Source organism: Pteronotus mesoamericanus, unplaced genomic scaffold (genome assembly GCF_021234165.1).
Source record: "Pteronotus mesoamericanus isolate MK-2021 breed Mesoamerican mustached bat unplaced genomic scaffold, CSHL_Meso_final contig_73, whole genome shotgun sequence".
In the NCBI taxonomy this organism is placed as follows: domain Eukaryota; kingdom Metazoa; phylum Chordata; class Mammalia; order Chiroptera; family Mormoopidae; genus Pteronotus; species Pteronotus mesoamericanus.
In genome coordinates, this window is record NW_026555245.1 from 23,733,895 (window position 1) to 24,887,327 (window position 1,153,433).

The following is a 1,153,433-nucleotide window of genomic DNA, read 5'->3' on the forward strand; positions in this document are numbered from 1 at the left end:
AATGAATGAGATGTCACTACTATTTCATTTAGTGACACTGGTTTAGCAAAAGAGTATCAACTAAACTGATTATTAGTGGTAACATTTTATATCAGTTAATTGCATGCTTCACATCTGTGTTGCCACCTCTTGTTCCCATTTCTTTCCACTCCTCTCCTTCCTCCAGCACCTGTGTTTACTGTCCCTCTTTTCTCTTACCTTTTCCCTATCTCCCTAGAGACTATGTTCCATGGCAAACACACCCTCCATACCCCCAGTCGTCTTCCTGAGTACTCCTTTGCCCGCACTCTCCTGGGAGGATGCCACCGCGCCCTGAAGCTCTCTGCCCCATATCCTGTCTGCCCCAGGCAACTCTGATATGCAGTAAAGATATTCATGTTGATTGGTATCCTGGGATCTTTATCCATCACAAGACATGTCATATCATGTTCAGTGACCAAGGCAAGAGACTTAAGAAGATTCTAGTTCTTGAAATTCTAGCTTTGCATCCTGCTCTCCGGATGAGTTATATATCAAAAATTGGGGTGGGGAGGAAGGAATCCATTCTAGTTAAGCAAAAATGATTCCAACAATAATATATCAGTCTGGGGAATTCAGAAAGAAAAATAGAAGCAACTTGAGGATTCCAAGTGTGAAGAATTTTAATAAAGGAAATTAGATTTATCAGTCATTGTATAGCACAGAGGAATATAATTCAGGGAGTACCAGAGAGTACCTTATTCCTGAAACAGAAGATTCTCAACTGCTCACCTAGAAACCATTGCAGATATTAATAATCTTTGGGAAGCATGCTGTGTAGTCTACCAGAAATGGGTGGCTAACAACGATTAGCTGGAAATCTGCTCTGATTCCACAAATCTTGCTGCAGTATACAGGTCTCTTTCCCACACATTCCAACTCTTATGTAAGTGCTTCTCATTGACTGACTGGAACCTAGAAGATTAAGAGGAAAAGGATTCTAGGAAATGTAGTCTGCAGCTCCTCTAGTGCAATGCGGTGATGAATTAGAAGGAGTTGGCAGTGATGCCAAGTTGTCAAGGGACTGGTCAGCACATTTCCCATTGGGCCTGAGGAAAACAGAGCACATCCACAAACTAAAAGAGACATCAACTTAGCCATACTTTACCCAGACCAGAAGTTAAAGTTTCATTCCTTCCTTTAGCCAGATTATAGAAGCAGAAATGGATTTGAGACCCTAGAGAATAAAGTCCACTCAAGAAAACATCACATTATCAGAATTAAGCAATTAATGTAGGCAATGTAAGGCTTGGCAAAAAAGCAATTTAAAAATAAAATCCTAAAATACTCATATTCTCTTTCTTGGAATTTGGTGCAGCATGTGCTATGCCTCAATCTCTCTACTATTTCTGAATTGCACAAAAACGTTAATTAAATGAATGCAGCAATCAATCCTGGCAGGTTTTTCCCTTGGAAAAGAGTAGAACTTAATTTATTTCTACTTAATTACCTCATTTCAGCCTTGCCATGTTTATTAATAATGAATATCTGTTCCTTTTTAAATGGCATTGATCACCAATTTCCATTGCTGCTCAGGAGATTTGACATGACAAATGTCTAGGACTGGAAGTTCAGAGTTATTGTTTAATTTAATATACTTACATCATAATCAATATTTTAAGCAATCCATAGGACAAATGTATCAAACAGACTAGCAGTACAGTACAAGAGCAGTTTTTTTTTAAATCTTCACTCAAGAATTTTTTTAAAGATTATATTTAATTTATGTTTTTTAGAGAGAAGGGAAGGGAGAGAGAAAGAGAGGGAGAGAAACCTCTCCCTCTTGTGCATTCCCCCAGTGGGGACATGACCTGCAACCCAGGCATGTGCCCTAACAGGGACTCGAACCAGTGACCCTTTGGTTCACAGGCTGGCACTCAATCCACTGAGCCACACAAGCCAGGGCAGGATATATTTATTGATTTGAGAGAGAGGAATAGAGGGGGGGGGAGAAACATTGAAGTGAGAGAAACCTCAATCAGTTGCCTCCCGCGTCTTCCCCAACAGCGGATCAAACCCTTAAGCTAGGTATATGCCCTGACTGGTGAAGGAAACCACAACCTTTTGGAGGATGGGGTGATGCTCCAACCAAGTGAGCCACCAGATTAGGGCCATTTATTATTTTTTTTTTTTACCTTTTCCAGCACGTTTTGCTGAATGCTGAAGTCCAACTTGACTTTCATAAACTTATATACAATTGCATTTACATTCATTGTGTGATTTTTTCCTCCTGTTCTTTCTCTGGGTCCTGTTTCCATGCAATGAATGTCACCAAGACTAATCGACCCATTTTTGGTTTAGGAGAAATCACCCCAATTGACGTTGCTAGCCATCTTTTTAACAATGTTAAATGGTTAGAAACAGGTGAGGTGAAAGACATTTACTGCTTGCTGTGAGCGAGTGGTGTAAACGGTATTGATCTGCCATGAAGGGTTTACAGTAGCAAACCATTCAGCACATTATTTAAAGTGCAAATACCTACTTGACTTATTTTTACCTATATCCAAACATTTGTAACACAATTTTGTTCTTTTCCTTGGTGTTTTCCCCTCTCCTCTGTATTTATTGCCATAAGCAGTACCAAAATTTGGTCTGTGACATCATCTGGGTTTTGTTTTTTAAAGGCTAAAGCTATAGAAAGAAAAAGGAAAAGGAAAAAAATGGCTAGTGGACAGCCTCTAAATTTATAATTAAGTCATAAGAAATAAAGAAGACTCAGCTCCTTAAAGAGAATGCCAAGAAGCAAGGCCTAGCAAGACCTCCTGTTCAGATTATTACCTCCCTCCACCCCACTATATAGTAAAAGTCTCCTTCTCTACTGTGGTTTATATGGAAATCCTCAGAAAAATAGCACACAGGTGCTGTTAATTCTCTGCTTGAGAAAACCTTTACTTGGTGAAGAGAGAAAACTGCCGTATGGATCTCTCAGGATATGAGAGCATGAATATGGGCTAATAGGACAGGAAAGGGGGCCAAGTTGGTAGATCTGGGAAGGTATGACATAAAAGATTTTCCTTCTACTCTGTCAAATCAGTAGGAAGTGAAGTAGAATTCAAAAGCCACATTCGCATTTAGATGAAGATAAACAACTACAGGTACTAATATTTTAAGAGAAAATTCTCATAATAACATCTAATGAATTTGGGAAACTAAGACTACTTTTCTAGTTAAACAATTTCTGAAGTAATATAAAAGGTACTTAATTTTGTTGTAAAACATGACCACAAAGCTAACTATCTTTTTTCAAAAAAAACCTTTAGTAGAGTTAACTGTTGTCAATCATTTTACATATAACCTTTTAGTTCTGTTTTAAATTTCATATAAATGGTACCATTTTATGTTTCCTTGTAGTTAGATTTTTCTTTTTATTTAGGATGTCATGGAGATTTTTTTATGATAGTATATATTTCATTCTTCTAAGGATTTACTGTGTGTCATAGGGTATGCCTAACAATTCAAGTTTCCTTTTTGATTAATGTATACTCTACTTTCAACATATTTTCACCCTTAAAAATAATTATTCAGTTAATATTTTGGGACATAGATGTCTGTGTTTACATGAGAGTGTTTATTATTTTTAGTATATTTTATTGGTTATACTATTACAGTTATCTCATTTTTTTCTCCCCTCTATCTCCCTCCTTACTGCATTCCCCCCTTCTTAGGTCACGTCCATGGGTCACACATATAAGTTGGCTTCTCCATTTCCTATACTATTCGTAACCTCCCCCTGTCTATTTTGTACCTACCAATTATGGTTTTTAATCCCTGCACCTTTTCCTTCCTTCTCCCCCTCCCCTGCCACTGATAACCCTCCATGTGATCTCCATTTATGTGATTCTGTTCCTGTTCTAGTTGTTTTCTTAGTTTGTTTTCATTTTTGTTTGTTTTTTTTTAGGTTTAGCTGTTGATAGTTGTGAGTTTGTTGTCATTTTACTGTTCATAGTTTCGATCTTTTTCTTAGACAAGTTCCTTTAACATTTCATGTAATAAGGGCTTGGTGATGATGAACTCCTTTAACTTGACCTTATCCGAGAAGCACTTTATCTGCCCTTCCATTCTAAATGACAGCTTTGCTGCATAGAGTAGTCTTGGATATAGGTCCTTGCCTTTCATGACTTTGAATGCGTCTTTCCAACCGCTTCTTGTCTGTAAGGTTTCTTTTGAGAAATCAGCTGACAGTCTTATGGGAACTCCTTTGTAGGTAACTCTCTCCTATTCTCTGGCTGTTTTAAGATTCTCTCTTTATCTTTAATCTTGGGGAATGCAATGATGACGTGTCTTGGTGTGTTCTTCTTTGGGTCCAGCTTCTTTGGGACTCTCTGAGATTCCTGGTCTTCTATGTCTATTTCCTTTGCAAGATTAAGGAAATTTTCTTTCATTATTTTTTCAAATAAGTTTTCCATTTATTGTTTTTCCTTTTCTCTTACTGGCATCCCTATGATTCAGATGTTGGAACATTTAGTGTTGTCCCAGATGTTCCTAAGCCTCCCCTCATTTTTTTTCAATTCTTATTTCTTCATTCTGTTCTGGTTGAATGTTTATTTCCTCCTTTGCTCTAAATTGTTGATTTGAGTCCTGGTTTCCTTCTCTTCACTATTGGTTTCCTATATATTTTTCTTTATGTCACTTTGTATAGCCTTCACTTCTTCCTTTATTTTGCAGCTGTACTCAGTCATTTCTGTGAGCATCCTGATTACCAGTGTTTTGAACTCTGCATCTGGTATGTTGGCTATCTCCTCATTGCTTACTTCTTTTTCTGGAGTTTTGACCTGCTCTTTCATGTGTGCCATATTTTTTGGTCTCAGTGCACCTGTTATGTTGTAAGGGTTGGAGCCTTAACTATTTGCCAGGGTGGGGCAACCCACTTCACCCAGTTGTGGCGCTGTGTGTGGGGAAGGGGTCAGAGAGGTAGCAGTTCTGGTTACTTGGCTCTTGCCCAGCTTTCATGAGACTGGCAGTTTCTGCCACAGCCACAATACCCACAGGTATTTTACAGCCAGAGGTTCTGAGGCTTTATTTCTCTGCATTAAAACCCTGGGTTATATGGTCCCTCTCACTACCCAGTTGTTCCTCCTGGTTTATCTGCACATGAATGTGGGACCACCAGGTCCCTCACCCGCCACATTGCTGCACATCCTCTCTACCCTGGCTGCCCATCCCCACCCCCTCCTACTAGTCTGGATGAATGTTTCTTCTTTATTCCTTCGTTGTCAGACATCTATACTTTTTTATTTTCCAGCAATTCTGGTTGTCTTTTTTGTTTTTAAATTGGTTGTTTCCTTCCTTTAGATGTGTGAAGAGGTGAATCGTACCTACCTCTGCCTCCAACTTGGCCAGAACTCTTAAGAGTATTTCTGTGTGAGAGGTTCTTAAAAATGGAACACCTGGGTAAAAGTTTCATGCATTTTAAATTATGGAAGATGGCACCAAATTCATCCAAATGAGTTTTAAAATTCTATGCTACCACAAAAGTCATCAGTGTTGTTCCCACCGTTCTCACCAACACAGGATGGAATCGATTTTTTATAAATTTTGCCCATCTGAATGACAAAACATTTGATCATTGGTTTAATTCATATTTTCTAATGAGAGAAATTAAACTTTTAATTATTCTTTTGAGATTTTTAAATATGCTTTTAAAATATGCTTAGTAAAACTTAATTTTTTAATATTCCTATCAATCGCTTATATATCTTTTACCAAATATTTCCTGGTCATATACTTAGCACATTTTTATATTTCATTGGATATGATTCTTCTAAACTAAAAGACTGTATTTTCCAAAATAACATTCTGCTTATTCCATCATTTCTTGACTGATTTGAAATGCTACTTTTATCACGTACTGTTTTTGACTTCTCATTTGTTTGTCAATCTGTTGTCTATTTTCTAGTTAACTACTGTAAGTATTTAAGAATCCTATTGAATTTTTAAATGTTGATTTTGTATGTAGACTCTTAAATGAATTGTCATTATTTTTCAGATAATCCTCTAGTATTGTCTAAGTAGAAAATCACAGACTAGTTTTTTCTTTGCTATATTTATACTTCTTTATTATTTTATTGCATTAATGAAGGCTTCTAGGACTTTATTCAATAGTAGAGATAATAGTGGTATCTTGGCCTTTATTCTGCCTTCTATTAAAATGCTTCTAACATTAGCTACTGAGTAAGACTTTTGTTAGTTGCTGATAGATAGCACTTAATCTGGTCTTTTTATTCCCAGAAAGATGTTTGTTTTTTTACTATCTGAAATGCATGTTAATTATTATATGATGCTTTTCAGCATTTACTGAGTTAACAACATAGGTTTTCTTCTTTAAAAAGTTAATTTGTGATTTTTATGAAAAAGAAATCACACTTTCTAATCCTGACACATCCTAGAAATTTTATGAAGACTCATAACTTGGTAATACTTATTCTTTTATTAAAATTTTATATTCAATTTGCTAATATTTATTTAGAAGTTTTGAATGCCTGTTGATAATTGAAAGTGACTTAGAGTTTGTGTGTGTGTCTGTGTGTTCACAAATGCTTATTTATTTTTTGGTATGAAGGCTATGCTAACATCATAGAACTATTCATAAAATTTTCCTTAATTTCACATATCTTGAAATGGTGTTTCACAAATTGGCTGATTATCATCACTTTGTGCACTTGCTCACAACACAAATTTTCTGGCATTTTCTTTGAAGATTGCAACTGAGTAGATCTAATGCAAAACTGAGGAATATGCATTTTAATAAAATCTCTGAAGATTCTTAGTTGGGAAATTTGGGAAGTATAAATTTTGGAAATATTTGAACAATATGCATTATATATTTTTAACTTTTTCAACTTTTATTTATAATTTCTGCCTGATAGGTTAAAATTGATATTTATTCCTGCCCGCAAACTATGGGGAAAAAATGAAGGCAGCAGCTTATAACAACAAAGAAGAAGGAATAGAAGACATAGGAACACAATTTTGTAGCTATAAATCAAAATGATGTATGAGTGGTAATTAACTTATCAGTTCTAGGAAAACTAAATTCAAAGGCAACAATAGGGTAAGCAGAAAAGCAAATTATATCACAAAAATTCCCAAAGTCTAGGAATAGGCAACACTTTAGTTGTGGAAGTGGGAGAGAGTAATGGGATTATCATAAACCTCCTGTCTCACATTCCTGTCTCTAACAAAAGATCCTGAGAATGATGGTTGCAGTGAGAGTTTGAGAAAACAGCCTTGCAAAGGCCTAATTATAGGCAGTCCACCTTAAAGCAGGTCAGAAAGCTCTTGATGACACAGCATTAGGAATATGAAATTAATAGAAAATATGTTTTAATGTATGAAAAGAAGGTTTACACAAAGAGAGTTTGGAATTCCTTATTATTATTATTTTTCTTTTTGGATGTGACACCAAAAACAAAAGCAACAATAGCAAAGCAGACAAGTGAGACTACATCAAATTACAAAACTCTGCACAGCAAAGGAAATGGTTAACAAAATGAAAAGGCAACCTCTGGGAGAAAAAAATAACCCAATTAAAAAGTGGGCAAAAAAACCTGAATAGACATTTTTCTGAAGAAGACATACAAGTGACCAATGGGTACTTGAAAAGGTGCTCAACATCACTCATCGTTAGGGAAATGCAAATCTAAACTACAATGAGATATCAACACATACTTGTTAGAATGGCTATTATCAAAAAAGCTGAGCAGGATGTGGAGAAACAGGAACTCTTGGATATTGTTGTTGGGAATGTAAACTTACAGCCATGGAAATCAGTATGGAGGTTCCTCAAGAAATTAAAGATAAAATTATCACATGATCTATCAATTCCACTTCTGGAAATATGTCCAAAAAAATCAGAATCATTACCTAAAAGTGATGTATGTACTCCCATGTTCATTGCAATATTTTTCACAATAGCCAAGGTATGAACAAATCTAAAATACTGTGGATGGATGACCAAATCAATAAAATGTGAAATATGTATATAGATATATATGTGTGTATATATGTCTATATAATATCTATATATTTATATGTAGATATCACCTATATCTATATCTACATAACAGAATATCATTCAGTCCTTAAGAAGAAAGAAACTCTGCCACTTGCCACAACATGGATTAACCTGGAGGGTATTATCGTATGTGAAATAAGCCAGACAGAGAAAGGCAAACTCTGCATGGGTGTTACTTAAGTGTGGAATCTTAAAAAGAAAAGGTTAAATTTATAAAAAAATGATTACCAGGAGCTATGGGGTGTGGGAAATTGGGAGAGGTTGCTAAAAGGGAACAGACTTTCAGTTATGAGATGAGTCAGTTCTGAAGACCTGTTGGAGGAGGCCACCGAGAAGGCATGAATGCTGGTTCACTCTCAAGCTGGACCCAGAAACCCAGAGGCTCCTCACCCTATCCCCTGTCTTTGGAATGTACACTCTGCCCACCATTCTCACACTCAAACCTGTCTCAAGGACAAGAGTAGGTGCCGTTGAGACCATCTAGACTGAAAATGTGACTAAACCCAAGTAAGGCCTCTATAATAAACGGTTAAGATTCTGGCAGGCAGGTGCAGAGATCTCCTTATCTTGTGGCTACCTAAGACAAGCATCATATGCAAGTCCACTTTCTTATTAAACATGCCACCTAGCAATTTGGAGGGGCCTGCCTCCTTTTTGTTTTATGTTCGGCCTAATATTTACTTAAATGCTCAAATATGCATATTTCCCCATCTTATTATGAAGTGGAACAAATCTAAAGGATTTTAAAAAGAAAAATGAGGCGTAAGTGGAGACTTTTGCCCATCTCTGCAACCTGGTTCCAGAATTTTAATATGGAATGCCTATGTCAGTGTTTGAGTGCATTAATTTTAGGATGAGAGAGCCTAGAAATGAAGACTCCCTAATTGGAAAGCTTCATGGATATTTATTAGTCCAAAGAAGTATGGCTGATTCCAGTGACAGCGACCTCACTACCAGCTAGTTTTGCTGGAGGAGCTGTGCTGTTTTCCGTACCTTTCCAAAGGACCATGGCTGTGTGTGATTCCAATGTAAACTGACACTAAAAGAGACGGATTGGCATAACTGACTGTTTCAGTTATGAAGATTAAATAGCCTTTTATTGCAGATGTTTGCCAAGGAAAATGCTCCCCAGTGGAAGACTCTAAGCAGTTAAGATAGATTTGATGAGGGTTTTAATTGCTGTTATGCAACTGGTAATGGAAAGTTTTTATTAAATGTCATGAAAGAGACAATCGATAGTTTAGAAGAGAAAAGCTTCTCTCTAATATGGACCTCAGGCTTTTCCAACAGTAGTTTATCAGCAGGGGCAGTTCCATCAGCAACCACAAATATTTATCAAGTACCCAGTATGCATATGACAATATCATAAATATGTTGGCGACTGTTGGGGATTAGAAACAATGAGCCCATGCTGTGGAGGATCTAATATTTTGAAGCAAGCAAATAGACACCATGGAAACCAAAATAAATATAGTTGTATCCATCTGTACATACATGTATGTGCATTCTACTAAAAAGTAGTTCAATATATAATGTCAAGAACTAGAATAAGAAATAAATAGCATTTTCTTTACAAAAATGATCTATTATAAAGATTTTGTTCATTTATTTATTTTCATACTAGCACAATGGGAAAAGCGTTTGGCTGAAATGCAGAACACCTGGGTTCTAGTCTCTCACTAACTGCCTCTATGCAGGGCACTTCCGTAACTTCTCTGGGTCTGAATGTTCTCCTATAAAGTGGGGCTTTGGATGAGGTTCAGAGGACATTTGCTAGCACTAAGATTCCATGAAGGAGTAGTAAGCAATCCTAGCATACAAATATAGTGATTCATGTTGTAAACTTATTTTATATAATTTTAGGACTCCACTCATTGTATAAAGTATGTGCATACTAACATGAGAATCATATTTTTCAGAAAATGCATGTATTTTAAAACTAAAATAGAAACTTGATCAGCAGATCGTAGTTGGTATTTCCCAGATCCCCAGACTGCGCACGATAATCGACAGCAATTTTACCCAGTTCGGCACGCCGTCCAGCTTGCGTCCTCCTCCTGGTGTCACACTCCCCCAGCTGCTCAGTGAGCTATGCTGATAAGTGAAAAGTGCGCTGCTTTTTAAAAAGAGCTGATCCTTCCTAAAACAGGTGGCAGTAGAGTATGAATCATTTGTGCCATGCTGTAGTTTTGTGATCTATCGACTGAATCAGCAGCTTGACTCCTCAAAACAAGGGGCTCAGATTGAAGAAGGTGGTTGGATTTAGAGTGGGAAAGCCCACCTTCAGCCCACCTCAACCGTCCCTCAGCTCTGCGACCTTGGGAAAGTCATCTGCCTCTGTGAGCCTGTTTGCCCAGTTTAAAGGACATAAGCATGAACAGTATTGAAAGTGAGATAATCTACAGATTTTTAGACTGCAAGTAATCGTACACATGAGACAGACATTTCAGTATTTTTTTTCTTATTCAAAGGATTTTGTTTAGCTTTTATGTGCTAGGCAATTTCTAAGAACCTATCACTTAATCCATAAGGATTGCACAGAATTTTGCATCCAGGTTAAAGATTGATTTGATATACAATAATTTATGAGGATTTGGTGAAAGTGAAAGCAATGGTTAGTGGATCACTTCTGTTGAAGAGGAAACCACAGTAGCTTCGTACCACTTTGAGGATCTGCCATGTATTGCAGCTCTGGAAATGAAGGAGAACCCTGTGTGCAGAAGCCTATTTACAGCTTAGTTGCCAAGAATACCATAAAGTGTCACTGCATTTTTAACCCATTTTTTTTCTAACCCTTAAAATCTAGGATGTATCTAAAGGCTAGCAGTTATGCTTGTACAGATTAGAGGGCTGTGTTAGAGCCATTTTCAATGAAAAAGACATCAAAACTGACAGGAAATGCACAAAGTGAGTGAGAGGAAGCCTGCTATGAGCTTCTGCATCAATTATTTAGCAAATATAGTTTATTTCACTTTCAAAGTATAATCAACATGGCAACTCTTTTCTGAAAGATGAAATATAAATGAAGGGAAAGTTACAGAACTGCCCACCATGTTCCAGACACTTTACCAGAAAAAACAAAATATACAGTATTTCACTTAGTTCCCCTCATCAATGTAAAGAGGTGGTTATGACTAATTTTTCGTTTTACAGATGAATGAGCTAAGGCTTAAGAATATTAGGTCATGCAACCAGCAAAAATGGGATTTAAACCTAAATCTCCATTATAATCCCATAACCAAGATCATTCCTGGTGGTGCTTTGAGGTTCCTAATTTTTATCCATCCATGGACTCACTATCATTTTGATTCTACTTTACAGGTAGGCAAAGAAGTGCCTGTGTTTCCCTTTCAAGGAACTCTGGAATGTTCTCATCTTGAGTACATTGCATCCTATTAATATCACATTTAGAATTTCATTGGAATTTGGCTTAAAGCTGGTTCCTTCTGTTAATAAATTCCCTAGGAAAGGCCAACAATCTGTGAGCAGACTCAGAATGCATGGCAGATTAGATCATTGTTCTGCTATTCTTCATGCCCTCCCTGGGTGAGAATCACACATCCATACCTCTTGTCATCTGATCTTGCCATTCATTCTGCTCTTTTCTCTCCTATGCCCTTGGTGCGAAGTTGGCCATAGAACTTTCTTTGTCCAATGATATGTGGAAGACATAACAAGTGTATCAGTTCTAGGCCAAGACCATTGCAGGCAAGCAGTAGTCCCACTTGTGCTATCGTGCCCCTGCCTTTCACCATGAGGAGAACATGCCTCCATGGCTGCTGGTCCAAAGAGGATGAGGGAAATGTGGAGCAGACCTGAATCCAACCTGCAGTCCAAAGCAGAGCTGCTCTTAGCCTAATGTAGAGAAGTTGATTCACAGACTCACTATAAATGGTTTCTAATGGAAGCCACCGAGTTTGGGGGTATAATGTAGAATTAACATGGCAATAGTTAGTGTGTATGAATGAATGGGGCTTTGTTTAAAGGAATATTTTTATAGGTAAGAGAGTAAAGAGATCAGGGAGTTGACTATCTTTTGGTAAAGGAAGTGGTGAAGAAGACAGAGAATATGATTAATTAGGAAAAAGCAGAAGAAAGCCCAAGAAATGATAATGTACACATCAGATCTTAAAAGATTGGGGGGGGGGCGGTAAGAGAGCAGGTACCCATTATGTGACTTGGTCCTTGTATGGCTTTCTTAAGAACTTTAGTGACCAAATACAAACCTCCTCTGGTATGAAAATATTGAGACTGACAGAGCCATTAAATTATCCAGGCAAACATGCTCTTACAAACTCTGGAACTGGTAATTCACACTCCAAGTTCAGGGGCAAAAGAATTTAATAGACTAGAGAACCCCTACATTGGATCTCTGGCTCTGTAGCTAAATTTATGGCGCTGATGGGTAAGGCAGCATGTCTGAAAATTATCTATGATGAGTTTTGTATTTAAAGAAAAGATGCCAACATCAGAAAAAGTAGGGATTTTTTTTTCCCTTCTGAAATGACTTAATTTCTGCAGTGCTCTAATAAGTATGCTCCGCTTGATGGGCTGATGGCTGGCGGCATTATGCGTGTTTGTTTCTCCACTGCCCTTCAGAGCCACAATAGCACTTCAGTTAATGGCCGCAGCATAATTGCCATTACACAGATGTTATTTGGTCAGATGCCACTCATCTCTCTGGCTCTGAAACATCTGATCTCTGCAGCATCACACGTTGTCATTCAGGTGGGAAGAAGTCAGACTTCTGAAGCTCATCTCTTTTTCCAAAGCAGACTTCTAAAAATGACGATAAGTACTGACTTCCCTGGGAAGAAACAACAACAGAAACTCTATGGAAAAAAACTTAGTATTTCATTTACAGAGAATTGGCTAAATTATTATTTTATATCCACATAAAGAACTACCAGGCCACCATAAAATAGTATAAGATTCTAGAGGTTAGTGCAAAATAGAGAGTGAATTTCATTAGATCTGTTTAGTATATCCATATAGCTCGATTTTAATTATACTACTGTGTGTGTGCCTATATGGGTAGAACAGAATATAACTTAATATGTATTCAAAGTCTATGGCATTAAAGATGCCAAGATTTTATTAGTGGCTATATCTGAGTAAGGATTATATGAGATTTAAACTTCTGTCTTATACTTTTTTATATCTTTTTAATGTAATGAGTACTACTTTCTATAATCAGAAGAATAAATATATTTTAATTTTTAAGAAGAAATGAATGTCTTTAACTTTTTATAAAATTTTGTATGGATTTTTTCTTATTCAGAATAATGTAAACCTACCATTTTTCTTCATATATAACCAAAGTAGAGGTAAATTTTCATAAACTGTCTAGGGTGATTTGTCGAACTTTGAGAAGGCCACCAGACACCTGCTACTTATACAGTATATACACTGTAAAATATGCTTTGTCAGGTAAAATTAAAATGCCTTTCCCTGGAAAGGTGAAAACACAGGCAATCATTTATATTCAACATCTAAAGCAAAGCACTGTTCCTTGTACTAGAGAAGAGAGGATCCAGTGGAGTGGTAACCACCACATTCTGCATTGGCTTTCTAACGTTCTTCCTATGCATTCTCACTTGCGGTCCTTGTAGTTTGAAGTGCACCAGGTGAAAGTATGATCGCTTTTCAGATGAATGACCCAAGTCTCAGATCGTGGAAATGGTTTGTGCACAACTGCATAGCATCATCACTCTCCAGATTTGCAGCCGTATCCTGGGTCCCTCAGTTCAATGTCCTTGACATTCCAAGCTTCATCAAACAATGGAAGTCAATTTTATTTTATTTCATTTTTCTATCTAGCTGTAGTTACCTTTTAAACTTTCTTTTTTTATTGTTCAATTGTGGTTGTGCCACTTTTTCCCCTGTTGCTCTCCCTTGCCCCACCTGCCCCCCTGCTCCCACAGTCAATCCTCACCCCGTTGTCCATGCCCATGGGTCCTTTATAAATGTTCCTTGACTTGCCCCTTCCCCATCTTTCCCCTGCAACCCCCTGCTCCCTCCCCTCTGGTCACTGTCTGTTTTTTCTTTACTTCCATGTCTCTGGTTCTATTTTGCTTGTTTCTTTGTTTTATTGATTAGTTTCCACTTACAAGTGAGATCATATGGTATTTGTCTTTCACCACCTGGCTTATTTCACTTAGCATAATACTCTCCGGTTCCATCCATGCTGTTGCAAAGGGTAAGAGTTCCTTCTTTCTTTCTGCTTCATAGATTTACATTGTGTAAATGTACCACAGTTTTTTGATCCACTCATTTACTGATGGGCACTTAGGCTGTTTCCAGCACTTGACTTGTAAATTGTGCTGCTCTGAACATTGGGGTGCACAGGTTCTTTTGAATTGGTGTTTCAGGATTCTTAGGATATAATCTCAGCAGTGGAACCACTGGATCAAAAGATAGTTCCATCTTTAGCTTTTTGAGGAAATTCCATACTGTTTTCTACAGTGGCTACACCAATGTGTGCATTCCTACCAACAGTGCACTAGGGTTCTCCTTTCTTCACAACCTAACCAGCACTTACTTTTTTGTTGATTTGTTAATGCTGGCCATTCTGACCGGTGTGAGGTAGTATCTCATTGTGGTTTTAATTTTCATCTCTCTGATGGCTAGTGATGTTAAGCATTCTTTTATATGTTTATGGGTGAACTTAACTTTCTACTGAAGGGATATTACTGTCTAAACAACTGGGACCAGTCCTCTGGAACTGGATTAGCTCTTTAGCTGGATTAAACTGGAAACATTGAACTGGTCATTAATATCCTATGAATAAACTTACAAGATTATTCAGCAGGCCCAGAGCAGATAGGGGAAGAATGCAGGAAGCCAGAAAACTAGGGTGGCAGATCTGAGCGGTAATCTCCTAGGAGCCAGTGAGTGGCAGCAGGCATGCCTGAGAACCTGAAGTGACCATGTGTGTTGATTCCCCAGCATCCAGCCCAGGGGTTAGTGTAAACTTGTCCAAGAAATCTGTTTCCTGATCCCAGGAATTTGGTCAGAAGGTAACAAGCAACACAATTCTGGTGAGTAAAACACAGGGTTGGGCGGGGGGGCGGAATCTAGAAGCTTCCTATTAAGTGTTTCCTTCACCTGTAAAGCAGGCACAAAGAAGAGAGTATTCATTTATTCTTCCTCTCAATGGTTCTGTGAAGGAAAGAAAACCTAGATTGCTTCATCCATTTTATGACCAAGAGGAGCCAGCCTGCAGTCATGAAAGGAATTTGGTGATGGCATGGATAAGCCACAGAGTCAGTAAGCCTTGAACTCTGAGTTGTTGACATCCTGTTATGTGAGATAATTTATTTCCTCATAGCTGAAGTCCATTACATTTATATGGTTTTCTGATATTTGCTGCTGAAAACCTTTAAATTGATATAGGTTCGCAGAAGAGGACTGTGGAATCATGGGAGGGGAAAGCAGGAAGGCCCTGATAGTTAAAACTCTTCAGATTTTCTCAGAAATTGTCTTGCTTGGCAATTGCAACATAGAATATTGTAGCTCAGAACTTCTCAAACATTAATGTAGATCCTCCTGGGAAGCTTTTTAAAATTCAGATTCTGGTCCAGTGACTAGCTCCCAAGGGATGCTGGTGCTGCTGGTGCTGCTGGTCTAGAGCACACTCAGAGTAATAGCAAGACTGTGGAGAGCAAGGAATTGGATATTGAAACCATACACTTCAATTTAAGCTCTAAAAGCCTTCTCAGCGTATGAAGGTAATACTCTATAAATTAAAAATCACTATATAAGAGCTATCATTGATGAGGAGGATGAAATGAGCCACTGCATGTCCATATAGGTGGTATGTACTGTGAGGTGGTTATGAGCGTGGAGTCTGGAATTACTGTATTTTGCCATGTATAATGTACACTGTTTGCCCACATTTTTGAGGAAAAAATAAGGTGCTCATTATACATGGGTATAATGATTACATATCACAGGTATGATAATGGATATAATAATCCCATGTATAAATGCACACAAAAACGTGGGTGCATACTGTACACGGGAGTGTATTATACACAGCAAAATATGGTAGCTAAGTAGGTCCAAATCCTAGCTGTACCTCCTACTAGTTGCAGGGCTTCAAACAAATTATTTAACATCTTTCTACCTTATTTTTCTCATCTGTCATTAGGATGTGTTATCAGTACCAACCTTACAAGGTACTTAGAAGTGCCTAGCAAATAGTCAATGTTTTACCAGTAGCAGCAGCAGCAGTAGCAGCAATATCTTGCACAGCCATAAAGTTTTCTTTTTCTTTTTTTAAAATATTTTATTGATTTATTTTTAGAGAGAAGGGAAGGAAGGGAGAAAGAGAGAGAAACATTGATATGTGAGAGACACATTGATTATTTGCCTCTCATAGGCCCCCAACTGGGGACCGGGCCCACAACCCAGGCATGTACCCTAACTGGGAATTGAACCATCTACCTTTGGGTTCACAGGCCAGCACTCAGTTCACTGAGGCACACCATCCAGGGCTAAAGTTTTCTTTTGATTATCTTCCTTCAGTTGTGCCCAGGTTCCTCTCTGCAATGAAATTTTTCTTTGAGTTTTCTCTACTGCTTCTCCTAAAATGAACTCTGGTTTCACCCTAATAATCCCACTTCTATGCACTAATCCCTGATAGCCAGCATAGAAAAAGCCAGAAGTAAAAGCATCTTATTGTTGGCTTTAAGGCCACATATAAAATCTAGAAGAGTATAAACACAGTTAAAACGTTAATTTAGAGTTACATTGGCATATTCCAATCCAATCTGGATCTACAGAGGGAGGATATTCAGAGCCACTCAGCACTGTGCATGGCAATTCTGTGGACAGCAGGAAAAACGCTTCCCCTTGGACCTTTCCTATCATCTCTTCTCCTTCTTTCTGTTCCCTTTGCTAAGGTCACTCCTTTTCTTGGGCTTATCCTGCTGAAAGCTGTAGAGAGCAAGGAAGTGAATTTATTTTTATCTGGTTCTGTTTTAAGATGGAGTTTGGCTGGATTGAGCTTCTAACCAACAGCCTTTCTCCTTCCCACCTGTTCTCTGACTTTATTTTCGACTACTGCAATGTCCATGTTGATGAGAAAATTAGAGCTCTGATTTCTAAATTCATCAGCTCATTGACTTTCAGTTTCTGTGGAGATTTACATTTCCACTCTTCAACTACTACACAAAGTTAAGAAAAATCATTGCTTAAAGGTGCTCTACCTTCACAATTGACATCCCAGAACTCCATGCTTCCAAACCCAACTTCTTCTCTGTCACTTTGCTCAACCTCACATCTCCTGAGGTTTTTCCCAACCCTGCCCCTCACCCCATGTATCAGCTTTCTTCTGGCTTTAGAGGTCCCTGCTTTCCTGTTCCTCAATAATGTTCCTTTTGTTGGTACCTAGCTCTGGATCACAACCATAATTCTGTTTTTCTACTGCTAAGCTTCCTGGAGAAACTTAAATAACAACCAAACAAACCACGGACTGGAATCAGTATCAAATGGACTCTTGTTAAGTCCCTATTACATTCCTGACAGCAGCTGTTTCTAACATTTTCCCACATTTTTCAGGTCTCTGATCTCACTTTTTCTTTTTAGAGCAATGTCTCTCAAATGTTGATGTACAAACACATCTCCTGGGAACCTTGTTAAAATAAAATTTCAACAAATTGATGCTTAAATTGCTGGCTCAGAAACAATTCTTTTTTAGTAGGAAGGTCTTACATTTCATCCTTTTATGTTTTTTCTGGAACTTTGGTCAAAAAAATTGTTTTCCTTTTGTCTTATATCTTGAATCTCTTCTCCACTGTCTCCTTCCTCTAGACCCATAAGAATACTAAAGCCAGCAAATATAACCTTTTACCAACTGTACTCTTTCTTAAAGTAATATTCCCTAAAATGTGTTTTATGAAAAAAAAATCTTTTAAGGTATATAATTTCATGCAAAAACTGGGTCCTGTGTCATATATATTTGGAAATGCTTGGTTAAACATAGTTCAAAGTTCTCTTTATGAAGATATTTTCTAGATATATTTGCCTAAGCACCAACTCTGGAGTTAGCTAAGTAAATACTATTCCAGAACTATTATCCCAATTGTAGTTTTTTGCTCACTATTCAGATGAAATTGCTCTTCAAATAAAGTTTGCTATTGAAAACATTCCATTTTACTAACCAATTTTTAAGTTGTATATTCCTGTATATAACAAGTACATATGGGGAAAATTAAAAAGATAAAATTACCCATAATTCCATTACCCAAATATAATTATAGTTAACAATGTTTTACATATCTTTCCAACATTTTGACCAAACAAGTATGTTTATACATACACACACACCATATATATATATTGTGTGTGTGTGTGTGTGTGTGTATGAAGTCTCTCCAGAAAAAGTCCAGCCATTGTTAATATAATTAGGGCAGTTTGCGTGACATTGACATAACCTGGCCGCCAAGGAGGGTGGACTGGAACACACATGTGTGAACAATGACAACCACTGTACTAGTCAGTGCGAGGAGTAGACACTGTTGAGTGAGCATATGTACTGTGTGGCTGTCACATCCAAAATGACTGTGCAAGTAAAGCAATGAATCTGCATCAAATTTTTGCATTAAGCTTGAACATTCTTCCACAGAAATAATTCAGATGATTCAGAAGGCTGCAGCTTTGGGCAACTGGTGATTGGCAGCTTCATTGCGACAACATGCCTGCTCATGCATCACATCTCATACAGAGTTTTTTTGTGAAACATCAAATCATCCAGGTTACTCAACCCTACTACAACTCAGATTTGGTGCCCTGCAACTTCTGACTTTTCCCAAAACTAAAATCACCTTGGAAAGGGAAGAGATTTTAGATCATCAGTGAGATTCAGATAAATACAACAGGGTAGCTAATGGTGGAGAATTGCGTGAGGTCCCAAGGTGCCTACTTTGGAGGCATCATTATATCTTCTTCAATAAATGTCTCTATTTTTCATATTACATGGCTGGGTACCTTCTGGGCAGACCTCATATATTTGTGTGTACTCGTGCACAGTATATATACATATGTAACTATATTGTGTGCTGAATTTATATACAATGTAACAAAGCAAATGACTTTTCTCTTAACAGCTGTTATCACATTGTGTAAAGGAGAAAATAATTCACAGTTTTGAAAAGTACTGTAGTAAGTCCTTTGAGTAGAATGAGAGTTCCTGAGGAGGACAAAAGCCGCTGTCCGTAGCAGAGGAGGAAGTATTTACACTTTCCATGAGATTTGGAGAAAGGTGGCTGTAACAGTGAGAGGGGAGAGAGTTGTGGATAGGGCAAAACTGTGTAGGGTGTGGTATTTTTCTCCCCTGGGTTTTAAACCTTTAAGAATGCTTTGTGCAGCTTCTTTTCTGTAAGAACGGTTGGGGGGTGGGGTGGGTAAGTTTCTTATCTCTATAGATTCGCTCATTACAGCACCTAATTAGCACATGAGAGCCCAGAGAGAGGGAAGGATATAAAGACAAAATTACCCAAGTAATACATATGTATCCTGGGAAAGATTTGAATAGTCATAGACATTAGAGCTGAAGGTCAAAAGCCAAGACTACTTATATACTTAAAAACAAAGAAGCAGCCAGCCACCTCTGACATCAGGAAGATAAAGTATATATTTATGTATTATATACTGCTTATTGAATATTCTTACAAAAAATGACATTAAATACTTGCAATCTGTTTTGTATTCTGAAAAAAGGTTTTTAATTTTATTGGATGGAACAGACATTGACTTTTCAGCAACTCAGTCTTAATATGTGAGTGCAATTTTATATAAGGAGCTTTAATAAAACTATTAAAAATATGACCATATCATATCAGTTTTAATAAGTTGGAATCTGGGCTTGATACACTAACATGTTAGTGTTAGGTCTTGTAGTGAACCTTAGCATTAAAGTCCATCTTATTCCATCTCTCCAGCCTCATCTCTCTCTGTCCATCCCTCCCTCTCCAACTTCCCCTAATCTAAAGAGATCTCAACCACATGCACCAAAAGCTCTAGGTGCATCCAAGTCCTTGGCGACCCCAAAATAACAAAGGCTTCCAATGTCTTGTAATGTTCTAGCTGTCTGGCATGCCTGTCTCCTCGATATCCAATTCACCCACTGTCTGCTTAAGGAAGCCTCTCTTCAATCCCTCCAGGCAGAATGAATGGTTCAATTTTCTCAGCTTTCCCAGCATTTTATTTATATCTCTATTATAGCAGTTATGTTGCCTTTTAATTATTTGTTTACATTCATTCTTCTGGCCTAGAGGTGGGAGGAGGATGATTCAATATTATAAAATATGAACACATTCTGAATCTGTTTATGATTACTAACAACCATAATGCCAGAGCTAATGTGATGATTATAATACACTGATACATGCAACAGTAGTACTCTGCCCCAACTATTACACCTGCACAAAATGTGCATATACCTTTTCTCACTCTTCATTGCTTTCTTCTTAGTTAACATTTGGATAATGCTCTACAGTCTGTTATGCCATGCATTTTCCTCTCCTATGACCTAGAGCACACTAAATCTCAAATATCAACATGCACATCGACTGCCTGGGCATTTTGATAAAATTAAGATTCTGATGCTGTTGATCTGGTGTGAGTCCTGAGATTCTGCATTTTTAATAGGCACCCAGAGATACCAGCACAACTGACCTGTAGGCTCTGGAAAACATGTTTCTATTGCTGTGAATTGAATGACTGTGAAGTCCTGGCAGAAAATTTATACATGAAGAATTTATACTTCAGATGATGTTTGGGTTCTAAAATCAGCCAATACTACATATAACTAAAATTATCTTTGAAAATATCATAGAAAGTTGCAATGATTGAGAAGGGCACACTTTTCTTAATAAGTTTAATATAACACTAGGTTAATCCTTCATGTTTGACAACTGACGAGGGGTCAGTGAAATGAACATATTACCTGATTCCACGAAGACTATGTACCCAGGCCTTATAGTCCAAGCTTTTTATGTTTCCTGGCTAATATTTAAAACTATCAAAACTATTCTTTACCAACACAGAGTGGACATTTTATTTACTGTCTTATCTGCAATAATGGGATAATTCTTTGGTTGAGCACCATGCAAAATAGTTTACCTGTATAGATCATGTTGTACAAAAATAAATAAATGACAAATAGGTAAATGAATATTTTTAAGCACTAGAATTACAATGCTCACTCTCTGAGAGGCATGTGAGAACTAATGCTGCTGTGGAAAAGTTCCTTCCAAGTTCCCATCTCAAGTCCATTATTGGATAAAAGTTCAATGAATAGAATGGCAAGCAGAACTCAACACTAGATTAATTGTTGTAGTCCTCTCTCTATTGTTTTTACTGAAAGGGCATAGTTAAGCATGTATAAATTATATGCATGCAGGTCCAGTGTCCCCGTAATATCAATGCCAAGCACATGTGAGCTTTTTATGTATTCCTGCTATCTATAGATTGAGACCAAAAGTTCAGAATTTCTCAAATAGACAGCCTGTAAGTCAGGGCTTGCAAAGCAGTGGAGTGGAATATGGAAAGCCTGTCATAGAATATTGAATAACATAGTAAATGTATTTATGCTGAAATCCATAAACCTGTCATTTTCAGTTCCCAATGATAAGCCAATATAAGAAAGTCTACATGATTTTTTCATAATTCTTTATTCCTCTTATGGACTATTGATAAAATAACTGGATAGCTTTCAATTTTGTATTATCACTTGGTTCCTGTTTTCCTTTTAGGGTGTAGTTGATCATGAATATTAGACAAATATGAAATATTAATTTTACTTTTACAAATAACAGTGAAACCGATATAACTTTATGTCATTCTGTTAGAGACCAATGAACTTTTCAAGCATGTGATTAAAGACTTGGCAATAATCAATCTCCTATAATCTATTTTCACACTTATTTCTTGCTTTCCAACTACCTTTATCAGATGACCCAAATCAACAGAATTTTTGAAAAAGAAGATACTTCTTTAAATGCATGATTTGTTGTTATTTCCCAATCTCAGAGTCGAACTGGACTAACACGCTCCTCTTAATGTCTCTGAGCGAGCTCATCTAGCCTCCTGCCTAAGAGCTTAACCGAGAGACGATTGAAAATATTAAGATATGAAAACACACTGGAACTGTAATAAACAACTCAGCAACACGCCTTCTATGGTGGACAGGTTCTTGGTAGGCAGCCCTAATTGTTGCAATCACTTTTAGGTGTTCTAATGCACTCTGTTGAATTATGCACCGCACTGCTTCTGAATGACACAGCCATTTCTACTCCATTAATATGGAAGATTTCAGCCAAATGCTCTTAAACGATAGCTTCTCTTTATTTGTAATTTCAGACTCTATTGATTTCCTTCTGTTCCCTTCATTATGATTTCAATTGATTACCTTGGCAACTGCAATAACAATGATTGCACTTGACACTGTCTGAGACTCTTGAGATGGTATTTGAATAGGAATGGTATAATTTGGGAGAAAGTGCCTGCAAGAACCTGTCATTAACAGTACACTTACACTTTACTTTTATTGACTTTACTTTTATTTGAGTAGGCTCTTGTCACAGAGTTGGATGTTAATAGGGTTACAGTAGTAGTTCAGATTTCTGCAGTTCTTCAGAAGGGTAAAGAGTCTTACTATTAAAGAGAAGGGGATGGGGTTGCATAGACATACACACATAGACATGTGGATATACAATGTGTGTGTGTAGTGGTGCCTTTCTGTCAGTACTGCCAGCTCTGTGACTTGTCATTCACGTTAAGATACCAGCTGGGGTGGGCAGGCAGTTTGTGGTGGCTGAACTTGTAGGAGCATCATAACTCAGATTAAAAATTCCAGCCAAGATTTAATAAATAGTTCTGTATGATCTCTTTATTAGGATTAAAGAAAGAAACAAACAAATGAAATTGCTTTATGTCATTGTCACACCACAAATTGAAAATTCAAAGGCTGAACTGTGGATTGCAAAGTGTGAATTTTATGCAAGCTCTTATTTCTCCACTTTAGCTTAACTGGTCATTCCTGAAAGACTGTTTTCTGTATTAGATTCCTAGAGAATATCAGCTATGCAACACAAAGGAAGCTATGGTCACACTTTCCTGTTTCTTTTTTCCAGTGTTGTTTGAATTAAGTAGCCACCCATTTATCCTGCTGATAATAGCCCAAGTCTTCTGGAACAGCAGAAGCTATTTGCCAGGTTGCAGGGCTACATGAGAATTTAGGAATACCGAGTTTCAACAGTTTTCTGCTGACAGGGCATGCTCTATTCATTCTTTGGAAAATATGTAATACTGTGATTCCCACAGAAAATGTTTGCCTTATTTATATGAGATTTGCCTGAAAGCTTTAGTGTACTGAGAAGAATCATGAATTCTAGTCTCATCTCTCTATGGACTATGTGACCTTCTGCAAGTCAATTACATCTCTAGACCTCAGTTTACTCATTTGTAAAACAAGAAGGTTGGATTCGATGATGTCCAAGGATCTCTCTAACTATGTTTTTATAATATTTGACAAAGTAACTTGGTGAACCAATGTATTATATGTAGATATAATTCAATTTAAAGAGGGTAGAAAGTGTCTGATATAAAATATGCATGGTGTTTGCAGAACCTACAAATTTTAAAAACAAACACATAAATAGCAAAGACGTTTCTTGAGTTTAAGCTATTTTCTTTTCCTCCTCAAAATTATCCATTTCCCCCATCTGTGTAGCTCCATTGCTTTTGTTGAGCTCAAAGCTAATTAGATTTGATCAACTATTTCCTGTTTGGAAGATGCAAGATTTTAGTTCCATCCTGAGTATAATCAGTTTCTAAGTTTTTATTTCTTAAATTTGCCCCCAATGGGGTGTGAGTGTATATGCATGAGGATTGGGCATTACCGACTCCTTATCAGAGAGAATGTTAAAACAAGACTTTCAGGGTCACACAGTGAATGAGCTCAGACTTCGGGGACACAAATCTTGAGGATGGCCAGATTAGATTTTATGTGTTGATTGTATATTATGTCTTTTGTCATAGAATGTGAGACAAATAATGGGCAGTCTTTAAAGGAAAAGACAAAGGAAAAGGGGAGAAGACTGATTAAGTCAGGTTCAGCTTCAAGTTCTCCTTTCTGATAAGTCTGTCTTTTCACAGGACTGTGGATTCTAAATTTTGGTTTTGATATGGCCATCCCTCATCACTGCCAGAAGTTAAATCTGAATATTCTAGATGAAAAGACTTCATGTTTACCATATTTAAGGATGCCAATTATTGTCTAGCCTCAATATTCAGACTTGCTTATTGGTTAGTGCTGATACTGACCGCAGTCCTAAAATGGATCTGGGACAGACAGTGGATGGATGACAGATGAACTCCTCAACAACACTGAAGAATCAAGGGAAGGGATAATTTTAGTCACAGAAGCTTCACCTTTATCTTTAACAAGCACAATCCCCAACACAACCTCTGCACATGGGGACCTTGGATGGTTAAGAGAGCATTGGTGCCCTGGCCAGCATGGTTCTGCTGGTTGGAGCATTGTTCCCTAACCAAAAGGCTGCAGGTTCAATTCCTTATTAAAGTACGTACCTAGGTTGTGGGCGTGAGCCATGGTCCAGTTGTGTACAATTCCCAGACCAGGCAGGTACAGGAGTCAACCTATCGATGTTTCTCTCTCCCTTCTCTCCCTTCTCTCCCTTCTTTTTCTCTAAAAGCAATGAAAAAATGTCCTCAGGTGAGGATAAAAAAAAAGAGAGAGAGAGTGAGGGTTGGTAACAACCACTTTATAAAGAAATGCTGTTAAAAGATTAGGAGGATAGAAAAGAGATTTAGGACCCATATTTTTGACTTCCACAGATTTTGATAATTGCTTCCTTTCTAAACCAAAATGCCAATTTAAAATGGCAAAGACTCATAGAACAGAAGTAACTAGACTATACCAGCATTACCTTGGATAATGTTATTAGGTTTACAAAGGGGTTTCATATAAATATCCCATTTGATTCTCACAAGAACACCAAGAAGCAGATATTATCATTTTCTTTTGTTAATGGAGAAACAGACTCACAGAGTTTGGTGGCATTTATAAAGGTAGTAAGAGGCACAAGTTAGGAATTAAAAGCAAATATTACGTCAGTTGGAATATTCTTTCTATTATAACACAGCTTCCTGCTAGAAAACAAAGCTCTATATTTAGCAGAACTGTATCTGGGAAATCATGTCAGAGTAGCCTGGGATGCAAAGGAGTTGAGGTGACTTTTGCCTTGCTTAAGCATTGATTTTGGATCTCAGAAGTTGTAATCGCCAAAAGCAAGGGCTTTTCTTGGCACTACTTCCAGGGACTTACAATAAAGCCTGGGATCTTTCCCCTGCTGTCAGTACTTGCATCCTGGCATAGCATACCACCCAATGGCTAACAGATCTGGGAGCGTGGCCTAGACGTTTGGAATGTGCGTATTTGCCTTGTGTTGGTGCCCCTTTGTAATGGTTGCCTGCTTTCTCATTCCACTGCCAAGAAATGTGTCCTTTCATGAGGACATTTGAAGGGGATGCTTTTTTGTTTAGTGATTTTCTGCACCAGCAGTTTCCTCATTTAGAGATTGAAATGGATATACCTCACCTTGGGAAGTGATGTTCTAGAATCTGTTCCTTTTCTGGAAGCAGGCAGGTGGCAGGGAGACTGCAGGCATGTGGTAAAAGGGGACATATCTTTGCAAAGGAGAAAAGGGTCTGTGTGAAGAGTGGCAAGTCCACGGGAAGATTCTGGCCATTTCTTCCCAAAACTAAAATAATATAACCACATTTGCCTGCCAGGACTGGAGCACAGAAATCCTATAGAATGTGTAATCAGCAGTGTGTTTTCTTCTAAGGGTTTTTTAAATGATTGGCAATAGAGATCCTTGATGTTATGAATGTGTCACTTGAATGGAAGTTTAGTAGAACAACTTAACTGAGGCACCATTATGGATACATTAGTGAAGAGTTTAACAACCCAGGGACTGAACCAAATGGGAAACAATCATATAAACTTGAAGTTCACGCAAACGCAGGGATGACTGCATTGGGTGACAGTCATTAGGCACAATGGTATACATAAAACAATACACTCCTTTCTATATTGTACATTAAGGGATTGCATGTTTGGGGGTCAAAATGGTGGCTTAAGCACAAGAGTGTTCTGAGTCAAATGCCAGCTGTTACTCGTGACTTTCGTGGCCTTGGAAGAGTCATTTGATCTTTCCAAGCCCCAGTTTCTTACTGTTTATTGGGCATTGTTCTAAGCACTTTAAACATTAATTAATTACTTCTCACAGTAGTATATACTTCATTCTTATCTCCAATATACTGATAAATAGTAGCATTCTTAGGTCAGGGCAAGAGGGATCTCTTTCCTAGGCCCTGTACTTAATGAGTCCTGCTCAGGCCCTTCTCCAGCTGTGCCTTTCCCAATGGACAAAGCGTCTGTGGGCCAATGGGGCCAATGGGGCCAATGGGGCACGCCCAGGTAGATGATCAAGAGAAGGCCAAAGGGTAGCTTCACAGGCAGCTCAGGTTCATGGGGCAGATTGTTTTAAACATTGTACCTTATAGTGGTGTCCAAACTTTTGGTGTCTCTGAGCCACAATGGAAGAAGTAGAGTTGTCTTGGGCCACACAGTAAATATTCAAACACCTATCACAACTGATGAGCAAAGAAAGAAAAGTTTTAAGTAAATTTACAATTTTGTGTTGGGCTGTATTCATAGCCATCCTGGGCCACATCTGGCCCACAGGCCGCAGGTTGGACACCCCTGCAAGAGCACAATGGAAGAAAAGCATGCTTGCTACCTGCCAGCTGTCCTGGTGCCACCATGCTCTGATAGGGTACCTTGAGAATTTTAAATATGAACTTTTTCTTCCTAGGATAATAAAAAAATACAGCTTCATTTATGGCCTTTACATAGACATTTGTTACATGGGCCTCCATTTTAACCATTTCCTTAGGCTGCACAGATATTAGGGGTAGGTCTATAGATTAGGAAATCAAGACACATAGAAGTTAAATTATTTGTCCAATATCATAGAGCATAAAAGTGATAGAGCTCTGATTTAAACATAGGTACTTTGGTTCCACAGTCTAAGTCCTCACACTATGCTATCGTCACGATTGAATTTAAGGAATCTGTAGATAAGCTATGACCAGACTTCTCATTACCCTTTATGTCTCATCACCCTCAAGCAATGGTCCTGCAAGAAGATCCAAGATTTATGTGCTGCTAAAGGTGGCGCAGCATGGTAGCTGCCAGTATCATACTGCTTTCAAGGAGATCCACCCTTCCCTGGTGCTGACTCAGGGGTCAGATGGGAGCAGGAGACCAGCAGAGCCTTAGGCTGAATCAACCAGAGAGGAGCCATTTTCGGCCATCCGAGAAATTAGGATATTGGGTAGAATTTGGTTGGGGGGAATTAAGGGTTTAATTACAAAGAGAAGAAAAGAGATATAAAGCACTGGTATGGTAGAGTGAACTTGGGTTTTGAAGTTAAACCTATATTAGAATCTTAGCTTTACTATTTACTTGCTGAATGGCATTTGGCAAGTTACTTAAGCCCACCAGGCCTTTTTTCTCTTGATTGTGAAAATAGAGAAGTCTCTATTTTCTATTTTCTATTTACATGAGACAGAAATCTCATGTAAATAAGAGAAATCCATGTAAAATTATTAGCACTGTAGATGACACAGAGATGACACCCCCATAAATGGAGATATGAACAATAACATAAATACTAGCAGTAGTAAAAAAGAATTAATAATAATAATGATAATACTTAATGCTCATAAGTTTACTACATATAACCAGATACTCTGCTAAGCATTTTATGTATTTAGCTCTTCAATCCTCCTAACAAACCAATGAGAGACTTCCATTTATTCTCCTTTCAGAAATGTAGAAACTGAGGCATCAAGAGGCTAAATAAATTTCCCAAAGTCACTGGGTGGATAAAGAGACAATATTCTAAGGTGGGAGTCAGCAAATTTTCATTGTAAAGGATGAGATATTATTTAAAGCTTTGTGGGCCAGACGGTCTCTGTCATAACTACTCAGCTCTGCCCTTGTATTGTGAAAGCAACCATGAACAATACATAAACAAATGAATATGGCTGTTTTCCAATAAAATTTTATTTACAAACATTAGAACTGAAAGTGTATGTATTTTTAACATCATAAAATACTATTATTCTTTTGACATTTTTCCCAATCATTAGCTTATAGGCCATAAAAAACTAGACAATGTCCTGGGTTTAGCCTACAAGTCATATTCACTGCTCTCTTTTCTAAAGAAACAAGTCCAGGGCAAGGGAACTTGCTCTTGTCTAAGTTAGTTTAGCGTATTGTTGGTCTATCTCCAGAATCTGCTATGATAAGTAAGGGCAGGAGAAGCAGCAATAGGATGGAAAGAAAAGAAAAGCCTCAATATTTTAAGGTTGGTTCCAAGACAGTTGAATTCTCATTGTACAGATGGAGATGCTATTTGACTTGGAAAGATCCTTAAATAAGCACATTAGTTATGCAAAATAAAGGTGTAGATTGGATGGGAGACAAACTAACTCCCTTGAGTAAGAGTTCTCTCCTTGGGCAGATGTGAGATTTATTCTGACCCACAGAAGGCCTACTGGGTGCAAATGTGGACCTTTGTGGGCAGCAGGAAGGAATCATATCATTGGGAGAAAAATAAGCCATTTCTCAGAGAGCAGTTCTAGGAAAGAGTACCTGGTCCTGAGAACAGGGACATCAGAAGAAAACTACCATTTTGAAGGAATATGTAAATGAACCAAAGAAATAAATATCTGAGAGTGCATTGTTAACTATTTCTAGTTCTAAGAGGTAGTGAGCTTTCTTAACCAAAGTAAGCAATACAACTTAGCTTAACCTGGAATTGCAGAGGCCAATGAGGAGAAAGAAGGGACAATAGATAGTCTTCAGGCCCGAGTAAGCAGGTGATCAGTAATAAAGCAATGACAAGTAGAAAAGTCTGTTCATTCCTTGCTTGTATTTATTGATGCTGTATGAAACATAAATATTCTGCTCACCATCAAGGAGACATTCAGGAAGTCCTTGCTTTAGGCACTGAGTGTTATGATGGGTTTATGTAATAGGAAAAGCTTTTGTTCACAAAGAGCTCAAAATCTCAAGAATTTTTCCAAATACCAAGGTAGCACTTCTCTTTAGCTAGTATAGATTGGAGCAAATATCTCAAACCCCATTAGTAAATCCCATGCTTATCTATTATTAAGACTTAGACTAGTAGAGAAGCTCAATTAGTTCGAAGGACAGAATCAAGCCTGTTCTGCCCAGTTAAGAGTGTCCAAAGCTGCTGGTGCCAACCAGTCACTTCTCCCCACCTGCTTCCTCCTTCTCCCACCACCTGCTGCTGCTGACCAATGACTTCAACCATTATTCTGCATATGAAAGCAATCACATTTTTATTTGAGGTAGAAGAAAATAAGGAAAACAACAACCAAAAAAAAGGGAGAGGTGTATAGAAAATGAAATAAGTAGAGATAAAGAAAGTATTCTGTCACTCCACCCACTGAGTTTTCTTCAGATCTGGTGTTCAGGGCCAGGATCTGGACGTATTTAGGTGTGCATCTAAAGCGCACCTAGCTGGGATCATTTTTAATACGTTTTCCTTTCCAAATTTATTAGGAAAAGCCCCATTCCTTCAATGCAGGCAGAACACCTTGCATTTCACATACTGCCTTACAACTCTTTTGTAGGGGAAAGTTGGTGCTTCATTGAAAAACTGTATTATCTAGACTGTAACTTTTCAGGCTATGTGATTATGATTCTAGGGAAAGTATGTTAGAATTCTATAAAAGTTGAAGTTAGCTGATAGCAATGAAAAACTTCTCTTGCCTCGAAATAAGAAAATTCTATCCAGTGAAGGTTAAACTGTCTGCTGACTTCTCCACTGAGAGAAAGCTAGATTTGTCCCATGTGAACATGGCTTTCACTTTGTCTGAGCTATAAATGCATGTGTTCTTTGCATTGCTTGTGACATTTGAACTGGTTGTAACATCTGAACAGTTTCCTCATTGGGGAGTTAAATAAAACCTCTAACACATTCATTTTGTATCTAGGTATGAGTCGTGATTTTAATCTTTTTTGAAAATTATCCTTCAACTTTTCTTCTTGTTTGCAGATTAGGAGTTCACTTCTGGCAAGCACCTCTGTCACCAAAGTCACCTGCCAAGGTATAGATAGATGATGTGTTTGTCTTTCTCATTTCTATAGCCTAAGTTCAGCCTAATACTTATATCAAATTTCATGTTAATTCATATCAGAACTCTGGGGGTTAGAAAATAAGAGTGCCTTTCTGGATTGGGGGAGATATTTTTTAATAGCCCCAAGTAATAATGTTCTGCATAACAGCATAAATGCATCAGTTACAACATTCTGACACCTTTCCTTCTCTATTACCTTCAGCTAATCAGCTTTGCAGAATCAGAATCACAATTCTTTATTTTTCCCTGACGGCTTAAAATAAATGCTCTTTTATGTTGTTCTGCCTGTCCCTCTTAAAAATTAGCAGATAAATATCACACCTGTTTTGGGCTTTTGCAGACCAAAATAATTGACCAAGAGACAAAGTTTTAAAAAGTGAAAACTGTACACTTCTATGAAAACATTAATGCGAAATGTTCTTTCCGCTTGACTGGCTAGAATGGAGTCTGATGTAGGAAAAGCATAACTCTATTACTTGATGATGGTTGCTAGGTATAATGCATTCTCTCTCAAAATAGGTTTAAGAAGCTAATAGAATTAGTTGACTATAATTAGGGTTGATGGGACTGGCAGATGCGTTGGCACAATAAACGGTCTCACTGAGGCAGGCTCTGCAGGCTGTTTCCCTAGTCTTGCATTGTGTGTCCACCTAGGTCTCAGGGCGGGCGTCATAGTCCAGAGTATGGCAGCCCTTCTAAAAGCCATTTGCTGTATGCAGTTTCCTGGGAGATTCTGTGAGTTATACCATTCCATTTTATTAGGGGATGGAGTCCCTCTCCCTGGTTATTTTTAATCAATTAGTAAGCATTATGTAAGCAACAGCGTGTTAAAAGGGCTGACAGGGATAAAGGAGTATATGCATGATAGCCCCTGGCCTGATAGAGTCAGTTGAACTGAGAAAACTAACCAACCTATAGCAATGAGAAAACAATCGATTAATCACCTCCGAGATTTGTTTTAAGTACCGTAGCCATGCATACGAGAATGATAAGTGAAGAACTGCCTCGGAGAGAAAGTAAAGTTTGAGCTAGACATTGCATGCTTTGTAAGTGGGATATTCCAGGTGAAATATAGGACGCGCAAAGGCAGGAGGGTGCGAAAAGCATGGCACACAGAGAAGTTAGGGGCGAGTGGGATGGCGCGACGAGCGCAGTGTCTGGAGTAGCCGGAAGGAAGAGTACATTGGGCAAGGAAGGAATGGGGACCTCAGACCACCCGGAGAGGTGGGCGGAGGAGTCTGGATTTGGTGCAAGCCCCGTCAAGGTTATTTGGGGATTGAAAGTGAGGAATAACATAATGAAAGTGGAGACTTAACACACTATGGCTTGACAGATGAAGTTCATAAAGGTAGAAAAGAAGGTGAGCAGTGACTGGAGCCTCGATTGGGGGTGGCATCATTGGAGTAAAATGAATAGAGAATCTAATTACTTATTTTAAGAAATAATATCTATTTTTAACAGTAACACTTTAACTCAATAGAATAAATATTTATTGAATATACTTATGTACGAAGCACTCAAAAAAGCATTGCAGAAAACCTTAAAAGAAACAAGGCTGTGTTTCATTAGTTTAAAATCTAAAATGGTATATAGCAGTGAGTACAGTATTGAGCATAATAGATCCATACATGCTTCTTGGAAAAAGTACTAAAAGGTATTCAGAGGGGATAGGAATATTATTTATTTTATCTAGGTAATTAGGCAAGGTTTCATAAAGGCTCACTAGACTATAGAAAATGAAGATCAGGAAAATCTAGAAACATTATAGACATGGTAACTCAAGAGATGGAGGCAGGATTGGAATGTAGGGTATAAGACTGGTTCAGGGAGGAGGATGGGGGATGGGTGTGAGAGGTAAGAATTACAGAAACTCTAATCCTAGCAGAAAATTTAGACTTTATTGGGAAGGCAATGGAGAGTCATAAAAACAGAGAAATTTATTGATCAAACTTATGCATAATAATAATAACCTCTCCTAATGCAAGGTTGGGACTTGGAGGAGAGATCAGTGATGAGGAGGACAGTTTGAAGTAAAGTTAACTGGAAACTATAAAAATAGTCACAGGAAAATAAATAATTTGAGAATTCTTGCAAAGGTAGAACCTTAAAAGCTTGAATAGTAATTGGTCATAACATTGAATTGCAAGAATGAGGCATTTAACTAAGATTTTTTGTTTGTGTAAGTAAGTGAGTAGTAACATTTGAAACAAAATGAGGAACATGGAACTAAAGCAGGTTTCAGAAGTATGATATAAATCTTATCGTGGACATATTGAGTTTGAGCTGCTCATAGGACATCATTGTGGAATATCCAAAAGGAACGTAAAATATTTGCTTAGAACCTAGAGAAAAAGTCAAGCCGATAGCTGTAAACGAGTTTTGTTCACAGAGGGGTGTGAATATTGAATCTCTGGCATTTAATGAGATTATTTCAGAATCAGAACATACAAAATGTGGGCTAAGGATTAGACTTTAGCGTAGGGAATAAAAACATTTATGGGCAAAAAAGAGGGGAAACTATTGAAGGAGTGGTATTAAAGCCAGGTGTTGAGAGGCTTTGTGGATGAAGAGTCAGTCACACATACTGCTGAGTTAGGATTATGACTGAGAAATCTTACTGGATTTAGCGTTCAGGAAGCCCGTGGTAACTTTAATGGAGTGTCACTTTAAGTAAACCTGTGAAGGTGAAAGTCAAATTGTACCAAGTGACAAAAAAAGGGGGTGGAAAGCAAGAAAGCCGTCTCTGAGGGTACTATTATTCTTTTAAAATGTTTATCATTGAAAAGGATAAAAGAAACATGCTAACTTGCAGGTGCAATGGAATTGGAATAAAGAACTCAAGAGCAATTTTATATGAATAGGGGAAGAAATCAATGAAAAAAAAAAAAGAAACCTAAGATAAAAGGAAAACATTGGGATAATTGATGAAGGATACATGGGTAAAAATATTGTCAAAGCAAGCTTGATGGAGAAGGCTCAGGGAGAAAAACACTTATTTTCTCCTTCAGACATTGTTAGAATAAAGTCACTTATTTTTACAAGGTTATTGGACCCTCAGACAAACCTATATAAATTGAGTATAGGGAACCAATAGTTAGGGGCTAGCTGCATATTATCTGTGACCCACAGTTTGTGCACAATTAATTCAATTTTAAATTTTCTGAACTGATTCATTGCCTCAGGCTTGGCACCTCTTCCTCAAATAACAGTCTATTGGACAGTCTATTGGACTCTATGGCTAGCTTTCAATTTTATTTTAATACCTTGGAACCAGCTATGAGATCACCTTGAACTCCATAGTTTTCATGCCAGCTAATTCCTCCAGAAAGATCTCCATGAACCCCCCCGGGCCCAGTTTGTCTTGGAGGAAATAGCAGAACCAGAGTCAGTGCTGAAATGAACTGTTTAAGAACTGAAAATTTCAAGCATAGGCTGATGATCCTGGCACAAAAATCCCTCCAAATTTGAAATATTGGAGTTCTTTGGGGAAAGAGAGCTGACTAAAAGCGAAAGAGTTTGTCTTCTGATCTATTGAAATTGATGTTGTCATGGAACATCCATGCACAGATGTTCTTTAGGTAATTGAAAATACAGCATTGGTGCCAAGATAAGGAGCCTACAATTTCTTCTCTATTTTATAAATTGATCCTATAGTCCACTCCTAAAATGAATACACAAATATATACACATACATACCTATACAGCTTGGGGTGAATTTCCTCCCTTTTTCTCTTCCTCCCTTCCCACCATCCCTCCCTCTCTCTATATATATGATATTGAGGAAGATGTGGTGAATAAAACCAAAGATAACATATACCTACTACATACTTATAGGTGTATATTAATGTACATAAAGTTTGTACATTAATATATAATACATATATGCATATATATGTAAGTATGTAAATAGGTATATATTACCTTCAATTCTATCCACATCTTTCTCAATATCTTATTTTTAGGTTATGTGTCCCTTTCATATGTGGCCATATGAGTTTAAGCTTCCAAAGGGCAAGCATCATGTGTCTGCATAATTCTAAGAAAAGATTATTAAGTGCTCATTTAATTATTTGTGATGATGGTGATGACTTGCTTCCAAAACAATTTTATGTCGGCTCAGTCTTGCTGTATTTGGTTTCAGTAAACAAGTTCTCAAATAGGTCACAGTTTCCTGCTAAAGAGCTGTGGCTGAGGGTATACATCCTGTATCTAGTCTGCAGCAGGCAGGTTGAGCAGAGCCTCTTAAAAGGTTGCAGGAGGCTTTTACCTTGTAAGAACCAACTTTTTATCTCTAGGGGATGTCATTTTAAAATAACCAAAGCTATAAAACATCCTTGGGCTTTATCACCTGCGTTTCCACTTATTGCTGTAAGTGTAAGTCATTAGGAAGATTCACTCCACCAGAGGACCGTGGAGAATCGACTGAAATGGAGCAAAATCATAGGGTGAACTGAAGGTTTTCTATTTGTATGAGTGTTGAATTAGTACATCTAAGAGCTCTGTGGAAATGAGCAGATTTGATACACTCTTTTAAGGGGGGGCATCAGGAAATCCTTCTGATATGGGAACTGCCGATTTGGCCCCTTGTTCCTCTTTTAAGGAGTTAGACTGATGGCAGCCAAATGTAATAATAAGGAGAAAATATGACATCTGGTTATGCTTGATTCACCAGTGCAACTAAAATTCTTCCTGTAGTACTGACTGGTCTGAGCCACTAGGTCTCGAAACAAACCTTGTACTCCCCTCTAGGTAAATATTCCCTGCAGACCGAGTGCTTCCTGCGGCAGTGGTTGAGGGCTTGGCTTCTGCCATTAACTGCTTTTCTATGGCCTGTGTTCACCACCACTCCAGCCCCCAGGAGCTACGTGACCTTGGGAAGGATTTTTGGTTCCTGAATCTTTATTTCTCCTGTAAAATCATGTGTGAGATTTCCTCTGTTTTCCCCTCTACATCTACCTAATACCTTTCTCCAGTCTTTAACCAGCACCAGGAGGCAAACCGCCATAGATAAAATGGAAATTTAATGTATTGTCCAAAATGGGACACATCGAAATAAAAGGGGGGGGGAGTTATTTATGTCAGGAAAAAAAGTAAACTAATATGGTTCCAGGCAAACCCAGAAATATGGCCATCCATTAATTGGTCTGTGTGAGTGAGCCCATCAGCCCACTAACTTTGCCTTTTAACTGCCTTGCAGGAATATAGAAGAATAGAAAATGATGCAGGTTTTGGCTTCCTAATTTTCTCTATGTGGTGTTGCCAAGGGCTGGCTGTAGCCATTAACCAAAGGTCACAAGAGCTATCAGGGGGGTTTCTCCAGGCAGCTTTCTCCAGGTTCCAGAACCTGTTTCCTTCCCTCACCCCCTGAAACCGAGGGGTGGTAACTGAGTCTACTGTGAATAGCTTCAGGGCACCACACTGTCACTAGTGGTTTCCCTACACCAGGCCAACAACTTTGTAAATAGTTTCTTTATTAAACTTTCCTACGATGATCCCTGATGGTGCTATTTGTTTATCACAAGGCCCTGACTGATACAAATCCATGTTGTAATTGTGTCTACCTCCTAGAGTTTCTGATTGAGGTCATCCACAAAACACGCACAATAACACATAATCATGAAAAAGTAACAATTGCAAATTATAAGTTTGCAAAGCATTTTTTTTTCACAATTCATATCATTTGGCCCTCTGAATGTCTATGAGAGGAGGGTAACATTATATTCACTCTTAATAATTAAAAAAATTGAAGCTGATTATGTTAAATGACGTGTGGGTCCAAATAACAGATTGGAGATTTGAACCCAGGTCTCTTGAGTCCCAATCTGTGTTCTTCTTACTACACTACATTGTGATAATGTTTTAATCAAGGAAAGTCTCATTGAATAGTTCTTTAACCTCAGATGTAATTGTGAGATACCATCATTAAGTATCGAGCATATGGATTTGCCATTCATTTTTACCATCCAGGAAAATCATAATTAACTTGGGACTGAAGGGAGGCAAGATGGCAGCAAAGGGGAAGGGAAACTACTGCAGTGGTAAACTTCAAATGGACCCTGCCCTCACGAGCCTTCTCACAAATTTAAAGTCACTGTTATGTTTATACTGTGACTCTGAGTGATCAACTTGCACATTGCAAAAATATGTGTCGAAGACTTCTGGAATCCCTCCCAGAATGCCTCCCAATCCGTCCATTAGCCAGAGTCACTAAACCTCTGCCCAGCTTCCCTTCCCCTGTTCTTGCTCTTCTGTGACAGACAGCATGATCTTTAAAACTGCTTAAGAAGCCTCATCATTGCCCCTACTGGTGGTGCAGTGATCGAAGTCCATGCCAGCTCCACTCTGTCCAACTGTTCCAGTGTGTTCAACCTTGCAGAACAGAGAGAAGGGGCTCCTTCTTTTTCTGAACCACACCTGGATGCCTGGGCCTGGAAGCAATAATCTTTGTGCCACTAATTCACAAGCTTGCAAAAATCCTTCCATCAATTTCTGGTTCCCATCCCTGGAGCCACAAGGACACAGACTGTCTAAGAGACTGGGTAAGAAGTGGACTCCATTCTTTGCCTTCTTTTCCTTGTGTTCATTCAGTCTCTCTTACTCCCAATAGCTCTCACTCCTTTACAAAGTACAATACAGAAATCTCCATGCATAACAACCGATGGATTCAGACCCTCGGTAGGTGGACCACACTAGCAACCCCTCCACCCCAGCTCACAGACTCCAAATGCCCTGCTACAGTGGATGTTATTTCAGGTTAACTGCTTCAGAGTAGGCAACAAATATCAACTCCTGAAACAGAACATTTTCCCAAGCAGGTCTCCAGGTTCCAGAACTTGTTTCCTTCCCTCACCCCCTGAAACCTAGGGGTGGTAACTGAGGTTTCCTAGGGGTGATATTGTTAGCAGAAAAATATACCATTTACTACAGTAAAGGGTCTTGTTTCTCTGAAGATCAGCTTGACCATCTGTCCCCAAAACCAGTGGCATTTATAGACTGAAGGAACAAAGTAGGAATTAGAAGCTCTGTATTTCCACCACGCTTCTGCTGTTTATTGACTTGGTGTTTAGCTTTGGGCAAGTTACTTAACCTTGCTATGTCTCAGGCGCCTCATCTAAAAACAAAAAAGAATTAGAAATACTTTCCTCATAGAGGAGTTATGTGGGTTAACTAATTAATGATTAAAAAGTTCCATATAAATGCTAAGTATTCTTACTGTTCTTGCAGCGGGAGACTACTGATGTGTGCTCAGTGGTACTGTGTGTCCTTTTGTTACTCAGCCCTCTGTGAGTGCCCCTACCCATTGCCAACATCACCTGGGCCACAGCCTGGTTCTCGGACCACCAGAAATGTGCATTGCTGCTACACGTGGCCTCAGGCACAATGTTGTGAAACTCAAGCCTCATGCCAGCCTTTCCCAATAAATCTGCTGCCAGAAAACAGTACCAGCTACTCATCTGACAGGGCTCATGACTAGAAAACAGCTGATCAGAAACACCACCTGTATCCATTCCTAGACACCCCCTTCTCTGAGGTAATACCATGGAAATAGGCTGGTTTGCTATCTGTTCCCAAATGTGTAAATGGTATATATACAATGTACACACACAAACACACACACGCCAGAAAACATATACACAGACTTCCTATACTTGGCAATACGTGTATGTCCAAGCTGGCACCTTATAACTCACAGAAATAGTTATATGTGCTAATTAGAATAGTTAACCCAAAAGATTAGAAACTTGTAATCTAAGATTTAGATTGGGGATTTAGCAGATTTATGTTTCACTTGGACTACTGTTAAAGTTTGCTTGCTTTCCTTGGGTACATTACCACATGTCAGGTGACCAGCCTTCTCACTTTCACATCTTCGCTCAATCTATGCACTTTGCTTCAAACTCTCCTCACTGCTGTTTCCTCCTTCTTTCCATCTTATTCTTTTTTTTTTTTTTTTTTTTTTTGGAGATATAACTCAAGTATCTCATCTAGAATTCTATCCCTGACTCTCTCAGACTTCAGTATTTCTCACCTCAATGTGGCTTCAGCACTGGAGTACCATCCATTTGGTTCTTAATATTTTCCACCTATATTGTTGTTTGCCTTTTGAAAACATATCCCAAATGTTGACAAGGGTCTCTTGTCAGATTTAGAGCTAAATAGCATCAATTTTAAACTCCATTTAAAACCTAATGGAAATTCCAAGGCATCCTTAGGATATCCTCAAAGTCCTTTAGGGGTTACATTTCAAATGGTCACCTCTGACTATGGGTTTTCACCACTTTTGAAACATTTCAGGTTATAGATCATTTTATTTCTCCAGAGCACTGTCTTTGTTCTGTTTTCAGTACAACTAAATATAAAATTCAGCCCCTCCTCAGTTTCCGCAGAGCCTCCGTTGCTCAATGACAGCATTTACAACAGTTACAGTAGATGTAACTGGTGAATTGAGGATAATGAAGGACGGGCCCACTTAACAGCAGCACAGATAGCTACCAATTAAATGTGGGAGATCCCTGTTTCTTAGTCATCTGACCATTAGGGGCTTTTTATTGACTAGCTCTTGCCCCCAGCCTTACACCCTCTATATGGAACTTCTTCCTTCCCTGTCACTCTTTTCCTTCATTCCTTTTTACAACAGAACACATTCTCTCATTTGCTCATGCATCATTTTTGTTGTTTGGTTTCTGGATATTTTTGCCACCAGGGTCTTATCTTCTATCAAAAAAATTCAAGACATTTTTCCCCAAAAGGTAGCTCCTTCTCAAGGAAAATTTTATGCCAGCTGTCAAGATGCTATGATTCCACACTGCTATTGTACGTGCCCTCCCGGTCTAATTACATCATTGCTCTTCTAGGCCAGACCTTCACATCCTTTTATTTATATTCCTAGTGCTCAGCACACCCTAGGGTCTTTTAGGACTGAGTAATGATAGCGCTACCCCCTTCATGTGGAGCTCTGTGCCTGGTATGGTGGGGAATACAAGAGGCAAATCTGATGTGGATTCTGCCTTCAAGAAGCTTACAGTCTAATAAAAGAAGTAAGAACGTAGGTGTGATGCTGCTGTCACTGATAATTATATTAGTTGCCACTAACAAGAGAATCAATGAAATGAGAAAGAAACTGCCATTGAGTTGGGAAGAATTGAAGCTTGCCTTGGATAAATAACCCATTACAGGCATGTTTGCATGTTGATAATAAGGAGTAAATTATAGTTGGAAACAGATGTATCAAACTATCTTCACAATATAGGATTTCTCATCCTGAAAATATGTTGGCCAAATATTAATTAAAGTATTGATTTTCATCTATAAAGCATATCATTTGCCATCATTTTTAAAATTTTATATTTTATATCAATAGTTTAAAAATTACTTTAAATAACATACAATTAAAAAAATTAAGATTATAGACTTCTCCTAAGTATCACTTTGCTTAAGTAATAAAACATTAACAATATACTTGAAGCCCTCGGTGTCTCTTGCTTGTCATATTCTTTTTCCTCCCCATCAGAGATAACTAATCTGTGACACATTTCTATTTGTGTTTTCCTAGATCACACTATAATAAAAACTTGTACCACAGGCCTTTCTGGAGGCAGACTTGTGGTTACAAATTCCCAGAGCCTTTATTTAACCCCCATTACTCAGACCAGGATGGATTCCTAGTTTTCCTTCTTTGCCAGTGAGCAGATTTTTTACTAGTCCCTTCTTTTATTGAGGGTGGGACCCTTCATGGCTCTGGCTTTACAATGGTTTGTCCATTCCAACTTCCCACCATGTGTGAGTTGGAAGCCTGCCTCATCTGCTGGGCCTAATGGAGGCTTAAAACATAAACCCCATAGTTATTCATGCTCTCCATCCTCAGCTCCTTTTCTCCTCCACAGGGAAGAAAAAGCTTCATCTTTCATTTACATTTCTGATTTCAGCTCCCTCTTCATTTTGGGCCTCTGTGAATTTCCTGTCCTTTCTTATGAGCTTCACTCTAAATTTATTTTTATTCAGGATTTTTAAATCTTCCATACTGTCAAAAATGTAACTATTCCTGTAGATTTTTTTTTTCAGTTCAATAATCCACTTTATAACTCCTGAGAGGAACCCATTTGCTTGCCACCTATACCTTGGTCATTCACTAGGTTGCTACCGCTAGCCTTCTATATATTTCTCAGTTGCATCGGGCACATTCCTATCTTGTTATTCTCTCTATCCAGAACACTATTTCCCAGAAACTGACTTCTTGTGACATTTTAGCTCTCAGTTTAAAAGTTTTCTCAACACAGATGTCCTTGTTGACCACTCTATTTAAACCATTCTATCAGTGAGGTATCCCTATCATCTTATTTTGTTGTCTTTACAATACATTTTCTTGTTTAAAATTATCTTTTCCTTTTTTTTCTTTTTAGTTATTGAATGTCATTTCCACCTTCCATAATGTAAGATCCTGGAGAAGTCACCTTGACTATCTGATTCACTCTGGTATCATAGCGCATAGACATTCGTATTTCATCTGCAATCCCACACTTGAACTAACTACAGTAGTTAGCATCTTTGACTACATGTTAGAATTCCCTGAGGGGGTTCAAAAATCCTCATGCCCAGAATGAACTTCAGACCAAATAAATCAGAATCAGAATTGGGTGGGGCTTGAGCATCAGTATTTTTATAGTTCCTCGGGTGATGTCAAAGTGCAGCTGAAGTGAATAGTTAGTTGCTACTCCACCATATTCCCACCAAATGATTAACTACTCTGAGCTAGAATGTTCTTGCACTTTAAGCTCCTGGAGGAAAATCATTGTGACTACTTTTCTGCATCATTATATTTCCAACATTTAGCACAGAGCCTGAGAAGTGGTGGACACTAAGAAATTAATGATTGAATGAGTGAAAATCTTAAATGGGCTCCCAAAGCACTACATGGAACTTGAAGGGTACTGATCGCTAAAAAGAGTTTTCTTTTCATAAAAAGGGGTATGTTTTCTTTACTTTTGATACCTGTATAAGGGTAATTTCCCTGAGCACACTCCTGGAATCCCACTGCCTCATTTACCATACTCTTTGCCTGAGGAGGCAGATGGCTTCTCTGATTGGTGCATCTGGGATGACTAGAGGGGCATGAATGGCTCAGCACTGACTTTCCCCTCTTAGGAATGAGAGCTGAGAACACACAGAAACACATATCTCTCTCTCCTCTGGGAGCCTGGCTCTTGCAGGGAGATGTCCCTGTCCAGTGCTGCCTGGGGCAGGAAATCTGCCTTATTCTGATGCTGGCTTTCACACTAAGGAAGTCCTTCCAGTTGAACTTCATCTTTAGTAAGGATAATATTTTGATCTATATCTGACACTTTTTTTCTTGTTCTCCTCTAAAACCTCAGAACTCTGGTGGAAAAGGAGGATGCTGTCTCTTAGGGATGCCCTTAGACTTCCAAATAGTCAGTCTTCATTGAACATGCAACTGGAAGCAAATGATGTATACTGAAACCAATTTTACTGTAGGCTAACTGATAAAAATGACTGTTAAGTTCCTATGGCACTTCATCAATGTCATAACAAAAACATTTAACGAAATGACGTTGAGGATCTGCTATACTTACAATTAAACTGATTCTGCCATGTAAGACATTATAATCTCTAGTGTTCATGATACATTTTGAACATAAAAGAAAGACCTCTTCTTCCTGATAACCTCTCAAATATTTAACAATGGCTGCAATCTCCCCCCACCCCCGATTTTTTTTCCTTTTTAAAGGTACATTTTTTCAGATTCTTCAATAACATGTTTTGGAATGCCTCTCACAATCCAATCTCCTAAGGCATTTTCCTTTATATCTCTTCCTCTTAAATGGTGCTGCCCAGCAATGAATCGCACTGAAATGAGAAAGAGGCATTTATTTATTCTTGAGTAAATCTGCCTTTTTAAAATAAACTAGATTGAAAAAGTTAAAAAGCTAAGTATGTACATATCCATTTTTGTGTCACTATGTTTATACATTCATTTATTTTTCTAAATAAAATGGAAAGGATCAAGCTATTATCCCATATAGAGCTGATGATTCAAAAGTGGTTTGTCCATTTTATATTGAAGGCATTTATGAATCATTCAATTGAACTTAAAAGAACAAAAACATGAGAAATTTTATCAGACCAACATTTACTAGAAACAGTTTTATATGAAGCCATACAAAAATATCTTTGCAGGCTCTCAATATTTTTTAAAGTAGATACATGGTAGATGATAGATAAATAGATAATAGACAGACTTAGATATAATACTTCCATACATACATATACTCCTATAAAAATTAAATTTACTAGATTAGACGCTTGAGCAGATTCAACTATATATGATTAGTGAATAGAAGCAGAAGAATAAAGTAACTCTAACTCAATACTTGAGAAGAACACACAAAAAATAATAATAAAATACTAAATCATGGGCAATTGATTCTACCTTGCAGCAAAAGATCACTTAAGCAGGGTGAATCTATTTACTTCTTGAGCCCTTATCAACTGTGAGCCCACAGTTTTGACAGCCATGCCTGATTAGAATGAGGAAGATTAGCAGAGACAAACATAAGGAGCTGATGTTATCCTACTATTTCATCAGTCATGGGGAGGGGTTCAAGCAGGAAATATAGTGACATTGTCATTAAATGCTGATACTAATTAATTCTTCCTATTCATAAATGTCCCTCTCAATACCTAAAGAGGTATTGAGCTGAGATTTGGCAAACAAAATCATCTAGCTGAAAGATACAGCAATTTCCCCACATTGGAATTCAACATAGCCCAGCAGAGTGACAAACTGTAGGCCCGAGAGAAGTATTGCTGAGTCCAGCCATGAAATTTCACACAGGAAAGGAATTCACATCTGTGCTTAAATGACAATAAACCCGAAAGACAGAGGATGGACTCAGGAGCCTCTGCAAATGTTATAGCTGTTAGAGTTCATGAGGACTCAAAGGCATTCCTTTTGATAAGTGTGGACACCAGGCTAGTAATCTGTTCAGCAGAAAAACAAGCTAACAAGCAGTTTATGGTACCTGAATTGTGCCATATAAACATAAAATGAAGGGGCTGAGAACGTGGTGGTGGCTCACTTTGAAAACCTGCTTCCATAAACATCTTTGAGTGCTGCATGGCAGGACCCAGGCAAGGCATTTGACGTCTCTTACTTTATTTGTGACTCACAACTGTGAGCAAGTCTGAAAATATCTGCTAGTAAAATGCTTCTTCCTAATGATTTAGTCAGGAGAGAGAACACACATGTCATAGTAAACATTAACAACTGCAAGCATGTCTTTTCTACCACTTAATCTGAAATGCCTGAGGTTAATATCAATGAAAGGAAGTTATCTATACAATAACATATTAAGTAGTTATTAATTAAAATAAAAAGCAAATACTCCTGTTTCATGACCATAATACAGTGTCAGAATATATCACCATGATGTTTAAAATATGGTCTTATTTTTACAAACATGTGTTTTGTTTAAATGTACTTTTTCTTAACCTAAAAATAATCTGGCAGGATGTACATAAAAATGTTCACTGTGATTATATCTGAGTGATAGGTGTCTGGATAATTTTAATGTTCTTTCTTATGTTTTTCTAAAATGTTTGTTTTTTTCAAGATTTAAGACATATTTATATTTTTATAACCCCAAAAAATGAGTGGAGGAGAATCATGAAAAGATTAAAGTGAGAAGAAGAGGTTGAACTGGTATTTAAATCCAGGAATGTTGCTTTGAAGCCCCTGTAGATTCTACTATAATAGAGATGCCTCCAATAAAATCACAAACACAATAAGGAGGAAAAAACAAGTGTGACAATAATAACATGCTGAAAAAAGAAGGGAAACAAATAAGGAAAGAAATCTGTTAGTGGAAACCAAAAATTAATCCTTTGGACATTTGCATCTCTCTCTTTTGTTGTTGTTCCTACCCCTCAAAAAATGTCCAGGCTAATCATTATAACATGTTCATTCGACAGCTATTATTTAGGTATTGTCTCAGTTATTACAAACTATGCCACTGTGGTGTAATACAATAGGATAGTTATGTAAACACAGGTATATGTGTGTGTGTATGTGTTTATCTTCCTAAAAGTTATTCTTATATAGACTAAAATTGGAAATCAACAGAGCAGAATATACATATATAAGTTTTGAAGACAGTCACAGCTTGAAAAGTGATTAAAAGGTATTATATATCTCTAGCATGGCTTTTAAAAATGGAATTAAATGTATTGATATTCATATAATTGTATTAAAATGGTAACAGACCACTCCCATTTTCCTCCCCACAAATGTTTATGGAGATAAAAACATATGTTCTATTGTGTCTTTAAGGCTCTTTTGTTTCCAATCATCCTCGGATGCTCCTACAGTGTGCTTACTGAGCTGTTTTAAGTTCGACCCCACCCCCAGAAATGCTCAGTGGAGCTCTACTTCCCTGTCTGAAAAAAGTATGCTTGGAATCAACAATTTCAAAAGGTTTTCAGTTGAAGAGAAGCCAACTAATATTTCCTGATGGAGACAAAAAGTTCTTAAATTTATTATAACAAAGAAATGTACTTCCCTTTTAGTACAGGGTATTATAGATTATAATAGAACTCCATGCAGAAAGTAGCTTGTGGAGTATCAATAACTATTCAGTAATTAAAAACACAGAAAGCTATTTTTAATTTAACCTGCATATAGTAAACCTGGAGTCTAAAAAGTATTTTAAAGTCCTTACCTATTATCTTTTTTTTACCAGGTAAAAAATAACATTCAGACAATTTAACATTTCCAGGCCAGGGTGTCCAAAATGGGATATATGCGATATTTAGAAAGAATACATTAGAAAACATAGTGTTTTTTATGTCTTCATTACTCAATTCTCATTTCACAATATTTTATAAAGTTCATGATGTATTTATTTACATGTATTAAATATATAGTATATATTTTTAAAACATAAAATATATTTGGGTAGTGTGTTCAAGAGTGTTCAAGTTTGTAAACCATTGCTCTTAAAAATAAAATGTGCAGAGAAGAGGAAAATAAACAGTTTAGCCACCCCAGTCTAATAGTCTTTAAGTAGGTACAAAACTTACTTGGGAAATAAACAAGTCACTTGGAAGAAAAGTTACATCAATTCAGGACAGATATCTTCCCAAAATAACTGAATGCAGGAAATGGCAAGTTGCAATACTAATAAAAATTTTAAAATTCAGGCAGGGGAATCATTAAGCTAACTGATTGGCCTATTTTTCTATTTTGAGCAGTTCAAAACCTCTTACCTAATAGAAATGGAATTGTGAGGAAAAGGTTACAGAATTGTTAGAAAGTAAGTTATAATATATTTGGTCAATTATTTTGCCTTGCTACATTGACTGAGAAGTCAGTATAGACATTACCACAAAGTTTCAAACTCCAGACAGGACCTTGTAGACATTAATACCACCTCACAAATTGTGGCTCTGTGTCCCTCCCTCCCACCTGCCTCTAAAAGGGTAACTGCTTTTCCAAAAGGCAAAGTTCACATTGTTGAGAAAAATAGAGGCAGCAGAGAAGGAGCAGCATCCTGCAAGAACAACCAGAAAGAGCCTTGTCAGCTGGTCATATTAAGGGCCCTGTTAAGAAAACAGGAGGATCAGGGACAGCGTGAAAAAGGCCTTAGGCATCAGGGCAGGTAAGGATGGGCTTTTACCCTCCCGTCACAGCATTCGGAAAGTAGCAAAATGAAAGGAAGCGGGAAGTTTGCTTGCAAAGTATAACGTCGTCCAGAAGGAGAATGATGAGGCAGGCCAGCTTGGTCTAGGACCTAGCAAGATAGAATGGCCAATCAATGTATTAGTAATATGGGTGAAAAATATGAATCTCAGAAGCCCAAGCAAGCAGCTTTGGGAAACTCTCCAATATGACAGGAATGGCCCAAACCCACTGGCCTCAGTGAAGCTGAAAAGTCAAATTCTATACTCACATGCTGACAAGTATTTTGTCTTTAAGTCAATGTCTCAGGTTTTAACAGCTGAAACCAAGTCATTTTAAAACTGTAATAAAAGCTGGAGCTATAAAGACTGTGGAAACTTACTTAACAGCATGAGCTAAAGATAACCAGGAATTTGCCACAGGGAACTATTTAATGCTTTCAATGGAGCTGCAGCATATAGAGCCTAAGGTAATTGATGTACAGAAAGAACAAGCTAATAAATACTAGTTCTAGAATTTCTATGATTTAAGGTGGATGGGAGTGTTAAGTTGATGGATAAGTCCCACAATTCTTTTTTTCTTTTTAATAAGGTCTACTAAGCCAAGTTGGCAATCATATTTCAAATTCATTCATAAGGTCCCTATAGATGAGTAAAAAGCGAGTGTCATATGTCTGGATACTCACCAAAATTAGAACGAAGTTTGTGTATGCATGCTCAGCATTAAGAAACGTGTTAAACTATGACTTCTGGTGAATCCATTTAGCATGTTTTTTCTATGCCTGGAAATGTAGACTATTTCTAACCTGCAGCTTTATAGTAACCTTTAGTAAATTCTGCCTAAGAGAAACAGAACAACAGGAAGGAAGAGCCTAGGGAATAGGGAGATAAAAATGAGTGTTACTAATCTTTCTGGGCCTCTTGTTTTTCCTCATTTTGCATTCTGGTTTTCTGGTTTAGTTTTTATTTTAAGTGAGGGAGTTAATTAAGACATTCAAATATGCTTTAACACTGCAAGTGAGGGCATAAACTCACTAAACCAAACACAACCTGAATCAGATCAGCAATGCATTGATTCACTATTTCTGCGTAAGAAACCACCCCAAAACTCTGTGGCTTAAAATAATAATACTTTATTATTTCTGGTGATTCTGATTCTAGAAGTCAGCAAGGCTGTGATGTTGATTTGGGCCAGTCTCAATGGATCTCCACTGGGCTGTCTTGTATTTACAGTCAGATGGAGACCAGGGACTTCAGGATGCTCCCAGAAAGGGTGACTTACCTCAACTAAAAAATATTGTTCATTTTCTAGCATGCTGTTTCAGGCTGAATACCATGGTGGTGGCAAGGTTCAGAGAGAAAACTAGAGTGGAAGGCTCAGTGTCGCTTGAAGCCTGGACTGGGAACTGTCCCACCATGACCTCATCTACATTCTATGAATCAAAGCAAGTCAAGGTTCAAACTCAACCTGGGCTTGAACCATAGCCCAGATTCAATAAGTGAGGGGAAAAGAGTGTATTTGGAAGCAGCAGCACCGTTTGTTTGTTGTTTTTTTTTTTTTACAAGATATATAACTACAGGGAGGGGTAAAAAAATGGGATAATTTTTTGCAATCAAGCTGCAAAAAACAAAAACAAAAACAGTGAAGACATGCAAATCTAGTCTGTGTAGCAGCTGTATTAACGTTTTATGACAAGGAGGATGAGAAAATGATATTTTTGTCTTGAACATATCTAGGCACATTGAGGAGCTAATCATAACGGCAGATATCCTGGATCTAGATTGCTTGAATATGAATCCTGTCTCTAAAATTTAGTATCTGTATAATATTGGGAAAATATCTTCCAATGCCAAAATATTCTCATCCATAGAATGTAAATGATAGTAGTATCTTCATCAAAGTGTTGATGGGAATATTAAATGATACATACAGCATGACACACAGTGATTTAATAAATGCATAATACTTTAGTATTATTGACATTGGTAAGAAAATACAAACAAAGATTCAAATTGCAAGAATGGAGCAGCCCAGTAGATTTCTAGCTGGAATTGCAAGTGATCAGGCTAAGCATCAATCATTTCTGAAGGAAAATGATTGTGCCAAGCACATACGAGCTATGTAGCTGAGGTTTTATGTATCTCTAAGTTATCCCACTGAAATCTTACTACAGCCTTTTAACAAGTACATCAGCAAAGTATATAAATGCTCTGTACTTCACTTTTTGAAAAAAATGGGCTTCTGAACTAACTTGAATGCATTTTTTGAAAACTCTTTATCAAACCAATCTATAATGACAGCAGCATTGTCCAGAGAGGACCAGAGGGAAACATTCTGAATCAGGTCTTTCATGGAATTAGAAAGGAATGTTACCATACCTTCTTCCCCCAAACCTCACTTCCAATTTTTTTACCCAGTACCCAGCAAAGTCATTAAGGAATCAGATCAAAAGTTATGTGATCTCATGTTCATGTATCATAAAAAGAACATATTCTACCCATGTGTAGAAAAAGAAGGCAAAGCCAGCCTCCCAACCACAGATCACAGCCAGGGAGTGTGTATCAAGCACGTATCACTTGAAAAGAAGGATGTCAGTGCTTCTGTGAGATGAGAATAAAGGAGGAATCTGGGAAAAGAAGGATGCCAAGTCACCAGAGAAACCAGCTATGCTTCCAAGCAGCCAAAACATAAGCATATGCCTGTATGCCCAGGGCTTAGGAAAAAAATCAGTGTTGAAAGAAAATCAGGATTCAGATATAAAGGAAATCATCTTCTTTGTATATCCTGCATACAGTTTTGATTTTTTCTTTATCTCAAAAGTATTTGCGCGAACTGTTTCAATTCATTCTCCTTGCGCAGACACACCAGCATGCTGACATTATAGTGGAAGACGTGGAACTTGGCATATGCCCTGTGGGCTCCTTCAGGAGAGTGGACCACTCTCAAAAACTTTACTTTTGAGCTTCAGAGAAGAAGAAGCTAATATATTTTGAGCACTTGCTATACAGCAAGAAACTGATAAATGTTTTCACAATGGTCTGCCACTTAATTCTCACCACAACCCTACAAGGTATTAACCCCATTTTATAGATGAAATGACAAGCTCACGAGGTCAGGTGACTTGACCTATACCACAAAGCAAGCATTCACCTGGAGCCAAACCGGACTGAGTACCTGCCAATTAATAGTGAATGATAAACATCGAGTCAGCAGGTCACCTCTCTCACCCCATGATTTTTTTTGCCTTTTGTAATACTTCCTGAAAGCAGGTATATTTCCCCTTCACTGCATCCATCTCCATTTACACTGCCCAAATGCCTCAGACAGAAAGTTCTAGCAAAGTTCTCAAATTGCTTACCAAAACACAGACATGCACACACATGCACACACACACAGAATGAAAATCATAAACTGGATGAAAAAGGTAGGTGAAACTGAAAGCCTACGCATGACAGAGATTTGACTATGAGTGAAACTTCACTTGTATCTTCTGTACTCGTCAGCCTGTGTTTTTTAGAGACTTATGTTCAATTGCTGGTTTACTGCCCTGTACTGGAGAGTGCCCATGAAAAGGAAGCATGATAGACAAAAATGAGCCCCGTTAATCCTTCAATCTCAGGAATAAACAGTGAACCAATTACAAGAAATTGCCAATATGTTAACTTGACTATCTTGTGGACTCAAGTGGAGATTATCCCATAGATTTTAAATTTCCTCTAAGGCATAGATATCTCATACTTGAGTTTGATCTTTTTATGCCCTTTAAGGAAATTCAAGTAGTTTAATTCTGATTGCCGAGTCTGTACCTCTGGAAGTGGAGCCTCTATAGAGAGACTGAGAATTTTCCAAGACTTTCAGTTTTTAGGTAAGCAGTAGATTATGAAATGGGCAGATGTAGGCTACACATGGATACAAATGCAACTTTTCATTCACTGTTAAGATCAGGTGGGTTATTTCTCCAAGAAGTTCTGGAAAGCTTCCAAGTCTCATGCGTAGAATCTAGGCACTAGGCATGATGCTAAATGTTCAATATAGGTTATCTCATTTAAATCAATTTTGCGTTTTATGTTCATGCTCACAGGGAGTTGCCCATGAGGTTGATTTGGAAAAGCATATATGCTTGTATTTGCCCATTTGGCCTCAAAAACTGAGCTGAGAACAAAGCAGAGTGGTACTTGTGGTGGCTGGGAGCTCTGTAACACTAATGTCTTGATTTGTTAGTACAGACACTTGTGAGAACAGATAGCCTGTGGCTTTGTCTTTTGATGTCTCTGTTTATACATGGGAAAAGACAGGAAGTCATAGGATGAAGAAGGAGAGGTTATTGATGAAGACAGTGTTCAGGAATGATCTGGGTTGAGACTGAAGTCAAATAACATACTTATGATTCAAGTTTTTGACTTCCTTTTTCACTGAACAGGGAGTAAGGGATACTCAGATTTGTTTATCTAAAAACTCATTGGAATTACTGAAGTAAAGGTTGGAAATCAGAGTATATGTTTTTAAAGAAAGACATATTAAGAGAACTTGCTTATGGTGGGAACCTCAGTTTCCTATGAGACAAAAGCCAGGCCTAGGCCAGTGTAGGTCTCCAACTGCTTGATTTTCTAGTCACTTGGTCAGCTTTCTCTCCCAGAAAATCAGGTATTGGTGGTAAAGTTGGTTTGATTACAACCATTTTGGAGAGGAAATTCAGATTCACTTCCAACTTGTACCCAGGAACACATTGCTACTGAACTCATTTCACCAAGCCAACAAAGCTGTACCTCCAATACCACTGACTCTTGCAGACCTCTTCAGTGATGGAAAAAGCCTCACACACTAAATATTAGGTTTTACCTAATCAGTGGACATTTGACTGACATTAGCAAAGACCTCTCCCAGTTGAATGATTCTCTAGATAATCAGGGAAGAACTACCTGTATTTATTTAATGGCTGGCCTCTTCAGCTGATATTATTTCAAGAGGATTTCATTTTGATACTGCATAAACTGTAAGCAGTGACTGTCTGAAATATTTATTTTCAATGCCATTCAGTATTACTGAGGGATATCAAATTGACAGTCTCGGAGATCAAATAGGAGATATCTCAACAGAGTAAAGTTGCAAATATCCCTTTAGTTTATGGTCTTCAAAGCTGCCCAGTGACCCTGGTTTACTCTGGAGAGAAGAATGCACAAGCAAGTTAGTCAGGCTATTGGTTGAAAAATGTCATTATTTTGGAAGAGGGAGTCCTTAGGGCCATGGGATTGTCAAGGAATTCTTAGTTTCAGAATTTCCATCCTTTGCTTTACAAAAGGGGCCTATTAAAGATAATTTGTTGCCCCAAACATCTTTATATTTCCTTTCCATTTCTCTAAGTCCTGGCAGTCCTTTAAGACATAGAATCTCTTTCACATCCTCTGTAAAGATTTGCCTGAGCACTCCAACACATGGCAATTATATTTTCTTCCAAACTTCTCGACTCTAAGAGGAAAAATATAATAGTGATTAAATCACGGCATAGGCCTGAGTTCCAGCTGTGATTCACACTGGCCATGTGGTGTTGGGAAGGTTACCTCTCACCTCTCATTCCTGATTTCTTCACCTATAATTCCAGTCTAGTAATACTTTACCACATCAAATCATTATGAGGATTAAATTAAATGTGTCGTGGGGAAAGACATGACCCATAAACTCTCAAATAATTTATCATATTCTAACAATGTTACTTACTGTATATTTTATATATTCTCTATCTTATTAAGATTTTAAGCTCCACCAGACTCATGTGTCTTATTTACTTGTATTTATATCCTCTGCTACCTATTTTAGTGTTTTGCAAACCTTACCTGCCCAAGTAGTGTAGACTGGTGGTTTGATATTTTAATCGATATAAATCGCTTCGGCAGAAAGAATGAAGCTGTATATCCTATATATATGAGGTCTGTACAGAAGGTATCCAGCTATGTAATATGAAAAATAGAGACCATTACTGAAAAAGAAACAAGCTACAAGAAACATTGTACATAGGACAATGATGCCTCAGTCCCCTTCAAAGTAGGCACCTTGGGACCTCGCACAGTTCTCCCAATTGCCATCAGCTGCCTCATATTATTTTCCTCATTCTCATCGATGGTCTGAAATCTCTTCCCTTTGAAGGTGATTTTTAGTTTTGGGAAAAGCCAGAAGTCTCAGGGCACCAAATCTGAGCTGTAGCGGGGCTGAGTCACCTGAGTGATTTGATGTTTTGCCAAAAAACTCCGCACAAGCTGTGATGCATGAGTGGGCATGCTGTCATGATGAAGCTGCCAATCACTGGCTGCACATACCTGTGACCTTCTGAATCATCTGAATACAGTCCACAGAGGAATGTTCAAGCTTAATGTGAAATTTGAGGCAGATACATTGCTCTACTCACTCAGTCATTTTGAATGTGACAGCCATACAGTATACATATTCACTCCACAGCAACTACAGCCTTCACTGACTAGTACACTGAAGTTGTCATTCTTCACACATGCACATTGTAGTCCACTCTCCCTGGCTGCCAGGTTACACAGATGTCGCACAAACTGTTCTTGTTATATGGATGATGGTTGGACTTTTTCTGGACAGACCTCATAGATACAACCTGCAAACATACACACTCTCATTTTTGTTGGTATATGTGGCCATGATATGGTACATACAGTGGAGAGAAAATAACTTCAGCAGCCTGAGTGACTTGCCTCAGCTGTGACAGAGGGGGAAGTGGAAAAAGGCAAATGGCATAGATTAAAGGGTCTAGTATACCTTGAGGAGCAGTTATACATGCAGATTTTTCTCGTCTGTTCATGTCAATGAAAGCTGGGCAAATATTTGCTCTCAGAATGCTCAGAGTATAAACCTGGGAATCTCCTGGGATTGGAGGGGGAAGGGAGACCAGCAGGTTTCCTCAGATCTGAGTGATTAGTGCCAGAGCCTAGAGGAGAGATGCTTCTGTTAATGTGCAGTTATAAGAGTATTTGGCAAGGGCTGGTGATATATTATCATGGTGCTTACAAGACCAACAAGTTTCAAGGATAAGACATTTGACCCTAAGACCAGTGGCTAAGTTAGGATCGCGTTGTTGGACCTGAGAATGTGACTAGCAAAATCATTGCCATGTATTTGTTTGGCAAAGCATCCTAGATTGAACAAAGGCTGATTACTTAACTGATCCTGAGATATGGGCAGCCCTACACTTGGGCAACAAGATTCACTCAGTCTTATATGAACTCTTCATGATTTTTCTATTCTACCTTGTACATGCACATCAAGATAATGTTATACTTCTTCCTGCTGCCTTCCAGAGTGATTCCCTCTCCTGTGGACTGGCTATATCACCCTCATTCATTCTACAAACAATGCCTTGTACACCTACTAGAAACCAAGTATGATATTGGGTAATAGAGTTGCTTAGATAAAGCACACTGTCTCTGCCCTCAGAAAACAGGTAGGTATACCAGACAAGACCGACAAGAAGAGAGTCACTTACAAGCAGCATGAAAAAATGCAGTGGTATAGCTTTGCATAATGCACTGCAGACAGAGGAGCACCTAATCCACATAGCCACAGGGAATAGAAGTCAGAAAAACCTTCTCAGACAAGTCTCTCTGCACTGAGTTTTGTAGGAGAGGAAGTATTGGCCGAAAGAAGGCAGAAAGAAAGAGCATTCTGCATAGGGGGTACTATACAACCAAGGCAGGGAAGTGTGAGAGCATGCCCCAGTTTGAAATTCATTGGTTCTAACTGTAACTCAGAAAATAAGAGAAGAGCTGAGCAGGACACAGGGCTGGACCATGAATGCATGTGTGCCAGGCTCTGGGGAATGGGCTTGATGCCGTTCTCAAAAGTACTAAGGAGTAAAAATGGACAAAGTTTGATTAGATGTGCCACTAAAAGGCTGGAAAGAAGCTGGAAGGAAATAATAGAGGAGAAGAGAATCCAGGAGAAAAAAAAATTATTTGATCATGATAACATTGTGATACTTGGAGAAAATTCAGATGAAGACAAATAGTGGATAGTTAGGCATTGTTTCAAGGAACTCAGGAGCTAAAGATGCAAGTTGGGGAGGCATCAGCAATTAAAGCCTCAGAAATGGATTATATCACTCAGAGTGTGTAGGATGAAAAGATTAGAGACCACAATTCTGGAGTGTGCATTTGAAGAAGAGTACTTGATAGATACTTCAAAAGAATGTCCAGAGAGGCAGGCAGAGAGTCATAGGAAATGTTTATGGAAGCCAAGGAGCAGAGAGTTTTCTGAGGTGAGGAAGTAATCAGCAGTAACAACTGTCACTTGGATCACTTGGCTGAACATTGACTTTCAGGTTGACATTTTAATCCTCATCACAATTCTCTAATAAAATACTGACTTCCTAATTTGATTGTTGTCCCACCCTGATTAGAATTTCAGATATTATATGACTCAAAAAAAGATGCAGAATTGCCAGAGCACAAGCAGATATTAACTGAACTGAAGCTTCTTAATATGAGAGAAGCCTGGCACCACCAATACAGTTACAGGGGCAGGGTATTAGGGACTTGGCCCGATGGGAAATGGTCCCCAGTTTGGTGTTTATCCTGAGTTAGCTGAGCACTTCTTACAGCTGATGGGGAGAAATATTCATAGCATTTTTTCAGTCCCCCAGACTGTACATTCCTCATCTCATCACTTTACTGCCCAACAGCTGCGCATTCTGTGCCCAATTCAGAGAGATTTATTTTCAGTGACCATGAAATGACATACTAACCATGTCTCAAGAGCACTGGTTCTTTCAGAAAGACTTCCACCTTAGTCTGGCAAACATGAGACAACTGTTAGAGGGTGTTCTAAAGAAATGTCAAATATCAGATATTAAAGTCTAAAGAAATCAAATAATTTCTGTAATTAAAATTCATTAGTTTCATAAAAAAAAATGACACATTTCTATAGTTGCCCGTAGAGACCTATGATAGTATTTTGGGAAGACTAGTTATCTATTGCTATCTAACAAAGCACCTTAAATTTACATTGAAACAACAATAAATTACTATTTTTCATGACTGAGTGAGTTGATTTGGTATGTTCTGTGCACATTTCACCTGAACTCAGGCACATGCCTGTACCCAGCTGCTGGGCTGGCAGACAGGAAAAGTTGTGGATGGCCTCACACACACATCTGGCACTTGATGCTGGTTGTACGCTGGGCACCTCGACTCTTGTCCACATGATCCCCAGTTCGCCTGCAGGGTGGACCAGCTCCCTCACATGGCTGTCTCAGGGCAGCAGTGCAAGAATGTGAAAGAGAGTGGAAGCTACAAGGCGTGTCAAGGCTGTGCCTAGAAAGCCACATAGAGTCACTTCCACTGCATTTTATGTTCCAAGCAAGTCACAAGCCCATTCCAGATCCCAGGGAGGAGAAATAGACTCCATCTTTTGACGGGATAAACTGCAAAATGTTTTCCTTCATTAATTTGTGCGTGTATGTGTGTGTATTATCTATACATAGTTATCTTGCTGAAGATGTAGTATGGCATAGAAACTAAAAGCAAGTTCTCAGATATCAGAGCACGGGGTTCAAATCCCAGTTCTTTCCAGATCTACCGGCTCTGCTACTACTTATCTCAGTGGGTATCTTACTTGTGAAGTGCTTAAAAGAGTACCTGGTACATAAAAAATAGTAATTGTTAACCTCCTTTATTAGTATTTTAAATGCCTTATTTTTCTGTTCCACATTATACAGGAGAGGGAAAAAGGAGGTTTACAATTATTCCTTTGGAAAATAATGCAATAATTAATAAATGATAATACAAGAATAAACTCTGTGCATACTCAACTGTTAACTTACTTTTGCTCTACACTGCAAGGTAACCATTTTCTTATGTTATTATAGATTCTTCACATATATAATTTAAATTTCCATCTAGCTGGGGTTTTTTGTGGCTATGCCATAATTTTCTTAATCATCTCCCCTACAGTATATTCAGTCTAATTCCTATTATTAACTATTATATATGGAACATGATAATAATTTTTAGGTATACAACTATTTGTATTTTGGGGGAATATAGAGGCTTATGTGTACTTGCCTATATTTTTATGGTTATTTCCATGAGATGGATTCTCAGGATTGGAATTTCTGGTAGTAGAATGTTTGAGGCTTCTAATACATATCGCCAGCTTTCCTCTCAGATGAGCACAACTGTTTACATCTCATCGAAAAGGTCTGAGAGGGTCTGCCTCTATACCCTCGATTGTACTGCTTCCAATATGGTGTTACCTCCAGATGGAGCACATGAGAAATCTGGACTATTCTGTTTTCTCCTCCCAGTGAAAACAGATTCAAGCTCAGCGGAAAAGCAGCCTTACATGCCATTCAAAGATGTTAGGGAAAATATCTGGGGGATGGAAGCAGACGTGTCTAGGGAAAATAGAAAAACATGATATTCACATTAAAAAAATTAGTTGCCATCTGTCTTTTCAATAAACTAAAAGATACACACTTACAGTAGTAGGTAAAATACTATTTTTATTTAGTTGGCTAGTTTGATTTTTGTTATAATGATGTCTCAATAAAGGGAAACAGATAGAAATGCCAAGCATCAGAATTTCCACAGGAGCCAAAATGCTCAGTTAAGACCCTTTGAGAAGCAAAGGAGGCTAATAAGCGGATTTGACATTTACAGAGGGTTCTCGCTCCCTTCGTTAGGTGGGTCACTCCAACACAGTGACAATAAGTCCTTATCTTCCAATCATATTTTAATGGAACAAATTTGCTATACTCGTGAACATGAATAGACTCTTGGCAGTGCAGGTTATTTTAATGGACACATCACTTTAAGCTAAACCTTCTCCATCTGTTCAGCTCTCTAATTAGCAATGCACAAAGTGTATAATTCACAATTACATCATAAAAATAAAATCTACATTATATGAACTTTATGTCAGAACGTTTCAATCTATGCTATTTGTCATCTGTTGTGTTATTAATATTTCTTCCCTTCCAATGAATCAGAGACAAACACACCACTTTCTCAGTTAGAAAGATATAAAAATAATTACTTGCTTGCAAGAGAAAAAGGAATTCTCTAGCTTACCATTTTCTTTTATAATCATGACTCTGTTTAGTATTGCTTACTTTCTGCTATAATCAGCCAGTCCCATGGGGTTCAATCCATCTCTGAGTTGGGACTTCACAACTTTCATCAGAGAGTAGAAACTAAAATAAAGTCACAAAACCCCAAGTTTTTCACATACTACAATGACGAAGTTATTTCTTAGTTCACTTTAGAAATGTAAATGATATAATTAAGAATAGAGAAAATAAATTATATATTATATTACATATAACATATATGTATGTATGTTTTCTCATCCCAGAGTGAATTGGATTGGTCTGGAAATCTGTTAGGGAAAAAAAAATAGGGGGACACTGAAGGGAAGTGAGAAGAAAGGGAAAATGGTAGATAGGCCAGTCCATCCACTTGCCTCCCCCCATCCCCTCTTCCACCTTAGGGTCTGGAGACTGGGGGATGTATAAAATTCCATGAAGACCATGTCCCTGGCAGCTCTGCATTTCTCTGGGATCCCACAGGCTTAGCTGTTCTCTTTGCCTAACTTTGGCCAGGATGCAATCCTTCAGTTTTTATACTTGCTGACTTCTGTTTGCTTTTGCATATCTAGTTCATTCAAGGACAGGGTACTTTGAGTTCCCTTGTGCAGTGTCACCAAAGTGACGCACTCACCTGGAGGCCTAACGAAGGCCTTGTCTCTGGTGACAATCACGTAAACCTTGGACAAAGAGTTGGAGAGTGCTGAGTGCTTCTTCAGAGAGCGTAACAGAGAACTCACAGTTCAAGGAAACAAGAGGCTTTCCTTGTGCTGTACAGTAGAGCGATACCACTCAAGCAAAGAAGGCTAGAGAATGTGACTTAGATGTTGACTTCTATCCCAGTGTAAATACTGTGAATTTTTTTTTTATTAATTCCCCTGAACGAATCACTCAAGAGATACTGTCATCTTGTAGAAGTAGGGTATTTTGTTAATCAGACATGCAACAAGTCAGTTCATCCTTCATCTGTTTTCCTCTAATAATATATACGCATATACATATATATGTAAAATCTCCTATGTCATTTATCAACTAATATTATAATTATTTCTTTACATATTTGTCCTCCCAATTAGACTGGGAGGACCCTTAGCTTAGTGTTACTGGATGAATGTGCCTATTGCATCAGTACTATTGCTAACTTACTTCTTAGCCAGTGCTTAGGAAAGAATAAGAACTGAGTCAATTGTAAACATCTCCTCATCTTTCACAGTGTTATACTTAACAAGTTAAGTGAATTCTATTTCCAATAATGATTATATTAGTTTCAGTTCTGCTGATTCCTGTAATGTTTGTTCTGAATACTCAAAGTGCTTTATTCTATCTTTCAGAAAGAGTTTTGGGAAAAAAACAAAACAAAAGACCTGTGAACCTTTCTGTGCATTTTACACTTAACATAGTGAAATGTAAACTATTGTATGATAAAAGCTATGATAAAACACCAAGTTTTCCAAGTCTTTTCTTGGGTCCAGACTGATTCCCAAACAACTAAAATGGGTGACCTCAGACTTTCTTCTCCCATGCTATGAAAAAATCTTTCAGAATCTTCTTTCTGAAATATCAGTTGTAGATACACAATGTGGTATCAGTAATACTTGAGGATAACACTGAAAGAAGTTACATTTTAAGAAATTTCTGTTTGTACATTAAATATAGATTATAAAATATCCTCTTATCTTCTATGGTAAATAAAATGTTGACTCCTTTCATTATTACTAGGCATTTTTGTTTTTAAATTTATTGTTGTTCAGTTACGGTTGTCCCACCTTTTCCCCGTTGGCATTATTTTAATTTATAGATTATAGCAGAGATGACAAACTGAGTTCAAGTTACAAAAAAAGAAAAAAAGACTCAAAATTACTTAATAAAATACTATCCAAAACATGATGCCTCCCTATGGAAGGATTGATGTAAACTTTGTAGCAAAAACTATTTTTAAAATCAGTGGATTTGATTCCTTGCTTGGAAAGTGGCTAGATATCCACTCTATGGAAATTTAGCTCAGACAACTCCAGCTGGCATTGCAGTTTCAGCAACACGGCCACTTTCTGATTTCTGCTATCTCTCACCATGTCCCCAAACATATATTCTATTAAAACAGAGCTACTTGCTGTTCTTTAAGCACGTGCTACTTAGATTTCCTTCTCTTTACTCATAATCTTCCCTTTGAACATCTCCTTAGGCTTTTCCTCCCTGCTTGCAGCCCTAATCTCCAACCTTTAAAATCTACCCATCTTCCAAGCCCTGTTTAAATATCACCTGTCCTTGAAGACTTCCTCCCTATGGACATAATCTATCATTTCACTGATCCTGTGTGGCTTTTATAATGAAAATAATTCTTTTATTTTTCTCTACTAGTTAATAAGTCCCTTGACTATAGAGACAATACCACAATCATTGGAAGTCTTCTGCAGCTCCCAACATGGCACCTGGAGGTACTAGGTGCTAGAGAAATCCCTCCTGAATAGACAGAGCTCTGTGAAGAGGGGCCCACATATTGGAATTCCTTTGTAGTCTCAGCATCTTAATATAGTGTCAGCCCAAAGCTGGCGCTGAGGAAACATTGGTTGAATACATTGAATCATAGAAAATGAATGCAGATATTCTACTTGCCCTTCTTATAAACCCCAGAAGTAAAGAGCTGAGGATCTATTTTTAAAAATTGTGTGGTCCCTTTAAGAAGAATCCTTGCTATCCCAGAAGGTTAGCAGTGTCACTCAGCACAGAACACAGAGCGCTCATATCAATATTAATAGGCTCAGTGAAGTGCCACTGGCTTTGGTGCAGTTGTGACACTCTGCAACCTGACTAATAAAATAAAAACTAATTCTAAAAATAATCTACCTCCCGGAGACCTTATAATGGATTTTACTAATGAAGGGAGAAAAACTAGCATGGATCTTTTCTTTTTTATCAGTGAATCAAATGTTGTAACCGACCTAAGTCTAAAATGGCATATTCTAAAGTGCCAGCACCGCTTTTTGGAGAACATTTTGCTCACTCTTCATCCATGTCTATAATTTGCAACAATTTAGCAGCCAATTAAGGGATAAAAGGGTGAGGGTGAGGAAAATGAGGAAACTTGAAGGAATTAGGTTTTGTTTTCATTTAGTCTATTTTAGCTTCACTTGGTAGAAGTTATCATTCAATAAGCAGATTAGTATGTGAAAGATTATACAATAGCACATGTATAACAAAATATGGGATTGTTAACAGACATAAAGATCACATATTTTTATTCACAAATCTCTTTACTGTTAGGGTGAAATCAGCGTAACCTGCTGCTGAATGCACGGACAGTGAGAGAAAGGAAGATGCTCTTCCTCAAGTTCATTGACTAGCAGCCAGGCCAGAAAGCATTTCAGAGGCTTTGTGTTGCTTTTACTTCCTAGATTGTTTGAAGGCTGCTTTTGGGAATTTTCCTGATCTGGAGGTGTGTGGGTGTGGGTGTGTGTGTGTGTGTGTGTGTGTGTGTGTGTGTAAAAGAGAAAGACTGGTAGAGACAGAGGTGACAGTCAAACAGAGCTATGGGGGGAGGGAGAAGGAGAGACTGCCATTGGAGCTTCCAAATTCACATCGATCTGTTAAGCAATCCCAGATCAGCTTCCAGATAAATAAATAGGCCTGACAGATGATGGGAAACACCTTTAATCCTTCATATTTTAATCATTTATTTTCCTGAGGGTATGGTGTTGAACCACAACCTTGAAAATATTTTCTTCCTGTTCTATTTCCTGAATTGAAATGATTCTTCAGATTTTTCATGTTATGATTCTTTCATCTCATGAAGTTACTAAGAAGTCTCATATTATGGTCTAAAAATAGACCTTTTTATACATTCATAGAATATTATCTCTGGAAAGCACTTTGAACATAATAGCCCTCCCCTCACTGCCCTTCCCTTTCTGCTGAGGAGACTAAATGCAGAGGGGTGAACTTCTCAAGGCTGCAACAAGTTCGGGAAACTCCAGAAATAAGAATCTAAATCCTCATTTGGCTCCTTGTTTTCCGTTGTGTTGCACTGATTTTTTTTTTCCCCTGCAACACTCTGGCTCTAAATCCATTTATTTTACTATGCAAGAATGTGTTAGTGAGTATAATCAAGGAGGAAAACTGAAATTTTAAGTGAAAAATATGAATGTGCCTTATCTTTCTAGAAGACTTCTAAGAACTTCATGCATTCATTCAGTAAAAATTTATTGAGTACCTACTTGCTAAATAGCAGGAATAGAAGAGAGGATAAAACAGACTCCATTTTTACCACGTAAAGTTTATAAACACTCACGTTTATTTTGTTACATGTTCCTCTATGCAATACGTATAACCTGACTCATATACTAAGTGAGGGAAAGACTAAGGACCATGTGTGCAGGCTGAAAGGTTTATAAGTATCTCTGCCATCCACATCTGACTCTTAAGTGTGCATGACTTCCGGGTCAGTCTCCTAGGTAAGGAAAACCACCAGTTCTCTCCCCCAGCAAGGGGCAGCCAATTAGAATCAAGAAGGCTGGTGCACACCATACATGTTCTTCCACCTCTGACACACCTTCTCATTATGTCCTTTGTCCTTTCCACCAGAATTATATGTTTTCCCACCTCCATTGCAGTTTTGTGCTGACTTGACATCAATGCAAACAGACTGCTTGCAGCCCCAGGTTGAAGAGTTCACTAATGGAGGCACAAACACCTGTAGAAACTTTGTTTTTCAGATCCGTAAAAAGACTGCCTTCAAATCCATGATTAATTTCCTCTGCAAGGAAATGTGTTAGTCGCAGTGACTGCCCCTGCTGCTAAATTAACTTCTGACCCTTTCTATGTCCTTCCCAATGACTCTTTTAAAGTTTTGGATTTCTTCAATGAAATCAATAACTTGAGAATGAAATCACATCACCATGGGCCACCTTTGAAGATTCTATGGAGGGCAGTGCACAGCGTGGGTCAGACAGCCCCTCATAACTTTGTTATTTGAAACTTCAGTGCTGCTGGCCTTGGCAGCATTTGGCCTGAGCTCTTTATTGAATATGCTTCTCTTTTGATCTGCTTCTAATTTACCTTGTTCTTTGTGCTGCCTCCTGTTCTACTGGGATCGATGGGTGTTTATTGTGCCACTCGTTGTATCACTAATTGCTTGACTGTGAGCCTCTTGAATGTGGTAGCTTTGTTTCTTCTCTACAAAATGCCTTTTACTTTCTCCATTTCATATATTAATGCCTCCACAGCCCTCAGTACTAAGTGGCAGAGCCTAAAAACAATTGGGTACTTGGGGAAGTTGAGCTACAGTCAAGGCAAATATAGATAACGAGGTTCCCCATTGAAGTGGTTTCTGAAAGAGGCATCTCATGTAGTCCTTACGCTTTAGCTGGGTTCTCCTGCAGACTTCTGGATTGGACTCACTTTGATGTCCCTCGGCAAGTCATACAGAGAATCTTGGCCTCTCCTTTTTGCCCTCTCCTCATCAATGGGCTTTAATCACCTCTGACCCAGGCTATTTCCAAAACTCTCATTAGCCTCCCAAAACTTCTACTTGTTTTGCGGCCCTCGTGCTGTTCTCATGTACCCAACACTCATCTTCATTAATAATGAGTGTTGGTCCATTTATGAATTAATCCCATCAGACAGAGGAACATGTGCAGGTAAAATCTGATGGCTTCCACAGTTCCCTGTTGAAATATTCATGACGTGAAGGCTTCACCTTTATAAATCACGATTACTCTATTGATTTTTTCCCACATTTTCCAAACAAGCTCATAAATTTTTTAAAATGTGGATCAGAGAAAATAACATGAATGAATAGATGGATGTACTTTTCAATTACATGCATTTCTGATTTTACTACTGCCTTCAGCTTATATTAGAAGAATGAGATACCATATAGAAAGGAGATTTGCCAAACCTAATGGATGTGGAGGCTGATTGCTAAATAAAAAATTATTGATTATGATGGCTTAATTTAAATTGAAAGATTAATTTAAATTAAATTTTTTTGTTACAAGGTTATTGATAATGAAGAGAATTACTTATGAATTTGCATGCATTCTTAATTATTGACATGCATATTTATTTGGCTTTCTTCTTTTTAATACTTGTTGGAGATGATACATGTGAAACCTATCATCTTACTGCATAAAAAAAAAACACTCCCAAACTTAGTGACTGAAAACCACAACAATTTATTATTGATTCTGTGAGTTGAATAAGTATAGCTAGGTGGCTCTTTTGTTTCATGTAAGGTTAATTACGGTCATTTACTAAGATTCACACAACTATACAGTCCATGTGGCCTCTCCATGTGCCCAGCTACATACGGCAGGGTGATCTCTTAAATGGTAACCTGAACTTTTTCCTGGCAGTTGGTTTCTAAGAAGAGGAAGCAGGAGCTGTCAATCTTCTTAAGATCTGACCTCAGAAGTCACAAATATTACTTTTACCACACTCCCTTGGTCACAACAAGTCAGACTGTCCATCAAAACTCAAGAGGAAGAAGAAAAATATGCTCTAGCTCTTGATGGGTAGACTGTATGAGGAAGAAAAAAATGTTGTTGGCCTTCTTTGGAGACTAACATAGAAATTACACTATACTTACAGGTAAATGTCTCACAAATTATTTACAGTTGCTGAGCAAGCCATAAAAATGTTTTTGCTGAAAACAATTTTCCAAAGATAAAGGACCTCTTGGCATATAATTGAAATAAAAGTGAGGTATGTGGTGGCAAAATCACACTGTTATCTGTGTGTATTCCTTTTTTTTATCCTCACTCTAGGACTTGCTTATTGATCTTTTAGAGAGGGAAGAATGGAGGGAGAGAGAGAGGAAGAGAAACATCGATGTGAGAGAGAAGCATTGATCAGATGCTTCTTGTATGTGCCCCAAATCGGGACCAAACCTGCAACCTAGGCATGTGCCCTGACTGGGAATCTAACTCTTGACCTTGGACTGATGCTCCAACCAACTGAGCCGCAGTGGCCAGGGTTCCTATTGTATTATCTACTAACAGTTAACTCAAATGCTAGACTCAAATGTACAAGATACAGATAATAAGTGGAATTAAACTTTGTTCTATATATAAAAGAGGTAAAATAGTCTGTGCAAGAGGTATGTGTCTATGTATATTTGTGTGAGTACTCTCCAGAAAGTCTCAAGTAAGGCTATATTGCATCAAATGTGATTATGTGACTAATTGGAAGCCAGAACCTTGCTTTTGTATCATGATTAGAAGGGATACTATTTAATTATGTAGGAAAAATTCATAAACATTTCAATTCACAAACAGCTTTTGAATACATTTACAAAGCAAGTCACTTTTTAATCCATGGGTTTAAACTATAAGAAAAGTTGGTCTTTAGTAACCTCAGTTTCTTCTTTTTGTATCGTTACCACCTTAGAAGTTTATCTCTCCTACTTTCTATATTAGCCCAACGCTTTCATTTGCTTCTCTTCCCTATTCTCACCTCCACCAACAGATTATCTCATAAACTTGTTCTACCTAAAATGTAAATGACTGAAAGGTTGAATATGTTATTTCTCCAGAATAATTTGCATTTCGGGCAAACCTACCAAGGCTTAAGGTAGGAATGAATTTCTTTTTAGTTTGGGCACCAAGTTGCAGAAATAAAGTTGTACATTGGAGTTTCTGACTTATAGAATATGAATTAAAGGTAGCTCTAGGTCACTTTGTTACCCCTTACCCCCACCGTCTTTGTTGAGTTCTAAGAAAATGCAAAATAATGGCAATGACAAAGCAAAATATAATTAAAAAAGCAATCTGTTGGAAAAAGAAATGATAATGCTTTTTAAAATGAAGCACTGTACCATGCAGAGAATTTGGGTACTATCCATTGTTTTAGAAGATCCATACAATGGTTCCCCACCATTAGCCTTGATATTGGAAGAAAGTAATTTCCATTTTTTTCTTGACCTCCAAACTAACGAAACTCTTTGCAGTACCAAATAATGCTACTTAGAGGAGTTTTTGCAATGTAACAATGTAATGCTTTGAAATAAATTAGAAGAAAGAAGTTGCATGTATTATTGCAAGCATTTCTTATTTTTGTTTGTAAATGACATTTTTTGATATTTTGGATAAGAAAAAAGTCGAAAAAAGTCATCATGAATAAATCATCAGTAAGAGACGATTGAATTATGTGCTGTCATCTCTTTCTTTCCAGCCTTGATGAGCACAGTGTGTGGCTGCCATTAAGAGAAAATGTGTCATGGAACCAGCTATTCTAAGCACTAGTGAATGGCAAAGTAGAAGATTGGATGGTGGTATGCCCAAGGTAGCCATACTGGTGCTGGGGTGCAAATGGGGAAGCCAAGACAGAAACTGAGGTTCTGGAAAACATGTAAGAATGTGAGGAAACACTGGAGGGACCACCGATATGACAAAAGAGGCAGCAGTGGTAAGAATTTGCTGCAGTTTCCATAAATTCATGATTTTCTCTTTCCTGAAAGTAAATCCAAGTAGACACTATAGCAGACAATTCACATAGGCTACTTCACTTAACTCTCATGACTACTCAATGAGGTCAACACTATTATGATACATATAAATGAGTTCAAAATAAACATGAAGAAGCAAAGTGATTTACCCCATGTATTCAAACAACAAATTGCAGAGGTAGAATTAAATCAAACAAATCAAACTCCAGAGTCAAATACCATGTCTTAGTATTTTTATATACAGTAAACATCATCCTTTTAAGTGTATAGTTTTTAGTGAATTTTGGCACATGCACACAATCACATAACTACCATACTCAAGATATAGAACAGCTTCATCACCTCAAATTCCTTCATGTCCTTTACTGACAACCCCTTCCTTACCCAGCTCCTGGAAACCGCTGATCTGTCTCCTTCTTTTACAGTTTTCACTTTTCCAGAATTATATGTGAACGGAATCATAAAGCATGCAGTCTTTTGAGTCTGGCTTCTTTCATTTAGCACAATGCACTGAGATTCATTCATGTTGTTGTCAGAATTAGCAGTTCATCCCTGTTTATTGACAAACACTATCCCATTCCATGGATGTGCCGTCATATGTTTATCCATTCATCCATACTGAAGGACATTTGAGTTTCCAGTTTTTCAGATCCTAGTATCTTAATCATGATAAAATACTGTCTTTTCTCAACCAGAGATCTTTTCTAACTATCATAGTCAGTGTCCCCAATAATATCTTTGTTAATGTACTCTCTTCTGGGTTTTCTGAGGACTTCAGTGTAGAGCTAGAAAGAAACACCAAATCTGCTCTGTCTCAATCACAGTTCCATCTGTAACAAGTTCTCTCTCATGCAGAAATGCCATTAAATTTTTATTATAACAGTCATGCAGTACCTGTCACATAGCAAGTGCTTAAAACTGTGTGGGATGAATGAAGAAACAAATGGATACCAAATAAATTATCCAAATCAATTTTCCAGCACAGGAGGTAAAGAAGAGGGTAATAAAATCAAGATTGGTAATTCAGCCTTGGTGTGGAAATATATAGAGTTTAATAAATGATGTATAATGTACCAAGAAACATTAATATAGGATACTAGAAGTCCATGGTTTATTTCCCTACACTGTGCCAATATCATTTGAAAAGTGAAAAAAATGTAATGATTGTTGATCTAATTTTATAACATCAAATAACTACCTTGACTGTATCTGCTCCCAGTTTTAAACATTCTTCTTATGTAATTAACTGGTGGTTTAATTGAACTGACCAAACCAGCTATTGCTTTGACATTGATGTTTTTACAAAAATTTGTTTTCTTATGATAACATAGCTTCAGAACATTTCAACGCAAGTTGAATTTCCAAAATTCTATTCCTTTTAACAAAGTAATTTACTTACTGAATTTAATCTATTGCAATTAAAAAAAACACTTTTGACAAAATTAAACTTTGTGACACAGTTTTCTTTGCTCTTTTTCCTCTAAAAAAGGATATAAATCAACAGAGTCAATGCAGTGAGAAAACACAGAGATTGGAGTAAGAAAACTTGATTCTATTTCATGTTTTGTCATTACCTCTGAGCTCTATTTATTTATCTATTAGATGAAGATAACATGTATGCATTCTGCCTGTGAATACTGTGATGGCCAAAGGGGATTTTGTATATGAATACCCCTCATATTCTGTGTAATAAGTAAGTCTGTCACCAATGTCCAGGGCCACCCGGGTACTACTAAGATTTTTCTTGTGCAAGTCTTTCCTGATCATCAAGTCCACCTACATACTCTATTATCCAGGGCTTGTTACGGGTGTTTTGGGCTTTTTAAAATGAGCATAGCGTACTCAAAGGGCAGTTTACATGGAACTTAGTAAAGTCTTGTGGCATTGATGAGCTTCTTTCTTGTGACCTGAGAAAGACCTTCACCTCAGTGTCAATATAAACTGCTGCTCAGGACCTGGTCAGGTGCAAGTGGCCCAGTTAGTTGGAGCATCCTTCCATACACCAAAAGGTTGTGAGTTCAATTTCCCGCTCAGGACACATACCTAAGTCGTGGGTTTGATCCCTTTGTGGGACACGTGTGAGAGGTAACCGATTGATGTATCTCTCACCACCACCACCACCACCGTCCCCCCCGCCCCCCGCAAATCCCCGTCAATAAACATATCTTTCAGTGAGGATTCATAAAAAGGAATAAAAAGTAATTTTTTAAAAGTTGTTTGAATAAATAACTGCTACTCAGGTGATGAGTTGGACTCCCTGAAACAGTAATGAGTTCTGCAGTCATCAGGAGCATTTGTCTGCAGCTCAGCTCCCAACCAGTTGTCTGCATAGGCCACACTGGGAGCTGGGCAATGTTGACCTCAACTCCTTTCCAAATGCCTCACTCTACCCTTGTCAGGCCAGATCTCCTCAGAGGTCACACGCCCTCTTCAACCTCCAGCACAGTTTGCCCTACTTTAGTCTCTCAAGCCATGGGTGAGTGGCCTGTGTGTCTTTCTATAATTAGATCCTCATTTTTATTTTTAAAAATAGGTTTTGAAACAATCTGGGTATCTCTAACTGATTAGGAGAAAAGTCCTATACAATGTGCTAGGAAAGGGAAAGCACAAAGATGGAGATTTCAGGACAATGTCAGCTAGAAGTGTAAAGGTCTATACTAATAAAAACTATCCTTATTGAATATGTCCTCTCCAACTTTGACAGTTAGGTTTCTGACAACTCTGATGATAGGGGAATTACAGATGAAAAATATGAGAACTTGAGAGAAAAATAAGGTAAGGGAATTAAAGTAGTGAGTGAATTGATGGAAGTCTTTGAAAATATTTTTACTTCAACTGAAATAATACATATTAAATAAAGAATAATCCAGTGATATTTTACACATCTAAAACTTATAGAAATTGGACTACAACTAATTTCCTACCACCCTTTCTGTCCACTGGTAACTTTACATTTTCTTGCTACAAAGGTTGTTATTGCATGCTTATAAATTTGTTTTGCTTGGTAGCAGGACATATATATAGTGTGGGATTTGGTAGATATTGACTCATTCAACTCTGTTCTAATCCCTTTGTATTATGCCTTTTTACATGACTGCTTACAGCTTAGATTCTGAAAGTACTTGGGTCCCACCAAGCAGGTGTACCCAGGAGACACATGGCAGGCAAAAGTGAGATGGGACACTTTTGCTAGTGGGCAGAGGCATGGAAGCATTTTGCTTTTCAGCCAAAGCAGAAAAAAAGGTTCTAAGTATCCAGTTCATAATTCTGTGGGTGTTGTTGTTTGGTGGGATCCATTGTATTGGCTTGGCTTGTGGCGATGATTTGGTTCTGGAGCCAGTAGTTTTGGCAGGAGCTTCTTAATCCTCCAATGGTGGCAGAAGTGTAAGCAAGAGCCCACAGTTAAGGTAATAGCTTCCTGGTTCCTCACTTCTTGATCATTCCTTATCTTCCCTGTTGGGGCAGCAGCATCAGCTCCATCAGTGGGCGATTGGCTATTTCTGCACTGTCACTTTCAGATCTTCTCTTGGAACCTCTACTTAGAGTCTACTCCTCAGATTACTCCTCAGGCTCTTCGACATTTCTTAAAGCAAGTAATAGAGTGGAATAACTCCTTTCCATATTTGAACCGTAATCTGTACATAAACTAAAATGTTTTTTTTGTAATTTTTCTCCAATTTTGATACCTTTTCTCATTTATGATTTTAAACTATTGACTCTTTTCTCTGGGCTCCTATAACCCATCCCAAGGGCACAGAGTCACTTGTGTACCTGAGAGAGAAGTAGATTGTTGTAATCTTTATTTAATGATTTCACTTTTATCTCTCAAATGCTGTGCTCACAGATAGGGTTGCTCATAATATCTGCTCTGTTCATCATAATGTCAAACTTTGCAAAATTGGACTAATTGTCCACCTGCACCTTCCCCAAAAGGTTCAGTCCCCACTATATGAGTACAAGCAGGCACTTGGAATGAATTCTAAAAGTAAAATCATTCTCAACGCTTTCATATCTTTAAAGTGTACATTGCAGAAATCTCATCTACTTCATCCTCTTTTCTTCTCCCCAAATCAAGTGGTTTGAGATTAGAGAACATATAAAGCTAAATTATTATAAACCTGGAAAAGCTACACTGAGGTAAATATGTATATAGTAGAATGTGGAATGAGTAGCAATCTTGTATGGAGAAGAATTATTATCTTTGTAGTTTGATTTTTGGTCCAAGAGATCAAAATATATTTATTTTCATCTTTTGGAGTAAATATCACAAAAGCATTTGTGAAAATAATCTTTTTTTAATTTAAATTTATCCCAACCAAGTCCATGTCTTCTTTTTCGAGTTTTTTTTTAATTTTATTTTAATTTATTTTTTTAAATACATTTGTCTCTGCCTCCCCCCCACCACTTTCCCTTGCCCCCTTCCTCCCTCCCTCCCTCAGCTCTTCCCCTTTGGTTTTGTCTATGAGTCCTTGCTATATGTTCCTTGACCAAGTCCATGTCTTTATTTAATTCCTAAAAAAAATAAAACTAATGCATTTGTTTTATTATATTTCATTTAATTCATTTCCAAATTTATTTGTGCATAATTTGAAGATGTATTTTTCTCTCTTCTCTTTTATCAATGTCTTTGGATATTACTGATAACATTAAAAGGTCATAATATGTATTTATGCTTTTACAACGTTATTTTGCTTACTTTGGTTCATTTTAGAAAGGTGTCTTATGAACAAAAAAGAGGGGAAGAGAGAAGAGGGATGAGGGAAGAGGAGGAGGAGGAAAAGAACTTTCATTTTTCCCAAGAGAATAAAACAATACTTACAGGCATGGGAATCACAGATTGTTGGCTAACAGCTAATGAAAACATTCCACCTATGGTCATTGCCCTTGAGAATGCACTCCATGTCTGGTGTTTAATAGTCTGGCATTTTAAGTGGTACATTGAAGCTTATAAAATATATTTGGTAGTTTGCTTTGGATTAACTTTGACTGCTTTTTTCTATACCTGGATTTGGACAAAAAGTGAAGGGGAAAGGAGTTGGCTGGAAAAAGAGTGGGAGGCAAAGCTGAAACAAATACAGGTAAAGCAAAGAATTTCCTCAGAGAACCTTTGGTCTGGCCTTGACCCCTTAGTTCCTATGCACTGAGCCTGTCTCCAAGTATGTGAATAGGTTGATTGTACTAGTTAGGGAGTCGTCTTCACTGCTAAGGGGCTCATCTGTGAGTCTCACTGACTGCGCGTCAAATGAGGCCAAGATTGGGCCTTGGATGACTGAGGTAAAACAGAATCTTACCCATACCACATGTGTCCTTATCTCTTAGAAATGGGGGAACTTAAGGGGGTGAGATTTGCAAAGCATTTTGAACTCTCTAAAAAATTTCAACTCTCTCTAATGATAAAAATGTTGTTGTTATAAATTCTGGACTAGACACAGATATGAAAGTTTCAGCCTCAGCCATATTTGGGATTTCAGTGTATTTTAGATCCACGAGATAAAGAAAATACTTGCCTTTCTATGAAGGGAAATGCTGATGAGTAATTTTTTTAGACATAAGCTTAAACCCAGGGAAAAGCAGGGGCAGACACTGAATCAAGACAAGCAGAAAATATAACCAAAAATAGGATACCAGACAAAATAGGGAAAGAAAGCCCTTGAAGGTTTTATAAATTGACTTAAGAAACGGTACACAGGCTCTCAGTGGAGGAGAGGGGAAATGCACCCCTATTAAAGAACACAGAAGAAGTGACTTTAAAAAATTATTGCATACCCCTGAAGGGAACAGATTTATTTATTATGATAAATTTGTAAGTTATGTGTAATTTCAAAGACACTTCAGCTTGATAGTTTTTGAACAATCTAATTAAGTTATTTTAAATGTGTATAAAAAGGGAAAAAGTAATCTTCGAAAAGGTGAAGCGGAAGGGAGACTTGCCCTTTCAATGACTAAAAAAAAATTACTAAGTCTTAGTAGTAAAAATTGTTCATGCATTGGTGCAAGGACAAGCAAATAGATTTCTGGAACAGAATAGAAAACCCAATAATAAAAGTACATATATAGAGAAATACAATACCTGATTGAGTTGTACCACAAACCTAAGGGAAAAGAGAGATTATTCAGAAAACTGGCAATCTCTCCCAAAAGATGATAGATATAGATACAGATAGATGATTGACATATATTTACAAACTAAGCACAAGACTCCAGGATTCCAAGATTAAGGATTTAGGATTATGACCTAAATGTGAAAAACAATATTATAAAGATCATAGAAGATAAAGTAGGAAGATTTTTAAAACGAAAAAAAAAAGATTCATTTTATCAAACTAAAATTAAAGATATCTAATCAATGAAGAACAGCAGGGACAAAATAAATTTGAAAGTAATAGAGTTGAAGAAGTTATCTATAATATCAAAAGTTTATAAGGAACTTACATATAATACATACAAACAAATAAGTAAACGCTCCTTAAAAATCAACAAGAAAAAGACAAGAACTAAATGGAAAAATGTACAAAAGACATACGCAGGACATTCACAAGAAAGAAAACCCAAAAGGCTAGCAAGCCTGTGAAGAGGTGCTCTAATTCATCAGTAATTAGGTTTACTAAATTTACTATTCTGAACATTGTCAAGCATTGCTGGAAGCTTCTCTGTTCTCAGAGAAGCATATTCATGGACTGGCAGTGGGATGCAACCTGATGAAGTCCTTCTGGAACTCTAGCCAAAATGAATCAGCAGCCAGGTAGTATTCTTTATGAACCAGCCACCCATTTCCTGCGCATGTACCAGAGAGGAAAAGCAGGCAGATGTGCATAAGGACATTTAAGTGTGGCAGTGTGTGTGTGTATGTGTGTGTGTGCGTGTGTGTTTAGATGGTGGGGAGTTGGGGGCAACCAAGATGTATATAGCTGAGGACTGGTTAAAAAAAATGGGGAATTTCCCTATGGAATGTGATGGAGTACTTCGAAGCAACCAGGTAACTGTACACACTGCAACATACTGAGATCTTTAAAAACAGTGCTGAGTGAATCAAGGAAGTAACAATGAGATTTAGAGTCTAACTCCATTTGTATCCATTAAAAATACACATAACTCTCATATTTTATAAAAAAGCATTTAAACGAAAGAATACATATCAAACATGCTAGAATAGCATGATGTTAGTTGTCTATTTGTTGATGACATGGGAAATGGAAACAGGGGTTGAGGATGCAAGCGGGGTAGGAAGGAGGGAGGGAAGGAAGGAAGAAAGGACGGAAGGAAGGAAGGAGGGAGAGGAGAGAGGGAAGGGAGGGAGGGAGAAGGAAGAGAAAGGGAAAACAAGCGAGGCCTTGCAAAGATCCATGATGACCTAATGTCATGATTTCTTCATTTGTAAGGAAGTTAAACAAAACAAAATACATATACATACAAACAAAACCAAACAAACAAAAGCCCTCAAGAAATGCAAAGATCTTGGGTATTCATTTTTGCTCCTTCTGACAGGCACTGAAACTTGGCCATTTCCCCTAAATATCTCCCATACTCCAGAAGCTCCAGTGACTCAACCTGCCTCCAGAGGAGACAACAGGGAGGAAGGCAACTTACTCTTCCCAGACACTTTGGTAACCCTGTCTTAACAAGGACCTTTCTACTCCAGGACATTTTGTATGTCTTTGCTCCCCTCCCTCAGTTAGGAAAAGGATCAGTCAGATGGAGCAGGGAGGTACAACAAACTATTGGATTGGCCAAAAAGTCTCTATGTTTTTTTCCCATAAAATAATACACAATTTACATTTTCACCAATAACTTTATTGATTTGTATATTTTGAGTATGTTGGTTATCTCCCACATGGTGTATTGTTAATTGTCCTCAATTAATGTCTGTTTGATTGCTATCAACTTCAACTGATCTACCCAACTGTGGAGCATCGTCCAGTGAGAAATCTCCAGTACAAAACATTGCAAAACACTTTTAGCACCTTCAATCAGTCACAGCATCTTCTCCATACATCGCATGAATCTTTTTTTGTGTTTCAGTTGCACTTTTACCTTCTTTGAAATAATAAAACATCTATGCCAGAAATGTTGCTTATTTTCTTCTATCTTAAAAATTAAAATGGCTACACAAAAATTCACCAACTCTGAAATTATTTTTTTCATGCAGCTGATATGACAGCGGTCATAGTACAATATAACAAAATTATTTCAAATGATATTAAAGACAACTAAGCCCTACTAAAACCATCTTATGGAAAAAAACCAAATGAACTTTTTTACCAATCCAATAAATGTTTTGGTTTATTTAACTATGTATATTTTTCCACTTGCCAAGCGGTTATGGAGACAGCCCAGGATGATCCCGGTGGGAGCATGGTTGTAAGGACTGAAAGCACTTCGGTGCCTCATACTCTTATCATAACAAACACTTCACATTGTCCTCTTATGTTGGTTATGATGAAAAACAGCATACCCTTGTAGAAACAAAGGGAAAGTTTGCCTTGGAGGGTCATCCAAAATGTTGTTTGGAAAGTAAACCTAACAAGCACATTGGCTAAGTTTATTTATAGCTCTGCAGCTATCAACAAAGATAATTAAATTAGCTAGGTCAAAAGTCCATTTGAACTGAAGAACCATATTATAAAATTAAAGTTCATAAAAGGTGGCCCTCACCAGCCCTTCTCACAGGAAGTTGATGGAGAGGCTCTTTGGGTTTGTTAAAATTCAGAAAGGATTAATAGCTCTCACGCAGGAGAATATTACTCAGAGTGCATGGGGTTTAAAATAATTCGCCCATGTAAATGAGCACTGGTTTGATTGTTTCATTTTAGATATTGTGGGGTTTTTTTTTAAAGAATCAATAGAGAGAAATTTGGGAGGGGTAGATAACTGTTCTCAGAGAAGCATATTCTGACTGCCTCAAGATGGTATGAAATTTGCTCCACCAAAGCCAGAACAGTCAATAAGTCAAGATGTGGCTTCAGCTGCGCCTCAGAATAAACACTGGGTTTTTTTCATTAACCGATCAAATACAGAGTTCAAATGGAACTGCAGTGTTCTTTTGTGTGGGTGAAAATAATGGATCACAACAAATATCTCAGGGTTTTGGAGGCTACCCTAGGCATAGAGGTTAGCAAGACATCTTCTTTGTCAACCTCAGATCACCCTGCAAGACGCACAATAGAGCCTGCATTTCATTAGGCCTCGTTTCTGACTCAAGAAAACAAAAACAAGCAAACAAAAACTATGTCCCTGGAGTCCAATAGTTCTCAATGTAACTTGTCAAGTGCATGCTATAGGTGTTCTGCTTCTTCGAGTTTGGTGGTCTGGCACTCTTCCTACAGATTCCTTCTTCCTTTCCCTTCCTCCCCTTCCCTTCCCTTCCTTTCCTTTCCCTTCCCTTCCCTTCCCTTCCCTTCCCTTCCCTTCCCTTCCCTTCCATTCCCTCCCCTCCCCTCCCCTTCCCTCCTCTCCTTTTCCCTTCCCTCCCCTCCTCTCCCCTCCTTCCTTCCTTCCTTTCTCCCTCCTTCCCTCCCTCCCTTCCTTTCTTCTTCCTTTCCTCCTTCCTTCCTTCTTTCCTCCCTTTCTGCCTCCCTCCTCATGTTTTTCCCTCTCCCTTTTCTTCTCTCTCCCTTATTTTCTTTCTCTCAATTAATACAATTGACTTTTTATGGACATTTTCTTTTAGTAGCAGTTTAAATTCCCAATTAATTAAACATTTATATCTAACCCAGGCCTCTTTCCTTGACAATAAGTGAGTATTTCCACTTGCTTCATGGAATCTCTACTTAGCTATCTCATACTCAACAATTCCAATATTGGTCATATTCTCAGTCTGTTCAAACACGTTCTCTTTTATATTCTCTATTATTTATTTTCTATCCACACACTATCCCAGTCTGAAACCATGGGAAATTCACCTGTACCTCTTCCATTTTCTCAAAACCTTTATCAAGCAGATCAGCTCCATGCCCAAAATAGGCAGCCTGGATTCATGCCTAACTTCCAGCATTCTGTGTCCTCTGACAAGTTAAATATAATCTCTATCCTCATTTTCCTCATCTGTAAAATAGCCATCAAATTGATACCTACTTCATAATATTTTAGGGATAAAGTAAGATACCCTACATAAGGTACATCACACAATGCCTGGCACATAGTCATGATCTATAGAGATGAGCTAATTCTATTTTCCTCCAAGTCATCTTTTAAATTCATTTCACCCACTCTACGATTGCCTTACCATAAAGTAGCTTGCTATCTGGCCTCTGCCGACCAGAAAATCCCTGTCTCATCCATTCACTGCCTTGCTGCTAGTGCAATGCTAATTCTCTAAAACATTAAATGTGTTACCATTATCATTAAACTGAAGTATAAACTTGTTATAAAGGTGAATAAGGCTCTCCACACTGGCACCATCTATTACCTGGCCTCATCTCCCACTTCTTTCCCAATTAGCTACAAACATAGAGACCCTCAGGTCGTCGTAATGACAGTCCTGTGCTTCCCTGTCATTCTTCTTTGCTTTCTGTAATGCTTTTCCTCTTTCTCCATACAACATTCAGCACAGTCCAGCTCTCTCCATTATCACCGACTTCTTCAACTCTACAGGTACGGTGAGCCCCATCCTTCTCCGTGTTCCTAAAGCCCTTTGCATTTGCCACTATCGCACTGACTACATTGCACTGTGCGGATTTGTTTTCAGAGTGGTTAGTTGTAAAGGCAGGTTTGCACAAGAGAGGGAAGAAGGCGTTCGTTCTCTAACGTAATGATCCCCTTTTCCAGACATTCTGTCTAATCTGTTTCCCGAGTGGCTCATTCTGCCTCTGAGGATCTTCTCTGTCTGTTTTTCTCAATAGTCATAATGTTTTCTCCATGATCTGACCAGAAATTTCAATGGAGATGCTGGGTACACTGAGGCTCCTTCAGTCACTCGTCCCATGAGCTCCACTTTCCAATATATCACCACTCATGTTAGAACCTGGCAGATTCTGACCTCATTTATTGCACTCGAAGATAAAACTGTCCACTGACGGTAAAGGGAACTTGGAAGAGTAAATATTCAGAGTTAAGGAAAACATAAATAGAAATTCTTCCATTATTCACAGAGGATGAAACAGTTAAATATTACTCTGTAATAAGAATAGGGTCTATTGTATGGTGCTTTAAGTTTCCCAGAGCATTTCTGTACACATTCAGTCTTCTCAGCAATTCTCAGTGGTATACAAGGAAAATACTATTATCTCTACTGATGAAGAAATTGAGGCTTAGAGGTTAAATGATTTTGCAAGGTTATAGGGCTAGTGAATAGAAATCCAAGATGCCATGTCATCTGATTCATAATGTACTATTCTTTTCATATATTTTATACTGCCATTTATATATTTCTTCTGCTGGATGTTTTGCCATTTATATATTTCTTCTGCTGGATGTTTTGCCACCATTAGAGCTTTTACAAGGGTTGTATATATTAGTAAAGATTTTGGTAAAGATTTCAGGGAGCTTCTAAAAATTTTTATGGAATTTTACATTGGATTTTTATTTTAAAATAATAAAAATACATGCTCATTATAAGACATTTGAAAAATGAAAGTCCTTAAAAGAAAAAAAGTATAATTTTCCCATGTAGTGATACAATTAATATTTTAGTGAGTTCCTTCCCATTTTTGTCTTCATTCTTGATTTATTTGTTTCTTTTAGATTGCTATAGTCATAATTATGGTGAATATTTTATTCTATTTTCACATCTTTATCATAAACATTCTCATACTTTGAGAAAGATGAGTTTACCAGCATTATTAATATGCAAAAAGATTTTATTTGATGGCTCTATCAGAATTTAGTTAAATTATCCATTATTTTTTATCATTTTCTATAATTTTTGTTATCCTTTGGGTACTATATTTTTCTCTTAACCCTGGATACCACAACCCCAGATGAAGATCAAACATTAAGTATACTTTACTTATAACCTATGTGTCAGGGTAACAAAAGTCAAACATGACATTAGTGTAACTAGTTGGTCCTTTATAAAAATCAGAGCATTTTAATAGGAACATCACACCATTCCAGACCAGCTAAGTCAAACTGGCATTAAACCTCCTGTTTGACTCACATTCAGAGACCAGTGGGACATATCAATAAGCCATACTCTTACCACTGGTGTTTGGAGAACCTGGAAGACATTGCTCAATGTCAGTGTAGATTATCCAGACCCATCTTTCAAATTAGCATGCATTCCATAAACCCATGGATTCTTCATTTTGGCTTTCTGAATATTAATTAAGAGTTAAATTTATTTAATTGTCTACCTTTTCTGTCCTGATCTTCCACAAATGGAGATATGGTTCCAATGTCTTTATCAGCATTATGAAAGAGAATAGACAAAGAATGTCCAACTGGAAGGGACCTCAGGGGATATTCAGTTCAAAGACTTAAAAAGTATATAGCTGTTAGACTGTCTGTGTTTGAATCCTGGGCTTTTCAATTATTAGCTGTTTGAACTGAGACATTCTTTAATCTCTCTGTGCTTCAGTAGTCTAATTCATAAAATGCTAATAATAATATTACCTGCTTTACAAGTCTGTTGTGAGAATTAAATGTGGTAATCTACATCAAGCACCTAGAAGTGCACCTGACCAATACTGAAGTCCTGAATAAATATTAGCTATTATTCCCTTCACTCCTTTTTATGAAATCAGAGCCAATAAGTCAGTCTAACTATTTTTACATTAAACCAAGCTTGAAATGAATATACTGACCATTTGTTTTATAGACATCCTCAGCTTGGATTGGGAGAAAATGATTGTACGATAATTTGGCAAAGTTTTGCTTTGTATTTTTTAACTCGCTATCTTCAAATTGAGCTCTTCCAAGAATTTGTAAACCCATGTGTATTACAGAGGAAACTGAACCAATAAATTTCTGATTCACTTACCCTTAACTCATCAAACCATCATTAGAGTTATTTGATGTCTAGGGAAGCCTTACATACCTCCATGTGCAGAGGTGTGCATGTCTTCTCCTTCTAAACCAATAAATCTTTTCCAGCCAGCCATAAATATCAGTGAAATGCCAAAAAGAGGAAGCAGCTCTAAACTCAAAATGGTTGAAAAGCAAGTGAGCTTGTTCTGGCAATTCATTCTCTCAGTCTGACTTAACAACCCTTAATTTTAATAAATCAGTACTTTTATTCCAGAAGGTGTGCACTTTCTTCCAACTAATATTTATTGAGTATCTGCTATGCACCAGGGTGTACTCTATCAAAAAAGGAAAACATTAAGAACTTTAGGTTCCAAGATGGTTGTCTGTGTACATCCTCTGAGTCTGGGACGCGTCTGACTGGCAAATGAGGACTTTCAATGAGGACATTTGAGATAGCGGGGTTCTTCAGTGATCCAGCTTTGATTCCCTGATATTTGGCGATGGCTCCTCCAGCTTATTTCTCTACAGCGTTGGCCTTGTCAATCACTCATCTACTACTACTATTAGATTTCTACTGACACCTCCATCCATTTTGATCTACTTTATACTGCCTGTTCTTATATCAGTTCAAATTGGGCACTGCTCAGGGCTCTGACTCTCCAAGTCTAACATGCACCACTGCTGGCAGAATAGATACTCCTAGATTCAGTACTCATAATTCTGGAATAGAGAACTAGAAAGGAATCACAGCAAGCATGGTAGGCAGAGGTGCACCAGCAATAACAAAAGAGAAAGGAAGTGGAAGGACCATATGGTTTCTCAACAGAGCACGAGCACAGGAGACCCTCAGAACATTCCTAGAGCTGTTAGTGCTTCGCTCCAGTCTGAAGTGGCTACAATTCTAAGAATACAGTCAAAATAAGAGGTTTATGATTTTTTCTAAGGCTGTGATGGACTAATTTACCTCAGAGTATGCGGCCTGAGAAATAACAGTGTTGTTGTTCATAGATGTGCACCTAGGAATCCTTTATATTCATTCAAAGCCTTATTTAGCTTTTCTAAGCCTTAGCTTCTTCAACTGTGAAATTAGGATCTAGCTCATAAGACTTTTATAAGAATTAAATGATTTTTTTGCATGTGATTCATTTAGAACTTACTAAATATTCAATTAATGTTATCTACTAATGTTATATTTTATTTGCCTCAGAGTAATAGAAGGCCTAAATGGATTCCAAACAACAAAGGAGGCTCTGGAGGAGGAAAAAGCTGTTTATTTTATACGTCTAGGCATCAGTTGCTCAAATGTTTACTTACTAAGCTGTGGAGATAGTAAGACTCAGCCATAGTTAACTTCTAAGCAGGGAAAAAACATAAACAAACATATAAATAAATAAATGGAATAAATTAAAATGCTGAACCAAACCAGGCAGTCTGATTAGCAGCAGCATTCAGGCTGAGGTCAGTCTTTCAACTTGCAGGCTGCCTGGGAATGCATCTCTGCCAGCAGTGAATTAAAACATCAAGACAGAGGCAAAACTCAACAAGCAGTGCCTGGTGGAACTGTGCTGAAAACCTGACATAAATAATAACATCTCCTTTTAAAGACTTTGAAATAATCAGCACAATGTGTCAAGAAAGATAGAAATTCACTCTCTGCCAACTCTGGAAGCAAATATAACATCACTGTGGCAAGGAGGACTCCTGTTTAAAGGGTCGGGGGAAGGGGACTTCATCTGGGGTTCTGGTTTCTTGCGCAACTTCTCTTTTAGAGATGGTATGAGTTCATAAGAAACACTTTGATAATATGTGGGAGGTGACAGGCCACACAATAATCAATGAATTAAGGTTTTAAAATAACCAGAGCTATGCTATAAGGTTGCTGCAGAAATCCCAAAACAAGCTGCAATTTGGGAGCAAGACATACTAACAGAAACACAGGCATTTGAAACTTTGTATGGTGAGGATTTTTAGGTTCTTCTGCAGTCACTTTTTTTTTCCAAATGTGCATATGAACATATCATATCAACCCATATATTTATATTTACCCATAAATGATATAAATATTTACAAATAGTACATGTAAATAAAGTTTCTTATTTATCAAAGTAATAAATCTTAATTACAGAAAGTACATAAATGTGGGACAAAAATCAAAGTGGAGAGTGTTTGGATGCAAAATCTCTTGGTCAGTGTTAAATGTCAGATGACATAAAATGCTCTAGCTAGTTTAAGCAGAAGGGCATTTAATATAAGGAATTAAGTGCTCACAGAAACCTTACAGAACCAGGAGAATGAAGTTCAAGACTGAGTTTCTAGGAACAACTTCCAGAGAAGTCCATCTACCTGGATGACAGAAGAACAAATACCTTTGTCATCATTAATCATGTAGGGAATGATTCCGAAACTACAGAATTTGAAATTTCCTACCACATCTCCTATCTCTGGGACTTTTCCACCTGTGCTATGATAAACCTGCCACAAATGCCTCTACTGTCCTGCATTTTAACCTCACACTAGACCCTGGGCCATTTGCTTCTTCAAAAAACACTACATCTGCATGACTTTGCTGCTACAGAAGGAATAGAAGCTGCAAAAGATTGGCCTCACAGAAGTCACTTTCTGAACTTTGCAATCTTATACTTGTGCATCTATTGGTGGGTCTTAACCCACATCCAGAAATTTAGCTGCAAGAGAGTATTGGAAACACTTTAGACCTGCCACTAAAGGAGGCACATTAGACAGATGTGTTGGTTCCAACCTTGAAAGTTTCCTGGATGGTGAGGAGAGACAGAAGAAAGAGCAGGCCACTCTAGGTTGGTAGGTGCCAATTTTAACAATCAAAGGAACTTTCATATGAGGTTTGTCTTGGGCCACTACAAGATAAATAGATCTGCACACCTGTCCATCAAAACCTTAAAAGTTTTTATAGAGGCCTAAATAGGGTTCAGTTACACATATACTCTCAATGTGGCCTCAGCAGCTCCCATTGTGGCAACAGTAAGCAGAATGTACATTCCAAGGACAGGGGTGGGGGTGAGGAGTATCCATTTGCCCAGGTCTTTATCTAGAAGGTTCATACTTCAGACACTTACACAAGGTCTGTCCAGTGGTATTCAGCCATCGTAATATGAAAAATAGAGACATTTATTAAAGAAGATACAAAAATACAAGAAATATTGTACATAGAACAATGACATTTCGGTCCTCTTCAAAGGAGGCACCTTGGGACCTCACACAGTTCTCCCAATCTCCGTCAGCTGCTCAATCATATTTCCTGAATCTCAATAGTCTAAAATCTCTTCCCTTTCAGAGGTGATTTTAGTTTTGGGAAAAGCCGGAAGTTGCACGGTGCCAAATCTGGCCTGTATGGGGGCTGAGTCACCTGGGTGATTTAATGTTTCATCAACAAACTTTGCACAAGATGTGATGCATGAGCGGGCATGTTGTCGTGGTGAAGCTGTTAATCACCAGTTGCCCAGAGATGTGGCCTTCTGAATCATCTGAGTAGTTTCCATGGAAAAATGTTCAAGTTTAACTCAAAATGTGATGCAGATTTGTTGCTCTACTTGCTCAGTCCTTGAATGTGACGGCCACACAGTACACATACTCATTCAACAGTGTTTACCACCCCCACTGACTATTACAGAGAAGTTATCATTGTTCACACAGGCACATTCCACTCTCCTTAGCTGCCAGATTACATCAATGTTGTGCAAACAATTCTTGTCATATTAACAATGGTAAGCCTTTTCCTGGACAAACCTCATATACCTCTTGCATAAATTTTGCCACATCTATAGGCTATTATTTACTTAATATTTTTCCTCAGAGTAATTTTAAATAGGCTTGGTGTTTTCACTTGCCTCATTCTCAGCAATATATCTATGAAATCATAGATTTGATGAGCCAGCTCTATTGTTTCCTAATATAAATTACAATAAGTGCAGCACTTTTAAATTAAAATGTACACATTATCTAAAATCGTCTTTTTTGTCATCAAAGTTATGAGTACCACAATTTGGAAAATATAGCTCTTGACAAGTAGAAACACTGAAACTTTATAAAAACAGATGTGGCAAAATCAGCTATGTATTTTAGAAGGATACTGACAATAAATAGGATGAATATGATTAAGTTTAAAGGCATGAGTCTAGGTAAAACTGAAATATTGTTTGAATCAGGGTAATATCCATAGGAATGAAAAGGAAAGTACAGAGTAAAAGAGATTTCAGAGCTGGAATGCAAAGGATTTGGTGACTGGCAAATTTAAAAATTCAGAGTGGTTAAGGTTTTTATATTGACTGTAGAATTGCAGCTTAGCTGACGGCTAACTAGTGGACAGTGTTACATAAAGCTGAAAAACAAAACATTTGATTTTAGAATATGTGCCTGAGAAATCCAATTGGACATGTTGAGTTTTAAAGTGCATTTGGGATATAACTAGAAATAAAAGTTTTGGTAGCTATCAATGTGTATCTAGAATTCAGGAAAACAGTCTGAGATAGAGTTAGGTTTGTGGAGTCATTGACCTATATGCAGCTAGTTAGTTAGAATCATAGAAGGAGACTTAAGCCTTCAAGGAGAGGTGAGCGTTGTGGAATTTACAAGCATGGTAGAGGAAAGAGAACCAGCAAGACAGACTGAAAGAGAACTAAAGAGTGGTTCACGGAAGGCATTGAAGAAGGAGGTTTCAGTAAGAGGAAATTGCTGACAAAGTCACACGTCAACAAAGTGAGACTAAAAATAGACCATATGGATTTGGCCATTAGGAAATTGATGTTCTCTAATTGAGCAGTTTGCATAGAGTTGCTTGAACAGAAATTATATTTTACTGAGCTGAGTAGCAATTGTGATGTAAACAAATGGAGATGGTAACTTTAGAGTAGTGGTTGTCAAACAAGGATGATTTTGCCCTCTAGGGGATATTTGGTAATGTTGGAAGACATTGCTAGCTGTCAAGCAAGGGAACTGCTACTGACATGCAGCAAGGGGAGGCTGGAGAAGCTGACCATCATGCAATGCACAGGACAGCCCCCACAGAGGAGGAGGAGGAGAAGGGGAAGAGGAAGAGAAAGGAGAAGGAGAAGAAGGAAGAGGGGGAGGGGAAGGGGAAGGAGAGAAAGAAAGAAAGGAAGGAAGGAAGGAAGGAAGGAAGGAAGGAAGGAAGGAAGGAAGGAAGGAAGGAAGGAAGGAAGGAAGGAAGGAAGGAAGGAAGGAAGGAAGGAAGGAAGGAAGGAAGGAAGGAAGGAAGAAAACATAGTCCAAAATGTCTGTAGTGTTGAGGTTGAGAAATCCTGCTATAGACAGTGGCTTCCAGGTCTGTAAAGATAAGAGAAAGAGGGTGGTGGTGGCTTGTTATGGAGAAAGAATGAAATATTTTCTTACAGAGGAGGAGATTTAAGCATGAGAAAAGGGAAGAAGAAGGTGAGGAAAAGAGAAAGAGAAAATAAATAAAGGATAGTTGGACACGTACTGTTTGGTGGAAATGGGAGAGAGAATATATTCCAAAGCACAATTAGGGGATAAAACTTGAACACAGAAGGTATTGTTACTATTCTCTCTCCCCTTCTGAGGTGGGAAAGAAGACAAAAAACAGGCACAAACAGGGATATGGATAAGAAGTAAGAGCAGTTTAAGGCTGGGAAGTAGGAAGCTAAGTTTTCATGGGGGAAAGGAAAGAATGTCAAGAATGAAAAGTAGAACAGACTTTTAGGAGGACAGTAGAATTTGGAGCAGTAAAAGGTTATAATTACAAAAGAGAGAGATATAAGCAATCCTTTTCTGAAGTGTACAATTTTAGTTATGACAATTATATACATGTGAAAAAAAATAAAACTAGACCAACTTCTTACACCATAAAACAAGAATAAACTCAAAAGGGACCAAGGACTTAAACATTAGATTCAAAACCATAAAAATCCTGGGAAAAAAAAAAAACATGTAGTAAAATCTCAGATTTCTCATAGCAATATTTTTTCTGTTAGTAATTCTTAAGCAGCACTAAAGAAGAAGTTAGGTTTTGAGACTGCAAATTTGTAAAGGAAAGAAATTACGCGCTAATATGATTTTCTCAGGCAATACTCAGCATCTCAAGATCAGTGGTCACAGATAACAGACATTTGGGGGTTGCCAGGATACAGGATTTCCCAGAAAGGTATGGGGGATGGGACCCAAAAACCCAAAATTTATTTATAAAAAATTGCATAGTTATTCTTACACGTGTGAACTTCAGTCACCTTCCAAGTACTCTCCCTTTGATGCAATACACCTATCAAGATGTTTTTTCTACTGCTCAGTTTTTGAGCTCATCAATTTTGATGCCTTTTAGTGCTGCTGCCGTATTTGTTTTACATCTTCCACACTGGCAAAACGTTTGTTTGAGGACTTTTTTCATCCAGGGAAACAAAAGGAAAAAAAATGCACTCAGGGTGAGATGAGGTGAGTAGGAAGGATGGGGTGTGGGTCATGCTCTTTCTGGTCAAAAACTGAATACTCAGTGTGGTGTGGGCAGGTGCACTCATAAATCACCCGCAATGAAATGGGCAAACATGTTGAAAGAGTCTTCAAAAAAATTCACTTAAGCCGAACACAGCCTCTCACAACAATGCCAGCTGATACACTGACACAGATGGGTTCCTAAAACATTCACCTAGCAGGGGAAGCCTGTACTACAAGGGACCCAGTCTCCAAAAGTAACTCTGGGTTTTTTTGGGTCCCTCCTCATACATTGCCCAGATAATATTCAGGTTAGTAAGTGCTTAAATAGGTTTTTTGGAATGATTGTCCCTGCCACAAGTCATGTCTTAAGTTGAATACTCCCAAATATCTAGACTCTTAAAAGAATGTTGATTAAATTAAAATAATCCTTGTGGTCAGAAATAATCTCTTGTTAATCCTCTTAAAGCAATAGTTGTGAGTCCTTTTTTTTTCCTGTTTTTATTTGCTTAGATGCTAAATAAATCAGGGATAATTAAATGATGAAGCTGATCATCTAAACTGAACTTAGAGTTAGGATGTCTTCTATTAAATACTTATCTATGGTTCTGCATTTACTTTATTATATTTTATTTTTGCACGGAAATTGCATCAGTTTCCTAAGATTCTCTCCTTATTTCTATTCTCTGCAATGTGTCTTTTTTCTATCTGTCTGATTTGCTCATTTTTTTTCACTGTGCTTCATTTGCTCATTGTTTGTATTTTCTAGGCTCTTGTTGGTTCCAGGTTTTACACTGCAAGACCTATTAATGCTGTAGCTGATTTTGTGGTGAGTGCTGCATTCTTAGAGCATTTACAAAAACAGCAGACAAATTCTCAGTTGTAATTAGGTCAAATAATTCTAGAAAATTTCTTTTGTTCACTGATTCTATGGACTCATCATGGCCTTTTAGTGCTATTTTTTTTTCCTGGCACACACATAATAACTTCTATTACCATCCTCAAATAACAACACTTTTCTTCTTCTGTCTTTGTCTGGAGCTGCCCATTAACTCACTGACACCAGAGTTTCTAAAATGTTGTTTTTGTCTGTAATTTCTTTACCCTAGAAGCATCAGATGAGTTGCAAGCACCTGGTTTTCTGCTCAGCTCAGCTATTTTCTAATCCAGATCCCTTATCTTTTCAGTTAAGCATATTGGAAGTTCAGATGCATTCTAGACTATGTAGAGAGGAGCCAATTTGAAGGTAAAAATTCATAAACTGGGAGATCATTTTTTAAAGTGCTAATTTATGTTGATATATTTGCTCAGTGACCGGCTCCTCTTCAGTTTCTTCAAACTACAACTAAGTACCAGATGGTTTTATTTGAATATTTACTCAAACATTCAAATTACTTCAAAATTACTTCATTATTGAAGACCAAAATTCAGTAAACAGACCCTTGGACTTTTCTTAAATCAGCAACCACCTATTTCTACAAATTCAGTTATAGAACAGTTATAAAATGATTCCAGTTCTAAAGTTTAATCAAATAAATCTCTCAGTCCATCTAACCAATGTAATCAATTATATTTGGCTACCATGCAGATAGACTTCCTCTGATCCAGGTTACAAAACTGTTCAACAGCTATTGTGCACAAAATAAAATTCCTATTTCTCAATGCACTTATTGAGGATTTCATTTATTTCTTGAAGACATAGAAAGTTTGATATTCAACTCCTCTTAAAATATTTTTTGGGATTTACCAGTCACAGTGGGTCTTTGATTTTATTTATTTATTTATTTGTTTGTTTATTTATTGGCCCATCTAACATATCTTCACTCATACCCATGGTAACAGTATCAATGACTTTGCTTGGATATCTACCATGCTGTGCCTATACAGCCCATAAGATTTTCAAGCAACTCAACTCCAGAATTTGGTATCCTAATAGATTTAGGCCAATTGTCATGTTCCTACCACTAGCTACAAGGTGTGAATAGAATGTGAACTAACCCCCATCAGACCAATGAGATGCAAAGATATATTTGCTTGGGTCTTCAGGTAAAAAAAGTTTCTGTGCTTACTAGGATCTTGTAAGAAAGAAATATTTATATGTTTGTTTGTCTTTGTACTTAATAAAAATATATAGTGTTTTGGAGCAGACACTCTGGAGACATATTTCCTGGGTTTAAATCATGGCTATTCAATTTACATAAACTTCAACAAGTTTTTTTAATCTCTCTATCCCTTAGTGTTCTCAATATAAAATGGGGATATTAAGTATTTCTACCCACAGAATTATTCTTGAGAATTATAAGCTAATACATCTTAATCACTGAAAACAGTGCCTGGAACATGGTAAGCACTATTAAAGAAAATAATTAGTTCTAGGAAGCTACTTGCAGCCATCTGAGGAGCAACAGCTCTTAGGAAGGAGAATAAATAATGAAAGGCAGATAGAAAGTTGGAACCTCAGTGATAGCATTCACTCCTCTGAAGACTTCCCCTGGGCTTTGCAGTTATAGGAGTCATCAATTATGGCTTCATTGATTAAACCTATTTGAGGTGAGCTTTCTGTTACTTAAAATGTAAATATCTCTGACAAACCAGTGAATGTCACCAGCCTTAATTTTTTTTAAAAAACACTAATAAACATCTATTGCTTTGAAATAAAAGATAAATAAGGCACAGGCACTGTCTAACATTCAACACATGTTTATTGAGTTCCTATTGTATATAAGGCAATGTACAATGATTCAGGGCAGCTTTTGGAAACCTAAATAATTATGATGTGAGATAGCATGGTATTAACTCTTCAAGACAGACATAGATAAATTTCTCTGGAAATTTAGAGAAGTCAGTTGTAGATTGGGCTAATCAGTAAGACTTCGTGAGGCAATACCAATTATAGGATTCATAAAATAATTGAATCCTATTTAGATTTTGTTCATTTATTCGAGAAGTATTCATTGAGTACTACGTTATGCTAGGCCTTTTGCCAGAAGGTAGAGATAAAAAAGGAAACAAAATTAGACATCATTCTTGCTCTCATGGAGCATCAATTGGGAAGAGGGGTCATTAGTCAAAAATCACACGATAATACTACAAATACAACTGTCATAAATTCTATAAAGAAAGTCCACAGAATTCCAAAAGCATGAGATAAAGGAAATGTGAAATCTGGAAGCAGATTATTTGCAGTTTATTTAGGTGAGGGAACATCATGTTAAAGGGATAGACTTGCTCAAGATCTCTCAGCTCCTTGGTCTCAGAGCCAGAACTGTAATCTAGTAGCCTTGAATTCTTCCCTGGTGCCTTCTCCATTACACCAAACATCTTTCTCTTAGAGAACATTATGAATTTTTATTTGAAATGATTCTAGGCCAATCATGGTCCCTAGTAAAGATTTTATTCTCAGAAAAAACAGCATCTGTATCTCATGACCAATTAATATCAATACCATTAAGAAAATTATTCCAGTAATAGTTTTCTTGAAGTAAAGTGGTAATACTATCCCACTAGAATAAGGTATTTTGTAGCAGCATAAGAAAGGTTAAGCTCTTGGGCGTGAAATGGGAAGAATATCTGTAATACATCTTCAGTATTAAATTAATGTCATTTCCAGTTGTGCTGGTCAGATTCCTTGTCTTTCCTTGACAGGATGACAAAGAATGAAACCCAACCCAAATTATGTCTACTGGAGGTCACATGTGGCTCCGCTGGACTCTTCAGTTGAAACATTGACATGTAGCAATTTTGTAGAAACAAATGATCATTATAGAGACCATGATCATCAACACAAATAGGATGCAATTAGCATGTGTCACCACTGGTTTCTGGTTAGAAACGTCTTCATAGATAACAAATATTAAAGGCCAGTGAATTGAGACAAACTCATTTAATTAATTCCTTGTCATTTCTTAGGAAGAAAATAAATTATCTTAATTTTGTTTTTCCTCTTCTTTCAAAGATGTCACTTCATCCCATGGAAAGGGTTAGGGTCCCTTGTATTCTGTTTGGCTCCTCACTTTTGTAAAGAAAGCTCTAAAATCTGTCCCTACAGTTTATCACCTTCTTTCCAAAATAGATTTTGGGGGTTTTTTTATTGCATTTTTCATGCTCAAGCTATCTCAAAGCGATTTATAGTAATGAGTTTCAAATCTGGATAGACAGTGGCTCAGTAGGCAATCATGTCAGCCATTACATACTCAAGGCTAACTCACCCCTAGTCCTGAAATTAAAGTCTGTCTCTTCTCAAGAGGCAAATTCTCCTGGGATTCTCTCTTTCTCTCTCTCTTTCAACTCCCTCCATCCCCACAAAACCACTTGCTCAGCACAGAACACCTTCACTGGCAGTTAAAAGGATGTGATGTGTATTACTTTCACAGGGATATTTCATGATTTAAGAAATGAATTTGGGAACTGCTTAGAGCATCTTGAAAACAAAGTCACCAGGTGAATGCAGCTTACACTGGGCCTGCATGTCAGTGCTATTAGCAGGGCAGAGCTTGCCTCCAAAAGGCCGACAAACCAGTCACTTCTCTTGAACACTATGCCTGGGTTAGTGACCACTCCTAAGTGCTCCCAAAGAACTCTCCAAGCCCCTGTCATAGGTTTTATCATGTGGATTGTGCTTTCTTTTTTATACCTCTCAGTAGACTGCAAACTCTGTAAGAGCAACAACCTTGCCTAACTTGTTCATTGTTGAACTCACAGTGCTTACTTATATTGCCTGACCTATAGTAGCTGCTAGCCTGTATTAGTGAGAAGTAAGAATAAAGAAAAGATGGAAAGAAGAAGTCAGAAAAAGTAAAAGAGAGGGAGGGAAAAAATCTAAAGAGAGGTAGGAAATAGAAAACAGTTTTATGCACATACTGGAATAAGATATGATTGGTATAATTTTCTATAGTCCATCCAGAATATTCAGGTTTTAAAAGACAACACATTGTATTTGGTTTACCTTCTTCCTAATGCAGGAGTCTCTCTTTAAAAAAAAAAAAAGTATTTATTAATTTAGAGAGAGGAGAAAGGAGAGAGAAAGAGAGAAAGAACGAAACATCAGTCAGTTTCCTCTTGCATTCCCTCAACTGGGGACATGGCCCACAGCCCAGACATGTGCCTTGACTGAGAATCAAACCAGTGACCTTTTGGTTTGCAGGCCTGCACTCAATCCACTAAGCTACACCACTTCTATTACAACTCTGATCAAAGGTCATTCAGCCTTTGCTCAAACTCCACAACTTGCCCAAGGTAGCCCTTGATATTTTTGAGAAGCCTTAATTATTAGAACATTTTTCTCCCAAACTGCACAATCTATCTTCTGCAACTTTTATGTATTTGTCCAAGTTTATACATCTGGAATTCAACAGAGTAATTTAGCTCCTTTTTATACATGAGAGCCCTCAGGTAATTGAAAGGTCTCCCTTTGGAGAATCCTAGATTTATCCTGGTCATTGTCTTTTGGACATCCTCTGGTTACTCCTGAGTAATGGCACCTATCTTTTATAAAGAATACGACATATGCCTTCACCCTAAGCCCATATGGCACTATTCTCTGCACTGATGAGAATCCCCTATTTTTATTTATGCAACATTTCTTCTTTGGTTCCTTCTGTGCTTCTGGCTTTCTAAAACTCCAGATCTTTTTAAAATTAATTTTTACAAAGTCCATGAATTCTGTGATCTCTATTTTCAATAGAGGTTATTTTTATTTGTTTTTTGTTTCTACTTAGTGTTTTAAAACTGTCTGCCCATCATGGGCAAAGCATTAATTTCCGCAGAGCTCTGACCTATATTATTTAGAGTAACACTAGCTCTGATGAAGATAAAATATGACAAAACAAAATTTCAATGTCTCAAATAAACAGAAGTTTCTTCATCACTCACATAATAGTCTGATAACAGTTCTAAATCATAATGATCCAGGGACCCAGAACGCATTGATCTTCTGATACTATTCATGGTAGTAATGTGGCTTCCAACATCTTAATGCTCATGTTCATCAGACTTTTTAGAAGAGTAAAGAAACCATGGAGAAAGAACATTCACTTCTTAACTCTTTAGTCCTGAAAGTTATTACTCCTGCTAACATCCCATTAGATAAAATTAGTCATGTGACCATGCTGGATTCTCAGAGATCAGCTGTTATCTGAAAGGGAATGCACAAGGTTTGGTGTATTACTATGGACACAAGCTTTACAATGATGTAACAAAATACACAGTGATCTAGTAATTTTTGTGTATTTTAAACACACTCTTTAACAACCAATTCAACCACTTTAAATATTTACAAATCTTCATCAGTAGAGTATATGAGTGATCTATCCAGCACCCAGCAATTATTTCATTACCTCAAAAGAAACCATCTCTTACAATTATTGACCTATTACCATTAATTAGCCAGTTCTCACCAATGCACAAGTTAAAGTGTTACTTCAAAATAATTTGTTATTAATTATGAAACTCATGAAAATGACTCCTGAAAATGTAATCACCCTGGAGACATTTGATTTTGCCAAGTCAAATGGCAAACAAACTTTAAAAACAAAGGCTTTAAAAAACAAACAAACAGAGATATTCTAACATTGCCCTGGGATACACAACATACACTAAACTTTCTTCCAATATCAAAATCAAAGTATTTGGTAAAATAATATAACAAGCTATGGATACACTAACTATATTATGATCAAATAAGTAATATTCCATATTGTTCTAAAGATATCAAGGATAACCACTTGGTCAAATGTTTTGCTGAAGAGAAGCAACTGCATGTATAACTTTATTGCGACCTGCTTGACTCCTAATCATAATTTAAACAAGCAAGCAAACAAAGAATGTGTGTCATGCTTTTGTCACTTAATGAGAAAGCTTTTACCTATGTTGTCTCCTAGTTAGAACCAAATTTCTGCCAAAGTGCTCAGAAATTATTTATTGCATTTCAAAAATGATTCTAGAAAGCAAGAAGCTACACCAGTCCAAGAGATACTGGAATCCATCAGCCACAAAGTTGAAGACCTTTGGGGATCTTGTGAAGCTGTCTTTAAAAAGCTCAGTAAATTGGAACAGCCATGGATTTCAAATTTCCAATTTCTCAGAGTTATTAAAGCATAGCAAGAGGAAAAAAGAAAATTATAGGGAAGGGAGGAAAAACAATTTCATACTAGGTATCCCAGGGGCAAGGATATGGTAGCGTGTCATCATAATTCCTCACGTTTTTGTCTACCTACCAGCATCCTCAGAGGTTTTATCCCTTAAGGAGAAAATAGCTTTGTTCACATTCCATAGTGCCATTAGAAGAAATGCTACTTATTTGCAGAGCCGTATTATAAAGAATTATATCCATAGTCCTTTTCTTCTGGGCATCTACCAATATAACTAATGTGATAGAAATTGAATGGACAGTATTTCTATGGTTGCAGCAAAACAGAAAAACGTAGGGTCCATGATACTTTTCAAGGTGCTTCTGAGGCAATTTGTAGAGATGGCTTCCATTGCTTGGGTTCATTTTAAGATGCTATAAATACAGAGCCAATATTAGGAGAATGGAAAACTCAGGGAAAGTTGTCCTCTTTCAGTTTCTTTGCTGAGGTTTGGATTCTTGATTGATTTCACCCAGTTTTCCTGTCATGCGTACTGCTCTGGAAAGCCACAGAGGCAGACATCTTGATTTGGGTCCCCTGACACTCCGTGCATCTCAGCGGGACACACCATTTAATTATTAACTTTAGTGAACCTCAGCTGTCTAAGCTGCAAAATAGAGATGATGATATCAATCTACTTCACAGGACTTGTACAAAACTTAAATAAGCTATTCGAAGATACTTAACATGTTACCCTTAGAAGTATTTCCAGGGAAATTGTTTTTTCCCGTGGGAGCTCCAGGTAAGCAGAGAGCCTTCCCTGAGAAAGCAAAGGCTGGTATAGAGTTGCAATTATGCTAATCACTATGGTTCCATACCTAATTTCTTTAGAAATGACACATGTTTTATTTTTGTTGTTACTACTAAGGTCCTCCAGAAACAGAAGCAAATTAGATCAATGCCCAGAGTTGGGAGGCTTGTGGTGTGGAGAAACAAACAGGACACACGGCTGGTGTCCAGCAGCTGTCATTTCTGAATGGATGCATCGTTATCAGTGCTGGGAAAAATCACACGACATCTACTGACACTGATTAAAGCTGATTCTCCCCCTGAAATGTTCTCTCACATCTATTGCACAGTAATGAGTCATGCCCAATGTCAGCCTTTCACTTTCTGACAGTCTAAGTACACATCCTTGGATAGGCTCCAGGCAGGCTGACATCTGAAATATAATGAACAATGCCATTCTAAATTGCCAGTGAATGTAAAAGTAAATGTGTGAGGAGCCATATGGAACTTGCTATTGTACTGGATGCTACAGTACATTGTTGAGCATTACTTAGCGGTAGGAAATGTGTACTGTAGAAGATGGATGACATAATTCTCAGTGTGATGGCAGCTTGAGTAGAAAAGGCAACTTTTGAAATAACAATCGTATAAAAATGTCCACATGCACTTCCAGACCATAGAGGTACCCTGTCAATTTCTTTCCTCTAGACCCTATGCAGGATGAGAAGAGGATCTCTAGGTCATTGCTCCTTTGAGTTAAGCCACCTGACATCTGAACAGTTCTTCCTCTGGACTAGCCACTGGGTGAAACACTCACAGAGCAGTCCCTCCCTTCAAGAATTCTATCCTGCTAAGAAGTAAGCTTAAATGCATTATTACAATGGGATGGATACAAAAAAATATTTTATCTGAGCAATGACCATGATGCATTAGAAGTGGAGAGGAGAGAATATTCAAGTTTCCTGAGTGGTATGGGAAGAAAAAGAGGAAATGGTTTACAGAGAAAACAATAGTCAAGGGCTTTGAGCGTGAACTAGTTCACTAGAGAGACTAAGGGAAGGGGGATTTCATGGCAAAGAGGCTGGTGGGGTGAAGAATAGCCTTGGTGTATAACAGCCAGTAGTTTGGATGACTGTGGCTTGGGAGAGCATGTGGGAAGGAGTGAGAACTGAGGCTGGACAAGTGCCAGGTCATGAACAACAACATTCTGAGAGCTAAAGTTAATATATAGTAAATTTAACAGAATTTTGAAGTGTTCCAAAAATTATTAAGCCCACAGAAATGTACCTTGGCTAAAGTCACATTGCCCAATGAGAATTTTCACCTTTCTAAGTGGTTGCATTGGTCACCAGACACCTATTTCTCAGGGACCCAAAGACATACCCTTGGCAGGAATATTCCTACTTTTCCTCTGACACAGACGCCCATGAAATGGCCCTGGCTGGTGTGGCTCAGTGGGCTGAGTGCCCGCCTGCAAACTGAAAGGTCGCCGTTTCAATTCCCAATCAGGGTACATTGCCTGAATTGCAGGCCAGGTCCTCAGTTGGAGGCATGCAAGAGGCAACCGATAGATGTATCCCTCGCACACGCACATTGATGTTTCTCTCCGTCTCCTTCCCTTCCCCTCTCTATAAAAATAAATAAATAAAACCCTAAAAAAAAAAGAAACCCATGAAATGAATGATTTAGTGGAATATCATCAGAGAAGTGTAGGAAAATGTTCACAGATCAGGAGTTCAGTTATATACATTAGGATACACTTTAAAATGTAATATTTGTTGCAATTAAAATAAATGAGGTAGTTCTTATACAAGGATTTAGAAAGATAATCAAAACATGTTGCTAAATCAAAAAGTAGATTAAAGAATAATATGTACAAGATATTGTGGGATATGCACCAGAATATTAGGATTCTAAGGAATATGCGTAAGATGGAGATTTCATTTTTTATTTTATATGTTTTTATTTTGCTTATTTATTTTACAATGAGCTTACATTGTTTGACAGTTTTCAAACTCCCACAAAACCAGGACAGAAAGAAGAAGCAGGAAAGATAAAGGTGAGATGTTCACAAAAGCCTTCTGTTTGGAATTCTTTTGATGACATCACCTCAACCAATCATTAAACAAACTACTTGGCTGAATTTTTTTTTTTTTTTACTTGATTTAAGGCTTGGCTACATTAGTCCAACTGCCTCGTGGTTTTAGATCCAGAAATATAAAACCCCTGTTTCCTTTGTCCCCACAGATTTATTTTCTTTAGCCTCCCTAGGTTTCTCTTAGTCATTTTTCTGTAATAGAACTTTACTAATAGAAGACTGCTGGGTTTTCAAATTTACGTTTCAAAAAATGGTAAGGGAATTAAGGAGATAATGGAGGATAGATCCTGTTGTGTTGAATTAAAGTGTTAAGGGCTAGGGTGGCACCTCATAAGTGAAAGAGATTTTGTGATTTGAAAATAGGTCTGTCTAGGCAGAAACACATAGGCACACAATTTTTTAAATACGAAAATTGGTTGTAAAAGGAGTCATAGTACATATCAGCCTAAGATACCTCACTGGTTGAAATAACTTATGAAGGAGAAGGGTGCCCATGGAAATACAATAAACAGGCTAGAAAGGATGTGTCCAATCCTACTCCCCACCCAAGTCAGTCCCTCTGTTACTCCTTGGTCTCTTTGGGACGCTATACAAAATGATACCTCGAATTGCATTAGAATAGACCATTTATGCACAGATCTTAATAGTTGGTTGTGGATTTTCTAGGATAAGCGTCTCTGCCTCACAGGAAGTTCTCAGGCATCTTCAGGCTACACTGTTAGGGGCCCACATTAGATGACCCTAAATCTTCACTTCTCTGATTCTCGCGTTTCAAGTGTCTCCTTTTAACAGTTGCAGCCAATTTGGCTTTGAAATGGTTTGGTTCACTGCAGAGATTAAAGGATAATTTTGTTTACTTTTAATTCAAAAAAACCCTGGAGACTAGTTAGTTTTCTCAGGGCTAGGGCCTTGCTCCAAGAAAGAAATAAGAGATTGTTTCTGGACTCTGAAAACTATAAAGCCAAGATCTGATGCCCTCCCACCTTTTCATTTCTCTTCCTTATACCCGCCCATGAGCAACCAAGGCTCAAAAGCATTGTCAATGACTAAAACTGATCAATTAGAGTGAGGGCATTTCTTGAGGGGAAGGGTTCTGAATTTACATGAAGGAAAAGGAGGCTGGAAAGCCTTCAGGGCCCTGGAAACAGTAACTCTGGACTGCAGAGAACACATTTTCAACAGTGACATTGTGGGGCATTGTGAGACCAGACTAATATTAGAGATTAATAAGATGCCATGTATTTTGACTTTTGAAAGCATTGATCTCAAGCATGGTGGTGGGAGGAGGGATGATGCTTCAAAAAGGATTTAGGATCTCATGTCAGATCACACAGAAAACACATAGAGTTGCAATTCCCTTGAAAATCTCTTTGGAGAAGGCCACCTTTGAAACCCTCTCTCATTTAAATAAATGCAAGAAAGTTCCCCTTGTTCCGATAATGGGCATATGTCATCTCCAGTGCTAGAACAAATTCAAGTGTCTTCTCTTGAGAATCAGATGAAGATGTTGGCTTTGGTTTTTGTTTGGTATTCATGTTAGTCTTCACATAGGACGATGCTCTCACTCTGAGAACAGGCAGGAAATGAAACCCATCAAGGGAAGCGGAGGACTCTTCCGGATTACAGCTCATTGAGGATAATGACTAGCAGAATGGCAGTCCCTGAAATTTATGATTTTAAAAACATATTATTATAAATATATTAAAATATATACAAAAAGAAAAAAGTATAAGAATTCTTCAATACTCAGCTAAAATAATTATCAATATCCTACCCACACTATTTAAATTGTTATTCTCACATTTTTCTTTGGATAATATGTCTAGGCAAATTTTAAAAATTAAAATGTGAATGGTGCAAATTCATCAGCCTGCATTTTAATCCTTGAAAAAACATTAACTGTGCTGTGATCACATTGGAATCTCAAGCCTGTGGACCAGGTCATACCAATTTTAGTAGTATCTATTGACCTTCCACATTTATATGATTTCCTAAAGTTGGGCATAGGGAGGAACCCAAGCAGAATTCCCCTGGATGCTAAGAACATAAAAGCAGCATACACAGAGGGATCTCCCAAGAGAATCATCCTTAAATAAAAGGGAAAATCATAGTAGCAGGTTGCTTTCTTTCTTCTCACTTGACAATACTTACTCCATTCTGCCCACTACAAAGAGTGCAAAGAAGAGGGTTTTATTGTTTTCTTCTCTCTCTTTATAAGCCTAATTCATAATGTCGATTTTGAGCTAGGTTAGAGATGCTTATGTCCTTGTCTCAGCGTTCAGCTGGACACTTATCTATGAATCAGGTGAGTTCTTTCCCTTTTTAAATTATCCTAAGCTCTCTCATCAATCCAAAGCTGCTGAAAAAAATAAGATTCAAGGAGCTGCTAATATATTTTATAAAAAATATTTTGCAAAACATTTGCAGCACAAGGACTTGAATTTGAGAAGTTTTGTGTTCTATTGGGAATAGTCAGTAAGCTTTCCTCCTGCTTTGTCAGAATGTGTTTCTGCCCTTTAGGAACTGGATTCCGTTCATACTGTACTTTTATAATCCAAACCTCAGATTTTTCTAAAAATTTTTATAATATTGAGGTTCTGTTTGAATGGTTTAAACCTTATCCCCCAGGAAGACTGATTGCTTTAACTGAGTAGAAAAAAATAATAATTATAAAGAGGGAACTGCACCAACCACTCTCAGACACTGCTTATAGGAAACATAACCACTTCACCATTGCTCAAGCTGTAACTTGGTACAAATGTCCGTAGAGACCAATATTGCTGGACTGATAATTCATGGAGGATGGATATATTCTAGCTCAGTCAACCATGTGTTCTTTCTATACAATAAAGAAAATGTTCCCTATAACCAGATGCCCAGCGCCTTAAATATTTGCTGAAATGGGGAAGAAACAGCCAGGCACAGGGCCTCTAGTGCAGTTGGGTCAGAACCGGAAATCTTCTACAGATAATGTAGGCAGCCAGCAAACACAGCAAGGTTTGAAGGGATCCATGCCCATCCTAATCAGGAAAAATAAATAAAGACATAGTACATGAAACCCAATAGGTGTAACTTTATTTATAAATATTAAATATACCCTATTGTACAAATAAATCATGTATGATTAAACATATTTTTAAAAATAACAAATAAAAATATAAATTAAAATATTTACATTTTACTCCCCATGGAACATGTTGAGCAACCCCTGGGTGAATGTACTTTGGTGAAAAGAATCCTTTTCTGCTGAAATACAACACACTCCCTCTGGCTTTCTAGACAGTTCATCATTAACCATATTATTGGGTTAAGAAGGTCCTGAAATCTATGGCTCAACATAAATATAACTTTTCAGATAGATAAAATTTTGCCACTCCAGGGGTGGGCAAACATAGGTTAACAAGCATGAGTGTGCAAAATACAGAGTTTATTCTTTTATTTTTATTTATTATTATGTTACTTATTATAAACAACTGTAATTTGTTTTGCCGACTCAAAGTAGTCCTCTGAACAAAGCAGAACTATCTCAGATGTATGGATTTAAAATGGCCACAGCCAAACAGGACAAGTTTGGAGACTTGCTTATTATATCAGGGGACTGTGGTGACTTCTTGGCTCTCAGACAAGAGGATATAAGTGAAAAAGCATGAAAAGCCTTCATGTGAAAGAGCATCAAGCATCTGTGCCTCGTGTGGTTCAATACTTCCTCCCCAATGCAGCTCCCATTATTTCCCTGCATGCTGTGGGCAGCTCTTCAAAAAATAGCCAGTATCGCTCCAAGAGTTCCTGACTGCCCACATCAAAGCCCTTTGGCTTCACCTTCCTAAAGCCACAATACTCCTAAAGTCGCTATGGTCTGCCTACTAGGGCTTGAGTGGAAACTAACTCACCTAGAAGGATTAGAGGATCTCATAGCTTCCATTCTTTAAAGAGATGGTTGCATTTTTAGTTCCTTTCTTTCAAAAAGACTCAAATGTTTGCATATGAAATATTATAATAGATGGTATAATTTTAGCTTGCTTTTTTTTTCCCATCAGGTTAAAAATATCTTTCAAATAATTTTCCTCTCATTGGATTTTCTTTGTCTCAGATTACTTCAAAACCAAATTTAGAGCCTTTATGAGTTGATAGTGTCTCTTTCCTATTAATCACGTTCTCTGATAGATATTAAATTTGACTTGATTTATTGAGAGATTGATACTGATGACCTTAAAATGAATAATAATCATAACGATATTTAATGCTGAAGCTTAGAGATCATGTTAGGTGCATATTAATAGACTGATGGATTTGATGATGCATTTTGAGCTGAAACAGTAGAGATTTTCTTTTTGTTTTTCTGGATTCTTGCCAAAAAAGAAAACCCTCTATACAAGTGCTTGTGACAGACCACTAAAACATGTCACCAAAACATTTTGACTGATGTCCCCTGTAGGGTGGAAGAGGGCTTGGAATAGTTTGGGAGGGCACTAAGGACATTTCTGGGAAAATAAAGCCACTTCATTTTATTGCTTTAATAATCCCTTTTCGATAACATTAAACATTAGTTGGGCACTTAAAATGTGCTGGGCACTCTGTTAGGAACTGGATACAGAGATGAATAAAGTGTGAAGCTTCAAAAGCCTCACATTTTGGCATGAGAGAGATATGCAAATATTAGATAAATTCTGAACATGGCCTTACAAATCCTGCTGAAGTTACTTGGAAAGTGTTCTGAGAGTCCAGAAAAGCATAACCCAACCTAGCATGGCAGGGGAAGAGGTTTTCTGGGGAGAGGTGACAGGTGGGGAGAGTAGGCCTCTTGCTTCTTAGAGAATGAGACAAAGGTAAGAGAGGTAAGAGTACAAAGGACACAGAACCTGAAACACCGTCATGTGTCTCTAAAACATGAATTCCTTTCCTCTTGGCTCTTATGGGCCAGCTGTGGAGAAACATAAAAACAAAAAACAAGAGCTTAACTAGACATGTGAGGAGTTCTAAGTTTCACAATCAGCTTTTCAGAATAAACACTATGTGTGGTGTACCGCAGCCATCAAGAGATAGAGCCAAAACCAGGTCTAATAACTTGGAGTGACTATTACTGAAGAAGTCAAGGGAAGAGACAGTTCCACCAGCTTTCTCAAAGCTCACTTTTTACTCCCTGCCAAGGCAGCGTAAGCGCTCTCACCTCAGCCACGCGTGCGGCCATCTTGCCAGGGTGGGCATTCTTCTTTTCCATAACCCATTCTACTGCCTTTGTATTTAATACAGAGGTGTTTCTAATTTATTCCTAGGAACAAACCTCTCATTATTTAATTAAAGTTCTCAGGGAACTATGTACAATAGACCACATTTCATACTCATTTTCAAATTTTGCTTTCTGAGCAAGGACATTCAGAGTCGATCGTGGGTCAAGACTTCAAAAAAAAAAAAAAACAACAAAAAAAAAAAACCCTGGTCTTCATTCTAAAACCTAAAATTTCAAGTGACTTGGAATCATGCACCTCAGTTTTTTTTTTTTTTTTAATTAATTTATTTACTTTTTAAATACATTTGCACCTCAGTTTTGATTGTTAAATTTGAATACTTCCTTTTACTCTAATAGTTCTGAGATACTTATTGTAGTGTAATTAAAATAAATAAAAATCCCCTCATTTTGCAGAATTTTTTGACACTTAGTGAGAAAACTAGACACACTTCATTGGATTGAAAACCTGGGAATTCTGACCCAACACTGCATGATGTGTCTCAGATTTGACCTTCCTCATTTGGGAAGGAACTCTGTCATCAAGATTTGTCTATCAGTGGGAAAGGCTTGGCATTATTTTCAGAGGCATTTAGCCTGTGTTCAGAATGTTGTATTGAACTTTTTAGAGCATCTCTATGAGACCACCAAAAGGATCCCATTGTAACTCCCACCTAGAAGCTAGAGATATTAATGACTAAAGTATTTGCCAAAAATAAATCAACCTAATGCAAGGAAAGAAAATTATATAAACAGTTTAGACTTGCAACACCCTGTATTTATCTGCTTAATTTTTTTCTTTTTTTTTTTAATTTTATTGTTCAAATACATTTGTCTCCATCTTCCTGCCACCACTTTCCTCTTTCTCTCTCCCCCATCTCCCTCCCTCAATCCTTTCCCACTTTGGCTTTGCCCACGGGTCCCTTATACATGTTACAGAGGGTTACCCAATATGTCTTGAGATTGTTGAGGTAGCAGCTTTCCAAGCTCTCACTCTTTATAAAAATAGATGAATTTTTAGCAATTAGTTTCATTTAAAATGAGCTCGTCTGATGTTTCAGTGTCATCCATCAGTGTAAACTTTTTGTTCATCGAACTCTCATTGTTAGTAGGAACTGTGAGAAATCACCAGAAGATAGTCTCCTTGGGGTTTCCATTTGGTCAGGTTTTCATCATTTCCTGAAATGACTAAGCCTCATTAGTGGCTTCTACATCTTTCTAAAGAAACTGCTCTGGTTCTTCACCTGGAGTTTATCAGGCTTGATAATGACTGATATAAAGGAAACTGATAGGCCTTAGCATTAGAGTCATCATTAGAGACAGGATTATATCGTTAAAAATTATTACAGCCAGAATGAAGATCAGGGTAACAGAAGAATAAAAGAGGTAACAGGCTGGTTAGAAGGAAACATTTTTTTAAAGGTGAAATGAAGCCTTAAGGTTTCAACTTATGTTCTCCAAAGACTGAGTCCCATTGATTCTTTATTTTGAGGTCAAGGATATCACATCCAGACCTGCTCTGAGAATGAAGCTGTAGAATTCAATTCAATTCATTAAGTATGTATTCATTTGTGTATTTATTTTTAAAATGTTTTCTTTTAAAAATAATAAGTACTAGAACTTGCTCAACCTAATAAAGGACAATTATGAAAAACCCACAGCTAACATCATATTTGATGGTGAAAAACAGAATGCTTCCTCCTAAGATCAAGAATAAGATGTTTTTCACTCCTTGTTAAATATTGTACTGCAAGTTCCAGTCAGAGAAATAAGGCATGCAATAGACATAAAAGGCATCCAGATTAGAAATGAAGAAATCCAGATTATCTATTCAAGATAAGATAACATGATCTTGTACCTAAAACATTGTAAGGAGTCTACTAAAAAACTATTAGAGCTAATAAACAAGTCCAGCAAGGTTGCAAAATACAGGGGTCTGGCACAAATAATGCCCCTTTTTATATTAAAAAACCCTTTACTACAAAATCATAAGCATGTAATTCTGTAACATAACAATATCACACTCAAGTACACCATATGAAATTTTAGGTGAAATGTTCAAATTAAAACTATAAATTATTACACCCATCTTATTACTCTATCAACCACACTTAAGCAGGCCTTACTTCTGCTGGACCCTATACAAGTGCAATATACAAAATTCCTTTATATAGCTATACTCTAGCAATAAAAACTCTGAAAGTAAAATTAAGAGAACAATTTCATTACAATAGCATAAAAAATAAAATACTTAGATATAAATTAACATAAAAAGCATAAGACCTGAACTCTGAAACCTACAAAACACTTTTGAATAAAATGAAAGAAGATGAAATAAATGGAAAGATATCTTGTGTTCATGGATTAGTGTATTTAATATTGTTAAAATAGCAATACTCTTCAATTTCATCTACAGTTTCAGTGCATTCTCTGTCAAAATTTCAGCTGGACTTTTTGTAGAGATAAACAAGCTGATGCTAAATTGATATCAAAATGCAAGGGACCAAGAATAGCCTAGCAAGCTTGAAAAAAGAAAAAAAGCACAGTAAAAAGACTCACACTTCTCAATTTTAAAACTTACTACAAAGCGATGGTAATTAAGACATAGTGACATCAGCATAAGGATAGACGTATAGATCAATGTTAGAGAATTGAAAGTCCAAATGCAAAACTATTTGTGGTCAATTGATTTCAATAATACTGCCAAGATTATTCAATGACAAAAACAAAAAACAATCTTTCCAATAAATGGTGCTGGAATAGCTGGATATCCACATGCAAATGAATGCAACTGGGCCCCTCCACATACAAAAATTAACTCCAAATGGATCATAGACCTATGTAAGATCCAAAACTATAAAACTCTTAAAGAAAAACATAGAATAAATCTTCATGAACTTGGGTTAGGCAAAGATTTCTTAAACACAACATCAAAGCACAAGAGAAAAAAAATAGATGAATTCGACTCTACCCAAATTAAAAACTTTTGAGCAAGATGGTGATATAGAAATTTCTAGCACTCAGTCTGCTCACAAAAACATCAATTTGATCAACTGTCCATGAACAAAATAGCTTCATAAAAGCTCAGGATTCCAGGTGAGGGATTACAGCAGCTGAGAAGAGGATAGAAACAAGAAAAGACAATGAAGAGGGTAAGAAAACCAGTTCCACTTTATGCTCTTCACCCCTTCCCCAAGCCCAGGCACCCCAGCAAGGAGACAGACACCTTCTCCATGACGGAAGGGGAGTGAAGTGAGCACCTCACTTCATCATAGACACTAGCATCAGACCGGCACCTACACCGGGCCAGCTCCTACAGCTCCAGAAGGCTCCTGTGAATCCAGGCTCCCAGTCCTCCCCAGTGCCAGACCAGCACCCTCTGGACTAGAGTCTATACTGGCTCCCATGGACCCAGGCTCCTGGTCCACCCCAATGCTAGGCCAACTCCTGTGGTCCTCGTCTCCATGCCGGCTCCCACACATCCAGCCTCCTGGCCTGCCTCAGCACCAGCTGGCCCTCACAGTCCCCGCCTCCATGCTGGCCCCATAGTGTCAGCCTACAGGCTGAACATTTTGGTCTCAGACTCAGTGCTTATCTTCCCCAAGCTGGCACCACCCATTCTCTAAGGCCAAAAATGAAACAAAGGGGCTATTATTATTTATTGTCCTTTATTTTTTATATTTTCTCCACTTCATTTTATGCCTTTAATCAGGCTTTCCCTTAGCTTGAAGCTCCTTTCCCAGCCCTTGACTCTACAAAGCCATGTCTCATCTATACCTCAAAGTTCATCCTTAGTGTTCCTTCTCTCAGGAAGCCTCCAAGGAGGGGGGTGGGGCAGGGGCTTTCTCCTCACTGACCAAATCCAGTACTTTATCACTATCTTTTTTATGGCATTTGCCACCTTGTTTTATAGTTATTTGTCTGCTTGTTATGTCTTATTTCTTACATCTTGGTTCCCAGTAATTGATATAATACCTAAGGGGCTTTATTTCAGCTGAGACTGTTCTGTCACTTCTAATGTTCTCCTATTGATTGTTTATTCCATGAAGGATGTCTTTGTCATTTCATGTATAATATTTATTCATACTTTCTGTCAGTTGTTCCACTGTACCTCTTATTAATTATGCAGCAGCATTCAAATGTGCCTCATGGCCTATCAAAAGCAGCAGTGGGATGGAGCCGGTTGAATTTTCTTTTGGAAGGCTATTTTTGTCACAAAGAATCTTGTTTCTGGACTATCAAAGAGGAATGTAGGACAAATGAGAAAAGGAATCTCCTTGTCCCATTGGTGAGGAATCCAGAGGTGGTTCTCATTGGCTGCCTTCTGAACTGAGGAACAAGTTTGGAAGTATTTGCACTACACGGAAGCAGGAGAGCTTCCAGCTTCTAGCAGTGCTTCCTCCCAAATGAAATGAATTCACAGAAAAACAGACTGTCTGGTGATGGCATTTGCATTTCAGATTAACTAGTGGGTCTAAACAAACTTCTTCAGCTGGTCAGCTATTGCTGATTGTTTAGGACATCAATACATTGCCAAGGAAGACTCATTGCAATTAAACTCCCCTTCCACCCACCCACTCATTGCATTTAGATTCATGGCCAGGATCTTGATTTATAGTGCAGCTTTGGAACTGGGAATAATCTGGCTCCACATAAAATGTCTAGGTAACTTAAGAAAAATCTTTATTTCTCTCCATTTACAGGAATATAAAGTTTTCATCCAGCCCTATAAAACTCAAATCCTTGTACTTCTGTGCCAATCCATAGGTCAGAAGACTTCAGTTCCAAAGATTGGAAAGGTACTCAGTTTCCCTGACACTGCAATCGGCTGTTCATATAACCATTAGGTTTACACCCCAGATGTACTGCATGTTCAAAATCACTTGTGCACTGTAAATATAATCAACAGATGCCACTGGGGCATGAAAGAGTCCCCACAAAATCCAGCATGCTGTAGGCTAAAAAACTTTATTTCGCATTGTCATTCCCTCCCAGTGGTGAGTAAACTCCCAGTTAGAAAAGCAAGATTGGCATGAGAATTTGGTCTTAATTCATTTTCTCGTGGGATGCTTAAATCCATTAGATGCATTTAATCATGGCGATCATTTCTGACATGTCTCAGAGTATAATCAAATAAACTGGCGTTGCAATGTTAGTAGGTACTGGACAAGGACATGCTGTACCTTGTTCAAGGGGTGAGTTGTCTGTGGGGGATGTGGGAAAGGTGGGTGTCAGTGCCAGTTCTCCACATCTCACAATTTTACTAGTGCCTCAGCCTTGATCATGGGAAACTGGTACTTTGTTTTTGTTTTTTTGCTTATAAAATTATTCTGGGAAAAGAAACATTTACAAGAGAGCGATAACCAAGGGTTTCATTTTACCTTCATGGATCTGACATCATCTAGAGATTACTCTAGCCCTAAATTCAAGTTTCATTATGCTGCCATGGGAAAAAATGAAGGTCCAGATATCAAGTTAGTTTAGTAAAAACATAGAGTACAAGTAAGTTTCTTGCTCAGGGGTTTCCAAGAAAGACTGACCATCAAAATGCCCCAGGGAGGTTTTATAAAACATTCAGTGTTCTCAGTTCCACCCCAGCCTTAGGGAACAGAATCTCCAGGGTGGAGGTGATGACTCTTCATTGTGAAAATCATCCTCAAAAGTTGATAGGTAGCTAGGTCTGACGGCCAAAAAAGCAAATCTTTCTTCTTTAGCTACCGGTCCAATGATGTCAAGGAATTACCTCAATGTTGTTATAGTTCTTTAAATTTTGACTTGTTTATTTATTTTATGTGCCTGTGTAAGAAGTAGCATGTGGTGAGTAATAAATTTCCTAGTAAATTAATTTCTTCCCCTACTCCTTAATAATCCATGCAACTACTGTCATTTTCTGACACTCCAAACATACAGTTTTCATGTGCTTACTTGGCATATTTAACCATAATTAAAATACCGAAATTCTTTGATTCCCCCATGGTGAGTTGCTCAATGTTGGATTATTTTTTGTTCCTAGACCATAGCCTATAATTGAGGGACTTACCGTCTTAGTAAAGAAAACAGAACAAGTAAGAAAAAAAATATGTAGCAGTCAGTGCCGTAACAGTAATAATAAAGCTGCGTAAGAAGATAAAAAGTGATAGGAGAGGTGGCAAGGTTCAGGAAAGTCCTTTTTTTTTAAGTTATATTTTTCAATTACAGTTTATTTATATTCAGTTTTGTTTTGTATTAGTTTCCAATGTACAGTATAGTGGTTAGAAAATTTTATACTTCACAAAGCATTCCCCTAACATTTCCAGTACTCACTTGGTACCATATACAGTTGTTACAATATTATTGACTGTATTCCCTATGCTATAATTTACATCCCTGTGACTATTTTGTAACTACCAATTTGTACTTCTTAATTTCTTCCTTTTTTCACTCATCCTTCCAAATGCCTTCCCCTCTGGTAACCATCAGTCTGTTCTCTGTATCTATAAGTCTGTTTCAATTTTGTTTGTTCATTTATTCTGTTCATTAGATTCCACATATAAGTAAAATCATACGGTATTTGTCATTCACTGGTTGACTTATTTCTCTTAACATAATACCTTCTAGGTTCATCCATATTGTCACAAATGATACAATTCCATTCATTTTTATGGCCAAGTAATATTCCATTGTATGTATGTACCACTGACTTTTCATCCACTTGACTACTGATGGGCATTGGGGTTGTTTCCATAGCTTGGCTGTTATAAATAATGCTTCAGTGAACATAGGAATGCATACATCCTTTCAAATTAGTGTTTTGGGTTTCTTTAGATACATACCCAGAAGTGGAATTGCCGAATCATAAGGCAAGTCCATTTTTAATTTTTTTGAGGACCACCCATACTGTTTTCTATAGTGGCTGCACCAATCTGCGTTCCCATCAGCAGTGCGTTACTCTTTCCCCACATCCTCACCAACACTTGTTTGTTGATTGATTGATGATAGCCATTCTGACAAGCAGGAGATGATATCTCACTGTGGCTTTAATTTGCATTTCTCTGATGATTAGTGACATGGACCATCTTTTCATGTGTCTATTGGCCATCTGTATGTCCTTTTTCAAGAATTGTCTATTAAGGTCCGTTGAGGGAAGGCCTTTCAGAGAGGACATTTCAAATAACAATAAAGTGCTGAAAATAGTCTCTGCTATAGTTTTAGAACCTGAATAACTATTAGTTCAATGAATAACAAAAAACACGAGTCCTCATGAAAGTCTAGGGTACAAACCTGTATGGCAATATAGCCTTGGTATATCCAAGGTGAGGTGAGGAGATTGGTGTGGCTGAAGTGGCACCAACAGAGTGAGTTAGGTGGGCCAAGAGATACAGGCTACGAGAGGTAGTATGGGCCTTATAGGTCATGATACAGAGTCTGAACTTGATGCTATGTAATGATGGGAAATTATTGGAGAGTTTCAATCAGACAGGTGATATGATCTATGTTTTTATAAAGATCTCTCAAGCTGCTGTGAGGTAAATGGATTGTGGGGTCCTAAAGTGAAAGCAGAGAGACCAGACAAGAGGCCATGCAGTGCTCCAGGAGTGGATAGAGGTGAGACCTGGGGAGAAGGCCTCAGATTCTGGATATAGTTTGAAGGTGGGCTGGACCAACAGGCTTGGCTAACAGACCGGCTTTCAGAGGGAAGGAAAAGAGAAGAGTCAATGAGTAATACCTATGCACTTGGCTTCAAAAGCTGGGTAGATGGTACAAACTACTGAGATCAGGAAAACTAAGAAGGTGTCGGGTAGGGAATCAGAGGCTCTGTCCTGAACTCTTATAAGACTAAGATGTCTATCTGACTTCAAGTAAGAATGTTAAGCATGCATTTGGAGTCATAGGTGTGATGAAGCTCAGGGCTCTGGAGGCAGAGAGATTTGGGCATCATCCGCATAGTACACACTTGGATCGGCCTTGCTGCCTCCTCCTTTGCCACTGTTCCTTCTTTTCCTTTCATCTACAGTTACTCGGACCTTCCCTCTCCTACTACCTTCCCTTCTGTTCTTTGACCTCCTCTTTTTTCATATATGCATGCATTTAGGAGTCACTGGCCTCCAATTTTTTCTCTCTACATTTTTTTCACCATAGAATTTGTTATTTCCAACTTAAAAATATGTGTTTCCACCAAAAGATATAGACTCTACTGTGTAACTCATTATGTCACTGCCCCCTTTAAACCTTAGCATGTTCAGTTGTGAAACATGGGGTGGTTGGCCTTTATCAGTGGAATGCCCAGCCCCATATCTTGCTTCAAACATGTTAGATTTGATATTGTTCACTCCATCATTGTGGTTATAGATGATGATGTCTAAATAATATGCTTTGGACAAAAGTGTCCATGAGCAGAGAGGAAAGTGTAATCCACTGGCTTAAAATGATAAATGATCTTTATGTTATTTTCTGTCACATGATTCAATTTTCCATGTAACTTATGTTGGCCAAGAAAAGGAAAGCAGAAGGGATTGTGGTTTAAGGCTTAAAATTAAGGTCAAAATTATGTGCTATTCTGACATCTGATAAAATCCATAGGACTTTAAATGGTCTAATTGAAAGCTCTTCTCTCTACTCTGCTTCCTCAGGTAAGGTCCACTAGCCAAACAACCCTTCCAGTCAAAGGGACCAGGGGGCGTTCTTTGTAGAGGGTTTCAGTTCTTTGCCAGGAATTACTCAACTAGACAATTATGAAATTACTTAATTTATTATTATGGAATTCCAACTATAGAATTATTTAAATAAGCCAATCATATTCTCCTACAGGAATGAGGGAAAACCTTCTCCTCTTGACAACTATAAACCTGCCTCCCACAAACCCTGCTTGTCTTTGTTTCTGAGTGCAGCCCCCATGTGACTCTGCATCAGGCACAGTGTCCTCCTCTCCTGGGCTGCGGGTATAGGTGACTAATGAACTGCCCTTGATTTCATCTGTGGAGGCCACTCCTTCCGCCTGGGCCTGATTGAAGAGCTGGAGCCAACCCTGACAGACGGTTACAGAAGTGAGACCCAAACTTTCCTTGGTATTAAACCTGAGGATTTTTAGTTGTTTGTTACCTCAGAATAATTTAGAATAATTCAGCATAACTTAGTTGAGTAGAAACAGATTCATACTGGGGAACAGAAAGCGATGTCAAATAGGGAGTTTATAAGTACTGCGATACCATAGAGATTAAGAGGGGAATTACTTTGCTTTTGTACCTAATACAGCTATTTTATACTTTATTTAATTAATTTTAATCTTTATCACAACCCAACAGGACCAATAATTCTGTCTCATTTTAGACGAGGTTAAGAAACTTGCTTAGCATCAACTGTAGTGTAAGATTTCGCAGCCTCAGCACTATTGACATTGTCAGCTGGATAGTTCTTTGTCACAGGGGGCTAAGGGAGAACTGCTCTCTTGTGCATTGTAGGTTGGCCTCCTCCCAGAAACACCTCTCCAGTCATGGTAATCACAAATGCCTCTATACATTGTCAAATGTTTCCTAAGAGACCAAATTGACCCTGGTGAGAACCTCTGGAGTAGAGTCACAGACCTGAGTTCAAGAGCCAGAGTAGCTAGCCCAAATGTCTACGCCCTTTCTCATAGGCCCTATAGACAGACACTGAGGGTATGTAAAGGGGATACGCTTGGCCCCTTCACAACCTAGCCTAAGACCTACCTGGCCAGTTCAGTGGGTCAGGAAAGGAAATAGATCTGACTTTTCTCAGCAACTTACTAGAACTGTCATCTGGCACTAAGCAGCACAGGTCACAGTGTGCAAAAGCTCCATATCCTGTTACCAAAGAGGGCAGCCATTCATCCTCACAGAGGATGTTCCTAATAAATTATAGGTCTGAGGGCATGATGAGCCTGAAGAAGGGTCATGATGAGTCTTTCTTTACTGCTAGTAAGAAAAATAAAACCATGGTTAACCACATGGACCATAAGGGGAATAAATCAGGGAAACTTAAATACATACTAGGAGGAATTTCTGAGGCCAGGAAATGCAGCACAGGCTGGTTCTCCTGCCAACCTGTTAAAAGACCCGTGCTTGACTCATGGTGAACTGTGTCCTGTGGCTGGCGGCCAGCAGACTTCTGGTGAGGTGGTGTGTGTGAGAGGAACAAATGTGCATGGGGCAGACTCCTGCCTCCTTGTTAAGGCACTGAAATAATGTTTCAGCTAGTTGGGGCTTGAAGAGGCAGGCTGAGACTCCTAACAATTCATTCCCTGAAAAATGGAATGGTCATGTCTTCCTTGGACTTTGAGGAGAAGCCACAGGAAGGCACCAGTCTTTGGAATCTGAGGATGGTGTCCTGTTCTGTTCAGAAAAGAATTCCCTTTTCTGCAGCTAGCTAGTTGGTGCCGATGTATCTCCTATACCATAAACATGGCTTTTTCAGCTTTTGCTGAAACTCTGCTCTCCTTGGAGCAAATGCTTATATGAAAGGAAAACTCCTTAGTCCATGAGGACTGAGAGGAAAGAGGCTCCCATGTATTCAACTGGACCCCTGCTTTTTCCTCACTCCAAGTGTCCTCACTCCCATTCCACATTCCTCCTTCAACCAAGAAATATCTCAAGGACACATCACACGAACACAGACAGCAAGAGACTGCCAGCATAGTGCAACCAGTTAAACTTACCCTGGGTACAGTTATTAACCTACAGATAAAGAAAATGGACTGGAACTGCCTGTTTCCATTTTTTAAACTCCTTCCTTCAAGTTTCTGAATTGAATGATTTCTTCATTTAAGGCTCCAACTATTACTCATTACACTTAGTTGAAAAGTTGGTGAAGGGAATGTTGCATGGACTATGACTTCCTTAGCTATTTAATTTGAATAATAAATCAAATTCATTATGGTATATATGTGTTGGGGAATGGGGAATCTTAAAAATTTAAGTCTAATATACAGGAATGGACAAAGGTAGGTTTGCAGTTATGAGTAAATGAAACACAGTGTTTGTTCTTGTATTATTATTTATTAATTATTGCATTATTTTTTAATACAAACAAGTATAAACCTACTTTTGCCCACCTTGTATTACCATGCATCACGATTTTGCTTTTCCAAAAGAAAATGGCTAACATTCTCCTGGGTAAAGGCTGACAGATAAACAGAGACATGATAGGGTGGCATATATAACATACCCACTGCAGTGTAATAGCTGACAGCAAAATTCTTAGGTTGCTCAGCAATGTGTTTTCGATAGTTTGCATTTTGGTTAACTGTTATTGCTTAGATGTGTGCATATAAATGTACAGCATTTCAGCTGTCTCAAGTTCTCTGCTTTGAGGATATGTTTAATCCTCTTTAAGGATAAGTAATTTTTATTATTTTAGAGTCAGTCTTCTGTAGTGTAATAGCTTCCATTCATGTGTGCAGCATTTGCTACGGGTGAGCAGCGTGGGCTCCAGGCCGTTCTTGGGTAGAAGGGGTTTCCAAAAAGGTTCTTATTGCTTAAGCAGCCTCCTCCCTGGAATAGAAGAAAAGAAACATTTTCAGGCCTTGGAAATTTATTTTTGTTTAGTGCAATTGCACCAAACATATGGGTCTTTAAAGGATGCCTGAGGATCTAATGTGCTTGTCTGAGTGTTGAATATGTATGTGGTACATTTCTATGAGCCCTAGTTTTTAGAAGGTTCATAGAGTTTCTTTTTCTAATAGTTGAAAAATTGCTTGAGGGCTTCCTCTACTTTTTTGTTTGTTTGCTTGCTTTGGTTTGGTTTGGTTTTTTTGTTCTTAGTTTTAGAGTGACTTCCTCCTCTCCCATTGAATGCAAGTCATCTCTTTGAATTTCCTGCCACAGCTGTTTCAATAAAAGAAATTAACAGCACGAAGGTGCTTGGATATATTTTCTTGGATTGGATTCAGTGAGGTTAAATGGTAGCACGTAAATTTATTGATCAATTTCATCACATTTCCCATGTCTACATGGCAAAAGTCACTCAATAAAGACAAATCAGTCCATTGTTTCTTTAGGAGGAGGTGTTTTTTTATGTTTTGGCAATCTTAATGGCAATCTCATATTTGCTATGCAAGCAACAAATCAATCATATAGGAATCAATTATTAATATGACTTGCAAAAAAGAGTTTTGCATGTATAAGTTTTGGCCTGATTTTTTAATACATTTTAATTTATTTTATTAGAACAGTGTTTGGCACAAAATAGGTTCTCAATAAATATTTGTTGAATAAGTGAGACAGTTGATAAAATGATGAAGTTTCCTGAGCCATGAGAAAAAAATTGAATTTTCTGAAACACTGTTAGATAACCTTGCAAATGCAGAAATTTATGGGTTTGAGGAAGGATAAACAATTCAGAGGCCTAACTTCTAATGACAAACCACCTTCCTCTTTCTACTTTCATCTTCCTAATTTTAATTTGATCATCATAATCATCTCAGGAAGTCATCTTAGGATCAAAGACATGTAGAAATTCACTGTATATTAGTCATTATGTTTTCATTTAAATTAAATGAAATTCTACCACTATTCTTTCATTTGACTATGTTCATTTTACTTACTTATATTAGTATATGGAAAAAAAAGAAACTATATAATTGCTTCCAGAGGTATGCTGTGACCACATTTCCCTTACCCTCTTTTTCCTTTAAGATTGTAAGTTATTCAATGGTAGAGTTTCATACAAGCAGGTTAAGGAATCAAATACTTATGAAATTAGTGTATGATTTAGTGTAGAAATGTTGTAGGTTTAGGGATATGCTGATTGTCAAAATGTCTTAACAAATAAAAACTCCCTACCAAAAAATTTCAAGGATTAGAATTTCTACTCCCTGGAAATTTCATAAAATACCATCAAGCCAAGCATTTGTTCTAGTGAATAAAAACAGACTAAATTACAAAGTGGATTTTTTTCCTTTCTAACTCTAAATTCGGTCAACCACAATAGTCAACTTTATGGCATATTGTACACTTGAATGATTTTTTTGACCTTATATTAATTACAATGGTTTTTCTAACAAGTATAAATTGTCTTCACAATACAAATACATGTGCAAATATTATTGTGCATGTTTTTCAGAAGCAGGACTTGGAACAAAAGTTCACAATAGCATGCTGTGTATTGAGAACACTTAGTAAGAGTTAACTAAAGGATAAATGTACCTACAGGAACCCATTAGATAGGGTGTTTTTTTTTTTCTTTAAGAGTTAGAAAGTACCTTTTAATTTTAGTTATTTATTGAGCACTGCGGTGAAGGAAAGCATAGGGTATTGTGAGGCCAGGAGGACTCTCTTCTGTAAAGTGATACTGACCTAGCTCTCTCAAAGGATAAAAATGTATTAGCCAGGTCAAGAAGGAAGGTGGCACTGCAGTAAAAAGGTCCAAACCTACAGGAGCACTACAAGTGAACCAGTACGGTCAAAGCTGAGTATATAATGTGTAGAGCACAATAGGGCCCCTAGTTCAAAAAACAGAGGGTACTTTTTTAAAATGGCACAGTCTCTATCTTGCAGGTACATAGATTCAATCAACAAATATTTATCAAGCATCTGCTTCGTGCCATTGACTCTTCTATGCATTGCAGATGTAGCAGAGAATATAACAAAATCCCTACTGTCATGAAACAGATTGTACAGAGCCTTGTAGGTCTTCATAGGGACTTGTACCTTGAATGAGATGGAAAAACATTGGAGGATTCGAGAGAGGAATAATCAGACTTAATTTATGTTTCAAAAGAATGCTCTGCTGTGTGGAAAATATAGAGAGAGAAGGGTGCAAAAAGAGAGACAGGTGAGGAGGCCATAGCACTAATCCAGCCAGAGATGATAGTAGGTTAGACTAAAATGTTAGCAATAGACATGGGCATTGGGCTGAATTCTGGATAAACAAAATTCTGAAGGTACAGCCAGCCACCTAACTGGCTTTGCTGATAAATTGGATGTATGGTATAAGAGGATAAGAAGAACCAAGGATGACCCAAAGAATTTGGACCAGAGGAAAAGGAAAATGGAGTTGCCATTTGCCAAGGCACTGTGCATTCAGTGGAAAACAAAAATAGGCATGCACTCTGCCCGTACACTGAGCATAGGGCTAGTCCGGAATCTGTCGTTAAACAAGGAATCATACAAGTAAATGTAAAGCTACCACTGTGAGAGGTTATATGAATGAAAGGTACATAATACGAATGGGGCCTTGACCTAGATCAGGAGATTAGGAAAAGCCTCCCTGAAGAACTGAAGGTTGAGATGAGATCTTAAGAACAACTAAAACCTATCATGTTCTAAATGAAAACATGTTTGTGTGATAAACCACCAACCCTTAATTAAAGCCAGTGTCCAGGATGTGGTGGAAATTCAGGAATTTGGGATAATAGGAGTTCCAAGCAAAGAAAATGGAAACAAATGGGAAAAGGAATGGTATGAAAGAAGAACTCATAGAAAGGAAATATGAGGAAGAAGGGACTTCAGAATGAAATTGCAGATTTTCGTTCACTTCCAGTTCACTGGTGAGAAATGTTTATCTTTAATATATTGCAGCAGAAAAAGCTAATTAGACAATCTACCACCAACTGAATGCTGAGTGTGTGTGTGAGTGAAATTATAATATCACCAAATCTTACATTTACACACCATTTATTGGCAGTTTGTCTTAAATTTTCTTCCCTGTCATCTTTTATTACACAAGATAGCATTTATATTTTATTTGACATCCTGCAAATGTGAGACAGCTCTTCACAAGAATTTGTGTTGTTTTTGTTTTTTTTTTAATGCCGGAGTCAGCTTGTTTAGTGATTATTATTTTATTGCAACCATATTTCGCTGTCATTTAATGTCTTGACAAAATTGAATTCTGACAAAAAAAAAAAAATGAAGGAGGAGGGGACTTGAAGAGGAACACCTTTTCTATCTACAAATGTAAATATCTAGCCATGAGGAGGGTAAAAGATCTTGAAGAACTCCAGGGTGCTTCAGAAATTCTGTCAACTGGTTCTTTTTGGGGTTACAGTCAACATAACAAAGAGAGAGAATCAAAAACAGTACTGTATGGTGTGAAAGCATTTCTGTTATTCTCATGATTTCTTGCCAACTGCCAGCAAGTACTGATTCCACATAACACTAGTGTGTAAGGAAGGCATAACCGCTTCTGCAGTCACTGACTATCCCCATGAATGTTGACCATCAAGGCTCCACTAACTTCCTGAAGCCATAGCTTCTCTATGTAAGCACTGGATTGAGTATTAACTGAAGCAGAAAGGGAATCCGTGATGGCATTGGAAGCTTCTGCTTCCTGGGCCTCTTTGCCTGCATGTGTATTCCTGGCCCGTCGTCCTCTAGTCTACTCTGTAACACTGGGAGACGGATCACTATGGGAACAGGAGTCTTAGACTCCCCTGGCCTAGCCCCTTGTATGGTGCACTCACCCCACCAGTGTCCCTGCCAGCCTGCTTCTTCCCACCCTGAAATTAAATTTAAATAACAAGAAGTACTAAAATGTATAAAAGCAGTATCAGTAGTGCAAGTTTTCGGCTTATGCCATTGTTCCACACTTTTTCTGTTTTACTTTTTTGGTAAGAAAACTTGCCAAAATAGAAAACTTTGAAATTAGTTATAGGCCATCTATTGGCCAATATAAGGGCACCAAAGATTAAACATGCTGAAGGTTTCCATAGCTGAGCACCAGCAAAAGCCCAGAGTCAGCTGGTTAGCCTAAGGCTCTTAAAAGGAATACCCGAGGGATTAATTTAGTACAAGTTAAGGTTTAATTTGAAGTTTTTCTTCTCTTATTTGACTTTCAAAATACGCAAAGAAAAACAATATTGCTGTGATGACCACTTATTGTTCCATCATTCCTGAGTTTGATATTTTCACAGCACAAAACTATAATGTCTAAACAAAGTTTAAAGTACCTTTATACGTCACCACTGATCCTGAAATCAAAGTTCTGATACAACTACAAAATGTCTTAGCCTAAGTTGTTTTTAACCAGTACAGATATTTGTTGTTGTTATTTTTAAAAGACACAACTGAAGAGAATTTAGAAGACCTATTGCCTTCAATAATAATTGGAGCACTTTTTCAGGCTTGTGTAACATTGCTAAAAACTATTTTACGCATGGCAAGCTTTTTTATTCAATTTTTTCCATCATTTATCTACTTACTCCATTAGTAATGCTGGTGAAGTCTTATTCTTAAAGCCTTATGTATGTTAAACACTCTCAAAATTGCACATAGATGGCTTCAGAACAGAAACAGTGCAGTCGATAGGATCTTGGTTATACAACAGACAGAGAAGACTTTCAGAAAGCCACACAGAAGTGAGGTGGTGCTTTCTCCAAAAGAGTTAGGTACTTGAGGTAGATTTGAGTTCAATCAGATACTACAGCTTCAGTTCTTCAATATTCCAAAGGCATTTGGGGATATACTAGTCAAATTTTGTTTGGTAAGGGACTCATGAACTCATAACCCCAATTATTAGTGACAACAAGCTTGGATAATCAGTCCAATACTCACTTTCAATACACAACTTCAACAATGAAACCAAGGATCTAGGAGCTAATACCAGCAGGAAGAGATCCTGTGTGGGTTTGTTCCACAGAGGAAAGCCTCACAATTCTAGTAACAAAGTATAAGCTGATACTGATAAAAGTGGAAAACATGCTCTGAAAGGCTCCTTTAATTGACCAAGTCATTTGTTTCTATAAATAGAAATACTACATGTGGCAAGCATGAGGAAGATCATCCAAGTTCAAAAGAGGAAAGATTCTAAAAGTTAGATTCGGAATGCCTGTGCTTTTATGGCATTTGTTAACTGGCTGTTTGTATTTCCCCTTTGAGTCATTAAATTACTATGACTTCCTTTAATTATCCCTCATAGTGAACACAAAAAAGAATATCTGAATTTACTTACCAGGAGAGTACAGGTGTATCTTAGATCACAGTATTTATACTGCTATATGAATTAGAAAGTTGAGCCTGTACTTTTATTTTACCCTTGAGCACAAACCACACAGGAAGATCATACGATGTCATCAAGAGGCTGATAGAATATCAGAATCTAATATGTTAGCACTAAAAGGTATCTAAGATATTACTTAACTCACCTCCATCTTGAAGAGGAACAGATGAATACTGCCTTGACCACCCCCAATAAATGATGGACTTTCTGTCACCTGCATAGTACTTTCCTTATATATCGCTCACTTAGCACATTAACAACCTGCTGGATGTTCTTTATCTGCATTTTTCATTTCCCCAGCTACAAAATAAATCCTTCCAGGGCCAGAACTATATCTTACCCAACTTGAGCCAATGTTGTATTTTTCAATAGGTTCAACTCTCATTTCACAGCTTATATGTGTTACCCTAGTTACATATTTGAATTTAATTTCTGCTCAGGTAAAAAGCCAGCTCACTGAGTGGTTGTGTTTAAATAAGATCGTGTAAAAGGGAAAACACTTTACAAAACAATATACAGATGATAGTTGTTAATATTACTATTAATATTAATAGTTCATTAATTGAAGGGCTGGAAGGAGATAAACAATCTCAAAGGAGGTGTTTGTGACACAGGGAGCAAAGCTTTGTGCCAAGATTGACAATATGACGTGGTATGGCTGCACTAAATGCCGCACCCACTACCCTTTGATCTGACCACTATTTCAACTGTAAATGGCGATGAGGCTTTCTGTTGGCAGTAAAACCTACTCCTGCTGCTATAGCTGGAAGGTAAAGAAGTCAGGTTCCATTGTGCTCATTACTGGCATGAAAGAGCGCACTCTGTGATTCCTCCTCAATCTTCTTGCCAAAATGACACCAGAATTCAAGGTGAGCAACCAAATAATTAAAGGCATTTCATAATTTCCAGAGATTCTTTTGGCATGGCTGATTCTCTACTGGTAGATTTATTCTGTTTCTATTGGCTAATCTATTTTACCAGTTACATTTATTGTATGTCTACTGGCTGAAGTAGCTGAGGATATTCTCAATTGTCCTGTTTTTCTTCGAAGTCTTCCTAGTCTGATCTTGCCTCCCCACAGAGCCTCTCAGAGACTGCGGAAGGCCAGGTCACTTCTACTTTTTTAATATATGGTGACATAATACAATACTAATATGTAATAATAAAAAGTGAAGAAAGGCAAAACAGGATTATAAAAATTTTAATATATTTTAATTTTTAATATATTTAATATATTTTATTTTAAAAGTTTTAAAAATGTTTATTGATTTTAGAAAGAGAGGAAGGGAGAGAGAGAGAAAGAGAAATATTGATGTAAGAGAGAAGCACTAATTGGTTGCCTCCCATACATACCCCAACTGGGGAGCAAACCTGCAACCTCGGTATGTGCCCTGCATGGTAATCAAACCCCCAACCTTTTGGTGTACGGGATGACACTCCAGACCTCTGAGCCACACCAGCCAAGGCTGTAGTATATTTTTTAAATTTATATTTAATAAATTAATGTTTTTGCCACAATATAATATTATGATATATAATTATTAGATGATTATAGAATTTATTTTTTTAACCCTTGCTAGTAATTTGTATAAGAAAGTTTATGTTATATTAGCTATCCGTGAAATGGGAGATCAAGTTGGCTGGGAGTTTATCACCTTCCTTAAAAAGACTATAAGAATGCAGATTGGTGCAGCCATTATGGAAAAGAGTATAGCGGCTCCTCAAAAAATACAAATGAAATTACCTTATGACCTAGCAATTCCACTTCTGGGTATATATCCAAAAAACTCAAACACTAACTTGAAAGAATATATGCATTCTTATGTTGACTGCAGCATTACTTACCATAGCCAAGATGTGGAAGCCTAAGTGCCCATCAATAGGTGACAAGTGGTTTAAAAAAAAAGTTGTGGTACATATATACAATGGACTATTACTTGGGCCTAAAAACAAATGAATTCTTACCATTTGAGACAACATGGATGGACCTAGAGGGTATTATGCTAAATGAAATAAATCAGAAAGGGAAAGATAAATACCATATAATTTCATTTACATGTGGAATCTAATGAACAAAATTAACGAACCAACAAAGTAACACACTCATAGATGCAGAGATCAAACTAATGGTTGCCAGAGGGGAGGGAGATTGGAGGGCTAGGAGAAAAAGGCAAAAGGATTAAGAAGTACAAATTGATAATCACAGAATGGTACAATAACAGGAATACAAAGCATAGCATAGTCAATATAGTCAATAATATTGTAATAACTATGTATGGTGCCAGGCGGGTACTTGAAATGTCAGAGGGAACACTTCATGAACTATACGACTGTCTAACCATTACGCTGTATACCTGAAACTAAAACAAGATGATATTTAATGTGAACTGTAATTAAAAATAAAAATAAATAAAGGATACAAGAAAGGGACATCTTCCTTCTGCCTTTAAATGTTGGCTTCAACATACAGTTATCTGGAAATGCTCATGGAATTCAGCCTAAGGAAAGAGCTTTAAGTCCCTGAGGATGCCGGAGAGGAAAGACAAAAGACACTTGTCCTTCCTGCGGTAACTGAACTGCTAAATTATCCAACTCCAAAACATACTTTCTGTTGTTATTTAGCCCCACAATCTTTCTGTGCTCTTCTCTTTATCGCTAGGGGGCAAGATCCCTCAGCATTTCGCACACTCCCTGACCAGCTGGTTTCTGGTAGTTTCTGTCAATGGCAGGGCACTTGCACAAGACTGGATGGAGGGAAGGAAGAAGACATAAATCATTCTCCCTATTCCTGTCTCTCACATTAAGAGCAGTGGGAGACTGCAGGCAACTGTTGTCTCCTATACCAGCACCCGCAGGCGTCTGCAGGTGGCTGGGGGCTGTGGCGATATCCTGGCTTCTGGCTCAGCAGCCGGGGTGCTCCGGCACCTTATCTGCGAGAATACTCAGGAGGTCGTGCCTTTGCTTGTCTAATCCTTCCAATACTTTGGTGACCAATTCCTTGTATCCAAATCATTCTCTTTGAAAAATCTACAGGAATTTATATTTTCCTGTCTGGCCACTGCCTGATACACCATACAGAGAACTACTTCACCTTCAGACTTCTTGTTTTAAGAAATAGTGAACTGTCCTTATTACTAGAACTACTTAACCTAATACATCTTAAGTGGTGTTCAGTTTGGGACACGTAGTGGTGTGGAGAAATGGAAATGATAGAGCCACTAGTCTATGCCAAGCTTTGTGGAAAATATTTGATATATATTATTATATGATTTTAATGGAATTATTTTATTTGCCATGTGTACCTTCCTCTGTTATTTTATAATCTCCTTGAGGACCTAGACTCTGCATTTATCCACATTTTTCATTTACCATTCCTTGAATAGTGACTTGCCCAGAGCAGGTTCAATATATTTTTGAATATTCTGAAACCAAACCAAAGCCATGATGCACACTTTTTGTTCTCATCTGTTTTGAAGGACATGATGTTTCTTTTCACATTTTCCAGGTTCTCCAGTAGTCAAAACAAATGATCAGCTACAACCCTATCTAAGTCTCTGTAAAATGAACGTCTGTGAAGTCTTTTATCTATAGGTTATTTTGACATGAGCAATGTCCATTTTTTAGGCAAAAACTGAAACTCTACTTTTCAAATTCTGAATTGCTGAACCAGGCTTAACACAATTGATGGCTCTTTAAACAACCAGCTTTTGCTTTAATGGGTCCTCATTAAGCGCTCTGTGTGCTTTCCAAGTGTTCCAAATGAATGAACTAAAGCTGACCAGCGTATTGGCCAGTTTCCCTTTGGACAGTTTCTCTTTCCCCACCCTCCCGACACTTGCCAAATCCCACCAGGCAGCCTGCTGTGGCAGAAACCTGGTTACCAGGGAGCTGTGGCTGATGGGGTTTAAACAGTTATAAGTCAGCAGAGAGAAATGTGAATGCTTCAAAAAATCAGCCATCTGGGCTTGGAATGAGAACGCAGAGAAGATTCAGAAGGGAAATCAAGGAAGGAGAGGAGAAAGGCACTCCAAGACTCTGGGGAGGAGGGCACAGGCTCAGGGAGTAGGAGTTCAAATGAGATGCTGCTCCTCTCCAACTCCCAGATGAAGGGGAGGCAGGCTCTGCTGAGCACGAAGGCTGGGGGTGGGGCAAGAGCTGGCAGAGCCAGCCTTTGGGCTAAGCTGCTTAAGGAGGATGTTAGGGAGGATTGGATGCTGGGAGGCAGCCTGTGCAGAGAAGCTTGAGTTCCAAATTGGCTTCCTCTGCTACCTGAGAACTGGAGAAAAGCAAATAAAAGTGTAAATGCAATGTTTATATTTTTAGACTTAATTGACAAGGATGTTGTTATAGAACATGTAGGAAAGACAGACATTAGAAAAAAACAGTAGTTGCAAAACCTAATGCTCTGTCATCCCACCTCCCGAGCATGATCTCGGCCAACATTAAGGTGTGTGTCCTTCCATTGCTTTTTCTCTGCCAGGGTTTGCATTACACAGTAGTGATGGTGCTAATTGTAAAACTTTGCAAGCCTATTGTTTTCACATAATGTTATTTTGTAATGTTTTCCCTATTTTTAATATTGTGATTTGTGTTACTATGACTCTGCATAACATTACATCAAATATTTGCAGTTCTTAACACATCCACTTACCTATGGTTGTATATTTATGCCATTTCAGGGTTTTACTATTATAAATAATATTACCATAAACATTTAAATGTAAAGTTTATTTGGCATTTCAGATTATATCCTTAGGATCGAGTAATGCAAGGAGACTGAGTGAATAGGGAAATATATTTTTAAGTCTATTGACACATTCAATGAATATTTAATTGCGAAAACCTTCTACTTGCTTTCATAGATGAAATACTTCCTTCATTCATTATTTCAAATATACATCACTCTTCTTCCCCCTGCTTCTTACTAGCCTGGTATAGAATATCATAAAAGTTCAAGGTGTCTTTCCTCCCAGAAAAGTAAAATAAGGATATAGATTATAGTCTCTGTCACTTTAGAATGCACCTAAAACTGCTTTTGTAGTAAATTAAATTTCTGCACCCAGCCCCAACAGTCAAAATATTCAACAGGACTGTAGTTCATTATTGGAGACTGAATAGTTGATGTTGAATGTGCCACAACCAAAAAAAAGAAGTACATAAGAGGTCTGCAATAAGACCAATGCTACACCTGTACAGAGCTGCTACCAGGTGAACAGTAGGGCTTTGCGGGTGTCCATATCTTATCATTCCATGGATAACAGAGAAGCAGAATTAACAAATGTTATGAACTGAATGTTCTCATGCCCTTCCTACCCCCAATTCATATGTAAAGGCTCAAACTCGCAATGTGATGGTATCTGTAGGTGGTAGGTTAATAGGTTCAGAGGAGTTTCTGAGGATGAAATTAGTGACCTCATAGGAAGAGGAAGAAACCAGAGCTCTGGCTCTTTCTCTGCCATGTGAGGACACAGCAAGAATGGGGCCAGCCACCTGTACACCAAGAAGAGGGCTCTCACAAAACACTAAGTCTGTTGACATCTCAATCTTGGACTCCCAGCCTCCAAAACTGTGATAAATAAATATTTGTTGTTAATATCATCCACCCTACGGTATTTGCTACAGCAGTTGGAACTAAGACAACAGATCACACTGATCCTGTTATAACCTCCAAACTTTCTTAACTGCCCAAAGATTTTATGTGCTTTCAACTACAACACTAATTCCACCAGTCAAATCACAATTGGAAATATTTTCAAAAGAAATACAGACTTTTTGTTCCTTTTATTAACTCTCAATTACTTCATATCACTTCCCTGTAGCAAGTAGTTAAAGCATATACTTCAAAGTCAATAGCATGTAATGATTTTGCTTATATATTATGAGAGAGTGATTAAACTTAGAAATACCCTCTTTTCTTTCTTCCATTTCTGTATTTTTTCATTCTCGGGGTCTTGCTACTGCTGCGAGTATTACACAGCTTAGGAGTTTTCATAGCAGCCAGCCTTAATCACTCATTTAACCGAGAGAGAGATTGTGGTGTGGCTAATGGAAGGAACTTAATCAATTTTATATTAGAAATAAAAAATCCAACTCTAATTCTACTGCCCAGTCCTTCATTTACACCTCGCTTCACTGCTTGTCTATCAAGAAATATATTACTTATATCAACTATGTTACTTTGCTCCTCATCCTATTCTCCTGCCTACTGAATGCCCATGAAAAAGAAAATCATAATATATTTTTAATGAGAAAGTCACTAATTCCCCCCAAAAAGCTATTCTAAATAACTTATGTTCCCTACAAAGCTAGACTTGAAATAAACAGTTCTAATTTATTACCACTGATAGGATATATAGATAGAAAATCGTAACTTTAAGTCAGTCATTCTTAAAGTGAATGTAGCTCTAAACTGTTGAACTCAAGACTTATTGAAACCAGCATTAGACATATATAAGAAAACAAAATTTACTTCATGTAAAACAAGTGTTTTAATCAATAACTACACTAATGATGAGATATGTCAACCACCATAAAAATGTGCAATAAGCTGATTCTTTCTTTAACAATAAAACAATTTTAATTATCCCATTACATTTCTATGAAAAATTTCAAGTGAGGAGGAGAATATTCTTGTGAAGTCTCTTATTAACCCAGTTTTAACAAGGGGTGCAAAATGGAAGATAATCAGCCTTTGTGGATAGCATTATGATGATGGTAATCGAAACCATGCAATCACATAGATACTTTGCTCTCTATAACTACCTCTGAATGATCAGTGATTTTCAATGAAAAAAAAAAAAAGAAAAAGAAAAGTGGCTATTTCAAATTGCAACAGTAGGGAAGTATGGTGATGTTAACATTTAACCCAGATACATTCTCTTTTGTTGATATTTATATGGAATAAGATTTCAATGGGAAGGAGGAGAACAGGATCTTTTTTAATATTTCAGATTAGTTGAGCATTTAGTTTAGGATTGTAAAAATGCATGTTATTTCCATGGTGTTGCCAAATTACTTTTTAAAACCATTGCCTTAAGAATCAGATGGCCCTCAAACACTGACTTAGCTTTTTCATATTCCTCCGTATGGCTGAAAATATGTTGATTGGCAGACATAGGTTGAAAAGGGCATAAGACTTTTAGTCCCTTTCACCATAGAAAGGAATAGTCTGGCCTCATTTCACTATTTCAGGAGAACAACATGTTGATGCTATTTAAATTCATTTATAACACAATTTACACTATTCCTACCTCCTTTATCAGGCCTTCTTCAACTAAGAGACAGGTAGATGGACGTTAGGAGTCGAAGAGGAGGGACATTTGTCATGAAGGGAGGAAAGAGTAGTTTTATGGAGAAAATTTTGATACCTGTCAACAAATCCTCAAAGTGATAAAAAACTAGATTAGTCATACAGACCCTGGACCTTGCTAAGGGTTTTTTAAAATGATTTTTTAATTGTATTTTTTCCATTACCAGTGAGTCCTCATGTACTGCCCTATCCTCCCCAATTGCCACACTGTTGTCCATGTCTGTGAGTCCTTTTTCCCTTTTGTGCTATCCCTCCACCCCCTACCCTCCCACACCTTAGCTGTCATCCTGCTTTCCAACTATGAGTCTGTCTCTAATTTGCCTGTTAGTTCAATTTGTTCATTAAATTCCACATATGAGTGAAGTCATATGGTATTTCTTTCTCTGACTGGCTTATTTCACTTAGCATATTGTTCTTCATTCTGTCACAAAGGGTAGAACTTTCTTCTTTTTTAAGGCTGAGTGGTAATCCATTGTGTAAATGTTGTTTTATCCACTCATCTACTGATGGACACTTGGCCTGCTGCCATATCTTGGTGACTGTGAATAATGCTGCAATGAACATAAAGGTGCTTATATTCTTTTGAATTAGTGTTTTGGCTTCATTTAGATATATTCCCAGAAGTGGGGTCACTGGATCAAAAAGCACATCCATTTTTAATTTTTTAAGCTACCTCCATACTGTTTTCCACAGTGGCTGCTCCAACCTGTATTCCCACCAACAGCGCCAAAGAGTTTCCCTTTCTCCACATCCTCATCAATACTTGTTGTTTGTTGAATTATTGATGATAGCCCTTCTGACAGGTATGAGATGTTATCTCATGGAGGTTTTAATTTGCATTTCTCTGATTATTAGTGACATTGAGCATTATTTCATGTGTTTATTGTCTATCTGTTTGTCCTCTTTGGAGAAGTGTCTATTCAGGTCCTTTGCCCATTTTTAAAATTGATTTTGGGGGTTTTGTTTTGTTTTAGGCATTGAATTGTGTAAGTTCTTTATAAATTTTGGATATGAACCCCTTATCAGATATATTGGCAAATACGTTCTTTCATTTTGTGGGCTGTATTTTTGTTTTGTTAATGTTTTCTTTTGCTATGAAAAACTTTTTACATTGATATAGTCGCATCTCTTTATTTTTTCTTTTGTTTCCCTTGCCTGGGAAGATGTATCTGATAAAATACTGCTTGCACTATGTCTGAGATTTTGATGCCTATTTTTTCTTTTGGGATATCTGTGGTTTTGGTTCTAATATTTAAGTCTTTAATCCATTTTGAATTTATTCTTGTGTGTGCTATAAGAAGGTAGTCTAATTTCATTATTTTGCATGTATCTGTCCAATTTTCCCAACACCATTTATTGAATAAATTATCTTTGGCCCATTGTAATGTGCTTGCTTCCTCTGTCAAATATTAATTGATTATAAAGGTTTGGGTTTATTTCTGAACTCTCTATTCTGTTCCATTGATCTATGTGTCTGTCTTTCTGTCAGTAGTACCATATTGTTTTGATTACTATGGACTTAGATTATAATTTGATATTAGGTAGCATAATTCCTGCAACTTTGTTCTGTCTCAGGATCACTTATGCTATGTGGAACCTTCTGTAATTCCATATAAATTAATGAAATGTGTGTTCTATTTCTGTGAAATAAGTCATTGGGATCTTGATAAGAATTGTGTTGAATCTATAAATTGCTTTGGGTAGTATGGACATTTTAATTATGTGAATTTTTCCTATCCATGAACACGGTATGTGCTTCTACTTATTTGTATTTTTAATTTTGTTCTTCAATATCTGATAAGTTTCTAAATACAGGTCTTTTACATCCTTGATTAGATTTATTCCTAGGAATTTTATTCTTTTTGAAACAATTGTAAATGGGATTGTTTGCTTAATTTCCCTTTCTGTTAGTTCCTTATTGGCGTATAAAAATGCAACTAATTTCTGGATATTAATTTGTATCCTGCTACTTTGCTGAATTCATTTATCAGTCTTTGCAGTTTCTTTCCGAAATCTTTGGGATCCTCTATGTACAATATCACATCATCTGCAAATAAAGACAATTTTACTTCTTCCTTTCCAATTTAGGTATATTTTACTTTTTTCTTCTTGTCTGATTTCTGTGACTAGGATTTCCAGTACTATGTTGAATAAGAGTAGTAAAAGCAGATATCCCTGTCCTGTTTCCCATCTTAAGAACACTTGTAGTTTTTGCCCATTGAGTATGATGCTGGCAGTGGGTTTGTCATATATGGCCTTTATTATGTTTAGGTATGTACCCCTCTTTCCCCACTTTGCTGAGAGTTTTTATCAAAAATCGCTACTGGATTTTATCAAAAGCTTTTTCTGCATCTATTGATATAATCATGTGTTTTTTATCCTTCATTTTGTTTATGTGGTGAATTGCATTTATTGATTTTTGAATGTTGTACCAACCTTGCATTCCTGGAATAAATTCCACTTGATCATGGTGTATGACCTTTGTGATGCATTGCTGTTTAATTTACTAATATTTTATTGAGCATTTTAGCATCTATGTTCATCCAGGATATTGGCCTATAATTTCCTTTTTTATAGTGTCTTTATCTAGTTTTGGAATTAGGATAATGCTGGCCTTGTAAAATGAGCTTGGGAGCCGACTGTCCTCTTGAATTTTTTAAAATAGTTTGAGAAGGAGAGGTGTTATTTCTTGAAATATTTGGTAAAATTCACCTGTGAAGCCATCTGGTCCTGGGCTTTTGTTTACTGAGAGTGTTTTTTATTACTGCTTCAATTTCACTAGGTGTAATCTATAGTCTGTCTATTCAGATTTTCTGATCATTCCTGTTTTAGTTTGGGAAGACTGTATGTTTCCAGGAATTTGTGCATTTTGTCCAGGTAGTCCAGTTTGTTGGCACATAGTTGTTCAAAATATTTTTTACAAATCCTTTGTATTTCTTTGGTGTCAGTCATTATTTCTCCTCTTTCAATTCTGATTCTATTTATTTGGATCTTTTCTCTTTTTTTCTTGATGAGTCTTGTTAAAGGTGTGTCAGCCTTGTTTAATTTTTCAAAGAACCAGCTCTTGGACTCATTGATTTCTTTTTTTTTTTTTTTGCTTTTATTTTTTTTTTAATTTATAAATCATGTTTATTCTATTACAGTTGTCTCAGTTTTCCTCCCTTTATCTCCCTCCACCCATCCCACCCCCAATTCCCACTCTGTTGTCCATGTCCATAGGTCATTCATATATGTTCTTTGTCTAGTTCCTTCCCTTGCTTTCCACCATTGTCCTCTTTTCTCCTCCCCTCTGGTCACTTTCAGTCTGCTCCATGTTTCTGTGCCTGTGGTTTATCTTGCTCATTAGTTTATTTTGTTGAATAGAGTCCAGTTATAGGTGAGATCATATGGTAATTGTCTTCTATCAACTGGCTTATTTCACTTAGCTTAATATTCTCCAGTTCCATCCATGTTGTTGCCAAAGGTAGGAGTTCCATCTCTCTCTCTTTCTTTCCTTCTTAAATGCAGATTGATTTTATTTATTTTTTTAAATGTCAGTTAATTATAAAATATTTTTAAAAATTTAAAACCATTATAAAATCTCAGCAATTAAACCAACATGACAGCAGCACAGAAATAATCAGGTAGATCAATGAAATATAATGAACATTCTAGAGACAAATGTATATATCTGATTAATATATGTATGATTAAGTTGATATTTCAAATAATGGGTAAAATAAGGCTTATTCAACAAATAAGGTCCATGGACCACTATTACTTGAAATAAAACAAATATAGAGCCCTATTTCACACATTATACAAGAACTATTCAGGTGAGTTAAAAATCAATATGTAGAATCTGAGGAGTTTTAGAAGAAAATAGATCTAATATTTTTCATGACCTGAAGTAAAATGTTCAACCCCAGAAGCTATAAAGTAAATATTGACAATATGACTATATTAAACATTTAACTATATAGTAATATACATATTAAAGAAGTTAAAGGACAAGGAATAGAATAGAAAAGTATTTGCAACACATCTAAAACATGGTTAATAGGGGGTTTTTTTAGGGAAAAAAGTTTTACAAACCCTTAATCAATAAATGGATAAAGACTACCAAAAAGTCATTTAAAGCTTTTTTAAAAAAATAATAGAAATAGGTAAGAAATATACTAAAACAGGTTTAGTTTCAACAAATAGTAAAGGAACAATTAAAATAACATCATTATCACAATCAGATTAATGAGTATTAAAAATATTGGTAATATCAAGTATTGGCAACTCTGAAAGGAACTGGGTATTCATAGAAACTTTTTCTTCATCTTAAAGCAGTCCCTTTAGCATATTTTGCAATGCTGGTTTGGTGGAGGTGTATTCTTTCACCCTTCTTTTGTGTGGGAAACTCCTTATTTTACCTTCCACTTTAAGTGAGAGCCTTGCTGGGTAGAGGAGTCTTGGTTGCAGGCCTTTCCTTTTCATGACTTGGAATATTCCTTGCCATTCCCTTCTGGCTTGCAGTGTTTCTGTTGAGAAATCAGATGCTAGTCGTATTGGGGCTCCCTTACATGTTACTACCTCTTTCTCCCTTACTTGCTTTAGGATTCTCTGTTTGTCTTTGATATTTGCCATTGTAATGATGATGTGCCTTAGAGGGGGCCTCATTGGGTTCCTCTTGAATGGGACCCTCTGTGCTTCCTGGACTTGTGTGACTTTTTCTCTCCTCCAATTATGGAAGTTTTCCATCATTACTTTTTCAAACAGATTCTCTATCCCTTCCTCATCCTCCTCTCCTTCTGGTATCCCTATTATATGGGCATTATTATGTTTCAGGTTGTCCTGTATTTCTCTAAATGCCTCTTCATTCTTTCTGAGTCTTTTTTCATGTTCTTGCTCTTTCTGGGAGCTTTTTTTCTACCTTATCCTCCAGCTCACTGATTAGGTCCTCAGCTTTGTCTAGCCTGCTTTGGATTCCTTCTACTGTGTTCTTCAATTCAGAAATTGTATTCTTCATTTCCTCTTATCTCTTATTGATAGTTTCTATGTCCTTTTTCATGGTGATATAGTTTGCAGTAAGTTCCTCATAATTTCCCTGTAGTTTTTGGCAATTCTCTCTGAGCTCACTGAGCTCATTGAGCTTCCTTAGAACCATTGTTTGGAACTCAATATATGATAGTTTATTCACCTCTATTTCATTTAGTTCTTTTTGTGGGGATTCCTCCTTTCCCTTCAAGTGGGGCATATTTCTTTGTCTTCCCATTATTTGTGAGACTCTTCTCTTTTGCTTCTGATTCTTTAGTTGATCTGTCTTGGTTTCCTAACTTTGTGGTGTGACCTATGGTTAGAGACCGTTGTTTTTACATTCTGGGTCTGCCTCTGATGATGTCAGATATCACCTGTCTGACCTTAGGCAGTCTGTTTGAGACTTTGAGTAATCTACTGTTTGTGGCTGTCTCCTTCAGCTGTCAACCTATTCAGTCAGCACGGCACCTTAGACAGCTCAGGGTGGGGCAGAGTCCCTCCTTGGGGCGGGGTTATTGGGTCCTCTCACACTGCTGCATATGGCGAAGGAGTCCACACTGAGATCCTGCCAGCCCTATCTCTGTTCTCTCCCCAAAGCCTCTGTTCCCAGTCTCTCCTCAAGTGTCGCCAGCCCTCTCTGTGCCCCCTTTAGCCAGGGATCTACTGTCTGTGGCTGCCCCTCTGCACTTAGCAGGTGGCTTAGACAGCACAGGGTGAGGTGGAATTTCACCTGGGAGTGGGGCTATTGGGTCCTTTGACGCTGGTGCCACTCAGGGAGTGTGGTCTCTGCCTGAGCAAGATGGCTGAGTCATCTTGCCACATAGGAGAAGAGTCAGCACCAAGATTGAGATCCCACCGCCTACTCTCTCAGTTCTCTCCCCAAAGCCTCCTTTCCCAGTCTCTCCTCAGGCATCTCTAGCCCACTCTGCCCCTGCCTTTGCCGGAGACCGCGGTAAGTGACTGCAAATGAAAATTTATGCATAGGCCCTTTAAACAGTTCTTTGCGTCTTCAGCCACCTGTCTCTGATAGAGAGCAACCCTGCTGCTTTTCACAGCTGGCTTTTTTTGTGTGTACTTTTCGGGCTCTGGTGTTGTGGGCTAGATATCCCCACTTTTGGTTTAGACCCCGCTCTTCTAAGGGGACTCCAACTGACCATTTCAATATCCTGGTTCTGCTGCCCTTGAGTGCCCCACCTGCCTTCTCAGGTCTGTACTGCACTCCTTACCAGTTAGATTGTGCTAAAGCTGATTCTTCTGTCTTCAAGGTTACAAGGCTCCTCTCTCGCTCTTATTCAGTTGTTTGTTCCAGGTGAGTTCTCCCCAATTTAGTTGTAATTCCAGGTTGGTCATGGGAGGAGGTCAGTGTGACTTCCATTCCTCTGCCATCTTGATTCTCCTCATTGATCTTTTGTATCTTTTCATTAGATTCTATTTCACTTATTTCTACTCTGATCTTTATTATATCTTTCCTTCTATTCACTTTTGTCTTTATTGTTCTCTTTCAATTTCCTTTAAGTGTAAAGTTGAATAGTCTATTTGAGATTGTTCTTGTGTTTTTTTTGTTTTGTTTTGTTTTATTTTTTGAGATAGACCTTAATGCTATGAATTTCCCTGTTAGGATTGTTTTTCCTGTGTCCCACAGATTTTGGATTGTAGTGTTCTCATTTCCATTTGTTTCAAGGTATCTTGATTTCTTCTTTGATCTTGCTCACCCATCCATTATATAATAACATGTTATTCGGCTTCCATGTCTTTGTATGTTTTTCAGTGTTCTTCTTGTGACTGAGTTCTAGTTTCATAGCATTGAGGTTAGAAAAGATGCTTAATATGACTTCAATCTTCTTAGATTTATTGAGGCTTGTTTTGTGTCCTAACATGATCTATCCTAAAGAATGGTCCATGTGCACTTGAAAAGTATGTATATTCTGCTGCTTTGGGAAATGCTCTGGAGATATCAATTAAATCCATTTGATCTAGTGTGTCATTTAAGGCTGCTGTCTTCTTGTTGATTTTCTGCCTTGAAGATCTATCTATTGAAGTCAATGAAGTGTTAACATCCCTAACTATGACTGTATTTCTGTCAGTCTCTCCCTTTATGTCCATCAAGACTTGCTTTACATATTTAGATGCTCCTATGCTGGGTGCATAAATGCTTACTAGGTTTATAGTCTCTTGTTGAACTGTTTCCTTTATCATTATGCAGTGTCCTTTGTCTTTTACTATACTCTTGGTTTTAAAGTCTACTTTGTTGTATATGAGTATTTTTACCCCAGAAATTTTTCCTTTATATTTGCATGAAATATCTTTTTCCATCCCTTTATTTTTAGTCTTGTGTATCTTTTGATCATAGGACCCACTTTGGGTCTCTTGGAGGCAGCATGTACATGGGACTTGTTTTCTTATCCTTTTAGCCACCCTGTGTCTTTTGGTTAGAACATTTAAGCCATTCACAATTAAGGTGATTATTGATAGATACATATTTATTGCCATTTTATTTTTATTTTTCTCTGTTTTTCTTCTCTTCTTTCTTCTTCTCTTCCTTCCCCTACTCCTCCTTCTCCTTCTTCTCCTTCTTCTTTCTTCTCCTTCTCCTTCTCCTTCTCTTCTCCTTCTCCTTCTCCTTCTCCTTCTTCTTATCCTTCTTCTTCTTCTTCTTCTCTCCAAGCCCTTTAACATTTGTTGCAGTACTGATTTGGTGTTAACAAACTCCTTTAGCTTTTTCTTATCTGGGAAGTTCCTTATTTCCCCTTCCATTTTAAATGATAGTGTTGCTGGGTAAAATAGCCTTGGTTATAGATCCTTGTTTTTCATCACTTTGAATACTTCACACCACTCCTTTCCAGCCTAAAATGTTTCTGTTGAGAAATCAGGTGACTGTTTTATTGGTACTCTCTTGTAGGTAACTATCTGCTTTTCTCTTGTGGCTTTTAGGATTCTCTCCTTGTCTTTAAGCCATTTTAATTATAATGTGTCTGCATCAAGGCCTCTTTGTGTCTGCCTTGTTTGAGACTCTGAGCTTCCTGGACCTGTGCGTCTTTTTCCCTTCACCAGATTAGGGAAGTTTTTGGTCACTATTTCTTCAAATAGGTTCTCAATCTCTTACTCACTTTCTTCTTCTTCTGGTATTCCCATGATGCAGATGTTGTTATGCTTCATGTTGTCCCAAAAGTGTCTTAAGCTCTCCTCATTTTTTTAAAATTCTTTTTTCTTTTTGCTGCTCTGCTTTGGTGTTGTTTTTTTTTTCCTGTCCTGTTTTCCAAATCACTGATTTTATCCTCTGCTTCATCTAACCTACTCTTTATTCCTTTTAAGGTATTTAAATATTATTTCAGATATTGCATTCTTTATTTCTGACTGGCCTTTTCTTTATGGTTTCTATGTCTTTTTTCATGCTGTTGAGTATCCTTATAATCATTATTCTAAATTATCTAAATAATTCCTTGCCTCCATTTTATCTAGTTTTTCTTCTGCAGAATTCTCTTGTGCTTTCATTTGGGTTCTGTTTCTTTGTTTTTTTCATCTTGGCTGCCTCCTTGTGTTTGTCTTTATGTATTAGGTAGATCTGCAAGACTGGTGCACACCTAAGTCAAACCCTGCCTATGACTACCCTTGGTCAAGTTGTTTGGAGCTACCAGTGATCCACAGCTTGAGCTCCCTCTGCTGGGCCTGAGTGTATGCAGATAGGATCAGGCTGCACACCAAGGTCAGCTTTTACCAGCACCAGGCCCAGGGGAAGGTCAGCTATAGTCTCAGAGCTTCCAGAGATCTGCCTCTGCCTGCAGGTTTTCTGTACTCCTCTTCCAGTTGTACTCCTCAACAGCAAAGCTTAAGCAGCCCGGGGTGGGGTATAATAACTCCTTCATGCAGGGCTATTGCTTCCCCTCAGGCTGATGCCACTTGGAGGGAAGCGCTCTGCCCGAGAAAGATGGCTCCTGCAGTATGGAGAATGACTCAGCATAGAGATCCAGGAGGCTTTCCTTCAGTTCTCTTTCCAGAGCCACCAGCCCCAGACTATCTTTACACGTGTCCAGTCCACTCTGCCCTCCCTTTGCCAGACCCCAGGGGAAGTGGCTACAAATAGAATTTTGTACAGTGGGCCTTTAAGAGGCTCTCTGCATTTCCAGTAGTCTCTCACTGGCACGCAGAAACCCAACTACTTTTCACAGCCATATATTATTTGGGTTCCGTTTCCAGCTCTGGTGTTATACGCTGGAGAGCCCAGCTTGGGGTTTATACCTGACACTTCTCAGGAGGAACCCCTGGCCACTGAAATAACCCTCGAGGACTTCAGTTGCTGCCTGTGGGAGCCTAGGTAGCCCTCTTGCATCTCCTCCACACTCCCTACCCGTCTCATTGTAGTGGTGTGGCTTCTTCCATCTGTCTGTGGTTATAAGGCTTCCTTCTAGCTAGTGTTCAGTTGGATATTCAGGATGATTTTTCTATAACTTAGCTGTAATTTCAGTTGGTCCTGTAGGAGGTTAGTGTAGTTTCCATTTACTCTTCTGCCATCTTGGGTCTCCACTAAAGGTCTTTTGAAAGTCAGATTCCTTTTAGTTCTCTTAGTCCTACATCCAAGTCCTTTAAAAGTTATGTCTTCCTCTTGGACTATCCCAAAGCCCCTTGCCATATGACTATAGGCAAGATTGGCCTTTCTAAAGTATATTGACTTTCTAAAGATTAAAGAAATCTTTAGTCTTTGTTACTGGAAAATAACTAAATGACTCCAGCCTATATAAAATCTATTCCTAAAATCCCTGCTGCCAGTATCAAATTTTTAAATCACCCACAACTCATGGAAATAGGGAAAACCATATTTGAATAAAGACTATCTGGACTCACTTTAGAGAGTTTCAAATGGAATGTGTAGGAGGAAGCGGTAAAAACTTGGAAAGTTTTAATGATCTCAATGGAAAGAATAGCAATGAGAGATGCTCTGGCAATACATAAAGGAAAATATTTGGAAATAAAATCAGGAAAAATTCTTAATACATTATATATCTGATGTATATCTATACACCAGTGGGTGAGGCTGAGTAATAAACATAGGGACCTAGAAATTGTAAGCCAGAAGGATCTCCTCAAGAATTCTCATTCCAAAAAAGGAGATGCCCAGATTCAAGGAGGCAGCAAAATAAAAAATGATGTAAGAATGTAGAGGTTCAAATCAATAGCAGGGGAATAGAGAGGGTTACTACTCCTTATAGGTCTATAAACAGGTGTGTAGATATGGAACAAGAAAGCTGGGATCAGAAAAATAAGAATGAAAACAAGTCCAGACAGAAATTTTAAAGAATCAAGCAGATCCCAAAGACATCAAGAAGTTCTAAGACTTCAAAAACATGCTTTATTTTGCTTAACCTAGTGTTTCATAAACCTATTTAAAACAAGATTTGAATTCATTTCTTATGTAAAGTCAGTTAATATTCTAAAAAGCTAGTAGTTTGTGGAATACACTTTGGGGAATTAGCCTTTTTTACTTATGGACTAGCGAAGAGCTTAAGGGTTAAAGAGGCTAGTTCTGGAATCAGAAGGCCTGAATTTGAGCCTGCTTTAAAGCTTAAATTGGATGTGATCTTGGACTTTCAATTTAGGTATTCTGTACCTTAGTTTTCTTATTTATTAAATGAGACTCATAATTAGCATATTTTTCATAATGTTCTTACAAACTTTAAATGGCACAAAGCGTATAAAACTTAACACAGTGCTGAGACCTGGTAAACTCTTGATGAATATTAGTTATTGCTATCATCATCATCACTGTCAGTGAACTGGCCCAGCTTAAAAACAAAAAAAAAAAAAAAACAAAACAAAACAGCAGAAGAATGGTATATAGGTCAGAATAGTCCAGAATTTTGCTATGGCAACAACCTCGTAACCCCAGTGGTTTAAATGTACCACTAGAAGTCATCTGTTCAACCTCATCTCTCAGGGGCACAGGTGGATAGAGGCTCCATTTGTTTATACCTTTCCATGATTGTTGACCCAGGAAAACAAGACATGGAGAATCACAAATGGCAATTAAAGCTCCTAACCAAAAGTGACATAAGTTCTTCAGTTCACATTCCATTGGACAAACCAAGTCACATTTTTACACTTCACCTCAGTCCTTGCCAGGCAAACTACCCTTCCTTGTCCTTTTAGCACCTATTGACAACTTAGTACCTAAATTGCTCTTTACTTGGCTGCCCATCATATTGACATCACATAGGACTTTTGTCTAATTTTTTAAAAATGAGAAGTGCTGATGAATAACATCCCTTCTAACTCTAAAATTCTAAGACCATGTGACCTCTAAAAGCTTTTCCAGCCTGAAAGCAGTATGATTATTATCTTGCCATTGTGTCCTTGTGGCCACAATGTACCTCCTTGCTAATCTGCCGAGTGGCCAGTGAGCCAATTCCCATTCTTTAATGATGGTGCATAGGGAAGAAGGAATATTGAAAAGACAATGCTGGGGTATAAGGCAAAAGTTTTAAAAGCAAAAGAATACAATATTTTCATATTAGAACAAAAAACTGAGTCAGAACAACATAAAAATGCAAAAAAACAAAACAAAACAACCCACAATTTCTTGACCCTATCAAACAGATAAATGCATTTATTTCAGAGCTGCCCACAGTATCCAGCCGTCTGTCTACATGAGCGACCCCCTGGGGTGCTCGCTAAAAATGCAGGTTTCTATCTCAGCATCAGATCTGCTGAATTGATTTCTATGCTGCATTAAGCAAGTGTCTGGAACTGTTTGCTGCTCAATAAATAGTATACTTTAATTATTATCAGGTAAAATTATTATAAATATTGTTCCTTTTAAAAAAGAAAGGAATACAAAGTTAAACCCACAGTAGGACTTTTCCCAGTCTCCAAAGGCAATACCAAGGCAGCTATTGCAGAAACTCGGGTATGAATGCTCTGACAAGCGTGGTATAAAACAAAAACAACTTGACAGCTGAAAGCTTTTTGAAAAGAAAGGGCTTATTTGGTGATATGCTAGCCAGAAAAAGACCGAGTCCTGGGGTATGAAGTCTAAACCACCATCAGCAGAGCAGGGTAGAAAAGACAAAATTGTCTGCTATCCTGGAGTTGTTGGGTGCTTTTATACCTTATGGTTTGGGGAAGAAAGATGAAGGTTGTTTTGAAAGAATTTGTGTTGGCTACAGTTAAGCGGGGATGAAAAAGGTGAAGCAGGGACAGTTCTATGATAGGTGTACAACATGTAAGGGAGAAACATTTACCACTTTTGAATGGTTACAGGCAATAGTCCTGGAAGTTCAAGTATATGTGGGATGCAGTGGTGTCTAGAGGTTGGCTAATAGACTCTTGGAGGTCGATTCAAAGCTCCAACATACATTCAGGATCATGAGTTTTGCTAGCTGGTACACAGCTATTAACTGGTTAATTATTTCTGTCTCTTTCTCTGGCCACTGTAATTAAATTTAGAACACCTTAGTTGTTTTTTTTCCTCTTGGTAGTGGTGATGAGGGGAAAGAAGTGAGAGGAAAGGCTTTCATAATATGAGTGAATAAGAGGAAGAACAAAGTAATCAGTCAGGCATCGCCAAGTTCTTAAACCTGGATGAGTGACAAGCAAAAGATGATTAAATTTTCAAGAAGAATGATACAGGCAACAAATGTTACAAGAGGTCAAAAAGTTAGCAGAGCCATGTGGCCAATCCAGAGCATTTGGGCCAGCCTCAGGAAAGGGACATATGGGACCAACGTCTCATAGAAAAAATTGACGGTGATGGTGACAGACACGATGATTGTGGGGAGAGGAAGGGTGAGCTAAAGGTAACCTTGAGATTTCAAGGCAGCGTGACAAGGATGGATGGTGTTTGATTTACAGAAGAAAAACAATAGTAGGCATTGGACAAACTTTAATTTTCTAGTCGTGGAAATGTTACTTCAAATCATCTTTAAACTCCGATGTCTCTTACTTACAGTGTTATAAAGTAGAGTTTACACTGTAGTTCATTATTTAAAGCTAGAGGTTTAACATTGCACACGGGTGATTATTTGAAGTCAGGACAACCCAGCTAGTTCAAAGTGCTTCTACATACTCCATAACACTTCCCTTTCATCCTCCTTGGCCTCTTTGGCTTAATAGCTACTCCCACTCCATGATTCATTTGGGTTTTGCAACAAATCCCTTCTGACAAGCCCACAAATCCTCCCAGATTTAGTGCAAAGAGCTGAACCAGCCTCCCCCATTCTTGTTTTGACTTTGGGTTGTTCTTTCAGGTGTGCAGGAAGGAGACATTCTGAGCAACAGGATTAAAAATCATGGAGAAAGACGCCTGGAAGGGTAAGCTGATCCTGCCAGGGGCTCAGAGAGCTGTTCACACCCACGCGAATGACAACTGCAGGTCTCTGGGTTCCTGGAGGGAGGCGCACAGCAGAAAGCACACAGCTTGATTTGCAGATGCCAATTTGAGCTTGCAACCTGGTATGTGTTTTGATTTGAGGACTCAGCAAATTGGATGAGAAAGTCATACACGGATGATGAATATGGAACACGAAATAGCGTTTTTGTAATAAGCTGTCACCTACCTTTTGAGACAGAGAGAAGTTTTTTAAGAGGTGAAGTGTGGCTAAAGTTGGAAGTTAGAAATCTGCAAAAGTTTGCATGCAGTGCTGTGAGGATGTTACCATTTGGAGAAAATAATCCTAAGGGCAGTAGGATTCTACATCTGTCTCCTTCTGACTTTGATTCTTTTCTTAAAGAAACTGCTACCAAAATGAAAACCTCACCTCTAGACAGGTTTGGGGGTCATGTCAAGCAGCCAGGTGTATCCTCAAGGAAAAAAGGAACAGACAGCTGGAGCAATCCACTTCAGAAATTCCCAGCCGCATAAATGAGGAGATCAGCCTCACATCTCCTGCAAAGAGGCAAGCCTCTCCCATCAGGCACGTTGTCCATAAGGGTTAGAAAAATGTATTTTATAAAATCCAAAGAGCCTTGAGAATTATAATAAAAAAGAACACCAGTTCAAAAATGTCCATACTGCAAGACCTGCCATAGGAGCATGTTACAGAAACTCCCAACCCCTGTAGAATTTGATACCACTGGTGTGGGGTGGTCCTGAGAACCTGCATTTTTAATAAGCACCCAGGCGATTCTGAAAGAGCTAGTTCAAGAATTGCACTTAGAGAAACACTAGGACAAGATGTAGAGGGAGGGAAAGAATTAACCCACCTAAACCATTTCCTGGGGCTGATGTAATGAAATACCACAACCTGGGTGGCTTAAAACAACAGAAATTTATTTTCTCACAGTTCAGAAGGTCAGAAGTTCAAAATTAAGGTGGCAGCAGGGTTGGTTCCTTCTGCAGTCTCTGAGGGAGAATCTATTCCATGCCTCTCTTCCAATTTCTGGCGCTTAGCTGGCAATCCTTGGTGTTCTTTGGCTTGTAGATGCATCACTCCAATCTCTGCCTCTGTGTTCACATCACCTTCTTTTCTCTGGGTCTGTGTGTCCTTTTCTGTCATTTGTAAAGACATTCACTTTGGATTTAGGATTCATCCTAACCCAGTAGGATCTCATCTCACTTCCTACTTTGAATGTATCTGCAAAGAACCTATTTCCCAAATAAGAGTGTATAATGAGGTTCTGGGTGGAAATGAATTGAGGGAAAACACTATCCAACTCAATACAAACAGTAACCAAAAATAGAACTGGTCCCTGCCTTCATGGGACTTGTAGTCCAGTTGGGGAGATAGATATTAAGCAAGAAATCCCTCAAAGAAACCTAAAAGTTCAACTGTGAAAGCAGAGGTGCATGAGTCATGTCTAACCCATCAACCAAGAGGTATTTTATGTGCTCTTATTATTCATTTTCTAAGTATTATTTTGGTTACTAAGGATGCAAAATACAAGAAGTAAAAGGTATGACCACCTGCCCTCAGGGGGCTGACAGTCCTTTTGGGGTGATGCGATGCAATAACTACGCATTAATCAAGTATAAAATATTAGCATATGGTATACAATGAAACACTAAGTTATGCTGGCAATAGAAGTGCAGTAAGTGTTCAAAGAAGGGCCAGGTACTGAAAGATGGGCACATAGTTTTTATTTGAGCAGGAAGGAGAGGGCTCAGGTAGAGAGGTTTTTGTGGGCCCCAACAGCCCCATGAGCAAGTCACAAAGACAATAAATATATTCATCCCTGTGCAGGGATGACAATAAATATATTCATTCCTTTGGACCTACCAGAGTAGTTGCTCTAAAATCCTGCCCTTTACTGCCACCAACTTCACAGTTTTTTGAATCAGTAATTTCAAAGAAGGCAGCTATGCTGTTAGTAATACCGTACTATCTCACTGAGTCAATTAGGGTGTTGATATACTTGATCTAATTTGAGATTAGTCCTTCCTGGACTCTGGGAAGGACTGAAATAGTGCCTTGCACATAGTAGGTGCTTAATGATAAATGTTTGCTGAATTACTTAGGTAAAACAAGTCTACTCAAGCAAAATTTCTTTCACTTTTTCTCTCTTTCGCAGCAATAAAAATAAGAAAACACGATTGACTTAAAAGAATAGGGAAAATCCTATAGTGGATATTCCCATCGTTTTTACGTATGCTTATATTTGACATATTTTTACCTCCTGATTTACACCTAGCCATCATTTTCTGAGGACCTTATGTGTCCCAGACACTTTGTCAATGCTTATATTAACATCTATTAACACTCCAGCCCCTGCAAATAAATGTTATACCTATTTTACAGAGATGTCATTCTGGAATTCTAAGCCAAATCTTTCTGATCTAAAAATCCATGGTAGCCCTGGTTGGTGTGGCTCAGTGTACTGAGTGCCTGCCTGTGAACCAAAGGGTCACAGGTTCATTTCCAAAATAGGGCACATGCCTGGGTTGCCGGCCAGGTCCCCAGTTGGGGGCACACAAGAGGCAACCACACAATGTTTCTCTCCCTCTTTTTCTTCCTCCTTTCCCCTAAAAATAAATAAATACAATCTTTTTTAAAAATCCATGCTAAATTCACTACACCTCTGTATCTGAGGAGGGAGGCAACTTTCAACACTTTCCATGGTTGTATCTATACCTAATTTGAGCATAGTAGTTGTGCCCAAAGATATCAGGTAAACATACCTGTTGCTTCAACCTGCTGTAAGAACTTTGTTGTTTTCTCTAACTTCCTTTTTTAATTGGACAGATTCCTTTTATGGTTCTTACCTTTAACTCCTGGTCTCCTTTCTCTTCTCCGTTAGGCCTGTCTTCTAGCATTTTTGACTATATAGTCCCCTCATTTAGAAGCCTTGTGCAGGCCAGGTTTGTCAGTCCTAGGACACCCCTGGCTCAATCCTCTCCTGATCTTCAAGTGGAAATTTGTAACCCCCGGGCGCCAGATCCCTTGGTGATGGATAGCGGATGGGTCTGAGTCCCGGGAACTAGGGAATTTGTCAGAGAATTGTTTATTGAGAGGATTTAGGGGCACAAGATCAGACCACAAGGGTTGAAAGCAGTAAATAACCAAAAGCAACAAAAGCCTCATTTTGATCATGGCTTTTAGAAATAAGGGAGTCTTGGTTACCCATGAATAGCTTTTCGGTGAGCCAGACTGACTAACATTTTGCCTGAATGTCCCACAGTAAGTCTTGCCTATCAAGAAATCTCTGTCTCTGAAACTAAACTGACAATAATCCGGCCTGTTATTGTTGTGCTAATGTAGCCTCTGTTACTACTGAGGTGACTTTATAGAATGCAAAGATGTGTGGGAGCAGCATTCTATAAACCAATTAATAATATTTTCTGGAGTGGAGAAATCATCAATCTATTTGGCACCTAACCAACCTTAAGTGCATCCTGGACTAAGGAAAGATGAATAGTGGGAGGTCAGCCCTTTGAGGGAAAAATGAGGCATGTGAGCATCAGTAGTTACCCACTCACCATGTAAAAAAATTAACTTCAAGAAAATTATATGGTTAGGGCTGTCTTCTTAACTATCCAAGAAAAAGGAATTCCTGGTGAGCTGAATCCAGAATTCTTTTCTTCTCAGCAGTAAGAATATCCCTATATGAAAGGTGGATGCAGGGCCACTTCCAGACTTCGTGGATCCCACCTACCCACCCTGTGAAACATACTAAACTTTTATTTATTTTTATTTTTTGATTTTAGGGAATGGGGAAGGGAGAGAGAAATAGAGGGAGAGGGACATCAGTTGGTTGTCTCCTATGCATGCCAGCCCAGGGACCGAACCCGCAACACAGGCATGTGCTCTGACTAGAAATCAGACCAGCCACCTTGCAGTTAACAGGATGATGCCCAGCCAAGGCACACTAGCTGGGACTATTTAAATGCACCCACATTCTCATTAAATATAGACTTTTGGAGTAAAGATTTTCAAAAAGGAATTTATTAATTTGCTTTCAAAAATATGCGGTTCCTGCTCACTCATTTAAATTATCGTTGATCATAATTTCTCATAAATCATCATACATTCTCTGGGATGCTTGCAAATTGCTTTCAACCATATCAAAACATAATAATGAGTGAAATTGTCATAACGTTTCATTTTGTAGACAAGGGAAATAAACATCTAAACTGTTTGATTTGGGATGGCATTTTTTATTTAGAGCTAGCTTTTTTGACCTCCCCTCAGGATTTAACCTGATTTTAGTAAAACTGTGAGAAGGTCCGAGCCCCAGGCATTGTGCCGATTATATGCAGTCGACAGAAAAGCCCTAGAAGGGCCCTGGTCTCTCTTGGCTTGATGACTGTAGCCACTGTGATTTTCTACTATATGATCTTGCTCCTTTTTAATGTTTTCCAAACAACCTCCTGGTTATAACTTGACCACTAAATAACTTCCCTACACAAAGACAATGGGCCGAGCAATCAAGTCCAATATTGCAAACAATAAATGTGTGCATAGAAATTATTACCATCCATAAAATTTATGGAATGGTTACTATATGTCAGGCATTATTTATTTATTCACTTTATTTTTCTTTCTCTAACTTCTCTGTCTTTGTGCTTTATGGAAACAATTGTGTAAGGGAAAAGGAGAAGATAGAGCAGAGGAGATAAAGATCGGAGAAATAGCAGTAGAGCCGAGCGGCTCTGCGTGGGGTTTCTACAGAGAGCGGTTGCAGGGTCTCTCTGCTCCCAGAGCCTCCTTTACTTAATGTCAGTACAGCCTTAGGCATGTTATTTAACACATCTGAACTTCGGTTTCATTAGCTATAAAATGTAACTGAAAATAGTACCTGTCTCAAAGAATTCTTGTGAAAATTAAAGGTGCCAGTATATTAAGAAGAAGGCCTAAATAATGAATACTCAATACATATTAACTACTATTATGAAACCCGCTTGAAAATCTAACCTGAGTTTGGGTCTCCTTGAGCCTTAGTACTGAACATTCCTGGGACCAGTATAGGTTCAGAATATATCAAAGAGTTTGTCTGGGATGTTATGATGCAAAACAATCTGTGAAGAGGAAGCATTTGACAAGTCTAAAACCTGGGCAGATCCTTTGAACTTTCCAATATGTAATCCAGTACTTCACATGGTTTCTGTGGCTTTGAAGTTAAAACATTTTAAGGCATTTTTTTCCTTCTGAAAATATGAAGCATTAAACAAAGGAGGGAAAAATACCCTCCCTGACTTAGACATTGTAGAGGTCAGAGAATCTTTAAAGTTTCTAAATTTGGGGTCAGCTGCTCCTCCATCTCCCAAAACGGAACAGGTTTGCAGTCCAGAATTCGCAACATTCCTTTCATGCCCTTCATTAAAGTATTTTTGCATGATATCTCCTTCAGCTTCATTTCTCTTCTTTCTCTTTTGGCCAATATCTTATCTGGCAGCATTATCAGTTAAATATTCATTGGTCAAATTAGAATTCAGCCAAATGCCGTCCTATTTAAAATGGCTGGGTGAATATAGTGATCATTTGTCAATGTCCCCTTCTGAATTGTTAGTGAGACAGACTTGCACACATTATTTGAGACAGAAAATGAATAGTTTCAGTTGCTATGGTTACAGCTAGGGTATGGGGTAGTTGTTTACAAGTTATCCTTGTTTTTAGACTCTACGCATGTGCACATAATGTACAACCACATATGCATGCACACACGTGCTTATGGGCTTAAGTCCTAGCTATTCTGGGAAAGTACCTTTTTTAAATATTCTGTCCTAATGTCTCCATCAATCCTCTTATCATTGTTAGATTATTTATCATAATTTTCTCTTCAGCAGTGATGATTTCACATTTATCACAAAAGAGGTAGCACAGATAAGTTATCATGCTACCTCTTTTGCTCTGGTCCTCAAATGCTCTGATCATTAACATGTTTTTGCTGATGTTGAAAATTCATTTTTCAATATCATAGTTTACTTCCTTAGCCTATTTGTGTGTATGTGTGTGCGTGCAGTCTTTATTTCAAATGCCATCAGGTTATTCCTCAAGACAAGAGCAAAAATCACCCCCTGCAGAAACTTAGGAACTGTGTACAGAACTTTACAAAACAGAGGACTCTTTAGCTGAAGTCTGACTGCTGACCAGAGAATGGAGTTCCAAGTAGACTCAGCGAAGAAAAAGAAACCAGGCAGGGAAGGGAAGGTACCCACCTGAATCAAACTTCAGCTGCCATCAGGGCATGTCTTGCAATGGTCACAGATTGGAGGCTCTGTATTTGGAAGGTTCAAGTACAGCATGGGTTCCATGTGTCCAGAAAAGTCCCAAGTTTAGGATCCAGTTCCTTCAAATTCACCCCTATTGGTGGCAAAGCAGCAGGTGCCCCAAAGCCAATCTCCTACACTGTCTGCAATTTCTGAAGGTTCATTTGCGAAGGCGCCAGCTTTCACACCGACCCCACTGGAAACCATAACAGCCCCTTCATACTCCGCAAGGCTCCCACTTCCTTGGTCTTAAAGAGTATCTGTTTAAACAACAAAATAACCCCACAACCAGAAGTAACCTGAGGAGGTTAGTTTATCGTTTATCATCTCTCTAGGTTCCTTAAACCCTGTACTAGGCAGAGTTCTTAATTGCAAGCAACAGAAACCCTCTTTGGCAGACTAAGGAGGGACTTTGTCAAAAAATGAGAAGCTGCCTCAGACTCATAGGAGGCTAGAAAATCTGGTTCAGTCCTATACTTCCAGAAACTATACCCCGAATCATTTCACAGACTAAGTCTGATTTAAACAAAAACAAAAACAAAACAAAAAAAAACACCCACCTACCTCCATCAAGCTCTAGATGCTCCAGTTTTTATCTCTGCCAGGAACTCAACTTTTCTTGCAACTGCCTTTGTCTGTCTCTCCAGTGACAAAGTTCTGCATCAGACGTGCAGCCTCTGAATCAAGGTAGTCACAGCTGATGCCACACTTACCGTGAAATAGGTTGTGCCCATTACGCTGATCACTTCTCATTTTAAGTCTCATGAGTACATGTCTGACTGGAGGAGCTGAATCATTTTACTGTACTCTAGCTGGGAGTGGAGGCTGGGATATGAGTTAAGCCCAGTTTTTACTAAGAGGAGGCAGAGCTAAAAAAGAAAAAAATAGTCCTCAAGAGTTTAGAATGTCAAAAGATTTTCAAAAGCAGGAAAACTTAATAAATGACCACTATAAATATAATCTGATGTCTATATAATGGTCTTTTCTTAGAATAGCCTTTAAGTTAAAATAATTAAATCAACCCATTCATTCAAACAAGGGGAAAACTTTCCATGCTTTTTTTTATCTAAGGCTAATTCTTCCCCTTGCCTTCTATGTCCATCTTCTCTCACCTCCTCAAGAGCATCGCTCCTAAAGCACATTAGGAACATTACTCTTTCTACCATATTATATTCAATAAAATATAAACATGCTGTTATTTCTCTCATCTTAAAAACAATCAACTACCTTTCTATCTTGTTTCCACTTCCCTTCAATTATGGCCGTCAGCCACTTGCCCCATTCTGATTCATCTTGTAGTAAACTTCCAGATAGAGTCATCCATATTTATGGGTGCCCTTTCGTCTCGATCATTCTCTCTTTCACTCACTGCAGTCATGCTCGGGCCTCCATCGCCCTACAGAAATTGTTCATGTCAAGTTCATGTAGGCTTTCTCATAGCTAAATCCAGTTGAGGGCCAATTTCCATTCCTTTTTATACTTGGACAACCATGAGCATTCAACAGATCACTATCTCCTCCTTGAACAACATGTTAATTTGGCTTCTAGTTCATCACACTTTTCTGTTTTCTCCTACCTCATTGGTCACTTTTTCTCAGTCTCCTTTTTCAATACCCTAATGTCTCACTATTGGAGTCTTTAGGCTTCTTCTCTTCCCTGTGGACACAGTGTCTTATCCAGGCCTATAGAATGTATTTACAGGGGTGTGCAAAAGTATGTTTAAGTTGTAAGTACATGGAAGAGTTTATTCTTGCATGATTATTTATTAATTATTGTATTATTTATTTGTATTACAACTATAAACCATCTATTTACAGAAAGTTCCAAAATTTGTGGCTCCAGAGTTTTCTCCTTGAAATGGTTGACTCATAAATACAACAATCTCTTGACATCCCTCTCAGAAGTTTAACAGTTATTCAAATGTATATGACCAGAAAAGAGCTCTTTGATTCCTGCTTTCTATACTTCCTCTTTCTACATCTTAGAAAATTCAACCAACTGCTTAGGTCAAAAACTTAGGAGTCATTTTTTATTCCTCTCTTTTTTTGCAACATACACCCAATCCATTAACAACATCTGTTGATTTTACCAGCAATATTTATGCATGGATATCAATAGATATCTAGGATTCAACCCTTTCTCATCAATCCACTGCCACCTTCAATTCATAGACACCATCACTGTTCACATTTGTTAGTGCAATAGCCTTTTAACTGACCTTAACTTTTCCCATACTTGTATTCCTATATGTAGTCTGTTCTCCACACAGCAGTAAGAGAGGTCCTTTAGAAATATAATAACTGTATCATTACTCAAAATTCTCATCATTCTTTGAATATCTACAAAAGTCTTTACCCTCAGGGTTAAGTCCTAGATGACATAGCTTTTGGTCTTCTCAGACCATACCTTCTAATATTCCTCCTCCCACACCCACTTTCCTCTAGCCACATTACCTTAGTGGGAAAGTGGAGGAGGGGTACATATAAAAACTAACAACAATCAAGATAAAATGAAAGAAGTTTAAATATTAGGCACAAATCTAATATTTGGTGAAAATCGAGGTGAGGTTGGTCAAGAAAGGGACGATGGAGAAATTGACATTTGAGTTGCGCTAAGAAGGAGAAGAATACTGAAGAGCAGAGAAGATGGAAGGCATAGTTGAAATGGTAGACAACTTAGAAGAAACGGTGCATCTACTGTGTCCTAGAGCAGTGATTTTCAATCAGTGTACCACAAGAATTTTTAAAACATGCAATATTATTTAGTCAGGGGCATTGACCTTTTTTCCTTCAGATTGTCAAGTAAAAAAAAAAATGACAGCGGCTAACAGAACAATAGCCATCTGATGTGAATGAATCAAAATTATACCTATTTTTTGTCAGATCTGCAAAATATATATTTTTTGGTGTGCTGTAATTAGTTTTATGTGTAATGTAAGATGAAAAAGGTTGAAAATCACTGTCCTAGAGACTAGGTAGTATAAAAAAATGAATATAAATAAGAAAGCCTGTGTATAACAGGGGTATATGTCCTTGGAGTTCTGGAAATCATGAGCATTCTTCATGCAGATAGACTGCTGGCTACTATAGTTAAGGGGAGGCAAGCGATATGATATCTGGTGAGCGTACTAGCTAATGTCTATGCATAGCTATTCTTTCTACATTTTTCTCCCACAGTCCCCCATACCATATCCCATACTTGATTAATCAAATTAATGTTTAAATGGTTGTATTAATGAATGCAGACCTAATGAGTGACAAGTACAATATAGGCACTGGGATACCAATAATCTTAGGATAAAATTTTAATAAATAGGACTGCTTTTACTATTCTCAGTGGACTTGTTTATTCAAGGTAATAAATTTAAGATAACCGCAGAATTACAGAGTACAGGGATTGGGGCTTATTTTAGGTAAAGCAAAGACCTCCTAGCACTGCCCACCATCTGCAAGCACATGCTCACCAGCGCTACCCTTCGAATGTCTAAATTATGATTCTTTAGTGTCTTTCTTAGCCTTGATTACTTCTGTCTCCCTGATTTATAGCTATTACTAGTGGTTTCCTTATGGAGATCCATGAAAATATTCAGCCCAAAAGTGCATTTTGGCAAAGAGAATATTTGAAACATTGGAAATTAATCATATGGTTATGGATTGTTGGGTCTCAATTATAAAGCCAAAGCATTACAGCACATGTCACACCCCAAACATACACACACACACATATGCACACAGAAAGATAAAGAGAGAAAGAAAGAGAGGCATTTTTGTATGTTTTCTAAAATTTCAAAAGTGTACAGTACTAGTTTTTTAAGTGATCAGTAGATATTTGCTTGTTTATTATGAGAGTGAAACCATACCTAAGTGAATCAGGAAAAATATTATGAAATACATCATATATAGAAGTTAATATTCTTTTTTATTTGGTGCTTGTTTTGTGCCAGACACTAGGCTGAACACTTTATATGGGCAAGCCTAATTAATCTTTCAACAGCTCAGATTATAAAAATGATGCTCCTCATAAAAACGAGGTACTATGCTGTACCTCAAGTAATCTAACTAGAGAGTAGCTGATGAGGCAGCTGAGCTTAGACTGTGATGGAGTTAGAGTGACTCTGGCGCCCTTCTCGGCCCTCAGGTATTCACTGGAGTCAGGCCTTCACCAGACAAGGGCAAAGAGATGAGAAGGCAGTTTGTCACCCACCATGATCAGAAGTTGCTTATCTCTGCGTTTGGGGGCTGAGTGCAGAAGAACCTGAGAGAAGATGTGGGAAGAACTATAAGAAGTGCTTCCGTGACCTGGGCCGGGGGGAGGAAGCCTCCCCAGACCAGTCCCACCTCCCGACTCTTCTTTAGTGGCAGCCTGGGTGAGGGGAGCAGGGCGTGTGTGCAGAGGCTGGGGCACAGCCGAACAAATGATACTTTCCTTCTTATGAATCTGGAAGATGATCTTTTCAGGGGTCAAAGGAATACCTCATGAATCATTTAATGGAAAAACTCCTTGCCATTGACAGCCCTCATGCAAAAAAATGTTAATTTTTTTTTCGAAATTTCAGATTCTTTTTCTGATGGGGAAGGATGGGGGCTCAAATAGTCCTCACTCTATTCTGCTACATTCTTATAAAAATGTCTCTTATCTAATGTTCCATGGAGAAGAAACTCCAGTGTTTATTTGCCTGACTGGGAAATATCAAACTGATATGAGATTGACTATTTAACTCTCCTGGATTTCAAAGAAGCTCTTTCATGAAAAGATATGGGAAATAAGGAAAACTATGTTAAGTCATATCAGCAAATATTTTTTCCTTAAATTATAGAGGTAGAATTAGAATAATTCATTTCTAAATAAAAATTCTGGTTTTCTTCCCTCTCTATTCCTGTTGTGTCTTTGTAGCTTCATTTGTTTCTGGATTAGGAAATTGTGGCAAATGGCAGATGGGCGAGAATCTGCCATTTTTCCACTGTGCCCACAGTGGAGAGTAATGACAGCTGTGCTCTTTGTCCCCAGTGGAAGCTCCTTTGATAAATGTCAATGAAGTGATCTTTTCCTTCCCAGGGAGGAGGTGATATTGTAAACCTGCCACTGTGATCATTAATACTTAACAGGACCTTCTCTTTCTTTACCAAGAACAACCCTGGGGACCATTCACAAGGCTTTGTAATGAAAGGAAGAAATTAACCTTTTGTAGAGAAGCTAGCAGTCCATTAGAGAATTCATTATGCAGGGTCTAGGCAGAGAAAGAGTCTGTATAATCTCTTTGGCAAACAAGCTGGTTAATTCAGTATTTGAGGTGATAACATACCTTCTTACATTTGTAGTTGAATTGAACCTACTCCTCTCCCAAATGACACCTGGATAGGAATATCAGAGAGTATCCAAACTGGTCCATATTGGCCAGTCTCAGTGTACAAGCCAAGTTCAAAAGCACTGAGTGCTTAGGTGACGCGTTAGGTGCCCTGAGGAACACACAGAGGAGTGAGTGACGCCTGGCAAGAGTGTCCTCTTTCTCCCGTGACAGCCTTCATGATAAATAATAATGCTGTGAATAAGCTGTTCCTTCCCAGACACTGACGTATATGGACCCCGCATCCCCATGGAAATAGCCAATAATGTGAAAGGAAGTACACACTTCCTTCAAACTCTTTATAAACTTAGAGAAGGTAAAATCCTGTCTCTGATATGGTGAACTTTTTTTTTTTTTCCGATTAGCTAATTCAACCCTGATCCCAGTCAGTCCCAGGGAGTAAGAAGGGAAGAGGGAAAGCTAGCACATACCAAATATCTCTCTTGTACTGGGACTTCACACAGATATCTTATTTGATAAATGATGTAATCCATTGAGGTACATATTGTCATACCCATTTTATGAACAAAGGAACTAAGAGGGCTCAGGGAAGTTAAATGGCTTGTTAAAGTTCTTGCCTCAGAAAATTGGAGGCGCTGAGAGTCAGAGATATACAGAGTCCTGTCTTGCCATTGTTCTTTAACTCAATTTTCAAAAGAATCTAACTAGGCATGAAGAAGCAACTCAAAGCTATTTAATGTAAAGAGATGTTTATATTTCTTTAGAAAAGATTTCACAAGAAGTTGGCTGATCTCAGCCAGGTTAGAAATTTGACTTCTTGTTCTTAGAAATTAATCCTACTCTACCAAGCAAATTTAAAAATCTCCTAGTAGGCTCTTCTCTTTTAAAAGAAACACAGATATTATACAGTGATATGTGTGAGAGATGACAGTGTTAGACTTCCCCTAGTTGCTTTTTTATTTTATTTTTTATTTTTTATTCTTTTTCTTGTTCCAAAATTTTTTTAATTTATTTTTTCAAATACATTTGTCTCTGCCTCCCCCCACCACCACTTTCCCTTGCCCCCTCCCACCTTCCCTCCCCCAGCTCTTTCCCTTTGGCTTTTTTAAAATTTACATCTTTATTGAAGCAGCACATGTGCCAGGTTTCCATGTCAAGTAAAGTTACAAGTCTCGTAACAAAATGCAGCAGCCCTTGTCCCAGTTCTCTCACTTCTGCTCCCCAGGGAGCCACTTCTAAGTATTACAGCACCTCTGCTGTTCACCTGCACATTGCTGTGCAGTGTGGTTTACTGCTCTATTTTTTATTGTTTTATTTTAGACATTATCTGTTGAGGATGATGCAAATAAAGATTTACGTTTCTGACAGCTCATATACACACATGCACAGACACATTTTTAGCCCTCCTAAATTTATATTGATTTATTTAGGAGAAATTACTGAGATATATTATGTACTCAGTACTGTTCCAGGCAATGCGGAGATACAACAATGGCTGAAATAGACCAAGTCCTTGTCCTTGTAGTACTTAAGTTCTAATGAGAAAGACAGACAAAAAGATACAAATATAGATATACAAGATACTCTACTCAGTAGGTAACAGATATGGGAAGAAAAAAGCAGGAGAGGGGACAGGGATTAAGGATGAGGAGGGATTATTTTAAAAAGATTCTTTTTTTTTAAAAAATCAAATGTGAGTGTTTATATTATTTTTGCTATGTAGATTTATTTTACACAGAGCCATATGCATTATGATTACATTTTGTTTCCTGTACAATTTCTGTTTTCCCTGGAATTAATCACTCCTTTGGGAAGGGAATTGGATGGGGAATTGGTTTGCCTCTATTTCTATCACTAAATCATTGACAGTCTCTTCCAGGGTGTAAAAATGATTCCCACGAGGGCCAAACAAGGCAAAAAACCTATCAGTTCCACATCCTGTCCACCCCCTCTACCTCCTGCTGGCTCCCTGGCTGGCATCAGGCAGCTGTCTTTCACCATCATCTTGAGAAATCCCTTCATCTCTCTCTCTCTCCCCCTTCCCTCTCTCTCCTCTCCTTCTCCCCCTCCTCCTCCTCCTCCTTCTCTCTCTCCCCCTTCCCTCTTCCTGTCAGGTCCCCTCACAGTTAATCCCATGCCTTCCAATTTCTTAGTTTAGATCTCCTGTTAATGGGGCACATCTCTAGTCATTTCTTGGAGAAAGGGGCATGGGAGGTACATTTAAAAAGAAAAAAAAAAACGCTTTGCTTGAAAATATCTTTACTCCATCCTTACACTTAAGTGTAATTTCTGTGGGTAGAGTATCTTAAATTGAAAAATATTCTCCTTTGGAATTTCAAAGACATTGCTCTGTTATCTTCCAGTATCCAATGTTGCACTTAAGAAAATACCCTCTTGAATTTCTAATCCTTTCTATGAAAACTGTGATGTTTTCTTCTTCGCACAGATATTTAGGCTGATTTCTCTATCACTGGTTCTGAAATCTTGGAACAGGGTGCCTTGACATAGTTATGTCTTCATCTGAACCTCAGAATCTGAAGTTCATGTCTTTTCATTCTGTATCATTTCCCTTGTCTCATTTTATGATCAATTCTCTCTTCCTTTGCCTGCTTCTCTTCCTAGAATATCTATGAGTCAGCCATTGGACCACCTGAATTGATTTCCTAAATTCCTTCTTGTCTTCCTTTTTTTCTTCTTGCTTTGTTCTCCTTTTGGAAAATGTCATCAATGTCATATTTTAGCTCTTGTGTTGAACTTTTTCCCATATTTTTAAAAACTATTCAGTTTTATAACAAAGTTGAAAGACTTTTACAGTAAACATCTTGTATTTGAATTTTTTAATTTCTGCTATTAATTTTTAATTTTCAGGATCTTTTTATAGTTCTCTGGTTATTTCTACTTATAGAATTTTGATATTATTTCATATGTGTCAGTTTCTCTTATCTGTATAAGGAATTTTTTAAAAATTTTATTCTACTTTTTACCTTTGTTTCCTCAAGTCCACTTCTATTTTTCTCTTTGCTGTCATCTTTCTCTTCAGTGTTAGGTACTTCCTTTAACTGTTTGGCGATCTGTGGCCATTTGTTCATATTAAGAGAAAAGAATGGCCATACAGATTTAGCATTTTCCCTTTCTTCTGTTGGAAACCATCCAACCATAACAAAAAGAATAGAACATTTGAAAACCCAACTTTTGGAAAAATTAGAAGTCAGACTCCAAAATATTTTCAAAAGAAGGCAAAAATAGCTGATTTTGCACTGAAGCCCCTCAAGGATAAGAAAGAAGAACTTTTTTTAAAAGATTTTATTTATTTATTTTTAGAGAGAGAGGAGAGGGAGAAGGAGAGAAACATCAATGTGCAAGAGAAACATTAATTGGTTGCCTCTTGCATGCCCCCAACTGGGGACCTGGCCCCTACCCAGGCATGTGCCCTGACTAGGAATGACACCCACAACCTTTTGGTTTGTGGTATAGTACCCAACCTGCTAAGCCACACCAGTCAGGGCAAGAACAAACAATCTGCAAGGAACTTTCAGTATGAAAAAAAATCCCAACCAAAATAGGTCTCAGAAACTGTCTCCAAAATATTACTTTCTGTTGGTGGGCAGAATGTATTGAGGGCCAAAACTGTATTTCTTTATATCCAGAGGGTACAGAGTTTTGGAAGAATGAGGTGAGCTCCCACTCCTTCACCTGTTTTTATCATTTTAAAGAGAAGCAGAGAAGTCAGGGCTATCTGACACATCGGAGATAAATCATATTTGAAAGAATCAGACTATCTTTGTGATAATTGAGAAGTTGAGAGCTTTTTGTTGTAAAAAATCTGCTAGCCTGGAGAAGCTATCTTGGTTCTTCCACTCTCTGGCAAGCTACTGGTCTGGGAAAGCCAATGAAATAATATAAACATAACTATAAATATAAATACATGAATATAAACATAAACATAAGTCTCCAGTCCATTCATATATATTATACATATGCTATACATAAGCTATCATCTAGCTATCTAAACATACACACACACAAGAAGCGATACACAAAACAAAGTGAGGAAAAGGAAAGGGATATTTATTAATGGATAAGGTACTTTTCCTAAAAAATGTTGCTGTGGAGAAGCTAAGACTTTCTAAACAACCTGGACCGATTTGAGACAATGATCCTTGTAATGTTTCATGGAATCAAACTTTCTTTCAGGTGAGCTGTCCCAGGGGACTTAACTAAGAGGCAGAAAGTGGGGAAAAGAAGCTATTTGGTCACATTTGCAGCTGTGATCTCCAATCAGCTTATCATTATTAAAAACTGATACTTCAACCTTCATCTGTCATTTTCTTATGTCTTATTTATCATTTAATTTGGACTCAGGGGGAGTTGCTATTTATGGGGTTTTTCAAACACCAAAGTACAAAATTAAATAAGAAATAAAATGAGGTATACTCTAGAATGCCCTAGTGAGGTATAATAATAGCTTTGTTCCTAATTATATGAATGAGGTGGAACCTGGTTACGTGGCATCAACCTCTGGTCTGCATCCTGTTCAACAGAATGAGATGCTGAAAACTCATATGACCCTCCAGCTCCCCCTGGATAGGCAATTTAAATGGGGGTAGAGCAGGAGACTGGTAACTATATCAGCCATCAATGCCTTTAGACAGACTGCCTATAAAACAAAGGTGGGGTGTTAAGGAGATATGGTCACTATATACCATTCTTTCTCTCTTTGTCTACTGAACCCAAATTGTGTTAATACACATACACATATAAAAGATATATATATATACACACATATATATGTATATATATGTGTGTATATATATATATATACACACATATATATATCTTTTATTCCATTGCTTCATGTGTGCAGGTTTAGGAAGATGGGGACAAGAATTATTTACTACTAGAGAACCCAATAGTCAGTCCACGCACAGTATTGTAGGAGCAACAATAGATTTTGTTGCTCCTACAACAAAAAAAGATTTTTGTTTTTTTGTTGTAGGAGCAACACAGGAGCAAGAAAAAGATTTTTGGAAGGAATTTGGTATTTAAAGGGAAAAAAATATCAACTTTATCTTTGTGGAAAAGTTAAGACATTTGTTTTACTTATTTTTTAATGATTTTCATTGTATTTTTTTCCACTACCATTTAGTTCCCTTATACCTTCCTCCCCCTGCAATTGCCACACTGTTGTTCATGTCCATGACCTTTTTCCTTGTTGCTCAATCCCTCCACCCTCTACCTTCCCCCAACCCTGGCTTCTCTCTGTCTATGAGTCTGTCTCTATTTTGCATGTTTGTTCATTTTGTTCATTACGTTCCACTTATGGGTGAAATCATAAGATATTTGTCTTTCCCTGACTGGCTTATTTCACTTAGCATAAGTCCATCCGTGTCCATTCATGCTGTCTCAAAGGGTAGAACTTTCTTCTTTTTTATGGCTGAGTACTATTCTATTGTGTAAATGTGTCTTAGTTGCTTTATCCACTCACCTACTGACGGACACTTGGGCTGCTTCTATATCTCAGTGATTGTAAATAATGCTGCAATGAACATAGGGGTGCTTATGTTCTTTTGAATTAGTGTTTTGGGTTTCTTCGGATATATTCTCAGAAATGGGATTCCCTGAGCCAAAATGCAGACCCATTTTTAATATTTTGAGGTATCCATACTATTTTCCACAGTGGCTGCTGCACCAATCTGCATTCCCACCAACAGTAAAAAATGGTTCCCCTTTCTTGGCACCCTCACCAGCACTTGTTTTTTTTTCATTTATTGATGATAGCCATTCTGACTATCATCAATAGTCAGGTGTGAAATGATATCTCATTGTGGTTTTAATTTGTATTTCTCTGATGATTAGTGATGCTGAGCATCTTTTCATATGTTTATTGGCCATCTGTGTCCCCTTTACAGAAGTGTCTATTCAGGTCTTGTGCCCATTTTTTAACTGGGTTGTTTGGTTTTTCTGGTGTTGAGTTTTTTCAGTTCTTTATAAATTTTGGATATTAACCCCTTACCAGATATATTGGTGGCTATGTTCTTTCATTCTGTGGGTTTTCTTTTTTTCTTTTTTTCTTTTTTTTTGATGTTTTCCTCTGATCTAACATAGTACTGGAAGTCCTAGCCACAGCAATCAGACAAGAAGAAGAAATAAAAGGCATCCAAATTGGAAAGGAAGAAGTAAAACTGTCTTTTCATGCAGATGAATTGCTGCCATACATAAAGAATCCCAAAGATTCCATCAAGAAACTACTAGGACTTATAAATGAATTTAGAGAAATAGCAGGATACAAAATTAATATCTGGAAATTAGTTGAATTTATATATACCAATAATGAACTAACAGAAGGAGAAATTAAGAAAACAATCCCATTTACAATTGCTTCAAAAAGAATAAAATGCCTAGAAATAAATCTAACCAAGGATGTAAAAGACCTGTACTCAGAAAATTATAAGATACAAATGAAAGAAATTGAAGGAGGTACAAATAAATGGAAGCACATACCATGTTCATGGATAGGAAGAATTTACATAATTAAAATGTCCATACTACCCAAAGCGATCTATAGATTCAACACAATTTCTATCAAGATACCAATGGTGTATTTCACAGAACTAGAACAAATATCCCAAAAATTTATGTGGAACCACAAAAGGCCCCACATAGCAATAGCAGTCTTGAGAAAGAAGGACAAAATTGGAGGAATCGCACTACCTAATATCAAACTAAAGTATAAGGCCATAGTAATAAAAAAAGTATGGTAATGGCAATGGTAATGGGATACATAGATCAATGGAACAGAATAGAGAGCCCAGAAACAAACCTACACCTGTATAGTCAATTAGTATTTGACAGCGAAAGCAAGCAAACAAAGTATAATGGAGTTGGGAAAACTGGGCAGATATGTACAGAAAAATAAAACTAGACTACCTTCTTACATAACACATAAGAATAAATTCAAAATAGATTAAAGACTTAAATATTAGACCTGAAATCATAAAAACTGTAGAAGAAAACAGGCAGCAAAATCTTGGACATAGCTTGTAGCAATATTTTATCAGACACATCTCTCCAGGCAAGGGAAAGGAAAGAAAAAATAAATAAATGGGACTACATCAAACTAAAAAGACATTCATTTTATTTTTAATTACTTATGGATGGAGTGTCATACTCTTTGGTTTATGGCTGTGAAAGATCTTAATAAAATTTTGTTTATCCCCTATCCTTATTCCTCTAACCAAATCAGTAACCTGTTTTAACATCTTGACAGTTCTGTTTCTTATAATAAATGAAGTAAATCGCACTATGATTTATATATTCCAGATCTATGTGCGTGACTTAGTGTGACCTAGTATTTCTAAGTCAAGAATCCATTTCCGAGTGGGAGCTGGAACATCAGGACCTAGGCCATTGGTATGGACAAAGTAAAAATCCTGAAGTTTCCACCCAATCAGGACCTCTGTTTTGTACAACTCTAAAAAGAACCATTTCATGGTAGGCTGTGTAAAGGGGGCTCTGAAGACCAAACTCATAACTGATAACCCCTGAAGTTACCAGGTATGGAGTTCACAGTTGTAATCCTTTTGTTTTATGTATGTAGAGATGATATTTTAAGTTCTGAAAGATTTTTATTTTATTGACAGGAAAACTGTTTACAACAAGCTATGCAACCCTGATTAAATGACTTCTCTGGGCTGCAGTGAGCTCCTCTGTAGAATGAGGGAATTTGTAGGGTGGATGTCAATGATCTTCAGGGTTAGTTTTAAACTTCATAGTCTTTACACATTTTACAGGTGGTTGCTCATGATTCTATTATTTGTCACATTATTAAGTCATCAAAATGTCAGAGGTGGAGAGAAGCCTCTTCTTAATCCCTGACCAGAAGCTTTGCCCCTGCCCCCCTTCACAACTTCCACCACTGGTGTGATCCCGTAACAGAACCATTCTGGGTTCTATTCCTCTGGGTTCTATTGCCTGCCACTGAATAAAACTGTGATTCCCAGCATCCCTCTGGCTATATCATGAGTTACAGTCATGCCCATCTCTCTGGCTCCCAGAGCCTGCCACAGCTACTTAACGTATCTATGAAGCCAGCTAGCTGTTATTGGTAAGCAAAGTAACTCTCCACCGCTGTCCTCTGCTTCCTCTTCCCCCAGCCATGTTACTGGGGATTTTCTTTGTTTTGAGGGACCCTGATATTTGCTGCTACAGTCCTATCACAAAGAACAGGCTCAGAGGTTGCCAGACCCTGGGCTAAGGTATGATGGATGGGCCAAGGATGCGCTGCGAGAACTAAAACCTGAGTACTAGCACCAAGGACATTATTGGGAAGGAAAGGGCTGACTGGCTAATTCTTCAATGGGAGGCATGAAAGAGGGATTCAGAAGGACAGGGAGCAGTGTCAACAGAGCCAATTCATGGGGAGAATGGGAACTAGGAGGGAATAGAGGCAGGACCAAGAAATCGCAGTGGGTCCTCATGGCGTCATGCTGCCAAGCCCTGCAGTAGGTTAGTAGCTGGTTCGCTGAAAGGAGCACAGATGAAGAGGCTGCATTGCATGGCTCTGTTTCCTTAGGACACGCGAGAGGAAGCGGGTAGACAGAAAGCATCCCAGCGGCTGACAACAGGCAGATCACCAAGCAGGGCCAGGTGGAAGAACTGGCCCGCAGTCCCCGAATGTCAGCTGGATGTTCTGTTCTTTCACTACCCCACTGCTCGTTGTGAGGAATGCTTGGCTGTCCTGTTGTGGATGGAAAAGGAGCCACCTACTAAACCAGGTAGCTCAGGGGAGGTCTGTGTGTCAGTCTTACAAACTCGGAGCCCAAAGTAACCACATAGGATGGTCTGAAATTAAAATTTTCTAACTGAAAGCAGTTCATGGTGGGTAGTCTTGTCCTAGGTTGGCATTTTTCCTTAACAAAGGTTAGCGTTCACCTTAACTGAGCCTTTCTATTGTCTTTTTGCATCTAAGGTAACATACCAGATAACATACCTTTGGAATATCAAAGTAATTACCCTCTCCCCTCCCCACCCTTCAAAGTACACCTGAGCAGAGACCGTAAATCCTCTCATTATTATTACTATCATCATGGTCATTGTTAACTATCCTATACCCACCTATGTAAAAGAAGTGTGTGTTTGTTGCTTTTACTTTTTACCCAATACCAGAGATTTCTCCACTTTGCTTTCTCCTGCCTCCCTCATCTGTCACCAGTGGATTCCATATAACTCCCCTTAAGACCTCCCCCTTTGATTCTGATGTAGAAAATGAGTGATAAAACTGCCATTTTCTAGAGCATTTTCTCAATCCCTTGAGAGTTTGCTTCCCAGCAATTGTCATCAGTTTGGCTCAAAAAAAAAAAAAAAAAAATCATACAAATTCTTACAGGTTTAGAAGTTTCTTACGTTGACACTACCTAGTACAGCCGGAATCATCAGCCAGGTATGTCTGACTCTAGGGCCCACGCTCGAAGTGTCTTCTATAATAGGAAATGGGAACCCCATACAAGTCAAACCGTCCAAATATCTTTTCAGGAAACAAACTGGGTGGGCAGTGGTATGTTCTGAGTCACAGCCAGGTCCTCATGCTTCAAGGCCAGTTCCACTGCCCCCGAGTCAGGTCTCCTGCCAGAAACCATCTCCACCTGGGAGTTTCCCTCCTGGGTCTGCCGTTGCCACCCTTCCACAGGGCCTGGGAGGGAGGAGCTGTCACGGGAGCGAGCGTGGAAGTGCTGGGCTTAAGGGGACTTGGCCACCATTTGTTTTTTTAATGCCCAGCTATAAGCAACAGAGTTTATTGTTGCAGATGAATTTTTCCCCTTATTGCAAATGGCTTTGATTTAATAATAACATTTTCCAAGCCATTGGCCCATAATGAGGATTATTGCCTGTGGGTATTTAACAGGAAAAAAGAAACGGGCCCACTTCACCGTGCAAATGGCTGCCACAAGCCCTGCAGCAGGAGGGCTGGAGTGATAATTTTACTACAGCATTGTCTGGGGTGGTATAACAAAGCAGGCAGTTAAAGTCTGACACTTTTGTCTCGCCAGGACTCAATCAACTCTCCGTGGATAAGTTTGCTGGGAACTGACTCTCAAGGGCCAAAGTCCACTTTAGTCTGGGCCTCTACCCAGGGCCGGCAACGAGTGGGTGAGTTTGCAAACTGAATCAGGAGCGGTTGAGCAGAGGCAAGGGCAGGCGCTGCCGGGGGCTGGGGTGGGGAGTGGGGTGGAGACAGTGTCAAATTTTGGAGATGGAGGAAAATGTAGAACTTTTTATTTTTTAAATGCCCGATTGGGGACTCGGAGTTTTTCTCCTGTGATCACATCTAATCTCTCTATCAGTGCTCTGTTGTAGATGCTATTATTATGCATATTTTTTAAGGAAACTGATGCCAGATGCCTCCAAGATGCAGAGGAACTTCTCTCAGGACACAAAGAAGAGGCAGAGCATGAATTCCCAAAAACCCAGGTGGATCCTGGTTTTCTGCTTGTGGGCAGGGCAGGTGCAGGGAGCTCACCTGAAGCTTCTGCTTGGCTATATTGACACCTTCCCTTTCTGAAGCCTAAAGTCCTCTTTGCCTTCCTATTTCAAATCCCAGAGGCCAGCTCTTCAGGTATCAGTCATTGACTCCCTAGTGAGAATTATCAGTGGTTTTCTGTCCCCTGGCAGTACTGACCAGCTAGGCATTCTCTAATTTTGTGTGGGGGAAAAAATCATTCCTCCCTGCACAGAATGGCACAGCAGGGAGGTGTTTGGGAATTTAAGACACGTTTTCTGGAGTTTCTATGTGTGAGCTGCGAGTGCCGTAAACCTGTTCCAGGTGATAAGACTTTCCAGGGGATTGCCGAGGAAGCGGTTAGGGAATGAGAAAGAGGCAGGTGACATCTCCAGGAGGTCCTAGGGGCACTTCCTGTTTCCCATCCAGCCAGCACTGTGGGGGCTCCGCTCCTGCCCCTGTACTTCACCCCTGCTTCATTTGTCTGACCTTCCTCACCAACACGGAGGTGGCACTTAGCTGAGCATTTTCCATATATCAACTCACCCAGTCATCCTTGAAGCCCTGTGAGGTAGCTCTCATGAGTGTACTGATTTTGCAGATGAGGGCATTATACATCAATCCAGCAACTCACCTGATCCTCGTCTAAATCCTATGAGGTAGCCTGTATTTTGCAGGCGAGGACATCAAGGTAGACAGGGGCTAAGGGACCTGCCGTAAGTCATACAGCTGGTCAGTAGCTGAGCTGGGATTTTGAACAGGCAGCTGGACTCCTGTGTGGAACCCTCCCGTGGATGGCAACAGCGCCCCTCCAGACGGTGAGTATCACAGGCAGAGGCCTGCCATTTTGCAATGCTTTTGAATTCTCAATGTTCCTTCATGTTCTGCTCAAACCGCATCACGCACCCCCTACCATGTCCCGCTTTTTCCGTCATTTTTACATAGAATCTTTGTCCCAAAACATTTCTGTCACTGGGTCTCAGCAGTCTGCAGGTTCGAACCTACTGTCAGTTTCTGAAGTGGTTTTGAAATACCATTTTCTATTTAGAAAAAGAAATTCAAAAGGCTCCAGATGTCACTTTTAAAAAGACTACAAACATCTTTTTAGCTTGGTCACAGTAACTGATAGTAGAGTTTGTGTACCCTGTAGTTGGCAATATGTTGGAACTTTCTTTTCCTTTTTTTTTTTCATTTTCCCCTTGTGTTGATTGAATTTTATGAACAATTTTAGATAGTACCCTTTTTATTTACAGTGGTAATACCACCCTTCCAAGTACAAAATTTTGCATAGTTTGTGTGGTGACCTAACACCCTCCTAGGGCCTGTGTGACTTGGAGTCCTCACGGGCGTGCCGCCCAGGAGGTGCAGGCCGAGGTTTAGGCAGGATACTTGTCTGAGCGGCCAGGAATGTGAGGAGCCAGAGGGAAAAGATCAAATGTACTCTGGGAGTGCTGAGACCCCTACCTCAGGAGGCAAAGCCAGCAGCAGATTCAGGAGAAGAAAGGAAGGTGGTGAAGGAAGGTGTCTGGAACTCAGAGACAAAGGGAAAGAAACTGCTAGGCACTTGACTAGATCAATATGCAGCAAGCACGAGCAGGAGGATCCGGAACACAGTCACATCACATGGAATATGAAACTCGTGTGTGTGTGTGTGTTAGTCATGAGGTATATGTAGGTATGCAGCTGTGCATACACACGCACTTGTGCCATTGGGGAGGCACGGGTTTAGGGTGAACACTAACCATCTTAAGTCCAGCTTCAGACCAACAAAATGTGGCATCGTCAACCTTTTCTGAACTGTGTAAGCAATTGGGCAGACAATGGCCTATGCTGCTCACAGCAGAGCCAGAAAGAGGTTGGCCAGAGGTGCCACCTCCCCAGGCTGGCTGAGGAATTTTATAGCCAGCGCATCCCCTCCCACCCCCCACCCCAGGTCCTTACCTTCAGTGCCTAGGGATGAACGGGGACCTGAAAATTATAATTGCTGCCAAGTCTATACTATGCAAGCTTGATCAGAAGAGAAAGACTGACTTCCTTTCACCATTGAGGAAGACTGAATACAACCTTCCAGGAGGCATCAGGGGTCTAGGGCTCACAGGAAAATGACAGGACACAGAGCCCTGCTGCACAAACAGCCAGACTGGGAAGGAGCTTAGCACACAATTACTCAAATGTTCCAAAGGCCAGAGGGGTCTGGAGAAACAAGGGCTGCATGTCAAAAGCTTACTCCTGACCTTCAAATCCCTTCCCCAAATCTTATTATCTTCTATCTCTGGAACTCTCCTGTATCTATCACATTCTTGTTTTCCATTGAATTGTTTGTCTTGCTGGCTAATGATTGCAATTTGCCCCATTTTCTCTTATTTTGCCATGATTGCCTCTCTTTCATGTCCCCTTAATCTTCTTCGTGTAACCTCATGTCAGCCGGGGCCCTTTTGTTTCTAGACTTGCTTGACTCAGTCTCAAGACGTGAGGATTGCAAACCACTCCCAAATGTCTAGGGAGTCCTTCTGGCTGTGCCCTGTGGCCTCTCGAAGAGCATTCATGACAAAGTATCAAGGGAGACTCTCTTCTTGCCAGCCCCTAAATTAATTAGTTGGCTCTGTTCTTAAAAGTGCAAACAAATGTTTTAGATCTCTGAGACAGACTCAATCAAAGTGTTTTTTTCCAACAAAGTTCCTTTTATTTTTGACTCAGGAGAATATCAAGTAAAAAGATACTTCCCATCATGAATTGTCAGGCCTCTGCTAGTGAGATTTCTTTTTGTTTCAAATATTCAAACCACAGAGGCTTATCTCTTGTATTAGGAGAACTGGACAAAAAGATTTCAGCGACACTGCCATGAGCAAGGTAAGATCAAAGCGTCTGTGGAACAAGGTGAGCAACTCAGTTTTCAAGTGAGATGACTGACAGCAGTGGCATCCAATCACAATTCTTTGCAATCCTGGCTTCCTACAAAATGGTAAACATGAGTGACATTTTAACAACAGAGAAAAGGTTTTAAACATAAACTTGTAGAATATTTCATGGTTTTCTTCTTTTCTTTTGTTGTAAGGTACACAAATTATCACACTGTTCCATGCTTCAAAAACACTAGCAATGATTCATCAAGGCCATCCTTTTTCTTTTTTTTTTTTTTTTTCAGATTAAGGAGGGTTTTCTTACAGCTAAGAGTCAAAGTTCCTGGCCTTTGGGGCAAGATTTGTCCAGGCCCTTGGCTTCTGTTTTTGGCTCTCATATAAGTACATGTTACCTTTAAATCTTTCATTTTCAGCCTGCGTAGAGAAATTTTGAAGGTTCATCCAAAGAATTTTTTTCACATGACAGAGAACAGCATCTTCCACTCCCTTACACCTTCCTTTCCTTTGCTCCTCTTCTTTTTCCTCTTTGCTTTCTATATGGATTGCTACCTAGAAATATTCATTTTCTCTCTCTTATGCAAAGTATTTAAGCTTTCCACGTTCCTGTGCCAAACTCAGTACCCAGTCCCTCAAGATCTGCGGGAGAAGCTGTGCTTACACTCACCCACCCTCTGCGGATGCAGGCAGGGTCAGAATAGAAACATTATCTATTGTAGTCACGCTGCTCCTGGACCTTTCTACTTCTTGCTCGTGCCCTCCAGCTTTGCAAGTGAATCCCTGAGTTGATCTTCAGGATTAGAACCTGCTGTGGGCTCTGCTAGGGGCATTTGGTGGCTGCAGGAGGAGTTTCCCTGGCTCAGGCTCAGGGCTTCAGTGTAACCACATGGATACCACCTACCAAGGCATAGCAACTGTGTCATTTTCATTATGGTGTTACTGCATCCTGGGTAGACCAAGGGGCCTTTCAACTGTTTCTGGAGCTGCAACTTTTCCTAATTGAGAAAAATAAGTTTCTCAGTGCTTATCTGAATGCAAGAAGGTGCTAATGGATCAGCAACTGCCCCACATGCATTCAATAAAGCCAGCTCCAAGAAGCTGTGTGCAACTGAGATAAGAATATGAAAGAAGTCTAGAAGCTGGAAGTGGGTCTTTGTGTAGGTCGCGTGGGGAGAAATGGAGATAGGCTTTGAACGGTAGGTGTCTTTCAAAAATTTCCACTGCCTTCTATTCTGGGCTTTTCCTTCTCTATTTTACAGGCTTTCTGCAGAAGTGAAAATTACAACTTAATTATGCAGACAGTGGAGAGTAGCTGCCTGCTTTGAACATGAATCATTCATTTATTACAAATCAACATTTACTGAACAGTTTTACGGACAAGGACCCTGTTACTTGCATAAGGATGAATAAGCTCATCCCTAACCTGTAGGAGCCTACAGTCTAGCAGATAGACAGAAAGTCAACCAACTGTAAGATGTTGGAAGTAGGTGGGAAAATAGATGCTATAGTAGCACAGAACAGGGTATAATTCTCACCAAGAAAATCAAGGAAACTTAACAGAAGTGATTGTTAAACTGAACTTTAATGAATAAGTATATTTCAGAATGCATACAGGAGTGAGGAGGATATTCAAGAAAGAACTATCCAAATATGAAAGGGAGCAGCGTTTTTAGAAAGGCTGAGATGTTGGATACAGAGAAACAGGGTGTGCACAAGGATAAGAGATAAGTTCGAAAAGGTATTTTGGAATTTGATGAAGGTCTAGGGAGTTTAGGCTCTTTCCTTTGAGTAATGGGAGAGTCACCTGAGGTGTTTATGCTGGTCATGATAAGAACTGTGCACAAGAAATCACACTGGCAGCAGTGTGCACTGGAGAGGGTTGTACCAGAGGCAGAGAGAGCAGAGGCTATTTTATTCAAGAGCAGGCTGACAGCTGGGGGTGTGAAGAAGGACTCATGGACACAGACAACAGCGTGGCAATATCCAGCTTGTGGGGGGACATGAGGAGTGGAGGAGGGTGGGTAGAGGTGGAAGAGGATGTAAGGGGGAATAAATGGTAATGAAAAAGAATACAATAAAAAAAAACTAAAAATAATTTAAAGAGAACTCAAGAGTTAAGAAGGATCTGAGCTGAAATTGTGGTTGTGGATACGAAAAGAAAGGGAACAATTGAAAGCACATTGTAATAAACTGACTGGGCTCAAGGATGTGGCAGAGTATAGAAGGTAGAGGAAGATTCTTGCACTCTCTAGAAAAGTGCTTGGTACTGGTAGAATGTAGTCTGGCTTTCCCTATACTGATGGCCCTGTGATAACAGCTAAGGCATTTGAATATGTCCCTAATATCTGAGCTCAATAATTATCTTAGAGCTCCTTATAGTTCTGGGATGCATGTATAACTCAGTGCATCTTACCCACATTGTTCATCCAATGTTCCATAGTCTTTACCAGGGACAAGAAGCACCATTAGAGGAGCAAGCTGCTACTCATTCCTTTCTAACACTGAGAGCATTCCCACTGCCAGCTAACGCATTGCACATGTGTAATCATTCACATGGTACAAAAATAATTTCACACAACTCACATAGAAGGTGGAGGAGGAGGAGTGCATGATAGGAAAAGGGGAGATGGGAGGGCAGGCAGAAAGATAAAAGGCTCCCTTTCTTAATGGATAGTTATGGTAGGCAAGAGGAAATATCTAATTTGGACCATCAGCCAAGCCTAAAATAACCTCCTGCCCAGCACCTGGCCTCCTTGGCTCTTTTCAACTGTTATTGGGAGTTTTGAAAGCACAATTTGGCTGGGATGTTCTTTGGAAAGCTCTGCCTGGGGTCATGTCCCAGCCATCATCCTGGGCTGAAGTGGAATGTGGAAAATACCAGAAGGGATTTGTGTTACAGTTTTTATTTATTTATTTTTAAGAATAAGTAAAAGCAAAAGATAGTATCTTCATGGACTCTGCCCAGATAGCACATAATCAGCAAGAGAAAGATTATCCTTAGAAAAGCTTGGACAACCCTTGTATTTTGAGTTTAATTTAGAGGGCTCTGAGGGACACTAAGATATGCCAGGACGCAGGTCATACCGCATCTCGGAGTTCTGAATGAAAAACCATAGATGGGGTGAGATTATCTGAAGTAGGGTTCTGCTGAGAAAGATATTATACTGTAGAGTTGGTTTACATGAAAGTTCTCTTCATTGAGTAAAATATTCTTATTCCCTGCTGTCCACATCATCTTTAGGCCTCATATCTCTAGGTGACTATCATTCTCAAATTTACTGTGCCTGAGAATCGTCTGGATTAAATATTCTGACTCAGTTGGTCTGGAGTGAGATCCAGAAATCTACCTTTTTAACAAGCATCTTTGGTGGATCAGTACCCTCTTTGGAGCTCTTTGCCCTTCATTTAACAGCTGATGGTGGCCCTGCTGCAAGTTCCTCTTCTCGTGCCTCCTGCCTTTCCCTTAGACTAAGGATAGGGAGCCTGGGTAGGGCGCAATCTTTCCCAAAGCTAGAAATCACACCTCAAAATATAGGTAAGTGTTCAGCTCCTTGAATCCCATATCCACTTGCAGCAGGGAATGGGAAAGGGAGGGAAGAGGGCCAACAACGTTTCAACTGGGGTGATGATTATTCCTCTTGGGGTAATAGGCTCCCCTTGGAGAAAGAAAAGACAAATTACTAATAGTTCATATGGCAGAAAATTGCAAATTCCAGGCAAAATAAATATGTTCTTCCATTTCTAGAGTTTGCAATGGACTATAATGTAGGAGGGTTCAGTATTAATGAGCAGCTATCAAATAGAGCAGCAATGTTAAATTACATAATCAATTTAATGTTCTGGGTCAGCTAACAAAGAAATCCGTTCTCTCACTGCCACAAATTTAGAGCTTTCAATATCCCATTCACAAGCCTTTTTTTTTTTTTCTAACTTCTGGGAAAGATGTGGTATATCAAATTCTTCCACAAACATCTGTAACAGCTGTATAAGGGATCCCAGACTAGCTGACCTTTCTCCTTTAGCAGTCTGAGGGTGGAAATGAGAACATAATCACCCACGATGAGCTGGCTGAGCAAAGTTGGGCCAAGCCATCAAGTGCAGCTGCTGACTTTCCACACAATTGATGTCTCTTGCCTCCAGCACACTTTAGGAGGGAAGCGTGCGGGATATTTGGCCACATGTTCTGTGTGGGTGTGTGTATGAATGTGTGTGCAAGTGTACATGTTCACATATACGTGTATCCAGAGTGTGAGGGGCAAGGCAGATAAAGACAGATGAGTTAGTCATTACTTAGCTCTAAAGCTTACATTTCTGTTGGAGATTTCTGGCTCTTTTGTGTTAGGTCCAGGGGTATCCAACCTTTTGGTGTCTTTGGGCCACACTAGAAGAAGAAGACTTGTCTTGGGCCACACCTTAAATACATTGTGACACGTAATCACAAAAAAATCGCATAATATTTTTATGTAAGTTTACGATGTTATATCGGGCCACATTCACAGCCATCCTGAGCCACATGCAGCCCACAGGCTGCAGGCTGGACACCCCTGTGTCTAGACAGTGTTAAAATGCCATGCTCCTTCTTAAGTTGCAATAGTACATTCGCTTTCTCTTATGTGCCAAGTGATTGGTAAGTGTTAATCTGAGGCTCTGTGTTGAGAAGGATTCTGAGAATGAATCGGGCTTAGCCAGAAAGATTGATTAATGGTGCATTCCATCACTCAAGAGGAAGCTGTAACGTTGTGCTTTAGAACCTTAGGAAAGGCTGTTCCTATATGCTTAAAGCAAATGCCGTGATTTAAGGGCTGGAACTGGACAAGCTGAAGCCTTTGGGCTGGAGCACACACTGGTTTCCATGTTTGAAATAGCCAGATATTACTCAGCACATTCACTCATCAATTATTAATTGAGTGCCTCCCACCCACCAGGCACTGTGCTATGCCCTGGGATGACAGTGCAGATCAGACAGTTGAGACTGAGAGCAGAACTGAAAGTAAACTGACAACCAGAGAGGTCACATCAGGCTCCTTCTCAGTTTAGAGCAGTGAAAGCCAACCAAAGTAAGCATATAGAGGGAAAATAATCAAGACGTTATGAAATGCATATTTGGCAAATGAAAGTTTGAATGTATATTCATTAATACTCATGAATATGAATGAAAGCGCTTGCATTGGAATCCACAGTGGGCATGGCTGTGACATCCTGAGACGTCCTGCCCGGTTCAAGCTTAGGTTCATTAATGTGGTGGACTTAAACGACCTTGACCATTGCCATTCATCATTCTGGGAGGCATAAGGGCAGAAAAATCCATTTGATGCTTTGACCACATTTTCAATTCTGAAAGTTTTCCAAGTGAAACAAGCTGTGGTAGGATCAACAAGGAGAACGCTATAATGATACTGCATTTAGCAGTTTGGGGGCGGGGGGCTGGTGGAAATCAAGCATTTTCATGAATGTGAAAGTTTTTGGAAAAGAATTTCTTCCCACAATATGCTTTTTGTTCAGAACCTAATCCTAAGCCATCTTGTTGGTGGGGAGGGTCCAAGAAGTGGCCCTGTTGTCTTTTCAGATGATCCAGTGCTGCAGACAATATTGATTGATTACTCGTGTAGGTTTCCTATTTTCCAAGTCAGGGAAAACACAAAACCAAAGCTGCTTCCCTCTACTCTTCACCATAAGTTGGTATCTACTCAGGGAAAAGTTCTAATTAAATATTGGCTGAATCTCATAGATTGCATTATTGAATTCTGCTGCTGGAACACTTATTTAGCTTCTTCTTAAACCATGTTCTGATTTTTTTTCTTTTAGCTTTCCCCAGCTTTGCATTATCTATGCTTCAGTTCTTCTCTACTGATGCATATGCAAAGAAGACTGTTTTATTTTGGAGGCTTACGTGCCTGACAGCGGTCCTCCAGTCACAGTTAATTGCTACAAGAATAGCTGCTCCATATTGACTGTTGCCTATACATCGGGTACTGTGCTAGGCAGGGTAATATAAAAGTTTATAACATTGTCTGGGTCAGAAAATTTTGCATAATTTAATTTACAAGGTCCTGGGGGAGGAAAATAGCCAATAAAATGTTTAAGCAATTTTCTATTATATTTTAAGGATAACTCCATTCCCACATGGTTGACTGTCAGCTGATATTATTGAAGAATTGTGACTTTTAACCAAACATTTTTGTCTCTTTATTTCTAGCCTTATGGAGATTGTATAGCTATTCTCTTTTTATATATATGCTGCTACTATGCAAGAATATTTAAATTGTCCTTATAGGAATCTTTCTTCCTTTGTGTGCAAGAGTGAAATAAAAGGTGCTTATAATGAACTGTCTGAATTAGCCATGGGTGCATTATACACATTCTCTCTAATCTTCTAATAGAACACAATTGTCCTATTGGTTGTTCTTTTGTCCCATTTTACTGATGAAGAAGTGAGGTTTGGAAAGATTGCTCAGGAAAACATAGCTAACACACAGCCAAACTTAGCTGGACTCAAAATTTCATCCACCTGATTCTAAGATACTTTCCCAAATGCAGCCTTATTGCTCTTGGTGGGTTGACAGGTTTTTATTCCCATTTCCTTGTGTGTCTGGTGCTTTACAAATGTGCAAAGGCCTGCCTCAGGCTCTGTGGTTAACGTGGGCCTAGGGAGCGCACGCTGCTTCACATGAGTCATCGATGTGTAGCAGGGGACTCATACAGAGTGACTTGATCTTTGTGATGCCACTGACAGGTGCTCATCCTAAAACATGGGGTTGGAGCCTTTTTCTCTCTTTGTATGAGAAATACTTATAGCTGTAGTCTATTGAGTCAGGTACTCTATTTAGATCATGTCCTTGAACCCTATTAGAGAAGATAATAATATCTGCTATATTGCAAAGTAGATGTTCTTTCCATTTATATGGAGGAGGAAATTGAATTTCAGAGAATTAGATTAATGTGCCCATGCGCACAAAGCTGCTGAATAGCACAGCTATACACTCTTCTTCAGTGTACGCATAAAGAAAAGAAATTCTAGTGTTTTCTCCATTTTTCCCACTTAACAGCACATTTGCTGTCCTGCCTTCCAAAGCCACCACTATGAGGCCATCTCTTCAACAGGTAAAAGCCTTCCTTGAGCATTAAGTCATGTTTAAATTTTAGAAGAGAGTAGGCAACTCTACTCTGCTCCACCCCCTCCCATTTTATCTGTTTCCTGTCTCTTGGGCACAACCATCTCTGAAACGTTCTCTCTTGTCCCAGGTGAAAGGAGAGACATTTTTAGTTGCCATGCCATCAGATGGCTGCTGGGCTCTATGTGATATTAATTTTGGTGCATGTCAGGTTGTCACTCATGGCTTCTTGTGAACTTGGTTCAGGTGGTAGAGATGGGGAGGTGGTTTCCTCATGAGGAAGGGAGACCTCAGCTCAAGGCTGAAAGATTGACAGGCAACCTGATGGGAAAGCTGTGGCTGCTCTGACGGTTCAGCTGAGAGCCCTGGTAGACCCTGGGCTAGTGCCTTTCCAGGGCTGGTGCACACTCAGCACTTTTGCCTGGGTTTGAATGACAGCCTTGGGCAAGATTACGAACCTCAGTTTCCTTGCTGATAAAATGAGGCTTATAATAACACTTCTTTTAGAGGGCTATTGGCAAGAATAAATGAGATTAAGCCTACAAAGCATTTAGCTCAGTGCATGGCACAAAGTAAATGCTTAATTAACAGAGTAACCCAGTGACCTGAAATTTGTCCAGGACTATCTTGGTTTATGGCTATCATGACATTCGTTTTCATTGTCACAGAATTGTGGTTTAGACACTATGCTATATAGGCATCCAACTTTCAAATGATAGCTATTATTACTGTAAAGTATCATCCATTTCAAATGGAAGTGACCTAGAAGTTGGTGGGAGGAGCTGGATGCTGGCCAGTTCAGGGGAAGTTTGCAGAATAATTGTTTGGAGTTGGGGTGGTCAGTGATTCTTCTGGGTTCTGGTGTTTACTCTCTTCTTGGATTCTCACACATATGGGCTGGGCCAAAGTAGGTTTACCGTTCTTTGTATGGGAAAAATACAATAATTAATAAATATTAATACAAGAATAAACTCTGTATTTTGCATACTCACAACTATAAACCTACTTTTACACCCCTGAATCTGAAAGACTCCAGCTTGTGGAAGGAAGAAGCAGTTGCAAAGGCCTCAGCAAATGAGGGAAAGAGTAGCACCTGCCCTCCGGCCTCCTGGCCAACAAAAAACAGGGTCTGATGAAAGGCACAGGGGGAGGGGCAGGGGTGGGGATGAGGTGGGGGCGGGGGCGGGGAAGAGGTCCTCAGCCTCCTCACTAACTTCCTGTCCACGCAGTTATTCTTAAGAAATCTCATATCCATAGTACATAATAGTACATTTTAATTTTAGTTTTCATTTTCTGTTATCTAACCAGTTAACCCATTTACTTTTTGCCTTTTAACTTGCACTAAACTTAACCACTCTGCCTAAGTCTGTTTTGATCTGTCTCCTTAGGAGAAAAACTGTCACTTTCTCTGAAGAGTAACCACCTTTAAGAATTAGACCACCGTGATCTTCAAATATTTGAATAAACTTTAATTAAGGCCCTCCCAAAGGGATGTCTTTGCTCCTGAGGGCTCAGCTATCCTGTCAAATAATTTAACCACCGTGTCAATTCTAGGAGCTAACTCCAGGTTGAAACTGCCCCACTCCCGCCCTTATAACCCCACCCCCTCATCACAGCCGCTGCCCTTGCTCACCCTCCTCTCCCCGGCCCTCCCCTGCCCTCCCCTCCCTGTCTCTCCCCTCCTCTTTCCTTTCCCCTTGCTGCCCTTCCTAGCCTGGAACTTGAAGCATATCCTCGCCCTTCCTCCGCAATAGCCCAAGTACAGACAGCACAGGCGACTTAGCTGAAAAGGGTGGCAAGCCTTGTCCCAGGAACTGATTAAGTGGCTCCATCTGATTCCTAAGATGCAGGTAAACTAGGCCACAAAAGGCAGAGGGCTCAAACTCAAGAGAAATTTTTTTTTTTTTTTGCCTGAGCAGTGATTAAGATTTTAGATGCTGTTATAAGAACACCTGGTTTCAAAGTCTCATTCTACCATGACCTACACCTATACAACTTTGGGCAAGGTATTTAAATTTTCTGTGCTTTAGATTTTTCAACTATGAGGTGGTGAAAATAGTCATATTTACTGATATTTAAAGGGTTATTAGTAATAATATATATAAAGTATTTGGCATAGCACCTACCATAGGATGTTCAGAACATTGTAATTATTATTTTCACTGTCATTGTCATGATTTTTATGTTGGAGTTAGTGTCTCTTGGAGTAGACTTATAGGATAGATACGTTAGACTTAATGTGATAGATATATACAGAGAGACATACTTGAGAATATAGGTACCACATTATGTAATTTTTAAGCATTTAGCCATCAGTGTGCTGAGTAGAGTAAGTATATATGTTCCAAATCCTGTTTAGCCTCAGATTTTGAGGGAGTCATTAAATTTTGCTGCCTTTCTCTCCCATCATCATTAATATATTTGCTTAAGTCTTAGAATGACTTGTGATATAGATATTATCTGCAGTCTCTTTTTGAAAAACATGGGAATGGGAGGCTTAAGGAGGCTAAGTAACTTGTCCAAGGTCTCAGAGCCAACACATAGCAGGATCTGAACTGATGTGTCTCTCCCTAGAGAGGGTGGTGTTGACAACAAGGCTGTAACGTATACTGATACGGATCTATGAGTGGCTTCAAACGTATACTAATACAAAAAATATAACTTCATATATTTTTACTCGGATTTTTCTTTTTTTCCAGTTTTCTTTAAATTTAGAATACTTTCATGGTGAGTGTCAGGGAGATAAACATTGCTGGGTTCGTGTTTGACGTGGGAAGTGTAAAGGAGCAAGGTGCAATGACTTGCTCAGGTCGTAGAGGATGGACCTCTTGCTACAATCACAGACCACAGAGACTGACTGTTATTTGCAGCTCAGTACATGTTTATGGAATATGTGAATTAATTAAAATCCTTTTACATCTATTTAATCTTTTGGTCTTTATAGCAGATTTTACCATATCAATTTGAGAAATGAGAGAATTGAGTCTTAACAAAGGGCAGGGTCTTGCTCAAAGACCCCACATTAACTGATAAAAGAAACAAGGCTAGAATCCAATTCCACTTGATTTTAACACTGAACGGATACTGTCTTCTTAACTTCCTAATCCTGGAAGTGCAAACCAGAACACAGACAAAACCAGGGAGGAAGTGCTTCTTAGAACTGCTATTGTAGACAGTGTGCTCTCCCCTTTGGAATCTGTCACCCTCCCCCTTTATGTTATTTTCTTTTTTTCTGGATGACTGTTCACACCCCACAGCAGGCAAGCCGATGCTCCCCGATAATGTCAGCAGAGGTCTGGTGCCTCCATTATGTTTAGTTAGGCAAGTTTCTTGTTCTGTGACAATCTGCAGAGAGCACACATTATAAATCAGAAGACTATGGAAAGTTCAGAAATGAAAGAACTCTCTTACAGACCTGAGGAGCCGAGAGCTCATTTTTGACTCCCTGCAGGAAACAAAACAAAACTAAACAAAACTGTGGCCTTAAAAAACACATTTCCTTCTCTCTGAGGAACTTGTCTGTACCATTTGCTTGCCACTTAATATATTCTCTGTTGTACTGGCTGAGTTCCAGGAGGATGGAGTCCAGTTCCCATTCATCCTTCAGGCTGAGGAAAACCCTGAGATGGGAAGGAACAAGCAGACGTAGAGAAGTGGGGGTGTGAGGAAGCTAACTAGGCTGGGCAGTCAGCATAGGATAATGGTGAAGCATATGAATTTCAGGGTCACCCTACCTGAGTTCAGATCCGGATTTTACCACTGACCAGCACTTAGAAGCTTTAGTGTTGAAAATAATGGGTTTAGTTGGAAACATCTTGCGTATGAATAGCTATTAGAATCCTAGGTCTTGAGGTGCTATGGTGTTTGGAAAGACATGACGAAGAGATGGGGACCTAGCATAACACTAACAAGAACTAGTATTCATGATGTACTCATTGTGTACCAAACACTTGCCCAGTGCCTCCTAAGTGTTAAATCATAGTTCTTGATTCTTTCCATTTGTTAGATTCTTAGGACTCCTCCCAAAAGCCTCAGGTTCCTAAACTCGGGGTTCCTCTTTACTGTTTACCATCATATTTATTTTGAAATAATCTTGTCCTAACTACCTAAACTGAACCTACTAGGCTTAAGGTCAAGCAGCGAAAAGAGAGTTTATATCTGGTGGGAAACAAAAACAGCTTAGAAAGGAAAATTTTTTCACCTAAAGAAAATGAAAGAAAATTATCATCCCAATACGCTCAGGCCTTACCAGTTTATGGTGAAAGATGTTATCACATAAATATTACACCCAAATGTTCCTAACCTGAAGCCTGAATATAGTGATACCTTTTCAAATGCCCACGGAGGCTCTAGACCTGCCACAGAAACTCCTATTTGACACTCGGTGATAGGTTGCAGCCACTACTGTGTTTGTCTTTGCCAAGTTCAGGAGCCATTCCTGCAGATTTTGGCCCATCACTTCGGTCACTGGCCCTAATCTTACACAGTGCAGGTGCAGCCGGGGGTCGTCCAAGAAGGGAAAGGCAAGGTTGCAACCTATGAGTTGTGCTCTGTCAAGTAGAGCTGTTGGATCATAAAGTGTTTGAGTTTACTGAGTTACTGAGATGACACACACGTGGGCTATTTCTTGCCCCCAAACATAAACACATCCAAGTGAAGTTACTGGGTCAAGTTCAGCTTCTATAATACCTGGAGCAACTATCAACCTTAGGTGCCTGCTGGGTCACTGAGTTGGCACCAGTAAACCACACCTTTCTCTTGAAGAAGGCTCTGCCTGTGCTTTTAGGAGACCCTGGCAAAAATTGCCTTCTACTACCTTCTTCCTATCCTTGACCAGCACTCTACACAAACATTCAGAAATTTGGATTGCAGTTATAAAGCCCATGTATGAGTTCCTTTCTCATTCCTGGAGGTTCTTTAGCCCCAGCCACTGTAGGTGGAGGGAAGAGGGTGGTGCACAGTTCCACTTGCCAGCTGTGATCCACCTGAGACACCCTGCTTCTACCACTGCTTAGATCTCTGCCTCCATTGATGTGCCATTTCTTCCTGAGGCCTATCTCATAGCAGGGAAGACAGAACCAGAAAATAAATATACAGAATCCAAACAACATAGCAAGTCAATGTGCGAATAAAAACAGAAGGCATTGTCAGTCAGGATTTATTGCCAGCCTACACAGCTCTGGCACAGTGTCAGTCTGTCTCTCCGTTTAATCGAGATTCTCTCTAGCCGTATCGCTCCACCACTTCCTTGACCACAAACAACGTTCTTGTGGACCATGGTTCGTGCTAACTTGATAGAGGGGAGGGAAAAGTAATGGCATCATAATTTCTTGCCCTGAGCCCCTACCTAGTGCTAGTGCTGAGACGATTCTCTAGAGAACAGCTTGGTCCTACAATGTACCCAAAGTATCGGAAGGCATTTCACTCTACAGAAGGCATCTGCTCGATGTCTATTTTCAAAAATACATGTGGGATCTGACAGGGACACAGTCGGCGGCACCACCATGGGATGGTCAATTGATGCTGTATCGTACAGCTGGAATTACATGGGGCACAGCTTGCACAGGCTTCCCTAGTTATTTCAACCAGACAATGTTATGGGTTGAATTGTTCCTTCAAAATTTGTATGTTGAAGTATTTAAGAATGCAACTGCATTTGAAGATAAGGTTTTTAGAGATGACTGAGTTAAAATGAGGCTATTAGAGTGGCTCCTAAGTCAGTAGGACTGGTGTCCTTATAAGGAGAGAAAGAGACACCGAAGACAGAGGGACATGTTAGGACAAAGCAGTGAGAAGGTGGCCATCTATAAGCCAAGGAGAAAAGTCTGGAATTGATCATTACATAATAGCTTTCAGATGAATCCAACCCAGCCGGCACCTCACTCATGGACGTCCAGCCTCCAGAACTGTGAGAAAAAGAAATTTTTGTTGTTTAAGTCACCCATTCTGTGGTGTTTTGTTATGGCAGCCCTGGAAAAGTAATACTATTTCAAGGTACCTCTAATAAGCAAACTAAACATACACTGATTTTATAATTGTAGTGCCTCCCCACTTCCAAATTCCTTAGATCTCAGGTACTACCAGATTGCTCCCCAACCCTGGACATGCCTGCTATAATTCCTGTAAGAGACTTTCACAGTCTTTTTCATTTCCTCTAGAAATAGCTACTGTAGGGTCAATACATAGCTCTCCCACCATCCCTGAACAAGGATTGGCCGGCGGGGGGGGCCCCTGGGATTACACATACATAGGCTATTTCTAAACACATTCGGGGGTCCTGAACAGAAGGAACGTGTATTGTGTCAGGAATGGATTGTAACTCTCATAATTCTTTCCTTATCTCCTCTTGGAGCAGCTTCTTGTCCTGTGACTGCTTCTTGACCTTTTCTGTCTGCACGTGCACAGTGATGTAATGTAGCTCCAGGCCACACATACCTTTGTGCAACCTCGGACTGGAGGAGGTGTGGTCTCTCTCATACCCACACACTTCCAACAGTGCACTCCCTTGTAATGGAGGTAATAAATGGCATGTCCCCATTGGCTAGTCCTCTGGGTGTTTTTTGTCTGTTTGTTTGTTTGTTTTTAATATCACAAACATATAAGCAGCTCCCTGGTTTGCGACTCCTGTGCTACAGCTACCCTCATCATGCATCATTACTAGAAGCCCTATTACATGACTCAGTATAAAAAAAAAAACTCCCTCAGGCCTCCAGTTTGGGGCAGTCTGCCTTTCCTGTGGGCTCTATCTTATATTCAAAGCAGGGAATCTTTATTAGGAATTCAAGGTCAAGACAGTTCTTCTGCCCTAATGCCTAATGGTATGTGCTCAGGTTCCTGAACCAGACAAATTCTGCCCTAACATTTACTTGTATGATCTTAGGGACACCGTTTAACCTTTGAAAACTTAGGTATCATTTTATCTGCAAAAGGGCATGATAGTAGGTACTCTGTTGGGCTCTTATAAAATAATTCCTATGGAATGGTTGGCTTAGTGTGTGGCACATGGTAATCACTCTGCAAATGATCAGGAGGAATGTTCATCATCATTGCTATCATTGTGGGAAGATGCTACTCTCTTCTGAAATTTTCTAAGTTTCATTTGTTGAATGCCTCAGCATTCCTGCAGTACATAAAGCAAATTCTCTCATCTGGGATATTTTCTCACCATCTTTATTTTATTATTAGTCTCCATACGGGTAAAATTGCCTGCCTCCACAGCACTCTAAATCTACAGCTCTTGTAGAGCTACTTTCCATTTTCTTCAGAAAACATTAAGAGGATGAAAGGAAATTTTGGAAGTGATGGATATGTTTATGTCACTGTGATAGACAGTGATGATACTTTCATGGATATATATTTATCTTAAACTCATCAAGATGTATACATTAAATATGTACAGCTTTTTATATGTCAATCATATCTCAGTAAATTTGTTAAAAAAGAGTAATAAAGCCTAGGGGCATAGGGTAAGGAAGAATAGGTGCGGAACAAGCTTCTCCCCCCCACAACCAATAGCCTTGAAAACATGTTTTTTACTTTGATAAAGGATCAGAATCTCCAACAATAACCTTGGGTCTCATATACAATGCATTGGGGACACTACATTTATTAAGAACACCTCAGAAAGAGACTGTGTGCAATATTACAGTTTAAATATAGCATATAAGGTTCTTTATTATCAATTCTATGGCTGGCATGTATGGATTTTTCTCTGCGGAGGTGCATGCTCTTCAATCACAAAAACTCTTTTTTTATAAAAAGGAAATTAAAACATTTTAAAAGCATGAACTATGTGCTATGCTATGTGCTATTTATTTCTCATGCCAAGCTTTTAAGGTAATGATCTTATTTCCACTTTATAGATGAGAAAATTGAGACTTGGAGAAGCTAAAAAACTTAACCAAGATCACACAATGGTGTATTTAATTTTAGTTAATTTATTCTGGAATTTTTATGAGCACCATGGAATTTATCCTAACACAATTAAATAGTGATTATGTAGGTAGGGGGAAGGCAGGAACTTTGTTATACAAAGAGAGCTTTCTCATTTAAAAAAATAGAAAACACATATAAACAAAATTGAAAAAATAAAAATCACCTCTAATCCTACCACCTAATCCTTGTCACTTCTAGAATTTTTCTCAATTAAATAACAATTGTGATTTTTATAGAAAACCCTCAGTAATTCACACTAATGCAAAGAAAGAAAAGGGTGGAGAATCTAAAAATCATTAATGTCTGCATTGCATACTTTTGGGAGTAAAAATTAACCCTTTTGATCATGTTTTGCATGAGCTAATTACTAAAATTACTTTTTCTTTCCCAACTGATCCCATTTCGGGTCAGGGTCCCAGAAACATTTTGGTAACAGGGGATTAAACATGTACTGTGGCTAATCCAAGAAATGGAGACTCTACATGTGGCTAATTGAGATCTGATTGCCGAAAAAAGCTCACACACTGTCCAAGTATGGGGCTCTCCAGCATTCTCGCTGCTTTACCCTCAGAGCAATCTTGAAAGTAGATATGGCTCAGTTTGTCAGGCATTCGTTAGGACACTGGTTTGCTAAAATATCCAGGAAACAGTCCCTGATTTTAAGGTACATATAATCTAGTGAAGGAAAAAGGTATGCATCCCACTAAATTAATAATAGTTGTGATAATTATAGCTCACACTTCTTGAATACTTACTTGCCCTAGACACAGCCCTGTTCTATGCTCCTTAAATGTATTAACTCATTTACCTTTCATAGAAAGCATAGTGAAATAAGGGGAACATTCAATCCTTGAGAAGAAGGGACAGTTTCTCCTCAGTTGAGAGCTCCAGAAGGCTTCGAGGACTGTTGTCACAGGTGGAAGCTCAAAGGCTAAAGGGACCACCTTTCCAAACCTGATCTCATAAAACAGGTGCTGTGGGCTGAAGTCCTCTGGCAGCATTTATTTTTTTCTCCCTCTTCATGTTGGTGACTGCCTGGCTCACAGTGTGTCCCCTCTAGAAATAGTGTCCCAATACCACTTTCAGTTGGAATAGGTCCCCTATTCCATGCCTTTGTGACCACATATGACATTGCCTCTCCAGGCATGGCTGATTAGAACAAGTTTTGCCACTAAACACAGCTGGGCCATTTTGATCCTTCCATAAAATTAAGGGGAAACTGTCAGTCTCTCTGGTGGAGGGAACTGAAGGTTATGGAGTTTTAGAATTGTTCGTAGCTAAGGTGACAGTGCAAATAGGCCACGCACATCTCTCACTTAGAGAAGAGTAATTGCCCCACAGCCTGAGCTCCTGGCTCTGTATTCACTGCCCAGCTCAGTGTGAGGTCATACTTCCCACAGCCTAGTGAGTGGGCAGGGTGGGAATAGGAAGGCAGACCCATTTCTGCGAGACAGGCAACTTAGGCTCCAGGACTCCTCAGCAGCGTAGAGCTTGCCTAGGACTGCGTGCAGCATATCCTACACCCTTTCCTAGCCCCCTTCCTTCATGGCTCCAGACCTGCATCTCACCTGGCTCCCTCCCCTTATTTCCTTCTGGCTCCACTCTCCACCCCTCCAATAAATGTCTTGCACATCTGATTCCATCTCAGCATCTGCTTCTCTGAGGAAGCAAATTAATGTTGGGGTGTTTTGGGGTTTTTTTTTGCTTCCTGTGGTCTTTCATCCTTAAAAAGATCTAGGCCAAGTTTCATCACATGTTTCAAAAGGTTAAACCCCAATGAGCAGGCACTTATCGATTGTCACATTTGCTGTTGCCAGTGACTATAGAAAGTCACATGGCCAACCCCAGAGCCAATGTGGGAGGGAGTTACACAGGGAGTAGATACCCATAGGTATGACTTATTGGCCATTCCTAGTGTAATTATTTACCACAGCTATGAACAAGGAACAATTACCTGCATTTCCCATAAGCTGCTATTTACAGAAAGGTGGTTTCAGATACTCAGATTGCTATCTGAGAAAAAAGTAAAAATAAATAAACCCAAAGAGATACTTGATAAAAAACAGATTGTTCCAGAGACTATTGTAACTAGAAGAAATTTTCAGAAAAGAAACATTGTTTGTATTTAACTGGCTCATTGAAATCACCTCTCAGACAGTAAGATTGGTAATTCTAAGTTTTCTCTAACCTTTGAGCACAAAATGGACCGAGGAGGACCAACTGAAGTTTTTGGAAATGCTGAGTTAAATGGTGCTTTTTGAACGTTAACTACACTCTGTGGGGAACTCTACATTCAGGAAGTCCCTTGTAAAACTATCCCACATATAGCAGTTTTGGTATTAGAAGTGGAGGTGGAAGGAAGGGAGGGCCCTGTGCTATTGTTTGATAAGAAATTAAGTACATAAAACTATGTCCCTCTTTCAAGACCTTTTCTATGAATGACAGTCCTGATTCCTCACTGCTTCTTCAGGTTCTTTTTAAAGATTTTGTTTATTTATTTTTAGAGGGGAAGTGAGCGAGAAAAAGAGGGAGAGAAACATCAATATGTGAGAGAAACATCGGTCAATTGCTTTTCATATGTGCCCGCAACCGGGAACCTGGCCCACAACTCAGGCATGTGCCCTGAGCTGGAATCGATCCATGACCTTTCAGTTTGTGGGATGACGCCCAACACGGTGAACCACACCAGCCAGGGCTTCTTCATCTTCTTAAACTAGTTTAGCATGTTGCTTAGGGAACTGAAAGGGCACTGTTATTTGGGTTAATTGCTACCTCTTCTCTAAGAATATTGCGCTTCCAAGGGTGGGGAAATTGCATGGAGATAAATGAACTTAGAGGGAGTTTTGATTCTTTCACCCACTCTCTGGAACTCCATTTAAAAATGCAAAGATGTGGATCTCCAGTTGAATTATGTACTTACTACAAACATTGTGGTCACCACATGGAGTGTATTGTACATTTGGAAGTACTCATCCTCATGTTTTTTAAATTATTATTATTATTTTTTTGCCCCAAGTGAGGGCAGGGAGGGAGGCAAGGATGGGTGGGGGTGGGGGGGAAAGAAGTTAAGATTGATTTTATGTTGAATGAGAGCAGAATGACAATCCCTTCATTCTGAGATTTTTTGAAGAAAATTAAGAAATTATATTAATGTATTGAATCTCAATGACTCACACTACTCTGTATTCAGCTTAGGAGCTTATGGACAAGGTGCCTGGTCCATACTCGGGACTATCAGAACAAAGGGAACAGGTTGGACAAGAGTGACCTGCCCTCCCAGTTACACTGCTCTACAGGTACTTGGGCCTCCAAGTTTGTTGAAGCTCGCATTATTGCAAACGCTCTGTGATGATACCTTAAGGAAGCAACATAAAACCCCGCTTGACATAAGCCTTGATTCTGGCCTTACTTCATCTCAGGAAACTATTTTTAATATTTACTTGAGTTACATAACTTCATATATCTGAGAAAATTACACTTAATTTCTAAGCCACATCAACACCAAGTCAGATAGCAAATGAAGCTCTCCCCTTCACCTGTACCCACCACTTGTGGTTTCAGGTTTTTGTGGGGGTTTTTTAATTGAAAGGAAAAAGTCACCTTTCTTTTGACAAACTAAGGTAATAAGATAAAGGTGTCATGGGGGTGAACATATCAGGGACAACTCACAAACTCAGGCTCACCTCCTGGGCAGCTACCAAGGTTGCCCAGCCACAGAAATCCCAAGGCACTTGCACAGAAAGTTAATGAGGCTGTGGATCAGGTGAAGCTGTGAATCCCAGCAGATGACAAGCTACAAATTGGGTGAGCTGCCTCTGGCCTCTGGGTGGAGAGGGCCGGGCTCCTGTGAGAAGGTGCCAGCGCATACTAATGTCTGATTATAATAATGCAGTGATGAAGTTCAGCCTAGAAAACCAGACAGGGCAGCCCCTGGCCAACCGCCTCTTTCCTCACCCTGCATTTTCTCAGACCTTGTATCTGGGAGCCTTCACAATCTATCCCTATTTTCTGTGATATTTTTGCCTTTTTGTTGCCTATATGGTAATGGGACGCCCACTAATTATGGCATGTAAAGTCCTTCTCAGTCTGTTCTGGATCCTCTTTTCCACATTCCACTTGCTCATCCTTCTCTCCAGCTAAGTGAGCAAATGGACTTCCTTTCATGCCTTTATTCCTTCAGTTTCCTCTGACCAGAATGCTTTCATGCCATTTATCCACCTGAAACCATTATATTCCTCTGCAAGGAATAATTGATTTCAACTTTATGAATTCTCTTTGTTTCATCCTCCGCTATGGATGGAACTAATACCTCCTTCACTTTGCCACTACAGCATTTTGCATGTACAGGTACACCTCCGAGATATTGAGCAGCTGATTCCAGACCACTGCAATAAAGCAAGTCATAATCTGTTTGCTGGTGGAGGGTCTGGCCTTCAATTTGTAAAAAATGCAACACCTTTGATGCTCAATAAAGCAAAGCACAATAAAATGAGGTATACCTATACCTTCCTACTGTAGAGATTTAGGCTTATAATCTAAGGAATTTTAAGCAATGCTTCTTTACCTACATCAGAAGTTCTTTGAGGGTTGGGTCCAAATTTCTTTTATGTGTACATTGCCATTTTCAGAGTCTCTCCTCACCCCCAAACCTGATGTGGGTGGTCGCTTAAAGATGTGAAGCAAGTAGCTAGGAACTGAAAGTTACATCCCGCATTATCACCAAGGGAAAAAAAGACAAAATCCAGGATATCAAGCTGTGATGGTTAAGTTCTGTGTGTCAACTTGACAAGGCTATGGTACCCAGTTGTTTGGTCAAACACTAGTCAAAATATTGTGAAGGGGCTTTATAACTGTAAGTAACATATATAATCAATTGACTTGATAGATAATCATCTGCAATCAATTGACTTCAAGTAAAGGTGATTGCCCTTGAGTGTGTCTTTGGGGCTTGACCAATCAGTTGAAAGCCTGAAGAGCAGAAATTGACTTTCTGGAGAAGAGCTAACTCTGCCTCATGACAGTAATGGAGAAATATGTCTGCTCTTCCAGCTTGCTGCTCTGCCCTACAATTTTCATTTCAAGATTGCAACATTTACTCCAGGCTGATTTTCCAACCTCCTGGCCTGCCCTACCGATTTTGCCCTACAGCAGCAAATTTTGCCCAAGTTTCCAGCCTCCTGGTCAGATTTTTAGACTTGTCAGTCCCCACAGTCATGAGTCCAGCTCCTTGCAACAAGTCTTACTCATATTTATCTTCTCTTGGTTCTTTGTCTTTTAAGAAGTCTACTGATATATAACCTAACTAGTTAGAAGAAAAGTAGAAGGTGAGGGACAGAATCTAAGTGGGAATAAGACACTAGAAAGCTGATGAACAGGAATAGCAGAGGAAGTGGTTTCAGAACCCTATCTAACTGCCAGGGGTGAAATTGGAGCAACTTTTTATGTGTCCAAGGTTGGTGTGAGTCAGCCAGGTTTATATCATTATTGGATCAACTTAGTGATTCTTGAGAAATAGTAGAAAATAACTGTTGCTTAATGAACAAATGAACGCATTTATGAAAAACTGAATCAATCTTTTCCTTTTCTTCCCTTTACAAACTTATAGCCAATAATGCAGAAATCAGATACATTGGAATAATTTTGGCTCCCAGGCAAAGTAATCACAATCAGGCAATGTGTTCTTTACTTCTTCCACAGCCACATTTGAACTGTGGAATGAGAAAAGACACCGAGGGAAGGAGGCCATTTTACTTTCAGAAGTCTATGTTAAGTAGGGTAGATTTCTTAGCCCAAGGATGATGTGGGCAAGCAAACGATGGTTGGCCATGGGTGCCAGCTGCTTCATCTTCCTATTGAAAACCACCATAGAAGCTATCAAAGGCCTGAGGCACTCCTTTGCTACACATATCATCCTTCTGGTAACATCTGCTCACTGAGTTAGCAATCGCTTACCTCCACAGAGGAGATATTGCTGCCAGTCTTCAAGGCAAGAAGCGGGCATGCTAGGTCAGTCCCTGACAACAGTCCAGAAGTTTGGTTTTAGCCTCTGGACATCACTTAATCTCAGTCAAAGGGCTTTGCTTTTTTTTCCCCAGGCATATGCAGACTGCACACCCCAGAGGGAGTGGCTGACTATATTGTGGCTTTTAGAATATTTGGGTGTAGTCATAGACAGCAAGCCTTCACCGACTACTACAGGCCCATTATCAGGGTAATAGAGGTGAGATCTCTCTTCTGCTCATGGCTATATTCTGTTGTTGGCCATGGCTCCCATAGTATCCTTTGTTCTTTTATTCAACAAACATTTTTTGAGAACCTACTGTGTTCAAGGTGTTACTAAGGGTATGGAGCTACAGGGATGACTTTTCTGTAAGATCGCTCCTGCAGCTAGCAGAAACACAAGTTATTACATTACAAACACAAGGTGATAAGATAAAAAGACATAGATTAATCCATTGCTATTTAGGTGGACAAAAAGCCAAATAACTTCTAGCTACAGCAGTTTTTCCAAAACCTGTTTAAGCATGGGAGGCTTCTGCAGAGGAATACTATGCATGAATAAAGTTCATGCTGTAGTCAAGCTTTTGGATTTATTCTTTCCCTTGGGAGTTTGGTATTTATCAATACTTTCATAGTTATAGGTGTTAGACCCCTAGATTTCCATAAGAGGTTAATTGGAGTTCTAGGAAAATATGGATTCTTGGGCCAAATAAATGTGGAATTAAGAAAAACTGCATATTTACTCTGTTTCCGCCATTCAGTCTTCAAACGATTTTAGGCATCTCAGCATTTTAAGATGTAAAGGGGTAACCTGTTAACATGTTAGATGTTCTATGATATCCAACAGAAAGGAATTCTGATTAGAAAATAGTTAAACAGGAGACTCAGGATAACCTCAGGGTGACATCTCATGAGTGTTAAGGAGACAAAAGGATTGTTGTTGAGAACAAGGGCTCTTTTCGTGGGCAGAGGCTCTTCTTGCCTACCGACACTCTCCTATTCCCTTGTCATTTCTGTGGGTGAAGGACCTTAAGGGAGGGGCCCCTTTCCTCCACCCCAGGTCTCCCGGAGGTGATTCCCAGGTTTTAGGAGAGAATGCCTGCGAATTTTCAGTCCAGATTTAACACTGCCAGTTGAAGCCCCAGCAGCAGCATCTCAGGATTGCACAATAAGAGTTCCACCTGAGCTAAGGAATGGCGTGTTTTAAGTGGAGCTTTGTGGTTTTGCCAAATTAAATGGGGGAATGAATGAGATTGCCAATAGTGTTCTTGAGCATGAAACAACAACAAAGATTGCAGTGAATCTGACATTAAAAGTTGTCTGGTAGAGAAAGTAAGAGAGAGGAGGGATCTTATATGCTGAATTATTGTAATGCAGGTATTGAGTTTTCTTTCTTACTGGGAAATAAAAAGGGAGGAAGGAAGGAAAACAGAGAAAGAGTGAAAGCCAAGGAGGTGATTACAAATTTGACTTCCTCATTTGCCTCTCCGTTTCCGGCTGAGTCCTGAGTTTGAGATCTCTCTCTTCTCCCCACCTTTCCTTCTGCATACTTTCACTCTGATCCCTATGTGCATACACACCCCTCCCTTATAATCTGGCTTTAGCCTAAAATTCTAGGAAATCCCCTGTCTTAAAAAAGTATATAATCATATCACCCTTTTGCTATCTAACTAACCTCTTGGCCTTAAACAGGAGACTTGGCCCTGGCTTCACAAAGTCAGCTTTCCAGGAGAGACTGCATCTGGCCAATTCCAGTTTCCATTTAACAGTGGAAATAAGTCAATCACTTTTAGGTCTTTTAAAAGGTGATTCAGTAATAATTTAGTTATTTCCGCTTTATGATTTAGTTCTATCAGTCTTCCCCAACTTCTTTCTTCCCCAGAATCCCCTCTAACCTCCATCCAGATTCATAAATGTCTTTGGCAAAAGCCCAGTGATGATGCTGGGAGGGGTGGCTTTACCTCATGGTTTTATCTCTTATTAGTCATTGACAGCGTCCTGGTCCAGCATGTGTTTTGTCTCCAGGGATGCCCACTGTTTGCTTCAGATCACTGACTGGACAGCTTGCAGACATTCATTCAGGACTGACTCAATTCTCTGATGTAGGAACTCTAGTAAATTCAGCCATGTCCTCTTTCAGTCTCCGCCGTGGGGAGCCTACTCGTGCATCCTGATATGCAGTTTCTTCCTGGGCCCAGCCATGGAACTCCCCGGGCCCGCAGGCTCTCTTTCAACAATGTTCTGTGCTCCTAGGTACAGTGCGCCCCTCTCTGTCTTCCATTAACAGGAGAGATATTCAAGATCTTAGGCCCCCGTGATGTTAAGATTTGCCTGTCACCATCTTTATTGATCTCTGTCATTACTAGGGAAGTGGTGTGGGAAATATTTGCCTACTTCAGCTCTTAAAAAAAAAAAAGTAAACCAAAAAAAAAAAAAAAAACAACCATTTCATAGAGGAAGCAATACACTAATCCTCCTACTCTAGAAGCACCCTATCTTCTGGCATATTCTCTACTATTTTCCTCAGTCTTTTCGATTTACACAGAATAGGGGTGTTGGTCAAGACATAGTCCTGTAGGAACTTCTTTCTTTCTTTTTATACTTTATGCATGTCTACATCTGCAGCTTACAGGATTCATTAGCTCACCTGGAGGAAAAAAAAAATTCCTGTTGTCACTGAGCCAGTCACTTCTGATTCACACCATGTTGATAGCTTTTGAACTTAGAAGCTTAGAAGGTGGATTCTCAGGGCAGGGATGGAGGTGAGGCTGTCTCTACTGCAAATGCGTCCCTTTGTTTATATGCAGAGTGGGCAGAGGTCTGGAGCTATGGCAAGTCAGACTAAATCAGCATGGCATCGCATACTTTGAAACATTAATTTGCCCCATGTGTACAACTATATGACTCAGAGATGCTAATTTCTCTAGCCTTCAGGGAACGCTCTCCTTTTAATTACACAAGTAATGAAGAACCCCTTCATGTGGCTGCAGTTTTTATCTTGTTTCTATCTCTATATATTTGTAAGTATTTTCCAGGGAATTCTTCCATTTTTCACCAATACTTTTTTAACCTCCAACGACCTCTTACTTCAGACTGCTACCATTGTCTTGACGTTTCCTTCTGCCATCTTCCCCAAATGCTGACACAGAGTGTAAACTGTCCCATCTCTAATTTCCCTAGAATATATTTAAGACCAGTTAATAATATTTAATAACACACAATGACAATGCAGAAAAGGACGTTTTTACTGGATACTACATATCACTGCACATATAATCCCCAAGCCAGCTCCTCCACAGTTACCCTAATGGCCATGTGCCTCCAGTCTTTACCATAAACTACATTGCAGGGGCCAGTCTACCCTATAAGCTGAACCAGAAATGTCTTCTGTGTAATGACTCAAATGTGTAGACATTTATTTCACACTCACAAAAAGTTCAAAATGGATTTTTACAATTGAACTCTTCTTTAAGCAGTAATTCAGGGCCCCCACTCTTCTACCTTGAGACTCTGCCGTCTTGATCATATATGGCTCCCAAGGATAATGTACTCATCTGCGTGGAGCCAGAGGAAATGAATGGAATGCAGAGGCCCAGGTTTAGGAGTTCTTCATGCATCAGTCCTGGGGTGTTACTTGCTTTCATCTTTCATTGGCTAGACCACAGTCACATGGCCACCCCTACCTGCAAGGGAATCTGGGAGACTTAGTCTAAGCACATGCCCCGGAACAAAAGGAAGTAGGCTAGGTAAGAAAGTAACCTATTTCAAAGGGAAAAAAATAGCTGATGTTGAAGCTACTTGGCAGTTGCTATCAGTCAACACAATACTTTACAAAGATAACTCTCCTCACAAAGAAGAAAACCTTTTATAGGATTTCAGTCATCATGCATTTGGAATAGGAGTTTGACTTTACATTTAATAGCCTGAAAGCCCAACAGAGTACCAGTTCAAAAACCATCTGCTTTCAAAGGTGAATTTTCCTCTTTTCTCTAGAATAATAGACATATATACATTTTCAGAAATGTTGGTATCCAGTTACAGATAATTCTACTATAATTATATGCATGGGTAAGTTTAACTTTTCACTGTTTACAATTAGAGGGCAAAGACTTCTATTTCCTTCTGTGGCTGAAAGAAGCTTTTCATTGCCTTTGTAAATAAGTCTTTTAGAACTACATGTGTAGTTATTTTTGAAACTGGAATGCAAGAAAAAAATGGGACAAGGGTCATAATGCTCTCTGACTAGGAAGTAACTTCAAGGCATTTATATGCACATAGAATATACAGTTAAGCACAATCATTTATAATGAGAAATCATCGCAAAACTGATGTGCACATTACAACTTAGATGACTAAATTCAATTTGCTACAACAAACATTCTAACAAATACAATTTCTTCTAACAGCATAGAGAGTAAATACAATATCCAATAACAAATATATACATAAAGCATTTTTGTAGTAATTGTAGCCTCAAGGTTAAGGATTATATTCTCTAGGAAATAACAATAAAACATGTACTTAAAAAACAGAATGTCACAGAAGAGGCTCTGGTCATTTTTGGCAAACAAATTGCCTATTAATCTCATATTGTCAAGATATAAGTAATGTTTATATGTTACTTTATCAGGATATTTACACACTGGTTTACATTCTCAAAGCTACTTGTGATATCTATCTTCTTATCTCCTATTTTCACTAACTACAATTTGACTGTGGTTAACAGTTTCAATGCAAATTGTTTGTTTTTAATTGCTGAATATAAAATTGAGGACTTATAATTTCCTATCTTAATATTTCTTTATAGAAAATATCTCTCAGGTATAGTCACTCCAGTTACTGAACAACATACTAGAGACTTATCGAAAGGCCAATTAGGCTATTATTTATTTGGTCTGCCCTTACACTTACTCTATAACTGTATTAACCCTACTCTGTGTGTGTGTACATGTATGTGTGAATGCATACTTGTGTGTGTGAATGAATGTGTATGACTAATCAACTAATCGATTCTTCATTGCAAACAGCAAAATTGACTTTGGGTAGCTTAAGCAGTGGAGGATTTGTGGGGCGATGTTATCTGGCTCACAAACAGATGGAAAGCCTGGAGACCCAAACTTACAAATAGGAATGAATTAAGGGAGGCAGGTTGCCAGGACTACAGACAAAATCATACCATAACAAGGGTTTGTTAGGGCACCACAGCCACTACTGGCGTTTCTGCTCCTTTCAGCACTGGACACTAACCGTCACCTCCTACTTGACTTAGTTTGGACTATCAACCTACACTGAAACCTTCTGGTTTCAGACAGACAATGTCTTGTATTTATTGACTCCTGTGGGCTGGAAGGCAAGTCCCTACTTCTGTATAAGATTTCGCATGACAGTGGATTCTCCAAACCTAGGAAGTGCTTCATATGAGAGCTAACTAAAGCAAAGGCAGCACGCATCCACTATAATGAATTGTAATGAGGAATTTGACTCCATGTTTTGGTTACTGACCCCTTGACAGCTTTTAAGCCTCACTCTCCCTCTGTCCCTTGTGCCTGACATCTGGACAAGCAGGTAAAATCCTGTGCTTCTTCCTCTGGTGCTAGCAGTCAATTCAAACCAGAAGGCTCCTGCCATATGGTAACTCTCACCTGGCCCCCCTGCCCCTCACCACAGTAAAAACCCAGGCCAGTCTTCTTCCCTCACTCTCAGATCACTTCAGACCTGCTGGAGAGGAGTGCCTCTCCTCCCGGAGACCTCAGCTGAGTAACTAATAAACCTTTCATTCGCTCTTGCTATGTGTGTGGTATCATCTGCCATGACATCGGAACCAAACCTGGTGAGCGTCCTTCTGCCTGTATAGGTGACCATAATATGCTTTCAAAAAAATGGTAAATAAAAAAAAGACCCCCAAAATCCTGATGAATTTTTCACAGGATTCCTTTATGGAGTAAGCATCTTTAGTGGATTCAAAACAGGGTTTACAATTCAAACAGATTTCTCATAACTTACGCTGGTTCCTAATAGAAGCAGAGACGAGTCCAATATATTTTTTTATAAGAAGAAAGTATTCCAAACTCTTGAGTATGAGAGCAGTTGAGTTGCCTGACTGTCCCTGATGGTTATATGAGGGAGCTTTAAACCTGTTTTGGGCTATGGACAAAACAAGTACATATTCCCGAGTGAATAGGAATGAGCTCTTTCATATGGACTGTGATTTAACTTGTATTCTGTGGGAAGTTGGTTTATTAGAAGATGTGCAGATGGAAGGGGCTTTAAGGGAACATCTAGGCTACCCATTCTGACCTCAGTCTCCCCTTTAGCGTCCATGACCCTGTGGCTGATCACCTTCTGCTAGAATACCTTAGTGAAGTTAGTCCTTCTTTGGACAAATCTGATTTGTAGAGAAATCCTTCCTTCTATTGTTCTACCCTGAGTTCCTAGCTTTACTCATCATGGCCATCTAGGACAATCTGATATATATCTTCCTTGTATTCAGAAGCCCAGCTTTGATCTACTCAGTGTTTTGTTTGCTCACCTACACCCTCTCTTTTACCCAGAAATACCAACTGAAGACTGTAGAGACATGTCTATATCCACTCTCCCCACTAGCTAAAAGTATCACAAGAAAATCTAGACCAACTGACTAATTTCATTTTCACAATGATGAACTGTCCAGGTGTGCTCTCTACCTTTAATATTTGCGATGAGGGAAGGCCTGGTCTATACTGTTCAGTAACTGATGCTGTCATTTATGGTCTCGCTTCAACAGGCATGTTAAGTATATTCTGCACTGCTTTTGTTGGGAAGGAGAGCCCGTTTACTTGCTCCTGCTATAATATAAAGCCCCTTTCCAGGGACTATGCTCACAGAATCAGGCTGAATGTGCTTTGGGTTCTAAAGCACCCTATGTATAGCCCCATTGCCAAATAATCTTTATTACAGTGCTGTATTCGTAGGGTATCATTCTGCATCTGTGGAAACAGACCCTGGCGTATGCAAGGGGCCTTCCTGGCTGAGACAGGAGAGAGCTATCTTGGGGGCTGTCTGGTCCCTGGCTCTCTTCCAAGGGCAGGTTGAAGAACATGCAGGTAGGTTAGTCAAATTTCCTTTCACTACAATAAAAAGCGGAGCTGACATTGAATTGAATCATGGAGACCAGGTAGACTGTGGGTCCATCCAGAGGAGTTTTCACAGGTCAAAGGCTTCTGGTTTTATTACAGACCCTATCTTAACAGAAGAACCTGCTATCTGGTACAGGTGCTCTGCTGAATAATTTTTTTTTTTTAGAATAAGCCATAATTTGTTATTTTCTTAAATTTATTTGATTTCTCTATGGAGACATTCTGGAAGCTTACAGAAAATTCACCTTACAGCAACCATTTATTCTATGTGCTTCCCAGTGATCTAGTTAGAGAGAGGGAGCGCTTAATGAGAAAAGGCCTAAGAAACATTATTTGGATCTGAGGCCCATTCCCAAAACCCAGGAGCAAAAAAGACAATTTGTAAAGTACCATCTGGATGCAGACTGGAAGGAAGCCTGGGGCTATCCTGGCCTGTTGGAGATGCAGGGGGAGCATGGGAGGAGAGATGAAGAACCCCAAGAAATGAAGGTGGAATGGGATGCTGCAGAGAGACGAGATGTCCTGAATCTGGGCTTCAGGCCCCCATGACTCTTCTGGCTATAAAGACTGACGCCACACTCCTGCCTTCCAAATGTCCTTACTCACTTCTTCCTCTAGAATTGCCTTTTCCTAGATTTTATCTATTACAATTCTGTCCATTCTTCCAGGCTCATGGTAATGCTAGGTTAGAGGGTTTTGTGTACAATATAGACATTTTCAATTAAAAAAGATTTAAATCCCTGAGTTTGTAGCTTGGTATGACAAGATAAACCTTTCTGACCTGCTCTTACATATCCCTTGTACCATATTATATTCTATTTGTACCTCTTTTAAAGTTCTTGTCACATCTGGCCCTGATTAATTATCTTATTCCCCATATTATATATTTTATGTAAGTGCTGTATTTAACTCACTTTTGATTCCTCAAGTCAAACAAAAATGCCTGGTAAATGGAACCCATTTAATTGATATCTATTGTCAGAATCTCTGCAATTTTTGAATCACATCTTCAAGGTGCTCTTTAGAGCAAAATGTGTGTGTGTGTGTGTGTGTGTGTGTGTGTGTGTGTGTGTGTGTACATGTATATATGAGGTGTGTCCAGAAGAAAATCCAGCCATTGTTAATATAATAAGAATGGCTTGCATGAAACTGATGTAACCTGGCAGCCAAGAAGGGTGGACTGGAATGTGCACACATCAACAATGACAACTTTATTGTACTAGTCAGTGGGGACAGTAGATGCCTTTGAGCCAGCATGTCTACTGTGTGGCAGTACTGTGTGGCAGTTGCATTCAAAATGAGTGGGTAGAGCAATGAATTTGCATCAGATTCTGCATTAAGGTTGAATATTCCTCTATGGAAACTGTTCAGATGATTCAGAACAGAAGGCTGCAGTTATGGGCATTGGCAGCTTCATCATGACAACATGCTCGCTCATCCATCACATCTTGTGCAGTTTTTGGGCAAAACGCCAACTCACCCAGGTGACCTGCCCCTCTATAGCTCAGATTTGATGCTCTGAGAATTCTGGCTTTTCCCAAAACTAAAATCACTTTTGAAAAGGAGGAAAGAGATTTCAGACCACAGATGAGATTCAGGAAAAGACAATGGGGCAGCTGAGGTGATTGGGAGACTGCGTGAGGTCCCAAGGTGCTTCCGTGGAATGGGACTGAGGCATCGCTGTTCTACCTATAGTGTTTATTCTACCTTGTATTTTCTTCAATAAATATCTCTATTTTTCATAGTACATGGCTGGATACCTTCTGGAGAGACTATATATATAAAATTATGTATTATAATTATATAATACATATAATTATAATTATATAATACATATATTATAATTATATAATTATATGTTACATATAATTATATAAATTATATAAAAACAAAAGTTATTATATATTATACTTTTGTCTTTTTAAAAATTATTTTTAATTATAGTTCACATACAGCATATTAGTTTCAAGTGTACATTGTTTAACATTTATATACATTACAAAGTGATTACGACAGTAAGTTTAGGAACGATCTGTCACTGTACATAGTTATTGTGACATTATTGACTATGTTTTCTATGCTGTGCATTACATCTCTGTAACTTATTTTAAATTGGAAGCTTGTACTTCTTAATTCCCTTCCCCTGTTCTGCCCAATCTCCCACACTCCCTTCCTCTGACAACCATCAGTTCTTACTCTTTATTTATGAGCTTGTGATTCACTTTATTTTTTTTATTCCACATATAAGTGAAATCATATGGCACTTGTCTTTCTCTGTATGACATATTTAACTTAATATTCCATAGGTGCATCATGTTTTTGAAAATTGCAAGATTTTATTCTTCTTTATGGCTGAATAACATTCCATTGTATTTATGTACCACCTTTCTTTATCTATTTCTCTACCCATGGACACTTTTGTTGCTTCCATATCTTGGCTGTTGTAAATAATGCTGCAAGGAACACAGAGGTGCATATGTTTTTTCAAATTGTTTTTGTTTTCTTCAAATAAATACCTAGGTCATATGGTAGTTCTACTTTTAATTTTTCTAAGAATCTCCACACTATTTTCTATAATGCCTACACTAATTTACATTCCCACCAAGAGTGTACATTTTCCTTTTATCCGCATTCTCCCTAACACTTATTTTTTTTATCTCTTTGATAACATCTGTTCTGAATGGTGTGAGGTGATTTCTCATTGTGCTTTTTAAATTTGCATTTCCATGATGACTAATGATGCTGAATATCTTTCATGTGTCTGTTGGCCATTTGTATGTCTTCTTTGGAAAAATGTCTAGTCAGGTCCTCTGATCATTTTTAAATTGGATTGTTTATTTGTGGTTAAGTTGTATGAGTTCCTTAAATATTTTGGATATCTTTTTAACCTACATGTAGTTCAAACCCAAGACTTCAATAATTTCAGTAGTCTAATCCAGAGTAAAAGTTGCTATGTTCCATCTACCTCTTTTATTTCTAGTTCCTAGTAGGAAAAAAAAAGTATTGATAATAAAAAACTAGAGAGAAGGATAATTAGGTTGCACCAAAATTTAACAACAAATATTTCTATACCACATTTTAGGAACACTGAATAGCTCAACAGGTTATGAGTGAGTGGTCCTTATCCACATAAGCATTCTATGGAATTACATGTTGTTCCCAGTATACCTTGTAGTTTAACAGTGGGCTGGGTCCTGGACATTGACAAGGAAATAATCAACTGAAAATTGACCACAGTTGTTTTTTTAAAAATGTTTTCCACAATTTATATTCTAACCCTATAATTATGCCTTTTCAAGATTCCCAAAAGGATAAGAAGCCTGTAGTCTCTCTAGTAATTTATCCCAATGATAGTTACCATCAGCTGGACATCATTCCACATCTTAACTTTAATATCTGTTAAGTTAAATATCATGCACAGTTCTGTTTTTTCCTCCACTCTCAGTAGTGAGGCATAACAGATGTTTACCATTCCAAGTAAGGCAATCTTTCATATTTCGAAGACCAATTTATTTTACACATGTGCATATATGAGCATAGATAATAGTCATTAATAAAACTTTATTGATATATAACATAGCAAAATGTGCACAGCTTAGTGATTTATCAAAAAACAAACACTTGTGGGAACCACATCCAGGTCGAGAAAGAAAATATTGCCACACCCAAGAAGTCTGCCTTGTGCTCTCCTAATCACTACCTATCTTTCTCTTCCCAAGAGGAAACCACTTGGGAATCATGTGGTGCATATTACTTGCATATGACAGTCATGTCTTCTTTATCCATTTGTTCATTTTCATTGGTGGATGACTAGGTTGTTTCCATGTTGTAAATAATGTAAATAAATTGTATTGTGATATTTTAAATAATGAATAGAATACAGGGGTACATATATCTTTACACATTAGTGTTTTTATTTTTGGCAGGGGGCTGGTAAATAACCAGAAGAGGGATTGCTGGATCATGTGGTAGTTCTCTCTTAAGTTTTAAAGAAATTTCCTTAATGTTTTCCACAATGGCTGTACCAATTTACATTTCCACCAGCAGTGCATGAGTGTTTCCTTTTTTCCAAACATTACCAACATTTTTTATCTTTTATCTTTTTTATGACAGCCATTCTCAGTGTGTGGTGATATCTCATTGTGGTTTTTATGTGCATTTTCCTAATAATTAATAATGTTGAGCACTTCTTCATGTGTCCATTGGGCATCTGTATGTCTTTCTTGGAAATATGTCTATTTAGGTACTTGGCCCATTTTTAAAGTCAGATTGTTTGCTTTTTTGTTAGTTGTATAAGTTCTTGATATATTTTGGATATTAATCCCTTATTGGAAATATAATTTGCAAATGTCCCATTTGGTTGGTTGCCTTTTGGTTTTGTTGATGATTTCTTTTGCTATGCAGAAGGTTTTTAGGTTGATGTATTCCCATTTATTGTTTTTGCTTTTGTTTTCCTTGCCTTTTGAGTCAAGATCATAAAAACATCTCTGTGAGCAATGTCCGTTAGCTTAGTTCCTCTTTTCTACTATGTGTATTTATTGTTTTAGGTCTTATATTCAAGTCTTTAATCCATTTTTAGTTAATTTTTGTGTATGGTGTAAGATAATAGTCTAGTTACATTCTTTTGCATATGGCTGTAGTTTTTCTAGTAATTTAATTCTATTTTTAGATACACACAATTTTATACCATCCTTTGAAAACTTATAATCATTTTTATGTCATTTTCCCCCAAAACTACTTAATTGTTTAATGGCTAAATGATAATGTATTACACATGGCATTATGGCATGTATATAAAATTTAATGTACAAAATTTCACATATATATCCTTAATCATTTCTTATTAGACACTTAGGGTGTTTCCACCCCTATCTTACTATTATAAATGATAAAACAGACAAATTCAGATTTTATACATCTTATTACACTCTCTTAATATTTGCAAAAATCTTTTAAAAATCATATTTTCAAATGTATAATTTAGCAAATTGTTCTATTTTAATTTATTAAAATTCTCTTATGGAGTTTAATAATAAATGTGATTAAGTAAAAAAGCAGCCAATTAATAACTATAAATTTCTACATTTGTGAAGTTAGCTCATATTTTGTCATCTTTGACATTCCAATCAGGCATGTTTAAAATAATGCAGCGCAATGACCAGAATATCAATTAAATTCACCTTGAACTTTCTGTCCTGTTTTTGTTAGAATTGTGTGCCTATCCAATCACTGGGATGACCAAATCTGCAAAATAAAGGGCCAATAGGTGGAGAGGAAGAAAGACAGGGAAAAAGATCTCTTCAGTATCAGGATTTCCAAAATAACATTTGGATAATGGGATTGTTTCATTTCCTCATCATTTCTATGGCAACAACTCATAACATTTCCAAGCATACCTGTGCTGTGCTTTGACATACCTTAACTCATTTGTTTGATTTGCAGCCAGTTGTTCATCTCACTGTATTCACTGTTATTTGGCAAGATGACAGCCACCCTGAATCCTTCTTGATTTGACAATGCAATAAGCACATACTGGTGTTCCTGAGATGATCACTTATCCCAAGTCAGGTCAATGAGGGCCAAGAAGTATTCTTTCCATTTTACAACATCTTGTCTTTTTGTCCTGTTAGAAAGCAAACTCTTCCACTTGCCTGGTTTGTGGTGTTAAGATTCCAAAGCTTTGAGGTACCACAAAGTTTGCTTAATGCTGACACTAAGAAAGCAGAAACAAGGCTGGCAGACAGAGAGGGACCCCAAAAGCTGAAGATATCATTTGAGTCCCAAATCTAGCTGTGCCTGAAAATTGGGTACTCTAATCTTTTAATGTATGAGCCAATAAACACTTTCCTCTTTGTGTAAGCCAAGTTGAGTCAGACTTTTACTCACAATTGAAAAGTCCTAACTTCATGGGTCCTCTGATTTCCCACATAGCGCTTGTCTGAGTGCAATTTTAATAATTATTATTTAATGCCAGGCCCTCTTCCTGGACTGCGGTCTCCATGCAAGCAGGATTATTACATCATTTGTTCACAATGGCCCCCACTAAAGCCTAGAGCGGTTCTGACCCATGCTGGCACACCGTGGTACTGAGGGAGTAAACAATCCGAACTATACTTTTCTTAGCTATGTTCCCAAAGAGTTTAAGGAGCTGGTATTATGGAGTTAGTATTATGGAGTTATTTTTATGTGCATGAGAGCTGTCGGTTGTTTCAGAATGAAACCGCGACGTCTTTGTTTGCTGTGAGAACTCGGACAAACTCTCTCTTTGAGCCTCAGTTTGCTTACCAGGAAGAAGTGCTGACCTCAAGGCAGGCACCTGTAGATAGCCTCTTGGCAAGTGGAATTACTATCAGTAACCAGGTAAAACTAACCAGGTAACCAGAGGAGAAGAGGGAACATATATATAGTCAGTTGAAAGCCAAAGTGCTTGAGTGGACAAAAAGCAAAGACCAGGGCTGCATAACACTGACATTTTTATTAGAATTCATCTGTAACAAATGGAACTTGTGTCAGCAAAGAACTGATTTTCATACAGACTTCTTTCGCCACCAATGTAACGAAGTAAGAAAATAAAAAGCACGCCTTTCATTCTGTAAAACATTTACGCGTACTACTGATTAGAGGTAATTGTATTTTTTAACAAGCCATTTTACAAGTTAATTTTTTTAAATTTTTCAGTCTATGCATCCAAAACGAGAGCAAAGAACACAACTGTTATTATCTTTGTAGACACTCCAAGCTTGGATGGCAAAGCCACGTAACGGATGGATAGGATGGATCTGTAGCCTTCTGATCTCTGCTGGAGTATCAGGGCACCCATAAACCCAAAGGAAACCAACACCCAAAAAGGAAGAAGAAGAGGTAAGTAAAAATAAAAAGGAGGGACTAAAACAAAGCGGAACCAAAAATAAACAGGAAAGAAAAAAAATCTGTACATTACTGCAGAATTTTTCCCCTTCCTGTTTCTACATTGTGTTATTTACATACACACAAATGAATTTCTGAAGCAGTTTCTTACAGATGGGTTCAAGTAATAACATTATTGGGTGTAGAATCAATAGGGCAGTGCATAGTACAAAGGTATAGAAAGTGCAAAGTTCCCTAGAGGCCCTTCCCTCCCCTGGCTGTCCTCACCGTTGTCTAACCATGCAAATCATTTTTTAAAAAGAGCTAAAATAAAGTTCTGTACAAATCACTTTTTATATATTTTGATTTTTTACCATTGTAACTAATTACAAAATTATACATAACTACACATACATAGGTAAATAATAGCACCGTACTGGTTATGATGATGAAAATAACTGGAAACTTGAGAGTTTATGGTAATGGTAGATAAAGATGTTTACCTGGGAAAATAAAACTAGGATGGTTTGTACAGAAAAGCACAGAGTAGAATGCACATCAATGACAGTAGGGAGTTAGTTCTCGGAACAGCTCCTCAACAGTGGATATGTGGAATAGTCTCTGCCTTGTTCGTCTATGGTATGCATCCCATTCATTTTCTTCTTGTGATTATTTCCCTCTTTTCCTGTGCCAAATGGGCAGTTTCTGTCCCAGGGAGAGAAACTGCTCATTGGACAGTGGTTCTGGTGTGCAACACACCATCTGATTCTACATGTCCAACACGGCATGTTGGCAAAATGCAATGTCTGTCTAATGACCCCCTTTGTTTCGCTAAATGAAAAGTATAGCACTGAGTAATCTGGCACTTGGATAAATCACCAAAAGATACAAACTAAAAGAAAACAGACCCATATAGTGCACATTCTTCTCTGGTTCTGATGTAGGTTAGAGAGTCTCATTCTGAGGTAGCCTTCTAGATACTTTTTTTTAAAAAGTATTATACATTTTTTTCTTTTTTTTCTTCCTTTTTTATATTTTAATACAAAAGTGCTCATATATGATGCTTGCAAGTGTTTGGTCTCTTGGATTTCATCCTGTTAGTGATGGGAAAATGTAGAAAACAAAAAATCCTTGTATGCCAGACATTCAATGGAGCTAAAATTAAACCAAAATATTATACCCATATCAAAACTCTTTAAGAGTTCCTTGGACGTTTTGAAGATTCTTTAAAATTGTGTAAGATATGGCACACTCATGCCGTCATCCATGGCTTCCTATAGTAATAACAGTGGAAAGTTGGGGGGAGAGAGAGATATATACATTTTTTAAAATTCCCCTTTTAGAAAAATCCTAATGGAATAGCAAATATATTCCAAAGTTGTCAATGCTATGTGTGACTAAAATAAGTTTGGTGCAGTTTCTGAATGTTCCAGAGCAGATTTGGAAGGGATTATAAATAAAACCAGTAGCTTTTCCTGATGTGACAATTATAAAAGGAAGAAGGGCCCTGATTATCCAAGTGCTTTGGGCTGGTACAATCACTAACATCCCCGACTTGGTTGAAAACTAGGAATGCATATTATTCAAAGAGTTTTTGTACATGTGGTAAACAGATAATGCTTTAATAGGAAGAGTAACATATATGAACAACTAATGGAAATACAAACCAAAAGCTAAAAAGAAATGCTATTAAAATAGGCATCAATTATAAGGCACTCTAAATGCAAAACTAAAAGCAAAAGAAAACAAAGTACAGCACTTCCCAGGAATGCTGTATGCCACAAAATGTTTCTGACTGAACAGAGTAACATGAGTTTGGCTTTGCCCCTGTTACATATCTTAAATGCAAATTTCATAGCACATACTATAGACAATATACGATTGAATACACTGTTTTTTAAACAACTTGATAGCTGATATATTACAACATTCTCCCCTCCTAAAGGGATATGCACTGACCTTTCCCACATGCACACCTCTTAGATATTTAATAATTTTTTATTGCACTAGAGTTGTTAGAAATATTGACTTTGTTGGAAGCCTGGCTAACAAAATGGTATTTGTGAACGTGATTAGGTGGATGAGTGGGGGGGATATTGGGTAGGAAATTAGGGGGTGAGGTTTGACAATCACTGATGTGCATTCCTCATTTCCCTTAAAAAATTAAGATTTTGTGATATTAAGAAATATCAATGTAAAATTAATAACAAATTGAAAAAAGTTTACAATATTTTCTATCTTAAAAAATACAAATCATGGAAGAACTGAATGATAGCTATATCTATCATTTTGTGTGAACACACTGTCTATATATACATAGACACCCCTATAATATACGGATATATATGTATATATGTTAGCAGCAACTTTATACTTTGCGCCTCCCTGTTGATTCCAAAAACAAAATGAAGTTCTCTTTGATTATTTGAAAAAAAAAAAATGGGTACTTTCTTACCAACCAAAACCAAACAGAAGTGTAAAAGTAATATCTGATAAGACCAATACTGTAGATTAAGAGTATTGCACAAAAATGTGCAAATTTTCAAATTACTTGATATTTCTACAGCAAGATATTACAGATAACAGTTGTACAGCTTAAAAAAACCTACAATTTGGAAATAAAAATCGAAGAGTTATGTAACCTTTTTAAAATTCACTTTATCGAATGATAGATACATTTTGTTAAAAAAAAAGTTTACACAGTTAAAAATGAAGCACGGGTAAGCAGTATCTTACAATACTAAAAAACTAAATCAAAGACTTTCTTTTTAAACATTCCCCCCTTTATCCCCCTAAAATGTTATAATGAGCAATATGGTGGGAAGAGGTCATGTCGAAGCAGTTTGTTTTACCATGAGAAGCCACACCAGAAAACACCTTGCACTGAACTATAGCACTCGGCAATTTCTCCTCGTACCTAGCGAGCCATCCTGAACAAGATGCTGATTCTCTGTTGTGATTTCTTCTTCCCTTTATTTTGAATCTTTGAGGTATCTGTAAATAAAGTCCTCCAGATACCTCATTAGTCAGGATTCTCTTTATTATTTTCAGATTAGATTATTAAACTGATTTCTTGGTCCGCCTGGAAGGGTTTGTTTTTAGTTTGTTTTGTGTGTAATAGTCCCACTAAGTGGTTGTTACCTAGAAGTTAAGAAGGACTTCTCAAGTGCCCTGTATGGCTCAGAAGAGACTCCATGGGTATTGAAGGGCCTGTTGTAAAAATCCAAAATGGGTCAGGGGTTTCTACGTTGCATAGTGATCAAAGCTGCCCAGGTACTCAAGTGAGGCTCGATAGCAGAACTGATACTGATCCTGCGCAGGAAAGAGAAGGGGCTGTGAGCACATTTTAACACAAAAATGAAAATCAATATCAGAAAACAAAGTCGCATCATGATGAGGATGAAAATCACTGCTTTTGTCAATCAATTCAAGCCAATGGCCAATCGGTTTTAGTGGGCAAAGAATGGTCAGCTCCAGGGTGTGTTCATTAACTTCACTAATCAATTGGACTAAAATAGTCTCCTGATTCTAAGTGCAGCTCAAGTGTGAACCATTCTCCAAGCTGTATCATGTAATCACCACCAACTAAACGTGGGACCTCCTTGTGTGTCACAGCCTTCTGTTACTATTATCTGCTTATTTGTGATAATGTAGCTAATTCTCAGTTTGTGTATTTAAGAGAAGCTGAGGCAGACACACCCTGTCCTGAGGAAAATTTAGATGCATTTATCCTGTGGGCTATTGTCAACAGAATTTACATTAAAAAAACATCTTATCGGACAGTAGACCTTGCTGCCTCCAATCAGAATTCTGTGCACAGTCTTCTGATTTTCTCCTGCAAGTGAGGGAGGCAGCTGAAGGTATCTGGTGGGGAACGTGTAGGCACATAAAGCCATTTAGTCAATGCTCTGGACTTTAAGATTTTTCAGCTCCTGAAAATGGCAACACAAGACTGGCTGCCCACATAAAAAAATCCCTGTGCCATTTGACCTAATTCATTATGACTGCTAGCTGTCTGTTCTAAGAAGGCCACTCTAAAATGACATGGTATGAAATCTGTCCGTTTTCAGACAGGGAAGAACAGTCATACTGGAATATGTTGGGGCTTTGTTGGAGAGATGGAAAAATTATAATTTACACAGGAGAAAGGAGGAGAAAAAGTAGGATTTTCCTCATAAAAGAAACTTATTTTCAGTAGCCAATGGGGCTGAAAGTAGATAGTTTCTATTTTGCTTAAATGTGCATTTTTCTACAATAAAAATGGAAATGCAAAATAAATGGAGTTTGCTTTCTTATCTTGTCACAGTAAGTTGCTTGGCTAAGTGTTAAGGCTTTTTAAACGTCCAATTTCCCTCTGTTACCCCCAACACCCATTAAGTTTGTCAGGCTGACATAATGTTTTGAGTATTGCAAGCCAAATGCTTGCACTGTTTTGAAATCAAAGTCTGAAAGATATTGTGAGTGACGAATTTAGGAACACATATAAATTATAGAATTTGTTGGCCTTTTGTAAAACAGAAACACAGTCTATCACTCATGTTATCCTTAGAAATTAGTCAATGAGCCAGACTGGCTAAATCGCGGACTTAGAGCATTCTGAGAAATATGAGAATTTCCATGTTAATTACTTGGGGTGGGCTGAGTTCTCTAGGGCAACCCCAGGATCCAAATATTTAAAATAACCACTGTGAAGAAATGAAATATGGAGCGGTCGACATGTAACACCTTGGCTACAGGAAGAAAATGAAATAAAATGGGCTGAGAGTCTATTATAAACCGGGTGCTGTGATTTTATATATATTTACATGTAAATATATGTAACTTTTATAGGCCAAATGTGATTAATGACAATTTAATGTGGTTCAATAAAATATGTAATCGCACATAACTCTCAAAACGACTCTAAGGCACTGCTGCTGTCACTCTCATTTAAAGGGCAGATAAATGAGCTTCAACATATTGAACCATTTGATGCTTTTCCTACAATATTTGCCTATAGGTTGCCTCTGGTGTTGAGAGTCCCTGGACTGTAGGAAGTCCTGGCTAATAAAATCTATTATTTGGCTCCTGAAGATTTTTCTCACCTCTGTCTGTACCATGGCTGGCCGTTGTGTTCTTAACATTTTGACAGTCTGGAAGATATCTACAACTCCTTCATATCTCATTCTTTCCAAAACAATGCTTAGTGTTATGAAGACTCCAGTTCTTCCAACGCCCGCACTGTTGCACAAACAAAGACAATGTTACTGGATGAGATGCTCAGTCATGGCTGCATTTACTTGTAAGTGGACGTATGTCCACCAGCTGTTATAATACATCGTGTTTTTCCATAGCAACATTCTGAAAAACGTGCTGGGAGAATCCCAACGTGATTACTCCCGGAATACTGTGTCGTGGTAACATGTGAAAATGAATGTGGAGTAATTAGGATTAAGTCTTCTAAAACAAAATGACTATTCAACTGGGATCATATGCCTTTTTGGAAAGATCAAGAAAACACATTGTAAAATAAGTAAAAGGAAGAGTACATTATAGATTTACACTCTTCATACAGATCCTGAAATTGTAAGCCTTGCCTGCTTTGTATTTTTAAAATATGAAATAACTCAGATAAGGTGAGATAAACAGCATTGTCAAGTTTTATAGTGTATTATTTATTTTATACAATAGTCACTTAAAGTCTGTTCAGGATGTCCCATCACCAGAAATATAAATAAATAAAGTATATAGACGTTTCAAATTTATATATTTTTGATATGAGAAAAGAAATTCTTTAATGGTATTTTTGATATGGGATTATAATTGTCTTTATGAAGTGTCCATGAATGTCTTATATGTATGGATTGTGTAAGGCTTGTATTTTTCTGTCTTTTGAAACAAAACTTTAAAAAGATTCCAAGAGAGGTTTCTAACCTAAAAGAAAAAAAATGGTTAAGAGCCATTTAGCTCTACAGTTATCTATCATTTTTAAATGTCCAGGAGCTAAAACACCAGGATTCTTTTCACTACATTAGCAAGGTTTTGAGTTTCTATTTTCTTTGTTGTTTTAAGATAATTTCAGAATCTTCAGTGCAGCAAGAGAAGAAAATTAATTCATAGCTTTTGTGCTCTTAAGAAGTAGGAAAGCATCTGGAGGTTTAGGTAATGAGGAGAACAGTGAATAATCTGAAAAATCCGTACATTTCTGGATCCTAATTAAATGGCCTGTGTAACGCTTGGGTACAGGCTGCAGAAAATGGATGGGTTCATTTACTTAGGGATGTAGCTGACAGGCATATAAATAGTGTGTCCCTTTAGAAACTGAGTTTTCTAAAGGGTCCTAACAAATGCTAACTATAAAATCCATGGTTAGTCTTTACAAAATGTCTGAGGATGTCCAGAAGCCGTCAAGGCTCTCTGCTAAGATGGAGTAGATGACCTTGAAGGTCCCTTTCAACCTTGAAAGTCTGTCTTAATCCTGAGAGGCTATGATTTATGATCTTTTTGTTGAATGGTCTAGGTACTCTAGAGTCTTACTTATCTTGATTTAATTGCTCAAATGTAATAAAAATAGAGGCTTTTTGGCTTTCTACCAGATGTTTTCAGGAAAATAACAGATATTGGTCTTATGACTTCTGAATTATTGACTTTATCATGTTAGTTTAATAAGTTATAAATAAAAGGAGTAGTATTTTTAGGCTATTCCCAGATAAGAGAAAAATCACTGAAAGTCTTTAAGATATAATAGGGTATATGACTAATATGTCATAGCATTTATACAAATACTAAATGTATTTAAAGCATTTTGCAATGACAAGCAATGGGGAGTCTCTCTCTCTCACACACAACGTTATATATGTATGGGAATGGCTAAAGTTGAAAAAATGTATTTTATATATTCTTTTATTTGTATTGGAAAAGTCTAAACTAGCATTTGGGCAAATTATCTGGAAAATGAAGGCGACTATCCAGGTAATTTAAGCCCAATGTACATGATCCGCTTTGTCTCAGTGCGTGAGTCCCTGTGCCATTTTCTACATGTCCCTTGGTTGTCTAGAGAGAAGGGTTTTGGATAATTCAACCAAAACAAATGTTTTTAAGTATGGTCTCTTTATCATATACTGCACAATGCCTGGGAAACATACTGTGCTAGCAAGGCTCTCAGAAATCAGCTGAGAAAACTGAGGTTCAGAGAAGCTTTCCCAGTGTTGTAGAGCTACATGTTGGCAGAAGAGGAGCTACAACTCAGATATTTTGAACCCCGAGTCTGATATCTCTATGATTTTGAGACCCTGTCTTCCATGTCACTAGGAACTATAATTTAGTTTTTTCTTGAAGCAAAATCAATTTTTAAATAAACCTTCTCAAGATTTTGACTATAAAGAAATTAAAAACTGAAACTTCAAAAGCTGCTAGAATCCTAAAATATACTTGTTTAAATAAAAATAGGCGTGAATTCCCTTTGCTGGAAAATTTTTGCACAGAAACTTCCAAAAGTACTAAATTTATGGTGAATGACCTTTCTGAACCATTTACTTTCCATTTCTATTAACTTGAGTGACTTGAATTATAATATCCTGTGGAAACCATTAAAAATAATTAACTTGAAGGTGCTTCATTTTCTGATATAGCCACAATTTTCAAACAAATTACAATTTTAACTGAGGTACCATTCTAATCATTTATTGACTGGCAAGAATTAGTATTGTCATTAAAACTTTGTAACTATTTATGGCTTTCACAAGAAGACAAACACTGGAGCAAGATATTGAAAGATACTTATCAGTATAAGGGTATGAATGCAAAACAAGTCAGAAATAATTAACTGAACAAGTTATGATGAGGGGTTGTACCAACAATTCCTGTTAAGATGAAATAGGCCACAGAAACAGTTTGGTTCTTGGTTACAAGAGAGAAAATTTGGGATAAAAGTCTTCCTCTAGTTATTTTCCTTTTATGGAATGAAAGAGAAATGAGTCCTTTCTTTATGTTTTACAATATGTTTTTGAGAATAAAATTTCACTTACACAGATTCACTACAAGAACCTTGTACCAACAATAAATAGGCAAAATACATATTTTCATAGTTACCATCACATTAATCACAAATGGAAACTCATCATTTCTGATTCTTAACTCACCTGCAATGGACTGAAATGGGTCCATCTTGGCCAAACTGCTCTTTTGTTTTATGGACTTGGCCGATGAAGTCAATAAATCCTTCTCCAGACTTTGGCACGCCTTGCTCTGGCCAGTCAGTGAACTGGAACTGTCTCACTGTTCGGGACTGACCGTCCTTTAGGTAGAAAGCCATACACGGCCACAAAGGAGGATGCCAAGAGGATTCGGCCAGTGCACAGCCCACAACAGCAAGCATGATCGTTTTTCCAGAAAGAAAAACGAGAAAAAGGGGAAAAAGTTAGGAGCATATTTAACTAGAATCTTACACTCATGTGTCTCATCTGCTATGAACACTGTCTCCATTCACATATATTAACATTGTAAATTTTTTACTCTCACAATGCCCATTCACAAACCTCATATGGTAAAGAGTCATCTAGTTCCTGTATTATTACATATTTGAGACCCAAAGTTTGCCTTCAAAAGCAAGGAAGAATCTAAACACTCTATTTCAAAATTTCGGAATCGAGTAACTTTTTAATATTGGAAAGGGCATCCAGGCATGTCATCTAGAACACAGCATTTGCTATCAACACTTCACATCTGCTATGCTTGCTTATTTCTAGCATTGTCAAATGACAAATAGTGACATTGAAAAGATCTGACACAAATTAGGTAGCTGCTGCTAACCTGGATGGCCCATGTGTCTCAGATGCATTCAATGTCCAGACAATGGCAGGATACACAAACGTGCCACGTGACCGACTATGCTGTTGAGTAGGAAGTGAGGCATCCCTCAAGCAGATCAAAGAGATTATTAGCAAATAAATGCTCTATTCTCAAAAAGAACTCTTCTTGGCTGACTGCAGGAATTAAGGCGTCTATGGGGGTTTTACCTCAGACAAATCTAAACAGAAAGAAAACAAGCCAAATGCAAAAGAAGACTTTCTTTTCTACAGCGATTAGGCAAAATTGCTTTGACTTGAAGTATAAATTGTTTGAAAAGAAGATACTAAGGCATTTCTAATTCCTTCTGGAATTTTATAGCATTTTTGGAAGCACAACAAAAGCAGAAGGGGCCTTTTGCTTCCAGAAGCAGGAATAACAATACACCCTTCACCTTTCTACTCAAAATCAAAAGAGAGAGAGAGAGAGAGAGAGAGAGAGAGAGAAAATCCAAATTATAATGTTAGAGGACAGGTCCCATTTAAATAAGTCCTGTTCCTAATTAAAGCTTCAGCTTGTTTTATTCCTCCTTTTCATTTTAGTGTCACCTATGTTCCCAAGATTCTATGTAAGTATGATGGGGGACCCCCCAAAATCCCACGATTTATAAAAAATTGTGTATTTATTTTACATGTTTAAACTTCAGTCACCTTCAAAGTACTCTCCATTTGAAGCAATACATTTATTGAGACTTTTTTCCAATGCTCCAGTTTTTGAACGTGTCGATTTTGATGCACTTCAAGTGCTCCGCCGTATTTTGTCTCATCTCTTCCACATTGGCAAAATGGGTTTTTTTTTTTGAGGACATTTTTCATCCATGGAAACAAAGATGGCATTCCAGGACAGATTGGGTGAATAGGGAGGGCGGGACATGGGGGGTCATGTGTTTTTTGGTCAACAACTGCTGAACACTCAGCACAGTGAGGGCAGGTGTGCTCATAAATCACCTGTCATGAAATGGGTAAATGTGCTGAAAGATCTTAAAAAACAATTCACAGAAGCCAAATGCAGCCTCTCACAACAACGCCAGCTGGTATGCTGATACAGATGGGTTCCTAGAATGCTCACCTAGCTGAGGAAAAACTGTACTACAAAGGGCCCACCCTCCAGAAGATAATTTTGGGTTTTTTTTGGGTTCCCCTCCTGTATATGGAGACTCGGTCTTTCTCATTCATTCACACTGAGAAGAGGGGGTGCTCAACTAAAGATACGCAGCCATCAACCAGCCTGGTGGCTTCTACTGGAACAGCATATTTCTGACTGGCATCATTTGGGGATGGATATAAAACAGGAAGATCGCATCAACTTTGTGAGAACACTGATGAATATGGAAATAAATGCTTGGCCCCATAACTAACTTGGTTACCATGGAAGCATGAATTACTTCTCTCTGTTTCTGGAAAAGGTTTGAAAGGCACAGGAAGGGAAGCCAGAGGCTAATGCAGATTTGTCCTCTGAATGTCCTGGGGATTTCATTTCTGACCACAGTTGCTTTTACAGCAAGAAGAGGTCTTTAGCATAAACCTTACTCTTTGGAGGGGAGACCACCTGACTCCATTTATCTGGCACCTATTTAACAATATCGTATCCTCAGGTGCCAACCTGCTTTCTAAAGTGGGAAGTTGAGATTAGAAACACTCTAGGAGCACAAACAGCAAATGTTATGGCAGCTACAAAAATTATTCAATCACAGGGAGCCTTTAAAAAAAGAAATACATGAACAAGTTTCTGCTTCACTGTTTCTTTTGCGGATTGTGGTCAGATTTAATTTGAGCAAGTGAGGAGTGGTAAAGAAGGTGTCTCTGGCATTTACAGAGCCTGGCAACCACTCTTTATCATTAGAAATGGTTGCTGAGTTTGCTTAGAGTGCAAGTAACATTTTCACGCACATACCTTGCTTCAAATTCTGAAGGGACATTACTTTTTTTTAAACCATGGGGTGGGTCACCAAGGCATTCTTACTCGGGCAACTCAAAAAAGAGACCTAGGAACTGCATGGCTGCCTCATGTACATTCACTTTCAGGGTAGTTAAGACTTCAGATGTTCTGCCATTAACAGGTCTGTCACCTGGGCCAACCAGCCTGCTAACCAATTTCTCTTTCACTTTAGGTCAACAGCCAGGGCCTTGGCTTTGGGGATTAGCAGACAATTTCTAAATATAAGGATTGCTTGAGAAAGCAGCTTTCTAGAAAGAACAATGGATCAAGTAAATAGTTTTACACTGGAGTTTGACTCAACCCACCCACTGTGACAGCTCCAAAAACAAAGCAGGATGTGGGACTGACTCCCCTCTCTCCTAAAATGTATTTGTAATCACGGTTTGAGAGTGGCCGAAGGCAAGGATATTAACGTTTATGCACAGACAGTTTACATCAGAGATGAACCTTGGACTCAGCAATCTAGACAAGAAATGCAGAATGAAAATTAGCCAACAAGGGTCGGGGGTGCACAGCTCTCACAGACAGACACATTAGCACACCAAGGAATAAACCATGCCAGCAATCAAATTAGAACGTTGGAAAGCTTGTCAGAGTTTTCTAAAAAACTGCCATTTGCTCTGCAGTTTTAAAATCATACCAAATTAACCTCCAAGCCCACATGACCTAAAGGGCTTTGCAAAACAACAACATATTTACAGCCTCAAGTAATGAAGAAGTCAAGAAAGTTCCAAAGAGAATGAACTGAGAAGGTGAATGTAAGCACAGCCAACCAATTGGTAAATGCTTCCCAGCATACACGCGCACCAAATGCAAATCCCAAAGTTGAGCTGCCAGATGTTACATTTGAAAAGAAGCCAAAATGGGTCTGTGAGAACAGTTGCCAGATAGAAGAAAAGTTACTCTTACCTTTAAAAAAAAAATCACTCAGTCCTCTAGGATGAGTGATTTCTTTCCACTTTGGGAATATGGTCACTGGCAAATGGTTCTCCCAGAGGGGCATTTCAGAGGGACTCCTTTTCAGCTAACAGTTAAGAGCATAAGACTGTGCCAACTTACCCTGGCATCTGTGACCTTGAATTCTCTTAGGATATACTGCGGCATGTTGTACTCAGCCATGGGATCGACTACAAAGTACTGGTATCTTGCAGATCGTTCTGCTGGCCAGTATTGGTGGCATTTCTCCTGAAAGGAGAGAAGATTAATATTAAGTATACAAAAATGCAAATAACGTTATGTCTATCATCTAGTTATCTATATTTGTTTCTCTCGTTAATGCAATTTCAGAAGTCAAGCCCATTCCAATTGCATGTGATCCATTTCTTTTTTTTTTTTTTTGAATACATAAGTTTCCTGATGATAGGGAAATTCTGTGGTTCAATTCTTGCCCACAGTATCAAGCATGGTATCTGGAATATATTAGGAGCTAATACACATCCATCAAATTGAATACTTGGATAGAGGAAGCATCTTCATACCTATAAGTTATCCAAATAATTACATCAGTCCATGGACATAAGGCTGGTCAATCATGTATTGCACTACCTAGTAGACTTGCACCACTGTGTTTTAGAATGGAGAGAACCATCAAGTGTGTATGCAGAAAGAAACCTCTGAATTGATCTGGTCCAGTCTCCCGTGTCAGCTGAGGAAACTGGAGTCCAGGAAGTTTTAATGACTTGGCTTAGACTCACAGAGTCAAAGACCAAATCAATACAGTCAAGTTAGTTTCCTAGTTTTGTTTTTTCTTTCTTTTTTTCTCTCTGTGGGCCCTAAAAGCTGGGTTTTAGATACGTCTCTACCATTTAATTTATACGAAGAAAAGAGAGAGACAATATCCCAAGCAAATGTGGCAAAATGCTTGCTTGCATCTATTGAATGTAAGTGGGAAGTCCTTATGTGTCTCGGACACTGTTTTATGTATATTTTCTGAATAATCATTTTTTAAAAGTAAATCTGAGATTACCTCAGAAAACTATGTAACTTCCCAACACTTTATTCAGTGGTGGGTGGATGGTGAGCAAGTAAGAATTTGCCTCAGGGATGAAAGAAAGTTATGCTCCTTCCTACAGAGAAATGATGGCACATTTGCTCAAGGAACTTCAGCTTGTCCAGCGTGAAAGGAAATAAGAATATGCTGAAAGTCAGGACATAAGTTAAACAGATGTATCTGCTTTCTTAGGTGTCTCTATGGCTGTATTTCACTGAAAACAAAATACCAGATCTTTCTTCAAAACACACACACAAAAGAACTTGATGCAGCTTTGTAAGTGAAAAACCGACCCAGAATAATGAATGGCCCAAATGTTTCTGGAATATTCCGAATTTTAAAGAAGTGGTACCGGCACCTGAGTGACTAAAATGAAAATTTCATTTCTCTATGAAGTCTTATGTGGAGACACTCACTCTGCCCATCTCACGCAGCTTGGTGAGCATCACAACGATGGTGGAATTGTGTTCCCAGAGCATCCGCCAGAAGTCTTCAGTGGTCTCTGCCAAGGGCCCCTGAGTAGCGATATAGGCTTTCTGTTGTCTGGATTACAGGGAATGAAAACAGCATGTCAAGGAAATCAGAGAACATGCAAAAGTTCACATTCGCTATGTAAACATCAAACCCAGTAATAGAAACTGAAAATATATTATTAATGCAATTGCCGTGCATTTCTGTTAAGATTATGCAATCAAATAAGAACACTTAATGCACATTGGGGACTTTGCAAAAGAAATTGCTTTGGTAATATTATGATGTATGTCTATCATTATTTAAATTTTAGTGCAATGCTAATACTCAGTTTCATGTGTTATACCAATCATTTAAGAAATAGTTGTGCAGCATCGTTTTGAAGATATGACTCTTACATAATCTATTAAATTTATGAAATATGGTGCAAAAGGGCTTTTTTTAATTAACTCCTTCCATATCCAAATGACTTCTAAAGAGGCAGGAGGCCAGAGTAAAAACTTCATGACTGCTTTCTCTTACTCCTATTCAAAATACTAAAGAACAAATATCAAGGGACTGAATGCTGACCTATGCAGGAAGAAAATGCTTTGAATGGAGATGAAATTCATTCTGGCTATGAAACTAGGGCACATGTAAATATCAAGGCTTTGGGCTGTCAGGGGAACAAAAGAATATACCTGTATCCATCAATAAAACTGGCATTGATGTAATCAGATCCTTCTACTCCTCGGATAGGCTGCAGGCATACCCTTGTGGATTCATATGGCATAATATTAACAAGGCGATTTTTGAATTTATTACACGGAAGATTGGCACTGATGAATCTTGAGGTGTGAGCTTTAGAGCTGGCTAGACGCTGTTGAATAGATAAAAGGAAAAATCCAACAAAGATAATTTTAGCCTACGGTTTGAACGCAACATACCAAGATTTCCTCTTTAGACATAAAACTTTTGTTTACTTTAAAGCAAATGACTCTTCAAACTGCACTGCTTTTCACTTCTACCTAGTAGCCTACTAAATTTTTAAAGATTTTCCAAGAGTATGATCTCTCAGTTTAAATTAGAGCACATAGAGCACAAGGTATTATTAGGGAGCATGGGATAGAAAAGAAAAAGAGGAAGAAACTTTACTATAGTCAGACACCTGAGGCAAAGGCCAAGTCAATCTTGTAACCTGACAAATTTGGAAGGTTAAGAAAATGAAGCCACCACTCGTAGACAATCCCACCATGACTTGCTCCTGAATGACCACATCACATCCAACACATACCTTAAATTCGAGCTCCATTCCTGTGACATTCTCTCCTGTTTCTATTTGTGTCAGCTTCTGAATGTAGGCATACAAGTTTCTAGCTGGCACTTCGGTATTTCCACAAGTCACTGCTTCTAACAGTGCATCGTGGATAAAGATGTATTGGTCTTCTGTTTGAACCATATAATTCCTCTGGGCTCTCATTAAAGTTACATGGCCATAAATATCTACAGTTTTTTCATGCTTTATTCTCTCTAACATGGCATCTATTACAATGAAACAACCCGTCCGGCCAACTCCCGCACTAAAAGAGAAACAAAAAGAAAAGTGTAAATAAATCTATCAGGAAACTAACATATAATAAAGTTATTTTCACTATTCTTAGTTACTAGGTTTTAAACCCATTAATTCTACTCAAATGGCTATTGTGATGATTTGGGGGCACTCTAAGGTCAAAAATATTATCAAGTCACCGTAACCAGTGGGTAAGGAATAATATACCAAGTGAAATTAGTTTGGTTTCAACATGTAAAAATATTCAATCCATAATTACTATACTTTTTTTTTGAGTTTTTTTTTTTTTTTTTAGAGAGGGTAAGGGAGGGAAAAAGAGAGGGAAACATCAGTATGTGGCTGCCTCTCGTGCGCCCCCTACTGGGGACCTGGCCTGTAACCCAGGCATGTGCCCTAGCCTGGGAATCAAACTGGCAACCCTTTAGTTCACAGGCTGGCACTTAATCCACTGAGCCACACTAGCCAGGGCTAATTACTATACTCATTGATCACATAATACACATGACACTATTATGAAACCATTATGAGAAACAAACACACACATTTAGGCTGTTTATATTAGAAATATTTTTTAAATGGTCAAGGTCTATATTGGCTGTATATTTTTGCAAACCACCTTAGTCTACTTAAGTTTAATTTACAAAAACTAAAAACCTAGTAAATCACTTGACGTGAAATATTTCATATTGTAGGAACCAGCACAAGGAACTTCTAAAACCAACCTAGTTAAGAAGTATATAATTAAAATAGTAAAATGTTGCACACTAAAAATAGTATAGGGTATTCTCAGTGGAAAAAAATTCTTAATAAAAAGCAATTGCTAGAGAGTGTGGGCGTGTTCCTACCTTTCACTCCCTTTTTTTTAAGAGTTGAATATATTTTGAAATTCCAGGTAAAATTCAAGTATTCTCTGTGGGAAAATAAAAGCCTTACCCTGTGTCTGAAGAAGGTCTGAGCCAGTTTTTAAACTCCATCACTTCCAGACTTATGGGTTATTTTTCAGTTGGTAGAAATCAATTCAAAGAGAAGGCGGTAAAAGGGTCAACAAAGCACAAAGACAAGATCTACCATTCCAAGGAGACGATCTAATTTACTGCATTGGATCACAGAGTCAGGTAGTTGAAACTTTGGAATTTCCTCCAGTGTTGAAAAAAATACTATCAAAATAACACATCTATTTCTTAAATCTCTAGGTAAGCCTTGTTTGTCTCTTATTTTATCAAATCCTTTAGGAGGAGGCTGTTTATGTGTCAAGTAGGGTTGAACCCCAAATTCTTGGTCATGGATGTTTACCTGGCTGGGAAACATGTAAACAACAGGTATAGGTGTATGTCACCACTTAAGACACCAAGCAACAGACAGCCTCCTTCACGTGGTCCATGTCATTGCCCCTGTCTTTGTGTATCTATGTATTCATTTATTTGTCCACCTGTCCATCTCTTCATTCAGTGAACAGTGAAGTACTTAAGGGTACAACATTACCCTTATTAAATAACTTAAGGATACAATATTAAAGATTACTTAGGTCCTACCTAAGAGATCTCAGAGTCTACCATGAAGAAAATACTTTATATAACTATTTATAATACAAGAAAAAAAGATACGCTATTTTTGGGGATGATGTGGCATTTGCACCAAGACTTGATAAACAGAAGGCTCAGTGAACTGAGGAGGGTGGGACAGCAAAGGAGAAGGAATGACTTTTGCAATCATATCGCTGGCTCTCTGGGAGCCATATGCGAAACTCTATGGACCTAGTGAGCCACCTGTGCAAGGAATGTATAAGACTCCAAATGAATGAGTTTGATGAGCACAAGGGGGTTTGAATTCAACTTAAATGGCAGTTTAGTGTCAAGTAGCTGCATGGTGGTAAGTGAGCATTTTGCAAAAAGTAATACCTTTATTTAACTACTGAGCAGTATAGATCAAATCCAGCTTCCACATAGGAGCCCTGATGTTTGCAGTTGAGGTTACGTGGGAATATGATATAACCACTATTTTAAAAATTGCTTACATCATTTTATGCCCTGTCACGAACAAAAAATAACTCACTAATCAGAGAGCCTCTGGATACTGATTCTCAGACTTCATTCAAGGTTTAAACCACAACATGACATAACATTGAGATGGAATGTAAAAGACTTCTGGGACACAGAGTCTGAGAAATGAGAGGACATTTCTTAGCACAAACAGAAACCTGATGCACTGAGAACCACAAAGTCCCATTTTATTTAATTTGTTCTACCATGTAAACCTGTGAAATGGTAAATTTTTCCTAACACTCCCTGTTCTGATAATCTCTACCCTTCCATCCCCTGCCTCACAGGCAGGGTTCATCATCCTGTGTTCTAGAGCCCTTGGTGTCTTAAATAACACTCTGTACTACAATCCCAGTAACAATGAATTATTCATTAGTCCGGTAGGGCCATCCTCCATACATAATGGAGCATCTCTTGAGAGCAGGAACAGCATTTCTGATCTTTGTGTGCCCTGCACCAAGCATGCAGTCAGCGTTCAGCAATGCAGGAGGTAAGCGAATGAAAGAGTGATTGGCATGGGAGGCTTCCTGTAATGAGCAGCCCATCCAGATTCAGTCAGCCTGCTGAGGAGGACGCAGGGCTGGAGAGCCGGGGAAAGAAATCCTGCATTTGACCAAGGTTCCGAACTATGCAGGAACGCCTGCAGATCGCTCCACAGTCCCTTGGTAAGCAACAGGGAGACAGGAAAACCTTCTGAGTCATCTTCATGTCTTGATCTCTTGATATACCATTGCATCGCCATTAAAAGAAACTGAGTAAGAATTAACCTAGAAAAGGGAGTCAGCCCCCTGTTTGGCAGGTTTTAAGACTATGAATAGTATCTTTTCTTTTCTCTTTTCTTTTCTCCTGCTGTCTTTCCTCATCCTCATTGTGCACTGCTTCTAAACGGACACAGCTTCATGCAATTCTTCCAAGTGGAAACCACAGAGTAAGCCTTATCATTGAGCCTTATATGTCAAATCAATTTAGATAATGGCAAAAATATCTTTCTTAAAATATGCACCCGAGACCATTTCAAATGTCTGGATTATGCATGGTTCTATATTCTGGCAGAAAGATACCACAGGATCTTGCAAAATTGTTAGAAATAACTCCAGATCCAAGTAATAGCAACCGTTTCATGGTGGTAATGATGCCCAAAAAAATTTTTCCCCAAAACTTTTTCCCCCAAAAAATGAGGGTGGAAAAAAATAAATATATGCCTGAATCTAAATCATGAATTGTAGGAGGAAAACAAAGAATAGAGAGATGACGATTTGTGAAAAACCTATTTTTCCCTTCTCCCAAACACAAACTACTATTAGCTGCCCAATCTGGGTGTTCATATGACAATCAGGGAAGGAGTGACCCTTGGGACTTCTGTGCCACCTCTTGGCTAAGACAAAGACTTCTTGGGGGTTTGAAATGGTAGAGGTGGCTCTTAGCTGAAGTAGATACTTCTTCCAGATACACAATGGCTAGGAGTCCTTGAGAAAGACACGTTTTCCGTTTTTCCATTTTTTTCCTTAAATCGTGATAATGATAATTAACATAAAAAAGCAGTTACTTTGTAGATACAGACTCCAACTTCTGATGCTGACAACAAGAAACAGGCACTGTTAACTCAGGAAAAATTATGATAGGTTCATCACTGGATAATTTCAGATTAGGCTTTCAAAATTTTGCTACCCCCTTAAGCTGCTTTCACTTTTCTCCCTTTATTTCCAATAAATGCTGTGTAATGTGGGCAGAATGCTCTGCTTTGCCACATACTGGTTTGGTAAATGAGATCGCTGAGGCGAGCGCCTTCCCTGCAGGGGCCTGGTGCCCGGGAGGCATTCGGCAAATGTGTCGGTTTCCTTTTCCCTTTTATGATTCACATCATTTGGGAACTGCCCTGAGTTCACAGCACTAATGGTAAACGGCCAAACTGGAACTCAAATGCAGGCTCTAGGATGCTAAACTTTAGCACCACGTTTCATGGTATTGATACCACCATTGGTATTGATACCACCATCGCTTTGCATGGCTTTCTCTCACTTGCATCAGCAACAATTACCAAATGTGGTGACTTTCTTGCGGCTCACTCCTCAATAACATTCCTTTAGTAGTGTTTATTCTCAACGCAGGTTTCTTGAAGCCTTTCTTCCTTGATTTCTATGGCACTGATTGAGGGAGTATGGGAAACATCCAAGAAAACCCCTTTGGGGTTGATGATGGGAAGGAAGAAAATTGTATGATTATCTCAAACACAAAGTAACCTGAAACATGCAGCACAGAACACTAGCCAGAAAGAGCTGTGACCTTTGCAACGGTTCCCTGTACCCCACGGCGGGGCGGAAGTTCTATCAAGTTGGAAACCAACTCAAAGATGAACCCTGTCATCTTCAGAAATCTGCCGACACCCGTTTAGACTGTTCCTTGGTAATATTGTTTCCCATTTGATCCCGGTGTTATTTTCCTGGCTCTCTGGATTTTTCCATTTGTCTCTCTTTCCCTAATTTACATACCTCTCCCAGCCCCCAAAATGTAGATAAGTTCCATTCTCCTTTCTCTCATTCCCCTTCATGGTTCAACAAAACAACTGATTCCTACGTGAGAGCCCTTTCTTTGAGCATAAGGGGAGACCTCTATTTCAAACTGCCCTTGAGTTTCTTTAGAAATAAAAAGATTCCAAGATTAATCAGTATCGTCTCTGCTCAAACCTGCTCTTCTCACTCACATTCTTTCTGTGACATTCAGGTCTAAAATTTAAGAAACAGCTTAGCCTGTTTTTCCCTCTTGCCCTGCACAATAAATTATACATTTCTGTGCATTCAACCTCTACAATTTTATTCAACTATTCATCAATGGTGTGCTGCAGCTGGCAAAAGCCAACTGGTAAGTTCTCAGAAATTCTATTAAATAAATACATTAAAAATAAAGGTAAGACTCAAAACACACTGCTGCTTAATTATTTTACATTTATGCTCTTGGGGTGAAAAGCTGTTACATAATGGGGTGCTACTGAGTATTGTTCAGTGATGTCACCTTTGTGGCTTGAGATCAGCCATGGTGGGAGTACTACCACCAAGGAAGCTGGCAAATACAACCCCCGCCCCCATGACGGGAGCTGGCTGTAGCACTTCGTCAGCACACACTGACTATCCTAATTCAGCCATTCCCATCACCCAGGGACAGACAAGAAAGTGCCTTGTTTTGTTCTTCCATCCGCATTTGCTATATACTCTTTCATAAGATTCTGCAGGCTATTAGCCCACAAATATTTACTGAGTGCTCACTATGTGCTAAGACATCAGGGAAGTGGTAAGTAAAATAAACATGGTCCTTTCCTCAGGGAGATGGCAGTTGGTGGAAGGAGTAGACATTAAACAATCTGGTGAATATATCATTATAAATCTCAGCCGCTGCTGTGAGCTATAAGCGCAGGATGATGGCAGAGCACCTTTGAAGAAATGTCATTTAGTAAAGTGGTACCTGTTATGGACTGAATGGTGTCCCTAAAAATTCATGTTGAAGCCCTATCCCCCAACATGGCTGTATTTAGAGATAGGACCTTTAGGAAGGTGACTAAGTTAAATGAAGTCATAATGGCGGGGCCCTAACCCAGTAGGACTTCTCAAGGATAGGAAGAGACACCAGAGTGCGCTCTCTGAGGATGTGCACGGAGGGTGGGGGCCGGGGGGGGGGCAGCCCATGTAAGGACACAGCTGGCAAGTGTCCATCCGAAGCCAAGAGGAGTGGTCTCTTCAAATTCATCAGAACCAGCCCTGATGGACTTCTGGCTTCACAAACTGCGAGGAAATACATATTTATTGTCTAAGACAACTAGTTTGTCATATTTGGTTATGGAAGCCCTAGCCAACTACTACAATAGGGCGGAGATCATTTTGCTGAGTGAAAGGGGTAATAAGAAGCTTTTGAGGAGAGAGAATATCACAAGGAAAGGCCCTGGAATGGAAAATAGCTTTGCATATTTAAATAACTAAAAGAAAGCATGGCTGAAAGGCAGTGAGAGGAAAAGGGCATGTTCCATAGGTTTATTTTTCCATTTTAAGTACTGTTTATCACATTTTTATTAAATGTATAATCGTATTAATTGCAGTTACTTAAAATAGTTGCATGTTCATAAATAGGCAATAAACAGGCAATATATTTATTACAAGAGTCATGACTTCCCCATAGCTCCAGACAAAATAGACATATTTTAAGCTTTCCCACCTCTGGGCCTTTGCTAATATAGGTCCTTCCTTCTCCTTATTATGTCTACCTGTTGACACCTACCTTCCTTCCAGACTCATGTGCTTCATTCAGGATCAAGATTCTCCACTTGGTTTATTCCTCCTTGGATCCCTATGACAATTTTTCCTCTTTATTAGCAACTGCCTTGCCTTATTTATTTTTCCTGGTTATTATGTTTATACCAGCTAATAATCTCCTTGAGGGGAACCACAGCAGCTGTCTTGTCTCAACTGCATTTGATAATTTCTATGGCAACGGCCATGCCAGGGAAATTGGAGGTGCTCAACTTCAGTTGCAAAATTTTAAAAATATAAGTTTAAAAACAGGAGGCTTTCTCCTGAATCAATGATGTATACTGGAACATTCCCCAAAGCCCCCAGTATGGGAATATTTTTGATACCTGTTTACAAAGGTAAAGGGAAATCTTATACAATGAAATTATGAGATGCCAACAAGCCATGGTTACGCTTTAACTCTGGTTGCTCAGAAATAACAAACCTCAGGCACTACTTTTTTTTTTTTCCCCTTAAGAAACTGAAGGATGAAAATTCAGAGCTTTTAAATGTATGCCAGCCCACTTTTGTTTGAATTTTCAAGTTCCCATAGCAGCACATATTTTAGTTCCTTCTCCAGTTTACTCTATTTTTCACCCATCCTCAATGTCTGCGTGCAGTGCACCTCTCAAAATGAAGGATTGTAGTTCTAAAAGCAATGCATTTTTCTTTGATCCTGAAAAATTCAGCTCCCCGTTGCAGCGATAATGACGGAACCCTATTTAGTGTTGTTTGTTTTTCATCATTTCAACAGCCTTCAACCTGAAACATGATAAGAACAGCAAAACTGATAAACCACCCTTATTTTTATCTGTTTTCTGTCGGAGTAGTTGCCAAGCACAGAGACAGATTTTTCTAAATAACTTAAAAAAAGAGTGCATAACCCTGGGCTTCAGGCTGAGGCCAGCACAATTTAGTACATTTATTATGTTACAGAAAATTCCAGCAAAAAGGGAAGAGGACAGCACTTTTAAATCAAGCCTAGCATTAGGCTGGTCCCAGTTACCCATGAAGTAAAACCAAATCTAAGTTATCTTCCCGAATGACAATAATTCAGCTAAAGCAAACCAAATTATTGACAAACTTTTGCCTTAAAAACAAGCCAAAACAAAACAAGAGAAAATGATTTCAGTGAGAGATAGACTACGCAATCCATTAAACAAGTGCGCCTACCAGGAAATTGTTATTACTTCAATATTATCATTCATCCAGTTATAACATTTGTTTTCAATTTCTAAAAACATGATTGAGTTAGTCCCACGAGTTGAAATATGCTTAATGTCCCGTGATGCGATACGGTAGTAATGTACATAAAGAAAACATTAAGAGGCAAAAGGGGGCTATTTTTGTAATAAAATCATTCTGGGGATGTGCTTAAGAATTGGCTTTCCTGATTAATCTGGTGGAGTTTTAATGCTGACCCTTTACTGATACACCAATGATCTGGCAAAGAAAGACAATAGAATTAGGATATTTTACAGCGCATTTTGCTGGGTGCAAAGACAGTAAAGTATAGACCAAAACTCATGATGAGCATTCTGTATATACATGAGCTCCTAATTCGATTGGCTATTATAGTTCAGCTATAACAAGTGTGGCATTGATGAACTGCAAGGATAATAAAGAAGGACATCTGTGAGAAGAGATTGAGTTTTATGACTAAAAATTATAAGACTAATCAGATGATTATCTTGATAAAACTGTGAAGTGATCTTGATATGCCTGCCTTTTTGAAACTTTTTTTTTTTTGTTAAAAATGAACATTTAACTAAATATGCAGCTATCCTGGTTAAGAATATTTAGAGCTCTCTTCCAAAATCTGACCTCTAAGTGTTTTAGCGTTACGTCCTCCGTCACTCTTTTACCTAGAATGATAAAAATCTCTATATAGACTTATTTGACATAAATATTCACCTGCCTAATTCACTTTTATATATTATTTTAAAATAAAAATTTAAGGAATTGAACAAATTTTCATTGAAGTGCATGCAGAATGTATCCGTGCTATTAACAATAGGCTATATGTGGTTGTTTGGGAGGGCAACTGTGCAGTGTTCATTAAAATTTTAAATGCACACATTCTTTGATGCAGCGTCTTCACTTCTGGAAATATGCCACAGAGGTATGTATGCACATAGGGCAGAGTCTTAGAAAGGGGTTTTCATTGTAGCATTATTTGAAATAGCAAACTCAATAGATAAAACAATTAGTGTGACTAAAGATATGGATAAACCATGATATATGAATACTTATTGTATTTACGAAGAAAAAAAAAAGGCTTCCAAGAGCCCACCTAAATATGCTGCGGAGGGATATAAACACCATAATGCCACTACATTTCTCAAAAGTCCACACAACAAGATTATGCATTTTTACATGACATATGTTGTTGCATAGAGCTTGATCTGCAAAGATATACACATTAGAACAACTGTTGCCTCTTAGCAGAGAATGGAAATGGTGATGGTGGTAGTTAAGGGGGACTTTTGCGTTATTTGAAGTGTTAGATTTTTTTGGCAAGGACAATATACTCATGTAATAATGGAATTAAAAAGAAATATAAAATAATGGACAAAAAGTTACAATTATACAAACAAAAGATTAATAAATACTTGAGGCCTCAAAGAAGTAGAGGCAGAAGATGAAACCACATTCACCAGCTTGGGAATATTGCCCAGAGACATTCTCAGACGTCTGGGTAGTGGCTGGCAGCTTTCTAGCGCTCGCACTCAGTCCTGCCATCCGGTGCCCTCTTTTTTTTTTTTTTTTTTTTTTTTTTTTGAGGGGGGAGTGGGTTTCAGAAAGCATAGAAGACATTATAGAGAGAAGAATGCTTAGTAGGGTTACTACAAGCAAAAGTTAGGATGAGACCATCCTGAGCCTTGATCACTCGAGAAAGAAGAAGTATACCCTGCTCTTGTGCAACATCTTCTCATAATCCAAAATTCACACTTCAGCAACAGAGAAGAAGTAAAGACTAAGCACAGAGAAATTGACCTGATAAGGATGCTAGTCTAGAATGTTGAGAGGTCATACCGACCTACCCAGACCATATTTTCTTGTGGCATTTTATTTTTCTGTGATAGGTAAAGGGGGATTTCGTAAAACAAAATAAAACAAAACAAAAAACAAAAACAAACAAAAAACAGAGAGAGAGAGAGAGAGAAAGAAAAAGAAAACAACCAAACAAAAAAACTCCTACAAAAACCAAAATCCACATGGCCCTAATCTGATTTTTTTCCAAGTATTTTGGATAAAACAAAAATCTTCCTAAGACTTTTGTATGATGTTGGCTCTATACCAACATTATCTGTGAAGCACATTATTCTTAAAATGTGATGCTCAAGATAAAGGAAGAGGCTAATAAAAAAGCAATATGCCATAGCTGGTCTTATTTTGCAGAAGGACAGAGGAGGCCATTAGGCATAGATAGGAACAGACTCAGCTGGCCCCGATGATACGTAGGTGACCTGAATCTGAATGAGCTCAATTGAATGATGCTATGGAAGTATAAGGAACTACATTATTTTCACAGAAATTTTCATTGTAAATGGCCACATCAGTCCAGTCCATGCTCCATATTGTTTAGAATGAAACAAAGTTATTGATCTTCTGAAAGTGAATGCAGCTACTAACCAGCCCTACTGAAGTAAAGCTGCACAAGTGTGTACTGCTCAACTCAAAGTAACAATCACGTACACTACAATGTGTACAACCTGTTCAGTCCACACAGTAGGCTCACCATCAGCAACAGCAACAAGTGCTATTATTCACTCAGGGTAGCAGAGTCAAACAGAAGGTACTCCACTTTTAGCAACATTATTTGTTTTCCAAAGCATATAAAATGTTTTCCATTAAGGGCAAGATACTAGTGGGTTGTTTTGTCTTTTTCTTTTTAAAAATGCTGTATCTCCATTTAAACATAAATGGACCAACGGTTTTGAACACTCTCACCAGGGGATTACAAACTGGTGGTTGCATGTTTTGTTTGACCCTTTTGCTTGAAATGCATGAGCTCTTATAAGGCAGTGAGATTCTCAGTCTCAATACAGTCTACCTAGGGGCATGCACAGGGCCTACCTCACTTGTGTGCACCACCCGGCAGACCTCCAGCAGCCCTTTGTGCTGGTGCCCCCAGGGGCCTGATTTGGTGTTTCAAACTCAAAGGTTTTTCAATTAATGCATCAGTACTGCTCCCTGCCTCTTCCAACTTACCTGCCTACTTATATTTTGTTGGAGGAAGAAACTGAGACTTCAGTAGGGTGAGCAATTTGACCAAGATCACATGATTGCTACAAGCAAACTTGCAACTTGGGTCCATGTTGTCTCTTTCCCAGACTCATGCTCCCAGCAATGGAGTTTTACTGAAAACAGATGTCATTTTTCCTTAGAGCTCCCCAGATGAACCCAATGTTCATGTTTTCATCAATTTAGGCTGCAACAAAGTTGGTCCACAAGAGACATGCTGTCCAATAATTGTTCTTTAACCATGAAACATTAGATCCCTCACTCTACTCAGCTGCACAAAGAGAAATTAAGTGGGTTTTAAAGCTCTGTCAAAAAGGATCTTCATGGGTCAGTTCCAATATGGTTGCAGAGTAGATGGAAGCTACACTTACCTCCTGGCACCAAAGTGGATTTACAGTTAAATTATAGAGCAATAAACTTGAATATCCAACTGACAGACAGCTGACCAAGAGTATTATAACTAAGGATTTACAGAAGAAGCCACATAGAGACTGGTAGGAAAGATGAAGACACAGCAAGGGCTAGTCCATGCACCCATATACAGTGGCTGAGAAGGTGGTGGGATGTCTCAGTAGCAAAAGTCATGCCTGAGGATCACGGGATCTCAACTACATACTAAGGCCCCAATCCAGGGCACTAGGGTCAGGAAGAGGAGCCTGCATAGCAACTGCCAGTGAAAATCAGCAGGGGCTCTGTCTACCTGGAAGAGGAGGGAGTCTGCTAGAGACCAGGTGCTCTCATAAAGCACCAATGCAAGAGATCTTGCTCTAGGGCACTCATCCAGGGCTCCAGCAGTGGGAGGGTGACTCAGGGCACACAGGAGTCATAAGAAGATCTGGGTGGTGTGGCCTGGAGGAAAGATCTGGATGGAGGATAAGCCACTGAGGTTCCTGTTCTGAGTCCCTATCCCACATCTCCATCAGGTGCCACCTTCCCAGGTTTGAGCACTCCGATTCTTACAGTGCCAGCCTGGGGAATGCACTAACCTGGTTTTCCAACTACTAGTGACACCACCCTGCCAAGCTTGAGTCCTGCGGAAAGGTCTGCTGGCTGCTCCCAACAGGACCTTTAGGTGTGCTCTTTTCCTGGAGAAGCTCTAAGCAGACACTAAGACAGTCACTGAGCTGCGCAACTTTGGCACTTGGGGCCACTCCTGCTCCTCTCCTGCAGGCTTGGCCAACACCACCCCCCACGGGAGGCTGCTTTGATTTGTCCTTCCAAGTCCTGATGGCCCCACCCTGCTAAGCTCAGTTCTGTGGGTAGAAAGGAGTGCTGCTCAGAGTTGGGACCTTTGGAGTGTGTCTCCCTCAGAGGCTCTTGCCTGGGACTCCGACAGGCTCTGGGTTGTGAGGTTGGGCAGGGGGAGGGGGACGGGACACGAAGTGTTTGCTTCCCTCCTGCCAGCTCAGCCAGCACCGCTCCCAGTGGGAGACTGTTTTGATCTGTCCTCCCAAGTCCCAGCAGCCCTGCCTTGCTGAGCTCAGCCCCACAAAGGGATGGAGTGTTGTGCAGACCTGGGACCTTTGGAGCATTTCTCCCTGGTAGCCTCCTGTCAGAGACTCAGAGGGGTTCTGGATTGTGGGATGCTGGCATCAGGGGGACCATCCTTCCCCAACCTGCGACTGCAACAGGCTCACTCTCCCAATGGGAGACTCACCTGACCCGAGCTTCTAACTTTCAGTGGCCCCAACCTGCAAAGGGACCAACCAGATGGTTGCTCCCAACTTGAACCTACAGAAAGCTTCTGCTGGGGACAACAGAGGTGGACCTCAGGGATCCCTGGACCTTCTATTGATCTGCCCCCGGCTCAGGGGTGGAAGAAACTGCCTCTTGTTCACGGACTGGCCTCTCCTATGCATGCAAAGGTCCAGTGATGCAGCCACAAACAGTGAATAATGAGGTAGCTCTGACAGGTAGCCCAAGGCCAATTACACACAACAGCTGACACTGACCTGCACCAGAACTTGCCCATGTGAACTCAGAACCAACTCAACCAGTGGTGGGCTTCAGTCCACACCAGAACTCAACCTACCCAACCACACAAGTGACATACCCAAAGGGGAATTCCGGCAGGCACCAGAACCTGCTGGGAAAAACTCCACCATGGGGGATCATTAAAATGGCAAAGTTTAAGAGAATCATAGAGCAGCAAGAGAAAGAGTTAGGTACCTACAAGGGAGCTCCCCTAAGCCTGTCAGCTGATTCCTCAAAAACCACTTTAGGCCAGAAGGGACTGGTGTGAAATATTCAAAGTGATGAAAAACAAGGACCTACAATCAAGACTACTGTGTCCAGCAAGGCTATCATTTAAAATTGAAGGTGAATAAAGAGCTTTCCCCCAAAAAAGGAAAACAAAACAAAACCAAGAAAACCCTAAAGGAGTTAATTCATTACTACCAAACCACTGTTGCAATAAATGTTAAAGGGCCTTCTTTAACAAGAAGAAAGAAAGAAAAAGAGGAACATACATATAGAAAATAAAATGGCAACAAATATGGACCTATTAATAACTTTAATTGTAAATGGTTTAAATGCTCCAATCAAAAGACATAGGGTAGCTGAATAAATAAGGAAACATAGCCCATATATATGCTATCTACAAGAGACCCAGCACAGAACAAAAGATTCAACATACAGACTATAAATGAAGGGGTGGAAAAAGATATTCGATGCAAAGTGAGAACAGAGAAAACATACCTCACCACAATAATGGTCATATATGACAAATCCATAGCCAACATCATACTCAATGGGCAAAAACTAAAAGTGTTTCCTTTAAGATCAGAACAAGACAGGGATGTCACTTTCACCACTCTTGTTCAACATAGCACTGGAAGTCCTCGCCACAGCACTGATACAAGAAGAAGAAATAAAATGCATCCAAATTGGAAAGGAAGAACTGTCCTTATTTGCAGATGACATGATACTGTCTACAGAGAACCCTAAATACTCCACCAAAAAAATACTAGAACTGTTAAGTGAATTCAGTAATACAGCAGAATACAAAATTAATATTCAGAAATTGTTGGCATTTTTTATACACCAATAATAAACTACCAGAAAGAGATACTAAGCAAGCAAACAAACAAACAAAAAAACCTATCCCATTTACAGCTGCATCCAAAAAAAAAAAAACAATACATTTAACCAGGAAGGTAAAAGACCTGCACTTGGAAAACTATGAGATATTGAAGAAACTGAGAAAGTTACAAGAAGTGGAAGCATATAGAGTATTCATGGAGAGGAATTATCATCACTATTAAAACATCTACACTACCAAAAGCAATCTATAGATTCAATGCAATTCCTATTAAAACACCAATGGGATTGCTCACAGAACTAGAATATTCCAGAAATGTGCATATAACCTTACAAGAACTAACAGCTTCAGCAATCTTGAGAAAGAAGAACAAAGTAGGAGGTATCCTGCTACCCAATCTCAAACTATACTACAAGACCATAATAATCAAAACAGCATGGTATAGGTATAAACGCAGGCATATTGATCAATGGAACAGAATAGAGACACCAGAAACAAACCCACACCTTCGGGGTCAATTAATATTTGACAAAGGAGGCAAGAATATATAACGGGGTGGGTAAAGGTAGTCTATTCAATAAATTGTATTGGGAAAATTGGACAGGTATATGTAAAAAGAGAAACTAGACCCCTTTCTTACACCATACACAAGAATAAACTCAAAATGGATTGAAGACTTAAATATAAGTCCTAAAACCATAAAAGTCCTAGAAGAAAACATAGGTAGTAAAATCACAGACATTTTTCATAGCAGTAGTTTCTCTGATATATCTCCTCGGATAAGGAAAACAAAAGTAAAAGTTAACATATGGGATTACACCAAACTAAAAAGCTTTTGTACAGCACAGGAAACCATTAACAAAATGAAAAAAAAATCCCACTAAATGAGAAAATATATTCTTTAAAGATATATCTGGTAAGGGGTTAATATCCAAAATTTATAAAGAACTGAAAAAACTCAACACCAAAAAAACAAATGATCCAATTAAAAAATGGGCAAAGGACCTGAATAGACACTTCTCCAAAGAGGACATACAGATGGCACTAGACATAGGAAAAGATGCTCAAGGTACTAATCAGCAGAGAAATGCAAATTAAGGCCACACTGAGATATCACATCACACTGGTCAGAAGAGCAATCATCAATAAGCCAACAAACAACAAGCGCTGGTGAGGATGAGGAGACAGGGAAACCCTTTTGCACTGTTTGTGGGAATGCAGATCAATGTGGTCACTGTGGAAAACAGTATTGAGATACCTCAAAAAATTGAAATGGAACTGCCCTTTGACCCAGGGATCCCACTTCTAGGAATATACCTGAAAAAATGCAAAACACTAATTCAAAAAAAACATATGCACCCCTATGTTCATGGCCCCACTATTTACAATCACCAAGATATGGACGCAGCCCAAGTCGATAGAGGAGTGGATAGAACAACTATGGGACATTTACAAAATGGAATAAATACTTGGCCATACAAGAAAGAAAGAAAGAAAGGAAAGAAAGGAAAGAAAGGAAAGAAAGGAAAGAAAGGAAAGAAAGGAAAGAAAGGAAAGAAAGGAAAGAAAGGAAGAAAGAAAGAAAGAAAGAAAGAAAGAAAGAAAGAAAGGAAGAAAGAAAGAAAAGGAAATTTTACCCTTTGTATCAGCATGGATGGACCTGGCTAAGTGAAGTAAGCCAGTCAGAGAAAGACAAATTCCATATGATTTCACTCACATGTGGAATCTAATGAACAAACTGGACTAACAAGCAAAACAGAGGCAGACTCATAGGGAGCAGGATGACAGCTCTGGGGTAGGGATAGAGGGTAGAGACATCAAGCAAAAAGGAAAAAGGACACATGGACATGGACAACAGTGTAGAGACTGCGGGGGAGGGAGGGGGACTAAGGGAAATAAATGACCATGGAAAAAAATACAATGAAAATTACTGTGCAAAAAAACCCCCAAACAAACCAACAGTTAGGTCACTGCTCTTGTCTGAGGAGATGCTCAGGGTAGGGGACCCAGGCAGTGACCTCACTACACTGTGCAGTAACCTCACTTCCTGATGACAGAGCCCAAGAGAACTTAGAACCCTCTTAACCAGGCAGCCACATTCTAAAATTGCCCCTCCCCGGTTCCTTTGGCAAGAGGAATTGCCCCCGACAGGATGTTTTCTTGTTGTCTGCTGGTGTCCAGAGGCCACGGCCTCAAAAGAGGCAGCGGGGATAGTTTGTTCTTCCGTGGCTGCCCCTGGGCCCATTCCCAGACATCTAAGGCCCTTTTCATGGCAGGACCCAGAGGTAACACAGGGAGGCCAGGGTAGTTTTGTTGGGGCTAGGCCACCACTCTGATCCCACGTGAGCACACTATGACTGCCCCCCCTGCCTGTGTGCGTGTAGAAGGGGGTTCACGTGGGGAGGGCTCGCCTGATCAGGAACAAGCTGAGGCGGGGCCAAATCCTGCTGGGCGGGTCATGTACACGCCCAGATCAAGGCTGGCTGGGTGGACGTGGAGCGTGGGTGGTGACCTCAGCCCCAGGTTTATCCGCAGCCCTGTGGAAGGTGAGTGAATCTCATCTTCCCCTGGGTGGAGGTTGGTGCAGACACAGGGCTGGGCCTGATCCTGGAGCAGAAGGTCCAGGGGACAGAAGCACCAGCTACTAGGGCCAGGCAGCTGGACCAGGCCTCTGGACCAGCTGCCGGTCACTGTCATTGCAGAGCTCAACCCAGGCCTCTGGACCAGCTGCCGGTCACTGTCATTGCAGAGCTCAACCCAGGTCACAGAGGAACAGCAGCTGGTGGACTAAGATCCCCTCCCCATCTCCACCAATGAGGGGCAGGTGTGCCACATCGCCGAGGGCCAGAGCAGGACAGAGGTGACTGTGGCCACCTGGGGGTCTCGGGGACCAGAGCCCGTGGATGGCAGGAGAAGGACATCACCCCTAAAGGTGAACAGGCTTCCCAGGCAGCACAAAATTTCTGATTCAACTTGGAGCAAGGTGCCCACATTAACCAAAATGGGTTGGCGGACCTGGAGCCCAAGGAGATAGAGCCCAAGGGTGAGAAGGTGGGGGGGAGGGATGGAATCGGGGTGGAGCTGCATGTGAGCTTATAGGGAGAGGTTGGTGCCAGACTAACTGGGAACCCCCAGAGACGCTGGCCAGGAGCAAAGGCCAGCTTCCAGCCACCTTTTTGCTGGACAGCCCATGGGGAGGATGTCCTGGGGTGGGTCCTGGGCTCTGGCTGTGTTCTGTCTATGGGAGACACATGGAAATGAAGGCACTTGGGTGATCTTTTCTCCTCTCGACACTCCAGCACCAGCCCAGGGGTCAGAGCCGGCTCCTGCTTCAACACCTGTCCTACATCCCAAGGAGCCTGATGGCGGCACGGACCAGGAGGCCACTCTAGACCCGGAGAGGTGTCCACCTCCACTGATCATTGCCTCCAGTAGCCGCTCCAGTTGCAGCATCTCCTGACCTGACGGAGGCCCCACCACCCCTGCCTGAGGAGCCCTCCCTCAGATATGCCCTGGCTCCTGCCACAGAGGAGAAGCTGCCTCGGGAAGATGCAGCAGGGCCGCTCTAGAGCCGCCTGTGGAACCTGCTGTCTTTCTCCCATCAGGAGAATTTGTTTTATGTTCATTCTTTGGCATTTTTCTTTTATTGTTATGTTTTTCATTTCTCCATTGTGTGATTCAGTTTTTTAATTTTTTTAAAATTTTCATTATTTGGGGTATTTTAGTATTTTTTGTATTCTTTTCTTTTTTCTTTTTTTAGCATTCATTTTTCCATGGTGTGATTCACTTAAAGTAATAAATAAAAGTTATTGTATTTTAAATTGTGCCGTTCCTGAGTATGATGTACATTCATAATGCTGCACGAACATCACTGCCACTGTCTAGTTGCAGGATATTCCATCACCCAGAAAGGAAACCCAGCACCGGAAGTACTCACTGCCCACTCCTCCTGCCCCTGGCAGCCCTTGATCTGCTTTCTATCTCTCTTCCTTTACCTATTCTGGAGGTTTCCTAAAAATGGAATCTTACAGCATGTGCCTTTTTGTGTCCACTCACATATTTTTGTTTTTTATCTGAAATAGCATTTTGATTATTTCAAAGGGAAATTCCAGAAGGATCAGAGATTGATGATAGGTGTAAAAAAAAAAAAATCTCTTTCAGTAAGTGGGTTGATAATCTTGAGGTAGAGACCCCTGTGCTAAGTGCGACCCCAAGGCGAGAACCCAGCCAGGACTATTCCAAAATATTCAAGAGGAGGGAAGACTCCCAAGCTCATTTTGCCAAGCCAGCATTATCCTAATACTAAAACCAGATAAAGACACTACAAAGAAAAAAAAATGCAGGCCAGTATCTCTGATAATCACAGATGCAGAAATCCTTAACAAAATATTAGCAAGCTGAATCCAGCAATACATTAAAAAGATCCTACACCATGATCAAGTGGGATTTATTCCCTGGATGCAAGATTGGTACAATATCTGCAAATCAATTAATGTAATACACCCCATGGACAAAATGAAGGGTATAAATTATATGATCATATCAATAGATGCAGAAAAAACGTTTGGCAAAATCTAGCATGCACTTATAATGACTCTCAGCAAATGGAATACAGGGAACATACTTCAACATAATAAAGGCCATACATGACAGACCAATAGCCAACATCATACCCAACAGGAAAAACTAAAAGCATTTTCCTAAAGATCAGGAACAAGAAAAGGATGTTTGCTTTCACTATTTGTACTCAACATGGTACTGGAAGCCCTAGCCATAGCAGTCAGACAAAAAGAGGAAATAAAAAGCATCCAAATTGGTAAGGAAGAAGTAACACTGTCATTAATTGCAGATCATATTATACTGTATATCAAGGACCCTAAAGATTCCACCAAGAACTCCTAGAGCTGATAAATGAATTCAGTAAAGTAGTAGGCTACAGAATAAATATCCAAAAATCAGATGCATTTTTATACACCAATAATGAACTATCTTAAGGGAAACTGAGAAAACCATCCCATTTATAAATGAGTAAAAAAAAAATAAAATAAAATACCTATGAATATTATTAACCAAGGGTGTAAATTACCAGAACTTGGAAACTTACAAGAAACTGAAGAAAATACAAATAAGTGGAAGTATAGAGCATGTTTATGGATGGAAAGAATGAACATTTCATTAAAATGTCTACACTACCCAAAGCAATCTAAAGATTCAACACAATTCCTATCAAGATTCCAATGACACATTTCACAGAACTAGAACAATTATTTCAAAAATTTACATGGAACCACAGAAGGCCCCACATAGAAATAGTAATCCTGAAAAAGAAGAGCAGAGTTGGAGGAATCATGCTACTTAATATGAAACTAAGGCCATAGTAGTTAAGAACAGCATGGTACTTGCATAAAAACAGACATATAGATCAATGAAGCAGAACAGATAGCACAGAAATAAATCCACACCTTTATGGTCCATTAACATTTGACAACAGTGGCAAGAACATACAATGGGATAAAGAAAGTCTATTCATTAAATGGTGTTGGGAAAATTGGACAGATATATGCAAAAAAAATGAAACTAGACCCCCTTCAAACACCATACACAAGAATAAACTCAAAATGTATTAAATACTTAAATGGAAGACTCAAAACCATAAAAATCCTAGAAGAAAATATAGTCAGTGAAATTTTGAACATTTCTTGTAGCTATATACGTGTGTGTGTGTGTGTGTGTGTGTGTGTGTGTGTGTGTCTGTATGTATTGTATATATCCTGGGCATGGGAAACAACAGAAATAGAGAAATGGAACTACAGCAAACTGAAAAGGTTTTGCACAGCAAAGGAAACCATTAACAGCATGAAAAAGAAAAAAGAAAAAACAACCCACTGAATGGGAGAACATATTCTTTTTTTAAAAGAAGTTTTACTTATTTATTTTTAGAGAGGAGAAGGCAAAGAGAGAGGGAGAGAAACATCAGTGTGTGGTTGCCTCTCCTGCACCCCCTACTGGGGACCTGGCCTACAACCCAGGCGTGTGCCTTGACTGGGAATCCAACCAACGATGCTTTGGTTCACAGACCGGCACTCAATCCACTGAGCCACCTAAGCTGGGGCCGGGAGAACATATTTTTTAATGATGTATCCAATAAAAGGTTAATATCCAAAATTTATAAAGAACTGAAAGAACTCAACACCAAAAAAAAAAAAAACCAAACAATCCAATTAAAAAATGGACAAAAGGCTTGAACAGACACTTCTGCAAAGACGACTTACAGATGGCCAATAAACATGAAAAGATTCTCAACCTCACTAATCATTACAGAAATGCAAATTAAAACCAAGATATCACCTCATACCTGTCAGAATGCCTATCATCAATAAATCAATAAGCAACAAGTTTTGGCGAGGATGTGGAGAAAGGCGAACCCTCATGCATTGTTGGTGGGATTGTGGACTGGTGCAGTCACTGTGGAAAACAGTACAGACGTTCCTCAAAAAGTCAAAAATGGAACTGCACTATTCCAATTCTGGGGATATATCTGAAGAAACCCAAAATACTAATTCAAAAATGTATATGCACCCCTATGTTCATTGCAGATTTTTTAATATACAATAACCAATATTGGAAGCAGCTCAAGTGTCTATCAGATAAATGGATAAAAAATGCTGCAGTATATTTACACAATGGAATACTATCTGTCTCTAAAAAGAAGGATAATAATATCTTTTGTGACAGCATAGGTGGACCTGGAGAGTACTATGTTAAGTTAAATAAGCTAGTCAGAGAAGACAAATACCATAGGATTCCACCTGTATGTGGACTCTAATGAAACTAACAAAATAGAATGAGACTCAGACACATAGAACAGGCCAACAGCTGTCAGAGGGGAGGGGGATTTGGGGGCTGGGTGAAAATGGTGATGGGAGTGAGGAAAAAACAGTAACAGGCACAGAAAACAGTATGGTGAGTGAAAAGAGGGCGGAGGGATGTGGAAGGAGGCAAAGAGGGTACAAATGACAGCAGAAAGAGACTTGACTTTGGGTGGTGAGTGCACGATGCAGTATGCAGATGATGTTGGAGAGTTGAACACCCGAATCCTGTATTTTTTTATTAACCAATGTCACCACAATACATTCTATTAAAAAATCTTCATTTACCTGACTATGTATTAGTTATATTGTTGCCGGCTTTATTTCAGATAGATAGATGACTTTCATATGCGTAGTATTCATACACACTGCCTACTTAATTAATGAAAACTAGTACTGAGTGTATTTAGAATGACATACTGGTCATGTTTGAGGATGGTGGCATCCTCAAATAGAGAATAGGGCTTGCCTCTCATGAAGGGTAATAGTATATGGAAAGCATACTCACAAGACTGTGACACCAAAGGTGGAAGCTAATAGTCAATGATTCAATTCAATAACTATAAGATGATGCCTCTTCTATGTATCAATCACCATGCAGTGTAACACCAGGCATTTTTGCATCACATATCTGTCCAAGTGATCTGTATACATTCTCAGGCAGTGTTAACACACAGATTCCTGGGTTCTGTTCAAAGATTCCAACTCAGTAGCTCTGGTATGGAACCCAAGACTGTGTGTTTCCAACAAGCTATAGTGATGCTATGGGCCAGCAGCAGGGGAAGCTGCTAGCCCATAGGCCATACGTTGGGCAACAAGGATATTGAGACACTCTTCTTCTAATACTTTAATAAGTAAATGAGAGCAAAAAGATGTATAAAATATACTCCTGATTATGCATGTATGTATGTGTGCTCGTAAATACATTTAAAAAACCTTGATCTGACATAAAACTACAATGGAAAGGGGCAGACTGCAAAGGCTATTTTCAAAAACGTACGGTTTGCTTTTTTTTTTTTGAAGACCAAATACTTTACTATCTCCATATACCTTCAAATATATGGAATTATCCTGTAATAAAACTCAGATGCCAGAAGCCCACCTTGCAAGTATTCTTTTCAAGAAACCACCATAGTGCAAGCAAATCAGATACTGTGTAATAAGACCAAAAGTATTTTTCCAAAACCAGAAAGAAAAACATCCCAGCAAGAGAACCCTGATTGGAAAGGCATGATAGAAAGATAACAGAACTATTTTTAAGCTTCATTGTATGACCAGGGGCACAGAAAAATAGTTTGAAATAGGAGGTTTTCACGCTGATTACATGAAATCAAAATCACTGTTCAAAGGCAGCGACATTAAAAAAAAAATGCAGCCTAGTTTATACAATGAGTTTCAGTCTGGGAATATTGCAAATAAATTGCAGGTACAGCTGGGAAAACTCGGTGATACCCCTGTCCAGATCTCAGCTATTAGGTTATAAAAATATTTTCACATTTCCTGCAGATGTCTAGATTCCTTTCTTTGCTAGTTATTTTAATTCTGAGCTCATTATTGACAGCTGTTTGTTCTGATAGAACCTAATTGCTCTTTTACCAGACTCAGCTGCGAGCAGGCTGATTTCCTTTCTCTTAGAGAGTATATTACATATAAACACAGGCAGGAAAAAAAAATAACCAATTAACTAAATACGTGTGCATAAAATGATTCATTGAGAGCACTGATCAAGTAATGTATCTAACTGCAACATAGGTCAAAGGAAATTAGAACACTTACAGTTTACAATATTAAATATAATTATATGGAAATATCCATAAGCATTAAAATATATAGATGATGAGTGGCAACATCTGAGAATTTACCCTGTTATTAAAGAAACTTATAAATTACTACATTTGAGTAATCAACAGGGCATTTAATCTACTGAAGGATCAATTCAAGGATTTCTATCTGACAACCTCTATACACAGAACCCAAGATGCCCGCCATAACTGAGTCCAGCCAGGAGGAATGCCACATCATGGGGGTTCATTTTGCTGTGCGGAGGAGTTTTTGGGGACCCACCAACGCCTTTCCCTGTAATCCAATCATGGCTGTGGTGAGCTACTTTCCCTCAGTTTACCAGAAGAGGAATACAAATTTGTTGAAGTCAAAGCTATTTCCTCTGGAAGATTCTCTTCAAAGGCAATGCCTCATTTTAGCAGCTCCCCAAGAGAAAAAGGAACAGGTTGGCAATGTTCATTCCATCAAATGTTTTGGCAACCTCGCTCACTGGGTCTGAACCAATTTTGGGACCCCAAGCTGCCTTTCTTAGCGGACTGGAACCCCCGAAGCGGGATAAACCAAGGGCTGAATTCAACAGAGACCACATAAGTAGCAAGTATACTGCATTTGAGAAGAGCAATAGCTCGTTTTATTTCCCCTCTGTCTGTTCTGGAAATGGAGGGAATGTGGTGATCAGGGATGAGCAAACTGCTCCTTAGTAAGGAACCCATTCAAGGAAAATGAACTTTTTCTTAACATCAGGGACACTATATGGTGCTTCCCTTTCTGGGGGCACCAAATGCCTCTGTTTGCAGACTTAATCTACCTCATAGAGGGAGGAAGATATTGGGAATGGGAAGTTATTGCCCTGATAATTCTCAGGGATGCAGCATACATTTCCATTAATAGCAGACATAATGCTAATTAAAATGCCAACCCCAGACTCAACATTCATGAGACCGTACATAATGAATGTAAAGCATCCTACTGGGCTTGGGGCACACAAAATTTGCCAACTCCCAACCTCTTGCCCAACTAAGTAACAATGAAAACCATTTTATTTTACTTTTAAGAATAATGCTACTACCATTTATTATTTTTTTACCTACATAATACAGATTATACTATTTAGAATTCTTGCCTGGCTCTACTTCTGGTACTGCTTTGGAGAGTGACACTCCCCTCAATGTTCCCTTATTCACCAAATACCTTCTGAGTGTCTTTTTCATGTGCGGCAGAGCTCCAGGGAGAGGGATGCAATGGTAAACTCCTAGACACCATTTCTGACCTTGTACCTCCAATGGTTGGACATTACAGTTCAGGGAAGAAACTGAATTTCTCCCTCTGGAATTAATATGCAACAAACTTAAAATGCCCCCTTTTTTCCTTGAAGGTTAAATCTTTGCTAATTAAAATAATTTAAACATAATTAAAGTATTGATTGAGTTGATAAAATAGACTATGGACTGTATTTCGCTGTGTATAATGTGCACTCACATTTTTGTGCACATTATACATGGGACTATTATATCCATTATTATATCCATGGTATGTAATCATTATACCTACGTATAATACACATCGTTATTTTTCCCTAAAAAATTTGGGCAAAAAAAGAGCACATTATACATGGCAAAACACAGTATTTTATTTTCACATAAGCACACCAGGGAAAGTAGTCTTCTCTGACATGATGTATGTTTATGAGTCAATTTGGTAAATGGAAAGAATGTGAATTTTACAGGTTCAAAGCTGGCTCTTCACCTGCAAGCTGTGTGATATTAGGTCCTTTATTCTCCCTGTGCCTCAGTTTTCTCGTCTATAAAATGTAAACAAATTATTTAAGGTCACTGTAAGACTATTGTTGGCAAAACATCTTTTAATTAATAATTAATAGCTTCTTGGTAAATGTTAATTTCCTTACTCTCCTTTTCCTATGAATTAAGGATGTAGATAGAGTTTTTTACTTCAGTTGGTCTAATGGCAGAACAGATGTGCAACTTTCATATTCTTGCATGGTTTATATAAAGACTTCTATGAATGAATTTATGAAACTAATATTCCATTTTATTCCCTGATTTGTATCCCCTTAGAGGGAAAAATATCGCATACAATTTCATCACATTTTAGACTTGGAAGTGATATTAGAGATTATCTAATCCAGCAGCCCCATGACCAGCAGCATCAGCATCATCTGAGGATTCACTAGAAATGCAAACTTTTGGACCCACCGAACCAGAACCTGTGGGTGTAAGGTCGAAAAATCTGAATTTCAACAAGCCTCCTGATGCATGCCAAAGTTTAAGACCATCCAGCCAAGCCAATCTCTTAAATTTTACAGATGAGGAGATTGAACATCAGAGCACCAACATCAGGACTGAAGTAAAATTTCTCAACTTCAGGTGCAGCGCTTTTATGTAGCTCTCTTTTCTTTCCCTTATCTCAAATTATGAATTATTGTTTGTTCTATCATTCCTTCCTTTCCACATGTATATAGATATCTGTATGCATTATCTCTACTGATGTCTATTTATCAATTTAACAACTAACCCAAACTTTCTCTTTCCTCCCAAAGCCTAGTCTGCTGCTCACTGCACCCATTCTGCTCAAGGCTAGCAGACTATTCTCTGGGATGTCTATATTCTTTTGTGGTGTCACCATGTTACTTTCAAAATAACCAGGTTTTTTTAGTTAAATAATTTAAGTATTAAATACACTGATGAGCTATAGTTATAAAAAAGAGTTGTTTCTGCAAAAGCTAAGTTAACTGCTTTGGGAAGACTTACTAAAAGTGATTTGTGACACATCACAACCCACAAAGTTCTGCTGAATTAGGTATCAGTAAGATAGCTATGATAAAAAAAGGAAAATAATTTAATCTAGAAGGATTCTACACTTAAGTTGTTTCAAACCTATTAAGTTCTTTCTCTATATTAAATACATTAAATCTTCTAACCATAGGTCACACTCAAAGAACATTTCTTAATCCTAAATTAAAAAACTAATGAGTTGATATTTGAAGTTAATACTAACTGTATAATATGTAAGTTCTTAGGGTTCTTTGCTTTAACTGTAATTTTCTTTAAATGACCAATTCTTAACTGAATACATACATCAAGGTTCCTTCTGAACAGCCTCGGCTGTGATAGATATCTTTGTGTATGTTGTTATAAACTCTTTGAGGGAGATGCATACTATTTTATCTCCCTACTGCATAGCTTGGAACTCTGCAGGGTTTGGTCTTAATAAATATTTATTATTTATTTATATACTTTATTGAATCTTACTGATGGATTGGCCAGTTACACTTGGTAGTCATGGTACTGTTTTATCACTGTGAGCCAAATTATCTTTTATGAGAGCACTTCGTAGAGGCCTTTGAGAAGTTCCAAGAGGGGGAAGGTTCCATGTTTAAATAAGTTTCAGAAATTTCCTTCTGGAGATTCGCAATGGAAATGAGTATTTTATAGGGTTGAGGAACTCTTTGTAAAGCAGCTCCACTTAGTTTAACCCGTACTCATTTAACTCTATAAAACAATCCCAAAGACGCAAGGGGCACACACATTGATGAGTATCTCAAATTTTCTGAGTGACTCACCTTCATGTGTTCAAACCATAATTCTGTTTCCATACCCTCTTATTTGTAAAAACCAGAATGGGTACAAAAATCATTTGTCAGAATACATATCCCAATATTTGTTTGGGAAATAGTCAACACATAGACTTGTAAAACTATTATTTTTCTTTTGTTTTCAGTTTTTCTACATGAGGTAGCTAATCATTACCGAATCCAACTCTACTTACTTTCAAAGATTGAAAGAAGTAAGTCTTAGCCAGGGGAGTGTGAAGCATTAGATGTTAAATAACTGTGGTGAGCTTATGATAAAGTGAGACTTAAGAAAAATAACATTTAATTTAAAAATGAAAGTGCTGAATAAAAAAATATGTTTTTCTTTAAGCCGACATTTGCTAAGGACAGGTTTGGGAACAAGCTCTCCAAAGAGGGAGGTGGTTTTGATAGCCTAGAATCATTCTGAAACACGACCCCGTAAGACTTCAGAGCTAGAAAAGCAGTGTAAGTAACAGAGTCCAGTGGCACAAGGGAGACAGTGCAGGCATACTTATCCTGGAGCTGAGAAAGTGGGGACGTGTGCCCTTTACCTTAAGTATGTCCATGGAAATTGAACATTTACCTGAGATAAGGCTGCCCAGGTTATTAAAATCTCAAATGTTGAATGGCAGTTATGTAATGAGTTTCTTTTAAAAAACAGAAAATGAACTGTCATTTATTAAACGCTGCCCGAAGTGCTGATAGCTGAAGCTGGGTGATGGGTGCTTGGGGTCGGTTATATACTCTCTCTACTTTTGGGTATGGCTGAAAATATCCAAACTCAAAGTTTTGGAAAAACAGCCTCATTTTCCCCTCTAAGACAAAGCTTTTTCCAAATGTATTGTCCCCAAGGGAGAGAAATAACAAAGATGTTGTTCAGAACCATTAATCTACTTTCAAAACCTAGGACTGGACTCTAAGTTTCTTGTTATAGCCAAACTGTAATATGATGCAGCTTTAAAAAGAAACTGTAGACATTAGTGCTAATTCCAGAACTGCTACTTGATAAGATTGTCTGTATGGAAACATAGGCAGAGAATTCAGCAAACAGCATGATGACTACCCTAGTAATTGTATTTTTGTACATTATGTATGTCACAAAGATTCACTCTAAAAATGATTTCCATACAGAATTATCTCCTTTTTAAAAAAAAGATTTAATTTACTTATTTTTGTAGAATGGGGAAGAGAGGGAGAAAGAGAGGAAGAGAAACATTGATCAATTGCCTCTTGTGAGCCCCCAGCTTGGGACCTGGCCCACAACCCAGGCATGTGCCCTGACTGGGAATCGAACCACTGACCTTTCGGTTTGCAGGCTGCTGCTCAATCCAGTGAGCTACACCTTCCAGGGCTATCTCATATTTTCAAAGTGTGTTTATTTCTAAGCCTTTAGGAAATATAGACACAACAACAAAGGTATCCATACATAGCTCTCACAATTGGCTACATTCATAGAGCTTCTTCCTGAATTCTGGAAAAGGTTTTGCTAAGCTTGTGGCTTTACTATTGTGTCCTACAAACCACTAAGTTTGAGTTTAATTGAACCAAGATAACAAGTGAATTTCAGGCTGTAGAGAAAACAGTCTGAAGCCAGGTCAACCATTTCCAAACACACAAAAGAGGGATGAAATGTTAACTCTAGGTTATAAAGGATTTTTGTGGTTTGTGACATAATTGGTTATGGTTTTTCAAACATTAAGTGGTGAGCGTGAGTCCAGACTGAGTAAGATTCTCTCTCTGCCCAACTGATGAGAATTAGAGTTAGGTTAAGGCTGACAAAGTGAAACTTAAAAAATATACATATGTATATATATTTTGAACGTTTTGACCCCCTTTACCCATTTCTCCCTCTCCATATACCCTGCACTATTGGCAATCACCAATTTGTTCTCTGTAATGTTAAACATGTTTTTGTTTTCTTTTTGTAAGGATATTTTTGGAGTCCACATACAGTATAAGAGAGATCATAAAGTATTAGTCTTTTCCTAGAATGATTGATCACATGTGAACCCAGTTGGGACTGAATTTAAAGGTAGTCAGAGAAAATTTCTTATTATAGCTCCCATAAAACCAAAATTTCTAATCATCATCACCATCATCATCATCATCATCGTCAACAAGCATTTAATCTATCAACTTTTATGCAGTTTGCCCTTGTAGAGAGGATGCCTGTTTAGCAAATGACCACATTATTTTCCATCTAGTTAGAGAAATAGAAACTCAATCAGGCAAGTGATTTGCACAAGATCTCTTTGTGCAAATTTGGGTTTAGGGCAGTCCAATATCTCTTATTTTTCTATATACACAATTTTTATTTCTTAGCCTAAAAGTCAAATTTGTAGTAAAAGTCATAAGTCAGAGTTTTTCTTACTAGCACACTTACAATGAAACCTTTAAGATCCAGGAGCTTCATTTATTACTTTGAATTTTTAAATTTCCTACTATGCATAATCTGCTTTAGGAAGAGTTTGCTTTTTCCTAGGTTTCTAGGACATGCGTGAAACACCGTGGCATGGTCCTTATTTGTCCACATTAAAATCCAATAACCCGGACTCTTGATAAAATTTAGAGGCTTGCCGTTGTGATATACTGAGGTTGCATCTTTTGTATATCTATCCCTTATTCTCACTCATGGTATTCAACCTGAATCTGGTCTTAAAGGATAGTGTAATCAAAACCCAACATCTTCATATAATCTATATTCAGGCAACAGATCCAATCTCAGTAAAGGTCCTACAGGTACACCAGTAACAAGAGGGGCCCTGCCCACTTAGGCCTGCTTTTTAGGGACAGAGGACACAGCAGGGAGGTGGCAAATGGCAGAGAGAAAGAGTCACCCTAACCCACATCTCTTACATAAAAATCTGGAGGTAGTTATGGACCCAAAACAAAACAAACAAAAAAACCCCCCAGGAAATAAAGAAACTCAGTGACAATGGCAACAGATTGTCAAATATCATAGATTGACAAGAAAACTTGTATTTTGGGTTACACTGGGGGGATGTGCTCTCCTATCACATCCCTTGGAGGAAATTCACATCGGACCCAACTGGGCTGATCAGAGTGGAGTAGTGAGAAGTACTGAGTGGATCAACAGGGACTTTACAGGCTCATCAGTGTCGTATTTGGGCTGAAAGAAAGGTTTGACACGATCAGATGGGGGTCCAGTGGTTAGTAGATGCTTCAGATTTTATTCTCCCTTCCCTCCCCAGAGCCGTGGTATGCTTTATGTCCAAAGGCAGCCTTTTTGTGTGTCCAGTTTATCATCGTTCAGTTTGTCTTCAGCACAGGCACTGTTTACAAGTGCAGGCTTTATTCCAAGGGGATTCTCTCCTGATTCTGGTGTCACATCACATTTCTGCAACACGAAATTCTCTCAGCAGCTGTACTTACTTTACAAACCCAAATGTACCTTATTAATGTTATTTCTCAAGGCACAGGGTTTAAAAATACTTGCTAAACATGTGTTTATATGAAAAATTTCAGAGTTTTTCACAGCTAGATTTAGGGCATACAGCAAACACTGTGAGCGTATGAGAGGAAATATAATTGATTCCAGCAGTTGGCATGGTCAGAAGCAAAGGGTTTTGCAAGTGCAAGAAATAGCACATATCTAAATCAAGAGGTCTGAATGGCTATAATTGTACCACACCTACAGTAGAATGAAGAAGGTCATTATGTTAAGAAATATAGGGGCAGATTCTTATCCTCCATAAGCATGCTACACAAAATGGGGATTTGGCACATGGGTTGCTATCAGACAATATACCACACACAGTTTTTATTTTGGTTCCAGCAGAAAAACAATATTGACAAATTTCTTTCTCTCTGCTTCCTACTTCATTCAATAGAAGAGGTAACAATAGCATCTGCTGCACTTGGCTGGAGCCTGGGATGAGGAAATTGTGGATGATAAGCCTCCCAGGCATATGGCCACTAAAAAGCTCATGCAACAGCCATGGCGCTGCCAGGCGAGAGCTCCAGTGGGAGCGGCGGATCCACAGGATGACACCGGGAAATGGAGCAGGGCTGCCAAGGCAGCGCACGAAGTCGTTCTCAGTGGCCTGATGTGATTTCCGCCATCACAGCTCTATCATAGCTCCAGCCGCTACTGCAGAGCAAGACGAGTTTATCTCTGATGTTCTCTCCTTCCTCGGGATCCCTCTACCATTTTTACTGCCCCAGACTAACAACCTGGGTACCCAGGACATCCAGGTTGCTCGCTGGCTCCTCGTCAGCCCTTCTTACAATCAGTCCTGAAGATCTGTGATAATTGGCTTGAATGCATCAAAATTACCTACTCTGACCATCTTATTTCCAAACATAATGCCTCTTGCCATTATATAGGTGCTTTCTGATTACTTTCCTAATTCATCTAGAAAATGCTAAGGGACTCTTTAATCAAATTAATGTGACCAGAATTAAAAGGACTACAATGCAGTGGGAAACATATTGGACCAGCAGCCAAAAGACTTCAGTGCAGCAAGAGTCTGCAAAAGCTGTAAATCTTGTTGAGCTTCGTTTTATTTTTCCATCTCTAAAATTAAAGAGATGGAGGGGGATGGGGAGGATGGAGTGATAGAAAAGAAGAAAGGGAAGAGAAAGAGAAGAGAAAAGAGAGGAGGGAGAGAGGGGAGAGAAATGGGAAACTGAGAGACAGGGGAGAGGGAGGGGAGGGAGGAAGTGGGGAGAGGGGAGAGAGAGTGCCCAGGGGATTATCTGGGAGGTTTGAAATGTCTCTTTTAGGTCTACAATTCACTTATTTACTATGAGCAAATCATACTCCTGGAGTTTTTGAATTAAAAAAGAAGTCTATCAACCCTAATAAATTCAAAATTATAGGAAGATAGAAAAGAAACATTTTTGAGACAGGATGAAAGGGAATTAAAGAGTACAAAATCTCCCACCACACAAGCTGATATTTCAGCAAAAATAATCAAGTAACAGTTATGAAACAAATTAAATTGATTTTTCTCCACTTTAAAAAAACAACCTATCTCATATATTAACAAGAAAACTGTATTTTGAGGTGGGCTGAGGGGCTCTTCTCACCTAGCCTCAGGAGGGAAATCTGCAGTGAACTTGGACAAGGTGGTAAGAAAAGCTCCCTCAGTCCGGTAATGAGGCTTCGGCAACATAGCCCTCCGTGGCGGAGTAAATGAGGTCACAATTATTTCTTGCTTCTTGCATCAAGAGGTGGAGTCTGTTTCACTACCCCTTGAATCAGAGCTAGCCCTGGCCTTGCTTTGAGCAAAATAATGTGGTGATGGAAGTGATGATGTGTGACTTCCAAGCTGAGTTGTCAATAGGCCTTGTAAGCTTCTCCTTTGATCCTCAGGATGAAAGACCTTGGGAGAAGGAGGCCAAGCTTTCCCAGCCCTTCCAGCTGACTGTAGAGGAGCTCCCTGAAGAGAAGAGCAGAGGACCCTGCCCGGCCCCAAGGCAGCCCATGGAATAGTGAGACCCAATGGGTTGTGGTATATTAAGCCAGTAGAGTAGGGTTGGTATTTGTAAGCAACAATGGCTAACTCATTGATCATATCCCCCATCTCAAAAGAGTTGCTAACTCTGAAGGCACTCAGTTGCATCAGAAACTGAAATATGGTTACACATAAAAGAAATGATTCAACGTTCAAAGGTAGCCCAAATTAAATGGGCAAAATCAAAGAGTGAAGGCATAGTTTTTCATAGTAATCACAATTCTCATAGTCCTCTCCTTTCAAATGTTAAAGGGAGTTGAAACAAATAGCTGTTTAGCCTTTATCATCAGAATAGAAAAGCATGGTTAATTCTGCCCCATCGTATCTCATTCATCTCTTTTATCTGCTTAAGTAAACTCTTTAAACACTGTAGACTGAGGAAAGTCTTAACTACTGACTGTTGATGGACTGAAAGGTAGAGAAGGAATTTTTTTGCAGGGGAGGGAAAGGTAAGGAGGGAGGTGAGTTGGAAAGAGAGAGAAAAAGAGATGGCTCAATCCCCTTGGAAGAAGGGGTAGGAAAAAGTAAACAAAACTACTTAATAATTTCATAAGAAATTGATTTTCAGTCAAGTCTGTGATTTAAAAATAGAGCACATGATCCCAGGAATATATACCTCTAAAAATCAAAGTGCAAGGGAGTAAGGGCCCTGCAACTTGGGCGGAAGGCTCTGACATTATGACCCACTTTTATTCCATTCATATGACCTTTTGTGTGTCGCCTCCACTAACTATTGAAAAGGGTGCAGTCACTAAGTCATATGTCACTTAAGGGCACCCCTAAGCCTTATTGTTTTGAAATGCCAGGGTGCTGGACATCCATATCAAGCATAAACACAAAGCAACATAATTGATACCCTAGCAAGAAAGACCAGCACTTATCAGACCCAAAAAGCATGGCCCTTAAAAGCTGCCATGTTGGGAGGCTGCAGATTTATTGCAGCAACACTGCCATGGTGCAGAAGTATTGCTGGAACTCCAGTTAGAGTTAAGAGCCTGTGGCCTATTCTTTTGAATTCCCGAATGGTGGCATATCTTTGTTTTTGAAGAGAGATTTATTTATGTATTTCTTTTAGGTTTCAAAAGACATCTAGAATTAAGTGTTTGGCTTGTACAGTTGGCGATCAAGATAGGGAATATTTTTGCATGATTTTTCAATTAATGAGCCATGTTCTCTACACGCTTTAAAAAGTAATTCTTAAGGTAAGTCTCATAGGGATGTTTTCCAAATGTTTTAAAAAAGTAAGTCATTCAAAGATGTGTTTTCAAGTTTAAAACTCTGAGGTGGGCTTTTACTTGGATGTACACTTTCTGCCAAAATCAAAAATCTGTTTTGTTGCCATATTGTAGTGGTTCTTAATTAGGGGTGATTTTGCCTCTTCTGAGGCATTTGGCAATGTCTAAAGACATTTTGTTTGTCACAAGTGTTGGGGGGTGGGCAGAGGCCATGGATTCTGCTAAACATCCTACAACACACAGGACAGTGCCTCACAACAAAAATTATATGCCCACAGGTCAGTACAAGAATTTTTTTCAGTGCAATGAAATATTTACTATAGTACACATGCATTTTAAAGTTAATTATTCTAATTGTCACTTTCCAGGTTAACATATATACACGTACATACACTTTCTACTCCTTAAATAAAAAATTACATAGAAGTCAAGCTCACATTTCAGAAATTATGACAGTATGCTTGGTTGATTGCTAGAAATAGATCAAATTTAAATAACCTATTTCATGTGGGGTACGACACCATGATAAAAATAATAAATAATCACAAATTAAAAAAATAAAAATCATCAAAACTACATTTATTGACTTCTTTCCAGATGGCAGGTACCTGGCTAATTATTGCTTTATACATACCATCTTATTTAATCTTTATAAACAGTTCTATGAAAGTCATATTGCTATTCTCCCCACTTTACTGCTCAGGAAATCAAAGGCGTAGAAAGGTGAAATAACTAGCCCAAGGTCACAGATGTAGTAAGTGATGCAGCCGGGATTAGAACTCTAGTGAGCTGGTACATACAGTCTTCACCATTGGGAGTGCGATACTGCCCCCAAAGGGGCTTTTGGTTCTGCCAAGACCCATCTCTGGTGTGGGCTCGGGATAGTTCTGCTCTCGTTTGTGTAACATAAATTCAGCAAAATAGAAAATGAAAGTGTGGTATATTCAAATAGGAGGAGACCCTGAATCATAAAACATGGGTTCTCAGGCAGACTGCGCATGTGTTGGGTGAGTGGTCTTCAGCCAGTCACTTAAGTTCTCAGACTCTCAATTTCCTTATCTATAGAGTGAGGATGGTAACAACACACACCTACCATTCTTGCTGTAAAGACTGAATCACATAAGCGATGGGGAGATGCTCTGTCAATTGGTTATATTCCTACACAAAGGTGATTTGGTTGCCGTTCTTGGGCATGGAGAGGCAAGGTGAGAGTTTCTCAGTTGCCCTTGAAGGGGTTTTCATCATATAGTCCTGATATATGGCTTTGAAATGAGGTAGTTTCTTAGAATATTGTCCTCCCTTGTCCTCTATTGCCTTAGATCTATAATGCTTCTTCTCAAATATTCCATTTTATCAGGCAGCCAGAGTACTCTTCCCAGAAATCCAAACACCTTCTTCATTTTGAGTTTTATATTTTACACCTACTGGGGCTATTGTGCAATCCTTTGGATGCTTCATTTGGGTCAATTATTTTTAAACTATTTCAGTGGAAGTAAGGTATTTTTCTCTTATAGGATTATTTCATGATAATATTGCAGACCCAGCCCTGGCTGGTGTGGCTCAGTTGACTGGGCACAGTCCCGCAAACTGAAAGGTTGCAGGTTTGATTCCCGGTTAGGGCACATGCGTAGGTTGCTGTTTTGGTATCTGTTTGGGGTGCCTACAAAAGGCAATCAATCGATGTTTCTCTTTCACATTGATGTTTCTCTCCCTCCCTTTTTCCCTCCCTCCCCCTCTCTCTAAAATCAGTAAGCATGTCCTCTAGTAATCATAAATTAAGAATTTATTTCTATGCAGAATTATTGGTATATAAGAACAGAACCTGGCATAATAGTTTTCATATGGCATAATTATTTCTCCTCACCTTAAAAATGTTTCCATAAATAAAGAGATAATTTGTATATTCCACCCATTTTCTTATCCAGAGATGTAGATACTTTTAACAATCTAGTCTTTCAACCATAGAAAGCTAGCTTCTTATATTACTTAATTTATACATGAAAATGAAACCCAGGTTTAAGGAAAATATGGGTGTACGGTTCGTACTTGTCAGCATCTCAAAACTATCACATGCTTTGGCAATGCCTGTGGTCTTTGATCTAAAGAGATTCTTGAATGGAATAAGAATAAAGGATAGAATTTAAAATGAATGATTAAAAATGCATTAACCCATTTTTTGTACCACTTTTAGTTCCTTTGGATCATAAGGTCTTTTAGTTTTCTGCTCATATGCAATGCTTTCCAAAATTCTTGACCTTCAGAAGGCTGTTTTTGTCAATACTGGGTCGGTGTTAGGAGTAAAAGGCTATGTTATAAATATGATCTAAGTAGCTTCCTGGTTGTGCTTTCCCATATAAAGTCAAAATGTATTATGAAGATTGGATCTTAGGACTCTTTCCAACCCCAAATTGTCACTTGATTTTTATTGGCCTCGCTCGCTGGCCCACAGATGCTTCCAGGGCATTACTGATCGAGATCTGGCCCGCAGTTCCTATTCCTTCCAGTTTTGAATACTGGTTTGATTATATGACGTGGAAGATTTAAGTTATATTTAGAAGGTCTAGTTTACTCTCCTTGAAATTTTTTCATTAGAAGACAGACTCAGGAAGGTCTTGAGTTTATCCCTCTTTCATATTTATTTGTAAATTAATACATCTCTCCTATGAAGAAAATGTATCCCCTTGTTCCTAAAGGGGTTAACATAACTCAGAGTTGGTACATAGTCAAGGGTTTATAACCGACTCAATGAAATGATAGCTTCTTCCCAATTACCATATTTTGCCGTGTATAATATGCTCCCGTGTATTCTCTGCACCCATGGGTTTGGTTCAAACTTTCAGGAAAAAAATCTTTTATTTTAATTTTTTAATTCAATTATTTATTTATTTACTTATATTTAGAAACAAAACCGGTTATCATATTCCAGGGCATTATTTTGCATATGGATATTGTTATTGATTTCTAGAATTACACTTTTAATGCATAAACATAAATAAAAGAATTAAAAACATTTATATAGATATGGAATTACTACTACCCATATGTAATTCATATTCTTATTTTTCCCGCAAAAATGTGCACATTTTACACAGCAAAATACAGTGTTCGTTCTTCAGTTGTCATACCCCTTTGGTACTAGTAGCATATAAAACACAAGTTCTTCTATAGAACAACCTAACACCTAGGCTCAAAAGGGAGAAAGGGGAATAAAATTTCTTTATTTGATAAGAGGAAGGCTGAAATAATATGGGAAAATGTAATACATGACCTCTATAAAACTTAAGCTTAGTAAATAGCTTGAAAGTTGTCTCCCTTCCTCTCTTTCAAAATCAAATTTTATAAGTAAGGAAAAGAAATATTGTTTGTCTCTAGTCATGTATTACACAGATACCGGTGATGAGGCAATGGTACATATCCTTTGGATAACACTTTAGTCAACGACTATGTAGTAAGGAGCTAGTTGGTTTCTGCAGCAAAAAGTCAGAACTGGATATAATGGTGGGAAAACAAGTCATGAGGTTTGAAATCGGCCTAAATTTATGAGCTGTCTGACCTTGAGCAAATCACCTATGACCTCCCTATGCTTAATTGTGCCTCACAAGTAAAATATATTGTTTTGTGGATTAATGAGTATAACTGAAAGTGTTTAGTGATACTTAGAAAATAGTAATGGTTCAGAAATTGGTAGTTATTGTGATTATGTTAAAATAATTAAGAGGTCAAAGAGACACATGCTAGCAATGACCTCTAATACAGAAAGTAGAATGAAGGCTGGAATCCGGCAATGTGATGTCGGGTCAGAAAGGAAGGAGTGTCTCCTTCTGACCAGGTCACCAGGGTAGCCTTAAAAGTAAAGTGCCTTCTGTAAAGGCCAGGTGACCGGGGGCACATAATGGCTTTGTCACCACTAGTGACATCAGCTCAGGCAATTAAGATGAATTTTCTTGGCCTCTTTTTTTTTCCTTGTGTGAAATGGGAGGTAAGGTTCCTGCCTCTGAAGATGTTTGGGGGAAAGTCAGTAACACATGTAAAATACTCGTGAGAGGGCTTCCCGAGCTGAGAAGAGAGTATATTTGATGTTATAAGTTCAACATTTTCAACTTTTATTATGGCTAAAAAACAGGGAGCTATATCTATACTTAATCATGGAATAGCAGACACGTGGAGGAAGAACATAAAAGAGTAGCAGAAGGAGGAATTCAGAAATAGGTATAAAAAAGATAAAGACAATTTAAAATAATTAACTTTTCTTAAAAATACTCCAATATAAAGAGATACAAGTATAGTCTCATGTTAAAAAAAAAACCAGGAAAAAAAATAGTCTAGCCTTGAAATGATCTTCCTGTTTCTTTAAAAATTCCTGAAGTGTCATATAGAATTTGACAAACTTCAGCAAGCAGTTACTGAACACGTACTACAATGTGAGAGTGGTGGTACCAATGTGTATAATCCATAATCCACACCCTTTAAGATTTCAAGACATATGTGATCTGTACACATAGTTAAATACATTAATGTGAATATAATACTTTATGAGAGAGCTCAGAGAAGAGAGTGTTTAATTTTTTCCTGTGGGAAGAGGAACAAGAAATGAGCTTTAAAGGCTTCTCCAGGATTTCGCCTCAAATGTCTACACATGAAGCAGTTCCTTCATTGTAAATGAATGAGCTGAGCTTTATGCAAGACAAGAGGGAGTGGTGAGGGTTTGGAAAATTGGATAGTGTATTCCAGTTAAAGGCATTCAAGTTCAATTTATTTAAAATAAATGAGCACATATAGTAACAAAACCATCTAAGGCCAGTTTGCAACCTTTGCAATACACATGGGAAGTACTACTTCAATTGGATTATGAAACAGGGTTCTATCTCCATCATCAGATGGAGAAGAAGAATAGCTAAGATTCTAGAGTGGATGAATATCAATTGCTGAGAGCCAGAGATGAAAGGGCTTAGAATGTTCAGCAGGTGGCTGAAAGGGTGAACAATTAGACACAACGCGTGAGGTCAGTGCAGGTTATAAAGGGCCATGAACACAACGTGGAGTTCCAACTTTATCTTGAAGGCATCTAGTACCACAGCATTAATTTCTCTGTATCTTTAACAGCATCATTTTAAGAGTTCAATGATTTCTCAGGTCTTCATCAGAGTAGATTTATTATTTAAATGATTCTAACTTATAGTATTAAAATGTTCTCTTTCACTAGGAAAAGTCTGCTTGATGAAAAATATCTAAATTTAAAAAACCCGTTAAGTATGTGGATATTTATATACATCTGGTTATTCATAGGATAGACGGTCCAAGTAATACAGATGATCTAAGTTCATGTTGAATTTTTCTCTCAGAGCTGTAAATATGTATATAGAGCTCTTAAAACTCACTCATTAATTAATACACTAATGATTTAATGTTAGCATACTTCTATATACTATGTACTATCCTAAGTGCTTCATGTGTATCATTTCATTTAATCTTTATAAAATTCTTACTGTTATGAATAGTCTTACTCTTTCTGTGAAGAAACAGAATCTAACAGATATGAAATAACTCTCCAAAAGGCACAGAGCCAATAAGTGAATATGCCAGAGTTTTACCCAGTCAGTCTATTTCTCCAAAGTGTACATACTTAATTAATGTTGAGATTATATGTTTGGCATGCACTGGCTGACAGTTAGAGTTGGTCTTTCCTCCTATACCTGTTGAATCCAACTTTCTTTCTTTTAGAAATGGGGTAGGCCATATCCTTCTCTGTGACCTTCCTAGATCTAGCCTATGCTTATTGCATTAGTCTATCCCTATAATGCTTTATTATTTACTGTTAGAATTTCTTCCATTCTTCCATTTATAATGACTTTTTTGTCCTGGAACATTTCTAACTGGACAAAGCTATTGAAGGAACATGAATTTCCTCTTTTTCTGCTCACCTTCTTATTTTGGTCTACCACCAGACTTCTGAAACCTCCTCCATTCTCACAGGATCTCTTTGGCAAAAGGTTTGAGTTTACTTTAAGTTTGTCACTACTTCCTCAGTAAAGAGAAAAAAATTCAAGTCCATCATGAGAAACATCACAACATAAAATAGTGTTTATATTTTAGACTCTTTTGTGTGATTATTTATGCCATGATCATGCCAACTACAATCAGTATGTCTTTGTGACTTGGCTAGAGTCACTTTCTGCATAGTTCCTTCCTGCGCAGGGATGATTTCTAAACCAGCATTTCGGGGAGGCCACATAAGCAGTTGTTATTTGGAATGACTTGAATTTGCCACCCCGTCAGAAAAATTAGGCTCTTGAGTTTTAACACACTGGTGTCCAAATCAAAGATGCATGATGGTTCAGATGTTGGCAACGTGGAGGTGATCTCTCCTAAACAGAGGCCAAGATTTCCCACCAGACATGTGAGGTTACCTATGGGTGAACACAGATCATTCCCCAGAGCTCAGTTTACGCTGCTTCTTTCCCTCATTATTTTATAGTTAACAAATTTCTGCCATCAAATCTTCTGTTTTCCTCCGTACCAGCTTCTCCAGAGCCTCAGGCACAGCACTTCCCAATGTCAACAGCTATTAGCTCTCCTTATTTCTCCTGAGTCATTTATAGCTCTCAGAGCTGAGTCCAGGGGATTTAACATAACATTGGGGGTACGTGTGTGCGTGCGTGCGTGCGTGCGTGTGTGTATTTTCTCAAAAAAAGGCATTAGCTATCTATTTTATCTTTCTCACTTGCTTGAAAACTTATTTTTGGGCCTCTACAAGTACCTAGCATGAAGCTTTATATTTTGCTTATCATCAACAAAGAATAAACTGCATTTAAAAAATTATCTGTCTCTACCTACCTACCTACTGACCTACCTATCATCTTAGTTTTCTAGGACCTCACTTTAACATACAGAAATGAGAAGCACATTTTGAGAGAAAATATGCTGTATTTCAAAATGCAATGAAATATCATAATGCTATTTTTCAGTAAAGACTTCTAAGTTAGGTTTTCCTAAATTTTGTTCTTATTATTTTATATCTATAAATACATACATGTTTATGTGTATATATATTTTATATACATAAATATTTATATATGTATACATGTATGTGTATATATATCTCATACACACACATCTGCTGTGAACTGTATTTTTGCCATTTGGCATGTAGGGCAGTGTTTCTTCAATGAGCTCAAACTTCCTGTTTCCTTATCCTGTGCCCATCTGAAAACATTCCATGTGGGATTTTCATAATGAGGTTAAGCTCGTGCCAGGCAGGGACACCATGAAAACAGGCACAATGTCTCCTGGAGTCCTGCAAAGATGTGTAACAGAGAATACAGACTGGTCAAACTAGTGCCTGCTGAAATCAACAGGCAGGAGAACGAGGAATATGCTTTCATGATGCAAAAACACTTGCTCAAATTAATAAAAATAATTTCTAGTATTTCAGAATCATGCAAAAATCTGCAACACAGTAGCAGGCCCTCAAAGGTCCCTGTCCTGGTTACAGTGGAGCAAAAATGTGATTAGAAGGCGACACTGACTGTACCTTCTCTGCCTTTGTAGATACCAGTGCTTGCACCAAACCCTGTAGTCTCTCTCATATTCTTCTGTCTCTTGACTCTTCATGGGGGAGCGGTTTGAAATTTGTAAAAGACCATACATACAAGGCAATGTTATTATTTGTTTTTGTTGGGAAAAGCAACTGCGAGAAGAGAGAACTGCCACATTATCTTGCTTAGAATTGGCAGCCCATTGTTAAGCCACGACCACTGCAGCATGGGTCAGTCATGTGAATCTTAGCGCTTTTATTCTGGTCTACCCACTGTCCCCATCTTTTTGTAAAAGTAGAGAGTTATGCTATGATGTCGTCACAGAAGTGGGTTTATGATAGATACTTCCTTTCCTTTTTAATATACTTTGACACTGCAAGTTTATTTTTCTGTGCAAGAAGCCATATTCTCTCTTATTTGGTTTACTCAGTTTACAAAGAACTATTGTGAAGTTACACAAACTATACATTTAGATAGTAATAAATAGAATGTGGCTAGATATCTTTTGTACTCTGTTAGTAATGATACTTGAGAGGAGCTCAGGAGACTGGAAGGAATCAGTTTAATGTTGAAAATGCATGAACATATTTCTCAGTGGTGACATAGAGACTCTTAGTCAGAGCTCTCTATATGTGACTTGATAATTCTAATATGCGGAAGACATGTTTAAGAAGAAATTTTCTCTGCAACTTACATATTTACAATATTATTTAGCTCAGCATTTTCCCTTATAAATAGTAAAAAGGTTTTATCAGCCCCACCCACAAGACCCTGTTGAACAACTGTCACCTGTGCACATGCAAGAATATTCCTCCACTCAGTTGTAATTTGAAATTGAGGCTCAGTTCTTTTCGATTTCATGTTTATATATTTAAGACCATGTGCACGCTTAATTTTTGTGTTTATCTATTTATTTTTGCTCCAGAGATAAAACAGCAGCATAAGGTATATGCATCTATATCAAATCCTTCCTGTTACTGTTGGTATACAAGCCTAATTTAACCAAAAAAGACCACCTGTATTATTTATGAAGTTATTTACTATCCCAGAGTATCAAGAAATTGGAAAGAGCATATCTAATGAGGAATCACATTAGCTTTCTGTTTCCGCACCAAACTTCTGACTGTGAGAAAAACAAATGCTCTCAGTGGTTCTTACCTGCAGTGCACAACCATCGGGCCTGCGTCAGGAGGGTTACAGGTTTTGACTCTCCGTAGGAAAGCTAGAAAGGGGGTTGGGTGTTCTGGAACACCATGATCAGGCCAGGCGGTGAACTGGAATTGTCTCACTTCTCTCTTCTCGCTTGAACCGTTCTGCAAAGTAGAAACACTGGCTGAAATTCTGTTTTCCTAGCTTCAGGTTGTAATGAGGAATGATAACATTGAAGAGGTAACATGACAATGTGCTATCTTAAGCTCTCCCGCCACCACCGATATCCTTTGGGAAGACACACAATCTGGAGATACAAACCTCAAGCTATTTGTAAATGACAAATATTTGCTCAGGAAGATAAAATTCCGGGGGGAGAAACATTACATTTTTTAGGTGTAACTATCATGAGTACTCCTGTTATATTTTACAGAAAGAGCTAGTTCTCCTTCATCTATTCTTCATTTGCCAAAACTTCCATTCAGAGAGAGTTCCATATTTACTAATAAATCGACAAAGAGAAAATGGCTGAGCAATAATGGAAGAATTATTTCATTCTTCACTGCTGCCAGTGGAATCAAGATTTAAGTCAAGCCTCAAGATATCTGATTGCTCAAAAGAAGCTTTCTTCAATAATGGAAAGGGGAAGAAAGAGGTAAAAACATAAAAAGCAAACCTTGTAAAGTGCAAAGGTTCTAACACAATACGTGGCCAGCTCCACAGTATCGAGCAGGGTCACTTGGACCAGACCATGGGTTTCTGTGCCTCTACTGGGCCAATACTGGTCACACTTCACCTACAAGAAACAAGTGATACATTCAGGGCAGATGCTCATCAATTTCTCTATTAGCTTTACTTTGAGATGCTGTTGAAGAAAAACAGCTTTTCTGCATTTCATTTCATGTTGATCTTTTTCTGGCATGCATTCTTGTTATCCCAATATATGTAAATTACTGCTCTGATGCCAATATAAACCACATTTTTCAAACTGGTAGGAATACTAAGCAGTAACAGATTCAATTTTCCTGGAGAAAAATAAATTGCAGATTGTTGCTGAGTAAGATAAGTAGAGAGGTATTTGAAACTTCAGAATACTTGAAAAGAAAACACAAATTTGTTCTGGGATAGACATTAAGAATTGCATCAAGAAGATTACACGTAGGCATTTAAAGTACATGGTAAAATACTTAGCATTCATCCATCAAGGTTTAAAAGGCACAAGCTATTTCATCTTGCGCTATCACAATTTCCACATATGCTTGTTTAAAGGAAAGTAGAAATAATTTGTAAATCTATCAAAGTATAATAAACAACATAGCATTTTTTAACATACAAGATAAATGGTACTGGTATTCAAAACAAATTAAATCTGTAATGTCTAGGAAAAAAAGAGCTGTCTGTTCTTTTAAAAAAGTCTCAGAGGGTCATACACTAGCAGTGCAAAGTTTAAATAATTTAAAATTTGTTCATTTGAGATGAATAATCTACAATTTCTATGTGGAGCTGAACAAAAGCACATGAAAAGTATTCAACCCAATTAGTTTAACATGCAGCAAAGAATAATTCAAGGTCTGCAATAAGCCTCAAATTTACTGAATGTGTCCTTTGGGCATTAAAAAGCATAATGAAAAATGACACACAGAACACTGTACTTTCTAGTAAGGCCATAGATCATAGTATATTTACCCTTTCTATCTCAGATTAAAAGAAAAATAGGAGTAATTCTTAACTGAAACCAACTGGAATGTATTTCTCTAGGTAAAGAAATAGAGTAATATCTAATATTAGGAAGCATACCTTCTACTTAAAAAATAAAGATGTGAAAGTTATAATCATTGGATATAAACAAAACAATGAGGCATTATTATCATAGACACTAGAATTTTTTGGTCCAGTGAACAGTATTAATAGATAATTATTTGCTTTTGTGTTGACTATAAATAGTAGTAGCACTCTGTGAACAATATTGCAATTTTCTGTTTCCTAGATATAGCATCTGCTCCTCAAAGGACTTAAGTCTCCTTCCATGTAGGCACTGGACCTTCTAAAATTTCACAGACAAGAAAAAAGAAGGAAAATACTTAAATGCACAGTTAAACAGTAACACGGAGGTTGAATTCACAAGGACTGACTCCTGTGCCTTTATTTCAATAGTGAGACGACACAAACATTATCTATTTCATAAAAAACGGAAAAAACAGTTGACAGTAAAATGGAAAATATGTCCATTTTCATTTATAAAAATATTTCTCATTAGCACTTATAAAAAATATTTCAATGCTTCCTAGATGCACAAAATAGTCTTCCCTGGGTTATAACTCTATCGTATGTTCTAACTCAGAGAGAAACACCACAAGGAAAGAAAACCCTTTCTAAGCACTAATGTACTGGTATCAAGATTTAGTACTTCTGTCGTCTGACCATCCATTAAAACCCAAGCCATATCTGGACAGACTTTGCCATGGCCTTTACCTGAATGGAGCCAACACTACTTAAGTAGCCATAATTCAGACGAGGGAGAAAAAAAAACCCAAATCCCGTAAAAGTTAAGCCAAAGGCTCTGTTTTCAACCATGAAATAGATGTCAAGTTGATGTCTCGCTGCAAAGGACAAAAGTGACTTTGGAGGCCTCTTATTTTCAACATTTGAGAGGATGCCAGCAATGCGTTAAGTTAAAGAATCAAGAGAGAAGCTCAAACTCATCATTTAATGGTTTCAGCTGGATGGCAACCCTTTCAAATCAAAACCAACAGATCAAATCCCAGAAGGACAAATATCACTATGGTGGGAACAAAAAGAGCAAGTTAATGCAACAAAATGGTCTATGAGGTTAGTTTAATGCACTGAACCAAATTCAATGCAATCATATTTCAAAGCTGGGAATTGGTTATCCTTAGACCTTTTGGCGAGGTAAGACAAAGGAAATAAAGGAAAGAACCATGAGCCAGCCTTTAAGTGACTCTGGAAAAATGGCTCTATTATTCAGTGACTTTCTTTTCATCTAAAAATCCACTCCATACTCAAGATGTAGGAGAAACTAAAATTATACTAATTATTCTCATACTTCTAGTAATAAGTTTAAAAGAGCAACTATTATTGGCTTAGGGAAAAAAACATGCCACAAAACATTACTATAAGAAATAAATGATGTGAACATTTTTAGCTAAAAGAAAAGAAAAAGCTTTTGTACCCAATTGAAATAATGTACTTTAGTCTTACATTTTACAAAAAAAAAAAAACCAAAAAAAAACAAACAAACCCAAAAAGACATTCTAAAATGAACCTCAACTACAAAAAGTGGGAACAAATTTTTAAAGCAAATATATTTAAACATTGCTGTTTTCTCCCAGGAAATATTTCACAAAGGGAGTTTATGAAAAAAACAAATATTCTAACCCGTGTGCATATGCACACATATGGTCTCAGCAGAAGGATTAGAAGGTTTCCCTGAGCTTAGCTGGACAGCTACAGCTACACATCCTTCCTTCATCAGTAAATACCTCAGCACTTATTTTCTTGACCTCATTCTTTGAGTAGCCTGCACAGGTTTTATGTAATTTCTGAGGGCCAAATTTAAGGGCTTAGATTTATTGACAAATTTTTTTTTAAGTCTTTCATTTTCAGCCATTCACTAAACCAAAAATATCTGATTTCAACATTAGAGAGCAAGTTGAAGGTGCAGGGAGAAGAGACATAAGAGAACGATAAAAATGATTTTTTTCCTAATTAGCTAATGCAAATGAACTTGCTCCATTTTTCTCTTTTGAAATGTTTCTTTGACAACAGTGCCTCGTCCCATTTCCCCCTGACCCTGAGAGAAAATCTCAGAAGGTATTTCCAGAGAGGGTTAGTGAGTACTTGTTAGGCTTCACGCTTAGAACTGAGTGTGAGTTGAGAGGTATAGGAGGCTCCCCTTTGAGTTTATAAGAACAAGAAGGCAAGAGCTCCTGAATATGAACACTGACTTTGATTTTTCCTATTTGATTCAGATGTGACCATAATTGGCCTTCAGGACTGGTTCATGGGAAGTCTGGCAGCATCACTGGATGACCAGTAAACTGATTTTCTATTTCCAGGAACCAAATCCACTGGCCTCATCTGTCAAAGGGGAACAACATCTCTGGCCCACCAGTGTTATTGTGAGACTCCAAAATCATGAAACGGAACCCAATGGCCAGACCAAGTGGGCATTCAACAGGCCACTGCTGTTATTAATGATCAGTTAGGTTATGTTTTCGATTTTTTTTTGCGGTTGTTGTTATAAACTACCTATGTCAGTCTAAGAGAAAAGGCACATGGTATTACTCTCAGCAGATATGCACTTAGGAGATTCTAGGTGGAAGGCAAGGTGTCAGCAGGTATGGGGGACACTAAAGTGAAATGAGATGCAGACTCTGTCCTTATCCATCAGCCTTGTTGACCATATAGATGTGTTTACATCTCCTGATTTTTCAAATAGGTAGTTGTGAGAGTCCAAGCAACTCCCTTAATTAACCTGGGCCCTAGTCTGCTGAAAGAGAAGAATGTGTCAGAGTCTCAGGTGGGAAAGGAGACGAGCCGAATCTGCTATCCAGGCTGTGGTTTTGAAGCATCACCTGGTAACATTCTTTGAGGCTTGAATGACTTGAGGCAGTTCAGATTTCTGGCTGAATTTTGGGAAGAAATCTTTTTATCATCTTAGAGTGATCATCCTTATATGGTAAACTTTCCTCTCTTCATAATGATGGAAAGAACAGGTTGACCATGGCTAAATATATATTATGAAATTAATTAATTTTACCTCTTTCATGACAACCCATCAAAAACAAGGTGATGAAGTGATAAAGCGTATTTAAGTGCATTCAAAAGAAAAACTTGTGCTGGGAAATATCTGGTAGGATTTGATCCGGTCAGTCTGCTGACTATGCTTTAGGAAAACGCATTCCTTCTGGTTCCATTTTTTTTTTTCCCACGTGGCTTATCTTGGAAGTACCTGGCACGTCCACAGGCACACAACGACTGGAAGCCAACATCATAAGCAACTATACTGTGGTCTAGGTTGGCTTATTTTTAAATGGCCTAAAAGGATGTGAAAATAAAACCTCCTCATTTCAGTGTAATAAAGACTTATTGAATGTGGCAGTGTGGCAAAGCACCCAGATTCCAGATGTAATAAACCGAGACCTCCAAAGGGTTCCAGCATCACTGATACCAAACGCATTTGCCACATGGTACTTTGAAAAGCCTGCCTAGGACCAGATTATTTTGCCAAAGAAGGACATAGAAGAGACAATGAATGATATGTGGGAAACCCTAATGGCTGCTGAAAGTGACTGGAAATCAGTATCTAGGAAGTTTGGGCACAGGACTCTCCTGTGACAGAAGTATGCTAACATTAGATAACGTGAGTCACAGATGTTACTGGGAGTAAGGAAATTTTAATGCATACTTATCAGTTCCTATTTAATAAGGGTGCACGCAATAAAAGAAAGTTTTAAGTAAATGTTAAGATATATGTTAGTGGACAGAAAAAATTACATGCTGAACTGTTTATTTCTATAGGTTATAATATCTCTTTTGGAAGTTTAGGACCAGCTTTAATATTTTATTTTTCACAGTAAGGACAGAGATCATCTCGATGATTCTGTTCTCTTTTAACAATAAGACTATTTTCTGCACTAAACTGATATTTAACCATATCTATTCCCAAACAGCAACACTGTCTGTTTTATGTATTTCCCCTTTTCATTCGCTCTTCGCTAAACAAAATGTAGTGGAAAATCAAGGGCAATGGAATATCTGACATGAGAGTGATATTAAAGAATTTGACTACCAGCAAAAAAACAGCTTTTCATACATAAAACTATAAAGTTGAAAAATATTATTCTCTAAATAAACCAAATTATGTATCATAAAACAGCTTATTGGTTCATTGAGCCATTCCAACACTTTCCAAACCATTTACTAATTTAAAAAATGATAATCCTTTCTGTTTTACTCGTGCTACATACTGAATGTTTGTATCCCCTCAAATTCATACGTTGAAACCTAATCCCCTATGTGATGGTAACAGGAGATGTTCGCACTTTGAGAAGTTCAGTCAAAAGAGTGAGGTTCTCATGGCATAGGATTAGAGCCTCAACAGGGAGACCCCAGAGAGCTCTCTTGCCCCTTTCTTTTCACCACACATGGACATAGTAAGTAGACAGCTGTCTAGGAACCAGGAAGCTGATCCTCAGCAAACACCGAATCGGCCAGCACCTTGATCTTAAACTTCCCAGCCTTTGGAACTGTGAGGAAGAAATTTCTGTTGTTTATAAATCACTTAGTCTACAGTATTCTGCTAGAGCAGCCCGAACAGACTAAGGCAATGTGTCTGCCAACAAGTTAAGATAGAAGATGCACTAAACTTTTCCAATGACTTCCCCCATTAAATTGAGGGTCACTGTATCTCAAGTTTCTGGAAATGTGTTGTAAGCAGAGGAAAACTGCATGAAGTGCCCCTTTGCAGTAGCTGGGTGGCACTTGGATATTAACTCTCACCACTTGGCTTGGGTCCTTAGGGTCTGTGCCTGGGCCCCAGTCTTTCCTGGCAGTGGTTGGGTGCCCCACAGAGCCCCACTGCCACCTCTTCTGCCCTGGTCTGCCTGGTGGCTGCTGTGGCCCAGCAACATGCCTGAATCACTGCCACCGAGCAGTATCATTAAAGTTTCAATAAAAAGATATTTCTATATACCAGTCAGCATATAGCATTTTATTATTTTAACAATCAGTACAACCATACTGATGCATACCAGCTAAACAACAGCCTTGCCTGAGAATAGAGACTAATCCACACTTCTCAAAACCTTCAAAGTGACCTGATGCAGCCTGGGATCGCCATAAACGTGACTTCAGAGGATGAGCGGGCCTTTGCAGAAAGTGATCGGGAGCCAGGTTTTATCACTTTCTCCCGGTCCAGCTCTTCCCTTGGAGCTATGATGGCTCCAATTCACTTTAATAAGAATGTTCTGAGCCAGAACCTGTAGGCTTCCATTCTAAACAGAGGAGGTGGGGTGGGGCAGGGGAAGAAGGTAGGAAATCCAGGAAGCTAACAAACAGTGAGAAACTGGTGGGATTCTTTCTCTTTTATCTGACACTATGTCTGTTGACAAGAGAAAACCAAAGTATGGAACTTGCTAGATAAGGACCCAAACATCCTTTAAGTTGCCAACATGAGCATCACTCTTATTTTGCCCGTGTCCTGTTTACATTAAGTATCCAACACTTTCAAAAACAATCCCATATATCACACAGACTCTGAAGGAAATGTTTGTACTGCCATTCCTACTGTTGCTTAAGGAAAAACCAGTTTCTGTTGCCCCAGATAGGGAGTGCTGCGGGCTACAGTTGGAGAAATTAAATGTTCAAGGCCTTTGGCACTTCCAGTTCTTTTTGGAAGGGGACACAGACCTGGCATTCGAAAAGCATTTGCTCTCCATTAAACTTACCGAACCTTGACAAACCAGAGGGGCCAAGAATTAGTCTGCCACTGGCCAAGGCTGGGCCTTCCAAAACCGATAACGGCAATGAAAACAATAACAGTCCCATTTATAATCTTCCATGTTTAACCCAAAATGACCTCACAATCTGTAAGGAATCTCAGGAAAACAAGAAAACGTTTGACCAGATTCTCCTTTATTTACTTATTTATTTTTGCTGCTTTTTGCCTGCAACTGCTCTCTTGGCCATAGAGCCAAATGTGTGTCTCTATCCTACCTTCACCGTCAGTTGGGGGAAATTTACTAAGACGACATTCAAAGACTAGGGAGGACATGGGAAGAGCAAATGGTCATTAGGTCAGAAGTGTTCCTCTGGCCAAATGCCAAGTCCCTATACTCTAATTCCCTAAACTATTACCACAGCGTAGTTCACAGCAGACGGGTCCCTTTGGCCTTCAGAGCATCTAAACTCCATTTGTTAGCATGCACACACACACAAAATCAGTGGAGCAGGACTTTTGTTGTTCTCTGGCCTAAGATAAACAAAAGTCATGATGCACAAAACATTTGCTCTGCTCTACCAATGGATGCCGTCAACAGGTTTTCATGATTCTCTATCTGGAAACACAAAACAGGACTTAGAGAGTTTGGAAATCAAGAACAGAATTCCTCACTTCTCTCTCTATGCTTTTACTACACATCAGCGTGACTTACAGTAGATGACAATTCAAATCATGAATCACGTCCCATTTGTTGACTGTCAAAATTCCACTCACCATCCTCAACATTTATAGCACTAAGTACCGCCACAATCACAGCTCTTTAAGTGAATGAACTCCTGCTATAAAGCTTGCAAGACAACAGGATCAACAATGAGCGTCAACTGTAGGCAGTTATTGAAGGCAGGCCAGTGAGAAGGTGAGGACTAGAGAAAGCCAAATATCCCTCAACCTTTGTTAAGCCATTTCAGCTTCTAACACTAAACAAGGCTGCTCAAGAATTTGCCAACCATGAGGTTTACCCATTCCCTCTGTCTTGTGCACCTCAAGATGGGAAACAAAGTAGACGAGAAATAGTCAAAAGCAGATAAATGAAGGAAAAGAAGTGGACAATCAACAAAACAATAGAGCTTCCTGGGCCAGGAATCACCTTGGCAAATCCTGCCTTGGAAACTCCAATTCTTCAACTGAGGCTGCCAACCATGTGTCCCTGGTGCCCACAAATAACACCCTTGGAGTGGAAATCCCAGCTGTATATATTTTACTCTCCTACCAGTGTTTCATTTTTTCCGAACTTTTTCCTCCCTACATGTGGTCACCCAAACCAATTCATGTGCTTATTGGCATGTTATGAAACATGGAAACAATTAGAAACCACATTCTAGGGCACAAGAATGATTTTCTACAGAATCAATGAACTACGCAGAACTTGAGAGGATTTGGCAAAAAAGATGGAAACTGTGGAATAAAACCCACTAACAGTATCTCATGTCACAGTACATTTTACAAGGCTTTAAATTGATCTGTGTGTTTCAGGCAGCAATCATAGTTTACATTCAAAATCTCTGGATTTTAGCCTTACATTTTGTTTTCTTTCTTTATGTATCTGAACGAAACTCCCAGAAAACATTCAACATGCACATTTCCTCTTTGGGGCTGAAAACGGAGTGTATAGACTATACAAATAATCTTCTCAGGTTTGATATCGTTTCAAGGCCACATTTGAGAGGGAGTAATTGTATCTGAAAATCAAAGAACTCAGGTTTTCAAATGACCGGCTGAAGTCCTAAGTCGTACCTCACATGAGTAAGACCTTCTTTAGCCATTCAAACCTAAGAATGGTCAGTTCTCTATCAAAAGGCCAATTAAATTTCTAACACCTGCTAATGAACCCAGCTGCTTTTTCAAGAGCAGGCCAGAGTGACATGGTAACAGTGAGTCAGGCCTAGGCAAAACAGAAAGTTGGAAAAAACAGGAGACAGGTTTTAAGTAGAGATAATTCCCTAGCATCATCAAATACATAAGAATAGGGACAGAGAGTGCAAAATGGAGCCAAGAAAGAAAAGCGGTATCAAGAATACACAAACTTTACTGACAATTATTACCACATGTAACTCATGTCGATATCACTCACTATTTTCATATTGTATTCCTTCAAGATATGGCTGCAGTAGAAGTAGCAGCCAGAATGGCCAAGGTCTGTTTACAGACTGATAAATGAGTTTCTGCATCAGTCTCTCCGTTCCAGAGATTCTGCCCTGGGGGAAGGCAAGTGCTACCTCCCCGCAACAGTTCTCAGCTACACTCTCCTCTAGACCATAATGCATGGATGTGCTACACTGGGACAGTGGGCAGGATTTGCCATGTGCAGTGACTACGAATTTGGCCAGGATTCCCTGTAACCTCAGAGAAGCAAACTCATTTCATTTGGAAACAAAAAATTGAATTATTTGGAAGACAGCTTTAGGGGAAGTAAAGTTGTAATGGTAAAGCCTCTAACTTCTCTCTCTCAAGCCAAACAACAGTAGTTAAGATTCATTGAGCCACCTTGTCACATTCCTTATCTCATTCAATATCCACAATAACCTTTCCATGTAAGCAAAAAGGGGAAATGAGATTTTGAGGGATCCAGTGACTTGCTCATTCTAACATAGCAAGTGAGCTTTAGAGTAAGAATCTAAACCTAGGCATTTGACTGTGAGACACCCCTACATGGAATTATGACATGTAGCTTCTCTCCAATGACGATGTCCCCAGAGTCTTGTGTGATATCCTGGTACCCTTTCTTCCCTCTTCTTTTCTTCTCTCTTCCCCAACCAATTCTTCAGTCAACAGGTACTCCTATATACATCTAATACTTGAAGTGTTTATACACACACACACACACACACACACATACATACACACATACACTTTTCCCCCCTATACCAAGGAGATGAATATTATTTCAAGAACCTGAGCCTTAATCAAAATAATGAACTTTTAGGTTTCAGCCCTTAGAGAACTGATTCATTTGAACTACGTGGACCACCTCCATTTATGAGGGAGACTACAGGCAATTCCTAACTAAAGCCAAAGCTAGTTCAAATGTCTGCTTTGAAGGTGGCTGCTGGGAATTGAGAATTCATTGAGTCTCCAGGTCAGCCCACATAACCCACAAAGTTCCTAAAGTACAGAGCTATATGTTTCAGTAACAAGTAACCACTATTTATAACACTGTTTTTGTAGCAAAACTCAATCCAAAGTCTTGTTTGAGAATCCAGGAATGCCTTGCCGTTTCTCCCCAAGACTTTAGGTTAAGGAGCCATCACATAGGGGAAAAAAAAGGCGAGGTGGGTGGATGTGAAGGAGGAAGATAGAAGAATAGGTGAGATCATTTGAGGCACCAGTGCTCCGTTAGATCTCTCTGCTGCATTTGGTCATTTATTCTCAAGTGTTCCAGACTGGGGAATAAAGGGCTTTGGGCCTTGGGGGTCAGGGCTCATTTATATGGTCAGATTGATAGTGGCTGAGACTCCTCAGTATTGGCTTATGCAGGTCACCACCAGTTCGCGCACTGGCTGAATCACCGCAGAATAAAAATCACCAGACAGCATTTTAATTGGCCTCCTTTAGGCCATTTAACAAAGAGAAAGCTAACTTGCAAGAGCAAAGAGTAATTAATGAAGGGAGGGAACAGAGGTTCCTTTAGCAACTTCCAAATAAGTTCTCTGTCTGAGGCGGGGAAAAAAAAAGGTAGCCTGCAACGTAAAGATAAACTGCAGGTATTTAAGCCACAGTGCCTTCCGCCAAGAGCTGCTCATTACCATCAGATGTTGCGGTGGCAGTGGGGCCAGTTAGAACTAACTTTATTATTAGAAGCAATTAGGGAGAAAGGGGGCAGAATTTCATTTGGTTATTTCAAAACAAGTTTCTGTGCATGGTTTAATGAAGGCCTGCAGTGTCAAGATAAAATGTGTGTTTTACTGAAAACAGCTTCTGCAAATGACTGCTTGTTACCAGCCAGTATCTCCAGGCAGAGTGATCCGGGTTGGTTGGATTTACATGCATGCCAAAATATAACACTTCAGCTGTCTCAGCTTCATGGAAGTATGGACTGATGGTTAAGCACATGTGTTCTGGATTCAGACTGTCTGTCTGCAATTCCTAACTCTGCACTGGTAGCTGAATGACCTTGGGTGACTTTCTGGAATGTTCTACCTTTGGTTTACTCATATGTAAAGTAGAGATCATAGTAGTATTTATCTCACAGGGTTGTTGTAAAGTATCAATACACCTAATACATATTAGACATTTTTATAATTATTAACAGGTATATTCAAGAATCATTGGGTTGGGGGTTGTTTTTAAAGAACTGGCTTGTTATATAGGGATTACCCTAAGTGCAAATCAATAACAAGTATGTAAAGATATTGTCCTCATAGTCATAACAGCTTTTATCTAAATTTCATTTCAGACAATATTTCAATGTGTCCATAGAATTCACGGGTTTTAAAAAGATCTGATTGCTTTTTTAGGTTTGCAAAATCAGTTGTGAACCACATCTTTTTCATTCTCAACTTCTTATCTGTAAGTTAACAGCTGGGACTCTTCGTATTTTCCTAAGTGTGAGCTTTTCCCTTATAAATCCTCTTGGCAGCTTTTGACTCTTCCCTCAAATACACACCTGGACTAAGAAAAACTGCCATGAATTGAGCTTAGAAAAACCTCAACTGTCACTCAGCAGATGGGGACTTGGGCTTTGGCTTCCTTCTAAATATCCTGTTTGAGCTATTGTGACCACGATGCAAGTCGACTCGCCGTGGTTTTAAACTCCGCCCTGAATATCCCACTCTTCTGTTAGAGTGTGTGTCATCTTTAGTGATTTTTCAGAAACTCCTTCATTAAATTCTCAAGGTTAAAGATTGTTTTTCATTAACTGGTTACAATATCTGCACATTTTCTTGGGATTATGGCTTACCCACTACGTTTTAGTTTTGCAAATCAGCAGCATTTAACTTACGTGCCATGCACCGTAACATTAGACCCATATGATGAATAAAACTCCTTTCTTAGACTCTAATAAGCAATGACTCCATTATTAAAATCTATTCATTTAGGAGAAGGCTAAACTAGCAAAATACCCTCTACACATTTATGTGTTTTCTCAGCCGTGTATTAAACCACATGATTTTTCTGGCTGCACCGACTTAATTTGTGCTAATTTGAATAATTTCAAAAAGAGCCTGTGTCACAGAATTTTAAATCTCACACTGCAGACTGTGAGAAAGAAAAGGTGGAAAATACTGGGAAGCAGATATTGGTGAAATTCTCCCCAAAAGTCTGTGTGTTATTATTCAATATTTTTGAAAAGGGTGTTTCTTCTTTGAGTATTACTTTTTTGTTTGCTTTAGTGATCACATACATGGTATCATGAGAGAATCTCACTTTTGAAAGACTCAGCAGTGTTGAAGAATGGTTTAATCGGAGTTGTTGATGCCCATTCATAATTAATGTCCGTTAGAAGGTCAAACCTTAAGGTTAGATTCTGAACAGAATAAAATATGCACCATGGGGACTATCTGAGGGAATACTTTAAGAGGGAAGAGATGCTTATTCTTACCCTGGATCGTTCTTCTAGTTTTGTCATCATGACAACCGTGGCACTCCGTTGTTCCCAAATCATTCTCCAAAAGTCTCCAAATGTTTCTGGGAGAGATCCCTGTGTTGCAATATAGGCATTTTGTTTCCTATAACCATCTATGTAGTTGGCATTCACATAGTCACTTCCTGGGATGCCTGTAAAACAGAAGTATTGCTCAACTAGGTGAACATATCACAAGAAGAGGTGTCCCAGGACACAGCCTAATGGCATTATGACATTACTGTTCCACACTACACTAGAGGAGTTACAGTGATTTTACAGGATTTGGGTTTTAAGCAAGATTCAAAACAGGTAACATATATGTAAAGAAATGCAAAGTTTGAGGTCATTTACAAAATGACAAGGTGGACTACCAAAAAAAGAGTAACTGTCCATAGAATGCCTTCTCTCACATTGTCCTTCTCCACTGCATCAACAAAATGTGGCTTGCAAAAGAGAATAAACAATCATCGGGTCATCGTCCTCACTCATTCTCTTCCCCATTCCCAGACAAAAACTAAGTAAAATAATGCCCGAGTCTGAAAAATGTGATATAGCATGTCATGGTAGTGAAAAAGTCTTTGCAGATTTTGCCAACATGTGACTCATTTAATCCTTACAAGAACTGTATGAAGTAAGTCCTATGACGATCTTCCTTTCACAAAAGGGAAAACTGAGATGCACAGAGACTGAAAAACTTGCTCCAGTTGGTGGAGTCCGGTAAAATCATAGGCAGTCGGTCTGCTATGACTTTGACTTAACTTCTGGGAAGTATTGCTTCTTGTTTAAACCTCAGGAATTGTTGTATCACAAGAACCTCTCTTATGACAGCTGTTTCCTCATTGGTTGTCCTGCTTCTACTCTTATCATTAGCACTGTTCTCCATCTAGCAGGAGAGCACTTTTAAAAAATCATTATTTCAGACACTGTAACATCTCTTCTTCAGACTGAACAATGGCTTCCCCTTACACTTCAAATAAAACCCAAACTCTCAACAATGGCTACAAAGCTCAGCCCTTCTCCAGACTCATCTCGTTCCACTCACCTTCTAAATGTCTAAACTCTAGATTCTGCTTTAGTTATTGGAAAACAATGCTCTTCTACCTTCGTGCCATCTCACATCCTGGATGACTCTGTCTCCTTTCCATTGTAAAACATTCACCCCCATCTCAGAAGGCCTGCCCTTCAGAACCCTGGGACCTCAGGTTTCCCTTGGCAGTTCCGTACATTACATAGTACAGACTGTAACTATGTTTGTTAACTTGTTTATTGACTGTTTCGACCTCTAGACCATGTCTCTTTCATTCACCTTTGCTATTCTTAGTGACAGAAGAGTAAATAATTTCCCCCAGTTCCAAAATTTAGTAAGTGGAAGAACTATAATTTAATGCAGATATTCTGATTGAAAGCCTTTAAGAGAAATATAGGCAAGTCTGAGCTTCTTCCAGGGAGAGTAGCCAGAATGATTAAGCAAGTGAAAGCTATTCCATGTAAGAAAGGAACACGGGTATATAGTACAACTTGGCACCAAAAAGGTAAAACTACCCATGTGTATCTGAAGAGAGGTTCAGGTTTACTCTGTTGAGACCCAAGTTTTTCAATTCTAAAGGATGTGACTACAGAGATAGAGATTTTATCTCCAATATAATAAAGCATTTTCAAACTGACGGAATCAAAAAGGGAACAGATCTCTTTGGGAGGTAACGCGCTGCCAGTCTCTGGAGGAACAGTGCCATGGCGTGGGAGGCAGCGTTAGGGCATGGCTCCTTTGGGCTCCTTCTGTTGCCCTGGGAAAACGTGGGTCCTGGATTCATGGAAAAAAATATTTTCCTTAGAATGAAACATATGTTCCCAAGCTAAAATTGTTATATTTCACTGATTGCCACTTTCAATTACTTTGACTGCTTTTCTGATTCCAGTTGTAAAACTGATCCTCTCAAGAAAAGTAATGAAAGTCAGATGGAAACTACTGTGCTTCGAGATGAACACATGGATATGGAATACCACCAACATGAGTGAAAATCCTTTTGAGCAAAAAGGCTTTTGCTCAGTTGGTTGTAACATTATTCATCTATTACAGCTACTCTAAAAACAGTTGGGGTTCTGGCAGCACTTTGTTGATAAAGATCCTATTCCTCCCTGACATCAAATTATTGTAGTTTAGATGAAGTCCTCAGGTTACAGCCACTGGGAAGCAATGAATCTACATGTCCATGGGATTGGTTTCTGAGCCCATGATAAATCTCTTCTATAGCACAGGAAAAGCCCACTCTTCAAGTTTTAATTTAGCAGTTAGCAGCATTTAAGAACTATTAAAAAGGCTTTTGGCTATGGGCCTCACTCAGCTACCAACATACACAAAAGTTTTTCCAAAATTCAAAATGGAGAAATCTGGGTTAATGAATCAAAAAACACATCAACTGTGCCACTTCCCTTTTATCAACAGTAACAAATGTTTGAACAATGTGTCCGAGGCGATAGACATGAGACTCACATCTAGAACAAGGGAATCAAGCCCATCCAACATTCAGTTACTATGTAATGGACTGTTTTTAGACACACTGCTCAAGTTTAAATAATAAATTATGATTTTTTTTTTAAGGAAATAGGTTGCTACTGAATAATGACTGCACTTTCCAGGAATAAAAATATATAAAAATTCTTCCTGAAAACTACTAGGCACCTAGGATCAACTATATCACCAAATGCTTTAAGAATTTGGGACTTGATATTTTGACAAGAATTAAAAACAAAAATTCAACACTTGGTAGAGCTAATTATTAGGCTAATATTTACATCCTGAAAATACCGCTGAGGCTCCTCTTCTATGTTGACAGTTTTCTCTAAGGAGATTGTACCTGGACTGAAAGCCTCCTCTGGCAAATCCTTTAACAGAGTCTGGCAAAAAGACATTTCAGTTAAGTTCTCTCTCACTTGTCATTTGCAAAATGGAGATGTGAGGGAGGTCTATGTTCTCGAGAAGCTCTAAGATCTCATGCATCCTATATGCATAGAACCCAATATAACAAGCTGTGTAGAAAGGTGAATGAGGAAAAAAAATATTAGAAAGGGTGGCAGCTTGCCACTCTAAAAATATTGGCCCTAGACTGGAAGCTAAAGTTGAAAAGCAGTGTGTTTCAAGTCAATGAGACCTTAGTTTTCTTTTTTGTAAAGATTTTATTTATTCATTTTTAGAGAGGGTAGGGAGGGAGAAAGAGTGGGAGAAAAACATCAGTGTGTGGTTGCATCTCATGCGCTCCCTATCAGGGACCTGTCCTGCAACCCAGGTATGTGCCCTGCACTGGCGACCCTTTGGTTCATGGGCTGGTGCTCAATCCACTGAGCCGCACCAGCCAGGGCTAGACCTTAGTTTTTAATGCAACATAGCTTGAAAAAGTTGTGAACCAACCCTGGGAATGGAGAAAGGGTGGGAAGGAAACATAACATGCTGGTTTTCCAAGTGTCTGGTGCCATGAAATGCTTATTCAGTAGCTATTCATTGTGATATTTTTGCTAGGAGGCTGGATCTACAAAGTTTTTTCACTTTTGGGGGGTGACCTTCTCCAAACAATGCATATTTGCTTATTTAATTTTCAGTTCCCTGCCTTATCCAGACAATGATTTGCATCTGCTAATGCAACACTATCAAAGTGCTCTACTAATCCAAGAGAGTGTGTGAGAATTAATTGAATTCCTCCAGGGCTACGATAGATGGAAGCCTAACTTAAAATGCAGCACTGAAAGAATATACAATTACCATACATTAACAGATTACTTTTATTTCTTGGAGTCAAGTAGACCTCTGTTCAATACTATAATAATGGTGCTTGTCCATTTAGGGGGTGATGGTAGGGAGGAATTATAAAACAGAAGAGCATTACAAAAATGTCTGTCTTTAGCTTGTCATAGGCAAAAATCCTAGGACTGTAGTAGGAACTGCCTCTTGCAGTCGGTTTTAATGTTACTGTTCAAGAAGAACAACTTAGGTCTAAAAAGTTGATCTTTCCTAGAAATCCATGGCTTTGTTGTATTTATAAAAATAAATTTAATAAATTTCCACATATTATTTTATGTACTCTCCAATTAATAGTCATGTCAGCAGCTCCAACACCAATAATGTTTATCATTCTAATCTTGTAAGTGAGAAGACTGAGGCTAGATATTAAATTCATATTAAGTTTATTTCATGTTAATGGACTATTCTCTTGTTGTGCTTGAAAATATTACTTACATGCTTAATACTGGTATTTGTGTTTTGGGCAAACTAAACTTTGGGCTGTAAAACTCAAGTCTTTAAGACTTATAAAGGTTGTTATGAGGTGGATGATTGGTAGAGCTGGGCTTCTCCGTTCTCTGTGCAAACAAGCCATAGCAAACAGCTATTCAAACAGAATTAGGCCAGTTAGAGGCCCTCCTTTTATTTGCTGAGAATTGCTGGTTACAGCTTTTAGTGCAAAAATAAGCCTGGGCATGTACTTTGGGATCCACTGTTTTTTTTTAATTGCCTGCCAAACTTTGAAAATGTTATCAAGAGGTCAAAACGTAAGGACAACACCCTTTTTCTTCATCCAACCATGGGATGGGTAGGACAGCACTTCCTGACGTTGTGTCTACATGGGTTTGAATACTCACAGAAGGGGAGGTATCCTTGGAAAGATGAAGCTACTACATTCAAAAGAATATTTGTGATGAATAACTACTGAAAAATGCTTTAAAACCTTGAAAACATGTTGCAATGCTGAAGAATATATTATATGAGTTGTTTGATCCTGACTGGGTTAAGTTTTTTTAAAAAACATTTTATTTACTTATTTTTAGAGAAAGGGGAAGTGAGAGAGAGAGAGAGGGGGAGAGAAACATCATTTGGTCGCCTTTTGTGCGCCCCCGCCACTGGGGACCTGGCCTGCAAACCAGGCATGTGCCCTGACCGGTAATCTAACTGGTGACCTTTCAGTTTGCAGGCTGGCACTCAACCCACTGAGCCACACCAGTCAGGGCAAAATCAGGTTTTTTTGTATTTATTTGAAGAGGACTAATTGAACCAAATGGGTCAATAAAAAAAACAAAACAAAACAAAAACAAAAACAAAAAAACACACACAATTTGTTTTGCATTTGATTTTTGAGAGCAGCAGTTAATTTTTTTGAGAAATATTTCTTTTGTTGAAGAGAATTTAAAATTATAAAAGTTTTATAATAAGGTCTTATGCCCTGATGTTAACTGGAAAAGCAGGACTGAAAATAATACATGAATTATTTTATCTATGTGAAATTAAGTATTCAAAAGGAGAATGTACATACTTTTGTATTACTCCACACAGTAGGAAAAAGCACATGTGCCTCTTGAAGTCTTGGGACAACAGTGGCACTTCCTAAAAATTTAGAGAACTTGACCAGGGAAAGGGACTCCTGTCTAGGGCTGTTGGCAGTTTGCACTTTACCATTTGGGCACTTGTTCAACTTGTCCAGGACTTTGATTGCTTATCTGCTAAACAAGCCATATTGGGCAAATGGATTCCCTCACATCCTTTTGAGCTCTAAAATAAGATGCCTCCCTGTGGTATTCTTAACCATCTTGGATCTGGAAATCTCTGTGAAGTTATTTTAAGATAGAAAGAGGCTTTGTGTCTCTCAGCTTAGGTAGGAACACGGTCTGATTCTCTTTCAAGGTGATTTCTACTGCTTCTGCCTCTGATGAGTTCAGAATTGTGTGTGTGTGTGTTTGTGTGACTGCTCCTTTACTTTTCATTAGAATCTGGTGGGGTAAAAACCACACAAATTAAAAAACAAGAGGAGGCAGTTGGGGGTAGGCTAGAAGGTAGTCTGATCAGAGAAAGAAGCTCTCTTTTGGGTTGTGGAGGCGAGAATAAGAGACAGCCTTCCAGGGCAGGCAGAATCTCATCCATGGCTCCAGGGGACAAACTGCTATAGAACCGTAAGTCCTCACTTGTCGTTCTCCTTAGGTTCTGCAACTTTAAGTGAAATGATGTGTACCAGAACCAATTTTATCTCAGGCTAATTGATGTAGATGAGACTTAAATTCCTATGGTATCTCATCAACATTATCATGAAAAAACACTATTTAAGGACCTGCTCAACAGAGCTGGAGATAAACCTTCAGCAGAGTGGTTGACTTTACTCCAACTCAGTACAGCATCAAAACTCAAAGGCTTTTATTGTCCTTCACTTCTACAAATCCTTTGTAAAGTTTGGTCAAAAAGAAATTGTTTTCGGTAAACTACTTTATTCCTTGTTGTAAGATGGAAGTATTCAAGTTCCAATGGAGCACAAAAGCCAAGTTTTCTTTTCCCCCAGAAGCTCCATGATACTTTTTTCACTGGTTCCATTAAATTAAAAAAAAATTATTAAAAGCTACCTTTTATTTAGAAAATAATGTCCCCTTTCCTACTTCAATACACAAAGCAAAAATACATAAAACCCTACCTAATAATAACCAATTGTTGGTTAAAACACAGATTGAAATTTTTGCCTTCACAATGCAGGAAAAAATGTTTACTTTGCTGACAGTAGCAAATTAGAGGAGAGAAAATAGAAAAATGAAATCTAATAAAAATGATCGCAAGTATACTTATTTAACTCCAAAGAACACAGGTTTTCTTTCCCTTCCACTAGCACCATGGCAGCCACCCATGGCTGTATCAGAACTAGCAGAATGAAGGGTTTTCTTTGCCATGTACCAGACGAAACAAATGCATCTCATGAAGGCACAACACATCATCTGGCATGATATCCCTGGATGTAACCTCAGTTTGGCAAACTACCCTCAATGTTTCTATGGCACGCAGGGCAACATTTATAGAAGCGTGCTTTGCTCTGTGGGCACTGTAGCTCATCACCACAGTGAATATTAATGAAGGAATGGACAGCTTCCAAAGAGTTTGTGAACCCAGCCTCCACCTGCGTCCTCTCCACGGTTTCCTATAGCTCTGTACTGCTGAGGGGGGCTGGGTTATGGCAGCGGCCCTAGGGAAGGATGGAGGCAGCTGAATGGTCCTTGAATGTATTCCGAGATTAGCTACAAGTGTTGGGGACTTATCTGCACCTCTTTTCTAGTTAGGGAGAACTTTGCCATGAGATAAAGCACAGCATCGGCCAGCGACACAAACCCTTTCAGCCACATCAGAGTTTTGATTTACTTAGCATATATTAATAAGTATACAATTATTACAGTGCTTCATGCAGCAATGAGGTAGTTGGAATCCAGCAAGGAGTGTGACGACGGGCACTCTGTCTGTAGCAAACTCCCAGAGCCTCAATCTCCTCATTTATGTCCTAATATATGAGCAGCATTATCCCAATGTCCTTGCCCAAAACCTCTGTGAGAATCAAATGAGTCACTACATTTGCAACTTCTAAAATACCAGTGGATAGTAGCTGTTCTTAGGATCAATATAATAAATAGAAATGAAATAAACCTATTCATTCCTAAATACCCTACTGACAAAAAGTAATTTCAAATCTGCAAAGCCCCTTTCTAGTTTCTATATTTAAAAAAATCAATGGAGAGGACAAAAATAATTATTTTATAACTTTCCACTAGTGTACAACCTGTGTCTATATTCTTCCCAGTAATATATAACCTGTGCCTTTATTCTAACACTAGAGTCATACCACAGAATGTGTAAGTTTCCCTAGAGCCTCAGAGTGATCAAGTGTAGATTTATTAGTGCAATCTGCATAGGTGTACAATAAAAATTTAAAACATCCCAATAATGGAACTTAAGAAAATGGAGATTAGAGGGAAGGAGGCGGGGGGCGGGGACAAGGAAGGGAAGGGGAAAGTCAAGGAACATACAGCAAGGACTCATGGACAAAACCAAAGGGGAAGAGCTGAGGGAGGGAAGGAGAGAGGGGGCAAGGGAAAGTGGTGGGGGGGAGGCAGAGACAACTGTATTTGAAAAAATAAATTAAAATAAAATTAAAAAAAGAAAAGAAAATGGAGCTTAAAAAACTCACAGAGCTTTCTGACTTACTCTTTGATTAGCTTCCTGAAAACAAGAGTAAAGGAAAAAACACAAAACACAACAAGCCATCTCTTAAAAGAAGCTTTTTCTTTTTTCCAGGTAAGAAACAGCACAGGTAGAGGCTGAGGCAGGAGCCCCGTGAGAGCCCCCGTGCCATGTGCTGGGCTGCGTGCAGCACGGAGAGGCAACTGAAACAGCTCGGTTAGTTAGCTGTACACCGGCTGCAAGCACCTTGTGAAATTGTTCCAAGTTTCCAAAAGCTAAGTCCAATCTTGCTTTCTACTGAAAAAAAATTAAGCTAAAAATATTTGTGCACTGCTCCTCAAGGAGGGAAATGCTTTAGTTAAAAAAATCACTCTGAAATAAAAAGGATTAAACTTTGTCATACTTGTAAACAATTAACTTGAAAAGGGAAAGACTAAAAACATTAAAGAAACTGTACTAAATCAATGACTGATATTTTGAACAATATGAGGAAAATGGACTCAACCAATAATTGGATGAGGGCTTTTCAATAAAGGTTTCTTTTTTTTTTTTTTCAGATGGGGCATATATTCTAACCAACTTCAGTTTGTTAAGTAGAATTTGAAGAGCAAAATGTAATAAATACCAGGTACCCACAAACTATTCACTAGTGCCTAGGCTAACAAGAAAGATAAATAGGTAGGTAGGTAGGTAGATGAAAGAGAGAAAGAGATGCTAGAAGGAGGCAAAGGGATCCTTCTAGCCTCCACATGGCTGCTGGTAAAGGAATTTTTACAGGGGACAATAATTTAAATTCTTCGATGTTAGAGTTTCTTATGTGACATTTGTTTCACTAAAATATAACTAACTGATTTTTCTGGGTTGGTTTGTTTTGTTTTTACTTATTGAAAGGATATCAGGTTACCAGATATAGCCTGTAAAAAAAAAGGTTCACCGCATGGGAACCACGTGAAACTGGAGAATCCGTTACTGTGTGCTGGCAGCTGTTTTAAATGGATAGCTAGTGACTTGGCACTGAATACTCTGCAGACCAGAGGCTGGGACACAGCTGAAACACAGAGCACCAGCGTGGTGGCAAATGCCGAAGCAACGATACAGGAGAATACAAGTAGTTTCTTCTCTTTACTTTTGAAAATTAGATTTATCTTTGGGGCAGTGATTCCCTGTGAGCTACTTTCTCATTTTAAAGGAGCTAAATTGCCCATCTCACAAATAATCAAGTTGTTGTAACATCATTTATATTATTTACAGTTGCACTTTTTGGAATTGTTCCTATTATGCAAATCAAGCAGCAGATGATATATTTTGGATTTCCACTTAAAGGAACACATTCTTCCCCCTGTTGAAATTTGTAATGCTATTACAGGTCTGGTTTTCATTTATCAAGCACCAATATTTTCTTTTACTTCACAGCATACTCCAAATATATGCAGCTTTCTCATTTGGACAGTATTAATTTTTCCATAGATCACATACAAAAGAAATTCCATCTGAGGATAAAAAGACCTATTGATAGTAGCAATAAAATTCATAATACCAGAAATGATAATTTTAATAGTTCCCAATATTTATCAGGCATTTTCTTTGTGCCATGCACATCTCTAAATGCTTTACATGCAGCAATTCATTAAAGCATAATAATTCTAGGAGATCAGCACTATTATTAACCCTATGGCACAGAAGAGGGACCCAAGGCAGAGTAGCCTTTCCAAACAAGCTCTTCAGAAGCAAGAAGAGCCTAGGATGCTTCCACAGGAAAGAAGTTCTGAGAAGCATCTGGTCCCTTGTAAGAATGTTCTCATTAAAGAGATGAAGTCAATAAATGTGTTCTCAAACTTCAAATATAAAGCCCGAAATTAGAAAAACATAAAATAAACCCGTATTATACTAAGCTTCTTTTATCAGATTAACAAGCACTAGTGCTAAGGAATGCATATGCCATGATGTGGTTTTCACTGTCATTTCTAACTCTTTCATAGACAAAAAAAAAACCATTTCAGCCTGGCTTGGCAGCAGAGACACATACCAGCCAATAATGCTATTTGGAGTAAGCCCTCTGGCTTAAGTATTTGTTTGTTTTACCTTGAGAGAGCTAATCTCTTAAGGTCCAAGATTTAACAATTATTTTACTATTCATATTATAAAGTATTGATCTCTGGATTTGGAACCAACTTCCAGGATTTTAAGAATGGCAGAAAGAGTCTTACATATCCTCATTTTATGAGGAAATAGAACAAAAGCCACTAAGGCAGGGGATCCTAAATTGCAGGATGGACCTTTAAAGGACTTGTGTGTCCATGAACTCTCTGAAATTAGTGTACAAAGTGTGTGGGTGTCTTTTGTTTTCAAGTGGGGTTTGAAACATTCATCAGATTCTCAGAAGGATCCAGCTCCCCTGAAGGGTCAATGTTAATTTTTTTAAGTGACATGCCCAAGGTGACACAACTCAAACTATATTTTAGTTTTTAGTTTTCTGCCTTCTTATTCAATCATCTTCCTAATATACCCTAAAAAGTAGTATTAAACAAAAACCCACCTGAAAGCTATTTAAATGTCATTTATTCTTTGGAAAAACTCACTTTGACTGGAGTCGAAGCACACAACTGAAGACCTCTAACACTCAGATCTCTATCATAAGTATTTCAAAATGTATATTTAAAGTTTCCTAGACAGTCTTTCCAACCAAAAAGGCACCATTTTCAAATTACGTATGGCATGTGCTGCGTGCATTGGCGCTACTGTTATCACTTCAAAAGCAACTATAGGTCTGAGTGGCCTATCGGAGAGAACAGGAGTCCCGGGCCCGACTGATTCACATATTAGAACTGTGGCTCTGCTACTTACTAGCTATTAATTAGAGAAAAGTTACTTGAATTTTTAGTTGACCAGTTCCCTCATCTGTAAGACTGAATGGTAACTAGCGTTTTGAGATTGCTCTGAACACTCTAAGTACTGTATATACAAGCTATAACATGGTGCTTGACGCACAGTGGGTACCCAGATAATTACGTCTATAACTTCTTGTCTTTGGTGTTGAATTAAAAAGTAGCATTTTATATTTTGCTTTATATTTAGACCTGGCCAACAATTTAAAAATTACCATGTCAATATGGCTTTTAGATTGAAATGTTAATTATAATTCTACTAAAAGAAATATAGGACCATCAGCCATGAAGAGTATATTAGGAAAATAAAAAACCTCTTTTTATCTAAGGCTATAATAATTAGATTGGATTTTTGCTACTTACAATAAGTAATTACAATAAGTAATTATTGTAATAAGGCATTACAATAAGTAATGTGCCACTAATTGATACTCCTTGGTTTATAAGAAGTTGAAGATCCATAAAAAGATATCTAAAGTAAGGAGATCACCGCTGGGATCAATTAGGGATAGGGGCACTTCACCTTCTGCAATGGTAGGACTCTGATGCATTTGAATCGCTGCTGATTCCCATACTGTGTCATTGCCTCAGGTTAGTTATGCTATCAACTAGCCAACGAAATACTACAATGTGATATTTGTGCCAGCCATAGGTTAACGCCCAGTGATAAAATGGATTTTTAGACCAAAAGTTACGGCTGGACATTTGGATCCACGCTAAGTTACTTGTCACAGTCACAACCTGTACCAGCTGGAAAGAAGAATCAGTGACATGGGCCGTGAGAGTCCATGTCAAGAAATCAGAGGAGTTCAATTCTAATTCAAGCTGTATTGTTTATACACTGTGACTCAGGACGAGTTTTCCATCTGAGCTTCCACTTTCTCATTTCTACTTTAATAAAAGTATACTTTCTGGATGACTTCGGATTCTATAAGATTAGGCATAGTGTTGTATGTTATTTTATGTACATATAAGTATTAGTTTCCATTTAGTCTTCATTTGACACATTTATCTTAAATTATTCAAATAAATCCTATCACCTCTCCTCTTTAGGAACTACTATTTTCTTGAATATGGAAGGCACCCCAAGGGTAACTGGGCTGGTCAAAAATTCAACTGCATTTCCATATTTCTTACCCTATAACTCAACAACTGTAAGCATTTTTTAAATTAGGCCTCTTTTGAATTTATTCTGCATTTTCCCAGCATAAGTAAAATGAGCATCACTTGGGATCATGGCCTGAAGTGTCACTATTTTCAAGGAGTTCAGTAAGCACATTGGTGCCTTACAGAACTCCTGATTTTTAAATTTTTCTCCCTGCCATCTCTCAAAGAAAGTAGTGTAAACATTTAGTACTATTAAATGAAGACAAAGACAATACGAATCCCTGTGGCAACTTCCCCTTTTTTCTTTATCATCTGTCAAATAATTCTGCAAAGTAATATGAAGAGAGTGGCCAGAACCACTGAGAGAACAACACGGGGGCACAAAATAAAACCTTCAACTAATGTCTTTTAAGTTACTGTCACAGGAACTCAAAACAAGCGTGTTAAGTTTGAAAACTGTGCATGAAGTCACTTAACATTTTCATACACTTGAAAATCTGGCTTTGTGCCATCAAAGCTCTCTTGATAGCAGAAGCCTCAGCTAGTGGTTCTGTGGTTCCAGTTGCCACCATTTTCTCCTTGTGCTTAACATATAGGATGACTGCATGGCCCCTTAAATATCTGCTAGATAGGGCTTAGTCTAAGATAAAGTGCTGTTCATTGTTGTAATCTAGATTAAAGCTCTCTATATAGCCCATAAACTTCAATTAAATGCTTCTAGCCTTTTGCATAACACTTAAAATTGAAAGACTTTTGATTTCTAGGTCAGCTCTAGATTTAGGGTATATTTGTGGGCACAGAGCTATAAAAAGGCATGCTTTAGTTTGATTCAAGTGTTCTGGTTTTTATACTGTAAAAAAATAGCATAGTAATGAAATCTACATAGTTTCTAACTGTCATAATAAAGGTACGAAAAGGGATATTCCTATTTTTTGACATATTTTACTGTAAATACAGTAGAAAATAACAGGTCAAGGTAAACAGTAACAAAGTGGGAAAAGTCCAGGGGAGTGGGAGTCCTCAATGCCCTAATTCGGAGTAAAAACAATGCTATGATACAGCAGCGGCAGACCGACAAGTTCTCCAGCCAGGACCATGCAAATATATTCTCCATTTACATGCATTTATTTTATTTCTATAATCTATCTTGCTTCAATAATGAAAAAAAGATTTATCTATTGGTGATTCAGTTTAGTTTCTCATTTACTGTAGCAAAGATTTAAGAAATCTGAGGCCAAAAAAAGCTATTTTTTTAAATATTTAAAAATGAGAATTATAGAGATGAAATATAAACTGTACGCTAATTAGCCCAATTACAGCTTCTAAACAGGACTTGAAAGAAGCAATTGCCTGTTTAACACTGCCCTGCTTGAGCTAGTACTGGTGAAACTCTGATACACCTGATAGATTGTTAAAAGGTTAACTCTTGAGCACCTAGTATCATCAGTTGCCTCAGAAGAGTATTACAACATTTTTCCAACATCAAAAATAAAATTGTGAGAATTTTATGAAATATATCCGTGTCCCATAACACCATTCTGAGGAAAGGGGCTTCAGATAAGAGCTTGCTCTAATGCTGAAAGATAGTTCTTGTTTCCCCCAAACTAGAAATAATGTAATGGTTGCCTTTGGTGCTTACCGGGAAAGCCTTTAAACAGTCTCATTTTCAAATTAACTGTGGGCACTAAGAGCGCATGTGGGACTCGGTCAGAATTGTGAGATAAAGTGATGGGCAACAGATTTTGGAAGCAGGAAAAGTGAAAAGATAATTGAATAACTATAGATGAAAACTGTAAGGTTCTCAAAAGGACTGCATCTAAAGCTGGTACTATTTAAAAATCTGGCAGAAGATAAGCAGTAAACCTTTCAGTCTGAAAGGGCCACCGCACTCTTCTGGGCGCCAGTGAGCATGTATGTGGTAAGTGCTGGCGGGCCAGGTTAGCTGCTATGACAGAGGGACGGATTTATGGCACTGTAAACCATTTTCTGAGGACAGTGATCCAATGTGCTACCACAGCCAAAGTGCGGAGTGTTGAACATGAGCTCCTAAATGTTTTTGAAACGCTATATGAGAGGGACTTTGAATTGGAATGGGATGAATGGGAAATCCTCTCCTCATGAATCCTTAAGGGAAGCTTATTTGAGGAGTAATGCTCATCTTTTAGGAGCAATCATTCCCTCTGGAATGAACTCCTTTGTGTAACTGTGAGAGAGGTTGCTGAGAAGTCCACAAATTGGGTGCACAGGACGTTTCCAATGTGCTTAATTTGTGTTAATCACCACATCACCAACCCCGAACTTTTACTGTTCCTAGTAGCTATCCAGACTTATTTACAAACAAACAACTCCCTTGCTCATTTAAAAATAAAAGCTAATGGGTATCTTCTAACAATCACCTCTTTATTCATAATCATCAGTAACCATCTGTAAATGGGTACACTCAAACTGCTTCCCATATAGTAGTTTATCAACTACTTTATCAAGTCTTTCATCAAGTGTACAGGCAATAAGGTAATGAGGGATGCTTATATGATGGTGCGGGGCTCTACGTGCCTTGTATGCTATACTTTTATAAGAAATAAAAAGTAAGAACATTGGCTAAATCTTTCACAATTATTTTCGTAGAGGGCTGGCACCTAGTTCAAACTATATTTTCATGCACATACTAAGACCCATGAAAACAAGGGTATGAATAAATGTCAGTATTTCCTTACCTTCTATTGCTGACAGGAGAACTCTGGAATGATCATATGCGATTACATTTGCATATCTATTCTTTGGTTTGTTTACTTCCAAGTTTGAATGTTCCCATGTGAACTGCTGGCCAGGGTCAATAGACTTAAAAGAAAAACAACACACAAACAAAATCAATACTGAATAACAGTGGATTATTGGCATTTATCGCAAGTAACAGACATGATTTCAAAAGAAAACTCTGAAACTGCACTTCATCAAGAAGATGCTAGCTGTGAAGCTGAACAGTAATATAACTGGAATAACATGAAATGATTAATCATAGTAAACAGCAGTGATAGTCACCAACATTGATTCAAATGAAAAAGAAAATCAATATAGATGTTCTGTTAATATTGAAAAGGCAGGTTTTATTATTATTACTTTTTTTTACTTTTCCATTTGCTTCTCTGCTGCTGGAGTTTACAAGTTACCTTGGTTCAATATTCCTTCCAGTGCTGTGTACATTATTTTATTTTGTTTACTCTCCCCTATTCTTTCCTATCTGGACCTAACCTCGATTTTTAAATTGACTGGGTTTTCACTGGCTTCACTGGGCACAGATTTTCCTGTTCTTTCTTCATCTGCAGGTTTACATCTTGGTGGCAACTTAAAATTGTCTGTTTCTCCATTTATACCATGACCAGTATCACAAGGAAAATTGTACAAGTCAAAGTTACGAATAAGAGTAAAGAAGGGAAGTCAGTTAAATGTAATAATCATCTTAGAATATTAATTTATAACCTAATGCAGATAGGATCTTATTGCTTTTTTATTTATATTATGTTTTCTATTTAACCTCATATATTATCATGCTTACAATATTTGCTTCATTTTATTCTTCATTTTAAACTTATTTGTTTTGATTTTTAGTATCTTTCCTTGATGCCTTAGTTCGACCAAAGTTATCCAATAATCTAAAATAACTATTGCAAATATAAAATTATATATATATATATATATTTACAGTTAAAGTAAAATCATTATTTTGAGACTGAATCCAGGCTTTGATTATAAAACTCTGGGAGACTTTTTAATTTTCTGTAATGTTACGGAAATCAAAACACCTTTTCTTTTATCATAGGATACTGACACTTTTTTAATACTTATAATTTCATGGTATATGGAAACATGAGTTCGGTAATTACATAAACATGATTTTAAATGATCAAAACCAAGTATTCAGAAATAACTAATGATAAATTAGGTTTATGCACAGGTGAATTTTTTTACAAAGTTATGTTAATAGAATTTTTAACAGTAATTTTGATGCTGGGAATTCTTTTACGTGCACACATAGGACTGGAAGTTAAAATATATCCAGTGGCTGTTATAATAATAAAGATGCATACATTTTGTGTTAAAGGAACAGAGTTCAGCATGATAATAAAACTCACCAGTGTAAAAAGTCAAGCCTATTAACAGTCATGAATAGCCTCTAAACATACTGAAATTCTCAGCAGTATGGATTGCAGCCGCTAATTTATGAAGAGTTTAAACTCCTTTTCCTTTCTTAGCCTATGCTGCTCTATATATAAACTAGTCGATCATTAAACAGTATTCAGCAAAATAATTACCCATGCCTTAGAGTCTAAAGAATAGTGTAATTTGGGGTCTTTCTAGTTGGTTTTTCCAAGGAAACTCATCATTTCCTCTGCAGAATGTACTCTCCAAGTATTTCATGAGCTAAAGGGAGCAGAAGAATTCAAATGTCTGTGTGGAAGCCTTCAGGTCAACCTTGAACTCTCACACAAAACAGCTCCATTCTGTGACCAGGACCTGCCTTAAACATTTCTCAAATCAGCCCCGAATACACCATCCCACTGCCACTTCCTAACTCCAGTCCTTTAGTACCTGGCATCTGATTGGAATCCCTTCTCTAAACTTTCACTCCAATCCATTCTTCACACCAAAGTAGTCTTTTTTAAGCACAGTCTCTAATAGGTTAGGTTCCTATTTAAGAACGTCTACTGGCTCTGGGCAACCTACAGTCTAAATTCTGAAGGCCTCAGTGACAGTCCTACTTATACATTTTTAGTTATCTTTGCATCTACAAAGATGGCTTCATAAATGATTTGACAGATGATTTTTTAAATGAATTGAACTAATATATAAAGATTGTTGAGAGAAGTTCATAAAGAAAAACCATGGAGTAATTCCTGCATATAACGTGGGAGCTAGAGAACAGATTACGGCCACTGCTTTGTACAGTGTACTCACTCGAATACTTTAACACTTGTTATCATGTGGCTTAGTAATTAAATATGTGATCCTGAAACAACAACTATCACTGATATTACACGGATGAGCATTACATAGTACATAAGCTTCTTACACATTATTCTCTAAAATATCCCAAGAAGCTTCTCAGCTCACTGAAGTACAATCCATAGGTGCAAGACGTTACTTTCTCTGATGGCCCTGTAACTCAGATTATGATCACTCACAGATGTCTAAAATGCCATAAATTTAATTAGACTAATGAAATTGCATCTGTCAACTCAAAGACACTGTTAACTCATGTCCATTTCCACTCTTGCTGTGTATCTCAGCCATTGGCATGACCTGATACCTAACTGCATTGGAGAGTTTGTGAAAGCTGACATAAGGGAAGCCATTTTAAAATAGAGCCAGAATAGCCACTCCAGAGGAACGGCCTTGTACACACTGTTTGCTAAACCTCTGGACTAGTCTAAACCGCAACTGTTTTAAAAACCAGTGTTTGTAAAGTTAGCAGGAAAGCAGACATACTGATCACAAGGACTAGCGATTATGGACCTTCCGACAGAAGATAGAATCAGTAACCAATTATGTATAGCCAAGAGTAGTTCAGCTTGTTAATACCAAGAGAAATTCTTTCTTCTCTTCCAGTAATTATTCCTTTCCTTTTCCCATAAAAAGCCCTTGCCTTCACGCTGTAATTGGGACAGTATCTGTGATTCTGCCTGTCTCTATGCTACCAAAAACTGTAATTCTTTGATCCTGAATAAATGCCCGTTGCCTCTCATTTTGGCTTTTTCATTTTAGACTAACAGTTTAAAAACTGGTAATGGAAACATGAGTTGTACATCACATATGTTAATATGCTTAAAATATGACCCATGAGAAGAAGACCTGTAAGTAACAGGATAATTATAATAATAGCTGCTAGGTCGTTATGCTTTACATGCAGTAGACTGTTTAATTTTCATAAATGTTATGAGGTAGGTGTTGTTGTTTTCTCCATTTTGCGGACAAGGAAATGAAGTAAATAAAGATTAATTCAATGAATCTTACTTAAGGCCTCCTCTGTGGCAGGCACTGTGCTATCTGTTGGTGGTTTGCTCACACATCTAGAATCATACATCTACCCTCAAACCCAGGGCTGCGTGATTTCAAAGCCCAGCTGATGATTAATAGCTGGTAATTACTAAGCCATAATGTTACTTAACTATTGAAAGGGTCACTGCAAAATGAAGAAGCCCAGCATTTGAGACACACCTAACTCTAACTATCCTTTGTCTCATCAGTCCGAATGATACTTCTTCCCAACTGATCATTCTGTGTCATTCTGGGACGATTACATAAGAAATCAAGTTTTAAAAATGAGGTTGGCTTCACATGGGTGATAAAACAGATGGGATGCAGCTTACATTTATATTCGTTTTACACGGATCAAACAAACATTGATTAAATAATGCTGACTGGTCTTTGTGCAGCACATACTCATCCATCTGTATCTATCCATCTGACTGAACATTTAACAATACACAGCACAGGTCATTATTTTGGAACCTGTCAGAATGCTGAGAAGAGCAAACTCAGTAAAGAAAAATTAACTACTTGTAGGAAAAGTATAAGATCTTTTACATTCTGGGAAAAAAAAAAAAAACTGGTTCAGGCCAATCAAACTTTAACTCTCCATGTTAATGAGGCAAAGGTATCATGGATGAATGCAGTCCTAATTCTCCAAACCCTCCCTTCAGGCTTTTCAGAGTGCTGGTGATGACGCAGATCCTTTGTGTCTTTTCTCCTTTTCTCCCTGAGATCTTCTTTAGGAAGAACAAAATAACCAACATGGAGAAAGAGCAACACAGGTCTTGAGTGACAGAGAAGTTGATTTCCACTTCGACATTGTATCTTTGGCTGGCCCATCATGACTATGTATCTTCCTATTATAAAGTTAAATGAGGCAAATCCAATGTTATTAAAGTTGGGTTTTTTTTGTTTTTTTTTTGAAATAAGCCCCTTGTTCCTAAGGGAGTCAGCATCTTCCCATTGCTGGTATTTGGTTTGCCCGAGCTTGACTCTCAGGTATCTCTGCTCATCCTTCTGGCTCTGTTTATCCAAATAACTTTTGGTAGAATATTCCCTCCTTCCCAGCATTTAATCTAAAATTCTAGAGCAGGAATCTTGGCCAGGTCTCTGTTAGCTTCCACTGAGGAAACTTTACAAGTTGGGAGTAAAGCAAACTAGATATTTTTTCAACCAAAAGTTGATTAATAACTTTTGTTAAAAAAAAACTATATGAAATTTGTATTATTACATTGTCACAGAATTCACAAACAAGAATGCTATCTATCAGATTTACCTTTATCCAGTCAATCAATAAGAGGCTTGAAAGGCAGGTATTAGATGAGCACTATGTAGCATCTAAAATTTGACCAAGATGCCACACCACGTAACGTTGCTTTCTATCTGCACACTTGGCCACTCGGCACTTGACACACACACACTCCTCTCCTCCTATAGCTGTTGAATAACTCATTCTAATGTTAACAACAGATCTTCAGCTTAATAGCAATAGCTTGGCCTTACAGAGAAAACTATGAACAAATATAAAGAAAATCACCCTGTGACTTAAAGAAGAAAGGAAAAACCTCAAGTAGACACTTGCTAATAGCAAATACTCTCTATTTACGTAGTCTTTAATGTGATGGTTTGAAAGTTCTATTTTTTGAAATCAACTAGAACTTTGCTTTCAAATAGGTAAGTGGGAAAAAGAGCACCATATAACCGAAGGATTTATAATCTTTCATTGTGTTATTGATAAAAATAATTAAAATATAAATATTTACATCCAATAATTATAGTATTATGATAACTAACACTTATGTAACATTTACTGTGGTTTTTCTTTTTCATTTTTTGCACTGCACATGCATTTACTTATTTTATCTTACAGAATCCTTAGAAGTAGTTACCATTAATTGCACAGTTCTATAGATTGCGAAACTGAAGGGCAGAGAAGATTAAATAATTCTGATGGTCAAAAGCTAGTAATGGAGCCAGGCTGGGGGACCAGGCATCCTGTTCCCGAAGTCCGAGTGCCTAATTGCCATGCCCTGCTCCCTCTATGGCCAAATTTGAGACAAGTCCTTGTTTCACGCATACCTTCAATTATTCTCTAGAAATATCACAAGGAAGGCTGAGAACAAAAATCTCCATAAATTCAAAACAAGAGAACTATACATAAAGCATTCAACCACATGAGGTGAGTAAACCTTTCCAGCAATCCTTTGATAAATATTCTCTTCTAAGTTGCATCTTGGCACTAAGGATGAGTTAGCTTATTTCTCTGAGGATACTATTTACTCCTAGGAGTACTTTTAACTTATCCTAATTTACCATGGATTCATAATTTCACACATCAACTTAGTCATTGAGTGAAATTACATCCTGATATGAGTGACATTTTAACTCAAGTTGAAGTCATCATATTAAAGCAAAGTCCTTTAAATTATGTTCTACAAAATTTCAAATTCTCTGCCCAGAAAAAAATATATAATTCACATGTATAAAGCATCACACAATACCATCACTGTAGATTCTACTTCTTTTGTCTCCACCAAGAGAAAAACCTCAAAATATTCCCTTTAGGAACTCATCAAAGAGAAACCACCAAAAAAGAGACATCCTGTTTTTGTGTGTTTTAAAACAACTAACAGATATGTAATTACATGGAAGGAATAGACCAGATACTTGACTAGCCAAACTATTGGCCAGACTAACCATCCTTTTTACAGGGAACTGAACTTTCAGTGACCTTATCCTCCAGAGAAATACTTTCTTTCAACCAAGTTCCACAGCAGTAGGCTCATTTTGTCCTTAGAGCGGTTTTCCCTCAAATGTTCCAGAGTCCTTTCTGAGGTTTAGAACAGAAATCTGCCATTGAGTGTGCATTTCTGCAATGAAGACTTTTTTCATTCTCATTCGTTCAGATTCTCTCTTTTCCAGTTTGAAATGGTAAATTAATATGTATCTGTTTGAAAAAGAGCCACGTTTGCATAGTTGGGAAGGGCTATATTTTACACAATTAACAGAAGCCTGCAATTGGCATAATGAGTACTTTCTTCAAAGAGGAGAGCATGAGTTCAGTTGAATTCAATGATGCTTTAAAAACCAGAATGTAAGGAAGGGGTGGCAAGTATGTTGATGAGCAAAGTCTAGGGGTCAGAGCCCAGGGTGCTGGCTTTCTCTGCGCCTCTGGTTAGCTTTGGCAGGTCTGTTAACTTGGGGCTGTTTGCGCTGTGTTTCTTTTTCCCATTAAGGCCATTCCAGTGTCAGGTTAGTGCCCTTATTATCTCCCTTTATCCAATTCGTCATCAACACCTCCCAAATCTTTCTGTATTTTTGAAAACACGTCTCATACAGGTCATGATTAGAATATGAAGGATTGGAATACAGACTTTTCAAGATTCTCAGTGGATTAACCAGCAAGTGGATGTGACAGTTCTCTACCTTTAATAGTAGAAAGGTAGTACACTTGACAAATGATAAAATTGCATCAAATTTACATGCTGTCTAACGGTTTGATATGAAATTCTTACTATAAAGTATTATGTAATACTTACATAAAATGACCTAAAGCAATAATTTATTTACTTACATTATTAGAATTGATATGAAGAGAAACAAATAGGAGAAACTATACATAAAGCATTCAACCACATGAGGTGAGTAAACCTTTCCAGCAATCCTTTGATAAATATTCTCTTCTAAGTTGCATCTTGGCACTAAGGATGAGTTAGCTTATTTCTCTGAGGATACTATTTACTCCTAGGAGTACTTTTAACTTATCCTAATTTACCATGGATTCAAAATGATGAAAAAGCAGTAACAACTCAACAATAAACACTGGATTCTTTTCAACTCAGTAGGACAACGCTACCTGATCTCTGGAATGCAGATAAGGTATTTCACTGCTTTCTATGCATGACTCTGAAAAATATTACTTTTGAGAGATCCTTTCAAGTAGGAGTTCAAAAAAAAGAAGATAAAACTTTAAGATCTGAAGATTTAAAAGTCCACAGATTTTTCTCTAAACTCTCTTTTAATATGCTCCAACATTTTCGTGGATGCTACTAAATGCAAAACAGACCTTCCTAGTTCCCAAAGGCAGTAGTTCTAGAGGAATGACAACAGTGATTACTTTAATCCTAATGTTTTAGTTTCAGCTATTCATCTTCTACATCAAATTAAAGTGAATAAGTAATGGATAGATAGAATTATAGTTGATGTTCTTAAACACTAGCATTTTGTGGAGAATCACTCTACAAATATAATTCATACACTAGGATTTCTGGTTTTGAAAAAGTGAAAGGAATTACAACTTTTCCAGATAATTTAGGCAAAAAATGTTATTAGAAATTTATTAAACTGCTCTGACAAAAAAAAAAAGTTGACTGAATTGGTAGAAAGTAATTGGAATATTTAATAAAAGAATTATGTATAGGTAACAAATGAAATCGATGTGCAACATTTAACTGAATAATTATCAATGGCATTTTTTCTTTTCCATGAATAAAAGGGCACTAGTTTTTGGCACTGAATTAGCAAGATGAATGCATTTATTCCTCATTTGTATAGGCCCGAAAGTATTAAGAGAAATAATACGTTTAAAACACCTGAGATGTTGTTACCACTAAAAGAATAGTAGATGTTTCACCTTCTCCTGCCTCTACACACAGACTTGTATAAGAATATCTTGGCAGCCGAGTAATGTCTGCTTCCTCACTGATGCTAATTGTATGTTCTTTGACACTGAAGCATAAAATTGGGGCAATTGCCCAGTCAATGTAGGCAAAAGAAACTCATTTCTGCCCTTCTACATACTATGTAACAATATGTCCATCAGGTAGGTTCCAACTGGCAAAGATAATAAAAAGCAAACAAAAACTAAAACAAAACAAAAGCAAAACTGCACAAGTAGCCACATATAACTCTCACTGTTTCCATTTCATTTGATACTAGAGAACTGATCATTCAGAAATTGAGTACAAAAGTAGATTCAAAAGAAAAATTAATTAATGAATAGCTTGGTTTCGTAATTGTGATGCATATTATAACAGCATTTTATAAACAACTGTGTAAGGGAAATAGGGACGATAAATCACCCTCTTCGTTTTTGAATGTTTGATTAAGGTTGAGATTTAACTGTTAACATTAATTCTTCTTTATCAAATGTAGAAATTTCTAACTTAATTAGAAAACACCCTGTTTTTCCCCTCTTATTTTGCATCCTGTAGGCAGATATATTTTAGGCTTTCAGCATTGCCTTGCATGCCATTTAATAAAACATCTCTTTGTTAGATCTTTGTTTCTTCTCCCATGTTTATTTTCCAATATGAGAGGAAAAACAAATAAATTTTGAAATTGAAATATGTATAAATACATTTTTGTTAATGTTCAGTCAAAGCTTTTCATATCTTTTTCCTGTTTCAGAGAAATAAAAATTCTACATCTAAAATGAAATGAGAAAATATGATGCCTCCTCCAAGTCTGTGATAGAATACAGAAAATCGCAGATAATCACTTAAAAAACTCTCCCACTCCAATCCATCCCCATATGTATTTAGTGCAACTATCTAATTGTAACACATAAGGTTCCATATGTAACTTCTAGGCACAGTATATATACTAAGAACCCCTTGTTGTTAATACTATTCCTTGGAGGTAACACACACTATACAGAATGTAGGCTTCTAACTACACAGAGATAATATAACCGTTTACAATGTAAAGTGTCATGTACGTTTTCTTCTCTTTTTCATTTTACAAACTAGAAAGGCTAGAACAAACTAACACAATCTAGACTTTTAGTGTTTAATTTCTTTCTAAACTAAAAGATTAATCTGCTGTGTTTAAACTATATATTGGTTTTATAATATAAAATTTAAGGCTATTCCAAGTAAAATACATTACAAAAATGTCAGTACATTGATAATTTTATATATTAGTCCTTTCGAAAAAATGTAATCACCTGAGAATATCACTACATGCACTGAAATTTTTCTGATAGTGTACACTAAGTGTTTAGCATATACTTGATTTTAAATTGTAGTTGTAGAATAAATGACTGAAATGCATTATAGGCAGGATATATGGCAACAATGACTTTTACCCCAGAACCTTAGAAGTAGTTAAATAAGTCTCTTCTTTGAATATGTGACTATAAAATAAACACAGTTTAGAACAGACAGATATGTACTGTAAAACCGTTTTAAATAAACAGAATGGCTCCCATTTGGCTGTAATGTGATTTCATGGGAACAGAAATCCTCTGCTTTGGCACCTTTGAAATTTATGCTAAATAAACACCTATAACAGCCTTTTGTACCATGATTTCCAACTTTTGTACATTCACTTACTCTTCTGAAGTAACACTTAATGGTTGTGCCAGGTTGACGACAATTCTATGTAGACTACATTACCAGATTTTCTTAACAGCAGTACGTATTTTTACAATTAATTAACAATGTTAATACAGTGGTGTTTCTTCCTTCATTCTTTGGTTTAACGACTGTGCTTCTCAAAGGTCTCATGGCCACCTTGTTGGGAGGCATGGGGGAAGTGGAAGGGCCCAGGTCAGACGGAAGGATCAAAAGCCCAGAATGAATGTGGTATAGGCTGGGTTAGAACTGGGCAATGGGGGGCTTATATCCCAGTTTATATCTGCTGTCCCAGTTTACTTATTAAAGGACCACCTTTCACTCTCAAAGTGTCCAGCCTGGGCAATAAATTGTAAGGTCAGAGCAGACTTTAACTTTCTCACATCCACAGCTGTATCGTCGGGTCTCAGTGAGCCTTCGTGACACAGCATCTTAACCCTCCCGGCCAGGTGAGTATGTATACGTGGAAAGAGATAGAGGGACATATGGCAGGTTCTGCTAAATACTGCGTTCACTTACACACTCTACACCTGGGCATGTAGGTGGGGAAAAGTAAAGAGAGTAATTTCTGCAGAACAACACTTGCTTCTATTTATGTACTCTGCTGATATAAGGGTGGAATATTAAAGCCAGAATGAGAGAAGGTGGCTGATCTGACCCAATGATTCACCCTTGTTCAACTTTTCTAGGGAGCTGCATAGAAGAGAGAAAAAGGAATAGAGCAGAACATGGGATCTTAACACTTCCCCTGCACCCTTCCAAACCACCAAATTAGCCTATTCAGATTACAGCTGTTTACCTTCTTCATGGTGGAGAATGGGAGGAATGTAGGGATGCATATGGCTTATTGTGTTCAATTGTGAAGGAAAAGAACAACGTTAAAGAACTGATTTTATACATTAATTATTCTATAGAAATATTTTATTCTTTTGTGTTTGATATATTTTATATTATATTAATAACTACTATTGAAAATTATGTTAACACTATTATTAAAAATTAGGTATAATTCTATAATTGCTTTCTTTTTCAGTTGCCCTGGAAATGGAACCAGACTTTTTCTATAGATTGTATTACACAATCTATCGCATATCTTAAAAATATATTATGTTCTAATCTATTAGAACATATATTAATGCATCTTAAAATAACACTACGATCAGTAACTCTGGTCCTCACAGAAAGAGGGCAGCACCCAGTCATCACAGCTCGATGACAGGGCCCTGAAGATCACACGAGTGGAGCTGAGAACACAGTTACCCCTCAGGTTTACAAAACCAAGGATGAGGTTCTGGAGTAAAATGACCTTATCATGGTACTTCCATGGTGTGGAGGCCCGGCTTGGGGTCACTTTGCCACCTCCACCCGACTCATGTTCATCCCGCGAGGCACCTTCGGCACACTAATCTGGTCACAGATTCATCATCTCCCTAGAGTTAGATTTCAGACATACCCTCAGGCACTCAACTCTGTCTAAAAGCTTTGAGAGGAAAACCATGTCTTCCTCCTGGACAAGTGTGTAGGATAGTCACTGTAGCTCATTTACAACAGTGAAAAAATTCAGAAATAGCCTTAGCATGAAAGAAGACTGTTTAAGTAACTTACAGTATGAAGCTATGGAAACTGCTATGTATCTACTGACATAAAGATGCCCACTTTTAAGTAAAAAAAAAAATTATAAAGCAGCACTATTGTTAATATAGATCTATACACACATACTGCATGCATATATAAGCATAATACATGTATTATGAATGTAAATATATACAAACTCATACACACACACATACATATTTCCTAGAACGTTATATATCAATGCTGCCAGCATTTATCTCTGGGATGTGCGTATTGATAATGTTAATTAGGTAAGGAAGCCCTTAGACTGAGGTGTCTCTAATGCTTTGCTGTCTCACAAGAAAACCAAAATCTAAGCCTGTAAATGTAAATACCCCAAGCGTACAAAATCAAGATGCCAAGGACAACCAATCACAAAGAGCCAACGAGGCTTTAAGTTATAGCCAATCAAACAACTTCTCTTCTTTGCTTCCACAGTTTCTCTACACCAGTCTCTCGCCTGCCTGGTTCCTGTCACCACAGAGCTGCAAACCTGTTCCAGCTGGTGCTGCCTGGTTCTAGTTAATTTTTGCTCAAATAAACTCATAGAATTTTAAATATGCTTCCGTTTATCTTTTAATAATTATTTCAATGATCTCTATCTGTATCCTTTCATTTCTGAATTTGTGAATGTTTTCCAGAATGGGAGGGGGGCGGAAGAGGGAGTGGCGGCACACTGCACAACGGCACGCCAGGCCGCGTCTTACTGTGTTCGATGCCGGTTAGAGGACTCGGCACCCTGGAGGGTATTCTGTGAAATCCATGTCAAGTTTTCCAGCTGGCTTCTGTGGTCATCTATGGAGATAAACTCAATACAGATTTACGGCTCAAATAAAATACTGAAAGGGCAAGTGCGAACTGGATTTTCTCCCTCTAACCTGAACAATGAATGGTACTGAGAAGTACGCAGGTTACATTACTTCTGATCTTGATGGCAATGATGATGATGAGTATATCATCATTATGTACTCAATCTCAATGTAATTCTTAATACAAAATCAAGTAGTTACTGTTATCTCCATATTAAAAGTAAAGAATTTGAGGCTTAGATGAGGAGTTAAGATACTCCCCGCAAGTCACCCTGATAGTCTACGAAGAAATAAAGCTGAAATGCGAATCCAGAGTTTTCTGACTTTTGAAGTCTGAGCTCTGAACCACTGCATTCTAATACATATATGTAAGTTGTAACTCTAAATTTACTATCATCAAGTTCAATTCTGTATTTGAAAACTGTGCACAGTAAAAAAAAAAAAAGATTAAATATCAGATGTCTCTGTTTGCTTTAATGATAAATTCATCTTACAGTCCTTTTCACTTAAACTTTTTTTGAAGATGAAAGACCTGCTATATAGCTTTCTATATTGTTAGTTTGATGATTCTTGTCAAATTAAAAATAGTGGCATTTTAAATATAGTCTTTATATAATTAGAAACAAAGAGACAGGATTTCAATCTCTCTCATTTCCACCCTCCCATCTTGCCTCCCTCCCTCTCTCACTCACATACACCATAAACTGTGCAAAGAGAGAAAGCTGAGAGACTTTCATTCCTTGGAAATGAACAGCCACATGGAACAAACAGTAGAGCAATATTGGCAAAAAATACTGAGGAGAGTGAGAGACCATCAACTCATGAATAACAAGTCTGCACAAACAGTTTTAATGACTGTTCAAATGGTTTTTAATGGATGGCACTTTAATAGGATTTCTAGTACAATCCTGAAAGCCTGCCTTCAATAAATCTGTCATCAGCAAAGAACTGGATTGCTGCACCACACAGCCAGCCTGCTGAACTAAACACACAAAAGAACGATAGCTGGTGCCATCCTACATTACCATGCTCATCTCAAGTATTCTGGTAAGTACTGTGAGAGAGACCGCGCCATGCTCAAAATGTAGGTTGTCATTGAGAGACCGTATTTATACTAAAAGGATGCAGTAGAAATGGAACAAAATACAACAGATAGTTCACAACTGTCACGTGCATGAGGACAAAAGTAGAGACAGTGACTGGAATCAGAACACCTAAGTCCGTAAACATGAAAACCTGAAAGACCTGCTGGCATTGTCTTTGAAATAACTAACATACCCAATTCTTTGGGTAATTAGTTTATGAATTCCTAAAGCACCAAATCTACATTTGTCTCATATTATTTTATAACCTTGTTTTCTGTACTGAAGTCAGAATTGCCATGCTGTGTTCCTCAGTGTGCACACCAAACCAGTATATATGTTGGATCGGTTCTACGCAGTGCTAAATTCCAGCCCTTGGCCCTGTTTCTCTTTGTTCACACCAGAGGTTCTCAATTCTGACTTCTCACATTGGAATGCACTTTCTTATCCTTTTTGTTTTTTCAAGTTCTACCTTCCTTTCAAGGTTCAGCTCAAAGCCTGCTGCCCAGTCCTAGAAGGGGCTACCACACACTTCTACGTGTGTGCCACGTGTCTACCACATGTTACAGTGTGGGTCATCCTCTTGGCAATTAGTTACGTTTAGCTTCATAGCATTTTTTTTCTTTTAAAGTTGTTTGAATTCATTATTATAACTTATCCCTTCATTTGATGATTCTTTTTTTTATTGTATAAAACACATTATGTAAAAATTTTTCAATTAGTTTACATTTAATATTATTTCGCCTTTGTTTCAGGTATACAGTACAGTGGTTAGAAAATCAGATAATTTACCAAGTTTTCCCCCAGATATTTCCAGTACCATTTGATAATTCTTAATTTTCCAACACTATTGTAAGTTCCTGAACAAAATACATATACTATATATATTTGTAGTCTGTAGGCTAGCCCAGTACAGGTGCAACTAAAAATCTTGTTATAATTCTAACCATGTCAGATTTTTGTTTGAATTTCTGTGGACATCTTTTGAACTTGGAACTTTTTTTTTCATAATTACACTGTAATCACCTCCCGACTTAGAATGCTGTCTTAACATATATCCAAAGATCGTGAAATAGAAGGTAACAGACTGATGCATTCTTCAGAATACATTCCCCATCAAAGCTGATAGCTGTAAGTTCACTGACCTCATAGAAATCTCTACTGATTAGCAAGACTACTGGAAATACCCATTGGCTGAGCCAAGTAGTTCATTAAAGTTGCACAAGTTGACTAAAGCCAGAGTGTGTTAAAGGAATAGAAATATCCCTTCTCAGGATCCAATTTTGGAAAAATATGAATAGACACAGCCTTCCTAGGGGATCTGTATGTGTCTATTTATAAGTAATGTTACTGTAAAATTGACTCCCTTTTTCAAAATTGAAAGCATTATCAATCAACCCATTCAATACATATAAGTAAGCAGAATTTTATGCTGAAAAGGAAAAATAACTATTTAATTTCATTTAAAATACCTTTCATTTATTAAGGAGAATATTAGATGATAGGCTCTGTTCTTTATTACACAGCATGACTTTTTTTTACTCCAAATTGAGGGTATGTTTTGATAATTTAACAAGATCAAAGAGGCTAAACAATTTTACAAATAGTAATGTGAATAAAGCAATAAATATAAATAACATTTTCCTAACAAATGGACCCTTTTTTACCAATAGAGGTATAAAATACAGGTATGTTACCTTAGCTAATGATTTATAAAGGAAGAAGAAAATGAGATCTACATATACTTTATCAAGCCCTATTTCTTTATATAAGCATATATTTCATCCCGTTAGGGGGATTTTGGTTGATATTACAACACAGAATACTATGCTAGATAGCTGCTCCCAAAGTATAGAGAAACATCACGAAATTCTGCCACAGAACCATAATAAAGAACAAATGCTGTTCCTTAGTCTTACTTAACACACATCCAAGTAACAGAATAGGAGAAGGGAAACATGAGTTTTCTGTACAAGGGGACCAAAAATCTAAGAGTTTGAAGCATTCACTTTTCTGTCCAAGAAATAAGCAAATATAGACTCTGAAAAACAGATTTTACATAGATGCTAACACTCTAACTGGATTTCTAAATCCCTGAATTTACTGAATGTTAGAAAACCAGCCAAACAAATAAATTAAAAAAAAATCACCCTTCACAGGGGAATATAACAGACAGAAAAAGCTCTGACTGGTGTGGCCCAGTGGGTTGGGTGTCACCCTGCAATCCAATAGGTTGCCAGTTTGATTCCAGGTCAGGGCACATGTCTGGGTTGTAGGCCAGGTCCTCCCAGGCCCCCAGTAAGGGGTGCGAGAGAGGCAACAAATGTTATCTCGTACATTGATGTTTCTCTCCCTCTTTCTCCTTCCCTTTCCCTCTCTCTAAAGATAAATAAAATCTTTTTTTTTAAAATCTTATTTGTTAAAAAACAAAACAAAACAAAAATCCTAGTCATATTACATTGGAGGAAAACCCATAGGTGCATTATACTGGAATCCTGACAATAATCCAGCTATTGCAGCTTTGGCCTAAATTTTGGCTAAAACTCTGAAGGAACCTTTAGACTCAGGATTCAAGGGCAAGGATTATCTATTATTCATCTTTGTACCCCCAGAATCAAGCAAAGTACCTGGTACATAGGAAGAACTTGGTAAATGTCTGTTGTATGAGATAAACTGAATGTAAAGCCGGAGAAGGAAAAAAAGACCTCTAAAGAAGCAGGCATTCATGTTTTGGGAATTTTTTTTAGAGACAGCCAATATTTTTAGAATTGGTCTTCCATTGTTCTCAAGGATATTTGGAAGAAATGAGCAGTTTTGTTTCACGGAGTTCATTTGTTTATTCTCTAACAAAAATTATAATCCTTGGTCTGTGGCATCACAATTGGTTGCTGTGGGAATGATTATAGATCAAAAACAAAAAGATTATATCCCTTTTCAAGAGCAAATGAGTAGCGAGAGCAGATGAAGTCTTAAGGAAACAAAAATGTTCTTTTCATGCAAATATTTTAATGATAAAACTACAGAAAGATAAATACTGAAACTACAGTTTTTGTGAAACTCGCTGGCAGGTTTTTAGCTTTGAGGAAAGATGATATTTCCCTCCAGAGTTGGCCTTGAGACATAAATACTCCAGATCATTTTTCTTCACAGACACTGGATGAGTAGGAAAAGTGCGTTCTGCACCTAGCATCCTTATGCTGCTTGCCTTTACGCAGGGGACTGACTGTCTTCCCTGACTGTGTGCGCAGTCACTGTCTGGGAGGTGATGATCTCCTGCACCGTCATGATACACGCCCACGGGAGGTCCACCACCAGTGGATTCTCCACCTGGATTGGAGACCATTGCCTATGAAGTTGCTGCTCCTCTGTCCCCACAAGACATTTGCTGCAGTACAGCAATGCTACAACCTAATGAATCATCTTTATTCATAACCTGATAAGCGATAGCCGCCTGGATAAGATATGATTATGCTTGGGAAGTGGTAGGTAGATCCAAAGAGTAAATGAGGTTCCTGTTTCATTTAAAAACTTACTCTTATATTCATTGCAGAAATATGTACCATACTAGTCATAGAGATATCCTAATAAATATGATACATTCCTGCCCTAAGGAAGTTTTCATTCTAGTGGGAGATAGATAAATAATAAAGACTGCAGTGCCATGTGATAACACAATTCAGCAAAGAGTAAATCGACTGTCACACACACAGTGACAGGCACCTGCATCACCTTATTATTGACCTTCTATACTCGTGCTTCCTTCAGACTCTGACACTGAGCATTCTCAAACAGCTCCACAGCGCCAATCGTTCCCTCCAACAGGTGTTTAAAAACAATGCAAACAAAGGAAATAGAAATCTTCACCAAGGTGTAGGGAAAGAAAAAGCTTAGTGGTTTCCTTGGTATTTTATAATATACCTATTTAGTATTCAAATAAAAAGTGTACCTAGTGCATTATACAGTTTAAAATGGTGAATTTTATAATACATGTTTTATATCAATAGTTAAATGATAAAAATGCATTAAATATATCATGCAAATTTATTTTTTGCCTAAAACCATTGTTTTTTTTAATAAATAAATCATCTCTTTAAGAATCTTGCTAGCTATCTAAATTCCTAGTAGTCCTTAAAATGAGGGCCCTCATATAGAAAGTAAGACTGCAATGTATCAAGTTACCCTGACTTTAAGATGTGTTACTACAGTTTTATTTTCAGAAAACCTTTCCCTTTATTCATTAGTTTCTTTTTACCTAGAGGGCCTACCTAGAAAACATGCGCTGTTGCATAACATTAGATGTGAAGCTGGCTGAGTCCTTCTAGGTTCCTTGAAAATGTCTTCTCTTTGGTAAAACAACCTGGATGGACTAGATTTGAAGATTTTAGGAATCCTCAAATATAATTCCACTGTAAGAACTTCATGACACTGATTCAAACCTTATAAACTTTAGGAAAGTTTTTGTTTATTTTGCAGACAATGGGAGAATCCTTGAGCTGTGACAGGAAGGATCAATATGGAAGGAATAGAAGAGGAAGGAAAAAGGAAATCAATGCCCAGTTGCACGGCGACACCCACCAAACGCCAGTGCTTAGACTGCAACTTTTTATTCTCCACCTGTCTCCACTGATGAAGAGGAGGCCAGTTAATTACTGTGAAGGGAAAGGAGACCAAATTCTCCTACCTTTGCTAATGTAGCACCCTAACTGCTCTTAATACAGAGGGAGTCAGCATTTCACTGTTCATTAACTATGCTAATTATGGTTTCTCAATCACTTGAGCTCTGTCTGTGCTCCTGAGTTGTAGAACAGAACAGAAGAAATCAAACCTAAACCCAAGGACCAGGGGGAGAGATATCACCACAATGAGAAAACAGAAAGGGATCCCCAGCACCCCAAAGAATCTCATCTTTGTAACATCTACTTTTAATCAAATTTTATAATAACGAGACAAACAGAATTCCAAGGTTAGAGAGAGTCTATAAAGGTCACCCAGTGAAATCACCAATTTGATGCTAAATTTCTGCCTCCTAATCCAGCTTATGAAGTGCTACTTGACATACTGTTCAGTTTAACAGAAATAAAAGCTGAAGCAAAAACAAAAACAATAACAACAATGAACCCTGGAGCTAGTGGAAATAAATATAAGTAGGCAATGAATTTGTATACCCCTGCCATCTTGAAATGTGGCAAACTTCTTCTAATTGTGAAGTAACAGCTCCATCTTTTCAAGTCATTTAGCAGCTTTTATATGACATTAACTTGCAGAAACTTGAAAGAGGATTTCGCGTTTATGAAAGAATGCTTTAAAAATCTTAAGGGTAAATGTCACTTTATATCATTTTAATAGGTTTGTGAAGCTTAGTTTATTGTAGTAGATGAATTCTCCTTTCATCATGGGTCTTACCCAAATGACATTGGAAATGGACCGGTGATACGTGGGGAGGAGGGCATTTTGCCAGTATGTGTCCTCAGTGTTTTTAATTGTCAGTACTAAATAAATAAGTAGACTCCGGTCTATAGTTTACAATGTCAAGACCTGAACAAGTCAATACCAATTATTCCATATGAGAGTCAAGACTGGATCTTTATACCTCCCAATCCTTCAAACATCTGCTTCTGTTTCCTTTCCACTTTATTTTCATAGTGAGCTGGTTGAGGTCAAAAGACAAATGCAGTCGCTATTGATGTCAGAACGTGACCCTAATACCAAGCTATGTGGGCTCATAGCCTAGCTCTGGCACTTACTAGCTATGTGGCAAGATGGACAAGTTACTTAACTTTCCCATGGTTCAGTTAAGAACCCTCCTCTGTAATACTGATAGTGCCCATTGGAAGGACTGATTGAGTTAACATACGTAATGTGCTGTGAAGAGTACCTGGCACAAGGTAAGAGCTATGCAAATGGTTGCTATCATTATTATCCCTGGAAAGTCTTTTCTAGACTATTAAGCTCTATTGAAAGGATAGGTATTGTTATTATCATGATTTTAAGTATTATACAGTTTAATTCCAAAGAAGGTATGAAGAAACATTCTGAAACTAAAAGGAGGGAGGAGAAAGAAAAAGGAGGAGGGAGGAGGGAGAGCGCAGAGAGGGGAAAGGGAACTGAGAGTGGGAGAGGGGGGGATCTCCAGGAGTTGGATTTTGATGACTGAGGAATGCCCACCATTAAGGAATCTTACTTAGCAAGTGAGCAATAATGCAGTTCTGATTATGCCACATGCATGAACGTCTTAGTTAAAGCCAGATACTCCAATCGCTGCATCTGTGATGACTAAAATTTTCCCAAGGCATTGCAATATCCACAAGTTCACGTACGTCTTAATGCTTACCTCCTCCTCTACTATCCTCTCTTTCCCCAACTTGGTGGGGCATCCAGCAATTACTTTTCAAATAGAATGACAAACTGTTTAGCCACAGTAGAAAAACCATGGCAAATACTATTGCCAATACCATTTATTACATTTTAAAAAGAACACATAAATGAGTAAAGGCATCCCTATTATGTAGGGCAGCAACAGGCCCCCTCTCCTTGCTCCATCCATTGCTGCAGCATTGTTAAAATTTTGCCCCGAAGCAAGCTACACAAATACAGATGCATTCATTTGGTCCCTGGGGTTTAGGAGTAGAAGCAAGAAATCATTTCCAGGACTTGGGAGTATTTTTCAGATCATCCAGTGCAGATTCTTTAGCATGTTATCATAACCTTTCAAGGGTGCAACCCTCTTGCCCACTTCACCTCTCAGCAAAATGACCCTGACTTTGCAGTGACAGGCACAGGCCAGATCGCCTGCCTCCCCCGCACCTCCTCCAAGCAATGCCCATTCTCATCTCCACACCTTTGTGTGTACATTTCCCTTGCCCTCAGGCCTTGCCTTTCCAGAAATTTCAGTGACTCTTCGACTCAGATGTTCTCTGGGAAGCCTCTCCTCAGTAACCGCTCCATCTTAAACTACCCCTTCTCCACAACCATCATGTTCTTATAATTATTGGTTCTTTTTCTATTTTTTCTAGGACACTATGGACCCATATAGGGCAGACTTATTCCTTGATCATTTTTTATTCTCTAGTAACTGTGAAACAAATAACAGCATTTCAATGGTTTCTCTTATAAATAGAAAAACATAGATAAGGAGAGAGAAACTACTTGTCCAGGGCGTTAAAATCCATACTGAAGACACGAGGGCAGGTTTGACTCATCAGTAAGAAGGATTTGTCTTTCTGGAAATTAATAGGAATTTATTTTCCAGAAATTCCATTAGATACAATACATGAAAAGGACTTTGCACACATCATAATCACCTTCCAAATTCATCATCCCTCAACCTTCTCTTAATCACTTTCAGAGAGCTCCTTTTTGGAAGAAGGAAATGTTTTAGAAGGTAAAATGACTTGTGAGAAAAACTCAGTGTTAGTAAGCCACTAACAGATAGGCCATGAATATAAAATTCACCTGCATTTAATGTGTGCTTGCTTTGTGCAGAAAGGCAAGAGGCCAGGTGCCTAACATATAAGGAGTGGGGAATCAAAAAAATGGAATTATCTTTTGGAGAGCCCGTGCCTTGTCATACAGGCTGTCCCTGCTAGGTGAATGTTCGAGGAACCCATCTGTATCAGCGTACCAGCTGGTGCTATTGTGAGAGGCTGTGTTGTGCTTCAGTGGATTTTTTTGAAGACTCTTTCAACATGTTTGCCCCTTTCATGATGGGTGATGTATGAGCACACCTGCCCTCACTGCACTGAGTGATCAGCAGTTTTTGACCAGAAACAGCATGACCCCCGTGCCCCACCCTCCCTATTCAGCCAGTCTCACCCTGAGGAACTTCTCTGTTACCCCAGATGAAAGTATCCTTAAAGGGAAAGGTTTTGCTGATGTGGAAGAGGCGAAACAAAAAATGGCAGAAGCACTAAAAGGCATCAAAATTGGTGAGTTCAAAATCTGTTTTGAGCACCGGTAAAAAAGTCTCGATAGGGGCACTGAAGCAAATGGAGAGTGCTTTGACGGTGACTGAAATTTAAACATGTAAGAATAACTGCATAATTTTTTATAAATAAACCCCGTTTTGGGGGGTCCCTCTCATATATTCCTCTTCATCACAACCTCAGGAGTAGATGCTAATATTTTCCTCTTTAATAAGAGAACCAAGCAACTCAAGGTGAAGTGGCTGGTTCAGGGTCAAGCAGCATAGCTAGTAAATGGCAAAGTCAAAATATAAACTTTATTTTCCCCGACTTCAATGCTCGCTCCAGCATCTGCTATTGCAGCCTTCTAAATGCACACTCATCACTCTGGCCCTAAAATCCCAATTTCATTTTCAAATAAAAATGAAACTCTAAATATGGCCCCTTCTAAATTCTTGCTCTCGTCTCTTTGAAGTTAAAAGCTTACTTTGGAACTAGAGACACTTCAAGATGAATTGTTTCCTGAGAGTCTTGGGCTCCATATGGGAACAGGGAGAAAGACAATTTGGACAATGTCCAGTGACGTTCAAGGGCCAATTAGTTATAGTGAACTTGTATGAGAATAAGGATTGAGAAACAGAAAACTAGAGTTATATGAGATTCCCCCAGGATGAGTATGATTCCAAGAAGAAGAAGAAAAAAAAAGTTCATGTATAAAAGATAGAGTTTAACACAGGTAAGGAAAATGTCTGAGGTTGAAGAGGTAGATACAAGAACATTAAAAAGTCCAAATACAAACCAGCTTTGGATATTGAGAATTTGGTTGCAGTTGGAGCTCTAAGGACTGTACAAGCTCAGAAAGGATAGAAGGCTATACACACAGAGACTCACACCCTGGTCTTGGATGCAGTGTTCCTTCTAGGGTGAGCTGCTGTGTCTTTGTGTCCTGCTAGGTTTGTGTGCAGGATGCAGAAGGCAGCCAGCTGGGAAGGGGCTTTCTGCACCTTTGTATCTTACTTGGTGAGGCTGGTCCTTTGCTGTGAAGAAGGAAAGCATCTTCTCAAACTGCCAACTGGTAGGCTTATCTTTACTATAAAAACTACACTGGGAGATTAGTCAGTGGGGGCCTTCGAGTTAAAACTGAGGTGTCTACATTAAAATGCATTCACTTTTGTGCTGTTGAAAGATGATAACAAACTTATTTCTGAGAGAAAAGGGCTTGAAAATAAGGCTTCACTGCTGATAAGTTGGGCGGGCACGTCAGCCGAGGAAAGCTGCTCTTTTTACAGAAAGACACTCTTTGTTCTGTTAGCTCCTGTTGTTGGTACTAGCAATCACAACAGAGAATTTAGGTGACTGTAAATTTAGTTGGAAATTGATCCAGGCACACACTCTGGTTAGTCATCTGCTTGCCCGGTGCTGAGCATGCTGCCATATGGCCGAGGGCGCACAGAGAGGGTGTAACACCTGATCACAGAAAGGTTATGTTTGAACATAGAAAATGATTCAAATGAGAGAAAGGGTAACATAGTAAGTGCTAGTTGCATTGGTTTAAAAAAGCACAGTTTCTTTTTTTCTTCTATTGTTATTATCACTAATACTATTATTATTTTTTTTACTAATTTCAGTAAAGCAATAGGGGTTTGACGAGTGACAGTGATGGGGAGACACCATGGTTTCACTGGTTCTAATGGACACCTCCCCCCGCCCCCCGCCCAGTTTCACACCTCTCTAAAGCTGATGTGCATCTTAAAACTGGTGGCATCTATTGGATGAAATAAAGAATAGCCACTAAGACAACTGAGTATCAGGAACAACACTTGCATCAGGAACTCTGCTAAGAATTTTATACGTATTTCTTTTAAATGACCTATGAGGTAAGTACTGTGACTACTTCCTTTGCGGAGGTGAAGAAACTAAAGTATAAAGATTCAGTGATTCGCTTAAGGTCACACAACTTGAGGAGGGGCCAGACTCGGGCAGCTTACCTCCAGGCCTATGCATGTAGCCACCCTTCCATGCTGTGCTCCTCAGGAAGTAGGTAATGATCCCCTACCCACACACCCTAGAGTGTCAGAAGGTTCCACGTTGGAATAGTAAATGTGGCACTTAAGCAGCCCCTAATCCCTTAGGATTAGGTTTATATAGCTCAGGTATAAAAAAGTTGTTACTACATTTTATTTCATGAAATCACCCACTTTTCTAATTCTATTATACAAGTTACCATATTTATTCAAAATTTTAAAAAAGTTCTATCTTTTGTGGCTCACGTGTCAAAAATATTTTAATGGAGGCTTTCCCCTGATCTATTGCACTCTTCAGCTTTGCATAAGAGATGAAAATAGATCTCTCTCATCCTGCACTTGCTTACTTCAGGAAGATGGGGGAGCCCCTTCCAAGAAAAATCCCATACATTCAAATCTGGAAAAAAAAATCAGGGGTAGGGGTGTGTGTGTGTGCGCGCGCCCGCGTGCTTGGTTTCTCATTTGTATCTCTGCAGTTTATATTCTCTAATGAATATTCACTCTCATGAGTTTACACATAAATTATAAACTAATTGAAAGCAGATATGACAAGTGGTTTCACATTATGAATGCTTGCAGGTTTATAAAACATTTAGTGATGAAGGCTGTGTGTGTACAAATGTGCTCTGGAATACATGGTCAAATACACCAAGAGCCTTTTTTTAGGGAAAATAGAAATGTTTTCTTTTGCGGTCACTGCTTTGATGACAGACAACTTTGTCCCTTCTATGGAATGTACAATGTTTACCAATGGGAATGAAGAAATGTCTATGGAGAAAAGAAATACATTCCTAGCGTGTCATAGAAAAAAACACTGGGTTTTCCCAGGGAGAGTCATGCAATGCAACTTGCTAAGTATGACATTTTTACAGAAACTTTTGATATGAATATTGTTCCAGTTGAAGGCTTAGGTTTCTGGACTCCATAATCAGGGCATAGTAAGAATCAAACAGTAAAATATTTAGGTGTCTAGAGCAGGTGAGTTAAGGTGCAACATTCTTCTAAAAAAGAAGGCACATATTTGTGACCTGGTTCAATCACATACTGAGTATGTCACGCTGGGCAAGTCACTCTTTTCTCAACCTGTTGTTCCTTACCTCTGAGAAAAGACATTCAACTACATGATTTCTGAGATCTATTCCAGCTCTAACCATTTAAAAATACGATTGAAGCCATGTTTTTAAATGTCTCTATATGTCTTGGCCCTGCCTCAATACATTTCAGTATTTGTGAAGGAAAAATGTATCTTTCTTCTTTATCTATCTCATTGGAGTGTTGTGAAGAACTTAGCTTAATAGACAAAAATGCCACATAGATGCTGTTATTAAAAGAAAAGAACAGGACACTGATACCTGAAACGTTTCAGGAAAAAGGCTCGTGCTCAGCTGCAGACAGAAGGTGTGAGCATTGCCACGAGTGGAGTGAGAAACGCTCAGCACCCGAGGATGCTAAGTGGTGCAGGGCACGTGAGTGCTGAGACTGAAGATCCTATGGCTCCAGAGATGGCAGCAAAGACACTGGGACTGGGCTTTGTGATGGGAACAACATAATCAACAGTCCTTTTGGTAGCCTTCTGTGAAACACAGTTTCTTGCCCCTCACTGATCACAACAAAAAAGACTGCTCTTCCAAGTGGTTTTAATACATATGGTTAAGATAATACTACTAAAATAGCTACTGACACACTTGAAACTAGATGTCTGACAACTATTTATGTCTGTGCAAGTACCATGGCAGGACAGACTGTGTCCAAAGGGTCAGTTGTAAGTCAGCCATTAGGAATTTGTTAGAAAATTTGCTCCTGGAACTATGTTTGAAAAGGGAGCTATTTTCTCCAATTAGACCACAAAATAAATAAAATCGATAATGTACCCGAGGTAGACTATATGATCTAGAAGACTGTTTCCATGGGAAACTGTATCTTGAAAACCAAAAACCAAACTGGGAGCTAGTTTGACATCGTCTATAACTTTGAACATTTCCTTACTAGTGACCACCAGGGTGCCTTTGTGTCAGGGTACTGACCAAGGTGGGTAGAGTGAATACCTACAGTCAACAGTGAATTAACACTATTTTTAGAAAATAAGGAACTTATATAACCAAGACAGAAAGTTGCTTCCTTCTCATTTGCTCCTCATGTCACAAAGGGCAGTTGTACCGATGTGCAGCAGTAAGTGTATCTCTACTTGTAACGGTGCTATTTGTGTGCTCAGGCAATCTGAACATGTGTTCCTAAACCTAGAACTGCTTTATAGTCCCCTAGTTCTTCATCCCCTCCTTGGTTTCTCCCTCTTTCTTTCCATTATATACATCAATGACAGATAAACTTCCCAAGAAACCACCTTATAACTATGCTCAGTATTTTCATTATACTCTGAAAAAAATTTTATCATAGGATTGATTTTATTATGGTTTTTTATTGATATGTCTATTTGATGAAAGAGTAAATTACTTGAGGGTAGGTATTGTAAGAGCTTAGTTTACTAGTTTATTATGACTATTTGATACTTTATTAATAACTCTACAAAAATCTTTCTTGGGGATCCCTGTATAAAAATAGTCCAAACTTTTAGCAACAGTTTATTGAACCCCTTATACATAAGTATGTGTGTGTACACACACACACACATGCGCGCGCACGCATGTAGATATCATATACGTAAACATATATACAAATCATATGTGTGTCCTGGAATTTATGCACACATGCACACATATTTCACATTAACTACTCATGGCAACGCATTTTACAGATGAGAAACCTCTCATAGGAATATATAGCAGCCACACTGCATCATCCAATGTGTTCAGGTCAAAGTACAAGTCTGTCTGGGTCCAAATCGCATGTCCTCTCTCACCTCCCCCCACCCCCTGGCACGGGTGAGCCTGGCACTGAAGGTGTATTACAGTTCTCGGCCCTTATTGTCCAAATTCATTTCACCCAACTTTCCACAATAAACAATTTGCTCCATCATAACTAACCTGCTTAGCACTCCCCCTATCTCCACATATGCTTTATTATGCAAAGCTGTCATCCTCAGGGCATCCTGCGAAAATGCAGACACACATTCAGTAGGTTTGGGATAGTGCCCCAAATTCTACATTCCAACAAGCTCTCAGGAGATAACCAATGCCGCTGGTCGGCAGGTCACACTTTGGGAGGAAAGCACCTGAGCATTCTTTTCCTGTGTGCCTTTGACCCTTCCCTTGACAAAATGCTCCTCGCTCCTTTTCCTCCTTGTTTCCCCTTTCCTTCAATACCTTTCCCAGTTCATCACACTCTGACCTTTACTAAATCCCAGCAGCATTCCCTTAGTATCAGAATTAGGATTAGTTCCTTGTTGTTCTTCGTATTTTTTTTTTAATGTATATCTATCTTTGCCTAATAGACATCCTGGTAGTATGTGTTTCTTACAACTTCTGTATTCCTCCCAGCGCGTGGCACAGTACTCTTCTGTGGCAGTATGGTGGATAATCAGCCGTTCATCCTTCCAGTGCAGAAGCCCCCTTGCAGAGGCATCTCCTCTCTCCCATCAAGGAGGGAGCCAGGTCTAGACGGGCGAGCTGCTGGCAGCCACGTCTCAATGTGTGTCTCCACAAAAAATGAGCGAGTTGGAGTTCTGAGCTTGTTCTCTGGCATTTGGAATTTAACTGGCAAGAAAAACTTTGTCTCTTTTTAGAAGGGGGGCCTCCATGTAAATAAAAGTATGATCTAAAGCCCTATTTTACACACCTGAGTGAAACAAGACGACGGCCAAAGGAAACATCACCATCAGGAGGAAGAATGAAGCTAGCCCAGAGAAACCCGAGGCTGAGGGTTCCAGGGATGATGCCCAAAATCTCTGCAGTCTTCTCCTTGCAGATAACAGTTCTTGAAGCATATTATACTGTTAGCCTTGGTCTCTATAATAAGTAACTAATTTGTAAAGAAATTTACAACTAATTTATGATAAAAAAAACTCCCTTTTATTTTCCCTTATGTAAACTTTGGACTGTAGTTAGTTACAACCAATTTTATATAAATGGTACTTATGTATATAATATTAAATGGTATTTGTGTAAATAATATTAATAATGACAACGCTAACTGTGATGTCTATCAAATGCATCTCATATGCTGGTTTATCTGCCATCTCAGGACATAGCAAAATGAAGAGTGGAGGGCTGTATTCTGTAGTACATTATTCTAAATGAATGATGTTTCTCAAGCTGAAGTCTTCAGAGCACCTACATCGAAGTCATCTAAAGTGCTCTTTTCAGGTGGATATTCCCAGGGAGAAACTACTTGCAAATTGTTTATCTAATAAGGAGTTACTGTCCAAAATATATAAAGAACTCATACAACTCAATAGTAAATCACCAAATAATTTGATTTAAAAATGGGCAAAGGAACTGAATAGACACTTTTCCAAAGAAGACATACAAACGACCAACAAGGACACGAAAAGATGCTTAAATCACTAATCATCAGGGAAATGCAAATCAAAAGTACAATGAGATAGCACACCTGTCAGAATGACTGTCATCAGAAAGACAAGAAGTAAGTATTGGCAAGGATGCTGAGAAAAGCGAACCCGTGGGCACTGTTGGTGGGAATGTAAATTGGCACTGCCCCTATGGAAAGCAGTATGGAGGTTCCTCTAAAAATTAAAAAGAGAGCAACCATATGATCTAGTAATTCCACTTCTGGGTATATAACCAAACGAAACAACATCATTATCTCGAAAAGATATCTGTACCCTCATGTTTCCCACAGCATTGTTTATAAAAGCAAAGCCAGGAAAGCAACCTAATGTTTATTAATGGATGAATGAATCAAGAAAGTATGGTATATTTACAATGAAATTATTCACTCATAAAAAGTAGAAAATTTTGCCATTTACAAAGAAATTAATGGACACTGAGGACACTCTGTTAAATTAAATAAGCCACACAGAGAAAGACAAATACTATATGATCTCACATATATGTACAATGTTAAAAAAAATGAACTCATTTAAACAGAGAACAGATTGGTGGTTGTCAGAAGCAAGGGATGAGGGGTGTAGGAAATTGGTAAAGGTGGTCAAAAGGTATAAAATTCCAGTTGCAAAATAAATAAATCCTGGGATGTAACATACTGTGATGAATATAGTTAACAACAGTATATCGTATATTTGAAAATTGCTGAGAGGTAACAAAAATTCTCATTGCACAGAAAAAAGCTATATATATTTGAGATGATAGATGTTAACTAAACTTATAGTAGTAATCGTGTATGTGTATATATGTGTGTATGTGTTTGTGTTTTATATATATATATATATATATATGTGTATGTATATATGTAACACCAATTACTTTGTTGCATACCCTAAAATAATACAATGTTACATGTCAATTATGTTGCAATAAATCTGGGGAAAATTAAATAGATGCTCCTGGTTACCACAGATGACCTACTGAAAGAGCATTTCTGGTATTGGGAACAGAAATGTGAATTTTAATTAGGCTTCCAGATGTCCCATGGGCATTAGCAAAAACTTTGTTTGGCAAGACCTATACATACTATTCTGAATCGGTCTGAAAATTCACCACCTAAAGCACTGGCCTTTGAGAGTGACACCAACTTTAAGGAGGACTTTGTTCCCTGCATTCTAGGTGTCATACTTAAATTCTAGTAGGTCTGTGCAGTCTCCTATCACAGTATGAAAACCTAAAGTACTTGTAAAGACCTTCAAGAAGCAGTTATGCTAATTACTTAGGTTCCTTCGTCCAGCTGTCATTGAATCCAAAGTCTGAGCCCAGTTTTCTTGACAGTAAAGGAAGTCTGTCACATGATCTAATAATAATGCTGTGCTACAAGTTCAACCTACTTCCTCCTATTCTGACCTATGGATCAGTGCTAACAGCTTTCATGCCTTTAACCTCTGTTTTAGTCTTAGGATAACAAATTTAGCTTCCTGCATTTTGAGAGGTCTGAGCAAACATAAATCCATAGTGATTATGACAAAATAATCAGATATTTCAAAGTAATGTGACTTGTCCTTTCTTCATTGGAAATCAGTAAAGAAAGGTATGAATACTTATTTGGATAATGACATGCAAATTTTTTCCAAGTGTTGCTCTGTGGCCTAAAATGTTATGTAGAGCCCTTTAACCTGTTTTCACAGATGACTACAACACTTAAGTATCTCCTTCATGGCTGTTAAGGCTCAGTCGGGTGAATTCTTGCTCAGGGAACTTTAATCACAGATCGTGGTCATGGTAAATGGAGAAGAGTCCATGTGGGCTACGATGGCAACGCTTACTGGGGGAGTGTTTAACAGGAGCATTGCCAGCATGCAGTTCTCATAATCACTTTCAAGGAGGAGCACTTCTGACATAATGGCTAAGTAAATATCATTACAGTGTCTTTATATGGAGCATTTCTGGAGATTTCCCATATTTAAAGGAGGCTAGTTATTGTAGTCAGGGCATACAACTGAGGCTGCTCGAGTGATGCAAATATTATCAATAGTTTAAAATTATATGGTCAGAAGTGAATTAATGGCTTATTAACAGTGAATTAATGCCATATTTTAATTTTTTGTGACCCATTATTTCATTCATAATCATAAATAAAGTAGTAAAGTCAGACCATGAAGAAAATATCACAGAGAAAAACAGCAAGGAGAACCCTGATAAAGAGCCAGTTGGAGAGGTGACAGATTTCTGGTTGGTGAAAACTGACACTTATCTGAGAGGTGTTGAAGTTGCCCTGGGCAGCATTCCTCAGGTCTCTTGTTTTTCCTTAAAACTCAATTTGCAGCCTTAATCCCTATATCTGAAACTACAGAAACTGTTTTAAAGAATATTGTGTTAAGTAAAAAAGAGCCATTATGGTCAAGAGAAAGAACAGGGGAAAAATAAGAAGCAGACCATTTGCTAAAATAAGGCATTCCGCCATCCAATGTGAGTTTCATAAAACTGAAAACGTTCTCCTGAAGGCTTGGAACAGAATAAAAGAAAATATAACTTAACCAATGAGCAAAAACAAACAAACAAAACAAAAATACCCAAACCAAGAAAAAAAAAAAACCCGACATAAAATCCCCACTGTGTTCTATAAAATCTTTGACAAAAACATTGGCAGACTCTAACTGAATAAAAGGCTATCGGCTCTGGAGTGTGGAGACGCAAGAGGCTGCAGGTATGTTTTGCTGAGCCAGCACAGTAAATTAAAATAAACCTGGAAGAGTGGAAGACTTCAGAAAGTTCACGTAAATATCCAGGTGGCCACAGGCCCCACTACTCATTCTCTCACAAGGACCTTCTTCATATAGTTAGCGACCCTTTCGCCACATGGGGTTGGGGCTCCTCTTCGAGGTTCTTACCCATTCTGATGAGGCAGACTGTTAGAGCTGGCAGAGACTGACAGATCACCTAGCCCAACAGCCTCATTTAAGGCTGAGATAACAGAAACCAAAAGAGGTAGCATGTGTTTTAAGAGTCTCATTAAGTAATCAGTAGAAACCCTATGGTAGAATTTGGGCTGCTCAGGCACTCAACAGTCTCTGTTGTTTGGCACAACCACAAGATTTTAATTGTACAGTTTAATCTTATGCTAAGTTAAACATGGCCTAAAAGAATAATAATGGTTCAGTTATCAATAATTCATGAATCGGTTTAAATATGGGTCCCTTTTCTTGGGGGAATACCAGAAATACCCAGTTTTACAACTCGGCTCGATAAATGCCATGATATCCAAATACACATGTGTATGAAGACTTTTCATTCCCTTTCACCAAAAATTCACACAGCACCTTTAAGGATTCTAAAATTTTAAGATACCCTTCAGTTTACCATTGCTTCAAAGCAGGTAGCTTTCTGAGAACATATGACTACTTTAAAATTAGCCCTAGTATTATTTTAGACAGAAGGATAAAATCATGTGGAGGTACTCAATCATTATAGGGTTTTCAGGCTTTGCAAAAACTAAGAGTACCCAGAAATCTACTTATTCCACATAAACTCTCTTTCTCAGTGAGGATTCTCACCACAGATCAGTGTATTTGGTACCCATTTGGTATATTGGGAGCCTATTAATTCAGTATATTCTATGAACTTAAAACCAGAGAAGATAAATCAACCTCATCAAGTAACACTGCATAAATATAAAATATTTGAAATCTTTTAAAAGTACAACTACTTTTATGTGAGATTCTGAGTCACATTTAAAAGAAAAGTCACTGCTAAAGTTAATTTTCAAGAATATGGTCAAAAAGAAGAGGGGACAACTCTCAAATGTACTGTCAAGTATCAACACAATGGCTTACCTCATATTCCTGGGAAAACTTCAAGTTGTCGTTGGCTTTCAACCTTTCAATATGATCTGCAAGTTCCAAGATAGGTATTGGAGGATGACTAGCCATACCTATTAAGAGGAAACAAGAAATACATTTGAAAACAAATAAAAATGATGCTAACTCTTCCAAAATATAGAAGATACTATAGTTAGAAATGGCCTGAAAATATGTGAGTAGTAAAGATGTTTTATGTGAGGAAGCAGGCAGATAGTTTGGTTACTCAAAGCAGGACATGCTCTGGAAGAATGAATTTTGTAGCCCAATGAAAAGTCACCAAGCATAGTCCCCAAACTAACACTGCTGGTGTAAAAGAAAGCGTTATTGTGCTATGAATCAATGCGGTTAGCTAGTGGAGAAAACTGAGAGTCAGGCTTGATGTCAACTTCTGCTTTGAGTAATGACTGTTACGTCATTTCAAACTCCTTCTCCTGCACTGTGTGAAATGGAAATTGTGTGGAATTAAATGGTGTAAAGTGAACTAAGAAAACAGACATTGAGAGAGGCCTAAAAGGGAAAGAGTAGTAGCTTGACAGGAAACGTAAAGTGACTTATGCATAATCAAGGAAAACTAACTTGAAGAATGAAGGTTACCAGGGTAACCGGAATCATCTGAACCTGCAAAGAAATGATGGTGTAAATAAAACAAAATAGAACGAATTTGTTAAAAAAATGAAATGTATAGTCTCATATACTTTTTAAAAGGATTAATAAAAATGCAGCACATTTTTACAGGATTCACTATACATTGTGACTCAATTAAGATCGGTTTAATAGTTCACATATCTGTAGGTGACTGACATTCACATGCAAACATGGACGCAAAGAATGGCATGCACCACAGCTTATGGATGATAATCACTGATGACAAAATCAGACACCAGACGAAGTTTCAAAAATGTTTCCACTAGTAGCAGATTGCAGAGGCTGGGGTTGCAGCTTCTGTTGGGGGTTTATAAATGGCCACGCTAAAAAGGCTTTGTGGTATTTTACCCAGGTCCTATTATTCAACCCCCAGTAAACCTACAATCTACTTCAGGTGTAAACATCTTTGTCCACTGATGGAGAATGAGCCAGGAAATGGTGAAAGAACAGGAGGGGAAAAGGGTGGAAAAAGAAAGAAAGCAGTGACAGGGAAAGTGGCAGGCACACCTCAGTTCAGTCTGCCAGCTGAAGATACAGCAGTTTCATGGATTCTGCTCAAAATAATCCAGTGCTAATTAGGATGATCCCCATGTCTTTCCAATGTTTTCTTTTCATATGATTTGCATTTTATTTCTTTCAGATTAATTTTTGTAAGAGTAACATGAGAACGTATTGCTGACTCATGTCTTACAGATACAAATTCCAACTGGCTAGAAAAACTTGAACTAGCATGCCCCCAGGGAAGCCTCTGCAGCAGACAAGGAATGAGAGAGGGGCTCAAACTGGAAGCCACTGGTTGACATTCGGCTGACCCTGGGACTCTCTGGATGGACTTGGTGTGTGGGATGGTGACCATTAAGTCAACACGACGTGTGATTAACTTTATGGGCATTTTAGAAATCATGCCATTATTGAACGTCACCCAGTAAGTTCCTTTATCTCAAATGCCAAATTATCAATGGCTCTGGTAAGGGAAACAAAACACTATTTTGATTCTTCTGTCTAGATCATTATTTTAGCATAGTGCTGCGAATTTTGATGTTTTAGCATTCATGGCTATGAAGGTCTGCTTCCAGTTAGCTAAAATCTTAATAGGAGACCCAATCAAAATGAATAGGTTTGGAAGTAGAAACTGTTTGTTGCTGATTTAATTATGCATTCGGGCCAAAATGTTGGAGCCCATTTCTGGAGCGTTTCCATATAGATGATAGAATTGAACTCATTTATATTTGCGCAGGGAGTGGGTGGGTGATAGCGGTCTGATAATTAAAGTGATCTTATCCAGATGAGGCACCCCCAATGACAAGAATGGAAATGCAAAGGCACAAGAGACTCTAGGCTTATCTGGAAATGGGAATGAAATAATGTGGACATCCATTACAGTGCTTTAACAGAGAAAATAATAGAGACAAAGATGTTTAGACCTTTTCGAGCGAATCGTGGGAGAGAGTTATTATCATATATGGACTGAGTGGTGGTTTGGCTAGAGAGGGAGGACACAGAGCCAATCAGGGAGGCGTAGGGGACTGAAATACTGCTCAAAGCTGCAAAAGTAAAGCCAGTTGGAGATGGGAAAAGTATTAGTATAACAGCAGTAGAAGACCATAATAATCAACCAAAGATGCGATCAACATATTTACTTCTGGCATGCACTGGCACATGGTCTGGAAGCACTACTTTGGAAGCTAATTACAGAGAAATCCAAGCACACCTGCACTGACTTACTACATTCTAAACTAGGATGTATATATATGTATATTTACGTACATATAATATTTTTTACATTCAAGAAACCATAGCATTCAAGAATCATTATTTAAGACTTGTCAGTATGTATCATATTATGCTGAAGTTCTAGAACAAGTAAAAATGGCATAATGGATGTTTCACAGAAAAAGTAGGAGAGCTTGTGGGAATCTGATGGTACAGGAGAAGGAATTGCAGGATATAATACTGTGCATGAATTCCACTTCTGGTTCTGCCATCTACTACTAGGGACAAATCAATTGTGATTAAGCACCTTTTTTTGCTTATCTGCAATGTAAAAGTGCAGCACTGAATTCTGGAGTCACTTCCCTTTTTTATAACACTCATCTCTACCACATGTCGATACAATCTGTGAACATATGGAACAGCCGAGAAGGAGCTCTGGGATGCAGTTCATATGTAAGGGTTGTAAAAGTCACAGCACTTTTTCTTTGAGGAGTGGTGAATATTTGCTTTTTACAAAATCAAAAACTATTATGTAGTTTAATTTTCTACTTTTTGAATTATTTAAGATTAACATCATTATCTAGCCCAAAACTGTATTACTATGCACATCATGTATCAACATAAAAATTATGGTAAAGAATAAACCTGGGATGAAACTCCTCTAACATGAAACTTTTTAGATCACATCGGAAAATAATCTATTTTTTTACAAAATAGTATTATATTATTCCCCCCAAACTTTTCCATTGTCCAATGGTGAAAAATTTTATATAATACAACCAAGCATGTTAGATTCCAAATGAAAAACTAGAAACGCTAAGAAAACTATGAAGTTGACTTCACTGTGGTACCATTTCAACCTTTTGTCTGGCAACCTGTTCATAGTCTACAAAACAAATTTTAAGAGACTGGTGTTTTCAAATTAGCATCATTTGACATGTTTTAAAATCCCTTCTTTCCAGACTAATTAAGTCAGGATCTCTAAGTGTGGAAGCCAGGCATTGGTATTTTTACAGTTCCCAGCAATGGCTCTTAGTCCTATGGAATTCTGAATGGGAACCTATAACATCATTAATTTTCATTCAAACATCTTATCAGAGTTTCTGAGAATGAGATCAACTTTCTTCTGGTGCTACCCTTGCATCTGCTTTAGTACTTCAGCTATTACTGGCGGCAAAAAATTTGAAGAACAGCTCACAATTGGTAAGGATTCGCCAGGGTCATAACTTCATCAGCTTGAAGTTACAAATGCACAACATAAATGCATTTTAAAGGCACACGTTGAATCTGAGCAGAGTTCTTATTCTGAAGCTCTGATGTCCACTATTAACATGAAAAATGACAGATGTAGTCACTGATATTTGCCTGAGGATGAAGGAAAATGTGGCAGCTGCTTTTAACAGGGTGTATATTTGTGAGAGTAATGTGATGGTGGCTTCCTTATAAGCAGTAAAACTTCAAAATCATAGCATTTTAAGGTAAGAGGTACCTTAGAGCTTACTCAGTCCAGCATTTCCATTTTATGAAGTTTGAAGACTCTGAAGTCCAAAAAGTTAAATGAGTTGTGCATGTTAGCCCAGCTAGTAAATAACAAAGTTTTAAGTAGTCGTGGCATCTTTTTAGTGTATTATTTCTATAAGGGCAGTTATGACCTTCTAAAGCATGGGAAGGTAAATCATTCAAGGTGTCTATGTGTTGCATAGTAAACCCTTCACAAGAAATGTAGTCGTCTCTGTTTCTTTCCAACAAGCAGCCTTCTAGGGCTGTTTTGCATTCCCCTACTTTCAGTGGAGGCTAGATAAAGAAAAAAAATTCTCTATTATATAAAAGTAATAGAGAAATAGATATGATACGGCACCTAACATTCAGTGTCAATGTCAGGGTCACCTTTAGGGTTGATGGAGACTGTGGGGAACTTCCAGGAGGGAGAAACTACTCAGCTCTGTAGTGCCGAGAGTGAGAGACTCTTTAGATTTTCAATAGCAACTGAAAACCTAGATTGCTATGTGATGTTTCCTCAGTTTTCATTGTTGACTAAGAATTTTGTTGAAGCCCTGTGGGGCTCAAAGCAAGACTTTTGCCAGCCACTTTTTGCTAACTAGACTGTGACCTCTGTTTTAAAAGAGCAAAATGTTCCCTTTCTGTGTGAATTAAAATCAAAGAAGGTTGAGAGTGACAGACTGCATGCTTGATCCATGAAGCAATGGGCTGGAAAGTGAGCATTGGGTGGGGAAAAGGACAATGATACTTCTCATATGAGTCATCATCTAACCTGTGGGTTCATCTATTTTCCCCTCCGTTCCCACAATAATTTTACTAATTAGAAAAATGCAGCTCAAAGTGATAAAAGGACTTGACCAGGTTATCATTATCAGTAGAACTATAGTTACACAGGTTACAAATGATACTAGACCCTGTCACTTCTCATTTAGGGTACTTCTCATTAAGCCATGTTAAGTTGTAAATCATTAACATTGTCGAGGAATGGTAACATGAACAAGAATGCAGGCCTGTGAGATGTGACTATCTACATAGTAATACAGAGATCGTAAGCCATACTCAGTTTCAGACAATGTATCAATAATGTAATAGCTTAATTTTAGAAGGTATGTCTCTTTGGTGGTAGGGAATAAGTAAAGGGCGCTTATACACACACCTTTATTTTCCACTTACTTCTCCTCAAATTATTGTGAGATTCCATGAAAACTTAAACCAAAGGTATACAGTCAGAATGTTGAAAACTCTAGTAATATTTGACAAAATTCTTTTTAAAAAATCCTTTATTTAGGGAGAAATCAAGATGGCGGAGGAGTGAATGGAAGTCACACTGACCTACTCCCAGGACTAATCTGGAATTACAACTAAATTGTGGAGAAATCACCAGGAACAAACAACTGAAAAATAGTGAGAGAGGAGCCTTCTTACCTGGGACAGACAGAAGAATCAGCTTTAACACAACCTAACTGCCACTTACTCTCCTCTCTGGCAAAGGCAGGGGCAGAGTGGGCTAGAGACACTTGCGGAGAGACTGGGGAATGAGGCTGAGGGGAGTGAACTGAGAGAATAGCCAGTAGGGTCCTGGTGCTGACTCATCCCCCATACAGCAGCAGCCATCTTGTTCAGGCATACCACTCTCCTGAGTGGCATCAGCATGAGAGGACACAATAACCCAGCCCCCAGGAGGGACTCTGCCTGCCCTCTGGTGCCTATGCCTGACTGCTGAGCGCAGAGTGACTAGATTAACAGCTGAAGGAGACAGCCACAGATAGTAGACTCCTGGAAGTCTCGAACAGACTGCCTAAGGTCAGACACGGTCAACATCTGACATCATCAGAGGCAGATCCAGAGAGAAAAAACAGTGGTCTCCTTCCACTGAAGTTCACACCACAAAGTCAAGATGTCAATACAGATCAATTTAAGAAGCAGAAGCAAAAAAGAAGAGTCTCTCAAAGAATGGGAAGACAAAGAAACATCCCCCATTCAAAGGGAAGGGAGGAATCCCCACAAAGAGAACTAAATGAAATAGAGGCAAGTCAACTAGTAGATATTGAGTTCAAAACAATGGTTCTAAGGAAGCTCAATGAGCTCAGTGAGCTCAGAGAGAATTACCAAAAGCTACTGGGAAACTATGAGGAACTTACTGCAAACTATATCAGCATGAAAAAGGACACAGAAACGATCAATAAGAGACAAGAGGAAATGAAGAATACAATTTCTGAATTGAAGAACACAGTAGAAGGAATCAAAAGCAGGCTAGACGAAGCAGAGGATCGAATCGGCAAGCTGGAGGATAAGGTAGAAAAAAGTTCCCAGAAAGAGCAAGAACATGAAAAAAGACTCAAAAAGAATGAAGAGGCATTGAGGGAAATGGAGGACAACCTGAAATGTAATAATATCCAGATAATAGGGATATCAGAAGGAGAAGAAGAGGAGCAAGGGATAGAGAACCTCTTTGAAAAAGTAGTGATGGAAAACTTCCCTAATTGGAGGAGAGAAAAAGTCACACAAATCCAGGAAGCACAGAGGGTCCCATTCAAGAGGAACACAATGAAGCCCACTCCAAGACACATCATTATTAAAATGGCAAATATCAAAGATAAACAGAGAATCCTAAAGGCAGCAAGGGAGAAAGAGGTAGTAACATACAAAGGGAGCCACGGTATGGTTAGCAGCTGACTTCTCAACAGAAACACTACAAGCCAGAAGGGAATAGCAAGAAACATTCCAAATCATGAAAAGCAAAGGCCTGCAACCAAGTCTGCTCTGCCCAGCAAGGCTCTCAATTAAAATGGAAGGCAAAATAAAGAGCTAAAGGGATTCCTTTAAGAAGATGAAGAAAAAGAGTCTATCAATACCCAATTCCTTTCACAGTCACCAACACTTGATATTACCAATATTTTTAATACTTATTAACCTGACTGTGACAATGATGTTATTTTAATTATTCTTTTATTATTTGCTGAAACTAAACCTGTTTTTGTAGATTTTTTGCCTATTTCTATTATTTTTCAAAAGCTTTAAATTACTTTTTGGTATTCTTTATCCATTTTTTGATTAAATGTTTGTAGAATTGGTTCCCTAAAACAAACTACTACCCTTTTTTTAGATGTGTTACAAATACTTTCTTATTCTATTATTGTCCTTTAACTTTTCTTATATGTATATTACTGTATAGTCTTAAATGTTTAATATAGTCTTGTTGTCAATATTTTACTTTACATCTTCTGGGTTTGAATATTTTACTTCAGGGTAAGAAAAATATTATTTTGTATTTTCTCCTAAAACTCCTTAGATTTTATATATTGATTTTTAACTCACCTGAATATTTTTTGTATAATGAGTTATGAAGTAGGGCTCTATATTTGTTTTATTTCAAGTAATAATAATCCATGCACTTCATTTGTTGAATAAGCCTTATTCTCCCCATTGATTTGAAATATCAATTTAATCATAAATTGCATTCTTTTACATACATATATATATATTTGTTTCTAGAATGCTCATTTTATATCATTGATCTACTTGATTATTTCTGTGCTGGTGTCATGTTGTTTTAATTGCTGAGACTTTACAATACATTTAAAATTTTTTAATATTTTATAATAGATTTTGACATTTAAAAAAATAAAATCAATCTGCATTTTAAAAAAATAAAGAAAGAAGGAATTCCTTCTGCAACAGCATGGATGGAACTGGAGAATATTATGCTAAGTGAAAGAAGCCAGTTGGTGAAATACAAATACCATATGATCTCACCTATAAGTGGAATCTACTCAACAAAATAAGCTAATGAACAAAAGAAACCACAGACATGGAAACATGGAGCAGACTGAAAGTGACCAGAGTGGATGGGGAAGGAGGACAATAGTGGAAAGAAGGGGAAGGAACTAGACAAAGAACACATATGAATGACCCATGGACATGGACAGCAGAGTGGGAATTGACTGTTGGAAAGGGAGGTGGGGTAGGATGGGTAGAGGGGGGCAAAGAGGGGAAAATTGAGACAACTGCAATAAATATGATTTAAAAGAATTTTTAAAAATCTTCAATTTACATTGTTTTTGCTTTAAAAATGTTATATTCTACTAAACTAGTAATTTAATCAATAGTATGCTTCAAATCACTGTTTTTAAATGTACAAAGAAATGTTTATCAGATAGTTGCTTTATTTTTGCATTAAGTGCCAAAAGACAATTAACAACATCACAACTATTTTCCTAAATAGACTTGTTGAGGTCGCAATAGTGGTGGAACATTTGTTTAGGTGTTTTTTGTTCTGTTACTATGTATTTGAAGGAGTTAGGAGTACTCTCTTTATAGTTTCCTATCCAACAAATTGCGACAAAGGCTGAATCGTTTATAGTCATGGAACAGGGAAAAACTAATTTGTTCATCAAATGTGTAACTGTAGTCCTGTCAAAAATGCACTTAATTGGATTAACAACCATAGAGAAAAACTTAGTTTGTAAGAAGATTTTTCAGACTGTTACATAATAAATGCACTATTTATAATATCCTGAACGAAATACAGATACTCTTATGTTTACAATTTGTCTCACGAATGATGAATTAAACACAAAAGAGAACATTGATTTGTCAGGTATAATTGCTTCTTGGTGAAAACATGACAATTTGACTTAATCCATACTTGGATTATGATTGAGGGAAAGATACATCGAGAGTGATTTTTCAGGTAAATACTGGCTGGCACAGTTAAAACATTTTTTATGCAGGATTTCTCAGAATGCAGAATTTGAATATCAGATATTTACCATTTGATTCTATGAACCAAGATTTTTGAAATGTAAAATATAAACGGCACATAGGGTGTTCTTAATCAAGATCATATACGTAAGTTTCTTACAGTTCAAAATAAAATATGAAGATAAGAAAGAGCACGTATATTAACCCCTTATCAGATGTATCAGTGAATGTTCTCCCATTCTGTGGGTAGTCTTTTTATTTTGTTGATGGTTTCCTTTGCTGTGCAAACACTTTTTAGTTTGATGTAGTCCCATTTGTTTATTTTTTTTCTTTTGTTTCCCTTGTCTGAGGAGATAAGTCAGAAAAAAATATTGCTATGAGCAATGTCTGAGATTTTACTGCCTATGTTTTCTTCTAGGATTTTTATTGTTTTAGATCTAATATTTAAGTCTTTAATCCACTTTGAATCCATAAGAAAGTGGTCTAGTTTCATTTTTCTGCATATTTCTTTACAATTTCCTCAACACCATTTATTGAATAAACTATCTTTAGCCCATTGTATGTGCTTGCTTCCTCTGTCAAATATTAGTTGACTATTAAAGGTGTTGGTTTATTTCTGGGCTCTCTACTCTGTTCCATTGATCTACATGTCTATTTTTATGCCAGTACCATGCTGTTTTGATTACTATGGCCTTGTAATATAGTTTGATATTAGGTAGCGTGATTTCTCTGACTTTGTTTTTCTTTCTTAGGATTGCTGTTGCTATGTGGGGCCTTTTGTGGTTCCATATAAATTTTTGAAATCTCTAAAATTTATAAACAGCTTATGAAACTCAACACCAAAAACCAAACAATCAAATTAAAACATGGGCAAAGGACCTAAACAGACACTTCCCCAAAGAGGACATACAGATGGCCAATAGACATATGAAAAGATGCTCCACATCACTAATCATCAGAGAAATGCAAATTAAAACCACAATGAGAAATCACCTCATGCTGGTCAGAGTGGCTACCATCAATAAATCAACAAACGAGTGCTGGCAAGGATGTGGAGAAAGGGGGACCCTTTTGCACTGTTGGTGGGAATGCAGACTGGTGCAACTTCTGTGAAAAGCAGTATGGAAATTCCTCCAAAATTAAAAATGGATCTGCCTTTTGACCCAGCAATCCCACTTCTGGGAATATAGCCGAAGAAACCCAAAACACTAAGTCTAAAGGACATAATCACCCCTAATGTTTACTGCAGCATTATTTACAATCACCAAGATAGTGAGGCAGCATAAGTGTCCGTCAGTAGATGAGTGGATACAACAACTATGTTACGTGTATACAATGAAATACTACTCAGCCCTAAAAAGAAAATTTTACCCTCTGTGACAGCTTGGATGGACCTGGAAAACATTATGCTAAGTAAAATAAGCCAATGAGAGAGAGACAAATATTCAAAATCATATGATTTCACTCATATGTGGAATCTAATGAACAAACTGAACTAACAAGCAAAACAGACAGACTCATAGAGGGCAGGCTGACAGCCTCGGGGAGTCGTTAGGTGGAGGGATCAAGTGAAAAGGAAAAAGGACTTAAGGACATGGGCAGCAGTGTGGTGACTGCAGAGGGGAGAGGGAGGTATAAGGGGAATAAATGGTAATGGGATAAATACAATAAACATTAAAATTAAAAAATGACAGTATATAAAAAAATGAACCTTGTTAGCACTGATACAGTTGAGAGTACTAATGCATCAAAAGACATGCAAGAGCTTTTGAAACCCACCCAACTGCTGTAGACATTTCTGCTGTTGATACTGCTATTTCTAATATGTTAACTTCTTATGAGTTTGTTTTTGTTTTTCACAGCCCATCAATCACCTACCATCTATGTATGCTTCAGGGCAAAACATATTAAGGTCATTTCATGAAATGAAAACAAGGCCTTTATGTTGTAACATCTGATCATCAATTTTTAAATCTCTTTTCCCAAAAGATCCAAGTACAAACACTGGAGTTTTGTTTTTGTTTGAATTTTTTTTGGGGGGAGGTATGTGAGTAGAGGGTGCAGATACTAAATAAAAAAGACTTTTTTGGGGAAAAAATTCTGATGGAAAGTGACAAATCAACCAAAGGCTCTGTGTGTGTGTGTGTGTGTGTGTGTGTGTGTGTGTGTGTGTTGCGTGTGTGTTTGAGGGGATGGATTTTGCAGGCACAGAGAGAAGTGGTGATGGGAGCATCATATGATGCTATTAGTTACACTTTCCCTTATACCTTTTGGTACTAGAAAGCAAGCTTATTTCCCTGAGAGCCGAACTTCTAAATTTGCTTTTTTGGAAAAAAGTAAAAATATGAACACGTATTAGTAATTTCTTTGATTTTCTTATATATCATCTTTTGACAACATTATATTTTAATCATTTTGTCCAGCTCTAGAGGCCATGGCGCAGAGGAACTGCACTCTAAGTAAAAGCTTGTTACAGTGTCCCCCCCAAAAAGTCTGTAACTGGAAGTCTCTATCAAAATGGTAAATATGCCTACCCTACAAACCTACAATCACACTTCTGGGTGTCTAACATTCAGAAACAGCAGCAAAGATCTGAAAAGACAGGCTCAGTACTGTTCGTTACAGTACAATTTGCAAAGCAAAACATGGGAAATAACTTATCCTCCATTAATAAGGAATGAGTCCTTACTTTTGTGATATCTGTAAAGCAGAATAACAACGGTTGTTAAAAAGGAGATAAAATGTGATAGAATATCTTGAAAAAAGTCTATTTTTACACAGTTAAATGTTAAAACAGGAAATTTTATGTAAATGTACCTATCTATAGCTCTATACACCTGCTATATATTTTATCATTTAAATAACTAGACATCCATATAAAGAGCCTGGAAGGATATGCATGGAGCTATAAATGGTAGACCTTTCTTGAGGGTAAAATTGGAGTAGCTATAGGAAATCTTTTGCTTTTTATTTTAAATGTGTCAAGAAATAAAAATAAAAGTGGTTGAATAAGTAGTAATTTTTTAAAGTGCTTTTTTTTTACTTTTCCAACTAACAAAAATTTTCAAACATATAAAAATTTAAGTAATATAGTGAACACCTGTATAGCCACAACCTATGGACAATGACTGTTAACAAGCTTATTTTTAATTTTACAACATCTCCCCAAAAAACATGTGTTGCTTTTGTAAATTAAGAACAAAAAAAATCTGGGGTTGCAGGGCAGTCATTGGATGACTTAGAATTTTTCTTTTAAAGAAAAAAAGAAAAACTTTTCTCCCAACCTAGGCTACTGGACATAGTTAACTTTTGTTTAATGATAACTCCTCTACCAACCATCCTAATGCACACTCAGTTACTGCTGTCCACAACGATGTATGAGGCTTAATGGAGGTTTCTTTTAAAAGTATCTTTTATGAGTGAATATTTTCTTCCCTTACTCCACAGATCTTAGAGACTTGTACAACTTCATTAGCTGTTAATTTTAGTTCTTCTACCACGTTTCCTCTCTCCTTTTCTCATCTTGCCCAATTTATTCCATTAACCATTTGAAGTGATCAGTCTAAACTTAGCTAAATGATACCTTCTTATTTATTTAAGTCTCTGTCTTACTTTTGTAGCTCATGGGTGATAAACCAATGCCCCTTTAATCATATGTTCTATACTTGTTCTGACTGGCCCTGTACACAAACAAGTGATGATTTATTGTTGTAAACCATACTCTTTTTAAGAGGTTAGGTAGTTCTAAATATAACTTGGCTGTATCCCAGCATCTGAACCTGAAAGTTCAGAGAAACATACACATGGAAAATATCGACAAACAGAAAGAGGTACCTGTTCTCAACTGGGAAGGTGTGAGACTTCCTTACTATGTTCAGATGCTTAAATGCAGTGTTTCACTAAGTGACTTGATCGCCACCCCAAATTTGGAATGTATGCCAAAGCAATGTTCTTTCCACATCTGACAACTTTCCAAAGGTAGTTACACTGAAAACAACAGGTTTTTCTATCTTCATTTTGTGCCTTAGCTGAGAGACAGTGATTCTGACCTGTTCATTCTTCTAACCCAGAGACAAGTATGTTTGTGGTATTGCAGTGGAGGATAAAATTCTTTATGGCACTTAAACTGTTACAGCACGGCACTTATATGAAATCTGGAATGTGTATTTCAATACTTTTTGAATATATGGCAGAATTAAGGGGGAAATTCTGCCTCCTTGCATCTAGACTCTCTGACAATATTAAATAACTTAAAAAGCAAATAAAATTCTTATTCACAAGATGGTTTTTTAAAAGGAAAAGTAGGAGTCATAGAATCCATGGACTAAGCAAAATCTTCCTTTTTCTTCTGAAAGAACTACTGAATTTCAAATGGTATTATTTGGTATATTATCATCCACAACAGGCCCATTAGAAGTAGAAATCAATTTGCTTTCATGAACAAGTTCTGTGCTAGAGGCTGGTTATATAAATCACTGGTTTCTCATTTCATTGAAAGTCATTTGTTTGAAGTGAATACATGAATGATTATTTCCCTACTTATGCATACCTTAAATAAACATCGCCAAAGTTTATAAGGTTTGGGGATAAGTAATTATAAATTCAAAGGTCTGATGTATATAAAGGCACCTTTCAGATAGTGAAAGGTAAAATTTTTGGTCTAAATTCCAAAAATTAAGTAGAGTCATATCATCTGCCATGTAACACCTAATAAAGGATCATTTTATATCACCATCTTGGAAAGCTTGGCATTATTTATGAATAAGAGGAAAGGAAGAAAAACAAAAGGGTTCCCGGTTTAGCAATGCCACTTCCTGTTCTCATCCTTTTGGCAAGTCATTCAGGTAATTCATAGCCACTAGCTGGAATCCATACTGGCTGAAGCAAATCATCACATTGATATGAATTTCGCATTATCAGCTGCATCTACTTCCTTTGTAAAATGGTCCAACTTTCCAGACAGGAGTCCACATTATAGGTCTTGAAAGGCAAATAGATTTTTTCAACAAATCAAGCTTAAGTAGATTGCTTACCTGAGCTAAAGGGCACAACATAATGCTTCCTAAGTGAACAATTTCTGTTGTTCTATTCTCTTCCTCTACTAAATCTCCTTTTTCCTCTATTCATTTTGCCCACTGCATTCTATTATCTGTTTGAGGTGATAAGTCTAAGCTTGGCTAAACAACACCTTCTATATACTTAGGTTTCCATTTTAATTTCATAAAGCCATTGGTGATATAAGCAATGCCACTTCAACTGCAACCTTCATTCTCCTTTCCAGTGACTTAAATGTATTTTAATGGGCTCTCTCTATATACGGATCCAGTATTTCCACATACATTGGGAAGAATTAGATTCTCAATAGAATTTCTAGACTTGGCCATATTTTCAAAATTACCCATAAAAGTGAGAAGGACTTGTAGATGGAGGCCCCTTGGTTGAAGGTATTTATACTCCCTTTCTTGTAGTCACCTGCACTTGGCTAATAATCCTTTCTACACAGTTCCCATCCAGGATTTGCATTAATGCCTGTAAACATTCTGTTGTTGCTGAAGGTGGTGAGGGACAGCACTCCCATTAGCTTTCTTCTTGGGGGATACCTTTGTCTTTGCACTCAATCCTATAGTGTGCTTCTGTCTCTGCTGGAAGACCAAGGTTGTTTCCAGAACAGGTAACACTTTATGAAGAAGCCAGAGGAGGGGGGGCACAGTGCCAAGCAGCAAGATACTGAGAAACAAAATTATTTTCTCCATTTCTATAATGTACTGCTCTTATAAAGGTGATGAAGCAACATATACAAGAAATCATGTAACAAATTATTTCTGTGGCATTAAGGTCCTCTATACAATGGTTTAGCCAAACTGAAAAGTAGATGAGTTCCTGAGTCCATTATTAAGAAGGAAGGTACCTGTAGCCTGAAAAAGTCAGTACACTACTATTTCAAACAGTGCTGAACTGAAACCATTTACTACTTAATTCATATCAAGTTGCTTTAATGAAGCACTGAGCGGGCGACTCAACAGGGAGCATCCAAGGGAACGCAGGGATCCTGGAGGACTTCCCGGTTTGTTCAGTCATTGTGCTCATGTGCACAATCTACACTGATCAGTCTTTTTCATAATACGCACACCCGAGATTTTTGGCTACATTTCCTCCCAACTTTTATGCTGATGAAGGTATATCTTGTTTTTTAAAAAAACAATTTTTAAAAAGTCAAACCTTATTTGCAATAGAATTTAAACAAAGCCCATTTATGATAATTTGTAGAACCACATTGAAAATGCCAAATGTTTCTCTGAATTGAATAGCTACCGGTTACTTTGACATAGCTACATGTAAAAGAGAAAATATGCTAAATACAGTAAATCATGTATTTTCAATTCAAAGCAACTCACTGCAAGTGTGTAGTTTAATACATCTGTGGTGTACCCTACTGTGAGTTAGAACATCCGTCTGGCACAAGGAAAACTTCCCAACAACTGGGGGTACAGTGCGGCCATATCCTTAGGCATTAAGACAGTGCCACTCAGTTTTATGTTTTTAGCTCTCTTTACCATTCATTGCTTGACATCCATTTGATATAAACAAGATTTACTTAAAAGACAGTAAAAACAGAACTAGACTTCAATTAACTGTACTAAATGCCCCGCAGAAAGAATATTTTTCCTCTTTCGAAGCACTTAATGTTATTTATTTAAAAAAAGCAATAAAACAAGCATATTCTTCTTATTCTCAGCCACTATGTGTCTCCCCAGTGCGAAAGCTGAATTGGTCAGTGAAAGTCAGTAAAGGTACTGCTTAAAAAATATATACATTTTTGCATCCTTTGTTTCTTTCCCTTCCTTCCTCCTTCCTTCCTTCCTTTGGATGTTCCCCTCCTGACCCTCCCCCTTCTTTTGAAGTAATGTAGACAGAAATTAATAGAAACAATACAGAATAAATGCAGGGCAGGACAAAAGCAGGTTTGCAGTTACGAATACACAAAACACCATTTATTCTTGTATTATTATTTATTAATTATTGTATTATTTTCCATATGAATAACTGTAAATATACTTTTGTCCCCACCTTCTATATTCTTTCCCAATGGGATGAATGATGTAACATTAATCCACCATCTATTTATTCACTTTAAAAGATGAGAATGTGAATCATTTCCAAATATGTTTCACTGAAAATATTGTGTGTTAATAAGCCCATAAAAATGGTAGCTATTTTTATAAGAGTATATATAGATTGTCCAAATTTGGAGGATAATGATATATTTTTCTCCTGTATACCCCACCTCAGATTTGCACAAAGAGCTTAATTTCTTTTCAAGACTTCTGCTTTTGGCAAATATCAATAATATAAAAAGAAAAAGGAGACATCCCAAATTGTTCAAAATAAAATGATTCATTCATCCTTCAAGGCAATATCAACCCTGGGCTATAAAATTTCAGTGAAGACTGTATCATGGACAAGACGAGTCACGTCTCTTACCTGGTGTTTGAAAATTAAGGCGCCTTAGTTCCACTGGGTCTGTTGGATGGTGTGAGGGGACCTCCTTACTGTTCGGGATGCTGCTCTTCCTAGAGTCGGACTCTGCCCTTTTCCTAAAGGGACAAGGTAAAAATTTAATAATAAAAGAACTGAAACAGATTCAAAAAGCAGAGAGCTGTGCCCCCTGCTCCTACTTTCAGTTTTAAAACTTCCCTGGGCTAGTTTTGTGACCTTGTTCTGTTTGCTTTTCCTTGCTTGGCTTATGGTATTTTCTCTGGTCTAGAATTTTTATTTTAAGTGGATGAACTCAGAGTCCCCTTTCAGCTCAGAATCAAACATTTCAGTGACTGCGACTTTAGGCTTTAAGGGAGTGTTGACGAGGTGCACTTGGATCCTTGCTCAGCTCTTTTCCCTTATCCAGTAGTTCTGGCGGTGAGAAACTGGAGAGAGGACCCCTGGCAGCCAATACTAACATAATCGCTACTATAGAGAGAAGCTCTGAAACTACTGGGCCTCAAGTTGAACGGTTCAATTTGCCCCAGTTTCTCCTTTCTATGAATATATAACTGGTGGCTACAAAGTGGACCTGGATTGGCTTTTCCAATAAGGCAGATAAATACAGTAAGTGCATGTCTAAGATTCCAAGTTAGCCTAATACCTGGAAAGAGATGGGGACCACACAAGACCAACATCCAATTTCTCTGTCAAATCCCTCCCACCACAGAAATAAATAAATAAATAAATAAATAAATAAATAAATAAATAAATAAATAAAGGAAGACCAGTTGGCTGTTTAATGGTGTTAAGCTAATTATGATTAATATTTTGTTAATGAAAGTCAATCACAGAATGAAGAAAAAGTAATTTCACCTAGTGGGTAGTTCCACTCTCCTAATGATCACTCAGGCATATAAACCATTAACACTGCCTTGATATAAATAATTCTTCACACAATTCATTTGATCTTTGTTTTAACTTCTATCTACTAGTTTTATTGAATACTCTTATTTAAAGTGTCGCAATGTACTTTTAACAAATGTCTATATAAAAAATGTCAGGTTTTTCTCTCTAAGAGTTCTTTACTCATTTTTCTTTAAACCTAAATAATCAGAGTGATATGTAACTATTTTCTCTCAGGTTGACTTAGATTAACAAGTCACTTAACAAACGGAAGTCTTTTTCAAGCAGTGCTTTCTTTCCAATACTGTTTCCAGCAATCTCCAGGCCAGTCATAATCCCGGCATCTCACCCCTGCTCCGAGCCAAGGCATTCTAACTTAGGAGTGCAGCAGAGGGGCTAACTCTCCCTTTCTGTCTTTGATACAGACTGTGGAACACCTTTTTGGTGTTCCTGTGATAATGGATTCTCATTCAGTGTCACCCAGGCCGTTCCATGTAAAGAAAATAGTCTTTCATCCCTCTCTTCTCATCTGTATAAAGTACAAACTAAGCAGGAAATGAAGGGAAGATGGATGCAACGGGAAAGTCCACTTGCTTTGCTCAAATGCAATGCCTTTGGTAAAATATGGTTGACTAAATGAATTTTCTTGAGCGATTCCTATTAGACACTTTGCTCTCTTAGGTTTTGGATGGACATGTCTCCTGATTCCCTGTTTCTATCTAAAAGTGACAGGTAAAGTCTTAGTACTGAAGGTACTGCCAAGGTATAGCGCCAATCAGAGGAAAGCAGTGAACTGAGGTGTGCCAAAGGTACTGGTAGCTCCAGTAGTATGCAGTGTAAATGGGAAGAAAAAAGGAGATGAAGGACTGACGAAAAAGATATGAGGAAGAAGAGAAAGAGGCTCAGAAGACCAGGGGAAAGAAGGATATGATGACCAGTTTCAGAGTGGAAAAAGTGACTGTGCTTATGTTGGGGACATTTGCCACACAACACACTGACAGATTCATTTCACCACTAAAGATGCATGATCTAAATGGGTTAATAAAATGCCACTCAGTGCGGCTTGCCAATCAACCCCATTCGTAACAAACACATGCTTGGTCTTCTCATTTCAAATCATCCCTGTGGCCTTTCTCAGGTTTTTGTCTTTTCACACAAGTTTGCAGAGATACGTTTCTCTACTGATGTGCCAGATCAATGATTAAAAACCTGGATTTTTCTCTCTTGTCAAAGTAACTCTACCATCATTGTTGCAGGATTATGGAACCCAGAAGTAGAAATATCTGGACAAGAACACAATTTTCCTCTTGCAGGTAAAGTGGAACATCCTCCTTATTTTCTTTTTCACTGAGGCCAGGCCAAGTGACACTGAGGCAAAGGATAGAAAAGAACACTCTCTAAAGAAATTTAGCCAGTTTTTCTCAGCCAGGAAAGCTGAAAATCATATCTTGTGGCCCACATGATTCTCAGAAAAACCCAAAGCACTGGAATAAAACTATAACTCATGCTTATAATAAATTAGGTGGGGTGCCCTGACATTTCATAACTAGCTTCTCCCTCACTTTATCTGATCAAGCAAAATGACCTGCAAGACCTCAGATTCCAAAAATCCTAGCCAGCTAGGAAAACCAGCAGTTTAAATTTTCGTTTTGTTTGGTTTCATTTGATAATCACAACATGGACAGTTCTGGCTTCCCACACTCTTATCACATTGTTTTTGAACAGAAATGAGTTAAAATGGTTGTTTAAAAGAAAGAATTTCTGAGAAAGGTTTGCCAGATGAAGAGTTTAGCTGTCATCAGTAATAATAGTAAAGGCCTTTAAAAAATGAAATTTACTGTTATAAAGTTTTAAATGGCATTATAACAACCTAAATTAGGTCCAACATGAGAGCATTTAGTAACATTTTTCCTGAGTTTTTTGAGGTCTCATTATTCTCATTTTAAACTAGTAAAAAAGGAAAAATTGGGGCTAGAAACAGATTATACATTTTGTCTATTTTATTTTTCTAATAAGACTATAAAGTCCTAGTGTAAATTCATTTCTTGCAGTAAGAAGTTGTCTATCATGCAAAGGAGTAATATGGGTGAAAAGGAAATAAAAGATCACATGGCCTTTCAGAGATGGCAGAAACTACTAACAGTGTAAAAACATGTGTTTGGGATGTGGACAATGCACAACAAAAATGCCACTCTGGGGTCTAAGGAGTGCTTTATTTTTCACTTACTCTGTCCTGGGGTAAAGTGGAAAGCAAGGAAAAGGGAGATTGTGTGGAAGATCAAATCCATTCGGAACAAAGATATTCAGACTTGGGAGTACAGGCTTTTGGAAAAATATATTTATTTGACATCTCTACTATTAATATTCAAATGTATCAGGTCAAACACTCACAATTCTGACAGTATTAGGAATGTAACTCTGCCACTACTGGTGTGCATCTCCTTGAGTAAGTCAACTAAAAACCTTCTCTGTTTCTTCATTCGTGAAATAGAGGAGGAGGGTTAGAAAATGGTATCTAACTTTAGGCCCAAGTGTCACATTAACAGGACAAGAAGGCAGTGATGAAGTTGTGAAACATGGACAGTGTTAAAATAGGAAGGTAGATTCCTAAGTATATTAAGTGGGGTCAGAATATTTTGCCTTTTGGCTAGGAACAACTATTTTTCGTGTGTTTTTCAGCTGAATCACTGATAACCAGTGATATTAAAAAAATACATAAATAAAGAGGACCCTTGTGGAGGTGGTATGCTTTCTGTCAGTGAAAGTATAGCTTGTTGACCAGCGTTGAGGAAAAATACTGCAGCAGTGGCTCCATGCATCAGAATCCCCTGAGAAGGCTTGTTAAACTACAGGTCGCTGGACCAGTGTCCAGTTTCTAGTTCAGTAGGTCTGGGGTAAGGGTCCCAAGGGTCTGTATTTCAAGTTCCCTGGTGATGCTGATACAGTGATCTAGGGACAACTTACTGAGAAGTGGAATACAACATTGGGAAGAAGGCAGGTTAGATGAGTACCATGATCCTTTTTGTTAGTTTAATTTTAATCAGGGATTTATATCTAATTATTGATATAGATGTGGATACATAGATATGAATGAGAAAACTAGAAGTTTATGTTATACCAATCAATCAAAAATCACACAGTGCAGATATTATTATTATTGCTATTATTATGATTACTATTATTATTCAAGGCTGGAAGACATGGAAAATAATTTGGAATTACATAAGCATTTTCATTAAAACATTTTCATCAATATTTGGAAGGTGTGAACAAGCTAGTATTCCTGTATCGACAGGTGACCAGAGATCAAATTTGAAAACTGACCCTCAAAACAAAACAAAACAAAACAGCTTACGACACACCTCACATTCCTCTTCTGCAGACACATTAACACACAAAAACGTTCATTTTACCTTAACAACAAACAAAACTCAAAGACTCTTTTTACTGCCTTCTAAATTTGGCTTTAAATAAAGATAATCTATTTTATCTTGTTATACAAAGTTTTTCTCCCAGAATCATTTTAATATCAAATAATGTTATATGAGTAGGCTTTATCCATCTTTTACTTGCCAGGTATCATCTTTTATATCCAACCTCCACCCTCACCCCCTCAATACCTGCAAAGTCTACCAGTGTCTCATTTTTTTCTTACTGTGCATTAAAGGGGTTTGTTCTCTATTCCTCACCTGTCAGGTTTACTGCTCCATTTTAATGCAGCAAAAAAATAAAAGAAAAAAGAAAAAAGAAAAAGAAAGGCTAAATGTTAGTTGGCCAATGGTAATGAGTAACCATGACAACCAAGATTTAACAGCGCTCACAGGTGGGGACACATAACTTACACACATTAGCAAATGACAGCATATCAAAATATTTAAAAGGCCTCTAATCATAGAGTAAATGGAGGACATGAGGGTACATTGCTAAATAAAGCATTTTTGAGTGTGTTAATGTCATATTCACTTTTCTCCATTAATTTACAAAATATTGCCAGGATTAATTATATTCCAGGAAGTATTTGATGGTAGAGATATAATTTGATTTTTTACAAAATGTACCATGAGAAAACTATTAATGTACTGAAAGGGAATGCAACATTATTCCTTATAAGAAATTTGTTCATTGAATACAAAGAATTCTCAGTGAAGAGGCAGGTTATTTCCTTAACGATATAAAATACTTGCAGATTGCATTGAACTGCACAAAAATTTACACAACTGGGTAATACATCATCAGGTAATAAAGTGGCAGAAATGATTTCTTCAAACACCTTTTGACAAGTCAGGTGATCATAAATCTTTTTTCCAATAAAAGATTAAATAAATACATTTTCAGTTTTGGAAAAAGTAATACTCATCATTATAAATCTACAGAACAGGACCCATCTATACAGTGGGCTAATCCAGAAAAGTATTTTATTACCAGCCATTACCATGACAGATACTTTCCTAGTCAAAGAGGTGCTGCTGTCCACGAACACACTCAGCTCATGCTCGCAGCCACTTCCACCTGTGATAACATGTGTACACACTTTCTGCAGAGAGTATATCCTTTACCTCTAAAGATGTAACTAAGCAATCTTCATGGTCAGGCAAATTGCAAAGTATTTAGTGAGTTTTCAATTATAAAAATAAAGGTACCAAGTCTACCTTACTGCCAACAAAATAGATACTCTCTCTTTGAAATAATTTAGTCCATCTCTTTTCCGAACTACAAAAGCCACATGTAAAGTGTACAGAAAACATACAAAAAGAATAATGAAAATAATACCAAACATACAAGTCAATTCTATTATTAATTTTAAAGTGATTTATCTGGTGGTGCCAGGTTTTAAAAAATCCTACTTGTATGTTTCAAACTTACTCATTTTTTAATCAATGAGGTCATCAGTTGTAGGAAAATCTATTTTTCTGGTTGGAAGAGAATCAGTTAGTGAATTATCAGTTTTGTTTATTAAAAGGCTGTTGATAATTCAGATGAACAAATACAATGTGCAATTCACTCGTTCTTCCATAGAAATGTCAGCCTCACCACACATATGGGTATGTATTTGGTGTAAATGTCCTAGTTTGAAGGCTTTTGGAATGAGTATATTTAAATTATAAGCTGAGGGTTTCATTATAGCTCTTGCCAGCCAAGATAAAGGCAATACTGAATGATGGAGTAAGCAAGTGGGGGAAATCGAGTTTGTTTAATACTATTTGGCTTGTATAAATTCAATCACCCAATATCTCCTTGTCACGCACTCTACTAGGCACAAAGGGTACAGCGAGGAATAAGACTCCTTAGCCTACCCTACGCAGCGGGTAGAGGAGTGACCGTGGAATGAGAGGAAAGGTGTTGAAGGCTTAGGAAAGGACTTTCTTTGATGACACCTTGGAAATATAGGTAGGGTTGATTTAAAAAGGGAAGATTACAGAAACAAAGCCCACAGAGGGCCAGGGTTAGATCTGGGAAAAGCTGAAGTCTTACTTTAGTCACATCTACCTCCTGGCCTTCGCATATTAGAGTCCAGGAGTAGGTTTGAAAATTATTTACTGTTTCTACAGTATCCATACATGGGAGACTATCACTGTTAAGGATGATCATTTTGTCTAGACCATGCCTTAGATTTCTCCAGCTTCCTAACCTATATTTTCTTTCTCTCCCCCCACAGTACATAATAAACACTTCTCGTCCATCCTGAAATGATTCCCCATATATTCAGCTTAACATTTTATTTTACAATATTTTCTGTATTGAGAATTCCTGGACAGTTCTAGAGTTAATGGTTGAAATACCCTACATATGTAACAAATATGTACAGGATAGACAAATATCTAAGAACATTCAATTGCTTTGTGGATTCTTTTGTGTGTATGTGGCGGGCAGTGGGGAGAAGGGCAACATGGAGGCAGATTTACAAAACATACACACAACTCCGGGAGGCAAAAATAATAGAGCACAAAGTCTATTACTTTGATGTTCTCATTATAGAAATTATTATTAAAAAGGTCTAATTTATTCTACCTATTTATTTAGTCTACCTATTTATTTTATAAATGAGGTAACAGAGACCCAGAGTTTTGGCATGACTTTCTACCTCATATAGCCAGCTAGTCACAGAGCTGGGACTTTAGCTCAGTTTTACTGATTGCTAAACCTTGCTATCATGTTCTCTTAACTCTATATTTTTAATTCACATACAGAGTACAAAATTTCAAAAACAAATCATAGTGTATGATAATTGGTAAAACTAAAGACCTACCAAACAAGTTTTAATTTTCTGATGATTCAGAAGGTATTTCAGGGTCTTTACAAAGCCTCAGTGATATTGTTTTGTTACTGATTATCAGTGTATTGTAGGTTTACAAATTACTGGATTAAAACAAAGTCAAATGAATAGTACTATCAGATAAAAGAGTGCTATTTCCACTCAATAATTGGAATGTCTTAAGATCTCCTCAGACTGCTTTACATGGACAAACCATCCATAGCAACAGACCTACTCCAAACACAAGTAGTCTTGCAAGCAGGTATATATGATAAACAGAATTATCAAGATAATATGAGTCAACAGTATTTTATACTCACTCCCTACTCAAAGTATCATTTATATACAGGAAGTGAAATACTTTAAAAATGACAATAATATAGTCAATTTTAACAACCTATGTATAAACTCAAAGGCACCTAAACAGATGAAGTGTTTATTACATAATTAACTTTGCACAGTTTCTAAGCTATAAAAGACACTATTCATTGCCTACAGAAGATTTCCTCTTGAACTGCCTCATGATAATCAAGAAGGACATTGTTGGGTCTACTTGAATTTCAAGTCAGGAATGTTCTTTACTGCTGAAGCAAGCATTTCTATTTCAGAAACGCTTCATGGGCCTTCAGATGGTTAGCTAAATATACTTAGCATTCGAGGATGCGTGCATCTTCCAACAATTGCATTATACGATGCTTACATATGCACACACTAAAATGCAACTATTTTAACAGAGTCATAAAACCTTTAAATGCTATGCCTCTTTTTGCAGGATTAGGAAAAATTATTGAGTTGATTATTTTGTCAGGCACATGCAAATGAACAATAGGAAACTTGATTATAAATATTATCAAGGTTAAAATGATCAAGGTTAAAATCCCATTTCTTCACATTTACATAACTAATTCACAAATCTCATGCATACTTCTGCTCAGTGACCTGACTTAAGGATAGTCAAATATATCATAATGAAACACCACTTAAAAAAATAAAGCAAACACTTTGGTCATTTTGAATAATCACAAAATGTCATGTGATATGGTATAGAAATGCAACTGTCACCAAGCACATGTTTTCTGATTTGACTCCCACAGTAGGATGTGGTACCCTGAATAAATGTTTCACTGAAAACAATTATAATTCTACTCTTGCATTTTAATTATTGTTTTCTCTTTTGGTAATAAGTCTAGCACATGAACAGCAAAGGCTACCAGCTCCTGCTTGGATTCCCCCATGATCTGTTATTGTTCTGGGGCATGTGGCTACCTACTGGTTCCTGCTCTTAAGTCTTGCACAGGACTGAGGAGATCAAATACAATGCACACTGATAAGATACAAATAGGATTAGAAGATTGAAACCATCAAGTAAGAAAGGATTTTTGCCTTTAATCATTTGCTTTTTCAGCTCTTTTATGACATGGATAATTGAGTGATGGCAGTGATCAGGAAAAAAAATAATGATGGATATTTCTTTCATTCTTTTTAGCTCTAAAATAGACTAGGCAATTTAATGGGTTATGGTTATGAATTTCTTTCTTTAAGTTGTCCTTTTTTTTTTCTTAGCCCTTTCTTCACACTGAAATAAAATGGAATGCAGCTTTATAAGAGAAACTTTTTCAAATTTAATCTTTATTGTATTTTTTTCCCATTATCATTTAGCCCCCTTATACCGCTTCTCCCTGGCAACCACCACACTGTTGTCCATGCCCATGAGTCCTTTTTCCTTTTTGCTCAATTCCTCCAGCAAAGAAGTATCTGGACGAATATACTTTTGAGTCAAGAGCAGATGTTATAAAAAAATAAAGGCTATTCCAGGAATATAAGAAGATATTTAACAAAGGACGATAGGTAGAAATAATTAATGTAAACCTAATGAAGAAACTAGATATAAAAAAGAAATAATGGAAATAGGATGATCAGAACAAGCATGTCAACAAGAATCACAATGAAGAAACTCTCATCTGATTTTGAAGGTCAAGGTTCTGAGGCAAGAGAGAGAGGGAAAAGAGGAGAGAGAGGAAGGGTAGGAAGCAGGGAGAAAGCGGGGATCGGGGAGCTGGAGGGAGAGAGAGAAGCAAGCTACTTCATAGTAGAGCGAAGAGACCATCAAAGAGTATTCTAAAAGATGACGCACTACAAAGGAAAATGGGAACACAGAGTTTCATGAAATAAAACTTGAATTGGAAAAAAAGAAAAGTTGTTATAAAGGAGGATAATTCAGAATTTAGTTATTCTAAATTTTTAAGAGAATGTATTATATATGTTAATTTTTATAATTTTATATATTTATAATACTATAATTATATTTTTAAGCCAAAAAGTGTTTAGGGGTAGAAGAACTATTATTGGCTTTCATTCTGACTAAGCAGTGATCTAGTGGCAAAATTTTTGCTTATATGTAATGAAGGCAGAAAAATAATTTAAAGAGAGTGGAAAATCAGAAAACATGGGTAAATGTGAATTATTTGCATCCTAATTGTAATCAAAGACACTAAGTCGGATTAATATTTGGGAGGATAAAAACTAAGGTGATTTTTTTAAAAAAGGAAAGTGGTGCCTCACATCCCTTTTTGGACACTAATGAAAATTAAGTATTCAAGATATGGAAAGGGTTAGAAGAAAAGCAGGGAAAGAAAAAGTTCATTGTCTTCCTTTTTGTCCTACTCTAATCTTCAAATTTTAGCTACTTTGCTAAGTTTTGAGAAATAGCTACAGGGGAAATCTCAGCACATGTGCACATCAGGGTTATGAAATGAACACAAATGTACAAATTTGTAGTATTTCAAAAACCATGCTGAAACTGAGCAATTAATCATTTAAAATAATCAAATGCAAGCTTGCATGGAATTACCTTCTTGTGAATGTACTAATGTCTCAAATGTCATGCAAAATGCTCGTACTACATAAAATAGCTCAGAAGAGAGAGGCTACGATTCGTGCATGCTGGGCCATGAAGTCCGTACCACACACATTGAATGGGATCGTAAATAGTACAGTCTTTACATTTTGTTCTAACTCTAACGAAATGCTTTCACATGTTACTGGGGCTACGCTGAGGTATTTCTACTAAGATTAACCAAATAATGACCATAGAAGGGTTACCAAGTCTTCAAAAATGATGCAGCCCCCAAGATTGCAATAGAACTATTGGGCAAACCTACCTTTTATAAAGAAGAATAGCTATGACAATGCAGATGATAAAGACCACTGCAAGGACAGGACCTACAACCCAGATTAAGCCTTCTTCTTCATCTGTGATTGGCTGTGGATCCAGATCCATTGACACAACAGGGTCGGAGTAGGGACTGGTTGCATACATCTTCTGAGGAAAAACAGAGTCTATGTTAGTTATAAACTAATGCGTTCTAGTGTGTATCTCTAGCATTAGAAGAAACAAAGATTCTAGAAAAGTGGATTTGACAAGTGTGTCTGAAACAATGTAAATAAAAAGGAGGAGAAGGGAGGAGAGGGGAGGGTGAAGAAAAGGGAAGAAGCAAGGAGGGAAAAGTAGAGAGGCTTTGCAATCTAAATTTCCTTATATAGTGAAGTATTTTATAATGAGATAATTTTTGATGGTATAAATTATTCCAGATACACTTTCATTGGGGCCTATCGATGGCATACTAAAGGATCTTATGAAGTATGAAATACTAGTAATTAACTAGTTGCAAACTGTTCAATGAGCATTTACATTGTGCAAAGTGTTCCATGCTATGTGAAAATCAACAGAAATATTAGTTCCAGCACTCAAGACATTACCACCCAGTTAAGGAGACTAGATTTTAAAAAGTAAACACTTATAGAGCAAAATATTAGTATTTACCTGAATCTTAAATTATGTAAGTAGTCCATTAGTAGTACAGCACATTAGTTAGAAAAGAGAGGCTAAACAATGGAAAAAGTCTACAACTTCAGAAGAGATATCCAATGTTCAAATTATAGATGCAAGATGTATGAAACTGCCAATATGGATTTCCAGAACACAGTTTTTTAGATATTAAAAGGACTCAGAAATTCCATTTAAGTTTATTAGTTATTTCTCAGAGGTTGGTGTGGTTGTTCCCAACTGATACAGCAAAAAGGGAACCCTTACACAGTGTTGGTGGGAATGTAAATTGATACAGCCATTATAAAAGACAGTATATTGTATCCTTAAAACATTAAAAATAGAACTATCTCATGATCTAGCAATCACATTCCTTGGTATATATCCACAGGAAATGAAATCATCACCTTGAAGACATATTTGCACACCCGTGTTCACTGCAGCATTATTCACAGTATCTAAGATACAGAAACAACCTAAGTGTCACTGGATGGATGAATGAGCAAATAAAATATGATACATATGTATGTGTACACATACATATAGACACATATAATGAAATATTTTCAGTCATAAAAAAAGAAGGAAAACCTGCCATTTGCAATAGCATGGATAAATCTCTCTGAAAGGGCAGAGAATAGAATGGTGACTGCCAAAGGCTTAAGGAAGGAAATGGAGAGATGTAGGGCATAGGTAAAAACCTTTAGTTATAAGAAGAATAAGTTTTGAGGACCTATGTACAGCCCGGTGACTACAGTTAATAATATAGTGTTGTACACTCGGAACTTGCTGAGAGTAGATCTTAAGCATTCTCACTATACGGAGAAGAGTTACTATGTGAGATGATGGGTGTGTTAATTATCTTGATCTTGGTAACCATTTTGCATGTATATGGATATCCAATCATCATTTTGTATACTTCAAATATATACATAATTATATTTGCCATTTTTTCCTCAATAAAATTGGAAAAATACAATTACTCAGTGAAAGAGACTATGAGTATCTCTGAATTTGGTTGTCATAATATTTTACTTTGTTCAGACCTATTTTAGTCTCTATTAGACTAAGGTTAAGAGGCATTCTCTTAACTTTGTTCCTTTTCAAGGCCCTATTTTTTCCTTTTCCAATAGAGACCAATCCACATCTATGGGCTGCCCCACCCCTCCTACCATTCACTCCTCATCTCTTCTCACTCCAGCATTGGTCAGAGTCTCTCGTTTGCTGACTCTAATTGCCATTATTCAATTCTTACCCCTCCGGACATCTTTTCTGGACTTGCCACAGTTGAACAAGCCTTCTTTAAAACTCCCTTCTAAGTTCTGGATTCAACGAATCCCTTCCCAACCTTGCCAACTGATCATGTCCTGTTGAGTTAACTGCCTCTGCATCTATCCCATGCTAGCATTCTTCAGCTTTATTTTCAGCTAGTCTCTCTTTTTCTCCCTTCTCTGGCAAGGTCATCCCCAGCGTTTACAACATCTATGCAGATTACTTTCTCACTAATATTCCTAAACTCATGAACTCTACTAAGCCGCAGACCTTCATTTCTAGTTGCTTCTAGAGATTCCTGCGTGTATTCTTAAGTTAGGAACGACATGTGTTATTTCCTTGCTTCCCAGATACACTCTCTTTCTGACTTGCAATTCTTCTTATCCTCTCAGTAGCTAGGAATGAAAAACTGCTGATTTTATCAAATCTATGTCCCCCAAGTCCATCCACCCTCTTTCCAGTCTCACGGGTACCACCTTCCTTCAGGACCTCATTCATGCTCATCCAAACCATGCCCAGACTTTCTTCCTTCCTCTAACGGTCTGTACTGCTGATAGAGTTGTTATCCTAAATGAGAGCTATGAAAACTTTAGGAGGATCTCAGGTGACTGCTACATAAAACCTAGACATCTTAGCATGGTTCTTAAGGTACTCCACAATTTTGTTTTAAACTTCCTTACCACATATAACATATTCCATCATAGTGAACTTCTTGTTATTACTCCACAAATACTCTATTCTTTCTCTTTAACCCTCTCACAAGTTCCACAACATTTAACTCCAGAAATACAACCAATCTTCAAGGCTCCACTTAAATACTGCCTTTAATGAAACTAACTCTCCTTAATTAGAAATAATCAATTATTCCACAAAATGTAGGTAAAAATAGTTTTAAAAATTCTAGGTAGCCCTTCATTCATTTTTTAATGGCATTCATCAAACTATAGCTCTGGTTGGTGTGGCTCAGTGGACTGAGTGTCTGCCTGTGAACCAAAGGGTTGCTGGTTCGATTCCCAGTTTAGGGCACATGCCTGGGTTGCGACCCAGGTCCCCAGTAGGAGGCATGTGAGGGACAACCACACATTGATGTTTCTCTCCCTTTCTTTCTCCTCTCTAAAAATAAATAAATAATATCTTTTAAAAAAACATTAAGAAAACTTAATTTTGTTGTTTTTTAAATCTGTGCACATGTTTTCTTTTCTTTAATGAAATTACATATTTCTGGGAGACAGGGATTTATATACTATTTGTGTTTGTATGCTAAAAGCAGCTAGCCCAGAACTTTGCACTTGGTGAATTCCCAACAAATCTTTGTTGAGTAAAATAAATTGTTCATCTTTTCAAATGGTTGACATTATCAAGGCACAGAAAAATATGCTCATTTTTTCCCATGATCAGTAAATATATTTAATTTTTTAATCTGCATTTTTCAAATTTTTGTTATGGGCATAAATTATAATTTTAAGTGCAACAAGCTCAGTAGTCAAGCTAGAGAACACATGCCCCACTACATGTTTGTAAACTCTTCTTCCTTCCCGTTTTCTTAAGAGACTAGGAAAGAGATTTGAGATTTTCTAATACATCAAAAAAGTTAACAACTCAGTATATTTAGGACCTTCTAAAAAGCAGATAAGAAGAAATATGTGCACATGGAAAGATTTACGCAAAGGACTTGACAAAGACACTAAATATCAAAGAAACATGATTCTTCATATAACTATAATTGTTTGTTTTGGGTCACACTTTCCTTTCTTCATTTTGCGGATCACACTCAAACTGTTTGGCAGAGGAAAGTAAGCAACACTCTCCAACTTAAAATTCTTTACCAAGATCCTTTGAGATAATAATCTTGGTGAGCCAAGATAGAAATCTAAGCAGAGGTCTCCCCAGAGCATAGATCAGGAACCAGAGATGAGAAAAGGGAAAGGGAAACAAAACCATAAAATGACACCAGCCTTGTGAAACATAGAATTTGTGCAGCGTGTGGGGGTAACAGAAGATCAAACCTTTGGTCATTCTGCACCCATCCTCTGATGTTCTTGATAAAAGGCAATGGATTGGGATAAAGCTCCCGTCTTTGGGGAGGGGACACATGTTCTCTACACAAATTATAAGGACTGTACCATTGCTAATATTTTACTAGCTGGAGATAAGTATCTTCTCTAAAATAAATGCTGGCCTGAAAACACATATGTAACATAAAGGCCATGCTGTTAGCTTTAAGAGCAATATTGAGAAAGATGAAGAAAAGAAAGGGACAATTCAGATAATATATTCGGAAAAAACCCTAATTATATAATTAATGAAACAGTGGGATGACATACAAGGGGAGGTGCAGACCCTTCATCAATGAGGATGCATTTTAGTAAAAACATTTGGGAGACATCAGACACCAGTCTCTGACAGTGGAACAATCTTCCGGGTGATCTGCTGGACTCTCTGATCTACGTCACTGGTTTGAATGTACTTTCTGAAACATCCTAGAGCTATATAAAGAAAATTACTTTCAGATATCTAAAAGTCACTTAAAAAAAGAAAAAGATGATTTCCAATATTCCATTAACTTCCATGTTTTGCCTTAAAACCTTCAACTAGAGCAGCAGTCCCCAACCTTTCCGGCACCACCTGTTTCAGGGAAGACCAGGGGCAGCGGAGTTGGGGGCGTGGCACCCAGGAGGCGGAGCTCAGGCAGCTTTGCTTGGGGCCTGGCTTCTCACAGGCTGCTGACCCTTAGCGGTCCGGTCCGAGGCCTAGCCGTTGGGGACCCCTGAACTAGAGAAAGCATTTCCAGGCATTAAAATTCCAGGAAGCCAGTCACTTCCTTTTCAAACAACATTGTGTGCACAAAGGTAAACGAGGCAGAAAGGCCACCTTCGTGCTCTGATTTTCCACAGGGGATTCCTTCAGGCACTTGAAGAGAAGCGCCACTCGCTGTACATGCTCACACCTGATGTGGAGAAATCTTTAATACATCTCAGGCCTCTTCTATAGGGAAGTGATGGGCTCAACTGAGTTGCCACGCCTTGTCAGTTTTAGGCCCTAATCTATTAGAAAGATACAGTTTAGAATACATATATTAAATGTTAATGTGAACTGCCACTTCAAAAGCCATCCCCCTTCCATCTACAATTTCTCTGCCTCTCTCTTTTTAACACTCAAAGCAACTGAAGCATAAAACGACATAAGAGCAAGATGAATTACATAAAAGAAGACAACTCATTATTTAGAGTACCTCAGGAATTCTCTGTTTTATTGAATTATTTTCTAACTTTCTTGGCTTTTCACTGATAAAGTCGCTGGTAAATTGCTATAATTAAAGAAGCTGGCTCTGCTTGCCTTTTCCTAGACAGAACTTCCTCAGAGAATTTGAAAAGAGAGCACTGTGGGCTCACTGGCAAGTTATAGTAGAATAAAATACAATCACCTTCTTTTAATATTTTCAAATACGTGCAAATATAATATGTGCAATTGCAGAGCTTGTTCCTATTGGAATCACCCAGGCTGATGTCTACCAGGTTTTACGCAACTATCTTTTTCTTTTCTGATTACAGCCATTTTAAAAGGATGAGGAAAGATATTGTGAGGACTGATGGCTGTCACCCTCCTATAAAACATGGGTGTCACATCAAAGGTCTCCTGGACCATGCTCTAACAATTTGGCACTTTATGTATTTGAAGTCCCACCTAAATTCCCTGTAATTAGAGGCATAGCCCTGTTTAGAATGAAAGTTCAATAAGATTAGCCAGCAGTGTTCACAAAGTAGGCAGCTGTTACAACATTAAGTTAATGACAGCGCAGGAGAAATAATTAGAATAAATATACCTATGTATCCCCAAATAACCATATTCTGGTGAAAATGTGTAAGAATGCTATAGGAAAGAGATGCCATCACAATTAACTTACAGACTCTGCGTGTTCCATCACTGCTAACACAAAGAAGACATATTCTTGACCACTTTGGAGTTGCTTGTTCGTAAATCCACCATAATGTTTGTCATCTCCCAGAGTGAACTCAGTGGGAAGGACATCAAAGTGAGCGGCTATATATGGCTTTAATTCAACTTCTCTCCCATAACGGATGCTTCTGCGTTTCCTAGATATCTCTTTGAGCAGCTTAAGGAAAAAAGTGGGAAACAGAGAAAGAAATGTAAACAATAACCCAACTTAATGGAAGTTTAATGGGAGAAGTTAATTCAGGGCTGGGAGCAACCCAAAGGCAATCTGTCTCACTTCATGCAGTGTATCAACATCACTAAAATCTCAGGTGTCTCTTGCAAATGCTTGTCTTGCTGTCAAGGTCAGAAACTGGACTGCTACTGCAAGGCCCAGGCTATAGATACAGGACAATGAGATCCTTCAGTGGTAGCTCATATCATTGTCCACTCTAATGAAATCCTCTCAAGGGCAAGAGGGCATTATAACTTCTCTAAAGAAAAAAGTCAGCTTGTCATGCAGGCTTTACTGTTATTTATTAAACCAGTAGTAAACTCAGACAAAGCCATCTAAACTTTCAAATATTACTAACTTTCTACAGAGGCTAGTGCCATTTCAGATTGTTTTTAGTAATGAGATAATATATACATTGCAATTTCCCTCAAATATGCAGGAATAAAACTTGATGACCAATTTTTAATTGACGATATTATATACTTTCATTCATTTAACAATTTCTAGCTTGACTCGGCTCCTTGATTAAGGTACTTATGAAAATTTTATGGCAAAATTACTGACTACTCTTGCTTTTTACATTGGAAATGATAATAGTAAAAACCAAACTAATGATATCTTCTTAGTAGAATGAGATCCTAGCATAATCGAGGCCAGCCTTCTGTGACAGTAACAGCTGCAGGTTGTACATATGACAAATGCCAAATCTTTACGTCAGGAACTTGATGCTAAACTATAGTCTCTTCTACACTGAGAACTGTAAATGTGCTCAGCTAAAAAACGTGAAAAAACAGTCTTTTGGTTATATAATCTGTGCCATGTTATTTTTGAATAACTATTCATTTATAACATTCTCAAGTTTTCTGTGAAATTTGAGTTCATTGATATAATCAGAATTATATGAAATATAAGCTATTTTATGAAAACCATAGTAGATTGAGTATAACGTGTTTAGTAAATGTGGACCATCTGACGATAAATGCAGGTAGGCTGATCAGTTATGCACGATTTGAGTTATAATAAATCCAGACCAGAAACTTAGTAATATCTTTCAATCCTATTGTCAAATTTAGGTTTACTAAAAATAATGATAATATCGATAATAGCTAATATTTTTTAAGCATTTACTAGGCACTGTTCTTAGGAGCCTGAACACATATTAGTTCACTTGCTACTGATAATAACCCTATAAAGTAGGCTATCCCCATTTTATAAATGAGGTAACTCAGGCATAATAGAAAGTGGCAATATATAGCTAGACTCAATTAACAAAATAAAATTACATGTAAGATTTTTAAACTATATTTTTGTTTACTTATTAGTTGCACAACATCAAGGAAACAAATGCAACAATTAAGGTAAACTGATTAAATTGTTTTCATTTGGTCTATATGTAGACATATATAAGTTTGTGTGTCTGCTTTCATTAACAGAGATGAGCATGTACTTAGATTTCCTTTTCCTGGGTTCTTTTTACATGTAATTTTTAAAAACTTCTGAGACCATATATTCACTGTAATGCTTGAAAAGTCATTACAAAGGTTATTGTTGATATGTAGTAATTAATGGCCCATTACTTGCAGGAAGACACATGCACTACAGATGAACTGAACAGCTTTTTGAAGTTGGTTAATCAGAAACATTTACCATTGGTTGTTTATGTGATGGTCTCACCTCTTCTACTTCACCCATCAAACCCTACACCTTGATTTTATTCATATTTCAGATGTAGGCAACTATCATAATCCATCTATATCACTGTCATCCCATGAATACCTTTGGCTAGGGTATCTCTAGAAAATTTAGAGGGGGTATGTTAAAAAAAAAATATATTTGAGTTTTTGGCGCTCCTTAAATCCAACGAGGCCATTCATTAAGGTCAAATCTGAAAAATCAACTCTGCCCTGTAGGTTGCTCTAATCTCCATAGGATGCTTCCTGTGTTATTCTTTAAATGAGACAAGTATGCTCAGATGACACTGAAGTCAGCCAGTCTGTTCAAGTTACAACCTCAAATGACCACATTATTTTACAGCAAGCTTTTGAAGTACAACACGATGAAAAGCTTGTAATATATTAGAAGACCTGCCCTGAATTAAGTATAACTAACATTTCAGGACTCATTCAGCCCTGAATCCATTTTGACTATCAATGCCTGCTCTGCCCTGCCTGACCTAGACAACAGGAGTTCCAGTCTATAAATTTATTATGGGGAAATTACCCCCAGACAAAGGATAAATGAGCTCAAAAAACAATACTGGGAGTGACTCTATTTAGAAAGCCTCTTTCCATTTTTTTATGAGCCTACATGTGAGGCATACATGTGGAAATCCCCTTAGGCCTCCATTCTAGTTGATGATTTGGTTTGAACAACTTGAATAATAGACCTAAAAAAAAATCACTTGGTCAAATACATTTAAGAAAGGAACATTGCTTTGTCAAACCTAGCAGTACCAACCTACTGATAAATTTACAACAATGATTTTATTAGCTGTGGTAGGAAAACAAAACAAAACATGAAAAACTGTCTGCAGGGATCGGAAAATGAATGAGTGAGCATAAAGTGGGGTCATAGCCTACTTTCATTTGTTCCCCTCTGCAATAGTTACAAGATATATTGGAGGTAATTCCAGATGATATAATTCCAGATGATATATCAAGGGCTTTGGTTTTTCATCAGAAATAATTTTCATTTTCCAGTCAATGCATATCTTATTTCTTCCACCATTAATTCTACAATGTGGTCTCAATTATATCAGTAAGAAAAGTGGGTAACAACCCATCCTGGCCCAAAAATTTTGAATTAATAAATGTTCTTTATCAAACTATTATACAGATTAATGCACCACAGCATGTGGGATGATTAAAATGACCCTTTGTTATGGGAATCAGCAGCACAGACCCAGAGAATTTAATTGCAAGAAAGTTCAATGTCATATAGCTCTATACTTTAATCCATTAGTATTTCTGTGCATTCTGGAGGTTAAAACCTGGCTGTAAAAGAGAACCAGCTTCCTATCACTTACCAGCAAATGGCTCCACTTATATGGGAATCTTATTATTTAAAAGTATTAGATGTCATTGTTGGCCAGATCTTAATTCCTTGAAAAATTTTTTTTTAAATAGGTAGAAAGATTCATAGATTCTACAAATTGCCTTTTCATTTTAAATCAAGTCCATCTGAATTTTGTAATTCAGGGGAAAACTGGTTAAAATAATAAAGAATATCTCAGGATTAACCGACTGCAACTAAAAGCACACCCTGTGTCAAATGTTTACAGAAGACTAGCTGATCATTTTGCATATTCAGATGAAGAATAAATACTCCTCTAACATCATAGAAAAGTGATTTTATTCCTTTACTATCAACAGCAAAAAATAAAATTTATAACATAAATTGCTTGACACCATTCCTCGAATGGCATCTCACTTTATACTCCTTCAGGGCTCATCTACTCACTGACCAGCGACACAAAAGCACAGTCCTAACCCTGCACTCATCTCCCTTTTTCAACTTCAGTTTCACTCAAATAAATGAAATGGACGATGATGAACCATACTTCTAGAGACAACATGTGTCTGCCAAAAGAAGCTACTAGACCTTATGTGTCAGATCACTGTCTCCTCAGTGCAGAGAGTATGAAATAAATATCACTTCCTCGTAATGCAGTTAGGGAATTTCTGCTTTCCCTTGCTTTGTTTTAGCTAATTTAGGGTAGGGAAAATACCTAGAAATAACAGGTTGAGCGATGATATAGAGCTGCTGTTGTAATTAATAGCAATAAATTAAAATTTCCCATTTCCCCAAAAGGGGGCCTTTTCATTTGCCTACTCAACTGATGTGAATCCAGCATCACGTTAAAATAGCAAAGTGTCTCCTGTACTTCAAAAGCTGAAGCCCAGTCATTAATCTGCTGTGGCCTTCTGGGCAATCTGGCTCAATACTTCTGATCACAGCTTTCTCATCTAACTAGAGGTATATAATAATTAGGTCTTGTTCTTCATACTATGTATTAACTTTCAAAAAAATAAAATGCTCTTTCTATAAAGAGAGTATAAATTAAAATGTACCTGTCACTGTGGTAAGGTTTTGGAAATTAAAATTATACTCATTTAGTATTTGCTTTATTTTTTGTACTGTGTATCTTTCTTAGGTCAAAATGCTGTTTCTTTTGTTTGCCCGTGCAGTTAAATACAATTTTGATTCTGAAACCCTACAGAGTATAGAATATGTCAACCATATGCTAATCAGCATAATCATGGAAGAACCTGGTCAAGAATGCATAGTGGGTTAAATGTTGAACTCTGCTGCAAAATGCAATTTACCATGTGTAACAGCTGCAGCTACCGCAGCATTAATGAAGTGGACTTTGGAATTCATAACACTGGTGATTAAGTCTTTGCTAACAATTCACTTCACCTCTCACACCTCTGCACCACGTTTTACAAAGGGCAAAGGGCAAAATATTAGAGCCAACAAAGATTAAGACAGGTTGTAAGCTTTATTGCAGCTTAATGTCTTTTAATTAAAGCAAAAGGCTCTTTGTTGTGATTCCTGGAGTTTAACACACCCAAAGCACTGAAGTATCTGAACAGCCAGCCGACCAGCCAGCCATGCAGAAGTCAGCACCTGGATTGGATGCTGAAAGGTCTCTTTTAAGAGGAGGAGGATGTTTAATAAATTAAATAACTAATAAAAGACAGCCAACGAAGACATAGTTACCTCATCTAATTCCATTTCATCTGGACTCTCCCATGGCTTGATAAATTTCCCACGAGATTTCTTCAAAGGCACAATTATTATGTAGTAACCTCTGTATAAGAATGTGTAGACAAAAATAACATTAGTTCAGAGAGAAAAGTGAAGGGATATATCCTTAAATCTTACACAGACCAGTGATTGAGACTGAAGGCAAATTATGGAGATGGAGTGACCTGCCCATCAATGACAAATAACCACCTGTTTGTTCAATTTTAAAAACAACATGGGTAGACATTTATGTGTGACTTCAATGAGCTTATATGGTAATATCATCATGGTTGACTGCTCTTTATTAGGGATCATAAACAGAGCGGGAACAGTTTGTTAGGACCCTGGTGCTGGACACATACAAGGCTGGTATATTGAAACCCACCAACACGAGCTGCTGGATTAAGTATTTCCTATGACAACAATTTATAACAAATTTTAAAAATGGAAATATAAAATTACTCTTAGCTCATACAATGCGTATGTTATGATAATGATAATGTTACTTATATATCCCTAAAATACCTCTGTTTTTATTTGGATAAAAAAGTAAAAGCTGAGAAGCTACTCAAATCTCACAATTATATGAAGATATAAAAAAGCTCCCCTTTCTTTCTACCCATCAAATCGTAAAACTTAAGGTAAGTGTAGAAGAAATTTGGAGACAATCACTATCTAAGGGCTTTCAAAATAGAGCTCAATGTAATATATCCATAGGAAGAGACGAGTTCTCCAACTGAGAATGGTTGACTAAAATTTAATTAATGTATAAAGTTACCTGTCTGCAAATCATATGGGTTATTTGTATAATTGTTTTGTAACTTCCATATAGTCTATACCCTGCTCTTGTACTCGTGGGTATGCTAATACCCACCTTTGGTAGCAATTATACAAGGCCTTTGCACATAAGTGCACAATAATGGCTAATATATTAATCACTTCCTACTTCACAGGTATTATAGTAAAGGTATAATTTCATTTTCCCCCCTCAAAAATCCTGTAAGAACAGATAACAAACAGACAAATCCAGAAAGATTAATTCCAGAAAGATTGCCTCAGTTAAAACAGGTATTAAAGGGATACAAACCTAAGTATATTTTAATCTTAGCAATAGACTGGCTCCTTTTTTTGTTGTTGTTCTTTTTTTCCCTCTGTATAACCAAGTACTTATTAAGTGCTCTATAAAGTTTGTAGCTATTTATTTTGAAAATAAACATGTACATACATGCACACATCCACACTCACAAACTTTCAGAAGAGAAGGCTGCCACACAGGGAAGGGGTGGCAAGGTGGGCACTAACATAGCATCAGAGACCAGCAGGACACACAGGAAGTCCTCTTCCTACTCATCTCAAAGCAAAACCTGTAATAAACTTAGCAAACGCTCTATGATAAAGAACTGTATCTGTAAACAGAGTTTAGAACTGTAATGTCCAGTGTGATAACCAGTAGCCTACTGTGGCCATGGAGAGCCTGAAATGTGGCTAGCCTAAACTGAGATTTGCTGTCAATACAAAAGACACTGGATTTCAAAGACTTAGTGTGGAAAATGAATGTAAAATATCTCAGTAAAAATTTTAATAGCAATCATATGTTAAAATGATGATATGCTGGGATAAATACAATGTTCTTAAAATTAACTTCACCTTTCTTTGACTTCTACTATAGTGGCTAGTACATTAAAAATTTTGCTGTGGCTCTCATTGTATTTGTTGGACATTATGACTCTAGAGTGTTCTTGCGAAGAATGTGGCATCTGGAGGTATATCTAGCCCAGAATTCAGGCTCTGCCACTACTGTGCTATGTGGTCTTGGGCTGATCATTTAACATCCCCGAATCTCAGCTGTATATTCTGAAAGATGAAAGTAAGAAATACCAGACTGCTATTTGGGGAAAATAAAGCAAATTAACACAAAGCACTTAGCACAGGGTATGCATATAGCACTGAACGAATGCCACCTGCTACTGGCTAGTTCTGACCATCAAGGAGAGAGAGATGCCTCTCAACTACCTTACTCAGCAGGACACAGAGAAGTTCCCTGCGACGGAGCTTAAAGAACTCGACAAACTCATTTTCCCTCCCTAATCAAGAATTCAAGTCAAACCAGATGCCTACACGAGACTCCTCTCTTCATGGTGCTCTGAGCAACTGATCAAGACTCACAGGATCACACCACTTAACCATTCATTTTCTTTCCTACGAATGATCGTGATGGTCGAGGAGCATGAGGAGAATAAACGGTTGAAGTGTACGAGAGGTGCTAGTACTTTTAATTTTATAATTCAGAGTAAGCCTCCTCCTCTCCCTGTCCTCCCACCACCTGAAGAGTTTGCCAAACAAGTCCATCATGTTAAATGAGCATGGCGAAGAATGACAGGAATGCAACTGAGCGTGCAAAATAGCACTGCAGATGTACTTGATAAACACACTTGTCAGGGAACCTCTTGCTTCTCCCACCAATTGCACAAAGTCAGGACAGGTTCTCTTTGCCTAAAGTAATGATAATGCACCTGTCACAGAGCTCCCATTGTCCTCATTTACAATCTTGCAAATCAAGGTTAAGTTGATGAATCTTATTAACTTTTCTTTCTGCTTTCATACCTGAGGTTACCATTCTTGTACATGAAAAAAGAGTCCGTTCTTTCTTCTGCAGCACTCTCCAAGAAACCACATTACTTGCAGCTGGGAAAAAAATTAGAGAGTCTCCCCCTGAGCAATTAATTGTGTGGTTGGATATGATCTCCACTGATCTCTAAAGGGTTCATCTAGAACAGTCACAGTGGAGCCTGCTTCAAAGCCGCTCTCGTCCACTGAAAGAAATGGGGTGCTGGGAGTTTGGAACTCCATGTGTTAGAATGTCTTGCCTGGGTCTAAACTCATACATTTCAACTGTGTTCCCTGAAACTATGACTTTGTAAACATCTGTGTGGTTGCCTTTCCTGAAACCTACTTTTCCTCCACGGATACTGCTTCCCTCTCAGTCTCGCGTGGTGCTGGTTTATTCCCATGAACCTCAGAGTTAGGGTTTGGGGTTTCTTTTGTAGGACTGGCCCATGAACCACCAGGACTCTGAGATCCTTGAATTCTGCCTTTCCAAAGTCAACAACCTCCACTCTACCACAGCCGAAATCCGCCATTGTCTTTCTCTGCGCCTGAAGCCAAGGAGCTGAACACAGGCTAAGAAATAATACACAGGGCAGAATGATGTCATACATTCACGATCGGCAAACTCAAGTACGCCTTCAAAACTGCCTGCCAATCGACCACAACTTCTTTGGCTACCTAGTCCTTCCGTTTCACATACTAACATTTTCAAACTTTCTCCCCTGGCCTCATACCTTGAACCTCCTAACCTCCCCACCTAGAAGATGGCCTTATCACTTACACAGAGAGAAAATGAAAACATTCAGACAAGAATTCCCTTAACTCCTATGTAGCAATCTATTGGGTTGGCTGTAAAGTCCATTTAGTTTTTTCCATAAAATAAAATACATATTTTTCATTTTCACCAATAACTTTATTGACTTGGATAATTGGAGTATGTCAGCTGTCCCCTGCTATTGGCTTCTAGTGGGCAGAGGCCAGGGGTGCTGCTACACGTCTTCCAGTGTGTAAGGCAGCCCCACAGCAACGAATTATTTAGCTAAAATGTCAACAGTACCAGGAAACTTCACAAACCACTTCTGACATGTTTGATCATTCACAGTACCTTCTCCATATACTGCACAAATCTTTTTTGTGCATGTTAGTTGTACTTTTACCTTTCTTGAAATAATAAAGCATAATATGCCAAAATGTTGTGCATTGTCTTCCATCTTCAATAATAAAATGGCTGCACAAAAACTCACCAATTCTGATGTTTTCAAATGCCCACGGAATAATAGCTCCTCACAATACAATCTAACAAAATTGTTTCTAATGAAGTTAAAGAAAATGAAGCACCACTAGAGCCACTGCATGGAAAAAAGAAACGAAGTTTTTGGGCAGCCCAATACAAGCCTACCTAGGTGTGTACACAACCATCATCTTTCCTTGTGGAGCAGTGGAAGAGCTGGCTCTATTGGTTCCATCATTTCACTCTCGGGAAGATTACCATACACCATACCCCTCCTCTCTCATAATCTCAGCTTCTTTCTCCACCTTGGATCCTCCACCTTGGCTCTCAACCTTACATAAGTATCTGCCATTAAAAAAAGTACAGCAAACCACATCCCACTCCAGTCATCACTCTCTTTCCTACCCCTCAGTGCCCAAATCCTGAGAAAAGCCGTGTGCTCTTGCCGTTCTCCATTTCTTCACCTTCCTGGCTGACTATGCTCTGGCTCCTGCCCCATCAGCCCACCGCACTGCCCTCCCCACAGTGCTCAGTGACCTCAGGAATGTTACGCCAAAATGAGAGTTTTTGACCCTCTTCTTTCTTGATCTGTTAGCAGAATCTGACTGAGGGGTAAGAACCCCTCAGTCTTTTTTCTCTGTATCCAACTCTCCTGGTTTTCTAGTCATATTCCTCACCAGGTTAACCTTATTTCCTCAGCAGGATTTATTATCTGCTGCCCCGTTATTCAATGACAGAGTTCCTCAAGGCTCTGGCCAAGGACTTCTCTTCACTCCTTCTCCTCCTAGGCGTTCTCATTTCCCCTGAGAGCATCCGTTATTACCTACATGCAAATGATGCTCAGATTCCTATCTTCAGCCCAGCATGCTCCTCTGAACTCTACAGGTTTATGCAGTTCTAACTTCATTCCTCTATTTCACAAAAGGACCTCAAATTTATTGTGATTGAAATTTAAAAAAAGCCTCCAAAATAAATCTGCATTTAATCTCTCCTTTTCTCACACCCAACCCACTACCAAGTCCTACTACCTCCGAACCCTGTGTCTAGTGTTCTCATCTCTCAGCGTCTCAACCATCACCACTTCAGTCTCATTCCATAGTCATGTATCTGGATTGGTTCTCTGTCTCACTATTGAGTTTACACCCCTGTAGACTAGTCTCTGACCAAATCATATGATCTTAAAAAAAAAAAAAACTTGTTTCAAATGACAAAAAAGAAATTGCTTCTGAAACTAGATCAGATTCATGGGTAAGGTTAAACTTTACACTCTGCTTTGCTTGTTTGACTCAAATTTAGGCTCAAAATACCCTTTTCAACATAGACTTTAACTTTTAAACTAATAAGGCAAATAAATAACTTCAGAATAAATATATCTAGAAAGCCCCTGACTACTTATAAAGTAAGCTGTGTTTTCCCAGTATATTACATTTAATTAGGTAAGTTAAATCTAACCTTCAGAATTTTAATTATATTAAGTAAAGTTTTACTAATTTTATTTAATATGTTATTATCCAGGGTCCCAGCTTCATATAATTATATGGGAAGGCGAGCTCTGGTCTTTGCGGCAGTCCCACTTCAAATTCAGCCAGGCTTTTTGTATTAGCAGTCTGTATTAACATTCTCAAACTCATTATTTAACTGGGAGTTCAAAATCCGTTTCAGAGTTTAATGAGGAATTTCATTCCTTTCATAAGTTTTGATTTTTTTTTTTTTTTTGCTACAGTCACTTGAGTATATATTGTTTAAATAAAACTAATTTACCATAGAAAAGCCAAAGCAAGTTGAATGCTCCTTCTGGTTTCTATGTTTAAATTAAGGTTTCTGGCCTTCTTAGCTACGTGTTGTCAGACGAGTTAACTATCGTAAGCTTCCTTTTCCTCATTTGTAAAGTGCAGGTGATAATGCTGACCTGTGGGAAAATTGTCCCTTCACCTCTCATCTAAATTCTCAGGGCAAATTGCTGACTTGATTGCTCCATGATGTTCATACGTTTCCATGATTGGTGGCCGTGTGGATGTGCCTGCTTACTCTTGGTACTAAGGTTTGTCCGGGCCAGTCCTGTCGATGCCTACTTGTTGTGGAGTTCCTGATGGTCTAGCAGCTGTCCTAGAGAAAAATGCCCTTGCCTGGCCAATGAATTCTATGGTCATGGATCAACATGCGGGCTCTGGAGCCAGGCTGTATGTGTTCAAATCTTGCCTTTCTGGTTCTGCTACTACGTTGCCAGGGCAGGTTAGTTCATCTCCACATTTTCTCAGCTTTATAGTGAAAAGCACCTTCTTGTGAAGATTACATCAATTACTGTGTGCAATACCCTCCTGAACAGCACCTAGTAGGGCCTTTGTCACTGTTAACTGTCAATAGCATCAACTATATGATCTTGGGCAGGCTACTTAATCTCTCTGGGCATCACTTAACTCACCTGTAAATGGGGAGAAGGATGCCAACTTCACAGGGCTATTGTGAGGCTTACTTTGTAGTACCTTCAGTATAGTGTAAAAGCACTATGCAAATTCAAGCTTTACCACTTCAACTGACAACCTGTGATGAATTATTGCTCATTAAACATTAAACAGATAATATTTAAACATTAGATAATATTCACTGAACTGCTAATAGTGGTGGCACAAACTTTATAAAGCAATTGAGCAAGCCATGCTTCCAAGAATATCTTTTTTAAAAGAAGAGAAAGTAGAGAAACTGAAATCAAAATTAGTAAGACCAAAGAAATTTAAAATTTCATAAAATACTCTTCTTCATTTCTATTTTTAATAAATATAAAATGGTTACTGTAAAATTAATTTATATTGGGTATCTTCTGGAAGCTTTTTCTCTTAGAACAATCTGTGTGGTACATTTTTTTTCCTACCACCCAGAGCGAAATCTCACTCAACTAAGCCACGAAAGTTCTGTGGCCACAGCTCACTCCTGAGAAACTGTGGGCTTGCTAGATTTTCTCGCCAGCACTCTGCCTCCTAGAAATAATCAAACAGGCTGAAGTGCTACAAAATTGCTGGTACCAGAGCCTGTTGTTTCATGAGAAATAGAGCCTTTCCCTGAGGGTGCACCTCTGTTTCTCCACACAAAAACCAGGAGTGGACGAACACAGAAGCAAGGAGCTGTGTCTGCATTACATTTACGAGAGACAAATTCCTTTCTAACTGGTGAGGAGTTGGGGTAGTGATCAGGGTCTCCCAAGTAGCGTGGCTGGAAATGAGAAAAGCATGGTTTCTGTTAATGAACAAAACAGCCCTTCAATCACCAAAATTGCATTTTACTAGAAAACAAATTGGAAGCATTTTTCTAGATAGCTTTTACCTAAATAAAAGTTAGCAACCCACACCACAGCTCTGGAATCAATTGTTTCCTCCCCTCATTCCATCCATAAAATAACAAACAAAAAGCTACATTCCTCTTTAATTTCTATCCTCGCCAATTACTGCCAGCGGTATGACATGGTAAACAGATTCTTGTAATTTCTGATCATACCACAGGAACCAACCTGGAAAAAAGGATGGGTAACTTGCCCAAAGATAAATCATCTAGGTTTTTTGTTGTTGTTTCCTAACTGGAAATTTGCTTTTTCATTTCCTGTGATTCTGATACTCTTCCTACTCAAGTACTTTTCTAACTTAGTTTTTTGCTCTTTTCTTCTTTTACATATTTTTGTTTAATCGTGATTGTATTTTCTTCCATTACCATTTAGTCCCCATATACTCCCCTCTCTCCAGCAATCACCACACTTGTCCATGCCCACAAGTCCTTTTTCGTTTTGCTCAAACCCTCCACCTCCTAACCAACTCCCCTGCCCTCAGCTGTCATCTGCTCTCCATCTATGAGTCTGTCTCTATTCTCCTTGTTAGTTGAGTTTGTTTACTAGATTCCACATATGAGTGAAATAATATGGTATTTTTCTCTGGCTGGCTTATTTCACTTAGCACACTGTTCTCCAGGTCAGTCCACACTGTTACAAAGGCCAAAATTTTCTTCTTTTCACAGCTGAGTAGAATTCCACTGTATAAATGTCCCATAGTTATTTTATCCACTCATCTATTGATGGACACTTGGGCTGCTTCCATATATTGATGATTGTATATAATGCTGCAATGAACAAAGGACTGCATATGCTCTTTTGAATTAGTGTTTTGGGTTTTTTTGGATATATTCTCATAAGTGGGATTCCTGGGTCAAAAGACAGATGCATTTTTAATTTTTTGAGTTATCTTCATACCGGTTTCCACGTGGTTGTACCAATGTGCACTCCCACCAACAGTGCAAAATGGTCCCCCTTTCTCCACATCCTCACCAGCACTTGTTTGTTGATTTATTGATGCTGGCCATTCTGACAGGTGTGACAGGATATCTCATTGTGGTTTTAATTTGCATTTCTCTGATTATTAGTGACTTTGAGCATCTTTTCAGATGTCTTTTGGCCATCTGTATGTTCTCTTCGGAGAAGTGTCTAGTCAGGTCCTTTTGCTCTTTTCTTATCCCCACAGTGGCTAGGCTACATTTTCGAGAACCTTAATTCATTTCTTGAACACATGTTTATTCCATAATTGCTTGCTTTCCCCCCCTGTTTTGTAATGATCTGTTCTCTTTGTTACCAACCCTTATCCCATTTCCATGATTCCCACTTGAAATATAAGAGGAGGACGTACATAAAGTAAACAGAGAGAAAATCTAAACAAGCTAAAGAAAAATACTAAATGATAGACTACAATCCCCAATATTCTCAATTGATTCAGAAGGTGGAAAATGAAACAATAACCTCTAACACATTCTACCAAGCCAATTTGGTAAATATCTACTAAAATATTTTTAAATACAGATAAAATCTTGAAAAATAATAGAAACTACTACAGAATATACTATCCCCTTTTCATCTTTCAACTGCTCTTTCTCTAAACAGACAGTGCATGTTTTAATGGGTTGAATTTAGCGTCCATATCTTTTCCCTGTTCTTTCATTGTTCGCAACTATTTTACCTCTTCTAAGTCTTTTTCATCCTTCGAACTGAGCTTAGATATTAGCTCCTTCTGGATACTTGCCCTGATATCAAAGTTGGGCTAAAACTCCATATTTAGGATTCCACAGTACCTGGCAGTACTTCTCTCATTACATTCGTGTTACCTATTTTCTGTATTTGTTCTCCCACTGTAAGGTAAGGCTTTACCTCAGTCATCTCTATGCCCAGTCCTAGCACTGGGAATAGAGTGTGAGCAGAATATATGCTCATTGGATGACAACTAAAAAGTCTCAGTGGATGGATAAGACATGGACAAAAAATAAATGCTAGTCTTTATTTTGTTTATGCACTATCACATAAGCGGTCCTTACTTTAATTTGAGAGAGAAAGGCAGATAGACAGAAATTTTAATTTGTTGTTCCACTTCTTTATGCTTTCCTTGCTTCTTATATGTGCCCTGACCAGGAATCGTCCACAACCTTGGCATATGGGGTCAATGCTCTAACTAACTAAGTTACCAGGCCAATGTCTCCCCAACTCCACTCCATGAAACAGCTAACTTCGTGTAATTCATTAAGCCTCAGTTTATAGGTTGCTTTCTCTAGAACCCCTTCCCTCAACTACTAAAGTGGGATTCGGAGCCCCTCCTGTGGCCTTCCTTATTTCTCTAATCTTTGGTATCACAGGACTCCACTTCAACTAATTTTTTACTTGTCCAAACTCCCCAGTTGACTATGTTGTGTAATAGCAATGAAAACGTCTGTGTTATTCTCACTAAATCCCTGAAACATTGCATGGTGCTATGGTGAGAGATCAAAAAATGTCCCCAGAATATTTAGACAAATCAATGGATAAATATAACCTCACCTTCATATTAAATTTTGTTGGAATAAATACTACACTAGTATTTCATTCTCATTTTCAATTTTAGGAATAATAGAAAAAGAAGAGTGAACAAAAATAGTGACCTTATTTTTCAGTGAAATTAGTTTAGTAATAATCTTTTGAAAATTCCATCATCTCGTTGAAATCCTCCAATTATTTTATCAAATAAATAATAACTGAAAGTTTTTCCAGAAAAGATTGGTTTTTGGCTGAGTCTAAAGTAGCCAAATTTATCACAGTCTCTAATTTCACAAGTGGCACTAAATGAAAAACTACTTCTTTATAATTTTACTTTTTCATAGCTGAGTTTTTCAGTCCTATTCTTCAAGTTTTCTGGAGCTTTGAAAATTTCTTACTCTACCCATATTCTTAAAAACTCCTTCACTGAGGCCTTGACTCAGCTCCCCTAACCTTCTAACAAGCTCTGCTCCATGCCCGCTACTCGCTGCCTTCTTCCTAAGAACCAAGATCTTTCCTGTTAGCCTTTGCTTTGTACTTTCACTTCATTGTCTTCAGTGGATTCTGTCTCCTCATAAAACTGTTGCTGCTCTGTTAATGATTCCCAAATGCCTATCCTTAATCCTAGTAATTTCTTTAAGCCCACATCTCTAATTAGATATTTCATTGACACCTCAATGTAAAATATAGACAAAATTAAATTCATTAATCTCCTCTTGATTTTTCTGTTTTATCCTTTAGGGCAAATGGCAGCATCACTCATTTTGACATCCACGTTCAAACCCCAGAGCCATGTATGAAGGTTTTCTCTGCACGGATCTCTTCATTAAAACAGCTTCTAATTCCTACTGCGTGCACTACTGCTCTGGTGCGCCTCTGCATAGATCCACCATCACCATCTTCAGAATCTTTTTACTTGCCTAATGTCACCTAACTAGGTGATAACGTCCCAACAATTCCCTCTATGCTGCTCCAATTCCCATTAACATACACCTTCAGGTGCCGTGTTCCCTAAAAACTGTCTTAGTAATTTCATCAGCTTGCCACTGTGCATAAGGCTCCAAGAGTCTACGAAGTATACCAGTGGGCAAAAGTAGGTTTACCATTGTTCATATGGAAAAAGGTATTCAGGTTATGCTTTTTACAGTAGCTTATTAACTATGTTTCATGTACTCATAACTGTAAACCTACTTTTGCACACCCCTGTACGTATAAATGCCTCTATTTGGCCTTCAAATCTTTCATATCAAATTTCACCTAAACTTGATTGTGTGAGATAGAAGAAATGAGAAAGGATCTAGTCTTATCCCAAGCAGGGAACACAGCATCTAACATATAGTAGATACTAAATAAAAACTTCCTAAAATGGAAAAAGGGAAACTTGGTTATTATACAAATGGCATCATGCCATTTTCCTACATAAAAACCTTTAATGGATTTTCACTGTCTACAGAATATAGTCCCAGCTTCTGAGCATGAATTGACTATCGCCTTCCTCTCTTGCTACGCTTGAAGGAGCATTCAGGGCTCCACTCTTACAGAATCACTTGCTTCCTGTACTAATGGGCATTTGCATTTAATCACTCACTCTGATTTTATGTATGTATGCCTCTTATTTGTCCCTCAAGATTAAACTCAGAAACCTCTTTGACCCGCTCCGTTCTGGTTTGGCTGCTCTTAACATCAGGATAACTATCGTTAACACATGTTATTACATCTATTTCTCTGTATCCACCACTTGATGGTAAGCTCTTTGAGGACAGCATAATGTCCTCTCTATTCTCCAGGGCCTACCACAGGACTCATACTTAATATACTTCGGTGAAAATACTTTTTTTCTTCTACTGGTTATAACCAATGAACAATTATACTGACTATGTCTTCTCTCGGCTACAATCCAATAACTATATATAACCAACAAACTACTTAACTGAGTAGATTTAGATTTCCATTGCAGGCCCATAGACTGTTTTATTGTGCTCAGTCTAATCAAGAAAAACCTGAATTTTGAAAATACATATTTTTTTTCCAATGTCATTCTGAACTTTAACTTCTGAAATTTTTATCTGAGTACATGTATAAAGTTTCAGTGTCATAGTGTTTTTGCTTATCTAATTCCTCAAAGTTCTTGTAGCTTTATAGTGCTTTGTCAGACTTCCCCACGATATTCTGCCACTTATTAGAGTCAGTCAGCTATTCACTTTATATATTATGACATAAACTCCTTTATATAGGACTATGTTCTGTTTGCCATTCTATCTTTTCTAAGTGACATTTTTCCTGGAACTCAAAAAATACTCAAGAGTGAAATTAATGAGAATTTGTATTACAATGAACGCCAGAACACAGTGTAACAAAAACTGAATAACGAAACTCTGAGCCTATGCAGAAGAATCATTAGTCGGTGCACAGCAATATATTCTTTAATAACTCTGTAATACTGAGATTTAACTCCTGTTTTCTTACTGGCATTTCCATCTCCTTCAGTGCTAACTCTTCAGTCAACTTACTTTATATTCTCATTTGCAGGTACTTCAGGCAGTTGCACAGTAATCATGCCATCCAGGTTGGTCTTCCCAATGAAGGCAGGCTTGGTACGTAGTACGTCCGGCGCAGTCTTTGCTGTTACCCTGTGTTGCAACCCGCCAGCACTGTTTCCACGATTTGTCAGCACAAATGAGTATGACTTTTCAGGCTTTAGGTTGACAATTAACTTTTGTGTAGCTCGGCCGTCCACTTCTTCTACCATTTTCCCATCATCATAGAGAATCTAGGGAAATATAATCAAACGCAGAGATTTAGTTATCAGAGAGGCAATGTATATTTTCTAAACTTATGTGCACTTGCTTATAGAAAATGCTTATCAGGTCAATTCTAATTCTGAGAAATTCCTAAGTCAATAAGTATTCATAAATTCTAGAAATTGCATCAATTTTTCATACAGTTCTTACCGTGTAATGATATAATGTTTATAACTCTAGCAACAATACACAAAGAAATACAAAATAACTTTTCAATATTTGGCTTGTCAGTAGTATGTGGCAGAAATGGAATGTGTGCAGAAATGCTTCAGGTTTACAATGTGTTATACATATCACTTTTTTCTAAATGTTTCCATTCCTCTCCCTAAATATATTTAACTTTCAAAAAATGTTCGTCTACTCTTTATTTCATAGACCTGTGCTTCTTGCTAGCATCTCTCACTACCTCTCAACGGAGTTTAAACGCTCAACTAGAGTCTAAAATGTGCAAAGAATTCAGGCCAATAAAAAATTTTTTTAAAGTCTGTTGCATTATACTTAAGTAGAAACCACACAAGTTTCATTTTCTGTTGAAAAAGCAAAAACATGAGCTTAGATCTTAAAAGTTCAGCTTGGAAATACTAAGTGACCTACAAAGTAATGCCAGCACCGTGTTGGAGCTCCTGCCTCCTCTTCAGAGTGGAAAGGTCACACTGCCGAAGTGCCAGGCTCAATCTATTATGTGAAAGCCACAAACGAGACTAGCAAATACGTGTGCCACAATCAGAGCAGCCTGCAGGCTTGGTAGGCAACTTACGCAGTTGAGCTGCCCCTCCCCTACACTTTTACCTGTGACTTCTTACACGTCAGAAAACAACTTACTTTGAAAGGCATGGCAGAATTATAATTCTCTGGAATCTCCCAAGACAGTAGCACTGAAGTCTTCATTACTGCTTTGACATGAAAATTTTTTGCAAACACTGCTGGAAAAGGAAAAACAGTGTATTTAAACTACTCCTAAAGACCATGACCTGTCCTTTTACACCACGGACCATAGAGTTTAAGCTAGATGCTTTCTGCTTTGACCAGAGAGAGAAGTGTGATTTGCCTACCTGTTCCGAGCATTCATTTAAATACATCATTTTCATAAAGATCTCTCCTTTCTCTCCATTCAGTCAACTATATTATATTTTCCTTACCTGAGGACATTGGGGTGCTGTCAACCAGACTTGCTTGGCATTCTATAACTGAAATCTAATGCATCCAAAACATATTAAGTTTCATATACTTTACCTTTTTGCTTTTGCTGAACCTATCAATATGAATGGGTCGATCAGTTATTTATAGCTTCAAAATATTGATTTCCAAAGACCGATATTCCTTTAAAGGAGGAAGGCCATAAGCAGACAAATCCTACCTTGATCCACAGGCAGTGTCCTGAACTGGACACTGGGACTATATGGCCCGGGCCCTTTGCTCGTGTGAGCACGTACTTTTACATCATATGTGGTATCTGGTTTTAAGCCACTGAGTGTCATAGTGGTGTCAGCTGGAATAATAAGCTGCTCCATTGGAAGAAGAGGGATGTTGATATCCCTATACAGAAGGGTATACTTGGTGATAATGCCGTTTCTCTCTGCCAGGACAGGTGGTTGCCAAGACAACTGGACGGAGGTGGACGTGGTGCCTTCTGAGTGGAGGCTTTGAGGGAATCCAGTTGGGACTTCTTCTGGAACAGAAATCTCCTTCACCATCTCCTCTCCGAAGCCCACTTTGTTTCTGGCTGAGAGCCTGAAGATATAGGATGCTCCTTTGTGGATGTCTGTAGCTGTGAAGTGATCTTCTTTTTCAGAGAACTCAAGAGTAGTGAGCGGCTCCATATCCTTCCGGCCAAATTTTAGACGGTAGCCCTGAAGAGGTCCAAATGTGTCCACAGGGGGATGCCACTGAATGAGAGCAGTATTCATCTGAGTGTGGCTAATCAGAAGCCGGGGTTTCCCTGGAACTGAAGCACACAGGATGCAGCGGTAAGACCATCTTACATGGATGCTCACATTTCAATGACTGCTGATTGGAAGTACCACTCCACAGACATTCCCATTTCTTTATAAAAAAAAAAGGCTAATGCTTGATCTGTGCATCTTTGTGGCAGTATGTTCCTTCTTCTACTCTGTTAAGGTAAGGTCAATTACTGGAGTTTGATAATGAACACAAAATCGGAATTATTAAAATAATAATTTAGGGGAATATTTTAACATCTTCACACTTCAGAGTTTCATACATAAAGGTTCATGCCACAGAGAACTGAATGAGTAAAAATCAGCCAATGAGATACAGCTAATAGTAACAAGTATAACGTATGTAATTATTGGTTGCATGTAATGTACCAGGCACTGTGCTAAGAGTATTACATGTAGTATCTCATTTGATTTACATTCCTTTCTCCTGACTACATGCTCTGATTAGTTATCATCATTTTCTATAATAAGAAAGTAAAACCCAGAGGGATAGGCCACTGTGCAAGGTCAGATGTGTAATAAGTGAGAAAGGTATAATATAAACTCAGGTCTATCTGGGTCTAATTTACTATATTGTAATGTTGCTTTTAAGTTTCCAAAATAGTAGTTCAAAATAACAGTGCTTTGACTTACTACGAATTTAATCTGCATTCTTTGTCTATACGTCGCTATCCATACCAGTCACCCCCGTCAAGTTCTTTATCTTTAAAACAGGGATTATGTTATATAATCTATCCGATAATCTTGTGTGAATATTAAAGGAGAAAATGCACACAAAAGTCTTCACACAAGTTTTACATTTCATTGATACTAATCATAATTAACGGTAATCAGAATATTAACCTTTTAAAGTAAGGGGCTAGTTTCCTGTAAATACATAGTTTGTTTCTTTTTAAGTTACATAAGTTTATCTATGTAAAGAGTTCTAATCTACACAGCCAATGAATTATAACTGTACTTTTTAAATTTTCATTTATTGATTTTTTAGAGAGAGAGAGGAAGGGAGGGAGAGGGAGAGGAGGGAGGGACGCAGGGAGGGAGAGGGGGAGAGAGAAACATTGATTTGTTGTTTCACTTACTTATGCATTCATTGGTTGCTTATTGTATGTGCCCTGACTGGGAACCGAACTCACAACCTTGGCCTATGGGGATAATGTTCTAACCAACTAAGCTACACGGCCAGGGTCTATATTTTTTTGTTTTTAATGGAAAGCATTTATTCCTGAAATCCACAGAGAGTAACAGCAGTAAACAACACAGAGCCAAAAGTTTCTTTGGGCTATGCCCAAAGATGGGGGAGAAAGAAGAGAATCAGCAGAATCAAAACAAAGCCAAGTTAACAGAAAGGGGAAGATGGTAGAAAGGCAGAAAAGCTTACACTAATGAGACTGGCAATGTAAAATAGAATTATGGGGAATATTATAAAAATAAAATAAAACAAATAAGCAACAGCAAACCTAGAAAGATGATGAGACAACCCAGAATATTAATGACCTGGTTAATCTGTTCATTATATATTTTAGAAAGTTGGAACTCCAGTAATGGCATGCTTTGTCCAAGAATGTGTTCATTAAGATAATTGTATCCTTCACCAATGAAGTAATGGTTTTGTTTCACATGCGGGTAAGTTCATGTAACTCAGCTAACCCACAAATGTATGGGAAGAATAGTTCCTGAAGGTTACAATGACTACTATATATGGGTATGTTGAGGGTTGGCTCAGGGACCACATAAAACCAAACCAAAATTTGTGCGCTCATTGTTTCTTAGAGAAAATACACATCCAGAGATCTTCTCAACTAAGAATTTCTCAAACTACAACCCCATCATTATGTTAGGGAGAGTCTGAATTATTCCATTTACAGTAGCCTGCCCTTATCCATAGTTTGACTTTCTTCAGTTTCATTTATCTTTGATTAGCCACAGTGTGAAAATACTAAATGAAAAATTCCAGGAATAAACAATTTGTTAGTTTTTAATTCTGAACAGCTGTGATGAAATCTCCAGCTACCCCCGTCCACCCTTCCTGGGACGTGAGTCACCCTTTTGTCTGGCGTCTCCCCGCTGCAGGTGAGCCGCCTGGTGGCCATCTCCATTAGCAGGCTGCCTGCCACAGTACCGCGGGACTTGTGTCCAAGGAGCCCTTATTTTACTTAATCTAATGTCCCCAAAGTGAAAAAGCAGGGATGCTGGCAATTCAGATATGCCAAAGAGAAGCCTTAATGTGGTTCCTTTAAGTGAAAAGGTGAGTACAGTACAAGACGATATTGAGAAGGATCACAGTCACATACTTTTATTTCAGTGTATTGTTAGACTTGTTCTATTTTATTATTAGTTATTAATCTCTAACTGTGCCTAACTTATATATTAAATTTCATCATAGGTATGTATGTATGGGAAAAAATGCAGTACACATAGGAATCCGAAATATCTTTGGTTTCAGGCATCCTTGGGGGTCTTGTAATGTATCCCCTGGAGATAAGGAGGCACTACTTTTTTTAATTTTAAATATATTTAAAATTATTTTCATTTTAAAAATCACTTTAAGATAAACATTGGGCGGCACCCTTCATTTTCCTTTACGTGTGTATAACATTTACACGATTTGCCCATTAAAATGTCAGTGACGTCAAGAATGAAACACTAGAGGCTGCTGAAAAAAAAATAGGGCTTTCAGCAGAAGATACGTCATTCAAGAAACAAAACCCAGTTGAAACTATTGGGTACAAACATAACTATTAAGTCTCAACATTTTACAGATGCAATATATTTTATTAAACATATTTATCAAAATTTTCTAAAATTCTGATTTCAAGGGACTGTACAGTAGTATGTACATTGTTTCTATAAGATGCATGTAAAGCTAGAATACATGAAACACTTCTAATTTTCTTGATTCAACCACAAATATAGTTTCATTCTAATATTTGTCAACCAAATAGGAATGTTTTTATCATCTGGCACTTCACTTATAATATTGCTGTGGTACAAATTTTGAGAAATATAATGGACAGTTAAATTCTAGAACAAAAACACACTGGCCTTATAAAAATGTGCATTATTCTCCTGGGGCAGTGAAAGCTTAGACTGGACTAATGCCTTTTCTGTTTGTTTTAATGCTGGCATGCCCTTTCTTATTTGGGGATATACATGCTGTGGGCTTAGAATCCTGGGATCAAGTAATGCTCTGGAAATAAGAATGTCTGTTCTGACCTGCAGATTTCTACCGCTGTGACGGGGGCATCTCAGCCTGCTCCCCATTCAAGCCCACCACGGTCATACCTTTCCCTGGCAGAAGTTTTCACCAAACCTGAAAACTATTGAGACAACCAGTCTTGAAATACCAAGATACACAAATAAACAATGTGAGAAAGAAAGGAATGCCGAGGCAGGTAGAGAAAGAATCCCACCATCACCTCAGGAGAGACCAGCCACATGAAGGAAATGACCAAACTCTCCACAAATGCGTGAGGCAGAGAAGTAGTTCAAGTCAGGTTAAGGATTTGGGGTATTTCATCGAAGGTAACAGAGAAAAAGAGAAAATAAATGCCAAGAGGTCTACAACACTGCATATATGCTTTAAAAGGATTATCCAAATCTCCACATATTAGCAATGAAACCCATTCCATTTCTGATTTCCAGAAAATTTATGCATAAAACACATACCACCTATTTACTTTGTGCAAAGACTTACACAGTGGCATGCAGGCACTTGGGGGGAAAAATTAATATGGATAACGCAGCATCTATGTCCTCTGATCAATGCACACACTCGGGGGGAAAGGAAGAGATGAAGTAGGTGGTACTGTATGAGGAGTTGGCTCAAAGTTTCCAATGCCTTAAGGTTATTGTGTGGACCACTTTTCAAGGTCATTCAGTAGCAGGCTCAATGGTCCTGCTTGCTTCAGCACAGGAGCAGGAGAGTTGGCAAGATGAAAGAGTCTTAAATAATAACTCAGAACAGCTTGGAGGTCATTTTCAGTAAGGTCTTAGTGAACATTGTGGCAGAAGCAGAGAGAGCCCAGCTGCATAGTAAATGTGCTAACTCCAAGTTATGTCATGACATACATGGAATCTCTTCTCCCTTCTGCTTTTTAATTCTTCTTATTCTCTTACTAGATTTTCCCCTATTGGATACCTTTTAGAACTTCAGAAATGATATGCACATATTGCTGCCCGTTACTTCTTAGCTATAGCAACCACGGGAGACCAAGCGAGGCACTCAGTCAGTTGCAATGGCTCTAAACTTAGCTTCACTTTAACCTAGCACCTAAGAAGAAACAATTATTATTGGCTGGCCTAAGCTTATTATGTCCAAATTCTCCACGTCACAGTCATCTTTTTCTATTGTCCTTAAACACAGCTGCTCAGTACAGCAATGAAATTTATGTATAAATATAACCAATGCATTTGCTGATTGCCTTAAGTTTCAAGATTTCATGCAGTAGACCTAAGTGTATAACACTGGACAATGTGAGAATTAACAAAGAAACTACAAAAGATGTCAAAATAACTGAAACTTAAAAGCCAACATTTTATTGAAAGGTATCGCCGAGGTTACACAACTTTTTTTTTTTTAAATTTTTTTTATTTACTTTTTAAATACATTTGTCTCTGCCTCCCCCCCACCTCTTTCCCTTGCCCCCTCCCACCTTCCCTCCCTCAGCTCTTCCCCTTTGGTTTTGTCCATGAGTCCTTGCTATATGTTCCTTGACTTTCCCCTTCCCTTCCCTTAATGTGGATTGCTTAACTTATGGCCAGTAGTACATTTTGTTTCAAAGATATGATTGTTTATAGATTTTAGAAATAATGTATTATACATCGACACATCCTACAATCAGGAATTTTCCTATCAAAATAAAATTTCATGAGAGTTCCTAAATTTTCCATGGGAGCAATTACTAAATACTCTCATAACTGGTTTATTAAAAGCTCACATGTGTGAGATACACTCAATAGTTCTTCACAGTCACATAAACATAAGGATTTTTTGAAACAGTATATTAAAACAAAGCATACGAAAAAAAAATTGAGTTCGCTGATTACCTGAGGATAAACCATGAGTGGGGAATGCTTTCTTTACCTGTAGTTTGACAGGAGAAAAAAACAAAAACAAAAACAAAAAAACACAACAAACTACAGACGTGTTCAAAAGGGATTATAAATCTGGAGTCTCCCACTTCCAACCCAGGTTCTGTGGGAAAGTCTCAAGAAAATAAATGATATAATGTGTAGACATCTAAATTGTAAGTATTTCCTACCTCAATACCTAAGTCTTCACTGATTAACAAAGATCTAAAATTGTGAAGGAAAATTGCAAAACAATTCTATATATAAATAAGACCAACAAATCTAAATAATTTTCTGGGTGGTGACTAAAAAGTGATGAGCTAGCCTTTAAAATAGACAATAAAATAGACAATATCATTCCTTTCTTTAGTATCCATATTTTTTTACTATAAATCCTCTATTTTTTCCTCCTCATTGTAGAGCCTCTATCTTATCAGGCATAGGAGTTTGGTGCTTCGTTTAAGACATTTCACACTTATTAAGATACAGTTATAAATATGGGCAAAGGAGATAAATTTTCTTCCTTTTGGGATTAAATGTCATGGGTTTAGCCTTGGTCGTCTACCTTCAGATAGAGGCTGGTTCTATAACAAGAGAGACAGCGTGCCCCTCAATGAACATGTATCTCCTATGCATGGTAATAAATTAGCTTGATACAAAGGCATTCTAAAAAAAAGGGGAAAAAAATCCCAGAAGATTATCTTGAAAGATGCCATCTGTAATCCTGCTGCTTGAGGCAGTTCCAGGTGGCAGGATGTGAGGCAAATCTTATGACATTTAGACAAATCTGGCAGCAAGCATGGCACCCAGGGGGGTACTCACCGTCACAGCTGTTCTTTGCTTCACACCTTTACGTAGAGGTGTGTTCCTAAAAAGTTATGTGACAAGTGATTTTGGAGGAGTAAATCAAATCACAGTTTAAATGTTCCATAAGAGATTTCTATGGAAAGGGACCAGAAGAGAATCCTTTCATAATTACCTCTTAATTTATTGGTTTTACAATGCCAGGTCTTCCTTCAGGCTGATTTTTCCTACTGTGGCCAAAGAAATTCTAAAGAGCATTGAGCTTTGGGAAAGAGCAGTCTGATATTTAGCCTTTTTGTTTCCTTCATTCTCTTTGCTGTTCCCTATCTTTTATGAAATCTGTCCCCTTTACAATCTCCATAGCAAGGGGCGAGGAGGAGAAAATGACAAAAAATAAAACTAAGTCAACACCTAGCTCCAGATGGCAGCTCTTCTAACAGGGTTTGTTGTTGGGAGAGTTTGAAGCTATTGAGTGACTTCCCTATCTAGTTGATGTGCCCTCTGAACCCCATGGGACTTGCTCCTTCAGATCACTCAAGCTTCAGCTCTAATACCCTGCCTCACAGAGAACTCCAATTTTTCTATCCAAAACAACTCCTAGGGGCAGCCCTATCCTTAATGCCAACACACCTTTATTTTTCAGTTTATCACTCACTGACATTTCATTATATACTAATTTGTTCACTTGTTAATTAGCTAGTCTTGGTCAGAAGATTAATTTCAAGAGGGCAGAGTTTGTTTTGCTGATGGATGTATGCCCAGCAATGGAATAGTGCCTAACACATAGTAGATGCTCCAAAAAATATTTGTTAAATGAATTATATGTAAAATAATATGTATACACACATACTCATATACACATACACAAAAATAGTTGATGACAGCCTTTCTCCCCCCTCTGTTCTTAGAAGCCACCCACCCCATTTGGAAAATCAGTATTACTGTTATCCAAAACATGTTCAAGGTACATATATGCACAGATGTGGTTACCTGCTCCCGTGGTGGACACCAGTTTTGGCTTGCTGCGAGCACCATCTCCTTTGGTGGTGTAGGCGGTGACGGTGAGGGAGTAGGAAGTTTCAGGCTGTAGCCCAGAAATAATCATGTCCTGAAATGACACAGTAGAATGATATTGATTCAAAACTTGCCCTGAATGCTCTGGGGGAGGAACATCAAGGCGCCCATTTTCATTGCTGTGCATGCTTGAACATTCCCTGCAGCCATGCTGAGCACTGCAAGTTTCATGCCTGGAGCTCATGCTATGGATCATCTCTCTCCATGCTGACAGTGGAGCGGGTCAGCCTTCCTAAGAGGCAGCTCTAAGGGAAAGGAGTTAAAAACATAAAACCTGAAGCCAGCCAGGCTTCTTGAATTCTTGAATTTAAACCTGCTTCTCCTTTTTTATTGGCTTGGTGTTCCAGGCTATATCAGTTTACCCCACTGTGCCCCAGTTCCCCATGTGAAAGTAGGAATAAGACCCCATAGGGCCACCAGAGGACTAAATGGGTTATGTTAGGTAAACAGTTTGAACTATGCGGGGCTCATAGTGAGAAATCCACTATGCATCCACTATGGCCTGGCCCACAGACTGGTGATGGGGCTGATGCCAACAGTCTGTTTCATCACCATGGAAGTATTTTGCCAGATGGCTGATCTGCTGGACCTGGACAACCTGAGAGCCAGAGAAGTTTCTTGGGACTCAAAACACATATTATTGGTTAACTGTATGGGCTATGAACTATAATTATTATACACTAAGGAGAATTTTCTGTTCATCTTAAGAATTTCCTGACCTAAAACCAAAGAATAGGACTTATTCTACCATATCACAAATAGGTGTTCTTTTAATTCCAATTGTTTAGAAAATGGTAACTACCACCAACTGTTTATCAATACTCTCAGTTTTGTCTTAGTAAGGGCCCAAAGCTGTGATAGTTATTAAGACTAGATGATCACAGAACTGTTCTTCTAAATTGAAGATTTCCATGGTTTTTAAAACAGTGCTGGCTATGAATTTGTCCTGATATTTTCTTTAGAGTTACACACCGCCCCCCGCCCACAGCAATAAAAAAAGAAAAAAACCCTCAGATTTTTGGTACAGCTATTTTCTCAAATTAAGTATGCTAAATTTAGGAAAACAGACAGGGGCATTGTTTTCCACATCTAAAGACAATGCCAGTGGGAGTTTGGTGAATAGACTAGGCTGTGTGAGGGACGGTGGGAGTTTCCTGTTCAGGGCCGTCATAGGCACCACAGAACTCAACTGTTGAATCTGATCCCAAATATGACAGTTTTTACGAGGCGTTTTTTTTTCAAAAAAGTAGGAGTATCATTAAGGCAGAAATTCAAGAATTTTGGATACCATCTTGAAGAGCCATTAGAAACACTATTCTGTAAGATAAATGGACTAAATTTGGGAGAGGAATTTTATTTTCTGGAACTTGGAATGGTTTCACTAACATTACAGAGAACATAAAAACTAAGTAAGCCACCCAAGAGTGGTGTTTTAAGCTGTGGCAGACAGTAGCTATTCCAAAAATTATGATGGATAAATGACAACACTATTGTTTTCAAGGTCCTCTTTCACATGCCACTGGATTGCTTCTGAAAGGAGGCAAGGTGAGGAGCAAGAAACAAGCAAGGCTTGGTTCTGTCACCAAGTCGTGTGGCAAGAAATTTATATATGCTGAGCCTTGTACAAGTTTCTCATTTATAAAATTGGGGTTAACGACATGTGTCCTTCCTCTTGCACAGGGTGGGACAGCATAATGTAAACAATGCAATTTGAAATTGTCAAACTTTCTGTGGTGGTAGAATCTCAGCTCACTACACCTCTATCTGCCTAAATTGTATCATCTCTTAGGTTACGTTTTCTTTTGTTAAGCTGCAGGTGTACTTCCTTGGTGGTTCTGTACGCTCTGTGGGTTAATGTGGCTGATATCATGGCCACAGTTCCTCATTCTCTTTGTCTTTTCCTATCCCAGCTCCACTTGACTTCTTGCCCCTTCCTATTAAAGGCTGGCATTACTGGATCTTTCGTAGCAGTCACTGGTCTGCATTTCTCTCCAATCACAAAACAAAACAGCTGTCTTCGAAAGCTTTTCCAAACCTTTGAAGGCTTTTTTTATACCTTTGCATTAAATTCATTTCTAGCCCTGACTTTCCAGAAGGGCTCCAGGGACATATACATCATAAATATCTGCTGAACATTCTCCGTTGACTGTTGTGCATCACCTCAAGTTTAGCTTAACTACAGCTTAAATGTCATTCCCAGAGGCCAACTCCCCTCTTTGCTTCCCATATTTTAATGAATTAGTGGAGTATCTCCAAAACTTTGAAGTGACACTTTGATCATTTTTTCTTCCTCAAATTCTTAGCTAGTCAGCAAGTTTTTGTCAATTCTTTAAAATATTGATGATAACAATTCCTTTTTCCATTTCTGCTGCCTCAACACTGTTGCATTTTTATTTCTTAGTGAGAGAGCTCTTTTTATTTGTTTCCCTATTCATTACCTTTTTTTCTTTCTTACCTCTCCACTTAGTCTGCAGGTAATGACCCATTCAGAGGGTCATTATATCAATTTAGTCAGTCATAAAATCAATTTCATCAGTCATGACCAGTATTTAAAAAAAAAGGTGTATTCATATACATGTATGTACACACACACACAGACACACACACACTTGAATGTAAAATATTGAAGTTCACATATATTTAAAAGTAAGGTATTATTTTGATAAACTTATTTTAAACACATGTATTAGTCATGAAATATAATGCATTTCTTACTATGGGTCATGGTCAAAGAAGTTTATAAAACACTGCTATACTATTGACTTTTCAACATTATATTAAAACTTATTTCTTAGCTATATTTAGCACTAACTTATTAACCTGAACCCTTTATTTCTTTCAAATTGGCAAGCTTCCTGTTACCTGCCTATATCACACTCTTGACTGCCTCAATGGCTGCTTCTGCTGTGCTCATGTTTAGAAGACATGTTTCCACCTTCAACTCCCTAGCACACCCACACGTACACACACACACACACACACACACACACACACTCTCACACTTTCACCTCTTCAATCCCTACTTATACTTCATTTTTCAGGACCTCTTCTATCATCCTGATCTACTGTCTCTAAACTCATAGCTCTTAGTGAGATTGTTACTCATCTACTAATTAATTACATGTTGTTTGATGTCATCGTGTATATTGCATTTTATGAAAATTTTCTGATATTTACATCTTTACTAGTCATATAGACTATAAGAACTTAGAAGGCAGGTGTCACATTTTGTATCCCAGACTGTAGCTTATATATAATTAGCTTTTAATAAATAACATAGTCCACTTGAATTATTAACTTACTGGATTATGTTATTTATTAACTTAAAAACTCCTCACTGAGTGAGATACTTTCTCCTTCTTTGCATGACTCATTCACGTTCACTCAAAGTTGTATGGGTACAACAGAGAATTGCCACTTCTAGATAGAGTTAATTAGTGCCAGATCTACATCATGTTATCCACTGAATATGTAAGACTGGAGTAGAATTCAAGAGCAGCCTACAACATAAAACTTGACATCTCAGGTCTGTGATGCCTCCACTTAAAGCATGCCTCCGCTAACTATGTCACAAGGCAGAGTTAGTAGCGGCCACCAAAATAACACGAGCTCATGATATTTCTTATGCAATCAGTAGCACCGTGCCAATTTCACAAAACAAAACCAAAATACAAGGTGTACAATGTCGTGAGGATAATTTTTAAAAACTTGTTAATTCATGCATTGAAACAGTGAAGACATATCCCAAATAAGTGAAAGAGGAATATCAGGAAAAAAAATAAGCATTTATAATGTTTTGACAAAGCAAGCAAAAATTACTCACATGTTCAGTAGTGTCATCAAATTCCCACTGATTGAGATTAAGAAGGTTGGGGAGGTAGAAACAAAATAAAAAGAAATGAAGAGAAATTTGTAGTCTGATACAGGCAATGGTGCCCTTGTTAGATTATAAAAAAGAAAAAAATAAACAATTGAATCAATGCGTACAATAAAATTCCAAAGAGTATAAGTGTGTTATGTTGCCACGTTCATTCTCAATTGAAAGGTCTAAAATAAATATGCTCTGTATTGTTATCACTAAAACCAGCTTTTTCCAAATCTTCCATTGAAATAAAGCAAGAAGGCATAACAAAAAGCTAATGCACACTACTTTGTGACATTTATTTTGACTTTTTCCTTAAGTTACATAGTTAATTCAAGTCACTATTAAGATTAACATCTCCTATTAATATTGAAATCCAATAGTCCTGGTGAAGTCCTGCAAGACTGAATAAATTCAATGAATAGTTAAAAGGAAAATAAGATATGGGGAACAAAGAAATAAAAAAAGAGCACAAGGAAAATCAGCAAATTAATAAATAAAAGTCCAAGTAGAAGAGAGGGGGGAAAAAAGACTGAGTGGTACGTAAGGCAATTTTGTATTATATAATTCCATTAACTACCATACTCCCAAGAAAAAGAACAGAACTACAGTTCTGTAATGTAATATTACCTAAGAACAGAAGAGCATCAAAACGTGATGGTCTTATCAATTTCTTTTTCCCAATTTCAGACTTATACAATAAAACATAAGCAAAGATGACTTTATTTTATATTATGAGAATATTTTAGTTTATAGGCAGTATAAATTAAATATTTGAAAATGCAAATCAGTGGCCCTTTTCCAAATCTAAGGGACACTAAGAATCTTGAACCACATTTACAGAAGTATCCTCTAAACCAAAACCATACAATTGGATTAAAAGTAGATAAATTAGCCTCTAATCCTGATCTCTTTATTTAGAATGTTTGGAGACTGAGGCAAACATTAGCAGCTTTGTAAGCTGATTATCTCAAGACTTGGGGTAAATTCTTTCCTTAGAGCTACAGAGATATTTATTTACTTTCTTATTTTCACTGAGACAAAGATGCAAAATTTGGCAACCTGGAGCAGTAGTTCACAACTTTGTTCATAATCTTCCTCACTTTCACACAAAACAAGAAATTTTCCATTGAAATGTTCCAGATTTTCACAAATATCATCCACTGCCATGACCAGCTACCAACTTGCTAGATAAGCAAAGCACTTCCCTACTCATAATATCCCATCACCACTGAATCAAGCATAGATGAGCTACTCCACAGGTTATGTATAATCCCCAGCAGGGCAGTAATTCATTAAAATCTTCTTCCCCCTTTTAGAAAATTATGACAGATGGAGATATTATGGTATTACCTTTGTAAGCTTGCTTTTCTTTTTAGACTTTATTTATTTATTTTTAAAGAGAGGGGAAAAGAGGGAGAAAGAAAGGGGAACATCAATGTGTGGTTGCCTCTCATGCGTGCCCCACCCCCCTCAACTGGGGATCTGGCCTGCAATCCAGGCATGTGCCCTGACTGGGAATCGACCAGCCAGCTTTTGATTCACAGGCTAGCACCTCAATCCACTGAGCCACACCAGCCAGGTCTATTATGGTACTATCTTTGAATCACTACTAATTTATGAAAAAAAATTGATGCTCAATATTAAACAACTGATTACAAAACCAAATTATGACTCCACAGTTATAAACTACTGCCTTAGGACCAATCTCTCACATACTCAATAATACGTTTCTTAACTTGGCTCAACATGGGGGTCCCATGTATTCCCTGGAAAACTCTTGATTTTATCATGGTCATTATCTTCATTCTCTGGGAAATGAAACAATTCGTTTCATCAAAATCATATTTTAATAAAGATATTCTAAATAAAATACTATCTAGATACTTTTTCCATAATAAGAATTTTTTTTCCAATAGGACAAGTCTTCTGTTTAGAAATTAGGTCAACTTAACTCCAAGTAGTTTTAATACAGAAGAAAAGAGATGCTATCAGCAAAACTGCTTCTTAGAATTCAATAAAAAATTTTAAGCAGAAGGCACTATGTATGAGAGCTGAATATTGTATTTAAAAAAGTAACTGTTTTAATCAGATGCATATTTCTACAACTGATGGCATCTCTGACTGAGAACATATATACATATCATGTGTTTCAAGCACAAGAATTTTGTGGATGATTTTTTTAATGTTAAAAAATAATAATTAAGATGGGGCCCAGTTCAAGGCACAGAATCAAAAACAGTATCTCAGAAAAACATGGGTATGTAATTTCAGAGGCTTACCTGTGCATCCGCCAGCATGACATCCTTCAGCATGGGTTGGCCCTTGGGCTCACCATTTTCCATCCTCACGTAATGCACCTGGTATCCTCTTATCTGGCCATGCTGTTTATTGGGCACAGGTGAGCGCCATGAGACTTTAACAGATGTTGAGTTGACAGCCTCTACCTCGACTTTGCGAGGAGGACCACTAGGAACTGGAACAATATCATCGGATAAAAGAAAATTATAGGCACTTGTCCCACCCAGTCAGAGCATTTTCTTTACTTAGTTTTTTTCTTTTCTTTTCTTTTCTTTCTTTCTTTTTTTTTTTTTTTTAAATGGGCAGACCCACTATGTTTCCTTGGTGGAATACAAACATTTTCAACCAATGAAAATGCTCAACCAATCTGCTCTACCTTTCAAGAAAAGATCAAAAAACATGACCAATGCCAAAAAAAAGTATGGAAGAAAAAAAGAGTATCAGAGAAATAGAAAAACATGTAAAAAATGTACAAAAGCCAAGGAAGATGCTTTGAGGTTCAAAGCATTAAAGCACAAAGAGGTATAGCATTGAAATAATAACAAAAACTGCTTGTTGATTGCTGTGTGTTTTTTAAAGGTTTCTTTTTAGCAGAAAAAAAAAGATTCTTGAGTATATGAATTTTCTTCTTTTTTTCTCATATCAAAGGTATTCCATACAACAAATGCCAAAAATTAAATGTCGAGCATCAGCGCTTCTGAAATATGCAAGACAAAAAGGCAACAAGAAGATAAGAAGGCTGTTTTTAAAAGTTAACTTCAAAATGTAAAAGAAGTGACTACAAAAAGCCACGAAAAATGCAGAAGACTTTAGATGGAGGTACAGAGGAAGAGCCTGGATTGCAAAATCATAGGAGCAAACTGTTCTTTTTACAGGGAAGCAAATTACTGTGTTGAGATCAAAAGAGGAAAAAAAAAATGCCCAGGCTGTAGCAAAGAGAGGTCTTTGGCAAAAACTACTGACGTTAGAGCGATGTTGGGTCAAAAAAGATGAGCAGAGAAAAATGGATTACTGTTAGCCTATCAAAAGACAGCAGACCAAGATTGTGTAGAAGGGAGCAAACGGACGTAGCAGAGGCAACATACCATCTTCATCGGTTCGAATCAACACGGACAAGCTCTCGGGGCCAGGGCCGACATCTGTGTGGGCTGTCACAGTGATCCGGTACTCAGTCCATTTTTCCAGCTGTTCCAAAAGGTATTTGGTAGTGTCCGAAGGAATTCCCAAAATCTCGTGAGGTTTCTCATCTTCTCCATCCACTGCAGTATACTTGATGGAGTATTCAGTAATAATGCCATTCTGTTTTTCCACTGGTGGAGGTTGCCAACTTACCAAAATGCTAGTGGAACTTGGGCTGGTACAACTAATGTCTTGAGGAGGAGCTGACGGCTCTTATTTTGGTAGTGAGTTAAAGGAGGGTTTGAGTGAAAGGACAGGAGTGGTTGGAAAAAAAAATGATAAAACAAAAGAAAAGGCAAAAATAAATAAACGAACATTAAGGGCAACAAAATGAAAATAAAGCTTTGAAATTTAAAATAAATTTTAAAGATAAATTATATACCTTGGCTTAGTAATATGAATGAACCAAAAAAAAAAAATGAATAAATGACCAAAAATAGATGTTAAATAATGAGTGGGGGGAATATGTGAACATGAAACCTTGAGATAATAAAGCCTCTGATAAAATTACCTACCTGCAATTTAAATTCTTCTTCTAAACCAATCCCTCGGTATTCCCCAGCCCTACCATACAGACTGCCCAACTTCAAAAAAGCTGCAAATACTGCAAGATTTACTACATGAGCAGCTTGATGAGGCTTCACAGATTCTGTTTCAAGCTTTCATTTCTGCATTCTAGAATGAGGACGATTCATACACAGCATTCCTTTGTGAAAGCATTCTTAAAAGTGAAAAACTGCAATAACTACTTGATACCCTTCCACCAATTCCATTCCTTTAAAAGAAAAGAAATAAAATCCCAACAAACATAAAAGGGCTCCCTCTGACTATCTGAAAAAATGGTTGTGCCTGACCGTTTTAATGAAAAGCATTAACCTAACATTGATCTTACCCCATACAGAGTGAGCATGCAGAATCAATAAAGGATGAAAAGGCATAGTCCAAGATTTACCTACCGAGAGTAATGTCAGGCTTGTTGATTCTGACTGTAACTTGTACTTACCCTACATCAGCTTTCAGCTTTTAAAAAAATTATAACTCTTCTTGAGACACCATTGCTAGTGAAGAATTAGATTCCACCAGCAAATTTTGGTAAAATCAGTAATAATCATCTATCCCTTACAAAATGTCAATAACATAGCCATTAAAAAAACTTTTTAAAAAATCCTGAGAACCATCTTTCTTTCATTTGTGCATAATTCCTTTCACTTTCTATATAATTATTCATATAAAGTAGTGTTGACAAAAGAGTTAAAAGATAAACTTTCTTATTGCCCATTCCAACATAAACTGGTCACCTTCTGAGCAATTATTTTCTATTAAATTAATCAAATGTATCATTATTTGAAAAATTAAAAAGCAGTTTTATCATAAAGTTAATAATATATGTTCCTAAAAAAACAAATTGGATAAGACATACATAATACATATATATTTTTAAGGCAATATATATGGTACAATGAGTAAATAATTTCTAAGTTTTTGTATTTCATTACGTAGTTTGACTTTGTGGGTCTTTATTTTATGTAGTGCCAGGTTTATTAGATCATTAGACTATTATCAGTCTTTATATGTCTTGTGTTTTGCAGTAAAGTCAATCAAAAGGAAAAGCACTCTTTACTAACAAAAAGAAAATTCTCATTGAAAGTTTCATAAATTTGGAATAAGATTTGTAAAATCACTAGAATATATTTTTTACTGATTCTGACTACAGGTTCTTCTATTTCAAATCCTAAAATTATTTTAAATGCATCATCATTATTCATAATAAATTGGGTTATTCATATAACAGCAAGGATTCATTTGTAATTCTTTCTAAAATACTGATTTTTTTTTCATGACATTGCTACTCTCAGTCCTTCTATTCTTTGAGTACATTCAACACCATTTGAAACTTTTCTTTTAATAAATAAAGAAAAGATAAGCTTCTGGTGTGCTTATAAAAAGTTCATTTTGTCTCTATGTAAGTACATATGTATATATGTATGCAAAAAAGTCAAGTTTGTAAACCATGCAAAATATAATATTAAAGCACGTTACGTTTCTTTAAATTAAACATCTGATTTTAAGAATTATCTTCTACAATATGACTTATTAGCCTGCCTGGAATTCAAAGCAGACATACAATACTGTATTTACATGCTTCAGATTGGAAAAGAAAGACAATTTTGTGGGAATAAGCTATAATTACTAACAGATTAAGCACAGGAACCTAATACTTTTCATATGAATAATGATGTTTTGAGAAAAGAGAAGAAAATGATTTTTTATTATCAAAAACCCTGAAGGATGTCAAGTATCTATAGAAGAATAAGATACAAAGACTTGCTTATATGGAAATAAATTCATCTTTTAAAATATATAAATATTATGTTTGTTGACAAGTCTAAGAATTAGATCAATACAGCATTCTCTTTACGAAATTTAATGCATTTCTATTATACATACCTATTGCATGTCTCTATACCAAAATCACTTATAAAATATAAAAAAAAATTAAGGAAATAAATCCATAAAACTGTTAAACTCAAATAAGTGTTTGATTAATACACTAATTATAAAAACATTAATAAAGATCAAATAGTATTATAAGCCACCAAACTTTCCAACAAAAACAATCTCCCATATAAGATTTCACAAAAAACAATCTTAAAAGTCTTCCCTGGATACATTGTAATAAAGATAACTATTCTTTATATTAACAGTTCCAAAAAGAAATTGAACCTGAGGAAACAAAATAAAATTTAGGATTGTAAATGCACTTGTGATTATTCCATTATTTCTAAATTTATCCAAATAAGAGATTTGCTGTGAATGTTCCAAATTTTCACATGTACTACTTGCAGAGTTAATAACAAACTAGTCCAAAGAGCTGAGCTTTTCTCTAAGTAGGAACAAACAGGTGAAATAGTTATTTGTTAGCAAGGTTAAAACGTGTGTGCTTAAAAAAAGACAACAGTTTGGTCTTTCACTGCCTCTTCATTTTGCTAAAAAGCCTTCCTCTGATTATTTTTCAGTGTTTCAGCCTGAATTTTGCTTTACAGGCTTATAACTCACTAAATGGGGCTTGATTTAACTCCTTTCACCCATTTCTCTCATCTCTCAACCTCTCTGAAGGTTTTTCAATTTAGGAAGTGGCAGAAAAGAATCTGCTACTTGGACCAAGTTTGAAAACAACATAGGCCATGGTTGCACTCTGATCCTCAATGTTGGGCATCTGCTGGCATAGAGACTGCTGACTAAGAATATTAATTAGCAGCTCTGTTTGTTGGTAGAGATAAAATCAGGCAACACCTCCTAGTGAAAAAAAAAGACAGAAAGTAAGCAAAGAGAGACACCTACTTGACTGCATGGTTCTAGCTGATATTTCAGTTGTAGAAGCACCCAAGCCTTGAGGAGAACGTGCAGCCAGACGAAAGTAGTACAAGCTGTTTGGTTTCAGACCTTGCAGTCTGTAAGATGTCCCTGGCTCAATGGTAATTCGTTGCTGTGGATAAGTAACAAGAAAACTTGGTCATCTTCATTAAGGTCTGGGCAAGTCTTTTTTTATCCCAATACCTGTCATCAAAAAATCTCACAAGGAACCTACAGAATATCAAGGACACTACTTGGGGAATAATATAATGAAAATAGCATTTTAAAAGCAAGTTTCTACAACAAATAAGGTAAGTGGAATAAAGGTGTCCAGGGATCTTTCTCATGATAACACAGCTATCCAAACGCACTGGATAAAAGGGTGATCGAGAGGCCATTGCCCATAGTGTGTTCTACAGTTAAGGCATGTGTGTTGCTGTAACATGGCCTACAGTAGAAAATGATAGTGGACTATGCCCAACATGTGCAATTTCAACTAAAGAGAGTTCAAGCTCATGTCTCATGATCTTCTGCAACCTACATAGGGGCAAAGAAAATATGGCTAGAAGTAACAGCAGAAACGGGTATACAGTTAACCTGACATTACTATAAAAGAGACATAAAATTGCCAGTGTCTGATGGGATAAAAATCAGATGTTAGTTACTAAAGAAAGCTGGATAATTTATATGAAATCTAGGTTGGTTTAAAATTATTTTATAACTTTTTTCCCTTGGGGATATAGAGTCTACAGCTACAAAAATAATCACAGACTTTTCGATAACTTTTAATATCATAAAGGACTTTTGAAATGAAGTTCCTTTAATCAAATTTTATAATTGCTTATCATGCTTAAAATTTGCCTTTGTATTTTAGCAAAAATATATCTGCTTATTGATAATCAATCCCAGACTGAACATTAGCCTGTAGTAAACCTTCAAATACATGCTAATATGTAATCTAATATGGCATAATCTTAAGTTTTTTTATCCAATATTGCTTGCTGTTTACACAAACAGCAATCAGTCAAGAAGAATTCAAATATAGAACTGGAGAAAACATCTCCAGGGTGTTCTGGCTTGAAACTACAAAAGCTTTTAAAATTTTCAGATTTACCAAATAACAAGAAAAAGAAAGTATTCCCTATAAAACGATTATGAAACAGAGCTAATGCGCCGACATTCAAACATTCAGAGCATTCTCAAAAAGCTGCCCCCCTCTTTGCTGTTTTTGCTATATTTGTTTCTTAGTTGGATAATGGTAAGGATTTAAAATAATTTAATGCTGATTTATATCTTATTAAAAACAAATAGTTGTAATATGAGTACCTTAAGTTATATCAGCATTTAAATTATATAACTTTTTAAGTGATTAATTTGTAATGGCCTGGTTAGCTAAATCTAAAAGCACTGCATTTAGAACCTGGTCTTTAGAGATTCCACTCCATTCAAACGGAAGTAATAAAAGCTTACAGTAAAAATTAACTTATTATAGCATACAAGACAATGCCCAACAAGTTAACTGATAATATTTCATTTAGTATGTGAATGTTTTAAAAAAGTATTCCTTGTTAGATCCCTGGGGCTGTTTAGCTTCGTGAAGATTTTTTTTTTAATACGAAGAATGCTAAGAGGTAACATAAAATGGCTTGTGTGGATTGAGTTTTCACATACAGTTTTACTAACATTTTGTCCAATATTCCCCTATTGGAATTTATAATAACATAATAAACATATTCATTACTATAATACATTCTCTTTCTAAAAATCTTAGGTGTATATTAATAACTGATTCCTATAATATATTTAAAGTGCACCCAAAAGACAGTGTACCCTAATGTTTAAGAACACAGATTCTGAAACTGCCTGCCTAGATTCAAATTCTAGTTCTTCTATCCAGTAGCATGAGACTTTCGGCTAAGTATTTAACTTTTTTTATGTGCCTCCATTTTGCAACATGTGAAATAGATTAATAACAGAGGTGGTCCAACCAATAGCACTGTTAAATGAGCTAAGAGATGTGAAACCCTTAGAACACTGCCTGTTAATGTATTTATTAATTATTCTGATTTTTGTTTTATTTTCAGTGACTATCAATTCTTTCCTGCCTTCTACAAACTCCTGTTATTTTATGTGCATAACTTACTCAAACTTTATATATGCTCACATTTACATCATAATTTTTGGCATACAAACAGACATTTGCTTTGGGGTATATTTCTCTAAAACCAGTTTGAACAAATTCTTCTATTCAAAATCCTGGAGCATGAATGCAGAAGAGGAAAAAAGTCCCCAGGTCTCATGGGGTATATTAAATAATTTTTAATTCGATACCTACATAAGTAATTTGGAAACTTCAAAAGGACATAGTTCCAACAGGGCAATACCTGATCTGTTTTGTCCCTTTCCCCAGCAAGTCTCCAAATACCTTTTCTACTCTTTTGGTCCAGTGTCCCTTGCTGCATACATCTTTTCTACCACAGTCCTCTATAGATATCTGGCCTCTTACAGAACTTGAGCAAGCATAGCAAAGCAGAGCAGTGCCTCAGTTCAGTGACTAATTCCAAAGGTGAGAAACACGGCCCTACCTCCTCTCCGTGCTCCCCATCTTTGTAGACCAGTTCGTAGCTGGCGATGGTGTCTGAACGTGGAGGTGTCCAAGAGAGCAAAATACTCGTTTCAGACTCAGGTTCTGCTTTGAAGTTTAGTGGCTGCCCTGGTACTAAAAACAGGGAGGCAAAGGACAGAGTTTACCATCACCACAAATATTCGTAAGTTCTCATTAGTGCATCTGTTTAAACCTTTCAAAACGTGTCTCCATGTATCAGCCTACTGGAGTGCTAGGTTTTTTTGTTTTGTTTTGTTTTGTTTGTTTGGTTTTTTTACCAAGTCCAGATAAACTTGTGCATATAAAGTTCATTTTCCTCCATCACGAAACAAAAACAGCATTATGAATTGCCCTTGTCTTTGGGTGGTATAACATTTATACAAGATTGTATAACTAGCGAATATACAGGCCTGGCACAAATAACGCCCTTTTTAATTACGAAATCATAAGCGGGTAATTCTGTAACATATATCACACTCAAGCACACCATATGACATTTTAGGTGAAATATTCAAATTAAAACTATAAATTATTACACTCATATTATTACCCTACCAACCACACTGAAGCAGGCCTTACTTCTGCTGGACCCTATAGAATATATTAGTGTCTGAATTCAATTTTACATATAACACAATTATTTACTTCATAACATTGCTGTATGTAATCAGTGAGATGATTTATATAATGTGCTTTGTAATTAATATTGCCTAAATAATAACTAGTGCTAAATACATTGCTATTTTGAAACTAAGTGGGAATTTATTCTCTAGCACTGTGTTTAACTTTCAAAGTTAACACACCTACAGGCAACCAGAATCACTTAGCCTTTTTTTCTTACCAATCTACATTTTAAGAAATTCTTTTAAAATAAAAGGAGATAAGCTATCGCTTACAAATAATTGCTTCTAATCCCTAAATGACTCCAAATGACTTAATACACCAGAACTAGTATTAAACTTAATATTGCCCCTAGCGAGAGGGAGCTAAATTACACAAATTAAAGCTTATAGAATACTTATTACAAAAAATACAGTAATTTAATGTAGTAAGATGAATAGAACCTATAATTCTCATATTAGTCATATAACTCGTGCAATAGACAATTTGAAAGAGCTGTACGTCAGATGTTGAGAATGCTTTAGTCAAATGCTCCATTAGAATAAGTTTACTAACCCCAATGTCCAAGTTAATACCTGATTCCCATCAGGTCTTCCATCTATTATACACAAGGCTAATGCTCTTCAGGGCATCACTGGCACACCTAACCGGACACTGTTCTTGGCCAATTCCTGTTCTGGTTGGTTGGTACCCATGCTTTGATGGCCATTAAAAATTTTTGATCATTAAGAAAAACCCAAGTCTGATCATTACCCTTGATATTATGGCTAAACAGATGTCCATATTTCTACAAATTCACATGAAAATTCAGTGATATTTAATAAAAATCAAAAACAGTGATTTATTTATACTTCATATTGGAGGTAAAAAAGATCTAAAGCATTTTGGACAAATGAGCATAAACATTTGAAAACATAAAATAATGTAATTTGTGGCTGATGTATAAATTCAAGTTATTAAATAATACTTGAACGATCATTTTCATAAAAAGAAGATCTTTGGAAAAAGAAAGCATATTTCTTTTTGTAATTATGTCTCTAGTATGATTTAAAAACTGCCTTTTGTTTAAAAAGAGATTAAAGCCTAAAGGGATCTAGCAGAATCGTTTCTAGGGCCCCTAATTACCATTCTATCCCACAGTCTGCCCCGTTCACTGGTGAATCTGTGTGTGTGCATGCCTGCGTGTGCATGTGCATGTGCAAGCAAGCACACACACTCATGTTTGGACTGATGCTTAAGGCCACCAATCAGCGCTTCCTATTTCTAATTCCATTCATCATCTTTTCTCTCTTTTTGTTTCACAGGCCTTGAGATACTCATTAATTTGATGCCTCCGGGAATGTACTTTGTGAACAGGGTAACAGCGTGTGTGTTTTTTTTTTTTTTTTTTAAGTACCTGCCCAGTGGGTGACCTAACACAATCATTCAGACTGAGACAAAAGAAGATAAAAGATCAAGAGCAAGGGAAGAAGGAACAGAGGGAAATAAAAAAACAAATAGGCAAACAGGAAAACAAATAGCAAATGTATTACTTCTAAAAGAGAAATAACAAAAGCACTGGCAGCAGCAACAATGGAGGCCAAGAACTATTAGACAGAGGGGAAAATTATAATTGGATTCTAATATTCACAAAATGAGGGGACTTCTCAGGCTAAAACTACACATAGACAGACACACACACCCTATACACATATGTGTACAATCATTTTTACTTCTCTAGTTTTATTCCCTTTTTTCTCCCCCCATACTTCCACAAGTTGGGAAAGAAGAAAGCCTGTGGTAACTCATGATTTAAACCGAACCAGAACACAGTCCGTATTGTCAAGAATTTAAAACAGAGTATTGAAGGGCTGTTCTCACGATAACTGCTTGTTACGTATTTCCTTCCTGCCTAATTCTAATAATAAATTAAGTGACATTGATTGAAAACATCTTGGAAATCTAATTAAGTTTTTCTTACTTAAACTGTTTACTTTCTACCTTTTAATTTGTCTTGAACAAATTCCCGGTAGGTCTCAATATTTTATCCTTGTTTAGTGACACAAACTGCATCTAATTCTCTAATTCTGTTTGGTACTATTAGGAGGCCACTTCTAAATAAGGAGTCAAATGGGCACATCAAAGTCTCAGAGGGTGTACTGTCTGTTTTATTCTTCAACAATGTAAGTAACGGCTAGATGACTTAATTCAAAGTCTCTTAGGCTAATACTTAAGGAGATCTCCTCTTCTGCTTCCACCATCTCCTTCTTTTGAAGTAATTTGGAGGATGATTTAATTTAGTAGATTTTAATCTTGCGGTAGAAACACAAATGCCTAGAGGTGTTCAGATGGACGGGCGCAGAGGCCCTGAGGGGCCTGGGATCTGTCGGAGAGCCCCGCGCCCCGAAGGAGCCGGGGAGGGTCAGCACCAGGAGACGGCTGCCTTTTGGAAAATGGGCCAGTCTTGCCCGAGCTTCTGATTTTTCAATACGAATTGATAATAAACCTCCTAGGTAAAACCTTTCAATCTTTAACAACTGGAAATTAATTAAATTAATTGCAATTATTTGAAAATATACTATATGGGGCTAAGTGTGCCTACAGATGAAATCCAGCATATGGACTGGTGCTTTATAAGATCTTTATATGGTATCAGGGTCTGTGCTCATGACTGCCTTAAGATGCCGCTGCTCAGACTTCCTTGGGAATTGAGAGTTCACCTACAGCTACAGTTTCCTCAGGGTTCTTTAGTCATAGTTGAAACAACAATAAAGCTGAGGCATCAAAGGAAAAGAAAAAAGCCGTGAAATTAATGGATTTATTTTCATATTCCCCAAACACATATATCCTAATGATGATAATATTATGTATATGAAAAAACACTTGAGGGGACTCCAAATTGTCATCTTTATTTTCTCTTCTTGGAGACACAGGGAATGCTTCACCTGTCAATCGGATTTTCCTACCAAATATTGTGATTACTGAGCTTCTATGAAGAAATGCTAATACTTGTGTTTTATGCTCCCTTACACAAACACACACGCATAGGACATTTTTTACTGCCATCACAGTCTTCACACCTCAAACTTCCTAGCATTCACTTTTTGTGTATCTATGTCTGTTTTATTTTATTTAAGAGCTTTTCTGTGTTGTAGTATTTCCCTCACCAATTACCTGAACATAAATTTTATGGGAAAATCTGAAGTTCAAAGTAACTCATGGGCAAATAAAAACAACCCATCCAGAAACTTATGGGCAATTATTCCGCATTAAAAAGGAAATGTGATAATATTAACCATAAACCAAATTTATAATTTAGATGTAAAAAGAGGAAAGTAGAAATACAATTTTTTCTTTAAAATTCTATGTAAGAAATCCTTACATTCTGTAAAGTAGTATCAAGATTATATTCTTCTTGATTTCCTTATTTAATGTTCAAAAGGAAATATGAATATAAACTATCAGCTTTCAAAAATAAGATTAAAATTTCATTGATAAATGTAAAGTATTTGAGCAGTAGTACTATTATACTCTATTAAATATCTGAAGGCAACTCAAAGACAGGGAATGAAGAATAAATAAGAAATGAAGAAAAAAATCTGCATGTCATCTGAAATGCCAGTAATATTAGAAGAGATCAAGAGCAAAATGTAGGGCATATCTCTAAAGAGAAAAAGGTTAGCACGTATTAAATCACTAAGCAACCATTTCATCTAGCCATTTATAAATATGAAATATTACCAAAGAGACTAGAAAGCTGCGTATTGCCAAGATATCTAGTACTTTAATAAGGGATGTATTTCAAACTATGTGTATCTAGCATATTGATAAATAATTAAAAAAAAAAACAATAAAAGCAACAGCCAGAATTATAGTGGTAGTAAAACAAAATTCAGAACAAGGAGTCTGATTTGTAAGTGCCACAAGTATATCACTGACAAAAGAAGTACTTAATATGTAAGCGCCTGCACAAATTTTGCTCTCAGTTGTCATTAAATATCAATAAGAAAATGTTAAATTTTATTAAGGTTGTATTTACATCCAGAGGTCCTTTACTCATTTGTAAAACTACTTAGAGAAACCATTTAAATTGGGCTTGTCATTTTGGTTGTTAGATGTCAGGTTTTTCTATTGTTTGTTTGTTCGTTTGCTGATATAGTTATCCTATTGATATACACTAATAAAATTATTTTTTAAAGTTCTGGAAAACCTAAAGTACAATGTCTCTAAATGTTGTAGTTTTATATTATAACAATTTTGCAGATCCTAATTTGCAGAATTAGCTTCTTCAAAATGTTTAAAGTTGATAATAATCATTAGAATTTAGTTATAAAATGTATATAATTCTTTTCCTTCCAAGGAACTATATTATTAAGATACACAGATATAAATCAGTAGACTTTTTCCCAAGAATCTATTAAGTATACAGAAGAATTAGAGGTCAAATACATTTCCTAAAGAGTGTTTAGGAAAAAGACCTTGAGATTTAAAAGATTTAGTTAGAAAGCCTCCAATTAACATGAACTTCAAACATTTATTTTACTGCATTAGGTTTAAAATGAAATTTATTACACGTCTTCATCAGATTATCATTTGCAATTTTATAAAATATATAATTACCCTATATTATCAGAAATATACAAATTACATCAATCCTCCATTTATATTAATATATTAACATAAGACAGTAATCTTAGATAAGAACAAACCTGATAACTTCCCTCTTTAACTCACTTTGTTACCAAACACTGTTTCTTAGGGTCTGATTTTAAATAAGAATACGAATATTAGTATGAAGGAATTAAAAATACCAAAATGAAATTAATACATTTCAGATATAGAACACATACAATTTTTTATCTCTATGTATATGAAATTAAAATACACTTGAGAAATTCATACACATTATTAATCAGTAAATTTTCATAGAGAAAAGGTAACATTGCAAGTAAAATAATCATGCCTTTAAATTTTATATAACCTCACTAAAAGAATATTTCATAATGGTTTATGGTTTTTACCTAGCAATGATCCCAAGAATTAGCTAGTCAGCAAGAAGAAAAAGGAGCAGCTCAGCATTAATTATATCAAGATCTCACATCATTGTGTTTGGCAGTTATCCACTAACATCAAATGGCCTTTGTTAATTAAGCCTACAGAACCCATCAAATCATTGTGCTATTTTGGTAGATTTTTTTCGCCTATTGATCTTGGCAGGCACAAGTCTTTATGTCATCATATATCTTTTCAATCAATGAGTATTAAAAGTGCAACTATTCTGGAAGGTTCTTGGAAATATTTCAATGTATAAAATGTCTAAAAGAGACTGGGGACAACTATTCCAATACACTTGTGACCCATTCATTTAGATTTTTCTAAGTTCAGAATCCCTAGATTACATTAATTCAATTGCCCCTGTCATAATACTACCTTCACTGAGTTATGATTTATGTTACATTATGTCTGCTGGTAATACAGAAAATCAAAAAAGGCCTATTTAAACATCAGTTCTATATCTTTCAATAAACTGTAACTGAAGGCATTAATGTCTGTTATTCTGTTTTCTGAATATAAGGATTCTCATGACTCCCAAGGATTCTTCTGTTTTAGTTGAGTTTATATCCAGAAACTATTTGGTTTCTTAGATGGCTAAACCCTCTTGCGAGCAGAAAAGAGGTTATAAAACATTATAGGTTTCTATGTTTAAATCTGTGGTTAGAAAAGTTAGAACCAAATTTAATGATTAAAAACCTTCTATAAAAAAGGTGTTCCCTTCTACTTGTTTCAGATAAACTTATTTTTCATATCTAAATAGCTTAACACACTTTTGTACTTGGATAATATAATAGGCACCTCAAGTATTGGAGAAATAAATTATATATAATCCTTAAATAAAAGTATGAATAAAAGACTACACAGTATTTCCTATCTCTATTCATTTATTGAACAACTCGTGGGCACAAAAGCCTAGGAGGCACTAAAACTATCATATTAGCAAATGATTACTTGGAGGGATAATGGTGTTCAGAAGTACCTAGGGTGCCAAGATTTAAATTCTGCTTTGCCATTTACTAACCATATGACCCAAAGCAAGTTCCTAAATCTTTTTATTTTCTTTGATCCCCAATTTACCCATTGGAAAACAGGATAATTCCACATATACCTATCTGGTGGTAAGAATACATGCAAAGTTCACAGCAGAGTGCCCAGCATATTTTAGCTGTTATGATTATAATGATAATTTATATTACTTATTAAGTTATAAAATGTTTCCATCTATTGTCTAATCTATAGCTCTGTTAGGGGTTTAAATGTGTCCCACAAAAATTCATATTGAATCCCCAAACCCAGAGCCTCAGAATGTTACCTTGTTTGGGAACAGGGTTGTTGTGGAGTTCATTCGTTAAAATCAGGTCATTAGTTTGGCCCTAATCCACTATGACTGGTATCCTTATAAAAAGGGAAAATCTGGGCACAGACGTTCACCCAGAGAGAGTGACATATGTCAGTGAAGGCAAAGGTCAGGGTGATACTTCGACATCCAAGGAACAGCCAAGATTGCCAGCCTCCCTTGCCGCTCTCACAGGGAATCAGTTCTGCTGGCACCTTGATATTGGACTTTTAGCCACAAGAACAGACAGGCAGTAAGTGTCTGTGGTTTAAGCCACCAGTGCATGGCAATTTGTTACAGCAGCACAATAAAACGAACAAAATCCCTAATCTCTATGAAGTGGTTATTATTTCAGATGAGAAAACTAAAGGTCAGAGAGATGAAATAACTTGTCCAAGCTTCAAAATCACAGCCTGGGATTCAGTCCCTGATTATATTACTCCAAGGCCAGGGTTTTAAAAAATGATACAGCTGATGGACAAAGCCAAAGCGGGGAAGGATCAAGGGTGGGAACTGGGGGTGGGTGGAGCAGGGGAAAGTGGTGGTGGGAAAATAGAGACAAATGTATTTAAAAATAAAAAAGACATCAACAATATGACTTATTCAACATGCACACAAAAATAAAATAAAATACAGCTGAGAAATCAGAAAAACTAGAAGTGGATTATAGGGATATATTCTTCTCATATTCTATTTTGTATCTTTTAATGGTCTTGGAGCTGCTAAAATAGTGTAATAAAAAATAATCTGATAATAGATGACCACTTTCAATCAAAGAAAAAAAAAGATTCACAGATTTCTGTATTTTCCAATGAGAAACATATAAAAATTAAAATGTATTAAAAATCTACAGTATATTTCTGCATATTAATATAGCAAATAAATGCAGAAGAACTGCAAAAGCCAAGTAAGGAAAACACGGATGGTTTTAGTGCAATTGTGGCCAGTTATTTTTATAATTATCTTTCATACCATTCAAGAAAATTGTGAATCCATAAACAAACCAGTAAAAACCAAATAATGGTATGAAAATACAATAAAGCCCCTGAGGCTGTAAAATACGTTCTGAGGTTTCTAGTAGCAAGGGCAAATGGTAACACAGTCAAGTGATTTACAAGGCCCATAACATGAAAACAAGTCAGTGATTAAACAGGTTTATCGAGTTCTGATACCTGAGGAAATTCACTAGTTCATGCCCAAGATTATCAATGAGTTACATACCTCTAGATTACAGATACTAACTCCCATAATATATGGTTCTTATGTAAATTATCAGAACAAACCAGTGGCATGCTTCCAAAACACTCCTAGATTAATGAAAATTTTAGAGGAGCCAAGGCTATAAGGAGTCAAATGAATAGCTCTCAGATGTTCAGGAATAAACTGTAGAAGAAAGCTGCCATGTTATATTCCCAACCCAAGTCAAAACTGATCACTTCAAATCAAGCACCAGAAAGGTTTGGTATCCTCTTATAAAAATAAAACAACTGGCAGTGCCAACTTTTTCTTCATAAAATAGTTTGGCATTTGTTTTAATACCCAGGAAAATGAATGAATCGGGCCCTAACGTTTGATCTTAGACCTTGGTAACTGCTTTCCTTCACCCCTGAGGCCATACAAAAAAAAATTATCAAAAATCCATTAGGAGAATATTTATTTTTAAGCAAGTAGATTCCTGGAAAATATAAGCTATTTAAATATCCAAGGCCCTGACAGATGGTTTCATTTTCAACTTTATGTTGAACAATACAATCTCTCATAAATTAAAGTTTCTGAGACTATTCTGTCAGCATATGAAAAAGAATGGTTCTTTTATTTTCAAAATGCTGGATGGAGGATGCATTCATCCATATCTTACAGGAAAGTCTTCAAGTCATTTGGGTACAAATGAAAAGGATGCTATATGTATCCTTGTACTTAAAACGATTATTTAGTCTTTCAGTTGTCCACACCTATTTCCTTTCCAGGTGCCTCATATGCACCCTCCCACTTAGAAACTCTGAGTCTCAGAAATTAAAATGTACAACATCTTTGTCCTTCGTTTTTTCCTCTCCCACCTGTTAGCATCAACTCCTCCCTCCTGCCGCCCTCCCCATCCACACCTAGACTTACCCCCCGTCTGAGTGATCACTTGTATGTCACTTGAAAGAGGACCATCTCCAATTGATGTAAAAGCCAGGACTTTGACAGAATACGTTTTCTGGGGCACTAAGTTGCCAATCGTAGTGATTTGGCTGTCAGCTACATTGTGTTTCATCCAATTGTTGACATGCTGAGTGGGATCCATTGTATAATAAACTCTGTAACCTTGGATCTGTCCATTTGGCTCCTCAGGTTCCTTCCACTGCACCAGAATGGTGGTTGAACTCAACATCCGCGCTTGGACGTCCCGTGGGGCACTGGATGGCGCTTGCTCTGAGGTCTGTGTTAGCACGGGCTCACTCGGAGGCCCACGCCCAATGTTATTGACGGCAACAACCCTGAATTCATAATCTGAGTAGGGACTTAGTCCAGCGACACTGTAGCGTGTGGTCGCTACCCCATCGATTTCTTTGTAAGGTTCCTCAGAATTTTTAGGTTTATGCTGAATGATATAGTAAGAGACAGGCTCAGGGTTCCCAGAGTCCCACGTCAGTGTGATGCTTGTGGCTGTGCTCTCGGTCACCACAGGGGTCCCTGGAGGTTTGGGTAAGGCTTGGAGAGGAGGGGAAAAAAAGATAGTCACTTCCCATGACCTCTAAGAAGTTGTAAGAATCCATAAACTCTACTATTGAAATGACAGATTCACATACCTACGAAACATTTAATTAGATGAATTATAGCAAAGAATAGTGTTCTAAATGGTCAGGGAAGTATACTAAGACATGCGTACATGACAAATCCCATTTTACTAGAAGTGCATCATAGCATTGTACTTTCAGGCTTGTATCCGAATCCGCCCCTTATTAGCTACGTGATCCTGAATGTGCTGCCTAACCTCTCTCTGCTTTAGTTTTCTCATGTGAAAAATGAGAAAAACTGTACGATTGGAATTGTACAGTTGGGTAACTCTATTTCATGAATTTGCTCTGATGATTAATGACCTAATCCAGTAATGCTCTTAGCATGTATCTGGCACCCTCAAAAAACATTATTTGCAATTATTACTATTATTATAAGCTTGGCCAATTAGACAGCTGCTTTAAGATATAAATGATATAACTAAATACCAATAAATGTTGAAAATAAGATATTGAATATATTTTGAATATATTACTTTATGTTAAAAAATGCTGAAGAATCTAAATTAAAATATATTCACAAATCACTTGTTAAAGTATTACTGTAAGAAAAGATAAAGGAGTTAAGCAACAAAAGAAATCTCGTAGACACCAGTGTAGTGATTACCAGAGGGAAAGGAGAGTGGGTGGAGGTAGAGGGTAAACGGGGATAAGCGGTGATGGAGGAGACTTGACTTGGTGTGGAAAACACACAATGCAATATACATATGATGTATTATAGAACTGTACACCTGAAACCTATATAATTTTTTTAACCAATGTCAATAAAAAATAAATTCAATAAAAAATAAAGTATTATTGTAATAGTATGTATTTGATATTCACCATCAGTAATGCCTAAGATTATAGCTACCAATTTTTGTAATTAAATCCATCTTTTAGAGATCCATTTTTTTTTTCCTCTAAGCAGAGGAATACAACTCAAAATGCTACCAAGTAAGACTACAAACCACCTACACTGGTGACCTCATACTTAAGTGCCTTACCCTGGTCAATGATTCTCCAAGGTAGAGTTATCAAGGGAGAACCACCCCACCAACTTTTTGGAGAAAACTCAGAAGGTAATACTCATAAATTGGCCCTTTAGTACCCCCTTTTCCTTGTTGATATAAAAGCAAAAAGTACAGTACTCCCTAGAATGACAGCTTTTCAAGAGCAGCAAACTTGTACTTGGTAACTGCTGGATCCCCAGTACCCAGAACGCTGCCTAGCAGTAAGTAGGTTTTTCGTTTATTGTTAAATGACTAACTGAACAAATGAGTTAGTAACCATTTGCCTCATTCTCTTCAAGCTGCTGTTTTTGTGTTGGTTCACTTTTTGCCTTCAAGAGTAACCCTTACATTTTATTTATTTCTGAGGTGAAGAAGATAGGGAAATAGCAAGAGCCAGGAAAATAAAGATAAGAAGTCAAACAAGGTACTAGTTGAATGTGGCTCCTGCTTTTGAATTTCTAAAGGTTTTCAGTAATATTCAAATATTTAAAGTTGAAATGTTTATTATGAGAAAGGTGATTCACTATTTGCATATTACTCTAAGAACTATAGAACAAAAACATCTGGCCAAGGGATTTTACTAAAAATAATTTTAAAAGGTATTTATTTAAACATAATCTGGCCTGACATTTTCCAAGAAAGTAGATAATACATATTTTTCCCTAGATTTCTTTCTGAATTTTAAAGCAAGTAAAAGTATTGCTAAGTCACATTTATTGTGCAGTATAGGGTTTGTGTCTGTAATGTATGGATAAGTATGTTTAATACAGTTAAGAATATGCAATATAATGTTATTATTTTAAATGGTTAAATGTTACCAATGGTGTGCACCTTTGTTCTCTCATCAGATGATTGATTTTATAAGGCATATTTGATATATATGCTTGGTTGGAAATAGGGCACTGGCAACAGCAATGCATTTTGCAATTCTTAGGATCAAACTTTCTAGAAAGGGAAGACAATTTGTGTTCATTTTGCAATAGTTCCATATATTTGCAGAAACCTCAAGTCATCTTCAGTCTGACCTGTTTTGCAAAAGTGTTCTTGAAATCTATAAGCTCTGGGTAAAAACAATACACTTTACATAGTCACTTTTTTCTTTCTTTAATTCAAAAATATCTGCTGAACATAGTACTTAGGTTATATTTAGTTCATTTATTTCAAGAGCATAATATTTCTTGAGCAGTTCATCAATACAAGCTGAAAAGATAAAGCTAAAAGAATATACATCCACTTGCATTTTGATTTTTATAGGGTTCATTAAAAACTCGTAAAGGATCTATTATTTAACCACGTTAAGTACAACTTTCTTCTTTTCTGTTGGTCTTCAGGGTTTTCAACATTTAGTAAAACTTATTTGGATTTTTCTATCATGTGACTCTTATCAGAGTTCTGATAAGATTAAAATGAAACTTGTATGCTTCAGTCCTTCCGTAACTGTTGATCATGTCTAGCATTCCTCCTTCTGCTGGGTTAATTCCTGGGCCCAGCGTGTTGTTAAACAGTTTGATGATTATTACTTCTTAGGCTGCCAATACTTTTGAGAGAGAAACTGCCTACATAGACATGTGTATCTTACGTGATACAATAGACTGATTAGACTATGATATCTAAAACAGTAAACAATGAACAGATTCACTTTGGGATTCCTTGGATAGACTTTATAGAGGCATTAGTCACGTGACTTGAGGGTAGCCAGACCCTTAAAGCATGAACTGCTGAGCATACCTTTGACAGTGATCTGTGCTATTGCTTCAATGACACCAAGTGTTGACATCGCAACACAGGTGTAATTTGCTGACTGTCTTACATCATTCAGTTCTAGGACATTTCTTCCTATTGGCATATCATCTTCAGGTGTCAGGTCTTCTGCCCCCAACATCCACTTCACATAAGGCATTGGTGACCCCACAGCCACACAGGTGATATTAACACTTCCACCTGGCATGATTTCATGATTAGTGGGTGGGATAGAGAATCTTGGTGGGACACGACGAACTGGAACAAAACACAAGGGAAGATGATAAAATATACAAGGCCAGAAAAACGGCTTGTTAAACACATGACATGCACTGTACAGACAAAATTAAACAACTGGAACGTATTGTGGATTGTCCAAAAACAAAACAAAGAAAAACTGCGGATAATACAGACCAAACGAGTATGGTATGTGTATACACACAAAGAAATTACTTAGTTTGGTCATTGATATCTTAGACACATTCATACAAAAGTTGATTCAGACCTATAAGGGCCCCACAAAGAAACTATCTACAAACTAAAATACACAAACATCATGCATAAGATAAACACAAAACATATACATACATGCATATCACAATGATTCTATGCATTCATGTATATGTGAAAAGGGAGACTGGAAGATCACCAGCAGGTTTAAGTTGGGTATGAAAACCAACTTTCGTGCTGTGTACTTCCAGTTGCTGTGGATGTACGTGTGGAACACACTGTTACATCCAAGGCCCGGAAAATGTCATCTAGAGTACAGTGGAAGTACAACTTATTTGCTTTCAGACTCAGAAAGCAGCCTCAAGACCTCTCACTAACACTGGACCAAACACAGAAATATATAAACATATTGATTCACAGTCACAGAGGAAATAGAGCCAATGCCAGTAGAGGTACCAAACTGGGTCATGCAAGGCATGCACAAGATGAAGTCTCAAGGCCCGTGCTTCGGACACTGGGAAAATGTCTGGAATCCAAGACAACAGTGACAGCAGAAGAAGTTAACAGGGTAATAGAACTAAACACAAAGGCAGGATGTAAAGTACAGTGATTGAGACGCAAATATAGGGGATGATAGGATGTAAGTAGGAAGATATTAGATTAAGCTAGGTTGTCACGGTAAGGATTGCAAATTTAGAAAGGGAGCTGGGTATTTCACATTCAGGATTCCATTCAGTTCATATCTAATGTAAGACAACATAGATGATGACAACAAAATGTAGTAGGAGGCGTTTTGCGCCTACATTCAAAATGAGGGGCCCTGCATCTAAAACATACAGTGGCACATGACATTAATAAAAGAGGTCATATTGAAACACCATGACACAAAAAAATTACCAAGCAATTACAGTTCAGTGTTCCTGCTTCAGGTAATCTGTATGTTTATGTGTCAAGTTTAAGTACATGATACAAGGAGAGGGTAAGAGACACATGTTTCATCTTGGGTTTTTATTGGCAAAACCTTACACCCTGAGTACTTTAGATCAGGAGGTAATCATTAGGAGCATAGCTTAAATACAGATAAGAAAGTGATTTTTTAAATCATAAATCAAATAATACACAAACCACCTCATAACCCCAGGAAGATAATGAGTAAATAATTCTGTCTGTCAACTTTTTGGCTGCACTTAAGGTTGAGGTAAACCTCCATGGATTGGAGAGGGTTCGCTGCGATGGCCTCACAGGTGAATGGCAGGCGTAGGAGAAGTAACGAGAGAGCTAAGCATGCCTCCTGCAGCCAGTTCACAGGTTACACAGAGCAAGCAGGAGTCAGTGGAGACTCCGAGGTGTCAAACAACATATCAAGAAAAATGGAGGACAGTTTAGTCTTCATGCTTGGGATTAGGGGGACAACTACAAAAAGTCATTCTGTGGGCAGCAGGCATCCTTGTGAGACAGAAATTAAAGGTGGGGTGGGGGTTGGGAGGAGTGGAGCAGGAAGGAAAGCAGGAACACTGACCCAAGTTCACCGGACCTGAGAGTAATGTGTGACCAGTTACCATGCACCCAAGGACATTCTCTCCCATCATGCACCACTGTTAGATACCACCAGCAAGCACTGGAAGCCATAGCCTCGGCATTCTCTGCTGAAACATACCATTAACCAAAAGAAGACCACAATGCAGCTACATTCATTTCATTTGTATTCTTTGTTATTGGTTTAATTAATAGTTTTGTAAGGTGGGTAAAAAAGTAAAAAACACACCAACCTTCTCGCAGCTCTGAGGGATGTAGGGGGTTTGATGCAGAACACAATGAAATGAGGAAAGGAGAAAAACAAGGGAAACACAGAGAGAGTAAAAAGGCCATATCAAGGCTTTCAACTGCTATTTGAACATTTTTATTTGCTCTAGTTAATCCTTCCTACCTCAGCTGAAAAGTTAGTAACACCTCACAGGCTAATACGGTATTAGAATCAATAGCTAGCATCATTTTGAAATTTTTCCATCGAAGAAGGTACACATGCCTCATGCAGCAAAGGAGGTCGCCACTGTGAGGTAAAGGGTCAAGGGGCTCTCAGAGAATTTGGAGAAGAAATGGCTTTCTTCATACTCTCCCATCCCAGATGCCAGAGAGCCATAGGAGAAAAAAACAATCCCATCAAAACAACATTATCTCAAACAAAAATTTCAAAATCAAGCTAGATATTTCCCTAAGGGAACCCATTCTATTGTAACTTAAAGCCCTCTCAGTCTTTTATCTCTTCCCACCCCCACCCATGCCTTATGTGGTTATTCGCAGACTAGACCTGGGATAAGAGCACTTTTACTGGACTGAAAAAAAACAACAAACAAACTACAGGAACCAGCTTTGAAAACTCCAGTGAAGAAGGAATACTTCTTTCTAGTTGAAATGAAAAGCATAGCCTTCATGAGCTCAAAATTTAATCATTTCTATTACTATAAGAAAATATGAAGGTATCCTCATTCATTCTTGTCCCCAAAACAACGAATATTTTTGAAAATATGATCAGCGTTCCATGTTATTAAAAAGATTAAACTTTTGAGAGTCAGTAATTTAAAAAATGTGTGTATATATTCATATATAAATGCACATACATAATAACATGTGTTTATAAATATGAAAGCATAAAAGAAAGAAGAGAATACAATTGTGCGATTTGCATGTAGCACCTTTTTTTTTTTAAGTGAGAAGCTTTATCCTTACAGCTCCACAGCAGAGGTCCTGAGGACATAAACACCTTTATGCTTGGAGTTGCACAGGGAATTGATTAGTAGCACACCAAGTAATTATTTCAGAGTTTAAAAAGGAAACAGAAGAGAAACAGCAACAGAAAAGGAAGAAGGAAAAGAAGGAGAAAACCTCAAACAAATGCAAAGCACAGTTCAACCGATGCAGTAAAAACAGAAATCAAGATGTAAAAATGCACAGATACTTACAAACTTCAAGCCTCAGGATAGATTTTATTTGAAAGTGGTCAATTTTTTTAAACGGCATATTTACGCTTTTTAATCGTCTATTCGCTAAAATGCTTGAGCTACTGCAACTATTGGCAAATCAGCTTGTTAAATACTGACAGAATAACACAGATGCTGGGGTGTCTCAACTCTCCCTGAGCCTGAATGAAGAAGCGATGCCAGGGTTATGTCATTCCTACCTCTGACATATAAATTGGCAGGGGCAGAATAGCGAGTGCCCGCGCTGTTGGTGGCAACACACTCATATTTTCCTTGGTCAGATTCTTCACTCTGTTCGATCTGAAGGGCGCCTGTATGGATATAAAATATATTGCCAAAGAGGTGGTCAGAGAAGGCTTTCTCAGTCCAGAAAACTAAACCTCTTAACAACATGAAAAGCCCTGCAAAGCGAAGGTCCGCTCAACGTCGATTCAATCTCTTGCTAAGGTGCACAGACAGAAAATGATGCGATGAGAAAAACATATAGAGATTATTTTTTTTTACATCATCAATGCTAGCATAAGAAAACAATATCTCTTTTCCCAAGCAAGAATTCTAGTCATAATTAAACACTCTTATTTCCTAGACTAATTAAATGAAGATGGGTGAGACTGCTTCAAGGAAGTATGGCTTTTAAATAAAACAAAAGATTAATTTTTGGTTTTGTTTTGTTTCATTTTGGTATCAAAAGTGGCGCAAAAGATAGGTATGCTCAAAAAAAACCAGGCCGGGTTTTCAAGAAAGTCTTCTGCTGAAGAAAGCCAAAAATACGCAGCTAACACAAAAAGGCTGCACAAAGCAAAAAAAATTAAAATTAGTCATTATATATCATGAAAATGTTACTTAAAGAAACAAAACGCCCTTAAGACATGCAGATTTTTAAGAAAAGAGAGACAGTTTGCCACGACTTACAATCATTTATTACATTTGCTGAAAAACAAAGAGTAGTTGAATTAGAAGGTTTTAAAAAAAGTTAAAAAGCACGGCCTGTGCGAGCGAGAAGAGCCAGCCACCCGCTGCTCCAGGGCCTCCAGACGGATCCCCTAAGACACCCGTCAAAATCCACCAGTGGGATTAGCAGTGTGGTGTCACAAAACCCCAAGAAAAATGCAAAACAAGAATTATACAAGAAACGAACACTGAGTCAAAGTATGAAAAACCAGCAATACAACATACCACCAAGAATACTGAGCACCTTTTGTTTCCATAGCCTGAAGGACAGAAGATCCAAAAATCCAGAGGCGAGTAATCCAAGAAAAAAAGAAGTGGGGGGGAAAAAAGCATTGCTGTCAGGTTGTAGGCGAGTGGGATCAGGTGGAAAGGGGAGTCAATCTTTGACTTTTAAGACATTAAGAGAAAAAAGAATTGAAGAACAAAAGCAAAAACCTTTTGAAAGATAAAGACAAAAAGCAGACGTTCCAGGCTGTCTTCTGCATGTCTGGCACTGTTCTCCAGACCATCTTGGCTTTGGTCCAGAACAAGAACAGCTAAGGAAGAAAAAAATGATCTTTTTTTCTCCGGTTGGACAAGAAAAAAAAAAAGGAAAAAGAAGAAAAAAAAAAAAGAAAAAAGAAGGAAAAAGGAAGAAGAAAAGGAAAAAAAGAGGGACAGATGGTACGCTGTGACTGGTCTGTGGTCTAAAGACCTGGATATGCTTTCTTTGAAGCATATCACAACTGAAATAATCATTTTCATAAAGAAAGAAATGAACAAAACAAAGAGAAAAAGAAAAAGGAAAGGAAAATTCACGATATGAGAGTCACCAATCATAACCAAATGGTACAAAGGAAAAAAAAATAAAGCTGGTGGACATTATTGGAATGATTCTGAAAACAGGACAAAGATGACAGTGATGAGAGGACAGGAAGAATGAGTAAGATCATTCTGTGAACGTTAGTTCAGCACTCTTACCTCTTATTGGTGTACCACCTGGGTGGATAATATGAATGCAAATAAGATTAGAAAGAAGAAGCATTAGTACGAGAAGAAGGAGGCTAGGGCTGGGGAGAAGAATTAAATTAGATTTACAGAATTAAATAAGGTCTTAAAAGAAACTTGAATTACTATACTGGTAAAACAGGAATATATTAGATAGTATTATTAGATCATAAAAGCAAGTTGCATTATACCACAGAGGGCAAAGACCACAACAGGCAGCGTTGCCTTTCTCAGAGCAGCAACTGGGTTCTTAGGTCTGGGGTCACATAGGGTTAGAATTTATCTTATATGCCTCATATTCTTAAAAAAAAATAAAATGGACTAAACAATATTTTTTAAAGACAATTTAGAAAATACTGGCTAATCTATTTAAGTATATATATAGATACACACACACATATATATATATATATATACTGTCATAGGAAATATTAAAGACTAACTAAATACAAACACTCGATTGGACATCTTATACTACTTACTATGCTACATTTGTGTGATCTAACTTGTGTACTATTTTGGTTTTCTATACAGTGTTCTTACGAAAACAGTTCTGAGGATGTGTGTGTGTGCGTGCCACTACGGAGATCTGGTGTCTACACTGACAGTTAGTAAAATGCATGCCATGCATTTTATTAATAATAATAATAATAATATAATAGTCTGAATATGGAAATTAGTGGGGGTGAAGTGCGCTTCAGAACTAAGCACTTACCAATAGATTCTGGAGATTTAAATACGGAGAGAAGAAAGACAGCATAAAAATATTATTATATTCCTCATAATTTGGTACAAATTTTTCAGAGTTAAAGCTTTATATACTAAATCATCTATGTTACATGTGAATAATTAATTCTTTATTTACAATAACAGAAGGCTAATCTACACAATTCTGCTGACAACAAGCAAAAAGAGGCAGTTAACAAGACGCTTTAACATCACAGGACAGGTCAAAAGCTGAGATTCTGGGAAGACAGGCAGTTAAACAGCTTAGAATTCTATATCAATATTACTACCAATGTCAAAATAAACCGTTTATTAGCAAATGTCCCTGAGCAATTACCTAGGGACAGGCTCTACAATTTAAGAAATTTAGAATCATCTCTATCTTTAATCTAAAGAGAACACAGGAATAAATTTGAGATAGGGATGGGAGAGGGAGAAAAAGGCAACAGGGAGAAAGAGAGAGAGAAAGCGGCAAAAGCTGGAGTCTACACCAAAAGCAGGCTTCTGTAGATCCAGTCACTGGAGGGTTCACAAATTTTCAGTGTGGGCGCACACTACTGTGGCTAATGTGTACAAATGCTCACTCACAGTAATCACATTAATTTTAAAAATCCCCTCCTTTCATTGGTACTTTGTAAAAGACAAAGAAAAAATCTGGTTACTCATGAGATAACATTTTTGTGTTTTATGTATTAGTGAAAAGAAAGTAGATGTGAACAAACTTACTAAACTTTGGTATTTTGATGAGTTCAAATGCAGAAACGACAGAAAACACACGTTAATAAAATTGAATCATTTTAGTGTTTCATATGAACATTCTGGGTTTTAATGGATATAACCATTGGAACTCCTTGCAAGTTCTGAATGAAGTCCAATGTTGAAATAAATTTCTTTCAAAAGAAAACAGTGAAAGAAGAAAGAAAGAGAAAATGGATCCATCAAATACTGCAGAAAAGCAGTAAATTAAAAAAAATTGTCAAAAATACAGTCACAGCAGTGAGCAATGTGGATTAAACAGAAGCTGCAAAACACACACAGGAGAAAAACGGACTCTGAAATAGGCTATGACATCACAAACATGGACAACACATTAAATAACAGAGAAAGAGAAGAGGGAGAAAAATCGATACCTAAAAATTAAAAATAAATAAAATTAAATAAAAAATAGAGAGAAAGCTAAAAACTAAAACAAAAGCAAAAACAAATCACTAGGAGTTAGTGGAAACAGTAACAAGACCCTACCTGATCGTAACTGCTTAATACGGCCATTGTTGTTGCTTGTGTCCACAGGTAAGAAATCTTTAAACCAAGTGATTTCTGGATCCGGATTCCCACTGGCTGCACAAAGCATGGTGGCAGTGCGTGTACGCTCAACCACCTTCAACTGTGGGCCCATGTCAATGGTAGGGAAGCCCCTGGGAATTTGATCCTCTGCAAGACAAAAGTTGGTATGTCGTTATGTTAACAAGTCAGATGCCCAAAATTAAAGAGATATGGCCTAGTGATTTTTTCACTTTACCATATTCAGCATTTGTTGAAAAGGTAATACAAACCAGGCAGTATGGCATTATTAGATTAGGATACAGTCACAATGTTGTTCCTGGCCAGAAGAGTACACAGCCTAAGTTAAGAGGCCAACAGCCTAGCAGAGAACTCAGACACGTGTGATAAAGAACAGGCTGAAAGGTTGCACCAAGGACTCTAGGAACGAGTTAAGTTGGCCAGGAAGATGGGATCATGACAAATATAGGCATTAAGACAGGAAACTTTTGTTGAGGGAAAACTCTGAGATCCTAGCTTAGCAGGTACATGAAAAACAGGTTAGCTAGCCGAACTCATCTGTGTTCAATTCTGATATTTTTTTTGTAACTTTCAAGTAAACTATATATATTTTTTCATAAGCATGATGTTCAACCTAAATGAATTCTTTTGTAGGAAATTTCAATTAATCAGAAAATTACCTGAGTTTCCATTTCCAAAGGAAAAAAGAACAAAACCAACTCAAAAAAGCAACACCTTCGTGTAAGAAAATACTTTTCCCCATTCAAAAGGTCTGCAACATTTTTGGTCATTAAAAACTTGAAGTTTCCAAAATTTAATCTTCAATTAATCTGCGGTTCACTTCTCCATATCCCACATCAAAACTGTCCTGTATCTTAGATCTTGAGAAAATAAAGTCCTCTGAAATCCCCAAACATGACCCACATCCATAACCCACATTGCCAGCTCCTCCAGTTGGCATTAGAAAGGGGTAGAAAGGGACTAAATGGTAATGGAAAAAAAATACAATAAAGATTAAATAAAATAAAAGAAAGGTAGATTCTACTCAGTCATTGAAGGGAACCTAGTTATATTGGTGATAATTTCTAAATTACAACTTGACTGTTTGTTTGAAGACCATTTTAAAACATTTTGACTTCCAATTAGGCCTGATGTTAATTTAATCAACAATCCCTGGTGATTTCTGATGAATTTTCATGAGCCACAATTCCAAAATGACTCAAAAGCACAAACACCGGTGAGTAGAACATTAGAAATCATCAGATGTGAAGGCTTCTCCTTGGATGCCTTCTACAATTTCTGGTATGGTCCTGTGAATCTTGCCAAAGTTAAGTCAGTCACAATTTCTAGGGAATTTATGATGCCTCTACTATGTTCAGTCAAACCTATGTGTTCTCCATCATCTCCCCTCTATAACTTTGGGGTAAACTCAATCTCCTAAATCTGACCAGCAAAGTTCTTTGAAATCAGGCCCCAATTTCTGTCATAGGAAGTTTTTAGGCCCACACTGAAATTTTCACCATTTCCTACAGCCAAAAATCACCTTCTTTGTAAAGCCTGTTGAAACTCTCTCAAATGTATTTAATCTTTTCCTCCTTAGAGCTACCATAGCAGTGAGCACCTATATCTGTCTTGCACTTTTTAATTAGCATTAGTTTATCCCTCTATATCATGAGTTATTCTGATCTCATTTGTATTGATCAAGTTAGTCTGGATTGGTAGATTGTAGGAGAACCTCTATTATTTCCAAAACTAAGTATGAATACATCCCAGCGATTAAAAGAAGTTTTTCTACTATACATAGTAGGAAAGCATTTCTGGTAGAGAGTTGATCAGAGGAATAGTTAAGGAGTAGTAAGATTCTTGAATGTGAATAGTGAAAAAAAATCTCAAAATACTACCAAAGAATAAAACTCCCAAGAAAGAGAAGGTGCCCTGAACACACAGTCCAGGTTATTCTAAGAAAAAGTTGAGGGTCTAATACAAAAAAGTAGAGATTCTGGTAAACTGAGATTCATGATTGACCAAAAGAAGTAGCTGAGGCAATCTGGGTTGACAGCTGAATTCCCTAGAGAATATTTTACTATCCCACCAGCTAGTTAGGGCTAGAGATTAAAAAATTTATAAAATTAGTTAACTTCAAAGAGCTACATTTTACTTGGTTGAAAGACAAGGCTCTCCTGAGGAAGCATAATGCATTCTGTTTATATGAATGCTTACACATTGTCAGCTGAGCAGAGGTCTACAGTGGACAAGCGTCAGAAACAGTGGTTAAGAATGAAATCTCAAGATGATTTTTCAGGGCCCCAAGGAAATGCTGCAACTCACAAATTGAATAAAGAGTATTTTGCAAATCAGGCTATGCTAATTTTACTCTATTCCACTATTTCATCAAACTATTCTTTAAGGCTTTAATGGTTTTGTCAATGTTTTTACATCTATAACATAGTTCTTTCGTTATTTTGAGGGGAAAAAAAAGGCAAAAGATCAATAGCTGTTGTACCACACATATTATCCTATTAAACATCTCATTTGGCAGCTATCAACACAAAATGATTCAAAGGATAAAAATAATTTACCTCAAGTGTTCCAAACTCAACTCCCCTGCCTTCATCACCTACCGATGAGTTCCTAACAAAGTTCTTAGATTTTGTTGTAATTTTCCATATTTGAAACAACTGATTTAGGTTAATAAGAATCAGGTTGGGATTCCTGAGCTGTCCTTGTATTTCCCAGGGCGTCTTACCTCTGCTTGGTGATTAACTACCAGTCCCATTTGTATGCATGCTATGTAGCTCTACTAATCATTACTTTTCCTCTACCTGTTCATCTCTCTAAAGAACCAAGCCAATATTCTGTGCCCATCAGTGGCAAGTGTCAAAGACTTAAGTTAGGTAAGCCACTTACTAAAGACTCTTACCAAAAAAACCCCTAGAATTAATAACCACTTATGAGAAATGAAGTCCTCACTTGGGGAGAGCTGACAAAACTGACTTGTGCCCTATGGAAGGCAGGCTAATACAACTGCATGCCCTTTCTTTTCCTTCCTGGCTCATAAGGAACACTCCAGAGCCCTTTTTCATATACACAAGTGCACAACAAAGATAATCTTTCTTGCATACTAATTAGATAGAGAATGTAAAGAGTGCTGCTTTCTTATTTTTAATAAGGGTAATTAAATTCTATCCTTCCCCCTTTGCACAGAACCTCTTTGAATGCACTTTCTTCATTAAATTTTCATGAGAAACATCACACTTATAACAGATTCAAATAGCTGGGGCAGTTACATGTTGACAGTTGTGGCTTCTTTCCAATTTGACTGTCAGGTATTTGGCAATAAAACTCAGTATTCAACATAAAACAAACTGTGGAAATAATGAAATTTCTAATTGGAATGCTTATCTCAGTGGGTGTAGTTTAGAAGATGTTAATTGCTTTTTTTCACCCTCTACATTTATTAGTGATTTATATAAAACTCCCTTGGCCATTTGATGATATCAATTTTGACAGCTCATCAAATGCTTGGTACCAGGAACTTGGGGGAAAAAAATCAATACCCTTTATACCATAACCATATAAGCTTTTACAGGAAAAAGTGGCCATCAAAAATTAACAAATTGTCAATATGTTAGTGGCTTTAAACTTGTACATGAGGGGAGAAAAAAACATTTTGTCCTATTCATTAATGTGCTCATTAAGCTTTAAAGTGCCTTACTTATCACTGTTCCATATTAATATTCAATCATGCAGAATTAGCTATTAATTCATCAACAATTTAAATCAGACTTGACCTTCACAAAGCCATTTGGTCTGTCATTTTGAGAGGCCATTAAAGGGCATATTACTACATACTTGTGTTTAGTGAATCGTAGAAGTTATACATATTTTGTTTGGAATGGCAGCTTATAACAGGCCTGGAAATATAGCACATTCTTTAAATCTGTTTGGTGTCTTAATGAAATATGCTGATATGAAACTTACAATTCCATTAAAGAAAGAGAAAAATGAATGTCATCATTTTCCAGAGTTAACATCCCATTGCTGTAGAACTTCTATGACTGACGGCTGACCTTCCTCGGGCTTGAAAGGAATGTATGGGGAAATAGGCTGACGTTGTGTTCTAGGGAGTCATGCTTTAGGTAGCTGTGAACAATCAATAGCTTTTACATAGTTTTCGCAAACTCATTTCATTGCTCATCCATAAACAATTTTAATGATGCTTTTACTTCCACTCGAACTCTGCAAATCCTTAACCTCCCCTATTTGATAAGACACTACAAACTACACTGCTGGCTAAGGCCTCCTGCCACGGGGCCCCAAGCAGTTCGTCTGCCTCATCTTGTTAGGACTCCGAGTGAATTCAACCAGAGTGGCGCTTTGCCTCTGGTTCCAAATGATTTAAAGGAGTTTTCTATGAAGAACTGTTTGCCATTGTTCCACATTCTCAATTTTTCAGACTTACAGTAAAAATTTTTATAAAGAAAAATCATGTCAATTATATCAAGAGCATGCTTTTCCAAAAGCAGCATTAAAAGATCTGGCAAGTAGACCTGATCATTTAGATATTATTGACAATATAGAGAACTGCCATTCTTACCAAATTGACAATAAAGCAAAATCAGAATCTAGAGAGAGAACGAGCTTTTTATTGCTTTTTTCCCCCCGTAGAAAACTCATTGCCCTCAAACACTTTTCTGAGTATCAAACAGTTCACAGTGGCTCCTCTTTAAAAGTTCTCAATTGTTCTTCTTTGTAAATCCCTATTACAGTCACTGTGTACGCTTGAACTCATAAACCCATGGAAGGCAGGGGCTATATGTCACTTACTTTTTAATCATCACAGTGTTCAATAAACACCTCCGATTAGACATGTGAAAGGAATCATGGCAAATGTTTCAGTGTTCACTCATGTGGCATCTCTCAGTTCCTACTGTGCTTATTTAATGCCACTCATTTAAACAGTTAATCAATTTTTAATTGTTTCGTAGCTATAAATTTGGCCTCTCCAATTTGAATATGAGCCTAAGAGGCAAAAACTATCTAAGTTCTTTCTATTTTTTATAGTGTCTTAAGTAGTATTAGACTTACAGACTTACAAAAATAGTTGATAATGACGGTTTTAATTAGCCAATAATTTTCATCGATTGAGATATGTGATTTATACTTGGTTCCTTCTTTAATTTGTTACAGATGCTGCACTAGAAACATAAAATTCAGTTCCTGTCTTTCTAACTTTACAGGAAAGCTTCTCTGATATAGTGGTTTAGAGTTCCTACAAGTCAAAACTGTGACCACAGAACAAAAGCCTTACATGACAGCACAATGAAAATGAAAAGAACACAATAGAATATGGATCTATACTCCACTATCTCACCTTTAGAAGACTGTAATGGAATTCTTCATGTTCAAACTAATAGTAAAACCCAAATGAGTCACTCAGTTATATATTGAGGGAAACACTCTGGGTCTTCTTTCACTGACTGGAGCAAAGACTTTTCAGTGGCAGGATATCTTAAAGCTTTAGGCATTCACCATGTAATCTACAGAAGCAGAAATGTGTTCGTTTGCTTGTCTTGTTTTTTGTTTTTAAGGACAAAGGGGCTAAGGGAAGTTTTCATTAACATAAAAAATCAAAATAGATAGATGATATGAAGAATATTTCCTTAATTGAAAATGTTAGACCTTTTAAATATATTGAAAGACAATATATTGTGCTTTTAGAAACAGTACTAATCTGTGCAACAAAAAATCACTGTGCTTTTAATACCTAGTAAAATGTGAAAATTCTCTTGAAAAGTTTAATTATGTAGGTCTAAAGATGGTCACATAATAAAGTATTTTTATGTTTATGAAACTTTCATTATATTAAAAGGAAAGGAGCCTTTAAACTATTAGTTTTAAAAATCTACTGGATAGTTGATAAATGGCATCGTTCGCTCTATAGATATTTATTGAAGACCTCCTTTGAGCCAGGACCAGGCCAGGCACTGGGCATGAAGTAATCTAGAGAGTCTTTATGTTGTGATTAATTGTATCTGCATGGTAATTAGATTCTTTGTGAATAAGAATAGTACCCAGCTCACAGACAGGAGGATTGAGTGAGACAATGAATTAAACGTCCCTAGCACTGCCTGGCACTAGTTAAATATTTACTTATTCCAACCCAGGCTCCCACAATAGATTTAAATAGAATAGAGGCATATGACTCTGAGACATGGTATAACAAAAGCCGCAGCAAGAAACTGTAAATGGGAAAATATTCTATGGAAGTAATAAAAAACAAGGATCATCTCAACATGCAAGTGAATTCAAAGGGGAGTATCTTGTCAAGTAACCTCTTCAGAACTCACCAATGTCCTCATTGCTGTCTCTGAACAAGGTTTTTAGGCTTTTTCATTTAGCTACAACATAAATAAAGTAAATCTATATTGTCACATGACTGGTTCTCAAAAGTGAACTTTGAAAATAGCTCTAAATATTTGGGACAGAAAAGCTTTGTTGAGAATGACTGAAAACACTACAGCACGTGAGCCTAACAAGGGTTCCTTGAGATAGGCAAGCAAGAGTGGCATTGTTCTCTGTAGAAGTTATGGTTTTCTGTAGACACAAAACAGAGACTCAGCAAAACTAAAGATTGTTCCAGGTCATACATATAGCAAAAATAAAAATAAATCTTTTAACCCTAGATTTGGTGTCTGTTTAATTCATCCTGTTTCCTCTATTCCAGTTGTTGTTCTTTGAATAAAATTTTATTTACTGATTGGAGAGAGAGGGAAACATCAATTTGTTGTTCCACTTGTTTATGCATTCATTGGTTGATTCGTGTATGCCCCCTGACCAGGGACTGAACCTGCAACCTTGGAATATCAGGACGACATTCTAACCAACTGAGCTACCCAGCCAGGGCCTGAATAAATAAAACACTTAATTGGAGTCAACCCGTAACAGAAGGCACAACAGAAATAATTTGATTTTGGTTTGCAGGCCAGCGCTCAATCCACTGAGCCACACCAGCCAGGGCAGAAATAATTTGAATATTTAATTATTTTTTATATTTTAAGTTGAAAGAACTAGAAACTAAAGGTCCATGGAGATAATAATAATGTTAAAACAGTTCTACATTACAAAAATCCAATGTTTGATACATGTCAATGAGCTCCTCATTTGTTTAGAGCTGGTTCAAGGTAGAAACAGGAATTCTGCCGCAGATGCTAACCAATCAAATGTGGATAAGAAATGTGTGAAAAGAAAGTGTAAAAGGATGCTAAATATGAAATCATTTCCCTAGGAAGTTCAAGTCGAGCACTATGGTATGTTTTTAACCTTCTGTAATTTTTGTTTAGTTATCTAGGAAGGGCTAAAAATGGCAGTGCTTCTGCTTTGAGCAGATATCAAAATATAGTACTCAGACCACAGAACTAGACACAAGTAGACTCAGTGTATGAACTCTCTAATCTTAGGCCACACAGGGTTGGGACCAATAATGACTACCCCAAACAGCTTTGTCTAAGAAGACAGATCAGTATCTCAAAGGCTGGATGGCCAAGGGGTTGCTGGTTGGAATATGCTACTTTGTTGATGAGCAAATGAGTTTTCAAGACATCATCTTTCAGAATAAACCATACTATCAAACTACAATCAAGGACCATATCTTTCCAGAATACAGCCCTTGCAAGGGGGATAAGGGGTGGAGAATATGTGTCAGTCTTTTCTTAAAGAAAACAGTGTAAATAAAGCTTTTATTTTCACCATTCCAGATGGCAGCAGGGTATAATTTGTACTGTTTTGACATCATGACCATATTATTCAAAATCAATGTTCCTGCAAGTGAATGAATAAGGTATTGAAAACAGAAAAAGAAAAAGAAATAAAGGCTAAATCAATGTTTTCTGGCAAAGTTGTTCTCTGGGCCATTATCAAAATGATATTCATATGAATAAAATTGAAGAATATATAAATAAAGTGGTTTCTAATTTTAAGTGAAAGGCTACTTAAAGTCAGAAAGAAAATATCTAACACAAGAGAAAATTGTCAGTTAATAAATGGTATTTCAAATGGAATATTTAATAAATATAACATCTGGCCTCCCCAAAATAATTATGAACAAGATACAATAACTTTTTAGACCCAGATCCTCTTTGCACATTATTAGGTACAGATGGTATATGCTTGTGATAATATGACTATCACTCAATCAGAGAAGCTTTTATTTCAAAATGGAATTAGGTATCTCTTAAGGGCAGCTACCAGGTACAAGAGTCTCCAAAGATTTCTCCTAGAATTATGCTATGCAAGAACAGAAAATTGATACTGATAATTGATAAACTCATAGAAGCCTCATTAGCAGCCACTAACTATTCTTCATACTAACCAGATAACCACAGAGCATTCCAGAGCAAAGCTACATTTTCTGAAATACTCTTCACGTGCTAAAGAGGCACTCTTGCCACAGAATAAAGCAAACTTGTTTAGAAGCAACGTACACAATTATGCTACAAATCATGAAGTAATGTCTACACAGAACACAGATCCAGTTAGGTTTCATTACCACTTGTGTGAATGTGGTGGCTGCAATTTCACATGGCGCTAACTCAGTTAAACCCCTTTGTTATTAGTGTTTTGCCTTAGCAAATGATCACACTCTTTGTGATTCAAAATTAGATAAATTCACAGTGGAGGGAAGTACCCTCTCTAACCTAGAAACACTATTCATACTTGAATAATTAAGTAAATATTTATGCTTTTTTTCCCTCTTCAGGAATGCAAATCTCATTAAGATAACAAAATCCAATAACAATCCACTTTCACAAATCTCACTGCTTTCTATTAATTAATTTTTTATGAAAAAGCAGGTGTCATGATAACTGTACATCATCCAAATTTCTGCCTTATTTTATTAAAAAATTAACCACTTTCAATAATTTTACACTTAAATCACATTATGATTTTTTAAGAAAAAATAATGTACGATGAGCTAAAATTCAAAAATTAAATTCCTGTGTTTTCAGAAAGAGAGACAAAAACAGAAACAGTAAACATAGGAAAAGAATTGGGTTTGGCCCTGCCTCCATTATCTGTCGGTTTTGTAAATGTTAGGAATTTGAATGGGCTCAAACCAAAGAGGGCCAAGAAAACATTCTTCATCCTGGCTGCCTCAGTCTCTTATGGAGAATATAAATGAAAATAAAAAGTTTAAGCCAGCAAATGTTATAGAAAACAGAAAATTAGTATGGGCTGTATGATGAACTGAAGTTGCAAGTACTAGTATGAACGCATGATTTTTAAAAAAGATACACATTGATATAGAAATGAATGTAATTGTTAATGAGTGTGCACACACACACAGACACACACACACACACACACAAACACACACCTCCCCCTTAGATAAACTGGATAGCAATAGTCACACCTAGTATCTAAATCTTTTTTCAAAGTATGACTCTCTAGTGAAAAAGAATCACAATTTCTTGGAGAAATGGCTGCTTCCATACAGCATCAGGACAACGAAAGTACAAGACATATCTGGAATATCTATTGTATAGGAAAGTACTCAAAGAATAACAGGGACATGTTAAAAAGACAAAAATGTCAACTTAAAGGAGTTCTCATTAGCCAAATGTGAGCTAATATGAATATATATGTGCATACACACACACATATATGTATTGACAAATTATAACACATTGAATAAAATAATGAGTTCATAAATGAATAGATGAATAAACTGAAAACTTTCAGAAAGAATGGCATATTTGCATAGTCTCAAAAAACACATTACATAAATTTATTAAATATAAATGAAAAGAGTAACTTTATGCTAGGTAAAGCTCACAAACAATGTTGATCAAAATATTAGTTAAAATCAGTAATTGGACAAATCAAAATTATATGTTGAGAAAAACACAGCATTTTTACTACCAAGATATTTGTTGAAGACTAAGTGTTTGTATCTCCCAAAATTTGTATGCTGAATCCTAGAGCCCAATATGATGGCACAGGAGATGGGGCCTTAGGAAGGTGATTAGGTCACACGGGTGGAGCTCTTATGAATAGGACTCCTGTCCTTATAAAAGTGGCCCAGAGAGACCTCTCACCCCTTCCATATAAGGGCACATACAAAGGAGGGTCCTCTATGAGTCAGGAAGCAAACCCCCAACAGACAACAAAAGTGCCAGTGCCTTGATCCTGAACTTCCCAACCTCCAGAACTATTAAAAATACATTTTTGTTGTTTATAAGCCGCTCAGGCTATGATATTTTGTTCCAACGGCCTGAATGGGCTAAGACAATATTACAGCCAAAAATTCATAATCTACATAGGATCATGAGTAAACATCAGCAAAACCTAAAATGAGAACAGTTTTATAAAATAACATCCTTGTTATGTTCAAAATTATCAAGAGGAATGTAAAAGAAAGACTGGGGAAATACCAGATTGAAAATTAAGGGCAAAGTCTAATCCTGAACCTTCAAGGACAATTAGAGAATCTTGAAAAGGGACAGCTGGTGAAACCCAAATAGGACGACTGCCGACATGTGGTCTGAGGTGTATGGGTGTGAGGATCACATGTTGCGGTGCATTAGTGTTTACCTCCTGCATTAGTGTTGATGGTTGTACTATAGAAAGTTAGGTAGGAAAATGTCCTTGTTTGGAGGCAAAACAGTATTTGAGCATGATGGGCATCATGTGGTCAATTTACTTTCAAAGAGCTGAGAAAAACAAGTACTTTGTATTGTAAATTTCCACTTTTTTATATGACTTGGATTGTTTCAAAATTTAAAATCATTTATAAGTAACTCATTCTAATTATTTTGTTATTATGAGTAAATGAGATTTTAAAAATCTCAAGATTATCTTATTAATATCTCAGTTGTGCAAGAGTTATTCCCAAAGCTTTTGGATAGTTGGATGTATTCAGTTATTTTTGTTCCAACTCTGAAAAATGTTTCCCCAGATACACTTCCTCTGAGACCTTCTTGAACACCAAGTCTAATTAAATGACATTTCAACTGTTATCAATTTCATACCATTGTTGATAATACCAGAAAACTGTTAGATCTGAAAATATATAAATTCTTATAAAATTAAGACTTACAAGTATTTAATTATCAAACCAAAATGATGAAATTAAGTGATCCTTCAAGAGCAAGGCTCAAGCTCATAAAAATATAATGTGGAGATATCAGTACTCAAAAACAAAAGCACATGATTTTTGTTTAGAGATGTGCAAACATGATATTGATAGACCCCTTATAGGCTCTCTGAGCATCTGACAAAGTTTAAGACACAAAATGAACTTGTTGCTGAGCTCCCTTCCAATTAAAATATCAACTTGACTTCAGACCCAGAATAATTTCAGAAATCTAAGTGCTGATTCCTTAAGCAGGCTTTTGAAATTTCTCAGGAGAAATTCACCTTCCCCCCTTGTTTTTCAGTTCTCCCGGACCCAGACACAGTAAATAAAATGTTCATTATCCTGAGGTCTTTAATCATTTATGAGAGTGTGGGCAAGAGAAGCAAGCACAAAAGCAAAGTGCTTCACATCTGTCTAAATATTTTTCTGAAGAGAACGTTACACCATTTTAATCCATCCCGTAGCATTTCTCATAGTTTGAAAGCCAAACTATGGTGCTTATTTGTTTTACTGGAAGGAAGAAGATAGATTCTGAAAACAGAGGTAATAACAGTTTTCTTCAGGAGAAATAATAAAGATCAAATGTGAAAATACCAAATATCATATATAACTTGTTTCACTGTATAGAATAAAAACTACAAGAGCACAAAAATAAACCTTTAACCATAACTTAGGTTCCAAGAATGTATAATCTATGGAGGTAAGTAAATTTCCCCTAAATACAAATAATTTTCTACTTATATGGCAAAATTGAGCCTAAATTTAACACCAAAGAATTATCAAATGGAACTTATTTATATTTGTCAGTGTATGAGACTTTTTCTTAAAAGTCTTTGAAGTCACAAGCTGTTAATTTATGAAACTACCCAAAAGAAACTTAATCGATTTTTTTTTTCAATTTTTAACTCTTCTCCCTCTTTATATAAGCTTACTTTTAAAAATGTTTTATTTAAATACAAACATAGGGCCGAAACTTACTCAGTATGTTTTAACATATCAAAATATTAATGCACGAATCACCAGGAGGTCAGACATCTAGAAAATAAACAAGTAGAAGAAAAACTACGAAAAAATACCTGAAATCATCACTGAAGAGTACATATACACATAAATCGCTTATCCTTTGCTGCTAAAAGAGGTATCAGACCTCTGCATGTAAACTTCTAAAAGCTTGACTTTATTTAATGGTAGAATAAACTCAGCAAATTAGAAGAAAAATTAGGCAAAGCATGAGGGAATTACATAAAGGATTGTGGTCTATTTCCTAGAAGCAACCCTGAAGTAAAGAGGAGTTTTAAAGGTAGAGATAAATGTATGTATTATGAGGGTTTGTTGCTTATCAAAGTTGCATTTTCAAAAAATACCCTTTCAGCGAAGGTGTGAAGATACACTGATGCAGGGGAAAAACAGCAGGAGGGAGAGAGGGAGGCCATCGTAGATGACAGTGTTTGCCCTGTGGCAAAATAAGGGTAAATTTTGACCAGGACAGTGGTGAAGAATATGAGAAGTTGAGAGAGTTGAGAATTTTTTTTTTAAATTTCAGCTTTATTAAGGTATAATCGACAAATAAAATAGTAAGATAGTTAAAGTATACAACATGGAGACGACTTCATACACACATACATTGTGAGAGTTGAGAATAACTTCAACGACAAATTTATAGGGCTTGATGGTATCCTGATGATAGGGAGTGAGGGAGGATTATCAGCAATGGTTTTGTAAAAATATGTGATGGATTTGTGTACTGTATTTCCAGTCATGCCTTCCCCTAGGGAACAATGCCATACATTTGGGGTACCTACATCACAGATGCCATGAGCCCCAGAAGGCTGGGCTCTGTCTTTTCCTCACAGAGCAGCTACCCCCCAGGTGAAGCACAGCACCAAATACAAATAACTAGGTGCCAGATGAATACTGACCCACCATTACCTTCAGGAACTGACAGAAGGGCTGGACTACTAAGCCATTTGCTTCCTTATGTGCTTTGTCTCAGGGTGAATGCAAGAAAGGACAGCCTCTGTCTACACACAAGTGGGCTCAGCACTCTGACTGTGGATGTGCCAGGGGTTCCCTGAACACCAGTACAGAATAAGATGGCGACACCTATGGATTTAACCATTTTCCCCAACAACCGCTTAATTCCTGCAATCTGAAAACAGCGGGCATGCCTGAGTAGAAGAGCTTGGCCAGAAAAGAGCATCCCAGTCGATTTCCTCCTAAATATAAGGGGAATCATCTGAGCTGTACTGCTATGAAGACATGCGATTAAAAATCTCTCTCAAGATAACCTGTGGCTGATGCATTTAAATATGCTACATGCCAGTGAAACAGATACAGGTGTCCAATGACAAAGTATTCATAAGTGATACAGCCGACCTTTCTCTTTTCATGGAAAACAACCAAGAGCTGCTCATTTTCATCTAGTTGCAATAGACTGACATATTGTTATATATTTAGGACACATACAATCACTAATTCTTAACAAAATGACAGAACGGTGACAAGAGAAAAAATGATAAAATCTTGGCCTTGAATTCACTGGCCCAGGAAGCCAACATGCCCCACAGTGCTCCACACAGCACAAGCAGATAGTTTTCACATGGACTGCAAGACTCATGCTCCTTCAGTTGCTCAGTGATCATGGTTCTGAGGCCACTGAGTAATGTGCACATTACTAAAGGAAGCGAGAATGCCTATTTCAGCCACTGATCCCTAAAATAACTCAAATAACTCATGCTATCTAAGTGTTGATTGTTATAAAGATAAAATAATATGTATGTAATACAGCTTTGTAAAATATACACGACCGGTTTCATGGCAAATTCTAATCAAGTGGCCAAATTTTACAGGTTTTCAGGAACTCAGAGGAACATGAAACGTAATAGAAAATGTTTACCCATTGAGAAAAAGTCATTTTCAATTTAGTTTTTCTATCATGGCTCCCCTCCTCCCTCCCAGGCTGGGATTACTGGGCTGAAGGCCTGGAGACATCCATTTACTGGGAACATATCTCACACATCATATGAACTTAGCTCTCTGAATCCTGACAGATCTGCTCCTTTGGCAACAGCAAGTTAGTCACACAATAAAGTCAATCTCCTCCTGCCCCCTTGGTAATTTTTATGTGATGTTCTGGTGTACATAGAAACTCCTCCTAAAGCCTGGCTACTGTGCTTTCCTGAAACACAGTCAGTAGAGTTCTGGAAAAAAATCTCCCTGGGATATCAGTTTTTCTGTTAAGTTTTTAATATGAAAGAGATTTAAGAACATTCTAGCACACACTTTCATATTTTTTAAAGTTTCTGCCTTCTTTTGTGAGATGAAAAAAAATGCAGTCGAAGATTCAAGACTACATTGGCTAACTCTCTACTCTCTTTTACTCCCAGACATAATTTCTTCCTTTATATCTCATTTGTCTTAATACTTAAATTCCATCCCCCAAGAAGCCTACTGTTTTGTACAAACATATGGTGACATGTTCTAATTATATGACTTTTAGTTATTCTACTTAATGCAGGGCAGAGTTCATCAGGGGTACGTGGACTCCAGGATCCTTACTGTGTTAATGACAAAATCTCTTTTCTTCTGGGTTATTCTTCAAAAGGCAGACATTAAATGAAAAATGTTTCATTAAAATTATTTATGTATTCTTAAACATGAGACAATTTGGAGGGTAACAGTCATTCTGATAAAATATGTATATGATGCTGAACCCTAGAACAGAATAAACTATAATAGACTGTACTTATTATAAAACCACAGTGACGTTTTTAAAGAAGAAGTGGCTATGCAGATCAAATAAAATCAAAGTTGTGCTTTTAGGTAGATATTTTGAAGTGTTTAATTATTTGCAGTGACTGAATCTACATAGATATCACCTCATTTAGTTACCAAAGTTCATATAACCGTTTAATCACAGTTAAATTTTTACAGAGACCTTTTGTTTTAAATTCAATGAATGATATAGATATTTGCTTATAATTTCTTAAAGGTTTTTCAGGTTCAAATGATTATATTTACACTTCATGGCACAGATGGGCAGTTCTTTGATTTCCCATTAATCTCGTTTAAGGAGCAGTCCAACATATTTCATACATACTAAAGCTGAAATTATGGGCATTCCCTCTGTCCATCTCAATGGAGAGGATGACTGGCCTATCCAAACACATACTATTATCCTCCTCAGCTTTCTTAATATGTACAAACTTGGCCTTCAGAAAGATCAGTGTTAAAATATGCAACTCCACTTAACCAACCACACAGTTGTGCTTTCATCTGTACATAGCAGGGATCTCAACCTCAAACTGATGGACAATGCCTACTACATTGGCCAGAGAAGCAGTCATTATAGGTAATTAGCTGAAAAATGCAACCTCATCCAATCTTTCACATAATCTAAAAGTGATCTTTTGGTTAGGGATCAGGAACTAGATCTATGTTCTGCTGTTTACTGGAAGACAAGTTTTACTAAATTGTTCTGGAGTGTAACTCTCCAGTTTACAATGAGGGACTTTAATAAGCAACTGTCTTATGTATTTAAAGGGATTTTTAAAAAAGGGATACATAAATACATTATGATGCAGAGAATGTTCTTTACAGTATGACAATGTCTTCATTTTGAAGAACCATGGGGAAAATCTTTTTTTCCCTGGTTTCAGTTTCAGGAATCAAAATTTTACTCAAAATTTTTATCTTATAAACACTAGTCATCTATGTCTTAGGTTTATTCTTTCTCATTTCAAAGCTATGAGAAGATTTAAAGCTAAAACTCGGGACTACTTCGAGCACAGGCATAGAAAGAAGTCCACAGCACATGTTCAAACTTCACTCCTAACATCAACTTATCTTACTACAATGTCTTCTTGTTCTACCAGAGTGACATTTTATCTCACAGTAGTTAGCATTCCTTTGTAAATTAATTTTATATCCCTTTGAAGCAAGGTGATAATAGACAGAAATGTATAAATACTGGAAATCAGATCTTTCAAAATATATAATCAACAAAAGAGTTGATCCCCAAGATGTCAAGATACATGCAAAAAAAAAAAAAAAAAAAGAAAAAGAAAACCAACAAACCCACATTGCCACAACAGTCTAAGAGAAATGTCAAAGTTATGATAAACCAAAACCAAGCTCATTACCACAAGCCTCCTAGAGAGTATGGCATGAAAACTGGTTTGGTGAACACTAACTTGAAGGACGGATAAAAGGAAGAAGGGATAGAGAGAAGTATAAAAAGACAGAGTAGCTTAAGTGTTATATTTCATTTTCAGGTAAGTCAACTTTAATTAAAATATTCAGCCCCTCATAATTTTGAATGAATCTGTCTTCTATAAATATGCAACATACCCAGAATGTTGGTAGAGAGCACATTCTTATGCTACTAGAAAAAATTATATTCACATATAACATTAAATAACAGTACTATTTGTTCAATGTAATAAACATTTGTTAAACGGCTCTCAGACTCTCTACATCAAACATTGGTTAGCACTTGAAGGCCCCAAGAACAGTGTCTCAAAGGTCATACAGTATAATGGTAAAAACATGCATGTGAACAGAAGAAGCTTATGTAAGAGCCAACTGCTAAGGGAGCACAGAGGATGAGTAGTGAATTTTGCTGGCAGAGCCAGACCCCACAGCATCAAGAGAATTCTGACAGACAGGAATATGTTAAAAACCTTCAAGACACAGGAAAGAATATGATCAAGGTGCAGAGATATTAACAACATGGTATATTCAGTGTGAAGTATGGCTTCTGGTTGTTGGCTTTTCTTTGGGAATAAGGTTAGGAGGACAGTATGGGAAAATGTGTTGAACCAGGATGTGGAGATGGTCAACGAGGTCCAAATGTGGGAACCTGGAAAGGTTGTAGGACATATTTGGTAGGAGGTATGCAGCTTTATATTTTTGAACCAAGAGAGCACAAGGAATTTTTCATGTTCTAAACATAATCTGCCCTGGCTAGTGTGGCTCAGTGGATTGAGCGCCGGGCTGCAAACCAAAGGTTCGCCGGTTCAACTTCCAGTCCAGGGCACATGCCTGGGTTGCAGGCCAGGTCCCCAGTAGGGGGCGTGTGAGAGGCAACCACACATTCATGTCTCTCTCTCTTTCTTCCTCCCTTCACCTCTCTAAAGATAAATAAATAAAATCTTTTTAAAAATTTAAAAAATAAAACATAATCTTTGTCAAGGGAGTTTAGTGGTCTGCAACAAAGAGCAAGGTAAGTTAGAAGGTGGCTGTGTTCATTTTAATGCAAGTTAATGATGTCTGTGCATGGATATGATTCCTGAAAAGAGCATGGAAGAGCAAAGTTAGATCCACATTGCAGAAATACTCTGAAGATTAAGGAAGTATTCACTTTATTTAAGGGGAAACAACTGCAATAAAAGTAAGTCTTAAGTTTCTAATGTCCTGGTTCCTTGGTGAACACTTGTGAATAGGCAGAGATGGGTGATGTTATCTAATAAGAAAGGAGATAGAAAGACATAGGGAGGACTCAAGATTTGAAATATAGTTTTTTGAGCATCATTCATGAGAAAGTGATAGAATCATGTGGATGGGTGAGATGACCCAGGGAAGAATTTACAGTGAGAAGGGTATTAGTAATAACCGGATTTAAAGATTATAGAGTGATAATTTCCTAAAGTAAGTCTAATTTGTTGTATATAGATTAAATTCAGTATATCACTTGGAGTGCTTTGACATGCTTTTTCTGTAAATGAAGTAGACTGTTGACAAATACTCAAGTATTTTTTTCATAAAGTAACACCTTTGCTAACTTCTATTAAACAAAAAATTGATAACAGCAATTACATTTTTTAAGGGTTGTAGACCTTAAACATAGATAAAAACATGTGCATATTTGCCTTATAAGGATGGGCAAATGAGAACACACCACAAATTTTGAGACAGTACATAAAGTAAAACAAAATAAATTTAAAAAAATGTTTTTAAATAAAGGAAATTATTTAAATAGATGGTATAAAATTATTCAAGTTATATATTAGCCAGAATAAAAAGAGAAAACTCCAATGTTAACTTAGAATATCAAGCCGTCTTTTTTTAATGATACCAAAAGGACACTGTTCTTATCTCCTGCTTCAAGCTATGTAATCATACAAAGAATGTGCCAATGTTTCAAACACTTTCATTTAGCTTATATATATTCAGATCTCTGTTCCCATACTAATCCCATGTGAAACTTCTGAAAAAATATTAAAAAGAGCCACTCAAGTTAATTTAGGAGTGCAAGGCTAATACAAACACCATTGATTAACTTGAACAAAACCAAGCTCAAAGCAAAAATCTTAACAGGCAATCATTCAGTGTTGATGGAAACAGATGGCCTTTTCATTTTTTATTGTATATCCAGAATTTTGAAATACTGAAGGCTTAATCTATGTTGTTAAAAAATAATTCTCTGTACACAAAATTGTCTTCTTCATGTTCTATAGGCTTATATATTGTTCTGGTATTTAAAATAAGAGGCCTCAATTCCAAAATACATATCTTCAGAGAGGCCTACATTTCAATATGACTATCTTAGCACATGCATTTTACATGCATATGGTGCCTTCCATATTTGCAGTGTTGTAGTAAATATTTTAATGCATGCATGGAGTTCAAAAGTAGGTTATGTCATAGAGTATATATTTACCACTACTCCTACCACATTGTATGAGGTAAAAAGCAAAATAAAAAATATATTCTACATTCTGTATAACTCAAAGTGTATTTTTAAGTCCACCTACATTTCAGTTGGCTAAAGACCTCTTTGACAATCCACCCACTTGAACACACACATATATGTGGTTATACATGAGCACATATTCTCCAACACAATTTGTGGTAAAATAGTATACCATTTGAGAGGATACCATATTTTTCAATCACTTAACTAATGTCAGATCTTATCAATGAGAAAAACAGAAATAGGACATTATATAATTTATAGCATTAAAAAAGCACACTCCAGGGTTTCTTGAAGGATACACTGGCTACCATGGTCTAAAGAGCTGACACTGAAAGTTCCTGACAAGAACACCCAAGACATTTATATCCAGTGCTCAACTGTTCTGCAAATTTAGCCTGTAGTCAAGTCATTTAAACTAGAGAATTAGGAAAATAGCAGCACCAAAGCGGAGTATGAAAAGGATATTTCTTCTATGCACTTGCCTTTGAGAGTTAGCTTATTCTGTAGCTGCCATAACAATGATTCACCACAACCAATAGCAAATATCAAGTCTATCTAGAAAGTAAGGTTGAATAAACTTTATTCCTGGCATGTGTTTGATACCTGGATGGAAAACCTCCTCTAAAATTACCAGTAAGACTGTAACTTGGGGATGGTTTTTACTTAGCAGATATCTTATTCCCTTTGAACATTTTCTCTCTTTTCTAATTGTTTCAAAAGGTATGTTTTCCAGTGACTGGTAATCTCTTTCTTAATTGATCTTAACTTTCTCATGATTCATAATAAAAACATATTTTGTCATTAACATTTTTTTCCACAAACTAGAAGTCAATAAGGAAAAGTCTCCTTTATATGGTTGTTCTCCATCAAGGACTCAAGTTTTTATAATTTGACTCATTTAATTCCATCCCTGTCTCTTCCATATCACATCAATTTCTTGTTTTCAACAATAAAAGCCCTCATTATTATAGGAAAGAGAATGTTTGGCAGATCTTTTCTCTTTTTCAACACTTTTTCATTAAAAAAAAAAACAATGAAAAAAACCCACAATGATTAGTGATTCCTAAAAGATTAACAAGGGTGCAAAACTGACAATTATTCAGGAGCCTGAAGAACTAGTCATTATAAATGGCTTCATATTCCAACTTGTACAGGAGAAGTGATCATTTTCAATCAGTTCGCTATGAAGGAAAATCATTAACTGGCATTCCTTGAAAATCGCTAACAACATTTCTGCAGAATTTATAGGTATAATAATTCAATTTTCCAAGCATGACAAATATCCCCAAAAAGTTGACTTTGAGTGCCACTCAAAGCAACAACTCTTTGCCTGGAACAAACATGCACAGACTTCATTGAAACAACATCAGCAGAATCAAGCTCTGGAACAGATCGAACTTTTGGGATCCAGCCAGCTGGTTCCAAAGAGAAGATCACGTGTTGAACTAAGCAAAGTATAAAAAATACTGTATACTGGGATTTGGGTAGAACTTTTCTGATTGTATTTCAGGTGTAGCTAAGACCTAAGCTGAAGACTAGTGGTAATGCCAACCCCTACCCCACTACTTATTTTAAAACACACTATCAACGAACTGGACTGACAGGTAATAGAAACAGACACCTCCTGGCAGAGCTTCTAAGGGATGACAGAACTGACCTATTACTAATAATGATACCCAAGGAACCCCAAATCCAATCCCTTGGGCCAAGCCCTGATCTCTAGATAACAGAAAGAGAAAGAAAAGTCAATACATACTCAGAAAGTAAAGCATTCTTTCTCTCAGGGAGTATTGTGGTATAGTTTGGGGTTACCTGCTTTAAGGGGAGCATGGTAGCAGGTTTCCCTTCTTGCTGTCAGCATCGGCCAGTATAAGCTGGTTTGAGAGAATGCTATTTGTGTTCCTTGGATTTGGTAGCCACTTTGCTTTCAGAGTGCCGAGAAAAGAAGTCACACTCAAGCACCTGGAAAGCAGACGGAGGCATTCCCACCTGCCCACTTGCCTGCACTCCTCAGAGGTGGGAGATAAGGTCCTGAGACATTCTTGCAGCTTCATGAGAAGAGTCATGACAATAAAGGAAGGGCCAAGCCACAGGACTCCCAGCTAGAGAAGAATGCACAAGGGCAGGGACTAAATGCATAAGACTATCCCTCTCTGAAAAGGTCAGGTGCACTGTTGGAGGCTAGAACAAACCAAACATGAACACAAGGTTATTAGCCCTTCATCTGCCCTCCATGGTAGATGGGTAGTGGCTATAAACTCTTAATCAGAGTTGGCCACGTGACCTGCTTTAGACAGTGAGACATTTATTTACTAATGTGAAGCAAGCAGGCACTTGGCATGTCATTGGACACTGGGGCTGCTCTTACGAAACTTGCAAAGGCCACTCTGGAGGAAAAAAAAAAATGGGGGAAAAAAAGTTTTGGGTTTTTTAAAAAACCCAAAATTTCCAGAAGACACGTGGCCTAACTGCCTCTCTTCACCAAAGACAATAGTCTGCCAACCTCCAGATATGTGAATAAGCATATTTCACCTTTACCCAGCCATTAGCTACTCTGCTACATGACTACAGATCCATGAGAGAGCCAGTATGCATTAGTCGATATGGCCCAGGCTGGAATAACTGCCCAACTGAACTACATAATTTGAAGAAATGTTACAATGGCTGCCATGTTAATCTTCTTGTAACCAAGAGTTGGGCAACACGCAAATAACTTGCTTTACAAGATTTGGTATGTCATTCTACAAATACAAACTGAACTTTGATCCTCAATCTACTTTAAAAAGCTACAATGGTTTTTCTTAAGCTGTTTCTGTACAAAAATAGCAGAAGACAAAAAGAAAAATTTAACTACAAGAAAGCCCTCCAGGGAAGCAGGAAAGAGTCTCTGTAGAGTTGCTCTAACCTTGCATAGTTTGGAACAACCTGAACACTGGACCTGAGTCACTTCATGTGATGCAAAAACAAGCAGCATGTTATTTTCCTTTAACATATTTTCTGGAGGATTGAAGAGATAAAGTGCACTAATTCTATTCTAAACTTTCTCAATACTTCATTTATCAGCCATTTGCTAGACTCATAGTCTATGCAAACCACTGAACTACAAGGAGAAAATCATGATTAAGTGAAAATCATGAGTAAGTGCTCAGAAACGCCCTGTCTGGTTTCAGGAACTGTAACCCTGCTGACAGGCGGGAGGGCCCCAAGGCTGGAAATAATCAGGGAGGCCTTGGAGAAACAGGCCCCTGAGGAGACATAAACTGCCCCCCTGGCAGGGGCATAGCTCCTGTCTCTCTTCTTTGCCATGTGGCGGTCAGTATTCCAAGATGGGTAAGTTATCTCATGCAGAGATAACAACCTAAGACAGATATCAATTGGGTATGGGCAGCAGACAAGAAATTGGGGGACGCAGAGAAAGGGCAAAACGGCCCGCACCCCTTGGCTCAGCTTGGACATGGCCGGAGTCCTCATTCAATCCGAAAGAAGTCTCCTTGTCTCTTGGCGGCTCCCTCCCTGAGCCTGGCTCAGGCTTGAAACAATACCAGAGACAGTCCTAAACCAGATCTGGTAGTTCCCAGGGAAATCAGGCCTAAAAGTAAATTCTCTAAAGTGTGTTTTGTTCTTCCCTCAGAAGCTCTAGCCAGCTCATGCTGGGAAGGAAATTTACATTATTCACAGACCCTAACCCTATACCCTTGGGCACTCCTATGTTTATTACGCTCTCATGTTTAGTCATCTCTCTTGTTTACTTGTCTTCTCTCAGACCCATGTAAATCCATGGGTTCCTGCCATTTGTTTCCTTCAAAACATCACCCATTCTCTGTGAACATTAACATATGGATGTAATGAGATAACCTGTGCATTCCTGTTACCTAGCCCCACTGATAACTCTTTCAATTAAAAAGCCTTTGAACAAAGGGACTCTGGGCCTTCTCCACCAGAGGGATGTGCCATGTCCCCTCTCTTGGCAAACAGAGAAGTGTTTGCTACGACTAGTGTTTATTTCCCCTATCTGTGATACCCCTGGGAAAAGCTCTGCGGGACTCAGCATCCCCGCTCCCATCTCAGCTGGCCCCAGATGGTAACCCTCAGATCCCAAAGTGCCGGGCTCCCCGCAACACGCTCTGTCCCCACACGAGGACTGGGGACAAGCAGCTACCCATGGCAGCGCTCTCCCCACCTGCCCCCCACTTGCCACCAGGCTACAGGTGATGCCCCTAACAGGGATGAAAAGGGACCTCGTTACAGGTGGAACCCCAAACTGGGATGAAAAGGGACCACATTATAAGTAAGAGATTTAGAAAAGAAATGAGAGAGGGGAACTGAGGCATACCTTTAGGACAAGTATATACTTTTCAAGGCTGGGCACTGAAAAAATGTATGATCTCTTTTAATTGCCACAAAACCCTGTAAGATCTCTCATTTTTATGATGCATTAATAGGCTAAGAGAAGGTACCTAACTGTTTTAATAAGATGTGACCTTGTTGTTAGCCTGACAGTTCTCAGTTAAGTGAAAAGCCTCAATAGGAGATGATGCATATACTCTATAAGAAAGAAGATGCAGGGGCTTCTAAAATTATGTCAGTAAAAAGATCACAGATTATAGCCAAGAAGGGTAGTATTACAAAAGCAAAGCTTTGTTAGGAGGGATGATTTTGAGTTATGCTTTAAATAATAGAAATAAATCTATTGTTGGAAATGGGATAAAAAATTGTTTTCACATCAGAAATATGTCTTAATATAAAAAAATTTCAAATGTAGAAAAATCAAAAATAGGGGAAAAAATTCTTATTCACTTGCTAAATATAGCCATGAATAACTGTTGGTCAAGGTACTTAAGTTGGGAGTGTTCTATGTGCAGGGTACTCAGAGATATACGAATAGTCTAGAAAAAGAGCAGCAAGTAGTTTGGTTTTATTGACAAAGAAGACACCCAAAGAGCAATGGTGATACCTATTCTTTAAAAGCTTAAAATATGGTCACTGAGTGATAGGCTAACCCACTGCAGCATTTTGCGGTTAAATTACCAGGTATATACTCAGATATAATTTTGTAAAGATTATGCTAAAAAATAAAGTTATTCCTGGGACAGAAATTCATTCATTGTCCAACAAATATTTGCTTATTTCGACCTGTTACACTAAGTACTATAGAGCAGTGATTTTCAATCTTTTTCATTTCATGGCACACATATTCTGTAGCACACCAAAAAATATATTACATTTTTTGCCAATCTGACAAAAAATGGGTATAATTTTGATTCATTCACACTGGATGGCTATTGTGTTGGCTGTTGTCATTTTTTTTTAAATTGACAATCTAAGGCAAAAGAGGTCAGTGCCCCTGACTAAATACTCAGGTATTGCATGTTTTAAAATTTTTTGTGGCACACAAGTTGGAAAATCACTGCTACAGAGGTACCAAAGAAATACATGAAGCACATTTAAGTTCATATACCTCATAACACACCAACATATTTGTGTTTTTATATCTTTTTTAAAAATCATTTTTACAGACTTTGGTATGGTGAGAGTAAACTCACTCAGTATCAAAATCCACCATCTTGAAAAAGAAGTCTCTGCACCGATGAGTGTATGACTTAACTATTCAGAAATCTAATTGTAGATGGAGATATATATCTATACATACACACGTGCATATTTCATTGTTCTTTCAAGACAATAGCTTTCAAATTGCTAAATCTTACTATATAAAAAGAACTCCCAGAATAAATACAGATGTTCTCTAAAATCTAAGGCTCAAAGAGAAAAAGAGCAACAAGACTCTTATTTGGTAATCTCTTATAGTTTAGTTTTGGCAAGCTGAGGATTAATGTAAAAGATGTTACTATGCTTATTTTCAGAAAGATTTTTATTTTAATCCATGTGAACTTCCCCCTGGAGAATTTGATGTGAAATCCTCAATCGAACTTTCTCAGAGGAAAAACTGGCTTTGACTGGCAAGAGTATCATAAGCCTTGCTGCCATCTGGTTAAACATCATCTTCCTTTGGACACCTCCCAAATGCGGGATTTTATTTCTATTCCAGACACAACTTAGAATGCAGCCTCCAATGCTCAGGAAGAGATGGCGAGGCCGTCAATGAAATGTCAACTTTCTAGAGACAGAGTCTACAAATGCAGGGAAGCACTTCAACACAGAGTGCAGATGGATGAAATGTGGGCAGCAAATAACACAGAAAAGCTCACCACTTGATGAAAGTTAAGGTCCATCCTAGACTTTTCATTGCCACCTTCAGGGAAATTCAGAAATGGGACAGAGCAGATGCAAATCTGGGAAGACATCTCCACTTCTGACACAGAGCAGGGACAGATGGAAGTAAAGAATGTGTCTTGGCTGAACTGGAAAGAGCATGCTCTCATTTGGGAGAACATCTGGGCAGTTACATTGTTTTCCAGAGTAGAAGGCAATAATTCCAAGCTTTCTCACCCTGCTTAAGATTTCTGTCATTCTTACACTATTCAGTTGATGAGGAAGCTAGAAATGTGTTTGAAAGTCACTACAAAATTAAAGGCATTTTGTGTGTAGTGTCTAGTTTCTTAGGCTGCCTTCAACTTTACCATGTGTAGAACATATGTCACAACTAAGTTGGGCCATGTTTGGTTACTCACTGTGGGTCAAAATTGAAATTTTGTTATACAACACCCAAAATAAACTTAACCATAAATGCTTTTCTAACAGCCTGTAGCTGAATGTGTGATACATACTAAGGAAAAAAAAAATTATCTGAGGCCAATAAACAACTTTTAATCCACAGAAACAAGTTAGACTGCATGCCAATATATTTTAAGCCAAAATAAATTGTATTAAAGGCAGAGATTAGCCAGCTAATGCTATTTATATGTCTGTATGTATACATGTGTGTATTTTATATTCCTTTATATCTATTGGGATAAGTATGTATTTTATTATTAACATAGTCATGCATTTCCTTTCTAAGAAATCCCACTTTCTATGTACAAGGGTCTGCAATATTGGGAGCTACTTTCACTGTGCACTTAGTTTTCACTATGCACTTAGCTCTGCTTCTGGTTTAGAATGCACGAATTGATTTTCAATAGGTATAAATATATAAGGGTCCAAGATTAAGAAACCTGAATTTAAAGCATCTAGATTGGTAAAGAGGCTGAAAGAGATGATCCTTCACAGAGCTGAACTCACTCTATCACTGACCATGTAAAGGTGAGCAGCCAAGTAAACTACAAAGGCAGGACAACCAAAGGTCCTGAAGTGAACTTTATCCTATTTCTATGCTTATATTCCTTTAAATTCCTCCATTAAAAAAACAATGCATTGCGTGTTTCCCACTAGCAAAGCTTATAGCAGAAGCTGATGATCACTCGGAAATGGTTTGTGGTACAGGAAAGAATGGGCATCAAAAGGAAGGGGCGCCGACAGGAAATGAGGCCACAGTGGAAAAAGTGAAAAGATTAATTAAGTCTGGTTGTGTTAACTGAGGGGCAGGGGAACCTACTCTATGGTCAGTATTAGCCTTTTATGTGCCATGAACAGCGAGGGTTTCTACCTTTACATCATTCAGGGGCACTTGAGAGGAAGGTAGTTAAGAGAGGACTCAGTGCAATGAACAGTGTCCCCAAGACTAGTGCAGTGCCTGACAAATAGCAAGAACTCAAAAGATGGCTTGGTTTGTCATCAGCAGCCAAATGTATCTACTGCAGCCAATTTTATCTTTAGAAAATTTATTTCAGAAGCAAAATATTCATTTCCCCTAGTTATAAAATTAAGCTTTATAATTAATAAATTTGCAAATATATATTTATAATACATTTGTACATATACACATATATATGAAGAATAAAGCTAGAAAATAAAAGTATACATCACTATCCTCTTATGCTTACTATGTTTTTTGTCTGTTTGTTTCTATTATGCTACCATTTTGAATTTAGGAAACACTTTATAATTTACTAAGTATAATTTCTGAAAATAAAAGGTTAATGTAATTAATCTATTATTCATGGGACAAAAAGTAAGTGACCCTTGGTCTCATCTTCCAGTTTTAAAATAACGGAAACATGCTTAAGACAATGATAAAAATGAGAGAGGGAAGGAGGGGGATGGGAAAAAGCAGGCCTCTTCATCCTGAAGTTTGACCGTTCTGAACATTATGTGCTGAATACTAATTATTTTCCTAAGATCAGTAATTAGTTATTTTTCTTAAGCAAATATAGACAACTTAAAGATGCTTTATCTTTATTTGTTTATCATGCAGCCTCACAGGGTAAAAGAAACAAGAGCTGAATCACCTGTTCTACTGGGATTAAGATTCAAAGAGCAGTAACGTTTTGCTACCCTCTGTTCCTCCCTGCCAGGGCGTGGAACCCACCCGTGCAAGCCGCACAGCGGCATACGCCATACGGCATGCCGCCCTCAGGGTCTCCGTCAGGTACCTCCCGGAGAGCTTGAATAGACAGTACATCCTCGGGCCTGCTCTGACGGGGAGTCCAGAAACAGCCTTTTAAATTATGGCCGGTTTTTCTCTCTCTGAAGGGCCCACAGTTCTCATGACACAAAATAAAAGGTAAACTTCATTTATAACACTTTTTGATCTTGCATGTAATCATTACTTTGCTCACATGCAGCAATGAACTGAAATGCTATGCAGACACAAAATAGTGCTTGAGGTTTAAAAAAATTTTAAAGAAGAAAAGGTTCCAATATAGTATTTAATGATCTAGTAATAATATTTATATTCAAAAGCAGAATCACAGGCATCGGGTTATATATGATCTAATAATTAACATAAGTTTATCTTTTTTTCCTATTATTTTTAAGCCAAATTTTTTTAATTCTCATTGACATGATTCAATTCCTAATTTTTCTTAAAAAAGAAAATAAGAAGAAATGAGGAAAAAAAAACCTGTAATTCAACTGTTTCCATTGTATCACTATAAAATTTTATTTAATGTAATGGTTTATCTCTTTAAAACTTGTTTAGGGACAAGATTTATGTCTATTTTATTTGAATAGAGAAAAAATTATTTTTTCTTAAATACTATCTTCTGTAGATCCCCAGGATGAGGGCAATGTAATAAAATGCAATTATCAAGGACAAGAAGCTTAATGCTTTCACTCTCCCATTCTTGCACACCAAACATGCTGCAAATAGTTCTGTTAGAGTAGGCAGTTAGACAGACATGAGCAGAGTTGGACCAACAGGCCAGGTACAGAAGAAGGTCACCGGGGGCCTAGCAATGGACAAAACTGGGAAAGAAGTATTATAGGGTGAGGCCTTGCCCCAGAACGAGCTTTTCTCCCTTTGCATATTGCTGGTCACGTGGTTTAGAGTCCCTGACCATTCATATTGCTGATCATGCACTTCAAACCCTCCCCCGACCCTGCCTCCCCTGGCATGTCCATAGTTGTGTGGCAGGACCCCTCAGAAGAAGAATAAGAGGGCTGGAGAATTGTCTCATATGACTCCCATACAAGCCCCATATGACCACCCCGTAAGCATTAGGCCTTTAGGACAATGAGGTTCTGATCCGTGTCATAAAATCTTAGGAGTTTTGGTCAAACTAGAGAAAGCATCTAGGCCTCCGCTGTCTTTCAGATCCAGCTGGAATGACTAAGGACTTCTTACCCTAGTGCTGACCAATCAGTAGAAACCATGACCCTGAAAGGACACACCTGGAAAGCTGATGAATAGTCTATTGAGAGCCTCTCCTGAGACCTCCCCTAAAATCCCCACCTTTAGGAAACAGGTAAAAACCCCTAAAAGGAAGGACCCAGCAGGCCCTTGCCTTTCTTTCCTTTTTCTTTCCTCAAGGTGCGTACATTTGCTTTCTTTTTCATTAACTCCAAGGGCCCCCCTCATTTTTTTTTTCTTGCCTCTTTAACTTGTTTCCTGAGTCCTCATGGCCCGGGTGACTCATTTGTTCTACCTCTGTGACTTTCTAAATAAATTTTGGCTTGTATTTAAATTCTTGCCTCTGAATTCTTCTTAGCCAAATTCAAGGACCAAGATCTAACTCTGCTGTAACATCCAGTGCCATTTGCCGTTAACAGTCCCAATACTTAAATTTCAGCCACTACTTGAAGAAACCTTCTGTAAAGTCAGCTGCACAGAAATCCCTCCATCACATTTCAAACCAATGTCTCTGCTGACTGCTTGAACCCTTAGGTTTAACTCTTACAGCTATAATTTACAAGCCCCATGGGAAGTCAGCTTTAAAGGACACTATTTTGACTTTCAAAATACATACCCAATGTAAACGTAAAGCTTCATAAGGTGTTTCTATCTACCTAGAACAATTAACATAAGTTTGCAGCACAGTCTTTATTGACAACTTTTCTGTACCTCCAACAAAGTAATAGTGAAATGGTTTCACCCCTATCATCTTCCAGCTGATATTAATAGGAAATTTTTAGGCAAAGTCTGTTTGTAGTTAGCAAGGAATAGAGCTGAGTGTCAAGGGAGATGTAAAATTAAAACTGATGCTACTTCTCTTTTAATGAAGAAAGGGTTATGTTTTATGTATGCCTAATTTACATAACAGTAAAAATAAAGAGTCATCTTTCTGCTTTTTAAGGATTACAGATTAAACAGATTTTGTAATCTCTCAATTTAACAAGCCATAATCTCTACGTGTAGACAAACCAAGTTAAAAAAAGATATGAATTTTTAAAATCTAAGCAAGTCATGTATTTGTACATACTAAAGTTTAAAACTTTGTTGATAACAAGACCAAATGTAAAATGGGTTATTGGAGAAAAACGAGCTTTTTTTTTTTTTTAAGGTTTTATTTATTTTATCTTTAGAGAGAAATGGAAGGAGAAAGAGAAGGAGAGAAACATCAATGTGTGGTTGCCTTTTGCAGGCCCCCTACTGGGGACCTGGCCTGCAACCCAGACATGTACCCTCACTGGGAATACAATCGGTGACCCTTTGGTTTGCAGGCCGGTGCTCAATCCAGTGAGCCACACCAGCCAGGGCTAGAAGCACTTTCATATGAAGAGTAATCAACATATACTTAAACTGAACAAAATATATGTATGTATATATAGATGACTGGAAAAGAGCTGAATAGTCATTGAATCAACTGTAGTTAGATGATGGGACAATACTGAGAACAGATATACTTTTGTAGCTACCTCTCTCCCCAAACCATTAAACAAACAATACCCTTTAAAGACTTTATTTCTTTGCATTTTTTAATTGTTGTTCAAGTACAGTTGTCTCTATTTTACCCCCACTGCTCTCCTCACCCACCTACCTTCACCTCCCACCCTCAATCCTACCCCCCCTTGGCTTTGTCCAGGAGTCCTTTATACATGTTTCTTGATGACCCTTCCCTTTCAATACCTTTTAAAGACTTTAAATAAGCAGTAGTTTCTTTAAGTGATGTAATATTTATCATGCTGTGCCTGTAAAATCAGCATAAAACATCTTTCTTAAAGTGTTAAGCAGTGCTTAAGAATATCTCCATTGGTAAATGGATGTTTCCTTGTGACTTTTCAGTTCACTGTTGATAGGATTCAGACGATAAATAAATGTTTTACAGCTCTTTTGCTCAAGTGCCAATAAAGATGCCAAAGTCCTCTTTCTGTTTATACTGTATAGTCATGGGGAAACATGGATTCAAATTTCATAAGATTACTACATTTACAAAGTCTTAAGGAAGGAACCCTTCTTTTTAAACCCTGAATCAGGCAGCAGTTTTGGCACTGTTGTAAATGGTAAGAGCAAATGTTGAATTGCCTAGATGTAAATTTTGGAAATGTCTTCAATGCCCAGGCTAGATGCTCAGCAAAACAACTACTTTAAAAGCTATGCATTTTGGAAAAGAGCACCTGTCAGGGGTTAGTTTACAAAGTTAGCACATTTTTCTAAAGGACCTATTGCTGACCCACAAAATCGTGAATAACCTATGTCAAATAAAACTGCTGTTAAAGGAAAATAAATGTAATTTATACATTTAAAGCAAGAGAAAATTCCAGATGAAGCTATATACCCCAGCTGGTGACAGTGGCAGACAGCTCCTCATTTTCCCATTTTGGTTAATTAATTGAGGCATCAATAATGCCTCCTATAGGCATTATAATGATCCTATAGGCATCAACCAACTACAGGTTTGATCAAATAATTCCACAGTGAAAAGTACTGAGGGCTCATTATCTGGGCTATCAATTCTCATTCCCCAATTCACTTAGTTTAGTCAAACTTTAAGCTAAATCCACACTCTAAAATATGTATAAGTATAAAATAAAAAATAAAAAAATTATACATTATTGATATTGTTCCATGCACATTTTTCTGTAAGTTTTAAAATTTAAATATTTTTATAATTATCTCCCAATTCTATGGCTTGATTTTTTTATTCCCTTAATATGCCTTTTGAAGAGGAGTTTTTAATTGTTATGATATTCACATTATTAATGTATTCTTTTAGGCATTATGGTTTTGGGGTGGTACTTAACAAGCATTTCCTAATCCAAATCTTAAAGATTTTCTCCTGTACTTTTTTCAGAAGTTTTATGGTTTTTATGACTTTTTACATTTTGTTCTGTAAGGTAATTATTTTTTAAATATTTTATTTATTTGTTAGAGAGAGGGAAAGGGAGGGAAAAAGAGAGGCAAAGAAACATCGATGTGAGAGGAAAAGACCAATAGGTTTGCCTCTCCTACGTGCCTTGATTGGGGACCAAACCTGCAACCCAGGCATGTGCCCTGATTGGGAATCAAACCCACAACCTCTTGCTTTGTGGGATGATGCCCAACAGAGACAGACTGGTCAGAAGTATGAGTTAATTTTTGTACCTGATACAAAAATTGGTATGGGTCAAAGTTATTTTTCTTTTTACATATGGAGACTCACCTTTCCTACTATCATTTGTTGAAGAGACAGGTGCATGGATAATCAAACTGATATAGTCATGCAGTGAAGTACTATTCATTAATAAAAAGGAATTAGCAATTGATAAACACAACGACATGAATGCATCCTGAAATAGTTAGGTTTAGTATAAGCCGGACAAAAAGCTGTACATATTGTATACCACATTTATAGAAAATTCTGGAAAATAAAAACTAATTTAGAGTAACAGAAAGAAGATCAATATTTGCCTGGGGAGTGTTGGGGCCAAGCTGGGGTGGGAGAACCAAAATGGAGGGATTAAAACATGGTTAGAGTTTCACAGGTGTATACATGTCAAACCTATCAAATTGTCAGTTTTAAGTATTTGCAACTTATCATGTCATTATATCTGTTATATTACATACTATGGAAAATGTGTATATCACACACATACACACACACAAAATGTGTTTCAACAGACTCCTCTTTCACAGTTAATATTCACAGTGAAGTCATGTCACATTGTTCTTGACCAGGCAAGACTCTCTGAACAATTCTATTTATCCAAATGAGTGTTCAGGTGTGACTGGTTTGTTTACATTGTTTGCTTATTAGGGGAATAAAACCCTAAAGAAGTGTTTAAAAACATTTCTGAACAACCAAAGCAATGTAAATATCTATTATCCAATTAAACGCACCCTAATTTTCCCCACACTCTATTTATACTATTAATGTTGAGGTCCAGAAAAATCACAAGATCAGCAAAAATTAACAACTGGTTAAATAAAAATCATTGGTAAAATTTGTCTCTAACAGCATATACAGTCTTCCCCTAAAAATGCCCTTGAATAAAGGCAATTATGAAGGTAGTTACAAAGACAGAAATTTGAAAAAAGATCAATATAAGGGCAAAAGATCATAATGTGGCAGTGAGATATGCTGCCCGCTACTGAATTGTACGTCTAAACACAGCAGCTTTGAGCCTAGGAAACCACAGTGAAAGGTACTTGGAGGGTTTGGGGAAGGGCCGGCCCTGGAGCACTTGGGAGCTTCCACTTACAGATGGACAGCTCTTCACACAAAAATATGGATCCTGAGGTCACAAGCTTTCCTGTGATTGCCTGGCTGTTATTGTAACATGCAACTATTTCCTAGAGTAGTAATTTCCTATACCACTGTTTTTGTGTGAGAACCACATTTGGTTGCTTAAGTAATAAGCTATTAATTCACTATCCATAAAAAGGATGAAATTCATTTTCTCATCAAATATTAAGTGCAGTGCATTGGATTAGACTTGAAACTAAAATGTAATTCCTAAGCATAAGTAGTCCTCCAGGAAGCACTTTCCTCTCACATTTTTCTCTCCTTGACACTTTATATTTTAAATCTATGTTGCCACCATCTAGAAAATACAAAAGATTTTTTTTTAAACACATTGGGGATCCACACTTGACCCAACAAATATTCTACAAACAAGAGTACTTAAATTTAGTCATCAAAGGAAAGAAAACATACAAAATATTTAGTCTTTTCCATTCAATATAATTTTAAGTTGTGAAATCTATCCAAAAATATTTCAGCTTTATGGCTAATTGATCTTAATCTTTATGGTCTCTGAAATACATATTTCAGATAACCAAAGAATTAAGGCTAGTTAATCATTTCATTTTTTATCATTAATAGCATGAATAACAGAATTATACCTATTTGAAAGCACAGTAAAGGGTGGGGCAAAAGTAAATTTACAGTTATGAGTATGCAAAACAGAACTTATTTTAAATTTTTATTAATTAACGCATTATTTTCCATAAACCGTAAACCCACTTTTTCCCAACCCTGTATATGTGTATTACAGAAATAGAAAATCTCAGTTCAAGTGTTGTTTGTATACAGAGAGAATAAAATAAAGACAAACTTTATGAGACTTCAAGAATCTTCAGACTAGTTTTGAAGGATTACAGATCATATAAGTGAAGGTTAATAAACCAGGGTCAGAGGAAAGCTGGGTATAGAATAAAATCACCAGTACAACAGGACTCAAAAATACCTCCTCTGAAAAGAAATACACTGAATTTAAAACATATATACAGAAGGTTTCATTTATAGAGTAATGCACTCTCTTTGGCAGGGGCAGTTTTTAAAACCACTGTTACAAACATGAAAAGGGCTATATGTGGGCGAACTGCTTACTCTAGTGTTTAGGTGTATTTCTGTTTCAAGAAGGAAGTCAGCCAAAGAATTCGTGCTTGGGAATTTGTAGGAATAGCTGAGCCTAGCCTCCCCTTTTTTTTTTTTTTTTCTCTTTTATTTTTTCCCCAAATATGTTTCTAAAAATAAGGCTGGGGAACTTTGGGAGTCACATTCCTTATTCTGTTGTTTGACTATTGAAAGCTGATAATAAAACTACTATTTCCACGCTATCCCCACTGCAAAACCACTCAATGAAGGATGCTGGATTTCCCTAATATGAGCTCATTGTACCCGTATTTCCCTGTCTGAGCAAGATAAGGTGTGAAGGAACAGATGTGAGGAGACCACCAGCAAAGTCTCACTAACTGAAGCTCCCTGAGGGCACAGGCTGTCCAGTTCATCTTCGGCTCATCAGTGCCTAGCACAGAATCAGAAACATGGCAGGTGCTCAGCATTTATTTGCCAAGTAAAAAGGGTAAAAACAATTGCATGCAATGTGAGCTGCCTAGAAACTGCTATAAATTTTAAGAGGGAAAGTAATTACGAAACATAGTTCCAGCCCCCTCCCATTGAAAATTCCAAAGGAGCACTAACAGCCAAATGTTAAGATTGTATAACACTTCTGAAAGTCTCCAGCCTCAGCACTTACGTGGGTAGATGGTTCTGGTGATCCCAATTCTGGATGCTACTCCTGATTAAAATGTCATTCCTGCCTTAGGTCTTCTCATCACCAGGAATGCTCTTTTCTCAAAGTACGTTTACAGGTCTCCCTTCATATGAACTCCATATAACCATCTCTTTTAAATACTACCTTCCTCTATAGGTCTTTCCTGTTTATCATAGTGGTAATTTCTCCCTGTTCTGAATGATACAATATTTTGAGTAGTTTTTAAAGAGTGCTTCACACTAAGGAAAAAAAAAAAGAAACTACAAAAAATCACAAAGCAAAAGCAGATGTGTTTCATGATGAATCTGTTCTGCCTACGCTGCTCTTACTCTTCATTCATTCTATTCCGGCTGCCTCAAATATCACCACTAGCCCACAACCCTGTCCCCTCCCTTCATATAAATATTCTTTAAAGATCTAACTAGGGAGTCATTTTCTCAAAGAAAAAAATTCTTCCCTGACTTCCTCTTCCTCCTCATCTCTAGTACTAGCTAGTGAGGTGCCCACCCATACGCTTTCATAACACCATAAGCACGCCGTGCCTCAGGATGCTACGATTATCTGGGGAAACAGTATCTCCCACTGAACTGAGTCCACTGAGGGAAGGAATGGCACCTTCATCATTATGATTTTTCTAGTAATCTGCTAGGTTTCACCACCCTGGTGGCTGCTCAAAATTTTATGAATAAAAATATTTGCATTAATGTGATATCTCCTGTATTGGACTGTGAGTTCTTTCAAGTGAAAAAATTCCTAATTCAATATTTTTGGTATATAGTGCGTACTCAAAATGCCTGGTCAACAAATGAATGAATCATACAGTGTTTAGGCTGAAAGAAATCATAGATTTTTTCTGATTCATATTTAACATATTTGTAATTGAGATCTATGTAAGATTTCATGTGTCCCTTTTTTCATTTAATATTATAAAACTAGAATTTTTTATTTTATTAAATGATCTTTACAAACATTATCTTTAAAAGCTGCATAATATTCTTTCAAGAAGATGCGCTCCAATGTTCAATAACATGAGAAAAATCATAGTTTTTTTAATGCAAGTTTCCTCTTTTACAAATGAGGTATGATCAACAAGCTAAGTTACATACATTTATTCATGGAATCAGGATCTAGGCATGAGTCTTTGGATTTTAAACACAGCATTCTTTCTGGTACACAATGACATTTTAAGATGAATAATTGAATGAACAAATGATTAAATTAATAACTTCTGAAGTCTAAGATATTAAGCAGTCATCACTGTGACTAGATATGTAGAAGTGAAAACTTTGTTTCACAGAAATTTAACATAACCCACTGCCAAACTTTTTAATGAATTCTCCAAGGATGTATGAGGGGCTAAGAGTTATAGGCAATCCTTTAAAATAGAAACAGGGACATGTTATTTTCAAAATACTGCAACTGAATCATTAATAATTTTAAAATCCAATAGGCTTTTGTTTTAATCAGCAAAATCTTTCACATGCAAGTGTTCTGTACATTGTGGAGGTATTAAATTACAGTTGATATCATTTATCAACATCACGGGGAATTAGTAGTTGGGTCTGAAAAGCTCAGAGGTATTACACAAGGACCAGAAATTTCATGAATAAAGTCAAAGACTCCTCTGTCCCACCTTGTTAACAGTGACTTCAAAGCACTGTGACAGCGACCTGAACACTATCTGTTAAGAGCAAAGACTTGGCCTTCATCTCTAGAAACTTACATTCCTATCAATCCAAATTACCTACGAAAAAATTGGTAAATGGCCAGATACATCTAGGTTAAACGAAGTTTGAACCAAGGGGTTTGGATCAGGTGATTTGGTAAAACACATATGAGAAAACACACCAGACAGACTGAGAGAGAAAATGTACCCCTCAGAGAGAGAATCTACCTGAATGTCTCAGGGAGGTGTGATTTTTTCCTACACTGCTATTAGATTCCTAGAATTTTTTAACCTTATTATAATCATTAATTCTAGTGACTTTTGATTCAAAAGCCAAATGAAAACTTCTAATATAAACCTGAGTTTTCCTCAAGTATTTTCTTTTAGAAGCATACAACAGGCTCTATTTTACACAGAATTCAGAGGAAATGTTAATATTTTAGAGAGCTTCTGTAAATGTTTATCTTTTAAATTCTAGGTGGTACCTAAAGTAAATACTATGGTAAAGTTGCCTCCTATTGACTTTTGTAACTCATTAACACAAATCCAATGATATAGATGCAGCAGTACAAACACTAACGCTGTTTCTATTACATAGAAAAAGCTTCCCAAGCTTAAATCCAGAAATACATCTGACCTAGACAAAATAATGTTTTGTTAATATTTTACCTTTTCCACTAGAAACTTCCCTTTCTACTTTCAGAGGTCTCCTCTTCAAGACCAAGCAAACCTCTCTTCAATCTTGTGAGTTCATTGTAATCTGCTTAAGTGAACCCCATCTTCAAGTAGTCCCTGACAAGGACTTGAGATCTCCTCCACCCCAAGAGTTGCTCTCTCTTCAAGTCTCAATACTTCCAGGTGAAAGAGCTAAAATAGAGAAGTTACCGGGAGCAAGACCAATATCTTGCAGAAGAAAGCCCTGAATTCTATCAGGCTGTCAGTGTCCTCCAACTTATTTAGCATTATGGACCTGTAGAAATTAAGGGTAAGACAAAAACTGTAAGTCCTCTGTTATAGACAGGCAAGGACAAGATCTTTGTTAACGTTTCCTGTTGAAAAGCTCTCTTTCTTCTTAAGGAATATCTGAGATAAGTTCCTATAAAAACTGGAGGAAAATGAGTCTTCCAAGTATCACACATCTGCCTTCCCCACAACTTTTGGTATATCTATAGTACCCTTCATCCGGTGGCGAGCATTTTCAAAGCATAAAAATTAAGAAGAATCATACCTTACAACTTGGCTTCTTCACTCTTTTCGATATATCAAAACTGAGCAGTCATATACTATTGTTAAGAGAGATTTTAAAGCTCTCAACACTTAAAAGAATTCCCTAAAAATATCATATAAATCTCCTTTATCAAACAAAGTTTGCTTATTATTTTTACTTAAGGATGTTATTAGTTTATAAAACAAAAAGAAAAATATCAAATGCTATTAATTGGAAACACTGTAAAATTGCTACTTGAATTATAAACTCAAGGTGAAAACAAAAGAGACTATTCAAACATTTTCTTATATCCAGTCAGAGTCCCAGATTGGGAAACTCTGAGATATAGAGCATATAATTCTGATTTTATTATGATTTATATATATTTTTAAAAGGTTGCAACAAATACGCTTCTCAGAAAAAAAAAAAAAACTAAGCAATTTACACTTTTGTTCTTCCTTTTTTCATTTCCTATCTGCCCAAATTGCTGATTTTCTCCCTGTTTATATCTTTACATGGATCAGTTTCAAAAGACAAACAAAAATTTATCTCAAACAAATGTGTCTTGATAAATGTTTTATGCTATTGTTAAGCTAGTGAATAAAAACAGAAAGCAATCCTAGCTCTCAATGCCTAAAAACACCACAATTTGTTTTCTTATCTCCTCATCATGCCTCTTGCATTAATTTGTAAAGATTAGTAAATTTGCTTATATGATTACATAAAAATAATTTCATTTTACAAAAGTTATTAGTTTTACATTTTCTGCTGATAATTAATGATGCTTCAACCTAAAGATATTGCTTTAAATAAGTGGAATGTTTTTAAATCAACCCAGAAACACATACAAGAAAATGAAATGGGTTTGATGATAAAGGCTTAGGAAGCAAGTATTTCGATCATGATTACTTATGATGGTATGGTACTTGTTCTTACAAATATTTTGCAGCTTTATCCAGCACAGATCTTATATTGCATTGGAATAAGAAAAACAGCACAGGCAAAGGAAGAGTTTTCAGGAAGTGACTCTAGAGCTTTGCAGTAAGAGAGCGATACTTAGAAGCTGCCACAGTGGGTTGAGGCAGCTCAGTTGAAGAACCTTCTGCCCTCCTTAATCAAAGCACCCTTATGTCACCTACCTTACATACTGGGCCACCTGTGGCTGACTTGCTTTGCCAGTCACTAGTTAGTACTACAGGCAGCTTTTCAACTTTTACACATGCACCTTTCTTGCACCACAAAGTGCTTCCTTACATCTAATGATAATTGCTAACTCAAGTGCTGCCTGCAGAACAGCTTTTTTGCTTAATAATTCTATGCGCATCATTTGAGTCTTTTATTACATTTACCCTTATTATTTTATAAAAATAAGCAAAAACAATGAAATCAAAATACAGATACCAAATAATAAAAAAATATAGGACAATGTATTTCATAAAATTAAGATGAATATTAAAAAAAAAAAATCAGACCTGCTATAAGAGCAAATGATTGTCTCTAACTGAATAACAGGGAAACATAATTAAAGAATATATAAAATATGGTAGAAATGTGTTTTAGAGATTTTATAATTTTTTTTAGAAACCAAACATATATAGTCAAATTTTGGACATGTGGGTATAGTGCATACTGACAATCATATATTGTTGGGAACCATCCCGCCTGGTTTCAGGGACTGTAGCCTTGCCGACAGGCGAGAGGGCCCCAAGGCTGGAAATAATCAAGGAGGACTTGGGAAAACAAGCCACTGAGGAGATGAAACCTGTACCCCTGGCAGGGGCACAGCCCCTGCCTCCCTCATATCACTTTTCTTGGTCCATCAGTTGTTGATGACAGGTAAGTTCTCTTGCAAGGAGAGACGACCTAAGACAGACGTTGGCTGGTATGGGCAGCAGGGCAAGGACTTGGTACGACATGGAGAAAGGGCAAAAAGGCCCATTCTCCTCGGCTTGGACATGGCCAGAGCCCTCATTCTGTCTGAAAGATGTCTCCTTATCTTTTGGTGGCTCTGCTCTGCCCGCCTGGCTCAGGCTTGAAACAATACTAAAGGCAGGTACAGCCCTAAACTGGATCGGGCAGTTCCCAGGGACAACCAGGCCTAGAAGTAAGTTCCTCTAAATACGCTTTGTTCTTCCCTCAAGTGATGATAACCGGCTCTTGCTGGGTAGGGGATTTATATTATTCACAGACTCTGAGTTGTCTTCCTCCAATTGTTATCTATGATCTCTATTGGTTTTCTGTAAACATAGCCTTTTGACATTGATTGATGAGCTTTGTTGTGTATCCATACACATAGGGTTCTCAATAAAAGGCTTTGGACACGGGGGCTCACGGCCTTCCCCACTAGAGGGAGGCGCCATGTCCCCTCTCCTGGCAAACAGAGGAGCGTTTGCGACGACTTGTGTTTACTCCCCCCATCCGTGACAATCCCAGGATGGGCTCTGCAGGATTCAGAGCCCCGTTCCGTCCTCAGCTGGCTCCGGACAGTAACCCTCAGATCGAGGAGCACCCTGTGTGGCGCTCCCTGTGACAATATATTATATACAAATCTGGAGGTTCAACAATCACACATATGATTTAAGATAAAGACAGTAACATTTCTTCCATCTTGCTGTTTCTCTTTGTCAAACTTCTGACAAATTCTAAAGCCGGTTCATCATTCAAGTGATGACTTGAATAAGATGGTTTACCAAGTAGCTTTGCAATAAACTAGCAACCCTGTCTCTGCACATAGTTATTTCTGAAAGGGATGGCTCTGTGACCACAGGAGCGACTCTGTATGGCTGAAGCCCCCCAGGGGAGGGGAGCTCCCACCACAGCGTTATGTGTTCACAGGAGGGAAAGAAAGGAAGAGAACGAAAGGCCCACATGTCGGTATTCAAGGATCTAGAAGCCCTTCCTGGCTCAAAAACTTGTGTCCGAACAAATAACTCATCTCTTAGCTTCTCAATATCTTAAGTACTTGATCGTGGTGCCATCTAGACTGTCATCCATATTTTAACAATGGTTACAAATACGTACCTCAGTTTTGTGATGTCCCATGACTTTGGCTTATACACTTGCCATCTTACATTAAAATCAGGTTCACTATACTTAAATTTTATTTTTGTTACTAGGGCACATATTCTAAAAATTAGAAGATATTTTTGACTTCTTCAAAATTATTTTTCAAAATTATTATTGTTTTAGAGAATTATTTTCAAAATTAAAATTATTTTTCAAAATTATTTTTATTTTAGGGAATATATAGAAAAGAAATCTTAGTTATGAGAGAGGGATTTTATTTAATAACGCACTTAAGGTTTCATTTTTTTGTCTTTCCTTAGTAGGTGTTCAAAAAATGAATGTAATACTACCACCATAGAGGAAATTTTCTGCTTATTGACAAGAAATAATACTGACTTTAAAGATTTAACTCAGATTTTGAAATTTACTTTAGTTTTGAGAAATAAGATATAAGCAAACAACTAAAATAAATTGACTTTGTCAACACTGAGACCTACAGACACAGTTTAAGGTTGGAAACAAAATTTAATTAACCAGTATTAAAGAAAATGATTTCAGATTATTACCTTTTGGGCCCACAATGGTGCTGTTCAATTAACTAACACTGTAAGAAATTTAACCTTAAAAAGTTAATCGGTATATAGTGCCCCCTGCCAAACTATAATATAAACACTTTCAGGACAGGTTCTGCAAATGATTCACAGTGCATTTGACCCTCAGCTTTCTTTGCACATAGTAGCCCCTCCAGCCTGGGATTCTCAGTTGGAAAACACAGGGACAGGTGGAGAAGAGATAAAGACAAAAGAAGGAATAGTGGCTACCATTTATTAAGCAGTTGTTACATTCCAAATAATGTGCTAGGCTACCCCTTTTTTTACCCTCACCTAAGGATATGTATATTGATTTTAGAGAGAGAAGAAATGAGAGAAACATTGATGTGAGACAGGAACATTAATTGGTCGCCTCCCGTATGTGCTCCAACTGGAGATGGAACCCACTATCTAAGCATGTGCCCTGACCGGGGACTGAACCAGCAACATTTTGATGGACCTCCTGGGTTCTTACAAGAGACTGCACAACTGAGGATAACATCTACTCATGTTGCTGTGGTTGCACTGCAGCTACTACTTCATTAGGCCAACCGTGGTTTTCCCCCTAACAATTCACTGTATTCCATACCAGAATGTTGTTATTATGTTTGAAATGACAGCAGATAACTAGAGAATAGATACTGAAAGGACAAAGAACAAGCAAATCAAGGAACTATATGTATTTTTGAAAATTCTGAAAGGACAAAGGAGGAAAACTATTTTTCTGAGAGGTAGAATAGTCCATAATGTTAGTTTATTTTCCTGAGACTGAAACATGGCCTTATGAAGTATTTTGTAATTTAGCCAAATGAACTGTTGTTGCTTTCCAACTGACAATATATTTCAATAGTTTTATCTTATATTATGGCTTATTCCGATCAGAATTATAGTGACAAAACGGTGCATACCAGCCTTTGTTCCATATTTATGTTTAATGTGACTTAAAATATGCAAGTTCATATTTATCTAGTAGGCACTTTTCAGTTCAATACTGAGTGTGAGTCTCTTTAGAAAAGCGATCCACTAGTCTCTGTGGTTACATTTTCAGGTTCTCACACTGTTTCTCCTGTCGTAAGTGTTACAAACGTTCTAAGGAGTAAGTTGCCTCTTTGACTTTTCCAGGTTTCTATTAATTCATTTTCAGTTAAGATCAGTAATGAAAACTGGAAAAACACTGGATCACAAGTCAGAGGATTACCTTGGATATTGATCTGCCGTGAGCCACAGAGGAGTCATTCTCTGCTTTCACCAAGACAACACAGGGTTAAACCAGGTCCCTTCCTCACTCACCCCTTCCTTGCTCTTCTCACTCTTCTTCCTCTCTCCATCTTTCTCTTGTGTATAAAATAACTACCACCCTGGGTTTTGTGAGATGGAAGCACTAGTGTATAAAAAGGGCCTAGGATAACCCTGGCCGGGTGCTCAGTTGGTCGAAGTGCCGTCCATCAATACCAGATATCTAGTTCATTAGAATCATAATGACTAGAAAAGTGGGTTAAGACTATGTACGTGATATTATGTGACTATTAAATAGCATGTGTCTTTATGTCAATTGAGATTATCTACAATAATGGTTATAACAGATACACTAATCAAAATTTATTAGGCTGCAATAATATGCTGTTTTCTGTAAAACAAACACTTACGATCTTGAACAGATGTGCTCAAAACCAAACTGCAAAACAAATAAGCCACCTCCTACTGTTAAAAGGTAGTTTACATATTTCAAAAGCAACAACTTAATAAAGATTAAGGGATCTAATAAACATTTGGGTTTCTTCTAACAAAAAAGCTTTCAAGAGTCAGTCAGAGACACTGACAAAGTGAAAATGCTCCCATTCAACATGTTGTGGAAAGAATGGTAATAAATACATTCAAGAGAGGTGGATTTTAATAATAATAACAAATTTTGTTTTCTCACCCATGGCTGCCCGTGAGGCACATTCTTAAGTCGACTTGCATGACTGCGGCTATTTGTCAAAACTTGCTTCATCATTTACACTCTCAGAGTTCTTTTCCTTTTAGCTCAGCGTTGTGATGAAATCGATACAAATCTGCTCTTAAAATATCTGTCTCTGACCTGTGTTTGTTTTAAGCTGCATCATTCATAATGGTGATGGATAGGTAATGCTATTCCTCTTTGTCTGCACAGAGCGCCACAGAATCAAAAGCGCATATATTTTCTGCCCAAGGTCAGAAGAAAATTAATGGATAAAGAGCTAGATAAAATAGAGTTCAAGCTGAATGGGCTGAGTGAGCTCTACAGGGTACCGACCAGGCAGGCAGTACAAAGCCCATTATATTTAAACACTCTTGAAGCATTTCAGAAGTGGAATCGTTTCCACAGGCTAACACATAAAAGCACCAAGCTCTCTCAGTGAAAGCACCAGGCTGCCGCTGAGAGCCCACAGGTATGCACAAAGTCCTCCTCACAGGTTTCTGTAGCATATTCCATCTATCAATGTTTACCTTCAGCAACAAGCCCATTTGGTATTTATCACTGAAGTTAAACAAGTTATGTTTTCTTGCCATCAATAAACTTCTCTTCTAAGACTTTCCTACTAATACAATCTCTACCTTTCACGGTCTAACTCTGCTGGAGGGTAACCCAAGAGTTTGAGGTCAGCTGGTTCTGACAAAAACAAAGTTTTATAGTAAACAGTTTCACTCCACTTTCTGGAATATACAACTTCAGACATCTAAATGGCAACAAACTAAGAAGATTTTAAGAAAAAAAAAATACTGGGAATTCTAATATCTGGCCTGTAGCATACTATAAATGTCATCCATGAGGACTTAGCTTATAATATCTGTACATCAACATATGAAAATAAGCATCTTGATGAATTAATTAACTCAAAACCAATGCTTTTCCTCACATACTTTGCTGAGGAGAGGGATATTACCTATTTGGTGGATAAAGAGCAATTAGGCAAAGTCATACTGTAATTTAACCTAAAAAAACCTCAGCTTTAGAGCTAGAGAGTTAGAGTTAGAAAACTAGTATTTGACAAATAGATAGTACAAGGCATTTTTTCCCCCTTTAGTTTACTTTATTTTGTTTTAAAGGGAACTCATAGTAACAGTTGTAATTTATTCCCTATAGTAAAGCCTCAGACCCTGTGAAACTATAAGGAAACACTTCTAGAAGCTGAGGAAATTGCCCATTATCTCTGAGAACATGCTCTGATAAGATTCTATCAACATAAAGCCAAAACTCATCCACAGCATCAAGAGAGGAAAGTTTCCGGTGATAGTTCTTGGTCATGGTCTCGTTCAGACCTATTCTATGGTACAGGAAAGAATAAAATACAAAAGAACCTAAGTTGATGGAAAAAAAATACAGTGTTCTGGGGTTATAACAAAATTAAAAGCAAAATTCACTAATCTAAATTTGACACTGCAATGCAAAGTGCTTTTCCAAAATTTATAACATAATTTATATTATATCACGTAATTTATAAGTAGATACAAGTAGTATTCAATGAGCCCTTTTTAGAAATATAATAGACAAATTGTAGATGTCAGTAACACTGGCTTGAATTAGCCACAAATTAGGTGTGGCTTTACCCAAGAACTTAATATTTTTGCTTCAGTCTTTGTCAGGAAAGATCTAAGGTCTCTTCCACCTAACAAAAAGCAAAACTAAACCCTCCCCCAAATCTGCTATGATATGCTCTTAACATAAGAAGTCCTAGGTTTATGATCCGAGGATACAGATCTTTGCACTTCAACAGCAGTGAAGAGATGAGACTTTCTGCCCTCGATCAATGGGCACTTACATATACAAAATGACTTCTGGAAAGCTCCTCATTTAGGGAAAAAGTAATTATGAGCAATTTGTAAGAACTATGGAAATATTTTTTTAAATGGTAATAAAAGGCTTCAATGAAGAGTAATGTTCTAAAGCTACAAAGGAAAGACTTTAAGACTAGACATGACAAAAAAATTCTACAATGGAGTAACTGCTCAGAGAGGTACCTGAGTCATGCTCATTAGAGGCTTTCAAAAGCAGGTAAGATAAAAACCTAGTGTGGGGGCCGATGGGTGGAGGTTGGCCAACGGGTGAAAATGGGAGACAACTCTAAGAGCATAAACAATAAAATACAATAAAAATAATAAACAATAAAAACTATTCATGACACACACACACAAAAACACTTGAATTATATGCGTCACTCCTTGGCATGAAAAATATGTAAAGGACAATGTAGCAACATTCCCACCATTTAACATGAGTTTTCTTTTTTTGCATATCATTTCCACATTTTTACATATATTTTACATTAGTTATTAAACACAGAATAATGTCCATATTGGTTTGTATGGTATTTTCACATATATCACAAGCATTTCCAAAGCTTCATCATTTAAAGTTAACACTCTAAAATCTCGTTCATATTCACAGTTATTGGTATATCATAGTTTATTATTCTTGTTGAGTACATTTAAATTAGAATTTGTTGCCATCATAAAAATCCCTATACTAAGTACTGTTGTCCCTTAATCTTCGGCACCTTTTGAATGATCTCTGTAATTTAAACTCCTGGGACTAGAAATACCAACTCAAAGACTAAGAGTATTCTATGCCTCTTGCCTATGTATCGCTGCTTCTAAGGTCACAGGTATGCCTGAATGGATGGCAACAGGGGTTGCCATTTTAACATGTTGATAATTTAATGCTAAAATTAAATATTAAAATGTAATCTAATGCTAATATAATGTTAAAATTCTTTTGCAAACATAAAGCAATGATTCAATAATTTGCGAATCTTTGATCACTAGTGATAGTAAACTTTTTCTATGAGTTGGTTTATTCATAGGTTGAATGCTCTACTCTTCCCACCTCTAATTTTTAAAGAAATTTCAACAAGGGGTCCACATTTTCATTTTGAACAGTCTCTCAAAATTACGTAGTTGGTCCTTGGTTTATTATTTGTTTTGTTGCTGCTGCTGTTGTTAATACCCTTGGTATTTTTTATTATTAGGTTAACGTATGTTCCAAAAATTCTAGACTTATGTATAAAATTGTTTTTTGTCCTTATGCAACTTAACTATTGGTACGATTAAAGACATGAATATTTATTTATATTATAGATTTAATCTACTTAAGAAATTAAATGACAAAGAAGATCGTCAGAAATAATCTAGAAATACCATACTATTTTAATGGAATGAAGAGAAAGCTCAGTTTCTGGAATGTTAGGCAACTGGGGAGACCCTGAATGGCAGCACCCTGAGATGCAGGAGCCCTCCAAAACTAGTTTGCTCTGGATCCATGGAAATCAGCCAGGTAATATTAAAAATGGCTAAATGCCAGACTAAATGCATTTTTCTCACTTCAAAATATATGGAGCCATCTTTCTTGACAATGAACTATATCTCCAACCTTCATGAAAACTGCTTTTGTTTCATATCCTCCGTCTTTAACATGGAAAGGATAAAAGTGCTTCCCACTCCAATAAAAAATATTGCATAATTTGTACCACTTAAATACAAAGCATTACTAGAAGGATTTATAAAACATTATTCTTAGTTTTGCATTTTTCACCTCTGCAGAGTACTTTGTAACTGCTGTTCAACATTAGAGTTAAAATATAAATGAGGGTAATGTTTACATTTTGTTTATATTTCAATTCTAATAGAATAATTCTAGAATTCACGTGTGCTGGAATTAATGTGTGCATGAATGTGGCAGAAAATAATTTCCCTAATGAATATTTTAACTTTCATTTAGGGGTGAATATGGTCGTTCATCTTTATCTTTGCAGATGCTGGCAGAAGTAGCAGTTCCAGAAAACTGCTCCAGTCCTCCTCAGCGCAACCATTTTTTTCAGAGTCTATTACTGCTTCAGATTCCATCTCAACTCCTACTCAGGCCTAGTTATAGCTACTGATACGGCCAAGGACATGCTATACCATTCATCTTTTAGTCTTTCTGACTGAAACCTGCCTCAATCAATCTCAAGAGAAGACTGAAAGAAAACGGTAGTTGCTGGTTAAAACTGCCAAAATCATCATCATCAAAATATTAATAACTGATAGTAAGCTAAAATAATGAACACTCTATTGGCATTGTGAATCAAGATGGCCGCATTTTGAAAAAATTAAAAGTCACTTTAAAGGTTTCAATTTGGACATTTTCTATTTTTAAAGCTGTTATAATAGTGCTTCCTCCTCCAATAGATTTACAAGGACATTTTAATTAATGATGATAATATTTAGCAAGACCTAAAAATTGCCTTAATATTATTAAATAAGGAATTAAATAATACCAAGTGGTATTAAATAGTAAAATGACCATGGAAGCATTATAGTTTCAGCATTTTTAGAGCATCTAGGAAATACTCAAAGTATTAGGTGTTTTTATATAGCAGAAGGAAGGTAAAATTATTATTTTGAGAGAATAAATATTTTTCTTAAACACTGTGGATATTTTGTTATTATATTTGGTGTACAAGGCAGTTTCCCAGGGGGGTTCATTCCATTTTTCTCTACTCAGTGAAACAAATATCCACCTTTAGCCAGACTTTCATTCTTTCCCCAGAGCTAGTGAAACTCAATTAATTGCTGATCTCATTTAAATGACTCACTACTGAACTCCAAACTTATAACTGAAGTGGTATGTTGATTTCCACAAGTAGACACAGATTTAAAAATAAACTTAAAAAGGAAGAACGTGAATGCCCATGAGAGAAAAGTACCTTTGTTAATTACAAAATCAATACTCTATAAAGACAAGCAAATGCAAATTAATCCAACCTTGGCAACAATGCCATAGGGATAATCAGGTCATCTATTTTACTACAGTGAAGTGAAGAGACCACATCTCAACCAAAGGCTTATAGAACTGTTACCATGCTCTGAGAATACCTGCTCGGCAGTTGAGACTGCAAAGAGGTAGAACTGATTTTTAATTCAGTAATAAGCTATTAAAGTTGGTGCTTATACTATGTGACTCATTTACTGAGAATGAGTGAGGGTCTCCCTGAAGGTAACTCAGACTGAATGAGAGAGAGAGAAAGAGAGGTGATTATAAATTTGTATACTTCTGGCAGGGCCTGACTAACTTCAGTCTTCAGAACAAACGCACTCGAGTTCTGAAATACTCACAGAATTTCTCCTCACTCCCCAGAACCTTATCTCAAGTTTTCATAGAAAAAGCAGTGACTCAATTCTAATGGTAGAGCAAACACAGTACGTAGTTTTATATGGCGCAACCAATATGCATATTCATATACTGATGATCAGTTTTTCTCTGCTGCTCTCTCTCCATTCCTCAAAAGAAATTACAGGCTACCAAGCATCCCACCCTAACTGCCTTTAACAGATGATGTTACCGTGGGCTGATGTCTGTAAAAATGTGGCTGGGGGAGAGACTTCTCTTTTGTGTGTGTGCATCAGTGAAGTGTTCAAGTCCACAAAATGTTCATGAAAATAAAACAAGTAAAAACATGTTTTGCTCAAGAGTAATTCAGAAAGAAAAAAACTGTTCAGTTTTTCAAAATGAGTTTAAGTTGTAAATACAAGTGGCAAATGGTTGCAATGAATGTAGTGATTCTAAGTTACAAATACATTAACTAAAATTTCTTTAATGCTACTGTTTGCTAAACACTGTGCAGAGCACAGTCAGTCACGCTTCCTCTCAGGGCTGAGCTCTGGGCTTAGATGCTCTAAACAGGAAAGGTGCTGCAGAGAAGCGACTTGGGTCAGCTTATATTTACAAATGAGATATCCCTAACAGCTTTTAAATCCCCAAATGTTGTAATGGATAGTATTTAGTATGCATGTGGCTTGGAGGAAGATAATATTTGCACAAATTATTTATCTATGCTTCTAATACCAAATCCCGAAATGTTGGGAGATTATTGCAGGCTTTTTTCTTTCCTCTTAAATATTAATGTGCACACTTTTCAACCAACTGTTGGTATGTAATACCAACAGTGATTCCTGATTCTATCATGTTTGTAAAAAATGTCAATACCTATAATAACTATAAAAACATGATATTAAGTTTTGTTATAGTGCCATTTCCAACTTATTGGAATAATAATTCTACATTTCAGGCAAGCTTCCAAGACAAACTCATACTGATATTTGTAGGAGGAATGAAGATTGCTTTATGGTCATGATTTGAATTTTTAATGATTAGTTACTACACTTTATGTCTTTTCCAAAGCTCTCTAAAATTTCAGAATTTAGTTGTTTCATAAGTAATATCATAAAGTCAAAACAAACATAATTCTTTAGATTGAGGCCATAATAATTAAATTGAGGTTATATGTGGTTCTGCTTTCATGTCTATATAGGTGCAAGTATACAGATATTTGTGTATTAGGTATATCAACATCTATTTATAGCAAGGCTAATACAGAAACAAAATAATCTGTATTTTCATACTCCCACCTTTATCTAAATGCACAATTCACAGTGAAACACAGAATAAATGATTTCCCACTATTAAATCTCCACATATATGTTCTATTCTCTGTAGGCCCAATCTCAATACATTCCACACCTCCAAGGAAACAATCCAGAAAGTGCCTCCAGTGAGTTTTCTTCCTCATTGGTAACACCCCACTGCCATGGACACTACCCTTTGAGTCTCTCCATATCGCTCTTCTCTTCATCCCACCCTCTGTCACTAGAATAGTCCAAACCCTCAAATTTATTGTCTATTTTTACTTCAGTACTGAACTCATCTAACCCATTCTTCCTCTGCTCTACAATCAGAATCAACCTTTAAAAAGGCAAATATTTTACTAGGGGTTTCCTGATTCAAATCGTTCTTCAAAGGATACCCCAAACTCTCCAGCTTCCATTTTTCTACTTTTGCCAATATGGCTTGTACCTCTGAAAATGGACTACATTAGAGTTCAGCGAGTAAACCGCATTGCATTAGTATATGCTCTCTCTGCCTGGAACACCTTTAACTTCTGTCTGCCTGGACTCTTAAGGGATCTCTCAAGTCTTGGCTCAAGTGTTACTTCCTTTTAAATGCTTCCCATAACTTCCCCAAGCAGTTGAGGATCTGCTGTCTCTGTTCTGGAATCACCTTCAATATGCCTTTATCTTTCTGCTTTCATTCAATTTCAATGGTTGTAAAAGAGGGTCCCAGAGCACAGCTTCGCTATTGTTGGGAACTTATTGGAAGTTTATTCTCTTCCTGGATGTTGAAATGAAATCAGCGAAATTAAAAACATCTTGATATTACTATTGAGATATAAAGTCTGATTTTATTGTTTTAATTGTTTAGAAGTGAACAGAGTATCATAATCTGTAGCTGGTTCCTGTGCTACCTTTTATTATTTGTAACTGGTCAAGTAACCTGAAATAAAAAGGAATGGTGACCCTGGTCTCCTATCTTTTAGTTTTAGTTTCTTTATGGTCTCCTATCTTTTCGTTTTAGTTTCTTTAGTTTCCTTAGTTTTTTATGCGTAAGACAGACTAAAGAAAATGAGAACAGTTTCAAAAAGGAGTTTCAAAGAGTTGGATGGTAATAGACAAGAAAGACTTGTCAGATGGTGAAAAGACTAGAAAATTAAATGGAAGGAACACTGTGTGGACATACGTGTGGAGAGGAACCCAAGGCATTTACTGAGACTGGACAGTGTTCAGAATGGGAGAAACTGCTGCGGACGTGGATGGGGGCCCAGAGGCCACACTAATGGTTTGCTCATCATTCCACTGGCAAATCATCAGACATGCGAAAACAAGGTGGGAACGTGATCAAATTTCACACTTGTGCGGTAGTCAGGAACAATTTTTATCAGTGTTTGGGGGGATTACAACAAAGCTCCTAAGCAATTCCAGAAATTTGCAACAAGACAATCACTGTATAGGGAAAAACACATTTCTATTTTAAGCAAATGTGTCCTGGTAACATAGTGACAAAAATATACGAAATATGACAAATGCTTAAGGTAAAAGTGTTACCAGTAGCAGTGGACATGAAAAAAGAAAACAACAGGAAAAAAATAAAAAAGGATAATAACTGGCAATATATAAAAGATGAAACAAATTAAGGATAAGCCAATGAGGACTGTTCAGCTATATTCTGAACCAGGAAAAAAAATTAACAATGAGATATCATTTCATATCTATAAGACTGGCAAATTTAAAATTCTGACAAACCAAAATTTGTCAAGGACACGTAGAAAAGATAAATCTTCTTTATAACTGGTGGAAATACAAGTTGAGATAACAATTAGAGACAAATTTGTCAATATCCAATAAAGTTGATGGGCTCTTATTCATCTTATTTGTTTTACAATTTGATTCCATAAGTGGAATAGGTCAGCCTCTGGAGAATTTCTCCCTTATCTAAGTAAAGAGACACTTAAGAACATATCAACTACAGAACTGATTGGAACTGGAAACAGTCAGAAACTACCAGCAATTATTCAACCTTTTTCATCTCATAGCACAACATCAACTACTAAAATTCTGTGACACAGTAAAATTATTTTTTTGCTGATTAGACAAAATAATAGGTATAATTTTGATTCATTCATACCAGATGGCTATTGTTGTGTTGGGTATTGTCATGTTTTTATTTGAGAATCAAAGGGAAAAAGAGGTCACTGTCCCTAACTAAATAGTCAAGTACTGCATGTTTTAAAAATTCTTGCAGCACACTGGTTAAAAATCACTGATCTAGAGTACAGGTGCCAACATGGATAATTTTCTTTTTACAAATTTGATATCTATATTTCCATAATATTGGGTTCTTTAAATCCTGTTTATTTTTTGTGGATATTTTATAAAAAAGTAACATTGAGCAAACTAGGTGGAAGAATAATACCATTTATATAAATTATAATACCAATTTATGTAAAGTTTGAAAACCTGAAAAACTATGGTGTCTACTATTTAAGAGACGTGTATATATTAGGAATACAAACTTTCACAGAGATAATATATTCTGAAATCGGGATACCTTTTTTCTCTGACGAGGGAGGTAGGAGAAGGGAAAAAAGGAAGAGAATGGACAAACTATGCTTTGCTTTGCTTCTTTAAATCTGAAGTATGACACTACAGAAGGGTTTAATAGATTTCTGTCCATTGTATTATTTTCTGTACTTTCTTAATTTCAAATTTAGAAAGTAAAGTTCATTTTCCACTAGCACCTCCATAGCAAATATATTTTCTATACCCAAACACAAGATTGATTTAACTATTTATGCATCATATCTGTAAGAAAATGAATACTTTTCTATAAACAACGTCCTTTGGTTACATCCTGCAACCGATCCCTGGACCACTATGTTGAATAGAAAAGAGTGTAGAGTACACGTCGGTGTGGTAGTCCTTGATTCTTTTGTTCAGTTACTGTCCCCACCCCACCCCCCAAAAAAATCCTAGACTTTTCTCAATCATGTTATCATTGATTACAACACTCTGTCAAAATGTTGGTATTCTGGAACTCAGTGAAAATTATACTGCCTTCTATCATTGCTAAGAAAGAGGATGTTATTTCTATCATTCATGCACTAGGGCTTCCTCACATATTTTACTGATTTTGGATTTTTTTCCCTGATATTTACAAATAAGAGACTCAGTTTCAGGGATCTACCCTCAGCATTAACTAGTAAGTTGTGTGCAAATATAACAAATATCACACCGTTTCAAATAATAAAGCCATTCAGTACTGCGGGGCTTAAATGAATAGAAAATGCTTGTCATGTGAAATACTCAACATGGATCACAAAACAAGAAACAGAGGTAGTCAACTCTAGAGCAATGACTTTTTATAAGTTTAACTGTAGGGTGACAAAAGGGAAACCAAGTAAAAGGTGCTTGATGATGCTTTAGAAATCACAGGGAATTCTGGGGCTGCACAGTGAACGAGTTTCACTCTCCTGAGTCAGTTTTTGCTGCTGTGGCTCCAGCAAGGTTTCATCACTGAATTTCACTAAACAGCAGTCACTCTATTACTGGTCTTTCAAGCCACATGGATAAGATTTTCTCTTGGGGCTGGAGAGTCCTAGAAATGAACGCCTAGACATAAAGGCAGAGGCTGGATATCACTGATATGTTATGGGACTGGTGGGATTTAATTTCATTTTGAATCATGTCAGTGGTTTTGTGTGCATGATTCCTATGCACCACATCCATCACCCTACGCTGAAAACAGTCCTTACATAGACAGGTCAATTTTCATGATACTCTTTACTTGCTTGAATGAAATGTATATAGTCTGTTAAAAGCACATGGATTTTTGTCATTTTCAAAAGTTACCTCAGTAAGTGAAAATTCTAATTCCATTGATTAAATGCTTGCAATGTGCCAAGCACTCCACAGTTCTTTGCCAGCGTTATTTCATTATACTTTTCAACAGCTCTGTGGGGTCAGCCATATCCTCATTCCATAAGCAAGAAAGCTCGTATAAATCCCGTTATACCACATCTACCTATCTTCTCTATGCCACGGTTTCTCCATCCATCAAACGGGGAATGAAATTTTATTGTAAACAATTACATTCATAAACAAGTTGGCGATATAACATTAATAGGCATTACCTTTTAAAATAATTTATCATGTCCTGTGGATTATAAAGAACAGATCATGCAAACAGTGTTGGTTCTCCTTCAGTGAGTCCCCTCCAGCCCGCATTTACTCCCCTCCTACGTTGCACGGCACTGGCAGTGGGCACCGCCCATTTCAGACTCAACCCTTCCCGTTCTCTGTGGTGGGCCACCTCTTCCAGACTGGGATTGAACGCAGTTGTCCTCCAAAAAGCAAGGGAACTTAATAGGCTGACTTCGTTAAATCATTCCAGCTTAAGTGTTCAAAAAAGTGAGAACCTGAGACATGGCATGACTTTTCAGAGAGCTAGCGAAGTGGGTAAACCAGGAGAAGCCACCTCATGGCCCTTCCTCACGACAGCAGGCAGGCCGCGTCCACCCTGAAGTGCGCCTAGCCATTGGGTTTCTCCTGCCTCCAACATATTTGTCCATAGTAGTGCTAGACCCAATATGGACTATAATATTTTATATTAACAGAGTATTTTAAAATGTAAAGTCTTAGACATAGAGTTCAAAGAGGTCATCTTGTCCAAACTCTTCACATTATCTATAAAGAAACTAAGACTACAGGATACTAAGAGACGAGTTTGTTTTCATTTCATGTTACAAACAACCAACATTACAAATAATTAAAGCACAGGAACCAGGTGCAGATGATACTAGGTTCACTTCTAAACAATTAAAAAAATAAAAGCAGACTTTATAGTAAGGCCAAGATTTTTCAAATTTCACTGACTTTGTTTCCACATCCAGGAAGAGAATAGACTCATATTGGCTTTTGCCACTGTTTTAGTTACACATATTTGTGAAATATGAAATTATATAATTAAAAATAATTTGAGTAAAGCTAGTAAAATATAATCTTTATATTTTCATATCCCTTATCGTCTCCTCATCGTATAAAGTTTAATGGAAAACTAAATGAGAGGGGAATCAAATTAAATTTAATAGACTGAAAGTTCTCTTATATCCCTGAAGAAAAATAAAGGCACTGTTAGTTTGAAATACCTTGACCTCAATGGCCCTGGAAAGCTGAATGTGGTCCTTACTGCCAAGTAACCAAGAAATCTGAAACATGTGTTAGAAGAAAGTAACAAACCACTTAGCGGGAAGGGGCCAAACTTAAACAAAGATCCATAAATAAAAATCTCCACTGAGGCAAATAATTCTCAATATATGTGTTTCATTGATGATATGAAAACCATAAACCCTCAAAGACATCAACAGACACTTGAAATAATCAAGTCACTAGAATTAAGCAGCAAATAACAGCTTTTTGCATCCCAGGCAGGGTCAAGTGCCAACAATCGACCAGTGAGTGGGCTAATCTCCCCAGGACACACATGGCTCCCCCGTGACAGTTTGAGGTAAACCTGATCTTTGACTATGTGGTGTAATTGTCCTTAATTTAAGGACTTTCTTTTACTGTTTCTTCTACCCATAGTAGTGAAAGCCAGCAAAGCTAGGCTAATTTGCATTCTGAAATTTCAGTCTGTGTTTTTATTTTCCTTTAGAGGGTTCTTGTTACAGAAGAGCTTCATTAACTCAATTAGGCATGATCCAGTGGGCCGGTACAAATTAGGCTAGCCACAGTGTCTTCAGGATGGACAAAAATAAGAAGCCAGCTGTAGTCTTCATATTTTGAAGGGAATCATACCAGCTGACAATTTTTTTGTGTCGGTCACATTAAGCTCACGGCAACTGAAATAACCAAACTGTTTTGGAAGCTGTATTCTCTAATGCTACAAGATACATAAAAGATACACCAGTGGGATAGAGAATAAACCACATTTTTATCATGAATTTCTCATAGGACTCATTCTCTCCTTTATTATAGAAATAATCATTCTTTGGTGAAAAAGTGTATTCATATATCCATTTATAACAACTAGTGCTGTGATACCTTGTAATAGATTCCACACATGTTACATTTGAAAAACCAGGTATGAGAAAACATCTAGAAGAGAAGCTATCTTCATTATCCTCCTGCAGAGCACACACCCACACAGAGCACATGACATCAACTCAGGGAAGAGCACGTGAAACCAGATTCTGCCTGGCCTGAGATGATAGGAAGTTACTGATTTTTTTGGCCTCAATTTCTTCATCAATCCATAGAATAATAACCATCATCCTTTTGAAGAAGAGTCTTTAGACAATGTAGTTATTCACAAAGATCACCTGAGTAAATGGTAAAAGAGATTCTTGGGCCATGTTTTATACCTACTGAATCAGAATTTCCAGTGAGGAGCCTAGGAATTTTTTTTTTAAATACAAGTGATTCTTACTGAGTTGATATACACTAAAATATAAATAATGTGAAAGCTCTATAGGAAATTCTAAGTGGTATATAAGTGTATGAAATATGAAATCAAGATTATCCAGAATAAGAATTTCAATGACAAAGGATTATTTTGAGGAAAAAAATATTATTGCCAGGAATTTATTTTGGTTAGCCTTTACATTGTGAGGAGCAGCTGTGCTAAATGAACCAATCAACCTACCAACCAAACAAGTGCTTTCAAGAAACTAAATTCATCCTCTCTGCCCTTTGGATAAGTACACCTTTTTTTTTTTTAAGACTTTATTTATTTTTAAAGAGAGAGAGGAAAGGAGGGAGAAAAACATTAATGTGTGGTTGCCTCTTATATGTCCCCAACTGGGGACCTGGCCAGCAACCCAGTCATGTGCCCTGACTGGGAATTTAACCCTTTGATTTGCAGGCCAGCACGCAATCCACTGAGCCACACCAGCCGGGTCAGATAAGTACAACTTTTAACTGATAAACATTGAATGTCCACATCTTGTACATTTAAAGCAATAAGCTACTGTAGCTAGAGTTTTCATGAATCCTGGGACAGAATAATAAACAGTAAGTGTAATTGCAGTTATTTTCTGACTTGTCTCCTGACTCTGAAGAAACATGAGAAAAAATGGAAGAAAATATGAAAATTCTCCAACCTAATTCTAGTTATGTAAATTAACAATGTTGCAAAGATGGTGCCAAGAGTAGCAATTTACTGTCACCATAAGCTATTTGTGACTTGAAAACTAGAACATGGAGTTCAGAACACAATCTGATTTCTGTAGACGACAGTGAGTTCCTAGCAGGGGCTGTTCCTTCCCAGAAACCTGGCTTGGATGGCATCCTGATACTTGGATGCCTTGGCATGTCTGCCACCTAAGAAATCACTATAGTCATGCTTCCGTTTGATTGAGAGACTTGACACATTCCTCTGATTCCTGAACTGTGCCCACACAACCTGTTACAACATTTGTAGATTGCAATGAATGTTGCTGAAGTCTCATGGTGGCTAGCTGCAATTTCAAGTGTGCATTTGCCAATTTCGGAAGTGTAAATTGAGAAAGTTCTTGAAAGGAAATCACATTGGAAACAATAGAAATCATGTGCTGCAGTCAATGAATAATGACTGGTCATTGGTGACAAAGGATTTCTGGAGTTATGAGCACTGATTTCCACAAACTGAATATAGCCATACTTAAGGGTGTATAGATATTATACAGTCATAGTGAGCTGGAATTAATTTTATAAAGGCTCATAATAGAAACCAGATGGTCAAGTGTCTGAAACAGATATAGCCTTCCCTTAAGCTATGCTAAAAAACAGCTCAAAATTTTTTTTAAAGGAATAGTCATTAATACTACATAAGAGATATGCAGGGTGATAGAAGCATGGGCTTTTTGGAAATAATAGGCCTTGTTTCAGAGGTTGATGATGCTTTCCAGGATATTTTATCTGGAGAATACACTTAGGGGTGTATGCTATACCCTAAACCACAGGTGTGGGGCAGACTTATCGGAGGGATGGGTAGTATGCAGTTTTACATGCTTCAGTCTTTTCCATTTATGGACAACACCCTTACCAATTTTTCCTATCTTTCTATTCCTAGAGATTTTATTTCTACCTTTAAAGCCTATAGCTGCTTTTTCCTACTCTCACACAGACCCAAACCCAACAAAGTTTCTGTGTTCCCCACGACTGGCACTAGGTATGAACGTAAGGGATGTTTTCAAACAAATGCATTATTCAAAGGAACTTTGAAAATGTTTTTTTCAGTGTAAGAGCCGGGGTCACAAAGGCACATGAATAATAAGAAAGGAAATACTACTACAGATTTACATCAGAACTTAATAAATTCAAGACCAAACAATAAGATAATCTGGATACAATTAAGTTTTCTTTTGATATTGTTATTAATTGCCAGAACAAACACAAATTTATTAACTCACCATCCTAGGCATCCAAAGCCCCATGTGGGTCTCACTGGTTACGTCAAGATGTCAGCGGAGCTGCATTACTTTCCTGGGGCTCTAGGGGAGAAACTGTTTTCTTGCCCTTTATGGGTGCTAGAGAGTGCCCACATCTCTTAGCTTGCGGCCTCCTGCTAGCTCCAAAGCCAGCAAAGGCCAGTTAATCTTCCTCATCCAACACCACTTCTATGCTAACACTTCTGCCTCCCATTTAAAATCCCTTGTGATTACAGTAGACTCACCATGATGATCCAGAATACTCTCCTTATCTTGGGGTCAGCTGATTACTAACATTAATTCCATCGGCAAACTTAACGTTCCTTTGCCTATTAAGGTACCATACAAGTTCCAAGAATTAAGACCTAGGCATCACAACAGTTACAATCAACGTCTATTTTACCACGGCTTTGTGGCCAGGTGAGCTTCTTTAAAGGAAGACACGCCGCCACTCTTCAGCAGGCAAACTTCATTCACTCCGCCTCATTTGGACTTCAGGTCTTCTACACACTGATCCAAGGTGGTTCTTTATTGGCAGGCCTGCTTTAATTTTCAAAACATAACTGCTTGATTGCAATCAAAATCAAACAGAATAATTTAAGGAAAATGAAAGTAAGAGGAGAAAGAATGAGAGAGGGGTGGAATTTTTCCAAGTAATTTAATTGGAGATTATTTTAAGAATTTCTAAAGAACAAATTCATAAGGGTAGTTTAGTTGGCCAAAGCGCTAAGTCTGAGAGTAATGAAAAAGATGCTATTCCTTGAGCCTTGAGAAAAAACAAAATTGCACTAAAAACCTCATTTACATTACATGTCACAGAATTTCAGTTCAGGTATAGGATATACCCTAAATCACACTTTAAATCTGAACTCTGTATTCACAATATAAACATTCTAACTCTACAGACTGCAGTCTAAAGAGCTAGTTGACCACTAACGAGCATACGTTCCATTCTCTTCCAGTTGGGACTTGGCTGAAGTCGCACAAATTTCTGGGCAAAGGAGAAACAAATTTTGGACAGCTGAGTTGTTGATTTTACAGAATAACCCAAGTCCAGCCTTGTAATATCATCTATTTATCAAAACAACTTTGAGATGAAACACACAGGGTCAAATAGTATTAAGTAGTGACTTTAACCTAGAAATTCAAATTTAAAAGAACTGATTGTGATAATTAAAAATAAGAAGCATTGAACATATAGACCTTTAGCCAGATCCAGTTGAACTGATGCTGAACTCTTCCAGTTTAATTCAATACCCTCTTTCTAGGTTCTTCCTGAAGCTCAATTTCTCAAACAACTACTCAAACTCAAAAGCATGCCCCCAAATACAATCCCCTAACACCAAACCTGACTTGGTCACATGTAATAGCCTTCTTCCTGTCGTAGAATGCACTTTAAAACCAATGTAAGCACCCTTGGGTGTCAGTGATAATAAATGATGATACATATTGTGTCTAAAAAAGTAGAATTGACTCACAGGTGAGTGACTGCTTGTCATTCACAAGCAAGGGCTAGAATAGCTCTAGGAATGTGCATAGCTCTTCATTTGTACAGTAGATATATCAAGGATTGAATACTGTTCATTTTGACTGGAGTCAATACCAATGGCATGCACACTAGAGATACTGGCTCTCCTGAATTCACAGTTCTTTAAAGAATCTCAGCTACATACAAGCAAAGTTTCCTGATGTCTCTCCTTCGTTACTGCCTAGGATACTGAGATAAATGGTATCTTTACCATAAAGATTACTATACTTGAAAGTTTTGGCTTATGAGTGCTTAAATGATAGCACATAATTATGACTTAACATGTTAAGTATTAAGGAGTTATTATATAATAGTATATATTCAGTAAGAAGAAGGCAATGAATTCTACCAAAGAAAGTAAAAAATCAGTGGTAATAACTTGAGAAGAAGTTTGGAGGACGCGTAGTATTTTGGCAGAAAGACTAAAACAGGATAATATAGACAAATATCGAAGCAGTTTCTTAGAGTCATAAATAAATGCAGTGCATTTGGGAAACCAAAGATGATTTTACATGGCTGGTGTGAAAGGAAGAAATGGAGAAGTAGCAGAAGACAAGTCTGGGAAAGAAGGTCAGGGCCAAAGAAAGGGCCTACTTACTCTCAATGAAGAAGACATTTTTGAATAATCATAATCCCCAAAATGTGAGAAAATTATACAAAAAAACAATGCTCAACTGAAAACATCTGACTCAAAAGGGTCTTGCACTAGTGATTATTATCTTCTGTGAGGTCAAGTTATGCTAAGAACAATACATGGTAAAATTTAGCACCTGATACAGAAGATGCTTAATTGTTAATTCACACATATCTGTGGTCTCCCTGGACCATTGGCATTTAATGACTAAAGAACCAGTATGGACCACTAGATATTCAGAGCTGGTGAAAATTCACTATCTGTATCCCGTAAGCTCATCTTTGTTGGAGCTGTTTTTACTTTTAAGTAAGAAATGTTTTCAGACTTTAAGAGAGTAGATATTACTACTATATCTTCTCAGAATTATATTAAATCTACCTTATAAACTCCTAATTCCTCAGACAAGTGAAAGAGAAATATCTTGATAGTGGTGTGAAGGAGGCAGTGTTATTTCAATGGTATAAATGCCTAGTTATACTCTATTTCTTATTGATGTGAAACACTATCTTAAAATATTTGAGGTTTATATCTTTAAGATTTTCAATAAAAGAGCTATTATAGCATTTTTTGAAAAATGCAACTTCTAAAAACAACAAATATCCATTTATTAATAAAATCCAATTAAAAGAAAATATTTTCGGTTGGCCAAAAAGTCTGTTACATTCCTTCGTAAAATAAGAGACACATTTTTCATTTTCACAAATGTCTTTATTGATTGTGATATTTTGAGTTTGTCGGCTATCTCTCACTGTTGGCTTTTAGTGGGTACAATCCAGGGGTGCTGCTAAACATCTTCCAATACATAAGACAGCCCCACAGCAAAAAATTATTTGGGCAAAATGTCAATAGTACCAAGAAACTTTGTAAACCACTTTTGACACATTCGATCAGTCATAGCACCTTCTACATACACTGCACAAATCTTTTTTTGTTTCAGTTGCATTTTTACCTTTCTTGAAATAATAAAGCATAATACACCAAAAATATCTTCACCCTTAAAATGGCTGCACAAAAATTCAACAATTTTGATGTCGTTTTTTTTAAAGGCATACCGATATGACAGGAGTCACAATACAATCTACCAAAATGGTTTCAAATGAAGTTAAAGCCAACCAAGCACTACTAGAGCCATGGTACGGAAAAAACTAACTGAACTTTTTGGCTAACTTAATACTTAAATGTATACACACATATACATAGTACTATATAAAATAACGGTACCAGGAAATTCAAATACATAAGATGCATTAAATAAAATCTAGATTAAAAGACAGAAGCACTGGTATAATATCTAATTCCTATTTAAGCTAATGAATGCAATAAAATAATAATAACTATTATGGAAAAGTGTGACTTCACTACATGAAGTATTGGGAAACTAAGTAAACTTTTGATAGCTTTTGTTTTCAATGTACTGTGGGTGGACTTCATTTGGCACATTTATTAAATGGTGCAAGAAATTTTTAGCTAAATATCTAACAGGATGTCATCTTGAAACCTCATGTTCCTATATTACTGTGCTGTTAACAGAAACAGCTTGCAAAGATTTATGGCTTCTATTAATTATACTAAAAATATGTTAGATTTGCTCAAAAAAATCAATTGTAACAGGGACAAGCAAGTGTACTTTTTAATTACAATCATAAATTACAAATGACTGTCATTATCAAACTTTTTACTTTTTATTTGTTCCCAAGTAAAGAGTTAAGTGGGGAGTTTTGTTTGTTTTCCTAAATTTAACCCTGGATAACAAGACTCTGCATTAACAGTCAATAATATGGTACACAGAGACCCAAGCTAAGTCTCAAATTTGGAAAGAAATGAGAGAAAACATCAAGACAAGAATAAGTTCAAATACCTACCTTTCTGCCTACTATTTTCATAAATTTTATTTTCTCACCAGTCACCTGTTAGTTCAAGGAAACTTACTATGTCTCCACTCTGCAGGACTATGACTATAGGTTTTGTGTACACACACACACACACACACACACACACACACACACACACACACACACGATCTGCCTTTTTCCAGAAAGAATTTGGTATATCTTGCATTTCTATAAACAATATAAGAAAAAATTAAGAAAGTTAAAAATTGGGGGAAGAAACCAGAACAAAGAGAAAGTAACAAAACTTAAAAAACAAAATGTATTCATGTTTACTTTATAAATACATTTCAGATTTCAGAACATTTTTTGTTTGACATTCAATCAGTATCCATTTCATGCTCACAGATGCCCCCACACAGCTCGGCTGCACCACCCAACACGGCCCTGGACACTGTGAGCCTGAGCTAGAGCACCACGCATGTTCCCAAAGACTTGTGTGACTTGGCACAGCTACAAAATCTGAGTTGGTAACAACACTCAAATAATTCTTTTCACTCTTCATTAAACTCTCGTGACAAGTATAATACATTTCCCCAGATTTTTTTTATTATTTAAAAGAAAAATATACCCATTATTTTCCTGAGCCAACTTGTTTAAAGACACAAGAGACATGATGGACAAAATTGCAAACAATTTGCTAACTTTTTATTAGTAAGATTAATTACTGAAAAGTAAGCATAGTGTTTGTCTCCTTGTTAATTTATTTTTGAGGCAGTGTTACTAATATTATTAGTCATATTAAAGATCTCTCCTTTGGGGAATAAAGAAGAGAGAGACCATTTTATCTCCTTGATAGTCAAAGAAGGATTAAAACATACAAATATATGGAAAGAGCAGGCTGATGGTACCAGGTGTGTACTGGAAATATCGGGGGGAACACTTTGAAAAGTATATGATTGTCTAACCACTACGCTATACACCTGAAACTAATACAAACTAATATTGAATGTAAACTGTAATTGAAAAATAAAATTTATAAAAGAAAAATTATATATTTTGGAGATTAAACCCTTGTCCAATGTATCATTGGTAATTAGTTCTCTCATATTTTGGGTTCCCTTTTCATTTTGGTGATGGTTTCTTTAGCTGTGCAGAAGCTTTTTAATTTCACATAGTCCCACTTGCTTATTTTTTCCTTTGTTTCCCTTGCCTTAGGAGATATATCAGCAAAAATACTGCTATGCAAAATATCTGAAATTTTGCTGCCTATGTTTTCCTCTAGAATTTTTATGGTATCATGACATGTTTAAGTCTTTTATCCATTTTGGGTTTAGTCTAGTGTATAGTATACATTGGTACTACTCTCTGTTCCATTGATTTATATGTCTGTTCTTATTCCTGTAACATAATGTTTTGATTACAGAGATCTTATATTACAGTTTGATATCAGGTATTGTGATTTTCCCAACTTTGTTCTTCTTTCACAAGATTGCTTAGGCTATTTGTAGTCTTTTTTAGTTCCATATACATTTTTGGAATATTTGTTCTACATCTGTGAAATATGCCATTAGTATTTTAATAGGAATTGCGATGAATCTATAGATTGCTTTGGGTAGTATGGACATTTCAATGATGTTAATTCTTCTAATCCATGAATACAGTATATTCTTCTACTTACTTGTATCTTCCTCAATTTCTCATACAACTCAACACCAGAAAGAAACAATTCAATTTAAAAAAACCGGCAAAGGACCTGAATAGATGCTTCTCCAAGGAGGACATACAGAAGGCCAAGAGACATATGAAAAAAATGTTCAACATGACTAGCAATCAGAGAGATGTACATTAAAACCACAATGAGATACCATCTTACACCTGCCAAATGGCTATTATCAATTAAGTTAACAAACAACAAGTACTGGAGAGGATGTAGAGAAAAGGGAACCCTAGTGCACTGTTGGTGCAAATGCAGATTTGTGCAGCCACTGTGCAAAGTGGCATGGAGTTTCCTCACAAAACTAAAAATGGAACTGCCTTTTCATCCAGCAATTCCACTTCAGGGAATATATCCAAAGAATCCAGAAACACCAATTCAAAAGAAATATGTACCCCTATGTTAATAGCAGTGTTATTTATAACAGCCAAGATTTGGAAGCAGCCTAAGGGTCATTCAGCACATGAGTGGATAAAAAAGCTGTGGTGAAAGACAAATATCATATGATCTTACCTATAAGTGGAACCTAAATCAACAAAACAAACAAGTGAGCAAAATAGAACCAGAGACTTGGAAATAAAGAACTGAGGGTGACAAGAAGGGATAGGGGGAAGGGGGAAAGCACGGGAAAGGGGCAAGCATAGGAACATGAATAGAGGACTCATGGGCAGGGACATTGGAGGGAGGAGGAGGGGACAGCAATAGGGAAAAAGACGGAAACGCTGTAACAGAACAACAACAAAAAGAGTCAATTTTTTGAAAAAAAAAAGCTGTAGTACATTTGCGCAATGGAATACTGCACAGCAGTAAAAGAAGGAACTCCTATGTTTCGTATCAGCATGGATGAACTGGAGACTATTATGCCAAGTGAAATTAGCCAGGCAATGAAAGACATATGCCATATGATCTCACTTATAACTGGAACCTAAGGAAGAAAATAAACTTACAAGCAAAACAGAATCAGAGGCACAGAAACAAGGAACAGAGATGGACAGGTATAAAAGCGGGGAGGGAAGCTGCAACTGGTTCAAAGAATGGGAAGAGGTTAGTCGAAGAATGTACAGGCATCACCCATGGACATGAACAACGGTGTGAGAATTGACTGTGGGAAGGGGCAGCTGAGAAGAGGTGGGCAAAGGGAGAAAAATTAGAACAACTGGAATAGCATAAACAATAAAAAGATTATAAGAAAAAAATAAAGAAAAAAGCCTGAGAGAACATCCACAAACATATTTATAGTGCTTATCCCAGAGTCACAGTATCAGGATAATTTTAACTTTCCTCTTAACTTTCCTACAGTCTCGAAATGTTCTACAATGAAAAAGGATATCATGAAAAGAATAACCAGTATCTGAAAAAGTTCAAAGTACTAAAAAAATACTACAAGATGGAATATATGATCAGCCAACATAAAAAAGTAGTCGTCTGCTTTATCGGACCATTGTGAAACTGACTAGAAACATGTTCCTTCTATCTGATCATGTAGTGTAACCCCAACAGTTCTTCCCTAAAATCATTCCATATAGAGCCCAGCTCACTTTTCAGAGTATCATAAATACCTGCCACAGTGAAAGAAAGAGGACCTTTCACTGGAAGAATGATTGCAAAGAAACCAACTGTCTGACCTTTGCAGAGAAATCCCACCTTCCATGGGGTTAAAGCAATTGGGTTATCTAGCTATGAGCAGGGTTGGGATTAAGAACCCCAGGTCTAGATGTTTCAAAACCTGGAGGCAAAGGCAGCAATAATAGTTGGTGTAGGATTCTACTCCTTTGAGATAAAAAGAGAGAAAAGGTGGACTTTAATTGAAAAGCTTTTACTTTATTTTAGGGTCAAAAGGGTAATGAGATGTGAATACCCTAAACACCGTAAGTACAAGGTGGCTATGAAACACTTTCTCTATCAACAAAACTGGTGTAAGCCATAAGACTGAAAACCTGAATAAATTCTTTGGATTATTATTTTCTTTTCTCAATTCCTACATCATAAATTCATACAATATAAAATACACAGAACACAAAAGATTTTGAATTATTTATATTTTCTCAGCTTCTGAATTCTGTAACAAAAGCTATAATATTTAAATTTAATTTGTAATTAGTGTTTGAATCAACTATATGTTCTTAAAGTTAACATAGTAAATGTGGTCTTTTGAGAATAAACCACAATATGCATAATGTATTTCAATACTGCAAAATTAAAAAGAGACTTGAGATGTGTACAGAAGACACAGTACTATCTTATTTGCATTTTCCTAAATATTCATGTTAAATTATTACTGCAAACTAATAGGCCCATTTTAAAACTCCATGCAAATTTCAGCTTGGACTGCATTGTTTACCCTCCAATTAGGGAACACTGGACCATTATGATTTGAACTAACTTTACCTTGCCGATGGTGTTCTTTGTACTGACTGAAGGTGTTTTTCTGTTTTGTTTTGTTTTTTACAATTTAATAACAAGAACTTCATTGAATTACAAATTTTAAAATGAATCACAATTTAAATGTGGGACTATTTCAATTTTATTCCTCTTAAAACTCATTCTTTCAAAAGTGCACTTAATTTTTCAAGTGATAAAACAAAAGGTTCATCTGTAAACTGGCAAAGTAAAGCTGGAATGATACCAGTGGGCAAGTTCTTATATATGGGATCTTAACAAGAACCTTTAAATATTGTCTTCTGTATTTCATCAAATTGATTTCCAGCAAGAAATAAGAAAATTGAAACAAAGGGGAATGAAAGCATGTACAGAGGTATTTCTGTAGGTGTTTGATAAAATGCAGATTTAGAATTAAGTTTTTGACTGATGGTGTTTTAACACAATAAATTCTTAAACTAAATGATCAAAAAGCACATACCATCAGTGATGAAAATAAAATCGTAGAAAATCATTTATTCATTAATTAGGTCAAGAAATAAGTCAAGAAATAAGTATCAAGCTCCCACTAAGTGCCAAGCATTGTATCAGTTTTAGGAATCTAGAGATAAAAGGCAGGAAAACCACTTTAAGGGATCTCAGTGGACAGAGGAAAAGAATTTGTGATATTGACAATGTTGATACCATGTGATACATGCAAGAGAAAGGTTAGTATGTGTCAGACCTCCAGCCCTACTCCCAGTCAAGGACACTCAGCAACAAGCCGCAGAAATTCAGAGCTAGAAGGCCGAACATGAAGGGAACTCCCTCTACACTCACGGGAGGCACAATATCCAATAAATTGTTGAAAGGACAGTAATGAAACCAAGTGCCTTTGTAAATAATCTTGGCATTCAACCCTTTCAGTGAGGCCAGTGGTTCTAAATACGAAACTGTTGACATGTTTTCTCATAGTGTTTTGAATCGTGTCTATTTGTAGAGGCACAAAGGCCCCTAGACAACACTGACCTGCACCTTCCTCTTTGTCTAAGACTGCTGGCACCACATCGTTTATAAAGGCCTGGGACAGTGCCTCTTCTCTCCAATTAGGTATAGATTTGGAACAGCAGGTGGGCTGGGAGGTGGAGGAGGCAGGGAATTCAAAATATTCTTAAATTCAAAATGCTAGATGACAGTACAGCAAATTAAGAGTTTTCAATTAAGCTACACATGACAAAGATGGCTTTCAGTTGTTATTGTTCACTGTTCTTTGCATATGACTCTTGCCATCTGATATAACCTTACTATGAAGTTTAAGAGGAATGAGAATACCAGAGACCATCTTTTTATGAAATGATAAATTCACTGAACTTCCTTGAGAGATAATATACAAATAAAATTTTACATATACATTTTAAAGTTAAATATATGAGAGGAATTGGCATGTTTTATCTGGCATAAAAACAAAATAGTTCTCCCTTCAATCTCTCCTTCTGATGTCCCCATGTGTTCACACACTACAGGACAACCTTAAAGAGAAAAGACTGTCAACCTAAATAAACTAATTTGCACCAATATTTTTTTAGAGTCAGACCCATGTCCAAAATAAGAAATATATGTAGTGCATGTGTGTGCAAATATATGGATGTGTGCTTATTTACCTGTATCTGTGTCATAGCTTCAATTACATCTCTATCTCTATGAATCTTATATGTATTTATTCAACATATTTCCCTTTATTCAAACTCACCACTGAATTATTTATATTATTTATTCTTCCTCAGACTGCTGCTATTGGAAGATCAAGAGATTCCACTTACACTACAACAAAACATAGCACCTGAGTCTGCCTTAATAAATTTTTAGATTTAAAATTGCATGTTTAGTTTAAACAGCATTATACTACCTGCAAGTTGACTTGTAATCTGCGGAAAGTATATGGCAATCCTTACCAGAAACTAATAAAGCTACATTGGCTTTGGAGGTTTCAACCATTTGTAAATTGCTTAATTGTCTTAGTAAAGTCATTCATTACTCCTTGCAAACATCAGCAGGGAAACTACACATACAATTATTACATTAATTTAAATTTAAAGGTTGCTTTGATTGTAATTGCAATAGAAATAATCTACCTTTCTTAGATATTATACTTAGATTGCAGTTTAAACTCTTGGTGAAGGTGGAAAGGCTGGTGAATGGCCCTACTGACCGCTTTCGCCAGTCATTTGTTTCAAGACTACTTACTTTATTTCCCTAGAGCTTCCTCCTCCTAAAATGTTTGCTTCCTCACTAATTTTTCCATGACCTGAATAAAGAGAGAGAAGAAGCTTATCACCCTAAACCACATTTCCTAAATTAAATACTTCATAGAGTTGTTGAGGAGATACTGTCAAATACAGTCACCAGAGTTCAGCAAGAAATTAGAGGATTAATCTCATTAGAATATAAATCCAATGATAGCTGTTATTTACAAGAGAAAAGGACATAAATTACATGTTCAAATGCTTCTACACACTGACTTAATTGATCAATAAATATATATTGATTAGAAATACTCTGGGTACGTTGGCGAAAGGGAAGATTATACCTAGTTTCCCAAAGCAAGTGTTTCACAGTTTAGTAATGATGAAATCATACTGAAACTCCTGAATGGAAAGTCTAACAGATTAGAGGGGTGACCACTGGTATGTGTGAAGGATGGTTTCACGGTTCTCTCGCAGTTTATAAGAATAACATATGCTGTGAATTTAAGAGTTTTAGTACTAGAAGGTATTGTCCATCAATGTGCATCAAAGTCTCTACTACTGTCCTAAAAAACTGAAAAACATACACAATTAAATACTTCCCTGAGCTTGTGCTCTCTTCCATATTCAGCTTTCAGAATATTTATTCAATAAATTTGAAAAAAATAATATTCATTCATTAACAGTGTCTTGACAATGTACTATGCATCAAGTACGGAACTCAAAAACCAGTAAGATATCGTCTCTAAACTCAAGATTCTCCCAAGAAAGTAGGAGAGGCATGAGTAAGAAGACGGTTAAAAAATGGAGGACAGTACAAAGGGCCATAGTGGAACACAAGAGGGGATGATTAGGTATTGGAAATAGCCAGGGCAATAATACGTAAGCTGGATCTTTTTCAGAAGAATGGCAGACTTTCCATCAAGAAACATTAATTGATTGAGCGAGGGGATGAAAGGTAAGGTGGAGAAGAAACAGCACTGTGCTGAGACAGAGAAATGTGAAGAAACAGCACGCCATTGGAGAATGAGGGGGATTTCAGTCTGAAAAGAGAACGAGTCCATTTCATGCGATGACAGGAGTCCGAGATGAGGCTGGGGAGGGACCCTGGGGAGTCTGGATTTTATCCTGTAGGTACTGGGGAACGATATCAAAGTTAGCAAAAGATGAACAGACGCCAAGAACAAAAACCATGTAAGATCTCTGGCAAAAGTTCCAAAAGCGATAATGAGTCCCTTAGCTAAGTCAGCCAAAGGTAGGATGAAAAAAGGAGATTGAACTGAAGACACATCTGAGGTAGAACTAAGAGAAGCTATTGCATACTTAGTCCTCGGGAATAAGGGACAAAAGAGAAATCAAGTACGACTATTTTTAGGCTTATGAAACTGGGTGTGTGGAAGTTCCATTAACTGTGATGGGAAATACAGCATTTAAAGAGTGAAAATGAGTTCAGTTCTTAACATGTTTACTTTGAGATTATGGCAATATATTTAGGAGCCAATATCCAGTGAGCTATTGGAAATATTGGCTGCAGCTTAGGGGAAAAAAATAATGATCAAGGTTTTGGTCCCTGAAGCCATGGAAACAAGTGATGTCATACAAAAAATATGAGCAGAAACCACAGAATGAGCCCCAAGGGATAGACAGGACCAGTTGAGGAGGAGGAGGAGGCACGGCTAGCTAAGCAACTTATTTAGTATCAATGTCAACTGGTTTCTGAATTCCTAAGTTATTTTTAAAACAAAACAAAACAAAACCCCTATCTTTCAATCCTATTATTTGATTCACTGTAAGTCCCCTCTGGCCTTTCCAAAACATGCAATAGCTCACACTCCTCAAATCAGGCTCCACAAATCAACTCTTCTTCGACCCACCAATTCAGTAGGAAAGCTTTTCACCAATGCAATATGCCTTAGCAGACCTTAAAACAATGAAATTGGAACAATGCAGAGTGAGCAAATTCTGAAGTTTATTAAATCAGACAACTTACTATTTATGTGTATGTTGAAAGTGCTAAGCATAATTGGACTTAACTACTGGCTTCAGTTTAATGGGCTGTGAATTTAACTTTATTGTCATAGTTTTGCCTGCTCTTTGAGCTCGCTTGATTGAACTGGGGAAAAATATTGAGAGCCACTTTCAACATCATCAAAACAACTATTGAGATGACTGAAACCACTGGGTATACGAACATGGGTTCTTTCATTTCATGAAAGGGAAGAGCTTCACTGAAGATCACTGGAAACACAGAGGTTAGAGTTGGAAAACCTGGGTTCCAACTCCAGATGTGTTAGCTACCGTGAGACTTCAGGCAAGTTACCAAACGTCATCCTTCTCAAAAATGGGAATGATGTCAGTCATTCAAGATTATTGTGAAGAGGAATGCAGAATGCACCTAAGGCAATCAATGCATGTTGGTTGCCTGCAGCCCCGGCCTCCTTACTTTCTGCTTCAACAGACACATACCAGTTGGAAGCCTTCCTGCTCATCTTGATGAACTTCAGCAGCATAACGCATTCTACTTAATAGTTGTTGATCATTCCAACTGCTCTAACAGTTGCCTCTTTAATACAATTGGTAACACATAATTAAGAAGCATTAAGGAGAGCCACAGCATGGATGAGCGCCATCTTGAGGAAAAGGGGTGGTGCAGAGTATGCTATACCATCCTCAAGAACCTAGAAGTATCCTTCTCTCCACTTCAATTTTATGCTTCTATAAGTCTGAGAACAATGAATGGGTCTATATACATGGCCAAAATCTTTAAGAAGGAATGTCTTAAGAAATTCCTTTTCGGGATGTAGCACTGGGAAGGAAGAAGGGGGTTCTGAAGGGAGGAAAAGAAAGGATGGGATAAGTGGTATGAATAGGAGTTTTACACACACACACACACACACACACACAAAAAAACCTCATGCTAGGCAAACAGCATGAGCTTGTAATTAGAGAATGCGATAGCAGCAGGGATCTGAGAGAGACTACTTTAGAATAGCCCTCTCATTTAATAGAGAAAGAAAATAATTTACCTGAGAATAGCATCTTACATGGGTCTCTCTACCTAACAAGTGATGAGATGTAAAGTATATGTAAAGATATATGTTCTGTACAGAATGGCATCAAGAACCCAGGTCATAACATATATAAAACAGGTAAAATGAATTTTCAATTTACTTACAGGAAATAAATAACTAATTCTAGGAGGAGGGAAACTGACCCCAGCCAGATGCCATCTAGTGCACCAACCATTACTGCGTGGTACATGATACTCTGAAAGCCTTCCAGCCCTCTCTCTTTCCTCCCAAACAACTCCCTCTCCCCATCCCACCACATCACATGAAATATCATTCCTAGTTTATTTCCTTCTAAAAGATCATTTTAGTATCTATATGATAACATTATCTCTTTTACGTCTTTAGTTGTCACAATGTCCATTTCAGGAGGTTTTACTCAAAATATTCACAAAGCATATTACCTAGAGTAAGACTGAATCCAGGTTAATAAAACCCTGTTTTCCAGGAAAGCTCCTTCACTGGCCAGCCAACCCCTTAGACTTGATTTGGGTAACCCTCCGAGAGAGAGGACCGTAGCTCTGGTGAGGAAACTCTTACCTGAATGCTTCATTTCAACAGGAGCCTAATGGGGGCTGAAGTAGAGTGACTCATAAAAACAGTGATAAAATGAATGAGAAGAGGCATGGTCCCTGGTTATGACGCCAGTTACCATGGAGGATGGCCAACCAGCACAGTACTTCTGTGGCTAAGGTATTTGAGTAATACAGACAAATACTTGCTTCATTATAGTTAGATGCAAATCTAAGATCTATAATTTACAGGGTAGTACTAAAAATAACTTAAAGGGATATTTTCACATTAGGGTTGACTTTATGAGAAACAACTATTAATTTTGTACTGCATGTTCAAGTATGAGTATAACCTGATTTATATTAACACGGACACTTCCTGCCGCACTTGGGATGCAAATGTCTCTGTTTGTAGAATGTCAGTCCTCACAAAGCACTGTGACCAACTGCCCTAGGACAATGGTTTTGTTATGTAACTCCACAGACAGCCCAGAATAGGGTGTCGGATTTCTAAACCGTTTTTTCAAGATTTCCGAACTCTCATACAGAATGTATCTACACAATTACAAAGTAAGTGAAGAGTTTATCATCGGTCTATTTGCCTGGACAACACAAATAGTTGAACTAAATAATTCCAGCCTTAAAGTAGAGTTTGGAGACTCAAATTAATCCAGTTTAGCTGTCATAAATATATATAAAAAACTGCACAGTATAAAATTTTAGCAAAGCATTTTGCTGATGCCAGAGGAGGACTAGCCTAAGGCACGCCCAGTAAGAAATCTGGGTAGGAGGGGCATGATAGACTTCCAAACCCTGTAATGCCTCTTAGAAAAGCATCGCTGCACTGGGTTTTAGGGCCATCCAGTCACCCAGAAAGGCACACACTCCTCCTTAAAACACCCATATTCTCAGAGTCACTTAGAATCACTCAGAAACGCTGACTAAGCCTCTGCCATATCTTCTTCTTGCTTACCTTCCCTGGAAGCGGGACACATAGTATCTCGATTGGCTGTCCACATTTATCAAATTAGCCAGAATACAGGAAAATCTCCACTGAGTTTAGTGACTGACCAACGATCCCCATTAGAATAGTGATGACAAAGGAATGATGTAAATCAAATTTTTAAAAATACATCTAAGGATTTAAAAAAGGAAGGAAGAGAAATTTTCATGATTATCTTAATTCTAGAGGCATTAATACACATTTTTCTTCTGGGGTCTTCATGAGCTGGGCCATACATTTTACACTGGGGAAGGATAAGTGGTCCAAAGGGAGAGCGCCTGCACAAGTCAACATGGCTGAGTCATTTTACATATGAGTGAGACTGCAAGGAGACTTCTGAATGAAGGAATCCGGTGAGGAACAGGACTCTCAGTGTTTTGCACATGGCCTGAAGTCAGAGGACCGAGGACAGCTGTGGGCAAAGCCCGAGGTAACCATAAAAACATCATCAAAACTTCTATAACATCTTATCTCATCTTAAAGGTGTATGAGAATCTTATAGTCATCTCCTTAATAAATCCAATTGGATTTTAATATTAAAACAATGCTTTCTCCCCTAAATCTCTGAGTAAAGTTGATGTTCCAGAAAGATGAGCCATGTTAATTTTATAACTGCACATCTGCTTGGTTGAGTTCAGGGCCTGAGCATGCGAATATGGCAGCACTGGACTTCATGGGTGGTAGGTCACTTTAAAGAAAGGTCAGTAGCATAGTGCCGGAGAAGGACATGGGCTCTGATGTCTGGGTTTCTTTAAGGTCAGGCTTTCCTTCGTACTTTGTGGTTTAGGGCATTTCATCTCACCTTAATTTAGGTATCAGTAATCTGTGGATAATATGGTCCATCTGGTGAAACGATCACGGGAATAAACTGAGCTAATATGTAACAAATAAGTAACAGAATGCCTGGAAAAGGTAGATTTCAATGCACACATGGACACCGATGCAGCTATCTGAGGGTCCCTGGTCATCCAGACACAGATCTATGGAACATGAGCAATATGGTTTCCCTCACAAAGCGGGGCATGTAAAAAGTAAAATTAAATAAAAACATCAGCTCAGCAAACAATCCAATATCGATGATCACTATTTATTTTATTCTTCTAAGAAGTATTTAAGACTGTGGATACTAAATTAACCTACAATAAATGGTTTATCAATAATTCATAGAAATAGAAGGGGCTCTTGAATGTCTGGTTTTTCTCTTAATCACTTGACATTTTCCCTCTTTTGAACCATACCTATTCTTTCCTTATACAAATAACATAGGAAAACATTTCAGGATATTGCCCAAATCAAAAATTCACATACAGATGTATAATAAGACAAACTTAGCTTCATATTAAGCTCTGATTATGAGCTACGCTCCCAAGGCTCACTGTAACTCAGGCTCCTCATTAATATTTTGGAGGAAAAAAATTCCTTACCTGCCCCTCAGGACTTGTATTGAGATTAAATGGGCTAATATGTAGAATAAAGTGGCTTGTAAGAGTAAGAACAATATGCATTTTAAGCATTTTTGGCATAGTACAACTGTTTTTGTAAGCCTCTTATGACTTATTATTAGCTGTGCAGATATAGAACTTCTTAAACCTCAATTCTGCATCTATTAAGTGGAGATAATACTTCATAGGATTTCTATGAAAAGCAAAAGAAGTATTTTTGTAAGACACTTGAAACAGTTTTTGGTATACAGTAAGCACTCAATAAATGGAGGCAATTATTATCAAGTTCAGTCTTCAGAAGAAAAAAACTGAAGGACTGAAAGATTTAGTGTTTTTCATTAAGATAATTTTGACATTTAAATTATTATCATTATTATTATCCTCACTGGAGAATAGAGAGGAAGGGAGAAGGAGAAATACTGATGTGAGAAATAACATTGGTCAGTTGCCTCCCATACATGCCTCGACCGGGGACTGAACCCACAACCTCAGTATGTCCCCTGACCAGATATCATAACTCACAACTTTTTGATGCATAGGATGACTTTCCAACCAACTGAGTTACCCGGTCAGGGCCATTTTGACATTTAGCATGGATTCATGGATGGGATCTGGACACCAAGTCGAGTGTCTTGTCCATACCACATGGTGCCTGCAGATGTCTGATCCCAACCTAAAGCCGAGGGCTGATGGTTCTTTCCTCTTTTCACATTAGGCAAAATTAAGATTTAATCACTCCATGTGTGCAGTAAAATAGCACTATGCGTTATACAAGAAGTGGGTATGTATGTTAAGCATCACAGAATGGAATTAAAAGTATTTACTCATAAATATTCACTTTAATAGCACTGTGGCAAGTCACTGCTTTGGCACACCACTGTGGCTTTATTCACTATTATGGACATTATTCCATTTAGTCTAGTTCTACTGTGTTATTCTATTTAGTTTTTAAAAGAACTTTAATTTCCTGACTTTTTTTTTATTTTCCATATAACCATTTCATTAAACTATACTTCAGGGAGTGAAAAAGTAAGAACAAGCTCTAGAAAAATTGTAAGTCAACTGCTGCCATTCTGGAAGCAAATTTTTCTAAAGTTAGGTAATTATGTTAAAATTTTCCACATTAACATCCATGATGGTTTAATATTTTATAGTTGAAATATGACTCTTTTAAGCAAACTTCATGATTTATTCTGTTAGATATTCCATTCAAATATCTGATGAAAAAATATATGAAAATATTACACTTTTATAAGTACTATCAATCTAATTCCTTAACTATTTCTCAATTAAAAATGCTTTTCTTTATAATAATACAACCCCTATAGAGTGAGGGGAAAAGTAGATTATTCAATTCAAAAACAAAAAGCCTGTAGCTAAATTAGCCTGACTCTGTCCAAGCCATTGGAAATATATTTTTTAATTACCACACAAATTGGCAGGATTGCCGCTTTTTTATAAAGAATCACTAGAAGGTGAAGATGTATAGAATACTAAAACACAGAATGGGGTAAGGATGGAAAATATAGAGCAAAAACAGCATTATGCTGTAACTTTTAAAAGACTAGTTTTAACACTGTTAATAACTAGTCCATTTGGTATCTAAATATGTTATAAAACATTTCCACTATATAATTCACCTAGTAAAATATTTATGTCATGTTCTATTGTTTTAGTTTTGTATGTTTTACCACATGAATTCAAAGAACACTGAATAATATGCATATTTTCCCAAAAATGCCAAGGTTAGCCCTGGCCAGAGTGATGACGTTGGCTGGGCATCATCCCACGAAGAGAAAGGCCATGGGGTCCGCTCCCAGCCAGGGTTCATGCCGAACTTGCAAACTGGGTCCCTGGTCTGGGTGCATACAAGAGGCAACCGATGAATGTTTCTTTCTCACATGAATGTTTCTCCGTTTCTCCCTCCCTTCTCCTCTCTTTAATAAACAAAACATGCATACATACATACATACATACATATTTTAAAATGCAAGGTTAAGTGTATACAGTTGAGTCTGTGAGCAGAGGATGCCTCTGGTGGTAGTACCAGCAATAAGTGAGGGGGCTGAGATAGACTGTAGATAGAGCTTTTGAAAAGATAGAGCAATAGGAAAATGAAAACTCTGCTTAATTAAGGTGTTGGTAGTAAAATGGAAAGACACAGAAAAATACAAGGGCCATTATGTAAACTATGATGTGGAAATACGTAAAAAGGCAAGGCAGGGGAATAAGTCAAGGGAAATGCACAGCCTTCAAACCTGAACAACAGAGTGGAAGGAAGAAGCACGGTGGGGGCAATGACTGAAATAGGAACACAGTGTCTGGGAGGGAAGCTTACTGAGGTGGAAAGGGATGCAACCCCCTTCTGGGCACACTGAGGTTGGTGGAATCAGCCACGTGTGCAAGTGGTACCACTCTCAACCTTTCTCTAGAAGGAAACAAGATGCACTTTTCTTCAATTTCCTGCATGCTGCAGATCACAATAAGACACATAAAAGGGAGGTTGTTTTCTGTGTAAACTCTCTTACCATGACAATAAAGAGCAGGTTCACACATTCAGGCCATCAGGCCAGGAGTTTCACCTTTGAAGGAAAACAAGGTAAGTTCTGTGCCCACAATAAAACCTCTCACCAGCTTTGGGCAGGCTGCCGCAGACAGTGGCTAACCCAGGTAAGCCTGCCTCAGCAGGAAGCATGGAAGTCTATAAAAATCAGTGCGGACAGTCACTCCTGTTTGAGAAAAAACACCAAAATCAGGTCCCTGCACTCTAGTTCTTCCAATAGATACTGACCTGGGATAATGTGGGAATTACTGGGAGGTGTGGAGCTGGCCTGTGCCAAGTGCATGTCTATCCCAAAGATCACGGATGGGTCTCAAATTAATTAATACTAAGAAAATATGTTTTTGTTAGAACATCAAAGCCTGGTACACTTATGCTGAGAGTTGGTTGACATGATTTTCTGAAAGGCTTATCTTTACTGCCTTAGTATCTAAGGAGCTACTAGATGGGACAAGTGGCCCCATTCATTCAAGTCAACTTGACAAGTGTCGATCCCAAATCAAGTGTATACTTTCCTGTCTTTGCTATTACATCATCTGAACTGAATTCCGCAGCTTTGATACTATTCAAACCACAGCATTTAATCTCTGTTCCAATAAATTTATAAATTTTTAAAGGTTTAGCATTTGTTGTTTCATTAACTTCTAGTTTCTGAATTATCTGTGTGTGTTTCTATGAACACTACCCAGTGTTGTTTTTGTAGGAGTGATTGACAGAAAGGGACATCAGGTCCCTACAAGTGGGCATCAGTGCTTTAAAAACAATAGCATTTAATGATTCTTTTTCTTCCATCCTTAATGTCTCTGTTGCAATAAGATTTATTATAGAAGTCAATTTAATTGCATGTTTGTGTCTTTTCTCTTTCTCAACCACAAGTGTCTACATAATGTCTATAAAATAATTCCTGAAAACCACTGTAAAAGACACTCCAAACACCAAGAAAAGGTAATTTCTGGTTAAAAGTTTCATCAGGCAACAAGTCTCAGTGAATCTTGAGTAGATGTGAAAAATATTCATTAAAATAACTTTTTAAGAATATACTGATTAATGAATAAATGATTAATTCTATGAAATAGTATTTTCAAAAGCTTATAGTTCAGGTTACTGGCACTTTTTGTGACATGAATCCTTGAAGAGCAGTTTTCATTTTAGCCATCTCTATGTATAATCTACCTTACTGATACTAGTTTAAATGAAACTAAATCTACATCTAGGTGACAATCCCACCACAATCCCACCACTACCTACCATACTACCCTAATCCCACCAAAAACTACCAAACAAGAATGTTTGGAACATGCTCTGTATTAGGATTATATGAAACAGTCATTAACAGTTGAATAAACTATAGTGCATACAATGTAACCTCATAGAAGTGAAGATGTATGTCCTCACATGGAAAACACAGACCAGATATTGTTCTATGAATGTAAAGTCAAGCGGCATAACAATCCACATAACATAATCCCATTGGTTAAAGCAAAACAGCCTAAAACTATAACCACATATGTATGTGTTCCATAGCTATTAAACTACAGGATACTGAAAAAGATCCAGAAAGATCTACAGCAAACTGCCACCTCTGAGAAATGAGGTGATGAAGAGCCTCTTTCATTGTTTTAGTTCTATATGGTTTAAAATACTTTCAAAAAAATGCATTTATGTATCAATCATGTATGCTTCAAAATTTCGGAATTAAAAATTAAAATGTGAAGAAATTCACATTATTTTCTATAAAAGACTATTTGCATGGTTTAACAATGATCTCAAGTGTGATTGCTAAAAATTACAATATATGTCTAAATCATGAAATATTCTATGATTAGCAATAGCGGTGTTAGGACTTACTACAGAGTATTGTGATATTAAAATTTACAGCATGAAAAGGATTATTAATCTCACATCATTAGCTAAAAAAAATTCAAAATGTTTATATTTATCACTAGAACCCTAAGATTTCTTCAGTTAATATAGGGCTTATATATCACTTATACCTTGTGTGTGTAAGGGGGTATTTTGACCTATTACATGTAGCATGTAATAGGTATTCATATACATGGCTTTTGAAAAAGGTGAATTAACAAAAGCAGAAATTATGTACACATTTAGACAAAGTTGCAAAGCAAATGGTTTAAAGGAACAATTTGCATTTTTTTCATCTCAGCGGCCTCATCCGTTTCTGGAAGAGGAGAGGAAAGAAGAAAGAGAGAGATACGGGCCCTATCCCTGAGGCCGACTCTGAGCATGAAAACATCACAATACACTGATACTCCTTCATGTTAGGGAACAGAACACTTCGACCATCCTGAGATTTACTATAGTTGACAAATGATTCCTCCAGTGATTCTTTCTGTTCTCTTTACAAACAAATCCAAATGGAAACACAGGCATGTTAATTATATAATAGCATCACAGAATCTCTGACGTCATCATACAGTATTTTTTACCCAAAACTTGAAACCTTTGCTTCTCCAGCAACCCCAGAAAATTGCTCTGGTCATTTTCAGGAAGCTGAGATCATTCCAGAGTTCTTCCTGGGAACAATCCAAAAATCTGCCACTCTCTGATCCTCATCAGGCTGTCTGAACTGACACAAAATGAGTCTAATCCCTCTTCTACATGACAGTCCACAGCGGCACCCACCCGCTTCATAACTGGTTTACTTATTTTTCTTAAGCCCCTGCGGGACCAGAACAATTACATTTCCACATTCTCAGCCCAACTGTCTTCTCTGCAAGAACTTTCTTAAATGAACAGTCTGTCTTGTCAGAAGCAGTTCCTATTTAAGAAGAATATAATTGTTGCTGCATAATTTTTAAAACACAGTAAAACTGAAGTCCTTCATAGTTTGGCAAATTTGGAAGGCAATTCACCAGAATATGAGTATCTCTTATTTCATTTTTTGATGCTACATTATTACCAGTAATATACTTCCCTGTAGACATAAAGATGGCATGATTAATTCGTTATCAGTACATGCGATTTAAGTTATGTTTCCAGAAGTAGTAATGGCATTGCCCTGACTGTCTACAAACATGTCCTAGCCTTCCTTATGGCATCTGCTAATAATCTGTGTGGCGTCTTATCAAACTGAATATGCAGGCAGGAAGTCTCTCTCTATGAACAAAACTATACCTGGTAATAAGATGATCAAACCTCTGAACTCCTTAGTTTCATATTACAACCACTTCATGAACTGGTCGCTCTATTTGACCTCAGTGGGAAACAAGTGTTGGGTGGCACACATGTTTTTGCTGCGCTGTGAAATGACCATGACAGTGCCAAGAGTATGGATTTGGGGTTACAGATAAATTTGATCACTTTGGTAAATTCATGAAAATAGTATGCATTAGTAAGGAGGATCAGTTCTAATAGAGAATCTAGATAATCACTTAAACACTTCAGGAGCAAGTCAGTTCCATTTCTCATTTCTTAGACTTCTGCAATGTAGAAGTCTACGGCCTTCTCATATCCTTGCAAAGACAACTGCTGCAGAAGAGTTTATGCAAGAAACAAGAGGGTGACCAGTCTCCTTCCATCACCATGTATTGCCCCCTTTACCTGCTTCTCCTCCCCCACCCGCTTTCTCTCTGGCAATCAGCATACTGTCGTTTGTGTCTATGAGGGTCTTTTGTTTTTTTCTTTTGCTTAATCCCTTCACTTTTTTTCACCCAGCCCCCAACCCCCTCCCCTCTGATAGCTGTCAGTCTGTTCTCTGTATCTGTAAGTCCGTTTCTATTTTGTTTGGTAGTTAATTTTGTTCATTAGATTCCACATATGAGTGAAATCATATGGTACTTACCAGATAGTTAACACACAATACAATATACAGGTGATGTATTATAAAATTGCACTCCTGAAACCTATATAATTTTATTAACCAATGCTACCCCAATAAATTCAACAAAGTTTTTAAAAAGATGGAGGACAAGAGCCCTGGAATCTTTGAATCGTGGGATGTAGGAACACATCCATCAAATCACTTACCGGGACAAGTATTTCCTCTGCCTGTCTGTTGACAAGTGCAAGATGGAGCTAACAATATTCACAGTTCTGACTAGTCCTCACATTTCCCAAATAATCCACACAGGGCAGGCAACACCCCCCACCCCCCCAAAAAAAGGACTTCTTACTTTCCCACTGCCTGAACTAAAGGAGCTCAGGCCACTTTAGAGGAAAGGAGTATCTATTCTTGGGATTTCTTTGCTCCTTCTTTTGTTTGGCCTGCTAATTCTTTCTCCATTTGGGGGAAGATAAAGGCTTTTTCTTTAGCTGCCTCTTTCACTGCCAGTCAGCTTTGATAATGTTCTGGGGGCTTGATGAACAATGCCATTTTAGACATTTTATACCACTCTAACCCAGCTTAGCCACGGAAGCTGAGCACAGCTGAAGAAAGCACTCAATTAGTAACTCCAACTTCAAAGGCTATATTATGCTCTCCTCAATACACATGTGTAACTCCCATTAGCATTAATGGGAGCTGTGGGAGCTCACAGCTCAGAGAATATACCTCCAAGTCTGTTTGCTTGATGAGCACACAATTAAACCTTATGGCCCGAATTTTTCTAGAAGGGCAGAGGAGGTACACCCAGTACTCATGCAAAATCAAGTGTGCTTACTTTGGGAAAGTAAGCTATCGCTTCTATTTAAACATGAAGAAAGCTATCCAAATTAGGCCTATTTTCATTTCATTTATCCTCCTAGATGTAGACAATGGCCTTTCATGATGTTTTGGGAAAAGTGTCATTCCTCTGTTTTAAACATTTAGTTATATGTTTTTATGTGTTAGTCCACATCACTTAAAAAAACTCTTCTCAGGGGTCACAATGTCTAATTAGACTGAGATTACCTTAAGTGAATTTCCAACACACAAAGTCCAAGACATCTACATATACTCTGGCTTTTCCTGTCTTCCATGTGATAGCTGTATTATAACTTAAAGTTAGGAAAAAACTGAGTTGGCATTTTAAAAATTGATTTGAAAGGAAAATGTTCTCCTCAAATAATAAATTTGTTCTTATTGAGAAATAATCATTTTCATTCCTTTACCTCCTGCTAGAGGTTTTCCAATAGTATTCAACATGGAATCAATACATTTGAGAACCTCAATAAAATAGCAATATATGTTGGCCAGTCTGTGCCATAGCCATGATCATACTTCCATGGCGAAATTAATCTTCACGGATTTTGTACCATTTAAAATAATTAATTTTCTGCTGTTCACACAATCTCAGCAAACTTTTAAGGTTATGAAGAATAATCCTGATATTTCATATAGAAGATTTAATCAAGTAAATTCAAAGGTAATGATCTAACATTGACACATCACACAATTCTTTCTCCCATCAAACATCACATTCAGACTTTCTAAGTACGTGAGAAATTAAGGTTATCTTAGGTATTGGACCATAACTACAAATCAATCGAATTGTAATGAGTCATGAACTTGTCAAAAAGACAAGAGTTCCCACCAAGCTTATAGGAATATTGAGACATCAGAATACTTTTCAAATTTTAACCTGGCAGATGAGCTAAGTAAAAATTCTGTTTTTAAAACTTTATCAAACATGTCCTCTTCTTAATATCAGTTTTGTACTTAATATTTAATAACTTGCCTAAAACATTTGATAGTAACTATCTCTTCATGGAATTTTAAAGCAGATTGTTAAAGGATGGAGCATCTCAAAACTGAACATGGTGGACCTTCAGATTTTGTGAAAGACTAAAGAAAGAATCATAAATATAGATGAGATATATACTAAACCATCGTCTAGGATTAACAAGATTATTAATGATGGCAAATGTGAGAATGAATTTACCATTTCTTATTATAAAAGGTTGTGGATTGGTTCTATCATACCCAGAATCTGATTTATAAAATTGGTAACTACTCTAATAGGAATACCCTAATCTCATAGTATATCTTATACACAGAGACACTTTCAAGCTGGGAGATAAAGACTGTTGATTTTATTACAGAGGGCCCAAGCAGTTTCATTCTTAGGGGTTTTGACTTTGCATCACTCTGGCTAAACACACTAATAATTTAGGTGTACTATTAATCTTGCTGGTGTGATTATGTCCTCTGTGTTCCTGAGGTGACTACAGTCACCAGCCAATCTGAAATGCATCCAGAACTTCTGCTGGGGCACAGACACTTCCTTGTTTAGACGTTAAATAGTTGGTTATGACCTAACGGGATTATCAGGGTATAAAAAAAAATCACACTTTTCAAACACCCACATGAGCACTACTATACTCTACTTTCTAAAAAGTGTTTGTCCAAAATATTATTTTAAAAATCTCATAAGAGAATAAAATAAAATAAATATACTCATAAGGAAATAACTAATTAGAGAATTAAAGATGTACCTTCTCTGAGTCTTCCTGCTTTTTTTTTTTAACATTAACTTTGAAACTGGTAGGCTCTGCCACTTAAAGCCCTTGATTTCAAATTGCCATTTCTTTTTACACCCAATTAAATTGTCAGTGTAATGAAGAACTGTCCAACTGAGTAGAACTGTGAGGATCTTCTCTCTGCTGCTTTCTGAAATCTTAATTTGCAGATGCTTTTGCCTAAAAAAGAATTTTAAGCCACATCCTCAACAATAAGACCTGTAAAGCTTCCACCAACTACTGCTCAAGAGTCAATGAAAGAAAAGTTGCTTCACAAAATGGCTCTTGTGGAGTACAGTAAAGGGACTATCTTCCTATAGTAATATATTTGGGCCATGAAAAGAAGATTACGATGTCCCTCATTCTTTGATGAAGATATTTTTTAAAAGACCACATATACGAAGAGCTTAGTACTTTCCAATTAGTTCAGCAATTCTAGTAACTCATAATACTTAACAAACAAAACTGATTCTGGACTGTTAATTTTCATAAAAAGATGTTGTATAAAAAGACATGAATGGTGACCGATGATTCTGTAAACAATTCTTAATGAAGGAGAATTACCTACACCATACACAAAACAAATTCAAGATGAATAAAAGACTTAATTATAAGTCATGACACCATTAAAGTCCTAGAGGGGAATATAGGCAGGAAACTCTCAGATATCCCACGCAGCAATATTTCCACCATTATGTCCCCTAGAGCAACAGACATAAAGGGAAGGATCAACAAATGGGACTTCCCCAAAATAAGAACTTTCTGCACAGCAAAAGAAAACATCAGCAAAATGAAATGGGAATCAACTATATGGGAAAATGTATTTGCCAATGATACCCTGGACAAGGGTTTGAAAGCTAAAATATATAAAGAATTCACACGACTCTGGGAAGACAAACAATCCAGTTAAAAAACGGGCAAAGGTCCTGAACAGACACTTCTCCAAGGAGGACATATGGAGGGCCCAGAAACATAGGAAAGGATGCTCAGCATCACTAGCCATCAGAGAAATGCAAATTAAAATTACAATGAGATACCACTTCACACTGGTCAGAATGGCCATCATAAACAGATCAACAAACAAGTGCTAGTGAGGTTGTGGAGAAATGGGAACCCTATTGCACCACTGGTGGGAATGCAGACTGGTACAGCCACCATGGAAAACAGTTTGCAGTTTCCCCACAAAGCTAAAAATGGAACTGCTTTTGACCCAGCAATTCCACTGTTGGGATTATACCCTAAGAACCCCAAAACACCCATTTAAAAGAACCTATGCACCCTAATGTTCATAGCAGCACAATTTACAATAGCCAAGTGCTGGAAGCAACTTAAGTGCCCATCAATAAACAAGTGGATCACAAAACTATGGTACATTTACACAACAGAATACTACACAGCAGAAAGAAAGAAGAAACTCCTACCCTTCAGAAGGAACTGGAGAGCATTATGCTAAGCAAAATAAGCCAGGGGGGTGAAAGACAAATATCATATAATCTTACCTATAAGTAGAACCTAATCAACAAAACAAACAAGCAAGAAAAATATAAACAGCAAGATTGAAAGAAAAAACAAACCAACAGTAACCAGATGAGAGGAAAGAGGGGGGTAATAGGGAAAAGAAGGGGAAGGGTGAAGTCAAGGACCATGTACAAAGGAACTATGGGCAAAGCCAAAGTGGGGAAGGATGGAGGGTGGGAGGTGGGGGTGGGTGGGGCAGGGAAAGTGGTGGTGGGAAAATGGAGGCAACTGTACTTGAAAAATAAAACAATAAATTTTAAAAATAAGGACAATTACTTTCTTGTCAGGTTATCAGGCTTTGGTGAGAAGGGATCTCAGTAATCTCCATCAACAAGAGAATGTTACGGAGTAACAAACACAGTTAGTGGATAGAAAATAGAATTTGGAGCCAGAAAACCTGGTTAATTTACCACATTCAAAATCTATGTGATATAGATCAAGCCCTTTTTTGAACTTTCGTTCCATGAGCTCACAGCTCCTCCCCAATGCACACAGACCCTCTGTTAGTGGTTGGCCAAGCATTCGCAGTCTTCTCTTTCAGGGGTGAGGATCTCTCTGTATCTCGTAGAGGGAGTGCTTACATACTACTAAAATCCATCCACACATCCGCAAAGCTGGTTTGCATGTCTTGTTATCCCTCCACCCCCACGCTTGTAAAATGTGAAGAAGCTAGTAGGTTCAGTAATGGTTTGCACACTGAGAAGAGAAATCTGAAGATCTTTTAAATAGTCATGTTATAGACAAAGCCTTTATGGAAGCAGCCCCAACCACTCCCGTGCCCTTTCTTGCCTCTTCTTTGATACACAGCAGAACATGTCACTCACAGAGAATCAGCTCAGACATTGATTTGGTGAGTTTTTCTGAACAGCGACACCAAAATTTAGAGCTAGATTAAACCGAACGTACCGGTAGGCCCATCCAGGGCTTCAGAAGAGCCATGTACACGAGGGCCCTAACACTGAAGCGTTCTGGGCAGCAGGGTGGGTCTGTCTCTAACTCTACTTCACACCAGATTACTTCCCCTTCGCTATCTCCATACAGATTTTTCTGCCACCAGAGTTTACACAATGATGGTTTGGGGAGAGCCTTTGACCCAGGACTCACCACTGGAGGACACGAGAAGAAAGGCGCCTGAGCTTACTCAACACTGTCTGCATGCAGTTAGCCAGGTCTACTTAAAACACCTCATGTTGACATTTTCATCATTATGCTATAAAGTATTTTTAATTTTAAAAATATGTTTGTTTTTAAGTTATCAGAGCTGTATTTTAAACACATTGATAGGGAATTAAGACAAAGGCCAGCCCAAACAATGTCCTCTTTGGCTTTTAAAGTGGATATGTGGTAAATTATTTCAAAGAATAACTTAAGTGACAGTGACTTGTTCCTTCCAGGAGATGATTTACCTGTTTGTAAGCTGAGATGAGGAATTCCATTTGCCCTTGAGCCAGGGAGTGCTATCTTTATTCATGTACCTTTGCAACAAAGATTAATGGGACCCCCAGAAAGTCAGCCACAGCACCTGATGTCAGCTTACAACACGCTTGGCAATACCAGGAAATTCAAATCTACCACAAGATATCATGATATGTGTAAAATCTGAGTATAAATTAAAGGCTCTATACGGTAAAGGAAGCTAACTCTAAGTTGTTAGGCCTCAGGAACTAACGTATCTAAGGACATTCCTGGTTTGCAGTATATGCAAATGAATTTTCTTTAAGGGTAAAACAGCCAAACTCTCATTATTAATAACTAAATATTTTATTAGAAAAATCAGTTTTGCCTAATGCAGTCTTCTGAGAGAGATGTTTTGAGGTATTTTATTAGTACATTTTAAAACCATTTCATATACAGGTATGCTCTCCCATCACCTAGAGCAAAAAGGAGTCGTAAAAAAAGGAGAGTACAGTAACAAAAATTCCTTTTACTATTACTGGGAGAAAAACAAATGGAAATACTACTTTCAAGGAAATTAAGTTTTTCTTTTTCAACTGCATCATGTTTTCTCAAACCCCAAATAAAGTATATCCAAAATCTTCCTATGAACAAAATATAATTTCCTTTCAGAACATTTATAATCATCATGGGAAAAAAAAGGTGAGTTTAATTTTTTTCTGTCAGTTGAAGCTTCGTATGTCAAACTAATTTTACATTTCAACAAACCTTACTGTCACATTGGTGGGATCAAGGAGACACTAGTTCTCACATAAGTACTAGCTTCGAAAGGTATAAGCAGAATACTGTGTGTGCACTTATAAAAATAGACTTCATTATACCCATATATTATATTTATAACTGTCTTGTCATTTTAACCAAAATTATGATTTCTTGTCAAACAGAGATTGTAGTTTCCTTGAATACAAGGAGTGGTAATGTCTTTTCTATTTTTTTTTTATTCCCAACACTTAGTATAATCCCTGGCATAGAGAAAACCATGTTACCAAATAAATTAATGAATAAATATAAATTGCTTCTCTTATACTGTGTGCTTATGTTAGATGTGGAAACCGCAACTACTTTTAATTCTGTTTTTTAAAACAAAATCTTAAACAAAGTACTTCTGGAAGAAAAAAAATTAGAAACTTTTTCATTCAACTTGTCATTTGTTCATTCTGTCAACAAATATTAAATGATTAAAAATTATAACATGCCAAATACTGCACTGTGTACTCAGTGTTGAGCAAAACTAAGCCCAGCTCTGATGAAACTTCTGTTCTAAGAAAGACTATAATTCTGTTTAGGGGTAAAAGTAAAGTATATCTCATTTTTCCTAAGTACATTCCCTAATCACTTATGACAGGATGACATTCAAATTTCAAATACTTTGTAGAGCCCACAGTGGCCACACGGTGCCTTGCTCATCTTGAAAACAAATTTTTTTAATGGACAAAGCAGGCTGACTAAAAGTATCTATTTTCCTAGCCTTAAAAAGATGGTTCAGCCTATGTTAGAAAATTGTGCTTGACAAATGCAGCAGTGCCCTTTAATCAAAATAATGTAAAATTACCTATTGATAATTATAGTAACTGCACCGGTAGTAACGATATGGATGATGATAATGATAATCATCACCATGACTCCTATTTACTGAGTGCCTGGCACTTTGCTGAAGCTTTATGTAGATCATCTCCTGCAATCGCCTTCTCAATTTAAGGTAGCAGGTCATCTGAAATCTCCAGGTGAAAGATAAAGAAGCTGAAGCTTAGGTTAAGAAATGTGCACACAGCCACAAATCAAACAGCGTAGTCAGGATTTGAGCCTAGATTGGCCTGGTTGCAGAACCTGAACTCATAACCACACCTTCTATCTCCTCCTACACCAAAATGGTAGCATGAATACTCTAAGAGACAAAAATAAAGACAAAAAACAAAAAACCCTCTTCTATTACCTCTTTAAATGTGGAACTGATATATGAGATTGTCTTGTTTTTTCTAAAATATATAACTAATGATGCTGCATTTTCACAGGCATCAAATATACAAGTTTTACTTATTCTGTGACTTAGGATAGTCCCGATGTAAAAGATCAGAAATCATATTTTAAGTGTGACCCTAATCTAAGCATCAACTACCTGGTCCTAATGTACAAGCATTCTGAAGACAATAGAAATGTGTGCTAAAATAACATTAAGCGCAAATGTAAAAAAGAAAAAAAGAAATTCTTGATATTGCGTATTAGAGAACATTGCAACAATAAAGGATCTAAAACCTTTTCAAACAATTCAATAATAAATGTGTATTTTCAGACTTTCATACCAACCTACTTTCATGTGAAAAACTGAATTTCAGTCCTTTGGACTAAGTAATGTTTTATAAGCCAGAGAAAACTTTTGCAGGATTTTTGCCTCTCATCTTCCATCACCATAAACATTTATCGAATTACTATGAGCCACAAACTGTTCTAGATCTGGGAATTTAACAGTGGAAGAGAGGGTCATACCAAATAGCTCAGCTTCAAAAGGATGATAAAGGGAGAAGGGAAAAAAATGAAAGGGAAGAATAAAGGGAAAGAGTTTTCAGCAACTTTTGTATTTGAGTAACTCTGCCACATGCTTTACACATGTATGTCATCAATTTATAAAAACAATCCTAAAAAGCAGGTAGGGTTATCCTCCACTTTAAAGATGAAGAGCTTCAAGTTCAGACTGAAGTATTTTGCCTAATCCCACAGAGGACAGAAGCACTGGGCTGTTAATATGAATCCATGTCCATCTTGCTACAAAGAACACTCTTCTCCCATTGTGTTTCCTTCTGTCTGCTTCACTATCTCTGTTTGCAGCCCTTTAATCTGCCTTCATTTTCTGGTTCTCAATCGTATCTCCATCCTACAATGACCACTGAAAACAATGGGCACTTTCATCCACTACATGTAGAGTGAGATTAATTCTTGTCCAAATGGTCCCTTACTGCATCGTTCGTGTCTACATAACCATATCTCTATCTCTCTCTTTATATGTATGCATTTGTTTCACAAATATTTTTTGGGTGCCAGCAAATACTAGGGACATTTCTAGGTCAGAGATAAAAATGTAATAGTGCTTACATGCAAAGGGTTGACAGGTGCATAAAAATGTCAAGAAATAAAGAGTATATGGGAAGTGTTATAAAGCAAATTAAACAGATCATACACATACACTATATATTGCATATAAAAAAAGCAGTATGTATGCAAACATACCTCCCCAAAAGATGTTTTGGTTTAACTAGACGATGTATAAATATTGATATTAACCAACTTTATTAAGCATAGTCAGTCTTTACTTTTCTATCATATTTAATTTTCTCATTTTCTGATAAAAGATAGATCTACAGTTACCCTTGGAATTAAACAAATACACAAACAAAAAGATGTGTGCATACCAACCTAGAAGGGTAGAAAATATCTGAAAACTCTTAATACTGATTTGCTAGTCAAACTCATGACACACAATTTCATTCTTTTGAATAGCTCTTTTGATGTTACACTCACAGAAACATAGCTCTCTTCTGGGAAAACCCAAACTGAGATCAAATTTATCACCTAAACACACATACCATCAGGTGTACAAGAAATAAATTAACAGGTGTACAATTGGGTCCAAAATCTTAATTAGAAAAAAATCCACTATGCTAAAAGTGAAATAATGTAAATTTAATGCAAGAATAAAGTTTAAAAATATAAAATGAACTTTACAGATATAAAAAGGACATGAAAAGTCTTGAGATGTAAATTAAGACACAAGCTCATCTAGATAGATCACAGATAAGACAGTCTTTAAATCCTGCTATCTTTAACAAAATAGATTAGAATACCAGAATATATATCATCATATTTGTGTTTAATGTAGCATTAATTCACAAGTCATTGTTTTTAATAAGATAAGTTACCTGATCTTCTAAGGAGAAATGTAATTAGGATTTTGATAATTAAATCCTAGATGAGGCATTTGGTATATCTAGGGCCTAAATCCCAATAATTTATGCATGCACAACTTTTAAAACTGTATTTTTATTAGTAGCTTAAAATGAAACTAATTTTGAGAGTCAGGAAATTGAATTTTTAAGAATTGTTCAAATTTTATCAATGAAAGCCAATTCAATATTCAGGTTTTTAAAATAAATATTAATTATGATAAAGGACTGTGAATGGTTCATTATATTACTTTAAGTACTTCAGTGAAGCTCTTTCCAAATTTCAATTCATACAGAAATGGTCTATATTAATTTAGCCATGAGATTCTTTACTTGTGTGGTTTAATCTTTTTAGCCAAGAAAATATGTCATTTTCATTTTCTTCTACTACTGCTCCTTTAACTTCTCTACTCTGAGTTACTATGGTTTATGCCCACCTGTGATGGTTAATTTCATGTGTCAACTTGACTGGGCAACAAGGTGCCCAGATAATTGATCAAACATCATTCTGAATGTTTCTGTGAGGATGCTTTCAGATGGGATTGACATTTAAATCAGTAGACTGAATAAAGCAGATTGCCTTCCCTAATCTGAGTGGGCCTTGTCTAATCAGCTGAAGATGTGACAAGAACAAAAAGGATGACCCTTCACCAAGTGAGAGAACTCCTCCTGCCTGACTGCCTTCCACCGGGGTCCTGGCTTATTTCTGCCTTCAGACTCAAACTGAAACATCAGCTCTTCCTGGGACTCAAGCCTCCTAGCCTTTGAGCCAATTTCTTATTTAATTTTGGTAGCATGCCATTTCTCTGGAGATCTTTAACTAAGATACAACCCACATCTACCACCAAATATTTGTCAGTTTCTTACCTGCATTAACTATGTTCTGAAGGTCTCTCCCTAATACTCTCTCACACTAGTTCTACCTGATAAAAGCCTGTAAATATTTCAAGTCTCAATTCAGAGGTCTCCTCCCCCCTCAAAAATGCATCACCGAAGTAATATTTTTCCACATCTCGCACACCATAGCACATTAGCACTATTTTCTTTCTCATCATGCTTGTCGCTGACTGGTCAACTGGCAGACCATGTTCTTCCAGGACAGTGCCTTATACAGGTATCTTTTTTTTGAAAGTTTGCTGTAGGTCACTACACTTTTACGAAAGACTTACAGTAGTACTTCTTTTGCTAACTGAAATAAATCCAAGGAGGCTTTGTGCATTTAAGAAAAGATGCTTTGTTCAGCATCTGTTTTGCAGGGAGCCAATACAGGCAGAGAGAGTGGCCTCGCCAAGCTCCTTCCCTGGGAACTACAGGCAGCCTAGCCTCCCTGCAGCAAACTACTATTGCTTTGAACTGTGACTATGAGAATCTGCACTGTATCTTGATTTATTTTGTGCATTCCATAGTGAGATGTGTCCTAAAGTAATTGCTTCTTTCCTTTATGCCATTTCATCTTAGTAAAGGTTTCATAGGAAATCTCTGCTTTTGGATAATGAGGGAAACCTATACATCAAAAGTAAATATTTGAAGAGTTAAAACACATATCACAAGATAATACAGTAAAACTGAAAGAAAATCTTAACTATGTGACCCAAAAAAATAAATAAATAATCCCAAATTCTCTGGTGCATGGTTTCTTACATCAAAAACAGATTAGACTAAGTAAATACGAAAATTCCCTCCCAGCTTAATGTTTCTACAGCTCTATTAACAAGTCAATCAACAGTAAACACTCACATGGCTCAATAATCATCTTTAAATTGATAACAATGTTATAACATGAAGCCAAAAGAACACTGTTCTCACTTATATGCAGTGACTTACAGGTGCAATCATTCTCTCTGAGCCCTTTGAAGACACGACTGCAGGGTGTAAAAACAAGTAAGGATGACTCAAGGAAGCAGCATGCATCACCAACACAATGGTCTTCAAAAGACCAATCACAAGAGATCATGAATAGCCTCAGCTCCCAAGTGCACTTCTTCCCAAATATTATCAGTTCTAATGTCTCCCCTAAGTAGGGCCTCAGTGAGCTTGTCCACATGGGCCTCTGTCTTTTTGAACACTGATAGATAAAGAATCATTATCTTTAAGGGCTAAAGATTAGTTTCTCTTTGCCTAAATGATTCTGCCCACCAACACCTCTTGTCGGCATGGAAATATCGTACACACAAAAGCTTTATCATGTTGGTATCAATTTATTCCAAGTACTCAACTATTGCATAAGCTCTTTCAAGTAATCTTCCCTGGGTACGAGGATTGTCATCAAGTTTGCTTCTGTCGGCCACCCTTCTTTTTGTTTCAGTCTTTCATAAAAATCCTTTTGTGTGACAGTCAAGCAGATGTGCTTTGTTCTTTAATGTTCCTAGCCTGGATCCCCAGCCGAGACCACTGTATAACATAAACGGCGAAGTACCATTTTCACAGCAGGGACAACTGTGTTCATCTTCAAAAAGAGGCATTAATAAAATGAGACTGTAATGAACATGCTAATTCTGATCACAGGGTACTGCACAATGGCACAGAGAGTTGACTGCCTCTCCCTGAAAAATTGCTAAACTTTTTTTTTAACAACTTCTCTAATGGCTTACATTTTTGAAACTGACATATTATGCAAACATCTCTCTGCATTTCCCAAAGAAATGCCTTCTCTGTCACATCCAACCGCTCACTGTGTGTTTTACTATCTCAGTAACAGTCACCTTCAGGGAGCATATTTTTTCCATCTTACAAGAACTGACTTGCTGAAATAGGCATGTCATTGAATCATAGAAAGCAAGAGAGGAGTGATCTGAGCGCTCACCAATGCAATCCCTTCCCTGTGCACAGGAGGGAAAAAAAATCCAAGGAAACAGGATAGTTAACAGTTCAAGATACTACAGCTATTGTGAGACAAAGCCAGAGCTGAAACTCAAATTACTGGATATTTAGTCTTGTGGACTTTTGCATATTGTCCTATGTCTTGATGATGATTATTCATAAAATAAGTCGCATTTATGTAGGTATTCAAATATAAGTATTGTTTCATAAAATATATCTGTAAAACTAGGTAACTCATCCCATTTTTGGTCACCAAACTTTTTTTTTTAATTTTTAGTTTTTAACTTCATAGAAAGGGAGAGGAAGGGGGAGAGGGAGAGAGTGATGCATTCATTGGCAGATTCCTGTGTGTGCTCTGACCAGGGACGAACCCAGGACTTTGGCTGTTGTGATGACACTCTAACCAACTGAGCTACCCGGCCAGGGCTGGGCACTAACATTTTTAAGCAATTATTTTTTACTTTATATGTGTTCTATGAACAAACCGGTTTCCTATGAGAACATAAGAGCAACAAGGGTGTATACAGGGTGGGGCAAAAGTAGGTTCACAGTTATTCATATGGAAAATAACAGAATAATTAATAAATAATAATACAAGCATAAACTCTGTGTTTCACGTATGCACAACTGTAGAACAACTTTTGTCCCACCCTGCATTATATCCTGTTTTATGTTAGTGCTGCTGGTGGTCTGGGGGAAGTGCTATTTGGGAATGAGCAAGAGTTGGAAAATAATCCACTAAACTTAAAGAAAAAAAAATTACATTCTGTTTCAGATGACAACAAAATGTGTATTTTCTGATTTCATAAAAAATATAAATTCAAGAACATGACATTTAGTCAGACAATCAGAGGCAAACGATTAAATTTTCTATAAGTTCTCTTGTAGAATGGGAATTATGTGAGCAAGAAGAAAAACTCTCAATATCTTGGCACTTAGGCACCTAAAAGTGACAGGTGCACCATGGCTTGCTTGTACAGAAAGTCTTTGGATGGTGATGTTTCATTTTCCCTGTCCAGTGGCTGATAACATATCTGAGAGAACATTTACATCCTCAGTTAGCATTATATAAATTTATATTACAAGTTTTCCTCCTGATATCTTTGCTCACAAAGAAATTATGACCAGTGGAGCAAAGATTCAGGAAGAGCCAATTCCCTCTAGATTATGTTTTCTCTTCTCAAAACACCCTCTCTGCTCCTACCCTTAGCCTACATTCAAAGTCTAATAGCCAATCCAATGTCCTTAGTAGAATTCTACAATTATGTAGGACTGAGCCCTAAATACATAACCTCTGAGTGACATCTCAGGCATTCACTTCAAGTTCTGGTGGGCAGGGAAAACACATGGTATGATAGATATGCTCAGCCTCCTAAAATGCTACAGAACTAGAGAGCTGGTATTTGCTTGTTTTCACAGGCAGAGCCACCAAAAAAACAAAACAAAACAAAATTAAAAAAACCCTTAAAAAATGAGCTAGAGGCTCTAAGTACCGTATTTACATCTCCCTTCTCCCACTACTTCTTCTATAAACTACAGTCTACAGTGTGTAAGTGGTAATTGCCCAAATAGCTCATTCCAGGGCACGTTCAGCCCAAATTTGTAGTTACCTTTGCTTATGAAAACAGTTTTTCAGAGCTAGCATTATTTGAAACGAGCTACAGAGGGAAAGTTTTCCCTAAAACACTCCCTTTGGTGCGCATGGGTGGTCAGAGTATTATTTCAACATCTCCTACATTAGCCACACTGGTCAGATGTTTAAATCTGCAATTAATTAGGTTCTTTAGTAGCCTGTGTGAAATAAATTAGTGATCTCCATCCAGTCCACTTAGACAAAACCCATCAGGACAGTTGGCACACTTTTGGCATGGTCAGCAAAGTGGGGAAAAATGTAAATGGCCCATAAGAACCAAATGGACATCCAATGAGGGCCTGTGATGACAAATATAAAGCCGTCTTCACCCACTGCAGAGCAGAAAGTGTATCTGCCAGTGATTTGTATGAGAAAGCTAACTTAAAATGGGCACGAAGCCCATCAGGTATGATATGAACCATTCACTTTCAATTAGTTAACTGTTCATGTTGTTCATATTCTATGAATGTCAGTTTACCATTAGGATATTTTTAAAAGATGATTATTAATAGAATTATCAATAGTTATTTGAAGTTTTTAAACAAAGAAGTAATGTAAGAAACAAACAAAATTTCCAACCCCATTTATTTAGCCCTACATGGATATATGAAAGCATCCTATTTTAAGGTTATGTTTAGACTTCTTTCCCATTATCCAAAATACTTCTGAGTTTTTCTCAGGAAACATTTCCAAAATTGCTAAATTTAGTCTTTAAAAAAATAAGGTTTCGCTACTTTACTATAATCATAAATTTTCATACAACTGTACTTACATATGACAGATATTCCCATAGAAAGTCAAGATCATATTAACATTTTCAAATTTTTATGTGGGGGCTAGCTGGATGTAAGCAGATGAGAGTGGGGAACCCTAGGCAGCTGAGAGGCAGGAAAACATAAATCCATGTAAGTATTTATATAGATTGGTATTTTCCTCGAACTTTTGTTAATGTCTTCATTAAATACATAAAAATTAAGTCAAGCCAAATGACTGTCATTGTTTCCTTTTAAGGAGTTTGTTCAAGGAATTCAGAAGGCAAAACAAAAAACAAAACAAATAAAAACCTTCTGATAAATTTCATTTCACCTTTATTAATACACTTTCTAAAAAATAGCATTAGTTCTAAACTGGGTGAGTAAATGAAAATTAAAATGTTTAAAAGGTCAACAAATGAGTTTGATCTTGCTTCACAAAAATGATTCTACAATTTTCAGACCTTGTATCTATGTTTATGTTAATATGTATGTATATTAACATATGTACATACTTGTAGTTTGTATTATAGCATGTAGAACAGTCTCTAAGGTTCCTTTCAGTTCTAAAATCTGGCTTCTAACTCCTGTCTGCTTTTTTCCTAATGTCTGATTCCTGTTTGAAAGATTTTACTCCTTCCTTTACCCTTTCAGGTATTTGAAGTATGTTCCTTTTAAAAGCCATTCATACAGCTCAGTTGTCTGTAGCTCACAGACTGACTGGGCTTCCTGTCCACCGTGAGTGGGAACGGGCTTTCATACTCTGGAAGTGGTACCTACCTATGAGGCCATTGGGCATGAATGACCTTATCTGGGTTGTATGTCATGGATTTGACGTGTCTCTGAGAGGTGAGTGCTTATATGGCTGCCTTTTTCACACTCTATGGGATTCACTGTTTCTGATCAGCTTTCATGTTAGCTTCTGGGTTCTGAGTATTTCACTGTAGGAAGAGTACTAGAATACTCATCTTTATGCTAAAAGCTGATCTTTCTCCTCTTACTTACATCTTATTTTATATAGGCTTATGTCCTGCTGGAGAGATAAAACTCCAGTCCTAAAGCATATGATCCATTTGGTTATTATCTTGGGATATCTTCTCCAAGATTCTCTTTGTTTGCAGCCCCTGGATATTTCTTTCTCCTTTGCAAGCCTAACAATGCATTTAATTTTGTTTTCAGATATTTTATCAACATCTCTATGCATTTTTAGGGGGGCAGAGTATTTCCTGTATGAACTGAGCTTGTCATAATGACAGGAAATACAGCTCAAATCTGACTTGTTTGTTTTTAAGCAACATTCTATTATAAGCATTTAAAATATCTGTATCTAGTTGCCTTAGATGCCCACTGAGACTAAGACATTTATATTATTTAAAATATATTTCAGCATATACATGTAAACAATTTAATTTTCTAAGCTTCATGGATTAACTAACTTATATATTACATAAATAGATCTAGAAGAAAATGCTTTTTGAATTTATAAAACACATAAAGTTAATAAATCTCTCAATGGAAAAAAGTAAACTGGAGGAGAACTATTCTTAATCCATACATATTCCCCCTATAATTATTAAATTTGATCCCTTCTTTCCAATTTTCTTCCTTTTAAGTCTGTCCCCATAAGTTGTGCAACAAGCAAAATGAAGTTAAAAGCAAAACAAAACAAATCAAAGTGTGTGTGAAAGAAAAACAGACAAAGGCACAGAAGTTAGTCTGGAAATGTCAACTGCTAGGCAAGCCAAATCAAGTAATGTTCTCATTTCTACTCAAAAGACTGAATTAGAGATACGCAATACAGCATTATTAATCATCATCCTTTACTCTCCAGCACTGTCATTCCAAAGAAAGTCTAGCAAGGAGACACACTGCATGGAGATTTGCCATGTCATCCACGCTTCAGCCAAACTGCACATGCCACAGAGCTGGATGCACTTCACATCAAGAGATGCTAGGTCAAGAAATGTAAAAGGCTAAAATAAAAACACACTTTGGACTTAAAGAAGAAAGGTATCTTTCTTGGTTTTGAGTCCTCTGCTTAAGAGTAGCACATCTGTAGGTAGAGAACGTTGCTTTAATTTTGCAAACATCAAGGTCAACACTGGTCATTTGTAAAAAGCCATTGCTGACCTCAGTCTGAAATCTCCATATACAATGTTCACATGAAAAACAGTAGCACACCCTATTTTCTTTCTAGGTTCGCTACCAAAAATCAAAATGACATCTGAAATGGGAAATCAGAATTTCTTTTGAGATTTTTCTCGTTCCCTTCTGATTCACATTTTCCAAGCCTCCTAAGAAAAGGCACCTACTATGTATTTAAAAGTTGAGTTATAACCATCTTATTTCAATTCATTTCTGATTTATATGTCAGGACAATGCTAGTCTTTTTAATGTCTCCACAAAAGAAGATCTGGGATACAGAATTTCAACAATGACATAAGCAACAACCTTCCACTTGAGTACTTACCACGCAAAACTGTGAGTCTGGTAGATACACTTATTTCTCCGACGTTATTTGAGGCCACACATTCATAAATGGCCTCATCCCTTGGGGTTCGTAAGGGCTGTATTCTGAGAACTGATCCAGATCCATCGTCAAACTCTATTACCTATTAGAGGAAATATAGCTGTCATAGGTGTTGTTACAATTGTCCACCTCTCCGCTAAACCTCTTAATGAAGTGGTGAACCAGCCTTCAGGCTCAGAATAAAGTCAGCAGCATTTTGAGACTAAATTTTGATACAGTGGTGAAAAACAATATTTGGATTAATTTAACAAAACCACTGAATGAAGGGGAAAAGACATGTAACTACATATGCAAAATGTAGGTTGTCGTCTGCAGAAAACCATCCAGGGTTTAGTTACAAAAATATTTCAGTAGGTTTATTTAGGGCGATTTGAACCTCTTAATTTTGCAAGAGACTTGTTTCTATGATGGATAAACTTTTCAAATTATTCTGTCTCTTTAAACATATATGCACATGTGGATCCATTCAATAATTGGACTGTAAGGTGAAGGAAAAAAATGCATGCTGCCACCAATAGCTCTTCTGGTCTAAGGTGTCTCAGCCTGAACAGTATAAATGAGTGAACCATGAAGAGAAACCGCATAAATCTAATACTTAGGCAGCCCAAGAGCCTGATGGCATGCATTAATTTTGCCATAAATCATTCCAGTGTTTGTTCTAGCTTAGCATTTTCTGCATTTTTAGGGCATTCTTGCTGTAAAATGGAGGCTTGCTTCACCAGGCAGAAAATTAATGTCCTAAACAGTAAGCTCTGAATTCACGACCATTATGAACTCTACTCTGAGAGAGTTTGGCAATCCTAAGCTTTTATCAGCTAGTTGAAGTACTACTTTTAAACAATAATGATGATGATATTAATAAATACCTATTGGAAACCATGGAGTCTTCTACCTGTCTTTCCTATAACTATGCTGGGTTCTTGCAGCTGTTCACTGAGATGCTGTGCTTTTTTTCCATGCATTTACTTGTGAATAATACGTGCATGAGCTTAAATTATGAAGTAGAGAATGCCTTATAATATATTTATGGAATGTACAGTCCCATATTTGAAAGAGGTGGAATATTTTTAAAACACGTCCACTTCAAGTCTTTCTGCATTCTCTTTATGTTTGAAATTCACAAAGGCAGCCAAAATATCCCACTTCTCAATGCAACACAATTTATTTTCAACTCCATTAAGCACACAGTTAGAATGAATCTACTACACATCTTGAGAATTTCAGTTATGAGAATCTTTGTCAAATATGCCATAATTTTTAAAAATTATTTATAAACATCCTATGGCTTAATGAGAAGAAAGATTTAAACATCTTTGCTACAAATTTAAATTCTGATTGTTACCTGCCATTGCATGTTTACATTTCTGAACGATTGCCTAGATTTAGACTCAAACTCTTTAACGACAAACACTACAGCACACGTTAAAAACTGGTGCTGCAATTTCCAATTTGAAACCCTATTTAATACCCAGTATTTAATGATGTGTATCTAATCTAGGTCAGACACTGTATTTGGCACTGGAGATATAAGGGGAAGCAAAATCAGTCTTACCCACTGCTTTCATGGGCCTCATGAATGAGTAAGGCCAAAAAATAGCCATATATAATGGTACAGATATTAAAGATTCTTTACGTAAGACTCAGTACCATTTGATGAAGGAACTTTGTGTTAAAAAAAAAATTTTCCCTGAATATATGTATGTGACCCTTATTAAGAATTATGTGCTAAACAGAGCTAGTGCTTTGAATGCTTACCATTATAATTTAATCTTTGTTACATGATTATGTTAAGAAGCCATCATCATTAGCAAGCATGATAACAAACTACTCTTTGACAAAAAAAAAAATTCAGTTTCATTTAAATTTCTAAAAATGTGCAGCAAAGATGAGCACACACATCATTTTCTACTGAATGTAGGAAATATTCCCCAAAGATTACTTAAGATAATTTTTATTCTTAAATAAAATTATTAAGAATAATTTATTCTTAAATCACGATAGATCTCTGATTTTCAAACAATTAAAATTTTTTCATTTGTAAACTACAGTCCAGATTTTAATATCTATTATTATAATTAATTAGATTCTTTGTGCATATAGACCATTAATCACTCTATAATTACTGGTGAAAAATAAATATTATCAAACAGTTCTGAACTTTGTAGTTGCTATATTTCTTTTAACTAGGAATTGCCTTTAATTTGCCAATTTGTGAAGACGGCCATCAAGTATGAGGGAGTTTTACACTTGGAGGTCTTACTACCATCTAATAATCAAGCTACCCTCTGTCTTAAATTACAAGCACAATATTTTGTGTTTTTTCCAGAATTTTTCTGTGTAGCTTAATGCCTCTTTTTCTCCTCCAGAATGAACTAATTTCTAAACCATAATGTTCCTCACAAATACCAAAATAAAAAAATCTGAATTATGTTTCATCTTTTTCATTATACTGAGATTTTTTAATAAAGAAAATCGATTACTACAATAGGTTTATCTGCAATATCATCCCATTTGGGTATGTTTTTTACAGAGTACTACTTTACACTAACACACCGGAGCAAATTTCTCATTCTAGTTCATGCTACTTGCAAAACATAGATGCAATGAGTAGTGAAGAACTTTCTTTGCTGCCCAGTATCCACTCCCCTAATTCCTGGTAACAGGAACAAAACACAGCTCCCTCATTCCAAACCATGAGGTTGAATGGGGCTGATTTCATTCCCAGCAACAGAGGTAGATTCTGATTAACTTAAATACTTTCATCTAGTTGTCCACACAGATTGGTTTAGGGATGAACAGGTAACTCAGTCTGAGTCGATGACATAGAAAAACAATGGCATAGGAAGCTTTCATGAATCCTCTAATTTTGGTTGTGGGAAGATGAGAGACCGCACCTTGCAGCTTTAGGAGTAGGCACTGTGAGGATGGGGCTAACCGCGGCATGCTGGGAACACTAGCTGAGTCTTGGTACAAGCAGAGACAAAGTCAGCAATCGAAACCCCCAAATTCCCTTTGTTTAAAAGCCATTTAATGTTGGATTTTCCATCACATGTAACATAAAGAATGCCATATCTTGGTGACACTTTATAACAGAGTACAACAAGCAAGTAACATTCAAACCAAAGATACAGCAGATAGAGTCTTCCCCCAGAGAAACAGAACAATGGACCTAATACCTCAAATCTCTGATTGCTGACTTTCTTTCCTTTTTTGTTCCAGACAATTTTAGGTCTTGGGTCTCCTGTAGCTTGGCAAATGAAAGAGGCAACTCCACCAGAGACCCCTGTCTGGTCAACGGGTGTTCGTGTAAACCTTGGAGGAGCTGAAATAAAAAGAAATAGTCACAATTAGATGAAAGATTGAAACACAAATTACTACCCCACTGCCACAGCTTGCTTCATTGCCACCAATACATACCTACGTACACACATATTTAAATGTGCCAAGGTAACAAGATTAGAAAAGTAACTTTTACTTTTCAGGGTAACTGAATGGAGAAGGGGGTAACTTTCTGGTCAAGTTACCAGCTTGTGCTTTTATTGCTGAAATGTGTATTAAGGCAGAGATCCAACAACATCTGAAAAGCAACATCACACATTAATTTTTATTACCCAGTATTTAAAAAAAAAATCCAATTTGTCCTCTGTAACAAAATGAGCTCATCAATCAAAGTGAGGAAAATTTTAGCTCTTTGATTTGATGGCGCTATCAGGACACTGCCAGAAAGTGGTGTTGCCACTGCTAAGCTATTAAAATTAGTGACATTTAAGAGAAATTCTAGGAAATACTAGAGAGACAAGAAATATAGCCCTGAATGAGAAGGCTTGGCAAAAAAAAACAGAAATGGGAAAAATGGTAAAGTGACTCTCTAACTCAGATATTATGGGCTGCCTTACTTGAAACTTAACTCCACAATTTGCATTAAAAGGGAGTCAAGAAGCCTCCGAAGTCATAGCAAAGAAAAAAGATTTTCCGTTACGAAAGATGTAGAGTTCAAGATTCCTAAGCATGGAAGTCTAGAATTGGGAGTCTTTTCAAAGCCTTCTGTCTCCTTTAAGTGTTCATAGCATTTATCATCCTCTGAAAATTCTACTTATTATCCATTTTGTGTTTCTAGAACTCTTTTATATGAGTCATATAAAATAGTTGAATATTTCTGCACCAGGAAAATCATCCTGTAATGCATTTAGCAAAAGCTGTAAGTATCCTAAATATCAAGTACTATAGGAATTGATGGTGATATAAACCATGACATAATGATGAAACACCAAATAGTAACTGTTACATCTCAAAAGTTTAGATGTGACATGACCAAAACTTATGATTCGATGTTAAGCCACAAGGGCACTATACAAAAATATATATGAGGGATACAAAATAATAAAAATAAACCCTCCAAAAAGATATAACAAATATGCTAAAACACTACTGATGGTGGTTTGAGAAATATTTTAATTATTTTTCTTTTTTGTTAAATACTTTTTCTTGCATCTTTGTGTTTTTAAAATTGTTAGAGCTGGACATTTTTTAAACTCAAAAACATTTCTCTTTTCCATCCTATTTTCAATTTCCTTATGCCTAGTAGAATTTTCTCTTCTCTTCTACTGTTTTTCAACTACATGTTATTGAAGAACGGTTTTAGGTAACTACAGCTAATATTTATTTCGGAAGAAATTCTCAGATTCTATGAAGGACCATGTAACAAGGTTCATCGCTGTTTGCTCATCGCCACTATTTTCCCCGCCTGCCTCTGGCCTGGCAGCGGGCTCCAACTCTCCTCTTGGTTTTCTTGGGAAGCAAGATTCCCATCTCAGCTCCACCACTGTATGTATCACCTTGGGAGGGGGAGGGATTTTTGCCTAAATTTCCTGTTTCTTTACTGTAAAAATATGATGTGTGGAAATAAACGATTTCACAGTGATCCCTTCGTATTTACCATTTCCTAGCTTAGCGTGGTATTTCCACGATGAGGGAAGGAAAGGAGAGAAGAGGTTGAGAGGCATTTGTACAACGCCGTTGCTGAGAAATGAGTCTTCCCCTCATCAGCAAATCCACCATATTGATAATGAAACTGGTGGCAACACAGGTCCCTGTTTGTTCAGAAACATTGGGAGAGAAGGCGGGCTCTAACAACTCCGCTAGGCATCACATCCTACAACATCTCCAGCTAGCAGTACAAACTAGATGACTGCCAGAACTGTGGAAAGTATTTGAAATGATCTGAAATTGACTAACAGTGAGAGAGGAAAAAAACAAAAACAAAAACACTGTACATTGATGTCACTTTTCTAAAAACAAACAAAAAAGGGGTTAGAAATTTTTATCATTTTGCTGTTGCAAACAATGGAAATTGATAATAATCACATACTTGTTGGCATCAAATATGGAAAACGACACTAAAATTCTTAGAGAATTGAAACTAAACTAAAATTCTTAGGGAATTGCCCTGAAAAATGATTAAATTAAATGCTACAATACTGTCATTTTTAAGTACCTTCCTTCTCAAAGCCCATAACTTTAAAAAAATCAGTCCAGAAAAATATAAATTTTAACAATTCGCTTTCCTGTTTAAGTTGCTTTAAAATTTCTTGCAAGAATATATGAATGGAGTGAATCATACAAAAATGACTATGTACTAATCAGAAATTAAGTAATAGAATAAATTAAATAATAAAATTAAATAGTAGCACACGGGCTGCCCTTTTCAGTGTACTAAGGTTTTCTTTCTTTTTCTTCCTTTTTTTTTAAGGTCTGGGGTCTCATTTCTCACCACAAAGAATGAAGGACATTTGGGGATTCTGATAATCTGAGAATAGGCCATCGCTACTGGAGCAAGATCTTCCTGAATGGTAGGGATACTAAAAGGGTAAATTATTATTAAACACAGAAATCTTATTTCTAAGTGGAAAGCAGAAAAGCCAAATGCCCACATACTTGGGGAGGGGATATAACCATCATTTCACTGTTCAAGTGTGTTTCTTATCTATTCTCATTTTCAGGTCATAGCTTAAAATTTTCATGCTAATATTGACAAGCATAATATCTGCAAAAGCCATGACCATTCGATGCTACTGTAAGGCATCGATGAAGTCAAGTAATGGCATTAACCTACCGAACTGTGTAAAGTTTATTAAAATAATCAGAATCTATTTCAGATTTGTGACTGTTTTCCTAAATCCTACTAACTACCACTACTATATTGACTTAGTATTCTTCAAAACAGCATCCTAAAAAGGGTCCTTGAATTTATACTTTGAAAAGGAAAATGATCACACTACATTAAAAAGGCACAAGGCCCTGGCAAGTGTGGCTCAGTTGGTTGGAGCTTCATCCCGCAGACCTAACAGTCACGGGTTCGATTGCCAGTTAGGGTCCATACTCAGGTTTCGGGTTCAGTCCCCTGCTGGGCACATAGGAGAAGGCAACCGATCAATGTTTCTCTCTCTCTCTCTTTCTCTTCCTTGCTCTCGCTCTAAAAGCAATGAAAAGAATCAGTGGCCCATAGACATAGACAACAGCGTGGGGATTAACTGTGGAAGCAGAGGGTGGGTTCAGCAGAGGAGGCCAAAGGGGGAAAACTGAGACAACTGCAGTAGACTAACAATAAATTTTTTTTTAAAAAAAGTCCTCTGATGAGTATAAAAAAAGGCACAATAAGTGCTTGTACAGAGTTTTTATTTATTTATTTATTTTTAATATGAAAGACATTAGCCTTTACATACAAAAAAAATGATAACTTCCTTACAGATCTGATGTTAATATTTCTTCATTTGTGCACAAAATCCAAACCACAAAAAAAGTCATCATTCTATGAAACAAATTTAAGATTCTAGAAAATAGAGTAAAATCTTTTCAGTAAGCATGTCTGTTGCATAAATAATCACCTTGGCAGGTGAAACTCTAAGACTGATGCTGCCAGTGCTGGTGAGGCAGCCAGCCAAAGGAAAGATAAGCGAGAGAAGACTAAACTTAAAACCTGTACCAAATGCTTGAGGCGAGTGAAAATCTTTATTCTCAGAGGGGTAATAACAATACACAGCACCCATTTCCCCTTCTCTGTATATCAGCTTTATTTAAAAAGCTAAATTAATCTTCTGCTTTCTTTTCTCATGGATACTGCCCAAATTTAAGTCATGCTCTGAAGATGGGAAGAAAAGGAAGATAATCCAAGTAAAAACATAAAGCAAAAACTTCTACTAAAAAGTCATACAAAAGGATAGCCTCGGGTCTAAATAATGAAAATACCCAGGTCTATCTCCTAAGATACAACCATCAAGATTGCCCTTGGTCTAAGGAAAAAAGGAGTAAGAGTATCAAGATTGGGGAAAAGTCATTAAAACATTACAGTCACCAGTATTTAGGGGCCCTTCCATTACTGTAGCTGCTATTTCTGTCCACCTAAAGCTGCCAGCACTGTGCTTTGCAAAATGTATTTCTACTCAAGCTGGTTTTGACAGGTGAGGAGTATGACCTTTTATTAAACTAATGCCAGGCACTGCAGAGGTCAAATTACTGTTAGACCCAGAAAGTCTATTTTCTAAATGGAAAACAGAGACGCTAAACATGTATATGAGTCAGAAAAGAGGCACGGCTGATATTCTAGAACGTGTCTGCCACGCTCACTTGCTGTTTCCAAAGGCTGCATTCTCAGGATGCACTCACAGAGCAGGCAGGAACCCCAGGAATCTGGTAGGTTATTATTTCCTACACAGATCAAGAGGAGCCACACACTGCTGGTTGATTTTTACTTCTACGAGGCTAGGTTGTTTCTTAACGTGTAACAAATGCAGTCACTTGGCTTCTAATAATGGTAATATTTTGATGTCATATCAGGTTTACGTTGCTAGACTCTCCGAAGACAAGGTGATAAGCCCAACGAGCACTGTTGGGTATTAAATTCAGGGGACAGAACCAACCAAGACTAGCAAACTGCCTTTGACTGTCCTTAACAGATTGCTCTATGGAGGATGAAATCCTCCCTTTATAGCGCTAGGCATTAATGGGGGAGAACCACTGAAATCTACTAGTAACATCCATGCAAAAAAAAAAAAAAACTTAAGAGAAATTCTTAAACGTTAATCGGACAATTCAGGTTTGCAGTAACTTAACTGAACAACTGAGAATCACAACAGACTCACAGAAAGGCCTACATGCTACAATAGTGAAGAGGAGAAATGACGGTGCCGTTTGTCTAATTTGATTCTAATGAACAAGCTGCTTCGGCAGTCATCAAGGAAATCTGTTGCATGGGGAACAAAACTAACAGCATGTAACTAATTGGCTTTGTTTCTTTCAGCTGATTAACATTACCTTAAATAGAAAGTTTTGTTTTTAAAGGGATATTTGTCATAATAATGTACTTAAAATCTGGAAAGGGGAAGGTCGGTAGGGCTATTAGTGATGCTAAGTGAAAGGGTGAGGCAATGTTCAGTAAGAATACATTGGTAGTCCTGGCTTCAGGCACCTGCCTCCTCCCTAAAAGGTGTCTAGAATTGATGGCACTGTCAACTGAGCCCACTTTCTGTTCTCTCTTCCTCCGAAAGTACGAAGGTGAAGGGAAGGTCGGAAGCAGGGCTTCTGGCGTTGCGTGAGAAATGTAGAGCACAGGAAGCGAGGCGGGGTGGCTCCGAGGGCAGTAGCCCTGTCTCAGGGTTTAGGGGGAGAAGATCAGCGCACCCTGTCACCACTGCCCCAAATGCAGACGTGGCCAGAGTGTTTGTGGCTGATGGATTTTCTGTTACGATTCCTTTGATGACTGAGCAGGAGGGTAGGGAGGAAAGTGTGCCTGAGATAGTGGCACATGACAGAAGAGGGAGGTGTGCAGATGTGTAACTGTAATGAGGGCCAGAATCATGGCACAGACCTCGGGCAGGACCGGTGTCCATGGCAGATGTTCGATGCAAACTGGGGATTGTGGGGGCACCTATCCTATCACATGGGATCTGAATAGGGCCACCTCAGATACCCACAGTCAGGATACACCTTCAAAGTCAGACTTTTTTTTTTTTAGTTATTTCTGGTATTTTCTTTTTCCTACAACCCTCCAAACAATCCATTAGCCTTAAAATTTGGTTTAGGGGAGCATCATATTTTAAAATGGGATTCAAACATAATTTCTCTTTAGTGAATTTCATGCACTGGACCGAAGTTTTAGATATCTTATATGTGACGTTTTCCATAGTCCTGCAAGACTGTATCATTATTCCTATTTTGTAGAATTACAGAAAACTTTATAGTACTACTACATAAATTTGTAAGTAAAGTAGGAAAGAGGGAGAAAAGGAGAAAAAAAACAAATGAAGGGCCATTGACGCTAAGAACGAGTCACGGACTTTCGGTCTAATTGCGAAGCCCTGATATTGTTGCCATGCCAGATGAGAAGATGGAAAGTTATAAGGATGCTCACATACAATATGGTATAACTCAATCTAATGCATATTTTCAAATGTTTTAATTAACTATAAAATACACTAACTTTGTTCAAGAGTTTAGTTAAGTACTTTTTACAGTATCACAGCACTCATTTTCCACTAGTTAAGAAAGTTCACCAGAATGTGCAGCCTATGGGGGTTCTTTTCTAATTCCCAAGAGCCAATAAAAACTTGGAATAAATCAGCTATGATGCCTGGTCAATAAAAATCAATGCCACAAAGTTTATAAACAAATTACATAAGCTCCAAGTTTAGTAAAGTAGAATACTTTTGTATTATTTTACATACACTTTCAATTTGTTCATGATGGAAGAAGACAAATACCCCATTAAAGTTATTGACATTAATTTCCTCTCTTCCTTTTCAAGGCATTTCAATGACATTCTATGCATGTCTACACAATTAATTTTATTAAGGCTTCAACTCTCAATCCTTTGAAAATGCCTACTAAAACATTCTTCTATTAAATACATAGAGGAGTATACCTATCAAAATTTAAATTAACAAAGGATCAACATGTACACTGACAGAAAGAAAATTATTAAAATTATTAAATCCCGAAGATCTCCTTTTATGATGTCTCATTTCTCTTTTTTTCATATTCATTAACAATAGCTGTGAGTCTCTGTTTAACCTAACCATTCAAATCACTTGGGAAACTGAAAACACATACACACAGGCAAACTATAGGTGTTCAGACCCTACCCTAGACCAATTAAAACAGAAAATCAGTGGGTGGGGCTACACAATTAACTTAGAAAATGTTACAATGTTCATCCAGGATTGAGAATCACTGACTGATATCATGAAATCTGTACCTTTCCAGCCACTCTCCCCTACTTCAGGTTTTTATCACTACAGTCGATTTTGTACACTACCATTGATCTCTTCCCTTCTATCTTGTTCTTTGAGGTGTTTTTTTAAAAAATACATATATGATTAAAGCTCACTTCTACTCAAAACAAAAGCAAAAACAAGTAAGCTTTAATAGTTCACTGCTGACAAATAAAACCAGAAACTGAGTTTGGCCTTTCAGATCTTTCAGGACTGCGGCCAACTTCTTTTTCAAAATGTGTTTCTACTATTGCCCATTAAGAACCTAAAATTCCCTGCCAGGATGCCTTTGTACATGCCAATCGCTTATACAAAATGCCTTCTCCCCCCACTTTGGATTTATACAATTTATCCATTTTCACCCAAATTAAAAACCTTGAAGTTTTCTTTGATCCTCCCATCTTGATAAAATCTACTGTCCTTTTAACTCTCTTATTGCACTTGCTATATTTCTCTTGAGTTAGAACATATTATATTTTACTATAGCTCTTTTATGCACAGATATTTCTCTTCCTCCACATTAATAGAACTTTAAAAAAAGAATCTATGACCTGGTCCTGACTGAAGTCCTGTGTCTTCTAAACACACCCAGCACATAGTAAGTGTTCAATGCACACATGGACTCGATAAAAAGCTCTCCAAGGCACTATACCCTTTAATCCTTAACTAGACACATTTGAGTATTTTGGATAAACAATAATGTTGTAAACATGATTACAATGTCTATATTTGAATTACATTTGCTTATAGCTTGAAAATTAGCTGTAGAATTCAAACTTCATGTAACACACATTGATACTGCAAAACACTGACATGATATAGTGAGAGATTAATGGATCCATACCAGGCCTAAAATCGGGGAAATGTAGCATAGCCAAATCACAGATTCATGCATCTATTTATTGTACAACTGCATTCAGAATAAGTATAATGTAGTACAATGGGTTTCATCTCTTTTATGAATAACGTTTCACCTCATTGTTATCACAGAGCTCTCCTCCACTCTGTTCTTGCTGTGCTTCTTATTCTTAAGAAGAATTTATTTTTCTGATGGTATAAATTAGAAAATATAAATAAATTAAAAGAATATATTTTCAAATATTCTATTGGCGAGCACCTGGACAAATAACTTTTAAGAATGCTTTCATGCTCTTTCAACATATACTTTCTGCAAAAAGATTATATTTTATAGCCTACTTTTTAGTTAAAATATATTTTGTGTATATTTCTGTCAATAGATATTTAAATTGAACATAATTTTATATTATTAAGCATGTAGATATATTTTAATTTACTGTTAAACACTTAGGTTGTTTCCAACTTCCCAGTATTATACAATGTTTCAGTGGTTATTCTTATAGTAATTACACCCTTGCATAAATTTATGATCTATATTCAGGGGTGGGCAAAAGCAAGTTTATAGTTGTAACGCATAAATAACACAATAATTCATAAATACTAATATAAGAATAAACTCTGCTGTATGTACTCTAAACTGTAAACTTCCTTTTGCCCACCCTGTATGTGATTAATTGCTACATGTCAAATTTCAATATGTATGATTTATTCCTATATGTATAATTACTAGATAAAAGCTATACTTTTTAGAGGCTTTTTAGTAATTTTTAAAAATATGCTAAAAATAACTAATGGATTCATAGCAGAAGTATATATCAGAGTGTCCAACTACCTAGACCATTGATGATACTAAAAATTATCACTATTTCACTAGACAAATTTGTATCCTTTTTAGCTAAATAGAAGGGATGAAAAGTAGAGGTAAGAGGGTGATCAGTTCTCAGGAAGAAAATGGAAAATCCAACCCCCCCAAAATAATTCCTCTTCAAATACTTCACAAATCCTGACTTTTCCATTTCCCTTGTGACAACAGAGTGGAAGGGAAAACACTTAGTGGTGCATATCAATAGACCAACGAAGACAGAGGGAAAAAAAGAAAACATTTATAAGATGAAACTTTTGAAGATAGTACTTAAATGTTATAGAAATTAATTTTCTATTTAGGTCAAAACATTCAAGTTCATTTTAGTCTTTCAAGTTGGTTTTCAAAAATCTTGTAAAGGTGAAATTTCATATGAATCAGTCAGTTTATAGTAGTTAAATAAATTTCTAATTTACCCTATTTCAAGATACATTAATACCTGGGTCATAAACACTTGTCTTACAGCAGTAAAAGCTGCAATGGTCTCAGCACACTGACTTTCCCTGTAACAGACAGCCAGGGACACTCTGACCAAAGCAAGCAATCCCCTACCTTCACTGTGTCTGGGATATAACACTTCTCTGAACTACTGACATGCTTAGTAAGACCAGTCATCTGTTCTGGTGTAAGACACTCATAGTAACCACTGGTTTAGTGACACAAATTTCAAAAGGACATGCCAGGGGTCTTGAATCACTCTTAGAAACAATCTCTGAAGCCATTCTTACCATTCCTTATGCCAGAGTCATTCATCCTTAATGAAAACATGGTATCAGCAGCACCACTTAGATATTAACTCAATATTTTTCACTTTAGGCCTCTGATTTGCTTACTACCTACTTTTGCATTCAAAATACAAAGACCGTGCATCTGTTTTCATTCAATAGAGTGATAAAAGCTCTTACATTGAAACAGATGAAAAGTCATGCCTTCTCCCAGGCTTATTCAGTAAAGATGCATGCAAATGGCATAGTATTTATTGGCTTTTTTCATGTTCCCTCTAAATGGTAATATACTCACAGGGCTATTTAACACAGACACTATATTTGACGGGAAAGAGAAGGAAGGAAGGAAGGAAGGAAGGAAGGGAAGAAGGGAGGGAGGGAGGGAGGGAGGGAGGGAGGGAGGGAGGGAGGAAGGGGAGGAGAGGGGAAGGGATGGAGGGGAGGGGAGAAGGAACTCTTATCTACCACCCATTAGCATCTTTTTGTAGAGTTAGTTTTCAAAGCACATTCATTTACATCATACTCACTGCTAATTTACTCATTAATAATAATTTATCACATCAGATGTGCTGATCATCATTAGAAGTCATAATTTATTCTTCATTCTAACCTGCTGCTTATCATGTACCTGCAAATTGGATCACATAGGAAAGGTAATTGGTTTATTTGAAAAGGAATATAAGAGCAGATATAATTGAAGTGGCAAAAAAAAATGACATTTTTGTCATTTTTCTCCATTTTCCCCCAATATTATGTTACCAATCTCCAGAGCATAGATCCTATTACTTTAAATTTTTTTCAATATATCAACTATGTGAATTTTGTCTTATTATTTTTTTAAGAGAAACTAGAGAGATATACTCCGCTGGCTTCACTTTAAACACCAGCAGCAAACCAAAAAGAGGTTCTAGAGATGTGACTCTAAGTGCTAAAGGGCTATGAGCTGGTATGAATTGTTCTAGCTCCTGCCTTCCAACCAAGGTGAGGTGCTGGCACAACTAGAAAAAGCCCAGATCATTTCTTGTAAGATAGATCCATTTTTTATTGTATTTTGTTGTTTATGCTATAACAGTTGTTCCAGGAATAATTGACCACAGCCTCTCATCTATCAGTTCCACGCTGGTAAATTAGTAAGCTGGCTAACATATTCCCAAGTCATTATAATATGGAAGGGCTATACGGGCATGCACTCTTGCACACTTTCAGTGAGTTGTCAAACAGATTATAAAATAACATTCAAATATGTTTACTGGAGAAACATAAAAGTATTATCATAAGAACACCTTGCTTATGGACAAAATAGCATCTCTATAGGGATGCTGTTTTGATATGTCTCAAAAATGTTTTATCTAGAATAGAATACTGTAGCAAATAAGCTGCCTGAGTTTTTATTACAAAGGCAATATTAATTACAAATTACATAGATAATTTTGTAATAAAATATGGTAGTATTTCCTAAAGTACATAATTATCTTCAAAATAAGTAATGTTATGATTTTTAAGTGTTTTCAGTGATGAAACACTTGAAAATTTTATCATTCCTCGGCCCTGGCTGGGTGGCTCAGTCGGTTGGAGTGCCGTCCCATACACCACATGGTGGCAGGTTCGCACATACCTGGGTTCAGGTTTGATTTCTGGTGGGGGTGTGTACAGGAGGCAACCAATCCATGTTTCTCTCACCTCGGTATTTCTCTCTCACTCTTTCTCACCCCTCTTCCTACCCCCTCCCTTTCTCCCCGTTCCTCTCTCTAAATATATCCTTGGGTAAGGATTAAAAATATATGTATTTCCTTGGTACTCAGTGTTTTATTTTAAGGGGTATTACCATGTTAGTAAGTATGCAGATACATATGGATAAATAATGGGAAAGATAAATGCAAAATAATTTTTAAAAATATACTTGTCTATATACCAGTTTTGTTTCAGAATGAAATGATTAATTAAAACTGTATTTGGAAGACAGCCAGCATTATTCCCATCTGGACCAATACTCTGCTAGAGATCATAATACTCTAAGTGTAAAAGGCTCATTCATAGTTTTGTTCTGTATAAATACCTAGTATATTATAGGCATTCAATGCCTACTAAAGAAAGCACAATTATTTTGGTCATATGGTTATTTTAGATATGTATCTATGTCCTCCCAGAAATTTTCCACTAAATTTATATTTTATTTTTAAAATTCACTTATCTGTATATCCAAAGCTCTAAGCAAAGAGCATTTGGCAATGGGTTGCAGGATTCTAAATAGTTTCATTTAATATTAGGTAACTATTAGCCCCATCCCAAATTGTAGGATATTTAAAATATTCATTTTCTGGTATTCCTCCAACTGAATATAGGTAGCAAGCAAAAGAATGACATGTATTTTACATATTAAATGCATCCTTCATAAAATAAAATCAAAATTCTGTACTAAAGTCCAGAGAAACCATCTCCCTTCAGACACGCGAGCCGGATATGGTGAAAGGGTTCCATAAGCTGCGCGCTCTCCTTGAGTTTACTCTTGCTAACCATGATTGATCTCTGCATTCTCGAGGAGCGGCCCGACACCCGCCCATTCTCAAATTCTACCCAGTAAGCTATTTGGGGGCACACAAGATGGAAAGCATGACAACTGGTTCTATGCTAGGGTTGTGAAGTCATGTACGAGCAAGCAATGATAATAATAGACAATCACCCAGGGCCATTCACTGGCCCTGTCCACACGGAAAACTCAAGTTGACATTAATTGGATCCTGGCACAGAGAGAGCAGGGTATAATTCCTTGGTTTGCAGATGAAAATAAGCCTTTAAGAATCTTTAATAAAATGAGCCCTAGATGGAACAGAGTATAATGCAATAATGTAATGCACACTTTTTCTTTTCTTTTAGGCTACATCTCCATAAAATAAACCTATCAGCATTTCTATGACAGCATCTTAAATCTGAGGAAGAAATGTGACATTCTTGCCTTTTGTAACCTGACACAATATACACAACTACAAATTTAGAAAGCCAACAAGAGAAAGGGGAAGGGACTTTTCTTCCATCCTCATTGACACACGTTACTCGGGACAGTCCTTTTGCTCCCATTTTCCAAATAGCATCAGATTTATCTACAGAAACATCCATCTCCCCTCTTCTGTAAGGGAATCTGGTTAACGCCTGGACCGACAGTCACAAGGCAACACTACTGAAATGCTCTGGAGAGACTTTTTCAGTTTGATTCATTTTTAAATAGCAAGTCCCAAATCTGTATCCTTGGGCAGTGCAGACCCTGGTGCCATTCTCCTTAGTGCAGATTAAAGACACTTTTCTAGAGAAACACATTATTGGAGCCCTAGGAATGTGGGATTCATCCAAAACCACACAGACAGTGAAGACCTTCATTTACCTACCAACTTTTCCCTCTCATTCTCTAGTTTACAGCTCGCAGTATTAAGAGAAAAAAAAAAAAAAAAAAACTTTCCCCACATGGAAATAACCTTTTAGAAGAACCAGCAAACGAGATTTTAATTATATTATTTACCAATATAAACTGCATGCTGAAATAAACTGAAGCATTTCTTGCTTTCTTTTTTCCCTCAATTTAACTGTTAACAGGCAACATCATAGCAGTTTAAGTCAGTTTTGTGGCAAATTATTAGGACACTTATTTTAGAAGGAAAATCAACCAATAATCACTGCCCCGGAACACGGCTATTGTTCAGAGCATAAACAGGAGCTGTGGCTGACAGCTGACGGGCCCGGCCCCCTGCTATCCTTAGAGCACATGTGGAGATACCCAAGGCCTCTTGCCAGACTGAGGCAGGCTGCAGCCTCTCCTCTCAACCAACAGGGCTGTACTGGCCATGTTGTGCTGAACACAATGAAACGACACTGTTTTAGGACCTCCTGCAAGGTTGGACCTAGCTTTAGATGCTTAAAAACGCTGTGTTAGGTATTAACAATTCCAATTGTGCAATAACACCAGCTTTGGCACCATTCTAAAATATCAACATGTAACCTGAAGCACTTCGCGTTTCGGACACATGCCTCAAAGTGTTTTTGTCAGTGGCCACGGATTGTTTTGAAAGGAAGAAAATCATTCCCTTGTATTTGTGTAACAGGAACATTTGTGAATATATGCCAGGCCGCATATTGAGAATCTGGATGAACTTAATGTTCCAGAATTAGAAAAAGTGCCTGTAGATTACCCTGGGTTAAGCCTTTATACTCAGTAGCAAATGAAAAGATAAAACCTCCAGAAGGCCAAAAACCTAATGATACATGCTACCTCTTCCCCTGAATCATTATATAACCTAGTTATAGTCACTAATTTAATCAAAGGAAACCTTTTAAAGCTCTCTGGAGCATCTTTGTCAAATTTACAGTTGGAGGTCTTTGATAAACTAGTGAAAGTCAAAGCTGCTTTTAGATGTGAATCGAAAAAAATGCTATGAAAGTAGATCTCCCTTCAGGGTTGTTGTCTCAGGGGGAAAAGACAAAAGAGGAATCTAAAGGGATGGGCTGCAATTAATAATTAAATATGTAGTAGTTACTTTTATTCACCTAAGTAAATGGTCTTTGGAGTTGCCAGACTGTCTTTCGAAGGGGGAACAAAAACCATCCAGACAGACAAAACCAGTGCTTAGAATCTGCAAAGCAAAACTAAATGAAAAGCATTTGGGAATATTATTATTTTTTAAAGGGCCAGCAGAAAGGCTGTCTTTCTTCCACTACCTAGCCCAGGGCTCTCTGGTCAAACTGCTCCCGCCGGTGCCCAGTACACTCGTGTACATTCCCACATACCACATTTGCCTTAAGTCAGGTCTGTAGTGCACCGTCCTCACTCCCCATGCTGAATTTTTGAGCCTTGCCTTTGAAATCACAGTTCTGTAAGCACTATTGCCATTGCAAATTCATGACCTACAGCTTCACCAGGACCCTGATGTCACCTATCAATCATCCTCCCATCTTCTACCACTTTGCAGATTCTGCCCTGCAGTGACCTCTCACCTCCAAGAGATTGATGCTCTTGCCTCCTACTTCATCGAAGAAACGTAGTGCCATGAAGCATGGACTTGATGGCAGCTCCATCCTTTTCACTGAGCAGGAACTTCTAATTTAGAAACCATTCTTCCCTTGAGTTTCTCCTGTTCCACCCCAGTTGCTTCACTTTGTGTTCCTGATCCCCTGCTCAGCTTCCTGGGCACCTTGCTGCAGCAACTGTCCCACCTCTATACATAATCAGCATCGCCTTCTCTCCCTCTTTAACCTTTAGCAGCCCCTTCCCCTGAGAACAGGGGAATGTGTCAGTCTCACAAATGAGTCTTGGGTCTGATTATTCTTTTTGATTTTTTAAAAGATTTTATTTATCTATTTTTAGATAGATGGAGGGGAGAGAAGGAGAAAGAGAGGGAAAGACACATCAATGTGTGGTTGCCTCTCATGCGTCCCCTACTGCAGACCTGGCCCACAAGCCAGGCATGTGCCTGACTGGGAATCGAAGCGGCAACCCTTTGGTTTGCAGGCCAGTGCTCAATCCACCAAACCACACCATCCAGGGATGGGTCCGATTATTCTTTTCATGGGGGCCTTCCTATGCATTGTAGAAGGTTCAGCAGTATCCCTGGCCTCTCTGATTTAGAGACCAGTAAACATCCTTTCCCCGCCCGAGTTGTGATAAGGAAACACTGTCAAATGTCCCCCTTGGGAGGACATTTTACTTTCTAGCATCAAAAGTACTGCACCCCAGGAATCTCCACGGTCCCAAGCAAACCAACATGGTTGGTCACCCTGATTCAGACATCACCAAGTCAACTACTCCGTAATCCATACTACTCTGACCCTTTTCAGTAATCCAATGGCTGCACATTTCACACAGTTCATAGCTGCTTGGTTCATCTTTCTCCCCTACTAGACTGCGAGAAAACAGAAGGCATGACCTGTCGGAGGCAATTTTCTAATATTACAACTCTAACCAAGGATTATGCCTCAAATGAAATTTATTGAGTTAACAGTGATTTCACAAGATTCAAGCATATACCTTTTATATAGGAACATTATTTTGACTAAGGCTAAAATTCAGGAAAAAGAAAGACAAACAAATCAGTCACCTACCTATACTTTATTGAGGAATTATTTAATTGTTATAATCTACAAATATAAGCCAATGGAAAAATATCTACAAAGATTATATACCTTCTATCAACTTTAAACACTGCCAGAAATTTAAATGTATTTTTTTATTTCTTCATAAGCACTAAGTGTTATTAGGAAGAAAAAGGATCTTATTGAAACAACCAACAGTCATCCTCGATAAAAATAAACTTAACGCCTGAATATGCTCATTGCTTTTCTTAACCATGAAGATGGTAACATTATTCAAGACCATGAACTTGCCAGGTCTATACTGGCTTTTCAAGCTGATCTTCATATATGATATTATTAGTTTTCTCTCTAATTTTTCCTGTTAGATTTTTCCTCCTAATATCTTAATCAATCTTTCCAGTAAGTTTTTTTTTAAGAGCAAAATAATGTCACATACTAACACATAGGACAATATGAATCTATTCAAGATTCTTAAGCATAACTTGGAAAGGTAATTAAAATTAGATTAATTATAAGCATGTAATGAGAATAAAATTAAATGATTAATAGCTAAGGGGAAAAAAAGAAGAAAGATGAGAACATATTTATCAAGCGATAAATCCAACCTAGGTAAGAAAGTACTCAACAGTTATCCAAAAACACGTGAAAGGTTTTCTACATAAAGAGGTTCCACCTGTGTTCATTTTTCTCAAACCCTGAATCATCTACAAAATCAATCTCTGCTTTTCTCCCCTACCTCTGTAGAAAAATTTATTTCTAAGTATGAGTGGAATATATACCTTGACGGCAGAAAGGCTGATGTGCCTTTTTTGGCCAGAATTTATTGTAATTTTGGATTGAAGTAGCAAAACACTCAACAACATAATTTGCTTTAAGCGCACAGTGACCCTTCATGCCCCAAATTGTAAAAAGCATTTTCCGGAAATAGTGTGCCTTGTTTTATCTATTCCGGTACAGAACCTCTCAACTTTGCATTTTAGCAACAATAATATAAATATGACCATGTGCACACAAAAACATAATGAGGATTAAAAATCTTTGAAAGAGTTAAATGATGAATAAGCAGAGATATTTCAGTCAATACCAAATGCCCTGGATATGCCACATACAAGAACTATTTTATTATCTTCGCATTTCTTATACCCCCTGGAGCATGACATTCTTGGCTGTTCCCACTTCTATGAAATTCTTCTATTTTTTTCTTTTTTCAAATATCTCTTTCATCCGTTTCTTTTATATTATCATATCTTTCTCAGAGCTTGCTTCTCTCTTAATTAGTTTTCTTAAAATAGACTTCTCACTTCTGATCTTCCAAACTCACCCTGTCCATTCAACTGGCAGTGCTGCTCAGTGAAAGCACAGCTGCAATCAGGCCGTGATCCTGCTCACGAATCTTCAATGGCTCCCTACTATGAATGATTTAGTAAAAGCTCTGTTGAAAGAATGACCTCGCCGATTTACCTGACATGAGCTCAACTCTCACTGCCCATACACGTCAGGCGCAAAGATTTTTTCTGAAAACATTATGATTACATAACAGTGTACTCCAAAAGATAAACCACAGCCTGCTGGGGGAGGAAGGGAAATCACCTCTTTTTGCCTGTTAAAAAATGCCTATGCTGATTCCCTGTCCACACCTGAATTACAATGTCAGAATAAGCCCTGGGAATCTGTGTTACTAATGTCCCCAACTGACCTTTAGGCACAGTGACATGTTTATTTATTAAAACTATTTCATTCTTCTGAAATAATTTCACAGAAATACCTGCTTCTTGACCCTTCAAACCCACGTCAAATGCCACTGCCTGGGTGGGAGTTTTCTGATCTCTGATCAAGCATAGATTCCAAAGTTTTTTAACTCCCTATCACTGTTGAACCTCTCTCCTGGCTAGAAGCAGATTTGCATTGACCTTGAAAAAGCTTTAGCTTCTGGATCCTTCACTTGCTTGGAGCCCACATGTCCCATTGGCATGGCCGGTTACCTTGGAACAATTTGTGATATTACTGGCTTGCCCGAAATGTTCATTTAGTAGTTTTTTCCATACTATGGCTCCAGTAGTGTTTAGTTGTTTTGAACTTCCTTCGAAACAATTGTATTAAATTGTATTGTGACAACTGTCATATCAGCAAGCATTTTTTAAAAACTTATCAAAATTGGTGAATTTTTGTGCAGCCATTTTAATAGTGAAGATGGAAGAAAATACACAACATTTTTGGCATATTATGCTTTACTATTTCAAGAAAGGTAAAAACACAACTGAAACACAAAATAGGATTTGTACTGTGTATGGAGAACGTGCTGCAACTGATCTAACGTGTCAAAAATGGTTTGTGAAGTTTCCTGGGACTATTGACATTCTGGACAAATAATTCTTTGCTGTGAGGCTGTCTTATGCATTGGCAGATGTTTAGCAGCAGCTCTGGCCTCTACCCACTAGAAACCGATAGTGGGAGACAGCTGACACACTCAAAATATCCAAATCGATAAAGTTATTGGTGAAAATGAAAAATGCGCCTTTACATTTTATTACAAAAAAATGTAGCAGACTTTTTGGCCAACCCAATATTTCACTCCTGATCGCTTTAACATCACTCAGACTTCCCTTCAGACAGAGTCATGTGAGAGGGGTTAGAGGCAATTTTGGGGATCCGATTAGGGAAGTTTAATTGGGATACATCTAGTTTTGATGTGATGGGATATATTATTGTAGTTCACAGTTCAATTATTGTTGGCTGGCTGATACAACAATTTCTAGGTCTACTCCTGCCACTCATTTTACCAACTCATCCAGCCCTTTCAATGTGGATGCAAGTGACAAACTGATTGATGGTTATTGGAAATTAAGAGAGTATTAAGACCTGTCACTGTGCAAGAAAACTGGAATGCCCTGAAGTCTCACAGCTATACATCACAGAAATTATCACATTACCAATAAAAAAGTCATAAAGCTAAATAAAAGTTTCTGAACTCTCAAATTTAAAAAAATGCAAACTTTCACCAACATTGCAACGAAATGACTAAACTATTTTTCTGTTCTCCATATGGGAAATGGTACTACAAAACTGCCATATGAAGCAGCAATGAAATAATATAATGGAAAAAGAAAGAAGTTACTTTACAGGCATGGCAAGGAGCTAATAAATTATTATATATTTTTTTCAATTTTTATGGGTCTGTCAGCTTTCCAAAAATGTATAACTTATGATTTTTTAATTCTGAGTGACTAGTTAATTGTTGACACTAAGAGTAAACTTACAGTTCTAATTTTTTTTTTCTGAAAGACAGTCAACCAAGTCATATAAGCTTAGGGCCCCCAAACTCTAGACCTAACCTTGAACTTGGTCTTAAAAATGATCTGCATAATATAAAATTATGTGCCCTTACCTTATGTCTTCTCCAACGTACACAGTAGAAGAAAGGACACACTTCTTACTAAATTTTATCTCCTGAAGAAATTAGCATGAGATTTTTTTTTTAAGGCACACAGTAAGTATTCTCTCATAAAAGGCCTAGTGAAGTGATTTATTTCCATGATCATATTAATTGATAGATTTTACTTCAGATTATTCCCTGTAATGATATTTGATATTGTCTTATAATACTTTATAATAAACTCTCAAAGACTTTCTAAATTTAACAGATTCATTTCCCCGTAGCCAAGTACTTAGCAGCAAAATATTGTCTTTTTTTACTAATTATGTATAAGGAACAGGTTTTCTTTTATCACGTATCTAAATATCTGAGCCAAAAGAATAGTGCAGAAAATGTAAGAATAAAATTGATTTCCTTCTACATTATATTGAACCCTGCATCTCACCTAATTATCACGTAAGTGAACACCCATAAGTAATAGTAATAGGAGAGATTATAGGAATTAAATCTCTATGAGAACTAATGTTTTTCTAATGCCTACTATTATGGAAGTTGTACACATCAAAGAATCTAATTTAGGGTTTTTTTTTAAATCCATAGTATGAGCAATAAATGGACAATATTTGGAAAACACTTAAGAGCTACATGAAAACCAGTGTGCATTTCCTCAACAGCATTCACTGCATCTTAGCAAATTGCTCTGACTTTTCCCATTAAGGACAATTTTTTCAAGAAACAATATACCAAGTACTCCAAGAGCAGGTTCTAATAAGTTAACTATCAAAAAAGACATTTTTCTTTTATCAGTAGCCAGTGCAAGTCATTTTTTAAAAATGACTTCCTCATTTTCCCTGAGTGATCAAATTTATCTCATATGTATCTTCTAAGTTCCATAAAATTATGTAAATTTGTCCCAGCAATTACTTTTGCCTTTTTTTTTTTTTTTGAGCATCTGGGTAAAAGCACCTTTGAAGAAGAGAAGTGACAGCAAGTCAGAAATTCAACTCTTTTAAAGGTTTGCTTCCTTTTCAGTGAACAGTGTCTGAATGGAGGACCAGATATTCCTTGGATTGTGTCTTTGCTCTGTGTGTGTGTGTGTGTGTGTGTGTGTGTGTGTGGTTGTATTTCTGTGTAAACAGTTTGCTTCCTTTTGGATTAATCTTCATTTGTCATGTCCTTCATTTCTGCCTTCTCAAATCCCTAGGTTAGTGGCCCCAAATCAACACCTACCTCCTTTTAACTTTTTTACCTCCATGAGCACCTAAACTGCAATTCCTCCACAGAGATACACTTACTGCAGAATAGCCACTTATTTCTCTTATCTGGAGATAAAACTTCCAGACCCTCTACTGGCTCTACATTTCACCCAAAGTAAAAACCAAAATTCATCAGTTCATAGACCAGGCACTATGTGATCTGCCCCTCCCCCTTCACCACCTGTGTGCCTCTCTGCTAAAATGAAAGTTTCAGAAGTACTGGAATTTTTTGTTTGTAAGGAAAAATAAAGAAAGAAATTTACCTCTTTTGTGTTTAGATGGAAACACTGCCCTAGTTACGAAGGATGAAGTGGTCTCTGTTAGTACAGGAGAACACATCCTTCAAGAAACTCTGAATGTCCAATCCCTTCCTTGCTACTATACTGCTGATATCAGAAATGGCCAACAGATATAAATAAAAATGCAACAGATCTCCACACAATTAAATAAAATGCTAATTATGCTCCAAAACACAACTTATTGTTAATTTTTGCATAGTGTCTGCAATAACTATTCATGAATTATTTTCTCTGCAGGACTTTTGCTTCCTTCAGCAAATTTATGACTAAAAGATAGAAGACACAAAAACCAAAGTGGGATTAATCTACCTTTAATTAGTCTTCTTGTACAAAAGATGGATTAAGGAAGATGGTCAGCCAAATAGTTGCCAGGATTCTGAGGGAATACCAGAGATTTATTACAGTTGTTGGACCAGAACAGGTCTAGTGATGAACTCTACCTGGACCCGGGTTTACCTGCTATTCAAGGCTCTGGACCTGAACCCTTGGCCCTCATGGCCTTCCGCTCAGCTCTCAGCCAACCATAAGATACCAGGAACCATATCCTGCTTGTAACTCTGCAAACCAATGACCCCAAATTCAAGGAAGTACATGGCCAGATGTCCTCCAAAGATTGTAAATCCTGAGGTTTCTGTCAAAACTTCAGGTCCTGTTTAATAGTAGTAGGTTTTAATTTACCTTTCATTTTTATTTCTAACCACATTATTACTGTTTTTTTTTAATCACTGTTACTGGCTTACTTATAGCTCTTTTTTTATTTTAAATTGGTCGTAGAGTTTTAGAAAACGTCATCTTTTGCCCTAGGCATATTATGAATATTATGCATATTTTGCTGTCTGATTATTTTTTTAAACTGTAAGTCTCATTGGTTATTTAAAATTATTTTAGAGAGCTAGGATTTTCCATCTTCCATATAATTTTCTTACTTTTGAGTTCCACTGTTTTAATTATCATCAGTTTTTGTAATCTGTATTTAGTTTCAGAGGTATTTTGAGAAGTCTTTGGGGATGTCATAGCAAAGGCCCCACTTGAAGCTTCCAGTCAAAATGGCAGAGAACCAAAATGTTGTGCTTGGATCTTCCCAGAATTACAACTAAACTACAGAACAACCATCATTCAGATCTGCCTGAAATCTAGCTGAACAGAAGTCCTACAGCTGAGGATATAAAGAGGAAGGCACACAGAAACAGAGAGCAGGGGCAAACAGGCAAATCCCACAGCTAATTTGTGGATGTTAAAAATCAAAATGGTTATCTCAGACGCACAGGTGCCCCCTAAAGAGCCAGGGGTCCCAGGCCCCCCAGCCTATAGGATTCCAGTGGTAAGAAGAGAAGTTTCCATAACTCTGGCTGTGAAATACAGCAGGGATTGTGGCTGAGTGAGACAGAGGGCCTCTGGAGTCCCAGGTGTTCCTTGTAAAGGGTCTACACACAGATAGACTCACTTGCTCTGAGTTCCAGCTCTGAGGCAGCAGCTCAAATGGCATCAGGGACATACAGGGAGGGACTGAATTGTCCAGGGAGGGCTGGAGGGGCAGCTTTGTCCCACACCTAAGTGCTGGCGGAAGCCATTGTTCCTTTGTTGAGCCCTCCCCCTACAGAGCCAGTGATCAGGTGCCATATTCAAGTCTTCATCAACCTAACACTGTTCACCCCACCCAGGTGATTCTCAGAGAGCCTGTCCTATCCAACTGGCATGCCCACCAAAGCTACTTCCATTGACTTTCCTGTACAAATGACCTGTCTTGGCTCATGCTGCTGACTTTCCTACAACCTCTCAAACAAGAAGCATCCGGCCTTGGCATGCCCTCTACTTCTTGCTAAGAAGCTCCATACCTGGCACCAGCGGCAGCCGGCCTTTTGCACCTTCAAGTAGAAGTCACCTGCAAATCACTTTGTAGCTCGTGACCACTGGACCTGAGCAGGGTAGAGCCTGTGTTAAGACCTTGACCTGCACCTCCCAGGAGGCCCCAGAGCCAGCATACCCCGCGGACAGCTTAAGACTGCACCAAAAAACCACCCAACAACTTCCACAAGGGGAAAACCTAGCAGACACCAGAGCCCTGCTGGAGGGAGTCCTGGTCCGTGGGGTCAGCCCCTGTGCAGCAAATCCACCTCCACAATCAGCCTGTAGATAAATCCCTTCCATGGACATGCCAAAAGCATTCATAACTCAACTAAAACAAGACGGTGTACAAACCAACATGGGGACAGGAGACAGCATAATTGGGGTGCCCAGATCAGATGACTGGGCAGGTTTGCCACTGGGCCCTACAAGACTCCTGCTGCATGGGGTCACTCTAACAAGACTGGAAGACACAGCAGCTCTACCTAAGACATAGAAACAAACAAATTGAGGCAGCCAAAATGAAAAGACCAAGAAATATGTCTCAAATAAAAGGACAAAGGAAATACCCAGGGGAAAAAAAAATTAAACGAAATGGAGAGAAACAATCAACCAGATGCAGCGTTCAAAGCAATGGTTATAACAATGCTCAAGGAACTTAGGGGAAAGGTAGACGAACTTAGGGAGAACTTCAACAAAGAGAAAGGTAAAAATGAAGATAGAAAAACATAAAAACAGTCAGAAATGAAGAATACAATAACTGAAATGGAGAATACATTACAGGGAATCAACAGTAAATGAAGAAGAGGATCAAGTCAGTTATCTGGGAGATAAGGAAGCAAAGGACACCAAATCAGAAAGCAAAAAGAAAAAAGAGAATTCAAAAAATGAGGACAGTTTAAGTAGTCCCTGGGACAACCTCAAGAGTACAAACATGTTCATCTTGGGATGATGGAAGGAGAAAGAGCAAGGAATTGAAAACATGTTTGAAAAAAGTCCCTAACCTGGTGAAGGCAATAGACATAATATCCCCGGATGCACAGAGAGTCCCAAAAAAGATGACCCCAAAAAAGCCCACACCAAGACAATCATAATTTAAATGCCAAAGGTTAAAGACAAAGAGAGAATCTTAAAAGTACCAAGAGGAAAAAATGTTAGTTATCTACACAAAAGCTCCCATAAGACTGTCAGCTGATTTCTCAACAGAAACTTTGCAGGCCAGACGGGAGCGGCATGAAATATTCAAACAGAAGAAAAGCAGGGACCTACAACCAAGATTACTCTACCCAGAAAGGCTATCATTTAAAATAGAAGGATAAATAAAGAGATTCCCAGAACAAAATAAAAAAAAGTAAGGATTTCATTACCACCAAACCAGTACTACAAGAAATGTTAAAGGGTGTTCTTAAAGAAAGGTAAAAAAAGGTCAAAACTATGAATAACTTAAATAAATATCTATCGGTCATTATTTTAAGTGCAAATGGCTTAAATACTCCAATCAAAAGACACAGGGAGCATTTAATCCATTTGCATGGATAACAAAACATCATCCTTACATATGCTATCTACAAGAGACTGACTTCAGATCAAGACACACACAGACCGAAAGTTAAGGGATGAAGAAAGGTATTTCATGAAAATAAAAACTAACTAAATAAGTAAATCTGTGGCATCAATACTTATACCAGACAAAACAGACTTTAAAACAAAAGCTATAACAAGAGAAAAAGAAGGACCCAGCAATTTCACTTCTTGGTACTCATCCAAAGAAAATCAAAACACTAAATTGAAAAGACATCTACATCCATAAGTTCACCGCAGTATTATTTACAATAGATGAATGGATAAAGAAGTGGTGCCTATATACAATAGAATATGACCTGGCCATAAAAAAGAAATGAATTCTTGCCATCTGCAACAGCAAGGATAGAGCTAGAGGGACTTATGCCGAGTGAAATAAATCAGACAAAGAAAAATACCATATGATTTCACTTATATGTGGAATCTAAAGAAAAAAAAATAAAGACACAAAATATAAGCAGATTCATAGACACAGAATATTCTGATGGTTGCCAGATAGGAGGGGGTTTGGAAGGATGGGTGAAAAAAGGTGAGGGCATTAAGGGGTACAAATTGGCAGTTACAGAATAGCCATGGGGATACAAAGTACAACATAGGAAGTGTAGTCGATAACGATGTATGCTGTCGGATGGGTACTACATTTATCATAGTGATCACTTCATTAAGTTATACAAAAGTATAAAATCGCTGGGGTGTACCCCTGAAAGTAATATAATATGTCAATTTTAATTGAAAAATAAAAATTTATTTTAAAAAAGGCTTCCACTTGTGACTTATCAAAATTACTACACCAATAAGTACATTAATATTCTACTAATGAATCACAAAAAATAAAAGGAGGGGGAAAAGAAAATAAAGAATTCACACTTTACTAAGCCACTACTATGTCCCATGAATGTAACATAGTAGTTCAGAAACTTTAGCACACTGAATCTTCACTACAGTCCTATGAAGTATGAGAAAGCTTTTAGGTCTATAAATAAACTGTCCATCAGATCAATTCCTATTTTATCTTTTGAAGCAATTGAATAGTCGCCACCACATTTAGTTTGCATCTAAAAACTAATAGTTTCCCTTCCCACTGTACAACAGATTTGACTGACTTTACATCAGGAAGGCAAATCTCAGAAAGGAGACCTCTGATGCTATGACTTTGCTGACCTGATGACAAAGTAAACTTGAAATACTGAGTGATTTTAGCAAAGGAGTGTGTACTATAAAATAATACGCTGAGTGTGTTTCAGCAGTCTGCTAGACTGCTGTTTCTTGATCAGTAATGCAGGGGATATAATTTTTTTTTTTCACCCATGAAGTCCAGTGAAGGAAGAGGGTTCATATAAAAAGAGAAGAGCAACACCCGCCCAGTTTGCAGTCTCTCATCTCCTTCTTGATAAATAAAGGCTCTTTAATCAATACCAACATATGTCTACCAGTTTGTGAGGATAAGTCATGTGAAACCCTGCAAGATTCGCACTGGCACAGACAACTGAGAATCTACCGTACCCTTCACAAGTGGCTTACAGACAGTAAGTACCAAGTTTTGGTTCTGCCTCCACTAAGACTGCTTCGTCAAAACAAATCATCTGAGTATTATTTTTACTAATATCCACTCTTCCATAAATTTCCACTTGTGAAATATTGCCATAATGAGAATTATCAGTGACCTGCTTTTCTGAAGAAAAAACTGACAACTTCAAAACAATTAAGAAAAGATTTTCTTAAACTAAAATGGTATCCTTTTAAACTAGGTCCTCATGAGGAAAAAAATATCATTTTTCAGTCTCTGTAGTTTTTAAACTAATTCCCCATGACAAATTACAAAATAAATAAGTCATTCTAGAAGTACGTTATATTGCTATGCAATAAAGTCCAAAGGAAAAAAAATGTCCAGTTTCAAACCTCTATGCTTTTACTCATGTCATTCCATCTACTCATGTATTTCCTATCCATATCTATTTTTTAAATCTAAATTCTACATAAGGGGTATTTTTAAGTTAAAATACACTTAAATCAGATAAAGTGAAAAGGAAGATGGGGAAGGGGGCAATTTCAATGAAGAATCGAAGTGCATGATTTATGAGGAGAATAGCAAACTCAACCTGAATGGTCGGAGCATGAGATGTAAATATATATCTAAAGGAATAAGGGAAGATGGGCGAAGAAAAAAGGCTGAGCGCTGTGCTCTCATTGTTCACCTGCCCACAAAGTCTCCTACATGATTCAGTCATTTCCAGGTAATGGCTCTTTCACCCAGAAAAGAGACACTTTTTCAAGTGATCAATTGAATATTCTTTCTCAATACTTGAAATATAAATTACCAAGAAAGCTGGTCATTGGTCAGCCATCTGGATTTAGGGCTGTTGTAAGAAAACAAAAACAAAAACAAAAACAAAAAACCTCTCACAGGAGAGGAGACAGAGGGAAGTCAAGAAAGGCAGAGATGAAGAGAATTATATCATCCTTTGAAGTAGGTATTTCTGAATGGGGCTAGACGGGATAGTTATGACTCTCAGGAATCATCTTTGATCATTTTTGGTAACCATGGAACCAAGGAACCATGGTCCTTGGAGGTACATGAGAGATTTGAAAAATGAATTTCTTAGTGTTCTGAAACATTTTTTGTTCCTGGAATCTTAGCAGATTATATTGACCAGATGGTGGCTACAACGCCAGAATAGTCATGAAATGTTCCAACTCAAACTGACTTAAGACAGGAAAACTTCCACATACATTTTATGAGCCAAACTATTACAATATCCCATTAAAACTATTCCACATTCCACCCTTTTGCTATCACTGCGACACTCACCACTTTAAAAAAATACATAAATAGCTCTGACTGGTGTGGATCAGTGGACTGAGTGCTGGCCTGCGAACCAAAGGGTCACTGGTTCAATTCCGAGTCAGGGCACATGCCTGGGTTGTGGGCCAGATCTCCAGTGGAGGCCATATGAGAAGCAACCACACATTGATGTTTCCCTCCCTGTCTTTTTCCCCTTTCCCCTCTGTCTAAAAATAAATAAATAAAATCTTTAAAAAAATACATAAATAAAAACCAGTTGAGAGGAAAGGTTTCTAAACCATGCCATCCAAGGATATGTTTTCCAAGATTTCGATCACTTTTAACTTATTTTAAACAAAGTTCTGGAGAAGCAAGTTATCTAAATTTTAAACATCCAAGATTCCTCTCTGGGGGTTGTGAGATCAAAAGAATACAGAGTAATGGTTAGGTGAAGCAATGAAGGAAAGGAAAATCCATATAGCAAATGTGGCATTGTTCACAGTCATTTCATGTTAAGGGGATCTGTCTAAAAACAAAGAAGGACTTCAAGTTTGAACATTTTCTACTTACAGTATTACATGTAACATCTAATATCAATCTCCTCTAGGATTACTAAAATTTATTTTTGTTCAATTATCATATTGGAGTTTAAAGAAGAGTATTCTGATGGCAAGGTAAAGGAAGCACAAGAGAGAATGAATGTGCAAAGAGACCAATTCAAGGATAACATAATTAGTACCATATCTGCTATAAAGACAAAACTGTTAAAAATAATATCATCTAAATTGGTGCAGGCATCATGGGCTCCTTAGGTACTCAAATGTCTAACAGTCATCTTTTTCTAATGAGTCATGAATATGTTTTTCAGAAAAGATTTTCAAAAAAGCAAACATATCCATATTCAGTTTCCCCAAATATTAACAATATTTGATTGAAATCTTTCTAAAATGTAACATACACATGCTCTTTTATTAGGGACTAGCAAAATGAACATAACATATCTTTACAGTTTGAGGTCATCATTTTGAACTTTCACTCTATGAGATACAATAATACAAACCTATGTCTACTTGTCAGTTTTCAGTCATATAATTAATGACATCTGTTTACTTTTGCATTTGCACAGACACGTATCTCCTTCCTCCCCTGCCTTCAAGTTTGTGGTGTCTACATCACACTGGACAGTGGATTTACAACTAAATTTTAGAGCAATCAACCTGAATAACCAAATGAAGTCCAGCTGAACAGAAATATTATAATTAAAGATTTACAGAAGCCACATAGAGACTGGTAAGAAGGGGAGAGAGACAGAAACAGCTGCCACCACCCATGTACCCACGTAAGTCCACTGAGAAACTGGAGAGATATCTCTGATGCAAAAGTTACCCCCCACCCCAGGAGCACTGGGGTCTCAATTACATGCCAGCATCCCCAGTCCATAGCACTGGGGCTAGAAAAAGGTGCCCATATAGCATCTGGTGATGACAATCAGTGGGGATTCAGTCCATCTGGGGGAGAAAGGAATCTGCTAGAGACCCAAATGCCATCTGCCCAGGGTTGATCACTCCTATTGTTACACCACCAGCCTGGGGCGTATACTACCCATTCCTCCAACTATTAGCGACTCCATCCTGCTAACCTTCAGTCCTGCAGTGAGGTCTGCTGGCTGCACCCAACACAGACCATCGGGGCACTTTTTTCTTGGAGAAGCTCTTGGCAGAGACTCGGACAGCAATTGAGCTGTGTAGCTCTGTAAAGGGGGTCATTTTTTTCCCATCCTTTATGCACAGGTAGCGCCCCCACCCATCTTTTGAATCACTTGGCCTGTCCTTCCACTTCTGGTGGCCCTGCTCTGCTGAGCTCAGTCCCACAGGGGTATCTGAGTGCAGTGCAGAGCTGGGACCTTTGGAGCATGTTACCCTGGGAGGCTCTTGTCCAGGACAGACAGGCAGTGAGTTGTCTGACGCAATGAGGGGAAGGGGCCGCTCTTGTTTCCTCTAAGAGCTCACCCTGTGCCGCCATCCTCCCCGCCATGGGAGACTCATTTGACCTGTCCTTCCAAAAATAGTTGGCTCTTCCTGCTGAGCTCAGTCCTGCAGAGGGAATGGAGTTTTGTGCAGGGCTGGGACCTTAAGAACACAACTCCCGGGGAGACCCTTGTCAAAAATTCAGGCAAGCACTGGGTTGTTGTGCAGTTGAGGGGGAAGACATTCTTGCCCCTCAGGGCCACCTCCAATGGGAAACTTTTAATCTGTCCTCCTCAACCCTGGTGGTCCTGCCCTGCTGAGCATGCTCCTACAAAGAAGCCAGCAGCCTTCACCCAACCTGAACCTGCAATGCACTCCTTCTGTGGAGCTAAAGACTTGAACAGAGACTGAGTGGGATCACTCTGGAGTAGGGGTCACTTTCCCCCAGTGAGTGCCTGACTGTGATGCCCCTAAGCAGGAAACTCACTAGCCCCATCCTATTGACATCGGTCACCCTGCCCTATTGAACTGGTGCCTTGAGCAAGGGTCTGTGGGTTGCAATAAGCCTTAGCGCACTCTACAGTCTTCTACAGAAGGCAACCTCAGGGGGTTGTAGTGTGGCCGACAGGAAGAAGCGGACTACGGGGTGCTTTGGAACTTTTACTGCTCTGTTGCCAGCTCAGAAAAGGGGAAGTCTGACCCTTGTACACAACTTGTCCCAACCAACACAAACCCAGGCCCAGAAGAGACAGCCACAGACAGCAAATTGCATGGTATCTCCAGGCAGGTAGCCCAAGGCTGGTTACAAGTATCCTCTGACGTCAACCTACATTGGAACCTGCTCAAGTGGATATAGAACCAAAACCACCAGTGGTGGGTTTGAGAAGGCACCAGAGCTCAACCCAACTAACCATGCAAGCAACATACCAAAAGGGAGATCCAGGTAAGTACCAGACTCTGCTGGAAAACAAATCCACTTCCGGGGACAGTAGCTGCTCAGTGACTCATACACTGGGATGAAAGTCTATCCTTACATTGAGGCAGCCTGAGGGTTAACTCCACCCATGAACAAACCAACAGCACTCAAGACACACTATAAGAAGAAGGCACACATAACCCATACAAGAGATGTTCCAGGAGCACCTACGTGTGATCCAGTGATCTGGAAGACAGCAAAATTGAGCCCCACAAGACATCCACAACATAAAACCACTGTAACAAGTTTAGGAGTCATAGCAGACCTTCCTAATACAGTGACAAACACAAGAAGGCAGACAAAATAGAGAGACAAAGAAACATGCCCCAAATGAGAGAACAAGAAAAATCCTCAGAAATAAAATGGAAGCACAAAAGCTACCAGAAGCAGCATTCAAAACAATGATTATAAGGATGTTCAAGGACCTTAGGAAAAGAATAGATGATCTTGCTGAGAACCTGAACAGAGAGATGGTGAGCATGAAACAGTACATGGAACGATTGAAAAAAAACACCGAGAAATGAAGAATACAATGTCTAAAATGAAGAATAATTAGGAAAAAAATCGCTCTAGCTGGTGTGGCTCAGTGGATTGAGTACCGGCCTGTGAACCAAAGGGTCACCAGTTTGATTCCCAGTGTAGGGCACATGCCAGGATTTCAGGCCAGGTCCCTGGCAGGGGGTGCACAAGATACAACCACACACTGATGTTTCTCTCCCTCTCTTTCTCCTTCTCTTCCTCTCTCTAAAAATAAATAAATAAAATCTTTAAAATAACATAAAAAAATCAACAGCAGGTTAGATGAAGCAGAAAATACAATCAGCTATTTAGAGGAAGAGACAACAAAAAATACTCAGAGCAGCAAAAAGAGAAAGGAATTTTCAAAAGTGAGGAAAGAATAAGGGACCTCTGGACAACGATGATTGTAATAAAAACTGCATCACAGGGGTGCCATACAGCAAAGAGAGCGAGCAAGGTACAGTGAGCCTGTCTGAAGAAATAATGACTGAGAACTTCCATAACCTGGTGAAGAAAAAAGACACACAAGTCAAGGAAGCACAGAAAGTCCCAAACAAGATGAAACCCAAAAGGCCCACACTAAGACACATAATAATTAAAGCAGCAAAGTTAAAAATAAAGACAGATTCTTAAAGAGTTTCAAGAGAAAGTGAGTCAGTTACCTACAAGGAAGCTACTACAGGGCTGTCAACTCATTTCTCAACAGAAATAATTCAGGCAAGAATGTATTGAGTTATTGGCATGATATATTCAAAGTGATGAACAGAAAGACTACAACCAAGACCATTCTACCTATCAAGGCAAAATAAAGAGCTTCCCAGACAAAAATAATAACAATAACAATAAGAATAACTAAAAAAAAAAAAAAAAGAAAACTAAAGGAGTTCATTACCACCAAACCAGTAGTGCAAGAAATGTTAAAGGGACTTCTTTAAAAACAAAAAAGAAATATGTGTAAAGAGAAATACAGGCATAAAGAATAAAATTACAATAAATACCTATCAATAATAATTTTAAATATAAATTGGTTAAATCTTCCAATTAAAAGACACAGGGTAGCAGACTGAATAAGAAAACATGACCCATACATATGCTGTCTACAAGAGACTTAACTCAGAACAAAAGATACACACAGACTGAAAGCAAAAGGATGGAAAAATATATTCCATAAAAATGGAAACAAACAAAAAAGCTTGAGTAGCAATACTGATATCAGATAAAATAGACTTAAAAACAAAAGCCATAACAAGAGACAAACAAGGACATTACAAAATATTAAAATGACTGATTCAAGGAGAGGATATAACCCTTGTACATATATATGCATCCAACACAGAAGCACCAAAATATATAAAGAAAACCTTGGAAGACATAATGAAAGAGAAATCAACAGGGATAGTAGTAGATTAACATCCCATTGACATTAATGGGTAACACTTCTAATCAAAAACTCAACAAAAAAAACAGTGACCTTAAATGATACACTAAACCAAATGGATCCAATTGATATTTACAGAACATTTCATCCCAAAGCAGCAGAATATACATTCTTCTCAGACAGTCTCTAGGAGAGACCATGTTAGAACACAAAACAAGTATTAATAAAATCAAGAATACTGAAATCTTATCAAACATCTTCTCTGACCATAATGGTACTGAACTAAAAATAAATTACAATTTTAAAAAAATAGAAAACACTGAAACACATAGGGGCTAAATAACAGCTGGGAAACAATGAATGGGGCAACAATGAGAGCAAGGAAGAAATCAAAAGGTACTTTGAGACAAATGAAAATAAACACATGACAACCCAAAAATCTATGGAACACAGATAAAGCAGTCATAAGAGGGAAATTCATAGCATTACTGGCATACATCAAGAAGAAAAAGTTCAAATAATAATCTAACCATGCACCTAAAAGAACTAGAAAAAGACCAACAATCAAATTCCAGAGTAACTAAAAGGAAAAATAATAATGATTAGAGCAGAAATAAATGACATAAAGACTTAAAAAAAAAAAAAGCAATAAAAAAAGATCAATGAAACCAAGAGCTGGTTCTTTAAAAAAATAAACAAATTGAAAAACTTTTAACCAGACTCATTAAAAAAGAGAGGGTACAAATAAATAAACTAGGAAATGAAAGAGTAGAAGTAAACTAACAGACACAAGAGAAATACAAAGTATTATAGGAAAATATTAAGAAAAACTATATGCCAACAAATTGGAAAAACTAGGAAAAATGGATAAATTCCTAGAAACATACAATCTTTAAAACAAAATCAGGAAGAATCAGAATATCTAAGTGGAACAATTAAAACTAATAAAATAGAAGCAGTAATCAAATAAATCCCAGCAAACAAGAGTCCTGGGGCTAATGGCTTCACAAACAAATTTTACTAAGCATTCAAAGAAGAACTAACACCTATCCTTCTCAACTTATTCCAAAAAATTCAAGAGGATGAAAGACTCACAAGCTTATTTCACAATTGTCAAGATATGGAAGAAGCCCAAGTAACCACCAGTAGATGAGTGAATAAAACTACTATGGGACATTAATATGATGGAATAGTACTTACCCATAAAAAAGAAAACTTTACCATTTCTGACAGCATGGATGGATTTGGAGAACATTATGCTAAGTGAAATAAGCCAGTTAGAGAAAGGCAGGTACCATATAATTTACTCATATGTGGAATCGAAAGAAAAAACTAAACTTGCAAGCAAAATAGAGACACACTAATAGGAGAGAGCAGGCTGAGAGCTATGGGAGCGGTGGTTAGGGAGTGGAGGGATTAAGCAAAAAGAAAAAAGGATGCATAATCATGGACAACAATTTAGTGACTGTGGGGCGAGAGGAGAAGGGGTACAAGGAGGATAAATGGCAAGAGAAAAAATACAATAAAATAATGTGCAAAAACCAGAAGTGAAGTCACTGCTCTTGTCTGAGGAGATGCTCAGAGTAGAACACCTCACTTTCTGATCATAGAGCCCAAAAGAACCTGGAACCCTGGTAACCAGGCAGCCACATTCTAAAACTGCCCCTACCAGGCTCATTTGGCAGGAGAAATTTGTCCCCAACAAGTTTTGTTGTTGTCTGCCAGTGTCCCAAAGCCATGGCCTCAAAAGTTGCAATGATAATGTTCTGCTGTGGCTGCACTCAGACTAAATGCCTTTGGCCCTTTACAAGGTAGGGCCCAGAGGTAACACAGAGAGGCCCAGAGTGCCACACCGATCCCACCTGAGCGGCCCTATGTCACCTCTCCACATGTGTATGAGTGAGTGTTTGCATGTGTAAGGGGGCTCATGTGGGGAGGGCCTGCTCAAGCAAGAAAGAATAGGTGTCTTCTGAGTGGAGGTCAGATGCGTGGTGGGCCGGTCATGTTCACACACCAGGACAAGGCTGGCTGGGCAGATGTGGAGTGGGGGCAGCACCCTCTGCCCGAAGTTTATGCCACGCGCCCTAGAGTTGAATCTCACTTCCCCTGGGTGGAGGCTGATGCAGATACAGGGCTGGGCCTGATCTTGGAGCAGGAGGTCCAAGGGGCAGAAGCAACAGCCGCCAGGGCAGGGCAGGGATGGGAGGCCTCTGGACCAGTTGCCGGTCACTGTCATTGCAGAGATCAACCCAGGTCATGGAGGAACAGCAGCTGGTGGACGAAGCCTCCCTCCCCATCATCACTAGCAGGGGCAGGTGTGCCACATCACCAAGACCCAGCGGAGGAAAGAGGTGACTATGGGCACCTCGGGATCTGGGGACCCAGGCCCCAGGATGGTCAGAGAAGGACACCACCCCTGAAGCCACATAGGCTCCATGGCCAGCTCACAATTTCCATCTCCAACCTGCAGCAAGGTGCCCAAGTTAAACAAACTATGATGGAGGACCTGGAGCACAAGGAGGCGGAGCCCAAGAAGGTGAAGGTGGGAGATGTGGGGGTGGATAGGGGTGGAGACGCATGCCAGCTTATGGGGAGGGGTCACTGCAAGACACACAGGGAGCACCCGCAGAGGCTGGCCAGTAGCAAAGACTGGCCTCTAACAACCCATTTGCGGGGCTGCCTGCAGAAAGAACATCCTGGGGTGTGTCCTGGGCTCTGGCTGTGTACTGTACTTGGGGAACACATAGAAATGCAGACACGTGGGTGGTTGTTTCTCTTCTTACAACTCCAGCACCAGCCCAGGGAGCAGAGCTGGCTCCTGTTTCAATACCTGTCGTACATCCTGAGGAGCCTGATGCAGGGGAGAATCAGGAGGCCACTCCAGACCTGGAGGGGTGTCCACCTCCAGCGGTCATGCCACCTCCAGGAGCCCCTCCAGGGGCAGCTCTGGAGCCAGGGCCCAACTGTGCAGCATCTCTTGACCTGACGGAGGCCCCACCACCCCTGCCTGAGGAGCCCTCCCTCAAATCTACCCTGGTTCCTGCCACAGAGGAGGAGCTGCCTCTGAAGATGCAGCAGGGCCTGCTCTCTCTCCCATCAGGAGAATTTGTTTTACCTTCATTCTTTGAGCTTTTTCTTCCATTTTCTCTTATTGTTATGGTTTTCTTTTCTCCATGGTGTGATTCAGATTATTATTTTATTTTCATTATTTGGGGTTCCTTTGGGGTTTGTACTTGTGTTACTTTCTTTTTTCTCTTTTTAGTCTTTGTTTTTCCATGGCATGATCCATCTTAAGTAACAAATAAGTTATTGTTTGTATTTTAAATTGTGCCATTCCTAAGCACGACATGCATTCACAGTGCTGTGCAAGCATCACCACCACTGTCTAGTTGCAGGATATTCCGTCACCCCGAAAGGAAACCCAGCACCAGAAGTACTCACTCCCCACTCCTCCTGCCCCTGACCACCCCTGGTCTGCTTTCTGTCTCTCTTCCTTTGCCTATTCTGAAGGTTTCCTATAAAAGGAATCTTACAATAGGTGTCTTCTTGTGTCCACTCACATGTATTTGTTTTTATCTGAAATAGCATTTTGATTATTTCAAAGGGAAATTCCAGATGGATTAGAGATCACAGGTTAAAGAAAACAAAAGAAGCCCTTTTAGTCCATGTCAACAATCTTGAGGTAGAGACCACTGTGCTAAGTGTGACCCCAGAGCCAGAAGCCAGTCAAGACTATTCCAAAAAATTCAAGAAGAAGGAAGGTTCCCAAGGCCATTTTACCAGGTCAGCATTATCCTAATACTAAAACCAGATAAAGATACTTTATATGATAATAGGAAAACTATAGGCCAATATCTCTGATTAACATAGATGCAAAAATACACAGCAAAATATTAGCAAATCCAGCAATACATTAAAAAGATCATACACCATGATCAAGTGGGATTTATTCCGATAATGCAAGGTTGGTACAATATTTACAAATTAAACGTGATATACCACATACAAAATGAAGGCTAAAAACTACATGATTATATGAATAGATGCAGAAAAAACATTTGTGAAAATTCAGCACCCATTTATGATTAAAAACTCTCCACAAAGAGGGAATAGAGGGATCAGTACTTGAACACAATAAAGGCCATATATGACAAGCCCACTGCCAACATCATACTCAACATTATTTAATTATCTCAACCATATTAGACAAGCATTATCATAGCATTATTATTACCCCATTGTACAGATGAAGGAACTGAGGCTCCAAGAGAGTCCATCATTTGCTCAGTGTTACATTTCTACCTAGGAAGTTGTACCCTGACACTTAAATCCAGATCTATCTCACCCCAAAGCTTTGGGCTTCAATTTTTGGTTTATTCTTTGTTTATTTGTTTTGTTTTTGTTGCTTTGGTAGGTGTGGTAAAGACTGTTTACTGAAATATGCAGACACTTTATGGTTTCTGAAGTATCCTGAAATACATGTCTTGATGAAGCAGTTATTCACCATGTCTACTGTATTACATCAACATAATAAACAATGTATATGAAATACCCAGAGCCAACATCATATTCAATGGGCAAAACTAAAAGTATTTCCCTTAAGATCAGGTACAAGACAGAAATGTCCACTTTCACCACTCTAATTCTATATAGTACTGGAATTCCTAGTGACAGCAATCAGGAAAAAAAGAAAAGAAAAAGAGAGAGAGAGAGAGATAAAAAGCATCCAAATTGGGGAGTAAAAATTATTAGCAGATGATATCATACTGTATATAGAAAACCCTAAAGACTACACCAAAAAAACAATTAAAGAATGGACAAACAATTTGAATAGACACTTCTCCAAAGAATACATACAGATGGCCAAAAGACATATGAAAGATGCTTGAAGTCACTAATCATTAGGAAAATGCTAATTAAGACAGCAATGAGACATCCTGTCAGAACCTGTCAAAATGGGTATATGCAACAAATCCACAAATGACAAGCATTGGCAAGGATGTTGAGGAAAGGGAACCCTTGTGTGCTGTTGAAGATAATGCAGATTGGTGCAGCCACTGTGGAAAACAGTATGGCGTTTCCTCAAAAAATTAAAAATGGAACTGCCTTTGACCCAGCAATTCAACTTCTGGAATATATCCAAAGAAACCCAAAACACTAATTTGAAAGAATATATGCACCCTTATGTTTAATAGCTACGATTGAGAAGCAGCTCAAGTGCCCATTAATAGATGAGTGGATAAATATGTTGTACTACATTTTCCCAATGCAATACTACTCAGCCCTAACGAGCAAAGGATTCTTTTGTGACAGCTTGGATGGACCTGGAGAGTAGTATTAACTGATGTGAAATGAATGAGTCAGAGAATGACAAATACTAATGATTTCACTTATAGGTGAAATGTAATGAACCAATAAACTAACAAAATAGAAATGGGCTCATGGATACTGATAAAGATTCACAGGTGTCAGAGGGGTGGAGTGAGGTCTGGGTGAAAAGGTGAAGAGATTAAGCAAAAAATAATAAATAAGTAAAGGCATACATACATAAAATGCAGACAACAGTATAGTGATTGCCAGAGGGAAAAGGGGGTGTCAAAGAGGGTAAAGGCAGACTAAATGGTGGCTAAAAGGGATTTGACTTCAGGTGCTAAGCACTCAATGCAATATGCAGATGGTGTATTACAGAATTATTCAGCTGAACCCTATATGGTTTTATTAATTAATGTCACCTTGATAAATTCAATAAAATCAATTAATTATTCTGGACAGAGTAGAGGGGCAGTTAAATGAAGAAAGTATGTTAACAAAATATCAATAACCTAAACCCAACTGAAGGGGGTTTATTTTTGCTGTTCACGTAACTAAAGGCTATATGTTTGTTTTATTTTTCTGTTTTTGATGTCATGTGACTCAATTCATTATAATATTCTTGAGGGTCAAGCCCACTGGAGGTAAATGGCTGGGTCAGATGCATTAAAAGAGATAACATCCATCTAAATTAGCTGAAGTCCATAAAAAGCTGTCTCCCACATTCCTGTCTCCTGTTACAGGTCTGCTCTTGGTTCCTGATCCTTGGCTCCCATGTTCAGCTTTGTCTCTGCCATTCTCCCCACCGCTGGCTCCCAGCCTCTCGGTGAGCTTCTGATTTGGACCTTGGCTGAGCGCCATAATTCCACCTCCGACACCACAAACTGAACTGGATCTGTTCCTTCTTCGGCAATGACCTCACACACCCTGCATTTGGTCCTGCTCAGCAGCCCTACATCATGTTGGGAACATCATCTTAAAAAACTAAAAAACCTTAAAAAAAATAGGATTATATATAGGCTTCCAACATGTTCCTTTACCTTGTTAAATCTAATTCTTTGCATCATCTTGGAGGATGTTCCGCAACCCTCACAGCTGTCTTGGACAGTAGCTCCAGTGAGCAATATGACTCTCAGAAAACTCACCTTCATGCAGGATCTTTGAGAATGCTACCGTATGTGTCGCTTAACTGATACACACACTAACACATGCACACACTGGCTATGAAGGATGTAATGTGACTTCCTTTTTATTATACATGTTATGTACAAGCTTGTTGTTCTCAAGTCACACAATTTTATAGCTCTACAGCAGTTTCAAGTTCAGATTCTGTCCACAGATTCCCAGTCCTCTATAATAAACCAAGCCCCTACAAGCTGGGAAGGCAGAAATGCTCTGAACATAAAGACCTGCCTAGCTATTTTGTGTTTCTGGACCCAATTCCAATGCTTGGGGTCGGGGGAGGGCAGTGCCTTCCACACACACCACCAAGCAACTCTCTGGACACCAGCATGGTTTTCAAGAATTCCACTCAATTCTGATACCACCTACCTGTAGACAATGCCGGATTCCACTTAGTTGTCACCTGTGCTTCTGACCAAGTGGCTATAAATCAGAGGTTCCCATGACTCCCTCTTTAGGTTTAATTAATTTGCCAGGTTAGCTCTTAGAACTCAGGAAACCCATTTACTTCATAGATCATCAGTTTATTATAAAAGTATATAATTCAGAAACAGCCAGACTAAAGAGATGCAAGAGAAAGGCATGGGGAGAGGACTTGAAGCTTCCACGCCTTCTCCAGGGGCACCACTTGTGAGGACCTCCATGTGTGCACAAACTCAGCAGCTTTCTGAACCCCATTCTTTGTGTTTTGTACGGAGGCTTCGTTACATAAGCACTATTGATGTATCACTGGCTATCGGCAATTGACTTAATATCTAGCTCCTCTTCCCTCCTAGGGAATCAGGGTTGAGACTGAAAGTTCCAAGCCTCTAATCACATTGTTGGGCCCATTGACATTTGGATCCCACCCTTCCAATTCTTAGGTGGGATCCAAAAGTCATCTCATTATCATAACAAAAGACATCGTTGTTGTTCTCATCACTTAAAAAAGCCTGTGACAAAAACAGGGATGAATTATTTATTTTTATAAATGGCTCCCATGCTTAATATTTCTTATTAAAAATCACAATATCACACTAGCCATAAAACTAGTGTGAGTGCTAAGGAGAATCACACCTCAATAAATCTTTCAAGAAGATTCTTAAGGAGAACTCTTTTCATTATGATTAGTATCAGTTCAGTTCAGGAATTGAATTCACTCATGAAAATTACATTGAAAAGAACTCAAATATTCAAAATCAGTCTCATTTCCTGTTATACAGTATAACAAAAGGCCTTATTTATAATGTAGGCATTTCCACATCTAAGACAAAGCCTGTATTATTCCTAATGTACTGAGTTACTGGAACATAACTTCATATTCTTAAGGGAAGTTTTAAAGTTTAGAAAAAACAGAACTATTAGAATATAAAATGTCTGCATAGAAATAAAAAGTTTACTTGAAAGATTAACAGAACCAAGAGGAAATGTATTATCATTTGTTAAATAAAAAAGAAGACTGTTAGTAATTTTACTACACTTACTCTTTGTCTCTAATCTTTAAATATTTAGGGTATGGTATAACAAAAATAAAAAAGCAGAGAGCAAAAAATGGCAATACCAGCAGTAATTTTACCCTATTATTACTCTGCCATATGTTGAGAAAGCAGGATAGAAACATTGATTCATATTCTCACAGTTATTTCATGTTTATGTTTTGTTTTTCCAGCCACAAGCACTTACTGAGTATTTATGAACGATGCCGTTATAGTAAAGGAATGACGAACAATTTCCTCCATTTAACTCTAAAAAAATAGTATTTTTCATGTTAAACTAAATATGTGACAAATAATTATGAACTTGGCCTACAATAGGGTCTATTTGAAATCTAAGGTAAAACGATCATTTGTGAGGACGACACGTTTTTACACAGGTCAGGTCCAGGAGACAGCACACGGCTCTAGTCTTTCTGCGCCCCACGGCTGCCAACGCGATGCAGACCAGTCTTCAGGGCTCTCGCCCAGCTTGGGAAAAGCACAAAAATCTCATTCTCTTGCTTTCCTCCTCTCTTATCCCCAGTCCTCACTAGGGTTCCGCCTCTTACTTCGCCATCCCCAGCGGCATAGCTAATTTTGTTGCTAGCTCTGGGCTCCAAAAGTGGAAAGAAAGACTCACAGGGCAAAGGTTAATATTAAGAAAATTCTAAATTCAGTCAATTGCATTGTTCTACAATCTAGAAAAGCAAGGGATTAGCACTATCTGTGGCAGAAAATTCTGTTCAATTTGTAATTGTGAAAGAGCAGTATAATAGAGGTTTTATTTTGATAGTATACTTTAAGTATAATAGTATATTTGCTTACATAAAATGAAATATTAATTAAACACAGTGTTTACACAAGTGTAAAAATATTAATACATACTTAGGAAGACAGACTTTTAAAATGAATGCATTTCCCTCAGATTCCTGTAGCTTCCTGCTACAAAAGTCACTCTGATATTTCACAATACTTGCAACTCCCTTCAGATGCTATGGCCAAATGATATTTTCCATGATCACTTCGATATGGCCAGGATCTTAATTTTTATTCTAACCAACCAACATCATCTGGCGACAAAACACTCGAACATTGTATCAACCCAATCTGTTTTGTAACCACTCCAAATTTTCTCTAGAAACTTGGAGAGATTCAAATTTTTGCACCCATGATCAAATAAATCCATTTGAGAGTCACATCCACATGTGAAGCTTGTCTTCATAATCCTAAAAGAGTGACCCCCAACATTACATTCCTTCCCATGTCTAGGTACCATGGTGCGAACCTATCAGTCCTCTGAACCATATCACCAATGCTTACCGCAGCTCACGATGTGCCCGGTGACTGAGGCTCTCCTTTTACAGAGACGGGGTTGTGTCGGTGCTGCCTGCTTTCCTTTATGGAAGACAAGTCATGGTGTTAAGCCCTACGGGTGCAAATATGAGGCAAATACTGTCCCTGACCTCACCGAGCAGCAGGGGACAATACACTTCTTTGTAGTACTTGTGCCTCATCTGTTCTAGATCAGCCAAGCAGCATGAAAGCTGTACTTGCCAATCAATTCGTATGTTACTGGGAGCGGGGCGGGGGCGGGGGGGGCAAAAATCACTGGGTCTTATACTTGAGGAGAGCTCTGGTGTTAATAGTCTATAATCCTCCTAAATGTGTGTTTACTGAAATATAATCGCGACTTGCATTGTACCGATCCCACGCTACATTTTTCTGGTATACAATCAAGAAGCTGCTTTGAAATATTTCCCTACTTATATTAATATACAAATATTTATATTTCTCACAGGTTTTCACTGAATTTTAAATTAAATCTCTTGTGACCCATGGTAATATCACAAAAAAAGGTGCATTTCAGCTTAACGAAGGGAAAATTAACTGCACTACATCTAACAATAATGGAACTTCGAAGACATAATTCAATAGGCACAGTCTGGGCAATTTCACCGATTGCACACAATTGAACTGAATGATTAGGTAGAATACAAAATACTTCACGCTTTCTTAGCAGAACACTAAAATCCATCAAAATGCACCTATATTTTGTCAGACCATAGCAGCTAGAGTAAAGCGGGGGGGGGGGGGGGGGGGAGTGTTTGCTTATCCTCAAAAAACTGATTGAGTTTGGATTTTTCTTTCTTTCTTTATTCAAGGTCCAGTTATTCTCCAAGCAGTTTTAAATTGTAGGTAGACTTTTGTTTGTTTGTTTGAAATGTGTCCTATTACTATCAAGAACAGAAATAAATGTTGGGCTCGCTATTATGTTCCACCAAAATGGAGCAGGTTTTAATCCTCTTCCAGTAAACTGCTTTCAGCTTCCCTTCCTCTCCATGGAACTGGCCGCATTTCATTGGTGGGTGACATGACATCCAAATAGAACTGTAGAATATGGAGTTAGCTTTCAATAAAACTACTTCAAAAGAGAAATAAAAGGCAGCTTCTGTTTCTCATGCGTTTATCCTTTGAGAGTTACTGAGGAGAGTATAGCTTTCCTGAATTAGAAAGAAAGCTGAACTGTTAAGTCACTTATCCTAATTAAAGATCAATGGAGATATTATTACACATTCATTCTATCCATCTAACATAGGGTTGTTATGTTACCGTCCAGGATGGCTGTATATGCTTACTTCTAAATCTGTTCGCACATTTTTCCTATTGTCTATTTTTGTATTCTTTCTCGTCTCCTTGTTTGTCTCTTCACAGAAGTGTCTGTCTACATGACACATTGTGATATGACTGGCAGCCCCTATGCAAGAAGGAAGCAGCTTAGGTTTAAGCAGCAGTGTTCTCCTCTTAAGATTTCCACATCCACAGAAATACTTTATTGTAACGGTGTCATTGCTGCTCTGTAGAGTTGTTATTATGTTTGTGGAAGTTAATTATCTGATAAGATACACTGTGGTTATTACTGTCACAAAAAAATGTATGAGTGTATTTGTTAATTCAAAGTGTTCCACTAAAATAAAGCACATTAACTAAAGAACTGAATAATTATTTCTCCCTAATTATTACTATACAATAACTTGGACATTTTATAGCTGTACTTTTTTTCCTAAATGAATTACACTTTATATTTGAAACTATTAGCATTTATAATATTTTATTTTCATAGAATATGCTATTTTGGTCCATATTTTTTATACTGAAGCCCTTAGTTGAAAATCCGGTATTTTAAATTCAAGTGTTTTTCTCCTTGTTGTAGAAAAGTGTCAACATTTGAGCAAATCATTAAACATACTAGAACCTACAACTCGAAGGCTGATTAAGATTCATTTCAAATATTTTAAGTGTTAGGTCAACATTCAATGCGGAATGAAATTAAATGCTTTGTGCATAAGGAAGGGCAAGAGATCTCCTCATTACACTTTCCATTTCTGTTGTTTACCAGGGATAAACCATACTAATCTTACGTGAGGGGGGGAACAAAAATTTTTTTTAAACAACGGTCATAATCTTAAAGGACTTAATGTGGCTTCCTATGACAAGGCCCTACAGTTGTCACTGTCACATAAAATTCTAGCAATACAAGTGAAGCCAAATGTTTTCCCTACACAGAAACTGCCTCATGCAAAAATACCTATAAATTTGTGTTCGAAGACAGGTGGAAGGGAAAATGCATGTACCCTTTTGGCCAATAGATCTGCAAATTTCTAGGTAACAAGTTTATGAAAAAAGAGGAAAAAACTGTACAATACAGAAAGTAATATCTATCATTTCTAAATCTCAGTAGTTTCCAATATACTGAATATTCTGTACATTCTTCTAGAACGACATCGACCAGGCCATACAGTCCTCCTGGAGAATGAATGCTCGGCCCACTGGGCTGAACAAAGCAAACCATTCTGGCCACCTATGTTGTCCACCTTCTCAAACTGCTATGAAGAATTCTGATTTTTGTTGTCCACCCAAATCACAAGCTTTTGCCTCGTGTACACACATTAACTATAACAACGTTCATCATTATATGCAAAAGTCATGGGGGTTGGGAGGACAGACCTTATGGAAAAATGGAAAACCCAATTTTTCCCATATTGTTTTCAGGGGTATCCAACCTGCAGCCTACGGGCCACATGCGTCCTAGAATGGCGATGAGTGTGGCCCAACGCGAAGTTGTGAATTTACTGAAAACACTATGAGGTTTTTTTTGTGATTATGTGTCGCAAAACATTTAATGTATGGTCCAAGACAACTCTTCTTCCAGCATAGCCCAGAGATGCCAAAAGGTTAGACACCCCTTGTTTAAGTCCAATCCTTTATATACCACAGCATCATTTCTCACCAATTCAGTTTCAAGATATAAATGAAGAAAATATTTAGAACACTAATTAGAAAATAACGAGAATCTCAGGGGTAAGTTAGTTACCTTTATTTAAATTTTTATAAGTGACAAGATGCCCACTGGCTACTGTGTTGCTAAAGCAAAGCTATAAAATACACCATCTTGGAAAGAAATGCTCATTCTAATTGATGCTTTCACCACTGTTCACTCAGGGTAATCGCTACCAATGAAGAACTAAGTCTGAATAAAGCCAAGTGTTGGATTGTTCTTTGCAGTAAAACGTATTCTTTAAGATAACACCTAGCCTTCTCACTTAAAAGGGTTTTATTACTTAAAAAATTAGGTGAGTATCCAACTTGCAAACCAGGCCAAACTAGACAGGTTTCATTCTTATTACATGCAGATCAATATGGAGACATATATGTTCATCATGGTTTTCCATGTACTTTCTTTTTTAAGGAAACTGCAGGGTTAAACCAAATTGTTTTGTATAGCATTCCAAAAAAATACAATTTCATATAAAATAAAATAATACCTGGTTTTCATTCATAACTAATAGAAATGACATCAAAATATACACTCTGGACTTTACATGTTTAAAAAGTCAGTTATGTAAAGAGATAGTAAGATACCTGCAAGCAATTATATAATTATACAATAAGGCAAAATACTTAATAACTTTTAACGTGCCTGCATTGCGTTAAGTGATTCACATCAAATATCTTTCAATTAAAACTCACAAGTTGACCATATCAAAATTCCAAGTGGGATTTTCATAGTCTCATAATTATGTCTAAAATCTGAAACTAAGAACAAAAAATATAAAGTATCCCAGATATTAGAGACAGGTCACAGTGAGCAAGCCAGCAACTCGTGGAAACAAAATATACCTGCAACTGGGACTGAAAAACGCCACAGCAGGGCTTACTACCAGCATCCATCAGGACCTGGCAACCCCTTCCGCAGATGCTATAAAAAGAGGCTCCCAGAGGGGCAGTGACTAGCTTTGTGGGGAGTTCAATGTTGACAGTAAAAGTCCATTCTCTCTGCTCTCTATAGAGACGCAGAGGGAGTGATAAGATTTCAAAAGAGCACCCGAAAAAGTAGGAATGCCTGCAGGCAGGGAGACCAGACTCATTCCTAAGTTGGATGCCCAGAGACCCATTCCAGTGGCATCACCAAAAGACAGTGGGGTGAATTTCAAGGACAACTTCCAGGAATACCAGAAATATTAGGTTGGCCAAAAGAGATAATTTGGGGTTTTTGTTTGTTTGTTAGTTTTTTTTGTTTTGTTTTCCATAAGATGGTTCTAGTAGTGCTTAGTTGTCTTTAACTTCATTTGAAACAATTTTGTTAAAGTGTATTGTGGCAGCTGTCATATCAGCATGCATTTTTAAAAACTTACCAACATCGGTGAATTTTTGCATAGCCATTTTAACACTGAAGATGGAAGAAAATACATTTTTCTGTATACTATGCTTTATTATTTCAAGAAAGGTAAAAACTCAACGGAAATTCAAAAAAAAAATGTGCAGTGTATGGAGGAGGTGCACTGACTGATTGAATGTATCAAAAGTGCTTTGCAAAGTTGCATGCTAGAGATTTCTTGTTGGATGATGCTCCATGGTTAGGTAGACCAGTTGAGGTTGATAGCAATCAAATTAATAACAATCAACATCATATCAATGAGGAAAGAGACAAGATACTTAAATTATCCAAATCAACAAAGTTATTGGTAAAAACGAAAAATGTGTCTTTTATTTTAGGGAAAGAACCATACAAATATTTTGGCCAACCCAACTGGACCTTGTCCATCGTATCCCCCCTCTGTCACCACAAGACAAGTTCCCTAGAAGGGTGGGGTTGACCTGCGCATGGAGACTGGGGATCACTTGTGTTCTAGAGGTTTCTGAGGAGGTAAGATTAGCTAGGTTGACATTGCTAACCAGCAAGACTGAAATGGATTGTGGTGAAGTGTGCCTGGGAGACAGATGCGGAAAACCTCAACCCATGAGTTCAGAGGGTGTAGAGGAAACGACACCCCTAGTATTTTCTGTTCTCCCACATGAAGAGATAGGAAGGTTGGTTGACGTGAGCTGTTGGGCTGCCAAGTCATCTCCAGGACAAGTAGTGGGAAACCCAACTCAGGGGACACGTGCATCGGAAAGGTCCCTTTAGGATACGGTAAATCTGAAGAGTGTGGCTAGAGCAACAGGTTTGTTTAAGAGACAAATAAATAATAAATCCGGAAGAGTAAGTTCAGGTCATCTGGAATGCCAGGTTAAAGAAGTCATAAAAGCTGTTACCAGCAGACAGCTCACGAAGGTTCAGAGCCATGAACAAAGCAGTCTGTAGGCTGAGAAGGGGAGGGAAGGCAGCTGCCTATCAAACATGAGCTCTGCAAATCCCTATGGAAATATTTCCTTCTTCCCCTCTCCTCTCTTGCTTGTGCCAAATACGTTCAAATTACTGAAGAGGAGGATCACAAAGGTAGGTGTGTTTTCTTTTTTTTTTTTTTTCAATTTATTAAACAAGATTTGTGCATAAATTATCCAAAACCACTCACCTAGCTAGCAAAGGAAAGGGTCACTCTTTGAAGCCATGCTATTCTTCTCTAACCCACTGGTTTGGGCCGGAAGAGGAGGAATAAAAAATTGTTTAAAAAGATAGATTCAGTGCCAGGATGGCAGGAAGACAATAGATCATCTGTCAAGGCACTGCAGAGCTGAAATTAAAGGTGAGGTTCCGGGTCTTTGTGTGAAATGCACAGGTGCAGAGGGATTTCAGAGAATGAGGCCTGGAAAGGACCATGTTTCCACAGTTAAAAGATCATTGGTGAAATTGAGAATACGACTTAGCTGAGTTTCTTTGGAGGAAGACAGATTGAAGGGAAGTGGGTGGTGAGGAACCAAGGCAAAAAATTTCTTGTGTGAGGACAAACAAAGCCTGTGTGTGTGTGTACACACATGTGCAGGGGGGAGGTGTCTGGGTTTTTTAAAACATAGCAATGCAGACAATTTTTACTCCAATTCTAACTATCAGAAGTGTTTGGAAAGTATATTTAAAAAACAATCAAAAATAAAATAAGGGCAAAATGGAAAATAAATAGTCTAAATGAATAATCCCAAATATGAATTACTTAATTTTGTAGAAAAATCATACAGTATTTCTAATTTAATTACAATATATGCAGGCTAATATCACTGAAATGATATTCACTAAGGGCATTTAAAATGCTACTACAGGAAAAGGAAAGTAAAAGGCACATTAATGAGTAAGACTTGTAAAGGTATTTCTGAGGTGAAGGATAATAGTAGCGAACACACGTCATCTAAATTAAACGCAGCAAAGGAACAATCATTTATTTGCCCAATGTACAGACTATATAAGCATCAAAACTGTTTAGAAAATGGATCCAGAAAAATTATAGCAATATATTCTAAAGCCTAGGTTTTAAAAAATACTTAGCCAAATATTTTGTGTATAGGAGTCTGAAAAATATCCATACTGAATATGGGAATGTGCTCAACTACAGTAATCTAAGATATTATATTTAATATAAATAGTAACATAACTAAAGAATAATCTCCAAAAATTATTTTCTACCCACCTACTGCTTGAAGAGACTGTTTCATTCAAAAGCTGGCAACTTACAACTTTTTTAAGATGCTCCACACATCATTTTTGTGGTTCCATGTGAAAAAAATAACTTTATCTACCGAGTACCCAGTTTTACAACGTTAAGCTAAACAAACAAGAAGGGCACTGGACTGAGGGGACGCTAATGCCCCTGCAGCCTACCTGGGCAGACCAACACCGCTGCCTGCGAACGCCACAGGGGTACAAAATCAAAACACTGTGGACAACCAATCGTAAGCAATGATCTGAAGTTTAAACTATAACCAATAAAATGAGTTCCTGGCTTTGCTTCCATGCTTTATATAATTCTTTCCCCTGGCTTCTCTCTGCAGAATGTTCCTAACTAACCATTTCCTGTTTCACAGCGCCCAATTCGAATAGCTATTTCTCAACAAAAGAAAACTCTTAAATTTTTTTAAATATATTTTATTGATTATACTCTTACAGTTGTCCCACTTTCCTTCCCTTTGCCCCCTCCATCCAGTGCCCCCCTTCCCACCAGTAAGCCCCCCTCCATTATTTCATGTCCATGGATTATACATATAAATTCTTTGACTTCTCCATTTCCTATACTATTCTTTTTATTTTTTATTGTTCAACTATATTTGTCTCCATTTTTCCGCCACCACTATTCCCTGCCCCACCCACCCCCACCTCCCACCCTCAGTCCTTCCCCACTTTGGCTTTGTCCATGGGTCCTTTACACATGTTCCTTGATTTGACCCTTCCCCTTCTTTCCCCTTTTACTCCCCTCCCTCCTTCCTTCTCATTACTGTGTTTCTTTTTTCTTTCAATGTTGCTGGTTATATGAAAATTTTTAATATGCCTCAGTTTCTCTTTTAACAATTCCTAGCACTATCTGTTCCAAATCCTTTGAAAACATTCATGGACAATTTCAGAAAAGCTGGATTAACACCAGCAAACATATATTACTTAAACTGCTATTCAAACAATCATGCAGGGAAGGCAAACATCTAACAAATTCCAAAACATTTAAGGGGACAAAATGTTACAAATTTTTATCTGAACTAAATTATCATTCAACACTATTCTCAAACTTATCTTAAATAACCTACTTATGTTGTAACATTTTGCATGTTCAAAGGTCATGTTCATGACAATTTAGTCAATCTAACACTAAAGAAATATTTAATATAACCTTTTTGGTTAAAGTCACTGCTAGATCTTCTCACTATGTCCATTTCATCAGAAACCTGAAAATAATTTTACTGAGGCAGAGCTCTCTAATTAAACAGAATGAGCTTCAAGTGGTTTATGGAAATGGTTTCCATCATTTGATACCAAAGGCAAAATTAAAGGAAAAAACGTTACCTAAATTGGACATTAATTCCATCCCCCCCAAAATTGGACACAATGTATTTGCAAAGCATATTAACTGAAATTTTCATTTCAACTCTCCAACTTTGTCTAAAATTATTTTTTTCATGAATATGAGGGTGCAAAAGGAATTCACCCATACTGACAATGATATACTGGAATGTACTGTAACACAAATTTAATTCTGTCTTCTTGAAATTAGTTAATAATTTTCTATTTTGCATCTTTAAAAAATTAAAAAGTATGCAAACTTAAAACTGAATAATTATTTTCTAATGCATAAGGCTAATTACAATGTACTCTTAGGAAAGCACATATCATACCTAAGGAAATCGACCCTGTTTCTGAAGGAGATCCTTTTCAGATAAATACAAGGGGGGACCGCCAAAAAACCTGGAATTATCTTCTGGAGGGCAGGCCCCTTGTAGTACAGCCTTCTCCCTCTGGGTAAATGTTCTAGGAAACCATCTGTATCAGTGTACCAGCTGGCATTGTTGTGAGAGGCTCCATTCAGCTTCTGTGATTTTTTTTGAACACTCTTTCAACGCATTTGCACATTTCATAATGATGAGTGATTTACATGTACCCACACTGCACTGAGTGTTCAGCAGTTTTTGACCAAAAACGGCATGACCACCATGCTCTACCTTCCTTATTTACCTGATCTCACCCCAAGCAACTTTTTATTGTTTCCCCAGAAGAAAAAGTCCTCAATGGGAAACATTTTGCCCTTGCAGAAGAGGTGAAACAAAAACAGCAGAAGCATTAAGAGGCATCAAAATCAACAAGTTCAAAAACTGTTTGGAGCCCTGGCTGGTGTGGCTCAGTGGATTGAGCACCGACCTGCAAACTGAAAGGTTACGTGTTTGACTCCTGGTCAGGGCACATGCCTGAGTTTCGGGCCAGGTCCCCTGCTGGGGGTATTCGAGAGGCAACTGATTGATGTTTCTCTTGCACATCAATGTTTCTCTCCCTCTCCTTCCCCTCTCTAAAAATAAATAAATAAATAAAATGTTTTTTAAAGCCTGTTTTGAGCAGTGGAAAAAAGTCTCGACAGGCGTATTGCATCAAATGGAGAGTTCTTTGAAGGTGACTGAAGTTTAAACATGTAAGAATAAATACACAATTTCTTATAAATAAATTCTGGGTTTTTCTGGGTCCCCCCTTGTACATTAAAATGCAAAATGATTATGAAATTTTTAGTTAAGGCTCAATTCTGATATCCATAGTTAGCAAGAAAAAGGAAACGCTTTGTTTTCCAACACTTAAATTTTGGTATTGTTATTTCATAGGCCTTAATCCTCTTCATCTTTCCATTCTAATTATACCAATTAAAGACAATAGGTACAGCAAATATCATTTAAAAATTCATATGGAAAAGAAACAAACTCCCATCTATTTCTTGTATCAAATTAATTTATCAAACATGTTAACTTAGACATTTTTAAAAACACCTGATATTTACTTCCTATTAAGTATGATGAATATTTCAAACTAATTCATATTAGCTAATATCTGAGTTTTGCTCTTTGGTAGTTATCATACCATTTCTCAAAGCCTTTTTCTCTATGGTACAGAGCAGCTGTCTTTACTTTTTTAAAGTTAAAGTTTAACTTAATTGCAAGTAGAAAGCACATGAAATAAGGCTTGGAGCAGCTGTGACATCTTTTTCACCTCTTTCCCCATCCTGAGCTGAGTGTCTCCATCTGCCTAATTATAAGCTCACAACCCTCTGGGTGGTGACTGTCTATGTTCTGTACTGCACTTAACACATTGTTCATGCTCTATAAATTATTAATATTAACAGCAGTAATACAATATACTTTCCTTAACATAAAGGAAAATATGGACATTACAAACGTCACTTACTCACACTCACTATAGTTTTCCAGATGATGCATCCTGGGAGGGATGATTAGTAAGATCACTTTGCCTCTTCCATGTATTTCATTTTTAATTCTCCTTCATGTATTTCATGCCTTTTTTCCTCTGTTTTAATTTAGCCCTATACTTTTCTGCCACCGCACCTATTATCTCCTTCTGAATGCCAAGCAACATCAGTATTTTTTACTTAGCTGCTAAGGAAAATATCTCTGTTCATGTGTGCTTAATTGGCATAACTATTGCACTAAAATAGGGTTTCTCAACCGCAGCACTCTTGACATTTTGGTCTGCGTAATTTTTTATAGCGGGTGCTGTCTTGTGCATTGTGAGATCCTTAGCAGCTACCAACACCCTACCCAAGGAGACTCATTGTAACAAGGTAAAACTATTCCTTTTAGTATGTCACATTGCTTGAATTAATACAGGGTAAAAATGTGATGAATAAGAAATGAGAATTACATTATACTCCACACACATACACACATCCTAAAAATATTTTGAGTATGCAGTCAAGCATTTAAGAAGCCTGAAGTTAATACAACTAAAAATAAGTAAAACTCCAACATGAGGATTACAGTGGTAAAAGAAGAAAAAGTCAGTTCTGCTACTTTACTTATGAAAGCTAACCTGAAATAGAGCTCTAAGCAAAGAACTAGCCATGATTTAATACTAGTATGTCTTAACGTCCAATTAAAATAAATCCTTCTAACAACACTTTCATAAAATCACTTAGCTTGTTAAAACATATAAAATGTTTGGCTCCCCTGAGCTACATTATGATTAAGGTACATTCAGAAATGAAGAAAACACTTCTTATTTCACAAGGTCACAGTATTTTTCAAAATGAGCTATACTTCACTATTTTCCAAGATTTCTTTGTTTCCTTCACTAAACTAGCCAAGGTCCCCCAACTTTGAAATATGCTATAAATCTGGAGACTGTCAAGAAATATTTAATCTCCAATGTGTTGGAAGGGACTTATAAATTACAATCAAAATAATCAATGAACATTCCTCTTTTCTTTTTAGGTTTTCTCTCCTGTGATCAGTAAACACCTATCAATATCAGCTTTCTTTGTATTAAGCACTAGCCCAGGTAGCATTAAATAAACATCCTAGATACTGGGGTCTCACTGGAAGCCTTCTACGGTATAGTTTAAGTGTGTGGGTTCTGTTGTTTCATTCTGGATTTGAATTCCAGTGCCCAATTCCTCCATTTCTGTGTGACCTTGAGCATGTTACTATCTAAGCCTCAATTTCCTCACTACCCAGGGAAAAGGGTGATAGTATTTGTATGTAGTTCATGGAATGTTAAAGTTAAAATGCAAAGGCTCAGGACACGCCTTGTACATAGGATTTACAGGTGTGAACTAGTATTCTGTGGACTTGATGCTGAGTCGGCTTCAACTTCTGGCAGCCCTATGAACGAGTGAGGTCCATAATGTCCTCAACGGCCCTGCTCTGGTCCTGCAGACTCCTGTCTGTGGATTCTTTTATAGAATCAACCCCTCTCATGTCTGGTTTTCCCCTTGAACCGCTGCCTTCTATTTTTCCCAGCATTATTGTCTTTTCCAAAGGACCCTGCCCCCTCATGATGTGCCCAAAGTAGGACAGCTTCAGTTTTGTCATTTCTCACCTCTAGCAATGTTTCAGGCTTACTCTGCGCCAGGACCCTCGTGTATGTCTAAATCATATTACAGATACACTTATCAGTGAATGTGCTTCAAAGTCAATATTCTCTGACATGAGAACTGCACTCTCACCCTCCCGAATCTGTGTCTTCCTGCACTGCTTTATGCTATCCCTTCACCAGGTTTAGGACCGAAAAATCCGTATAACCTGAGTTGCCTCCACTGCGCTTACTACCTCCCCTTTGTACCCAACAAACAGTGAAGCCCTGTAACTCCACAAACATCACCACTAACATTCCAGAAACTACGCTATTACACCCATCATCTCATATCACCTTCAACATCTTAGAGCTTCTGTCCATCACCTGTTTTCATCCCAACAGTCCCCATCCTGGTTCAGCCCCTCTTCTTCTATGCTATGGAAAATTATAGAAGCTTCTAACTCATCTATTTCTAGCATCCCTACACCAGTCCATCCCACACAGTAAAAGCAGAGGAATTTTTTTTTGTAAAAAAAACACATCAAATCATTACTGCCCTACATAGTATACTGTGATGTGCCCCCTGCCGCCAGGATGAACTCCAAAACTCGGAGCATTAAGAAACAGGACTTCCAGGCTTCAGCCCTGTCTCTCTGAATTGTTCGGCTCCACACATAGACTGATACGCCAGCCACAGCAAACTATCTCCCAGTCCCTGAGAAGTGGCATTCTTCCTAATACCTTTGTGTCTTTTAGCTCTGCTGCCTGGCATGTCAATCCCCATGAAACTATCCATCGAACTTACTTCCCAAATCTTGAGGCATCACCTCCTTTCTGAAGCAGCTGCAGAATCCCCTAGGGTTGAGAGATGTTCCTGTATCTATATCCACTTCCTGCAACTTCCTGTACCTACCTTAACAAGCTTACTTATCATTGCACTGAATTTATTGACTTTTTTATTTATCAACCCCATTAAAATTTATAGCCAGACATTAACGTAATTTTTGTCTAGTTTTTATTCAAAAAAAACTACTGGGGGCTTGGCACACACAAGGCCCCCAAAATGTGTTTGTATGAAAGAATGTTTCAAGGAACGAAACAAATGAATAAAATGCACATTGGGGAAACTAAGAAGGTCCATTTTGTTTTGACGGGCCTTGATGAACAGTGGCATAATCAAATGGGATTTTTTTTTACATGGCTCATGTACATAATATAGCCATAAAGAGTATTGCTTTTAACAGAAAATGAAAGATTTACAGCACAAAACTGATTTTCAAGTTCTATCTTCTAACTTCTGAACTAGAAGTTAGTCCCAACAATCAAAATGCGGTACCCGTATCTGTTCTCAGAAACCAGTGAAACTGAGGGTGGGGCGCCAATTACAACTTTTATTGCCGCATGTCTGACTTCCCTGTGACACTCTATAACCCTCCCTACATTATGAGCAGACGCTGGCACCAGAAGCATTGGGGGCAGCATGTGGGAAGTGAACAACGCATTTACTTAGTTCTCAGACAGACAATTCAGAGGGAGGGGGCTGAGAAGGCAGTTCTTTTGATCGGTCAGGGGCTTGGGGCCTTTTGGACTTGCATCTCTGCTGGTCACCAGCCTCTTTGTGGGTGTGCCAGCCTCCAGGCCACTGTGTCTCTTTTTTGCTGTCTCCACTGACAGCTTCTCTGTGTGACAACTTGGAACCCCAGCAGCGAAGTGTGACAATAAAGCACGGGCAACAATTTAAATGGGGATTTCAAATTGTAGTTTGTTGGTTTTTTTTTAAGTTTTGAATTCATTAAACATCCAGAAAACAGCTTCCTTTGTAGGGCTCATAGACAGGGGAGAAAGAATAAACCAGGGCAAATCAATTCAGTCATCATTTCATACCCATGTTCTTCGCTACCCTGCCTGCCCTATGACCCAGAAGTCCTGGATTCATAGTTCTCACTCAAATTAACATCAACTATTTGACCTTTTCAAAACAGAAACTTCTCAGAAGTTAATATACTCTCCATCAAACTCATGTTTCTTTTGATATGTTTTTTTCTATTTAAACAGAAGAGAAAAACAGAAACCTCTTTTGACGTAATATGAAATGGAAGAAGCCATACTCCATTTCTGCATATTCAGTTCATACTTGTCTATTTGTCTGTCTGTCTCTCCCCACAACCCTCATGTCTTTTTCCATGTCTCTCTCAGAAGGGTTCCAGACTCTAAGTTCAAGGAGGGGCAGGGTGAAGGTTACAGTATTTTGATCCAAGTTTGCTTTCAATAAAATAAGCTTCCAGAGGAGAGGGGGAGTATTATTATCAACCCCAAACTCCTAAAACCCTTACCAGTACAAACAGCTCTGAAAAACACTTTGTATTTTCCAGCACTTTGGCAGAATGGAATGCTGTGTTCATAAAATTATGTGTACGTGGGCGGAGATGCATACAAACGCACAACACATTTTCTAAGATACGGGTTAAAATGAGGTCTACCAGCAAGTAGCAAAAGTCATTTCAACAACCTAGAGTAAAATGCTTTGATAATGTGTTAAGTGAGGCACATAGCTATGCACTGATCGCACTGCCCCTCAAAAAGACTGAGCAACTCATGTCACAAAGAACATGAGAAACACCATCCTGGGGATTTCTGAGTTAAACTGATGACTTCGCTGGAGGCGCATATAGGGTTGGGATGGAAATTGGTATGTGAAAGACCAGAAGATAGTAGCACAGGAACAGCAACTCCTAACCTCAATGATCTTCTCATTGGATTCCATCTTTAATGGCAGAAACCAGAGTGTATACTTACTGAGTTATGAGAATCCCAAAGCTATCTATTCTTATCCTTGCAACACATCACAACCTCAGAGCAAATTGTTCATTATCACACAATTTCAGCAAATCACATTCTCCTAAATTGATTCCTGACCTGGACACTGAAGTGTTTAAAATTGTTCTCCAAACTCTATTTTTAAAATTGTTTCAAAATTTCTGTACTTTTCACAATTATGAGGAAAATAAGTGAGCCATGACAGCACCCTCTCCTTCACTGTGATCATCTCTGCCTTCTAATAGAATGATTTCAATCAAAGGTTCCCAGCCCCATGAAGGGGGATATGTGAGACTGTAATTTTATATTCAAAACACTGCAGGATATACAGTGTCCCTTACTGCTGAGTTTAAATTTCCAAACGCATTCTCTTTTAAAGGACTCACCAATTATGTTGCTGAAAAAAACACGTGGTTTAGGAAATAAATATTTACAACCAATACTGAGATTCAGAGGTAAAGAACAAATAGTGGTGTGATGTTCCCTTTGACGAGGCTTGTGCCACGACGGAGGTCGCTGTTGAAGCAGGCTTCGTTCTCCATCTGCTCTTCCAGCCTGCAGACTCTTCCTCCACTACCGTTCTTACAGCTTCATCTTTGGAAAGGCTAGGAGTGCTGAATAAATACAGCGTAATATGTGCACTTTAAAGCATTCAATTTAATAAAAGGTTCCCAAATTTATAAATTACTAATTCTAATTACCAATGTCTGACATTTTATGCTGCATAACTATTAGAAAAAAGATAATCAATTGGCCAGGAAGTAAATTAATCTCCTTCAAATACTTAATGTAACCCAGTACAAGGAAATTAAATGCAGTATTGAAATATGTCTTATAAATTTTATATGTTAAATAATATGGCTCTGTTATTTCTACTACATAGTTAGAAATATATCAGAATAATAACTTGTATGTTATAAAATCAACTTAATTAATCAAAGGAGGAAAAAAAGGGAAAAGTTAAAAAGAGAAAATGCTGTAGAAGCTATAAGAAACATAAAGAGCTAATATTGGAAAACCAATGTTGAAAAAAATCCAGATTTCAATTATACCACCTGTTCCTCCTTGAAAGCTAATTAAAATACACCTTAGGAAACATAATCTTCTACAACTTTAATTAAACCTCTTTCCTTCTTTCATTCCTCAAAGCAGAATGGACTACAACTCCCAGGATATACTTTCTCACTCAGCTGCGGGTGTGTCTGCCCCCTGTTGAGTCTTTCTTCCTGACATCATGGGCGGCTGCCTGCCTGTCCATACATGTGCCACCATGAGATTAAAAGTCTATGAAAAGCACCATTTCGGACCTATTAAATTCAACAGTAATTTTATATATACACATGTATATCTCCACACTGTCTATAAAAAGGGTGGGCAAAGGTAGGTTTAGAGTTGTGAGTCTACGAAAGTTTACTCTTATGTTATTATTTATTAAACATTCTATGATTTATTTGTATTAAAATTTCAAATCTACTTTTGCCCACCCCTGTATAGATACACACAAATATATATGTAACATGTATATACCTTTATATATTATACATAGAGATATTATATATACACACAGATATATATTTGTACTAAATATAAAAGTCCCAGAACAAATTGTGATATGCATCTGTTTGTAAGTACATTGTATCACATTCAGAACAAGCTTTTCCTAGAAACCCTAGTACACATTCCCAGCCTAGCCCGCCAGTCTTAGAAACCCAGCCCGCAGCTGAACCACAGGCTCCACAGCACTAGCTGGAGCTCGGGGCCCTGGAAGAGGAAGTCATGTTGTGAAAGGAGTGTGGGCCATGGAAAGAGGGAGAGGGAAGAGGAGAAAGAACATGTCCTCCAGTTTCCTCCATTCAAAACTTTAAAATAATCACTTTGTGGCCTTTTTCCTCTCCCTTCCCCCACCATCTGCTGACTTTGCCCCCGCCGTCTCGGACGCTCCGCGTCCAGCCCTCAGGCCTCCACCAAGGCGGCAGCGTCCCCAGGCATTGCTCACGCCGGCAGGCCTGGTGTCCCTGCTCCGCCAGCCGCAGAGCCAAAGGCTCCATGCAGATAAACTCTCATGGATGTTTTTAGTTCATTAAAACACCTATAACCACCCCAAACACATTTACAAATTAATACTTCTTTCTCAAAGAACATGCTGGTTAATGCAAATGAAAAAGATTGAAAAAAATGTAGCTGATGAACAAAACTGAGAGACAATGGATGCAATGAGTTAGACATATTTTGGGACAGGTTAGTTTTGACCAACAGCCTGATCAAGAAGCTCCTAACTTGAGATGATCTTGTTATTTCCTACTTTAACCTTTCTTTTTTTTCAATTGATGTTCAATTATAGTTTTACTTTAACATTTCTACTGAGAAGAGCACTGTAGCTTTAAAAACTTTATTCCTCAATCTGCACACCATTACCCCCTCCACTCATACACACACACACACACACACACACACACACACACACACTTATATAGACCACACAAGGGAAGATTCTCCAACAAAGAGCAGGTGAGCGGCAAAAGGAGATGGTGGGGCAAGACCCCCAGCCCTTAAGAATGTGTTGACCACAGGTAAGTTAGTTTTAATAGACTCCATTGTAAACATTCTTTTAAGGATGATTTAAAATCCCCTTCCTCTCATAGAAATGCATTTTCCCATTGTCATGTTGCTTTCAGCAAAATATTGAATACAAAAAGCAACAGAAATATTCATTCAGTGATCACCATGACATAATACTATTGTTTTAGTTATTACATGCTTGGGACTTCACACAGTGGGCTTTAAAAGGTGCTAGACCACTAGACAGTATATGACAAGGAAATGTACAATGACTTCCACAAAGCTCTGAGAACATTTCCCCACAAAGCCAATTAAAATATATTTTTAAAAAGCCTTAAATAGAAACATAACACTCCTTCATTTACAAGTGTAACGCGTATGTATCATATTCAATGAGGCAGCCAAATGGCAATAAGATTGCATTTGTCATTTAGTAGAGTCTGGCCCACAACAATGTGTAAAGTGTATGTAGTTCATCTAAACATTATAAAATGCGTTATGTATTAGGCAAACAATAGTGTTTTAACACTAGTAAAGCCTGCGTAAGAATGGAAATGTATTCGCTAAGCCCCTTCAGTGGTACTCTGACTCCCACAGGGATACACACTCTTCACCTGCAAACAAACAACAGGAGTTCCCACAGAGGAACTTGGGCTTTAAATAATTAACAGCCATTCTTCCCCTTAACTTACACCTACGGAAATTTGTCAGTATTTAAGCCATGATGTTACATACTTACAACACATGGTTTGTAGAGTGTTTCCCTTACTAAAACATTGAGCAGAATATCACATTTATTAAGGATAGTAAAATGGGATATGTCTGCATGAGTATATTCTCATTGTGTCAAAGATCTGGTACTAAATCAGGAGGTGTTTTTGTTCCACTAAGTTCAAGGAACAGGCGTTCTTTACTTCAGCTCTTCTCTGCTAGGCCAATTATGGTTATTCGGAGGCTGTCAAGTTGTTGCTTGTTTTTTATAAGGGGGAAGTTTTTGCTGTTGCTATTTTGGTTTTAGTATTTGTTTTTATCATTCAAGACTATGACTTTTAGGCTTTAAAAAAGATAAAAAAGAAAATGTCTAAAGGTTTTTAAACTTAGATTCTGAAGAGATTAGTTTTCACCATGATTCCAAAAAAAAGCATTTAAATCATTGCTTTAATTAGTTTCCATGATTTGACACATCATAATTTTTACGAAGGGACTATAAAGAAAGAACAGCAAGCTTGGAAGAATAGGTGGACCTAGTTCAAGAAGGAACCTCACTTTTCTGTGCCACACGTGATGCTGTATTTTCTAGAGTGTATGTTATCATGGCTTTCCAGCGGGATGCCTTCAACTGTATTCAAATCTGACCTTGCAGTCATGATTTGTCACATTGGAATGCCAAATTTTCAGAAACACAGGGGAAAACTGAGACCCTGTAAGGTCAGATTCTTTGAGAAATGGCACTTCATTTCTTGAAAAGAATCCCTTCCATGGAATCACTTTGGGCTGGAAAAAAGATCAGACATAGATACAAATAGATATAGATATATACATGTGGATGATATAGATATACATATTGATATGAATATAAATATAAAAGCACACATCCATACTGAAAGGGGAGGGGAGGGGAGGGGAGAGGAAGGAGAGGGAGGGGAAAGGGAAAAGGAAAGGAAATTTCAGTTGCCTCCCACTACCTGCAAAACCAACTCACTTTATTTCTTTCTTTCCTTCTTTATTTATCTCCATATTTGGTTCCAACATGCCTCTCAGAACATATCTCCACATATCATCAAAAAGGAGAGCACAGAGGAAAGGAGGAGGAGGAAGAACAATAAAATAAAACATAAACTCCTTCTTGATCCAAACTCTACCCGTTGTGACATGGAGGGACCTGGAGAACATTATGCTGAGTGAAATCAGCCAGTCAGGGAAAGACAAGTACCATATGATTTCACTCATATGCAGAATCTAATGAACAAACTGAACCAACAAGCAAAATACAGCCAGACTCATAGAGGGCAGGCTAACAGCCACTCCTAGAGGAGGTAGCGGGGGCAGGGGCAACAGGTGGAGAGATTAAACAAAAAAGAACAGAAAGAAGGAACTCATGGGCAGGAACAACAATGTGATGATTGTGGTGGTGGGGGTTGAGGTGAAAGTGGAAGAGGGGACGGGGGATAAATGGTTATGGGGAAAAAGTTACCTCATTGTGGTAGATGCGTCTTCCAAAGACACACCTGTCCCAGCCCATTCGCTTTCCTCCCACCGATAGGGGTGTTCTGTTCCCACCTCTTTAATCTGGGCGGGGCCCTGGGGCTGCACTGTGCAACCGAGTGCACTGGAAGTGGTGCCTGTGACTTGCGAGGCTGGGTCATAAAAGGATACAGCTTGTGCCCGCAGTTCTCCTGGCAGTCCCTCCTTTCCCTCCCCTCTCCACAGCCCCCAATCCTGTCTCAGAACATGTGCTTTTGGGGTCCTGAAACAAGATGTAAGAGTCCCAGCTAGTCTGAAGCTGTCGTGCTGGATGAGACTCATGGGGAGGCCACAGACAGAGCAAGAGAGATTCCGCAGGAGCCCTAACGGGACCAGTCCCCAGGTGTTGCAGATTGCCCAACATCAACCAGCAGACGTGTAAAGTAAGCCCACAAGTGATTCCACCTACCTCTTTTAGAGCCTTCCTGCTATCACCCAAGACACTGTGGAACAGAGAAAAGTCATTTCCACAGCGCCCTGTCTGAATTCCTGACCTATAGAACCTGTGAACACAACAGATGCCTTTTTAAGTTGCCAAGTTTTGGGAAATTTGTCTAACAGCTATAGGAACTGAAACACTCCCTCCATGCTGTGTTGTCAACAAACCCAATTATTTGCGCAAACACATTTACTACATGCCAAGGAATGTATTTTGTATATTATTCCTCCTCCTTACAACCATGTTGCAAATCATTCTTATTTTACAGATGAGGACTACAGGGCTTAGAGACGCTAACAACGTGTCCACTGTCACACAGCTGAAAGGTGGAACCAAGATCGAAACCAAGGTTCTTCTGACTATAAAGCTCATGATCCCGATTCTCTCATTAGCTCGCCCTGGAAGTGCACCCTGCGCCAGCAAACCCATGATTCTCGGTGCAACTATCACACTGGGCTCAGAAATACTAACCTCACTCATGTTCTCCCTTCTCAACAACCTTAGTCACAGACACTGATTCATATCATTTACATACAAATGCTAAATTGCAGTTATTTCTAGATATGTTGAAGTAAAATAGTAAGAATTAAGGAGTGATGTTAAAGTTGATTAATAGGAAAGTATTTAGGGAGAAGAGACTTATTCTGAACACTATTGAGGATGCCTGCTGTGTTTTGATTTTAAGGGTTCAAATTGCACTTTGGCAAAAGTGATCCTATGAATTATAATTACATTTATTTATTTAACAATGAATGTTTTCATTCAAAGAATTTTACTGCTCTCTGTGGGCATATGATTAATATGCATGTGCTCGGGCAATATTCACAAACTTGAGGATCCTAGAAACAGAAAAAGCCATCAGCTTCCCCCAGTCTGAGGTTGTTTCGAGTAAATTTCTGCACCTTTGAAGATGCTTTTCTGGGAATGAGCTGTGTTTGCATCAGAAGCTGGATGTCAGATTGCCTTGTCCTGATATTTTCAAGGGCAAAAGCATTACGTTTTTATTCCAGTGGATCAAGCTTATAAAAAAGCCATCCTTATATTCTGGAGCCTTTGAGAGAAAGCTTTTCTCTGGTAGTGAATGAAAACAAAGGCAAAGATGAAAGGAATCCTTTCTTAAAAGAAACAAAAAGGACTGTACAAAGGAATGCATAAATGTAGAAAGTCGGGGGAAAGGTGCATTATATGTGGACTGAGAGTGGAGAAGAAGGCAGGCCTGATGGACCAAGAGTCTTCCTTTACAAATACTAAAGTTTTGGGAGAAAAGTCACTTTGGAATGTTCCATGAACAAAACTGACAGGAGTTTAAAACACTCACGGTCACACTGTTTCCATTTTGGTGGGGTTCCAGAAGAACCCCTGTGGGCAAACTCTGCATGTCTAATAGACTGAGCGTGATGTACCAGTCTCAAGGCAATATACACATCAGGAATAATTTGGAAACCAGCCAATATTCTGGTTGCATATGATGTCAATCAACTGGTAGGGCTGATTTTTAGCAAAAATGGGCTACGGTAAAACTGACTGATTGGCCTGGTATTAGTACTGCATGAGCCTGGTGACATATAGAGGAGGTGCTCGAAAATATCAAGCAATAATAAGGCCACACAAGAAGAGGCCAATGTAAGTGAACCAAATCTAATCTCATCTTTGTTTTCAGATTGAAATATTTCCCCAAACAGTACCTTATAACACCTTAATCATAAGGTGTTTTTGTTTACAGGAGAATGCCAAATGAACACCCTGTTCCCCTTTGTTACATCGTCATTCCGGTCTCTGCCTTTAAAAACAAAAGACTCAGACCCATTAGACTGTTTTCTTTTAAATTCTAGTTTCAGTTGTTTTCAGCAGCTCGTTTCAAGAAACATCTGTCCAGTCTGCCTCTTGGGAAGATGTTTAAAAAACAAGTGTTCTCATTTGAATTCTAAGGGACGCCCCTAAGGGAGACAAGAGTCCTTTGAAAGCAAGCAGGCACTGTCGAAACATTTATAATCCTTGAACTTCTTAATCAAGTTCAGTCTACAGTGCACAATATGACCCAATTTCATAATTAATCAAAAAAAAGATCTGTCTGCTTCCTTGACACTTTCTAAGGTATCATGTTGTTTTCATATTAAGAACATAAGTATTCAGCGACAACTAGTCTTGGGGCAACTTTGGTCAAGTATGAGACTATACTGAGAAAAATTCAAGGTTGAATACAGCTAACCTGGAATATGAGTTTGTGTGCATTACACATGAACAAACCCATGTTTGATGTGTATATGGAGGCAGGTGGTAAAAATTCTCCAAGTTCATGAAGAATTAATACACATTCTAATTTCCACTGAAAGGAATCCAAACAGCTTAATAAACACGTATTATATTTTAGACATGATAACCTACATAACAGATATACTATCTTCTTTAATTTTTATAACAATTTCATAAGGTAAGATACAAACCCATTTCGGAGATAAGTAAAAGGAGACTCAAAAAGCTAAAAAATGTACCCGTGTTCATACAGTTATAAATAGCAAAGCTGGGGTCTGGACCAGAGTTATTTTGATTAAGAGGCCAGAAACTCAGTCCTAACAAGGGGTCATCCTAATAGAAGTAATAAATAGCACCAAAGCAAGGAAAAAACTGGTATCTGTAATTTATTAAAATCAAACAGTACAAAGAAAACCAAGAAAAATTTTGATGCATTTAAAAATAACTGCCTAAGGCATAGGTTAAATGTAAAAGCTAACCATTGGGACTTTCTGTATATTCTATCAAGGCAGATAACTAAATAAAAGCAGATAAACCAAACCAAACCTTTAAAAGTTTTTAACATCTCTATGAAGCTCATGTATAAGATAAGGTATTTCCTCTGGGAGATAAAAGTCTGTGTAAGATTAGTTTCTCACTCTTTTAATTGAAAGAAAAGTCAATCAAAGTTCTCCTCGGAGACCCTTCCTACAATTCCAAAGAACAAGAAACATGCTGGACACATTTCTGAATGCAGCAAGTGCTAGACTCTACTCAAAAATATCCCGTATACATTGTTTGTTCAATCAAATCCAGCCCTTAGATTTTACAGGTTTAAGGAAATATGTGGAATTATGGCAGAAAGTGAACAAAAATATATTGTATCCCACATTTGGTTTAAAAGTGCTTCCTTTCAAGGTTTCCCCATTTCTTATATTAAAATTTGTCATGGCCTGTCTCAGAACTCTGCCAGAAACTTATGAGGGATGAAAAACTATCTTCTAATGGAGTCTGAAATAAAACTATGGCATTTTCAAAAGAAAACCAAGATGAATGGCCTGTTAAGGAGAGTTCAGCAAGGACAAAACAAACCATATGTTCCAGGTACGTGATGTAAACCACATGGTCCACGGGGCTCCTCGCACTTGATAGGCTCCACCTGAAGTGCCAATATCAACAAACGACAGTGTTCACTGTGGCTGCCATGATAGCCAAGGCCGAAGGGAGTGTGGGCTCTGCGAGCTTCAGTCCGCTATTTTTAATGTCCAGCAAGAAAACTGGCATTGTTGGGTGCAATGCTGCTATCCAAAGCAAATATGTGGAATGCAGAAAAGGTAAATATTAAATTCTGAAGTAAATACTAAAGAGGTCCTTAGGTAAAACAGGAGAATCTAATCTTTCCCTAGCTGCTCTCCTTTCCTCAAGGTATATTTGACATTGTATACAGCAGACACATCCTGGGTACTTTATAGACACCAGCTTCTCCACTGCGTACATGATGAAGTTGTTTAAGAATGGAGAGACCTGGATTCAAATGTCTGCTCTTTGTTACATAAATGTCCATATATGTAACCTCTTGAGAGATCAGAAAAACAGGCAATTGAGCAATACCACTTTTGTGGTCTCCTCATAATCTCGATGACTGCAAAATTATTCCTTTTTATAAATAAAAAAGCTCACTATGATCAAACAAAAAGCCTTTGGTTTAAAATCAAGGATTTCATTTGGAAGGGGGGGAGGGAGGGATGGAGGGAGGGAGGAAGATCATCCTAATCCACTTACTTTGCCCTGCCCAGTAAATTGAAAATGTTGTATAATTTATTACATTTTCATTAGCAAGGGATAGATAAAAATGTATTTTTCTTTTTCTTTTATTTTCTTTATATCCTTCTTGTTCCCCATAACCCCTTATTTCTCTCAGTAAATGCTTAAGATCAAAAGATAAATTACCCGGGTTATTCAGATATGTGCTAAAAAGGAAACATTTATAAGATGGTGTCTAGATGGAAATGCATTATGAAAAAAATGGTGACTTTAGTTTTTAAAATGGAAAATATTTAGTAAAAAGAGAGAAACTAACAAATGGATAGAGTTACTTAATTTTATTATTGAGTACAAAGTGCCACTTGAAAAGGCACCAAAAGTGAAGTAACTAACAATCTGTTTGCACAGACATTGTGAATACTATCAAATGGAGCTTAAGGTGTCCTGGATTCAGGTCTCTCTTTAGTCTTGTGCTATTAGTCTATGGTCACTAAAGGAATCCAATCATAGCAAAAGAAATAAAGAGCACAGCTCCTGGATTCCATAGTTCAAATCCTGGTCTGCCACTTACTTTTTAAGTCTCTTTCATTTTCTCACCCCAGAGGGAGCCTCAAGTGATACTAAAACCTACTTCACATGTTCATTATGGGATCTCAATTAGATATGTATCTACAGCTTTGGAAACAGCATCCGAAATACATTAAACCTTAGATAAATCTATGCTGTTATCATTGGTAGGGATGGTGCTACTATTATTAAGACACTATAACACATATTTTTCAGGTTTCTTATTCACATCACACGGGCCACAATGATCTTTGAAACTGATACATTCTTCAAACTGAATACCAAGCTCTGCATCCACAGTAAAATGAGATAAAGAGAGATGCCCAAAACAAATATCCACTGAACTACTTTAAATCTCAGTTTTCTCATCCATAAAATAAGTGAGCTGGTCCAAAAAATATCTCAAGTCCCTTGCTGGTCTACATCTTTTAGTGATATTTTAAACGTATGTGCCCATATTCGTATCATCAACATGTGTTAATGCATTTGACGTATCTTCTAAATTTTATAAATCACGGCAGGTGAAAGTAAAACATGGAGAAAACAGAGGCACTTCAACATTACTGATTAGAAACATGATAGATTCAGTAAAGGTTTTCATTACACGCCTCTTGAACAATGGAAGTGACTAAGTCTGGCTAAAGTGACTCAGAGAATCACACTTACAAAAAAAAATGTGTTAAATTAGAGCAGTAAAATTCTAGATCTAACTGGTAGTCATAACCAAATAAACAAAAGTGGAAAGGAAGATATAAACTAAACCAGAATATGATTAAGCGACTACTTCACTGCTTACTACCAAAACTTACTATAGCCATCTGTGGAATCAGTGGATGTTACCAACTATTTGGTCCCCTCTCCTTTAGAATATTGCTGTTTTTGTACACACTGCATAAAAAGAGAATACTTGTTGGAAGAGAATTTTAATAATTCCTCTCCTAGGAACACTAAGTCCTCCTGCAACAAAATTCAGTTATTTTCTCACATACGTAACTTAACATAAACTTCTTTAAAATACTTAAGAGCTCAAAATAAATTCAGCAATTTATTAACAGGTGCTAATTTATTCAAGAGATCACACAGCATATTTTCATAAAATAGAAAAAATGCTCTAAAAAGAAAACAGTAAGAAAGTGATGAAGAGGAAGGTGGAAGAAGGTATGGGGGGAATAAATAGTGATGGAAAAATACAATAAAAAATGAACTATTAAAAGAAAATAGACATTCAACACCATTAGTCATTAAGTATAGGCAAAATAAAGGCATACTGTGATATCACTATTTACAAAGAGAAGAGAAAGGAAGAAATATATCAGTTTCCCAATAGTTCTGAGAAGATGTCTGGGATATGAACACATTCTGAAAAAGTGTGAGTAATTAACTGGTAAAACTTTGGGATAAAAAACTCTACACAATTTGAAGATAAAAAAATTGTTATTATTTTCGATATTCAAAAAATGCCTAATTACTCTGACTATTCAATTACTGAGGCTTTCCTAAGAGTTGGCAATTTTAATCTCCTCTTTGAATATTTAGCAGACTTTATAATAAATTGAGAAATGAATTTGACTTCAATATTTTCTCCTTTCTCTCTCCACATAAAAGGAGGAATTAATGAGAATTTTTAAAAAGTAAATCTTTAAGAACTGAAGAAAAATTACAAAGCCTCTCTTAATTAAGAGTCCAGAGTGGAAAACAATTTAGAAACCACTTAGGGGGAAAATATTTTAAAAGAAAAATTAAATAAATTTTCATATACTTATTTTTGGACATCAACCCCAAGTATTCCCCATTGGCCATAGCTCTAAAATATGTACACTCTCACTTGATTTGAGAAGGACCCAAATTAGAAAAGAGGAAAAGAAATAATTTGGATTAAAGGAGTAGTTCGTATGATGGCATCCACTACTAGTTTCCCCTTCCCCACATTCTTCTCCTTCCTCAGGAGGAAAAAATTCTGAGAGAAGCGTCTGGAGCGCCATGTTCAGAAGGACGGCAAGTCCGTTTCCTCTGGAAATAGAGGAGCAAGGGCTGTGATTGATTAGTGATTCCTGTCTCAGACAAGGGGAGGAGAGAAGAGCAACAGTGACTTGCAAAATAAAGAGAGGAATTGAAAAACTTTTCCTGGTCGGTCAAAATTTCTGTAAATTTTGTAATTTCGAAAGTCTTTTGGCATCTTCATTATATAAGAATTATACTGAATTTGAAGGTGCTTTGCTTAAAAATTCTTTTGTACAATTTTCTAAACTATCTTTGAAGTTGTAAAATAGTAACCAGATTCCATGAGGCCAAACAATTTTTACTTAAGATTTGCCAGCTTACTTAAAATAACTTGGTCATGACTTCCTTTCACATTTTTATTGTGATGTGATCAAATAGCCCTGTAATCTAATACTAACTTTCTACCAAAAGCAACTTTGTGCAACTTTATGCCTTCCTATTAGTCCTACCTCAGGCCAAGAACATACTGGCTTATGTTCCAAAAATGAAAGCCTTGAAATAGTGCTGTTCAGCTCATAATCATGTTGTTTTTCCTTCATTCCTCCTATTTCTTACATTCTTTTGCATGTCTCCTGGGCCAGAAATGATGCATCTCCTTCCTGGATTATTTTACTGTTTTCCTCTGGAAGGCTCAGACTCCACCTTAATGGTATGGAAGCGGTTCTCTCCTTTGTTTGCTTATACCACACTCCTTCAGAATCTCAAATAACCTCGCACTAGCTTTTTTTTTCTTTTTTTTAAATCCTCACCCAAGGACATGCTCACTGATTTTAGAGAGAGGCCAAGGGAAGAAGGGGTTGGGGGAGAAACATCAATGTGAGAGAGGAACACTGATCAGCTGCCTCTCATACTCACCCCCACCAGTGACTGAACCCCACAACCTAAGCATGTGCCCTAACCTGGGATCAAACGGGCAACCTTTCATTTTGTGGGACGACATCCAACCAAACCACACCCACCAGGGTTGCTTTGTACAATATATTTTTCAATTAAAAAAGATACAAGATTTTCACTCACATAGATGTGGAATATGAAGTAAAGGAAATACATTAGACTAAGAATTCAGAAAGTGGATTAAGTGCCCTAATAAACAAATCACAATCTCAGTGGCTTGACACAATAAGTCTATTATTTTTTATTTATGTCGCAATCTAATGTGATTTTTAGGTAGGCTTAGTTTCTTGTAGACCTATTTAGGAAACTCAGTTTCTTCCATCTGGTAGCTCCATCATTCTTTATTCCCCAAAACTTCCACTGGATCCTCTACCTTGAGCCAATAGATGTGGAGACAGAAAGAGCTTGTAGAAGTCACCCTCTATTCTTAAACACCTTAGCCAAGAGGCAACACAAACCCATTCTACATCATTTTCAACCATACTCCATTAATCATGGCCACATCTAAGTGCTAGAGAGGCTGGAGAAATTGGTTGAGTGGTGTGCTCATGAATAAGAGAACATGTTAGTTAGCACAAGCAATCTCTATCATAAAAAAGCTACTCTTAGACATAAGCTTTGATTTCCAAGAATACAGCATATTGATATTTGCCCTGCTTTAAAAAGCTGTTGTGAAGATCAAGTAATAAGGCATGTGAAATATTTTTAAAACTGTAAAGTGCTATGTAAATGTGGCACACTGGCCTTTAGACATGCTCAAAAGATTACTTTTTGGACTTTGGAGAATCCCCAAATTCATAAATATATAAACATTTTCATAGGTTTTGGTCCTTCTCCTATGCCATATTTCCAACAAAGATCTTTATGATTTCACACTGAAAATTATGTTACAGTTGTTTCACTTGTTGATAGTTGTGTTCATAAAAAAGAAACAGTTTTTTATATGCCTCGAGTTACTGCAAACATAATCAAAAGACAAAAGACATATCAAGAAGCAAATTTTTTATAGTAAATTAGAGTCACTACGCAGCTGCAGGTCCTGCTCCATGTTTAATACAAGTGGAACTGAAATCCAGGCTCAAAAGACTAGCAAAATAAGTATTACATGTCATGGAACTATGAGGTAGCTTAAAAATAGTCAAAAGTGCAACAGTAAGGCTATGACTTCTAGGCCTGTGGGGTTTTATGCTCTTGGAGTTTTTGAGAAACTTGCTCATGTCTTCGACATCTACAGATTGAACATGATTCAGATTTTTCCACTGCTTCCCAGTTCACCACCACATCTCTCATCCACACCTTTTAAGCAGCTCTGCAAAATCCGGTCCCTTTCCTGAAACCTTACTCAGTTAAATAGGAAGACATGCCAATCTTCTTGTCTTCTGTGGGTCTGACTGGCAGTTTCCTACACAGAACCATTCACTTTCATCTCATAATAAGCATATCCTTCTCCATGATCACTTTCCTCAATCAGAACAGACTGGGATATCAGAGAGAACACGGACAGAGCCTGTAATCCTAGGTTTTTAATTAGGTACTTCAATTAAACATTCACTATGTTATTTCCTTCCTCCAAATTCTTACTCTTCACAGGCATATTGCCAGGACTGAGGAAATAAAGATGGTTAATCTTCCTGAAGGAGCTCAAACTCCATGAGGGGTGCACATCAATCAACTGTCCACATTCAGGGTAAGTGAGGAAATGGAAGTCTGAGAAAATGCTCTTGCGGTTATGAGGAAATGCAGCGTGTTAATTGAGTTAAGTAAGCTGTTTCTATAAAACAGAGTTATGAAACTTTTGTGTACATTTGTGTATCAGTTGCTCTGAGAAATCCTGTGGTAAAAGCAAAACAAAAAGAAAAAGCAGTATCCCCACACACAACAAAGCTGGCAGACAAAACAATGTGTGTTTCTTCAGGACATGTGTGTAGGGTGACCCTGTTCTCCATACATTTGTTATTAGCGCCCAGGTTTTCGGAAACAACAAGTGGAGAAGTAGTGCTTTAGATATATGGGGTATGAAGATGAGAAAGAATGCAGATGTCTTCTTAGAACTGAAAAGTAAATGATTTTTGCTTTTTAAAAGCATTTGGAATCCCATCTTTCTAGGCACAATTTTCAGTATACTCTTCTAAAGGAAAGTCTGTGCCCTTAATATTCTAGTGTTTGTACTTCTTTTAAGTTGATTATGCACATCTTTGGATATTTTACCTAGACATGAAGAGGTGATCTAAAAATAGTGATAAAATTTATTTAAAATAAAAGAATGTAGTTACAACACACAGCTAATAAATGTTTAATTCTGGATGAAATAATTTCCTGGAAAAGACATAAATTACCCAAATTAACTTAATATGAAATGGGAAACCTAAATAGAAAACAGCCATGGGAGAGAAATGGTAAAGTTGAAATTTTTTTTTCTTCTTTAGCAAAAGGAAACAAAACCCACACAGGTACCCGATTTAGAGAAGCCTCTAACCCCAAAGCAAACTAACACTGATAGCATTTATACCAACAGCAACTTCTAGAGGAAAAGTCTGCTGGAAAATCTGATTTGTAGTCAGTGCCACTGAAATATAAATGTTCAGGGATTGAGTATTTTTCCTAGAAAAGGTAAATTAACAAGAAAAATATTTTAGGTAAGATCTAAACATGTCCAACTGGCAAAAGATAAAAATGACAAAAAACAATACGTTTTCTTCAGGATTTAAAAGTCCTTGTATTCTGCATGTGCCAAGGAAAACTATTTGCTTTTGCTTAGACATTTTTACATAAATTCAGGAAACAAAGCAGAAATCACAAGTTTAAATCCTGATTTCTCTTTCAGCTGTGAATAATAAATATCTATTATTTGTTGATGTTGGCATCCTGTATATCAGCTCCTTTTTTCTATGTTTATTTAGACTTCATAGCTGCTTAAACCGTAAAATGTGCAGCTTTTTTGTTGCTCTCTTTCTCACTTGCAGCCCAGTGGGTCAGGATTGTAAACTCTGCTAAGTCTTCTTTAGTTGACCCACAGACCTTGTATCTGTTAAAATATTCTGGGCTGAATATTTTAATGGACAGAAGTCCACTAAAAGTAAATACAAGTATATTATTCTCTCGCATAAGACCCGAGACAGGGTGGTTCATTCAGCCTTCAAGGACACCATCAAGCGCTCAGTCTACTCCTATCCGCCTGTCCATCTGTCCCCTCAGCCCTCCTCCCTGTGCCGGTCTGTTCTTCTCATGGTCCCCGCATGCCTGCAGCAGTTCTAAACACCACACACGGAGGAGGCTCTCGGGAAGATCCTGCCGTGCAGCCCTCTCCTGTGGGTGAATAAACCCTTCTCAAAAGCCCTCCAGAGGATTTTCCAATTTGTATTGACTTGAATCCCATCACATGCCTATGTGTAAGTGCATTACTTACAAGGGAAAGTAAGACCATTACATTTCTTAGAACAATAAGGTTCACAACTCAGGACCCAGGCTCCCCTGGTACACACAGCCATTTAAAATGAGGGTAAATAAAATCTGGGTTCTGTTATTATAGTAGCAAGCACGAAGGAACTGTCTATCAGTTAGGCAACCAACAATGTCTGTCACATAGTCTATTTATATGCATAGGCACTAACAAATATCCACTCGTATTATTAAAAGTCATTCTCCTTGGTAAGTCAGTTGCATAATTGCTTATAGACCACTTTGGATAAGTGATATACATTTCATCTATTTTCCCACCTACAAATCAACCTGACTATAGCCGAATCTTATAAAATCACAGATTTCAAAAGTAAGAGATCCTTGATATTTGATAAACTAATCTCTGATCAACTAAACTGTATTTTAAATGTACTAGGGATGCTCAGAATTTATGAGAGCCTTCACTTAAAGATTTTTGTTTCTGAATATCCAGTTTTTTTAAATTTAAATAACTATACATAAATAGGGAAGTGATGCATGCGTGCTCATTTCCTGCCTCTCTCTTCTCACATTATCCTGTTGGACTTCTGACTCAAGCACCTGCTCCAGACTAAAAGCTCAATCATATCACATATTACTAGCTCCTTAGTATATATGCATTTTCTAGTTGATACATTAAAAATTCCATTACCCCATCTGATCTATAAGAGTAAAAGTACAATCCAAGAGGCATTCCAGAAAGCAGATCAGCAGAGACGTCTGCAGAGGCAGATCTCAGGGGCATTGTGGACCAAAGCCCATCCTCATGGTAACTTTCTCAAGGCAGTATCATAACCCATTAGGGAGGAGACACTGGATTTAAAAACACCAAGAGATCTGGCCTCTACGACTCTTTCCCTGTAAAAGATTCATGGTGGTGAGGCCCTTTACCTTCTTCTCATCAATTAGAGAATATCTAAAATGCAATCCTTCTCCTTCCTACTAATTCACTGACGCATTCACTCCATTGAAAAAAATATTTGTTGAGATACTTGTACCAAGCACCACATCTGAGCATAGACATCTAGGGGAAAAGGCACAGTCTCTACAATCCTGTAGTGAAGGAAGCAAGCAATAGCAGAGTACTGGGTTGTGAAGTGATAGGAATGATACAAGGATGGTGATGAGAGGGAAGACAGACGTTTCAGGATGGTCAACAAACAGGGGTGGGTGAGAAAGAATGAATGCTTAAACAGAGAGTAAGTTACCAGCAGCGGGAGGCCACACAACCAAAATGCAGTCAGGCAGAGGAACACAGGGGCTAGATGATCAAGGTGGGCCAAGGGAAGAGCTTTTGTATGATTCAAGCTAAACGAAGGGCATTTAATGATTCCATGAATCCAGGCAGATTGTTTCTGTGGTAGAAGTTTCTAAGAACTGCAAAAATGTGCTCTTGTTCTAAGTATCCCTGCCAAACTCATCATCCAATATTGCTGCTACAACCAGAGGTGGCAGAAGACAGAGATGCTTCCTTGAACTTTCCAATAACTGTTTCTTCATTTTAGTTTCTTTTCTCCTTTTTCAAATCAAATTGGTTACAAAATGCTCTTAGAAGCATGAAAACAACAATAACACTTTATAGCCTAGCAGAATTACATTTTGCTCCCATTCAATAAACACAGGTCTGTTTTCTAATATTTGTTTGGCTTTCTGGCAAAATTTAGAGTTAATACCCAAGGAAATCATAACCATGGAATTAGGGTCAAAGTTGAAGAAAAGAGTTGGTTGAAAATGAAAGGATGAGTCTCATTTTTGAGGACGGACGATACTTTGGAAAGAGAGAAGGGGAAAAGGGCTTTTAAGGATCCTTCTTCATGTACCATTTTCAGCTTCATAAACAGAGAAGTACGGCAGCACAATGAGCTGGAGCATAGGCTTTTTAAGCAAAAATTAAAGCATTCATTACTCGGTGGGGTTTCCAGGTGGTAAATCTATTGTTACTTTAAAAGGTCCCTCTGTGTGTATGTATGCGCATGTAGTGTCTAAAGGGAAGGGTACCCTCTATCCCAACTTCTTGGTAAATATAGATTATTATTTTCCTTTAATTGTCCATCCTTTATCACAAATCACATCAACGGGTTATTTACAAGGGACCATGGCAGCTATAAATCTTTCAGGTCATGGACAGCATCACTCTCATCCTGCTGTAGGTCTTGTTGTGAGTGAATATCCATGTCCATACTTAGCAGTCAATATGTATTTTCAAAATTTTATTAGGCAAAATTGTATATGACTGTAAAGCTTTACATGGTTTTTAATTTAAAGCATGCAAGTTTAAATATAACTCACATAAAAGCAATGAGAATCAAAGCAAATTACTATGAAAATTGTAGCAGTAGCATTTAAAATAGCATTTATTTGATGTGTGTGTGTGTTGTGTGTGTGTGTAAAGTAACACCTGCTATATATTGAATATGTTATTCGGAGCTTCACTCAAATCTGGGCAAGTGCTGTGGCTTACAAGAATGTGTAAATTTTGGGAAATGTAGGTAAACAAAGGCATGGAAGGACTGAAGGTGGGGGAACAGTTAGAAATTGTAGCTGGAGTCAGTAGAAGTTTTTCAGAAAGGATCACTTTGACTGCTTAAATGCAGTAAGTACATCTCGCACGATCTGTGATACTAGTGGAAAGGTGATGTGCACTTACCAAGGAATACTGGATCTCAACGTCCCTCGGCCATTTCCTGTTGAAAACTGTATCTGTGCTTGTACTTTATTATCAATCTTTATTCAGTGCCCCCAGAAAACCAGAAAGATTCTTTTTATCGTTGGGCACAGGAAGGCTACCATGAGCTTATGATCAATTGCATCCTGAAGAGATTCTACACCTGTGACCTCAGGTTGAAACAGCCTGAAAACTGTCCCCAGGGACAGCATGAAGAGATATTCAGGAGAGGGAAAAAAGGTCCGGATTTTCTGAAAGAAACCAGATAGGAGGGCACCAAGCTGTTTGGTTTGGAAACCCTACCCTTTGTTTTCTCTGCTTTTTTCCTGTTTTTAATGTTCTCAACAAATACCTTCTCACTCCTCTGTAACTAGAGAAATCTTCTTCATAGTCACCAAAGGCGTTAAGAAATCCCCGAAGGAAGCTGAAGCAGGCCTGGAAGTCTTGGAGCGCTCAGGATGGCAAAGGAGAAACCACAATTGCCACATATTGGGAGTTATGATGGCTGCTCTCAAATGTATTATCCATCTGCAGGAAATTATTCCCAAATTTTCACTTTCTTGACTCTAAAAGAAGTATACACCCCGGCTCATGTGCACGTGACTCACACTGCCTCCGGAGGGGCAGAACAAACCTCCCTGTTATAGGTCTGGCCTGTGACTTGCTTTGGCTAGTGGAATATGACATGGCATACCTTAGGACTAAGCAGAGGTTTTAAGTGTGAGTGAGACGTTCAGCCCAGTCTCTTGCTTTCATTTCTTACCATAAGAATGACACCTGCCACAGAAAACCTGTCCCTTCAGTCTGAGTACCAAAATGAGAAGACAACCATGGATTCACAACTGCCAACCCATGACTGCCACATGGGATAATTAAATAAATGTCTGTGATCGTAAGCTCTAAAGATTCAGGGGTTTACTGGCACCAAAGCACACAAACTGTCACCATAATATTCATTAATAAGACATTGTAATGTTAAACTCATAGATGTTAGTTTTAAACTGAACAATCAGGACACTTTTATTTGGTTGGATGTGATGACGGAGGTAAGAGCAGGAGAGAAATCACCTCGTGATCTGGCCTTTATGTCAGAATCATAGGTAAAAGGATTAAATCAAGGGATGCCTTACAAATGTACATGTTTCTCAAAACTCCTGAGCCTACTATTTGACCGAGAGGTCACTAATCCATCTTTATAGTTGTGCTATAAAATATCATTACATTAGTGTTTTTTTACTCTGATACAATTAATACTGCTTAATCATACTTTAAGGGTCCAAAAAAGAGACTACATTTAGTAAAACATGGCACTAATGTGAGGAGAATTTATGCTTCCTTGGAAAGTCTTCCTGAACTCACAAGTGATCATCATAGGAGTGGGCACAAACTCCAAGTACTAACAAAAACGCTGTCACACTGACAAGCATCATCTCCCAACCAGCGTCAGTACTCATCATGCTGGGAGCACACCGCAGCCACTGGGCAATCCTTCATGAGTAAACGGCATCCATTCAAATGTGTGCATCTTGTTTTCTTTGATTAAAGGATGATTTTCTAACACCCTATCAGAAATTTTGTAATCATGAAATGCATATCACTTTGTTATACCTCCTAAAACAGAAAAAAATGAAAAAATACAGAATCTATGATCTCTTAAGTGAAATTCTAATAAGTAATGAAATTCAGATGACCTGCATAATGATTCTCCGTTTTCCTTATAAAACCTATCAGTTCAATTCTTTGCCTTCAGGACAGATGCTAAACAGTTGCTCTGGCAAATTATTAAATCAAATTCCTGGTTTTTTGCAGGGCCTTTCAACATATGCCTGATAGAAGGATGAGGGAGACAATGAAATCCTCTCAGTACACTGCATGAAATCAAAAGTAAAAGATTAATTCCTAAAAAAAATCTAAATAGTCAGTGTTCTCAAACAGTATTAAACTGTAAAATTTGGGCATTTTTTTTCCATGACTCTTAACAACCAGAATCAAATACAACTAAAATGGGTCATTCAGAGTACATTTAGTAGCATTACTTAACAAAGAAAAAGGGAAAATAAATTGAATTCACTGGACAATATTTGAAAATGAACTTAGGAAAATGTACAGAAATTAGAACCAACTGTTTATGATTTGTGATTCTATTTGGTTGAGCCAGTTTCACACATACAATTTCACACTCTACTATGAAGGCTTACTGTTCTAGGTAACCGAGTTTTAGGAAACGAATTCCGTTCAGAAATGTCATCCATCACACTGCTACAGTACAATCTTTACTGACAAGGAAGGCCAGTGAAATGGCAAGAAAACATTCACCTTCTCTGATAATATTGCACGACTAGGAAGCACATTTACACTGAAGTCAAAAGAAAGCAAAGCAAGAGTTACTTGTCGCGATAAAAGCAAAAACTAAGAATGGCCCATTCAGTAGATCCTAATTAATGTAATCATTTAAACAACTCTATCAATGGGGTTCTTTCTGTTCTTCATGTTACTGACAGAGCACCTTTTTTGAATGTCAGAGATGTTAGGAACTAATTCCAAAACTTGTAATGGCTAAATTCTTCAAGACGAGGGCATGCAATAATAGATCAGCAATTTCTTAAGAGAAACATAATTCCTATTACCAATGTTTTTTAAAACTCCTGATTTATCCAAGCGCCCTTTCAAGTAGTTTTCCTGTTTACCAGATACTACTCACTCTTTTAAATCACTGCATATGACATTCTGCTTGTGTATATCTTAATAGAAATGATATAATTTTATCTTCACTCTACAATATTACTTTCATTTAAGAAATTGTGCTGCTGTGAGTAGAAATGCACCTAAATCACTATCTACTGTATTGTAGAAAGCTCTCAAATTCCACTTGGAAAAGTCATTAGCCAACAGAAATCAAAGACAGTTTTCCATTTCAGGACTTTCAGAATTATCAGGAAACTGCTTTATCAACACATGTACTTAAATTCATTTCTTCTATTGAATATCTCACTCTACAAATCGTGTTATTCAATTACATGGTTCCACAGCACACTGGAGGTCAGGCATTAATAACAAAGAAGTATTATGATGTGCTTTTATTTTTCTAAGGAGGGAGAAAAATAATACATTGTATTACAGATCTTGAATCATAGTCATGTTTTCATTGAATTTAAAAACAGACAATTGAATCTAGAAGTACACAGAGTGGATAAAAAAAATCTTTCCATGTGGAGTAATTAGAAAAGACCCTTAATTTTAACATCACTAGATAGTGAAAAACACCAAAACAAAAAACCAGAGTGGCATTAATTATGACGTATCACTTTCAAATAACCTTTAGCCAGTGTTTGAGTTGCTAGAACACTAATTTTGCTTACTTGAGATATCTCTAGCCTGTAAACACTTGGCTTTTTGCCCACTAACAATTTAGCATAAATTTTAAAAAACACAAAAGTTGGAGATTTCTAACAAAGGTATTTTTCTTAGTGCCATAATTTAGGAAAAAGAAAAAATAGTGATCAGTTGCCTTGGAGAAAAAACAAACTATGCAACCCTGGAAAGGTAAAATAACACATTTAATATTTTAACCTAAATATTATAATAATAAAAAACAAATATATCTATGGTGATGCTACCAACATTCCTACTATCTGCTACTTATCGCTCTTCCTTTCCCACCTTGAAATGCTTAATTCTTACAGAATGACTTCCCTAACTCCAAATGACTTGTTTTTTTTAAATAATTTAATTTTATTTAATTACAGTTGACAAACAGTATTATGTTTCAGGTGTGCACCACAGCGATTAGACATCTATATGACTTATGAAGCGATCTCCTTGATTACCCATCTGACACTATACATAGTTATTATAACATCATTGACTATGTTCCCTGTGACTATTTTTAGTAACTGCCAATTTCTACTTCTTAATCTTTTCACCTTTTTCATCCAGTTCCCCTGGGACCTCCATCTGACAATCATCAATTTGTTTTCTGTTATCTATGAAAAGGGCTCTGTTTTGTTTTTTAAATCCCACATATAAATGAAGTCATATGGTAATTACCTTTCTCTGTCTGACTTACTTCACTTACCATTACCCTCTAGGTTCATTGCTAAAATGCCCATACTACCCAAAGCAATCTACAGATTCAATGTGATCCTTATCAAAATACCAAAGGCACTTTTCACAGATCTAGAACAAATAATCCTAAATTTTCTATGCAACCTCGGAAGACCACAAATAACCAAAGCAATCTTCAGAAAGACGAACAAATTTGGAGGAATCACGCTCCTTGATACAAAACTATACTACAAGTCTATCGTGATCAAACCAGCATGGTACCGGCATAAATACAGTCACATAATCAATGAAACAGAATAGAGCCCAGAAATAAACCCACACCTATATGTTCAATTAATCTATGAAAAAGCAGACAAGAACATACAATGGGATAAAGACAGTCTCTTCGATAAATGGTGCTAAGAAAACGGGACTGATACAGGGGGAAAAAAAGAAAAGAAACCTCAGCACTTTCTTACACCAGATACAAGAAGAAACTCAAAATAGACTGAAGACTTAAATGTTAGACCCAAAATCATAAAAGTAATAAAAGAAAACATAGGCAAAGAGTAAACTCTTTGGCATCACTCTTAAAGGTTTTTTGGATATGTCTCATATATACTGAAGAATATATAAACAAATGCAACTACATAAAACTAAAACATTTGTTGAGCAGCAAAGGAAACGATCAACAAAATTAAAAGAATGAGGGAAGATATTCACCAATCGTACATCTCATAAGGGGTTAATATCCAAAAAAAATATAAGAAACTCATACAATGTAACACCAAAAAAAGAAAATCTGATTAAAAAACGGACAGAAGACTTGAAGACACTTCTCCAAAGAGGACATAGTGATGACCAACAGACGTATGGAAAGATGTTCAATGTTACTAATCATCAGAAAAATGCAAATTAAAACCACAGTGAAATAGCACCTCACACTTGTGAGGTTATCACCAATAAATCCACACATGACAAGGGCTGGCAAGGAAATGGAGAAAAGAGAGCCCACATGCACCGTTGCTAGGGATGCAGACTGGTGCAGCCACTGTGGAAAGCAGCACGTAGGGTCCTCAAAAAATTAAAAATGGAACCACTTCAAGACCTAGTAATTCCACTTCTGGGTATTTAGCTGAAGAAAAGTAAAACACCTCCAAATTATTTTAATCTACCTTAATGTTCTGATGTGTTTACCACAATACTGTCTCAATTACTGTGATCATTAGGAATAGGATATTCAATAGAGAGGCAAAAATTATTTTTAATAAGCTATATATACACATATAATTCTATAGTTGATTTCAGCTTGATTAGAGATTTTTCAACAGAATAGATTTTTGAACAGAATAAAACATGATGGTGAAATCATTTCCTGATAGCCAGGGTTTATTCATACACTGTTTAAGTAAATTCATTTATTTATTTGGCTTTATAGCTAATGGAAGGTCCAGGCAGGCATGCTTTAAAAAAAAAAAAAAAGTCCGCTTCCTTTATTTGCATAGATTTATTTCACTCTGCTACTTTTCATAGTTTCTGGACTCATCTGCTTTGAATAGTTTTCCATTTCCCTGTCAGTCAGTCATTCAGTCAGTCAGTCAGTCAGTCAGTCACTTATTTGATTCCACGATCTGTCAGGGGGTCAGGGGTTTGCCTAAGTTTATACAGGATGGCATAGTTGTCAGATAAGCATTTTAGAATTGTGTATAAAGTCAAAGAAAATGGGCTCTGAGTGAAAGGGCAAGAGGGTTTCCTAAAACAACATGCAGGAGAACTGGTTAAAGACCAGACCATGAAGAATGTAAGGCTTACACCAATTGCGACTTAAAAACTATTCAGATCTCAGCAGACAAAATATACAGGGAAGTAATATACAGACTGTTCTTTGAAGAGATCAGAAAAAGAGAGAAGAAAAATGATAACATCTATCTACTTAATTTATCAAGCCATGTTCATGCCCTGATTTTATATACTTGTATCTATCAATAAACACTGTGATACTTGGGGGGAAAAATGTCTAGAGGCCTAAAAGCTTAAAATTTCTCTTTTTGTCAAATGAATATTAATGATACTATACCAAAAAGATTCTGCTTTGAGTTGTGCAAGCTGAGGATGAACGAAATGAACACTTCCACATTTCTACCATCAGAATACTCTATTTTTCTTTTCCCTTAAACAATTAATCTGCCCCCTCTCCTTCATTTCCACCATTCCAGCAGCCTGTCTCCCTAACGTCATTAATGTTCCTATGTTACCAAAACCAGTGGACACTTTCCAGGCTCCTCAGTAACATCTAAGAGCATCTCTCCTCCAAATACCCATGCACTTGGTCTCTAGAAGACAATTCTCCCCAGATTTTCCTCATACTATATAGTTTTTCTTTCTCTTTTTTCCCATGCCTTTCCCAGATATACTTATCCTCTATAAACAGAGGGTCTCTAAATGTTAGCTCCTGAACCCTGGGTCTTTGCTTATTTTCTCCTTATTTGATATTTTTCCTTCCCATGGTTCTGTTACCATTTATGTGCAAGTGACGCCCAAGAAATTAACTTCAGCCCACAGCTGCCTTCTCATATCTGGATCCACGTATCCAGTTGCTTATTTAGCACTTCCAGTAGGTTATTTAACAGGCAGGGCAAATCTAGTATGTCCCAAACCAGGCTCATGGTTCTCCTATCTCAGTTAAACAGTGCCATCACTCAACTAGGTGCTCATAACAGAAACCAGGGATTTCTTTGTCTCTTGTCCTTTACATCTGATGAAATAATTTACTTATTCTTCCTTACTTTACCTTCTTGAGTATTTCTGGAAACTATCCACTTGTCCCCTGTTTCACAGCCACCACCATAATTTTTTTTTCACCTTGATCAACTGCACTGCCCTTGGTAAACAGAGAGTTTGCAGAGCAACCAAGGTTAATACCCTTCCGCAGTAAGGCCGGCTCCCCTCCTCTTTCTGGCGCCATCTCCCACATTCCTCCCAACACACCCCCAAACTCCAGACTCGCTGGGCTTCCCTTGGGAAGACAGGGATTTCTGAATCATGGAAGGGAGGGAGGGAGGGAGACAACAGGCTTACAGTAAATTAAAAAGAAAATCTGCTCTAGAATCAGGAAAGCTGGGCTTGAGTCCTAGCTGTCTACAAACTTTAAACTGGGCATAACATCTCCCCCACAGGGATTGTAATAAGGATTAAATAAGGTAATGTGTGTAAAAATCCTTTGTATACTGTTAACAAACAGAATATGGAAGTTTAAGACATATAAAATACACCAAGAGACTATTATACAGATAATGCAATGTAGATAATAAAAGGAAGTATGTGTTCAGTGGTTCTCAGTCTTTGTTCTTCCTTCTCTACCATTTACTAGTCTTAACTACATAAAATTCATTGTATCTATTTAAATAGGTTACAACATTCTCCTATCAGTGCCTCTCATTACTCTCTGATTTCCAATGAAAAATCCCTAAAAATCTCAGCCACTAACCTCTCCCCATTTCAAAATTCTCAATTTGTGTCCTTCCTGCGAGTACAACATATTAATTCTCTTAACAGATTAATCACTTTCCTAAAAAATTATTTTGAAATAAAAGTAATTTTTAAATTTTAAAACTCACAAAGAATACCACCTATAAGGAACACATTCCCAAATGTTAAAATATCAACAAATAAAAGTTTTAAATTTTAAGACATTTCTGATTACTTAGGAAACATCACTATTTCTGAGCCACCATTTCCTTGTCTCTTCATTACATAAAAGACGAAGCAATAGCAAAGAGAAATATACGGGATAGATCTGCTTTCTAGTTTAGAAAGCAATTTAGCACACACGGTATTATGCCAAGAACATTGAATCATACTTTATCACACTCATGTAAAATAGTTTTAAAGGAAGCGTATGTATGTCTAGATAGAAAATGTCTTATAATTGCATATCCCATGTTTAGTGTTTATTGGATAAAATTGTAGCCAGAGCAAACTACCGATAATATACAAGCACAATTCTCTAGGAGTTTCAGTAATAGCAGCCAGGATTTATATTTGTTTGCTGTATTTTTCCACAAGCAGAGTCGTCTGAAAGCTATGTCAATAATAATAAAAATGACTAACTCTGATTAGGAACATTCAGGCAGCATTATATCCATATGTGTCAAGTGCAAGCCGGGCATTCATTTCAGCCTCTTTTTGCTGCCTTACTATTGCTATCATTTCAACCTGAAAAGCTCAGGACTCAAATTCTTCCAAAGAACTGCCAGACTCAGTTAAGCCAAGGGAAAAAAAAACAATTATGAATTTCATTACTTTCACAATTCTTCTCAAGAGGAACATAAAAAGAAAAATCATCAAATTAAAAAAAAAAAAAAAAGAACCTCACAACGTGGAGGGGATCTTGATAAAACCAAGCTTACCATAGTAGTTCCTCTGAAATTAGATACAGAGTTTTGAAATTTATTCCAAGGTAAAACAACTTCTTACTGCCTTACCTTCTTTTTGTTTAGTCTGATTCTAATGTTATTGTAATTAGTGGATTAGTGATTCATTTTAAAGGCCAACTTTAGAGACTTGAAAGCTCTCATATTTCAGCACGTGAAGACAACTGTTCATGGTTTTGCCAATTCACTAGAAGCTCTTAAATTCAGCATTTTCCCTTTCCCTCTGCTGCTGAGGCAGCTTTGAAATTTAAAAAAACAAAACAAAACAAACAAAAAAAATCCTTAATAGATTTAGGAAACAGAGAGATTATCCCAAGGCTCTGAACTTGAGTAAGAAGAAAAAGTGCTCACCTCAGGAGCACAGCCGCACAAGACTTAAGGTGTGTGGGCATATGCCAGGCAGAAATGGGTGTCAGAGAGAGCCCTTTGATGGAAATCCACAGTCTCAGAAAGGTGCCCAAGCAAAACACAACTAACAGTGAAAGGTAATTGCCAGAGGCAAGGTTGTCTTCATAATGGATTGCATCTGCATGGCTTACCATCTAGAGTTAATTAACCACGGGCAGGTTGGAACTGCTTCCTGATTTCACTGAGGTGCATCTCCCAAGCAACACCTATGACCACAGGTTGGCATTATCCTCTTGTGCCACTGTCCGCACTAGAAGGGCAGAGTAAATCCCACACTTCTTGACAGCACGAAACACCATAAATGAAAAGGTGTAGGAAGAGCTGAAATTGCAGTTCCTACGGGATCAAGCAGACAAGCACTGAGTTTTACTGTTAGAAAGGGATCAGCTTTAGTCAATTAATGATTTAATTACCTAAACTAATTAAGATAATGAACAACAGCAAGGTCTACAATGAATTAGCTTTATCCAAACGTTCTAGCTTGAGAATAGAATCTAAAGGACAACACTTTTTCTGGGTTTCCACAGTAAAATGTGTGGTATATTAGAACAAATTAAGGGGATGTAATCTTACACTACTTAAACAAGAACACAAGGTCACCTGAATGATTCCTTAGTGAAGGAGGTTTGTGGAAAGGTGTTACCTAGATAGGCAATGGATATTTTGACATTCCAGCAGAACTGCAGATTCTTCGTTTGTTTATTTATTTATTTATAACGGCAGATTTTAAAGAGAATTATGTCTCTCTAAAGCAAGCAGTGGACCAAACATAGAAATGTGTCCCTTGGTCATCCTGCTTCTGTAATTTCAGTCATTTCAAAGTAAGCATGTAAGAATATGAAGCCTTTCAAAACCTATCAGACAGTGCCAGTGTGCCATGATTACATTGTTCTTGGGGCAAAGTGTTCCTTAAATTACTTAGTATAGACTCATAAGAATGAAGCACAAACAAGAAGTAAGGAATCAAAGGAAGAGGGTACAACCCTGAGCACAAGAGTAATCAAAGTTCTAACCATTATCTCCCCCTTCTAATTCTACTTTGGAATTTAAGGTATTATGGCTTGATTCCCTCACTACATTGGGTGTTTCTTAGAGAAGGAAAAGGCCTCATACTATTGTGTGTAAGCATGGGTCCTATAGTCCCTCTTATAGCACAATTGACTATTATTATCTAGAATGAGTAATTTTAATAGTTCTTTCCTTAAGCCAGAACAGACAAAGCAGACCTGCGTCATAATCTGTCCCCTGTACCACATCCCTCACTTTACCTACCCTGGTTGTACATTTTCTCTCTCAGAACAAGAATGAGTCATAATGTAGGCTTCCTTGTACAATGCTGCAGTAATGCATTATGTTTATAGAGGGCGCTCACACTTACCCATGGATGAAAGACGCTTAGACTTCATACCTTACAGACTAAGCCAGCTCTGCACCAAGCAAGAGAACTGATTCAGTTTCCAAAAGCTTTCTGAGGCACCTCTGGAATGAAGAGAGGATCTCAACCCAACATAATGGATGCCCTCTATCACACTGACATCTGTTCTTTAATAAGCCAAGCAGTCAATGAGAACCTACCAAGTCTCAGGCAATGTGCAAATGCACCTGGAACATGGAAGAAAGCACCTAGACCTTAACGGGAGGGTATGTCTATATTACCAAACACAGAAATCAAAAAGAAAAAACAAATGTGTGGGTTTGGTCCCCTGTCAACCACAGGTAACCGATTGATGTTTCCCTCTCACACAGGAGTCTGTCTGTCTCTTTCTCCCCACCACCCTCACCTTCCTCTCATTCTCTAAAATCAATAGACATATCCTTGAGTGAGGATTTTTTAAATAACTTTATTTCCTGAGGAATTTTATATGTGAAAGGCCTTCTAACTGGTGATCACAGAATTATTCTTAGCATCCCTATCAGGTGGCTAATATTAGGCTTAGAGTTAAGATAGAAATAAATATTCACCATGATAAGCATTTTGTTCATCAAAGTATGTCACTTTCAAATAATATCTCTACTTGGTTAAAGAAAAAAATTTTAAAACCATGTCTTCTTATGCTTGATGTGAAAATACATTTATTTTAATGTAAAATATCTAAACTGCCCAATTCATAATGCTATTAATGTCATTTCACACTTTAATTCAACATAATTGATTAAATAGTTGTTAAATATCATTATAAAACATTGTAAAAATTCACTACCAATATATATACAATATATTTCATCAGCAATATAAAATAATTTTCTTGGTAATTAAGGAAGCTCACTTACTACTACTGCTAGTTTATTCAAACATGCAATTACACTATATAACTAGCAAGCACTCTTTTAATCAAGTATATAATTATTAAAATATTCCTGAGGAATATAATTGGCATATTATAAATATATTTCTATCATGGCTACTTAAACCTCAGTAAATGCACCTTTAAAAAGGCCTGGTTTAATTAGCAGGCAGTAACCCTTGCCTTGAAATAAATTTAAATCCTTAGGAGAAAGAACTAATTTGAAGCATAATCTTATATTACTTAAATATAATTACTAAATCTCGCCAAGTAAAAATAATAAAGAAAACCCGAGAGAGCTGATTTACCAAAAATACAAAGATCACATGTTTCCAAGCATTAATTCTCAGCCCCGATTACACAAGAGGACCACCTGGGGAGCTTTTATAAAACCATTAGCCTGGGCCCCATCCACAGAAAGCTGATTGAATTCATTGGGAGTAGGGCCCAGACATCTGTGTTTTTTGTGATTTTTGAAAGTCCACAGAACCACTGCACCAGAGACTGATTAAAATTTATGTTTCCCTAGTCCATAAATGTTTACGGCAGCTTTATTTCATAATTGCTAAATATTTGAAACAACCCAGATGTGCTTCCACCATTAAATGGATAAACAAACTGTGTACACATATATACAATGCAATGCTATTCAAGCAAAAACCTATTGGTCCATGCAACAATATGGAAGAATCTTAAATGCATCATGCTAAAAGAAAAAAAAGTTGGATCCAAAAAGCTACATATTGGGGTGGTGTGAAGAATTTCTAGGGTGTCGAAACTGCAATGTAGTATAGCGGCGGATGTGCAGCTCTATGCATCTGTCAAAACCCATAGAACTGTATGCCACAAAGAATGGATTTACCGTATATTAATTTTTAAAATAACCAGGAAGTGCTCTGGTAGACAGGGATTGAGAGGTGGGGGGAGAGATGGAATGCAGACTGTGACAAATCGATTTGACTGCCTTACAAATGTATCACATAACTAGACTGAGGAGATGGGGGAAGAGCTGTCCTAAGTAAATTTAGAAAATAATGTTCTGACTAAACGGTATAAAACAAAACAGAGCCCATAGAAACAGCACTTTCTTGTTTTGAATGGAAAAGAAAAATCATTAACAAAAAAAAAACTTTGTCACTTCTATAACAAATATTTTGATTTGCACTTTATCAATTAAATTGTGTGACCATCTCATAATAAACAAGGCAGTCTTAAAATTGGAAAAGTTTTGTAAAAACCTTATACTAGTGTTATTTTAACCACGTCTGTCTTTCAGTCTATTCTTTTTTGGGGGGGCCTGGTAGTGGAGAATACGGGGCGGTGTGAGAATGACAGGCTTCCCGAAAGGGACAAAGTGGACAGGCGTTGCTTCATGGATCCAGAAAAATAAATGTATACAAAGCCAAAGGCCAAGTTAGTTGAAAACACAGTAGAGTCACAAGTATTCCCAGCGGCAAACACTGTATTTAATCAGATAGCTGATCTTCTAGTTGATATGTACCTTATTCTACTGTATTAGGTCTTTCATGTTAATAAAATTTCAATATATAAAAACAATATTGATTCTTTAATAGAAGAAGAATCTCAGAATACATAAATGCATTCTTAGAAACCTATGTGTGTGTGCTTTTTTTCCTCTCTAACTCAGGATTTGAGTGGATTATAAATTAAAAACTTACAGTGTCGCAAGTGTTCCTGTGTAACTAATAGTCCAGTGCCACAATTCCAGGCTCATACAAACATTTGATATAAACTCTGATATCTGGTTCACTCTGGAACTCAGTCCCCATCTTGTCCACCTAAAATTGTCATCCACTGCCACATGATGTAAGAACAGTGGTGAAAATTACCAAAGACTGTCCTGTGACATCCACAGTGTCAGTCACAACCTTCATATCAGTTCATCTATCAAAATGCTACACGCCAGCATATCCTCCTGCGTTTACTACTGGCCATAATAGTGGATGCTTGGCCCTGTGTTTACAGCCTAAGGAAATATAAGTAGATCAGATAAGAACTGAGCCACAAATGTAAAGAGAGAGTCTACATAATCCATTTTGCCTCTTCAATTCATTTGTTTGGTACCCATAGAAATCTATCACTTTAGTAGAGAGTTATTGTGCCTGAATTATCACTGCCAGGAAGAGCAAGGATAAATTTTGCATATTATAATCAGACCAATCGTGATAAAACCCAAATATAATAATCTTCACCTTCTTCCTCTAATAGGTTACCCTTTTCCTTTCCTTTCCTTCTGTCCTTTCCAGATGCAAGTCATGCTCTCCTGGTCTCAGGGCCTTGGCAGAAGCTGTTGTTTCTTCTCATAGAAAAAACATCCAACATCACTAGTAAACTCCTACATATTCCTTAGGATCTCAGCTCACTGTTGCTTCCAGGAAACCTGACCTCCCAGGTCAGTTCTCCCCACTGTAGGCTCTGCAGCAGGCCCTCTCCTTTTAAACCTTTACATCTGTTCCAAGCATTCCCCTTGCTGTTCTTACAATGCGCCAGGCAAGCTCCCATCCTAGGGTCTTTGAACTGGCTGTCCTCACTGCCTGGAATACTCCCTGTGCCCCCCACCCCCACCACCATGATTGACTTCCCACCTCTTTTCAAACCTGCTTAAATGCCAGCTTCTAAGCTGGGAAGCTGGGAAGCTGGGAAGCTGGGAAGCTGGGAAGCCTCCTTGACCTTAAGACAAAATTCCATATTGAATCTGAATCAACCTCTACATACATGCCCCCTATTCCCCTACTCTGGTCCTTTATCCAGTAACACTATCACTTTTGAACACATAATATACTGTATATTATTTGTATTATTTATTGTGTTTAGTGTTCTATTTCATAATTTTGAGCCCTTAGAATGTGACCATTATGATGCAAGATTTTTTTTTTTTTTTTGGTTTTGTTCTGTTTTGTGGTGTATTCCAAAAGCCCAGAATGGAAAGACTATTTCTGGAATAAATGAATTTCTTAAGGTCCATATATGCAAAACATGTGGAAAGGAAAAAGGGAGGCTGCCCAGACTTCAAGGACCTGAACATCTGTGAATTAGTATATGAGAGCCAGAAGACCTCTGGAAGAAAATAGCCTTTCGTAAATTTAAGACAAAAAATTAGAAGGCATCGGCAACTAAGCACAGAAGAAACAGCACATCCTGCACCTACATCTGCCCGTTATGAGCCCCTAATCATTCCCAGGTACCTCAGACACCATATCACAGTTAATTCTCAAGAAACAAGTGCAACATAAGGTTCATAATCCCGTTTTACAGACAAGCGATCTGAGATTAAATTGTAAACTAAGGGCATGTGCGCTGCAGTCTTCATCTGGTTCCCTCATATCCCCAGCACGCAGCAAAATGCTGGCAAGTGGTAGATACAGAATCTGTATTTGCTGAATTAAAATATATGTACTCTGCGACGTTAATAAGCTTACTCAAGACTACTCCTCTAATGAACTGCAAAACACAGAATCTGAACTCACATTCATCTAAAAGCCAACGATCTTTCTACCATACCATATTTCTTCTGAATAAAATTACAAGACATATATGGACCTACAGAAAAATACAGCAGTACAGGTCAACTATATATCACAGTAATTTTTGAGGGCCATCTCAATACAACAGAGGGAAATATACGAATTGGTATTTCTGACGAGTGTCACCCAAATAATGAAACAACAACCACACTTCATTTGATCAATTTAATATTAAGAACTGAAAGGTACATTCTAGAATACATTCCACCAATATGGAGAAAACAAAAAGTTTTAGCACCAAATCTTTAGTCTTCATACAATTAGGAGGTCATTTTCATAGAACTATCTTAAAACCCAGGCAGGACCTACGAGTAAATTCCTCTGTGCTCACCCAGCTGCTCACTTGGGCAGTGCCCTTCTGAGCACCAGCCTTTGAAATGCTAATTCACTGGCTGAACAACTGTTCAACTGGTCTTTAGTCTTAAACATTCTGAGGCTTCACATTGGGTAGCCAGAGCAGCCCTGGAGAGAAAAAAGGAGCTCCAGCAACCAAGCCAACTTTATTCCAGGAGATGGACAAAACCAGGAGAGAGAGGGAGCCTACAGCCCCAGCTGCAGGCTAGTAAGGGGCAACCTCAGGTCCTTAAACCTGGCATTGCTAGAATGTACAAAACTGGAATACAGGGATTTAAAGGAATAATTTATCATCTCAAATTCACATTCACCAGGACTATCTATATAATTGCGGTTAAAGTACTTTAAATTTGTCCTCCCACTTTGTATTTTAGTGCGAGAGATAGCAGGTAATGAAATCCATCCTCTAATTCACTTTCCACAAACAGAATCAGCTGAAATATTTGCTGCTGGTGCTTTGTTAAAATTTCTGCTATTGTAAAACTACAGAAAGGGCTGGAAACTGCAGGGATTGAGAAAATTTAATTCATTTCAATTCTACAAATTTCTACTGACACCCTACACAGAGAGCAAAAATAGGTGTTCCCAGAACCCATCCCAAAGATGTTTTCCTTTGTCCTCAGTATTGTTATTGCTTAATTTTTATTAACAATTCAAGCCAACATGTAAAATTTCAGGATGTTTCAAATATAAATCTGGATTTTAAGGTTCTCTACGAAATCCAGACGACCCTGGGCATGCACTTCCAAGTGGCAGGACAGGGCTGGGTGGTTGCTTCCCTCATGTGATCCAACACAAACTTTTCTAAGAGTTGCACTGGCCTGCTTCAATAGTGAATTTTACATGACTCATCCCTGTGCGCATTGATTTTGCTACCACTGTCTGCATTCAAGGCCCAGTATTCAGAGACGGGGAAGGAAGCAGGACCTCAGATAAGTAAAGACACTTTCCCAGGGCATGGGAAATGAGAATGTTAGCCAACTACTAAAAGTAATGTATGGAACCTGTAGAAACTGTTAGGAGAAACATAAAAACCATAATAAAGCGCATTAGGTGTATTGGCAGAGGAGAAATGGGGTGGAAGAGAAATACACAAAGAAGTATGGATGCCTCTCTAGCTGTTTCCTCTATGGCTCATCCAGTATTTACCAATTCAGTACAACACAAAACCCTCCAAGCTCGTGATCCTTTTGAATAAATTTTGTATCTGGCACCTCTCTACCCTAGAAGTACAACCACAATCCAGACACTCATGACCTTTACCATGCTTGAGTTTACAGCAGTCTCTCACCCTTCAATTCATCCTTCAAACAATGGTCAGTGGTCTATTGAAAATGTAAGCTAGACCACATCATTTCCCCAGTTTGAGAGTTTTCATTGCTTCCCTTATAAGTTGCTAAGATTGGGCTGTGCTTGAGGATGAAATAAGGAACATTTTAAAAATTATCCATGCTTGGTCCTTACCTTCATGTATTCTGATTTAATTGGTCTCTGTGGGGCCCAGACAGCTATATTTTATCCCCACGTGGTCCCTAAGTATCATCAGGATGAGAATCCAGGCAAGCTTCAAGCTCCTTGGCTTTGCCTTAATGCCTTCCAGAATGTTTTCTGTCTCCACCCTACCTGTTAAAACTCTCTCCAAATTCCAACAACAAGTTGCTACTGGCAACCCTTCTTGCATATTGTCTACTATTGCATGCACTTGCCTGTACTGCAATTATCTCTTATTGCCTCCCCCATCATCCTGAGATCAGTGATGTTTTCTTATCTCCAAGTGCCTGAGACATAGTGGGCACTAAATAAGAGTAGCCAAAGACCTCACAAAAGATGGAGCTAGAAGAGTAGGTAAAACATGGCATGGTAAAAGTGTGCAGTCAGAAAGGGAGAAGGGACAATACTAGCGAAGCTGAAAAAAGAGAAAGCACCTTTTGAGCTAAATAGAATGTTGGTGAGCGTAAGTAATTTGTGAAAGCTTCTTTTAAGCCACTAAGCGGAGCCTAGTGGCCTGAGTAAATACACCAAAGGGAAGTGAGCCAATTTACTCCCTGCCCGATGGTGGTGTCAGATCCATTTGTTAAACTGCACACTCTCTAGAAAAAACAGATCCCAAAACACAAGCAATTGTTTTATTACAACTTTCATTATACCCTTCCTGTTTCCATCTCTCACTCCAAATCTGAACAATTAAAACGCAAAAAGAATTATACATTTTGCAATTTCTAAATGATCTTTTTATATCCTTTTGCTGATGTAGTTTTGATTATTTCAGAAACAGTAGTTAGCTCTCCACAGCAGTTTCTGCCGCTTACTTCAAATGATTCATGCGGTGGGGCTCTCATTCTTTCCCTTAAGATTTTGCTCCATAGTTGAATAGACTTAACCATTAGTCATTTTCCTTCATATTCAGCCAGGATCTTTGTTTAATCTAATTAGTCGTATGTCTCCATACAACTCCATCCTTGGAGGAATATAGTTATACCCTTCATACATTTTCAGAAGCGTGTATCTTCTCCTAGCTGCCAGGACACACTGGCGATAGTTGGTTCTTGAAATTTTCCCATGTGAGTCAGAGATTCCAGTTGCAACCAAACGCAAACCATGCCCTCTCCATGCCCCATAAAGAGTTTTCAATTTGCTGACATCTTGGGTCACAAGTGTTATTTCTTAGCATTGCTACTGGATTGATGGCATTTTCTTGTTAGAATTTTATTTGCTTTTGATTTTTAAGCACTGAGATGGTACAGAGTACATCTGTACCAAAAGGACCTACGATGTGATCAAATTCACCATGACATTTCTGCTTTTGCCTGCCTTTATGAAATCAATATCAAGCTTCGATACCCATGATTACAAACTTGTTTCTTTACAGACCCTTGTTGTAACATTCCCAGCAAATGTAACACCTTTCAGCACTTTTTTCTCTATATTTAAGACGTTCATAACTCCAAATGTGAAGATCACGGTGCAAAAAAACTATCCCATAGCTGATAAATTATTCATTTTTAGGAGTGTGCTGTTTGAAGTGGCACTAACAGCCAAGTACCTGAAGAAGCCCCAAAAGACATAAAGCGCAGTAACATGCAAAGCTTTGTCCGCATAAATTGTAAAGGTTAAATGCTATTAAGCATCTGTTTATCAAGAGATGTGCTCCTTGAACTTATTTATTCTAATTAATCTGCTCCTAATAAACATTATTAACAAAGCAAAGTGTTAAAAAGAGGCTAATCAAATGCATCTCCTTCCCTTAACCATCTTACCAGGTTAAAATAATATCCTCTGCTAATAAACACTCTTCACTTTCTACTGTCTGCTGAGAACTTGCGAGTCAGGTCAAAAGCAGAGATCGTCAAGCCCGGAACCTTAGACCCAATCGAGCTCACTGTATATGCTTGTAAGTGAAGTTTCACTGGAATACAGCCACTCCTATTTATGTGTGTAGTATTGTCTGTGGCTGCTTTTTTTGCTATAAAGGTCTTGTTGAAGAGCTGTGACAGAAATTGTATGACCCACAAAGTTAAGATGTTCGCTACATGGTCCTTTACAAAAAGACATATGGTGACCTCTGGTCAAAAGGCATGCACATGTGTAAAGGTTTTATTAGCACCAGGCAGGGTTTTAACTGATGTATATTAACGTGTTTACTCAAAGTGTGCTCTCTTTAAATGAATGCTGTCTAGAATCACCTGTGCTACAATTAGAGTGAAAACATTATAATAAAGCAACTGCAGGTCCAAGGTTGCTCCTCAAGCTGGTAGGTACTTCCTTTTGCTGACAGTAACTACCACGTGTTTCAGTTATCTATCATTGTGTTTCAAACCAACTCAAAACTGGTTTAAGGCAAGGATTTCTTAGCACAGGATTCTGTCACTCAGGGCTTCAGCTGGGCAGTTCTTCTCATTCCACTTGAAGTCACTCACATGTCTTGCAGTCATTGGTTGGAGGCTGGAAGGCCAAGATGGCTTTGCTCATGTATCTGGCTCCCAGACTCCTAAGCATTAGGCCCAGGGCTGGTGTACCATCCCTTCTGCAGCGTTCTATTGGGCAAGGTACATCAAGGGACCAACTCTCATTCAAGGGGAGGGAAATCTGACTCCACCGTGAGAGAAGCTGTAAAACATTTCAGCCATGAATTCCAATCCACCGCATCATGTACATCATGACTACGCGATAAAATCTGAAGCCAGATGTTACCGTTAACAATTTAGAATCAAATTGACAGGTAAGAGCAACAAAGAAGCCTAGTGAAAAACAAAAATTATTTTAAAATAAAACACTATCTGCAGAGAGAGGGAATGTAAAATGTAAAATTTTCCAAATCAACACAATATTCTTTGTATTGCAATAGGAAAAAAGGCCTTTCTAAAAATCATTCTATGCTTCTCTATTTCTTATACAGTATGTGAACTGTGGACAGGATGTGACTTTTCTCCGTGACTCTGAATCCTCTTTCCGACCATCAGGGAGGTCCCTGGACAAGCTCAGTGCAGGTGGGCCCCAGGGCCCGCTCAGCACATTTTGGCTGCTGGGCATTTTTGTGCATCTTGTGCCTGCTCTTTTTAATGTTCTGTCTCCTCCCTGGACAGGAGTCATGAGAGCTAAGTTCTAGTTCTTTCTCCATTACCTATTACCTCTTTGTTCCAAGCAGATCATATGCTTTGACCCTTGGTTTCATTTGTCTGAAAACTGGTGATAATAAAATGTATGTTCCTAGAATATTCAGAAAGAAATTAGATTACAGATATGAAGTATTTAAGTAATTACACAAGAGGAAGGTGTTATCACATCATTACAATGCAATAAAATTGCCTTGTATTACTAAAATAAGGTAAAAAATAAAACTAATATATTAACAAATTAAGATACTATAAAGTAAATAGTTAAAATCACAATGGCTAACATTGATGCAGTGCTTTCCTATGTGTGAGTCATAGTTCTAAGCACCTAACATTGGTTGATATTTAATCTTCACTGCAACCTGCGCCCACCATGCCATGCTCCAGACAACAAAACTGAGGCATGAAGAAATTAGGCAATCTGTGTCTGGTTTTACAGACATTAACCAGAGATATGATTTTTTCCTGCCCAATTTGCATGGCTGATTTCAACAACTTCTGAACGGTCTATTGTAATCCTCACAAAATTTCCCCCTTCTAAGTCCCATAGAAGTTAAAGGGTCACTAGGTACCTCTCCTAACCTCTGCCCTAACATTCCGCTCCAGAGCTTATACACCTCCAGAGGTTCTCAACCAGAAGGTCACGTGACCTAGCTCGTCCAGTCCCATCCCTGCTCTCCTATCTCTTCCCACTTGCTTTGTTCCAGCCTCAGGGGCCTTATTTTGTCTTTTAAGCACACGAGGCTCTGTCATACCTTGAGGCCTTTGCGAAGCACCGCTCAATCCGCCCAGGTGCTCTGCAGTGCCTGTTTCACGGCTGGCCCCTTCCATTATTCCATGTAAGTGCTCTGTCTCACTCAGCAGTACTCTTCCTTGATATAAAGGAAGGAGTGCCCTGTCCCCTCTCTTTGTGCCTTCCATTACTCTCATAGCACAGCACCCTGTTTATTATCTTTGCAGCGTTTATAACTATCCAAAGTCACACAGGTCGTTTACCTTTTGTCCATAACCTTGTTTTGCCAAACCTCTCCTCTGTCTCACCTCCACCCGCAGTCCCACTGCAACTAGAATGTAAATTCTGTGATAACAGGAATCAGGATCTGGCTGCAATAGGACACAGAGTAGGTACTTATTGAATGAAATATTACTTCTAAATTAAATGTTGTGATTTGACTTTACTTTTAAAGGAAACATATAGACATTAGCGGGATTTCCTTTATGTCTACCTGGAATCGCTATAGTTTAAATGCAGGGGCGGGCAAAAGTAAATTTGCAGTTATATGTGAAACACAGAGTTTATTTGTATATTATTATTTCTTAATTATTGTACTATTTTCCATATGAACAACTGTAAACCTACTTTTGCCCACCACTGTACATGAAGGACCTGATTGGGGATAAACAAATAAAAACAATTTAATATTCTCTCACTCCTTTATGAGCATCTTAAACATTTATTTAACAATAACAGCAAATTAAGAAAGGAAAAAAACTACTCTGTATTTAGTGTTATAGATTTGTTACGCTTTCTGTATTTTTAACTCAAAAGCAATGTATTGTTTGTTTTTTTTAAATTGAAGATGTAAGTACTTAGTATATTTTAATGTCACATTTAATAACTGCAGTATAAAATATCTGTCACAATACCGTTACGATATTGTAAAACCCATTACAAATTGTAGAGTGAATTTGAAACTTTTTTCAGAGATCAAACCTTGAAATATCTTTTATAGTAAGGTATTAAACTCCACTCATAATCTTAAACTGATTCCGGATGCCATGTTTCTGTTACAGATATTAATATAAGTTTAAAGAAAATTACCTGAACTCTACAACCAAGAGTGGGGTTGTAAGAATGAGCAGTGATATATTTTGATGGGGAAAATAACGCCATGTCCAAAATTTTAAAAAAAGATTACTTGTATGGTATTGTAGTATTGAATAAGCACGAGGTGACCTTTTGGCTTAGATTTCTCTTTCTTTTTCTTAAATTCTTTACTCCATTACAGTTGTCCCATTTTTTCCCCATGGCTCCCTCAACTCACATTCCAAATTATAGTAATCTCTTGGTGGCTCAGGTTTTAGGAGAATGTACCTTCACAAAAGTCAACTAAAAATATTTTTAAGTGTCAAAGCAGTCTGGCCTTTCTATTGGCCACCGCTCCGGTTCCCTGTCCCCCATCTTCTCCATACATCCAACTAGCCTCTTAAGGAGTCTCAAGGCCAATCGGCCTGGCTAGGGCTCCAAAGCATTTCTCTACCCTGCAGCCACATTGATGTTTTTAAAATGTAAATCTCTTTTTGTCATTCTCCTAGCTGTTCTTAGAATAAATACCAAGGTCCCAAACCAAGCTCTATGAAGCCATTAGCCTGAGTCTGCCTACTTGTCTCGCCTTATCTGAATTCTCTCTCCTCCTCACTGTCAGGGATCCAGTCCCATCCATTCTTTCAGTCCCCAGAGCGCAAGGTGTCATCCCTGTCTTAGTATAAGAGCATGCTCTTCCTTGGACTCGAACAGCTTTCAGTTACAATCAACTTCTATTCATCCATCAGGTAACAGTGCAAAAATCATTCCCTGACAGCTATGCAAGTGATCAAATTTAAGAAAATGACATACATCTTTTAAAGAATGAGTTGAGTTGATATAAAAACTGGTCAAATCTGTAGTTGACTTCCTGATTTTAATACTGTATTGCCATTATGTAACATATTATTATTGGGGAAGACTGGGTGAAGGGTATAGGGAAATTTCTATGGAAGTTTTTACCTTCTTTAAGTCTAAAATTATTCAAAGTAAAAAAAAAAAGTTACTCTTTCAGGATAGCTTTTTATTACTCTTCTGAACAGATGAGGCACTTAGCTCCATATTCTCTTCCTTTATAACACCATAGTTAGAAAGTATAAGATTTTGAGATTAACATTAAATATTTGCCTATCCCATTGGAGCTTAAGCCCTTTGGGTACAGGTTTCACATCTCTTTTTCTCACCAATGTATCCTCAGTAGTTAACTCAATGCTTGGCACAAAATTGTGAGTTATTAAAGGGGCTATTAAACACATGAATGAACCAATCACTCAATGTCCTTTGAAAGCACAAATGTAATAAAGATACATATTTACGTTTTTAAACGATACTGTTCAAATTACGAATGGAATAATAAATGTCAACAAAGATCTAAACATGGATGACTCTAATCTGGAAATGATGCAAGCTAAGGAGAAAAAAGCATAATCACAACTAACATTTAGTGAACACTTAACCCTGTTATTCAAAATGCTTTGCAAGAACTTTTTTATTCAATCCTTATAATAACCATATCAAGTGCACATTTTCTTCAACGTGCATTTTACTGATGAGAGGCACGTACAGATTTTCAACTTACCCATGTTAAGAACATATAGCAGAGGCAGGATCTGAACACCCATAATCCAGCTCCTGAGTCTATATTTTAAGGACTACTTCCTGCCTGGAGATAAAGTCTGAAAATACTGTGAAAAAAAGCATTTTTTTTTTTAAGGAAAAGGAAAAGAGTTCTGAAAAGAGAACTATGAATTCTTAAGGCAGAGTACAAGCTGATATGTAACCATACTTTTTTAAATCTTTTTAATTCCATAATTTTGTACAAAGCTTTTCCATGCAAGTGCACACAAACACACATACACATTAGGTTGGTGACTGAATAAATGAAGCAAAAGCAAACTGAGGAAAAAAGGAAAGACAAAATTATAGGTAAGGGAATTGGTTTACACACAATCACTTTTCTCCTTGATTCTTCATTTCAAGATGGATGCTGTTTGAAAGTTTTCTGAATTAACTGAAGACGATATGCATATAAGAGAGGGTTGGCTCCCAAACAAATGAAGGTAATTTGAAATATGTCACAAAAATAGTGGCTAACTGAGGAAAATAAAAGACCTTAAGGATGTGAAGAAAAATAAATGAGAAAATCATAGATCAATCATTTGTGATTAACAATCACAGGAAGTAATTCACAAATATTTTAACTACCATTGCATCCTTCAAGTTTAGGGCCTCATCACAGAGATCAGAAATAACAAATATGTCATACTTTGAATTTTACAAAGAAAGCAAATGCCTCTGCACTCAAAATGTGTTGAAGTATACATATTTGTTGATTTTGAGACATATTCAGAAAGCCCCAGAAAACTCTGCAGTGGGGCTAGAGGATCAGTAAAATACCTGGACTATTTTCCTTGCTATAGAGAGCTGGATGCTGCTAATTTAGCTACTTTAAAGTGAGGGAAGGAGAGGAGGAAGAAGCGAAGTTTTTATTTTTGCCACACCCCTGTAAATTCAGAGAAAAGGAAAACAATGAAGGGATTGATAAACATAGTAAATGAACTGGCTTTCTCCCTGGTCCCCTCAATGCGCATGTCTGTTTTAACTGGCCTGAAGAAACGAACACACCTTCCTTTTAGGGTTGCACATATCAAAGGGATTCTAACCAAATGGCTGGGTTAAGCAGTAATCCACCTTTTCTTTTTTAAATAGCTTATTGAGATATAATTCACACATTATACGGTCTATCCAATCAACAACATTTAGTGTGTTTATATTCAAGTAGTACCATCACCCCAATCTAATTTTGGAACATTTTCATTATACCAAGCAAGTTACTTTTTAAAGGATAGTTTAAAGGTTTGTGATAGAAATACATACATACATACATACATACATACGTATGTATGTACATATATAAGTACATAAACATCCAGACACTCGTAATCTAAGACAAAAACAGACAGACACTTTTAATGACACATGAATGTTGTCATTGTGAAATGGCCATGTCAGATGAGCAGTATGCACTTTGATAAGCTAAGAAAGATCCTTTCCATTCTCAACTCCATTTTGGAAGGTCTAACTATTTGACTTAGGCTATTTCTCTGAAGGTACCATTTGCCCTGCCCTTCAATCCAATCATTTTCCTTTTCCTTAAAAAAATGGTTTTTTCACAGAATAATTTCTTAACCATGCTTACCACCATCCCGCTGGCCCATGTAATGCCGTATTTGCTTATAGTAAATATCTATACCTCCGCAGTCTGAGAAGCTCAAGCCAGTGCACTGCAAGGAGCAGCGGGACAGAAAGAGGAGAACACTGTCCATTATCCATGAGGCCAAACCAAATTAACCTCAAAATGGTAAGAAAAGAGTTTTTATAAAGCTTAGCTGAAGTAGACATGCTTCACAATTTCCCCCCCCCCCTTAATTTTCAGCTTTATTTCTGCACCAACAGTCCATAAGAATCTCTTATGTTTAGGACTTTATAGAGAAGCAAGCTCACGCTTAGACATGCTGCAAAAAAACTTGGTTTATCTACCCCTTAAATTTTGATAATTTGTAGGTCAAGTAAAAGAATTTTAGCACAGTATTTAACACAAGTGCTCAACAAAAATGTTAGCTTATTTTTTTTGAATAATTATATAGCAACAGATAATATTTATTAAACACATACCATAAGACATCTGCTGATCTGTATATTACATCAATTCATTTAATCCTCACAAAACCCAAGAGCAGGTCCTGTACTACACCACCACCATCATCATTGCCAATGTTACCATCATCCACATTTTAAAATAAGGAAGCTAAGGCAAAGAGCATGACGTACTATGCTCCAGATTACAAAATGACAGCCAGAACTGACTTCAAAAGTCACCTCCTTGAATCATTACCCTGTGCTGTGCATCAGGAAATACGTAACAGTCAAATGGTCATTTTACAGTATAGATATCTGTCTATTCTCTAATGACAAAGAAATAAAGACACTCCTTAAATATAGTGATATAATACCAAAGTGAGGAAAAATGAAATGCTTTCATATGGGATGGAAATACAGTGAGTACACAGGAACTATAGGAAGAATTCCTTAACAATAAGGAAGGAAAATGAGGGAGCGTTCACCATCAGAGATTTAAAAATGGCAAAAGGCAATAGGAAATGGAAGAACAAGAACATTTGAGGAATTAAACTACCAAGAGCGATGTTTCTAACGAAGATCCAGTAAACACTCAGGCCCAATTACAGTGGCCAAAGTGTAAACTCGGATCTAGAATATAAAGTTAACTGGTGATTTCATTAAAATGAAAGCAGTTTGATGAAAAAAGGTGCTAACAGCAGCTCCTTGGCTTGCATCTAGTTAACAGTAATGAATGGTAAATAACAAACTAAAGTTTCATGTGAAATAAAAATAACAGAAATCAGTATGAAAACTCAGCCAAAAGAAAAATATTCACCCCAGGATTACACTAATATTATATAACCTAAATTCCTCATGAATTTGCATGCATGTCATTGTTGAATGAACCTCAATCAGACCACCACCTAAACTAGAACACTGGTTGGCCTAGCATGGGGAGGAGCTACTCCTAGTGCTCAAACAGCAGTCACACTTATTAATCTTGCCTGAGGCTCCAGCCCTACCGTGTGCACATGCTTTCAAGAAACCAGCGAGAGCATTTCGAGCATTTAAGACATAGGAATGCAAAAAAACAAGATCATGCACACATCTAGACTTAACAGTGGGGACCCGTAGGGCATTTTAAGTTGGCAGTGGCAAAGACTATAATTTTCTGCTCAAGGGGTATTATCACAATTTTTCAACTTGGATTTGAACCAAGGCTCCTAAGTGCTCTCCTCCTTAATGCAACATCACACCTAACACTTTTCTAGGGCGTTCCACAGGGCAGATTATAATCCTAACTCTTCGTTCTTTGGAATTAATAATTTCAAAAGACAGTGAGTTGAACACATTAAATTAACATTGTAAACTGGAATGCCTTCTCCCCATTCCCTAACCCTTTATAGTCAGGTTCTCCAAAAGAAAAAAAAAATTAACTATCCCATAGTTCTCAAATTGCTCTTAGAAGCTACTATTAAATTTTGAAATATGACTCCTGATCACTTGTGAAAATCCAAAACATCTTCAGTTGAAAGGAAAAACAAATATGGCTAAATGTGCTAATGAATACAGAGAAATGCATCAGTGACACAGGTAATGGAAGCCAGAAAAATATTATCTTTACATGATGGTGAAGAAGAAAATTTTCTTCAGTGCTGCCGATATCTTGATTTCTATCATGTTTTAAAAGAAGATGATGGCACAGTTTAATGGGTTATGATCTATGTCCTATTTTACACATTCTTAGTGACTAACATGATCTCCAGCTCTACCATGTGCTTTCATATACCATGAATATCCTCCAGCAGCTTACTAAAGGTTGTTCTTTCTTGTTTTAAAATGTACCAAAAAATGGTTTATTTTTCTCTTTTGCCAGCAATGCTCAGGTTAATATAAACACACTATTCAACAATGCCAAATGAATCTGCTGAAGGCAAAATATACTAAATCAAGGCTGAGCAGAAAAGGGCAAACCCAAACAAAACTGGTGTGCAAAGAAGCAGCCTGTCCCCGCACTTTAATTGCAATGGGAAGAGTGAGAGAGAATGGGTTTTTTTTCAGGTTACATCTTGAGGTTGAAAGCTGGTATCATATGACTATATAACATAATAAATACCTTAATTCAACTAAAAATTGCTAATCATGCCTTTGTTATTTCTTTCGTAAGACTCTATGGATTAGGCAGTGAGATGAAAGAGGAGAGGGAAACAGAGATGGGGAGGAGATGGAGTGAGTGATGGTCATTTAGAGTATAGATTATTTTTAAAAACATAATTTTAAAAGTATCTATTCCTACACGCTTGACATATGTCTGCCACTTTCCACCAAAGAATTACACAAAAGAATAGGTACGTGGTAAAAGAACATTTGTACTTATCTGGAAGAAAAACTTCATGGATAAATAATTATATCTAATAACTAAGAAAATCTCTAACTGCAATTTGATATTAAAGTGGGTTTCCAGGGTCTTCATATGCTTCTGCCAAAAATTAACAATTGTAAAACAACTTACTCTTTCACTCTAGCCAAAACAGAAAAATAAAGCCATATGCCTGATTTCTTTAAACTAAATTTAGATTTCAACTTTAAAATAGATTTTGACACAGAGGGCTTTAAAATAACAAGAGCATCTTTCATTTGGGTCCTTTCCCAGTTAATTATTTGCTGGCATTGTATGAAAAATTCTTTGGCTTTACTCTAAACCAACACTCCCAAGTGCTAATTGGGAAACTATATACATTATTAACCAGAGAATGTTGTGCTTAAAACATGCGCGTTCCATATGTATCCTATTATTAACATTATTCTTTTCACTCCTGGAAAGCTCTCTTTAGAAAGCTGAGCTTCTATTTAAACAAAGAGATTAGCTGCTATTGAGGAAATACTTGTCAAAATGCAATTAATAGGTAGGGGCCAACACGACACAGGATCCCTGTCTTCGAAATATCCTTAATCTCACTGAAATAGTCCGTGGAGGTAAAAGTTAATGACTGCAGATGTCATACATTTTAACAGTACCAGGGGACTCCCAATGCGAATGGCCAACTCGTATGTGAGTTAAACCACGACGGAGGAACCAGACATGCTGTGAGTACAAGCCACAGACATGTCTTTTTCCACGACTATCGCTTCCAAAAGGCCACAGGACAGATGGGAAAAGAAACATATGTAAACAAGGTAGACCTAATGATTCCCTAATTATGAAGGAGATATAATCTTCTTCATAATTATGAAGGAGATATAATCTTCTTGTTAATTGGCAAGCCAACTGACCGCAATCTCAGTTGCATAAATTGAGTCCAATAATCCAAACTTTGGTGTCTCTACTCAGCAGACTTCTCACACTTCCACACCCTTCATCCGGCCACAAAGTTGTCAGTTCTGCTTGATTTGTTTGAATACTGTAGTCGACGACAGCTGTCGGAAACAGTACATAAGAACAGCTGCTATGACAGCTACAAGGGGCTTGGAAGTTTAATTGGGCTCAATGTGACATTGTGCGTTTTTCTAAACATAGAAATATCCACAAAACTACAGAAATTTCTAGTGGGTCTGAACAATATTGACTTATTGGCAATGCCAACTGGTTAACCTCAGTTTGAGTTATATCTTTGGTCTCAAAACATCTTTGCCACCCGACTGGTAAGAGTATAAAAAGAAAAAGGAACAAAACAGTAGGAGCAGTTAGATGCACCAAAAAGGAAGGGGGGCATTAAGAGAGAGGAAATGGTAAGGAAGTCACATCAATAATCTCTTTCAAAGGCTGGCTGGTGACCAAGGAGGATCCCACAGTGTCTCAGGATTTACTTCCAAAGGAAACGTATTCAGAGGCCCTGAGCCTGGTGCCAACTGCAAACAAAACCACTCATTACGGTCACAGCCCCCTGGAGCAGGGGAGAATGGCTTACTCTCAGCATCCGCGCGGAGGAAGAAAGCGAGGAGCAGCAGCAGCGGCCTGGCGACCCGCACCATCCTGAGCCCGGCGGCAGCACACGCTGGCAGCTGGGAATCACTGCCTCTGACGCCTCGGCGAGTGTGTCCGATCTGAAATTTCAGCTGGAACACTTTCAGAGCCTGTAAGGGGAGAGACAGAGAGAAGAGAGGGTAGAAAACACAAAGGCAGCTTAGATTCCTCCCTCTCTTCCTCTTGTTCCATCACAACCACCATTGAGAGACACAATCCATTATAAACACACAATAAATTGTAACCATGATGCCTTTGTATTAGGAAGCAAATAACTGGGTTGGTACAATGGGGCGGCCCAAGCCTCCCTTGTTCCCATTTTCAGGCCATCCTAAAGCCAAACCCCTTGAATTTCACTCTCTGCTTGTGCGACCTTCTGGGCAACACTCTATGAGCAGAAACTGTCATTTCATATGAAACATTACATGAATACACCGGTGGAAGAAAGCACATCAATGCTATAAGGAAAATTTAAGAGAGGCTCCACTGTGCAGAATAAAAGTCCATCGCTGACAGAATAATGGAAGCTGCTTTCTTGGCACCAGGTGAAATGACAGGGCTAATTCAACTTCTTCAGCTAAACAGTAGAGGTTAGAATTTTTTACACTAGCACATTTGGCTTCTTCCCTGAAGACACATCAATGTTCAAGTCTAGTTTGGCTTCAGTAAGTCAAAACAACAGTTAGCGTGAGCCACTTAGACGTAACCGGATTTTTATATGCCTCCTGGGCAATCTTCTATGTAAAATCAATAAGCCTCAAACTATTTTTAGAGCGCCTACTGCGTGCAAGGCATCAGAGGCGCCACACAGCACAGTACTGGGAGGGACAAAAATGAGTCAAATTCTATCTTCTGTGGCTTTTCACCTTAGTAGGGAAAATAAGGCAGATGCATCAGATGACCAGTACAAGTTAATAAGTTGTTCAGTGCCAGAAAGGAAAACCAAATAATGTCAGCAAAGATAAGATCGAAAATGGCATACCGGAAAAAGCAGTGTCTCACACTAGACCTTGGCAGATAGGTAGGATTTTAACAAAATGAGAGAAAGACATTTCAGAAGTGCTATGCAAAGGCAGGGCAATGGGATAGGAACTTCGGAAAAGAGGTGAGTTGCCTGGTGAGCTGAGCTCCTTCAAATGCCTGTGTGCATCCAAACACTTAGAAGCCTTGCTGAAACAGAGAGCTGGGCACCGCCCGCAGAGCCTGTGACTCTGTGAGTCTGTGGTCAGGTCTAAGAATTTGCATTTCTAACAAGTTTCTGGGTGAAGCTGCTACAGCTGGTCCAGAGACCACACCGAGAAACTGGGTGGGCATGATGGATCCATCAGGAAACCAAAAGAGGAGAAGGCAAATAAAAAAGGTTCTTTAAAAACAAAAAAAAAAAAGTCAGAGACAGCCTGGGATACCAGTCCAAGTCAAATGGCCTTTATTCAGCAAACCCCAAAGACACCTATTTAGTGTTTCAGAGCCAAGGTACAACATGCAGCTAAGCTTTGGGAAGATTAACTGACAACTGGACCTGGAATGATTTAGGGAGTGCTATCGGGCCATGGCAGGCATCCCAGGTGAGAAGGAACACGGACCGTGAGAGTGATGGTGGTCCTGGTGGGGATGGAAATAAAAAGGAAGCGGTAACTGGCTTCAAGCAACGATTTGAAGTTTGAGTCTTCAGGTGATAAATAATTGTTCCTATAGAACCCTGAATAAATCTTTCAGAGCATCTTATAAAGTAGGCTCATGAGAAAGAGAGACAGAGACAGAGATGGAGACAAAGAGAGAATACTGAATGCTATTGCTTTCTCTATCGTTGTGAAAAGAACATGAAATGACAATCAGAATTTGTTTCCAAAGTGAAACAGCATTTCTTTCAAGTTTTCCGTTGAAATATTTGAAACACATACAAAATTTCTGACAGGAAATACTAGAGCTATCCAGAAATAACCTAACCCACTAAAATAACCTTTTTAAAAAATATTGTAATGCAGATCTTACAGTGTCCTTTCTGAAATTGAGCTAGAGTGTGAGAATAAATTTTTTTAAAGATATTATCTTTTCCATTACTGTGCATGGGTGGTTTGAATACAGGGAAGATAAAACTACAAGGAAGGGGGAAAGCATTCTAATTACCATCCCGCTAAATAGACTTTTTTTTTCTTTTGTGTCGATTCGTGGGTGGCATGAAGAAGCATGTTGTACACTGAAACACATCTACTTGAAACCAAAGGCTAGCCAGCTGCTCTAAATCAGCTATTATTAATCTTCTTCGGGAAAACAACTTATCGAACAGTTCACAGCTATCAAATGTTAAACTCTCAAAACTCCCTAGGAGAAGCGCTAAAGGAGTCAGCTTTCCACCCCCCACCTCCCCCCTTCACCACTCCCATCCTCATGCCAGCATTTCTAATGACAGCCACGTCCAGGCGACATCAGTCCTGTCGGACTCAATTTGTGTCTGTGCAAGCGTATCAGAGCCAACTGCTCCATAATGACTCGGTGCGATCACAGAGATGGAGATGGATGAAATGCTCTCTCAGGAAAGAGGTGATTTGGCTTTCCCCCCTACTCCACTGAAGTGGCATACAAAGACCAAATTCTTCCAGGTGAACCTACAAATGTTACCTCGGTCTTAGAACAGTGACAGGATTTAAGAAATGAACACACGCACAAATACACAGATTTATGTATAAATGGGCTATCCCAGGCAAGATGGAAGACAAAAGGAAATCAGAGGTGTGAAGATAAAAACCTATTCCAGATGTACATTCCAGCCAAACTCCACTCTGTATCTTGTTTATTACACAGATACGTTGCCAAAAGGGAAATGCTGGCGTACGTATCAGTAAGGTGAAATTTAAATTTTAGAGCAAAAATGGGAAATGGATTTTTAAGGAACCATTTATAGTAAACATAATGAAGATAATGAATATTATAATTTCCATGAACCTACAGAAAAGATCGGTAAGCCCTCTCCATGAAAAGAGCAAGAAAAGGGGTTGGGAGATAGTAAAGTTACTCTGGTTTAACTTACACCACAAATTATTCTGCTTCTGTCCAACAGCCCTCAGCAGAGGCCCACTCTTTGATTTGTATATGCCTTGTCCTTTGTGTCTTTCATTAACTGGAATGTGCACATAAAACTGAACCCTTTGGATGAGCTTAAAATAAATTTAAAGATAGTTAAAACTCTATGATTTCTCACTGCTCACAATATAAAGATCTTAAGAAATAATAAACTTGTTGATTTCTAATCAGCTAAACATCTACTTTTGTATTTATGTGTCTGTGTGCTTAGAATAGCTAACAGTTCAGAGGGCTAGTGTATGCAATATAATTTGAATGGAACAACAAAACTACACCTGCCTCAAAGCCTGAACCCATCACTGCTTCAAGGGATCACACAGGCTGACCCTTACCCAACTCTTTATCTTCAGTTGAATAGTGAAACCTTTTCCTGTAATAAGATTGTTCATATTCAAACTAGTATATATATGTTGCAGGATTTTTTTTCAGCTTTCTCATTTGTTGGTGTGTGTTTCACTAGATTGTGTTAAAATAGGAGGGGAAAAAAAAAAAGCAAAATGGAGCTTTTCTTCTTTTAAAAATATTGTGAGAGTCCCTTAGAAAAATCAGGGATTATAGATCTCATGTAAGAAATGACAGAACGAGTGTGGGGCATCTTGTCATACCAAGACGCAAGATGCTTTCAGGTTCTGCTGGGTTATACCAGAAAAAGGGCAGAGGTGATGAGGCTCCCATCAAATGTAAAAAAATAGGAGTGGCAAGAAGGATAATAACTGCAATAAACTGAAATACAGCCTATTGAATCCATGAGGCATTTTTAAAATAATTTTAATCAATTTTATTGTTCACCCTAGGAAGTTAAAGAATCAAATCATTATTTTGAAAAAGGTGAGCAAAAGGGAAAGAATTAAGCATTAAAAAAAATCTCCATAAGAATATACAAAAAAGTGACTATTATCACTAGAAAATTAGTTATCATTGTTTTTCTTTAAACATTGTCTTTCTTTCTGCCATATAACAACCCCAGACTCTGTATTCTAGACATATTTATGGAAGCAAGGATAGCATAATGATATTTAACCTAAGCACCTATGTATTAAGTTGGAGAGGAGGAAACAGTAAGAAGGAAGTACCAAAGTGCTGTGGCTTCTTTTTATCAGCTTCTCTTTTTATCAGCTTCCCAAATCAATCAGGCCTCTCTACATCAACAAGAACAGATTTCCAATCATTTAAGAGAAACCACCATTTGTACACAAGGTATACCAGCAGGGCTGCTGTGGCTGAGGCTGAAAGGGCGGAGGGGCCTGGGGTTTGTAGCAGGCCTGGCAGAGGCTTCTGAGCAGCTGCTCTGAATTCTCTGTGCCCTGAACACACAGCTACAGCTAAAGGACACACACAAAAACGAGGAAACAAAAATCAACTTTCAACATTTCACTTATTCATGAGGATTTTCCGAGAGAAGAGAGTTTCTAAATACTTTCATCCTGGTCTAGGACGAGAATCCTCTACACTGTCCACTGTAACTTCCTGCAGGATATAAATGTTCTTCATTTGCACTGACTAGTAAATTAACCATATTAAACATAATGTGTGCAGCGGAGGAAGTAAATATTTTCTTGTATTAAATTTGGGCTGAAATAGCCACATGTGGCTAGCGGCTGCCCTACCGGGCAATGCAAACTGTTGCTACATGTTTCCACAGCCCTGAAGGGCACAGCTATAAAAGAGTCCAGGCTGCTGTGTGGAGGTGGGCAAGGGCAGGTGCTACTTATGGGGACATCTGTGATTGCATCAACAATAAAAATAAAGGTTTTTTAAAAGTCTAAGTTTTCTAGCCTGGGGACTACAAAAGTGAGGTAGAATTCCTGAGTCCTCGTCATTCTTGGCTTCCTAATAATCAGACCCTGAAGATTCACTGTATTTTGTGAGGAAACTCATTTCACATTTGGGTCACTCGTTCCTCCTTCCCTGTCCCCTACCCATCCAAAAATAACTGTTTCATTTTTAAAAACTATTTCATAGAATGCAAAGGGAAGATCAATAACTGGCAAGTATATAACCAGAAAACATTCAAAGAGAAATACAGTAATTAAAAGGAAAAAAAAAAGGTGTTTCATATCACAGCTAGAAGAGTTCTACTTCCCACCACTGAAAGTCCCTGTGTGGGCTATAATGAAAACGGGAACTTTTGACATGCAAGGCGTGCCACATTCCACAGATGAGAAAGATAAGCACACTTCAACACATCCATCTGAAATAATCTGTATAATGTTTTTGAAATGGCCACATTCAATTAATGAGTATCTGTGAGGAATATGAAAAACATACTTTAAATACATGCAGCACCAAAAGCCTCAGTTCAATTATGGTAAATACTGTTGAGAAAAAGAAGGGCAATAGAGCAAAGTTATTAAATTAAATGAAATGCTGAAAAAATAAATGCATGTCCCATACATTCTAGATAAAATACTCAAAACTATGTAGAAATTATTTCCATATAAGAAACTCAAAACATCTCAAAGTTTTTATACCCTTTCACATAATAGCACATCATGTCAGAAACCCTACATTTTCTCTATTTTGCCCTAAACACTGTTTTATCACAAGAAATTGGGGGGGAGGGTGCCAACAGGGAGTTTGAGACATTTAATATAAATACAAAGTAATAACTCAATCATCTCATTTTTGGCTTCAGATACAACTCAATATGAAAATAGCAAGTGACTGTAAGTAAATACACATAATTCTTTGGAGAAATAAACTGAATTATAAGAATAACTGAAGGGGAAAACAATACCTGTCAATACAGATACCATAAAAGGCTCTTTATATGTTTAGTTTTATAATATATAAAAAGGAAAGCCAACAAATAGTCTGAGTTTTATATAACAAGATTCACTTTCCAAGGGACTATCAATGGCATCTCTATAAAATTTCAAATAACTTTACATTTTAGGTACATGCAAATATTAGTTACTTTCAGAAATGGCAAAATGACATTATTAAGTTTGATTGTTTCTTTCTCCTTCAGGAAGTAAAAATGAGGTGCCATGAGAAATGAACAGATAGAAAGGAAGAAAAAAAGCTTATCTCCCTGCCTACCTATTTTTTCCCCTAAAAACAGAACTATAATTCTGATTTGAAAAGCAGGATAGCTTTAGAAAAACCATCTAATTTCTTTAAACTATTATTGCATGTGATAACTTCAATCTAGTTTTATGTGACACTAGTGGAAACTTGCAATAGAAAAGTTAAAATGCAAGTCTATTCAATATGCTGTTGGGACTGTGCTATTCGTTCCATTTTTCCAAAAGAACATTTTAACAGTGAGAAACTGATCAATCTCACCAAGTAAAGACAGATATGCAACCCAGTCACTTCCTACCCAAACAACAAAACACATTTTATTATTTTAATCTTTGGGCATTTCTAAGTGAGTATGAAAGCATCGTTTCTAACTCATTATACCTGATTTTCAATACTTTAAAAATCAAAAGGATGTCTCTTGTTAATGCATGCTAAGTTTTTTATTGCTTAAAATGACATTTAGCTTTTAAAGTGTATTATGGGTAATATGGTTTCACTTATTATTTACATTTCATTTGCTTTATTTCCATCAATACATAGTAAAAATCTAGCAATATATGACCTATTTTACTTACTATGAAAAGTAAATTTTTTAAATCATTTTGTAGAGAATGAGGAGCCTTTTAATCATTTTAAAGATTTCATTACTGGAGCGCTAACAGAAACCAACTTTGCCTACTCACAGGTGGTTTATCTGTAAGTCCCTCATCAGAGTCTTCAAAGCTCTGGACTAGTGGTGGTCCACCAAAAATAACTTCCCCTTCCCCTGGCAGTATCTGGCAATGTCTGGGGACATTTCTGTTATTACAATATAAAAGTCCAGTGACAACTTAAAGGAAGAGGCCAGCAATACTGTCTCCATATGCCACAGTGCACAGAATAGCCCTCATGAAAAAAGACTTGCCAGGACGAAAATGGCAACAGTGCCACGGTGGGGAACTGGTGTCCTAGAACAGTTAATTAATGTCAAGAAAATAATTCAAAATATAAAGAGAATTTTTAAGGCCTGTTTTTACTTCACTGTTTTCTAAACCCATCAATCTTAGGTGTTGCTAGTATAGTTTTAGTACGTGAGCTTGAAACAAGCGAATTTCTAGGCACAGAAGTCAAAAAACTGTGGATGACACCCAAATTTCTCTTTTTGTCCTAAGCTAGAGCTGAAGCTCACATGCCTTAATGAACGTTCAGTTCACAGGCTTACGTGACATAAAGTAAATACTGTCACCAATTTTTTTTTTGAAATGAATCTGTTAAATGGGTCAGACACTGCATTGATGTCTGTCAGTGAATAGATGAATAGGTGAGGTTCCCATCTCTCATCATGGCAGCTTAGGTCTTCCCTGAGCCCAAGAAAAAAAATATTCATTTCCAAGGAATGTTCTTTCAAATCTCTGCCAGCAACAGAGACAAAAAATGGAATGGTGAGAAGCCATCATGGACAGCTGAAAAATGTGGAATTTAAGAATATTATCTTCATTTTCCCCATGTTGCACTCATGATTAATCCCATGTTTCTCTGAAAACCTATGAACAACATTCAGAGTAGAAAAATTACAAAAACCAAATGAATGGTTATTAAACCAAATAGAAACATAACCTAAAGAAAGGTTAGAGACAACACACATGAATCACAGATACTCAATATACACTCCTCTCTCACCTTGCCCATTTATTTTATTCAGTTATATTGCACACTTCTCTATTGTTAGGACCTTCTTCACATCTACCATTCTCCTTTAAAAAATAAAATCACATAGATTGATAAAAGTCAGAAAAAAAATTAGCTATCATCTTGGGCAGCCTCCTCATTTAGCAGACAATGAATGAAGTGAAAGGACATAATGCAATGAACAGCCTCAGGATACACATCTGCTTAGTCTCAGGAGAGAGTTTGGAACCCAGACCAATTTTATTACTAGAATTCTGCTTCTATCACCTCTCTAGAGTAGAGATAGCTAGCTTGGGTGAAGTTAAAAAAAAAAAGTTTTCTCCTTTAACTGCCATAGAAACAATATAAGAACTGGCCCAAATGAAAGAGGGAAAAAACCTCAAAAGTTGAATGTAGAAAGGAAGGATAAAAGGATCTCAAAGGATAAAAATATTTGAGAGTATTGTCCTAAATGGATAAATAATTCACAAATGAAAGTTTACCTAATGAGTCAAAAATTCTCCACGGGGTCAATCTTTAACTCAGTAACCAATTATTATGTACTCAAATATCTTAAGTCAAGAGTTTATAGCTGTGCTTGAAAGTAAAAATGAGTAATCAGAAACAGATTTTTTAAATCTTCACATTAGTAATTGAATTAGTAACATCCAAACACATTTATACAAACTTACAAACTTTTTTTTCTTTTATTTAAATTTTGGCAAGGATACAGGTTAACTAATTGTGAGTAGGTAGGGGTGTGTTAGATGGTGAATTCACAGTTATACAGGACAGCTACCCAGGTGGAAAGATACCAGCCTGAGTGCACTTTATTATAAAATTGCTAGGGGCTACAAGCCATACTGAAAGAAGAAATGAAGACACACCATATTTTTCAAAAGCAGGTGGCATTATAAAGTGATCTGATAATAAAGTACAAAAATTTCCTGCAGCAATAAAAGCACTATGCATTTCCCATGCCAAGATGTAGCAGTCTAGCAGTGAAAAAAATATTTTTCCCCATAGTCACTCTTTCAGAAAAATATATTCGAGACCTCAGAAAAAAGACTTTGTAAAATACTGTCATGTTTATTATGCTTCTATAAAATAGTCAAACAAAATACACAGTACGAATATCAAAAAAAGTTTAAAGTCTTTAAAACCTACTTACAAATAAGATGTAACAATACTAATCTTCTCAAAACCAAATTTTCTAGAGATGGACTGTAATATTAAATGAATGGCCCACACAACTAAAAGAAAAGGAAATAATGAATAATAACATCAACCAAACGTCTCTGCTGGATTCAGGCATAATCAGAGAAGCCTTCCGAAACACAGATTTTTATGTTCCAAGGTAGGGAAGTAGCCAGGTATGAGTATCAAGCCTGGGGACCTAGCAGGAAATGGGGCTGGCAGGTATGAAAAAACAGTACAGCAGGTTGGGCGGGTGCGGGGGGAGAAGAGATACCTAAGTATTATTTTGGGGGGGATCAAGTCCCAATTTAACATGCCATCTATTTAGGAATTTCTGCACCTTTTTTGGTATGCCCAGTGATGTTTCCATTGCAAACTGAATATACTAAGCCTTTATTATGTTCCCTTAATATTTTTAATCATAGATTTATGTGTTATAATATTACCTTGTAAAGCATTCTTTCAAAGCCATACTTTAAGGAAATATGCTACCAACCTCCCACAGAAACTGTCACTAGAGTCAAAACTACTCACAGCATAAGTCTCCATCATTTTCAAAGTTTACCTTGGTGGATACATCCCATACATAAATACGGTGCACACATGTCATACAGAAGCATGGTGCATGTTATAAAATACATGTGAAATCATGCATTTATATAGACATCTACCATGTAATTAATGAACTAAACATATTACCAAACATACACACTTAGGAATTTTTAAAAATGAGATGAAAATAAACAGAAGTAGATGTTCCATAAGTTTTTCCTAGGCCACACAAATCATTGGAAGTCTGCTGTCCTAGTTATTCTACAATTTGGATTTTTTTCACATATATTCCAGGTGACAACAGATAAAAGGAAAGCATTTCCCACCAACCCCCTTCTGGAGTTAAACACATGCTATAATCACCAAATGTAAAAGACTCTATGTGACAGCTAATGTCAGCATGATGTAACACACAGAAGAGAAAAGACGTTGTGTTTTTGAGATTTGCATACAATGCCCTCATTTTATAATTGTAAACAATCTACACTAAGATACAATAACGACACATCAATTGTGGTTTTGTTTTAATAATGAATTCCTTCATTCTTTTGCTCCATGAACACTTTTTTTTTTATCCTCACCCAAGGACATTTTTTCATTGCTTTTTAGAGAGAGAAGAAGGGATAGATAAGAACACTGATGTGGGAGAGAAATATCGACTGGCTGCTTCCCATATGAGCCCATACGAGGGATTATACCAGGATCAAACCCGCAACCTTTCAGTTATGGGTCGACGCTCCAACCAACTGAGCCCACTGGCCAGGACTCTGCGAATATCAGGCACAGTGACAGTTACAGGAGACCTGGCATGTACAAAACAACAGGGTCCCTGATACAGTCTAGCGTAAGGAGACAGAAAAATACAAGTTATTTACAAAAAAAAAAAAAAAAGTTAACTAGTAGTGCTAGAAAGGAAATAAAGTACTGAGGGAGGCTTTAGGTTGGGGGTCAAGTCTCTGCTCCAAGTCTCTGTAAGAGACTTCCAATCTACCTATTTGGATCTGACCATCGTTCTCCATTGTGAAGTCCTCAACCATTTATGAGAGTCTCTCAGTTTCACTTTTCAGGAATCCTATGGCCATTTCCCCTTCTCGAATTTGTTTAAATCAATCAGAAATAATGTGTTGCTTTTTAATGTTTTAAACTGCCATTTTCTATTCCTATATTGCAACAGGCCCTAGAACACAGAATGAATTTTCTTTTTTTATCCCAGGGCTCTCCCACAGAAGTTTAACACACTTTAGAATTTGTACTTGAAAAGTAAGTACCCGATGTTAGTTCTCATTTGCGTTCCTGAAAACTAAGGGGGGGGAAAATCTGCTTTCATGTACAAAGAAACGTTGGGAATACCAGTTCTCTGTGGTCATACTTTTAAATCTCTGATCCCGGATAGGCTTTCTACACACACGTTTAAAGAAAAAGTTTCTTAAGTTTGGCACATCAAAGTCTTGTTCTGACCCTTTTAAACCTTGTAATGTTAGCAGTGATACTAATACCCAATAGAACACTGGCATTCAGACTATTAGAAAAAAATGGCCTCGCCAATAACTCAAAAATCCTTTCTTTCAGGATTTAGAAGCTGGGTCCTGCTGTGAGTCAATTGCTGGCTAGCTTCCAAAATTAGCTTTTCAGTCTTAGTTATCTTTTACATTTCATCCCTTAGTCTTCACTCCAGGATTTCGTCCATTAGTAAAGCAAGGCTTTTAACACCCCAACATGAAGTCATTTAATTCCTTACTTCTTCTCATTAGTTAGCTAAATAGATTTAAAATACCAGTATTTAACCTCTGTTTTAAAAGTAAATTATAAAGCACTACAGTTTGTTGCATGGGGGGGGGGGGCGGGTAATATTAGAAGGTGACCAAATAATGCCATCTTACTCTGCACCTCAGAAAGAGTCTATTTCCCCCTCTGCTTGGCCTTGCCACTTACCTTGGGCAACAGCATAGAGCAGAAACCATGTTGTATGTGTTCTGACAGGATCCTCAAGGAACCCAGGAAACCTCAGGAACCAGCTTCTGCATGTTCTCTCTTCCACTTACTGACCTTGGGTCCCCTGTCACCACCAGCATTTGAATAAGCCCAAGCCAGCCTGGTGGCAGATGAGAGACCATGTGGAAAAGGGACGAAGGACCCAGCTAAGCCACCTTAGACCACTCATTCCCCAAACAACTGGCAGCTAACCACAAACCCAAGAACGAGTCCAACAAAGATCAGCCGGGCATGGCCCACAGCAGCAGAACCCCCTGGCTGAGCCCAGCCCCGACTGCCAACCCAGAGAACTGTGAGGTAAATAAATGCATGTTGGTTTAAGTTACTAAGTTTTTAGAAGGTCTCGTATACAGACAAAGGTAAATGACATAGAGGGTTTAAATATTTATCTCAGCCACTTAAAAATAAAATTTTTTAAACGTATGTGTTCTTTAGTCCCTTTCCCCACTTTAAATATTCAGGCAACATGGCTTCTTATGGCTGCATCTGTATTAATGTCGTCCTCTTGACAGGAATCAACTAGTAAAATTGTTGCCGTTAACTTTCTGATTTTTTAAGTAGTGTAGTGTTCTGTGATTTAAGAAAGTCAGTAAACTGAAACTTTTTATGCCTCTTTGCCCCTTGTTTCAATTACAAATATTTTCTTACATGTAGCACGGAGTGAAACTGTTCTAAAAGTCTTTAACCATTGGCTAAAACCACACTGCATGATGTTTCTTCCTGGTGGTATAATTGAAGTGACGTAAGTGTCTGAGATCTCAGTTGATCTCACCAAGTGTACTGACAGGTAGTAGTTAGCATATTTTATCTCCACAGATGCTGTTTTCCTTAAGTGGTTTCTGCCCAGGGATGAAGCCCACAGTTCAAGTTAGGTTAATGATCTAAAAGCAGGGAAGTTTTCACTCAAACTTTTTGAAGGAAAGACATTTTGAGCAGTCCCTGTGTGCTCCTCAGGACAATTCCTGACAGCATGTCTGTGCATCTGTCCTTGGATAGGAGCTAGTCAACCTGACCTCTTACTAGAATGTGTGAAAAAGTGAAGGTATGCTGATTACTAAAATTAATAACTGATTTAACAAGGTTGCTAAATACACTTGCCTGTATTACTCGAAACAATAAAAAATAAACATTTTTAATGTGCTTTCACATCAAAACTATCTCAAAAATCTAGAACACATGTAACCAAAGTTGACAAGATTTCTATAGAAAATTGCACAGCACTAGCCTACAGCACTAGCAGAGCTCTGCCTCTAGCATCTCCTCACACAAGAACAATGACCTCACTTCTTGACAAGAGCAGTGACCTCACTTCCTGATAACAGCCCAACAGAACTTGGAACCCTGGTAACAAGGCAGTTACATTCAAAAACTGCCCCTACCCAGCTCACCGAGCTGAAGACATTTGCATGGATGGGTATTTTCTTGTTGTCTGCCCCTCTCCCCAGGCCTTGGCCTCAAAAGAGGCAGGAATGATACTATGTTCCACCAGGGCCACCACTGGGTCCATTCTCAGCCCAGATACTAATGGCCACGTTCATGCTGGGGCCCAGAGGTAACACAGGGAAGCTTAGGCGTTTTTTGTTCAGGTCAGGCCACCACTCCCATCTCACCTGAGCAGCCCTATGTCCCCTCCCTATGTTTGAGTGTATGTGTAAAGGGGTTCACGTAGGGCAGGACCTAGAGCCTAAGGAGGAAGAAACCAAGGGTAAGAAGTTGGGGGCGGTGGGGTGGGATAGGGGGGAGGTAAGTCGGAGCTTGAGGGGAGGGGTGGGTGCTTGACACCCAGGGAGCACCAGCCGAGGATGGGCAGGAGTGAAGACGGGCCTCAGACCACCCGTGTGCCGACTGCCCGTGGAGAGGACGTCCTGGGGTGGGTCCTGGGCTCTGTCTGTGTCCTGTATTCGGGGAACACACAGAAACGCAGGCACATGGATGATCGTTTCTCCTCTCACAATTCTAGCACCAGCCCAAGAGGCAGAGCTGACTCCTGCTGTAACACCTGTCTTACATCCCGAGAAGCCCGATGCAGGTGCAGACCAGTAGGCAGCTCCAGACCTGGAGGGGTGTCCACCTTCAGAGGTTGTGCCACCGCCAGCCACCACTCCAGCTGTATCTCTGGAGCCGGAGACCAACTGTGCAGCATCTTCTGAGCTGACTGAGGCTCCACCTCCCCTGCCTGAGGAGCCCTCCCTCAAACCTGCCCTGGCTCCTGCCACAGAGAAGGAGCTGCCTTGGGAAGATGCATCAGGGCCAGCTCTCAGGCCGCCTGTTGAACTTGTTCTTCCTCACCCACCAGGAGAATTTGTTTTACCCCCTCTCCTACTTTTTTATTTTCTTTAATTGTCATATTTTCCTGTTCTCCACGGTGGGATTCATTTTAAGTAATAAATAAAAGATACTGTTTATATTGTACATTGTGCCATTCCTGGGCATGACGTACATTCACGATGCTGTGCAGGCATCACCCTCACTACCTAGTCTCAGGATGTTCCATCACCGCAAAAGGAAGCCCTACAGCGGAAGTACTCACTTCCCACTCCTCAAGCCTCTGGCAGTCCGTAATCTGCTTTCTGCCTCTGCGCCTTTACCTTTTCTGGGCATTTCCTATAAAAGGAATCTGATAATAGATGCCTTTTTGTGTTTGCTCACATATTTTTGTTTGTTTTTGTCATTTGAAAGGGAACCCCCAGATAGATTAGACATCAGAAAAAAGAAGCCCTTTCAGTAAGTGTGTGCGTAATCTCGTGGTAGAGACTGCTGTGCCAAGTGGGACTCCAGGGCCAAACAGTCAGTCAGGCCAGTGTCCGAAACAAAAACGACCAAAATACAGAAATCTGGAAAGACAGAAGACAAGCTAAAGGGTCAACCATAACAGCATAAAAACTAAACACAATAAAAAAGAAACTTTTAGATTACACACTATATAACATACTATACATGCATTGCTCAGTTTAAATATATTTCTCTATTTAAACCAATACATTGCAGGACTTCCTGTCAAGATGCTCATGTAGGTAAACATGGCTTGACTCTGCACAACCACATCAAAATTACAACTGAACTATAGAACAACCATCACTCAGAACCATCAGAAATCGAGCTGAATGGAAGTCCTTCCACTATGGAATTAAAGAAACTACATAGAGTTTGGTAGGAGTGGCAGAGATGAAAAACAGGAAGGTCCCACACCCACATGTGATGGATAAAAATCAGGAGGGACAGCTCAGGAGCAAAGGGTCCCAGCCCCACACCAGGCCCCCCACGCCAGGGCTCCAGTGCCACGAAAGTAGGTCCCCATAATGTCTGGCTGTAAAACCAGTGAGGGTGGAGGCTGTGTAAGACAGAAAATGCTCGACTCCCTGGCAGTTCCTCTTAAAGGGCCTGCACACAGATTTATTCATACTCAATTCCTCTGAGCTCCAGCACAAGGACAGCAGATTGAAAGTCACCAAAGACATACAGGGAGGGACTGAATTGTCCAGCATCAGTGCAAGAGCTGGAGGGCAGCCTTCGCCCAGACAGAAATTCTGGCAGAGGCCACTGTACCTTTTCTGCGGCATCCCTCCACAGAGCCACAGAGCCACAGAGCCACAGAACCAGAGCCAGCAGGTGGGCGCCATAACTGAGACTCCATCAACCTGGCTCACTTGGTCTACCCTGCCCTTGAGACCCTGCCACACCCAACATCCAAGCCCACCAAAGCTGTTTCTAGTGGCTTTTCCATATGAATGGCTTGTGTTGGCCATGCTTTAGATCGTCCTAAAATTCTCTCAAACAAGCAGCATCTGGCTTCAGCAAGTGCCACAATATTTGCTAAATAGTTCCTAGGCCTGACGCTAGCAGCAGCCAGCCTCAGATCACAGCCTGGCCTCGTCTGAGCATCTCCAAGGGCAGCACAAGTAGCAGCTATGTACATCTCACTCTGTAGCTTACAATGTATGACTCCAGACAGAACACAGATAGTGGCTGACCTTGGACATGCCAACACAAATCAAGGCTCATCTGCAACAGGAGTGTGTACACAGCCCCCATAGTAGGCACACCCCAAGTACCCAGCTTGGGTAACAGGGGAAGCTGTGCCACAGGACACCTACTACATTAGGCTACTCTACCCAGCCTGAGATACACAGCAGCTCTCCCCAACACATAGAAACAAACAGAGAAAGGCTTAGCATCGCTATGGTGCAGACAAATCTCCAAAGTCAGTGTTTTCTAAAGGGACACAGGGCAAGCACATGCACTTCCAACAAGAGGCAGTGCACATGCCTCTACATGCGGAGATGCCTGACCTTCCCGATGGGGACACAAGCACTGTGAACACTGGGAAAAGAGCACTGTCACCGTCAGACTGCAGGCTTTAGGTCTGGTGGCAACCAGCTCTGAGGACAATATGAGGTAGCAGAGGCCCCAGTGGATCCCCTGGGGAGAAAAGGGGGAAAGGACCCTCCTCCGGGACAGCAGTGTGCAGGACCTGTCAAATTTTACAGGTGCACAACTTCACCTGGCAGTGCTCATCCTAGGAGGATACACCACAGAAATTCTTGCACAATTGTTCAAAGATGCAATCAGAGCATTAATCAAATATATGGGAACTGCAAAAAAACACTAAAGTCCATGGAGAGGGAATGGGATCCACCAATCCTGGTCCACATGCATGAGGGAAATTGAGCAGCTGCTGAAGTGGGTGCAGGGATCTCTACATGCTGACAGATAAAGACCTCAGGGGTCCTCTCATGTGAGACACATGGATCAGCTGTGTGCCTCCAGGATCCCGCCTGTTAGACCGTATACGTGTGATTTCAACAGGCAGACATGCATTTGTGAAAATGAGTCTGCATGTGACAGAGACAAACCAACAGAGAGAAAGAGGCGGAGCCTGCAAGACACCCACCAGGCCACAGATGATGGTCACCTCTGAAGTGAGACTCGCAAATCCCTTATCTTTTCCTTGGAGTGATGTCTAAATTTTTTATAATGCATGTGTGACTTTGATAGTTCTAAAAATATTAAAGTCATATGTTCAGTGTTACCCATTTATCACTCATCTACGCAGTAAAGAACATAATTCGTTTTTATTTATAAAGAGCGTAGGGCAAGAAAAATATTATAATGCAATAATAAATTCTAGAGCAATTCAGAACCAAGTAAAGAACAACGTCCATCCAGTGGGAAGAGCCCCAACAGGGCTGCTCACCACTCCAGTCCTTTCCCTGTGTGCGCACATTGTGTCAGCATGCGCGCCGGTATGCTCCTGTGTTCCCATGCTCATGTATGTGTGTGGGCACCTGTGCACTTGTGGATGCTGTGCCAGGAGGATTCCTAGGCATGTGCCCTTCTGGAACCTCACTTCCATGTGAGTGGAAACTGCCAGTAAGCCCTCTTCGTCCTTGGCACTTTCTGTAAACCCACGTCAGAATTCCTGGAGCGCCTATTGTGTAGAACATGAGCCATTTCCAATTTTTCATTCCCATCATTGTGCTAAGGGAACATCAGTGTCCATAAACCTTTTTATACTTAGAACATGCCTCTAGAAGTGTACATTCTTGGTCTAATGTAAGTAAACATGCTTTTAAAGTGTTGGGGCAGTTCCCTACGTCTGAAGTCACCTTGTCCACTTTGAGCCTTGTTTTTAAAAGCAGGCATGTGGAGACCTGGGGCCAATACCTCAGGGAGGGAGGGAGGAGGAGGGGCTGGAGTGGAGGAGATGAAGGTACCTGGGTGTGACATGCCCAGCTACAAGGTCCCATCCATCCTGCCTCTGCCCTGCCCCATGACCTGTCGCATGTTCTGTCCCTTACTGCCACCCCTAGCCCACACCAGTCCAACCCTACTCCATAATTCACCTGCGCTGAGTGCCCTGGCCCTGCCATCTAGCACACAGGAGAGCGTGGGCCTGCACATCCTGGCCTGCTCCCCGGCTTCCCAGCGCAGAGCCCCTTCCCCCCTAAGAACAAAGCAGACGTAGGGAGGCTCTGCCAGTCACATGGATCACCATGGAGGTGCTCCATCCAGGTGAAGTGTCCAGTAACAATAGCGTGCCCCACTTGAACTTGTGTGAGCAGAAGGGACCTCAAAAGGGGCCTCAGAGAAAGTGACAGAGGCTCAGGACATCAGGCTCAAGGCCTTGGGGCAGGCCCCAGCACCTGTACACCACACGGGTCCTCCAGCTGTGACCCCGCCCACATACCCAGCACATTCAGCTCCTGTGTCGGGGGCTCTGCTCAGTGGGGATGAGGGAGAGAGAATCCTCATCTCCTTCAAAGTCAGGTCTGGTGAGTCCACTTGGTGTGAGGCAGCCACATGAGACCACAGTCAGTGACATCTCTTTCATCTGCCCAGAAATGGGACCCCTCCTCCAAACAGAGAGCACAGGTCCTAGAGGTATCACCAGGCTCTTCCTGGAGGAAGAGAAAGAAGCCCCTGAGGGCAGAGAAAACAGAAGAGGGGAGAGGAGGACAGTTCTGTGGATGACAGTCTTCTAACAGATTTTAAGATAAGCCACAGACTCAGAGACAGTGTTTCCAAACACATCTCTGATAAAGAACTGGTATCCAAATACATAATAAAAAAATTAATCCTCAACAATAAGAAAACAAGCAGCCCAATTAAAAAATGGGCATAAGCTCTGAAAAGATACCTCACCACAGAAGATACACAGATGGCAGGGGAAGCAAGAGGGCGGTGGGGTAGGTGGAAGGTACACTGACCTCCTCCCAGGACCAAAGTGGAGTTACAACTAAATTATAGATCAACCTGAATAACCAACTGACGACTAGCTGAAGAGAAGTCTTATAACCAAGTAATACAGAAGCCGCCACATCCGGACTGGTAGGAAGGACAGAGATGTAAAAAGGGCTGACCCTGCATGCTCGTAAGGCAGTACAGAATCTGCAGATGCAAAGGTTCCCCCAGGGAGCAAGGAGGCTCAACCCCAGGCTGGGCTCCCCAGCCCCGAGCAACAGAGCAAGGAAGAGCCACCCACATGAGAGAGATAAGGGGAGGGGGAGAGGAGTTTGAGGGGTCTGGTAGAAAACCAGATGCCCTCTTAAAAGGCCAGCACGCAAACTTTGTTTGCCGGCACCCATCCCCAGCTCCAGCCGAGGGATGGCAGGTCAGAGACAACTAGAATATACAGGGAGAGGGCTGGAGGGACAGCTTCCAAGTTCCCTGTGGTGAGTCCATCTCCCACTCTGCCCAAAGACACCATCTTTCCTGGGCTGAGCACTCCATTCTTCATGGCATCTGCCTAGGGGAATTCAATAGCCCCTCCCTCCTAACTTCTTTGACCCTGACCTGCAAAGCCGATGTCCTGAGGAGAAGTCTTCTGGCTGTGGCCAACCTGGTCCACTTTCTTCCAGCCTTTCTTGGAAGGCTCTTGAGGAGGTCTGGGCAGACTCCAGGTGTTGGAGATGCACAGGGGGAGACTAAGTTTTGTGGTGTTAAGGTGAAGACCATTTTCCCCTCACACCGCTAACCAGAACCATCATTTCCATGCAGAATAATTTCAACACATGGGCAAATCTTAATCTGTTTTAGTCTGATGAACTCTACTGCCTTCACCCTGACAACTCCAATACCCCATCCCACCTCAAAGGTCCACAGGCTCCAGACCGGTAGCAACTGGCCTTGATGTAGCCTGAGACTTTTGCTCAGAGGCCTCAGGCCAGGAATGTTCACCAAGTTTGACTGTGTGAACACTACTGGTGAACACCACTTGCCCCTACCTGGTGACTTACTTAGAACCTACTCACACAACTTGCATACTGCCAGATATGCATATTTCATTTACTGAGCCATCAGGCAGGCAGCAAACAGAAGAAGATCTTGGAGTGACTTGAGCCTTTTGCTGACCTTCTCCCAGTCTGAATACTGGTAGAAGTTGGCATTAATTTGTAGCTTGGCCCCTCCCATACATACCCAGCAGAAGCATCCAGAATTTAAAAAGATGAAGACAGTCTAAGGGACCTCTGGGATGTTGTCAAGCGTAACAATATCTACATCATAAGGGTACAAGAAATAGAAGGGAGAGAACAAGAGGTTGAAGACCTATTTTAAGAAATAATAACTGAACACTCCCCTAACCTGGAAAAAAAAATAGACATAAAAGTCCAGGAAGCACAGAAAGCCCCAAATAAGATCGACCCAAAGACACAAACACCAAGACATAACATATTTAAAATGGTAAAGGTGAAAGAACAAAAGAGAATCTTAAAAACAGCAAGAGAAAGACAGTTACCTACAAGGGAGCTCCTATAAGACTGTCAGTTGATTCCTCAACACAAACATCTCAGGCCAGAACAGACTGGCATGAAATATTCAAAGTGATAAAAACCAAGACTTTTCACAGCAAGGCTACCATCTAAAATTGAAGGAGAAATGAAGAGCTTACCAGACGAGAAAAAGCTAAATAAGTTCATTAACAACATTACAACAAATGTTAAACTTTTTTAAATAAGAAAAAACAAGAACACAAAATGGCAATAAATGTGTACCTATTAATAATCACATTAAATACAAATGGATTAAACTCCCCAATTAAAAGACATAGGGTAGCTGGGTCATGACCAGGTAAGTTAGTTGTATAAAATGTCATCCAATATGTCACGAATGCAGGTTTGATCTCTGGTCAGTGCACATACAAGAAGCAATCAATGAAATAAATTGAACACCAAACTCTTTTTCTTTCTCTCACTCTCTCATTCTCTGCCTCTAAAATGAATAACCACCACCAACAAAAATATACTCGGGAGCTGAATGGATAAGTACACAAGACCCACATATTTGCTGTCTACAACAGACCCTCCTCAGAACAAAAGACACACATAGACTGTTAGTAGAGGGGAATAAAAAAGATATTTCTTGCAAATGGAAAAAAGAAAAAAAAAGCTTGGGTAGCAATATTTATATTGGACAAAAAAGCTTTAAAACAAAGGCTAAAATAACAGAGACATTACATAATAATAAAGGGATTGATCCAGGAAAAGGAGATAATGGTTGTATACTTCTATACACCCAACACAGGAGCACCTAAATAATAAAGTAAATCTTGATAAACATAAAGGGAGAGACTGACAGTAATACAATCATACTGAGGATTTTAACACATCATTGACATCAAAGGATAGATCCTTCCAGACAGAAAATCAACAAAGAAAAAGTGGCTTTAAATAATACACTAAAACAGATGGAGTAAATTGTTTCCAGCGCATTTCACTCCAAAGCAGCAGAATATATTGAAATACAAAGGATTATAAGAAAATATTACAAACAACTATATGTCAACATATTGGACAACCTAGGCGAAATTGATAAATTCCTAGAAATATACAGTGTTCCAAAACTGTATCAGGAAGAATCAGAAAATCTGAATAGAATTATTACAACTAATGAAATTGAAGCAGTAATAAAAAAAACTATGAGCCAATGAAGACCTGGACCAGATGGCTTCTCTCGTGAATTTTACCAAACATTCAAAAAATTAACACCTATCCTTCTCAAAGTAGACCAAAAAATTCAAGAGGAAGGAAGACTTTCAAGCTCATTTTACAAGGCCAGTCTTGCCGTAATTCCAAAACCACATAAAGACACTACAAGGAAAGAAAATGACAGGGCAATATTCCTGATTAACACAGATGTAAAACTTCTCAACTAAATATAAGCAAACCAAATCCAGCAATACATTAAGAAGATTGTACACAATGATCAAGTGGGATTATTTCCTGGGACTCAAGGTTGCTACAATATCCTCAAATCAATTAACAGGACACATCATATAAACAAAATGAAGGATAAAAATTATATGATCATATCAATAGATGCAGAAAAAAAGCATTTGACAAAATCCAACACCCTAATTTATGATGAAGTATATAAAACACTCTCAGCAGAGTGTCTATAGAGGCAACATACATCAATATAATAAAGGCCATATATGGCAAACCGCAGCAAACATCATACTTGAGAGGAAAGCTAAAACATTTCCCTTAAGATCTGGAACAAGACAGAGATGTCCATTGTTACCACTCAACATAGTACTAAAAGTCCTAGCCACAGCAATCAGACAAGAAAAAGAAATAAAAGGTATCCAAAATGAAAGGAAGAAGTGAAACTCATTATTTGCAGATGACATGATACTGTATATAGAGAATCCTAAAGATTAATAAAAAAACTACCAGTACTGATAAGTTAATTCAGCCAAATAGCAGGATACAATAAATATACAGAAATTGCTTCTATTTTAATACAGTAATAATGACCTAACAGAAAGAGAAACTAAGAAAACAATCCCTATTTACAACTGCATAAAAAATACCTACGAATAAATTTAACCAAGGAAGTAAAAGACCTGTACATGGAAAATTATAATACACTGAAGAAAGAAACTGAAGAAGACATAAGTAAAATATAAGTATATACCATGTTGATAGATAGGAAGAATTAGCATCATTAAAATGTTCACAGTACCCAAAATAATCTATGGATTCAATGCAATTCCAATTAAAATACCAATGGCACTTTTACAGAACAGGAACAGATAATCCAAAAATTTACATGGAAACATAAGAAAACCCTAATAGCCACAACAATCTTGAGAAAAAAGGACAAAGTCTGAGGTATCATACCATATGATATCAAACAATATTACAAGGGTATATTAATCAAAACAGCATAGTACAGGCATAAGAACAGACACAGAGAACAAAGGAACACAACAGAGAGCCCAGAAATATCCCCATGCCTACAAGGTCATTCAATACATAACTAAGGATCAAGATCATAGAATGAGGTAAGATAGCTGTTTCAATAAATAATGCTGGGAAAACTGGACAGGTACATGAAAAAAATAAAACTAGACTACCTTCTTACACCATATACAAAAATAAACTCAAAATTGATTAGAGACTTAAATCTTAGACTCAAAATCCTACACCTACTAGAAGAAAAGATAGGCAGTACAATTATTAAACATTTTTTATAACAACATTTTTTCTGATATATCTTCTTGGGCAATGGAAACACAAGAAAAAATTAAAAATGGAACTATATCAAGTTAAAAATTTTTGCATAGCGAAGGAAAGCACCAGCAAAATTAAAAGACTATTTAATGAGAGAAGATACTGGCTAATGTCACATCCAATAGTAGTTAATATCCAAAATTTATAAAGAAATCATACAATTCACCACCAGGAAAAATAAACAACCCAATTTAAAAATGGTCAGAGGACCTGAAATGACACTTCTCCAAAGAGGACATACAAAGTGGTCAGTAGGTATATGAAAACATGCTCAAGGTCACATCACCAGAGAAAAGCAAATTAAAAACACGGGATATCACCTCACACCTGTCAAAATGGCTAGCATCAATAAATCAACAAACAAGTGTTAGAGAGGATGTGGGGAAAAGAGAACTTTTGTACACTGTTGGTGGGAATGTAGCCTGGTGCAGGCACTGTGGAAAACAGGATGGAGTTTCCTCAAAAACTAAATTATGGAACTGCCTTATGACCCAGCAATCCCACTTGTCAGCATATCCACAGAAACCCAAAGTCCTAACTCAAATAAATATATGCACCCCTGTGTTCACTGCAGCATTATTTATAATAGCCTATGGAAGCAACCCAAGTGCCCATCAACAGAAGTGTGGATAAAACAGTGGCAGTATAATACATATATAAAATGGAATATTACTCTGACATAAAAAATGAATGAGATATTACCATTTGCCAGAGCATGGATGGACCTAGAGAGTAGTATGCTAAGTCAAATAATTCAGATAAAGAAAGACAAATACCACAATACCACATGATTTCGCTTATATGTGGAATCCAAAGAACAAAATAAACAAATCAACCAAACAGATACAGATTCATAGAGACAGAGAACAGACTTAGTTTGCCAGAAGAGAAGAGGAATTGGGGGTCTGGATGAAAAAGGTGAAGGGGTTAATAAGTTCAAATAGGTAGTTACAAAACATTCACAAGATTGCAATGCACAGCATAGGGAATATAGTCAATACTATTGTAATAATTATGCATGGTGTCAGATGGGTACTGGAAACATCACGGGGAACACTTTGTAAAGTATATGACTGTCTAACCATTACACTGTCCACCTGAAACTAATACAAAATAATGCAGGCTGCCACTGAAAAATAAAGTTTAATTTAAAAAAATCATGGTGCAAGGAACGTAAATGAAAAGATGCAGGGTCTATCAAAGAAAAGAAATAATTCAAAGGTCACTAAGTTCTACCATTTTAGTGGAAGAAGGAAAATGAGATCACAAAAAGTTGGAATTTTAGATACACTTGCCAAGCGGACTCAGAGTGGGAACGTGGTCCATTGTCTCTCGCTTCGCTGCAGAGCTGTCAGTACAGCCCCAAAGGCACCATTAACAGAATCGCAGAGGGTCAGATAAATTCAGGTGCGCAGTTTAGGTACATTAAAAATGCCTACTGGGTTAAAAAACTAAATAAAAGTGGGTAGGATAAATAAGGCTGATGCCTAAATCTGTTTAAATGTCCTGAGCTATAGAAGCTTAGGAAATATATGTATATTTACACACACTTTTTATGATATAGATTCTATGAACGTATATACTCATTCTTTTTATAATATATTTTCTTTATAATATACATAAATCTTTATGTTGTGTATATCTTTATAACAAAAATTCTATAGGAATGATTTCCCCACTGAATTAAATATATCGGTGTTATTCTCAATATTCTGTGTTTGGCATTCACTAGAATTGAATCATTTCAAATCTTTATTGCAGCAAGAGAGATGCAAGTCTAAACACTAAAATAAGAGTGACTTTTGTACCATTTTTTTTCTGCTAAGAATACAAAATGATCACTAGTCTTGTTAGGATTGTATCAGTAAAATTGCATATATTACCTTTATCGAAATTCTTAAACTCTCTGAAAAATCAGCTATATTGAGAGCACACGGTTTTACAACCAAAATAATAACGATAATAATAATTGCTCCTTTCCATAAATTCTTTATTATTTTTATAATTAATTCAAATCCTGTAATTTTCTTTAATGACATTATTTAATAAATAATTTGCTCCTCAATGGCATCTTTCTGGCATAGAAGAGAGAAAGGAATACAGACTAACTTATAACGTCACCAGGTAAACAGGCTTCTTCAACAAAAAACCTTGTCCAAAACTGATAGCCTGCTACCACATGATGAGTGCTCAGGAAAAGAGATATTTATGGTTTCTCTCCTAACTTCTGACCCTTGAAATTAAAAGCTCTTTCTCCATCTCCTTTGTTCCAGTTAACCCATAGGAAAAATGTCTCTCTTTATGGCAGGGAAAGAATTTTACGATACCCAGATATATAGCTACATATAAGTGATCCAAAACAAATCTTTCCCAAACAACTTGCCTGTCAGTGGTGAGAAAATATACAGAATGCCATGGAACAAAGGGTCATTGGACTTTGCCACACCCACTGAACAACCTCAAGCATGAGGCAGAGGTCCTATCCAGGGTGATACTGGACTGCCCAGATAGTTCTGCAGGCTGTCCAGTGGGCCTCCATGACTAACCACCAACTCGAGGCCCCAGGTGTGCGCAGGATCCAGGTCCAGAGAGGGACCCTGACTCCCACAGAAGGCACCAAACAATCAGGCTTCCTAGATATTCTGCCAAACAAAGATGGCTTCAAGCTAGGTAAGCTCTAGAGTAGAAAAGATTCTTTCTCTCTGTTCTTACTTGTTACATTCAAGATAGTAGATTGTACTACAGTCAAAATACAGGACTTCAGTTATAAGTAATAATGACAACAATTATGCTGTAATATATATCTACTATAAATATGTAATAGATAATATATCTATTATAAATACATAACAGATAATATAATGCATTGCTATAAATAACACTTATTGTAAAAAAAAAAAAGAAAGAAAAAAGAAAAGGCGGAACAGCACACTTCAGAGAAGGGGTTGTTCCAAAAAGTTAAAAAATTGGCAGCCCAGTAAAAAGGATTTCAGATTTCTGGCTTCTATAACTGTAAAGGAATAACCTTCTATTGTTTTAAAGCCACCAAGTTTTGTGGTAATTTGTTACAACAGCAACAGGCAATTAATACGCCACATTTAAGTTCTCAGTGCTTTGGCTAGTACATTGTTTCCAAGTTGCAAATTTAAAAGTTATTTGCATTTACCATGTAAATAGTGGTTACAGGGGAAAAAAAAACCCACCAAAATAAACTCCACTTTAAAGACAAAAAGTAAGCACAATCTCTTTTTTGGAATGTTTATATTTTTGAGGGCAGACTTTTTTTTAAGGGAGATGATAGTTACCACTCTAACGAAATTGTCCCACTGAAAAACAGGATCACAAACACAAATGAAAGTAATCATACACACTTCATGAAATAGCACAAAACACATTTTCTTTTATTAAATTCCTTCTCTTCAGCTCACTAAGTATAGTAAATTCAAAGCTGAACAATTTTTCTTGATAATTTATTTTGTGATAGCTAATGCTTTCTAAATGTCACAGTTTTGAGGGTTCATTAAAAATTATTGGGGGATTGTTTCTCAATAATGAAATGCAAATATTAAAAGTAAAGGGAGTGTTAATTACTTGAAATATGAAACCATTTACAGTATTTAAAACAAATTAGAAACACTCTATTACTCTAATTATTTCAGGACTGAAGTTTGCTGGGTGTAAGGCATTACATTAGACATGGCACATATGTGAAGCATGCTTTTTCTTCTTCCTATTCTACAGATTTTACTGTGATGTAAGCCATATGTTTCATTACAAAGGGTGGTATGAAAAGGCTATAGTAAGAGAGGCAAACTCTTGATTCAGAGATCAGCAGTATAAAAAGTCCTCTTCATTAAAAACACATTATTGTTTTGCTTCAAGGCATTTACCTTATGTTCCCAGTAACATCCTGAGAGTTTAGAGATTAAAAACATCTGGATTTTAGGCATTAAGATTTTAGGGATCATGGATCTGACACTAAAAATACTCAAAATAATGGGCTGTTTGGTGAAGACAGGGGTCATGTGATGAATAAATTAACATATAATCATTTAATGATTAAACACATCTCATGACTGGGCATGAGGATACACAGATTAAAATTCTTGGTTCTTGTATTATCTGCTATTCATAACTAGGCAAACTCTAAGATATTATCAAGCTACCATATAAATTTTATATATAAGTCTGAGTCATGTGGAGATGATAAAATGATTATCTAGCTTCCTTTTAGTGTCAGGAAATAAAATAAAATATCCTTTGAGCTAAAAGTGTGACTATCACCATATACTAAATGCTAAGTAAAGTTTAAACACTTGTGGTGGTTTAAAGATATGCCCAAACTCTTTGATACCCCTTCCCTCAAGAGGTAGAGCATAATTTCACTTCCCTTGAGTGTGAACTAGGCTTTGTGTCTTGCTTCTAGCAAACATATTATGGGAGAACTAATATGATGACTCTTTCAAGACAAAGTTATAAAAAGACTGAAAATTCCAACTTGGTGTATGCTCAAGTTATCTCTCTTCATCTCCCCCCCCGCCGCCAACCCCTCCCCATCACCCTCTCTAAAGGAAGATAAATACCATCTGAAAACACTCAGGAAGGCTATGGAAAGACCCACATGATGAGGAAACGAGGCCTGTCAGCAACATTGTGAGTAAGCTTAGAAGCAGATGTTCTGAGTCCTGCCACGTGAGTGAGCCTAAAAGCAAATCCGCCTCCAGTGACGCTTTTGAGATGAATGCAGCTCTGGCCAAAACCTTGACTGTAACTTCATGGCAGAACCTAAATCAGAATTATCAGCCACTCTCATATTCCTGACTCACAGAAATAGTGAAATAATAAACTTAAACTATTACATTTGGGATAGTTTGTTACACAGCAGTAGCTAACTCACTACTAAAATATGTACTAAGATAAGCTGTGGTGCCATAGGGAAGGGTGAGAAAATATGTCCTGGTCTCCAAACTCAAGATTATGATGTTTCAATTGTAGTATATTGGGTAGGGTCACATAGCTCCCCCCAGATCCCATTTTTTTCATTCACACAAGAAAGATGTTAACAAAAATAATTTCCATGGTTCCTTCTGGCCATTAAAATGCACGACTTGAAGCTATGAAGAGGCAGCTTTAACCTTGTGTAAGGAAAGATGACCATGGGGCCCTCTAACAATGGAAGCTGCCTTCCAGCCCCCCTTGGTGGAGAAAAGGTTGGATAATCATCCGTGCTGACTATACCAAGAGTTTTATTATACTGGATGAGAAAATGTAGGCAGATAACATATACGATTTCTTTAAACTCTGGTATGTTATATGTATGACCCTAGCTTGAAGAACAAAGAAAACAGACAATGCCTCAAATCAAACTAAATCAAAGTGAACAATCATGCAAGTAAGGAAGCTAGGTAAACTATTTCTCTGAACTTTTTGAACTGATACTTTCTCTGATAGGACTCTACCTGCAGATAATTTACCTAAGAACCCAAAGATACCCATACATTTACTGCAGCATTTGTTTATATGACAGAAGTCTGAAATAATCTGAATGTCCATCAGTGAGGGTACACCATATATTTTAGTCCTGGAAGGGTGCTCACAATCTATCTTAAATGAGAAAACATGCTAGGGATCTCGAACTAGGACACACATTAGAATTACCAGGGACATTATTATTATTATTATTTTAATTCTGATGCTCTGGCCATGTCCAAGGCTAATTTAGTCAAATTCTCCAAAAATGAGACCCAGGCATCAGTATTTTTTTAAAGTTTGCCATGTTATTCCAACATAAAACCCAAGTTGAGAAACACTCATAGAATGATCTAATTTGAGGGAAGGCAAGGAGGAAGGAAGGAAGGAAGGAAGGAAGGAAGGAAGGAAGGAAGGAAGGAAGGAAGGAAGGAAGGAAGGGAGGGAGGAAGGAAAAGAGGGAGGGAGGGAAAGGGGAAGGAGGGAGGGAGGAAGGGATGGAGGCCCACTGATGTGTGTATAAATCTCCATGTATAAAAAGCAATCCTAAAGGAAAAATCTGTAATTAATGATAGTGAGGATTAGGGTGAAGAAGTAATTTCATCTCTTAAAAGTTTTTTACAGTAAATATTTCTACTATAGTTTTAAAAATTAATTAAGAAAAATATTTTAAAAATTTCACAAATAGCTATCAAATCTGGAGGAATGAAGACAGTTATCACTTTTTGGTCTCAACTTACATCTTTAAACATCACTGAAACTTTAGCTACAAAGTGACAAAACATCCAGTTGAAAGAGTAAAATATTTACACAATTGTTTACTTAACAATACAGAAAACTACAGGCTATTTGTTTTTTCTTCCTTAATAAAGTACTTTTTTCTTAATTGTGATGACAGGAAATTATAATCTAAAACCATACATTGAAACAGAAAAAAATGCACAGATTTCATAATCTAGAATGGATATTAAAGATGATTATGGCTTTTAAGATATTAAAAAACTGACACACTGAATAAAATAGTTAGTTAATAGTTTGAAAGGGATTAGTACATTGACTTACATATAATAGTAAAGTACTATTCCAAATATATAATAATTCTGTACTAAAATGCTGTATAGAAATGATGTACTGCCTGTATTTCATGAGTGGTTGTATTCAGTGCAGGAAGGCACAGGGAGGTGTTTATCCAAAAGAAACTATCCAATCCTTTATGTTGGAATAATGCCAAATTTTACTGACATAAATCATCCAAGGATAATATACAATGTAACAGTTGAAATACTTACATATATTTAAATGCCCAACATCAAGCAAAATTCATAAACATGACAAAGCAGATTGACATTATAGTGCTTACTAGGAATGTTATTAGGAAACATTTCTGTGTCTAATATTTGTTTGAGTTCATTCAGAATTTCTTTACTTACTCATCCACTATTTATGTACCTTTTTTAGCTCACAGTGCCACAGTTCTGTAAGCAGTAGTACTGAGAATCCACTGGAAACTGCAGAAGCATAATTACAGCTGGATGAGAATGTTATGTACTCACTCAGTTTTAACCTGAGAGTGTTTTGGATAGAGAGCATCATCAATCAGTATTAAGTGAACATTCATGGGGTACATTACTTGGCCTAGGCAGCTAACAATAAAAGCATCTGTAGTTGTGAGGCTCTCCCTTCTTATATGTGGTGGGAAACGGATAAAAATCTAAGGTGATAAATAAAAATAAATTTTTAAAGCCATTCCCCAATACTCATCTGATTTCCAACTGTAACAAAACAGGTATTCTTCTAAAAATTAGCTTTGAGTGGGAAAATGAAATGGCTCCACTGTGAAAATACTCAGAAGGACAGTTTCCTAGAACTGGTATTGTATCTTAGAGAAGTTTATAGGTTCCTTCTCCGAAAAAATTAAGGGAAAAGAAAGAATTTTTTCTTATATAGTTTAAATTCATATTTTTTTTATTTTGAAAACATATATTAAAATCTGACCCTAGTCTCCCATTCCCAGTGCAAGAATGCCACTAACCACAAGCTAGTGTATATCCAAAGTGGTAAAAAATGGACATTCAGATAAACTGAAAACAGAAAGTGGTCTGCAAAATATCAGTGTTCCAAGGTACCTATGATTAAAAACAGTTTGCTTCAAAGCATCTTCTCAATTTGGTATGACAGCGCCTGAAGAAGAAGAAGATTAACTGTCTATTCTAACTCAACAAAATAATAAGAAAAAATAATGAGATGATTTCTTCAAAGAATGAGGAAATATGTGCTATGAGCTTTGTCTATTTTCTATTCAAGGATAATTCATTTCCTATCATAAAATATGATCTCTGTGAACTGTATAACATGAAAGATTTAATGATTAGTAGACATCAGTACAGTCAATTCCTCACTCTAGAAAACTGAGATTTCACTGAATGCAAAATCTTACACTTCTCAGAGAAAAACCAAAAAGAAATCTGTGTGCGTGTTTAGTTATTTTTTTAATTGAATACTTTCATGGAAATATATATTGCATCTTTTAAATAGTATATATTCTACCAGTTATTTTATATATCATTTTCCTTAAAATATTCATTTTAATGGACAAATACCTTTAAACATACTAACTCATTTAAAAGATAAAACAGAAATTTGAAAACTCTAAGATTCGATCAGCATTCAGTAAACTGAAAAAATTTTTTACTGCACATTTCCTTTGATAAGTCTTTATCTTCTATAAACTCCCATCATTTCAACTAAATACATCGATTTGTGTATCTTTATTCATCAATATTTTCCTAGATTTTTATAAAACATTTCCCATTACAGAGGAAAACCAAAAATAATTACTCTGTGTGTGCGTGTATGTGTACACAGTACTAAAGGCCATCATTGTACTTATTGAAATTTTCAGAATTTATAATCAAGAAGTGTTTATTCTTTTAATACAGTCTCTAGCTTAAAGCAGCTCAACTTAGCTTTTTTCAATTTCGCAATAGTGCAAAAGACGATAAGCATTCAATAGAAAACGTACTTCAAGTTTTGAATTTGGATCTTTTCCCAGGCTACCTGTACGTGCTACAGCACTGTCTTGTGATGCCACAGCTCCCAGTCAGTCTCGTGATGTGAGGATAGATAGCCAATAGCTGAGCGCACTGTGTTACCAGTGTTTTTAGATATTTTTCTCTGAGCACATTAAAAGAAGGCTAGATTAAACTAGTAGGTTAGGTATATTAAATGCATTTTATTATGATATTTTCAACTTAGAGTGGGCATGTAGGGGCATAACCCCAGGTAAACAGAGGAGCAGCTGTGTATCAACTAGCAGTGCTTTACCTAAAGTACTGGAAAAACACAAAGTCTATCTTTTCCCACCAGTGACAGGTGACAAGCTTAAGTCAGAGTCATAAAGTTATCCTTAGACTTAAAATAAATATTCAGCAAGAGTTAAAGACTGTATGAATTTCCAGTGTAAATCTGGCCCCTGATTTGTCACTGGGGAATTTGTGGGGTGAGTCTAGGGACTGTGTGCTTGTTTTATGCATGAAAAATTACTCAATGTTCCAAAGTCCAAAAATGAAAAAAAAACTGAATATCTAGAGAATAATTATGATAGAACATTCTCTTCAAATTGCATGTACACATACATGTGTTCAATGACAAGTATTAAACCTTAGTGTTATGTGATAAAGAAAAAATAGCGGTAGCCACAGTGGTTGAGTTATGTGTGGCTTAAAATGCCTACTCAGACATCAGTCACTTCCTAACATTACCTCATGAGCCAGCCCAGCCCAGAGTACCTTGCTCAGAGGACTGGGATCTGAATTCACCAAAACAAGCAAAGCTGGATCATAAACCAAATACACAGGCTATTCTTCCTAGTGCTTAATCAATTAATCAACATTTGAAAATGGCAGGCTTTAAGAATTACTAACCACTGAAAAAAATACTATTTATTCCTTCTTGAAACAACAATAACAAAATCTGATACAAGAATTATCTTCTTATGTTTTTTTCTTAATATCTATTTTTGGATAGTTTATATTGTCATGGCTTCAATATGACAACTTCTTTTTATCCTCTCTAATATGGTTTTCATCTGAGACATTGTACTTTTCATCTCAAGAAGTACCATCTCGGTCTTTTTTTAATATATAGATATATTTCTACTTATCTTTTTGAACACATAATACAGTTTCAAAATTGTTTTAGTGCTCTTGTCTGCTGACTGTAAGATCGGTGGCAATTCTGAATCCGTTTCAATCAACTGATTTTTGACTTCTCGTCATCATCCCGGGCACTGCTTTTCTGTTTCTTTTCATGCCTGGTAATTTTTATTTTGGGGGGTACTGGGTATTTTTGTATTCCTATAAAGAGTCTCGCTTTTTGTTTTGAGATGTGGTTCAATTTCTTAGAAACATTTTGATCCTTTTGGGTCTTTGTTTGAAGATATATTATGTGGGACTAATATACATTAGGTGGGATATATTAGTTCAGCAGTTACAGTCATTTTTCACCATTTCTGAAACAGGATCTTTGTGAGTATGCTACTGAATGCCCCATGAATTATGGAGCATTCCTCTCCAGTTAGTAAGAACAGGCACTACTGTCAGCCTTGTACAAGCTCCAGGGATTGTTTCCTTTAAAACTTTTGAGTTGTTCTCTCCTCAGCTCAAGGAGTTTCCTCACATGCATTTGCTGGTTAGCACTCTGCTGAATATTGGGGGGGTGGGGTTCTGAAGAGGTCCAGAGTTCTCTCCTTGTAGCTTTATCACCTCCAGTGCCATGTCCTGCAAATTCTAATGGCCTCAGTCTCTCTATACTCTCAGCCTCACCCCCTCACCTCAGGGAGCGCACCGAGTTCTGACCAAGCTCTGACCATTCCCTCTCCCCTGTGCCCCTTCCCGGAAGCTGTCTCAAAGCAGTAAGCGGGTGCAAGCACTGGGCTCCAAGGTTTCTCATCACTCAGGGGTCACTGTCCTGAATTACCTGATGTCCACTGTCTTGACGATCATTGGTTAATATATTTTCTGTGATGTTTTTAGCTTGTTTCAGGTAGGAAAATATATTGGTCTCTTATCCCACTTACCCAAAGCTGAAGTCAGAATTATCTTTTCACAATTCAATGTAACTCCTCTGGTTAAAACATTTCATTGAATTCCCATCATTAAAATAAATTCCAAACTTCTTACATTGATTTAGAAATTAATCTCATAATTTTCAAGTTAATCTTTCGTCACTTGCTTCCAATAACCATATCTCCCAAATAAAATAATTGGAGTTTCACCTATACAAAATATTCTTTCAGTACATTTGCACACGCTGTTCCCTCTGCCCAGAACTCCCTTCCTTGCCGCAGCAGCTGAGGAAGTCCTATTCATCTGTAAGTAATCTACACAAACATGACCTCTTTGTGAGGCCTTCCTTCCTTGACACACACCCAGCCACCTGCTCCCCTTCTCCTTCACTCCCACCCAAAGAGGAGCTCCTCAGCCCTCCTCAGTACTCACAGGGCCCTACTGTCCCTGTTCCTAGTACGTTGTCCATTACTTTGTACCATAACTATATTTTAAACATTTATTTCCCAGCTATGGCTCCAGCTATGAGGGCCAGCTCCTCAGAAACAGAAGTTTTCTCACCTATAAAATGGAAATAATACAGGGTATTGAAGAGTTGGGATACATAGGATAAATGTATTTCAACACATATATTCATTACATTTTCAACTAATAGGCTCAGCCCATTTTTCCTCACTGTATAAAATATGGTTTTGAGAAAACATACATTTAAAAAGCATTTGGGTCCAACTGTTAAACTGAAGAACATTAATAAAAGTACTACAGAGAAAGTCTTAGAAGAGAAAAGACCTCAGTGCCTTTGAATAACAGAGACAACAGAGAAGGGTTGACAAGATCAAGCTGTAGGGAGCTTTCATTGTTTAACGTAAGTGCAAGAAGATGGCACAAGTGTAATCAAATTGCGTATGGAAAATTACTTTAAAAGGAGAAAATCTATTAGATGTGAATCACAGTTTGGCTATTGATAACAGATATTTCACTAGTTGGTGGTATATTTTCAACTGGAAATATAATAAATCTCAAGGGAGGACTGGAGTTCCCCCCCGCCCCCGCCCGCCATATCGCAGGGGCAGAGAGTAGAAGGGAGCAATCGTTGGTAGTGAGTCATGGCCAAATCCCCATTACCTGCTTTGTCCACTGCTGCCTAAAGGGAACATTCTACCATCCTTCAGAATTGATAAGACTTCTAACCAATTTACTATACTGATATTTAAAACACACACCTGAAAAATAAAGTCTCTAATACTTAAGAGCAAACAGCAGAGAGTGAGGCACAATTTTTAGAAAAGATTTAAGGGAGTCATTTTTTTTTCCTAATATGGTCTACTTAAGCTTTGTTTACTTTCTCAGCACGAATAAAGGCCTTGGGCGACATTTAATTAAAATGCTCCCTAAGCTTTCAAGCTTTCTGAGGCAGTTAGATTGGGGATACTGAGACAGTCCTCTTGCTGCGCACGATGAAGAGAATGAGTATGGATAACTCTGAACCCCCTACGCAATACACAGAGAAAAACCACACCCCTTGAAAGGCCAATTATGTTAAGATGTCATATGTAGTAAGTGTGGAATATATGAATTCTTTGAATTAGGAATCAAAAAAATCAGGAAGGCCTTAGATATTTATTCCTTTTCTTATTTCAATTATAAACTACTAATTTCTAAAATGCAATAATCTGTAGGAGGTGAAGGATTCTCTGTCAGCAGCATTAACTTTTACACACACAAATTTAAGCCAGCCAATTCCGAAATACTGGTAATAGCTAAAATTCATGGAGATTGAATTAAAAATGATTAAGTGTTGAAAATGATGGGCTAAAGCAACAAGAAATGAGGCTTTGGTTTTGTCATGTTTTTGTCTTGTTTTCTTTTGTTTGGTTTTTAAAGGCCAACAATAGCAAATGTACACAGAGAATATCATCATATTTCCTTGGTTCAGTAACTAGGCAGGCTTAGAGAACCTCCGATGGATGACTAAAAGGACTGAATACTGATTTAGGGACAATTATATTTAGAGATCAGACCTTGGGCCAGCCATGGAACTGTACTGAGGCCTGGTTTGCTATGGGTGAAAGGAGATGTTGCTGAAATTACATGAGACACTACAGAGAATAAGCATTCAATAAAACAGAAGCAATGACGGTGACCATCTAACGTATTTTGTAAGATTTTTCTAGCAGCTATATATGTGAGGCCCACAAAGCAGGAGAGACAAGAGGCAGGAATTCCATTTAGTGAGAGATGTGTTTAAATTGTTAGGACAGGCCTCTATTTTTTTTTTTAAGTAAGTCCCACCCTTTAAATTATCATTTAAACTGTCTAATTAAATTAATGCGGTTCAGAAAAATTTAAACAGAAGTATTATTGCCCAACTGGCTAACAAATTAACATATTTGTCCTTTAAATTTCCTTCTGGGGAAAAACATGCATTAAAGAGTAAATGACTTCAGTGCAGAGCAGTAGTAATTAATTAACAACAAGACAATTTTACATAACCTTGCAAATAGTTGGCATGCCTCCTTCTTTAATGTGTAAACAAAGATAATTTTGTTGATTTTGTTTTCTGCCAGAAGAAATTCTATAACTCAGGAAGGATAACAGAGCTAGTGTTTTTATTTTTTAACATACCTAAAACTGTCCTGAGAACATGTTTCCAATTTTGAGCCAGTCATACTTTAATATGTGTAACTCATTTCAGCATTTAGGCACAGCATATTAATGATGCATGTGTAATCATCAATAGTCTAAACATCAGTGGTAAAAGAGAGATGATCATAAATTAACTTTATTGGAATTCTAGTTACTGTACTTCCTGATTTATGTACTCCTCCATCCATTTAATCTCAGATTTTAATGACCGGATTCAAGCGTAGGGTATAACCATTGTTTTTCATCCAATTGTCAGCGCGCATAAACTCCTTCCCACAGCCCACCACAAAAACATCCTCACTGGGAAAGAACTCTCCGAGGCCGTTCTGAGATAGTGACCAGTCCACAGATGATGTCTCACTTTCAGTTACTCAATTCTGTAGAAGTAATTTAGATAGGCTGTTGGATTAGAAAATTATGTGCACAAAGCACGTGCACGCACGCGCACTCTCTCTCTCTCATTTTAGGCCAGTTTGAGAGCCACGGGCTAGACCTGAGCTGATGTACAATTTGTAACAACTCAACTACGATAAGCCAAAATTAGTAATAAAAATTATTCCTACTTAAAACCTGAGATAATTTGACCTTTTATTATATTTTTGAGATACCAAGTTCCTTTTTTTCTTTGATTTGTCTCAGGCCTCAAGTCCATTTTTTGCCCAGCCAATATGCGTTATACTCCAGATGGCCCAGACTTTTCTGACAGCTGAGACGTCCTTCTCCCCTCTGGATAATACAGGCACAGCATCTGGACAGATGACTGACCCCATAACTGGCCAACACTGAAGCTGACTTCATGCTGCAAGATCATGGGTGTCCCTTTGTTCTCATCATTGCTCTCGATCCTGGGCCATGACTTCCCAGCTCCATGTAGCAAATTCTACTCTCCTAATGAAAGTACTATATAACGCCTAGAAGGCATTTATGTAATTGTTTATTTCAGCTGACACTTCAGCCTTTTCTACTAGAAACAAAAAGAAAATCAGCGCCTAGAAGGAAGATCAATAATAGCACAGTGAAGTGGGGAGGGGAGGCAAGGGGAGGGCATGAGGTTTTATTACTGCGCAGACTCAGTGAGTCAGGGTTTTTCCCACTTACCCACTTGGGGACTTTGGGTACAAGACTCATCCTCTCTGAGCCTCAGTGTTATCATATAAAAGTGGAGATAATACAATACAGATCTCAGATGATCGCTCAGGGGATAAAATGGGTGACACATGTAAAGAATTTATCATACTTAGCACATGATAAAAATCTATTTTATTACCTCCAAACAACAACAAAATTTCTTTTCAAAAGCAGTGAAAAGCAAGAATGTGATTCTTATTACACTTTTACTTCAAAGTCTTTAAATATCTATAGTTGATCCACTCTAAAAAGGAAGAGTAAAGGAGAAGGGGATCCCGAATGGGAGATCAGAGGCAAGGCCTAGGATAAAGGTGCTAAATAAGAGGTGAATTAGCCTTTTTATACCGAGGTGAAAAGTCAATAACACACATTCCACAATAGAAGACAGGTAGATAGGTGGGTGGGTGGAGAGGTGTACAGACAGACAAGTACACAAAAATTGTGAGGAACTATTTAAGGTCTGCTAACAGAAACACAGAATGAAACTTTAGTTCATTCTGTCTTTTCATTATATACATTTTCTAGTTCTTTTCTTTTTGGAACCCCTTCTACCATCAATAAAGGCATCCATGACCTTCCTCAACCATTCCTTTAGTAAATAACACATCTCCTCTCAACCCGTCCTCTCTCAGCCCTTCCACCCTCACATGTCTTTAGGGCAAATTAGCATGCTGTCAAGGGGGAGATAAAGGGGTGAAAAAGAGCCCCAAAATAATGTGTATTTTTAGGGTAGAGCTTGAGTTTCCTCCCCCATTTGGGGATAATACAAAGCTGTCATTCACCACCAGAGTGTCAAACACATCACTACAACTACAAATAACATTACTAAGGCCCACTCCCACACAGAGCTCAAGATGCCACAATTTCCTCAGTCATTTCAAGGTTTCCATTTAATCAGCATAGTAAACAAGCTTCTATGCCTCCGGTTGGTATTCCACAAACTCAGCCAGATCATGGGGTTTTGCAAATGCTGCAGTCAGCAGGGCCAGAGAAGGCATATTTGCTCACACATTATGTTAATTATTATTATTTTGTCCTAGGGATACTTCTTAGACAGTAGATATGACAAGAGATGCCATTTATCTTACAAAGACTTTGATTTCATTGGATTTTGATTAGCTATGGTAGCAGGGTGAATTGAATAATTACTATTATTAACTGTAACATTTTTTGAATCTTACCCCACAATGTAACATCAAAAGCCTAGTGGGGGGATGTTAAGGTGTCAAATATTCAAAGTCATAAGCCTCCAGTGCTCCAGTTCTGAGAGTATCTGCAAAATATCTTCCTTCTGGGAGAAAAACTAAAAATAGCATCTCCTAAATAAATGGAAATAAAGCTACTCTAAATTCACCAGATGGATCATAATTATAGACATAAAATTATAAAGTATAATACTTGGTGTTCAGTAAAAATTCTAGAAAATCATTCCGCAAGATTAGACCATCTATCCAAGAGGATCTCATTTGATAACTTTAGGGACTGTTTCAATCCCATCCCTTCCCCTGTGAGAGGAGGTGCAAACATAAAAAATATTCCCAAAGCATCTATTCGGAGTTCCACACTGTGCTAGGTGCTGTAAAGCATAACAAAGAATTAGAACATTGTTGCTGGACTCTGCTTTATAATCTAGTTAGGAGTCTCCTGAGATGATCTGAGACTAGGTAATGGCCTCCTCAGACACTGAAAAGATTAACTTTTGTCCTGGAGGTGCCCCAAGACAAAGGAGCCATGGCTGCTTCTGCTGCCCCAGGCCGCTTTTATCCAGTTATCTGAGGTACCTGAAGTAACCTCCAAGTCAGGCGGGCACCTGAGGCTCTCAGTTGGTGTCCATTCCTAGAAAACATACTAGAGTCTTGGGCAAGGACTGATAATCCACTTTAAATAAACATGCGTAACCATGTGTGGCCTTTATGACCAAGAAATACTATATTCCCGAGAAACCTGAGATAAGTAAATAGAAAGTAAAGCATCGCTAAGCTCAATTTATAGATGCCAGAAAAGGAAGGAGATCTTGCCAAAACTACGTCTGGAAGTGGTCAGATACGTATCGATTGCTGAGGTATGTTTGCCTACAGTGTCTCCCGTGCCTGCTTCTCACACACAGTCTGGTTATTGATCAGCAGTGGTCAGATACTCTAAGTATAAATTAACCTGCTCCAGTGAAAAATGCCCATGGGAACCATTGCACTTTGAGGAAACCTTCTCCTTGGGTTTTTATTGTAATTATCAGTAGAATTTGTTGGAGGGTAGGGGATGGTTAGCTCAGATTTCCCAATCATTTTTTCAGTCCCTGATTAAAGATTCTGAAGTTTATGATCAGCCAAATGCTTCGTCTTGGTACACCTTCAGACTGAAAAAAAAAAAAAAAAGCCTAGGAAATACAATTTACTGTCGGCAGCTGACAATCAGCTGTCAAGAGGTAGATTGTTTATCTAAACAAACTTAGGGGTCAAGGGCTCCTTTTTAATTGACTTTGGTGATTCTTCTAGTAGGTTTAGAGACTGTATGAAGCCTATGGTGTGGTATCTGTTTTAACCCATAAGAATTAAATTTGTCATCTCCAAGGAAAATACCCTTAGGAGATAAAGGTATTAAGTGAAAGATGAGAGATGTGGTACAGAGATCCGCCTCCTAGCTGAGGGAAAGATATGTTGAAATATTTACCATAAATAGGAGGCAGATTTTTTAAGTGATAGTACAACTAATTAGCATAGGGAAAAAGAAAAAAGTATTTCACAAAGCACTAAAGCAAAGGAATAAACAGTCAACTTCTGTATTTTTCTACAAATTTTTAAACTTTTAAAGGTCACACAGAGCACTATGCTAATATTTTGCAATAATGGACTCTGGGGCAGTACTTTAATTAAATGAATTCCAGAGCTCTCTGAATCTTAATCAGGCTATGCAGGGGGTGTGGAAGGTCAGGCTGTTGAGCAGATGATGCAAACTATACTTACACATTATACTGAACAGGCTTTTCCAGAGGTTTAGTGTGCTCTGTCTTCAATGTCCTAATAATTTCTGACAGGGTGAATTGCTTCCATTTCTCTCGGAATACCTAAAAGGCCCAACAAGTGGGTCAGCTCAATGATCAATCCATGAGACTTTCTAGTTAGTCATTTTGTTGTTTTGTTTTAAAAGTGTATTTTTTTTTCTGACAACTCTTTTTCAACAGATTCCAATATTTGGTTGTTTCTCACTACTCATAATGGCTATAAAATGTTTTCACATCTATATGGTTTCACTGATTAAAGTCTCTAGTTCATAAAAACACCAATTCCTTCCTTAAACACCCAGAGTGCTTATATTACAACCTTTTCTCTTTTCTTTATTTAATCTTTATTGTATTTTTTTTCCATTACATTCAGTCCCCTTATACCCCCTCCCCCCAGCTCATGGACACGGACATCAGTGTGGTGATTGCTGGGGGGAGGGGGTATAAGGGGATTGAATGGGGGTATTGCTTGGGCATCTAGTTAGTCATTTTAAAATTTAGTGTTTGCAGTCAACATTCTTGATTCCTTTTAATGCTATGTCTAAAACATACCCAATATACTCTTTTCAAGGACAAATATGAAGATAACCCTTTTCCTATCTGGTGCTGAGATGAGGGCGCATAAAAACATAAATACTTTACACTTTCTCTTCATATGAAATTCAACAGCCTAAGTAGTCAGAAAACAATCTTCAGAGAGGTAAGCAGTGATGTTTTGTCTCAAAACAGGTTTTCTCTCTAACCCTATTTTTCTCAAGCCAACTCAATCTCACCAATCCCTAAAGAGACTCAATTTTAGGCTTAAAGTTGACAATCCACCACCTGAAGATCAAGCAAATTACAGCATATCAACAAGACCAGAAGATTAAGACAACTAATAAAAATAACATAAATAAGTGGTAACGATGAATGGAAATGTTCAAAAAGGAATCCGTTTTAAAATCAGAACAAAAAAAGTACCTACAAAACGATCATAATTATGTTTTAAAAAGTAAATTTGTACATTGACATTCAAAGTGAATGCAGAATGACATAAGTAGAGCATAATGCTTATTAAGTTATTTATTTTCCACAATAAAGACCTTTGCTAATATCACTAATTTTCTGGATATCTTGACCACTGGTGTTTCCTATTAAGATCAAACTGAGAAAAAATAAACTTATCAGTTACTCCTGATTTTGCCATGTGCTCGATTCTGGGCTAAAACTTTATATTCATTCTTTCATTCTCCCTCTCAGTAACTATTCTGTGAGGTAAATACTATTTTTTAGCTCCACTTTACAAATTAGGAAACCAAGGCTTCCTAAAGGGACATAATTTGCCTAAGATGACACTGCAGCAGAGGCAGGAATTTAGTCTCGCCACACAGGCCTCATTCCAACACACTGCTTCAAGGTGAAGTCCATCGTTGCTTGAGAATGATCCCTGATTTGGTTTCTTACACTGTTAAGATGACAAATGGCTCAGTTCAATTTTAATATTGCAGTACTGGTCCAATGATTGGTTTATATTGTCATAGGCTTTTCACCCATATTTTGTTCCTTTAGAAGTTCTCAGATAGTGCAGGAAAGCAGATAAAAAAGACATATTACTCCCTCAAAAAAAGAAAAATAAAAAAGCTTGAGGATCAAGACACTTCAGTATTTATGTTAACCCATCAGTGCTATACATCCTAATACACCTTCAGATTTTTCATTTTATTCACACGTCCTGCTGTCTTGGTATTTCACAAGAGGTTTGTGTTCCTGACCTCTAATGATAATTCATCATATATCCCAATGCCTTCTTATTTGAGCTGTAAAACAATGAATTAGCGACAAATCCCCCACTCTTTGCCCCTTCAGCCCTTGGAGTTTAACTCCTCTCACATTACAGTATTTATTGAATTTCCCAGCCAAACGGTGTTCTGCTCCATAAAATTCTGACAAGTGGACTCTGCCAAGCTAATAATGGCTTCATTCTGCTGAAATAAACTTATTTCACTGCAGCAAACAAAACGACATGACCTGGAAAGGTTATTTTTAACTGGGTAATGACTCAGTCCCAACCAAGCATTTCTCTCAAGGTTTCCCATTTTAAATAAGTTATATTTCTTAAATATAAATGTAAGCTATTATGTGTGTTCCTGTCTTGTCAGTCTTTCACAGCAAAGTAAAAGCGGGCATTGTCATTGTTAGGTATTTGATTTCATTATTCAATAATTTGGTCAGCATATTAATCTGTCCCTAAGGATCCTGGCATAGCAAACTCTCCCAGGGAACTTGAAAGACAGAGTGCACAAAGCAGCAAAGTACTTTAAAGTAGAATCTGGTTTTATTGGCTTTTGTCTTTTAATTAAACAGCATCAAACTTTCAATTCTGCAAAACTTTCAGTGTGCCTCTAAGAGTGAGCTTTCTTATCTCCCTGTTTTTAAAGCATGAATAAATTTTGCCAAGAATGCTTAGCCTATTTACTAAATCAAGGTATGCTGAGATAACTTTATCTACATCCACATTAGCTAACATTTCCTCCAATATCTTAAACCCTCTGTACCAAAAATATCTACTTCTAAAAAGTCTGAAAAGCAAAATAGACTTAAATTTTCCTCCGCACTGCTTCCATGTTTTATAATTTTCATCGTCTTTTTCTCTTGCACATCAAGCCTCTCAAAAATAAACAAATGGATAAAAAGAAGCTGCTATGATAAGGTCAAATGTTTCCTCAAGTTTCAAATGATCAGGGACTCCGAGAGCACCGATACAACAGCTGGGATCTTGTACCAAACATGCTGCACCCTGCCAGGCCTGCCTTCTGAGACTAATAAAGGAGAAAACCCTTGACAGCAAACAGCTGGGCTCCTTATGAAGCTGTTGGATAGAAGTGACTAGGCCTCCCCCAGCCCACCCTAAAGGACGGCTTGGTGTCTAGACATATAAAGGCTCAAGAAATTTGTTAAGGGGGAGCACATGTTTCAAAGAGACTGCGATGAGGATGAATAGCAGGAAAAGGGGTTAATCGATGAAAGAGAAATCCTGCCACAAAGACACCAAAGATGGAAGAGTTCCAGGGCTGAATAACTTGTAACTTTGATTAGTGCTGAAGGAATCATGTGCGGGTTACAGTCTAGCCAGGCGCTCTGACTTATACGACACACTACCAGCTAGAAATGGAGACTAACAACAACCTTTTCAGTACATTCACGTAGTCATGGTTCTGTCCAAACACAAGGAGGAATCCTGAATACCCTTCTGATGACCTATAGTTAGTATTCACACTTGCAGTAAAAGAAACCAATCTGAATGGACTGACCATTTCTTCCTGCCCACTCTTCTGCCTCGATATCAAAGTCCTTCATCGGCTGGGTTTTTGGCTGCCAGTGTCAACTCCCCCAGTCAAAGCCATGTCAACCGGCTTAATGAGCAGAGTGGCATGGAATAAAACCACACTGAAATGGTAAAAGATTATGGAGGATAAACAAGAAGTGGTCATGCTAGGCTTTGATGGAATTGTCTACAAGCCCCTCAAGTTCAGTGAGTTAAGGTAAAGCTTCAAACTAGGTTAGTTGAAGTCGCAGTCAAAATAGGAACACCACAAACAGAAACCAGCAAAAAGCATAAGGAACACAGGAACTCTCATAATGTATTACAAGGTTTAAAAAAATACAGTTTCTATGGCTTCTAGTAAGGAAACAAAGGCTATTAAATCTTTTTCCTGAATAACATGTGCACTTTAGATTGTAAAACAGAGCGATTTCTAATTGCTACAGATGGAGAACAAATGCCAGACAGGAAAGAGTCTGAGAAGCCTCTTAATTTGTGTGTCTGTGTGTGTGGTGCATATACATGTTCATTAGTAGTGGCAACAAAGCTACTCAATCAGAATGTGAAAGAAAAAGAATATATATGAGATTTTAGCATTACTATGGTAAATCACCATGACAGTTATGAATTAAGGACTCAAAAACAACTCACTAGAGTTCCTGTTTTAAGTAGAAGTTTCGTTTTCCTAAATAGTAATGGTCAAGCCGGAAATTTTCAAAAAGATTCCGATAAATTTACCTAAAATTTGCTGAAGATTGGTCAATACTGCCGTCAATTCCATTTTTGCACGTGTGAGGCACTATCTACTTCTGAGATTTGTCCCAGACGGACATAAAAAGGAAAAGTTTGGAGTTTTATACATGAATCCCCAGAAAGACAAGTTGATGCTTTTTCACCAATAACTAGAAAATGATTTCAAAAATGTCTGATTCCAATATTTACCTTAAGAACAGCTACATAAATAGTATTTGTTTCAACTATGACACGAAGGTTTTGGTTGAGAGGATGAGGCATGGTGGGAACACCGTTTCAAACAGACCAGAACTTGCACGTTCCTAACAGCTGTTGTGTCCTCTACCATAGCTACCTTGGAAAGCTAGATTCCCATGCTGCTTAATCAAAATTGTTCTAACAACTCAACGCGACTGTTTGAGAACAGTCATCTTCTGGCTTCACTCAGCTTCTAGGTTCTCTACTTGAGCAAAAGTAATATGGAGTTAAAGCTGCTTTGATGAACACTGCTTCTTCGCTGTTAGAAATAGGTACTAACCCTCAAACATCTCACGGATCCCTTACTTACTAAGGATGAAGACAACATGCTCCCCTTTCATCTTAAAATGTCTTGCCTTCTCATTTTTCAATTGACATGTTCATTTGTGTAACTTACGCATTTTTCTAGTCTACTAATGCCTAGAACAGAGGTGTACACAGTAATGCATATTGCTAAAAAAAAAAAGATGTTTAATAAAGCCTAGATCCATCTGGAAATCTCTCAATCCTCACAGGAAAGTACATAAAATACCTAAAACTGAGGAAAGGTTGGTAAAGAGGAGCAGAAAGAGTACAGTGGAGAAAAAAGGGAATGGCACAGGGAGGGGAGTAGGAAAGAATAGGAGAAAACAAGTCAGAAGAGGACAGGAGAGGGGTACCTACCAGATTCCCTGGAAGAAAGAATGTATCTTTCCCTCAATTGCTGCAAGTATTTCTTCTCATTCTGCCCTTATGACACGCATCCCCGAGCAACCCAGCGCAAGCTTCCCAGACCCCCATCGTCTCCCAACCAAATGGCTGAGAATTTCACTTGTAAGTTCATCCTATAAAAAGAAAGCATTTTACTCCCTAGCTATACAGCCTTTTTCATTTTGCTCTTTTTTTTAAATACTATCTACAATGTCATTCCCATTTAAAAGTTGCATTTTTATAACTTTGAAAAGTAAATGAGAACTTTGAGAAGTTACTGTCTGTCATGAAAATATTTCATTATGCCAAAATAAAGCAAAATTTTTTTCTCAATAACAGGATGTATTGAAAACATTCTGTGCTTAATCACATCTGTTATTCTGCATTCAAAATTCATTTAGGACAATTAAATTAACAAGCAAAAGGATTATGAGTAGCAATGGTTATGATCGAAAAAATAGCCACATACCTTTTGGTTCACACAAAAATAAAATCCTTGAACTTAGCCTAAAAATATTTAAATCAATGAAGGAAATATTATCATGATGCAAATTAAGAAGAAATGCCTATACTGATGACATTCTTACCACTTAAATCTGCTATAATTGTTTTCAAACGCAAAATCAAATTTAAAGAAAATATTAGGACAAGTAGCCTGAGTCAATCCATTGTTAAAACATGGTGAACACAACTTCGAAGAACAGAATTTACGTAGTGACCGATTATGTACTCAAGAATTGATACAAGGTGCAGTACAACTTTGGAAGTTTATGGGCATTCTAATCAACTATGCAGGTAAAAACGCCTTACATATTATAATGTGCTTATATTATCAATTTAATGTTCATTGAATATCATCAAAGTCACATTATTTTAATAAAAATAACTAGCTATACATGTATCATAGTTCATAGCTGACATAGAAACAGAAATGAGTCATTTCAATTATTATAGGCAGCTCCAAGGGGCCTTGGTAGCAGAGGAAGTCAACTGATGGCTAAAGAATGACAAAGAAAGCTCCACCAGAGATGCCACTTTAGAGGCTTAATCTCAACCAGAAGCTCTATAGGTAAAAGCACAGAGAGGTAAGGACGTATTTGATGCTCACTCAATAAACTGTTCATCCAGCGAGTGGCCCAAAAGCTGCTCTCTTCTCCTCATCAGCCATATTCTGCAACAGCAGTTGCCACAATGGACTGGCAAATAAGTCGCCATTTGAGCTGAAATGTGGCTTTAGAAATATGCGACACATATGAAAAGAGACTCTCTACAGTAACTAGGTATATGATATGTAAAGCTCAGTAATTATTAGTAACCATAATTCCCATCACCTGCTCTGCAGAGAAACAAATGTAAATCATATAAGCAGACAGCAATAGAATTCTAATCTATTTTTTAAAAAGTCTATTGATTTTAGAGAGAGAGGAAGGGAAAAAAAGAGAAAGATCGGCATGAGAGAGAAATATCTCTCAGCTGCCTCCCATAGGTGCCCCAACTAGGAATCAAACCCACAGACGAGGTATGTGTCCTGACTAGGAACCGGACCCCCAATGCTTTAGTGTACAAGATGATACTCCAACCAACTGAGCCACACTGATCATGGGTCTAATTTTTTTTAAGGCTATATCCTTTTATTAAGGTTCTGTGTACTATTTAATCACTCTTAGTTGTTGCTATTCGGTTGTTTTTAAATGGTTCAGGTTGAGCTTCTGTTACCTAAAACCAATTCCACTGGGCATTTAAGAGGTGGTTAGGTATCACAAGAGCAGTTATTTTAACTGCAAGGTAGCTTACCAGAGGGGCATAAAATAAATGTAATGGGTCACAATCAAAAACATTTTCTTTTTCTTTCTTTTCTTCTTTATTTATAATTGGATTTATGGGGGTGACAATTGGTTAATAAACTGATATAAGGTTTAGGTGTACATTTCTATAGTATACCATCTGTATACGGTATTATGGGTTCACCACTCCAAGCCAAGCCTCCTTCCATCACCATCTGTCTCCCCTCTATCCTCTTCTCTATCTACCCACCCTCCTTTAAACATTTTAAAAGAAATACAGTAACACAAAATTGGCAATCCATACTGGGAGAAAAAGGAAATTAAATTCCTTCCTCATGCCATACACAAAAATCAGTACCAGGTGGATTGAGGAGTTAAATGTGAAAGTTAACACTATATAGCTTTTGGGATATCTCTGAAGCCGGGGAGTAGGAAAAGATCTCTTAACAAATGCAAAAATAACTAACCATAAAGGAAAAGACTGTTACATTCTACTACATTAAAATTTAAAATATCCTTCATCTAAAGACACTATCGTAAGAGTGAAATAACAAGCTACGTACTATGAGAATAAACATATGTAACACATATCACTGACAAAGGAGAGTATGCAGGAAATATAAAGGACTGTTCAAATCAGTGAGAAAATGATGACAACCAAATGGAAAATGGGCAGAAGACTTAAACAGGCACTTCACAAAAGATGAAATCCAATAGCCAATAAACATCTGGAGAGATACTCAATTCCATTAGCATAGAAACGCAAAAAAAAAAAAAATTTAAAAACCCTCAAGGAGATACTACCACACATTGGTCAAACTGAAAAAAATTTATAAGATCGACAACAAGAAATATTGGCAAGGACGTAGGACAACAGGGATTCTAATACATGTAAACCTGTAAAACCATCTAAGAAAAACAGTATGACATTATTTAATAATGTTGAATATGTGCATATCGTGTCACTTGGAATTTAGCTCTTGGGTGCATATCATAGAGATATGTGTGTTTAGGTACATCAGAATATACATAGGAACAATCAAAGCAGCATTATATATAAATATCCCAAACTGAATACAACATAAATGTCTGTCAATAGTTGAATGGATATGTTGTGAGATATTCAGGTAATGGAATAAACAGTATATACCAGAGAGCATGAAGAAACTGTAGGTAAAGGCAAAACCATCAGTAACTCTTACAAATACAATGTTGAGCAGAAAAGTCCCAAGAAAGAATTCATACAAGGCACGTAAAGTTCGAAAAGAAGAAAATAACATTATTTAGTGATGCCTCATAGGAAAGAAAACTATGAAGAAAAGCAAGAATGAAATTACTGTAAAATAGGAATATTGGCTACTTCTGGGGGAAGGGAGAGGATATGATGAGTAAGACAGACACAATGAATTTCTACAGTGCCTACAACCGTAGGTATGTGAGTGTTCAAGCATTATAAAATGTACTCACTATTTATACTGCTACCACTCCGGTCCACTCCCCGCCGCACCAGCCTCCTCCGCTCCGCCCACCCCACCAACGCCACCTAGCTACCCTCCCGGTCCTTCCCAGTCCCTGCACAGGCCAAATGCAACCCTGACTAGGCCCTTGCTCTGGCCCCTCCCTCTGCATGAAATGAAAATGCCCTCTTCAGAAAACTAGTTAATTCCATGCCCTTCAAGGCTTTGCTTCTGCTCCAGGAGGCCTACCCTGACCACCCTCTTTAATGCCACAGCCCCCCACACTCCCCAGCAGTCTTAATTCTCCCTGCACTGCTCTACCTTCTCCTCTCTCCATCGCCGTGTAATACATTATACAATTTACTTTTATTACACTTATTATTTATTGTACATTGTTTTTCTCCCCAATAGAATGTTAGCCCCAGAAGATTAGGAAATCTTGTCTGTTTTCTTCAGAGACATGTTTACAATGCTTTAGATAGAGTAGGTGCCTCATTAAATATGTGTTGGGTATATATGAGACTATTGGAATGTGTCTTCGTCACATTAGAAAATACATTTCTTAGTTTGGAATAAGGTAAAAAGGTTGCAAGCTATTACATTAGAACATGTAATTTGTATACTGTATATGTTTAGTGTGCAGGGAAAGGGAAAAGAGTAGCATTTAATAAATTTATTTTTAAGAATTGAGTCCCTCAGTCTCACTAGATAAATTTCAAATGCTCAATAGCCACATGCGGTTAGCAGCTACAATACTGGGCAACACAGACATAGAACATTTCCATCATTGCAGAAAGTTCTAGTGGGCAGTGCTGCTGTAGACAATAAATAGCTGTCACTGAACTTTAAGCTGGAAAATAATGTGATCAGATCAGGGTTTTCCCAACGCAACTGGCAGCTACGGGAAGAACGAATTAAAGGGAGAAGAAAGTAGAAGCTTCAGGAGGCCATTTGCATGGCTACTAAAATGGCAAAGGGTGAGAGACAATGACAAAGTAGCAAGATGTAGACAAGGGGCGAATTTAAAGGAATTGAGGGAGAAAGAAGGAATGTGAGGTGACTGAGAATATACACTGACTAAGTAGGCTATTAGGGAGGAAAAGCTGATTTAAATGGCTGAAAACTGGACAGGTTAAGGCAGCTCTTCTTACCCAGGTATTTCATAAAGCTCAATTCAAAATGCAAAATGTGCTTTAAGGCCAGGGAATGCCCGCAATGGATGTGCAGACCCTCATCCCTTTTCTAATATTTATCTCAGATGCAAGATAGAGTGAGGGTCCAGGGCTGAGGAAGTAAGGACACAAGACATGGGCGAGGTCAAGGTATGTGTAAAATTATTTGTTGTAACCATTTCTTAAAAGGAAAAAAGAAAGTCCATTGCTTGTAGCCCATCTTTAGGCAATGTCAAAATGACCACGTCAAATAACTTTGTCAATATAGCACGTACACCTAGGAAGTAAATTGAGAGGACAGTACATTGGGCTTTGGGCACAAGAACCTGAAGTCCTCAGGACTTTACTTGGTAAACGGTCCCCAGCCACCCATTGTACTGAGGGAGCAGGAACTGTTATTTTCGTTCTAAAAGTAAGATAATGTCTCCACAAATTGGATGCCAAAATGAAGTTGAATGTCATCCACAGGGAAAAGCGAGTTCCAGAACACACATTAAAAATGATAATAAAGGCAGTCACTTTCTAGATTCTACTTTATACTGAACCAAGGTCAGTGGCTTACGGAAATACTAACGGCTCCCTTACTTAGCTGCCCTGCCCAAAGGACGGCAGGAGCCCTTGTAACGGAGGCTGGCACTCAATTCGGGTTGTGAAGAAGGCGAGGAGAGGGTACTGGCACTGCTGATCTAAATCCAACCTTTCTGATTGCTGACTTAAACTCATTTGATTTTAATCAAGCCTGCCCCAGCTGAAAAGCGGAGCTCATGTTAGCTTTTCTTTATTTAATCATAAAAATGGGAGTTTTGCCTTTTGAGGACATAAGCACCCACTTTACATGCACCTAAGTCCTCTTAAGACAGTCAAAATATTTCAGGGGTAGAAAATTGTTACAAAATATGTTTCTTGAAGGTGAAATGAATGGAATCCTGAAGTCAAATAATCAACAGCAATCTCTGATACTACTCACTATGTGGAAATCTAAGGATGGGGACTTACCTTCCTAATGCATTGTTATTTAAAAATAAAAAAAAAAAAACAAAGTCAAACAAAATGTACAGAAAGCACTCACCAAATTACATGTAAAAAAAATCAAAAGGCACTTTTTATCTCCTATAGTTGCACAAGATACCAAAGAGCCTTTAACTTTGGCAAGAAAACATACCTGAAGAAATTAAGTGCCAAATGATGAAATATGGTAACAAACCAGGTCACCTTTTGGTTTTTGACAAAAACAAATCATGCTCAGCCCTTTATAATGATATATGCATACTGCTGGAAGCCACAGCAGAAAATGTTATAGGTCAATGGATGGTATATGAACATATCAATGGGGGAACAAGTAGGGATGAATTGCCTTAATTCTTAATTGCCAAGATATAAATAAATTTTAATAACATCAGAATGTAATGTTTTAAACTTTCAGGGAGGGATATTTAAGTATATAAGAATGAACAGCACTTTATATTCAATAATAGGAACTAGTGAAGGCCACTGGAACATTTGACCTTTAATATTAATACAGAATGTTCTCAGCAGGCTGACACTCGGCTATGAGAATGGTCTCGCTAAATTACAATGATCCTCATTTAATAATACCTCAGAGTAAGTGAATATTGCACTGCCAAGAATATTTATTAGTCATCAGAGTACTTGTGACTATGAAGTAGAAACAAGGATTTAACTGCTCCCCCCAAATATTTAATTTATCAAAAACTTCCTGATTTGGGCTATATTAACTTAATATAAAGCCATAATTTAACACATTGAATCATCATGTGCTTGATAACATAAGGTTTAAAGAAAGTACAATTTACGTAACAGATTTATGTAAGAGCCTAAAAACGGAAGATCTGATTTTAAGCTTGAGAAATTCGAGTTTTAATAATCCAGAACTAAGATTACCAGAAAGGCCAAATGGTCATAATTTATTTCCTAGAAAATAAAAAATAACAGATACTTCTGTTGGTAAATTAGAACTCTACAACTCAAAGGAGTTTTCTGAATAATTAAATAAGAAATTCAATTCAAATTCTATTCAGAATATTTTAAATGTTAAATATTTTCTTTATTCTAATTTAGGGAATTCAATAACCTATGAAATCTCCTAGCTACCATAATCTTAGATTATACTGCAGCAGTTCATTTCCGAACCATTTGAGATAAACTGAAATTTGCCGTAACATGTATTTCTTAATATCACCCCATATTCAAGAGACTTAAAGCACACAAAATTTGATTGTCATCAAATAAATTCAAGTTGCAAATGAAAGTAAATCTTAATATGATTGTGCTATGGCCAAGAGATTTACTCCCAGCTGTTTGAACTATAGCTATAATGTGAATTCAAACAGAAACCGCATTTAGGCTTGAGTTCCAACTCCTTCACCATGAATTCACTTTCCAAAGCTATCAAATAAATACCTACTTAGTTTTAAGTTAAGTTTATTCTATGCAAACAAAAGTTTCAAAGTGGTAAAACAGCCTAACAGGACTCTTGATGACATGCCAAAAGGATACCTGAGCTACAGGTGACATCATTGCCAAGAGTTCTTTCTGCACCAGGACATCATGAAGGACACCCCCAGTACAGGGGTTTCCATTTGCTTGTCAAATGTGTCACTTTCCTGCACACTCCGGGCGACTGTATCAAACATCACCTCATTTGTGAAGCTCTATCTCACAAGCCAACTATACTATGTGATTTTCCTCTCACTGATCTCACATGGATCAAAAGCTCAGTCACTTATCCCACTGTGCTTTGTATTAAAGATACTTGTGTAATTCGTCTTCTTCCCTCAGTTAGACTGGGAGGGTCCTTGAGAGTGGAGAATATGACTTCCATATTCATATTTACTCTCTTTGGTATCTGAAACAGTGTAGGCGCTTAGAAAATAAATTTAACAGGCTCTTTCTTTCAAGAGGGATGGAACTGGGCTCAAACCAAAGTTGTATAAGATATCCTCACACTGGGATTATAGGAATACCACACTTTATACTCTACAGAATGGAATTCTCTCCTTTTTGGCTTCATTAATATGATAATTACAACATTTTATATACCTCAATTCACTTAAGCATCAAAATTTCCTTTTTATTCTTTGGTGTTTCTTTTTCCAGTCAATTCTTAATACATTAAGTCTTTAAATAAAGTAAGTGAACAACCCAAAGATATAGGACAAATCTGGGGATCATTAAGCCCAGTTCTCCATAAATTCTTCAAGAAATATCAAGATAATAATCACTTTAAAAACTATTTAATCATACCAAGTGCTATGCTATCATTCCCTGTGCCAAGAGTGCAGATAATACTGCTTTCATAGAGGGATTCTTTAGAGAATGCAAATCTAAACAATTCTGGATTTGCTGGTCTAAGCACAATAAATCAGCAGACAAGTTCTGATATTTACAAACAGGAAACAGATTATAAATGGAAGATGTTTAAATCTACCAAAATCACTCCGAATCATCCCTAATAAAGAGTAACTTCCTGTTGCATTCTAAAGCTAGCATAGCAAGTCAACTAAAAGCTGTAACTTTTTTACTCATTCATTCATTTAACAAATGTTTATTAAGCATCTACTCTATGTTATGAATCACTTGTGGGGCCACAGTTCAGCAGTTAATGCAACAGGCTGTGCCCTCCTACTAAAGTTTATAGGTAGTTAAATAACATTTAATCTACAATACTGGCTCCTACCATTGCTTCACTAACCATACATAAATATGGTTATTTTAGTAACAAACCTCTCACTGATATCGATTTATACTTTTGGTGTAACTAGCTATGAGTCAGAGCGTCTAGGTTCCAGTCTCATTTCCACAGTGGAAGTGTACCTTTAAGAAGTCACACAACACCTCCGCCTCAGTTTCATGCGTAAAGCTGGATGAATACGTTACACTCTGTTTTTTCACAGGTTTATTATGAGGCTTACTAAAAAGATCTCATGCAGTGATAATGCACTGAACATGTAGAGCCTAGATACAGTACTAATTTTACAGTCATTGTTTTATTTAATACTAATTACAGTCCTAGTGGTATTGTTAACAAAATATTCTTGCTATCTACATGTCAAAGCACACAGGTATTTCTAAGAAACTTACCTTTCCATTTGCTTTGTTTTTAAGTGAACACATTCATTTATTTACATATATTTTCACCATTAGTCTGGTAGCAATCACTGCATAGGCTCATCTTCCTTAAACATTTCCCTCATGAAACCCTGGTGCAGGTGATGCTGGACTGTGTTTCAGTACTGTTGTGGAAGGTACAAAAATCGCCCCTGCAGCCATCTCAGGATTCATTCAACACAACTCGCTCAGGGTGGGCCCTCAGGTGCTTTCAAGTTTCCCAGCTGGGGGAGACCAAAAATTGCCCGGTTTGAAAGACACAGACACTAAATAAGTCACCCCAATGAAAAAGAAAAGGAAGGCATTTGATTAAAAGGCATTAGAGGAGAAGGAGGAAGTGTTGCTTTGTAAGCTCTTAATGCCTTTTATGTCAGCAAAGATGAAACTTATTTATATCTCTTCCCCCAAATAAAATGTAACAATTGAGCAAGTTCAAAAACTTAGCAACCAACTGAAAACTCCAGCCACCTCCCCAACTTCTGCCCTCCTCATAAAGATGGTAGCAGATGAAGCCAGTTTCCATTAACATTTAGCATTTATTATTTCATGTTTAGATGCACTTTGTAATAAATATCCCTTTTATTGACTCTACCAGTTCTCCACACAGAAATTCTCCTTCCTTAATTACACTGTTAATGTTTATTCTCCCCCAACACACACACTCACACACACACAGTTGTGTTTTGTTTGTTTTTGGTGTTTGGTCCCTCACCACCAAGCTGGAATATGACTCCAGTCAATTTGGGGTAGATTTTCCCAGGCTCAATTTTTTTTGTTTGTTTTCAAGCAAAGAATGCACTTCTTTCCAGGCGAATAAACACAGGGTTCTATTAGAAATTTAATATATAGTACTGTACAATAAATTTTTACTGAGGACAGTTCAAAAAATATGCATATTCATGAGGTTACAAGTAAACACGGGGACACAGACATACAACCAAAGATCATTACTTCACCCTCCTCTCCCCTTCTACATATACATATAGGTGTCCGTACGCATACATGAATTTCTAATAAATGCTCAACATCGAGTTTTAATGCCTTCAATTATTGACTTAATGTAATTAATATTTTAATTATGTCTTGGCTCATTTTTTTAAAATATATGCATATTTTATTTTAAAATTATATTTTATTTTATTTGTAGTTGTTTTACAAATTTGAGATATAATCAAAATAACATTGCTTAACTTTAAGCTGCACAACATGATTTAACATATATTGCAAAATGATTACCACAATAAGGCTACCATGACCCTCAATCACCTAACAAAATTACCTTTCTTTTAAATTTTTGTGGTGAAAAATATTTAAGATCTATTCTCTTAGCTACTTTAAAGTATATAACACAGTATTAACTATAGTCATCATGCTGTACATTAGATTCCCGAGGCTTATTCATCTTATAACTGAAAGCTTGTACACTTTAACCAATATTCATCATTTGTAAAGTGGAGTTAATAAAAACTAGGCTATTTTGCAAGGAATAAAAATCATGTATGTAATGCATAACACCTGGCTTTCAAGCAAATATTTGCTCTCATCAATTTTTCTCTCGCTGGGGTCACAAGATCATCAGAGTGGTTCCAGGGCCACAAACATAAGGCTAAATCTAGGAATAAAACTTCTCTGGAAGCTATTATTGACTGATACAGTACTTACTAGTTCTCAAATCTTGCTAAATTTAATAAACTTCCTTTTCTTCATACTGGTCATTTTGCCATTTTCTTGAGAAAATTACAAATGGTGCTTGGATAATTCTTTCACTGATGTTTGGGAAACGCGAGGCCCTGTGAATGTATTTCATGCATGTGGGTGGTATTAAGTTATTAAGTGAGGGTCACTCAGTACGCCTGCTCCTATCCTAGTGTCGTGTCTGCCAACGTGTGTCATGTTGCTGGATCTCTCCGGAGTCTCAGTTTCAGCCCTTAATAGTATTACCAGTTCTTGGCACTCTACAGACACTAAAAAGCATCAAGAAAAAAAGGAAGAGAGGGGAGAGGAATCTGAACTGAGATCATTTTCCCCCTACTTTACCTTTCAAATGAGATAAGAGAAAGGTCATAAACTATTATTTGTTACAATCGGAAACTTTTAGTCCTCTCCGTGACTAGAACCAGACTGCAGTAGTGGTTAGACTGCTGTCTTATTATACCTTTATTACAACTTAGGCTTTCAGAGACCTGACTCTTCAACCACCCATACTCACAGATTCATAGTGCCCTACTGTAGAAGGAAATACAGGCATTACCAAATATCCTGTTAGAGATGAGTCCACTGAAGGTGAAGGGCTTGTAGGTCCAAATTTGAGTACAGAAAACAATGTAAAAACCTCTGCTCAGACACAACGTGCTGGCACTAAAGATTTGGCTGAAAACGGGTCACACGGTGCCAGCAAAGTCCAGCAAAGTGGTGATTATTACCAGTTACAAAATCTAATTCCTTCATTTTAGGTGAATTTGTAAGTCCTAAGGATATTCACTTTAATCAGAAAAAGCCCAGACAACATAAAGCTAACATTTAGGCATTGTACGGTCTTGGGGAAATTACCTAACTTCTTCATTCAGCCTCAGTTCTCTCACCCTTAAAATGGAGATAATAAATAACTACACTTACCTTCTAGTACAGTGAAGAGGAATGAACAAAATAGTGCATGTAAAGCAGCTGATAAATAGTGGCGATTCAGTCACTGTTAACTATCATTATTACTTATGAATAGATACACACACCTGCAGTGTTTGTCCAAAAATTTCTTTTTTTTTTTTGATTTGAACAAATGCATACCATAGGTAACATGAATAAAAACATATACCACAGTTATTAGGCTTACCCTGTAATTTAACTGCTCAAAGAAATAAACAGTTTATAATGATTACTATATTAAATGGAATTAATTTTGCCATTGAGAAAGCCCAACTCAACTGGAAGATCTTTGACACTCTTTCAGTAATTTATTCTTTTCAGATCCTGTCAGCAATTATATCTCATAATATTTACTTTTAACTTTTCAGTTCTTTACATCCATATTTAAATTATAAAATTTTTAAAATCATCTTTGGTAGGCCTATTTATAAACACAACTTTGTTTGGCAGAAAAAGGAAAAAAGCCTACTGCCAAAAAGCTGTGTCAAAAATCCATTTATTGCTAAAAAATATTCTAAGAAATACAACAAATGTTTGCTCTTTTCATATTTATCAGTGTTTCTCCCTTGTATGTGAAATCCACCACTTCTTTTAACAAAACAAAATCCCAGGCACTTTCAAACCAACTATTCTGACTAGAGAGAAACACGTGACGTGAACCTTCTTTTAATCAGAATACCCTATTGCTTCCATTTTTTCTAATTCTATAGCCCTTGCTCAGTGGCTGCCTTGCAGTGCACTGGGGAAATAAGAATGACTGAGACATGACCCTTGGCCACAAGAAGCTTGAAGTCTGGCAGAGAACACAGACACGTAAGGTCACAGAAATAGACTGTATTGGCCAATAAACGTTTTAACACCTCCCAGAGTTATAACATCATGAGATTTCTAAATTTAAAAGGGAATACAGATAATTGTACCCAATTAGAGATTGGTTTTCTGGTTCTAGTGTAACAGAAGGAGAAGATGGGGAGGCTCAGAAGGGGCTACATTACCCAGATGGTAGAAACTTCCATCAGACTTCTCTTCATTTAATGAGACCTGTGCTCGTCAGATCAAAGTCAAAGGATCAGAACCCATATTCCACAGATACCCTCAGAAAAAATGAGTGACGTAAAAACAAACCAAGATCACTTTCTTTTGGGGACTAGCTTCATTTAAATTCACAAAAATTCTATGACGTTGGTATGATCCAAATTATGGTAGGGACACTAAAGCTCAAAAAGTCGACTAGCTCAGTGCTCAAAGCAAGACACAGCTGGGACTAAAATTCACATTTCTCCATTCGAAAGTTCAGGCCAGGTCGCCTAGCTCTAAAAACTCCAGATCATTGAAGGCACCATGGACATCAGAGAAATCCATCCCCAATATTGGAAATAAAAACCTTATCTAAGTCATCGTTATACAATAATCGTGGTATGCAAGCCAGGGATTTGTCAATATTAGAAAATGACAATAAACTTCCATTGTAATAGAAAACAATAGAAATATGAATAGACAAGGACAGAAAATTCTTTTGGATATCAATGCAATGACAGCAGGTACTTTTTTTTTTTGGTATCTTAGGTGATAATCAGACCATATTAATAGGCACATAAATATCACACATTCATTTTCAAAGTCATAAAATGCTGACAATCCTACCAGTAAGTTATTTTTAAAAATTCAAACTACAAATGTGATTTTTTTTTTAAAAACTTAGAACCTATATTTATGTGTAATGAACAGATTCAAACCTACCTCTCATCAGAGCACTTCTAGAGATTTAAATAGTACCTGCTACACACAAAATCACCTTATCCCTTTTTACATTAACTTCTATGAGCCATATAGTTTAAAGAGTGTGTACTCTGAGATTACCTGTAAATATGAGGCAAGCACTGACAAGGTCTTTCTGAGATTAATTGTATATGTTTAAGGCAACCCAATATTTTAATTTCACATTTTGGCTGGTATACAAGATGATATGATAACTCTCCTTAACTAACGCACTGAGATTCTATTCACACTTCCTTATGCATTCCATCTGATTAAAGGGGTTTTGATAGAAGAGATATTTTGATTATAACTAAAAACATATTTTAAAAACCACTTTGTTCAAATTAAGTACTGAAATAAGCTCCCTCTATTCAGCTGCTCTACTGAAATCTGCTACAATGGTGATGGAAATATATTTGCACTGATATAAATTAATTGATGGAAATAAAACCTAATTCTGTCACATAAGTAACTAGGGCAACTAATGTGCAGGAGCACCCATGAACTGCCTTTGTTCTATCACAATTACAGTGACAAAAATATTTATGTTAAGGAAATAGCTGCTGACAGTGAAAGAAGTAGGAAGTAAGGTTTTAAAGATGAAAATAGAAGCTGTGAGCATTCACAGACTACAGTTTATTTGAAGATATGAACCACTGCACCTACCCAGTCAGTACTAATGAACACTGTAATCACTATAATCAAACAAACAAAGCAACTACACATTAGAAGAAAATTGGACTATTATTTAAAAAGTTTCACTAGATTTCCATGTGGGTAATTTTATTTGTGAATGGCTAACACATTTAGAATAGCTCTTTTTTTTCAGGGTTTTGCTTTTTAATACGGATTTTGTCAGAGCTCCTTTCATATCTTTATCATCCCCCTTTTAAATAAGTTTATGAAATAAAACTCAAAACAATTTTCACAGCCCTTCAGAACTTGATCTTACAAATGATTCCAACAAGCGTGGTCTGCTACTTTATTGAATTTTGTTTCCTATCCACAGCTTTCCCGTTCTACCGTACAGGGGTGCCTCCCTTCATAAAATATACGACGGAAAGGGCAGGAGCGGTATGGGGGACACAGAGGCTAAATGGGTCTAAGTGAAATCTGTATTCTAATAAATACTCAAGTCCACTCTACATAAACAAGAACTGTAGAGTTCAAACAGTGCTTGGTGACACACTTGCTCTATAAAATAAAAATTATCTGCTTTCCACAGGAGGTGGTGAAAGTTTCCAGTTGCTTTCCCCTGCTCCTCATCTTGGACGCTGCTTTAAACCCAGCGGCATCATCTGGCTTTCTCTCTTTTTCTCTCACTGACACCCTGCTCACATCTCTAACTGATTTGGAATTTGGAAGTACAAAAGGGTTATTAAGTAAAGGATGCGACAGTACAGCCAGGAAAGGGGTTTCTTTACGTAAAGGAAAATGGTGTGAGAGCTAGCCAAGAACAACCACAGTCCAGCTTCTGCTACCTCCCTTCACCATAATCCTCCTTGCAAACCATGCATCACCATCTTTTTTCACGGTAAGCACTTTTGGGAAAGCATTAAGTCAATTCTGGATTTACTCACTCTAAAATGACTATAATGACACACCAGCTACACGCAAAATTTACATACCAGTAGAATTTTAAAGTCATATATTGTTTATTTTGTTTTGCTTTCATGGAGAAACACATAAAGAATATAACTATGTTATACATAACAAACCCTTAGAGTGTGTTACAGTAAGCCCCAGAGATACTCAATAATCTTGTCAACCAGCTGGCCCGCTGTAGTTATATAAAGCTAACCCAGTGATGCAAGTAAGCCAGTAGACTCAATTCAAAGTAGCACACAATATTTTTGACATTGTAAATCACTGTCAACTTTTCCTAAAACATGAAGTGTTCTAGATCAATGTTTTTCAAAGGACCGTAAGATTAAAATTCAAATAAGATATTTATACAAATTTAGATTCCTAGGATACACCCTGGACTCCCTGAGTCAGACCCTATAGATGGAGCCTAAAAACACGCATTTCGAAGAGCTCCCCAGATGCCTCATATGTGAGTAAGTACCATTGATTTTTGCATTAGCAGAATGTTTTCACTTTCTAATCACAAAGAGATAAGTAACACTGAGGGATGGAAGAGAAGTGCTCAAGTGGCCAAGTTAGCAAAAGAAGCTCCTAGCCTTGGAACAAAAGAATGAAATGTAAGTCAGAGACCACAGTCCAATGAAGCTAACAAAGAACCAAGATAGCTGCTCCATTGTTTGGATTGGAAACCAGATATCCTGACTCTGGTTCATGCCCATTCCAGCTTCCTACACTCCATCTGTCTCTACAAAATAAAATTTTGAAAACTCTATTTGTTTAAACTTTACATTTTAATTTTCAAAATATCTGTCCATTCAAATTACTGAAAGAATACCACCATTTTACATTTATACAGATCTTTTCCCACCAAAAAATGTTTCCAAGTTTCTTACAATTCCCTGGTGTAGCCGTGTAAAGTCGCCAGTGTGGGTATTAGCATCTCTGTCTTAGAAATGGGAAAATTGAGATTTACAGTGCTTGACCATTTCCCCAAAGTCATAGAACCCTGAAAGTGGAGTAAGTAATCCAGTTCAGACAACATTTCTCAAAGCTCAGTCTTCCATTCATTTATACCTCCCTGAAATTTGTATAAATCTCTCCGCTTAACCATTGATGTCTTCCCACTTTTTAGATTTTAAAATTTAGTTATCAAGGATCTCTTCCTGAAACAGATTTCCTCTCCTCAGCCAGAGTCTCGCTATGTACATACCTTCTGGGTGGTGAATACACATTATTCCAATGAATTTTTATAAGAATTTTTATAAGACTGTGCTGCAGGAAGTTTTAATGTGTGTGCAAATCCAGCGGATCTAACACTGCTGGCGAGAGAACCAGTGCTGACTGTATTATCAGTTTCAGCCTGATAATTTGATATGACGGGTGCGAGGCATAAGCTACAAGTCTCCCCTTCTTAAAACAATAACTGTGAGCCTTTATTCTTCACCAGGAATATCAAGGTCATTGTCTGGATCAAATCTAAAAGGGAGCTTCCATCAACAGATGTCATAACAGATAGGCACCGATTTGACATGCTCTTGCAGAACTATCACCTGCTATCAGAGCTGCTATGACAGCTGTGTAGTAAGACAATGTGGGCCAATTCATCAGTCCTCTGGGCCCCAAGTGCTCCACTAATGGATAAGACAAACATATGCCTCACTGCCGCACAAAGGGTATTTATTACTGTAGGGTTGTTTTATAACAACCCAATTAATCAGTGTTGAGAATTATATTTTTTTTTATAATTGATGGAATGCCAGAATTTCATAACTCTATTGAATGACTATCCTTTATCATAGTATGATGGATTCTACAAGGAAAAAGGTAGACTACCCAGCGGGGTAGCTCAATTGGTCAGAGTGTCATCCCGATACACCAAGGTTGCAGGCTCAACCCATGGTCTGGACACATACAAGAGTCAACCAATGAATGTATAAATAAGTGGAACAAATCAATGTTTCAAATTCAATCTCAATCTTTCTCTCTTTCTCTCTTTCTTTCTTTCTTTCTCTCTCTCTCTCTCTCTCTCTCTCTCTCTCTCGCCCTGCCCTCTCCCTCTCTAAATACTTTTTTAATGTAAACTTTTTTTTAAATGCACATACACACAAACAAAATCCTAACAAGATAAAATAAAGCCATCTCCTTGGCTCTGACATAATGTTATCTTTGCCCTACAGGGCCTGTTTCTTCCCTGGCCAAGCCCTGCTCTCTTTTGAAAGACTCAATTTAAATATTATCCTGGGTCTCAGGCTTCCCTGCATCCAGAGCCTAGCACGTATTTTAAAAAGAGGCTCACTGGTTGAAGATTAGGGTGGAATGAGGAACCCAGATTACCACATTTTAATCAGCAGCACTCCTCAGCTCCAGTGGACGGCTGCCATAAGGAACCTGCTCCCAGGGTTGGTTACCAGGTCCTTGGTGTTTCAAGATGAATGGAAAGTCTCAAGTTTAACTTGCCATCCTCCATGTTCTAAATTGTGGCAATGTTTTTTTATTTGTTCTCGTTTGGTTCTTTTGTTTTAATTCCTCTAAAATTAGAGGTTGAGACAGGTAGCTTATTTAGGAATGATTCCAGGAATCAGGAGATAGGGAAGTGAGATGTGTAGAAGGTATAAAAACCAACCAAGGGAGTGAGTGTCAGTGAGGTCCCGGGGCCTCAGAGACAGGCCACAGAATGGTTCTCAAAATCTTCCCTGTGGACAACAGGAAGCTGGGGCATTAACCCCCTCCCCCACCCCCAGCTCCTGTCCTCTGTCCTCTGTTGGATAAGGATGTTCCTAGGGGCACTAACTCCTGCGCACTTCTCCACTGTGCCTGCCCTAAGTGCTGAGTGGCTTCCTCAATTTGGGAGAAATCCCTGAGGACACAGGCAACAACGGTGTCTGAGGTGGGCTGCAGCCGGCATTCATGGAATCACAACTGGGACTGAAATTAGAGGTGAATGAGGGGATGCAATTTAGGGCACAAAAGCAACTACTACATCAACTAATAAAATTAAAAACACAGAGCAGGTCAAGCAATTAATGGGGCCCAGGCCTGACTGAGCTCATGGACTCCACCTGCGTTTCATCTGGAGACACGCCGTCCCTGACAACCTGCCACAGAAACGCCTCTTAGAGTGAAGCTCCCCACCCATCCCCGCGTCAGCATTACACCACTGAACTGCATCACTGATGGTCAAGTCTATTGACCCTTACACTGGGAGCACCCTGAGGAGAGACCCTGTACCTTCTTCATCATTCCCAGGATCTATTTAATGTAGATGTTCAATAAAAACCTACTGACTGAATTAGTCCACAGAAAAGGCGCATTAGTGTTCATGAGACTGAATAACCAAGTATAATTTTTAATAGAGCTATATTAGCTACAACTATAACCCAAACCCCATCAGGATAAACACTCCTAAGGTCACTAAGGAACAAACCAATCATTTCTTAACTACTGTCTCAAGGAGCCTTATGACTCAACATCGTTAATCACTGACAAAGATGAACTTTGTTTCCTGCAAAGGCTACATTGCCTCAACTATTAGGAGTACATGTTCTCAACATATGTACTTTCTCATGTTAATAAAAAAGTTTAGAAAAACTATCTTTTCCCCAAGAAAAACAAAAGAGTAACAATTCAATTTCATCATCATCTACTTGAGAAACTAAATTTTCTTTACACGTGACCTAGAAATTCACCTTTTTCACCATAAAAATTTTATCTTTGTATTTGTACCTTCCTGAAAGGTTCTCACAGCATTTCCTCTGAAAGATATCTGGTCTGTCTGGGTCCTGACAAGAGAGACCTAAGTGACAGATCTGCAGAGGGAAGTTGTAGAGAGATCAACACAGGTGGGGACATTCTGAACATTCCTTAAAGAGGGCAGATCCCCTTAAACCAATTGATTAGGTACCTCAATATAAACAGCAAAAACAGGCTGAATATCTCTGTCCTACTTTCTACATGATGCAAACAAACCAGAAAAACTAAGGAATTATTAGAGAGAGACTAATATGCAATGAAAATATGCCCAATAGACTTTTCATTCTTGAAAAAAAATTGTAAAAATGCATCCCATGTCACAGACCTACTGCACTATTTGCACTATTTCTGGCAAATATATGTATGTTATGATATATAAATCACTTATGATACATAAATTTTATATATATATGCGCTGTTATATGAGATCTGTCCAGAAAAAGTCCAACCATTGTTAATTTAACATAACGAGAACAGTCTGTACAACATCAATGTAACCTGGCAGCCAAAGAGGGTGGACTGGAATGCACATGCGTGAACAATCACACCTTAACTGTGCTAGTCAGTCGGGGGTGGTAGACGCCATTGAGTGAGCATGTGTACTGTGTAGCCATCGCATTCAAAATGACTGGGCAAGTAGATCAACAAATCTGCAAAATTTTGTGTTAAGCTTGAACATTCCTCCGCAGAAACTATTCCCCAACAATTCAGAAGGCCTATCAGCTATGGGCAACTGGTGACTGGCAGCTTCGTCAGGACAACGCGCCTACATATGCATCACATGTCCTGCAGAGCTTTTTGGCAAAATATCAAGTCACCCAGGTGACTCAGCCCCCCTACAGCTAAGATTTGGTGTCCTGTGACTTCTGGCTTTTCCCAAAACTAAACTCATCTTTCAAAGGGAAGAGATTTCAGACAGTCCATTATGATTCAGGAAAATACAACAGGGCAGCCGATGATGACTAGGAGAACTGGGTAAGGTCCTAAGATGCCTCCTTTGAAGGGACTGCAGTATCACTGCCCTACATATGTTTCTTCTATCTTGTATCTTTTTCAATAAATGTCTCTCTTTTTTCATAGTGCATGGCTGGGCACTTTCTGGACAGACCATACATATATGTATAAAACATATATTTATTATATTTATAATATATATGCTATATTATATTATATATTTAAAACAATCTGTCCATAAAGCATTTAGCCATGTAATTTTTTTAATATATATACATATACATACATATTTATTTTGGATTGGCCAAAGAGTCTGTATGATTTTTTCCATAAAATAAAAGACACATTTTTCATTTCCATCAATAACTATTGATTGGAATATTTTGAGTATGTTGGATGTCCCTTGCTATTGGCTTCTAGTGGGTAGAGGTCAGGGGTGCTGCTAAAGATCTTCCAGTGCGTAAGACAGCCCCACAGCAAGGAATTATTTTGCCAAAATGTCAATAGTACCAAGAAACTTCACAAACCATTTTTGACATGTTTGATCAGTTACAGCACCTTCTCTATACACTGCACAAATCTTTTTTTGCATTTCAATTGTATTTTTACCTTTCTTGAAATAATAAACCATTATATGCCAAAAATGTTGCATATCTTCTTCCATCTTCAATATTAAAATGGCTGCACAAAAATTCACCAATTTTGATAAGTTTTTCTTAAATGCACACTGATATGATAGCTGTCAAAATACAATTTAACAAATTGTTTTGAATGAAGTTACAGACAACTAAGCACTACTAGAGCCATTGTATGAAAAAATGTAACGGGATTTTTGGTCATTTGTGAGTGTGTGTGTGTGTGTGTGTGTGTGTGTGCACCTATTGTTTCCACATAGTTGCTTTGAAAAATTTTTAAAAACCCTCCTTTGGTAAACTTATGTCCATCAATTCCTACATATTATTTTCACTCTTGTAGGAATAATTTCTGCTGTTGATGAGAAAACTCCCTACTAGGTCCTGAAAGTTATATGAGCAAATCCTTTAGAAAAATCAACCAAAAGAGGTAGAGGGTGTAAAATTTTTGATGAGAGTTCAATAAACTGACTTCATTCTAATTTTCCAGTCTTGAGTCTATGTTGACCTTCAACCTGTTGTTAAAGGAACCAGTCAATGCCAAAGTAAAGTGATAAACATTAGAAACTCTTGGGAGGACCGAGTGCAGCTTGAAGGCTAATAGAACAAACATTTTTAAAGAAAGGTATGGTCTAGCTGCACGCACCTTCAAGAAAACAGAGTACTGAGTAATAACCAAGTGTGGCGCAGACCAAGTCCTGTCAAAATAATGTAATCTCCTCTGATGGAGTGACTAGCCCAGTAGATCAAGGGGAAGAAGCAAGAGACAATTTATATTTGGATTTTAGCAAAGCTTTTGATTCTGTTCCTCATGACATAATCATCAATAAACTGAGAAAATAGGATCCCGGCTGCAAGCTATGAAAGGCAGGAAGGTCATGCCTGGTGAAGAGCTATCAATGGAAAAGTGTCAGCCTCAGAGGGAGCATAACAAATGGGGTTTCACTGTGGTCAATTCTGGACAGTGCTCTGTGGACATTTTTCATTAATTACCTGGGTGTAGAATAATTAGCACCATCATTAAATCTGCATAGCAGACCAGAGTAGAAGGAAGAGTTGCGGAAAGGGAGGAAAGGAGAAAAGAGGGTATCACTAGCCATTGAGGAATATAAAATCAGAATTTAAAATGACCTTAAAAGTTTGAAAAAGATGCCACAAACAATACATTTCAGTAAAGTAGTGCAGTGTACACTGTTCATTCTCAGTGAAAGGGCTACTTTTACTCATTCGATACATATGCAAGAGATGCTATACTGAGTTCCAGAGTTACTTTGTAAAAGAAGACAGATTCTTGTTTCTAACGTTACGGAAATGATCTGTTTAAAGAGAAAGACAATTTACAGGAATGACAATAGAGTGCTGAAAATTACCATAAGGATAGTACTTTGGAAGACTTCCTTGATCCTGTCTACCTGTCTACCCTGCCTCCCAGTCTGAGTTAGCTACTTCTCTTAGGTGCATTCCTAGTTCTTTCAGCCTTCCTTTGTCACAGGACACTGCAGTGCAATCAGATGTATTTATTTGTCTGCCCTCTAAACTTCTAATCTCAGAAAGGGCATGGGCCATAGATTTTATGTCCTTTTGTATCCTCAAAGCAAACCACCTGACGTATAATGGATACCTAATAAATATTTATTGATTTGGAACTGAAAAGAAACTATACACATGCATAGTAGGTTTCATGCAAACCTAAAATACGCATATATTTGTGTATATAATAATATATATTATATATACAGTTATATATATATATATTAATGCTCTCAATACAGGCAAAAAGTCAAGATTAAAAATTTAGGGCAGGGCATCTTCTGCACGGATGGTAATTTTATATGCATGTAAGCGGAGGCGCACTGCATAGAATGAGTGGGGGCGGAGGGCCAAGACTAAGCAGGGACGTCTTGAGGGAGAACGGCTTTGAGTAAAGGCAAGAGGGGAGCTTGGGAAGATAGGGAAGAATCCAAAGAAGGAATGTTCAGGGAACTAGGAGAACTGGGGAAGGCTGCGCACCTGAGGCGGAGGCCCACAGAACGTCGCCGAAAGAGTGAGATCAACAGGGCCAAAGGCAGCAAAGAAATTAAGAACGAAGGAATACCTGCAGAGGGTGTCCTGGATGACACAAGTCAAAATGTGTTGAAACTGTGAGTGAAAACAGTAGACACCCAAGAAGAGGGCCAGACCAGGGCATGGGTTTGGAGAGCATAGAACCAACTAGAGCGCACAGTATTCAATGGTCCAAGTAAGCGTCAATAATGAAGGTGATTAAGAAAAGGAGTTATTAACTGCAGGAGTGGCATCCACATATACATACATACAAGTAGTAAGAGAACGCGCTGAGTGTACAAAAATAATAAAGTTAGAAGAGAAATTCTTAACCTTAATAGTAGGGGAGGGTTTCCATGATTGAACTGAAAGTTTTATTTACATGTACTTCTATATAGTTTTCTCGGAAAAGCATTCATTTCAGTAGATAGTAACACAGAGCTAATGCATAAATGTCATCTGAAACTACACCTTTTTATTCCATAAATTTTGTTCTCAAACATGGCCAACTCTGTCTCAGCATTCTTGAGGCTGCAGTTCGGTGGTGTACAGGAATTGTCATACCGACACTTAAAGGTGACCTCACTTTTTGGAATGGACTTGTCTTTCAATGTTCTCTTCATTTTAACTAAGGGAAGGGGCAGTGAGAGAACGATGCAGAAACATGAGATACACTGACACATTCATTTGAAAACTCTACACCTGATACACTTTGTTTCTTAGTCTTCAAACCATGTTCCCGTGGCTTATACTGGCAGAAACCTAACTGGTTTATCTTTAATCACAGAGAATTATGCGCTATTTAAAACATGTACTTTCCCAGATAGTCCACACAATCCAAAATACACAATAATAAATATTTGAGGTAAGCCTCAAATATGATTCAATCTTTCCCATACCTGTCAGGGACATTTCAGATAGTTCGGGTAAAAAGAATGGCTTAGAAATTGAAATGAACATTCAGAAATTGTTACAAAATTTTGAATTCTAATATTTACTCATCAAAATAAAACAATAACTCCCATATAATCACTTTATATTATTTATGTGAATTATGTTACCAATGATACCAATTTTGTTCCCAATTTTGTTTGAGGAGATGCACTGCAATCTTTAAAATATTCACATCAGTATGAGGTTATATTATTATTCTTTCTCTACCCTCTGCACAAAATTATTGGTAAGCAACTTTTAAGTCACTGTGTTACTGGAACCAATAGTGTTGATACAATTCTTTATTTAAAGCCATTAAGTCTATTTTGGAGTATCTGATTCCAAAGACCTAAACAAAAGGGCAAAAATAAAAATATTACAAATATGTGGCTTATTAGAAAAATAGCTATAATAGCCCTTACTGCTGCTAATATCGAATGTGCAAGTGAAATAACCATTAGGCTGTTTTAACCACTGGAAAACACCCTATGGTGGTACTTGACTGATTTCTGTACACAATTGCTGTGCTAATGGAGCAGACACTTACCCCACAACAAAGGAAATCTCAGATGTAAGCCTTAGGGTTTACAGTACTTCCAGAGTCCAAACCACCACTAAGGATTTTAAGTGAAGCCCCTGCTGATCTATTTGTTGGTTAAATCCCTCCGTCTCCTCAAAACAGTAACATCACTCACAGGGCAAATAATTGATAAACTGCAGAATTTCAAACAAAGATAAAAGGGGAGTTAAAAATCCATAACAGACATAAGCTTTAGGAAACACTCTTAATAGAATATAATCATTACTCTAGATTCCAGTTTTTCCTTTGTGCATTTCAAGACATAAAGGTGTGTGCGAAACTCCCATTATCACAGCATACTGAAGAAGGGAATTGGTTCAGCTCTGGGAAGAATGAGATGAACCAAGCAGCCTTTTGATTGCTGAGGATAATCTATAAACACAAGACACCATGTTGACCCTCCAAGTGATCTTTTCTCACATCCGCACAAGGGATGGCATGCCAGTGATACCGTTATAGGGTACAAAACAGCATTTAGGAAAGGTTCCTAAAGGAAATCATTCTTCCATTCAACCGTGTTGCCATGGTAACCAAACCAATCAAGCTTCTTCACAAAGGCTTTTATGTCAAGTTCTGTTAGGAAACTCATATAGAAAGTATAACTCAACTAAATTAACACTACATTTGTTACCTGATTAGAGAGAGATGAAACACACAAACCCTTTTTCAAAAATTAGAGGAATATGTACTCCTTCCATATCAACATCTTAAATTAGTCAAGTTCAGTCTTTTTTAAATAAATAAAAGCATCTTGAAGGCTTTCCTTTTGGAAGAGAAAAGGAATTTTGCTGGCTGTACTTGCCCTTTATAAAATGGATTCTTTCCCCACCTTCTAGAGAACAGAGCAAGAGAATTCTTGCATCTTGCTGAATCTTTTATTATCATTTCTTTGCAAACCCATTCTTCAAATACATTCATATTATAGCACCCAATGTACGGTGGGGGACAGGGGGGGAGAAGAATCCTAGCATTTACCACCTAGCATTTTGAAGTCAAGCAGAATATCTGAGGAAGCAACATGGATCCATTTTATCAAAGGCCATTTTCTCCAGCATGGTTTGATGAAGCTGTAATATTGATTACAGTCTTAAATTTGAAGGCTGTTTTATGTCTGTGACATGGCTTCACACTAGAGTAACTCCATTTCTATGGACTTGTCTCATGTTAAGTAAGTTTACCTATTAAAAGCAAAACAGAAACTCTGAGTTAAAAAGCTTTAGTAAAGGTAATAATTTGACACTGAAGGGCCAATGGATTTTACAATAAAATATTACTCCACTACATTGTGTAAGTCATCCATAGTCCTATCTTTTATTTTATTCAGAAATACTAAATAAAGTTCCATGCTATCATCTTATATTTTACGTTTGTAAAAAAAATACACCTTATGTTATTTTCATAGAATATAAATGGTGGCCTTCTCAAGATACCCAACAAACAAACTGATTATCACTTGTTGGGTATCTTAAAGTGGCTAGCAAGTAGGTCCAGCTTCTTTGTTAGCATCCGTCTTTAATTTTAAATAGGACTTGTCATCTTCCTGGACTCAGTGGTAGAATTTAAAGATTTCTGATACACAAACTTGGCTCCAAAGCACTTGACAATGTGACTGGGTAGAAAATAATAATCAAGATCACATGTTGTACCAAATAAAACTCAAATGACTTGGTCACACGTTTTTAAGAGGCCAAACAATATCAATGACATTAAACATACATTTGGTACATATCAGTCTTCCAAACTAATCACCTGGTTATGATCTGAATTTAGTGGGAATATTTTCAGGGCATATTAGCTTGAGTTAAATTATAACTTTAAATTACAGTAAAAAAATCAGAAATACTGTATAACTTTAAATAGTCCATTTTCATTTCTAGGCTTTTGTGCTCAATAACCTAAAATTTAAATCTAAAACCACAGAAAATGTCACTTTAATTGCTTTTATCTTTAATCATAAAATTATATACCCAATACCAAATAAATTTAGCACTTTACATCTTTGTGGCCACTTGAAAATTTACAATGTATATTCTATGCTTCACTTTATTTGATTCTCTCTACAGTTCCAGGAGATAAGCAGGGAGATAATAGGGGAGAAAATGAGGCTTAATTAGGTTTAATGATTCATTTATTTATAATGCTATCTTTATAATAACTTTAAAAGCAACCATTTAGTAAGCAACTATCTTAGGCCTGGCATTGTCCTGGAGCTTTTCTCTTCATTGTTAATATGTAAATCCATATTATCATATTACATATATATTGCATATATGTAACATGCATCACACACATATACACCTTCAGTTCTCACGATAACTTTGAGATATGATATGGCTATTCTCATTTAACAGAAAAGAAAACTGAGGCTCGGAAACATTAACTAGTCTGCCAAAAGCCACACAGCCAATAAAACCACTGCATTGTCATTACACTAATTTGCTCTACAAATAAGCTAAATACTCAGATGTGCTCCCTATAAGATCACACACACACACACACACACACACACACACAAATTTAATTATTGCTCATATTACATTTATGACATTTACAAAATTTCAAATTGTTAATTTGGCTTGAATACTTGTGATTTTATCTTCAGGGATACGTCTGGCCATTTTTACAGCAATATGAATGTAGCCACTCTAAATGCAGTGCTACTTGCTCTCAAAACAGATTTAAACAATTACTTCTGAAGGGTTTCCCTGTTTTCACTTAGAAAAATATGAGGAAAAGGACATAGCCCACTAATTGTGATGTTTGACTACTGTGTTAAATATAAAACAACACTATACCAGAACAAGGCAAAAAATGTTAGGAAGTGATAGTTCAAAAAGAGCTGAACCTTAAAAATAAAAAGACACAAGAACTTACTATTACCTTGTTGGAAATAAAAGATGTGAAAAACAGCAAGCTTTCTGAGTCCTGGCCATTCCATTGCTAAGTAGGAAGTTATTGTTTATCAAAACGTATCACGTATTTGACTCTATTTGAATAAATAAAATATATAAAAATCTTTCTTTTTTATTTCCCTTTTTTTTTTGCACTGTGCTACATACTGAGAAAACAAGTTGATTAAGACATTGCCCTGGGCTAATATTTAGAAATATCTGTTCATTCATTCATTCATTGACTACATAGAGGGTGGGGCAAAGGTAGTTTTACAGTTGTGAGTACACAAAAAAACAGAGTTCATTCTTGTATTATTACTTATTATTGTATTATTTTTACATGGACAATTGTAAATCTACCTGTACCCTACCCTGAATTTATTCACCACCTATTTTTCAGTATTGATGACAATCAAAATGGAAATAAGAAATACAAGAAATATTCTGGATTTATATCACTGTGTGTTCAGTATTTGAGAAAAGTCTCCAGTAGAACAGTTTATATATATATTGTACTGATATAGTTTACTATTACTATATTAATTTCTACTTTACATCAATATATATGTCTAATATAAAAGCTATTTGGAAAACTTGGAACACATATTAACCTTTTTCATTATATTTTAACTATTTTCAATAAAATTATCTAGGAGATTGTTAGTTAAGGCCAGATTCCTTTGTGACATGACACTGTGAAGTTCTTGATAACTGGGATTAACAGATAATTCTTTCACCTGTCATATAATCAGAAAGCATAAAATGAGCTAAAAGATTGCATGTGGGCTCGCCCATGCCTTGTGCTTCTTGTCTACATAATGATGCACTCTGGAAACCAGCTTATTATAAAACAACAATGACAATTTTCAGTCCCTGCGCAATTGGGTTGAGTGTCCTTGCTTCAAGCTTCTTAAAGTGGCCATTTCACAGCTTTAGAGGAAACATTATAGGTATTCTGAAATTTCATTCTCTCTCTTTATATTAGCAGAAAAAAGATATAAATCAACATATTTAATAATAATAACAGATTACTATGAGTATTTGCTAATACATTGTATATTTTATAATTATATTTTAATGCATTTTAGACATATGTATATTTAATACAACCTCCTATAATGCAGGTGCAGTTATAATGCTCATTGTACAGATGCGGAAATCGAGACACAAATAAACTAAGTAATAATTAAATAATAATAAATTAAGTAGAACTATGCTCTAAAATAATGATAAAAAATATAGTTTAGTAAATACATAAACCAGTAAGATATCTGTCTATCATAATCAAGTTTTACAAACTGTTCAAAATTGTATGTGCTATACTTTATATGCCTGACAGCATAAGAGGTTTATGTCTACCAGCATCACTACAAACATGCGAGTAATCTGTTGCACTACGACGTTAGGATGGCTGTGCTGTCACTAGGCGATCAGAATCTCTCAGCTCCCTTGTAATGTTACGGGCCCACCTTCATATAGCTGGTCTGTCACTGACACAAACATCGTTATGCAGTGCATGACTGTACACTCATTACTACAACTTAATATGATCATATTCATTAGCTAATTAGATAATGTCAGAATTTAAATAAAAAATTCTATTGCTCAGTGAATGATTCCTTGAAGTTAAAATAACACATAGACTAAATGCTACAGACACACTTTTTTTTGTATGTATGTAAGTCTCTGGATCCATGCTACGTTATTTGGAGTACAGTTACAAAATGTCTTTATTTTACCTTCTACAATCTCTTCAAAATTTACTCAACGGGAGAAAAGTTTTTCTCTGCCCTTTATATAAAAATTCAAGTGTTTAGCTGGTCCAAAGGTTGTGGGTTATTGTTAAGCTGACTAAAAATTCAAGCAGTCCAATTATTAATACTTTTCTAAACAATGATTATTATAATGACCAACAATCACTTCACGTCGCCACATATGGTCTCAATTCAGAAATTAGAGGGCTCAGGTAAACATATTAATCATGATTTAAACATTCTAGTTACAGCTACTTCATTTTCCCAGCCACAGTCCACTACAGACCAGCATCAAACAGAAAAGCACATGGTCTTTTCCCTTCTACTCCTTTTTTACTCTGTCCAAATCCTCTTCTCCTCCAACAATGAGCTACATCTGCTGAACCACATGGTTAAAATGATGAAAAGGAGGAAACTTAAGGGGAGTAAGAACCTTCTTACATGGCTGTAGTTGGGAGCTGACCACATGCTCTCTGGGTCTGGCTTTTTCCTCTGTGTGTCAGTACATTCACACATACATTCACGTCTCTTCACAGGGCACTCATCCTGATTGCTTGTCACCTGCTCTGCTTAATGTGGGTGCTCTACTCTCCGCCACCCATCGCTGACTCGCTCCACAGCCCCTACAACCTGGAGTAATTTCTGTTGAGGTTTGTTACTTTCTCCTAGCAGCAATCTGAACAGGGCTCAAGCAGGCCTCAGCTTTCTCGTACAGATGGCCCACATCTTGTCCCCAAGCACACAAATGGAGGCAGGTCCTCGTGGAGTGACCTATTCTTTGGTCCACTTGGTGGGAAATAGCTAGCACGTCTGTTCTTATTCCTTTTAGATTTTCTAAGGAGGAATGAGGACACCGATCCACTGGTTTCCTTCAACTTCAGGAAAACTAAGGTTCTAGCAATGCTACACTGGAAGTTTCTTTCCTAATTGGCTTAGTCAAGGTGGTGGAAAGGCACCTTACAGAATAGCTCCTGTTAAAAAAATTGTCTTCATGAATGCTCTCCTTAAGGCTCAGCCCCCCAAGCTGCTTTCCAATATTTTTTTAAATATGTCTCTCAGTTTGGAATCTGAATTTGGTATCTGGTACTTGGGCCACAGCCAAGGCTATTTTAATATCTTTATCAATATACTTCTAATCAGTCCTGTAGGTCACTGAGATGTTATCTGAATGAACTTCAAAATTGATTTCAAATGATGAGTTGATCTTAAGCAAGATATTTTAAAGACTGGTGGTATTGTTTTAAGAACGAATTATCAATCATGAATATATCATTTTAAAGAAAATCTCTATGGCTACATTTATTTTCATAGTTTACATTTATTACTATTTGTCCATTAACAAAACCGTCCTTATGGATGTGTCAGATATTCAATAATCAGTACACAGGGCTCTTTTTAAAAGAGTATTGGAGAATAAATGTTCCCACTATTAATCTCAAAATAAAATAGATTTCTTTTGCAAAATAATGACCCATAGTTATTGAAACATTATTAACAAATTATATGACAAACTACTGCATAGATATATATGATCCTCAAACATGTTCTACATTTCCCTTAATCTCCTAAGGGAAACAAGATAAAAATGTTTAAATATTCTATGATCACATGAGTGACAGGATTTGTTTCCACCCCTTTGGCAAACATTAAGATCGCTGCAAAAGTGGAAAAGAGGTTTTTCAGTTGTTTTTATTTTCTTTCATTTTGCTTAGTGAGCATTTTCCAGCTCCCACTATTCCTTAAATGTACAAGGGGCTACACCTCTGTTATGTTTTTTACTCTGTGCCAAACTAAGTCACTGCCAATTTTCCCAATGATTTAGGACATCTGTCCTCTTTGACTTTTGCCCTTGAAACATGTATCTACGCCCTGGTAATGTCTGCATTAGCCAGGGTCCTAGTACCCTAACTGCTCTAAAAGCAAACATAGACTTAGAAATAAAAGGCTGTAAGAACTGGGAATAAAATGGCAAAGTGAGAACCAATATAAATGTGTGTTCTGACAGGGAAAGTGCACTTTAAAATGTGCACAGCCAGGCACTCACTACATTTGGAAATTCTCTCAGAGAACGTAGAATTGCTGTGTTTATACCTTGGGTGGAAGGCTAAGGACATGGTTACTGCAGACTAATGTTAGAATGCTACAAGAGAAGGGCCAAGTATGAGGATTTACTGACATAAAATCATTCTAAAAGGCACGCATGTGCTTACAAATGCAGCATTAATGATAATAATAAGTGATAATGCGGTGGGCATTTAGACAGACATGAGCAGAGCAAGGACGACGGGCCAGGTACGGAAGGTCAGCGGGGTGGAACGCCCCGGTGCCTACCGACGGGCCAAACTGGGGAAAAAGGACCTCGCTGCAATGGTGACCTTTCCTCCTCTAGTATGTAGCTAGAGTCATGAGATTCAGACCCTCCCATGACCTTTCCTCCCCTCATATGTCACAAGTCATGTGGCGGACCCCCTTAGAGGAGGAACAAGGGACAGGAGAATAGCCTCACAGAACGCCCATACAAGCCCTTGTACAACCACTCCTTCAGGCATCAACCCCTAGAGGTAACACCCAGGCCACAGCTGTGTTTCAGCTCCAGGCCCAGAAATGCAGCTAAGCCAGACAAGCAACACCCCCGCTGACCTCAGCACCAGCTGCAGTGACTAATGACCCACTGCCCTGGTGCCAGCCAGTCAGTAGAGACCACAACCGTGAAAGGACACACTTGGAAAACTGATGACTATTCTACTGAGATCCTAGCCTGGAACTTCACCTAAATCCCCACACTTGCCCTTAACAGCTCTTAGGACAGAGGAGCCAGTGCCCTCTCTCCTTTGGTAGCATGCCTCTGCCTTTCCCCTCCTCCTCTACTTCCTCTCCTCCCCCCAGGCACAGTACCTTGACCCTCCTCTCTCCTAAGCTCCAAGGACCCTTTCTCTTGCTTCTGTAATTTGTTTCCTGAACCCACTGCTTCTATGGCTCACTACTTCTACCTCTGCGACTTTCTCATATAGTTTGAGTCTTGGGTCTAAATTCTTCCCTAGCCAGAACTTGAGTACCAAAGTTGAACTAAGGCCCAGTTTGACCACACTGCTCTAACACCTGGAGCTGTTCTCGCCACCACCAACAATAATAAGTAATACTCTTGGGCACTTATTTGCATAATGCATGACTCCTCATAACCGCCTGTGGGGGGGGGGGGACAATGATACATTTTACTCCTAAATTACACATAACGAAACAGAAGTTTACAGAGGTTCAGCAACATGCCCAAGATCCGACAGGTGAAAGAGAAAAACACTTGAATCCATTCTGTTAAAGTTCCCCATCTCCCAAAACCACTACCCATGCTGCAGTCACTTTACCTTAAGATAAGACAATGTAACAGGTTAGAATGCAGAAAGGATGAACAGATTTCTGCTCCTCTCAACTAAATTCAACATTCACACAACCCACACTGTGATCTTTCTAAAATAAATTTCTGGTCAGATCAGTCCTCTGTAAGAAATCCTCCAATGTTTTCAACCGTTGAAGAAAGAACAAATAAATACTCCAGTAAGATTATATAATACTCAGTGTTCTACTTCCATCTTGTTAAACATAACGGCCTGCTCCCCCAGCCTCCTCTTCTCCCTTGGTGTTAATACTTGCCATGCCACTGTGGTTTTCTTTCTACCACATGAGCTACACTTCCTCAGACTCCTTAGAACTTTCGGCTTTGTCTTGACCTCTAAAAACTTAGTGTCTCACTGACTCTCTGAGTGATTTCATCCCTTCCCACATAGCTTTACATTCCTAAGATTCTCAGACTTTTTATTCCCACAGGAACCATACCTTTGATCTACAGGCTCAGATAATACCTAGTCCCCCTCTCGCCTTGGATGATTCATGGGTACTGCTGACATGGGGACGGGCAGAGTGCACCTGGACTGCCCGGCTCTGGCGGACAGGAAGGCTGTGCCACTGGACCATACAGAACACCTACTCTATAAGGCCACCCACTGAGCCTGGAAGACATAGCAAGTCTACCTGATACACAGAAAAAAAAAAACACAGGGAGGCTGCCAAAATGAGGAAATAAAGAAACATGTCACAAATGAAAAAACAGAACTCCAGAAAAAGAACTAAACAAAATAGAGACAAGCTACCTCCTAGATGCAGAGTTCAAAACACTCATTATAAGGCTGCTCAATTAACTTAGTGAGAACTTCAACAGCATAAAAAAAGATCCAGTCAGAAATGAAGGACACACTAACTGAAATGAAGAACCACTTACAGGGATCAACAATAGACTAGATGAAGCCAAGAATTAAGTCAGCAATTTGGAATACATGGATACAAAAAAATACACTCTATCAGAACAGCAAAAAGGAAAAATAAAGAATCCAGAAAATGATGACAGTGTAAGAAGCCTCTGAGACAACTTCAAGTATACCAATATTTGCATCATGGGGATGCCGGAAGAAGAGAGCAAGGAACTGAAAACCTATTTGAAAAAATAATGATGGAAACTTCCCTAACTTGGTGAAGGAAATAGACATATGAGTCCAGGAAGCACCATGAGTCCCAAACAAGATGAACCCAAAGAGGCTCACACAACACATCATAATTAAAATTTAAAAGATTAAAACAAAGAGAGAATCTTAAAAGCAGCAAAGGAAAAGCAGTTAGTTACCTACAAGAGAGCTTCCATAAGACTGCCTGCTTATTTCTCAACAGAAACTTTTCAGGCTAGAAGAGAATGGCAAGAAATATTCAAAGTGATGAAAATCAAGGACCTATAACCAAGATTACTCTATCCACTAAAACTATCACTTAGAATCCAAGGAGGGATAAAGAGCTTCCCAGACCAGAAAAAACTAAAAGGAGTTCATCACCATCACGCCAGTATTACATGAAACATTAAAGGGTCTTAAGACGAAAAAGAAAATAAACAAAAATATGAACAATAAAATGGCAATACATATATATATATATCAATACTGAACATAAAAACAAGCAAAATAAATGAACAAGCAGAACAGAAGCAGACTCAGAGACAGAGAGAACTTTTGGACAGTTGTCACATGGGAGGGGTGTTGCGGAAATGAATGAAAAAGGTGAAGGAATTAAAAAGTACAAATGAGTTGCTACAGAATCGTCATGAGGATGTAAAATACACCATAAGGAATTTAGTCAATAACATTGTAATAAGTAAGTACATTATCAGATAGGTATAAGAATTATCAGGATGATCACTTAGAAAGTTATACAATGCCTACTCACTGGGATGTACATCTGGAAGGAATATAATATCATATGTCAAGTATAGCAGAAAAACCAATGATTTTTTAAAAAGAAAAAATTAAACAAATAAAATAAAATAGGCCTGAAATTATATGGAAGAGTATTTTTCCTGCAAAATCTACCTTTTTGTAATTACTGATATTATGTCCCAAAGCACATTAATTAGCATTTATCATCATCCTCAAAATAGTAAGATAATTATACTTTCAATATGTGTTGGGCAGTGTTTGATGTATTTTATTAGTAAGTCAATTATTTAAAAAGGAAGTATATCCCATCAAAGTCTAGTGGTTTCATAATCTACAGATGAAGAACTTGATGCAATGATTATGAAATATACAGGACTGACCAAAAGAGAATAATTTCTCTCTTCAAAAGACATATTCTTTAAAACTGATAGTAATTAAAGAATTATGTTTAAACCTGAGTATGTTAGTAGTACTATTGCACAATCAAATACCCAAAGTTACTGTGGAATGTAAAGAGTTGCTACAAAATTGATACCATGTGGTTCTGTGGAAATTGTAGAGCTAGTCCATTAATTTGGGGAAAGAATAACCATGGTGCTGAAATCACTGCTTAAAAAATCCCAAAACCCCACCAAGGTATGCCGTTATATTAGTTCCCCAATAAGTAGTCATTGTCTTTACTTGATTAATTATTAGTGATGCCTTAATAAAGATTAATCAGTAAGTAATATTAGCATTTATTAAAATATAATTTAATAACAAATATGCTTCAAAATATGCAGTAAATATTTTTTTCTAAATAATTTTGATGATCCAGCTCCACAGTAAGATATGCACTTAGAAAATTTGTGGGTTAGGTAGGGACATTTTATAGCATTGAATCCAACCCCTACACTTTGCAGGTAAGAAAACTGATGTACAGGGAGTTTGTTTACCATGTTTCACAGGGCTTAGTAATGACAAAATCAACCCTAGAAACTATGTGCAGGTAATAATAATAAAACTAATATTTACTGAACATTTACTGTGTGCCAAGCACTGGGTTAAGCACACTGGGTGTGCTATATTAATTAATCTTCACTGCAATCCTGAAACATAGATAGGACATACTCTCTAGATGAGACTAAATTACCTTTAACTGAATAATTATCCAACTCTTTCACATCAAACCTGTGTTGTCTGAGGTTCAACTTTGTGTCTTCACAGAAAACGTTATGAGTAGCATAGGAAAACAAAATGACATTAAATTGTGACTAGCATGCTGCCACCATATTTCAATGACTTGATAATGCCTTGTTATGTTTTGTTTTTAACTAGAGATTTGTTGTAACTAAGAAAACACATACTCATTGGCTGGTATATGAGTGTAAAAAAGGGACAAGAGAGTGGAGGAAGTGGACTTTTTCTATAATGTCTTCCTAAATATCAAAAGACACCCACCTAATCAATATCAATCTATGGGTAGCACTTAAGCATATTTTTTACTCACCTCCCACAAACAAGGTAAAGGTGGTCCAAAATAAATTTTCCTGCTCTTTGAAATTGAGTTTTGGAAAGAAATACGTGTTTATAAGCATTTGACCTGTTTTGTGTTCACAGTTCACATCTGTAAGCCAGGTTATAATCACATTTTAGAAATGTGTTTGTGTTATGTATTATTACATTGCTACACGATTGAAAGGAAAATACTTTCTGTCACAAAGTCGACAGTATTCCCAATTGTTTAAACTGGCGCTCCATGTCCATCCATAGTCCACACCATGCTCCCCCAAAAGACGGAAGGAGATAAACAGCTTAAAGCCAAAATTAGTATAAAGACTAGACCTACACCCACTCCCCTGAGGGAAGCGCACTTGGGAAGGAGCCTGAGAGCCCTCTGCACGGGGAGAGGGACGTGTGTGCACAGCTTCCCCGAGTGTGCTGAATTTCATTCTCTCCCTGGAGCTCTGGACGGGGTCACAGCAGTCACAAGCATCCACAGAACACCAGGCAGTTTTCCACATGGAAAGAAGGAAAGAAGGCAGGGAGGGAAAAAAGGAAAGAGAGGGGAGGGTGGCAGGCGGGGTCGGGGGGAGCTACTGACCCAGTTTATTAAATTCAGTGTGTATATCACAAGCCAGGTAAGCCCAGGAGTTTTAAACCATTAAACACTCAAAAAGAAAATGTTTTCTTTTTGTTTTTTGGTTTTGCTTTGTTTTGTTTTGTTTTGTTTTTTGATACTTGAGAGTAAGAAGAGAAAGGGAACGGTTTCTGTCAGAGACGCCCGTCCAAAATTTTTATGAACTGAATCATATACTTGTACCACATGTTCTCATTTACGATTCTTACCATTGTTGGATTTACCTATTGAATCCTAGGAGAATGTCAAGAAATGTTTAACTCTGAGTTAGTTAAAATATTAAAACAATCTTGCTTACTCTGTATCAAAGTACACTTGGCTTCTCTCCATGAGACCTCAGAGACTGGCCTAGAAATTACAAAGTTCACATATAATTAAAAAGAAAAACCTCCATGTAATTCAGTAAAACCAGCCATTTCAGAGAGTATGAGAAATGACAAGATGAGCAATATTAAAGTTTGCTAAACTTACAAACACACACTAAATCTCTTTAAATGTAAACTCAAAAGTTCTTCTGAATCAGACACATCCCCTCCAAATAGTAACCCAAAAATTCATACAATACATGTCTCCTTCAGTCAGTCAAAATGAATTTGGTCATTCTGAAAAGACTTTGCTATTCCTCTCAACACTGTATTTCTTTTATGAGTCAATTGTATTACAAACACTACAAACATCAGAGAAAGTCTCCCTTAGCAAAGACCATTAGCATACACTAATTTGGCAAAAATTGCTTTCCAAATCACAATATTTCACAAAGTCCACATTCTGTTTTTCTTTAGTGCTTTTTGACAGTTGGAAATGGATACAAGTTGTAATTTACTTGTACCTATTTCCTACTTACTAGTGTCCAGTAAAATCATTCCAACAGCATCACAGATAAAAGGCAATCATGAAAAGCGTTTGCAATCTTCCGTGAGCTGTAATGTACACTAAATGCAAATGATAGCTGGTGATTAAATATATATAAATTTATAATACCCATATATGTATGTATATTTACATTAATATGTAACCTATATATAAACACATATGCCTGATGACTACTAAAATAGTCCCTAAATGTATTTAAGCTTTCTGCAATGAAAATGTTATATAAAATGATATGCATTGATACAGTAATCCCCAAAGTTTCTATTACACCTTTAATTTACCTTAATGGAGAATTGCTTTGAGAAAAATCCTGTAAGACCTAGTGAAATCTGACAGTGGGTAACAGTGTGTTTCTGTAGTCAAGAAAGCAGAACAACAACAAAAAAAAACCCGTCATATGTGAGGTCGGTGGGGGTTAAAGCCATCATGTTCTTCATCAAATAACACTTCACAATTTGAAAATTATGGGGAAAATAGGCAATGAATTACAAGGAAGAGAGAAAGTCAATTATGGTGATTATGGAAACAGCCACACACTCCACAAATGCCTGACTGAACAGAACCACGACACACTCTAAGTTACGTGAAACAGAAAATTTACCAGTGTTTGCACCCACAATGTGTGTTAACAGAGTGAATTTGATTATGTTTATGGTCACATTGCAGGATCACAAGACTTCACAAAGAGGATTACTTTAAATATGAAATCTTTCAACTGTAAAAACAATCATGTCTGAAGGAGGGTGGATATTTAATATTTCTCTAAATCGAAGTTATCGCTGTCGCTCTTCCCCTTTTACAGATGGCCTGAGGCTTCATTTTTTCCATGCGTTGTGCAACCACCCATACCCTCGCCAAAGAACAGAAAAGCTCTTAAATGAAAAGAAATCCAACGCTTCACTTTTTATTAGTACTCTCATAAGTTTAATATCCATTCTTCATTATCTGAAAAGCTGCATCAAGTAAAAGACATTATCTTTTGTATTCTTACTTTGCTCATGTTAAACACAAATCAGTAATACAACTGACTTGATATTTTCTGTGTGGGCGCCAGAAATCTTAATGACAGTGGTAGCATGTCCAGTTCATCTACAGGCCAGAGCCACACAGCTGACAGTGAGAAAGAACCAAGGCGGGCAGGGGCAATTGAAGGCTGAGGTAAGCTAGAGCACAGCTTTTCTCCTCTGACTTACTTCATAGGAAGACCATGCTAACGAGTTAATCTTACCATACAGTATTCCACTAGCCCTTAGTTCCTAAGAGGTTATTAACATTGATCTGAACATCTGACCTTTGAAACTTAGGCAGAATACATAGCTACTTCTGATGATCTAAGCCTGATACACAGTAAGTGACAGGCGGAAATACGGAGAAAGAATTGAGTCCAGTACATGGAGATAGCTATTGTAAATGATAACATTAATTATTTCCACCTATTCATTTATCACTTCAGGAGATATTACATAAAAATTCTCATTAGCCTCTAGATTTCATAACCAAAATTCAGGCTGTAAGTACGGTGATTATAGCTAATACTGTATGATATACTTTAATGTTGCTAAGAGACTATATCTTCAATATTTTGGCCACAAAAAAAGAAATAGTAATTTTGAAGATAGGGTGGAGAGGTTAGCTAATGCTGGGGTGGTAACAATGTTATAATATATAAATATATCAAATCTATATACTGTACACCTTAAACTTGCCCAATGTTATACGTCAACTGTATCTAAATAAAGCACTAGAAAAAAATTTAAAAAACAAAAAGTTTTAGGCTATAACATGATTGTCATTTACTGAGTGGATGATACCATCTTAACAAGCACAATTCATAATATTAGAGTCATTCACAATATCATGAACTTGAATGGAAAAATAATTCAGCACACATATTGTATATATAGTATAAAATGTGAAAGTTTATTAAATCACATGATTGGGTTTTATTTTACAGCTAAAATGTATAAGAAATTCTGTAATTATGCAAACTATTTGTCAAACATCTGATCATCTTTTATAATTTGCCTGTTCTTTCTTCAGAAATGTTACAAGTTAGCTGTTCATACATCGAACTTCTAAAGATTTATACAAAGGGGAAGAATAATAGCAAAGGTAACAGTAGTAGTAGCATCAATGCTAATTAAAAGTGCTTTATTTATTGACTATTTCACATGTCAGGCACATTACTCCATAAATGCATTATCTCATTTAATATCCACAATAATACCTAACAGGTAGGTAGGTGTTTCTATGATTCCTATTTTAGAGATAAGGAAACTGAAGATTAAAGAGGTTATACAGTAGGAATTTAAACCCCAGTCTACCCAGAGGCCAACACAGTGAGCTAGGACATGCATAGACAACAATTTCTAAAAGACAGTCATTCCATTTGGCTCCTCTATCTATGGCTTGGAGCAAGACATTACAGCTTTCCATTACTCAGATTGCTTCCTATGTAAAATGAAGGCAGAAAAGAATGTGAATACAGAATCACTTTATTGCATGGCAATTTAGTGAGTAACTCTTGAATTAATGTAGGGTTATTCTGAGCAAATAACAGCTTAAACAGCTTAGGCATGGCTGGTACTTTTGCCTAAAGGGATAGGCATACTAAACTGAGGAATGTAACTGCATGGAAAGGGTCAAACATGTGATCTAGGTCAAACAAGGCCCCTGAGTAAAAGTCACTAATCAGGGAAGAAAGCAGTCTAGGCAAATATTCAAGTGGGGCTCTGAACATCAGATGCAGAGTCAGCGAAGCAGAACCGGAGCACAGCAAGGGCGGAGGTGGGGCGGGGGCAGGCGGTTGGTGATGTCCTACCAGGCCTACCCTGGCCCTTCCGCCTGGTAGGACATCACCTAGGCTCCTAGGTACCTGCTGTAGCCAGGATAAGATCAGAGAGTACTGATGGATCTTGCTCCCCATTTGAGGTCTGTGGGCAAGGGTCTCTGCAAAAAAAGCTAAAAAAAAATTTGCTTTTCAAAAGAGTGGAGGAATGCATCCTAGCATGCTCCTGCCTGAGGGCACTGCACTCCCTCGTGTTTCTGTGTGGAACTCTTCCCCCGAAAGTCACCTCCGCAGGTGCCACCCTACTTAAAGCAGCACTGATTCCACCCCACCCCACACACTGGACACCTTCTATCTCCTTTCCCTGCCACAGTTTTTTTCCTTATAGTGCTTACCACTATCTCATTCACCATCTACACTACTGTATATCTTATTGCCTATCTCCTCACTGGAATAAAAGCTCCCTAAGAAAATAATCCTGTCTTGGCTGTTGCCTGTTTCAGGCCCAGTGTCAGGATCCATGTCAGGGACACAGGAGAAATTCCATGCATATTTATTTAATTAACATATGAATAAATTTCAAAGCAACACTGTCCAAATGCCTTCTTCATTTCCTAGAGTTTTGGGTTTTACGTGCTGCTACATGCTCTAGTATATCCATTAAAACGGCTGAATTTGGTAATAATAATAAAGATAATCAGTGACCTTGAAACTTGTGAATTAATTCAAGCATAAATAGTGCTCAAAATGCAGAATTCGAATGTTTTGATAGTTTACTAGAGCACTGACAAAGCAAACTACAAGACATGCTCTATTTCACAAAGCAAGGGAGCCCCGAGAACATCCCTAAAGATCAGAGTTACTGACTTATCCCTGAACCCAAACTCTTCTTGGAATGTTTTTTCCTGATTAAAAATAAAAATGTTTATGTCAGGAAAGCTACAGAACAACTCCTATGTTCCAGGTATATAATCCAACTCCATCCTTACACAAAATATAGGAATCAATTTTTAAACTTTCTTCTATGGTATATAATTCTTAAAGTAATTTTAGGTTCAAGGTTCAGAACGTTAATAAAACTTGTTTTATAAACTAGGATGTAGAAAGAAAAGATTTGAGAAACATGCATATGCAGATTAAATGTTGTTTTTCTTTCAACTATAAAACTAATTGAGAAAAGATTCTGGAATCATGAAAATTGAATGTTAAGTCAAAATAGGCTTTCCCTAGAAAGAAGATTATCTAGCATCTAATTTTAAAATACTTTCCTTTTGTCTTTTAAAACTAAACTCATTTTGCATGTTTGCTTGCTTTATTATAGATTGTAAAGAGAAAAAAGAGATTTTTCTACAACCACTAAGTATTCGACTACAATCAAATTATATATAATATGCCCAAAACTCAGATTATGAATAAATCTCATGGTATTACTGGAATATCTGAATTGAGGCTTTCTGGTTTCTGAAAATTTTAGGGTGAACTAAAGTACATTTAAAGAATTAACTAGAGAAATTACTGAAGAAAAATCTGTAAGGAAAAGTGTAAATAAGAAGGGTTAAACTCAACAAGCTAGAGTAGTACAGAAAAAATAACAATTCAAAGGGTATTATGATTGACCCAGTGTGGACCTATAGAAAAAGAAATATGAATAAGCAAACCAGAAACAGGTCTTAAAACTTAAAATGATTTCAAATAAGATTTTTAAAAGAACCACTACAAATAATTGGGGAAGTATAAACTGTTCCATTTGGGGAAAAGTAATTGGTAATTTTTTTAAAAAAATCTATTTAAAGCCTTGCCCTATACAGGAACAACACATCCTATACGGGTGATTTGAAGGTGAGATTATGACACTACATATGTCCACGTTCTATGAGCTGCTTGAAAATATTTCACTTCTAAAAATTAACCCTTTTCAAATTCAACTCAAAATTAATGTATATACTTCACTAAATTTGTACAACTTTCTAATAAACTTCTTGAGACAAACAAAAATAAGTATTTAAGACTAATATCAGAAAACACTAATTAAAGAACAAGCTCTTCAGTTTGGCAGCTTTTTTAAAAGGCTGTGTACATATAACACTTGTTCGTTAATTTAAAACATGTTTTAGTTATACCTGTTTCTAGCAAATCAGTATCTGGTTTGTGGTCTAAAAATAAATATAATGGCATTTCATGGTTATTCAATATTTTCAGGGACTACAACATCTATGTAAGTGTGAGGATCACTTGACTGAAGAACAGATATAAAGTGATTTTTTAAAAAAGAAATAAACACCAGAAAAACTAGATGGGAATCTTACAAAAGCAAAATACCTTCTAGTTGTAAATGTAATAGAAATAATAATACAGAAGCAGATCAAGAATTTTGACTACATAAAGTTATAAATAAAAATTATGTATATAAAAAGAATCACTAAAATAAGACCAATGAAGAGACTTAAGGTACATTTGTTACGAGCAGGATAGACTTACTATGCCTAAAATATGAAGAACATGAACTAACAAACGAAAACCCTGAGGCAAAGGAAATATAGAGACAATTTGTAAGAGACAGATAATCACTTACAAACATTAGTGAAAGATTATCACTTTAGTAATTGAAGAAATTCATATTAAAACAATAATGAGGTAGTGTTTTTGTCTATTCTATCAACAAAACCTAAATGAGATTTTCCAAAGTGACCAAGAGAGTATCCTCCATCCGTACTGGTGGCATTATCTGCACATATGTCCCTTCTAAAATGCAATTTGGCAACATGTTTCAAAAGACAAAAATAATCATATCCTTTGACCTAAGTGATGCCACATTTATGTATCGGCCCTATGAAAAATAATGCAAAACATAGAAAAATCTCTCTCAAATAATAATGTACAACAATAAGGAGTAGACACAGCTGGTCAATATCATATCAGGTAGCCATTAAAGATTATAGTCATAATGAGGAAAGATGGGAAAAATAAATTTATGCTAAAATGTTATCTGACAAAGTACTGAATAGCAACCTCACTGTATAGTATAAAGGACCAGAAAATTTAGTCAGGTCAGAACAGTGGATTGTTTTCATGAGGCAGGATTGCAAGTGACTTTTTTTTGTTTCTAAACTTTCCATAATACTACTTTTATGGCTATAAATCAGGTGAATAAAATTTAGGGTATAGAAAAGTGAAAACAGTATTATCTGACCAATACATTAGAATAGTACGCTTGAAAAACTACTTTGGGTTCATGTTTTCTTCCAGATCGCTTCACTGTAACCCAAGCTATCTTCTCCTATTCTGCCATTTGTCAGACACACCCAAGTGGAAAGTTCTTAGTCTCTACTCTGAATGGGGGCCACCAGTGGGTTCAGCATTTAATCCAGTCGGCCTGTAATTACATAAATTTAAAATACTAACATATAAACCACATTTCTGAAAACTAACCATGCTCAACCTTTTTTCAGATAATTAAACAAGTAAAAATGATTAATTGCCCTTTTAATGGACTTAACAACCCTTTGACACAAAGTACATATTAACTACAATACTGTACTAGATCTGATAGTGCATCTTTTACAGGACATGTAACAATATATACAAAAGACTTCATCAACAAGGACCAATCTCATGTATGAATCACCACATCACCTTACTGCCAGTTCACAGCATCCTTCCTACAACGACAAATTCAAGCTCTACGTCATTACCTAGAACACTGTAAGCCGAGACTGCAGTGTGAAGTTAAAGAGATGAACCATTAAATCTTTCTGGGGTGAAAACGTGGGTATTTTATGCAGCTCCTGCCCTATCCCAGTATTCCCATGACCATCAAGATTTAGATCTGTAATTACAACAGGAAACTGGTTTTCACCTCAGTCACTGATAGATACGGTACATACAACCACAATAAAAAGCCAAGACTTCAAAAAGGAGACTTTGCAAGAGATGAGTATCCCCAAACTCCAGTGGATTAACTGGCTCAGAGCAGGCTATCCACTTTTCTGCTTTGTTACAGGGGCTGAAAATGTCAAGGGCATAAACACCTCCATCCTGGTCATCAATCTTCTTTGGCAAGGAAATAAGCAAACAAATGAATCTGTTACAACAGAAAGAGAAACAAGGTTTTTGTTGGGTTGTCTGTTTGTTGTGGGTTGTTTTTTTGTTGTTTTTTTTTTTGAGAAATTTTCTGGGGAGGTGGGCAGGAAACAGTCTATGGATCTGAGCAAGCATCAGTTCATTATGTACCAAAACACCCTCAGTCAGCATTGTGGATATACAATCCCTTGCTCCTCGTGAACAGCATTCTTTATAAAAGCTACAAGTATTGCTTAATATGCAAATTAATCATATTTCTAACCAACTGCATTTAAAACTCCTTATCCCTCAGAAACCTCTTGTTGCTAATCTTGGTTATAAAACTTGAGGTACATACTCACAAAGAGAGTCTCAGAACTGCTTTTTAAAAACAAACAAAAAATACATCTAACTGTTGCTCCATACTTTCTAAAGCATATTTAAAACAGCCCTGACCGGTGTGGCTCAGCTGGGTGGGTGTCATCCTGCCAGTTGAAGGTCACCATTCCCAGTCAGGGCATATGCCTGAGTGCTGGTTCTTTCCGGTTGCGGCAGGAGAGGAAAGGTCACCAACTCTGCATCTCTCCCTCTCACATCGGTGCTTCCCTTCATCTCCCCCCCTTCCTCTCGCTCTAAAAATAAATAAATACAATCTTTTTTTAAAAACCTATTTAAAACAAATAGGCTCGATATGACTAATGTAACAATGCAAAAAAAAAAAATCTACCTGCAAAATACAAAGCCCGAAACTAAAAATATTAAAATCTGTAGTTTTCCCCATGGGAGATGATGGAGATTTAGGATGTTAGAGGAAAGATAGACACATTTGGCAACAATTATCTCAGGCTCTGTGACCAAAACAGACAGAGACTGGTTAGGAGAAAGTAAGGCCATTGTTTCCAAAGAACTGTTACAAAGTCTTTTAGCTTCTATTCCTCCTCCTTTCCCTGTTTATTACAGTTCTACAGAAACATTAAATTGGGCCTTTAACCCTTGTCTGGGAGGTTGGGAGAGTGTGGAGAGGTGGAGAGTTAAGGTCATGACTTAATATTGCGTCTACTACTCTGCCTGGTATCCACATCCTCCCCGGAATTTTCAGGGGTGAGCCTGGAGGTCCTCATCTGACCTAAGATTTCTTTCAGTGACTTTTAACAGCTTGTTCTGATGTGTACTTCTCAGTGTTAATACAACGTGACACTGGACCAGCTTAATTCCTGACAAAATTCAAGAAAGGGCAGTAGGAAAAATGCCAAGACGAGATTTTTGCATCCCCAGGGTTTCCTTCAGGCTCCCCTCCTGCCCATTTCAGCCAGGCTAACAAAGACGCATTTGCTCTGCTCTCAATGTGGAGCTTGAAGACATCAGGCCCATCTGGCTTGCTTCGGACAGCCCAGTCTACACCTGCTGTCCATTAAGAGCATCACCATTCACTCTCCTCTCATAGCATCCTGTTTAGATGTTAATTAGCCCTAGGGAGCCCCCTCTATCTGCCACACTGCCATTCCTTAGTCCTTCTCACATAGCTGTGCAGTGAAAATCCCTGAAGAGAGACAAGTATCACTTGGAAAACATCAGAAAAGTGTATCGAGGAAATCTGAGAGAGTATGTGGCGGAGCTGATGGTACTCAATTTATTTCCATTTCTCCACATTGAGCGGAAAGAAAATCCACAAGTATGCATATTTGTTAGACAAAAAGGATGGGATCTCCTATCCATTCTCTTTCCCTGAGTATGTATTTCTGAGACACAACGTCTTTCACTTATATCTGGCAGGTCATTCATTCCTACTAAGATTAATGGGTATTCTCAGCACGTAAATGGTCTACTTTTATTTTATTACATGTATAACTCTGAAAATATCAAATGATATTTCAGACTGATCAAAACCAGTGCTAACAGTGAAAGAACAGAATATTCTATATCTGTGCTACATGTGGCTACTGACCACTTGAAATGGCACTAACACAACTCTGTTTATATTTCATTTTAATTAATTAATTAATAAGAAGACTTTGTCTCTTCTGGCTTACCAAAAAAGGAGGTTGTCTCCGGGTTTTTCCCTTGAGAAAAGGCAATTTCTCATCACAGCTTGGTCTGCCGTGGAACCCTCCGCCCTACCGGAAGGAGCCACGCACTGGCCGGACCCCACCTCCACTGGTCTAACAGGGGCAGTGTTAAGTACAGAGAGGTGGAAGGGCTGGGTGGGACAGGGAAGTCTCTTCAATTCTTATAATCTTACTTTACTCAGCAAAAAACAGCATGAGGTTTAATGTTGTTTCTAGCACCCTGTGGCAAGTTCCCATTCACTCTCGGAGAAATGGTTATCCCCATGAAAAAGAGCCGGCCACTGTGGCCTATTTTACAGACAGAAACGTGGTTAGTTTTAATCAGCCAATATGGAAACACAGTGTAATTTGTCACTTTGGTACCTACATGATCAAAAATAAAAAGAAGAGTCTTATGTTTAAAATACCTAAAAGATAACTTATTTCCCCTTTACCTATTAGTAGTACCAGGTTTCAAATAGGTTGTGGATGCAAGCTTTTATATCTATATGCTTACTTCATTATTTTTCTCAATTCCAGTTGGAAAGCATATTACTACTGTAAAATCAGACGTCATTGTGCACCTGCTAAACAATGAAGACTCTTTGGAAAAATTTATACAATCAGAAAGGGTAACAGGCTTTTTAAATACATTTATTACAATTGTTAAACACATTTATATTACTTTTACCTAGTACATATTTTTTAGAATGAAGAACAGTCATTAAGTGACGAGTCTGATATACCCCTCAAAGGGCACTATCATATTTTAAGTGCTTTGAAATAAAATATCATTCAGAATGAGGCCAGGAAGATGCATATTTTTTTAAAAAGTTCTCATAGAAGCTAACCATCTGTACAATAATCCATTGTCTGCTCTACCAAGGTGATTTATTAAGGATAATGAAGCATATGATTTAATAGCTGCCGCAAATCCTTTTTCAAGTAGGATGGGTATAAATAATACAAAAAGATTGTCCAATAATAGCCAAATCCTCACCTAAGAACTATTCTGGATGCTAGGTCACAGGAAATTAGATGAGCTCAATTAACTGCGGAGCCAGTGAAGTGTAGCTAGCTAGGCAGCGAAGGCTCTAACCACCCTCTCTTATTCTAGTAGTGATTATTATTACTTAGTGAAACCTGTAAGCTCCACTATCATGGTGGAATTTGAATAGCTTTTTTCCATATGACAATACAAAGGTTTCCCATTGGAAATAAACATTTTGCCAGCACGAATTTTCCAAAATCTTAAAAATCCAGAGTATCTCCCCATTTGTCAGTGTAAATTGTCATTGGTGTGTTCCACTCACTTTTATATTCCCACGGTGCCTTGTATTCAGCAGTTTTAACGTATGGCACTTTAAAGAATGAATGCAAGAATGGCAGAAGAGGTGAGTGAGTTAAAAAAGAATGAGGTCTCTAAAATCCTTGCAGGAAAAAAATGCAATTCTATATCCGAGTGAGACCTGCTTCTAACATTTGCCATCACTATGCTTTTGATGGCCAGTTGTCAAAGAGTTTTGTTGTTTTTATCGTTTGTTTGTGTTTTGGTGACAAAGGATTCCTTAGGCCACCTTCCTACAGAGCATGAAATAAACCCCACAAAGTCATGCACTGTTGGAGGGAGAGTGTCCAAACACTAGCTCCTGTTTGCACACTGACACCCTCCTCTGCCCACTATCCCTGCTAACGTGCAAGGCTTTACAGGGCCTTACGAAATCAGTGAGGCAAATTTCTAATGACAGGAAATAAAAGCTGTCACACATGCCAGCTGTTTGGCATGAGAAAAGACTGCCTGGCTGTACCCTGTAGACATGGCACGGCCATTCATTGATAAGCTGGCACAGCTAGTCCTGTCCCCATGTCACCCAGCCAGTCCATCTAAAATCAGATTAGATGTTACAAATCCTGGTGTTCAAGTACTACTGGGCTGCAGGAAATTTCCATGGCTCAACGTAAATAAGGGGCCTATGTGTGAGACATATGTCACCTTCTAACAAATGTCTGCTTCACGAGGCGCATTCACCACCAGCGTATTTCCACATTGCGGTTCCTACCGCTCTTGTTCTTGTGAGCCTGGCTTGCCAAAACAGAGATCAATTTTATTAGATACCATTAGTCTCTGTTAGGGCGGTCATTTGAATAACAACAGATTGGCAAGTATAAAACTAAGGCACCTGTTGTACATTTGGCAGCCTGAATGAGGCCTCTTAAAACGAAAACAAATACGAGCTATAATCATGCCAGGCAATGGCTTTTGGTTCAGTAATGACCATGTGTCAGAATTAAGTGCATCTGGGAATTCTTACCACAGCCAGATGTAAAGGCAGATTTGTCCTGTCTGGTGGCATATGAGTGAATACACACAGTATACTCAGATTTGGCTTTGTCTGGGTTTGGTAGGAAACAAGGTAAGTGGAACTTAAATAAAATAAAATTAATGACAAAGGAACACTGACAGTATTGCCATAAATTGTAGAGTTAAATATTAAACATACGGCTTGTAAGATCTGGGCCATGAACTAATTCACCTCTCATTTTTCTGTGAATAGATTTGTCCACAGGGTAGTCAACACCAATGTTTCAGTATGAGCCAGATCATAGGTTAGGGGCAAAAGATACCGCTGGGAGTAAGACATGGGTCTTGGCTTCAAAGGACTTTGTAATGAATAGGACCTTAAATAAGCAATTACAATACACTATGATAGAAGCTACATGTGGAATGTATTCAGGGTTCTTCTAATGCTTACGAGGTATCCAGGCTTGGGAAGATGGGAAGGCTTCCTAGAAGTCAGCTAAGGTAAAACCAGAAGAAAGAAGTGAGCCAGGCAAAAATGGGATGGGGGACGGAACTGGCACTTGGAATGAGGGAGAGCAAGCTCAAAATTACAGAGGGGAAGGTCAAAGTACTGCACCTGGGAAACAGCAAAGAGATTAGTGTGGCTGGAACTTATGTGTAAAGGGGGTGGGGGAGGGGAGGGGCAAATGAATATGAGAAGGACAAGGTGGCAAGAGACAAGACAGGGGAAGAACATCAAGGGCCAGGTGACTTTTGCAGCTTATTTCAAGCTTTATATACAGGGGAATGGAGGGTCATTAGGATATTTAATGGAGAATCGGGCTTCAGTTTAGAGAAACAACTGCAGTGAGTCCCCACCTGAACCGAGAGGCCGCAACCCAGGCAGAAAGCGGTGGCGGCCCTGGCCACCGGTGCCAGCTGATAGAGCAAAGGCAGTGACTGTTGGCTGAAAAATAAGTGAGCATTTATTTTGGGTTACTTGGAATAACAAGAAGTCATTTAGAGAATACAGATTTTAAATAATAAATGTAAAACCAAAATTTAAGTTATATAACCTTTTTTTGGTCAAAGTAAATCAAATCCAAGCTGAGTCTGGATTGTGGTAAAAATCCGATTCAAAAACACTTAGGCAATCATTTCTTAAAGTGGTACCTGAATATGCATAATAACATTTATTGAACTTGTCATTCTTAATTTATAACTATTATTATCAAAATGCATCTATTAAGAACGTAACCGGAGAAGAGCCCCCACTACACATTACCCAAAGCAGGGCATACACCCCGCGCCAGGCTCCTCAGAGGTCCTGTTTATAAGTTAACTTATAGGAAAAGATGGCTAAAACAGATAGTACATGCACGTGAGAAGCAATCCAGAAAGCTGGGCAAAGAAGACTTATCTGTTGGCATACTTATCTGAGCCATAAAGACCAAAGCATTTTCCACATAATTTTATTTTATGTACCATATCTGATTTAAAACTTTAGGGTGCCTTCTTGCCAGAGGAAAAGACAACTTTCCAAATCAACAAACAAATGTAATATCCTGTATTATATTATTTATAAAACCATAATTAATTAGAACTATGTCTCTTGAGGCCTTACCAAAAAAAGAGAAAAGCTAAGCCTTTATAAAATACGTTAAATGGGGAAAAACTTATCAAGTCATCCATCTGTTATTGGTAATGAAATTAACAGGTGAGCAGTGAAAATATAGTATGTTAGAAGACATTATAATTGAAAAAATTCCCCAGATAAAACTACATAGGGCAGGCTGCCAATAAACAAAATGCATACATATCAGTCACTTTGGCAGAATTTCAGTTCTCTGATGGGAGGATGTTCTTCAGATACCCCTGCTGGTTCTTCTCGTCTCTTTATGAAAATCTTTACCTATTGGGCAGCTAAAAAAATGCCAGGCTTTGGTGGAAATATTTTATTTAACCACTTGTGCTCCAGGACTGACCCCTGAACTCCGGGGGTTGTGTTACTGGCCTGAAAGCATCTCATTTTAGAGTGAGAAGGCAATTGCCAAAAAGAGTCCAAAACACTTCAGTAAAATAAATAAATAAATAAGTAAATAAACAAACAAATACGGAAAACAAAAATAAAATTATTAGTGCCTCCAGCCCCAAGCAAAGAAAAGAACAGAAGGAACTTTTCAGAAATGACAGCAGGAAAACCTACATAGTGCTTAAAATTCTTTCTGAACTTGGGTCCAGAAATCACCATGTCATTGAGTACCCTTGCCTAGTATACGAGAAATAAATTTTTTAAAAATTTCATGTCAGACACAAGGATATACTCAAGTATTAAGAGTAGAGTGCATAAAAGTTGGGATTGTAATGTTGCTTGAACTGAAATTTTGGCTTTAAGTTTCATCTTTATTACCTATATCTAGCTATCTAACCTTGAGAATATTACCTCTCTATGAATCAGCTTCCTCTTGGTGATAATAGAAGCATCTGACTTACCTAGAGTTATTTTAGAGATTAAACATAATACTGAAGATTAAGTGCTATGCAGGACATCTGGCACAAAATAAGTGCTCAGGAAATTTTAGCAACTTTCATTATAATGACTTTACACACTGAACACTATTATTGTACTTTTAGTGTCAAGAAGATTAAAGGAAATGTATCCTAAGCATCATCAGAGGTTTCAAATGAATATTCTTCACATTCACGGTTTTCATAAATTCAACTCAAAATACAAAGAAAAGGGCAGAGCACTTGAACTTAGAATTAGAAAATGAGAAAATAATAATGAGAGAATATTAATGAACACAAAGTTAGGACAGCTGGTAAGGACAGAAAGGAGATTCCAGGTACAGTATTTGATAGAACCAGAGAGGTGGCAGAGGGCAGAGTCTTCTCTCTGAAGGAGGGTCTCCGACGCTGCAGGAGCACCGAGCACCCGGGCCACACTGAGAGAGGAGCCTGGACACACAAGCTAGGATCTGACAGCGAAGAAACCTGGCTGCTCTGCTGAGGACTTAGCCCTTGAGCGCAGGGACAGGAGAAGGCCTACACTTCGGAAAACGAACATTTTTAGGAGGAATGGAAGAGAACTGAGAAGACGCAAAGGGGCACAAATGTATGGTGTGATAAGCATCTAACCACCATGGTAAGAGGATAGAGATGGAAGGGAAGTGATAAAGTTATGAGATTACAGGAATAAAATCTAAAAAATAATTTTAAAAAAATGGATGGAGACAAGAATGAAAGGAAGGAAACAGAAATGACACCAAAGTTTCCAGTCCAGAGATCTGATGAAATACTAAGAAAAAAGGAGTAGATATAATTAAAGATAAAGATTACACTGAGTTTGGGATACATGAAGGCCTACTATTTCTCAACCATCTAACAATTTTTTTTTAAATCAGGTCTGGAACTCCAGAAAGAAGTTAGAAAACTTAGTTTGAAGGTCATCAGTACAGAAATTATTTCTTCTATGAGAAGTGGATAGGAATATCCCAGTAGACAATATAGACAGTTACCTGAAGACAACCATAGATAAAAGGACAATAAAAGAGTTTAGAATGAAAATGAAGACATAAAAGCCCAAATGTCAAATGAAGACAAAACAATATTGATGAAAAAGGTGAGAGAGAAAGAAGGAACTCAAGAGAGAACAAACTCCACCCATGGGACATTTCTGATGGAAGATGTTCTCCATAATTTATTCCTCTTGCAAAATATTACAACTCCCTTCTTTTTTCCCCCAGGAAAAAAAAAGTGAACATGATTTCTTCACCAATAATTAGATTTAGAATATTTAAGACATTTCCAATACATTACAGCTATTCCCAATCAGCCAAATCTTGACAGATTGATTTAAAAGAATATAAAACCATGTATCAAAAAATCACACTGAAGAATTTTAACTAAAGAAGTCAAAAGCGGTATCCATATTTGTTTCTCTCTTAAAATCCTTTAATAGTATTTTGATGAAATTACTATTACAAGCAGTTTGAATATGTTTCCACAGGGAGAAGGGGCTACCTGTACTGTGAGAAACCACCAGGGCACACTGAGTATGTCCCTTTAGTTGGGGTGAATCATGGGGGAGGGGTTAGAGTAAATAAATTATTTTAAACATTGAAAACAAATGTCTTTTTAACCTATAATGGGACACTAGACCAACACGAGATATATCTAGTCTAATTTTTCCCTGTGAAATTGTGCTGGAGGATCTTAGGGAAAGACAGAAGGCAGTAAATTCCTATCCTCCATCAATACATTTGACCTCGCAGCAAACCCCACAACTGGGTACAGGCACCCACCATCCATCACTGCTCTTGAAACCTGATCTTTCAGGGAAAGACAGCTGCACTGGGCCAAGAACTAAGGAGCTTTCTAAGATGCACTACCACACAAGAGAAAAAAAAGTAAATTCTTTCTGTTCCTATTTTAATTGAGTGCTTTTCTAAACATGTCTTGCCCGAGACTGCAGCTCCACATCCACTATCACCAGAAATCTATAAACAAATTTTTAACTTTTAAGCAAATTTCTCCTTTAGTAAATTCTACGTAAAATCATTTCTAGCTTTTAAGTGTTCTGAGATAAACAGAGGGCATGGCACACTGGTGTGTACAGACTCCATAAATGTGCTGCAAAGAAAAGGCACATCCAGCATCTGTGGCGATTATAGCACATGCACAACATGGTGAAAATGGAGCAAAGCTGCACAAAACACCCATATTCAACAAGTCTAAATTTTTTAGGTCAGGTAGTAATAATTTATAGTAACCAAAGATAGCAGAACTCCATCACAGAAATTAGTGCTATAAAATACAGAATTTTTATTACATGACTCCTAAGTCCAGAATTGTTTTAATTTAAAATACAAAATACGATAAATGCTTATTATTTAATTGGATCTTCATCACATTTATGGTTATTCTCTCCATTTTCCAGATGATGAAACTGAGACCCTGAAATGTTATATAACTTCCCCCAAGGTTCCACAGGTAATAAGTGGCCAAACTAAGGCATAAATTATTTTCTTCTTACATCAAGTTCATGATGCAAGTTCTTTTTACTGCAGCAAAATAGAGAGGAGGAAGGGGAGAGGGAAGAAGGAGGAAGAAGAGGAGGAAAGAAGGTGGAGGAGGAAAGGAGCGGGGGGAAGGGGAAGGAAGCCAACTGACACCTTGTAATCTTTAGCATTATCATTATATATTGGATTGGGCAAAATGTCCATTACATTTTTTCCATAAAATAAAAGGCTTTTTTCATTTTCACCAGTAACTATACTGATCAGGATATTCTGAGTATGTCAGCTATCTCCTGCTATTGACTTCTAGTGATGAGAGACCAGGGGTGCTGCTAAACATCTTGCAATGCATAAGAGAGCCCCACAGCAGAGAATTATTTGGCCAAAATATCAATAGTATCAAGAAACTTTGCAAGCCACTTTTGACACTTTTGATCAGTCACAGCACCTTCTCCACACGCTGCATAAAATCTTTTTTTGCATTTCAGTCACATTTTTACATTTCTTGAAATAATACACTGAAAATGTTGTATCTTCTTCCATCTCCAATATTAAAATGGTTGCACAAAAATTCACCCATTTTGATTTTTTTTAAATGCACGCTGATATGACAGCTGTCACAATACAATCTAACAAAATTATTCTGAATGAAGTTAAAGACAACTAAGTACTACTAGTAAGCCATCACACAGAAAAAACATGACGGACTTTTTGGCCAACCTAATACCTGCACAATTAAATAAGATTAAACAATAACTGATTTTCAATTATTTGTAAAATTAGCACGAATACAAATATTTTAGCTAACAAAAGGAGTCTATTAACTGACGTTTAAAAAAGAAGTTTCTTATTAGTTGTGACCTAATGATTATAGATAACCATTTTATATATTTGAAAGTAAAATTTCTCCAAATCTCAAAGCATTACTAAAAAGCACCATTTTTGAAATACAACTCACAAATCTCAATTTAGTTAGCTACTGCTACACTAAAGAATATGGCTCCAGAACTGTTTTAAAAAAAAAAGACAATTAAGAATTTATAAATTTAATCAGTTTCATGAAACTGACAGTTTTACGACGTTTAAATCCAGTAAATAGCAATGTGGTGAAGGTCACAATGCTCCTGACATTGTTTTCGGAACGTCAACGTTAAATAGTAGTTGTGGTCAGTGCATTCGAAGAACTAGGAGGAAGCCTGGCCCCAGGCCGCAGCTTTTGCTCTTATACTTTGTTATAAATGCTGGAAGAGCGAAAAAGAGCCTGCCACCTAAGAGCAGCCATTTGCATTGGAAAGCATGGCTTGCTCACTGCAGGTGCGGACTGAGGAACATTTAAGATATCTCAATACTATTTGGCTACTGGAACACCTCATCTGCTGGCGTACAGACAGAATCTGTTGCCCTAGCTGTCCAAATTGCTGTTTCTTTCATTTAATGTACTAATCTATGATACATAGGGATTTGATTTTGGGGACAGTAGAGGCTGAAAACCTCCCCCAAAAAGTTTTGTTTTGCTTTTAGTAAAGCTATAAACCAACTAAGAAGTACTTATATGATCCTATTAAATACATATCAGCATCAAGTAGAAAATAATGGCCAGAAAGTTATTGAATGAATTATTTTAAGAAGAAGGAGGCAGAACAGTGCACACATTATTTTAGTCCATTTTTTTTCACCAGTGAGATTCCTTGAGAAGTGTGGCAGTGTATATGGACATAATACTTAAATTTCTTTAATGTATAAATCTTAGAAATATTTTATAAATAATATGTTGAGAAGAAACAAACAGACTATTGAATATATCAAATTGAGTGGGTACTATTTATTACAGGGAAAAAGAGGCACAGGCCTTAAATGTAATTTTGTGAAATATATCTTGGAAGAATTTTATTTCATTAATGCTTCAAGACAGCACCATTGTCATGCTTTATTATTTAGGTTACATTAAGTCAGAGACTGTTGCAGCACATAAGCATTTGCTCTTTGACCTCCCCGAGACTTATGACGCAAAGAAAATGCTGAACTTTTACATGGGAGGCTATAATTTCATATAATGAACAGTCAGTAAGCACAAGCCACATATTCTTTTAGCTATCTTTCTTAAGGGTTTAATTGTGTAGAGCTGAAACATATTGTTAAAAATGTGGGGGGAGGGAAGACTGTCAAGCCAAGCATAATTTTTTAACAAGTGTTAACAAATACTAATTGGAAGCAAATGAGATTACCCATATAGAAAACATCCCCAAACAAACCTATCCTTTGACAGCAATGTCACTATGCTATGAAATTACAGAAGCTTAAACAAGTAACGTTTGTTGGGATGAAATTTACTGACAAATCCTAAGCAATCTTCTTCCACATTATCAGATTTCTTCAGTTGATGTGCTTTATACAAATCCTAAATCTTGTAGGTCACAGAAATAACAACTCTTCTCTTTGCTTTTTCTTGGCAAATCATTGACAATATAAAAGGAAATGTTTTTAAACATTGACTTTGCTTGAGGCTGCAAGTTGCCTTTGTGCCTTCACAAGTAAGTAGCTTTCCTAAAAGGTTTTTTCAAAGAAACCAAACAGTATGAAAACAAGGTAAATAACTCCATAAAGCAGTAAACTACTCAGAGTAGACCTAGCTTAAAATATAACTCATTGACTCACACTAAACTTTTCAACCGGAAAATACTGTCCCTTTAAGAAAATAGGAAAAAAATAAAACATTCTTTGAATAATCTCGAAAACTGAATAATTGTATCTTTGTATTTAGCACTTCACATATCTGCTTTTATAGTGCAAATCCTAAAAGTATCTTTTTGTGGTCATGAAGCTGAGGACACTACATCAAAGGTAAAGTTTATTTTCAAGATTCCCAGAAACTTTTGAGATTAAGAAGGTGCACCCATGACCGAAGGTTAAATGTATAGCTTTAAAGATGTGAGACTAAAAGTTGGATGTTCTCAGGATTATAAATTAGAACTCACACTTCACACAAATACACTCTGAAACTACAGAAGGGTAGTTTTAAAGCAAAATCACCTTGAGAAAGCCATCTTTCCTGAAACTGCACTTTTCATGTGTGATTGTGGTAATGAATTCTTGTTTATCCAGAGAATCCTTTTAAAAAGAGAATTGTTCAATGGTTTGATAAATCAAGTTTAGTCTGAAGGAAATCCAATATGCAAATACTTATAGTGTGCTCTTTTACAAACAGTCACCCTTGCCAGTTTGAAAAACTGAAAATCAACAAAAGAACGGTGTAAGTATACTTGACCTTATTGCCTAATGTCTATCAAGATTGCCACGGCTGGTCGATTTCAAATTTGTGAAACTGACACTTAAAAATGTATAGAGCTTCTTCAGTCCGGGTCCCTCAAGTGCTGACTAAACTGTAGTCCCGGCCTCAGATTCTCCTTCCATACTAACTTGCACAGCACTTACAAAGCTCGCTTAATCACACCATCAATCTATGACTACACTTTCCTTAAAGTAATTCTGCTTCATTTATCTTTTAACCCTACATTATGCAAATAACATTCTTTATCAGTCCAATAAAGAAAAGTTATTAATGTTCCTACTTGTTTATCCTTGACATACACTGAGAAACTGGGATCACATATGAACTTGCACAAATACCTCTTCTATGTTTCACATTCTATATGAAAAATCATCCTTATACCAGCATAATTTTAAAGAAGTTCTAAATAATGTTTTTGAAAAACCCTTCAATCAATGTCTATGACTAAAAATAGGGCATGAGTTAATAGGTTTAAAGAGACAAAACAAAAACTTAGGGGACTGTCTAGCTGATTTTTTTTACTGTCTCTCTAGGAAGGGTTTGCATATGCCATACAAGGGTATCTCCTGGACATAAGAACAGTTATACAGGCCCCTAGTGGCTTAGCAAATAGCAGCAGACAAGGGGATTCCAATTCTTAGTTCTCGACTTTGAGATATGCTGGCTTTAAATGGGAATGTCAATCTTAAAAGGCAAATCAAATCTTTGCACTTAATACTCTAAGCAGTTTTACTTTCATGGTTATCTACTGAAAACACATACATATTAAAAAGATCATGGTATTTCATTACTTTAATAACTACAACTGCAATGGTCCAAGAAAATTTTGTTACATAACTGCCACAAAAAAATATTTAATTAATGCACCTCTTTACATGTCATTACAAAAGTAATATATTACTCATATATATTAAAATGTATTAAAGAAACACTTCTTTTTTAATCTTATTCCTCTTATACTAGAGCACTGAGGGCTTTAAGAATAGATTATTTCTATGTAAGTGCTCACTATTTAAATGAAATACAGATACAATCTGAATGCCACTTTTATAATGGTATAAATTGAGAGGTATTTCCCAGCAACAGCCAGTGATAAACCTCACATTGGAGTGCACCTATTTTAAAAGATCTACAATTAATAACACACCTTAATTCTCACCCCTTTGCTGTCTTTCCCTTACAAAAGAAAATTCCAGGAAGGCACATTTACAGCTTCAGGCAATTTTTAACTGGACACAATCTGACAGCTGAATTCATGAAACTGACCAGCTTGTCAATTTCACACTTTGAAAGTACTATAATAGCTGATAGCATGAGGGTGAATTTAAGAAATCTGTCACAGAATTGCTAGCTCCATTGAAAAGCAAAGAACAGTACATAATTAGGGGAGGTGGGAGGTAAAGAAATTTTCTTTCTGTTTTCCATTTAGGATGTTTGGTTCAAGAATTCAGATATCTAGCACTGACAATTTACTTCTCACGCTATGTCAATAAAATAATACCTATCTGCAGCATATAACAGAATGTTTTTCAAAATAAGTAGAGTATCTACTAAGCATAGTACTGAATATCCTCATATTGCCAACATAACAATTTTTAACTTGGTATCATCTAAATATTCCTTTAAATCAGGATATTTCCAGTCTTGGTACATCGCCCTGATTTTACTCAAGTTGCATGGTGGGTGTGTACACTTGGAAACACAGATAGAATAGTCAAAATGATCAGAAGTATCAATGGTTGGACTAGCTCCCAGTATGCGTGCTACAGGATGGCTGGAAAGAACAAACCAAAGGGAAAGGTCCACATTTGTAGACACGGTAGTCCAGCAAATCAATCTTGTCACAAGCAGTTACTAGTCTCTGAGAGGCTCAAAATGTATGTGCTACACTCTGTTAAGTTGCTGGTACTGTGTCTGTGAGCATGTAAAAGCAAAAAAAAACTTTAAAGAGAAAATACAGGGGAGGGATCCCTCAGGAATCCTGGATACCTAAGGCACAAAGTGTAGATTGGTCTGGGGGATCACTCCAAGAATTTTAGAAAACAGAGGAGGCATTTAGCACGTCCTGTACCGGGAGGCTAGCTGAAACAATACAAGTGGACTGTGGTAGTCAGGGTTTTGGAGAATGCAAGTACTATCCAGAATCCTGGAAACCCAATTAATGAAAGCCAAGTTCACACTTAGTGTTCAAAATTTTTTGTTTAAGCATAAGAAAACTGACTTCACTTATTAAAGCTTCTAAATGAAAAGCAACCTCGCAGATAAACAATACAAATTTTCTACATGCCTATAAAATAGCTACAATAAATCGATAGAAAAGCAAAGAACCTCTCCATAGCTTTCTTTTTACATTGTTCTCCTCCAACTTGGACTTTTTATTATAAAGTCTGCGTTCCCTTCCCTATGGAATAGTGTGTAAGCACACAGCAGATTCCCGTGGCAGAACTAGGAGCTTTGATTTTGCTATGGAATGGTCTCCAAAACAATCCCCCTCCTGTATGGCAGCCGCGCAGACTTTGATTCCTGCTATTTCTCCTTCTCCTCATTAGTTCAGAGGAAAGAAAGAAAAAGAAATTGCCCCCTCACCGTAACCAGCTCTCCTTAAAACAGTCATCATTGCAACGTAACATACATGCAGTGACAAAATTCCTGGGTAGAGTCGGAATTGCCCCACCGCTCCACCATTTCCCCCATACTACGCCCACCCCAGGAGGAGGAAGTGGGGTCACCCAAATGCACCCAAACACCCTCATTCTCTAGAATTGCCACTCTCCGTGGTCTGAGGTTTTAAGCGAGAAGCTAACCGCGTAGGGAAGGACCTCTGCCCAAGGAGGTTCAGAAGAGCAAACTGTGTGCGCTCCGGTGCCGGGGCGCTGGGCTTACGGCGCGGGAGAGTGTAGCTCCCCGGGAGCCGCAGGAGCTGCCGAAGGAGGGCTAAGGGCAAGCCCCGGGAGCAAAATGGGGAAGACACGATGGGGAGGAACGCGTCAGCTTGGGGGACTCACCTGGTCATGTTGGTGCCGGGCAGCCGCCGCCACCGTCTCCCGCGCAGCCACCAGTACTTTGCTCCAGCGCCTTCGCGCCCCACCACGGCCGTACAGCCCGCGCCTGCCCAAGGCACCGCCTCCGGGCGCCCAATTTAATCCTGCGGAGCAGCGGCTGCCGCCGCGGGAACCCCCTTATTCGCTGCTGCTGCTTGGCCCTCCTGCGGCCAGCCCAGTCCAGAGCGAGAAGTGAAAGAGTCAGCGAGTGAGTCCAAAAAACCCGAAATCCAGCATCCAAAGGAGCGCGTCCCCCCGCCCTCCCTCCACCCCTACTCCCTTCTTCTCCGCCTCCGCCTCCTCTTCCCGGGCCGTCCTCCTGGCCCTAGTGAGCCCGCGGCTTCCGCGGCGTTTTCTCCTCCTCCCGCTCCTCCCGCTCGCCCTGCGCTCGCTTCTTGGTTGCCACCGCCGCTGCTGTGTCTCCTCTCCCTCCTCCTGCTGTTCTTCTTCCTCCTCCTCCCGCGCCTCGATGCTCCGCCGCTCGCGGCTGGGGGGTCCGGGCCGCGTCTCCTCTCCTCCCCCCACGCCTCTCGTTTGCTCCTTCCTGCTGCTGCTTTTAAAGAGGAGTCTTTGGCCACAAATAGCAACTCGGCTGCCCCCCCTCAGCGCCTTCCTCCCTTTCTCTTCTTCCCCCCAAAAGTGAAGCGCAAGCGAGAGGTAACCAGAAACTGAGGCTGGCGGTGGGTGGGTAGGGGAGGCGGGGAGAGGGGGTGAAACGACGCCTGCAAACCAGCCGGAGCGGAGTCAAGGGCCCAGAGGTAGGATGGCCAGTCCAGCCCTGTTCTTGGACCTGGCATGAACCTGGTGGTTATGGTTGGAGGCCAGGTGGTTGGTGGGGAAATTAATTGAAAAAGCTTAGTAAAGTGATTGGGAAAGCTTCTCTCTTTGTTTCCTTTTCTAAAATCCTTATAACGTGCTGGGGATCCCACGGAATCGCGGTGCCCCGCACTGAGGGATTGTTTGTGCGCGTTGCCAGCTGGAGAGTGTGAGTGTGGGTGCGCCGCCGGGACGCGGGCAGAGCCAGGCCCGCTGCGCCCGCCTGCGAATCCCTGAGTCTCCTGAGTCTGGAGCACTGACCCACTGAAAGGGCCAGAGAGCTGGACGAAAGAGGGCCGGGCGGACTGGGAAAAAAAGGCGTACACGCCCCCCCCCCTTTTCTCTCTCCCCCTCCCTCTCTCCCCCTCCCTCTGTCTCTCCCTCCCTCTGTCTCTCCCTCTGCCCCCTCTCTCTCTCTCTCTCTCTCTCTCTCTCTCTCTCTCTCTCTCTCTCTCTCTCTCACACACACACACACACACACACACACGAGGGAGGAGGGGGTGGGTGACGTCACTCCCCAACATCCATCCACCAGTCCAGAAAAGACCCTCTTTAACAAATTCACTCATCTCCTTAGAGATGCAAACCCGGGCGCTTCCTGCTCTGCGTCCTGGCGCAAGGCAGGAGAAAACGCTGGTCGCGCCCCCTTTCAAGCAGTTGTAATAATAAAGGAGCGCGCTTTGACGAGACACAGTTTGTGTCCGCCTCACTTCACCTTGGCATTCTCATTCGAGGATGCTTGTAGGATCTACTTTGGAGTCAGAGAGTAAGAAAGAGAAATATGGAATCAATCTTAGGGTAATACTCTCGCTTTGCTTCCACGCTACTTGCTTTTCTGATCTTGGAAATGCATTGATCCCTGGCTTCTCTGAAGGACACCATGAAACCTGCTCCCTAGATAAGCACCCAGTTATTGGGCTATACAAGCTTCATCCATAGAACCCTTTATCCGCAGAGCCCGCTGTGTGGACTGTTACCTAAGAGGCACATTTTAACCTTCACTCCTCCTGGGATCTCTAGCATGTGAACAAAATTAGAAGCTAGCTGGAAGCCACCATTGGCAATTTATTGGCCTACTAACACTTTATTGTCAATTTGGTCCAAAAGGTTAAATAAAGTAAAGGCAGGGCCTCCAGCCACTTCCCTTGCTCATTCTGTGTTCAGGCCAGTACATACACACAATACTTATTCCTACAGGCTGGAGGATGTGTTTGAAAGGCCAAAGGTAAGCAGACTGCCTTAGATTCAGCCTAATGATCCTGCGTCCTGACTGTTGTTTCAGGCTGCCCATTTGTTTTCACCATCTGCATGCTGTGCGCCTCAAAGGCACCGAAGGATTGTTCAGTAATCCTCTGCCCACTGTGTGCTCCAAAAAGAAGTCACATGGTTTTGAAAGGAGTCTTGCTAAATGAAGTTTAGTTTTCCAGCAATTTGAGGGGAGACGGGGAGGATCATTCTGGCATGACTCTTCCTTGCTTTTTTTTTTTTTTTAATGATTGGCCTTATAGTGAAAATCAAGAAGAAATCTATTCTTGTGCAAGATTCCAATGCCAGGTTTACCCTCCGAACTTTTTCATGACACGAGGAACTGCATGGCTGAGCAGGTATGCTGAACACCTGCCCCCTGTGCCCTAAAGATGGATCCAGAACTCTGAGCATCCCTTGGTGATTCTCACTCAGGGTGTAAACTCTCGTTTGGCTTTCTCATTGCCATGGCTTTCCCCCAAAAACCAATGAGCCTCATTTTCCTCTTGCAAAGTTGGATACGAGGGGAACAAACAAAAGTTTTTAAAACAGTAGTATTCCTCTGCTGTTGTTTTTGGTAGAGAGAGACATGTACTTCTGACTAAGAAGATCTGACCAAATCTCACTTTATTTCAAAAGATCCCAGCTGGGACATCTGACTGCTATCTGGGAGCATAGTCAAGGAACTGTCAATGTACCCTAGTGGCAGCAAGTTAAACTAGCTAGAGAACTTTGTGATCATCATTACCAAGGTGAGCAACAAGCAGGTGGAAAGTAAATCAGAGGAGACAGAGGACAGTACAAGTAAATGATATAAGCCCAAAGGCCCAACTTTCCTGACACCATGAGGTCCTAGATGTCTTTGCCCCACTACAAGCAAACATTTGGAAGAAAGATTTAGGGGTGGGAGGGATGGCTAGGGAGTCTGAGCTATTATTGTGCAAAAGAGGGTGATGCTGCTGAAGAAGAGGAGATAGGACTAAGGAGCTAAATGTTCACTTCTGAGTAGTGGATGCAGTGACACCACAGCCCGATGTACCTATATTAACACTCTAATTCAGAACTGCTTTTAACAAAACAGCACCCAGTGGCTTCGAATATAACGCCGGGGTTATACCATTTGGATATTTGAAGTCAAAGATCAGAAGTGGGCTAGTCATCTGCTGAAATCACTTCATTTCACAGGTAAGAAAACTTAGTCCCTGAGAGTTTACGTTAACTCAAAATTCAGTTATAGAAGCAGAACAAAACCTGGACATCATGGCGCAGTGTCCCTCTGCTCCTAACGGTCTTCCAGTTCTGGATCAAAAAGTTGATTTTTTTTTCAGTTTATCAATGAGCAATAAATGCAGGATATTTTAAAACTATAAATACTTACATGAAAGAAAATAAATGGGACTAGACATTCTTTTAGTTCCTTTCCAGCTCTAACATTTTGTGATGAATAGCACACAGGAGCTTTGCTACAGCACAACCCCCTCTAGTGCATAATTCAGCATATGATGAGTATGAGTCTATTTTGGACCCCATCCAAGAGAGTTAGTTCCTAGAAGTACTCAGAAGATTTTATTCTCATCTGTCAGGAAACATCCTAAAAAGACTAAAAATAATCATAATGACAATAATAGTAGTCATGTGTTATACTTGTATTACGTACTAAACATCATGCTGTTCCAGTGTTTTCAAAAGGCACCTTTGGCAGGTCAGGAATCTAGTGGGTCATGACTAGTTTTTTAAGCAAAAGAAATGAAAGCAGGAAGGAAAAGATAGAAGAGTGCATTATATGGACCAAGTATTGGTTGATGAAACATGTTTCAGTTGTGTGGTTAGTGATAAAAGGAAAAGTTTCAAAGTCACTGACTCACCTCCAATCTTAACAACTGCCCAGCTACGCAAGTATTATTAGACCCATTGCGTAAGTGAGGAAACAGGAACAGGGAGAGCAAGCTGACATAGCTATTAAGTGGCCAAACTAGAATTTTGTACCTACAGCTGTTTGACTTCAAGTCTTATGTTTTTACTTCTATTCTGATTGTAAATTATTAGCGAAGCCATTGAATAACTGTTGCTGATCACGTTTTCTTTTGGAGGGCTAAAGTGGTTGGTATTAAATCCAGTTCAAATTGAAAAATACAACATAGATTCAAATGACGTGTTCTGAAGACAGTGAACAGTTTAATAAGGCACAGAAGTGAGTATCTAGATCTCTTCTACAGGTGCTAATATGCTTCACTAATTTGTTGCTAAATGCACAAATGGAATAATAATTAATAGATAATTATACTCAAATAACTTGAATATTAGTCTCTATAGGTGTTAAAACATTTACTCGAGAGAGTTTTTCAAATTTAATTCATACAGCAGTTCTCAGTAGCTTACTGCCTGTCCTAACACAAAACTGGTCCACGACAGAGATTTTAAAAATACATATATATAGGACAGTACCTAAACTAAACAATATTTTAATTTTAACTTATTTGGGAATACAAGGTATACACATATAAAGTAATCAGACTACACTATGATTCCACCTAAATTGTGAAAAAGGAAGCCGATAACTCAGGCACCATGCTAATTTTTTTACTCAGTTCTATGAATTCTACCAGTATCATGACAAATTTTCATGCTGTTTTTCCCTATTCTTCAGATTTGAAAGCTCAAACTCAAGACTAGGAGGTGTTTGAAATGAGTGTCTAATCCTGGTCTTTCTGATTCCACTACCCAAAGTTTCTTCAAGTGGGGTTGTAGTAGAAAAAGAGGTAGTTAGAGATTTTGAGACATGCTATGCAAATGTACACTTTTCTTCACTTGAAAGAAGTACACTTTCTTTTTCTACAGGGTAGCTTTTCTTGTTGCTGTCAGACAGCACTATTGTCTCAAATAAAAGAAATCCACATCTTCCTCTAAAGGGAGTCCTAGAAAAGCCAAGCTCTCTACCCTGACTGTTCAGTTAGGCTGCTGCCTCTCACCCTCACCTGCAGTGTGTAGAGGACGTTATGGTACGGTGCTATTTTCCATTGGCTCTGCTACTGGAGATTACAGTGTGCGACTGTGACAAATGGATATTCCCATTAAATTCTTTAGTAGAGTGGGACATTCCATTAACCATTGGCACTATCCCAACCAAGTGAAACATTGGGTCATTTTTTTTTCTTATGAGGAAAAAGTAAGGGAGAAAAAAAAGGATATACTCTAATTATCTTTCCAATTTTTTTTTGTTGCATGCATTATGCTAGCCGTATATTACAATTATTTATAATTAATATATGACAAGCTGTCAGCTAAAATTTAACAGGCGATTTTTCAAGAAGTCCCATTAATTCATACATTAAGCAGTAGGTTTTCAATACTTCCTAACAATAAAAGTGTTTTCTGGTTTTGTTGTTTTAAATGTATTGTTTTTCAATATTTGGAGGCCACCTACCTTCATATATTTGTAACATCTTTTAAAAATGCAAGGATTGCTAACAGAAATGGGTACTTTGTTAGTAATGTAAGGAATAAGCACATTTTTGTGACTTCAACCTTTAAATGCTAATGTTTTCACTGAGGAAACTAATTTTCTAGTGTTTATTTTTGAGTTTTAAACTTTGATGATTTTTAATACATTTTTTAAATGATGTCTTTGGCAGTAAAGGCAAAGCTGAATGGAGAAGAATGTAATTGCAGTTACTTATGTCCCATTTAGTCTTTGTACCTTACCCTAGAGAATTTTGAAATGAATGAATATTTTAAAATACAGAAAAAGATTAAGAAGTCACCAGAAAGCTAGTAATTAATCACTCAATAGAGGGGAAATCTACAGAGACCAAAAAACTGATGAAGCAATCTCTGTTTTGCTGAATGGCACCAGAATGGGGATATGATGGAAATGAATCACAGGTATTTCTTGGGAGGGATAGCAAGATCCTTTAAAGGGAAAAAGCATGGTTTCAATATCTATAGAATGTCAATGTCATGGGACATAACCAGAGCAAAGTTAAAACTCCTATTTTATTATTGGTTCCATGGGCAACCAAAGTTTGCACAGTAGTTCCCTTCTCATCCTCAAGGATATGTCCCAAGACCCTCAATAGATGCCTGAAACCACAGATAGTTCTGAACACTGTATATTCTATGTTTTTTCTATACGTCCATACCTTTTCCCTTCAAGAAAGCCCTTTATGGCTTCCTTTAGGCATATCCAAATCACCAAACTGGCATAACTGCTCTTGCATTTGGGGGCTGTTATTAAGTAGAACAGGGGTCACCTTGAACACAAGCACTGCAGTACTGCCACGACTGATCTGATTACCAAGACGGCTACATGACTAGCAGCGGGGATATACAGAGTGGACATGCTGGACAAAGGGATGTGTCCCCTCCCAGGCAGGTCGGAGCAAGAAGGTGCAAGATTTCATAACGATACTGAGAATGGCACATAAACTTATGAATTGTTTATTTCTAAAATTTTTCCATTTAATATTTTTAGACCACAGTTGACTGTGTGTAACTGAATCTGTGGAAAGCAAAACTGGATCAGGAAGAACTACTGCATCACTTAAGAGAATGATAGAAACGTAAAGCAGTATTTGCTTAAAATTTCATTTGCGTAAGTCTGGTTCTTAACTTTCAAGACTAGGACATGCTGCAGGATGTTAATGACACACAATTAACTACTGTAGAGGGTGCTGAATCTCCTTAATGAAAGAATGTGCTTCAAGATTCAATGGTTAGGAAGAGAAAACAGGAAAAAAAGGAAAGAAAAGAAAAGCAGTAAAAAAAAGCTACCGAGATATCTGTATCTACCAACCAAATTCTGTTTTCACATTTTTAGCAAGAAAGTCATATAGAATCATGAAATTGTTTTTAAAGAGTCTTTCAAATAGGGTTTCAGAAAATGATTTTTAGAAACTCACTCAGAAGCAAAATGCCACAAGTTGATTTTCATGTAACAGGGAGTATATCTCTTCACAAAGGCCGGGGATTATGAATGACCAGTGATTTACAGGTCCTTGTATCCTGGACCAGGATCTCAGTTACGAGATCTCAGCCCACTTCCCAGAGGCAGCGATGTCTCCAAGCATCGCTGTGGGAGCTTCCACACACATTAAAAAACAGTTTCCCAACAGTGAACACAGCAAAGACATTAGGAATGCTATTGTTCAGTCATTTTTGTAACCTTTTCCTATCTTTGTCTTCTAAACTTATTATCAATTACATCACTTAACAGTTTCTACTGGGTGTACATACTTAGTGCAATGTTCTCTCTCAGCTATTTGAGAGCAGTTTTATGTCTGATCGGAGCCAAAAGCTCTTACCACAGTGCTTTAAGTGCTATAGGTACTCCATAAATATTTAAGGAAGTAAGGGAAGGGACGGAGGGAGATAGGAAGAGAGAAAGTGGAAATGAATTGATTGTAAATTGTCCTTTTTATGTGAAATGTCACTTTCTTTACAAAGATTTCTGCAATCTCCTAAGTAAAATAAATTTGCCCTGCCTCTGGCCTCACATTCTTACCCCCCCTCCCGCCGCCCCACTTCTTATTCCCTATCCCTTGTTTTTTATTGTATACAGGGTAGGCCAAAAGTTTAAATATGTTTATAGTTGTATGTGAAACAGTTTATTTTTGTATTATTTATTCATTATTATGTTATATTCTATACAAACAACTGTAAACCTGCTTTTGCCACAGCCTGTATATTTGCACCCTGTTAAGCTCTGAGCATCTCCATACTCCCTATATCACCCTCCACAAGTACAGAACCTGGACTCTAAGGAGATCTCAAAAAAATATCTGCTGAATGAATCAATGGATGATAACATGGACTTACATACCACTGTGGCTAGTCAGACATCACTTTCATATTCCGTCTTACTGGGCCAATGCTGAAAGGTACAGTGACCTAGAGTTTGATCAGAATTAGGCCTCCCTAATTAAAATGCAACAAAATGTCCCAGACAAGAAACAATAGTAAAATCTAACCAGGAGTAGATGGATTAGTAGTTCCACTGAATTCGTAATGAGAGTAATAAAAAACTTTTGTGTTTTCCTACAAGAAGTCAAAATAATTGATCAGTTTAGTAGAAAACAATCCTTCATACTTCTGACTGGTACTGAAGTTTTCATTTTTCACTAGGCACACACTATGGTGGACAATTGTCTCTAAACATTTATTTCTCTTTATGATCATATATTATTCCAAATCATCCTGATTTTCAAAATTCATTGGCTACATCTCTAGAATTTCTAGTAACACTGAATAGGTCCAGCAGAAATTTTAAGAGACAGAACAAAAACTATTCTTTCCCATAAATATGAGTACTTTAAACAGTCTGTTCAATTCAGTGCTCATTTTATAAATGTAAAACCACAATTCTTTCATAGTTTTTAAAATCTGTTTCTAATTCTTTAACAGCACAGTTTTTCATATCTCTTTACCACTAAAACCCCGTCTTTGCCATACAAATGTCTCTACTGTTCTTTGTACCAATACAATAATATTTTTCATATATTCTCCTACTCCCAATCTTTTTCTGATTGGCCCCAATCCATTCACCTCTGTGCTGACCTATTAACTTTAATAAAGCACAAGTTTGATTATTAATTTCCATACTCAAAAACTCAGTAGTTTGTGATAACTGACCAAACTAAGTGCAAATATTCTACCAGCATTCACAGCTCACCACAAATGGAATGGTGCCTGATCCCATTTTTCCATTCTAAATTTCTATCTTTACTACCAATGCCCTAATCTCTAGAATTGCCTGAATAAAACTGTACATTTTTCTTACCCAGCCAGAAAGTTTTCCTATGATCAACAATTTGTTGAATTCCACCATTCCACTCATCCTTTAAGAATCATCTTATTAAATAATTAGGGTTGTTTTTCCTTCTGATTCTTCTACCCAGATATGAGCTTCCTTTGTAACATCTGATTCTTCAAATCTCTCTTATGCTAAGTAAACATTCTACTAAAACCAGAAGAAAGATGATAGAAAGTATTCACTGCCAAGATGCATTCCATGGCTAATTTTATCGGTATCATTCCACATGTTACAAATATGAGGATGCACTGGACAGAGTCAGTAGGAAATTAGGCAAACATGTGTCATAACACCTTGAAAGATTTTGTGTCCCATGACTATGTTTGGGAAGAGAACAAAGAAATTACAAAGATTCTATGTTAAGACCATATGAAGAGCAACAGATAATGGAAGCTTTTAGCAACCTTTCCTTTCCTTTCCTTTCCTTTCCTTTCCTTTCCTTTCCTTTCCTTTCCTTTCCTTTTTTCTTTTCTTCCTTTCTTTTCTTTCTTCCTTTCTTTTCTTTCTTTCTTTCTATCACAGCTACGCTTATTATCTATGAAAGGAGATAAGCCAACCTATGACTGCTAACAATCTTTGACTTCAAGTAGCACAAAGTCATATCAAGGCAGGCAGGTGTTTTTCTGTCTTTTCTGTTGCAAAGAAACTGGTGGTCAGATATCTAGAAGCAGTCCTGAAAATGACAATTGGCACCATGATATTACTTTTTTCCCTACATCCAGGGGCCCTCCTGCCTGGTGTGTCTCAGACTCTAGGAAATATCTTACCTTGTACCAAGTGGAGGTAAGAAGGAACAGGGTACCTGCTTTATTTTTTCCTTCTCATTCCTGTACCTCCCCCATCACAACAGGCTACATACATTCTAAGAATAAGGATGTCAAACTGCTCATTTCAGTGAGTTCTATGCTGGGTAAAGAAGAAATGAGAAATTAGAGCAAAGGCTGAAAGCTATAATAGTTTTATGTGATTTAATCTTTCCTGTGCCATCTATAACACACCTGCCTTTTATTAAAGTTATATTTATAGTTGTTTTTCTCATTCGCTCCCTGTGCCTCTGCCACAGGCCATCCCCCATATATGTTTCCAGATTGCAAGACTATAAAATCTTTAAAAGAAAGACTAGGTCTTAGTCTTCTGTGTATCCCTTGCATGCCTGCCGAATCTCCTATGGAAAGAGTTCATGAGATAATTCTGTTTAATTGGATTTTTTTGGGTGTCTAGAAATTTCTTTGAAATTAATTGGGACTCTCTATGGCACACGCACATCCCAATTTTCCAGTTTAATATAGCCTATCATATTGTCCCCAGGGAGTATACTTGCATTTATCAGATCAGGCATCCAAATATTGGAGTGCTGAACCCCTACAACAGTGGTTCACAACCCTGGAAAACTTTTTAAATGTATGCCCAGAGCCCACTCATATGAACCGAATTGGATTCTTTGGGAGTGGAGCTCTAGCATAGTTTTTATAAAGCTTCCCAAGTGATTCAACTGTTTAGCCCAACTGGAGTAGCCTTGCTTTATAGCTCTAGGAAGCACAATTTGAACATCACTAGACTAGATTATTTCTAAAATATTTTCAAGCTCTCCGATTCTTTGTGAAACTGATTTTATTTTTTAAGCGGGGGGGAAAAAAAAAACCCAACTGTTGATGGGATTCCATTTTACAGTGGTCACTAACAGAGGAAGTGCAGCCCGAATCTCATATACCAGCATGGGGCTTTCAGCAGTTCCGTTTCCTGAGTGTTCACGTAGGCCCCGTCATCCCAGGGCTCATTCAGTCAGGCCTCCGCTGCGAGTGAGCTCTGCCAGCTACGTGCTCGTACGCCATTCTAAGGATGTGTGCTGTAAGCAAGGCACACATATTAAGGGAACCCCTTTTACTCAGATACTAACAAACATCCCCTAATGACTTTCATTCCCTGCAGTGCCATTAAAAGAGGAAGCAATGCCACCAAAGTAGCCTACATTCCAGCCACCCACCCCCAAATAAATCTGCAATTAAAACAAAGAAAGAAAGAACCAGGAAGATTCAACCCATTTGTTGGCAACGGTTTGGAATGAGGTCTTGATCCCCGTGTGTTATTTACAGTGTTAAATCAGGAACTACAAAATGACAGCTCTTGGGAGAGAAAGATGTTGCTCATAAATTTTTGCTTAGGGAATTCACTTTCCTGAGAAGGAAGTATTCTTGGTGAAGTCTAATAATAGAAAACTGTCAAGTATGCAAACTACACAACTACAGAAGACTTATTTCTCTCAGAGTTCCTAGCACATTATCTAACAAATACGAGGAAAACTATCCCGGCCATGTTAGTTAAATATTAACATTTATGTGGCACTCTGCAGTTCACAGAGAACGTTAAGAGACCCATCTCTTTCAAGACTTCTGAAAGTTTTGTGGATAGTAAAAGGCCCATTTTATAGATGACTCAGACCCTAGACACTGTGTACCAGAACCTCTAGGCTAGTACTTCAGAGTCAGAATTTTTGCAAGCTTTTCAGGTAATTCTGAAAACACCATGATAACGCAATTCAAATTTATTGACTTGTTTGTAGTGCTCCTAGGAAAATAACCCAGTACAGCTGAGCAGAGTCTGGTATTTCTTAAGAACCTGGCTGCCTTTCACTAGGATTTGCCTTTTTCTTTCTTCCATACTTTTTTAAAAGGAAAAAAAAAAAAAGATTCACAGGTGGCACTAGTTTACCTAAATCTACAAGCTTTTAAATTCTGCTCTACACAGCTGGTTTATTCCAACAGCTGGCTTTGCTTTGAGGAAAGCTCCTAGCTTCTGGCATTAGTGGGGCGGGGGCGGGAGGCAGTGCTTGAATCCTACCCACTTTCCTCCTGGCTGTAACTAAGGTGTTCACAGCTTGTGGAGACCACAGGCCTCCTTCCAGAGGCAGCAGTAATGACACGAATGTACCGGACATCGTATGAAGTCCGGCAGCCTGCTGGGACATTTCAGAGGGCTTCAGCAGCCTCTCCGGGAACCCACCGGCTCTTGCTGTTACACTCAGAGAGAGACCCCGCCATGAGCTATTTGTATTGCTTTGCGTCTTTCTCCATCAGTACGAAAAAAAAGGCTTCATTGAAAGTAAAAGATAGGCTCTCAGCTACTTACCCCACCCCGCAAAAAATTACATTAGAACAGCATAATAGCTACCTTGGAAATACCAACTCATATATAACTTAGGGGAAAAAAGTCAAATAGGCCCCTCTATAAAATCTTTAGAGTAAAACTACGGATTTCAAGGGAGCAGAAAATGCTGTTTTTACCTTATAATTATTACTAATCCATGCAGAAACTGGAGGGAAGAGGATTTTGATTTAATGTCTGGAATGAAATACAATTGACTGGAAACAAAGAAGCAAGGAGGAAGAACCCTAAAAAAATCAAAAGAAAAGAAAGTGTGTGTCAACCACCCCAATCTGCTTGATTTTCAAACTTTCCAGATTCTTTTGGTTTACCACTTCAACCTCAGTAATACCCTCTTATTGAACAACCCTGCAACTATTTTGGTTACAGTTTCTGGGAAATTTGTCTGTCAAAAGGAGGGTTTCAAAGAGTTGGTATTTTCCCTCTTGGGCAGTAGAAAGCCACAGGGGTTACAAGACACTTCCCTCCCCCTCCCGCCTTTGAGAGTTCAACACTGCATCAGGTGCTGGACCTTTGACCTGAAAAAAAAACCAACAAGACATTCCAAGGAGGGCAGGGAGTGGCGTGGATGTACTCAGATCACCTGACATACATGACCATTCTAGGTGCCTCCTCAGAACTTTACCCTCTGTCCAGATGGTGCCTCAAAGTGAAAAAAGATATTGAGGAGAAAAGAAACATGGCATTTTGCCTTATCTTTGTTTATGTAAAAGGGTAGGAAAGCTTATACTTTTTAGTTCCTGCTTGCTAAGGAGACATGGCAGCCCACAGCAGCAACGGTTCTGTTTGAGATCACTAGGATCCTTCTCTTTTCCCTCTCTTTTATCTTGCACAGTTAAACTCCCAAATAAGTACACATGTTGCTAGGTTCATAATTAGAGTGTTGGAAATGCCTGTTCCCTTGCTTTCAATTCCATTGATACAATGTTCCCACCACTCTTTTGAAAAGCCCTGGGAACATGTTCAAAACATACAACCCAAACAAATAAGCCGCACAACCTAAGCCAAACTCACCAACAACTGGACACCCTTACCGGTTTGGAAAGCCACCCTGAACGGTGACTTAACTGCAATTATATTCTCCTAATCAAAGTTAACAGAGCTGAAAATGGAAGTTTTTATGTAAGCACCTCATCACCAAATCAGCTACTTAAGATTCAATGGAGTAAATTTCATCTTGAGTGATGTCCTTAGAAAGCAAACCATTCCGAAAGGAGCTGAGTTCCTATGGGGAACTTTAGGGTAGGGTTAAACTTCGGCAGCATTTATTATTTGCAAGTCCTGAGAGAGAGTTTATATTTAGAACTAAGTTTTTCATCTATCCAGTGATTGACTTCTCATGGCCTTAGGATGTAACTTTGATAGCAAAATTTCTGTTATTTTCCCCTAAAGCTGACATGGTCCCAGCAGTGGAAAGCTGCGTGAATGAGGCCACGATAAGAGTAAAAACTTCACCAAAGGGAAGGACTCCAACATGTTAAAAAAAAAGAAATAAATAAAGTGCAACAAATTAAATTTTTTCTTTGGTATTGCAAAGCAAGGAATAGTTCTACAAAATTCAAAAGTTGGTGTGAAATTTCTCCAACACGAAAGAGACAGAACTGCTCGAATGCCCTGTTTGGAGCAGGAAGGAACTGAGAGCGTCCGACTGGGACGCTGGCTGGCACCGTGGGGCCGAGGTGCCACCGGGCGAGGGCCCGATGTTCTTGCTTCGTTTCTTCGGCAGAACAAGCTACTCTAACGTCGGCTTAGAGCCCCAACAAAAAGGGAAAAGTTTGTAACAAGTGATACCACCTGTCCTTATGTCTCAGTCTCGCCAAAATATTTCCCCTCCTGGGTATTCCCGCGGTGGTGAGCGGTGAGGAGCGCGGCAGTGGGAACGTGAAGAGGAAGGCAGGTCCAGCGCGCGGACTGCACAGCGACTGGATTATCCTCTGCGCCGGCGGAGGAATCAGCAGGCCTGTCTCCTCTGCTCAGGAACCACTGCCTGCGATATGATCTCCCATTTTCTATCAAAAAGGCTCTGTCTACAGGAAAACAAAGGCTCTTCTGCTCAGTGTTGTTTTCTCACACGATTGAGTTTTCTTTTAACAGCATTATAGTATTACAGCCTTTGTAAAGCTCAGGATATAGAGGTTGTATGAGAAGCATAATGAAGAAAAGCAGCTTATTTATACAGGACAGTATTTTGAATGTAATTATATTTTTCTCTGTCTTCGTGATGAATCAGGACAGTTTGAACGAGGGCTCAAAAGCATGCTGGAAGCAGGAAAGAAAGGCCCGTCACCTAGAATGTGACCTGCATTTATGCAAATCTTCTGGATACAAACTACTATTTTTCTTCATGTACTTAAAAAAAAATCTATTATTCTTTCTTTTATTTATCTGTAATTTTCATGGACACCATCCAGGGACTGTCCACATTTTTCAGAAAGAACACATTTCTCAGTACAGGAGGCAGCCTGTACATTTGAGGAGCATTTGCCAGTACAACAAGAAACCAGCCAAGTTGCTTTGGAGGAGTTAAGTAAGTACATTTCAATCAGGACCCAAACAATTCTTGGCAACCAATCAGAAAAACAAGTCATCGTTGCATTAAGGAAACCCTCAAATATGAGTGCTGTCGGTGGAAAATAGAGTTACCAACAGAAAATGTTTACTTGAAGTGAGAATTATTTTATGGAAACCACTGTGAGTTTTGGAATACTTACAATCTGTTCAGACCGGTCACTGTGTACAATGTTACTGCAGCAATATGCCCTAAGACTTCTAATCTGTCTGCCTAGTGGAGCAGGTGGCGAGATTCTCCACTGAGCTGCTGGCTCCTGGAGGGCAGGGACCGTGTCTTATTCATCTTGTATCTTGCGCGCAGTATCCTGCTCCTCAAAGGCAGTCAATAAATATTGAATGAAAGAATCTTTATATACATGGTCACACTCCCTGATCCCCTGGCATAAAATGTCTCCACTTCCATCAGCTCTATCCTGTTGTCCTGGTTTATTTTTCTTCTGAGTGATTATTGCCATCTGTCATGTTATATGTGGTTGGTTTTATTATGCGTTTATTATTTCTTTTCCCCAACCAGAATCTAAGTTCCCTGAGGCTAGGATTGAACAGGTTTGATTTCCTATATATCTCTACCCTAGTGCCTAGGATTGTGCCTGGCACCTAACAGATCAATTATAAATACGTGTTGAATTTTGAATGAGTGTATGTGTGATGAATGACTGGTATTCTCTGTCTCTTTACTATTCTCCTTTCTCTTCATCTTATCTGTTTCATCTTCATGAAGCCTGAATATTATACTGTAAACTTCACTCAATAGTTGCAAATGGAAGGGTTCTTCATTGTATAGGCGGCTTATTCAAAAGAACGGAAGGATCAGACCAGGTCTTGTTGGTCTCTGGCACATGTGGTTACAGATCTGTAGAGAAGCGTAAGTAACAAGAAATAAAGAGAACAGGGAAGCAAGAAACAAAATGATCTGCTGGAGGCCATTGGCGGTAGAGTGCATATGAACTGACAGGCCAGCACATGTGAGCAACAAAACACATTTGTGCATATTTTCCAGATTCTGTGCATGTAACTAGTCACTAAAACATTACATTAGGTTCTTTATCATACTGGGCAGGGCCTTCATGTCTTTCAGGCTTTGAGGGGCAAAACTACATCTTATCTAGATTTTGAGTTCTCTTAATATACTGCTTTTAATCTAGGGTAATATTTTAATGATGCATTATAATATTTTTCCTCTTGGACATTTTTTGCTCCAACCTCCACATGTGAAAGAATCACAGTTCCCAACATTAATTACGTTCCCATTTTACAACTGCATTTAATGGCTGATAAAACCAGCAACCGTTGGTTCAGTGTTTTGCTGGTGTCTTACATGTGGTAGATCCTCGTGGCAAACATAAAACCTTCAACTGCAAACTCCAGTTATTTTTCCTTTCTTTTCAAACCAATATACAGCAGGGCATCATTTGTTCGTTGTGGATGCCCATAGTGTGTGATAACAGTTGAACAGACTTCTTTTTATAATTTCCTAAGTTGGATGTCACCAAATGAACTCAGCAAAATGGGAAAGTGGCCTTGCTGCCGAGCCAAATTCTTATGAGTGGCGAAGGTCAGCCTTTGGCTTTTCTACTATTACCCCTTTACTCCACTCCAGGCCTCCCCGGAGCATCTCCTAACTTTCCGCTTTGATCTCAACCCCCTAGGGTACTTCTGGCCAGCAAGCCACTTGTTCGCCTTGCTCTCCTAATGAATTTTATCTCTCCCTTAATTTATCGTAGTGGAAATTGCATTGGAGAGACCATAATCCCTAACTCTGATAATAGTTGTATGCCATGGGGTGTGTTGTGAAAGTCCCCAGAGTTCTCATTTCTTTATCTGTAAAACAGAGATAATGATACTCATCAGTCTATACAATAATGATATTGCACAGTCTATGTAAAGTCATGTACTTGAAACTGCCACACAGAGCCTGTCTCCTAGGAAATGTTGAATACATGTCTAGGATACAATGTCTCACTATTTGTTCTGACCTGAATTGGTGATTCCAAGGAAACTTTCAAAACAGAAAAATGAAGGCCATTTTTTAGGGGAAGGTGAAGGGATTCCTTCAGGTGGAGCTATGGTGGCATGTGGAAGAAGTGGTAGATGTAGGGCCATGATGTATAGTTTTCGCATTCGATGGATACAACCACACATCAACACACCAAAGAGAGACACCCACTGATGAACTCAGGATACAAACAGAGAAAAAAAAAATCCCTCTGAAGCTTTTGGGGTTGATTACATGAAACAGTAGACTGCCGATCACTAAATGTATTAAAATTTACTGTGATAACCTAATTGCTCATGTGTCTGTCTGGCTCTTTGCGATAGTGATGAGAAAGCTCCCTGGAAGTTCTAGTATGATCACAATAAACTTAACTGAAGACTTCAGAATGAGGTTAGGAACACTTTATTTGGTTCCATCATGACACAGTTCATGATATTTCTAAGATGTTATGACCAACTGACAACCCTATTTCAAGCGTAAGGCTAGAATCTCAGTATGTACTTTCAGAAATGTGCAGCAGGGACAGGAAGTTGACAGTTGTGAAATAAGCAAATCCAGTTGCATGGATGCTAATATATGTTACTAATATGTTTAATAATAAGTATTATCTCATTTCCCTAGTTAAAGCTTAACATCTGTAATGTATTTCATGATTTTATAACAACGGGCCCTAGACTCAGAGTGGGCTGATATCCTGGCTCAGCCACTTCCTGAGTGGCTTTGTGTATGTGCCTTAACCTCTCTGAGCTCCACTCTGCTTATAAAAAATAAACACGTTTTACAATTGTTGTGAGACACAGGGAAGATGGGAGGGAATCACAGATTCTTTATGATGCTGAGCCACAAAATTAACCAATCCCGAAGCCCTGTCCCTGGATTTCTTATGAGAATAAAGTGTCATTATTGTTTAAGGAACATTTTTGTTGGATTTCCTCTTACTTGGAGTTCACAGTTTCCTAAATCATACATCTCCTCTTTGCAATAATTCAGTAAGTGAGCATATTTCCCTAAGAGAACAGAGCACAGAATTGGCCTGATCTTGTGGCTTCTACCACTTTGGCTCTAATGTTCCCCACCAGGTTAATCTAAAGCAAGAGAGGCTAAGTGAGTGTGGGTGTGTGAGTGTGCACGTGTGTATGGTTCCTTAAATAACAGAAAGATAGAACTGAAAAATTCACTGAGGCTACTTTTATTAACAGTGAGCCCAAGGTATATATTGTGGGATAGTCATCAACCAAATGAGTCAATGAAAAGCCCATATTCTACTAAGCATCAGTTTACGTTTCTCTTTAACCTTTGGAAATAGACCAGAAACCTGCCTTTTTTATGGGAAAACTCTTATGAGTCCTGAAAACTCCTTATGTCTCTAAACCTCTTTTGTAATGCTCACACACTCTAATATTACAGGATAATCATTTTGCTGCAATATCCTCAGAAGAATTTGGAGCTTTGTCATTTCCTTGTTAGAGGTTTCATTGCTCCTGGCAGTAACCTAGTCAGAAAGAATTCATTGGTTTATAATTCTGAGTTAATACAATCTGACCATTTAAATCTGGGAAATTTACTTGCAAAAATAACTCCGCATATCTGGTGTTTAAGGACCACAGCAAAGTTTCACTGAATCATGTGGTACCCTGAGCAAACAAAGATTAGTTTTAAATATTTGAATAAAAACTACAAGGATGTTTGCATACATCTTTAAAAGCTACAAAGTTGAAGATCATGGCCTGATATGTGGCCAACGTATACTGTTTGAAGTGTGTCCTTGAAGGTCCCTTTCCTCTACCACTCTGTTTCATATTTTAAATAATTTGTATTAGTCAAATTAGGACAAGAAACATAACCGGGGCCTTGTTCCAAAAAGTCAAATATGAATAACCAGGGTAATTTCTGTGTCAAAGTAACGTTTCGTTAGAACATCATGTAATCTACCTGAGTAGATAAAGATCTAATTTTTAGCTTAGAATTTATGAGACACACCTGGAGACTTTTAAGGTACTAGTTTATTTCTCACATTTTAAAGGACTTCAGACTATCAATAATTCAGCTTATTACTTATTATCTAAATAGACTCACATATTTTAATGAACAAACTATCTTTTGTTATTTTGGTATTTTTGATGACTCTTTTTCTGACAAGAGGTCAAATTATAAAAATTCACATTTGCATCCACTGATGGAATGATAGAAGTTTATCAGGAAGAAAATGCAAAAGAACTTTGAGATTTCAGTTAAACTTGACATTTTTTTTTTACCAGTAACATTTGCCAAGAATGATAACCCTCAGTGACATTTTACATTTACCAAGAAGACAGGCTAATAGACAAAGTTTCCAGGGGTCATCATTTTGTCCTTTGCCCCTCTAGCATTTAAACACTGCAAACAAGCATCTCCAATGCTTCTCAGATAGTTCAATTTCCATTTTCATAAACATGAAGACTATGAAGGGTGCTGGATGAAAATAAAGGTGTCTACTGACCTAACTCTATGAAAGTGTTACACATGACCACTTGAAATGACATAGAAAGAGAGTCAAATCCATTATTTGTTGGGTGAATGGATGGGGAAAGCTTCTGAACGTTTCTGTTTTTTTCTGGTTTTCCAATAAATAAAAGTGCTGGGTGTGAGTGGGGTATGAGTAGTGACAAGCAAGGTGATTGGGCCCTGTAGGCTGGGCTTTGCACTCAGTCATTCATTTATCTGTTTATTCAATTTCACTAGGATCTTCTCATGTTCTTTTACTCAAATATCTACTGAGAGTCCACTGTGTCTCTGGCATTTTGCAGAACACTGAGGGTGAAATAAGGAGCAAAAACAGACTTAATCTGGTCACTGGTCCATTATCATGGAGCTCACTGGGCAGTGGCAGCCAGTCCCGATGATTCTTTTAGTTTTGTATATCCCTTTATAGTTACCGTCCACCGCCATAACCCAATTATGAATAATACACGTCTTAAACATTCCTCAACTTTTTGAGGGAAGAATAGTATTTAATTTCAATGATTTAGAACCGATTCATACATCTTAGAGCTCCTGCTGATTTGATTTTGGCATGACAACCTGGTAGCATTAAAGTTCCTTAGACTCTGCTTCAACTTTACTCATAGAGGTGGAGATGGAGAGAGGGTGGACCAGAGTGGAGGCCACAGCTCTGGTCATTCATTTCCTGAGACTGCTCCAAACACCCCTCATGTGTTCCAGATCCAGTAAAATGTATAATGAGAGAAGAGTCATCCTTCTAAATCACAGAGGATGAGAAACCTATTGACAGAGAGTGAACCTTTTTGGTCTCGCTGCCTAAGTAAGAATTTTCAAAGCAAATATTTTCAACCCTCCACTTGTAGCACTGTTTACAGAGAAAATATTCCCTGTGTTTGCTTTGGGGTCTGGAATGTAGTCTTACAAATAAAGGCAGGGGGGATCCCTGGGTGAAAAGAGGTCAAACTAAGGAAAAGAAGACGGTCATTTCTCTTAGTCATATCCCTGAGCAACCCCACAGTATCTTCTGCCAGTAATCTACCTAGTGATAGTTGATATAATCTGGGATGGCGGCCGCATTGATAATCGCTGAATAAACAGCATATTAATGGCAACAGTTCGAGAGATGAAGGATTTTAGATCTTCAAGTTGTTTTTTCCTGAGCGAGGCGTCGATTCTAGGCCTGGCCTCCATCCATTCAGTGTTATCTGTAGAAATCACCAGCAGCCTGTTCTGCCTTTTCTCTCTCATGAAGATACTGAGGCAGCACAGCACACAACTGACTTCTACTCACTGCTTTTAATGTCATTATTTTTATTGCGCAAAACTCTTAACTGCTCAGAACTAACTATGCCTGTTTAATCTGAGAGTGAGTATTGGGAATAATGTTATTACTGCAAAGACAGAGGCAAGGTACACACACTCTGCATTTCTCTTGCCCTCGACTCATGACTACTATTCTTCATCCTACAGCATTAACAGGGAGGGGTTATTTATGTATGTAACAACCAATTTACACAAACACAAAATACCGAATTAAAGTATTTGAATGCATTTTGTTTCATTAGCCTAAAATAATATTCCTAAGGGCATTCATAATATACACAAAGGATTGACAATGCACTGTGCTCCTCGTTAAAGAAACATGGTATAATTGTTTATTCTTTCTCTCATTTACTTATTTCTTCTATAATATGTATTAAGTACCTTATGTTAGGCACTAGGGTGCAGTGGAAAAGAATTCAAATAGATTCTCTGCTCTCATGTAGGTAAGAGTCTAGTGACAGAGATCATTCCTGAAAAAGTGGTATATTTATCCAATTTTTATAAATTCACACTAAAATTTAAGAGGATAGTTTGGTCTTAAAACAAAGTTCTCCATGGATATTTTTGTAAGGTAAAGCATTGACACTTAATACATCTGTTTGGATAGGCCAGATATTCCAGGTTTCATTCACACTAAACACATATTTTCTCTCAAACACAAGAACACCTTCCTTTTACATGGTGCCAGCAAGTGATTATGAAGTACGAATATACTTATTTCAGTACAAGACAGTAAAGGAGCTATAGTATATGTCATGGCATATTAATATATTTACAGAGGTATAAATTGAAATAAAAAGCACACATGCAGACGACTAAGCACAATCCTGTGTTTGTGTTTTCCTGAAAGTGTAAGAACCTAGCACAGCAGAAGTGAGGTGAAGACACTGGGGACAGAGTTCAGAAAAGCTTCCAGGACCTGGGTCTTAAAGACTACCAGTACTGACCAGAGAAAGAAATGGCAGAGAAAAAGAATAAATTCACAGAGAATTAAAGACTCATCCAGCCATAGTTTTCTTAGTCATCTGGTCATTCCTCTCCTGGAAAAAAGCCTTGGTTCTCTTTCTAGCCATTTTCCTGGACTCTTAATGGGCTCCTTCCTGTCTTCTTACTCAGAAAAACAAGGAAAAGATCAGGAAGGCACCGTTCACCTTTCTCTCCATGAACCAAGTTATATCCTGCTGGATGAGACTGGGCACACCCGTTAAGCAGGCTAGTAAAAATACAAGAGAGGGAGGGAAGAGCCCCAGCAACCTGAACGTCATCCCTCAGGGGCCAACGAGAGGGCACATAAAAGCGGTGTGGTTAGGGCGCGGGTGAACTCTTTCTTCTATTTTTTTCTTCTCTTCATGGTTTCAGGAAGGATGAATGAATATTTGAAGAAATATTGTTGACTCATTGACAAAGAGGAGAGAGGTGGCCCTTTCGTTTCATTGCTCCTTGATTATATTTATTTTACAGTCTCTTTTCTTCAACTTGTAATTCTGAAAGGGATCTTAAAAACGGTCTCATCCAACCCCCTTGTTTTAATGATTAAAGATTGTAGATCAGAACAGTGAGGTAATCTGTTGAAGAATACAATTATTTAGGGGGAAAGTTGGGACCAGAAACCAAAACTTCTGCCCTATCTCCAAACATAGAATGTGATTTAGAATTATTGAGACCTCATTTGAATCTGGGCTCTTAATTATATCTGTGTCTGTTTCTCTGTACAATGGACATAACAATACAAGGAAGTTTTGAGAAATAAATGAGAAAATACTGTATATGAAAAACACCTAGCAGAGTACTGGGATCTTTATAGGTAATCATTTTTTAGCACCTTTCTCTTTCCTTACACAACAAAAACCATACGGCAACATTTGTTAGAAATAGTAATTAAGGCAATTGAGAGCATGACTTCTGAAGCCAATCTAAAATAATGGATACAATTAATGAAAGATACGTGAGAACTGACTGAACACAAACACACACGCACATGCATGGTTTTCTTCCACAGTGAAAAATGAATGGACATTCGAAATTGATAATGCTTTAATAATGCTGATTATTAATAATGAATATGACTATTTGAGCATGCGCTGTGTATCAAGTATCCATTCACTTAAATTGCATACATTAATTCTAATTCTGTCAACAACCCTGTAGAGCACTTCACAGATGATGAAACCAAGGAAAATAGTGGTTAAGTAATGTTGTCACCCGCGGTCTAGCAGCTAGTATAAGGATTTAGACAACAGCTAAAGAACGTTTTCAACTCTCAGGTTTGTTCCATACAGAATAAATGGAGAATGATGATTTTGTAAAATGCTTTCCAGTACAAATGCCTGACACTTAAATCAGCAGCTCTTCTCCTTTGATACTCAATGGGTGGTGTCTCTAGGCTTAATCAGTCAGGCCCATAAACCTGGGTAATTTAAAAATTGAACAAAGGGCGCAGATGATGATTTTTTTCAAGCACACACCTGCTGGCAGCTATGAGTAACTATCCTTAAGGTCAGACTTAATTGGATTTGGATTGAAATGAACCCTGACATGTTGATTATTCACTGCTTGAAAGTAGAAGGAAGAAAAATGCTAAGGTGAGAGGTCAGATGCCTAGGGAGTGTAAGCTTTCTCCCTATGGTTTTGAAAATCCCCCATTGAAAACTTTCTTTCATTTGGATCTTGTATTTTCACTTTTAAAGTAACTTGGGGAACCTAAATGTTTTGGTCTTCTAAGTCCATTCTAAATACAAATCTTCTTTCCTAACAGATTAGGGTTCTATAGCTTCTAGATTAGAGTCAGTCCAGTAACAACTATAGGAGCCGACCAAAGGCAGCCAAAATACTTGGGGATAGATATTCAATTATTTTCTTCTACAGAATTTTAAGAAAGAGAAGTAGGTAATCTTATAAATGATAGGAATTCTAAGATGAATAGGAGTGAGTGAATTGTCTGTTCTACCCAAGCTTGCTTTATTTTACCTCAGTTAATTTCCATAATTATTATTCCAACTTTATCACGAGTACAATTCTTATTCTCATTTTATTAAAGGAACAAGCAAGGCTTAGAGAAGTGGACACACTCATTTAATGTCACGCAACAGTAGCTGGCAGAGTTGTTATTCATAGGCTACCTCTGTTTGATTCCGGCAGCCGGCACTCCAAGCGTGCGTCTGGGCTAACGTGGTAGGTTAGGCAATGGGTGAGACTTACAAGGAAAAGCTTCCTGGAGAAAGTGGGTCCTGAGTTGCAAGACAGATAAGAAAAAAAAGACATGGGTCTCGATTGCTTATGGTTCCTAATGTCAAGCCTCTGAGAATGCAGCATTGGGAAGGTGGGAAGCAGGGGCTGCGCTTAGTTGAAGTGGAAGACAGAGGAAAATGAGCAACCCAGAGAGCAGAATAAGGTGAAGCAAGAGAAGAATCTAAAAGATTCAAGAGGACGTTCTTGGAGTTTGGGGCTGGACTAACTGGTGAGTCTAGAGACTGGCCTGTGGATATTTCAACATAACAGGAGAGCAACCAGAGAAAAATATGGGGCTTCGAGAGTGGGAGGGAGCAGACTAGTTGGTAATGATCATTTGGTATATTAAAGTTTCTGGAGTGGAAATATACCTCTTTGATTCCTGAAAGATAGTAATGTTTCTGTAGTAAGGTGAAATACGTGAAAGAAATGATGAATTTGTGGAGAAGGGTCACACTTTAATGTTTACCCTGCTTGTTTGCCATAGCTCAACCTATATCTTTTTCATTTTTTATTCATGCATCATTGTTTCATTTAACAAGTATCTATTGAGGGCTCACTGTGCATCAGGCTCTCTGTGGACCCTAGAGTTTCCATAATGTATACTAGAACTATAATAGCATATCAGGTCTTCACGGATGAAACAAAAAGCTGTCTCTTGGATTCCAGTGAGTATGATGTTAAGTTCACAACCATTGAATCAATGATGGAGAATACAGTGTAGAATTTAAGCGCTTTTGAGAATGAAATGGGGTCAATTAGAGTGACTATCATATTGCATGTGAAGTATTGATTGTTTAAATAAAATGGGAATAGATAAGCCTGTGCTCTGAGAGGAAACAGAATAGGAAATGTGGATGAGATTTATAATGATGATAATAGTTCCCATTTGGGGACCCTGTACTTCTTGATGGTGCTAGATGCTTCATTCATTCACCAGGCCACACTAGAGACCTCTAAGAAGTTACTTCTACCCTTGTCTTAGGGATAAGGAGTATAAGGACCACCCATCCATTTGTCTGGGACTGCAGAGTTTCCCACATATAAGGCTTCTAGTGCTAAAACTCGCGGAATCCCAAGCACACTGGAGTGCTGGATCACCTTACTGAAACCAAGGATCTCAATGTCGCAAGTCAAGGACAGAATCTGAACTCACTCCCAATATTTCCTGCTGCCCATCCTATTGTACTACATTGACTCAGTCTTTAGAAATCCTGAACTTACCAATATCAGATCACAGGCTTTCTATAAATAAAAACATGAAGGATTCTATTTTTCTTTAATATTCTTATTTTTCTTGAAACATTTTATTTCACGTATTGAATAACTTTCATATTCTCTCTCTCCCCTTAAGTTTTTCATTACTGACGCCTATGTACGATCTAGCAGATCTTTGATTTATGTCCTCCTTCAACACAGGAGAAACATTTTTATAGTAAACCTATTTTGTTTTTCAGTAATTCAGTTATAATCCCAAAGGTGAATGGTAGGAAAGAACTCCAGAAGTTGTGTCTATAAGAGACTAACATCTGGAAGAAAATGAAATGAACAACCAAAGTCCAGCTGTTTTGTCCATAAGCCAAACACACTGACATTTGGGGACATCTGGAGAGTTGATTGAACTTTTTGATTTTCATACAGATGTTCAGTGCTCTACAGACATAGCCATAACTACATATGGCAAGATGTGCATAATGGTATTTCACTATGTAATTGCCTTAGGGAACCCCTTTATAATGCTAATGTCTGTGGGCAGAATGAAGACAACCTATAGGCTTATACTGTTATAGCAATTATATTTTAAAGCATATGGTTATTATGTTCCAGGACATATATTTTGGCCTAGATAGCCATACCATGATGCAGACGTTATGAATTTTGAAATTAGTTCCTTCATAGCCCTTTGCTTTTAAAGTTCTAATTGGTTAGATTTAAGCAGGAAGAGTGGGGGCCTTTGCTGGATTGCCCAGGATTTCTTAGAAAACTAAACAAACTTATTTAAAACTTGTTTTAAAATGATTAAAATAATTCACCTTTAAGATGACGTCACATTTTAATGAAGGATAGTCCCGGAGGCTAATTTACTGTGCAATCAGCTTGACCGTTGTATAAAGCAGCTGCGTTATCTGCATTTTGCCAAGTAAACAAGCTGCATCATGCAAGAGTGTTTGTTGTTTGCTGATGTGCTAGTGGTCAGAAACTGCTTAAAAACTGTAATTATACATTGTCATATAATGCAGAGGTGGCGTGGGGGTGTGCTGCCTTACTTGAAGATATACACACACAAACTGCTCCTATATATTGAATACCCTGTCTGGGGTACAGTAGTTAATCAATGCTTTGTAAATGCCTGAAAAATAATATCAAGCCTTAACTGATTACTTACTATGCACTGGACACTGGGTTAAACATTTAAAGTGTATAATATTACTTTGTCCACTAAATCATCCTCTGAGGTGGCTTGATTATCCCCAGTTTACATATAAGTTAACAGAGGTGCAGAGATGTTAAGTGACTAACCTGAGGTCACAACAGTCTAACATGTAGCAGAAGTGGCTTTCAAACCCAGGTGTGTCTGACCCCCATAACCCATGCTATTAACCATTATACTCGGCTGCCTCTTTTTAAAGTGAGTATCTGATGGCAGAAGTCTAGCACTGCTAAGGCCCTTAAGATTGGCTTAAGACCACTGTCAAACAGACATGCACAGATCACTTTATGCCTGTTTCATTAAAAACCATTTTGGCAGAGAGGTGCTGACTCCAGCCCCGAGATAGAAGAAGTACACGTTTGTTACACAAACCCCAATTGCACGCATTTAAAATGATTCAGTTGGTGGGTTAGCAAAGGTTGTTTTAAGCCAAATGACACCTGTAAAGGAAAGTTATGTCGCTGCTCTTTCCTTTTAAAGCTGAACTTCTTACTTAACTGGCCTGGTCTGTTGCAAACATTGATGTGTCATAAAAAATACGTTGCCTTATAAATCACATCTCTCCTGTAGGAGATTACAACATTTTTTATAGCCCATCTGAACCTCTTGAAGCTTTGTTTCTTCAGAATCTATTCCTGTTCCAAAAAGATGAGATTTTTACTTCAAAGGGAGCTGTTAGGAAATCTACACTGGCAGAAAACAAAACTACCTCTTCAAGACTTTTTAATGGTTGATACCTCCCTCACTTTCGCAACTGCTGTTTAAAAATTCACACTACACATAAAAAAGAATCCACCGTTCATGATTTTGCCACTGCTAATTTCAGCAATGTATGCCAACCAATTGCAAAAATAGTGCATCGGCCCTTTGATCTCAAGTCTCATCTTTTCATACTGGGACTTAATTCTTAGAAAACCACAGGGTTTAGCGAACTGAACATGTAACATATTGTACATACCCACAGAGACAGGGACTTTAAGTAAAACGGTTGCATTTTTCAATGTGAAAATTTAAAAAGAAGAATAATTATTCTACTCACTATTTCATGGAATAATCAAGCGGCATTAGTTAGGTTGTTTTTGCTTTTTTAAAAAAGACTGCTCGTCAAATATCCCATGCAAGGCTATGTTTACTCGCCAACATAATAACACTTTTCATTTACATGGCCATTTATCATTTCCTAAGTGCTTTTACATTTATTATGTAATTGGGTGATATCACTTGGACACTTGAAAATGTACCCCAGGCACAGTCCTGTAACTGTTGTCTGAAGACTAAATTCAAGGTAGATAGGCTTTTATGGCACTGTCATTACTAAAAAGGTAACATAAACTAATACTGTTCTAGTTGCAAAGAGGTTTCAGACAAAGAAAAACGATGAAAAACAGTATCTCATCTCACCCACTGTGAAAGAGCAGTGACATTTACAAGAGGGGCTTTTGTTAGAGGGTTTTTCCCACCTGCTTGGACTACAATCTAACAGTCTACTCTTGTAAGATTAAGTGCTTCACCTTGAGGTTTCCTTTTTTTTACAGTTGCTTCTAACTCTGGTGCCTCACCTTAGATATAAAATATCACCTCCGAGAGATGAGCTAATGGTGTGTGTGATGGAGCCTCTACTGGGAACTTCCATGAGTGAGAAGCACAATCAAGGAATACCACGGTTGATGCAAAACAGTGCAGCAGACTGGAGAGAACACAGACTTGGAAGTCAAAATGCCTTTGATTAAAATCCAGACTTTTCTGTTTACTAACTTGAAAGGTTGGAATAGCTCATGTAACATCTCTGAGCCATAGTTTTCTTATCTCTACAACGGAGGTGATAATATCCTTTCTTCACAGGATTATTGTGAATGTCAGTTGAAATAGTGAATGCGAACAATTAGTTGTGCTCCAAATACTTAAGAAGTAGATTCATTGCCCATTTATTATTAGACCCGTGTCCTTGCTATTGCCATGTTCCAGGCAGAAACCCAAGAGTGTGGGGACCAAAGAATGTATTTTAGTGGAATGAATAGGGGGAAAGAGGTTCAGTCAAGATCGTTTCCTGGACTGTGGCTTGGGCATATAGATGACTGATGATGAGACAGTAAAATCAGACATAGAGGGAGATGAAGGAGAAAGAATAAGAAAGATAGTGTTGGGGGTGGAGAGAAGAGATCACATGATGAATTTGTCTCGTTCAACTCTGAATCCCCAGCTTCAAACAAGTTTCTGGGTATGTTGGATTAATAAATGAATAAATTAGCAAATTACACATTAAGATAGGTCACCCACACTAGTGCAATGCCCATATTTAAATTGGAGACATGATTCAAAATAAATATATCCCAGAAAATATTCCTATCAAAAACATGTAAATATCTATCTTGGCATTTATGCCCTTTATCAAGGGCAACAACAAAAGCTGGCATAGCATTTCAAATGAAACGGATTAAGAATGGAACATAAAGAAGAGCAACATTACCTGGATAGGATAGGGAACTCCTCCTTTTCCAGGTTTAATATGCTAGGGAGTTAGAGGCTTTACTTTTTTCCTTTTCACATTCCTATTTGTCTAAGTCTAAGAAGTCATTGGCCTTTGGCAGAGATTTTTGTCAACGAAGTTCATAGTGCTTCCCTTCACCTCTATGTGGAGACTCACAGTGCCACAGAGCTGTCTCTCGGTGGAATTACTCTCTTGGATCAGGGTCAAATCAGCGTGGCAGTGTGGTTTTAAAAAGTTGTATTAAATAAAGGGTAGCATGGACCTTTGCTTGGAAAGATCTTTATTTTCATGTTCTTCTGAGGTAGATATTTCCAAATGACCTTAAACAGCTCTATTCCTAGAGGGATCTTCACTCCCGTTTTGTGCTATATTTGACTTTTCTTTAAGAGAATCCTGCCTTCCATACCACTGTAGGCAAGCACATAATCTACCTACTATTTAAATAGCCCAGCAGTTTTTCCAGGAACTCTGGGCTCTAGGAGGCAAGGTGTGACTATAATTGCCCATTTTCATTTGTTATTTCATTGTGAAAGCAGGTTCAAATGTGGTAGCAAGGGGTCACATTCGACAGACAGCTGCCTGTGTCCATGAAGAAATGAGAAAAAGGGGGCTTTCCATCCATAGACCCGGTTCAGCAGTTTTTTAGGATTACTGATGGGGTGAAGTTTATGATTTTAAAGTGGAATTAAATCATAGATTTTATTGAAGTGAAATTTATTACTTTAAAATAGGATCGAGGTCTTTGGGAAATCAATTAGCCCTTGTATTTGAACAGATGGGGCTCTCCATACCTCGCTTAGAACCTCTGTCCTTTGACTCAATCTAGCATTTCTTTTTTTAAGGTAAGCATTCTTTAACACACATGAAAAAGTGAGATCTTTAAAAGACAGTCCTAACACGTATAAGAGCCATTTGTTATATGCATGAATTAACTGCATACAATTCAAAAGTAGCAACTTATGATTCTGGACAACAGCAATTTCTTCTTGATAGGAAAGCCACACAATGACCTGGATTCTGCCCCGCTGCTACTTATATGCAGCAATAGAAGCAGGATGTACTCACACGCTTTTCAGGACAAGATTGGGCCAAGTCCTGTGTGAATGGTTCCATTTACTAGGAGTGAGGCCCTGAAAACATTTATTAGTAATGGCCACAGTGTCATAGAAACCATTTGAAACAAAAGGGCATCGCTCTCTGAAACCACCTTGGGATCCAACAGTTTTGCAGGTGGGTAGACCTAGGTGATCTAAATAGAAGTATGTTTGTCTTGTGGAGTTAATTTTATCCCTGTTCTTCTGGGTGGGATAACACCCTCGTGATTGTCTTTACCTTCTTAACAGCCTTTTGTGAGCTCTTGCTTCCTTCTAATGCTTTCACATACTCTCCCCTTTCCTCTCCCTCATACTGCCTACTTTTCTCAGTATATGGGGCTTGGGGAATGAGACAGAAAGATGCACATCATCTCCTCCTTTGCTGTCCCCAGCCCTGAGGGGGGCAATGGGCCTCATCTCCTCTGCCATCCCCAGCACTAGGGTGGATTCAGTATGACTGGCTCCCCCATCCAGGCTGCTGTTTCTCAGCTTGGGACAGACATTTTGTTCAGATCAGTGTAGAACCCCTTGGTTTCTGGCAAAAAGACTTCTCCAGCAGGTGAAAACAATGTGTGCAAATGGATAGGGGAGGCAAGCGAGAGAAGATAGATGCCCCAATGTCATCACCGCAAAGTCTGAGCCAGTGGGTTAGGACTGAAAGAGAACCCAGAGAAATGCTTGCCCACTTTCTTGATTTATTCCACAAACATTTGCCAAGACTGTATTAGACTGGGGATGCAGAAATACAAATCCTTCAGAATCGCTTATCATACATAATAGTAATTATAATAAGTGGTTGAATGTGTGTGTGCGCGCGCACATACGTGCATGAGTACATATAGTGTTGGCTATACACACTAGTTCTAAGGTTGAGAAGAGAGTGTGATCTTACCAGGTAATAGTTACGCAAAGATGCAGAATAATTAAAAGCCACAGAGCATTTAATAAGTGAGAAAAGAGTATATGATGAGGTAGAGGCCCAAGGGCCATAGAATTGAAGTAAGATGAGGATAATAAAGTGAGTCATAAATATCCAGGTCATTGATAATCTTGATGTCCATTTCATGGAATAGTAGAGGCCAACTGCAGTGAGACAGGAGGGAGATGATAAATAGAACAGGAGGACAGATTAGCTTTGGATGAATTAGCATTGTATTGGACTACAGCCCCCTTTTGTTAATTAACAGGAGAGAGAAGGAGATAAAAAATCTGTACTGCCACCTGCAAAATCGGCAGGGAAAGTGGAGCAGCAAACTGAGTGCAGAGAAGGAGGGGTCGGGGGGCAAGGGGTGGGGAACAAAGGCTTGCGGAGAAAGAGGAAATGAAATGAGCAAAAAATGTCCATAATGCTGGATATTAGTAGCCATCAGGGATATTCCATTCCACCCCCAGCAAACTGGCAAAAAATAATAAGTCACAAGCAAAACATACATAAACCTAATAATCCCAAGCGTTGACATGTGTGAAGTGGTATCTGTTAAAGTTTTCTGCTACACCTGCTTTGAGAGCAATTTGGTGCTATGCAGTCAAGGTGAAGTTGTGCACACTCTTTAACCAGATATTATGCTTCCAGGAAAGCACAATGCATAACATAAGTGTTTTCATTGACAGGATACAAAATTTAAAATATAGTATCTTCAGTGGGCCACGATCCAGAAGTGAAAATGGACTAAGCATACATGTATAAGAGTGGAAAACACATCTTCAGCATAATATTGAGGGAGGAAAAGCAAGTTGGAAAATAATACGTCTAGAAAAATTCTACTTATGTAAAATTCAAAGCACAGAAAACTGTTTTATATATCATTAATGGACACATCTATTAATGTAGACTAAGTAAAATGCAATAGACAGAAAGGATACATAGCTTACTGTATCTTGTACCTCTAACGTTTTATTTTGTAAAATGATTCAAGAGAAATACATGAAAGTGAATGAATGGATCTCGCAGACTTCATTCGCTTATCCATGAAGTTGAAGCCAGATGTTCTGGCATATGAAGCCAGAAATCAAAGAGTACATAGTATATGATTATACAAAAAACAAAACCAAAACCAAAAAGGCAAAGCCCCTGTATCTTAGTAGGAGTCGGGGGAATAGATTCTCCTGTGGCGATGGCGGTGGGAGGTAGAGTCTGTGAGGGGAGCAGAGCGGGTCTTCTCGGGTGCTGGTTAAATGTCTTCTTTCTTGATCTGGATTCTAGTTATACAGGTGTTTACATTTTATGAAAAAAATTATCAAACTGCCCACTTACTAAATGTTTACTTTTCTGAATGTATATGTTACATTGCAATAAAATGTGTAAACTGTCATTTGATAAAGAAAAATATTTTGAGGATAATATGGTAAATTGACATTTATTTGCTCTGGGTTGACTGGTCTATAGGCATTTTTATGCTATTTCCTGTCCCTTGCTGTTTGTTTGTAATACTTCATTATGAGAAAAGAAAACATAAGAACAAATCAAATTAAGAGCTACAGATAGGAGGCGGCACCCATTGGCAGTGATAGACAATAAGACACCAAGCCAGAGATCACAGTAGATCTGATGCGGCAGAACCAAAATATGAATCCAGTCTCCGGTTCAGTGCTATCTCTTGCATGTAAAATGTCACAAGCTTTGCATTTTTAATGTTTCTGTGGGAAACAGACTTGGCTTCCATCTTTAAGTCTTGTGTAGTGCCATTACTCTATCAACAGTTCTATTTATCAACAACCAAAGAACTTTGTAACCCTCCTAGTAGCTGTTGATATTTTAAAACATAGGGTTTGAAGTAAATGAAAGAATGACCATGCATCCTTCTCTGCTTTTCAGACTTTCCCAGAAAAGGGAGACGAGACCACACCAAGCCACTATGAGACATTATTTTCTAAGCAGCAACAGGATAACATCAAAGCGCTTCAGTGAGGGTCTGGCGTTCCCCCTCTCTTTGGTCCTCAAAATAAAAGTGTGTGTCAAGTTGAACACTATTAATGGGTAATCTGCACTCACGTTCTCTGTCCTTATGAAAACAGACTGAGTTTTATTTGGGAAAGTCAGTGATAGTGTGTTTGATTTTAAACATACCAAGTATTTGAAAACTCTCAGATAATGAAACCTTCAAACAGTGTGGGAGATGTATCAGCAAAGTCAAAGAGCACTCATCCCCGCCTGAGTAAAGAGAGAACAAAGTGCCCTTTGTAGCACACTGCATGCCGTGTATGTGTGCAGTGTCTGTGCCGCTGCCCTCCCTTTAATGCTCAGATGATCCCAAGGTGTTTAATCCATGTCACTTCAGCACATCACACTTGATTGCAGAATTTAAGGAAGACAAAGAATACTGTGAAATGTGACAGACACCTCTGGACTTCTGCTTATTGTGTAAAGATGGATGGGAAAAGCCTTCCAGATTTAACTCTTACACATCTTGAAACTAAAGCAATGAGAGAAGAATATGTTTCATGCTAAAGTTGGATACTTCCACCAGACAGAAGTTGAGCAGCCCAAAATTTGTTAATTCCAAGGTTCAGCCTGTTCCTGAGAGCCTGTTAATATTTGCTGCCCCCTGTAGTTTGCTCTCATAAACATTCTAAAAAGAAATCAAGGGAGCTATTTAAAACTTTGGTTTTAAAGAAGCTCTTCTTCTAAAACTTAAACACTTGAGGAATTTTATTCCCTGTCTTTTCATTCCAACTCCACCAATCAGAACGATGACATGGGACGCGAGTGGGGGAACTCTTCTAGGAGCCGTCACAATTTCATTTAAGAGAATAAACTGGGGGCATGGTTGCCCCTTAAACATGTAGATTTTATTATACAGAGAAAGCTGCTCAGATAAATCTGATTTTCTTTAAAAAGGCAAAGGAAGCATCTGTTTATTAAACTACTTTCTCAATTTCCTATCGCCTTCTGAATTGGTTGTGGGACATGATTGCCTTTGTCTCCAAGCACAATAGCTTCTAATAACATTGCGCTTAAAATAATATGGTAGAGAAGTACAAACTCGTGGTTTGTTCATTTGCTGAAACTAATATAGATGGCAGAAATTTCACCCAAACTTAAAATAGCACATGGAACACTAGGAATTTAACACCGGCTCAGTGATGAATGAAATTTCATTATAAAGAATTGCAATCTAATATCTAATTTCAGTGAAAAATTTAGTACCAGTTACCACCATGCACAAATACTAGGAAAAAGGGGCAATAAAACTGTTTACTCTAGCAATAGATTAATGAAGGGAGTAGGTGATCCTAAGATAATATTCATCCCATAGTCTCTGTGACATGAATGATTTTAGGTTTAATTTTATGATTCAACTGACCTGTATATATGTAGCTCTCAGAAAGATTAAGGAAGGGTATGGTTAATTTATGGAGTGCTAAAGCTTCCCTCAGCCACACAAAACATCTCCTTTACTTCTTTAGAATCTATATTATAGATCCATATTTTTTTTCACCAGAAATTCATCAAGAAATTAATGCAGTTGACTTTCAAACAATGAGGGGGTTGAGGATGCTGACTCCCTTCCCAAGCAGTTGAAAATGCATTTATATCTCTCAACTCCCCCAAAACTTAGCTACTAATAGCCTACTGTTGACCAGAAGACTTACCAATAACATAGTCAATTAACACATGTTTTGTATGTTATATGTATTATATACTGTATACTTGCAATAAACTAAGCTAGAGAAATAAAATGTTATTCAGAAAATCATAAAGAAGAGAAAATACATTTATGGCACTGTACATATTTATTTTTAAAAATTCAAATGTAAGTGGACTTGCGCAGTTCAAACCCATGTTGTTCTAGGGTCAACTATAATTCCAATTGAATTGGTAGAAACAAAGGTTTAGCTATGGCTGTTTTGGGGCCAAAACAGATTAGCTCCAATTTTATGTAGTTAACTGAAGAGAAATAAACAATGCCACTTTCTAAAAATGTAAAAACAAAATAAAACAAAGGCTTTAAATAGAGGAAACTTTAACATGCACAAAATCCTGTTAAATTTGTGAAGATAAATCTTATTTGCTGATGATAGTTTTTATTATGAAACAATTTTATTATGAAACTTGGACAATATAACGATATTTATTTCATTTTGTCGAAGTAGAAGCAGAGATCAAAATGCACCATCAAGAAATGTTGGTTAAATGTTCTTGGCTCTCTGCTGTGGAGCATATAAAGAAAACATAAGATCTGGACACTCTTCTCGAGGTCCATGAAGACCGACTAACAGGCAAATAAATGAAGAGACAGTAAGTATTTGAGAAGTTTACAAATAAGTGATACCTTTTTTTCTTAGAATATGTATGAAGGTATGATCTAAGCTGGGTTGATATTTAAATAGGTAGAAAACATATAGAGTGAAGAGACTGGAAAGCACTTCTGGGGTCTGAAATGTGAAGTCAGGCTCTGAAAGAAGATGCCACACACCAAGGTTGTCTGCTGCAAAAACAGACACAGAAGACAGACAAAAATATTTTGTGCCTGGCCTTGAAGATTTCTGATAGTCCCAAATGGGTCTTTGATCAAGAGCTACTCTGTTCCAGGAAAGCAACACAGGTGGAAATTTTATGGTGAGACATACTTCAAAGTGGACCCAAAACTCAGTATCTAGCTGAACAATGCTTTCCTTGGTCCCTGACAAAAGAACCTGGCCAAGAAGGAAAAAGTCTCCTCTGGGAGCCTGGTAGAGATTTTGGCACCTTCAGAGGGTAGGCATATACCCTGTTGGAGAGAATGCTGAGTTGGATGACAAAATATTTGATTCTAGCCCTGTCACTTTCTTACTGTATGAAGTTCAAGCTGGGCCCCAAACATCTCTAGTCCTCAAATCCTTTATTTACCATGTGGGGATTAGTAACACCTCTTATGCCTGTATCATGCAACCATGGTGAAAAGCAAATGAGAAAATGTAGGTAAAAGACTTTGTAAACTATTAAGTGACATATAAATTAAGGGCTGACTGTGTTAAGGCTTGTGGTCAACATCCATGACACTTTGTCTCTGATTAATGGACTGAATCATGGCCATCAAAAGCTCTCTCTCACTCTTCTTCATTAACCCAAATCCACTTCAGGCTTCCCTGCACTAACTCTACTCTTCTTAGGAAGCGTCTTTCTTCACCCATTGCCAGACGTACTTCCCATGCCTTCAACTCCTACTTATGATCTCTACCACATTATCCACTTTAACTCATGTTCTCTCCTATATAAGAATGCGATGCCTCTCAATTGCATTATAAACTCCTGAAGGAAAGGGGGCTTGTTTTTTACTTTTAAAAAGATACCAGCGCTCTCCTGTACTTGGAAGCAAAGAGTCGAAGGACACAAGGTTCAGGGAGAGGGACAGAGGAAAACCTAAGTGAAAACTGATACCCTCACAGGTACCTTGGCCATTCTGGCTCTTTTCTCAACAATTATTTGAATTATTTATTTAAAATATAATTATTAAATGATTAATTGTTTAAAATGAAGATGGCAATTTAGATCTCTGTTACAAATGAATTACGTTAAACTGAAAAACAATAGAGTTAATAAACATGGTACATTACACTGTACACCTACAAAATTGTATTAAAAAATAAACAAAAGAGATTGGGTGAGATTTATATTTTTTGCATCAAATAAACTAATTGACTATCAAATCCATATGACTTAGGCAAGGATAAAACCTGGATGTATTCTTTTTCAATTCTTAGAAACAACTGCTTACCTTTTCCCCATGAATGACATACATTATTCAATTGTTGATAACCCTGGCATAATGACAGAGAATGCAGAAAACCATGCACATTAGATAAATAAGCAATTTGTGTAAGGCCATTTTAAGTGGGGAAATAAAGTGCTGTATTTTACTATTTAACAAGATGCATTTGTTTTATATATAAGAAGACTACTTTTCATGTTTCAATCAACTAAATGAAAAAAAGCAAACAAAAAGAAGAAAAAGTGGCAATAATGTAATACAAACAGAGTGTTTAATTTCATTTTGTAAAAAGTCATTGTTTTGGATTATCTGCATCAGTGGTCCACCTATCAAATGTCTCCCTCTGTAAACTCCTATATTGAAACACATTTCTCCCCGTCTCTCTTTAAAGCCACTGCCTCTTAGTAAAGAGCTAATGGAGAGCTAGGCAAGGTGAAGAGATTATTTATCTGCTGAGTGGGGTTTATAAAATCATCTGGCATATGCTTGAAAGAGGTCTAATCCAGGAGCACCATAATTATCATTCTGAATCTGGGTCCCTCGAGCGGTGTTTCTCTCCTAATTTACAATACTTTACAGGCCCTCTTGAAAGAAAGCAAGTTGAACATGACGGACTTTGTGTTTCTGTAATTTAAAAATTGGCTGTGCTCTCAAACTTTAACTCAAGCAGTCGCACACTTCAAGAAAATGGGATTGAGTTCCTGCAGTTTGTTGTTGTTTAGATGAAGACCGGCACCTCCCACACCTCTGAGTGCAGGGAGACAGGAACAGCAGCTGATGCTGGATGGGATGGTGGCATGAGGGCCTCAAAGCAGAAATGCACTGGAGAAGTGCTTGCAAAACAGATCGCTTCCCTTTTCTGCTCTCTCTGTCCTGCAAGTGGTGATTGTTTCAGGGCCAGAAGCAGTTGTGGGAAGGTTGTTGAAGATGGTTTAAAGGAAACAGCCTGTGTTTAGACTGGAGTAGATGCTTGGAACCCACAAAAGGGAGCCTCTCTCCTTTCACTAGCATTTGCGATGTGTCACCATGGAGGCTGCTAAATCTCACCCAGATGCTGGTGTGTGCATGTTTTAGGTGTCCTAGTGGGTGAGGACTTGGCAGGCAGTACGGGGCCTTACACGGAAAAGTGGGAGTTCATCCTGTTAAAAGTTTAGACGGTTAAAGAGCAATAGCGTTTGTTCAAGTTTTAGAATGCGTGCAAACTAAGGATTTGGAAACATGAACCATTGTGAAAAACAAATCCAAATGATCCCAGACACACTTGGACACATCTTTCTTTTTGAGTCCATCTTTATTACTTTTTGATATATTTTACTAAGATCTTTGGTGAATGTAGACATGCATCAAAACATTACTAAGCAGTGTGCTCTTCTACCCAGAAACTGTTGGCCATCTCTAATCCAGTGAATGGACATATGTGACAATACTATGCAAGTTATTTGTTAAGAATGTCATTTGTAATAATAATTAGGTTCAAGGAAATTATTATGGAGGAAAACCATCTTTAGATACTAATAAAGACATATCACTTTTAATGAATCAAAAATGTATTCTTAAAGGTGACAATAGGTTATCATGCCATTAAAAATGTCCACAAGAAGAGAGATGTTGTCTTTTAAAGAACACAACAGCAAAAGAAAATTTTACACTTTGATTAGAATTTGCAAGATTCTTAATTGCCTATCAGAAAACAGTGCAGTAATTTAAAAAGCACAATCATAAAACTAATAACAGCAAACACAAACTTCATGTTGTAAACTGAGTGGTTCATGCTATTTATTTTGAGTGATACTATTATTAAGTTTGGAATAGCCCGTTCTCAGTTCAGGCCACTGTTTGGCTAGGGTGTGATGAAGGTGATGCTCAACCAGTTTCCAGTTGTGATTATAAAAATTTATTAAAATCAGTTGGGGGTGTCAGTGATATTGTTTCAGCAATAACATGAGTGCTACAAGGCCTTCTGTAGAGTTTTCGAAGTTCAGAGAAAAGACAGTCATGTTTGTAAGTAATAAACCAAATTAGCACTGGATACAAATTAAGTATAGGATAACATCATCCCAAAGAGCCATCACTGAATAGGGTTGCAGTTATAATACAAATGCTTTGTCTACCATAGATTTTCAGCAATGCTGTTTAGAGGTCATTAATTTAACTGCTATTTTGGACTATGAAAGCTGAAACTGGCAGCTTTATATAATCCATTTGAACTCTGATTTTTATTTTTCTGAAAAAAAATGCCCTGCTAACATCAGTACAGGTGGCAATTAATAGTGTTGATATCAGCAAGTATTAACAGATATACAGGAAAAAAAGGGGGAAAATCACTCCAGCAGGAGGCATGCAAGGGGGGAATTAGAACTGATAGTGGAAGGTGCACAAAACAAGAGGAAGAGCAGGTTTTTAGTTATCTTGATGGCTTTGTTGAAAGTCAGAAGCTTCGCACAGGTCCCAGCGAGGAAGCTATGCACACCATGACACAAAGCCTACATTTGTATTTTCTGAATCCATCTGATTGTCTCTGGTGGGTAAAAACTTGAGCCCAGATAGACACCTAAATGGGCTGGGAAAAGTTTCAGAACAGAGAGAAACAAGTAGCTCAGAGAAGAGAGATATAAGTTAATAGCAAAGATACCTTTCCTCAGTGATGACAGGGGAAAGGACATTACTCACAAATATTAATAATAAGGGTAAAAACAATGATCCATTTGTAGAGCTCTGTTTAATTTTGCACATTTGTTCTACATCTATTCTTTCACAATACCAGCATGAGGTAATAGGGCAACAATTCTTATCTTCATTTTACAGATGAAAAACAAATACAAAATGCTTCGTGACATTTAAAGTGTCCAAGTTCCTGGCAGTAAAATACTACAGTGGCAGAGTTGAGGCTAGAATTTAGGCGTCCTCGTTCCCAGCACTTAGCTCTTTCCACACTAATGGAAATAGGCCACACTAGTAGGACTTAACTCAGAAGATGAATTACTTAAAACTGCTTTGTAACCGGATCATTTTATTCATTCTTTCAAATCAGATCTCCTTGCTCTCCTTGGTCTGACTTTATAGCTCCCTTCTGTTCTCTCCCCCAAAATAATCATACTGCTGATTCTCATGTGTAAAAAATATGAAAAATCCTTTCCTGAAATTAGAGATGAAGGCAGGCACAAGTACCATCTCTATGGTTCCATATCATCAATTCTGAGTAAGTCTATAAAATTCTCTGAACTGCAATTTTCTTATCTGAAATATGAGGAATTCAGATTTAGTGTTTATCTATGTGATCCCACACATACTTTCCATTCAGTTGTTAATTAATATATTATTACATACTACCCATAATATATTTATTCATATATTATATTAATTTTAATATAATTTAACTTTACATCAGAGTGCCTGGACTTATGTGTGTGGCATTGCCCAGTGCTAGACTCCTTTGCTATTCAAAGTGTGGTTTGCTATACAGTGATGTGGAGCAGCAACATCACTGTAACCTGGGGTATTGTTAGAAATTCAGAGTATCGTGCTCTCATCCATATCTGTTAAGTTATAATATGCATTTCTAAGAAGATGCTTGGTGATCTGTATGTACTTTAAAATTTGAGAAATATTGAGCTCACAAGCTTCTAGGAAGAAGGTGAAACAAGAATTTGTAAATCTGTCTATATGACACATAGCACATGGTGATTTAGACATCCATTTGAAATCAGAATTTCCATCTCTATTAAGATTTTTCAGAAGATAATAATAGTAATGAAAAGCTTAGATATTTTATTTATTTTTCTTACCCTCACTGAGGACATTTTTTTCATTGTTTTTGGGGGAGTGGGGAGAGAGAGAGAGAGAGTGATAGAGAGAGAGAGAGAGAGAGAAACATTGATTGGTGGCCTTCTTGGTTGTGCCCTGAGCAGGGATCAAACCTGCAACCTGGGTATGTGTCCTGACTGGGAATTGAACCCATGACTCTTTGGTACATGGGAGGAAGTTCCAACCAACTCAGACACACTGGCCAGGGCTAGATAATTTATTTTTAAAAAACTGTTATTGAAGTCTTCATAAGTTTTAAGGTAGTAATGGAAAATGTATGAATTAAGAATGAAGATCAAAATCTGGTTTTGTCCTGATTGTCTTGAATAAGGAGAAGTCACATAGTGAACTGGTCTTACCAAGTTCACGAATCCAGAGCCATTGCATAACTTGCCCAAGGAATCACAATAAGTTGTTTAGGATTCTATCTGATTCTAACACCTAGTCACATTCTATCATACTAGGCAAGTAACTTGTAGAGAAAGTTAACATCAAAAACATAGGCAAGGAAATTTCCGTTATTGCTAAAAAAAAGCAGGGAGCCAACAGTTAGTCATTAGTTATCCTATTAGTTTGCCTTTAAAGTATTACCTGTCATTTAATTAATCGTTTTCCAAGTTATACATCTTCCCATAGAAAAAGGGGAAACTATATTAATTTGAATTATATTAATCACTTTTCAAAGTTTTCAAATTAGTAGGTTTTAAAAATTTCCCAACAACAGCAAGGATGAGAGTTGGAGTGTAAGTAACAGTTCTAACATTAAGTATCCCCAAACATTGCAGAATGTTTTGTAAACCTCTTTAAAATAAAAACAAATAAAAATATTTCAATGCTACATATTTATGAGTTATAGAAAGGAATCATCTTTGAGCCTTAGCTTTCTTATCACTAACTAGCTGAAACTTTCATGATTTTCTACCTTAAATTTTTTCGTGTCTGAAATTTGATTACTGTTTAAAATACTGCTCTGTAAAGCAATATGCCACAAGTGAATTGGATAAAGATCATGGTAATAATATTTGACCTAAATCTTATTTTATGTTTCAATTATTTACATATTTCTATCCCTTCTGTTTACAAAAAAATGTTTCAAAGAGGTTTATTGCAGTAAAATTTTAAAGCGAGTCTAGTTGTCCGTTTATGTGTGTGATATATTATGTTTCAATTATTTATTTTCCTCCAATGTTTTTATTTTGAAAAATTTCAAGGCTACACAAAAGTTGCAAGAATACCACAATGAACACTCATATTCTCTTTATCAATTGTGACTATTTTGCTACATTTGCTTTATTGTTCTTGCTTTCCTTTATTTTGAATCAATTGTGGGTTAGTTGTAGTCTTCATAACACTTCACACCTAAATAATTCACTATGTATCTTCTGAGAACTAGGGCATTCTTTCACATAACCAGAGTAAAATTATAAAAGTCAGGACATTTACCATAGATATGATGCCATTATGTAATACATATCCACATTTAAATTTCCAATTTATTTATAGCTTCATTTTTTCTCAATCCTGTATCCAATGAAAAGTCACACATTATACTTAGTTGGTCACATTCAATATTATTTGCAAAAAATATAAATAATTATGTATTACTGTGATCTTTAGACATGTTTCTGAAAGAATAAATGCACTCAGAGTGAAACTCCCAAATGATTGTACACTTACAATGCATATTTTCATAGAATTGAGGTTATAATCAGCTAAGGTTACTTGTGGTATATAAACACCCCAGACTTTTCCACAGAAGTGAGCATGTACGGACGTTTTCGTGTGCATACACACTAAAATTGGCTGAGGATACAAACTCAAAACTTGGCAAGAAAAGAATTAGAAGAAAAACTCATCAAGATTTAAATAACATGAAAGGTTAGAATTACGAGGAGGGAAAAATGAAATTGAACATTGTCTGTCAGTAAGGTCATCCTTCATCAGTCATCTCCTTTAAATGGGTGGCTGAAAGTGAAGATGAAATTAAAAGACTTAATGTTACATGCAAACCAATCCAATATTTATGATTAAAGCTAATCAAGCAGTTTCAAAGTAAAGGATTCCATGGCAATTTTAATTTGGCCACGGTTTGCATTTTTGGCCACGGTTTGCATTTCTGGTCCTGCTTTCATAGATACGTGTGAACGGGGCCTTTCCCTCAGCCCTCCTCCCACGGGCACTCTCTGGTTGCTCTTGGAAGTGTTATTCCTTCTGTGTATATTTTGCCCCTCCAGGTGTGCGGAATTTTCTTTGAGTGTACAAAGAAGATAGAGGCCTGGGAGCACAGGTCAGGGAGTAAAAATATAAGCCTACCCTCCTTTATTCCTTCTTGGGCCGGCCCAGGATAATCTGTCTTGACATGGGACACTGCCAACATCCTGCGGGTGGGTGGCCTAATAAATTCATTCACAATGACCCTGAGGAAACAAATCAAGTCTGTGTTGCTAATTTATACCACGCATTATCTGATGCAAATAACTATTACTCTAGCCCAACTTCATTTGGGTTCCAAAGTTTTTTTCAAGTTTAGTTTTAAGCATGCATATTTTAGTTTTATTTCTATAGATAAAACTGTATGTCTGAAGTTCAGAGAGACACATGACAAACCTTTCTTAAATGCAATAAATGTAACTTGATAAATTCTATGGTTTTAAGGACTTAGGGACTTAGGCCCTAAGTATGACAATTTCCCTGACCAGATGTTAACTTTCAACCTTTAAAATGCTGTTAAAACTAACATTTTTAATTTCTCCTCACAATTATAGCTTACAGAAATTTAAAAATTAGAATGGTAGAAGAATCAGTACCCTTTTTTTTTCCTTTTTTGGTACTTGGAACAAAATAACTCTACCTTGTCTGACAATTCTTTTACAAATCATTTGAGTGAACCAAGAACAGAACACACTGAAGACAGATAATGGCTCTATCATTTTTCAATAGTGTAACTTTAGGGAAGTTACTTTGCCTCAATTTTTCTCATTTTTCTACTTTGTATAAATGATCTACCTTACAAGATAGTAAAAAAAGTACAAGATTTAATACTATGACACACCAACAGAAAAATAACTCACCAATAATATTATTACTGTTTATCATATTACATGGCTTTCCTCACTAACATATTACAAGAAATATTAAAAAATTGATCAAGATAGCATCTCTATTCTGATTGAATAGTAGGAACAATCCTTTTATAAAATAAAATGGGACTTACAGGCACTAAAGGGGTTAATAAATCATCTCCTCCCAAAACAACTATAAAACTGGTTGAACAAAAAAAATTAACCCAGTTGAGAATCAATCATGAAAAGTACTGAACTTCATGTAAGAACAATGGGAGTCGCTGTTGTTAAGGCCTGCAGTTCCTTCCATTCTACCTGTTTGTTGCCTCCCACTCCCCCACAAGCTTGGTTAGAATGATTGCTTTACTAAAGCACAGCTGTCTGTTAAGATCAGGAGAAGGAGACAGAGGGGGTGGGAAGGAAGAAGGGAAGGGGAAAGAAAAGAGGGGAGGGGAAAAAGAGGAGAGAACTTTGACATTTACTTCAAACCATGCACAAAAACAGCCCAAAATATGTCAGAGAACCAAATGAAAGAGCTAAAACTGTAATACTTTCAGAAGAAAATGTAGCAGAAAAATCTTTGTGACCACAGAGATTTTTGGTAAAGATATCTTATATATGACACCAAAAGCATGATCTATAAAAGGAAAAAATTCAATAAATTAAACTTCATAAAATGCAAACTTTTTCTCTCCAAAGCGCTACTAAGAAAATGAAAAAAACAATGGGCCACAGACTGAGAGAATGAATGGTAAAACATATTAGCAAATTCTATTTCTGATAAAGAACTTGTAACTCAATAATAAAAAGACAAGTCAATTAAAAAGAGCAAAAGACTTCAGTAGACATTTCATAAAGAAGATATATGAATGACCAAATTAAAAAAAAAAGATGTTCAATGTCATTCATCATTAGAGACATGGAAATTAAAACTACAGTGAGATAATATGATAGCCCCCCTAGAATGGCTGTAATAAACAAGGAAGATAAGAGCAAATGTTGATGTAGATGTGGAGAAAGTAGAACTCTCTACATTACTAGTGGGGATGAAAATGACACAGCAATTTTATAAAACATTTTGGCAATTCTGTAAAAAGTTAAATAAAGATTTATCAGATGACCCAGGAATTCCACTCATAGGTGTCTACTTTAGAGAAGTGAAAACATATATCCATACAATAACGTGTGTGCAATTGTTCATAGAAACATTATTCTTGATAGACCAAACTGGAAACAATCTAAATGCCCATCAACCAGTTAACAGAGAAACAATATGTGGTGTATTTATAGAGTAGAATCCCATTCAGCAATAAAGAGGAGTAAGCTCTTGATAAACCCTACAACATGGATGAGACTCAGAAACATTACATATGTGAGAGATGCCGGGTCGTGACTCAAAGGACAACATACTGTATGATTCAATTTCTATGAACCTTCCAGAAAAGGTCAATAGAGACAGAAAGCAGATCAGTGGTTGTCTGGGATCAGAATGGAAACTGGAATTGACTGAAAACAGAAACATTTACAGTGAAGGAAATATTCTAAAACTTGATTGTAGTAATGGATACAAAACTATAAATTTATTTTAAATAATTGAAATGTATAATTTCAATGGATAGATTATGTGATATGTAAATTATATCCTGATTAGGCTACTAAAAATGAAGATGAAGTTCTACTAAAATCAAGAAAATGAATTAATTCAGGAGATGTATAATTTCTTAAGAAATATATTTGTTGTTTAGTTAAATTAAGTAAAATGATAATTAAATGTGGAACCAAATTTAAATCTTGGCACAATATATTTCTATAGCAACCAAGGTCAGTTTCCCTATTCTTAAAATCAGAAATGATGCACATATTCCCATTTGACATTATTATTGTACAGCTCAAATGAGATATGAAGTGCCTTGTAAGCCATAAAACTCTACACAAATGCTCATTATAATGATGATGATGTCACTTGTTAAAGAATTATTTTTAACAGCCTGTGTTGTTCTTGAGCTTAAAGTCTTTGTGGTCATAGGCACTGCCATTTTGGGAAGCCCAATAACATCACCTTTTTAATGTACTTTGCCCTCCTTCAAAATAAATACTACAGAATTTGCTTTAAAATATACAACTTTATGAACATGATTTGATCATTCTATAGCACATGTAGTATAAACTTGAACAGGTATATGGTTGCAAATAATCAGCAAAAGGATAAAAAGGAAAATACCATGTATTCCATAAATATTATTTGTAAGATAAAATGTGTTTCTTGCATTTGGAGTTATTGCTATTCTTAGAATCCACCCTTGTAAGACATATTGCTGAAGGCATCCCTCTGGTAGATGTTCACAAATACATCAAAGGTAAAAAAAAAAAAAAAAAGTATGTTGCAATATCAATCTGTTTTTATCAAGGCTTAAAAATCAAGCAAAGTATATTATTTACACATGAGAGGTTCTATTCTGAGTCTGCATACATCTGGCAGAGCTCATATTTTTCCTTAATTAAAAATAAGTATTATAACGAGTGGCTTCCATTTAATTGCTCTATATTGGTAAGCTTCTGCCCCAAATTTAGGAATATGTTTAGCAAGAATGAAATCCTCATTAAAGCATACTCTCCCTGCCCCATCTCCACGCCCTCCCTTTCATTCCCATGTTTCCCAAGGGAGGAATGACTAGAAGCACTGAAGAAACCAATGTTACTGATGTTCTGAAACTATACGTATGCTAATTGGTACCGATAAAGAGAAGAGTCCAGAATTACTCAGGCACAGTGGTTATGACCAGCTTTGGAGTTAGAAATAAATTAAATCCTGGCCATTGTAGGTATTACATTTATTCATTCATTCAACAGACATTTGTTAAGTATCTACCTTTTTGTCAGCATTGTCCTAACTTGCGTCAATGCAATGGTGAGTAAAAAAAAACCCAAAATACGATGCTATTATCACATAGAGGTCAGTTTAGTCAAGGATTAACATGTTAATTGCATAATTAGATTAATGAATATGGACTACAACTCACAGTAAGTGCTCTGAAGGAAAGGAACATGATTCCTGCAGTGGCATACCTACAGATTTGACATCTAGAGCTAATTGCTTTTATTTATTTGTTTTTTAAATATTTTAAAGGTTTTATTTATTTATTTTTAGAGAGAGGGGAAGGGAGGGAGGAAGAGAGGGAAACATCAATGTGTGATTGCCTTTTGCAGACCCCCTACTGGGGACCTGGCCTGCAACCCAGCCATATGTGCTGATTGGGAACTGAATCAGTGACCTTTTGGTTCACAGGCTGGAACACAATCCACCAAGCCACACCAACCAGGGCTAGAGTGGATCACTTTTAATCCCTCTCTCTTCTATATGACAAACCTATTTTCAAAATTATTAATGTTCTGATTACTAATAATTACTATTTTAGTCAATCTTTAATTTGGAAATAAACAAGAAATGGTACATTTGACTTTTGAAGGTACTACTGAAATTAAGCAAAATACTTTGTGTGAACTAAACTCTGTTCTTTCTAAATGAAAATACTATACTTTGCTATTTGTGCTGTTTTGCCATTTTAACTTTTAACAGAAATAAAAATTTCAAGTACCCTTATAGGATTTTAGAGCTGAAGTAACTCAAATTTTTTGTCTCTTTATAATTACTGTGCTATCATTGTTTATTTATAAATTACTGTGTAAATGCAGAAACATATAGTACAATAGGAGCTAAGACAACCCTGTACTTGGAGTGAGCAATAGTGCTTGTGAACCATTATAAACTTTTCCAGCAAATGTCTGTGTTGAAGGCTGACAATGTAAGGAGGAATGTTCCAAATTAGCTTCCATAGAGAATACAATGCTTATGGAAGAATAATTTTTAAAAATACTAATTTGAAATGTACATACATATTAAAGCTCAATAGTTATCACATCAATTATTGAGAACTTAGACCAACAAAAGATTTATTCAGGAAAGACATTGTTTAGAGTTGCGGCACAAGGTACTAATAAAAAGCAGAATAGCGTTTTGTGTATTTTATTACTGTCTTTAAATTCTCTTCAGACAATGCATTTCTTTATTTCTTGCACCCTGGCAGACTACTTCTACTATTCTGTCTTGGTGAACCACAGATACAATGAGAACATGTGAATAACAAAAGGGCCTGAATCACAGTGCATGTGCCAGACTCCTGTCTGAGAAGACATGCTCATGGTGGTGCAGAATGTTCAGTGGGGCCAGTGCTAGAAAAGCAAGGAAGTAATGTGAAGGCAGTGAAAGCAGGTTGGAGAAGTATGTCCATGAGACTACATAGAGATTCATACGGCATATTCAGGATTTGGATTTTTATCCTAAAAACATATTCAAGATTTTGATCTTTATCCTTCGAAGGTTTTTTTTGGTGGGGAGAAGATGAAAGTGGTGAGGAGGTATCATAATCAGGTCAGTATTTTGACAAGTTTTCTCAGCCACAGAGAAAGAGATTAGATGGAAACCAGTGTTAATGAGTGTTAAAGATGCTACAACACTAGCTCTTAGTGACACCTGAGTTGAACCAAGGTGGTTCATGGTAACAGGCATTTATAGCAAGTAAGATAAACATGGATTAGTGAAGCATTGGGCATATGAAATTAGTCAGGGCAAGAGAGAGAGAGAGAGAGAGAGCAAGAGAGAGTGAATTGGATTGAGATTATTTATTCTAAGGAATGTGTCACACAATTATGAAGACTGACATGTCCCAAGATCTTCAGGGTGTGCCAATAAGCTGGAGACCCATGAAAGCTGAAGGTGTCCTTTCCAGAGTTCCAGTCCAAAGGCTGGCAGGTTTGAGACCCAGGGAGAACCCCTGTTTTCGTTTGTTTCCAAAGGCAGGAAAAAAACTGATCTCTCAGCTCCATGCACTCAGACAGGAGAAAACCCCTTCTTACTCACTGGAGGGTCAGCCTTTTGATTCTGTTCACAGCTTCAGCTCTTTGGATGGGGCCTACCCTAATAAGGGAGTATGGTCTGCTTTAGTCAATCTACTGATTCAGATGTTAATCTCATTCAAAAATACTCTCATAGATATTCCCAGAACAAAGTGTGCCCAAATATATGAGCACCCAGGGCCCAGTCGCATTGACACATAAAATTAACCATCACACTGAACATAGGTTTGAGGGAGAGGGAGGTGTTTAGCATGTTTCCTACCCTTCTGGTTTAGACAATTTTACAGCTGGCTGTTGTCATTCCTAAGCTAGGGAACCCTAGAAGAGCACCAGGCTTTAGGCCAGGGTCAGAAGTTTTATTCCGTACTTACTGACTTTGAGGTGACTTAGCAGTACCTAAGTGGGTATATCAATGGATATATGGTCTGGGACTTAGAAGAGACGTTTGGCTTAGCATGAGATATTAATAAAAGCCGTACACAAAGATAGAAAAGGCAAAGAAGACTTTACATAAGGTAGAGAAGAAGGTCTAAAATCAATCCTTGAGGGATTATAACATTTAATATCTAGATCAGGTGGACAATCCAGCAAAAAAGGTTGAGAATCACAGTCTGAAAAGTAATGGGCACACCACGGAGAGAATTGTACAGTGGTGTCTCAGGGAGGATGAAGGTGGGAGAGCTAAGGCGAACTGTGCCCCTCTCGAATGTGGAAAAGGCAGAAGAATGAGCAAAGGTGAACTGGAGACTGTGTAGACAGCTTTTATAAGAGTTTGCCCATGAAAAAGAGCAGAGAAATAAGGTCATAGACTATCAGATTCTCAGTGATATAGTCATAAAATTATCATTTTTTTAACTAAACCTAGTGAAGTCAACCTCCTAATGTAATCAGAGAGTAGCAAGATAGATCACGTAGTGCTCAATAAATGTGTTGAATGAATACATGTCCTTGAATGCCTGATATTATCCCTCTGGAAAACCACTCATAACTCATGGCTTTACTGTTTTTTTATTGGAAATGATGGGCTATAAAATGCAATATATTATACATAATGAATTACAATAAATATATATATATCTCAATGCATGTACCATACGATTAAGCTTTCTTGTAAAATCTGTGATATCAATTATCCAAGGCAAACAGTACACATAAACCATAGCATTCAGGCAGATTCTGCATATAATTGTATTCTCTTTATGAGGCCTCATGGAATAAATGCCTTCCTTTTTCTGCAAAAGAATAGACTTGTTTTATTGTATAGACAATGGGAATGACATTACTGATTGTGCTTTTCTCATCACTTTGGGGCAAGGAAGCTCAGGGCTAAGCTGTGGTCCATTTGCACCAAACAGAAACAGGAATCTCAAAGCATGATTTGGTGAATGTGTCTCACCCCTGTTTTCTTTTTCCCCATAACTTTGTATTCTTATCACTTCAATTTTCCTTGTGTTATATCGATTTTTACAATATGTCTCCAATTTTTAAAACTATAACAGGGTATAAATAATAAACAAGTAATCCTAGCAGTCTATAGAATTCAGAAGGATGCACTCGTAAGTGTGTTGCCCTATTTTATACTAGAACGCAGAGCTGGCTTCATTTCATGCCTATAAATGAAACATTTGGCAAAATGGCATGATTCAGATATCAAGGTTTATTGTTGAGATCAATTGATGAAAAGGCAAAAAGGGATTTACAGTTTTAGTTTAAAGATTGATTTTGCATGTGTGTGCATGTGCAGGCCTACTCTCCCACCACACGTACATAATTGTTAAATCAGCTTCTCTTTTTGAGGATGAGAGGTGTATTTTTGATGAGCAGAAGACATTAAAGGGAATTTGGGGCCTCTTAGAATCAACAGCGTCACAACTAGCTTTCAATTAGGGGGCATCTGTTAGAAATACAGAGGAATCTCTACCCAAAGTCAGTTGCTAATCACCTTCTCCCCGATCAGGCAGACAGCCCTATGCACTGGGAAAGGTTGCTTATATCCTCCATGCTCAATCACATCGCATTAAGTGGCCACCTGGGTAATGTGCTAATACACACCTGCTGACCTCCCCCACCTAAAAAATACTAAAATGACACTCCTGTATCAGACAGAAAGCAGAACCTCCGTGGCCCAGAAAGGGAGACAGAACAAGCCAAGAAGAAAAGACCCAAGACTGGGAGTACATAATGAATTGTCAGGAATTCAGCATTCCTGTTCTTAACAGGTTCCACTGTTATTTCACAGTGAATTTAAGGGATTCTTATCCCTGAAAAAAATTCAGCCTCTTCACTCTCAGTACAGTAGTACTTGATCCGATTCAGACCAAATAACAACCCAGTCTGTGGAGGGTGATATCAAGCAATATGTTACACACACACACACATACACACACACACACACGCACACACACACTTTTTGGGTATGATTGCTTTTTGCCTATTTCGGAAGTGGATTGTGAATCTTTCTTTTCTGAATTCATTGAAAATGATTTTCCTAAAAACAATTTTTCTTAATTGGATGCCAACTTTTGGGATGGAGTATTGTATATTTCACATTTTAAAGTTATAAGCAAAGGCTAGTTTATAACAAAATACAGGTTTCCCCCACTATCTGCAAGTAGGGAGATACTATGAAGTCTTCCATGAACCTAAATAGCATAAAGCAAAGAAGCAATTAGCCAGTAATTTAAGTAGAAAAAATTTTGAGCATTCCCACACCCCAAAAATAACCTAAAAACATACCAAATACACTTAATTATGTCTAGTTTTACATGAAGCATAACACCCTTACAAGCCCTCTTAGGTTTTTCTGATACCTTAGGACACATCTCACTAACAGATGCACAAAATAAATCTAGATATAGCACAGATGCTCACAGACACGCTTAAAGCTATGGGGCTTGATGCTGAGATGCTAAGCGTACATCCAAGGGAAGACGCTTGGCAGGGCCGCTCTTGCTGCTCAGGGTGCATGATGCCTCCATAAAGGCTAACCACAGATGCTGCAAAACAAACACTGAACACTATTTTTGCTTCTTTTCCCCCACAAAAGTGAAAATGCTCGCTGGATTTCATTCCATAGCGAAAACTGATACTTAAGTAGGTCTTTTATAAAAGAGACGTGGTATAAAGTGAACGTCTGACAAGCAGGGGATACCTATACTGTAGATCAAATTTTCTGTACTTGACCCATTACATTCCTACAGCCACTTGCACTGCTATTTTTCTGTCTAATGCAAGTTGTATTTATTTTTCTCTTGAAAAAGTCAGGATTAGTCTGTTGACAAATCTCAGAATATCTAAGTTCAACCAAAAATATACAACACATCCTAAGGAACATACGGTTTATTTCTGATGATTTCTAAATGCATAAATGCATGCAGATCCTTTATATCACTTTGTTGTGCATTTCTCTATAACACTCTAAAGCCAAGAATGAATGAGAGTAATTATCTAGGTTGCAGATTAAGAAGAAATTTCAGCCTGAATTAAGAACTTTCTAAATCCTGTTGGTAAAACTCCATCTAACATTATTCATTTCTCTAGTTCATTTTGTCTGTTTTGACATAATCATACATATATATACACATACACATACACACATTATATATATATATACACACATCATATATTTACACATATATACAGGGATGGGTAAAAGTAGGTTCATAGTTGTAATACATGTAAATAATATAATTAATAAATAATAATGCATAAATTAGAGTTCATATAACTGTAAACCTACTCTTACCAATCCCTATATATATATATATGTGTATATATGTATATATACACACATATATATATATAGGTAATATTTTCTCTTAAGAAAGCAATGGACTTTAAAATTAAACACTGAAAATACCTGATTTGGTCATATTTTTGTAGTTGAATCGAAATAATTAACAACCAAATCTAGCTCTTCTCTGAAGCATTTATGTGCAATTGATGCATTGAAATAAGAAAGAATATGGAAACATACTACAATAAAGCCTATAATTCCCAATAAGCTTCTCTATTTTCTGATGAACATAATCAGTAAGTAGATCACCAAGGCATCTATTAATCACTGTCAATTGTGACCAAGTGGAGGCTTTAATTGGCTGCTCACACATGGCCAGATACTACGAGAAACTAGAGAACCTGTGGAAACAAAATCTTCCCTTCACTAAGATAAGTGCTAGTTAGAGGCACAAAACATCTTTAAATAAAAAGAAAAAGGAAATAAGTCTTAAGATATAAAATGTGTATATTCTTCAGACAAGATATTAGCTTGTGAGCACTAGTAACATTTAATTCAGCATTCTAAAACAATGCAGAAAGAAACTGATATAAGAAAATTACTATATATAATAAAACACTGTCCCAAATCACAATAAATAGCCTGCCCTGGTGCGCAGCATCATGGACTATATTTACAGATGTATATTTCTGTTTGGTTATCTGTATAATGTTACTCTTAGCAGAGGGAATTTTGAAAATGTCAGCATCAATGTTGACAGCTAAGACAGCAATATCAGTTAATACTAGCAAAACTTTGATTGTTTCTTTAATGCTTCTATTATTGCTAGTTGACAATGTTTATATCTTTCCAAAATTAGTTATCTAGGTTATTAAGTTTTAAGTTTCATTTATCACACAAGGCATTATAGTTCTTGCTCAATTTTGTACCATAGAACGAGGAGCTTTAAATCTAGGAATAAGTGTTGGCTGCAGAAATATTTAACCTTGGTAGCCAAGTGATACCAGTAACTCCCTGCTCATTCATTTTATTCTTTGCCATATCTCCCTCCTTAATAAAAATGATGGTGTTCCTTTTTCAGAGAATATACTCAGACAGCTTGGCTGAATGCACTTTTGGACTTCATTTCCCTGATGTCAGTTAATGGGAGAAGCTGACACAACCTAATTGTCTTTCCCAGGTGTTTGGGATTTGAGCACCGTGATTCTAGTCTGTGTTTTTTTTGAACTGAGGAGATAGTTGAGGCTCTACTGTGTACAGAGAAAGGGATGACTGCTGGGGAGGTGTAGAGAGATTGGGATGAGAGACCATGTAGTCCCAGAATGAAAAAAGAGATGGAAAGAGAAAGAATCTCACTTTGACCCCAAAAACTTCCCAGACATTTCGTGGCTCCTGAAATGGCCCACTTGCACTTCCTATGCTTTTCTGTTATGAGATACTTTCGGAAGTTTTCAAGAAATTCCTTTTCTGCTTCTCCTCAAAGTAATTAAGATTGTGTCATCTGCATCCAAATGATCTATCGTGTGATACCTTAAGATGCCTGAAGTTAAAACCAAGTTATTTGCTCACTCTCTATTATCTATCTATCATCACCTATCTATTTGATATTTACAACAGCCATATCTCTGTGGCTACAATTTACTTTCCTAGACTTTGTTTAGTTTATGCTTATTAGAACTGTGAAGTTGTAACTTGTAGGCTGGAAAACTACCAACGAAACTTCTTTTTATTGTGACAGAACAGACTAGCCCCAGTCACTGCAGGCTGTGTGTGGCGGGTGGGCTGTGTGTGGTGGGGGCGGCAGCATGTTTACTAAGCATACAGTTTGAAGGAGAATAAGGTCATCTTTCATTAAATATTCAAACTTGGAGCTATTCTTTTCTTCTTGAACCAGGAGGGTCTTAAAAACCCGCCATCGAATCTCTGAGACCATTCATTGGCACTTTGGAAGAGCCTTATACAATTCCAAGCAGAAACAGATTTACTTAATATAAAGCTATAATAGAAATATAGGTACTGGATTCTCTTCTAAGCAGTCATTTTCTCTGTGTTGAAGCATGAACTTTCTCTCACACACACACACACACACACATGCACGACTATCTGATGACTGCCGTGCATATTTGCTGAGCAGATTTTCTTGAGGGGTTATTTTAAAATGCTGATTCCTGGTATCTTTTTGTTGACATTGAATCTGAGCATGTGGGTGTGAGGCTCATGAATGCGTATTTTCAAAAAGTTATCCCTTGACATTTGGAAGTAGTAAATCCAGCCTGATCATGGGGGACACAGTTTTATGCAATTAATATGTGAGCTTTGGTAAAACTAAAGAGTTCAAAGAAAATTATAACAGACAAGAATGAGATGTTGATCTAAATCTGGACAAAGAAGAAGATGGTGCATAAGCAGAATACAAGGGAAAGCTGGCCAAGAACAAGACAGATACAAAACAAGCCTCTCTTCGTATGAGGCAGTCACTACTATACAATTGAGAAGGGACTAGTAGTTAACGTGAGATTCATACTCTAAACTGTCAGATAATTCATATACAGTATATACTAAATCTATATTAATCTTCATGTTAATATTTCCTTAAAACTATGTAGTTGGGCATTACATTTTTCTTAATTCTTTTGTTTTCATTCTATTTTCCCTATGTAGTCCAGGGTTAATAAAAGTACTGTATTTAGCCCATGATTTTTGTGTGCATTTTATACTGGATTATTATGCTCATTATTATATCCATGGTCTGTAATCATTATACCCATGTATAACATACATCCTTATTTTCCCTCAAAAATTAGGGCAAAAAAGTGTGCACTATATACAGCAAAATATGGTGTATTTTTTTTGCTATTGTTAGAGAAATGCCTTTCTGAAATGGGTTGACTTAATTGATAATTTTTTTATCAATATCAAGGCTTTCGGGAGAAATAGATTCAGTAAAGCTCACTCTTTACACAATGGTCACTAAAGGGAATATTCCTTGTTTATGCCTTCCCTTACACACACATATGAAAACACCAATGCATACACATAGATGGACATAGGCACACATGGACTCATACACAGGTGCACACATCTGTTTGCTCAAACCACGTACTTTCAATGAATAGAATAGAATGATTATCAGGAAAGTTCCTACTTCTTTAACAAGAATCAAAATAACATTCAGTGTTGTAGATAACTCTCATTTATTATCTTTGCTGTCAACAGCATGAACACTGATTCGGAGGCCTAATAGGCAAGTATGAGAACTGGAATGAGAATGACCACTTCTGCATAGGTCTTAAACTCCTAGATGCTTTTTTCATTTAGAAATTGCATATAGCCATTTAAAATAATAATATGACTTAACAATCTTACATCTTTTTGAAACAATAACAAAACATAGTCAAGTTCTCCAAATGTCAGTCTCTTAGGTAGTCTGTTCATAAACTCATGATGCCTTCTGAGGAGTAATAAAAGCCAACACATGTGGCTCTACATACCAGATGGATGTAACATTCCTCTAATGCAGTCATTGTGTCCTTTAAAACAATGCGGTGGGTTGTATGTGATATTTAATCCTGCATTTTTGAGTAAGGCATTGCAAAATATGGAAGGTGCAATCTTGAATCCTCCATTGTTTTAATTTAAAAATCCTTTAAACTGTATCATACCATGTACATAATTAAAAGACTGAACTGCTTACAAGTTATTATCATTTACAAAGGGAAGAGAGTCATTTTCTAAATTTGGAACAATAGAATATTTTAATTTTATTATTATGTCTACTATTTGTCTTAATAAGGCACAGTCCCAGGGGCCAAAGCTACTATTAAATCCAGCACTCTCTCATCACTCTTATGATTCAGTGCCCTCTTAGAAAGGGAGTTCCTTAAGTAAGTCTATAATACTGGAAAGGATTAACTAGTGAACTACCAACCAAACACATTTATTTCACTAATGCAAAAAATGTTCTTAATCTTTTTTCCTAACAAGCAATGTTGCAATTCTGTATTCACTGAACTCAAGATAGTTGTTGAGCTCTCTGAGTGGTACAAGGGGAGGTAGAAAAAACAAAACATCAAACCCCAAATCTAGTTCCAAATGGGATAGGAAGAGGAACCATTTATTTGGTACTTCTATGTGTCAAGTTTACTGTTAGGTGCTTTCAGCACATTGCATCATTTTGTGGAGTTTAGAGTTTATTTGGGGAGGCAAATACATCCTTGTAACAATCAGGGAGTCAAAAGTGGTACTTAAAGTTTAAAGACCTTGCCAGCCCCTTTGTCTTGCCTTAGTTTCTCACTACCTCAACTTCCTTGACAGTTGGGTCTATCAAGATAGGTCTATTGAGGACTGTCCTTCATTAGCCAATTCATAAACTCCTCTCTTGTAACTGCAGAACTGATCTCGCCTGGGGAAGCCAATCCTAAATGACTCCTTGATCCAGTCCATATTTTCATCTCTACCCCACATTCATTAGGGCCTACAGGAGTCAGCGACCCAGATGTAAAGTAGGATAGAACATATAGTTCTTGACATGTTTTTCTGATTTCTTTTTTTTCCAAGATGACAGTACTAACATTAATGAAATTCCAGAAAGCTGGATAACCTGAATCAACCTTTGAAGCTGTCCTTTATGACAGGGTCGCTCTTTGCTGATGGTGTTGACAATGGTGGACAACAACGCTATGACTTGTCAGGTTGCATGTGTTATATTCCTTAAATTCTTTAAGACATCCTGAGAGTTCAGGCAATGAAAATCAAGCTACTCTTCCTGCTCAGTCTTCTTATGACCATTTAAACAATGGTACTCTCCCCGGTTTTTATCCTTGTCTAATTCTCTTCTTACACTACCTTACCTCTGTGTAATCTCATCAATTCCCTGGTTCTGACTACTTCCTCTGTAATGATGCATCCAAAGTCTTCAACTCCAGTCAGGCTTTTTCTTGACACTCACACCCACATATACAACTATGTATTGGTTATTTCTCTACATAAAAGGGTGGTGTAGGATGGAAATAAGGAGATTGGGGAAAGTACATTCTACTTGCCATAATGTAGAAAACATGCAAATATCTTAGAGGTGAGAGTCAGAACTACATAAACTCACCTACATAATTTCTTAAGCATAAGACACAGCTGTCTTTGTTCTGACAGAATAAAACAAAAAATCAACAAGATAAAGGAAGCAAAACAAAACACCTACCACTACAACATTTAGGTTATTTGTGCTCTTCAAGATATTTTTTATCTATATCACAATCTGTGAAGACCACAAACTCAACACAATATATCATGTCTAAGGCAGTAGTAGCTTGGATGATATCCTCACTTTTACCTTTCCTTCACCTTCCACATTTAGGTACCAAGTTCTCTTCCTCCCACCTTTAAAGATCTCTCATATTTCTTGCCCTCTACCTTTACTAGTAGAGAACTATTGCCTTATTTCAAGTCTTTCGCAATGTATGGACTGTTCTATTATAATACCTTTCTCCTGCTTATAAATTGTCCCTATCAAATCCATTTTTGTATGGTAGAGTAATAACTGTTTAATATATTTCAATGACTCTCTCATTTTCAAGCCAAACCCCAAACTACTTAGAATGACATAAACTGGACTTTAGGACTGACCTTGCTATAGATTGATAGCTCTTTTTTTACCATGCCCCACCTCGCTCACATGTTCTAGTCATGCCCAAGCTTCTTTCAGGCCCCTTAACATGACATGCCTCTTTTCATCAAACTGCATCTGCCCAGACTGCATCTTCTGACTGGTATGCATTACCTTATCCCTGCATCCAGATTTCACCAAATCAGCTTCCACACGCCCTTCAAATCTCATTTCAAATGTTACCTCCTTCCTTTGGGAAGCCCTTTTTGACCAACAAAATCTCTGTTGGTTTTCCTTTCTAAAACTTGATAGAGTAGCATGCTGACCTCAGTGAAAATGAGAGCAGTACTAGTAATAATAGTAAAAGTTAGTAGTTACTGTGTCAAATTTGTTTCAGGAATAATGATATCATTTTAATAAATTTTGCCTTTTAGTTTCTAATACCGTATGAAAAATGTCTGTCAACATCATAGTTCCTCCCATGAGACTCTGAACTCTAAAAAGGAAGATTCTCTGTCTTACTGAATTTTTTTTTCCAATCTCAGAGCCTAAGTCAGTGCCTTACTTACCAAATGATTGAATGCTTGGAAAAGCTGTAACTACGTTCTTCATGGAAAATTTCCAGATTCTCTCTACTGGAAATAATCACTCTGAGTCTGAATTCCACTTTGACAGGATTTGCATTCCTTCCTTGCTTATATTAAATATTTTCACTTATATAACTTGGCTGCCCTTCATGCAAACTATGCAGTTAGTGAGTGGCCCCTTCTTTATCATCCTTCTGACAGTATCGCTTAGCAGCTCCCAAGTCTTGGGAATTCAAGTTTTAATGTCATTCAGATATTCTCTTTCTGGTATTTAAAATGTTAAGTATTAACTCTATATAAGTAAGAAACAACATTTGGGTCCAGAAAAGAATGATGAATAGGTTAAGATTGTTTTTTGTTTTTTTTTTTTAGAACATGGAATTTTAGTGCTCAGAGAGAGCCAGGCAATTATGCCATTCAGTCCCTCTTCCCTCCTCCTCCTCCCTTCATCCCCTCCCCCCTCCCCACTCCCTCCCTCTCCCCTCTTCTCTCTCTTTTTTAATGGAGGAGGAGACTGAGGTCCGGAGAGGTTTGAATGATTTGTTCAAGGTTACAGAGCAAGTTAGTAGCTACATTTAGACCACCTCTGCAGAACAAAGAAACCAGACAAAATAGCAATTTAACAACTTGAAGCAAGATTCCCACCACACTCCTCTCTTCTAAGATATACTTTGATATTGGCTAGTCTTTTTCATAAAAGGAGTCTTTTATGATTTTTTGATCATTTATTCCTTTGTTATATCAAGTTTAAGCTTTTGTTCTGAATGTATTCAGAAGGGTTAGCTGCAGCATACATAAATATATTCTACCATTGACACCAAAAACATACCTCTCAAATTCACTGGGAAAGAATGGGTTGACTCAGTTTTCTAAAGCATGTGACAGATTCCCTGTGAGCTAATGGATACCTGATATAGTTATTCTAACCTAATATATTTTTTGAAGTGAATACAAAGTATTTTAATGCATCTAACTGCAGGAATTTTTGGCTCAGAGCCATCACCTGATGTGCTACTTCTCTGTCTTTCAGCCAACTCTATTTTTGTTTGATACACTGACATCAGAAAATTCCAGGGAGCTATACAGAGATAAGAACTTTATACTTGGTAGCATTTGACCATCTGTAAGGAAAAAAAATGTGATGCAAGCTTACATCTTAAATGTCCTTACCATTAATGGTCAAAAGCTTTAAAGACTCTAAAAATAGTAAGCTACAAACCTGGGATTCCTTATGGCAGGTTTCCTACATTAGTGTTATAGGTGGACAGAGTGTGGTCTTTGCTTTTCATTTCAGGAGGAGAATGTGTCTTTAGCAGGTGAAGTAGGACTAAACATTTATTATGCAAATAAAAAGTTAGCAAAAGAAGTAAAAGGTTTGGGCCTAGAGCATCAGATGAAAAAGTTAAGGGAGGTCCAAGATTTTACGGCTCTAGTCTTCTTTGGCCCCAGGCACCGTCCAGCTTCCTCCTCTGACCCCCAGATGTGCAAATGGCTAAAGCTGAACTAATGAAGAAGGAAGAGAGAATTGGTGGCAAATAAACTGTTTCTTGATTGAGAAGATATAATAATATAGAAAAACAATTTAAAGACAGAAAGGTTTAGGGTGCTAAGCAATTAATATAAACATGACATATAATAAAGCGGGGGCTCGATCGTCTAAATTGAGTTCCAACTTGAAAGACCCCAAATCAGGTCCAAAAGATGCAAGTTTAGCTGGTTCCAAAATTTCAAGTAAAATATTTATGGAATTTAAGGTATTGGCAAGTAATAGATGTTAAAGTAATGATCCAAAGAGAAAAAGCTATTATTTGTCTTCAAGCCCTTAGAATTATACTGAGAGATCCCGGTGAAGCCTGAAGAAGGAATGCTTCTTTATGACCAGCTCTATCTTTACTGCAAGCCCTGGAGGAGAAGGCATTTGAAAGGCTACTGTTTGCTTCACTTGGGAAACCCTAGTACTGGGAAGTTACGGGAGGCTTAATGCTCACACGAAATGAGAAACTAGGCAATGCTGTTTTTCAAAAGCCGTTCCAAAGAACAGGATAATCAGTCTTACTGACTAATTTATTCCTCTTCTCACAATTGTTCTTTCTCTTCCTTTCTAAAAGTAGGTAAACCATTGCCCTTCGGAGTTACATCACCAATCTGAATAATGATACACAATCCCTGTGTCTGCACATATGGCTGGAAGCCTCAATGCATGATGTGAATCATGAACATTTTTGTATCAAAATTTCGATACAACTTTGTGAGGGCCAGGCTCTTGGCTGCGTGGCTTGACATTTTACTCCCTCAACTCCCAGAGATGTGTTTGTTATTCCCTCTGCTTTTAACACAATATAGAGAATGACAGAGGCCTCTTCAAATCAACTGATGGAAGGTTGAGGGAAAGAGGTCTTCCATACAGGGTGGGGCAAAGGTAGGTTTACAGTTGTTCCTATGTAAAATCATACAATAGTTAATAAATAATAAAAGAATAAACTCTGATTCACATACAACTGTAAACTTACTTTTGCCACCAAGCTATATAATTTCTTAGCTATCCAATTGTGTAAGACAAGCAATTTAATCTCCAATGTATATGACAATTATAATTGTTTTAGCTTTCAACAGTTCATCTCTAAGAAAGTCTTGCTATGAGGAATTAGTAAGTTCAATCACTGCTTACATGAAATAGAAACAATCACTAAGTTTTAGGAATGGAAACCTTAAGCTTAATTTGTCTGTGGTAAAATATTCAGAATCATGTGATCACACTGGCTTAATTTCAGGGGTCAGTTGTAACATACACATACAGTTTTCTTATTATACCTCGGTTATAATTTATTGCTAGATATTCAAATTATAAGGTTAAACATGTTAAACATGAGACAATAAAAATGGTTTCTTGATCAGAATGCCCTTGGGGATCACATTAAGCTGAGGGAATGAGAAATTAGTGGTACTGAGCAATTTGGATTTTACTTACTTATCCATTTTTATCAGTTCATCTAGTAAGAGGAGCTCATTTTTTTGGTTCATTTTTTTTTTTTTTGGTAACAGGTAAGAAATAAAATACTTAGATATATGTTACATACTTTACCACTTTCCAATGGTATCTATTTCTTCTAGCATTAGAGAATAGAGGTGGTTGTATTTCTTCATCATAATTTATGGGCTACCTGAGAAAAATGTCAATTAGGTCTATTATGTTGAATAACATCTTAAAAAGTCTTCAACTTGAGATAACCACTGTAACATTACTATAACTACATTATAACACTATAGTAGCCACAGAAGTTTAGGATAAAATAGTCAAAAACATGTATTAAAGTTACATTTAGTCACATACAGAGGAATATTTAATTTCATATAAGTTCACATCAGATTTCCTTTCCTATAAAGCCACATTTTCAGAATCACAGTTTGAGTACAATAAAAATAAGCAGAGATTATGTTTTCAAGTTATCTATAATTTGCATTCATAATTGCCTTCATTCATCTAGAAAGAAAACACCCAGGTGACTGTTTTACACCAGTTTCAATGTTGTTCATTTATGCTTGTCCATCTTCTCCTCTTGTGTAACCCATGGCCTAGTGTTTATAGCAATACCAGCCGCTCAGAGTGGCCCTGCTTCCTTTGAGCTCTAATGCATTACCGGTGCTGCTCCAGATGTCCCTTCTCTAACCTTGACTCCTCTCCCTCGCTAATTATTCAAGACTCAAAGTAGCAATACGTAAAGATTTGAACTTTGGGACTCTCCTCCTTTCCGTAAAAGAGTACAATGAAACGACTGCCTTTGCTTTTTTCGTTTGATTGTTTCTACCCATTGTCTTAGAATACACGAAGAGGAGAACCGAAGGGTCAAAAAATCTCATGGCTATGTTATGTTAATCTATTCTCTGATTCAAATGCTAAGTACAGACTTAAATATGCTATTTTCCACTGAAAATTAGGTCAATATACCATCTGTTCTCATTCCTCCATTTCCAGAGTTTCCATTATATACAAGATGTTGTGATATATATGAATGGAAGAGATATTAAAGATGCAGGATCTATAGAAGTTGGTGATTGAATGGATTTTCAAGGTGTGTGCGTCGGCGGGGGGAGGGAGGGAGAGAAGAAGTGAGAGTGAAGATAAACACATTATAAACATAGCTAGGATTGCTGTGCTAGATGAAAGATGGTGCCATTTACTAAGGTATGTAATATAGGAAGCACAATATATTATAATCCCATAATAAATATACTAATAATGCAGCCAAAATATACCCCACTAATCCCAATATAAAAAATATCAGTCCTGTTGGTTCATAAACATCCTTAAACTTTTCAAGGTATGTTTTGATTTATGGTTTGGAAATATATTTACTCATAATATTTAGTATAGCAGAGTAGTGTTTAGGTACATATGCTTCATAATGGCTAGTCTGTAACATGCTACTGTTTCATGTAAGCGAGGGATAGAGATGAAGGCTGTTAGCATGACCTTTCTTAGGGGACAAATTTTCTCAGTACAAAGGGTCCACTATGAATAAAAAAAGAATAAAAATAAAAATCAGTATTGTTACTCTGAAGATTCTGATCTCTCCCCAAGACATGGGCTTTCTGGACAAATTTTCTACAAAGCCAATTTGAGTTAAGCTTGTGTAAGCTTTCAGTAAAGACATTAGCTTACTTAGCATATTAATTAAGACAAGTTCCAGTGCCCTCTTCCCTTCATTGCTGTGTAATAATCGCATGCTCAATACTTGCCCAGCACAGTTCCATTACATAGAATCTGTTGTCTGAGGCGACTGACACTCATATTCCTGCCATAAAATTACTGCAGTATGTTAAGGGTTCCTGGCTATAGGATACTTTATTTATTTATTTTTGGAGGTATGTAATTTAATTTTGATTGTACATTATGTGATTAAGGATTTAGAATACTGCAAGGTCTTTTGGAATCTCTTAATGGGTATAATAATGTTGCTACTACACACGCTGATGATTTAAGCCTATCTTTTATTGCCGCTGGAAGTCTTTCTCATCCCATTAGAAAGGAGATACTTCCCCTTGCTGCCACTGACATTTATTTGAACAGCTTATTTAAGCTCTGTGTTATGCATTGCTTGCAATGAAGAAAATACTCAGAAAAAATTTAAAGTCTCTAGAATTATTCCCCAAAGCCTTTTTGGACTGAAATGGGAAATAAGCACTTCAAGTAGATAGGCATTTAAGTGGACAAACAGACAGATGCATACTCTTAACTTCAGCTTGAAAGAAGAGAAATTCTGTAACATTTAATGTGGCTGTACCACTTACTGTGACCAAGGATTATTTTCCCTCTATCAAGAATAATGAAAATAAAATTTACAGAATTGGTGGAGCTAATATATAATATTGTCTTAACTCTTCATCTATATATCTATGTGTGGATACATATAACATACACATTTATTCCCAAATGTGTCTACACTGCAAATCTTTCCAAATATAATTAAAAGGCAGTCTGAAAAAAGTCTTTATTTCTTTTCTATTGTAAAGAATTGTGGAAGACAGATAACAATATTTCCATGTTTTATTCTAAAATGCTTGACCATTTAAGAAGGTTAAATAGAAACTAAAGCAAATAAATGTGATAAATGCTGATGATAATTCAGACACTGAGGGCCACTTAGTGGTATACCCAGTGACAGTCTTCCTAAGCTCCCTATTTACTCTTCTTTTATTATTGCTGTTTTCTTAAGAAAAACTGAGGAGTTTTCCTTAAGAAAAGTATGTAAATTAACCTATATAACTTTGGGCCTCTTTTAAACAGAGTAGCAAAAATAAAATTAGAATAGGCCAAAGTATTAGAGTTTAAACTGAAATCAAAACTGTATTTCTGAATTTAAGTAATTACGAAAAAAAACTTGTCAAAAAAAAAAAAAAGAAGGAAAAGAGTGTTGAATTCTTGTAAAGGCAAATGTTTAGAGATTATAGAATTCCCTATATCCCAACGGTCCACGAAGAGCTGGGGCTGTTAACTGTTTAGTTCCTGAGATCTTGACTTGCACCTACTAGCTTCTTTGCCCCAAGGCTAAGTTTTACTCCTCGTACATTTAGCCACTGGCTAAGGGTCTTTGCACAGCTCTATGCCTAATTTTTCAGCATCTCTGAGTTGGGAACGTCACCAACACTTGCTAATAGGAACTTAATGAGGTGGCTCACCTGCTGGTTGGGGACCCTCTCCATCTTTCCCTTGTCAATAGCTCTCTAGAATAAAGTTGACCGCAATACCCTTGTGTGTTATACTCTGTTGTCTCTTCTCAGAACTACCATTGCAAAATAATCACAATAGAGATAAAGAGGACAATCCTGTTCCCCAGGCCAACCCTATCTTAGTGACTCATGTCACTGCCTAGATTCAAACTTCCTTGTGCCCAGCTTACACTGATTATAAGACTTGGTTTCTCAAAAAAATAAGAAAAATAAAATAATAGAAAGTTTATGGACTGAAGGCAAAGGTTCCATCTCAGGAGTGTCATTTGTGGAGCTTCACCTGACCCTCCCACAGGCTCAGGGTGCACGTGCCCATCTGCTCTCTTTGATCATAAACTCCTCTGTTCCACTAGAATAAAAGTAAAAAGCAAAATAAAATAAAATAAAATAAAAGGCTAATAACATTTATCTCCTTAAGCTTGTTAAATCAATGAGGAAGTATTAAAAGTTTCAATATGCGACAAGGGTATATAATATAAATATAAATAAAATTGTACATATGTGTAATATATTTATATATCTATATCTCTATCTCGATCTATATCTCTATATCTATAGATTGAGATAGAGATATAGATAGAGATATAGATAAATTTTTAGAGAAAGTGGGTTGTGTTTGAGTCCCAACTCTGCTAATCTGGTTTTGAGGCTGTGAGTAAGTAGCTTAATCTCATTTATCTCGTTTTCCTTTTTTATGAAATGAGACAAATAATTCCTGGAATACTGTTGTGAAGACTGAATATGAATTTGAATGTGTAAATTAAAATTACTATATTAGTGAAAAGTATTAACATTTTATTTGACAAAGTAAATAAAATTAAAACATTTTTAAGAGAAAGTTACCTGTTGGTGAGTTAAGGTAGATAAAATAAACTGAACAAGAACCCCAACAAAAATAGGACTTTCTTAAAGGGCTTTAATTAATTGGTCAATATGAAACAGATAATAAAGGTCTTAATTCAACCAGCTGGCACCATTTTGATCAATTGCTGAAATTAGTGTCTGGTGTCTACTTTCTCCATTGCCAGTAACATATTTTAACAATATATTTTCTTCCACACTTGTTAGATTCAAGCTCTTTTATAAAGCTGGCCTGAAATAGGTATGTTACCATTTCTGGCCCCTACCCCTGCCTCCTGTTCATATGACAGTGTTACTGTTCACCTGGTCAGTGGCATGAACATTAAAACTTGATTTGGTGCACAGAGAAGAGGACACTAACCAGCCTCCACCAGCATCCTGGGCTGGCTGTCAGTGATGAGATGAAACACATTACTCAACATGATGAGAAACAAATCCTCGGAGAGAAATTAAAATAACAGTGCTTTCAGATTAACACCGTGGGAAGGCAAGGTAAGGCAAGAAAATTCCATTGTTATTCTTAAAATACCTGCACTTTGATTAAATGTATCACTAACATACAACAGTCGAAACATTTTTAAATAGAAAAGAAAAATTGAAACTTGGCCTTAGCAACTCTGATTTCCTTCTTTTCTCACTCTTTTTTTCTTTCTTTCCCTCTTTTACATTTCAGCTTTATTGAGGTAAAATTGACTAACAAAATTGTGAGCTATTTAACGTATATATCACGGTGACCTGAGACAAGCATGCATTGTCAAAGGATTTCCCCCATTTAGTTAATTAACACATTCATCACCTCACATATCTTTCCTTTCCTTATTGTTTTGGTGAGAACATCTGAAATTCACCCTCTCAGTCACCTCAACCATAAAACACAGTGATATTCATCATAGTCACCATGCTTGACCTCAGATCCTCAGACCTTACTCATAGCTCAAAGTTTGTACCCTTTTACAAACCGCTCCCTATTTCCCCCACCCACTGCCCAGCAACGCTTTTTCTACTGTTTCTGTGAGTTTGACATTTTAAAAATAATTTCCTTCTTACGTTTGTCCTTGATCAGCCTGTATATATGGATTCTGGCCTTAAGTTTCATTATGAATAAATACATTAGAATTTCTAATTCTTTCCTCTCCATTTCCACTGCTGTCATCACTTTATCATTTCACATCTGGCCATCCCTGGCAATACATCTTGCTCACTAGAATCTTCCTAAAGCAGGGTTTTCATTATGACACTGTCTCTTATGACACAGGAAAGAAGGAAGGAAGGAAGGAAGGAAGGAAGGAAGGAAGGAAGGAAGGAAGGAAGGAAGGAAGGGAGGGAGGAAGGGAGGGAGGAAGGAAGGGAGGAAGGAAGGGAGGAAGGGACGGAGGGAGGAAGAAAGAAAAAGAAAGAAAGAAAGAAAGAAAGAAAGAAAGAAAGAAAGAAAGAAAGAAAGAAAGAAAGAAAGAAAGATAGAAAGACCAAAAATCTTTATTAGTAATTGATTAAGTCAGATCCATACTGCAAACCCTGGTATTCAAATTCTGTGGCTGGCATTTGCATGCCTCTCCTTTTCCATTGATCACTGATTACTTGGCAATGTGATTCCACAATCTCATTTGCATGGATGCCCACACATACTGTGCTCATCCTTGCCTCTGTACCTTTGGATATACTGTTCCAGCTACCTGGAATGCACCCTCTCTTCCTGCAGCTCGGCCAAATTCTACGCTTTCTTAAAGGCCCAGTTGAGCCCAGTCCCTCCAAGAAATCTCCTCCAAATAAGTCTGTGAATAATTACATTAAAATCACATTAAAATCTTAATGTCTATAAACTCTTCTTCACACCTAGAAATACTTCAGGGTTTTTTCTCAAACATGTTCCCTGTGGAAAAGAGTTGCTAAGTCATATTACTCTCGTGGAAAATCATGTGACATTGATTCAATTCACACATACAAAACTAAGAAATTCTTTGCTAGCAAGAAGTAATTAAATGCACATCTATTATACAATGTAAAATAGTAACCAAGGATGTTTGTGATAAATGGCTGTTAACACCATGAGCTAACTCTCATGCAAATATTCTTAAATATGTGCATCAATACTGGCTTGGCTTTTGTTCCTTCATTTTAGTGTCAGTTTATGTTCAGTGTCAGAAAACTGATAGAAGTCATTGAAGTCACCAGGGCTTAGGATGAATTAATTTTTTAAAATAACTTACAATGGGGACATTGACCCCAACAAGGAAACAGTGGAATATAAGTTTGGAGGGCTTTGTTAATCTCTATGAGCCTCAGTTTATTTATGGAGGTAATATATGGGTATTAATACTGGATTAGGGGAAGGATTAAATGACTTAATGTATGGAAAGCTCTCATAACACGGTGCTGCTCACTGTAGCTAGTGGCTGCTGTAGAAGTGCAAAGCTCTCTATTCACCACTCTTGCTTTCTTTTTTTGTCTCCAGAAAAGTGGAGTGAGGCTGAGGGTGATGTTACCATGCCTGGTTTAAGGGCAAAGGACTAGGAAGTGTGGTTACTTTGTTTTTCTTCTGTCCCCTTATGGAGTCTTTGGAGCCAAACGTTAAAGATTGAGGCGTCCTCCTCTCTAAGGAGCCTGGGGAAGGCACACACCGTCCAGTGTTTGCTCAGACCTGTTTGGCTGTCTCTGACCCTTTGTCCCTTTCTACATCTTTATCATTCTCTTTTTGTCTCGATCCCCCCTCTGTCCCTCTTTTTCTCTTTTGGTCTCTCACTCTCTGCCTCCTTTTGTCCCTCTGTTTCTGTGCCTCTCTGCCTCTGTATCTCTGCTTTCTTTCTTTTCCTTTCTGACTGCCCTTCTCTCTCTCCCTCTTCTCTCTTTTTACATCTCTGTTTCTGTTTTTATGTATCCCTGTGGCTGTTGTTCTCTTGTCCCTTTAAATGTTCTCTCTTGTGTCTGTCATTCTCTTCTGCTGCTCCCTGGTATTCATATATCTTGGTATTATTTTATTTTTTAAAAACCATGTGATAAGATCTAAGTCTTAGGTTTAACCTTAGAAAAAGTAGCCAAATTGACGTTCATCCTGCTCAACATCCAAGAACATTCATAGTGCCCTGAGATAGAACAAAATAATTCTTCATAGAGTCAGATGAACTTCTAGAGGTAGAGTTCAGTGTCTTTTGTATTTTTTTTTTATGTTTAGTGGTAGGTGGTACAACATCTCAGCTAATAATCAATTTTCAGTTTGCTTTACAAACATAGTCTATATTCTTTCCATGGATCTCAAGAGGAAAGTGCGGAGACAAGGCACAACCCATATATCTCTGACAAAATAATAATAATTGTTTATATTAAGAAACAATTACAATGTGGCATACATTATTTTAAGTGTTTTTCTTCTATTGATTCATCTAATCCTTACAACTATAAGTTGGTATTAATGCTATTGCCATTGGGCCAATTTTCAGTGTGTTGTCCAAGCTCATGTGCTGGGAAGCTATGTCCAGATAGTTTACTTAGAGAGACTGGGCCTTTAACCAATATGTTCATTCACCTTTAATAGTACTACTGACTGTTATTGTTGGTCATTGCGTGGTTTTAAGATAAATTGAAATAAAATAGCCCTTTCTTGCTTTTAATTGTGCAACATTTTTGGATTTCCTTTATTGAATACCTCTCTGGTGGCACAAAAACAAGTTATAAAATAAATTGTTAATAGGACCCATAATTTGTGCATCCTTTTTGCTAGATTAGATGCTTCCTGCTCATGGAACAGATGACTCAAAGAACAACAAAGGATGAGAAAAGCCACAGTTCTAGAATTTGGGGGAACATAATACATAACAAGATAGAAGTAATTCAGAGCACAGCAGACATAGCTAGACAAGGGCTTCCAGTTTGTTTGTTTGTTTTCTAATTTGAGCACTATTTGTAAGAAAAACTATAAAAATAATTGTAAGACAGTGTGTTAAGATTTGTTTCTACCATGGAGAGAAACTAATAGGTAGATAAAATATATTGAGTGGTAAAAGTGATTTATGACATTAAATATTATATTATTATTTTTGAGACTACACTACAACAAGAAACCGCTTTCTAGTATTTATATGAAGACATTATGAACCCTTCTTCTTGGTTCATAGCTTAATCTGCATGAGAAGCCTTAGGAAAAAACAGTAAAAATGCAGCTGGATTAGTCATAAATAATAATCACTTCCATTCATGCAACACCTTTGAAAAGGATCCTAAAATCTTGCTACCTTTTACAATCATGCACCAGATTTTAAATGCAAAACATCCTGCTAATGTGATGTTGAGGTTACAAATTTAAACACAATGAGGTCAACAAATGTGAAAGGTATGGTTCTTATTACTACATTATCTCAGCTGCATAAGCATACTTTATTATATTTTTCTTAAAAATTCACGTTTAAGAGTTCAAATACTACTGAAAATATTATGTCACTCTAAGTGTTTAGCATGAAAAATTCTAAACATTGTGAGATTTCTGTCTTCCATGTGTTGGTATTTTAAACTAGAGCATAAAATTGCTGCATATTGAATTTTGATTTTGCCTAGGATCATAAACTCAATGAAAATGCCAATCTAGAAGACCAATAAAAATCTGTTCTACTCCCCTTGCTCACTTTGATTTGCCCCTTCCCCGAGTTTAAGAATGAATGGAGACATAGAAGGGAGGGTGGTTCTGAAACTAACACCTACTGATTGTCTACCATGGTTGAGACATAGCATTAGGCATTTTGCCAATATTAACCCATTAACATTTACAACAATTCTAAAAAGTAGTTATTACTATATCTATTTTACAAATGAGTAAATGGGAGCTCAGAGATATTAAGTGACTTGGCCAAAATAAAACTATTAATGGCACGCAAATCTAAATTTATTACTTTCTAATGTTATTCCCACTATTCTCACTCAGTTGGATGGGAGAAGAAACCTACTAAGTATCTCTACAGACTGCTTACTGCTTTCTCAAATTGGGGTCTTTTTTAGAGATTATCCATGTTTTTGAGATAGGTTGTAGGGTTACAGAAAAGCTAGGACAAAGTTTTAAGCACAAAGTTAAGAGTTCTCCAACATATTCCTCACAAATGACATCCAACATTTTAATTCTGAAACATATGGAGAAGGGTATGTGAGTCCAGTTAAGGAGGAAGCTGTGGGGCAAGACCATCTGCTTACACACACCAATTCAGTCACCTTCTGGGGAAAAAAGGGCATGGAACAGTTTATCAAACCAGGGAGGACGATTTTCTTATATAATACATAGATAAATAGACACTCTCTTTGTAATGAAAATGTATTTTCAGAAGTCATGATAAGATATAGCATGTCAGCACCCATACAGTTATAAAACTATATAACAGAGAGAGCATCCAAATTTTTCCAATACATTGAAATTCCCAGAATCCTGTGTACTCACTTGAAGTTACTATAAGATAGAATCCTGTTCTTTCAGAGCTAGAAAGACTCTAAAATATATTCCTTTGCCATTTCCAACCTTTCAGAGATGTGAAAACTTAGGTCAGAGAGGTTAGTTTATTTGTTTAAGCTAGTAAGTGTCAGAGTGCACACTAGAACCGAGGATCACTTATGCAAATTTTATCTCCAGTGTCTGGTCACAGCAAATAGATTTTGGAAGAAAGTCTCAGAGTTCCAGTTTGCTTTGCAATAGTTACTTTGGAAAAGTTTTGATAGTTGAATCCTATTTGGGATAGACAGGAAGCATTCATTATTTAAAGGATAAACTTTGGAGTGGTTGTATTAAATCATTCATTTAGGATGAGGGAGTGTGTGTGCGGAGTTTAGGTGTTCAGGGGCAGAGAGGACAGAGAGACAGAGACAGAGGAGACATACAGAGAAAAAGTAGACATCTACCTGCAACACTTTCTTCCCACTCCAGGTTTACCGCATTTCCCTGATTTTCTTCTTACCATTTGGCCACTCCATCTTTACTGCAACTAGGTGCTCCTCCTTCTCTAGCCCTATAATCAGGAGTGTGTCAGGACTCAGTATTCAATCCCTTTTTCTTTCCTCCTTAACTCTTGGGCTATCTAATCAAATCCCAATATCACATGTAGGCTGTTAACTTCGCACTTATGTTAAACACTGAACTTTCACAAAAATCTAGATTCATGTAGCTAACGATATAATGACAGTTCTGTGTTATCTAGAAGCTATCTCAAATTTAGTATATCCTTAACCAAATTATTAATCTTCCACTTCCTATCTCCTATTTCTGTATTCTTTATTGAAATAAATAGCACTGCTACTCACCAAGTTGTGAAGGCTAGAAACCTTCAACACCTCTTTTATTCCCATTCCACATCCAGCCAATTGGAAAATCCTGTCTGATGTACTTTCACAGTGCATTCAAGGCCCAGTGTCTTCTCAGCACTATCAGCCAACAGTCAAGTCCAAGACACCATCATCCCCAGCCTGAACCACAGCAGGGATCTGCTAGATGGTCTCCATACTTCCTCTTGTTTCCTGTATTGTATGCTTTACACATCAGTGAAAATTCTCTCCCACTCCAAATCCTCTAATGGGTTTTTTATCACACTTGAAATAAATTCCATTGTCCTTATCATGATGTACAACATTACTTTCTTACTTCATTCAGGTCTTTGTCCAAATGACATCTTAAAGGCTATTCATGAATAGATAGGTAGGTAGGCAGATAGATAGATAGATAGAGCGATAGAGAGAGAGAGAGAGAGAGAGAGAGAGAGAGAGAGATAGATCTTCCTTTGGTTGCTTCATGAGATCAGGGACTTTATTTGTTTTGTCCACTTCTATACAGTAAGTACAGACTTCTCATAAATACTTGATAAAACAGACTGATAATGTTTGTATATATCAAATTTATGGAACTTGAAACATACAACTAAAACGTTAGCACATTAAGTATCAATTATTGTAATTGAAGTATTCCATTTTATTTACACTGTCCCATAAAAGAACTTTTTTTTAAATTAACTATACAGGAAGTATTTTCAATCTTCACTCTTAAACCATAGCAACTAAACAGAAATATGAGCTTTGAGCTGATATTTAACACATGCATACATATACATATTCCAGTACTGTCCCAAACCAAAAATTATGGACAAACGGATCTTTATTTACCCCAAAGTGGCTTTAGAAGAAATACAGGGTGATTGTGGGGGATTCTATATTCCAGGGAGCTGCATGTGAAATAATTCCACACGTCACAGGTAAGCAATCAAGCTATTTGAGGGCTGAGGGTACCTTCACAGAAAAGAAAGATATTCTTCATGTGGTTCTTAAAGATGTTGAAAAGTGAGATTTTCATAAAAGATTAAAATCTATGCAGAAGTGATCATATGGTGAAACAATTAAACTTGGTCAAAGAAAGAAAAGAAAGTAAAAGAACTGCAGAAATTAAATTTACCTACTCTCAATGTGTTGTAACCTGAAGCTACCAAGGTTAACATAAGCTATCAGGATGTAAGCAAAGAAGAATCAATTGAACTTCCACTGGCTACCATTCCTGAGCAACTTTTAGTGTCTGTTAGGGTGGCCCTACAGTCTCACCATGTTTGCAGACTCAAAAATGTGTGGTTGCCCCTTGCTCCACTCTAGGGATCATGCAATAGAGAACAAGGGTGATGCTTTAAAATAGCTATTTTTTCCTGATAAAATGTGTTTTTGGTTAGTGGAGGAGAAGTTCAGGATCTTTTGGGAGCTCATTCCAGGGACGACTAAGTGGTCTCCTGGTGTACATGTTTGCAATGTGTGAGCAAGATGTGGGAATTTCAGAAATGTCCCTCCCAGAGGAAGGACCATTTAAGCTGAGAGAGGAAAAATACCCAGGTAAAGAACACAAGCATTGGACTTGGATGTAGAGAGTTCTTCTAATCAGATGGAACAGGGTGAGTTTTAAAACTGACATAATACTAGTTAATGTACAAAGAAGGTCTTGGTCCTACTCTTAATTGTTTTGCTTTCTGTTTTTTGTTTTATTTTTCTTTTTTTATGACTTTGGTTAACTGCTTAGGATTTCTTCATTAGCTATTCAATGTGGATAAAAACAATGGCCTCAAGAAACCATGTTTAAGATTCGATTAAAGAAAAATAATGTAAATAAAATGAATAATCTGTGTAATTATTATGTTATATTTAAAAACTGCCAAAGTTGATATTACTAGATGCAAGATACAGACAACCACTCTTTTTTCCTCAGATTCATCTTCTGTAGTCTTATGACAAGCTGACGTTCACTCTGGGATGATATACTCTAAAAAGGGTGATGAAAAATTAGGCAGCATCTAAGGCAAGAGCAATGAATTGATGTAGAGGACCCTTCTTAAATGAATAAAGAAGTTCACATTATTTTGTCTAGAAAAGAGATGGTGGAAGAAAGATACTATAACTCTTAAAAATATGAAGGGCTATTATTAGGGAAATGTAGGCCAGCTGTGCTTTAGCTCCTCTGAGGTTAGAATAGAAAAAGTTGGCTGAGTTTGTTTAAACATTTGAGAAAAATATAAAGGTTACTTATGGATTCCTGGAGACAGGAGACGGGCTGTCTTCTGAGCAGATCCTGAGGTACCATCTGCGTGGACAGACAAATACTCAGAGGTATCCCTTCAAGCTCTTGGACTCAATTATTCTAGTATGGCAGCCACTGGATAATTTGCAAAGGATGCTGGGAGCACTCATTTGGAAGACAATCACCTACATAGACCCTCACTGTCAGGGCGATGGAAGTGCTCTTTCCCGAGCGCCCTCCGAGGTGTGCTCTGGATTGCAGGCTTCCCCGGAGCCCTTCACAGAATGATGCTTTCTTTCTCTGAGAGGCTATTTCTGGCTTTTATTGTCTTCCATAGAAATTTATTTTCAAAACACAGGCAAAAGGACACAAATCTTTTAAATTTTTCATTACATTTTGAAACATCAGAATTTAAAATATGTGCCTTTTAATTTAAAAAAAAAAGTCTTCACACACATCTAACTCCTATAACATATATAGTACTAACTCGTTAAATCATCTCAAATGTAACTGTCCTTTGCTGAAGGAAAAAAGAATCTCATGTTTTAGACCTATATATAGCATTCATTTGCATATCTATGCATATATACACACACCTTATTTTACATTAAATCTGTCTCTATACTATTTATATTTATACACATTTGCAGTGCCCAAATATATTTGGCCACTTTAAAATTCTACTGATTATTCTTCAGAAAGTATTCTTTAAAAGTTATACTTGGTAAACTTTGCAACTAAACTGAATTATGGTGGAAATCCTATACAAATATTCAATCTTTCCAACAGCAATAAATTACAATTTCAGAAACATAAGGTGCTGACCTACCAGTGTGAACAGAGTAGGGGGTGATTGATGGGGATAAAGCTCTTGATTAGAAATGTTTTTCTTGAAGAATAAAGCATTTATGCAGGAAAACAGTCCTGAATAAAGTTGATCACCTCCTGATGTTTATCCATATAAAGCACAAGATGATTTCTCTTCAAGGGAAGAAAGAAAAATAAAAACCTCACGTGTTGGACTGATACTCAAAGTTATAAATGTTTAATGGATTTGATAACTACAATTTCATAGTGTTTTCCCTTCTATACAAATAAAAAAAGTATTCTTTTTCTTTTTTCTTTTTTTACAAAAAAGGAACAAATGAACAATCCTAAAAGTGAAAAAGCATTTAATTTTAGAATATAGAAGTGACTAGTGGGTTATGTGCAAATTTTTTTGAAAAAATTAACAGCAGCACACTGCTTGGACTGGATTTTATTTTTAAAGTCAGGATCAAGAATTGAAGCTCTGTAACATGCTTCACAATGGGGGAACAGCTATCAAGATCCTGAACTCCATCAACCATGACAAAAACAGAACATTTCTTTCATTTACGCACTGCCTCCCTCCCCCTAAAAAGTTCCAATAAAATGTAGCTTACAGTAAGAAGAGAGGATCTTCACAGAAATTGAACTCATCATCATCTTTCCCAGTGGTTCTTTACCCTTGACACAGTTTGCTTTTAAAGAATATGTATGCCAATGCCCCCAATTAAGACAAATTATTTGGAAGGGGCCCAAATATTAGTATTAAAAAACTCTGTTCTTCTTGTTTGCTTAGTTTGCTTTTTAGATTCAATTTTTGATAATATATATTTATTGACATTTTATTGTTCATAGTTTTTATCTTCTTTTTCTTAAATAAGTCCCTTTAAAATTTCATATAATAATGGTTTGGTGATGATGAACCCCTTTAGAGAGAGAATCATAGATACAGAGAGGATTTTGATGGTTGCCAGATGGGGAGGGGATGTAGGGGAATGGGTGAAGATGTGAGGTGATTAAGAAGTACTAATAGGTAATTACAGAATAGCCATGGGGTTGTAAAATACAGTATAGTAATTGGAGTGGCCAAAGAACTTATATGCATGTCCCATCAACGTGAACAACCGTCTGGGGATTGCCTGTGGGAGTGGACAGTGCTGGGTGAAGCGGGGCCAAAGGGGAAAAATCAGGACAACTGTAGTAGCATAATCAATAAAATATAATAATAAAAAACCCTCTGCAGGTAATTCTTATGTGAAGCTAGGGCTGGGAACCACATTGCCAGTCCCCTTATATATTCTTACTTTATTAATGCAGTAAGAGTTACTTGACAATATAGGCTAACAGTTTAAGCCCTGGTCACCCATTTCTTTGTCGCTCTCTGATCCTTCTTTTGCTACTCTCTTTGCTACCTTTCTAGGATATAATACACTATAATAATATTCTCCAGTGTTGGCTCTCTCCTGGCTGAGTCTTTTCACAGGGATATTCCACAGGCATAATTTCATCATTTTGTTCCCCAAATATAACCCCTGAATCTTCATTTGGCTCCCACTCCTTCAGGAAGAACATTGAAAGTTCTTAAATAGAGCATTCCAGGACCTCTGTAATTGGGTGCAGATTTTCTTTCCAAGTTGAGAGTGCATCATTTCTCAGCAGGAATCCTCAACTCCTTCTCGCTATATCTATGTTCAATATTTCCTGAACACTTTACTCAACTCTACCTCCTTGAATTTTTTCTTCTGTTTCCTTTTTGAAATGCTGACTCTTTCTGCTCAGACCAAGTCAAACAATATCCACTCAACATCCTAGTTCAAGTACCCCTTCCTAAAGCATTCCTCAACTCTGCAAGTAACCTCTCAGCAATTCACTGTCCTTGGCACTTACTTTCTGCACTATGTATTTTGCTGAATTGTGCTCCCAATGCTACTGTGAGCTCTTTCAAGGCAAGACATGTATTTCATATACAGCTCAGGGCCCCTTGTACAGTGTTTCACACATAGTAGGTACTCAATACTCATTTGTGAAAGGAATGTAAAATGATTAAATGGCACAGAACTAACATGATCTCATATCTTAGTGGCTTAATGCTGAGTATGCAAGTGCTGGGAAGTGCTGTCTGGATTCCAGTGCCAGAATTATATTTATGAGGACATATGGAGGACAAAACAGAAGGGAATGCTACAGTCCAAGAAGGAAAAAAAAGTCATTCTCAGAAAAGAAGACCATTTTTAACCTTAGAGTTCATTTAGATCTCCAAAAGATCACATACAAAAAGAGTGATGGAAAGTAAAACTTTGGCATGGAAGAACCAACAATTTTAAGCCCCTTAAAAATGTAGTGCTAATCAAATGTTCCTTAAATAGAGCTTTAATCTGTGTTTCAATTCAACAACCTGAGTGACCAGTCAAGATGATCTCTTCATCCTGTTGGTGTTAAGGATGTTCTTTTGAATATGAGAGAGGAGCTAGAATTTGTTATCATACAGAAGAAACTGATTTATTTAAACACCCATGACACCTCATTCCTTTCCTTGTCCTGCTTACCAACTCTATCTCTGACTAAGGAAGGAGGACGTGGAGTCACAAGGGTTTCCTGAAATTTTCCCTATAAAGAGAACATCCAGCTTTCTCCTAGAATGAATATTGATTTAGATATAACACTTGACTAATCTTTATTTTTTTAAATCAGAGTAATATTGATGCAATTTTGAGTATATGATGGTACTGGACCTTTCCCCCCCATTTCTAGCCATTTAGAATCAAGAATATCGTGCCCAGAAAACCAATCATGACAAGTACACTCTCCATGTCAATGGTTGATTCAGGAACCAGGTTGTAAGCCAATGAGCTTTTTCCAGTCATATAAAGTGTTTCAGAAATAGGCACAGGGCTGTATTAGAGCCAATGAGATACAAGAGAAAGTGAGCCTAGTTATTTCAGGGGAAATGTTTTCTTACTTTTAAGGGGAGATTCATAGAACAGAAAGTCTTTCTTACTGTCTTCCACTAGACGTGGCTGAGGAAGCGTGCAACCTTAATTGCTGCTAAATATCATCCCATAACCACAAGGAAACAGAACTCGGGGGTGAAGATAGTATCATGGCTGCTGTCTGTGGGGTGAGGTAAATCAGATTCCTCAAAGCCCACTCTGCCTTCTGGCTTTCCCTTTAGGTGAGCCCATGAATTCTATTTTAAGTAACTAGTTTGAGTTGAGTTTTATATTATATACAGTCCCGGGTACCATAGTGACATGATGATCATGAGAACGGAGACAGATCCTAAGGGAAGGGTGTACCTAATGGCAAATGCCCAGCTGGATCACTAAACCAAAATTGTTTTGTTTTGATATTGGTTACTACAACACTGGTTTTAGTACAGAAATGCCTTCATGGACAAAACCAAAGGGGAAGAGTTAAGGTAGGGAGGGAGGAAGGGAGGGAGGTGGCAAGGGAAAGTGGTGGGGGGTAGGCAGAGACAAATGTATTTAAAAAGTAAATAAATTAATTAAAAAAAAAGAAATGCCTTCAATCATTAATTTTTCAAAAGATCACAGAGCACCCACTAGTGAAAGAGTCCAGAAGATGAACTCTGAATCAGTACTTATAGGGGCCATGAGTGTTAAGAAGGAGAGCTGGATACCAAGGAAATGTATAATAGAGGCACGAACCTACGATGAGAGAGGAGATTCCTGAGAAATCCACTTTTATCCAAAATTTGGTTTGAGTAGAGGAGAGCTAGGGGAGAGTGGGAACAGAAGGAACAGCACATATGGCATTCTGGACAAAAGACAATGTGGTATTTTTGAGCACCTGAAGATTGCAGCTGCACAGAGAGTGGGAGGAAGAGATGAGCACCGAGAAATCAAAGGCCTTGAGAGTCATGGCAGGCACTTTGAGTTTCATCGAGGCCTGAAACATCACAAGTGTGAATACCAGATGTAAATGACAGAAGATCAACACTATTCTAACTATTGGCATTTTGTAATTGTTTAAAAGAAAGTCTGTATTTATACGTAGAAAGTTAGGAATTCATGTTGATAAAAGAATCACAGGATTATATCCATTGGAAGGCAACTATATTTCCTTTCAAATCCTCTATTAAGCCAGATGGATAAAAGTTTCATAATCTTGAAATATTTTGAGTGCTTTAGAATATTCAAAACAAATGCTTGCTTCTTCTGCATGCAGATAAAGCTACCAAAGCATTCTCAGTTTTATAAAGTTACTCAGATTAGAGTTTGGAGGTGAAAGCTTTATCTCGCCGGATTTATTGAGCACCTCATCTATCAGGTGCGGGGTGTGCCTCACCTCCTATTTTTTCTCAGTGTTAAGCACTTACTTAGTCATTGGCTGCTCTGTACAACAGCTGATTTTATAGAAATTGCAAATGTTGTAGGGGTATAGACACTCCTCAGAAATTAGATTCCATTTAGTTAAAATCCATTTGAAATCTACTATCTCTGTCACAGGAGGCATGCTACATAGCTTCCCCAACCTTTAATTTCCTCTTTTGTAAAGTGCAGACAATATTAGTTCTATGTCATAACTTTATTCTCAGAATAAAAACAAAGATACTTCTTGAATACTATGCATGGAACAAAGCAAACACTTAGAAATATTAAGAATTATTAGCAATAGTCATTATTTTCAATCCATAATACATGTAGAACTGTCAATCCATAAACTGCAGCAGTGAAATGGCAAGGTCATTGGGCTGCTCCAGCTTTGGGACATCAGGTATATTCAGAAAGAGATATGGGGTCATAAACAGAGACGTATACTAAAGTGCGGGCATTGAAAGGCAGCAGGATCAATAAGAGCAACCCAGGAAAATTCTGTCATGTGTACCCAGAAATCCGAAATCCAAGATTGGAAATGTAGTTGAAAGACAAAGGAAGAGGCCAGGTGTTGCCAATGAGCGCAAAAGATCTGGTATTAAGGTGTTAGAAAAAATATTTGAACTGGCCTAGCGACATTTCAAAGAGCTGGTAGCCTTGAGGCGGGGATCCTCAGTCTGTGGGGGAATTCAAGGCTTGATTTAGACTCTGGCTAAAGTCAGGAAATCTGCTTCGTAGCTTAATCCTGACACTCATAAACTATTGTTTCTGAGCAAACTAAATGTCATTTCTATGATTCAATGTCCTCATTGGTAAAATGAGGATAATTACATCTGGTTTGGCTTCCAATATCTATTGAATCTTTATCCTGTTCCTAGAGCTGCAGTAAGGAGTCAAATATTAACAATTAATTCTATCATGTGCTACATAATAAGAAGAGATACCACTTTCCACGAGGACATACATAAGGTTCCAGAGAACCCAATGTGGAGGGAACACCCATGCTTACCCAGGAGAATTAAGGAAGACTTCATAGAGGAGATAAAACATAAGCTGATGTTTGATAGATGACTGGGACTTTCCAGATGGATGGGGGAGGAAAAGATAGTCCTTCCCTGGAGACGGGGCAAAATGTACACAAAACACAATGGTATCTCCGGGGGTTAAGTTAGAAACAAAAGTTGCGAACTAGTCAAGCCAAACGCTCTTTGAGGTCCTGCATTCTTCTCCAGTGCCATCACAGTCATTTCAGCTGCAGAACGTGTTGGGAAATGACTGACCTTGATCCTGGACTATTTCTCCCAATTGGACAGCTTCTGTAATTCATCCAACTAGGTCAGAGTTAGCTTTGCACCTGCAAATATCCCTGTCTCTAGTGGCCAACAGGAGCACACTATGTGTCCTGACGTCTACATTCATTGAAGTGGCCCTCTGCGTCAAGGTTGTGGATATTAACTGAGCATCTGATGGGCTGATTGCATCAGTTCTGCCCTATGGCTGAACAGAAGGTTTCAGTTTCCACTGTCTGCTAGGCTACCTAAACTTTCTAAGCAAAAATATTCAGATAAAGAAACCCAACTGTTACTATAATTTTGTAGATGTAAAACATCTGCATGTGACTTTGTGGCATCTGGCACTGTTTGACACATGCAAAATTCAGTGCTGCAATTTCCATTTCTCTAAGGACACCACGTGACAGTCTAGGAAACATTCATTTGCCATGACAGCACCAAACTCTGCTTCCAAACAAGCTGAAATAAGGAAATTATATATTCTGCAGCAATAACTATATAAGAATATATATAAAATGTATTGTGTGAGGAAAAGTCTAGTCAAAGAAATGTCAAATTACGCAATTTTAGATTATCTCCCCTTGATATCAAGATGGGTTCTTAAAAAGTACCTTTTATATTACAGAAAGTAAAAAAGAGACATTTTAAATTTTTACTCATTTAATAAACTCTCACTGAACACCTGTTATATGCTAACTGTCCTGCTGGACAATAAGAATTAGATGAAAGACTTCTTCAATGGAGGAAAGAGGTGAGTGAATAAATAACTACTTGCTAAGAACAAATCAAGCATTTCCACAGGTGTTACTTCCTTCAGAGAGCCACGACATGTGTTCTGATGAGGTGATCAGTCTGGGCGCTCTGTCCCTAGATAAGCTTCACAAGTCATGGAGGGTGCATGAATCAGAGAGGCTAACACATGCTACCAGGGGACTTGCCCACCAAAACATGCAGGATAGTTTGTTTCTTTGCACATGGGTTGCTAAGCTGGGAAGGTGTACCCTGGACATCATTTCAGCAGCCGCCTTCCTCAACACAATGAACAGAGCTGAGAGAGGGGAAGGAGTGAGAAGAAAGGGATGTGGAAAGGAAGGAAAGAAGGGGAGAGAGAGGAAACTAGATGGAAACCTTATAACATTATTTAAGCTTTGTATCAAATGTGTCAACAGCTTCATTTTTTAATATTGATTTTTAATTTAATTTGATATTAATTAGAATTTCCTTAATTGATATTAGAATGTGGGATATTGCAAGAGTCATATTTAAAATATTGAATTATCTTGGTTGAGGAAGGGTGAAGACAAGAATTCACATCTTCATTATGAGGAACTTGGTTATGCGCTAGTAAATAAACCAGTTCATCTATACCTAATACATTGTAGGTCTCAGGCTACCAAAGGTAGAGCTTTGAAAAATTGATACAAGCTTTATTCAAAAACAGTGTGGCATCATCCAGTAAAGTCAAGGAGATGGATGTTCTGTGAACCAGCAACTCAGCTCTTAGAAATTCATGTATATGCACATAAGGATATATGCACAAAAGATTTTCTAGCAGCATTGTTTGTAATGGATCCAAGTGAGAAACTGCAATTATCTACCAAGAGTAAAATGCATAGATAAACATGCAATGGAATACAACACATCAATAAAAATGGATAAACTGTAACTATACCTAAAAACATGGTAAAACCTTACTGTCATAAATTTAAGTGACAGAAACTAGACACACGAAATATTTAAAGTATAATTACATTCATTTACAGAAGAAATATTATTTGGGGTTAGTTGGTAAAACAATAAAGTAAAGCAAAGGAATGATGATTAGAAATACTAGCATAGTAATTACTTCTAAGAGGGCTTGAGTGGTTTGAGATCAGGAAATAACACATGAAAGGCTTCAGAGTGCTAATAACATTTTAATTTTTAAAATGGGTGTTATTCCTAGAATTACATTACATTTATACAAGTTTTATGGACTTTTTTGTAATACTTAACAGTTAAAAAGGAATTAAAAACAAACAAACAATGCATTATGACCAAATGGATTTGGTTCAGGAATGCAAGAAAATTTGATCTAGAAAATCTACCATGATAATTTATCATAAAAAATGATTATAAGAAAAAAATCATGTATTATCTCAATAGGTATGCCCATAAAATTGTCTACATTTCAACAGCCATATATAATTGAAAAGAAGCACCTATTAGAATATGAAATTTGATAAAGGTTACATACCAAAGCCTATAGTAAACATTATTTCAGTGGGGAAAACTTAGAAACTTTCCCTTACAAACAGCAGCAAGACAATGATACTCATTATTGTACTACTGCTTAATAGAGACCTGGACATCTTGGCTAACTTTATAAGAAAAGTAAAATAACTAAAAGGCAGAACAAAATGGAAGAAAGGAGATAAAGTTTTTATTATTGGTGAGTGAAATAAACACCTTTCAAAAAAAGGTAGCACAATTAAATTCCAAGTAATTGTTTTTATTTTCTTGTTGAATATAAGATCAACCTTCTAAAACCAATAGAATTTTTGTCACATCAACATTATTCAAAGTGAAAATGTAATTTCAAAAGTAACAACATTATATGGTATCTATGAATTTTAACTTAACTATGAGTCCCCAGGATATCAATTGAGCAAAATTTTTTCTCTAATAGAGTGTAAAGAATCTAAAAAAATATTTTTGTGCTGTGCTCTTATTTGGAATTACTAAAACATAAAATTTAGTAAAACTAAAATTTTCTCTGAAAATTAATAGACAAATTAAAAGTAATAATAAGCAACATTTCCTTCTGAATGATTTTTAGAACTCAATGTCATTCTTCTAAGGGGAAGGGATTAACCAAAGAGCATACACACATAACCCATAGACACAGACAATAGTGGAGTGATGGCCAGAGGGAAGAAGGTAGGGTGGGGCTGGGTTGGGGGCGGGCAAAGGGAAGGATAATGGGGACACCTGTAATAGTGTCAACAACAGAAAAACCAAAGTAAAATGCAAAATAAAATGTATGTAGAAGAAAAAGTACAAAAAATTGGTTCTTGAAAAAGAAGGGTAAAGAGTAGATATTTCCTATCTCAGATAATAACATAAAAGCCATACTAATAAAACCAGTATGGCTCTGGGTTGGGCTCAAAAAACATCCAAATGAAATAATAAAACCAAATTGTGAATTTACTAACTTATCTTCAAATAGCTGAAAATTCCATACCTGATAACTTGACATCAAAAATCAATAAGATATGAATGAATTATTTTAGTATATGGTATTAATAAAGTGAATTTATACTATGTAGAAAATAAAGCTTCATTGCTACTGAAACATACATATGCATAGATATAATATATAAACATATATAAGATATACAAATATTTAGTTTATATAAGCATATATATAAAAATATATAGACATTCAATATGTATTTATATAAACATATATGTGCATATTTATCATAATAGCAACATATATGTACATGCAGGTACTTTTCTAAATGCTTTTTCATATATTAACTTATTCAATTCTCACAATAATCCTATAAGTCCACTAATATTATTACCTTCATTGCTATACAAAAACAAGTATATAAAGGTTAAGTTCAAATTCACTCAGTTAAGTGAGGGAGCCAAGACTGTGATTTCAAATACTGTGGATTGCAGTATCATTGGTCTTAATTACTACACTATAAACATGAAACTATAAGTGTAAGAATAAATCTTTGTGATCTAGATATTAGGAAGGACTTCTTAAACAAAAACCCAAAAGCACAAATACTAAAGCAAAGAAATAATGGTTTTTATAAAATAAGAATTGACTTATTCACTAAAGATTACACAGAAAAGTTCACAATAATATAACAAATTGGGAGAGAAAATTTAATTTCTAATGTCTAAAATTAACAAGATTTATAGTTAGATTATCAAGCATATCCTGTTAATTAATAAGAAAAAGATAACAACTCAATTGAAGAATAGGCAAAAGATAATGGGCATTCCATAAGTGAACGGGAACCCCCTGAAGGAAAACCTTACAATCAACAAAATGATGCCCAAATGCATGGTAGTTAGAGAAATGGAAATTAAAACACTGACATCACTTTTTACTCATTGTATTGACAAAAATTAGAAAGCTGAACCATGCCAAGTGTTGGCAGTAATACAAGAGTCCTTGTTAAATTTCTGTAGATATAGAGATATTATCAACTGAGACAGACATTCTGGAGGACAACCTGGCATACTTTGGCAAAGAATATCCACATACTATGACCCAGCAATGCTGTTCCTATCCAGGAGTGTTCACACATAAGATGTGCAGCAGTAGGTTGTTTGTGTTAGTGAAAAGTTAGATGTTATCTAGGTAAATGTGCTAGTTTCATCCCGGGGAACACTATATGTCAGTAGAAGCAATACACAATGTACACACAACAATATGGATAAAATTTTAAATCAATGCTGATCAAAAATAGTAAGCAACAAGAATGTGTACAAATGAAACACATGAGAATGATTGTCCTATGATGGAGGGACAGAAATGAGAATGGGGAATGAAGGTAAAAAGGCATAAATAAATGGATGAGTGGATGAATAAAATCAGCCAATGATGATAACGTGTCATCCTTTAGGGAGATATGATAAAGCTGAACTTTTTTGCCCCTGAGGTCCATGAAAAGGAGAAAAAGTAGCACAAAAGCAAGACCAACCTGCATCTAGACTTTATAGAGATTACATTCTAAGATGAGAGATAGATATTAACTACTAATTACAACATTGTTTTTTAAACTGCTATTTTGATATGGATTATGATAGATGAAAGCATAGGGTATTATGAGAGTATAGTAAGGTGTAAAAAAAATTGGTACATATTGGTCAAATGAAAGACATTAGATGAGTATTTATGAGATATAATAAATTGGACAAGCAGTTAGTCAGTCTTACAGTGTTAAGATTGAGAGATATATGGTGTTGGCATGTGTTCAGTGTTTAGAAATTCTAGAATCATTTATTACTTCTAAGAACTTAATATTTGTTATGAAGTTGTTTGAGCATGAATGCTCTTGCTCATTCTCTAGCTAATGCTATGGAGTTATTGGCATAATTTATATATTAAATAAAAAAGCATAAGCCTTATCATCTGTATATACACAGAATAATATCCCAACTGTACAAAGTAGAGCTAAACATAGCATCATTTTTAAAACGGTTTTAGATAATATTTATCTAATTGAATAATTCAGACTTGTGATACAATTCTGCACAACCAAGGAAAGAGTCCATATTCCAAAAGATTATAAAGATCAAGAATCTAAAAATTATTTAAAGAAACAATAAAATTAAAGTGATTATAAAATATAAGAATTTATACATTTAATGAAATAGAGAAAAATAAACAAGAAAGCACTAGGCTACCAAAAAGCACATAGAAGTAAAGGTTAAAATATTAAAAGAAACCAGAATTATAATAACAAAATAAAAATCTACTTTGGAAATAATAAAATTGACATACAGAAACTCAAATCAATGAAGTATAGGAAAAAAAAAAACCCCTAGAAACTGTTTCTAAGTGAACCTGATAAATAGAAAGCCTAGGTTCAACCTAAAAATTTCAGTTGGTTTGAGAAAGTAGAACAATACAAAACTAAAACAAATGGAAGAAAACTAAAATATGCAGTCATGAAAACAGCTTATCTGAAAACACATTTCTAAGAAAGTTTTGATTGTATATTCTACAAAGGAGGAGAAAAAGAGAAGGAGGAGGAGAGGAAAGGGGAAGAGGAGGAAGAGGGGGAGGAAGGTGACAGAATCAACCAAACGAATATTCTTATAACATTTTTATGTTACCAAGAAACAAACATAAATCTGCCACCATTCTTTCCTTCTACAAATTTAAAATGTTAGAAGACTATGCTTCAAATTTGTACTATTTTTTTCAAATTCATAAAAATTTCTCCAAATGTATTTTAACTCAATTATTTTTTCATGAAGCAATTTGTTTTTATGCATTAACACAAGATAAGTACTTTATTAGATATTAATTAGCTCAGAAAGAAGTTTTTATTGAAAAATCATTAGTCAAGACATATTTCAGCTGGCTAAGACATAAATAAAAAGAATCCACAATTGTGAAAAGTGAGAAATTGAAAGAAAACTGAAAAAATCCTCAACTCTCTCTGCCGAACACGTCTATATATTATAGTACAGCGGATAAGTACATAGGCTTTAGGTTGGATGGCTTGATTTCAGAATATGGCTCCTGTAGTTACTTAATTTCTTTGTATCTTATTTTGTTTGTGAGATGGTAAAGACAATAATGCTGACTTCACAGACTATTATGAGTATTAAGTAAGTTGATATATGTAAATATTTTGGATAGCATCTGGTGCAAACTAAAAGCTCAGGGAATATGATCCGTAATTATTGAAAATCTTGAGACTATATTTTTAGACGTCAGCAGCAAACTATAGCAGTTTTCTTCTTTGACTAATTTTCATGGGGCAACCATCAAAGCTAATGGCACTAATGAGATAACAGATGTTGAAGTCCAACAACAATAATATTAATAATGGCTACACCTGTAGTGAACATTTACTACGTGGCAAGAATTTTAGGTATATTATCTCATTTAGTCCTCATAAAAATCTAAGAAGTAAGTACTATTAATATTCCCATTTTACAGATAAGAAAATAAGGCCTGAGAAAAAAGCAACTTTCAAAGTCACACAACTTGCAAGTGATGGAGGTGGGATTAAAACATTATCCCCTTGACTACTAGTTTATTAAAGTTAATTTTTCATTTTATTTTATATCAGAATTGAGTCAAACAAAATATTGCCTTGCAAACCTTTTTTAAGAAATTCAAATAAAATGCAATTATATTAAACAACATACAATTATGTGGCAAGCTGGTTTAGAAAAACAAGCAAAAAGATACTTAACTGGCCTAACATGAAATAACACAGGAGACAGTTCTGACGGCATTATCTCACCCAAAGACTAACAGACCCCCCCGTATACTTCTCTAATAGTATTAATTATACTTTATTTTACGCATTTTTTTACTTTTCAAAGTGGTTTCATTGTCTTTAAAATAAAAAGTATATATACATACATTTAAGGTACACGACATGTTTTGATGTACATATATACCAAAACTGATAGTTCTCAGTCAAGCTAATTAGTATATCTATCCATGTGTTCTTGACATGCCTGTCTCTTTCAGTAGACCAATACAGTACCTGGTATTCAATAAATGCATGTTGAATGGATGTTAAAATTTTATCTGAGGACCACTGATAATAGATCCTAAAGCAAATTATAGCTGAGGACCACTGATAGTATATCCTAAAGCCACTTGTCAACAATTCTATTAGAGGTGCATAACATATAAAAGAATGGCAAAAAATATATAATGAAGAAAACATATTATGATTTAAAGGATTTTCCCTCAATAGTAATGAAGACATTTAAATTAAGATATATATATATTATATATTTTTATTAATCTATAACATTCACAATTAGGGAGAATTAATGCTGAGTGAATAAAATAAGGAAGGATGGAAGGAAAGAAAAGAGAGAAAGGAAAGGATAAAAAAAGAAAAAAGAAGCTAGATATAAATATTTATTGAAGACTAACTGGTAGTTAATGATCTTTATATTAGTATACATTACTCATCTACTTCTTACAGCAAGGCTTCATGGATGAAAATGATTTTCTTTATATGACTAAGGACCCTGAGACTATGATAAGTTTAAAACTTACAGTGATGCTTTACAATCAAGTTCAGACTTCTATTTTATTTTGCAAATTTCCCAAAAAGATTTAATGAATAAAAATCTACTAATACTAGCATACTATCTTGAGAAATAAATATATATGGGGGGATGGTGTGGGTGAGAGCAATGAGGAAAAGGGCAGGAAAACTGTAACTGAGCAACAATAACTAAAACTATATATATATGTACAGGGTGGGGCAAAAGCAGGTTTACAGTTGTGAGTATGTGAAACAGTTTATTCTTATATTATTATTGTTTTATTTTCCATATGAACAACTGTAAACATACCTTTACCCCATCTTGTGCTACAGATAAAATGGTGATAACATCCAACTAGGAAACACATTCCTATTTCAGTTAACTTGTTTTTGGATGGATCAGTTTTTTAGAAATCTTTAATAAACTAGTAAATGGAATTTGTGTTTTTCTGCTTTAGTTTGCAGGCATATTATTCTTCATTGACTACTCCTAGGGAAAAAAAATACTCAAAAAAGCAGAAAGCAATTAGTGGGAGATATGCCTATCATGACTCATATCAAGGAAATTGCCTTTTTTCTTAGGTCCCTATTACTACAATATTCACTTTTCCAAGATTGGAGGGGCTATTTTCAGGATGCACCTGTAAGCCATCAGTTGGAAAACAGCCATTTCCCTTCATTGGCTTGCCTGATTGACCACATACATTGCTTTCATTACTAGTCCCTTTTCATCCTCTGCTTACTTAGTGCCACATATAACCAGATTTACAATCACATTACAAGGATAAAGATGCACACAGGAGAAGTGCCTGTATAATGACATATGCTGTGTACCAAGTGAGAATTTTGGGGGCCATTTAAAGCAGCTCCCTAGGAAAACTGATGAAAGAAATGGACTTACATTCTATGTGTATAAATACATATCTACTTTGTCTGTATAAAGTACTTAGTCAACAAAAAACACCACAAGGTAAATCATGATGATGACGATGATGATTGTAAAAGTTACCGAGCAATCATTCTGTTTTAAGAATGGTGCTAAGTGCTCTCAACTCTGCCTTTCAGGTGAAAAAATGGAGGCCAAGGGATATTCGGTAAATTGTGTAAACCAGGTATGTTCAATTTAGAGAAAAACAAAAGATCAATTAAATTTATATGAATAATTCCAAAATAAAGCTCTACCTTAAGTAAATCTATTTAATTACAAAATAGATAGTCAAAATAGTCATTGCATTCAGATATTTTAAATGTAAAATTAATGTTATTTTAATGACAATCTCAGAAAAAAAAAGTAGGTTTTTAAACCTACAAAAAATATAAAGCTGAAATTAAGACCTAGAAAATTACTTAGTTTGATGTATGTATTTATCCAGTATAATAAACATTTTGGATGAATATATAACCGATCTTTTTTAGATATCTTTAAAAAATTGTGAAGGTCTTATATCTTCCTTGAAGAAAACTGTAGAAGAGTATATTGAAAAGAACATACAAGTGGCCAGCGAGAGTTGGAGAGTGTGTGTGTGGACCCCCGCGGGCTGGTGAGGGCTCGCGCGGGCTGGCAAGGCCTCCCACAGGTTGGTACCGATGGGGCCTGCGAGGGAGTGCGCAGATCGGCTAGCGCAGGTGTAAATCAACCCGCGCGGGCTGTGAGTGCAGAGCAGGCCGCAGAAATAGTGGATCCCGGGCGAAGGGGTCACAGAGCTGCTCAGAGTCCCTGGAGGAGAGACTGTGGATAGGATTAACCGGAGAGTCCTGGAGCTGACTTCCTCCCATTTCCGTAGTCTCCATTTGGCGAGGGCAAGCAACGCATCCAAAGAGCCTAAAGCAGGGAAAGCACACAATAGAAGACCCTAAACTGACCAGTGCCGGGGTGCCCGCGGGCCTGGGGGGCCAGATGAGTACACGAGGTCGCGAAGAAGCCCCCTGGTCTGGGGCAAGCACATGCGAGCCCAGGCTGGTGGGGGATCCTGCCGGGCCAGAGAGTGCAATCAAGGAGCCGGCAGGAGAGTGCAGAGCGATCTAAAGAAATAGTGGATCCCTGGCCGAAGGGGTCACAGAGCTGCCCTACGCAGGAGTCAGACACAGACAGTAGACTCCTGGTAGGTTCAAACAAACGACCCAAGGTCATATAGGCTCAACAACTGACATCATCAGAGACAAGCCCAGAAAGAAAAGTAAAGGGAAAAATAAATAAATAAATAAATAAAAAGACCCGCCTACTACCATAGAGGTTTAATCCACAAAGTCAGGAAATCTAGATGGCCCAATTGAAGAAGAAGCAAAAATAAATAAATAAATAAGTAAATTACTTCACAGACTCTCACAAAAATGGGAAGAAAAATAAGTTCCCCCCAAATGAGTGGGAATGGGGACACCCCACAGAGAGAGCTAAATGAAATAGAGGCAAGGGAACTATCAGATATTGAATTCAAAACAATGGCTCTAAGAAAGCTCAATGAACTCAGCCAGCTCAAAGATAACTATGAGAAACTGTAGAGAAACTATCAGGATCTTACAGCAAATTATAGCAACCTGGAAAAGGACATAGAAACTATCAAGAAGACCCAAGAGGATACGAAGAATACCGTTTCTGAATTGAAGAATACAGTAGAAGGAATCCAAAGCAGGCTGGATGTAGCCAAGGATCGAATCAGTGAGATGGAGGATAAGGTAGAAAAAAGCTCCCAGAAAGAACAAGAAATGGAAAAAAGACTCAAAAAGAATAAAGAGGCATTTAGGGAAATGCAGGACAACCTGCATTTCCACATAATAATATCCACATAATAGGGATACCAGAAGAAGAAGAGGAGCAAGGGATAGAGAACCTCCTCGAAAAAGTAATGATGGAAAATTTCCCTAATTTGAGGAGAGAAAGGCTCTCATGGATCCAGGAGGCACAGAGGACCCCACTCAAGAGGGACTCAAGGAGGTCCACTCCGAGGCACATCATCATTAAAATGGCAACTATCAAAGACAAAGAGAGAATCCTCAAGGCAGCAAGGGAGAAGGAGAAAGTAACATACAAGGGGGCCCCGATACGCCTAGGAGCTGACTTCTCAACAGAAACACTACAAGCCAGAAGGGAATGGCAACAAATATTCCAAGTCATGAAAAGCAAGGGCCTACAACCAAGACTGCTCTACCCAGCAAGGCTCTCAATTAAAATAGAAGGGGAAATACAGGGTTTCCCAGACAGGAGAAGGCTAAAATAATACATCTCTACCAAACCAGCACTCCAAGATATGCTAAAGGGACTGGTTTAAGAAGATGAAATAAAAGAGTGAGAAAGAGAAAAACACAGGTACAAAGAGAAAAAATGAATAAGTTTCTATCAGAAATAACTCTCAATGTAATTGGACTAAATGCCCCAATCAAGAGGACACAGGGTAGCTGAATGGATTAGAAAACATGACCCACACATATGCTTCCTACAAGAGACCCACCTCAGAGCAAAAGACCTACACAGATTGAAAGTAAAGGAATGGAAAAAAATATTCCACGCAAATGGGCAAGAGACAAAGGCAGGGGTTGCCATATTTGTATCAGACAAAGTAGATTTCAAAACAAAGGCCATAAAAAGAGACCCAGAGGGGCACTTTATAATACTTAAAGGAAGAATCTATCAAGAAGACATCAACATTGTAAACTTATATGCTCCCAATATAGGAGCCCCCAAGTAAATAAGGAAATTGTTGGATCACTTCAAAAAAGATATAGACAGCAACACACTGATAGTAGGGGATTTCAACACCCCACTGTCAAAAATGGACAGATCTTCCAAACAAAACATTAATAAACATATTGTGGCGCTGAAAGACACACTGAATCAAAGAGATTTAACTGACCTATATAGAACCTTACATCCCAAAGAAGAAAAATACACATTCTTTTCAAATGCTCATGGCAGTTTTTCAAAGATAGAACACATGATAGGACACAAAGCAAACCTCAGCAAATTCAGGAAAATTGAAATAATACCAAACTTTTTCTCAGACCACAAGGCCTTGAAACTGGAAATCAACCTCAAAGAGAAACTTCAAAAACTTGCAAACTCATGGAGACTGAACAGTAGGCTATTAAACAATGAATGGGTCAATAATGAGATAAGAAATCAAACAATTTCTGGAAACAAATGAAAATGAACAGACAACAGTCCAAAACCTATGGAACACAGCAAAGGTGGTCCTGAGAGGGAAGTTCATAGCAATACAGCTTACCTACAAAAGAAAGAAACATTTCAAATAAAAGACCTAACACTGCAACTTCAAGAACTGGAGAAACAACAACAAATAAATCCCAGAGCAAGTAGAAGGAAGGAAATAGTCAAGATTAGAGCAGAACTGAATGACATAGAGACAAAAAGAACAATTCAGAGGATCAACCAATCAAGGAGCTGGTTCTTTGAAAAGATAAATAAAATCGACAAGCCTTTAAGCAGACCCGTCAAGAAAAAAAGGGAGAAGACCCAAATTAATAATATCAGAAATGAAAGAGGAGAAATAACAACTGATACCACAGAAATAAAAAGGATTGTCAGAAACTACTATGAACAATTATATGCCAAGAAATTTGAAAACCTTGATGAAATGGACACATTTTTAGAAAAGTATAATCTTCCAACACTGAAGGAGGAAGAAACAGAAAGCTTGAACAGACCGATAACAGCTGGGGAAATTGAAGCAGTCATCAAGAAACTCCCGGCACACAAAAGCCCAGGGCCAGATAGTTTCACAGGAGAATTTTACAAAACATTTAAGGAAGAACTAACCCCTGTCCTTCTCAGACTATTCCAAAAATTCCAAGAGGAGGGAAGACTCCCAGACTCTTTCTATGAGGCCAGCATCACCCTGATCCCAAAAGCAGATAAAGACTCTACAAAGAAGGAAAACTACAGGCCAATTTTGCTGATGAACATAGATGCTAAAATCCTCAACAAAATATTGACAAACTGGATCCAGCAATACATTAAAAAGATTATCCACCATGATCAAGTGGGATTCTTCCCAGGGATGCAGGGATGGTTCAATATACGCAAGTCAATAAGCATAATACATCAGATAAATAAAAGAAAAGACAAAAACCACATGATCATCTTGACAGATGCAGAAAAAGCATTCGATAAGATACAGCACCCATTTATGATCAAAATATTCAGCAAAATGGGAATAAATGGGGCATTTCTCAATGTAATAAAGGCCATATATGAAAAACGTACAGCCAACATCATACTCAATGGGCAAAAACTAAAAGCTTTCCCACTAAGATCGGGAACACGACAAGGATGTCCCCTCTCACCGCTTCTTTTCAACATCGTATTGGAAGTCTTAGCCACAGAGGTCAGACAAGAGAAAGAGATAAAAGGCATCCAAATAGGAAAGGAGGAAGTAAAACTATCATTGTTTGCAGATGACATGATAGTGTACTCAGAGAACCCTGTAGACTCTACCAAAAAACTCCTCAACCTAATAAGTGAATTTGGCAAAACAGCAGGATACAAAGACAATATTCAGAAATCAAAGGCATTTTTGTACACCAGCAATGAAATAGAAGAAGAAATCAGGAAAAAAAAAATAAGATTCGATATAGTAAGAAGAAAAATAAAGTACCTAGGAATAAATTTAACCAAAGAGGTAAAAGACCTTTATGCAGAAAACTATACAACATTGAAGAAAGAAATTAAGGAAGAAACAAATAAATGGAAGCATATACCGTGCTTATGGATTGGAAGAATTAATAGCATCAAAATGTCCATACTACCAAAAGCAATTTATAGATTCAATGCAATCCCTATTAAGATACCAATGACATATTTCACAGAAATAGAACAGACATTTCAAAAATTTATATGCAACCGTAAATGACCCCGAATAGCCTCAGCAATTTTGAGAAAGAAACACAAAGTAGGAGGGATCACAATACTGGACATCAAACTCTACTGCAAAGCCACTATACTCAAAATAATCTGGTACTGGCACAAGAACAGACCCATAGACCAGTGGAACAGAATAGAAAGCCCAGAAATAAGCCCAGGTCTATATGGGCATCTAATATTTGACAAAGGGGGCAGAAGCATAAAATGGAGCAATAATAACCTCTTCAACAAATGGTGCTGGGAGAGCTGGATGGCTACTTGCAAAAAATTGAAATTGGATCATCAGCTGACACCATACACAAAAATAAACTCAAGATGGATAAAAGACTTAAATATAAGTCGCAACACCATCAAAGTCCTAGAGGAGAACATTGGCAGGAAACTCTCAGATATCCCACGCAGCAATTTTTTCACTGATACGTCTCCTAAAGCAAGGGACATAAAGGGAAGAATAAACAAGTGGGACCTCATAAAAATAAGAAGCTTCTGTATGGCTAAAGAAAACATCAGCAAAATGAAAAGGGAGCCAACTCTATGGAAAAATATATTTGCTACTGATACATCAGATAGAGGTTTGATCTCCAAGATATGTAAAGAACTCAGTCGACTCCACTCCAAGAAGACAAACGATCCAATCAAAAAATGGGCAAAGGACCTGGGCAGATGCTTTTCCAAGGAGGAGATACAGAGGGCCCAGAGACATTTGAAAGGATGCTCAGCATCACTAGCCATCAGAGAAATGCAGATCAAAACCACCATGAGGTACCACCTCATACCGGTCAGAATGGCCATCATAAACAGATCAACAAACAACAGGTGCTGGCGAGGCTGTGGAGAAAAGGGAACCCTAGTACACTGCTGATGGGAATGCAGACTGGTGCAGCCACTGTGAAAAGCAGTATGGAATTTCCTCAAAAAGCTGAAAATGGAACTGCCTTTTGATCCAGGGATTCCCCTGCTGGGACTATACCCAAAGAATCCCAAAACGCCAATTCAAAAGAACCTATGCACCCCAATGTTCATAGCAGCACAATTTCCAATAGCCAAGTGTTAGAAGCAACCTAATTGCCCATCAGTAGATGATTGGATCAAAAATTATGGTACATTTACATAATGGAATACTACGCAGCAGAAAGAAAAAAAGAACTACGAAACTTCGCGACAGCATGGATGGAACTGGAAAGCGTTATGCTAAGCGAAATAAGCCAGGGGGTGAAAGACAAATACCATACAATCTCACTTATAAATAGAAACTAACCAACAATACAAAGAGGCAAGGAAAATAAGACCAGCAACACTGAAAGGAAAAGAAACCAACAGAGACAAGAGGGAAGGAGGGAGTGGGGGCGGGGGAAAAGGAAGGGAAGGGGAAAGTCAAGGAACATATAGCAAGGACTCATGGACAAAACTGAAGGGGAAGAATTGAGGGAGGGAGGGAGGGGGCAAGGGAAAGTGGTGGGGGGTAGGCAGAGACAAATATATTTGAAAAAATAAATTAATTAATAAAAAATAAAATAAAAAAGAAAAGAACATACAAATATACATCTAAAATTGATATCAAATTATAAATTATGTCTACACTTACTTTTTAATTAGTATTACATCATAACACTTGAGCTTCAAAATCATGATTTTCAATGGTTGTTTAATAATCTGTTACTTAGATATGCCAAATTCCAACAATCCTCTGCAGTTGTACATTCAGTATGCTTCCAATTTGCCATTATAAAAATTAATGAGATAAACTTTTGCCTCATTTTCAACTATTTTCTCAGGATACAAATAAGTATTATTTTTTTCAGAACAGTTTCCATAAATGCAGGATTTATATGAATGTCTTTAAATCTCATTTCAGTTCAACTCTCTCTCTTTCTAAACCCTGACTTGTTTTTGTTCTATTTAGATTACTCTCGCTATATTGTTGGGTTAAATTCTTTGAGAGCCAGGGTAATCACTGGTATTAGATTTAAATATTTCCATAGAAATTAGAACAGTGTTTTGCGCATAGTAAGTGCTTGAGAAATGTTGTTGGATTAAGTAAATTAGTTCATGATTGAACTAGGATCTAATTCATATTTCCAATTATGCCTAAGTAATCACCATCAAACACTAGGTTCCATATGCTGTTTTGCAGTGCCAAGTTAATATGCAAAATGACTATTTGAGTGATAATAATTTGTAGTGCATTTTAGCTAGTCTTTTCATAAATAAAATGTAAAAGCATGCATATGAAGATCATTCCCACTGCCAAAACAATTAGTTTAATCTGGGCTGTATCAAGTAGTTCCCAGACTTAAAACAATTGTATAAGATGGTCAGTGTAAAGAAATGTTGTGTCTCATTCAGTTTTAAACATATGCTATTCCTTTTCTTGTACTGGAAAAGTCTAACCATGGATAATATTTGATCTATATTTTGCTGACATCCTACCCACAGCCTGAATTTTAGTAGCCAAATATGATTTTCCTAGAGTATTGGGATTGAAGAGTATTCCCATTCTTTTGCTTTAATTAGAAGAGGATACTGTTGATTTTGTGGAGTGCTTAGAACATGACTCTTTATTTGCTTGTAAAGATGAAAGCAAAAATGTTTACTATGGAGATAATGTTCCCATTTTTATCTCTATACCTAACTTTTTTTCCAAACTTCAGTTCTACCTCTCCACTTGACTGCTGGATATCCCTGCCTAGATGGCCACTGGGTCTAAAAAAAAAAAGCATCCAACAATGAGAATGAGCTATTTTTCTCACTTTACGAGCATGCTTCTCCTGACAGAACTTCTACTACATGTCTTCCTCATCATCCATAAATGATCAGTAACCAAGTCTTGTTGATTCTACACTGGAAATGTCTCTGTCCCTCCTCTCCATTGCTCCAGCAACGTAAATCACTTGGGCCTCTGCACTGGTTTACTTGACTAGTCTCTCTTCCTCAAATTTTAACCTTTGACAAAATTTCTCCCGCTCACTTGTTAGACTCATAGTTCAAAAATGAAAACTGGATCATCTCACTCCCTAATTAAGATACTTTAAAAGCTTCCAGACTTTTCTAAAGATCTGACCTAGAATATATCACTGTTTATGATCTGCTTCTACCTTGTATACCTCATTTTTCTCATTCTAGCTCTCTTCCTCTATTAGTTAGTCTACACTCCATTTTATCTAAACCATCGGCTTTTTCCTATAAGGGTTCTAAGTACCCTTGATCAGGCTATCAATTCTCTTTGAAAAGTTCTCATCCTTTTGAATTCTCAAGGTCCTGTTTAAATGCCATCCCAAAGAAACTTTATTCTTTTTAAAAGTCACAAAACACTCATCTCTACTACTCTGTAACAAGGTGAAAAACTTATTTTATTGTCTCTTAGGAAGGAAAATTTTTTAGTGGGCTACTTAGATAGAAAGTGAGGTTTCCAAGGCATGTCTTGGAAGGAGATATTAAGGGGAGATTTAAACCAATTTATCAAAGAAGTGAAGAAACATTTGAGGCAGAGAAAGAATTCAGGGAGGGAGAAAATGAGCAGGAGGATGTAACATAGCAGGGGTCCCACAGAGAAAATTGGCCAGTAAAATATTCTTAGGTATAAGTAGCTAATATTCAATTTTAAGTTGTTTACATTGTTGTTTTCTAGACCAATAAATGCTTTAGGTATTTTGTATTATTTTGTTTTAACATAAAAAAAGGAAAGGTATGGCATGATGCAGGGGGAAGGGAGCAGATCTAGGAAATGAGACATGTATGAGATGAAATCCAGAGAGGCAGAAACTGGGAGGCAATAGAGAATTTAAGGTCACAAATTCTTAGTAATTAACTTAAATTTGGGGCATAAAAGGGTATTCTTGAAATTCCTACATGGTGTGGGAACAGAGCTTGAGTTGAATGTTTTGAATTAGAAAGAGAGGGTAATGGTAGCTGATGCATGGACCCCATCTTTCATAGACAATTTACCTTTTGTTTGTGTTACGGTATTGCTGTATAAATTCCTTATCATTTCTAAACTGTAAATATTCACCTCTGGAGAATTCACTTTTGTACCTTCCATAAAGTTTAGCCTGGTAGCTTCACATAGGGGCTTTCCATTAATATCCACTGAATGAATGAATGAGAAACTGTAGAGGGAAATTTAGGTATATGGAGTCAGGTCTTTAGGAAAGACCTTTGTCTTTGTACAAAATTGAGACAGGCGCCCTGTTTAGGCAGCCCCAGACCCATTGGCATTAATTGGTGAAATGTCCAGGTGTACCCACAGAGGCCTGATCAAAGGTGGAGGCTTGGGGGGTGCACCAGCGACTGGAGTTTAGCCATACTTCACCATACCTCCTGTCTTCGCTTGTGCCTGGCACAGGGTATAACCTGCACAGCCTTAGGTGGCAGCTCTGATTGGAGCGAGAGATACAAGGAGAAATGGAAGAGTTGTTGCCACATTGAACCTTAAATGATCTGGTAAATGAGGCTCAGAAAGTGAAAAGTTTCTGATTGGGGAGAAACAAAAGCTAATATGTCTTGCTTGCTCACCTATACTGCTCGCTAAATATTCCAGACAAATCTACTCCTTTGCAGTGCATTGTGCATGTAGTTATTTAGAGCTGGCTTTGAATGACATTAATTTTAATCCACTGAGGCTGTCGTCTTTCTTCTTTTTTATTTCTTATGTTTATAGTTGTGGTTACTTTAGATTATAAGTTCTTGTGAAGTTGAAAATCTGAACTTTGGCAACAAACCCAGACTTGTAATTCATTTTGTTTGTTTCTTTTTAAAGGTTAAAAGAAGTTCAGTTGCCCATGTACAAGCATACACAAGATAAGCCTAAAGTCCTTTAAATTCAAAAAAATCATTTTTCAAAATTAGTTTTATATAACTTTTGAAAGCCTTTACAGCTAATGAAATTATTCTGAAATATCCAGGCATTCTCTAAAGTATTCCTAAAGGACTGGAGAATAAATCTAACAGATAATAACATCATGACATAAAGTCTATTGGAAAGCAACATCAGGTTTCTAGAAATTTTATCAACATTCTAAAGAATATTAAAATTATCTAAGGAAAGTCCCTGTAGACGAATTGAGAGTTATGTTTTCCCAAACAAAGGACGTTTTTTCATTAGAGAAAATGGCTCTGGCATTCCATTAAGAAGAGACTGAGCAACATCATCTTAAATATATGTAGCCCCAAGTCCCCTCCTTGACTAACAGACAATCACAAAGACTAAACCTTATGAAGGTGAATTCTCTGCTTATAGCTATTCCTCAAAGCAGATCTCAGGGGACTCATGGTGTAGATTTATAAAACATACAGGGCAAAGGGTGGATCCAAACAGGAAATAAAAGAGACCATGAACTGATAACATATGGGTTTTTGTAGGCCAAAATTCCATTGTGTGGATTTGTATGGAGAAAATGGGTATAAAACTGACATTGACATCAACCTCAGTATTATAAGCATAGATCTCCTAGGAGTCAGAGCTGAGAGCTCCATAATGTTCTAGCAGCATGCTGAATTACTTGTCTCCATCAACTCACTAATGGAATTTCCTATTCTTTTATTATCAAGAGCTGAGTTCTTTCAAAATCCTGATCTAACATGTGAATTATTTGTCAAGCAAATCAGTTTATAAAATATAAAATATATTTTGCTCTTTATGGAGCACATATTTCTGTGCTGGGTACTTAATAAACAGCTGCACTAATAGAAATATTTTTTATAACTACTGACCTCACTGCTTATATTTTTGTAAGGAAAGTTGTTAATGTAGGGGCAATGTCTACACATTAAATAGTGGAGACTTATTAGTGTGCTCAAAATTATTCCAAAGCATATGCTGTCATATGACTCATTTCTTTTGTTTGAATATTTCTGAGCAGGTATCATTTAGTAAAGTCAAATGTTTACATTTTTTAAAGCAGTTCCATGGAACCATTGAATTTTGGTTTTAAAAATTGTGAAAAAAATTATGGGAATACTTGCAAGATATCCACTACAGTGGGAAACTGTGGAGCACCAAAGTGGCAGAACTACATGCAGCAACCCAGGGCTTATATTCTCTATTAATGAAGAAGTAATAGCTAATTTAGAAAACCATATGGCCAAAGGAGATAGTGCTGGGCACACATAATTACATTTCTCACCTTCAATTTCTTCTTCTCCTGCTTGCTTACTTATAGGATTTTTTGAAGACTAAATGTGATAATGTGACTATACATGGTATATAAAATATTATGAAAGAAGGTAATGTGATTATTTGCTTTTCTTACTTACTACAAACTTGGAAAATAGAATATGCTTGCAATAAGAAATATACTAAATTGAAAAATAACATTAAGCTAATTGGTTCTTTTAATGTTTGAAATTTCTTTTCTTTCCATTGGTTTTCTGTTGACTCTCCTGAATCAGTCAATCTTACCAGAGCAAAAGGTAGATCACTTTTTAAAAGTCTTAATATTAATTCAGTCTGAGTAAGAAAATTTGTAATTCATTATGGACAAAGTAAGTAAAAAACTGGTCAACAAATGAAAATAGTAAAAAGCCACAAATGGCAGTGAAAATAGAGATATTTTATAATCAAATTAATACATTGAATCTAATAGTTTCACATGTATAGGGAGAAGAGTTTAAAAGGATAAACTATTACTATGCACTTAACAAATTGCACATATGATTTGATTGACTCAGCACTGAATACTGTTTAAATCAAATGTACGTATCCCAATTTCTCATTATAGAATTTATTTGAACTTTCGTTTTATTGTGTTTTCTAGCTTTGTTCCAAATTCCACACATTAGCTGTTTTTTAAAAATTGTAAACATATAGATTCTAAACTTTCATTTGTTTCTTTCTATAGGCCTCAAAAGTTAAGTCCTTCTCTCTGTTTTTTGGCCCAAAATGACTTTTATTCTTAAGCAAATATTTTCCTGGCAATTCATTCCTGAAATCACCACTTTAATCATCATAAATGGGTTCTCCCACACTTCCAGAATGGTATTCAAATATAACATTTAAGTATGATTCTTACTTCATTTTTAAAAGAATGAAAATACTACCTAAAGGATAGGACAGGAAAAAACAAAACACTCCAGAACCGTTGTCTTTATCACCAATTTTCTACCTCCTGGGATAAAATGTTTCTAAATTATTTCCATTTTGCCAATCTATTTAATTCCTCTCTGCAAGTTCACCATTTTCCTCTTCTGGATTATTGTTCATGTGCAGCAATTACCATGTGTTTAGACTATAAATATTGCCAAATATTTTATTTATTTTCCTCCTAATTTTCACAACATACAGGACTACTTATACTCAGAAGCTCTTTTTTTGTGGCTATTCGCATGCAAATCACCAGCCAGTACACATTATGTTTTTGGCTCATAATGTGACTTCGAGAAGAGAGTATAATATCTCTAGATAGGGATACACACTAGGGCTGACATTTCAGATTATTGAAGTGAGTCATCAATTAACCTCACTTGCAGTGAGTTGAACCATACCATGTTCTAGTACGCTGTAACACACTGTGGACAAATCTATTTGATGTGATACAATTTTTCTTTTTTTTAAAAGTCATTTTTTTCTCTAGTCTGTTTTTATTGTGAGTTATTTAATACCTTGGGTGATTTCCATCACATATAATGTTGTCATATATAACTAGTAATAACTAGATGGCCAAAATTAACATAACCTTCTTTTCATTATAAAAAATTCATTTGATATTCCTGCTTTGAGATAGACTGGTGAAAAACATAATCTTTCATTAGGAGTTTTAACTGATGATAATTTTTCAGGTAGATAGAGGAAAATCTTCTGATGTAGTGGCAAATCTCCTCAATTCATAATTTTTCTCTCTTATCTCATAGATAATAATTACATTTTCCTGTAGTAATATCAAAAATTTCAATTTTTTACTGTTCAAGTACACCTGTCTCTTTAAAAGAAGGCATTGTTTATATTTCTCTTTTGTGTTTAGGAAACATTATTTATTTTGTATACTTTCTTAATCTTATCTTTATTATAACTATATAAACCAAGTATTATCAATGGTTTTTTTACATGTGAAAAAAGAGAGGTTCAAAGAAATTAACTCATGACATTAATCAGTGGTATATTTGAGTCTATCTGAATTCAAAGACCAATGTTTTAAAATTTCAAATGAACCTCTTTCAACTGTAAATATATTTTAAAATAATGGTAGGCAATCTCTACACTAAACATATGTTCAGCATATTTGTGTGCTACTTAATATAGAATATCAGTTAAAAAAATGTATTGTGTATTTTGAAAGTTGATTTTAAGCAGTAATGGCAACAATATAATAAAAACAAAATAATTAAATAAAATAATTTTTATCAAAGTGAAATGAGTAACTTATCATTCTAATACCAAATATTGAGTAGAGTTTAGCCCTGGCTGGGTGGCTTAGTTGGTTGGAATGTCATCTTGTACACTAAAAAGTTGGGTGTTGGATTCCCTGTCAAGGCACATATGTAGGTTGCAGGTTGGATCCCTGGTTGGGGTGCATAAGGAGGCAACCAATCGTTTGTTTCTCACATTGATGTTTCTCTCCCACTCCCCACCCATATACACTTCCTCTTTCTCTAAAATCAATAGAAAAATATCCTTGAGTAAGGATTAAAATTTTTTTTAAAAGAATCATACTTCCATATTGAAACCCAACAAAACTTATGGCCAAGATGGAGGCGTAGGAAGATATACTTTACCTCTTCCCACAGGCAAAAGAAGGACAACCACAAATTTAAAAACAAAAACAACCAGAACTGCCAGAAAATTGGACTATATGGAAGTAGGACAACCAAGGAGTTGAAGAAGACACATTCATCTAGACTGGTAGGTGGGGCAGAGAGGACACATAGCAAGGTGGTGGCTGGCAACTGGCTGGTCCCACATTTGTGTGAAGATAAAGCAGGAGGAAGAACAGGGGAGCAAGACAGACCATGAAACCTACGGCTCCAGTGGGGGAAAAGAAAGCCTCAAAACCTCTGGCTATAAAATCTGTGGGGGTTGTGGCAGTGGGAGAAACTCCCATCCTCACAGAGTGTTTATTGGAGAGAACCCACGGGATCCTAGAAGGTACACAAACCCACCCACCTTGGAATCAGCACCAGCAGAGCCCAATTTGCTTGTGGGTAGCAGAAATGACTGAAAGCCAGAGCAAGTGGCACTTTCCTTTTCGGACCCCTTCCCCATGCACAACATCATAACCCAGCAACCTTGGTTGCTCCACCCTAGGGAATACCTAAGGTTCTCTCCCTCTGAATATAACAGGCATGCTGAAACAAAGAAATATGGCCCAAATGAAAGAACAGATCAAAACTCCAAAAACAGAACTAAGCGATGAACAGATAGCCAACCTATCAAATGCACAGTTCAAAACACTGGTAGTCTGGATGCTCACAGAGATGGTTGAGGTCAGTTGAAAAATGGAGGAAAAAGTGAAGGCTCTGCAAAATGAAATAAAGAAAAGTGCACAGGGAACCAACAATAAAAGGAAGGAACTCGGGACTCAGATCAACGACTTGGAGGAGAAGGAAGAGATAAACATTCAGCCAGAACAGAGTGAAGGAACAAGAATTCAAAAAAATGAGGAGAGGCTTAGAAACCTCTGGGACAACTTTAAATGTTCCAACATCTGAATCATAGGGATGCCAGAAGGGGAAGAGGAAGAACAAGAAATTGAAAACTTATTTAAACAAATAATGAAGGAGAACTTCCTCAATCTGGCCTAGGAAGTAGACTTACAGGAAATCCAGGAAACTCAGAGAGTCCCAAAGAATTTGGACCAAGGAAGGACACATCAAGGCACATTATAATTCCATTACCCAAGATTAAAGATAAGGAGAGAATCTTTAAAGCAGCAAGAGAAAAGGAGTTACCTACAAAGGAATTCGTGTAAGACTATCAGCTGATTTCTCCAAAGAAACCTTGCAGGCAAGAAGGGGCTGGAAGAAGTATTCAAAGTCATGAAAGACAAGCACCTACATCCAAGATCACTCTGTCCAGCAAAGTTATCCTTTAGAATGGAAGGGCAGATACAGTGCTCCCTAGATAAGGTCAAGTTAAAGGAGTTCATCATCGCCAAGCCCTTATTATATGAAATGTTAGAGGGATTTATCTAAGAAAAAGAAGAGCAAAACTATGAACAGTAAAATGACAACAGACCCACAACTATCAATGACTGAATCTAAAAAACAAAAACAGAAACAAACTCAGTAAATAACTAGAGCAAGAACAGAACCACAGAAATGGAAATCACATGGAAGGATATCAGCAGGGACAAGAAGGGGAAAGAATGGGGGAAACGGTACAAGGAATAAGAAGCATAAATGGTAGGTACAATATAAGCAGGGGGAGGTTAAGAATAGTATAGGAAGTGGAGAAACTGAAGAACTTATATGTACTACCCATGGACATGAACTAAGAAGGGTGGTGCAGGGTGGAGGGAAATAAAGGGGAGAAAAAAATAGGACAAGTGTAATGGTATAATAAAAAAAATGTACTTAAAAAATATTGTGTAGATTTTATACTGTAATTAGCAGTTCTTAATGTGTTCTAAGAAGAAAGCTGATGAGCAGAAATGGACTGTTTTCTTAAAAACAAATAAATACAATGAATGTTGTAAGAAGAACCTTTAGTTCTGATGGCTATGCTTCCTCTTCAGATATATCGACCTAAAAAATCATTTAGGTTAAGTTTAACACAAAATGATATAGCACCTTACTGATGGAAGCTGAAACCTAAATTATGAACTGTTCTGAAACATATAATAAATTCCTTTGGATGTGCAGACTTCTAGAAGCACAAGAAAGCAAGCAATGGTACAAATCCATTTTCCTTCTCCTTTCTCAAGCACGTTAGGCTAATTCAAGAAATAAATCCAGTCAATCGGCAAGTAAACCTCTTAGTCTTGTCACAGAAGCCATCTGCATGCAGACTTGAGTTGAACTGTTTTCTTTGTCCTTGGTTGTAGTCCTTTCCTTAGTGGCTCTCTTTTTATGGTATCACTTAAGGAATTTATCTATGATAAGAATGTGTCTCCAAAATTATTCATTTTACAAAAGCTTGGAGGCAGGGATCATACGTTAAGTATTTTTAGTTCTTTTAATGTGGATTTCTTTTTCTACTCCAGTACATTGTCACTCCTCTGATAGTTCTATATTTTTAACATTAACTCAGGACTTATTTTATTTGGCCTTTGAAAATGACTGAAATGAATTGGATAAAATTTATTTTTGACCCATTTCATTCTAACTTTTCCTGCAGGCTCATTTTTTAGAACCCAGTTCAATGGGGGAAAAAAGTTCTTCAGGAGATAGATTTTTTCCCCTTGTGTATTAGAAATACAAAATTATAAACATGGGCATGCTTACTTTAAAAAGTTTAGATTTGAAATATATTTCATTTAGACTTCTAAAAGCAGATAGAACAATTTTTGTAAATACTAAAAATATACTAAATATGTGAATACATATGTAAATTATTGCTAATAAATACTATTAGTGGCAGAGCTGAATGATTGTTCTCTTTAGTTCAATATAAAATTTATTTGCATATGATATATTCTTCTGTGAAATTACAAGTTATTTTGAATAGATTCCTATAGTTAATCAGCCTTTAATACATTACTGAGTAAATATGATCAGCATAGGTTGGTTCATACAGAGTGTAACAGCAAATAGTAATGACAGCTAACATTCATGTAGAACTTACTGTGGGCCTGGCTTTGTTCTAAGCATTTGGCTTATTTAAGTTATTTAATCTTCCGACAATTCTGAGTGCTGCAAGGCTGAGCAGGTTGCTCAAAGTAATACAGGTGGTAAGTGGTAAAACTGGAATTTATCTTCTGACAGTCTGTTTTCAGAGTCCATTCTCTTAACTAATGTGTTTTAAAAATCATTAAAAAAAGCTATTAGATGTTGTGTATGCCTTGATTAAATGTCCTACTTTTCAATAATATATAATGCACTGATAACCTGAAGTTAATGAAGATATCGTATGCCTAGTTTAAATAAAATAATGGCTAGAACATTATGTTCACATAAGCAAAATTTCATGACAAAATCAGCTGGAAAATAAAATAATTTTCTTCTATTTAGAAAAAGATGCTTCCCCTCCATTGTTTCCATTTTTTCTTTTTCTCTACTATTTCCGTCAAATATTAGCTACAATAACTTTTTTTATGGTGTTCAACTTAAAATATAAAAGTAATGTTTTGGGTACATTCATAAAGGTTTAGGGGGATATTTGTAATTTGGTTACACAAGAATCAGTGTGCAGTAAGATCAGCCTTTACCGTGAGCACTGTGATTAAACTAGAGTTTACAACATGGGCTGAGAGCAGAACCATTTTTCCCTGTGTTACAGATATTTGTCTCTCAACTTTCTATGAACTCTCCAAAAAAGATGCAAATATTACTGTTTTTTTGGACTTTGATTTCATTTTTAATTTAAATAAATATTTTCTATTTATGAAAATGATATGGAACCATTGCAGAAAGCCAAAATATGAAGAATACAAAACTACTTATCTAAATCAAGAGATAACAGCAGGTTTCACTTTGTATAACTTTCTTCCCATATTTAAAATAGATATGTATACATATTTTGTGTCTATAAACTTTTCCTTCTTTTGTTTCATGGTTTATAAACAGTTAAGTATCTTCATTTTTCATTTAATATTACATCATAAAAGTCTACTCAAACTGCTTATTTAAAACCTATACACACACACACACACACACACACACACACATAGCTATTTACTATTCCTTCACATGTTTTGACAATTTTTAACATTTAAATGCATTCAGCATAAGTAATTGTGGTGAACATTTTGGAACATAAATTTTTATGTTTTTTAACATTTTTATGTTAAAAAACTTTTAACATCATACGTTTACTGCTTAGGCTTGATGAGCAAATTGGGGCATACAGGATCATCATGTATTACTGTTTTAAGGGTTCTTGTGCACTAATATTGTATTGTTTCACTTCCACTAGCAGAGTCAGAGAGCGCTTGTCTCAAGGTGCTCTTCTAGTCATTGAAGTTTGTTTTTTCAGTCATCAGAATTTTTTATTTGAAAATAATATATTACTTTAAAACGTGCCTGTCACTGAGCAGTAGAGAGGCTAAACATATTTATATGTACATTGGGTATTAATATTTCCTTTCTTGTGCATTGTTTGCTTTCTGGTTTATGTGAGTTATTGGCAATCCAAAAATCATCACTAATTGATAACCATGAACCCATTTCTCTTAGAAAAGTAAGACCTCATAAGAATTGATCCACTTTCAGACTTTTCTAAAAATTACTTGAGCTTAATGTATATTCCTCATTTACTAATGGGACTATCACATGAAAGACATTTGTTATGAATTTCTTTGCCATTAGTGATATTAAGTTTCTGCTGACATATGTCACCAGATGGGAGATATCTGACTAGTGCTGAAGGTGTGATTGCGTGTATGTGAGTATGTGTGATGGGGAAGAATGGACTTCAGTAAATTGGCCTATTTGAGGTAGAATTCCAAAACTAGGTAGAATTCACTATTTTGGATATATTAATAGCATCCTCTAATAGAATATTTACGGCAGAAATATACATTTTGTTTTAGTTGATGAACACAATGATTACTACTCAAGTGCAGAGTATATCATAGCTTTCTCACTCTTTTTTCATACTTTTAGAAGAGAGGATGAAATTGTATATGAAAGACAGGAGAAAGAAAAGGTGTGTTTGTATTATTCACTGAAATCTTTGATGATCTAATATGTGCCAAATACAACAATAAATGCTATTGTGTGAATGTGTATGTGGGTCTTTATGTCTGCATGTGTTTATGTGGACTAGTGGTTTAGACTTGGGGTGACACACAATAAGGTGAATAAGGTGAGTAAGTAGGCAAGTTATTCAATATAAGCACTGTTTAAATAAAAACAGCCAGATAAAATTGTACAGGATAGGCTGATATAGGTTATGACTCAGGACAGTTACTTAGGAGATACAACAGACAGCATTCCTGATGTGCAGAAATGTTTATCAAACAGCGGCAGTGGAAAAGGTAAGAAAAAGATGGCCAGAGAGACATTTTAAAGGAAGAAAGGTCGAGGTTTTTGAGGGAAAATAAGTACTGGGGAGGCAGGGAAATGAGTCAAGAAAGGTTGAGGTTTTTGAGGGAAAATAAGTACTGGGGAAGCAGGGAAATGAGTCAAAAGAATCACCAAGTCAGCTTTTAAGAATGATGTTGATAGTGCTCAAGAGAGCAGTTAAGAGGCAAAATGGTATTTGTGGAGGAAGATAAAATTTAAATTGCTGTGGTGAATATTTAAGTGAAAATATCTAAAAGGAAGTAGGTATATCTCAGGTGACTCCAGAGTAGAGGTCTATTTTGAAAATACTCAACCTGGAGACAATAGTTAAAACTATAGGCCTGAATGACTCTTGTAAAGAGTGTTGGGGAGAAGTACAGGGAGTTGAAGATTGAGGCATAAGTGGTAGAAATAAGTAAGATAGGACAAGTGAGAGTGAAACAAACCAGCGAGAGAGAGAGAGAGAGAGAGAGGAACTGGAAATGTAGATAGTTCTTAAGAGTAGTACAGATATATGGTAGCTAAGATAGGAAAACATTTTATGGAGGTAGCTGTAGTCAATATTACAAAAACAAAGATTTTCTACAGACTCTTGAGGAGACTGGGCAAAGAAAAGGTGGTTTTTGGTGCCTGGGCACAAGAATAAGATACCACAGGGATGTGAAATACAGCAAAAGTAATATACTCAATAATATTGTAGTAACTATGTATGATTTCAGGGTTGTACTAGACTTATTGGGAACACTTCACAAGTTGTATAAGTGTTTAACTATTGTACTAATATAATATTCAATGTCAGCTTCAATTTAAAAATTTAGAAAGTTTTTAAAAAAAATCAGAAACCAAGTACAGATAATTTAATATTTAAATAAAATAATTTACCTACTATTAGCCCTGAATAATTATCTTTAAGATATTAGAATAAGTATTGAGGCCAATTAGTGTATTTTTCTAACTCTTATTGTTTGTTACAATGACATATGTTAGGAGCTATCTTTTCTTTAGAAAAAAAACTGTAAGAAATCCTGACTTTTATAATTGAAATTATGGGTTAATAATGACACTTTGATTAGGGTCATTTTTTAATATTAAATAACAAAGTACTTTATTTAATGACTATATTTGTCTGTGTGACCTGGAATTTTGTTATTGGACATAAAACAAGCTTTAGCAGCCTCTTTAATAATGGACTTTATTTCCAAGAAGAAATCTCTTCTATTAATTTACATAAAAATGGTTTAACAATGTAATCCCTTTGTTTTCATTAACATTACAAAAAATTGTTTTTCTAGCTTTTCCCTCCCGACATATTATCTTTCATTGCATGAGGTTTGTTTTCACTTGCTTATTTTTGTGGCCCTAATTAGAAATATAATGTGCTGTTCTCTTGAGGATGAGATGACATCAACACTTTCTTCTACATAAAATTATTCAAAAGAAGTCCTTAGCAGTATCTATTCAGAAGGAAATTGGCATGTATTAATGAAAACAGCTTCATTTAGAATTGGAAAAACTGAGTTCATTTTTTTAGTATAAGAATGTTTATTCAAGTTTATAGTAATATTTTCATGAATTTCACAATTAATATTAGCAGATATTATGAATGAGATTCTGGGTTTTAACCGTCCACAACTCAGTTTCTTAAGCTGTAAAATGATACTACTAAATCACACTCCATGATTCTAAAGGGTTGCAGAGGTATGGCTGATGTTTAAGATGACAAAAGAGAACTCACAATAAAAGTAATGACTTTTACTTATGTTTTAGTTTGTTTGTCTTACACTCGAAAGATAGATGAAGTATTCTTAAGAATTAAGACCCATGCACCAGAAATCATGGAACCTTGCAAAAAAAAAAATTAAGAAAAACTGGAAAGCACTAATTCCTATTAAAGTGAAATCATGTTGCCAATATGAATTTACTTCTACATTTTAAATTACAGTAGTTACTAAGACACTTTTTTACAGAGGCTAAGAATAAAATAAACTCTTGAAAATAAATTACAACAAAACTGTATTAAGTTGGACCTCACTCAGAATTTGGGATAATAAGGACAAGTTTAGACGTGCTTTTTGTTCATTATGCATGAAGAAGTATTTGTTGAATAAACGTAACAGTGCATCTCCATGCACACTGAGAGCAAGTTTACATAGAAGACACTTGATCAAATTCAGTTGACCTATGGACTTAAGCATCCATTGAGAGAGGAGAGTTAGTGAAATAACACAGAAGAAATGAAACAGCTTAGAAACAGACCATCTAAGAGATTATATGTTTGTTTTCATGCTTGCATTGCTATAAAATTTTGTTGATGGGGCTGGTTGTGGTCTTCATCTTTTTTCACTTAAAACACTCTCAAGTATTGAGATTATAGGGGAAAAGATCTGTAGTTTGATCTTCCTGTAACTGTAGAAAGTTATTGACTAGCTACCATATGTTTGAAATATTCACCTGAGAGAAAAAATTATAGGTTTACAGGGTAGGTGTTTCCACTTAACAACTAAAATGCAATTCGCAGAGAGTGGGGACTGAGAACTTATCAACAGTGACCACAATAATGCCTGGTATATAGTATTTGCTCAGTAAATATTTGAATGAGTACCCAATATGGTTTAATTTATTCTCATATTAATCTATTCATGTTCTTGCTTAGTGTAAGACACCCTCAATCCTGTGTGAGGGATGAATATACCTACACATTTCTGGCTCACATGTGCAGGAGTAAGATGAAAAACACAGGTGAATAAAGGCTTAGCTCATTCCACAAAATGCATTGTGGAGACTATTTTCTTTATTTTTTTTCTACTTGAAAGGCTTTGAGTACATATTAGTTCTGTGCAATAAGCTTGGTAGGGTAATTTTAATTAAGATAATTTTGCCCTGTCCATTTTAAAGTAGGTAATTACCTATTTGGCGATTCATAATACAGATTTTGGAAATCTGCCTATATTCAGAGAGTACTTGATTACTTATGTCTCTCAATATCTAATTTCTGAGGCTACTTCTAAAGAAATAGTGGTTAGCTAGGACTAAACACTAAATTTTAATGTTTGTTTAATTAAAAATAAATCCAACCAAACAAAAATATATTTGCAATAGTAATCCAGGGCTGTGTTGTTCACAATGGTAGCATAAACCATAAATGATGTTCTGGAAAGGGTTTTAGAAAAAGAAGGTAGATGGTGAATCTAAGCTCAAATTGTCTTACATTGTGCATTTCTCTAATGAATATTATCTGTTTGGGGGGCTCAGATAAGGAATACAATACCTGATCGTATTCTTATTACATACAAATTTGCTGGTGGAAGTAACTCTAACCCAGCAAGGAGATACAAAAAAGAAATATTCTGAAATGTCAAGTATCAACATATCAAACTGTAATAATAATATGAAAGTACAAAAGTAACATCCATTATAAAAAAAAACAACTCAACTTTTTCACAATGGTTATTCCATACTTTTAGTTGTTACCTTGATATAATTTATATTATAATTATGAACTAAAGAGCGTGCTAAACATTTGTTAATAGTTTATTAGTACCCTGGTATGGAGGTTGGAGACGAGGAGAGGGTGAGGAGCAGGGGGCTGGTAGTCAGATCAGTAAGTTTCGAAGTCCCATCGTTGGGAGTATTCCCAGCAAAGGGGTTTGCCTGAAGCTGTTACTCTAGAGAGGCTGCTACTCTAAGACCTTCAGCTATTTTGACCTCTAGTCAACAGCAGAGGTTTAGTTATTTACCCTAATGGATATGAGACATAATGTATTTGTGGTGGCATGGGTGGTTTTCCAGATACAGTATCAGGGTTGCTAGAAATATATAAGCACTTGAAGTCCAAAAACCTAGGCCTTTCAGTAGATTTTTCCTCGTAAATTTAGGATTTTGATCCAGTCATTTGTTTAAATGTTCATTGGAGGCTTTTGTTATTTGGTTTTGACTAAAAAGTTAGCTTTAATGCAAATACTACAAGAGGGCCTAAAAGGAGATTTGGGACTTTATCAGCATCCAGATTACATGTTTGTTTTCATGCTTGTGTTCCTATAAATGTTTGTTGGGGGAGCTAGTTGTTGTCTTCATCTTTTTCACTTAAAACGCTCTCTAGTATTGAGATTATAGGGGACAAGACCTGTAGTTTGATCTTCCTACAACTGTAGAAAGTTACTGAATGGCTACCAAAAACGAGTATGAGTACTAATTAGTCTTAGGTAATCTTTGTGAATAAACCTTATGTGAATTCTTCCATGTATACCAATGCCGTACTTGTTCACAAAATTAATGGGATACAATGATGCTCCGTCCTCTAACTGCATTTAACAACCATTATTTATTATATCTATTGCAATTAAAACTTCTACTGCTATTTTCTCATGTTCATATTGTGTCTGTCCTGCTAGTTATTGTGAATAAACAGTGTATGTATTTTGGGGCCCCAAAGTCAATCAATCAGGGAGGGCCAATTTGTTTTATGTCTTACTTGGAAGCACAGAAAGCTATTTATTTAAAGTTTCATAGGTATGGAGCAGAGGCCACATGTGTGATGTGCAGAACTTGATTGCCAACATTTGAATCTCTGTCTCCTGCTTACAAGCTGTGTGTCCTAGCTTAGGTAGCTTAACCTTTCCATGGTTCCATATCCTCATCTGTAAGATGGGTTTGATAACAGTATCTACCTCATAATGTTGTGTTAAAAATTAAAAGGATTATACACATGAAAAATTTGGAGCAGTATGAACAACGAATTATAGCCATTATTATCACAAAGTAAAAACATGAGGACTGAGCCTTGTGCTCTCCCTACTCTGTGTGGCATTTTCCCCATTAACAATTCCATTGGGAATATGTTAGTTATTACTTCTCTATCTATAATGTGTGCATAGTCTGAGCAATACTGACTGAATAATCAAATGACTAATGATTTACTTGAATAATGCAATGATTTACTTGAATCAAAAATTTTCTAAAATCAACTGAGATGATTTTATCTGGATGATTATGTGGAAGAAAATCTCATATTGCCTAGAATATTTTAGTTCAGTAATATTCAATAAGTTCTGCCAACTTTATTGCTCTGCTTTATTTTAAGCAACCCGTGATGAAGGGAGGGTTTCTCAGACTCTGCAGCAAAGAAAATTTTCTTTGTTTACCAAATGTTTATTAAGTGCTTGTTATGTCTTTCATACTCTGGTGGGCCCCAAAATACATACAGCTGTTTATTCACAATAACTAGCAGGAGAGACACAATATGAACATGAGAAAATAGCAGTAGAAGTTTTAATTGCAATAGATATAATAAATAATGGTTGTTAAATGCAGTTAGAGGATGGAGTATTATTGCTTCCCATTAATTTTGTGAACAAGTACGGCATTGGTGTACATGGAAGAATTCACGTAAGTTTTATTCACAAAGTAGGACTTGAGCAACCCTTTGAGGAATGTATAGGATTTAGACGGGCTGAGGAGGGTGGGATGGAAGGGGATTTGATGGACTTGAGGATAGGCCGCTTCTGTTGCAGAATCAGCTCTCTCTCTGTCCCACTCTCTCTCAATCAGCCAACTCCCCCACTGCATTAAATGACTTGCTTCATTTTATATTTTCACTAAAATTCTACCAAGTAGGGATCTACTTGGAAGGGATAGCACGATCTGCTTCTCACATCGCAGTGTGGAGTTAGTTCTGTTTGTAGACAGTTCTTTTAACGATGCCCAGCACAGTGATTGTCAGGCAGTACAGGTCAATGAAGACAGATTCTTTTATTTAGTTCACTTAATCAAATAATTTTAAATTTGAGGTCATTAAGTTCAATAGGACAATTTTTCAAATAAAGAAGGGGAATGAAGGAAAAGAAACTTAAACTTAAAGAGTCATTTAGTGGATAAAGAGTTTAGCTGGGGTATCAAAGCTGGAGATTTGAGGCAAGTAGAGGATAGCAGGAGTACACTACTTGCCTGAAGAGCAGGAAAAGAATTTCATCAATGATAGAAGATCATAACAAACAAAATAATGAGCAAATGTTGAAGACAAACTAATGAGCTTTTTTAATACTAAAAGGTATAATGAGAGAAGGCAAGGCAAGGGATGAATTAGTAAGAGGGAAGGAGTCATGCTAGATAATATTGAGGATAAATTTGGAAAGGTAACACTACTCTGCACTGGACTGTGGAGCATCAAGCTAGAGAATTTGGTATTCAGCACATACACAACAGAAAATAACTTTGGTTTCTCTACTTTATCCCACAGCTCAAAATTAAGCAAAAGGGAACATGTGGTAAGTATTCTACTATGTTGAAAGATGGTGATTGTGGTGTAATTTTGAATCCCTCCAAATCTGCCCTCCTACCATCCTTATAAGTAGTTAAAGCAATTAAAAAAGCCTCTAGATTTAACTGCCAGATAGAGGAGACATGGGGGTAGAGGAATATGTTTAATAAAAACACAAGGATGTAATAAGGAACATTCTATATGAATATATACAATATTTTTAATAAATATGTAGAATATTAAAAAATTAGGGAAACTTAAGAGACTTAACAGATGTAACAATGAAATCCAATGTTTCAGGTAGGGAAATTTGAACAGGTATGGGGCATTAGATAATGTTAAATAATTATGCTATTTTATTATGTGTGATAATGACATATTACGTTTAAAAAGTCATCTGTTAGAGACACACAAAGACATGTTTATAAGAGAAATGTTATCATGTCTAAAATATAGTGTAAAGCAGTAATGTTTCCCCACCCTAATGTTGGGGATAAGGAACGAAGATTGGCAATATGCCAATAATGTTGAAATGTCCTGCTGGGATGATGATTTTCATTATTCTCTCTTATGGGGGTGTTTAAACATTTCCATAGTGGGTCAAGCTATTCTTCAACTCAACACATAAAGATGTACGAGGCTTTCTGCAGAGCCTTAGTGATTTGACACCTCTGCTTGTCCTCTTGGATGAGTATTATTCAAGATGATGTTTCCATTTCACTTAATACCCATAATATTCACACAGAGATTTGAAATCTGATTCTGCTATCACAGAGGGTGCCTCTGGCTTCTGTTTTATTACTAGAGTATCAAAGAAGAGCTAATGCACAGAAGTTCCAAGTTTTTTATTGATATATATTGGTTCCTAAGAAATTCTCTTTAGGATGCATAAACCTAGTTTGCAGCTTACAATGCTATGAATGCTCCAAAAGCCATTTTTGTGAGCTGAGGGAGCAACAGTGACCAAATGTGGCATTATAGAGAGGCCTCAAAGAAAGCAAAATCTCTTTCTTTTATTAAACATGTATTTTGAGACATGGACTCAATACATTTGTCTGGTTAATAATTGATCACAATGAGATAACACTATATACATATCAGAATGGCTAAAGTGAAAAAAAATAAAAAAGAAAAACTAATGGACAATACCATCAAGCATGGCTGAAGGAATTCAAGGGTGCAGCCACTTTGGAAAACAGTTGGCAACTTCTTATAAAGTTAAACTACAAGTCGACTATTCTACTCCTACACTTCTGGGTGTTTACTCAAGAGAAAAGAACATATGTTCTCATAAAAAATTGTATTGGAATATTATAGCAGCTTTTATTAATTATCACCCCAAATTCTTGAAAACAAACCAAAAGACTTTCAACTGGTGTAAGGATAAATGAACTGTGATATATGCGTGCATAAAATACTAAGTGAAAAAAATAAAAACAAACTACTGATACGGACAATAGCATTGTTCGGTCTCAAATGCATTATGCTAAGTGAAAGAAGCCAGACACAAAGCTACATATTGTATGCCTGCATTTATATGACATTCTGGAAAAGGAAAAACCATAGAGACCAAGCCCTTGTTGACATATGATAGAGGTGGAGGGAAGCAATGACTTAAAAGAGGATTGAGGAAATTTGGGGAGAGATGAAACTGTTTCATACCTTCACAGAGGCAGTGGTTCCATGACTATATATGTTTGTCAATATTCAGAATGTACATTAAGAAAAGGTGAATTTTATGTATGTAATTTATGCCTCTGTAAATCTTACCAGAATGAGACATAAAAAAGAAACAAAACTTCAAAGAGTTCCTTCTTAACTCTATCTGATTCTCATTTCTTGTTTTCTTATTTTTAAAAAAGGCTGAATAGCTGCATAATATCATCATTTGGATGAACTGTTGCAGGGATAACAATTCTTCTGTTTGAGCATTTAAGCTGTCTTTTTACTTTTCACTATTATAAATAAAAGTTGAATATAAAAATAAATGATCTACAGTATTATTTTTTCTCCAGATGTGTTAACATGGTTGGGAGTATTTTGACAGCGCTAGGTAATTGATATTCCTACTTTGCTTATGAACCAGGACTTGTAAACTCTACAGAAACAAGAAAAATATGCTCAAAATAATCTTGTTAATTTTGAGAAATGTTGTAGTTTCTTATTTTTATGACCAAAGTTTGTAGATCAAGCCATGTGGAGGGAAACAAGGAGGTGGAATGTTGACAGTTTGAGAAAAATAAATCCTCCCACAATATTCAAAAACGTGGTTATACTAGGGTTGAAGCATTCGAGAAGCAGAATAAATATTTCCCTGGGTTTCATTTCCTGATCAGAAATATTAATTACCATATACCAGAGTATCCTGGTTAATTTGTATTCTGGCCAAATTCTGCTTTTATGGATAACTGGGAGCTTTGTGTATAATTTCAGGAACTATACTAATGGCTTTGTGTAAGAGATGTTTCCAGCACGGTGAAAAGTACAGATGTCTTCATTGATTGTTTCAGATTCCACCACTGGCTCTGAGTGTGGGGTTATGTTCTGAATCACTCTACATGCATACTCTTTTAGAACGGCAGTCCTGCCATCAAACAAACCTCCGTGAAGGCATTTAGTCAGGTAAATCTCAAATAGCAATAGCACCGTTGTTTGACTTCTTTAGTAACATAAATTCTATCTTTTGTAAAGCCATTTTAATGTACAAGAGTCGGGGGTAATCCTTGGATGAAGATGGGCAGGTAGAAATGGAGACGGGAGACATAGAAATAAAAACATATAAATATATAGAAGTAAGTCAAATTGTGGTTTATCTAAAGATGTTTGTTTCCACTTAACTTTGTGAAGCTTCAATCTATTAACCATTTTTTAAAAAATCTGTCTTTGCTATGGACCTGAACAACTAGGAAGAACAGTTTTTTATTAAGACTCTCTGTGTGTCTAAGCATTTTTTAATGACCTCCATTACCATTTTGCCATCTGGACACCTGACATTTTAAAAACAAACATTTCAGCATAATTGATAAATTCTACATTTGATGACTATTATCTGGTCTACTGCTAAACATAAAGGCAACTCTCATTCCACCAAATTAAACCTTGCTAAGCAGAAATATCACATGCAGTATATCAGCATGAGTGTATTATAAAGAAAATAACCTGAGGAGACCCTCTATACCAGCAAGTTTCTGCTGGTGAGCCATGGTATATGGGTATGCCACAAGAATTTTTAAAACGTGCAATGCCTGACTATTTAGTCAGGGGCACTAGCTTCTTTGCCCTTAGATTGTGAAATTAAAAAAATGACTACAGCCAACACAACAACAACAGTTCTGTGTAAACGAATCAAAATGAAACCTATTTTTTTTTGTTAGATTGGCAAAAAATATATTTTTTTGGTGTGCTGCAAAATTTTAATAATTGGTTTATGTGTGTCATGAGATGAAAAGGTCAAAAATTGCTGCTCTATGCCAATAAGAGTGATCGTCTCACACAAACCAAACCATGAGTAATAACCTGGTAGATTTTGGCCAGAAGCACATTCACAGTGTAGAAGACACAGGGAGTGATGATCATCGCAGGTGAGTCTTAACTTGCCATACAAACAGCCTTGGTGAGAATGCTAACAAATGATCGATCCTCTGAATAGCCACAGCTATTCTACTTTCTCGTACCTTTGCTAATGTCCCCTTAAAATGCCATCAAGTGTGAAAAAATTTAAAGAATTAACATTAAAATGCATCTTCTTGTTATGAAGCACTTCTGATTTGTGCATCTATCCCCTCAACATAATTAACAGAAATGTATCACATACAAGTATAAGCAAAGCACTGCTCTAGGTCCTGTGGATGCAGCAATAAGCAGGACAGACAATATCCATACATCTTTGGAACTTGATATTTCATCTGGGACCTAGGAAAGGAAGTGGCAGAAGGTTGGAGTCTTTAGACTATATGTGAATTTGTAAATTTCCTCTTTTACAGATCAAGAAACTGAAGCTCAGAAAAACTGAGTGTCTTGTACAAGGTTATATAACTAGCAGGCCATAGATACGTCATTAGGATCTAGGACTCCAACGTAACACTTTTCTTGCAAATCAGGAAGCTTGCATCAGACAACAACCTCCTGTCTCTTTTATTTCTGGCACCTTGAGATAAATGGAACTTCAAGCCTTCTTCAGATTCAGTACAAAAAACTCAGGATCAAGGTTCAAACATCCAAGATTTAGAAGGTAGGGGTACCCAGGGCTAAGAGATTCCATCAGTTTAATTTCAGCTGTTTTTGAACGTTGATAGGTAATTTGGACTATCACTTTGAACTATATTGCTGTTATAGAAAAAACACACTCAGAGTTCTAAATGAATGATTCATAAATCAACTTTTGAAGTTTATTAATCTACTACCTCTGATTTCCAACTCTTGTTTCTAAAATCCACTTTTCCATACTAGTTTTCATCTCATGTCATCCTGAGTAAAAACAGAACCATTTTTCTTCTTTTATTCTTAATATTCCTTTCAGAATTGTTTTCTTTTAATTTAATGAGTACCTGTGTAGTTTCTGTCCACTTCTGGCATGCTATAATTGATTTCTATCACAAGTACCCTGTGCGTGTGTTTGGTAGTAGGAAGTTCAAGTACCTTTTAACACAGAACTCTAATAAAGTTACTCTAATTATCAAAACTAAAGTTTTTCCTTACTACCTAAGGATTATTAACAAAACCTGATTTAAAAAGTATCATGCTATATATTACATAGAAGATAGGATATTTAGCCCCTTCAAATGAATAGAGGAATTATAAAGTAAAAGAAGAAACACAGTATTCAATATAAAGAAGTATTTACCACAAGACTTTTAGAAAAATATTTGCAGATTTTAATATTAATGAGGAACTAAAGTATATTAAAATTGCTGTGCACGACATCTGTCCAGAAAAAGTCCAACCATTGTTAATATAATGAGAACCATTTGCGTGACATCGATGTAACTTGGCAGTCAAATAGAGTGGACTGGGATGTGCATTCATGAACAATGATGATTCTGCCTGTACTAGACAGTGGGGGCAGTGGATGACGTTGAGTGAGCACGTGTATGGTGTGGCCGTTACATTCAAACTGACTTAGCGATAGAACAATGAATCTGCATCAAATTTTGCATTAAGCTTGAACATTCTTCTGTGGAAACCTTTCAGATGATTCAGAAGGCTATAGCTATGGGCAACTGGTGATTGGCAGCTTCAACCCAACAACACAACTGCTCATGCATCATATCTTGTACAGAGGTTTTTGGCGAAACATCAAATCACCCACGTGACCCAGCCCCCCTACAGCCCAGATTTGGCAACATGTGACTTTTGGGTTTTCCCCAAACTAAAATCACCTTTGAAAGGGAAAAGATTTCAGACCATTGATGAGATTCAGGAAAATACAACGGGGCAGCTGATGGCCACTGGGAGAACTGTGTGAGTTCCCAAGGTGCCTACTTTGAAGAGGACTGAGGCGTCATTGACCTATATACAATGTTTCTTGTATCTTCTTCAGTAAGTGTCTCTATTTCTCATATTACATGGCTGGATATTATATTGAAATAATTAAGTAAAAGGCAAATAATGATGAAGTTATTAATTAGTCAACTTATACTAAAGATTGATTTGCTGAGGGTGACTTCATCAATAACAGTGAAAAGTAGAATTAATTATTCTATTATAATAATTTTACCATTTTTAGAACTTATGCCTGGTCCCTTTATAATTAATTACATGCCTATTGAAGTTGAGAATTTATAGCACAGCGCTGTACCTTTGTAAATAGAATTTTCCACACCTTTATGATGTCTAATATGTGTTACTTATTTTTATATATAATGAGACTTTCTTTTCTTTCTAATTTCAGTAATTTACTTTTTGACTCTAATGTGGTACTGAGTTTCTGCTTACTTCTTTGTGCCCAAACCCATCTCTTGATAATCTGCTTAATGTCCTACTCCTTCTAGGACCTGAAGCTGCTCTTGTTTAATAGGGTCCTTCGAAGATATTGGAGTTCTTGCCTGTATCCCATCAAGGCAGGGTCAACAAAATGCACTCTGTGCACATGAGGAGGCTTCCTTGTGTGACATCCCTTTTCAGAGTTTCAATGTCACTTTCAGTGATATGTTTGACCCAACTGTTACTGGCTTATAAAGCCTGTTAAATATTAAGGAATTTTGTGAGTGGGGCCCTAGCTAGAAATCAGTCACAGTAAAAGTTTTAAGCTAAATAAATCATCAAATGACTTTTACTCCTAGAGATTGTTCATCAATACAGCACTGGATCATTGTGTCTTCCAGAGTGCTTTAGATGACTGTGTTTAGAGCCCCCTACCATGGCCTATTATTGAAATACTTATTTTACATTATATTCTACTCTTCCTTGTCCCAGTATTTGGGGCTGGCATTACCTTCAAGTGACTACTTCACCCCGTGAAGCCAGTGAGGTGAGGTATACTAGCTTCAGCTTTCCCCCTATTCTCCTATGAAGAACTAGGATAAGAACAGCTGAACCATGACCCTCCAAACACTCTGGGAAGTCTGTCCTTCCACTTGGGTCTGTTCTTCTGTAACCCAAAGCCTCCCTCTGCTGGTCTCTAAAATACCAAGATGTAATAAAAAGATTAAAAATATATACTGTCTTTTGATATAAATATATTTTGACTAAGGTTGTGGGAAGTACACACTTCAAGGGACATCATCCAAGACATGAGTAGTCCCATGGTGGTGATTGTTGACTGGATACAAGTGTTCATTTTGAATGTTCTTGTTTAATGTCAACCACAGAGTCATCTACTTAACTCTAGTGTGGGTTATTTTTAGTGATGGATACTAAAGTGTGGTAACAGCAGAGCTCAGCTTTGATATCACCATTAGCATGAAAGTTGGTTGTCTACTTGCTCATTTAAACTGAAACTCCTTAACTAGATCTCCTTAACTAGCATGTGTTTTGGAATGGGCCTGCAATAACTGGTAAAATGGTTCTCCTCCTCTTACCATAATTATTAATGATTTAACTCTATAAGCAAAATCAGAAAAAATCACAATCTCTGAATGCTTAATCACATTACAACATATGAGAACAAGACAATAAATGAATAAAAATCTTCAGGCAATTTTATAACCTCTCAAACGAGCCATCTACTTCTTGGCCTTATGGCTGCTGCACCCCTAAACAGACACAACCTCTGCACAGGTACCATTATGTCATCAATCACTGCTGCATTGCAAAGACAAACACTGAGTATGCATGCACTTTACACTTTTCCTTTAGAGAAATCTTCATGTGTTCCAATGGACTCTGATCCTTTACACACCATTGTTTCGTTCTTTACGAGAATTTAAGGTGGAATGATATTGTCAACCAAAACCCTCCCAATTATTGTTTTGACATTTAATATTATTTTTATCTGTGTAATCTGTGATTAGGAGGCATCCAAATTACTTCAGTCCATTTTAAAGTCCATTCCATGAGAATATGCTACAAAAAGCTTTGAAATATCTCTAGACTATACATAAAATATTTAAAATAAATTATCATATAAAGTGAAAATCTTATTTCCTCATCTACCTCTAACATTTCCAACATCCCAATGTGTGTCTTGTTGGGCTATATAACCATGACAATTTTAAATCACCTTTCTTTGCTAAACACTCTGGAATCCTGAACTTTTGGCACACAACCCTCTGTGGCTGTTCTCTTACTTGGCTCTTGTTGAATAAGATGATAGAGATCCGGGATGACAGCATCCTATTTAATTCTTCCCAAATGTTTCTCTTCCTGACATTCTTTAGTCATATGGATCATTCCCACTTTTAAAAGGTGAAAAATGCTATAGAGAAAATAAATTTATGTTTAGATGATATAACCACACTGCAAATTAGGAGACAGAGGCAAAACTGCCCACGTACAAGAGGTAGGGTAGAAAATCAAACCTCCCTTGAAACCCATGAAACTCATCTCTTGGTAGAGCAAGAAGAGGAACAAATTAATGAAATTACTCTAAGTGCACTGAACTGAGCCATAGCTCAGATTTAAAACACGTGTGCATACAAGGCAGAAAAATATGGGCTTATTTTTAATGCATATTTTTTTCAATTGAAGAGGGCATGGGAAAGCCAAAAATGAGCTCATTTTCAGTGCCATTTGCATTATCTGCCAGGTGTTAAACTCATTACAGACCATAGCATCATTTGCTGGAATCACCCATTCCTTCATTAGACACACTTTCTTTCTGCCCTCCAGTGCATGTAGTTTGAGAGAACTTTTAGGAGGTAGGATCCAAATAGTTTTGTTATGGCTATAGTCTGTTTCCATTTGTTAAAATGGAAGCAAGTTCAACTAGGGGACTTTAATAATAAGCCAACCAACAATATGTATTGACTATTTTCTATCTTCTCAGATCATTTCTAGACATTTTAAACAATACGGAAGAAATGAAAACTTGCTGTGATTCCCAATTTTCTCCTCTATAAAGTGAAACTAGAATGGCAACTATTTTGCTTACCTGGTGTGAGCACAAAAAATAGCATATGTGTGTAAAGGTAGCCTGGTGAATGGCACATTATAGGCATTTAAAGAATAATATAATTTATTGAAATAATAAATTTATAATCCTCATAAGTTAAGATCATGTATAAAGTAATGGATGAACAAAATAAGGAGGTATGGAATTAATCTATATCCTGAGTGAGCCACCCAATGTTGCAGATCATTTGAAAAGGTGACTGCAATTACACTCCCCCAGTCTTTTCAGTAAAAGTCATCCATATAGATCTAAGTGTAAGAAGAACCAGTAGACAATTTCTGCTGCTCTCAGCTGTAGAGGATGATGGGATTGCTCCCAAGGGTACCCATGAATAAAGTTCACTTTATTATACTTTAATACATTTTAGCAAGCTTCACTGGCAATAACCATGACTTTCTTAAATGAGAGACACCTTTTCTTCTCAAAGGAGCAAATCAAGATTTCTTATCATAATTGGGTATGTCTGAAAGACAAATTCATACCTCTAACTGTTCATTGGCTGGGCTAATATTCTAGATCAGCTAACAAGATTCACTAAGCAGCAGTCCTTGCTGTAAAAAAAATAAAGCCATACATGCAATGATTATTTGGGAAATATAGAGCTCTAAAATTATCTTTACCAGAGAGTTTTTAGGGGCTTGCATTTGAATAACCTGGACTTTTTATCCTCACTAATTAAATAACTTTTAATCTTCACAGAGCAAAATACATCAATGAACCATAAGATGGCTGCTGTTTGGTTTAGAATGAAGCATAGTGCAACTGATTCAATGGAAACTTCTTTAATTTTCATGTCTGAAGCACAAGAATTTAGCTATCAAAAGAAAGACTGGAGGTGTATCCAACTGACATTGTCATATGATTTTCAACATTAAAGTCTGAATCTATCATTCTAGATCCTCCTACAACAGAAAGTCTATGAGAGCAAATATGATGCATAATTTATAAATTTGGATTCTCCTCCACCTCTTCTCTTCTTGTTCTTATACTTCTCATTCCTTTCAAGAAAGAACAAAACATATAATTTTTAAAAAGGAGCTCTATGTTGGGAAATAGACAAAGCAAGAGTCATCTATTTCCAAGAGTCATAAATACCCTTTGGTATTTATGAATTCAATTTTCAAGGCTAACGCTATTCTGAAGAGTCACTGATCCCCAGAGTTTGGTCTCTGTAAGAGGCTTCTTCTTGTTAAAATGAAGATTGAAACTCTAAATTTGCAATTCCCATTAGGTTTCAATTACCATATTTATTCACATAATCTACCTGAATATTATGTGAATTTTTACCCTAAAATTGGGAAAAAAATATTATGTAAGCAGCTGCCTACTGGTCTAATCATTAATTTTAGGAGCATTATTGATGTTTTAAATCCATTTTCCTGATACTTAGAGAGAAATCTTTTATCCTTTATCATAGTAAGGAGTTAATGGTACAATTAATTGGGTTTAAATGACCTTACAGACTTTTTTTTATATGTCTTTTCTTTTCTATAGCCAAATAACCCTATTTAACAAGACAATATTTATATATCAGAAAAAAATGAGAAAACTGCTTGTTTGAAAGGTTGGTTGCTGATATTTACATTTAGCACAGCAAGGTAAAAGTAGACAAGTAAATCAAATGGCTTTTTCTTCCTCTATCCTGGCTTATAGCCAGCTGAGGTAGAAGAAGCTGACTGACAACCTGTAACATTTAATTATTAGTCTATTTACAGTGAGAAAAAGTCAGTTCACTTAATGATAAACTCTTCTGACTTCATGGTTGTTTTAAATCATAATATTAAGAGAAAAAGAAGAGAGAGAACATATTTTCTCACTCACAAACATTAAAGAAAAAGAAGGAGAAATTAATTTTTAGTTCAAACTGTGGGTAATGTTGGGATTAGAGGTATACATAGAAATATGTGGTAATATGTCTTAGGAAACTATAGAAATTTGATTCCAATAGACATTTTCACCTCTACCCTTCTACCCTCTACAACTTGATTTTATTTTTCCACACCAAGTTTTGATTTAACTGCCAGCTCCTAAATTATATCAGGGTGGAAAAGGAACATGGAGAGTATAATCTCCAAAACTCTCTAAAACTTCTGCAAACAATAAAATCTAAGGGGGAAAATGTATGCGTGTTATACCAATATATCTTTCTTTGAACAAGGCTCTGACTAATTTTTAAAGCTTACTTGGCTTTTTAAATATGCTTGACCTTATTTTATTTCTAAAAAAGGTCCAATAGACACAAGCCTATCACTATTTCTTTTCTTTTTAATTGAATGTATTGGGGTGACATTGGTTACTAAAATTATATAGGCTTCAAGTGTACAATTATATAATACATCATCTGTATACTGTATTGGGTATTCACCACCCTAAGTCAAGTCTTCCATCACCATTTATTTGCCCTTTACCCTAAATATTTAGAAATGGCTACAAACTTTCCATGAGCTCTCAGACGTATTCATGCCTTTACCTTCCTACTGTCATCTGGACCTGTTGTTTCAGATGTCAGTATATAAGTATTGTATTTTCTTGGGGTTTCCTTTCACCTCTTTCCTGTGTTTGGTCCCTTATTTACTTGATCTTTGTTGTGTTTTATGTGGTTCATTGCTAAGTGCTGCATAAGAAAGTCCTTCAGTTATTTCTTATAAAAGAGTAGATAGAAAGTAATTCTTAGAGTATTCTCCCTGTCTGAAATTGTCTTCATTGCATATTCATGCTTTATTGATAGTTCAGGTGGATACAGAATTCTCAGTTGGAAATCCTTTTTTCTCTAGAAGTTTGCAGGTTTCTTGTCTTTTAGCTTCTAAGTTTTCAATATTGTTTTAGAACTACAATGCCATTTTTATCCTTATTCTTCATTACATGACCTGTGATCACCACCGCCCTCTCTGCTGCCTACACTCCTTGGGTTTACAATCTTTAACTTGATTATTCTGTGATTTCCGCATGATGTGCATCACAGCAGGTCTTTTTAAGAATCCATATGTTGTACATGCATTAGATACTTTCAGTCTGGAGAATCATGTCTTTCAGTTCTAGGAAAGATTTCTTTTGTTATATCTTTGCTATTTTCGCTCTTTAGAATTTATATGCCTCTTTTTGGGGAAGTCATTTTAGTCAGATATTGTATACTGTAAATTAATTTCCTCATTAAAAATATTTTATCGACCTTCACTCTTTTTTTGATGATTTTCTAGGAGATTTTCTCAACTATATCTTTCATCTCTCATTTTGTATTTTTGTCTATCTACTATAATATTTTAAATATCCAGGATCCTTTAATGTTTCTCTAATTGTTTTATTTATGATTTGTATCTTTGCGTTTTCTTGTCTTTTATGTTGAAACTGTTACTCATATATCTGGTTAGCCTTAACTATCTGAGTGGTGCCCCAGGAAACTCCTCTGGGAAGTTCTGCACCAGCAGGTATGTGGTTGGAGGCTTTATGACAGAGTAATGGGCAATAAGATAGTTTTCCTTTAGAATAGCAAGTTGGTTTCTAAAAAAGGTATTTGAGTTTCTTTTTCATGATTTCTGACCAGAGCCTCATCCCCAGTCTTCTTTGTTTTGATTATCTTGGTTTGACTTCAATTTCCCTAAAGTTTTTTACCTCTGCTCTCCTGTGGGAAAAGTGAATGAGGAGGTTCTTTAGCTTTATATAAATATGGGAAGGGATTTGGTGATCTAAGCTTATTCTAGAGATTTGCAAACTATCATCTTCATTTTCAATGCTAAGCAATTTTTAAAAATACTTACATGCTTGGTAAGTCCAAATTGTAAGTTTCTCTAGGTTTTTCAGGGCGGTGATAGTGAACTAGTAGATGTCACAATTATCTAAGCTACAGGCACATAGGTTTCAGATTCATCTACTATGATAATTCATCCACTTCCCATCTTCCAAAATTTTGTTGACATTTCCTCTTATTTTTGGCCCTCTTTGTATATTTTAAATTTTTAAAAATTGTTGTTCAATTATAGCTGTTCCCATTTTTCCCATTACACTCTCCTGCCCTACCCACTTCCCATCTCCCACATTATTATACTTTTAAATTTTGTTAATTAATATATTAGAGATGTTTTTGAAAGAAGCAGAGATATACTTTAAATTTCATATGTCATGTTTTACCAGAAGACTGTTGAATATATTTAACTACGTGTTAATCATGAGATGTGTATTAATATTAGATTCAGTTTTCTAATTAATGCCTAATGCCATAATACCACCCAGACAGAAATGTTTCTTGAGTTGTTACATGATATAAGATAGGATTCCGTTTGAATGAGAGATTCAAGGATAAGAGTTCATGTAGTTTTATTAGCCATATGATATTAAGGTATGAGCAGGAATTACTTAACTTGAAAGTTGAGTTTCTAAGAAGTGATGACTTCATTTTTACTCACTGAGATAAATCTTTTCACCATGTCATGTTATTTAATATTTCTTCTTTGAAAATTATTTAAAATAATAATTATACTAATATGTGAATGATAAAAGTATTTATGAGGAAAAATACAAGATGAAACTTGCAGTTGAATCTTCCTTTTTTAAAAAAAGTTTTATTTATTTTCTATTAAATCATTTTGTTTTATTTTAAAATGATTTTTTCATATACATTAAACTCTATAGTCTCCTGAAGGGGGGAAGGTACTGCAAGTGAATTATGAATATGTATGTATAGGTATGTGTGCTGTGTGTGTGATACAAACACATGTTTTGCTCTGCTCTCATTTAGTATTTTGTTAAATAAATGAGACAAAAAATTTACTTTCAGATCATATTTACAAGAATATCCCTTTGAGAGTACAACACTATTATTTATAGGTGGAAAACATAATACACAAGTATATAACATGCATGTGGCCCCTTATGGTTCCTTTTGACTGACTTTGGCTAAAATAGTGACATTAAATTAATATGGTTTTTATATTATTTTTACTAACTGTATTTCCAACAATTTCAAACTACAAGTTTTGACTGAATTAACAAATAGTAATTTTTGTCTCTGTTACAATAATAAAACATACTTTTGCATTCTGGGGTTCTTTCCTTCTTCTGACTAGAAAAGACATCAGTGAAATCTAGAAAATTACTGAAAATTAGAGATAAGACCAGGCAGTGATATAACCTCTCTGACTTCAAACTGGAAACCAAAAGACACAAATCCTTTAATTTGACTCACATGGTTCACCCACTTTCCTACTCAGACCATTCTGACTATAATAGGAATTATTAGGTTGATTTCTTCTGCTTGATAAAGTGTAAGAAATTCTTGCAGCTGCACTGGAAAATATTATTCGAGACTTCTCAAGTTTAGTCTGTGGTGTAACTTATTCATAACCATTTATTTGGAATCTTACAGGTAGTCCACCAGTAATACAAAGAAATATTAGATGAGACCCCTATATTCAAATTGATCTCTGTCATTTGGAAAGCATAGGTATATAAAAACATTATATGGTAAAAGGGCTATTAGAAGTTATTTAGAGTAACATGGAGCCAACTGAAGGAGACACAGATAAGAGTCATGGTGCCATAAGAGAAGCCAACCTTTGGGGAAGCAGTATTGTAAATTTTGCAGTACTAAACAAAGTACAGGATGTTGGAAGTTGGAGTAGGGTAGAGAGATAAGGCTAGATGGAGGAAAGATTCCATTCATAGAAAGCATGAAAAAGTTTATGCCTGAGCAGGAATCAGACACACAAAAATCTGCAGTTTAGAACCCTCATTCTGGCAGTATAAAAATTATAGATAATACTCAAGTCTTTTTCCATAGATACAAATCTACCCAAAGGGAATGAATTATACAAACACAGATGAGACTTTTTATGGAAGAACCAAAAAGACAGTATTTCCTGGGTGGGCCATTGCACTCTTACTGACCTTGGGCTGAAATTTCTTATCTAAAGTCACGAAAGTAAAGGCTAATTAAAGTCACTTAAAAATGGAAAACAACATCATTTAAAAATCAAGAATTTTAAAAAATCTGCCTGAGGATAACACATGTGACAATTTAATAAAGGAAAAGACAAGATTACAGGAGAGTATCTCTCAATATTTTTAATTATTTGTGATGCCTACTTATCTTTTCTTTTAGATAACAAAGCTACAATCCATGATTGACTATTGGATGACCCATTTCTTTCTAATACTTAGTAAAAATGCATTCTAGAGTCTCAAATCTGGAAAATCTACAAAAAAGGAGGGTATAAACTTAGCACCTGCTATATCATTGACCTCTGGTTTTGAAGACAGAGGACATATAAAGAAATCACATGGTGAATTTATGGGTTAAAATATTCCAACAACTATTTAATATTATTCTTTCAGTTTTGTAAAAATCATTAACTAGCCTTGTTAATAACATACTGGGAATTGCTGGTTATATAATATCAAAAAATCACTATATTACTATGACTTTTTTAAACTATGTAAATTCATACTTTATCTTTTACTTATTACTAGTGAGGTAAATATCATGTCAGGTAAGATATAGAAACAATTTTCCATAAGATAAATTTTGCAACATTATGCTTAAAGGAAAAAATCTTAAATTATATAACTGTAATTATAGGAGGATACAAAGTGGTCCTTGGCATAGTGCCTTAAGAAAAATACCATCTATTTTTAAAGATAAATTACCAAGAAACAAAAACCCATGAAATCAAGCTAATGTGTACATAAATATAGTAGACCTCTATATAAAACTATATATAATTTCCTCATCAATGTTATCATTATTTTGGAAGTATTTTCCATTGTCCTCAATATGTTGTTTGACAGGTACAAAACACTATTTATATGTACCATAGCAAAATCACAACGAAAGATTACCAGGAATATCATCTGCTTAAGAAATAAGAAAATAAAGAATTAATAAAATTTGACATCTTAAGTCATACAAAGGCTGAACTTAAACCAAATAGAATTGAAATATTAGGTTCTATAGCTTTTGTAGCTCTAACATTAATAGCTAAACAACCCACAAATTTCAGCCATAACTTTTAGTTTATAACTGGAAGGGAGAAATCATTTATAAAGATAAGTCAGTTGGCATAAAGAAAAAAAGAAAATAATTTGCAAAAACTTGTGTGAGTACTTAGAATTAAAAATAAGTTGATGATGTGGATTAGAGTTAATGAAATTTAGATACAGTAGATATCAGTCTGTCCATTAAAAAAACTGGAGGATTTCATTCTGTAATGTATGTGCCAATTTTGAAATATTCTATTTATCTCAAATCTAGGCATAAAGCACTTTTCTTTCTCTTTGCATAAAGGGTGCAAAGGCAGATTGCAAAAATAGTAGGTAATAAGCTATAATTTATGGCGACTTTCAGAAATTCTCTCCAGATTTGATAAATCTTCTTTCAAGGAGTTATGAAAGTTTTATGTTGATGTGGGATCTGTGCAGAGGGACCTTAGGTAATGCTTGGTCCCTGTATTCCTTGGGTCTCTCTCTAAAGAAGATTTGGAATTACAGATGTGTCCCAAAATTGGCCAGCTTGCAGGAAGATGAAAACTATTAGGAATTGCCTTGGGGGAAATTGCAATTATCAATGTTTAGAAAAACATTTAAGATTTCCACAATCCTGGCCTGGTGGTATTAAAGCCTAGTTGCCTAGTACATAGTGTCAGCCACAGGCAGTAGATTCCTGGTTAAAAGGGGAGGGGTCTGGAGACACTTGAGGAGAGAATGGAGATGAAGGCCTTAGGGAGAGAACAGAGAGAGTAGCCCATGGGATCTTGATGTTGACTCCTTCCCCATATGGCAGCAGCCATCTGGCTCAGGCAGACCACCTCCTGAGTGGCAGCAGTGTGAAAGGACCTAATAACCCTGCTCCCAGCAGGGACTCTGCCCTGCCCTGTGGTGTCTAAGCCTAACTGCTGAATGCAGCATGACTAGATTAACAACTGAAGGAGATAGCCACAGACAGTAGATTCCAGGAAGTCTCAAACAGACTGCCTGAGGCCAGACAGGGTCAACATCTGACATCATAAGTGGCAGATTCACAAGGAAAAAAAAAATCAGCGGTCTCCTACCATAGAAGTTCACACCACGAAGTCAGGAAATCAAGACAGATCAATTTAAGAAGCAGAAGCAAAAAAAAAAAAAAAAAAAAAAGGAGTCTCACAAATAACGGGAAGACAAAAAAAACACCTCCCAGTTGAAGGGATCCCCAGAAAGAGAACTAAATGGAATAGAGGCAAGTAAATTATCAGATATTGAGTTCAAAACATTGGTTCCAAGGAAGCTCAATGAGCTCAGTGAGCTCAGAGAGAATTACCAAAAACTACAGGGAAACTATGAGAACTTACTGCAGACTATATCAGCATGAGAAAGGAGAAATTATCAATAAGAGACAAAGGGACTGAAGAAATACGGTTTCTGAACCAAAGAACACAGTAGAAGGAATCAAAAGCAGGCTAGATGAAGCAGAGGATCGAATCAGCGAGCTGGAGAATGAGGTAGAAAAAAGCTCCCGGAAAGAGCAAGAACATGAAACAAGACGCAAAAAGAATGAAGAAGCATTTAGGGAAATGCAGGACAATCTGAAACAGAATGATATCTGTATAATAGGGATACCAGAAGGAGAAGAGGATGAGGAAGGGATAGAGAACCTGTTTGAAAAATTAATGATGGAAATCTTCCCTAATTTGAGGAGAGAAAAAGTCACACAAGTCAGGAAGCACAGAGGGTCCCATTCAAGAGGAACCCAATGAAGCCTATTCCAAGACACATCATCATTAAAATGGCAAATATCAAAAACAAACAGAGAATCCAAAAGGCAGTAAGGGAGAAAGAAGTAGTAACATACAAGGGAGCCCCAATATGGCTAGTAGCTGACTTCCCAACAGAAACACAACAAGCCAGAAGGGAATGGCAAGAAATATTCCAAGTCATGAAAAGCAAAGGCCTGCAACCAAGACTGCTCTATCCAGCAAGGCTCTCAATTAAAATGGAAGGTGAAATAAGGAGTTTCCCAGACAAAAGAATACACCTCCACCAAACCAGCATTGTAAAATATTCTAAAGGTACTGCTTTAAGAAGATGAAGAAAAAGAGTCTATGAATACCCAGTTCCTTTCACAGCCACCAAGACTTGATATTACCAATATTTTTAATAGTTTTTTAAATCTGATTGTGATACTGATATGTTATTTTAGTTGTTACTTTATTATTTGTTGAAACTAAACCTGTTTTTGTATATTTCTTGCCTATTTCTATTATTTTAAAAAAAAGCTTTAGATGACTTTTTGGTATTCTTCATCCATTTTTTGACTAAATTTTTGTAGAATTTTTTCCCTAAAAAAACTCGCAAAACTATTAGCCCTTTTTAGATATGTTACAAATACTTTCCTATTCTATTACTTGTCTTTTAACTTTTTTTATATGTATATTACTATATAATTTTAAATGTTTAATATAGTCATATTGTCAATATTTTACTTTATAGCTTCAGGTTTGAATATGTTAGTTACTTCAGGGTAAGAAAAATATTATTTTGTATTTTTTCCAAAAACGCCTTAGATTTTACATATTGATTTTTAACTCACCTGAATATTTTGTGTATAATGTGTAAAATAGGGCTCTATATTTGTTTTATGTCAAGCAATAATGGTCCATGCACTTCATTTGTTGAATACGCCTGATTTTCCCCATTGATTTGAAATATCAATTTAATCATATATTACATTGTTAGACAGATATATACATTTGCTTCTGGAATGCTCAATTTATTTCATTGATGTCCTTGATTATTTCTTTCCTATTGTCATGTTGTTTTAATTGCTGAGACTTTATAATGGATTTAAATTTTTTAATATTTTATAATCAATTTTGGTATTAAAAAATAAGTAAATAAAATCAATCTTCATTTTTTAAAAAGAGAAAGAAAGAACTCCTACCTTTTGCAATAACATAGGTGGAGCTGGAGAATATTATGCTAAGTGAAATAAGCCAGTTGATGAAAGACAAATACCATATGATCTCACCTATAAGTGGAATCTATTCAACAAAATAAACTAAGGAACAGAATAGACCACAGGCATGGAAACATGGAGCAGACTGAAAGTGACCAGAGGGGATGGGGAAGGAGGACAATGGTGGAAAGAAGGAGAAGGGACTGGACAAAGAACATGCATGAATTATCTATGGACATGGATAACACTGTGGGAATTGACTGTGGGAGCAGGGGGTGGGAGGGTGCAGAGGGTGGGTGGAGGAGGGCAAAGCGGGAAAAATTGAGACAACTGTAACGGAATAAACATGATTTAAAAAATAAAATAAAGTAAAATAAAAGACTTCCATGATCCTTTTTCCAAGTAACATGAGTCCTGAAAAGAGGTTAGAATATGAATGAATGAACTATATGATTGATACAGTCCCTAAGGCAATGGGAGAAAGTAATTGTTTTAATATATTTTTGACCAATATTCCCCAGGCCTAAAAGAAAGAAACTGATAGAAATCAGATCATGGACAAAGTCAGAATTTTAAATAAAAATAGAACAAAACTGTCCCCAACTATCTTTGAGTTCTGATGCACGCTGACATGCTAAAGGATCATCCCTGCTTATTCCTCAGGATTCATTCTTCAGCTTTCTCCTGCTTGCTCTGTGCCTCGTGAGCTCAACATTTACAGTATCATCAACCAGGCTCTCTTGCCTTGTAGCTCCTTGTTGGTTCAGGTCATGTGGGGCACCAGCAGGATGTTAGAAAGTAAAAGAAATGAGGAGTTATGGTATTTATTTCTTCTTCTCTACCTGATAGGGCACATGTTGCTTTTCTTCACTTTGTACTGGGTGCTTGTTGAGTGGCACTCTTAAATAACACAGATCTCTCTGGGTTCTCATAACCTAAGCCTAGACATGGAAGTTGTTCCCAGTTTTAGGTAGCTCAGGATGCTTCACTATCTTGTAACCCTGTCTATCTTTCGTAAATAGTCCCTTTATTAACCTCTGCTCAACCCTAAGTATGCCATCTGTTTTCTGACATGGTCCTGACTGACACACACACATTAGATTGTCATATGCTCACTGTTACTTGTGAGAAGGGTTAATGGTGGATTGAAAATGTCCTGTGTTCATTACGTAACAGACAAAAAGGGTGTCCTCAACGAGACAACATGGATAAAACAATTATTTTTAATTATTTTCAGTGTTTTTTGTCACTTATTCGGTATGGAAAAAAACCAAAGTGGGGAAGGATTGAAGGAAGGAGAGGGAGGAGGGGGCAGGGGAAAGTGGTGGGGGGAAGGCAGAGACAAATGTATTTGGAAAAATAAATTAATTAATTAAAAAAATCAAAAACAAACAAACAAACAAAAAACCTCCCTTCATTTAGGGCTCAAGGATTACCCTAGTTATAAATCGCTATGGTATGCATCCTGGTTACCTTAGAGATTGCTTCTCTTAAATAGAAAGTGGCAATTATGGTCTGTAGGGGCACTCAGAAATAGCATCTGTTTTTGAATTCCAGGAAGACATGAAAGTGAGGAGTTTTTCAGGGATCACCAGATGTGGCTGTTCCAATGTTACATGGTCTCAGATGTTCTCATACACAGTTCCTTGGGGGGACAGCTTATAATTCATCTATTATTTTCACATGCTGGAGGACTTATAAGCCTGGAGCTTTTTATTTAAATATTATAGAATTAAGTGCTTATATAAGAAAACACACCTATGGATAAATAGATGGTAAAGTAGTATTAACTGCAGCATATAATTACATAGTATATAATCACCTCTGTGGTAGTTATAGGCCAAACAATAGTAGGCAAATGATGTGTGCAATAAGAACAAACTGTGTTATTCAAAGTCCTGAAACTCAGAATGCACCCAGCAAGGAAAAGAGGCTCAAATGTTATTCTTTGTCAGAGTAGTTGAGTATATTCATATGCCCTGAGATTCAGCCTCTTATAATGGAAAATGCTATAAATATGATGCTGTCACAAGCTTAGTGTGGTGAGAACCCTACTGGTGTTTTACAGCTTCTTTAGTAAGACCAAACTAATATTTTTTTCTCTAATGCGATTTTAAATTCGTGTTTAAAATTGGGATTTCATGACTGTCCCCGATATTTATTTTTGTAATAATGCCTGCTTGGCAAACGGACTTTAAGGTTGCCCCTAGGATCCCCACCTCCTGATGTCTATATTATTGTATAAGCCTTTCCCCTTGAGTTTAGATGGGAACTTTGACATGCTTCTAACCAATACTATTTGGTGAGGGTGACAGGATTTCACTCCCCTTGTTATACTATATTATATAAGACGCTATCTTACTATCAGACTGGTGATAATGGTTCTGTATCTCTCTTTCTGGCATTAAAAAAGTAAGGAGCCGTGTTGTGGGAGGTCTTATGGAGAGGGGCATGAGGTAATGAACTACTGGGCAGCTTCTAGGAGCTGAGAGACATCTCCAGCCAATAAGCAATAGGAAGCTGAAGACTTTACTCGTAAGGGTCACGAGGAAATGAATTCTACCGGCAACCTGAGTGAATTTGGAAGAGGGCCCATCACCTGTTGAGCCTCCAGAGGAGAACTAAGTCCTTACTGACATACTAATTACATCCTTGAGAAGATTCAGTTAAGCCATGCCTATACCTACCCATAGAGACTGGGATAATAATTTGTATTGTTTTAGCCACAGACTTTGTAGTTATTTGCTGCACAGCTCAATAGAGTGATACACTTGTCCAGTACCAACTGGGTGAGTACCAGGGGCCAAGTATTATTCACAGCATTCGCTACAACTACAAGAGAGATAAATCCATGCTCTCAAGGAAGTTATGGTAGGTGATTTCTAATACATGTGGCTAAAAACATCAAACAAGGTAAGATACTTTCCTTTCACATGCAGATATGGGTAAACTACTTACAATGTCATGACTACTCTACTTTAAGCAGAATTTACACCATAGTATTAAAATTTTTGTTAAGCTCCACCAATTAAAATATGATTTCATATGTACAAGTTTTTGTCATTCTGCCATCCAGGATAAGTAATCACAATTATCTGCCATGTGAGGGTTTTTTTCCTTAGCCATCACATCATGTAACATCAAGCAGAAGAGTAAAACTTCACAAACTTTTACAAAACTCAGCAATGCTAAAAGAAAGTCTGCGACTTGCTTTTACTATGCTCACCTTCTCTGTATGGCCCACTTTAGTGTACGTGCTGTTGAAGGAGCCATGTGACTCGTCTTTGAATTCACTGTTCCCTATCCTACATTGCCAAACATCATCAAATCTCTATACTATAGCAAAACTCTTTGTGTGAATTTCTTGAATGAGACAAATACAAGAAGTCACAGTAACAGAGGCAGATAGAATGGGAGCTTAAGAAAGGAATGCAGAGTCCCAGTTGTATACAAGGTTCCCAAGATGTTTCCCAAGTACAAGCTGTGGTGCCTGGCCACCTCAACTGAGCTGAATAGGACATATCTCTAAAACCTAGAAAGTGCAAGTCATTGTCCATAAGATCCCTGTTTACCTGTGTCTTCAGTTCAATGACCCCAACCACTGAGGGCTCATCAAAGATTGTTCATGGCACTTTGGGCCTAAGGAAGATCAACAAATCTCTATCTCAGTTTCAGACCCCTCCCAAAACCTCACTCTTAGAGGTTATGATTGAACTGAGACCCTCTTCTTCTGTTATTACATTTTCAAGACTAACAGAGATAGGAAGGAAAAACTTATCTGGAAAGGAAAATTAGATTGAACATTTAACATCTCATGTCAAGTCTGGCAATGATGACAATATGTATTATTGTTTAAATATATCTTCTATTAATCTTCTTAAAAGAAAGAATTCAGATAGTATAAATATTAATTTTTTAAAAATTCAATGAAATGATTTATTTTAAAACTCTTGCCAGTTCTGTTTGTTCATTTTCAATTTCTGAGGATTTAGAGAATTCACCTCAAAGTAAAAAAAGAGTGGCTAAATTCTGATGTATTGTAAAGAGCTTCTGCAACAATAATTAATATTTCGGGCCACTGACACTTGAATTAATCTTGAAAACCACTCTCATGGTGAAGGGGACAATAAATGTGCCGTACGGATAACCCATAGTGCTGCACCATCATTGTTGTGTTCGATCATTGATAATAGCAAAGAAGCGATCACTTATAAGACAGAACTAATAATAATAGTAGTCTTCAAATATGAAGGGACCTTTACTCACTTCTATGTTTGGGAACAGCCTGTGTTTAAAAAATAATGGGTTTCTTTCCCTGCCTAAAGGACACAAGAAACAGGCATTCTTTTCTTACTTTCACTGCTACAGGGCAGACAGCATTGGAACCAGTTAATTCACAATCCTGCAATAGCTCATTGGAATACTAGGTTTTTTCCAAATGTAAATATGTAGTTCAAAGAGAGTTTAAAAATACAAGCATTAATATTATTGCACATTTAGAAGTGCATGGCACTGCAGACAGGACCAGTTCTACCCAGAGCCAGATACCAAAACTGACAGCAAAATTCAGGACTGCCTTGGTGTCATAGGCACTGGGAGTTGTTCGTTATGTTTTTTCTTAGCGGTGGTGAAGGGGCCAATGCCAGTACTGGTTCCATTACTGGGGTCCAACTAATTAAACCCTCCCTTTCCTTTACAAAATGGCATGGTAGACACTCTAGTGGTCTGAAGATGTCAATGGATAAGCCAGGTTTTCTAGGTAACATGAACCCTTGTTAGGTGCATCTTATAGTTTAACCAGCCTCACCAAGAGATTGCATTCAGTGTTCCCTGATTTTTCAGCTCTTCTTGGCTACTGCACTTTTTGCCCTCTTGATGACTTCTGATCCTCATAATCAGTAGTTGTTTTAGAAAATGAACATTTTTATATAGCAAGTAAATTGTAAGCACTATGTAAGACTCACAGGGGATCAATAACTCTCTTTGGAAATACAGAGGCAGCCATGCAAAATAAACAACTGCTTGGTCCATTGCTATTATTTCATTTCTTTCTGGAAGTATTTATTTGAGTTTCATGAGCAAAGTTGGTATTATAAATAGTACTTCCCCGTGATCTCACAATGATTATTTCTCACAATCCATGGAAATGTGCTTATGTGGCACAATTTAGATCCCTTCTTTTGTACAAGACTCCAAATGTTTCTCCATAATAATGTCCCTGTTTCTAATTGTGCCTTGAAAAGTACTGTCCAGTAGCTCACCCTTTCCCTCTGAACTTTTCTATGCTTTTAATCCAGCCTTAAAATGTATAAAGGATGCCTATGTGGTTACTTAAAATGAATAAAACTGCAATCAACTCAGAAGAAAGCATTACACTTGCCCAGATATGCCTTACCAGGAATATTCCAAAGAGGAAATAAGTGTGTTTATCCATGGCGATAACAATATGGCTGCCTAGCAATCAAGCTAACTTTACTGACATCTTTATCAAGCAGTATGTTTACAGTAGAGACAATCTGAGGAAAGAGAAATCTGTGTTGTGGTATCAGCACAATGAAATTATATTTCTAAACAGAGTCAGCCTCTTGTTTATGAAAAAGATGATGACTACTTAAAACACAGTGTTTAGAGAGGCATAAATTATTTAATGTTTAGAAATGTCATAACACGTTTAAGGCTCAATTATGTTAGCTTTTCTCCAAAATTACTTTTTTTATATTACTTATTCTAAAAATATAAGTAGAATATATAATATTTTATTGAAAGGGGTAAAAGACCTTGTTATGGTCTGTGTGTACATATATGTAAGTATGTGTATGTATGTTGGTGCATGTGTTTATGAATGTGTATGTGTGAGTGAAGGAGCTGAAAGAGAATTATTTGTTGAATTTGTTCAATAGTTTCTTTAGGATAAACTGTCTAAAAAATAAAACAGGTTTATTTTTTATATAAATGAAGTTAATTAGAAACAATTATTTTTTAAGTTAAATGATTAACCAATCATGTAGGAGACCCATTTTTATTTTTTCTAACAGCTTTTTTTTTTTCTTCTTATAAACATTCAAGAGGGTGGTGTGTCAAAGGGAATATTCAGTATACATTTGGATAGAGTAATTATCCTCTTCTCTGATTTTAGCAAGTATACTTAGACCAACTCAGATGAACCACAGATTTCATACCAGCAGGAGAAAAGCAGGAACATACAGAAAAGAGGAGCTTTGGGATTTTGTTAAGGAGAGGAATTCTAGTAAGTGGAAAGAAATATAGACCTGGGACTTGTCTACTCGATTATCATAGGAATGTAGATAAGTTAGACCTTAAAGGCACATGCAAGAGGACTCGAGCTTACTTAGCCTGATTCTCAGGTTAAGTAAGAAAGAGTTGCAGATTTTTTTTTGTTGTTTTTGAGTGTTTACTAATACCTTCCTGTATTGCTTGTCCAAGGCACAACAGCAAGTTAGTGTGACTGTCATACTACTTACCCTTTCAGCAGTCCTCACCTGTCTTGGAAACCAGCAATCACTTCTGATCACCCTCCTCTTTTCCATTAAAGATTTTCTCTATCCACAAGTGTGGATAAAATCACTGTGATAATATTTCTATATATATATATATTTGTGCTTTAAAATATTATATTTCACTAAGGCAGATAATAGGACATTTTGTAATGTACGTATGCTGTGGAAAGAGCTCTGAATCCCAATTCCAGCTCCTTTTTTTTTTTTCCCCCCTGGCTAGGGGACCTCAGTCATGTTACTCAGCTTTTCTGGGAATCCTCTGGAAATAGGAGCAATCAAACATCCTTTACAGGAATAATTTGAAAATTATGTAGTAAAATGTATGTAAAACAACCTAGTCTTGTGTTAGTAAAATAGAGGAGAGGGCCCTACCTTTATTTTGTTAGAGGAATGTAAGGCACCAGAAGGCAGGTGGAAATTTTTTATGAGGCTGAAGGACTTTTCCTGCACTCCAGATATTGAGCCATGAGAATGATGACAAAAGCTTTTTAAATGGCAAGTTGATTCAGCCCCCAAATACATTGTTTTAGTGATAAAGTTGAATTACAAGTACACACAACACCTGCAACAGTCCTTGACAGTTCATTTGTGTGATTCATAGGATTTCAGTTAGAAACCTCTAGAGCTAGATCCCAAGTCTCACCAGTTATGCTATCCACTAATGTTGACCAAGTTCCAAATATGTTCAGGCTGATAACTTGTTCAAATGCCATAACAATCCTGTGCATAAGTAGTATTATCCTTCTATGAAAATGAAGCCATTGAGGTCCAGGGTGATTAGGTGGATCTGGAGGGTGGTACTGGGATTTCACTCAGTATTTAGGAGTCAGAGTCAAGGGATACCCTCTACCCTACCACCACTGAACATTGCTCTATAGTTACAAAAAATATTAGATGGTGGACTATAAATGATAGCTTTATGAATAAAGGACCATAAATAACAAAAAAAATTTCCCCAAGGTATGTCAATTATTGAAAAAAAGAGACCTTTTTATGGTGATGATAACTGATTAACTCATAATAGCCACCATAAAAACAATGAACAACAGCAACAACCATAAACCTAAAGTCACAGTTCCCAAGTTATGCTGAAAATGAATTTCTACTTATTTGTATCTTTATATCAACATAAGAAAGTTATCCTGCTGAATCTTTATCATTTATGCTTTGGAATAGAAAAACTGTCATTTCCACAAGGTTCCTTTTTAAATCTGTACATTACATTGAGATTAGCACCACTATTAACCTTTCCTTTGCCTACAAATAGCAATTACAGAATAACTACAGGATAAATCTAGGGCTTTGTGTCCCTGAATATACAAGTAATTTGAATTGTTCTGACTGTAAATTTCAATTGTTTAACATATGCTTTATGTAGATTAGAAATACATTTTAGTGATTTATTTCACCTCTCTAAATGCATGCTTTTTCCTTTTTTAGAAGTCAAGTGGTTTCAAGAGTAGAGCAGGTTTAGAATACTTATAAGGAAACTTGAAACAAATCAAGAAACACTTTCTTCATTTAAGCATGGCTTAAACTGGCCACAAAGAAAGATTCTCAGAACATCAAATGATTATAAAAATCACATAATTTTGTGGTTTTTGATGAAATAGTTAAAAAATGTGATGCTCCCATTTTTAAACCATTCAAGTTCTAGTTTTAACTAACTAAATTGTCAAATAAGTACTGAAAATTTAAAAAGGAACTTTCTTCTCTTTTACGATTCATTCTTTTCTTTCTCCCTTCCTCTCAATTAAACCTATTACATACCTTGTCTCTACCTCTCTTTAGTTTCCAGTCTCTACCCTCTTAATTTGCTCTACCTCTATTTCCTTTTTTTCTAAAAGCTGATTATGAATCATATGTAATGTATTTGTTTACTCTCTTTAGTCTTATAATGATCTGCTTTCTTCCTTATTATTTTCATTTCTACTCTTACTCACTTGCTTTCCTTTTGACCATTATTCTACCTGTTATTTTTTTTACTTCATTAACTGATCACTGCCCATCCCTGCCCCCTGCGCATCTGCATCCCAACCCATCCCATTCCAACAGTTGGGGTGGATCTGACATTGCCCAAACTCAGGTGATGAGACATGGTTCTTCATGAGGTAGGTTTGGGGAATTAAATCAACCATTCACTTACTTATTCAACTAGGGTAAGAAAAAGACAACTATAGCAATATATGTTTTTTAAAATATTACCTTGTAAGCATTCACTCTAGGGATTTATAATCAATCACTCTTGACCCTGTAAACATGTCCATTTCTTTGAACATGAAATTTTACTCCATCTATGATGTCTTTATGTCTGTCTACCATATACAGAAAATTTATGTAAAGTTTCTAAAGCTTCTGAATAATCTGAAAGTGTTGAGAGTTCTCTTTTATTCCTCTTGCTACATAATAAAATTATTAACACTTTTCTCAGAGACTGCAGACTATAGTAATAAGAAATATTAAGTAATGAAAGAGAAAATTTGAAAGATTAACAACAAAAACTCAAGCATGTTTTAAATCTTACCTCTTCTTTAGATCCCACAGTTGTTCACCACACGTCTCACTAAAAAAAGAAGAAATGCGACAACAATTAAAATGTGATAATGACGCTATTAAAATACTGTTCATTTAGGTGATGCATGTTTATATTACTCAACTAGTGGAAAATGTTAAATTCCAAAGAGAAGTGAAATTAATTGTATTTTGGCATTTCTCTTCATAATTAGTTTGTAAAATGCAACTTTAAATATGTCTTTTAAAGCAAAAGAATCAAAACATGCTATGATTATTCTGAGAAGAAAAATGACAGTTTAGAATATTCATTACAGTTCATAATAAAAAGCATATATAATCTGAAATAAATAACATACTGTAATCATCAAATATTAAATTTTAAAAATTCTGTTGGAAAAGTCTTTGGAGAATTCTTGCAATATAATATATTTCTTACATTGTAAGAAATTGGTTGCATTGGTAAGATTTAGTTCTTTGGTAAACACACTTTTGGGTAAAGCCCACTCAGTTGCTTTAACGAACATCAGATGGTTTCTAGCAAAACACAATCTCCCAAACCAAGATGATATTGTTAAAAAAATAGAAAAATCTGGGTTTCAAAATTGGATGGAGGCAAAGACTTATTAATATTTTAATGAAAAACAGAAATTTATTTTTAATATATTTTCCTTAATGTTAAAAAGATACAAGTCCAAGAAAGTGTTGCAGTGTTTCAAAAGTTTCACAAGCTATTTCAAAAACTGGACAACTATGCTGGCATTTTCCCAATGATTTGCATTAAACTTGCTCACCTGTTTGGTTTTTTTCCTTCTGTAAGAATTAAACTAAAATACATCAATTTAAACTCTTTGTGAGTAGTTTAAGGAAGGAGGAGTATTAATACATTTCTGTAAATTTCTAGGAAATGTCAACTGATTTTAAGTGACATAAAGCAGATCTGTGGTTATCTGTAGACATAGGTGGGGAAAGGAGGAAGGGGAACTAAAAAGGTCATAATAAACTTTTGGAGTTGGTGGATATGTTTGTTATTTTGATGGGGGTGACATCTTTATAGGTATATACATATGTCAGAACTCATCAAATTTTATGCATTAACATGAACAGTATATGTCAACTATACTCTAGTAAAGCTCTAAAAAAAGTAATGGAATCTTGTGAAATATATATTTAATATAGGGCATACGCTGCATGATTAACCCTCTGGAAAATTAATGAAGGTTGTTACTGTAACAATGTTTGTTTTAAAAAATCATCTGGATGTTATACGATGATCAGGTTGGGGAGAAGGAGGCTTGGACAACCGTCTTGGCAGTGGAGGTAAAGGATGCTGGGTTGATTCATGACACAGTTCATAGGTACAAAGAGAAGGCCTGCTGAAGCACTGGATCTAAAAGGGGGACATAGCAAGGAATCAAGGATGATGGCCAGGTTTTTGGTTTGAGCAACTGGATATACAGTGCTGCCATTTCCTGAAATAGTGAAGAATGGAAACCTTAAAATTCAAGGGGGAATAAAAAGAATTACATTTTGGACATAGCAGTTGTGAAATGTCCTTGAGACAGCCAAATGAAAATGTTCAGTTGGTAAAGGTTTTTAAAACTAAGAGGAAAAGTTTGAGTTATAAAAATACTTATAAGTATTACCAGCATGTAGATGAAAGTGGGCAGTTTTCATGAAATGCAGGCAAATACCATTGAATGGGAATATAAAAGGAACCCAGAGTTGGAATGGTACATGGCTTCTTTCCTTGAATAATTACATCTCTCCTCCCTCCTCCAAATAACCAGAATGAGGGTGAGAAGGAGTTCTGTGAGCAACAAGCTAATTATTTCTTATGTTTCTTAGAGGCTACTTTCTAAAATTTATGTTTTAAATACTACAATACACATAGGAAACAAAATATATAATATTTTAGTATATTAACCTAACCTGTCCCCAGTTTAATCTTGAAATGATCTTCAGAGTCTCTAAAATGTTTAATAAATTATTTAATAGGTGTTTGTAATCTTATAATCACCTCATCTAATGTACATCTTAAATAATCTTGATATATATTCTGTTACATAGAAACTTTTAAAATCCAATAGAAGTGAAGAGTAGAGCTTTGTTAAAATTCTCAGATATAAGTCAAAGTAACTTGTAGAACTTGACAAAATGTATATGGAATATGGAGAAAAAAAGTGTGATACGATTTGTTGAAGGTAGCTGGAAATTCTGTACTGTGATGTTCTATATTCAATAGCTCTTACATACTCATAGTATCGATCATAAAAACAGAAAACAATTTTGAGATTATAATTTATTCTTATACTGGGAGAATAAAACATAGCATTTTATGCCTGGTATAAATGGTATTCTTTAAAGTAAAGCTTAGGTTGAAAATAGTGCATGGTAGAGTTAGGTTTTTTAGAGTTTAGGTAGAGTTTTCATTTGCTTTGAGGCTAGCTGAGATGTTGGGGAATTATGCAACCTTGCCAAATTTTTGTTTCTTCATCTGTAAAATGGTAATGATACAAACAACTTCCAAGGGTTTGGGTGAGAATACATGGGAGAAAATACACAGAAATGCCTTGTGCAGTGCAAAGTACTAGAGAATGCACTACAACAATAATAATGAGACATATCGAATGGTGGCACCTGATGGTGATTTTTTTTTTTAATCCTCACCTGAAGATATGTTCATTGGTTTTTAGAGAGGGAGGGAAGGGGAGAGAGAGAGACAGAAAGAGAGAGAAAGAAACATTGATCAGTTAGTTGCCTCTAATATGCGCCCTGACCAAGGATTAAATCCCCAACCTAGGTATGTGCCCTGACCTGGGGATTGACCCCTCAAAAAGGTTGCTCTTTGATGTATGGGATGATGCTTCAAACAACTGAGCAACCCGGCCAGGCTGATTGTGATATTCATTTGTGTACTGTATTTCATTCATTTGGAATTTTTCAAGTCATTAATAAGGCCTAGAAAGAATAACATTAACTCTTAAGATATTGATGAAAGAAAATGAATGAAAGGAACACGGAATTTTAAAAATTTTGTACACTTTGCTGACTGTACATTTTTGGTATACATAATAAAAATGAAGGGTCTAGTACCTGCTCATGGTGAGCTGCTTGGACTGAAACAGAATTCTGAATGTGGTTCTTCCCGCTCACCCATTCCTGTTTTTATATCTAGTTGCTTTTCTAATTTTCTAATTTGCTTTTTTCTTTTATCTGTTCCCTGTGATATTTCTCATTTATTATCTACCCATGATTGAGATTAAATCATTATCATAATTTTGTAACTGTTTAGTTTATATTTTTCTTTTTATAAAAATAATACTTTTTTTTACAAAAATACTGCAATAGTCACTGTTCAAAATTTTCAAAATACATTTTAAAAATGTCATTCATAATCCTATCATTAAGTGATAACTGCTATTGCCTTTTTGATGTGTAGTCTTATACCCTCTTTCTACATACTAATATATTTTATAAGTTTAGTAATATTGGCATGTTGCTCCTAGTTTTTACTTACTTCTCCATGAATATTTTAAGTGATATATTTTCTCCAGCATTTTTAGGTCTGCATAGTTATTTTAAATTTTAATTTTATGGATGAAACATAATTTGTTAGACCCATCAAAAACGTTGTTGTCAGGGTTTTTTTTCCCCCCTGTATAAGCAGCGCTGTGATAAACATCCTTAAGGCTATATATTTGCATGAATCATGATTATTTCCTTAGGGTGAATTACTAGACTCAGTCAAGCCTGCATATCAAATTATAAAAATTAAAATACCTATTGCCAAATTGCACTCCAAAAGGTTATAACATTCAACATTCCTACCAGCTAGATATGAGAGTGCCTCCTTCCTTACACTGCAGCTAATCGTATATATTGTCATTTTTTAATTTTTACACTTTTGCTAGTTGTATCTTTTATTGTTTTAATATATGTTTCATTGGTTATCAGTTGGGATGAAAAAAATTTTATGCTTTTTTATTTATATTTGTTAGTTTCTGAAAGGGTCACATATTTTGCATGGTTATTTATTAGAGCACATGTCTTTGGAATAATCATTTCTTAACAACTTCTTATATATTAAGGATATCAACTATAAAAATAAAGATTTGATTAAGAAGACCAGTGATGACTTTAATATTTCCAGGATTAACACATGCCAAAGATTATCCTAAAACCCAAGAGAAAGTTAAATAGCTTTCTTTGCTTACTGAGATGCAAAAGTGATGACAAGTAGATGAATGAATTTAAGTTCAGTATTATGCTTTTTTTATTACTCCATGTTAATTCAATTTGAATCAATGTTGTATTCAGTTTATTGTTGTTTAGTCCCTCACAAAATTTTTTGGGTTTTTTATTGCACATCACTATATTTTTATTCACTGTTAATGTCTGTTATACTTAACTTTTTCTTTCCCTTGAACATGAACATGTGTGAACATGATTTCCCTTTATTACCCCAAATGAATTAACTGGTGTAACTATTTTTTTTTCTTGACATAGTCCTCTGTATTGGAGGGCTTACTGATGTAGCAAAAGTTAAGACAAGAATCACCTACAGACTCACCATTGTGTAAGGTTTTGCTGTGTCAGCCAGGGCACTAATGCTTTGCCCTGGTGTTGGCTTCATTACAGACAATGTGATTTCTTTGATGTCAGGAGCTAATCACAGATGTAATATAAAGGAATTCATAAGCAGCTGTAAACTTCTCTAAACTCAACATAGGTATACTTATTCCATAATAAAAACTAAAAATGTTAGGAACTCACGTAGCTTCAAAGAATGTGAACTAGCTGATGTTCTTGAGTTGTTAGCAAATAAGTATGCCACACCAATAATGAAAACTGAAATGAAATATCTTACATTACTGTAGTGTTTTATAATCTCTTCCCTCTGCCATGTGACCTTTAGTTTCAGTAAGGATTAAAAAAAAATGAGCTTTGTAGACATATTTATTTGCAACAAGATCTTGGGCAAATCAACTAATCTATGGAAAACATCAGTCTCCTTTTCAGTTAAATAGATATAAAAAAGAAAATGATACTTATCTTTCAGAGTTGGTGAGTTTTGGAAAATACAATGGGTTTTAGCACTTAATACTTTATTCATTCATTTATTCAACACATATTTTGAAGCATCCACCATGAGTTCTAGACACTAGGAATTATAGTTTGAAGGAAAATAGTTTCCTGCTCTGATACAGATTATATGATAATGGCTAAGTCAATAAACAACAGAAGTAGATAGGTAGATGGACAGATAGACAAGTAGAGGGATAGATAATGTCAAATAGAACTAAATGCCATGAACAAAATAAACCAAAATAATGTGGTAGTGTATGGGTAGGATTGCATAACAGTGAATAGGGAAGTCAGAAAAATCTTGTTGAAAGGTGAATATTTGAAGATAGGACAGCCACATCAAGAAAAAGGGGCAAAGACCTCTACAAACGTCATGCATGTACAAAGGCTCTAATATAGGAACAAGCTGTACTGTTTGACAAACCCAGATGTGCCCAGTGTGACTGGAACATAGTAACCAGACCACACCTGGTATGAGACAGGTAGGAGAGAAGGTGTAAGGCCAGATCACAGATTATGTGAGGCTTTGTTGTCATGGGAAAGGGTTGACCCTGGCAAGCTATCATGATTATAATGATGATAAAGACAATAAAGATAAAGTTGGCTATCAATTCAACAGTTTAGAAAACTGTCTTCTTTTCCCCCCTAAATGTTATGTAGCAAGCCCATCACCGAGCCTGGTCTCCTGTTCACTCTTTCATTTTACTTTCTTGTGGTTTGTGACTGTCTGTAGTGGTGGTGATGGTTTTCTACCTCTTAAGCTCAAAGTTGATTACTGCTCTTAAACTTTTTTTGTTTATTTCTGTGTTTTTTCTTAAGGCATCTGCCAGTTTTCTGCACTGATTTTAGTGCTGTAGAAGCACTTACAAGCCACGACAGGTTTATTTAGGAATAAGATTTCCAAAATTCAAACTGCTATATTTTAATAAGTGCTATGATTAATAGATACCTTCAGAGTTTTCTCATTCTCTACCTACCCCATACCCCAATCTTTTTTTCTTTACCTCAGACTCCCCCTTACACACATATTTTAGTGCTATCATAAAAAGAAAAAGCAAGCTCAATTGACATTCTAGGAAGGAACCCCCCTTCCAGAGAGTTTTGTCCCCTGAACTCTTCCTTTTGCCAGCTACATCCGCTTGGATACCGCTTTCTTTTTCCCAATCATGGCTTTTCTCCTTGCCTGCACACTCCACTCCAGTCTCCATCCTTGGCTTTGGTGCTGCTATTTTTGGTGATCTTTCCATCACTATTTCAGGTTAAACCTCAGCTTCCCTCCACAGACTTTGGCATATATCATGCATCTTGTCCAGCCTATTTACTACCCACACCCTCCAGTTTTCCAGCGTGACTCACCAAGTGTAACTGTCAACTGGGATAGAATTTGCTTCCCCTCTTGACACTCTTTACCTATGTTTAAATTAATAATACCCTTAATAAGAAGAATATATACATATGTGTGTATACACACACACATACATACATATATATAATCATGCATTTGCAAGTTAGGTTTCATCCATTTGACAATAGATGTTACACAGAAAACTGATCTTTACAAATGTATATGTACACTATACAACTAGAATTTGTTTGCAGTTATCCAGGTGTTCAAAAAATATTGATTGAGTTTAAGAAGCATTTTTTTTCTAAAATATTTTTATAAATACTATAAGGTTTGGACTTTAGCATCAGGTTTTTTTTTAGCAGGAAGACTGTAATATAATTTAAGAGTTGATGTGTGGCTTTCAACCAAATTAGTTTCCTTAGAGCCAGCCATTGTACTGTATATTTACATCTTGAAATCTTCAAGCTTCAAAAGTTCTCAAAAAAATCGGAATACATATGAAAAGTCTTATCACATTTCATGAAGGTAATATGGGTTGTAAATAGAAAATAAACGGGCCTGAAGGGAGAATGAGGTGTTTAGTGACAGCAGACTTAGAGTGTCAGTAGGTACAGATTTCATTTATTTTATAATTTATGTAAGATCTGTTTTTTAATATTTACATTATACTTTTATAATATGTTAAACTAATCACCATTGGCCTGCTCACAGCTTCTACTTTATGTAAAATAGCAGTAACACAAATTAATTCCCTATAATGAGGAACTATAAACCACATTCAGCTTCACCCTCTATATCAGGATTCATTACTTTAATCAGTAATTCTTTGTGTGAAATCTCATCAAACAATCCGTATGCATGTAAACATAAAGCACACCATTGCATCTATCAGTCCCTGAAAAAGCATTTGTTATCACCTTTAAACATATCCACTAAGCAACTGTACAAAACCTCCCTATCTCAAATTGATGTTGGAGATCCCTTATCAAATCATTTTTTTCAACAGTCTTTTATTAAATCTTCTAAATTTGTTTCTGAGAATTCTCCATATTGACAATATGGAGATAATCAGACAATATTTGTGGGAGCTCACTGAATTATATCTTCCATAATATTATTTTACTTACCATTTTTCAGATATCAATATTCATATCACTTCATATACAAATAAATCACAGTACTAAATTATACTAGTTTCATTTGATTCCCCATTTTATGTGTGTTATTCTTTTATTTTTGATATTTCACTTATTCTTCTAAAACAAAAATAAGAGAATAAATATTTACTAAAACCCATAAAGTTAACCTTATAGTAGAATTAGTGATAGGATAGTGTGGTATTGCAGCCAATTGATAAATAATATAAGTTGTTGATTAGTAAAGTCTGTATATACATTTTTATTACACTAATTTTATACTATCATCATTCTATCTACAAATATTTATTGTGCATTTTCTGTGAAAGACACTTTGCTAAGTCATGTGAAGAGAGAGAGAAGTACTGGTCCTCAAGATATTGACAATCTGGTCAGCATGCAGTTTTCCTGCATTAATTATAAAAAGTAATATACAGGGCATGCCGGCTGCATAGTATAGCTAATACCTCTCATGAGATGAAATTATAGTCTCATGGTGTTTAGGGAAATCTACCCAGGAGAGGTAAAGCTTCAGCTTGGAGAACCTTGAGATATTATCAGTTACTAATTAGGTTAAAAAAAGAGGGATGCAAGGGTAAGAATGTGAGCAGAGAATGGAAATGGGAGGCCCAGGATATGTTGTCCAAGGCAGCCCAGAGCTGCCTTGTCCAATATGGTAGCACTAACCACATGTGGCTTTTGAGCAAGTCAACTGTGGCAAATCTGAACTGAGATTATGATTCAAACCTTCAGTATGAAAAAAAGTGAGATATCTCATTAATATTGATTATTAGTCATTATATACTGAAATATAATATTTTGCATATATTGGGTTAAATATGATGATGTTATTAAAATTGATTTCAGCTGTCTTTTATATTTTTTAATGTGGCTACTAGAAAATTCAAATTACATATATAGTTTACATTGGTGACTTACATTATATTTCTATTGGTTAGTGTCAAGTTATTGAGTAATTGTTAGAAGGCTGAATTTATTAAATATGTATTTTTAAGGAAAGTAATCAGGCTAAAAAATAGTGGCTGGTTAGGAGAAGCAAGAAACTAGAAACACAGAAAATTCAAAGGCTTATGCATGAAGTAACGAGGGCTGAAAGAAGCAAGTGGCAATGGGGGAAGAGATAGCATAGCAATAAATAGTTTTGTGTCTGATTACTTTTGCTCAATGAAATAATTTTTTAGATTGTTCCTAGTGCCAGAGACATTATAAGAGAAGACTTTCAGGATAATCAACTCCAGTGACAAGACATGGAGTTCGAAAGAGGGAGGAATGACAAATACCTGGTATTTTATGTTCTCCCAGACAGGGAAAATGATGACACACTTGGTGGAGGTGAGGAATTTGATGGGGGGACCTGTTTTGTAGAGAGAGGTTTGTAAGTCCTGGAATGTATTATACAGGTGTAGCTCTGATGATGATTAATCTCTTGATGGAATGAAGAATGGAAGGAACAGGTAGATGGCTAAGTCTGATTTAATGGCATACATTAATGAGTAAATGTACTGAAGACTTTGATAAAATGGAACTGGAATTCAGGGGGGAAATGGTCAAACTGATCATAGGTATTAAATAACCGTATTGGTAGAGTTGAACTGAATGTTGAGTTAAAGGGTGATGCTATGATTTCAGGTGTTGATTTTTTTGACAGTTCAAATGCAAAGCCAAGAATTAAACCATAGAGAATACTGATATTTGGAGGTTGGAGGAGGATGTTCTACAAAGATAGATTGATCAGTCATGGAAATGAGAAGGGAACAAAGATAGGGTGGGACTGTGAAACCTAAGAAATTAAAAAAATACATCAAAAAGCAGGAACCAGTCAACAGGAGAAAATATTTCAAAAAATGTATAAAGGAATGTAGATGGCATTTACTGTTTAGCAGCAAAATATTACCTGGCAAGAATCCAATGATTAACCATGAAATCTAAGAAAAACCAGATGTCCCATGGTCTTTCTGCCTTTGGATCACATGGCCCAAGCTTGAGCTTTTCCCCAGATGTGTTTTCCCTTTTCTCATTCTCTAGTAAGTATGCCTATCCCATAAAGGTTCTCCTGAATTATGGCAGATTTATTGTTTCCTGTAGCATTTATTAACTGCTTCTTCAGTCCACATTTATCACAGACTGCCTAACATTATCTTTTTTGTGCATATTATTTTTTCTGACTCCAAGGCTATGTTTTTGGTACTCTACCTTGCTGCCTCCCTTTCACTGTCCTTAATGTTAAATTATTCCATGAATAGGGAAAACAGCTAATAAAGCAAAAATCAGGGCAAAACCTAGTAGGGATATTTGGTCTGGACTATTAAGAGTCACAGTGCTCCCAAAACCTCATAGATCGTCATTGGTGATCTCTACCAGTTTCTTTTTAGGGCCTTAAGTGATTAAGAGTGGAACCCACATTCATTCATTCAACAAGGCACTAAAATATTTAGGTTATAAAATAAATTAAATAGTATTCTGCATACCATCAACTGGACCAAATTGGTTTGATCCATTTTGAATTAATGTTCTTTATGGCATAAGGTGAGATCCCAGCTGCATTTTTTTAATGTACATATTATTATATACATGCTTACATGTCTCTCTTTCACAGTTGAACATTAGATTCTTGAGGAAAGGAATTGGTTATTATATACCTTATTAATATTTATATTTTTAGTGTCTAGATGGTTCTTGGCACTTAGTAGACTATCAACTCACACTTGCTTAATGAATATATAAATCAACAAAAGTATGAATTTCTTCCTGAAGGGGCTTTCAGAATGGGCCAAGAAGACAAAATATGTGCACAAGTTAACCAGAGTACAAATGGGAAGGAGAAATCTGACAAAGAAGTACTCAGATAAAAACATGTTAGGAGTTAATGGAAAGAAAAAAGTCTCATGCGGGGATGAGAGAAGGCTCGCTGGAGAAGCTGGCATTTGGAGGGTAGAATTGGACCGGTGGAAATGGGACATTTTCCTGAAAACAACAGTGCCTATTGGTCCTATCAAAGTATTTTTATTCCTTCATGTTTATTAAGGAAACACATTTATTTTTTATTTTTTGTCTTTAAGTTTTTACTTGAACTCCTGTGATCACTAATTCTTTACAAAAAAGCTTTTCTTTCTCCATAAAAGAAGTTCTTACAATATGTAGAAGCACAGCCGGGTTTTATTTTAAGGACCACGGCATTTTTACGTCCTGTTTTGTGTGAGGGTCTGTGGGTTGTAGGAGAGGAGAAAAGAGATTCCCCAGCTGCCACAGCCTAACAAATCCCCTGAAAGTGATGACTGCATCCGTTTTTCCACCCAATGCCACATTCGGAAAGTGATCTTTTTGAAAGGAGTTTTGCAAATAGCTGCTGCTTCTCAAAACTGCAGTTGTTTCCTGATGCGGCCGCGGCTGTCTCCGCGCTGACGCAGCTGCCCCCACCCACCAGCCTGCCTTTGAACTGTTAAAGATCATTTCATTCCCCGAAATAAAAAGAGTGTTCTACAAAAGCAGAGAGGCTTTGTTTCTAATAAGCTGAAATGGACGAAACGGGTAGTCGTGAAGTAAAAATCATTATGAAATGGGGAAATGGAAATAGTGAATGCCCCTCCCCCGTGCCCTCAGTGACTGGGCGATGTCCTCTACGGCTGGGTAGTGCTCTGAAAAGATACGCATAAACAGGGGTGGGAAATGAGTACTGGGAGGAAAAATAGATATGCTTTGTAGGCCGTGGAATATTCTGCAGACACAATGAGCTATGCTGGAAAGACCTCGGGCAGTACAAGATTTGGATCCCAGTTCTTACCCTTCTTTCCCTCCCTCTCTCCCTCCCTTCCTTCTTTTCTTTGCTAATTTATTTAACTTTTCCAACTTCAGATTCCCACAAATGAAGCCTGTATTAATTACTTCTCAGTGTTGCTGTGAGGGTGTTGAGATAAAGTCTATAAACCTGGTGGTCATAAGAGATGTTAATGTCTTTTCTTCTCCTCTGTGTGTGTTTGTGTTGGGGAGAGGTAGAGAGGTGGAGAGAGAGAGAGAGAGGGGGGGGGGAGAGAGAGAGGGGCTACCACATCTCTCTGTAAGGGATTTTTTTGTTCAATGGATTCACTTCAGATTAGTATAAGGATGTAAGCTGAATTGTCTTTCACTGAGGATATGGTGCCAATCACCTGTCATCTATAGAGTTTGCATATGTACTTATTCCTTCCTAATGCGGGTATGTGTGAATGCCGGGATAGGCAGCTGTATACTTTTCCTCTGCTCTTCATTTCTTATTGAGCTCATGAGACACAGCTTGGCAGTAATCAAGTCAGTGTTTTCAGACAAAAACTTTCTTTTTCCAAGGATGTGGCAGCAGTAGAAACAGTAAATTGTATTGCTGGAAGAGGCCTGGGAAAACAAACATCTGATCTGATCTCATCATACAGGTGAGGAAACAGAGACCTAAGAACTAGCTCACTTGCCCAAGATATAAGGCAAGTTAATGGCTAGGTTTGGCTCAGAACCCAGATTTTTGTTGCTCCGCTCAGGGAGCTTTCCAATAGTCCCCTATCTCTTCTCAATCATCCCCACACCTCTCAGAGAGAAGCATCTTTCTGATTTTTTTTTTCAGAAGAACATACAATCACAGTGAGAACACATACTACATTCAAGGACAGACACGTGAGATATGTAAAAGGATTGTTCTGATTGCAACTCTTTTATGGAAAATACTAGCAATAATCACTTGAAGATTAATCTTCCTTCTTTGATTGGCAACAGTTCTCTTTTTTAGCACATGTGGATACGTACATGATTATATACACACAAACAACTGTTATGTTTTCTCTCTGGATTAGTTAGTCGCCCAGGTGGTCTCATTTAACGACTGTACTATCTCTGGCATGAAACACCATGACTTTTTGTTGTGGGGACTGCAGTATGCAAATTGACTGGAGTCAATCGTACCTGATTTTCTAAATTGCCTCTGTTATAACAATTCTCCCGCCGGGTAATAAGCCATTGAAATCAAACAATGGGATTGATTACACATTCTTCACTCTGGGGAAACTCCATTAGTTTTACCTGAATACAAACTGCAGAACAGGGCCCAATTTGGGGTAAGTAGTGTACAAAATTCTCCAGGAAGCACAGTAAAAATAAGTTTGAAAAAGCTTAAACATTACTCGTTAGCCACAGGGAATTTCAAGCAAACAGAATTTTATTTACAAGTCACATAAAAGCATGCTTAAGTGAGTATCACTTGGTGCAGACAGAACTGACAAAGCTCTAACTCCAGCTCAGCTATGGGGGTAGAGCGTAGACTCCAGGTTAATCTTAGAAGCTCTATAGCCTTGTTAGAAACCCACATAGAGAGCAAATCTGCAGCTTGAGATTTTCTAGTTTCAAGCCACAGATAACCTGTAGTTGGGAGACCTGGAGAAGACTCCATCTCCTAAATTGCTAGTAATTTAATGTTGGGTAAGTTACTTAACTTTTCTGAATCTCAGGTTTCTGATACCTAGCTTTGGGCTTAAAATACCTATCCTATCCAAGATTTGTGTGAGAATCAAAGGAATCCATGTACAAAAAGTGACGCGAAACTGTTAAGTGCGTTGCTGATGCAGGGGATTCTTCTTATCAAGGGAGTCATTCTTGCTGAGTTGTGCACAGTTTTATAAGATAAAAAGCTCAGCCACCAGTGGGGTTGGCCTTCCTCTCCTAATCTAAACTCATACACGGTGGATACAGTGTAGTTGGACTTTGCAGTCAGATAAAGTCCTGTTCAAATCAGTCTCCTGCTTTCCAGCTTTGTGTCCAGTGGCAATTTATTCAACTGCAAAATGGACAAAGAAATAACACCTGACAGAATCAGCAGTGCTATACACAGGATGCGAACACCATGAAATTAATGTTACTTGTTATTATTGGCAGATAATAACAGCAACAGGCTGGAATGTTCACATGGTGCCTTTTCCTGAACTAAGCAAGCAGTTTTAGTGCCTGGTGTAGTCTGTAATCTGGGCTCGGGATATGCAGATGTCCCAAGGGACTTCTGAGGACCTGTAAAAAGACTGATATGATGTGCTGCGGCCTCTCAAGGCCTGGCAGGTTCAGGGGATTCATGCAGATGGAAGAAAAGTCATGGAGCCCTGGGGATGCTTGACATGCCTTTATTCAAGGGTGGGCGATTCACACATGCTGCAAGCTGCGTGTCCCTGAGTGTCATATCGCATGTCACCTGCCTCCTCTCTCCTGTGTATCCCAGCAGGGTGCCCTTACGTGCTTAAATACCAAAGACAGACAAAACTGGCAGGAAGCCAGAAAATTGTGTCACAGTGTGATTCTGCGCATGTGGGCGCACTCAAGGCTAGGGGAATACTTAGGGAGCCCAGTCTCAAGGCTACGAGAATGCTACTTACCATAGTTCCCCAGACATCTGGGTGAAGAAGCCAGACTGCCTCCGTTTACTCTACGTATGACATTGTGGCCTTTGGGATGATCGTCTCTAGATTATCCTGGAGAGTAGGATTATGCTGTTTTGCATCTCACCAATATTGGTATTCCTAGTGCCTAGCATGGAGGTTGGCATATGACCAGATGCTTAATAAACACTTTTGCATGAATAAGAAATCTTTGGCTTATGTAAGGACAAATAGGAACAAACAATATGAATCTTAACTCTTTTTGTTGAAAATATTGAAAGAGATCACATATTTTCCATATTTTCCTCCATTTCTGTCAGAATATTTACCTTACAAACATGGAAGTTTAAGTTCTTTCTCTGTTTCTTGGAAATGAATGTTTTTAGAAACTAAATAAGCATTGTATTAACCTTATAACCTAGGAGTGTCTTTCTCAAGGACTTGACAGCCATCTTTTTGAAATGCGAAAAATCAAGGACATTGTGTCTATGTCTCCCAGTTTCTGTAGGAATGTAGGAGCCTAAAAATGGTGGCCCCTTGCTCCACATTTGAAAATTCTCTCCTGTCATACAAGTTTTTCTCCACCACTCTCATCCCTTTTGGAAAAGTCAATTAGCTAACATAGATGGTCACTCCAATTACCAGATAAAGTTAGACTAAGTGATACATGACCAATGATGCTGTCAAGTCCTCTTACTTGAGGAGTTGTTGTTTATCATGAAAACACATGTGAATGAAAAAGTGAAACTAGAAAAGTCAGCATTCATGCTGCCTGTCACTACCAGAACCAGTAAATAGAGACTAGGATTGAATCTTTATGGGTGCTTTACTCAGATGCCAGTGATCTGAGAAGATGGTGGGTTGTGTACCCTAAAAACCATCTTAACATCTCATCTTGAGCTGACTTTTCATAAAGAGAAGAAAAACGTATGTAAGGGGTTTGGGAAAAAGGTTAATCAGATAAGAGCGGGACACAAAAGTCGAATTGTTTGTTGACCTCCTGGAGTCATGCATTCCAGTTTCTGGAATAACAGCTTTCCATGTACATTAATCTCTTAAGCCTATCAACTATAACTACAGCTAAAATCTTTAATTATTGAGTTCCCTTATCAAAAAGGGCCACATAAAGCTTGGGGGAAGCCTGCCTGGTGGCTTTATGAACTCAGAGACCAAAAGTAACCATATAGGTTGTTCAGAACATAAACATTGCTAACTAAAAGGGAATCAGGATGGTAGTCATGCCCTAAGCCAGTATCTTCCTTAACAAAGGTCAGTCTATGCATAAGTTGAGACTATCTGTTATCTTTTTGCATCTAGGAAAATATACCTTTGAAATTTCAGAGTAATCCTCTTTTCCAGACCCCTCAGGGCACGATCCCTGCACCAGAGCATGAGACCACAGAACCTCTCAATGTCACCTGGTTCCCCGCATCCCATTTCTATGTGTTGTAAATGTTAATTATTAAGTATCTTGTACCCAACAATGTAAAAAAAGTATGTATTTCTCCATTTTGCCTTTTTATCTAATCCCAGAGATTTCCCCCACTTTGCTGTTTCCTGTCCCCTTAATCAACCATCAAAAGATTGCATGTAACCCTCTCTACATCTCTTCTTTTATTCTAATGTATAAAGTAAGATGGAAAACTGCCATTCTGAAGAGCATTTTCTCAATCTATTGAGATTTGGCTTCCTGGCAACTGTTGTCACTTTGGCTCAAATAAACTCATAAGAGTTCACAACAGGCTGAACATTATGTATACACATATATGTAATGGGATGAATATGCCCGGCTACATAAAAGGTTAAGATTTCTTTTTAGATTTTGCAGTCTCAGCTAATTGGTTCTGATGCATATCACATTCTAGTTTAATGCATATTCATCAATAATGGTGTTTTGTTTTTTTTTTTTCTTTTCTCTATTACCTTTGTGAAGAAGATTCCTGGGTTGGGACAAGATATTTTTTTTGTTTTTAAATTATGTTTCCCCTACATTTTGCTAAGCAGAGTATCATGTTTCCCATCTAAATGGTATTTGATGATTATGGAGATAAAAAATGGCCTGCAGGAATTTATATCAGCTTGACTCTGCTATGCTCTGTAGTATACAATGAGCTAGCTGCATTTTTCTAGAATCTTTCATTTAGAAACTACCAGGAGTTTTATTATTAAACTGGGATATAAACAGACTAGAGTTCTTAGTACTCCTACCTGAAATAGATACAAGCCCAATTGTGTACCTAGTTTCATAAATCTGTTGAACTGATTAAAATGGACAGCACTGAGAAGGTATGAATCATCCTTACTCTTCCTTAGGAAATAAGAATTTTGAAGACTAATAATAATAATGGCAGTTTAAATCCTACTATTTTTTAACTATCTGTGTAACTGTATAAACATTCAATAAATATGCTTACCTCTTTTGAAATTTAACTAGGTTATTCTTCATTTGCATACGATTTAAGAGTTTTAACTGATTGAGTCACTAATAAAAATTATTCCTCTTCTGCCATTCAAAGAAAATTCTAATTCACGAAACATAAATTTTCATTGCCCTCTGGCTAGGCTTGCCTTTATTATTTGAAAGTTGTCTAAAAATTTTAAAAAATGTTTGGCAGTTTGTATGTAAAGTGTAAATTTCCAGTCTGTTCTAAACAATGAAGTAAATATTTAATGATCTGATAAGTAGAGGAAGACTTTAAGACAGCTTAGCACAAATGAAATAAACTGAGTAAATGATGATATTGAGATAAAAGGAAAATAATTGTTAAAAAATAAATAAATATCTAACTGTTAGAGCCAAAAGAAACATAAGAAGACAGGATTGCTAAGTGTAATGTGGAATCCTGGATGGGATACTAGAACAGAAAAAGCGCATTGGGTAAAAACTAAGGAAATCTAATAAAGTAGTTTACTAATTACAATATAATTAAATGTAGCATTCTAATGGTAGATATTACTAATAGGGTAAACTGAGTGTAAGGTATAGGAACTCTTTGTGGGGATGGGGGAATAGAGATTGACAAAGACCCAAGGTGAAAATCCTAACATCATATTTGTCTTTATAACTCCAGGCATAGCACAGTGCATACTAAATAAAAATTTTGTTGAATATTTATTCTTATTCTTCTCCTGTTAGCCCCCATTTCCTACCTATCCCCATATGCACATAAACATCCCACTCTGTTGATAAAATCGGTGCCTCCTGGTTGAGCCTGCCCAATTTTTTTTTTATCCTTCCCCCGGGACATTTTTTTCATTGCTTTGATATACATACATATATATATTTGTGTATATGTGTATACTTGTGTGTGTGTGTGTGTGAGTGTACATATAGAGAGAGAGAGAGAGAGAGAGAGAGAGAGAAACATTGATGTGAGAGAGAAACATCAATTGGTTGCCTTTCGTACACACACTGACAGAGGATCAACCTGAAACCTAAGTATGTGTCTTTACCAGGAGTCAAAACTGCAATCTTTCATTGCGTGGGACAACACTCCAAACAACCAAGTCACACTGGCCAGGGCAAGACTCTTTTAATAAGAAAAATGCATGGACACAGCCTACACCAATAGCTTTGACCTTTAGTTATTTTCTTACAGATCAAAGAACTGGGAAGATGGTGGTGTAGACAGATATGGGCTCACCTCTTTGCACAACCACATCAAAATTACAACTTAAATATAGAACAACCATCACTCAGAACTTTTAGAAAGTGAGTTGAATGGAAGTCTGACAACTACAGACTTAAAGAAACCACATCCAGACTGGTAGGAGGGGCGCAGATGTGGAACAGGCTGGTCTCTCACTCATGTGTGGTAGATAAAAATTTGGGAGGTATATTTCAGGAATGAAGAGTCCCAGCCCCACATCAGGTGCCCCAGCCCAGGGTTCCAGCGAGAGGAAATAAGTCCCCACAACTTCTGACTGCAAAAATCAGTAAGGATTGAGTAGGTGGAGGAAAATTCTGGAGCCCCAAGCAGTTCCTCTTAAAGAACCCACACATAGACTCACCTCAGTTTCACTCCCTCCGAGCTCCAGTACTGAGGTAGCAGCTTGAAAAGCATCAGTGGTGTACAAGGAAGAACTGAAGTATCTGGCATCACAGTAAGCAGAGGCCATTGTCCCTTTTCTAAACCATCTCCTGACAGATCTGGCAAACTGGTGCCATATCTGAGTTCCATCAACCTGGTTAACAGCATTTAACCTGTTTTGGAGATCTGCAGAAACTCTGCCCCACTCGATTTACCAACCCTCCCAAGCTGCTTTTACATATGAGCAGCTTATTGTGACCTATGCTTCACAACTTCCTAAATCCTCTCAAACAAACAACAGCTGGCCTCAGTGAGCCTCTGTCCTGGCACTAGCAGCAGCAAACCCAGATTTACATAAGCTTAGCTTTGAGTGGGAGTATCCAAGCCCAGCACAAGTAGCAGCTATCTCAGATTGCTTTACAGCTCAGGCAGGGTGATCCCTGGAAAAACAGGGGTAGGGGCTGACCTCGGCTTGCACCACCTGGGATACCCCAGGGCCAGCACACCCAGTGGACAGCTACAGACCGCATTGGAGCACCACCACCCTGCCCCTGAACAACTGATATTCCACAGAGGGTGGAAATTGGTGGTAAGTGGTCACAGCCAATCCTTACAGCTGACTGGTCTGGGTAAATACCTCCCATTGATTTGCGAAGAGCAACCAAGACTCAACTACACGAGGAGGGTATACTTAGCCCACATGAAGGGCACACCTTGATATGGGAGGCTGTGCCACTGGACCCTATGGGAAACCTACCACATTAGGCCACATTACCAAGACACAGAGTCAAACAGCTCTGCCTAATATATAGAAACAAACACAAGGAGGCTGCCAAAATGAGGACACAAAGAAACATGGCCCAAATAAAAGAACCGATCAAAACTCCAGAAAAAGAGCTAAATGAAATGGAGATAAGCAATCTACCAGATGCAGAGCTCAAAACACTGGTTATAAGGATGCTCAAGGAACTTAATGAGGACCTCAACAGCATAAAAGAGATCCAGTCAGAAACTACAGATACACTAATTGAAATATAGAACAATTTACAGGTAAACAAATGTAGACTAGATGAAGCCAAGAATCAAATCAATGATTTGTAACATAAGAAAGCAAAAAACAACCAATCAGAACAACAAGAAGAAAAAAAGAATCAAAAAAAAAATGAGGAAAGAATAAGCAGCCTCTGGGCCAACTTAAAAAGGTCCAACATTCACATCATAGGGGTGCCAAAAGGAGAAGAGAACGAGCAAAAAATTGGAAATCAATTTGAAAATATAATGAAAGAAAACTCCCCCATTTGGTGAAAGAAACAGACATGCCAAGTCCAGGAAGCACAGAAAGTCCCACACAAGATTGATGCAAAGAGGCCCACTTGAAGACACATCATAATTAAAATGCCTAAGGTTAAAGATGGAGAGAGAATCTTACAAGCAGAAAGAGAAAAGAAGTTAGTTACCTATAGGGGAATTTCCATAAGACTAACAGCTGATTCCTCAAAAGAAACTTTGCAAGCTAGAAGGGATTGACAAGAATATTCAAAGTCATGAAAACCAGGGACCTACAGCCAAGATTTCTCTACCCAGCAAAGTTGTCATTTAGAATCAAAGGGCAGATAAAGAATTTCCCAGACAAGAAAAAACTAAAGGAGTTCATCATCACCAAAACATTATATGAAATGTTAAAGGGACTTATTTAAGAAAAAGAAGATCACAACTATGAACAATAAAATGGCAAAAAATACATATCTATCAACAATTGAATCTGAAAAACAAACTAAGCAAACAAGAGGAACAGAGACAAAATCATGGATACAGAGAGAGTTTTGATAGTTGCCATATAGGATAGGGGTGAGGGGGAATGGGTGAAAAGATGAGGAGATTAAGAAGTACAAATAGGTAGTTACAGAATAGCCATGGGGATGTAAAATACAGTACAGGAGTAGCCAGAGAACTTATATGCATGGCCCACGGACATGAACCATGGCGGGGGGGACTGCCTGAGGGAGTGCAGGGTGCTGGGTGGAGGGAGGCAAAGGGGAAAAATCGGGACAATTGTAATAACATAATCAATATAATATAATTTTTAAAAAAAGAACTAGGATGCTTCCAATTGTCCTTAAAAATGAAAGTTAAGTTTGTTTGAACTCTAATGCACAAAGATTTATTCTCCCACAGTGCAGTCTGCAAGACTGGGGACTGGGTTAAAAATAAAATATTATCTCCACAATGGTAAACCCCTTTAATAAACCTATTAAAATCAGGAAGTAATTCATCCTGTGCCTTGTATCTGGCATTAAACCTAGGCCAAGTTCAAACTAGAGAATATAATAATGTGTATGTCAGGACAAAATAAACCAAGAAGTCAGAGTTAGAATGATAGAGACTGTTTAGTCCAGCACCTTCATTTTATGGATGAGTAAACTGAAGCTGGGGGAGGTTACCTAGTTTGTCAAAATGCCCCCAGCTGGTATGTTTATATGTTACTTTATCCCACTAAAGTATGAAGAAGGACAAAAAGAATATAGAGACAACAGTTTGTGTTAGTAAACATGGCCTTAATGATTTACTAGTTAAAATTGGCTTCTCCAGGGAGAACTTTTTAGAAGTACTAATTCATAAATGTGATAGAGGGCACAGCTAGTTCACTCAAAGATAGAACATTCTTACATGTTATAGCCTCAGAGCTCTGAAGAGGGTTCCCTCCTCTAAAAATTACTCTCCCAACTGCCAACTGGACTCATTTCTTTAGAAGGCAACACCAATTCTCTTTCCATAATTAAGGGCTTAAGATAAAAATATCCTTGGGATGATTCCTTTTGTCTTTTCCTCTTTAAAAGGGTAATGAGGTGGTAGATGAAAGCTGACTAACAAAAATGGCCACAGGAAATCCCAAGGATCATTGGAGTACTAAGCATTTACGTAACTTAGGAAGAGTGGTACAAGTTTTCCCAGGGCCCGTTCCTTAGGCGGTCTGAGTTCAAGGCACCTAGTGAGAGCCGGCGCTGGTGACTAGCTAATAACAAGCAGGTACTTTGGAGGCAGGTACACGGTGGTGGTGTATCTTGTCTAAGCTACATAAGATCTGGTAAATGGATTAACTTCTGAGTCTTAGTTTCATCATCTATAAAATGTGAATAACTTCACAGAATTGGATTGAGGATACAAATTAATAAAATGTTTGAAATCCATAGCACATGCTAAATACAGTTGTTTCCTTTCTCTTTTCTCTTCCTCCATTCACTTCTTATTCTACATCTGGATATTAAATCCTAAGGACACATATTTCTAAATAGGTCAGAATGTACGGTGAATAAGACAGGTAAAAAAATATTTTGGTCAGGGAGATAGAAAGTAAGAAGGCTCTGTATGTCTGATAGCAGGTAAGCAGGCAGGAGGGGAGGCGGCCAGCGGGGTAGTGACCAGGGAACAGTGTGATCTAGGCTGCCTGTCCATCTCCTCTCCTCACTCCCAGCTGTACCCGTTTCATTTTCTTCACCTAAGTCTCTTGCACTGTATTTTTAATCACCCTCAAATGAAATGATAGAGCCTGCCAGAACTGAACATGTACAAAACTATTACAGTTCTTTAGATGGGACTAATTCAATGTTTGTTCAGTGTATTTGATAACTATTTTCTTATTTTTATTTTAAAAAGTGTTTTCTGCCAGGAAGTGTTTTTGAATCCTTACTGAGTGTCACATTCTTGTGAGAGAGAGAGAGAGAGAGAGAGAGAGAGAATGTTGAGAAACTCCTGCCTCATTCCCAAATATTAAAGTAGAATATAAGGAAATAAGGTAAAATTGCTTTCTGAGAGTTACACTATAAAACAAACATAAAGAACCCAAACATAGCTATACAAATTTTATACAATGAGCTATATAAATATACAGCTATACAAAGTTATACTTAAATAGACAGAACGCCTCTAGGCTAACTAAGGCCTACCCTGGTATATAACTGAAGTTACGTTCATATATGGAGAGACTATTTTACAGAAGGAGTGTTAGCAATAAAAACATAGTATGCCAACAAACAAACAAACGTTGCTAGTGAATGAACCTCTATCGCACTTAACAGCTTCACTAGATCCAGACCTAGGTATTGAATCCATTTTGCAGCTCTACCCCTGCAGTAAAGACAGTTATACCCAAATGCTTAGTTTGAAAAACTCTCACCGTGTAATTAATCTAGGACTCCACAAACTGAGGCCTGTGGGGCCAAATCCAGCTCACCAGCCTGTATTTGTAAATAAATTTTTCTAGAACACAGCCATGGCCATTCATTCGTGTACTGTCTATGACTACTTTCCACCACAACAACAAAGTTGGGTAGTCACGTTTGTGACAGAAAGTGCCTGATCTGCAAAGCTGGAAGTATTTACTCTCCGGCCTTTACAAAAAAAAGAGTCTGCTGACCTCTGATAATTCAGCCAACTTGTCCGGATTTCACGCTCACCAAACAACCTTGTGATTCTGTGTTTGTTTATTTGTTTACTCCAGTGCATACTTTGTATTGGGAGAGAGAGAACTTGCAGAATAGTAGTAAGTTAGTCTGTTGAAAGGTCTATCTTTTTATCTGCTATGGTAGACACTCTGGGTAAATTAATCTTTATATATCTGAGCTCAATGGGGGAGGGCTGACCTGGTGTTCACCCCTGAGGTAGTGTCGCTTGAGTTTGTTTGTAAGTCAGCCCATCTTCTCTGGGTAACTTTCGAACCCACAATACATCTTTTCCTTCTGCCAGCACTTTTTGAATTCCCACTTTACAGATGAGGAAGCTAAAATGTTGAGGGAGGAAGAAAGAAAACTAACATTTACAGGCGCACAGCTGTTTACTTTGTAATGGCATTTAATCTTTACAAGCTCACATAAGAGATGTAAAACTCAAGTGTTTATTTTCACAGATGTGGAATCAGAGGCTTAGAAAGGGTAAGACCACATTAATTTGCTAGCAAAGCCAGGATTTGAAACCAGGTGCTCAGACTTTTCACACGACCTATACTGCCTGGCAGAGTGTTCTGTCTCTAAGCTTAAGAAAGCAACACCATCTGCCTTTGTCTCTTCCTCCCACTGAGGTGTACTCTTGTTCTTTAATAAACATAGATTAAGTTAGAAAATCCTAGAGATTTTAAAGGTGTAAACTTTTAAAACAATTCCTGAACACTTATATTGGAGTACAGAATCTTAGCCAGCTACTTTACATATTCATCCATCCTCTTGCATTAAAAACAAAAAAAAAACAAAAAATGGTGCCACCACAGCCCGATGCTCATAAATAAGTTTCTGAAAAAAAAATTTTTTTTTTCAAAACTGGATTTGTACTTGAAGTGATTTAAATGTTATTCTTTGAATTCATTGCAGCAAGAACATATTTTACTATTTCTAAAAGCTGAACAGAATGGACGGTTATCTATAACATGAACATAATCACAGTCATAATATCTGTTTAAAATAAAACACTAAAAAGAATTAAATGTTCCCTTCAAGCCAAACTCAAAGAAATTTTGACATAAAATAGATTGTAAACTTGCAGTTCATGCTGCTTGCTGAGACATTCTTTAGGAGTTCAGGCCTCTGAAAAGCTTTTGGTTGTTATTTTTTTTAATCCTAAAGGAAACCAGTCTTTAGAAATAGGGCTGGTGCTGCCCTCTCACACAATGGCTGTGCACTGCCCTCATTTTGACTTGTAAATGTTCTACCTGAGTATACTTCTTGTCTTCTTATTGAGATTGAAAATTCTTAGGTGACAAAATGGACCTCAATGGTACTTAATTTACTACTATTCAGATGGTGGGTATATCATTAAAATATTTGGCAATGTATCATATTGTTATAAGGTAGAATTTTAAACAAATGATCATAAATGGAACTACTCATATCTGAAAATATTCAAAAGAAAGGTCCAACCTGTAAATTATTCTCTTTTTTCTAGTGCTTTCCTTAATTTTCTAAAATAGGGATTCAGAAAGAAATCCTCAAGGGTCATAAACTCAAATGAGTAAATACATTACCAATAAGAAGTCATTTAGAAAATTCTAGTTAGCACTGGAAGTTAGCACTGGAAGGCCCCTATGAGACCACCTAATTTTATGGGATGCATTATATGAATGCATCCCGTAAACCCTAGAAACATTAAGTGCAAAGCTGAATGCCATAGAACTTATTGGTAGAGAGTTGAGTGGAGCAACTGGAACTTGAGAATCCAAATTAATCCCCTGTACTGGCTCTCTAGGAAAAATAAAACTCTGTATTTCCTTTAAAATTGTTTGAACAAAAGTTCTCTGAAATTCAAGAAGCTATTCTAGGTCTCCTTAGTCTTGGCAGAAAAGGGACAATATATTTTTTAGAAGATTGTAGGTGTGACAAAAAACCTGATTTATCCTGGCTTTAACGTGAATGGGGGAGTCTATTGGCTCACACGACCAAACTATTCATGGTGCTGGTTATGGGTGAATAGTCCTAGAGGTTCAAACACCATTGGGATCTTTCTTTCCACATCTTTCATCTTTGCTTTTCCTATATGCTGGTTTTATGTTTTTGGGCTGGTTGTCTCAGTGAGCCTGGAGCTTCAGGTAGCTCTAGACTTCATTCTTACAGCCTCATAACTAATGAGGAAAGAGAACTCTCTCTGCCAGTATTAATAAGGAAAATCCTAAAGGAAAATGTGGATGGGCTCGAATGAACATCTGTGTAACTGACCGCTGTGGTTGAGGGGTTGTTGCTGGGACGACTCTAACTGAAACCATGTACCAGGCCCTACAGGCTAATGAGACGGAAGTTCCCCTCCAACTCACATTTGGAGTATGAGAGAAGGCGGTGCCCTGAGGAAGTGGGAGTGATGTCACCAGAGCAAGGAGAAGTGTGTGCTGGGCAGTCAAAATGACAGCTGTGAGATGAGAAGTCCCTGCAGACTTACTTTGCCCATAGAGAGCGTACGAGGCACTTAGTGATTTTTTTAGCCTGCTCAGCATCTGGACCTCCTTCTTTCTTTTAGGGAGGCACGCATCTTATGAGCTTTGGTGGGAGGCATAAGTCATGTTCTACTACCTATTTTTGAAAGAGATTGAAAATACCAGATGCTTGGTCCTCAGCCTCCTTTGTAACTAAGGCGCAGGAACTTGACCTGGATTCAGTCAAGGTCCTGGATTTTGAGTCAGGAGTTAGTAACACCGATAATTCAGTTCACAGGCAATAGCAGCCACAATATCCAGTCTGGGAAGAGTATCAGTCTGGGAACAGGTGATGCCAGCGGGCATTAGTACCTGAGGGGGTAGCAACAGTGGTATCTTAACAAGACTGGAATTGTAGCCTAAATTTGAACATGATCTTCCCTGTTACCCAATTTCATTTGTTTCTGAACATTTATAAGCCTGCTCCTCTAGTCCTCTTGGTGTTACTGTGAGCTCCCAGTAACTTTACAACAAGTTGGTTCTCTGCTTAATCAATTTACTTAGTTTCTGTGGCTTGCAACTAGGATACAAAAAGACACATGTACTTCAGTATCCCCAGCACCAGAAAATTGGCAGCTTCCTGTGTTGTTGAGAAAATTAATACCATTTCTCTTTGAGATTTTGATTAACGACTTGTCCTACATTAAGTGTAGGTTATTTTTCATACTCGATGTTAGTTACATCAATCTATGTTAAAGAATCCCAAAAGCACCTCTGTTAGTCTATGCCATCCACTGGTGGATGGGTGTCACCATTGCTAAACGCTGTGGAGTTCAATATCTCTCTTGATGTCAATATCAGGAAGACCTCAAAGTCACCATTGCTTCTTTGTTTTTCTCCTTTAGTTTTACCAAGGAAATGTCGTCAATAAATAGTTCACCTTCAAATAAACTCTCAGGCAGAATATGCCATTCCACCCTTGAAAGAAAACTGGCCTGATTCCCAATTCCTCAGAAGCCAAAAGGAAAATGAGCAAGGGGAAAATCTAAAACCTCAATGATAGAATTTCAATGCTGAGTCAGCATTTAATTTAAATAAGAACTATATAGGGAGCTAATAGAGTCCTTTAGAAGACTGCTATATTAGTGATATAACTGTGGACCTTAAATTGCCACAAAGAACGATAAGGAATAAAAGTTGCTTTTAACAAGACAACATGAGCTTCCAGTCTGCTTTATAATTTTAGGTGGGAAATGAAATTTAGACTAGAGTTGCTAAGGAATGATGGGAAACTGTTGCTAAGGCTGAATGCCATCTGAAAATATCCAACATGTCACTAAAGGATTATTAACTTATCTTCTCTCTGGACTGAGTTTGTTTGGGAAAAAGATGCACATACACAATGGTTGCTAAGGACAGATGTCATTGACCCCTGTGAGTGGCCCATGTTAATCTACCACAAATATCCAAACAGGCTGCTTGGCGTGGTGCTGTTGAGGACACTTGCACAGCACACTGAGGGAAGTGTGATTTCTCACTGCCTCCTAGCAGTACGTGAACTGTAGCTGTGTTTAGTCACTCATTTTGTGAACGCTAACAAGTTTAGGCATTTCTTTCTCTTCCAGGGCAGGGCCAAGTATAAAAAGAGTGACTAATAATAATAATAATAATAATAATAATAACACTCTCAAATAAATGCTGCACTTTTGAGAAGTAGGTCTTAACTTGGAATTTATCAGGAGCTATCAAGTCATTACAACTAACCATACTAGAAACTTCAAGTCATTTACCACTGAGGGAAAATATACAGTAATTACCTTTTAAAACATTTTCTCTCAGCTTCTTCTCTTCTGCTTTTTTTTTCCTTTTAGTTTTACTGGGAGCTAATCACCATTTAGAATGACTGATATCTCTGAGCCTTGAGAATACCAATGAAATAGCTACTTTGAATATATTGCCAGAATAGCTTATTAATGCATACTACCCAAGATAGCACTATTCAGACCATTTGCTGAGAAGGGCCTAGGACAATCACTCTGCTTATAAAACAGGATCAAGATAGTAAACAGAAACAAGAGACAAATGAGTCCAATGAAAGCTCTTGATGACAGATAGAACCAAACCATTCAAAAAAATGATGCTAAAGAAACACGACTGTCATTTCCAACCGACTAATATGATATGCTCTGTTATGGTCCAAATTAGGAGCCTGACATACACTCTACGACCTAGGGGATTTTAGCACATGAGACAAATCACAAGTGACATATGGGAGCTCATTAAAGGAAGGTGAAGTTATGAGCATCCGGGGGCATTGCTGGAAATCAGAGCTTTTTAAAAGAGGTTTCAGGGGTCAGTCATACTGATTGGAGGATGCTCTTCATCTTCCTTAAAAATAATCCATTTCTCTTCTCAGTTATCTTGCTATTTGAGCGTTGGCCATACTACAAATACTTAAATTGGGAGTATGCAGTGACAGTGGGCAGAGGGTTGTGACTCGATTGATTTTGATGGTCAGACAGTAAAAACCATTGGAGAGTAAGACCTCAGTGAAGCCTTCTTCTGCTCTTCACCGCTACTGCAAGGTAACAGTTTAAGCATCAGGAGAAAGGACAGCTCGTGGTTGCTCCTATGTTATGGAAGCTCCGTCTCAAAGCTGAGCTTTGAATGACACATTCTTTCCTCTGTGCACCCCAATCTATTTTCTGCCTGACTAAGCTTATAAAGCTGTGCATAAATTCTCCCTCTCAGCCTGTTTCATTATCCTGTGAACACAGTGTCTTCCTGTTCATTCCTTCAGCCAGCAAGCACCAGCTGTTGGGTCCTGCAAACATTTTATGTTAAACAAAAAAAAAAAAAAAGAAGAAGTAGATGATCAGAAAGCTGTAAAAACTGCAAAATATTTGAGATATGCAGATGCTTTAGGGTGGTGAACATTTGACCTGCATAAAAGAAACGATTCTGCTTCTATCGATCATTGTGCTGCCACACAGCTCTGCTGAGATCGGTGGATCTGGACGCTCCTCAGCTGCCTCAGTTCTGCACAGTCTGTAAACTAATCCAGTTTTGTTTGTTATGTGCTAAAGAAAGGATAAACTCTGAGCTTGAAAATATGAACAAAGATGTAATTATCTTAACTAAGCACTCATGCTTTATTTTTATGTAAAAAAATGCCACAAACTTTATTATCTATATTTTCAGCTTCAAAAGCGAAGTGGAAGTCACTTGATAATGTCTCTGTAATTACTTGAATGCATACTTCATGCCTCAAATACACAGGAAAGCTAGCTGTTATAATTAGAAGTTATACAAATACATAGTTTATACAAATTGTAGCTAATTACTTAGCTAAAATGCCAGATTTTTGCCATCCTACTAGGAAAGATGGCTTATAATATGTCATTCAAACCATAGGTCGAATGGGAGATGTGATTATAATGTAAAATTTTCTTTAAAAAATATTGGTAGCTGCTATTAAGAACTGAATGATTACTGTTTCCATTTGGAGACTCAATTCGGAATATATCTGGAAAAACAACTCGTATCTACACTCCAAATAGTTTGAATAGAACATTTATGCACATCCTGTTAATTATGCCTTCCTATTCATTTTATTGCTAATCTTCAGGAGGGATTGAAAATGAATCAAATAGACGATGATACTCTATAATAGGGGCCATAAAACCTTTTCTTTAACAGACTAGGTAGTAAATATTTCAGGTTCAGGACATGAAGTCTCTTTGGTAACTATGCAAGTCACTTTATACCTGCAGTGGAAAAGCAGCTGTAGGCAGTGCCTAAAACCTGGGCATGGCTGCAATTCATAAAATTCTTTACAAAAATTGGCGGTGTATGGCCCATAGTTTGCCACCCCCTGTTCCTTACCAAGCATCTAGTGGCCTGTAATGAAACACTAGTAACTATTCCTATCCTCAAGATAGTTTATGGTTCTTACTTCCGTTCCAAATCTAAGGTCTTAGCAGCCTTCTCCAGGGACCTTCAGCTAGAGAAGTAAGCCTTACTGCTCCAAGGCATCCAGTGGAAGCTTTGGTTAACTTCTCTCCTGTGTTTCTTTGGAAAACTTTGTATGGTCCTTAGAAGAACTACAACAGTCACACAAATAATTTCCTGTAGGGCTCAGTGTTCTCATGGAAGCCTAGCTGAGAAATGCAAGAAATGGTGATTTATGAAAGTTGTCTGGAGTATAAAATATGCAGTTTTGGTTTGTAGTGACTCCTGAGGTAACAGCACTGAGACAATCACGTAAACCAACTGCTTCTCTTCGAAGACAGGTGAAATGAACAGCAACATGTGTCTTTCACTTCTGGGTCACAGAGCGGCCAAGCTCACTAGATTTACGATATATTACATATAAAAAGCATAACTCCAAAGTACAGCTTATGGGGTACAGGGGTTATGAGGGGAATGAGGGCATTTTCAAAAGTAACAATATTTTAATAACATGTTTTAAACTTGAGTTGCTGGTAATTATGACTATCATGAGTGAGCATTTGAAAGGCGGTGTGAATACGAGGGGCAATGCAAGGGTTGTGGGGTTTTAGAGGGGTCTTGGGAACTTACAGGCAGGCCCTAGTTCCCTAGTAAAAGTGGAAGAGAGCCTAGTAAAATCACATGACCCCATTCATATTCCAAGAGTGCTTTAAGGTAATTCAATTCCTGATCTAGATTAATTTAAAACAGTAATCCTACTTTTAGAGATTATAGCTGCCAATCATTATTAACATTGCCTCTACTCAGATAAAACTGAAAAACCCAGGACTTTGAGATTGGAAACAACTTAGTTCCCAACATCTTGGGAAAAGGAAATATCTTTGTGAAGCCACTTTGAATGAAAGGTTCCTATGTCGCTTCTCATTTGTATCTAGGAGGTAGCAAAATGTGGGGTGAAACTACAAGATGAAGGCAGACAGTCATGCTGAGCTGGGAGCAGAGGACGTGTCTGCCTGCCTTAGCTCCATCACTGGGCATCTAAGTACACTCATGAAATTCATTACATCACTATGTTTTGGTCCCCTCATCTCCAAAAGCTATAAAAAGTATTGTCCTGTCACAGAAGGGAAGCATAAATGACACACCACACTTGAAAACTTCTTCTCTTTAACATTATCTCCTCAAAGTAAAGCATTGCTCTGTTTATCAATGAACCTATATGGTCATTACACTGCAAAATTTCTTAATATAATAGCTCCAGTTTAGAAGTAAAGGCAGTGAAGTCCAGAAAACATTTAAGTCATATAGTTAACAGAAAATGATAGAGCCAAGACTTAAACCATGGACTTTTTGCCCTTTTCCAATTTTATTACATAGTCTCCTAACACTGAAAGACAATTAATCTGTTCATTGTCCCTAAATATCAAGGATTAAATGTTTATTATTTTAAAATACTAAAACAAAATTAGATTAGAGATTAGTTACATAGAATTCATTTATGGGCACTACTTTTAATTTTTTTATAATAAAGGAGATCTGATTCCTAACTAGGGGATTTCTGTAACATGTAGTGTCCTTGCTATCAAGGTCATTATTTGTAGCATATTCAATATTTAACAAATACAAAGGGGAAATAAATAAAAACTATTATGAAATGATATTATGAATTTATGAGGCATAATAGTTTTGTAGTTTTATTTGTTTCTAAGCATAAAGGGAATTTATTTAAAACAGAACCCATTTCGTTAAAAAGGAAACTTGGCCAACATGCATTGCCTGAAATGTTTCATTATGCAGTACAGCATGTTTATTCAGGTGAAAGTATACAGAATATTGCATATCTCTAAATACATTGATCTAAATGCAAATGCGGTTAAATGCAAAATCCAACCTTGGTGTCATTTGGTTTTACATTCTGCCATGAAAATTTAGAGGCATTCTTTGTTCATTTCTTAACATGGGAATCTAGACATCGATGACAATTCTAGGAAAAGCTTATAAAGATGGAGGCAGAACATTTAAAAATTATATGCCCAAACTATTCAGAAAGCTTTTTGTACAAGTATAGAATATAAATTAACATTTAATTAGTGTCACAGTCATTAGAAAAAATAAAGAGACTTGATAGTTTCTAGAGTTCATAATTACAGAGAATTTAAAAGTAAAAGAAGGGCAAGTGACTTCAGGTCTTTATCTCACCCAGCTGTAGGACTGACCAAGATGTTTCCTACCAAATTCATTTAAGCCAAATTGTTTTGGGGTAAATGGTACACATGCATTCAAAAGGTAACAGATTTTCTGTCTCTTCTAATCCCTCCTAATGAAAATTATATGTTCTCCATTTCATGGCTCTATTGCCACAAAACAATGTCATAATAAATCTAAAATAAACACATCGAATTTGCAATCTGGGCAGGAGAAGTAAATACAGTTATCTCATTTTATAAATATGAATATTGAAATCCTGTAAGGCTAAATGACTTGTCTATGACCCTGCTCGTAGACCGAATCCAAGATCAGGACTCATGCGTTTGGTGTCCCAAACGACTGATCACTGGAACACACTGCATGCATAGATGCAACGCTATAAAGGAATCACTGGCTCCTTTATCTACACTTCCTTTGGAAGTTGTATTAGCAATTTTATGCCAGTGGAGGCATATGTTTCTTTCATGGCAATGCAACATAATCTTATTAGGCAGAATGAAGTAATACTGGAAGGAAACTTGGCCTTTCTAGCCAGCTGGCTGAGCATAAGTGCCATCTCTCCACTGTCTATGGAAAATAACTTTACTTACTGGATATTTCTGGCTAACTCATTCAGGTAATGAGGTAAGTGTCCTTTGAAGTAATTTTACAAAGTGAATGACATTTTCCAGTTGGAAAAATATGGTATCAAAGAGTATTTCCTATTTGCTAAGAGAGTAGATCTTAAATGTTCTCATCACATACACAGACAAATGGTAACTCTGTGAGATGATGGATGTATTAATTTTTTGTGGTAATCATTCCACAATATAGATGTGTGTATATTAAATCATCACATTGTGCACCCTAAGTACATACAATATCCATTTGTTCATTATACCTCAATAAAGATGGGGAGAAAGTTTTAAAAAGACATTTCCTATAGAACAATAAACTGTATATCTTAGGTATATGTATACAATCTAAATATATCACATTTTGGTTTTTGAAGAATAATATCATGTATTAGGTTGAATGACTTGTAAGATGTTTAAATCAACAATGTCATAATTTTTAACATAATAAAATAACATAGTAGTTCAGATCATGAGAAGTGGTCACAGAAGGCTTGAAGTCAAATTCTGGTTTCCACCACTTAGAATTGCTACATGATTAGGGCTATTAAGAGACAATCTTTATAAAATTCTAATGTTAGTGTTAGTCATGTAGCAAGTGCTGAAGAAATGCTAGTTGTTTTGACAGTTGTTGATGGTTATTTATTATGATGACTATCTTAGTCAGTTTGGGCTGCTGTAATACACTTACTGGCTTAAATAATAAACATTTACTTCTTACAGTTCTGAAGGCTGGGAAGTCCAAGATCAATGTAGTGGAAGATTCAGTGTGTGGTGAGAGCCTGATTTTGTTTCATAGATGTGTGTCTTTTTACTGTGTCCTCACATGGAGTAAAGGAAGCTAGAGAGCTCCTGGAGTTCTCATCTCTAAAGGTACTAATAACTCCCAAAGGCCCCACTCCTAACACATTGCCCTGGGGGTTAGAATTTGAACATATAGATTTTAGGGGGGAACACAAACATTCAGTCCATGACACTGATAATGATGATGAGAATGATGATGATAAAGATGTTGATAATATCTGTTTTATCCAACTAATATGTCCTGGTTGAGTCAATGGGTTTGGAGAATCGAAGTGTTTACAAAGTCCTCAATACCATGATTACAGAAAAAGGAAATGCAAATACAAAATTAGCTTGGTTTATATTGTGAATGAAAATTGGAGGCTACTGAAAATGTTGATTAGTAGGCTAGGTTTATTGACAGACTGGGTTTAGAAAGTAATTCTATTGTATTAATGGTGTAATCACTTGTTATGGATTGAAGTCAATATCTAACTTGCTAGGTAAATAATTTCATTAAAAGCATGAGGTCAGAAAGGATCCACTGTTAATTTCTTTATTAAAATATCAATATTACTCATAAAGTTAAGGATAAATTTGGTAATATTATAATCAAAACAACAGATTTTTTCTTTCCCCTTCTTTCTTTAGGAACAAAGTCAAACAACAATAACAGGAATAAAAATTCAAGATACTAGATCATATATTGAGCATCCAGAACATATGTTAAATGTTCCAGACATTGTGTGAAGCATTTACATGTCATCTCATTTAATCTTCGCAAACCTGTGAGGGAAGTTCCGGCATTATCTCAATTTTACATAATAGAAAGTTGAGGTTCAGAGAGTAAAATCATGTCCCCATTGCTATAAAGCTAATAAATGAATTCATTATATGGAGACATTGGTGCCTTGTTTAACTTTGAAGAATTTAGTCAAATTGTGTATAAAGGTATATGAGGTCTCCATTGGAACCTTACATTTATTGACACCATTCAGTAACTACTTTTTTTCTGAAAAAAAAAATTGAACTACTAGGTGTGTAATTATTATGTCTTTCACTAGCGATCTTTTGTGATCCTTCCTGAATTTGGTCCTTCATGATTTGCTAGGTCATGCCTCATTACAAGTCCATGGAAGGAGTCTTTGCCATGGACAGGAGCACATAACACCACAAATCTGATTGGTGTCTACTCCAGATATTCTCTTCAGGAATTTCCATGAAGAATGCTCATTCACTATTACAGGCATACTTTGTTTTATTGCACTTTCCTTTATTGAACTTTCTACAAATTGAAGGGAAGAACCTCCGCCAGCAAATAAATAAATAAATAGAAAAAAGAAAAGAAAAGGAAAGGAAAGGAAAGGAAAGAGAAAAAAAACTACTCCATTTATTGCTATTGCTATACTAGCTTTGTTGCGGAGATCTGAACCCAGAATATTTTCAACATGTGCTTATATATTTTAATTCACTTAAACACATACTTATTAATGACATACTAATGTATTTGTCATTGTTATATGATCTGGTAATTCAAAGTAAATAAGAATAGGTCTCTGTTTATGAAGACATCTGTAAAATAACCAGTATGGTAAGAAGATGATTCCAGATACTATTTTATCTGGGGGTGGGCAAAATGGGTTTGCAGTTGTTCATGTGAAAAAATGATACAATACCATATTTTTCCATGTATAATGCACATTTTTTTGCTCAAATTTTTGAGGGAAGTATAAGAATGTGCATTATACACAGGGTATAATGATTTCATACCATGGATATAATAGTGGGTATAATAATCCTGTGTATAATAGGCACAAAAACTGTGACTGTGCATTATACATGGTAAAATATGGTAATTAATAAATAATAATATAAGAATAAACTGTTTTGTGTACTCACAATGGTAAGCTTACTTTTGCTTACCCCTGTACACTTCGCTGGAGTTGTACAAGGAATGCAAAGGAGAAGACTGCTGAAAGTGTCCTGAAAGAGATGATCCCTGAGCTGAGCCTTGATATATGAGTAGGTAGATGCATATAAGCATGGTGTTCCAACTCAACTATTAATAAAAATAGGAAAATTGAGCACTTGACAACATGAGGTATATTCAAGGGTCAAGATCTGTCATACATTGCTGGTAACAGTAGACATTGGTGAATCCACATTGAAGAGCAATTTGGCAATATTCAATAAAATTGCTAATGCAAATATGTGATAAGAATATTTTTTAGGTATATGAGGTCTGCCCAGAAAAAGTCCAGCCATTGTTAATGTAATGAAAACGATTTGTGACGTTGATGTAACCTGGCAGCCAAGGAGAGTGGACTGGAATGTGTATGCATGAACAATAACTTCACTGTACTAGTCAGTGGGGGTGGTAGATGCCATTGGGTGAGCATGTGTGCTGTGTGGATGTCACATTCAAAATAACTGAGTGAGGAGAGCAACAAATCTGCATCAAATTCTGCGTTAAGCCTGGGAATTCCTCCGTGGAAACTATTTGGATGATTCAGAAGGCTTTTGGGGATGATGCAATGAGTGCAGCGCAAATGAAAGTGGCACAAACACTTTAAAGGTGGTTGAGAATCTGTTGAAAGTGATCCATTCTGGAAGGCCTGCACCAAGCAGAACACCTGAGGATGTTAAATGTACATGGGCTGCAATCAACAAAGATTGGTGACTGACAGTGCGAGACCTAGAAGCTGATCTGGGGATTCCAAAAGCTACTGTGTCTGAGATTTTGATGCAGGATCTGGGCATGAAATGTGTCAGGGCAAAATTTATTCTGCAGCTCCTGCTACCAGAGCAGAAGGAGCATCGTGCTGAAGCTGGGAGAACTGTGTGAGGTTTCAAGGTGCCTACTTGGAAGGGGACTGAGGTGTCACTGTTCTATGTACAATGTTTCTTGTATCTAGTATCTTCTACAATAAATGTCTCTATTTTTCATAGTACATGGCTGGATACTTTCTGGATATACCCCCATGTGTCTAGACAAACTTCTACTTGAGTGTCCAAGAAAATTTGTATGAAGATATTCATTATAACAGTGTTTATAAGAACCTCAGATTTGAAACATTGGCATTCATTAATAGGTAGGGATAAAAAATGTGATATATACATACTGTGGAAAACAATACCCAATTTCAAAGTGATGAAGCAGATAAATCTCTGTTTGCAAATTTTGACAAATGTAAAAACCATAATGTTGAATAAAACACTTGCAGAATGATAAATACAGTATAATACAATTTATATAAAATTAAAACAAAGAGCAATGTTGTATAATCATGGATATATAAATGCATGTGCATGTGCATATATATGAATGTATGCATAAACAATTGTAGGGATAGGCAACGGCTTCATAGCCGTAGTTGCCTCTCAGGTAGAGGAAGGACAATAGGATGAACACTGGAGCTCCAAAGGGACTTTAATGTTATTTGTGGTGTTCATTTCCTCTATTTAAAAAGCAGAGAATGGGAGTATGAAAAAAGCTAAAAATTGTCATGTTTTAAAACTCCAAATTGCATTTATAAACATATCTCAAAACCAAATAAAACAAAATGAAATGGACTAAACAGAAGGACAGAGTGAGCCAAGAACAAGATGGATGAAATACCGAAAAGAGTAGAACTTAGGAGAGGAAAGGCATCCACGCAGTGGGAACAGTTTGGCAAACACACAGAGGTGTGAGATAGGCTGTTTTGTCTAGGGGACATGTGATTGACTATGGCAGTATGAAGGGTGAAGTAGCAAGGAAGTGGCAAGAGATTTAATAGGTAAACAGAGAGACTATGGAAGGCCTTACAAGCCTAGTTAAGGCACTTGGATTTTATCTGTAGGTGTTGGGAAGCCTTTGGATGTTTTAAGGGCCAAGATGATTACTAGATATGTATTTCTGGCCAATCACACAGATGGCTGCTTATAGACTGTTTTGAGGGTGTAAGCATTATATTAGGGTTCTCCAGAGAAAGAGAACCAATAGAATGTGTATATATGTAGAGAAGATTTATTTTAGGGAACTGACTTACAGAAGTGTGGAGGCTGAAAAGTCCAAATGTGCTGGGTGCGTACTGAGGCTGGAAACCTGGAGAAGAGGTCCCCTAATGCTGTAGTTCAAATCCAAAGGCCATCAGTCAGAGTAGGGCTAATGATGCAGTTCAAGTTTGAGACAATCTGTTGGGAGAATCTTTCTTGCTTAGGGGAGGGTCTATTCAGACTTTCAACTGATTAGATAAGGCCCACCCACATACTGGGGGCAATATTCTTTTCTCAAAGTCTACCAATTTAAATGATAGTCTCACACAGACCACCTTCACGGAGACATCCAGAATAAAATTTTATCAAATGTCTGGGCAACGTAGCCTAGTTAGATTAAAAAATAAAGTTAATTATCATATGATTGCTGGTAGAAAACTAATCAGAAAGAATAATTGCAACAATCCATGCTCCTAATTCAGAGCCTCAAAATATAGTAACTCCCTGGCCAGCATGGCTCAGTTGGTTGGAGCATTGCCCCGTAACCCAATGGTTTTGTGTTTAATTCCTGGTCAGGGTACATACCTATGTTACAGGTTCAATCCCCAGTCCCGTGGTCCAGGCACTTAAGGGAGGAGATCAATCGATGTTTTCTCTCTTTCCCTTCCTTTTTCCCTCTCTCTCTCTCTAAAGCAATGAAAAAATATCCTTGGGTGAGTATAAAAAAAGAGATTAAAAAGAAAACATAGTAAAAGTTGAGTATATGTGTTAATTTGAATTGATTTAATAGATATTTTAAAAATCTGACACCATACTGGGTGCTATAGGCTTTAGGAAAAAATCTGACAAAATACACACACACATACATATGTGTATACATGTACATGCATATGCCATAAAAGTTAGTGTGGCAGACTATACATTCTCAGTCATTGAGAGCTCCCATCAGCATCATTGGGAAGATATTCTGCAGGTTGTTTATTCTGCTGGGCTTCTCCCATGCCATTTGTTGTGTAATCTGGTGAACAGTTTTGATTTGTAATGTCTGATAAAATGTACCAGTGCCGGACGCCAGCCTGCCACAAAGGAAGACTAAATGTTGAGAGTACTAAATGGAAGTTAGTTGTTCTCTAGATCGATAGACCTCAATGGTCAGAACAATCTGCTAAGAAGATAGACTGACCATCTGTTGAGTCCACTATTATGCTGACCACAAGAAAGCTAACAGTTCAGGGAGTAATATACATGGAGAGAAGATGAAAATGTGTTAATAAATTATGGGTGATCAGAAACATCAAATGTCTCATCATAAGATATACACAGATCATTTTAAGCTCCATCTTTGAATAATGCAGAAGGGCTACAAAAATCTTTTGAGACAGTTGTGCTTGACCTAGGAATTTAGATTGTGCAATAACCCGCACGACCCTATTGTGTACCATCTCCTCAAGGGAATTCTTAGCATGGCCGTTTTCAGAATTAGTCCTCCAGCTCTTCTCAGTATGAATTAAATATCTTTCATGAGAAGTTCATACCAAAAAACATTTTCACTTCTTAAGAAAAGAGAGGCCTAAAGCATCCAAGGACTGTTTTACTTTTCGTACTGGACAGTAATGCTCTCAAGATTTTAGGTCGAATGAATTTAAAGCTTATGAAACTCAGTCAACGGCACTGAACTTCTCTACCACCTTTGCCAACTTTCCAAGTTTTGGGTAACAATATGCACTTCATTGAATTTCTTTCTTCAGTATTTGTTATTTGACAATGCAAATGTATTTATTAAATCATGTTTATTATATCATCTATTTCTACATAAGCAGATTTCTAGTAAGTGTGTTGGAAATAAAGACAATATTAGGCTGATGTTCCCATTGATTACACTATTGACCTTTTGCATAGATTTCTGTGGACACTCGCTCCACCATTTACTTGGTGATTTGAGGTAGATCACTTACACTTTTACGTCCTCAGCGTAACATTTGCTTTTGCCTCAGGAGAGATCTGTTATAGAGTAGTTGTAAGATGAAATGTTCATGAAAAGCTCTTCATAAACCTTAATGAGCTATACTATAAATACAGTTAGCTTTATGGATAATAATCTGATTACAGAAAACAGAGGATCACATATTCTAATAAGTAAAGATGTTTTTTCTCGGTGTTCCAATGTACAAATTAAAATGCATTCAGAAGATTATCCCTCCATAGGCTTAAAAGCAGTCTATTCTTCTAGGGGCTGTCAATGTTGGCATTTTTTATTCCCCCTCAGAATCAGAGTATATTTGAGCTGAAAGGGACCTTGGAGAACATCCAATTCAGTGCCTGCAATATCCTCCCTCTTCCATTTTACCATAATGTAAAATTTAATGTGAACATAAAATACAACTTTCTGGATGGTTTAAATGGATTTCACTTTGAACATTATATGTTAAAATATATTTAGATTCTACTAGGACACAAATGAAGCCTGAAATTTTAGATTCAAGAATAAGTATCAAACTTCCTAAGGGATTTTTTTTTTTTTGTAAGTGAAGAATGAAAAGGATTAGAATAGAAAGTTGTTGGGTATATCTGACATGTTACTGTAATAATGTCTGGTAAAGTGTGTCCATATGAAAGAGATATATGACCACTATCAAATAATGACAGGGAGGTATGAGGGTGAATGAAACTGTGGAGAATGTTTCCATCAATGAAATCCTGAATCCCCTGTTATCTATGAGCTTATTGATCATAGCTAAAATGCGTAATTTCATTGTTTTTCCAGAAATGCCAAGCCTGCTGATCTGAGTTGCTATTCCCCATAATTAGTTGCGACATGTGAAAGAAATGAAAAATACTTACAACATTAGCCTAAGAAAGACTAGGGGTGACTAGGGGCATAAATATTTTATAGAAAAATAAGCATAGGCTGAATAAACAGCTTTTACATGTCACATCTTCCTTTAATGTAGAATTACCTAATATTTTCTAAGATTTTAATGCCCTAATGTTTACAAAGATTATCCCAAAATGAAGCTAAAAAAAAAAAAGAGATATTCATAGGACTCTTTAAACACACAACATCTGTTTTATCATGTTTAGAAAGCAAAATGTTGCAAATAAATATTTAAATATTGAGAACACAATATAAAGGGGCAATGAGGGCTTGCATCATGACTAGTTTTTAAGCAATGTTTTATGATGAACTCATCAACTCACCCATCAACCAGGAGAAGCAAATCAGAATAAGGCAGCATTTTATGCAATGTTAGGGTCCATGAAGCATAAAAGGAGCAGTGATATTCTGGTTTGGTTCTAATTGGTATAAACTTAATTTGGACTAGCCAAATCTCCTGGGGAGATAACTCAGAAGATAACTTTTATACAATATAACACTGTGGGCCAGAGAAATATAATAAGGAGTGTTCCTTTAAGCAAGGGGAAAGGGAATCAAAGTTAGAGGCGTTGTGAAAGAACAAGTTACAAAGTAATGAAATGACAGTGAGGTTAGCTTTGCACCAAAAAAAAAAAAAAAGACTTCTTCCTCTGAAGATGGAGCAGAAGAGGAGACAAAGAGGAATGGTATGTAATGTATTTACAGTGGAATTAAAAGTAGGAGCCCAAAACATTTTCATTGGTAGAAGAGATTTGATGGAACTTAAGCCAAAGAACTTTAATTTTATCTATAAAGAGCGGTCCTTACACTTTGGGAGGTGAAACGAAGATGCCCTTGGTGGTCCCGGGAGCACTTACATGCTTCGGAGCAGTAGCTGTGAGGCATGTAACAAGGAGGATATGCAAGGACAAAATAACAAGGGTGCTGGTGAGCTCGGAGGACCCACTTGAGGTTAGAAAGCATAGAGGCAGTATGTTTTCACTAGTCAGAGAGGAAATAAATCATGCACCACAAGTAGCTCAGGGTAGGCAAGCAGTCAACTATAAGATCCCAAGGTGGTCAGTATTGAAATGATCTGTAATCAGGTTTAAGCCAAGTAAGGAATGAGTGACTCCAGAGAAGGCCTCAGAGCTTATTAGAAGTTTGATAAGGAATGAAAACCATGAGAGGGAGGTTGGCTTAGGCTTTGGATATAGATGGAGAAGGGGGGCTCTAGCCACAGTAAATTAAGTTAGATATAAATACTAAAAATAAAAAAAAAGAGAAAAGCAGAAAATCACCCATGTAGAAAGGACACTCAATTAACACTTCTGAAAAATCTAGAAACAGGATGATAATAAAAATCCAATATATAAGGTGTTGTTAGTTGCAACTAAAACCTCTTAGAGGAAAATTTATGTTCTTAAATGCATTTATTAGAAAATGAAAAAAAAAAAGGATGAAACATAATGTGGCCATAGAGGTAGGAAAAATATCAGCAGGTTAAACAAAAGTATATGATGTGATTTTATATTTACAAAGATAAAATATTAATAAATACATTTAACAAGGTTCTTGAATATAAGAAAAATATACAAAAATCATTTATATTTCTAAAAAATTGAACATAAAATAATAAACTGTGAAAAGCAAGTTTAAATTCATAAAAATAAATTCCATAAAAATAAAAAGAACCTTTATACATAAAGTATAAAATATTTTTGAGAAAAATTTAATACTTAAATAGAGGGGTAGACTATGTTTATGGGTTGGATAATTCAATATTATAAAATGTTGATTTTCTCCAAATTTTTTTATAAATTAATGCAATTCCAATGAAATATAAATATTTGTGTGTTTATTTGTTCTGTGATTGGAAATTGACAAGCTGATTTTTAAATTTATATGAAAATGCAGTGGGTTAAGAATGACTAAAATATTCTTGAAGAAAAATAATGACAGAACTTTATCATATATCGAGTTATTTTAAAACTACATGAACTTAAACTGACATTATTTCATGGATAGAAAAATGATCAATGGAGAGCATCATGCTAAGCAAAATAAGCCAGGGGGCGAAAGACAAATACCATATGATCTCACCTATAAGCGGAACCTAACCAACAATGCAAAGATGCAAGGAAAATAAGACCAGCAACACTGAAAGGAAAAGAAATCAACAGAGACAAGAGGGAAGGGGGGGGGGCAGGGAAAGGGAAGGGAAGGGGAAAGTCAAGGAACATATAGCAAGGACTCATGGACAAAACCAAAGGGGAAGAGCTGAGGGAGGGAAGGTGGGAGGGGGCAAGGGAAAGAGGTGGGGGGAAGGCAGAGACAAATGTATTTAAAAAGTAAATAAATTAATTAAAAAAAAAAAGAAAAATGATCAATGGAACATAATAGCAGCCAATAAGACACCTATGCACATAGAGGCATTTGACTTATAGCAGAAATGTGCAGCACAGCAATGGAGAAAGAAAGGTCTTCATAATAAGTGAATTTTGACCTCTATATCACATCATAAAATAATCCATAAAAATGTAATGTCATAATGTTAAAGAAAAAATAGATCTAGAAAATAATATATGAGAATAATTTTAATACCTTGGAGTAAAAAAGAATTCATAGACACAAAATATATAAAAATTATAGTAAAACATAGTACATAAAGGATACACAAAATACACGAATACATAAGAGTTTTAAATAAATTAGAATTTACAATAATATGAATTTCGTTTCCTTAAAAGAAGTTAAGAAAGTTCAAAGGAAAGCTACAGGCTCAAAGGGGATACTTTCAACTCATATAACAAACAAAAAGAATATCCAGATCTCCTAGAAATTAGTAAGGAAAGAGAGCCATCTGATAGAAAAGGAGGGGAGAAGACATTGGAGCATGCAATTAAAAGAGGCTATCCAAGTGGCCAATGAACATATGAAGAGGCACTCGATGTCATTATTAGTCAGACGTCACAAGGAGATCCCATGACCCACTCACTATCACGATAATGGCGAAAATTAAAATCATTGACATTTCATATGTTACATATGCTAGTGAGTATGAGGAACAATTGAAATGTTCATCAACAATACAATGGGAAAACAAATCATGAAACAGTCCTACAATGGAATCTTATTCAGCAATAAAACTTGAATAAACTACAGGAACTTGCAAATATGTGAAATCTCACAAACTTATGTTTAGAAAGAAGCCAAACACAAAAGAACACATGCATTTATTAAAGTTTATATATATACATTTTATACAAAGTTCAAAATCAAGCATAATTTAATTCTGTTAGAAGTTAGGAGAGTGGATACTTTTAGGGAGAAGGAGAAGGATTATAATTGAAACGGGACAGAAAAAGGTCTTTTGGGGTAGCGGCTAGGTTCTATGTCTCGATCAGAATGATGGCTTCACAGGTTTTTCACTTTCTAAAAATTCTTTTATCTGTAAATTTGTTGTGCGCACTTTTCTATATGCGTGTTACACTTCAACAAAAAGAGTAAAAAAAAAGAACATGTGAATGGAATATTTGACAGTATTTCTTCTAGTTACAATACAATACATTTCTAATGCAATTTCCCTCTTCCAGTGTAATGACCATGTAGCTTAGATTCTAGAATCTTGTTTAAGAGAAACGGCAAGCATGACAATGAGGGTTAAGGAAAAAATATTGCATATGTAATTATTCAGCTTCAGAGCAGTGACTCTAGGTGCCTCCCTCCCTCGGCCCTTTGCACATGTACAGCCTGGGCCAGCTCACGTTTGTAAGGTAGCCCAAGGCTATTCAGGAGTAGCTCAGTTCATTATTCCTCAGTTTGTCTGCCCCTAAAATGTAGGTGGAAATGTTCAGAGCAGGACAGGATGAAGCTCAGCTCCATTAAAAATATTAATAAAAGTAGAGCACCAATTTATTAAATGAAAATCCTCTGATCTGTTTACTGTAGCGAACAGCTGTTATTTTGTATCCTACTGAGGGCCGTGGGACCCAGTGACACTAGCAGGTCTGCCTCTGTGCACATTTCTCTCAGCTGGTTAAATAAACAGTTCCTCTAGCTTCCTGTAGAGAGGCAGGGTTGTTCATCGTTGTCAAACTCAAATAATCCCCTTCAAACAGAATCCCTGGCAAGTTCAAAGGAAGCATGCCAAACATCACTGCTTTGGGGGATAGTGGGCACTAAGAATTGGCTGCAAGAGCAGAACTAGAAAGATGCCTTTGAACATGAAGCATTAACAAACCAAGCATTATTACAAATCTTTCTACCCGAACCAATGACCTTTCCCCCAAAATTAACTACAATCCCTGGTGTTCCAGTTCTCCCTTTTCTACTGAATTTCATATTCTAATAGTTGAAGTTCAAGTTTACTTTGTATCATAAAATTTTACTTGTTTTCAAACCATATAATATATACAATGTAACCAAGTCATAAAAGAAAGTAGGTAGGACTACATGTCCAAACATACTTTAACCCTTATTCTAATATCAGGGTAGATATAAAAAGATATTAAAAAGCTGATAATGCACAAGTATTGTATGAACCCTGTCTAGTTAGTAAACAAGTAATTGGCCATAAACAACCAATATAGATAATTTATCCATATACTTTTAACTGATAAAAGACACTGAATTTCTTTTCAAGATTTGGAAAGGCGTTTTTCAATTCCTTGTCAGTTATTACATTATTTTCTTATATCCCATGAACCCCACCCCTGCACAAACACTGACATTATCTATCTATCATCTCTATTTATCTTATCTATTTATCTATCATCTGATTCTGCTTCAGAAAATGAGGCCCATCACTTAACTGATTTAGCAGGCAGGACTGAATGTATGTTTCAGTGTGTGAATAACATCAATAATGAGCCTAGCACAAATGATTTTAAATGACATGCTACTGTGCAAATATCGTATGATTGCTTATATTCCTCATTTGATTTCTGCCTTTATCCACACTAAATTTCCTGACTTGATTTTAACAGGCACCATGCAGTTTATTTCCAATCCCAGGCAGCTCCTAAACTTCAGAAATAAATGATTTCTACTTATCTCACAAGAATGTTTTAAGAATAAATGTGATAACTTGCCAAAAAGCATTTGAGTTCATTAGAGAAAAGGTATCACATAGGAGAAATATGATATTACAATGACTATGGGTTTCTCATAAATCGGTGATCCAAGCCTTAAATTTATCTTGGCAGGATGTCTCAGGATTTTCTTTCAATAGAATGCCAGCCTTGATCCCTAGGACAAGTGACAGAGACGTTGCACATCTGGATTAACATTTAACTAGGGGTCAGGAGACCCTGATGTTTGTCATGGCTCTTTTAATTAACATTGGTAAATTTTTATAAAACTCTTTACCTCTCTGGGCATCAGGTACTTTGTCTTTAAAAATAACATAGAACTAGAAACTACATGAACTTGACAGGTGGCTTCCACCTCTAGCTTTCTGTAATTCTACGATTCATTGTGCCCCTTCCCATGTAAGGAGGTAAGAACTTGTTTTTGAAAGTAAATAACAGGATGATGGTATAGGAGTGAAGGTTGTACCTTTACTGAAATGCATACTCCCATGAAATAATTTGAATTTCTCTTTCATGGTGACTCAGTATGAGAAAAGCCTTCCCTTCTGCATAGCCTATGCAAGCTGACGCTCAATTACTTCAGCACATCATATTTCCTTCAAACTCACTGTGCTCTGTATCCTTTTTCTCTTTCTCAATATTTTGAACAATTGTCTCCTCAAGTAGAATGTAGACTACCTTGTTTACTGCTGAGTCTTTAATATCTAGAGCAAAGCCTAGCACATAGTAGGGCTCAAAAATATGTATTGCATGAAAAGCTTAATATATACCAAAACCATTTAACCAAGTGTAGCATAAGGTTAGATCTGTTTAAAGGAAAGATATTTAATAAACACTAGTATATGGAAGACTTTGTTTTTCTTATATATGCCAAAATGAAAGATTATGTGCTGGAATTAGACCAATAAAAAATATCAGGAAGTTTTCCGAGTCTAAATCACTTTTGCCAGATCACTGGCTTAACTATGATGAGATTTTGCAATAATTCAAAGAGAACAGTCCTCTATTTCATATGACATGGCATTAATTGAAGAGAAGCTTTTGTTAATCCTGGAGTAGTTACTTCTCTTGACTGTGGCATGCTTTTAAAAAAATATATAAGTGAGATGCAAATTTTCACCAAGTTTGCTACGTGCTTGAATCAGTTTCTTTTTGTGCTAATTATACAACATAATATCCAAATTGTTATATGTTTTGTTTTAGAAAAAGAATTTATGTAATTTGGCTTAAAAGAAAATTTAAGGCATAAAAAATAGCTTTTATAAGTATCCTCAGTTCTGTAGCTTCAACAACATGCAAATTCTATTTGTTATTGCTATTTATTGTGTGCATCTATTTTTAAAGATCCCAAGGTTAGCAGAATTAAAAATATGGATATCATCTGCATTGCTCCAGACCACTGGATCACAGAGAAGCAATTTGTATATAGGTCATCAGGGATTTTTAAAAAGGGAATCTGTAGTTATATTTTATCTAGTTAGAAAATTCACTGTTCCATGATGCCATTTATTGGGTCATTCTTGTGAACTGATTGTCACACAATGATCCAATCAGCTGTTTGATTGATCTGATTAAGTTCATCCATGGCACCTGGACCAAGCATTTCAAGGTCGGGTTATTTGTGTCTGACATTGATGGACATGGCATGCAATATCAAGGGATAAAGGAGTTCATTATATTCAAAAACTGCCTCACACCGAGTACATTTCCATTGCTTTCCTTAAAGATAACTGGGACTGTCTGAACTGAATAGTGTTAGCTCAATAATTTCACTTGACAGCAGTGTTTGGTATGGAGGGACACAGTTCACATGGCGAATACTCAGAGTATTGAAAATCATCATGGTGCTAATGTTTCACTGGAGCACTGCAGTTTTGTGTTCAGAAAAGTGACCTGAATATAGGATTTGGAAAAACTGTCTAATACCCAAATGAGCAGATAGCTTATGTGGCCAGACAACCAGCATAGAGGTATAATACAATGTCATCCAATTTCACATGTTTTAAAACAAATGTACATAACTCTGGAGGAGCCTTAGATTGTCCTCTGAACAATCAGTCCCAGACATATTTATTTGTACATGTCATAACATTTGCTAAAGTATTCATCCCACTAATATCCAATGAGCAATTAATATTATTAATTAGGCAATCTTCTAGAACCTGGGGATATCATATTATATAACTTATACAAAAATCTCTTATTGGAGCTGAAATTATACTGGGCAGAGGTAGATAACAAAGGTATTAAAAATTAAATAGTGTATTAAGAAGTGATAGTACTATGGAAATAAATAAGGGTAGGGTGGTCGGGAGTGTCTTGGGGTTGGACAATTCAATTTTATTTATTTTTATTTTTTTGTCTTTTTTAAATTAATTTTTAAAATTTTTGTTCCATTACCATTGTCCTCATTTTCTCCTATTACTCTCCCCTGCCCTGCCCACCCCACCTCCCACATTCAATTCTTGCCCCAGTTTTGTGCACAGGTGCTTTATACATGTTTCTTGACTTGACCCTTCCCCTTCTTTATCCAGTTAGCAACCCCCGGCCTCCCCTCTGGTCACTGTCAGTTTGTTCATTATTTCCATGTCTCTGGTATAGAGAGATCAGAGAAGATCTTGTTGAAAAGCAACAATGCAAGGGATTAAGAAGGTCGTCTTGGTAGGGAGCTCTACACCAGAGGGAAACGTTCTGTGCAGATTGAATAGAAAGTGCACAGGTAGCAGGCTGGACTCAACCCGACACGTTTGAGGAACAGTAAGGAGGTCAGTGTGACTGAAGTACAGTGAAGCAGGGAAGTAGGAGGAAGACATAAAGTCAATTGTGTAGGACCTTGTAGACCATGACAAAGGCATTGTCTTTTCAAAGGTGATGTGAAGCGAATGGGGGGTTGTGAGCAGAAGAGTGACAATGTCTGAATGACAGTGTAACAGACTTACTCATCTCACCATGAGCACAAATAAATTGTGAGGTTTTAGGATAGGATGGAAGAAAGGTTTTCAGTTAGGATCACAATGCTGGTGGCTTGAACCTAACTTTTAAACCATAAACTGCTCATCTGACAGCCACACTTTCTCTTCCTTGAAATCACACCTGAAAGACTCTGGAAGGCTTCAATGGTTTTTCCAGTAGTTCTCACTACTGAAGTCTTATTCCATTATGTAATGCAATTTATAAATGTAATCCATTTAACTTCACTATATCTAAGTTTTCTTATTTGTTAAGTGAGGTTAGAAATAGTGCCTAATTCATTGTTTAGAATATGCATGTACTTGTGAGAAGCTATAGTAATTAATTAAAACAATATATTATTGACATCAAAAGGCACATAGATCAATGGAACAGAATAGACTACCCATAAATAAACCTACACATACATAGTCAATTAATTTATGACAAAGGAGACCAAAATATACAATGGGTAAAAAAAAGTCTTTTCAATAAATTTGTGCCGGGAAAACGGCACAGCCACATGCTAAAGAATGAAACTTGATCACTGTCTTACACTATATATAAAAATTAACTCAAAATGGATTAAAGACTTGAATTTAAGTGTCAAAACCATAAAACCCATAGAAGAAAACATGGGTGGTAATTTCCTTGAAGTAGGTCTTGGCAATCAATGACTTCTTGAATCTGACAGCAAAAGCAAAAGAAACAAAAGCAAAAACGAGTAAGTGGGACTATATCACACTACAAACCTACTGCATAGCAAAGGAAAACATCAACAAAATGAAAAGACACCACATGAATGGAAGAAAATATTTGCAAATCATATATCCAGTAAGGGGCTAATATCCAAAATATATAAATAACTCATAGCTTAATAGCAACAAGCAGAGAAACAAACAATCTGACTAAAAAATGGGCAGAGAATCTGCAGACATTTTCCCAAAGAAGACATACATATGTCCAACAGGTATATCAAAGGGTGCTCAGCATCACTAATCATTAGAGAAATGCAGATCAAAACCACAATAAGATGTCACCTCACCCCTGTCAGAATGGCTATTATCGAAAAGAGAAGAAATGCAAGTATAGGAGGGAATGTGAAGAAAAGGAAACTCTTGCGTGCTGTTGGTGGGAATGTAAACAACAATACCACTATGGGAAACAGTATAGAGGTTCCTCAAAGGTCTTTAGTACTAGACTGAGGTATTTTGGATTAAGAGAATAGTGGTTAATTTTAGGAAATAAAATTGAAGTGGAAGCAATATGTTTCATTTTAAAACTGTATGGATGGAATGTAATTATGAGAAACTCAAAAAGAGAAAAGTTATCATGATGCTACCTTACTCTTAAATTACATCCCTGGTTTGCTGGCCTCTTACTGAAGATTTCAAGTCAGCAAAGTTATTGACTCTCTTGTTAAATGACAATTATTTAGTTTCATGTAGTGATTAATGTAGCACCTGACTCAGCTCCTAAGCTTGACTACCCTGAACTGAATTTACAAAGGTTAGTGCTAGAATGCGAAGATGAAAGAAGTGTGTACATCTCTTAACTTAACATAAAATGCTCAGGTATTCTCTACACCTGATTCTGGCCGCATTAGGAGACAAGCTATACTCTTCATTCGAGCAGTGCCAGATTCAATCACCCAGCTACTGTGTAATGTCAGAGTAAGGATCATCTATTGCTTATCAATTCACCATTGAAGGAAAAGAATACCTAAATTAAAAATTAAAAAGAGAAAAAAAGAAAAAGTCTTCTCCCAATTGTCTGCTGGAAAATACAGTTTAAAGTAAATCAACACTTTATTGTAAAATGTATCCCAGTTGATTCTTCCATCGACAAAGTCCTTGAGGAATCAGTCATCTATTTCAAGTAGCAGCAGAGCTTAGAAGACCAGCTGAGCTGCATAACTCCCAGCTTTTTATTTATTCACAAGGAAATCTTAACTTAAATCAGCTACATTCTACCTTGGCTTCACTTGATTATCTAGATTTACACAGGGGTTAGAGAAACAATTTATGCAATTCAAAGATGCCACCTTGCCTCCGAGTAAATCAAGGTGATTTTCCTAAGGCAAGTTTTACATAAGGGGTCTTGCACTTCTGCAAGAAATAATATGCTATTATCCTCTCATTGTTTAATGACGGTAGGGAAACATTGTTGTGATTAATTACTATGTGTTTTCATTCTCATTTTTCTTTGAGTATCAGCATCTATATTGATCCAAATGATTAAAAAATATCGAGGTGATACGGTCAGCTTTATCAAAGTTCTGAAGGCACTCTTACACAAGAAGTTGAGAGTTGAGGGTAAATTCCTCTTTACGTTGAATATTTTTTAAAAAGGAGACAACACCACCTTACTCTATATACTTTTGCTTGATTAGCTGTAGTCTTTAAAAAAAAAATAAATGGAAAATTTTTACTTAATCCTTGATAATTTCAGCCATAAAGACATACTATCTGCTCTTGCTCTCTGAGTGGAGCCTCAGTTGATCCCACAATCTTTGCATTTTGGCATTCTATGGAAACTTCAAAAATTGTTTAGGTCAAGACTTGTATTTATCTTTATTTTGTAGTGACACACTTAATGTGCTAAGCAAGTAGTCCAATTTGACCAAATATTACGTGGCAGAGTTAAGGCTAGAAATTAGGGCACCTCAGTGTGGCTGCTTGTTTCCCTACTGCTACAGTGCCACCTCAAAAGAGATCGGTAAAATACGTTTCATCATTTCTGTGGGGGACAGATCCTATTGTGGCTCCCATAGCCGTTCCTTATGTTTCTTCATGCCTTATATTCATGCCCTGTACAATCCTCTGTGCTTGAGTGTAGACAAGACATATAACTTGCTTTTATTTGGTAAAATATAGCAAAGGTGAAGGGATATTGCAGATATGAAATTTAGGTTTTAAATCATTTAATTTGAGTGACTCAAAAGGCAGATTATCTGAAGGTCTGCCTTAATCAGACAAAAAAATACACACAAAATAATGTAAAATTATGCTCAACAAAGTGAAGAAACACTATAGAATAATACTAATTTCATTGTAGATATAGCTTGCTACTGCACCACATGATGTTTAAAGTGCTTTGAGTGGATTCTTTACAACTCAGAAAGGATATAATATCATTTTATTACCCACTTTTTGGAGATTGGTAAAATAAAGTATAGATGGTGTTAGGTAACTTCCTAATGTTATGTAGCTCTCAGCAGTGGAGTGGGCATTAGACTCCTACAGTCCGCTTTCAGAAATCCCCACTTACTCACAAAGCTCTGTGCCTCTTTGGATTAAGTGTCATGTAGTATGTTAAGTGCTGGTGTTCATGTATTATGTATTATGTATTATGTATTGAGTGCTTTAAAAAATAAAGTATTTCCATTGACACACATTGCCGGGAGTTAAAGTCAATGTGTATAGTATTAAGAAATTGTCAAGGACTACAAATGAACAGTACCTGAGAATGTTATTTTTAAGCAGAGGTAGTGTTTAGCTTTTGTTTCTAACAATGGTAGTGCATGTGTACCCCAAATGACACACCTACAATGGAATGTGGGCAAGGTTTTCAAGTAGGACACTTGATGAAAGAAAGAGTGGAGAGTATCATAGATGAAGGATTGTTTTTCTACATTTCTCATCAAAAGAGCCATTCAAGTATATCTCTCAAAATACCAACATTGTATTTTCTTTAAAACTTATGTATTTCTTAGCCACTGTCTTACACATTTTTAAAGACTATAGGGTGGAGGATATGTTGAAGCTACCATTTCCAGCATATCAAAAAGAGGATGATTTTTTTCTCTGACAGAATTATTTTTTAGAGCCTCTGTCATTTCTACTACATAAACACCAAAATGGGTATTGATTAAAGCGTATGATTCACTAATTTTCTACTTATTTAATTAGAAAATGAAAATTTTGTAGTTGTTCATCAGCTTGAGAAATATATCGTTGGCAATTTTTTGATCAACACTTAGTGTAAAGGGAATTTCTCCTACAATAAAGGCATTGTGCTAAATCAAGACTGAAGACAATGGAAGCATGCACATATTATCTTTTAAATTATTTTACAACCACATAAATATTCTACTCTTGCTACTTTGTGCAAATATTTTATAATGATAATGTCCTATGTCGCAGAGAAAATTTTAGCATCAGCCAAGGTAAAAATGTAGTGTGCTAATTCTTGTTTGGAGGCATGCACCTTGCTTGTGTAAGCTTTGATCGGTACTAATGGGCACTTCTTACTTTTGACCCTTAGGTTGGAAATAACAGCTTGTTGTTATTATCCAGGAAGAATAAGATTCATTCTAAACATTTTAGAAATCTTGGGGCTTTTTTCTCCTAATAAACAGACAAATAAATGGCCACATTAGCACTTGCATTTCAGTGTGAGCCAAGGACATTTTTAAAATGTCACAACTCAGGGTTAACACTCTCATTTTTGACATTTGGCCTTCAGATTTTTCTTCTTAATTGTCTGTTTGCTGCCTCATTGCCATAAACAGGAATATAAGGTCAAATGCATCTCTTTTCTTCATTGCTATAAAATATAAAATCCAAAAGTTTTAAATATTTCATATATTGTGGTCTACAACACTTTGCCCAATTTCTACACTAGTTTAAGCTTCTTGAATATAGGGAAGTCTTCTGCTCAGGCCAAAATTACCCCAGCAAAGATTGTTAATTAGTTTATTCCAACCTCAGGCTGCTCACTTTTTGGCAGATTCTTGTGGGTTTGTTTTTCTAGACCAGTGGAAACATTTTGGGCTAGTCTTATAAGAGCAAATACAACTGCAGTGACACATGGTAGTGTGCTGTTATGCAAAAGATCAAATACATTGTCAAGGTAATAATGTTAATGGTTAACTGCCTGCCATAACTGGGACTTAAGGTTTCTTTTTAAATCAGGATCCCTTCCAGAATGGCACCAAGTGAACTTAAGAATGACCTCCATACAAACTGCCCACTTAAGAGGTGTAAGAAATATTCTACATCTAGGAGCATGGAACATTAAACTTTTTGCAGGCTTACGCCATCCATTGAGAATAATTATATGATGATGGTTCCAACATTTAAATGCTCAGTTTAATCCACAATTCATTCAACAAACCTATATTGATAATCTTTTAAGTACAACGCTGGGCTCACCATTAGGGAAACAAAGAAAAAAAGTTTCTAAAAGTTTCTCCTCTCAAAACCTCTAGGAGCTGAAAGGCTGATTTCTGACTCACATCCTACTCTTTGTATATGATTTGTTTTTGTCTTCGCCACGAAACTATTATGACCTTCAGAAACCAGTATAAACCCCAGAATGCATACTTAATCCTAAACTGCCTTTCCAAGGCCATCCTGTACTGAAGCCACAGTCCTATCCTTATTCCCTACCCCCAGCTATGAAATGTGGTTTTAAACTTTTCTTAAAAAATTTAAGTGGCCACATTCTGGATATCAGACTCCATCCCCTTGGTCACAGCTGAAGTGACTAAGGTTGGGCACCTATCCCAAGGTTGGCGATTTGTAAGCTGAATAATAGCATCTAGCATGGCTTTGAGCAAAAGCTTTGTCCTATTATGGACAGAGATGACTGGTTAGGTCAGTCACAAACTTTCTTTGGGGAATTTGAACCAGTGAAACAAAAAAGCTGACTGTAAGCAGCAGAAGCAAAGATAGGTACAGAAGAAAGATGGTCTGTAGGAACACTGAGGTAGCTGAAGCTTTGAATAAACAGACACAGTAATGCATAAAAGAGAAATAATGAAATGCTGTCACCGTGGCTGAAGTGATAGGGACAATAACAAGCTCATTTTTAAAAATTGTGTCAGAGCAAATTTCTAGAAAAGCAAAAATCCTGGACTTCTATTTTCTCTGAGCAGGCTACACAGCTGCTCTTGGATCTCATTTCTCCATTGTAGTCTTCTAATAAATACCTGTTATTTAAGGTAAACTTTGTGAGTCCCTGCCCCTTTCAATGTAAAAAGTCTAAAATATTTCATTACTATAAATGTGCAAAATATCTACAAGGTGCCCTAATGAGTTGCCAAAGCAGAGTTTAGGTCCTTGACCATGAACAGTTTGTGCTATCATAGTCAGAAATAGAATGTGCATTAAGGAGAAGATAAGTCACAAAATATAAACAAATATACATACATATGATCCATGCTTGGTCATTTCACAATGATTTATAGATAAATCCAAAAATGAGGATAGCTGTGATAGGTTCCTTAAAGCAACCACTTGAACCCTGTGTCCCCAGAAGGGAATGTCTTCTTGTAAAGACATGTGCATGGCATTTCAAGGAGGAAAAACTCAGACACAGGACTGCCAGGTGAGAAATTATAGATAAATGTTTTCAAAGAATATATAAGAAAATTTTAATTAAGTGCCAGTTAAGTTGCTGATAGTACACAACATTTATACTCTCACATATAAAATCACATATTTAAAGTCATTTAATCCTTATGAAAACTATGGAAAGTAAATATTCTAAACTATAAAAAAAAAATCGAGGCTCAGGAAGTTTGTAGCGACTTCTCCAAAGTCAAGCTTGAAATTAAAAATCATTACTTTCTGTCTCTAAAACCCACATCCTTTTATTTTACCAAAATGCCTGCTCTTTACTCAACATCTGATGTACCTCTTCCCCTGAACCTTCTAGAAAGAAAATTCCAGCTAGATTTTCAGTGTTGTCAAGGGAGGAACTGTCTCCACTTAGTAACATTGGGCCTTGGCACACAGTAGGTGGTCAAAAAATATCTGTCGAACAACTGCTTTAAAGGAGCTTTACATTTCACAAACATTATAAGAGAATACCCCAAATCAGCCTTGGCTATCCAAATGCAGCTTTGCTCGGCTTACTGTGGTTGCAACAAACCAAAGGTTTTCTTACTATTTTTTTTTATTGCATTTTTTCCATTACCATTTAGTCCCTTTATACTCCCTCCACCCACCCCCTGCAGCCATCACACTGTTGAACATGCCCATGAGTCCTTTTTTCCTTTTTGCTCAATCCTCCTATCCCCTGACTTCTCTCCCTCCCCACTAGTTGTCATCTCTCCATCTATGAGTCTGTCCCCATTTTCCTTGTTAGTTCAATTTGTTCTTTAGAGTCCACATATGAGTGAAATCATGTGGTATTTGTCTTTCTCTGACTGGCTTATTTCACTTAGCATCCATACTGGCTTACTCCACGTCCATCCATACTGCTGCAAAGGGTAAAATTTTCTTCTGTTTTACGGCCAAGTATTATTTCATTGTGTAAATGTCCCACAGTTGTTTTATCCACTTATCTACTGATGGACACTTGGGCTGCTTCCACATCTTTGTGACTGTAAATAAAGTTTCAATGTTCTTTCTGTTCTTTCAAATTAGTGTTTTGGGTTCCTTTGGATATATTCCCATATGTGGGATATCTGGGTCAAAAGGCAGATACATTTTTAATTTTTTGAGTTACCTCCATACTGCTTTCCACAGTAGCTACACCAATCTGCATTCCCGCCAACAGTGCAAAAGGGTTTCCCTTTTCTCCACATTCTCACCAGCACTTGCTGTTTGTTGATTTATTGATGGTTGCTGTTCTGACAGGTGTGAGGTGAGAAACAAACTCACTTAGAACTTAAGCCTGAGGGCTCCAGAGACCACGTCTGTATTAGAAACCTGACTGCTACTTCATAGCTGGGTTGCTTTGAGCAAGTTACTCAACATTTTTAGTCTCAGTTTCCTCAACTGCAATGAGTTAATAATAGATAATATGTTAGGTATAAATATTAAATGAGTTAATATTATGAAATATTTATAACACTGTCAGAAAATGGTAATCATTCAATAAATGTGAGCTCTTTTGAAGAAACCTCAGGGGGTTTTCATTCAATATTACTCTTATTTTTATCCTCTAGTAAAGAGTAGGCCTTTCTCAGATCATTTGTGACTTACAAGAAAAGATGTTACAACCTTCTAATGTGGCTATATTCCTGGGGGGGTGGTTTGTGAGGAAGGGTATCACTGTCATGAAGGCCCAGATGCAAGTTAATACAATGAGGGGTCCCCAGATCCCACAATTATCTTCTAGAGGGCAGGCCCCTTGTAGTACAGGCTGCCCCTGCTAGATGAGTGTTCTAGGAACCCATCTGTATCAATGTACCAGCTGGCATTGTTGTGAGAGGCTGCATTTGACTTCAGTGAATTTTTTTTGAAGACTCTTTCAACGTGTTTGCCCATTTCATCATGGGTGAATTATGAGCTCACCTGCCCATCGCACTGAGTGTTTAGCAGATTTTTACCAAAAATGGTATGACCCTCATGTCCCACCCTCCCTAGTCACCTGTTCTTGCCCCAAGTAACTTTTTGTTTTGTTTTGTTTCCTCAGATGAAAAAAAGTCTTTAAAGGGAAACATTTTGCGAGAGTGGAAGATGTGAAGCCAAAAGTGATGAAAGCAGTAAAAGGCATCAAAATCGAGTTCAAAACCATTTTGAGCAGTGGAGAAAACATCTTGATAGGTATATTGCATCAAATGGAGAACATTTTGAAGGTGACTAAAGTTTAAACTTGTAAGAATAAATACACAGCTTTACATAAATAATTTCTGGGGTTTTTTTGTGTCCCTTTTATTTATAAGTACCATACTTCTGAAAAGAGGCCTTTCACTTCCATTCAAGATGTTGGCATAGGCAGACATGGCTCACCTCTTTGCACAATCACATCAAAATTACAATTACAATATAGAATAACCATCACTTAGAACCATCAGAAGTCGAGTTGAATGGAAACATGCCAACTATGAAACTAAAGAAACCAATCTATCCAGACTGGTAGGAGGGGCACATACATGGAACAGACTGGTCCTGCACTCATGTGTGGTGGATAAAAATTTGGGAGGGATTTCTTGGGAGCGAGGACTCCCAGCCCCACACCAGGATCCAAGCCCAGTGTTCCAGTGCCAGGAATGTAAATCTCCACAACTTCTGACTGCAAAAACCAGAGGCAATTGAGTAAGTGGGAGAAACTTCTGGAGCCCCAAGCAGTTCCTCTTAAAGAACCCACACATTGACTCACTTACTCAGACTCACTGCCTCTCAGCTCAAGCACTAGGGTAGCAGCTTAAAAGGCACCGGCGGAATACAGGGAGAAAATGAAGTATCTGGCAACAAGGTGAGAAGAGGCCATTGTCCCTATTCGGAACCTACCCCCCATGGAGCCACAAAGCCAACAAGCTGGTGCCATATCTGAGGCTCCATCAACCTGGCTAACATCATTTAACCTACCTTGGAGATACCCAGAGACTCAGCCCCACCCAGCATCCCAGTTCATCCAAGCTGCTTTTCCATATGAATGGCTGGTCTTGGCTCATGCTTCACAACTTCTTAAATCCTCTCAAACAAGCAACAACGGGCCTCAGTGAGCCACAGATCTGGCACTAGCGGCAGCCAGCCTAGATTTGCAACTTGGCTTTGCCTAGGAATCTCCAAGGCCAGCACAAGGAGCAGCCATCTCAGATGGCTCAATACCTCAGGCAGAGTGGCCCTGGGCAAAACACAGGTGGGAGGTGACCATGCCCTGTACCACCCAGGAAGCTCCAGAGCCTGCACATCCAGTAGGCAGCTACAGGCCATGTCAGAGCACCACCACCATGCCCCTGCACAGCTGATCCTCCACGGAGGGTGGAGGTTAGTGGTCAGTGGTCACAGTTGTCCTTGCAGCTGACTGGCCTGGGTAAATCCCTCCCATTGACCTGCCAACAGTGATCAAGCCTCAACTACAAAAGGAGGGTGTACTCAGCCCACATGAATGATGCACCTTGAGTACCCAGCTTGGGTGATAGGAGGCTGTACCACTGTACCCTACAGGAAAATTACTACATTAGGCCATGCTACCAAGACATAGAGTCAAAGCAACTCTACCTAATATATAGGAACAAGCACAGGGAGGCTGCCAAAATGAGGACACAAAGGAACATGGCCCAAATAAAAGTACAGAGCAAAACTCCAGAAAAAGAGCTAAAGAAAATGGAGATGAGCAATCTATCAGAGGCAGAGCTCAAAACACTGGTTATGAAGATGCTCAAGGAACTTAATGAGGACCTCAACATCATAAAAAAAGATCCAGTCAGAAACTAAGGATATGCCAATTGAAATAAAGAACAATTTACACAGAAACAAATGTGGACTAAATGAAGCCAAGAATCAAATCAATGATTTGGAACATAAGGCAGCAAAAAACCACCAATCAGTACAACAAGAAGAAAAAAGAATCCAAAAAAGTAAGGAAAGTATAAGCAGCCTCTGGGACAACTTCAAAAGGTCCAACATTCACATCATAGGGGTGCCAGAAGGAGAAGAGAAAGAGCAAGAAACTGGAAATCAGTTTGAAAATAATAATGAAAGAAAACTTCCCTAATTTGGTAAAGGAAATAGGCATACAAGTCCAGGAAGCACAGAGAGTCCGAGCTAAAATGGGTGCAAAAAGGCCCACTTGAAGAAACATCATAATTAAAATGTTTAAGATTAAAGATAAAGAGAATCTTACAAGCAGCAAGAGAAAAGAAGTTAGTTACCTATAGGGGAGTTCCCATAAGACTAACAACTGATTGATTTCTCAAAGAAACATTGCAAGCTAGAAGAGATTAGCAAGAAATATTCAAAGTCATGAAAACCAGAGACCTACAGCCAAGATTTCTCTACTCAGCAAAGCTATCATTTAGAATCGAAGGGCAGATAAAGAGCTTCCCAGAAAAGAGAAAACTAGAGGAGTTCATCATCACCAAACCATCATTATATGAAATGTTAAAGGGACTTATTTAAGGAGAGAAGATCACAACTATGAACAATAAAATGGCAAAAATACATATCTATCAACAATTGAATCTAAAAAACAAACTAAGCAAACAAGAGGAACAGAGACAGAATCATGGTTACAGAGAATGTTTTCATGATTGCCAGATGGTAGGGGAATTGGAGGGAATGGGTGGAGAGGTGAGGTTATTAAAAAGTACAAATAGTTACAGAATAGCCATGCAGATGTAAAGTACAGTATAGGAAATGGAGTAGCCAGAGAACATATATACATGACCTATGGACATGAACAATGGTGTGAGGATTAACTGAGGGAGTGGGGATGCTGGGTGGAGGGGGGCAAAGGGGGGAAAATCAGGACAATTATAATAACATAATCAGTAAGATATAATTTAAAAAACAAAAAAACAATAGAGGTCTTTTGTAAATGGTCAGATAAGAAATCTTTTAGATTTTGTGAGGCATGCAGTCTATATTGCAACTTATTCAACTCTGCTCTTTCACTAAAAAAACATTCACAAGACCATAGGTAAACAAATAAGTATGTCTGTGTTCCAATAAAACTTTATTGACAACAACAGGTAGTGGGCCAGATTTGGCCCAAGAGCTACAATTTTCTGACTTCCATTACAGACATGATGGGCACAGTTCTCAGGAAATGAGTATGCAGCTAGGACAAATACTTCCCAAATTTATCTTGACTATTGCTATTCGTTCAGGCCCAGACCATTTAAACTTTATGGCTAAAGTTTCTCATTTATAGGTTGGAATAAACATTCCATAAGGCTTCTTTAAGAATACTCTACCAACTTTTTTAAAACAAAGTCCTAGAAATCCCATGTAGCAAAGCCAAAATTATTATTCTATTAAGATTCTTAAGTTTTCCCCTCCATTTCTTCTAAATGGAATCCTTGTTTGCCTACTTAGGTTTTCCTCTCCCACCTTGTCTGACTAATGATTTTGAGATTTAAGAACATGGAGTAAATAGGAAGGGTCATGGCAGGAGGATAAGATGGACATGCTTGCCAGGGATGAAGCTTTGCGAAGGGTTCCAAAGTGAGAAATGAGAGAATATCTATAATATAGAGCATATAATGTGTGAGGAAAGTGGAAGGAAAATAAAATAGTGATGATATGGTATATTGATTCTTTTTACTCTCTCAAAATTTCAAAGAGAAATGTTTATTTTGAACTGTTTTCTAATTGTGAGCTGTGGTCTTTAATCAGAAAATCATTCTGAGACTGGATTACATGGGTGGTGGCTTCTGAAATATTACATAGTAATAATCATTTCAGTATTTCCCCAGGTTGAGTAGGGGAGATGCCAATGTTACTTAGGCTGTAATGGTGTTTTCTATAAGCCTGCTTTTTGGTTGAGAGGCAGCATCTTCAGAAAAAACAGTAGTAGTCAGAAGCTTGGCACTTTTATACAAACTGGAAAAACATTTCTATCTTCAAAAGCAGTGTAATACTAATTAATGATGGCTCTTAAACAAAGACCACATTTTTATTCAAAATATCACTAATTTCAATTTGCCCCTTCCCAGTTGAGTTGCTGCACAGTTAAAATAATTCTTAATGAGTTTTTGATTATATCTTATTCCACTGACAACACTGAGAAATTTAAGATTTTTTTTCTTATTAATATTGGCATTTTTTTTCCTGAGGTCTACATTTTTAATTGATCTCCAATCACAATATGATTCTGATTCTTATTAAAATTTTGTTCATTAAAAATATATTTTTAGTCTTGCAAATGTTTCTAAGGCTCCAACAGGCTTGTAGGGCTTTTTGGTAACTTCAGTAGAGGTACCTGTCTTTCCATGCTTAGAAATGACTCTCATCTCCAGGATTAACTCTTAAAACTGATTTCTATGGTGATAGTCCTATTCAGCACCTAGGACAGTGCTTAACACACTAAATACTTTTGGAATAAGTAAATTAATAGTCTTGGAGAATGACTCAAATATATATCTATCTATAACAAATACTACATTTTCAGAGATTCCCAGTCACAAAAAAACTAAACAACTTAACAGAACAAGCCAATGGAGTAGTCTATGATCCAACAGAAAACTGAGCTCTCTTTCAGGTTTAGGGAAAATGGGACATTGTTTAGTGTCAGGATTAGTCTAGGTATTATTTACCATCATACTTTCAATTGGGTTTTGTGTGGTGTGTGAGAATAAGACATACTGAAAACTCTAAATTAAAATATTCTTTTTTCTTTCTTATCTCTCTAATGCCACCCTCTATCCGCCAGGACTATGCATTGGTTACTGAGTATCTCTTCAACTTCCTTTTCTCTCAATTCACCTTTGGGATTATCCTCCTGCTAGAAAGTAATGCCTCTTTAGAACATTCACTCTTAAATGAAACTTTTATTTGCCATGGGGAAGGTTAATAGTGTTTTGGATGAAAACAAAACACTAGGCTCACTATTGTTATAAACATGCTAATGTTAAACCACTATCATGTTCTCTTATGTCTCAGAAATAATGGACCTTTTTCAAATGCTAACAGTATCCTCTATTGTAGGGCAAAGGTCTTCTCTACAGATACTACTACTGGGAACTAAAGCAGACACAGATATTAAAATGGTGATATTTTATTCATGACCATATGCTGCTGCTGATTTATGCAGCAAGACAATTTTAAATTTATTCCTACTTTCTTCTTATGTTTCAATAGACTCATATCATTATTACTAAAAGTAGAACATGTAATAAGCTGATGATAAGTTATCTAATATTCACTGATTGATGTATTCAGCAGCTACTATCCTCTTATCCTGTATAGGCATGTGAAATGTATTCATAATAAAATGTGATTTATAAATTAAGTGTAATAGCTATTCTATTCAATTATAATTTATATTACAAAGTTATGATTTGAAGATATTAGAAATAGAATACTTAGAATAAATCCATAGTAGAGTGAAAAAGACAATGGGTCTGAAAGGAGGATGAGAAAAACAACTGATTTAAAGGAAATATAAAATTAATAAATATCAAGTGAGTTCACGTTATGTACAATGTGCTTTAAATATAAAGATGGTTAATACTTTAGAATTGAAAAAGACAAATTAAAAATTATTGTGATTGACAACCATATCAGTTGTCATCAAATGTAAATGTTCTAAATACACCAATTAAAATATAGAAGCTTTCAGACTGGATGAAAAACCAGACTCTACTATATGCTATTGGAAAGAAACCTACTTTAAATAAAAGCACAGAGCTAGGTTTAAAGTAAAAATGCAAGAAAAGATATATCCTGAAAACACCAATAAAAAAATTGAAGTGGCTAGTATATTATCAAGTAAAATAGACTTTGGAACATGGATAAAAATATTGCATAGTCATAAATAGGTCAAATCGCACAAAGACCACAAAGACATAGTAATTCTGAATGCATAAGCACCTGAGAACAGAGCTTCAAAATGCATGAAGCAAAAACTGATATAACAAAGAATTAGACAAATCTGCAATTGTAGTTGAAAACTTCAGCCCTCTACTCAACAATTTATAGAGCAGGCATATAGAAAATCAACAAGTATTCAGGATATCTGAATAAAATTATTAAGCAACATGACCTATTAGGTATTTATATAAAACTCTACCGAATAGCAGCTGAATACACATTCCTTTCAAGTGTACAAAGAATATTCACCATGATGGACTATATCCTGGACCATAAAATGAGCCTTAAAATGTAACAGAATAGAAGTTATGTAAAGAATTTCTTTCCATAAAATATGAAACTAGAGCTCAATATATAAATTTTTAAATCTAGAAAATTCCCCTGCATTTAGATTAGACAACACATTTCCAAGTAATCTGTGGGTAAAAATGGAAGTCCCAAGGAAAATTAGAAACATTTTAATTGAATAAAATAGAAAATACAATATATAAACTGTTTGAGGTATAGTTAAAGAAGTATGTAGAGAAAAATATATAGCATTAAATGTTTATATTAGAAAAGAAAACAGCCTCAAATCAATTATCTAAGCTTAGTTTCCATCTTAAGCAACTAGAAAGAGAGGAGCAAGCAAAGGAAAGAAATAAAAAAGATGAGCACAGAAATAAATAATACTAAATACAGAAAAACAATTTAGAAATGAACAAAACCAAAAAACAGTTCTATAAAAGAGATATAAAAAAAAACTGACAAACCTTTAGCCAGGTTGACCAAGGAAGGGGAAAGAAAGAAGACACAAGGTCAAGAATGAAAAGGGGAAAATGATCACTGATCCTCCAGACATTAAAAATTAATAAGGGGGACATTACGCTCAATTTAATGAGCATAAATTCAACAATTTAAATGCAATAGGCTAATTATTTTTAAGACACAAAATACCAAGGTTCACTCAAGAGGAAATAACCTGAAAAGTCCTATGTCAATTAAATAAATTGCAATAGAATTTAAAACCTTCAGACAAAGAAATCTTCAGGTTTAGATTGCTTCTTTGGTAAATTCAATGAAATATTGAACTACGACGACAAAAAACAACCATACCCAAATTCTTCCAAAATACAGAATAGCAGTGAAGAACACTTCCCAACTCATGTTATGAGGCTAGCATTATACTGACACCAAATTAAACAAAGACATAACAGGAAAAGAAAATTATAAACCAATATCCTTAATAATTGTAGATGCAAAAGGCCTCATCAAAATTGCAAAGGAAATCCAACAATGGATGAAAGTGATATTACATCATGACAAAATGGGGATTTTTCTCAAGAATGCAAGAATGGTTCAACATTTGAAAATCAAGCAGTAATTGATATCAACATCCATTCACAGTAAAGAAAAATGAAAAACAAACAAACAAAAAGCCCTGTCTCAAACAAAGCATAGGAACTAATTTTCTTTGCTAGGAGATGGTATTACAGAAAATACTACCCCTAACTTCACATTTAATGTTCAAAGACTGAAGGCTTTCTTCCTAAGATCAGAAACAAGGCAAAAATGCCTCTTCTTACAACTTCTAATCAACATACTGGAAGTCTTACTTTGTGTGATAATAAAAAGCAAAAAAAAAAAAAGCACACAAAGAGAGAGAAATAAAATGGTCTTTATTCACAAACAACATGACGGTCTACATAGAAAATATGAATATATATAATTGTTCGTATATAGGAATATATATGAAAATTGGGTGTTTTCACATCACAATAGAGATTCCTCTCTTCTCTTAAAATATAAGAATATAAGGCAATATTTGGTTTGTATGAATACAGGGAAAAATTGGCTGGATTTGAACAATAGTTGATACTTACACATAAGAGCTACGTTCTCTGATTTGCAGAAAATGGATATTGCATGTTTTTTGATTCCTGCCATGGCGGCTAAGCACTTGGGGAAACTTGTTTGTCCTATAATATATATAATTTAACTAAGTTCATGGTTGCAGAAAACAAGGTGAACATACAAACATCAATTGTATTTCTCATTATAAAATGTCAATTCTCAACAAACTAATCTATAAAATTATGCGCTGGGGTATAAGTAAAAAATGTATATCTGGTCAGAGGCAAGGACCAAGGGGGTCTCCTGGGTCTCTGTGTGGTAAAGAACACGTCTATTGAAGATATATGGAAGGTTCTGAGACCCTCCTCTATGTGACCTCCTGCTGTGGGAAGTCTTTAAAACTCCCAAGGGACAACTGTGAACCTCCTCAACTATGGAATGCAATATTATATTTAGAATCGAAGTGTTGCAACTTATTTCCACATACTAGTTTCTACATTAATTAGAAATTTTGTGTGCCATAACATTTTTTCAGTTCTGTAACATTAGGTGTTAACTTGTAGGAAACTATCTAACATATAAATAAATTATATTTTTAGATGAAACCATAAATGACTTTTGTTTAGAACAAAACATTAACCCCAAAAGCTTCAGTTTAAATGCCTCTAGGACAGTAAATACATTTTGTCTAAATTGGCAAAAAAATTCATGAACTAATATGATATGCTGTAGTAGGGAAAGTATATAAAATGCTGCTGGAAGCTCTATGAATGGGGCCATAATTGTATGTGGGGGTGCATGTCAGCAGTGAGCTCCGAACTGTCAAAATTATTGCTCATCACTTATCCCCTACAGTGTCTCTGTTGCATTCCACATTGTTGAAAATACTATTAGTCAACTTAAATTACTTCACAATATTTGAAATTGGGTGTTTTCACATCACAATAGAGACTCCTCTCCTCTCTTAAAATATCAGAATGTAAGGCAATATTTGTTTGAATACAGGGAAAAATTAGCTGGATGTGAGCAATAGCTGATACGTACACATAAGAGCCACGTTCTCTGATTTGCAGAAAACAGGTATTACATATTTTTTAATTCCTGCCATGGCGGCTAAGCACCTGGGGAAGTTTGTTTGTCCCAGTGGGAAATCAGTACCAGCACTGTAATTAGGAGACTCAGATTGGAGCCTGTAGTAAGGGTTTGGGGGAATGAACCTGATGCTCCTGAGTTAACTTGGAAAGTATTCACAGGTTAGTAGCGCACCACAGTTCCTGATAAAGCAAGTGCAAATCTTCTCTGAAGGAAATGGCTGGGAAAAAAGTCTCTGTGGGTCTCCTGGGGAGAGTGCCAGGTGGTACCTGCACGTGTGGTGGGTTCTGTGAGCAGAGGCCCTAGTTATGTTACAGACAATCTTTTCAAGGGTGTTTGTATAGCAAAAAAAAAAAGCCTTGGAAGATATGAGATGGTGTTTCCCTAAGGATTAATAGTCATGTTTGTAATTATCTAATATAATAAAGGTGATACCTCCCTCTGGGTTATAGGACCGGCATGCGTACTCATCGTCAGAAAAGGGTTCAATTCTCTAAGTTCAAGGTTTCTGTCACATAATGCACTAAATATGCAGGTACCACTTGGCCCTCTTCCCATAGCCCTCTGAGAATTGGGACCTGGGAATTCTGCCCAAGAAAACTGACTGATCCCCTGGTTACTGCTATTGCTGAGAGAAATAAAGTCCTTTGTCTCTGATTCAGGAGTGTTGTATCTCCTGCCGGCATCTATGAAACTGTGGCAGGGTAAACCAATAGCTTGCAAGTAGGGTAAAGTGTCAGACCCTTCATAGTTCTAGCTTTTTAAAGGGACAGTTGGGTGTAACTATTAACATTCACAATGCATACGCAATTTGATCCAGCCATTTTATTTCTAGATGTCTAATGTAAAGCCATATTCTCCCACAGAAATAAAGGCACATTAGGATATGTATTGCAACATCGTTTGGACTTAAATATACACACAGGATATATGTATATTCTAATAAGAAAACTAAAAAAATCTTAAATAACTCATGATATAGACAACTCACCATGTAATAGTTGCTTTGATAAACAAAATCTTACAAATACATTTAAAAATAAATTAGCAGTGTAAGATAAAGCAAATATAGAAAATTTTTAAACAATGATATAACAGGTTTACATTATGCAGTTAATCAGAGCAAAAATACAATATAGTTTTGTTGCTGTTTTAAACACAATGTACATCATTTGAAATTAAAAAATAAACTATTATACAACAAAATGAATTCTGTGTTTTTGAAAAATCACTCAAAAATAAGACCACTGACATGTTTTCAAAGTAGTATCATCAATGACTAAATGGTTCCCCATCCTTCCTCCATTGATTAAATTACAGGACATCTATAAGTTATATGAAAAGAGCCCAATCTATGTGTACAAAGGTGGGAAGATTTTTCTGGCCATATATGAGGTGAATGAAAGCATACGCAAGTGATACAAACTTGAGTGATACTTCTGGTATAATACCATGTATATAGAAACATCTCTAGTGATCAATGTTTTTTAGTTATCAAAATTGGTTTGATTTTAACAACAATATGTTTTCAAAAGAGTATATGCACCTACATGTCCACTGCAGCATTATTTACAATAGCCAAGATCTGGGAATAGCCCAAGTGCCCATCAGTAGATAAGTGGATAAAAAAGCTATGGTACATTTACAGAATGGAATACTACTTGGCCATGCAAAAGAAGGAAACCTTACCCTTTGCAACAGCATGGATAAATCTGGAGAGTATTATTCTAAGTGAAATAAGCCAGTTGGTGAAAGACAAGTATCATATGATTTCACTATGTGGAATCTAATGAACAAAATAAACTAACAAACAAAATAGAAACAGACCCACGGATACCGAGAACATAGTGACAGCTGTCAGAGGGAAAGGGGGTGGAGATTTGGGTGAAAAGGTGAAGGTATTAAGAAAAAAAAAGAACCCAGAGACACAGATAACAGTATGATGATTACCAGAGGGAAAGGGAATTAGGAGAAGGTAAAAGAGGGCAAAGGGCTGATAAATGGTGGTGGAAGGAGACTTGACTTGGGGTGGTGAACGCAATACAATATAGAGATGATGTATTGTAGGATTGTATACCTAAAAGCTATATAACTTTATTGATTAATGTCACCCCAATAAATGCAACAAATTTAAAAATAAGTAAAATTTAGGTGCAAAGGAATTAAAAAACAAAAACAAAAACAAATCAGTTATTAGGGATTTCCAGTTGTATAGCTTGCACTGGTGACACAATAAAAACAGATTTCAATGATAAAAATATTAATGTCATCATTTCCTATTTATCCCCCCAAATTCATATTCATCGTTATAGCTCATCTGCAATTGCCTTTCCTTCTCTTCTCTCAAATGCCAGTGTGCTCTCTGGCTGCCTGATCCTGATTTCTGATTTTTTGTCCTATGAATATATTCATTATTATCAGTGTCATCACTATCATTTATTTTAGTAATTATTATTTATACTTGTTATTTTTATAAATCTGAATACTTTCAATGTACTCGTCATAATTATTAATGATAAAGTAATTATCATAACCATTATGTTTATGATGTCTCAATGATTTATATAAATTCTTGACAAATATGTGACTCTTACATGATATTAAAGAAAATATAAATTGATATAACTATTTTGGAAATAAGTTTGAACATATTTTGTAAAGGAAATTATTTGAACACCTTATAAGCCACCAATTTTATTCCTAAGAAGACTCTTAGGAATAATTCACCTGCACATTCCTTTCCACATTTTCATGAGGAAAAATACATAAACATATTGATAGTGTATTGTCCATGTTACTAAAATGCTGAAAACCACCAAGATGTCTATAGACCAAATGATGGATGTATACATTGTGTTATAGTTATACCAAAGAGAATTTATGTAATAGTGAAAAAGAACAAAGCGTGGTTTCATAAAACAGCAGGGATAGTTTTCAGAAACAATTTTGAATGGAAAAAGCAAATGAGAGACACAGAATATGATAGTATTTTAATGACAGTTAAAAAACAAAAATAAAATTGTGTGTGTGTGTGTATAAACATGTGATAAAACTTTATAAAAACCAATACAATGGTAAACACAAAGCAATCCGTGTACACATTTGTTGGGAACAGGTGATGAGAGAGGTAAGGAACAGCATCCACATAAATGAAACCATGTTGGTGATATTTTAGTTCTTTAATTAGGTGCTTGTTTATGATTATTCATTTTCTTATTTGCTTCATAATTTATAAATGCATAAGCAAGAATATGTATACTATTTCCACATGTATCAAAATATTACACACCTATGTGAAAATACCTTGCAATCACCAATCCTGTTTGTATTGAATAAACATTTATGGAATGTATTTGTCTTAGGCTTTAGAAGTTATGTTTCAAAGAGAGACCTTAAATTCTGCCTGGTTGGGCTTTTTGTTTTTGGAGGTAACTAACATAATCTGTGTCAAAGCCCATGTGACCATATGCAAAGCAAGATGACAATGTCTTCCTGAGTACCTTTCAAGCAAGCAATAATGTTTGCTTACAGGATGCCTTTCCACAATTGTGAATTATGGTTTTAAGAATAGAAATATTCCATACCAGGAATCAGCATAGGTGCTACTGGACACTTCACACTGTGCAACGGAAGTGAGGATTATTTTTACGGCCCATGGTTTCTATGAATAGAATTAACCACACACCAATTATCACCTCATTGAAAGGATAAGTCACTGTGACATCTACAGCTGAGATAAAACTCACTGCTTTTGCAATGCAAATTAATTAGAGTTAGAGGGAGCTACTCTGAAGGGCTAGGATGCACTGCACACTTGAAAATGTACTTTAAGCAACTGGGGTGGGGGACGTGTTCCAATTTCCGTGTACTGTTAATATGCAAGTTTTAAAGGAATAATTTCAAAATAAAGCATTGAAAGAGCCATAAAAAGTGTCCTCTTTTTGTGATGATTGTAATTAAAGGGACACAGAAATTTAGCAGGTACATTATTTATTTTTAACTGGCAAGTGGACTCTACAAAAAGGGTTATCTTTATTTTAAAGTATGTGTTCCCGGGTGGCAAATAAAGAAAGACGGTTAGCTTCTTATCATAGCTCAGAAACATATCAGATAAATATGCCCACCAGCCTATTTGGACACAGCAGTAGGTATTGCCATCTGCTCCCAAATATGCCTGCAACCATGTAGTTCTTCCATTTTGGCACCAAATTCGTGGGGAAGAGCATGATGTCCTAAGATACACTGATTTCTGAAAAGAGCTTTGAAAATGTGTCCCTAGTGACACAGTGGTGTAAATAGCTGGGTTTACTTCAACCACTACTGTTTCTTTTGGGGAAAACGAATGTCACAATTCCTCTTCTATTCCAGGACAGGATGACATGACCCAGAAAATTTAACATTCTGTTGAAATAAGCAGGTAGATAGAACACTGCTCAGGAAGATGATCATATCTGTTTGTTTGTACCAAACAAAGTGAAAATTTGATAACAAGAATGAGTACTACTTACATTTTTCACAGGTGAGGTAAAAAGTCTTGGGAAAGTAGCAGCCGCATTCTGAAGACAGTGTTCCTGTTCTGCTTTCTGGGATATTTCTGGGCAGGTCCATTCTCTTTCAACATTATGTATGGACTGCCTCAGATACAAGAATCTGCTTGAGCCCTGGCTGGTGTGTCTCAGTGGATTGAGCGCTGGCCTGGGAGCCAAAGGGTCGCTGGTTCAATTCCCAGTCAGGGCACATGCCTGGGTTGTGGGCCAGGTCCTTGGTAGGGGGCAAGAAGCAACCACCACACATTGATGTTTCTTTCCCTCTCTTCCTCCCTTCTCCTCTGTCTTAAAAAAAAAAAATCTGCTTGAGCTCACCCTGATATAATGTACAGTTCATAATCTTAAGGATTTGCTGATCTCATATACTACTAACTTTGATTTTCAAATTCTCATTTGCACTGTGTATATAAGAATTCATAGTAATTTGATTGCTTAAGAATTTATAATACATTAATTTGATTAACATATATTTTCATTGATATGAAAACAGGGTTTTGTTTTTAATTTTTAAAAAATACCCAGGTATTTAGGAAAAAAATAAAGAAAAAAATTTAAATCATAGAGCATCCAACAAGTTAACAAGAAATTTGAACCCATTGGCCACCATAAATGAAGAGAATGTAGACAGAAGGAGAACAAGAGCTTCAACGAATGAACAAAAACAATGTTCACCAAATAAACAGCTAGAACTGCAGAAATAATAAAGTATTTTTCAGAAAGAATCTAGCTTAAAAAGATGGTTCAGAATTCAATTGCTGGGTGAAATTTAGGATATTAGGTAGATACTTATTTTTCATTTTCGAGAAGAGAGAGAGAACATTATTTACAGAGTGGTGATGCTCTTGATTGAGCAGAAGAATTTTTCTGGCAGCTCTATAAAAATTCACCTGCACAGATATGATTAGCATCCTTACCTTCCATAAAATCAAGAAAGAGGAGGGAAGGGAATTCTGAAGATATTCTTGATGCATTAATGAGGCAGCAGAGCAAGAAGTGGTGATAAAACCGAAGTGTCTGCACAAGATTGTCATGACTGACATTTATGAAATAGAGAAACTAATTAGAGAATTATCTTTTGTAGCACCTGATTAAAAAAGTTCTGAAGCATTAAAACCATGTCATTATCCACAAACAACTTGAGAAGCTAAAGACTTGAGACAACATGCTTCTATAATTTATGCACGCTACCCCACTCAGTAATTCCTAAATAAACATGTAATTAATCCAAAAGTACAGTAAGCGAGGATGTTTGTACCTTAAATCTTAATGTGGGAGGAAATTATTTCTTGATTGAACATACAGCAAATCTTGTTTAACTATTTCAGAATTCTGGGATTACTAACAATTGACAAAAATTTTTAACCCACTATCCTTAGTAATTAATGAGTTAAATACTGACACTCCCTGATATGCAAACAAGATTTAAGGTTATATTTGACTGGTATCTAAAACAACAACAAAAACAAAACCCCAACTCTTTGGGGTTGATTTTATTTATTGCTTAATTCCTTATCAAATGATAAAACAACAGTCTATCAAGACAAAAATTCTACTAATCAGTATTTCAAAGGCAAGCATATAGGACATTATTTTAAATATAAATATATGCCTGGACTTGTATTAAACTAAAGAAAATTACAGCTAGAGTTCTTACCACACATATTTTACTAATACCTAGGCTGTAACTGCTACGCTATTTTTAAAAGTTTTTTTCTTTAATTTTATTTTTAAGAAAGTCTTATTATGGAATATTTCCTGTTAGCCAGATAAGAAGCAAGAAAGAAGTTATGATGTGCCTCTACTTTCTTTTAAATTTAACAGCCTATGACCACAACAAGTAGTGCCTGGGTAGGGGCAATGATCTAAGCAGAAGAAAATGACCAATTTGAACCACTGAATCAAAGTCATGCTGCTGGAAACGTGGCTTCTTCCAAGCCATTCAAAGATAACTGCCCGCAACGGGGTGTAAGGAGAGGTAGCCTTCGGCCATTTGGCATTCAGCAGTGTGTTGGCCAACTGCTCCAAGAGCCTAATCACCATCAGTCAGCATGATAACAAGTCACCCTTTCATTGATTCTGAATTGAAACATTAGCTTTCCCACCATGGTTATCATCACATAGAAAACTTAGCCCATGTGGGAAACATTTTCTTAAAAATACATACTACAATTGTTTTATGATGTGATCATGTGTGGACATTACTTACTATAAGTGATTTTGAACCCACTGAAAAAATTAATAGTTTTAGTAAATTAAGTTGGCAATTTTCTCTCAGTTTTCCTCAGCACTCTGAGAAAAAAATAAAAATTACACAAATGAAAAAAATAACTATAAGAACAAAGTTTGTGAATTGCTAAATTTTTTTTGGTGGGGTTAGGTAATTTTTAAACATATAATCAATATTACTTTCTAATGGTTTACCCTCAGACAGAATTTGAGGAAAGGGGTTTCAAGAGGCATCTTTTAGTCACTTGATTTCTTTAGTGAACAGTAGTTTATTTTTTTCATTGTGCCAGCTTCCTGGATAGCATAATGATACTTTATAAATTGTCTCAAAACAATATATTTTTAAAAATATATACCCATGTGCATGAGAGAGAGAGAGAGAGAGAGAGAGAGAGAGAGAGAGAGAGAGAGAGTTCTGTGGGAAGTAACCACACAGAGTGACCTGATAATAAATTCCTAACTGGGCAGGTTATGGTGGGTAGTAATGTTCCAGGTCTATAATTTCTTTAGCGAAAGGCTTTCAGCCAGCCCTGTCCATGACTCTTGCACATCTAGGTTAGCACATCTTTCAAATGACAGAAGTAATACTCCTGGAAGAGGGTCTTCACCTTCAAGAGAACACATAATCATGCTAATTATCCTGTAATCCAATTCCTGCCTGGTTCTCCAATCTTCCTACCGTTCATTCCTTAATATCAAATGTATAAAGGAAGCTGTAAAACTGTTATTTTCAGGAGCATTTAAGATCTTGTTCCCTAGCATATGTCATTAGTTTGGTTCAAATAAACTCTTAAAAAATTCTTTATAGGTTTGGACATTCTTATATTGATATCCATCAGTCCTCAGCTTTAGTTAGATTGGAAGAAGCTTGGTAAGTAATTTTGAATTAAAAGAAAATGTGAAATGAATAAATAACTATGTGATAAACATATAAATTAAATGAAAATGTATTATTTTAAAGAAAATAATTGCCCAAAATAGCTCTTGGATTAAATTTCATAAAATAACATAAACATTTTTTTATTTGTTAAAGAATACGTCTCTTCTATAGCACACTCTCTCCACTTCCATTAAAAAAAACCAGTTTTTGCAAGTACTGAAACTTGCCATTTGAAGCTGAAGCAGTTTTCCTACACACAAAACCATCACTCTAAATTGATTTCAATAGTTCAAAAAAAATTAAGAAAATGCAGAAACAGAAGCTTTGAAAACCAAGATCAAGCTACCCTTTTGTAAGAGACATTTATATTTATAAGGAAAATCTCCATTTTTTAAGAGTGCTTTCCTCTTTGTACCAGGAAGAGGAGAATAACCAAATTTCTAAAAACTGTTATTAGTGAAAAGGGCACTGATTTAAATCTGCGTAACAACCATATCCTTGTTTCCTCTGCTTTTCCTGGTAACCTCCCATAAGGCCTCCCCAAGCCCAACATTTTTGTGTGTGTGTCTTTAACTAGAGATGGTATTTAAGATTGTGGCTGGGGACATTTTGGGGAGTTACTCAGTGTTCTTGGATCTCTCCCATATATATGGGAGGCATACTTATTATTAAAGCTCCTGTTTGTTTTTTTTCCGGATAATCTTGGGGTGAACAAAAAAGAGGATCTGTAATATTTCCATCAAGTTTAATGGCTGAAAGTAATTTCACAAAGTGATCTGGTCATACATTTCTAACTGGGCAGGTCATGGTAGGTAGTCACACCCCAGGCTTACAAAAGATTTGTCTTCACCTAAGCAAGCCCTGTCCATTATTATGGTGCATCTAGGGTGCTAACACACCTTCGAAATGCCTTTTTCAGACTCCTCATTAAGTGTAACTACCCTCAAGAGAGCACATAATCTTGGTTACTGTGCTGTAATCCAATCATAGAGGTTTCCCTGACTTGGTTTCTCCTACCCTCATGTAGTCTTCCTTACATTCCCTCCTTAGTTCCAAATGTATAAAAACTGTCCTCTGCCTGAGCATTTGCCATCTTGCTTCCTGTCGTGTTGTCAGTTTGGCTTAAATAAACTCTTATAAAAATTTTCTACAGGCTTGGACAATCTTACATTGACAGGGGTGTCAGCCAAGAACTTACAAGAGTAGATGAAATGTTAAATCCTCCTTTACATGGCCACACAGTGCCTGTCACAAGTATTTAACTCTGCTGATGGGACCTTAGAGCAGCAAGACAATAGAAAAGAATGAACATGGCCATATTCCAATAAGCATGTATTTATGAGCATTAGAATTATAAATTCATATAATTTTCATATGCTATAACACATTACTTTCCTTTTGAAAAAATATCCCAAACATTTAAAAATGTATGAACCATTCTTAGCTCATAGGTTCTACAAAACAGGCGATAAGCAGATTTGGCCAACAGACCATAGTGTGTCAATCTCCAAAATGGATAATGAAGTCTTGGTTTACATATACACTCCATTCATACTCAGGTAGGTGTATTGTTAAGGCTGTTTGGTGATAATAAGGTTTGTAAATGGTTATTTCTAAGGCCACTAAAGCACACTGTCATTTTCACTGAATGCCCCTACTGTGGACCAAAACAAGTGTTATAAGAACTATTGTAGATAGTATCTAGTTAGGGCCTTGTGAAATAGGAGCTTGAGATTAAGTTTTCATGGCAAATTGCATTGAATGATTTGGTGCTCAGTGTCTACTTACTTTCTGCCTCATTGATATCAAATGACTCATTCATTAATTTATTCACATAGCCATTTCTTTGTTCATTCTATCATTCTACTTTAAATGTCAGGCACTTTCCTGAACACTGGGGAAACAGGTATATTAGACATGATTTCTGAACTGCAAGAAGTTATAATAGCTATTATACAAATAAACTAATGTCTGAGTACCACTGTGATAATTGTGAGACATGAGAAGAGAATTCCAGGATCCTATGGAAAAGAAAGGGAGCTTTGGCAAGGCAGAAGGTGCAATGAAGATTTCAGAGAAACAAATCTGTTGGAGACACTTAAAGAAGACGACATCTATTGCCAATAGCCTCCAGTAATGCACATTCTATTTATTTACACAACAGTGTACCAATTGCCTGTATATTCTACAGTTACAGAATTTTAAGAACAAAAGATATTTTACTGGTAATCTATTTGGATTCTCAAATTTAATTAGAGACAAAAGTGACCCTGAGAGGAAAAGGTAGAAGTTCAAGGTCACCCTGTTCTTCAGAGGTAGACTTATTAATCTTCAAAGTGCTTCGGTGACAACTCAGTATTGTTTCTACTATATTAAGCATTCCTTCCCTCTTTCATAGCTTTTTCCTAATGGCACATTGTTTATTCCATCTTTTATATGCAGATTCTCTGAGTTAACTTTCAGCACTCTTATCTTTTCTTCAGTGATTCCTTAATGAGTGTAGTTGATAAAAATTGAGAAAATGTAATAATAATGCTTAAATGGTGTTACCTTTTTGAGATTTTCTGCTGATTTGAAGTAAAAATACAATTACCTCAGCTCTCAGACTCAGCATATTATGTTCTTCATTCCAGGTTACTCCATAAATTGCAATTATTGTCATTTGTGTCTCTCACAAGATTATAGGTGACTGAGTACTTCATCAACTAAAATCAGAATTTCCCATGGCACAAAACAAAACACTTGTATAATGATCTAGTCGAGTGGATTAAACATAGTGAATGAGAGAGCTACACACTGAAAATGTTCAGGGGATTAACAGTTTAGCTTTTCAAATCTATTCAACGAAAGTGAAATTGACATGGCACTTCTTAGGTATCAGAACCATTTTGAGGTTTAAAATTTTGCGTTTCCGACTTCCTGCTCTTTAGGTTTTCCACCATTTTTCAGGCTTCAGAGCAAGATCCACACTTTTCCCTTGCCTACCCCCCACCCCTCAGTGATGGATGCATATTCTCCTCCTCCGCCCAGGGTTCCCCTGATATATGGGGCGTGGGGGAGTAAGAGAGGCATGCAGGTGCCTCAGACGGAATCTCTGTGGAGCGACAGGGTTCTAGAGTTTTTGTGCTTTCTTCTAGGGCATCATCATTTAGAAAAGTATTATGGCTAGGATACCCAGATGAATTTCAAGGGACTACACATCACAACTACAACTTAAACAGTTCTGTGTGAAACATTGCCCATTATCCTGACTGTTATTACTCAGGGGGTCATTTTGTTATATCCCAAGGCTTCAAACACATTATTTCATTTAATCAACACGGAATCCTATAAAACAGTTACTATTATTCCCATTCTTCTCAAATCACATCTGCACAACAGGGAAGGCCACCGAATTTTGGGTGTGAAACTTATAATAGTAATATCAATAATAATAAAAAGTAATAATGGGTTTGTGCCACTTACTATATTTCAGAGAGTCTTTTGAGTGCTTTAGTAATTTATATGGGTCTATTTAATCTCTCTAGCATCCATAAGAGTTATTATCATCATTTTGAAACTATACATTTAATAATATAATATGCTTAATGTAAAAACTGATAAATGGCAGAACAAAGTTTTGAACCTAGACAGTCTAACTCTGGAGGTCACGTACTCAACCACTACACTACACTATGAGAGAAGCTCTCATAAAAGGCAGCCACTGGAAGGTATTCATCTTTACTCCAAAACTATCTTGCATAGAAAAAAAAGTCTTACCGGCATGGCCCTACCTAACTTTAATAGGGGTATCATTTAACAAAAGAATTGAAGTCATTTAACAAATGCTATGGTTGGTGGGTTAAATGTTTATTTTATATATATAAATATGTACACATACACACATATATACATATATATGTACATACATATGAAATATATATGTATATTTCGATACATGATAACTGATTTCTCTACCACTTTTGTCCTAGAATCTACACCTTATCCATCCCCATGGATTGTAATTGTTATGTAGTCTTTCTTATTATCCTTGTAAATATTTCTGCACAGAAAGTGATTATCTGTCTAAATTATCTATCATCTATCTAATGTTTTGTGTTAATTTAATCTATATCCTATGGGAGACCTATTGGTCTAATTGAGAGCATATACTCCAGGGATAGCCAGCATTTGAAATCTTCCAACCAGAGGCCTGCATTCCAAAGGTTCGCACTTTAGTTATCTTTATCTTTAATATTCTTGTCTGATTGACATTAGAATAGCATAATGGGTATGAGGAACTATTTTTCACTATGCATACGAGTAATAGAAACATTATGCCAGCTTCCCTGACCTTGCAGGAATGAAGTGTAAGAATCCAGAGACGAGGTTATCTATGTCTTTTAGAATGGGGCCTAAGGCCAGATTCTGAGTATATTTGTTACCACACTGAATCTTGCTGCTAGAATCTTTGTTGCAAATGCCTCTGGCAAATCTTTCACACAGGTGGGATCAAAACGTTAATAAGGAGCTTACAGTTGCATGCTTGTTTGCCAATGAATGCATGTGTGACCATCCTTCTGTCGGCCTTGCTTCAGTGTAATGTGGTTACAGGACAGGATTTAAAACACTTCTCTGCTTCTCCTCTTGGAACTTTTATTTAGCATAGAGAACCTAATTGTGAATCATCTCTGGCCTTAGATCAGTTGGTAGCAAGACTTTGCATGTGCAAGTACACACAAGTGCATGACTGCATGTGCTATGTGTGCATGCATACACCCCCCCCCCACCCCACACCCCCACAGGAGAGTGGTGAAATACAAAGAATGAAGCAGGCAACAGAGTGGGGCTGCCAACTGTGTATATATGGGCTTATTTGTCCTTGTCCCTTAGGTTGGAAAGTTTTTCATCCACAAATTCTCCTGAATTTCTTACTGGTGAGCAAGCCATTTGTCTTTTGCTCCAGAGATGGTAACACGTTATTTATGACCCACACTTAACTACAGTTGTCCAGATCCCTGTCACTTCCAGGATTGATGGCTAAAATGCACTCTACTTTAGTCTACCCTCTTCGGCTTACATGCCTTTATTTGTTCTTTGAAAGCTTGTGCTGTGTATATTTCATGGAAAAATCTGGTTTAAGTGCTCTTCTTTTTACTTTTTATGTGTGACAAATGTTCAAGCCACTTTTCTTCCTCAAAATTTCCATCATTATTGCTCTTTCCCTTTCTTCTAGTGTTGCCATGTTTCTTCCTCATGTCTTTAAAATAAGAAAGCCATTTAGTAAACAATGTAATAAATACTTCTCTAAGCCCTTAGGGCTTATATCATCCAACACTGTTTCTAAGCCTTTAGAGCCATGGTTTTCTTGAGTTATAGGTTTTCATTTAAAATGTATGTTGTTTGCTTTTGTCTATATGAATTAAGCATTCTCTACTCAGAATGGTATTTCTTTCACTTTTCTCCTTCTTACCCTTTTTTTTATTTTCTTCTCTGGATTTAGCCATAAACTTTTTCAACCAAGAGTGAAGATATCAGTCTTGGCCAAGTAGCTCAGCTGGTTAGAACATCATCCCCATATGCTAAGTTTGTGGGTTCGATCCCCAGTTAGGACACATACAAGAATCAACCAATGACTGCACAGATAAGTGGCACAACAAATTGATATCTCTCTCTCTCTCTCCCCTTTTCACTCTCTAAAATTGATTGGAAAAAAAAAGTGAAGATACATTGTGGAACCAACAAAAACCTTCACTTGATCCCGTTCAGAGTAAATGAAATAGTATTAATGAGGGAACTTGCATTAGTTTAGAGAGACAATACTATGCTATAGCAACAAAGAGTCCACAGTAACAACAATGATGTTATTTCTCAGTCACACAAAGTTCACCCAAGGTTGAGGGAAAGTTTAGGATAGCTTTCCTCCATTCAGCGATTCAGTGATCCTGACTGCTTTCATCGTGTGGTTATACCATGTAAAATACTTAGCCTATGTTTTCTCCATGTCAATGGAAGACATAGGAGGTCGTCTAGGGGATCTTTGGTGTTTCATCCATATTACTTTTCTTCACAGCACATTGCCAGATTCGGTTAGCTGTGCCTGCTTATCTGCAATGGGATTATGAATACCAGGTAAGTAGTGACTGTCTCAACCTAGTGTTTCATAGAGGGAGACCTGTGTAACTGCTGAGGCCCTCTAATATGTTACTCAGAGCAAAGAAATTCTTAACTCATCATAGTTCAGATGTATTGTATCTATTGTTTGAGTTATTCTTGTAAGTAACTGGCATCTCCATTTAGAGATATATATGGCTGGCATCTCATCAGACTGAACTCAGTTTCTCCTTCTCCAATCCCACTCCTTGTAATGTGCTAAATAAAGAGCTGTAGTATTTTATGCAATAGTCAGCCTATTCCTCTCCTTTAGGCAAGAATTATAATGATGTGGGGATGGAATGGGAAGATTGGTGAGCTCCTTTATTGGTGGCAATAAACGATGAAGGAAGTCTTCCAAATAAACCTCTGTATCTATGAGATTGTGTCCTGCTATGCGTCAGCATCTTGAGAATTTAAAAATAGTTTCTGAACTTTGAAATCTTGCTAAACTTGTTATACCTTATCTATATCTATGTAGAGACTAAAAGCAAAGTCCTTAAAAATGCAGCATCTCTGGATTTTTCTTTGACAACTGCAGGAAGGAGAAAGAAAATCTGGGATGGTGAAGAGTGATCAAGAAGATAAGCTCTGGTGTCAGTCATGTCTGGGCTTAAATTCTCTCACAGTTGCCTATTAACCATTTAATCCTGAGTGACTTTCGTAGCCTCTGAATCCTTTTGAAATGGACATGTAAAGACCTACTTCAGTAGTGGCCCTGGCAGGGTGGCTCAGTTGGTTAGAGTGTTGTCCCAATATGTCAAGTTTGCAGATTCGATCCCCAATCAGGGCACATACGAGAATTCCGCCATTGTAGTGGAATATGTCACAGGTTACTCATATGTCACAGTATGCTCCGAATGTAACTTGTCTCTCCTTCCCCACCGCTGCTGATTACCCAGTTCCACGGTTCTTACGTAAATGCCTAAATAAGTGGAAATATATATTGATATTTCTCTCTCTCTCCCCACCCCACCTCTCTTGCTCCTTTCCTCTATCTCTCTCTAGAATCAATTTTAAAAATCAAGGTAATGTATATTAGCAATACATATGCACTTTGTAGTAAGCATTCAATGAATAGTGGTTATCAGCATAATTATTATTCTAATAACTATAATAATTATAACACAGAGGACAGGAGAAGAGTAAACAGAGAAGGCAATCTAGACCTAAGAGATTTCCCAGCCTTAGTAGTAGAAAGGTTTCTAAGCCATTTCTTGCATATATTAATATTTTATTAATGACAACATAAATGTCAACCACAGAGCTTGACATTCCAGAGATTTGAGGCCTCTTCTCATATACTCGTTGGCTGACATCTTTCCGAAATTTTCTTCAACTTTCTGCTAATGAATAAGAATGGGGGTGTTTAATTCCAATGTCTACTTTTATTTCACTTTTGTGTAGAGATGGTGGCCTTCCTGATCTGAGGGGAAAAGTCTGAGAGTGTTCCAGAAACATTATATGAGGAACAGCTGTAAAGACAACTCAGATGTTGAGAATCAATATATAGATTGAGGATGAGAGAGCTATTGATATTGAGGCCACAGACACAGAGAAAAAGCAATGTGTGGGGGATCTGGTAGGACTGTCCCAGATGAGCGTGGTACCACACCAAGGCTGGGATGTGGGCAGCGTGGGTATCATCATGTTTCTTATCGCAGAAGGAAATCTGATAGCAGGAGAGTAAAATAAGATTTCTTCTAAAGGGCTCTAAATCTTTGCTTGAAATGTGTTATTCATGTACTGTTATGTCCATGGTATCTTCAAACTCGGCCCTTGATCCTTTCTCCATTTCATTCACTCTCAATACTGATGACACCCACATCAAAATGCTAGTATAGCTCTCTGAGACAGTTGTTCTCAAAGAATGATCTCCAGCCTCTCCTACATTGTAGGAAACAGGACAGAAATGCAAATTATTGGACCTCACCTCATAATCAGAAACTGGAGCTGACAGCCTAAAACCAGGGTTTTCCCAAGCTCTCTTGGTGTTTCTGGGCACACTACAGTTTAAGAGCCATTGTAGCAGAATATGTCACAGGTTACTCATATGTCACAGTATGCTCCGAATGTAACTTGTCTCTCCTTCCCCACCGCTGCTGATTACCCAGTTCCACGGTTCTTACGTAAATGTCTCCTTAAGTCTAGTTGCTTGAGCAGATATTTGAACTGATCTTCTTCTCCTCCCTCACTCAGATCAAATCACCAGTCATCTAAATAATGCTCAGATTCACCCCGCTTCTCTCCCTCCACACAGACCACCGCCAACTCAGCCTGCGCTGCTGAAAGGCCTTCTTGCTGAACCGCTATTTTGTTCTAGGCTTTGTGTCAGGACAGTCAGCAAACTACGGAATGCAGGATACATTCTTGCCCTTTCTTGTTTTGTAAATGAGGTTTTATTAGAATGTTGACACACTCATTTGTTTACATACTATCTTTTGCACTTTGACAGACTTGAGTAGTTGCAACAAAGACTGTATGGTCCACCAAGTCTAAATATTTACTATATGGCCCTTCACTGAAAAGGTTGGCTGGTCCTTGTGGTAGGCACTGGGTGCTCGTGCAGAGAAAGATGGATGTCATATATATCCTCATGGAATTTACAGTCCAGCAAACAAACAAACAATGAAAAGATAAAGTGAGCTACCTAGTTGTCTGTGTCAGGAGCATGTGACCTAGCCTGGGGGAACAAAAAAGGCTTTTCAGAGAAAGGGAAATGAAGCTGAGTTCCAAAGGATATGTGGCAATTCACCAGACAAAGGAAAAAGGAGAAAAGTGTTAGAGGAAGTAACTCCCATTCATTCATTCATTCATTCATATGATTTCTCTTAGTACTTGGTGGAGCCCTCAATACAATACGCTTTTCAGTGCTGTGGACTACCTAATAATAATTTCATAAAATCTCTCCAGAGCAGGAACCTATAGATTCCTGCCTTTCTAGAAAGTTCCCCAGGTCACAATGATTTCTAGTTTTAGAATTAATTAGACACAACATAGCACAACAGCGAAAATACCTATTTGGAGCATGGAAGACACTCCACATAAAGATGCAAAACAAATTTCTTCCTGAAAGCCCAGTACATATATGGGATGTTCCCAAAGTGACTATCAGATTGCGTTCTACATCTGCTAAGAAGTGACCTGGATAGTGTATTGGTATAAAAACTTTGCCCACAGGTCTGTGGCAAAATGTGTATGCACCACTGGCTTTTCAAGGCGAATCATCTGCGATATTGGAAATGACTTTCGTATGTGTTCTTGTTTTCCCACTGAATATTATTTTTCTCTTTACAGATACACTTAAGAACACCTTTTTAAAATCTTATAAACTCAAGAAACTATATCTGAAATAATTATAGAGGCATTTACTTCCTTTACTCCCCGCCCCCCTTTTAAATTATAAATACTAACTTTAGAAAAACCCGCTGCTCTCCTCATCAAAGACAGGAGCTTCAGAAGCACTTTTCCTTCCTGTTCCGGGAGAAAAAAGGTGCAAAAAGTGGGGGCCAGGCCACTGTCATTGAGAGGCTCGGCTCGGACGATTTGCTGTAACCTTCCCTGCTTTTACTGCTGCCCTCCATCTCAGGTAAAACACGGATCCCATTCCCTTTTCTGCTTACGAAGCCGTACTAAAATAATTCCACCTGTTTGTAGCTGGCACTGATCCTTTTTGGCATGAAAAATGGAGACACTGGGACTGTTAAAATGCTGTCTCCTTTTCCAGCATGTTGCTGGCTGCCCTCCTTCAGCTAATAACTCGCCCTCATCCAAATAGTACATTTTCACTTCAGGCAGGGATGTCTTTGGATGTCTGTTTAAGAGGTAGAAATAGTTAGGGGATCTGAGAGACTTCTTAATTTCCCCCTCCTCTCCAACTTCTAACATTCCTCATGAGTCAGATCATTGACTGCTAGCTGCTTTTTCTCCTACACAGCCCTCTTTCCTTATCGCCAGCATTGCTTTCAATCTTGTTGCAGATCTAGCTGATTAAAAACACTGGCTTTGAGAAAATTCTCTTCCTTGAAAGTCAATGCTTGCAGGAGATTAGGGCTATTTATATTGTAAGGCACTCCCTTCAAAACCTCTGGTGGCTTTACTCTCTTGACTGATGCAAACCTCAACTAATTCTCTTTATCCAGATAATCCACTCGCTTCCAATATTCGTCAAATGGCAAAATGAAAAGCTTTTAAGAAAAAGAATAAATGTGCAGGCTTAAAATCACATAGAATTTTAGTCTTAATAAAATTGTGAAAGAAATTATGAGGAAATCAGGGTTCTGAATCTTATTTCCAATGAGACTACTTGGAAGCAGATAAAATCCATAAGACCATAGCAAATATGTTTTCTACCTCTTGAATCACTTTAGCAGATATTTGGATCTCAAACTTTGATGAGGAAAAAAGAAATGTTTTTTTTTCTCCCTGATAAGATCATCTTAAGATAAATGACTCCAATCTGAGTTCCTGCTTTTTCCCTTTCTTTAAATGTAAGGAATTCTCCATTGTACTACCTATCATTCATGCCTAAATTAAATTCATTAGATATTTAATATGCAGAGACCATACAGAAAGTACTAACAAATATGATATCTATAAAAAGGGAAAGATTATTATCCTGAGGAAATTTCACTATAATATTCAATAGTAAGGATGGATGGATGGATTCTGAGTCAGGGCCAGAAAACGAAGGGAAGCTAAGAGATTCAAAGTCAGTCTTTTCCAGGATTCAATCTTTCTGATACTAGTAAGAGAAAGAAAATGTGGTGAGGAAAGGGATGTTTTTGAAATGGTGACATCTAGAACTCCATTTCTAAATGTGAGAAATTAATAGTTGAACAGTTTTTCTTGACCACCTATAAAATATGTGAATTGCAGGTGCTATTAATCATGCCTCTGCATTTAATCCTCTAACTCTGTTGGGGGTGACATGTAATTTGGTCCTATAGGATTCTTACATTTGCTGCCACTATACCTCTAAGGCTTATCAAGTATTTTCCAAATATATTAGAAAAGCAGTACAGCAGTTCTGTCCAAGAGAGCAAATAAAATAAAGCGAAGCCTCAGTTTTCCTTATAGATGGCAATATGCTATGGTTAAGTATCAATTAACTTAGTATACATCAAAAAAAAGAGAAAGGTCTGGTATTTGGAGAAAGAGAATATGAGAAAAAAGATTTAGGGTGGGAGCGCGCAAGTTTCTTTCCCAGGTTTCTCCTGTATTTTATGAATGGGCTGTTTCAGGCATGTGAAATAAAAGGTGAGGATCATTGTGAGAAAGCAAACAAGAGAGCTGTAAGCCACACCCTACTGACCTGAATTGTCAAACACAGAAATCATCACTGAAGCTCAGCCAGTGCAAACAAACCGGCAGACCACCGGCCAATCACTTGCCTGTAAATTCTGATGCAGATCACTTAGTTTCCTCAGAGTGGTTCGATGCACACAGGGACGGGTATTGGTGGTCAAACAGTGGAAATGAGTGCACGTCTGTCTCTTGTGTGCCCTGGTATTTGATAGCTCCATAGTCAAATAATGAATGTGCTGAGTTGTAAAATGATAAGGTTTGTCTCTAGAAGGCTGGCCTTGGGAAAGGCTTTTTACATGAGGAGAATTCTATTTGAGGCTTGTTGAAATAGAATGCTCAGTGGGAGCATTTGGTCCTGTAGATAGGTACAACCTGAAAATGTTTGAATAAAGGAGGGAGAGTAAGCAGATTTCTTCTTGGCTAAATATTTCTTAACCACACCAGTAACAGGAATATTGACATTTCTCCAATACCAATCCACAATCAAAGTGCTTGTGTTAGAGAAATTCTCACCATTCATTCCTGGGGATAAAACACATTTGACTTGCCTTCCTTTCCCTGACAAATTTACAAGACAGTCCCTGACCAAAAATTTTACCGGCAGAAAAAAAAAAAAAAAGGAAAAAAGGAAAAATCAGTAGAAAGCTTTTTCCTAGTCTTTGTATAGCTAGGTAGGTGGATGGCATTAGAGGGAGATGGCTTTGCCATGAGCCCTACTTTTGATTCATCCATGGGCCTTCTGTACAGTCTGAAAGCTGTGCTCTGAATTACCATGTGAAGCCTCGCCTCTCTTCAGGTGGAGGACCCTGTGCAGACTATAGGAATTTAGGGAAATGTTTTCCTCCTGAATTTGAATATGAACTCTCCTGAGCTCAAGGATCCGTACTGTTTGTAGGGGATTGTATGTTCATGAAATTGTCTATCTGCATCTCATGCTGTAACAGGGTACAGCTAGGCACCCCCCAAAGGGGGTTTGTAACGGGGTCCAGAACTTAGAATGTCCAAGAAAACTATAGGATATTTTCCTCCTCCCAAGGTGGGTAGCCATGGGGGATGGGAGACACGGAGCAGGGCCTTTGAGAGACATTTTGCATGTCAACAACAGCAGGATAGCTTCATATCTCATATGCAAACGTGGTTATTTTGCATATCAACAAGGCTAACCAGGAAGGTTTGCATGGCTTAAAGTCCTGTTGTAACTGGGTAAGCAGCTCCCCTGGTTGCAGCGCCTGCTGAAGGAATCGGAGTCAGAGATGGGGTCACGGGCGCGGATTCCCACAGGGGTTCGGACCCAAGCAGGGCAGCCATGCTAGAGGCTTTTGACCACGCAGTTTTGAGAGTAGAGTAGGGACTCCCTTGACCATGCAGCTTGGGAAACTGGAAAGTAATATGTAGCAGCCATGCAGGGCAGCTCCCCTGGTTATAGCACACGTGCATGAGAGCTTGGAGATGGAACGTGTATAACTTTTGAATAAATAGTTCCTTTCCTTTTCACCAAGCTCTGCCATTGAGAGCCATAATTTTAAAGGATGGTAGGCAAACGACCTAGAACAAAGGGATCCCAGGGAAGGGGGATGTTGTTTTGGTAATAGTATCTTGCCCCCGCCCCCTGAAGGGTCTACATTGAGTAACAATACTGGTGAGTAGACTTTAGAAAAGACCAGCTTCAGGGTGTCCAAACACACCCTGGATTTCTGTTTTAGACTGGAGTGTGGAAAGCTTGCTTTCCTTACTTGTAGTCTGTGGTGCTGTCTCAGGCTAAAATACTTTTAGGCTTTGGTAAATGCATTGCTCGTGGTTATTCTATGTTTTGGGTGGGGAGGTGATTATTTTCAAGTCATCTTTCAGATTTTACCTTAATAACATTTTAGGCAAGTTTCTTGTGCACAAAGACTCCGCTACACCCAGAGGACAGGATTCTTCAAATATGTCTTACTACCTTACACTTTTCATATATAACATTGGCCACAGTTTGTAATATGTGCTTGTGATCATATAATTAACCCAAAAGGGCAGCTTGCTCACCATGGACCCTCAAACACTTAGTACATTGCCTGGTACATAGTAGGAATTCATTAAATATTTGTCAAATAAATGATAAATGCTCTCTGGGGTTGGTCAGAGTTGTAGGGGAAAGCTTTTGGTTTGAGAAACAGGACAGGTATGAGCCTTTCTCCTTGCTAAATATATTAAAGAATATTGGCTCTTGAACGAGGGACAATATTTGGATACTAAATACAAGTTTTAAAATGATTTGTGTTCTCCATGAATTTTTAGCATGTTATAAGTAAGTGCAATCTGAGCTAGAATTATTATCTATCTCCAACTGAGAGCTCAGGAAATTAAATTTTTTTTTCAGGGTGCATTGTTTAACTTATACTGAAGTAATTAAATCTGTTAAATTTGTAAAACGCAGCTCCATTATGCCCTAATACTTTCATTAACATCTTGTTTTATTTATTAATTTAGCATTTTTAATAACTCTTAACATGTACTTAAGCATAATAAAGTGATTCAAATGAGATAATGCACATGAAATGGCAACATCTTGCCATTTTTTTGCGTGCAAAATGCTATGCATGCAAACTATTTTAAAATTATTTTATAATTGAGAATTTCACCAAGTACCTCTCCCAACCCCAGTTCCAAACTGAGAAGCAAGAGCTTTTCTTACTCAGTTACACTTTATCTTTGTACCTGCCCAGAATCATGCTGCAACACAGTTATTGAATAAAAGTTTCTTGAATATATAAATGAATGAGAGAATAGAAACCTGAGTTCTTCCAGAACAAACTGAACTTGGGAAGTTTTATTTTATTTAATGTTAATGTTTCAAAAAAACTTATAGCTTGAAACTAATTATAATATTATGGGTAGTAATATCTTCAAAAATAGTGAGGCCTGAACAACTAGATCGATATATTACCTTGAATATAATAGTTAAAGTAAAGAAAAGAAAGGAAAAAGAAGTTTTGGACTCAGGTTTTATGGTATCTGAAGTCTATATGATGTGGGGGTCCCTTTTGTCAGAAAAAAATAATTTAAAATATTACAACCATAAATTTAGGTACCAGTCCTTAGATGAGGCCATGCAGGAAAGAGACCTGAAGCATAAACTTGAGTATGTTCAGGCCAAATTTGCCTCTTACACCTACACCTGAGAATCATCCCATTTGGGTCTTTTGGTCATTGCAGAACCCAAACAACAATTGTTATAACTTTGACAGTGTTCTGCAGAATATCACCATAAAAGCTGAATTTCACCATAAAGTATCTAAGTACGTTTTTAGCAGAAATAATATGATAATAAAAATACTTTCTCAATTATTCGCTGAATAACTGGTCTCCCTGAGAACACGTGGTCAGGGTGATCCCACAACTGCAAGGATTCATGGGTTCAGTGAACAGATACAGTCTCCTCGGCCCTACTTAACTGGCCATTTTCTGCAGAAATGAAAGTGAGAATATAAATATTCTGCCTAATTTCACACTAAATGCACAGTGATTTCGTTCCCAGCAACTTTTTAGTCGCACACTTTTCTTCCTATGTACCTTCAGGAGTGTCCATTATTACTCTGTATGTCAAGAATTTAAAGGCTTTTCCGACTAGCCTGAATGAAACTAGAGTCTCCAGCTTTGCTCATATCATTCTACCTTTTTATGTCATCAAGGAAAGGCAAATTAAAATCACAATGACATGTCAGTTCACATCTGTCAGAATGGCTATTATCAATAAATCAACAAACAACAAGTGCTGGTGAGGATGTGGAGATTGAGGACCCTCTTGAACTGTTCATAAGAATGTAAATTGGTGCCAGTATGGAAAACAGTATAAGAGTTCCTCACAATACTAAAAATAGATTTGCCTTATGACCCAGCAATTCCACTTTGGGGTATTTATCCAAAGAAATCCAAAACACTATTTCAAAATATATATGCACCCCTATGCCCATAGCAGCATCATTTACAATAGCCAAAGTATGGAAGCAACCTAAGTATCCACTGATAGATGAATGAGTGAATGAATGAATGAAGATGATGTGGTATATGTGGACAATGGGCTATTACTCAGCTATAAAAAAAGAATAAAATCTTTCCATGTGTGATGATATGGATGGAGCTAGAGAGTATTATACAAAGTGAAATAAGTCAGATAAAGACAAATACCAAATGATTTCACTTATATGTGGAATTCAAAGAACAAAATGAATGAACAAAACAGAAACAATCTCATAGATACAGAGAACAAATTGATGGTTACAGATGGAAAGGGGGTGGAGGGGCTTGGTGAAAAAGGTGAAAGAGATTAAGAGTACAAACTGCCAGTTATGAGTCCTGGGGATATAAAGCACAGCATAGGGAATATAGTCAATAATACTATAATAATGATGTATGGTGTCATTGGTAATAACCTCTTTGGGATGATCGCTTTGTTATGTATATAAATAATCACTATGTTACACTTCTGAAACTTATATAATACTGTATGTCAACTGTAATTTAATAAATAAAACACTAAAAAAAAATAAAATAAATTGAGAATAAAATCTTAAGTGCATAAAGACGCAGCTTCCCTCTCTCTAGATGACAGGGTCATGCTGGTGTCCTGGAAGTTATTTGCAGGCATGGGCCACTGGTAATTGAACAGATAAGGTGGTTAGAAAGCAGTGAGTCCTATACACTGTGCCCTTTTAAATTTTTTTTCCTAATTTTGATTCCATATGATCAGTGAAGGATGATGTGCTCATTCTACCTAAAAGTAAATTATGAGAGCACTTTATTTTTTAATAAAATACAAACCAACACTCCCATTACTTCTGACAAAAGTTATGCCCATGAAATCACACTATATTTTATCACACAGTTATAAAGGAAAGTTAGTGCCTAAAACTAATAGTAGATATGAACATTATTTACTTAATGAGATATTAAGGTTCACATATTTCTATGTTGCACTGAAAGACCAAGACACTCAAACTAATGGCAATATCTGTAATATTTTCTTTGGTAGAATGAAAAAGACTCCACCAAAGCTATATGTTCTGTAGTATGGCATCATGGGTTCTTCGCAGAAGTGAAATGAATTGGTTGAACATTTTTGAGTTTATCTATTATTTCTGTTTATTAACTCATGGGTTTACTGAGCTAGTCACTGGACTATAAATTATTATATAAATGAATTAGTTGTCTTCCTAAAACTAGCTGGTATATTCTCTACCTGCTGTTGTTCAATAATAAAAAGTGAGCTTTTCTACCAATGTCTCAGAAATTTGGTCAAGTAAAAAACAATTAAGCAATAACTCTTTGGGTTATGATGTATTTATAAGAAACTCTATTTTTAAAACAAAGTTTAAGACATTTAGGTTGAAATCCAGATGTAGGTTCAGAATCTTAGAAATATTCTTACAAATCCCTTTACATTGTAAAATGAAATGACAACTGAACCAGTCTTTGTTATATTTTATGTTTTAAAATATTCAACATTTGAAATTTGTGTTTGGGACATAATGATTGAAGCCACACCATTTTTCAAACTATATTCTGCAAAAGACTTCCTTGAAGGATGCCAGTAGGTAGACACCTACTAAAGATCCTGTGGTCTACTGAGCTTGTGAGGTGGCTGATTAGGCTCCTCTCATAGAGATTCACAGTGCATATTGAAGCATTTGAGAAGTCACGTAGTAGAGAAGTATTAGACTGAAGAAAAATGTTCCCCACATTTATTTGAATAAAGATGTTATATGGCTTTTTAATAACATCTTGCAGAACAGTGTCCAGGGGGACAACAATTTCAGAAATGCTGAATCAGTAATTACAAGGAGACCATGAAGATATATGCTATTAATCACTTGTGGTACTTTAGAAATATCTAAAACAAATCCTCCAATGAACTCAGCAGCACTGATGCAATCTGCCTCATTAATATACATTATTGCTCATTCACATATACATGTCTGAGATTTCGGGCAATGGAAACAATCTATTAAATATCAAAGTTGTATATCCTCCGTTGCTTATAAATGTTCTCTCTTTAGATTTAGACCTAGATTTTTCAGAATCTCTGAATTGGACATTATTCTAGAAGTAACCTAGACAAATGTTTTTCAATCATGAAATGGAAAGCATCTGAAGAGAGTGACAAAAATTCAGATTCTCAGGCCTTAGGTCTGGAGAGCCTGATTGAGTAGGTTTAGAATAAGACTTTTGTAGCTTAAAATTTCCTCCAGAAATTCATTTCTGAACCAGATTTTGGAACTACTGCTCTAGGTAGGTCAAACTTTTCTAGGATCTTACGTACAATATTTCAATACATGGTTACATTTAAGCCTAAATACTACCAAGATAGGTTGTGTCATTAGACACTCTCATGCTGGAATCTAAACTATAACTAAAAGCTAGCACTTATTGGTTGCTTATTAAGTGCCAAGCACCATATTAAGCACTCTTCTGAATTCTTTTATTCAATTGTCACAATAATGCTGTGAGGTCAAGTCTACCATTATTTACTTTTATTGATGGAGAAAAGAAAACTTATAAAAGTTAAATAATACCTTTAGGAATCAAATTTTCAGTTCAAATATTTATTAAAAAGTCAGGACAATTTCTCTCATAGCAAATAGAACCCAAAGAAAATGTCATAGACCCTGTAATAATCACCAACCACATATGAAAATGTGACCTATATTTTTATTTATTTGAAAATTTCCATTCCTGTAAAGAACTTGACCCGATATATTTTGGTCTGCACACAGAACACTATTTTTTGATCCATGAATTACTCTAAAGATTCTTGTAGACTATAAAACCAAGAAATGTTTAATGGATATCAAAATAGTCACTATCACCATTTATTTAATGTTCCCAGAAAATTATTAAGTGAGGGACACCCCTCTTATCACCCTGCCCACAGGCGTTATGCTAACCATGTATTTTAAAAAACAAAAAGCAGATGCCTGGAAAGTGCTTTCACTATTAACAGTTGCAGACTTCATATGTCACTCAATGACATTTGGTTTCCTGAGATCTTCCAATAAGATGACATGTTACAAAAGAATCATTGTTACCTGTCAGATATTATTTCTAGCTTTGCTGATAAAGAGAAGGAACACTTATACAGAGTCTAGTTTTAGAAAACCTATATCGATATTTTAATCTTTCAAAATAAAAAAAATTAATAGATATGTATCTACAAAAATTAATGATATGTACTTAAAAGAAGAATGTAAATATATGAAAAAAGTGGTTGAGTAAGTAAATATCCTAAATTTATGGACTGAGTGAGCTGAAAGTTAAAACTATTAGGCAGTATTCTAACTTTTTTTTCTGTTTTAGTTAAATATCCATGTTGGGTTTTAATTTGGATTCTTTGCATCACAAACATAGTTCTAACTAAATGTTTAAGAAGGCTTTAAGCGTGATGGTTTCTAAGCAGTCTCCCATCCTGAAGTGCTGTGCTACTTGCTACAATATATGGCAAGAACATTTGGTTAGTTGGCTCAGCTGTCCAGAGAATTTTGGATTGAAAATCTCTGTTTCCTGTTTAGCTACATTCTGTTTCACAGACACAGACTGCACCCATACTCCCAACTGATGTATATGCTCTTGCACATGGGGTAATGTACAAGAGCACAAACAACTCTGGGAAAACTCACCTCCTGGATCGCTGGATAAATAATGCAAACCCAACCTCATTCTCAATAGTAAATCTTTGCATATAAAGGGTAACCTATCACCATTATACAGTTACTGCCATTTATTTTAAAAGAAATATATCCTCAGAGGATGCAACATATGGACAATGAAATTACTACTCTATAAGATATTTAAATTCACTTTAATTATCTTCTTTTTGTTTTAGAAAGCCTGAAATCCATGGAAAGAAGGAGAAATGGGAGTAAAAGCAGGACTGCTTTGTTCAAGCAGGAGAATCCTCCATTTTTAGTGGAAAAGAGCCTGGCATTTAACAAATGTTGAGGGTCAGCTTTAGCTCAAGCGGTTCCTTCATCATGGCAGTCACTAACAAATATTGAAATGCTAAAATTTTCATTTCTCATTAGATTTTGGGGCAATCATGTCCATATCTGTGCCATGTAGGTCTACCTCAGGTGTGAAAATACAATCCTGGTGTTAGAAGCTGCTGGTAAATGCTAGGGCATGCCTCCAAAATACTAACATACTTTGTTATAGGAGAATGAGCTGCCAGAGGGGAAATTAAGGCAGGGCCCTTACCATTGCAATATGACAAAGTACATAATACACGAGGCTAAAAGCAAAGGAAAACATGCAGTAAATGACCCTGACTAGTAGTCCTGACCTTGGTTCAGTAAGACTGCCAAACATCCTGAAAACATGAACAGAACTATGATAGGGTGGGAGGGGTGGGGACAGCCCTTGAAAGTCTGTATGTACCATCCCCACTAGCTGGGAAAAGGAAAACCTTGAGCTGTGTGTTCATCACAAGGCCTGGAAGGGGAGAAAGGGGAGTCTGCAGTGCCCAAAGAAAGGTCCTATAAACAACTTTGGTTAACTGCCTGCCTCCTATCACAAATGCAAAATGAACAAATAGAGTCTGGAGCAAGATAAGGACTTGGGCTAATAGACCCCCATATCTACATTTGGATAGTCATGTTTCCCCAGGGGAAAGGTTGGCTCCACCTTTACTCATCAATATGTAACTCCCTCCATCTAGGCAACTCTATGAGTCCTCAGAACAAAGGATGCGCTCTCTTCTCTTTGCTCTTTTTACCACATGTGGGTGGGGACACTCTGGTCACTTGGCCTCTGGCCAGGGAGACTCTGGCCACCTGGGCTCTGGCCACTCAGGTGCTGGTCACCCAGCCTCTGGCCACCTTGCCTTTGCCACCTTTGCTCTAGCCATCATTACCTTTGCTTCCCCATTAGAACAGCACCAATAAATGTTTCTTGCAAGCTAGTAAGCTCACTGATCTGTAATTTTTTACTGTGTCAGCAAGAAGAACCGAGTTTCTGGGAGTTTCTCCTGTAACATGTTCCTCTTCAGCAGACCATGTGTGTCCTTTCCAATGTTCCTCAGGCATGGCACAAGAGTAGCACTTATTGAACTTTCTTCAGTAAAATAAGACCTATATTAACTATGAACTAGAAGGAGACTGCCAGCTACACATAGTCATGAGCCTTGTTGAGGTCCAAAGCAGAAAGCTGACACAGAACTCTGCTGCCTCAGCTACACACAATCAGATATGTCATCAAGAAATGGCATCAAGAAAGACATATGTTGTTAGTTAAGCAATCAGCCAATATACTGATAAAATATGAACACATGATTTCTTACCAAAATTAAGGATTAGAAAGCAACCACACTTTCAAGAGTGAAACCTGGGTTCTTTCAGAACACAGACATACAGCTTGGTTTACTTTATGTCAAATTATATTACAGAATAGTTCCTGAATGAAAGCAACATAACAGTTTTGAAGGGTATCCTCTAGTTATCAAATGCAAATTTAGAAAAAATGAAAAAAATTACTTTTGACAAGGGTTCAACATAAATATCCACAAATAAACCACAGTCAACCAAATTGAAGGGGTGGTAGTGATGTGGGGAACAGTGATGTAAAATAAGACAAAGAAATGGAGTATATCTGAGCTAAGGCACACCTTGGACAAATAAATTGATTAATAGATAACTATTGGTTTATGTAGATATTTTGTCTAAAAGTTGGGATCTGGGGACGGAACTACCAAAACTGCTTAGGGAATTATTATGACTGGTATACAAAGCAGAAAGCAAGCATGGGGGAAATGGTGTTTTATCTGCATATCTATGCATAGGAACCAAGGACACAGCCACATCGAAGTTATGTGTGCATCAAAGATGGGGATATACTATGCCTAGGTGTCTTTGATGCAACAGTAGACATTTTCTTGGAAGAGTTATTAGATGAAAAAAAAAAACCATTTTGAACATGTCTAAAAAAAGAAGTATGACTTTTAATTTATAAAATAAATCCTCATTGTTATTTACACACACCAATAAGATGATATGTACAAACACACACACAAACACAAATGTATGTGTTTCCTTGTGCCAAAGTAAGAGTTTCAAACTTTCTCTAAATAGCAATCTTAAAACAGATTCAGAAAATACCACCGTATAATCAAAATATTTATTGATGCATTTCTAATACAGTTGGTCAAATGCAGACTGAGACTAAGCCCATAGCAGAGCGAGTGGCCATAATTGCTACCAAGACAATTATAAGGCTGAAAAAAATCAAGGGATAATAGAATCTCTGCTCTAAAATGGTCTTTTTTTTAATAAAAAGAACTAACAAAACTAAACTATTCAGCTCAGATCAAATCTGATTCATTTGATTCCTGGTGAGTTCAGATCTGGTGGCTGCTATTTCAAGCCTCATTTCTTTTTGACCTCATATAATAAAGTTAAAGTCAGACAGTTTTCATTCAGCCTTGTTGCATTGTCTACCAGTTTATAAGGCTTTATGTTTGCATCAAAAATGTTAGAGGAGGAAAACCACAAAGAAGATACAAATTTGGGCATTTTTCCCTATTTTAAACAGATTTCCAATTGTTGCAAAAGTTGCCAACCACTGGACATACTTGAGAGCAGAAGATAACCCAAACACTGAAAATCTCTGTCACTATGTTGTTAATTCCTTATAACAAAAAACTGATGTACTTGGCAGAAATCCCTCCCTCCCTACTCCCTCTGTCTCTAGCACTTCCTTTAGTGCCTTCTGGGCACCAGGCTCTATAAACTTCTCACAGTCTAACTGGAAGAGACAACTAATGAAATACTAAAAACATAACATACTCTTAGTCAGGATCTCTCTATAGTGTGGCAGTATCAGTATTACTAGAACTGGCTCCTCAGAAAAAGCTGCTCCTAAGCAGCGTGGTCAGAGGGTGTCACACACGAAATTCTGGTTGGTTTAGATTCCCCAAAATGCCTGTCGTGGAAGCACCCTGCTGTCAGAGGTGGACACTATTTTTGCCATCAGAGCCACTCCTGTTTGGTCATCAAGATTCAACTCAGTGCAGGAATTACCTCAGGCAAAGGCTTTTTTTGACTTGCTCTCCCACTCCATGACCATTCTGGTATAGCTGGACTTTCTTTCTTCTCATAGCACCTGTGCTTACCTCTAACTTAGCATTTTCCCTCAGAGTGCTATAATTAATTGCCTGACAAGAGAGAAATCTCCCCTTTAGACTATGAAAGCCCTCAGGGCAGTTTCATTTCAGTTTCCCAACATCTAGCAAGATACCTGGCACACAGTGAGTGCTCAAAAAATACTTGTTGACTGAATTCATTCATTAGAGAATAGAGTTCCCAGTGGAGAATCACTGAACTAAAGGATTCATCTAGTATTTCTTGAGCATGTACTATGATACTAGTGCTAGACACAAGGATACAGCAGAAAGATCCATGTCCTCTTACAGTTATACTGTATGAGAGGAGACAAAGTAATAACACATAAAATGTGATAACAACAATTTAAGAATAAAGAAACTACTCAAAGACTGCCTGAGGAAGAGCTGTTTTAGATTATTAAGGCTTCTGTGGGGAGATGTCGCTTGAGCTGAGACCTGAAGGATGAAATGGAGCTGGTGAAGTGATGAAAAAAGAGAAGGTCCAGGCAGAAGAGATGGTGAATATAAAAATGAGTATAAGTTTGAAGTGTCTGAGGCAGAGAAGGGAGGCTAGTGTGCCTGAGGTAATGCTAGAGAGGAAAGATGAGTGAGAGAAAATTCACAATGTAGTAGGCCAAGCCAGATTATAGGAGACTTTTCAACCGAAGCTAGGAGTTGGGGTTTTATTCTATAAGCAATGATAAATCTTTATAGGGTTTTAAGCAAAAGAGTGATACAAGCCATTATTTATTTCAAATAGATAATGCTGTTATCAAAAATATACAATAGAATATACTCGTACATTCAAGGCAACAAGACAGGAATCAGGGAAAACAATTAGACAGGAATGAGATTCAAAACATTCAACAACTTTTATAGCCTCTGATTATCTATCAATCAGAAAAGTCACCACTCAGAATAAACATTAACTACTAGGCTATAATATCAGAATATAAGCTGAATAGTTGATTAATTTCATAGCATACATGGAGAGATAATGGTGGCATGAACTAGGAAGGATAAAGAGAAGTGAATTGCTATGAAATGTATTTGGAGGGTATATCTGAAAGAACTTGCAGATAGACTGAATATAAAGGGTACTTAGGCAAGGGAAGGACTCTTTGGTAAATCAAGCTAAAGGACTGGCCAAGCAATCAATGGTATTAGATGCCTATTTCATTTTAATGAAGATTGGTCTATAGTTTTGTTTTTTTTTTTTAGCCTTATACATTTAGATCCCTTTATGCCATTCAAAGAATATGTTAAATAAGTGACAGGGCTGCCACATTTGAGTTGAGTGTCGTGGTCAAGCCTGGAATTGTACTTTATTAGTATTTAGCCAAGCTTCTGGAAGAGAGCACCTCTGGAGAGAATGAAGAAAATAAGCTCAGAGAGAATAATCCAAGGAGGACAAGAGGGAAGGCCTGGGGTACAGGAATTGAGCAAGAGAAAGTATTCTGGTTAAGTCTTATCTCTCCAACTTTGTCGGAATTTGGTCTTTCCAGAGTATCTGGTCAATAAAGCTCTACATTCACTTTGCAATCTTCCAAATTAGCTGCCAGTTTTGTTGCAGATCTAAAGTAAATACATAGACTTATCAATATAGTGTATTATTGAAATATTGCAGACATGATAAAATTTTACATGTGTTTATTTAATCCTAGATGCTTTTACCTATGAACACAAAAGATACTGGATCATCAGCTTAAAACACGTACTAGACCATGATGCTTTGGCTGTGTCAATTTTTTATGAAACTCAAAGATGAAGACTATTTTTAAAATGTCTTTCTAAATATAACATATATCTATAACTCAAGATATTTCAGCTCATTGGTCTCCTTTTCACCTTCCCAATCTGTACTTTCATGCACAGAGACCTAAACACATACTTGTAAACATGTAAGTAAACATGCACATACTGTCTAATTATTAGTAAACAGAAATCTTGAGGTCCTAATTCAGAATTACATTTCAAATACCTATATTCTAGTGCACATTCTTTACAACACACATTCAATTACATATATATGTACAAGAGCATCATGGGCATCTTACCTTACATATTTTGATGTTAAATGGTGCAATTATTGGTAAATACTAACTTACTCAGGAATCTAGTTAGCATGAACAGATCTAGCTGGCATGAACATATTCTAAGTCTACATAAGCAGCCGATTTTTAAAATATACATACATTTTCTAAATGTTATGATTTTTTATTATTTTTAAAATATTGTATTTATTTATTTTTGGAGAGAGGGGAAAGGAGGGAGAAAGAAAGGGAAACATTAGTATGTGGTTGCCTCTCATGCACCCCCTATTGGGGATCTGGCCCCACAGCCTGAGCATGTGCTCTGACTGGACCCTTTGGATTGTAGGCCAGTGCTCAGTTTGCTGAGCCACACCAGCCAGGGCTAAATGTTATGATTTTTTTTAGTGTTAATGTTTATAATACATGTGAGGAGATTGATGCCTACCAAGTGATTTGAAAAACTCACTACAACTAGATAAAAAGAACTTCAGGCCTCATGTAAAGAGAAGGCTAATTAAACTGTAGCCTCGGCTATGTTCCTGTGGGTCACGTTGCACACATCAGAAAGGAGAAATGAGCAAGACCGACACCGTAAGGAGAGCAACATTTTTCATTTTAGAGTGAGCATAATTTAAAAGTTATGAATCTTGAGTTTTACAAAGTTTTAAATGAAACATCATTTATTTAATTATAAATTATATTAAGGAGCTCACACTAAATAAATATTTACTAAACAATAAAAGAGTCTACTTGGGAAATTTCTGCAGCAGCTTCATTTGCTGCTTCAACACATGTCCACATCAGCCACATTTAGTGAGGCTGCTGCTCTTACAGAGTCCCTACACAAGGCTTTATTTAGCCATGACTTAAACATTCAAGGCTTGCAACTCAGTTAATTGATTTAACTTCTTATTTCCTTATTTACATATTTAATTACATATTTCTTCTCTTATTTACATATTTAATTAATTCCTTGCTTATCACTTCCTACCCTCACTCCTCTAACAGAACCACAGAAAGTCCCAGTGCTCTCAGCTCCTGAGAGCTGGTATGTCTTTTCATTGCTGGTAGGCTTTGAAGATTTTTATACATCACAATGGGTAACATTGGACCTCCCAAAAGGTAGCTGTAACCCCCCAACAAAGCTAGGAGTTACCATAAATCTAACAAATACCCTGTCTCAATATCAATTGATTGGATTAGTTCTTAGTCCTAGTCTGTTCCATTCTATTATGTAACTGATATCTACTGCCTGACTGCACTCTATTTTCACATCAAGGCTGCATTTATTTGTCCCATCAACAAATATTCGTTGTGAATTTATTTATATTCAAAGCACTATAACATAGCATTTAGGAGTATGGACTCCCTAGTTTAGATATCAGCTTTACCACTTAGTGATTTTTTAACTCTGGGTGAGTTATGTAACTTCTCTCTTCTTCAATTTATCTGTTAGTAAAATTTGTTTATTGATAGCATCTGAGGACTAACATGATTTAAGATATCTTAAGCACTTAAAGTTTCTGGTACATAGTAGGCTTTTAATGTTATACATTGCTATCATTTTAATTATTATAATTAAGATGTGCCTGTGGAGTTCACGTGAAGTGTTAGGAATCCATTGCTAAAAAAGACAATCCTGCACTGAAGATATCTTTAGGCTGTCTGGGGAAATGCATGTATGATACAGGTAATTTCAAAACAATGAGTGTTCTATAGGAGTAAGGTCCAGATCTTGGAATATTTATTTTAAATATAGAAAAACTGCTGATGGAAAAATGATTATTATAAAAAACTGAACATTTACTTCTCATCTGTTTCCAATAAAACATCAAATATTTTAATAAAAATGAAAGAATTTATCCAGGTGATTTTCTCTGGAATTCCAAGAAATTGTGGAAACAAAATAATTTCAATTCTTTAAGTGTTCCATCTTTCTAATCAGCGTGTTGCTAATTTAATGGTTTCCAATTCCAGCAAAACAGGGCTGATGTATTCTTTGTGGAGACAAAGTGTTCCAGTAAATTCCAGAAAAATCAATGTCTAGAAATCAAAGTAGGAATACTTCATACACAGTTCTTAATATACAGTATTGTTTGCTTTCACTTCTTTCCTACTGACTGCACCGTATTGTGATTACCTGAGTCTTGGGTTGAAAACAAAGGAGAAATGTTTGATTGAGTGTATTTTTGGATTGCTGAGATATTTAGGGTTACTCATTTTAATGAGCTGGACTCTGCAAGTGCCAGTTTTATGATGATAGAGTTATACTCCACTTTATGCATCAGTAGTGGGCTCTAAATTGCATATAAATCAAATCTCCATTTAAAAGTAGTTTGTTTTTAATGGACCTTGTGATGAATACTTCATTCTATCATCATTTATGTTTGAAAATTTGAATTTTGTCACTTGGATTTTTAAAATGAAAGATAAAACTTTTAAATAAAAAATAAATTTAGTGATTTTTCTAGGATGGAAGAAAAACCTGAAGATGAGAGGGAAGGGTGAAGAGAAACAGAAAGTTTGAGGTAAGGAATAAAAGCTGAAGGAATAACAACTGATACATAGGGCATATCCTACATATACCAGTCTTTTTCTAAGACTGAATTTATTGGGGTGACATTGGTATGCAACACCAAGCAGGTTTCAAGTGCACAACTCAACAAAACATCATCAGCATACTGTATCGTGTGCCCATTGCCACAAGCAAAATATCTTTCTATCCCAAATTTCCTCCCACCCTTTGTCTGGGTCCTCCTATCCCCCACTTCTTCTGGCTATTTTCATACTGTTATCTGTGTCTGTGTTATACATATATATGTCTTTTGCTAATCCTTTACCTTCTTTCATCCAGTCCCCTAGTCCCCCACCCCTCTGACAGCTATAAGTCTGTTCCATGTATACATGCCTCTGTTTCTATTTTGTTAGTTTATTTTGTTCATTAGATTCCATATATAAATGAGATCACATACTTTTGTCTTTCTCTGACTGGCTTATTTCACTTAGCATTATATTCTGAAGGTCCATCCATGCTGTTGCAAAATGTTAGATTTCCTTCTTTTTCACAGCTGTGTAGTGTTCCATTGTGTAAATTACCACAGCAGCTTTTTTATCCACTCATCTACTGACAGGCACTTAGACTGTTTCCAGATCTTGGCTATTATAAATAATGCTGCAAGGAACACAGGAGTGCATATATTCTTTCAAATTAGTGTTTCAGGTTTCTTTGGATATATTTCCAGAAGTGAAACTGCTGAGTCAAAAGGCCATTATAATTCAAACAGCCTGGTCCTCGCATAAGAACAGGCATATAGATCCATGGAACAAAACACAGAGCCCCAGAACAGACCCACACCTTTATAGTCAATTAATATTTGACAATGGAGGCAAGAACATACAATAAAGACAGACTCTTCAATAAATGGTGTAGGGAAAATTGGAGAAGTACAAGCAAAAAAATTAAACTAGATCACCAATTTATTCCATACACCAGAATAAAGTCAAAATGGATAAACGACTTAAATGTACATCACAAAACCATAAAAATCCTACAAGAACATAGGCAGTAAAATCTCAGACATCTCTCATAGCAACATTTTTCCTGATGTATCTCCCTGGGCAAGGGAAACAAAGGAAAAAAATAATCTAATGGACTACATCAAACTAGAAAGCTTCTGTACAGCAAACAAAACAAAAACAAAATAACCCATCAACAGAATGAAAAGGGAACCCACTGAATGGAAGAACATATTTGTCAATGATATATCTGATTAGGGGTTAATTTCCAAAATAAATAAAGAACTTCTACAACTCAGCACCAGGCAGACAAACAACACAATTAAAAATGGGCAAAGGACCTGGATAGACACTTTAAAGTGGACATATAAATGTTCAATAGAGAGATGAAAAAATCTCAATGCCACTAATCATTAAAGACATGCAAATTATATCCACAATGAGGTATCATCTCACACTTGCCAGGGTGGCTATCATCAATAAATCAACAAACAACAAGTGCTGGTGGGAATGCAGATGGTGCAACTACTGTGGAAAACGGTATGGAGATTCCTCAATAAAAAAAATAAAAACAAAACCAAACCATATACCGGTCTTTTTAGTGACTTCTCATTTTCCTTTGCATTTACCTATGCTATTTCTATTAGAATACAATTTAAATCTTATTTCAATTAGTCCTTTTAATTTCAGATTTTAGTTTTTGTAAAAGGACACATTTTTTTTTAAGATAACATGTCCAGAAGTCAACGATTACCTTATTAGAAAAAGTTGCTTTTTTATGGTCCATGCCAATGCCTACCAATGAATCAGTAAACAGATATGTTAGAAGTATTGTTTATAAAACAATGAGTTCAAATAATAAAATCATATGGAATAGATTGTAGCAGTAGGTTATTATCAGTGTAAAAATTCCCCACCATACTATATACATGTAATATATTTTATTTGTAAGAGACTCTATGGGGATAATTGCTATTTTAGAGAGAGGTATTTGCTAATAGTCACTTATATTTTACTTAAGTATGAATACCATGTTGTACTATTTGAAATTAATTGAAGTATCAACATATACTTTAAAAGTTTCTGTGTAAAAATTTTCTTTCTAATATAACTATTACATATGAATAACCAATTCAAATATTTTTCAGGACAGATGACCTAACCGTGAGAGTCAGGTACCATGGGGGTTGTATATATACAGTGATTCATGTAGTAAAATGGATTTCTTATTATAACATCAACATTTTAAAAACATGGAAGAGTTAGTGAGATAAAAGCTTTGTGGGTTTTTCGTTAATTAATTTAAAAGGCAGCTGCACAATTTCTCTCATTAGAGCAGGACTTGTTTAGTCTACTGAGATTAAGTAAGGGCCTACCATTTTGAACATTGTGAATTTTTCTAAATTCTTCATGAGTTAGGTTAAGCCCATTTGTACCATCTGCAAATGTGCAAATTACTACATAAAATATCAATAATAATAATAATCTGTATAGCATTTCTTGCTTTAAAAGTCTTTGTTATGACATACTGAACTGGATGGGACATGGTCCAAACCCAAGGCTACAACAATGCAGCTGGATTGAAGTATCTTTATTTCACAGAAATCATGATACCTTCTTTGGAGACATAGTATTCTCATTCTATTAATAAAAATAAACAATATCTAAGAATAAGTCCATCTCTTTTCCAGTTTAATTAAAGGGATGTTTGATTTTAATGCTTCATTGACTTTACTTTGTCCTTTGCCAAATATGCAATCATAATTAAATTAACTGTAGGCAATGTTGCAGATTCCAAATCCTTTTCTTCCCACGCTTCAGGGACTGAATGTAGTACAGACATTCTTATTTGTGTGCAAATATATAGAGCTAAGTAATCTTTTTTTTTTTTTACCAAAAAGTAATATATGCTTAAAAAATACCATACCAAAAGTTAGAATTCATTGACAATGTGAATAGATTTCATATACAATAAAAATTATGTTTGTTAATTTTTTTGTATAATGAGGATTTTTAAATTTTTAATGTATGAAACAAAAAAACCCTTTTTTTACTTTTTAAGTATATTTTATTGATTATTCTATTACAGTTGTCCCAATGTCGTTTTTCCCTTGGCCCCTCTCCACCCAGTACTCCCCTTTCCACCCCCCTTAGTTCATGTCCATGGACCATGACATGGAACCATGGACATGAACTTCTCCCTTTTCTATACTATTCTCAACATCCCCCTGTCTATTTTGTTCCCACCAATTATGCTTCTTGATCCCTACACCATTTCCCCCCTTTCCTCCTTTCCCTCTCACAGCCAATAATCCTCCAAGTGATCTCCATACCTGCGATTCTGTACCTGTCCTAGTTGTTTGCTTGGTTTGTTTTTATTTTTTAGATTCAGTTGTTGATAGCTGTGAGTTTGTTGTCATTTTAATGTTCAAAGTTTTGCTTTTCTTCTTTTTCTTAAATAAGCCCTTTAACTTACATGTAATAATGGCTTGGTGATGATGAATTCCTTTAGCTTTACCTTGTCTTGGAAGCACTTTATCTGCCCTTCCATTCTAAATGATAGCTTTGCTGGCTAGAACAATCTTGGTTGTAAGTTTTTGCTTTTCATCACTTTGAATACTTCTTGCCAGCCCCTTCCTGCCTGCAGAGTTTCTTTTGAGAAATCTGCTGACAGTCTTATGGGCACGCCTTTGTAGGTAACTCTCTGCTTTTCTCTTGTTGCTTGTACCATTCTCTCTTTATATTTAATGCTTGGCATTTTAATTATGATGTGTCTTGGTGTGGTCCTCTTTGGGGTCCTATTTGATTGGGATTCTCTATGCTTCTCAGACTTGCGTATCTATTTCCTTCACCAAATTAAGGAAGTTGTCTTTCATTATTTTTTTTCAAATAGATTTCCAACTCCTTGCTCTTTCCCTTCTCCTTCTGCCATCTCTATGATGCAAATGTTGGAATACTTGAAGTTGGCCCAGAGCCTGGTTATACTACGCTCATTTTTTTGGATTCTTTTCTCTTCTTGTTCTGGCTGGTTGTTTCTTGCTTTCTTATGTTCTAAATCATTGATTTGATTCTCAGCTTCATCCACTCTGCTGTTGTTACCCTGTAAATTGTTCTTTATTCCAATTAGTATATCCTTCATTTCTGACTGGATCTTTTTTAATGCTGCTGAGGTCCTCACAAAGTTCATTGAACGTCCTGATATCCAGTGTTTTGAACTGTGCATTTGATAGATTACTTATTTCCATTTTGTTTAGCTCTTTTTTCTGGAGTTTTGATCTGTTGTTTTATTTGTGCCATGTTTCTTTGTCTCCTCACTTTGGCAGCCTTCTTGTGTTTATTTCTACATATTAGATAGAGCTGCTTTGACTCCCTGTCTTGAAAGCATGGTCTAATGTAGTAGGTATCTTGCAGGTCCAGCGGCACAGCGTCCCCTATCACCTAAGCTGGGTACTCGAGGTGTACCCTTTGTGTGGGCTGAGTATACCTTCCTCTTGTAGTTGACCCTTGGTTGCTATTGGCAGATCAATGGAAAGGATTTACCCAGGCCAGCCATCTGCAAGGATTGGCTGTGACCACTTACCACCAACATCTGCCCTCCTTGGAAGATCTGCTGTGCAGGGACAGGGTGGTGGTTTTCAATGTGGTCTGTAGCTGTCCACTGGGTGTGCTGGCCCTGCAGTTTCCCAGGTGGTGCTGGTCAATGTCAGCCCCCACCTGTGTTTTACCCAGGGCTGCCTTTTCTGAGCTATAAAGCAATCTGAGAAGGCTGCCACTAGCACTGGGCTTGGAGATTCCCAGGCGAAGCCAAGCTGTGAAACTATTTTGACTGTTACTAGAGCCTGTCCTGGAGCTCACTGAGGACAGCTGTTGCTTGTTTGGTAGGACTTTGGAAGCTGTGAAGCCTGAGCCAAGACCAGTTATTCATATGGAAAAGCAGCTTGGGCAAGCTCTTAAATTGGGTGGGGTGGAGTTTCTGGGGATCTCCAAGGCGGGTCAAAGTGTTAGTGAGGTTGATGGAGTCTCAAATATGGGACCAGCCTGCAGGCTCCATGGCTCTGTTGAGGGAGGGCTCAGAAAAGGGACAATGGCCCCTGCTCACCCCCAATACCAGACACTTCAGCCTTTCCCAGTATGCCACCGGTGCCCTTTAAGCTGCAAGCCCCAGCATTGGAGCTCCAAGGTAGTGAATCTGAGTGAGTCTCTATGTGTGTTCTTTAAGAGTACCTGCTTGGGGCTCCAGAAGTTTCTTCCACTGACTCAATCCTCACTGGTTTTTTCAGCCAGAAGTTGTGGGGACTTATTTTCCTGACACTGGAACCCTGGGCTGGGGGAGCTGGTGGTGTGAGGCTGGGACTTCTTACTCCTGAGATATCCCTCCTAAATTTTTATCCACCACACAAGGTGACAGACTAGGCTTTTTGGCCTCTGAGCGCCTCCTACCAGTCTGGATGGGTGTGATTTCTTTAATTTCTTAGGTGTCAGACTTCCATTCAGTTTGATTTCTGATGTTTCTGAGTGACGGTTTTTCTATATTTTAGTTGTTATTTTGACGTGGTTATGCGAAGAGGTGAGCCAGGTCTGCGTACATTGCCATCTTGTGTGGTAGCTGACACCTGGTTTTTTAAGTTAATTGAAGAGCAATAATTTCAACAGAAGGTATTTTACTAATTAATTTTATTTGTGGTCCATTTCAAATCATGCAATTAAGGCTTTCTTTTTTTTTTTTAGGGGCATTAAAGGAGTTCTTTGTCTAGTGGTTCCTGTATACAGCTGATCAGAACACATGGGAGAGTACATGTGACATTCAGATCCCAGAGCCCATCCTAGAATCACTGAAAGAGAATCTCACAGGTTTGCTGGCTGGCTGCCAGAACTAGCTGGCAGATTGGTGGGAATAGAATCTGAATATTTGAAGACTCCTTCCTAGCTTTTTCTGATGATGTTCCAGACTTGACAAGTTTCCTCTAATTTATTTCACTAATGACATCCTCCCCAGGGACATTTATTTTGCAAAACATGGAACTCCTTATACATCGATCAACAGTATCGTCAAATAGATAACATTGATTTAGTATCCACTTAATATAGAATGACCCATTCATTCTAAAGAATTAAGAATGAGAGTGTTTTGAAAGGAAAGCAATGGGTGTTTTACAAAAAAATGTCATAAGTTAAAAAAATGTAGTGTGTATGTGGGTGTTTATTTTTTATCCCTGGCCCCTAAAAAACTGCCTAGTGACTAACAGATGTTCAATAAATAATTTCAATTGTTAAATGAAAATCTGTAAAGACAACACAGGATGTTATCTCCGAAAATAGAGGTAAGGACTACATTCACAATATATCCAACTATTTTAGGCTCCTCCTGTGCAGTGACATAGTAATGGCTCATATAAGCCTTATTATGCTTTACCTTGAATTCCATTAATTCAAGATCACATGTCTGTGCTAACCAAATTGTAAATTCCTTGAGGGTAGGGGAAGTCATGTCTGGGATTTAAATTTTAACTAAGCTTAAAGAAATGTAGTGTTTTGCCCAAATTCTCGGCATAGCTGAGATAGGGGACTCATGTCTCTCTGCTCTGCCTTTATATGTTTGACTCGAATGATTTTACACTTCTTCACATCGTCCTTCCAGTATCTAGTGCAATCCTTGGCACAAAGTAGAAACATACATTAAATATTTATTGATTTATTACTTCCTATGTAATCATCTGGTTCAGAGAAATATATAATTTCCTTAGTTCTGGATTGAATTATTTGAGTAAAACAGCTAAAATCAATGTGTGTATATACAGTGTCTGAAGACATTCAAGAAGACAATCATTTTCCCGGCTCCGGCTGCCACCATGAGGTCTTCACTTGGCTCTCCGCTGGCGCTTACTGCACGAGACAGCACTTACTGCATGAGACAGTGCTCACGAGAGTGTTTTACTTCTCGGCTGCATACCTTGGAGGACCCGAAGCATAATAGAAGGCACTACAGAGAGAAACTGGGTTTGAATCTAATTACCAAGAAATGCTGACATTAATCTAACACTAAACTCATTTTATGCAGAGTTATTTGGGTCACAATATTGTAAAAATATGCCATAGGTAAGAAATTTGGCTATTAGTGACAAGTTATATTATTAGAAATTATTTTACTAAATACTTTTTAACAGTTTAAATATAGAATATTAACTTCACCCAGTGATAACTAGAAATATTCATACTGAAAAGGAAATTTTCTAATCTTCCCCTTTATTCACCGAGGCTGAGTAGATATTTTGGAATAAGTTCATTAGCTTATGACAGGCTTTTAAATATAGTGGAGAAAATTGTGAAATAATTTTTAAAATGAAATTGTCTTGCATATGGCCACTGTATAATGCATACATGTGCACTCACAAGCATACATATACACACAGACATAGTAATTTGAGAGAACAACTTGTTTCTTTTGCTAATGAAACATGTCTATTAACCTTGTAAGGTAGTGTTTTGATATCTGTAGGTGAATTTTTAGCTTTTATAACCTTACCAAATGTTGAAAAGAGAGTAAATTCAATGTCACAAGAAGTTGATGTTCATATTAAAGGGGAAAAAATGGCAAGTACTAGGATCTAAAGTATTTTAGTTTCACTTTGAATTCTAAGTCTCTCATTACCATCTATTTTTAGTAACAGTTTTTAGATTAAACTGTACTATAAGATTGTAGCATTCTATAAGACATTTTCCTTTTGATTACATATACAAGTTAATAATATAGATTTTTACAGAAGGAAATACAAACGCTTTAAAATCATCATCTGAAATCCTTTGAGTACATAGCGGATAATGGTGATGAAACTCAATTAATGGAAAGCCCCATATATGATAACTGATTGGATTCCAGGAAGGAACAATTAGAAGGAGAAATACTAGCAAGTCTAATAATAATATATGAAATTAAAAGTGATTTATTTGCATAAAATAATTCTCCTTTGGTAAAGCAAATTTTTTAAATGTTAAAATTTTGCAATTTTTGTAAACCATTTGCAGTGCCTCCATTTAACTTTCTAAGGTTTTCAAAGATGAGACAGTAAGTTAACTATACATTTGCCCTTGCAGATAAATTCCTTGAAAAAAAAAGATCAAAAATGAATCCTCATTGTCCTCATCTATATGATGAGTTTAATATAAATGTAAAAACAGAATGGAACTGTGAAATAATTTGGGGAGTTAAATATCAGTATTGGAGTTGCATGTTTTCAATGTTTCAAATGCCCACTTGGTATTATTTTTAAGATTTGTCACTTAATAGGGGATTTACTCTTTCTCGGGCCCACTCGAGGGTAAACTATATCTCCAATGGTAGTCCAGAGAGGGAAAGATGATATTGTTTTCTGGTTTATTTTCTGATCCTTAAGTATGAAATATCATCTTTTTAAAGAAACAATCTCAAGTGCCCAATTACCTGATTTCACTTGCTCACCATTTAATTTATTGCTAATGGAATCACAGAAAAATATTTCCAGTTTATGAAATGCAGAGTCATAAGTAAGGCAAATTGCTATTGAAGAGTAAGTATTGATTCTTTTGTTACAATAAGTGCATTTCAATTTTGTATATGGGATTTTATTTCTATTGTAGCAATAATTTATATGTAAGCCTTAAGGTTTCTGTGTCACCTTCTTTGGCCTCTGTTGCTTTAAATCAGATGTGACATCTGTGCCTAAACTTCCCATTCTCTTGCTCTTTTTTGAAAACCTTAATGACTACATGCTATCAAATCTGGTCTTGAGAAATTATAGAGCTACCCATAACTTGCTTGACAAACTTTTGCAGAATCCTTATTTACTGTGTCCTCGTATTTCTTGTCTGAACGTATGAGTATATGAGACTGAACCAATGGATTTGTAATTCCCTGTAAGTACTAATATCTGAGGGTATGAAATTATTATTTTTTAACTCTCTATAAAATAACCATGAGTGCATATTAAAGTCTGCCTTTTTTCCATCAAATGTTATGGCCAAGGACTGGAATTATTTTCCAACTAGTTTAGTTGATTTACTATAACAAAATTTAAACAAAAAAATTAAGCAAGAAGGAATTTATCTTTCCTTTTCTGTGCTCTCACAGTACACCACACTTCTGTTGAAAGTGTTTCTTTGTCATTTGTGTATTACAGCTGGATTCCTGGTGTATCAGTCTATCTCACAAGATTGGAAAATTTATAGTGAGAAGGGAATTATGGCGTTTTTTTTATCTCTGTTATATCTGGCTCCAACTGAGGTTTAAATAATACCATCTTCCATTTCTTGAGTATTGCTCTTGTAAATAATATCTTGACTCTCCCTAAAAAGAATTCACGAAGTAGTTCTTATTATCCTATTTTGCAGTTGAGAAAACAGGCTCGGAGATATTTGTTGACTTGCCAAAAATGATACAGCTGGCAAGGGGTGGAGCTGAGCCATTAGTTAGATCTGTCTGATGCTAAAGATCAAGCCCCTTCTCTTATGATAGGCTTTGATTTTAAAGGCAGATGAATAACACCTGTTGACTCAAATGTAAGTTTTTTTCTGGAAACACTGCATATGTAAAAACTTTCTCAAATGTGACTATTTGATCTGAGAACTAAAAAAAGAAATAGGCAAGAGCAATTAAATTACCCACTTGAAGCCTCAGTTTTATCTCCTAACTGGGGATCTCACATTGAGATGTGGTGAGAGTTAATTAAGTGCAACTATGTGATGTGAAATCGCTTATGTACCTGGCACAGAGAAGCTCCCAATGACTGTTAGATAAAACCATCATCATCATCATCATCATCATCATCATCATCATCAATCATTCTTTAGTACTATTTATACATAAAGCTTAAACATATCATGAAGAAAAAACAGTTCTTATTTTTAAAATGACTCTACCAGAAATTCATGAAATCAGAAAGTATTTCTCTGCAGCTGTTTTAAAAGTGACTTGTCCAGGGGAAAAATTGGGACAAGTGTAATAGAACAACAGGAAATTTTTTTTTTAAAAGTGACTAGCGACAGCTTTCCACATCTTTTACTTCAATAAATGCTGAATCTTTTAAAAAATTGTAGTGTATCCATTGTGCTAAGAGAAGATGATTTGTGTGGGAGGGAGAGGCTAAGATCCAAAGCTTAAAGATATATTCCTTAGTTTGCTTTTTACCAGCTTTGCATCATGAGTAACAATTGAGTTTATACTACATGTTTTAATATAGCTCTAGAATTTTAACATAGAACTATATAAACAGGTTTAAATTTTAATAAGCATTTATAAATGTGTTAAAAAAATGAACAAATTAGGCTCTTTTGTGTTTAATGTTACCAGTCTAGGCTGAAGTTACTTATAGTTCTCATAAACTCAATATCATATTTGGTTTTTATAACTAGAGTAGGCATTAAACAGTAGCATAATCCAGTAATGGTATTTAGCTTTATTAAATTATCTTCACTAAGTTGCTTGTTTAATCTATAGCCATTAAACATGAGAGCCAGGAGGCACCCATGGATCTCAAATACAAATTGGGTGCTCCTCTATTTTACAAGACTATACTGGCAGACCATGAGTTTTTGATGCATTATCCTAAACTTAGGAAGATGCTTATTTGCTAATTCATATGAATTCCTATAAAAAGGATATAAAAGAATATAAAAAACAAAATGGATAAATTTGTTTCTTTCTAATACTTTCATTGCATTATGATTTTTTATTTGTTAAAGAAATGGCGGATACCTGGTATCATTGTATGCACATGCTGCCCTTTATGAAAATGGTAGATTTTATTAAAAATAAAAGATTGATTACAGTCATGAAACCAAAGTCAAGAAGCAGTTCGTATCACTGAAGAACATGTCTAGACTATTAGAAGGTAAAAAAAAAAAAGAAGATCTTTCATAGGATTTGAGTCACCGTGTAATAATATATTTGAAAAAAAGCCTCTTTTTCTGTTTCCCAAAATGTAAGTAAATGCAGTGTTTTACCTTGACAGGCAACACCTCACCCTATGTTCTCCTGTATTGCTAAATGCGCAGTATATGCGTACACAGCACACACTGGCACCCCCACTAAGAACCTGTAGAGCATGTCACCCAGTTGTTTTCCAAATTATGCAGTACAGAGCTTTTGAATCCAGAAGACCCTCAGATATCTTTCAAAGGTTGCATTTGTCATTCTTTTGTACTTCTCTGATTCTGTTACCAAGAAGATACGCTTAAAAAAATAAAGTTCTGAAAACCATTGTGATAGACACAGTGCTGAGTGTTCAACCCTCATTTCCTTGACTTTCTGGGAATTTAGCTGGACTCTATTTTTCAGCTCTCCTCGTAGTTATATGGGGTCATATGCCTTAATGTCAATGAAATGTAAGCAAACTACATATAACTCAGAGCTGGCGCTTGTATTTTCTGAGTACGGGATTCATTCTTGCTCTCTCCTTCTCTCCTTTCCCCCTTTCCACTCTCTTCCTTTCTCTTCTCCTCCCTTCAGGTCAAGTTTATGAAACTCCCAGGCAGGGCAGAACCTAAGTTCTTGAAGGACTTCATGAAACAGAGCACCTCTGAAACTTGCCCTGGACTATAACATAGCTAAGTGAAAACTCTTTTGTTGTGTTAATCCACTAAATTTTAGTTATTTGTTACTGCAGTTAGGCAACACTGATTTACTTTAGAATTAAGTAAGCTCTTTTATATATAACCTCAGCAGTATCAGAAATAATGAGCCACATAATTAGTTTATTATTTTTCTAATGTAGTAAAATGTGCTTCCACATTTAGGATAAAAGTCAATATGTTCTAAGATTTCTCTTAGTTACCGCTGGTTGGTGGTTATATAATTTAGGGACTCAATCTCCTACTTTGACCAATATGGAGCAGTGCACACAATCAAGAATAAAGAAGTATTTTCTGATCCATGTGTGTGTTATACATAGTATGTAAATATATATAAATTTAGTTTAGTGGATGAAGTTTTGGGGAAAATATAATTATGTAGCCGGGGAATACCTGCTTGGTGATTGAAGGTAGGCCACGAGTATCATGAAAGTTTATCATTCATAACTGCTCTTCTCATGCCTTTCTCCTAGGGAGCAATCATTTCACTAGGTGATGCCTGCAAGGCATGTGGTTTGATTGCTGCGCATACATATCCACCCTTATAATGATCATCTCAGTGGGAGCTCTATAAAGGAATTAAAATGGGGTGCTGATGAGACTTAGTGATTCAATGTTTCAGCCTTTTCTTTGTGCTTGTGGGGACCACCTGCAGATCCACAAAACAGTTGCAGGCTTTGGACAGATGCTATTTGAATGCAGGCCCACTACCATTTAAACCCCATAGAGGCAAAGCTCAAGAAGCCCTGGAAGAGTAGCACAGCAGGTGTTCAGGGCCACCTTCAGAGAACACTGCTACTCCCTTCCTTAGGGGCTCAGCCTCAGGACTAATAGAATGACTGGCATAAGGGACAAGATAGGTGGGTTGATGGACAACAAACTATAGTTTCTCTAGTCGAAGCATTATAATGAATTTGAGAGATTCATTCTTAAAAATAGATTTTCTCTGTAACTCCTTGAACTCGGTACTCTTACTGAAGCTATGATGGGTATGTGGGTGTCATCAGCAACTGCTATGAAATCAGTCCTTAGAAGTTTTGCCTAAGTTAGCAGGGGCTTTTCTGTACCTGGTAGTCTCTCAACTGACCATGGTACTTTAACATTTTCTAGTAATGTTCATTGTACCTTTTAAGCTTAACCAGATGCTTCAGTTTATATACGCTACTTGATACACAAAGAAACTGCAACATTTCTCTGAAGTTTCCCAGTAACACAGAAAACAAGAGAATTCAGAATTTCTGATTTCTGTTCACTGAATCCTATTTCTCTGGTGGTTTATATTTTCAAAGTATTTTTGCATACTATACTTGTCCTAAGTATATTCCGTTCGCTTCTTTCGTTTTACTCCTTCCCTTCTGCATCCTGCTCTAGTCCTGGGAGGTTCACGGAGAGGGGCCACACTGTTGGGCTCCCCAGCCTCTGGCTTCCTGGTAGGTGCAGCCACTGGCCAAAGCAAAGAAAGGGGGCGCTCGCCAGGGCTGCCTGCGTTGCTCCGGTGGAAGTCTGAGCACCTTGGAATTTGCTCTCTCCTCACAGCTCTTTTTGTCTCTGGGCTCCAGCGCCCGCCTCTTACCCTCACACCTTCAGGCGGTCACCCTGCACTAACCCCTTGGTCCCGACTCCTCTCGCCTTTACAAATAGTCTCTTTATTAAATTCCCACAAAACCCTAATTGGATCACGCCATCTGACCCTGTGACGCTGCCAGCTTAACCGTCTCATTTGATGTTTATGTCAATTGTATAAAGCATCTGCCCCATTTTATAATAGAAGCATTTGATACACAGAAAAAGAAATGATTTGCTCAAGGTCACAAAGCTAGTCAGTGGTTGGCATTCAGCAATTTTGTCTCGTATTACAATGTTTCTCCTACAACCCTGCACTGCCTCCATTTACTGTAATTATTTAATCATGTTAACGGCATCAAACTGAATAAACGGTGAACTAGTTATCACCTTCTATTATATTTTCCAGGTGACGATCAGGCATTGAAAGAGAGCCCTTTTAAATGAAAATCACTGAAGCAAATCTTTTATGGTAATATGGATGTTAATCACAGTAATTTTTAAAATAGTGAATGATTTATAATGGCATAATTAACAATCACAGGAGATCATCACAACAAGGCTCTCTTCAAAGGTCTTTAATACTGAAGGTTTAGTATGCCAGGCATTTCCAAACATTATATATGATGAAAAAAATAATGTGCTCAATAATTTGGTAGTGAATTTCGAATGAACAGTTGACCCAACTTTAGAGAAGGGAAGAATTTGATACTGTCAGTCCTTGTGGAAAATCATTAGGGTCTGAAAAGGAACATGTTCATTTATAAAAAAATACTTGACTAGTTGTACCAGTGATCTGAAATAAGCGAAACTGAATTTATTTCATGTGATATCAGATTTTGTGAGGTTTTCGCATGCAGTCATTCATCAAGAGGTGTTAAGAATTTTTTTTCCCCCCTTTCTAGGAGCAGATGTTCTGTGTGTGGAGCTAGATGGCACGTTTTCTCTAAGGTCAACTCTTTCATTTATGATAGTGATAATTGGCAACGCAGCCAACTGTCTAATAAATAAATGTAGGGAGTATTTCCTCCCCTTTATCACAGCTCCTTCTCATGTGTCAACATTAAAATATATGTTAAATAAAGTGAAGTTATAGGAAAGGGAACATCCCACTCTGACAGCTTTTTATTTGCTATTTCTGTTCTATCACAGCACCGGGTTGATATGCGAGCTTCTGTGATTTACAAAGCCGTGCATCCTACCTTGTAATGGCTGCAGTGGTGTTGAGCTGCCTTGAAGTGATTTACTGCAATTTGTCACTGTTTGAAACTGTTCCAAAATTGTCTGCTGACATGTACTAAAGAGCTTTCAATGAAATCTGAAATGGTTCATTTGTTATGTCAACTAGAAACATTAAGTGATATCTGAAAATCACTTTAAGATTTATTGAAGTGATTTGAAATATCCTTTAATGGCAATTTGTTCTATCAAAAAAAGCAATATTGTCATGAAAAGCATAAGAAAATCTTTTCATCACATTTTAAAAGTATTCATATCGTGTTACAATTATAATGATATCACTTTGCCACTTGAGAAATCTATCATTTTAAAGATATTTTGAAAATTTCACAAGCAACATTTTAAAAAATATTTGGTGGCAGAAGAACATTATTGTGATTTGCATGATTTAATATCATTGAAAGTCATAGGCCTGATAGCTTAAATTCCAGATATGTTACTAAAGTTTAAAGATGTAGCTCATATTCTGTTTTTCTTTAAGATTCTAAGCATGCGTTGCAACCCAAAGAAGATCACCCTGATTGAGCATGTCCTTCTCTGGAGACAGCATGGAGGAGAAGAGGATTCCACTGTCACGTAACTCCACCCACTTACAGACTTTCCTCTAAAAAAAAGAAAACCACCCACTCTTATGAGTCCTCAGTTATGTCAGATCATAAATACAGCTTAAAGAGGGATTTTGATAAGCCATTTCCACTAGTCATAATTCCTCATGCTGATCAGAAATGAACCAGAACATCATGCCTGTTGAATTCTGTGTTCCAGATTGTTATTTTCAGGTAGATACATTAGACCACTGCTGTGGGTGGCCGAAAGCAAATTTGTTAATTTTTCCTTTATTTAATTCTAGCTCAATATATTTGATTGTAGTAAGCTGGTGTTTCTCATAGTGTGATTCATGGACCAATGAGGTGAGAATTACCTAGGGTGCCATTTTAAATTAAATCGTTAGGGCCCTAGACGTCTTGAGTCAGAATCTCTTGGCTGAGGCTCAGGAAGGAGCCTGCAGTTTTAATACGAGCCCCAGGTGATTCTTATGAACACTGAAATTTGAGCACCACTATTTAAGACTTTTTCCTTCTATTAGGGTTTATAGTCACCACAAATAGATCTTCACAACTAATTTATTTTAGAGGTCAAAGGGACCTTGGAGATCACTTCATTCAGTATCCACATGCTTAAATAAGATGTGGTTGAAATTAAAAAAAAAACAAAAAAACCAAAAACAAAATAAAAAATACTTGATTATCTCAATGAACAGCCTTCCAGATAGCTTCTGACATAGCAAAAATAACTACCATTTATTAAATGTTCAAAAATATGCTTGGTGAGTAATACGGTATTTTTACAAATAAAAATAATTTTTAGACTTAGAAGGGTGATTTTAAAAGTATAATTTATAAGCTGAAGGACCATACTAATACTGTGACCACTTAGTTCAGGCAGCTTTTAGAATAATAACTAAACATGCATGTGGAATGGCTATTGTGATAACACTGTCATCCAAAAATATTTTGACAAAGTGTTTTTAAGAATTGTTTTTTGATTGATTCTTTAAAAATTGACAGATGTTTAAATTCTTGAACCCTTTGTATGTGTATGGATGTATATTTAACTACCATCACTCTGTAATAAGTTAGTACATACACAATGAGTATGAGATTAGACCTTCTTAAAAGGAATGATCCTTATTTTCTGTGGTTTGATTCTATTAATTTTAAAACTGGTTTTCCCAACTAAGTATTCTCAGGCTCTATTACTTACAGGTATCTGGAAACTCTAATAATGATAAATGACCCAATCAATCAATGGGCAAAATTATTCTTTGGAGTAGTCATAGTACTGGAAATTCCAACTTGTTTCTTTTGTAGTAGAAACGAGCCTCCTGGGGGCATCAATATTGTTATCAAACCCTTTTTGTATGAGGTCCTTATTTACCACTTCCCTGAATTTTGATTCTGAATGTTGTTGTCATTCTCTTCTTAGACTAGTATGGACAAACTATGGCCTATATATAAAATCCAGCCCATGGCCAGATTTTGTGTTGCCCATAAACAAAGAATGTTGTTTTTCACATGGTTTAAATGATTGAGTTTTTTTTTACAAATTATGTTGTGTCATGTAAATATTATGTGAAATTCAAATTTCAGTGCCTATAAATGAAGTTCTGTTGGAAACTTGCCAGGCTGATTTGTTTATCTACTGCCCGTGGCTGCTTTCCTGCCACAGCCATAGGCTTGAGCAGTTGCTTGCTCCTGGGACCACATAGCCTGCAAAATCTAAAGTGCTGTCTGGCTCTTTACAGAAAAGTTTGTGGACTCCTCTTCTAGAATAGGGGTTTGCAAAGTGTGTTCTTTAGACCAGCAACATCAGAGTCACAAGAACATTTGTTGTTGGAAATTCCAGCCTCATTCCAGACATGTCTAATCAGAAATTCTGGAGAGACGGTGGGCACGGAGACAGACTCAGCATTCTGTGCATGGCAAGCTTTCCCGTTGATTCTGATAACATGCTCCAGTCTAAGGACCTCTGTCACCTAGGGTGGGGCTAGTTTTAAGGATGCCGTAAACAAAAAGGACTTGAAAAGATAAGTTAATATGCATATGAAAGGGTTACGGCATTTATTTTTTATATTGCACTTGCAAGGAAAACACACAAACCTATAGAAGAAAATGAGCATTGGTAAACATTCATAGTTGCCAGAGAAAGAGCTGTTTGTAGAGAAAAAAGTGCCTGCCTTGCTTTAGGGTTACTTTAATTTTAACAGGCTTTATAAAATTACCTCAGAGCAGCTTTGATAAATCAGGAAAATGAGATGGCAATCTTTCTAGAAGCTGAATCCCAGTGGTACTTAAAAGGGCTTACCATTTGGTTTATAAAAAAGAAAATACAATATGCTTCAATTACTTACATATGAAGGTAAAGAACCCAACCTGAAACTATATGGGGAAATCAAATTGACTTCAACAGAAGGGAGACACAGAGAGAGAGGAAAAAAAGAAAAAAAGAAAAAAGAAAACAGCTTCTTTTTGTAGAAGAACCTGATCCTGATATCCTGTCATTTGATTTATACGTGTCATGAACACCAAGTGCTCACCCCCATATGGCTGACATTTTTGTATCTACTATTAAAGACGAGACTGCCTAGTCCCAATTGGAACTAAAACTGTGGGGACAGATGAGGATGTTAGGAGGCATGGAGACTAATCATTTAAAAATAAAATATAATAAAATAACACAGTCTAAGTGAGGTTATTGCTTTGAAAGCCTTGCTGAAGAAAACCCTTGAATGGTTCTCAACATTCCACTCTAATGAAATGAATGGCTCAGTGTGCCATTCCATCCTCATTCAGTAATATGTATTTCAGGATATTAATGAATATTTGATTGCAGTTCTATTTACTAGTACAATAAAACCTGAGGTGATAAAAATAAGAAAATGATATGGTTACGAAAGCCAGAACGAAATGCTGTAGTTAAAAATGGAGATTGTTAATTGAGGGGCGTAGTCTTAGCAGGATGGCTAATGCTGCCTATGGAGCAGCCAAAACGCAAATTAAACAACAGGTTTAGTTTTCCAAAGAGCATTGTAAAGTTGTATCAGAGCCTTCATTTTCAGTTGTAGACAAATGTCTCAGCTGAAGTGGTTAAAAGCTCAGCTTTTGCAGTCTGACTGTTTAGGTTGGAGTCCCAGTGTTGCCTGTTACTAGGCAGGTAATCTTTGGCACGGTGCTAAATTACACCCCCATCTGTTTTCTATCAACAGAAGAGTGTGATAATATTATCAGCCTCAGAGAGTTGCTATAAGTATGAGATGAGACATCCACATGAAGCCCCTGGCCACTGTTTGGCACATAGTGAACACTCAAAAGTGTGTAGCTATTGTGACTGTCCTTGCTAATTGTTAATCACTTATTTGTAAGGCAGTGGTGGTAATAAGGTAGGGGAGATATGCTGTCAAGATTATTCAGTTTGCTCAGAGTTCTCTCATAAATCAAATCAGATAGCTCAGTAAAATTCTTTTCTGGATCGGCTTTGAAACAATTCAGCAGTCCTCTTCCGTAAAAGCTATTTTGACAACCTGTGCATGATGACTCCAAAGAGAAAGCTCCGTTACACCTGACAATCACTTTATCAAATACTGAAGTCCACCAGGTTAAGAAATAAAAAAATCCATGCTCTACTCTAATTCAAGCGGATGATGACAACTTTCCCAGGAAGTGTTTTTTTTTTTTTTCTGTTAGATTCTTTGCTAAAATATGCAAATGGAAACATTGTTAATAACGCACTCTTGTCCTTATGCCTTGACCTGTAAATTTCAAATCTGTTTCCACCTTGTGGTAAGAGACATCTGGATGCTGCCTCCTCCCTGCTGTGCTGTTCTGTCCTAAGGGTGTGTTGCTGAGGCAGCTCTAATACCTGACTTCAGTACACATGTGTGATAGAGCATTGCTGTTTAAGAGTCTGAGGACAGAAGGCTTAGTATAAAGGGTGAACATTGGAAAACTCTATATACAACTAGGCCACTATGTGTGAAGGCCCATTTTATAAACACAAGTGATAACACCTTGCTCTGGAACAAATGCTGCTTGCTGCCCATTGCCAGAGCGATTGACACTTGATCCCTAATTCAAGATACAATTCAAGGGACAGATCCAAACAGTCACCTCCTTTTTGGAAAACATAAAGGTTGCTTCTTATTATATCTAACCAGAAGAAACTATGGTGACCAAAGTTTCTGTCACCTGCTTCTAACTGTCCTGTCACCTGCTTCTAACTCTCAGAGGTTACTAACTGTGCAGGTGAGAATTAGTTTTCTAGGGAGTATGTGTGAGAAACCACTGTATGATCAATCTGCATCTTTCCAGAGTCTCCACACATGCAGCAAATATTTAGTAAGGGTATATACTCTATGGTAGGCTAGGTTTGGGGGACTTACTGATAAATAAGATAAGCTAGTCTCGCATGTCAAGGAGAATAATCATCTAATTAAAACAAACACTGGCAGATATGTTATGGCATGTGGACATCTTAAATGCATGCTTCTAATGAAACAAGGAAATCCAACTAAATTCTCCCTGATGGACTTGTTCACATCTTTCTGCCATAGGAATATTTCAGTGGAAAAAAAATGGAAAAGCAGAATTTTTACCCAGCTGGAAGTACCTACTGATTACAATTTGAAAACAAGCTCATGTGTAACCACATATTAAATATTATCACCAGACCAATGCTTTACATCTCTGCACCATTATCATTGAGTATTTCCTCTTAAATCAAAGACAGTTATCCCCTTTTAGGTATAGAACTGGCTTCATTCCTATCATTCTCTTCAAATGTTTTCATTCTCTCTTCTGCCCATGTCTGGGACCTTCATGAACTCGAGTCCTTCAGAGTGATGGTTGTTTTGGAGAGTCTGGGGCTTTTGTTTGAGCATTTCCTATGCTATTTATGCTTTCCCTCCCTCATCCCGGGCTTAGTGTCTCCAAAGCAGATGATAACTCACACTTACTACTGTTCCAGGCTTCCTAGGCCCCAGGACCTTGCCTGAAAGAGGTATTGAAGCCTGTGTTCCTGGGTGGGAGTGGCCTCCTGATGTACAGCCAAGACCTGCAGGCAGGCATCTGGGGACAGGTGCAGAATGTTCCACCAATCAGTTGGACTTGAACTGCATTCTGAATGCAGAACTTGACATGAACAGGTTAAGATAATGTATTTTGTTTAACTGAGATAACTTTCACAAATTTGCCAGTCAAATACCAACTAGCAAAATCTCTGAAAACATTCTCTATTTTTATTTTCCTTTGAAGAAACCATCATGGTAAATTAATTTTAGAAGTGATTAGAGAATGTGTTTTAATGTAAAATGCTTTGGTTGTTGATGAGACAGGGTTTGTTTTTCAGTTCATCACAAGATGGCACTTTGATAAATCAGAGATTGCTCGGTGCCTAAAGAGGCACATTGTGAGAGTTTTTATCACAATGTGATATGAAGAGGCAAATGAAGAGGTACTCCAGATCATACTAGGGCTGGTTGGCTGATGCCCATTGTGTGACTAAGAAGCAGGAAAAGCTGTTATTTACTAACAATGTGCTCATTGTTTTCTGATCCACCTGTGATAGTAACATTTTTTTCAGTCACTTAAGGACTGAATTTGATTTGAATCTTGCTGCTTATAAATAGTTGGATAAATGGGAGGTAACTCAGCCAACGAGAAGCCCTCTTTAAGAGGAAATGCACTGTGCATTTTTTTCTGCTCTGATGACTTAGGCTTGAGTCCTTCTGAGTGATAGCATTGAGTGTGAATGAACAGCTGGTCACAGATTCATTCTTACTCATTTGCATGCACCAGTTAATACAATCTCCATGTCAAATCCTTTCACCGAGGCTTTCAGAAAATCAGGGCCATGGCATAGTCCATGAGTGTCTGATTTGAACACATATGTACAGACTTCAAATTTCTCTTTTGATGTGCTTCTTATCTTCATTTTAATATGTATAACCCAGCATTCTGTCCTATATATCTAGGTAAGTCATCACTGACAATAAATATGGAGCCCTTTCACTCCTTGATTTTCTTTTAAGTCTTACGGGGGGAATTATGATGTTCATATACTGGTTAAGACAGATTCCAGGCTCCTAATGGGAGTGACTGTATGAGATGAATGCTAAAGACAAGTAGACAAACATATAATTCAGCAAGAAATAAAAAAGGAGTTATCTACCCACTTTATCACTGGGTGGAGGTGGTAGGGATATAAATAGTGCCAAACGAATGACATAACTATAATTTTTACCTTTCAAATATTGCTGTGGCACTATGGGGAAGAGTCCAAGAGTCTGATCTCCTTTGTCTCACCCTGGTTTCTTTTGGGCCTTGGGCAAATGGGCCAACATTTATTTTCAAGGCTGATCTCATCTTTTCTGGCTGTTGAGTAGACTTTGCACTTCAGTTGATGAGGGCATATGAGAAATGAACCAGATAAATTGCTTGATTAGAATCTTCATGAACCAGAACTGATGAGAGGGGCACACATTTGCTTGTGAATTAACAACCAAATACATCTTTCTGGGGCTTGATGCTGACACACATATTTACATTCTCCCCACTGTGTGCCATTCACTAACTATAAACCTTGGGTTATTCCACATTACAGAATTTTTGCACCACCATATGGTGCTGGGATATTGACCATGCTTCTTTTGCAAGTCTCATCTTAGTTTATAAATGGCATCTTGATTAGAAGAACACTGACGCTATTCCTAGGCTTTTAAGGAATGTGGAGAAGGAAACCCAGCCAATAATTCAGCCATTTTTGAAGTTAGTTTGATTATTATTTCTTCAATGGTATGAGTTTCTACTACCACAGTAAACAAACAGGTATAAATTCTCCTTAATTAATAGAGAATATGAACAAAAAGAGACAGAAGTCATCGTTTTTTAAATAAAGTTATATTTAGCCAGAATTGAATAAGCTTACATTCGTGGCATTATATAATGTATAGTCCTAGTGATGACTTTTCTTTCTGGCTCGCAGACGGCTCTCTTCTTGCTGTGTTCTCAAGTGGCATGTGTGTGTGAGAGAGAGCTGTCTCTTTGTGTAAAGACAACAGTCCTATTAGATCAGCTCTACCTTATGGCCTGATGTAAGTTTAGTTACCTCTATAAAGGCCCTATCTCCAAATATAGTCATACTGGGTTTTGGGGCTTCAATATATGACTTCAGAGTGAACATAATCATTTAGCCCATACCAGTTACATGGTATTATTATAGTATAACCCTATGTTCATGTGTTACTAAAGTTCATCCCAGTTCTTTGCATCACTTCTCTATTAAAACAGCATCAAATAAACCAGAAAAATTAAAAAAAAAAGGATTCTGGTGTGGGCATTCAAAACAATAAAACCACTCTTATTTATGTGGCCATTCTTATTTTTACACCATTTTCTATATTTATGCCAATATAAACATTTCTTGCCAGCAGAAAATATTTTGTATTAGGTAAAATGATCAAATTCACTACATTTGAATTCATGTTATTTTTTTACTGTTAAAAAAAATCTTATTTTTTTGTTTTTTTTGTGCTTGTGTGTATACACATGTGTATTTGCAACAGAGATTGCATAGATTTTTAAAAAGCCTTCCCTGTTAAGTACAGTCTAATAAATACAGAAATGCAACAAGGTGATATTCAAAATCAAATAGTGGAATCCAGAAACAGATAAAATCAGTTATTATATAGTTTGAGATGACTACTGCCTTAGTACATATGCTTACTTGAAGACACACCAAGGAGTCTTTTCTCTTTTGATTTTAGGAATGGGTAATGTATTGGCTTTTTTATTTTTAAATGTTAACACTTAGTAACTAAAATGTTACTTTTTAAAAATTAAAGTTGTGTGTTCCACACAACTTTCAATCACAGATTGTCTTCTTTGTACCAGAATTGGATCTCAATGTGATGAAGCACATCACGCAGACATGCCATTGAAATAAGAACAGCAACTTTGGGATATAGCAGTTTATGGAACACCTCCTTTTGTTGAAGGAAGGGCAGAAAAAAGGCAAAAGAAGGATCACCGCAAGTTAAAGTTCTCAGAAAAAATTTCGTAGCCTAATATGCTGGCACATATTAGCAGCCGAAATCTTGAGATGGACCCATCTGACTGAGGAACCAACGTGGAGTCATGGTCAGGGTTGCTTCCCAGGGTAGGGCTTCTCAGTGTGGTTGGGCATTTCTGATGTGACACTTCAAGCAGAGACAATACTCTTATCATTGCATATATCCTAGGAAAAACCTTTTTGTTTCTGTTTTTGTTGTTTCATGTAAAGGTGCTATACAGGCTAGTAGTGGCTCAGAATCCATGGCTAATCGTGGCCTGGTATCAAAGCCTGTTGTAAGGTAAGAAGTTATTGCAGTCCTGGTGATATTACTTGGACATAGTTTGGAAACAATTAATTAATTTGAACAAATATAATGACCTGATTCATTCAGACCCTCTAAAGGTAGACATCTCCTTCTTGCACAATCATGCAGAATTTCATTTCCCTGGCCCCTGGCCTATGTCTTTTCTCTTGCTTCAGCTTTCTTGAGTAGAGGCTTCAGGATTACTTCACACCTTAGACATTGTAACTTGGCCATTTTTACTTACACACACATGTGCACACACACAGACACACACACAGACACACACACAGACACACACACACACACACACACACACACAAACTTTAGGCCTCGCTGGGTGCGTCCGTTGTTTGGAATGTTGTCCCAGACAGCAAAAGGTTTCAGGTACGATTCAGCATGTACCGGTCAGTGCACATGCTGAAGTTGCTGGTGTGGTCCCATGTCAGGGTGTGTATGGGAGGCAACCAATTGATGTTTCTCTCCCATGTCAATGTTTCTCTCTTTCCAATCAAAACACGTATTTTTAAAAATTACAAAAAATCTCTAAAACAACTTTTCTACTCACTGAGGAGGGATGTGATTTAGCCTTGGACTTCTGTAACTGGACATTTATTCACAGTTCTTGTTTATGTACTTATTAAATAAATATCCCTTTTACCTGAGACATTATAAAAATCAAGTACTTCATTCTGAAAGGGGTCTGAGAAAAGCAATCTTCATGTCAGATATGTATATATCTTAAATTAGTTTTGACAAACTCTTATGGTTATGTTCTCAACCTTTTAGACTTATTTCAAATAAAAATACCTTCAAGTCCATTTTAGAATGCAGGAAAAGTAATTTTCCTATTTTTCTTGCCAAAATTTCCATTCGCTACTTCCTGAGACATTTATATTTATTTTAATGTTGTTATGTTAAAGGTCCCAAAATGGTTTTAAAGTAAGTAAATTTATGTCTGCCATTAAGAAAACACTTTCGAGACATTTCTGGTCAAGATGGAGGCATAGGTAGAAACACTCCACCTCTTCACAGAACCACAAAAAGGAATTACAACTAAATCTCAAAACAAATAACACTCAGAACTGTCAGAAAAATGAAGTGTATGGAAGAAGCCACATTCATCTAAATGGGTAGGAGGAGCTGAGATGCTGAGATGGGGCAGAGAGGTGAGGAGACGTGGTGTGACATGGAGAGGTGGTGGCAGGACGGGTATGGGTGGTCCCACATTTACATGTGGTGGATAAAAATTGGGAGAGATATGTTGGGAGAGAGCGATTGCAGCCCCAGGCCACACTGCACAGCCCAGGGTTCTAGCGCTGGGAAGATAAATCCCCATAACTTCTGGCTGTAAAAATCAGTGGAGGTTGGGGCAGCAGAAGAAACACCTGGATTTTCAGACAACTTTGTATAAAGGGTCCGCATGATCTTAAAATGTATGCAAATCTACCTACTCTGGGATTCAACACCAGGACACCAGCTGGAAGGGTGCCAGTCATGTATGGGGAGTGGGCGAAGTGACTGGAAGTGGGGGGAGTGCCAGGCAAACCACCAGAAGCCAGGCAGTGGCAGAGTCCCCTTCTTGAGCCCTCCCCCAACACAGAGCCACAAAGCAGTGAAGCAGTTTGCCCCACCCTGGTGATTACCTAAGGCTCTGCCCCACACAATTTATGGGTGTCTTTTATAGAGGGTCAAAGCAGCTCTACCTAATATACAGAAACAAATACGGGGAGGCTTCCAAATTGAGGAGACAAACACATTTAGCCCAAATGAAAGAACAGAATAAAACCCCAGAAAAAGAAATAAATGAAACCAAGACAGCCAGCCTCTCAGAATCAGAGTTCAAAACACTTTGATCAGGATGCTCAAAGAACCCACCGAGTATGGCAACGGCATAAAGGAAGAAATGAAGGCTACACTAAGTGAAATAAAGAAAAATCTATAGGAAACTAACAGTGAAGGGAAGGAAGCCAGGATTCAGATCAACAATTTGCAACATAAGCGAGAAATAAACATTCAACCAGAACAGAAAGAAGAAACAAGAATTAAAAAAAAAAAATGAGGATAGTATAAGAAGATTCTGGGACATCTCCATATGTGCCAACATCTGAATCATAGGGATGCCAGAAAGAGAATAGGAAGAGCGAGAAATTAAAACTTATTCAAAAAAATAATGAAAGAAAACTTCCCTAATTTGGTGAAGGAAATAGACATGCAAGTCCAGGAAGCACAGAGAGTGCCAAACAAGTTGGACCCAAAGTGTACCATACCAAGACACATCATTATTCAAATGCCAAAGGTTAGAGATAAACAGAGAATCTTAAAAGCAGCAAGAGAAAAGCAGAGGGTTACCTACAAAGGACTACCCATAAGATTATCAGCTGAGTTACTATTTCTCAAAAGTAATTTCTCAAAAGTTCAAGAGGAACTGGCAAGAAGTAATCAATTCAAAGTGATGAAAAGCAAGGACCTACAACCTAGATCACCCTATTTAGCAAAGCTATCATTTAGAATGGAAGGGCAGGTAAAGTGCTTCCTAGACAAAGTAAAGCGAAAGGTCATCATCACCAAGCCATTATTACATGAAGGGACTTATTTAAGAAAGATAAGAAGATCAGAAATATGAACATTAAAAAGGCAACAAGTTAACAGCTATTATTTTAATAAAATAAAAACAAAAACCAAACTAAACAAACAACTAGAACAGGAACAGAATCATAGGTATGGAGATCATTTGGAGGGTCATTGGCTGGAAGGGGGAAGGGGGAGAATGGGAGAAAAGGTGTAGGCATTAAAAAACATAATTGGTAGGTACGAAATAGTGAGGGGGATGTTAAGAATAGTATATGAAATGGAGAAGCCAAAGAACTTGTATGTCCAGCCCACGGACATGAACTAAGGTGGGGATTGCTAGGGGGAAGGTGGGTACAGGGCAGAGAAGGGAAAAGGGGAAATCGTGGGATAACCATAATAACATAATCAATAAAATATACTAAAAAATCAAATCATAAAAAAAACACTTTCCTATAGGTATTAATTAAGAAGCCCTCTAAACTTAGAAATAAATTTAGCTTTGAAAATGGTTATAACCAACATATATTTAATTAGACTAATTGTCTGTAAGAACAGCCAAGAGATTATCAGTAAATGTATGGCTCAGGAGATGTGAGGGCATCCATTTTAAAGATTTCCATTGGCTTGACATATTTTTTTTCTCCCATGAAGATCCACAGCAGCTGTTCCAGATGGGGTCATCTTTCACTGGGACCCTGACTTGTTCTATCTTGTGGCACTATAGTGTCAAGAATCTGATTCTTCTCCGGCTAATAGATCGGGAAGTAAACCACGGGAAAAGCATGCCTCATTCTTAATAATTTTCCTAAGAAGTGTCGCTCATCACTTCTGTTCATGTTCCATTGGTGCAAATAACATGGCATATCTACCTGCAAAGGGGTTGGGGACTCTGTGTTCCCCGCCTAGGCAGCTGCTGCTCAGGAACAGCTCCACACTCCTCTGCCACATGGTGGTTCACCGGAGCCTGTGTGCATATTTTCTAATTTTTAGATGAGGATAAGTAGCAATGATATTCATGTATTAACCTCTCTCTGTGAGAACATAAAGAATTAGTGGTCATAAAATATAATTGGAGAGCTTACTCTTCCTTTTCATTTATAGGGCGCTTTTCCTTCTATTTATATTTAATTTGCTAATGTGATCAGGAGATGAAGAGAAGAGAATGTGTGCTTCTTATTTGGGCTCCAAGCCAGGCAGCTTAGCAGCAGAGATTTAATTTTTAAATTTAATTTTAATTAAAATGAGCAGCTAGAGATGTAACAAAATTCAAGAAATGGAAATTAAAAAATAAAATCAAATCCTGGGGGTAAGCCACACTTGAAGATTTATGCAGGCTTCTGAATGAGAATAACAGTATTTCACATTATTCTCCTCATGTCTATTGGTGATAAAGACACAGCTGTACACTGACATCTGTGGCAAAATTATAGATACATTTAAAATATGTTTTAGATAAATACATATACACTTGTGTATCATACTACTCTTTATTTCTAAGTGGAAAACTACGTAATGCAGTATAACCGTAATGGGAACATTACTGCATAAGTTCTACATATATATCATAATTAGCTAAATTTTTCAATCTTTCTATACCTTCTTGAAAGGGGACTCAGCTTATTAATTTATAGTGGAGTCTTAAAAGACATTTCATTTTGAGATCCTGCATCTTGAATCCTAAAGGAGCAGCGGGATAACACAAGAAAGGACTCAGCATTTGTCAAAGGAGAAGACATGAAGGCCAGGCCTTGAGAAAATCTTCAATGATTTTCTTGCCAATACCTAAGTATCTAATGCCCTATTTTCTTGATCAGTTTGTACAAAATATCATGTACAGTAACATTTTTTCCTTATGCATGCACCAAAGCTGTTAGACTCTGCTGAACACTGCTAAAGAATGTCACACAAAGGGGCAGATTGGGACCAAAATGCACTCATCATTGTTAACCTGACCCAGGATCTCAACAGTGTCTGTGAAGCCTATGAGCTTTCCATTATACCACTTAATTCCCATTTCTCACAGATACTATGTCAAACCTTCACAACTCTCCTCAAATCTTCAGCTCATCCATCTTCTCCCCCAAGTTGAGAAGATTACTTAAAATCACTGGCGGGGAAACTCTTGGACGTTTTAAAATCCAGGCTACAAGCTGCATCCATCTTTCCTTTTTTCTTGTTGGGTTGAAGAAAATTTCCATCTGTACAACTGATCTACTATCTATGTGAACTCTGGAAACTTTTCCCTCTAGATTACTTAAATATAGAGTAAATCCTCCCTCCTCCAACTGCTTGCAACTTGAATTTCTCCTTCACTTCTGGGTGCATCTCACCAGAATTTCATTCAGTATGGTTTTCAAGCAATACAAAGGGAAAAAAAGGAAAGAAACTTTCTTCATTCTAAATAACCTCTGCAAATCACACTCTCTCTTGTCTCCCCTTCACAGTCAAAATCCTTGAAGGTGTTAATCTAATTTTTCTGTCTCCATTTCCTGAACTTTTCCAATGTTATCTTTTTCTTGCAATATACTGCTGACTTTGTTCACACATGCTATCAGTGTCTATATACTGTAAACTGCGAACACTTTTGAGCTGTTTTGCTTGACTTCTTTGCAGCATTTGATGCTGCTCAAAGTTACTCTTCATGAATATTTTCTTGCCTCACCTGGTACAACTTTCTCCTGGTTTGCCTCCTTTCCCTCTGGTTTCTCCTTATTTTCCTTTGAATGTTGCTTTTGCTATACTCCCACTTTACATATTGATGACCTTCATGACTCTGTTCTAGCCTTTCTCCACCTTACTGTTAAGGGTTTATTAAGCTAATCCAGGAACTCTGGAAATTCATTTACTCCCAAAGCTTCAAAAACCATTGGTAAATGGATGACTCACAAATCTACTTTTCCAGCACCAACTTTTCTAGGCTCCAGTTCTGAATGTCCAAATGCTTACTAAACATTTCTATATATATATTTCATAGACACCTGAAGCTTAGTATGTTGAAGACAGCACTCACGTTCTTACTTCTCTTCTACATGTAATTCTCCTCTTGTGTTCTCTATTCTTAAAATGCTACTACCACCTACCCAGGACACCTTTCACATCTAGTAAATCACCAAATCACTCTGTTGTCCAGTTGTTTTCTGGATACTACTCTTTATTCCTATAGCTGTGATCCAGGTCCACGCAAAAGCTTTCTCCTTTCTAAATGGTTGCCACCTCTTCTTAAAGGGCCCCTCTTATTTCAATCTCTCTCCTCTAATCCACTCTCTGCAGTGTACATATGAGCATATGATTATGACATTTACCTGCTTAAAATCCTTTAGAACTTTTACATTGCTCTTATAATAAAGTTCAAACTTTGAAACATGTCATATCTAATTAGACCCTTCATGATCTGAATTTAGTACATTCGGCAGCCTCATCACGCACCCTCCATCTCAAATTCTGCTGTCCAGACATATTGAGCTTCTTCCAATTCTTTAAAATAAAACTTGCTCTTGCCCACCTCTGAGCCCTCATTTCACATTTCCCTTCTCCTGAATATTCTGTAGCTCTCATTTTTTGCTGGTTGATTTCATTCATCCTTCTAACGTTAGGTCATGTATTACTTCCTCAAGCACCTCTTCTTGGATTCTTGGATTAGCTTAATATATACTTCTTAAACATGCCTTCAACATTTATACATTTCTTCTATAATAATTTTATGCTGGATTATTGTTGCCTGTTTTATTAGTTCCCTCTTGCTACTATAACTACAATCAAACTTTGTTGCTTAAAACAGCACAAATTTATTATATTGCATTTCTGAATGTCAGAAGTCTTAAATGGATCAGCAATTCTGTGCTGCTTCTGGAGGCTCTGGGAAAGAATTCATTTGCTTACATTTTCACCTTCTCTGGACTACTTGCATTCATTGGCTCATGGCCCCTTCCTCCACCTTCAAAGACAACAGTGTAGGCTCTTCACATGTTCCTCTCTGACCTCTGTTTCTGTCGTCACATCTCTTTTTCTGAATCTGTCTCTTCTGCCTCCCTCTTTTCCATATAAGGACCTTTATGATTATAATGGGCTCATCTGGATAATCCAGGATAACTTCTCCATCTTAATATCCTTAATTTAATCACATCTGCAAAGTCTCTTTTGCCATGTAAGCTAACATGTACCAGGTTCCAGGGATTAGGAAGAAGACATCTTGAAAGAGAGTATTATTCTGTCTCCCAAAAGTGTTTAAATGTCTATTTTTCTTATTAGGTTTATGAAATCTCCTTTGTTCCTCCCATTATGCCCGATGCCTAGTACAGTGCCTGGCCCATGAGAGTTGTTCAGTATATACTTGAAGAAAGAGTTATGGTTGTGATTTCAATTCATTTATATATAGATGTATATATAACAAATGCATGTACAATTGAACAAGTGTAAATTATGATATACAATAATAAAACAATCAAATGTAATTGCAAACAGTCTTTTTTCCCTGTTCTATTGGCCCTTTGTATTTTTTTCATAGAAACTAGTTTTTTCCCTGTCCTTGAATAAAAACTTAGGCAGGCCCTATTGCTTCTCTGTCCACTTACAAGTATTAAAACAATCTATTAAATCACAAAATACCGTTTTAATCCCATAATTAAAATGCCCCATCTCAAGAATATGTCAAAAATATGGGTTTCCTTTTAGGTTGATTTGCTTTCCCTCATCTCCACTATATCTTACTTATAGAATGGAGGGAGGGGAGATAAGTGGAACAAAAGGCATTACTTGGCTGAATCTGTGGAGGTGATGTATTCAGTAATCTTTGGACTCTGCAGATGTTAAAAGCTGACTCTTGTGTTCATTCATGGAATATTGGAGGATACCCCTCCCAGTTTATCACTGAGGAGCTCTCTTTATACCCTATAGGTTCTTAGAAGTCAGCCTCCGCTTCTGTTCACCCTCCGGCTAAGGATGACCATACCCCACTGCAGCTTCCTCTCCCGTGTGTTTCAAAGTGGTCCCAGGAGAATGCTCATGAATCCACTGTCCCAAAAAACTCTGGGGGTGCCATTAAGTTCTTCAAACCAGCCATCTTCTCTGCTGCATCAGACCATGTTAGACAACTTCTTGCTCATATACTACTTAGGCTTGGATCAGATACTCATCCACTATGTCCACTAAACTTGAGGGATACATATTAAGCTCCCTTAGTAGTCTTTTAAAAGACCCATTGATGTCTGTGTGTGTGTGTGTGTGTGTGTGTGTGTGTATGGGGAGAAAGCATTCACAAAATACCTCTCTGCAAATAAAACTTCTACAAAAGTCCTACTTCCAAAACAATTAAACAAAAAACAAAAACAAAATCTACCTGTGAATGTAAGAGATTTAAAGTTATATAGCTGGATCACAGGCACCTATTTTTGAAACTCCCATTACAGCCTTGAACCTTACTTCTGAATATATGTCCTAGCTGAGTTAAATAATGAGTATTAAGTATGTACCATGGTACTGAGTCTTGTTTTACCAACGCTTTTGACTCAGTGAAAATGACCTTAATAATATCATCTTCATTTTAGAGATGAAGAAACCAAGGCTCAGAGACATTAAGGAATATGCTGAAGGTCACATTGTTGATAAATAGTGGACATAAAATTCACCAAGAAGTTTAAATCCAGAACCCATGTCTCTTCATATGACAACAGCCATCATAATTTCTTTGTTTAAATTCTATCTTACATATTAGAATGTAATTTCTTTTATATTCTCTTCACTATTCTTAGAGTAATGATCACCTAGGCCTTAATACTAATGTAGTTCTCAGTGTTTTAAATACAATGCATGGTGGTATATTGCTTCATATGCTATGGAAGGGGTAGTGATTTTTTTATTTAATAATAATGACAAACAAAAAAGGCAAAACAAACTTAAGAAGAAAAAGATCCCCAAATATAAAATACCTTTACTATAATATCCAATTAAAAATAAAGAGAATGGTCCATTTTTTTTGTCTCCAGGAAACCAAAAATTAACTTTATACTGAATTTCACGCTCATTTTACAAAAATTCATGAGACCGTAACCAGCTGCTGCATGAAACAAGCTATTGTAATTAGTGTAGAGATGTAACTGACATTGCCCACTGTTGGGCTTCCCTTATGGAGCTTCATCTCACACTTTGGTGTACAAAGGAAAAAAAAAAAAAGCTATCGAAACTATCCTCCTTTGGAATAGGCTTTTATCTTAATATCAATTACCAGTAACTATATTATTTAATTTTTATTAGACACCTTCATATATTTGTTTTCCAACTTCATAAACTTTAGAAGAATTAGTTGATTTTTGGACAGAAAAAGGCCAACAGGTAATAAATATAATTGTTTATTTTAGACTCTATGCTCTATTTTGTAAATGACAAGAATGTACTGTTTTTAGTAGAGAGTGAAGTTGAATAAGATCCAAAATCATTTCTCTATTACAAGATTTAAGTACATCCTTTTAAAATTAAAACTTATTTTTATTTTTATTGACTTTAAGCAAGTAGAATGAAATTAATGCCTTCCCGAGCCTCTTAATAATAAAACATGATGTATTAAGTTGAACATGTACTTTATTTTATGAAATGCCATTCCCTTAGAATATACTGTATTTGCTGTGTATAATGCACACTTTTTGCCCAAATTTTGAGGGAAAAATAAGGATGCACATTATATATGGGTATAATGATTACATACCATAGGTATAATAATGGGTATAATAATCCTATGTATAATGCAAACAAAAACATGGCTGCAAACTATACATGGCCAAATACAGCGTGTTTCTACTATGGAACCAATCACTGGATGCTATAAAGCATATATCCATATAAATTCATATCGGTGAAAACAAATATAGATAAAATTAAATTGACCTTCTAATTGAATGTTACCATTGTTCTTACATTGTCTTACATTGTTTTCTTAGCAAATCTTAGAGTCCTTCTTTTTTTCTTTAGCTGGTTTCATCCACAAGGTTCATGATATTTCTAAAATTTTATTTTACTTTTGAGGATCCAATAAACACTACTGATAATATATACTTGACTTGTAACCAACTCTACACCATATTAAAGGTCTTAAATTCAATGTCTCTGATGCAATACTAAGAAGATTTTTATATTTTCAATGTCCTTTTGGTTACTAATATGGCCAGTATTTAGAAAGAAAATATAAATCCCAGGACTATGTTCCAAGTAATGGGTTGGCCAAAAAAGCCAGTCATGTTTTTTTCCATAAAATAGAAAGACACATTTTTCATTTTCACCAATAACTTTATTGATTGGCATATTTTGTGTTTGCCAGCTATGTCCTGTTATTGGATTCTCATGGGTAGAGACCAGAAGTGCTGCTAAACATCTCTGGATGCGTAAGACAGCCCCACAACAAAGAATTATTTGGCCAAAATGTCAATAGTACCAAGACACTTCACAAGCTACTTTTGACACATTTGATCAGTCACAGCACCTTCTCCATATGCTGCACAAATCTTTTTCTGCGTTGCAGCTCTGTTTTTACCTTTCTTGAAATAAAAACACATAATATGCTGAAAGTGTTGCATGTTTTCTTCTATCTTCTATATTAAATGGCTGCATGAAAATTTGCCAATTTTGATGTTTTTTTAATGCAGTTGATATGACAGCTGTCACAATACAATCTAACAAAAATGGTTTGAATGAAGTTAAAGACAACTAAGCACTACTAGAGCCATCATATGGAAAAAATGTACCAGACTTTTTGGCCAACCCAATACTTTAGTTTGTCATAATAAAATTAAGAGATTAAAGTGAAATAAATTTGAATCAAGATGGTGGAGGAGTGAACGAAAGTCACACTGACCTCCTCCCAGGACTATTCTGGAATTCCAACTAAATTGTGGAGAAATCACCTGGAACAAACAACTGAACAGTAGTGAGAGAGGAGCCTTATAACATTGGACAGACAGAAGACTCAGCTTTAGCACAACCTAACTGATAAGGAGAGCAGTAGAGACTTGAGTAGGCAGGTGGGGTGCCCATGGGCAGCAGTACAAGCAGGATATTGAAATGGCTGGTTGGATCTCCCTGAGAAAAGCAGGGTCTAAATCATAAATGGGGATCTACAGCATACAGCACCAGAGCCCAAAAAGTACACAGATAACAACCAGATATAAAAAGCAGCGGAGTTGCTCTCTGCCAGAGACAGGCAGCAGGGATGCAAAGAGCCTTTTAAAGGGCCAATGCATAAATTTTTACTTGCAGCCACTTACTCTGGTCTCCGGCAAAGGCGGGGGCAGAGTGGGCTAGAGACACCTGAGGAGAGACAGGGAAAGGAGGCTTTGGAGAGGGAATTGAGAGAGTAGCCAGCATGATCCTGGTGCTGACTCTTCCCTATGTATCAGCAGCCATCTTGCTCAGGCAGACTACACCCCTGAGTGGTCACAGCATGAGAGGACACAATAGCCCTGTCCCCAGGAGGTACTCTGTCCTGGCCCGGTGGTGTTAAAGCCTGATAGCTGAGTACAGAGTGGCAGCCACAGAAAGTAGATCCCTGGCTGAAAGGGGGTGCTGAGTGGTCTAGAGATACTTGAGGAGAGTACCTGGAGACGGAGACTTGCGGAGAGAATGGAGAGAGTAGCGAGAGGGATCCTGGTACTGACTCCTACCCTATACAGCAGCAGCCATCTCACTCAGGCAGATCACTCCCCTGTGCAGCAGCAGCGTCAGAGGACACAATAACCCCACCCCCAGGAGGGACTTTGCCCCACCCTGTGGTGTCTAACTCTGACTGCTGAGTGCAGAGTGACTAGATTAACAACGAAAGGAGACAGCCAGAGACAATAGATTCCTGGAAGTCTTGAGCAGACTGCTTAAGATCAGACAGGGACAACATCTGTCATCATCAGAGGCAGATCCAGAAAGAAAAAAACGGCAGTCTCCTACCATAGAAGTTCACACCACAAAGTCGGGAAGTCAAGACAGATCAATTTAAGTAACAGAAACAAAAAAGAAAAGTCTCACAAATAATGGGAAGACAAAGAATCATTCGTCAATCAAAGTGAAAGGAGGAATCCCCAGAAAGAGAACTAAATGAAACGGAGGTAAGTAAACTATCAGATACTGAGTTCAAAACAACAGTCCTAAGGAAGCTCAATGAGCTCAGTGAGCTCAGAACGAATTACCAAAAACTACAGGGAAATTATGAGAACTTACTGCAAACTATATCAGCATGAAAAAGGACATAGAAACTGTCAATAAGAGACAAGAGGAAATGAAAAATACAATTTCTGACTTGAAGAACACAGCAGAAGGAATCCAAAGCAGGCAAGTTGAAGCTGAGGACCGAATCAGCGAGCTGGAGGATAAGGTAGAAAAAAGCTCCCAGAAAGAGCAAGGAAATGAAAAATGACTATAAAAGAATGAAGAGGCATTAAGGGAAATGCAAGACAACTTGAAACAGAATGATATCCTTATAATAGGGATACCAGAAGGAGAAGAAGAGGAGCAAGGGATAGAGAACTTGTTTAAAAAAGTAATGATGGAACACTTCCTTAATTGGAGGAAAGAAAATGTCACACAAGTCCAGGAAGCACAGAGGATCCCATTTAAGAGGAACCCAATGAGGCTCACTCCAAGACACATCATCATTAAAATGGCAAATATCAAAGACAAACAGAGAATCCTAAAGCAAGCAAAGGAGGAGGTAGTAACATATAAGGGAGCCCCCAAATGGCTAGCAGCTGACTTCTCAAAAGAAACACTACAAGCCAGAAGGGAATAGCAAGAAATATTCCAAGTCATGAAAAGCAAAGGCCTGCAACCAGGATTGATCTACCCAGAAAGGCTCTTGATTAAAATGGAAGGTAAAATAAGGAGTTTCCCAGACAAAAGAGGGCTAAAAGAGCACTCCTCCACCAAACCAGCATTGCAAGATATGCCAAGGGGACTGCTTTAAGATGAAGAAAAAGAATCTAAGAATACCCAGTTCCTTTCACAGTCACCAATAATTGCTATTAGCAATATTTTTAATACTTATTAATCTGTGACAATGATGTGTTATTTTAGCTGTTACTTTATTATTTGTTGAAACTAAACCTGTTATAGCAATATATATATGTATTAAAGCTATATATATAGTATATATATTGCTTATATTCTTAAATGTTTTATATAGTCATATTGTCAATATTTTACTTTATAGCTTCTGGTTTGAATATTTTACTTCAGGGTAAGAAAAATATTATTTTGTATTTTCTCCTAAAACTCTAGATTTAATGTATTGATTTTTAACTCACCTGAATATTTTTTGTGTATAATGTGTGAAATAGGGCTCTATATTTGTTTTATTTCAAGTAAGAGTGGTTCATGCACCTTATTTGTTGGATAAGTCTGATTTTCCCCACTGATTTGAAATATCAATTTAATCATATATTACATTGTTAGATATATACATTTGCTTCTGGAATGCTCAATTTATTTCATTGATGTCCTTGATTATTTCTTTCCTGTTGTCTTATTGTTTTAATTGCTGAGACTTTATAATGGATTTAAATTTTTTAATATTTTATAATAGATTTAGATATTTAAAAAATAAATAAAATCAATTTGCATTTACAAAAAAGAAAGAAAGAAAAAAAGAAAGAAACTCCTCCCTTTTGCGACATCATGGATGGAACTGGAGAATATTATGCTAAGTGAAATAAGCCAGTTGGTAAAAGACAAATACCATATGATCTCATCTATAAGTGGAATTTATTCAACAAAATAAACTAATGAACAAAAGAAATCACAGGCATGGGAACATGGAGCAGACTAAAAGTGGCCAGAGGGGATGGGGAAAGAGGACAATGGTGGAAAGAAGGGGAAGGGACTAAACAAAGAACATGTATGAATGACCCATGGACATGGACAACAGAGTGGGAATTGGCTGTGGGAGCTGAGGGCGGTGTGGGATGTGTGGAGGAGGGCAAGGGGGAAAAATTGAGAAAACTGTAATAAAATAAACATGATTTAAAAGTAAAAATAAAGTGAAATAAATTTATGCTGAATTTTCCAATTAAAAAAACAATGAACTAGACTTATTGTGGTGATCATTTCAAAATACATACAAATATAGAATAATTATGTTGTATACCGGAAACAAATATAATGTTATATGTCAATTATATCTCAATAAAAAATGAAGATCAGTCCTTGTTAAAGAGGCTGTCTCTATGGATTTTGTTGTGTTGCTGGTCAAAGCATATACCTCAGATATATGGTGATATAAATTAAACTGCTCTGTTACTATTCCTGTGTGTCTTCTGCCAGATTTAGAGGAGATTCTTTTGTATTTTCCTTCTTAGTTAAAAAACAAAGATGTATGACCATGTTGAACTCCTTTGGGCTAGCTTTTAAGATTTCAAGTTAGACAAATTATAATGGTTATTTGCAGTCTGAGAGTGCAGAATCTATGTATGCCCAATCCAAAGAGTCAACAAGTACAGCACAACAAAGGCACACACTTCCTGGTTAGCTTAAGGAAAAGTCATTATAAATATGCAGCCCATGGCTTTAAGGGGGAAACCCCTGTCTTGTCAATAAGACCTGCAAGATTCGATGGCTCTGCTGGAAGGGACTGGGAGGAGTTAATATTTGTTGTTATTTTGCAAGCACTTCAGATCCTGTGTGTTTTTATATTTTTATTTATTTATTTTTATAGTGGGATTAAAACAGAGTGAGCCATAAAGGGTTTTTTTTGAAAATAATTCTAAAGATTTTCAGTTTAAAAGGTGGTTATTTATTTACCCAAATAATAAATATACCTATATTTGATTATATAAGATTGGATCAAGGAATGCCCAAGCAATATCAGAAAGGTAATTTTAGGTCATATTTTTAGATTTCTCAGAAGATCCTAACACTGAACTGAATAATTGTCCTGAAATCCATACCCTAATGGTTCATTAAAGTTCTAGTTTAAAATCATGGTAATGGGTAAGATCTTTGTCCTTCAAATCCTCACTTACATTTGATTTCACTACGGTATCACTAAATAAGAAAAAAAATAGAGTGGGCAGTTTGATTTTAGGGGGAAAGTCTTTCAATGAATCTTCTGGTTTGCCTGCTCATGCTACCTCATTAATTCTAAATGGTGTCAGTCAGTTGAGTCTAATAGCTGTGAGTGTTACTACCATGGTCAGTTCCAAATTACAGTATTGATTAATTGATTGCCTTCTTCCAGTTGTGAATTATATTAGTGCTGGCTCAGGCAGCTTGGCTTAGGGCCAAAGCCTTATTCTCAATAGAAGGCAACAGGCAGTTTCACTGTTTCACTGCTGTGGTTAAGCGGATGCTTAGAAAACAAAAAGCTTTGGAAAGATGATCTGACAAAAAGGGATGTACTAGATAAAATGAATATGCACTTATTGATAGTCCCTCTCCAATGCAGAGAAATAACTAGGAAGAGAGTATCAAGGATTCATCATCTCCTAACCTCAGACTTCCACAACAACCTTAAGACAATGACTGGAGATGAGAGCAGGAGAGAAATGTGGTCCAGAATGATTATGAGCCAGCACTGGGGAATTAAGACCATTCAGGAGAAGTGTAGTGTCTGCAGCACTTCCGAACCAAGTAGAAGCTAAAGTGGATCATGGATACCCCTACATCAGCGATTTTCAGTCATTTTCTTCTCACGGCACACCTAAACTAATTATTTAAATTTTGCAGCACACCAAGAAGTGTAAATTATTTTTTCAGATCTAATAAAATAATTGGCATAATTTTGATTTATTCACACTGGACAGCTTTTGTGGTGTTGGCTAGTGTCTTTTTTTATTTCATAATTTAAGGGACAAGAGGTCAGTGCCCCTCACTAAATAGTTAGGTGCTGCATGTTTCAAAAATTGTTGTGGCACACCGGTTGAAAATCATTGCCCTACATCATAACAGGCACAACTATCCAGGGAAGCTTGAAGAGCAGCTGCCAACTGTGGCATCACTTGGAGTAATATAAACTTACAGAGTTGATAGACAAAACATTAACAAGTTGAAAGAGGCACCCATTTCATGTTAACTCTGCTTTTGTGAGGAAGATAAAATGGATGGGTGTGTTTATCATTGATTCCTGTGCAATGGGAAAAGCTAAATGGGGCATTAAGAGGTGAATAACTTCCATAGATCTATAACATGGTGTTTGTTTGCTGCCAGATCAATTCCTTTTCTCTACACAATCTGAAGGAAAAACTGGTGTGGAATGGAGTAACTCTGAATATAAAGTTATACTCACATTAAAAGGTATCTGAAATCATTATTGGTCTTCTTTTTTCCAAGATGAATAAAATAATACTTGATTTCACAGAGAATTAAAAGGAAGAAACTTTCTCCCTCATAAAGAGAGTGATCATGAAAAGAATGGAAGGAAGGAAGGGAGGGAGGAAGGGAGGAAAGAGAGAAAGAGGAAGGAAGGAAGGATTCCAGGGTTCCCAAATTTGAAAGCTTTGAAATCATTGTTTAGACAAGAGTGGTAAATATAAATTTATAAATGGGAAAACACTTGTGAATATATGAAATGCATATATCACATTGTCAAATATGCTGATGCAAATTAGAATTTTGTAGAGGTATTTGATACAAGGAAGGGGAGAGAGATTGCATGTAGTTGTCAATGAGGAGAGTTACTTTTCTATAAGTGGTACTAAGGTCAAGATTATTAAGTATATATATTTATTTAATATATACGTTATATATAATGACCTATATATTATATATATAGAGAGAGGGCTTAACAGAAGCTATGATATAAGCCTCTTGCCATAGATCCTATAAGGAAAGCTCATAGACTAAATTCCTACAAAATATAAAGGTGTATTAACTATATTAGTGGCTTCCTTACTGATCTGTAGCAAAAATAAGGTTAGAATTAGAAATTCCATATATTTAGTACTTTAAAAAAGAGAATAGGCCATTTTATAGGCACTAAGGATATTTTGGGGAAATATAAAATCAAGCAGCAAGTCTTTAGGGTGATCTGTTGAATAGTTACTAATTTAGCTAACCCACTCAGGTAGCTCACACAAGTATGATATAACAAACCTAGTGTACCAGCAACTTGAAAAAAAAATTCATATTTTAGCAGACTTAAATAAGTACTTAGGTATTAATGTGGAGGAAAGCTATGCTCATAACTCCTTGTGGGAAGGATACAAATATAATTCATCGTGGTACACTCCTCAGCACTCAGCAAAGAGACTCTAGCACAAAATGGGGGTTCCATGATTATTTTTTGAAAGAAAGAATGCATAAGAATATAGCCTTGAACCAACTGTCATTCACAATAGTTGGATAAGAATATACTATCTTTAAAGGGATACAGAAATAATGCCATTAATAAGATAGTAGCAAATTTAAAGAGTGTGAGATTCCACATGCTAAAGTATAGCTAGTTTTCCCTCTCACCTTGCCCTCTTCTTACCTGAATAAATTTGATTCACTCTTAGACTCAGACATCATTTTCATCCCTGCAAAAGTGGCCCCGTGCCTACTCAGACTACAAACCGCTGTGCTTCTCATATTTTGCAAATATTTGTACTTTCCTGTAATTGTTTACTTCATTGGCTCTGCATCCTAGATGGACTAGCAAAGAGTTTGGAGCATAGAAGGCTACTTGGCTCTTCCTGTCAGTGTAACTTTTGACTCTTCTTTCCTATAATCCACATCTCATTTGTCTGCAAATCCAGATAGCCTTATATTCAAAGCAATGCCTATTCCAAATTCAACCACTTCTCCCACTTCTACAGCTATAATTTGGTCCACCTCTTGCCTGGACTATTGCAGTAGCTTCTGTCCTAGTACCTGCCACTTTCCTTGCCCTGATTAGTCAGTTCTCAATCCAGAAGCCTGAGGGATCCTCTTAAAATACTGTAACCGATCATGTCAGCCTTCTGTTCAAAATCTTCAATGAGCTGTCATCTCACATAGCATAAAAGTCAAAGTTCCTACTAGGAGCTATGAGGGTCTTCTTTCCTCAGACCTCTTCTCTTTGTATTTCTCCTAGTACCAGGCACTCCAGCCACATTGGCCATTTCACTTTGGGTCAGTTTCCTCCTCAGAGCCTTTGCACCTGTTATTTCCTCTCTCTAGAATGGTCTCCCTCCATTATCTATGTGACTAGCTCCTTTACTTTTTTCTGAGTTTCACTCAAAGTCATCCCCAGTTCCAAATTTCTAAAATTTCAATATTACCATTACCTGACACTTTAATTTCTCTCCCCTGCTTTAATTTTCCTATGAGTGCTGATTCTAGGTGTGATACCCAGCAGGTAGGATGGACTTCCATTCTGTGTAACTGGCTATCTATGTGATGAGTTGTTATGCAGTTTCATTTGTTGTTAAATATTTTAAACCTCAACCTTGTTCATCACTATCTAATAGACTCTATACTTAATTATTTATTTTTACCATTTGCCTCCCCTACTCTAACATAACAGTTTTTGATCAACACTGTATCATCAGGTTCTGAAGCACATGGTCTACTGTAAGTACTCAGCCCATATGCCCCTATATTAGCCTATGCAAGTTTCTACCTTAAAGAGTACTACAAAATATTGCTATACTTATTTGCTTTTATGTTGTTTCTGTGTAATAGATTATGAACTCCTTGAGGGGAGGTAACATTTATTATTTTCATCTTTGTGTCTCCATCACCTAGGGTTAATTTTATGTGACTGGTTAATTCAATAAATAGATGAATGAGAAAAGGACTTTGTACATACCTACAATTACTTACTTAAAATATACAAATTATCACAATTATGTGTTTATAATACTTACTTTTAATCAAAATAAAATTATTTATACAAAATTTTATTGGTGCAAGTATACTTTTATAAATTACATATATCTAATATGTGCATTTATCTGCCTCAAGGATTTTTAGGAGCATAATCCTTGTGATTGAGAAGAAAATAGTACAAACACACAGTCCTCTCTTGGCATTTTATGTTTTTAATTTGCAATAATATTAAGATCTCAGGTAAATTGCAGACAGCTGTTTCCAGCAGAAGATATTACATATTTCATAATTTCATTCAATAACTATAGATGATTTTGGATCTTTTAAAATATGATTTAAAAATATGATTCTGCATAGGAAAACCTGAAATTAGATTCAAAAGTCTTTTTTTTTTTTTTTTTTTTTTTTAGTTTGGAATCATTTTACATGCTCAAGGTTTTTAAAAATGAGATTTTTATAAAATATTATCTTTAGGTCTACACCATAGACCACAAGAATAATTAACCCCTAAAATCTTTGTTAATAAACTATATAAAATCATATAAGTCATATTTCTAAAATGTACAAGAGATAGCTTTAACAATTCTTATAATTTAGGGCTCAAAATATACTTCCTGCCTGCTTTAGGGAACACTACCCTTCTTGTTTGCTCTGGCTTTGCTACTTCCTTCTCATACATTGCCCTTGACACAAGCAACTCTCTCATGTTCAGCATAGGCCATCCTAGGCCCCTATCTTCACCCACTGAATATTTAATAAATAGAAGAGATACTAGCAAAAACTCATAGAAATACGGAGCCAAATGCAATGGTTATAGCTTAGGTCCCAATTCTGGAGATCACACAAAAAAGCACCACTTTTTATCTATCTATCATCTATCATCTATCTATCTATCATCTATTATATATCTATCATTTATCTACATCTAATCTATCATCTATCTTCTATCTATGTTTATCTATCTGTCATCATCTAATCTATTGCTCTATATCTATCTATTTATTTATTCACCAGGCTATCATTTTGAACTTAATTCTGAGTGATCTGTTATAGATGAATCTCCAATTTCCTCCTTTTCAATGGCAGATGTGTTATCATGTATATAAAACAACTAGCTTATAATATATTTTATACTTCTTGTTTTATTTTTGTGTCATTATGACTTCCAATTAGACTTAGATTCTTTTATTTTATCATCATGGCTTTCTTCAGCAGCTCAATCCAAACTGTAGACTTTTTGATAATTATGATGATAATGATAGCAAACAGTTACGTTTAATCCTATCAACCTTGACTTATAAATAATTAAAAATAAATAAGCCAAGTTAAATATCGATATATAATCCCCCTATTTATAGTACTGTATGTAAAAAATGCTATGCAAAAGGCACAAGTAACTTAATAAGCCAAAAACACAGTGGTTAGACCAAGGGTCAATAGTAGCTTTTCCACTTTTATGGTAGTGTCCAGAATCATTGGTTATACTGTGTTTAATTCTAGGCATCAACCTGAAACATTTTATTGATGTGCTAGGAGGAGGCATCAGAAGATTTAATATTTGAAAGTAATGTCATAAAAGGAATGGCTGAATGAGGTATGGATATTTTGTATAGATAACAGAAGACTAAAGGAAGAAATATAGTCAGGTAGATTTTCTATTAATATAAAACTTTTCTTTCCAATAATAAAAGTGAGGTTCATGTATAATTTTAATCAGAAACAGGTTGACTGTATGTCATGAGGAAGTTTCCAAAAGAGGACTGAACTATGTGAACTTATCTCATCTTTAGGTATTAATTTCTTTTTTCTTTTCTTTTCTTCCTTCTGTCCTCCTTCTCTTCCTCCTTTCCTCTCTCTCTTTCTCCCTTCTTCCCTCCCTCCCTCCCTTCCTTCCTTCCTTTTTCCCATTGGTGGATATGTTTTAAATGCCGACTGAAAACACCCGAGTCACAGATGCACTACTAAATATCTATTTGATCTTAGGCAGGCCATTTATCTTCTCTAGGCCTACATTTGTCATATGCAATACATGGCCTGGAGTCTTGAAGGTATATTTTATTTCTAATATTCTCTGACCATACTAATGTAGACATACAGAATCAACCTCTAAGTCTACTCATGGGAGACTCTTATAATCATAGACTTTTGAAACTGGAAAGCATTTAGTTAATCCCCATACAAGTCATTAGATTACACATATTACCTTTCCTACACTTTTATGGTATTAAATCATTTTAATAATTCCTTTAAATGCTATGTGTATAATATGGAAGTTTTGGTTACTACTCCCGAATGAAAAAACACAACTCTCTCAAGCAGAAATATTCAGAGAACATCCTGCTGAGTTTTCTTCTGGCCATACAGTCTGCACACACAATTAACCTTCCTTTAATTAGATTAACTTGTTATTTACCTGGAATTGTCAAATTAATACTGTAATCAAAAATCTCTAGTACAGACTTGAATATGTCCCTTCTATGTGTACTGTTAATTACTAAAAATAGCTGAACTCAGGATGGCATCATAAGCAAATCTGGTTTGTTTCTCCAAAACAGTGCCAGTCGAACTTTATAAACAATTCTTAAAATCAGATAAAGAAAACTTAGTATTTCTGACTTTCTAAATTGATGAAATGCCAAGCATTAACCAAAATTCTAGAAGTTTACACTTAATGTGAACTATTTATAGGCATTGGCATTGGTCCTTACATTAAAACATGATATTGCACAGCATATAATCAAATGTCACCGTAAACAAGAAACTAAACTGCACTTTGCAGAATAAGCAAAACACTAGGCTATGAAACAAACAATAATATTATGTTCACCCCACATATTTTTGAATTTCCAGATTCAGATGTTTTAGCATTTTCTGGCTAGCATTAGCTTGATCCAATTATGGAAAGTGACGATGACAATAAATGAAAGAGACAGCTCATTTAACCAAATTAAGTAAACTTGGTTAATAGGCTGAAGGCAAAATGTTTGAGCCTTTAATTATAGGTTAGTATATTAATCATTAACAGTATCTTAGATGTCCCACAGTGATCTCATTTATCCATTTATTGTCCAGGGTGTCGATGTACTCTTTTAGACAGTGGGAGGAATACAAAGACAAGAAGACATGGACACTCCTTTCAAAAAGTTCACAGTCTAGACACTTAAGAAGTAACTGGCAGGATAGTGGAAGCCTTATGCTTTTGCCACCTAGTTAGATGGTTTTTGTTCTCTCAACTAAAAGCAGTCAGGTATCATCTCAAAACAGGGGCAATTATGATATTTGAAGTTTTACCTAGGTTCATATCTTGATACTACTACTAGTTGTGTAAATTTCAGCAAAATATTTACTTTCTTTAGTTCTCAGTCCCCTCATTCTAACATGGAGATAATTAAAGTATAGACCTCAGATATATACAATGAAAAGTAAATGAAAGTGCTTGTGCAATATGTTTTGTACATAATATGCATACCAAAAATAAAGCTTAAGTATACTGAAGGGATAAAAAATACACTAAATAAGAAAGCTGTCTTTTCTTTGGTAAGAATAGAAATTTAACATTTTGTCCTATGTTAGAGTTAGATGTCTGCATTCATGACTGGTGGTGATAGAACAGTCATGGGCCACAAAGGGGGAAAAAAATTCTAAGGTAGTGTACTAAAGCAACACTGCTGAGTGAGCTGGTGATCTCAGACAAATGGAGAAGACAGTTTGGGGAATACTGACCAAATATTATCCACTGAAATAAGTGTACAGGGGAAAAAACTATGCTAGGCTTTATCCAATTGTTTGACAATATGTCTTAGGATAGTTTTGTAGACAACATGGAAAAGATAGGACTGGAAAGACCTAAGTTGATTTGTTAAGTGGCAAAGCAACCCCTGAAAAGACATTGAAGTATGTAAATATTAATCTGAAAAATATTTTTGGACCTGATTCAGAGCATTGGATTTGGTAGGGTGGAAATATGGTTTCAAAGTCAGAAAGGTTGAATTAGCAATTCTTGCTCTCATGCTCACTGGGTGTGAGAGGCCTTGACCTCCTTGACCATCAGTTTCTTCATCTGTAGCTGTCGTGGGAGGACATAAGGATTGCACATAGAGCCCGTCGCTCTGTGCATGGCACCTTCCGAGGGCTCAATAAATAATATCAAGATAACCATTCTTACTTTTACTTTCATTTCATTTTGTGATGAGATGAATATGGTTAGAGTATTCTGTTTCCATTTTTACTTATCATGGCACACATATAGACCAAAAGGAGAAAAAAGAAAAAGAAAAGCTTTTTATCTGTATTCTATGGAATGGGTAGTTATGTGTTTTCAGACCACGAGAGACTGGTGTTCTAGGATTCAAGCATTTATCTGTCTCTAGAAGGCAAACTTCTAAAATATATTGCATATTTTCACTTTTAAACATGCTATGTGTGGCCATCTCAGCTCCTCATACTCCAAGTTTTAATAAAATCATAGTGATAAAATATATAAACTAACCTATATATCCCCTACTGTAACAGGTACTGTTCTAAAGCACTTTCATATGTGAATATATTTATCTTCACAACACACATAGGAAGTAGGTAGTATTCTCTATTTACAAGTTGAGACATTTCAGATAAACATATTTGAGTAACCTGTCTAAGATCAAAGAGCTAGTAAGTAGCAGAGAATCCAAAGTCTAGATTTAGAATCTATGTGTTTTGCCCCTTATAATAGAATTAATGTGTCTTGCTTGAAGAAGCAATCTCATCAATGGAGGTATATTTGAAATATTTCTATAGGCACTAGATCAGACAGCAATAGAACTTAAAAGAAAATAGAAACATCATGTCTATTATTAGTTCTATGGGAATAAGTACTTTGGACTTCAAAAAAATAAAAACTTGTTTTTAAATTAACTCTGGAGTATAATGTGCTCAGAAAATGGAAGCTGATCCTATACAAATTGCTGAACCATAAAACAGAATGATTCAATTCTTATGGGAGTTATGAGCAAAGACACATAGAAGTTTAGAAGAAGATATCATTTTGTTTGGAGGTATCCAAGAAAGCTTTATGATGATGGTAAGCTGAATCACAATATGTAAAATAGAAACAACGAGAAACTGAAGGGGAAATAGCCTGAGAGCCTAAAATAAATTTACTACAGTCGCCTTATTGCTCATGTTTGTTTGTTTAATTCTTATCTAATTTGATTTCAAAAGCATCTTGGTTTCTAAAGGAACTTTGTGTATGTTTTCTATATACACTGGTTTTTACTAGATAGTAGTTTAAATGGGGAGGAAATAGATCAAAAATCTTAGAAACCATAGGAGTTACTTTTTTCAAGGAACTATCATTTTAAGATTAGAAGCGCACTATTAAGCTGCAGTAAACCAGAAAAAAATACTCTTGGTACAGAATTTTATCAAAAAGTATTATCATGGTTGATGAAATGTTTATCTTAGACAAAGGATATGTAACAAAGTAGTGTTAATAGCAAAATATTTGTTGCAAAGCAGTGAGAGCTAAATGCATAACATAACTGCTACTGTTTAACAGAGATTAAACATTTTAAAATTTGCTAATCTATTTGCTAATCTGTTTTCTCACTTTATTCCCTCATTAACAATAAATAGCTTTGTAGCTTCCAGAAGAATCAAAATAAAGTACGTAGGCGAGACCACTGCCGAGGGCTAATAGTTTCATGGCAGCAGCAGCTAAATTCAATCAACATTTAAATCTATAGACATCTGCTACTCCAGCTGAAAACTTTAACCCATTGTTAGATTTCCCACATATTCATGATTCAGAACTGGAAAATAAATCCTTCATTGACAGGCCATTTTCTTGTTATTCCACTTGTTTGAGTATGTGGTAATCCTATTTGTAAAAGAAGAGCTGGTCATCCATTGTTAAGAAAAACTCATTCTTAGTACATTTTATAAGAGGAATGCCAGGTGAAGAGAATATAATGTTTGGCTATTCTATGCATCTGTCCAAACATCCTGACCAGTGTTTGTTGAGTGCCAAGTATATGTCAGGCACTGTATTAGGTGCTAGGACCCAAAGGAGGAAAGGGTTAAGATGCATTGTAGACTTACCTTGTGTTTGTCACTGCGGGTATTTTCAGATACAGTTCCTGGCCTCAGGAAGTTCAGAGCCTAATTAGAAAATAAACAAAAAGTATTTTAAAAAGTATTCCAAACCCTCAATTTTCTTCAAGATACTGAATTTCTGCAATTCCTCTCCCCACCCTTTTTTTATGAGGGAATGAGACAGAGAGAAGGAAAAACAAGAAAGTTAAAGAGAAGCTGGTATAAATTTTTTGTGATACAATCTTTAATTTAAATAGTGAAATGTCAAAAACCCACAGGGACATTTCTTCACATGCTACAAAGCTATGGATATTGACCATTAAAATTTTGAATTCAGGTGTTCATGTCTAGCAAAAGTGGCTAAGTTGCTTTTTTACAACACCTATTTCATCAAGTCTACTGAATGTCTTATGTTGTGGCTTTCTGAAATTATCCAATGCATTTCAAAATTCCCATTTTTTTTGGTCTTTATGCAACTTGATGCCCCATAAGATGTTAAGGGAATCACTTAAGCACTGGCAGCCAGGCTAAAGCAAATCCTTGTCTTCCTCCTCCTCCTCCAACTAGCTAATAGGGAAGAATGAAAACTCTTCTAAGTCTTACATTTATGTAAAAAAAATCTCATTAGAATTTTCTGAACTCCACACCTCTGAAACATATAAAAAGGCACTATGTTTTAATTCCACCATGGAATTGTTTTACAAAGTTTAAAGTCTATCTTAATGATTGTTGTTTGTTTCCAGAATTGTTTCCTTCTGTCTAGACCGCTTTTGTCAACTCTTTCACATATCAATGCATTTCTCTTTCAGTTTCCAGGGAGGCTGCCATCCCATGCAGAAAGCCTGCCTTGACATCTTGTCCCCTCCACGTTTTATTAGGTGTAGCTCTTCGATGCTGCGGTGTCTCTGTGTACTTCCTTATCTCATATTATCACATTAGCTTGTGTCACGGAAACTGGTTATTTGTTCATCAAAGTGTTTCCCTTTCTTCCTGTTACTGAGCCAGACTACATTTTGTAGAAAATTGTGAGCATGCGACTAAATTCTTCACAATGCAATACAGGTAGATACGTATCATGCCACTCTCAGGCCTGGCTTAAAAACATCTTGTGCATGATCCTTCCTTTGATATTTCATATCTATAGGTAGAGTTCCTAAGGGCGTAGAGGAGAAAAGCTGCGTAAGAGCAAAAACCTGGTCCTTTAGCTACAGGTCTCAGTATCACCCCTCATCCCTACTAATAAAGCCTGCTCATACTACAGTGTTAATAAAATGGCCATCTATCACCCCATCCTGATTAGGAACATATATTGGCACTGGAGTTTTATGGAAATGAGAATTACATTTCATTTATTTAGGCAATAAAAATGTTGGATGTTTGTTACAGCCTTATCTTACCCAGATTGTGACAGTTTGATCATTTCCATTTGATTGTAAACAACAGTATCCTCACAATGGCTGTTTTTGTCTTGTTGCAGGTTTTAGCTGAACCCGACACAGTATATGGCACATCATGACCGTCTCTCTATTTTTTAAAAGTTTGAATTATAGGATGAAGTGTACGATGAGATTTTCATAGGAAATACTATTCTAAATACAAATATTCCTTTGGGGTGAAATCCAAGGCTTCATCTAGCACAGGCTTCAAAATGCTTTTGAGTAAAAACCTTAAAGGTAGATAACTGAGTTTGCTTAGGAGTTGGACACAAGTGGAAGCATCAAATTATTTCTGCAAAAGAGTTTTTGTAGACTTCTATTTGCAGTTTTTAGTAAGATGGTGAGAACGCTGTACAACCTTAGTCAGAACAACAGACTTAAAACTTCCTTTATGCAGTTGCTGTGATTTGAAATGTCCTTCGAACCTCCACTGGGGATTTAATGCCAAGGAGAGAGAATGAAAGGTAATTTTCTTTCCTTTTCAAAACAATAACCAATCACAGAACTCAAGACCTTCTGCTCTTCTCATAGTACAATGAAATTGTTTTTGAAGTTTAGACAAAAATAGAAACATCCAACAAGCACTATCAAGTCTCAGTCAGAGTGCCTCCATGTGTTTATTGCAGACATGCTTCATTCTCCCATTATTCCTACAGATGAAACCACAGTAAGAACTGACTCCTTGGGAGCAACCACCTGTTTGAGGTCACTTCTAAAAGGTGTCTTCATAAATCTCACCTACATTCTTTTTTTTTTTTTTTTACTGTCCTCCATGTGTTGGTTAAATTTAATCCTTTTTTGGCAAAATCTAAAGTATCAGGTACATACTTTGAGCGTTAAGTAGAAAATACATAGAGAAGATGGGCAGACCTATTTGTTTCTTCTTAATTAAAGGAAGAGTCTTCTGTATGGCATGTAGGTGGCTTTTAACCTAAAGTAAAAATCCTCAAGCATAGTACAACTCAGGTAGATTAATACTGAATGGCATCTTTATATATTAAAGTATTTATGGTAATAAATCTGTAGTTCACTCTCAACAATGTTAACATATTATTCTCCCTGGCAAAGCACTTGTCTCTTCAGTATCACACAAATGCATGATGGATTTTCCAGTTGAAGCCATTTCTTAGAATGGTCAAGACATTAACACAACTCTCCTACTTCTCAGTTCCTCACGAAGCTATCTTTCCTTTCTGAGTATAAATATCAATCTGATGACCTGTTGATCTAGGAGAGGAAACAAGAGAAAATATTTAATACCAGCCAGGAATATTTAAAAAATCAATTTTATCTAAGTCATACTTAGTATTTAGGTCAATTGAGCTTTCTGCTGTAGTTCAAGTACAAATTATTAAGTTTCAATTTTGTTTTCTTTTCTGAAGATTAGGGAAAAGTGCACAATAAATTCTCATAAGCAGAAGAAAATGGATTTTTGGAAATTGATTTAGCCAAGAGAGCATTTTCCAGCTAATAGAATAATGTCATATGCCTGATACGGGTGAAAGAATGAAACAAACAATAAGAAAATCATTGTAATAATACGAGCTCTTTTATGTCCATGATTTATGCCAAAGTTTTGACTACTTGTGGCTGAGAAAACTGTAAGAGCTAAAGTCAGTAACTTTTGAGAGCAGAATAATCCATGGTGATGTGTGATCTGGCCTGGTAGCTACTATAGTACAGGCATACCTAGGAGATAGTTCTGGGTTGATTCCAGACCACTGCAATAAAGCAGATATCACAATAAAGTGAGTCAAACAAATTTTTTCATTTCCCAGTTCACATAAAAGTTATTTTTACACTATATTACAGCCTGTTAACTGTGCAATAATAGCTTTATGCCTATAAAAATACCATGTATGTACCTTAACTAAAAAAATTGCTAAAAAATGCTAACCATCATCCGAGCCTTTAGTGAGTCATAATATTTTTACTGGTGGAAGGTCCTACCTTAATTTTGATGGCTGCTGACTGATCAGATTGGTGGTTAGTGAAGACTGTGCTGGCTGTGGAATTTCTTAAAATAAGAAAGCAGTGAAGTTTGCCACTTTGATTGACCCCTCCTTTCATGAATGATGTCTCTATAGCATGTGATGCTATTTGATGGCACTTCCCCCACAGTAGAAGTTTTTTTGAACTTAAAGGCAATCTTCTCAAGCTCTGCCACTGCTTTATTAATTCAGTTTATGCAATATTCTAAATATTTTCTTGTCATTTCAACAATCTTTACAACATATTCACCGAGAATAGAGTTCATCTCAAGACATCATTTTCTTTGCTCATTCATAAGTAGCAACTTCCCATTTGTTAATATTTTATCATGAGATTGCAGCAATTCAATCACACCTTCAGGCTCCATTTCTAATTTCGGTTCTCTGTATTTTTTGCAAATCTGCAGTAACTTCCTTCATTGAAGTCTTGCACCCCTTATGATGATTGGGAATCAACACCTTTCAAACTCCTGTTAATGCTGATATTTTGACTTCTTCCCATGTATCATGAATGCTTTTAAGAGCATCTAAAATGGTGAATCTGTTCTGGAAGGTTTTCAATTTTCTTTGCCCATATCCATCAGAAGAATCTATGTATGATAGCTATAGCCTTAAAAAAATGCATCTATCTCTTAAATAACACTTGAAAGTTGAAATTACTCCTTGATCTATGGACTGCAGAATAGATGTGTTGTTAGCAGGCATAAAAACAACATTAATGTCCTTGGATACCTCCATCAGAGATCTTGGGTGACCAGATCAACTGTCACCCAAGATACTACTGCACTGTCAATGACCAGTAGTATTTTGAAAGAGTTCCTTTCTTTTCTTTTCTTTTTCTTTCTTTCTTTCTTTTTTTTTTTTTTTAGCAGTAGTTCTCAAAAGTGGGCAAATACACAGCAAACCATGTTGTAAAACAGATGTGTTCTCATTCAGGCTTTGTTTTTCAGGGAGCACAGGAAGAGTAGATTTAGCATAATTCTTAAGAGTCCCAGGATTTTCAGAAAGGTAAATGAGCATTGCCTTCAATTTAAAGTCACCAGTTGTGTTAGTCTCTAAAGAGAGAGTCAGCCTGCTGTCCTTTGAAGGTTTAAAGGTAGACTTTGACTTTTCCTCTCTAGCTGTGGAAGCCTTACATGACATCTTCTTTCAATGGAAGACTATATCATCTATTGGATACATTGAAAATCTGTTGTTTCATGCAGCCACCTTCATTAACTATCTTAGCTAAATGTTCTAAGTAATTTGCTGCAGCTTCTACATACCAGGACTTGCAGCATCACCTTTCACTTTTGTTATGGAGAGGGCTTCTTTTCTTAAACCTCATGAATCAACCTCTGCTAGCTTTAAATTCTTCTTCTGCAGCTTTCTCACCCCTCTCAGCCTTCATAGATGTGAAGGGATTTAGAGACTTGCTCTGCATTAGGCTCTGGCTTAAGGGGATGTTGTGGTTGCTTTATCTTCTTTCTATAGGGGCCACTAGAACTTTCTGCATAAACAAACAACTAGAACAGGAACAGAATCACAGAAATGGAGATCCCATGGAGGGCTATCAGCAGGGAGGGAGTGGGTGGAGAATGGGGGAAAAGGTACAGGGAATAAGAAGCATAATTGATAGGCATAAAATAGGCGGGGGGAGGTTAAGAATAGGATAGGAAATGGAGAAGCCAAAGAACTTATCTGTACGAACCACGGACATGAACTCAGGGGTGGGGAATGCTGATGGGAGGGGCTGTGCAGGGTGGAGGGGGATAAAGGGGAGAAAAAAATGGGACAACAATAATAGCACAATCAATAAAATACACTTAAAAAAATAAGTAAGGCTGTTTCACTTTCTTTTCTTTTTTCACTTGAGCAGCATTTTTAATTTCCTTTAACATGGTTTCCTTTGCATTCACAACTTGGCTGTTTGGCACAAGAAGCCCAGCTTTCAGCCTCTCTTGGCTTTCATCATGTCTTCCTCACTAAGCTTATTCATTTCTAGCTTCTGATTTAAGGTGAGAGATATGTGACTCTTCCTTTCACTTCAGCACTTAGAGGCCATTGCAGGGTTATAAATTCACCTAATTCCAACATTGTTGTGTCTCAGGGACTATGGAGGCGCAAGCAGAATGTTAGCGACTGGGGAATGGCTGGTCCATGTTTGAACACACATCTATGGATTAATGTTGCTATTTTATTTGGGAACGTTTTGTGGCTCCCAAAACAATTACAATGGTAATATCAAAGATCACTGATTGAAGAGTACCAAAACAAATATAATAATAATAAAAGGTTTGAAATATTGTGAAAATTGCCAAAGTGTAACACAGAGATGCAAAGTGAACAAATGCTGTTGGAAAAACGGTGCCATAAAGACTGGTTTGGTGCAGGGTTGCCCCAATCCTACAATTTGTACATAAAATAAAATAAAATAAAATAAAATAAGCAATATCTGTGAAGCACAATAGAATGGGGTATTCCTGTATTTACAGAAGCTTTGAAGGTTTCCATTTACTTTGGTTATAAACCCAGCCCCCACTCTGAAATAAAAATCCCATAAGAAGCATTTTATTTAGTATGTTTTATGTCAGAAAAGTATCATCTTTTATTTTACTTTATAAATGTGTTGGCTTGAGTCAAATCATCTATATTTTACATTCTGACTCATAGAAATATTTTCAGCCTCTTCAGTGTAATTTTTATCTTTCCTATTTGGCAACCCCTCTGCTATAATGTGAAAACTCAAAATTTTATTAATGACTCATGACCATATTATATGTAATATGCATTTTTTAATTAAAAATACTTCAAACAAAAAATATTTCCATAGAAAACCTGAAATTTAATTTATATGCAATAATGTGATTTTTTTAAATAATTCTATTTAAATCAGGAAAAAGTTTTCTTCAAATGGCATTTCTTCCTATTACCAACCCTATTCTAAAGCGCCAAACAAAAAAAAAAAAAGAAAGAAAATCTGGATTATCAAAAGAGCATGTCATTTTAAAACAGGTTCTACATTAGCCCAAGCAATCGTGACCTTTTCAAGAGGCTTTTGTTCTCCTTTATTTTAAATTTTTTGCACGTTTTACTTTAGTCATTGTTAAATTTTCATAGATTCAAGTTTATACTAGATAAACAACCTTAGGTAAGTAAACACCAAGGAAAATATAAAAGTACCTATTTTGCAAAATAGTCAAGTCCCTATTTCATATGTAAATCATACAGTAGAAAGCCAGGATAGATAGGGGAGAGAGTACATGTTTAAGCTTTGTTTGGCCAGACATATCAGACCCCTTAAGTAGCATATCTTTCATATCTTTCTTTCATTACTTTCCTTCTCCCCCCTACCCCAACTCTTTCCTTCTGCTCATTTTCCAATGTCATATCTTATGAGTGTGTGTGTTTAATAGACTGAGTGGTTTAGAGTTTAGTTAACTAAAATAACAACAAATCCTACTTTATACTATGTTACAACTGACAAAGAACCTTAGGAAAAATATTCTACAATGATGAAGGTTACTGGAGTATAAGATTTTCATAACACATATGGCAGGATATGAAAACTGGGAAATCAATTGTGCCTCTCATCGCTAAAAAATGAAGTTTTATTTATTTATTTATTTTTAAGATTTGTGTGTTTCCACATGGTCCCTTTAAAAAAATGAGCAGGACTTCTTGGAAGCCCAAGTCCTTCATATTATTTTTTTAAATCAAAGCACAGTGCACTTATAAAAAAGTACATAAAAAATGAAATACAAAAGCAATGTCAGGGTTTCCTTCACCCAGCTCAAAATATAGAATATTTCTAGTGCTACAGAATTCTCATACTCCCTCCTAAACCCATTTCTGCCCTTCATCAAAATAAACAAACATTATCTTGATTTTTAACATGGCTGAGCAACAATAGATCAATAATAATAATAAATAATACAATAATTAATAAATGAATAATACAAGAATAAACTCTGTTTCATGTACTTCATCATTCTGCCGTTCATCAAAATAAACAAACATTATCTTGATTTTTAACATGGCTGAGCAACAATAGATCAATAATAATAATAAATAATACAATAATTAATAAATGAATAATACAAGAATAAACTCTGTTTCATGTACTTAAAACTGTAAACCTACTTTTCCCAACCACTATATAATCATGCATTACACTATTTTGTGTCTGGCTTCTTACTTAACATTTTGCTTATTGACTTTATTCATGTTGCAGTTTGTCAAATATCATCTGAATATACCATAATTTATATATCCGTTCTATTGCTGATGGACATTAGCTCATAGCCAGTTTAGAGCAATTATAATTAAGGTTGCAATAAACATTCTTGTAGATATTTCTTGGTACACATGTTGTATATAATGAGAAGTGAAATTGCTGGATCATCTGGTACACATATGTTTAAGCTCAGTAGATAATGCCAAACTGTTTTCCAAAGTGGTTGTAGCAATTATACTCCCTGAAACATATAAGTATTCCTAGTGTATCACGTCTTAGCCAATACTTTGTAGGGATAATGGCTTTGAAAGTCTAGGTTAGAGCAATGAAAGAGATTGGGAATGAAGATTTGAATTGGAAAAGGGAAGACTCCTGAGCCAGGGCTCAGATGACTGGTAGAAAATGATGGTTGTGTTGTGTGTGGTGATGACTTGAATGTGGCTGCCCAAGATTTTCCATGAAATTAGGAAGATCTGTGAAGGGTTGATAAGTCTAATGAAGAGGATGCTATCTAGTGAAATTAGGAGGGTGAAAATCAATTTAGCAACAGGATTTCAGTGCAAAATAAATTTTGTGTGCATGTTGGCAGAGAGGGAGGCAGTTGGAGTCTTTTCACAAGCAAATCAACAAAGCCAACACATAGAATATAAATTGTGTCTTTATGTATGAAAATTATTAGAAATGTCTAGGGTGGTGGACATTAAAGATGAAACATCACAAGAGTAAAAGTTTGCCATCAAGAACCATTTCATATCATTATATTTTAAACTATGTCTTAATTCTTCTTTTTGTGATCAATTTTGAGCATGTATCTCAGAAGAGATGAAAATACAATTCCACTATTTTCAGGTAGTATGATTTCCCATAGGTGTTGACTGAACTTTTTTAGTAAGACAATGTTTTATAGGATAATTATTTTATAATTATCCTATAAAAGGTGGTTTTGAGAAAAATATCCTCTAGAGCCAGAAATAATCATAGCATTTTATTGTTGGAAGAGATCTTGGACAACATCTAATTAAACCTCATTTCACAGATGAGGAAGTCTAGGTGCACAGTTGCCCAGTTACTTGATTAGCTAAGGCAGTTGTTAACCACAGATGCAGAAGAATCAGACCTTGTGACTGGGAAAATAACCATCATATATTCATCTTACTTAAAAAAATTTAAAAACTTGTTTTGACTGTCTTTACCTGGCCTATTTCTATACATCTATCAGAACTCATCAGAGTCCATCTACTCCAAGATGTCCTCTCTAATCTGTCTCTTCAAATCTGTGTGAGGTGCCTCTAGTATGTCTTAAACAACATTTTTATAATAATTTCTATTCTGCACTTATCTATATACTTATCACTTTGCCCACTATATTGAGAAATCAGAAGGTAAGGCAGAACTGCTTTGTTCTTTGCATTTAGTTTTTAGCATTTTGCATAAGCCTCGTATATAATAGTAGTTGTTAAATATTTGTGGAATGAGTTAAATATCAAAATTTGGCCTGTAATCATTTTGGTATGAACTTAGGTAGAGTTGAATTATATAATTTACCCACTTTGTTAGTGTTTGGGGCTGTTCATTGATATTTATATTCCTGTTCTTGTTGGGTACATGATAGAAATGCACTTTCTTCTTCCCTTAAAATTAGTGTGGCCCTGCTGTTTGAGGAGCACTAACATGTATCACTCCCATGTAGAACATTTAACTGCCGGTGATTGATGTCCTCTCCCCTCCCTCCACCCCAGTGATATTGGAGGCTTCTAGAGCAAGGTTAACACAAGAAGAAATCTTAGCACAGTCACGATGGACAGGAAGTATGACTGAGAAATAAAACTACGTTTTTTTACATCATCAAATTTTAGAGGTGTTACTGCAACAACGTAACCTAGCATTTCCTGACTTATTCCAATGGACTGAGATTCATATGCAATCTATATAAAGATAAAGTGAGATTGGGGACTAGATGTGGGAGGGACATGAACCATTTGGGTGCACAGGGTGGATGATGGTATAAAGCTTCTGAAATGGATCTCACAGATCCCTGTCTTCTGGCACTTATGGACTTGTGTAATTCCCTCTCTGTGAATGTGGGCTAGATCTAGTGTCTTGCTTCTAACAAAAAGAATGCTCAAAAGGTGATGGGAGGTTGCCTATGAAATTAGATTTTAAAAACATCTTTGCTTCCTTTTTGCTCATCCGCTTTCATTTGTTCTTTCTTACAGCACTTGGTCTAGGGAAAGTAAACTGCCATGTGGTAAGCAGACCTATGGAAAGACCTACGTGGTACAGAACTGATGTCTCTGGCTTATATAAGAAAGTACCTGAGGCTTGTTGCACTCAATCCACAGAGCTATACCAGCCAGGGCTTGTTAACAGTCAGTGAATGAGCTTGAAAGTGGATCTTCTGAGCCCTGTCAAAAGCCATGCTGGTATATCTTGAAAAATATCCTTTTCCATTTAGGCCTTGAAATGACCCAGTCCTGGCGGACACCTTGATTTCAGTCTCATGAGATAGTTTGTGCAAAAGGCACACAGCTAACCCACCTTGATTTATAACCCACAGGGACTATGAGATAACAACAATTTCTTGTTTCAGGATGCTATGTTTTGTGATAATCTGTTATGGAGCAACAGATAATGAACACATTTTGTATTTCCCTATATAAGTATAACATACCGATAGGACAAACACATTTAACATCATGTCAGAAAAGCCAAATGATAACCATAGCTGAAGGTGAAGGCAACATGTTAGTTTTTTTGTTGTTGTTGCTGTTTAGTTTTTATTTCGTAATCATAAACTTAACTCTGCAGTCCAGCTGGACTTGGAAGGGGTAAGGAAAAGATGGAGCCTAATGAGCTGCGAAAAGAGCACCAAGACTATAGGACATTCCAAGCAGATGGGGGTGAAGGGGCGCTCTCCTGAGCTGCAAAAGGAATGGTCTGGCGGTTAAGTCAAACACAAGTCAAATTTATGAGAGTTGTCCACAGTCAGTAATGGTGATCTTCTCACTGGTCTTGTTATTTCTGGACCCATGGTGCTCCATGGCGATCACAACATCCACGCCATTTTCACCTGGGCAAAGACCACATGCTTGCCATCCAGCTACCCAGTCTTGGCAGTACAGATGAAAAGCTAGGAACCATCTGTGTTAGGTCCAGCATTTGCCATGGACAAGATGCCAGGGCCTGCGTGCTTCAGGATGAAATTCTCATCATCCAATTTTTCCCTGTAGATGGACTTACTGTCTGTGCCATTATGGTGTCTGAAGTCATCACCTTGGTACATAAATCCTGGGATAATTCTGTGAAAGCAGGAATCTTTATAACCAAATCTTCTCTCCCCAGTGCTCAGAGCATGAAAGCTTTCTGCTGGCTTTGGAACTTTGTCTGCAAATGGCTTGAAGGAAATGTGGCCCAAGGGCTCACAGGTGGCAGCGATGTCGGGATGTCGAAGAACAGGGGGGCGTTGACCATGGCTGGGTGCGGGGAGATCCAAGGTCACAGCGGCATGTGCAAGGCCTAGTTTTTTCTTTACTGCAGCATTGCAATATGGTTGTATGTTATTAGTGGATATGCAAATCCAAAGCCATATAAGAAATGAATTTATATTTTAGTTGTTTGAATCAATTATTTATATCAAAGATACATAGATATGGGAAAGGATTTCTAAGTCTAAATAAGTATAATTAAAAATATAACAGTGATGAGGATTTAGGGTTCTTGGAAGTTAGGTATTTGTACCTCTTTGATTTTTATAGATATCAGAAAACTTGATTTGTACGTTAAGGAAAAACATGGGCTATATTTATATGTTGCCCCAATATAGGCTGACTTCTGCTTAAATAGCTAACCCAATTCTTGTACTGCTCCTGGAAAAAAACTTATCAAAATATGATCAAAGGAGCATAGGGTCAGTGTGGTACTAGGGCTTTCAAGCTATTTTGAATCATCTGAATCTAAAAATGAGGGCAAGACACCTATTCTTTTCCCATAGCTATTCAGTATCAGGAATCCAGGACAGTTTCTGTTCAGTAAATCAGAGAGTTAATGTTAAATTCTATATAGCAAAGATGAAAAAACTGCAAGAAAAAATTAGAAAGTATTTGAGAGACACCAAGAGTGCAATTCTCACATGAAAAAATAAACTCATGCTGAAAAATCATAGGATAGCCTTAGGATAATACAGTAAAATTTGAACCCCCCAAAAGGAACACTACTTAGGTTTTAGTGTAATAAGAAACTTAAAAGACCAAGGTGCACGTTATGAAAAGGTTTTTCACGGGTGAGTACAATTGTTTTCACATGTTTGAAGTCTACCCTGTTAGAATCTCACCAGGAATTCCTGATGAACACTGCATTTTCTGTGGAAGCAACAATTCATAATTTCCCTTTATTCTTATTTGTTACTACAAAAGACTCAGTCTCAGGGGGCTTTAATTAAGATGATTAGACAAAGAATAAAACAAATAAGGAGTCTGTTAAATGTCTGCCTGAAACCAGAGCTGCACCACTTAATATGAAAGACTCTTCAAAACCAATAATGAACTAATCATCCTTTTGCAAGACTGATAAGAAAATGAAGGCTAGATGTAGATCTGGGAAAACTAATTTACACTGAAGGAGGGAAGAGGGAAAAAAAGAATGACTACAGAAAATCAACTGTTAATAAATATTGGAGACTGCAGAGAAGTCACAAGATAAGCGGCAGCATGTGTTTCTCCAGCTCGAATAGGGCAATCATTTCTCTGAGAAGAGAAGCTGATAAGGGCCCCCTCTCCAACAGGCAATCATTTTGCATTTTATATTGTTTGAAAAGAGCTTGATTATTTTCTTTGAATGAAACCAGATTGATTCACATTTACCTGTCAACAGAATATTATATTTCTCTGTTTTGCCTGTCTATTTAAAGGCATATGACCTGACTAGAAAATTCCATAGACAAACCTTTTATTAGATGTAAATAAATGATCATGAGCAGCCAGCCCATTTTTTAATGACTTTTATTGGTGTTAATTAAAATCCACAACCTGATAAATATGACTGATATTTGCAGTAACAGATTAATATCATGTATATTGCTTTATTCAAGGTCAGATATGAGCTTTAAAAATCATACCTATGGGTAAAAAATGAAAATGATAATTATGTTATTTGAAGTCTCATTTAAAATGAGAACAACATAGCCTATAATTTCTTCTGGTTTTGTAAACTCATATAAATATTTAAATATTGCTCTATCAAGTATGTACAGATAGGAGGAATGTTAAAGGCAAACTAGAAGTGAGCAGCTCATCAACTGACTTATATGGGTTTGAGTTCAGCTGTGGAAGTCCGGAGCTGGATTCCAGAGCCATAGTGGGACAGTGGTTCTAAAAGCATTTGCATAGTATTTCCCAGTCTTACACACATATTATGTATTATTAAACACATAGAGAACAAAATGCTTCACTGGACATCTAAACTTTTGGCTTACAGTTTGCAGCATGGTCCACTGGTCTGAAAGGTTGGAGGCCAAGAGTCAAGGCCATGTTTGGTCATTTGCTAGTGATGTAATCTTGGATGAGGACTTAACATACTTGAATTTCCATGTTCTCATGTGGAAATTCAGATAATAATCTACCTTTAAGAATATATATGTGGAAGTTGTAAAACTCACACGCAATCCAAAAGTTGAATAATTGTTATTAGTTTATTATATTCTAAGATTTCTTTCTACTTTATGGGACACAGAATAAAATTTTCTTAAATAGTCATCATCCTGATTAAGTGTGAACTTTTGATTCCATCCATCATTTCATCCATCATCCATTTCACGGATCATTCAATGTTTATTAAGCACCATTTTAGGTGAGTCATTGATCTGGTTGATCTGAAAAAACTCAGAAATGAAAAATGCAGTTTTTCTCCCCTCGTGCATCTTATAGTTTGATGGAGAAGTTTATCTCTTAACATACTGATGTTATGTTCATATTCATTTTCTTTTATAAGGTACATTGGCTTTTAAATCTGAGAGGCCTAGGATTCTAATCCCAACATTTTACATGCTAAGCTGCTTTAAGAAAGTGACTTTTATTCCTCTAAGCCTTATTTTCCTCATTAGGAACATGCTTACTAAAATAGTACTTCATAGGATTCTTAGGAATATTAAATCATGCACATAAAGCATTTAGCATAGTGTCTGGCATATATTAAATAAGTAAGTAAGTAAATAAATAAATATTGTCTGGCACATAATATCTGTTAAATAAATAAGTATTAGCTGTTTTTCTTTGCACTTTCTTTTACCCTGATTTTAGTGTGCCTCCTCCTAAGAAAGAAAAGAGATGCCTGATATCTCAGAGCTGGTCTGCTACTGTCATTCAGACCTTGGCGTTGCTACCAGCTGTCCTGGTTCCCACAGATAAGGCTTGTTGAATGTAAACAATTTCATAGGACATCAACATCAGACAAAGTCCCTCTGACCAAGGCAGAGCTAATCAACACAAGACCACTCCATAATCATGTCTAAAAAATGGATAAAAACATGAACATCATCAAAATTGAAAAATGACCAGACATTCCCATGCTGGATAATATAAACGACCAGATTTTGCTTCTTTACTAGCAACAGCTTTAGTCTTGCTTGGTCTTACCCCCTTTAAGGTAACCAGTTATAGAGTTACTCTTACTTTCTGGCGGCATCTAATCGAGCTCAAAGCCCCGTATTCTTATACTATTCCCCAACACACTTAACACAAACCGAAATCCTGTATAAATCCTAACACCCCCTTACTGAAACACCCTGTAATTCCCCATGATATGTATGCTTTCATGTTGCAAGAAGCAATTAACCCAACTTTTCAACTACAGGTGTGTTCCTGAGGGTCTTTGGCTGGGTGTGATGATACCCTAACCACATGACACCTCTTGTCTCTACATGTCATTATTTATTTTCTCTGCCTAGCTAATTTTATATTCTCCTTTGACTTCTTTTTCCTGTCACTACTCTTTTCATGGTTATTGCATGAAAGGATGTTCCCTTTCTATATGTCTACTTGTTCCCTCCCTCCCTCCCTCCCTCCCTTCTTTTCTTTCTTCTTCTTCTTCTTCTTCTTTTTTCTTTTTTAAATAAAGCTGCAGCCCAAGCTTCAGGAAGAAAAGAATCTGTTAGCCAGGGATCAGGGGACTCCAGAGCATCAAGATCTCTTAAACTCGAGCAACGAGCAATCTAGAGAAAGAATAATTTCAACTTTGTGCTACACTGTGCAAGAACACAGGATGACTACAAGGAATTTCTGATTTCATACAAGGAGTAAAAGTATGCATTTATATCTGTGTATATTTTAGTTATAACTCTTATTTTTCTTATATATGATTGAGCTTACTCATTATTTTAATTTCATTTAGGTAAGTGGCTTTGTATTTCTTCATTCTTTTGTTGTTTCCAGTGGGTGATTCTTAGGTCATAAATACACGCATGCAATTAACCAGGTTAAAATTATACACCATAAAATCACAGTGAACTTAAAATATAAATTTTGTTAATTCTTCCACCCTACCCTGAGTAGTTACATAAAATTTCATTAGAAATTAGCTGTCATGTGGGGAGTTTGTAGCACTTTGTCAAACAGGTTTAAATTACTTTTTAAAATTTGTCTTTCTTTTATTCATTTAGTAAACATGAAACCACTTAGAAGTTAAGGATCTTTTAGGACAGACAAAGCTTCTGGTAGACACATGAGATGAGAAAGCAAACCATTTTAGTTTTCTCTTACTCTAAATAAAGTCAGTCTTGAGAATTTTAGTTAATTTCTTCTCCATACATATTTTTGCTGACTCAACTTGGAATGCCTAAGATTTTGTATTTCAGTGGGATAGAGTTCCTGAGGGAAATGAACCCAAATGCAAACATACGGGGTTTGTATTAACCTAGTCTCAAATTTCTGCATGTTGTAAAATAAAAGTAAACTGAACAGAAACCTTATGATGCTATTGGGCTGTGGGTGTCCATAATCAGTCTTATCTTAATGGGAAGTATCTGACTTGTTTGTCCCTCTGGTAAGATGGCTACAGTTTAGCTTCAAAAGTCTAGAGGTAGAACTTACTAATTGCTTCCTATCTGCATTCTACTATGGGAGTTCTACCTTTGATTCTAAGGACAGGCCTCTCGCCTCCCGACTCATCATACTTTGTGCGCATTTAAGAGAACTTCTCAGCCTTGGTAGGAGGATATAACTTATGTTTAATATTTTTGTAGCACCAAAAGTATGTGTTGGGCAGCAGGTCAAGCGTTATCTAGAAGGTGTAGATTGAAACTTGGGGAAACCCGATGGGCTTCCCTGATAATGAGTGCAGGAGAAGGCATACCGTCACCCTTTCTGGAGAGGAGAGAAAGAGCAAGTGAAAATTGTTTGTTGAGTATCTAGAATATTTCACAATATGAATAAAACTAAGTTGGTGTCTCAAGGAAAGGCTCTGTGTGCTGTGCTGGTATCACTGCTGGGATAGGGACTGATTTCAGAAAAAAAAAAAAGAAATACCTTTAAGCTCATTCCCTTATTTAGGGATCTAGTATAACATTCCATTGTGAAAAATACCCATTAATTACTTTGAGTAAAATCCTTAATCCAGTTGCTATTCCTGTATCCCTATGGCATATACCTGGGTCCCCATCCAGAAAACTCAGAGGTAGTAAAATACACGCATCCTAATGGAATTCACCTGCAGTGCTTTGCTGCTATAAAGCATTATCTAGAGAAATGAAGACAAGAAGATGAGAACCAAATATAAATTGTGAGAACTGACAAGAGTGTTATACACAAGACTCAGATCCACTTAAACCTAGAGAAATGTTTAGCCACAGATCACTTTCTTGAAAAGGTGACTATAAATGAGTTAAATAGCATTTGAAAAAATATTTCAGAAATTGGCAAAACTAAAAGGTTGCAGAACATTTAAGCTATATAGGTCAACTTCTTAAGAAAAGGTAAAGCAAATTAAACGTAACAGGATTTCAACAATGATTTTATTAAAAGTAATTTTTTATATATATATTTATATATACTTACATCTGCCTATCAGCTAGCTAGCTTTCTATCATCTATCTATCTATCTATCTATCTATCTATCTATCTATCATCTATCATCTATTATCTTTAAACCTAGTAGTAAAGCTGTATGGCTCTCCTGTGATCACTGGATTTGGCATTAGGAAATTGCCTTCTGATTCCAATTCTTTTTAGCAGTGTGGTCTAGCAAGCCTGTGACACTTACTTTCTGGTTATAAATTGGCAATACCTATTTACCTACAAAATATTTACCACAAATATTGGCCACCACTGGACCAGTAACAAACTTATTGGTCCAGTAATGGCCACAAGATCTGATGTCCTAATCAGATCAAAGGGACAGTCTAATAGGCCATGACTGAGAGACATTTTCAACTCCCACTCTTGTGAGCAAAAAATAAAATAAAATAAATAAATAAATAAAAAGAGTTGTCCTCCCTCCTGCAGGCAGCTATCTTGTGACTCTGAGGGTGGTAGCTTGGCAAAAAAGACAACATGAGGATGGAGATAGGAAGAAGGAATCACACAGAATTTGAGCAGAAACCTTGATATCCAAAACTGGGAGTCTTTCTGTTCTCTGGACTTTTTGTTACACAAGTAAAAGCATTTCCTTATCGCTTAATCGAGTTGTGAATGTGATAGACTTTATTTGCTGTATCTTCTTACATTTCCAAAATGAGCATTATTCTCTTTATCTGGATCAAGCAGGTTTTAAATCTCTTAGAATGAAGCCCGTTTATACTTGTTAGGTCCATTTACGGGCAAGGCACTAGTTGATATTTTACATGTGTAATCTTATTTTACTTCACAACCTTCTCACTTTACAGATAAGGGATTCAAAGGCTCAGAGAGTGAAGCAATTTGCCTAAGTTAACACAGGATTCCAATCAAGACTGTCTGGTCACAAATTTCATAAGTTTTTATTTTTATGTTTTATTATACTACTGAGCAAAGCCATTGTAAATCTTTATGAGAGATATCCTTAGTTGGTAGAGGTCTGTTAAAAATGAATTTTTAAAAAGGTACCAAGCAATACCCTGGGTAATTATCAGTGCTTTTGCATTAAATGAAATAATGACTGGAAAAGGGTGGCAGTTCCTTTATCTTTCTAACCCAAAACAGAAAAACCTTCAGAACAAAGAAATTACTAAAGCCTATACAAAATCATCATTGATTACATTTCCGCATGAAGTTTTCCTATTGTGGAAATTCTTTCCTAATTCAAGAGAAGCTATTTAGATGCTAAAAGCTAATCTCTTCTTATATGAAGAACAATATATGCTACAAATATCTCAAATTGTGTACTAAACATGGTTTCACTGAAGGGTTAGAATAGCAGGGCTATTATCAAGCTATAAGGGAAAAGAATAGAAACCTCCGAATAAATACAAGAAAATTCTTATTGCAAAAGTGGCTTATTTTACTCCAAATAGTGACATCCTCAGAAAAGCAGTCTTCTCTTTTTGTAAGCAACTTATAAAATTGTCAGATTCTACCACACATATGTCAGGAGCAAGAAGAAAATGAAAATAAATGTTGAAAATAGGGAGCACAAAAAGCTATGCTGAGCTGAGTGGAAGGAGATAGGGAGATAGGAAATGGAAACAAACTCTTGTGTCTGCATTTTGGTGTTAAGGTCATTCTTATTTTTATTATATTGAAGAAAAGCATGGAATATGTTTGGTTAGATGATGTATATCTGGTAAAGGTACAGAAAATTTTAAAATAAAAAAATTTGTTGATTCCAATTTGATTTTGATTAGTCTTTTTAAGAACATTAAGAAAACTATTAGCATGTTTTTAAGTAATAAGGTAATAGCATAGAAAATCCAATGGTGAATAGAGTATAATATTGGAGACTTTCAGATAAAAAACAAACAAATAAACAAAAAGCAATAATTTGTTATTATAGAGTTATGATTAGGCCCAAACATCAAACTCCTCCAAAAGACTTGAAAATGTATATATTTCTAATAAAAAGAATTAGCAAATCTTACAATGTTAGCATTTAATTTAAATGAATGCATTTAAAAGGTGAAAATAATGTTCTGTTGATTGAAAAATACCCCCAAAATAACTCTGATTAATTTAATATAAATAAACTGATTCTTTGAGGAAGGGACTAATTTTGAGGTGATAATTGTAGCACAATCATTAAATCATTTTAATGATAGTGACTAAATGTTTCCTCATAATTGACTGCATAGAAAACAGAATCAGGAGCTGTGGCACACAGCAAAAAGACGAGCATGAGGCATTATCAATACTCTCAAGGACTTTTCTCACTATGAAACCCTTATACACATGAATATATAAAGAACCAGAATGCATTGAAAGTACTAAGGGAGATGTACACAAATTTTTGGTGGATTCAGGCACAGGAAGTGCTCATTTTCCAGTGGAAGAGCAGAAAAGGCTCCATGCAAGAGATGTCCTTTGGATGGACTTGAATAGTGTGTTGGGTAAGAGGTGCATAAATGAAGAACTTGTTTGTGAAGAGACCAGAGCTAGACAATTCTAGAAAAGTTTTGGTGGAATCTCCTCACTCTTTGACTCTACTACAACATGAATCTTATTGTCAGATCTGTTGTTTTATTATCTTTCTAGAGATTAGTCAAAAGTCTCCATGCAAGCTGGTTAGAAATTAACTATATACTTCTCTTTAATAGCCATATGTACTTAAACATTTTCCATTTTCTTCTGGACATCTTCCAGATTAAGTAGAAGAGATTAGAGCTGTACCTGAGAGCAGTTTTATAGTCTTCTCCTTAGGCCATCTCAATCTAAGAACAATATTATACTAATAGCTATGATTTTTTTGAGCCCATACCAAGTACTTGTATATACTATACAAGTATAATATATTTAGGTACTTTATCCAGTTTAAAGTTCAAAAGAATTCTGAAAAGTCAGATATATTTTTCCCCTTTTATTGGGGACTGAGAGAGGCTAGGTCATGCACTCAAAGTCACACAGCTGGTATGTGGTAAACCTTGTATTTGATTCCATTCTAAAGTCTGACCCATTGAAAGCCATTCACTTTCCATTATGTGTAACTACGCATCCTACAGGAATCACAATATTTGTTTTTCACATCATTATCTGTCAACTCTCTCAAATTAGAAAACTTGAAAGTACTTATTCCAATCCCTCTACAAGTATTTATTTCAGTCTATTAAATATCATTTTAATTCCCCTCTCAATCTGTTACAGTTCAGATTCTTATTATATCTTTCCTGGGCTGATGCAAAAGCCTTCCAAGCCTTCTTTCTGTCCCCAAGAATTTCCTCCCCTTAATCTACTCTCTCCATCTCTGCCATAGTCATACTCCCCTAACAATCAATATTAGATTTTTAAGTTTTCTTCTTCACATATGTTGCAGTTTCTAATGCATCCAGCAGGTACTTTTTTATGGACTTGGACAAATAACACAAGCTTTAAAACAAATGAAAAAGTCCTTGGAAATAACTGAAATTTTTATGAAGAAATATGACTCAGAATAGTGCTTTAAGAAACATTAATTTGGCAATAGAGTATAAGAAGGATTGGAAGAAAAAGGAAATGAAGCCATAGAACCTGGCATTCTCTGCTACTAAACTTTTAGTATTTACATGTAGATAAAGAGAGGGACGATATGTCTCTGATTTGGGGATCAGATTAAACTGAGAACACTGAGCCTGTTGCCCTGAGTGATCCAGTATCTTTCTGGGTCAATGCAAATAGTGGTTGCATTACTGTTAAAATTAGTGCTGTGCATGAGGGAACAGATGTGAGTTCATCATATGAGCTCAGGAATAGGGACTTTTGATACTTAATCCAGCCTGATACCCTGTTTAGCTTTGGGGAATTGAGTTAGTGAATCTGCTTTGCAGAAATGTGGTTAGTAAATACGCACAGGCCTGGTTTCATTAGTTAATACGAGTGATGCTTCCAGTGACCACAGTTTTCACTGCAAACATGTCTCTCCATATACAGTTACTGGAGTTTTTTCTCCTTCCATAGAGTTCTCCTCATTATCACCGCAAAATCAAGTCCATATATGTGTTGATAATGTTAATCTGCTACTGAGAAGACTAGGTTAATTCATTCATATTTGACAAAGCTTAGTTCAGACACTTGAAAATGTTTCCTTCCTGCTAACTATTACTGTGGTCTCAGTTTTGTGGGTAACAATCGCAAGGTCCTCACTTCCAGCTACGGAGTAGGGAGGCCCTATAGAGTTCTGGCTCAATTTTCATAAGATTCGTAGATGAAACATTATGGTGTACATGTTTATGTAAGATATTTAGAACCAAATATCAAGTCAGTCAATTAGATAATGGTTTTATGTTGGTGGCTTTAAGTGCAGTTGGAAAAATATAAATAGTCAACAAGGTTTTTGCTCTGTTATAGCTTAGTAAAAATGGATTTGGATATGGATACCTGGAAAGTCTGCTAGTATATAAAGCAATGAAAAGAAACCTTCAAGAACCATTTCTATAATATTATTATTATTATTGCAAAACAATCTATAGAACTGGGGTTTTCAGAGTTCACGAGATGACTTACTGTTCTTAGAGGAGCAGGCCAGGACACACATCCTAAAGTATCTGTGTCATTTAAGAAAAGGTGAAGTGTGTGTCTATAGAAGAGTGCAAATTAATTCAGAGTAGCTTTGTAGATCTCTAGGGGTGGTAATTTAGTCTAATGGGAACTTAATAACTCATATTAAACACATTATTAATCTGATGCTTTGCTTACAGTAAATTAGAACCAGTGAAATTATAAATCACTTGTTAAAGAGAAAAAAGAATAACTTCTTAAATTGAATTTGAATTTTTTCCCCTAAGAAACAGCAAGTGGGGAGAATTCTTGTTGTTTCCCAATGAATTCCAATCAAATTTTATATTCATGTTAGAGCATTAAGTAAACATATTTAATTTAGACAACTCAAACCAGTGCCTCTCATATAATCACATAATACTGTAAATATGTGCTAGTCACTTTACTAGTTTGCAGTGAACTACACACTGACTTCCATTTCTTATTCTGGATGAGCAGGGATTGTGTGTGCTTAATTCTAAATACTTGGCAGTACCTTGCTCAGGATTCATGCACGATTATTTCTAATAATAATAACTATAAAACTATTGCAAAATTCATATTTGGCATACTTTATTATTCCATAGAAACTTGTAAAACAAAACATCATTAGGAGACTTTTTCCTTTTCATTGTTACTGCCCAAGATGACACAAACCAGAGTTTTCCTAATACCAATTATACATTTTTAGACCTTTATCATGAACTTGAGTTTGTATCATTATGCTGATTCAGATATCTCTGTCTGATGTAATTGTAAACTCGATAAAACTTAACTTTATATTCATCCATTCTTTTATTCATTTATTTACTCTTTATTACAAAAAGAAATTACAGAGGACCTCCTTTGTTCTGGAAACTTGCACATAGAGCTGTGAACCAGACAGAGTTCACATCCTTGTGGCTGCTTTATGAGTGAGGCAAACAATCAACACAATAAACAAATCATTATGTCAGTTGGTCCTAAGTGCCTCAAGAGAAGAGAGCAATAAAAGGGAGTGGTGAGTGTGGCAGAAGATGGGCTGATTATTTTATCTCTGGCTTTTGTGCAAGGCCTTAGTGATATTGTCTTCCTAGAAGAAAGTGACGGAGTGAGCCATGGAAAAATTTCAGGGAAGAGCATTCCAGATTCAGGGATTGGAAAATTAATAGCCTTCTGGCTAGAACAGGGGCAGCTTGCGGAGCAAGAGGAGACTGGTGTTGTTGGAGCTGAGTGAGTGCGAGGATAGGGAGCAGATGCTGAACTCAGAGTAGTGCTGGAGGACGGTGGGCCAGACGATGTACAGCTTTACAGAACAATCACAGGACTTGGTTTTCTACAACAGGGGGACTTTGGAGACTCGTGAGCAGAGGAATAATACAATCACACAGACTTTTTAAAGAACACTGGCTATTTTGTGAAAATTGTACTGGGGTGAGGGTAGGGTGAGGCAAGAAAGATCAGCTAGGAGACTATTGCAGTCATGCCCCTGAGAGAGACTAGCTCAGATCAAAGTTGAAGTAATGAGTTTGAAGAAAAGTAGTAGGATTCAGGATCCGTTTACAAAGTAGAACCTAGAACCAATAGGGATTGGTGGCAAAGCCCATGTGCTAACTGAAAAGAAGAGAAGAGTCAGGGAAGACTCTAAGCCTTTTAGCCTGAAGAACCTAAAATGATGAAACTGTTGTTGCTGAGTGGGGGAAGTCTAGAGGGGAGAGTTAGTGTGTGGTGGGAAATCAGGAGTTCCATTTTGAACCTGTTAAAGTTTAGATACCTAACAGACAACCATGTGGAGACATGGAGTAGATAGTCAGACACAAGAATCTCGGGTTCCATGTAGAAATCAGGGCCAATGACACTAATTTGGGAAGTGTCAATACGTTGATTTTATTTACCTAAACTATATATCTCCTACAATTAAGGAAAAAAATGTCAACTGTTCTGTTTAAAAATGGGTTAGAAAAATAAACGGTTCACAGAAAAAAATAAAACGGCTCTTTACCCTATGTAAAAATGCTTGATCTTGCTCATAAGGAAACCATAAACTAAAGGTATTAGTAAATTGACAAGAATAAAAAAAATTGACAACACGCAATGTTTGTGAGCTCTGTGAAGATGTACTTTGTCGAGAGACATGCTCCCTGCTACAGTGCTAGTAGGAATTCAAACTGTTACAACTAGTATAGAGGAAAAATTTGGCAACATCTGGCCCCGTTGACCCCAAAATCCCAGTTCTAGAAATCTATCCCAAAATACACTGGTGTCATATACGCAAAGCTCTGTATTGTACCTAATAATATATATCAATATATACACAAAATACCTAACAATATAGACTCAAAGCTATTTATTGTTAGAATATTTATAGTAGTAAATCTAATGATACACATATAAAACTATTTATTATCAGAGCAATGGGGGAAAATGGGGACAACTGTAATTGAACAATAAAAAATTTTTTTAAAAATAAATAAATAAGAATATTTGTAATAGTAAAATACTTGAAACAACCCAAATGTCCATCAATAGGGGATTGGTTGAATAAATCCTGGTGTGTATAGTGGAGAACTATGTAAGCATGAAAAGAATGAAAACTAGCTCTGTGTACTGCTATGGAGCAATCTTGTATATCGCAGATTGGAAAAAGCAAGGAAGAAGCAAGTGCATTGTGTTCCACTATTCATCTAAGAAAGAAGGTTCTATGACTCTGCATACCTATCTGCTTATATTTAAAAAAAGAACTTGGAGAATGAACCAGAAATCAAGCTTTTTAAGTTACTAATGGGAACAGGTAAGGCAGAGGAGAAAGTGTAGAGAGGACAGAAATAGAAATTAAACTTATTTTTACATTTTAACCAATATAGATAGATGTTTGATCGGTTTCCTTTATTTACCAATTTGTTTTGATTTTTCCACTTTGAAACCATGTATTTTATGTAATTACATAAAATTAAATTAAACTTAACAACCCCTAAAATTACCCTAAAAATTGGCACTAAGAAATCATTTAAACTCTCTGAGGTTGTCATCTAATCAGCAATATTAAAATGATGAACTACAAGGTCCTTAAGCTACAGAATTTTTGACATGTATCAAAGTTCTAGTAATTAGGTTCTTAATAATAAATAATTGCATGTAGCAAATGTTGTCAAATGACAATAATAATAATTTTTGGTACTTACTTTCTCAAAAGCTCTTTGCTATATTTTGCTTGTATTATCTCATTTAACCCTCACAGCTACCACAGAAATGATTAACTTATTATTAAGTTATTTGACTTTAAAAATAAAGAACCCTATGTCTAGGCAGGCTAACTAACTTACGCTATGGTCACACAACTACCTGAGTGCTGAAGGCAGCAGGATTTGAAACCACTTCTAAAACATTTTAATATTAGTGCTCTTTATAGTGTTCAATGCTGCCTTCTCAAGTTTAAAGAACCATACAATTTTAGAAGTACACATTTTTCCTTCTGAATATACTGGTTAATTCTGATTCTTCATTGAAAAAAAGTGTTTTGCAAACCAAAGATGGATTCTGCCTGAAGACCAAATAATTATTTTGCTGTTTTAAGTAACAAGGACAATGCCCACCATTGAGAGGGATAAAAATATTTTTACTTTAATAATAATACCCATCATTATTTACTCGGTGAGTCTGTGTTCTTAGCACTGTTCTGATTTAAAATATTCTACTAGCACATTTGTAGGAGAAAAAATATTGAAAGTTAACTGCCAGAAATGATTGCCAAACACTAAGAAAAATGATGGTCATATCACTAATACATATGAAATGTCCCCCCCACTCCTTAGTCTCTGTGTGATTTTCCTGTATGCACAAACAGTTATTTATGTGACTTCTGACTTCTTCCCAGCTGTTCTTGAAACTTTCCTATTGTTCCTCCTTACGGTTTAGTCTGTTTGTTTACAATCTGTGACTTTAAATCTATTGGTGGTATATTTTTGCAAAAGTGCTTGGGCCAAATCAATTGAGCAGCAAAGCAAATATTTGTATTAACTGCTGGCTTGCTCATTCCATTTTAAAATACCCTCCACGGCCAATCAATAGGAAGTTGAGAGAAAAATGTAAGAGAGAGAAAGAAACATGGCATGTTAAGACATCAGTGTTTTGCAAACTTAGCCAAGGCTACTCACAGGCTTAATGAGCATGATTTGACAAAATATTTCCACCATTACATTCTGACATAGTTTCTACTTTGCTTTTAGGAAGTGTGTGTCGTGAAAACGACGCTGGCACATGGGTTAGAGCTGGCTTTCCTTCTACGCCATGTGCTTTGACATAAGTCACTTGACCTTTCGCTTTGCATTTTCACTGTAAAATGAAGGATTAGTCTGTAGGTCTGTAAGATTCCACAGGTTCTAATTTCTGTGACTGTGTCCTATCATTTTTGGTCAGATTAAGATGCTGATTAAAATTTTAATTATTACAACATTTTTATTTATTAAGTGAAAGTGAAACAATGTCCTCAAAATTGTAAAAGAGACTCTTTAAGAGAGAGTTCTAAAACTTACATTTTCAAAGCGGTTAAATAAACTACTGTATGCAGTGGTTTCAGATTCTTTTGGAGATCTTATTACAGAGGATTAACTTTACATCTTTTTAGCTGAACTCATTAACTGTGAGGAGTGATTCCTTTAAGTATCATTAACTAAGTGGTTGGGGGCGGGGGTGCTCTGAGAAACCAGGTGCTATTTTAAGGCAACAGGGAGGATTTCTCCGTTTTAATGCAGATATAAAGACAAATGTTTACACAAAACACAGGGTGGCCCCGATATTTGTACACAGTTACAGGTATCTGAAAGAACTCTGTTCTAAATTAAATGTATTACGTTTTGAATCACTTAAAATAATTTAATTTAAAACTATACTTGAAAAACCAAATGCTGCTGTGTTCCTATGTGGTTTTGTAAGAGACCATCACTGATTAGGTCCAAATGATTTGAGGAATTAAGTTGCATTTATCACAAATACGCCAGGAAGATGGGGATCTTAGTTCCTCTATATTCAGATATACTGGCGCATTATGACAAACGGTGCCTCATACCCAAGGAGAGTGTCCCTGATGTTCCAGTGTAATTTTCCACTTTCAAACCGGAGAAGTAGATGAGAGCAAAGTGCTAGGCGAGAGGACACTGAAGGAGAATTGATCATTCTTCCCTTCACAACATAGCTTATGATTAAAATGATGTGTCCATATAAGACACTATAGGAGCAGGAAAAATGCAATAGATTTTAGGGTTTCCTTTCCCCTTTCTATAGCAAAGCCTGTCCATTGTTTAGCTGTGTTTTTTAATTAGGTGTAGTCTTATTTATACTTTTATTTTTAAAGGCGTAGTCACATTTCCTGGAACATTTTCATCTCCTTTTATTTCTTCTTTTATAAGAATAATGATAGCAAATATCTAGCAGAACAATAGATAAATGTAAACTCATTTCAATGCTTACCATCCCCCAAATAAAATGGCAACCATGAGAGAACTCTCCTCAAACCAATAGAGTTTTGAGTTGCTGCCTCCTACTAAGGAGAAGGCAAAGTGTCCGAGATATTTGTTGATGGGCATCAGGCCTGTTTCAGCTGTCAAAAACACAGCTGTTGGGTTTCCTTCTGAGTGATCAGTGCTTCGGCTGCCCTCCAGCTAGTGTGTTCCCTGCTAAGGTCCAGCGGAGAGCTGCGAAAGAGCTGAACACTGGGCTTCTAATAGCAAACGCAAAAACAAATTTCACAACAAATTGCATTTTCAGCACTGCCTGATGCCTTGCGATTAAATAGGCTGAATTTGTTCTAGTCCACTAACTCAGAAGACATCATGATAGAATAGTTTCTGTTGATGATTGTTAAATGTTAAAGCAGTTAAAAGAGAAGGATTTTTTTCTTTTAACTTCTACTACAAGGCAGGAGGATGGGAGAGAGAAAAGCTGATCAGGCTTATTAGAGCTGCTCAATTAGAAGAAAGCAAGTAAGACTATTTAACATCTTCACCAGGGTGAAATCTGTCAATAAGACCTCTTTGTAAGTCTTTTGTGCACATTTTTAAAAAAAATTTAAACTTGGAGAGAAAGAAATAAATGATCAAGTATTTTATCTAGTGCATCCACTTTTTTCAAAGTCCTGTGTAAAGCTACACTATAGGCCAAAAAAAAAAGTTAATAAATGTATTCACATAATACTCACTGTGTGGTTGGCACTATTGGCATGTGTTAACATCTGTTAACCCAACAGACTTCTTATATATGTACTAATATCATTATTTTTTACAGAGGAAGGAACTAAGGCCCAGTGAGGTTAAGTAACTTAACCAAGAACACACACTAATGAATGGCAGAGCCAGAATTTAAACCAGCTCTTCTGTGTTCAGAGTCTGAGCTATTGATCAGTATAGTCTTCTACCTCTTGAACTCACACTACTTTGATATTCATTCAAATACAGTACTACCGTTTGGCCGATTTTCTTGAGAATAAGTGTTTCAGTGCAGAATCCATTTGATGACTTATTGTGTATTAATAAGTGTAATCGGTTCATTGTAAAGGAAAGTTCTTTTTAAAATCTTTCACTGTTGGGGAATGTTTAATGCCTGCTTTCATGTGTCTCTTCATTGGCTCATTAGCTGTGGAAGTCATGCCTGATAGTGGTGCAACTCTTCACATGCAATGGAGTACTTACATACTTAACACTTCTTAGTAAAAAGTTATGAAGATACATGAGAATTGGATTTGCCACTCAGGAACTTACAGACAATCGATTTCCTGAGTTCTAGAGGGAAATAAAAATACCCTGCCTACTACATAGTTGCTATAAAAATCCATTGTGATAACATGTGAAAATATATTACAAAATATTAGGCATTACAATGAGTGGGGAAGTTAACTGCTCTAATGGGCTAGGCGGGCTGGGGGAAATATGCGGGAATTTCCCCTACTTCTGTAGGAACAAACATCTCAATAGGAAGTAGAGGCACTATGAAGCAGAGTTGAAATGAAGGAGGCAACTCCTTAGGGGTTTATACAACCGGGAGGTTAATTTAATACAATTAAGTTAAAACTCTTCTTTATAGCTGACAATTAACACATGTAGCTGCTAATGACTTTCTTCGTTCAATCATTCATTGATTCATTGGTTCATTCAAGAACATTTCATGAAATCTATGTATCAAGAGTTGTGCTAGGAGGTTAGACCTTCACAGCAGAAAAATAGCACAGCATCTGCCCTGGTAGAGCACATGGTACAGCGGAGGAAACAGATTAGTCAATGGAAAAGCACTGTACACTCTCCTAGGTTAGGGACAAGCACTTTCACAAACTTAGTTTTCCTCTGCCTTGACTGTATTACATATAGGCAGCACATTGTGGAGTGGTTAAGAATATGCACCCTGGTGTCAGCCTGCCTGAATTAGAATCCTGATTCCATTCTTTCTAGCTATGTGAACTTGGGAGAGTTACTAACCTTCTAAAATTTTTTTTTCAATGGAGATTATAATAGAGTTGTGAAGATTACATGTGCTTATGCATGTAAAGAATTTAGTACAATAATTTGAAAATTGAAGTGGTCAACAAATGTTAACTGTTAGGACAATAATGTCAATGCTATTGACAGTCACCTGCTGACAAGTCCTATCCACTTATTTCTCTCAAACTAAATGTCCTCCTCTGTGATATGGTGCTAATATTAATATCTACCTCACAGGGTTACTAGGAAAAATGTAGAATCAAATCAGTAATTCTGTGTTTAGGAATTTCAAATGATATGTAGAGTCAACTTTCTACCTGCTGCTCCTACCTCATCTTTTCCTTCCTCAACCTTAAAGAAAGAAAAAGCCTGATCAACCACACTGCCACCATCTTCCCCATTCAGAGTGATGCTTGAATAGGCAAGAGTGAAAGGCAAAGAAAGCTGAGAAAAATTAAAAGGATTGAAAGAAACTCCAAGGGTGAATGTGGAAATTCTTGTAAAACTTTAGCCTGACTGATGACTTAGATCTAGGAAAAAGCTTGGATTCCTTTTCTGTTTTGTGCTTTATCTTTCATGTTCTTCTAACTTTTTCACTTTTATTTTAGAATAAAGCAATCTCCTCTTCTTTATTGAAATATTAAGAAAAAAAAACTTCCTAGAAACAAACATACATAGTAAGCTCCTTGACACTGTTCTTGGTAAGGATTTTTTAGATCCGAAACTAAAAAAATAAAGAAAACAAAAGGATAAATAAACAAGTGGGACTATACAAATTTAAAAGCCTTCTCTGAGAAAGGAAAGCAACAACAATAACAACAAAAATGAAACAGTAACCTACTGAATGAGAGAAATTTGCAAATTATTTATCTGACAAGGAGTTAGTATCCAAATTATATAAAGAACTCCTAGAACTCCACAGCAAAAACAAAGCAAACAAACAAATACCTCGCAATCCAATAAAAAAAAATGGGCACAAAAATCTGAATAGACATTTTTCCAAAGAGGATATACAAATAGCCAACAGGTATGTGAAAAGATGCTCAACATCATTAATCATTAGGAATATGCAGTTCAAAACTGCAGTGAGTTATTTCCTCACACTTGTTAGAATGGCTATTATCCAAAGGCCAAGAAGCAATTAAGTGTTGGTGAAGCTGTGGAGAAAATGGAACCCTTGTGCATTGTGGTGGGAAAGTAAATTGATAGAGCTATTATAGAAAACTGTATGGAGGTTCCTTCAAATATTAAAAATATAATGATTATATGATTCAACAGTCTCACTTCTAGGAATATATTTGAAGGAGATGCAATCACTGTTGCCAAGAGATGTCTGTACCCTCTCCTGTTCATTAGAGCATTATTCCCAATAGCCAAAATATGGAAACAACTTTAGTATCCATCAATTGATGAGTGGACAAAGAAAATGTGAGATATATATTATATATATGAGTCTGTCTGGAAAATGTCCAGCCATTGTGAATATAACAAGAATGGTTTGTGTGACATTAATATAACCTGCCAGAAACAGAAAGTGGACTGGAATATGCATGCATGAACAATGATGACTTCACTGTACTAGTCAGTGGGTGTGGTAAATACTGTTGAGGGAGTATGTGTACTGTGTGGCTGTTGCATTCAAAATGATTGAGCAAGTAGAGCAATGAATCTGTATCAAATTTGGCGTTAAGCTAAAATATTCTTCCACAGAACGTTTTTTGACTATGCAATCAGTGTAATGCAAATAGAAGTGTGGCACAAATATTTCAAAGATGGTCAAGAATCTGTTGAAAGTGATCCATGTTCTGGAAGTCCTGCAACAAGCAGAACACCTGAGAATGTTGAACATGTGCAGACTGCAATCAACAAAGGTCGGCAACTATCATGTGAGAACTAGAACCTGATGTGGGATTCCAAAAACTACTGTCTGAGACTTTGATGCAGGATCTTGATGTAAAACACATAGTGGCAACATTTTTTCTGCAGCTCCTGCTAGCAGAGCAGAAGAAACATCATGCTGCAATTGCTAATGACTTGATTCAAACTGCTACCAATGAACCAGATTTCCTCAAGAAAGTCATAACCAGAGATGAATGGTGGCTCTATGGCTATGATCTGGAAATGAAGATCCAGTCCTCCCAATGGAAGTCACCTGGTTCTCCATGCCCCAAGAAGGCGCGGGTGGCAAAGTTACAAGACCAAGACCATGTTAACTGTGTTTTTTGATTGGGAAGGTGTTTTCTATTATGAGTATGCCCCTCCAGGCAAAACAATAAATAAGGAGTACTACGTCAAGTACTACCTTCTTTTACAGTTAAGAGACGCAGTGCAATGAAAACAGCTGCAGCTCTGGGCAACTAGTGATTGGCAGCTTCATCATGACAAAGCACCCACTCATGCATCATGTCTTGTGCAGATTTTTTTGCGAAACATCAAATCCCCCCGGTGACTCAGCCCCCCTACAGCCCATATTTGGCCCCTGCAGCGTCTGGCTTTTCCCCAAACTAAAATCACCTTTGAAAGGGAAGAGATTTCAGAATGTCCATGAGATTAAGGAAAATACGACAGGGAGGCTGATGGTGGTTTGAACTGTGTGAGGTCCCAAGGAGACTGAGGCATCATATGTACAATGTTTCTTGTATCTTCTTCAATAAATGTCTCTTTTTCATAGCATGTGGCTGAATACTTTCTGGACAGACCTTGTAAATGGTAATGGATGTTAAGTAGGCTTATTGTGGCCATCATTTCTCAACAAATACAGCTATTGAACCATTATGTTGTACACTTGAAACTAATATGTTGCATGTCAACTGTATCTCAATAAAAAATGGGCTATAAATAGAAATCAGTATTTCCAAAATATATAGATTTTCCAAATCTCCTTTCGAGACATGTCACTATGAACCAGTACTCTTGGGAATACACCCTGCTTCCCAATAATCCAGCCATTGCCTTAGCTCAGTCATCATCCTCTCATGAGGGAGAATGGGTGCTACTTCTGATCTTTCTTCTGTGTGTTCGGGGCTCCATCTGCACAGTTATTTTTCTAAAACACAAATCTGTGTGTATTATTCCCTCCTAACCAATGTTCTCTCATTTCCAAGGGCCTTATAAAGTCCAAATTCCTTGTTCAAATGTTCAAGTTTCTTCAAAATCTAGCCCCAGCCAATCTTGACATAACCTCTTTTGGAATCACTTCTACTCCTCTATAAAGCCTCATTCCAACTCCTCATTAAAACCTCACCCTAGCATTACAGCCAAATTCGTCTTTGCCTGTCTTTGGTTTGTACTGTCTTTACATGTTTTCTATCAAAATATTTCAGAAACAGATCCCTTTCTGAAGACTTTCTGGTCCCTTTCTCTATTACAGAATTAACACATAAATTGATTTCTATGTCTTGAGTGTAGTAGCTCTTCCTTCATGTTGCTAGCAAAGCACTCATTCCAGTATATGAGTTATTCCTCGCATATTCTTTCTGTATCTGAACCCTTTGGGTTCTAGGAATGAAACATACACAGACCTGTTTATGGAAAACCTGACTCCAGGCCTCAAACACAGCAGGAGCTTAATAAACATGTATTGCATTGTTCTGAGCAAAGAAAATAAGTATCTTTGGGAAATTGCTTGTTTCATTTTCTAGCTCTATTAGCCATTGTAGATATTTTCAAAATGCCATCATTTTGTCACCTTTTGGTTTCAATTGATTCAGTTAATTTTTTCTAATCACTCCTGTGTGACTCACAGATCCAGGTGAGGTATAGATGGCCTCAGTACATTGCTTGATGCTCAGTTTAACTTGTTTCTTCCTCTCATACTTCATTTTTAAAAGAAGTTTCAATGCTAAGACAAGAGCAGTAGCCATGAACTTAAAGTCTCATCACTGCATTTAATCCCTGACTTCTCTTCCTCAGTAACAAAATACATTTCAGTCTCATTCTGCCACAAAAGAGCAAATAAAGTGTCTTTCCAATATGAGCATGTCTGATAATATTGGGTACAAAAGGACATTGGTGTTTTTCTTCCTGAATGGAAGGCTCTAAATCAGACAAACTAAAGCTAAGTGCTCAGGTAACATGCATAATGGGGCAGACAAGGCTGGCGAGCATTTTATTTACAAAAATAACAAGGACTTTTGTCTGTGGTGGTGTTATCAGCAATATTCTTCTGGTCTGGGGAAGCAAGCAAAGAAGGGCTTTCTCTGCTGTCATAAATGCTGGCCAATCACAGCTGAGGGTGGTAAGAAACACCACCAGAGAAATCCCACCCCGCGTTCTCCAGAGGCAACACTGCAACCTCGCGTGGGCACCCCCTTGGCAACCCCTTAATACAAGATGCCAAATACACCTTTTAGCTATGTGTCATTTGTGTAACCCAGCTGTTAAATAGCAAATTGAAAAGCATAAACCTTGTCAAATGAAGATACCACAAGGGAAGGAAGGAAAGGGTACTTTGGTGCACTGTTTTTCCACTAAACAGGGTATCTCTTTTCATATCTCGTGTGCCAATTAAAATACATTATATTATTACATATGCATAAGCATGTGTGAGTATCCCCATTCAGATTTCAATTTAGATCTAGATAAAATACTGAATGTTAGAATTGCTGAAAATAAAAGTTCCTGGGCTAATATAAGGCATTTACAAACTTTTAAAGATTTTAAAATACTGACTGAAAATATTTTTAGAAAAATAAGTCTCTAGGTGTACAGACTGACATTGTACATCTGATTTCATTTTCAGAGGTTATTCTGGCTTAAAAAGAAAAAGAAAGGATTATATTTCAGGAACTGTTTCATTCAATAAATATCAAATTTCACAGATGATTTAGTCCGTAATGATAATGCATCTTCTGATGTTTATTAAATTAAAGAACTTGATAACTAGGAAACTAATATCAAAAACATGTTCTTGAACATTTGGCCCTTAGAAAATAATTTCTTAAAAGTTAAAGTAGATGTTCAGTCTATATTCAAGAGAATTCATAGAGATAAATTTGAAAAATCTTTCCAAGGATTTTTTCACTATACAATAAACTTGTTTACATTAGATAAGGCAAAAGATATGCACTTTTGAACAAAGGAAAACTATTTGAATGCATAAAGAGTAAAACTTGTATCAATAATGAACGTGAGCCCTGACCAGTGTGGCTCAGTTGGTTGGCCCACAGATCAAAAGGTCACTGTTCCATTCCCAGTCAGGGCATATGCCTGGGTTGTGGGTTCATCCCAGGTCAGGACACGTGCAAGAGGCAACTCATCGATGTTTCTCTTACATTGATGTTTCTCTCTCTCTCTTTCTCCCTCCCTTCCCCTTTCTTTAAAAAATAAATGCATAAACATGAACAAAAATGATGAACTTGAATCTGTGATAGGAAAACTGGATACTGGGCACAAATACGCCTTTGGAAGAATTTTGTCTGAAAGAGGAAGGTAGATCAGAATTCTAACCTCCATCCCAAGGGATGTAGCAGCCCTGCACCTGGCACAGAGTCCAGCTGGCAGCTGTCTGTTCCAGTTCTGCAATTCTCTGTGGGAAATGGGCACCTGCCCCATTTTCAGCAAAATGCTGGGACTATGGGGGAGGAAATATTTTGGTTCTTCATTAGTTCAACAGGATGTGCATTCTGCAATTTTTTAATCTGTTTGATGTGGACTTTTCGAAGTGGTATATAGACTCATATTTAAATAAAAGAATCATATACGAAATACACTTGAAAAGCTTAGAATTTGAAGGTCTTAGATGTAACATATTTTTTATAGCCATGTTATTTAACAGATCCCTCCAGCTTTTTTCTGAGAAGGTGCCATGATTTATTTCCCTGACACTTGCAGATTGATGATCTTGTCTATGAGTAGAAAAGTCGGAAGAGGCAAACATTGGCAGCAGCCACTATGGCTGCCTCCATATTTCAAGAGACGAAAAGAACCATGGTCACAGCCTCTAGTTAGCTCTCTTCCTGGTCCAAATTCAGAGTCGGAGGAGGACATGGCAGAGGGTGTTGTACTCAAATCAACCAGGTAGAACTCTTTAAGTAATCACCTTGGAATTCTTACTCTGGGTTTTAGGAGGCTGTTTCGTGTATTGACATTGATAACATGAATAATATAGCAACTAAGGAAAATTAAAAGCATTCTTTGTTAAAGTGAGAGAAGCATCATGTTCAATCCAATTGATGTTGATGCAGCCAGGCTACAACTTGTGGCAACAGTTGAAAACTTGCTTCTGCCGAGGTTATACCAGCTTTCTAATCTGGTTCATTTTGCTTCTTCGGGTGACTTGTGGGAGTTAAGAAAACAAAACAAGGCACAGCAAAAACACCAACTGCACTAGTCTGCTCAGATTCCCATAACAAAATACCATTGACTGTATGACTTAAATATTTATTTCTCACAGTTCTGGAGGCTGGAAACTCCAAGATTAAGGTGCCAGCCTATTGGGTTCAGAGAGCTTTTTTCCTGGTTTGCAGACAGCCACCTTCTGGCTATGTCCTGCATTAAAAGAGAGAGCTAGTTCTTTTCTTAAAACAGCACTAATCTTAATATATCATGGTCTTTCGACTTCACTTAATTACCTATGCAATGGCCCTATCTTCTAATACAGTCATATCGGGGGTTGAGGCTTCAACATAGAATATTGGAGGGACAAAACTGAGTCCATAATAACAACCCAAACCTGTAAAATATCTGTCATGTGAATCATAAAGGAAAAGCAAAGTGATAATATGAGATTCTAGCATAGTGCTCCTCAAAGGCTGCCCTTAAACCTGAAATATTGTCATCACCTGGGAGCTTATTAGAGACACAGAACCTTACATTCTCCCTACTGATGCACAATCTGCATTTTAACAACATTTCCAGGAGATTAAAGTTTGAAAAACACAGTTACAGAATTTATAATAAAAGTGAGAGTTAATTTTGCCCTTGTGTTAGAATTTCTCCCATACTTGAAATGGCAAAATTATTTATTGTAACAACATTAATAGGGAAAACTTGGTCAGAAAATTAATTAGTATTATTTTTGCTATTGTAGTTAAAATTAATCTATTGATTTAATTTCAAACCTTGACATTTTGTGAATATAATCTATGATAGACCATTAGATTGCTTGACAAGAAAATTTAGAAAAAAACTTCCAAGTTTAGACATAAACTAAAACTTTGGTTAATTATATCATTAGTTTAAAAACATGCTATTTGTCTCTTACAAGTGCTTTATGGTTAAAAATGGCATCATTTAAAAAATAAATAACACTTTAAAGTAGGCATATATTTTCTACAACACAGAGAGTGAGACATTACTTATAATGGAATTTTCAATTATGTAGCATTTCAAAGTAACTTTTAAAAATGTATTCCATAATGTCAAAATTGTAGAATTATATGCACAAAGCTTAATATTTTGGCACAGTCCTAGAAAAGTGTTTAATAAATCAAAAACCCTTCTTAAAGCTGACATTTATAGGCCCCTACCATATATTTCCTTAGTATTCTGCCTAAACACTAAATGAATGAAATATTCAAGAAAATACATTTTTTTTGCCAATAAGAAATAAAAGATACACCCTACTATCACTCTTTAAAATATTAACATTAAGAGATCACTGAAAATATCAACAAATATTCTTTAGATTAGAATCTGAGGTGAAGAGCAAATTGAAGTAACACATTCCCACAATTTATAAGAATTTGAAGGGATGTATTTTAATGTTAGCATGTATTCTAGATTAATTTTATAGTATACTATTTAAATTTATGCCTGAACCCTTAAAGAAAGAATGTGTCATGAAAAAAAGCATGGTAGATTAATAATGGTATGACTTGCGTTATTATTAGCTAAACTTCAACAAGTATATAACCTATGCTGCTAAATCATGACTTTTCCTTAGTTCAAATATATTTTGGCTTGTTTGTTTTACACCTGAGTTCAGTGAAAAGCTAGAATAACTTGACTCATAAGAACCATGAAGAATACTGTGATGTGATAAATCATTCACACCGTTACAGATCTTCTAGTTTATCTATAAAATAGCCCTAAGTAAGCAGATATTTTTAGAGGGGAGTAACTGAGCAATAGATCTGTGTGGGGAGGTGGCATCAACGTGTCATCATATACTTCAGGCAATTGTACAGCACACGGCACATTGTCTAATCCCTCAGAAGTGTGATTATTTCATGAAAACCACACCCCACTGAGCTGCCTTATTGCTGTTATAAAAAATCTTTATTATAGGAAGCTCTTTTGTGCTGTAAGAAGATGAATTTCACACTTTAGACTGTTAAACAGCAGTTTCAGCAGAGTTCTGTAGTTCACACAGATTAATCTACCCCTTTGGAATATTCATGATTCAATCAGAACGCTCTCTAAGTCTCGGCAATTTTACCATTGTAAAATAAACTAGGTACGTTCTGATGAAACAGCTTGTGCCTAGAGAATGCCTTCATTAGTTTTTTTTTTTAAGTATTTTATGAATTCTGTGACTATCAAAGGACATCTCTCTATGAAATCTGACTCGAGCCCACTAAAGCAAAATTGATATTATTGAAAAACTTGGTACTCAGGAAAAGCAGGATAAAACCAAAACATTATGAGGCAAAGTGCATTGATAATGCAAATCAAATGCACACGGTTTAATTATAATTGTGCATTAAATGAAGAACTGGAGATTGTAAATGATGCATTTCTGGTGAAGAGTTTGGCATTACATGTTAATTAGCTTTCTATTTTTATTCACTAAATGCCCAGTCCTCTCTCTTACACACCTGGTCATCCCATGTCTGAAATGAATATTTTGTATTCAAAAGATCATGTTTATATATATTAAAAGGCAACAAAACTATTACACATAACAAATTTATTTCTACTACTCTGCGTATTTTCATTGATTAGCAGGTTGTTTTGGTTTTGTACAACAACAGAACATTCTATAATAGCTATTCAAAGATTAGATTTGGAAAGGATTGAAGAGTCCCTCAAGACTCTCACTCTTGAAGGAGAGGAAGTGTGTGTGTTGGGTGGGGGTGTTGAGGGCAACTGTAGTCAGTGATTCCAACACAGACCCTACCCTTAAGTGTGATAGAATTAGGAATTAGACACATAGTTCTTATTTTGGTACGGTTTATAGATACCAGCCACCTATCACTTTCAAACTAAAAAAAAAAGATCATTATGGTTTTTGGACATTGTGTGTGGGAAAAGGAGGAAAAGGGCATTTCAATGACCTTTTCAGTTTTCAGTAGGTGGTTCTCATTGTGCAAACTATATTTCTAACACTTATTCTCATTTGGCACCTTCCTTTCAGGACTGGCTCTGACTTGGCTCAGTTATTGACATTTAAGTATGGTTTGCATTTGTAACTTTGAAAGAAAAATTGCAAGCGGGGACAATGAAATATTTCTGCTGTGGTTCAGATGTTCCAATGATCTTCACAGTGAAAATTAGGGAATTTCAAGTAAGTCATTAATAATTATTAAGATACATATATTAATTATGATTATATTTATATTTCATTGTGACTTAAAACAGCTTATTTAAACTGGCTTACCTAATTTATTATGTTCATTAACTATTTTAACAGATACGACACTTACATTTCCTCAGTATCTGCTGACTTTTTTAATGCTTTCTTTTTCTTTTTTAAAAAGATTTTATTTATTTATTTTTAGAGAGAGGGGAAGGGAGGGAGAGACAGAGAAAGAGAAACATCAATGTGTGGTTGCCTCTCACGTGCCCGTCCACTTGGAACCTGGCCTGCAACCCAGCAGGTGCCCTGACTGGGAATCAAACTGGCAACTCTTCGCTTCACGGTCCAGACTTTTTTAATGTTTTCTAAAGAAAATAATATTACTTCATAGCCTGAGTTTCTGGAACCCATACAATTTTTCTTAAGGTGATTATCCACCAAAATAAACTGATAACTGAAAGATTTGAACTAATTCACATGCTAATTGCTGGTTCCTTTGTGCCACCTATGAACTAAAATTTCTCAAAGATATTCTTTCCCTAAAATTGGTTAGCTCGATTTGATTGCCTTTTAATTTAACACTGACTCGATTTGTTGAATCAGTTAAATTCATTTATACATGTATACTGACAGCTATGTTAACTCAGATCCACAGAAAATATTTTTTCAGCCTTTTTTTCTAAGGCCTTGATTAATATAATGAATCTTCTTGATAAGAAATACATAGTTTTATTAAATTATCATTTGGCAGCAAAAGAAGGGGGAAGCTGAACCAAGGTGGAGCTTAAGGGAACCCTCTTAAATGGTTTCGCTTCTTCCTTATGTCTGTGATTAGCTCATTTGATTTATTTACATGTCATCTTTACAGAATGGTACTATGTCATGAGGGAAATCACCCAACCAGGTTAAGTAAATCATACACTGGACTAGCCTTCATACCCTTATCAAAAACCAGCCACTAAGAAATATGGAGCCTTTCTTTCAAGGGACACTACATAAGAGGATGAACATGATGAGTGGACAATCGCTCACACCTAGGAGAAAAACAACTCATGCTGGCTGCTTCATGGCAAATACACAGATGCAAAGACTAGGTTCCCTGTACCACTTACCCATAGAGGGGCCGCCTCCCCATACATCAGTCAATGCTATCAGTGTCCTGCAGCAAATGGGGTGCTTCCCACAAATCAAAGCTCCTAGTAATATATCATTAGCTCAGAAACTGACTTTGCGAAGTCATCTTCCTATTTAGATGATAGAGCAATTAAGAATTCTAGATTCTGAGGTTTGAATCATTTGAAAGGAAGATGGAAAAAAGGACAGACTGCAGGGAAATCAATAGAGAATTCTGCCCTGTGAATGCAGATCACAGAAGAGAAGCAGAGGAAAGAATTAGAAAGTTTTAATTGTGTCTATTCCAGACAAAAACAGATTGCTGTGGGTACGTAGGAAAGCCATGATACAGCAGCATATTTGTGCGCTACATTCAGGCGTGCCATCCTAAAATGGGCGTCAACACCCCCTTTCCTCCCCAGGCCCAGACAGCAGCAGGCACACATGACATTTTCTTCTACTTTAGGGGCTTATTGCTGAGGAAAATTTATGGTCTCTTCTCTGGAATTCTAGGATCCTACCCTACATAGGAAAATTATAAGTGGATTGGGAGAAATTTGTCTGTATCTAAAAACAAACTGACATTAGCTTTCCAGAATACTATTTAGCATTTTAACAGCTGCTTTGTAGGAGATAACTAATGTGGTGAAAGAATGCTGGTCATTTCAGGTGGTTTCACAGCTCCATTTTGGGATTAAAAGGCACCTTCAGAGGAATCTAGCAGGCAGTAGCCTGTTTCTGTGTCCAAAGGGCTAGTCTGGTAGGAGATGCTTATTGGCTTCAGATCTAAGCTATGATTTGGATGAAAAATCTAATATTGGGGCATTAAGGCAATTTTTACTTTTGCTTAAACACTATCTATTTCAGGGGTCCCCAACCTCCAGGCTGCAGACCATTACTTGTCAGGGACTGTTAGGAACCTGGCCGCACAACAGGAGGTGAGCTTGAATGCAATGCAATTGAATCATCCTGAAACCATCACTCCACCACCATGGAAAAACTGTCTTCCAAAGTGCCAAAAAGGTTGGGAACCGCTGGTCTCTTTAACATAGACATCTCTTTTGGCATCCCTAGCTGTCTCAGAAGACTCACTTTGGCTTGCTATTATTGTTATTTGGCTCACAAATGTTTACTCTTACATTATGGCTGGTACCAAATCAGTCGGAATAATAAAACTCCTCAGAGGGATTTAAGCGGGGAGTGGAGTTTCTGGGGTGGGGTAGTTGAGTAAAAAGGGAGGTAAAAATGGATAAAGCCTTGCAAGAGGAGGGAGCACTGTGTTGTTTTTAGGACTTGTCTTCCATTTACAGAGGAGTGGTTAGATCTTGGATCTTGGATGAAGCACTTGGAATGAGCCTCGCTTTGCCCATCTGTGGGGATGATGGGTGTTTTAACCATATCCCAGGGCTGCCATGCAGAACAGCTGAACTGAGCTCCAAGATGGATGTGACCTCTTTATTTGTCCCGTTTATTAGTGTATCCTTCACTTAACATAGATATTGTATTTTAGGCGCTTAATAAATATACAGTGAACAACAGACACAATTCACAATCAAATGACAATAGAGCTATCAACTAGTTTGAATTGAGAGGTACACCAGGTAATAAATATTAATACATTTAATTTTGACTCCAAAATACTAAATGGCCACTTTTTTCACAGAGAAGCTAAACCCTCTTAGATATTTCATATACTTCATATTTGTATAGCACATTATTTTTTTCAAAGTAGCCTCATCATAATGTCCTTTTACTCTAATAAAACCTCTGTAGATTAGGAAACTACTGTTAATTTACACTTTAAGGGAATTTAGGTAAATTAACCTGATCAAAGACATTCCTTTTCCCACCGCTCACTGCAGTCAAATGGCAAACTTCTTTATATAGGTACAGGCTCTTGAGGAATTTTTTCTATTCCTATTTTTATGTGTCCCAACCCTTCTAAGATCCTGGTTTTATATAGTGGAATCAGTAGCAGTATTTGAATGGCATAACAGAAGACTGAGGTTGTTTGTTTATTTTTTTCCTCCAATGTGAAAATTAAAACCTCAGCCTGGAGCTATGCACAGTCCGACCTCAGTACTTTTTGGCTTCAGAACTCGTCAAGCCCTACATTCATCGCATTCATTGCATTTTGATGAGAAAAAAAAAATTTCAATAATGAGCGCTTGCTTGGAACACGTGGCACTTGCTAGAACTTGTGTGAGGCCTGATGCCCCACCCCCAACCCCAAGAGAAAATGCTTCATCATTTGGTACTCCTGGGTTTCTGTACTCGTCAGGAGTTTCTAAACCAATTACTGAGGTACTACTCTATCTTGCACTGAAATTCCATTGACTCTGTCCCTAGCTTCCCTCTACTGGTTTGATTTTTTACTCTTGGTGGTACTTGTGGTGGTTTAAAAAATATTATCTCCACAACCTATTTAACACTCTTCTCTTCAAGACATGGAGACTTGAGTGTGGGATAAACTTAGGAACTTGCTTCTAATGAATAGAACAAAACACAAATGATTATATGTGACTTGAGGAGAATAGGTCTTAAAAATGCACCATCGCTTCCTTCTTGATAATTCACTCTCTTTTGAATTACTTGTTCTGGGGTAAGCTAGCTTACTAATGGAAAGGCCCATATGACAAAAAACTGAGGACTTCTGCCAACAGACATGTAAGTGAACCATCTGAATAGCGGATCCTCCAGCTTTACTCAAGCCTTCAGATATCGGCAGTCCAAGCCAACACTTGATTGCAACTTAATGAGAGACCTTGAGCCAGAACCACCCAGCTAAACTCTTCTTGAATTCCAGCGCCATGAAATGATGAAATAGTATCTTGGGAGCAATTCATTATTCAGCAATAGATAATTAATGCCATAGTTTTTTCAAACATTTCTGTTTCTGTAGTAGAAGAATGTCGGCCGTTTATATCATGTCATTTGGTCACAATGACTGAAATTCCTAGGTACAACAGACTATACAGTAAAATGCTCAAATCATAAATACATAGCAGAATTAATTTTAACATGTATGTATATCCACTTGTCTATATTTTAATGTATCATTTGCCTATACATTTGTTCAATTGTTTAAATAATTGGTAATCATACAACTCTGAATGCTTAACAAAATACATTCATTCAAGTTTTGATATTCATAATTATTGAATTCAATTAAATAGATCATGTTTCTTCCAGAATGTCACTGAAGAAGTTTTCAGGGGAATAAAAATGAAGAAAAAAAATGTAAACTCATTTTTCTTTCTAAAATACATCTTATTGAATTAAACACATATATAATAGTGAAGATATAGTATGTGTGTATCTATGTGTGGTATGTAAGTGGTCAAACCTAGAAATGAAATATTAACATGAGTTGACTCTTCTGTTTTTCTGTAGTATTCATATCCTACATAATTGTTCCAGTAGAGTGATACCACATTTTGTTGCTATACTTTTATTTTAAATATAGGCATCTTTAAAAAATTGATAATACTCAATTCAAAGGGACTGTCCTTTAATTGTTTTTTAAAAATATGTTTACTTACATTAGATAAAGCAAAGAAACAGTCCTATAATGGATAAGGTTCTGGATTTTAATCAAAAATCTCTGTCTTAAGCCAAAGACAAATGTAATTACTGGAAGGCTACTGAGGACTGAGAGAAAGAATGGACATAGGAGACCACGTGAGATGAGAACAGGAAGAATAGCAGTGACTCAGTAGAAAATCTATTAGGCCTGTTCCTCCTGTGATAAGTTGGATAATTTGTAGCCTTTTCTTATGCCATTGCACCTCCAAACCAAATCTCAAAGCCCAGCAAATATCTGTTAGCCAAGTGTAGGTCATGTGTTCTTTCTTGTTGGTGCCAGGATGGTGGGAGCAAGAATATGGCTCCTTTGATTACTATAATGGTTGGTTAATAGTTGAGTTAAATCTCACAGCAAAATTATACATGATTGAGAGACAAAAGTCCCTGAAAGTGAAAGACACTATATTAGGAGAGACAAAGGTAGCTTGGCTGGCAAAAATGACTAATATCCTTAGTTGTGTCTTGATTGACTCTTTGAAAGAAAGATAATTTTAACATGCCAATGAAGCTACAGAAATGGGAAGGGGTCATGATCAGATGTGAAGGTAAATTTGTAAAGTTATAGGAATACGGACACCTCATGTTTGACTCAAACACTATTAACAACATTAAGTATACAAGTTAGAGACATTTTAAAATTAAGATAGAGAATGAAAACATAAGATGACTGGAAGATACTGGAATTTTGTTGAAATTTATTTTATTAAAAATTATCCTTGTGATATAAATAAAAATACACTTAAGCAATAGCAATATATTTATCTATTTTACATGTTAAATTGTAATGAAGAGATTCTATCTATAATCAATGGTTGAAAAGACTAAGGGGGACAAATCTGTATCTTTTATCTTATAAAAGATTATGACCTAGGAAATTTAGCCTGAGATTACCATCTTTTGGAGGATAATCTAATTAAAAACAGCCTACTCTCAAACAATTAATCTTGGAAGCTAAGGCAAACAGATTTTTATCACTTTATAGTGTTCAGCCCAAATGTGAATACTTCAAATAGCCAATGTTACACTTATTTTATCTACTAGGTGAATTGAAACTTGAAAATCCTTATCTCCTTGATTCTTATCCTCGAGGTGTTGGGTGGTGATCTAAGATATCAGAAACAGTTAAAATGCCTTGTTTCCTTGTTTGGTGACATGCTTATATCTCTACTATCTGCTAATATAGGGGAGAGGAAGAGAGTTAAAAAACATAGTTTCATTACAGATTTCAATTAGCTGTATTTAAACGCATAGACAGAATTGCACCCTTCATTCCCCCAGAAAGCATTTTGGCACACGGGAATTAAATTTACCTAATTTTGTATCTTAAACTCTTTGGCTGGAAGAGCCAAATTAGAAACATAATACTCTCTTATGAATGACTAGAGTATACTACTGATTGTGAAGTTTATTTCTGATGTAATGAGGAACTTTATAAGTCTAACTCTTGGAAGTGATATAATAAATGGGATAAAGAGATTAACAAAATTTAGAGTATTTATATATACAAACAATGCATTTACTTTGTATATTTGTATACACAAATTATACAATTATATATAATTAAAATAGTAAGACTTTCCAAATAACCACTTAGCATTTCGAAGTTATCCGGTTGCCAAACAATAGTATTCTATGCCACATATACAATTAGGTAGGTGCCTAAATTAGATTTGTTTTGTCTTTCCTGTATATGTTTTTTCAGTTACTTGTTATCTCTATTACATTTAGAGAGAAATGACACATAACAAATTATATCTAAGAAATACTTCCTGTTTCTGATAATCTGGTCATTTTTTTCTCTCTTTTGTCACTGCTTCTGTCAAGAGAATTGGTGATATGTTAAATAACATTAAACTGTCCAAAGCTGCATCTCCTTTTTTATTTCTCACTCTTTACAATTCTATTTCACACTTTTTAAAAGAAGTATATTGTCCTAGCAGTGTCACCATTTACCTGTACATTACTGTGCAGTGGAACAAATGTTGCTATGTAGAATAAATAGGTTGAGACCCTTTTGTATGCTGAGCTTTGCGGATTTAAATTCTCTAGCACATATAGTGCATTATGTTCATCTTGTCCTTTAGACTGCTGGAAAGGAGTCTTAGTAGAATTGCACAAAATTAACTATTAAGGATGAACTTGTGGAACATCAGCTATTGTCCCTGAATTACATGCAATAAAAACTATCAAGTTTTAGAACACTCAAGTCCTAGGGAACTATGCATCTTCTGCTAGGAACAATCATTACAAATATTTTTATTCAAGCTAGCAATATTCAATTAGCCATATATCCCTGTTCAATTTTATTTAAGTTTAACCAATTCACCATTAAAAATCCTACAATTACAGGTTTTTATCAGTTATCAAAAGATCACTCTGTTGCAAAATATAAAACACTTTGCTTCTTTACAATGTTTATTCTGGTGATTTCATAATACAAGACATTTCTGTAAATATTATAGTAGGTACACTAACCAGTGAATTGCATTTGTTATGTATTTGTTATTTCAAAATTCCCTTTGTGTAGTTTTATATGTTATTAACAATATAGTTAGGTCAACCCTAATGATTGTCCCTAGTTTCTATATACAGTTCCTAATCTCTTTGCCTAGAATGCCCTTGCTCTAGTACTATATGGCCATGTAGAGTTAGACCACTTCCATATATTTTATTTGCATTTCTGTTATCTCACTTACTAGGTTTGGTTTATGGTTATTTACATTATTTATTTTTGATTTATTAAAGGTAATTTTGGGGGTGGAATTTTCTTTCTTATTATATCTCTTGGAGCACACAGTAGATATTGAGCAAATATGTTGAACAAAGGTGTTGGGTAAATGGAGGAATAAATGAGTTCCTTGGTGATTTTTAACATCACCAAAGTTACATTTCATAATATTTAAAATTATCTTGTTAATAATGATTTCACACATTGCTTAGAAGTTTTCTAATGTTAAGGCCACAGATAGTATGCAATGGGAGAGGCAGAGATTAGTCAATGGCCATTTGATGACTAACGCTATTAGTATTTTAATTTGGTCCTACAGCAGTTATAACAAGTAGAGTTTATCTAAGAATCATCTCTGATTATAAGTGGTTACCTGGTACTTTGTGTTGAGAAAGATTCTGAGGTGTGTATAAATTCAGTATAAAATAGTCCTGTGCACCATGGTGCATGCATGCATGCTATGGCTTAGGGAAAGGGAAATCCTGTTAAGTGTGCTGGGACTGTGCCATCCCTTATCTTCTTTAAGAGATATGAGTGTCCTTTGGGTGTGGTAAATACAAAAGCACAATTCTATCAGATATCACAGACTTAAATGCCTGTAGCGACCATTCCAGGAAACACCTCTAAAGTAGCTCAGGAGGGGACTGGGCTGACTGGAGAGAAATCTAGAGCTATCAAGCACTCAGCCCTGGCTGGCCAATTATATCACACATCTACAGATCCAGTGTTATCAGATATTGAGAGCCCAAAGACAAGATTTCCCTGGGTAAGTCCCCTGATTTCCAAATGTTGACACCCAATTCAATTTTCAAGAAATATTGTCCACGCCAGATTAAAAAAAAAGTCAGTGTGTTACACCTCATAAACTTACTTGGATTCTCTCTCTTTCCCCCTCTCTGTCCCTGCTTACCTCTAGTTTTCTCTCTCTTTCTCTCTCTTCCCCCTTCCCTATATAGTCCAAATTGATTTCAACATTTAAAATCAATTTCTAAAATTTCAATTCTATATTTTTAATGGAGGGAATCTTCACGGTAGACTCCTGCCACTGTCTTTGTCCCAGAAACGGCAGCTTCAAATAGCCCTTTGTTGGCTACTTTGTTTGAGGGTGACGAACCTCCCTACCTTATATGATCTTCTTAAAGTGAAAGAAAAAACTGAACTGCAGCATCAAAGGAAAAGATCAAATATTCTTTTAAACTTCAATAGTTTCAGGTAATAGAATTATAGTTCTTTTGAATTAAAACATATTTTATTGTAATAAAAGTGAATAAATAAATAGGAAAAAATCAGGAGGCAAAGCATTTTTGGAAGAAAAAATCCCTCCAAATGTTTTGCTTTCACTTTGGGTATTATTTGAATAATTACAGTTCAGTCAGGGGACATCATTTTTATCTAGACCAATATTTTGCCTTGCAGCTTACTGTCTCCCAGAAGAAATCCCAAGCACACTATTAACAGCTGTGTAAACAAATTCCTTACTACATGGTCACATGCAGAGTTGACACCCTTACAATTACCAAAGGCTCTAGGGCACTGGGCACAAGCAAGCGCATGTGTGACTTCCTAGTTTTCTCTTTTCTGAAGAATTTTTTTCACCCATCATGTACTAGTACTAATAGAGCTTGCTGACCCCAGAGCAAGAATACCTCACCTGTGAAGGACTGAGGTGTTTCTTGAATTGTTTGCATGTAAATACTAATAAGAGTTCAACCTTATTAGCCCAGTAAGTCTCCGAGGGTGTAAGTCAGGCAGTTTGACCACAGGCTGCTATAATTAGGTCAGACGAGGAATGCAAACACTCTGCCATTACTGTGTTTCTCAACTCTCCAGATTTTAACAAATACCCCCGACTGACCGAAGGTTAACATTCATGACCTGGTGTATCCTTAAACAGCAGGTGGAGACACGATTTTCATTTTCCTGGAGTTTTATTTAAAGTCTTTCCACTATGCACTAAACTGGTAATATGATTTGCATTTCAATGTCAGAAAATTAGGCCTGTCTCTTGAATTGATTCAGGAGCTCCTGATGTTTAGGGAATTCTGCATTTAGGGAAATGAAAACTTAAAAGATAGCAAAAACCAAAAGAAAAATAGTAATAACAACAACAAATACATCATTGTCAATAAAACAAGTGTCAATTCCTACGACAGAGCCTTGTAAAAAATCTGTCATCTATTTATTTAAGTCATTGATTTTTTTTTTTTTTTTAACTGTTGGATCAAATGTGAATGAAAACTCAACTAGTAGGAGAGAAATCAACCTTCCTGGTCAGGAAATGGGAACCAGTTTAGGAAATTAATTATATTTAATATTGATCTCCTCTTTTCCCTCACTATATCCAAAGAGCTCTGAAATATTATTTAACTTTTTACTATTTGTGTTTGGAAGATAAAGAGAAATCTAGAATCAGAAAACGTAAAGGCCAGACTTGGGGTTGGGGGCTGACATGCAGGGCACTGTATCAGGGATATATCAAAATGTAGCCTGGGTACTGTCAATCATGGTATCCAGGGTTGTGATTCTGTTTCAGATCCACGTCAGGCAGTGCTGCTGAGCATCCCTGGGAGAGGGATGGGCACCTGAATCCAGCAGATGCAAAAGGGCCTCTAGTGGCTTCCTGCTACCCGCAGGATAAGATTCAAATTCTTCCCAGGATATAAAATTCCCTTATGACATGACTTCTGCCTATTTTTCTAGTAATATCTTCCCTCCTATCCAGGTCATAGTCATACACCTCCAGGCATGAACAGTTACTTGCTAGCAAGTTTCACAGCTCAATGCCTTTGCACATGCTGTTCTTACTATCTCGTAACTCCTACTCTTCCTTCATTTTGAAAACTGCTACTATTAATTTTTAAGAACCAGCTCAAGGTTCTGTTTCTTTATGAATTGAACTGTAGTTGAACGCATTTTTTTCCTTTGGGCAAATACTGTATCTTGTATATTCTGTTGTTATATATTTTGTCACACTGTATTGCTATGTTTATTTTTCTTGTGTCTCTCCATATAGACTGAGAGTTCTCTGAGGTAAGGGTGTCTTCTTTATCTGTATTTTCAATAGATATCATAATGAGGTACTTTATACATTTTAAATGCTCAAAAAGTAATTGTTGAATAAAATATTTAAATCAATAAACAGTCTGGAGGCAGCTTTCCAGAAATACATCATGCACTGCTGTAGTCTCAGCCATGCCTTGGGCTGTCTTAGTGCCATTTTTTTTTGTCTTCTTTTCCCCAATGAAATACAAAGTTCTACTCAGGTCTTTGTTCTACTCAGAACAAAAACAGCCCATTGCCTTCACAAGCTACATATAATGCTTTCCAGAGTTACTGTAGCTCCAAGTTTTTTCCTGGAAGTTAAGTTTGCCATCGGGGTCTTTGCTTGCCACTAAATCTGGACTCCAGGATATTTTATGCTGTCACATTTCTCTTAGGGGGACCCTGTCTTTCAGGAAGAAAAAGTGATGGAAATCTGAAATCATTGAGAAAAAAAATGTAAGGACATTAAACAAAAATGAGAATATTGGCATAAGATGCTCATCAAGGAAAATTGGATATCTGAAACTGAAAAGAAGTAGAATAATTATAAAATTTCTAAAAAGGAACTATTGTGAAATCTCCAAAGTGAGAGAGGGAGTGATTTGAGAATGTCCAGCAGCAACCTCCCAGGACTCACACTTCTTATCTTAACTTTTGGAGAACATACTGATTTATTGATATTCAAGTGTCCTTCCTCCCAGAGTAAATGCTTGTAGAAAGCCAGAGTCATGGCATATGGTTCCGGCCTAAGGGTCTAAAGTACTTGTCAGTTCCGTGGGCATTCAGTATAGACTTATTAACTGATAAGGGCTGAAATCTTTATTGCTTGACTTTTTTAAAGTTCTAAGTTGCTGGCATTGAGTCTAGAAATTATTTATGAAATGTTACTCTATTGATTAATGCGTAAGTGCTCATTAAAATTTGTTACAACTGTAAGCTTACTTTTCAGTATTTTATTGGCTCATATATTTTTTTAGCTCACCTGCATGTGTTTTGGAAATATATAACTGTATAGTCTTCTGTCTTTCCTTTAGCGAACCCCCAAACTGTTTCAGTTTGAGTGATTTTGATATATTTGAAATTTTGGTTAGAGTCTGCTGGAGTCCTCGTTCATGCCAAAGCATAAGAGATAGTTTGAGGGATTTTAAATGAGGAACTGTAATTTTGGTACACTTTCCTCTGGTGAAGTGGTCCTACTCTTGTCTAGCTTCAGTGATTGACTGAAGTCTTGCTGTATTTGTTTCCTAGGACTGCTATAACAAATCCTCACCAACTTGGTGACTTAAAACAATAGAAATTTATTACTTCACAGTTCTGGAGGTCAGAAATCAAAATTAGGGCATCAGCCAAACCACACTCCATATAGACGCATTATGGGAGAAATGTTCTGTGTTTCTCCCAGCTTTTGGTGGTTTGTGGCCACATGGCTTCAGTCTCTGCTTCTGTCTTCACATGGCCTTCTCCTCTACATGTCTTTTATAAGGACACTTGTCACTCGTATTGGGGTCCACCTGGATAGCCTAGGATCGTTTCCTTGTCTTGTAATCTTTAATTATATCTGCAAATACCTGAACCTAGGTAATGATTTTAGGTTCCAGGGATTATGATGTGGACATATCTTTTTCTGGGGGAGGGGTGAGTGAGGTGGGAACAATTCAGCCTTCAGAATTCTGTAAAAAAGAGAATCCTTTTTAAATAAAGTAAATGCATATTTTTCATTTCCTTCCTATTTTTATTTGGGCTTTCTAGTTATGTTATTTAAGTATGTTTTTAGGCTATGTTTGACACTGGTGTTAGAAATACATTTATTTTAGTGAGAAGCTTTTTATTTCTGTCTTTTTGTTCTATTTTTGGTTAGTTACCTAAGGAAGAGTTATAGTTTTATTCATAATTAACTGTATTATTTGTAGATAGACATGTTTTTAACATGTAGTGATGGCCCTAATGGAAGATTCTCTTTCATTTCTGCCATAAATCATGTGTCAGTTTATATAATATATCTCTCAATAGTGAAAGGAAAGAATCCCAAAGATGAAGAGGATTTGGAATTGGTTTCACTAACATTCATGATTAACATCTGGAAGCCTTAGAAGTGATTGAGGAGAAATATCAGCACATGTTTCTTGTTGGATAAATCTCAATGGAAGAGACATACAAACATTTGAAAATAATTTGCGGCTTTTTTTTTTATAACAGTCTTGTAAAAACCTGCACCCTCTTATTCCTTTTATCCTTTGTTCATATATAGAATTTCTGGATTTTAGTTCTTCCAATGGGAAACTCCCAAGCAAAGAAATATTTCTGAGAATTTAATTTCCACACTTTATATGGCTGTTGTTAAAAAAAATTTCTGATTTACTCTGGTGTTACATCTACTCTACAATATCCATCACTTTACAAAAAAAGGTTGTAAAAGTCTAACAGCAATCTCTTTCTGATGCTTCCATGATACAGATATACTTTTCTTGCTCCATAAAGAAAAAAACACAAGTTAGTTAAATAATGCAACTGCACTAAGTAAATAAACAAAGCTCAAGTCAAATATAGACTAGGCTTTGCTATGTGCAAACATACCCAAAAGAAAAACAATGAACGTCTGTAGTTCAATGCCACTAGGGCATTAATTAGCTGTTAGGCATTCAAAAAGAAAAAAAAAAGTTTGCTTTCATTATGAACTTATTCAAATTTAGTTCTCATTAATGATGACTTATGTCCCCTCATCCCAAGTACTGACTAGCCTGTATCAATCATTATTTTCAAAAACTATTTTCTTTTTAAACCGACAATATTTAATTTTTTTCTTCCTTTTAGCTCAACTGAAGATAGGTAAGGATAATAAGAATACCTTCATATAGCCGAAGGACTAAGATCTGTTTTCAATAACAAGGCAATGCTCCAAGATAGTTTAGGAAACCATTTTACTGACATTGAAAACCTCAATGTGATGCTAATGAAGAAAATGTACGCAATATTGGACACCTGTCTCTCCTGTCCTATGAGCAATCATGTAAATATAATGGTTGGATCAAACTGATGGGTTTATAAAGAGAAGGTGAGAGTAATTAGCCCAAAGTACTTTATTTACACAAATAGTGTAAAACGTTATAATCTGCCACCAAGTTAAAGTTTTGCAACAGAGAAATGTAATGGTTGATTGTAAAATCTAATCCAGTTGTCCCCTATTAGGAGAAAAATGCCATGAGAGCCAGGATTTTGTCCATTTTATTCACTGCTATATCCTCTGTACCTAGAACAATTCCTAGTATATGTAAGATTTCTTTCAAATATTTGTTAAATAAATATTTTAAAGTGTTAAACATGAGAGAAATGAGATATACACATTTATTCTACAGTAAAAGTCACTGGTTTTGGCAGAAAGTAAACTGTTTCTCAAAAACAGGTCAGCTTCCTATTAATGATTTTCAGTTAGAAAACCTAACACCCTACTTGTCTGGCCCACACCTCCTTTGCTGGTCTTGAACCCCTTGTTTGACTCAGGATTCAGTTAGAAATGTCCTAACCTCTACTTCAAAGAACTTTGTACCTTAGTAAATTTCAAGGAGGGTGCGCTTCATGCCTTTGTTCTTTGGATTAAAAAGGCTTGAAGAGGTTTTTGGACAGGTACAAAGTCTCCCCCAGGGCAAAAGCACAGTTCTTGAACTTGAGAAAGATATCTCAAACTTCACCCAGTTAACATCTTCATTGTTGACAGTGAGAACAAAACTGAATTAAGAAAGGCAACTTGTGTTGAGAGACGCTAGGAATGAGTGAGGAAGGCAAGACTAAAATTCAACTCTCTTGCTCCTTGGTTTGAAGACTACAAAGAAGACTGACAATTATATTGCTGGTCTTTGAAATTGTAGAGGAAATACCTTAAGGCATTCAGTCATTGGAGCAACTAAAAAGCTCTGGAAATATATCCAAGCCACAGTGTCCTTCCTCTGGCTTCCCTGAACCCCCACCTTTTCCTTCCCCTTCTCTTCAACAGTATCTGCATTCAGGCTCTTAACTTTTTCTGTTTTCTTTTTCTCTACTTTTCCTTTATCACCACCAGAGAATTCTAATGTTCTTGCTTAAGAGATTCATGATCCTTTAATCCAGTCCTAAACATTGACCTAATAAAAATTTCTCATTTTTTCTCAAGAGCACACTTGAAAATGACCTGCCAAAATGTTTCAGCCAATGACTGACAGATCTGGGACTAGAACCCAAATTTCTTGTGTCCGCATCTACTTCCTTTCTATTGTAAGACTCTATGAGAGAAATAACAGTACCCTGATAAATTATAAGAATCCCAAAGATGGATAAAATGACACTATCAAATTGCCATTCTGTATAAGAACATTGACAATGTTCCTGTCCTCTCTCTGCCTACAGAAGACCTTTGCTACCTCTTCATTTATAGGATAAATCCCCAAATCTTTTTTGTCTAACTTTTGTTGGCTTCTACATACAGTGGGACTTCTATAGTTCCCTTTCAGGACTAAGCTGTTTTATTTACCATCCCCAGAACAAAAAAGTTCTTTACTCTTGCTTATGCCCCAACTCTCTAGGGTACAATGCATTCCTTAAATCTCAATCCCTCTCTGTCTCCTCTCTCTCTCTCTCTCTCTCTCACTTGGTACTATGTTAGACATATAAAATATCCAATAAAAAATTTATTACTATCTCAGTTGAGGAGGTATATTTTGTCATAATGAAAAAACAATGGAGATGATTTAGTAAAGTCTCATTTTTTTGATAGATTGAAACAAAATTCTGGAGGAGTTTAGTGACATTGTCAAGATTTCCAGGTGCTATGAAGAGCACCAAGGAGAAGGAAGAAAAAAGAAATAAAATTTTCTTTATATGACCAGTAGATTACAGATAATATAGAGTTGTATTTCCATTTTACATTTTGAGGATATGGTAGTAACATAAACTGCATGAGACATAATTTGTGGATGGGAGATTTGGTTTTTATTTCCCAAGCCCAAGCTCTTAATCATTAAACCTATTTCTCCTTAATTTGAAGAATGATGTAAAGCAAAAAGAAAAAAAGTCCAAAGGTGTTTTATACATGATATTATAAAATGTCTGTGCCAGGGCAAAGAAGATGGCAAACTGGCAGGAGCATTAAGGGTAGGTTGTCTTAAGAGTTTTTCTGAAATTTTCCTTTTTGTGGTAGAGGAAACGTCTGTATTAAAAATATATATACATAAAAACACACACATACATTATATACTTTAAAATGCTAGTATAGGAGCATTTATTCTTACTCTTAAAATAATTTGACTTTTGACAACACTGATAATAAACATTTAAAGAGTGAGACCGAGCATGAAATAAACTTACATATGAATTATTTTATATTACATAGGTGTACACATATATGCATATGTTTAAAAAATGATAGCTGCATCTTCTAGATAAACAAAACAGCCATAAACATTACAATGTCCGACAGCTGCAAAAATAAGAAAGCAAAGTGACAGTAGCCAATACACACTAAGCTGAAGCATGTAATTTACATCTTAGTGAAATTAAACATACTATAATAGCTTAGCTCCCAGGCAACAATACTATTAAATTTGCAGGAATAGTTTATGACATCATCTGAAACCCCAGGATACATATTTGAAGCTGGCTATTATGGTTAGTAATCTGTATTGCTATTCTGGTTAGTTTTTTCATTTAATTCATTGCAATCTTCTATTAAAAACAAAAAGCAAATTGCAGCATTTGAGCATGCTATTTTTTACAGAAGTTGTTAAGCCTCAGGCTGCAATGATGTTACATTTTAGCATAGGTAATAATAGTTTATATTGGAGAAGCATTAAGAGGTCAGAATTATATTGAAAAGTACAATAATTTAAGTATTTTTTACAGTCAATACATATAGTTTTGGGAGGTTTTCTAACTCACCTTTCCTTCTGAAAATGTTTCTTAGCTAAAACTGCATTGGTGGAATAACAATAAGACTCCCTGCTTTTAGTAATGGGTATATGTTATTCAGCAGCAATCTCAACCAAATATACTGTAATAAGACCACAAGAAGTTCAGACTCTTGTGGAAGGGATATGTGAACATCCGTGAACTTTTAAAAATGTTTCTAATATTTTGTATGTAAATGAATATTTGGAGGTGGGGAAAAATATATATATATATATATATAGTTTTTCAAAGCAGCCCATTTTCCAAAAAGTTTATAGATCTGTTCATTGCAGCAGTGATTCTCAAAGGAACTAATAAAATTCCTCATGTTATTTCAATAAATGAGAAATTTTTGCTAGTTCAGTGCTTGGGATTGGGTAAGAAGGACACAAATCCCTTAGACAAGAACATTAGAATCATCTGGTAGAGAGAGAAAGGATTTATCAAACTATATGAACTTTTCTCATGCTCACCACAAGATATTTCAAAAAGTCTCCCCCAACCCCTGAGGATCAGGCAGATGAAAATGACTTGGCAAAAACTTCTGAACCAATGACTGATTGCCAGATCTGGGGCTGGAACCTGGACTTCCTGTCTCACAGCCCAGGTTCTATTGTATGGGGAACAGAAAGACTCATAGAGACAATTCAATTAGACATAGCAGAAAAAGACAACTGGTACATGACAATACAGAACAGAGGACTATACAATTTTGTTCAGAAGACGATTTAGGCATGGGCTTAACAGGCTATTTTTCTGGAGATTCTTTGCTATTATGATATACCCATTTGCTTCCTCCTTGACTCAATGAATGTCTCTACAAGTGTAAATGTAAGGTGCCAGAAAACGGGAAGTGAAAGTGGAGATATTGTGTCACATGTTCAGAGTTAGTCTGGCCTAAAATAAGTAACCCTTCACATGGTCGAATTGAAGGAAGTCCACCTGACGTCATACATCTCATTGAACAATTCAAACAGTCTAAGGCCCTTAGGACAGCATGACCTTCATTAGACTCTGGGAAACTTAATGGTTTTACCATTAGAGCTTTCTTCTTTGAATCAAAAATCTAAGCTCTAAATGATTATCACCAATAAGTGACCACTAGCAGTAAATTTTGACTGGATGAAGAGGAGAAAAAATTATCTAAATAACTCTATGCTGACTAGCAAACAGAGACTTTTTGGGGATAGAGATCTGGGGCTAGTGTCCCAAAAGAGAAGAGTCAATCAAAGGTCAGTTAGTGTCTAGGGAAGATGGACTTAAGAAAAGCAACGTGAGGAGAGTTTAAGGGAAAAATATCACCAAGCTATAGCTCTTTTAAAAAAAGAATTTATTTATTTATTTCACACAGAGGGGAAGCGAGGGAGAAAGAGAGGGAAACATCAATGTGCGGTTGCCTCTTGTGCACCCCCTACCAGGGACCTGGCCTGAAACTAGGAATCAAACCAGTGACCCTTTGGTTCTCAGGCTGGGGCTCAATCCACTGAGCCACACCAGCCAGGGCTACACTAGGTGTTAGTGACTTTGAAAGAGTAGGTCTCACAGATGGTCCCCCATAGATTTGAACAAACAGAGAATAGAAGGAATACCAAAAGAGAAGCCTGTGAGAGAAACTATTTTCTGAGCTTGAGATGACATTGTAAAATGTATTTTACATACCTGCTATACATGCAAATTAGGTAAGTAGATAAAATCATCTGCCTCTTGACTTTCAAAAGTGAAAAAGGGTAAAAGAAACCAGCAATTTAATCCAGAGCACTGGGCTGGAAAAAAGCAGACTCCATCAAGTAAAGCCCTGAACTCAAAATATGGAAACACAGGAACATCAGAGTGAGGCATGTGATCCGGGCTCTAGAGACTGCTGTAAAGGGAATAGACTGAAAGTCATGATTCAAATGGCAAAAGAAAATAATGTTTTCTATAATTACCTATTTCTTCCTCTAGGAATGCAACTTCTTTTATCTCTTGCATGAGGGAGAAAGCAGTTCAAGATAGTTTTAGCCAAAAATGTCAATATGTCCAATAGTACTTCAGGGAAAATGCCTATCATTTTAATGTTTCCTTTTAGGCTAGCTCCCATGTTATCTTTTCCATGACCTTTCTTCTTTCTCCAATTTTTATTGCTTCCTTATTTGTATTTGAATGAATGAGGTTGGGGTATGGTGCAAAGATGTTATTGTTGAAACTTAGAATGATTTGGTTTAATGTCATTGTGAAGTGCTGACTGAATAGTTTTAAAAGTTGATAGACAAAGGAAATTTACTGGAAACATCAATGAATAGAGTACACTATCGTGGGTGTAACTGATAGTACACTCACATTACATATACTCAAATGACAATCACTTTTCTTTCCCCTGTTCTCCTTTCTGTAGGAAAAACAGTAGAGAAATACTGGGCATGACGCTTCTAGGTTTGGCCTCAAATGTACTATGATCATATAGCTCTACATTGCAATCAGTAGAAACCCAGCAGCAGTCCACAGATGAATCACTTAGCTAATTCTTTGGTATTTCTCACAATTCTCTTTTGCATGCAGAATTTATTCTGTAATAGCCATCAGTTCCAAAACTTATGTTTGCAAAAGCAAGTGAATTGATTAATAGGTATTTTATACATCTGGTATTTTCTCATAAAAGACTGAAAAACTTATTTCAATTATCATACCACCAACAAGGATGCAATCTGTTCTCAAGGCCTGTTTACGAGTGGCTGCTTTGGGTAATGGCTGTTTTCTTAGCACGGGAAATGAAATATAATATTATTAAACAGAGATATGCAGAATGAGGTGTCAACTTATCCATCTTCCTGATGTTTATAGGCTTCATTGTTTAGAATGTTTACTTTATTTTATGGGACCACACATTAAAATATCTCCTATTTGAAAGGATCTAATTTCTTTTATTCTGGTTTTAATGTCCTTGAGTATTAACATTTTCAAACTTGTAAGCAATCAGCTAGGAAAACCTGTGGTAGGTACTATATTAATTTCATTTAGATAAATGTGGCATAATGAGACAATAAAAGTGAACATTTTTTCTTTGCATAGGAAAAGAACTGGTCTTTGCCAGAAGGATAAATGATTTTCGTATTTAGAGACAACCTGTGATACTATGAAGTAGGGTAGTGGTTGGCGGACTACAAACCTCCACCAACAATGAGTTTGTGTTTCTCTGTGTGTTTCTCTGTGCATGTGAACTTCTAAAAAGAAGAGTATGAATTAATGGGAAAAATGCAACTCAATTTTGCAGAACTTTGGTAAAACCATTGAGTAAGCCCAAATGCCTCTGATTTCAGCAAAATGTGGCTTCTTCATTTTTCCACTAACTTTCAATGACTTCTTTGAGATGTGAAAAGGAGAATGAATGAACTTTCCTTTTCTTTTTTCTTTTTAGAAAAAAATCTTTTATTTCAAAACAAATCTCTTGGAACTTACAATTCAACTTCAACAAACTTCATCAAATACTGTTGAAGTAGAACAATTGTCGTCTAATGTTTGTGATCTGTGTGGACTTTTAGTAAATTATCTAAATTCCATGGGGCTTTGTTGCTCATAGGTCTTAGCCTGCAAAAAAGAGTAGTAAAAAAAATGATTTGAAGATCACTGGAATTGTGGATCACCAGTTTATAACAAAAGGATATAACTCAGGAACAGCCATATGGAATAGATGCACAGATCAAAGAAGAGAGTAGAGGCATGTAGATTCCAGACTTAATCCCGGTGCTCCGCTCTTTCCAAATCACTGAGTGTTCACTAACCCAGAAGCTGCATGAATGAACTTTTCAAAGAGGTTAATATCATTGCTTATTAAATTATAATCATTTCTATTATTTTTTCCAGGAATGCATGCTATTAATAAATGAACCAACCTGTAGATAAAGCACAGCAAATCATTTACTAAAGGAAGGAACAACCTCACACAATACAAACTGTAGAACTTTACAAAGACTTCTCACAGAAAATATAAAATCCTTACATGTAAAGAAAAGAAAGATTAAAACTGGGAAGAGATATCCTATAGTATCTCATAGAGTAATTCCTTGATGATGATTTAATGCATATTCTAGCAATGACTGGACCATGGAAATAATTTTAGGATAAGAATAATCTGCTTCTTAAGATATCCTATAGATTAGCGTTATCCAGTAGAAATATAGTGAGAATCACAGATGTAATTTAAATTTTTCTAGTATCCACAATACAAAGGGTAAAATAATGGGGTGATTCATTTTAATAATATATTTAATTTAACCTAGTATACCCCAAAATATCATTTCAATATGCAATCCATTTCACATTATTGATGTAATATTTTCCATATATTTTTCATATGAAGTCTTAGAAATCTTATGTTTATTTTCTATGCACAGCACATCTCAATTTGGATCAGTCAAATTTCAAGTGCTCAATTGTCATAGGTAGCTAGCAGCTACCATATTAGGCAGTGCAGCCCTAGATTGTCCAAAATATGCCTTTCTGCAGAGAAATGAGCTATGAAATGTGCACCAATATATATCGGTAAAAAATTGCCCTACTGTAGAAATCAATGAATTCCTGGTGTTATTACTCACTAAGTCAATAATTTCTGGAGTTAAGGTATATATAGAAAAATCAGAGGGACTTTTATAACAGAATCTAAATATTTGTTTTCTTGTTTTTAATGGCTTATTTCTTATTGCAATCTTATTTCATATAAGACACACAAAAAAATCCATTTTCAGTATTGACCTACATAGCTACTCTTTTGAATTATCAAAATGAAATCTATTCATGATTAATTTCTGCCTTCTTCATTGAGATGATTCTACTTTAAAACATTATCCAGCTTAGAGGTCTTAATTCTGGAATCGTAGACTTAAACCCACTATCCTCTTCCCAGAAAAAAATGCATATGTATGTGATACATATGAAGTTTTATATTTAATTTCACTTTTATATAATTTTAGGGGGGTCATTGAAACTCTGATGCTCAGATTAAAGGAAATGGTTTATCATGAAGTGCGTATGGAAGAAAAAATGAATTATAAACTGTTGAAAACTGAACTCAGTTATAGTCAAAAGGTCTGTGGACTCTCTTATATTTTGATGGGCTCATGAAATAATATTGTCTTAAATGGCCCCAAGAAATGACTCTATTTATCATTATAATTTCATCCTTTTTTTCATTGTTTTTTTTTGGTTCTGTTCTATAGGTACATATTTTCACCCCTTTTCTATTTTTTTTTTAAAAATGTGTATGCCCCATAGGAAACTTGAGGGAATGTAGCATGTCTTTCCCTCCTTACTCTCACCTCAAACACACAGAGAAATAAGTAATTTAGACGGACTGAATGAAAGATTGGCTTGATGAATATAAAGAAACAACTATGGTACATTTGTCTGCCTTCAGTCCATAGTGTAACAGAACCATTTTGAATAAATAATTGCATATTTCACTCCTAAGCAACCCTTGGAAAGTCTTTGGATACCATATTTTGCCATGTATAATGTGTATTTTTATGCCCAAATTTTTGAGGGAAAAATAAGGATGTGCATTATACATGGGTATGATGATTACATACCATGGATATAATAATGGGCATAATAACCCCATGTATTATGCACACAAAAATGTGAGTATGCATCATACACGGCAAAAAATGGTAGTTATTTTTATATACTGCAACTTCATAAAAGGATTAGACTGTTGGTATTTAGAATACTCTTTAGCTCCCAGTAAGCATGAATTTTTCCTGAATTAATTAACATGCATTGTCATTTAAATGTATCCAGTTGTGTTTAAAGCTGTTATATTGAACTTCTCATCTACCAGTTACAGTTCTGTAACTTTGTGGTTTATTCTTCCTAAGGACCCTCTGGAGTATACTTTATTTGTCAAGAACTCACCTACTACCATTTTCAATCTTTATTTAGGTACTGAAGATACAATAACAAAACTGTAAGTTAAGATTTCTGCCTTAAGAATATTGATATTCTAGGGGAAGATCCATGTAATAAACAAGTAAATAAATGAACAAGATAACTACAAATTGTGATAACTACAAATTCTAGTGGAAGAAGCATGTAATAAAGATGTAAACAAATAAACAAGACAGCTTCAAATTGGAAGGGAAATAATCAGGGAGAGGAAAGTTAAAATATTTAGATGAGGATGTCAGGGAAGTCCTCTGTGAAAAGGTGGCACCCACGCAGGAGATATGGGGTATAATAACAAGCCAGCCCTGGAAAGAAGGGCAGGAAGGTGTTCGGGGCAGTGAGAAGAGCAAATACAAAAGTCCTGAGGTGGTAAACTAGAGAGAGTCTGATGTGCTGACATTGGAGAATTAGGAAGGGCCAGGTCAGGTCAAGTGCTAAAGGAAGAATTTGATTTTAAGAGCAAAGGAGAGTGATGGAAGGGGTTTAGTCAGGGGAGACAGACTGAAACATAGAGCAACATATGGATTCAGAGATACCACTTTGAGATAACAGTGTCTTGATATGATGGTGTCTTAGCATAGGTAGATGGCAGAAAAAATGGAGAGTAAAATTACCATATTTGAGATATGTTATGGAAGTAGAACCAACAGGAGTTATTAGTGGGATAGACATAGGAGATACAAGAAAATTAGGAATCAAAGGATATTCTTGGCTTATTGACTTGAGTATTTGCATGGGCACTGAAGTAATTGACTAATATAGGGAAGACTGTGAGATGAAAGCTTTGAGTGTTGAGGGGCAAATAATTAATTTTGACCATATTAAGTTTAAGGTGCTTATGCCACTTCCAGGTGGAGATATAAAGGGGAATGTTGTGGGCTACTAAGATTCAAAGCCCAGGACTGCACATTGTTATGCACTATAAACATAGTTGGAATAAGAGAGAGGAAAGCCAGTATTCAAACATTAATCTTGCATCACAATTTATAGTAGTTCCCTGGGTGCTTCACAAGAGCAACTTTTAAAACTTTATTACAAAGAATTGAAGGAATATTTTATTTTTCAAATTTATTTTTCTCATGTTAAAAAAAAGGAAAAAAAATCCATCTGTGAACTTTCTCATTTTTGTGAACATGGTGTAATTTCAAAAGAATATTCATCTTCACTAAATTTCTAATTAACTCTTTGTTTTCCAGATTTGTATACCCGTTATAAATAGAAGATATATATGGTTCATATTCTGAGTTGCACAGTAACATGTGAAAAAAACCTTTGAAAACATGCTATGACTTGAATTCATTAAATCTAATGGGTGTAGCAATTTAATGAAGCACAAATACTAATTAAATTATTAAAATATAGATTGCAAATAGTAATTAAAAAACAGTTGCTATGCAACTCAGAGAATTTCTATAAACAGTCTGCAAAACCATATTGGTTAAATATACTGGTATTAGGCCTTGACCTTTTATAATCACAAATGTTCTCAATCCATGAAAACGTGTTTCTGAGGTTAACGTTAAAAGGAACCAATGGGTTAAAAACAGAGAAAATTTAGTATTTGATTGGGTCACTTCATATCTTCAAAGGTTCTATGTGAGGAGTTTAAAAGTCCAAAAGTGAAAATCATGAAATATACATGGAATCATAGTAACAGTGGTTTAGAGGCTTCATCAAGATTAATATAGTGATAAAAATCCATTATTCTGTTTTATTATTTATTTCATCAGTGTTGTAGCACTTTATATTAGAGATAGTTTAGCACAGGATATAGTTTTCTAAAGTCAAAATTTCTTTAGACAGTAAATCTGTTTTTTTCAAACTGTCAGAGAATTAAATATTGGTCACAAGTTTTAAAGTCTGCAATGTACCCAAGAAAATTGTACTTGAAACTACTCATCCCCCAGAGGGTAGTTTTTGCAAATGGAAGGAATGGGTTTTTAAAAATCATTCTCATCAGGCAGACACTGGAGGCTGTCACTGAGGGGCTGGCGTGCAGGCCCACATTAATTCCAAACGTCTCTGTGAGGGCTGAGAGAAAATTAACCTCCCATAGGAAAAATAAAGTGGATGGTTAAAATCTTGTACAATCCAAAATAGTCCCAATATTTCAAAACTACATTTAACTACAAGCAGTATCATTTGCGTACTAACTTAATACTAGTGGGAGACTACTAAGGCCTCTTAATCAAACATACACTAATTCTGGTCATTGAGACTGCATCAGACTTGGAGTAATAAAAGTACTTAAGGGCATCCTTAAATGAAGGTGAGAGGTGATTGCCCAAGGCCATTAACCTTGGTGTGGTGTTTAGTAGGTGGGAAATATTACCTGAAGGTATATGAACTTCAAGTCTTTTCACTATAATATTTTTGAGCTTCTACCTTAGCCATCATGAGGCTGCCTCCTTCTATCACTGCCTGTTCAGAAATCATTTTCCTGCACCTTGAAACTCATGTTCTCCTTATTCTAACCTCATCTGCTTAGCAGAAACTTTCACGTCCTAGCAAAAGTAAGCATTATGGCCGTGGTCCTCAAACTTGGTGCATGACCTCTTGTGGGGCTACAGTGAGCTCTCGGAGGTACCTCAAAACATTTAACATTTTCAAGGGAAACACAGAAACCCTGCAAAACCAATAAGCTTGAGGTAGTCCATAGTTTCAACGTTAGACAGCGCTATCTGCCTTTTGATAACATCAATATTTTTGTGAAGCTGGGTGTGGGTTGCCATGATCAAAAGCAAATGCTACATGAATATCAAAGTGGAACAGGAAATATGAGTAGCAGCATCCAGTTTGAATTCAAGTTTTATGCAAGGGAGGAAGTGAAATACCCAACTGGAGCACACATTCCATTGATAACTGTGCTTATTTAAGAATAAAATGAAAATATTATTCTGTCAATATACAGATACTCTTTTTGTAAACATCTTCCAAGCTTTTAGAGAGTAAATATTCATTGAATTGTTGGGACCTAACTTCTTCTTTTTTTTTTTTAAATTTTTTAAAAATTTATTTACTTTTTAAATACATTTGTCTCTGCCTCCCCCCCACCTCTTTCCCTTGCCCCCTCCCTCCTTCCCTCCCTCAGCTCTTCCCCTTTGGTTTTGTCCATGAGTCCTTGCTATATGTTCCTTGACTTTCCCCTTCCCTTCCTTTTCCCTGCCCCCGCCACTTCCCTCTTGTCTCTGTTGATTTCTTTTCCTTTCAGTGTTGCTGGTCATATTTTCCTTGCATCTTTGCATTGTTGGTTAGGTTCCGCTTATAGGTAAGATCATATGGTATTTGTCTTTCGCCCCCCTGGCTTATTTCGCTTGGCATGACGCTCTCCAGTTCCATCCATGCTGTCGCGAAGTTTAATAGTTCTTTTTTTCTTTCTGCTGCATAGTATTCCATTGTGCATATGTACCATGACTTTTTGATCCAATCATGTACTGATGGGCATTTAGGTTCTTCCAACACTTGGCTATTGTAAATTGTGCTGCTATGAACATTGGGGTGCATAGGTTCTTTTGTATTGGCGTTTTGGTGTTCTCAGGGTATAGTCCCAGCAGGGGAATCGCTGGATCAAAAGGCAGTTCCATTTTCAGCTTTCTGAGGAAATTCCACACTGCTTTCCATAGTGGCTGCACCAGTCTGCATTCCCACCAACAGTGGACTAGGGTTCCCTTTTCTCCACAGCCTCGCCAGCACCTGTTGTTTGTGGATCTCTTTATGATGGCCATTCTGACCGGTGTGAGGTGGTACCTCATGGTGATTTTGATCTGCATTTCTCTGATGGCTAGTGATGCTGAGCATCCTTTCAAATGCCTCTGGGCCCTCTGTATCTCCTCCTTAGAAAAGCATCTGCCCAGGTCCTTTGCCCATTTTTTGATTGGATCGTTTGTCTTCTTGGAGTGGAGTCGACTGAGTTCTTTATATATCTTGGAGATCAAACCTCTATCTGATGTATCGTTAGCAAATATATTTTCCCATATGGTTGGCTCCCTTTTCATTTTGCTGATGTTTTCTTTTGCCGTGCAGAAGCTTCTTATTTTGATGAGGTCCCACTTGTTTATTCTTCCTTTATGTCCCTTGCTTTAGGAGACATATCAGTGAAAAAATTGCTGCATGGGATATCTGAGAGTTTCCTGCCAATGTTCTCCTCTAGGACTTCTATGGTGTTGCGACTTATATTTAAGTCTTTTATCCATCTTGAGTTTATTTTTGTGTATGGTGTCAGCTGATGATCCAATTTCAATTTTTTGCATGTAGCCGTCCAGCTCTCCCAACACCATTTGTTGAAGAGGCTGTTATTGCTCCATTTTATGCTTCTGCCCCCTTTGTCGAATATTAGATGTCCATAGAGACCTGGGCTTATTTCTGGGCTTTCTATTCTGTTCCACTGGTCTATGGGTCTGTTCTTGTGCCAGTACCAGATTGTTTTGAGTATAGTGGCTTTGTAGTAGAGTTTGATGTCCGGTATTGTGATCCCTCCTACTTTGTGTTTCTTTCTCAAAATTGCTGCGGCTATTCGGGGTCGTTTATGGTTCCATATAAATTTTTGAAATGTCTTTTCTATTTCTGTGAAATATGTCATTGGTATCTTAATAGGGATTGCGTTGAATCTATAAATTGCTTTGGGTAGTATGGACATTTTGAGGATATTAATTCTTCGAATCCATGAGCACAGTATATGCTTCCATTTATTTGTGTCTTCCTTAATTTCTTTTTTCAATGTTGTATAGTTTTCTGCATACAGGTCTTTTGTGTCTTCGGTTAAATTTATGCCTAGGTACTTTATCTTTTTTCTTGCTATATCGAATGGTATTTTTTTTCTGATTTCTTCTTCTTCTATTGCATTGCTGGTGTACAAAAACGCCTTTGATTTCTGAATGTTGACTTTGTATCCTGCTGTTTTGCCAAATTCCCTTATTAGGTTGAGGAGTTTTTTGGTAGAGTCTACAGGGTTCTCTATGTACACTATCATGTCATCTGCAAACAATGATAGCTTTACTTCCTCCTTTCCTATTTGGATGCCTTTTATCTCTTTCTCTTGTCTGACCGCTGTGGCTAGGACTTCCAATACGATGTTGAAAAGAAGCGGTGAGAGCGGACATCCTTGTCGTGTTCCCGATCTTAGTGGGAAAGCTTTCACTAACTTCTGAATAATTGGAACTGGTGGGTCTTTCTCTTGACCTAGTGATGCTGTGAAACAATCACTGAGACATGAAGGAGCATAGTTTGGATCCTCTGCACTTGGCACAGCAAGAAAATTGTTATAGAAATTGTGTGGCGGTGCGATAACAACTTCTTGAGGTAGCTGGGTGCATACATATGCGTATTTAGCAAAACTTAAAAAGCAAACTTCTTTTTCTCTTTGTTGTAGTGTCCACTGAATATAGAAGAGAGAGTTGGCATCTATATCTTATGCAAATGCAATTTTCTTTGAAAACACAGAACTGTGAAATTACTAATGCTCTTATCAGTGCAGATATCAGAGGTCTTCAAAATATGCAGCATGTAAACGAGACTATTTACTCAGGCTGTCTTCCAAACAAAGGTTCTACGTAATCCAGTGGCATAACACATCTCCAAGTGACCTAACACAGATCAGAACTTGAACTGTTTGCTAATAACTCACACACGTGGAAGTAAGAGGTTGCAATGTAGTCTCATCTTCCATGCTAAATCTTAGGAGTTTCGGTCTATTTCTGTTCATCTCCTCCCTTACTTTCCCCATTATATGCCTTTGAAGACATTCTCCAAACCTTCAGAAATTTATCAATAACTATAAAGGAAATTTTGCACTCTTTAATGTGGCATTCAGAATCTTCTATTATTTGACATCAACCTACTTTTCTTACCTTACATTCTGTCACACCTTCCTACAATCCCAAAATTCAATGAAATGAAGCTATGTCTTTTCTGAACAGGTCTCCACTTCTCTCCCTATACACAATTAAAAAATATTGTTTCTTCCATCTAGGGTTTCCTTCTTTTATCAATGTCCTGCTTCTTCAAAGCTGTGCCGAAATCCTCATTTACAAAGCTTTTCTCCTTTTTTCCTGTCAGACTCCAAATCTCCTTTTCATTCTTTCCCCTTGAGCATGGTATAGCATATACGCAGTCTGTTTCTTATTATGTTTGCTTCACCATGTGACTTTCTTTATACTCATCTTTGATGTTTTATGTTTGATTTATCCTTTCAAGCCATACTAGCTTCACTGATCTCACATCCTCTACCATCCCCAACTTTAAATCATTTGTGGTAAATGACTACATAGAATAGACGCTCGACCAATTCTCATTAGGTTACATTGCAACAGGTTATGCTACAACCAACATGATGACTTATAAAGACTTAAGGTGTTAGATCTCCAGGAATCATTTTGTTTCATAGAGACCCTTTTAGAGGTTGTCTGTTTATTCCAACTCTTGCTATTATCCTTTCCTTTCCTTCAGATTTAGGGAATCCTCAGGCATGTCTAAACTTTCCCTTTCACCCTCTGCTCGTAACTTGAAAAAACCTGAATAAATTATTTAGTCGGAGAGGTGGTTCATGGTTTGAATCTGTACTTTGGTAAAATAGACTAATTTGTGAATATCTTAAAAATACATATTAGTGGATGATTCAAGTTATACAGAATCCAGACTTTGTGAATCAACATTAGCTGTTATTATTGTTATAATTAAACCAGTATTTCTCGATCCATAGAACACCAGTCTCAAGGGAGATGCTCATAATATTCATTAAATTAAAACATCCACTTTTGAATAACTGGGGGAATATTCAATATTGTCTATCTTTCTTAGAGATTCAGAATTTATATGAACATATAAAATAAATTTATGAGAAATCTTCCAATCTAATTTATTTAGTTTTACTCAGATTTTCCTCAAACCATTTGGGCTACTGAAGCCCCTTTGTTTCCTAGATATATCTGTTAACATGTCTGTTAATATGAATTTGGGGAGTATTTGCCTTTGATCCCCTTTAATCATGGATTTTTTGAATTTCAAATAGTGAGGGAGGGTCAATTGAAAGACAAAATCAGGGTAAAGCTTCTATTATAAAATGTGCAGTGTGTTTGTATGTGTGTGCATTTTCCCAAAGAATTGCTTAGAGTCACTGCATTCAGTGATAGAGGGCATTATGAGATGAAAAATATTTCTGGACCCACACTGAAGAGGGGAAAGTTGTTCTTTCACTCTTGTATGTCTCAGCCTTGAAACCCATGTCTGACTGTTCTGTGTCAGGTTCCATTAGGCATCGCATGCTGTTAAAAGCCTACATTACCTTCCCTGGGCTGGGTTGGTCTTGCCCATTAGCCGCAACAGTAGAATGGATGTGGTCACCAAGATAAGAGCTGCTGCCCCTTGGAATTTTGTCTTCCAACCACTGTGTATGTTCAAAGATCAATTCTAATATGTAATCAAATGACCCATCTGTGTCTTCTCTAAAATGTGAATTAGTGTAGGCACTCATTACTCACCTCTTTCCCTTTAGAACAAATTACATCCCTCCAGAACAAATTGCTTCTGACGACAGGGAATGAAACAGCTGTGTGTGTGTGTGTGTGTGTGTGTGTGTGTGTGTGTGTGTGTGTGTGTGTGTGTCTGCATGTTTGTATCTACAAAGGAAGAATGCTCCTAGTATACCAGAATGTCCCCTGGCCATGAAGGAAATTGAGCTGTGTAAACCAACCATGCCTTAGGCTCTATGGGAAAAAAAGCAATGAGTAAGAGAACACTTCAATTGAATTTATTATAACAAATTTCTTGGGAGAATAAAAGACATAAGCTCAACTCTGGAGGGAAAATAGGTTGCAGCTCAGCTAAATGTCTTTGTCTAATGTTGCTCTAACTAAAGTCCTGCTGGTGGGACATTTTGACCAATTTAGTAATTTCATGAGGGGCAATGATTTAAATGTATCTGTGAACTTATCAATACTCACATCAGTCACTTTCAGATCACATGCCTCTAATGTGCTGGTCTCTCCTTTAAGGCACGTTCTCTTCCTTAGTGCAACAGAAATAGGATGTGTTTTTTCAATCTCTAATTCGATTATTTCACTGACTGGGTGAGGAAAAATAATCCCCCCAATATTTCATAGCCATTGTAAAGAAAAAGAGACTACTTGTAAGTTTCTGGATGTGTCATGCTCTATATTTCTGCATGTACAGTTTCTTTTGCCTGTAATGGTTGTCCTTTCTCATAATCCAGAAGAACATCTTCAATAACTCTGTATCTTTGGAACTTTTTATAATATCCAAGGAGAGCTGAGCACCCTGCTTTAGCCTCCACTGTACTTAGTACATACGCTTTTACCTCACTTATCAAATAATCATTTAACTTCTTGCCTGCATTTCTACCTTTCCTCCTAAACTCTTAATTATATTTCATATATTTTATATTTATTTTTAATACCTATGATATTGTCTGGCTTAATAAGTATTCACAAATATTTTTTAAATTTATTCTAACAATTAGCTAAATAATTTATTCTATATGTTTATGAATGTTTTCTATCTCTACCAATTAATTCATGGCTGTCTTTTAAAGTGCCAATTTGTAAGAATTTAACATTTTTAGAACATTTTATATTCAGGATGTTACACGTGCTATCTGGTATTGATGAAGTTGCTGAAGTAAAAGGAAATGTTGTATAGTTTTAAATAATATATAATCACATTTTTACTAGTTGAAATAAAAATGTACATATTTCTGAATCATAATCGAATGTATTTGTATATGAAAAACTACTTCAGGAATGTCATACTATCTTCTCATAGATAAATTTAGACTGTGAGTTTGTAAATTTAGACTCTAGAATTTTGTTACTCCTTACATATTATGAATTCTAATTAGACTGATGTAAAGCAACATTGAAAATAATAAAAATTAAGTTTGCAAATAAAAAACTTTATGTTTACTCATACTTATCAAAAATAAGGCATTCTGCCAGTTAAGTGGGTGGTTTAGGTAAACAAGCCTTACCTCCTCACAAAACCACATCAAAATTACAACTAAACTATAGTACAACCATTATTTCTACAGAATAGTCAGACATCAAGCAGAATGAAGTCTTACAACTATGAAATTAAGAAGAAAACAACAATGGAATTAAAGAATAAACCATATTGATATCTGTAGGAGGGTCAGATAACACACAACTGGCTGGTCACACACCCATGTGTGGTGAATAAAAATTGGGCCTCCCAATTTTTATTAATATCAGGAGTGAGTGATCCCAGCCCTATGTGGGGCCCCCCAGCCCAGGGCTCCAGTGCCAGAAAGAGAAGTCAACATAATTTCTAGCTATAAAAAACCAGCGGGGACTAAGGCTCTGGAAGATGGAAACTGCTGGAGTCTAGGCAGTTCCAATTAAAGGGCCACACACAGACTTACTTGGTCTCACTCCCTCTGAGCTCCAGTGGGAGGCAGCATATTGAAAGGCATCAGAGACACATGGGGAAAAACAGAATTGTCTGGCATTAGGGTGAGAGCTGGGGGGGCAGTTTTCCCCCAGACAGGCATGCTGGAGGAGGCTACTGTTCCTTTTCTGATCCCTTCCCCAACAGAGTTACAGAGCCAGTAGGCAGGTGCCATATCTAAGACTCCATCAATCTTGCTCATATTTTTTTACCTGACCCTGGTGATTCCCTGAGGCCCTGCCCCACCTAACTTTTGAACCCATCCAATCTGTTTCTGGTGGCTTTTCCACATCAATGATTATCTTGGCCCATGCTTCAGATTATCCTAAATTCTTTCAAACAAGCAGCATCTGGCTTCAGTGAGCCCCATACCTCTCTCAAAATTGCCTCAAGCATGACACTAGAAGCAACCAGCCCTGGTTCACATCTTGTCCTCACCTAGGCACTTCCAAGCCCAGCACAAGTAGCTGCCATCTGCAGGTAACTTTATATCTAATACTGTGTGACCTGAACAGAACATAGTCAGTGGCTGTCCTTGGACATGGCAAGGGCAATCAAGGCTCAACTACAACAGGAAGGTATACACAGCCCACATGGTGAGCAAACCTTCAGTACTCAACATGGGTAATAGGGGGGGCTGTGCACTGGACTCTACAGTACACCTATGATATTAGGCCACTCTATGAAGCCTGGGAGATGTAGCAGCTCTACCTAATACATTGAAACAAACACAGGAAGGTTGCCAAAATGAGGAGACAAGGAAACATGGTCCAAATAAAAGGACAGAACAAAACTCCAGAAAAAAAAAGAAACAAAATAGGACAAGCAATCTAATAGATGCAGAGTGCAAAACACTGGTTATAAAGATACTCAGTGAACTTAATGAGGACCTCAACAGCATAAAAAAGATCCAGTTGGAAATGAAGGATACACTAAATGAAATAAAGAACAATTTACAGGGAATCAACAGTAGAATGAACGAAGCTGAGAATCAAATTAGTGATTTGGAATATAAGGAAGCATAAACAAAACAACAAAACAACAACAACAACAACAACCAATCAGAACAAGAAGAAAAAATAATCCTAAAAAATGATGTTGGTAATAAGGAGCCTCTGGGACAACTTCAAATGTACCAACACTCACATCATGGGGGTGCTGGGAGGAGAAAAGAGCGGGCAAGAAATTGAAAATGTATTTGAAAGAAATAATGGCAGAAAACTTCCCTAACTTGGTGAAGGAAAGGGACACGTAAGTCTAAAAGATACAGAGAGTCCCAAAGAAGATGAACCCAAAGTGGCCCAACCAAGACACATCATAATTAAAATGCTAATGGTTAAAGAGAAAGAGAGAATCTTAAAAGCAACAAGAGAAAAGCAGTTAGTTACTTACAAGGGAGCTCCCATAAGACTCTCAGCTGATTTCTCAAAAGATATTTTGCAGGCCAGAAAAGATTGGCAAGACATATCAAAATGATAAAAAGCAAGGACCTACAACTAAGATTACTTTACCCAGCAAAGCTATCATTTAGAATTGAAGGACAGATAAAGAGCTTCCCAGACAACAAAAAGTTAAAGGAGTTTATCACCACCAAACCAGTAATATATGAAGTGTTAAAGGGTCTTCTGTAAGAAGAGGAAGAAAAACACCATAAATATGAATAACAAAATGGCAACAAGTACATATCTATTAACAATTGATTCTAAAAAACAAAATAACTTAACAAGCAAAACAGAAACAGAAACAGAGAATGTGTTGAATGTTGCCAGATGGGAGGGGGTAAGGGGAGATGGGTGAAAAAGGACTAAGAAATACAGATTGGTAGTTACAGAATAGTCATGGGGATGTGAAGAACATACAGGATAGAATAGCCAAAGAATATATATGCATGATCCAAGGATATGGACAACAGTGTGGGGATTGCCTGAGAGAATTTGGGGGTGTTAGGTGGAGGAGCACAAAGGGGGGAAACTAGGACAACTGTAATAACATAAAGAAGAAAATATAATTTAAAAAATTTAAAAAATTAGGCTCTACTCTATGAATAAATTTAAGGGTTCAATTCTTAAAAATCTAATCAAATTAATATAAACATATCAGTAAATTACAGAAGAAAAACTGAAAAAATATGGCATTCTTTATTTTGTCCATGTGGTCATACAGAATTAATTTGAACAAATGAATTACTATTGAATGAATATTAAATGTAATAAATATTAGACAAGTATGTTCCTTTATTATGCACACATCTATCTGCAGCCCTTCCTTATGAAACTATACCTATAATAAAACATGAAAAATGATGGGTAGTAATGAAATTTCCCATCTGGAAAAGACTCTAATCCAGATGGATTTGCTAATGAATTTTATAAGATGTTTAACCAACCTTTGAAGAATATCCCAGACATGTTTGATTACTTTAAATTACCAAAATTTTTGGAACTATACCACAATGGGTTCTCAAACTAATCTTTATTAACTGCCAAGAAATGCTAAAATCCAGAAGTTTGTGTTTCTTGAGAATTTAACAGCTTTCACAAAAATTCTAAGGACACATTTTTTTTCTGTTGGATCCCAGTGATAAAGTGTTTTTCACTGAAAAGATAATTTCAGGTCAAACAGGTGGGGAGAATTCACAAAATTCATTTGCATTAACTTTTACTTAATGTTAATAAGGCTGTTAAACATTTATTTTGCTAGAATATATGTCAATAAAGGTGGTTCTGTTCTTTCTACAATTTGTTACAGAATTAGGTGTTTTATGCAAATAATAAACAAACAAATGATAATTATCTAGGACAAACCAAATACAATGATTCAAAGGCAGCCAAGTAAGAGATCATGTCCTAAATTATCTACCCAATCAGTTTGCTCACATGTCTGAAAATTTGCAATTAGGCACTTATCCCTTTTCATAAAGTTTCAGTATCTTTAGAATTTTGCTCTTATTATCATGGCTATTAAATTGCATGCTATGCTAATTTTAGAAATGTACTCTTAGAGATGGTAAGAAATTCATTACACTGCATGTTCAAATTGCAAGATGTTATGAAAAAGAAAATAACCTTAGCATTACAGCATAACAATATACGGGGGTTGACAAAAGTAGGTTTACAGTTGTATGTGAAACAGAGTTTATTCTGTTAATTATTGCATTATTTATTATTATTAACCTACTTTTGCCCACTCTTGTAGTATTTGTAAACTATTTTAAAAATTTATTGTATTAAAATTTAGTACAAATAAGATATTGTACAAATCAAGGACATGTATGTTTTAATGAGGGATGATAGATTTGGGAGGTCAGGAGCATAGATGACCAGAGGTAGAGGGCTGTCACTTCAGCAAATAGAGGGCAGCATGCGGTAAGTGGTTGCCCTGCAGAAGGCTGTAAGGTAAAAAACTAGTAAGTGTCATGAAAGGTCCATATCGATTAGTGTCAATCAGATCTAGCTTCTCTGAGTTTACATTTCTTCTTTTATAACATGAAATGATAACATTTACCTTAAAGTATTATTGTAAGGATTAAGTAATTTTCCAAGATGTGGAAGGTACACCTAATATTATATTTCCCTCTTTCTTACAGACTCACATACACACACAGAATTTTGATTGGAGCAGAAAAGTTGGTTGAGGAAGAGTCTACTGGGTCAGATGCTCTTTGTCACAGCTCTTTGTTCTTTTCATTGTTGGTTGACACAAAATAAACTGTAGTTTGTACTTAGACAACAATATAGCAGGAAAAATATATATTCACTCATTTATAAAGTCAAGGAAATGTATCATACCAGATGGTTGCCTAAGAGGTTAATGTTTAATACAGAAGTTTACATTTTGATCATATTTTGGGCCATGATCATAAGGACAGCTCTATGACCCATTTTCAAATTATAAGCTAATATTTAAAAAAATTGCATATACATATATACGCATATATGATTAAATGCATACATATATACATATAGCGAGCAGCAGCAATTTATATCAAAAATGCATTTTATTTTACTTGTATAATTTTAGAAGATAAAGCCAATCACACACCCTCATTTTCCCTTTATTAGTGATTTAGAAAACACAAAAACAATTTAAAAGGCATAATATGCTCGTAAACTCAATTTATACATTCCCTTTGTTGGTTTCCTTTTGTAAACAGTAGTACTTCTGTCATAGACAACATTACAAAGAGTGAGATTTCACTAATGGTAAAAGAAAGGACTGTAAAGAGTTTTTCTTCTTACAAAGAGATATTTAAAAACCCAATTATTACTATTTTATATGACAGTGACAATTCCACTCATTTTTTGATTTCCCCTCTATCTACTCCTACCTAACTCTGAAGTGATCATATTTAACAGCATGCTATACTGCTCTCCAGATATATTTTTCTATGTAGTTTAATATATGTTAAGACATTATCTTTTTTTTCAGAATCTGTTCATAGTATACATTCAGTACAAGAGTTATAATTCACTAATTATTTTGGCATTCCACTTTTAAATAATATCCAGAATATATAGATTTGCATCATTACTTATTTATTTATTGATATATTTTTACAATATATTTTATTCATTATGCTATTACAGTTGTGCAAATTATTCCCTCTTTGCACTCCTCCACTTGGTGCCCCGCTTCCCCCCAACAATCCTCCCCTTAGTTTATGTCCATGCGTTGTGCATATTCTTTTGTAACAGTTACATATTTTTTTTCATTGCATGGATGCTCAAAGATTTAATTGGCTGGTTTATAGTGTTAGACTGTAGGGGTGTATCCAGTATGCTACCATTACATATAATAGTTCAACATGGTAGGAGATATTTTAGGAATGGTAGTAGTATAAGGTGATGGATGAGCAGAGGCAGTTTGCTCTGACTCGGAATCTAAGGAAACCTGCACATGGCACTTCCTCTTGAGTCTTATGAGAGCCAATTACTTCAGTAGAATTAAGTCTGGTTTATAAATACAGGATCCAGGTTGTGGGAGCATGTACTAACAGAGGGTAACTTGCAGAGTGGATAACCTGGGACCCAGCCAGCTACTTTCTGATGCTGACTGTGTCAGAAATAAACAAACAAACAAATAAGATGTAAACTTAAAATAGACTAAAAATGATAATTGAGAATATCTGAAAAAAATAAAACAAAACAAAAGTACAAAACCCTTCTGGACTGTATAAATAATATAGCAAGGTTGTAGGACACAATGCTAATATAAAAAGGCTAATTGCCTTCCTATATACCACCAATGAACAAGTGCTATTTGATATAGAATAACATTATTATTTATATTGCCTTTCCCCCAAAATAAAATAGTTAAGTGTAAGTCTAAAAAAATATGTACACAATCTATAGGAGGAAAACTCTGATGATAATGATCAAATACAAACTATAACAAATGGAGAGAGATGTCATGTTTATGAATAGAAAGACTCAATATTGTCAAGATGTCACTTCAGTCTATTTTGATTTATAGATTCAATGCAATCCTAATCAAAATCCCAGCAAGTTATTTTGCAGATAATTTTAAAGTTATATGGAGATCCAAAAGATACAACATAGCCAACACGATATTAAAGGAGAAAAAATAATTTGGAGGATTGAAACTACTCAACTTCAAGACTCATTATAAAGCTACAGCAATCAAAACATTGTGATATTGGTAATATCACACATAAATAGATTAGTAGAACAGTAGAGAGAGTGCAAAGAATACCCATGTAAATATAGTCAACTAATCTTTGAAAAAGTAGCAAAGGCAATAAAATGGAGCAAAGATAATTTTTTTCAACAAATAGTGCTGCAGCAACTGAACATTCACATGCAAAAAATAAATCTAGACATAGACCTATGCCTTGAAAAGTTTATTCAAAATCAAGCACAGATCTAAATGTAAAACACAAAGCTATAAAACTCCCAGAGGATAAGCTATAAAACTCCCAGAGGATAAGAGAGGTGAATTCCTAGGTGACTTGGGTATGGCAATTACTTTTTAGATACAACACCATAGGCAAGATCCATTAGGGGTGGGGCAGAGGAAACACTTGGTAAGATAGACTTCATTAAAATAAAAAATGAGTGGAATTCAAGATTGCAGCAGAGTAGGTGGAAGCTACACCCTCCTCTTCCCAAGACCAAACTGGAAGTACAGCTAAAATATAGAACAATCAACCTGAATAACCAGCTGAAAACTAGCTGAAGAGAAGTCATAACCAAAGCTTTACAGAAGACACATCAAGACTAGTAAGATGTGCAAAGCCTCGAAAAGGGCTGGCCCTACTTCCATGGGCAGCAGTTGAGGTTCTGTTGGGGTGTTTCAGCTGTGGAATGGGTTCCCCCTGAGAGTGTGCTATATCAAGCCCAAGCCAGACTCCCTGGCCCAGAGCACCAGAGCCTGGAAGACGCATCTACTAACATGTGTCTATGAAAAGCAGTAGGGTTTCTGTCTACCGGAGAAAGAAGAGTCCACTAGAAACTCAGGTACCTTCTTAAAGGGCCAATGTGCAAAATCTCTTTTGCAGCCACTCACTGAGGGCTCCAGAGGCAGGATTATGGAGCAGGCTACAGTCATGCCAGGATACATGGGGTTCATGGTTCTAGAGAAAGAGCTGAGGGGACAACCACTGGGAACTCTGTGTTGAGTCACTCTACCTCGCCAAAGACATCATTTTTCTTAGGTGGAGTATACCCCTCCATGGGACATCAGCTTGTGGGGAAAGCAATTGCTTCAACCTCTGGTCTCCCTGTTGATCCACTCTGCAAAACTTCCACCCTGCTGAGGAGTCAGTGGCCCTGGCTGGGGTGCAGAGTTCTGGGCAGACTCAAAGGGTATCAGTGATTGAGTTGTGTGGCTTTAGGTGTGAGGTCAATTCCTCCCCCTTTACTGTGATCCTGGCTGCTGCCTATCCTGTATGGTTGATCTGCTAGCACCACTCTCCAAGATCCTGGCAACCCCAACCTCTTGACTCTGGGTGGCTCCACCGTGCTGAAGTCTGGGCAGAATCTGGGAAAATCTGAGTTTGTGTTGCTCTGGGGCAGGGGCCATACCCTCAAAATTCCCCCAAACCTGACTGGTACCTCCCCCTTTCTGACTTCCAGTGGCTCCTCCCAGCTGAGACTGGGCTCCTGGGAGAATCTTGGAGAGACAGGGTTGCATGGCTCTAGGACAAGAAATTTTTCCCTCACCTGAGCAAACAGTGCAGAGTCTTCCTTTCACAAGTCAACTCATGGTCTACTTAGGCCCAATAAACTCTGCTGGCCTGACCTGGACAAGTCTCTGAGCCCTGCTCCACCACAATGGTGTGTGAGCATCCAGTAGATGATATCTGGATTTGGTATACCCAGGAACATTTTCTGAGTGGTCTCATACCGGATAAGAATTGCAAGATTGAACTCATAAAGATCTAGAGACACCTCTCACCCCTAACTATTGACTCATTGAGAATCTATGACATGCAACTTGAGTGTCACCAGAGGGTCTTTGAGTGACTGAGCCTAACAGGCAGCTGGCAGGTGGAAGCAGGTAGAGGTGGTCCTCAGGGTTCCTAGAGACTTTTGCTGACCCAGGTCCATGCTGGTAAAAGCAAACCTTGACACACAGATTGATCCTTGTCATTCACAAACTGTGGATTGCTTTGTAGCTCTGAACAGGTTTCCCAGGGCCAGTCACAGACAGCATCTGATATTGACCTGTACCAAAATCCCTCCCAAGAGGTCTCAGAATGAGAGAACCCAGTAGCCAACCTCAGACAATATCAAAGCAGGATCCAGTTAGCTTCACAAAAGAAATATCCAAAGAGAGGTCTCAGCAGGCACCCAGACCCTGCTGAGGCAAATTCCACTCTGAGTGGTCAGCGCTTGCACAGCAGCTCATACACTGTGGTCACTATTGATCCTAAGAGTGAGCCAGCTGATGGGTAGACCCCATACACAAATAAGCCAATAAAAATCAAGTTTCAGTTACAACAGGAGGGCCCACATAATCTGTACAGAAGACATCCCTGAAGTAACCAGAGCATGTGATCAGAAGACTGTGCAACAGGGTTCCCAGAGGACTCCCAGTACATAAGGTCACCTTATCAAGACTGGAAGTTTTAGCATATCTACTTAACACATAGAAACAGACACAAAAAATCAGCTAAAATAGGGGGACAAAGACACATGCCCCAAATGAAAGAATAGGAGAAATCTGCAGAAAAAGAGCTAAATGAAATGGAGGCAAACAATCTACTAGACATAGAGTTCATAACAATGGCTATAAGAATGTTCAAGGAAATTAGGAGAAGTTTGGATGAAATCAATCAGAACGTAACCAAAGAAATAATAAACATAAAATAGGACATAGAAACCATAAAAAAAAAACAACAGTTAGAAATGAAGAATACAATATCTGAAATGAAGAAAACACTGGAAGGAATAAACAGTAAGTTGGATGAAGCATAGGACTGAATCAACAATTTGGAAGACAAGGTAGAAGACAACACCCAATAAGAGCAGCAAAAACAAACAAAAAAAAAATGAAAAGAAATTAAGATAGTTTAAGGGAACTTTGGGACAACATGAAGCATAACAACATCCCTGTCACAAGGGTACCAGAAAGAGAAGAGTGTGAACAAGGGACTTAGAACATATTTGGGGAAAAATGACCAAAAACTATCCTAACCTGGTGAAGTAAATAAAAAAAACGCCAACAACATACAAATTCAGGAATCACAGAATCCAAAACAAGATGAACCCAAAGAGGCCAACACCAAGGCACATCATAAATGTGGAAAAAGTAAAAGACAAAAAGAGAATCTTAAAAGCAGCAAGAGAAAGAGTTACCTACAAGGAAGCTCCCATTAGTCTGTTAGGTGATTTCTCAACAAAAACATTCCAGGGCAGAAGTGATTGGCATGAAATAGTCAAAGTGATGAAAAGCAAGGACTAAACTAAACTAAAAATCATTCACAAGAGAAAAAACCTGAAAAACACATGCAGACATAGAGGCTAAATGACATGTTACTAAACAATGAATGAGTCAACAATGACATCAAGGAAAAAATCAAGTGAAATCTTGTAAGAGAGTCGGTGGAAGCTACACTTATCTCCTGGCACCAAAGTGGATTTACAGTTAAATTATAGAGCAATAAACTTGAATATCCACCTGACAGACAGCTGACCAGGAGTATTATAACTAAGGATTTACAGAAGACGCCACATAGAGACTGGTAGGAAAGATGAAGACACAGCAAGGGCTGGCCCATGCACCCACACACAGTGACTGAGAAAATGGTGGGATGTCTCAGTTGCAAAGGTCATGCCTGAGGATCATGGGATCTCAACTCCACACTAAGACCCCAACCCAGGACACTAGGGTCAGGACGAGGAGCCTGCATAGCAACTGCCAGTGAAAATCAGCAGGGGCTCTGTCTGCCTGGAAGAGGAGGGAGTCTGCTAGAGACCAGGTGCTCTTATAAAGCACCAATGCAAGGGATCTTGCTCTAGGGCACTCATCCAGGGCTCCAGCAGTGGGAGGGTGACTCAGGGCACACAGGAGTCATAAAAAGAAGATCTGGGTGGTGTGGCCTGGAGGAAAGATCTGGATGGAGGATAAGCCACTGAGGTTCCTGTTCTGAGTCCCTATCGCACATCTCCATCAGGTGCCACCTTCCGAGGTTTGAGAACTCCGATTCTTACAGTGCCAGCCTGGGGAATGCACTAACCTGGTTTTCCAACTACTAGTGACACCACCCTGCCAAGCTTGAGTCCTGCGGAAAGGTCTGCTGGCTGCTCCCAACAGGACCTTTAGGTGTGCTCTTTTCCTGGAGAAGCTCTAAGCAGACACTAAGACAGTCACTGAGCTGCGCAGCTTTGGCACTTGGGGACACTCCTGCTCCACTCCTGCAGGCTTGGCCAACACCACCCCCGACGGGAGGCTGCTTTGATTTGTCCTTCCAAGTCCTGATGGCCCCATCCTGCTAAGCTCAGTTCTGTGGGTAGAAAGGAGTGCTGCTCAGAGTTGGGACCTTTGGAGTGTGTCTCCCTCAGAGGCTCTTGTCTGGGACTCGGACAGGCTCTGGGTTGTGAGGTTGGGCAGGGGGAGGGGGACGGGACACGAAGTGTTTGCTTCCCTCCTGCCAGCTCAGCCGGCACCGCTCCCAGTGGGAGACTGTTTTGATCTGTCCTCCCAAGTCCCAGCAGCCCTGCCTTGCTGAGCTCAGCCCCACGAAGGAATGGAGTGTTGTGCAGACCTGGGACCTTTGGAGCATTTCTCCCTGGTAGCCACCTGTCAGAGACTCAGTTGGGTTCTGTATCATGGGACACTGGTGTTGGGGGAACCATCCTTCCCCAACCTGCGACTGCAACGGGCTCACTCTCCCAATGGGAGACTCACTTGACCCGAGCTTCTAACTTTCAGTGGCCCCAACCTACAAAGGGGCCAGATGGTTGCTCCCAACTTGAACCTACAGAAAGCTTCTGCTGGGGGCAATAGAGGTGGACCTCAGGGATCCTTGGACCTTCTATTGATCTGCCCCCGGCTCAGGGGTGGAAGAAACTGCCCCTTGTTCACAGACTGGCCTCTCCCATGCATGCAAAGGTCCAGTGATGCAGCCACAAACAGTGAATAATGAGGTAGCTCTGACAGGTAGCCCAAGGCCAATTACACACAACAGCTGACACTGACCTGCACCAGAACTTGCCCATGTGAACTCAGAACCAACTCAACCAGTGGTGGGCTTCAGTCCACACCAGAACTCAACCCACCCAACCACACAAATGACACACCCAAAGGGGAATTCCAGCAGGCACCAGAAGTTGCTGGGAAAAACTCCACCACGGGCGGCCATTAAAATGGCAAAGTTTAAGAGAATCATAGAGCAGCAAGAGAAAGAGTTAGGTACCTATAAGGGAGCTCCCATAAGGCTGTCAGCTGATTCCTCAAAAACCACTTTAGGCTAGAAGGGACTGGTGTGAAATATTCAAAGTGATGAAAAACAAGGACCTACAATCAAGACTACTGTGTCCAGCAAGGCTATCATTTAAAATTAAAGGTGAATAAAGAGCTTTTCCCCAGAAAAGGAAAAACAAAACAAAACCCAAAGGAGTTAGTTCATTACTACCAAACCAGAGTTGCAATAAATGTTACAGGGTCTTCTTTAACAAGAAGAAAGAAAGAAAAAGGAACCTACGTATAGAAAATAAAATGGCAACAAATATGGACCTATCAACAATAACTTTAATTGTAAATGGATTAAATGCTCCAATCAAAAGACACAGGGTAGCTGAATAAATAAGAAAACATGACCCATATATATGCTATCTACAAGAGACCCAGCACAGAACAAAAGATACAACATACAGACTAAATGAAGGGGTGGAAAAAGATATTCCACGCAAAGTGAGAACAGAGAAAACATACCTCACCACAATAATGACCATATATGACAAATCCATAGCCAACATCATACTCAATGGGCAAAAACTAAAAGTGTTTCCTTTAAGATCAGAACAAGAAAGTGACAAGGGATGTCACTTTCACCACTCTTGTTCAACATAGCACTGGAAGTCCTCGCCACAGCACTGATACAAGAAGAAGAAATAAAATGCATCCAAATTGGAAAGGAAGAAGAACTGTCCTTATTTGCAGATGACATGATACTGTCTACAGAGAACCCTAAATACTCCACCAAAAAAATACTAGAACTGTTGAGTGAATTCAGTAATACAGCAGAATACAAAATTAATATTCAAAACTTGGTGGCATTTTTTATAAACCAATAATGAAGTACCAGAAAGAGATACTAAACAAACAAACAAACAAAAAGAAACAATCCCATGTACAGTTACGTCAAAAAGAAAAATAAGCAATACATTTAACCAGGAAGATAAAAGACCTGTACTTGGAAAACAATGAGATACTGAGGAAACTGAGGAAGTTACAAATAAGTGGAAGCATATAGAGTATTCATGGAGAGGAATTATCATCATTATTAAAACGTCCATGCTACCTAAAGCAATCTATAGATTCAATGCAATTCCTATTAAAATACCAACGGGATAGCTCACAGAACTAGAATATTCCAGAAATGTGCATATAACCATACAAGAACTCTAACAGCCTCAGCAATCTTGAGAAAGAAGAACAAAGTAGGAGGTATCCTGCTACCCAATCTCAAACTATACTACAAGACCATAACAATCAAAACAGCATGGTATAGGCATAAAAGCAGGCATATTGATCAATGAAACAGAATAGAGACACCAGAAACAAACCCACACCTTCGGGGTCAATTAATATTTGACAAAGGAGGCAAGAATATATAACAGGGTGGATAAAGGTAGTCTATTCAATAAATTGTATTGGGAAAATTGGACAGGTATATGTAAAAAAAGAAACTAGACCCCTTTCTTACACCATACACAAGAATAAACTCAAAATGGATTGAAGACTTAAATGTAAGTCCCAAAACCATAAAAGTCCTAGAATAAAACAGGTAGTAAAATCACAGACATTTTTCATAGCAGTATTTTCTCTGATATATCTCCTCGGGTAAGGAAAACAAAAGTAAAAGTAAACATATGGGATACATCAAACTAAAAAGCTTTTGTACAGCAAAGGAAACCATTAACAAAATGAAAAAAAAATCCCACTAAATGAGAAAATATATTCTTTAAAGATATATCTGGCAAGGAGTTAATGTCCAAAATTTATAAAGAAATGAAAAAACTCAACACCAAAAAAAATCCAATTAATAAATGGGCAAAGAACCTGAATAGACACTTCTCCAAAGAGGACATACAGATGGCACTAGACATAAGAAAAGATGCTCAAGGTACTAATCAGCAGAGAAATGCAAATTAAGGCCACAATGAGATATCACATCACACTGGTCAGAAGAGCAATCATCAATAAGCCAACAAACAACAAGTGCTGGTGAAGATGAGGAGAAAGGGAAACTCTTTTGCACTGTTGGTGGGAATGCAGATTGGTGGAAAACAGTATTGAGATACCTCAAAAAATTGAAATGGAACTGACCTTTGACCCAGGGATCCCATTTCTAGGAATATATCTGAAAAAAATGCAAAACACTAATTCAAAAGAACATATGCACCCCTATGTTCATTGCCCCACTATTTACAATCACCAAGATATGGAAGCAGCCCAAGTCGATAGAGGAGTGGATAGAACAACTATGGGACATTTACACAATTGAATACTACTTGGCCATACAAAAGAAAGAAAGAAAGAAAGAAAGAAAGAAAGAAAGAAAGAAAGAAAGAAAGAAAGAAAGAAAGAAAGAAAAGGAAATTTTACCCTTTGTATCAGCATGGATGGACCTGGCTAAGTGAAGTAAGCCAGTCAGAGAAAGACAAATTCCATATGATTTCACTCACATGTGGAATCTAATGAACAAACTGGACTAACAAGCAAAACAGAGGCAGACTCATGGGGAGCAGGATGACAGCTCTGGGGTAGGGATAGAGGGTAGAGACATCAAGCAAAAAGGAAAAAGGACACATGGACATGGACAACAGTGTAGAGACTACGGGGGAGGGAGGAGGACTAAGGGAAATAAATGACCATGGAAAAAAATAGAGTGAATATTATTGTGCAAAAAAACCCCCAAACAAACCAACAGTTAGGTCACTGCTCTTGTCTGAGGAGATGCTCAGGGTAGGGGACCCAGGCAGTGACCTCACTACACTGTGCAGTAACCTCACTTCCTGATGACAGAGCCCGACAGAACTTAGAACCCTCTTAACCAGGCAGCCACATTCTAAAATTGCCCCTCCCCGGTTCCTTTGGCAAGAGGAATTGCCCCCGACAGGATGTTTTCTTGTTGTCTGCCGGTGTCCAGAGGCCACGGCCTCAAAAGAGGCAGCAGGGATAGTATGTTGTTCTTCCGTGGCTCCCCCTGGGCCCGTTCCCAGACATCTAAGGCCCTTTTCATGGCAGGACCCAGAGGTAACACAGGGAGGCCAGGGTAGTTTTGTTGGGGCTAGGCCACCACTCTGATCCCACGTGAGCACACTATGACTGCCCCCCCTGCCTGTGTACATGTAGAAGGGGGTTCACGTGGGGAGGGCTCGCCTGATCAGGAACAAGCTGAGGCGGGGCCAAATCCTGCTGGGCGGGTCATGTACACGCCCAGATCAAGGCTGGCTGGGTGGACGTGGAGCGTGGGTGGTGACCTCAGCCCCAGGTTTATCCGCAGCCCTGTGGAAGGTGAGTGAATCTCATCTTCCCCTGGGTGGAGGTTGGTGCAGACACAGGGCTGGGCCTGATCCTGGAGCAGAAGGTCCAGGGGGCAGAAGCACCAGCTACTAGGGCGAGGGAGGGATCAGAGGCCTCCGGACCGGCTGCTGGTCACTGTCGTTGCAGAGCTCAACCCAGGTCACAGAGGAACAGCAGCTGGTGGACTAAGATCCCCGTCCCATCTCCACCAGTGAGGGGCAGGGGTGCCACATCGCCGAGGGCCAGAGAAGGACAGAGGTGACTGTGGCCTTCTAGGGGTCTGGGGACCCAGCCCCCATTGATGGCTGGGGAAAGACACCACCTCTGAGGCCACCCAGGCTCCACAGCCAGCTCACAGGTTCCATCTCCAACCTGCAGCAGCACGCCCGCATTAAAAATATTGAGTTGGAGGACCTGGACCCCAAGAAGGTGAAGCCCAAGGGTGTGAAGGTGGGAGAGGAAGGGAGCGAAATGGGGGTGGAGGTGCATGTGAGCTTATGGGGATGGGTTGGTACCAGGGAGAATCTGGCTGGGAACAAGCCCAGCCTCAGACCAGCCATGTGCTGGACTGCCCGTGGGGAGGATGTCCTGGGGTGGGTCTCTCAGAAGTTCAGGCATGTGGGTGATCTTTTATCTTCTGACAACTCCAGCACCAGCTCAGGAGGCAGAGCCTGCTCTTGCTTCCACACCTGTTGTACATTCCGAGGAGCCTGATGCAGGCACAGACCAGGAGGCTGCTCCAGACCTGGAGAGGCATCCACTTCCTGTGATCATAACCTCGAGCAGCCCCTCCAGCTGCAGCTTTGGAGCCTGGAGTGACCTTGCAGCATCTCCTGAACTGATGGAGGCCCCACCACCCCTGCCTGAGGAGCCCTCCCTCGAACTTGCCCTGACTCTGCCACAGAGGAGGACCTGCCTTGGGAAGAGGCAGCAGGGCCCACTCTAGGGGACCACCTGTTCCACCTGTGGAAACTTCTGCTCTTCCTCTCCCATCAGAAGAATTCGTTTTATCTTTTTTCTTTGACATTTTTCTTTTCTTTTCTTTTTTTTTGTAAATGTTTTTCTTTTCTCCATGGCCTGATTCAGTTTCTTAAAAAAATTTTATTTTTATTATTTGCCATTCTTTTAGGGTTTTTTCTTGTATTCTTTTCTTTTCTCTCTTTTTAGCCTTTGTTTTCCCATGGTGTGAATCAAGTAAAAAATAAAGGTTACTGTTTACATTTTAATCTGTGCTATTCCTGAGCATGACATGCATTCACAATGTTGCATGAACATCACTGCCGCTGTCTAGTTGCAGGATGTTTCGCCACCCTGAAAGAAAACCTTGCACCAGAAGTACTCACTCCCCACTCCTTCTGACCCTGGCTACTCTTTATCTGCTTTTTGTCTATGTTTTTTTCTTTTTTTTTTTTTAACCTATTCTGGATGTTTCCTCTAAATGGAATTTTATAGTAGGTGACTTTTTGTGTCTGCTCACATATTTTTGTCTGCTTTTACCTGAAAAAGCATTTTGATTATTTCAAAGGGAAATTCTAGGTGGATCAGAGATCAATCATAGGTTAAAAAAAAAAGAAGCCCTTTTAGTAAATGTGTTGATAATCTTGGGGAAGAGACCCCTGAGCTAAGTGTGACATAAGGACCAGAAGCCAGCCAGGACTATTCCAAAAAAATCAGGAGGAAGAAAGACTCTCAAGCTCATTTTACCAGGCCAGCATTATCCTAATACTAAACCCAGATAAAGACACTAAAAGAACGAAAAATTATATGCCAATATCCCTGATGAACATAGATGAAAACACCCTCAAAAAAATATCAGCAAACTGAATACAGAAATCCATTAAAATGATCACATACCATGGTCAAGTGGAATGTATTCCAATAATGCAAGGTTGGTACAATATCTTCCAGTCAATTAATGTGATATACCACATAAACAAAATGAGGGATAAAAATTACATGATCATATCATTAGAGGCAGAAAGAGCATTTGATGAATCTAGCGTGCACTTAATGATAAAATCTCTCAGCAAAGTGGGAATAGAGGGAATATACTTCAAAATAATAAAGGTCATATATGATAAACCCATAACCAACATCATAGTCAACTGGGAAAAACTAAAAGCATATTCCTTAAGGTCATGAAAAGTAGAAAGTTTTGTGCATCACAACATACTGGCAACAGAGTAAAGACAACTCTCAGAATGGGAGAAAATAATTGGAAGTCACATATAAGAAATTAATATCCAGAATATATAGAGAAATCCTAAAACTTAATAACAAAAACAAACAACCCAATACAAAAATGGACAAAGGACTTAAATAGACATTTTAATAAAACAGATATGTAAATGTCCAATAAGCACAGAAAAGGTGCTTAAATATCACAGATCATTAGGTAAATGTAATTTAGAACTATAATGAGATACCATCTCTGTCCCATTAAAATGGCTACTTAAAAAAAAAAAAATAAAACAATTATTGGTAAGGATGTAGAGAAACTGGAACCCTTGTTCACTGTTGGTGGGTATATAAAACCATGCAGCTGGTATGGCAGAGTATAGAGGCAACTTAAAAAATTAAAAATAGAATTCCTATATGATCCAATAATTTCTCTTCTGATATATGCCCAAAAGAGTTAAAAGAAGAGTCTCAAAGAAATATTTGTACACCCATTTTCATAGCAGCTTTATTCACAGCAGCAAAATGTGGTAGCAATTCACATGTTCATGGACAGATGAATGAATAAACAAAATATGTTATACAATGAGGTACCCCCCAAAACCTGGAATTATCTTCTGGAGGGCAGACCCCTTGTACTACAGGCTTCCCCCACTAGGTGAGTATTCTAGGAACCCATCTGTATCAGTGTACTCACTGGCATTGTTGTGAGAGGCTACATTGGGCTTCAGTGAATATTTTTTGAAGACTCTTTCAGAGTGTTTTCCTAATTCATGGAAGGTGATTTACGAGCTCACCTGTTGACACCACTCTGAATGTTTAGCAGTTTTTGACAGAAAATGGTATGACCCCATGCCCCATTTTCCTTATTCACCTGATCTTGCCCCAACTGAAATTTTTTTGGTTTTCCCAGATGAAACAAATCCCCAAAGGGGAACATTTTATTGATGTGGAAGAGGTGAAACAAAAAAAAGGCACTAAAAGGCAACAAAATTGATGAGTTCAAAAACTGTTCTGAGCAGGGAAAAAAATATCTCGACAGGTTTATTGCATGAAATGGAAAGTACTGATATTTTGAAAGTGACTGAAGTTCGAACATGTAAGAATACACAATTTTTAATAAATAAATTCCAGGAGTTTTTTTGTCTCCCTTTATATACATATGATAAAATATCTTTCAGCTGTAATAAGGAAAGAAATTTTGCAATTTAATTCTCTGGTAATAAAGGAGGAAATTCTAAACTCATGCTACAACATGGATGAAGCTTAAGGATATTTCGCTATATGGAATAAATAAGTCTCAAAAAGACAAATGCTGGATGATTCCACTTACAAGAAGTACTTAGAGTAGTCAAAATCACAGAGACAGAAAGTAGAATTGTAGTTGCCAAGGAGTAGGTTGGGGGGGGATGGGTGGTTACTGTTTAATAGGTATATAGCTCCAGTTTTACTAGATGAAAAGAGTTATGGTGATGGATAGTGGTGATCTTTTTGTGTATACTATGTAATTCTATACTTCCTTTCTTTTTTAAAATTGTTTTTATTCCCATTACCATTTAGTCCTCTTATACACCCCATCCCTCACAATCACCACACTGCTGTTCTTGTCTATGAGTCCTTTTTCTTTTTTGCTCAGTCAACTTTTGTACAATATGACAAATGTATTTAACCACTAAACTTCACCCAAAAAACCTGTTAAATAGTACATTTTATGTTATGTGTATTTTACCATAATAAAAACAATTGAAAAAAATTGGGCCTAAGACCTGAATAGACACCTCACCAAAGTAGATATGTAGGTGCTAGGCACTTCCGGTCAAGATGGAGGCATAGGTAGATACATTTTGCCTCCTCACACAACCTAAAGAAGGACAACAACAAATTTAAAAACAAAAAATAATCATAACTGTCGGAAAATCAAACTGCATGCAAGTCTGACAGCCAAGGAGCTGAAGAAGAAATATTCATCCAGACCAGTAGGAGGGGCAGAGATGGGAAGCCGAAGTGGAGAGGATGCAAGGCAAGGTGACAGCTGGAGGACTGGGAGGGTGAGGCAGCGGTTGGCAGACCAGGCAGCCCCACATTTGTATGAGGATAAACCATGAAGAACAGCTGGGAAGCAAGGCAGACTGCGCAATCCAGGGTCCCAGTGCGGGAAAAGAAAGGCTCAAAACCTCTGGAGGTAAAAACCTGTGGGGGTTGCAGCATTAGGAGAAACTCTCAGCCTCACAGGGATCTGTTGCACACAACAAGGCACATCATAATTACATTATCCAAGATTAAAGATAAGGAGAGAATCTTAAAAGCAGCAAGAAAAAGGAGACAGTTACCTACAAAGGAGTTCCCATAAGGCTATCAGCTGATTTCTCAAAAGAAAACTTGCAGACAAGAAGGGACTGGCAAGAAGTATTCAAAGTCATGAAAGACAAGGACTGACACCCAAGATGACTCTATCTAGCAAAACTCTCATTTAGAACGGAAGGGCAGATAAAGTGCTTTCCAGAAAAGGCCAAGTTAAAGGAGTTCATCATAACCAAGCCTTTATTATATGAAATGTTAAAGGGACTTATCTAAGAAAAAGAAGAAGATCAAAAACTATTAACAATAAAATGACAACAAACTCACAACTATCAACTGAACCTAAAAAAACAAACTAAGCAAACAACTAGAACAGGAACAGAATCATAGAATCAGAGAGGTGGTGGAGGGGGAAAAATGGGGGAAAAAGTACAGGGAATAAGCAGCATAAATAGTAGGTACAACATAGGCAGGGGGAGGTTAAGAATAGTATAGGAAATGGAGAAGCCAAAGAACCTATACGTATGACCCATAGACATGAACTAAGGGGGGTGGCGAATGCTGGGCGGAGGGGCAGTGCAGGGTGAAGGAAAATAAAGGGGAGAAAAAAAAATGGGACAACTATAATACCATCATCAATAAAATATAAATTAAAAAAAGAAGATATACTGGTGCTAAATAAGCATAAGAAATGTGATCCATTGAGAAAACAGGAGAAAGGACCCATGGACATGGACAACAGTGTCATGATTGCGAGGGGAGGGAGTATAAGGGGATGAAATGGTAATGGGAAAAATAAACTTGCAGAAACAAACAAAGAAATAACTTAAGTGTAAAAAAGGGAAAGAGATTATAGAAAAATCAATATTAACAGGAGTGAAATTGCGAGGCTAGGGACAATAGAAACCTTTCTGAATCAAAAAAGAAAAAGAAAAAGAAATATGCTCTACATCATATGTTATCATGAAATGTGAAATTAAAACAATGGGATATTATTACATACCTATTAGAATGGCCAAATTCCAGAATACTGACATCAAATACTGATGAGAATTATAGCAACAGGAAATCTAATTAATTGCTAGAAGGAAAGCAAAATGGTGCAGCTGCTTGGGAAGACTGGCAGTTTCTTATAAAAATATATATACTGTTACCTTATGAATCAGCAATTGAACACCTTCATTTTTACCTAAAGGATCTGTAAACTTACTTATGTCCACTCAAAACCGACACATGGAGGTTTATAGAAGTTTTATTAATAACTGTCCAAACTTGGAAGCAACCAAGATGTCCTTATTAAGTGAATAAATAACTAAACTGTAGTATATTATTTAGCACTAAAAAGAAACGAGAGAAGGCCATAAAAAGACATGGGAAAACTTAAATGCATATAACTAAGTGAAAAGACCCAGTCTGAAAATCATATTGTATGATTCCAACTATATGACATTCTGGAAGGAAAAGCCATTAAAAAAAAAAAATCTTTGGATGCACAGGCTAAGGAGAGGGAGGGATGAATAGACAGAGCACAGAGGAGTGTTAGGATTGTATAATAGCATAATGGTATATACATGCCATAATACATTTATCCAAACCCAAAGAATGTACAACACCAAGAGTGACTGTTAACTATGGACTTTGGATGATAATGATGTGTCATGGTAGATTGACTGATGGTAACATTTGTATTCCTCAGTTGTGCTTGATTTTCCTAAGAAACTGAAACTTCTCTAAAACAAGATGTTCAATTTAAAAAGTTATATAACAGAAAATGATAATTTAAAATTCAGAAATTATTCTATTGTGAACTAAATCTTGGATATTTGGAAACATTCAGATGGCTTACAGTTTTTTGTTTTTATGTAACTATTTGAATTTGTGTAAATTCAGTTTCTATATCTGATTCTTACTGTATGAATTACCCCACAGTTTGTTCTTCTGAATACATAGTTTTTATTACATGATATGATATTACAATTTACTCTTTAAACTTAACTGATTTTAGAATTCTGATTTATCTATTTTCCCACTGAGAAGTTCAAAGAGAGAATAAATATGGCCCAATATATGTTTTCCTTTAGAAATAGCTGAAGACCAAATGTTAACTTTAAACTTTACAGCCTTGATGCAGCCAGTAATTATGGTTAAAGCCCAAATAAACTGCCCAAAATTAAGTAACGTACAGATTCAGGTAAGGTGGTTTTAAATTTCTATTAGGAACACATTCTAATTATGTCATTTTAGTAAAGGTGAGTAAGCATACTTTTCAGCAGTTTTGACTATACTGTTCCATTCCAAAATTGAAGAAACATTCTTTCACAGGGAACAATATCTACTCTCATCGGACTCTTATCTTGAGGTTAGAATTAATGGAGTGACGTTATTTCAATCTTCCTCTAAACTGGTGTGACATCCAAAAACTTGGGTTATGGAAGAATACATAGGAAAGCTGTTCCTTCTTTGCTTCATTTCCTCTTTATAATTGGACCTCTGGGCAGTGAAATAAGATAGGATGGCTTGATCTATGCTTTCAGTGTGAAGATGAGGTACAAAACATCACTTTCTGCTAAGGTTATGCTAATTTTACTTCCAAGATCCTGATAATTTAGTTGTACAATTCATCTTCTATAGTGAGCAATGTGGTAGATAATTCACATTCAGAATTAATTACCATAAATCAGAAGTATATTCATTGTATTGCTGTGAGATCTTTCATTTCCCAGGAGGAAATGTCCCATCTACAAATGAACCCTTTACAGGTTCAATTATGTCTTCTCATTTCTTCTCTTTCTCAGGCTCAACATAACATCTCTAATTTACTTTTATATTTTCCTTTATACAGAAAGTATCTAACTGCTAAGAAGTAAGTCCAATTATCACTAGTGACAGAAAAAAAATAGAAAAATGACAGCGTTCCTCAAAACTATCTGATTAGTTGTAAGTTGGCAGCTGCCTTTTCCTTGTGACCATTAGGTTCAGTTAAGTGATCATCATTTTAAATTCATTATTGAACAAAAAAGAATTTTGACTGAGACTTGACAAAAATAAAAAATTGTTTCTCTCCGTCATAGAGCGAGTCTTGCCTCTGCCTATTCGTACATGTCTGTAATTGCACTGCATTAATCATAGTGAATATACTGGAAGTATATTGACTCTGTGTGATAAATAGCCATACTGAAGAATTCTTAGTACCTCATGATTTCTTTATCAATATACTTACACAGAGGAAAACTGATAAACAAGCAATAATTATAATTTACTTTACTATAGTCAATTTTTCTTAAGTTTTGTGACTTTTCATGACCAACAAGGCTTTGCATCCGAAAAAATAACAACTGTGATACAAATTTACTGGTTCACCCTTCCAGATTCCTTGGCATTTAAAAATAAATGTAATAACTCTAATAGGAATTAACCTAAACATTTTTGGTGCCCCTACTTTTGCAAGCAGTGCCCAGATTTAGACCAAGGAACACATAACATTCAATATAAGTAACCCTAAAATAACGCTTTTGCTGGCCTTTCATCCTAAGTTTTAGGTCTACTTATGCATGTTCCCCACAACTGAGGCCACACTTGTCCTACGGGTTCAGCGTAGCCACAGCACCACAGTTGAGGGGATAGAGTTTATTGGTTCTAGTCCTGTCATGATATCAATTTTAAGGCACTCTTAAAACTTTTTGATCCTATCAGATACTAGAGTCATAAACAGGCTCCTGTCATGGTTCCAAGTTTTATTTTTCCCTTTCCCTTCTTAATGCCCTGACCATTTTGCAGTCAGATGCCTCCAGAACTGATTAGCCTGAGAGTGTTAATAAAACAATATTAATATTACCCAGCTATGCTAGCTCCTTTCTCCCATCAGTGAAGAAATGTCACAGATGCATTCTTCCAACATCTTCTTCCATCATTTCTCCATCAGTTCACAAGTTTTTGAAGACAAAAATCTTGAAGTGATATGTTTAGTCATTCATCATGAATATATTTCTTAGAATTTTAATTTAAAGGTAATATTGAAAATGCGGACAGTTTTTCGGAGAATGGAAATCTTATAGATTTCAGTGACAGGATCTTGACTCCAATATTAACTAATTATGTGACCACTTAACCTTAACCTCTTTAAGCCTTGATTGTATTTTCTTTTAATGTGGATAACAATGATTTTGTAAAGGAGCTTTTGGAGAATATAACCAATAGCATGTGGAGCCAAAGATAAACCCAACAAGTATCAGTTCTTTACCTGCTCTTTGTTAAAACAGATATTTGAGAACACCAAGCTAACAGAACAATATCTGCCACATATGACTATCATTCTTAGGCAGATGAGAAAAAATATTTTTGTTAGCCATAAAAATAACAATCTTACTCCCATTTTTCACTATTTAAAGTGTAATATAAAACCTTACATATTTGCCATAAGTACTTTTGAATTTGTTTACTGAATAACATATATCATTTTTTAAATGTACTCTTTAATAATGGAAATTTCTCAACTTTTTCATCTTCTTTTCTCTTTTCCTCTATATGTTCTCAAAATAGTGCTGGTCTTGTCACCTTCTCTCCAGTCTTAAAGGAAGATATGTCTCACTTTTCCTCCAAAATATATCATCCCACCTGCCTCATATATTGCTCCATCAACTTATCTTTTCTCAGTCCACAGTATATTTTCTATTTCCAGGTCTACTATAGGCATTTTACACTTAACATGCTCAAAACAGAACTCATGGTATAACCTTTCTATTCCCAGCCCCCACCCAATACTTTGCCTCCTACAGAATCTTTATCCTAAATAATGTCATCACTGTACACATTACATTCTCTGTGGTAAATTCTTTTGAGACAAGGTGGACATTCTCCTCTTTTCCCTCCACTCCACATTTAATTGGTCACATTAGCATACACATTCTACTTCAGGCACATCTCCTGAATTCTGTTTCCTTACCATAACAATGACATCTCCATTGTTATGTCACTATTACAACTATTACTATAAGCTCCAAAAGGTTTTTTTTTAAAATTATTCTAGTTCTCCTTCTTACTTCTATAAGAATTATTGAAATAAGTAAACAGATCTTACTGGTTTTCGGCACACCTAAGACTTCTGCTCTCTCTTCTGTAGGTAAGCATATACTCTGGTTTGCTCATGATAGTTGTGGTAAGTCTGTTGTCTCAGCTATTGTACTCACTTTTTTCATCAGATGAGCCCTAGTTATGCCATCAATTATGCCATTAATAACAGAGCAAACAACAACACTCTCCGCTTCACTCACGTGGCCCTCTCTTTATAATTTTGCAACAACCAGCATTACAATCTCATCTGTATCACTTATTCCCACTCTACATCCTAAACTCCCATTCTACTAAAATTATCACAGAAATCATAATGCCCATTCACAACTCAGTCTTTGCACATTACTTCTTTTGATGGATATGGAGTTCCTTCATGATTTTTTCCACTTGAAAAATTCTTACCTATTTCTCAAGATCATTCAAATGTAACATGCTCTGTTGAGCATTTCTTGACTCCCCAGACCAGCTAGGTTGCTCACATTTCTCTGATGTATTGGCTCCTTTCTCATTCTCTTATTTAAATCCTGATCACATTTTATAGTAATTATTATTCTGCACATCTATATCTCCTACCAAACTGTGAAAAACTTAAGGGAAGAGGCTGAGTCTCACTTATGTTTGAACTCTCTGTGCCTAGCACAGTGCCTGGACAATAAATGCTCAAAAATCCTAAACAAATGGGTAACCAAAGGGGCTGAACACAAACTGGGAGCTACTAAAATTTGTCTGATATTTTAAAGTTTTCTAGTAGAGAAACATCAGCAAAAAAAAAAAAAATGTTTATATGCCATTCTCATTTAAAAATGACCCAGTCACCATATTTCTTTTTACTATTTCAACACTACATTTCCCTCCTCAGAAATTATTTTAAAAGGTATAATCAGCACTATAAAAATTTAGTGTTATACAATGTGGCTAAAGTTTGCAGCTTCGTAGGCTACTTTATAATTTCTCCATCCAGCCAACATTCATAAGGACTAGTTATATTGGACACATAGAGGGAAATTATTCAGAACATTATCATTTGTGGCAGAGTTATGTTTAAAATTCAAGGCTTTGAAAGTTTTCTCAATTATTTTGTAAGTCTAAACTCATGGACAGAAATGGTGGCTACGCATAAATTACATTAATGAATGGGGTGATCAAAGGACCCATCGTGGAACAAATTTATATCTAAAGGATTTTTTGTTACAGTAATTTTGAAAAAAATTGATAAAATAATATGCAGTGTTGAAGATACTCCTGAGAAACATTTGCACAAGTCTGTCTTTCACATCAAGATGTGCCTTAAAATGTATCTCAAATTCAGCCAGTAAACTAGAGTTTAAGAAAACACTGCAGCATACCTCTCCAGGAAGATGTTAGAGCACTGGTAAAATGAATCCACTGATTTGTTCTCAAATGCTTTGAAGCTTGGCTTGCTTTATTTATTTATTTGTTTGTTTGTTTGTTTCTCAATTTTAACTTTCCCGTCTTCTTTCCAAACTCTAAAGTGAAATGTTAGGAGGCAAAGTAAGGCTGTCTAGTAGAAACCTGTACTAGTTAAACACAGTATGGAATTTTCCATTGAGATTTTCTAGCTATTTCTTGGCAACTCTTGGCTTTATATGGACAAAGTTTTGAAGAGTTAGGTCAAATCAGTTTGCTTCTTCTCATGCCAGTATTCTGTATCATGAAATATTTTATGAAGTTATACTATTTTCCTTATTATATCTTCAAAGATTGTACATTTTCTCTAAAATTTGACTTTTTGGAGTAGCTTGTGAACATATGCAAACTTGTTTACATTTTGATATGAATTCTTCCACTGGCTCTCCCTATTGGTCTTCTATCTAAAGGCTCACTTAAAATAAAAGTTTATGTACTATGATTAACTTTCAATATGTAAGGAAATATTCTTTCTTTGCAAAATTTATAAATTTATAGATTTTTACAATATTCCTCACAGTTTTTATCATTTATACTCACATTTGGAAAAATCCTATCTTGAAAGAGATTGTGTGTGTGTGTGTGTGTGTGTGTGTGTAATTATATTATAGCATGTTGTGCTATATTACATATAAAATCACTCTATCCTACTCCCATTCTGGACCTTCTTCAGTCACAATATCTCTATATTTATACTTTCTTAAACATTTTGAAATAAACTTTCCCAGGACAACTATCATAATGAATGCTTTCAAGTTATATACAAACCTGATTACCTCTGCAATAAGTACCTAGCATTTGGTCTTTACTATCGTGTATTTGTATATGTCAGAAAAAACTTGAGAAAATATTTATAAGCAATAGAATTATCAAACAGTATGATGGTTACATTGTCATTGTTAATCATAATTGATTAAGGAGTCTTCAGTTAATTATCAAAATTACTGTCTGACAATAAGACATAATGTGCTTGAATTTCATAAGTAAGTTAAATGGATGCTTTTTATTTCTTGGTAATCATACTTATGAAAGTAGATTCACTGATAGGTGCATTGGACTTGCAAATAGTTACCCCCTAGAACACAAATACAAGTTAAATTTTAATTTTAAAGTGGTACATATCCCCTAGAACACAAATACAAGTTAAATTTTAATTTTAAAGTGGTACATATTTCCTGTTATTGATCAGTTTAACACCTTCCATTATGAATTTATAAAATTGTCCTGCAAATATATACCAAGATGCATATGCATGGCAAAGATAACTTGATTGGTAACACAGTTGAATAGTTAGCAACTTATTTTTCATGTGTCAAGCAGCAAAACTAGATCTTTATAGATCATTTATAAATCATTAATCTCTTTAACCACCTATTAACTACTTGCATTTTATAATTATACTTAACTACTACAGTTCTTAATTGTCATGTTAGGATGCCAAACTAAGTTAACAACTTTTTATAAAAACTCCTTGAATCAAAGCATTATGATTGGTATGAACAATAAAGTTAACATTTGGAAATGACTCATAAACATGGGAGATTAGTTTGATAACTTATTTTCCCCATGATGGACATTATAAGATCATTCATTCAGTCAGTCAAGAAATAATTTATGTAGTGTGACAAGCGCTCCTTTGTGATAGCTACAAAGCACAGTCTTTGTGATCACTGAGTTTATATCATAATGTTCTAAATTAAGAAGTACTCATCGAGATCATCTAGTGCTTTCACTTTGTTTCACAGCATAGACAATTGAAAACCAATAGGGTTTTAGTCACATAATATCACACAAATAGTGGCAAAGATGACTCAACATACTATTTGCTTTAGCTACAAACTATAATATATTTCTCCCTAAAATATGGTTGGTACCAATTTCTTAAAAATATTAACAGATAACATAAAAGGTAAATATATACTGCCAATTTTCTGAGACATATACATTAACTTTTGAATATATATAATCACTTTTTATGACAGTAATATGATAATCCTGAGTCACAATCAGTGGTATTTTTTTTATTACATAGTAATAGCCTTTAGAAAAGGAACTGTATACTTCTCTTCAAAATAAGGAGCCTCTTATAAGATGGCCTTAATTTAAGTGACTGTTTTTCTTACAGTTAAATGCAGACATAGAGACATTCAGGACTTCCTGTCCTTAAAGAGGATACCACCAGCAGACATGTAAATAACTTGTTTTCTTGAATAATTACTGGAAAACATCTTAACCTTTTGCTCTGGAAATTCATTAGAGATTTTGATTAGATTTTAGCATATCAATAACATAAATCGGCATTTCACAGTTTCTTGGAAGACCTGATTTTATAGTATGCTATTAATTTATTAATATTATGTTATAAAATTTGGGATATGTTAGAGTAAGCTACATTGTTTATACAATTCATATAAACTACCTCTTCTATTGGTTTATTATCTCAGGGGTAATTTGGAATCAAAGTTTATTTACTATAATTACCTGTTCAAAAGTCAGAAATGTCTTTTCTTTGAGAAAAATAACATAGTTGAAGATTTTTATAGTATTCCCCCTCAGTTTTTGTATTTTTAGATTTTCATATGGAAAAATTCTATCTCAAAGAGAATTTTGTGTGTGTGCATGCATGAATATATCATAATATACGTATATAATTAGGTCATGTGTTATAAATATCTTGATTTTAAATTCACTTACTTAATCTAAGCTATCCTCTATGATTACTTCCTATCTATGTTTTCTTTTCTGTAGATGTTTTCCAATCTTTCAGGTAAAATGAATAAAGTGAAATATGTATCATTTAAATCCCTACTCCATCTTCACTGAAGACTCATGAGACTTTGCCTTATCTATGAGACAGGGGGCCTACTCCTAAGCCAGAACAGATTGAAAGGTGTTATAAAAACATTTCTTGCTATTTAGATACCAAGTCATGATCACATATTGTCCTGTGTTTTATATATCTTATATCTCTCACTCAACATCATTTTATTCACTTGAGATACCACCAAGTTAATTGAGGCATAACTTATTCTTTATCTCTTTGCTGTAAGAGAGGGCTTCGAGGTCAAGAAATTAAAACCGTTCGTTCAGGGTCACCTCTGTCACTTTCCAGTGTGCAGAAAGCCTTAAAATTTACCGTTCAGTGACTGAGAATAAGTAACATATAACAGGTTTTCTTCTCTTAGTTTACTTAGAGGGCATTTCAAACGTTTTAATTTTAAACTAGTTTTAGATTTATACACAAAACTACAAAGATAGTACAAAGAGTTCCCATATATCTTACATCCATTCTCCCCTATTATTATAATCTTAAATTAGTATGGTACACTTGTCACAATTAATGAACCAATGTTGATACATTATTATTAAATAAAGTCCATAAAAAAGCCCTTTTTTCTGTTCCAGGATTCCATCCAAGACACCGCACTATATTTAGCAGTGATGTATTCTTAGGCTTCTCTTGGCTGCAAGAATTTCTCACTCTAACCTTGTTTAGAAGACCTTGACATTTTGAAGGAGTATTGATCAAGTATGATGTAGTGTGCCTTTTTATAGGAATTTGTTGAATTTCTCCACTATAAAGTTACTTTTTGATTCCTCTTTGCATAATGTACACTTCAGAAAGAAGTCACTATGAACAGCCTGCACAAAGGAAGGGAGGAGTTATGCTTCACTTCCTTGAAAGCAGAGAATCTTGGTAAATTTTTTAGAATTCTTTTACATAGGAGATTTATTTATTCTCCTCCACTTCTCTGTTTATTTGATATTTTATTCATATTAGCAAGGGTTTATAAAAATTTATTTTGTACTTAAGATTATACATTAATGCTATTTATTTTGTTGAACATATTGTGGGTTCCAGCTTTGGTTATGGGGAGCTCTTTCCACTGCATTCTTTGTTCCTTTGAATACTGCCATCATTGTTGTTGTGGGGTTTTTTTTTTTTTTTTTTTTTTTAGTGCTTCCTTGTTTTCTTATACTACAACAGGTCCCAAGTAACTCATATATTTCCTGCCCCAGTCCACAAATAGCCCATTTCTCCAAGTAGATCTTTTCATTGAAAATGCTATTAGAAAACAGATCTGGGAGTTAGGTGTGCTCATTGTTACAAGGTGGTGTTGTTTCTAGGACCTTTCAGCTGCCAGAGAAAGGAAATATATTTGCATATACTAACCTGTGCAATACACACGTCTATCAATATTTCTATATGCAACCACCTGTATTTAGATTGATAGTCCTAAATTCATATTTGAAGAGGTAATTTTTATATGAACCTCTATGCTCTCTTGTATAAGTTTATTTTTAAAAAGTATGGTGAAATAAGGCCATCCTATATCTGAATACTCTTTTTTTCTAGAGCCACCAACAAAATTTTAAATTAAATGGTCAATAAAGAAAACCAACTCTAATTAGTAAGTACTTGTACCAGTGAATCTTAAGAGGTTAAATAATATATTATTCAAATCAAAGTTAATTTATATAAATGAAAAAAGTGATCAAAATTTTTAATTTTGTAAACATGAACTCTGTGGTTCACAACGGGACACAGAATGGGCAGAAAAAGATACGTCCTTCAAAGCAGATATCAGAGAAGACCTATAAATTTTGTATAAATATATAAGGCAAAAGTTGCCTCTATTTTAATTAACACCTTCTACTGAAAACAATTTTTTAAATATTTATAAAGCTGAAAGTTAAATTATGTCAAAAGAATAGTATATATACTAAAAACAAATAAAATGAGTGCATCTTTCATGCTTACTTCATTTTTTTCTGTAAAAATCAAATGCTACTATAAGTTTTCTCACCTAAGAATTTAATCTATCACAGTTACTTAAAGAAATATACAATGTAGTTCTAGGGATTTTAAAATGATAGCTTTTGAGGAGAAAACAGTTGTTTTAGAAGTATATGAACAACCAAGTAACTTTGAAATATATACTTTTATTAGAGTAGCTATGCTCAGACAACAAAGGTGAATTTCAAGAGTCTTGAAGTCTTTCTTAGATTCTCCTAAAGGGAAAAAATGAATTTGCTCTCAGGAGTAGTTACATTTTATTGTATAACCAAATGGCATTATGTGTCATGAACTAAAATAGGAAAGCATTCAGTTTACTTTAGATGGAGGCTGATTCTTAGAAACACTTACTCACAATCAGAGTTTAGAACATCCAAGCTTGTGGGTAGTTCTTGTGCATGATAGGACATAGGCCGTGGTTCCAGAGGGGTATTTAAAGGCAATGCTCCTCTCTAAGAACCACCTATAGCCCCATTTTCATGTGAGGAAAGCCTCTCTTACTAGTACATTAAATCTATACTTTTACTACTCATGAGATTGGATTGAGAGTCTGGAAATCAGATTTAAAAGTTTCTCAACATTAGATGGCACCTCAGTTTTTGTTTTTGTTTATCTTTATTTTTTGCTTTGTTGGTAATGAGGACTCAAATGATCTCATCAGACACATTCTCCAGTTTGCGTTTAATACCTAGAATATGACTACCAATCATGGCCAGTTAATGGGGTTTAGAGTTATGAAACAAAATAAATTCTTTGATTAACAAAATGGCTATAAAAATCTCTAGGCTGCTGGTTCTGCACCATGAACTTGTACTCATATTAGACTTCAGGTTTATATTCTGAGTTTACCATTTTGACTTTATGTCTCCTTGGGACAAATGTTCTTGCATGACCTTTAATTATTGTACTGCCAGTGGAACCTAGGAAACGGACATCATTAGCAGTCTTGCCTGGATAATTAAGAAATAAGTTCAGAGGGATAATTGCTCCATCATTATTTCTCTTTACCTTCTGACAAATTAGAATGTTTTTATAATTGAGTTGACCATATGTTCAAATCTAGGCAATTAAAAATGCATTGTTTTATTTAAAAATGTATACACACACAAACTATGGTCATTCCCTCCTCCTCCTATACCTTGGGCAGGTGACTGGGATGGGTGAGGGTGGGGTTTAAGCCAGTTTCACATCAGTGTCATGGATCTGCTCTGCATTCATCTCCCGGGACTTATGCCTATGTTAGTAAATAGAACATGAAATGAAGAGGACTATGGTTTTTAAAATATAGCTCTGATTGCTTTTGACATTTTACATAAAGTTTTTGTGTTATCCTATTGCTTCCTAACAGGCTCATGCAGATGAATCAAAAAGATACAGAAAAGAATTCAAAGCAATTTTACATTGCCTTTGATTGCAGTAGTAGCAGGAGTCCTAAAGCAAAGCCTTCACTAAGTGATGCGAGGGGTTCTAGAAGATATTAGAGTGCAGCGTGAGACAGCTCCATCTAAAGCACCTGGTGCTAAGATCTTTAATTGGCAGCAGGTTTTAAGACTTTCATAGATGTTCAAACCTCTGCACTTTTAAGCATACTGACTTTGAGAATGAATATTTCTGCAAGAGTTCGAAGACACTGCATGTTAGTAGCTCTTCCTGGTTGAGACTGGAATGGCATGGACAAGACTCAGCAGCGCAGTCTCCGAATTTCCCCACAAGTTGCCCTTCACCTCCAGACACTCCTGGTTTCTTACTCAAGATTCAGAAATCCACTGCTTATTACAACTCTGGAGTCAGGCTAGGATTTGCGATGGGAAAAAGTAGTTTTAAAAATCTATTTTCATCTTTTTGCTATCTTTACAGGAGAGAAAATGCAGAGATAGGAATATCATTTGGGGTGTTGTGAACACAAGGAAGTGGAATGAGATGAATAAAAAGTTGGAAGAGTGGTGAGATTAGCTTCCTCCCAGCATTTCAGGATGACTGTTTTTTAGTCCATGACATGGGTTAAAAAGGTTTAAACAGCAGATGTAAGCAATCCAATACACAGCCAAAGCTAATCAAGTATTCTCATTTATTATATTTTATTGAGTATCTACCAAATAGGTTTATAGTTTAGGAGAGAGAGTTATTTCAGCTAGTTTCTCCAGAAATATATAAAAGTGATTAACGTTAATAAAAGAAGTTTTAAGCAAGACCTAGATATTATTGTTAACTCCTATATAAATCACTAGCATACTTTGTTATCATAACAGATAATAAAACTCCATATTAATGGCTGGGTAAGAAATTTTAGAAAATTTCATTTCATCAATAAATAGAACAGGAAGAAATATTGGACAATTCGAAGTAGAGAGATGAGAATAAAAGACTAATATGAGCATTAGATGATTCAAGTTAACATAGGGCACTGGCAGTGAGACAGAGCTAACTTCTGTCGGTTACAGTTTTGAGCTTTGCATACAGTAAGTCTTATAATCCTGGACTTGCCCTGTAAGAGCACTCTTCTATTTTACAGAATTTAAGAACTATTTTAAGTTTGGTATAGGTAGATCCTAGCATAATGCCTAACACATAGTAGATGCTTAGTAAATATGATTAAATAAATTAGTGACTTAAAATGTGAGAGAAAATGGATGAGTACGAGACAACTTCAAGATCTTCATCTTGGGAAACTGGGAGAGTAGAAGTGTTACCAATAGAAGTACTGAAAAAGAGTTTAAAGTTGGGAAGTTTATAAATTCAGCATTACACAAGTTATTAATCTAAAAAGAAATAGAGTTTAAAGAAAAACAAATGCAAGCAGAGTTTTATCTTTTAATTCTTTTGGTTCTCAATGGCGTCTCACAAAATGTTAACTATCCCTCATAGATGAGGAGGTTGGGATGTATGCTGATTACTGGGATTGCTTCTTTCTGGTCCTCACAGACACATCTTTCCTTCTTAACCTTTTATTTTTAAAAGAGATTTAATTTATTCTATACATTGTAACACTTTTGGTAGATAGAATATACACAGAAAAATAAAAATTTATAATAGTGCAAGATACTGGTTTAAATGTGGCAGAAAATCTAAAGGAATATTTAATTACAAAATGTATCATAGACACTTTCATTGACTTTTTGGAAGGTTGCAGAGGGAACTTGAAGTGTTTCACAGTGCTGCAAAGATTACGATAACCAAATCAGTAGAGGAGCAATAAAGTAGCTAAAGCAGGAGGGAAGAGATAAGGATTATTGAAGGCAAGACATGAGCATACAGGAGAAAATTCCCTTAGCAATGAGCTGTCTATATTTAATTTCTCTCTTTTTCTAAATTACCCTGAATTATTTACATATTGAATAATTAGAAGCCAATCCATTAGCTGTTCAATAGAAGTCCATTATAAATTTGTATATAATAAAAACTTATAAAATATGATTAGACAAAAAGACAGTTATTAATCCTGCTAGCAATAGCGGTTTAAAAAATGTTTCCATTACAATGAGTATGAAATAGAAAGTAGCCTATTTTTCTTAATAAAAAAGACTTAAATGTGTTTGCTAATTAATATACTTTGACTAAGCTTCACAGTTTTTGTGCCAAATTCATTATTCCTCTAATCATTTCAGGTTCTACTATAATTATAATGTAGATCATGACTATTGGCAGATGAAGATTATGTATGGTGAGAAAAACTAATTGTGTCTCCAGAAAATATAAGGAGTTATGCAGTAAATCTAATTAGAATAGCAAATTGATTGATCACCTATACAGTATATTAATGTTGGTGATGAATACAAGATTTTATTATTTCAATATTAGTTAATGGGTGAAAAAGCAAATATGCAGAAAGGTAGGTTTACTGTAATAGTTAACAATCAAGGGCAATTTTCTCCCCAGGGACCTTTGCCAACGTCTGGAGATATTTTTGATGATTGTCATAATTGGGGTGAATGTGTGTTGCTACTGTTACCTAGAAGGTATAACAAAGCACAGCTCAGCCTCTGTAAGAAAGAATTATCCAGTCCCAAATGTCAATAGTGCTGGGGCTCAGACTCTCTGATTTTCAGCATGTGTTTTTTTTATGGTTCTTTGTCACTTAGTTTTCCTTATTTGGGATCATTTACATATCATCATGGACTTCAGATTACATCGAATAACTCTCAAAAGGACCCCTTCCCCTTTTTAAAGATACATGAGCAAGACCATCCTTATAGGTCTTAATGATCATAAAATGATGACCACAGCGACTTAATGTCCAAAATATTTTGCTTAAAGGTGACTTGCTATTAGTTTGACCTACTTTCTCTATTTCATGTTTAAAACCAGATGGGGTGGTGTCTGGGGCAGACACATACATGTGCTGAGGACAACCTATGTCTTCATGTCCTCGAGCAGTAACTGTTCGTTCACCAGACTAACTGGAAAACTCAGAATTGACCCTGTTTATCCATTTTCATTTCATTTGACAGATTTGGTCTAAATATTCCTCCATAATATACACATAGTTTACTAACGATGTTTTCTGCATATAGTTCAAACTAAAAACAAACATTTTTTTTGTCGTCTTTTTCTTTACTGACACATGATTCTTCATCTTTTTCACTTTAGCACTGTTTATTTATGAATCTGTTCATTTCTGTTCACCTCTCTGGACACTGTGCAATGTCTTCCCAACTAAACTTGTATTATCTTGAGGTTTCCTTCAATCCATGTGTCACATAGCACTTTGAATGACCTTTAAAGATATTCATATATGCCACTCTGCTTAAATTCACCAAATGATTCCCAGTGTACCTGGGATAAAATTCAAGCTACTTAAAATGATAAACAGTGTCAACTAAATGATCTGGTCCCTACTTCTCTAGGACTATTTTGTGTCTCAAGCTCCCTCTCAGATTAAGGTGTCACAATGAAACCAACTTTGCTCTTCCTGTCTTAGAAGCTCTGAATATGCTGAGTCATGTCTCGAGATAGCTCTTTTTCATCATTATGATCTTTGTCTAGATGTCATTTAAACTCTGAGTTTCTTATTTGTAGTACAATCACAGTATGTAATTATCCATCTATTTAGTAAGTGTTTAAATAATATACGTCTCCAATTAGAGACTGTACACTCATTAAGACACCAATGTTATGTCAATATCATTCATTCATGTTTTAACTAAGCCCAACACAGTATCTGGCACAAAGCAGGGAGTCAGTGAACACAGAATTTGTTAGTATAGTTTAAAGCTATTGTGATTAACTAATTAGCCTTTTGTCATTCACAATAACTAATATAATTTTGTAATTTTATCATACGCTTAATTTTACAACTATGTTTAGAACTATAGTCTTTTTAAATTATATTTTATTGGTTATGCTATTACAGTTGTCCTGATTTTTCCCCCTTTGCCCCACCCTGCAGCAGCCCCCACTCCCTCAGGAAATTTTCCTACCATTGTTCATGTCCATGGGTTGTGAGCATAAGTTCTTTGGCCACTCCATTTCCTACTGTACTTTGCACCCCCATGACTATCCTGTAACTACCTATTCATACTTCCTAATCCCCTCACCTCTTCACTCATTCTCCCCCATCTTCCTCCCATCATCTTAAAAAAAAATATTTTCTTCAGGCCATACAAGATAAAGTTCTTGAGGATGCTTAAATTTGGATGACCTAAATAGGAGCTGTCAAAGCAGAAATCACGCCTACTTTGATCCAGAGATGGCCAATTGAGATGCACTCCATGTCAAATAATCATTAGGCAATTTGCCTATAGTATTAAAATGGTTAATGAAGAAACATACTTAGTTATTCTAACAAGATACATTATAAAGATGGCACACAGCTAGACTGAACTACAGCCAGTCAATGGGAAGTATAGCAGTGGGAATACCCATTGTTATTTTGGGAGTTCTGTGGGACTGCATCAAACTGCTAATTCACATTCACCTATGGTTTCTGTTCTATACTTACAGAACTGGTTACTTTGAATCTTATGTTCATCATTCTATTTTTTTTCCCCTTGAAAACTGCCTCAATTAAACCTTACTTTTAATTAAACAATAATCTAATTTGTCTCAGTTGTTTAATGCATTGGGAATAGGCTTTACCAGAGATAGGACTTTCATCTAGTTATAAAATTGTATTACATTAATCAGTTATTTTGAAGAAAGGATTTGCTGTCATGGGTCCAGTAGATCATTTTTATTCATAAGAGATATGCCCCAAGCACTTTCTCCAATCCCTAATTTTTCCTAGCACTAAAAAAAAAAAAAATAATCATTGATAGGCAACATCTAGGAGGAAATAACACCAAGAATAGAAACTGAATTTGAACTATATATATTTTATTTTTTATGTTGATTCATTCACTATTTAAGGACTAGCTATTTTACATCAGCCTACCATGGCTATAACTAAAAATCTATCTTTGAAAAATTGGTAAATTATAAATTTTCATGTTCTTTTGAATTACTTATGCATAGCTTATAAATTCCAAGGGTCATGTATATGGTTATTTAGAGCAATGTTATGGTCCTAGAAGTTATCAGGTCTAGCAAGGAGGGTTGACCTGCATAGCAATTGCTAAGAATTTATTTTTATTTAATTCCATTTTTGTTGTTGCTGTTTGTTTGTTTAGTTTCTTGAAAATATGCCATATTGTTTCTTTATGGCTCTACCTTCCTGGAATTGTCTCTTATGACCTTTGGCAAGCTAGAAAGAAACTTGGAAGACAAATGATTTTCCTATTGCACTCCTGGCCCCATACCATACATGCCTGTGGTTGATAGGCATCTCTCTTTGACAGAGGTGATCTATTTTCCTTCTGTCCTTCCCCAATATCTTATGCAAATCATGTGAGAAAATAGATGTAGTATATAGAACAAAGTTGATATATTTATTGCATGTGAGCCCACTGTAAACTGATTTCTGATTATTTTTCCAGTTTTATCCTTCTCCATTCTCTAAACTACATTTCATGTTCTAGTAATATCGATCTATTTTGTTGACTTGCAACTTGGTATCCTTCCTTGTGCTCTGTACTTTGCCTTAGCATTCTTCTAAAGACTTCCATTTTTTTTCCCCAGTTAGTTAGTTTCTATCTACCCTTTATGACTCAGCTCAAGTATTACCTTTTTCCTTGGAAACCAAACCCAATTTCTTGTAGCAGTGTGAAGTAACTCCTCCACAAATATCTAGCACCCTGTGCAAACATTGTCACTGAACTTGGCACAATGAATTGGCATTTTTAGTTTTCACATCTGCTCTTTTCTTTAGATGATATGCTATTCAAGGGCATGGCCTACCATACTGCATGGCAGTAAATATTCATTGGATTAACAAAAGAAAATGTTGTCTTTTCTATTTTTAAGTATAATTGAAAAGGTGTTAGCACAAAAACTATACCTAAAACAATAAAAAAATGAAGTATTTTTTTACTTCAAAAAAAAAAAAAAAGAAAGAAACTCTAAAAGAAGCCAAACTGCAACCTACTATTAGAATATACAGTCTCCCTTTGCCTTCAGCCCATGGCCCTCTTCTCCAAATTGTATACACCAATATATACCATTAATGACAACAACAATAATAAATTGGATTGGGATGCCATTTTCAAATCCTGCAAGATACTTAATTGGTTTTAGATAAGACTTGAAATTTTAAGATGATTTATGGGGGATATTAAATAGGCTTGACCATAGTAATATACTATGATTATTGAAATAGGCCACATGTATGTTATATGTGCATTTTCTCTTTCTTTCTCAGTCATTCAGTCTTGTAAGAAAACTATATTGCAATGACAATGACTTATTAACTCTCTCAATACATCATCATTATATTTAAAAAGTCTTCTTACAAAATGAAAAAAATCTGCTGTGGTATGATTATATGAATCTTACTAAATACATATAAACAATAAATAAGTTTATTGTTTGCAATAAGATTCAAGAAAAATGAGAGCAGTCTACCATATGGAACTAGACGTTAATGGGAACAGAAGAAGGAAAAGTTGGAAGTACACATCCATGTTTTCTCAGCACGTGGTACCTGACAGAATCCTGAAGCAAAGCAAAGATACAGGATTCACTCACATGGTCTCGGGCGGAAAGTGAGGATGCTGTCCATGAGAAAACAAATGAAGAAACAACATTGGCTACTCTATGCCCCTCATTTGTAAATTATTTACTAAAAATAGAATTCAATTTTTCTCCTGATTTAATGATTCACTCAAATTTTCCTATCAGGAATACTTTCAAACAGTTAAAATGACAGATAGTACCATAGGTCTTATAGCAATCACCTTTGGTCCAATTATTCCTACTCCAAAACAGTGCTCAAGGCAGGAAACCTTTTCAATTCTTTTAGTTATTACTTCATGGTTTAAAATTAATCAATGCCATTGAATTATAAAACAAATATTTCATGTCTACAGTGTGGCAGGGACAACTAGGTGCTTGGGACAAATCAGCAAACAAATAAACAAAGACACCTGCTCCCCTGAATTTATAATCTAAAGGGCTACAATTTTTTGGTAAATTAGTAGACTATAATTAACAGCTTGCAGTAGAGAATGATTTTTATGGAAAAAAGGAAATGAAGAATAGGGCTAAATGGGTAAAGAGTAAATAAGGAAAAAAAGCATTCTGCAATTTTGAATACAGTGATCAGGGTAACCTTTCAAAACATATGACATTTGAGCAAGACTTAAAGGGGGTAAGGGAGTTGCCATTTGAATGTTTCCTGAGAGCTTTCTTGTATTCTGTACCTTTGCCATTTTTATTCCATTTTTCCTATTTTAGACTTTGTTAAAATATCTGCTGATTCTTAAAGATTCATTTAAATTTAAGGGTAGAGGACTTAAAGCATTTTATATGCTCTGTGTACAGGGGTAGGGCTTGCTGATTGGTAGAATTAATTTTAGTGTGATAAAGCAGTGAATTACCATTGCTATGGGATAGCACCACATATTAGTATTTCATTTATTTTTTGTAGGGTCATTTCGTTTCCTTAGGAAAAAAATCTCTATGTATTTGCTAGCCTTGGCATAAGCATGGCTGTTGGCTTTCTAATGGACAAGGGAACAGAGCTGAGAGCCCTACTGTTCATTTGCAAACTTTTTTTCCATCTATATCCTTCAATATTCCCAGTGTCCTTGGATCCAGGGGCTTCCTCAATAGTTTTCCATGAAGGGAGGTGAGAATCCACTCTCTTGCATAGATCTTGGTTGGAGTGTCACTTGGCTGTATGGGAGAGGATTTTATATTCTAAGGATCAAGCTCTGCCTTAAACTGCCTTGTCCACTAGTTCTCATATTTTCAGTCCCACACTTCACTCTCATCTTCCAGGGCCTCTGGGCCCTTCAATTTCTGAGCCTTTCTGCAAAGGTGCTGGCACATCAACTTGCTTCTCATCTTTACCTACTCTCCCTGCACATTTCAGATTCTTTTGTTTTACCAATTCAGTTAACATTTCTCAGACTGAGTTCCATCTTCCAAAACTGTGTTCATATCTTGTTCATCTCTAGCTTTACGTTCTATTCTGTTATTACAGATGCTTACATATTAAATATTATTTTATAGTTGTATCTGCAGGGCTCCCTGATGGAACAGCAATAGATATATGTTCAATCTGCCATGTTTAACCAGAAGCCAGGATAATTCAATTAAATAAGTATTTATATGGGCTCTATTTAGTCTGAAGCCCTTTGCAAGGTGTTGGTAATACATAAATTATTGAAACAGAACTTCTATCCTGCAAAGACTCAGAACTTAGTGTGGGAGAAATACACAGCTTTATACCACTCTAACTCATACCAGATTAATAAAGTACCAAGCACTGGGTTGAATCATGCATGCCCTCCAAGATTCAAGTCTACCCAGAACCTGAGAACACAGCTTTATTTGGAAAGAAGGTTTCACAGATACATCAAGTTAAGATGGAGTCTGAATGAATTAGAATGAGCCCAGAATCCAATAACTTGTGTCTTTATAAGAGAAAGGAGAGGGAGGCTGGGTATAGAAACACAGAAGAGATACAGGGAAAAAAACCATGTGATGATGGAGTCAGAGATTGAAGTGACACAGTGACAAAACAAAGAACTCCTGGGGCCACAAGGAGATGGAAGAGGCAAGGAAGGATTCTCCTCAAGAGCCTTCAGAGGGAATAAGGCCTTGCTGAGACTTGATTTCATATTTCATATAGTCTCCAGAATGTGAGAGAATAAATTTCTATTGCTTTTTAAACCACCCAGTTTGTTATGGCAGCACCAGGAAACGAGTCCATCATAATGCAGTACAAGGTGAAAGAGGAGAATGCAAGCAGTGCACAGCTCACCACGTAAAAGATCGGAAAGATTGAAACCTCTGCATTTACTTTTGGTCCAGTGGAAACTCTACAAGTTAAAGTGCTTTTGACATTATTAAACTATATGCAGAAGTTTTGACTATTTAATGTCTGATTTTTCAGTGATAATGGTTAAATGAGAGTTTGAACACATCTACACATTTATATTTTATAAATCACATCTTTTCTCAAAAAGAGTCATGACTAACTTCTGAATGTATTTGAGAAAATAAAAGCACACATATTTAACATTATATAATCATTATTTGTTAAAGAAAGTTGAATGCAATTACAAGGCATTTTTGGCACCTGAATTTCCTTCATATCAATAGATTTGGCCTTAGTAATTTTTAGCTGGCTTTCTAACTTCATTAACATTGAAAATAACTTTTAAAGAAACACTCTATTTTTCTATTATAATTCAGATTGTTACCACAATTATCTCAGCTAAAGTGGGAGTAATGATTTTTGGTATATACATGTGAATGTCTTGGAAGTGGAGATGAATATTTAAAAAATTGAAGTCTGGAAGGGGAAAAATCTTGTTTGACAAATTCTAAAGAAGCATTATGAAGAAAATGAAAAGTGCTAGCGATGTAAGATTCAAATTGTTAACATTTGTTCAGCAATTACTTATGAATTAACCAATCCATCAATAGAGAATTGATGCTCCTGAGACATTTCAAGTAAGCTTTGCAATCTAATTTTAAAAATTTAACCAAAATCTTTAAGAAAGATATACCAGTGAAACAAGCTATGGTTGCAAACACATGGCCATTAGCTGGAAATTGTTTCCATAGAGAAGAAAATGATTTCATTCATCACTTGTAAGACCGAACATTTCCACTTGAGTGACTTACAGCATATAATACAATAAAACAGTTTGGTTCAGTTTTGTTTTTTTTTTTAAAGCCAAGTGCATACTAGCAATTCTCTTTCTCAAGCTTAGAAAGTGAAATTAAAAAAAAAAATTATTCTAAAATCCTATTGCCTCGCCCAAAACTAAATTTTAGCTTAGCTCCAGACCTGTGCCTTCTCCTGGATTCTCTTTCTGAGTAAACTGAGCTATGCAAATGCTCAGATAGAGCTGGAAGTCCTCCTTAGCTCTCATTCATTCCTAACATGCAATCAGTTGTTGAGTCCTTAAACCACTAACCCTGTTCTCTATTCTAACCACCAGTGCGCTAAGTATGATTCCATGACTTCTTGGCAAAATTACTACTGCAGTCTACCTGGCAATCTCTCCTAGACAATTTTTTGCACTGCTGCCAATATGATCATTCTGAATTACAAATCAGATCATGTTACTCCTTGCTTAAAATCCTTCAGTGCTCTTCATAACTTTCAGAATAAAATCTACACTCCCTTCCTTAGCACAAAAAGCCCTTTGGATTTATTACTTGTGAATAGGTCAGCATCATCTCCCCCAAACCTCCTTACACTCTCTGTTTGCCTTCATTGCACTGAACCACCAGATCAAAACATGGGGCCATTCTGTTTGTCTGCACCATATCTTTGGCCGGGGTCTCTCCTTAAATTGGGGCTACCGTTCCTCACTTTTGATAAGCTAGTGATGAGCTATCCTGCAAAACTCCATTCAAATGTCATCTCCTCGGTGTGTTTGTTAGCTGTCTAGTTTTATTCTAGCCAGTTATACTGCTTAATATTTGAGCTTTCAGCCTGGGAACAAATTAAGAAAATTGGAAATTTATGACTATGGTGTCTTTAAGTAAATCTTACTCTTACCATATATAATCTAATTTGTGTTAAATTATTTTTAATGCAATCCTTGATGTATAGTAGCTAAAAATAGTGTTTAAGAGCATGGCCTCTGGAACCAGACAGCCTGTGTTCAGATTGCAGCACTACCATTTGCAAGCTGGGTGATTTTTGGATAAATACTTCTCTAAGCATCAGATTTCATAAAATGCACTAACTGGTGGCTCAGAGCTCATCTTCATTTTCAGATCATTCATGATTTCATGATGTAAATTCGAGAACTATACTTAAAAGGGAATAGGTTTATATGAACATATAGTCAGTCTAGATATTATGTCATGAGAATTGAGAGAATATTGCTCTGATATGTTAAATATCTACTATAACAATCGTCAGATGGCAAAAATACTAATAAAACTCAGCACCATCAAATGTTACGCTGGTTAGTGAAGCATCATTTCTTGAAAATAAATTATTGGAAAGAGAAACAAGAGATGGACTTTGTGGTGAGATTCTCTTTTTGTAGCTTCCTACCTGCTCTCCCCAGGAATAGAACCAATCTACTAGAAACTGTTATTTGCTACTGGGTTGTTATTTAGTGTCTTAGTTTTATCAGCATAAAGAATCCAAGGAATAGATTGAGTTATTTTATCTTATATTTAGTTGCAACTGATTAATACACATTTAATTAGAAGTTTATTTTTGTAGGTTAAAGAGTTACTGAAATGTATATTTTGGTGCAATTTAAAACATTCTACAGATGAAATAATATTTTGTGTTGAATTTTGATCACATGAATTTATTTAAACTACAAAATTCTCAAAAGCTGTGAAGCATACTGGGTTAAGTAGAAGCAGATAGCAAAAATATCATTACATGTTATTTAAAGTAGAGTCTTCAAACTATTTTGGTGGAATTTATGTAACAGCACATTTTCCAGAAACATGATTTAATATTACTACATGATATAAGTAAAGCTGAATCATAAAATAAGGCACTTTATTTTCCTTCTTTGCCTTTCTGAAAAGCACAAAAGGAAAAAGTAATAATTTATTTTAAAGTATTTTTTAAACAAAAAATATTTTCCCACAAAGTATATGTCTTTGAGATGTAGCCCTGGGATGACGTGGCGCCCTCTCCCTGTCTGTACTATCTCTGTCTCTGCTGTCCGTTTACATTCTCCCCCAAACCCAAACCCAACAAAGACGTTCAACGTTCATAAGAGGTGTAGATGAATGCTCAAGAAATAATTGTTCCAATTGCTGCTCTAAAAGACAAAAAGCAGAATATCAGGTTTCAGGAAAATGTCACAAGCCATTAGGTGGTCGCAATAAAGCAAAATCTCGTCAGCTGCTAGAATCATCTGCCTCCCCTTATCACACATGTCTACCTGCCAGCCTCACAACCCATATTCTAATGTTCATATTTCTTGGTTCTGATAGACTCCTCCCGGACTGAAATTTAATCAGGCTTCTCTGAGCCCTCTGCTCCACTAGGCCTGGCTTTAAGCTTCTATCTTTGTACTTATGAAATCCAATGTGAGCAAGGATCCTACTAAGTCATTTTAGTGATAATCTCCTTTCATTGACATTTGACCATCTTAGATATCTAATCTAATGTCATCTCCCACCATCAATATCTATCACCCTGGCCTGCCTTCAGCAATAACTCTTTTGAGTATATCTAGCAAGAATCTCCTTACTCCGATGGTCCCTCTTAGTATATTTCTGTTCACGAACCTGCATCCTCCTCTTCAGTGATAAAGCCCCACAGTCCTTGTTGGAATTGACTTGAGTTCACTTTCTCCCCCCTACTAAGAGATCCCATTGTAGTAGCTCCCCTAGAATAAAGTCTGCCTTACCGTCTGTAACAAGAGTCATGAATAATTTTTTTTTCTTTAACAAGTCCTTAGACCAAAGATTCCTCTTTACTGGTCTCATAGAGCAAGGGTCCCCCTTTTTCTTGAGGCTAGAGAATTATAGAAAACTTTTAGCATATCAAAGAGGGCCTCTGAAAGAACATGGTCCATCACAGAGTGGAATCTGACACTCCATATTTTTTATGCTGTTTTGTAAAAATTTTTACAAAGGGTCATTGAAGAAAAAACACAGCACAAAATTATTCAGTTCATCTACCCTCTTCTCTGTACTGCCACATTAACTTCCATAGTAAGTGACCAAAAATATTGATCAAATGAACTTGAGTAGTATATTGTAAAAAGTAGTATTTCCCAACTTGTTTCTTTTCTCCAATCTGGGAATAGTAGTTTCTATTCTTAATTCAGTTCAAGTTTAATATGGAGCAATTTAAGTAGGAATCTGTCTGCTTGAGATGGACCATGGATTTCCCCCTTACAATGGTGTGAGGATGTTTGTTTTTATCCTACATAGGACATAATTTAGCATTATGTTATGGGATTTGGATGCTTATCTGAAAATTTTCTCTACTATCACAGCACTCTGCAAATTGATTGGGAAAATAAAAAAATTATTCTGAAAAAAAAAAAAACCATAAAAAATGACAACAGAAAAAATCCCCTCTCATCCAGGTCCCCTGTAGGTCCCATTTCTTCCAACCTGAATATACCAAGGCAACTTCACACAGTTGGTTACTGTTTTGGTTCTGCAGATGTTTGTGAAGTGGTGCTTGGAGAGAAAGTAGAAGGACAGAGAAAGCATTTGGGGATTTAATGACAAAGCATGGTGGGACGTGCCATAGTAAGGGCAGGCTTCAAAACAGCATGATTGCAGACGCACACCTTGAAGAACTGAAACCTTTATCTTGTTCGTACACCTGCCCTATCACCAAGTGGCAGACTCTCAGTGTGAAAGTTTACATGTTGCTTCTCTCCTGCTCTTTCCCTCTTCTTCTTTCTCTGTGTTGAAGGTAATCGTACTCTGTGGATCAACTCCTTCAACAATCCATTTTAAACAGGTCTTTGGCAGAAGAGGCCGCGAAAAAAAGTCCCAATTTGAAGTCTATTTAATGACAAGTTTTTGCATACCCACTATGTGTAAAGCACTTTCACACATGGTATCACATTTATTTTTGGGCAATAGGTCCACTTTTAATAGAAAAAATGAATAACCCAAGAAGGTAAATAATTTAGTAACCTTAGTAAATAAATGTTAGTACTAGAAATCAAACCCTTGCCTATCTGAGTCCAAGTTTGCACAGAGCAAAATGGGAAAGGGAAAATGCCAGGAATTATTAGTGTTTATTGCATGTTGTGGTTGCTTTCATTAAAATATTGCAAACTATACTATGAAATGGATATTTTCATTTCCATTTCCAAAGAGAAACTAGAGCTTCAGAGAGACTAAATAACTTGTATAAGGTCACAAAGCCAGAAAGTGGTTGAGCAGGCATTTAATCCCATGTCAAACACTAGATTGTTATGCTGCTATATAACAAAGAATGTCTAGAACCTCAGGAGAGGCGCAAATATGCACAGCTACCAGCAAGCTAATAAACAACACTGGAAGAATTTAAGCAAACTGAAAAAATTGCATCCTTCAAAAACAAGGCAATTGCTTCAGTGTCTTTCTTTTTGCTTAGTTTCGGAAGTTCTCTAATTCTAAATTACAATGAACAAGATAGTCCCCAAACCTCTGTTGCAGACAAAATAAGTAAAGGTTATTATCATTTTACTTAAGGAGAATTTAGAAGAAGGATGCTCTTTCTTGCATGTGATTTTCTAAACTTACCCCATAATTAGCTGTAAAAATGAGATTAGAAACTCCTATCTTTGACAACCAAATTGTTCCCTAATCTAAACTGCAATCATTATACAAATTTAAGACTTGAAGATCCACCATTGTTTTACATAGAATACAGAATCAAAACTATCATTCTCCATTTGAAAAATCACTGAAACCAATTGACCTATACTTTGCAAGCAATTGTGTTCATTGACTGCATTCTAGGTAGATAAAAATAGAATGTATAAAGTAATTAATTAAACTATAACCAGTAAGCAATTATCCTAACCTTGCACATTAACTTTTTATCACAGTGTCAATAATAGATTCTAAGACACATTATGAATTACATCTAGTTGTAGTAAAATAAATAGGAATTTTACTTTGTTACCCTGGTTTATTCTCAACAAAGGAAGTGTAAGTTTGATATCCTAAAAATGTGTTTCCCAATTAGAAAAATTTAAATCCCTTACATTTACTTAGTGTCTCATATCACAAAAATTAAATTTAATTTCTTTTGATTCAAAAGATTTCATTTGATCCTTAAAATAGATAAATGAGACATGGAGTCCAGCTTTACTGTACCCACTTAAACATTGTAGAAATGGAGGATATAAGAGTTTAAATAATCAAGCTAGAATGTTAGAGCATTTAGAATTACAAATTGACTCTAACTCCAAAACCATGTGGATTCAATGCATAAAATCAAGGAAATTCCAGATTACAGAGGACTTTAGAAGTTGTTTAGCCAGCGTCGAGATTGGTCTCTATGTTGTATTTGAAAAGAGAGGTATATGATACTTTCACAGAAATGTGTATAGACGATCTCTCTTTTGGAGCACTTTGGGGAAGGAGTAGAGCAAATTCAGAGAAAAACTCTTCTCAGGGGTTGTAGAATTGAGACAGGATAGTAAGAAGCTAAGAAAATTCCTTGGCAAGTGCAATGGGGAAACTAAGACAAAATAATTAAACAAGGCCAAACAATTTGAACAATTTATAGCCAACTAGTGAATTGCAAGACCTTATCTTACCTAACCAATGACACTTGAGAGCAGATGGTTTATACCTCTCCTCCCTAATCAGAGAATAAATAGCTTAAATCACCCTGGTCAGAAACATAAGTAACAGATACCCAATCAGTGCCATTTTTGCCAGCCAAACTGAAGGACGGATGAAGTCAGAAGAACAAATAAGAGAAACCTGATTAGAGCTAGATGGATTCAAGATAAAAGTACAGCAGTGAGGCTGACCAGAGAATGATCCCAAACACCCTTTTATGCTCATTATAACACATTAGCATATTAAAGAACGCACCTGGAAAGCAGAGGAATATTCTGCAGAAAACTTCTCCTAAGACCTCCCCTAAGATTTTGGCAGAAAGGAGATAAAAACCCTAACGATGAAGGATGCCAGCTTGCGGTCTCTCTGGAGCATGCGCGCATCTCTCTTCCCTCTCCGGGGTGCATCTTTATCTTTCTTTCTTAAACTCTAAGGGTCCCACCTCTTTCCTACAATGTGTTGTTTAGGAATCCAAAGCTGAGCAGCAGCTGGGCTCTCTCCTGTTACTTCTTTTATCCTAAGTCCTTCCTTTGTTTCAGGGACCCCAGCCTTAATAAACGTACTCTCAAAATCACCTGGACTCCTGTTGTGAAATTTTTCCTCCATGAAGTCAAGAACCCACACACTGCAGGCCAGCCTGAGGCTGACCCGCTCCAGGCCTTGCCCCTTTCAAGTGACACAACTGCACCTTTAAAATGGGTCTTGTACCTGGAAATAAAGCATTAGTATAAGTTGAAAGTACAGAACAGGAAACCTGACCTCTGATTTCTCCTAGAGAGAGGTTGAGAGACTGCGGGATCAATCTGCAATCTAGTCTGTAGCTGCCTATGCTCTGGTTGTGTCAGCAGTTTAAATGCCTCTGCTCAGTGTACAATGTTAACTCCTTAAGCCTCTTTTAAGATTAACAGTGGTAGGCAACAATGAGTTGTAGGAATTGAGAAATGAGTGGTTTCCTGATAAACAGGAAAGGCTAGGATTGGTTCAGATTACTTATCTCTGAATAAAAATCTACTCAGACTGGTGCCTCAATCCATGGAGAAGAGCAACAATGGAATATCAGCTGGATAATCCATTGGAATGGTGCTTATGACATTCTAGGAAGATTACTGTATCTTTTTAATCCTAGTTCCAAAATGTTTAGGATTTGATTTTATGTGTTGATGTCTTTATGTGTGCAGGCCCACAGACCTGTGTGTAAAAAGACACCTATCAATGTCTCTCTATCGACTTTTACATTCTCAATGCATTTGAAAGTTCAAAATCTAGACATCCTTTAGCTAGTTAAATAAGCAAAGAAGCTGTTTTACAAATAAGAGAAAAATAGTTTATTTCTCAGTAATATTTCCTAACTCTTGTCAGTGCTAGCATAATTTTCATCATTATTTGTTTGTTTGAAGGTTGTGGAGTTATTGGCATGTGCATTATTAAGATAGTGTGAATATGGTAATTTTCATAATGAGATTTATTGTATACGCCTCCTGGAATAAAAAGAGGACCATTCTATTTTAAAGCATTTAAATGGCTGTAGGATAGTGAGATTCCATTATTTTTAATGAAACTAAATTTGTGTTCTGTTCATTAGAATGCTGAATGAGTTCAAGAAACAAGTTCTATTCTTACATCACTCATAATGAAGTGGTGATATATGAAAATTCAGTTTTGTGGTGTCAAATGCATGGATGGAATTTCAATGAATATAAATTAAAAGCAAATGCCCCATCAAAGAACGCAGGTGATTTTTTTCCTGCAGTTTTTGGTAATTTCATGATTTGAAGGCACACATCCCAACTTGACAAGATTTTATCATATAAATGCAGAAGAGCAGCTCACATTTGAAAGATCCTAAAGTGCTTCCTATTTTTTCACTCACTTCTCTAGTGCCTAGTGTAGTGTTTTGCTTAAGGCAGACACGTGATAAATGTCCATTCAATTAAAGCAAAAGAATTTGAAATGCAATGGGACTGAGTTACAATGTGATTGATCAATTTGTCCATAAACTCTGAACCAGTGTTAAAATAAATCGTTTTTATTTTCATTTTCTAATTTACCAAAATGAATATAAAATATTTCTAGAGCAATTTACTCTGCTTTATTTATGTATTTTTAAATATGTTTGAAATAACTGATGAGACACAATAAGCACAAAGAACCATGGCAATCTTCTATTTTGATTATTTGATTCTCAGACCCCATCCAGATTTATCATGGTAGTTTTCTTTGTCGATCTCAGCTTCCTGATCTTTTGTGTCTGCTCATTCTAGCTCCATGTAGAATCTTGCCACTACATATTTATACCTCACCTAGATTGTATTTATTTATTTTTATATTTAAATTTTACATAACTCTCCACACTGTTCTTGATCTCTTCTTATTCACATATATTAATCTACAACCTTGTTCATTTTCTGTATCAGTCATAATTTCAATGTCTCCCTTTTTACTATTTCATTTCTTACTTTATCATCTAAAATTTCTTACCCCTTCAAAACCCGGAATCACCCAGGTTCTGTCTTCTACTCACTCTGCATTATATAGACTTTCCAAGGATGGCATCATTCTTGGCTGTGTTCAACCCATACCGGTTTACTTATAACTTCCAGTTTAATAGTTACATCTAAAGACCCCTTAAGTCAGCCACCTGCAGAATACTTGCTTTCTCTTGGATGATTTACAGGCATGTCATACTCAGTATTTCCAAAACACAATTTATGACTCTTCCCTAAAACCCTGTTATTCTCTCTGAATTTTCTATATTGGTAAATATAGTCCAACAAGCTTTAAAGAAGGAAGTAGTCCCCATATGTGCCTTTTCTTTTACCTCCTTTCCATAATTAGGAATGAAGTTCTGAAGTTCTGTCTATCCCACCACTTAGGTCTTATATCTGCTTTCACTTCATTGCTATTGTTTTTATCATCTGCACTAATTAGTCTTCTAGCTGTGTCTCTACATCCAGTCTTATCCCTCTGAAGTTTATGCTCTACATTGCTGTCCCATAATATATTTAGAAAAATTGCAATTCTGATCGTCTTATTCCCCATTCTTTAACCCTTTGATACCTCCTCATTTTATAGAAAATAAAGAGTAAAGTTATTCACTTGACGCCTGAGACTATATACTTTGGCCTCTGCCTTAGTCTCTAGCTCATTTTTCAAGAAGGACTCCCAAAATCAAGCTATTTTATGCCTTCATGTTATTTTCCAGGTAATCCTGTACAAAGAAAATGTGGCAGAAACAACAAATTAGCTACCAAAATATGTATTTTCCCTTCTCTAGCATAGAATTATCCCTGGGAAATCACCTTACATTTAGTTTGACCATGTCATAGTACTCACCAATGGATTGGAAGTATGCCACTTTTGAGTCAGATCATTAAAGGATCATTGTGCCTTCTCTATGCTCTTTCTCTTTCCCTGCCTATATGCAGAGAACAATGCCTTCCTAGGGGAAGGTAAAGCCATAAGGCGAAAGAAGCCTGAATTCTGAGATACTGAATAGAGCAAGCTGTCTGCCAGTAAGGGATCATCCACATTGGACTGTTAGTTGAGGCATATATAAACATATGTTGTGATAGATGACTAACATGTTATGCTATATTTATTGCAACAGTTAGTGTAACCCTCATAATACAGGAGACCAAATGAGTCAAGTAAAATGGAATCCCTGGCATTTAGAAGCTCTCAGTTTAATTATATAATACTTACACACAAAGTTAGTCAATATAATTTCTAATAGTTGTATAATATTACACTCAGAGTACAGATCATCATTTATTCATTTTTTTAATATTAGACATTTTATTTCTAACATTTCATAATCATACAAAACAATGATTAATAGATTAGTGTATACAATTTGTTTCTTTTTCTATGTTATTTCCATAGTCTAACTGCCTTGAATAGAGTTGCTGTTCAGAGGTTAAAAGATTTAGATAAATTTTGAAACTATGGTTTGATCCACTGGAAAAGCCTGACTCGTGAACATATCTCTGAGTTGGAATGGTGACTGAGTTGGCTTTTCAAGGCTATAACATTGATATGTAACATTAAAAAAACATTTTTATTTGAAGCATTTTTATTTAATGAAATAAAAATGATTTATGATATTTAAAAAATCAAGCTATAGTATCTCATAAATACCTTTTATTTAGCAAAATAAACCCAAGTCATTTAATAATAATTATCTTTAAGGTAAGAAAAAATTGTTAAGGTCACTAATCTTGATCAGTTACACGTTGTACCAGAGGTGATCCATGGTTTGGGGTTAAAGTGATTTTGCCTTAACATTTATTATAAAAGGTTGGCCACAATCAATATATATAAATATGAAACAGTTTTCAATGTGCCATTAAGAGGCCAGGGAGTAGTAAATTTTCTTGCAATATCTGAATTTACTATGATATTCACTAAAGTCAAATAAAGCTGACAAGCAAGATTCTAAAATTCCCCAGAAATAATCACAGTGTTATGAAGTAACATTATTTTGTCTCTTCTCACTTGAAAGAACCAATTGATATAAAGAGACCAAGACATTATAGAAATGTAATAATAATAGTATATAAATATTTCATATCTCTTTGAAAAACACTACCTTTTATGTTTTTTTCTTTTATTTTTGCTGGCAAATGAATATAAAGGGTTTGAAATAATCCTTTATAAATACAGCTTTAAATTTCAAGATTTGATAAAAACACTTTGATCTCTGATTGTGGTCTACTATTCTAATATAATACCAACATCATCCAGATAGCTTTAATTTTTGATCTCATGTACTTTTATTATAATATAAGATAAAATTGTGAAAAGCAGTTACATGTGTGCAGAAGTTCATGATGGAGGTGACCTCCTAGTTGACTTTCAAATGTAATGATAAGTGAGGTGGGTAAACTCTGCTCTTCATCCTACCTGATAGCGTCTGGATTCATGTGTTGATTTATGCCAGCACAATCTTCTGACTTTTCATCAAAATGTTCAATAGACAGAACCTTCATGATGAACTATAGTTTTCTCTATCATTATAAGAAACACAAGTTAAGTAAGCTTTCCTCAAACAGCAGTGATTGCTTTCAAGTTCCTGAACATGCTGTGGTAAGCTTGATGAGAAGGATTGATTGATCACTTTTAACTAGATTCTTAATCTGCAAATCACTAAAAATGCTTCACTTCAGCAGTGGTACAGGGTGAATGGCTCACCCTTGAAAGCAGATTGAAGCAATGCTGCCTTTCTTTCTTTCTTTAACACACTCAGGCTGCAATTGTGCTTTTCCTTGCTTGGATTACTTGCTAAACTCCAATGCTTCAGAGTGCTTGAAATCAGCCTGGTTTCTCCACAAACTATCAGGGAGAAAACGTTAATCTGCTATGAGTGTTATTTTAACACTGTTCTTTTCTTCATTATGTAATGAAAACATTAAAATAAAACATCCTTTAGCTAGCCAAATAAATAAATGGTGAAAACACACAGGGCATAGCCATCACTTTTGGAAGAAAGATGTAGAGAACATTTTGTATCAAGGTGACACACAGTGTTTTTTGGGTTCTGAATTAGTAAAAAATTTGTGAATTTAAATATTGGGCAATTAGCCTGGTAAAGTCTACCACAGAGTGAAAATACAACACATAGACTCAATTCCCCACATGTCATCTAGTCTTCATAGTTTAATAAGGAGACAATAGATTTTAAATACCTCTTCTTAGGTGAACCTCTTAGGCAGCTCAGAGGTCTCTCCCTAAGTACTCAGTAATTCCAGAAAGGAAGCACAGCAGCCTCCACAACCATCAAATAATTCTTAAAATTTTTCTAGCATTAGTAATAATTAAGAAAATTAAAAAACACAACAATTTTCTGTTATCACATAAGCATTTTGTGATTATTTACATTTAATTTGACAAATCTGTAATAATTTTTTCTGCAACAATTGAATTAAGTAACTGTATATAAAGTCCTTAAGAAAAAAAAACCCAAACAACAACTTATACTGGCATTTCCACTTCAATTATATTGCTGATATTAAAAAGGAAAGTTCTAAATAATAGTAGGTGAGGAATCTAACTTTAACTTTTAAAAGCTTTTGAGAAAGTACCCTTACATTTATCCAAATAATAAACTTTTATTTGAAATTGACTCAAATTTAGAGAAATAGGATTTATTTTATCTTAAAAAGTGCTATATTTAGCCTGGATTTAAAGAAGCCATATTGTCTTTTTCTTTCTTCTTCCTTTTGTTCTTATTTTTTTTCCAAGTCATTAAAACAACCATCTTAATAACTTACTTTCCTTCACCCACATATCAGTGTCCATTAGACAATGTGGGAAATATTGAGGTGAGATTGCATATTTAAGTTTTACTTAAAAGCTATATTTGGTGCCTGCCCCCATTCGATGGTGAGGGAAACATATTTAAATAATTAAATCTACTTATGAGAACCTCCACTTAAAAACATATCACTCATTTAGCTATTAAAATAAAATAGTGAAAAGTGGAAGAAAAAAAATCAAACCTTGTTACAAATGTTTGGTTAGTTTTCCTAGCCCCTTCAGTGGCATCTTCAATACACACTGGTCCTTTATACTGGGGGATGTCACCATCATCGCCCTTCACACATGACCTTCCTGACCGTGTTATACTTCATGGATTGGGGAGAACTTCCTCGTGGCCAATGAGCAAGTACAACCCCAGACCACGTGCATGCATGTTATTTATCCTTGTATGTTCAGGTCACAGCAGGGCAGTGTATATGTGGTGATTACTAAGTATAGTACTTTTAAATAATTCACAATGCACAATTTCTATTGAAAATATTTTCAAACTGTAAAAGTATAAATGTTCATATATATAAACACAATATGTGGGCTTGAAGACATGCCACAAAGAGTTTACTATAAGGCCTAAGAAGGAGTTTATGCCATTTATACCGACCCTAATGAGATGGCAAAAGCATAGAGACCTAAACTTCTTGTATTTTATTATGCATCTTCTTAGTCCAGTCAGCATCTCAAGGAAACAGTTTCATTGCACACCGCATCCTTTTGCCTCTAAGATTTTCTACTATTATGTTATCTTACTTCATATTTGTGAAGGGTCATGGGAAGGTTCCTGTTTCTCTTCAACTACCTATATTTTAATTAGACTAAGAAGTTTTATTTTTTGCGAAAGCCAGAAATATTCTGTCCATCTGAGTGACTTAAACAGACATTCCCTTTAAGAAAGTAGAAAGACCCTTCACGCCTTCAATACCTGTCAATTAACAAGATGCGACATGACTCTTCAAGAAATTCAAGGCAATGATTACAGCCTCTGTGAAAAGTATTTAATGACAGTTCCTAAGAACCCCCAACATTGAGTTACAAATTGACATCACTTTGTTTCTTAACATTTTCTTGTAAAAACTTGTATGAAATATTTTTTTTCCCTAATAATTCTGACTATATGTGGCATAAATACCACTTGGACCGCATTCTGGTGAGTATTGTAGTTTCAAAATTATTTGCCATAAAGAATTATCAAATCCTTATAAATTCTGACTTCTTGAGGCCTGAATAGTTAAGTAGCTATTTTAATATGCAAGGCTCCAAGGATGGAGACAAACTCCTGACCTGGAGAATGGACATGCTTCTGACTGAGTTCAGTCAACAAATGATATGAAAGACACTATAGCTTAAAGATGTTTTAAAATATTGCACATGAGTAGAGTCCTATGGCTTCCATCAATGAAACCTGTGGCCGTCGTATACTACTAGAATTCAAAATGATAAAAGCTACCAGTTACTGGGTTTTTATGGGGGGCCAGGGATTGTGCTAATGCTTTATGCATGTGGCTGCATTTAATTGTCAATTGTCCTATGAGAAGAATGTAATTATTACTTTACAAACAAGAAAGTTAAATGAAATTTGATGGTAGTTTATATTTCAGACATGTCACTGTACAATGCTACCTCTCAAATACCTATTCCTTATTAAAGAGGCCATTCTGGTGTCATCTGACGCAGCTGGCATATGTTTGAGTATGCAGCAGCAAAGGTTTCTGAGTCACACATTTGCATGGCAAGCCCCCAGCCATGTGACTTGGATCATCGTTCTGTTTTACTCAATGAGTAAATCTGTACAAAGCTAAGTGAACTCTGTAGGTTCTTGGTGTTAGAGAATTTAGCATTTATGGTTTTAATTATTTTATATAGATTTCAAGGGTTCACAGACTCTAATAATTTGTAATTTTGTTGAGGTGGCAATTTGAATGTGTACTGCCACAATAGTACGCGGCTCATTTAGAAAGCGTGGAGACCTCGCTGAAACAGTGTGTGCATTTTTACTTATTGTTTTACAGTATTTCTGTGCACAGTTTACTGGCACAAAATGATTTTTTAACAATTTTTATTATGTTAGATTTTTTAATAGAAAAATTACCCTATCAAGAAAACAAATTACTAAAGCTGGTCTGAAAGAATCACTCAAATTTTGCATGCACCCTTGACTGTATTTTGAAAAACATTTTCTTATTTTGACTATATCTGGACGGATCATTTTTATGAAGCTGTTAGTGTATCATAGATTAAGATTTGAGTCAGATTTTCATAATTATACCATTCAAATGGCTACTCTGTTAACAAAATGAGAAATGATAATCTGTTTTATTTTTAAAAGAGGAGAAAACTATATATGGTTAATTAAATCAATAATAATAACAATGCTTTCAAACTACACTGAGATTTACAGTTTAACTATATATATATATTTAAATTTATCATTTCATTTTATTCTTGAAACAGCCATGTGAAATAAGTGGAATGATAATTATCCTAACTTTGAAGGTGGAAAGAATGAGACTGACAGGAGTTAAGTAATATGCTCAATGCTGATAAATTAAACCTGATTCAGATCACATTATCTAACTCCAAATTCTGTGCTTTCATTTTAACGATTTACTTTACTAAGATTTGTTTTAAAGATTGGAACCAGTATTGATATTTGAAACCAAATTGAGAACCACTGCACTACTTTTATCTTACCCAAATCTACATTGTTAATACTAATGATATTGGTGGCTTTGAAGACATCTGATTTCACGTTAGCAATCCCATACACGCTTTTCTAACTGAATCTCTCAATAACTCTAATATAATAATTAGGGCTGTAGAAAATGAAGCACAGAGAGAGCGTACCCTAATGAAGGCAAAGAGAGGAGTCTATTTAGGAAGCCATATCTTTTAGCTCTGGATAATGTGATCATTCTGCTCCAAGTATCTCTTTATTGATAATAATAATATCTAATAATTAATTTGGATAACAGAGAATGGGCTAGGTTATGTAATTCTAAGATTATTTATGCATTAAGAAAACATTTTTAGTAATTAGAAAATTTAAAAAACCCTTAAAGTATATGGAAACTTCACAGTAACATCTGTCATGCATATACTTTTACCTTTACTCTCATTTTATTAAGAAACTAAGATTCAGGGTGACTGAGTAATTTCTTAAGACACAAAACTAATATGTAGGGAAGAAAATCAAGATTAGAAACCACATATTTGGGTAAAATCAAAATCTGAGAGAAGATGGCGGAGGAGTGAATGGGAGTCATGCTGACCTCCTCCCAAAACCAAACTGGAATTGCAACTAAATAGTGGAGTAATCACCTGGAAAGCAGTGGAGCGATAGTGGGAGAGGAGCCTTGGTGCCGCGGACAGTGGATTCTACTCTCACACATCCCAACGGGTGAGAAGTGCGTTGGAGGCTCGAGAGGGTAGGCTGGGTGCCCACGGGCACCAGCACCAGAGGGACATTGAAACGGCCAGTGAGCTTCCCCCGAGAAGAACGGGACCTGAATCATAAACAGGGACCCCTAAACTACAGCAGCTAAAACCAAGAAAATACAGACAAAACGCAACCCCAAAAAGCTTAGGGGCACTCTCTGCCAGAGACAGGTGGCTGGGGATGCAAAGAGACATTTAAAGGGCCAACGCAAAAGTTGCAGTGGCAGCCACCCTCCTTGATCTCTGGGTAGAGGCGGCAGCAGGGTGGGCTGGTGCCTGGGAAAAGACTGGTGAAGAAAACTTTGTGAAGAGAACTGAGACGGCTGCCGGTGGAGCTCCGGTGATAACGCACCTCCCACTCTGCAGCTACCATCTCGCTCAGGCACAAGGGAATCAATTAACCTGCCTTTTGTGTGCTCCGCACACAGCTTGTGTGTGTGAGCTGGGAGGCTGAATGCAGACTGGCTGGGAGAGCCTTGAGGAGAGACTGGAGACGGAGGCGTTGGGGAAAGAACGGGAGGAGGAACCGGGGAGTCCCGACTCCTTCTCCTTGCCATAGTCTCCATTGCGCAGGAAGACTACACCCCCTAGGAGCCACACCCCCAAAGAGCCAAAAGCCAAAAAGCACACATAGACACCCCAAAAACACCCAGTGCAGGCGCGCACACTTGCGCCGAGTGACCGGCGAGGGTTGGCGAGCGTGTATGTGACCCGCGCGGGCTGACGAATGCTTGCACCGGCCGGCAAGGCCTCCCACAGATTGGCACCAATGCGGCCTGCGAGGGATTGCACAGAGGGGCAAGGGCAGGCATAAATTGACCCGCCCACCTGCGATTGCGAAGCGGCCCACAAAATTAGTAGAGCTGCCCAGAGTCCCTGGAGGAGAGACCAGAGACAGGATTAACCGGAGAGTCCTGGAGCTGACTTCCTCCCATTTCTGTAGTCCCCATTTGGCGAGGGCAAGCAACGCACCCAAAGAGCCAAAAGTGGGGAAAATACACAATAGAAGACCCTAAACTGACCAGTGCCATGGAGCTCGCCGGCCAGGGGGGCCAGATGAGTACGCATGGTCGCGAATAAGCCTCCTGGTCTGGGGCAAGCACATGCAAGCCCAGGCAAGCGGGGGATCCTGCCGCACTGGGAGCGCGCTCAAGGAGCCGGGGTGAGAGTGCAGAGAGATCCCCCAAAATTGCCCAGCCCTGACCGAAGGGGTCACAGAGCTGCCCCAAGCAGCAGTCAGACACAGACAGTAGACTCCTGGAAGGCTCAAACAAACAACCCAAGGTCCTATAGGGTCAAGAGCTGACATCATAAGAGGCAGGCCCAGAAAGAAAAGTAAAGGACAAAAATACTTAACAGACTCTCACAAAAATGGGAAGAAAAAGAAGTTCCCCCCAAATGAGTGGAAAAAGGGACTCCCCACAGAGAGAGCTAAATGAAATAGGAGCAATGGAACTATCAGATACTGAATTCAAAACAATGGTTCTAAGGAAGCTCAATGAACTCAGCCAGCTCAAAGAGAACTATGAGAAACTGCAGAGAAACTATCAGGATCTTACAGCAAACTATATCAGCCTGGAAAAGGACATAGAAACTATCAAGAAGACACAAGAGGATATGAAGAATACCATTTCTGAATTGAAGAACACAGTAGAAGGAATCAAAAGCAGGCTGGATGAATCCAAGGATCGAATCAGTGAGATGGAGGATAAGGTAGAAAGAAGCTCTCAGAAAGAACAATAAAGGGAAAAAAGACTCAAAAAGAATGAAGACACATTTAGGGAAATGCAGGACAACCTGAAACGCAATAATATCCGTATAATAGGGATACTAGAAGGAGAAGAAGAGGAGCAAGGAATAGAGAACCTCCTCGAAAAAGTAATGATGGAAAATTTCCCCAATTTGAGGAGAGAAAGGCTCTCATGGATCCAGGAGGCACAGAGGACCCCACTCAAGAGGGACTCAAGGAGGTCCACTCCAAGACACATCATCATTAAAATGGCAAATGTCAAAGACAAAGAGAGAATCCTCAAGGCAGCAAGGGAGAAGGAGAAAGTAACATACAAGGGGACCCCGATACGCCTAGGAGCTGACTTCTCAACAGAAACACAGCAAGCCAGAAGGGAATGGCAACAAATATTCCAAGCCATGAAAACCAAGGGCCTACAGCCAAGGCTACTCTACCCAGCTAGGCTCTCCATTAAAATACAAGGGGAAATACGGAGTTTCCCAGACAAGAGAAGGCTAAAAGAATACATCTCCACCAAACCAGCACTCCAAGATATGCTAAGGGGACTGGTTTAAACAGATGAAGGAAAAGAATGGGAGAGAGAGGAACACAGGTACACAGAGAAAAGATGAGTAAGTTTCTATCAGTAATATCTCTCAATGTGAATGGACTAAATGCCCCAATCAAAAGACACAGGGTAGCTGAATGGATAAGAAAACATGACCCACGCATATGCTGCCTGTAAGAGACCCACCTCAGAGCAAGAGACCTACACAGATTGAAAGTAAAGGAATGGAAAAAAATATTCCAAGCAAATGGGCAAGAGAAAAAGGCCGGGGTTGCCATACTTGTATCAGACAAAGTAGATTTCAAAACAAAGGCCATAAAGAGAGACCCAGTGGGGTGCTTTATAATACTTAAAGGAAGAATCTATCAAGAAGACATCAACATTGTAAACTTATATGTTCCCAATATCGGAGCCCCCAAGTTTATAAGGAAATTGTTGGAGGACTTCAAAAAAGATATAGACAGCAACACACTGATAGTAGGAGATTTCAACACCCCACTGTCAAAAATGGACAGATCTTCCAAACAAAACATTAATAAATATATTGTGGCGCTGAATGACACACTGAATCAGAGACTTAACTGACATATATAGAAGCTTACATTCCAAAAAAGAAAAATACACATTCTTTTCAAATGCTCATGGCAGTTTTTCAAAGATAGACCACATGATAGGACACAAAGCAAGCCTCAGCAAATTCAGGAAAATTGAAATAATACCAAACTTTTTCTCAGACCACAAGGCCTTGAAACTGGAAAGCAACCTCAAAGAGAAACTTCAAAAACTTGCAAACTCATGGAGACTGAACAGTAGACTATTAAACAATGAATGGGTCAATAATGAGATAAGAGAAGAAATCAAAAAATGTCTGGAAACAAATGAAAATGAACAGACAACAGTCCAAAAGCTATGGGACACAGCAAAGGCGGTCCTGAGAGGGAAGTTCATAGCAGTACAGCTTACCTAAAAAAGATAGAAACATTTCAAATAAAAGACCTAAACTACAACTTCAAGAACTGGAGAAACAACAACAAATAAATCCCAGAGCAAGTAGAAGGAAGGAAATAGTCAAGATTAGAGCAGAACTGAATGACATAGAGACAAAAAGAACAATTCAGAGGAACAACCAGTCAAGGAGCTGGTTCTTTGAAAAGATAAATAAAATTGACAAGCCTTTAAGCAGACTCATCAAGACAAAAAGGGAGAGGACCCAAATTAATAATATCAGAAACGAAAGAGGAGAAATAACAACTGAACCACAGAAATACAAAGGATCGTCAGAAACTACTATGGACAATTATATGCCAAGAAATTTGAAAACCTTGATGAAATGGACAAATTTTTAGAAAAGTATAATCTTCCAACACTGAAGGAGGAAGAAACAGAAAGCTTGAACAGACCGATAACAGCTGGGGAAATTGAAGCAGTCATCAAGGAACTCCCGGCACACAAAAGCCCAGGGCCGGCTGGTTTCACAGGAGAATTTTACAAAACATTTAAGGAAGAGCTAACCCCTGTCCTTCTCAGACTATTCCAAAAAATCCAAGAGGAGGGAAGACTCCCAGACTCTTTCTATGAGGCCAGCATCACCCTGATCCCAAAACCAGATAAAGACACTACAAAGAAAGAAAACTACAGGCCAATTTCGCTGATGAACATAGATGCTAAAATCCTCAACAAAATATTGACAAACCGCATCCAGCAATACATTAAAAAGATTATCCACCACAATCAAGTGGGATTCATCCCAGGCATGCAGGGATTTTTCAATATATGCAAATCAGTAAACGTGATACATCACATAAATAAAAGACAAAAACCACATGATCATCTCAATAGATGCAGAAAAAGCATATGATAAGGTACAGCACCCATTTATGATCAAAACACTCAGCTAAATGGGAATAAATGGGGCATTCCTCAACGTAATAAAGGCCATATATGAAAAGCCTACAGCCAACATCATACTCAACAGGCAAAAACTGAAAGCTGTCCCACTAAGATCGGGAACACAGCAAGGATGTCCGCTCTCACTGCTTCTTTTCAACATCGTATTGGAAGTCCTAGCCACAGCGGTCAGACAAGAGAAAGAGATAAAAGGCATCCAAATAGGAAAGGAGGAAGTAAAGCTCTCATTGTTTGCAGATGACATGATAGTGTACATAGAGAACCCTGTAGACTCTACCAAAAAACTCCTCAACCTAATAAGTGAATTTGGCAGAACAGCAGGATACAAAGTCAACATTCAGAAATCAAAGGCATTTTTGTACACCAGCAATGCAATAGAAGAAGAAGAAATCAGAGAAAAAATACCATCCGATATAGCAAGAAGAAAAATAAAGTACCTAGGCATAAATTTAACCAAAGACGTAAAAGACCTGTACGCAGAAAACTATACAACATTGAAAAAAGAAATTAAGGAAGACAGAAATAAATGGAAGCATATATCTTGCTCTTGGATTCGAAGAAATGTCCATACTACCCAAAGCAATTTATAGATTCAACGCAATCCCTATTAAGATACCAATGATGTATTTCACAGAAATAGAACAGACATTTCAAAACTTTATATGGAACCATAAACGATCCCGAATAGCCGCAGCAATTTTGAGAAAGAAACACAAAGTAGGAGGGATCACAATACCGGGCATCAAACTCTACTACAAAGCCACTATATTCAAAACAATCTGGTACTGGCACAAGAACACACCCGTAGACCAGTAGAACAGAATAGAAAGCCCAGAAATAAGCCCAGGTCTCTATGGGCATCTAATATTTGACAAAGGGGGCAGAAGCATAAAATGGAGCAATAACAGCCTCTTCAACAAATGGTGTTGGGAGAGCTGGACGGCTACATGCAAAAAATTGGAATTGGATCATCAGCTGACACCAGCACAAAAATAAACTCAAGATGGATAAAAGACTTAAATATAAGTCGCAACACCATAGAAGTCCTAGAGGAGAACATTGGCAGGAAACTCTCAGATATCCCACGCAGCAATTTTTTCACTGATATGTCTCCTAAAGCAAGGAACATAAAGGAAAGAATAAACAAGTGGGACCTCATCAAAATAAGAAGCTTCTGCACGGCAAAAGAAAACATCAGCAAAATGAAAAGGGAGCCAACCATATGGGAAAATATATTCGCTAATGATACATCAGATAGAGGTTTGATCTCCAAGATATATAAAGAACTCACTCGACTCCACTCCAAGAAGACAAACGATCCAATCAAAAAATGGGCTAAGGACCTGGGCAGACGCTTTTCCAAGGAGGAGATACAGAGGGCCCAGAGGCATTAGAAAGGATGCTCTGCATCACTAGCCATCAGAGAAATGCAGATCAAAACCACCATGAGGGACCACCTCACACAGGTCAGAATGGCTATCATAAACAAGTCAACAAACAACAGGTGCTGGCGAGGCTGTGGAGAAAAAGGAACCCTAGTCCACTGTTGGTGGGAATGCAGACTGGTGCAGCCACTATGGAAAGCAGTATGGAATTTCCTCAAAAAGCTGAAAATGGAACTGCCTTTTGATCCAGGGATTCCCCTGCTGGGACTATACCCTAAGAACACCAAAACGCCAATACAAAAGAACCTATGCACCCCAATGTTCATAGCAGCACAATTTACAATAGCCAAGTGTTGGAAGCAACCTAATTGCCCATCAGTAGATGATTGGATCAAAAAGTCATGGAACATATACACAATGGATTACTACGCAGCAGAAAGAAAAAAAGAACTGCTAAACTTCGCAACACCATGGATGGAACTGGAGAGCATCATGCTAAGCGAAATAAGCCAGGGGGCGAAAGACAAATACCATATGATCTCACCTATAAGCGGAACCTAACCAACAATGCAAAGATGCAAGGAAAATAAGACCAGCAACACTGAAAGGAAAAGAAATCAACAGAGACAAGAGGGAAGGAGTGAGGGGGGGCGGGGACAAGGACGGGAAGGGGAAAGTCAAGGAACACATAGCAAGGACTCATGGACAAAACCAAAGGGGAAGAGCTGAGGGAGGGAAGAAGGGAGGGGGCAAGGGAAAGTGGTGGGGGATTGGCAGAGACAAATGTATTTGAAAAAATAAATTAAAATAAAATTAAAAAATAAAGAAACCACATATTTGGAATGTTGGTCATCTATATATAAAATCAAGAAAAACATTAAGGAATATATAAATTATTATAGAAGCAAAGTCTGAAAAATGGGAAAAACAGAAAAGTATTGGAAGTACTAAAAAAGTAAGATGGTGAGATAAAGACAAAATGAATCTTGAAATAAATGGAAAAATAGATGCTTGGCAGGAGGGAGTAGGAAAACCTAAAGGATAAATATGCAAGTATCCCAAAAGATAGAGAAAATAACAAAAATATTTCTCCTAAGAGACTTACTTGATGATCCTATTCCATCTTATAGTAAAGTGTAGACACTGAGTCTTTGGTTTAAAAGGAGTTAATAGCCTAGAGCAGGCCCCTCTTGCCCCAGAAACTAATTACCATTGCAAAAAGGCCTGTTACCAAGTAGCAGTGGCTTAGTCACAATTAGGTTGGGAGGGGTACATGGCTTTGAGAAAAAGGCACAAAACTAAATGGATAAAGTAAAATGGTCTGACTGGCCCTGTGTTTACTAAAGATGTCAATTTATTTTAAAGCATAAAGCTATTCTGCAGTTTAAATTATTAAACACTTGGCATAGACTCATTTATGTTGAGTAAAAGCAAAAAGATTAAAAAAGAAATTCTACATGTACACAGTAAGAATGTAAATTAAATCCGCTTGTAGGAGAGTTCTTCAATGCTACTTCTTTAGGAATATTCCTTGTTCTGGTCTATTTTTCTTGATAAGCAATCAGAGTATTAAACGTGCTTGTCACAGAATCTAAAGCAACCATAATGGAAACAGTTATTTGACTTTTCTCCAGTAATTATTTTTTCATCTTGCCTTTTCTCATTAAATCATTTATATTTGTAGGACAACCCAAGAAACTAAATGGTAAATCTATTAATGTTTTCAAAGAAATTTGGAAGAATTGCATGAAAATATATGTAGCAAACCTCAGAATCTGAAAGAAACACTTTAAAATAGCCATATCCATGATATATAGTGATAATATCTTGTATTTATTCTAATTTTGTTTCTATTGCAAGAGGTTTCCTTTAAGCCTATACAGAAGATGAGAAACTTGGGTAATAATAATAGTAGTAATTTATGTGGTTGTGTAACCCATGAAAAGAATTCAAAAGTAGTCTTATTTTTTTTACCAGAATATTATATTTCAATTGTCTCTTTATAGCATAGAATGTATGCTAGTATGGACATAGTGTTTGTAGTTTATGTTGGGTCAAAATAATGTTATTTTGGCAATCCTATGTAATAGTACCCAAAAGTGTATGAATTTTAGATTAAGTGAATGTGATTCCAACATGACCAATGAAAAGTGAAGAACTTAGGAAAAATAATTGAGTTTTTAAAACTTAATTTTTATATCTGTGTCTAGGAACTCATTATAAATAGGTGGGATGATGAAATTTTGAAGAGGGAACAATTCTATCGAAGAATAGAATGTAGGATGATACATACTAAAGTTTTCTATGTTAAGATGGTAAATAGAAAGATGTTCCACTTATGTGATTCATTCTTAGATATATTTTGCTCTTCTAATTTTCATTAGGCTCTTCAGGATACTGACAGCTTAATGCATTTTAATATAAAAAAATTTGCATTCATTCTAATTATATTTCTTCAAACTAAATTTCAATTCTGTGTTCCAGATACTTAAACATGTCTTTGACTTTATACCTGTCAATTAAGCATATGATTTCATATTGAAATACCAGGGAAATTATGAGCAAAACTTGTTCAAATTTTATTTCTCTTCACTTTGGCTAAAGTGGTGAGGGGTGACGGTTGAAGACTAAACGTTGACACTATGAGGGCAACACACATTTTTTTCTTTCTCTTTTTGTTATTTTCAGACCATTCATTCCCCAGATAATAAACAATAGCTCTGGAAAAATTAGCTATCCTCTTTCTAAACTGTCCCCAATTGTGCAAGAAAAAACTCTGATACCTGGTAACAAGAGGAAGAATTCTTTCAGCTGGAATTACAAAGGCAGAATAATAAGACTGGTTACTTACTCTTTGTTTGCAAGTTCATGCCAAGAAAAATCTTCACTTCCCCCACAGAAGGTTCATTCATTGATGAAAGCCTATTTTCCTTCACCTTTTCACTCCCATGCTTTTTTAAAATTTATTAATGATAAGAGAGAGAGATTTCATGTCCTTCATGCTGATATTACAGTAGACAGTAGATCATATCCTTAAAAAACATTTTGGATGATGACAAAAAATGAAATTTGACCACCAACTTACACCATACACAAAAATTAACTCAAGATAGATAAAAGACTTAAAAATAAGTTGTGATGCCATAGAAGTTCTAGAGGAGAACATAGGCAGGAAACTCTCAGATATTCCACATAGCAATATTTTCACCAATATGTCCCTTAGAGCAAGGGACATAAAGGAAAGAATAAACAAATGAGACTTCATCAAAATAAGAAGTTTCTGCACAACAAAAGACAACAACAGCAAAATGAAAAGGGAACCAACCGTATGGGAAAATATATTTGCCAATGATACCTTGAACAAGGGTTTGATCTCCAAAATATATAAAGAACTCACATCATTCTACTCCAGGAAAAATTAAAAAACAGGAAAATAACCTGAACAGACACTTCTCCAAGGAGGACATCCACAGGGCCCAGAGACATATGAAAAGATTCTTAGCATCACTAGCCATCAGAGAAATGCGAAGTAAAACCACAATGAGATACCACTTCACACCAGTCAGAATGGCCATCATAAACAGATCAACACACAATGAGTGCTGGCAAGGCTGCGGAGAAAAGGGAACCCTAGTACATTGTTGGTGGGAATGCAGACTGGTGCAGCCACTGTGAAAACAGTTTGGAATTTCCTCAAAAAGCTAAAAATGGAACTGCCTTTTAACCCAGCGATTCCACTGCTGGGATTGTACCCTAAGAGTCCCAAAATACCAATTCAAAAGAACCTATATACCCCAATGTTCATAGCAGCACAATTTACAATAGCCAAGTGATGGAAACAGCCTAAGTGCCCATCAGTAAAGGAGCAGATTAAAAAACTATGGTACAGTTACACAATTGAATACTACGTAGCAGAAAGAAAGAAAGAGCTACTACCCTTCATGACAAGCATGGATGGAACTGGAGAGCATTACTTTAAATGAAATAAGCCAGACAGTGAAAGACAAATACCATATGATCTCACCTATAAGTGGAACCTAATCAATGAAACAAACAAGCAAGCAAAATATAACCAGCAACATGAAAGAAAAAACAGACAGTAACAAGAGGGGAGGGGGAGGATAGTGGGGAAAAGAAGGGGAAGGGTCAAGTCAAGGAACATGTATGAAGGACCCGTGGACAAAGCCAAAACTGGGTAGGATTGAGGGTGGGAGGTGGGGGTGGGTAGGGCAGGAGAAACTGGTGGTGGGAAAATGGAGACAAATGTATTTGAATAATAAAAATATTAAAAAAAAATATTGGGAGGAAATGTGCAAGATGTAATGGTGAATGAATGAGGTCCTCCCTGCTCTCAAAGAACAATTTAGTGGAGAAAACATCCATGCAGACATGCACCAGTAATGAAAAATGATCGCAGTAGATGAGATAGCAGGGGTGGAAAAGAGCTGAGTGTAAATTGCATGTGGGCTGTCTAGCTTGTAGGTCTTGCATGAGTACTACACGCTGGTGGAATGGAGATATGGTTCTAATCTCCTGACACAAGCATATAATTTCCACCCAGGTTCTGAGGTGGGTGCAGAAGATGGAGAGATGAGTCCGTCTTAAGTTCCAAACTGGAATATAGCTGATACTTAAGTGTAGCCAAATGAGAATACTTCAAAACTGTTTTAGGAAATTTACATTGGATTTTTGTTTCACTCTCAATTAAGGGGAATATTTTTTGACTTCAATTAAAATACCTGTTTACTTTGTTCCACTTCAAAAAAATAAAAACATTTTGGATGATGACATTGGGATTTAACTAAAGTAAATTTAACACATTGCAATTTATTAACAATCGCTGTTATTCTCTGCCTGGATATACATAAGCTAAGTAGTGGGAGTAATTAAAGCCAAACTCCCCCAACTCTATCCCACAGCCTTTTTGTTTAAAAAAAAAAAATCCTTCCATCTTCCATTAGAGAATGAGCAAAAATGGAGCAAGAAGGAGTGTGGCAAAATGACACCTATTACGTCATTCTATAACAAACTGGATAAACATGCAGTATCCTACTATGATTTAGGGGCTTGGTCCCTAGTAGTTTTTTCATATTCTAAAACAACTTCATATTTCAGGCTAAAGTTTTATTAATACGGGTTAATGCATACCCTCTATTCCCAAATCATTCTCCTAAAAAAAAAAATTCCATTTCTAGGGGAAACACTTGATAGTATAGCTCCATTTTTTTCTCCCCACCTGCTCCAGACATTAAAACTTTTTATCAATGAAATCAAGTACCTTTGGTGATTTATATTCTACATGCGTAATTGAAAAGAAAATGACTTCATATCAAGCAATTTTAATGTATGGTCATATTAAAGAAGAAACATGTATTCAATATGAAAACTAATAGTCAAATAGTAAATACAATATAATATTATTAAAAATTCGGTCAGTACATCCTTACTCTTTAATTATATAAATGCATGTTGAGGCTATTAATAATACATATTGATTCATTTTTATTAAATTTTGACAAGAAATTAATTTTGCCCTAGTATGATCAATACCCTTAAATGGAACCAAACTTATATATGGTATTGATTTCTAGGGAGAGAAAAGTCATTAAATTTTTGCTTAGGGGAAAAAGTACAATTATCTTTAACCTGAATTTTGAAAAATACTGATTTACTTTTTTCTAGAAAGAGACAAGGGGATATTTTAGTAATATTGATTTATAGAAAATCTCAAACAGGATCATTTTTCGAGGGGAGAGTCACTTTAAAAAGAAATCTTTGATTTCCTTGTAGCAATTAATGGAGAGTTTTGCTTGTATTAGGTGCTAAGTAAATGTTAGTGAATGGACTACATTGACCATTTGGTTGCAGGTGCAGATAATCTTGTCAAGCTACCTAAGATGACAGCCTAAGAAAACAAGAAGACCAGGATTTGGGCTGAAACACTATTAAGTATGGGGCAGCTCTAGGGACAAATTACTCAGTCTCCCCAATGGCCGCAAGTTATTTCTTTACATATGTTCTGTTCCTGTCTTTCCAACATGAGCTTCTATATAGTTGCTTCTCCATTATATCTAGTTTACACCTGGCTTTGGTTTACTAGCGTTTCTCAGGCTCTATATTTTATAGCAATCTTGATGTATCCTGCCCACCTCTACCCTGTTTCCAAATGATTCAGTTTTCTATTTTCTAATTAAAATTGTCTTAAAGAGTAACATGATTACCTGATTTTTGTTTTGTTTTGTTTTGTGATTCATAGGTCATGCATCATTGGCAGGACCACTCATAGATTTATTCCCCTGGATTAGATGCCTACCTAATCCCATCAGCTGAGAGTGGAGGACAGGGCTTGTCAGAAATGCTCCCTTCAAAGGGAGTGCTGTCAGAACAGTCAGTATGAGGTCCCTCAGAGGGGAAAATAGCTATAGGCTGACACTGACCAATAACAGGGGTATGCTTTACAAATCAGAAACCAGAGGATTCTTCGTAAGATTTTTAACTGAATCAAATAACCTATCTAACACATGTGAATAACCTTCATAGAATAGACTTTTATGCTTGTTTCCCACTTCACACCATTTTTGCACTTACTGTCGGTCACTGAAGCAAGTCATCTCAAACAAGTAGGGACAGGGACACAACATAAGAGGAGCATGCACAATAGGGGCTGTGCTATGGTTTAGGAGACCATCTATCAGGTTGGATGTGCAGAATAATTAGTTCATTTTGATATGCTCAATCTCATAGCAACTTCTCCTGGGGAAGCCAGAGGGAGAGTTTAAGGAAAATTAATATGACCTTTAGTTGTTGCTTAGAGAACAACTCCCCTTCTTTTTTGTCTGCCAATGGAGGGGATAAAAGGCTATGCTAATTACATATTTGTTCCCTCTCTATGGAGTTTGCCTGACAGCTAGTCTGTTCACATGGAGAGATCAGGAGGTTTAGCAAAGAAAATGACAGAGAGCAATATGCAGAGGAATAAGTTCATGCTAAAAACTAGTGTATATCTTTCGTGTCAGTCTTTTATTTGTTTTTCTTTCTCTGAGATGATGAAAGCCATTTAGGCAGGTGGGGAGAGGGCCAGAGAGTAATTAATTCCAGAAAGAGTAGGTAAAGCACGCTTATTTGTTTTTCATATTCACACAGAAACACTCACAATGCAGATGGCTTGAAGAAGTATTTATTCCTCAGATAAACAGGTTAATCTATATACCACATAGTGTGTTCTTTTTATCTAATTGATATCAATAACTGAAAACAACCACATAATGTATTGAAATGAATATGCAAAAACAGATACCTATTATCACTCTGTGCCAAATATAGAAAATAGGTGCCATTGTCAAGGAAAGAAAATGTGTTTTGTTTGTGCTGGATATGAAATCAAAATAAGAAAATAAAAAATAAGAAAAAAACTTCTTTTATACTTAGCCTGGGAGCCTTTCTTCAGGATGGCATTTAATATTTTTAACAATGCTTAGGACAGAAACAACTAGCTTTTGAACTTTGAATTGGTTCACAGCTGTGTGTATTCTGAGATGGAAATATGGAAATACATTTGTACAGAGAAACAGGTTTTCTGGGGGGAGGTGAAGGGGATGGCTGCAACGAGGTAGTTGAGAAATTAAACCCAAACTGCTGCAAATAAAATGAATTACACGTGGAAACTCAATTCCTGATACTTTCATTGGGTGGGTACATGTGCTATATTTCTAAAAAGAACTCTTATATTTTTCAAAAGTTTTGTGTTAAGGAAACAAAGGTGACTTAAAGTGATTTTTTGATATTTTCCTGTCATAAAAGTCGGAATAAGAAACCAAATTAATGCAACGTGGTGTCCCCTTCAAGTGTTTATTAAATGAGCATGTTCTTGGGGAGGGACACAAAAGAACACCACATTTCTGGCTACCAAGATGTTTGAAATATACCTGGGAAGGTGAGATTAGCACATCTGAAAGAGAGATGATATGGAATATACAGATAACCAGAAGAGAACCATTAGTGAGGCTGCAATAATAAGAAAAGGCTTGATAGACAAGAGAGAATAAAGGCTTGAAATAGTGATGTGAGGTAACACCAAGGCATAAAGAAGGCATTTTAGGCGCATGTGTATATAAGATCCACATGCAGGGATGTGAACAGGTGTGGAGGAGGGGAAGAGGATGTAGTAAAGACAGGAAAAGCATGGCTTGTTTAGAGGAGACTAAGAACTGTGACCCAGTAGAAACTGAGGTGTCCCATTGAATGGTCTGGAGAAAGCTACAAAGAGAGTTCTAGTTCGACAATAGATAGGCTCCTTGGGAACCAGGAGATATGTATTAAATTCTGCAATGCAATTATGAGTGGGCACATGTTGAGGGAGGCGAAGTTGGGGGAGCAGAACTTGTCACACCATTACAAAGCACTTGTCGGTTAATGTAAAGAAAATCTAGGGCTTGATTCCAACTGTCTGACTAATATGCTGTATAATGTAAATGTGTCACTTGATTTCTTGACTTTGCTCACAGTTGATGGAAACTCCCAATTCCAATATTTACAACTGTACTTTTATACATTCATATGATGTCAAAAACAATACAAAAGACAACACTAAGTTGTTGATGTGGCTAAAAAATAAGTAAGGTAATGAAAATAATTAAAAATTCTAATGTATTTGCCAACTGTACCTTTAAAAAAGGTACAAAATACTTAGGTACCTGAGCATCTAATGCGAGGGGGAGAAAAATGTTGATGAACTAGAATATTTCAAAGTCCTTTCAATACTCTTAAGTCAGCAGTCCCTAACCTTTTTGGCACTAGGGATTGGTTTCATGGAAGACAACTTTTCCATGGACCAGGGTCGGGGGAGGTGATGCAAGCACACTATCTTCAGTCTCACCTCCTGCTATACAACCCAGGTCCTAACAGGCCACAGACTGATACTGGTCCATGGCCTGGAGCTTGGTCTAAGATGTCCATTCTAACAGATGAGGACCTCTGTAAGAAGGAAGAACTGACTAACCTCGTCTAGGCGCCTAACAGTGCCTGGCCTCCAGAAAATGCTTCACCTGGTAAGTGTTGAGAAAATATACCTAACTGTATATGCCCATAATGTATGCTTTGATTTTAGTTTTCTTAATGTTTTAAAAATTTATTAAAAGCTCACTCCAAGGTGATAATTTAATAATGATTCTTAAAAATAAAACAGTCATAATTTCAGTTGTACTTTATTTAAGGAACCTGCAATTAAGAGAGCTCATATACAAATTAACCAAGAGACACAATATACATTGGTGGAACCAAATAATTGTTTACAGTAAGTGCAAGTTGTAATCTGGCACTCGGCCTTGGGGGGAAGGCCACAGTGAGTGCTAATTCACCTGTTTGCAGCTGCTATTTGGTTTGCTATAGTCTTGTGAGTTTCTTGTTGGCTTTCAAGGTGTTTGGGGCACCCATCCTATGGGAGAAAGTCTCAAAAATTAGGGTGCTAAGTGTGGGGTCCAAATCCTTCACTCCTTGGGGAGAAGCCAGGAGTTGGGAGCTCCCTTCTGATTGTATGGGATTGTGCCTATGGTGGGGTTTATAGCAAGTGTGTGCCTCAGTCTTTCCTAGTAGTTCTGATTTGGGTCTTTGCTCAATGTGGAGGAGGTGCTCAGCTAGTTTCTGGATTTCTTTCAGAAGTAACTGCACCATGTGTAGCTGCTGTACGTTGGTGTATCCCTGGGAGAAGGGGAGCTCAGAATACTGCTATGTTGCCACCGTAGTTGACCTCTCCTCCTAGATATGTTTGTACACAATTGCAGAAAAAACAGATTTTTGAAGGTACTTTTAAGATAAGTGATACTAGGTGAGAAATCAACATTAGATCCCTATCAATATGGGCACATGTGTCTAAAGATGGTCGTAATAGCTTTAAAAGAGATCCTTGTGAAGGTAGAATAATTGGAAAATTGGAAGTAATCTTATGGTTCATCCTAATATTGAGTAAAAAGCATCTTTTTAGGTATGAGGGGGATAAATGGTATTGGAAAAAATACAATAAAAATAAACTATAAAAAACAATAACTCCACCAATTTAAATGCTTTTAAAATACACTCATCTTGTAGTCAACTGCAGTTTCTAGACTGATATTAATAATCCCAAAATGAAAAAAATTGTATCAACTGAAAATTTGGTTTCTGCCTCATATTTTGGTTCAGCTTTGCTATTTTAGACTCAAATAAGCAGTTTGAAAAGGCCTTAAAAAGTCATTGTCATTCCTGATTGCAGCTCATATTAAATTACCTGTAGAATTTCATTCCCATTGAATTACTCATCACCAATCTGATCATTCCTCCATAATTAGACCTTTTGGTGAAGGATAAACTCTGAATACTAATACCAGAAAAGTGGAAGTAGAACAAAGAACAGGATGGAAGGCAATTTTAGAATTCCTTATTAGGGTTTTTAGCTTTATAGTAATAGAAATTATTCTCTGCTATGTATTTTTATGCCTAAACAGTCTGTTTACAATAGATAGCAACAAACTCATCTTGTCACTTGTTATATTTAGTTAAGATATTTTTCTACTAAGTCTTCTTGAATTGGTCTTCCTTGGAATCATTTCTTCAATGTGGTATTTATTTTAAATTAAATTGTCAATGCAGAGGACTTAGGCATTTAACATGAAGTAAAATAATAAGTTATTTGACCAAAACTTATGCATAACAATTACATATTCAGTGTTTCTTTTGCTTTGTTATCCATCCCTCATTAATTTTTAGCATAAAAAAAGTACAGGTGGATTGGACCTTGTAGACACCTTAATTCAATGCTCTTTTTTAAAAAACAAATCAGAACCCAGAAACTTGAATAACGTAGATCCTTAAACTTGAAGGCAAATTGGAATTTTGTGACAAAAGATACAACTAAGTGTCCAAAAATATCTAATGTGTCCAAAACCATACTAACCAGAGTGTTTTTATATCTGATAATAATAATAAGGCATCCTATAACCTCGGGTAAAATCCCTTTCATAAAAAAAGAATGATACATCAAAGAATTTGGAAATATGGGGAAAATGCAGAAACTCAGAAACAAGATATTGAAGAGAAGGCTTACAAATTTAAGTCTGGAGAGCTACTTGTAATCAGGTTTGAAATTTCAAGTTGTATACAGAAAGGATATAAATGTCATAGTAATTTCATTTTCCAAGTTTTTAGTAGGAGACTGCACATATAAAAACACATTAAAGATATCACACACACATACATTTTCTGTGAATTCCATTATCACAGGAGAAATGTAAAGATAAAACTTCAGTAACTTCTTTATTAAAGAAAGTAAGTCGGGGTTTTGATGTATCTTTCCTCCAGAGAGATTTACCAATGTCTTGGCTTTAATGCTTTTCTGGAAAGAATATGAAAATGTTGGTCATAGAGACAAGAAAATAATGCACACATTTTTTTCAAGGGCAGAATACCCTGTGCATGTGCTCCAGTACTTGGGGAAGGATGTCACCCTATCAACTTTAGGACTCCTAATGAGGAACTGTGAATTATAAACTTTTAACAGGGCAAGTGGCCTGAGTTTTTGCACCTTGCCCTTGGTGTCCATCCAGGTGATGATGGTGGATAGTCTGCCTACATAGTTCGTTACTTTAGCACCAACTGCTGTATCTTTTCCATAGCCCTAAAAAATAAGGATAGCTGTTTCAGCCTGTATTAAGCAGCCTGCATTATACACTGGAAGGCAGTTAATAATGGTTGGTGGATGAGGATAATCATGTTGTGTACACAGAAAGTATATCTGGTCCAGATAGAAATATGCCAACCTTTTTTGAACTAATAAATATCAATGAGACCTAGTATAATATAATAATTGTTTACCTTACATATATACCTGCTAACTTTTAAAAGTAAGCTCTTTTAAAAAGCCATTAGAATGCAGATTTTAATAACTGTTATGTCATAAATCATGATTATTAAGTTACTTGAGTATGAGTCTCATCTTATTATAGTTTGTGTTAGTGAAACATTTTTCAGTGCCAGCTTCCTGTTGTGGACTACTATACCTATGATTACTCTCTTCATTGACATTCCTAATATATTATTTTTTGAAAATATCTTTATATGAACTAATAGTTCTTTGATGGCAAGATCTATCTATGAGTCATTTTCATATTTTTTTTTAAAGAAAACATACTACCTCCCCCCAAAAATCTATTAAATGGAATACAGTAGGCAGCCCTGTGAGTTACCTCACAGCCTCTTTCCCAAAGAACCTGGGAATAGGGAAAAATAAGTGTTTCGTGAGAATTAAATTATGAAATAAATAAATAAGGAATAAGGACAGAAACATGAGATCCACCATTGAATGACAAAATGTCACACCATTTCCCAACCACTATAACCATAGAAACAGTATCACCATCAAAGTTTGGCCACCAGTGACAGTGGGGAAGAGGGAGAATCTGAGGCAGGTCTCAGCAGTGCGCTTTCTCCTAGTGAAGGCAGAGGGTGATCTCCCCAGGCCTGACTGCAGAACGGATGTTGTATAGATCAATAACAGGAGCCATGTAGATAATCTAATTCCTCTTATTCTAATTTTATGCACACAGAGAAAACTCCCAGTTACAATTTTATTCCCAGGTAGCCAGGAATATTTCCTTACTGTTTCATGTCCATTTTACATTTATAAACTAAAATATTAGTTTTACATACTAGTCTCTGTGAGTTTGCTTAAACTGAATCAACCCATAACTGACAAGTGAAATGTCTGGACACACAAATTTGAGGGCCAGGACTTGTCTTATAGTGACTTGGCCAAAAAAAAAAGTCACTATGTAGAACTTTCTGGGCAGACAATTGGCTTTCTTTAAGGACAAGCTACTTACTGGACAATGTCCCTTTTCATTCAAATTGATTCATTTAGGACACCAATTACCAGAATATTAGAAGATTCTTCATCAAAGGTAGAAACTGCCTGCATGATAATTTGTGTTTCTGACTCTAACAGGTACTAAATAGCTAGGGATTGTTATGATGTAATAAAATGCAAATGTAATTCTAAAGCTGCAAGATATTATTTTCTTCACGTAGAGTGGGCAAACGTAGATTTACAGTATTGAGTACACAAAACAGTTTATTCTTGTATTATTATTTACTAATTATTATATTATTTTCCATACAAACAACTGTAAATCTATTTCTTCTCACCCCTTTATATTTTTTCCCCAAAGAAACATGTATTAAGAACACATGACTTTAAACAAAACAACTTCCTATATATTTATTCAGAGGATATTTTGTTTTATGCACCAATTGCTACATCTCAATCCTAAAGTACATTGGAAAATACAATAACAAAGAGTCAATAAAGAAAAGCTGCTAATTTCCTGTTTAGTGTTCATCAGAGCCTCCTGAGTATGCTCAGAAAGAGTGCGATAAATTAATCTTATGTTAAATTTCATGTTGCATCATATTCAGAAGACGAAGTGCAATAGCATATGGGCTTAGTTGTCGATTCTTTGCTAAGAATTCTATTGCTAACATGTTTTCCCTCTGGCACTATGTTCTAATTCAGAATGTAGCAAAATGGACATTTAAAACAGGTGTTGGAAAAGAATACTTAGACATTGATTCAATTTGAATATTAATGTCCAAACACTAAATGACACTACTTTAGTTTTTTAGGAAAAAGGTTTTTGTTTTTTTCCACACTTATGCTATTTCAATTTTGGAAAATGTTCTAATTTTTTTTTATAGAACTGGTAGAACAATGTAGAAAAGTCAAATTATGTAAAGATTCTAAGCAAAATTATTAGTAAAAAATTTAATTTCCTAGCTTTTCAGCATTTCTTTCAAATTTTTAACATCTGAAAACTCCTCATTATCTGAATAATTGTTTTCAAAACTTTGTATTCAAGGGTGTTTTACCAAAGATATTAAATGAGAAAAATGGCAAGTCTTCTGCATCTTTAAGGATGATGTACTGTGCTGATGAAGCTACAGATAATAATCACCCCTTCTTTTTAGCTACAAATGAAAAGTGCCACCACCAGGTGCTTCTGACAAAGCTATAGACAATGATCACCCCTTCTTTCTAGCTACAAGTGAAAAGTGCCACCAGCAGGTACTTTTCAATAGGCATGAAAAACATGATCTGTGGCAACAAATAAATGAAAAGCTGGTTTCTTGTTATTGAAGGCAGCAAGTCAAGAATTAGATGAGATGTCAATAGTTTAGTATTCAGGAATATACTAAAAGTTTATACACAGGAAGGAGTTTTTATTTGATCATTTTTCATTGGACAACTTCTATACTTAAAGGACCTTTAATTTTCAGCGTTTAATATCTCCTTGAAACAGAAAGAAGGAGTGAGTCTATGCATTGAGAACACTCTTTTGGTTTCAAAATGCTCACTGTACATAACAAATGAGAAGTAAAAATGTCTTAGGGCTCTGGCTTTAGACATTAATGAAAGTTACAGCCAACTGAATATGATTTTCAGATGTTCTTTATGTTTTTCCATAGTATATTTCAATTTCATGATGACTTTAATTTAAAAGAGACTAAAGGATCCTAAAGTCATTTTTTCAAAGAGTTGTATTTTGGTTTTGAAATTATGATTTATAGAATAGTAAGGTTGTCATAACTATATATGCAACACATTTTAATTGGTTTAGATTTACACCTTTTATTGCCAGAAGCTGACTTGTCTACTAGTGAAAACATAATTTGACAGGCAAACAATTAGTCAAATACCACTAAGCAACCAATTTGTTAGAACACCGTCTGTGTTATCTAATAAGTCCATTCTTTTCTATTTCTCTTTTGACTACCCTTCCCCCCTCCTCTTCTTCATTCTATTCTTAAACACATGCTTTTGCATTACTTAAGCTGGCGTTAGCCTGAGGATGAGCACTGTGCCATATCCATTTTTATATCCTTCAATAAGTGCCTGGTATAGTCCTGGTATGAAGTTGTTTAATACATGTTTGTTGAATAAACAAATAAAATGTATGTATGAAATAGTCCAGAAGTTTTATTCAATTATTTCTAACAACTTGATTGGTAAGAAGCACTTCAAATACCCAATGAATATTTGCTTACTTAATTGATTGTTTGTTTCCTTAATAGTTTAAGATCATTGACTGTCACTTCACTTAATTATAGCAGAATGAAAAATGCTAACCACTTTGAGGTTGTAGCAATGGAACATCTCCATAAAAACTTTTAGTACCAAATTAGAGTACAGTGGGTATAATGATATTTGTTTTAGCTCAGTTTATACCAATATATATAACTATAAATATGAAAATTTTAAAAAGTACTAGTCTATTTGGAAGTCTTATCAGCAACTAACATACTTTAAGTGGGTATATTATATGCACAGACAAGTATATTTGAAGAGGAGAGTAACTCTGGGAAGTCATTAGTAATACAAAGTCTCAGTGAGCAAGATAAATGGCACTCTAGGAAGCAATGAGAAATAACAGATTTAATTTGCACTAAAGCATTCTAAAAAATTACTAAAGATAAAGCAATACTGACTGGGATGATTGATCAAGATGGAAGAAAATTAACAGCCAATAATCAATATATAAATAAATGCCTCCCATTCCAAAGAGGAAAACAGATGTTATATCAGTCTATGAATACTACATGTATAAAAGAAAGCGTACGAACAAACCAAGAGCATAATATGAAGAAACTAATTTATTTTATCATAATATTGAAGATCGCTTTTGAAGGGAGTTATGTTTTTGACAGTATTAATCTCACTTTAACCTATTAATTATACTTATTATGCATCACAAAAAGAGTTCAAATGTAAGAATGTCACAGGATGATGCAAGTAGTACTTAACCTGAAATACATTATTCAAAGTTGTTCAGTTAATGGGATTGATCCCCATATAATACATTAATTACTGCTAAACTTGGTGGGTGTCTGATCATACTGTGAGTACAAACAGTGTACAGAATTTAATATCTCTTAGGGCCAAAGAACTGCAAATGAAATAGGGTAGGCCTCAGCTGGAAAGCTGTTAGACATGTCATGGGAAAATTATTATACTTCCTCACTAATAGGAATTAATACCAGCAGAATAAATACAAGATTATTGTAGATATTCAAAATAATTTCTTTGGGAAATAAATGACTTTTTTTGAGCTAGTAGATTCCTGGATATAAAACACACCTAGCTAACTATGAGAGTAAATCTCTAGTGACAAAAATGGTGATATTTGGACAAATTAAGGCTAAACACACTCCCTTTTCCTAGCAACATATTATTTACAAGTTTCATTATGTTTAATACAGAACAAGAAATGTATATGAAATCTTTTCCTATTAATAGATGTACATAAACCTGTTTTTGAAGAAAAATATAAAAGTGTTTGTTCATTGTTTTTCAAATCGAAAAAGATAGAATAAAGCGATAGCAAATAATATCACAAAACATATTATAATTGTAGATTGTGATCATTAAAGGAAAAGAAGGCATTTCTGGCTTTCTTCCTGGCCCCACAGGCCTTTCACCCTTGCAGCTATTCCCTCTAACCTCCTCTCTCCATCTGTGGATTCAGCTTGACTCAGGGCCCTGAGATGAGTGTCACTTCAGGCAGATGGGCCTCTAAAAAGAAGCCCTTTGGCAGACACTCTTCACTCACTTGCTGCTCCACTGTGAGCTCATTGTCTGTCAAGGGCCCAGGCATCGGATAGCATCTCATCTTTTTCCTTGTGAACCCCAGTTCCCACTACTTACCCATTCCATGCTCATGCTCCCAACAGTCATTAGCACTTGGCTTTTGGCACTTGGCCAGCTGATGCCAGATGGCCATTTGTCCATTCTAAGCATCTGGACTTCCACTTATTGCTCTGCTTGTCCATTTGAATGGACATTCTAGTTTGGGACCTTGAGTTTAGACCTTAGATAATAGTACTTGTTCCCAATCTGACCTTGAATGGATCTCATTTGGAAATTAATCTCTGGAGTAGTTAATATGCTTGCCCTTTTCTGGATTGTACTTAAAAAAAGAAAATAATGTGTAGATCAGAAGAATTCTGAAGGAAACACTTCAATGTTTTTTAAAATGGAAGTATTTCAGTAGCTTGAAGATGACAGTAACATTAAAAAAATAGCCTTATTACTATTGAAAAGATTCCTGCTGGTATTAATTAGTTGGCTGGAGCATCATCCCCATAGACCAAAAAGTCACAGGTTCAATTCCTGGTCAGAGCACATACCCACGTTGTAGGTTCAATCCCCAGTTGGGGCATGCACAAGAACACAACTGATCAATGTTTCTCTCTCACACATTATTGTTTCTTTCTTTCTCCCTCACCTTCCTTCCATCCCTTTCTCTCTTCAAAGGCAATGGAAAAATGTCTCTGGTGAAAATAATAATAAATAAATAAAAGACTGGGAGGTATCATGGCCATGTGGTAGACAAGAAAAACTATGCTGCTTTTTAGAACTCCCACACTCAGTATATTATAAGATATACTTCTATGTAGTGTGCTCTTAGGTCTTAGCTTATTTTATGGCCTTTTACTTGAAACTTAGAAAGAGGTGGAGGAGATGATGAAAATAAATTTGAATACTATTTTATTTTAGTATAAAATACCAAAGATGGTGATAGATGGTTGAAGAGAAAAGCAGGCAGAAAAATGCAAATAAGAGCAATGTTAGTAAAGAAAATCCATTTCAGGTGAGAAGTTTAATACATACTTTAGCTCTGTTCTTTTTAATTTGGTCAAAGAAGTAGAAGAAACACAATTTATTATATTGGTGGCAAAACAGTACCAGATTATTACTGACTATTGAACCTTGAGCTCTGGCTAAGAAAAAATTCAGAGCCAAGACTCAAATACAAGCAAAAGTTTATTTAGAAAGTCACAGAAGTGGAAGAATTGACCCAAGGTAGAAGTGAGCCAGCGAGGCTGTGTAGGCTTAGGAAACAAATTACAGAGGCAAACGAAGGGTCCTTGGAGCTTAGAAGAAAGAAAATGAGGATACAGATGCCTGGAGTAAGGAGAGGGAGAGAGGCTCAGGCATGTTTCAGAGAAAGGGCCTGCTTCAGAGAGAGAGTGTGCTGGGGAAAACAGGGGGAGGGGAAAGGCAAGGGCCTGCTGGAGAGTAAGCCACACTAGGTTTTTAGGGAAGGTCTGAGGGGAGGATCTAAGTAGAATATTCATCAGGAGTGTCCTTCCAGAGTCATGGTATTTACTGATTGGTCAGTACTACGAGAAGGAGTCATTAGTCATTGCATCTGGTCCTGACATCAGCATGGCGTCACTCCATCTGTTTTTTTGCTTTTCTGGGCCTGGAGCTGAAAGAAAACTGAGGCCCAAATGTCATCTTTAGTTTGACCAAAACTCTGACTCTGTGGTCAACAGACCCAAAGTTTTATGCCTGAAGCTGTGCTCCTAAGATTATTTGATGCAGGCCACAACCTCATTGTCTTGAGGGTTTAATGCTTAAGGGACTGGTTGTTTTTCCCACAAGGGCTTTTATGGGAGTTATATAAGGCTATTCTCTTCCCTCCTTGTTTCTCCTCCAAGGGGGTCTACTTCATGACCAGTGACATGACAAGGAGGAAATGTCAGGAGAGGGTCCGAACTGCATGATCAGTCTTATGAACGGTCTGGGGGTCTGAACCGCATGACCAGTGATATGCTAGGGGAAGAAAGGTCACATTGGAGGTGAGGTCTTTGTTTTCCCAGTTTTGTCTATTCCTAGGTTCCTGGGGATTCTGGTGACATTTCATGTCTGGCCTATGGTTCCTACTCTGCTCATGCCTGCCTAACTGCCTACTACAGTTATATGTATACTGGAGGAAATAGACTTGTTTAAAGAAAAAGCACAGCTTTTGGAGGGATACTGAGTCCTATGGAAAACACTTCAAGAATCTTGACACAATATTTGCTACTTAACAAATTTTGGTTACCTGAGTATCCACCACAAAAGCAGTTCTCAAAATTGCATGTCTGACGTTTTTTCAATTTATGTTTGAGTCTACACAACCTAACAACTTAAGTAACTGCACATAGCAGAGTTCAATGCAATGGAGGAACTATTTTTTCCAGAGTTAATGAAATCAGATAAAACATTATCTTTAACAAGCTTTGATGTTTAAACAAAATTCTATTAGAAAATAATGAACAGGAGAGCCTTTTTTTGGCCCGTTGAGGATTTTAGGTCTACTCCTACTGTGAGATGAAGTAAAACAAATATACTCCTTTTAAAAATAGAGATGAGATGAAAGGGGGAGGGAGGCTTCTTTCTTCTTCAAATTTTAAACTCATGGTTATTTCCTGTGTAAAGTTATTTATGGCCCAATACCAATGAGAAATGAGAGGTTATCTAAATTTCTGGAAAAGCATTCCAACGCTCTCTTGGATATTTAAACTCCTCACTTTTCTTCCTACTTGAGCTTGTACACATCAATAATATGTATCTTAAGGTGCTATTTGTATCTCCTCGATTACCAAGTGTGTTGAATTAAGCATGTGCATTAGTTTTGTGAAAAAATGTGTTATTTCATGGGCAACAAATCTGAGCATCTTATATGAAAAATGTTAACTCACTTTAATGAATGAAATATGTGTGTGTATTGTATTGCGATGCTTGTGTTCAGTCTGCCTTCATGCCTAAAATTCGCAAATGTAGACAGAACGAAGTATTTGTAAGATCTTCACAACCATGATTTTTGGTTAATGTCTTTATCATTAAAATGAGCTTAAATTTTAAAAAGTAAAATGTTCAACATTTTATATGGTAGACACAATAAAAAATAGGGCCAGCGAGTGACCTGAAGATATTTAATATTTTTTATTCTGATAAAATTTTACATTTTATTCAAGAAGCAGTCTTATTAAACAAATGAACAAATATATATATGTATACATATATACATATTTGAACAACACTATAATTAGGAAAGAAGAGATATATATGTGGTTATTATTTATAGCTAATAATTAATATACAGTATTAATTCTACCAATTAGGAAAATCTTTGCAAGAATTAGCTAGAAAGAAAGAATTAGCTGAAGAAAACTACTTTGTTACTAATAATAGGACTTGGGGGACTGGTGGGGAATATTTGAAAAGGGATAAAATTACATCCTAAGATTCATATATTTGGAATTGGTAAAATGAGAAGCCACCCACTAGGAATCCCAAGCAACTGTTGATTTTCCAGACAGAAAAGTGGTTCCTCAAAGAAGTCTCCTAAGATTTCTGACTCTAAAAGTGGAATTTTACAAAAGCGAATTTCAGGTCAAAATATTCATGTGAACTACCATATGGATATTTTTCAATAATAATAAAAACTTGCATTTAGATATACCTTTTCTTAATTATTTAAGTCTTGTATTCAGTTAATTTAGCAATAATATATTCCCTCCTCTGCACATGTTCCTTCAGTGGTTGCTGAGCCAGGTCTTTGCTAAGCTGAGCAGTATGAGCCCTGGGCAGAGAAGGCACAGAAGCAAGGGCTGAAGCCTGGGTGATGGCTGAGAAGTGACACACAAGGCATGTACCTCGGGCCATGATTTTGACTTACAAATTTCCTCACAAAATAAATTTTTGCTTAACATTTTTGTTATATGAATTTTTAAAAATTGCTTTCTTATGGTGTAGCCACTGTGGAAAGCAGTATGAAGGGTCCTCAAAAAATAGCAATGGAACTGCCTTATGACCCAGCAATTCCACATGTGGGTATATAGCCAAAGGAATCCCAAACACTAATTTGAAAGAATGTATGCCCCCCTATGTTCATTGCAACAGTATTTTTACAATAGCTATGGAGGTATGGAAGAAACCCAAGTGCCTACCAGTAAACAAGTGGATAAAAAAGCTGGGGTACTTATACTCAATAAAATATTACTTGGCCATAAAAAAAATGAAATCTTACCATTTGTG

The 1,153,433-nt window shown here is 37.1% G+C and overlaps 1 protein-coding gene and 1 pseudogene across 16 annotated transcripts; both read right to left on the minus strand.

Annotated features, from left to right (window-relative positions):
* Nucleotides 1–199,939: 199,939 nt before the first annotated feature.
* On the minus strand, nucleotides 199,940–712,247 carry PTPRD (protein tyrosine phosphatase receptor type D). 16 transcript variants are annotated; one of them, XM_054583133.1, is made up of 35 exons: nucleotides 712,011–712,247; nucleotides 608,361–608,526; nucleotides 505,435–505,580; nucleotides 502,199–502,340; nucleotides 404,493–404,681; nucleotides 402,498–402,515; nucleotides 400,787–400,897; nucleotides 397,147–397,416; nucleotides 393,759–394,340; nucleotides 384,636–384,769; nucleotides 382,039–382,183; nucleotides 378,603–378,908; nucleotides 377,499–377,692; nucleotides 375,178–375,204; nucleotides 371,271–371,388; nucleotides 363,806–364,393; nucleotides 363,271–363,368; nucleotides 362,158–362,417; nucleotides 349,971–350,061; nucleotides 344,985–345,194; nucleotides 339,144–339,304; nucleotides 328,830–328,942; nucleotides 313,362–313,403; nucleotides 312,759–312,856; nucleotides 281,364–281,487; nucleotides 266,668–266,843; nucleotides 254,283–254,402; nucleotides 253,616–253,770; nucleotides 212,088–212,373; nucleotides 211,495–211,673; nucleotides 210,760–210,886; nucleotides 209,413–209,538; nucleotides 205,710–205,864; nucleotides 202,674–202,809; nucleotides 199,940–200,901 (listed from the first exon to the last, which is right to left on the minus strand). In XM_054583133.1, the coding sequence occupies exons 2-35, from the start codon at nucleotides 608,422–608,424 to the stop codon at nucleotides 200,833–200,835; spliced, it is 5,760 nt and encodes a 1,919-aa protein (XP_054439108.1). In that variant the 5' UTR covers nucleotides 608,425–608,526; nucleotides 712,011–712,247; the 3' UTR covers nucleotides 199,940–200,832. The 16 variants fall into 16 exon arrangements, with proteins under 16 accessions (XP_054439108.1, XP_054439109.1, XP_054439107.1 ...); XM_054583134.1 differs by having other exon boundaries at nucleotides 339,144–339,301; nucleotides 363,271–363,371; XM_054583132.1 differs by having other exon boundaries at nucleotides 363,271–363,371.
* A 298,907-nt stretch (nucleotides 712,248–1,011,154) lies between these two features.
* LOC129078443 (peptidyl-prolyl cis-trans isomerase A-like) lies at nucleotides 1,011,155–1,011,659 on the minus strand (annotated as a pseudogene).
* Between the last annotated feature and the right edge of the window lie 141,774 nt (nucleotides 1,011,660–1,153,433).

Excerpts from the sequence above, each read along its gene's own strand:
- PTPRD (XM_054583132.1), bottom strand. The coding sequence starts at position 608,424 with ATGGTGCGGGTCGCCAGGCCGCTGCTGCTGCTCCTCGCTTTCTTCCTC. Across the intron at positions 364,394-371,270 it reads GGTGTCCACCACGGGAGCAG|TTCCAGGGAAACCCCGGCTT; the intron begins GTAACCACATCT and ends TGTGTGCTTCAG. Across the intron at positions 281,488-312,758 it reads AGTTTTCCCAGGAATATGAG|TCTATTGACCCTGGCCAGCA; the intron begins GTAAGCCATTGT and ends TTTTCTTTTAAG.